The 966,273-nt window shown below is 42.5% G+C and overlaps 1 protein-coding gene and 1 long non-coding RNA gene across 2 annotated transcripts; one reads left to right on the top strand and one right to left on the bottom strand.

Annotated features, from left to right (window-relative positions):
- Window positions 1–1,165: 1,165 nt before the first annotated feature.
- On the top strand, window positions 1,166–928,610 carry LOC138762259 (probable voltage-dependent N-type calcium channel subunit alpha-1B). Its single transcript, XM_069935943.1, has 48 exons — window positions 1,166–1,436; window positions 16,883–17,303; window positions 74,683–74,946; window positions 76,133–76,238; window positions 82,587–82,726; window positions 382,522–382,613; window positions 394,717–394,869; window positions 450,080–450,267; window positions 558,818–558,921; window positions 598,865–598,980; window positions 604,129–604,185; window positions 612,063–612,152; window positions 648,337–648,540; window positions 653,449–653,561; window positions 653,650–653,762; window positions 659,092–659,223; window positions 666,043–666,115; window positions 674,553–674,670; window positions 676,201–676,268; window positions 677,341–677,447; window positions 688,532–689,353; window positions 706,545–706,756; window positions 709,288–709,426; window positions 730,165–730,294; window positions 742,711–742,770; window positions 743,812–743,918; window positions 770,034–770,130; window positions 772,233–772,393; window positions 773,612–773,749; window positions 775,114–775,315; window positions 781,871–782,035; window positions 787,284–787,394; window positions 791,327–791,410; window positions 804,901–805,017; window positions 810,562–810,627; window positions 818,970–819,061; window positions 821,138–821,288; window positions 833,362–833,489; window positions 838,534–838,630; window positions 843,266–843,371; window positions 861,117–861,224; window positions 864,037–864,146; window positions 867,365–867,462; window positions 886,177–886,306; window positions 900,836–900,943; window positions 904,079–904,286; window positions 921,592–921,800; window positions 923,979–928,610. Exons 1-48 carry the CDS (start codon window positions 1,373–1,375, stop codon window positions 924,534–924,536), a joined length of 7,437 nt encoding a protein of 2,478 aa, XP_069792044.1. The 5' UTR covers window positions 1,166–1,372; the 3' UTR covers window positions 924,537–928,610.
- LOC138762263 (uncharacterized) lies at window positions 643,860–655,971 on the bottom strand. Its single transcript, XR_011356866.1, has 3 exons — window positions 655,766–655,971; window positions 645,117–645,276; window positions 643,860–644,134 (listed from the first exon to the last, which is right to left on the bottom strand). It is a non-coding gene; the product is annotated as an uncharacterized lncRNA (long non-coding RNA).
- Window positions 928,611–966,273: the final 37,663 nt, after the last annotated feature.

Genomic DNA, 966,273 nt, shown 5'->3' with positions numbered 1-966,273 from the left:
GGAGAGATACCGGTAAGGTGGGGGAGGGGAGAGATACAGGTAAGGTGGGGGAGGGGAGAGATACAGGTAAATGGGGGAGGGGAGAGATACAGGTAAGGTGGGGAGGGGAGAGATACAGGTAAGGTGGGGAGGGGAGAGATACAGGTAAGTGGGGGAGGGGAGAGATACAGGTAAGGTGGGGGAGGGGAGAGATACAGGAAAGGTGGGGGAGGGGAAAGATACAGGTAAGGTGGGGAGGGGAGAGATACAGGTAAGGTGGGGGAGGGGAGAGATACAGGTAAGGTGGGGGAGGGGAGAGATACAGGTAAGTGGGGGAGGGGAGAGATACAGGTAAGGTGGGGGAGGGGAAAGTTACAGGTAAGGTGGGGGAGGGGAAAGATACAGGTAAGGTGGGGAGGGGAGAGATACAGGTAAGGTGGGGGAGGGGAGAGATACAGGTAAGGTGGGGGGAGGTGAGAGATACAGGTAAATTGGGAGGGGAGAGATACAGGTAAGGTGGGGGAGAGGCAAGTTAACAGGTAAGTATCGAGGGGATGGAAGAAAAAGCAACTGAGATGACAGGGAAGAGGGTGAAGGGCAGGTCTCTGCGGGACGGGACGTTGAACCAGTGGTTTGGTGGGAGTGCAGGGAATTGTTGAATTCCGAAACTATCCCACCCTCTCCCATCGACGCCAGACGTCCCGCTGCATTGCACGAACAAGGATTCCCGCCATTCGTGTGTGACCTTTCGGGTCATGGTTATCCCTCGCTGAACTCGCTCCACACAATCCCCTTCACGACTTGCTTCCTCCTCCACCTCAATGCCTGCGAAACCCTTGCCTCTCCTGTGAGCGCAACGCGGCATCCACCACCCCCCCCCCGACCTGGGAGGAGACGCTGACCCACCGCCTCACCACTGGCCGGACACCGGAGCTCAGCTCTCCCCACAATTGAGAGCGCCGCTCGGACCAGCGCCGTCAATTCTCTCCCGTCCCAGACCAGGACCCGCTCTCAGTTCAGGACCCGGACCTGCTCTCCGTCCCCGGTCCGAACCGGGACCCGCTCGCCGTCCCCGTCCCGGACCGGGACCCGCTCTCCGTCCTCGTCCCGGACTCGGACCCGCTCTCAGTTCAGGACCCGGACCCGCTCTCAGTTCAGGACCTGGACCTGCTCTCCGTCCCCGTCCCGGACCGGGACCCGCTCTCCGTCCCGTCCCGGACCGGGACCCGCTCTCCGTCCCCGTCCCGGACCCGCTCTCAGTTCAGGACCCGGACCAGCTCTCCGTCCCCGACCCGGACCGGGACCCGCTCTCCGTCCCCGGATCGGGACCCGATCTCCGTCCTCGACTCGTCCTGTCTCAGACCCCCCTCTCCATCCGGACTCGGCGCCGGTCATGGCCGAGGCTCGAGGCAGGGGCACCTTCGTCTGGGACGAGTGGACGTCGTCGCTGGTTTACGGTGAGGGAGCCGGAGCGCCGCACCGGTGGGAAGTGCCTGGACATTCCCGGGAGACCAGACAGACGGAATGGGTTTCAGGCCCGGGACCCGGTGGGGGGTGGGGGGGGGGGGTGAGGTGGGTGATGCCGATAGGTGCGGGGACCGGGACGGGGAGCGGGGTGTTGCAGTGAGAGAGCGGTCAGTCATTGCTCCGGTGGGAACCCTTGATCCAGAAGGGGAGAATAAAAAGGGAGAATAAAGGTGGGGTGGATGGAGGGGGTGGGGTGGATGGAGGGGGTGGGGTGGATGGAGGGGGTGGGGTGGATGGAGGGGGTGGGGTGGATGGAGGGGGTGGGGTGGATGGAGGGGGTGGGGTGGATGGAGGGGGTGGGGTGGATGGAGGGGGTGGGGAGTCAAGAGGGGTGATGAAGGGATGAGGGACTGGAGGGATGATGGACAGGAGGGGTGTTGGAGGGTTGAGCAGTGGATAAAGGGAGGAGTAAAGATAATGGGAGAGGGTGAGTAGAGGAGTAGATGGAGAGGGTGGGGTGAGGGGGTTCACCTGAGATCAGAAATATCTTCGTCCCTACCTCTGGGTTTTAGCCTGTCCAGGAGGAACACCATGTGTCAGTCCTTAGGTTTACATTGGCCTCTTCCTGACCAGGATGAAACCAAGGACAGATATACCATTGTTGGAATATTTGGGGAAGTGAAATGATTGGAAACCCAGATTAAGCTCTATGACAGAGTGCTCCAGTCTGGGTTTGGTGTCACTGAAGTAGAGGAGGCCACACTGGGTTCACTGAATGAAGTTGAGTAGGTTGAATAAAAAATAAAAACAATGCTGGAGAAACTCAGCAGGTCAAACAGTGTCCTTCATATAGCAAAGGGTAAACATACATGACTGATGTTTCGGGCTTGAGCCATTTATCAAGGCATGGAAAAATGTCGACAGGCATCTGAACAAAAGAGTAGGGGAGGCATGGTCTAAAGGCAGGGGTAATAATTAGAGAAGGGAGGGAGGGAACAGCAGCAAGCAGAGAGAGGAGGTATAGTTGGATGAATAGAGAGGGAAGGAGGATGGAAAGCTGGAAGTGGGGAGGTGGGGGGGTGGGAAGAGGAGAGCAGGTTAGCAAAAACCAGTAAAGTCCGTGTTAATACTATTTGGCTGGAGTGTGCCCAGATGGAAAATCAGATGTTGCTTGTTCAATTTGAGGGTGGTGTTGGTGGGACATTACCTAAGGCCATGGACAGACATGTGAGTGTGGGAATGTGACAGAACTGAAATAGCTGGCTACTGGGAGGTCACTGTCACTGGTGTGGATGAAGTGAAGGTGCTCAGTGAAGTGATCTCCCAATCTGTGCCATCTCTCCGATGTAGGGAAGGCCACAAAGGGAGCACCAGATGCAGTCAATTAGTCCTGCGGATACACAAGTGAAGTGTTGCTTCACTTGAAAGGCCTATAGGCGAGTGAGGAGGTGTGGGTGCAGCTGTGGCACTTCCTGTGGTCACAGAGCAAGGTCCTGGGGGTGGGAGGGGGGGGGGCGCGATTGGTGGGGAAGGGTGAGTGGACGAGGGAGTATCAGAGGGAGCGGTCCCTATGGAAAGCAGAGAGGGGAGGAGAAGGAAAGATGATTCTGGTAGTGGGATCCTGTTGTAAGTGCTGCCGGAAATTCCAGAGGATATTATGTTGGATGCGGAAGCTGGTAGGATTCTGTGTTTGTTGTATCTAGGGGCAGAGGGGGATGAGCAGGAAATGGAGGAGATGCAGGTGAGGGCTGAGTTGATGGTGGAGGGGAAGCCATGTTTGTAGAAGAAGGTAGATATTTCAGAAGATCTGACTGGAAGGGATTATCTAGGGAACAGGTGCAGCAGAGATGGAGAAATTGAGAGAAGGGAATCAAATCCTTTCAGGGGACAGGTGTGAGGAAGTGTAGACAAGGTAGTTGTGAGAGCATTTTCCTGACTTTGCCCATAGCATTGTCCCAGAGATTCTTTCAAAACCTCAACATACAGGGAAGTAGATTATTTTGGAACAAAAATGTAGGCAGGATTTCCATGGAGAAATTAACATGGGACTATAGTCTGGGTGGATTGAGATTACGAGACTTCAAAAAATATTATTGGGCAGCCCAATCAAGGTGGATTGCCTTTCTCTTTGATGGGGGAGGTACACCATCCTGTGCACAAATTGGTCTGCGCACATAGATGAGAAAGGGGCAGGAGAATTTATAAATGGGATGCCAAATCCTTATTTGACAAGGACAAACCCTTGCTAAAACGTACACTAATGTGTGGAATAAAATTAATCAATGTATTGACCAGAAGGTGGGGTTGTCTCCAAATACCCCCCTGACTCAGAATAATTTAATACCATTATTGAAAGCAAGATCCTGGACACCTGGTGCCAAAGGGGAATCAGGTGCATTGAGGATTGTTATGAACGGGGGCAGCTCATGTCATTTGAACAGTTAAAAATTAAATATGATTTGTCAAATAGGACACTCAGTTAAGATCTTTCTTGAGGAACAAATTAGGTCCAACCATGACATGGAGACTCTGATTTGAAGAGGGAACACAAAAAGGTTTATTTTGGCTATGTATTTTCTGTTCCAAGTGGAGGGCCTGAAACCAGGGCTTCAAAGGACAAAGCAGAGATGGGAGTTGGACCCAGGTGATGAATGGTGCTGGTCGGACCTGTGTCAGGATAGCATGACCACAATCATTAACTCACAGTATAGACTGGTGCGGTATAACTTCCTTCACCAGCTATACATCACACCGCAGAAACTGAATAAAGGTAACCAGAAATTTCGGATCATTGTTTCAGGTGCGCCATGGAGACAGGAATCTTTGTGTACTCAAACTGGTCATGCTCCAAGGTGAGGCCTTTTTGGGTAGAACAAGGCCAAGTCCTAGAGAAAATCATAGGTAAAGAGTTTCCACAGGGCCCAGTGTATTCCTGTTGGGAAACATCATGGACATAAGGCTTATAATGAAGTTGTCCAAATTTCAAATCCAATTTGCGTTTATCTCTGCCCATGGCCAGGAAGTCCAATGCAGTTACTTGGAAGTCGGAATATGGAAATGCAGAGGTGTGTTCCCCTGGAGAAAGTTCCATAATCTGGCAACCCTATCTGCGTTACATAGGTACAAGTATATCGTGTGGTCCCCTGTGCTTTGCTGCCTGCTCCCGCCCTTGTTCTTCCTCTCTGGGGGTGGGGGGTGGGGTGGAGAAGTGTCTATTTCAATCAGGCTAAGTTGAGAAAAATGTAAGAGACCTGGAGGATGAGCGTTGAGCTCTGACAAACCCTATGGTTAATGTGTTTTTTTTTTCACTTCCTTTCTTTAAATTTATTTTGTGCTCATTCAGTGGCGTCTTGTTTTTTTTATGTTAAATAAGTGTTTTTGCCTTTTTACCTAAGTTAAGTTTCTTTATTTAAATGGTTAATGTGGTTTTTTTTGTTATTTTGCATTGGAGGGGAAGGGGGGATAAAACCAGATTTAATAGAAGAATGTAAACTTATTTGATGAGCGCGATTGTTGTACTGTGAATTATTGGAACTCGCTGAGGGTTCAGGAAAAATCATAAATAAAATATTCCAAAAAAAAGGTAGTTATGGGAGTTGGTGGGCTTGTAAAACACGTTGGTGGAAAGCTTGTCTCCCAAGATGGAGACGGAGAGATCCAGGAAGGGGAGAGTATTGTCGGAGATGGAACAAGTGAATTTGAGATCGGGGTGGAACAATGTGCAGGTAAATCTCTGCCTCACCTGGAAGGTGTGTTTATGGCCCTGGATGGAGGAGAGTGGGGGGAGATGTAGGGACTCAATTTACACTTCCTGTTGTTACAGCTGGGGTGGAAGGGTGGGGGGGGGAGAACCAGGGATTCTTGGAGAGGCTTATCCCTGTGAAAAGCTAATAGGGATGGATAGGGGAAGAGGTGGCTGGTGGTGGGATCACGCTGAATTGGTGGAAGTGTTAGAAGATAATGTCAGATGCAGAGGCTGGTGGGGTGGAAAGCAAGGACCAGCGGGACTCGTTCTGCCTGGGGGGAGGTGGGGTGAGGGCAAGAATATGAGAAATGGAGGAGATACATATATGGGCTCCATCAATGACAGCAAGAGGGAATCCTCATTTATTTAAGAAAGAACGTTTCAGATGTCCTGGAACTGTAGGCTTCGTCCTGAGAATGGACAAGACCCCATACAGGGAACTGATGTGTTTCCGCTCTATGAAAAGATGTGTCCCCTGTCCTGGGTACAGATGTATCGCTGCACTGGATACAGATATGTCCCTGTCCTGGGAATGGAATACAGCCTTGTCCTGGATACAGATGTGTCCCTGCCCTGGGTACGTATGTTTCCCCCCTCTAGGAGTGGATGCAGCCCTCTCCTGGGAATGGATGAGGACCCTGCCCCAGCAACAAATGCAGTCCTCACCCTGGGAACAGATGCGGCCCAATTCCTAGTCATGGATGCGACCCCATCCCAGGAATGGGTGGGCAGGGGTGATGGAACTGGGAGATGGGGATGGTGTCCTTTCGAAGGTATGGCTTCCTATGATGGATGGTGGGATCCTGGTTGAGGAGTAGCTCTGAGGAGGTGTCTGAGAGTTTCCGTCTGACCATGGAAAAGTAGAGATCAGTTATATTGACTGACAATTTATCTCCATGGACGCTGTCATCATGCAAGTGAAGCTGAGTAATTGAATTGTTCCTGGCCGATGCTCCCAGCTCTTGCTGTTTTATGTCAGATTTCCAGGATCTGCAGTGTCTTGCTGTCAATCGCTGTAAAGCACAGACCACCCCCACCCCCCCCCCCCCCGCCCCATCCCAATTATTCCCCCACCTCCTTGAGGGTGAGCTTTTCCATTGATGAGTGATAATTCCTTTGCCTGGTCTTGCATATTCATTTTGTTTCTATTACCCCAAATCCCCCCCTCCCCCCACCCAGTGCACGAAAACAACCAAATTGCAATTCTTAATGATCGTCTCTTGAGGATATCCACCCAGTTCCTGGTTTTGAACCATTAGTGCTGAACAAACAGGATGTTGCTAATCAATACAGCCACAGGCATTCGTGCAGTAATTTAATCTTTTTAATTTGTTTTTGGGCGGTCAGGAAAAAGACCCTGGAACATTAAATCCTGATGTGAAAATGAAGTCTGGAACTGCTCCATGGGTTCAGTGGAAGCAGAGTTACCATTTCGTTGGAGATTTGAGACATCCGACCTTCAGTTCCACTTGAGACAAGTATCACCCCTCCCCCCAGTCTTGGTGTGCGCATGAGGCTGGGCGCTCTGTGAGAGGATTGTGGAGTTGCCCCAGTCCCTAAAACCCTAGTAATGTTTCTCGAGTCTATTTGAAGATAGAGTGAAGGTTTGCTGCATTCAGATGACTGTTTGGAGTTGACGCCCTACCAGTCTTGAACGGCAGAGACAATCTCATTGACAGTCTGCATAAGGAGGAGCCAGGTGCTGGATGCCCGGGGCCTCTGTATAGATGCCCCTGCTCCCTACAACTCAGTACATCAACAAGAGATTCCTGTAGGGACTGCAACACCAAATTGTCAAATTCTTCAAGCCTTTTTGTCTTTAAATATCTCTGACTTTCAAGGGGATTTAAAGATCAATAAGATTGATGCAAGTAGTTTTTAAATACAGTTTTCAAAGAAATAAAATATATTAAAAACATGAAGTACTTTGAAATCACTATAAAGATTAAACTATCATAAGAAAATGTCCAAGACATCTGATGGAAGAGAATAGGTCTTGTTTATTTGTAGGGGTTGCTCCTCCCAGCACGTCACAGTTCTAGTGCTCGACTCCCAGTGGAGTGAGCAACAAGGGATCTGCCATAGTCATCCCTGGACAGACAGCAGGTCCAATTCAGCCTGCGACGTACTTGATGGGAACATCAGCCATTAGCCTTTGCATCTCCACAGATGCTGCCCTACCTGCTGAGCATTTGCCTATGAGTTCTGTACCCACTCTGGATGAAGCTGTGGAGTTTCAAGTTCAAGAAAGAATGGATTGCAAAATTTGCTTTTATTCTCACAAGGAACCACTTGTCCCTATTTTGTTACACACTGTAATACTTGTGTGATGAGTCATGGAATGTTTTGCTAAACCAGGGATGCTATATAAATACTGGATGTTGTTATCCCCTCTCACTGAGTGCCATTATCATGGATGCATCTGGTGCTGCTGAGGTCACCACCCAGGCCATTTCATGAGCCACTGCGAAGTTTAGTCAGTCAGCTCTTGTCACAATTGAATTTCTCCTTAAGTTAATGAGCAGTGTTGGGTGGGGGAGGAGGGTGAGACAAACACTGCCACCCCATCTCTCTCCACACAGTTGCTGTGACAGACACAATTGTTGGCAGCTACTAACTTTTTATCTTCAGATATCGGAGCCACTTGATGTTATTTCAGGTTTGGTTTCCTGCCACAATTAGTGGGCAGCTTGTGCTGAGGTCATTCTTGGGCAATCCTTCACTCTGTTGTTCTATCCCCATTGGTGTGGCATGCAGAGGGGGCATTATCAGGAATACTAGTTATGGTTACAGGTTATAAACAATGACACTAAACCAGTGAAGCCATGCAGTTAATTATTATCTGCTAAGTTAAAAACACAAGCCAAATGTTTGCACTTACCAGAAATCTGAAATAAAAACAGAAAATGTCACACAGATCAGGCTGAATCTTTGGAGAGAAAAAAAGATCATTCAACCCTGATTGTGGGATGTGGGAAATCTGGGACAGTACAATTGTCCCTGATAACTACACCTGTAAAAGGGGCCTGCAGCTCCTGACAAACCGAGTTAGGGAACTAGAGCTGGAACTGTATGAACTACGGATCTTAAAGGAGGCAGTTGTAATGATAGATAGAAATTTCATGGAGACAGTCAGCCCTAAAAGGCAGGAGACAGGTAACTGGGTGACTGTCAGGAGAGGGAAGGGGAAGAGGCAGTAAGTGCAGAGTACCCCTGAGGCTGTTCCCAACTACAATAGATATACTGTTTTAGATAAGATACTGTTGGTGGGGACGACCTACCAGGGACAGGTTGAGGTGGTCACATCTCTGGCAGAGATGCTGACCCCCCCCCACCCCCCACCAGCTCAGAAAGGAAGGGAGGAAAAAAGGAGATGATGATTGGGGACTCATTGGTTAGACAAGTGGATAGGAGTTCTGTGAATGAGATCGAAGCTCCTGGAGGGTATGTTGCCTCCCAGGTGCCAGAGTCAGGGATGTCTCTGATCATGTTCATAGTATTCTGGAGGGGGAGGCAGAGGGTGATCAGCCAGATGTTGTGGTCCACATGGGGACTAATGACGTAGATGGGAATGAGGATGAGGCCCTTAAGAGAGAATATGGGGAGTTAGGAAAGAAGTTAAAAAGCAGGACCCCAAGGGTGGTAATCTGAGGAAGAGGTGTAATATCTGGAAGAACACCCTTATTTTAAAATAGAAAATAAATAGAAAATATTTTTTTTTTAATTGGCAAAATTGTGGCATTAAGAAAATTAAAGATTGTTTTGAAGCCAGGAAATTTATTACTTTTAGTAGAATGAAGTAAAAATGTAAGATTTTGGAAAATGCAAAATTTTGTTATTATCAAGTTGAGATTTTTTTGTGAAATTTTTGGCCAAGGTTTAGTATTATAGCAGAGACAGAAATAGAATCATTATTAACTAATAAGGATGTAAATAAATTTATTTCTGAGATGTATAAATTATTACAAAAGAAGACTTGAAAAGAAGGAGTTCATAAATCAAGACATAAATGGGAGGTAGATTTAAATAAACAAATAGATGAACGTAGATGGATTCAGATAATGTAGAGAGAATATGAGAAGTATAATAAATGTGAGATATTGGTTAATTCAATATAATTTTATTCATCAGTTCTATTTAACACCACAAAATTACTTAATATGAATTATATTCGTTCAGATTTATGTTTTAGATGTGGACAAGAAGTGGGTACTTTTTTTGCATTCGACTTGGCGGTGATCCACAATTAAACCTTGATTTGGGTAATTTATAAGAACGAATAACTGGAGTGACATTCCCACAGGATCCAATGTTACTTTTACTGGGAGATGTTAGAGGAATTAAACCCAAATTAAAATTGAATATGTGTGAAGTAAAACTTCCTCAAGTTGCCATGGCAATAGGTAGAAAATGTATTACTATAACTTGGAAGTCGGATGCTGATTTGGGAATGGACAGGTGGCATGCAGAGGTTCAGAGTTGTATTCCACAAGAAAATTACTTACATATTTAGAGATAAATATCATTCCTTTTGTGAAATATGGAGCTCATATTTTACAAACTGTTGGTATTAAAATTTAAATGATTCTCCAACTTTCCCTTTCTCCTATCGGTCTCTATGAATAATTATAAAAGTTTTAAAATATTGGAAAGTGAAACATTCCTGTTGTGGTTTTCTTGTCCCTTTTTTCTTTTTCTCCTTTTTTTCCCAGTTTGTAGGGGGTTGGGGATTTAGAGGAGATTTTTCTTTCTTTTTTTGTTTTTCTTTTTTTATATATAAAATACCTCATGTATTTGGATTAAGTTTGAAATATTGTGATATGTTTGTAAAGTGGCTTTATATTAAATAATTTTTTTAAAAGTGGTAATCTCAGGATTGCAGCCTGTACCGTGCACCCAAGAGGGTGGGAATAAGAAGTTATGCCAGATAAATAAGTGGCTGAAGAATAGGTGCAGGGGCAGGAGTTCAGATTTCTGGATCATTGGAATCTCTTCTGGGGATGATCTGACCTGTACCAGCAAGACAGATTTCACCTGAACTGGAGGGGGACCATCATCCTGGCAGGCAGGTTTTCTAGAGCTATTGGGGAGGGTTTAAACTAGTTTGGGCGGGGGGGGGGGGGTGAGAATCAGAATGTGAGTGAAGAGATTAGGATAGAAGGACAAAAGCATGATGTTAAGTGCTTTGAGTTGGAGAGGAAGGATTGACAGGGGACGAAACATAAATGTAGCCAGTTAGAGGGGTTGAAATGTGTCCATTTCAATGCTCGGCGAATTAGGAATAAAGGGGATGAATTGAGAGCATGGATCAGTACATGGAACTACAACGTTGTGGCCATTACTGAAACTTGGCTGGAGGAAGGGTTAGACTGGCTGATGCAGGTACTGGGGTTTAGATATTTTAAAAAGAATAGGATGGGAGGTAGAAAAGGTGGATGAGTGGCATTACTTCTCAGGGATAGCATCACGGCTATTGAAGGGAGGACGCTGTAGAGGGAGTGACTACTGAGTCAATGTGGGAGTATCTGTCAGCCCAAAAATAGCCCTTGGGACACCGAGGAGCAGATAAGCAGGCAGATTTTGGAATGGTGCGGGAAGTACAGGGTTGTAGTTATGGGTGATTTCAACATCTTTAATATTGACTGGCACTTCCTGTCTGAAAGAGGGATAGGTGGGGCTGAATTTTTCAGGTGTATACCAGAAGGATTCCTGGTGGCACAGTACTGTGTGTGGACCAGCTGATGAGAGGAGAGGCCATATTGGATCTCGTTCTGTGGAAAGGTGGAAGACCTCGCGGTGGGGGAGCATTTTGATGAGAGTTACCGCTACTCCTTTAGCTTCAATGTAGCTATGGAAAAGGATAAAAACATTCAAATGGAGAAAGTGCTGAACTGGGGAAGGCCTATTTATGAAGGGATGAGGCAGGAACTAGCGAGAATAAATTGGAAACAGATGTTTAAGGATTTAAGCACAGAAGTAATGTGGAGAAAGTTTAGGGACCAATTGTGCGAGACTTAAGATAGGTTTGTCCCAAACGGATGAGAAAAAGATGGTAAGAAGAGGGAACTGTGGCTAACGAGACAGACTAGACAACTATTCTAGTGAACAAGAAGGAAACATACATCTGATGTTGGAAGTACGAAACAGGAAGGGCTCATGAGAAGTATATGGTAGCCCGAAAGGAGCATATAAAAGACTTAGGAGACCTTGGAGGGGCCTTGGTATGCAGAATTAAGGAGAATCCCAAGGCATTCTATGCATATATGAAGAACAGATGATGAGAATGAAGGTGGGGCCGCTAAAGGATAATGGAGGTAATATGTGCCTGGAGGCAGAGGAAGTTGGGGAGGACCTAACTGTATACTTTGCTTCAGTATTCACAAGAGAAATGGACCTTGATCACGGTGAGGTCAAAATTGAACAGGCCTGTCTGCTGGAAAATGTGGAGATGAAGGAAGATTAAGTGTTGGATCATTTTTAAAAAATAATCCAAGATTGATAAGTCCCCAGGGCCAGACGCTTATTCCCCAGGCTGCTGTGGGAAGTGATAGCTGGGACAGTAGCTATGATCTTTGAATCCTCTTTGGCTGCAGGGGAGGTGCTGGAGGATGGGAGAATGGCAAATTAAGTCCTCTTGTTTAAAAAAAGGTAATAAGGAGAATCCTGGGAATTATGGACCAGTGAGTCTTGTGTCAGTGACGTGTAAACTGATGGAGAGGATTCTTAAGGGGATAGGATTTATGAGCATTTGGAGAAATACAGTTTACTCAAGGATAGTCAGCATGGCTTTGTGAAGCCGAGTCTGAGTTTTTTGAGGAGGTAACAAAATAAATTGATGAGGCTAGGGTGGTAGATGTGGATCATGGATTTTAGCAAGACAGTTGACAAGGTCAACCACAAGAGATTCATCCAGAAAGTCATGAGGCTCGGGATCAGTGGAGCCTTGGCTGTGTGGATAGAAGATTAACTTGTAGGAAGAAAGCAGAGAGTAGAAGAGGAAGGAAAGTATTCTGCCTAGAGGTCGGTGACTAGTGGAGTTCTGCAAGGTTCCATTCTCTAGGACCCCTGCTCTTTGTGATTTTTATATATGACCTGGATGAAGAGGTGGAAGGATAGGTCAGTAAGTTTGTGGATGACATGAAGGTTGGAGTAGTTGTGGAATGCTGCTGAAGGTTGTCAAAGGTTGCAAAAAGATATAGACAAGATGCAGAGTTGGGCAGTGAAGTGGCAGATGGATTTCAACCCGGATAAGTGTGGCGTGATGCATTTTGAAAGGACTAACCAGAAGGTTGAGTACAGGGTTAATGTTCAGTTACTTAAAAGTAAGAATGAATTGAGGGACTTTGGGGTTAAAATTCATACATTCCTCAAGGTTGCCACAAGGTTGATAGGATAGTTAAGAAGGCATATGGGATGCTGGGCTTCATTAATAGAGGGATTGAATACAGGAGTAAAGATGTCATCTTACAACTCTACAAATCTCTGGTAAGATTACAGTGTATTGTGTTCAGTTTTGGTCACTTTATTAGGAAGGATGTGGAAGCTATGGAGAGGGTGCAGAGGAAATTTACCAGGATGTTGCCTGGATTGGAAAATAAGTCTTATGAGGCAAGGTTAGCAGAGCTGAGACTTTTGTCTTTGGAGCATAAAAGGATGAGAGGAGACTTAATAGAGGTCTACAAGATTATGAAAAGCATAGATAGGGTGGACAGCCAGCACCTGTTTCCCAGAGGGCACATGTACAAAGTAAAGGGAGGGAAGGTTAGGGGAGACATCAGGGGTAAGTTTTTTTACACAGAGAGTTGTGGGTTCCTGGAATGCCTTTCCAGGGATGGTGGTTGTGATAGTACAGATTCTATCACCAATGTATAGATGTACATATGTACAGATGGTAGTGTAGGTTGACTATGATTGGCTGAGAGTGTAGCCACACCTACTGGCAGGACTTAAAGGATTGCTCCTAGCCAGACCAGGTCATTCTGGACTGGTCGACCTACTTGTGATATGCTCCAGTCTTTGAATTGAGCAAAGCAGTGGCTGCACCCTATGGGCCTGCCGACGACATGACTCTGGTGACCCCAATTCCGGCGCCACAGCGATCACGCTGGATGGTCAGGCCCCCTGACCCATACAACCCCTAACCTCCATCCACCCTGGGGTTGGTTCTCAAAGAAAGGGTGAATGTGATAGTACAGATTCTATCACCAATGTGTATATGTACAGATGGTAGTGTAGGATGACTGTGATTGGCTGAGAGTGGAGCCACACCTACTGGCAGGTCTTAAAGGATTACTCCTAGCCAGACCAGGTCATTCTGGACTGGTTGACCTACTTGTGATATGCTCCAGTCTTTTAGTTAATAAAAGCCTTGGTTTGGATCAAGAAGTCTTTGGTTCTTTTGACGCGCACTACAGTGGTGGAGGCTGAAACACTGAGGGCATTTAAGAGACTCTTAGACAGACACATGGATGAAAGAAAAATAGAGGGTTATGGGTTAATGAGGTTTTAGTACCTTTTTTAAGAAGGAATTTATGGCTCAGCACAACATGGAAGGCTGAAGGGCCTGTACTGTGCTGTACTGTTCTATGTTCTAGAACCTTTGCCCCATAACCTGAGATGAAGATGAAGCTAGATTAAACTCAGCAAGGTTCTGGCAGGTGGACTGCGGTGCTTGAAAATGTGAAGTCATCCATTTTGGAAAGAAAACGGGTAGGTCAGCCCATTAAATAGAGAAAGGTTGCAGGATGCTATCGTGCAGAGAGACCTGGGAGTTCTTGTGCATGAATCGCAAAAGGTTGCTTTGCAGGAGCAATAGGTAACCAAGAAGGCAAAAGGGACATTTGCCTTTGTTGCCAGTGGGGTTGAATTTAAGACCAAGGAGGCTCTGCTGCAACCATACAGGGCACTGGTGAGGCCTGACCAGGAGTACTGGGTGCAGTTCTGGTCTCCTTACTTGAGAAAGTGTAGGTTGGCTTTGGAGGTGATGCAGAATCACCAGGTTGATTCCAGAGCTGAGGCTATTTGCTTAGATAGAGAGTTTGAGTCATCTGGGACTATAATAGAGTTTAGAAGGATAAGGGAGGACCTTCTAAAAATATTTAAAGTTATGAAATGATCAGATAAAATAGAAGCAGGAAGATTCCTTCCAGTGGTGAGTGAGATTAGAACAAGGTTAAAAAACACAGAAATACTGTAGAAACTCAGCAGGTCTCACAGCATCCATAAAGATATATTATCAATGTTTTTGGCCAGGCCTTTCTTCAAGGTGTGAGTAAAAAGCAGACAGAACCTGAATTAAAGGAAAAAGGCAGGGGAGGAGTACAGATCAGCAGACAAAAGGTGCTAATTGAATATGGAGAGAAGACCAAAAGAGAGGAAAAGTGAAAATTGATTGGGGAAGGGTTGGGGTTGGCTCTGTGAATGCAGAGCTGGGGAAAGGAGTCAGTGGGAAAGGGGAAGAGAGCAGAGCTAGTGGAAAGGAGACCTTGTGAGAGATGGGGATAACCAGAGTTATGGGGAACTTGCAGGTAGGTGGAGCTGAGTCCATGGCCAAATCAGCCTTGCTTAGAGTTTGGGGTACAGTTTTGGGCTCCTTATTTAAGAAAGGATGTGCTGGTATTGGAGAGGGTTCAGAGAAGATTCACAAGAAAGATTCCTAGAATGAAGGAATGAGGAATGTTTGCTAACTGTTGGACAGTACTCCAGGGAGTTCAGGAGAATGAGGAGGGACCTCATAGAAACATTTTGAATGTTGAAAAGCCTGGACAGAGTAGATGTAGCAAAGTGGTTTCCCATGGTAGGTGAGTCTAGGACAAGAGGGCACAACCTCAGTATTGAAAATCAGAGATGCAGAGGAATTTCTCTAGCCAAGGAGTGGTGAACCTCTGGAATTTGCTGCCATGGGCAGCTGTGGAGGCCAGGTCATTGGGTGTATTTAAGGCAGAGATTGATTGGTATCTGAATAGTCAGGGTATCAAAGGTTATAGGGAGAAGGCAGGGGTGTGGGGGTGTGGGAAATGGATCAGCTCATTGATGGAATGGCATGGCAGACATGACAGATCGTATAGTCTATTTCTGCTCTGATATTTTATGGTCTTAAGTCCTTATTTACGCAATAAGTTCAAGCTAAAATACACTCCCACAAATATTGAATTTAAAGTGATCAACAATCAACTTGTTTCCTCTTTGAAATAAATTAATAATTTTGTATATTTTAGAATATTCTTGAGTTAGTTGTCAACTATGTTTTAAAAAAAAGAATGCCAACATTGTCATATTAAGTAGCGCCTGTTATTGAGTGGAGATGAGCTTGTCTCCAGACTACCTTGTACTTTGGACCTCAGAGAGGTGTGATGTGGTTTTTTGCATTTGCCACTGAGAGATGCAAGCTGCAACCTGACACCAGTTGGATGAGGATGAGGGAACAGCTTCCTTTTTTTTTAAATTTTTTTATTTCTTTTCACACATATACAGTGACTTTTTCTCCCCCCCCCCCTCCAGGAACAGCTTCCTGAGGAGACTAGGAATCCTTTCTGTCTTGTGACAGACAAAGTGTTAACGATCTCACCTGTAATTATCTCTCCTTGATGGTCAGCACCTTTTGTCCATGAGCAGCTGAGTGATGTCCTGACTGTCTTTTCTCGAGTAAAACTAGTTGAAGGAATTGATTGTTCTCAATATTAGCTTTTTCAGTGTGATACATCAGGAGGGTTAATCAAACATTCCATATTCCACATCACGTTGTCTGCTGCATCCAATGTTTCCACTGTGGTCTCCTCTACATTAGAGGGACTGGACACAGACTGGGAGATCACTTTGTTGAGCACCTTGGCTCTCTCTGCTGCAAAAGTAGGGATCTCCCAGTGGCCACCCATTTCAATTCCCTTCCCCATTCCCTTGCCGACACGTCTGCTAGGGTTTCATGCACTGCCGGAGTGAAACCACCAGCAAATTGGATGAACAACAGCTCATCTTTCACCCTCCAAATGGATTGCATTAACCACCACCCCTCCTTCCATCTTTCCCAATATCTCCTTTATCTATCTCTGTCTGTCTGTCTCTCTTCCCTTTTACCTTTGTCTCTTTCTCCCAGCTCTGTATTCATGGAGCCAAACTCCACCCCCCCCCCCCACCCCCCCCCCCCCCCACCCGCCAACCCCATCAATTCTCACCTTCCCTCTCTTCTGGGCTCATCTCCAGATCCAATTAATACCTTTTGTCTGTTGGTCTGTACTCCTCCCTTGCCCTTTCTTTTAATTCAGGCTCCTGTCTGCTTTTTATTCATACCTTGAAGAAGGGCTCAGGCCTGAAATGTTGGTTATATGTTTTTGCCTCCTCTGGACACACCAAGACCTGCCTTTCTGTGCTTTTAGTGCAATCACAGCATTTGCAAACTTTCCTGATTAATTCCACATTACAACCATAGTCTCTTTGTAGCCTAGTACCATAAACCTGTGTACTTATCCATTCTTCAGCATTTGAAGTTTATAAAGATTTTATTGATGAGATAGATATATATGATATTTATCTGTATGTCTCTCATGTCCATACAAGAGCCCATTTTCACTTTGACATCCTCCTTCCCACCAATGGATCATGGTATTATTGAGATCCCCTATTTGGCCACCTCGTTGAAAATATTGGAGCAATCGTATGTGCGTGAGTTAACAGGCTTCTCTTGCTGTTGTCTAGTTGTTCGTTACTTTGGCCTGAGCACCTGGAACAAGCTGAGGTGGGGCAATGAAGGGAGAGGCTGGTCTCGCCCAACGCCCACTACAAGCAAGAGGACAAAGGTCGATATCGAAGCTAAGTCTACTCTGGGTGAAGGCAGATGTCTCCCAACGTATTACAGTGCCATTTATGAGCTTCCACAGAGGGAGGCAAGTGCAGGTCCAGTTCCTTCAGGAGACGATGCTAATGTGAGAAGCTCCGAGCAGGCCCCAAGTAACGAACACCAGACTCGATGTCAAGACAGTATCATCAGAATCCACAAGACCTTCCAACAGGAGTTCTGGCAGAACAGTTGCCAACTACCTGCCCACAAGCTCAGGTCACCAGCACAGAACGCAAGGCACAGCCACTGGAAATATGAGCTGACGGATCCACATCTGGGGTAAGCAAGAAAAACCCAATGTTGCTGGATTTAGTGGTCACTTTATTACCCGAGTCCTGTGGCGAATCCAATAACTGGTGGTGAGCTTCGCTGTCCAAGCTCAGGCACTGAGCAAACAGCCTCAGCTCTGGAATACAATTCATTTGTGTGTGTATTCGAGGGGCATTCTGCTGTTTTGAAAAATCCAGGTGAGGATTCAGTGACCTAAGAGTTGGACATTTGTTGTAATATTTTTGAATTGTGGTTGCAGTGGACTTTCCTGACAGGCACGCAATCAGAGAATGGACAAGCATTGAGACAGGCCATTTGGCCCATCTTGTCGATGGTGACATGGTGCTGATCTGCATTGAACCTACTTGCCCACACTAGGTCCTTCACCCCCCCCCACTCCTCTCCCATTCAAGTACCCGTGCAAAGGCCCTTTAACAGTTGGAATCGTACCTGCCCCTTCCATCTCTTCTGAGAGCACGTTCCAGACAATCAACACCTCCATGTGGAAAAACAATTGTCTCCCATTCACCCCAAAGCTGTTCCCCCTGGTTCCTGATCCACAGCCCTGGGAAAAACATTCTGTCCATCTAACCTACAAATGCACCTCATAATTTGATAAACCTCTGCAATGCCTCCCTGCAGTCTCTCACATTCCAGTGAGATTAATTCCAGTCAATCAAACATCTCCTGATAATTCCAGGCAGCATTCTGGTGAGTCTCTTTTGCACTCTCCATGCCTCCCACATTGTTCATGTGGTCTGCAGGCCAGAACTGTACACAATGCGACGAATTCCATCCAACCAGCACTTGTACATTTGCAACACAATGACTAAGCTTGTACTCAATGCTGCAACCAGGGAAGACAACACACCAAATGACTTCTCACTGCCCTCTCCACCTGTGTTCACCTTGCCAGGGAGCGATGGAGGTATAGCACAATGTCCCTCTGTACGTCACCACAACTAACCTTCCTGTCATTTCTCTATGCTCCACTAAATGCAACTTCCCAAGTGCTCTGTCTCATTCCTGTCTGCAGCCAATGTTCCAGCAGATCAGAGTCCTTCTGGACCCTCCATCACAAATCATTTATGTCCAAGCTCATGATGGCATGGTTAGCCTAGTAGTTCGTGCAATGCTATTACAGCGGCTGCAACCCAGGTTCTAATCCAGTGCTGTCTTTAAGGACTTTGTATGTTCTCCAGATGTCTGCGTAGGTTCCCTCCTCACAATCCTGCGCTGACCCCCAGTGTACACTGGTGACCCCCCCCCACCCTCTCTTGGCCAATTTCGGACCAAGTTGGCCAACAAATGTCAGATCCACGTGAAGCACATCTGCTTCTCCTCTGTCACCCATTTTCTTTGTGATCACCTCTGAGAACTCAAGCAGATGTGTCTCTTTTGTTGGAAGGGGAGAAGAAAAATATATCTGCTGAAACATCCAGAGCCAGAACCACAATGTACAAATAACATTTAAATCAGGTTCAGGAAGGTGGCAACAGTTGTCACGGGTGGGTGGGCTTCGGAAAAAGAAGTGCTTTTTGTGTCGACTTGAATAAACTGTTTCAGAATCAGAATTTATTGTCATGAACATGTCACAAAACCTGTTGCTTTATGGCAACATCACAGGTGAAAAATTCCTGTAAGTTACTTTTAGGGATTAAATAAATTAGTGCAAGAGAAGAGAAAGTGAGGTAGTGACTGTGGTTCATTGTCCATTCAGAAATCTGATGGCGGAGGGGAAGAAGCTGTTTTGTATCATTGGGTGTCCATCTTCAAGCTCCTGCACCTCCCCCCTGATGGTAACAGTGGGAATAGGGCATGGCCTGGGTGGTGAGGGTCCTGGATGATAGAGGCTGTTTTATTGAGACACTGCCATTGTAAGTGTCCTCGATGGATTGAAGATGGATGTCCATGATGGCGTTGGCTGAGTTCACATCCCTCTGTCTTATTTTCCAGTCCTGTGCATTGGCACCTACATACCAGACAGCGATGCAAAGAGTAAGAATGCTCTTTATGGTACACATGTAGAAATTTGCAAAAGTTGTCGGTGACGACTCAAAAAAGGCTCAAGAATTAAATTCTTCAGAACTTATGAATTCCCAGATTCATCAGGTCTTACTTTTTACATCAATATTTTTGGGAGCTGATTATTTTGGTGCGGATGAGGTCAACATCAGAGTGCATCACATGGAGATGGCAGGGAATACCTTGACTGATATGGGCTACTCACAGATGATGGGAATTTGTTGCCAGCTCAGTCTGAATTATGAGTAGTGGCAAAGATCCTCTGAGTTCAGGTCAATGTGCTGAATCAGTGTGAAGATCATTAAATTTGGTTGTGAGGGTGTCTTTTAACACCTGCTCCTGATTACTTTTGTTGAACAGTCATGAGAATAGCTGTTTAGCAGGAATTCTGATCAGCAAATGAATTAAAACCTCAGTAAACTCGTTCCATGCAGTGTGACTGCTGTAGAACATGTTTACAATCAGAGTAACTTGGAAATCTCAGTGCATTTTATACAGAATTGAAAACCAAAGGATAACTTGGGGGAAGAGAGGGGAAAAGGTTGGGCTTTGTGCTTGGAGTCAGATATGGGGGAGATACTGAATGTCAACTTTGCATTGGTATTTACTGAGGAGAAGGAACAGAGCAGTGTTGGGGATTCTTCTGTTCTGAACAATACTGCTGCCACACATCACCAAATGTTATGACACGTTCATGACGATAAACCTGATTCTAATGCGCTGGGGCTCAATAACCAGGGCCAGATGGCATATATCCCTGGTTATTAGAGAATCTTCAGGAAATTTTGAGGATCGGGGACCTAATGTGAGGGAGGGTATAATAGTAAGTTGCGAGGTTGCATTAGTTAAATTTGCAGGGATTAAAGGCGGATAAATCCCCAGGGCTGGATGGTCTACATCCAAGAGTGCTGAAGGAAGTAGCCTGGGAAATAGTGGATGTATTAGTGATAATTTTTCAAACCTTTTCAGATACTGGATTAGTTCCTGAGGATTGGAGGATGGCCAACATAATCCCACTCTTTAAGAAGGGAGGGAGAGAGGAACTGGGAAAGTACAGACCAATTAGCCTGACATTGGTTGTAGGGAAGTTGCTAGAATCAGTTATTAAAGATGCAATCGCAGAACATTTGGAAAGTAGTAGTATCATTGGATGGAGTCAGCATGGTTTTATGAAGGGAAAATCATGTCTGACTAATCTAATAGAGTTTTTTGAGGATGTAGCCAATAGAGTGGATAGAGGGGAATCAGTGGATGTGGTATATCTGGACTTTAGATCGACAATGAGATAGACAACAGACTCGCCAAGGCAAATAGCGCCTTTGGAAGACTACACAAAAGAGTCTTGAAAAACAACCAACTGAAAAACCTCACAAAGATAAGCGTATACAGAGCCGTTGTCATACCCACACTCCTGTTCGGCTCTGAATCATGGGTCCTCTACCGGCACCACCTACGGCTCCTAGAACGCTTCCACCAGCGTTGTCTCCACTCCATCCTCAACATCCATTGGAGCGCTCACACCCCTAACGTCGAGGTACTCGAGATGGCAGAGGTCGACAGCATCGAGTCCACGCTGCTGAAGATCCAGCTGCGCTGGATGGGTCACATCTCCAGAATGGAGGACCATCGCCTTCCCAAGATCGTATTATATGGCGAGCTCTCCACTGGCCACCGAGACAGAGGTGCACCAAAGAAAAGGTACAAGGACTGCCTAAAGAAATCTCTTGGTGCCTGCCCCATTGACCACCGCCAGTGGGCTGATAACGCCTCAAACCGTGCATCTTGGCGCCTCACAGTTTGGCGGGCAGCAGCCTCCTTTGAAGAAGACCGCAGAGCCCACCTCACTGACAAAAGGCAAAGGAGGAAAAACCCAACACCCAACCCCAACCAACCAATTTTCCCTTGCAACCGCTGCAATCGTGTCTGCCTGTCCCGCATCGGACTGGTCAGCCACAAACGAGCCTGCAGCTGACGTGGACTTTTTACCCCCTCCATAAATCTTCGTCCGCGAAGCCAAGCCAAAGAAGAAAGAATAATTAAAAATATTATTTTAAATATAACACCGTCTGGGCTAATCTTTATCACTGCTGTTGTATACTAACAATACAAATGTAGGTGGAAGAGTGGAGTAGTGTTGAAGAAGTGTTGGAGTCTGTTGAGGGACTTGAACAGGTTGGGAGAAAGGGCAAAGAAGTGACAGGTGGAACTCAGTGTGGAGAAGTGTATGATTGATGGCAACTAGCATCAATAACACGAGACAGAGTGCAAGTAGAACACTAATATATACTGCTCGGCCTTGCCTCTGTGCAAGCCTAGGCCAGAATGAATGAGAATGAGGTGCAACTGGTTTATATATTCAGGGTTGCCAGTTGGTGGCCCCCTGGTGACCTTTTTTTTTCTTTGGCTTGGTTTCGCGGACGAAGATTTATGGAGGGGTAATGTCCACGTCAGCTGCAGGCTCGTTTGTGGCTGACAAGTCTGATGCGGGACAGGCAGACATGGTTGCAGCGGTTGCAAGGGAAAATTGGTTGGTTGGGGTTGGGTGTTGGGTTTTTCCTCCTTTGTCTTTTGACAGTGAGGTGGGTCTTCTTCAAAGGAGGATGCTGCCCACCGAACTGTGAGGCGCCAAGATGCACGGTTGGAGGCGAGATCAGCCCACTGGCGGTAGTCAATGTGGCAGGCACCAAGAGCTTTCTTTAGGCAGTCCTTGTACCTCTTTTTTGGTGCACCTCTGTCTCGGTGGCCAGTGGAGAGCTTGCCATATAACACGATCTTGGGAAGGCTATGGTCCTCCATTCTGGAGACGTGACCTACCCAGTGCAGTTTGATCTTCAGCAGCGTGGATTCGATGCTGTTAGCCTCTGCCATCTCGAGTACTTCGATGTTGGAGATGAAGTCGCTCCAATGAATGTTGAGGATGGAGCGGAGACAACGCTGGTGGAAGCGTTCTAGGAGCCGTAGGTGATGCCGGTAAGGGACCCATGATTCGGAGCCGAACAGGAGTGTTGGTATGACAACGGCTCTGTATACGCTAATCTTTGTGAGGTTTTTCAGTTGGTTGTTTTTCCAGACTCTTTTGTGTAGTCTTCCAAAGGTGCTATTTGCCTTGGCGAGTCTGTTGTCTATCTCGTTGTCGATCCTTGTATCCGATGAAATGGTGCAGCCGAGATAGGTAAACTGGTTGACCGTTTTGAGTTTTGTGTGCCCGATGGATATGTGGGGGGGCTGGTAGTCATGGTGGGGAGCTGGCTGATGGAGGACCTCAGTTTTCTTCAGGCTGACTTCCAGGCCAAACATTTTGGCAGTTTCCGCAAAACAGGATGTCAAGCGCTGAAGAGCTGGCTCTGAATGGGCAACTACTCTTTGCCCTGGTGACCTCGTGGTGTAATAACATACCACCACATTCATCCCCCTTAAAAAAAAAATTATCATCCCCCCTCCCCCCCTTTCTTCTCATTTCATGCATTCATAAGTCCAGTATCTGACAACGTTTCCTTTTTATCCTGGACTTTCAGGATACTGGGGCAAGGGGGTGTGGAGGGTATTAAGGGTCGAGGGTCCTGATATTGGGCGGGAGTATGCTGAAGGGGTGTAGGGGTTCCCATTGGTGGTGTGTTGTTCGGCAGGGCCCCATGGGGTGGCATGACAATCATCCATCCGTCATTCTTCGCGCTGGTCCGTAGGGGTCCGCGACTCTCCCGCGTCATCCATGATTCCTTCCTGCTGATCCATAGGGGTTAGCTCTCATGCGTCGTCCACACATCCGGCCGGTGTGAGGTCCCTGGTGGATACCGAGTCTTCCCGTCTGTCCCTGAATGGAACGTATATGTAGTGGGGGTTCGCGTGCCACACTTCCACTGGCTCCACCAGAGGGTCCATTTTGTGGGGCTTGTGTGATTCTGGAGGAGCACCAGTCCCGGTGTCATCAACCATCTAGGCAGCACTGTGCCTGTCACGGCTTTCCTTGAGAAAGAAAACATATGGTCATAAGGTGTCATTGTTAGTGGCAGTACACAACAGCGAGCGTATGGAGTGTAAGGCCTCCAGTAACACATCTTGCCACCTTGCCACTGGTAAGTCTTTTGCCTTTAAGGTCAGTAGGACAGTTTTCCAGATAGTGGCATTTTCCCTTTCTACCTGCCCATTACCTCTGGGGTTATAGCTTGTGGTGCAACTGGTGGCTATGCCTCTATCTCTCAGGTACTGCTGGACTTCAGGAGGCTCCCCTATCTGTGTGTATATAGCTGGGGTATGCTGAAAATGGATTGCAGGCACTTTATTACCATGGCTGCAGATACATTGGGACATGGAATAGCAAAAGGGAAGCGTGAATATTCGTCTATGGCATTAAGGAAATAGATGCTCCTGTCGTAGGAAGGGAACGGGCCTCTAAAGTCGAGGCTGAGGCGCTAGAAAGGTCTTGTAGCTTTTATCAGCATGGCTTTATCCAGTCAGTGAAACTGCGGTTTTCACTCCGCACAAATGGGGCCGCCCCTGCTTACCTTCTGTACCTCCTCTACCGAGAATGGGAGATTTTGGGTCCTTATGAAGTGGAACAGTCTAGCAACTCCTGGGTGGCCCAGCTCATTGTGCAAGCTCTGCAGCTGGGACATGTGGTTGAGAGCCGCACAGGTGCCCCCGGAAAGTGCATCTAGAGGCTCGTTGAGCCTCCCTGGACGGTATAGAATGTCGTAACTATACGTAGTTCTATCCTCCAGCACAGGATTTTATCATTTTTTAAATCTTCCCTCTGTTCTGGTTATCGAACATAAAAGCCACAGATCATTGGTCCGTGACGAGGGTGAAGCATTTACAGGCCAGATGATGTCTCCAGTGCCTCACTGCTTCCACAATGGCTTGAGCCTCCTTCTCCACTGCTGAGTGTCTTACCTCAGACCCCTGTAGAGTCTGCGAGGAAAAGGCTACCAGTTGCCACTCTGGGTTCAGAGTGGCAGCTAACGCTACGTCTGAGGTGTTGGTCTCTACCTGAAAAGGAATTGCCTCATCTATGGATCACAGGGTTGCTTTTGCAATCAGATCCCTAATCTCCGTAAAGGCTTTGATAGCTGCTGGGCTGAGAGGAAAAGCTGAGGCTTTTCTGAGTGGGCGAGCCCTGTTGGCGTATTTGGGACCCACTGCACATAATATGTGAAAAGTCCCAAACATCTCTTTAAGGTTTTCTGCGAGTGTGGGACCAGGAGGTCTAGAAGCGGATGCATGCAGGCTGATTTCCCCGGTCTGCACCACATAGCCTAGGATGGCCAGTTTCCTCATGTGGAAGACGCATTTATCCCTATTATACATTAGATTCCTTTCCTCTGCTGCCTGAAGGTTATTGTCATGGTCAGCTTGCGAGTGGCCACAAATCGTAACATTGTCCAGATATGGGAACACTGCCTGGAGTTGGTACTCATCTACTATGCAGTCCATCTCCCAGTGGAACAGGGACATCCCGTTGGTGATGCCAAAGGGGAGGCAGAGGAATTGACATAGTCTGCCATCTGCCTCGAACACCGTGTATATGCAGTCGCTCTCTAAAAGGCAACTGGTGGTACGCTGCCTTGAGGTCTATGATACAGAACACTTTATACCGGGCAATGCTGTTTACCATGTTCGCAATACGTGGGTAAGTATAAATTTGTTGGTCGTCTGACTGTAATCACCACCATGCACTGCTTCTCCCCAGACTTCACTACAACAACCTGTGCTCTCCAGGGGCTGGAGCTCTTTATAATGCCCTCCTGCAGGAGTCTTTGGCCTTCTGTTCTAATGAACTTTCTGTCCCTCGGGCTGTACCTCCTGCTCGGTGGCTACTGGGATGCAGTTGGGAGTGAGGTGCGTGAATAGTGAGGGAGGTTCTATGTTCAAGGCTGTCAGGCTCCAGTGTTGCATGTTCTTAAGGAGCAGTGGGGGAAGGGGCCCATTCTGTACTATCACGATGCTTTTCAGTTGGCCCTGGAAGTCCAGCCCCAGCAGGACGGGGGCACAGAGGCGTGGGAGAACTAGCAACTTAAACTCTTCGTATTCTGCCCTGTATTTCCAGTGTGACCCTGCAGAAATGTTTTACTTTAGCTACGTGTCTATTAGACACTAATAAAATCTGGTGGTCACTCGGGTACGTGTTTAGAGCAAGGCGTTCTACCAGCCCTTGGTCTATGAAACTTTCCGTACTCCCGCTATCCATCAAGTAATTTACTGTCGACTCGTTAACTTTAATACTAACAGTAGCGTCCAATAAATTGTGTGGACTCGCCTGATTCAAACGCAGAGAGGCCAGCATGGCTCGTCCTCGGTTCTGGTAGTACTTGGCATCCTGGTCGTAGTAGCACTCTGTATCGTAGTCATCCCCCGATAGTGATGTCCTCTGTCCGGCATCCTTTGCCCAAGATGGTTGATAGCACCTGGCATTCTGCTTCTGCCTGCCTTAGGAGGAAGAAGAAGAGCTTTCCCGCCTTTCATTTGCATGAGAAAGGGCTTTGGCGGGAGCCTTGAGGCTTCTACAGACTTTCGCATAATATCCTCTCTTTCCACACTTTGAACAGTCCTTTTCCCTAGCCGGGCAGTGAGCTCTGAGGTGCTTGAGCTGCCCGCAAAAAAGGCACTTGGAGTGCTCCAGTGGGGCTGCAGCTGCTATATGCTGCCCTTGATCACTCATATTCCTCTCCCTGTGAGGGGCTACCGAGTCCAACAGTGAGTACTCTTCTAATATATACAGCTAGGCCTTGCCTCTGTGCAAGCCAAGGCCAGAATGAATGAGAATGAGCTGCAACTGGTTTATATAGCCAGGGTCGCCAAGTTGTGGCCCCCTGGTGACCTAGTGGTGTAATAACATACCACCACAATGGTCATACATTTTGGTAGAAGGGATAAAGAAGTAGACTTTTCCAAAAGGAGAGAGAGTTCAGAAATCAGAGGTCCAAAGGAACTTGCGAGTCCTGGTGCAGGATTCTTTAAAGGTTAATTTGCAGATTGGGTTGGTAGTAAGAAAGGCAAATGTTAGCATTCATTTCAAGAGGACTAGAATATAAAAGCAAAGATGTAACATTGAGGCTTTACAAGGCATTGATCAGACTGGACTTGGAGTATAGCAAGTAGGTTTAGGGTCTGTATCTAAGGAAGGATGTGTTAGAGAGGGTCCAGATGAGGTTTTCCAGAAGGTTTACCTTGCTGGTCTTCTTCTTAATATTAGCTGTATAAGAAATAATTATTCCTCTCAAATAAGCTTTCATTGTGCCCCACACAAATTTGACATAATTAGGGAGGAGTTAGTTGTAAAAAAAATCTATTTTCTTCTTCATAAAATTTAAAAATTCTTTGCAAGTAAAGTGGCATTAAATCTCCATGTCTTTTTGTAAAAGGAATGCCAGAAAAATTCAGAGTTAAAATGCCAGGAGCATGAAAAGATTTAACTATTCCTTGGTATTCGCCTGATTTGATCAAGGAAATCAACGTTGTCAATTTTAAAAGTAATAAATTCTAGAATAAGAGTGATGCATATTTGAAAAAAGATTATTCTCTATTATCAGGATTTTTAAAAATGCCATACATCTGAAACTCCAAAATTTGATTTAAAAAAAGTGAATTACAGCTGCAGATTTGGAAAAAATAGCTGGCTTAGAAGAAGAATGATCTAAAACAGTATTTAAACAACAATTAATGTCACCCCCCCCCCCCAACAAAATCATTGAGTAGTGGTTTAAATCAGGTAAGGATGAAAAAAATTCAAAATATGCTGGTTTATTAATATTCAGGGGTAGACATTTGACAATAAAACATTTTATTGTATAATTTACCTGTAAGAATATTAAGACAACCTTGTTTATCTAAGGTACTATTATGAAGTACAAATGGGATATTTTGATTGATTAGAATAGAAGCTCCTCTAACTTTAGCATCAGGAAGAATGAAAACATTGCCTCTTCCATCTAAACATTAATCTATCCTTATCAGAGTTCCTAATGTTAGTTTCTTAAAAAGACAACATTTGCCTTTAAATGTCTAACATGTGCCATTACCCTACGATGTTTGATTGTCCCATTCATGCATTTTCCAAGAAATTAAATTAATAGGATAAATCATCAAATAAATTAATATTAATTGTTGGCGAATGGATGTTCCAGCTGCACCTGTCACTGAGCTAAAAGCTGCAGCCTCCGATCCAAACTGAAATAGAGAAATAACAAAAGATGTGACTAACCTTGAGAATCCAAATCAAACCCACACCCTTCCAGCCCTCCCTCTTCTGAAGGTCGCCAATAGAAGTTGTGACCTGCACGAAAAAAAAATTAACTCAAAATTCTTCTACTGTTGATCTTATTGCTCCTTGCATATAAAACCAAAATTGGTAATAACTTGCCCCGTAAAATAAATTCTTTTGAGAATTAACCAAAATGGCAAAACCTGACCTGCATACAAGTAGCCTTCTATACGCATGTGTATACAGTTATTTCTGACTGCAGCATCCTGAATAAAATTGCCCATTAGTTCACTACAATTATAATTAATAAGGCCCCATTCCACCAATAAACTTGATAAACAAAAGAAACCTGCAGGTATTCTACACACCTACTCAGTAAAATCCCTTAATTCTCAACTATGCAATAAGCCTTCTACAGGCAAGCATAATTTCTAATTCTAACATTTGAAATAGAATTGCCCTTAATCCACTACTTTAGTAATTAATAAAACCCTGTTCTACAAATAACTTTTATAAATATCATACAAATTTGACATCGTATATGTCAAACTAAGCCAAAAAGTAAAATTCAACATGATAAATATGCAAGCATTCTGTGAGCATGCTCAATAAAGGCTTTGTTTTCGACTATACTAGTAAGCCTTCCGTCCACATGCATCATACAGCCATTTCTTATTCCAGCTACTACTTTAAAAGTTAATAAAACCCTATTCTATCAATAAACAATGATAAACAACATATGTTTGACATAATATTAAAACTAACCCAAAATATGTAATCAGCCTAAGAACCAGGTAGACATTCTACATGGCTTACTCATTAAAATCTGTTTGTTCTCGGCTGTGCAAATAAATCTTCCATGCACATGCATTATCCACATGTATGAGTCTAGCATTTGAATGAATTATCCACTCGTCCTCTACATTATTAGATAACAAAATCCCTTTCTACCAATAAACTATATAAACATCATATAAATTTGATATTGTAGCATGTGGTTCAGTGAACAAAGCACAACAGATGTGGTCTGAGAGCTGAAACAATAGAACTGTTTATTGGAATCTTTGCAGGAGTTTAAATTATTACAGTTGGTGGGCTATCGCAATTACCGACCTCTGAAGTTGTGTGCCTCCCAAAGTTCTTTGTGCCCCTGGCCACTGGGAATTCCTGATCCTGTGGGGAGCTGCAACTACGGATAATGGAGTTTGATAATGGAGTGATATGGTTTGTCACATAATTCCGCTCCCCCCCACACCCAGAAACAGAATTTGGAGGTGACACCGCCATCTCACTTATATAGCTAGAACGGGCCAGCAGACACCCCCTGCACCGGGGGAATGCCACTCTTAACGGCTGATCTAAGTCCACTTGTGCTGGCTTAAGGTGATCTACCAAAACTGTTTCTTGCCTGCCGCCAAAGTCTATAACAAACATGGAGCCATCATTCTGTATCACCTTGAAAGGACCTTCATATGGCTGTTGCAACGGTGTCCTGTGCTCATCCCTATGCAGGGAGACATAAAGGCAGTCCTCAAGTTCATGTGGAGTGTATAAAATTGTAGATTGTAGACCCATGCTGGGTGGCGAGGATAGGTGCCAGTGTACCCACCTCTCCCTTAAGTGTATGAGTACCAAATGTGAGATTCCTGCTGCCCACGTGCTGCCAGAATTAAATCCCCTGAGACTATGGGGGGGTGGGGGGGGGGGGGGGCTCCATCCACCAGTTCTGCGGAGGACATAGCTATATCTTCCTTCTGTGTGGAATGGATACCTAAAGGTACCCAAGGCAGTTTATCTATCTAATCCAGTCCTTTAATATGAGCTATGAGAGGCGTTCCACTAAGCCATTGGAATGGGGATGATAGGCCGTCCATGATGTAGTTGCATGCCCAAAAACTGTGCGATTGTGGACCATAACCCAGACATAAACTGAGCTCCTCTGTCAAAGGAGATATGCATGGGTAGTTCAAAATGCGCTAACCAATTGCCAATGAGGGCTCCCACACAGCTGAGGTGGAGGTGTCGGAGAGTGGGACAACCTCTGTCCATATCGCGAACCTGTCTATTAATTGTGAAAAGGTGAGTAGAGCCCTTGGATGGGGGCAATGGGCTGACAATATCCATGTGGATGTGATCAAACCTGCAATGCATGGGTGCAAAATCCTGTAGTGGGGGTTTGGTGTGGCACTAAATTTTCAAGGTCTGACACTGGATCCATATCCTTGCCCAAGCGCTGACTTGATTGCGCAGGCTGTGCCACATTAATTTGACCACCATGAGCCTTGTGGTCAACCTAATCGAAGAATGAGCCAAACTGTGTATGGAGTCAAACACCCGATGATGCCACACAGTAGGTACAATGGGCCTCGGTTGGCTGGTGGATACGTCACAGAGTAGAAGGCATTTTCTGGACCAAAACATATGTCTTCCAATTTCAGTCCCAATATGGCAGTGGGATATGTGGCCCCATCTCTTCATCTACCTACTGAGCTGCTGTCAAAGCCATGTAGTCTATACCGGGAGCAGGCGAATGGAGGGAAGCAATGGTGGTGTGGGATAGCTTGTCAGCGACTGGAATGTTCTTCCTGGTGATGTGTTTTATCGTAGTTCTAAATTCTAAAATGTACAAGAGTGGTCGTGCTGACCACGATATGACATCTTGGCGAAGGCAAGAAGCTCCCTGTCAAAGGCACTGTACTTCTGCTCCAGTGGTCTCAAATTATGACTAAAGAAAGCTAGGTGTTTCCAGGATGACCTTGCTGGATGAGCTGCTCCAGGACCTTGCCTGCTACAGTGCCTGACGCATCCATTGTCAGAGCCGTTGCCACATCAACCCTCAAGCATTGTGGCTCTTGCTAGCATTCCTCTGGCAGTCTCAAATGCACACGCAAACTTATCATCCCATTTCAGTTCCTTGGGATGTCCAGACAAGGGTTTGAAAAGTGCTGCATAACTTTGGCTGCAGCTGGCACGAAATTATGGTAAAAGTTAATCATATCAACAAACTCCTGCAGGCCTTTATTGGTAGATGGTCTTGGAAATTTGAAAATGGCCTTGACCTTGGAACGTAGTGGAACCGCTCCATGCTGATCGATGCGGTGGCCGAGGAAATTGATTGATGTGAGGCCAAACTGGCATTTGGCCAGGTTGATCGGTAACCTGTGGTCATCTGGCCGCTGACATAGTTGACAGAGATGGGCCCGGTGCTGCTGCTGTGAGGGGCTGGCAATAAGGATGTCATCCAAATAAACAAATACCAAATCCAGGCCCTGGGTCACTGTGTCCATTAGGCGTTGAAATGTCTGGGCCGCATTTTATTTAAACTGAAAGGCTTTCGGGAGAAATTCAAATAGCCCAAAAGGGGTAATTAAGGCAGTCTTAGGAATTTCATCTGGGTGAACTGGGATCTGATGGTACCTGTGCACCAGGTCGATTTTGGAGAAAATCTTGGAGCTCTGAAGGATTTTGGAGAAATCCTATATATGGGGAACCGAATAGTAATCTGCCGTAGTGAAGTTGTTCAGACACCGATAGTCCCCACAAGAAGTGATAGTCCACCCTCCAGAAGTCTTACGTACCATATGCAGTGATGATGGCCAAGGGCTGTTGGAGCGGTGAACAATCCCCATTTCCTACATGTGTCGGAATTCATCTTTAGCCAATCACAATTTATCTGGAGGTAGCCTGCGTGCTCAAGCGTACAGGGGACGCCCATGAGTTGGAATGTGGTGCTGCTCTCCATGTTTCAGTTTGGCCATCGAGGACTGCAGAGTAATAACACTGAGGAATTCCGCTAGGATTCTGGTGTATTCATTATCCGAGAGCCTCATCGACTCAAGGCAAGATGCGGACAATGCTGCAGGGTGCAAGGCGAGGGACTCGAAATTGAGCATACACTCACTACCTCAGGTGGCAGCTTGTTCCACACTCCCACCACTCTCTGTCTGAAGATGTTCCCCCTAAATTTTTCCCCTTTCACTCTGGTTTGTATCTCACCTACCCTCAGTGGAAAAAGCCTATCTACATTTACTCTATCTATTCCCCTCATAATTTTAAAGACCTCTATCAAATCTCCTCATTCTTCTATGGTCCAGGGAATAAAGTCCTAACCTGTTTAACCTTACCCTGTAACTCAGTTCCTGAAGTCCAGGCAACATCCAAGTAAACGTGTTCAAGGAAGCAGCAATCGATGGTGCCTGCATTAATCTGGAGGAGTTTACAGCATCAGTGACCAGCTACATTAGAAAGTGTACTGACAACGTCACTGTGCCCAAGACTATCATTACCCATTCTAATCAGAAGCCATGGATGACAGCGGAGGCATGTGTGTGCAGCTGAGGAACTGGGAATGGGCGACAAGGTAGCCCTAGCAATTGCAAGAGCCAAGCTGTCTAAGGCCATCAGGAAAGCAAAGCGTGCACATGCCCAGCTCATTCAGAGTCACTTCCTGGACAGCAAAGACATGCAACGAGATATCACCAACCACAGGACAACACCATCTGCCTGTACAGTGATGCCTCCCTCCCAGGTGCAGTGAACAACTTCTACATATGTTTTGAGGCGAGAAACGATGTGGTGCGAAGAAGACCACTTTCCTCCAAATGATCAGATGTGTGTCTTACAGTGGCCGATATAAAGAGAGTGCGAACAAGGTCAACCCACGGAAAGCTGCTGGTCAAGATAACATTCCCAGCAGAGTGCTCAGGGGATGGGCGGCTCAGCTGGCAGATGCTTTCACTGACATCTCCTTGAGAAGCGCTATGGTCCCAACGTGCTTCAAAGCTGCCACCATTGTCCCCGTGCCGAAGAATTTGTCTTTGGCCTACTTTAATGACTATTGCCCTGTTGGATTCATGAAGTGCTTCGAGAAACTCATCATGGGGTATACCAAGCTCCTGCTGTCCCTGTCATTGGACTCCATACAGTTTGCAAACAGAACCAACCGCTGTACGGACGATGCCATTACCACCACCCTCCAGCTAGCCCTCACCCACCAGGAAAATAAGGACATGTATGTTCGAATGCTGTTTATTGACTTCATTTTGGCATTCAACACAATCATATCTCAGTACCTGAAAGGGAAGTTTTTTTTTGGAAAAGTTTATTTAAAAGTTTTCCATTCCCATAATCATAGCCAAATATAAAGTTCAATAATCAAATATTAATGTTAAATCTATTACATGATGATATAAACCCCAACCACCTCCCTCCAAACAAACCCCAAGAGAGAAAGAAAGAAAAAGATTAAATGAAATTAAGAAAAGACATAAAAAAATAAATAAAAGTAAGAAAACAAGAATAGAAACCTGGTTGCTGGACGGTTCCCTCACTACACGGCATTAGTCATTTATATCTTTTTATACGTCCAAAGAGGTTAACGAGTTTTGAAGCTTAAGGAAAAGGTCTATTCCTTCAATTTGTAAATACGGATGCCAAATTTTCAAAAATACATCATACTTATTTCTCAGATTATAAGTAATCTTCTCCAAAGGGACACAGTTCTGCATTCCGATGCTCCATACCCGATTTCCACATTATTGCTATACATTTTCTTGCTACTGCTAAGGCAATCTTTAGAAATTCTTGTTGATATATAGGTAGTATCAATTTAAGTCTTATCCTTTCAATATTACCTAATAAAAAGAACATTGGATTTTGTGGAAATTTAATTCCTATAACCCATTCTAAATAAATTGACAAATTTGATCAAAATATTTCTCTTTGGGGCAAGACCAAGTAGATTGTCAGCCTGATAGTGAAGTGAAGGCTACTGGGTCTAAACACCTCCCTCTGCAATTGGATTCTTGACTTCCTTTTGGGGAGACCTCATGCACAGTCACTTCCTGGACAGCAAAGACATGCAACGAGATATCACCAACCACAGGACAACACCATCTGCCTGTACAGTGATGCCTCCCTCCCAGGTGCAGTGAACAACTTCTACATATGTTTTGAGGTGAGAAACGATGTGGTGCGAAGAAGACCACTTTCCTCCAAATGATCAGGTGTGTGTCTTACAGTGGCCGATATAAAGAGAGTGCGAGCAAGGTCAACCCACGGAAAGTTGCTGGTCAAGATAACATTCCCAGCAGAGTGCTGGGTGTTTTCAGAAACACCACTTGGAAGAATATCACACTGAGCACAGTTCCCGCCCCTCCCCACCCCAGGGCTGTGTTCTTAGTCCTCTGCTGTTCACTCTGCTGATACATGACTGTGCAGCAAAAGAAGCTTGAACCACATCATCATGTTCGTTGATGAAGCGACTGTGGTGGGCCTTAATCAAAATGATGAGCCAGCGTACAGAGATGATGTGCAGTCGCTAATGTACTGGTGTAGAGCCAACAACCTGCACCTGAACATTAATAAAACAAAAGAGATGGTTGTCGACTTCAGAAGGGCCTGGGGGGGGGAGGGGGGATCACTCTCTGCTGACCATCGATGGCTCTACCGTTGAAGTTGTCAAGTGTGCACTTGGTGGAGAATCTCACCTGGTGCCTTTTTTTTCTTTTTACCCTTTTATCAACATCCTGCCAGAAATGACTCACCTGCAGACACAACCACGTAACATGTAGAAATGTTTCTATTTCTGTCCCATACCTAAAACACATTTTGGATATTTAAGATTTTGATCCATGCAACTTCTGTGGTGTGAGATATAATTGGTGTCGGAAATTATATTGCAAGAATCTGGATCTTGCATTTATAATTGATGTCATGTTATCCAAACACCAGTCAGACCAACATCTTTCCATTATTACAACACCTAGATCTAACTCCCACCTCTCTCTCAATCTCTGTAAACCTGGTTTCGCACTTTCATTCTGGAGCGTATAATACATTTTTGTTATAAATTTACTCACCCACCCACATTGTTTATTCCATTTTACTAATTTCAGATGGGGCCAAATTTGGCCCCCATCTTTCTCTTAGGAATGATCTTAGCTGGAGAAAACAAAAGAAAGTCCCATTAGCTATTCCATATTTATTTCTTAATTGTTTAAAAGACATAAGAGATCCCTCCAATATATCCCTTCAATATATCTTCTCTTTTCTTCTTTTCTCCCCACGTTGTCTCTGCTCCATCCTCAACATTCATTGGAGCAACTTCATCTCCAACATCGAAGTACTCGAGATGACAGAGGCCGACAGCATCGAATCCACGCTGCTGAAGATCCAACTGCGCTGGGTAGGTCACGTCTCCAGAATGGAGGACCATCGCCTTCCCAAGATCGTGTTATATGGCGAGCAATATATCTTAATCCTTTATCATACCATGAATTCAATATTTTGTTACCCAGATTCATAGGCAGCCATATATTTTTCCATAATGGGGTTTCTAGTGATATACCTGCTTTTTTCCAACAGTTAATAAATTTCTTGCCATATTCTAATCATATGTACTAATATAGGCTTATCAGTCTTTTTTTGTTATTAACACAACATACCACTTGAAAGTAGTCCTTTGCTGTCTTCTCTTTTATTGAATACAATCCCATTCAGATACAAGAAGGGGGACTGTCTTCTTCGAAAAAGAATGATAAAAAAAATTTGCTTGTACTGATAAATACTATTTATTAAAATCCAGAAGCCTCAGTCCTCCCAGTTTATAGTCCCATGTTAGCTTTCCAATGAAATCCTTGGCACTTTGTTATTCCATGGTGTGATATACAGTGGAAACTTGGGACTATTTTATGCTGGAGCAGGAGGACTGCAAGAGCTGCATCACACTTGAGTGGTGAGCATGCTTAGTGAGACACATTGTAAGAGCCACATCACACTGAGTGGTGAGCATGCTCAGTGCAACAGTGTATTCATACACGATCGGCAGCCTGAGAAGTTAGTAAAATTTGTGCTGTAAACTTACAAGATTCTCTGAGAGTTTATTAAAACCTCTGATGATATAACTGAGGACATAACACATAGCAATTGCCTTGTGTAGTTATTTAATAATTTAAAGAAATTTTTAGGTAGTGCAATAGGCAACGATTGAAAAGCAATACTGTAATCTTGGCATTACCTTCATTTTAATACTATTTACTCTTCCCACTAAAGTAATCAGCAGGTCTTTCCATTTCTGTAAATCGTTCTCTTTTTTCTAAAAGAGGAACATAATTAAATTTAAATAAGTTCTGTTAATTATTATCTGTCATTATTCCTGAATAATCGATTCCACCTAGCTTCCATTTAAATTTTTTTTTTAAATTTTTTTATTTTTCACACCATAAATCACAATAGTCATGATATACACTTTTTCTTTTTCACACATTTACAGTGACTTTTTCTCCCCCCCCCCTCCCTCCTCCCAAGCCACCCCCCCACCCCCCCTCATCCATTTTAGGTATACAATCTAGGTTGCATTAATTCAGTCAGACAATGTTGTCATTCAACAAAGATACACCAGAAATTCTACAGAGTCCATTCTTTTCTTTCCTTCTCCTTCCATCAACTTAGGTAATGTTTGTCCCCAGTAGGTTTTCACTATTGTATTTAATGTAAGGCTCCCATACTTGTTCGAATATTTCAATATTATTTCTTAAACTATATGTTATTTTTTCTAATGGAATACATTTATTCATTTCTATATACCATTGTTGTATTTCAAATTATCTTCCAATTTCCAGGTTGACATAATACATTTTTTTGCTACGGCTAGGGCTATCTTAACAAATCTTTTTTGTGCATCCTCCAAATCAATTCCAAATTCTTTGTTTTTTATGTTACTTAGGAGAAAGATCTCTGGATTCTTTGGTATATTGTTTTCTGTTATTTTATTTAATATCTGATTGAGATCATCCCAAAATTTTTCTACTCTCTCACATGTCCAGATTGCATGAATTGTTGTTCCCATTTCTTTTTTACATCGAAAACATCTATCAGATACTGTTGGGTCTCATTTATTTAACTTTTGCGGTGTAATGTATAGTCTGTGTAACCAATTATATTGTATCATACGTAGCCTCGTATTTATTGTATTTCCAATCGTTCCAGAACATAATTTCTCCCATGTTTCCTTTTTTATCTTTATATTTAAATCTTGTTCCCATTTTTGTTTAGTTTTACCATTTGTTTCCTCATTCTCCTTTTCTTGCAGTTTAATATACATATTTGTTATAAATCTTTTGATTAACATTGTATCTGTAATCACATATTCAAGGTTACTTCCCTCTGGTAAACTCAAATTGCTTCCTAATTTATCCTTCAAGTAGGATGTCAGTTGGTAATATGCCAGCGCTGTATCTCCAGTTATATTGTACTTATCTCTCATTTGTTCAAAGGATAAGAATCTACTTCCTGAAAAACAATTTTCTATTCTTTTAATCCCTTTTTTTTCCCATTCTCTAAAGGAAAGGTTGTCTATTGTAAAAGGGAGTAGCTTATTTTGCGTCAATATTAGTTTTGGTAATTGATAATTTGTTTTATTTCTTTCTACATGGATCTTCTTCCAAATATTGAGGAGATGATGTAATACTGGGGAAGTTCTATGTTGTACCAATTTTTCGTCCCATTTATATAATATGTGTTCAGGTATCTTTTCCCCCATTTTATCTAATTCTAATCTCGTCCAGTCTGGTTTTTCCCTTGTTTGATAAAAATCTGATAGGTATCTTAATTGTGCGGCTCTATAATAATTTTTAAAGTTTGGCAATTGTAAGCCTCCTTGTTTATACCATTCTGTCAATTTATCTAGTGCTATCCTCGGTTTCCCCCCTCTCCATCAAAATTTCCTTATTATTTTCTTTAACTCTTTGAAGAATTTTTCTGTCAGTTGTATTGGCAGTGCCTGAAATAAGTATAATATCCTTGGAAAAATGTTCATTTTAATACAGTTTATCCTTCCTGTCAGTGTTAGTGGTAGATCTTTCCAATGCTCTAAATCGTCCTGTAATTTTTTCATTAGTGGATTATAATTGAGTTTATATAATTGGCCTAGATTTTTGTTTATTTGTACACCTAGGAATCTTATTGCCTGCATTTGCCATCTGAATGGAGATTCCTTCTTAAATTTTGAGAAATCCGCATTATTCATAGGCATTGCTTCACTTTTATTTACGTTTATCTTGTAACCCGACACTTCTCCATATTCCTTCAATTTCTTATATAATTCTTTTATTGATAGTTCTGGTTCTGTTAAGTACACTATAACATCATCCGCAAATAGACTGATTTTATATTCCCTGTCTTTTATTTTTATTCCTTTTATATTATTATCTATTCTTATCAATTCTGCTAGTGGTTCTATAGCTAGCGCAAACAATAAAGGTGATAGTGGGCATCCCTGCCGCGTTGACCTGCTTAAGTTAAATTGCTTTGATACATGTCCATTTACTGTCACTTTCGCTAACGGTCCCTTATATAATGCTTTAATCCAATTAATATACTTCTCCGGTAAACTGAATTTTTGCAATACTTTGAACAAATAATTCCATTCTACTCTGTCGAAGGCCTTCTCTGCGTCTAAAGCAACTGCTACTGCCAGTGCTTTATTTCCTTCTACTGCATGAATTAAGCTAATAAATTTACAAATATTGTCTGTTGTGCGTCTTTTTTTGATAAATCCAGTTTGGTCTAAATTTACCATTTTCGGTACCTGTTCTGCTAATCTGTTTGCTAATAGTTTAGCTATTATCTTATAGTCTGTGTTTAGCAAAGATATTGGTCTATATGATGCTGGTGAGAGTGGATCTTTCCCTTGTTTTAGTATTACTGTAATTATTGCTGTTTTACATGAATCTGGTAAGCTTTGTGTTTCATCAATCTGGTTGATTACATCCAGGAGGGGCGGTATTAATAAGTCTTTAAATGTTTTGTAGAATTCTATTGGAAATCCATCCTCTCCTGGTGTCTTATTATTTGGTAATTTTTTTTATTATCTCTTGTATTTCTACTATTCCAAATGGTTCTGTTAATTTATTTTGTTCCTCTATTTGTAGTTTTGGTAGTTCAATTTTAGTCAAAAATTCCTCTATTTTCCCTTCTTTCCCTTCGTTTTCAGTTCGGTATAATTGTTCATAGAATTCTCTAAAGTTTTCCTTAATTTCTTTTGGATTATATGTAATTTGTTTGTCTTTTTTCCTTGATGCCAATACCATTTTCTTAGCTTGTTCTGTCTTAAGCTGCCATGCTAGGATTTTGTGCGTTTTTTCCCCTAGTTCATAATATTTCTGTTTTATCTTCATTATATTCTTCTCTACCTTATATGTTTGTAATGTTTCATATTTTATTTTTTTATCCGCCAATTCTCTTCTTTTAGTTGTATCTTCCTTCATTGCTAATTTTTTTTCTATGTTTACTATTTCCCTTTCCAACTGCTCTGTTTCCTGATTATAGTCCTTCTTCATCTTGGTTACATAGCTTATTATTTGCCCTCTAATGAATGCTTTCATTGCGTCCCATAGTATAAACTTATCTTCCACTGATTCTGTATTTACTTCAAAATACATTTTTAATTGTTTTTCAATAAATTCTCTAAAATCCTGTCTTTTAAGTAGCATGGGGTTTAATCTCCATCTATACATTCTTGGAGGGATGTCCTCTAGCTTTACTGTCAATATTAAGGGTGAATGGTCCGATAGTATTCTCGCTTTATATTCTGTTTTTCTTACTCTATCCTGCATACTAGCTGATAACAAAAATAGGTCTATTCTTGAGTATGTTTTATGTCTGGCCGAGTAGTATGAGTATTCCTTTTCTTTTGGGTTTTGTTTCCTCCATGGTCAGAACACTTCCAATCTCTTTTCAGTGCCAACCGCTCAGTCCAAGATTCCGCCCTGCTCCAGCTCCCTCAACAGCCCCTAAGGCTAGAGCTGGATGAGGTTCCCACCCTGGATGAGACATATAAGGCAATCGAACAACTGAAAAGTGGCAAAGCAGCAGGTATGGATGGAATCCCCCCAGAAGTCTGGAAGGCTGGCGGCAAAACTCTGCATGCCAAACTGCATGAGTTTTTCAAGCTTTGTTGGGACCAAGGTAAACTGCCTCAGGATCTTTGTGATGCCACCATCATCACCCTGTACAAAAACAAAGGCGAGAAATCAGACTGCTCAAACTACAGGGGAATCACGTTGCTCTCCATTGCAGGCAAAATCTTCGCTAGGATTCTACTAAATAGAATAATACCTAGTGTCGCCGAGAATATTCTCCCAGAATCACAGTGCGGCTTTCGCGCAAACAGAGGAACCACTGACATGGTCTTTGCCCTCAGACAGCTCCAAGAAAAGTGCAGAGAACAAAACAAAGGACTCTACATCACCTTTGTTGACCTCACCAAAGCCTTCGACACAGTGAGCAGGAAAGGGCTTTGGCAAATACTAGAGCGCATCGGATGTCCCCCAAAGTTCCTCAACATGATTATCCAACTGCACGAAAACCAACAAGGTCGGGTCAGATACAGCAATGAGCTCTCTGAACCCTTCTCCATTAACAATGGCGTGAAGCAAGGCTGTGTTCTCGCACCAACCCTCTTTTCAATCTTCTTCAGCATGATGCTGAACTAAGCCATGAAAGACCCCAACAATGAAGACGCTGTTTACATCCGGTACCGCACGGATGGCAGTCTCTTCAATCTGAGGCGCCTGCAAGCTCACACCAAGACACAAGAGAAACTTGTCCGTGAACTACTCTTTGCAGATGATGCCGCTTTAGTTGCCCATTCAGAGCCAGCTCTTCAGCGCTTGACGTCCTGCTTTGCGGAAACTGCCAAAATGTTTGGCCTGGAAGTCAGCCTGAAGAAAACTGAGGTCCTCCATCAGCCAGCTCCCCACCATGACTACCAGCCCCCCCACATCTCCATCGGGCACACAAAACTCAAAACGGTCAACCAGTTTACCTATCTCGGCTGCACCATTTCATCAGATGCAAGGATCGACAATGAGATAGACAACAGACTCGCCAAGGCAAATAGCGCCTTTGGAAGACTACACAAAAGAGTCTGGAAAAACAACCAACTGAAAAACCTCACAAAGATAAGCGTATACAGAGCCGTTGTCATACCCACACTCCTGTTCGGCTCCGAATCATGGGTCCTCTACCGGCACCACCTACGGCTCCTAGAACGCTTCCACCAGCGTTGTCTCCGCTCCATCCTCAACATCCATTGGAGCGCTTACACCCCTAACGTCGAAGTACTCGAGATGGCAGAGGTCGACAGCATCGAGTCCACGCTGCTGAAGATCCAGCTGCGCTGGATGGGTCACGTCTCCAGAATGGAGGACCATCGCCTTCCCAAGATCGTGTTATATGGCGAGCTCTCCACTGGCCACCGTGACAGAGGTGCACCAAAGAAAAGGTACAAGGACTGCCTAAAGAAATCTCTTGGTGCCTGCCACATTGACCACCGCCAGTGGGCTGATAACGCCTCAAACCGTGCATCTTGGCGCCTCACAGTTTGGCGGGCAGCAACCTCCTTTGAAGAAGACCGCAGAGCCCACCTCACTGACAAAAGGCAAAGGAGGAAAAACCCAACACCCAACCCCAACCAACCAATTTTCCCTTGCAACCGCTGCAATCGTGTCTGCCTGTCCCGCATCGGACTTGTCAGCCACAAACGAGCCTGCAGCTGACGTGGACTTTTTACCCCCTCCATAAATCTTCGTCCGCGAAGCCAAGCCAAAGAAAGAAGATATCCAAAAGTTTCATTTCTTGCATTGATTTAATTATAAATTTGGTTACTTTGTTCTTCCTGTTAATTTTTTTCCCCGTTTTATCCATATTTGGATCCAAATTCAGGTTGAAATCCCCTCCTATTAGTATGTTCCCTTGCGTATTAGCTACCTTCAAAAAGATATCTTGCATAAACTTTTGATCTTCTTCGTTAGGTGAATATACATTAAGTAGATTCCAAAACTCCGAATATATCTGACATTTTATCATAACATATCTCCCTGCTGGATCTACTATTTCCTCTTCTATTTTAAATGGCACATTTTTACTAATTAATATAGCCACTCCTCTTGCTTTTGAATTATATGATGCTGCTGTTACATGTCCTACCCAATCTCTCTTTAATTTCTTGTGCTCCAATTCAGTTAAGTGTGTTTCTTGGACAAATGCTATATCAATTTTTTCCTTTTTCAGTAAATTTAGTAGTTTCTTCCTTTTAATTTGGTTATGTATTCCATTAATATTTAAAGTCATATAGTTCAGCGTAGCCATTTTATACTTTGTTTATCTTCTCCTTCCGTTTTTCCATCATTACCTTTCCTCCTTTTCCATTTCTGTTTTCTTATTTTCAACTCTTTATAAGACAACATTCCTACAACATCCAACATTTTCCTTATTCTCCTATTTATATCTTCTTTATCCCCAATCTCCCCTTCCCCTCCTGAGTTGTCCTTTATCCCTTGTCGGACAACCACATCTCCCCTCTCCATTTGGGTTTGCGAATTCACTCGCAAGCGTCAACTGATTTTGCAGTGACCGCTATTTCTCCCCACCCAGCCCTCCCCAGAAAAGATTTCACTTTTCATATGTAACAAAGGTCACTCTTTTAATTCCCTCCTTACTCTCTCTATTCCATTACCTTCCCTTATTCATTCTTGTCTATACTATCTATATTTTCCTCTGTACAGATACCTTCACGTATGCACATTTTATCTATTCACTCTTATACATCTTTACCCACATACATATCAATCGTGATCATTTTTACTCTCATTACCCGTCTTCATCCCTCAGTCTATTTTTGTAATTGTTCTGCAAATTTTCGTGCTTCTTCTGGGTCCGAGAATAGTCTGTTCTGTTGTCCTGGAATAAATATTTTCAATACCGCTGGATGCTTTAGTATAAATTTATACCCTTTCTTCCATAAAATCGCCTTTGCTGTATTGCTGTATTGAACTCCTAAAGGAGTTCAAAAATTATATCTGGATAAATGAAGATTTTTTGCCCTTTATACTCCAGTTGTTTGTTGCCCTCTCTTACTTTTTCCATTGTCTTCTCCAGTACCTTTTCTCTTGTAGTCTTCTTTGGACGAAGATTTATGGAGGGGGTAAAAAGTCCACGTCAGCTGCAGGCTCGTTTGTGGCTGACAAGTCCGATGCGGGACAGGCAGACACGATTGCAGCGGTTGCAAGGGAAAATTGGTTGGTTGGGGTTGGGTGTTGGGTTTTTCCTCCTTTGCCTTTTGTCAGTGAGGTGGGCTCTGCGGTCTTCTTCAAAGGAGGTTGCTGCCCGCCAAACTGTGAGGCGCCAAGATGCACGGTTTGAGGCGTTATCAGCCCACTGGCGGTGGTCAATGTGGCAGGCACCAAGAGATTTCTTTAGGCAGTCCTTGTACCTTTTCTTTGGTGCACCTCTGTCACGGTGGCCAGTGGAGAGCTCGCCATATAACACGATCTTGGGAAGGCGATGGTCCTCCATTCTGGAGACGTGACCCATCCAGCGCAGCTGGATCTTCAGCAGCGTGGACTCGATGCTGTCGACCTCTGCCATCTCGAGTACTTCGACGTTAGGGGTGTAAGCGCTCCAATGGATGTTGAGGATGGAGCGGAGACAACGCTGGTGGAAGCGTTCTAGGAGCCGTAGGTGGTGCCGGTAGAGGACCCATGATTCGGAGCCGAACAGGAGTGTGGGTATGACAACGGCTCTGTATACGCTTATCTTTGTGAGGTTTTTCAGTTGGTTGTTTTTCCAGACTCTTTTGTGTAGTCTTCCAAAGGCGCTATTTGCCTTGGCGAGTCTGTTGTCTATCTCATTGTCGATCCTTGCATCTGATGAAATGGTGCAGCCGAGATAGGTAAACTGGTTGACCGTTTTGAGTTTTGTGTGCCCGATGGAGATGTGGGGGGGCTGGTAGTCATGGTGGGGAGCTGGCTGATGGAGGACCTCAGTTTTCTTCAGGCTGACTTCCAGGCCAAACATTTTGGCAGTTTCCGCAAAGCAGGACGTCAAGCGCTGAAGAGCTGGCTCTGAATGGGCAACTAAAGCGGCATCATCTGCAAAGAGTAGTTCACGGACAAGTTTCTCTTGTGTCTTGGTGTGAGCTTGCAGGCGCCTCAGATTGAAGAGACTGCCATCCGTGCGGTACCGGATGTAAACAGCGTCTTCATTGTTGGGGTCTTTCATGGCTTGGTTCAGCATCATGCTGAAGAAGATTGAAAAGAGGGTTGGTGCGAGAACACAGCCTTGCTTCACGCCATTGTTAATGGAGAAGGGTTCAGAGAGCTCATTGCTGTATCTGACCCGACCTTGTTGGTTTTCGTGCAGTTGGATAATCATGTTGAGGAACTTTGGGGGACATCCGATGCGCTCTAGTATTTGCCAAAGCCCTTTCCTGCTCACGGTGTCGAAGGCTTTGGTGAGGTCAACAAAGGTGATGTAGAGTCCTTTGTTTTGTTCTCTGCACTTTTCTTGGAGCTGTCTGAGGGCAAAGACCATGTCAGTGGTTCCTCTGTTTGCGCGAAAGCCGCACTGTGATTCTGGGAGAATATTCTCGGCGACACTAGGTATTATTCTATTTAGTAGAATCCTAGCGAAGATTTTGCCTGCAATGGAGAGCAACGTGATTCCCCTGTAGTTTGAGCAGTCTGATTTCTCGCCTTTGTTTTTGTACAGGGTGATGATGGTGGCATCACGAAGATCCTGAGGCAGTTTACCTTGGTCCCAACAAAGCTTGAAAAACTCATGCAGTTTGGCATGCAGAGTTTTGCCGCCAGCCTTCCAGACTTCTGGGGGGATTCCATCCATACCTGCTGCTTTGCCACTTTTCAGTTGTTCGATTGCCTTATATGTCTCATCCAGGGTGGGAACCTCATCCAGCTCTAGCCTTAGGGGCTGTTGAGGGAGCTGGAGCAGGGCGGAATCTTGGACTGAGCAGTTGGCACTGAAAAGAGATTGGAAGTGTTCTGACCATCGGTTGAGGATGGAGATCTTGTCGCTGAGGAGGACTTTGCCGTCTGAGCTGCGCAGCGGGCTTTGGACTTGGGGTGAGGGGCCGTACACAGCCTTTAGAGCCTCGTAGAAACCCCTGAAGTCGCCAATGTCCGCGCTGAGCTGGGTTCGTTTGGCGAGGCTAGTCCACCACTCATTTTGGATCTCCCGGAGTTTGCGCTGAAGATGGCTGCATGCGCGACGGAAGGCTTGTTTCTTCTCTGGACAGGACGGCTTTGTAAGGTGAGCCTGGTGGGCAGCTCGCTTCTTTGCCAGCAGCTCCTGGATTTCCTGGCTGTTTTCGTCAAACCAGTCCTTGTTTTTCCTGGAGGAGAAGCCCAGTACCTCTTCAGTGGATTGCAGTATGGTAGTCTTCAACTGATCCCAGAGGGTTTCAGGGGACGGGTCCGTGAGGCGGGTTGCAACGTCGAGCTTTGCTTTGAGGTTTGCCTGGAAGTTTCCTCTTGCTTCGTCTGACTGCAGGTTTCCAACATTGAACCTCTTTCTGGGGGCTTTATTGTTCCTGGGCTTTGGCTTGAAGTGAAGGTTGAGCTTGCAGCGAACCAGCCGGTGGTCAGTGTGGCATTCTGCGCTAGGCATGACCCTGGTGTGGAGCACATCTTGTTTGTCACTTTCTCGCACCAGGATGTAGTCCAGGAGGTGCCAGTGTTTGGATCGGGGATGCATCCAGGTGGTCTTAAGGCTGTCCCTCTGCTGAAAAAGGGTGTTTGTAATGACAAGTCGCTGTTCTGCGCAGAGCTCCAACAGGAGGCGCCCATTGTCGTTGCACTTGCCGACGCCAGGCTTGCCCAGGATTCCTGGCCAGGTTTCTGAGTCTTTGCCGACACGAGCGTTGAAGTCGCCCAGGATGACAACCTTGTCGGCTGTAGGGGTACGTTGGATGAGGTTGCGCAGGTCGGTGTAGAACTTGTTCTTTTCTGCTGGTTCCGCCTGGAGGGTTGGAGCATAGACACTGATGAGGGTGATGTGACGCTTGTTTTGAAGTGGGAGTCGCATGGACATGATTCGGTCCGAGAGGCCTGTCGGAAGGTTTTCGAGTTTGGAGGCAATGAAGCTCTTGACCATGAAGCCTACACCAGATAGGCGTCGTTCATCCGAAGGCTTGCCAGACCAGTAGAGTGTGTAGCCCCGCCGCGTTCTTGGAGGCTGCCTACATCTGCCAGGCGGACTTCACTGAGAGCGGCTATGTCGATGTCAAGTCTGAGGAGTTCATGTTCAATGAGGGCAGACCGACGTTCAGGTCGGTGGCTGTCAGCCTTGTCTAGCATGGTTCTGATGTTCCAGCATGCTAGCTTGAGTTTGTGAGCATCTCTTGTAGTATATCTTAGGAATTTTACTACAATAGATCTTGGTTTTTGTTGTGGTTGTGGTTTAGAGGCCAATGCTCTATGTGCCCTTTCTATTTCCATTTCTTGCTGTAGTTCTGGACATCTTCGGGTCTTAGGGATCCAATCTTTTATAAACTCCCTCATATTCTTGCCTTCTTCATCTTCCTTAAGGCCCACTATCTTTATGTTATTTCTTCTGTTATAATTTTCCATTATATCTATTTTTTGAGCTAACAGTTCTTGTGTCTCTATCGCTTTTTTATTAGATTCCTCCAATTTCTTTTTTAAGTCTTCTACCTCCATTTCTGCTGCTACTGCCCGCTCTTCCATCTTGTCCATTTTCTTTCCCATTTCTGTTAAGGTCATATCTATTTTATTCATTTTCTCTTCTGTGTTGTTTATTCTTTTTCTTAAATCATTAAATTCCTGTGTTTGCCATTCTTTAAATGACTCCATGTATCCTTTAATAAGAGAAAGTACAACCTTTATCTTGCCTTTCTTTTCTTCTTCTATTTCACTGTACTCTTCCTCTTCTTCTTCCTCTGGGTTGGCCATCTGTTGTTTCTTTGCTGCCCTTTCCTCCTCTTCTTTCTTGTTTCCATTGTCTTCTGTGGTCTCTTCTTGCTGCAGGTGTTCTGCAGCTGTCGTTGCCGGCTGTGGAGATCGACTCCCCAGCTGGTCCCCCCTCCCGTCGGTGTGTTTTTTTTCATGCGCAGTTGCGCACTTTTACTTGGCTCAGCGAGCCATTTTTGTAGTCCATTATCTACCGACCTGAGGGAGCGGGTTTCTCTCTCCACAGCGGGCCTCTTCGAACAGGTAAGGCCTTCACCTTCTTCCTCCGTTGTCTTCTCTTCCTCTCTTCTTACCGTTGCTTTTGATTTTTATTTTTTTGTCGCCATCTTCTTTCCACCTTTATACTCACTTTTCTTTAACTTTTATTTCTGTGCCTTTGTATTTTCTCTTGTTTTTCCCGACTTTTCTGGAGAGGGCTGGAGTTCACTGTCCGGCCACTACTCCATCACGTGACTCCTCCGCTTCCATTTAAATTGACGACCTTTTTGATATCTTTCATATCAAAATTCTTCAATGGCATCATTTCACTCTTGTCCATATTTACTCTTCCATATTTTCTTAAGTTGTTTGTAATTTTATCAAGGATGCAGCCAGATCAGAAATATAGTAGCACATCATCAGCAAATAAGCTAATTTTATGTTCTTCCTGTTCAACTTTGAAGCCCGTAATTTCCAGATATCTCCTTATAATTTCTGCCAGCGGTTCAATTGCTAGGATAAAAAGTGCTGTGGCAGAGGACACCCCTGTCTACTTGATCTACTTGGGAAAAACCACTGACATCTGATTATTAGTTATAATTTTAGCTGTGGTTTACAATAAAGAGTTCTTATCCAATTTATTAATTTTCTGCCGATATCAATTTTTTCCAATGTTTTAAATGAGAAAGACCATTCTAATCGATCAAATGCTTTTTCTGCATACTTAGATTCAACTTTGATTTTGCCATTTGTATTATATTAAATATTTGAAGGATGTCTTCCTTTGACAATTCCCACCTGGTCTGTATGTATTCATTTTGGTAGATATTGTTCCAATCTATTAGCCAGCGCCTGTGCCGATATTTTATAATCAGCATTAAGGAATAATATAGGTCTATATGACAAAGTTTTTAATGGGTCTCTACTTTTCTTCAGTAGCACTGTAATTATAGCAGTTGAGAAAGATTCCAGGATTGTCAGGGTCTCCTCCACCCATCATAAGAGCCATCAATAAATCTTTAAATTGTCTATAGAACTCAGGAGGAATCTCATCCTCTCCTCAAAGATTTGTTAGCTTGCAAAGTACCCAAAGCTTTCTTGATTTCTTCTCTTGTGAAAGGGACATTTAAATCAACTTAAAAGGAGGGGCAAAAGGTTTGAGAGAGCCATGGTTTTCAAGGAATATTGGAAACTTGGTTCGAAGAAAAAGGGAGGCGTACATTAGATATAAGAAGCATGGAGTTAAGGAGATGTTTGAAAGATACATTGAATGTAAGAGGAATCTTAAGAGAGGAATTAGGAAAGCTAAAAGAAGGTACGAGGAAACTATGGCAAGCAGGGTGAAAACTAATCCAAAAGAGTTCTACAAATATGTTAATGGTAAAAGGAAAGCTAGAGACAAAATTGGTCCCTTAGAAAATCAGAGCGGAAAACTGTGTGTGGAGCCTAGAGAAATGGGGGAGATATTGAACAGTTTCTTTTCTTCGGTATTCACTAAGGAGAAGGATATTGGGAGATGTGAGATAAAAAAAGCAAATTGGGTAAATATGGGGAATATAGAGATTACAAAAGGTGTAGTTTTAGGGCTTTTGAAGAATATAAAGGTGGATAAGTCTCCGGGACCAGACGGGATCTTCCCCAGGACATTGAGAGAAGTGAAGGAGGAAATAGCAGAGGCTCTGGCGGTAATTTTCCAAATGTCATTAGATATGGGGATAGTGTCGGAGGATTGGCGCATTGCACATGTAGTTCCGTTATTTAAAAAGGGTTCAAGGAGGAAGCCTGGCAACTATCAGCCTGTAAGTTTGATGTCTGTGGTAGGTAAATTAATGGAGAAAATTCTTAGAGATAGTACTTATAAACATCTGGATAGACAGGGTCTGATCAGGAGCACTCAACATGGATTTGTGGGAGGAAGGTCATGTTTGACCAATCTGATTGAATTTTTTGAAGAGGTGACTAGGAATGTGGATGAGGGTAGCGCAGTGGATGTTGTCTATATGGACTTCAGTAAGGCCTTCGATAAGGTACCACATGGAAGGTTAGTTAGGAAGGTGCAGTCTTTAGGTATAAATTTTGAGATAGTCAAATGGATTGAACATTGGCTGAAAGGGAGAGGCCAGAGAGTGGTAGTGGATAATTGTCTGTCAGGTTGGAGGCCGGTGACCAGTGGTGTGCCTTAAGGATCTGTATTGGGCCCATTGTTGTTCGTTATATACATTAATGATCTAGATGATGGGGTGGTGAATTGGATTAGTAAATATGCAGACGATACTAAGATAGGTGGAATAGTGGATAATGAAGAAGGTTTTCATGGATTGCAGAGGGATTTGGGCTGCTTAGAAAAGTGGGCTTTAAAATGGCAGATGGAATTTAATGCTGATAAGTGTGAGGTGCTTCATTTTGGTAAGAAGAATCAGAATAGGACATATGTGGTAAATGGGAGAGCATTGATGAATACAGAAGAGTAGAAAGATTTAGGAGTAACGGTACATCGTTCCCTGAAGGTAGAAACTCACGTGAATAGGGTGGTGAAGAAGGCTTTTAGTATGCTGGCCTTTATCAATCATTGCATGGAATATAGGAGTTGGGAGGTGATGTTGAGATTGTATAAGACGTTGGTGCGGCCTAATTTGGAGTTCTGTGTGCAGTTCTGGTCGCCTAATTATAGGAAGGATATAAACAGAGTGGAGAGAGTGCAGAGAAGGTTTACCAGTATGTTACCTGGGTTTAAGCATCTAGAGTATAGAGAGAGATTGGACAGATTAGGTCTTTATTCTTTGGAGCGTAGAAGGTTGAGAGGGGATTTGATAGAAGTATTTAAGATTATGAAAGGGATAGACAGAGTGGATGTGGATAGACTATTTCCATTAAGAGGAGGAAAGATTAAAACAAGAGGACATGAGTTAAGAATTAAGGGGCAGAGGTTTAGAGGTAACATGAGGGGGAACTTCTTTACTCAGAGAGTGGTAGCCGTGTGGAATGAGCTTCCGGGAGAAATAGTGGCGGCGGAGTCAATTGTATTATTTAAGAAAAGGTTGGACAGGTATATGGATGAGAATAAGATGGAGGGTTATGGGCATTGTGCAGGGAGGTGGGACTAGAAAGGGGTGTTTGGTTCGGTGCGGACTAGAAGGGCCTAATGGCCTGTTTCCATGCTGTAATTGTTATGTTATGTTATGTTAACTTGTTCTCTATCTTCTAATTTTGGAAGTTTAACATTTGTTAAAAACTTGTTCATCTCATTTTCATTTCCTAATAATTCTGATTTATATAGTTTCATATAATATTGCCCAAATACTATTTATTTCTTTTTGATTATAAGTTATATTATTGGCCTTTGTTTTTACTGCATTTATCATTCTAGATGACTCCTCTGCCTTTACCTGCCAAGATAAAACTTTATGTGCCCGTTCTCCTAATTTGTTTGGTTTTTAGTATAGTTATTTTTTTCCCATTCTAAACCTTTCTAAAGTGTTATATTTCAATTTTTTTAAATTTTCTAATAATCTTTATTTTTCTTGTAACCCTGTTCTCTGATATTCTTTTTCCAATTTTGTTATGTTTTTCTTTAAACCATCTATTCTCACTTAAGATTTTTTGAAGAAGAAATAATTTGTCCTTAGATAAGCTTTAAGCGTATCCCATATTAAAAAGCTATTATCAGTAAAAGAAAGATGAGTCTATTTGTCTCTCACAAAAGACCTTCCTTTTCAACAGTGTGGCATTGAGACAGCATCTATACACACTTTCTTGTTTTTCCATTATCACAATAAGAACATAAGAAATAGGAGCAGGAACAGATCATAGTTAAAGTTAATGGTGAATAAAAGTCTCACCAAATATTCAATTTTTACCACTCAACTTTTTAATTGTGCAGACTTTAAAAGCAAATCAATCCTTGTATGAGAATCCTTGAGGAAAACAAATGGTCTTTTACGGGGTTAAGCTGCCTCCATATATAAATCAAATTTAAATCCTCCATAATTGATAGTATGTAGCAAGATTGCTATGGCTACAGCTAGGTTGTAGCTTCTGGTTATAGCCCTAAGGCTGAAGCTCGAATCCACAGGAGAAGAAAGACACACACACACACACACACACACACACACACACACACACACACACAGAGTAGAGTGTATTCAACACTGAGTTTATTCAGCAGTAGCTCTGCCTTTTATAGTCAGCTTGGTCGCGTCACCACCAGGGTGTGGTTTAAGCAGACTGGTTGCAGATTGGTTACCTTGGATGCCCAGGCCCCTCTTGGGTCCCCTGCGACCCACCGGCGGTGATTGGCCAGTTTCACGCTTTGCCGGCAGCTTATGGAAATGGGCGTTTCAGCCCGCACAATGCTTTGCCAGTTGCCGTGTTTGATAGCCATTTCCTGTGTCAGCCTGAGGCGCAGGCCGCGGGCCACTAAACAATGCCCCTCCCCACAAAAACCAGCGATTGGGGCACTGTTTTTAGGAGGCTGACCCCTAGGGTTGGGTGAGTGATGGGCTGGTCAAAGTTCAAGTAGGCCGGTTTCAACCAGTTGAATGTGAAAGTTTAGAGGGGCCAGAGTGCCTAGGTGCTCATGTAGTCAGGACAATATGGTCACCAGGGGCTCCCTTAAGTCCTCGGGCTGTCACAAATTTTCCTGGTATAATTAGGGGTGCGCCTCGAGGTCCTCCATGGGTGTGGTGCAGATGCCCAACAGGACCCAAGGGAGTTTTTCAGCTCATTTAGGTCTGCCTTAAGGTGTCTGTCGAACCTCTCCACCAACCCATTGGGTGATACGCCATGGTGTGGTGGAGTTGTGTTCCCAGGACGTGGGATAAGGCAGAACACAGACTGGAAGTGAATTGGGCCCCCTGTCCGATGTAAGGTGCTCAAGGACCCCGAAACGTGCTACCCAAGTGTTGAGTAAATCCCATGCACATGCTTCTGTATAAGCCTCTGATAGTGGCTCCACCTCTAGCCATCTGGTTGACCATTATGAGAAGGTAACTTTCGCATCTGGATATGGGTAGGGCCCCACAATGTCAATGTGCACGTGAGTGAAGCAGCAATGTGTTGGCTCTAATGTCTGTGGTGGAGCTTTGATATGAGTCTGGATTTTGGATGACTGGCACTGAGTACAAGTCCTGACCCACAGGGCGACCTCTTTGTGGAAGTCGTGCCAGACATACCTGTTCACCACCATTTTGACTGTAGTCTTGATGGCAGGGCGAGCCAAGTTGTGGACTGAGTTGAAAACCCTCCTCTTCCATGCAGCAAGAATGACAGAGCAAGGTTTACCCATTGAGGTGTCACAGTGTAACAAGGCTCCTTGAAAAATTCTACGTTTGATGAAACACAACTTACCACACACAGAGCCATGTTGACTATCCTAAATCAGTTCCTGATGATCTAAATAATTGTATAACTGATCTCTTAGAACACTTTCCAATAATTTTCATATTATAGACATCAGGCTCACTGGCCACAACTTCCAGGGTTACTTTTTAAGCCTTATTTAAACAACAGAACAACATGAGCTACCTTCCAATCCTCAGGCACTACACTGGTGGCTATGAACATTTTAAATATTTCTGTCAGAGCCCTTGCAATTTCTACACTAGCTCCCTCAAGGTCCAAGGGAATATCTTGTCAGGGCCTGGGGATTTATCCATCCTTATTTGCTCTAAGACTGCAAGCTCAACTTTGTCTTTAATCTGTATAGGTTCCATGAACTCACTGGTTATTTTCCTTACTTCTGATGACTCTGTGCCCTTTTCCTGAGCGAATACTGATGAAAAAAAAAATTAAAAACTTCATCATCACTTTTGGCTCCACACAAAGCCAACCACTATGAAATTCAAGAGGACCAATTTTGTCCCTTACTATCCTTTTACTCTTAATATATCTGTAGAAACCCTTAGGATTTTAATTCACATTGGCTGCCAAAGCAACCTCATATCTTTTTTTTTTAACCTTCCTGATTTCTTTCTTGAGGATTTTTCTTGCATTTTCCATACGCCTCAAGTACCTAATTTGCTCCATGTTGCCTGTACACCTCTTTCTTATTCCGAACCAGATCCTCAATATCTCTTGAAAACCAAGGTTCCCTAACCTTGCTTTTAATCTTGACAGGAACATACATTCCTATACTCTCAAATTTTCACCTTTGATGGTCCTTCACTTAGCTCAAAAATCCTTGCCTGAAAAAAACATCCCAATCTACGCATCTTAGATCTTTTCTCCTTTCCTCAAAATAGCCTTTCTCCGATTTAGAATCTCAATCCGTGGCCCAGACATTTTCTTCTTCATAATTAACTTGAAACTAATGGTGTTATGATCACTGGACCCAAAATGTTCCCCCTACACATACTTGTCACTTGTCCTGTCTCATTAACCAATAGGAGATCCAGTATTGCACTCTCTCTAGTTGGTACCTCTATATATTGATTTAGAAAACTTTCCTGAGCACATTTGACAAACTCCAAGCCATCGATCCCTTTTACAGTATGGGAGTCCCAGTCAATATGTGGGAAATTAAAATCCACTATTACTACAACTTTGTTTCCTGCAGCTGTCTTCTCTCTCTCTCTACAGATTTCATGGTCATGTTTTTCCTGTTCCTCAGCTCCACCCATATATCATCAGTAGACAAGCCCTCTGGTCTGTCCTGCCTGAGCACAGCTGCCTCCCTCCTGCACCATGTCTTTAGCCACATGTTAAACTGCATATCCTTTATTTCTAACCTCACTAGTAGGTGGCATTGGTAGCAATCCTGAGATCACAACCCTGGAGGTCCTGTCCTTTAACCTAGTCCCTAACTTGCAGAAAACTGCTTGCAGGACCTCCTCACCCTTCCTACCCATGTCATTGGTTCCTACATGGATCTCAACATCTAGCTGCTCACCCTTCCTCCTGAGAATGCAATGAACCTGATCTGATATATCTTGTACCTTGGAATCAGGGAGACAACATACCATCCAGGATACTTGATCTCTTACACAAAACCTCTTATCTGGCTCCTGTCAATGGAATCCACTATTGCTTCAGCTCACTTTTTTTCCCTTCCTTTCTTAGCCGACCAGATTCTGTGCCAGAGGCCTGATAGCCATGGCTTGTCCCTGGTAGGTCATTTCCCCCCCCCCCCCCCCCCCACCCCCATCGGTATTCAAAATGGTATACTTGTTATTAAGGGAAACAGCCACAGGGGTGCCCTACACTACCTGCCTGTTCCCTTTCCCTCTCCTGACTATCACCCATCTACCCTCCTCCTCCCTCCCAGGTGTGATCGTGTCCCTGTAACTCCTGTCTATCACCCCCCTCTGCCTTCCAAATGATGTAGAATTCATCCAACTCCAGTTCCAACTCCTTAACTCAGCTTGTCAGGAGCTGCTGCTGGATGGACTTCTTGATGCTGACATCCCTGATGACCCACATTCTACAAGAGGAGCATTCCCCTACATTGGCTACCATTCCCACTGTTTATGGCGAGAGGAACAAAATTTATATCTAAAACCTGCCCCCCTACCTGTGCCTACCTGCTGAATCCTTTATGTTCTGCGAACAGTGTCTCTCTTTCTTTCTTCAACTACTAATATTCCTTGCTTCTTATCATTGAAGCTTATTGATCCAAAGCCTCACCAGTATGCATGACTCAGTCCACTTCAAAAATATCCGCTCCTTTGATGTCCGCTCTACTACATGGACATACTCAGCTTCTTCCACCAATCAGCTTCAAGCTGCTGCCTCACCCCTCCCCTTTTTAATTTCGAAATGTTGCCGCTCCACAGGTCACCTGACCTCTCTTGCTCCAATAAGCGTCTTCTGCCTATCTACTCTACAAAAATCTAATTTTTCTCTACCCTATAACCCTCTAGTTTTTTTCACCCATGTTCCCTTCTAAATGTCTTTTGAATGTCCTTGTTGTACCATGCTCTGCCAGCACCTCTGGCAATGCATTCCAGGCACCCACTACTACTCTCTGTGGAGAAAACTTATCTCTGACATCTCTTCAAAACTTGCCTCCACTCACTTTCTAGGGTGGCCATTTCTAACTTACCAAAACAGAGAACATGCAGGCTCAGCGTCAGAAACTCTCTTGGGTAGGGAGGCGGGGGGAGGGAGTGCCGCCGTCACACTTCCCCTCATCACGTATGTCCGAGTCAGCACTTGTGCATGCACACGGGAAGAATCATAGCCGCACATACCGCATTTAATGAGTAAGTGTCGTTTCTGTCACTTAGTTTGTCCTCCATTTGCGGGTGAAGGGCCTACACCCCCAAATGGAGGACAAATTAACATCTGGCTTGAGGTGGCAGTGGATGGAGGATGGAGGGCTCAAAGGCCAGACTGTCCAGTCTAAAAACAGACATCTGGCCACCCTACCTTCTACTGATGTCATCTGGTATTTGCTACTGTCACTCCAGGAAAAATGCGCACTCTATCTCAGCACCTCATAATCTATTAGTGACTTCCGAAGAAAAAAAACCCACGCATTGTCATCTTTGCTTCATGAGGCATGTTCTCCAATCCAGGCAATATCTTGGTAAATCTCCTCTGCACTCTCTCCAAAGCCTCTACATTAGGTTGCACCTGATGTGCATCACTGCTCTTTCCGAGTTTGTCAAGTTTTCCTGAATGGGAGGCTACTTGATCTGGTTGACACTTTTACTTGATGCCCTCCAGATGGCACCAAACTTCAGCTTGAACATAGAAATGTTGGAGGAAAACCCAAATGATCTGGAGTTCATCCAACTCCAGTTCCAGCTCCTTAACTTGGCTTGTCAGGAGCTGCAGCTGGTTGCACTTTTTGCAGATGAAGTCGTCAGGGATACTCACAGTGTCCATAAGAGGTTTGGAGGAGAACCTCTTCAGAGTAGGTATCCCTCGAAGAGATTTCACAATGGAGTAACTGGATGTAGTGAAATATGAAAGTCTGCAAACCTATTGACTTCCTCCAGCATTTCTGTGTTTTTACTACAATCACAGCATTAGGGAACTTTCATGTTTCACTCCAGACTTCAGCTGATTTGGGAACAGGGAAATCCAGACTTCACTGCCAAATGTTTGTGGGCAAATTGCTGCCTTGGAGAGGCATTTCCTTCCACTGATCTAAACCGGGATGGTGGGTTCACCTCACCTTCACATTTCTTGAGCTGAAGGACCTTTTACGAATACAACGGCCCTTAAATCGGAAGGATACTATAAAGAAACTACAATGTAATTCAAAAATATAATTTTAACTGATGGATTAAAAACCATCCAAACATAAAACTGTCGTAATCACGTCAGATGTCCTGAAAATAATGGAATATGTCAATGAGGTTAAAATTTTGTACTTTTTTCATACTTTTTTTTCCAGCGTTCTCATCATTTCCTGCAACAAACTTTTCTTAATGTCCTGATGGAGAGTCTGTTAGGAGAAAATGAAATAAATAATAAAAATTAAGCAAAGATATTGCCTTTTAACATATGATGTTTTGAATTTAATTGAAAACAAGTAATTTTGCTGAGAAAATAAATTTAACAGGTTTTCAAGTTCAAGTTTATGATCATCTGATTGCACAAGTTCAACCCAATGAAACATTGTTTCCCGGTCTTCAGTGCAAAATATGCAGACAGAAATCGCATACAGGCAAATGAAACATATACAATATGTATATACACATATAAAAATATCTAAATATTGTTAAATAAATAGTGGAGTCTCAGAGGGTTAGTGTGAGCATTTCATTCAGTTGTTCGGCATTCTCACTGCCCGTGGGAAGAAGCTGTTTCCCAGCCTGGTTTTAATTTCTAAAAATGTTTACTTTTTAAATTTAAATTATTAATTTTTAAAATTAGTTTAATTTTATATATTTTTTTAAATTTAATTTTTTAAATTAAATTTTAATTTAAAGAATGTTTTTAAATGTTTAATTTCGACTTTCAACCCACAAGCCCATGCTACCAATTAACCTACAATCCCTGGTACTTTTTGAACAGTGGGAGGAAACTGGAGCCCCCAGGGAAAACCTACGCAGACACGGGGAGACACATACAAACTCCTTGGAGACAGCGTGGGATTAACACCCAGGTCCCAATCGGTGGTGCTGTAACAGTGTGGTGCTAACTGTAATGTCAGCCATGCTGGCTCTGATACTCCTGTATCTCTTTCCCCATGGGAGTAGCTAAAAGATGCTGTGTGCGTGGTGGTAGGGGTCCTTAATGATTTTGCATGCCCATTTCAGACAACTGTACCGGTAGATCACGTCGATGTAGGGGAGGGAGACCCCAGTGTTTATGAGCACTCAAGTTGTAATTTACTGTACGGATCACAGTCTTGCCATTTTACTACTGTGTTCTTCCAAAGATGTAAATCATTAACAAACCCAGGCACCAATTCCAGAATTGCAACATCCAAACAAAAGATTGCTGTTAAGATTTTGTCCAAAAGTTGATAATTCATGGAATAATTGACTTGACATTCATTAGATGTCCAGTTAGTTTCCACAGATGGCACGAGAGGAGAGAGCAGGAAGTGGAGGGGAGATTTGAGACCTGCAGTTGAGGTGAGAGCTGGGCATTTTTGGGTGAACACAGAAAAGAGTGTGGTGTCCAGTGGAGTGGCTATTTTTGAGAGGGGCTGCAGTCAGGTTCAAGTGCTGCTGGTGGTCTGAGTGTGGGCTTCAGTGAATTCTGGGTTTTGGCGAGGAGGGTAAGGAGCTAGGTTAAGCTGAGATGCCTTTTTTGAACTTCTAAAGCTTGTCAGACCTTTCCTCAAAGATTTAAGTCATGTCAGGTCAGGCTCCTCCTGCACAATATTGGAGCTCAGGGAAACTGCCGACATTCCTGGTGACTCCGCGTGCAGGATGTGGGTCCACTGCAGATCCAAGCAGACCACAGGATGTGTGTCAATCACAGCTCCTGGCTGTCCACAGGATATGTGTCTGGCTGCAGTTCCTGACAGATCACAGGATGTGTGTTCAGGTGCAGCTCCTGGTGGACTGCAGGAAATGTCTCAGGCTGCAGCTCCTGGCAGACCACAGGACAGCACTAGAGCTGCATCTGGATCCACAGGGATTGCAGCATCCACAGGGCTGGGAATGTTGTGGACAACACATTTTGTGAGTTGGTCACTCCATAGGTTAGAGCAGCAGTGGGCACGTGATTCAGGCAGATAAACTGCACTGAGTGTTAGATCATTAGGGGAAGGCAGCAGTGGCCAAATTCCTGGCATGTGGAGGGCTCTGCTGCACAGGAGAGCAGGAGAAAGTGTGGCAAAGGTGCAGTAGTCAGGGATTCCAGTGTAAGGGGAGTAGACAGGAGGTCATGTGCCCACAAACAGCACTCTCGATTGGTGTGTGATATGCAAATGTGCTGGAGAAACTCAGAAGGTCACGGATCATCCACCATAAGTAAAGAGTAACCAACACCCGAAACAGTAGTATTGTACCTTTACTTCCTATCTGCTTCCTGCTGTGTTTCCCCAGCCCATTTGTGTGTTGCACTACAACCACAGCATTGGCAGATTTTCCTGATTAACTCTCAGTTTGTGTTTTGCCTCCTTGGGGAAAGGGTCAGGGATGTCTTGGAGTGGCTGCAGGTCATTCTGAAAGGAGAATATGAATAATCTGTTGTGGTGAATATAGGTACCAATGGATATAGGGAAAGAAAAGCAGGTTGAGGTCCTACAAGTTAAATTTATGAGCTCGTACATCATTTAAAACACTGGTCCTCAAAGGTAATATTCTCAGGATTACTACCTGTGCCATGTGCTGGTCACAATAGGGATTCCAAGATAGTTAGGATGAACTTGAGCAGTGGTGCAAGAGGTAGGGTTGCAGATTCCTGAAGCATTGGAACTACTTCTGGGGGAGTAAGAGCCAATACAAACTGAAGGTTCAAAACCTAGGCAGGTCTGGGATCAAGGACCCAGAGGGACTGCTTGCTAATGCTGTTGGGGAGGGTTTAAGCAAATGTGGCAGGAAGATGGGATCTCAGGCAGAGAGGCAGAGGGAGGCAATGCATAGACCAGGGCAGGAGTTAGAGAAGACAATGTGGAAATGGACTACCACCAAGTCTGAATCAATAGACCCAAAGATTACCAGATTCTGAAAGGATAATAACCGTGGGTGGCACAGTTAGTGTAGCGGTTAGTGCAACACTATTACAATGCCAGTTACATGGGTTTGAATCCAGCACTGTCTGTAAGCAGTGTGTACGTTCTCCCTGAGCCTGCGCGGGTTTCCTCTGGGTGCTTTAGTTTCCCCCCACCCTTCAAAATGTACGAGGGTTATAGGTTAATTGGGATATTTGGGCAGAACAGGCTTGTGGGACAGAAGGGCCTGTTACTGTGCTGTATGTCTAAAAGAAATGTGTAAGGGCACTTTAGATAGATGGCCGTGGTAGTCAATAATCTATGTAAGAGGCAAAAAAAATCAAAATGTATATAAAACAAAAACTATTTTATAATCTAACCCCTCTCTTGTGAAGATATGATTAAACATATTTGTTCCATTAATGCATGAAAGAAAGGACAACCAAAACGTAAAATGGGATCCAATAATCTTATAAATGCTGAAAATAATTAAGGACCTCATGAATTTAGAAAATTAAGGTTCATTACATTAGTAGAGCATCTAATATTTTCCAGAGCCAAGCATGCCATCACATCAGATAACCATTGAGTATGTGTAGGAGGGACAGCATCCTTCCAGCTCATAAGTATAGGCCTTCAGGCAGTAAGAAGAGCAAAGGCAACTACATGGGATTGTTGCACATTTAAATCAACTGATTGACTTACTCCAAATAGGGCAAGAATAGGACTAGGAGCCAAATTAGCATTAAGAATGAAAGAAAAGGCACGGAAGATACTTTCCCAATATACTGGAAAGTGAGGAATGTGACCAAAACCAATTTGAAATAACGTATCTTCTTCAGTCTTACATTTATGAAAAATTAGAATAAAATGTAGCCAATTGAACTGTGGAGAAGTAAGCTCGATTAACTACTTTAAATTGCAATAATGAATGTCGGGTGCGTAGAGAAGAGAAATTAACCAATTTCAGGGATAGAATCCCATATTGTATCAGAAAATCCTTGTTGAAAATCTTGTTCCCATTATTTCTTAGTCTTGTCCAGAGAATCACCACTAGACATAAATAATAACTCAGAGCGAACGGATAACAACTTTTTTTAGTATTTTAAGATTATAAGTCTTCTCTGTCATCTTTAATTCCAAATCTTGAGGGAGTTTTAATATCAAGGAATTTAAAAAGCTCCTAATCTGTAAATACCTAAAAAAATGTTTCGTTAATTTAAAATTTGGAAGATAATTGTTCAAAAGAGGCTAAATTTTGCTCAATAAAAAATCTTGGAAAGATTGGATACCAAACTCTGACCATTGACAAAAAAACAAAAATCTTGTACCGAAGGTAACAAAAAAAAGGAATAATGTAAACGAGGACTGACAAATAAAAATCTGTGGCATCCAAAATGAAAGCAAATCCTCAACATATGTTTAACAACAAAATTATCAGTTAATTTAGAAGCAGAAATGGGTAATGGAGCTCCAACTAATGAAATGAGGGAATAGTTCTTGGTAGAATCAATTTCCAATTTAATCCAACTAGCAACATCCTGTCTGCTCTTATGTCACCTTTATTTGTCATTCATACCATAACGACTAAAGCAATGCACAGTAAAAATGAGATAGTGTTTCTCCAGGACCATGGAGCAGATTTACATAATTAGGAGTTATATATTGTCATAATACAATAAAAATCCATGATATACTAGTATACATTGTGTGATGAATCTGTGTCATGCTGTCAGTCTTTCGCTGTACTTAGTCTGCTCTACTAAAGACACTCCCCTTGGCAATAACTGTGTACGCACCCATTATCATTCCTTATTTTACTACTGAGTTTCTACTAATAAAAGCCATGATTCCTGGTTAACTACACAGCTTTTAATTTCTTCATTAACTGGCACTTCAACATGTTCTAGGAATTGAGGAACCTGTTGCACAATCTGGACATGAGGGCTCAAATGGTTCTTCCAGATGGCAGAAGGAGAAAGATTTAAAAGAGGGGTGTGAGAAGTCCTTCACAATGTTATTTGCCTTCTGTATACATTGTGTGTTGTCGATGTCCATCATGGTAGGAAGAGAGACCCCAAAAATCTTCTTCGCCGACTCCATTATCTTCTGCAAGGCCTTACGGTCCGAGGAGGTACAGGTTCCAAACCAGGAGGTGATGCAATTTCACAGGATGCTCTGAATACATCCTCTATAGAATATAGTGAGGATGGAGGGTGGGAGATGAAATTTCCTCAGCCTTCGCAGGAAGTAGAGGCCCTGCTGGGCTTTCTTGGGTTTGGAGCTGGTGTAGAGGGACTAGGTGAGATTCTCCGCCAAGTGCTCTCCATGAAACTTGGTACTCTTGATTACCTTAATGGTAGAGCCATCAATGATAAGCGGAGAGAGATTCCTCCCCCCACCCCCCCCCCCCACCAAACCCCCAGACCCTCCTGAAGTCGACAACCATCTCTTTTGTTTTATTTATGTTCAGATGCAGGTTGTTGGATCTGCGCCAGAACGTTGACTCTCCCTTTCCTCTCCCTTTTCCCCATCTCTCTCTCTCTCGCCCTTCCCTCTCCCCATCCCTCTTCTCTCCCTCTCCTTCCACATTCTTCCCCCCTCCCCATGCCCCTCATCTGCTGCCAACAGATACACCTTCAGTGTGTCCGCCCCATGTGGGTTTTGAACCGTGCACCATCTCTGTACGTTGACTCATCATTCTTGCTGATAAGGCCCACCACGTTCGTATCATCAGTAAACTTGACGATGTAATTCGAGCTGTCATGAGTCAGCAGAGTGAACAGCAATGAACTAAGTACGCAGCCCTGGGGGTCTCCATGCTTAGAAGTGCTGTTCTTGATCCAGACTGCCTGAGGTCTCCCTGTTCGGAAGTCAAGATTCTAATTGCAGAGGGAGGTGTCTAGACCTAGCAGGCTCAACGTCCCTATCAGGTACTGAGATATGATTGTGTTGAATGCTGAAATAACCATATAACTTCCATCCTGACTGACAGTTGTCCACCATGACTCTCTGCTGTCTATCTTCCAGCCATCTCTGAACCCATGTCACTATCTCTCTATTAATCTCTAGTGACTGAACCTTCCTTATTAACCTTACATGCTTATCACAATCCTTACTAAAATCCAAATAGATCATATCAACCGCTCTACCTTTAGCATGAAGTTAATAAACAGCATTTGAACACACGGATCCTCTCTGTCTTCCTTACGATAGACAAGATTAAAGAGTTTCATGTATGTTACACTTTAAATGTATTATTACGTGACAATAATGGATCCTTTACCTTATTTTCCAGGTGGGTGAGGGCGAGATGGAGGGCGGTGGCAATGGTATCATTAGTAGAGTGGTTTCATCTATTTGTGAATGGCAGGGGGGTCCAGTGAGGGGGCAGCAAGAGCTTGATGAGCCTCTCAAACCATTTCATGGTGATAGAAGTGAGTGTGACAGGGTGGTAGGATACTGATGACTTCTTCGTCACGGGGACGATGGTGACGGTCTTGAAGCACGTTGGAATCACGGCACTGCTCATAGCTGTCCAATAATATAATCTAAAATTAGGCAATACCAATCCCCCTTTCTTTTTAGGATTTTGAAGGAAAGTTTTATTAAGGTGAGGGCATTTAATTCTCCAGGCAAAGGAAGAGATAATAGAATCGAGCGAATCAAAAAAAATTTTGGGAACAAAGACAGGAACAGCTTGAAAACCATATCAGAACTTAGGTAGGATATTCATCTTAATAACATTAATATGTCCAATTAAGGACATTGAAAGAGGAGACCACTGAACTAGAGATTTCTTAATCCCCATGGTATTCCAAACAAGGTAAATGAATTTGTGCAAATCAGTGCAAAGGATTGTGATTAAGTAGTTGTTACGGAAACATGGTGGCAGGGAGGAGATGATTGGGATGCAACCATCCAGGTAATTTGCAAGGAGAGGCTGCAAGATGAGGGAGGTGGGGGACACTCTTTCAGTGGGGTACTTAACTAAATTTTAGGGGACTACTGAGAGTATCCACAAGCTCAAGATCAAATCATCGAATTCCTGGCCACTATCTGAGGCTGAAACCAAGTATGATCCTCAGTGTCGTTGGTTCCCAGGGACAAGCACCCCAGATGCCACCAAGGATGACTGTGTTCACTCTCGTAGCAGTGATGGTCACTGATCCTGCATCAACTCTCTGATGCTGAAACCTGAATCAGAATTTGTTGTCATGAACATGTCACAAAATTCTATGTTTTGCAGCAGCGTCACAGGGGCAAATATTACTATAAACTACATTTCTTAAAAATAAATAAATTAGTGCAAGAGAAGAGGAACTGTGGTTCACTGTCCCATTCAGAAATCTGATGGCAGAGGGGAAGAAGCTGTTTTTGTAGCATTGAGTGTTCGTCTTCAGGCTCCTGTACCTCTTTTCTGATGGTAGCAGTGAGAAGAGGGTATGGCCTGGGTGGTGGTGGTCCTTGACGATAGAGGATGTTTTCTTAAGGCACTGGCTCTTGCAGATGTCCTTGAAGGATTGAAGACTAATGCCCATGATGGTGCTGGCTGAGTTCACAACTCTCTGTAGTTTTTCCTGTCCTGTGCATTGGTACCTCCATAACAGGTAGTGATGTAACCAATCAGAATGCTCACCATAGTGCACCTGTAAAAATTTGCAAGAGTCTTTGGTGACATGCCAAGTCTTCTCAAATTCCTCATGAAGTATAGTGACTGGCGAGCTTTCTTCTGCATCTGTGATATCTCCTGACTCAACTACTCCACATCATTCTTGGTTACCTGACAGTTTCAGCCCTCCATACATTCTGTCCTATCTCACACCATCCCGTCCAACCATTCCCCTGAACTCAATGGCCTCCACTGGCCTCTGCTTGAGTTACTCCTCAGTGCTACAACCTTATTGTACATTATTTAAAATCTTTCCATAATCCTCCCCACCCCTCAGTGTGAGAGTTCCTGCAACCTTCCAACCCTGATCTTCCTCCAGGTCTGGGCACTTGGGGAACTTACACTAAGATGCTCTGACTCAATCATCCTTTTATTGGCCTCAGGTTCGTGGTCTATAATTTACCATGAAAACCCCTCTGCCTCTCCACCCCCTTCCTTCTCTTAGACTGATCTGTAATACTTCCCCCTTTTGACTAGACCTTTGACCATTTGCGTCATTAAATGTTTGAAAACTCTTGCCAAGCATCCTGAGATGTAGAGTAAGTTAGGTCTGGTAGGGTAGGGAAGGGTTAGATTGCTGTTAGACTCAGTCAATTGACACAACATCATAAGCTGAAGGGCTTGTTCTGTGCTGTAATGTTCTATTGATATCTCACCCTATCAAATACACAACACAAATAAAAGTTGTTGTTGTAAGAAGAGCTGAGTCAAGTATCTATTGGGTGTGAGTGAGTTAGGTGGTGTGTGCCACAGGTGGTTCACCTTTTATTCCTGGCTCATCAATTACCTGCCATCTGTTTTGATCATAATAACAGGTTTACATTGTGTGTTTTTAATAATGTTTTGAACAACCTTTTCCCACCTGATTCCAGCTACTTATTTTGGCTGCATTCCCAGTTTGTACATCATTCCTTTGTTGTGAGGCTCTACTGCAGAACGAACACAGCAGTGCCTGGTGGTACTCACTGAAGATATCTGCTCTGTTTCACTTTCACAAGGGGAATCAGATTTCAGATTTATTGTCAGAGTACATACATGACATCACATACAACCCCGAGATTCCTTTATCCTGCGGGTGCAGCAGAATAACCACTAATTGGTCATGCAAAAAAAAATGTACACGGAGTAAATATGTAAATAAACAAAGAACTGTAAACAGATAACAAAATGTAAGCAAACAGACTGTGCAAAACACAGAGAATTTTTAAAAAATCAATAAAGTGCAGAAGTAAGAGTCCATAAATGTGTCCCTGATTGTTTATTGTTGAGGAGTCTGATGGTGGAGGGGGAGCAGCTGTTCCTGACCCTGGTGGTGCGAGTCTTGTGGCACCCTTTCCTCTTTTCTGATGGCAGCAGCGACAATAGGGCGTGTGCTGGGTGATGTGGGTCTTTGATGATTGCTGCTGCTCTCTGTTAGCAACGTTCCCTGTAGATGTCCTTGATGGTGGGGAGGGTTTTGCCTGTGATGTCCTTTTGCAGGACTTTACGCTCAAGGGTATTGGTGACCCCCTACAATGATGTAGCTGCTCAGCACACTTTCCACCACACATCTGTAGAAATTTGCCAGAGTTTCCGATGTCATAGTAAATCTCCACACACCCCTGAAAAAGAAGAGGCGCTGAGGTGCTTTCTTCACTGTGTTGGGTCAAGGAAGATCCTCTGAGATAAGAACTTTAATTTGCTCGCCCTCTGATCCTCCACTGATCACTGGATTTTATATCTCATGTTTTCCCTTCCTGAAGTCAACAATCATCTCCTTGGTTTTGGTAACATTGAATTCAGCGAAGTTTTAAATCATCACCCTGGATGGTGACTCATCACCCCTTTTTACATGATGGCTTCATCAGCGAATTTGTAGATGGTGTTGTCATACTGAGCCACAGAGTCATAGGTGTATAGCAGGTAGAGCAGGGGGCAAAGAACGCAGCCCTATGATGCTATGCACTAATGGAGATTGTGGAGGAGATGTTCTTACCAATCCTCAGGATCCAATTGCACAGTGGGGTGTTGAGTTCCAGGTCTTGGAGTTTGCAGATGAATTTTGAGGGGTTGTTGGTGTTAAATGCCAAGCTCTAGTCAATAAAGAACATCCTGATGTATGCATCTTTTCTGTCCAGGTGTTCCAGGGCTTTATGTTGAGCCAGTGAGATAGCAATTGTTGTAGACCTGTTGCTTTGATAGGCGAATATTAGACGTGAACTGATCTGCTTCAGCACCAGGCTTTCAAACACTTTGTCACTGTTGATGTGAGTGCCACTGGTCAATAATCATTTCGGCAGGTTACCATTCTTTGGGCATTGGTATGATTGATGCCTGTTTGAAACCGGTGGATACCAAGTCCTGCTGGAGTGAGACATTGAAGATATCTCTGAACACATTGACAAGTTGGTTGGCACAGATTTTTAATAATCGGCCGGGTACTCCATTCAGACTTGATGCTTTCTTTGGATTCACTCTCCCGAAAGCACCCCGCATGTCATCCTCGTATGCAGACAGGAGAGGATCATCAGGAGACATGTGGGTGCACTGTGGTGGTTCTTCCTTGTTCTTGTGGTCAAATCAGGCATAGAAGGCATTCAATTCATCTGGGAGTGTAGTTTTGCAGTCTCCTAGAGCACTCCATTTGGTTTTGTAGCAGGTTATGTCATTTAGGCTGTCGGGTCCTCTGCTTTCAAACATAAGTTGTGAACTTCACTGAAAACATAAGCATAAGTTGTGAACTTCACTGAATATTTATCTGTGATTGCCTGCTACCGTGTTCCAGTACAATGAATAACTGGGATTTTAATTATTCTTGAAGCATGTCATTTTAACTTGTGACACATCAGTATTATTATTTTTTTTAAAAACGTGGATTCCAAAGACATTTGGATGGTGCTCACCCACTGAAGTCTCTCCATAATTTTGTAGTTCCCCAATGATTGTGGTCCAGCCTTTCCCTTTATCCTCTCTTCTAACTAGAAGCTCAGGCTCTGCCAAGAAAGCTGAATTGTTTTTGACTCTTCATCACATGACATTTCCGTTAAGAAAATAACGTTCCATTTACAACTTTGAATAGTTTGTGCATAATACAGGTTGCAGAACTGATGTTTGTTAAATCCCACCGCTGCATCAGTGAATTTCTTCAGTTCGGTGATCCTCTATTATCAGGTGAGTTCTCGGATCTGTTTTGATGATTTGCTTTGATTTCAGAAAAAAAAACATTTCTGTGAAATGTTATCAAATGGTTTTTCAAACATGACATCTGCATTAAACACATATCACATAATCCTGATTTCTCTGACTCCGTGTTGTAATGCCACAGCCAGCCAGGACTTGCTTAATTTTCACCAACGTTATGCTCCATTATAAATTAAACAGGCAAAATTTGACAAATTCTATATTGCCACAATCAGTGGAAACCAAATGACTCTGTGATTCCCACACCATGCCACGACCAAAGGTACTCAGAACAATTATTATATTTATTCCATTCTTTCTACATTATTTATTATTGAAGATTTATTTTCTGTATAGCACATTTTGTTTGCACTTCCTTCTTAACATTTCTCTCTTTTGTGTACGTATTTTGAGTTATTTTTGTTGTTGCACTACCAATCAGTAGAAATTCTGCCTGGCCCGGATGAAAAGAATCTCAGTTTAAGGTGATGATAACCATGTAGACTGACAATAAATCTGAATTTTGTATGTTCCAAAACTAATGAGAAACAACAATCACCATTCTCATTGCTTGCTGTATAGGTCTATCAAATTTACAGAAAATTATTTCAGAAATTTTAAAAAAATCAAGGAGAATATGTGATATAAGTTGCTATGTTATAAAAATAAATCTAGTGGAAGCTTTTGAGGGTCATTTTCCAAATCTGACAGTGGTTATAGCTCTAGGGCTGTGGCTCCGCTTGTGGTCTTGTGCTCTACGGAGGTCCATATGTGTTAACACATAAAGGGAAGATGTTCCACAGAGCAAATTGTTCTTGGAGAAAGGGTATGGTGTTGATGTGAAGAAAAGCTCTCATACTCAGGGAATGGCTGTGGTCTAGGAGCCTCTGGCTGTGGTACAATAGGGCACATGGATAAAAGAAAAATAGATAGTTATGGGCATGAAGTAGGGAAGGGTTAGATGTCGAGTAGATGATAATGGTTAGCACCATATCGTGGGCTGAAGGGCCTATACATTGCTGTAATGTTCTACATGTGGTGGTTTCTTCAGATGGGGATTAATTACGTAGAACTTCATAGCAGTGTGAAGGGAATGTAAACAGAAAAATAGGTGCAGGAGTAGGCCATTTGGCCCTTCATCCCTACACCACCATTCAATATGATCATAGCTGATCAGCACCCGGTTCCTGCCTTCTCCCCATACCCCTTGATCCCCTTAGCCACAAGGGCCAAATCTAACCTACTCTTAAATATTGACAAGGAACTGGCCTCAACTACTTCATGTGGCAACGAAATCCACAGATCCACCACCCTTTTGTTTTCTTCATCTCAATTTTTTCCTCATCTCAGTCCTAAAATACTTTCCCCTGTGACCCCTGATTCTAGTTTTTCTCAGCATTGGAAACAACTTACCTGCGTCTAGTCTATCTAAACCCTTAAGAATTTTATATGTTTCTATAAGATCCCTCCTCATTCTTCTAAATTCCAGAGAATACAAGCCTAGTCTATCCAACCTTTCTTCGTATGCATCCCTGGTATCATTCTAGTGAATCTTCTCAGCACCCCCTCCATGGTGAGAAAGTCCTTCCTTAGATAAGGTGCAGCGAAGTCAGGTGAGTGGAAGTTGGACATAAAAAAGGGTTTGACAATTTTGGTATTACATGAAAGCCCCCTTACCCCTGTCCCTCATTCCCCCCACCGCCAATGATCCCCTAATTGTCCACAGGAATTAGAAGAGAAAAGATGTATGGAAATCACAGATTGGTGCAGGAATAACAAGTTTATTTTAGCTGGTGAGTTTTGTTGTTTGAAGCAACTTGTAGATTACCTTACCAGAGAATTGTTTACATGACCTCCTCATTAATAATGAGGCTGTGCAAGCATTTGATGTGCCAATGGAGGAGAACTCCAGTGATCGTCATTCTATTAGTTTCAAGACAGTCATAGAAAAAGATTCACATCCAAAATTGGGGCAAGGCTAATTTTCTAAGCAACAAATGGGAATTTTCTAAGTTGATTGAAAGGGGCCGTTTTTAGGTAAAAGGGTTTCTGGCAAGTGGGAGGTCTTCAAAAGAGGGAATGGGAGAGTTGAGGAACAGAGTGTGCCTATTAGGGTGAAGGACAAGGCTAGCAAAAGATGGGAACCCTGAATGACCAAGAGTATTGAGGCTCTGGTCAGGATAAAGGTGGCATATGTCAGGTATGTGCAGCTGGGAGGGTCAGTGTGTACACGGACTGATGAGGGAGGATCAGTGTGGCATGGTGCAGGGGAAATTCATCTTTCACAAATTTAATTGAGTTTGTGAAGAAGTGACTAAGAGGGCAAGATGGTAGGTTGCCCACATAGACCTTTGAAAGGGTTTTGCTAATAGTTAATACTGTGTGGTTACAGTTAGGATCGTGGTTTGTGCAACGCTATTACAGCACCAGCGACCGGGATTTGAATCCGGTGCTGTTTTTAATAACCATATAATCATTTACAGAGCGGAAACTGGCCATGTTGGCCTTTCGAGTCTGCACCGGTTCACTGATTTTATCCGCCCTCTTCAGGCATTGGTCCCGGTAGATCTTTATTCAATAGCGATTTATATGTTCTACCCATGTCTGTGTGGGTTTTTCCCAAGTGCTCCATTTTCCTCCCACCCTTCAAAAATGTACAGAGTTGTAGGTTAATTAGGTGTAATTGGGCAGCACAGAGTCATGGGCTGGAGGGCCTGTAACTATGCTGTGTGTCTAAATTTAAATTAAAATTTAATCCTGCATGGCAGACTAGTCAGGAAGGTAAGAATGCTTGAGATCCAGGGTGCATTGTCCAATGACTTGGTGGAAGGAGTCAGAAGGTGGAAGGCTTCTTTTTAGTTTGAAGGCTTGTGACTCGTATGTCGGAGGGGTTGGTGCCGACATTAATGACCTGAATAAGAATGTGGATGGCAGCATTGCTGGCGTGGTGAACAGTGAAGAAGGTTTTCCAAGCTCACAGGAGTTGGGACATCAGATTGCAGTTGGTTAGTCCACAATGTGTATTGTGCACAGTTCAGATCGCCATATTGGAGGAAAGATGTGATTAAGTGAGAGGGGTTGAAGAAAAGATTAGGGTTAGGGGAGCTTGATGAGTGGGGAGAGACAGGATCTGCCAGCGAAGGTGATGGTCTTAGATACTTTGGATCCCTGGGTTATGGCTGACCTGACTTACAGAAATCTGGCATTATCCAAATTCTCCCTTACATTTATAAGGCATATTTCAAGCAAGTAATAAAGAATAGTAAAATGTTTACTGGTACTCATTGATGACTGGATGAAGTATACATTCCATTAGTTTAATTATGGGCACTGTTAATACAATGAGTTGAATGAATTATAGCAAGCGTTTGCAGAGTCACAGACCATGGGGCACTTTAGATAAATGACTTTTGGAGAAATTGCCTAGTGAATGTGTCTCAGGACAGACTCTTGAGCAACGAATGGACTGGCCATACCATTTACGCAGGGACTGGGTAATGGACCTGATGTCGCAAAGGGGATTAGTGTACGTGGGGCGGTATCTCTATAGTGTGCCGAAGGGCGCATATCTGCACTGTACAACTCTAACTTGAGAGAGAAAGAAAAATAGGAAAGTGTTATCAAAATAAAAAGAAATCTTGAATAAATAAAATCTGAAGCATTGTGATTCCATGCTTGATAAAACTGATTTCAGCGCCAGATATTGCTTGGCAGTAATTGGAATAAATTGTGTTGGAAACGGATGCAATTACACTTACATGGACACATCTATTTTCTGGAGGGTTTACTGCATATCTGTCACATCAGCATCCAATTGATTTTTTTATTTATTTACAGCACAGTAGAAGCCAATTCTGGCCATTTAAACCCATGCCACCCAATTACACCCAAATTAACCACTGTACATTTTTGGAGGGTGGGAGAAAACTGGAGCACTCAGAGGTAAACCCATGCAGACAAAAGGAGAATGTACAAACTCCTTACTAGATATTGAAACACCATTCTCAGTGATATGTGGCACCACATTGAAATTGTTAACAACTATATTAACTGTGTCTCAAGGGCTGGTCACTGCAACATCTTGAGGAGCAGGTAAAGTCACACAGCACTTCACATCCATTTTCAACAACTGGCCTTTGAGGGTTATAGCTGTGAGGTAGGGAAGGTTTAGATTGTTGAGTAGGTTTATGTAAGTTGGCAAAACATCTTGTGCCATAGAACAGGTACTGTAGTGTAATGTTCTATGTTCTATATTCTGGGGTGGCTGAAAGCTGGTCTAAAAAGATTAATTTTATAATGTTGAGAATTGTCAATTGAGAAGTTGAGGCTAATGCTTAGTCCAGGAAAGGAATCTCAAGAAATGGCATCTCTGATAACCCACTTAGCATTTGCAAATTATTTTACTTTATTTCTACTGGCAGATTCACCTCTGTTTTTCTTACTGAGATCATTTTGTATAATCGTGGGAGCACACTATCTCTGAAATAGTCCCATTAAAAGATTCAAAAAATTTTTTCTATGATTTTTTTTCTGATCTTGTCATTGAAGATGTTTTGAAATTATGAACTTTCTGAAGGCATTGGTGCCATTGCCTCGTTCCAGTTCATCAAGCGCAGGGCAAAGCACAGAGTGCATCCAACCTGCCCACTGAGAAGGCTGAGGAACAATCTGGTCATGCTGCATGAGACAGAGCTCACGATCCCAAAGGGGGTGATCAGTGAGCTCTGCTCTAGCAGTGAAGACTTTCCAGACAGTGTGAGGCTTTCAGAGTGGATGACAGATAAACATCAGTCAGAGATTCAGCTCCTCCTTGTTCCATAAGACCATAAAACATAGGAGCAGAAATAAGCTATTCAGCCCATCGTATCTACTCAGCCATTTAATCATGACCTGATACATTTCCCCCTTTGTGCTGTTTCCTGGCCTTATCCCCAAAAACCTTTGATGTCTTAGCTAATCATCGGTAAGCTGGGAAAGATTATTAATGAGAACACCAGTGCAGGACCAGCACTCATCAACTCTCCTTAACTGATCAAGACACCATCTCTTCATTCAAAATTGCCAAAGGTATTACAGAATTATAATGAAGGAGTTCTCAGAAAAATTAGTCAATTTCAATGTGGTGCAAAACGTCACTCAGAATGGTGTTTCAATATCAGTAATTTTCACTCATCGACATTTCAAATTTATCTATATAATTCTTACAAGTGTCTATGTGAATAAATAAATGTTTCCACTGTTAAACTTAGACAAGCATTATTCTGTGATATTGCAAAATATTTAGCAACATGCCAAGTTAAATACAAATAATAGCAAGGTCTTAGTACAAGGTTCTACACATTTGGTGGTTTGAGTTAAATAGTCTTGGTTGGTCATGCAAATTGTAACATTAGCTTCAAATAAATCTGGTTGTTTGGCACAGATGTTCTGATGTTGGAAGAAACCCATTAGAAATTTGAGAAAAGTCAAAGAGGGTAGCTCCATATTTACAATATCTCAGCTTTGTGTAAAATATTAACATTTCCTTGGTTCCAAATTAAAATATGTTGAGGGAACACATAAACTGCAGCTAGTGGAGGAACATAGCAGGAAAGGCAGGTCCGAGCAGAGAATTAGTCAGTCAGTATTTCGGTTTAGGCCTTGTGTATGGAAGGGTTGGCTGCAGGATGTACTAGGTCAGCGAAAAAGATAAAACATTATCTGTTACCATCACTATTTAGGCCATTATTTGACATATTTCTAAGCTGAAGTCTAAATTCTCAATTGAGGAGGTGTTTCTATTTATAAACAATACAGTCAAGATGAAGAGTATTTGAGTTGGTGTGTATAATGTCCAGTACTGCCAATGGACTAAATTTAAATTGGATTGTGGAAAATCTCTGAGATTACTGGTAATTCTGATGTGTTTCCTTGGATAATTGATTTTTGCATCACAGGGATGCAGGTGGGTGGGGCCGAGAAAGATGGGGGAATAGGTGGGGGAGAGAGCTGTGGGAACAGGTGGGTGAGTCAGGCAGAGGGGGGTGGGTAGAGAGCTGAGGGGTGAGGAGAGAACTGGTGGAACAGGTGGATGAGTGTGGAGAGAGCTGGGGGAATGGGTGAGTGAGGGGGAGAGAGCTATGGGTGGGGCAGAGAGAGCTGGGGACAGGTAGGTGATTGAGGCAGAGAGCTGGGAGGACAATGGGTGGGTGGAGAGAGAGTTGGAGGATGAGTGGGTGGGTGGGGAGAGATATGGGAGGATGAGTGGGTGGTGAGAGATATGGGTGGGTGGGTGGGGAGAGAACTGGGAGGATGGGGTGGCTGGGGCAGAGATGGGGAAATGGGTAGGTGGGGCCGAAAGAACAGGGGTAATGGGTGTGTAGGTGGAGCAGAGAGCTGGAGCAATGGGTGGGTGGGTGGAGCAGAAAAAGCATGTGGGTGAGTTGGTGCTGGAGCAGAAAAAGCATGGGGGGGTGAGTTGGTGCTGAGGCAGATACAGTGGGGAGATGGCAGGTGGGTGAGGTGGGGGTGTGGGGAATGGGGGTGTGGGGAATGGGTGGGTGGGGCAGAGAGAGGGGGACCGGTTGGTGGAGCAGAGAAAGGGGGTGGGGCGGGGGGGTTGGTTGGGTCAGAGAGAAGGGGGAGAGGGGCAGAGCTTGGGGTCCAAGGCCCGATCAACCACGATCTTGTTGAATGGCGGAGCCGGCTCGAGTTTTTGGAATCCCAGTCCTATCCTATTTCTTGCATTTTCAACTATAAATCTGACAAGGAATAACTCGACCTCGGTGTTTTATTCTTAGAGGAATGGAGAAATGGTATCTTCTGGTGTGGAAACCAGAAACATAGGGAGGAAATGCGAAAGTATTAGCTTCCACACCTTTCCTTTGGCTCTTTCCATCCGACTCCCAAAAAGATTAGATACCAGGGTGATAGGAGCTCAACGACCAGATTGGTGAGCATGTCAAGAGTTGGAGATAAGCTGCGGTACAGAGGATGCTGGTGGCGGCGGTGGACGAGCAGATGAACCAGCCTGACGTTGGTGGGACCATCTCGGGCTGAGCGGAAAGCAGCGGCTGGTTTTTTGAGAGGGACTTGGCCAGTTCTGGTTGACACCCTCACTTCACATTCACAGCGACATCGTTTCCTAGTCATTGTGTTCGCGTTCTGTTCGCTTTTTAAGTCTGGCGACGTGCGTGTGGAACATCCCAATGGCGTTCTCCTCACTACCTCAGTCCTCCCCGGGGTCTCCCGCGGCTGGAGACCCCACAGTCTCCTTCGCTCAAGCCCAATCCCGCAATCCTCAGTGGGACACCAAGTGGAATAACCTCTCCCTTTCCAGAGAGCTTATTCCATTTTCTTTTCAAAAGGCGCATTTCAATTTCTTTCTGGAATCGCGTCGGTGTCCCCAGAGGCGCGAGGATTCTCCCCCCCCCTCTCCCCGAACAAGATCCGCTTCCTCGCTGGGAACTCTGTTGGAATCGGAAGGACGCCCAGTGAACCCCGGGTTCAACGAACGCTGGAGAAAGGAGAAGGGATACCCCGGCCACGCGATGTCCATGCTGGGTCCAGGAATGGAGCGACTGGGAAGGGACCAAGTGAAAGTTGCGGACTGTCTGAAAGTTTCATGCAGCGAGCGAGGTGGCGCGCGGGCACGCCGAGGGGCGCCCCATTGCTCTCCGTGCTCGGCGCGCGTGCACGCCGGACACGCCTGTCTTTGTTGGGGCTATTTTGGTCACGAACAGCACCCCCTCCCCTCTGGCCGAGAAGCCGCTCTGAGCTCTTCCCCGGGTGGGAACGACGCAGGCGACACTGGGGATGCTATTTCATCTTTCCCAATGCAGGAGCGCGGAGAAAACTCCCTCCCAATGGAAATGGGAGAGAAAGGTGGAGTTGTTCTTGTTGATTGGCTTGCAGGGATCACGTGGGCAGGGTTCTATAAGGAGCCCAGATTCGCAAATTGGTTACTTTGAGCGTTTTGAAACTGACAACCGCCCGTGTCGGGGGCTCCCGCGCAGAATATAGAGCAAGACAAGGAAGCGGTGCATTTTTCATACTCGCTCTGGTGAGCGAGCTGTTTCCCAGCGGTTCCTCTGGATATGTGCAGAACCCATTGGAAGTTATGGGCATGAGACCGAATACTTGCGTTGGCGCTGCTTAGATTGCGAGAAGATTGACATTGCACGCAAGGCAAGCTCGGTCCTTTCACTGACTCTCCACCCGCAAGCAGGAACATGCGGCCAATGCGTGTGTGATGCGTCTTCGCCCCGTGCCTTATCTGAGGTGGGATTTTAACGTGTGGTTTACTTTTCCAGAATGGCTCGCTTAGGAAACGACGTGCCGGCTTGCTATGGAGGGAGTCCGGCGGGTGGAGGCAGAGGGGCAAACCGCCACGCTGGCCCTCAAGCCGGCCAGAGAGGCATGTACGGCTCGAAGTCGTTGGCCCAAAGAGCCCGAACCATGGCCCTTTACAACCCCATCCCCGTCCGCCAGAACTGCTTGACTGTCAACCGATCACTGTTCATTTTCAGCGAAGACAATATCATCCGAAAATATGCCAAACGAATAACTGAGTGGCCATATCCTTTCGGGACCGAGCCTGGGCGTTGGAAACGGTCGGTTTTTAGGTCGAGGTTCACCCAGTTGTTGCCCGGGCGGGTGTGTCGACGAGACTGTGCTTTGCGCTGCGTATCTCAAGGGAGGCTGTTTTCTCTTCCCATCTCTAATCACAGTCCCTATTGATTCTTTGGAAATGCAGTGGGGCTCATTCATAGGACACGCCGACGATAGGATAAGCTCGATCGTTCCCCCCACATGTGCTTTGGCCCAAACTATTTCAGCCCGACCGTTTTCATTTGCCCCACAATCCAGAACCACACTCCGGCCTCTGAGTCAGACACACCTGCGATTCTTGCAGGATCAATGTCCTGCTAATGTGTCTTGAAACATTTGCAGTGAGATATTATTGCAGTTTGTTAGTTGAGCAGCAAAAATATTTTTAAAAGTACCTTCGTGGGGTGGGTGGGAGGGGGGCGGCGGGAAACACCAGAACTGTTGCGGGAAATCATTCTCTTACCCCCCCCCCCCCGGGAAAAAAATCCTTGTATTCTTCCGGAGAATTCGAAGTCCCCCTTTCTCCCCTCAGCCCCGGCCCGTCTACACCGCAGATGAACAGGGGGAGTGAGGGAGGATTTTCGATCCGCTGAGAAAGTTGCCACAATCTCTCTGCCTGTGCACCGCGGTTAAAATGGTGTTGGGGAGGATGGCGCCGGTGCGGAGGCGCTGTTCACAGCTGCATGGTGCTGAAATGCACCCACGCCTCCACGGCAGGCTGGACCAAAGTCAGGCAGATCGGGCGCCCGGGACACATCGGGCCACGCATAATTACGGGCAGATTTTGTCTAGGTGTCTGGCTAATGGTCGAGTTCCCCGTTCTTAAACAGCGACGTTAAGTTGCGCTGTTACGTGTAGCACGTTTCCCTTGGAAATGCAGTTGCAGGAAAGGCGCTGGGCCAAAATAACTTCACGCCCTCCTCAACCAGGAGGACTTGATCCCGTTCAAAATGCAGGGAAACCCCAGCCTCCCAATTGGTACCAATATTTAGAGTTAGCAGAACCCCAAGTCCTCGATATTATTGCTGAGTTAAAGATGCAGATTCATCATCCTGGTCCCAAACCACAATGAAGTATCAATGCACGTTTAATTCTTTTTATTTTAAAAATAGCGAACTTAATGCAACGTCAATTCACCTTAACCTTGTGTACTCCATTTGAATACATGATATTGGCGACCATAATTGCAAACTGCATCGTTTTGGCCTTGGAACAGCATCTTCCAGACGGAGATAAAACGCCCATGTCGGAGAGATTGGTAAGATTTCAGTTATTTCGGATTGTTTGCCGTTGAAGACCACAATGTTTATCACTGTGTCTCTGACATAACATTTTGGGCTCTTTCATAGTAAAAGCCGTCTGCAGAACTACACACGGAATTTAAATGTGAATCATTTGGAAGAAGCAGATTTGTTGTTTTTGGTGATTCACCTCACCACACCCCTATTCACCTGTCCTCCAAGTAAAACACTTCACAAACTGTGACAGCAGGCTTTCTTCTGCAGAAATGTTCATATGGGAAGTACATTTTAAAACAGCCCTTGCCGATACAAACAACTGAGATGTTATTGTTATGTAAACGAGTATGTTAAATGCAAATGATAGAAAACAGCACAAGGATTTGAAAAGAAAAATGAACAATAGTGCCTGTGTGGAAAACCTCTAAAGCTCATTTCGAGGTAATTTCTAAATGCGTCCAGATGTTAAGAGAAGCCCCTTTCATGCTTTACTACCTGATTGAGGGAATTGTGATGAAGCATAAACTCCAGACCTACTTGTTGTTTAACCCATTACTGTCCACTGTCAACTGAATTAGCCAGACGTCATCTGATATTAGAATGAAAAGACTCATTCATTTTTCAAATCTACCTGTCACTTATTTGAATCAACTTTGTGTAGAAAATGTTAAGTTCAATTCAGTGAATGATTATATAATTGTTTGGTATAATTATCAATTTTATGCACATTGACAAAAGTTAAGAGCTATGCAAGAACATGTTTTTTTTTCCATTGGGGTTAAACTTTTTTCAGTCAACCAAAATGTTCCCACACCTTGATGAAGGGCTCAAGCCTGAAAGGTTGGTGATGTATCTTCACCTTTGTGACCTAAAGGCACTGTTTGACCTGCTGAGTTTCTCCAGCATGTTTTTTTTTCCCATTTAACCACCGTGTCAACAGAATCCTGTGGTTTTACCCCAAAATGTTCTCAGAAAGTAAATACACAAAGGAACTCAGCAGGCCTCACAGCATCCATTTGAGGTAAAGATGTATATCTAATGTTTCAGATATGAGAAAAAGGCAAATAGGCACCTGAATTAAAAGGCTGAGGAGAAGGGAAGAATGTGCAGTGGAAGGAGACATGTCATTGGCTATTGGGGAAGGGGCCCTGTGAAAGCAAGCTGGGGGGAAGGAGACAGAGGGAATGATGTGGAGGGATGGTTTCAAATGGAAACTGGAGGAGTTGGTGTGAATGCCATCCAGTTGGAGAGTGCCCAGATGCCATTTGAGGTGTTGTTTCTCCATTGGGAATGGTCTCAGTCTGACAGTATATGAGACCACGGACGGACATGTCAGCAGGGAATGGGGTGGGGAATAGAAATGTGTGATCCATGCTATTGGGGTGGACAGAGCTGAGCTGTTCAACAAAGCGATCTCCATTTCTGTCAAGTCTCTGATGTAAAGAAGGCCACAATGGGAGCACTGGATATACAATAGGTGACCTCAGCAGTTAAGTGTTAAGTGTTGCTTCATTTGGAAGGACTGTTTTGGGTCCTGAATGGTGATGAGGGAGGTGGTGTGGGGGCAAGTGGAGCAACTCTTGTGGTCATGGGATAGGTGGGAAGGGAGAAGCGGATGAGGGAAAATATTCTCATGTACACAAAGCATGTTCATTTGTTCAAAAAAACTCATTATTTTACCCTTTATTAAATCTGTTCAGATATCATCCATTAAAACAGACTCATCATCTCAAATTCAGAAAGTCTAATTTGATTCCAAACTGTTGACTAACCTCAATGGTGGAAATGCTACTGCAATGAACCTTGATGATCTTGGATTTGGAGAGAATGAAAATTGTTTGCTCAAGATTTTTGTGTGATGACTACTCCTGGAAAGAGCACTTATGTTAAGGTTACAGCAGAGTTGGTGGCTCCACAGACTAAAATATTAATAATAAACTTTTGATTTTGTACCAGTCCCTGAGGGCAGTAGTGCCAGGCATCTGCTCTTGAGGGGAAGAGGGGTTCTACTGCCCATTCTGACAACTGTCAGTTCCATATAGGCTTTAAATGGCCTCTTAGAGGTTGACAGTGTTTTATTTAAAATCCTGCAACCATGGGGTCTGGGCCCAAGATACCAGTGTTTGTATTTGGCTGCATCCATGTTTGATGGTGGCCTTGAGGGGTTGTGGGGTCTGGGGAAGCAGAGGACTGGCACAGGGCACTTGAAAGCCAGGAGAACTTCCTTCTTCCCCTTTTGAGAAGGAAAAGCAAAGGAGACTATCCACGGGATGGTGGCCACGGTGACAGACTAGCAATGGGGCTCTGCGGCTGAAGAACAAGCAGGCGATGGGCTGTTGGTGACTCGTGATGAGGAGCCAACATGGGCTGCTGGCAACTGCAGTCAAAGAACTTGCACCAAGTTGCAGATTGCTGGAGTCTGGCTCAAGACTGGCTGAAGGGGTATCAGATATAGGAATCAGGATGTGAGCGTGGACTGAGGGCGGGAAGGGTCTTGGGCGCTGAAGACTTCCTGATTGTTTTGGAGGTTCAGATCTGGAGCTTCAGTTGCTCATGGTTTGGACTGAAGCTTGTGGGACTACGGGATTGCTGGAGGTGAATCCTTCGGGCACTCAGTGACTCTGAGGGACTGTTGTTTGCTTCACTTTTTCTGACTGTCAGGGGCGCTGGGTTACTTCTGCTGATGGCCAATCTTTGTCTGCCTCACGGCAGATGAAAGATAAATTTGTGTAATATTACATTTATTTTGTTTCATGACAATAAAAAAGAATCTTGAATCTAAAGCTCGAAGGGGAACCTTTTGAAGTGAAGTTGTTTTTCACCCCACTCAGCAGATGCCAGCTACAAATATGTAGGGAAATTTATTCAATAGCTATCAAAAATGAACATCAACATCTCTCAAGCAGTAATTATTCTATGTTTCATAAGAAAAAATTTGGTTGTTTTTTGTAACTTAATTGGAGTCTATCAACAGCACCGAGAGTTAATTGACACATTGCTCTGTGCACGTGGATAGACCCATCTCTGTATGCTGTAGTTAATCAGAGCACAGCAAATAGCTTATTGATTAGTTTTTGGATTGCAAAAGACAAAATTGTTCAGAGAAATTATCATTTGAGGAGCAAAACAGAATTTTTTTGGAGAATATAATGCTGATTTTTGTTCAATCTAATTTGAATTTTTATACAGGGTTTTGTTAACTTGAGTGGGAAGTGCTTCTATTGACCTTAGTAGTCACAAAGTTACACATTTAATATCTTGATAAAATGTGAGAATCATTGTTCATGTGGCACTAAACCACAAAACTCAAAAAATCAGCAGATGTTGGGATAGGACAGAAAGCATCTGAGGAGAGAGGAACAATAAACATTTTGGGTCTGCAAACCCAATGAATTTTTTCGACATGATTTTTGTTTGAGGAGGAACTGACTTTTTATTTAAAATCCTGTAACAGCGAGATCAGTGCAGGGTACCAGAAATGTGAAGAACAACAGCCCCCTCCCCACACCCACCAAATCCTATTGAGAAGGAGAAGCAGAGGAAACGGCCATGGTCGTGGAGCAGTGAGGGGCCTAGCAGCTGAAGGAACTACATAGGAGTTCAGATGTGAAGTAACATCCTGATCTTCCTTACTTTTATGGACTTTGTGGCCACAAGAAGTGATAGTACTTGTGTATACTTTCAGAATTGTTCCTGAAATAATGGAGTGATTGAGATGCTTTATAATATCCTGCCAAGCTATTTATACAGAAACTTGAAAATGCAGTGGACTCTGGCAGTGTCTGAAAGAGGAAAGATGGGATTAATTGAACTTTGATAAAACACAATCAACCTGTTTCTCTTTTACCACATAATGCTGCCTTAACAACTATTTTCAGGTTCTGTGGTTTTTTTTAACAGAACAGAAAAAATACCTCTGTAAAGCTGCAATAATTTGCATTCGTGTCAGCCCAGGAGCTGAAACTCCGCTGTTGCCAAACTGTGACCTTTTTTGGGAAAATGGTTTCAATTTGGAATATTATTACAGTTTACTTCAAATTCCACAATGCACATTATAAAAAATGTGATAAATGGGTCCTTGGAATGAAACACTGAAGTCTGCAGATGCTGTGATTGTTGCAAAAACACAGAAATGCTGAAGGAATTCAGCAGTTTCTCAGTGTTCATGGGAGGTAAAAATATAAAACAGACATTTCAGGCCTGAGCCCTTCTTCAATGTATGAGTAAAAAGCAGGGAGACACCTGAATAAAAGAAAAGACAGGGGGAGGAGTACAGACTACCAGTAAAAGGTGAGGATTGGATATGGAGGAGAGGCCAGGAGAGAGAAAAGGTGAGAATTGGTATGGGGGGGGGGGGGTCCTTCCCTATTTCCTTTGACCCCAACTGATGGTTCAAAGAGCAACAGACAGACGGGTCTTTGTTTACAGATGGCATCAGTGATTTTGTGGGCATGCAGGTCTGTTTTGCAGTGATGCAATTCCAAGGCTTGCTCTGCAGACAATAAGGAGCTGATTTGAGAATCAAAACGTGGTTATCCAAATCATGTAGGAGCATCGAAGCCTCTCTGATCCAGCTCCTCTTGTAAATATTGTTGGACAAACATTATTGCTACTGCTATTCTAAAGGAGCTCCTAAAGGCATTACTAATGATGTAATGGCACGGTGGTACATTTGGTTCATCGTACACAATCTGCCAGTGTCTGACATTTTGCCACAAAATCTATCGTCTTTTTGGGTGGGTCATTGAGAAGGATGACAGTTGGAATGAGGGGACTCCAGTTATTCTTTGACAGCATGCTGTTCAACACGTACCCAGATGTGCATTGTCAAAAACTGTGCATCGTCCTCTGCTGTGAGGGATATTTGGGGGTTAACAGAAGAAAGGAAAGTGAAATTTAAAATGTGTGACTTTTGAGGGGGTTGAAGAACTGCTGCTGGAACACGTCACTGTTGGAGGAAATGAGAGACATCTTTCGGTGAAGTTTATAAAAAAAAAAAATTGAACTTACTAAAATATAATTTACCTGCACGTTGCTAATTTCAGATCGGAAACATTGATGTGTTCCAGCTTTCTGGTGGAAAGCATTTGTTGCTTTGTCCATTGAGAAAACTTGAGCATCAAAATCTTTTTGAGGAGTCCATAGGAATGCTGTGTAGAAATGTCTCTTTCCCTGTTTCCCCTCTGCAATCTTCATCTGAAACTGTCCAAAGCCACCCTAGCATGGGGAAATTTCTTCTCGCAAGCCTCCACACTTGCGTTGGTGGTTCTGCCTTCAGACAATATGTGGACTTTTGCAGCAGTTGCTGCAGTTGGGTGACACTGAATAACAAATATTTTTTCAAAAGATTTGCTCCCTGAAAAAAAAATGGGGACTATCATAGACAATGTCAAGCTGAACACAAAGATGATATCAGATTTGCTGTCTCATGAAGGAAATTGGAGAAACACAGAATTAATTTTCATTGATTTTAGCATGTTTAACCTAAAAATGTTTAGCCGCCGATTTTTGTTTGCACTCCGCATCTCATGCCTTTCATGTCAGTGTCCAACAATGGTCAGCCAGCATTGATGAATTCTAGTTGCCTTGATACTGCTTTTCCATGGTCACAATGTCCTGGTGAAACCTTTTACCATGTTCATCACTGACTGTACCAAGATTAGTAGGGAATAAGTCCATGTCCAAATGCAGAAAATGAATTTTCAATGACACTTTGCACTTCATGGTTTTGTATGTTTGCAAAAAATAATGCAGGAAATCAGAAAAATAAGTTTTATGATTTAAAAAAAAGATACATGATAGAAATATTTTAAGGAGATTTTTGTGATCAGCAGCCCAAACTCCATAAAATACACCTAAGAGTGTTCAGGAAACAAAATCTTAATTGTTCAGTGTAATCAATGGCTTCTTCTCCCTGGATGGCAGCCCCAAAACTGTAGCACTTTTACTGTGGCCCGAGTGAGTTCTGCTGCTTCAACTTTACTCAGAAGCAGAGGGACCCAAGTTTAAAGCTGTTGGTAGTTGGACCAGGCTTTAGGGGCCCCATGGGGGAGCGCTGTCTCTCCACTCCCTGTTTTCCCTGGGTCACACCAGCGGCAGTGCTGCTATTATAGAGCTGCCATTTTTTTTTCTGATCTGCATTGTGTTGTGACAGTACATTCACTTTAGTTCAGTACCATAGGAATTCACACAATGCACCCATCTGAATTGACATTTAGGAAATGAAGTATTGTACCGTGGTCTTTCTGACTATTTTCAGATAGATTAAGAGAACAAATTGAATTTTGATGTTCTGAAAAATAACTTCATTTGTTCAGTTCTTTGCTCCTCAAGTTCCATCATCTTATGGATGAATCTTGTTCTTTCAGGATGACACTGAGCCTTATTTCATTGGAATATTTTGCTTTGAAGCTGGCATCAAAATTATTGCCCTTGGATTCGCTTTCCATAAAGGTTCCTACCTTCGAAATGGCTGGAATGTCATGGACTTTGTGGTGGTTCTCACAGGGTAAGTTGCTGAATGTCAGTCTTGTTTACCTTTGTATTCCAAATTCTTTACACGGAAGTGCTTGCAACGATCGATATTTTGGAACTGCAGAGTTTGATGTTATGACAGAGGCTTTATTGAAATCAGTATTGTGAGACCTCCATTCTCTAATCTTAATGATAAAGCAATAGTCTCCGAATAAATCCAGGTCTTAAATATTATTCCATTGCACAAATCATTTTCTTTCTATTTAATCTCTTTATCTTGATGAGTAAAACTGGCGTTACTGAATTGACGGCATTTGACTTGCCTTTCCCTGCAGACTCCTTCATTTGATGTTATCATGGAGGTTCATCTGCAGATTTACCTGAGGTGCCTCTGCTGTTTATCTTTGTGTTTTCTCGGCCCAATTAATTGTTCCTAACCTGCACTCAGTGACTTCAGGTGTGTGGGGGAACACAGGTATCTATTCTATTTGACGGAAATGCAGAATAATTGGGCATACAATTGTACTGTAGTTCAGAGTTCACCTACGTCTGCTTCCATTACTTGGATAACGCTGCATAAAGGTGGAAACCAATATTTCAGAAAAGCTTTGAATGAAGGAACAAGTGCACTCAGTATTATATTAGCGACAGGAATGCAGGGAGGCAATTTTACTCTCTGTTGGCTTGTGCTTCAGATGTGGACCCTGCAATAACACATTGTACAAATAAATTTGAGTTTAAGCCTAGAATGCTGTTAATTCATTCATTCTGTGTCAGGAGAGAATGTTTGCGGCTGCATCGTTCAAGTATGGGATCTGGTATCAGTGATGGGAAGGAATTATGAAGGACAGAATCTACTAGTGTTTGAAAAGGCAAGGACAGTTTAAAGATAGTCAGCATGGCTATGTGGGTGGGAAATCAGGCCTTTGGTATTTGAGTGTTTTTGAAGGGATCGTAAAGAGGATAGACAAGGAGAGGGTGGTAAACATGGTCTGCGTGGCAAGATCCCAATAGCGGGTTGATCTTGATCATTAGATGAGATGTGATTCAGGGTGACTGGCCAACAGGTGCAGAATTGGCATGGTGGACTGAGTTAAAGGTTGGTAGAGGAAGGCTGTTCAAATTGGAGCCTGGGACTGGTTGGCCTGGAGCATGGAAGGCTCAGAGGAGATTTTGTAGAGGATTATCAAATCATGAGGGATGTTGATCAGGTGAATGGTTCCAGTCTTTTCATCTCAGGAGAGATCCAACAGTGTAAAACAAGAAGGCACTTTTCAGGTGGGGGAGAGGGGGGGAGAGATGGATTTAAAAGGGACCTGAGAGACTTCCATTTCACACAGAGGGTGGTGGTTAGAAGAAGTGGTGAAGGTGGAGAAATTACAATATTTAAAAATAATTTGGGCAGGTACCCAGATAGGAAAGGTTGAGAAGGATGTGGATCAAGTGCAGGCAAAAGGGACCAGCTCAGGTAGGCACCATGGTTAACATGGAAGAGTTGGGCCAAAGGGCTTGTTTCTATGTTGAAAAACATGATGACTCAAATGAGGAAGAATAAATAAAAGGGAGAAGGTATTAAGCCACATTATTTCATGTGAACTGACTTGTAGTTAGTAATGAACTGCAGTGTAGTGGGGTGGAGATGAGGTGTGGGCTAAGGGGGACAAAGGTGAGGCCTCCACTGAGGGTAGAGCATTCCATCTCTGAGAGGGGTAGGTTGGAGGGGATGGTGAAGGCCAGTCGGGTTTGGGGGAGCGCCAATGGGGTGGAATATGTTAGGGGTGTGAAAGATGGGGTGGATCACAAGGTGGAGGGGAGGGTTGGGGAAATCAGGGGAGTGTGAAAGACAGAGGAGTGTGAAAGACAGAGGAGTGTGAAAGACAGAGGGATTACATGACAGAGGCTTGGTTATGTAGGCCACCAGGGCCAAGGTGAGATGATGAAGGGCAGAGTGTTCCATTTCTGCTCAAGGAATACATTTTTAGCTTGAAGCAAATTCTCCAAGTTGAAGACTGTGTCCAGTCTATTATTTGAGGTAGAAATAAACCACTCATGATTGTAACTGAAGGCAACTCTCGCTCTGAAGAGACAGATAAGACCACAGTAACATGTGGTATTAGAGATAAAGGTAAAAGGGATACGTGATTTTGAAGATGTTCAAATTTTTCTTCACTATTTCAAAGCAGTATTAATGGCATGAACATTAATTTTAAGCAATTTGTAATGACCAGATATTAATTCCAGATATTAAATAGTCCAAAATAGACTATCTAACTTGACCTCCATGTGTTTTTTTTGGGGGGGGGGGTGTTTCGCTTTGTTAATTCAGGCTCTCGTTCAATGGTTATGCTGCAGTAAATGGTCAGTTTGTTAGGTTTATATACCTCTGCACTCAAAGTACATGTTCAAAGTTGTATGATAATTAGCATTTTAAAAATAATTTTAACGAGCTTTTTAGTGTTGAATAGGTGAGTTAAACCCGAGCTGAACGTGATTTCAACTGCTCAGTCGTGCGTGCGCTCTGTATATTATTTCTGAAAGCAGGTTTTGGTATTGACCAAGTTTCAATATCATGGAATCATGAATATATTTGTTTTTGTGTCCAGCTGTTCAGGGTCAGACAGCTGCATTTGATCTTTATCTTTCACCAGCAGGCTGTGACCATATATTTCAATGGTGTTTAGTTTGCATTGTTTTTAATGGACCCAACTGAACATACAAATGGATCTTGCTTCTCATTCAATTATCTAGTTGTTGATTTTCTGTGAGACATTGTTCTGAAAATATGTTCATTAAATTTATGAAAAAATCTCAGTCAATATTCTTGACTTTTTTTAATATGTTGTTGTTACTTCGTGTGTTAAAGCTGAAGCAGTGTGAACATAAAAGGGCCCACGAGGTTGTGTGAGCATTTGACAAAATGGAATTTAGTGTGAGAATGTGCGAGGCTGTACATTTTAGTTAGAGGAACCTTGAGTATTATCTACGTGGAGAAAGATAGTAGAGGGGTGTACCAAATGCATCTGGTGCACCAAATGCAAAAGGTTAGTGGACAGGCGCAGCAAGTGGGCAGGAGAGCAAATGAGATATTGAAGTTGGAAATTAGGATGGAGTGGAGAAATGGGGAAATATTGCAGCAGTTGCTCGGCATTAGTGAGGCTGTGTTTGGAGAACTGGGAAACTTCCTGGCTGCCTTGTTTAAGAAAAGGATATGCTGGCTTAGGAGACGACCTAAAAGAGTTTCTCCAGACGAACCCCTGGGGTGAGAGACTTTGCTGTCTGAGCGGCTGAGAAATGTAATCTATATTCTTTGCAGTTTTGGAGAATGATGAGAGACCTTAAAATATTTAGGATCTTTTGGGGAGGAAAGAGTTGATGTTCCTGCTTGTCAAGAATCTTGAATGAGGGGATGTAGGTGCAAGGTGGGGGTGGTCTGTTAAAGGAGACGCATGTCCAAACAGCTGGCGTTGTCCACCCTGGATGAAGGTGGAGTTTGAATGGCAGGCTGGGTTGGGGACCAAATAGTCTCTTTTTTTTGTTCCCCTGTGCATCTTGGATCTCCTGAACCCCTGAAGTCTTGCTGATTATGAGCAGTGTTTGTGCAATCTCTGATCTACCTGATTTAAAAAAAAATGTTGGGAGTTTAATGCTCTGCTCTGGAAAAATAATAAAAAAAAGTTTATCTCGTGGCAGGTGTCCAATTAGTTTTGTGAAGGGGATTTATCCAATTAAAATTGAGCTTCTTTAATAGAGTATGTACGGCCACTGGCAGCAAATAAGCAGTCAGTCTAGATTGGCAATGTGAATGTGTTCATTGGGAGGGTAAATTTAGAATTCTAAACCCAAGATGAGGATCAATAGCCCATTGAAGAATGCAGGAAATCTGATCGACTCAGACCTATGCATTTGGTTTGTTGCTAATCTGCACTGTTTTGAATTGTTAATTCTTGATCCTATTTCAAGATTAAATTTACGGTTATGAAAATTGACATGTAATAAAAACGTTGTCACATTATCCGAAATTGCCTTTTGTCTGCTCTGAGGCAGATTCACCATTTGCAGAAATTGTCTGAAGCACCTCTTAAAGTCAAAGAAGAAAAGAGAATTCCCACCCCCCACCAAGAGTTACTGAGTGTCTGTGGATTCACCTCTAGATCTCCTGCACCCACAGAATGTCCAGTCCACACCGTCGGCAACCTGAGCTCCAGATCCAAACTGCCTATACGGTTAGGAATTCCTCAGTGTCCTTGGCACCATTTTGCATCCCAGTTCCAATACCTGGTATCCCATCAATCTGTCTTGAGCCAGCCACCAAGAATCCACAGCCTGGTGCAAGTTCCTTAACCACAGTCTCCAGCAACCCACAGCCTGGGTCCCTTGCCTTGAGTTGCCGACTTCCCGCTGCTTGTGTGGGTCCTTCAGCCGCAGAACTCCACCCTGGTCCACTGCTGTAGTCACCGGTCCTCCTCTTCTCCTTCTTAATGGTGGGTGATCTCGCCATTTTATGGTGCCCTGCACCAGTCCTCCACTTCTCCGGAGGCTGCAACCCCTTGTGACTGCTGCCAATCCTGGGTGCAGACCTTACAGGATTTTAATTAAAGGTACTGTTGGCTCCTTTAACAAGCCATTCAAAGCCTATACAGAGCTTACAACTGTGGAACTGAGCAATTGGACTCTGCGGGAGCGCGGAGTCTCTGCTCCCCACCCTAAGTGGGTCTAATACAGCTGCGCTGCCTTTTTTCTTGGTCACAACAAAAATGTATGTAGTGATTGTGCCAGTTGGTTATGAATCATGAGCTGCTTAATTTTCTTTAGCCCTAAATGATTCATGTCAGCTGCCTTCTCTGTAGAATCGGGAAAGATCAGGTGTAAATAAACGTGACATTGGTGAAGTCGTCCTCATTCTCTGTTGCACAGTGGGACATTCCGTATTTTAAAGAATAATTGCTCACTTTTATAACTTTTCTGGAAATCAATAGAGCAGCTCTCCATTGATCTTTGTATCTGAGTACTTCAAGGCAAACTGTTGTGACACCACTCTGTTACCTCAGTCCCTGGATTTATTTTAGCACATTACTGGCAGTCCTCAACACTGAAACTGACTTGGCCTGGCATATTCTTTTACGAGTCGTTCTTGTTCGCCCCCATCTGCCACCTTCCAGATGCTTCTTTCCAATGAATATTGTCGAACACCTGCCTTTAAATGGACTGGACTTTAGTTGTTGACGAAATGGTTTGATGTTCCTCTATCTCCTTCCTTTTTATTAAAAAAAATATTTTTAAAGTTTGTGTATAATCTATATACATCCATTATTTTAATACAGGTTATTACTGACTACAAAAACCAAAATATATTCCCCTCCCCTTTAAAACTCAACCCTCCCTAACCCCAACCCCCCCAAAAAACAATAATTTCTTATACATATTAATAACATCCTGAAGAAAAGAAATAAAGATAAAAAGATGAAGAGAAAAATGTCAGTATTGGATTATAGGAGGATGAGTCAAAAAGCCCAAAGAACGTAACAGGTATCATTTATAATACCTGGTGAGGTCACAAGGGATGGCAAGGAGAAGCTAACCCCATTACCAATCTTTTTTTATTTACACTCCATATATGTAAATATGTATTATATTTATTCCTTAAATTCTAAATAATTTTTTCCAATGAGATTGATTTTTATATTTCCACATGCATATCTATACCCAAGTAAGAGTCTGACTTTAGGTAACTTCTCTACACTTTCGTGCCACTGCCAGTACTATTTTTACAAATTTCCATTGAGATTATAAGACTAATTTGGGTGTAGTTCCTTTAACGTTTCCTAAGAAAAATAAGTCAGGGTTTTGCGGATATACATTATTAGTAATTTGTTCCAATAATTCCCCTACTTTTATCCAAAACAGCCTTACTTTTGGACACATCCATGTGGAGTGCAGAAAGGTGCCTTCCTCCCTATCACATCTAAAACATTTGTCCATTAAATCCAGTTTTATTTTATGCAATTTATATTATGTGATATATAATTGATGGAGAAAATTATTTTGTTCCAATCTTTACTGCACATTGATTGTATTGGACGTGCAATTTCTACTTGAATCTGTCCATACTTGCTCTTCAATTGTATATTGAAATCCTGTTCCCATTTCTGTTTTGATCTGTATCTCCTTCCTGATGGTAGAGGGTCAAAGATCCTGTGTAAAAGATGGTAGGGATGATTCTTTGAGCCCTATTTAAGCACTGCTCCCAGTGAGTGTCACCCTTAGAGGAAAGGAAGACCCCAGTGATCTTCTCGGCTGTTATTATAATGCTTTGTACAGACTTCTGGTCTGATCCTATGCAGCTATTGTACCATACAATGATGCAGCCAGACAGGACACTCTCCATTGTGCTCCCGTAAAATGTTGTCAAGATGGGGGAAACTACCATTGTCGCCTTGCCCTCTGTTGTGAGTGATGAAACTGGTTTGATGGCTCTCAAAGGCAAGGACTCTGGACAACGTTTTGGTAGCAAAGAATTTTATCTACTGAAGGAAAAACGTGAGAGAATGGTAACTGTTCTCTTGTTCTCTCATTCTCATACGTAGCGAAACAACGTGTACAGTTTATTAACAATTGTGGGGGGAAAAGTTGGGTTGCCACTGAACAACACGCACATTTTATTAGTGATTGTGGGAAAAAGCCAGCAAGTGATTAAACAAATGTAGGCAACGAGTAACGAACATGGAAACAAACTCCATACACACAAACAACCAAGGGAAAAGTCAATATGATGCCTACCCCCCCCCCCCTTGACTCTGTGCAGGCAGAGCTCTATGCTATTTAGGGACAATAATTGATGCTCCCAACCCTATTTAGTGCACAGCTCACCAACAATTTCTCCAACGCTGTTCCGTGTTCCTCAGCCTGGAATGAAACAGGGTGGTCCTTTGAAAATGGCAAAAAAAGAGAGAGAACAAAGTACATGTGGCACCTTTATGGCGCTGAAGGTTCAGCCCAGGTCATTAGCAGGGTGAATAGCTCAATGCCAGGAAGGTTAATCCAATTACAAAAGTCAATGGCCCAAGACCAAGTGCAGGCAGGCTGAAGAGTCCAGTCCAGGTAATTTACATGGTTTCAACAGCAAGGTGTGCACTAATGGGTGGGGCAGAACCAAACCTTAATAGGCAGCTGGTATGTCCTCCGACTAGGTCAGGGACAGTGCTGTCATGTGATAGCCACAATCCTCTTCAATCTCCTTTGGACGTGTAGGTGATACTGCACTTCCTGACTCAAGAGGAGGTGTTGTGGATCCAGGATAGGTCATTCGTCATATGCAAACCAAGGAATTTAGTGCTCTTCACTTTTTCCACTGAGGAACCATTGATGTACAGTGGAGATTAGTCGACTTTCATCCTCCTCCTGATGTCCGCAATCATCTGCTTTGTCATGTCCACATTGACTTTCGAGTTGTTGTTCCCACACCATTTTACAAACCTCGCAACCTCTTCTCTTTGAGATGACTCATCGTTGTTGCTGATGAGGCCCAACCACCATTGTCAATCACAAACTTGATGATTCGGCTGGGACTGAATCTGGCAGTGCTGTTGTGAGTTAGCAGGCATGAACAGTAGTGGGCTGAGCGTACAGCCCTGAGGTGGGCCAGTGCTCAGTGTGATGGGATGTGAGATGTTTTACTGCCAACCCAGACGGTCTGTGGTCTTTTGGTCAAGAAATCCAGGATCCAGTTGCAGAGAGGGGTGTTGAGTCCCAGCGAGGACAGTTTATCCACCTGCTTCTGAGGTATGATTGTGTTGAATGCCAAGCTGAAGTCTATGAACTACAGCCTGGTGTATTTAAAATGACTGAAAATTACATAGTCAATTTTGACAATTAAAATACGATGTTTATTTCAATTGGTTAACATCATCCTTAAAATAGGATCGTGAGATATTTCAAATTAATTTGTTCAGTTATTCCCATTCCATGTCATGGTTTTTAATGAACACAAGTTTCTGTTCTCTCTTCCCGCTTCTCTCAGACCAGGGTGTAGCCACGGCACATGTACCGACCGGCCATAGCTACACCTCCCTGTTTTTGGGTATGTGAGTCAGTCCCCATTCAATCATATTTGGGTCCCAATCCCACAACTCTTCCAATGCTACACTGACTCCTGCATGGGTGACACCTCCTGAACCTGCTCTGAACTCTGATGTGAGCAATTTCACCACCAACTTCCACCCACCTCTTAAATTTACTGGAACTGCATCTGACACTTCTCTCCTCTTCCTCAGCCTCTGAGTCTTCATTTCAGGGGACAAAATATCCACCCCTTCTCACAGCTCCCTTGATTACACCTCTCCAACCTGTCTCTAAGGACACCACCCCTTTCTCCCAGTTCCACTGCCCCCGCTGCATTTATTCCCAGGGCAGGAACACATCTGTTCCTGGGATAAGGCTACATCCTTTCCCAGAGCAGGGACACAATCCATTCCCGGGTTGAGGCTCTCCACTCTAGAATATCTGAAACATCGCCTTCTTTAATAAAGTGGATTTCCCCTTTCTCTGTTATTAATGGAACCCATACCTGTATCTCCTCCATTTCTCATACTCCTGCTCTCACCCCACCTCCCCCTCCCCCAGGCAGAACAAGGACAGAGTTCGTCTGCTCTGAGCTTTCCACCCCACCAGCCTATGCATCTGACATTATCCTCTGACATTTCCACCACCAGCCACATCTTTCCTCTCTCCACCCTTATCTACTTTTCACAGAGATAAGCCTCTCCCTGGTTCACTCTTCCCTCTCCACCCACCCTTCCACCCTGAGACACTTCCCACTATAACCATAGGAAGTGCAAATCTTGTCCCTCGTTAGATCTCACATGGAGCATTGTGTTCAGTTCTGGTTGCCTCATTACAGGAAGGATGTAGATGCTTTGGCGAGGGTGCAGAGGATATTTGCCAGGATGTTGCCTGGAGTAGAGAACATGTCACATCAAGCAAGTTTGACAGAGCTACGGTATACAAGATGATGAGGGGCTTAACTAGGGTGGACAGCCAACTCCATTTTCCTGGGGCAACAATAGCAAATACCAGGGACATCTGTTTAAGGTGAGTTGTGGGAAGTTCAGGGAAGATGTCAGAAGTATGTGCTTTTACACTGAGTGGTGCGAACCTGGAATACATTGCCCGGGTTGGTGGTGGAGCCTGGAAAAATAGGGGCATTTAGACAGGCACATGGATGCAAGGAAAATGAGGGTTATTGGTGTGAGATTGGAAGAAATTAAATTGTTGTTGAAGTCCCCATCTCATTCCACTTTGTTAGCTACTCCAGGACTTATTTTCCTACCCTTTCACTTGAATTTTTCTTCACCCACCCCCTATTGTGAAAGGTTCTCTCTACTTGGCTCTCCATGTTCCATACCTACTGTTCATTGTTATCACCTGGGCCCCTCCCTCAGTTTCTTTTAATTTTGCATATGCAATGTTACTATTTTATCTGAGACTCAATAAAGGGTTCTGACCCAAAACGCTAGCTGACCATATCTACCCACAGACATTGTCTGAACAATTGACTTCCTCCAACTATTCTTTGTTTGCTCAAGATCCAGCATCTACAGCTTCTATGTTTCCTCATTCTTTCCTTTGATGAATAAACAAATGTGGCTTGCCCTCATCAAATATGCTCACTTTGGAAATTGAACTTGACATGTAAGTGGGAGTCTGTGTTAAATTATAACACTGAAAGCATTACAAAGGATTACATGTCATGCGTGGATTCCATTTTAACCATGCCTAATTCATGATTTCCCTTCTCACAGTTTTTAAATTCAAATGTACCAACTTTGATGGTACCATTGATTGCCTTTATTGTTCTGTTCAACCTTCATGAGTTGCATTTATAGAGATCAATAAAAATTATTTAAAAAGATTCTAAAAATGTGTACAGCTAAAGAGCTGCTTCTCAGTGAAGAGCATTTGGATTGTAAACACCAGTACAATATAGGGAACGCAGCTCATGTTTGTATAGCAAGCTTCAGAATGCATTAATGTGTCCTAACACCATAGAACAAGGCTCTTGGCTTGTGTCAGTGTTGAACATATTTAAATCAACTAAAACTTTGCATTTACTTCCTTCTCTCTCCCATCTAAAACATCTCAAATCTGGACCATTGAGCTGCCAGCCCTGTCCCTTTTGCAGGCTCATCTCTGTAACGTCCACAACATCCAAGGCCCCAAGTTCATCTGCCTTCCTCACAAAACCCCTTGCACTAAAATAAGCACACTTCAGCCCCTCAGTCCCACTGCGACCATTCACTCATCCCTCTGGACCTTCCTCAAAGGATTGCTTGTCCCAGTATTTGCCATCCCTTCAACTCTGTGCCTTGCTACCCTATTGGCCATGTTTTCACTCCCTTGCCACTCCAGTATAAACCCTCCCTGCCAAAATACTGGTCCCACTCCTGTTCAGGTGAAACCCATCACTCTGGTATAGATTCCACCTTCTCTGGAAGAGAGTCCAATGATCCAAATATCTGAATCCCTCCTTTCTCACCAGCTCTTTAGCCACACACTAAACAGCACCATCATCCTGCTTCTTGATTCACTAGCTCATAGCACAGATAGTAATCCCAAGTTTACAACCTTGGAAGGCCTGCTTTTTAACTTGCTACCTTGCTCCCTGAAATCATTCTGCAGAAAAAAACACCTCTGTTTCTCCCTCTGCCCTTGGTACCAATATGGACCATGATCTCTGGCCGTTCTTCCTCTCTCTCAGAACATACTGTGCTCACTTAGGCACATCCTGGCCACTGGTACCAGGGAGGCGACACCCCATTCTGGAGTCTCTCTTGCAGTCATAGAAACGCCTCTCCTGACCATGGAGTCTCTAACCACTATCATTCAAAGTGATTTAACCCTTCCTCGCTAAGCCTCAGAGTCAGTCATGGTGCCATTGACTTGGCTGCTGCTGCTAATCTCTGTAAGATTACCCCCAGAAGTATCCAAAATGGTCTACTTGTTACTGAGGGGAATGGACCCAGGAGAACCCTGCGCTCTTTGCTTTCTCCCATTACTCTTCCTGATGTTTACTCAGCTGCCTGCAGCCTGTGTGTCTGGTGTGACCACATTAATGTAGCTGCAGTCTATGATCTTCTTTACTCTCTGATCCTGAGTTCATCCAACTCCAGCTCCATTTCCTTCACTCGTTCATTGAGAAGCTGCAGCTGAACGCACATCTCCCAGATGTGGTCTCTCAGACATGAGAAGTCTCCTCACTGTCCCACATCTTGTAGGAGCAGAGCTCTGCCCCAACGGGTGTACCTGCCACCGTAAAGAGCTGAAAAATCTCTTCTGTCCTTACCTGAACCTCTTCTCAGTCCTCTTGCTGAAGCCCCACAAGTGAAAGCCTCAGCACTTTGATCCCAGCACTGACCCTCAATCATGGCCACTCCAAAATGACTAGTTTCTCTGATTGTTCGAGGGATAATTATTGGACAGTGATAACTTGTCTGCTCTTCGACAGAGTGATCTTTAATGCCTGTACTCGGTTTAAGATGTCTTGTGCAAGGTACCGTGCTGGCAGTGGCAGGCTCTCCCAGTGATCCAGGAGTCTGAGCTTGAATTTTGGCACTGCTGCCAGGAGAGGGCTCAACCCATAGACTCTTGGCTTAATGCTAAGCTGACCTGAGATTCGCACCATGTTCTGTGCAGCAAATAGATTTCCAATAAACAGTCAAAGCTGATTCCGATTTCCCCTGGTCAAAAAGGGAAGAAATTTGCTCCTCTCATTGTTCAAAGGCTTTAAGTGCGAATGTAGAAATTTAAATCCATAAATACTATATGTGTTCTGTCTACCGTACTCCGTCATCCCAAGAAGAGATTAGTAACCTGCCTTAGTGAATATTGACCAGTAGCTCTTGCATCAACAGTGAGGAAGTGTTTTGAAAGGCTGGTGTTGACACGGATACATTCCATTTTGCCTATCGTAGTAATAGGTCTATGGCAGATGCCATCTCAGTGGCTCTCGAAGCCCTGGAATACCTGGGCAATAAAGATGCATTAATCAGGATGCTCTTTATCGACTACAGTTCGGCATTTAGCACCATCATCCCCTCAAAACTGATCAGCAAACTCCAAGACCTTGAACTCAACAGTCTACTGTTTCAATGGATCATGAATTTCCTCACCTCCAGTCCACAATCAGTGAGGCTTGGTAAGAATATCTCCTCCACAATCTCCATCTGTGCCAGAGCATCCCCTGCTCTACTCACTTTACACCTACGACTCTGTGGCTCAGTATGACAATAATGGCATCTACAAATTTGCTGACAATGCCACAGTAGTGGCACGTAAAAAGAAAGGTGATGGGTCAGCATACAGAAAGGAGATTGAAAACTCAGCTGAATGGTGCGCCAACAGCAACCTTGCATTCTATTACCAAAGCTAAGGAGCTGATTGTTGAGTTCAGGAAGAGGAAGCAAGAGGTATACAACCCAATGATTAGAGGTGGAGAGGGTGAGCAAATTTAATTTCTTGGGGAGTCACTATCTTGGAGGCTCTTTCCTGGACTCAACTCACTAATGGCATTGTGAACAAAGCATGTCAGTGCCTCTCGTTCCTCAGGAGTTTGCAGAATTGAATTTACAAGATCTGTGCAAATGCTGGAGCATCTCATTGGATGACAACACATTTCTGTTGTTTAGAGGTTCAGAGTCAAATTAAAATAATATTGAGAAAATCAACACTGGTGCACCTCCAGGATGCATGTATAGCCCACTGCTCTACTCACTCCACACCATGACTGTGTGACTAAGTACTATTCAAATGACAGTTGTCAGCAGAATCACAGATGGCAATGAGAAAAGGAACAGGAGGGAGATAGATCAGCAAGCTGAGTGGATCACTGCAACAACCTTGCACTCAACATTAGCAAAACTAAGAAACTGATTGCAGAGGGGGAAACCAGGAGAAGACAAACCAGTCCTCAGAGTTGTCAGTGGTGCAGTAAATGACTTCAAATTCCTGGGTGCCAACATCCCTGAAGATCTACCTTGGGGCCAGCATATCAATGCAATAGTGAAGACAGTTCGCCAGTGGCTCTACTTCGTTAGGGGTCTGAGGAAATTTGGCAGGACACTTTCTAAAAATATACTGTGATTGTATCATTTTCTGTAATGGAGGAGCCAATGCACAGGACAGGAAAAGGCTACAGAGAGTTGCAAAAACAGCCATTGCTATTATGGGCACTCCATTGAGTACATCTATAAGAGGTGGTGTCTGAAGAAAGTAACCTCTATCCTAGAGGATGCTCACCATCCAAGCTATGCCCTCTTCACTCTGCTACCATCAGGAAGGAGGTACAGGAGCCTGAAACAAATACCCACTGGCACAAAAACAGCCTTTCCCCTCTACCATCAGATTTCTGAATAAACAATGAACCACAGAAACTACCTCATATTTTCTCTTTGTACTAAAAAAAATAATTTTAGCCATTTTTGTATCAGAAATGACTTTTGTGACTTGTGTTCATGGCAGCACGGTTAACTTTACAGCGCCAGTGACGCAGGTTCGAATCTGGTGGTGTCTGTAAGGAGGTTGCACATTCTGCTCGTGTTTGCATGTGTTTTTCCCGGGTGATCTCGTTTCCTCTCATCCTCCAAAAAGTAGGTTGATTTGGGTGTAATTGGATGGTATGGGTTAAATGGGCAAGATTGGCTTCTGGTGTACTGTAAATAAAATTTAAATTACAATAAATTTTGATCCTGATTCTAAAATAACTGAAAGATTCATAAATAGAGGTGCTGCAATGCATTCCAGTGTGATTTCAATTATCTTTGTTTTGCTTTGGGTTTTCTTTGAGCATCAGGGGATAATTTTCCTTTTGAAGTAATTTGGAAAAAATTATTTTGTACTGTTTATACCTTGTGGTTTAATTTGAAACAACAGTAAATTAGCAACTGGGAAACAAATCTGAATTTACAGCTATGGCGCAAATGAGGCTTTTAGGAGACGTGCTGTACACTTGCATATTCGTCAATAATTGATTAAAATGTAAAATGGTTGGATGTGTCTATCCGAGAAAATCCCCGTTATGGTGCAGCTGTATGTTTCTGAAACTGTTTTTACAGCCTTGTATACATATCTTGTCAATTCCTTTAAAGTTGCTTAAGGTCACCTAACTTGATAAGTTGCTCTGCTGGAGTGATTAATTGGTTGTAATTAGTACATAAATTTTGAACAAAGAGCATCAAGTATTACAGCCCCTTTACCCCACAATGTGGTGCTGATTTAAATCTACTCAACAGTCTAAAACCTTCCCTATCTCACACCCATATCCCTCTATTTTCCTTACATCCTTGTGCTTGTCCTATATTCCTTGAAATGTCACTATTGTACCAGCCTCTCATAATCTTATTCTTCTTTTCTTTCTTTCTTCTTTGGCTTGGCTTCGCGGACGAAGATTTATGGAGGGGGTAAAAAGTCCACGTCAGCTGCAGGCTCGTTTGTGGCTGACCAGTCCGATGCGGGACAGGCAGACACGATTGCAGCGGTTGCAGGGGAAAATTGGTTGGTTGGGGTTGGGTGTTGGGTTTTTCCTCCTTTGCCTTTTGTCAGTGAGGTGGGCTCTGCGGTCTTCTTCAAAGGAGGCTGCTGCCCGCCAAACTGTGAGGCGCCAAGATGCACGGTTTGAGGCGTTATCAGCCCACTGGCGGTGGTCAATGGGGCAGGCACCAAGAGATTTCTTTAGGCAGTCCTTGTACCTTTTCTTTGGTGCACCTCTGTCACGGTGGCCAGTGGAGAGCTCGCCATATAATACGATCTTGGGAAGGCGATGGTCCTCCATTCTGGAGACGTGACCCATCCAGCGCAGCTGGATCTTCAGCAGCGTGGACTCGATGCTGTCGACCTCTGCCATCTCGAGTACCTCGACGTTAGGGGTGTGAGCGCTCCAATGGATGTTGAGGATGGAGCGGAGACAACGCTGGTGGAAGCGTTCTAGGAGCCGTAGGTGGTGCCGGTAGAGGACCCATGATTCGGAGCCGAACAGGAGTGTGGGTATGACAACGGCTCTGTATACGCTTATCTTTGTGAGGTTTTTCATAATCTTATAGACCTCTGTTAAATCACTTCTCTCCTTTCCTCACTCCAAATAAAAAAGCCCAAACTCTGTTAACCTTACCTCATAAGATATGTTCTCCAATCCAGACAATATGCTGGTAAATCTGTTCTGCACCCTCTCCAAAGCTTCTGCAACCTTCCTGTTATGAGCCAACCAGAACTGAACACAATATTTCAAGTGCAGTCTATCCAGAGTTTTCGAGCTGCAATATTACCACACGGCAGTTTCACTCTGGCTAAGGAGTAGGTGAAGAGGGAGAGTTTTAGATATTTGGAACTTTGGGCTCTTTTTCAGGAAGGGAGGATCTGTACTGGGGGACAGGTTACAAATGAACTGGAAGAGGACCAATATTCTCATGGGAGATTTGTTAATTCTACCGGGGAGGGTTTAAACTAGAGTGCCAGGGGTAACAGGGGTAACCTGTGTAACAGGGAGGCAAGTGAAGAGTTGCACTGATGGCAGATGCTCGGGCAAGTAAGTCTCAAAAGGAAGGATTGGAAGGGATGGGTGATTTGTTGCAGTTGTACCGGGGCTGAATTGTGTTTATTTTAATGCAAGGCGTTCTGTGGGTAAGGCAGATGAATTTAGACAGCAAAGTAATTACATTTTCCACCCCTGCACTCTCCCCACCTTGTACAGAGTATTGAACCACGCAGGGACAGGGTCTTTATCCCATAGTCCCTGTACTGACACCATTCCAAAATTAAGTCGTTTATTGTCATCTGATTGTACAAGTACAACCTGACGAAACAACGTTCTCCAGTCCTCTGTGCAAGAGAAGCAGACATACAAACAATTCATGTGGAGGACAAGTTTACAGATTTTATTGTTGGAGAACATGCATGATATCACCTTTTCCTGTAGGTGAGGCAGAATTATACACTTATTAGGGTGATGTCAGAGGGGAGAATTTATTTGGTCTTTAAACTTTATGCGAGCAGGCAGTGCAAGGTCATCCATCAGGTGCCAGAGCCCTCTCTTGGCTTACGCATCCCGCGCATTGGCCTCAGGCACAGAGCCCAGGTGCCTGTCACCATGCTACCCCATGGTGAGGCAGGAGCCAGGCCAGCAGGTCTACATCCGGGATGTACCTGGGGTGTCTGCTTTTCTGTGCTGACGTTTGACACCAGGATGCCATTCCAGCTCGCGTTCTCTTTCAACGGGGGCCCCAAGTGCCTGCGTTGGATCCCTGTTATGATAGCCAGGAGGAGTCAGGACAGAAAATTATCAAATTTAGCATTTTTAAATAAATGCTCCCACAGCCACCACCCCATGAGGTATTTTTCTGTTAATGGGAGTTTCTGGGGTGATGCCGTCATTGCAAAATATATACGATGTTTTCTACCATGGACTGATCATTGACTGGTCAGCTCACAAACTGTAACTTTACATCCACACTGTGATTATGTATCGATAAATTTCAGAATCTCTGAGTGTGCTTAGGGACATTATGCATTGTAAAAAACACAGCTAAACATGCAATTTTTAAAAAGTTGAACGTCCAGTGATAGTTTCCAGAAAAACAGCTGTTCTCTTGCTGATTTTTTTTAATATTTGACGAACTGTCTCGTTGGTCAGTCATCAGTTTGGTGTTGCTGTCCAGGGGCTTGCAAATTCATAAGTAACCCTGAGGAAAGTGTTGGCCGATTTGTTGTAGCGAGTGGCGGCACCAGGCAGAGATTTTGTCCATAAGACTAACAGGGCTCTGGCACCCTTGGATCTTTTGCTGGAGATTCCATTCAGCACCTGCCTTACTGGCTGAGATCTGTAATTTAAAAGGAACACCTGCCTGGCAGGGGACAAGGGGCAGTGCTTGTTCAACGACTTGCTTTGCTGTGTCAAAAGCAGCCTGTTGTTCTGGTCCCATAGGAATGTGGCTTTCCTATGGGAGACCCTATAGGGTGGTTCAAAGAGCATGGTAAGGTGGGGTAGGTTCTGCTGCCAATAACTTAGGAGGCCCATAAGGCTCTGGGAGTCTGTTTTATTTGAGGGGATGGCAAAATTCAAAGTTTCATTTTTAGCTGCCTCAGAAATAGCTCTGGCCTGAGCACCATTGGATCCCTCATTACCTTGGTCAGGGCTACCATTATCTTTCCCATAAAATGGGTCCCTCTGGGGATCCCGTAGCAGGGAATCAATTCCTTCATCAGGACTAGGCATCATCTCTCCTAGTTAGGTAGGCTTCTATCCATCGGGTAAACATATCTACTATAACCAGCAAGTACTTGTACTCTTTACAAGGGTGCATATGGGCAAAGTCGATCTGCAAGTTCTCAAAGGGGGCCTGAGCAGGGGGCAATCGATCAAATTTGATAGGTGAACATCCCCAATTGTTCTGCTGACAGATTAGACAATTCCTCACTTGTCTTTCTATGTTTGTAGAAATTCTGGGGGCAAACCATACCTGCTTTATATTGTGCAGCATTCCTGCCTTTCCCAGGTGGGCTTGCCCGTGGGCCAGTTTTACTATGGGCTGATTATAGACTTTGCAGGTACACTATCCTTCCGTCTTTACTCTTCCACAAGCCTTTGTCCACTCGGCAGCCTTGGGTGTCCCGTGTATACTGCTCTTGGGCGGAAGCTGTTTCTTGGCCGGTTTTCAATTCCAGCTCCTGTATTACTTGAAGCTGCTCTGGGGTAGTGCCATCTCAAGTGAGTGTCATGGACAACATGGGGACTTGTTGTTACTTGTCGTGTTTCTGCTTAGAGTCGCACAGCGAATGCAGAAGCTGGTATGTATTAGTGGCGGGCAGTTGCATATAAACGCCCTCCTCAGTACAATATAAAGTAGCATTAAGTTTGCAGAGAGCTTGCCTTCCTAAGATAGGGACAGGGGTCATGGGTGACACAATCAATCTTTCCTCTACTTAACTATCTCCCATCGTCAGGATGGTGGGCTGTAAAACAGTGTCAGTCATAAGGGTCCTGGACACCCCAATGCTACCTACAATTTTTTCACTCAGGGGTAATCCTGTGGATGGTGGCACAGATGACATGGTGGCCCCTGTATCCACCAACATCAAACTCTCTTTTCCACCCTCCCGCACATTAAGCTTAGGCTGGCTTTCTCCATCTAAGGACAATTGGAGGAGGGGGGCCTGTACTACCGGCCCCTCCAGGCACCCCTACGAGTTGGGCTGCTGAAAGGAGAACTGGGGCCATTGGTTACAGTCCTGGCCCGCATAGGGATTTTGATAAGGCCCAGGGTCTCTAGGGCAATGGGCATCCACTCTTTGCCACCCTCTTCCCCAGGGCTGGCTTCTATGTTCCCATGCCCAATGACCCTTTGTTCCTCAATTTCGGCACTGATCCTGGGTCTTATCCCGGGGCCTGTCCCGCCCTCGGCCACCCTCTCCCTTATGTTCGTTCTTTGTATACATATCAAACTGCCCTGTCCGCTTCTCCTTCTGAATACAGTAACAGTGTTAGCTCAATTCTTTCCTTGCCAATCCAGTTGCTTCATCTTATACATTTTAGCATTTTGAGGTAGCAGGCAATTTAGCGAGGTCTGCACAGCCAAGGATTGGTTATCTTGTGAAGGCACCCGGGCATTTTCTTCCCAAGTGTTTTTTAAAACGAACCACAAAATCAATTGTTTCTTTCCCAGCCTTCTGGAGGCAGCGCGTTACTTCTCCCATTTTCTCCTATCGGGACTAGGAAAATTTCTTTTACTGCCTGCCAGTGGGATCCGTAGGCAGCTTGTAACAGCATACAGACGTCGCCGGGCAAGGGATGACTGATGGCGCAGGATTGCTGCAGCCAATGGTGGAACACTATGGGTTTCCTTACTAGGGCTGGTGCTGATCTAATCATGACCCGTGCCTCAGTGGGCATCCAGGGCTTTAGTATGGGGGTGTCTCCGATCATTTTTCGGAGCATTTGACTAGTTGAATCTGGCTTTTCCTTTGCCCCCCCCCTACATGTTGTTACTCCAATCCTTTCTCAGACCTGGGTTCTCTGTGCCCTGAAGCATCAGGCACCGAGGCAACATTTGCCTCCTGCAAAACAGGAGGTGCAGCCTGACGCGCAGGCCCGACGGGGGCCTCATCCCACTGCCTGCTGGCATAAGCCTCTGCTACCTGGACCAGGTTGTCCCAGTCGTTTCCCCCTCCAGCAGATAACAGGGGATACAGGCCAACAGGAGGCGTGGAGGCCATGCCCGGAGGCACAGGTGGTGCTCTGGGGGAGTATGAAGGGAGCCCAGGAAGCTCCGAATTAGGGTCTGTCCCTTTTCTTTCCTTTCCGGTCATTGAAGAATTTCTCTGTTAAGGGAATTGGTAACTATTCAAATAGGTATTGTATCCTTGGGAAGACATTCATTTTAATGCAATTGACCCTCCCTATCAATGTTCTAAGTCATCCTGTAATTTCTTCATTAATGACTGATAATTTTATTTGTTTAGGTGGCCAAAATTATTATCTAATCTAATACCCAGGTATCGGATTGCTTGTGTTTGCCATTTAAATGGTGATTCTTTTTTGAATTCTGTGTAATCCGCATTATTCATTGGCATCGCTTCACTTTTATTTGCATTGATCTTGTACCCCGATATTTCTCCATATTCCTTCAATTTCTTATGTAGTTCTTTTATTGATATTTCTGGTTCTGTAAGTATACTATGATGTCATCTGCATATAAGCTGATTTTATACTCCTCCTTTATTTTAATCCCTTTTATTTTATTTTTTGTTCTTATCCATTCTGCCAGTGGTTCTATTGCTAAAGTGAACAGTGAGGGAGATAGTGGACATACCTGCCTAGTTGACCTACTTAATTTAAATTGGTTCGATACATATCTATTTACTGTCACCTTTGCCAATGGTCCCTTACATAATGCTTTAATCCAATTAATATATTTTTCTGGTAGGTTGAACCTCTGTAATACTTTGAATAAATAATTCAATTCTACCCTGTCAAAGGCTTTCTCTGCGTCTAAAGCAACAACCACTGTTGGTATCTTATTTCCTTGTACTGCATGGATTAAATTAATGAACTTACAGACATGGTCCGTTGTTCGTCTTTTCTTAATAAATCCAATTTGATCTTGTTTTACTATTTTTGGTACACAGTCGGCCAATCTGTTTGCTAATAGTTTTGCTATCATATAATCTGAATTAATAGAGATATTAGTCTATACGATGCTGGTGTTAGTGGATCTTTCCCCATCTTTGGTATTACTGTAATTATTGCTGTTTTACATGAATTTGGCAAGTTTTGTCTTTCTTCAATCTGGTTCATTACTTCCAGGAGAGGAGGAATTAATAAGTCTTTAAATGTTTTATAGAATTCTATTGGGAATCCATCCTCTCCAGGCATCTTATTGTTCGGCAGCTTTTTTTAAAATATATCCTGTATTTCATCTATTTCAAATGGTTTTATCAATTTGTTTTGCTCCTCTTCTTGCAATTTCGGTAGTTCAATTTTATCTAAAAACTCATCTATTTCGTCTTCTTTCCCTTCGTTCTCAGTTCAGTATAATTGTTCATAGAATTCCTTAAAGTTTTCATTGATCTCTGTTGGGTTATATGTCCTTTTTCCTTGATGGCAATACAATTCTTTTAGCTTGTTCTGTTTTAAGTTGCCAGGCTAATATTTTGTGTTTTTTCTCCTGGCTCATAATACTTCTGCTTTATCTTCATTATGTTCTTCTCCACCTTGTACGTTTGTAGTGTTTCGTATTTTATTTTTTTTGTCTGCCAATTCTCTTCTTTTTGTTATATCTTCCCTTGTTGCTAGTTCTTTTTCTGAACTTGCTATTTCCCTTTCCAATTGTTCTATTTCCTGATTGTAGTCCTTTTTCATCTGAGTTACATAACTTATTATCTACCCTCTAATGAAGGCTTTCATTGCATCCCATAATATAAATTTGTCTTTCACTGATTCCGTATTTATTTCAAAGTACATTTTAATTTGGCATTCAATAAATTCTCTAAATTCTTGTCTTTTAAGTAGCATGGAGTTTAATCTCCATCTACATGTTCTTGGTGGATGTCCTCCAGTTGTATTGCTAATAACAGGGGTGAGTGATCAGATAGCAATCTAGCTTTATGTTCAGTTTTCCTAACTCTCCCTTGGATTTGGGCTGACAACTGGAATAAGTCAATCCTTGAGTATGTTTTATGTTCTCTTGAATAATATGAGTATTCCTTCTCTCTTGGGTGTTGCCTCCTCCATATATCCAAAAGTTGCATTTCTACATTGATTTAACCATAAATTTGGCACTTTATTCTTTTTGCTAGTCTTTTGTCCAGTTTTATCCACCTTTGGGTCCAAATTAAGGTTAAATCCCCTCCTATCAATATATTCCCTTGCGTATCTACAATCTTCAAAAAAATATCTTGCATAAACTTTGATTCTCTTCATTAGGTGCATATATATTGACCAAATTCCAGAATTCTGAATATATCTGACATTTTGTCATTACATACCTCCCTGCTGGATCTATTATTTCCTCCTCTATTTTGATTGGTACATTTTTATTGATTAATATAGCTACACCTCTGGCTTTTGAATTATATGATGCTGCCATTACGTGGCCTACCCAGTCTCTCCTTAATTTATTATGTTCCACTTCAGTTAGATGTGTTTCCTGCACAAATGCTATATCTATTTTTTCTTTTTTCAGTAAATTTAATAGCCTCTTCCTTTTGATTTGGTTATATATTCCATTAATATTTATAGTCATATAGTTCAACATGGCCATCTCATACTCTGTTTACACCTCATTTCCACTTCCTCACCACCACCTTTCCCCTTTTCCCCTTTTTCATCTCTGTTTTCCCTTTTTGAACTCAATGGCTGACAACACTTCTAAAATATAAAATATTTCAACAACTCCCACATCTAAAATTCCCTTAACCCCAAGTGTTTTCTCCCCCCCCCACACTCTCTGAGTTGTCCCTTGCCGGGCAATCACAATTCCCCTCTCCATTGGGTTTGCGAACCTACTCACAAGCGTCAACTGATTTCTCAGTGACTATTATTCTCTCCCACCCAACCCCCTCCAGAAAAGACTTCTATCTTCACATTTAACAAAGCTCACCCTCTTTTTTCTTTTTTTATCCCCCTCATTTTTCCCCCTCTCCCTTACTTCCCTTTTCTACTTCTTTCTTATACATTATTTTTACATCTTTATATGTAGTTTGTTGTCGTTCTTCATTCTTGTAAATCTCTTCATCTCTCTTTCTGTCCTGCAGGCATTCTGCAAATTCTCCGGATCCGAGAACAGTTTGTTTTGTTCCCCTGGGATAAATATTTTAAGCACAGCTGGATATCTTAACATAAATTTATAGCCTTTTTTCCACAGGATCGATTTTGCTGTGTAAAACTCCTTCCTCTTCTTTAAGAGTTCAAAACTTATGTCTGGGTAAAAAAATATTTTTTGACCCTTGTATTCCAATGGTTTATTGTCTTCTCTAATTTTATTCCTTGCCTGCTCCAGTATATTTTCTCTTGTCTGCCTGTCCCGCATCGGACTTGTCAGCCACAAACGAGCCTGCAGCTGACGTGGACATTTACCCCCTCCATAAATCTTCGTCCGCGAAGCCAAGCCAAAGATATCTCAAAAAATTTTACTAAAACTGATCTTGGTTTTTGATGTGGCTGTCGTTTCGGGGCTAGTGTTCTGTGTGCCCTTTCTATTTCCACTCCTTCCTGTATTTCTGTCATTCTCAGGACCTTTGGGATCCATTCTTTTATAAATTCTTTCATATCTGTGCCTTCTTCATCTTCCTTTAGGCCCACTATCTTTGTTGTTTCCCCTCCTATAGTTTTCCATTATATCCATCTTCTGACTAACAACTCTTGTGACACTTTAACTTTTTTGTCACTTTCTTCCAATTTTCCTCTTAACTCATTCACTTCCATTTCTACAACCATTTCTTGTTCTTCCACATTTTCTAATCTTTTCCCTATTTCTGTCATGACCAGCTCTATATTACTTACTTTTTCTTCTGTACTTTTCATTTTCCTTTTCATTTCACTAAATTCTAATGTCAACCATTCTTTTAATGCTTTCATTTGTTCTTGAAATTTTTTAAATCTATATCCTGTCCATCTATTTTACCTTCTATTCCTCTGTGCAGAGCTTGGTCGTCGTCGTCTTCTTCTTCTGAGTCTGTACCTTGGTTTGTGTCTTCTACTTCTCTTTCTTGTATCTGTCTCTCTTCTGACTTGCCTCAGTTTATTGGGTGTTTTTTTGCTTAGCTTGTTGTTGGTCCTCTTCTTCTGGGCTAGTTATCTGTTGGGCTTCCTGTTGCTGTTTTTCTTCCTTATCACTCCCTTTCACATTGCTTTCCTCTTCTTCCAGCTGAGAGCCCTGCTGTCGGGCATCTCTCAGCTGGTTGTGCTGTGTAAGTTCACTCCACAGTTGGGCCCCCCTCCCGTCATTGTTTTCTTTTTCCTTGTGCGCATTGCGCACTTCTGTTTGGCCCAGAGAACCATTTTTGCAGTTCTGCGGTTGGGAGGTCACGACCCTGCAAGGTCGCCACTAACCTCGGGGAGCGGGCTCCTCTCTCCACAGCGGCTCCCTGCCTCTTCATGCAGGTAAGGCCTTCTCCTTTCTCTCCTGGCATCTTCCTTCTTATTTTCCCCGTTGTTTTTGCTTTTTCCTTCTTGGGTGCCATTTTCTTTCTTTTCTCCACACCTTTATCTTTGTTGTGTTTTGTGTTTCTTGAGCTTTGTGTTTTCTTCATTTTATTTCCTCTTTTCTGGAGAAACTACTCCATCCACTACTCCATCACGTGACTCCTCAGGTTCCCTGCCTCCACTTAAGCAATATGCAACTCACTCTTGTATGTTCTTGTAAGCAACTTATGGGTGAACCATTAACCCTTTGTGTTCAGATTTTCCTCCACATCCTCTTACAATATCTTCTATAAATTATCCACTCTGTGTAAAAACAAAACTGCCCCCTTTAAATGTTTTTCCTCTTACCTTAAACTTTGGGCCTCTTACTTTTGCCACCCCTGTTGTGGGAAAAAGATTTGGACTGCTCACTCTGTTTGTACCCCTTTGTCTTATCAGGTGACTGTTTTGCTGCCATGAAAATAATCCCAACCTATTCAATCTCTGCCCATGAAACAGCCTGCGATTCAGGCAACTTCCTGGTGAATTTCCTCTGCTCCCTTTCCAGAGCTGCCTCTATCTTTCTGTGGTGTAGCAGCCAGAATGGCACTCAGCACCCCAAGTGCAGCCTGTTGTAGATTGGCAGCAGCTCAGGGCCCATTTTATGTGCCATCGCCCCCTTCACAGTTTTCAAAGAACTATGGATGAGGTGCTCTCTGTATTTCTGTTCATCAGCATACCTTGAGACCCTGCCATTATGTATATGTCATGTTGCTATTTGATCTCTCAAAGTGCATCACTGAGCTCGGGTTGAGACTAAACTCGATCTACCAACGCTCTGCCCACTTTTGCAATGGATCTATATGCTGCGGCCTCCGACAACCTTCCTCACTATCCTTAAGGCCACAATTCTTGTATCATTCAGATTTGCTGACCAATCCCCTTACATTCATGTCCAAGTCGCTGGTACACATCAGAAGCAGCAGGAGTCATAATACTAATCACTGTAGTGTCCACTGGCCATAAACTTGAAATCAGAAACATTTCCTACAATATGAAAAAACAGGAGCAAGCCATCTGACCCATTGAGCCTGCTTTGCCATTTTATAAGATCATGGCTGATTCGGTCGTGGACTCTGTTACCCCCACCTGCCTTTACCCCTTAACCCTTAATTCCCCTCTGTCCCCATTACCCAGTCCAACTTTGCATCCAGTTCACCACCTTGATTTGCATACCATGTGCCTTAACCTTTTGGACTTGCCTATCTTACGGGATGTTGTTAGTTATCTACTAAAGTCCATGTAGACAACATCTATTGCTCTGCTTTCATCAATTTCCTTTGTCACTGCCTGAAAAATCTCAACCAAATTAAGGAGACTGGACTTTCCTCACACTGAGCCATGTGAAAGTATGTGCTCTGCCCCTGCCTTTCCAAATGAACGTGAATACTCTCTCTTGCAGTTTATCCATTCATCTCCCCAGCACGGACATAGTTCTGACCCGCTCATTGTTTTTTTTTTTTTTTAATCCCTGCTGTCCTTCTTAAATTAAGGAACAACATTGGCTAGCCCTGTAGAATTTCTAGAGCAAGATACTTAAGCTGAGATGTTTGGCCTTTAATAACTGTATAGCCATTCTCATGACCTTTGAGCTGGCTCTCTCAGTCAGTACAACCATACATCTCTTCTTGGTCCAGGTCCACAATCCTGTCTGTTCCCCATTAATTTCTTCTGGATTAAAAAACCTGCTAACAAAGCAGTTAGCACGATGCTACCTGGGACCGGAGTTCGAATCTGCCGTTGTCTGTATGTTCTCCCTGTGTCTGTGTGGGTTTTTTCCAGGTGCTCACGTTACCTCTTATCCTCCCATTGTCGTTTAATTTGGGTGGCATGGGTTTAAATGGCTGTAATTGGCTTCTACCAATTCAATGAATCAACTTTCATGGTCATCTGGGATAGAGAGTTCTAAATATTAACACTCTCAGAGAAGCAGTTCCTCTTGATCTCCTTCAACACCTTGTTCTGAAACCATTATACCATAGAACACCACAGCACAGAAAACTAGCCATTTGGCCCTTCTTGTCTGTGCCAAAATATTCTGCTAGTCTCTTCTACTTGGACCCAGTCCATAACCCTCCAGACCTCTCCCATCCATGTATCTATTCAATTTATTCTTAAAATTTAAGAGAGAGCCATTTTATTCCAGAGTCCCCATCAGAATATTGTTTCAATAAGATTGTTGCTCACTTTTCTGAACTCCAGTGAACTGACTCACACCACCTTTAGCTTTGCTGATAAGGCTCTCAGCAGCCACTTTTGTCTCAACCACAGTTGTCACAATGTTTCTCCACCTTCTTTGTAACAGAGGCCATTCCATTGTTTTCACTGTCCTTCCATGCTAACTCCCCATAATTCACATATGAAGATATTGGCAGCATTCTTTGGTTCCTCTGTCTTTAAACCGTAATCATGTATAAAAGAAGTGAGCTCCCTCCCCCTCGAACCCCCAAAATGCCTCCCAAATTTTGATTTATTTTACCAAGGCTCCTTAATGCTATTTGCATGAAATGGAGTATTGTTGTCAAGTTAAATTGCCCTTGTGCCCTCAATCTTTGTGCTTATTTATTTAGAGGTTCAGCATGGTAACAGGTCCTTCCAACTCATAAGCCCGTGCAGCCCAATTACATCCAATTGACCAACAATCCATAGTACGTTTTGAAGGGTAGGAGGAAACTGGAGCATAGAAGATTGAGAGGGGACTTGATAGAGGTGTTTAAGATTTTAAAAGGGACAGACAGAGTAAACGTGGATAGGCTTTTTCAATTAAGAGTGGGGGAGATTCAAACTAGAGGGCATGGTTTAAGATTGAAGGGGGAAAATTATAAGGGGAACGCAAAGGGTGGTGGGGATGTGGAGTGAGCTTGCGACAGACGTGGTCGAGGCGGGATCATTGGTTACATTTAAGGAAAGACTGGATAGTTACATGGATAGGAGAGGACTGGAGGGGTATGGACTGGGTGCTGGTCAGTGGGACTAGGAGGGTGGGGTTTTGTTACGGCATGGACTAGTAGGGCCGAACTGGCCTGTTCTGTGCTGTAAGTGGTTATATGGAGGAAAAACCTTGCAGACGTTGGGAGAAGGTTTAAACTCCTTCCAGACAATGCCAGATTCAAACTTGGGCCATTGGCACAGTGATAAGCTGTGCTCACTGCTATACTAACTGTTCTGCTGTAGTGATTTGTGAATTCCTATCAGGCTCTGAACCTCCCTTAATCCCTGAGTTGAAGAGCCATGAGGAAATACTGTATTGTAGCTCTGGAGAGGTGACTGAATGGAAGTGAATAAGATTAAGAATAGGGTGGAGAGTCAGTATCTTTTCCCCAGGGTGGCAATGCCCCATTCCAGACCATGTCAAATAAGGTGCGGGGATGGACGTTGGGGGAGATGTCGGAGGTAGGTTTGTTATGCAGAGAGTGGTGGGTGCCAGGAATTCATTGCTAGGGTTGGTAGTGGAGGCTGGTATAATAGACTCCTCGACATGCAATGGATGTAAGAAGATGAACAGTTATGGGTGTGAGGTAGGGAAGGATTAAATGGTTGTGCAGGTTTTTGTGGGTCGGCAGAACATTGTGGGCTGTAAGGCCTGTAACGTGCTGTTCTACTACCTAAGTTATGAACTACTGTGACACCACAAAAAGATCTGTATGCATTATTGTATCACCAGTACTTTGTCTTGCACTAACTATAATTGTGAATATCTATCTTTTATATCATCTCATTCTGTGTGGTAATTTAATGTACTTCATGAGATTGTTTTTCATACATCATTTTGGCAGCAGCAAGTAAGAATTTTGGTGCATTTGCAAGACAATAAGCGCATTATCTTTATTAGATGAGAACATGTTTCTCTTGGTGGGTGAATCCAGGAGAAGGGGGCACAGGCTTAGAATTTGAGGGTACCATTTAAAACCGACGAGGAGAAATTTCTTTATTCAGAGGGTCATGGGTTTGTGGAATTCATTGCCACGTACAGCTGTGGAGGTCCGATCTTTGGGGGAGTTTAAGGGGGGATTAATAGATATCTAATTAGTCAGGGTATCAAGGGATATGAGGAAGAGGCCGAAATTTGGAACTAGACACGAGTACGGTTTAGCTCCGGGTGGATTTGTGGAGCAGACTCAATGGGCTACTTGTTCCTTTATCTTGTGGCTCATCTGCAGAAGATCTGTGGCATGGAATTAAAAGTAGTTCTCACAGAATTTGTGTGCAAATGACATGGCTTTGTGTTATATAGTATCATGACACCAATAGTTTTGTGAAATGCACCCTCTCTCAGGGTCACCGGAAATGTGGTACGAAACAGTGAGGTCCTGGAGAACGTACACTGACCAAAGATCAAGTAGCTTTTGATGGTACCATCATTGTGATCAGTCCTCCTTCCCTCTGTTGGATGAAGTTAGTTGGGCATCTGTTCCTTCTCTCAGATAGCCATTGCTATTTATTAACACAAAATTCACCAAGAAAGTTTCTGGCATCCAAGGCTCCAGGTCTCTGCACTGGCTAAGGTTAGGGCCTCTTCCTGTCCCCTGTGCACTCAGCAATTTTTTTGATGTTGGGTATTTCCACATGATGGTGGGGACCTCATCTGGGTTGCAAGATGGGTCATTGGACATTGGGCTGAAGATGCGAGCAACTTCTTTGTCCTTGAATTCTGTATTTGTGTGTCTGTTAGAGTGGCAGGGCTGCTCATTCTCATCCACTCGCTATGGACTCAAATTTCCATGTTTGCAACACGTTGCGTCTGTGCTTTAGCTTGCACTACATTCTTTATTTGTCTCACAGAGTTACCCTGCTCTTCTGCAGTCCTTACATGATGGTAATAACACTGAACAATGAAGATTTTCCTTCTTGAACACTTCTGGGTATATTTTATGGATTTTGGGTTGCTTATCACAAAAATCACCTTAAAAACTTTCTATGACATACCTTTTTTAAAAAAAAAAACCCTATTTTTGTGATTTCCTGTTTTAAGTCTACTTCATTCAAACAAAACCATGAAGTGCCACAGACCATTGAAAATTCATTTTCTGCATTCACACTTGACGACTTCCTTGCTGATCTTGGGATCCAGTCAATGATGAACAAGATGACCCATTATGACAATTGAAAAGAGGTATCAGGTCATCTGGAATCCATCAATGCTGGCCAACTGTTGTTAGACACTGACACAAGAGGCATCAGATGTTGAGTACAAACAAAATCAGCAGTAAAACATTTTTAGGTCATTTGGACTATTGCAATTTGTTGGCATCGTTATGTGATTAAAATGTATTTAATGTTTCTCCAACTTCCTACATGATGCTACAAATCTGAAATCATCTGTGTTCAGCTTGAAGTTGTTTATCATAATCCCCAATTTTTTTCAGGAAGCAAGTATTTGAAAAAAAAATTGTTGTCCAGTATAATTGAGTGGGGAGCATGTCACGATACAGGCGGTGGGAGGACTTAATTCTGCAGCCCATTCCAGGTTGTTTATGAGTTTGATTCCAATAGCACACACTATGTCCCATACACATGGTAGGGTTTTCTCATTGGGAACGCAGAACTTCTCAAACGATTGTGCAGTCTGTCTGTTCCGACAGAAGGCTTAGATTCAGCGAACAGTTTTTGATATTGATTCTCTCCATTTTTTTTTGTTTTGGACCCTTGTTGCTGGGCAGTTTTTGTTCTTAATTCCTTCATTCTCTGAGGCATTTCAGAGAGCAAATGAGAATTGATCTGCAGGTGATGAGGCAAAGTCAGGAAGTTAGTGTTCCTCAAAGGCAGCAGTGGATTAGTTTTGTTTAGAAATGTTTTCTGATCGTTGTATGGTCACTGTTACTTAGGCTGTTTATTTCTGATCCAGTTTGATTTCATTAACTCAGTTTAAACTTACAAAGCACACAAGTTGTAGTTTGACCCTGAAGTTTGCATAAACTTTAAAGTACTCACTTTTTCTTTGTACTGGTGTGAATTGAATGGTTTCAGATGTCAACTTTTTGTTGATGCAGAAATAGGCCTGGTTTCTATTCCCACACAGAATGCAAGGTGTGGTGCCTTTTGTCATCTTTGCTTAAATATTGAATTGATTGTTGAAAGAACTTGTGAAATTCGAGGATAAGGTACTGCTTGGGATTGTTCTGGACCGAGATCCGTGCCAGCTGGTTAGGGCACGACCATGGATATGGACGGACATGGTAGTTCCACAACTTTATCTGTATTCCCTTGAAGTATTTGCATATTTCTGACTATGCAACCTGCTCATGACCATGTTGGGTCAAGGATAACGCCAGTGACACAATCTCTGTCCTTTGTAAAGGATTTTTGTATTATGTGATTTTTCTTACATTAATGAATTACTCCAGAAATTTGTCACCACCCAGTCTCTGGACAAGGTGGTCTGTTTTTGTTTAGACAGGCATAGGATATCTGTTGCTTCTTATTCAATATTAAATTTCAGCAGGAATTCTATTGTACTGAAAAAGTAGATCCTCATTAACTGAAAATAAAAGTTCTGAACAATTCCATTGTATGAATATAGAACATTATTCATTACAGGCCCTTTGTATGTGCTGTGCTGATCTATAAAATTACTTCACAACAATCTAACCCTTCCTGAACTCAGTCAATTCTCTACTCCTTGCAATTATTTGCCTTTCTAAGTATTTTAAATGTCCCTATTGTACCACCACCCCCATGCAATGCATTCCTGCTACCCACCACTCTGAATTTTAAAAAACACTTTGTCTGACTTCTCCCCAAAACTTTCCTGCACTCACCTTAAAGTGAGTCACCTCATCTTCCATTGCTCCAAAGAGAAAAGCTCTTGCTCACTTAACCTTTACTCGTGTGACCTGTTCTCCAATCCAGGCATCATCCTGGTAGTACCCTCTGCACCTTCTCCAAAGTTTCCACATCCTTCTAATCATGAGGAAACTAGAGCTGAATACAATACTCCAAATGTGGTCGAACCAGAGCTGCGACATTACCTCTTGGCTCTTGATCTCAAACTCCAGCTAATGAAGGCTGGCATCTATGGACTGGACCTAAAGATCCCTCTGATCCTCTGCATTGCTAATAATTCTGCATGAACCATGTACTCTGCCTTCAGGTTCAACTTTGTAAAGTGTTTCTCTTTACATGAGTATGTACAGAGGGTATTGGTTAATGGAGTGGCATGGACTCATGGGCCAAAATAGCCTGTTACCATGCTGTATGTCTAAATTAAAAATTATAAGGTTGCCCACCCCTGCTAGTACCTCCCCTGTGGCCAGGGTGCATGCCAAGATCATCACTGCTCCAGCAATCAGATCCCCCACCTCCAATAGAAACCTGAGGTATATCTCATCTGGGATGGGTGACTTATCTATCCAAATGGTTTTCAGAAGCTCCAATACTTCCTTAACCTTGACATATGCCAATACTCCAGCTCATTAGTTCTACACTATCCTCGCATTCACCAAAGTTCCTCACTCTGGTGAATGCTAAAGCAAGGTATTCATTACACAAATAAAAACCAGTGATCAAACTGAACATCTATTTATTCATAATGAAAGAATTTGATGAGTTCATGAAGAAAGCACCAGACTGTATCAAATAAAAGTGAAATAATGATGAAGTGAACAAACAACAATGCTGGCACATGATGCCATGGGTTCAGTGAAGGCTGAATGGGAATACCACTGAACAGTGGTACCTCATCCATAATTCTGCTACAGGTCAATTAACTTGCATGCTTTAATCTAAGCATTTAATGAAGACACTGATGGGTGGACTTTGGTCTGGTACCAGTTGGAATCCATAGTTTAGGCTTGGTTTTGACTGAGATGGGAAGTTGTGGATTCCAGCTGCTTCCAGACCATCCAACAGCAACAGGTTGATATCACCTTATCTGGATTGCTGCCTCTTGCAGGAGGTATGTCCCTAGTATGGAGACTGGTGAGGAAGAATCTCTGATACGATTTGAATGGGAATATTAGAGTTGACCTACACCCTTAGTCACTTTGGTTAACTGGAACTGTTGCCTGAGGAGCAATGGACAGGTTATTAACTTGACCACTCAATTCTGCCTGTTATACCCCTTGTTTCTCATTAAAGGTCAAACTATCCTTGTTTTTTGTTGCCATAAATCACTGTTATTGGTGAAAAATTTCAGGCAGTGTGCATGCACACTAGAATCTGCAGCAGAAAGCAATCTGGGGGAGAAATTCAGCAGGTCGAGCATCATAAGTGGGTGAAAAAAAGATGGTTGATATTTCAAGCCAGGACTCTCGATGAAGGATTCGGCCTGAAATGATGACCATTGTTTTCTCCCCCGATGCTGCTTGACCTTCTGAGTTCGTCCAACGGATTATGTTTCCTGTTGCAGAATGTGGGATTTATTTTGAAGTGTTCAAGTGGCAAATTGAGATGTTGCAAGGGAAAAAAAAATGCAATTTGGATTTCACATTTGCAACACAGTAAGATTACAGATTGAAATAAAGAGCAGTGAGATGGACAGAAGTGATGTTGCAAATTGTGCACTCCAGAGATGTCTCTGAACACACCAACCAGCAACAGGACATCATTGTGGTGTGAGGTCATACAGAGTCCTGAACAAGGGCTGAAAATGGGAGAATGCTGCTCGTTTCTGAGATTCTGGATAGCAGGATGCAGCTGTAAAGTCGCAGGCTCATCCTCTCAACAAATGGACAGCTTTAAACATTGCTACCTTTTTGTCTGGTGAAACAGGAAAATGCAAAAGAATTATGAGCGACTTTTCTCCGTCTTGAAGTTAAAGTTGATGATCGACTTGCTGGGAAACTGTGGTTGATTTCACATTGAGTTGTGATTGATGTTGCTCAGCCACATTATAGTACTCTTAATGTGGGTCAGAGATGTTGGCACCAAGGCAACAGCCTGTCACTGCAATAAACCCAGCGAATGTTTGGATACTTCATGGTTCAGGGTGTATCATAAGGTTGATGTTTCAATTCAATGCTCCCTCATTAGAGTTATGAAAGAAACAAAGTATGTGTTTGGTGACAGGAGAGTACAAAGGGAACCATAGGAATATGCTGGAGATCAAGGATGGCAGGGAAATGATCTGCATGAAAATGAGGAGAACTGGGATGAGGCCGGCCATGCAGACTAAACTGAGGAGTTTTCCCAGTCATCTATTTCAAACCCATTCTGACCTCTGTTCCAACAAATTTTGAGGAACATTACCTTATCATATATCTCCTATCTCAATATTGAATTATTACAATGTTTGTGACCAGTGTTCAAACCTGCTGTTGTTTGTACATTCTCTCCATGACCTGAGTGATATCCTTTGGGTGGTCCACTTTCCTCCCACCCTCCAAAACGTGGGGATGATACCGGTTTCAAAAGCCAGCACTGCATCATGTGTTGTTTTGGGAAGTATTAAGTTTGGTGGGTTCACAGAGAGACAATTGAGGACACAAGTGTTACAATCAAATGTAGCTTTATTGAACACACAGGAGACTAAAAGGGAAAGATGTCAAATGATATTTAATTACTCTACAACTAAATAATTATATAGACATTCACATCAGACCCATGTTGGGCTCTGATACTAGTGGCTGCCTTCTACAAGATAGGAGTCAAAAGCTACAATGGTGTAAGCAGGTACATTGGGCACAAGGGACTCCAATACAGGTGGTTGCCAAACTCTCTCCCACATGTGTACACTTCACAGACAGGGACTTTCAAACACACTCCCGATTCCCTGATCAATTGTAGTACTACAACTCAACCCAGTGTAGTGCATACCTTACCCGTGACTCTCCAGCAATGTCCTCAGTAGTGACTTGGCATGGAGTGATGTCCAGGGCTTAGACCAAGAGCCCTCAATGTTTTATGCTGTTCTGAGCTGGGTCATTTAAATGAGCCAACAGTAGGGCACTAATGGGTAGCTAGAGTCCAACCTTGATTGGCAGGTAATGTAACTTTGGACTAGTTTTCGGACAATTAGGTCATGTGACCCTCCACAATGTTCCAGACAGGGAGACCATGTGTTCCTTCACAATCCACATATAACATTCCGCCCCTTGGAAGTCACATCACTCGCCAATCACTACAAGCACAATGGCTTAGATTTTATAGTTTAGAATCTGTAACATGTAATAACTGTAAAAACTTGTCTAAAGCTATGCAAATCCTGCGGATCAATACATACATGTGCCCTCCGTATGATTGACAAGGGACATTATCAAACTCAGTGACAATCTGTCACCAGCTTTCTTTCCCCCCCACCCGAACCAAACAGGACCAATGTGTTCCCAATGGAGCATGGTGTTGTGGGAATTTCCAATGGTGTGAGAGGGGAGGGAAGAGAAATAAAATTGTTTGTTCAGTGACTTGCATGCATGCTTTCTCTGGCTTAGCTGGCACCTTCACCACCAACGTCTGTGAGCAGGTAGTGCCAGGTCATAAGATGCCAAAACCCTCGCTTGGCTAGTGCATCCTGTGCCTTGGTTTCACATTTGGGTGCACCCTCAGCCCAGAAGCCTGTCACTGTGTTATCTTATTGTGAGGCAGGGGCCAGGCCAGCAGGCATACATCCATGGTGTACCCGTGTTTTCGTGAGATCGCCCTGATTTTCTGGACTGCTGTCTGATACCAGGATCCTGTTCCTGCTTGCGTTCCCTTTAAACAGGTGCCACCTATGCCTGTGTTGGTTGGCTGCAACGATAACCAGGAGGAATCATCACTGAGAGTTGTCCAAAGTGGTAGCTTTTAAATAAAAGGTCTTGAAGCACCGACCCCCATGAGGAATTAGTTTCTATTATTGTGGAGGACTGAAGGGATGCTGTCATTACTAAATAGTTGCAAAACATTATTTCTTGCCAATGGATAATCTGCAACATTGTAATTAAAGGCTGAAACTACACTTCCCTGAGAGTGTGCTGAGAGACAGTAGTGAAGAGTGAAGGCCACAGCTCAGGTTCATTTGAAAAGGTCCATTACAAAGGCTGTAATTAAAAGGTGCACAACAAAGGATGTGAACATTAAGATGGAATTTCCTGCGAGAATTTATCAAATGCAGCAGCTCTTGCCGTCTTTGAAAGTTTCTGCATAGTTCATGACAACAGTTCCTGCAGCTAAATTGAGCTGATGCTGTTGGCTGGAAGACTGAAAACCAGTGAAGGGTATCACAGATGTCTGTTGTGATGAAGTGAAATTTGTCCAGCAGGGTGGTCTTCCATAACATTGAGTTGCCTTTGGCCTGCAGGGTGGATGGGAATTTTGTTTCACTCCTTTGTGGAGAGTTGTTAGTATGGAAACATGACAATGACATTTCTCCTGGGAATGCAACCCACTGTGTACTTCCTGGTCCCCAAGCAACTACCTCCCTCTTTCTGGGCTGACCTTGTGGTTGCTGCACCCATATCCTACCAAACTCCTCGGGGCCCTGAAGGTCAACCTCATCTACCTTTTGCTGTGCTGATGTCCCCAAATGTCTAGTAATCAGGAACCCTCTTCCTCCCCACCCCCCTCCCCCATGTATCGGCATGAACTAAGATGGTCCACCGCTACTTGAAACATGCTGAGTCACCACCTGAATGTGTTGTCATGTGTCAATATGCACAGCTTTTGCTTGAGGAAACTGTTCATTCTTTAAATTGGACCTGATGCTTATGGGTGGTAGGGAATGTTCAACAGCCATGAGATACCAGCCTCTGTCACCCAGTTTTTTTTAACCTTAGACACTGTAAAGTGTGAGCCCTGATTGGACTGTATCTTCCATGGTGTTCCATAAATGGAGGAGATCTATTTTAGTCCTTGAATGGTGTTGTCCTGGTTGGCTCACTTGAAGGGCACTAACACCAGGGTACCAGCACCAGGACATCAGAGTAGGTGTTCACCATCGTCAGTATGAAGGCCTTTTTCTTTTGCCATGGGAGAGGTTTGACAGTCTATTTGCCAGACTTGCTCCATTCCCGTGCTGTGCCGAATGTACCCGTTGGGTAGCCCCATGGTTTAACCTGCTGGCACATGGGGAAATGGTCTACTACAGTCTACACCTGATCTTGGGTTGATGCTACCCCTAAACCCTCTGGTTTCCATCATGTTCCACCAGGCCCCAATGTGACTGCTTTTCCTGTGGGGCCATGTTTCCAGGGCACCAAAATGTACATCATCAGAGCAGATGGAGGCAATGTAGATTTGCGCTGCGTGGTCCACGGCAGCATTGTGAATGGCCTCCACTGTAACCCCATTGGTCTAGGCATCTGACCTCTGCCCCAGATATACTTCCAATGCTGCTGACTTCACAGTTGGTGATTGTGAATCTTCCACCACATGTTGTGCCAATGACGAGGCAACCAAACTGCCAACCAGTTTGCCACTGTCCATGAGTCTGTACCCATTGTTGATTTAATCACGAGCTCTACTGCAACTAGCTGGATCCCCCCACCTCTTCCTGAGTCAAGACCTTACTTCTGCTGCTCGCCATTCTTCCATCGATTGGAGCTGTCTGTGAACCATGCTTGCTGCTGTTTCTCTTTGATAAGGGAATCCAATGGCTGACTCTAGAATATGGGGGAGGGAATATGATGGGGATTTTTGGGTAGCATTGTCAGATTTAATTCACTGCATAATGGGTTGAGTATGACAGTCTCATTGGTCATTTGGTGCTCCGTGGTAAGGAGAGCCAAATAGTAGCCAGGAGCTGGTGTTTCAAGAGGGTCTTTGGGGAGGCTAGTGGCTTGTTTTGTTGCCTCGAGTGCCTGCTCCATGGTTTGTTTTGCTGTCTTAAATGCTCAGGGCCCCAGTGAAATGTGGTCTTCTTCCTGGAGACCGATTAAAGCGGGTGCAGCAGGATGGTAAGATGAGGTTATGTGCTACTGCCAGTAACCTAAAAGGCCAAACAAACTCTGTGTTTCAGCCTTGTTACTGGTCACTGTGTTTAAAAAATTTTATTTCATGCAGCCTCTGCCCTGAGAGCTGCAGGATGCCCAGGAAGAGGACAGTTTGGTTGGGACCCCATATTTTCTCCTTATTGATTGCCCAGCCACGATCGCAGAGCACAGGGATGAGGGAGTCCTGTGCCTTTTTAATGACTTGCATTCGACCCCAAATGTGAATTTTCCTTTGCTAATTCACAGTGACTACTCCTTGAACACATTTATTCCAAGAATGCACTCGTGGGAGGCTGCTGCCAGGATGGGACAGGGAGACTTGCTGCCTATGGAGAGGTGAAGAGTGACCTTTCTGGGAGAGAGGATGGAGCCCCCATCCCCTCTATATTAACTTTAGGCCCTTTCCACCCCTCAGGAATCCCGGGGATAATTGTGTGTTCTGCTCTGTTGTCAACTAGCGCTGAATGTTTCCCTTCTTCCAGTGGATGACCACTGGGATAAATGGCCTCTGGTCATCCAGGCAGGACAGGCCTGCTGAACGGATCCACTGGGATTCCTGGCCTCCATCCTATGAGGCAGGAATGGAATTGTTCCATGCAGCGGGGGTGTCTGGTGCAATTGTGTGTTCTTGTTGGTGATTTCCTGTCACACCTGTGAGAACCTTTCTGCCATCAGGGCAGCAGGGGCCACTTCAGTTGAGGAAGGAGCCCAAGGATGTATAGTGTGGGGGGAGAGTGAGCCTTTGCAGCTTTTCCCACCGTACTCCTTCCACATTGCGAACATGACAGAGGTAAAGATGCCTTGTATGCGGGCATGGTCTACACCATCGCGTGTTAGAGCATAGTACGTAAACTAGCAGGACAAGGGGAATGCATTCTCACTATTCTTGCCATCACCATGCCTTGTTTCCATGTGGTGAACCTGTGTGGGTACCCTCCTGAGTGGGTGCTTTCCATTCAAATATTCTATCCCCTCCAGAGGGCAATAGCTTTCTGGATGGTTTTGCCAGTCAATGGTCCCATCAAGGGCAAGACAATCTCTCTGAACTTGGGGCGGATGGTGGCAATGAAGTGCCCTGCCAAGCTGTCGGTTACCCTGGGGAGGTTGCACCTGAGAGCCCCACTGTAGAGGCTAGTAATAAGGACCCATTCTCTAATGACCCTCGTGCCCCTGCTGATGGTGTACCACTGCGGTCAGCACATCAGGTCCCAATCTAAAATTGTGGGGAGCCTGGCCCACACTGCAGTCACTACCCGATCTCTCAGTGTGGTCCCCTCCTCGATTCCTTCAGGCAGCACTGCAGGGAGTTGTTGACCATCTGCTGCACAGACAGACTGCTGGCCTCCAGGTGGGAGATGGGACTATGGGAGGCCCACTCATCCCACTGCTGGAGTAGCCATGCAGCTAAATGCTTGCCTGATTGCTGGCAGTCTCTGTCCGCAAGACTGGCCAACTCCTTGGTGGAGTATTCCCTGGTTTCTACAGCCCCTCACCTGATTGCTTGGATACTCTCCTTTCTCAGTAATTTCCCCATTGTGGAAGGCCGATGGTGGGGGGAAGGGGGTGCAGGGGTCCCTGTGGCAGGTCTGGGACTGCGTGGATAGCAGCCGGGCTTGCAAGGACTCTAGGATGTGGTGGGTGGGGTGGGGGGGGGGGTGGAAATGCATGTAATTGGACTCAGCCTCACCAAAGTCATCATTGACCAGCCACACATCCCCATCTCCTGACCAGGCCTGTGGAAGGGGTACGGTGGGAAAAGCTGCAAAAGCTCACTCTGCCCCCCACACTATACATCCTTGGGCTCCTTCCTCAACTGAAGTGGCCCCTGCTGCCCTGATGGCAGAAAAGTTCTCACAGGTGTGACAGGAAATCACCAACAAGAACACACAATTGCACCAGACACCCCCGCTGCATGGAACAATTCCATTCCTGCCCCATAGGATGGAGGCCAGGAATCCCAGTGGATCCGTTCAGCAGGCCTGTCCTGCCTGGATGACCCTCCTCCCTGAGCATGATTGATGGCTCTGATTTTTACAGAATCGACCTGCCATCTGGATCGATGGACTGCGTGCTTTGACTTGCTGGCAGGCAGCTTCAGTGTACCTAGCCTTCAAGCGGCTGATACACACCCTTGCAACATCCAGTGCTTCATGCAGGGACCACAATGGTGCTTTAGTGATTCAATCTGTTCATTTTTCTGGGTGTCCTGATTACTTGGACATGATATCCCATTGGCGCCTCAGTAAGGATATCAGTAGCCACAGGGAGCCAAGAGGGAGATCACGTGGTGCCCTATCTTCTCTCCGTGTGGGTCCAGCCTGTTGATTCAGTTGATCAGCATGGTGTGGCTTGCCAGCCCCGCTGCCAACCCCCGACAGGGATTTTATATTTTGACCCCCAGGGTTCCTTTACTAGCTGTGAGTCATCTCCAGTTGATTCTGTTGGGGAGCACGTACGCAATAATGCATGCACCTGACGGGATACTCTCAGACCTATTCATTAGTACAATTTCCCACATGGTTAGTACTCCACATGTGTTCAGCCGAATCTCCTTGAACCCTGCTCACAGCATCAATTGTGTTTGGGAAGTATGAGGTTCTGTGGGTTCACAGAGAGACAAGTCTGGACATGAGTGTTACAATCATAGGTAACTTTATTGAATACACAGGAGACAAATAGGGGAAGATGTCAAATGATAGTTAATTACTCCACTTCCAAATAACAATATAGACATTGACATCAGAGCCAGGTTGGACTCTGATACCAGTGGCCGCCTATCTTCTACAAGATACCAGACAAAAACTATAATGGTGCAATCAGGTACAAGGGACACTGATACCAGTGGCTGTTTGCCTTTCCACACTCTTCCACACATGTACACACTTCACAGACAGGGACCTTCAAACACACTCCTGATTCCCTGTACCAGTGGAGGTGTGGTTCTCTGCAAGCACTGATCTATTGCAGTACTATAGCTCAACTCAGTGTGGTGCACACCTTACCCGCGACTCCTTCAGCAATGTTCACAATATTGATCTGGTGTGAGTGATACCCAGGGCTTAATGACCGAGTCACTGGTAAGGTGTGTACCAATGGGTGGCTGGAGTCCAACCTTGATTGCCAGGAGATGCGACTTCTGACTAAGTTTCAGACAGAGGTCACGTGACCCTTTGCAATATACTATATTCCAGTCAGAGAGGCCACATGTTCCTCCACTATCCACATATAACCCCATGTTGTAAATAAATTTAATTAAATTAACACTTTTTTGGTAATCTTCTGATGGTAAGATCTGGCCACTTTTGTAAGTTCATACAGCTGCAATGTTTACACCACTGATCTGTGGGATATTTGCTGCATTCACTTGTTCCCCACGTTTCAGGCATCTCACAATCCACATTTTCCTCCTCTCTCATGCTACCCTCCATTTTTATTTATTGCTTAGTGACTCACCACGGAAACCTGAACAGCCTTGGTCTCTACCCCATTCCATTTCCTCCCTGCAATGTAAAATGCAGTTTGTTTTCTTCCTTCCCCAATTCTGATGTAGGCTCATTAACTTGAAACAGTGATATTTTTCTATCTTCAAAAAATGCTGTCTGGGTGGTGTTTGATCCAGTATCTAATAAGGAACATCTTGTGATGCTGTTAGCTAGATACCAATCAACCAACAGGTTTCTTCGAACATTAACCAGTCTCCCTCCACCACCACCCTCCTTTGCCTGCCAGAACTTGTACTCCCCCTCAATAATTTCTCCTTTGACTCTTCACACTTTCTCCAAATCAAAGGTTAGCCATGAGTATATGCATGGGCCCCAGCTATGCCTGCCTTTTTGTTGTCTGTGTGGAGCAGTCGAGGCTATGAGCCTACACAGGTAAGGCTCCTCAATGCTTCCTCCACTTCGTTGACTAATGCATTGGTGCTACCTCATGCACCTACGATTTGGTAGTCAACTTGATCCACTTCGCTGCCAACTTCCACCATGAAAGCAGACTCTAGCCATTTAAATCCATGCTATCAATTGCACGCAAACTGATCTTCAACCCCATACATTTTTCGAGGGCGGAAGGAAACCGGAGCACCTGGGGGGAAAAAAAAAGTAGGTCATGGGAGAATGTGCGAAGTCCTAACAGAGAGTGCCAGTTTGAAACCACCCTGGCAACACTCTCCCCTTTCTAGATCTCTTTGTCTCCGTCTCGGGAGACAAACTCTACAGATACAAAACTTCTTCACACAATTTTTTTTAACCTATCACAATATATCTCATAATAAATAATGACTAGGGGATATTGAAGTGGTGGCCAATTATCATTTTGCATTCAATTGTGAAGAGATGCTATTTCCTTATTGAATTCATTTGAAATTTAACCTGAACAAATATTGCACTGAATTCACTGAGTCTTGAGATTTAGTTAAATTTAAATGTAGTCAATCAACACGGTAACAGGCCATTTCAGCCCACGAGTCCATGCCGCCTAATTTACACCCAATTAACCTATACCCTGGTACATTTCGAATGGTGGGAGGAAGTTGGAGCCCCTGGCAAAACCCACACAGACACAGGGAGAATGTACAAACTCCTTACAGACAGAGCAGGATTCAAACCCTGGTCTGATCGCTGGCGATGTAAAGGCATTGCACTAACTGCTGCATTAACCTTGCCACCCTAAAGTGCATTTCACCTCTTCAAATGAATTTCTCAGATAGTTTAAATACTCATTTCTCATTTCTGTTTCAAAATTACCATTCTTTTTAAGAGCTGTGTTAAATAATTGCTTGAAGCATTATTGCTCACCATTCTTCCTTGTTCACAGGTGGACTGCACCATTCATATTGCTGCCAAGTTTGACTGTAACCATATAGTTTACATTCAGCCAGACCCAGCAGAATGGCATCACAGTTCATGCATTGAAGCTTACAGTCAGTGTGTTCATTGAATTCTTCCTCCGGAACTTTGACCAAAAGCTCTGTGTGCAAGGACCAGTGAACTGTGGCCAATGGCCTTTCATTTCAATTCCACACCCTGTTGCCACACTGACATGTCTGTTCATGGCCTCATGTAGGTTGAAGCCACCCACAAATTTGAAGAACAGTGCTTGTATTCCATCTCGGCAGTCACCAATGAGACTGCATCAATGTGAACCTCTGTCACCACCCACCCCCCCCCCCCCACCCTGCCCCCAACCGTTTCTCTTTCTTTCTTTCTTTACCCCTCTAACTCCCTTCCTCCAGGACCCCATTCACTTCCTTCTATCAGGGAGCATCTTTTTCAGTCCTCTTCCTCCTCCCCATTACCTCTCAGCTCCTTCCCCCTCCTTGATACCTTGAGGAAGGTACACTGTTTGACCTGCTGAGTTTCTCCAGCATTGTGTTTTTACTTCAATCACAATGTCTGCAGATTCTTGTGTTTTACTTCCTTCCCCCTCCTACCTGTGTCTTCCTGTCAACTACAGTCTGTGCTGCTCCCCCTTCCCCATAACCTCGCCTATTTGGAAGTCTGCTCTTTTTTGGGCACTTCTGAAGAAGGGTTTAAGCCTAAAACATTGACTAACTTTTGTTTTCCCTCGAGGAAGTGTGGCACTTTGTTGGTTATCCTGCCCTTTTCATAGCTTTGTCTGACTTGATAAGTCTCTCGCATTCTAGTCACTATAAATGCACCACAGCATTGGTGAGGATTTCTGCTTCAATCAGGTCCCATTCACACAATGTTCCAGTGCCCTGTGATTTATAGAGGCTTCCAATTACAAAATTCAATTTTAATTTATCATTCTCATCTTCAAATCATTTCTTTGCCCAAGCACCTTTAGTCTCCTCCTGTCCTCATAAATTATATTTAGTATTGGCATCAGTCGGAGCTGTTTTAAAAAAAAAACTGTTTTGTTGTGCAATCAGTTACCAAATGAGGAATGCCACCTTATTGTAAGAAGGATGCAGGTGCTTTGGAGAGGGTGCAGAGGAGATTTACCAGGATATAGTCTGGATTGGAGAGCATGTTGTTTGAAGCAAGGTTGACTGAACTTGGGCTTTTCACTTTAGAATGAAGGATGAGAGGTGAATTAAGAGAGGGGCTTAAATAATGTGGGCAGCCAGTACCTTTATTTTGGGCAATAATAGCAAATAGCAGAGGACACCTGTTTAAGGTGAGTGGAGGAAAGTTGAGAGGAGACATCAGAGATGAGTTTTTTTATACACAGAGAATGGTGGGTGTCTGGAATGCACTGCCAGGGGTGATGGTGGAGGCTGGTACAGTAGGGATATTTAAGACTCTTGACAATGCTCATGGATATTAAAAAAAAATAATTATGAATGTGAGGCAGGGAAAGGTTAGATTGTTGTGGAATAACAGTCTTTGTGGGCTGAAAGGCCTGTACTCTGGTGTAATGTTCTATGAACTGCAGTAAGTGCTTCTCTGGCAGTTGTGCTTGAGTCAGGGGTCTCCAGTCTGTGTCCCATTTGGAGGAGGTAAACTTTGGCCCGATAGCCTCTTTTCTTTGCTTCCCTGTACATTGTGCTGGACGGTGCACTGATGAGAACTTCTGATATTGCTCTGAAGCCTGCTACCATTAAACTGCCCAGTCTTCTGTGAAGAGTGTGGTGCAATAAGGTAGCAGCAAGCAAGCATGGAATTCAAAAGACTATCTTCTTTGGCTTGGCTTCGCGGATGAAGATTTATGGAGGGGTATGTCCACGTCTGCTGCAGGCTTGTTGGTGACTGACAAGTCTGATGTGGGGCAGGCAGGCACGGTTGCAGCGTTTGCAAGGGAAAATTGGTTGGTTGGTTGGGGTTGGGTGTTGGGTTTTTCCTCCTTTGTCCTTTGTCAGTGAGGTGGGCTCTGCAGTCTTCTTCAAAGGAGGTTGCTGCCCACCGAACTGTGAAGTACCAAGATGCACGGTTGGAGGCGAGATCAGCCCACTGGCGGTGGTCAATGTGGCAGGCACCAAGAGATTTCTTTAAGCAGTCCTTGTACCTCTGTCTCGGTGGCCAGTGGAGAGCTATACAACAGGATTTATTCCAGTATGATGGGAGGAAACTGGAGCCCCTGGGGAAAATCTATGCAGACACAAGGAGAATGTACAAACTCCTTACAGCACAGGATTTGAACCCCGGTCCTGGTGCTCCGGTTTCTGCCCGCCCTTCAAAATGTATGAGGGTTGTCAGCTAATTTCAGTATTTGGATGGCATGTAATTGTGGGCCGGAAGGGCCTATTAATCTCTAAATTGAAAAAAAGAGATGATTTGTCAGAATTGGTAACATTTTTAAACTTTGTTTCTCTAGTTATGATCCTGACTAATGTGCTTTGAGATTTTTTTCCCCTCTTTTTTAAAAAAAAAAAAAAAAAATTCATTTGATTAGTGTGTTGGTGTCCGGTTCTGTGGATCTGCGGTGTGGAGGCTTCAAGTTCATTATCATCCATTTATACACGTTATGCCAACTGCGCCACCCCATTGTTCTCTGTAGAATCAGGACACTCATCTCTTTAAATGGGCAACCCCCTTTGCATAACTGTAGAAGCCTTGATATTTCTCTTATTTTTGAAAGTACTGAACTGTTATTAACTCAAATAATGGGCACCAATGCTGTTACAGCTCCAGTGACCCGGGTTTGAACGTGGCCCTTTATGCAAGGAATTTGTATGTTCTTCCCATGTCTGCGCAGGTTTTCCCTGGGTGCTCCTTTTTCCTCCCACTCTTCAAAACATATGGGGGTGCAGGTTAATGTGGGTATAGTTCGGCAGCAGGCATTTAAATGACCGGATTCAGCATCTACCATGCTGTAAATAATTTTAGGGGCACCGTGGTGAGTGCAACACCTGTTGCAATGCTATTGATCAGGACTGGGGCTCAAATCTTGCACTGACTGTAAGGAGTTTGTACGCTCTCCCTGTGTCTGAGTGGGCTTTGCTTGGGGGCTCTGGTTTCCTCCCAATTGGTGCAGCATGGGCTCGTGGGCAGAAATGGCCTGCCACCATGCAGTATGTCAAAAAAAAATTCTCATGCAAGGTCTTTGGGGCAAATAAAATGTTCTAGATTGTGGTAATAGCCAGAAGAAAAGTTGTTCATCGAGCAGAATCTTAAATGAGTGAGTGGGGAGTGATTTCACTATTCATGAGATTCATTTCAATGAAGCTTTCTTTCTGGGGTATGTTGACTGCATCTTATACATCCTATCCCAGTTTAATATTGTTTTGTTCTATATTAAAATGGCAGCATTATTTCTTGACTGCATTGCGATAAGGCTCTGCTCTAAAGTTGCTCAATAATTCAGTCAATTCTGTATTTCAAGGGAATGAATCCTTTGGTTTAAATAAAAGTAGAAAAATGACTGGCCTGAGCATCTTGACAGAGCAATAAATGATTGGTTCAAGTTTCCATTTGAGCCACACAATTAGCTCAATGCTATTATAACACCAGCGACTTGGGTTCGAATCCAGCGCCGACTGCAAGGTGTTTGTAAGTTCTCCCTGCGTGTGTGGGTTTCCTCAGGTGCTCCGGTTTCTGCCCGCCCTTCAAAATGTATGAGGGTTGTCGGCTAATTTGAGTATTTGGATGGCATGTAATCATGGGCCGGAAGGGCCTATTAATCTCTAAATTGAAAAAAGGAGATGATTTGTCAGAATTGGTAACATTTTTAAACTTTGTTTCTCCAGTTATGATCCTGACTAATGTACTTTGAGATTTTTTTCCCCTCTTTTTAAAAAAAATCATTTGATTAGTGTGTTGGTGTCCGGTTCTGTGGATCTGCGGTGTGGAGGCTTTTAAGTTCATTATCATCCAATTATACAAGTACAACTCAACAAAACAGTGTTATCCAGTCCTCATTGAATACATATATAAAAATAAATATTGTTTAATAAATAGTGGAGTCATGTAGGCTTTGTATGAGCAGTTCATTCAGTCATTCTACAATCTCACTGCCTATGTGAAGAAGCGGTTTCTCAGCCTCGTGATTCTGGCTCTGATACTCCTCGATCTCTTTCCTGATAAGTGTAGCTGAAAGATGCCAGGTGGAAGGGGTCCTCAATTATTTTGCAAGCCTTCTTCAAACAACGATCCCAGTAGAACCCATGGGAGGGGATTGGGGGAGAACCCAGTGATCTTCTCTGCCATGGTATGTGGACTGATCTCCAATCGAATGCTTTACAGCCACCGTACCGCACTGTGATGCAAGCAGTCAGGATGCTCTCAATAGAGGTCCTGTTGAAAGTTGACAGGATGGTGGCCGGTAATCTTGCCTGCCTTAGTCTTCTCAGGAAGTGCAGTTGCTGTTGCTCTTTCTTGACAAGTGAGGGAATGATGTGTGTGTCCAGGATAAGAACTTGGTGTGCTCTACTCACTCCACTACAGGAAAAAGAATCTCACGGTTGTTTGTGATGTCATGCATGCACTCTAACAATAAATTTGAACTTTGATTCTGCCCCCTCCTCTGGCAGCGAGTCCCAGACATCAACCACTCTCTTTGTAGTAATTGGTGCCCTGCACAGAGGAATATCCCACAAAAGGGATAAAAATAATATAATTGGCCAATGAGAAAAACTTCTCTATGTTGCTTGTGTGGTCTACAGAGGAAATTCCACAAAAGGTGGAAATTTGAAAAGAAATGGCAGATGCTGTGAATTGGTTGGTGAATGGAAGCTGGATTGTCAGAAGGAGTGGATACATGTTTGGACCATAAGACAAAGCAGTGAAATTAGGCCATTTGGCCCATTGAGACTAGTTTGCCATTCCCTCACAGCTGATTTACTATCTTTATTAACCCCATTCTCCTGCCTTCTCCCCATAACCCTTGATTCTCTTCCTGATCAAGAACCTCATATGATTAATAGCTTGAGGAATGGAGAGATGTGGAGAACTGGCCCAGAAGAAGAGTTGAGCCTAGCATAAGATCAACCAATTGAATGGCGGGACAGGTTTTAAAGGGCTTTGGCCTCATTTGGCTCTGATGTTCTTGACTTCTTGTAGAACAGCAATTCTCAACCTTTTTCTTTCCACTCACATACCACTTTAAATATTCCCTATTCCACAGGTGCTCTGTGATTAGTAAGGTGGTATGTAAGTGGAAAGAAAATGTGTGAAAACCACTGTTATAGAAATAATAACTGGAAATGCCCAGCAGGGCAGAGAACACCTGTAGAAAGAGAAATAGTTCACATTTTGTGTCTGAGACTCAGCATCAGAACTGGAGAAAAAGAGAATACAGTTTAATTTTCCCACAGTGGAGAAGCTGAGGGAAGGGTGAAAGCAATGGGAATATCTCAGATGGGGTGAAACCAGATGAGCAAAATTGGAATCAGTGTTCTGTGTTGGTTGGAATATCAGGGCTGTGGGACATGCTTAGCAAGTCAAAGGATGTTGTTGGAGGAAGGATAACAGAACCTAAGGCAGAGATAGATGCCTTTGAATCAGTTGACTTGACTTGCAGAACACTGAACCGTTTATTCTTCTGGCAGTTACATTATAATGCAATTTGGAGCTGGTTGTGACCAAACTGGCCAACCTTCTCTCCCTCGTTTTTTGATCTTGCATTTGCTTCTGACAAAGGTGAAGAGTCAGAATTCATTGTCACGAACTTGTCATGAAATTTGTTGTTTCGTGTCAGCATTACAGGTGCAAATATTGCTATAAATTATATTTTTAAATAAATAAATTATAGTTCAAAAAGAAGAGAAAGTGAAATTGTGTCTGGGGTTCATTGTCCGATCAGGAATCTGATGACGATGGGTTGAAGCTGCTTTGGTGTTGTTTTCAGGCACTTATACTTTCTTTCTGATGGTAGCAGTGAAAAGAGGGTGATGAGGGTCCTAGATGATAGAGACACTGCCCCTTAGATATCCTCGATGTGATGAAGACTGGTGCCAGTGATGATGCTGGCTGAGCTTGCAATTCTCTGTAGTCTTGTTCGATGCATTGTTCACCTCTATACCAGACAGTGATGAAACCAGTCACAATCCTCTCCACAGTACACCTGTAGAAATTTGAAAGAGCCTTTGGTGACATACCAAATCTCCTCAAACTCCTCATGAAGTATAGGCACTGGTTAGCCTTCTTCATGACTGCATTGACATGGAGGGCCCAGGATAGATCTTCAGAGAGGTTGATACCCATGAATTTCAGAATCAGGATTTACTGTCGTGAACAAATCATGAAATGCAATGTTTTGCGGCAGTATCACAGAGCAAACATCTAATTATAAACAATCTTACGACATTACTATATAAAAAAAATAATAATAGCAGTACTAGTGCACTAAAAGTAAGGCTGTGTCTTTGGTTCACTGATCATTCAGGAATCTGATGGCAGAGGAAAAGAAGCTGCCCTTGTGCCGCTGAGTGCTCGGCTTTGGGGCCCTATACCTTTTTTCAGATGGTAGCAGAGTGAAGATGGCATGGCCTGGGTGGTGGGGGTCTTTGTGGATAGAGGCTGGGTTTTTTAAGACACTGCCTCATGTAGATGTCCTCGATGGAGTGAAGTCTGCCGTCTGATGTCACAGGCTGAGTTAACAACCCTCTGGAGTTTATTCTTGTCATGAGAGTTGGCGTCTCCATTACCAGGCACTGAAGCAACCAGCCAGAATGCTCTCCATGGTACACCTGTAGAATTTTACGAGAATCTTCAATGACAAACTGAACCTTCTCAGATACCTCACAAAGTATAGCTGCTGGCAAGCTGCTTTTGTGATTCCATCAATGTGGAGGCTCAGGACAGATCCTTGGAGATGTTGACACCCTGGAGTTTGAAGTTCTTGACCCTCTCCACTACTGAGCCCTTGATGAGGTCTGGGTCGTGTTCCCCTGACTTCCTCCTGAAGTCCACAATCATCTCCTTGGTTTTGCTGATGGTAAGTGCAAGGTTGTTGTCATTACACCATTCAACAAGCTGATCTCTCTCTCCTGTGCGCTTCCTCATTGCCATTTGTGATTTTGCTGACAACTGTGGTGTCATTGTCAGAGTTGTAGATAGCCACACAGTCATGGGTGTGTAATGAGTAGAGCGGTGGGTTAAACATGCATCCTGTATTGATGATCAGTGAGAAGCAGACGTTTTCAATTCGTACTGACTGGTCTGTCAATGAGAAAATCAAGAATCCTGTTGCAGTATGAGGTACAGAGGCCTAGAGTTTGTGGTATTTTGACCAGTACAGAGAGAATAAGGTATTGAAGGCCAAGCTCTAGTCTGAATTGCTGTTTCAAGATGATCCAGAGCTGAGTGGAGACCAGCGATATTGCATCTGCTGTGGAGCAATTGTAATGATAGGTGAATTGCAGTGGGTCCAGATCTTTACTTAGATACATATTAATTCTCACCATGATCACCCTTGAAAGCATTTCATCACAGTAGAAGTTAGTGCGACTGTGCAGTAATCATTGAGGCAGCCCACACTAGTCTTCGTGGATATCAGGATGATTGATGCTCTTTTGAAGCAGATGGGAATGTCTGACTGTAACAATGAGAAGTTGAAAATGTCCGTGAACACTCTGGCTACTTGGTTGGCACAGAATTTCAGTACCCTGCCAGGTATGCCATCAGGGCCTGACAACTTGCGAAGGTTTGAATTTGAAGTTCTTTATCCTTTCCACTGATGCAACATAAGTCAAAGGTTGGGAAAGTGAGAAAAGAATGGGATTCAGTTTGCAAAGGAAATACATAAGACACTAAAGTGTTTACAATTGAGAGCATATTATGGCCACAGTCCATGTGTGGGTCAAGGGAGTCCAGGATCAAACCCGTAAAAAGCTTTCCGTTAGGGAGGGTTGGAGGATCATGGTGCGGATCTCCATTCGACCACTTCAGGCACTTATAGCTGAGAATTACTGAAGGGTAGCTGCCTTCTCTTGGGTGATGTGTGAAGATCTCTACTCCGTCACCATCTCATTGAAGGTCCATATCTCCTCCAAACACTAACTTTTTGAGTGTAAATTGTCTCTGCACTTTCCCACAATTCATTAGTGGCCATGATTCAAAATGCACTTCAGAGACTTAGAGTAGGTGGAACGGTTGGCTTAGCAGTTAGTGCAACACCTTTACAGCACCAGCGATCAGTTTCGGGATTCAAGTCCCACGTTGTCTGTAAGGAGTTTGTATGTGCTCCCCCATGTCTGTGTGGGTTTTCCCTGAGGGCTCAGGTTTCCTCCCACCATTCAAAATGTATTGGGGGAGTTGGTAAATTGGGTGTAAATTGGGCGGCACGGACTTGTGGACAGAAATGGACTGTGACCTGCTGTATGTTTAAATTTAAAATTTAAATACTCTTATTTTCCTGTGGACATGAACACAAAGCATTATGAAGGCACTGTTCGGGCTGACATGGAGAAATTCCTCTTATTGCAATTTTTCTTTGCTGTTTGGAGTACACCTCACGTAATCCAATGACATGTCACAGCTGTAGTCTTTTGGACCTTTCCAAATGGATGTGAAGATAGAGATCTCCTGTGAGGAAATTCCTCTTTTTGAAGGACAATGGGGAGAATTTACTCAGCAATACTGCCAATGTCTTAGTCTGGCATTCTAGGTACATCAGTCACATGGGAATGGTATCACTGACCCATCACACTCATTGACCAAGAATCTTCAAATAGAGAAGGGTATTTTGCAAAAAAAATCTCAGGGTTTATGTGATGTTAGATCATATACTATTTATTGTCATGCAATACAACAAAAATGTAGCAATGGACAAAATTGCAAGGAGGCAGGAAAAGATTTACCATTAGCATTGCCCAGAGTCTCTTACATTCAGAGAAAGAGAAGTAAAAGAGAATTTCACCCCCCCCCCCCCCCAGAGTCACTGAGTGTCTGTGGATTTATCTCCAGTGCTTCCACAGTCTCTGCAGGCAGTTCAAACTATCAGTAAACGGAGCCCAGATCCAAACCTCCAACATGATGAAGAAGCCTTCACTGCCCAGGGCCCTTCGGGAGCCTTTCTTGTCCTCCGCATCCTCTCGAATTCCAGTTCTGATACCTGGTTCTCATGAGCCAATCTCTAGCAGCCTGTAGCCTGTGTGGTTTCCTCACCTGCAAGTCATCAATAGCTCACCACTAGTCTGTGTCCTTCAGCTGCAGAGACCCTTGCTGGTCTGCCACTGTAGTCACCATCTTTAGGGTGATCTCCTCTGATTCTCCTTCTCAACCAGGGTTGTTCTCCCTGCTACTGGTTCCCTGTGTGTATGTATGCTGACAATACATTTGAATTGTGATCTTTGAATTAGTAATTACTGGATATCTGGAGTTGTAAAGTTTCACCAGATCTAACTAATAAGATGGTTCCCACTGGCTACTGTTGGCCATCCTGATGGGAACACCATTGGTGAAGGGTCCTTCATCTTCCTGCCTCAGTGTGACTGCAGTATGGCATATCTAAACAAATATGATGTGTGCTCAGTGAACATCACCTTAACCAAGGAAACACAGCAAAGGTTGAATTTTATTATGGATTCTGCCCATTGCCCAACTGTATTGGTGTTGAACTGAAAGGCTTGCTGGGTTGTTTATGGATCAGTGCTGTAGGATGAGCCTGGAGTCACAGTATGGCATGTCCAATTCCTCTCTCAAAAGTAGCAGTGAGGTTTAATTCCGTACATCTTTGGAATGTGGGAGGAAATCCATGTGGAACAGGGAGGATGTGCAAACTCCTTTTTTTGTAATATTTTATTCATCATTTAATTAACAATCAACAATCATACCAAATGCAAAACATCAAGAGAATCCCTCCCTCTACCCTCCCCTCTATATGTCCTATTAAACAGAGAAAGAACAATCAAAAAGAAACACAAAAAAACATCATCCCATTGTCAATATGTACAGTAAAACATATGGAGACGTGATAATAACAGTGTTAAAATCTTAGCAGAGGGCTACTGGCTAGCCAGTAGTGATCGTAGCTCTATATTGGCTCCGTTGAGGTACCTATATGCTCTAAATAAGGGTGCCAGATTTTTATGAAGGTGTTATAACCCTTCCTGAGACTTTATGACCTTTTCAAGTGGAATGCAGCTATTCATCTCTGAAGACCACCTTTCCATGAGTAGATGGGAGTCTTACTTCTATGTTATTGCTATGCACTTCCTGGCCGCTGATAAGACAATTTGAGAATTAGTTATTTATCTACCAACTGTGGTAAAATTCCCAAAAAGACAAAGCTTTGGGTCTACTGGGAAGGTGACTCCTGTGATCTTGGTTAGGGTCATACCAGAAGGGCCTCACCTTTGTGCAAAGCCAGGTAGAATGTAAAGAGGAACCAACCTCTATACCACACCTTAAACACATCTCTGTGGGGTGAGGTACAGTTGATGGAGAAAATTCTAATGGACCAATCTATATCTGGGATCGATAGTAGCCAGCAAGCTTCCCTGACATCGATCTGACCAGAGTTGTTCGTCAATTGTTGTGTCTAGGCCTGACTCCCATCTCGTGCTAGATTTATGAAAACCTGGCTTTGAGTTCTCAATCATCAATAAAAAATACATTCTAGAAATAAACATATAATTTTCTTTCATGGATTGTTTTCTCCTGTTCAGTGAGTCCTGGTAGAGTCATTTCAGAGTGCAAATTGGCCCTAAGGAAGGTTGGTAACTGGAGGTCTTATTGGGCAAGCCATATTTCTTCTTCAGCTGGTCAAATGACAAGAAAAGTCCTTTTTCATAACAACCTTCCAAACGTATCCCCTTATGATACCAGGTTTCCAAAATATTATTGTTCAAAGTCATGGGTATAAGTTCATTTGCCTTTAAAGTGACCTTGGTGACCATCCTCTTTTCAGTCCAGAGCCTCCACAGGTTTAATACCATATTTTAACCAAATCTGTCCTGCTGGCTATAATTCTGAAATTCCATTTATACATGAAATCATTATACACCTTTTTCAGAAAGTGCAATCCAATTTGTACCCTCTCATCCCTCTCAAAAAAAATCTAATTTGGGCCACCAAATAACATATATATTTTTGAAACTAGGCCTCCAAATCCATGTTAACTTTTCCATGAATAACCTGGGTACCTTACAGTTCCAGATAAATTACCCAACATGCTTATAAAGGGTTTTTTAAAAAAAAAGTTGGAGGTAGTGGAATTGGCAAGGACTGGAAAAGGTACTGCAATCTTAGCAATATATTCATCTATACACAGTTGACCCTGCCAATTAGAGTGATGGGTAAGTTCATCCAGCTACTCAAGTCTTATTCAATTTTACTCAGTAGCAGGAAGTAATTGAGTTTGTATAAATTCTGAAGATCATCATCCACCATTATGCCAAGGTACTCGATATCACTCGAGGGCCATTTGAATGGACCTTTTCATTGGTACTTGGTGTGATCAAAATTTGTTAATGGGATGATTTCATTTTTTTCCCCAGTTCACCTTGTGTCCTGAAACTTTGCTGTAGGCTTTTAATAGAATCTGTAATGTATTAATTTTATGGCATGTCTGACCCACCATAAAGCCCCTTATTTTGAGTCTTGTCTAATTGCCTCTAATTGGCTCAATAGCCAAGACAAAAAGTTCTGGAGATAAGGGACAACCCTATCGGTGTGATCTGCTCAAAGGGAAGACTGCTGAGATCTGTCCATTAAAGGTGATTCTAGCTTTGGGTCTGTAATAAGGAGTTTTAACCCAATTAATGAACTGTTATCCAAATCTGATCTTGGTCAAGACTAAATAAATACGGCCATTCCAGCCTGTCAAAAGGTGTTCTCAGCATCTAGTTGGTTCAGCTTTAGATTTTGCATAATCTTGAAGAGCCTACGTAGCCTACATAAAACCAGTCTGGTCTGGATTTATTAATTTTATAAATATTGATCAAGCTTGTTAGTCAGGGCCTTATAAATCAATTTGTAATCTGAGTTTAGTTATGAAATGGGTCAAAATTAGGAGGCATTTCAATGGCTCCCTGTTTTTTTTTAATGAATCACAGTAATTTTAGCAGGTAGAGAATGATTCCGGAAGAGCCTGGATCCTAGATGCAAAGTTGATTATATCCATGATGAGTATAAGTGGATTCTTAAATTCACTATAAAATTCTGGCGAGAAATTGTCCTCCCCTGGTGATTTATTGGACTGTAGTGAGCTCAAGGCTTTTTCAGTTTCTTTTGCAGTAAAAGGAAGGTCCAAATTTGCTTGATCTTCTTGGTCAAGTTTGGGTAGCTCAATTGTGGATTTAAAAAGTCATCAATTTTAGCCAGATCTTCTGGGGACTCTGATTTCTAAAGATTAGTACAAAACTGTTTAAATGTATCATTGATTTCTGTTGGATTATGTGAAACTCAACCTATTTCATTCTGGATTGAATTTATTGTTTTCAAACTCTGCTCTCTATCACCAGGACAAGACTTGATGCCCATTTTCTCCCAGTTCATAATATCTTTGTTTAGTTCTTAGAATGTTTTTTATCAATCTTATTAGTGTGCAGTTTATTGTATTTGCATTTTTTTTTGTTAACAACCACTTTATATGTTCCTTTGGACTGTTGAAATTCCTTTTCCAGTTGCAGAATTTCTGTTTCCAGTTCTTCAAAGTATGAACTTCTTGTAGAGAGCATTCGATTCAAACCTGCTGTAATAGAGTTGTGCTAATTGCTGCACTAACCATACCATCCTTAATATTAATGTCAAAAAATAGACTAGTATAAATATAATACCTTTTGGTATTAATTGTCAGCCATTCAAAGTAGTTGAGGGTAAAGTACATTGCATCACTAGATGAAGGATGATGGGCAATTAATCTCTATCTTCACACTGTAATAGAATCATAATGTGGAAATGGGCCCTTTGCCATAACCTACCCACACCACCCACAATGTCCCACCCACACTGGTCCCACTTGCCTGCGTTTGGACCTTATCCTTCTAAATCTTTGGCACTGTTTTCACTATCTACAATACCAGACATTTCAGTGTCATCCACAATCTTGCTAATCATGCCATGCTTTAATCTGAACCATTGATACAGATGACAAACAACCATGTGCCCAGCACCAAATTCTTTGGCAAACCACTAGTCATAGGCCTCCAGTCCAAGAAAAAACTTCCACCATCACCCTCTGTTTTCCTATGCTTTGCTATGAAGTCAATGGTCTATCCATTCTGCTCTCTCACCTTGATCTCATGCGATCTAACCTTCCAGAGAATAAAGTATTTCACTCTTTTTACCATCGAGCTTCAACTGGAGAAGCACAAATGTTAGTTCATGCTGTAAAGAAGGCAGAGACACACGTCATGGAAGACCCAAAATGAATCCCCAAGAATAACTCGCGCCACCTTTCTGAAGAGCACTAAGATGAGAAAGAGATGGACAGCTCTAGAGCTGGATTCAGTACCTCTGAAGATTGGGTTAAAAATTATATATGAAAAAAACAACCATAACACCACCAGCAATCCAGGTCTGGATCCTGCTCTGTCGGTAAGCAGATTGTACATTTTCCCCGTGTCTGCATGGGTTTTCTCTGGGCACTCTGGTTTCCTCCCACCTTCCAAAAATGTAAGGTGGTTTTAGGTTAATTGGGTAAAAAAGGTACAGGAGCCAAACTATGAGCATTCAATGGCATCAGGTACCTGAATAATCAATGAACCAAAAACACTGCTTCACTTTTCATGTACTATTATTTTTTTAAGTAATGTTGCGAGATGATTATAATATGAACGTTTCCACTCTGACGCTGCTGCAAAACACTGAATTTCATGACTTGTTCATGACAATAAATTCTGATTCTGTACTTGGGTCGCATGGGCTCATGGGTCGGAGGGCCTGTTACTGTGCAGTGTGCCTAAATTTATAAATTTAATGTATAATTTATAACTTTGGCACATAGAGAAATGACATTTCTGAAGTGTGACTGGATGAAGTAGAACTGATAAAGCGGGCACCCTTCCTTTGAGCTCCTTGTGTCTTGAATGACAGGCCACATAATCAGCAGTTGGAGGTTACCAACTCTCTCAGCACAGAAGCTTGGCTCCACCATGTCTGGGGAATGGAAGTTTCACGGTGATTCCAGGAGCTGGAGGATGGCTATTGTCCTCACGGTGGTACAGCTGCTGTGCATTATGTTCAGGGCTCAGTGTTACCCCGGGGACCCACACTGCCCAATCCTTACTGACTCTCTTTAAGGAGATGACTGAACTTGTTATCATTTCTATTTCAGAAAATATATTGCTGTTATAATTGTTCATTTATTTATAAAGTCATTATTTCTAAATATGATCTCCGTATAGCAATAAATTGATTTTTTTTGCAGTTTGTTTAATATATTTAGGCTGCTTAATGTTGGGTTGTAAATGTAACGGCAAATTTTCATCTTTTCAAACTGATATAAACTGTTGCACCTTATATTTGTTTACTAGGTCATACAACTGAAATTGTGTACCTCAATATTTTGTTGCTGTTATTTGTGTAAAGTTCACTTGAGACCAATCCTCTTTGCTCCTAGCACCTTGATACAGATTCACACTGAAGGCAGAATAGTCCACAAGAAATTTTGATAATGCAACTCATTGGGTTTTACCAACATCCTAAATTGTCACCCTGAATGAAAATGGTTCGATCTCATTGTCTGAAGAAGCTTTGTTCAAAACATTAATCTTTCTAAGTTGCAGTCTTCAGTAATTGCAAAATTGATTTTGAAAGAAATTCCTGAATCTTGGCTTCAAATTGTGATTAGTTTGAGCTGCTCTGTGAGGTGCGGCAGTGCGGTCGGCCAGTGCAGGGTGTGGCTGTGCGGTCGGCCAGTGTGAGGTCCAGCAGCCCAATTGGTTAATGTGAAGTGTGATGATACAGATGGTCAATGTGAGGTACAGTCGGTCAGTGTGGAGGAAAGGAAGAGGATTTTGTCTACATGGACTTAAGCAAGGCCTTTAACAAGGTCTCCCATGAGAGGTTGGAAGATGGTCAAGGAGGTTCAGTAGCTGGAATGGTTAGTGCAGCAGTTGGTGCAACATTATTACAGTGCCAGTGACCTAGGCTCGAATCTGGCACTTGCTGTAAGGAGTTCATACGCTCTCCTCATGTCTGTGTGGGTTTCCTCTGTAGATTAATTGGGTTTAATTAGTGGCATGGGCTTCAATGGTCAGAATTGGCTTCTACTGTGTTGCAAATTTTAAAAAAACTTGTCCATCTTTCCACTTTGCCTTAAATTTGTGCTCTCTAGTTTACACACGCTGAACCTGTGGAAAAGGCTGATTATTTACCTTAACCCAGTGGTTCGCAACCTTTTTCTTTCCACTCATGTACCATTTTAAGTAAACCCTATGTCATACGTGCTCTGAGATTAGTAAGGGGGTGCTCAAGATGATATGTGAGTGGAAAGAAAAAGCTTGAAAACCACTGTTTTAATTGTACCTCATTGACTCGTTATGTTCACTGGTTCATAACTCCAAAGGAAATGGGCCAATTACAATTTTTCTCAAGGAAAATATTTCAGTAAGAATTGGGTCGAGAGCAGTGATTCTCAACCTTCCCTTCCCACTCACAAGCATGCCTTCTTTACCACCCTGTCTGTCTTTGTCATCAGTGTATTAGTGCCCCTTGGTCTCTCTATTCCTGAACATTTCCCAAGACCCTACCATTCAGTGTAAGTCTTGCGCTGGATTGATGTCAAGATGCAACATGTCTCGCTTGTCAGAGTTAAACTCTATCTGCCATTCCTCAGCCACTGGCTCAGTTGATCAAATCCTGTTGTAATTAAATTAAATTTGATTACATTTTATTTACAGCATGGTAGAGACTGATTCTGGCCATTTAAACCTGTGCCACCCAATAAACCTACAAAACCCGTATGTTTTTTTGGAGTGTGGAAGAGAACACTGGAGCACCTGGAGGAAACCTACACGGACACGGGGGGAGTATACAAACTTCTTTTTGTCAGTGCCAGACATGAACCCTGGTTTTTGGTGCTGTTATATCCTTGTGCTAATCGTGAAGCTATCTGGACCACCCCTATGATAGATAATCTTCACGTTGTTATGATACAAATAATGCTAGTGTCATCCACAAGCCTATTGATAATGAACCTGTATTCTTATCCTGATTCTTAACAGAAGTGACACACCACTGGACACAGGCCTCTAGTCTGAAAAGCAACCCTATGATTCCTATTGCCATGACAACATGGTCTCCAGCTCACCTTTGCAATCTGACCTGCTGGAGAGTCTACGATTCTGGTGGCTTTTATCTGCTCCAAATGCCACCAGAAACTTGCAGATATTTTGGTTAATTGATGTGAAGTTATGTGACTGGTTAACATGGATGGATTATTGTGGATACTGGTTTCATGGAGGGGAGTTGCTTTACCCATTCAGTCGAAAGAGCTATGTTGATCAGAGTGCAGAGGGTTTTTCTTACACACCTTCTTGAGGTTGGTCAGCTCTGGTGCATGGCTGCTGGGCCTGACTGTGTTCCAGCTTGATCTACCATGTCTGTATGATGCTAGCTCTCTCCCTCCTTCTCCATCTGCATGTCCCTTCCTTGCTTTGTCCCGCTATCTGCTTAGAACCACAGAAAAGGACAGCACAGAACTGAACAGCCCTTCAACCATCTCATCTGTGTTGAGCTATTATTCATAACTCCAAAGGAAATGGGCCAATGACAATTGTTCTCAAGCAAAATATTTCAGTAAGAATTGGGTCGAGAGCAGTGATTCTCAACCTTCCCTTCCCACTCACATGCATGCCTTCTTCACCACCCTGTCTATCTATGTCACCAGTGCACTAGTGACCCTTGGTCTTGTCCCACTGACGTGCACCTGGACCATAGTTTATCATATCTCCACATCCATGTACCTGTTCAAATTTTTCTTAAATGTCAAAATCAAGCCTGTATTCAGATCAGATAGCATTTATTGTCTTGCAATAAAACAAAAATGTAATATTAAATGAAATTGCCTTTACTCTGCCATAAGGCACTCAAAGATTCACCATTAGCATTACTTGGGATTCCTTTCAGTCAGAGAGAGATCTCCAGAAACACTTGAGTGTCCGTAGATTTGTATGCAGCACTCTCGTAGCCTCTGCAGCCATACAAGACTCTAGTTCAGTTCAAACCATCAAGCAACCTGTGCCCATATCCACACCTCTGATAGGATGAGGAAGGCTTCAATGCCTAGAGCCCTCCTTCCTTGCCCTCAGCATCCTCTTGAATCCTGGTTCTGATACCCGGTTCTCGTGAGCCCGCAGGCTGGTGTGAGTCACTTCAGTTTGCAGCTTGTTCCATATGCTCAACACTCTTTGTGTAAAGAAGTTCCCCCTAATGTTCCGTTTAAACATTGCACCTTTTATCCTTACACTCTCGTCCTCTTGTTCTTGTCTCACCCAACCTCAGTACAAAATTCCTGCTTGCCTGATACCTTGGCTGTGTGGATTCAGAATTATCTTTCCTGCAGAAAGCAGAGGGAAGTAGTGGATAGAACACATTCTGCCTGCAGGTCAGTGACTAGTTTTATGATCCCTGCTCTTTGATGATTTTTATAAATGACCTGAATTAAGAAGTGGAGGAGTGGGTCAGTATATTTTCAGATAAGGTTGGAAGTGTTGTTGATAGTGTAGAAGGTTGTCATAGGTTACATCAGGATATAGACAGGACGTGGAGTCGGGTGGAGAAGTGGCAGATGGAGTTCAGTCCGGATAAATGTGAAGTGATGCACTTTGGAAGGTTAAACTTTTTATTTGGGTGTGTGTATAGTCTGGCACAACATCATGGGCTGAAGGGCCTGTACTGTGCTGTTGTGTTCTATGTTAATGGCAGGATTTTTAACAGTATTGAAGAACCGAGGGAATTTGGGGTCCAAATCCATAAATCTGTCAAGGTTGCCATGCAAGTTGATAGGGTAGTTAAGAAGGGCTTCACTAGTCATGGGATTGTGCTCAATAATAATGAGGTAACGTTGCTGCTCTATACAAATTTGGTTAGACTAAATGGCGTATTGTGTTTAGTTCCGGTCGTTTCATTTTAGGAAGGATGTGGAAGCTTTGGAGAGGAGATTTATCAGGATGTTGCCTGGATTGGAGTATGTGTCTTATGAACCAAGCTTGATAGAGCTATGAAGGATGAGTGGTAATTCAAGAAGTCTACAAGATGATGAATGGCAGCACCACCTTTTTCCTCGTTGGGAAAAGGTATATAACCAAGGTTTCAGGACTGAGCCCTTCAGAGAATATGGAAGAGAGAATCATTTAGAAACATTTATCAGTTCAATCCTTCTCAAGATTTCAAGATTCCTTTATTGTCACATAATAGTACAGAAAAGTAAATTATGCCAAATTGCCTTCGTCCTGCCATAAGGCGGACAGAGTCACCAATAGTGTCGCCTGAACACTTACAGTGAGAGAAAGAGAGAAGCAGAAGAGCCTCCTTCACTGAGTCACTGGTTGTCCGTGGATGTGCCTTCAGCACTTCTGCAGTTGCACAGACTCCTGTTCAATTCATCGCCGACCCGTGCTCTAGATCCAAAACTCCAGCACGATCAGGAAGCCTTTTAGTGCTCAGGGCCCTTTGGGAGCCCTTCTTCAAGGTATCGAAAAGGTTCTTTGAAGGAACGTTCTGGCCCGAGACGTCTGTTATATATTTTTAATTCCTGTGGGCGTTGTGAGACCAGCTGAGGTCCTTCAGCTGCAGACTCACAGAGTCTGCAGACAGGTTTTCCAAGGATCATGCAAGTGCCTGATTTTTATTGTCTCATCATCCTCTCTGTGGTTGAACATTGGCAATAGTTATTTATCTGTTTCAAGTGGAGAAGTGAAGATCACACACTTTGTTAATCTTCGCAGTTGGCAACAACTTCCTGCTTTATCTTAATACACCTTTATGTATTTATTCTTTGTAGATGGCTAGCATAAAATAATGGAAAAGTAATGCAGTTAGGTGATGCTTGAAATGTTTAATTAACCTTTCTAGATATTATAAATCATTCAGATCAGATACTATTTTTGTCATGTAATAAAACAGAAATGCCATATTACATGAAATTGCTTTTAGTCTGTCTTAAGGCAGACAAAGATTCACGATTAGCACTCCCTAGGGCTCCTTACAGTCAGGGAAAGAGAAGCAAAGGAGAGTCCCCCAATATCACTTAAGTGTCCCTGGATTTGTCTCCAGCATTTCCCACAGCCTCTGAGACCATACAAGATTCCAGTTCAGTTCAAACCATCGGCATCCTGAGCCCAGGTCCATCCTCTGACATGATGAGGAAGTCTTCACCGTCCAGGGCCCTCTGGGAGCCTTCCTTGTCCTCAGCATCCTCAGCCCACACAGCCTGTGTGAGTTTCTAGTCCGCAAGTTGCCAACAGCTTGCCGCCTGTGTGTGTCCTTCAGCCACAAAGCCCCTTATAGACCCCATCATAGACCCGATCCTTCAGGTCATCTCCTCTGCTTGTCCTTTTCAACTGGGGGGTGTGGAGGGGTGGGGATAGTGTTTTCTCCCTATTACTGGTGCCGTATGTCGATCCACTGCTCCTCTGGAGTCTGCAACCCCCTTGAGGCAGCTGCTGCTAAACACAGGTGCCGCGATCCTGAGCCCAGACCTTGCAGTTGCAGGATTTTAAATAAAGCACCATCGAATTCATTAGCAGGCCATTTAAAGCCTCTAGGAAGCCATCAGAAGTTGGACTGAGCGGTAACTCCTTTCATGGAGTGCTGGATCTCCACTCCCCATTCTCCCCAGGTCTGTATTAGCTGGGCTGCTGTTGTAGCCGCTTCAGTAACGCCACCATTTTATTTTAATTGCCATAAATATTTGTGTATAATGCTTTTCATGTATAATACGACCCCACCCATTTTTTTGAGGGGAAAAATTTTACCCCCATGTATAATATGACCTCCATCCCCTGCCCGAGTCGCGCTGGCGTCTCTCTCCTCCCCTCCCCCGCCTGAGTCGCACTGGCGTGTCTCTCCTTCCCTCGCCCGCCTGAGTCGCACTGACATCTCTCACCTCCCCTCGCCCGCCCGTGTCGCGCCGGTGTGTCTCTCCTCCCCCGCCCACGTCGGGCAGGCGTCTCTCTCCTCCCCCAGCCCATGTCGTGCTGGCGTCATATCAAGAATGTGGACTACTTTATAGTATTTTGTAAATCTGATTTGAATGCTTGTAATGGTCTGATTGAACATACAGAAATAGTCCTTTTGGGAATTACAATGCTCGTACTTAAATTACACAACACACAATAACCAGCATTACCAGCAGTAGTAATTGAGCCACTGGTCTAACTTGCATTTGGCAAATCACATCTGACCAATATCCATATATACACCTTTAGGCCTGATATCTTTAGTCTTTAAAAAAAATTGATCTCAACTTTAAAAATTGTTGTTGACACCATATCAAATAGTGCCTTTTACAAATTTGATTTCCAAATCAGTCCCATTGTTCACGAAAAGAAGTTTCCGAACCTCACCACTGAAAAACCTAACTCCAACTTCAGATTTTGGTAGTCCCAATCTCTTCAGCAGCATCTCTCTATTCAACCGATGAGTTGTCCCAAAGAGCCCGAGAACCTTGCTCCATCAAACCTCAAACACACAGCTGCTCTGGTATTGATCTACATCCTGAAAGTTTTTGAAGGGTGGGAGGAAATTGGAGCATCTAGAGGAAGCCCATGCACACTCAGGGAGAAGATGCAAGCTCCTGACAGCTAGCGCTGGATTCAAACCTGGGTTGCTGGCACCGTAACAGTGCTTCCCGATGATGATGTCAACAATGGGCTCCTGAGACTTCCTTCTCTTCCTCTTTTTCTACCCCCCTCTCCTCAGTCTCATTGCTTTTATTTCAGAACCATTTAGAAAAATTTGCTCTTTGTAGATCCAAAATATTTGCCACGTGCTCATTGATCAATATCCGGGTCCACATAGTAAAAGCACTAACTTACTGAGTGTCCTAAATAACCTAGCAGACACTCTCAAACTATAACTGCTGACATTTCACAAACACAAACTAGAGACACAGGTGGATGAGCCGTATTAGTTGCGGGAACCCCTCCTCCCTGCATTTATGGAATGGTCATCTTAATACACAGAATTCATCACGAGAGAGAAAATGCTCCACCTCTGTTATTGGATGTTTCAACAACCTCATCCCTGCAATAGAAGATCCTTTGTTACAAGAATGCACCAATGACCTCTTTCTTATCTGTGAGCCTATGCTTACTCCCTCAGCCCCATCCTCCATTCTCTCCTCCATCTCTCTCCACCTTTTTATTCTGTCTTTTGCTCATACCTGACGAAAGACCCAAGCCCAAAATGTTTATCACCCTTTCTTTCTTTTCCAATCTGTTTATTTGAGTTATATGGAACATGTATACAACTGAGGTCCTCCATCAGCCAGCTCCCCACCATGACTACCAGCCCCCCCACATCTCCATCGGGCACACAAAACTCAAAACGGTCAACCAGTTTACCTATCTCGGCTGCACCATTTCATCAGATGCAAGGATCGACAATGAGATAGACAACAGACTCGCCAAGGCAAATAGCGCCTTTGGAAGACTACACAAAAGAGTCTGGAAAAACAACCAACTGAAAAACCTCACAAAGATAAGCGTATACAGAGCCGTTGTCATACCCACACTCCTGTTCGGCTCCGAATCATGGGTCCTCTACCGGCACCACCTACGGCTCCTAGAACGCTTCCACCAGCGTTGTCTCCGCTCCATCCTCAACATCCATTGGAGCGCTCACACCCCTAACGTCGAGGTACTCGAGATGGCAGAGGTCGACAGCATCGAGTCCACGCTGCTGAAGATCCAGCTGCGCTGGATGGGTCACGTCTCCAGAATGGAGGACCATCGCCTTCCCAAGATCGTATTATATGGCGAGCTCTCCACTGGCCACCGTGACAGAGGTGCACCAAAGAAAAGGTACAAGGACTGCCTAAAGAAATCTCTTGGTGCCTGCCACATTGACCACCGCCAGTGGGCTGATAACGCCTCAAACCGTGCATCTTGGCGCCTCACAGTTTGGCGGGCAGCAGCCTCCTTTGAAGAAGACCGCAGAGCCCACCTCACTGACAAAAGGCAAAGGAGGAAAAACCCAACACCCAACCCCAACCAACCAATTTTCCCTTGCAACCGCTGCAATCGTGTCTGCCTGTCCCGCATCGGACTGGTCAGCCACAAACGAGCCTGCAGCTGACGTGGACTTTTTACCCCCTCCATAAATCTTCGTCCGCGAAGCCAAGCCAAAGAAAAGATACAAGAGGAGAATTACATTACAAACATATATTTACAAGTGTGTAAGAAAAGGAACATGTTAGTATACATGAACTATAAATTTCTTCTCTTGTAAAACCAAAAGAAAAAGAAAGAGAAAAAATTTAATTTTTATTGCAAAATCCATTCTAACTAATCTAAAAATAAAAGAAAGAGGGGAGTAAAGTAGGCAAACAGAGTTCCTTAGTTAAAACCAAATTTACCGCAAGGAACTAGGAGAGAATCCAGTATAAAATTATAATTCTTAAACTATATGAAAATATTGTATCAAATGTCCAACTCTAATTTTCTCCAAACTTAAACATGACATGACAGCAGAGAACCATTGAAGTAGAGTAGGTGGGTTAGGGTCCTTTCAGTCACCCTTTACTTCCTGCCGATGTTTCTCCACCACTGTGAACTGTGTCCTCCTCCCCCACTGTGACCCTTGACTCTTGTCTTAGACCGTCACCCATAACCTCCTTGCCCCACTGTGACTCTGGACCCTACCTGTTCCATTACCTCTTCCCCCACTATGACATTCGATCCCACCATGATCCTGTGCCCAACTGTGACCCATGACCCTGCCCCCTCCCCCCCCCCCCCCCCAAGCACTGCCATGCCTTGCACAGCAACCTGCTCCTGAAGATTAAATGAGATGGGATCTCCGTAGCCAGATGCCCCTGACATTGGGCCAGGGAGAGAAGAGGACAAGGTGAGGGGCAAGGGAGATGGAGAATCTGGAGCTTGGGTGACAAATAAAATCAACAGTAATTGGTTGATGGGGGAGGGTCACAGTTCAGAAATTAGTGTTTCATTTGATGATTTAATCCTGCGAAATCTTGTTGGTGCAGTATTTCTGGTTTTAAATTGGCTGACTATTTGCTAACATGTTCAGGTTAGCCATGGAGATGAGCAGCAGTTCTGTCTGTTTTGGTTTCCATGGTAATGTTCCATGGAGTCTCATCATCTTGATTACTTCTCATCAGATGAAGTTCAATACTCAAAACACATCCTGCAATATTCTGGAAAAGATGCTCAGATCACCAAATCCACAAGGCAGCTAAAACATTAAATCTTGATTAACTTCAAAAATAACTGCTAGTAAATGTTGAATTTATTTTGTGGTTATCTTCGGATTCAATGAGCCACTTCAATTTGTCTGTGTCTATGATGAATAACCAATGGGATCGTAAAATGGAAGATCAGATTATTATTTAAATAGCAAGCGATTTCAGCATGCTGCCAGGCAGAAGGACTTGGGAGTGCTTGTGCGTGAATTGCAAAAGGTTGGTTTGCAGGAGACTATCAAGAAAGCAAATGGAATGTTGGCCTTCATTGGTGTAGGGATTGAATATAGGAGCAGGGAGGTTATGCTGCAACTGTACAAGTTACTAGTGAGGCCACGTCTGGAGTACTGTGTGCAGTTCTGGCCTCCTTACTTGTGACTTTGGAGGTGGTTCACAGGAGGTTTACCAGGTTGATTCCAGAGATGATGGCATGGTTGGTTGGCATAATGGTTAGCGCAATGCCTTTACAGTGCCAGCAATTTGGGACTGGGATTCAAATCCCGTGCAGTCTGTAAGGAGTTTGTGTGTTCTCCCCATGTCTGTGTGGGTTTTCCCTGGTGGCTCCAGTTTCCTCTTACTGTTTGAAATGTACTGGGGGTTCTGGGTTAATTGGGTGTAAATTGGGCGGCATGGGCTCTTGGGCTGAAATGGCCTGCCTCCATGCTGCTGTCTAAATTATTTTTTTAAAATTAAATTTAATGGGTGGGATGGTTAGCCTATGAGGAGAGATTAAATCATCTACTACTATGTTAGTTTGAATTTAGAAGAATGAGAGGGATCTTATAAAAACATATAAAATCAGGAAAGGTATAGATTGGTGGGAGAGATGAACTAAGGGAAATAGCCTCGATTCAGGGTAGTAGATTTCAGCCAGAGATGAGGAGGGTGGTGAATCTGTCGAATTCATGTCAATTAAGCAGTGGAGGTGACCTTGATGACTATATTTAAGATGAGATTAGATAAACTTTTACAAAGTAGGATAATTAAGAGACATGGGGAAAAGGCAGGTAGGTGGAGACGAGCTTATCATCAGATCAACCGTTGAATGGTGGACCAGGCTCAACAGGCCAGATTTTCCTATTTTTTATGCTACCTTCCCATTGTGTTGTGGATATACAGAATGTTCTCGAAGTAAAATCAATGTTTATTAATGGCAATATTATCTCTTTCTAGTTTACTTCAAAGTTCAAAAAAAGCTTCAAATTCAGATTTATTGTCAGAGTACATACATGACATCATATCGAGCCCTAAGATTCTTTTTTTCCTTCAGCCCGATCAGAATTTCTTCCATGTGTTGATACTTTTTTTTTGCTCAAGATTCAAGCATCTGCAGTGTCTTGTACCTCCATGGCAGAGTACAGTTGTGTTGGAAGCCGTTTTCTGCCACCTTTATTTTATAGGCCATTGGGCCTTTCAGTGCATTGATTCTGCCTGACATTCCATCGTGACTATGCTTTTCCCACCCATTCTCCTGCCTTCTCTGCACAACTCTTGGTTCTGTTCCTAATCAACAACACATTAGGTCTGTCTTAACTATATCCAATGAGCTGACCTCTACAGCATTCGACAGATTCACAATCCTCTGGGGAAAGAAATTCCTGCTCATCTCTGTTCTAAAGGGACATTTTTGTATTCTGAAGGTCTCAGGCTCCCCAAACTCAACCCACACCACCCCGATCAATTATCACTTTTACTCTCTCCTACCCTCTTATCAGATCCAATTAACCTCTCCCATTCTTCCATTTTCACTAGGCTTAAAACGTAGCCCCTGTCTGCTTTTTGTCCACACCTTGAGGAAGGACTTAGACCCGAAACGTGGGTAATATATTTTTACTTTCTATGGACACGGCGAGACCTGTTGACTTCAGCATTTCTGTGCTTTTAACTACAATCGCAGCATCTGCAGAATTTTGTGTATGAAACATCCTTTGCATGTCCAGTCTATCCAGGCCTTTCAGCGTTTGATAGATTTTAATGAGTTCCATCCCCTCATCCTTCCAAGCTCCAGTGAAAATAGTCCCAATTCCATCAAACACTCCTCAAATGATAACCCTTTCATTCTAGGGATCATTCTCCTGAACTTCCTTTTGACCCTCTCCAATGCCAACAATCCCTCCTTCGATAAGAAGTCCCAAACTGCTCACAAGGCATTGGTTAGACCAATGCCTTGTAAAGCCTCAACATTACATCCCATCTTTCTGAGAGCAGTGAGAATAGCACATATAAAAGTGATGGCATACCCTCCTCACCTCTAAGTCTCATCATTAGAGATAGCTTTGTCCTTGCAGCTATCTGGGTAGGTATCTGCCAACTCAATACAGAGCAAACCTGTACAGGCCATTCCTCCCAACTGGGACTTTGAGAACAGTGGTATGGAATCTAACCAACCATGTGTGAAAACTGTTGACATTGCTGAGAATGTTGTTGGTTTAATGGGCAATTACTAGATGATGCATGATTCATTTGTTTAGTCAGCAAATGAATTGAAAGTTCCACTGCAATTTTAAAAAATGGCAGTATAATGAGAATTTATGAAGCTATATCTGTCTCATTTTTTTTTTTTGAAACGTGGATTGTTTTAATGTTTTGAGTCTTGTATTTTGTGAGTGGCCTCTCTGTGGCTGGAGAGGGAAATATTAATCTTTTGCGAAGTTATCATTAATAAGTTTAGAGGTACAAAGCGGTAATAGGCCCTCCCAGCCTATGAAGCTGTGCCACCCAAATACTCCCATATACTGCATGTTTGCAAAGGTTCTCGAAGATTCTGTGTGATAGTAAATTTTGTACTGCAGGTACTGGTTAGTTATGCAGTTGCATGAGGAATTAAATGCAAGATTAAAACAAATTCATGGGAGTGATTGGACCACAGAAACGGGCCCTTCAGCCCATCACATTCATGCTGACCACTTACATAATCCTCAGTGCCATCCTTGTCCAAATGCCTCTTAGAAATAATGATTGTTTCTGATTCCACCATCTCCTCAGGCAGGGAGTTCCAGATAATGACCACTTGGTGTTTTTTTTTATTTAAAAAAAAATCAAGTACCCATTATATCCACTTTAATCTTCCAACTTCTCAAACCTTGCCCTCTTGTTTCTGTGTCCCACTGCCAGGGGAAAAATACTTTCTCTCTCCTATCTCTGCTTCTCATAATCTTATGTATTTTATCAGGTGACCCTTGGCTTTCTTCAGTCCAGGAATAACAAGTCCACCCTGTCCAATTGCTTCCTATAACTCAATCCTCCAATCCAGACAACTTCCCAGGGAATCTCTTCCATGCTCCTTCCTGCACAATGTGTTGTTGTGAACATGTCACAAATTTGTTGTTTTGTGGCAGCGTTACAAGTGCAAATATTGCTATAAATTGCATTTAAAAATAAATTAGTGCCAAGGAAGAGAAAGCGAGGTAGTGACTGTGGTTCATGGTCCATTCAGAAATCTAATGGCGAAAGGGAAGAAGCTGTCCTTGTGCTGCTGGGTGCTCTCCTTTAGGCTCCTGTACCTCCTCCCTGATGGTAGCAGTGTGAAGAGGGCATGACCTGAGTGGTGAGGGTCCTTGAGGATAGAAGCTGCTTTATTGAGACATCGCCTCTTGTCGATGCCCTCTGGGGAGTGAACACTGATGCCCTACATGGTGCTGGCCGAATTCACAACTCTTTGTAGCTTTTTCCTTTCCTGTGCCTTGGCACCTATGTACCAGACAATGATGCAATGATACAACCAGTCAGAAGATGCTGCATTTGACTGGAGTACACCATACCATTTTTTGTTACTGAAATGTACAGGTTTCCATTATTATTCTATTGATTTCATTGCAAATGTAGATAATCCACAGAGCTATCCAGAATAGAAACGGGGGAGAGCTATCCCACAGACAACATGAACTCCAGCTGGATAAAATGATCCTCACAGAAGCAATCTTTTCAGTCAGCGACCCCAGACCTGTTCGTTGGATCCTGACCTACTGATGGGTCAAAACACCCAAGGTGGCACAATGGTTGGGACAGACTCTGGTCTGGGAGTTCCCTACTACAAGGTTCCTTTATTGTCTTGTACGTAACACACAAAACTAGTTTGCTTGGCTGTAAAGGCATGGAGAGGGGTCACAAATCCAGCACCACATCCTAGAATAGAAAAAGAAGAAAAAGTGAATCCCCTCAAAGACAGACCATTGAATAGGACATCGCAGGAACAGGTCCTTCGGCCCTTGTGTCTGTGCTGAACATGATGGCCAAATCAAACTAAAACTCTGCTGCTTTTGAAGCTGATAGATATCCCTCCAACCCCTTCATATTCATGGTTTATCTAGAAGCCCCTTAAACACTACACATCACCCACCACCTGTGATGCCTCTATCCCCTTCATTCTTGTCTCAGTGGTGACCCCGAGCTCCGAGTCTCTCCCAGGGACCAATCCCCGATATATTCAGGGAGCTGTCAGTGCCTGAGGCCCTTCGGAAGCCCTGCTCACCATCAGCACTCTCGCTGATCCCAGTCTCCTGTGGCCTGGGGTGAGGCTTTCAGCCCTTTGTTGGTGTGCTGCTGTGGTCTTCCTCCCAGTAGGGTCTTCTCCTGAGCTTCTCCCTCTGCTTTCCCCTGCTCTGGTCTGCTGCTTTCTGGGAGCCCATACTCCTCGTGGCCTGGGCTGCCAGGCATGGGAGCTGCATCTTGGGCACGCTCAGTCTGCTCATATTTGCTTACGGAAATGTTCTGTGCCAGTAACAATAGAAAAAGGCGATGCAAATAGAGTGGAAACTATGTTCATATAGTCACACAATATGACACAGTTTCTGATGAGAAATGCAATATGATTTCTATTATTTCACTGTTCTTGCCAAGTGTGTTTCCTGAAAGACTCAATGTAGCTTTCGTCATCACTGACAATTATTTCTAATTTTTCATTGGATCATAATGGAGTTCTGAAGGAAAATAGATCTTTTATATTAAAGATTATGTTTATGGCAGCTGTAAATATAACCTGCAGAGATGTTTGGGTATGGAGACGTGGGGATGCCGGTGCGCAGTTCCTGGGAGACGTGGGGATGCCGGTGCGCAGTTCCTGGGAGACGTGGGGATGTGGGCGCGCAGTTCCTGGGAGACGTGGGGATGCCGGTGTGCAGTTCCTGGGAGACGTGGGGATGCCGGTGTGCAGTTCCTGGGAGACGTGGGGATGCCGGTGCGCAGTTCCTGGGAGACATGGGTATGTGGGCGCACAGTTCCTGGGAGACGTGGGGATGCCGGCGCGCAGTTCCAGGGAGACATGAGGATGCCGGTGCGCAGTTCCTGGGAGACATGGGGATATAATTATTTAGTTGCCTGAAAGTAGTAATTTGGGTGGATGAACTGAAGAAGGCATTTGATATGCTTGCCTTCATTGGGTGTGGTTTTCAATAAAAAGTTTGGAATTTTATTATATGGCTGTGCAAGGTGTTGGGAAGACCACAATTCGAATATCGAACAATACAGCACAGTGTGGGCCACTACTGCACACCTTCCCTCTTCACATCCATAACCTTCCATTGTTTTCATATACTTGTGTTCATTTGAGTCTTTTGAACCCCCAGCCCTGGAAATGCATTCCAGGCACCCACCACTCTGTGTATCTTCTGACATTGTTCCTAAACTTTCCTCTCTTCACCTTAAACAGATGTGGTATTTGCTATTGTCACCCTGGGGAAAAAAGATGTTGGCCGCCTAATCTGTGTGTGCTTCTCAAATTTGTACGTCTCTTAGGTCTCAGGGCAGCATCTTGGTAAATCTCCTCTGCACCTTATCCAAATCTTGTACTGTACATCATTCCTACAATGAGAAGATGAGAAATAAAAATGATACAATGAAAAAGTGCCAAATGACCAGCGATTTAAAGAGCTGCAACATTACCTCACGGCTCTTGAACTCAATCCCCCGACTTGTGAAGGCTAACCCTAATGCCGTATGCCTTCATAATCACTATGCTAACTTGTGCAGCAACCTTGAGGGATTTATAGTCTTTGATTCCAAGATCCCTTTGCACCTCAATGTTGTTTAGAATCCTTCCATTAAGTATGCACCCTACCTACAAATTAATCCTTGCAAAGTGCATCATTTCACACTTATCCAATTTAAACTCCATCTACCACCCCCCCCACCCCCCCAACTTGGCATCCTGTCTATATTCTACCACAACCTTCTACACTATCCACATCTCAAACCTCTGCAAATCAACTGAGCCACCCCTCCAGTTCCTCATCCAAATCATTTATAAAAATCACACAGAACAGAGGGTGGAGAACTGATCTCTGCAGAACACCACTGGTCACTGACCTTCAGGCAGAATGTGCTTCATCTGCTACCATCCTCTACCTTCTGTGGGTCAGCCAATTCAGAATTCAAGCAGCCACAGTTCAATGGATCCCATGCTTCATGGCTTTCTGATGAGCCTGCCATAACAAATGCCTTACTAAAATCCACATACAGCACTTCCACTTGGAGTACTGTGTGGAGTTCTGTTCATCCAGTTACATGAAGGACTCCAGTAAGGTGGAAAGGGGGCAGAGGTGATTCACTGGGATGTTCACAGGATTGAAGGGCTTGAATTGTAGGGAGGGGTTAGATAGACTTTGTCTTTATTCTGTAGCATGTATGAAGAATGGTGACATTATTCAGTACTTATCATATCATGAGGGGCATGGATAAACTGACTGCTCATAGTCACTTTTAAAGGAAGGCAGTAGAACTAGAGGGAATTAGCTTTCGAAGAGAGTGGGAGATTTAGGAGGGACCTGATGGGCATCTTTTTCACTCAGAAGGTTGTCCGTATCTGGATCGAGTTGGCATAGGAAACTAGAAGTGTACAATTTCACCTATAAAAGACATTTAATCAGATGAATTAATAGCAACAGTGAGGAAGGACATGAACCAAGTGTGGGTAAATAGGTTTCCCCAAAATGCTATAGATTGGCATGGATGAGTTGGACCGAGGGCCTGTTCTGTGCTGCTTTATTCCTTGACTCTGTTGTAGGTAGTGTTAGGTCTGCTTTGTTCATGAATGAGTGAGACAAACACCAGGCTGAGTCGAAATCAGGGTTCTTTGTTCTTTATTACCGGATTGTAACACTTGCGACTAACCATGTTAGTCGGAGAATGCATTCTGCCGTTATCAGCAAAATGGTGATTTTTTTATACCCTTGGATACATGCTTAGAACATCATCATATCATTACTTGTCCAATGACTAAAACTGTTGCTATCCTTTCCCTGCTAGCTTCCTGCCTCTCAATCCATCAATGTCTTTCTTATCTTGTAAGTACAAGGATGCATTCACATCTTGTTACAGCCCTTTTCAGGGTAACTCCTTACACATTCCCATCTCATGATGTTTTACCTTACAGTAGGCAGATACCCTTCCTGTTTGAAGTCATTCTTGTTTCCAAATGGTGGCTGGCCTTGAAACTGTGCCTTCAGCTGTTACATCAGAATTAGATCTATTGTCACAAAATTTGTTGTTTTGTGGCAGCAGTATTGGGCAGAACAAGGAGCAAAGACTGCTATAGATTACAATTACAAATACAACATTTAAAAAATTAAATAATTAGTGTGAAATGAGATAAAAGAAAAGGGAAAAAAGAAAAAAAAACATTTGTTCCAGATATCAGAGAATTCTGAATAGCCAGAGGCTGATGATGTCTATTTCTAGTTTACTTTGGCTTTTTGGGATTATCTGTGGTCAAAGTTATATACCTTCTATAATCATTCACAATGTGACAGGGATTATCACTTTGGTACAGATATACAAAAGCAATTTCATCTCCCTTTCATCTTGCCTCCCCAATATTTGGTTGCCATCTTTAATGGCAAAAGTCATGAAAAATGTCTTGCCTGATCTATTTTGGATACCTTCTTTATAAAACTATATTTTTGATTTTTTTTTTTTCATTTATGGTTAACCCCTTTTTGAATTTTCAACAAAAATCACAGTTGAATAAAGCATGAAGATCAGCCTAAATGGCTGGGATTAAGAATGATTGGGAACGAGATTTGAACATAACATTTTCAGATGAAGATTGGTTCTCCACTCTCAGCTTGATTAATGATTCCTCATTTTGTGCAAAGCATTGCTTATTACAATTTAAGGTGGTACATAGAACACACATGTCCAAACTTAAATTATCTCATTGTTATCCACTATATGAGAAGTGTAAATTTTTTGAAGCTTCACTGATCCATATGCTTAGAGAGATTTTGGAAAGGCATTTTCCAAACATTATCAACAATTCTTAAGATCAGTATAGAACTTTGTCCATTAATTGCTTTGTTTAGTTTTTCACGTGAGATATTCTTCTATTTGCATCTCAGGAGAAAAATTTTAGCCTTTACAACACTAATAGCCAGGCGAGCAATTTTATTGAAATGGAAAGATGACTCTTCATCCACTGAAGAGTTGTTGCATGATATAATGTCTTATTAAGTTTGGAGAAAATTAGATGGAACATTAAATATATAAAGTTTCAATTTATAAAGACATGGGGCCCATTCATAGAATATTTATCATGATTGGAAGAATTATGAATTTTGAATGTTCAGGAGATTGCCTGTCCAATCTCTGGAGGTCGCCATCACATCAACAATTTGCCTGTTTTTTTTTAAACAAAAGTTACCTTGATTAGAGGGAGGGGGTAGATTGGATTAGTTTTTAGGTGATTTTTGTTTGTTTTCTTTTTATCGATTTTTATTTGGATTGATATAGCAAATATGGGTTTAACGTGGTTATCATAGATTAATTCAATAACTTGTGGATCAAGGAATGTCTCGTTTAGTTCCATCTATTTTTTTGTACTTGCGTGTATATGAGATGACTTGTTAAGTTTTTCTTAAAATTTTGTATGTACGTTTATATGTTAAGCATGAAGATGTTTTTTGAGGTGAATTTAAACTTGGGTGTATTTCAGGCAGCTCTGTTGTTGATAGGTTTAAAAGAGAACAACCTTGGAGAATTGAGGGAAAAGGCCACGACTTGCATGTGTGACTCGTGTAGGTTGTAGAGGTCAAAGTTAACTTTTCCTCCAAAGTAGCCTGATCTCAACTGGAGTGCTGGAATTATCCAAATCACTTCTGAAATATATCTCCAGCTTTCCTAATGACTGGCTGAAGAATAAGGCGGGGTTGTGTTACAATGAGACTCTTGGGCTGTAAGCAAAAATGCAGGAGAATCGGTTGCCATGCATGATGTCATAACAATCTATAGTCTGCTCTACACGAACTTGAATGCACAATGGGTCTTTTCAACCCTTCTTGGTTAGGAAAAAATAGGAAGTAGGTTGTTGGTGACTCGGGGCAAGGAACCCTCAGGCTGAGGACCACTGGTGACTACGGTCTAAGGATTTACATCAGGCTGTGGATGCTGGAGATTGGTTTGAAATGGGCTGAAGGAGTACCAAATATCTGAATCCGGATGAGAGAGGGTGCCAAGGGTGCTGAAGGATTTCTGATCATATTGGAGATTTGGATCTGGAGCTCAGGTGGCCACTGGTTTAGATTAAAGTCTGTGTTGCTGCAGTAGTGCTAGAAGCAAATTCATGAACACTCAGTAACTCTGAAGGGACTCTCTTTTGCTTCTCTTTTTCTGACTGTAAGGGGAAGAGGTAATTTCTGCTGATGGTGAATCTTTGTCTGCTTTAAGGCAGACTAAAGGCAATTTCGTGTAATATAGCATCTGTAATATGACAATAAAGAATCTTGAAACTACTTTATTTCTGGGCTGATTGCCTCTGACAACATATTGCAACCATGATGATTTGGGTCTTTAGATGGTGTTCTCTTAGAATTTACAAATGAGGAGCAAAAGTCAGTTATGACCACCTCAAATCTGCTTCATGGGTCATAAAGTCATGGCTGATCTGATTGTTTCCTTAGCTTGGCTCACTGATGTTCCCAGTAACCTTTCCCCTCTATCCCCTTGTTTATAAAATAAAGAGCTCATGATGCCTTAAGTGTTCAGACTGCTTCAATTGAAGATATTTGTAATGATTCAAGGCTCCTTTAGATTAATTGTTTTCAATGAGGAACCTGGTTAAATAGGTTCGCAATCCTTCCATAAGAGGAAACGTTCTCTTCACTTTTAACCCTTGCCACCAAATACTGGACAGTGACAAAAAAGCAGAAAGAGTTTCCATTGCAGAGGCAAGATGAAAAGGAGATAAAATTGCTCTTATAAATGGATCCCAAGCAGAAAATCCCAGTCATATTGTGCCTGGGAACATAAGTGAAAAATAGCCCAAGGTGTCAACTCCGATGACCGGTAATCCCAAAAGGGGATTGTAACCTGTAATTTAGATTCTTGTCAATCACAATTGTCTGGTATCTGGAATTAAAACCACACAGGGTCAATTCAATCATCTGCTTCTCAACTCCAGTAGATACAAACTTAACCTATCCACACTCCCTCATAAGACAAAATCATGAGGCAGAGTGAGGTCTATTGATCCTTGAAAGTGACCACACAAGTAGATCAGGTGCTAGAGAAGGTGGGCAGGGGGACTGAGTATAAAAGTAAGGAGGTCATGTTGCATCTACAGGATGTAAAACTCTGGTTAAGTCAAACTTGGAATACTGTGTGCAATTCCGATTTATTGGCAGAGTACATACATGACATCATATACAACCCTATGGTTCCTTCTTTTTGCAGGCACGGCAGAATTGCCACTAATTGGTAGTGCAAAAAAAAACTGTACACACTGAAAACATGTAAACAAATAAAAAACTGTAAACAGATGATGAATGTAAACAAATTGGCAATATAGAGAAAATAAAAAAATAAAGTCAATAAATTTGTCCCATTACAGGAAGGATATAGAGGCTTTGGAAAGGGCACAAAAAAGGTTTACAAGGATGTTGCCTCATTCAGAGGGTATAAGAATGGACAAACTTGGATTTTTTTTCTCTGGAGTGCAGTTGGCTGATAGATGAGGGGTATTGATTGGGTGGACATTCAGAATCTTTTCCCCAGGGCAGAAACATCACACACTTGAGAACATGCATTTAAGATGAAGGGGAGAAAGTTTAAGAGAGATGTGTGTGGGGCAAATATATTGTTCAGAGAATGGTGGGTGCCTGCCTCGTGCTGCCAAGAGTAGCGGTGGGAGCAGACACAATTGTAGCATTTAAGAGGTACATGAGCGAGCAGGGAATGGAAGGATATGGTCTATGTGTGGGCAGATGGGATTAATTTAAATTGGCATTGTGGCCCGCACAGGGATGGTAGGCTGCTCTTGGGCTGGAGTGTTCTATGCTCTTCGAACTTTTCACTCTTTAAACTTGGTTCCCTTGGCAATGTTTGTCTGAATCTTCCTCACTTTCTCAGTGAAAATTTGAACCCTTTGTCCCACCTCCATCCTGTTTGCTTTGTTGAAGGTTGTTCATGTTGTTTGAGCTGATGTTTACAACTTTCAACAACCCATTGGGGACAGAATCAGAATCAGAGCCACCATGTTTGCTATAAGATGGTGAATGTAGTGAGGTACAATGAAAATTTTACAGCATCAAGAAAAGAATAAATTAATCCTATTTTTTTATTACCTTTTTGCGAATGCAACAACTTATCAAGGGAAATGCTCTATCCACTGAAAAATGAGAAATGCTCTGTTGGTTGGTCATGGTCTTGCATCTAAGTCAGAAGAATATGGTTTAAGTCCCTCTCTGGAGCCTTAAGATTGCAGTGGTGTCTAGTTAGAGATGATATCTCCTGGAAAACTTGTAAAACTGATCTCCTTCTGCTCCATTGAGTGAATATATGACTATTTTGGAAATGATCAGGGGATCTATCCCCATGTTCTGCTCAGTATTTCCCTCTAAATCACCAGTGTGTCGGTGTATATGAAGTTGCTGTGCACAAATCGAACACACTACTATTTGTATCACAAAATCAGATGGCTTGAGAAGTAATTAACTGGTTTGAGGATAACGAAGCTCTGAAAGGTGCTACACAACTGGAAGGTATACCAACAGAATAGAAGCATGTCTCACCACACCAGGAGGGTCAGTGGGGGCTGAGGTCAGTGCAGCTATGCAGAGAGGCCCAAAGGTGCAGAGGCAGTTTTAGAACTTGTAAATGTCCCATCCCAGCCCATTGCTGTGGTATATATTAAAAAAAAAGCACAGTTGTCCCAGCAGTGCTCAAAGTAATTGCTCCCAGAGCAACTTGATCTATTGCTGCCAGGGAAATGACATGACTGTGGTGAATGTCTGCCAAGCTGCCTCTGGCAAGCCTTGCTGTACTAACATTGGCTGTGCATTATCTCTACTGTTAAGGACACTCCCCTCTGATATAACTGTACATGCACCTATTGTCTTTCATTATTGTGCCATGAGTTTCTGCTAATAAAAGCCATGATTATTGTTTGACCACATCGTCTTTGTCTACTTAACCACTTCAATCACGACTTAAGGGGTATAAGAAATGCAAGAAAATAGAAGGAAATCCAGAAGGCTAAAAGAAGGCATGACGTTTCTTTGACAGACAAGGTGAAGAAAAATTCCAAGGGCTTATACAGATATATTAAGAGCAAAATAAGTGCAAGGGACAAAATTGGTCCTGTTGAAGTTTAGAATGGTCATTTATACATGGAACCAAATGAGATCAGGGAGATCTTAAATGGATATTTTGCATTTGTATTCAATCAGTGGAAGGACACAGAATCTGGAAAAATGATGCAAAGAAGCAACGAGACCATGGAACCTATGCAGAATACAGAAGAGGAGGTGCTTGCTGACTTGAGGCATATAAGGATAGATAAATCCACAGTGCCTAACAAAATAATCCCTTTGACCTTGGGGTGGGGGGAGGGGAGTATAGAAATTGCAGGGGCACTAGCATATTTATTTAAAATGTCATTTTCCACTGGGTGAGAAGATGGAGGATTGGATGATAACTCGTATTGTTCTGTTATTTAAGAAAGGCCTAAAGAATATTCTGGAAAATTATAGGCAAGAGAGGCTATAATCAGTAGAGTGAAAATTAGTTGAAATATTCTTAAAGACTAGATGTATAAGAATTTGGATGGCCAGGGACTGATTAGGGATTGTCAACATGGCTTTGTGTGTGATAGATTGTGTTTAATCATTCTTTTTTGTTTTATTGAAAATTTATTTAATTTCACAGATACATTAAAAATCTTTTACATAAATTTCTTATTTGAGTATAATAAAAATTAATACATACTGATTTTAAAAATTATCCCCATTCCCATCCTCCTCCTTCCCCCAACAACCCAATAGAAAAGAAGGGAAAAAGAAGAAAAGAAAGAAACTTATGGATAGTAATTATAAAAACTTACTAAAACGATCAAATAAAATCTTGCTTATCTTAATTTTTCTTGATTTGATTTTAGGAGTCAGAAGATTCAGGTTTGGCAATTACAACTTAATTCCTACAATTTGTTAATATGATTCCCAATTTTTTTTATTAAATGCAATTTATTTAATGACCTTTCTGGTTAAGTCAAATACATTTTGACATCATCTGCAAATAAAGTAATCTTATGCTCTTCCCCATCTTCTTTAAAGCCTTTTAATATAATTATCTAGTCTAATTAATTCTGCCAAAGACTCTATTGCTAAAGTAAATAATGAAGGTGACAATGGGCATCCTTGTCTTCTTGATCTAGTCAATTAAAAAGATTCTGATATTTTCCTGTTCATTACCACTTTCACTTTAGGTTTATTATATAGAGCTCTGACCCAATCTATAAATTTGGGTGGTAGTCCATATTTACTTAAAACTTTAAATAAAAAATCCCACTCAAGTTTATTAAATGCTTTTTCAGCACCTGTAGTAACTACAACACTAGGTACCTCTCTTAGCTGTGCTAAATATATTGTTATCATTAACTTTGTGGCATTATCTGCTATTTTTTTTAAACGAATCCACTTGGATCAATATTTATAAATTTAGTTAAATATATTGCTATTCTATTTTCTAACGATTTAGATATTATTTTATAATATGCATTTAACAGTGAAATAGGTCTATATGATGCTGGTTTCAAAGGATCTTTCCTTTTTCTCGGAATCACTGTTATTATTGATATCTTAAATGATTCTGGTAAACCATTCATCTCTCCCATCTGTTCTAATACTTCAATAAATGGAGGAATTAACAAATCTTTAAATGCTTTATAAAATATGGGGGAAAGCCATCTTCTCCCAGAGACTTAGTATTTGGTAAAGTACCCAATGCTTCTTTAATCACCAATGGTTTCTCTCTATTTTCTATTGGTATTGCTAAAAATAAAGGTGATTTTGTGATAAAGTTCTTGTTTTATTCTCTACTCTTTTCAATTGAACCAATATTAATAAAAAAATCAATTCTAGAATAAGAATCATCTTTTTGAATAGTAAGAATAATTCATTTCTTTTGGATGAATTTTCCTCCATATATCTATTAATCTCATCTCTTTCATTAATGACTGTGTAATTTTTGGCAGCTTTACTTTTAATAACATTTCTCCCAGATCTGTCCAATAATGGGTCAAGACAAAAATTGAAGTCTCCTACTATTAATACATTTTCATTAGCATTTGCTAAATTAAAAACAAAGTTTCTTGCACAAATTTCTCATCATCTATATTTGATGCATATATATTCAAAAAAGTCCAAAATTCAGAGAGATCTTGACAATGTACCATTATAAATCCACCTACTGGATCTGTAATAATACTTTGTATTTTAACTGCAAGGTTTTTATTAATCAAAATTGCTGCTTCTCTAGCCTTGGATTTAAATGAAGATGTCTGACCCAATCTCTTTTTTAAAAAAAACTTTATTTATTTGTTCAAAAAACAAATAATATATGACATATGCAGCAATTAAACATAAACATGAATGTTTAAAGAAAAGAACCCCCCCCCCCTTCAGCCAACTCACCTAAGGAGAGCCATAAGAAAAGAAAAAAAAATATTAAAGAAAAAGTTAAATATACATATTAAAATCTAGTCAATATAAATTGAATTGTAAATATTCTGAGTATAACAGCCACTTATTAATAAAAAATTATAATTATCATGTGAAGCATATGTAATTTTTTCCATTATTAAACAATATTTCATCTAATTATGCCATCTATTAATATCAATCATATTTGTATCTTTCCACGTATTAGCAATACATTTTTTTCGCTATGGATAAAGCTAAATATACAAAAGCAAGCTGGAACTTATCTAATCCCAAACCTTTCAGAGGTTGCAAACTACCCAATAAAAATACTGTTGGATCTAAAACTATTTTAATCTTGTACAAATATTCTAAAAACGATTGAATTTTCTTCCAAAAAGATTGAATATGTATACATAACTAAACAGCATGAAAAAAAGTTCCAACCATATTACCACATCTAAAACACAAATCTGATTCATGAAAACCATATTTTTTAAATTTTAATCATTGCATAATGTGCATGTATCTATCTAATTACACTATCATAACAGATATCTAACCAATCATCTTCAGAAAAAATAAAACCAATATCCACTTCCCATTTAATTTTAGATCTATCCCAACCCTTTTTATCCATACCATCCTGTAATATTTGATACATAGATGAAATATAACCCTTCTCTGGAACCTTCATAAGAAAAGTCTCAAATTTAGTCATTTTAGGTAAAATCATATCTCTACCAAACATACATTTTACCAAAGATCGAATTTGATAATAAAGAAATAAAGAGTTCTTATCGATACCAAAACTTTCCATCATCTGATTAAAAGATAAAAACTTAACCTCTTTTAAACAATCTCCCAAATTTTTCACACCTTTAAATCTCCAATGCAATAAACTTTGATTATGTATTGAAAAAGAAATAAGTTGATTATTATACAACAGAGTCAAAGCCAAAAATTTACCCCTAGAGCCTGTCATTTTTTTTCTTTATCCATAACTTCATTAAATGCTTTAGTATAGGCACATTACATTGTTGTAACAAATTTATATTCCATCTAAACAAAAATTGATGTATTTCAAATTCAGAAATACTTGTCATCTCAATTTTAGCCCAACTAGGAGGCCGTACTAAATCTTTCAATGAACTAATAAATTTAAGTTGGGCTGCTTCATAATAATTTATAAAATGTGGTAAGCATAGTCCCCCTAACTCATATTTCGAAGTTAATTTATTCAAAGCTACTCTCAAAAATTTACCCCTCCATAAAAACTCCCTAATCTTTTTATTCAAATCTCGAAAAAAAATTTATCAAGTAAATATGGATTAGATTGAAACAAATATTGTATATGTGGAAAGATATACATCTTAAATGTATTTGTCCTATCCATTAAATTAATAGGTAAATCTTTCAATTTAATTAAATCAGTTTTAATTTTTTTTATTAACGGAGCATAATTTAATTTATATAAAGATTGATAATTAACATTCAAAATTATACCCAGATATTTAATTCGATCAGTCCACTTCAAATTAATAATATTCTTATAAACTGAATAATCTCCTTCACTTACTGGTAATATTTCACTTTTTTCCCAATTAACTTTATATCCAGAAAGACATCCATATTGTATTAAACATTCCTTCAAATGCAAAAGTGACTGAGCTGGATTTGTTAAATACACCAATAGATCATCAGCAAATAAATTAATTTTATACTCCTCGTCTAAAACTTTCATACCTTGTATCTGTGTATTTTGTCTTATCAGCTGTGATAAAGGTTCGATCACTAACGCAAACAAAGCTGGTGATAAAGGACAACCTTGACGAGTTGATCGTGTTAACTTAAAAGATTCCAAAATCAAACCATTTGTCAATACTCTAGCTACTGGTTTACTATATAGAGCCCTAATCCAACCAATAAAAGAAGGACTAAACTTAAATTTCTCCAAAACTTTAAACAAAAAATTCCATTCAACTCTATCAAATGGTTTTTCTGCATCTCAGGATATCACCATTGGGTGATCTAAAGACCGTTGAAATCTATTAATCAAACTAATCACGTGCAAAATGTTATCTGAAACATATCTATTCTTTATAAAACCTATTTGATCAATATGAATCAACTTGGGTAAAAATTTAGCCTATCTATTCGCTAATATTTTAGCTATTTTATAATCTACATTTAACAACAAAATTGGTCTATATGAAGATACTTTCAAAGGATCTCTATCTTTTTTAGGAATTACTGTAATTAAAGCACTAGAACAGGACTCAGGTAATTCATGATGTTCTCCAACTTGATGTAATACATCCCCAAACACTGTAGATAAATCATCATAAAAAAATTTATAAAATTCAACCGAAAATCCATCATCACCAGGCGATTTACCATTCGGCATTTCCAGCATAGTCATTTTAATTTTCGAATCAGTAAATGGTTCTTCTAACTCCTGTATTTCTCCATCCTCTAATATTGGTAAATTCAACTGTGATTAAAAAAAGATCAATCGATCCAGTTTCTTGTTTTCCTTCAGATGTTTATAACTTTTTATAAAATGAATAAAATTCATCATTAATAGTCCTCAAAATCTGTTCTTTCTTTAATTGCCATGCCAATACCTTGTGCTTTCTCTCCCCATTCATAATACCTTTGTTTAGTCCTATTAATCTCACATTCAAATTGATAAGATTGCAAAGTATTATATTCCAATTTTAACCTAGATAATTCTATTTTCTGATCTTCTGTAGCATCTTTCTAAAATTCCTTTTCTAACTTATTGATCTGTTTCTCTAATTCAAGTCTCTGATTTAATGGATTCTTTTTTGTTTTAGAAGTATAACTAATTATTTGTCCTCTCAAATAGGCTTTCATAGCATCCCATAATACAAACTTACTTTGAAAAGAATTAGAATTTTCTTTAAAAAAATTAATTTGTTTTTTCAAAAAATCAATAAATTCCATATTTTTAACAACATTGTCTTAAATCTCCGATGATAAGCGATTTGAATTTTCTCAGAAGTTGCATATGTAAAATATAACAAGGAGTGATCTGAAATTACCCTACTTTTATTTTCCGCTTGTTGTATTTTCCCTTGTAAATGTGCCGATACTAAAAATAAGTCAATCCTTGAAAACGATTCATGTCTAGATGAATAAAAGGAAAAATCTTTCTCTGTTGGATTAAGACGTCTCCAAATATCTACTAAATTAAGATCATTCATCATCGCTTGGACCTGAATTGCCATCTTGGATTTTTTAACTTTCTTCGGAGATTTATCTAATAAAGATTCCAAAACATAATTAAAATCACCACCAATTAAAATATTATCATTAGCCTGACCCAAACATAAAAATGCATCTGAAATAAATATTTCATCATTTGCATTTGGGCATAAATATTAAGTAAAGTCCAAAATTCACTAAAAGTCTTACAATTCAATTTAACATCCTGCCTTTTCCTCCATTGATTGTAATTCAAAAGATAAATTTTTATGTATCAAAATTGCTACACCTTTAGCTCTAGAATTAAATGAAGAATATACATGCCCAACCCAGTCCCTTTCTTTCACATTCAAATGTGTTTCTTGTAAAAAAGCAGTATCAATTTTCTTTTTTTTAATATATGCCAAGACTCGCTTACACTTAATTTGTCTATTTAATCCTCAAACATTAAAAGTAACAAACCTCAACTTTGACGTACCTACTATTATTACTAAATGCCAATAATATCTTTATATAAAAACTCAACATATATAGGCCCTCCAATAGAAAAAAAATCACAAATTAAAAACTAACTAAAATGAAAATAAAAAAAAATAAAGAAAAAAAAGAAAATCCCCCCCCCCAAAAAAAAACTACCAAAAGGGGACAGAGAGATTTGCACTAAATTCTTTACTATCATAATAACAAAAAAAAATAGAATAAGGAAATTCTTCTTTTCATCCAAAAGATTCCAATCTCGGAGATCCCATTTCAGAAGAAGTTGGACTCTTTCCATTCCCGTTTTTCCAATTTCTGCCATTTCTTCCGTTTCCAGAACAACCAGATTTTTCTTTAGGAGATGATGGTGAGCTACGTCTTTGTCTTCTTATATCTAGCAATGAATCAGCAAAAATCATTGCTTCATGATCAGTTTCAAAAAACAGAAATTGATGGTCTCCATAAAACTCCTTCAACACTGCAAGGTAGCGAAAAGTAGACTTATAACCTTTACACCACAATACCTCTTTAACTGGATTGAATCAACGTCGATGTTGAATGATCTCTTCTCAAATCACGATAAAAAAAAGACTCTGCTATTCTGAATCAATAATGGGGTTTGTCATTGTCTCGCATTTTGTACTGCAAGTCAAAGTATTGCTTCTCTGTCCAAATAACTCAAACATCGAATTATTACCGGTCTCGGTTGTTGACCAGCTGAGGGTGTTCTTCTTAAAGCTCTATGGGTTCTTTCCAGTACCAATCCCCCAGAGAAAAATTCTTGCCCTAATATTTGTGGGATCCAGTCTTTAGAGAAATGAAGAGGATCTTGTTCTTCTATACCTTCTGGCTAACCAACAATTTTCACATTATTCCTTCTGCTTTGATTCTCCAAGTAATCTATTTTTATTTCTAGCTCCTTTTCACATTCTCCTAGTTCTATGATTGATTTTTCCACCTTCAACACTTCTTCTGTGTTAGAAGTCACTTGTTGTTTACAGTCCAAAAAAGCAGTCTGAAATTTTAAAAATTCTTCATAAGATGTGCCTTAACCATATTTAATTTTGAACTTATACCAGCATTCATTTGAACCATTTCATTCATTTGAGATGTCAGTAAAGGTTTTATAACAGCTTGAACAATAGCATTTAATTGCATACACTGTGATTCAGTAAAGCTCAGCTCTGCTCTCTCTGATGTAGTGGCAGAACAAGGTAACTGCAGCTCCTGCTGCAACTCAACAGAAGGCATTTTAAAAGTTTTACTGCGGGTCTGGACTCCCAGTGACGGCACCCCGACTTCCTCAGGGGGTTGCCGCTGGTCTCCCCCCTGCATCTCGTTGTTTTTCACCAATTCATGAAGAAAAGCGATTTCTTCAGATTGAAATGCTACCTGATGCATTTCCAACAATGGAGTCGTCTTCCTGCGTGCTCCCTCCGTTGAAATTTAAAGGCTTTCCAAATCTGGGTCCACTTCTTGGGAACACGCACTTTCTTCCGGAGAACGGGTAATTCCAGTGCCATCCTTCACTTGGTGAGCAATAAACATTTGGTTTCAGCTCCCACAGGCAATCTTTGGGGTTTAGACAATGAAGAGATTGAGCCTGGGGCTGTATCAAGTCGTCTAGGCCCAAAATCTTCAGCACTTCGAAAATGTAACTTGTTCTGCACTTGAGGTTTAATTTTTTTACCATTAGTGGCCATAATAATTCCTTAATAGTTTAAAATTAAAAAAAATTAAACTTGAAAACAAAGAGTTAAAAAACAGATACTTAAAAGTCTGGTCAGAGAGGTCGAGATTACATGTCTAGACTCAACACCATCTTGCCACGCCCCTGACCCAATCTCTTCAATTTTTGATGTTCCACTTCAGTTAAATGTGTTTCTTGTATATAAAAAAAGCAATATTTCTCCTTCATCTTTTTCATAAATACTATTATTTTTTTAAACTTTTAATTGGAATTTAATCTGTTAAATTTAATACTTATAAAATTTGCCATTTCACCCATTGATTATTATGATTATAAATTAGTTCACATAGGAATCCATCAATGGAATCATGAGGGAAACTCTATAGACATCACTTCCTTTATTCTAATATTTCAAAGTATCATTTTCCAAAGCATGAGCTGCAATATCCCAAATTTAGATCTCTTTCATCCAAAAAAATCAAACTCTGTGGCTGTTACTTTACATAGTTTTAATTCATTGATAGAACAGATAAACATTTTGCATTGGTTTACCACAAGACTTTCATAACAGTGAATAACAAAGCAGTTGCTGTATAATAGAGATACAAAAACTGAATGAAAAATTTCTCATGCTCATACCTCCTTTACATCTTGTAGAATGCAAGAGCAAGCAGTTAGCCTGGGCAGATAGTATTACATACTACATCATAGTCACTATGGTAACACTACTGTTACGAGTCCAGAGGACCCCAAAACCCAGCATCATAGATATTCACCAAGACAAATAGTTACTTAAACAGGATCAAACTTTAACGTATCACTATTAACTTAGCCTAGCTTAAACCTCTTCTAATTCTATGCGCACGTACGTGTATGTAATGTTTATGTAAGTTTAGAAAAGTTCTTTGGTTCACAGTCCAATCTCACTTCTCCACTCCTCCAAGTTCACTGGTTGCAGGCAATTCTTATACTGTGCACAGAATTGAACTTTTATGAATTTCACCAGGCTTTGGTGCTTGAAAGGTAAATGGTTACCACTCAGGAAGGTTCTTGTCAGTTTTCAGAGAGAGATTTGTTGTTCACTGGATATCCACAAAACTGATTCCTTTTAATCAGCCACGTCAGTGTCTTGCTGAAGAAACTTGCCCATCAGGATTTTCCAGATGATAACCTCTTTCTTTCAGGTCACCACAGAGTTCCTTTTAGTTTCTCTTATTTCAAGTGAAATATTAGGCAGCCGGTCCTCTCCTCTTGTATGGACCACAAGGGCTTTGATCAGGCTGAACAAACCACTCACAACCCATCTTCAAAATTTTTTTCCCCACATGCTTGCCAGCTTGTCCTGTTTCAGTTCCAGTGCTGCTGCTGAACTCTAGCTCTCGCGCTCTCTCTCTCACTCAGAGAAAAAGGCTGTTTTACTCTCTCTGCTTGCAAAACCACATGACCCTCCTAGAACAGCAAGCAGCCCTCAGACAGAGTGCGGCTCCGAACCTAATCCTCAGAGTTCTTTCATCTGTGGCTTTTCAAAACAACAATCCATCAGTGAAGTCCTTTGGGCACCGTTCAAAGTTTTTGGAAATGCTCTCAGTGCCGGAGAGTCCAGCTTGAGCAGAGCTCCAGTATTTTAAATGGGATATATTTTGAAATGTTTGTATGTGATCTACACTTAAAAAAAAACCTGCCACAATTTATCTCTCGAAATCATATCTATATACAATATAAAACATCACATATTCTGTCACACTACAAACAATAGTTCTCTTAAAGAGACAGGCACAAAATTAACTAAGAATCAAAAACACAAGGTTTGAACCTTGACAATCTCATTCTTTAACCTTTTTAATGGAAGGAAGGCTATTGACAAAACAGCTAAAGAAATATAAATCTAGAGAAACACTGACATTCCAGCAACATTTTGTTTTGAAATGGACTTATTTTCCACTTAAAGCGTGGTAGGTCGATTCTGGCCATTTAAACTCATGCTGCCAAATTACACCCAAATTAACCTACAATCGCAAAATTCAGATTTATTGTCAGAGTACATACATGACGTCACATACAACCCTGAGATTCTGTTTCCTGAGGGCCAGGCAGAATTTCTACTTGTCAGTAGTGCAAAAAAAAACTGCACTCAAGAAAAGATACATACACAAAAAAGAGAAATGTAAACAAGAAGGAAGTGAAAACAATGCAATGCAGAAAATATTCAAAATAAGTAATGTGCAAAGTAATCCTTAAATGAGTCTCTGATTGAACTTGTCATTCAAGAATCTGATGGTGGAGGGGTAGCAGCTGTTCCTGAACCTGATGGTGTGAGTCTTGAGACACCTTTCCTGATGGCAGCAATGAGAACTGAACATGTGCTGTGGATTATTGATGATTGCTGCTGCTCTCTGACGGCAGCGCTCCCTATAGATATTCAAGATGGTGGGGAGGGGTTTGCCTCTGATGTACTACTGGGCTGTGCCCACTACCTTTTGCAGGGCTTTCTGCTCAGAATTCTTGGTGTCTCCATACTAGGAACTGATGCAGCCAGTCAGCACACATTCCACTGCACATCTGTAGAGATTTGCCAAGGTTCTGAGGAAGTAAAGGTGCTGACATGCTTTAATCATCACAGCATTAGTATTTTGGGTCCAGCAAAGATCCTCTGAGGTAGTAATTCCCAGGTATTTAAATTTCATCCCCCTCTCTACCTCTGATCTTCCAATGATCGTTGGATTGTACACCTCTGCTTTTCCCCACCTGAAGTCCACAATCAGCTCCTTGGTTTTGGTGACATTTGATTGAGGTTGTTTTTGGTACAGGTACTCCTTAACTTATGACAGTAATTTGGACAAAAAGTTCAGTTGTATCTCGGAATGGGTGTATGTCAGAATTGTATACTTACCTTGTTGGTCTGTGTCCCATGGTCAGCAGGCTGCATGTGGCCATCTTGATTTTAGTGTGCATGCACAAATCTTTGATTGGCACATGTGCAGTTGGTTCAAATATTGGAGTTTGATTGGCACATGCACAAGAGTTAAGTGCCCTAAGGATATTGAATTTGTACCCTTAATTCTCACGCACGCACCAACTGAACTCCAATATGCGAAACACACATGTGCCTACTGAAGACTCATGCATGTGCACAAGAATCAAGATGACTCACCCAGCCTAAGGACTCCAGAACACTGACTAACAAGGTAAATATGCACATTTTGGTTCTTGCGTGCCCTGTATCCCTGCTATAGTTTGTCAATTACAACTGAAATCATGTAAATTTTATATCTTTTTCTTTATAATTTTCGGATATATGTATGGATGGACATAAGTTGCATAGGTTGCAAGTCGGGGAGTAACTGTACACCATTCTGCCAAGTTTTCTATCTCCCTCCTGTTCGCTTTTGAAAGGTGGGAGGAAACTCATGCAGACACGGGGAGAACGTACAAACTTCTTACAGACAGTTAACCGTGCCATCCAACAAACAGCCACAATCATATTTTTTACTATTTTAGTTAGAGAATGTACAAGTCAAATATATCCAACAGTACAATTAACCAATGCATTTAACAATAATCCTTCTTGTTGACTATAATTGTGAATAACCTAATCCCCCATCCCTTAGAAAAAGAGAAGAATTGGTATAAGAGTAGAATAGAAAAAAACAGCAGAACAACGAAGAATAAGAGAAAGATCTTTTCCAATCTCTCAAGCCTAAAAAATGATCTGACTTTTATGGATTGGGTGGGTGGGTGCCAGGGCAAGGGAGGGGGAAACAGTTACAGATTAATTCCCTACATGTCATAGATATGTCTGCCAAATATCAATAAATACATCGTACATATTCCTCAGATTACAAGTGATTTTCTCCAGGGGGGATTTTCTCCAGTTTTGCATTTCCACATTCCTTTCTTTCTTTAAAATTATTTTTATGGATAAACAAAAAAGCAGTAAATCAATTGCAATGAAACTTTGCAGATTTACAAATAATAATACCTGGTAGAGTAGGAATATGACTTAATTCTATATCTAATAAATGGTAATACATACAATATTATAAGAGGTAAGTAAGAAAAAAATTAAAAAGAAAAAAGATAAATATCAAACCCACAGCCATCAGGTTAAAATTCATACTGTGTGTAGTGTTAAATCTGAATAAGCGGCCTCAGAGGATCCAAACAAGCAGGCCCAGTGACATCCATGATCGCATCTAATTAGTCAAATGATGGAAGTGAGCTAGAAATGGGCCCCAAGTCTTATCAAAAGAAATCTTGATTTTTTATGACATTATGTCAAATTTTCTCCAGATTTAAAAAGGACGTAATATCTAACAGCCATTGATGATGTGTAGGTGGGAGCTCATCTTTCCATTTGAACAGAATTGCTCATCTTGCTAATAAAGTAGAGAATCCTATAACCTGTCTTTGATTAGAAGATAAAATAATATTTCTATCATTAGTAAAACTAAATAGTGTAATTACCAGGCATGGATCAAAAGTGATCCTAGATATGGATGACAAAGTTCTAAAAATAGTGGTCCAATAGTTTTGCAAATTAGGGCAAGTCCAAAATGTAACAAAGAGACATGGAATATTTTACATTTGTCACAAAGTGAACTAATATCAGAATAAATTTGAGCAAGTTTGCCTTTGGAGAAATGCACACGATGTAGCACTTTGAATTGAATAAGATTATGCCAAACACACAATGATGAATCGTAAATCAGGCCCAATATTGAAGTCCATTCTACCTCTATAAAGAGATATTCAGATCATTCTCACATTCAGTTTTAATTCCACTTAAAGAAATTGCTTTCATATTCAATAGTTTATAAAATAAAGCAGATATCATGCCTTTATGAGTAATTTGTAATACATTCATTGATTAAAATTTGGGTCAGGAAAAGTGGAAATGTTAAAAGCTTAGAGCAAACAAAATGTCAGATTTGATAGTATTTGAAGGTTAAAAATTGTCCCCAATTGTTGAAGGGATCTAAAATGTTGCTGTATAAAAAGATCTTTAAAACTATTAATACCAAAAAAAATTCTCTTCTTGAAAACTGGCTTCTAAAATAGCTGGTTGAAATAAATAATTAGATCTTATAGGACTTGAAATTATAAATCCTGCAAGTCTGAAAAAATTTCTGAATTAATTCCAGATCTTCAATCTATGTATCATTATTAAGTTCTTCAACAGTTTTTGAATAGAGATGGATAAAGATGACCCTAATAACACCCATAGGGAGGTATTTCTGTAGGATTTCAACTTGACCTCAATCCAATTAGGATATTCATCTGTCTTTTCACATTGCAACAAAAGTAACATATTTCTTATGTTTATAGCCCAGTAGTAAAAACAGAAATTAGCTAGGGTTAATCCCCCATTATTTCTTGTGTTCTGAAGATGCATTTTATTCAATCGAGATTTCTTCTTTTGCCATATATAATGACATAATAATTGATTCAAAATGGTCAAAAAAGGACTTGGCAATAAATATTGAAAGTGATTTAAAGAGTATAAAAATTTTGGTAGAATATTCATTTTCTTTCTTTTTAAAATATTTTTGTTGAGTTTAACATAACCATCCATATACAAAATATTAAAGAACAAGGCAAAATAATGACATTTATATTCCATCCCTTAACATTAATTGTGATTATCTATTAAATTAATTATATAAAATATAATTATATATTATATAATTATATATATTATTTAGATATATATATATATATATATATATATATATATATATATCAATTAATTAGAATTACAGCAAATCCCTGAATATTCATTTTAACTGAATTAATACGACCGATCATAGTCAATGAGACTGGTGACCATCCTGTAAGGATTGATTTGGTTTGGTTGACTAAAAGTGCAAAGTTTTCTTTTAAAATATTTAAAAAATTCTTAGTTATGATAATGAATGGATATTTAGAATAAAGTTCCAGTGTATCCTTTAGTGGTAGTAATTCAGTCGTATGAAGATTGATCTTATAACCAGCAAATCTGTTAAAACCAAGAGGTAATGACCACATATTAGGTATGGATAACTCGGGGTTGGAAATGAACAAAAAAAGATCATCCGCATAAAGAGAGAACCTATGTTCAGTAGTTCCTCTAAACAAACCAGTACAATCAGGATTTGCCTGCAGAGCAACAGCAAGAGGTTCCAGTACTGTCCAAAAGCAATGGACTCTGAGGATAGCCTTGTCTTGAGCCTCGATGTATTTTAAAAAGCTTGGATTGCTGGAAATTGGTACGAATTGAGGCCAATGGAGATGTATATAAAAGTTTTATCTGATGTATAAAAGCTGGACCAAAATTAAATTTTATTCCGGCAAATGCTTTTTCAGTGTCTACAGATAAAATACATTCATTGTTATGAGTAGAAGGTACAAGAATGATATTCAGTAATCTATGGATATTATAATAAGAATATATTTTTTAACGAAACCTGTTTAATCCTGGTAAGATATTCTCCAATCGATGCACTAAAACTTTATAAAATCTTAACATCCACATTTAATAAGATCAGTCTATAAGATGCACAATCCTCTGAGTCTTTGCCCTTTTTTAAGATCACCAAAATTGCTGCTTCATTAAAAGAAGGAGGTAATTTTCCTTCTCAGAAAGAGTTGTTTAATATGAAGTTTAACTATGGGACTAGTTGTTTAAAAAAATGTTTTGTAAAACTCAACTGGAAAACCATCTGGCCCCGGAACATTACCTGATTGTAATTAAATTACTGCTTAATGCAATTTTTCTTGTGAAATTGGAGCTTTAGACATTCTTTATTTTCCTGTGAAATTATTGGAATATTTAAATGGTTTAAAAATTAATTAATTAAATTGTGCTCATTATTAAATTCAGAGGAATATAAATTAGTATATAAATCTTTAAAAATATTATTCATTTTGGATTATTTTGGGAGAACGTATCTTAGTAATTTGCTTTTTAATCGACATGGCTTTCAATTCATTAGCCAACAGTTTACTAGACTTCTCTCTATGAATATAAAATTGGATTTTAATTCTTAAAATCCATTGTTCAATTGGTTGTGTAGAAAGAAAGTCAAATTTAGATTTTAGTTCAGTTCTTCTGAATTGCTCAAGTCTTTATTAGCTTAATCTGATTTATCAAATCTAATCTTTCTTCCCTAGCCCTTTTATTGGCTGTATAAGAAATGATTTGGCGATATAGTTAACCTTTAAACCTTTAAAATCTTGACCATTAAATTTGAAACATCTGGGGTTCAGTTGACATGAAAGAAAAAATTGAATTTGGTCCTCTTAAAAAAAAAGTCAAAACTCCTTATAATTAAATAATAAGGTATTAAGCTACCATTGTTTTTCAATACTTGGAGTATTTAGGAATTCCAAACTTCTGGAGATTGGTGCATGATCTGAGTTGACTATATTTTGATACCTACAAGCTTTAACCAAGTTAATTAGCTGGTTGTCAATTAAATAAATAATCAATCCCAGTATAAGTTTTATGAATGGTTGAGAAAAAATCCCTAGAGCTAGGTTTCAAAAATCTCCATTCCTCAGACACTCCAATATTAGATAAGGAGTGTATTGTTCAAGCTGATTTTGAGATATTAGTCTTTATTTTTTAAAGAACAGTCTAAAATTGTGTTCAAACAACAATTAATATCTACCAACAATTAGTAAGTATTGGGAAAGGTCTGGTAAAAGATCAAAAACCTTTTCAAGAAATGTTGGGTCATCCACATTTGGAGCATAAATATTGGCTAAAAGCACTGGTTTATTTTGTAGTGTTCCAGTAAGAATATTATAGAGCCCCATTTTCTTTTTTCTTTGGCCTCTGTTGGTCATGGTTGACCATGGGTAATGTGCTTCTGATGGTCACTGTGGAGTGGCCTCTCCACAGCTCAAGCCAGGGCAGAGTTGATGTGGAGATCTGTGTTGCCCATGCAGTAGGACCCTCCCTCTCCACGCTAGGGACAAGTCCAAAGGAATGACGAAAGTTGATATAGTTTGGTGCCAGCAGCATCGCAGGAGTTGCTGAGTGCAGCTGTCAGCTGCATTCGGGACTCCAACTCAGAATTTTTCCTCAGGGTTTACTCTCAAAGACTCTCCCATAAGCTGGTATAGCCACAAGTTAGTGGAGATTTAAAATCTGAGTTTTCCTTCTCCTAGATGAGTTAACAGGCCCCATCTGCCCGGAGCAACTGGTTTAAAGGCACCAGTCAGAACAGCTCTGCTGGGCTTAAGAACTATGCCACACATGAGGGCCAGGAGTTGGACTTGGTTGTCAGATGCTGTTTGAGTCATACGCCATGTTAGCCAAAACACTGATAGTGCCCAAGTGAGATCTATAACAAATGTTTTAATACCGGCATATTACATTCCCGCAATAAATCCACATTCCATTTAAATATAAACTGATGTATCTCAACTTCCACCATTTCCACCTTTGCCCAACTCTGAGGTTGATCCACATCCATCAATCTACTAACAAATTTCAACTGAGCTGAATCATAATAATTTTGAAAGTGAGGTAACTGCCATCCACCTAAAGCATATTTTCATGTAAGTTTATGTAAAGCTAATCAGGCTAATTTTCCTTTCCATGAAAACTCCCGCACTGCCCTATTCAGGTCCTGAAAAAAAACCCTTTGAAAGTAAACATGGTATAGACTGAAACAAATATTGAATTCGATGAAAAATATTCATTTTAACACAATTTGCTTGACCAATTAATGTTAACAGTAAATCTTTCCATTTAATCAAATCCATTTTAATCCTTTTTAATAAAGGGACTTAATTCAATTTATTTAAAGACTGATAGTCTGTGTTTACTACCACTCCCAAATATTTAATTCTATCTGACCACATCAATTTTATAATACTTTTATATTCTGATTAATCTCCATCCCCAACTGCCAATATTTCACTCTTATCCCAATTTACTTTATATCCAGATAACTCTTCAAATTTTAACAAACAATCTTGTAAATATTTCAAAGTCTGTTCCAGTTCTGTCAAATATCGTCCAAAAATAAATTAATCTTATATTCATCCTCCACAATTTTCATTTCTTTAATCTTATCATTCTGTCTTATTGTCTGAGTTAACGGTTCAATAACCAATGCAAATAAGGCTGGTGACAATGGATAACCTTGTCGAGTCAAACGGGTTGTTAAATGATAAGGAAATTTGACCATTTGTCACCACCCTAGCAGTTGGGTTTGTATATAAGGCCTTAACCCAACCTATAAAATAAGGGCCAAAATTAAACTTTTCTAACACCTTAAATAAAAAATTCCACTCGACCCTATCAAAGGCTTTTCCTGCATCCAGCACAACCATGGTTGGGTTTCTGTCTAAGTGCATTGACTAATGTTATCAATCTAAGAATATTATCAGACGCATTTCTATTTTTAATAAAACCTGTTTGATCTATATGTATCAACTGAGGTAAATATTTGGCAAGTCTATTTGCTAACACCTTCGCTATAATTTTATAATCTACATTTAATAAAGAAATAGGTCTATACAAAGATACTTTCAATGGATCCCTATTTTTCTTAGGAATCACAGTAATGATAGCACTTGAACAAGATTCCAGTAACAACTGCTCCTCAGTTACTTGCTGCAACACATCTCCAAATATAGCGGATAAATCTTCATAAAATACTTTATAAAATTCAACAGAAAATCCATCATCTCCTGGCGACTTTCCATTTGGCATCTCTTGTATAGCCTTTTTAATCTCAAAATCCGTAAATGGAGCTTCCAATTCTTTAACCTCATCCTCCCCTAAAACAGATAAATTTAATTTAGATAAATAAGATTCGATAGAACCTGCATCCTGTTTTCCCTCAGAAGTATATAATTTTTGATAAAATGAATAAAACTGATCATTAATTTCTTAAAGTTTATACTTTTTCACAGCATTAATAATTCGTGATGTTTGTTCTGTTTTTAATTGCCATGCTAATACCTTATGAGCTCGCTCACCCAGTTCGTAATAACGTTGCTTAGATTGATGAAGTATATGCTCATACTGATAAGTTTGTAAAGTATTATAACGTAGTTTCAACTTCATTAAAGTGGCTTTTTTGTCTTCTGTAGCATCTTTCTGAAATTCCTTTTCCAATTCAGCAATTTATTTCTCTAATATTAAGCTTTCCGCCGCATATTGCTTTTTAACTTTCGTAGTATAACTAATAATTTGCCCTCGTAAATATGCTTTAAAGCATCCCACAATACAAAATTACTACATACTGAATTGACATTCTCAGCCAAAAACAAAGTAATCTGCTCCTTAACAAAAAAGTAATAAACTTCGGTTTCTTCAATAGCATTGTATTACCTCCATCTATAAGACAATTGTACTACTTCTGAAGCTACACAGGAAAAAAAAAACACATAGAATGATCCGATATAACCTGACTTTTATACTCAACCTGTAATACTCTACCTTACAGATGTGCCGAAACCAAAAAAAAATCTATTCTAGAAAATATCATATTTTATAAGAATCATATCTAGAGAAAGAAAAATAAGTCTTTATCTGTAGGGTTTCCTCTCCTCCTTCATCAAATCCTTCATTGAAGCTCCTATTTGTACTGCCGCCTTTGATTTCCTGAGACTTTTCGGAGATCGATCCAATAAAGGATCCAAAAGACTATTAAAATCTCCCCCAACCAAAATATTATTATTGGCCTGATTAAGCAATAAAAAAGCCTCCGACATAAAGCTGTCATCATCTACATTAGGTGCATAAATATTTAACAAAGTCCATGATTCATCAAAAATTTTACAATTAACTATCAAAACCCTCCCAGCATTTCCTTCAAACGATTCCAATTCAAACGTTAATTTCTTAAGAATTAAAATCGCTACACCCTTCACTTTAGAATTAAAAAAGAAGAAAATACATGGCCAACCCAATCTCTCTTCAATTTTAAATGTTATTTTTCAGTCAAATGTGTTTCTTGCAAAAAAGCAATATCAACTTTCATTTTTCTGAAATAAGCCAAAACTCGTTTACGAACCCTGAACATTAAAAGTTGCAAAATTCAAATTAGACATTTCTTAATTCAATAATATATTCCACTACTATAAAATAATGCTCCCCTTCTAATTCCCTTAATATTCTAACCCCCCCCTTATGTAAAAATTCCAAAAAAAGAAAAAAAATCTAACAGTCCCCAAAACAAACTACTAAAAAGTAGTAGCTCCCTAAAAATCTGGGTGTGGTAAAACCCACTAGTGGCAGATGACTAAAGGTTTCAGTGTCATCCACCACCCCCCCACCCCCCCCAGTCAGACTTTCACAAAGTACTGAAACAAAAATAATCAACCCAATGATTCCAGTTCCAATGATTGTTCCGTATCTTCAATATCAAGAAGACTTTGTGTCATTTCAACTTTTTTCCCATTCTTTCCATGTTTTCCATTCTTCCCATTTCCATTGTCATTTACACTCAGGACAGAGAAATGATATTACGAATGGTGGTGCAGAAAGCACGGCAGAATCAGGCTCCAATGATGGTCCAGAATAATAGGGTGTTTTTTAAATGCAGGTTTGAGTCAAGAAATTATTAGAAGGCGCCGAGAATTTAATTTGGCTAAAGAAGTATTGTGGCGAAAGGGATATAAATTTGCCTTTCATTATCTGGCTGTGTTGAAAATTTTTTTATGGGAACTTTCAATCTCAATTCTTTGCCAGATTTATGAGGAATGAATCTTCTTCAATAATTCCTTCTTCTGGATCTCCAATCCATGAACAAATCCTCCACTTTTTCCATTTTTTCTCTATTACACTCAACTTGGTTCTTACATTCAAAAAAATCTTCTTCAATCTTTTTAAAGTTTTCTTGTACAGTGTCCACTGATTTTATACATCTACTAACATCACTTTTAACTACATTAATATCTTGCTTCATACAAGTCATTTCTTCACATATAGTAATCATTCTGGTTTTCACTTCCATAAATCCTTGAGTCATCGGAGTAGACATCTGTATTGACATATTTTCCATTTGATGAGCAATCCCTTCCTTTGGAGTTATGAAACCGTGCACATAACGAGTCAATTAGGTATGATTAAAACAGTGGTTTTCAAACTTTTTCTTTCCACCTACATACTACCTTAAGCAATCCCTTAGTAATCACAGAGCACGGATGGTATAGGGAATATTTAAAATGGTATGTTAGTGGAAAGAAAGAGGTTGAGAACCACTGGACTATTTCCTGGCCACTGCCGATGCAATATTTACAAATTGTAATTCACATTTTGACAGCTTAATTTTAAGTCTTGGGTTTTTAACATTTCCAAACAATAATTCTGGGATCTGTGTAAATTGTTTCACAGTAATTTGTTCTACCCAGAAAGTTCTCACTTTAGGACATGACCAGGTTGAATGTAGAAAGGTTCCTAATTCACTTCCGCATCTAAAACATTGATCTGAAATTTCTGGTTTACGTTTGTTCAACTTTTGCAATGTGAAGTCCAGCTGATACAAGAAATTGCACCATTCTTATCTTTCATTAATAGTATTTATCATGCCGTCTTGAAACAAATCAGACTAGCATTGTTCTCCAATTATTATATTTAAGTCTGATTCCCAACTTTGTCTCGACCCATGTACCCCCTGTTTAGGGGCTTCCATTTGAAGCAGAAGGTTCATACCTGATATAAATTTTATTGTGTTCCCCTTTCAAACAAGAGTTTCCAAGTTGCTGCATCTCAGTAAGTTAATTGTTGGACCTAATTTGTCCCTTAAAAATGATCTTAATTGAAGGTAGCAGAAGAATGTAATATTCAATATTTATTTTTAAGCTGATCAAATGTCATGAGTTTTTCTTGTTCCAAACAGACCTCAATAGACCTGATCCCTCTATGAGATCAGGTGTCCAGAATCCTATTATCTCATGTCAATGGTATTAATTTGTTATTAAATAGGGGAGTTTTAGGTGACAACCTCCACCTTAATTCCAATTTGCTTGTTTGTTTTTTTGCCAGACATTAATTATATGTTTTAATATTGGGGCATCTCTAATTCCAGATATTAATTTTAAATTCCATTTATAAAAAAAGTCCTTTGCTATCTTTTCACCTACTTTATGCAGATCAATTTGTGCCCAGGAAGGCCTATCTCCACCTCCTCAAAGAGCGAGGCGATAAGCCTAGACTGTGCTGCCCAATAATATTTTTTTTTAAATCTGGGAGTCGAAGTCCTTTCATATCATAATCCAATGTTAATTTTTTCATAGAAGCTCTTCCCATTTTTTTTGTCATTCCAAGGGAATTTATGAACATATTTATTTAAATCTTGGAAAAAGTCTTTGTGGTAATGGTATGGGTAATGATTGAAAAAGAGATTGGAGTCTTGGCAACACATTCATTTTAAAACAATTAACCTTCCTACCAAAGTAATTGGCAGGTTTTCCCATCTGTTTAAGTCTTTTGTTTTCTTCAGCAAGAGGTTGCATTTAGTGGCCACTTAAATTGACTATTCCTTTAAAAATGATTATAATCCCCTCCCGTAAGTGGCATTATCTCACTTATTAAAATCTCCTTTGAATTCTTATTGATATATATTGCTTAAAATTGCTAAAAAGCCTCATTTATATCTTATGGTTTATAAGAAATCCTGTCAGTGGCAATTTTAACCACATTAATCATCCTCGAGACCAGTTTTGTTTCCAACTGTCAGGAGAGGACCTTGTGTGATCTTTATTCTAACTCATAATACCTTTGTTTTATTCTAATTATTGCTCTCTTTGTTTTTATGTTTGTAATGTATTATACTTACATTTTTTATAGATTAATATTGAATATTTTTCTTCTGAACCCAACTTTTGAAGGTCCTCTTCCAATTGGTTTATCTCCAATTCCAATTCCTCTACCTCCCTTGTGTACTCTTCCTTAAGCCTTGAATTATCTGACCTCTTAAATAGGCCTTAAGAGTATCCCATTTAATAAATTTATTCAAAGTGGAATCACAGTGGTCCCATAGAACCTTACAATTTCCATTTAATAAAGTTACAAAGCTCAGTTTTTTTTAAACACAGCAATGGATTAAGGCACCATCTATATACTGTTGTTTATCTGGTATACTAATTGTTAATCTGAGAGGTGAATGATCTGATAAAAGTATAGCCATATATTCAGCCTCAATGTTCCTACCCTCTGGTTGGGATGATGCCAAAAATAAATCTATTCTGGAGTAGGAGCCATGTTGTCTTGAATAAAAGGAATAATCCAATTCCCTTGGAAGCAGTCTTCTCCAAATGTCCATTAAATTCAACACCCTCATCGATGATAAAGCAGCTTTAGCTGCTTTTGTCTTAGTTACAGTTCTCACTGATTTATCCAAGACTGGATCCAGACAAAAATTGAAATCCCCACCTATTAAGATATTTTCCTATTTTCTAATTACAAAAAAAATTTGAATAAATTTCTCATCATCCAAATTTTGTGCATAGATGTTCATCAAGGTCCAGGATTCTGAATATATCTGAAAGTGTACCATTATATACCTACCTGAGGCATCTGATACCACATTATGTTCCCTAACTGGAACATTTTTACCTATTAAAATGTCTAAGCCTCTCACTTTAGAATCAAATGAGGATGCTGAGACTTGACTCACCCATTCTCTTTTTAATTTCTGATGTGTATTTTCAGTCAGATGTGCTTCCTGAAGGAAGGCCAAGTCTGCACCCATTTTTAAAATGTCCACCAAGACTCTTTTTCTTTTCACTTTCCCATTTTAAACCATTCACATTAAAACAAATGTATTTCAATGTATTATTCATTTCACCAATTAATGTCTGCCCTCGCTCCCCCATCCACCCACCTCCCCAAGTCCAGATAACAAGTGCCCAACAAGATGAAAAGAAAAAAAAAGTAAAGTAAGAAATTATAGTAGTAAGAAAAGAAAAAATAAAGCACTCTCTACAAGATAAATGCCCATAGTGTGGTAAAGGACACCATCTCCCTCATTATACAAGAAGGTGCTAAATGCACATGTCCATGTCTTGGAACTCAACATCACACCCTTATTCCTTAGTCTCCCACAAATACCCATCATATTTTTACTTATTTATATATGAGAAAAAAATAAAATTTTCCATACATTAGTCTAATATCACAAAGAAAAGAAAAAAAATGTATACAATATTTTAAAAAAAAGGAATAAAAACCCAAGTATCTATTTGCATTGCTGACTAACTTCCAGAAGACTTTTATATAATCAGTTGCTTGCTTAATATCCAAGAAAAAAAGTTCTTCTCCCCTCCGGGAGCATTATTTTTGAAGTTGCTGGATACCTCAACACAAAGGTATAACATTATCTCAGCGATCTTTTAAGCGGATCAAATTCATTCCTCTGCTGAAGTAAAGCAGCACTTGTATCTGGATAGTAAAGGACATTCCCCCCTTCTATCTCTAATATTTTTCTCTCTCTTGATATCTCGATATTTACACTAAAATAGTACGTGGCTTCTGGTCTAACCCGGGGCGGGGAACTAAATACATGTGAGCCCTTTCTACCATTTCACCTATTTTGTCTTGACTCAAGACCCTAGGTATCCATACTAGAAAAAAAGCAAATGGATCTTTCCCTTGCAGCTTCTGTTAAACCAACAATTTTAATAATATTTCTTCAACTAAAGTTCTCTAATGAGTCTAATTTGTCCAATATCTTGGTTTTGTCTTGTGTCCACATAACCATATTATTATCAATTCTATCTATTCTGTTGGAAACCTCTTCCACTCTTTCTTCAGTTTGATTCATCCTACCAACCAGTTTTTCAAAAGCCTTCTCCATTTTAGCTATTGTGGAGCTGAATCTTTTATTCAGCTGTCAGCTGTCTGCTGAAGACCCAACTGCGCTGGGTGGGTCACATCTCCAGAATGGAGGACCATCGCCTTCCCAAGATCGTGTTATATGGTGAGCTCTCTACTGCCACCAAGACAGAGGTGCACCAAAGAAGAGGTACAAGGACTGCTTAAAGAAATCTCTTGGTGCCTGCCACATTGACCACCACCAGTGGGCTGATATTGCCTCCAACCGTGCATCTTGGCGCCTCACAGTTCGGCGGGCAGCAACCTCCTTTGAAGAAGACCGCAGAGCCCACCTCACTGACAAAAGACAAAGGAGGAAAAACCCAACACCCAGCCCCAACCAACCAATTTTCCCTTGCAACCACTGCAACCGTGCTTGCCTCTCCCGCATCGGACTTGTCAGTCACCAATGAGCCTGCAGCAGACGTGGACATACCCCTCCATAAATCTTCATCTGCGAAGCCAAGCCAAAGCTTGTATAGTGACCCTGTCCTATTCAAAAAAATTGGGGTTGCTTGTGTCTTCTTTCTGTTTGCTGTCTATATTAGTTTCACTTCCCTTAATTATTTTGTTTTTGGTAACAAAAATGAAAAAAAGCACAAAATATGTTAATTTTCCATTTGGATTTTTTGTTTGGGAGGTGTGGGGAAGTGGGTGGGTTTCATGCTTCACTCCTTGAACTGCAAACTTCGCACTATGATCATTCCAACTGTTCTCTCTCATATTTTGTTTTCCGATCATACTGAAGGCTATTTGAACTTTGCTTTCATTTTGTGCTTGGCAACCGAAACATTTCATGTTATTGTTTCAGCATTACAGGGCCTTCAGGAGGTGATAATTCTACTTTATGAAATCATTTAAGTGCTGAATCGAAAAGAAAAGACATCCACAGTAAACCTAAATATGGTATTTGGATTGCTCTCCTTTATCTTTGGATTCTGTATGGTGTGATATTTATGGTACTTGATATAAAGTGTGGTTTGTATCAGAACAAATGTGAACCATCTGTGAACCAAGTCAGACTTGATTCCTGTGATTGGGATCATAGGTTTGGCACTTCACTGCAATGTTCCCTTAAAGATCAAAGAAATTCTGCAATGTACTAACTACAACTATGAATATTTATCTCTCTATCCTTTGATGTTTATTTCTCTTTTTCTGCATTGTATTTGCAGTCATTTAAAATGTTTTGCTATAGTAGTTGGTATACCTGTGTGGCTGCAGCAAATAAGAATTTTGGCATATCTACATTATAGAACCATAGAACACTACAGCACAGAAACAGGCCCCTTCGGCCCTTCTAGTCTGTGCCTAACCATTTTTTTCCTAGTTCCACTGACCTGTACCCAGTCCATACTGCTTCCATCCATGTTCTTGTTCAAATTCTTCTTAAATGTTAAAATTGAGCCCACATTCGTCACCTCAGTTGGCTGATCATTTCACACTCCCACCACTCTGCGTGAAGAAGTTTCCCCTTAGCTTTTACACTTTCTCTCTTAACCAATGTCCTCTGGTTTGTATCTCACCTGAACCTCAGTGGAAAAAGCCTATCTACATTTACTCTGTCTATCCCCCAACATAATTTAAATGCCTCTATCAAATTTACACTCATTCTTCTACACTCCAGGGAGTAAAGTCCTAACCTGTTTTATATTTCCCTGTAACTCAGTTCCTAAAGTCCGGGCAATATCCTAATAAAACTTCTCTGCACCATTTATATCTTATTGATATTTTTCTTGTAGTTAGGTAACCAAAACTGCACACAATATTTCAAATTTGGCCTCACCAATGTCTCATACAACTTTACCATAATATGCCAACTCCTATACGCAATACTTTGATTTACGAAGGTCAATATTCCAAAATCCCTCCTTACAACTCTATCAATCTGTGATGCCACTTTCAAGGAATTATTTATCTGTATTCCCAGGTCCCACTATTCTACCACTCAGTGTCCTACCATTTACCATGAATGTCCTTTCTTGTTGTCCTTTCTTGTTGCCCTTCCAAAATGCAACATCTCACAATTATCTGAATTAACTTCCATTTGCCATTTTACAGCCCATTTTTCTAGCTGGTCTAGAATCCTCGGCAAGTTTTTAAAACCTTCTTTGCTGTCCACAACACTTCCAATCTTAGTGCCATCTGCAAACTTGCTGATCCAATTTATCACATTATCACCAGATCATTGATATAGATGACAAACAACAATGGTCCCAGCACCAATCCCTGAGGCATACCATTTATCACAGGTCTCCAGTCATCCATCAATACTCTCTGGCTTCTCCCATCTAGCCATTGTCGAATCCAGTTCACTACTTTACCATGAACACTTGTTGTCTGAACCTTCCTGATTAAACTCCCATCTGGGATCTTGTCAAAGGTTTTAATAAAGTTCATGTTGACAACATCCACAGTCTTTCTTTTGCAAACTTTCCTGGTACCCTCCTTGAAAAACTCTACAAGATTGGTTAAACACAACCTAGCATGCACAGAGCCATATTGACTATCTATAATCAGTTTCTGGGTATCCAAATAATTGTATATCTGATTTTTAGAACACCTTCCAATAATTTATCTAATACTGACATCAGGATCACTGGCCTAAAATTTCCAGCATTACTTTTGGACGTTTTTAAACAATGGAACAACATGATCTACTCTCCAATCCTTTGGCATCACACCCATGGCTAAGGACATTTTAAATATATCTGACAGAGCCCTTGCAATTTCTACACTTTGCCTTCCTCAAGGACTGAAGGAATATCTTGTCAGGCCCTAGGGATTTATCCACCCTTATTTGCTTTAAGACAAAACTTCATCCTCCTTTTTAATCTGTATAGGTTTCATGACCTCACTACTTGTTTTCCTTACTTCCCACGACTCTGTGCCTTTTTCTTGAGTGAATACTAATGAAAAGAAAAAAAATAAGATCTCTCTGATCTCTTCTGCATCCATATAAATCCAACCACTCAGATCTTCAAGGGGACCAATATTGTCCCTTTCTATCCTTTTTCTCTTAATATGTCTTAATTTCCTTCACATTGTCTTTCAAAGCAACCTCATCTTCTTTAACCTTCCTGATTTCTTTCTTGACATTTTTTTTGCATTTTTTAAATACTCCAAGTACCTTATTTGCTCCATGTTGTCTATACATGTTATATACCTTTCTCTTCTTCCTCACCAGATCCCCAATATCCCTCGAAAACCAAGGTTTCTTATACCTTCTAACTTTCCCTTTGATCCTGACAGGAATCGACAAACTCTGTACTCCCAAAATTTCACCTTTGAAGGTTCTCCACCAACATCGCACATCCTTCCCTGAAAACAACATCCCAATCCATGCATTCCAGATCCTTTCTCATTTCCTCAGAATTGGCCTTTCTCCAATTTAGAATCTCAACCTGAGGACCAGACCTATCCTTCTCCATAATTAACTTGAAACTAATGGCATAATGATTACTGGATGCAGAATGTTCCCCTACACATACTTCATTCACCTGTCTCGTCTCATTCCCTAAAAGGAGACCCAGTATTGAGTTTTCTCTAGTTGGTTCCTTTATATATTGATTTAGGAAACTGCTGAACACATTAGAAAAACTCCAAGCCATTCAGCCTTTTTTCAGTATGGGAGTCCCAGTCAATATGTGGAAAATTAAATTCCCCTACTTTCATAACCTTATGTTTCCTGCAGCTGTCTGCTCTTTCTCTACAGATTTGCTCCTCCAATTCTCGTTCACTATTGGGTGGTCTATAATACAACCCCATGAATGTGGTCATACCTTTCCTATTCCTCAGCTCCACCCATATAGTCTCAGTAGACAAGCCCTTTGGTCTGTCCTGCCTGAGCACAGCTGTGATATTTTCTCTGATGAGCAATGCTGCTCCTCCCCCTTTCAACCCCACCCCCATTCTATTGGATCTAAAGCAACAGAAACCCGGAACACTGAGCTTACAGTCCTGCCCCTCCTGCAACCAAGTTTCACTAATGATCACAATATCATAATTCCATGTCAATCCATGCTCGAGGTTCATCTGCCTTTCTTACAATGCTCCTTGTATTGAAATAGATGCATCTTAGAAAATTTCCACCATATACAACCCATTGACTTCTAATGGTGCATGCAATTTTTACATAATCTTTTCCCTCCAGTCCTCTATCTATTTTGGTACTCTGGTTCCCATCTAGTGTAAACCCATTGGAGCAGCACTAGCAAACCTTCCCACAAGGATATTAGTCCCCGTTCAATTCAGATGTGCACCATCCCATCAGATCAGGACCCACCTTCCCTAGAGGAGAGCCCAATGATGCGGAAACCTGAAGACCTCCCTCTTGCACCATGTATTTAGCCATATGTTAAGCTGAATTTATCTTCTCTTTCCTTCTCTGGACTGTCACCATCTACTTTCCTCCTGCCTTCCAGGTGTGATGGTATTCCTGTAACTCCTGCCTATTACCCCCTCTACCTCCCGAATGATCTGGAGTTCATCCAACTCCAGCTCTTAATTCCTTAACTCGGCTTGTCAGGAGCTGCAGCTGGATGCACTTCTTGCAGATGAAGTCGTCACGGAAACTACTGGCTTCCCTGACGACCTACATTCTGCAAGAGGCTCATTACCCTGCCTTGGCTGCCATTCCCACTATTTATGACCAGAGGAATAAAATATATAATATCTAACAACTGCCTTTAACTGTGCCTACCTGCTAAATTCTTTTTGTTCCTTGAATAGGGTGGTCCTTTCTTACTTTAACTCCTACTATCCCTCACTTCTTATCTGTTCTCACCAATGCCTGTTGAGCTAAAGCCTTATCACTCTGACTCAGCCAACTCCAACAATGACGGCCCCCTTACATTTATAGCGATACTCAGCTTATTCCTGCAATCTGTTCCTAGCTGCTACTTCTCCCCTTTTTAAATTTTTTACTGCTGCCACTTCTCAGGTCACCTCACCTCTCTTAGTTCAATCATTTTCTTGTGTGTATGACAATAAACTCACGTTGAATGAGACATTGTGGGCATTATAGTATGGAATGTGCTGAGATTCAGCCCCATGGTGGCAAATCTTCAATGTCGGGCAGAAGGATCTGAACAGCATCCATGTGGCAGGTGGCCACGATCAACAAACGATATATTTATCTGGTGTTTTGGCTGTTAGTGTCATTGTTGTAAATGAGCTCTATTGGAACAAACACCCCTGGCCATCTACACAAGTCAGACCTGGTTGGCAGAACAGAGGAGTGAATGAGCAAGCTGTACCTGAAGTGACTGCGCTCATCAGGACTGCATGGAGAGACTGAGCCTGGCAGGAATTCAGTCTGCAGGGATGCAGGGAGGGACTGCGTTCTGCAGGGTTGGATGGTGAGATGGCACTCTGCAGGGAGAGATGGCGGTCTGCTGGAATGCAAGGAGGCACTGTGCTGTGCAGGAATACAGGGAGAGACTGCACTCTGCAGGGAGGCTCTGTGGGAATGCAGGGAGGGGCTAGGCTCTGCAGGAATGGAAGGAGACTCTGCAGGAATGCAGGGAGGGGCTAGGCTCTGCAGGAATGGAAGGAGACTCTGCAGGAATGCAAGGACATGCTGTACTCTTCACAGATGGTGGGAGGGGCAGATTCTGCAACAGGGTAGAAATGTAATTTAAGGCCCATTGAGTACAACTGTGAAACTGCTTAATTGGTTTAAAGGGATATATTGTTCTGATTGGTTAACTGAGCAGACAAGGGTTTTATTCCAGTGGTTCCCTGGTGAAGATATGCTTATCTATCATGTATAACGCTTGAACTGGAGGAGTCTTTAACCTCAAACAATAACTAAGCACAATAACACTGAACTAACTCAGGGTTTAACATGAACTTTTAAGAAATTGTAGCATGAGCTGTCTGAAAATAGAACGTGGAGCATCACAGCACAGTGCAGTCCCTTGGCCCACAATTTTGTGCCGACCATGTAAACCTACTCCACAGCAATCTAAACCTTCCCTACCTTACACCCATAATCCTCCATTTTTCGACATCCTTGTGCCTGTCTGAGAGTCTTTTGAATGTCCCTATTGCATCAGTCTCCACCACCACCCCCAGCAATGCATTCCAGGCACCCACCACTCTCGCGAGTAAAAAGCTCTCTCTCCTAAACCTTCCTCCACTCAACTGCTTTACTGCTTGCATTCATTTGAATAAATGGTGAACCAAAGATCTTGAGGGTTGACAGATAGGTCTAGGGTATTGAATAGTGAGACTCTCAGCTTGACTAGCGTGCAATACATAAAAGTCTGGAGAGAGTCAGCGGGTCATATAGGGCCTAAAAGAAGTAAAGATATATGACCAATGTTGCGGGCCTGAGTCAAGGTATACGTAAAAAAACAGACAGGCACCTGAATAAAAAGGTGGTGGGGGAGGAGCACAGGCCAACAGGTAAGAGGCCATAAGCTGATATGGGAGGGAGGGTAGAAGAGAGAAAAGCTGAGAAGTGATAGGGGGAGTGGGAAGCTCTGAATGAAGAGGGAAGGGGATGGGGAGCTCGAGGAAAGGAGACAGGGGAATGGGGAAAGAGAATGAGAGAGAGAGTGGAGAGGTCTAACAGAAAGTGGAGAAGTTGCATTAATCCCATCTGGTTGGAGATTGCCCAGATGGAATATTAGGTGTTGTCTCTGACTCAAAAGTGCTGGAGAAACTCAACAGACCATGAAGCTTCTAAATGCATAAAAGAGCATGACTGGAGCCCTTGTTCACATATTATCACCACCTGGTTGGCTCTGGTTCAGGACAATGTTTGGGATTGTCATCAGTGCTTCTGGTTGTAGGATCCATATTGTTGGTTGTTGGAGAGTTAGACAGCCCATGTGATGTCAGGGGCCTTACGAGGTGGCCCCGTGAGGAAGACCAATCTCCACGTTGCACGCAGAGATTGCGTGGTGGAGCTCTGAGACACTCCTCTCCCTGAAGACCCCGATGGTATTCAAAGGTTTGATGGGGACAGTAGCTTCGGAAAGCAGACATTAGGGATTGTCAATTATAGGCTGAATGAATTTAACAAATTAACAAAAGATCATTAGCACATTAAACTACTAACAGATAATTAATACAGTAAACAAAAGTAAAATAACACACATATCAGCATTGTCTTTTGCCCAGTGGTTTGCTGATGAAGGGATTGTGGTTTAGTCTGTCCATTCTCTGGGTACAAAGCCTGAAGCTCCAAGGGTGTTCTCCTCCTATGTCACTACTGTGCACAACAGGCCACTGTATGGACAGCAAAAAGATGTCCCAGTGGTTTCCTGTGGAACATCTAGGTGGAATGGCTGAGTGGCAGTGGTTCCCTATGAAACATATACATATAAAGTGGCTGAGAGCCAGTGGCTCCCTGTGGAACATCTGGATGAGGAATATCTATGGAACATTGAGATAAGGAATGGCTGAGTGCCAGTGGTTCCCAATGGAACATCTGGATGAAGAATGTCTGTGGAACATTGAGATAAGGAATGGTTGTGCCAGTGGTTCCCCATGGAACATCTGGATAAGGAATGTCTGTGGAACATTGAGATAAGGAATGGTTGTGCCAGTGGTTTCCCATGGAACACCTGGATAAGGAATGTCTGTGGAACATTGAGATAAGGAATGGTTGTGCCATTGGTTCCCCATGGAACATCTGGATGAGGAATATCTGTGGAACATTGAGATAAGGAATGGTTGTGCCAGTGGTTCCCCATGGAACATCTGGATGAGGAATGTCTGTGGAACATTGAGATAAGGAATGGTTGTGCCAGTGGTTCCCCATGGAACATCTGGATGAGGAAGGTCTGTGGAACATTGAGATAAGGAATGGTTGTGCCAGTGGTTCCCCATGGAACATCTGGATGAGGAATGTATGTGGAACATTGAGATAAGGAATGGTTGTGCCAGTGGTTCTCTGTGGAACATCTGGATGAGGAATGTCTGTGGAACATTGAGATAAGGAATGGTTGTGCCAGTGGTTCCCCATGGAACATATGGATGAGGAATGTCTGTGGAACATTGAGATAAGGAATGGTTGTGCCAGTGGTTCCCCATGGAACATCTGGATGAGGAATGTATGTGGAACATTGAGATAAGGAATGGTTGTGCCAGTGGTTCTCTGTGGAACATCTGGATGAGGAATGTCTGTGGAACATTGAGATAAGGAATGGTTGTGCCAGTGATTCTCTGTGGAATATCGAAAGAGTAGTTGGCCAGATTCATAAGAATAAGTATCTCCAGTGACCTGATCTGGGACAAGCTCATCAATGTAAAGTGCACCAGTACCTGGATTTTCAAAGACTCAACACTCTTCAAAAGGTGTCCCATTGAAATCAGACTTGCTGGGTGAACCACAATGTGGGATGGGAGCTGCTCTGTTCAAGTTCAGAAGAAGATGTAGGAGGTGGTGAATGCAGCTCAGAACCTCACAGAAACATCCCTTCCCTCCATGGACTCCATTTACATCTTCTGATCCTAAGGCAAGGAATAAAACATGCATCACATCCTGGACACACTCTTCTTACATTGGGAAGAAGGCTCAATAGCATAAAAGCACCCACCAACATGCTTAAAGACAATTTCTTTCTCACGCTCATCAGACTCCCGAATGAACCCCACAATGATGCTCCCCTGCTGCCCTTGCTTAGTGCTGATTGATCTTCCTTTCCTCTGTAAATTGTGCTCTTGACACATCTACATCAATGTTAGAGATAACCAGTTGGTGTGTCTGCTGGGCTGGGCATTTTGTGACAAATAAATATAAATGTAATCTGTTCTCTTGTTTAAGTGTTTTGTGTCATGAATTTCATCAACCACACCTGATCCAGAATGTGCTGATCAACTTGCTGTTGCTCTGCAAGTGGGAAGTGTGAAAATGTCTTGGAAAGGGCAAATTGTTATGTTTGCTTTCTTTACATACTTGATTGAATTTGACAATTCATGTACAGTATATTCATTTAAGTGAACTGAAAATTAGGTTCCATTAAATCTAAAGACCCTTTCACACTTGAAAGTGGTCCCAGGAATTAATCATCATTTGGCCTTTAAAGCGTCTAGTGTGAAAGCAAAATCAGCTCAACGGCGGTGTCAGATGACATCATCCCACGCCAGAGATTGATGGCCTTGACCCCTAGTACAATCTCCAGCATCTGTAGACACCAGCGTTAAAATCAGGCAAGTGCATTGTGCGATTGAAATGACCCAAAATTTTGCGTGAGTGCAGGAACATGAAGGAAGAAAAGATTAAATGAAGGTATAAACTTTGCTGTGGAAAAGTCGCAGCAGGACAGAGAGGCAAGAAATAACAATAGTGGACAATTTTTAAATAGTGTGGAAAGTTGGTAGTGCTATAGTGCACAATTGATAAAGATTGTGGGGGGAAAAAGCAATAATGGATCTGTCTTCCTAGAATGCTATGCGGCAGAGAAACCCCTCCATGAATGCTCTGTGCATGCAGCCATGCATACAGCCCTTTCTTTGCCGCATGGAATTCTGGGAGGGCAGGTTCACCATCATTTTTTCCCATGGTCTTTATAAATTGTACGCGATTATTCTACCAATTTTTCCACCAGCTGTATAAAATGTGCGCTATAGCACTACTAACTTTCCCACTATAAACTGAGTGCTACACTACCTTTTCCACCCTGTTTAAAAATAGTCCACTATCTATTGCTAGCACTTTCTCATGCCCCCTTATGACGGTTTATATAGGGGCTGAAGGGCTCATATTGTGCTGTACATAAAGCTTAATTGTGTTATAATTAGGCATGATTAATTTTGTTCAAATATACATTGATCAGGATTTAGGGCAGGTCCACCATCACTCGATGTGTCATGATGTCACCAGTAGAAGGTCGAATAGTCCTAACCCCAGGGATGGCTCCTTGCAAGTGTGAAAGCATTCAGAGTTCCAGTTAGGAGTGGTCAAGTGTGATAACCCAAACCCCTACTCCTATCCCAGGACACTGAACAACCAATTTAGTGGGACGCAAATATGAAAAGGGCTTGAGTCAGTGACCCAGTGGGAGCACATCTGGACACAAATCCAGTCCAACTGGACATTCTGTAAATGCATTTGTTACATTTGGTAGTTACATAAACAATGAATGCAGAATAGATGAAGGTAGCTGTTAGTATTCAAGTTCAAGTTTATTATCATCTGATTGTACAAATGCAACTGACAAAACAGTTTTCTCCCATCCTCGGTGCAAAACATACAATCTGACGTGATACACAGAGCCAAACAATATGTATGCAGTGTGTGTGTGAGTGTGTGTGTGTGTGTGTGTATATATATGAGCACATTACTTTAAATATAGTTTAAATATAGTTTGTACTACCTCTTAAACAGCTCCTGATATGAAGTGTGTGCCTTGGTGAGGATTTTCCCACCTAATTGGTGAAAGAATATCCATGTGGTTTGATTTGCTCACAGAAGCCTATTGGTGTCTCCCTATTGGATTGGATGGATAATTAGAGCAAATATACATATTGAAAGTTAGAAATTAAAATTGGTGAACATAATAAAACTATTTTGACAGAAGTTCTTTCATTGAATTGTAATCTGAATGCTTTTTGTTTGGTCACCTAAAAGCCTATTTCTTTAAAAAATGGAGTCACTTTTTGGACATGCCATTGAGTGATGGGATGAGTGATCAGTTTTAACCTTGTGTCCACATTAGAGTTGGAATCAGTTTTAACCTTGTGTCCACATTAGAGTTGGAATCAGGTTGTTTTTATCATGGACGCACGTGTCACAACATTTGTAGTTTTGTGGCAGCAGGATCGTACTTTGCAGATGCAAAATTGTTATAAATTACAGTCTGTAAGTAGAATATTAAAAAAATATTAGTGTGAAAGAAGAGATAAATGTGAGGTAGGACATCTGGTTCATTGTCTGTTCAGAAATTTGATGGCAGAGGGGAAGCAACTATTTTTGTGCAGTTGGGTGTGTCTCTTTAGGCTCCTGTACCTCCTTCATGATGGTAGCAGTGAGAAGAGGGTGTGGCCTGGGTGGAGAGTGTCCTTGAGGATAGAGGCTGCTGTCTTGAGACACCGCCTCTCAAAGATGTCCTTAATGGAGCGAACACATGCTGGCGCTGGCCGAGTTCACAAACCTCTGTAGCCTTTTCCTGTCCTGCGCATTTGGCATCTCCAGACCAGACAGTGATGCAACCAGTCGGAAGACTCTCTACAGTACATGGTACAGAGTCTGTGGTGATGTACCAAATCTTCTCTAACTCCTCACAAAGTAAAGCTGCTGGCATGTCTTCTTCATGATTAAACACCTGAGCTGGTCTTCTAATCATCCTAGTTCCGCCATTTGTTATTCTAACTCGAAGCTAATTCTTCAGAAATTCTAATCCACACCTTTAGGCCCTCTCGGGTATGACAAATTAATGTTGAGATAAGAAAAGAAGGGTGAATGGGGACTGAGCACAAAGAAAGCAAATACATGGCGTGATGCGACAAATGTTTGCAGTGAATCGAGTGCTGATGGCACTTGAGGAACAAGGGAGATTCAAGATTATTTTATTGTTGTGTAATGAAACAAATGCAACATTACATGAAAATGCATTTTGTCTGTCATAAAACGCAAAGATTTGCCATCACCAAAAATGGTCAGGTACCCGGTACAACCAGAGAAAGAGAAGCAAAGTCCCTTCAGAGACACTGAGTGTCTGTGGATTCGCCTCTAGTGCTCCTGTAGCTATTGCAACTACACAGGCTTCTGTTCAAACTATCAGGAACCCGAGCTCCAGAAGTAAACCTCTGACGTGATCTGGAAGCCTTCAGCTCCCTCAGCGTCCTCTCGCATCCCGGTTCTGATACCTGGTACCAATTCAGCTGGTCTCGAGACGGGCTTCCGCAGCCTGGTGTGAGTCCTTTGACTGCAAGTCGCTTGCAGCTTGTGTGGTTTCTCAATCCAGGTTGCCAACAGCTCACTGTCTGTGTGTATCCTTTAGCCGCAAAACCTCTCACTTGTCCGCCACAGTGGATACCATCCTATAGGGTCATCACTGCTTCTCAAGGGTTGCGGGACCCATTTTCTGTTGCCCTGCACCAGTCCTCTGCAATTTGGAGACTACAACCCTTTGAGGCCACTGCTAGCACAGTGGCACCATCTTGGTACCAGACACCATGGATGCAGAATTTAAAAATATAATAAGGTCAGCTCCTTTAAAGCCTGTATGGAAATGTCAGAAGTAGGATGTTTGGTAGGACCATATGGAGGAGTGCTGATTTCCTGCTCACAGTTATCCCCAAGTCCACACCAACAGCAGCACTGCTTTTTTTTCTTAAAATGATGAAGGTGTCCTTTCATTCATTATTGACTGTTGAGAGCGTCGGAATCCTGTTTGTTTGTTGTTGAGCTACAGTGATAATATGTCTCTGTTCACAATGAAACTGAAGGAATGTGCTGCTCTCTTAAAACATTGAACATATTGAATAACCTTTCAATATTTCTAATTAGACGTTGGAGTGCATCCAAGAATGCACAAGGCTTTGGGAGAGCAATGACAGAAGAAGTTTCACAGCTCGTAGCTTCACACAATTAGAAGATTGGAAAATAGCTAACGCTACTGAAGTTTTAGGAAAAAAAAATTTAGATGCACAATATTTGAAAATGCAGACCTGTTAACTTGACAGCTGAAATCAGGCATCAAATTTAGGCACAGTGACTTAAAGATAACCAGGAGCAAACATTTCTTTTCCTAGGAAGTATTTCCTTGTTCTCTACATACATAGCATTGTTTGACACCATGAGCTGAGCAGATTCTCCTTCAGGACCTACTGGCCAATGCATACGTGAAGCGATTTTACAGTGGGCACCATTTGCTATGGAGTTGCCAAAACGCAGGACAGGTGAAGGCTACAGAAAGTTGTGAACTTGACAGCGCTATCATGAGCGTTGGTTTTCAATCCATTAGGAACATCTACCTCAAGAAAGTAGCCTCTATCATCAAGGACCCTCACCATACAGGCCATGCCCTCTTTTCACTGCTATCAACAGGAAGGAGTTACAGGAGCCTGAAGATGAACACCCAACAGTGCAAAAATAGCTTTTTCCCTCTGTCATCAGATTTTTGAATGGGCAACGAACTACACTTATTTTCCCCCACTTATTTCTCTTCTTTACCACTTTTTTAAAAAAAGTGTATTTGCTGAAATGTAATTTATAGGAATTTTTGCACCTGTAATACAGAATAAAATGACACATTTGGTGATGTATGTTCACGTCAATAAATTCTGATTTTGAGATTAATTTATTTATTTTTGTGCTTTCTTTTTCTGCTCTTCTTCATATCAGATAGGAGAATATACAGTGGCAAAGTTTATCTCAAGATGGTGAGGGAACGATGCCTATCCTCTCATTGTTCTCAGTTTGATTTTGGAATTTAGCTATTTTGATTCCTGGCTCTGTGTGGGTGTAGGTGTTATTTAGAGGGCAATCTTGTGGCACAGCAGGCACACAATGTTTTGATTTGGATCAAGAGCAACAATTTGCATTTTTCTTTCTGTTTACTTGGGAATAAGAATGAGTTGGTCACTGATGGTCTCAAGGGGAATGTGGAGAGCCGAGTGCAGTCCTACACGGTGTTGATGAAGGTGACTTGGCTTTGTGGAAATTTGGTCTCCACACTGGAATACATGGGGGCAAATAACTGAAGCCTATGTTGTAAGGGCAGCATGGTTAACCTAGCAGTTAGCGACTGGGGTTTGAATCCAGCACTACATGGGTTTTCTTCTGATGCTCAAGTTTTGTAGGTCAATTTTGTGTAATTGGGTGGCATGGGCTAGTGGGCTGACAGGGTCTCTTACCATGCTGTATGTTTAAATTTAATTTAAAGTACGATTAAGGAGTAATGTGATTATGGGCCACTCATGAATCAACTAGACTGTATCGTATGAAATAAGCAATATGATTTAAATGCACAAACTGATTTAGATTCATTTGTTTGCCTTTAAGCAGACTTCTGTGCTGTAAAATAACAATCTGAACATGACCAAAGGACATAATGCCATTCCTTCATACCCTCAACTCCATTGCAGAGTTGAATTGGTTGTTAAATTAGTTTTCACCATCCGCTGCAATAAGGGGGATCTCCCATTGGCCATCAATTTAAATTCTCTGTCCTATTCTCTTGCTGTCATGTCGGTCCATGATCTCATGCACTGCCAGACTGAAACCATCTGCATGTTAGAGGAAGAAGACCTCATATTCCATCTTGGCACCCTCCAACTGGATGGCATTAACATTGACCTCTGATTTATTTTAGACTATCACCTCCCATCTTTCCCCATCCTTTCCTCTAGCACACACACACACACTCTCTTTCCTGTCACATATCCAATTAACACATTTTTTCTGTTGGTCTATACTTCCCCACCTCCCATTCTTCCCTTTATCCCAGCCTTTCGATACAGATGCCTATCACTTTTATTACTCATACTTTGAAGAAGGACTAGGCCAAAACTGTCGATAATATATCTTTACCTCCTTCGGATGCTGCAAAACCGGTTGAGTTCCTCCAGCATCTGTGTTTTCACTTATAGGGGTTTCCTACCCCTATAAGATACTCCCAAAATGTATCACCTCTCATTTGTCAGGATTAAATGCTCTGCCCAACTCTATAGCCTTACAAGGGTAACATTTATTTGTTACTAAATACCCTTCACAGAAAGAAGAGTTCTTCTGCGAGCAAACCAACAGGATATCTCTAGCATTCATAAAACTATGTAAGGAGCCCCATTTCCACAGAATTGCAATGAAAAGGAAGATTGATTAGCACTAAGCAAGGGCAATAAGAAAGCACTGTAATGGGGATTCATTTAGGACCCTGCAATACACCACTGGACAAAGACTTCCAATCACAAAAAATCCTTTCACCAGTTCCCTCTGCCTCATGTCACCAAGCCAAGGTTGGAATTCAGCTAGCTTGTCTTCCATGCTGAGTCCAGTGGAAGGCCAATGTAAAACTGGCATTCATTTCAAGAGGAATAGATGATAACCACGGGGATGTGATGTTGAGGATTTACTTGGAGTTGAGACTTGAAGTTGAGACTTGGAGTTTTGTGAGCAGTTGTGGGCTCTTCATTTAAGAAAGGATGTGCTGACATTGGAGAGGGCTCAGAGGGAGTTCACTAGGATGATGCCATGAATGAAAGGATTATCATATGAGGACCATTTGACAGCTCTTGCCCTGTACTTGTTCAAACTTAGGGGAACAAGAGGGGATCTCATTGAAACATTTTGAATATTGAAAGGCATGGACTGATGTTAAAAAGATGTTTCCCATGGTGAGAGAGTCTAGGATGTGAGAGCAGAACTTCAGGATTGAAGGGTGTCTGCTTATAACAGATGCGGAGGAATTTCTTTAGCTGGAGGGTGGTGAATCTGGAATTTGTTGCTACGGGCAGTTGTGGAGGCCAGGTCATTGGGTGTATTTATGGCAGAGATTGATAGGTTCTTGATTAGCCAGGGCATCAAAGGCTATTGGAAGAAGGCCGAGCAGTGGGGCTGAGTGGAAAAATGGATCAACTCATGATTAAATGGTGGGGCAGGCCTGATGGGCTGAATAGCCTATTTCTGTTCCTATATCTTATGGTCTTAATCATTTCCCATGAAAACTGGTTTGCTTCTAATCAAGTTCGTTTACAAATCTAATGAGCTAGGTTGTTCATGGATATGGGAGCATGGAGCAGATTTTTATTCCACAAATATAATGCATTGATAGCCTGATTGTATTTTTCTAATCTAAAAGGAATTGCACAAAAAAAATCAATATCAGAATTTATTGTCATGAACATGTGCGGCAGCATTTCAGTTACAAATATTGCTTTAAATTACATTTAAAAAGAAGGGAAAAGTGAGGTTGTGTCTGTGGTTCATTGTTCATACAGAAATCAGATGACAGAGGGAAAGAGCTGTTTTTGTACCATTGAGTGTTTGTCTTCAGGCTCCTGTACCTCCTTCCTGATGGTAGCAGTGAGAAAAGGGCATCATCTGGGTGATGAGGGTCTTGAGACACCACCTCTTGGAGATGTCCTCAAATGGAGTGAAGACTGAGGCGCACGATAATTCTGGATTTTATCACAGCTCTGTAGTCTTTTACATTGGCACCTCCATATCAGACAGTGATGCAACCATGGTACACCTGTAGAAATTTGCAAGAATCTTTGGTGACATACCAAATCTCCTCATGAAGTAAAGCTGCTAGTAAATCTTCTTCATGATGGCATTGTCATGGAGGCCCCATATCTTCAGATATGTGGTCACTCAGGAACTTGAAGTTTTTAATCCTTTCCATTATTAACCCCTCAATGTGGACTGGTTTGTATTTTCCTTGTTTCTCCTTTCTGAAGTCCTTAGTTTTGCTAATGCTGAATGCAAGCTTGTTCTTGTTACACCTCTCAACTAGCTGATCGATCTCACTCATGTCTCCTTTCTCATTGCCGTCCCTTAAAGCCCATTTAAAATGAAAGAATGAAGAAAATGCCATTACTGAAAAATATTTAAGAAGAATTTGCCATCAGTATTGAATACTATGAAGACCATATTAGTGCCAAAATTAGTGCTTTCCAGTCCTTACTTTCCTTGCAATTGTTGCAGTTGAATTATTTAGTTGTTTCCAACTACCCCCAAACTCATCAGCTGACTTGGGAGTTGTGTTGGATTTTCAGAAGGTTCCCCACCAGAAAATGACGCCTGCCAGTTGACCTTAAATTGTCTCAGTCTATAATTAGTTGGTCATGAAACAGAATATTTTGCATGTTTGAAACCAAAGGAATTCTAGGACATTCTAAGCCCAAGTAAATATTTGAATTGTCGTGAGCTGAAAGGTAGTAATATTGATCACATTGATTTCTGAATAGAGGACAGTAAACTCTAACCTTTGAACAAAGCATACAATTAATACTGAGTTTATTGTCATACACATTGTACAATGTATGCAAATGAATTCTTAATTACTGCAGCTGAACAGGCATGTTGTGAAAAAAAAACAACAAATAAAACCTCAATTGTATCTTTGAATCAAAAATGAAAAAAAAGATGGATAATAAATATTTCCAGTTAAAAGTTGCTTGCAATTGTGCAGACAGTCCTTTTGTGGGGTCAGAGCAGTTTCTGATTAGTGAAGTTTCAAAAGCCTGATAGCTGATGGAAGGAACCTTGAACATAATGGTGCTAGTCTTCAGGATTCTGCCTGTAGTTAGCAGTGAGAGGAGGTTGTGACCAGGATAATGGGGATTATTTACGATGTTAGCTGCCTTTAATGGATGGGAGGTTGGGCATTGTAATGGACCTTGCTATATTTCTTAACTTCTTTGGGCTTCTGTGTTCATGGCCAGTCAAATTCCCAAACCAGGCTGTGATGCAACCATTCAGTATTCTTCTAACGGTGCACCGTATGATAGAGTATCTGACAAGATGCCAGATCTCCTCAGATTCCTTTGGAAGGAGAGATGTTGGTGTCACTTCTTCAGATTTGCCTTGATGTGCTGGCTCCAGGAAAAGTCTTCTGAAGTATGGACACCCAGGAACTTTAAGATTCTGGCTCTCTCCACCTCTATCCCATTAATATAGACAGGTGTATGTTTCCCTTGGCCTTTCCTTAAAAAAATCAAAGCAGCAGACTAGTGGCTGAGGGGCTCACACCAGGCTGCGGGCTGCTGGAGACTGGCTTGTCGGGAACAGGTATCAGGACTAGGATCCTTGAGGGTGTTGCTGGTGAGCAGGTCTCCTGAAGGGCCTTGGACGTTGTCAGCTTCCTGATCATACTGGGGGTTGGGAACTGAGATCTCAGGATCATTACTGAAATGGATAGGAAGCCTTGCATCTATGCAGATCTAGGAGCTCTGGAGGCAAATCCGCAAAATCATTGTCTCTGAAGGGACTCTCTTTTGTGTTTCTGTCTCTTATTGGTAGGAGTACCAGGCTTGTGTCACCTCTTTGTCTGACTTTACAGCAGGTGAAATTTGACTAATGTTTTGTGATTACATTACACATGACAATAAAGGAATCTTTGAACCTTGATTGGATACTTCTAGTGGTGCATCTGCAGAGGTTGTTCAGGGATACTGATGGCATGGCAGATTTTCTCAGCATTCTGAGGAAGTAAAGGTGCTTTTGCACTTTCTTGGCCATTACGTTGACAGGGGCGAACTAGGACAGGTCCCTGGAGACATGCACCATGAGGAATGTAAAGCTGTCCACTATCTCCACATCACCCACCCTACTTCTAGTGTGAATAACTCACATGTCCAATCTCTCCTTACCACCACAGCCCCCCATTCCAGACAGCACCCTGGTGACCCTGTTCTGTGCCCTCTGTTTTGGTCCCATCTCCCTCCTGTAGTGTGTTGACCAGAATGGTCCACAATGACACCAAATGCAGACTAACCAACATTATGTACATTAGTCTCGTGATGTTCCCACTCTTCTGCTCATGGACCCTGGAGGCAGCCATGCCATCTAACTTTTTCACTACCCTGTAGACTTGTGTTGATGTGGACTTGCACCCCAATGTTTTTCTGTCCATCGATATCCTTCCAATCCCAGCTATTTACACTGCATATCCTATTTGCACTTGAAAAGCAAAGAGAAAAGTGGAGAGATAAGGATAGCAAATTTCCTCAGTCTGTACAGAGTCAGTGAGCATTAGAAAGTGTTCAAGGGGACATGGATTGTGTGGTGAAAGGGGTCGGTGAATAAAAAGAAGAGTCAATGGCTTTGAGTCGAGAGGAAATTTGAAAAAATATTAAAAATTGTGGAGGCCAGAAACCCTTGCCATTCTGGTTGCTTTACAAATTTACAGGGCTTATCATCAATGCAAGATTTTTGATGCAGTAACTGGCAGCATGGTAACAGGCCCTTCCGGCCCATGAGCTTGTGCCACCCAAATACACCAATTAACCTATAAACCCCATGTGTTTTTGAATGGTGGGTGGAAACCAAAGCACCCGGAGGAAACCCAAGCAATATAAATTGAACGAACAAACTCCTGACAGACAGAGTTGGTTTTGAACCTGGGTCACTGGTATTGTAATAGCACAGCATTAACGATTGCGCTATCTGGGCCAATAGAAATTGCTACTTAGATTGTCGTAGAGAGATGTGGCATGAAACTAGACCTTCCAGCCCAATGATCTGTGGTGACCCATTTCCACTGATCATAGTTTTTTTTTTATTACTCCCAAGCTCATATCTACTTCCCTAGACTATTACCACTTATTCATTGACATGTTCACTGGTCTTTGGGATGTGGCAGGAAACCCTCGTGGTCACAGTGAAAACATAGAAAGTCCCCATGGACAATACCTAAGTTTAGGATTGATCTAAGGTCTCTGTTGCTGTGAGGCACCACCTAGTGTGAATATTCCACTCGTCAGTTTCCCTTTAGAACACTGACCTCATGAAGGGTGTTAAGATTCAGAAAAAGAGTGGATACCAAAACCATGCTTCCACTTGTGCAGAAGGGGATAGCGGGAGTCTTGTCACCAAGGAATCCAATGGAAAATTCAAAGGAAAATTCCTTCCAAAAGGATGGTGAGATTGTTTAACATCACCACAGGGCAAGAAAATAGTGCTGATTTGTTTGAGAGGGCAAGGGTTAAAGGTGAAATGTTAAAGGGATAATTTTGGGCAACTTCTTCACTGAGGGGGAATGAACTGCCAGTGGAAACTGGTTCAATTGGATGGATTCATGGATGGGAGGGATGAGAAGGGCTCTGGTCTGGACGCAGGTTGATGTGATCAGACGCCACAAATAGTTCAGCATGGACTATGGGTCTATTTCTGTGCTGACCTGTTCTAAATTTAAATTTAATTATAAAAAAATAATATAGACATACAGCCAGTAAAGGCCCTTTCACCCTATAACCCCATGCTGCCAAGTTGCACTCAATTGACCTACAACCCCGGTATGTTTTGAACAGTGGGGGTCCCTGGGGAAAACCCACGCAGACACAGGGAGAATGTACAAACTCTTTACAGATAATTTTATGGAAGACTGAACCAGATGGGGAGAGAAAGGAAGAGCTCAGAATATTGATCCATTCTGAGGCAGGCTTGTGAGCCTCACATTAGTGGTGGGGAAATTGGTGAAGATAATCCCAAGGGGCAAGGCTTGTGAACATTTGTAAAAGCTCATCTGCAATGGCTCTGCATGGTGGAAATCTGCCTCATGAATTGAATTGAGGTTTTTTAGGGGGAGTCTGATGAAAGCATGTGGTTGGCTGGTCAAGGAGGATAAGGCACATGGGGTGCAAGGTCAGGTGGTTCAGTGAAAGGAATAGAGGGTGGTGGTGGAAGGAGACTTCTGTGATTGGAAGCATGTGACCCATAATGTGTCACAGGGAATGAAGTTCCCTTTTTGTAACCACTTCTTTGTTTTTATATCACTGGTAGGATGAATGACACTATTTCCCACCTTCTCTGATGTTGACTGAAGATTTGCAACCCAAAATTTGCCAAATTATTTATTTCACAATATGGGAATGTTTTACATGATCACCAGTAAGATTTCTGGTATGATTTATTTCTCTGGTACTTAGCATTTCGGAAATATTTGAATAGTTTTGCTGTTGATGGTGTTCATTGTCTGAGATTCATTTAATTTTGGATGTGGGGAGTTATAAATCACCGAACCCTGTGGGTGATTCAGTGTCTGACGACAGCACTGTTAATCATTCCATTTGAGTTTGTTGGTTGGATTTTCTTTTTTAAATGGATTAATGTTTTTGTGCTAATGGAAGAAATCTAATTGCTTATCTGGAAGAAGTGCTCAATCACATTATCTTTGGGGAGAGAGTACTATTGCAGTAAGCTTTTCCCGTTATTGGCCATTTCAAGCAATGGACCTGTATTCTATTGCTTGGATGTCACTCAATGCTTCTGCTGTGGTCAGATTTTCTTTTGAAATGTAGCATCTATTACTTTCCTGTAATTTGGATCTGCTTTCTTTATATTCTTGTTTATGTGTAGACTTCAGAAAATACAAATTTAAATAATGCATCAGATTTGTATGATAATTTTCATTGAATGCAGTCTGTGTCTGTCTAGAACTGCTTTCACCACTGCTAAAGTTCAAGTTTATTATCATCTAACTGTACATATACAACCAGATGAAACAGTGTTTCTTAGCACACACACAGCACACAATAATTGCATATATATGTAAAAATATAATATGGAAAAAATATACAGTAATTCCAGAAACTCCCTCAATTACATTTCCTCACACCCTGCCCCCTTCAAGGATTCTAATCCCTTCTCCCAATTTCTCATCTGCATTGCATCTGTTCCCAAGTTGAGGTCTTCCAGTCCAGATCATCCAAAATGTCTGCCTTCTTCCACAATGTGGCTTCTCCTCTACCACCATCAACTCAGCCCTCAACTGCATCTTCTCCATTTCCTGCTCATCTGCTCTGGCCCCCTCTGCTGCCAGATGTAACAAACCCAGGATTCCCCTTGTTCTTGCCCACCACATCCAACACATTAGCCTCCGGAATTTCTGCCACTTACAGCATGATCCCACCACCAGACATGGCTTCCACTCTCTCCCTTCTATCGGGACTTCTCCCTTCACGACTCCCTGTTCAACTCGTCCCTCCCCACCAATTGCACCCCCGGCACCTTCCCCTGTGACTGCAGGAATTGCCACATGTGGACACACCTCCTCCCTCACACCATTTGGGGCCCTAAAGAGTCCTTTTAAGTGAAGCAACACTTGTGTATCTATGGGAGTTATCTACTTAATCTTGTGCTCCCTTTGTGGCTTTTCTACATCAGAGAGACTGGGTGCAGACCAGGAGATCACTTCACTGAGCACCTTCGCTCTGTTCACACTAGTGCCAGGGATCTCCCAGTGGCCGAACACTTCAATTCTGTGTACCTCTCCCATACTCACATGTCTATCTATGGCCTCATGTATATCCCACCAAAACCACCCGTAAAATGGATGAATAACACTGGATTTTCCATCCGGGCACTCTCCAACTGGATGGCATTAACATCGACTCTCCAGTTTCTCCTAGCCCACTCTCCATTCTCCCTCCCTTCTCTTTCCCTTTGTCTTTCTGCCAGCTCTCCACCCTCTCCATTCAGAGAACCATTGTTCTGCTTGCTGGTGTTCCCTCCCTCCCTTCTCCACCTTTGGTACCCTGCCCCTTCCCCCACCATTTTGTTTGGGCACTTGTCTACATTTTTTCATACGGTGATGAAGGGCTCCAGCCCAAAACGTTGGCTATGTATCTTTTTCTTTGCTACATGAAGTACACTAATTGGCCTGCTGAGTTTCTCTAGCATTTTGTTTTTTCTTCAACCACACTGTCTGTAGACTTTCTTGTTTTAATTCCTTCCTGATGGTAGTGGGTCAAAGATACTGTGTAAAAGATGGATAATTCTTCGAGCCCTATTTAATCAATGTCCCCAGTGAATGTGGCCAAGAGAGGGAAAGGAAGTCTCTAAAAATAGTCACTGATTGACACAGGACGCAGTCCAGATTATTTCATTAAATGTTAAGAGCCCAAATAAATTGAAAGTACATCATACAAAATTGAGAGCAAACATAAAGTTGTAGAAGAATATTTATCAAAACAATTAGGAAGGAAAAATAAAACCATGAAATATCCTTGGCAGGGATATGAGGAGCCAGAGGATAGCCAGGCAAAGCGTGCCTTCCCTGAGAAGCCAAAGGGGTGTTCTGTGGGTGGAGCTAGGGGATGTGGGTGAGGTCCTACAGGAACATTCTTGTGCATGGTAAGGAGGAGAATGTGGGGGATAATGAGTTTAGGTATGGGTACATTGATCCTTGGACAATGACAGTATGAAGACAGTGAAGGTGTTCCACATCCCAGAATGGAAAAAGGAGGAAAAGCCCTCAAGATGAGATGAGATCTGTCCAAGGTTGGTGTGTGAGGCAAAGGTAGTGTTAGCTAGGTGCTGATGGAAATTTTTGCATCTCCATTTGCTGCCTGTGAGGAAACTGGAAAACAGCTAATGTTGCTCCTTCATTGATGAAAGGCTTAAGGGATAAACCAAATAACTCCAGGCCAGTGAGCCCTGAGTGGGGGGGAAGATATTGGAGAAAATTATAAGGGACAGAAATTATGTTCATTTTGAAAAGCAGGGTCCAGAATCGTCCACATGGCTTTGTTTTGGAAGAAATCCTACATTGATTGCATTTTTGAGGAGCTGGATGAAGGAAAGGTGGTAGATGAAGTCAAATCTCACAAAAGTCCACAAGGACAAGATCCCACATGGTAGGCTAGTCCAGAAGGTTAAGAGATTGGGATACAAGGAGAGATGGTCAATTGGATCCAATTTGGCTTGCTGGTTGGAGGCAGAGAATTAAAGAGGAAGGATCAGTGGTGTACTTCAGAGATCAGTGCAGGACCTTTGCTGCTTGTGACATGGATGTGATACATTTTGGGAAGTCAATCAAGTGTAGGACACATGAAGTTAATGATAGGGCACCAATGATGTAGATGACCCAAGCATTCCCTGAAAAAGGCAACACAGATTGATAACCAGGCATAAGAGGTCAGGCCATGGAACACGAGTTGGAGAGTTACACAGCATAGATCAGGTCCTTCTGCCCAACACATCCATGCTGACCTCCTTGCCAGTCCCATATGACCACTTATCCCTCTGAACCTTTCCTGTCCATGTTCCTACCAATCAAAATGTGTACTAGATATCAGAACCACACCTGCCTCTTCCACTTCCCTGACAGCCTGTTGCGCACACCCACCACTGTTTGTGAACACAGGTGTGTGGGTGATGGGTGGGGGGGGGGTGAATATGGAGCCAACTGAGGGATAGTCATGAATTTATGTAAAAGGTGGGACATGGATAAAGTGAACAGGGAGAGAAAATCTTGGTGAACCAGCAGAACCTTGGTAAACCACTGATGAATGCGATGTCATATCGAGAGCACTGTGTGAAGTTGGCCAGTTTGCAGGAAAGGCACAGGAAGCCCTGCCTTACTTGGAGGGGCTGTTTTGGTCCCTGGATGGAGGTGAGGGAGCAGAAGAAGGGACAGTGTCACACCTCATGGAGATTCAGGGGAAAACAACAGGGTTCAAGTTCAGATTTATTGTCACATGTTCCGAGATTCAGTGATAAAATAATGAAGGGAACAAGGAAGGTTGGGAGGGATGAGCAGACCTGGATGTCTGTGGGAAGCAGGGGTGGAGTGAGAAGATATGGGTGGTGGTAGAACCTGTTGCAACTAGCAGAGGTGGGGAAGAATGATGTGTGGTAGTGGAGTGAAAGGTAAAAACCAAGGGAGCCTTTCACAGGTCTGTCTGAGAGTAGTGGGGGGTGGGTGGGGTGTTGGTGTGGAGGTGAAAGCATATCTCTGGATACTGGTGCTGTAATAGCATTGTGCTAACTGCGACTCTAACCATGCTACCCCATTCATGTAAATAGAGCAAAAATTTGCTGGAGGAACTCAACTGGTCAGATTGCTTCTGTGGGTAGTGTCTCAGTCTCAATAAAGGATCCAAACCTGAAACATTGACTGACCATTTCTACCCATGGATGCTGCCTGACCTGCTGTGTTCCTCCAGCAAATCTTTGTCTTTTCAATTTACACAAATCCAACTCAAAGCCAAGCCTTCTCCTCCATTTCCATCTACACCACAGATCCTCTCACTCACTACTCATTGGGGGTAATTTGCGGTGACCAATTGATCTCCCCACTCTCTTTCGCATAGGATGTAGGAGGAAACTGAAGCATCCAGGGAAACCATGTGGTCACAGGAAGAACATGGAGAATCCACACAGACAGGACCCGAGGTCAGGGTGGAAGCCTGCCTCCTGGAGCTGGGAGCACCAGCTGTGCCTATTGTGTCACCTCAGCTGGCTTGATGTTTATTGTTGAGCAGACCACTGACATCCAAAATCAGACACACTCTCACGCTTTGAAGCCAACCTTCCTTTCCCTCTGTTTTCCTTTCTGCACCTGATTCACCCATTCATGTTCACTGTTGATCTTACTACATCCTTGCAATTTTTGAATCCTCTTTGTGAAGGGCAACCGCTCTGTTCCATTGCCGATTGTGTCCTTTGTCACCTCCTGATGTCGGCAACTTTGTAATCAAAGGATTTTTCAACTATCAGCGTGACTTTAATCTCGGAATGTGGTAGGATGAATTGTTTGGCATATCGTGTCTTGGTGCATCTACCATTCCCTCCAACATTTCTTTGAAAGATAATTGCAGATGGTATTGACTAAGGCATAGCCAAGGTGAGGAGTAAATGTAACCCTGAAGCACTTGATGTGTTCACATGGCATCAGGCAGAATTAGACCTTTTTATTGATGAGGCAGCATGTTTCTAAAATACCAATAGGTGCAAGCTAATGCAGGCCACATGCATCAATGGTGCAAGTCGTGATGCCATGCCTAAGGCACCTTCCAGACAAGGTACAATGAAGTAGATATGGAGAGTGGCAACACAAAGGATAACTTGTGTTATCCTTTGTGAATTGATAATGGGAATGAATTTATTGTTGTACATGGACAATGTACATCTGGAACAAAATTCTAATTTGCTACAGCTGAACATTTATTTAGTAAAATATAGTAGCTGCAGTAGTAGGTATAATTGAATTCAAAAGAGACATAAATGAAAAAGATAGATAACAAATACTCACAGTTATCCTCATCCAGAAAGTTGTGATACTACAATAGTTCATGGGAAGGTTAAAGACCCTGATAACTGTTGAAGAAATTGTTCTTGAACCTAGAGGTTCTGGTCTTCAGGCTTCTGTACCTTCTGCCCAAAAGCACCACTCATCCAGATTCTGACTCATCATTTCCAGATATTTGCCCACAACAGGGGTGTCATCAGCGAATTTATAGATCATGTTGGAGCTGAACTTGGCTGCGCAATCATTGGTGTACAAGGGGTAGAGTAGGGGAGTATGCACGCAGCCTTGGTGTACCCATGCTGATGGTCAGCGAGGAGGAGATGATGTTGCTGATCCATTTTGATTGGGGTCTGCCAATGAAGATCCTGTTACTGAGGGACCAGCAGAGTCCCAGATCCTTTAGCTTGGTCGTGAGTTTGTTGTTATGATAGAGTTGAATGCCGAGTTGTGGTCAATGAAGAACAGGCTGACGTACAGGTAGGTGTTCCTGTGGACTAGGAACACAGAGCGGTGTGTCAATGTGAAGATGTGAATTAAAATAGGTCCAGGTTTTATTGCCTGTGGGAAGGAGCAGTTTCTCAGCCTGGTGGTTCTGGCTCTGATACCTCTGTATCTCTTTCCCTACAGGAGCAGCTAGATGATGCTGTGTGCAGAGTGGTTGAGTCCTCAACAATTTTGAGCGGCTGCTTCAAACAACTTGACAACCGCTGTTATAGCCCTGTGGATTAAACTCTGATCCAATAACCATACCACACTGGGATGCATCTTGATAGAGCTCCTGTAGAAAGTTGATAAGATGGTGACCAGTAGCCTTGCCTGCCTTAATCTTCCAGGAATTGCAGTCACTGTTGTGCCTTTCTGACAAGTGAGATGTGTGTTCAGGATAGGTCACGTGTTAAGTGGTCTCCGAGGAATTTTCTGCTCTCTTCACTACCGACCTATTAGTGTGTAGTGGAGGGTGGTTGTTCCTGGTCCTCCTGAAGTCCATGATCATCTCCTTCATCTTCTCCATTGTTGAGACACAAGCTGTTATTCTTGCACCATATCATGAGACTTTTCACCTCCTCTCCATAGTGCGCCCCTGACCAATGAAAGCAAGAGTGCCAAACACCACTTTAACCTAGGGGTATTGACCCCTTTGGGGAACTCTACCCATTCCTGTCAAAGGAATCCAGAAACACCCAACATGTCAGGCAAAATCTGTGGAAGAGAAGCAGATTAATGTTTCAGGTTGAAGACCCTTCATTCTGATGCTTTGCTCATTCCAGCAATTTCATTCTTTCCTTCTGATTTCCAGCATCTATAGTTTCTTGAGACTGGGCCTGAACTGTCTGATGTACCTTCTGCTCCCACATCCATACGTCCTTGATCTGTACCTCAGGCAATGGGTTAATCAATATCAGTTATAAAGAGATTTCAAGGCCACAGAGATTTTGGGAGGAAACTCTGAAGGGATACTCCAGTGAAGCCAGATTTCAATTACTGAAATGTTATCTGGGGCATTCAGCTGATTGGAGATGATTGAGGTTTCTTGTCTACTTGCCTTAAAAGTGACAGAGGATTGTAAACTTGACAAGTGCCATCAAGAGCATTAGTCTTCACTTCATTAAGGACATCTTCAAAAGGTGGTGTCTCAGGAAAGCAGCCTCTATCCTCAAGTACCTTTACCACCATGGCAGCTCATGCCATCTTCACACTGCTACCATCAGGAAGGAGGTGCAGGAGCCTGAAGACACACATCCAACGTTACAAAAACACTTCTTCCCCTCCACCATCAGATTTCTGAACAGACAATGAAGCTATAGACACTAACTCATTTCTTTTTTCCTTTTTGTCCTAATTATTTATTTTTAAATATCATATTTACAGTGTAATGCACAATACTGCTGCCGCAAAACAACAAATTTCATGACACGTTCATGAAAAAACCAGATTCTGATTAAGAAGCTTGAAGCTGCAGAGATTGTACCTTCCACAGCACTCACAGCTTTATCAGATGGTTGTTTATTATGCGAGCAGAGAAATGAGGTGAAGAATCTGTAATGCACTAAACTCTTGCATTACTGTGCTGCAGTTCTGCATAAGCTTGTGCTTAAAATCATCTGACAGGAAGTTCTCTCAATCTTAAGGCAGAAATGTTGCATTTGATTTGGTACCACAGGTGATGTCTCTGGGACAAACTGCATGAAATGGATTCAAACAAGAAAATCTACAGATACACAAACATGCTAGAGAAACTCAACAGATCACACAGCATCACAAAAATATGGCATTTTAGTGCACGAGGGGACCTGGCATGCCCAAGCCTTTGCAATTAACTGACGAATAACTTCTGCCACTTGTTGGTTTCATGAAGTAATGTGCAGATCCACAAGGCATTCAGTTTTCACAATGTACAGATGGGGAAAGGCAGTAGTTACGGTCAACAGGACTGCATGTACAATGTGTACGTGGGCATGAGTCATGGCTTGACTTGAGCTGGCACTTAAGGTGCAGACTCTGTGCCCAATAAAGGATGCCCTGGAACTGACAAGCACTTGGATTTGTCCCTGCAACAGATGGGCTGTAGCGTGGGCAGTACAGGGCAGATGTCTCTGATGGTGTTCATACAGGCAATCTATTACTTGGCAGTAGTGCTGGAGAGGTTCCCCTGCCACCCACAAACCAAAATCCTTTTGCTCAATCCTTTTGTCCTGAAGGCGAGAACAGCTTGGAAATTCAGTGACATGATCCAGTGGGCTATTCTTCTGTTCTGAATGCAGAGACCCGAGAGATTTCAGATTTATTGTCAGAGCACATACATGATATTACTTACAGCCCTGAGATTATTTTTCCAGTGGTTGAGGCAGAATGATCACTTATTGGTAGTGCAAAAAAAAAACGACACATGTAAACAAATAAAGAAATGAAAACAAACTGACTGCAATACAAAGAGAAAAAATATCAATAAAGTGCTTAAATGAGTCCATGAATGAGTTTGTTGTTGATGAGTCTGATGGTGGAGGGGTAGCTTCTGTTCCTGAACCTGGTGGTGAGAGTCTTGTGACACCTAGACCTCTTTTCCTGATGGTAGCAGTGAGAATGGAGCATGTGCTGGTTGGTATGGATCCTTGATGATTGCTGCTGCTCTCCGATGACAGCGTTCTCTGTAGACATTTTCGATAGTGGTGACGATTTAGCCTGTGATGTCCTGGGCTGTGTCCACTACCTTTTGGAGGGCTTCACACCCATACCAGACCATGATGTACACTTTTCACCACACACATCAGTAGAAATTTTACCAGTGTTTTTGATATTATACTAAACCTTTGCCAAATCCTGAGGAAGTAGGAGTGCTCATGTACTTTCTTCAGGATGACATCTGTGTGCTAGTTCCAGGAAAGATCCTCCGAGAGAGTGGCTCCCAAGAACTTAAAATTATTGACACTCTCCACCTCTGATTTCCCCCAATGATCACTGGATCATACACTTCTGGTTTTCCCTTCCTGAAGTCAACAAGTAGCTCCTTGGTTTTGGTGACATTGAGTGCGTGGTTGTTGTGCACCATTCAGCCAAAGTTTTCAATCTCTCTCCTGTTTACTGACTCCACCCCTTTTTATACAACCCACTACCATGGTATCATCAGCAAATTTGTAGATGGTGGGGTTGTCGCACTGAACCACAAGGTCATAGGTGTAGAGCAGGGGCTCAGAATGCAGGCCTGTGGTGCTCCAGTACTGATGGAGAATGTGGAGATGTTCTTTCCGGTCTGGAGGTGAGGAAATCCAGGATCCAATTACACAGTGGGGTTTTGTGTCTCAGGTCTTGGAGTTTGCAGATCAATTCTGAGGAGGGGATAGTGTTGTTAATATTAACTGTAATTAATAAAGACTATCTTGATGTATGCATCTTTGCTGTCCAGTTCTTCCAGGGCTTTAAGTAGAACCAGTGAGATAGCATCTGCTGTAGACCTGTTGCTACACTAGGTGAAATGGAACGGATCCATGTTGCTGATATGCTTCAACACTAGCCTTTCAAAACATTTCATCACTGTTAACATGAGTGCCACTGGTTGATAGTCAATTAGGCAGGTTACCATGCTCTCTTTGGGCACTGCTACAATTGATGTCTATTTGAAAGAGGTGGGCACCATGCCCTGCCGGAGTGAGATGTTGAAGATTTCCATGAATACATTGGCAAGTTGGTCAGCACAGGTTCTTAATACTTGGCTGGGTACTCCATCCGAACCTAATGCTTTCCTCAGATTCATTCTCCTGAAGGCAGCCATCACACCATCCTCAGATATGGACAGGAGAGGATCATCAAGGAATAAGGGAGTGCACAATGGTGGTTCATCCATGCTCCTGTGGTCGAATCTGATGTAGAAGGCATTGAGGTAATCTGGGAGTGAAACTTTGCCATCTCCTGCCACAGTGGATTTGGTTTGTAATGGATTGTATCATTTAGGCCTGGCACAATTGTGGGGTATCCTTTGTTGTTTCCATTTTCATCCAGAAATTCCACTTCACCCATTAAGTTGCTTTCTGTAGGTTGTACTTGCTCCTTCTGAAGTGTTCTGGATCTCCGGACTTAAATAACTGTGATCTGGCTCTAAGCAAGTTCCAGATTTCATTGTACATACAGGGCTTCTGGTTGGAGAAAACCCTGAATGATTTGGGTGGGGACACATCTGTCCACAGCTGTTTTGATAAAGTCTGTAACAGACTTTTTCAGATCCTTTGCTGAGTCTTTGAACCCAAAATATGGGGTGTTCTTATGATGTAGGGACTTTATATTAATATTGTGACAGCCAAGAGACTATTTAGTCACAGGACACAATCTTTGAAGAAACAACTTGAAGATCAGAGTGGTTGGCCAAAGGAGATGGGAGAGATCTTGAATGGTTTTTTTGCATCTGTATTGACTCAGGAAACTGGCAGAAGTGAGGTGAACAAGTAGTGAGATCATGAAACCATTACAGAATAAAGAGGAGGAGATGCATGCTGTATTAAGGCAAATAAGGGTGGATAAATCCCCAAGGCCCGGTAAGGTATTCCTTCTGACTTTGAGGGAGGCTAAAGTAGAAATAGCAGGGGTCCTGGCCGATATATTTAATGTACTTTGCCAGGGGTGAGGTGCCAGAGGTTAGCTCATATTGTTACGTTGTTTACAAAAGGCTCTGAAAATAATCCGGGAAATTATAGCCCGGTGAGCCTGATGCCAGTAGTGTTTAAGTTTCTGGAAGATATTCTTCGAGATCAGATGTATAATTATTTGGATAGACAGCGACTGATTGGGAATGATCAACATAGCTTTGTACGTGGAAAGTCATGTTAAACCAAGTTTATAGTTTTACAAGGAGGTTACCAGGAAACTTAATGATGTTGTCTGCATGGATATTGTCTACATGGGCTTCACTAAGGTCTTTGATAAGGTCCCACATGGGAGGTTAGTCAGGAAGGTTCAGTCGCTGAGTGATTGTGGTGAGGTAGTACATTGGATGCAACGTTGGCTTTGTGGAACAAGGCAGAGAGAAGTAGTGAATGATATTCTCTCTGATTAGAGACTTGTGACTGTTGGTGTGTCTCAGGGATTGGTGCTGGGACCATTGCTGTTTGTCATCTATATCAATTATCTGGTTGATAATTTGATAAATTAGATCAACAAGTTAGCAGATGACACTAAGATTGGAGGTGTAGTGGACACAGATGAAAGCTTTCAAAGTTTGCAGAGGGATCTGGACCAGCTGGAAAAAATGGGCTGAAAAATGGCAGATAGAATTTTATGCAGACAAATGTGAAGCGTTGCATTTTGAAAGAGAAAACCAAGGAAGACGGTCGGGCACGAAGGTGTACGGTAGAACAGATGGATCTGGGAATACGGATACATAATTCCCTGAAAGTGATGTCACAAGTATATAGGATTGTAAAGACAACTTTTGGCACCCTGGCCATCATAAATTAAGGTATTGAGTGTAGGAGTTGGGATGTAATAAAGTTATCTCAGACATTGATGAGGCCAAATTTTGAGTAATGTGTGCAATTTTGGTCATCTATCAACAAGAAAGATATCAATATGATTGAAAGAATGCAGAGATTTACTAGGATGTTTCCAGGACTTGAGGAACTGAGTTATAGGTTCAGGTTGAACAGATGAGAACTTTATAGAGGAATGAAGGAAAATTATGATAGGTATATTTAGAGTAAATGCCAGTAAAATTTTTCTTCTTAGATTACAGGAGAGGAGATAAAATCTAGAAGACTTGGGTTATGGGAGAAAGGGGAAAAGTTTAAAGGGAACATTAATGGAAATAGTTTCATGTTCAATTTTCACATTTAAGTAAAGGTTGGACAGGTGTATGGATGGGAGGGACATGGAGTGATACGTTCCAGGTTCAGGTCAATGGGATTAGACAGAATAATTTTCGGCACAGACTAGAAGAGCTTGTTTGTGAGCTTTAATGTTCTATGGTACAGTAGTTCAGCAATTATGCAAAAAATATTGTTGACAACCAATAATTCATTCACTCCACCCTGGTGAGTATATGTGAAGGGATAGGACAATGGGGAGAAAAGATGAAGGAAATACATCTATGGAAAGCAAAGGGTAACAAATATTTTAGTCCTGAACTCTGATGAATGGTCCAGACGCTTTACCTCCCATGGATGTTGAGTTTCTCCAGCTCATTTGTGTGGTGCACTGGACCCCAGCATCTGCAAACTTTCTTGTTTAGCTGAAGGAAATGCATTTTTTGTTTAAATTGACATGTATCATAGTTAATCATTCAGTGTGTCCTGATAGCAAACTTTTCTTCAGCAAACTGTGGAAAGGTTCAAGTTTATTGTCATCCGAATACATAAGTACAACCCGACAAAATAGGTTCTTGGTGAAAAAAAACATAAAACACACTTCCAGACATAACACACATATGGACAAACGATACATATCCTGTACAGGTTATACCTCTCTTCTCTGGTGCTTTGTGGTCCGGTAACTCCCTTGGTCTGGCACGTTTGAATCTGCCGCTTTTAGTGCAAAATCCTCACAGACAGCATGGGGCACGAACCCCGGTCCCAATCGCTAGCGCTATAAACTGCTTCATTAACTGTGTTGCCCCACAGTATTATTTCCGGTTTTAAGCTTTGTTCTACCTTTGATATGTTGACATAGGGGGTTCCCTTAGGGGTCAATTTCTGATTCCTGGCATTTTCTGTGGTCCAGCAATGGCCAGGCCCCAACATCGCTGGATTAAAGAAGTAAAACCTATACATGTATACATATATAAAAATAAATAAATATTGTTTCATAAATAGTAGCCTCGGAGGGTTTGTATGAGCAGTTCATTCAGTCATTCAGCCATCTCACTGCCCATGAAAAGAAGTTGTTTCTGAGCCTGGTGGTGCTGGCTCTGATACTCCTGTAACTCTTTCCCACCGGGAGTAGAACCCTCTACAAAAAAATTGTTCTGATAAGATCACATCGATGGGGGTGAGGGAGATGCCAGTGATCCCCTCTACCACTCTTACAATCCTGTAGATTGACCTCTGATTCAATGCTCGTCAACAACTGTACCACAAGGTGATATAGCTGGTCAGGATGCTCTCAATAGAACCCCTGTAGAAAGTTGACAGGCTAGTGGCCAGTAGCCTTGCCTGCCTCAGTCTTTCCAGGAAGTGTAGTTGCTGTTGTGCCTTCCTAAAAAGTGAGGAGATGTGTGTCCAGGATAGGTGAGAACAAGGTTCCTCTCTCTGTGGGGAGAGGCAATGCTGTGTTGTTCACTTCTGTATATCCTTATTGCTTTACGATGTGCTATGTTCTTTGACTTTGTCATCAACTAAAAACAGAGGGAGGTGTAAATCATATGATTGCAGAACAACCAGGTTGATCATTCACATTTATGCTCAGGCATGAAGTATAAGCATTAGTGGGCAAGTTACTGGAGGCAGTGTGAGTAATGGAATTATCACTCTTTGATTCATGAACAGTATGGTGGGCCAGTTGTTTTAAACACAGAATTTATATTCTGATGGAAGAAAGAATTGCATTTGGTATGATTCTTGGCATATACTTTTGGTCAGTGTACACAAAGTAACAAATATTGACAGGCCATTGCTAAATTCAAAACAAGCCACATAGTGTTTAAGTGTGCATTCAAGTTCATTACCATACCTGTACATACACAACCCATCAAAATAGCATTTCTTCAGACCACGGTGCACATGCATACACACAGCACACAATAATCTCTCACACAAACACACACATAAAAATATAAAATAAAATAAATATACATAATATTTTGGAATAATATACTTGTACTCAGTTACAGGCTACTCTTCGTCAATCTCGCAGCCTGCAAGAAGAAGTTATTTCCCAGGATGGCAGTCCTGATTTTGATGCTCTTGTACTTCCTTCCTGATGGCTCTGGGTCAAAGATACTCTGTGCTGTATAAAAAGGGTCCTCAATGATTCTTTAAGTTTAATTTAAACTACGAACCTGGTAAATTTTGTCAATAGAGAAAAGTCTTACCCCAGTGATCTTTTCGGCCATTTTGATGATCCTCTATATTGACTTCTACCATCCCACATAATGATGCAACCAGTTATGCTCCTGTAGAAAGTTATCAAGATGAGGGCCGGTAGCCTTCTCCTTCTCAATCTCCTTCAGAAGTGTAGGCGACCATGCACTTAACTTCATCGGGAATGGTGGTGGCAGCCGCTGATGACGTGAATGATATGACACTGCAAGGTGATGCTGCACCTTCCTGACTAATGAGGAGGTGTCATGGGTCCAGGATAGGTGGTCCGTTATATCCACATTGCACACCAAGGAACTTTGCTGTGTTAGTTTAGGCAAGAATAAAGATTATCATTGTGGCACAACATTCTTTCGATAAAAGTAATAGCTGTGTCACTTCACTGAACTGACACATTCAGAGGGATGCATTTGGATTCGGTAACATAATTTTATTTCCTCATTTCCTGACATCAACTTTCCATGCTGACTTCTATTTTCATGTGACCTTGTTGGTTTCCCCATGATTATGAGAAGAGATGGGAAGAAAGATTTTTTTGTGGTACAGTTCTGTTTGGTGAAGATGGGGGGAATCCAGTGAGGATGAAATAAGAACTGTATGTACAGTGGTGGTGGACAGGAGGTGATGGAAGTCCAATTGGGGACTTTGACCGGTGCAGAATTGCCAGCATGGAACTATAAATGAGTTATACAATAATGTAGCCATGTTGATTAGTAAGTTTGGTTGAGAACCTTCATTCTGTCCACTGCAATAGTGGGGGTCTCCCAGTGGCCACCTCTTTCAATTCCCCATCCCATTCCCATGCTGGCATGTCTATCCATGATCTCATGCACTGCCAGACTGAGACCACCTGCAAATTAGAGGAACCACACTTCATATTCTGTCTGTGCACCCTCCAAACAGATGGCATTAACATCAACTTGTCTGGTTTCCATTTACCCCCACCCCATCTCTTTACATATCTCTCTGTCTTCTTTCTTCCAGCCCTGCATTCAATTCTCATTTTTTTTCTCCTGCTCTCCTACCATCCACCTATGGCCTCTTGGCTGATGGCCTGTGCTCCTCCCTCCTCTATTATCTAAGTGTCTACTTGCTCTTTGCTCATACTTTGATGAAGGGCTCGAAACTTTGGTTATGTTTCTTTGCCTCCTATGTACTCTGTGGGACATGCTGAATTTCTCCAGCAGTTTTGTGCATTTAGTACAATCACAGTGTCTGCAGACTTTCAGGCTTCACTGATTAGTTGGTTTGTTGCTGACACAAGAATTGGTGGTTGTGGAGAGTGAAGAGGTTGACTCAGTTGGTAATATGGGGAGAGGAATGGAGTTTAATCCGGACAATTGGGAGTCGCTCCACTTCCCTCCTTCATCCCAAAGACATATGGGGTTAATTGGTTACTTGGGTGTATCTGGGCAGTCCAGAAGGGCTTGTTAACATGCTGTATCTCTAAATTTAAAAAATAATCAAAGATTAACTAGGATAATTTGAGGATTGGAGAGCATTAATAGGGTGAGGTCGGTCAAATTTAGATTACATTTCCGAAGCATCAGAGGCTGAGGGGAGACCTGATGAAATTTAAGAGCAGCATTGATAGTGTTTTTTCCAGACTAGAAATATGAGAAAAATAAAATGGCGGCATGGAGCTGTTGTAACGGCAGCTCTCAGCTGGTGTTGACCGCAGAGGGCAGTGAGCGAAGTCTCAGCGCTTCCTTGTTGGGTTCAACCATCTAGTCTGACTGCAATCAGCTCTATACAGGCTTTAAACGGCCTGTTAAAGGAACCGATGGTGGTTTATTTTAAAATCGCATGACCGTGTAGTGTGGTAAAAGATGGCGGCGTTTATGATCAGCAGCGGCCATGAGGAGAGGAAGACTGGTGCAGAAAAACAGGGAAGCCACCCCCCCATCCCTGCTGTTTGAGAAGAAGCATAGGAGACAACCCTACAAGGTGGTGACCGCAGCAGCGGACCAACTAAGGGCTCTGAGGCCAAAGAACACATGGGTGGTGAGGTGTTGGTGACTCAAGGTGAGATATCCACATCAGATGTGGGCTGTGGACAAAGGACTCACACCAGGCTGTGGACTGCTGAAGACTACCTTGAGATTGGATGAAGGGGTACCAGTTATTGGAACTGGAATTCAAGAGGCTGCTAGAGGCTTACTGATCGTCTCAGAGGTGTGCATCTGGAGCTTGGGTTGTTGATTGTTCAGACTGAAGGGTGTGTGGCTGTGGATGCTGTAGGAGCACTGGAAATGAAGCCATGGAGATTCATTGGCCCTGGGGTGACTCTCATTTGCTTCTCTTTCTTTGACTATAAAGGATGCTGTGCAAATTTAGCTGATGCGAATCTTTGTTTGCCAATGGTATAATGTAATATTTACTGTTTTATGACATGACAATATAATAATTTTGAACTTGAAACTGTCAAGGATATACAATAGCTTTGAGGTCAGAGGTGAAAAATTTAAAGGAAATGTGCAAGGCAAGTTTTTTCACAGAAACATGGTAAGTGGGTTGGGCTTCGAGGAGAGATGCTGAAAGCAGATATAATGTAAATGTGTGACGCATTGAGACAGGCATATGAATGGAGACACTGATGGGGTTAGGTTAAATTGGCTTCTTGGTCAGCACAGTCATCATGGGCTGAAGGGCCTGTACCTGTGCTGGACTGTTTGATATTCAAAGGCACTATTTCATCACACTTTCAGCTTGGAGAATCTATTACCAAATAGAAAGGACAAGACAAAAATCTCACCCGCTGTGATGATCGGAGAGCCCATATTGCTCCTGTTTCAAATGGCAATGATCCTGGGACAAGTGTTGCATAGGAGTTTTTCTTCTGAGTGGCATCTGTCATTTAAACCACTGGGAAATAAAATCCCAAGGACGTCCATGGAAGAAGGAACTTGTTGACACGTGTGGTTTCCAGAGGGGATACAACCTCTGCCAGGTTTCTCTCTGTGCACTCCTGGGCATATGATAGTGTTGCACTGGTACTCTCCACCTCCCTCTGTGTGGAAGCATCTGGCTCGTGTTTTGCAACTCCCAGTATGGACTATTTAAAGTGTGAAACACATTGTAAAGGGACTATGTCCCCCAGCACAACAGGTATGCCTGCTGCCCGATCCCTCCATTATACAAACAAGCTTCTGCCAGGATTGGCACAGCTTACTGAAACATTGAGCCAGTAATATTGTCAACTGATCGGACTGCTTTTCATGACAGCAGTGGAAAAATTCTGAAAGGATTTCCATGCGAGTCCTACATTCTTGTGGAACACTGAAATTTGCCGCTGGTATGTCTGGTGTCACATGATGTGATGTGTGTGAGTACATAGAATGAAGCATCATCTCCCACCAGCAAAGGGCAACAGGAAGAGTGTTGATTCAGAGATGTTTGAGTCTTTGATCTCACACTGCTTTCCTTTATTAAAATCACATCGGCACTGAGTCTGAAATGTTTTACCATAAAACAAATCATAAATTGTTCACAACTTCCTTCATCCCCTGCAGCATTTAGCGTGACTGATGAGAAATGAGATGGAGAATATTTAGAACAGGCAAATGAAGAGCGAATCAGGGGAACTTCAGGACTTCTCAAAGTGCTTCTCAATGAAGAACCTCTCTTGGTGTGTGGGTAGTGCAGAACAGAGAAATGTCTTCCAAAATTATGTCCAGATGGGTCCCAAATAAAGGACATCAGAAGCAGGAGCAGGAGTCAGCTATTCAGCCCTTTGAATTCAATAAGAACATGTCTGATCTGGCCGTGGACTCGGTTCCACTAACCCACCTGTTTCCGGCAACCCTTAATTCACCTACTAGGCAAATATCAATGCAGTTGTGCCTTAAATACTTTTAACGAGGCAGCTTTGACTGCTTCCTCGTGCAGAGAGTTCCACAGATTCACTTCTTTCTGGGAAAAGCATTTCCTCCATCCAAAATCTACTCCCTGAATCTTAAGGCTATGTCCATGAGTTCTAGTCTCACACACCAGTGGAAGCAATTTTCCTGCCATCTATATAGAACGTAGTGTAGTCCATTACAGCACAGTTCAGGCCCTTAATATTGGTCCACAATATTATGCCAACCTATGTATATCCATTCAAAAATACCTAAACCCTTCCAATCTCATAACCCTCTATTTTTCTTACTTCCATGTGCCTAACTAAATGTTTCTTAAAAGCCCTTATTGTTTCATCCTCCACCACCACTCCTGGTAATGAATTCCAGGCTCTCAAAACTGTGTAAAAATAACATCCCTAATGTCTCCCCTGAACTTTTCTCCCTTCACTTTGTACCGATGTCCTCTGGTGTTTGCTGCTCCTGCCCTGGGGAAATGGTGCTGGGTATCTATTTTATCTATGTCTCTCATAATCTTGTCAATCTCTATTAAGTCAACTCTCACCCTTCTTCAGTCCAAAGTGGAAAACTCCAGCTCTGCTCACCTTGCCTCATAAGATGTATTTTCCAAACCAGGCAATACCCTGGTCAATTTCCTTTGCACCCTCTCCATAGCTTCCACATCTTTCCTGTAATGAGGTGACCAAAACTGAAATTTTTGGGGAATACCAGCCCTCTCCAGAAAAGAAATAAAGTGAAGAAAATACAAAGTTCAAGAAATACAAAACATAACAAATAAAAGATTAAGTTGTAGAGAAAAGAAAGAAAATGGTATCCAAGAAGGAAAAAGTAAAAACAATGGGGGAAAAAAAGAAGAAAAAACGCCCGAAGAGAAAGGAGAAGGCCTTACCTACATGAAGACAATATTCTAACTGGGGACCCGCCAGAGATTTGTAGAGCTGCAATTTTAACTTACAACTGCTGAACTCAATCCCCTTTCTAATGTAGTAAAATTACAATGCTGGAGAAACTAAGCAGTTTTAAGGTGTTCTTTATATAGCAAAGGTGAAAATACATAACTGATATTTTGGGATTGAGCCCTTCATCAAGGTATGGATTGTACTGTCCCACCAAGACCACCTGAAAATTGGATGAACAACAACTGATTTTCTATCTGGGCACTCTCCAACCAGATGGCATTAATATTGACTTTAATGTTTTTTTCACTAACCTGCTCTCTTCTTCTCCTTTCCAGTTCTCCTCCCACCTTCCCTCTCTATTCACCCAACCATCCCTCCTCTCCCCTTGATCACTGCTGCCCCCTCCCTCCCTTCTCTAGCTATTACCTTCTGCCTTTACGACCACCCCTCCACCCCCACTCTTTTGTTCAGATGTCTGTCAATATTTTTACATACTTTGATGAAGGGCTCAAGCCTGAGATGTTGGTTAGGTACTTTTACCTTTGCTATATAAAGTAAACTGCTTGACCTGCTGAGTTTCTCCAGCTTTGTGTTTTTACTTCAACCATAGTGTTTGCCGATTTTTTTGTTTTACTTTATAAATTTAGTTAATTTGGAAATATGATTTGATCATCATGTATGTACTGGATTGTTGTTACAAAAAAAAATTAATCTCTACTGCCAAAGAAAATTTAGAATGTGGATCTTGTTGTTCAGTTGACTGTCCTCTGAAACAGGTCCTCCAAGCATCAGTTCTGGGGCAGTTCAGGGCAGACATTTAGTGCTGGCATTGCTAACAATGTCCATATCCCTGAGGAGTCATGTGATGGCGTAGTGGCCAGTAGGGGAATACCAGCCCTCTCCAGAAAAGAAATAAAGTGAAGAAAATACAAAGTTCAAGAAATACAAAACATAACAAATAAAAGATTAAGTTGTAGAGAAAAGAATGAAAATGGTATCCAAGAAGGAAAAAGTAAAAACAACGGGGGAAAAAAAGAAGAAAAAACGCCAGAAGAGAAAGGAGAAGGCCTTACCTACATGAAGAAACAGGGAGCCGTCGTGGAGAAGAGATCCCGTTCTCAGAGGTTGGTGATAACCCTGCAGAGTCGCGACCCCCCGACCGCTGGACTGAAAAAATGGCTCTCTGAGCCAAACAAAAGTGCGCATTGCGCTTACTAAGGAGAAGGAGAACACCAACAACAGGAGGGGGGCTCAGCCAAGGAGTGGGCAAACACAACGTGACCAGCTGAGGGATGCCCGACACTAGGGCTCTCAGCTGGAAGAAGAGGAAAATGACAGGAAAGAAGAGCAGCAGCAGGAGGCTCAACAGATGAGTAGCCCAGAAGAAGAGGACCAACAACAAGAAGAAGCCCAGCAAGAAGAAGCCCAGCAAGAAGCCCAGCGAGAAGAAGCCCAGCGAGAAGAAGCCCAGCGAGAAGAAGCCCAGCGAGAAGAAGCCCAGCGAGAAGAAGCCCAGCGAGAAGAAGCCCAGCGAGAAGAAGCCCAGCGAGAAGAAGCCCAGCGAGAAGAAGCCCAGCGAGAAGAAGCCCAGCGAGAAGAAGCCCAGCGAGAAGAAGCCCAGCGAGAAGAAGCCCAGCGAGAAGAAGCCCAGCGAGAAGAAGCCCAGCGAGAAGAAGCCCAGCGAGAAGAAGCCCAGCGAGAAGAAGCCCAGCGAGAAGAAGCCCAGCGAGAAGAAGCCCAGCGAGAAGAAGCCCAGCGAGAAGAAGCCCAGCGAGAAGAAGCCCAGCGAGAAGAAGCCCAGCGAGAAGAAGCCCAGCGAGAAGAAGCCCAGCGAGAAGAAGCCCAGCGAGAAGAAGCCCAGCGAGAAGAAGCCCAGCGAGAAGAAGCCCAGCGAGAAGAAGCCCAGCGAGAAGAAGCCCAGCGAGAAGAAGCCCAGCGAGAAGAAGCCCAGCGAGAAGACACAAACACAGGTACAGACACAGAAGGAGAGGAAGAAGAAGAAGACCAAGATCTGCCCAGAGAAATAGAAGGTAAAACAGATGGACAGAATATAGATAAAAAAAATTTCAAGAACAAATGAGAGCATTAAAAGAATGGTTCACATTAGAATTTAGTGAAATTAAAAGAAAAATGAAAAGTACAGAAGAAAAAGTAAATAGATTAGAGCTGGTCATGACAGAAATAGGGAAAAGATTAGAAAATGTGGAAGAATGAGAAATGGCTGTAGAAATGGAAGTGAATGACTTAAGAAGAAAATTGGAAGAAAGTGATAAAAAAGTTAAAGTCACAAGAAGAAGCCCAGCAAGAAGTTGGGCAAACACAACGTGACCAGCTGAGGGATGCCCGACACTGAATATTATTCGAGTAGGCCCATATTGAAGGGAGAGTTAGGAAAAATGAATATAAAGCTAGATTGCTATCTGATCATTCAACCCTGTTATTAGCAATAGAACTGGAGGACATGCTACTTAAAAGGCAGGAATTTAGAGAGTTTATTGAACGCCATATTAAAACATACTTTGAAATAAATACGGAATCAGTGAAAGATAAATTTATATTATGGGATGCAATTAAAGCTTTCATTAGAGGGCAGATAATAAGTTATGTAACTAAGATGAAAACGGATTACAATCGGGTAGTCAGTTGGAAAGGGAGATAGTAAGTACAGAAAAGGGATGATATAACAAAAAGAAGAGAATTGGTGGACAAAAAAAAACACGAAACATTACAAAAGTATAAGGTGGAGAAGAACATAATGAAAATAAAGCAAAAGTATTATGAACTAGGAGAAAAAACACACAAAATATTAGCCTGGCAACTTAAAACAGAACAAGCTAAAAGAGCTGTATTGGCATCAAGGAAAAAGGACAAACAAATTACATATAATCCAATGGAGATTAATGAGAACTTTAAGGAATTTTATGAACAATTATATCAAACTGAGAACGAGGGGAAAGATGATAAAATAGAAGAGTTTTTAGCTAAAATTAAACTGCCGAAATTGCAAGAAAAGGAGCAAAACAAATTGATAAAACCATTTGAAATAGAGGAAATACAGGATATATTAAAAAAAGCTGCAGAACAATAAAAAGCCTGGAGAGGATGGATTCCCAATAGAATTCTAAAAAACATTTAAAGAGTTATTAATTCCTCCTCTCCTGGAAGTAACGAACCAGATAGAAGAAACACAAAACTTGCCAGATTCATGTAAGACAGCAATAATTACAGTAGTACCAAAGACTGGGAAGGATGTCACGCCCCAAAAGTAAAAAAAAATGGGATCCAACATTATCAGATAGATGTTTTCGCTGTCAGAAGCCTATCTTTGTTATTGTTTCATTAGGGCCAGTCTGGCTGTGAAGACATTTGTCCATCAAACCAAATGCAGAAAGTTGTCGTTTTCAAAAGTACGAGAAGCTTTTCTTGGTGTTTTGAGTTTGTTTTGAAATAAGTGCTATTGAGGGTATGGTGCTGGTATGGTGCTTATCAGAATCAGAACAAAATTTATCGTCACAGAATATGTGTGTCACGAGATTCATTGTTTTACGGCAGCATTACAGGTGCAAAATTGCTTTAAATTACATTTACAAAACAAAATAAGTTCAAAAGAAGAGAAAGTGAGATTGTGTCAATTGCTCATTGTCCATTCAGAAATCTGATGGCAGTGGGGAAGAAACTCTTTTTGTACCGTTGAGTGTTCGTCTTCAAGCTTCTGTGCATCCGGTCCGATGATAGTAGTGAGAAGATGGCTTGGCTTGGGGTGAGGGTCCTTGAGGATAGAGGCTGCTTTCTTAAGATATTGCCTTTTGTCTATGTCCTTAATGGAGTGGAGACTGATGTCAGTGATAGTGCTGGCCAAGTTCACAACTCTCTGTAGCCTCTTCCTGTCCTGTGTTTTGGCATATCCATGGCAGTTAGTGATGCAACCAATCAGAATGCTCTTCACGGTACACCTGTAGAAATTTGCAAGGGTCTTTGGTGACATACCAAATCTCCTCAAACTCCTCATGAAGTATAGCCGGTGATGAGCTTTCTTCGTGATCAGGTTGACATGGAGACCCCAGGATAAATCATCAGAGATGTTGAAACCTAGGAATTTGAAGTTTTTAACCTTTTCCACTGCAAACCCCTTGATGAGGACTGATTAGTGTTCTCCTGTTTTCCCCTTCCTGAAGTCGACAATTAGTTCCATAGTGTTCCTAATGCTGAGTACAAGGTGGTGGCACCACTCAATTAGCTGATCTATCTCCCTTTACTGCTTTACTGTGGGAGACAACAGTCCGAACAAAATGAGAGGCTGTTTGAGCTTTTCAAGGCAACGATAAGATGCAGAGATTTAGGGAGAGATTTTCAGAGGGCAAAGTGAGACTGATTTTTATTTAAATGGTCATCCAACCAAAGAGGATTGGAAAAAATATGTGCCACAGGCAAGACACCTGTTGTGAGAGCAGATGTCTGAAGGATCAAGTGTGAAGCAGTTTTCAATCAGGCTCAGGTCTGTAACTGAATGCAGACTGGGAGATAGCTTCATTAAGCAGCTTGGCTCTGTCTGCCTGCAATAGCAGTGGCAACCCTTTTCAATTCCCTGTCCCATTCCCCTGCCAACAGGTCTGACCGTGAAACCTCCTGAAATTGGAGGAACAACACCTCATATTCTGTTTGGGCACCCTCCAACAGGATGGCAATAACATCAACTTCTCTTAATGATTTTTCCATTAGCCACCACCATTCCACCCCGTCTCCTTTCCTCTAAATCTCTCTCTCTCTTATCCCTTTTGCGTCTGTCTCCTTCACCTCAACTCTGCGTCTTCAGATTCTCACCTTTCCTTTCTCCTGTGTCCCGTTCAATATCCAATGTACTCCTTTTGTTTGTTCCGCCCCCCCTACCCATTTTTCCCTTCCCAGATTTTTAATTTGAGCATCTATCTGCTTTTTACTCAGGCCTTAACGAAAGCCTGAGGCCCAAAACATTGGTCATGGATGCTGGGAGACCTGCTGAGTTATACCAGCAACTCCATATTTTACTACAATCACAGCTTCTGCAGATTTTCGTGTTCACAAAGGTGTGTGGTGGCAATAAATGAAAGAGGGAAATGGTATACTTGGTACTGACCTGGGTCATTGGTCCGATGCTTTCTGCTCTGCTCAGGAATACAGCTGGTAAGTATTTGAGTCAGAATTTATCTTCAGGAACAAGTCACAAAATGTATTGTCTTGAAAACATTCATCTAAACCACCTTACTAAAAATAAATAAAAATAGTGCATGGAAAGTCAAAGTGAGGCAGTGCCTTCGGTTCATTGATCATTCAGGAATCTGACGGCAGCGGGGAGGAAGCTGTCCTTGTGCCGCTGAGTGCTCGTCTTTAAGTTCCTGTCCCTTTTCCCTGACGGTGACAGTGTAGAGCATGTGCTGGGTGGTGGGGGGTCCTTGAGGATAGAGGCTGCTTTCTTAAGACCCCGCCTCTTGGAGATGTCCTCGATGGAGTGAAGTCTGGTGCCGGTAATGTCACAGGCCGAGTTACAATCATCTGGGGGTTTTACTTGTCCTGAGCATTGGCACTTCCATACCAGACAGTGATGCAACCAGCCTGGATGCTCTCCACGGTGCACCTGCAGAGGTTTTTGAGAGTCTTTGGTGACAGACCGAATCTCCTCGAACACTTCACAAAGAAGAGCCACAGGCAGGTCTTCTTCATGATTGCATTGACATGGAGGCTCCAGGATGGATTCTCAGAGATGTTGACACTCAGGAATTTGAAATTATTGACCCTATCCACTATTGAGCCCTCGACAAGGACTGTTTTGTTGTCTTCTGATTTCCTCCTGAAGTCCACAATCATCTCCTGGATTTTGATAATATTCAGTACAAGATTGTTAGTGTGATACCACTCAATGAACTGATCTATCTCCCTCCAGTACACTTCCTCATTGCCGTTTGTCATTCTGCTGATCAACTGGTTGGCTGGAGGTTGGGACGGAGGTAATGTTTTGTGGGAGAATGCTTCAAAAGCTAGTCTATGATGCTATAAGACCATGGATTGCAGTTTCACTGATGAAGGGGAAAGCTGTCAGGATAAATAACTAATACTTCGGACATAGGCAAACGTAGACTTGAAACTAATCGAGTAACAACTGGGAAAGGCTCTTCTGCCCAACTTGTTCATGCTGGCCAAGAATCATACATGTATAAAAGCCTCCTGTTATTCACTGAAGCCATGTAATTTCAATGCCCTGTTACTGAGATTTGATTCTGACAATGAAACATTGCCAAAAGCTGAATTTTACTTTCCAATTTGCACCTGTATATTATGCACTTGTGTTCACAATTTGAAGGCAAATAGCTAAGGTGCAAATTGTTGGTTCCCTCTGGATCAGCTAACTCAGATCAGCAGGTGGGATTCAGCTACTGCATGAAACTATCAGGGCTGACCGCCTCCCCAGTACAGGCTCCAAACTAATGCCATTAAAGTCAGATTTTTCTTGCATGGTTGTCCAGAATCAGAATTTATTGTTACAAACATATGAAATTTTTTGTTTTACCACAGCATTACAGGTGCAAATATTACTAAAAATTACATTTTTAAAAATAAATCAATTAGTGCAAAAAGAAGAGAATGTGAGGTGGTGTCTGTGGTTCATTGCCCATTCAGAAATATGATGGTAGACGGGAAGAAGCTGTCCTTGTGCCATTGGGTGTTTGTCTTCAGGCTCCTGTACCTCCGGCCTGATGGCAGCAGTGAGAGAGGGCATGGCCTGGGTGGTGAGGGTCCTTGAGGAGAGAGCCTGCTTTCTTGAGACACTGCCTCTTATAGATGTCCTTGATGGAGTGAACACTGTTGCCCATGATGGCGCTGGCTAAGTTCAGTTATTTGTTGTACTAGTTGGAAATAACTGCAGACATTTGACAATAATTTCTAAATTATTTTCTGAATGTATGGGATTTAAAAAAAGCAATTACTTTTATTTGTTGCAGTAAAATGCAAAATCTGCAAAGCTCTGAACATTCTTTCTCTTGGTTTGCATTCTGAACTGATAATAATTGAACCATGGCTGCAGATTGTTTCGGGAGATGCTGATTGGTTCTTGTCAGTGGCTGCCCACTCATCAAGAACACTTTTAATGCTATTTGTTCCATTTCCTTAACGATGCATCAGATAAATGGTCCCAGTAATGCAAAACAATGAGTGGTGCCACTGCATTCTTGTCAAGGGAGCCACAGAACAGGGTGGCACAGTTAACGTAGGGGGTGGCACGGTTAACCAAGCAGTAAGTGCAACATCATTACATCGCCAGTGACCGGGGTTCGAATCCAATGCTATCTGGAAGGAGTTTCTATGTTCTTTCCGTATCTGTGTGGGTTTCCTCCTGGTGCTCTGGTTTCCTTCCACTCTTCAAAAGCGTATGGAGGTTGAAGATTAATTGGAAAGCATGGAATGGCCGGAATTGGCTTCTACCATACTGTAAATAAACATAAATAAATGAACTAAACCTGTCTAATTTGTGGAGATCAATCTCATCTGTGCCTTCAGGGCTCTGCACACATCATGTAAATGAAGGTGAAGGAACAAAGATTTTATTGAGAGGTTGGTGCAGTATTCAAGCATGTTCACTGGATAGTTTTATACAGCACTTGGCATCAGATTTGTGACCCATCGACATTCTTTTGGACAGTGATTAATGGAGCATGCACAAGAATTGAGATGGGATCAAAGCAGCATTTGCTGTGGTCCTGATAGAGAGGGTGGCACGGTTAGCGCAACACTGTTACAGCACCAGCGATTGGGACCAAGGTTTGAAACCTGCACTGTGTTCTCCCCACGTCCATGTAATTTTTGCCTGGGGGCTCTGGTTTCCTCTCACCCTCCAAAATGTATTGGGAGTTGTCAATCTTTTGGGTACAATTGGGCTGCAAGGGCTTGAGGGCCGAAAAGGCCTGTCTAAATGTAAATTTAAAGAACATAGAATGGAATAGGCCCTTCAGTTGACATGTCTGTGTGGAACATAATGCTCAATTCAAAATAAAACTGCTACTAATTTAAATTCAAGTTTACTTATCATCTGATTAAATAAGTACAACCTGGAAAAACAGCGACCTCTGGTCCTCAGTGCAAAACACATAAACACCAACCAGATGTAACACATGTACAGACAAGCGAAACATATACACATATAAAAATAAATATTTAATAGATAGTAGAGTCAAGGAGGGTATGTATGTGTAGTTCAGCATTTTCACTGTCTATGGGAAGAAGCAGTTTCTCAGCCTGGTGGTACTGGCTCTGAGACTCTTGGATCTCTTTCCCAGCAGGAGTAGCTGAATGATGCTGTGAGTGGGGTGGTAGGGTCCTATTTAGACAATGGTCCTGGTAGATCACGCTGATGTGGAGTGGGGGGGTGGGGGAGATGGAGACCACAGTGATCCTCTCTGCTAATCTATGGTCCTGTGGACTGACCTCTGATCTAATGCATTACAGCAACTGTACAGCTGTGATGCAGCTGGCCAGGACAGTCGCCTGAGAGTTCCTGTAGAAAGTTAACAAGAAGGTGGCCGGTAGCTTGCCTGCGACAGTCTTCTCAGGAAGTGCAGTCACTGTTGCACCTTAGTCATAAGTGAGGAGATGTGTGTCCAGGATACATCACTTGCAAAGTGGACTTGAGAGATATCTCTCCATGCCCTTCATATACATGTGTCTATCTGAAACCCTTCAATAATAGTTTATTGTCATACACATTGTATGTACTGTATATATGCACCAAAGTTCCTAACTTTTTTTGCAAACTTTATTGAAAAGATAACAAAACAACATAGAGTATAGAAATAATCAGAGAAAATTTTACATTAACACCATCCCACCCTCCCACCTCTACAGCCAACTCCCTTAAAGGGAGCAACAAAAATATTTATATAGATTATATATATTAAAAAAATATTGTAAAAGTTAATCACATTTCAAAGTATATTTAAATGCATATATTTACTAACAGAGAAAGAATAACTATCATGTAAATTGTATGTAATTTTTTCCATAACAACACATACTTTCAATTCATTATTCCAACGTGCTATATTAATCTCAGTATCATCTTTTAAAGTACTAGGAATACATTTATGCTCTACTGATAACACCAATCGTACAAAAGCAATTTGAATTTTATCCAATCCCATTCCCCTTAATGAATACAAATTTCCCAACAAGAAAATAGTTGGATCTAACGGTAGTATAAAATTATATAATTTCTCCACAACTACTTTAATTCCTTGCCAAAATGATTGAACTTTAACACAATTCCATACAGCATGTACAAAAGTTCCAATACATGAACCACATCTAAAAAAAAATCCAAATTACTAAACCCATATTTTTAAAAAAACTTTTCCGGGGTCAAATATAATTGATGTAAAAAATTATAATTAAACATTCCATATCGTACATTAGTCAATTTAATTACATTGTCCTGACACATATTCGCCCAATCATCTTTTGGAAAAATAAATACTAAATCACTCTTCCATTTAAGTTTAGATTTCTCCCAACCTGGTTTATCCATACTATCTTGTAACAAATTATACATAACTGAAATATAACCCTTTTTCGGTATAGAGGAAATCAAAGATTCACGACAAAGTAGGTAAAATAATCTCTCTACCATAATTATCTTTTTATCAAAGCTTTAAGTTGATAATACACAAACAAAAAATTTACAGATATATCAAATCTTTCTCTCAATTGATTAAAAGAAAGAAATTGCCCTTCTACAAAACAATCTTTTATAATCTTTATACCTTTAGAATCCCAAATCTTTAAATGATTATCAAACATTGAAAAAGGAATAAGCTGATTGTTATTCAATGGAGGTAAAATGGATAATTTATCTTTCGAACCTAACACCCTACTTTTTTAACCAAATCTTTAACAAATGCTTCAATATCGGCATATCATATTGCTGTAACAAAATCAAATTCCAACAAAATATACATTTATGTATTTCAACGCTAGAAATACATGCCATCTCCACTTTAGCCCAGCAAGGAGGCTGATCTAAATCCATCAATCTACTAATAAACTTCAACTGGGCCGCTTCATAATAATTTTGAAAATGTGGTAGTTTTAGTCCGCCCAATGTATACTTCCATGTAAGTTTATGCAACACCATTCGAGCTAGTTTACCTTTCCATAAAAACTCTCGCATTGCTTTATTCAAATCTTGAAAAACGCCCTTAGAAAGTAAACAATGTAGTGACTGAAATAAAATTTGAATTTGAGGAAAAATATTCATTTTAATACAATTAATCCGACCAATCAAAGTTAATGGAAGATCTTTCCACTTAATCAAATCTGCTTTAATCCATCTTAATATAGGTACATAATTTAATTGATATAATGATTGATAATTCATATACATAAACACACATAAATATTTAATTTTACTTGTTCACCTTAATTTTATAATTGTTTTAAATTCAGAATAATCTCACACTCCAATTGGTAAAATTTCACTTTTATCTCAATTTACTTTATATCCCGATAATTCTCCAAATTTTAACAAACACTCTTGCAATTGTTTCAATGACCATTTTGGTTCTGTCAAATATACCAACACATCATCCACAAATAAATAAATTTTATATTCTTTATTCTTAACCCTCATCCCTCTAATTTCTTCATTTTGTCTAATAACCTGAGCTAAGAGTTTAATAACCAACATAAATAGGGCTGGTGACAATGGGCAACCCTGTAGAGTTGAATGAGCCAATTTAAATGGTAAAGAAATCTGTCCATTTGTCACCACTCTAGCAATCGGGTTTGTATATAGAGCCTTAACCCAACCAATAAAAAAAGGGCCAAATTTAAATTTCTCTAACACTTTAAATAAAAAAATCCCACTCAACCTTATCAAAAGCTTTTTCTGCATCTAATGCAACCACCTTAGGATGGTTAGGTTGCTTTTGATATGCGTTGACCAAAGTAATTAATCAAAATATATTGTCTGATGCATTTCTATTCTTAATAAAACCTGTTTGATCAATGTGTAAATATATAGCAAGTGTATTAGCTAATACTTTTGATTTAATAGAAAGATAGGTCTATATGAAGACACTTTTAATGGATCTCTATCTTTTTTTAGAATGACAATTATTAAAGCACTTGAACATGATTCTGGTACCTTCTGATCTTCAGTAAATCGATTCAACACTTCTCAAAATTCAGTAGAAAAATCATTATAAAAAAGTTTACAAAATTCCACAGGGAATCCATCATCCCCTGGGGACTTTCCATTAGGCATTTCCTGAATAACTTCCTTAATTTCAAAATCCATAAATGGAGATTCCAGTTCCTGAACATCATTTCCCTCTAATACTCGTAACTTTAATTTAGATAAGTAAGAATCAATAGAACCATTACCCTGTTTCCCCTCAGAAGTATATAATTTCAAATAAAATGAATAAAACTGGTCATTAATTTCCTGAGGTTTGTCAGTAACTTTTGAATTCTTCTTAACAGCAATAATAGTCCGAGATGCCTGTTCAGCTTTCAATTGCCAAGCAAGTATGTTATGAGCTCTTTCCCCAACTCATAATAATGTTTAGATCGATTAATTAAGAGCTCAAACTGATAAGTTTGTATAACCTGTATTATAACGTAATTTCAACCTCGCTAATGCAATTTTTAAAATCTTCTTTTACACCTTTCTGAAAATCCTTCTCTAACTCAGCAATCTTATTTTCTAACTCTAAACTTTCTGCCATATATTGTTTCTTAACTTTCATAGAATAGCTAATGATCTGCCATCTCAAATGAGCTTTTAAAGCATCCCATATTACAAAATGACTATCTGCAAAATTAACATTTTCAGTCAAAAATAAAGAAATTTGCTCTTTAACAAAAGTAACAAACTCTGGTTTATTCAATAACATTGCATTAAATCTCCATCTATGCGACAGATGTACTATCTCCGAACTTCCACAGGAAAAAAATAATTATGAATGATCTGATATAACTCTGCTTTTATATTCAGCTCGTAATACTCTATCTTGTAAATGTGTTGATACCAAAAATAAATCAATTCTAGAAAATAAATCATGTCTTGAAGAATAAAAAGAGAAATCTTTCTCTGTAGGATTAACTTTTCTCCAAATATCCACCAAATTTAAATCTTTCATTAACGCATTAATTTGTGTTGCCATCTTTGATTTCCTTATACTTTTTGGATTTTTGTCCAGTAAAGGGTCGAGAACACAGTTAAAATCACCACCAACTAAAACATTTTCATTAGTTTGAGTTAACAATAAAAAAGCTTCTGAAATAAACTGCTCATCATCTATATTAGGGGCATAAAGATTCAGCAAAATCCAAGATTCAGCAAAAATTTTACAGTTCACTCTTAATACTCTGCCAGCATACCCCTCTGAAGATTCCAATTCAAATGGTAATTTTTTATGAATCAAAATCGCTACTCCTCTTGTCTTAAAATTAAAAGAAGAAGAAAAAACATGACCAACCCAATCTCTTTTCAATTTCAGATGTTCTTTCTCAGTCAAATGTGTTTCTTGTAAAAAAGCAATATCAATTTTCTTTTTTTTATATAAGCCAATATTCTCTTTCTCTTAATTGGATTATTTAACCCTTGAACATTAAAAGTTGCAAAATTCAATTTGGACATCTTTTTTAACCACTAATATATTTACACACTATAAAATAATGCTCCCCTCAATAATTCTTCCAAAAAAGAAAAACCCCCTCAAAATTATTTTTTAAAAATAACAAAAAAATACAAAAAAAACCACTCAAAGTTAGTAATACCCTAAAAATCTGGGTGTGGTGAACCCACTAGCGGCAGATAACTATCAAAGTTTTCAGTGTCATCCACCCCACCCAGCCAGATATTATTTAATTAAACACAATCAAATATAATCCATATATTCAGCCCAATGATTCCAAGCCCAACGTCTGCTCCGGATCTTCAATATCAAGAAGACTTTGTGTTAACTCTTCTTTCTTTCCATTCCCATTTACGCTCCTCTTAGGAGATAACGGAGGAGAACACCCATTTCTTCTCAGTTCTAGCAAAGAATTAGCAAAAACCAAAGCATCATGATCATTCTCAAAAAATTGAGATTGAAAATTTCCATAAAAATCCTTCAAAACTGCAGGATAACGAAAAGCGAACTTGCAGCCTTTTTGCCACAAAACATCTTTAGCCGTATTGAATTCTCGTCATCTTCTAATAAGCTCTTGACTCAAATCAGCATAAAAAAACACTCTATTATGTTGAACGATTAATGGAGATCGATTCTGCCTTGTGTTCTGTACCGCCATACATAAAATCATTTCTCGATCTTGATATTTCAAACAACGAATCAAGACTGCTCTCGGTGTTTGTCCTGGAAGTGGTCTTCTTCTCAGAGCTCTGTGAGCCCTATCAAATTCCAAACCTTCAGGGAAAAGCTCTTTACCCAGCACCTCTGGGATCCAGTGCTTAAAATTTTTTATATGGTCAGCACCTTCAATGTCCTCTGGGAGACCAACTATTTTCACATTATTCCTTCGACTTTGATTTTCCAACAAATCAATCTTCTTCATTAAATCTCTTTTCTGAAACCCCCAATCTACAAAAGAACCTTCCACTTTTTCCATTTTTTCTCTTTACATTCTACCTGAGTTTGACACTCAGAGAAAGCTGTTTCATTTTTCTTAAAATTATCTTGCACAGTATCAACTGATTTTATACATTTATTAATAACACTTTTAACTACAGTCATTTCCTGTTTCACAGTTGACATTTCATCACACAAAGTATTCATCTTTATTTTCATCTCCATAAATCCTTGAATCATTTAAGTTAATATCTGTTTTGACATATTATGCATTTGATGCATTTGACAAGCAATCCCTTCCAATACAGTAAACACTGAATTCCACTTCCACTTTTTGAGATCCACCTTCTTTAACTCCAAGCTCCTCCTCTTGGACGAATTCCAACAAGGTAAGTTCCTCTTCTTCCTCAGTCATCGTAGGTCCCTTGGCTGAATGGCTGCAGGTCTGGACACCTGACGCCAGCACCCCAACCTCTTCAGGATGCTGTCATTCTGGCTCCCCCACAGCCCAGACTTTCTCCAGCAGCTCTTGGACCCGCGATGCCCCATGCAGGCCAGGCAAAGCTATCAGATGCGCAGAAGCGTCCTCAGACGCTACATTGCGTGCAACTAGGCCGTCCAGCAAGGGTTCGCAGGTCCCCTTATCAGCCGTGCCGCCTACATGCACGGCTTCACGTGAACGCGAGTCAGCAACGGCCGAACTCACCGATATGCTGGCGCCATCTTGCGGAGGCAGGATCGGCGCTGGAGTCAGACTCGAATGGGCTGGAGTCCTCTGGAGGGTTGGAGACTCCCAGCGATGATTCCGTGGATTCAGCTATGCAGGTAGGCCTCAATTGTTCCGCACTTTTATATGGTAGCTTTTTCTGAAGCTGAGGTTTAAATTTTTTCACATTGGATACCATCATAATTATTTAAATAACTGTAAATCTTATTTTTAACCACTTTTATACTATTGAAACCCAGGTATTTAATGATCCATCTGGGGAGAGGTAGAATACATGTCCTTCTTCTTCGCCATTTTGCCATGCTCCCCTCTAAAGTTCCTACTTGCTGTAGCCAAACAGGTACGTCATTTAAAAAAAAACAATCCTATGGATTGACCTCTGATCCATTTCTCTGCAGCATTCGTACCCCACTGTGATGCAGCCGGCCACAGTGCTGTTATATAGAGCTCCTATAGAAGGTTGACATAATGGTGGCTGGTAGCCTTGCCTGCTTCTGTCTTCACAGGAAGTGCAGTTGGTGTTGTGCCTTCCTGACTAGTGAGGAGATGTTGAGTGTCCACAATAGGTCACTAGTTAAGAGAACTCCAAAAAACTTGGTGTTCGCCACTCTCTCTACTACAGGGTTGTTGATATGTGGTGGAGGGTGGTCATTCCTGCCCCTCCTGATGTCCACGATCATCTCATTTGTTAGACCTTGTGATAGACCTGCTGTGCTTGCAACCTTCTTGGGCCTTCTGCATTCCTGGGCAGTTGAATTCCCAAACCAGAATGGGAATGGGCCAGTCAGTATACTTTCCACAGTGCGCCTGTAGAAGTTTGATAAAGTATTTAATGACCTGCCAAATATCCTTAGAAAGAAAAGTCTTTGGTGTGCCTTCTTTACAATTGTTCCAGGAGAGATCTTCTGAAATATGGTCTCCTAAGAACTTGGTTCTAACTCTTTCTACTTTCATCCCATCAATACAACTGTTGTATCTGCTTTCACCACTACCCTTTGGGTAAAGTGTTTGCCCTGCACATCTCTCTTAAACATCTTCCCCCTCACCTTAAATGTACAGTATGCACGGTTTCCTACAGATTAAACTGGTTTTTCCCTGGGGAAATGATTCTGACTGTTCTCCTCCCTATCCATGCTTCTCATGATTTCAATCCCCTCAGCCTCTGACACTCCAGAGAAAAGAGCGCAAGTTTCAATCTCTCTCCATAACTCGTATCCTCTAAACCCGGCAACATCCTGCTAAACCTCTTATATACACTTCCACATCCACATCCTTCCTGTAATGGGGTGACCAGAATTTCACACCAATATAGCTCCAAAGTGACCTCCTTACTTTTATACTCAGTACCCCACCTAATGAAGCCAAGCATACCATACGCCTTATTAACTGTCCTATTTATTTGTGTGGTCATTTTCAATGTTTCTGAACCACCAGATCCCTCTCGACATCAATACATTTAAGGGCCTCACCGTTAACAGTATACATTCTCCTTACACAGCAGCATAGTTAGCGGTTAGTGCAAAGTTGTGATAGTGTCAGTGATCAGGACTGAGCTTCGAATCCCGTGCTGTCTGTAAGGAGTTTGTACATTCTCTCGGTGTCTGTGTGGATTTTCCATGGGGGTTCTAGTTTCCTCCCACCATTTGAAACATACTGGGTGTTGAAACATACTGGGTGAAACTGGACGGCATGGGCTCATGGGTCAAAATGGCCTGTTACCATGCTGTATGTCTAAAATTTCAATAAAATTAAATTTACATTTGAGCTCCCAAAATGCAGCACTTCACACTTGACTGAAATAAACTCCATCCACCATTTCTCTGCCCATATCTCTAACTGATCTATATCCTGTCGTTCTTTAAAATATTTTATTTAAAGTTTATAATCACATAACACAACATTAGTTACTACATTTTAATACAGACATAGTGTGTCATTTATATATTTAAACCCCCCCAACCTCCCCAACCACCCCACTAATACTCTCCTTCCTCCCTTCCCCACCTACAAGAAAGAAAAAGATCATCATCTACTACACTCACATTTAAACTTTTTGGCTGCAGGAGCAGTGGCAACTATCAAAGCGGACCAAGAAATCAAACTCTAACACCAATAGTTTTCAAATAAGGGCTCCAAACTATGGTAAAGAAAAAATACCTGTCACTTAAATTATATGTAATTTTTCTAAAGGAATACAGGCTTTAATTTCATTATGCCATCTTTTCATACTTAAAACTGAGTCAGATTTCCATGTAATAGCTAAACACTTTTTAGAAATAGCCATGGACAAATGCAAAAATTCAATTTGATACATAGTCAGTCTTAATCTCAAAGCTATCGACAATATCTCCTAATAAAAACAACCCTGAATCAAAAGGTAAATTTACTTTTAATATCTGTTCCAAAAACAGTTTAGTTTGCAACCAAAAACTTTTAACTTTAGGACAGATCCACATCAAATGAAAAAAAGGTACCTACTTCTTGATCACATCTAAAATACAAATCTGAAGAACTAAGTTGAAAATTTTTCAATTTATACGGAGTCAAATACAATTGATGTAAAAATTGTACTGCACTAAACTATAAAGTACATTTATTACCTTAGTCATACTATCTTTACACAAATTTCTCCAAACATTTTCATCAATCTTTCTATCTAAATCTGATTCCCATTTCATTCTTAATTTATGAAGATCTGGTTTAGGTATTTTATTTTGTGTAACAACTTATACATTTTGGAAATAATTTTTAAAATCATCTTTAGTAAGTAATAATTCTAAAGAAGATTGTCTAGTTAATTTTAAGTCATGAGCTGTTTTTTCTGATAAAAAGTTTTTAACTTGATAATAACAAAAAAGTATTAAGAATAAATATTCAGCTGATAATATAGCAAAATGGATTAGTTTAATACATAGTGCTCAAAAGTGAACTGAACCGGTGTTAGTTTTGTCTTTAGATGCAGAAAAGGCTTTTGATAGATTAGAATGGAACTATTTGTTTAAAGTTTTACAAAAGTTTCAATTTGGGTCAACATTCATTAATTGGATTAATGCTTTATATAGTAGTCCAATGGCTAAAGTGGTTACCAACAGACAACTTTCCTTGCCTTTCCCTTTAACAAGGTCAGCAAGGCAAGGTTGTACCTTATCTCCTGCATTTTTTTTTGTTTTAGTAATTGAGCCATTAGTGCAATAGATAAGACAAGAAGCTGCAATTAAAGGAATTATAGTAAATAAAGAGGAATATAAAATAAGTCTTTTTGCAGATGATGTACTAATTCATATAACAGATACACAGAACTCCTTAGCAGCATTGTATAAAAAGTTGCAAGATTATGACACAATATCGGGTTATAAAATTAATTGGGATAAAAGCGAAGTTATGCCATTGGTAGAAGGGAATTACAATCGATGTAAAGAGGTTGCTCAATTTAGGTGAACAAATAATCCGATTAAATATCTAGGTATTAGAATTGATAAAAATTTAGAACTATGTTCCATTACTTGAGAAAATTTTAAAAAGATTTTAAAAAATTGAATGACTTACCTATTACTTTGATGGGGAGAATAAATTATATCAAAATGAATATTTTTCCAAGGGCACAGTATCTTTTTCAGTCTATTCCTTGTTTCATACCGCAAACATTTTTTAAGGATTTAAATTTAGTAGTACAAATTTTTTTGTGGAAAGGGAAGATAAATAGGGTGTCTTTGGAAAAATTGACATGGAAATTTGAATTTGGAGGTTGACAAGTTCCCCACTTTCAGAATTACTATAAAGCGGCTCAACTAAAATTTATTAATGCACTGTTTAATGCAACAAGATCTTTTGTTTGGGCTAAAATAGAGTTGAACAAAATTGGTGAAAAATCTATGATGGAATTTATTTATAAATGGAATTCAAAATTATTAATTGGCGCAGAGACACTATTTATAAAGCATTTAATTGAATTATGGAATAAATTGATTATCAGATAGGTGGGAAAGGGAAGATTTCAATGAAAACTCCTTTAAATTAGAATAAACATTTTTCAAACTGTGGATAACCAGTTTTTGTAAGTTTGGAACCAAATGGGAATTTAAAAAGTTGAAGATTGCTTTGAAGCAGGGAAATTTTTGTCTTTTAATCGTATGAAAGACAAATTTCAAATCCCTATATCCTGTCATTGATGACCCTCTTGTATCATCTGCAAACTTACTAACCCACCCACCTACTTTTTCATCCAAGTTTTTTTTATGTACATCACAAACAACAGAGGTCCCAACACTGATCCCTGCAGAATACCACTGGTCACAGGCCTCCAGCCCAAATAACACCCTTCCACCACCTTCTGGATCAGCCCACCATAAGAGAGCTTGTCAAACGTGACTAAAGTTTACATAAACAACATCCACAGCCCTACCCTCATCAAAAACCTTTGTCATCTCCTCAAAAACAAAATCAAACTGGTAAGTCATGACCTGCCCCTCACAAAGCCACGTCGACTGGCCCTAATCTGACCATGACTTTCCAAATGTGGAGAAATCTTATCCCTAAGTATCCTTTCCAGTAGTTTCCCTACCACTGATGTGAGGCTCTCCAGTCTGTAATTTCTTGCATTATCCTTTATTCCCTCCTTGAATGAAGGTTCAATAACAGCCACTCTCCAGAGCACCAGGATCTTTGTCAAAGCCCCAGCAATCTCCTCACTTGCCTCATTCGATAATCAAGGATATTTCCCATCAGGCCCAGGGTTCATTTCCACCTTAATGCTCCTCAAAAGACCCAACACTACCTCGAAATGCCACCAACACATGAGCATTGTCCACACGATGCTCCCTGTCACTGTCCATGTCTTTCTCCTTGGTAAAAACTGATGCAAAGTACTCTTTTAATATTTCACCCACTTCCTCTGACTCCATCCTTTGACCTATCCTCTCCTCACTCCTTGGAAAGTAGAGACATTGACATGCCTTCTTCATGGTTGCCTCAATGTGCTGGCTTTAGGAGAGGTCCTCTGAAGTATGCACTGTCTGGTACTTGAAGGTTCTGACTCTTGCCACTTCTGACCCATCCATCTGGACAGGAACATGATCTCTCAGCCTCTCCTTCCTAACATTAAAAAGAAACTCTTGGAAATGTTGAACAGTATTGTTGATCTGGCTCCACCTAACCAGATTCTCAATCTCTGTCCTGTATTCTAACTTATCATTTCCAGGTATTCATCCAACAATGGTGGTGTCATCTGAGAATATATAGATTGTGTTGGAGCTGAACTTGGCAACACAGTACATATCAGAAGAAGAGGGTGTGAGACACAATTTGTGCTACACTTCACAGACTAACTACTTCATTTCCATAACCACATCTGTCCATGGCCACCTTGAAATTGTAGATCAAACGTGAGTAGGGCCAACACTGAATGATAAGGATCTAGGGGATATTGCATAGCAGAGGGATCTGACAGTACATAGTCCTATGAAAGTGGCATCACATGTAGATTGGTTGGTCAAAAAAGGCTTTTGGCACATATTGAGTATGGAAGCTGAGACATCATGTTGCATTAAGTCATTGATGAGCCTCCATTTGGAGTACTTTGTTTAGTTTTGGTCTCCGTGGTAAAGGAAAGATGTGTCAAGCTGAAGAGGGTGTTGAGAAGATTTGTGAGGATGTTGCCAGGACTTGGGGTGGGGGGTGGGGTGGGAGGAAGGGGTTGGCCTGAGCTACAGGGAAAGGTTGAGTAGGCTGGAGCTTTTATTTCTTGCAGCACAGGAGGATGAGGCGTGATCTCACTGAGATGTACAAAATCACGAAAGGAATAGATCAGGTGAACGGAGAGAGTCTTTTGCCAGAGGACAAAGGTTTAGGTGAGGGGGGAAAAATTTAACAGGAACCTGAAGAGTAACCTTTTGTACAGAGAGGATGGTGAATGTTTGGAATGCGCTGCCAGAGGAGGTGGCTGAGACAGGTACTATTGCAATGTTTAAGAAACAGTTGGATAGATACATGGATAGGATGGCGTTTAGAGGGATATGGGCCAAATTAAGAGAGATTGATCAAGGGTGGGTGTGTCATTTTGGTTGGCATGGGAAAGTTGGACAGAAAGTCTTGCTTCCATGCTGTCTGACTCACTGACACCTTATTATCTCAGTGATCTCCAATCAAATGGCATCAATATTGACCAATTTAAGTTCAACCCCTCCCCAAGTATCTCTTTCACTCTCCCTCTGTCTCCTTTCCTCCAACTCCACACCCACCTCCTTCTCCTGTCGAAGAGCTACCATTAGCCCTCTGCCTGTTAGTTGGTGCTCCTCCCCCTACCCTTCCTCCCTCCTCTCCAACCTCCCTCCTATCTTCTCCTCTGACCTTTTTATTCAGGTGTCTGCCTGATTTTCGATGTGCCTGACGAAAGGCTCAGGCCTGAAACATAAATTGCTTTACACTTCCTGTGGAAGTTGCATGACCTGCTGAATTTCACAGCACTTCTGAGCACTGCAGTCGACAGTAGACTTTGCAGATGTTCTTTTTTTTAACCTATTTACATGTCAGTTGGTTTGATATTATGGAGTTCGCACCAACATTACACTCGTGTGAGGTGTAGGCTCCAGCAGATGTGGAGATACATGAGAGACTGCAGATCTGGAGCAATCTTGTTTAGGCTCACACAAAACAACTTGATGAGTTTAATCTGGAAGGGATGAAGGAGGTAGAATCAGATGTACCTTCCAAGGGTTAAAACTTGGAAAGGAAAAGATGACAAAGGCAGAGAGATATGTGGGATCAGTATTTCACAGAGCTGAAATGGGTAGGATGCCATCAGTTTGAGATTTGTGCCTCTGCTATTCTCGTGAGGTAGTTGAAAATGCTCCCACATCCTGACTAAGTAAAATCAAAGTAAACACACTCTGCTGGAGAAACTCAGCAGGTCGAGCAGAACCAGTGAGAGAAAAAGAATAGCCAATGTTTTGAGGCGGAACCCTTCATTGAGACTTGGAAGACATTTTTGTTTTCTCCTCCCTTTGATGAGATCTCTGTGATTACTTCTCGGATTGCTCCCCCTCTGTGGTTTGTATTCACTTCTTTTGTCCCACTGAGTTCGTCCAGCAGATTGAGGTTGGCTTTAGATTCCTGCATCTGCAGTCGCCTGTGTCTCCATCCTTCACGAAGGATTTAATATCAAATAGCATGTTTAGCTTTGTAGTTACTACGATGCTATTACAGCGAGGGTGACCCAGGTTTGAATCAGGCACTGTCTGTGAGGAGTTTGTACATTCTCCCCGCATCTGCAGGGGTTTGCTCTCGCAGCTCGGGTTTCCTCTCACTGACTGCACCAAGATCAGCAGGGAAGAAGTCCAAGGGCGAATGACATGTTGCACTTCATAGTTTTGTATGCTTGAAGTAGACTTTAAATATGACAGAAAACCACAAAAGTAGGTGATATATGATGGGAAAACTTTAGTGAGTTTCATGATCAGCAGCTCAAAATCCATAAAATACACCCGAAAGCGTTCAGGAAGCAAAATCTTTGTTGTCCAGCATTTTTATTCATTAGCATTTGCCTCGGTCGGGCATCAGGTCACGAGAATCAAAGACCAATGGTCATTGGAAGCAAAAAAGTCAGCAGGACACTACGGCAACTTCTATCAGTCGAAGCAGGGGAATATCTGCAAATAAATACATTGTGGGGTGGATGGCACTCTAATTCTTCACAGAAAATCATTCATTCACTTGCAGTTGCAAAATTGTTATAAATTACATTTTTAAATAAATAAATTAGTGCGTATGAAAAGAAAAATGAGGTAGTGTCTATGCTTCATTGTTTATTCAGAAATCCAATGGCAGAAGGGAAGGAGCTGTGTTCACAACCTTTTTGAGGGCTTTACGCTCAGGGGTATTGGTGTGCCCATCCAGACCATGAGGCAGCCAGTCAGCACACTTTCCACCACACACCTGTAGAGATTGGTCAGGATTTCTGGTGTCATACCAAACATCCACAAACTCCTGAGGAAGTAGAGGCACTGATATGCTTTCTTCACGATGCCATTAGTGTGTTGGGTCCAGGAAAGATCCTCCAAGATAGTGACTCCCATTGGGTGTTAATCTTCAGGCTCCTGTTCTTCCTTCCCAGTGAGAAGAGGGCATGGCCTGGGGAGTGAGGGTCCTTGTGGATAGAGACACCACCTCATGTAGATGTCCTTAACAGAGTAGAGACTGGTGCCCATGATGGCGCTGGCCTAGTAATTGCATTTTGTTTCAAACAGTAAGTACCTTACATCTGAATAATACTTTACAATTGGTGTTTGAGAATATCTTTACCAAAAAATTCAGAAGATTTTTATTCTAGTTAAGTTTATTGTCATCCGATTGCACAAGTACAACCCAATGAGGCAGCCTTCTCTGGCGCAAACATTTCTATAAACCACATTTTAAAATAAGTAAAATAATGCAAGAAAAAGAAACAGACAAAGGGAAATAGTGCCTGCAATTCATTGTTCATTTAGAAATCTGATGGCAGCAGGGAAGAAGCTGTCCTTGTGCCGCTGAGTGCTTATCTTCAGGCTCCTGTACCTCCTTCCCTATGGTAGCATGGCTTGGGTGGTGGGATCCTTGTAGATGGAGGCTGCTTTCTTGAGACACTGCCCCTTGTGTCCTCGATGGAGTGAAGACTGGTGTCCGTGATGTTGCTGGCTGAGATACAACCCTTTAGAGTTCTTTCTGTCCTGAGTGTTGGCTTAAATTTCCAAGATCTGTGGTCACGAGTATATACATGAATGAGTACTGCTTATTTCTTTGCATGCAAATTGGCAATATCTGTTTTATTTTGATTGCGTTAGGTTCCTTTCTGGAACATTGACAGAGTCATGCTATGTTCATGCATCTTCAGTAAGCTAGCTGCCAGATTTACAGCTGGTCATCACATTCTCTTGAAAGCAATTTCAGGTATTCATCAACAGCCAATCAGGATCTTTATTTCATTCTATCTCTGTAGAGAACATTTTGGGAAAATTTATATTGAAACTTGTTTGCATCCAGTGGTTGGTGAAAATTATCCGTTCAGGGGATGTGGTCCTCCAGATAACAGTGCATGCACGGCACTTTTTGAACAGTGTTGCACATTCTCTCTTGCAAATTTTCAAAGCAAGTGTGTTTACGTGAAGCCTGTGTCACTTATTTTCCCCGCTGACACATGTAATGCATTGGCGTGGGACAGTTAGTCTCACGGTTAGCACATTGTTATTACAGCTCCAGACCCAAGTTTGGATCAGGCACTGTCTGAAAGGAGTTTGTATGCTTTCATTATGTCTATGGGTTTCCTCTGGGCACTCCGGTTTCCTCCCACCTGCGGGGTCGAAGGTGAATTCATGTATTTGGTGGCGTGTGCTTGTTGCCGGGAAGTGCCTGTTGTCAGATTTCAGATTTATTGTCAGTACACACATTCAACCATGAAATCCTTTTTCTGTGGGTGAGGCAGAAAATTATTGGTAGTGCAAAAAAAACTGTACACAGCATTTGCATATACATGCAAACAAAAACTATAAACAGATAATGAATGTAAACAAACTGCAATACAGAGAATTAAAAAAAATCAATGAAGTGCACAAGTAAGAGACCCTGATTAAGTTTCTTGTGGCACCTATACCTCTTTCCTAATAGTAGCAGAGAGAACAGAGCATGTGCTGGGTGGTTTGGATCCTTGATGATTGGATCTGACAGCAGCATTCCCTGTAGATGTTCTCAATAGTGAAGAGGTTTTTGCCTGTAATGTCCTGGGCTGTGTTCACAACCTTTTTGAGGGCTTTACGCTCAGGGGTATTGGTGTGCCCATCCAGACCATGAGACAGCCAGTCAGCACACTTTCCACCACACACCTGTAGAGATTGGTCAGGATTTCTGGTGTCATACCAAACATCCACAAACTCCTGAGGAAGTAGAGGCACTGATATGCTTTCTTCACGATGCCATTAGTGTGTTGGGTCCAGGAAAGATCCTCCAAGATAGTGACTCCCAAGAACTTAAATTTGCTCACCCTCTCCATATCTGATCACCAATGATCACTGGATTGTAAACCTCAGGCCTTCCCTTCCTAAAATCAACAATCACCTCCTTAGTTTTGGTGATGTTGAGTGCAAGGTTGTTGTTGGTGCACCATTCAGCCAAGTTTTCAATCTCCATCCTGTATACTGACACAGCACCTTTCTTCATACAATTGTTGAATGTGATAGCATTGGTTGCATGGCCACATTCACTGATTGGTGAAAGGCCATAGCATTTTTATTTTGGCAAATTTACTAATTGTATTTGGCAGTTCTCAACTTCTATTTTTTGAATTTTTGTTTCTTTGCTGACCATCATTCATGTTTCCAGATACCTTTATTGTCATGTAATAGTAAAGAACATGTAATATTGCATGAAATAGCCTTCTGCCTGACACATTAGTGTCACCTGGCACCCCTTACAGTGCAAGAGAAAGAGAAGTAAAAGAGAGTTCCTTCAGAGTCACTTCCAGTACTCTTGCAGCTTCTGCAGCCACAAACACTCCAGTTTGATTCATTGCCAACCCAGATCTAAACACGATCAGGAAGCCTTCAGTCCCCAAAACCCTTCTTGCCCTCAGCACCTGCTTGAATCCTAGTTCCGATACCTGCTTCCCATGAGCCTGTTATCCGCAAGTCCCCTGCAGCCTGTGTGGGCCCCCCATCCTCAAGACCCCTGCAGCCTGTGTGGGTCCCCCATCCGCAAGTCCCCTTCAACCTGTGTGGGTCCCCCATCCGCAAGTCCCCTGCAGCCTGTGCAGGCCCCCCATCCGTTTCCCCTGCAGCCTGTGTGGGCCCCCCATCCTCAAGTCCCCTGCAGCCTGTGTGGGCCCCCCAACCTCAAGTCCCCTGCAGCCTGTGTGGGCCCCCCATCCTCAAGTCCCCTGCAGCCTGTGTGGGCCCCCCATCCGCAAGTCCCCTGCAGCCTGTGTGGGCCCTCCATCCGCAAAACCCTGCAGCCTGTGTGGGCCCCCCATCCGCAAGTCCCCTGCAGCCTGTGTGGGCCCCCCATCCGCAAAACCCTGCAGCCTGTGTGGGTCCCCCATCCGCAAGTCCCCTTCAGCCTGTGTGGGTCCCCCATCCGCAAGTCCCCTTCAACCTGTGTGGGTCCCCCATCCGCAAGTCCCCTGCAGCCTGTGTGGGTCTCCCATCCGCAAGTCCCCTGCAGCCTGTGCAGGCCCCCCATCCGTGTCCCCTGCAGCCTGTGTGGGCCCCCCATCCGCAAATCCTCTGCAGCCTGTGTGGGTCCCTCATCCGCAAGTCCCCTGCATCCAGTGTGGGTCCCTCAGCCGCTGTGCTCCAGGTTGGTTCGCTGCTGTGTTCACTGTCCTGAAAGGTCATCTCCTCTGCTTTTCCTTCCCAATGGGGAGAAGAGGGAAGGTGTTCTCCCCTTATCTGGTGCCCTGCAGTCAGCAGCTCCTCATGGCTGCTGTCAAGCACAGGCACTGCCATCTTGGGCTCAGACCTCTTCATTTTACATACCATAGGCTCCTTAATCAGGTTGTTTAAACTCTGTATGGAGCTGTTGGCATTTTGATCATGCAGTTGAACCCTCCAGAGCAGTACCGTGTCTCTGCTCTCCACCCTCCTGGCAGATTGTCTGAACACTGGGATTAAAACTCTCACCTAAACAGTAATTCAGGCCATAGATTAAATGCTTCACTGAAACTCTGATTTTTCACTCATTTATATCCAGCTAAGTTTGTTTTCCAGATGTGCCTTAAATTAATCAGGCTAGATTATGCAATTGGCCAGACACACGTTCAAAGTAATCAGGTGGATGAGTTGACTCGACTTGTCAATGCTGTAGTTCGATGCCAGTCCTCAGCCATTACCTGTTCTTTGTGGATACATGGTTAGTAACATTCGAATCATTGTAGAATTAATTAGCAAAATAAGGGAAAGGTCATTAAAGTCATCAAATTTAAGCATTATTTGTTTGCTAATTACTAGTTTGTTGTTGAGGAGGGTGTCTGAGATTGCTATAAATCATTGCCATCGAGGACATCTACAGGAGGTGAAGTCTCAAGAAAAGAGCCTCTATTCTTCAGGACCATCACCGCCCAGACAATGCCCTCTTCTCACTGCTACCATCAGGAAGGAGATGGAGGAATCTGAAAGGCACACACCCAACAGTGCAAAAACAGCTTCTTCCCCTCCGCTATCAGACAGTGAACCACAGGCACAATCTCACAGGCCTCCACTTTTTCAGGATTTTACTTACAAATACCATTTCTCTTTTAGCAGGCAGTAGACCCTGCGGGACAGCACTGTGTCTCTGCTCTCCTCTATCCCCAGGTCCAGTGGAAGTGCTGCCATTACAGCTGTTCCAGCACCGCCGCCATTATTTTAAGAAAACTAGTGAGAACCAGCATCTCCCCGTACCACCAAGGTGTCTGTGTGGGAGAAGGGGGGCATTCTAGTGGGGTATTGGTGGTGGAATCCAAGTAAATGAGCAGCAGTGGTTTGGAGTCAGGATAAGGAGAAGGGTTTGAACACAAACTGAGGTAACTGGTGGATGATGAGCGGTGACGTGCCAACGCAACACCATGTCAACACTGACAGATGTGCTTTGACAATTACTGTAGTGTAGTTATGCCAGCCATGAGGATCAGCCTCCGATTTTGTAGTTTTAATGTGTAAATAGAATAAAATTATTCTTCACTATGTAACGTTTATTGAAAAATTTATTCAGATCATTCTTTGGAAAAGCTGGAGTACTGTGTACAGCTTTGGTGGCAAGCTATTGGAAGGGTATGATTGCAGGTGAGAGGGTGTGGAGCAGGTACACTAGGAAGTTGCTTGGGATGGAAGGTCAGAATCAGAACCAGGTTTATAGTCCTGAAAATGTGTCACAAAATATGTTGTTTTGTGGCAGCTGCATTGTGTAAAAAAAAAAATGAAATAAATTAGTGCAAAAGAAGAGAAATAAAAGTGAGGTAGCGTCTGTCCATTCAGGAAACTGATGGTGGAGGGGAAGAAGCTGTTTTTGAACCATTGAGTGTTTGTTTTCAGGTTCCTGTACCTCCTTCCTGATGGTAGCAGTGAGTAGAGGGTGGTGAGGCTCCTTGATGATGCAGACTGCTTTCTTGAGACACTACCTATCGTATACCTCCTTAATGGAGTGATGCTCATGATGGCACTGGCTGAGTTCACAACTCTCTGCAATCTTTTCCTGTCCTGTGCATTGGCACCTCAATACCATACAGTGATGCAACCAGTCAGAATGCTCTCCATGGTGTACCTGCAGAAATTTGCAAAAGTCTTTAGTTATATTCCAAAGCTCCTCAAACGCCTAACAGAATATAGCCCACGAGGCTTCTTCATCATGGCCTCAACATGGTGGCTTTAGTCACACAGTGAGACTGGCTGCACTGGCTTTATTTTCCCTGCAGAAGGTGAGACCTGATGTTGGTGTGCACAATTATGGGAGGCATCAGTATGATTTTCCCCATTACAGAGGTGTCTGCGATGAGAGAGCATAGTTTTAAGAGATCGGGTGAGAGGTATAAAGTATTTACTGTTTACCAAGAAGGATCTGGGATCAGCACCAACAGGGTGTTGGAGGCAGGTACACCTGCTGTCTCACACTTGATACAAGAATATTCGGAAGAACACTTGAATCAATGGAGTGGGAAGTGCAGTGATAGGTGATTTTAACATTTCCAAATATCGACAGGACAATGGCTTAGATGGGGTAGGCTGTGCTAAGTAGGTTCAGGATATGCCTGACTGGAGAGAGGCAACACCAGGACCTCCACTGGGGAATAGAGGCAAGGCAAACAACTGTAGTGTTAGGGGGAGCACTCTGGGACCGGTGACCAGAGACCTATTAGTTTTGAAAGATGGGATGGGTCCAGGAATTAAAGTCCTGAATTGGGACAGGGATGGTTTTAAGGGTATTGAACCAGGAGCTTGATAGGGAGTGGATGCTGGTACACAAAGGGAAGTTTGTAACTGAGTAAATTATTCCAAAATATTTATATATAATTATTTTAGTTTATATTTATATGCATTTATGTGATTATTATGTGCTGGGTACTGTTTATCTATGTTCTGGAGAAACACTATTTCATCTGATTGTGCATGTCAAGTCAGATGGTAATGAACTTGAACTGGGTTGAAATGAATTTCTTGAGGAGTTCAGGGGAAATAGATGGTAACATGGTACTCTCAAGAGGAAAACTGAAAGGGCAAAAGTAGATGAGAGAGGTGTGGCAGATACAGTTAGGTAGAATCTGAATAGATTCTGTACATTAAGGCCAGAAGAGTAACAAGGGAGAGAATAGGGGCCCTTAAGGAACAACACGGTGGCCCAAGTCTGGAACCACAGGAGATGCATGATGTCCAAAATAAATGGCCTGATCACTTGCATGTGGTTACATGGACAGTGTTAAAATTCCTGACCATATGTGTGTGGTTACACAGACAGTGGGGAATGTCCTGACCATGTGTGTGTGGTTACATGGACGGTGATAAAATTCCTGACCATATGTGTGTGGTTACACAGACAGTGGGGAATGTCCTGACCATGTGTGTGTGGTTACATGGACGGTGTTAAAATTCCTGACCATATATGTGTGGTTAGACGGACAGTGAGGAATGTCCTGACCATGTGTATGTGGTTACACAGACAGTGTTAAAATTCCTGACCATGTGTGTGTGGTTACACAGACAGTGGGGAATGTCCTGACCAGGTGTATGTGGTTACACGGACAGTGTTAAAATTCCTGACCATATGTGTGTGGTTACACAGACAGTGGGGAATGTCCTGACCATGTGTGTGTGGTTACATGGACGGTGTTAAAATTTCTGACCATATGTGTGTGGTTACACAGACAGTGAGGAATGTCCTGACCATGTGTATGTGGTTACATGGACAGTGAGGAATGTCCTGACCATGTGTATGTGGTTACATGGACAGTGTTAAAATTCCTGACCATGTGTGTGGTTACACAGACAGTGAGGAATGTCCTGACCATGTGTGTGTGGTTACATGGACGGTGTTAAAATTTCTGACCATATGTGTGTGGATACACAGACAGTGGGGAATGTCCTGACCATGTGTGTGTGGTTACATGGACGGTGTTAAAATTCCTGACCATATGTGTGTGGTTACACAGACAGTGGGGAATGTCCTGACCATGTGTGTGTGGTTACACAGACAGTGAGGAATGTCCTGACCAGGTTTATGTGGTTATACGGACAGTGTTAAAATTCCTGACCATGTGTGTGGTTACACAGACAGTGTTAAAATTCCTGACCATGTGTATGTGGTTACATGGACGGTGTTATAATTCCTGACCATGTGTGTGTGGTTACACAGACAGTGTTAAAATTCCTGACCATGTGTATGTGGTTACATGGACAGTGTTAAAATTCCTGACCATTTGTGTGTGGTTACACAGACAGTGAGGAATGTCCTGACCATGTGTATGTGGTTACATGGACAGTGTTAAAATTCCTGACCATGTGTGTGGTTACATAGACAGTGAGGAACGTCCTGACCATGTGTGTGTGGTTACATGGACGGTGTTAAAATTCCTGACCATATGTGTGTGGTTACACAGACAGTGGGGAATGTCCTGACCATGTGTGTGTGGTTACATGGACGGTGTTAAAATTCCTGACCATATGTATGTGGTTACACAGACAGTTGGGAATGTCCTGACCATGTGTGTGTGGTTACATGGACGGTGTTAAATTTCCTGACCATATGTGTGTGGTTACACAGACAGTGGGGAATGTACTGACCATGTGTGTGTGGTTACACAGACAGTGGGGAATGTCCTGACCATGTGTGTGTGGTTACATGGACGGTGTTAAAATTCCTGACCATATGTGTGTGGTTACACAGACAGTGAGGAATGTCCTGACCATGTGTGTGTGGTTACATGGACAATGTTAAAATTCCAGACCATATGTGTGTGGTTACACGGACAGTGGGGAATGTCCTGACCATGTGTATGTGGTTACATGGACGGTGTTAAAATTCCTGACCATATGTGTGTGGTTACACAGAGAGTGGGGAATGTCCTGACCATGTGTATGTGGTTACACAGACAGTGGGGAATGTCCTGACCATGTGTGTGTGGTTACACGGACAGTGTTAAAATTCCTGACCATGTGTGTGTGGTTACACAGACAGTGGGGATGGTCCTGATCATGTGTATGAGGTTACACGGACAGTGTTAAAATTCTTGACCATGTGTGTGTGGTTACACGGACAGTGTTAAAATTCCTGACCATGTGTATGTGGTTACACAGACAGTGAGGAATGTCCTGACCATGTGTGTGTGGTTACATAGACAGTGTTAAATTTCCTGACCATATGTGTGTGGTTACACAGACAGTGGGGAATGTCCTGACCATGTGTGTGTGGTTACATGGACGGTGTTAAAATTCCTGACCATATGTGTGTGGTTACACAGACAGTGAGGAATGTCGTGACCATGTGTGTGTGGTTACCTGGACAATGTTAAAATTCCAGACCATATGTGTGTGGTTACACAGACAGTGAGGAATGTCCTGACCATGTGTGTGTGGTTACATGGACAGTGTTAAAATTCCTGACCATATGTGTGTGGTTACACGGACAGTGGGGAATGTCCTGACCATGTGTGTGTGGTTACACGGACAGTGTTAATATTCCTGACCATGTGTGTGTGGTTACACAGACAGTGGGGAATGTCCTGACCATATGTGTGTGGTTACACGGACAGTGTTAAAATTCCTGACCATGTGTGTGTGGTTACAGGGACAGTGGGGAATGTCCTGACCATGTGTATGTGGTTACATGGACGGTGTTAAAATTCCTGACCATATGTGTGTGGTTACACAGACAGTGGGGAATGTCCTGACCATGTGTATGTGGTTACACAGACAGTGGGGAATGTCCTGACCATGTGTGTGTGGTTACATGGACAGTGTTAAAATTCCTGACCATGTGTGTGTGGTTACACAGACAGTGGGGAAGTTCCTGATCATGTGTATGAGGTTACACGGACAGTGTTAAAATTCCTGACCATGTGTGTGTGGTTACACGGACAGTGTTAAAATTCCTGACCATATGTGTGTGGCTACACAGACAGTGGTGAATGTCCTGACCATGTGTGTGTAGTTACATGGACGGTGTTAAAACTCCTGACCATATGTGTGTGGTTACACAGACAGTGAGGAATGTCCTGACCATGTGTGTGTGATTACATGGACAGTGTTAAAATTCCTGACCATATGTGTGTGGTTACACAGACAGTGGGGAATGTCCTGACCATGTGTGTGTGGTTACATCGACGGTGTTAAAATTCCCGACCATATGTGTGTGGTTACACAGACAGTGGGGAATGTCCTGACCATGTGTGTGTTGTTACATGGACGGTGTTAAAATTCCTGACCATATGTGTGTGGTTACACAGACAGTGGGGAATGTCCTGACCATATGTGTGTGGTTACACAGACAGTGGGGAATGTCCTGACCATGTGTGTATGGTTACATGAACGGTGTTAAAATTCCTGACCATATGTGTGTGTTTACACAGACAGTGGGGAATGTCCTGACCATATGTGTGTGGTTACACAGACAGTGGGGAATGTCCTGACCATGTGTGTGTGGTTACATATACAATGTTAAAATTCCAGACCATATGTGTGTGGTTACACAGACAGTGAGGAATGTCCTGACCATGTGTGTGTGGTTACATGGACAGTGTTAAAATTCCTGACCATATGTGTGTGGTTACACGGACAGTGGGAATGTTCTGACCATGTGTGTGTGGTTACACGGACAGTGTTAATATTCCTGACCATGTGTGTGTGGTTACACAGACAGTGGGGAATGTCCTGACCATGTGTGTGTGGTTACACGGACAGTGTTAAAATTCCTGACTATGTGTGTGTGGTTACACGGACAGTGGGGAATGTCCTGACCATGTTTGTGTGGTTACACGGACAGTGTTAAAATTCCTGACCATGTGTGTGTGGTTACACAGACAGTGAGGAATGTCGTGACCATGTGTGTGTGGTTACATGGACAGTGTTAAATTTCCTGACCATATGTGTGTGGTTACACAGACAGTGGGGAATGTCCTGACCATGTGTGTGTGGTTACATGGACAATGTTAAAATTCCAGACCATATGTGTGTGGTTACACAGACAGTGAGGAATGTCCTGACCATGTGTGTGTGGTTACATGGACAATGTTAAAATTCCAGACCATATGTGTGTGGTTACACAGACAGTGAGGAATGTCCTGACCATGTGTGTGTGGTTACATGAACAGTGTTAAAATTCCTGACCATATGTGTGTGCTTACACGGACAGTGGGGAATGTCCTGACCATGTGTGTGTGGTTACACGGACAGTGTTAATATTCCTGACCATGTGTGTGTTGTTACACAGACAGTGGGGAATGTCCTGACCATATGTGTGTGGTTACACAGACAGTGGGGAATGTCCTGATCATGTGTGTGTGGTTACATGGACGGTGTTAAAATTCCTGACCATATGTGTGTGGTTACATGGACAGTGTTAAAATTCCTGACCATGTGTATGTGGTTACATGGACGGTGTTAAAATTCCTGACCATATGTGTGTGGTTACACAGACAGTGGGGAATGTCCTGACCATGTGTGTGTGGTTACATGGACGGTGTTAAAATTCCTGACCATATGTGTGTGTTTACACAGACAGTGGGGAATGTCCTGACCATATGTGTGTGGTTACACAGACAGTGGGGAATGTCCTGACCATGTGAATGTGGTTACACGGACAGTGTTAAAAGTCCTGACCATATGTGTGTGGTTACACAGACAGTGGGGAATGTCCTGACCATGTGTATGTGGTTACACAGACAGTGAAGAATGTCCTGACCATGTGTGTGTGGTTACACGGACAGTGTTAAAATTCCTGACCATATGTGTCTGGTTACACAGACAGTGGGGAATGTCCTGACCATGTGTGTGTGGTTACACAGACAGTGAGGAATGTCCTGACCAGGTTTATGTGGTTATACGGACAGTGTTAAAATTCCTGACCATGTGTGTGGTTACACAGACAGTGTTAAAATTCCTGACCATGTGTATGTGGTTACATGGACGGTGTTATAATTCCTGACCATATGTGTGTGGTTACACAGACAGTGTTAAAATTCCTGACCATGTGTATGTGGTTACATGGACAGTGTTAAAATTCCTGACCATTTGTGTGTGGTTACACAGACAGTGAGGAATGTCCTGACCATGTGTATGTGGTTACATGGACAGTGTTAAAATTCCTGACCATGTGTGTGGTTACACAGTCAGTGAGGAATGTCCTGACCATTTGTGTGTGGTTACATGGACGGTGTTAAAATTCCTGACCATATGTATGTGGTTACCCAGACAGTTGGGAATGTCCTGACCATGTGTGTGTGGTTACATGGACGGTGTTAAATTTCCTGACCATATGTGTGTGGTTACACAGACAGTGGGGAAAGTACTGACCATGTGTGTGTGGTTACACAGACAGTGGGGAATGTCCTGACCATGTGTGTGTGGTTACATGGACGGTGTTAAAATTCCTGACCATATTTGTGTGGTTACACAGACAGTGAGGAATGTCCTGACCATGTGTGTGTGGTTACATGGACAATGTTAAAATTCCAGACCATATGTGTGTGGTTACACAGACAGTGAGGAATGTCCTGACCATGTGTGTGTGGTTACACAGACAGTGAGGAATGTCCTGACCAGGTTTATGTGGTTATACGGACAGTGTTAAAATTCCTGACCATGTGTGTGGTTACACAGACAGTGTTAAAATTCCTGACCATGTGTATGTGGTTACACGGACGGTGTTATTATTCCTGACCATATGTGTGTGGTTACACAGACAGTGTTAAAATTCCTGACCATGTGTATGTGGTTACATGGACAGTGTTAAAATTCCTGACCATTTGTGTGTGATTACACAGACAGTGAGGAATGTCCTGACCATATGTATGTGGTTACATGGACAGTGTTAAAATTCCTGACCATATGTATGTGGTTACACAGACAGTTGGGAATGTCCTGACCATGTGTGTGTGGTTACATGGACGGTGTTAAATTTCCTGACCATATGTGTGTGGTTACACAGACAGTGGGGAATGTACTGACCATGTGTGTGTGGTTACACAGACAGTGGGGAATGTCCTGACCATGTGTGTGTGGTTACATGGACGGTGTTAAAATTCCTGACCATATGTGTGTGGTTACACAGACAGTGAGGAATGTCCCGACCATGTGTGTGTGGTTACATGGACAATGTTAAAATTCCAGACCATATGTGTGTGGTTACACAGACAGTGAGGAATGTCCTGACCATGTGTGTGTGGTTATATGGACAGTGTTAAAATTCCTGACCATATGTGTGTGGTTACACGGACAGTGGGAATGTCCTGACCATGTGTGTGTGGTTACACGGACAGTGTTAATATTCCTGACCATGTGTGTGTGGTTACACAGACAGTGGGGAATGTCCTGACCATGTGTGTGTGGATACACGGACAGTGTTAAAATTCCTGACCATGTGTGTGTGGTTACATGGACAGTGGGGAATGTCCTGACCAAGTGTATGTGGTTAAATGGAAGGTGTTAAAATTCCTGACCATATGTGTGTGGTTACACAGACAGTGGGGAATGTCCTGACCATGTGTATGTGGTTACACAGACAGTGGGGAATGTCCTAACCATGTGTGTGTGGTTAAACGGACAGTGTTAACATTCCTGACCATGTGTGTGTGGTTACACAGACAGTGGGGAAGGTCCTTATCATGTGTATGAGGTTACACGGACAGTGTTAAAATTCCTGACCATGTGTGTTTGGTTACACGGACAGAGTTAAAATTCCTGACCATGTGTGTGTGGTTACACAGACAGTGAGGAATGTCGTGACCATGTGTGTGTGGTTACATGGACAGTGTTAAATTTCCTGACCATATGTGTGTGGTTACACAGACAGTGGGGAATGTCCTGACCATGTGTGTGTGGTTACACGGACAGTGTTAATATTCCTGACCATGTGTGTATGGTTACACAGACAGTGGGGAATGTCCTGACCATATGTGTGTGGTTACACGGACAGTGTTAAAATTCCTGTCCATGTGTGTGTGGTTACACGGACAGTGGGGAATGTCCTGACCATGTGTATGTGGTTACATGGACGGTGTTAAAATTCCTGACCATAAGTGTGTGGTTACACAGACAGTGGGGAATGTCCTGACCATGTGTATGTGGTTACACAGACAGTGGGGAATGTCCTGACCATGTGTGTGTGGTTACATGGACAGTGTTAAAATTCCTGACCATGTGTGTGTGGTTACACAGACAGTGGGGAAGTTCCTGATCATGTGTATGAGGTTACACGGACAGTGTTAAAATTCCTGACCATGTGTGTGTGGTTACACGGACAGTGTTAAAATTCCTGACCATATGTGTGTGGCTACACAGACAGTGGTGAATGTCCTGACCATGTGTGTGTAGTTACATGGACGGTGTTAAAATTCCTGACCATATGTGTGTGGTTACACAGACAGTGAGGAATGTCCTGACCATGTGTGTGTGATTACATGGACAGTGTTAAAATTCCTGACCATATATGTGTGGTTACACAGACAGTGGGGAATGTCCTGACCATGTGTGTGTGGTTACATGGACGGTGTAAAAATTCCTGACCATATATGTGTGGGGTTACACAGACAGTGGGGAATGTCCTGATCATGTGTGTGTGGTTACATGGACGGTGTTAAAATTCCTGACCATATGTGTGTGGTTACACAGACAGTGGGGAATGTCCTGATCATGTGTGTGAGGTTACATGGACGGTGTTAAAATTCCTGACCATATGTGTGTGGTTACACGGACAGTGTTAAAATTCCTGACCATGTGTATGTGGTTACATGGACGGTGTTAAAATTCCTGACCATATGTGTGTGGTTACACAGACAGTGGGGAATGTCCTGACCATGTGTGTGTGGTTACATCGACGGTGTTAAAATTCCCGACCATATGTGTGTGGTTACACAGACAGTGGGGAATATCCTGACCATGTGTGTGTTGTTACATGGACGGTGTTAAAATTCCTGAGCATATGTGTGTGGTTACACAGACAGTGGGGAATGTCCTGACCATATGTGTGTGGTTACACAGACAGTGGGGAATGTCCTGACCACGTGTGTATGGTTACATGAACGGTGTTAAAATTCCTGACCATATGTGTGTGTTTACACAGACAGTGGGGAATGTCCTGACCATATGTGTGTGGTTACACAGACAGTGTGGAATGTCCTGACCATGTGTGTGTGGTTACATAAACAATGTTAAAATTCCAGACCATATGTGTGTGGTTACACAGACAGTGAGGAATGTCCTGACCATGTGTGTGTGGTTACATGGACAGTGTTAAAATTCCTGACCATATGTGTGTGGTTACACGGACAGTGGGAATGTTCTGACCATGTGTGTGTGGTTACACGGACAGTGTTAATATTCCTGACCATGTGTGTGTGGTTACACAGACAGTGGGGAATGTCCTGACCATGTGTGTGTGGTTACACGGACAGTGTTAAAATTCCTGACTATGTGTGTGTGGTTACACGGACAGTGGGGAATGTCCTGACCATGTGTATGTGGTTACATGGACGGTGTTAAAATTCCTGACCATATGTGTGTGGTTACACAGACAGTGGGGAATGTCCTGACCATGTGTATGTGGTTACACAGACTGTGGGGAATGTCCTGACCATGTGTGTGTGGTTACACGGACAGTGTTAAAATTCCTGACCATGTGTGTGTGGTTACACAGACAGTGGGAAGGTCCTGATCATGTGTATGAGGTTACACGGACAGTGTTAAAATTCCTGACCATGTTTGTGTGGTTACACGGACAGTGTTAAAATTCCTGACCATGTGTGTGTGGTTACACAGACAGTGAGGAATGTCGTGACCATGTGTGTGTGGTTACATGGACAGTGTTAAATTTCCTGACCATATGTGTGTGGTTACACAGACAGTGGGGAATGTCCTGACCATGTGTATGTGGTTACATGGACAGTGTTAAAATTCCTGACCATGTGTGTGGTTACACAGACAGTGAGGAATGTCCTGACCATTTGTGTGTGGTTACATGGACGGTGTTAAAATTCCTGACCATATGTATGTGGTTACACAGACAGTTGGGAATGTCCTGACCATGTGTGTGTGGTTACATGGACGGTGTTAAATTTCCTGACCATATGTGTGTGGTTACACAGACAGTGGGGAATGTACTGACCATGTGTGTGTGGTTACACAGACAGTGGGGAATGTCCTGACCATGTGTGTGTGGTTACATGGACGGTGTTAAAATTCCTGACCATATGTGTGTGGTTACACAGACAGTGAGGAATGTCCCGACCATGTGTGTGTGGTTACATGGACAATGTTAAAATTCCAGACCATATGTGTGTGGTTACACAGACAGTGAGGAATGTCCTGACCATGTGTGTGTGGTTATATGGACAGTGTTAAAATTCCTGACCATATGTGTGTGGTTACACGGACAGTGGGAATGTCCTGACCATGTGTGTGTGGTTACACGGACAGTGTTAATATTCCTGACCATGTGTGTGTGGTTACACAGACAGTGGGGAATGTCCTGACCATGTGTGTGTGGATACACGGACAGTGTTAAAATTCCTGACCATGTGTGTGTGGTTACATGGACAGTGGGGAATGTCCTGACCAAGTGTATGTGGTTAAATGGAAGGTGTTAAAATTCCTGACCATATGTGTGTGGTTACACAGACAGTGGGGAATGTCCTGACCATGTGTATGTGGTTACACAGACAGTGGGGAATGTCCTAACCATGTGTGTGTGGTTAAACGGACAGTGTTAACATTCCTGACCGTGTGTGTGGTTACACAGACAGTGGGGAAGGTCCTTATCATGTGTATGAGGTTACACGGACAGTGTTAAAATTCCTGACCATGTGTGTTTGGTTACACGGACAGAGTTAAAATTCCTGACCATGTGTGTGTGGTTACACAGACAGTGAGGAATGTCGTGACCATGTGTGTGTGGTTACATGGACAGTGTTAAATTTCCTGACCATATGTGTGTGGTTACACAGACAGTGGGGAATGTCCTGACCATGTGTGTGTGGTTACACGGACAGTGTTAATATTCCTGACCATGTGTGTATGGTTACACAGACAGTGGGGAATGTCCTGGCCATATGTGTGTGGTTACACGGACAGTGTTAAAATTCCTGTCCATGTGTGTGTGGTTACACGGACAGTGGGGAATGTCCTGACCATGTGTATGTGGTTACATGGACGGTGTTAAAATTCCTGACCATAAGTGTGTGGTTACACAGACAGTGGGGAATGTCCTGACCATGTGTATGTGGTTACACAGACAGTGGGGAATGTCCTGACCATGTGTGTGTGGTTACATGGACAGTGTTAAAATTCCTGACCATGTGTGTGTGGTTACACAGACAGTGGGGAAGTTCCTGATCATGTGTATGAGGTTACACGGACAGTGTTAAAATTCCTGACCATGTGTGTGTGGTTACACGGACAGTGTTAAAATTCCTGACCATATGTGTGTGGCTACACAGACAGTGGTGAATGTCCTGACCATGTGTGTGTAGTTGCATGGACGGTGTTAAAATTCCTGACCATATGTGTGTGGTTACACAGACAGTGAGGAATGTCCTGACCATGTGTGTGTGATTACATGGACAGTGTTAAAATTCCTGACCATATATGTGTGGTTACACAGACAGTGGGGAATGTCCTGACCATGTGTGTGTGGTTACATGGACGGTGTAAAAATTCCTGACCATATATGTGTGGGGTTACACAGACAGTGGGGAATGTCCTGATCATGTGTGTGTGGTTACATGGACGGTGTTAAAATTCCTGACCATATGTGTGTGGTTACACAGACAGTGGGGAATGTCCTGATCATGTGTGTGAGGTTACATGGACGGTGTTAAAATTCCTGACCATATGTGTGTGGTTACACGGACAGTGTTAAAATTCCTGACCATGTGTATGTGGTTACATGGACGGTGTTAAAATTCCTGACCATATGTGTGTGGTTACACAGACAGTGGGGAATGTCCTGACCATGTGTGTGTGGTTACATCGACGGTGTTAAAATTCCCGACCATATGTGTGTGGTTACACAGACAGTGGGGAATATCCTGACCATGTGTGTGTTGTTACATGGACGGTGTTAAAATTCCTGAGCATATGTGTGTGGTTACACAGACAGTGGGGAATGTCCTGACCATATGTGTGTGGTTACACAGACAGTGGGGAATGTCCTGACCACGTGTGTATGGTTACATGAACGGTGTTAAAATTCCTGACCATATGTGTGTGTTTACACAGACAGTGGGGAATGTCCTGACCATATGTGTGTGGTTACACAGACAGTGTGGAATGTCCTGACCATGTGTGTGTGGTTACATAAACAATGTTAAAATTCCAGACCATATGTGTGTGGTTACACAGACAGTGAGGAATGTCCTGACCATGTGTGTGTGGTTACATGGACAGTGTTAAAATTCCTGACCATATGTGTGTGGTTACACGGACAGTGGGAATGTTCTGACCATGTGTGTGTGGTTACACGGACAGTGTTAATATTCCTGACCATGTGTGTGTGGTTACACAGACAGTGGGGAATGTCCTGACCATGTGTGTGTGGTTACACGGACAGTGTTAAAATTCCTGACTATGTGTGTGTGGTTACACGGACAGTGGGGAATGTCCTGACCATGTGTATGTGGTTACATGGACGGTGTTAAAATTCCTGACCATATGTGTGTGGTTACACAGACAGTGGGGAATGTCCTGACCATGTGTATGTGGTTACACAGACTGTGGGGAATGTCCTGACCATGTGTGTGTGGTTACACGGACAGTGTTAAAATTCCTGACCATGTGTGTGTGGTTACACAGACAGTGGGAAGGTCCTGATCATGTGTATGAGGTTACACGGACAGTGTTAAAATTCCTGACCATGTTTGTGTGGTTACACGGACAGTGTTAAAATTCCTGACCATGTGTGTGTGGTTACACAGACAGTGAGGAATGTCGTGACCATGTGTGTGTGGTTACATGGACAGTGTTAAATTTCCTGACCATATGTGTGTGGTTACACAGACAGTGGGGAATGTCCTGACCATGTGTGTGTGGTTACATGGACGGTGTTAAAATTCCTGACCATATGTGTGTGGTTACACAGACAGTGAGGAATGTCGTGACCATGTGTGTGTGGTTACATGGACAATGTTAAAATTCCAGACCATATGTGTGTGGTTACACAGACAGTGAGGAATGTCCTGACCATGTGTGTGTGGTTACATGAACAGTGTTAAAATTCCTGACCATATGTGTGTGGTTACACGGACAGTGGGGAATATCCTGACCATGTGTGTGTGGTTACACGGACAGTGTTAATATTCCTGACCATGTGTGTGTGGTTACACAGACAGTGGGGAATGTCCTGACCATATGTGTGTGGTTACACGGACAGTGTTAAAATTCCTGACCGTGTGTGTGGTTACACGGACAGTGGGGAATGTCCTGACCATGTGTATGTGGTTACATGGACGGTGTTAAAATTCCTGACCATATGTGTGTGGTTACACAGACAGTGGGGAATGTCCTGACCATGTGTATGTGGTTACACAGACAGTGGGGAATGTCCTGACCATGTGTGTGTGGTTACACGGACAGTGTTAAAATTCCTGACCATGTGTGTGTGGTTAACCAGACAGTGGGGAAGTTCCTGATCATGTGTATGAGGTTACACGGACAGTGTTAAAATTCCTGACCATGTGTGTGTGGTTACACGGACAGTGATAAAATTCCTGACCATATGTGTGTGGCTACACAGACAGTGGTGAATGTCCTGACCATGTGTGTGTAGTTACATGGATGGTGTTAAAATTCCTGACCATGTGTGTGTGTTTACATGGACAGTGTTAAAATTCCTGACCATATGTGTGTGGTTACACAGACAGTGGGGAATGTCCTGACCATGTGTGTGTGGTTACATGGATGGTGCTAAAATTCCTGACCATATGTGTGTGGTTACACAGACAGTGGGGAATGTCCTGATCATGTGTGTGTGGTTACATGGACGGTGTTAAAATTCCTGACCATATGTGTGTGGTTACACAGACAGTGGGGAATGTCCTGATCATGTGTGTGTGGTTACATGGACGGTGTTAATATTCCTGACCATATGTGTGTGGTTACACGGACAGTGTTAAAATTCCTGACCATGTGTGTGTGGTTACACAGACAGTGGGGAATGTCCTGATCATGTGTGTGTGGTTACATGGACGGTGTTAAAATTCCTGACCATATGTGTGTGGTTACACAGACAGTGGGGAATGTCCTGATCATGTGTGTGTGGTTACATGGACGGTGTTAAAATTCCTGACCATATGTGTGTGGTTACATGGACAGTGTTAAAATTCCTGACCATGTGTATGTGGTTACATGGACGGTGTTAAAATTCCTGACCATATGTGTGTGGTTACACAGACAGTGGGGAATGTCCTGACCATGTGTGTGTGGTTACATGGACGGTGTTAAAATACCTGACCATATGTGTGTGGTTACACAGACAGTGGGGAATGTCCTGACCATGTGTGTGTGGTTACATGGACGGTGTTAAAATTCCTGACCATATGTGTGTGGTTACACAGACAGTGGGGAATGTCCTGACCATATGTGTGTGGTTACACAGAGAGTGGGAAATGTCCTGACCATGTGTGTATGGTTACATGAACGGTGTTAAAATTCCTGACCATATGTGTGTGTTTACACAGACAGTGGGGAATGTCCTGACCATATGTGTGTGGTTACACAGACAGTGGGGAATGTCCTGACCATGTGAATGTGGTTACACGGACAGTGGGGAATGTCCTGACCATGTGTATGTGGTTACACAGACAGTGAAGAATGTCCTGACCATGTGTGTGTGGTTACACGGACAGTATTAAAATTCCTGACCATATGTGTCTGGTTACACAGACAGTGGGGAATGTCCTGACCATGTGTGTGTGGTTACACAGACAGTGAGGAATGTCCTGACCAGGTTTATGTGGTTATACGGACAGTGTTAAAATTCCTGACCATGTGTGTGGTTACACAGACAGTGAGGAATGTCCTGACCATGTGTGTGTGGTTACATGGACAGTGTTAAAATTCCTGACCATATGTGTGTGGTTACACGGACAGTGGGGAATGTCCTGACCATGTGTGTGTGGTTACACGGACAGTGTTAATATTCCTGACCATGTGTGTGTGGTTACACAGACAGTGGGGAATGTCCTGACCATATGTGTGTGGTTACATGGACAGTGTTAAAATTCCTGACCATGTGTGTGTGGTTACACGGACAGTGGGGAATGTCCTGACCATGTGTATGTGGTTACATGGACGGTGTTAAAATTCCTGACCATATGTGTGTGGTTACACAGACAGTGGGGAATGTCCTGACCATGTGTATGTGGTTACACAGACAGTGGTGAATGTCCTGACCATGTGTGTGTAGTTACATGGATGGTGTTAAAATTCCTGACCATGTGTGTGTGGTTACATGGACAGTGTTAAAATTCCTGACCATATGTGTGTGGTTACACAGACTGTGGGGAATGTCCTGACCATGTGTGTGTGGTTACATGGACGGTGTTAAAATTCCTGACCATATGTGTGTGGTTACACAGACAGTGGGGAATGTCCTGATCATGTGTGTGTGGTTACATGGACGGTGTTAAAATTCCTGACCATATGTGTGTGGTTACACAGACAGTGGAGAATGTCCTGATCATGTGTGTGTGGTTACATGGACGGTGTTAATATTCCTGACCATATGTGTGTGGTTACACGGACAGTGTTAAAATTCCTGACCATGTGCATGTGGTTACATGGACGGTGTTAAAATTCCTGACCATATGTGTGTGGTTACACAGACAGTGGGGAATGTCCTGACCATGTGTGTGTGGTTACATGGACGGTGTTAAAATTCCTGACCATATGTGTGTGGTTACACAGACAGTGGGGAATGTCCTGACCATATGTGTGTGGTTACACAGACAGTGGGGAATGTCCTGACCATGTGTGTATTGTTACATGGACGGTGTTAAAATTCCTGACCATATGTGTGTGTTTACACAGACAGTGGGGAATGTCCTGACCATATGTGTGTGGTTACACGGACAGTGTTAAAATTCCTGACCATGTGTGTGTGGTTACACAGACAGTGGGGAATGTCCTGACCATGTGTATGTGGTTACATGGACGGTGTTAAAATTCCTGACCATGTGTGTGTGGTTACACGGACAATGTTAAAATTCCTGACCATGTGTGTGTGGTTACACGGAGAGTGGGGAATGTCCTGACCATGTGTATGTGGTTACATGGACGGTGTTAAAATTCCTGACCATATGTGTGTGGTTACACAGACAGTGGGGAATGTCCTGACCATGTGTATGTGGTTACACAGACAGTGGGGAATGTCCTGACCATGTGTGTGTGGTTACACGGACAGTGTTAAAATTCCTGACCGTGTGTGTGGTTAACCAGACAGTGGGGAAGTTCCTGATCATGTGTATGAGGTTACACGGACAGTGTTAAAATTCCTGACCATGTGTGTGTGGTTACACGGACAGTGTTAAAATTCCTGACCATATGTGTGTGGCTACACAGACAGTGGTGAATGTCCTGACCATGTGTGTGTAGTTACATGGATGGTGTTAAAATTCCTGACCATGTGTGTGTGGTTACATGGACAGTGTTAAAATTCCTGACCATATGTGTGTGGTTACACAGACTGTGGGGAATGTCCTGACCATGTGTGTGTGGTTACATGGACGGTGTTAAATTTCCTGACCATATGTGTGTGGTTACACAGACAGTGGGGAATGTCCTGATCATGTGTGTGTGGTTACATGGACGGTGTTAAAATTCCTGACCATATGTGTGTGGTTACACAGACAGTGGGGAATGTCCTGATCATGTGTGTGTGGTTACATGGACGGTGTTAATATTCCTGACCATATGTGTGTGGTTACACGGACAGTGTTAAAATTCCTGACCATGTGTATGTGGTTACATGGACGGTGTTAAAATTCCTGACCATATGTGTGTGGTTACACAGACAGTGGGGAATGTCCTGACCATGTGTGTGTGGTTACATGGACGGTGTTAAAATTCCTGACCATATGTGTGTGGTTACACAGACAGTGGGGAATGTCCTGACCATATGTGTGTGGTTACACAGACAGTGGGGAATGTCCTGACCATGTGTGTATGGTTACATGGACGGTGTTAAAATTCCTGACCATATGTGTGTGTTTACACAGACAGTGGGGAATGTCCTGACCATATGTGTGTGGTTACACAGACAGTGGGGAATGTCCTTACCATGTGAATGTGGTTACACGGACAGTGTTAAAAGTCCTGACCATATGTGTGTGGTTACACAGACAGTGGGGAATGTCCTGACCATGTGTATGTGGTTACACAGACAGTGGGGAATGTCCTGACCAGGTTTATGTGGTTATACGGACAGTGTTAAAATTCCTGACCATGTGTGTGGTTACACAGACAGTGTTAAAATTCCTGACCACGTGTATGTGGTTACATGGACGGTGTTATAATTCCTTACCATATGTGTGTGGTTACACAGACAGTGTTAAAATTCCTGACCATGTGTATGTGGTTACATGGACAGTGTTAAAATTCCTGACCATGTGTGTGGTTACACAGACAGTGAGGAATGTCCTGACCATGTGTGTGTGGTTACATGGACGGTGTTAAAATTCCTGACCATATGTATGTGGTTACACAGACAGTTGGGAAAGTCCTGACCATGTGTGTGTGGTTACATGGACGGTGTTAAATTTCCTGACCATATGTGTGTGGTTACACAGACAGTGGGGAATGTACTGACCATGTGTGTGTGGTTACACAGACAGTGGGGAATGTCCTGACCATGTGTGTGTGGTTACATGGACGGTGTTAAAATTCCTGACCATATGTGTGTGGTTACACAGACAGTGAGGAATGTCCCGACCATGTGTGTGTGGTTACATGGACAATGTTAAAATTCCAGACCATATGTGTGTGGTTACACAGACAGTGAGGAATGTCCTGACCATGTGTGTGTGGTTACACGGACAGTGTTAATATTCCTGACCATGTGTGTGTGGTTACACAGACAGTGGGGAATGTCCTGACCATGTGTGTGTGGATACACGGACAGTGTTAAAATTCCTGACCATGTGTGTGTGGTTACACGGACAGTGGGGAATGTCCTGACCATGTGTATGTGGTTACATGGACGGTGTTAAAATTCCTGACCATATGTGTGTGGTTACACAGACAGTGGGGAATGTCCTGACCATGTGTATGTGGTTACACAGACAGTGGGGAATGTCCTGACCATGTGTGTGTGGTTAAACGGACAGTGTTAAAATTCCTGACCATGTGTGTGTGGTTACACAGACAGTGGGGAAGGTCCTGATCATGTGTATGAGGTTACACGGACAGTGTTAAAATTCCTGACCATGTGTGTGTGGTTACACGGACAGTGTTAAAATTCCTGACCATGTGTGTGTGGTTACACAGACAGTGAGGAATGTCGTGACCATGTGTGTGTGGTTACATGGACAGTGTTAAATTTCCTGACCATATGTGTGTGGTTACACAGACAGTGGGGAATGTCCTGACCATGTGTGTGTGGTTACATGGACGGTGTTAAAATTCCTGACCATATGTGTGTGGTTACACAGACAGTGAGGAATGTCGTGACCATGTGTGTGTGGTTACATGGACAATGTTAAAATTCCAGACCATATGTGTGTGGTTACACAGACAGTGAGGAATGTCCTGACCATGTGTGTGTGGTTACATGGACAGTGTTAAAATTCCTGACCATATGTGTGTGGTTACACGGACAGTGGGGAATGTCCTGACCATGTGTGTGTGGTTACACGGACAGTGTTAATATTCCTGACCATGTGTGTGTGGTTACACAGACAGTGGGGAATGTCCTGACCATATGTGTGTGGTTACATGGACAGTGTTAAAATTCCTGACCATGTGTGTGTGGTTACACGGACAGTGGGGAATGTCCTGACCATGTGTATGTGGTTACATGGACGGTGTTAAAATTCCTGACCATATGTGTGTGGTTACACAGACAGTGGGGAATGTCCTGACCATGTGTATGTGGTTACACAGACAGTGGTGAATGTCCTGACCATGTGTGTGTAGTTACATGGATGGTGTTAAAATTCCTGACCATGTGTGTGTGGTTACATGGACAGTGTTAAAATTCCTGACCATATGTGTGTGGTTACACAGACTGTGGGGAATGTCCTGACCATGTGTGTGTGGTTACATGGACGGTGTTAAAATTCCTGACCATATGTGTGTGGTTACACAGACAGTGGGGAATGTCCTGATCATGTGTGTGTGGTTACATGGACGGTGTTAAAATTCCTGACCATATGTGTGTGGTTACACAGACAGTGGGGAATGTCCTGATCATGTGTGTGTGGTTACATGGACGGTGTTAATATTCCTGACCATATGTGTGTGGTTACACGGACAGTGTTAAAATTCCTGACCATGTGTATGTGGTTACATGGACGGTGTTAAAATTCCTGACCATATGTGTGTGGTTACACAGACAGTGGGGAATGTCCTGACCATGTGTGTGTGGTTACATGGACGGTGTTAAAATTCCTGACCATATGTGTGTGGTTACACAGACAGTGGGGAATGTCCTGACCATATGTGTGTGGTTACACAGACAGTGGGGAAAGTCCTGACCATGTGTGTATGGTTACATGGACGGTGTTAAAATTCCTGACCATATGTGTGTGTTTACACAGACAGTGGGGAATGTCCTGACCATATGTGTGTGGTTACACGGACAGTGTTAAAATTCCTGACCATGTGTGTGTGGTTACACAGACAGTGGGGAATGTCCTGACCATGTGTATGTGGTTACATGGACGGTGTTAAAATTCCTGACCATGTGTGTGTGGTTACACGGACAGTGTTAAAATTCCTGACCATGTGTGTGTGGTTACACGGACAGTGGGGAATGTCCTGACCATGTGTATGTGGTTACATGGACGGTGTTAAAATTCCTGACCATATGTGTGTGGTTACACAGACAGTGGGGAATGTCCTGACCATGTGTATGTGGTTACACAGACAGTGGGGAATGTCCTGACCATGTGTGTGTGGTTACACGGACAGTGTTAAAATTCCTGACCATGTGTGTGTGGTTAACCAGACAGTGGGGAAGTTCCTGATCATGTGTATGAGGTTACACGGACAGTGTTAAAATTCCTGACCATGTGTGTGTGGTTACACGGACAGTGTTAAAATTCCTGACCATATGTGTGTGGCTACACAGACAGTGGTGAATGTCCTGACCATGTGTGTGTAGTTACATGGATGGTGTTAAAATTCCTGACCATGTGTGTGTGGTTACATGGACAGTGTTAAAATTCCTGACCATATGTGTGTGGTTACACAGACTGTGGGGAATGTCCTGACCATGTGTGTGTGGTTACATGGACGGTGTTAAAATTCCTGACCATATGTGTGTGGTTACACAGACAGTGGGGAATGTCCTGATCATGTGTGTGTGGTTACATGGACGGTGTTAAAATTCCTGACCATATGTGTGTGGTTACACAGACAGTGGGGAATGTCCTGATCATGTGTGTGTGGTTACATGGACGGTGTTAATATTCCTGACCATATGTGTGTGGTTACACGGACAGTGTTAAAATTCCTGACCATGTGTATGTGGTTACATGGACGGTGTTAAAATTCCTGACCATATGTGTGTGGTTACACAGACAGTGGGGAATGTCCTGACCATGTGTGTGTGGTTACATGGATGGTGTTAAAATTCCTGACCATATGTGTGTGGTTACACAGACAGTGGGGAATGTCCTGACCATATGTGTGTGGTTACACAGACAGTGGGGAATGTCCTGACCATGTGTGTATGGTTACATGGACGGTGTTAAAATTCCTGACCATATGTGTGTGTTTACACAGACAGTGGGGAATGTCCTGACCATATGTGTGTGGTTACACAGACAGTGGGGAATGTCCTTACCATGTGAATGTGGTTACACGGACAGTGTTAAAAGTCCTGACCATATGTGTGTGGTTACACAGACAGTGGGGAATGTCCTGACCATGTGTATGTGGTTACACAGACAGTGGGGAATGTCCTGACCATGTGTGTGTGGTTACACGGACAGTGTTAAAATTCCTGACCATATGTGTCTGGTTACACAGACAGTGGGGAATGTCCTGACCATGTGTGTGTGGTTACACGGACAGTGTTAAAATTCCTGACCATGTGTGTGTGGTTACACAGACAGTGGGGAATGTCCTGACCATGTGTATGTGGTTACATGGACGGTGTTAAAATTCCTGACCATGTGTGTGTGGTTACACGGACAGTGTTAAAATTCCTGACCATATGTGTGTGGTTACACAGACAGTGGGAAATATCCTGACCATGTGAATGTGGTTACACAGACAGTGTAAAAATTCCTGACCTTGTGTGTGGTTACACAGACAGTGGGGAATGTCCTGATCATGTGTGTGTGGTTACATGGACAGTGTTAAAATTCCTGACCATGTGTGTGGTTACACAGACAGTGGGGAATGTCCTGACCATGTGTGTGTGGCTGCATGGATGGTTTAAACTGGCCTGACTACGTGTGTGGTTACATGGACTGTGGTTACACAGATGGTGAAGGAATATGTTGACCACATGCGTGTGGTTACACAAACAGTGGGGAATGGCCTGACCACTTGTGTGTGGTTTCGTGAACTGTTTCATCTCAGTTACAGCTGGCAAATGTATTCTCTAACTGGAACTTTGTGTGACTTGCAGGAAGCAATTATTTTAATGGTCCTCCTGTCATTAGTCCAGATAATTGGGAGCTCAAGACTTGGAGCTGTCAGCAGACTTGTTCCCTGGCTGCCCACTCCAGCTCTGATTTCTGAGCTTGTGAGGACCTGCCTGGAGTTAAGATGCCACATTTGTACTTTGGAGCACTTTGCTTTCAGTGTAAAGTAGCAGTATCTTCCAATGTGAAGGTAATGAACACGAGAAGACAAGGTGAGGCATGGTGCAATAGACAAAATTGCTGGAAACCTCAGCAGGTCATGTAGCATCTGCAGGAAGAAAAAGGTAACCAACGTTTCAGGTAAGTCTGATGAACATCACTTCACCTGGGACCCTCTGAGTCCCTCCAGTCTCTTGTTATTCCAACATCTGCAATTTCCGTACCTCTTGAACCTTGCTTAATTCCAATTCCATGCCCCCCCCCTTTGAAAAAATGCTAACATGATTGTGATGGACAGAATGGAGAAAGAGAGGACAGTTTAATGTGACCACAGTCATAGTGTGTGACAAATGTTTGTTTCATTGTGTGGCACGTGACTACATCTCTCAAAGCAAGAGAGGCAGCTCCTGTGCCCAACCTGTATTGTGCATTGTGGAGTAGTACCCCCTTGCCAACATGCATTGTTTATTGTGCTGTGTTACACCTGTCAAATACTTTGTTAAAAATTGGTGCAATTGAGAAATTTTTATTCTTGCATGTGTTCTCTTCATATGAAGGGGTTTGTTCAGTATGACTTACTTTTGAACTGTGGGATGTGGGCATCAATGGGAGGTCACCAGTTCTTCCCCTTCCCTGGGGAGGTGAGATGGTATCCAGCAGTCTATTTGTGTAGGTACTTTAGGTCTCGATTCAGTGACAGCTGACAAATGCGTTCCCTAACTGGAACTTGGTGTGACTTACAGGAAGCAATTTTTTTAATGGTCCTCCTGTCATTAGTCCAGACAATTGGGAGCACAAGGCTTGGAGCTGTTGGCAGGTTGGCAGCACATTGAGAAGTGTTCCAGATAAGAGCGGTGATTCATAGGGGTAGAGGAGCTGAATATTCCAAGAGATGGACTGGATGCCAATCAAACCTGCTCCTTCGCCCAGAATAGAGTTGAGTATTTTCAATCTTCTGCAAAACCTCACCTAGGCACGTACAGAGTATTTTGTTCCTTTGCTTGTGTGCCAGGAGCTTGATTGAGAGGACTGGGACAGTCTGCAAATGTATTCTTGAGTCTGCACAGATTTCTGGTACTTGATGCCGGCCTGGTTTCTGTCTGCTTACTGACTTCTCTTGTCGATTTTGCACAGTTTGTTCTTTTCACTTTATTTTTGATGTTTACCATTCTCAGGTATGCATTACAAGTCCTTGTCATGTGCTGATCCTCAGTGATCTTTTCTGAATTGAATTTTGTACCAATTCTGTTGAAGTATCTTTTAGTATCTTTCAAGCTTGGTACGAAATTTCCTCCTCATGAAAATGGGATGAACATATTTGGAGCTTTACAAGAGATCAGCGCAGCCCATGAGAGGTATCTGAATCTTCTCCAGTTCGTCAATATGGTTGGAAGTGCTAGCCAGCAGGACACAAGAGTGATCACTGGCAAACTGCATCTCCTCTGGATTCTAAGCAGTGGCAGTGTACTGCTTTGTATTGTACAGTGATGGAAATGGTGACCTCAGTGTTTTAGGTGAGGCATCCAGAATGGGATTATCGAGGGGAATGTTGTCTTCATTCTGCTGATGAATGCACATTATTGAGAAGAGAATCTGTAATCAATTTGAAGCAGATTGAATACTGTGCTGTATTTCCTTGTTCTGGTGTTCAGGTGGAGGGGGATCAATGAACAGATGATGGGGATTAGAAAGGAAACAATGATTGGATGGTGGTGATTGGAGAGAGAGCAGTGATTGGATGGTGGAGATTATAGAAGGAGCAGTGATTGGATGGTGTGGATTAGAGAGGGAGCAGTGATTGGATAGTGGTGAATAGAAGAGCAGTTATTGGGCAGTAGGAATTAAGAAAGGAGCAATGATTGGAGGGTGGCAACTAGAGAGGGAAGAGTGATTGGATGGTGGGGGAATTAGAGGGAGCAGATTGAATAGTGGGATTAGAAATGGAACAATGATTGAATGGTGGGGAATAAGAAAAGGAGAGTGTCCTCTTTATAGAAGGATTTGATTGAAAAGATATGAAGAGATCTTGGTGATCTTAGAAACTTTACAGATTCCAGACAATGTTTGAAATACTCAGCAGGTCTGACTGAGTTCATGCTGTGGGAAGAGAATCCAAGTGAAGTTTTGATGTTGAAAACCCTTCATCAGAATGCATTCATGGACCTGAAACTTTTGCTCTGTGGCTCCTCCCCACAGATGCGTTCTGACCTGTTGAGTATTTCCAGCATTTTGTCTGTTTATATTATAGAATTCCAGCATCTGCAATTCTTTTGATTCTCTATTATAAACTCCAAAAATCCCATGGAGCCTCTGTAATAATGTTCATTGTTGCTGATATATGGAACTCAGCCACCTACTATTACTTGAGTTGCTGAAGGTATTCACAGCTCTTAAATTCTTCAGGGTTGAGAGGGAATTTCAATGTTCCATTCATGGAATACTGTGCTGTATTACCTTGTTCTGGTGTTCAGGTGGAGTATTCTTCAGCCTGAACAACATAACTGAGCATGCTACGGCCCATGGAAACCAGCTGCATCACTGAGTGGTACCTGTGGTCCGCTCTTTGTGTAACTGTTCAGCTGCAGAAATGATGCTACACGCCCTCAGTTTTACACAGGTCCTTGCCTTGTAAATAAGGCCTTATGTTTGGTTTTGTTTAATTGTAGAGAACATAAAATATTACAGAACAGTACAGTACAGGCCGTCCCAATAGAATCCTACTCAACAAACTAAAGCTTCTCTACCTCATACCCATAACCCTCTATTTTTCTTTCATTTGTGTGCCTGTTCGAGAGTCTTTTAAATGTCCCTATTGTTTCTGCCTCCACCATCCCTGGCAATGCATTCCAGGTACCCACCACTCTGTTTAAAAAAAACTTACCCCTGATGTGTCTCCTAAACTTTCCTTCCCTCACCTTGTACAGATGTCCTCTGGTATTTGCTCCTGTCACCCCAGAAAAAAAGGCACTGACAACTGTCTGTCAGGATGGAAGCCTGTGACGAGCGGAGTACCTCAAGGATCGGTGATAGGTTCCCTGTTGTTCATAATTTATATTAATGATTTGGATGATGGGGTGGTTAACTGGGTAAGTAAATGCGCAGACGATACGAAAATAGGGAGAGTGGTGGATAGTGAGGAAGGGGTTTTCCGGGATTACAGAGGGATTTAGTTTGTCTGGAGTGTTAGGCTAAAAGATGGCAGATGGAATTTAATGTAGAGAAGTGTGAGGTGCTTCATTTCAATAAAAATAATAGGACATATGTAGTAAAGGGGAGGACATTGGGGAATGCACAAGAACAAAGAGATCTTTGAGTTATGGTGCAGCATTCCTTGAAGGTATAGCATAGAGTATAGGAGCTGGGAAGTGATGCTGTGACTGTTTAAGGTGTTGATGAGGCCAGGTTTGGAGTATTGTGTTCAGTTCTGGTCTTCAAATTATAGGAAGGATAAGGTGGAGAGGGTGCTGAGAATATTGACAAGGATGTTGCCTGGTTTAAAATTCCTAGAGTACAGAGAAAGATTGAAGAGGTTAGGACTTTATTCATTGGAACGTAGACGGTTGAGAGGGGATTTGATAGAGGTGTTTAAAATTATATGAAGGGAATAGATAGTCCTACTGACCTGCTGCCAGTCCATAGCCCTCCATACCTCTCTCATCCCTGTCCAAATTCTTCTAAAATGTTAAAATTGAGCCCGCATTTACCACTTCAGCTGGGAGATCGTTCTACACTCTCACTTGTTTGTGTGTGAAGAAGTTACCTCCATGTTCTCCCTAAACCTTTCCCCTTTCACCTTTAACACATGGCCTCTGGTTTGTATCTCACCTACCTTCAGTGGAAAAAGCCCACCTGCATTTACTCCTCATAATTTTAAATGCTTCTATTATATCTCCCCTCATTCTTCTACGCTCCAGGGAATAAAGTCCTAACCAGTTTAACTTTTCCCTGTAACTTATTTCCTGAAGTCTGGGCAACATCTTTGTAAATCTTCTCTGCACTCGTTCTATCTTATTGATATCTTTCCTATAGTTAGGTTGCAAGGATGATGTTGGTACATTTAACCTCATATAATGTTGCTGTCGACAGGTGCCATACCAGGTTGGGTGGACTTGCCCTTTCTGATTACCTGTTGTGGCTACCCCTCAAGGTCGAGGATGATGGCCTTCTTTCCATTGATCCACAGAGCAGATGTGACTGTGGATGTATTTGTTAAACATGTACTTGATGTTGCACCCCAAGAAGCACACAATACTTCACAAATCAACCAACTAGTTCCAATGGCATGAAAACCACGACAATTGGAGTTGATGGATTTGTTGTAGTCTTCGTCCGCCTTCACAGCCATTGAGTTCAGAGTAACTTTGTCTGCCTGTTTCACCAGGACTTGGATTGCTCTTGGTCAGGGACCTCACCGCCATGGATGACCCTACCAGGAGGATCGCTCCACACAGCATCATTCTCTGGATCACAGGACCACACACACTTCTCCACCACAGCAAGGTGACAATCCATGGAGAAGATGTTCAGAAGACTGGGGGAGGGGAAAATCCCAAGCAACTTTTAAGTACAGCACAGGACATTGAAGGCAGCAACAGGGGGTTGTGTTTAGAAGGGATGGGACTTCTGATGATCTCCATCCCCCTCATGTCCAGCAAGACACTGTAGAATTGTGATCCTCCCTTTGTTCAGGGTGAGCTGGCCCATTTGAGAAGATATGGACATCCAAGTATAGTAACACTGGATAACATTTTTTTTGGAAAGGTTTGCTTCCTGAAAACAAAATGGGAATTATGATATACAACTTCAAGATGAACATAGAGATTATTTCAGATTTCATGTAGGAAGATGGAGAAACATTAAATTAACTTTTATTGAATTTAGCATGTTTAATCTTATAATGATCCTGACACATTGCTTTAGTTCAACTGACCTAAAAACCCTGACTTGCTTCATTCCCGCTGATCCTTGTTTGTACTCAGTATCTGATGCCTCTTGCGGCAGTGTCCACCAGCACTGATGGATTCCAGTGGCCCTGATATCGCTTTTCCTTGGTCACAATTTCCTGGTGAAACCTTTCACCATGTTCGTCACTGATTGCACCAAGATCAGTGGGGAAGAAGTTCAAGGGCGAATGCAGAAAATAAATTTTCAATGAGAGGTTGCACTTCCTGGTTTTATATATTAAGTAGACTTAACATATGACTGTAAATCACAAAACTAGGTTATATCTAAAAAACGTTACGTACTAGAAAAATTTTAAAGTGATTTTTGTGATCAGCGGCCCAAAATCCATAAAATACACCCAAAAATCTTCAGGAAGCAAGATCTTTCCTGTCCCGTGTAATTGTCCCCATATGAAGAAAATGGCAGGAGCATGGGAGGGAGGTGATGGAAGTGATGTCGTGGGGAGTATCAGGGCAGAGATCTCGATCAGAGGTGGGAAGGTGATGGACAAGAAGCCTGGTAGTCTGAGGAGAGAGCTTCTGACAAGAAGCAGTGGGATGACTTAGCAGTTCCCTTGGCCTATGGACTCTTTCTGGCATAGCAACTGTGGAGTGACAAAGCTGGTTCTCCACATTATGGTAAACTTGTTGCTTTTGCTTGGTTATTCTTTAAATTCTTGGTGACTGGATCATCTCACATCTCTTGACAAGGTTTAACATCGAAACCTACAGTGCAGCATCGGAAAGCTAGAATTGTGTGTGGTCTAGCTGTCATTGTACAATATCTTTACTGACTGCACACAAAACACACTCCTCCTTTAAGAAATACTTTAAGAACATCTAGGGTGGCACGGTTTGTGTAACAGCGCCAGTGACTGGCGCTGTCTGTAAAGAGTTCGCAGGTTCTCTCCATGTCTGTGTGGGTTTCCTCTGGGTGCTCCGATTTATTCCCTCCTTTCAAAAACATACAAAGGTTGTAGGTCATTTGGGTGTAAATGGGTGGCATGAGCTCATGGCCAGAAGGGCCTATTACCAAGCTGTATGTCTAAACTAAAGGCAAATAAAAAATTCTTTACATGGCACTAGCAATGCATATAACTATCTTCCCCTTGCCCCACCCTGTCATCTTACCATGCCTTTATCTGATGAGCTGCCAATGGGGAAGTTTATTGCTGGCAATCCATCTGTTTCATTAACTCTCACAAGGAGAAAAACTGATGTGATATGCAGTGATTCTTTCATCAGATGTAATGTGTTAACATAGACCCCTGTTTATGGGCCAACACCATTAGGTTTGGTTAACTAGGAACATTGTAGAGTGTGGCAGTCAAATCAGGGAAACTAGCTATGCTGAGGCCTGGTCCTTTTGTGTGTGTATCCACTACTCAAAGGACAGTCTGGCCTCATCAAGTGAACGTGCTCAAAGCTGAGGCCAAGAGAGCACAATGTGGATGGCCCATAGTACCAAAGGATGAGAGAGTTCTCCAGAGGCAAGAAGAAATCAATGTACTCTCGTTGCACTGGTGAACCACCTCTACATCTATCCTTACTGGAGGGTAATGAATCAAATCAAGTTTAATGTTGTTAAACACTATTCACATTGGAAACAGGATTTATCAGAGGAGTAAAAGGCCCTTTCCTCCACCTCCCAGATGTAGGAGAATGTTGTCCATTGATCCTTTCTTCTCAGTCACCACTGGTTGGTATCCACATCTACAAGAGTATTAGAGTGGTACAGCATGGAAAAAGGCCATTCAGTTACCATAAGAACCAGTGAGCATCTGTCTGTATTAATCCCACCTTGGTCCATAGTCTGTTGTGCCTTTGTGATTCAAGTGCTTGTCCAGGCACTGCTTCAATGTTGTCAATGATCATCCATCGTCCACTCTCTGCCCATGTGTTCCTGGTACTCACTACTCTCGGGATGGGGAGTTTATCATTTAGAATTTAGATGGACACCATGGTAACGGGCCTTTCTGACCCATGAGCCCACGCTGCCCAAATACTCTAATTAACTGACCAACTCTGTATGTTTTTGAGGAGTGGGAGGAAACCGGAGACCTGGAGAAATCCAAGCAGGTTACAGGGAGAACATGCAAACTCCTTACAGACAGTGCCAGATTTGAAACTGGGTTGCTGGCGCTGTAATAGTGTTGCACCAACCGCTATCCATTCAGTCCCTCTTACCATCTCTTACTCCTTATCCTGAATCTATGTCCTCTGGATGTTGTCATCTCTGTTGAGGGGGCAACTATCCTGCATTCTACCCTATCTGTACCCAAGATAATTTCATAAACCTCAATCATGCTCCTGCGGCTTCAGCGGAACATTCCCAGCCTCTACCAGAGACTATCCATCCTAGGCTACATGCTAGTGAATCATAAGATGTAGAAGCAGAAGTAGGCCATTCAGCCCATTGAGTCTGCTCCACCATTCCATCATGAGCAGATCCATTCTCCCACTCAGCCCCACTTCCCTGCCTTCTCCCCATAACCTTTGATACCCCTGACTATTCAGATACCTATCAATCTCTTCCTTAAATTCACCCAACAACCTGTCCTTCCATGGTAGCAAATTCCAAAGGTTCACCACTCTGGATAAAGAAATTCCTCTGCATCTCTGTCTTAAATGGGTGCCCTTCAAACCTGAAGTTGTGCCCTCTTGTCTCTTACCACAGGAAACTACTTTGCCACCTGTTCACTATTCAAAATGCTTCTATGAGGATCTCCCCTCATTCTTCTGAACTCCTCATATGCTAATCCCTTCATTCCAGGAATCATTGTAAAGCCCTCTCCAATGCCAGCACATACTTTCTTAAATAATGACTGTACCCCGTACTCCAAGTGAGGCCCCACTAGTGCCTAATAAATCACATCCCTGAATTACCAAACTGTTTGAATATACTGATGAACCAAGATATTAAGTCACCAAGAAGATGAACAAAAGTTGCTCTTTCATTACCCAGCAGATTATTAATTGAGGAGATGAAGAAGGGGTGTGGGGGGCCAAGGGTAGGGTATGGCTAGGTTGGAATCTGAGCTTGAAGGACAAAATTAAATTTTGATGTGACTTTCCATGAGTGAATTCAACCAGTCTGTGAAACATCTGAAAGCAACCGTGAGCCAAGAAATGACCTAATTAACATACATACAAAATTACCTCGGAAAAATCTGGGTTTTATCCATGAACACAAGCAATGTTTGTGAGCCTCAGATCATTAGGGATTGAAATAAGGATTAATTGGGCCAGAATAATGGGTGCAGGAAGTAGTGATGACACTTTAGGTTAAAATCCCTGCTGTGAAAAATAGTTCTTGATTGAGCCTGTCAAGAGCAGGTATCTTGGTCATGTCTATCATCTTTTCAGGGGAATGTTCAATCCTGAAGCAAATTAGTTTGTTACTAAATTACATTTCAAGTCATATCTGGTTGTAATCAGGAGGAAACTGCTTCTGTTGAACAACTTATTTTAGTGCGCAGCATGGCTTGACGAGATGCAAAGGCAGACATTTGTTGAATCTTCTGGAGCTACCTGGTCATGGAACTGCTGAGCAGCTTTTACACAGGTTGAGTCCTCTGTTAAAACAGGCACGGAACAATGTAAATGCGTGTCTGGTAGTATTCAAGATTCTTATATTGTCATGTAATAAAACAGAAAATGTAATCGTACACAAAATTTGCTTTAAATATTTGGACTTTTTGAAAACTCTCAGTATTGCCCGGAGTCCCTTACTCTATGAGAAGGAGAAGCAAAAGAAAGTCCCTTCAGAGACCGAGTGTCTGTGGATTTGCATCCAGTGCTCCTGCAACATCAGCAGCCTCACAGACCCCTGATCCAAACCTCTGGCATGATCTGGAAGCCCTCAGCTCCGAGGCCCTTTGGGAACCCAACTTGCCCTTGGTCCCAGTTCTGATTCCTTTGAGCCTGTCTCCAGTAGCCCACAGCCTGTGTGGATCCTTCAGCCGCTGATTCCCCTCAGCTCCTCTGCTGTGGTCACAATCCTGTAGGGTTGTCTGATCTGCTTCTCTTTCTCATAGGGTGGTATTCTTCCCATTTCTGTTGTCCTACACCAGTCTGGTGCTCCCTGGAATTTGCAATACCTCGAAGCCACTGGCAACAGAGTCACTGCCACCTTGGGCCCCTACCTCATGTGGCAGGGTTTAAAAAAAACAACGTTGACTCCTCTAACAGGCCACTTTAAGCCATCAGCATTTGGACAGGGTGGTTGGACCCTGCAGAGGAGCACTGTGCTTCCGCTCCCCGCTTTCTCCAGGTCCGCGGCAGGGCTGCTGTTGCAGCAACTCTGCTTCCACCAGAAGGGGCAAAATTCCTGATGTGCTTAGGGAGTCACGGTTAGTGTCACGATTAGAGCAACACTGTTAAAGCACTAGCGACCCGGGGATTGAATCTGTCATTGTCTGTAATGAGTTTCTCCATTTTCCCTGAGTCTGCATAGGGTTTCTTTCAGGTGCTCTGGTTTCCTCCCACCCTTCAAAATATACCGGGGCAGCAGGTCAATTGGTCACATGGGTGCATTTCAGCAGTGCGGGCTCATGGACCTTGCTGCATCTCGACATTTAACAAAATTAAAAATATTAAATCTTTCATCTCTTTAAAACAAGTTATGCTGACGTGATGATATATTTCATTCGTTATTTCTTCAAGATACCTATGACACATTGTTAATTTTTTGTTTATTGACAAGTTGGAAAATCTGAAACGTGAAAATCTGATTGTTCAAATGCTGGAGGGAATCAGCAGGTCTCGCAAGTAGAGATATATTATTGACCTTTTGGGCTTCTGCCTGTCTTCAATGTTTGAGTAAAAAGCAGGGAGGTGCCTGAATAAAAAGACGTGAGGAAGAGCGCAGGCCAACAGGCAAAAGGATATGGATGGGAAGACAGGAGAGGAAAGGTGGGATTTGATTGACGGGGTGGCGGGGGTAGCTCTGTGAATGCAGAGCTGGGGGAAAGGTTGCAGAGGGGTGGAGGGAAAAGAGAGAGGGCGAGGTAGAGGAACAGAGAAAGATCTGGCATGCTGTGAGTAGCTGAATTGTGCATACTCAATCAGATCAGGCTTTCACTGACAGAATGTGAGCAAATCCCTTCAGGAATAATTCCTCGGCACCTGCACCATATATCAGCAATTAAATATGTCACACATTTGACATTAGAAGGAAATGCATGCTCAAACACGATGCTTGATTGTGGAACTATATTTTTCTTTTCCTTTGACATAATTTGTGATTTAGAAATCTGCCTATTTAGTAGACTGCTTTCAACTTCCTTAATCCATAGCTGAAAATACATTTTGTGATTTACAAATCTTGTTTGAGCTTGTTTTTTGACAGTTATTCATTCTGACGTGCCTGCGACTGCTAAATGTTGAGCCTTGAATTCGTTAGGTAAATAAATGTTGCTTTTTTATCATTAATTACACGAAGGCACTTATGCGTAGCAGGGAGAAGGTGCAATGCTGATACTGTGATATAGAGTGGATGGAATCTAGATTCGTCAGTTGGTAAACTTTGTCCTATTCAATAATAATGATATAAAATTGGAGACTTCTGAACTAGATTTTAACCATGAGAGTATCATTGAATTGCAGGGATGCCAGTTGATCAAAAATAATTTGTAATGGTTTCAAACAAATTTTCAAATGATCTTCTAATAATTTAAAGAAATTAAATCTGAATACCAGAAATCTTGACAACCCAAATATCTGGACTTTTTGAAAACTCTCAAACTTTTAAAATTTAGCGGGCTTTTCTGTGCATGTTTGCATGCATAAACGCCACAGAGACATAGCAGCATTTTTCTTTTTCTTTAAAACTGCTCATTTTGACAAATGCTGCTTTTGCTGATCAATAAACTATCAAAATTGACCAGTTCTTCTCTTCTTTCTGCCTCTTTAAATCTGAATTTTAAACGGCTGAGAATCTAGAAAATCCGGATTGATCCAATCCCCGAGCAGTCTAGATTTTCGGACTTGTACTGTGTAAATTAATAGAAATGGGTATGTGCTTGTTGCTTACAGTCACCCCTCACCTGAACTTGGCCCAGCACAGAGGTTCTGGAGAAGTTTTCCTCCTCTCTACAATCCCAGCAATACAGGGCCATCTTGTTTTCCTGAGTGTTCCAGACCCCAGCTGCAAGGCCTGATTGGTGAAGGGTCATTCATGGAATTTGGGTAAACATTGACTGGACACTTCTCCAACAGCTCAGAGAGTGCCTGAATCTTCCCCATTCTTTAGAGCTGTTGGGTCACTCAGTATCTCTGACATTCAGAAACATTTTTAAAATGAACACAATAAATTACCATATTTGGCAGCATACAAGACCCAGAGGCATATAAGATCTTTCCATTTTCAGCAGGGAACATTAAAATTTTTTTGGTGTATCTATAGGTAAACATTTAAAACTTGGACATCAGGAAAATCTTTTTGATAATACTGCTGTAATTTACAAGAGGAAAAAAAAGCAGCTTAGCTATAGAAGAAAACATTGTATAAAAATAAACTGCTGCTGTCGGTCCCCGCGCTGATGCCACTGCCTGCTCTCACCTGGCAGCCCGCTGTTGGCCCCCACGCTGCTCCCAGTGCCTGCTCTCTACTGGTGGCCTGCTGTTGGTTGACGTGCTGCTCCCACTGCATGCTCTCTTCCGGCAGTCTGCTGTCAGTCCCCGCACTGGTCCCATTGCCCTGCTCTCTCCTGAAAGTGGGGGGGAGAGCGGGAGGTGGGACGAGTGCAGGAACTGACAGCAGCTGCTGGGAGAGTTACCCAAAAGCCCACCACCAGCCCCCACATTGATCACCTGCTCTTCCCCACAAGCCCACTAGCAACCCCCAATGATAGATACCAGTGATGCTGGTGAGCCATGCAGCAACAATGGTCACAGTCAGCAATACTCACCATTATCACCCTAATTTCAACTTTGCATATAAGATCTGAGTGATATTTTGAGCCATTTTTGGGGAAAAAAGTAAGTCTTATATGCTGTCAAATATAGTAATAAATATATAATTAAAAATTAAAATCTGAAAAGATGCTTAACCTCTTATAATTAGAAATAATAATAGAGATCTTTTAAAACAACAGTTCAAAGGTTCTTTTTATTGTCACATAATAATAGATTAAAAATGTAATATCCATGACATGCTTCAACTTTTTTCTGCCGTAAGCCAAACAAAGAATTGTTATGAGAATTGCACGGTGCCCCTAACAATGAGAGAAAGAGAAGTTAAAGAGAGATTCCTTCAAAAACAATGAGTGTCTGTGGATTCACCTACAGTGCTCCCACAGTCTCCGCAACTGCACAGGACTCCAGTACAGTTCAAGCCATTGGCAACCTGAGCTCCAGATCCAAACCTCTGACATGATCAGGAAGCCTTCAGCGCCCAAGGCTCCTCAAAAGCCCTTCTTTCCCTCAGCACCCTTTCGAATTAGAGCGTGTTGGGGGCAGCAAAGGCTCCCTTCTTTTCCATGAATTATTTATTTTTATATAGTACATCTAGGGAAAAGTAATTTATTGCAATTTTTGCACCTATACTGCACAACACTGCTGCAAAACAAAATTTGTGATGCACCTTCATGACAATAAACCAGATTCTGATTCTGAATCCTGGTCTGATACCTGGTTTCCTTGAGCCAGTCTCCAGCAGCACGCAGTCTGTGTGGGTCCATCAGCCGCAAGTCGCAAGCAGTCCACAGTCTGTGTTGGTCCTTCAATCACAAGTCACAGGCAGCCCAGAGCTTGAGTGGATCCTAACTTTTCCCTGCTATCTTCTCTTTAGGCTCATTGAGGATTAATTTTAAGTTAAATTTCTGTCGATGGTGATGCCAGGATGGGCATGATGGAGAAATCTAAGAACCAAGATTCTGTCCTGTCCTGTGAATGCTGGTCTCTTTCAGCAAGAAGGAACTCCACTGCTGGTCTCTTTAAAGAAGTCCGCTGTGGATTGTAGTGGCCTATACAGTGCCCAATGTTGCTTTACTAAATTTACACCTACCCCACACAACTGCACATGTCCATTTCAACAGATGAAAGCCAGAGTCTGTGTCTGGGGTAACTTAAAATTCTGGTCCAAATTTTAGCTACTCTGTAGAATTATATGAATGAAGAATTAAGTCTTTCGCACTTCCTCTCAGATCAATGTGTCCAAGTCGGTTTCATTTAACAAATCTATCAATCATCCATGGATGGATAAGCTTTTAAGATGTGCAAGCAGAATGTTAGAAGCTGAGCTTGCCAAAAGTTTGACTTCTATTAAAATCTGTTGCTGAACAAATGCCCAACCGTATTTTAAATGACTGTTTTCTTTCGAAGAATCTTCTGTACTTGAATGCCAGTAATAGGTTAGAGTAATTAAACTTATTTACATGAGCGTACGATTTAACTGGGAAATGATGGTTTGTGTAGTAGTTAGTGCAATGCTGTTACAGCGACAACGATCAGGACCAGGTTGTGAATCCCACTCTGTCCGTAAGGTGTTTGTACATTCTCCGTGTCTATGTGGGTTTTCGCCAGGTGCTCTGGTTTCCTCCCATCTTTCAAAATGTACCAGTGGCTTTAGGTTAATTGGGTGTGTTTAGAAGGCATGGGCTTGTGGGCTGAAAGGACCTGTTTCCCTCTGTCCTTGCAGTTATCTGCCATTGGGCTGCAGCCACTCTTGGCAACGCAGTGCAGTTTCAAGCTTAGAGGTGCTCACAGTTACCCTTTGTATCCATGTACAGCTCCCTCCATAGTGCTGACAGATCACTGGGTCAAAGTGGTCAAGTGAAAGATGCACCCACATACTGGGTGCAATGAAAGGGGTGGCTGCTTTGGAACATTGAGGTCTTCAGAATCAGAATTAGGTTTAGTGTCATGAAATTTGTTTTTTTTTGGCAGCATTGCAGGTGAAAAAATTGCTATAAATTATATATCTGTAAAAACATTATCTTAAAAAAAGGACAAAGGAAGAGAAAATGAGATAGTGTCTATGGTTCATTGTCCATTCAATAATCTGATGGTGGAACGGAAGAAGCTGATTTTGTACGATTGGGTGTTCGTCTTCAGGCTCCCGTACCTCCTTCCTAATGGTAATAGTGCGAAAATGGCATGGCCTGGGTAGTGGGGGTCCTGGATGGTGGATGCTGCTTTCTTGAGACACCGCCTCTTAAACATGTCCTTAATGGAGTGAAGACTGACATGTGTGATGGTGGTAGCCAAGTTCTCAATCCTCTGTAGCCCTTTCCCAACTTGTGCATTGGCACCTCCATATCAGACAGTGATACAACCAATCAGAATACCCTCCATGGTGCACATGTAGACATTTGCAAACTTCTTTGGTGACATACCAAATCTTCTCAAACTCCTCATAAAGAATAACTGCTGGTGACCTTTCTTCATGATGGCATTGACATGGAGGCATCTTCAGAGATGTTGACACCAAGTTCTTAACCCTTTCCACTGCTGACTCCTTGATGGGTACTGGTTTGTGTTTTCCTGATTTCCTGTTTGAGAGGAACTGAAAATATTACAATTGCAACAAGTCTTTGGAAACAGTTTTATTGGCTGAAATTCATTTAATGTGATGTGATAAGAGATGTATAAATCCACACACTCTCTTATCTCAATGAAAGGAAGTCTTTCGTACATTGTCAGAGTGTTAGACTGGCGAGAATGCTGCCATTCTCAGAGTTCAATACTGATGAAAACCATCATTGAAGACCCTCATCTTTTTTAGCTCTATATAAAGCTGTCCACTCTGATCTTCAAGGGAACCTATTTTGTCCCTTACTCTCCTTTTGCTCTTAATATATCTGTAGAAACCCAAAGGATTTTCTTTTCATTGTCTGCCAAAGCAACCTCATGTCTTCTTCCCAGTTTCTTTCTTGAGGTTTTATTTTGCATTTTTTTTATACAAACTACCTCATTTGTTCCATGTTGCCTATATCTGCTATCTCTCGTCTTCCAAATCAGATCCCCAATATCCCTCGAACACCAACATTGCATATTGCCTTCTAACCTTGCCTTTAATTCTGACAGGAACGTACAAATGCTGTACTCTCAAAATTTCACCTTTGAAGACCCTCCACTCACCTCGCACATCCTTGCCCGAAAACAACTTATCCCAAATCCATGTATTCTAGATCCTTTCTCATTTCCTCAAAATTGGCCGTTTTTCCAATTTAGAACCTCAACCCAAGGCCCAGATCTGTCCTTTTCCATAATTAACTTGAAACGGGACCCAAAATGTTCCCCTACACATGCCTCTTTCACATGTCCTGTCTCATTCCCTAATAGGAGATCCAGTTTGCACCTCTATTTCTTGATTTAGAAAACATTTCTGAACACATTTGACAAACTCCAAGCCATCCAGCCCTTTTACAATAGAGGTTTCCCAATAAATATGTGAAAAATTAAAATCTCTTACTATCACAGTCTTATGTTTTTTGCAGCTGCTCTGACTCTGTGACTGATGCCTGTTAATTCAATGTACAGAGCAATTGGGCACAATTTCCATTTGTGTAAAAATTGGAACTTCGATGATTTCAATATTATTTTAGCTTCTGTTCTTAGTTCAAATGTTTGGTTGCCTGTCATGTGTTAGATGCAAGCTCAATTTTGACCTTGAAGAAAAATGTGGACAGGTACATGGATGGGAGAGGTATGGTCCAGGTGCAGGTCAATGGGACCGGACAGAATAAGTTTGTCTCAGAGTAGATAGGCTCAAGGGCCTGTTTCTGTGCTCCAGTGTTCTGGGGTTCCTGAGGCTACCTGTTCCTTGGTGGAGACATGAAGGCTCTACTCCATAGATTCCCAATTAGGTGATATCTCTGATCTATACAGCCTCTGCTACCTGAGAATGTATTAGTACCAAAATTGCCAGTGCTTTGAACAAAATCAAAGCAGCTTCATCTGAAGGGGGAAAAAAAGAACCATATGAATAATAGACTGTGAGTGCATAACATTTCATATCAGAGAAACCAACTCTTTAATCTTTTATTGAAATCGGGAAATGGCCTTTGAGCATCCAAGATAAATAAAAATATAAGTATGTAAGATAAAATTAGGCCAATGCTCACGGTAGTCTGGGGATGGATGCAGCTTTTTCTTTCAATTTAAAATATAAATGAGCCAGATTTCTGGTGGCTCAATGATTTCAAACAGGAATTTTCTATTTCTGATGTTGGACTGGAATATAAAGTGCAGAGAGGAGATGAAAGCCTCTTTCTGTTTAGCATAAATGCTGAGTTGAGTAATTTGTGCCATCTCACCTTAAATCTGGCCGTGGACTCAGGTCTACCTAACTGCCGTTCCCGATAATTCCCCATACTATGCAAAAATCTATCTAACTGTCTCAAAATGTTTAATAAAGCAGCCTCGACTCCTTCCATGGGCAGAGAATTCCATCGATTCACTGCTCTCTGGGAGAAGCAGTTTGACTGAGAGTTGCACTTGCCACTTGAAGAAAATATTGAACTACCTTCAAGGTGAAACTCAGCCTCAACACTTTTGAATGTTAGGATGTGGCAATATACTTTCCCAATTCAGTTCATTCTCTGTCCTGGACCAACTCTTAGTTGGAATCTACAAGTAAAGATCATTCTGAGGGAACCCGGCACACTTGTGTTGGGATTACATTGTGTCATGTTGAGTGAATCTTTCAAACTATTCTTGTTGAGATTGCGTTACCAAACATCCAGCATAATCTGTTCTTAATGCCCAGGCACCGCATGAAAAAACAAAAACAAACAAATGTGCTTTGTTTCAGCCTTCTCAACACTTCCTGGTGTCCCAAGATGTTTGAACTGAATGAAGTACCGCAATCTCTGTGATAGCCAGTTTGCACATGGCATTGCCCCACCAAATCAAGTCAAGTTCATATTCACATTTATTGTTAGACTACATGCATGACATCACATATAACCCAAAGATTCTTTTTTCCCTGTTGGCCAAGCAGTTATTGGTATTGTAAACTGTACTCAAGAAAAAGATGCATAAACAAGGAAGGAAATGTAAACAAGGAAGGAAATGTAAACAAAGAAGGAAATGTAAACAAACTGACTGAAAATAAATGTTCAGTAATCAATAATGTACAAAGCAAGAATCCTTCAATGAGTCTGTGATTGAGTTTGTTGTTGAGGAGTCTGATGGTAGAGGGGTAGCAATTGTTCCTGAATGTGATGGTGTGAGTCTTGTGGCACTTATAACTCTTTCCTGATGGCAGCAGCGAGAACAGACTGTGTCCTGAGTGGTATCGATCTTTGATGATTGCTGGTGCTCTCCAACAGCAAAGTTCCATGTGGACTTTCTCAATGTTTGGGAGGGTTTTACCTGTGGCGTCCTGGGCTGAGTTCACTCCCTTCTGCAAGGCCTTCTGCTCAGAAGTATTGATGTCTCCATACTAGGCCATGATGCAACTGGTCAGCATACTTCAAACTACACATTTGTAGCACATTTGTCGTGCTGAATCTCTGTAAACTCCTGACGTGCTTTCTTCACAATGACATTTGTACTTTCACCAATCATCACATAACTCTCTTTAGTTTGGAGATATCAGGGGAACTTACTTGATCCCTGATGATTAGTTACTTCAAGATTCGATTCAAGATTCCCTTTATTGTCATATCATAATACAAACAATGTAATATAACACCAAATGTCCTTTTACCTACTGTAAGGTAGACAAAAAGTCACCATTAGCATTGCTCAGTGCCCCTTCCATTGAGAAAGAGAAGCAACGGTGAGTCCCTTCAGAGTCACTGAGTGCCCATGGATTTGCCTCCCCGTTTGATCCATTGGCAGCAGAAGTTCCAGATCCAAACCTCCAACAAGATTAGTGGGCTTTCAGCACCTGAGGCCCTTTGGGAGACCTTTTTGCCCTCAGCACCCTATCGAATCCCAGCTCCTACACCTGGTTCCCATGAACCAGTCTCCAGCAGCTTGCAGTCTGTTTAGTTCCTTCGATTGCAGGTCACCAACAGCCTGCGCAGATCCTTCAGCTACTGAGCCTCTTGCTGCTCTGCTTCTCCTTCTCAATGACGGGTGTTCTCCCTACTTCTGGAGTCCTGTGCTGGTCTGCTGCTTCCCTAGAGTCTGCAATCCCTCTTGGTACACTGTCCATAACAGGCCATCTTGGGCACAGTCTTCCTTCACCCTGGTTGCAGTATTCTTGATTAATGTTTCATCTGCAAAGTGGCAGCACAGCAGAAAGGAGGGAAGATGGAGAACATGTCTGTTGGGCTTGCACCCTGTAGCATGAATAAAGCCTCTCACGACTGAAAGGAGAGCATGCACTCTTATTAGCTTATAACTGAGGGTAGGGTCTTACAGTGGTCTTCAGAAGGACTCAGGGTTTAGGTGGGAAACCAGGGATATATAGGTGTAGATGGGGGCAGAGACAGCCATCAGTATAACACATCACCAGTGAATCTCAATTCACTGCATTTACCCCTTCCTGTAGAATTTAGGGTGTGCGGATGAAGACAGAGAACATTGATTCAGAAAATAAAATTCAAAAAATATGCAGTTGTTTAGAAATTTAAGCGATCTAGGGGTCTGGACATCCTGGTGGAGTGCCTAAGCATGGGAGGGCCTTGGGTCTCCTGGTCCCCTTGCGAGGGAGGAGTGGCAGGCGGAGTCTCTGGCTCTGCGATGGAGGGGGATGCACTTCCCTCCTGAACCTGATCCCCCGAGGCCCTGTCTGGGAGTGGCGAGAGTGAGCTCCATGGCTCATAGGGCACTTGAGGCAATGGACCCTCTGCTCCAGCAGGTGCCGTCCCTGATGGAGATGGTGTCCTCTCTGCCATCCGGGTACTCCACATGGGCTCATGTGGGATTTGTGTGGAGCAGTTTCACCCTTTCCACCAGGGGGTCGGTCTTGCTTCTCCTCATGTGCTTCCTGAGAAGAACCGGACCGGTTTGGATGGGAGTTCCCGATGCTGACTTTCACTCGAAATTGAATTGGAGCTCGTGTGGAGCAGAATTGGTTGCTGTATATAGTAGCGACCGGATGGAATGGAATGCCATGGGAAGAAATTCATGCCAGTGTGAGTCTGGAAGGCCTCTTGACTTGAGGGCCAGTTTGACAGCCTTTCAGACCGTGGCATTTTACTTTTCAACCTGCCCGTCCCTCTGGGATTGTGGTTAATGGTCCTGCTAGATGCGATGCCCCTTGCCAGCAGGTACTGACGTAGCTCTTTGCTCATAAAAGATGAGCCCTGGTCACTATGTATATAGCTGGGATTCCCGAACAGGGTGAAAATGGAATCTAGGGCCTTTACGACTGACGAAGTGGCTGCGTCTGGACATGGGATGGCGAATGGGAAGTGGGAGTACTCTTCAATGATAAAGAGGAAGTAAGTATTCTCATTTGTGGAGGGGAGAGGTCCCTTTAAATTGACACTGAGCTGTTTGAAAGGCCTGGATGACTTAATCAGGTGTGTCTTTGCAGGGCACTAGAAGTGCGACTTGTACTCCGTGCAGACCTGGCAAGACATGGTCTTTTCCCTGACATCTTCCATGGAGTAGGGCAGATTGCGCATCTTGACAAAATGAGCCATGCGGGTAATCCCTGGATGACAGAGCTCATCATGCAGAGACCACAGTTTGCCGATGAGTGAGCTTACTGTGGATAAGGCATCTGGAGGGTCATTAAGGGCTCCTGGCCAATAGGCAATGTTATAATTGTAGGTGGAGAGTTCAATCCTCCACCTAGTAATTTTGTCATTTTTGATTTTGCTCTCTTGACATTATTAAACATGAATGTGACAGAGCGCTGGTCAGTGAGGAGCGTAAATTTCCTACCAACCAGGTAGTGTCTCCAGTGCCTCAAGGCTTCTACAATGGCTTGAGCCTCTTTTTCCACAGAGGGGTTTCAGAGCTCGTGGCCTTGCAATGACGAGAAAAAAATGCAACCACCTTTCTCGCCTGGGCTATGTCCGAAGCTTCGCTTTCCACCTGGAAAGGCACATGCTCGTTCACCACGTGCATGGCGGCTTTCGCAATGTGGTTTCAGAGGTAGTCAAAAACTGTTTGGGCTTCGGCTGAGAGGAGAAAAGAAGTGACTTATAAGAGAGGTTAAACTTTATCAGTTCTCCACCAGATAGCCAAGGATAGTCAAACATTTAGTCCTGAACACACTATTGCTAGATTTATTAGTAAGGGTCAAGGCTTTCGTTGCATGGAGAAAACTCTGAAGGTTGGCGTCATGGCCCTCCAGGGTATGCCACAGATGGTGATTATCGAGGTAGAGGAAGGTAGCCTTCAACCCATACTCATCGACCATTCTATTCATCTGCCTCTGGAAGATAGAAACCCTGCAAGTAATACTGAAAGGGTCCTTCTGGAATTGATAGGGACGGCCATTAGCCTTAAATGCCATGTATGGATAGTACTTGGAATGGATTGGCAGCTGGTGATAAGCAGCTTTCAGGTCGATGGTTGATTAAACTCGATACTGTGCAATATCATTCACCATGTCTGAAATTCAAGGGAGGGTGTATGCATCCAGGATTGTGTACCGATTAATAGTTTGGCTATGGTCAATTACTAGTTTGGACTCGTTTTCCCTTTTTACCACCACCATTTGCGCTCTCCATGGGCTAGTGCTGGGTTCAATGATACCTTCATTGAATAGACGTTGTGTCTCTGACTTGATGACGTCTCAATCTGGGGTGCTGTACCTCCTGCTCTTTGTAGCAATAGGTTTGTAGTCTGGGGACAGATTTGGGAAGAGAGGTGAGGGGTCAATATTCAGTGTGGGTTCTAATTTTAGAGGCTCTCCATTCCGAACCATTACAGGGAGGAGACCAGAATACTCCAAGGACACACTTTTAAGGTGACACAGGAAGTCCAGACCCAACAGCACCAGAGCACACAATTCATCAAGTACATACAGGCATATCTTACAAAATTCACCCCCCCCTCAACAACAAAGTACTATACAATATGAGTAGAGTGTGAATGAGACACAAAGGATATACAATAATTGGAAGGTTACATCTTTAGGTTGTATTCTTGTACAGTCTGTGAGTTTATGAAGCTTTCAGTAGAGCCTGTGTCGATTAGGCATTTAGTGGAATGTCCATTTACCTTCACAGTCACTGTTGGAGTTGCTAAGCTGGTGAGGTCTGTCCTGATCTAGAACCATCGAGGCGAGGACTCCGGTGACTCTGTACTCCTCAATCAAGTGGCCCCACTATCCTGGGTTTCTCAAGGGGTAAGATGGCATCGACTTCATGGTGCAGCAAGATGGCCGCCCTCCTTCCTTCTTTGACGATGATGGTGCCGAATTTGAATTTGAGTTGCAGCAAGATGGCCACTGAACCTTTTTGCGCTGTTTTCTTGCATCCACCCTCCTTCGGCATGTAGCACAGCAAGTGGGTTCAGGTGATTTCGGGGGCGATGGCTTGGGGCTGGCATTTGATCCTGGAGCAGTGCAGGCCACGGACTTCCCCGGGCTTTCCCTTGTGTGGCAAATCTTTGCCCAATGTCCTTTCTTGACACAGCTGGAGTAAACTGCGACTTTAGCTGGGCAACAAGATTGGGGGTGCTGGCTCTTTCTGGAGAAAAAGTACTCCCTAGCATGGGAAGCAGCAGCCAGTAGGGCAGGGGGTAACAGGAGTAACCAGTCCTTGGAATGGGTCACTTGGGTGAGCGAGCTTGCTAGCTTCAAGGTCATCATTCTTGAGCTTGGCCTGTTCCAGTGACTTGGCCAGTTCAATGTGACTAGCCAGGTCTTACTTACCCGACTCGAGCAGGCACTGTCTCATGTACCTCGAGTGGATCCCCATGACTAGAGTGTCCTGGATCTGTTCTTCCTCACAAACACGGCCTGTAGCCACTTCATACATGCACTTCTTGGCAAGCGTCTACAGATCCAGCAGGTCATCATTGATGGTCTCTCCTGGCTATCCGTGACGTAGAGCGAGTCAGTGCCTCACTAGGACCTCGTATTGCGACTTCAGGTACCGAACCTTCAAAGCCTCGATGGCAGCATCATATGTAGTGCAGTCTCTAATGGCCCTCGAAATGAGTGGGGACTTCCTGAGTTCATTGGTATGGAAGGCGTCTCTTGTCGCATTCAGGTAGGCCTGGAAGCAGTCTAGCCAGTTTATGAACTCCTCAGTCACATTGGGGGACATGGGGTCTATCTGCAGCATACCTGGCTTGAGCAGCACTTCCATGTTCTAGGGAATAAGCTAATAAAATTATAGCATGAATAAAAGCTTTCACGACTAGAAGGAGAACATACGCTTTTATGCTTTTATTAGCTTATAATTGCAATAGTCTTCAGAAGAGCTTAGGGTTTAGGTGGGAAACCAGTGATAAATAGGGGTAGATGGGGGTGGAGCCACCCATCAATATTAACACACCACCGGTTCACTGCACACCCACAATATTCCAAGGTAGGATGTGACTCTTGTTCCTCTGGGGATCTGGTTTCTGCCACAATTCTCAGGTATTAATGTTCTTAAATTCACTGACAAAATCCTAATCTCATTATGTAACTGACAGCATATTGAGGATTTCTAAAAGCTGAGATTTATTTTCATTGCTATTTCTGTTGCTTTGAAACAATCCTTTAGCTCCGTAGTTAATATTCAGTTCAGATGTGGCTGAATTTTCACATGTGACATTTTGTGAGCTTGCCAGTACTTAATTATAGATGATTGCCTTGAAAATTTTATTTGAAAGAAAATGGATCATTTAATGCAATTCAATATACACTGAGAGACCAGAAGCCTCAATGATTCATAAGAAGAGCAAAATTTAACAGTTATCATGTGAAATTATTAGTCTCCTATTGTGTATGTTATGAGAACCTGGTAAATAAGGGCAGCCTGTCAAGAAAATTGTAAAACCATGAGAAGGTTACTGATATAAGGCACCAGTGAGACTCCACTTGAGAATTGTGAGCAGTTTTGGGTTTCTCAGTTAAGAAAGGATGTGCTGATGTTGGAAAGAGTTCAGAAGAGATTCACAAGGATGATTCTGGGAAAGAAAGGGTTAATATATGAGAAGTGTTTAACAGCACTTGACCTGTATTCATTGAAATTTAGGAGAATTGGGGTGGGGGGTTTTATTGTAACATTTCAAATGTAGAAGTCATGGAGAGAGCAGGTATAGAAAGGTTGTTTCCCTTTGTGGGAGAGTCGGACAAGTTGGCACAACTTCAGGATTGAAGGGTGTCCACTTAATACAGAGATGTGAAGGAATTTCTTTCTCCAGAGGGTGGTAAATCTGTGGAATTTGTGGTCACGGGCAATTGTGGAGGCTGTGATTGGGTGTATTTAAGGCAGAGATTGATCTGTTCTTGATTAGCCAGGGATTCAAAGCTGATGGGTAGAAGGTCAGGCAGTGGGGTTGAGTGAGAGTGTGGATCGGCTGATGATTAAATGGTGTGACAGGCTTAATAGGCTGAATAGCTTATTTCTGTTCCTATGTTTTATGACCTTATGTTTGGTAATAAAGGCCATACACAATCTGTCAATTTCCCAAATATTGCTAGCTGGGCTAGCATTTCAAAGTAAATTGTGAGCTGTTTCAACAATGAACTGTTAGCAGAGAGCACAGGAGTCGATAGATTTACAATCAAAATGGAATAATACAGCATCGGTACATGGCCCATGATCATGCACTGAATATGATGCCAAATTATTAATTTTAGAAAAATTATTAATGTTATAAAAATTATTAATTTGGAGATATTATATAAGCACTGTAAACTGCCCCTACTAGCCCACAAACCTGTGCCACCCAATTCCATGCATGGTCATTTCTGCATATGGTTTAATCGCTAAGATAAATAGACCAGGTGATAATGGACATCCTTGTCTACTAGTTCTAGTTAACAGAAACGGAGCTGAAACTGGCCCAATTGTAATGACTTTAGCCTTAGGATATTAAGCTCTAACCCAATTTGCAAATACCTGGCCCAACCCAAATCTTTCAAACACTTTAAACAAAAGTCCCATTCTAATCTATCAAATGCTTTTTCGGCATCCAAAGTCACTGCCACTTTAAGGTCTTCCCTCTTTTGTGCTAGATGTATTATACTGAGTAATTTAGTTACATTATCTGCAGATTTTCTCTTTTTCACAAATCCTGTCTGATCCATATTTTCAGCTTTTGGAACAATTTCATCAATCTATTATTAAAATTTTTGCAATGATCTTATAATCTATATTTAACAGTGAGGTAGGTTTATAAGATGATGGCTTTAAAGGGTCTCTGTCTTTTTTGGGTATTACCATTATCATCACAGTACAAAAAGATTCTGGGAGAATGTGAGTTACCGCCACCTGACTTAATACTTCCATAAAAGGAGGAATTAGCAAATCTTTAAATTCTTTTAAAAATTCAGGCAGGGAACCATCTTCTCCTGGAGATTTATTGCTTTGAAGTGAGCTCAATGCTTCCCTCTCCTCCATTGGGGTGAAAGGGGCATTCAGCTCCACATGCTCTTGTAAAGTTAACATTGGTAACCTTATTTGTGAAAAAGAAATCTTCTATTTTGCTATTGTCTCTCTGCAACTCCGATTTATATAATTTAGAATAAAATTGCTTAAAAGCGTCATTGATTTCTTGAGGTTTATAGGTAGTCGCATTTGACTCTAATAGCATTAATAGTTCTTGAAACTTGTTCTGTTTTCAAATGCCAAGCAAGAACTTTGAGCCCTTTTACCTAACTCATAATATCTCTGCTTAGTTCTCATTATTGCCTTCTCTGCTCTATATGTTTGTAATGTATTATATTGAAATTTCTTATTTATGTCTTCTATATTTTTCCTTGCAAGTCTGTCTTTGCATGTCTTTTTCTAAACATGTTATCTCTTTTTTCCAATTGATCCATTTCTTTCATATGCTCCTTCTTAATTTTAGAAGTATAACATAATTTGTCCTCTTAAATATGCTTTAATCACATCCCATAAAATAAATTTATCATTAACCAAATTAGAAATAGTCTCAAGAAAATATTGCATTTGTCTTCTAACAAAATCACAAAAATCTGGTCTTTTTAATAACATTGAGTTAAATCTCCATCTGTAAATTTATTCTTCTTTATCTAACATTGTGTCATTAATAAAGGTGAGTGATCAGATGAAATTCTTGCCTTATAATTTGATTAATTCTATCTTGGAGATGTGCCAATATTAAAAATAGATCTATCTTTGAATAAGAATCATGTCTGATTGAATAAAAAGAATAGTCTCTCTCTCTTGGATCAATTCTTCTCCATATGTCTATCAAGTTCAAATCCTTCATTAATGCCAAACTGGCTTACTGCTCTAGTTGATCTATCTAAAACTGGATCAATACAAAAATTGAAATCCTCAGCTATAAAGATATTCTGATGTGCTCCTGCTAAATTAAGAAATATTTCTTGTATAAATTTTTCATCATTCACATTCAGTACATATATACATTTAAAAGGGTCCACAATTTTGAAAATAAAAAATTGACAATGCTCTATAAACGTATCTTCCTGCTGGTTCAATCACTACATTTTGTATCATAACTGGAAGGGCCTTCTTTATTGTCACTCCTCTTGCTTTTGAATTAAATGAAGAAGCTGTAACATATCCCACCCAGTCTCTTTTTTAACTTTGATGTTCTGTGTCAATTGAATGAGTCTCTTGTAAAAAAAAAGTACATTTACTTTCATTTTTTTAATATGTGTCAATATTCTCTTCCTCTTCACAGGACTTTTATGCTCTTCTTGGCCTACCTTAATTTACAAATCGCTCCTAATGACCTCTGCAAATGTATCTATAGCTAGTATAAACCAGCTGGCGATGAGGGCCTTCATGTCTACTTGATCTCATCAGTTGGAATGGAGCAAATATTTGTTCCTTCTTTACTACTTTAGCTATAGGATCAATATATCATTCCTTAATCCAATTTATAGAAGTTTGACCAAACCCAAATTTGTCCAATACCTTAAACAAGTCCAATTCCAATCTGTCAAAGGCTTTTTCTGCATCTAAAGCCACAGTGACACTTTGATCTTTTCTTTTTTTGTGCTAAATGTATAATATTAAGTAATCTGGCCACTTTGCTGATTGTCTCTTTTTTACAAAGCCTGTCTTATTAATCTAGGCAAACATTTAGTCATCCTATTCACTAGTATATTAGGATGAATCTTATAATCTGCACTCACAAATGAAATAGGCCCATATAATGGTTTCAAAGGGTCTCCGTCTTTTTTTTTTATATTGTAGTGGAACTAGGCGCACAATGAGGGAAAGAACCACAGAGTCAAAAGGGAATTGAACCAACTGACTTTAATAGAACTCTTTCACGTGTTTAAATCCCTCGTAACTCAATGACACTTGCAACTGCCAGGACCTTTATGACATCAGCCGCTAGGCTGTTGCTTTGGCCTGCACCCGGAGCTCTCACAGTCAGATCTGCTGTGGACTTGGCTGTTACTCCATGAGCCAGTTCGCAGGCAAGCTGGCACATGAACCACCCCAGAACCAGCATTAGGAGGGGTGGAGTCCATGGCCAATACCTCTTTAGTCTTTTTGCATGGCTGACCTTCTTGGTGTGGGGTTGGCACAGTCACAGAATGTTCCAAGTCTAGATGCACTGGCATGAGGCAGTCAATGATGAACATCTCCTCGTGGCCGCTCTTGTCAAGGACGCACGTGGTTCCATTCTGACTCACCACCTTGCATGTGCCCTCATATAGCCTTTGGAGTGGAGTCTGGTGCATGCCCCTGCGGACAAAGATGTCGCAGTCCCGGAGGTCCTTTGGGACAAAGGAAGGTGTTGGATTGTGGCACCAGGTTGGAACAGGAGCTAGTGTTCCTACCTTCCTCTCGGAGTCTTGTAAGCACTGCCACGGGTGTCTCCTCTGTGCCAGGGGCTGCTGGCACAAACTCACCTGGAACCATCAGTGAGGTGCCATACACCAACTTGCATGAAGACATGGCTAAGTCTTTTTTGGGAGCTGCGTGGATGTCAAGAAGCAGCCAAGGGAGCTCGTCCACCCAATCTGGGCCTCAGAGGTGCGCCATCATGGTCAACTTCAGGTGCCAGTAGAAACGTTCTACCAGGCCATTGGACTGCGGATGGTAGGCCGTGGTATGGTGCAGCTAGGTCCCAAGAAGCTGTGCCAGCGCTGACCATAGGCTGGACATGAACAGCAACCCCTCGCCCCCTTCTGCCCCATCTGAGGTGATGTTGGCAGGCAGGCCTAAATGTGCAACCCAGTTTGCAATGAGGGCTCTGGCGCAGGATTCCGTGGACGTGTCAGTGAGCAGTAAGACTTCTGGCCACCTAGTGAGCCTGTCAACCATGGTGAACAGGTACCTTGTCTCCTGGGAGACTGGCAGCAGACTAGCGATGTCAACATGGACATGCTCAAATCAGCGTCAGCTAGAAAGATTGAAGGGGGGCCTTCATGTGCCTTTAGACTTTGGAGTTTTGCAGTGTATGCATTTCCTGGCCCAGTGCCCGACCTGCTTGCATAGGCCATGCCAAGCAAACCTATCCACCACCAGTTGGATGGTTGCGCGAATGGATGGGTGGGCCAAACCATGTAGTGCATCAAAAACACAACACCACTAGGCGGCTGGAACTATGGGCCATGGTTAGCCACTGGACATGTCACAGAGGAGCTTGCTGCCTGTTGGGCTAATGGGGATGTCCTCAATTTGCAGGCTCGAGACTGCAGTGATGTAACATTTCTTCGTCCAGCTGCTGTGTCATGATAAGCACCATGAGGTCCAACCCTGGGGACAGGGTTTTTCCTGGAGATGTATTTGATGGTGGTGTATACTCCAAGATGTATGACAGGTGGCATTGCTGCCGTACTGACCATGGATTCGACATTTTGGTGAATGCAAAGGTGAGAGGTTTGTAGTCCGTGAAGACTGTGAAGTCCTGCCCCTCAAGAAATATTGAAAGTGCTGGATGGCGAGATAGAGAGCTAGCAGATCCCTGTCGAAGGTTCTGTATTTCAGCTTTGGGGTTGCAGGTGGAGGCTGAAGAACACGGGTGGTTTCCACTGACCCTCAATTAGTTGTTCCAGCACACCGCCGACTGATGAGTTGGAAGCGTCAACCATGAGGGAGGGTTGTGGGCACATCCACCCGCGGGTGTACCAGTAGAATGGCGTTTACAAGGGCATCCTTTGCCTGGTAAAAAGCCACTGCTGACTCTGTGTACCAGGTGATTTCCTTGGCCTTGCTGGATATCAGGCCAAACAGGGTTCACATGATTTGGGCTGCTGATGGTAGGAATCGGTGGTAAAAGTTGATCATGCTCATGAACTCCTGTAGGCCCTTGACTGTACTGGGCTTGGCAAACTGGCATATGGCCTCAACTTTCGCCGGCAAATGAATTGTTTCATGCAGGTCGATGAGTTGCCCAAATAAATCAGTGGCCGACAGCTCGAGCTGGCATTTCGTGGAGTTGATGGAAAAGCAATATTCACTCTGGCAGCAGCAGAGTTGGCGTAGGTGCGTCAAATGCTCTAGATGTGAGTGGCTGGCGATTAGAATATCTTCTAAGTAGATGAAGACAAAATCCAAGCCATTCCCCACTGAGTCCATGAGCCACTGGAACATCTGTGCCGCGTTCTTGAGTCTGAAATGTATCCGCAGGAACTCGAATAGGCAAACAGGGTGTTGAGAGCCGTCTTGGGGACGTCGCTGGGATGGACAGGAATCTGATGATAGCTGCAGACCAGGTCGACCTTGGAGAAGATGCATGCCCCATGCAAATTGGCTGTAATATCCTGAATATTGGGCACTTGATAGTGGTTGGCCATGGTGGCGTCGTTGAGCTTTCTGTTGTCACTTCATGGCCTCCATCCTCCAGCCGACTTGGACACCATGTGCAGTGGAGAGGCCCATGGGCTGTCTGAGCACAGGACAATCCCCATCTCATCTATTTTCCTGAACTCCTCCTTGGCAATAGGGTGTTTTTCGGGTGGGAGCCTGCATGTCTGGGTGTGTAGCAGTGGCCATTGAATGGGTATGTGCACCATGCTTAGCAGCGTCTCTCAAGAACTCTGCTAGTACTCTGGCAAATTCGTTGCCTCACGAAGTCAGAGAATACTGGTGTGGGGCCAATAACTTGGCTTCACTGAGCAAGAAGGTTTGGAAGGTCTTGGTATTCACTAGGCACTGTCCTTTGAGGTCCACTAGGTGACAATACTCCCAGAGGAAATCTGCACCTAATAAAGGTTGCGACACTGCTGCCAGCAGAAATGGCTAGGTGAAACAGCTGGAATCGAAAACTGTAGGGGGTGGGGTGGCAAGATGGCGTAAAGGCAAGACGAGTATTCCACCTTCTCCCAGCTGGAACATTAAATGCCCAACTTTAAGTTGTTTAAAATTAGCTAAAAATAATATTTTTAATTTTTTAAACAATAGTAAATTATTATGGCAACTAATGTAAAAAAATCTACGGCTCAACTTCAGAAGAAATTACCATTTAAAAGTACGGAGGAATTGAGGCCTACCTTTACAGTGGAATCCTCGGAATCAATTTTGGCAATTCCTACAGCCCAGAGGGCTCCAGCCCGGTTTATTTTGACACTGGCGCCGACCTTGTTCCGGCAAGATGGCGCCAGCACTTTGGTGAATTCTGCCACTGCCGATCCACACACACGTGAAACCGTGCGCGCAGACGATATGGTCGACAGAGAAGACCCGCGGCCCCGCGATCTTGCCGGGAGGCCTGGGGATGCCCGGTCTGCATGGAGCGTCGCGGGTCCAGGAGCTCCTTGATAAGGTGCGGGCTGTGGGGGAGCTCGAGCACCGGCACCCCGACCTCTTCGGGGTGCCGGAGTCGGGTGTCCAGACCCGCAGCCGCACTGTCAAGGCATCCACACCGACAGAAGAAGAGGAATTACTTACCTTTGTAGAATATGTCCAGCAGGGGGAGCCAGCAACCTATGAAGGTAAACCTCAAAAAGTGGAACCAGAACCTGGAATGGATTCAGTGTTTTCAGTTCTGGAAGGGATTACTTATCAGATGGGTAATATGTCAAAACAAATATCAGATCAAATGAATCAAGGATTTATGGAGGTGAAAATGAAGATGCATACTTTATGTGAAGAAATGTCAAATATGAAGCATGATATGAATGTAGTCAAAAGTGACATTAATAGATGTATAAAATCTGTTGATACTGTACAAGAAAATTTTAAGAAAATTGAGACAGCTTTTTCTGAGTGTCAAAGTCAAGTGGAGCGTAATAGAGAAAAAATGGAAAAAGTGGAAGGATCTTTTGTAGATTGGGGAATTCAAAAAAGAGACATTGAAGAAGATTTATTCTTTGGAAAATCAGAGTTTGAGAAATAATGTGAAGGTAGTTGGTCTTCCAGAAGATATTGAAGGCTCTGATCCTATAAAATTATTTAAACGCTAGATCCCAGAAGTTTTGGGTAAAGAGTGCTTTCCTGAAGGTTTGGAGTTAGATAGGGCTCATAGAGCTCTGAGAAGAAAACTGCTTCCAGGACAACCGTCGAGAGCAATTTTGATTCGTCGTTTAAAATACCAGGATAGAGAAATGATTTTACGTATGGCAGTACAAAAAGCACGACAAAACCAATCCCCATTAATGGTCAAAATAACAGAGTGCTTTTTTTTTATGCTGATTTGAGTCAGGAAGTTATTCGTAGATGGCAAGAATTCAATACAGCTAAATATGTTCTGTGGCAAAAAGGTTATAAGTTTGCTTTTCATTACCCTGTAATTATGAAGGTTTTTAATGGAAACTTTCAATCTCTATTTTTTGAAAATGATCATGATGCCTTAGTTTTTGCAAACTCCCTTCCAGAATTGAGAAGAAATGGTAGTTCTCCACCTTTGTCTCCTAAAAAGAGATTAAATGGAAATGGCAGTGGAAATGGAAAGAATGGGAAGAATGGAAAAAATGGAAAGAAAGAAGAAATACAGAATCCTCTTGATATAGAAGATCCAGAGCAATCATTGGGTTTGGAGTTACTGGGTTGAAGATATGGACTACATTTGAATGTGTTTATCTATATAATATGTATCCGGCTTGGGGGGGGGGGGGTGGATGACACTGAAAACTTTGCTGGTCATCTGCCACCAGTGGGTTTCCCACACCTAGTTTTTTAGGGTAATAATGCCTTTGGGTTGTTTTTCTTTTGTGTGTGTTGTTTTTTTTTATTTTTGTTCTGATTTTTTTTAAGAGGGGCCTTTTTTCCTCTTTTTAAAGTTTTTTATTATTTTTGAAGGATTACAAAGGTGAGCATTACTTTATAGGTTTTTTTTTTAGTGTGTGCATTTACTAATAGTTAAAATTATGTCTAGATTGAACTTTGCAACTTTTAATGTTCAGGGGTTAAATAAAGAGAAAGAGAATATTGGCGTACATAAAAAAGATGAAAATTTATATTGCTTTTTTACAAGAAACACATTTGACTGAGAAAGAACATTTGAAATTGAAAAGAGACTGGGTTGGTCAAATTTTTTATTCTTCTTTTAATTCAAAAGCAAAAGGAGTAGCAATTTTAATTCATAAGAACTTACCATTTGAATTGGAATCTACTGAAGGGAATGCTGGTAGAGTTTTAAGAGTTAATTGTAAAATTTTTGCGGAATTTTGGACACTGCTTAATTTATATGCACCCAATACAGATGATGAGCAGTTTATTTCAGAAGCTTTTTACTTGTTAAATCAGGCTAATGAGAATATTTTAGTGGGTGGTGATTTCAATTGTGTTTTGGATTCTTTATTAAATAGAAATCTGAAGAGTATAAGGAAGTCAAAGATGGCAGTACAACTTAATGTGTTAATGAAAGATTTAAATTTGGTAGATATTTAGAAAAATGTTAATCCTACAGAGAAAGATTTTACTTTTTATTCTTCAAGGCATGACTCATTTTCTAGAATTGATTTATTTTTGGTATCAGCACATCTTCAGGGCAGGGTACTGCAAACTGCATATAAAAGTAGAGTTATATCAGATCATTCATTATTAATCTTCTCTTGTAAAATTTCGGAGATAGTACGTTCGACATATAGGTAGAGGTTTAATGCAATGTTATTGAGATAGACAACAGACTTGCCAAGGCAAATAGCGCCTTTGGAAGACTACACAAAAGAGTCTGGAAAAACAACCAACTGAAAAACCTCACAAAGTTTAGCGTATACAGAGCCGTTGTCATACCCACACTCCTGTTCGGCTCGGAATCATGGGTCCTCAACCGGCATTACCTACGGCTCCTAGAATGCTTCCACCAGCATTGTCTCCGCTCCATCCTCAACATTCATTGGAGCGACTTCATCTCCAACATCGAAGTACTCGAGCTGGCAGAGTCTGCAAGCATCAAATCCATGCTGCTGAAGACCCAACTGCACTGGGTGGGTCACGTCTCCAGAATGGAGGACCATCGCCTTCCCAAGATCGTGTTCTATGGCGAGCTCTCCACTGGCCACCGAGACAGAGGTGCACCAAGGAAGAGGTACAAGGACTGCCTAAATAAAGCTCTTGGAGCCTGCCACATTGACCACCGCCAGTGGGCTGATATCGCCTCAAACCGTGCATCTTGGCGCCTCACAGTTCGGCAGGCAGCAACCTCCTTTGAAGAAGACCGCTGAGCCCACCTCACTGTCAAAAGACAAAGGAGCAAAAACCCAACACCCAATCCCAACCAATCAATTTTCCCTTGCAACCGCTGCAACCGTGTCTGCCTGTCCCGCACTGGACCTGTCAGCCACAAACAAGCCTGCAGCTGACGTGGATTTTACCCCTCCATAAATCTTCGTCCACGAAGCCAAGCCAAAGATTGAAAAAAACAGAGTTTGTTACCTTGGTAAAAGAGCATATTTCTTTATTTTTGACCAAAAAATGTAATTCTGTAAAGAGTCATTTTGTAGTATGGGATGCTTTAAAAGCTCATTTGAGCTTTCTTAGCTATTCTACGAAAGTTAAGAAAAACTATATGGCAGAAAGTTTACAGTTGGAAAATCAGATTGCTGAACTAGAGAAGGTCTTTCAGAAACATATAACAGAAGTAAAAAAAAAACCCTATTAATGAAGTTAAAGTTACTCTATAATATGTTACAAACTTACCAGTTTGAGCACTTAATTAATAGATCTAAACAATGCTATTATGAGTTGGGGGAAAGGGCTCACAAGGTACTTGCCTGGCAATTGAAAGCTGAACAGGGGTCTGGGACTATTAATGCTGTTAAGAAGAATTCAACAATTACCTATAAGTCTCAGGAAATTAATGACCAGTTTTATTCATTTTATCAACAATTATATACTTCTGAGGGGAAACAGAATAATGGTTCTATTGATTCTTACTTATCTAAATTAACGTTACCGGTACTAGATGAGAAAGATATTCAGGAGTTGGAATCTCCATTTACGGATTTTGAGATCAAGGAAGCTATTCAGGAAATGGCTAATGGTAAGTCCCCAGGAGATGATGTGTTTCCTGTGGAATTCTATTAAAAAAATTTTATGACAAATTTTATAATATATTTGAGGAAGTGTTAAATCAAGTTACTGAAGATCAGAAGTTACCAGAAACTTGGATGCTTTAATAACTGTTATTCCAAAGAAAGACAGAGATCCTTTACAGGTATCTTCATACAGACCTATTTCTTTATTGAATGTAGACTATAAAATTATCTCAAAAGTATTAGCTTACAGGCTTGCTAAATATTTACCTAAATTAGTGCATATTGATGAAACAGGTTTTATTAAGAATAGAAATGCCTCAGATAATATACTTCGATTGCTTATCGGCGGCAACCTAATCACCCTATGGTAGTTGCACTAGATGCCAAAAAACTTTTGATAGGGTTAAATGGAACTTTTTATTTAAGGTATTTGGCCCTTTCTTTGTTGGTTGGGTTAAGGCCTTATGAATCCAATTGCTAGGGTGACAAATGGACAGACATCTTTACCTTTTAAATTGACTCGATCAACTCGTCAGGGCAGCCCATTGTTGCCAGCCCTATTTGCATTGGCTATAGAACCATTAGCACAGGCAAAATGAGGATATTAGAGGTATGAGGATTCAGGATGAAGAATATAAAATTAATCTATTTGCAGATGATGTGTTGATATATTTGACAGAGCCTGAGAGATCGTTGAAACATTTACAGGAGTGTTTATCGAAATTTGGAGAATTGTTGGGATATAAAGTTAACTGGGATAAAAGTGAAATTTTGCCAATTTGAGTGGAAGATTATACTGAATTTAAAAATATTATAAAATTAAGATGGATGAATAAAATTAATCATTCGTTAAATCAATTAAATTATGTACCTATACTGAGGCGGATTAAAGCAGACTGAATTAAATGGAAAGATCTCCCATTAACTCTAATTGGATGTGTTAATTGTATTAAGATGAATATCTTTCCTCGAATTCAATATTTATTTCAATCAATACCTTGTTTACTTTCAAATAGTTTTTTTCAGAATTTGAATAAAGCAATACGAGAGTTTTTGTGGAAAAGTAAATTAGCTCGAGTAGCATTGCACAAACTTACTTGGAAATATGCATTGGGTGGCTTACATCTGCCATATTTTCAAAATTATTATGAGGCAGCTCAGTTGAAGTTTATTAGTAGACTGATGGATTTGGATCAACCTCCTAGTTGGTTGAAGGTAGAGATATCATGTCTACCTAGAACGGAGATATATGAATTTATATTCTGTTTGAATTTGTTTTTATTACAGGAATATAATATGCCAATACTGAAACATTTATTAAAGATTTGGATTTTTTTAAAAATTAGGGTCAAAAGATAAATTATCAATTTTAACTCCATTTTACAATAATTGGCTTATTCATTTTTCAATGTTTAATAGTTATTTAAAGATTTGGAATTCTAAAGGTATAAAGACAATACAGGACTGATTTGTAGAGGGACAATTTCTTTCTTTTATCCATTTGAGAGAATGATTTGAAATACCTTTAATTTCTTTATTTGTGTATTATCAGTTTAGGGCTTTGGTAAAAGTTAATTATGGTAGAGAGATGTATTTACCTACTTTGTCAAAATTTGAATCTTTGACTTCTACTATACCAAAGAAGGGTTATGTTTCAGTTATGTATAATTTATTACAGGACAATATGGATAAACTAGATTGTGAAAAATCTAAACTTAAATGGGAGACTGATTTAGTATTTACTTTTCCTGAAGATGATTGTGCAAACATGTATCAGGAGAATGTAATTAAATTTACATTGATATGATATGGTTAATTATAATTTTTTACATCAATTGTATTTGACCCTGAAAAAGTTTTTAAAAAATGGGTTTAGTAATTCAGATTCTTGCTTTAGATGTGGTTTATTTAGTGGTACTTTTTTTACATGCTGTTTGGACTTGTGTGAAAGTACAACCATCTTGGCAAGAAATTAAAATAGTTTTGGAAAAATTGTATAATTTTAAATTACCTTTAGATCCAACAATTCTTTGTTGGGAGATTTATATTCATTAAGGCGAATGGGTTTGGATAAAGTTGTTCAAATTGCTTTTGTATGTTTGGTGTTGTCAGTACCGCGTAAATGCATTGCTAGTACTTCGAAAGATGATGTAGAAATTAATTACGCTGGCATAATGAATTGAAAGCTTGTATTGTTATGGAAAGAATTACTTATAATTTACATGACAATTATTATTTTTTTGTTGATAAATGGTCTCCGTATTTGAATGTATTGGATGTATTTTGAATTGTTATTAACATTTATAATTTTTTTTATAAATATGATTTATATTTTTGGCTCCCCTTAAGGGAGCTAGCTGAAGGGTTGGGAGGGGGGGGGGAAGGGTTTTTTTTCTTCTCTTTTTTATGTTTGTTGGGTTTTGTTTTTCTTTATTTTTTTTTTCTAAAATTATTTTGTTTGAATATTTAGATTGTATGTTATACTTTTTACTTATCTTTTAAATAAAGTTAAAAAAAAACTGTAGTGGGATGGTTCCCATGCCGTATGTGCGAATATTGCTGTTGTTAGCAGTGGTGGGCACTGGTTCTGACTTCCTAGCACAGATGTCATAGCTTGAGGGTGGGGGGGGAGGGCAAGACACTAAGCACCACCGCTCTGTCTACAAAGAATTTTTGCCCAGAGTGTCGGTCCCACAAGTAAAGGAGGCTATCATGGTGGCCAGAGGCCATAGCCATTAGCAAAGGCTGGCCCTGGCATTTTCAAGTAAAGGACAGGGTAGCAGCAATGATAAGCTCCTGAACCCCACTTTCGGTGGAAAAAACACCAACGGTCCAAACTGGGGTTGCGCCCTGCTGCGGGTGTCACTGGATTCATTGGTGGTGTGGGGAAGGCCCAGACCTTAGGGTGTGACACAACAACTTGGTCGATGGAGGTCCCACCACCATGCTGCTTGGTGTGCCACAGGATATCTGTGTGGGCCATTACTGAAATCATAGTCAACGATGAGGAGGCAGATATCTTCTGGCATCTGTTTGAGAAAGATTTGTTTGAACAGTAAACATGGCTTATGGCTGTCTGCTAGTGCCAGCATCTCGTTCATAAAGGTCAATGGTGTGTGGTCACCTAGGCCATCCTTGTGGAGCAACCATGCTGTGTGCTCATGGTGGAAGAAGCCAACAGTATGGATCAGGAGTGTCTTGATTGTTTCACACCTGTCCACAACCGGTACCTGCTGAAGGAAGTTAATGATATGGCCTGCTGTTTCCTGGTTGAGTGAACTGACCACATAAGAGTACTTTGTGGCATCCAAAACCATTTACCTGACCTAGAATTGGGCTTCAGCCTGTTCGAACCAGACCTGCGCCTGTAAGCTCCAGAAAGTCAGCAGTTTCAGTGAAACTGAAACCACCAATGAATCCAGTGACACCCGCAGCAGGGCGCAACCCCAGTTTGGACCGTTGGTGTTTTTTTCCACCGAAAGTGGGGTTCAGGAGCCCATAATTGCTGCCACCCTGTCCTTTACTTAAAAATGCCAGGGCCAGCCTTTGCTAATGGCTATGGCTTCTGGCCACCATGATAGCCTCCTTTACTTATGGGACCGACACTCTGGGCAAAAATTCTTAGGTTGGTCACCTTTGGGTCCAAATGCTGTTTGGACCATCAGGGTCACCAATATAGTTGCAGTAGGCACACAGTGAGCGAAAGAATCACATAGAGTCGAAAGTGAGTTGAACCAACTGACTTTAATAGAAATCTCGCAAATGTTTAAATCCCTCCGAACCCAATGACACTTGTGACTCTCAGGACCTTTATGACATCAACTGTGGGCTTGCCCTGCACCCAGAGCTCTCACAGTCAGATCTGCCGTGGACTTGCCTGCAACTCCATGAGCCAGATTGCCTGTTGTGTGGATGAGCTGTCTTAGTATTATTGCTGTTGAAAATTATTCTGGAAGAGTATGTGATATTAATGGTTGATCAAGCATTTCCATAAAGATAGGAATCAATAAATCTTTCAATTCTTTATAGAATTCAGGTGGAAAACCATCTTCTCCTGGTACTTTATTATTTTGTAATGACTGATTGCCTCCTTTACTTCTAGTTGTGTAAGAATAGCACTTAATTCTGTTTGTTTTACCATACTCAATCTAGTTAAATGTATCCAGGATAAATGTCTATCTATTTTCTCATTTTTTAAAGACTGACCAATATAATTTAGAAAAAGTTTTCTGAACATATTTGTTTATTTGAGATTTGTAACTGATGACATTTAAATAATTTATAATTACATGAATCGTTCTTGATACCTGTTCTGCTTCAATTGTCTTGCAAGTATTTTATGTATTTCACCTAACTTATAATACCTGTTTATTTCTGTTCTGTTTGTAATATATATTACATTGAAGTTTTTTTTACGTTTATCCTCAGAGCTTCTCTTTTGAAAATCTTTTTCCAAAATTGTTGTTTAATGTTCTAATCATTCTACCTCTTTCACATACTCCTTCTTGATTTCAGAAGTAAAGTTTATAATTTGACCTCTCAAATATGCTTTCAATTGTCCCTCATTACAAATACACAGAGTTCAAGTTTGCATCACAAAATAACTGTATTTGTTTTGAAAATCAGTTCTTTTTTATAATAATGAATTCAATCTCCATCTATAAATTGATTTCTCTTTATCAGGCATTACAATCGTCATTAATAGCGCCTGTTATAGTGTTGTGCTAACTACTGCAGTAACTGTGCCGCCCACTTGCACTGAATTCATTAGATAACAATTGGACAGGGTAAATAGTCAAAATCTTTTTCCAGGTTAAAAATGATGCATACTGGAGGGCAGCTGTTTGGAGCGTTTAATTAAATTAATTAAAGCAATGTTTAAAGGAGATATGTGTGGTGTTATTTTACACAGAGTGGTGGGAGCATGGAACGGGTTCCCAGGAATAGTGAGGGAGGCAGATATAACAGTAGCATTAAAGAGGCTTCCAGAGAGACCCATGAATATGCAGGGAGTGGAGTGTATGGATCTTGTGCAAGCAGCAGAGTATCTGCTTCAAACAATATGCTGGAGGAACTCAGCGGATCAGGCATCATTAAAGGGAGAAAAAGAATAGACGTCATTTCAGGTTGGAACCTCTCACAAAGACTCTCTGTCTTGATGAATGGATCTGACCTGAAAAGTTGACCACTCTTTTTCTTAGACAAGACCTGTTGAGTTCTTTCAGCATTTCATCTTTTTGCTGCAGGTTTCAGCATCTGCAATCTCTCTGCAGAGTTGGAGTTTAATTTGGATATCCTGTTTGACACACACATTGTGGGCCTGTTCCTACGCTGTGCAGTTCAATGTTCGTATTCTAAATAGGTCATTCGAGGCTAGCCAATGCTCTGATTCAGTGAAGATGGGGGGAGGATCCATCCAACTCCCTCGATGGGCTTTGATTCACGTAATTGGGAGTAACGGGCTTTTGCTGCCCAACAGATTGCTCAAGCAACATAATCCTACTCAGGGAATAGTGACTTTTAGCCGGTGTTCAAGAGTTCTCCATCACTATTCTTGACAAAGGCTCTTAGATATCAGGTTGCAAAGATTGATGAATAATGTTACCAATGAGAGGGGAAGACTCCATGAAAATCTGGGACTGAAATCTGAGTACCGCCATCGCAGAAGTACTTCTCCGAGTTTAACTCTGTGTGAGTCCATCTACTGGCTCAGATCATTGGGCACAGGGAAGATTGTCAGTCCTAACAGCACCTCAGCTGTGGTGTTCAAGGCTTCTCACTGGAAATCACCAAGTATATTTAGCTGTGTCCAGTCTTATCAGTTCCATGCTGTCAGACAATTCTGATGCATCAGGAATGAAAAATGTCTACACAGTATAAGAAGTAGCCATAAATTATTTACTACTAAAGCTCAGTAGCTTCCAGATAATTAAGTTTTTACACATCATGTTATGTTTGATGCAATTATGGAGGAATATCCTGAATTCCATCGTTATGGAGAGGTTTACTGAGGGGGTCCATCCTGAACATCAGGGTGAGGGTGAATGTCCTGCACATCATGGAGAGGGGGAACTGTCCTGGATATCACAGTGACTGCCCTGGACATTGTGAGGTGACCATCCTGGACATCATGGTGACTGTCCTGGGCATCATAGTGAAAGTGGCCATCCTGGACATCATGTGACCATTGTGGACATCACAGTGGCCATCCTAGACAGCATGATGAGGGTGACCATCATGGACATTGCAGTGAGGGGGACTGTGGTGGACATCACGGGAAAGGCCATCACAGTGACTGTATTGGACATCACGGTGAGGGGAGCTGTCTCAGACATCACAGTGACCATTCTGGACAGCACGATGACTGTTCTGGACATTACGATGAGGGCGACTATCCTAGACACATGGTGACCATACCTGACATCACAGTGAGGGTGACTGTCCTGGATATCAAGGTGACTGTCCTGGACATTACAGTGAGTGGATGACCCTGGATATCATGATGAAGGGGACCATCCTGGACATCGAGGACATTTGACCAGGGCAGACAGGAGATGTGTAAGATTATTGGTCTCCAACAATCAAAACCATGGAAAAACATGCCTGAGGGCCACCACCAACATGAGCTTTCCGGATGTTTGCACAGTGTTTTGATGCTAAGGCATTGGAATATCTGGAGGTACAGCATTGGGGCTACATCCTGTGACATCCAGAAATCTCCTGTGCTTCAATTTGAATGAACAACTTCTGAGTCTCCTCAGAACTGTTGGCAGAGAATTCCTGGTGTTCACTGCCTTTTGTCTCCACAATGATCGTAGAATGTGAAAGTTTAAAATTGGCACCCCCTATCAGTCCGTTTACCAATCATGCAACACAAAATCTCAAGCAACTGGAAAATTCACTTATTCAGCATCTACAAATCCCCATAGGTGCTGGATAAAGAGGGCTTTACTGTATATATGTTGAGGGAAATTATTCAGTGACCAACAACTTATTATTCCCCCAAAAATGCTATTTTTTAAAACTATATTCCTGTAAAAAGTCATCACTTTTTATCGATCTCCATTTACCCCTGAGAAGCTGCTGCTCCCCATAGACAGAATACTCCCTCATCGCAACAAGACCTGCCCCATATTGAGGCTGTCTTCAACTCTCCAAGGATGTAATGCTGCTCTTATTCTTGTTATTCCTGAAGTTCACCATTTGTTTAAAAAGTTAGCTTCACCACGTAAAATCCCTGGCTACAGCAGCAGGTCAGAGTCTGGGTTTTGTTGTAGTAAATGATTCAACAGCCGACTCTCCAAAACCTTTCCCTCATCTGTGATGCACATCAGTAATCTGATGGCAGGCTTTCAGCTTGCCCTGATGGGTTCAAACTATACACTATTCAAGAGATTTAGTGTCGTTCTGTACAAAAAGGTCCAGCTGATTGACATCCTCCATGATGAGCAATCCCTCCCTTTCCTCTATCCGTCACTGGCACACTGTGAACCTTTACCACATGCTGAACGAGTGTCAGTAACCCCAGAGCATCTGGACTGTCATGTGGGAGTAATGACGAGGGAGTATTCTGTCTATGGGGAGCAGCAGCTTCTCAGGGGTAAATGGAGATTGATAAAAAGTGATGACTTTTTACAGGAATATAGTTTTTAAAAATAGCATTTTTGGGGAATACTAAATTGTCAGCCACTGAATAATTTCCCTCAACACATATACAGTAAAGCCCTCTTTATCTGGTGCCTATGGGGATTTGTAGATGCTGAATAAGTGAATTTTCCAGTTGCTTGAGATTTTGTGTTACATGATTGGCAAACGGACTGATAGGGGGTGCTAATGTTAAACTTTCACATTTTTGTTTACCTATTTAATGCAATTTTTTTTGCTGGTTGCTTAAGGCTGCCAGTTGCTTGAATTCCTAATAATGGGGATTTTACTGCAGTAAGAAACTAAAATGGTACGAATCTAATTCTGAAGAAAGCTTTCCTTGGTACGTGTGCTCCCTTTGAATAAGATTACTCTTTTTGGCAGAGAAATAATGTTCATTTCTGTTGCCCTTCTCTATCTGTGGTTCAGTTTAAGCAAGATTACTTTGATAACCGACAAGGTAAAACACAGGATTCTGTTGACCACCGTGGTTAAGTGAAAAAACACACAAATGCTGGGGAAACTCAGCAGGTCAAACAGTGCCTTGATGTAGCAATCTCCCACCCTTACCACCTCCCCTCCCCCCTTCCCCCTTTTGTTCGGACATCTCTCATGTTCCGCCACACCTTCATGAAGGGCTCAGGCTCGAAACGTTGGCGATGTTTGACCTGCTGAGTTTCTCCAGCATTTGTAGTTTTTTTGATAACCAACAAGGTAACTTTGAATGCAAATGAAGAAAATCTGCAGGTGCTGGGGTTGAGTTCAGTACACAGACATGTGGAAGAAATTCAGCAGGGAATTCAACATTCGGAGGAAGTAAAAGGCAGTCCATTTCAGGCTTAGCACTCTAAGAGGAATGCTGAGAATCAGGCAGACACCTAAATAAAAAGGTTGGGGGAGAGTGGAGGGTGAGATGATGAGATGAGGGTGGAAGTGGGAGGAGTGCAAGAGGTAATAGATGAATACAGGTGAGAAGGTAGAAAAGAAAGAGGCTGAGAATAGCTGGGGGATGGGGTCAAAGTGCTAAGATGGGCAGCTTCCTGAAAGGAGAATGAAAGGAAGGGGGTGGGGAGCTGGAGGGAAAGAGGCAAGGGGATCATACAAAGAGTCCAGCGGAGGGGATTAACAGAAATCAGAGAGGTCGATATTAATACCATTGGGCCAGTCTGAATATGAGGTATTGTTCCTCCAATTTGCAGGTAGTTTAGATTTGGCAGTACATGAGGCCATGGACAAATATGTCAGTGTGGGAATGGTGTGTGGAATTGAAGACGTTGGTCACTGGGAGGTCCTTACTGCTGCAGCAAACAGAGCGAAGGTGGTCAATGAAACAATCCCACATTCTGTGTCCAGTCTCCCTGAAGTAGAGGAAACCACATTGGGAGCACTGGATGCAGTGAATGACCTCGGAGTGTGGTCATAGGGGAGAGGTTGGTGTGTACCAATGCAGTCCTGTAGCTCAATTTGAATCTGCCAATATTGCTCAGTGCACCAAGTGCGCATAGCACAGACGGAAACAACGACCATTTTTATGTTGCATCAGATAGCAGAAGCTTTGAGTCCTCATCGCTAAAGATAGGCAAGATTTTATGTACTGTGAGATATTGAGTCCTGAATCAACCAGGTTTTTTTTAAAAGCTTTTTATTTTTCACACTATGAACCATACTGACCAAAATACACACAGACATTTCCCTCTTGAATATACACAGTGTCATTTTCTCCCCTTTTCCCCTCTCCCTTCCTTCCTTTCCCTCCCTCCTTCACCCCCCCCTCCCCACCCACTCAACGTTCAACATATATGATACATTAAACCCATTAAACAATGTCCTCATACAATGAAAATAAATAAGAAAATTGTGTCTTCTACTTTTACATTCTGGGTCAGTTCATTTCGTCTTCTTCTGTCATTTTAGGCGGTGGAGGTCTGAATACAGTTTGAATACTGTGATGTTATTTCTTAAATTATATGTTATTTTTTTCCAATGGAATACATTTATTCATTTCTATGTACCATTGCTGTATTCTCAGGCTATCTTCTGATTTCCAGGTTGACATAATACATTTTTTTGCTACAGCTAAGGCTATCATAATAAATCTTTTTTGTGCTCCATCCAAATCGAGTCCAAGTTCTTTACTTCTTATATGACTTAGAAGAAAGATCTCTGGATATTTTGGTATGTTGCTTTTTGTGATTTTATTTAATACCTGGTTTAGATCTTCCCAAAACTTTTCCACTTTCTCAATTGCCCAAACTGCATGTACTGTTGTCCCCGTTTCCTTCTTACAGCAAAAACATCTATCTGATACTGTTGGGTCCCATTTATTTAAATTTTGGGGCGTGGTGTATAGCCTGTGTAACCAATTATACTGTATCATGCGTAACCTCGTGTTTATTGTATTTCTCATAGTTCCGGAGCATAGCTTTTCCCATATTTCATTCTTTATCTTTATGATTAGATCTTGTTCCCATTTTTGTTTGGGTTTACAGCTTGTTTCCTCGTTCTCTTTCTCTTGCAGTTTGAAGTACATGTTTGTTATAAATCTTTTAATTATCATTGTGTCTGTAATCACATATTCAAAATTGCTTCCTTCTGGTAACCTCAGCCTGCTTCCCAATTTGTCCTTCAAGTAGATTTTCAATTGGTGGTATGCAAACATTGTACCATGAGTTATACCATATTTGTACTTCATTTGTTCAAAAGGTTATAATTTATTTCCCGATAAATAATTTTCTATTCTTTTGATTCCTTTCCTCTCCCATTCTCTAAAGGAAAGGTTATCTATTGTGAAGGGGATTAGTTGATATTGCGTCAATATTAATTTTGGTAGTTGATAATTTGTTTTTTTTTCCTTTCTACGTGAATCTTCTTCCAAATGTTGAACAGATGGTGCAGTACTGGTGAATTCCCATATTGCACCAGCTTTTCATCCCACTTATATAGTATATGTTCAGGTACCTTCTCCCCTATTTTATCTAGCTCTAATCTGGTCCAATCTGGTTTCTCCCTTGTTTGATAAAAATATGATAGGTATCTTAATTGTGCTGCTCTATAATAATTCTTAAAGTTTGGTAGCTGTAAGCACCCTTGTTTGTATCATTCTGTTAATTTATCTAGTGCTATCCTTGGTTTCTCCCCTTTCCATAAGAATTTCCTTATTATTCTGGCAATGATTGGAATAGGTATTGTATCCTTGAGAAGATATTCATTTTGATGCCTTCCGATCAGTGTTAGTGGTAAACCTTTCCAATGTTCCAAGTCGTCTTGTAATTTCTTCATTAATGGCTGATAATTTAATTTGTATAGATGGCCTAGATTATTATCTAGTTGAATACCTAGGTATCAGATTGCTTGTGTTTGCCATTTAAATGGTGATTCTTTCTTAAACTTTGTGAAATCCGCATTATTCATTGGCATCGCTTCACTTTTATTTGCGTTGATCTTGTACCCCGATATTTCTCCATATTCCTTCAATTTCTTATGTAATTCTTTTATTGATAATTCTGGTTCTGTTAAGTATACTGTGATGTCATCTGCAAATAGACTGATTTTATATTCCTTCTCTTTTATTTTTATCCCTCTTATTTTATTTTCTGTTCTTATCTGTTCTGCCAATGGTTCTATAGCTAACATGAACAGTGAAGGAGATAGTGGACATCCCTGCCTAGTTGACCTGCTTAATTTAAATTGGTTTGATATATATCCATTTACTGTCACCTTCGCCAATGGTCCCTTATATAATACTTTAATCCAATTAATATATTTCTCTGGTAGGTTGAACCTCTGTAGTACTTTGAATAAATAATTCCATTCTACTCTGTCAAAGGCTTTCTCTGCGTCTAAGGCAGCTGCCACTGTTGGCGTCTTGTATCCTTGTACTGCATGGATTAAGTCAATGAACTTACAGATATTTTCCATTGTTCGTCTTTTCTTAATAAATCCAGTTTGACCTAGTTTTACTATTTTTGGTACACAGTCGGCCAATCTGTTTGCTAATAGTTTTGCTAATATCTTATAATCTGTGTTGGTTAGAGATATTGGTCTATACGATGCTGGTGTTGGTGGATCTTTCTCCGTCTTTGGTATTACTGTAATTATTGCTGTTTTGCATGAATCTGGCATGTTTTGTGTTTCTTCAATCTGGTTCATTACTTCCAGGAGAGGAGGAATTAATAAGTCTTTAAATGTTTTATAGAATTCTATTGGGAGTCCGTCCTCTCCTGGCATTTTATTGTTTGGTAGATTTTTTAATATATCCTGTATTTCCTCTATTTCAAATGATTTTATTAATTTGTTTTGCTCCTCTTCTTGCAATTTTGGTAGTTCAATTTTAGCTCGAAACTCATCTATTTTGTCTTCTTTCCCTTCATTCTCAGTTCGATATAATTGCTCGTAGAATTCTTTGAAGCTTTCATTGATCTCTGTTGGGTTATATGTAATTTGTTTGTCTTTTTTCCTTGATGCCAATACCGTTCTTTTAGTTTGTTCTGTCTTAAGCTGCCAAGCTAGTATTTTGTGCGTTTTTTCTCCTAGCTCATAATACTTCTGTTTTGTCTTCATTATGTTCTTCTCCACCTTGTATGTTTGTAGTGTTTCATATTTTTTTTTGTCCACCAATTCTCTTCTTTTTTTTCTATTTTCCCTAGTTGAAAATTCATTTTCTGTACTTGCTATTTCCCTTTCTAGCTGTTCTATTTCCCGATTGTAGTCCTTCTTCATCTTAGTTACATAACTTATTATCTGCCCTCTGATAAACGCTTTCATTGCATCCCATAGTATAAATTTATCTTTCACTGATTCTGTATTTATTTCAAAGTACATTTTAATTTGGCGCTCAATGAATTCTCTAAAATCCTGTCTTTTAAGTAGCATGGAGTTTAATCTCCATCTATACGTTCTCGGTGGGATGTCCTCCAGCTCTCTTGCTAATAACAGGGGTGAGTGATCCGATAACAATCTAGCTTTATATTCTGTTTTTCTAACTTGAATGTGGGCTGACAATAGGGACAGGTCTATCCTTGAGTATGTTTTATGTCTACTCGAATAATATGAGTATTCCTTCTCCTTTGGGTGTTGTCTCCTCCATATATCCAAAAGTTTCATTTCCTGCATTGAGTTAACCATAAATTTGGTTACTTTGTTCTTTCTGCTAGTCTTTTGTCCAGTTTTGTCCATCTTTGAGTCCAAATTAAGGTTAAAATCCCCTCCTATCAGTATATTCCCCTGCGTATCTGCAATCTTCAAAAAGATATCTTGCATAAATTTTTGATCCTCTTCATTGGGTGTATATACATTGAGCAAATTCCAAAATTCTGAATATATCTGACACTTTATCATTACATGCCTCCCTGCTGGATCTATTATTTTCTCCTCTATTTTGATTGGTACATTTTTATTGATTAATATAGCTACTCCTCTGGCTTTTGAATTATATGATGCTGCCATTACGTGCCCTACCCAGTCTCTCCTTAATTTCTTGTTTTCCACTTCAGTTAGATCTGTTTCCTGCACGAATCCTATATTAATTTTTTCTTTCTTCAGTAAATTTAACAGCCTCTTCCTTTTGATTTGGTTATGTATTCCGTTAATATTTATAGTCATATAGTTCAACATGGCCATTTCATACTTTGTTTACCTTTCCTTTCTGTTTCCTCATCACCACCTTCCCTCCTTATCCATTTCTGTTTTCTTTTTTTGAACACACTGTAAGACAACACTTCTAAACCATAAAATATTTCCACTATTCCCACATCTAAAATTCCCTTAACCCCAAATGTCCCCCCTCTCTCTGAGTTGCCCCTTGTCCCTTGCCGGGCAACCACAACTCCCCTCTCCATTTGGATTGCGAACCCGCTTGCAAGCGTCAACTGATTTTGCAGTGACTGTTATTCTCTCCCACCCAACCCCCTCCAGAAAAGATTTTTATCTTCACATATAACAAAGCGCATCCTCTTAATTCCCCCCTTACTTCCTTTCTTCCCTTTTCTTCCCCTTCTTAGTTCTTACTTATACGTTATTTTTCTTCTTTATATGAAGTTTGTTGTCATTCTTGTTCTTGTTACATCTCTTCATCTCTCTTTCTGTTTTGCAGGCGTTCTGCAAATTCTCGTGCTTTCTCCGGATCCGAGAACAGTCTGGTTTGCTGCCCCGGGATAACTATTTTAAGCACTGCTGGATATCTTAACATAAATTTATAGCCTTTCTTCCATAGGATTGATTTTGTTGCGTTAAACTCCTTTCTCTTCTTCAGGAGCTCAAAACTTATGTCTGGGTAGAAAACATTTTTTTGACCTTTATATTCCAGTGGCTTTTTTCTTCTCTCATTATTTTCATTGCCTTCTCCAATATATTTTCTGTTGTCGTATATATCATGAATATTACTAGAATGGATCTTAGATTTTGTTGTGGCTGTGGTTTTTGGGCTAATGTTCTGTGTGCCCTTTCTATTTCCATTCCTTCCTGTATTTCTGGCATTCCCAGGACGCTGGGGATCCATTCTTTTATAAATTCTTTCATATCTTTGCCTTCTTCATCTTCCTTAAGGCCCACTATCTTTATATTGTTTCTCCTATTATAGTTTCCCATTATATCCATCTTCTGAACTAACAACTCCTGTGTTTCTTTAACTTTTCTATCATTTTCTTCCAATTTTCTTTTTAAGTCGTCCACTTACATTTCTACGGCTGTTTCTCGTTCTTCCACCTTGTCTACTCTTGTCTTCCTTGTCAGCCATTCTTTTAATGATTCCATGTATTCTTGAAAATTTTTTTATCCATGTACTGTCCATTCCCTTCATTTTCCATTTCTCTGTACAGAGCTTGATGCTCTCCCTCCTCTTCCCCTGTGTCCACTCCAGGGCCTGTGTCCTCTACCTCTCTTCTCCGTATTTGTGTCTCCCCTGACCTTCCTGTTGGGCTGTTTATCTCAGTTTGCTGTGTTTTTTCTTTTTTTTTTATGGAGTCTTAATATTGGTCCTCTTCTTCTGGGCTGGTCATCTGCTGTGTCTCTGATTTCCTTTTTTCATTCTCCTCCCTCCCGTTCCCGTTATTTTCTGTATCTTCCCACTGGGAGCCCTGCTGTTGGGTCTTTCTCAGCTGTTCAAGCTGTGGAGTGGACTCCACAGTTGGTCCCCCCTCCCTTCGGTGTTGTCTTTGTCGTGCGCATCGTGCATGCGCGATTCCTCGCGCATGCGCGGTTGCGCACCTCTGTTTGGCTCCGTGAGCCATCTTTGTAGTCCTGCGTTCGGTGGGTCGCAACCCTGTGGGGTTTCCACTGACCTCAGGGAGTGGGCTCCTCTTTCCACAGCGGGTCCCTGCTTCTTCGTACAGGTAAGGCCTTCACCTTTCTCTTCCGGCGTCTTTCCTTCTTTTCTTCCCATTGTTTTTGGCTTTTCTTTCTTTGGTGCCATTTCCTCCACACCTTTATTTTTTATTTGTTGTTGTTTGTGTGTCTGGGGCTTTGCTTTTTCTTTACTTTTTTCTTTCTTTTCTGGAGATGGCTGGTATTCTCCTACCGGCCACTACTCCATCACGTGATTCCCCTATGAATCCTCCAGGTTGATGCAATCATATAACCATATAACCACTTACAGCACAGAACAGGCCAGTTCGGCCCTACTAGTCCATGCCATAACAAATCCCCATCCTCCTAGTCCCACTGACCAGCACCCGGTCCATACCCCTCCAGTCCTCTCCTATCCATGTAACTATCTAGTCTTTCCTTAAATGTAACCAATAATCCCGCCTCGACCACGTCTGTCGGAAGCTCATTCCACATCCCCACCACCCTTTGTGTAAAGAAATTTCCCCTCATGTTCCCCTTATAATTTTCCCCCTTCAATCTTAAACCATGCCCTCTAGTTTGAATCTCCCCTACTCTTAATTGAAAAAGCCTATCCACATTTACTCTGTCTGTCCCTTTTAAAATCTTAAACACCTCTATCAAGTCCGCTCTCAATCTTCTACGCTCCAGAGAAAAAAGCCCTAGTCTGCACAACCTTTCCCTGTAACTCAAACCTTGAAATCCTGTCAACATTCTCGTGAACCTTCTCTGCACTCTCTCTATTTTGTTTATATCTTTCCTATAATTTGGTGACCAAAACTGTACACAGTACTCCAAATTTGCCCTCACCAATGCCTTGTACAATTTCATCATAACCTCCCTACTCTTGAATTCAATACTCGGATTTATGAAGGCCAACATTCCAAATGCCTTCTTCACACCATCTACCTGAGTATCAGCCTTGAGGGTACTATTTACCACAACTCCTAAATCCCTTTGTTGTTCTGCACATCTCAATAGTCTACCATTTAATGCATATGACCTATTTAGATTTGCCTTTCAAAAATGTAACACCTCACACTGATCTGTATTAAATTCCATAAATAGACAACATCCACAGCTTTCCCTTCATCAATCTTTTTTGTAACCCCCTCGAAAAACTCAATCAGGTTTGTCAAGCATGATCTACCCCTGACAAAACCATGCTGATTACTCCCTAGCAATCCCTGTACCTCCAAATAATTGTAAATACCATCCTTAGAACACTTTCCATCAACTTGCCCACCACAGACGTCAGACGCACGGGCCTATAATTCCCAGGTTTACATTTAGACCCTTTCTTAAACAGCGGAACCACATGCGCCACCCTCCAATCACGAAGGATTGCCACCAGCTATGCTTTGTGAGGTGCTTGAGGAGATTTGGTATGTCACTGAACACTCAAAAACCCCTACATGTGTAACATGGAGAGCTTTCTGGCTGGTCGCATCACTACCTGGTACGAAGGCATCAAAACTCAGGACAAGAAAAAACTCCAGAGGGTTTTTAACTCGGCCTGTGTCACCACAGGCTCCAGATTTCACTCCATTGAGGATATCTACATGAGGTGGTGTCTTAAAAAAGCAGCCTCTGTCCTCAATGACCCCCCACCACCCAGGCCATGCCCTCCTCACCCTGCTACCATCAGGAAAAAGATACAGGAGCCTAAAGACGAGGACTCAACTGCACAGGGACAGCTTCAGATTCCTGAATGTTCAATGAACCAAAGACTTTTTGTGTACTTTTAAAAAAATATATTATTGTTGTAAGATGGATCATAATATAAATGTTTGTACTGCGATCTGCCGGAAAACATAGAATTTTATAATTTGTTCATGACAATAAATTCTGATTCTGCTCTCCATTTGGGGAAACCTCCCTCCCTCTGCACCCCCCAACACCTTAAGAATGCTTTGTTATCCTGCAGCAAAACTCCCCTTTGTGAAACTGTGAGGGCTTTGATGAAACCCCTCAGCTGCACTTGCCTGGCTTGCTCAGGGATGCCTGCTATTCTCTTTGGGTTATTCCCAGTGAAAGGTTGCAGCTGTTTGAAGTCAAATATGATCAGACCAACTCGGGAAAACAATTGTGATTGTTTCTTCAATCTTTGCCTTCTTTCTTGGATATTTTATACAGTTGACTTTAGTTGACTTTATAAAAATAACATTATCCTTATTACTACCTTGTACTCAATGTAAATTTTTCCCACTCTTTAGAATCTCATCCCTTTGGGCTTCCAGATTATATTCTCATTCCAAATTTATAAAAAAAATATAGATTAAATAAAAAATTTAGACATACAGCACAGTAACAGGTCATTTCAACCCACAAGCCCGTGCTGCTCAATGTAGACCCATTTAACCTGCAACCCATGGTATGTTTTGAATGGTGGAAGGAAACTGAAGTTCCTGGACGAAACCCATGTAGACATAGGGAGAATGCACTAATTCCTTACAGACAGTGTGGGATTTAAACCCTGGGCCCGACCACTGGCGTTGCATTAACCACTGACTAAATTTGTGGATTGTAAAGAGCTACTCAAAGTTGTGTTGAGTTAAAGTTCAAATTTATTATCATCTGATTACACAGGTTAAACAGTGTTCTCTGGCCCTTGCTGCAAAAACCTGCGAACACACATTCACACAAACAATACAGATATATTATGTATATATACAGATAGTCCTCGAGTTACAACCATAATTGGGACCGAATGAACGGTTGTATCTCGAATGGACATAAGTGGAGTATTGAAGTCTTAAAGCTAATTTTTTAATCAAATGTTGTATTTGACAAATGATAACAGGGATTGCAGGGCATGTAAGAGCCAAAATGTGCGTTCTTACTTTATTAGTCGGCGTCCTGGAGTCCATAAGCTGGGCGCAGCCATCTTGATTTCTGTGCGCATGGGCAGGTCTTCGGTTGGCGCTCGCGCAGTGGGTTCGTGTATTGGAGTTCATTTGGCACATGCGTGAGAATTAAGGGCATGAATTCAATATTGTCAAGGCGCTTAACTCTCACGCATGCGCCAACTGAACTCCAATACACGAACCCACCGAGCATGCGCCAACTGAAGACTCACTCATGCAAACAGGAATCAAAATGGCTCTTCATACTTGCAAAACATTTTACAGCCTCATGTATTTTCTCTTTGTCCTTTAAAATTGTTGAAGTGGTGAAATGAGACAATCTATTGGCAAGGGTGATGGATAGGGTGGACAGACAGCACCTTTTCCCGGAGTGACAGTGGCAAATAGCAGAGAACATCTGATCAAGGTGCTTGCCATCTTTCTAGTGCGACTAAAGACTGCAAGTCAGGCACTATATTTGGTCGTATGTGTGGATAGATATAAGTCGAGTAGGTCGTAAGTTGGGGAGTGCCTGTATATACATATATGCATGGGGTGGCTCAGTTAGTTTGGCAGTTAGCACATTGCTATTCCAGCACCAGCAATCAGGGCTCAAATCTGGTACAGTCTGCAAGGAATTTGTATGTTCTCCCCATCTTTGGGTGGCTTTCCCCTGAGTGCTCCGGTTTCATCCCACCTTTCAAAATGCACGGGGGTTGTGTAATTGGGTGTAATTGAGCAGCAGGGGCTTGTGGGCCAAAAGGACCGGTTACTGTGTTATATGTATAAATGAAAAACAAATAAATACTGTTAAATAAATAGTAGAGTCTCAGAGGGTGTGTATGTTCAGTTCCTTTAAGTCATTTAGCAATCCCACACCCCATGGGGAGAAAGTGCTTCTCAGCCTGCTGGTTCTGGGTCTGATACTCCTGTATCTCTTTCCCAATGGGAGTAGCTGAAAGATGATGTGTGCAAGGTGGAAGAGGACTTCAACGATTTACTGAATCATGCAAATTGCATCCTGCCCTCATATTCTCAGGGCTCAGTTTCGATGACTTACTGTTCAAACCATTCCACAAATGAAAAGATTATAATCCATGGAAATTCTTGAGTAAAACATGCACAGTAGACTGAAAGTACATGAGTGGAGATCTGGTCTGGATTTCAAAACGTGCTGAGGGAATGCCAGGGACAGGAGCAACAGTGTCCCTGCCTGGAATGCAATTAGAGTTGGGAAAAGTTCTGCGGTGAATCACAAAAGTCTTCAGATGCTGCAATTGTAGTGAAAACACAGAAATGCTGGAGGAACTCAGCTGGTCTCCATAGGAGGTAAAGATATATTACTGACATTTTGGGCCTGAGTCCTTCCTCAAGGCACGAGTAAAAACAGACAGCCATCTGTGTTCAATGTCTGGTGAAAAGGGAAGAATGGGAGGGGGAGGGATACAGAGCAACAGACAAAAAGGTGTTAATTGGATATGGGAAGAGGATAGGAGGGAGGAAGGGTGAGAAATGTTTGGGGTTGATTTTGGCTCTGTGAAAGGAGACAGAGGGAAAAAGGGAGAGAGCTAGAGAAAAGGAGAAAGGGAAAGATGCCGAGGTGGGGGTGTGGGGAGGAGGGAAATAACGGACACTGGACAAGTCAAGATTAATGCCATCTGGTTGAAGGGTCCCACACAGAATATGAGGTGTTGTTCCTCCAAATTGTGGGTGGTCTCAGATAATGGACAGTCATATCGGCAAGGAAGAGGGGCGGGGAATTGAAATGGATGGCCACTGGGAGATCCATGCTATTGTGGCGGAAACTTTTGACGTTGACTGAGGACTGGTTGCAAAATCAGTTAATTAAAAAAATAATTGAAAGAAAAATACTTAATCAAAATACTGCATATGGAGAAAGATGCGTAAATATGCAGAATAAACACATTCCAAGTATCTTCCCTTTTTACAGCTGCTTCAGGCCAATTAAGAACTGGGCTTAGCAGGAAGAGTGTGCTTCTGCAGGAGAAACATGAATAATTATGATGGACCTGAATTTAAATATTTTTGCATTCATTCTGATCTGTAATGAGGTAGTGACTGAGATGTTTATGGATATTTGTTTGGCAAATAGTCAGGAAACAGGGTTTTGGAGACAAACCTCACTCCCTTGTGATCTTGCATTGGTTATGCAGGGAAGGATGCAAAGGACCAAAGACTTGATTTTAACGGACAACTTTGCCCATAAAGAAGGGGTACATAAAACATTATAGCACAGTACAAGCCCTTGAGTCCATGATGTTGTGCTGACCTCCTCAACGATTTAAACCTTCCCCACATCATACCCATAACACTCTATTTTTCTTGTATCCATGCGTCTGTTAAAGAGTAAAACTTGAAAGTCTGCAGATACTGTATTGAAGTTAAAACACAACACTGGAGAACTCGGCATGTCAGACAGCAACCTTTATACAGCAAAAATACAAATACATAACCAACGTTTCAGACTTGAGCCTTTTATCAAGGTATTCATCAAGGTACCTTGATGAAGGGCTCAAGCCTGTAACATTGGTTATGTATTTTTATCTTTGCTATATAATGAACACTGACCAGCTGAGTTTCTCCAGCATTGGATTTTTGCCTGTTTAAGGGTGTTCTAAATGTCCCCATTGCACCAACCAACACCACCACTCCTGGCAATATATTTCAGGCACCCACTGATCTCTGTGTAGAAAACCTTCCCCTGATGTCTTTCCTAAACTTTCCTCCCCTCACCTTGAACAGATGTTCTTTTCCTGGAGTTACAGTGGCAAATAGCAGAGGTGCTCCTGTCTGTCCATCCTATCTATTACCCTTTTCACATTGGCAAACCAGTGGTTAAAGAAGCCTTTTTTTGCCATTCACACTGGACCACTTTTAACTGATTCTCTGCAACCTTTTACACTCACCACCAGGCATCCCTGCGGAGAGGGGCGCCTAGCCTTCACCAGTGACGTCTGAGTGACACGTTGAATGATCTTGTATTTAAACAAAATTAATCATGCCTAATTATCACACAATTAAGCTTTATGCGCAGTACATTATGAGCCCTTCAGCCCCTGTTGTTGTGCTGACTTATGTTAACCTTTATAAATGTATAAAGGACCGTCGGAAAGTGGTAGCGGCAATAAAACATAGTTTCACAATTTATGAAGACAGTGGGAAAGTCACAGAGAGAGAGAGAGTGGGACTGGGACAAAGTGCCAGTGTGAATGGGGCTTAAGCATCTCATAATCTTGCAGATTTCTGTTGTTATCTCTAATCTTTCTTCGCTCCAAAGAGAAAAGTCGTAGCTCTGTTAACGTTTTCATAAGATATGTTCTCCAATCCAGGCATCATCTTGGTAAATCTCCTCTGTGCTCTCTCCAAAGCTCTCGTATCCTTCCTGTAATGTGATGTCTAGAACTGAACAAAATATTCCGAGTGTGGTCTAACCAGGGTTTTATAGAGCTGCAACATTACCTCATGACTCTTGAATTCCATGTCCCAATTAATGAAGGCCAGCACACTGTCAACCTGCATGGCAGACTTAAGATAACTATGGATTTGGACCTCAAGGAACCATATTTTTATGAATGTTGTCATTAGCCATGTAATCTGCCTTCAAGTTTGATTGAACTCCATCTGCCACTTCTCAATTTCCAACTCTGCATCCCATCTGTATCCTGTCCTAATCTACAACAAACTTCTACACTATCCACAACACATTCAATCTTTGTGTTATCTGTAAACCTTCCACTTTTTCATCCAGGTCATTTATAAAAATCACAAAGAGCAGGGGTTCTAAAGCAAATGCCTGTGAGATGCCACCAATCACTGACCTCCAGGCAGAATATGTTCCATCTACCACTACTCTCTCCTTTCTGCAGGAGTCAATTCTGAATCCATACAGCCAAGGTTCCATAGATCCCATGCCTCGTCACTTTCTGAATGAGTCTACCGGTAGCAGCCTCTATCGATAATCAAGGACCCTCACCACCCAGGCCATGCCCTCTTCTCACTGCTACCATCAGGAAGGAGATACAGCAGCCTTAAGATGAACACTCAATGGTACAAAAACAGCTTCTTCCCCTCTGCCATTGGATTTCTGAATAAACAATGAACCACAGACAATACTTCATTTTCTCTTCTTTTTCACATTTATTTATTTAAAAAAAATGTAATTTACAGCAATTTTGTACCTATAATGTTGCCACAAAACAACAAATTACATGACATGTTCTGCTTCTAACACTGAATACAGGGAAGCTTTTTGTGAGAAATAACATTCTGTGTGGTACCTGCTCCCAGAAGAAGGTCTTCTCTGCCAGATCATCAGAGATGCACTCCTTTTTCAAGCAGCATGGGTTTTCCTCTACCACCATCAACTTGGCCCTCACCTGCATATCCTCTCTGCCTGCACAACAAGGACAGGTTTCCCCTTGTCCTCATCTACCTCCCCACCAGCCTTCAACATGTACTCCTCCGCCATTTCTGCCATCTATTACATGATCCCACCTCAAGACACATATTCCCTTCTTCTCCCCTCTCCACTTTCCACAGGGACTCCCTTGTACAGTCATCTCTCTCCACCATATGTCCCCTTAGTACCCTACCCTTGTAACTTTGGGAGATGCTCCTCTTGCATCCACACATCTTCCCTCACCACTATTTGTGGTCACTAACAGTCCTTCTAAGTGAAGCAACATTTCGCTTGTGAATTTGCAGCGGTCATCCACTGCATCTGGTGCTCCCATTGTAGTCGGCTGTACATCAGAGAAACCTGGTGAAAATTGCAGATTGCTTTGTTGAGCACCTTGCTTCAGTCCACTGCAATAGAGTGGATCTCCCAGTGGCCACCCGTTTCAATTCCCCATCCTATTATTTTGCTGATATGTCTGTCTTTGGTCTCATGTTCTGGAAGACTGATACCACTCACAAATTGGAGGAACACCTTCCAAATCTTACATTTGGGTACACTCCAACTGAATGGCATAGACTTCTCCAATTTCCATTAAACCCCACCTCCTTCCCCCCAAACTTCTTCCTCTGTCACCTTTCACCCAGCTCTGTCTTTCTCTCTCTCTCTTCCCTTTTTTCTCTGTCTCCTTTCACAGAGCCAAAATCAATTCTCACCTCTCCTCTTATATCCAATTAACACCTCGACTCCTCCCCCCAGCCAGTCTTCAGTTTTTATTCTGACACTTTCTGTTCTTTGGTTATACTTTGAAGAAGGGCTCAGGGCTGAAACATTGGTAATATATCTTTACCTTCTATGGATGCTGTGAGGCCAACTGAGTTCCTCCAGTGCTTCTGTGTGTTTTGTAGCATTCTGTGTGCTTACTCCTGCACAGTTCACTCTGTATTAAGCTCTATAATGACAAAGTATTTGGTCACATTCTATATTTTTTTTAATGGATTTGAGTGATAGTGCAGGTTAAACCCATTTACTTGTCTAACTGGTGATACCAGATAGTGGACATTTGGCTATTCCCAGGGCAACAAGAGACAGACTAGCAACATCCTCCTCCCATGGCGACTTTGGCAGGTGTTTGCTCAAACTGCAGGTCTGTTGGCATCTGGTCTGGCAACTGCTGGAATTTTACGCTTTAATGTCTCTCCCCACTTTTCCCTTCCTCTGCAACCCCCTCCAGCCCTTTACTCTGCACAGTCTCTGCACTTCTCCCCTTCTCCCTCAATTGCCTTCAATGCCAGAATTAATTCCTTCATCTTTTCTCATTATTTAAGGCACTCCTGAAAAATTTGTATTTACAACCTTCACTAATGCATGGCTTTGTATAAATATTGTCTAGATAATAATCCTTGGAAGTATTTTTACATCAGACACCAAACCAAAATCATGAGCAAACTTCCAGTTGAGATTTTTGATGTAGAAATTTGTAGTTTTTTAAAAAAGTAGTAATAAATGGATATGTATCAGATCACTTTAAATTAAGCAGGTCAACAAGACAGGGATGCCTATTATCCCCTTTACTGTTCACTTTGGTTATTGAACCACTAGCTGAGTTGATAAGGAAGGAAACTATAATAAAAGGAATAAAAATAAAAGAGAAAAAATATAAAATCGGCCTATTTGCAGATGATATCATAGTATATTTAACTGAACCAGGGAAGTCAATAAAAAAAAACTACATATGAAACTGAAGGAATATGGAGAGATATCAGAGTATAAGATTAACACCAATAAAAATGAAGTGATGCTAATGAACAAAATTGATTATTCAGAGTTTTAAAAAAAACCCTTTTCAAATGGCAACCACATTACCTTGGTATCAAAATAGATAACAACCTAAAACATTTATACAAATTAAATTATGAACCATTAATTAAAACAATCTAGAGAACTGGAAAGAACTACCGTTAACTTTAATAGGAAGAGAAAACTGTATTAAGATGAATGTGTTCCCATGAGTGCAATATCTGTTCCAAATGTTACCAATCCCCCTGACAGAGAATTTTTTTTGCAAAACTGAAGAAAATAGTAAGGAAATTTTTATGGAAAGGTCATAAATCAAGAATAGTACTAGAAAAATTAACATGGAGTTACAAACAAGGAGGGTAACAGCTACCAAACTTCAAAAATTACTACAGGGCAGCACAATTAAGGTACTTATCAGATTTTTATCAGAGAGGAGAAAAACTGGAATGGACTAAGATAGAATTAGACAAATTGGGAGAAATTATCCCGGAACACATACTTTATAAATGGGATGAAAAATTGGTACAATATAACAATTCACCAGTACTACGTCAAGTACTTAAATTATGGAAAAAATACATCTGGAAGAAAAAAAGATAAATTATCAAATACTAAAAATGATATTAACACAAAACCCATTTATCCCCTTTACAATAGACAATTTATTTTTCAAGGAATGAGATAGAAAAGGAATGAAGAAAATAGAGGATTGCTTTTTGGGAAATAATTTATTAACATTTGAGAAATTAAAAGATAAATATGGAATAACACAAAGTACAATATTTACATATTGCCAATTGAAAACTTATCTAAAAGATATATTGGGAAATAGCTTGAGATACCAGAAAGTAGCAACTATGAATATTTAATTACAGACACAATGATAATTTAAAAAATTATTACCAGCATGTACATCAAATTACAATATAAAGAAGATGAAATAAAGTATAAACTGAAACAAAGTTGGGAAAAAGATTCAAACACAGAGATAAAGAACAAAACATGGGAGAAGTTATGTATAGGAACAATGAGGAACAGATTAAATAGTAGATGATGTATGATTCAATATAACTGGCTACACAGATTATACATTACTCCTCAGAAATTAAAAGAATGGGACCCCACAGCTTTAGATAGATGTTTTCATTGCAAAAAAGAGATTGGAACAACATTACATGCTCAAAAGTAAAAACTTTCTGGGAAGATCTAAACCTAATATTAAACAAAATCACAAAAAGTAATATACCAAAAGATCCAAAAAAATTCTGTTAAATAATATAAAAGACAAAAAATTAGGACTAAAATTAGAAAAAGCCCAAATAAAATTTATTATGATTGCGCTAGCAGTGGCCAAAAAAATGTATTATGACAACCTGGAAATTGGAAACAAACCTTAAAATACAACAGTGGTTTACAGAAATAAGCAAGTGTATTCCATTAGAAAAAAAATACATACAATCTGAAAGACAAGTGTACATTATTTGGACAAATTTGGGAACCCTACATAAAATATGTCGGAGAATGTCGACCACAAACCTCCATCTTGTAAAACAACATAATTATGAGAACAAGAAGATTTAAATATGTGAAAGTGGACGATACAACTTTTTTCCTTTTTTTGGGTTATTTCTTTGTTTTAAGTGTTTTAATATTTATTGATTTTTGATGAGGGTGGGGAAGGGGAGAGAGGAAGTGGGGGAAAAGAACAAATATCACTATGTATATATTGTTGATGATCATTTGTGGATGTTGTTATTGATATGGCAGTGCAAACATTTTTTTTATTTTTTTAAAAAGTAAATCTAATTATTAATGATGGAAATAATTTTTCATGTCACTTGATGCTGGAAGTGAGCACCATGTTAACATTCTCAAATGAAGTACTAGAATCGACTTACCAGTTCACAGATGATATTCATTTGAATGACCTCATTATCACCATGCTTCCTGTGATCCCACCACACTTCAAAATATGTCAACAATAGGTGTTATGGATAGTGCATGGGTTTCATGGAACGGAATGGGCTTCCATCATGTTGCATCATTAACATTTTCACCCTGAACTCTGTTTTATTATTGCCATGTGTACATATGAGTTAACCTCCTGGAATGTGCACAGAAGAAATCACACTGCATCCTGCAGCAGACGTTGACATACCCCTCCATAAATCTTCGTCCGCGAAGCCAAGCCAAAGAAAAAGAAAGAAAGCATCTTGGCACGTGACAGTAAAGAATCATTCAACGACATTTTGCTGCCATGATTCCAATTTGATTTTTGGTGCATTCAGATGCAGGGTTAAACTAACAACCATTTTGCAGATGGGGTGGATGAATAGCTTCTCATCTTTTCTAAGTCGCTGAGGGGTGCACCTCATTAACATTGACAAGAAGTTAGATATATACAGTACATCATGGAAGACTGGAATGTAATATCCATGGTTCAGAAGTACATTCAAATTTTACTTCTTTGGTGTTTTTAATTTTTTTCTCTCCTTGCTTAAAAATACATATTTCTACTGAATGAAATCAAAGCAACGTTTTGAAGATAATACTGACAGAATTCAAAACATCTTTTTATTATGATTTTCATCCATTTATCTGTTTTAGTTAATTTTTAGTTTGGCTGCAACAAGCTTGAAATTTAGTGCAATGTACATTATACAGTCTGTATGTCAATGACTTCATGATCATTATTATAGGAGCCAGCCTGTATAAAATGCTTAATTTTCCTATCAAAATCTTATAAACCATCAAATTGGGGTTGAGAAAAGTTGCTCAATGTACATTATGAATTATTGCCCCAAAAACCATCGTCTTGAAACAAAATGCAGTATCTCTGCTGCTCTGGAAAGGAGAGGGTTAAAGTAACCTGGAGTGATTGGAGAATGTGAGATCCGCAGACAGGTTTCATTATTGCTGAGCTGCCAAGGAATGCCAGTGACAGGCCAGAGCTGCTGTGGTGTTTTAATTGACATTCACTTCTGTGCTGCAGTCCACTGTTGGAGGGATCGACCAGTTCTAGGTTGATCCAGCAATCGCTTTATGGCATTATTTATTCAACACTTTAAATAATCTGATTTTGTAACTTATTAGAAAAACATAAAATATGTTGCTCGAACAGCATCATCCTCGATCATTCAAGGTGATAGAATCTCATACTTTTTTTGATACCTTGAACATCAGGATATTAAAGAGCAGCATAATGATATATTAATCTGGATTCAGAGACAGCGGATACTGAAATCTGCAGCAAGAAAACAAGCTAATGAAAGTTAAGCAGCATATATTAATCCCTGCCCTTTGTCTCTTACTGTGTCTCTGGACGCTGTGAGACCTGTTGAGTTTCCCAAGCACTTTTGTACTTTTGCTAAAGTCACAGCGTCTACAGACTTTTGTGCTTCACTTTAATAATCCACATAGATTATTTTTATTCATTTTTTTGGGATATGGCTGTCACTGTTGTGGTCTGAATTTATTGCAAATGTCCTTAATTTCTCTTGAAATGGCAGGCTCATATGTGAAGCAGTTTATTACAGGTGTGAAAGTCAGGATCATTGGTGCTAATACTGGCAGTGACAGGAAGACTGATGGAAATCAGGGTGATGCAGTGTTTGTGTGATTGAAGTAAAAACAGAGATGCTGGAGGATTCTGCCAGTCTCGTAGTTTCCATAGGAGGTAAAGGTATACTCCTGATGTTTTGGACCTGAGCCCTTCCTCCGGGTCTGAGTAAAAAAGAGACAGGAGTCTGTATTTAAAGGCTGGGGAGAAAAGGGAAGAGTGAGAGGGGAAGGAGTGTTTACCAACAGACAAAAAGCGTTATCTGAATATGATAATGTTATGAGCCCAGATGACTCCAAAACCTAGCAGCAATAGAAATTCACCAAGACAATGGTCACTTAAGCAAAAGTTGCTTTTAATTTTCTTTAAATATAATAACAAGATCAATCTTAAACTTATTACTATTAACTTAACCAAATTTAACCCCCTTCTAATTCAAAGCACATATATGTATGTGATGTGTATATGTTCAGGAAAGTTCTCTGTTTAACTGTCCACTCATTCACTTCTCACGTCTCCAAGTTCACCGGTATCAGGCAATTCTCTTACTGTGCACAGAATTTAACATTTATGAATCTTCACCAGGCTCTGGTGTTTAAAGTTAAATGGTTACTGTTCAGGAAGGTTCTTTTTTGCTGAATATTTTATTTATATTTTCACACAAGCTTGTACAGTCCTGCCAACGATGGCAGTTCACAATCACATATACATATACATGTATTCTTTTTCTTTATGTCTTTATATACAAACCCATGTCTCTACCAACCCTCCTCCCTCCACCTATAAACCAAGACAGTTCACTCATACTACAATGACAATAACAAACATTAACGTTGGAAAAAAAAACTAATATCAAGAGAAAGAAAAGCAAAAGGGCAGGGATTGTTGCAGCTCAATGGACCGTTTCCAGGCCGGTACTCATTCTTGACTTTTCTTGACAGGAACCAGCACAGGGGAGAGGAAGGGGCAGCAGGGAACAGGGAAAACAATTACTTCCATGCACCTATGTAGCACATGTATGGCTGCCATATTTTACAAAAAGTGCTACATTTGTTTCTCAGATTGTAAGCTATTTTCTCCAGGGGAACACAACTTTGCATTTCCCTTTTCCATCTCTCGATACTAAGAATAGAGTTGGATCTCCAGGTCACTTCAATGCGCTCAGGAAGGTTCTTCTTGGTTTCAGAGAGAAATTTGTTGCTCATTGGACATACACAAACTGATTTCCTCCAATCAGTCACTTCAGTGTCTTGCTGAAGGAACTTGTCCCATCATGGGTTTTCCAAATGATAACCTCTTCTTCCAGGTCACCACTGAGTTCCTCTTGTTTCCCTTATTTCAGGAGAAACACTCTAGCCAGTCATTTCCTCTTGTAAGGACTTCAAAGGTTTTGGACAGGCTGAACTCAGAACTCATGACCTGTCTTCAAAAATAGGGTTTTTCAACAAGCTGCCAACTTGTCATTTTGCAGCCTCATCTGCTGCTGTAGAACTGACTTCTCTCTCTCTCTCTCTCTCTCTCCAAAAGAGAAATCATCTGTTTGTTTTTCCTCTCTCTGCTTGTAAAAAAACACATGACTTTTTGCAGGGCTCCAAACCCAAGATCTTATCAGTATTTGAGCCTAGATATGATCAACATTATGTTCCATTTGCACTTCCTTGTGAAGTTCTTGCCAAAGCACTTCCAATGTCTCTGCAGTCACTGGTGACACAATGTCTCACTTCAGCAAAGCTCTTGCATTTTAAATAAGATGTCTTTTGTGAAGAGTTACTCTGTCGAGTGTAACCTAAACTAAACCCCCCACAATCTGTCTCTTTTAAAGACATATTTTACCCATAACTATTCTAACATACTCCATAACAATAGGAGGACAGGTGAGAGGAAAAGTGAGAATTAATTTTGACTCTGTGAAAGGAGGCAGGGGGAAAAGGGAAGAAAGAGAGAGCTAGAGGACAGGAGACATGAGGACAGATGTGAGGGGACTCTATTTTAATTTAACTCTAGCTCCATTGTATTGTCAGAATCTGAATCATAATTTATTGTCATGAGTATGTCACACAATTTGTTGTTTTGCAGCATTAAAGGTGTGAAATTGCTATAAATCACATTTTTTTTTAAAGTGCAAAAGAAGACAAAGTGAGGTAGTATCCGTGGTTCATTGTTCATTCAGAAATTTGATAGCAGAGGGGAGAAAGCTGTTTTTGTACGGTTGGGTGTTCATCTTCAGGCTCTTGTACCTCCTTCCTGATGGTAGCAATGTGAAGATAGAATGGCCTGGGTGGTGAGGATCCTTGAGGTTGGAGGCTTTCTTGAAACACTGCCTCTTGAAGATATTCTCGATGGAGGGAAGACTGGTGCCCCATGATGTTACTTTCTGTAGACTTCTTGTCCTGTGCATTGACACCTCCTTGCAAATTTGCAAGAATCTTTGGCGACAGAAAAAAAATCTCCTCACACTCTTCGTGAGGTATTGCAGCTGGCAAGCCTTCTTTATGATTCCATTGACATGAAGGTCCAGGATAGATCTTCAGAGATGTTGACACCCAGGAATTTTAAATTCTTCACCCTTTCCTGCTGACCCCTCGATGAGGACTGATTTGTGTTCTCCTGATTTCCCTCTCACAAAGTCCACAATCAGTTCTTTAGTTTGTTGTAGTTGTGACACCACTCAACCAGCTGATCTATCTCACTCCTGTACACTTCCTCATTGCTATCTGTGATGCTGCTGATCATGGTGACATCAGTGCATTTGTAGATGACATATGAATTGTGCCTGGCCACACAGTCATGGGTAGGGAGTAGTGGGGTATGCACACATTCCTGGAGGTGCACCTATGTTGACTGTCAGTGAGGAGGAGACATTATTTCCAATTCCTACTGACTGTGGTCTTCCAATAAGGAAGTCAAGGATCCTTCATCCACCCTGCACTTTATTGGGAAACTATCTTCGGAACTACTGAATATAATTTCCCAATAAGTTAAAATTAGATTTTTAACATGAGACCATCTTCTTTTGAAAGTGGGCAGATTGGTTTGACCTAGAGAGAGAGAGAGAGAAAGAGTATAGATTCACATTCCCCCTCTGATAGATTCAAGTAGAATGAAACAGCTGGATCCACCTTTTACCTGTTGGCCTGTGCTCCTCTCAGACATACAGGATGGTAACAGGCCTTATCGGCCCATGAGCCCATGCCACGCAATTGCACCCAATTGACTATTACCCGGGTACGTTTTTGATGGTGAGAGGCAATGGAGTAACTGGAGGAAACCCACTCAGACATGGGGAGAATGTACAAACTTCTTACAGGCAGTGTGGGATTCGAATCCTGGTCCCATTCACTGGTGTTGAAACAGTGTGGTACTAACCGCTATGCTTACTGTGCCAAACCCTTTCTCCCATCTCTGTCAGCTTCTCCTGGATGTTCAGGCAGTTTATTCTCTTGGTTGGGGGAGATAATTCATGGTTTGTTGACAAATTTGCCTTTAGCTTCTCCAGAAGCTGGTTGTATGGTGTTGTTTATTTTCATTAGACCTACTCCTTCAACTCTGGGGATGGATTGGTCAGGTGCGAGATGGAGATGGGCTGTCAACAGGACTGGGGCTCCACGGGGTGTATACCATCTCAAACTAGCTTCCAAGAAGTTCATGATGGGATTTAAAAAGGCCACACTTCCATCCCACTGGTAGCCTTGTGTGTCCTTGGGTTTCAGAGAGGCACAACCTTTAGTCATCGCCTCAGCAGCCCCACTGACTCATTCATTCTTGGTCTGTCCTTCAAAGCAGGATTGTGTTTGTTCTGAGAGTCTGGCCAAGTGTTGGTTACCCCTCATTCCCAATGGATAATACATGACCTGCTGAGATTTTCCACCACATTTATGCATTGCACTCAACCCCAGGGTCTGCAGACTTCCTTGTTTAAGACCTATAAAAAGCATGGTCATCAAGAATTTGGAGATATATATTTCATGTCACTTGATGCTTGAAACAAACAAGATGTATTAAAATTCCCAAATTATCAGTAGCAAATGCAATACCTGTGTGCACTTACAATAATTGTTTGAATGACCCCATTATCACTGTGGTGCCTGTAATCCTACCACTCCAGATACCTCAACAAAATAGGTGACACAGTTAGTAACATGCTATTGTCGCACCAGCAACCTGGGGGAAAATCCGCCGCTGTCTGTAAGGAGTCTATACATTCTCCCCATGACCTGAGTCTGGGTGCTGCAGTTTCCTCCCATCCTTCAAAGGGTTAATTGGTCACGTGAGTGTATGTGTGCAGCACGGCTTGTGGGCTGGAAGGACCTGCTAGAGTTCTGTGCTTCTTTTTTTAAATAATGCACAGGCTCTTCGCCCCATATGTTCTACTATGATTTCAATCTAACAATTCCAGCTGCCTGCAGATCGTCTGCATCCTTGCATTCCCTTTTCACATGTCTGCCTAAATACCTCACACGTTGCCATCATATGTACCCCGACTACCTCACCAGACAGCCTTTCTCCAGCACCCTACACTCTCTGTGTGACTAAAAATCTCCTTTAAATTTTGCCCTCCTACCTTAAATCCATACCCTCTCATATTGGGAAATAGACTCTCTCCACTCTATCTATCCCTTTAATAATTTTATTAACTCCTGTCAGGTCTTCCCTCAGCCTCTGATGCTTCAGTGAAACAGCCCACGTTTGTCCCACCTCTCCATATCGCTCATACTCTGTAATTCAGACAACACCTGATCAACATTTTCAGTACCCTCTACAAAGCCTCTTTAATATTCCTGTAATGCTGTGACCAGTATTACTTGCAATACTACAAATTTGGCTGAACTGAAGTTTTGTACAGCTGCAACATGACTTCTTGACTTTTATACTCAATGCCCTGACCGAGCGTGTCATGAGCTGTCTTCACCATCCAATCTGTCAGAACCCTATCTATCTACAGACTTACACCCTTAGATCCCTCAATGCTCCTGAGGGCCCTGCCATTTACTGCAGGGTTTCTTCTTGTATTCGACCTCCCAAACTGCCACACCTCAGATTGAACTCCATGGGTCAATACTTGACTCAAATTTCCAAATTGATTGATATTCCCTTGTATCTTTGAAAACCATCCTCACTGTTCACTGTTCCACCAATTTTTGTGATGTCTAAAAACTTAGAGATTCAACCACCTACATTGTCATCCAAATATTTGTATGTATTGCACACAACAGATGTCCCAGCCTTGTGGGGCTAATTATCCCTGAACTTGGGTCAATCCTGTCCCCAAGAATTTTCTCCATTCATTTCCCTGTCACTGATCTAATGATCACTGGTCTGCAATTTCCGATTATCCCTACTGCTCTCCTCAAAACAGAGCAAAGATATTGGCCACTTTCTGTCACCTGTGGCTAAAGAGGATACAGAAATCTTGGTCAAGTCCTAGCAATCTTCCTTTGCAGCCCTAAATATCTGGGATAGATTCCATTAGGTCCTGAAGATTTTTCCATCTTAAGATGGATCCATCCTAAGCACACTTTCCACTACACATTTGCTGAAGTTTGCCAAGGTTTCCAATGGCATGCTGAACCTCCATAAACTCCTTAGGAAGTAGAGGTGCAGACATGCTTTCTTCACAATGGCATTAGTATGATGGGTCCAGGAAAGGTTCTTTGAGATAGTGACTCTTAGGAATTTGAAGTTGCTCACCCTCTCCATCACTGATTTCCCCATGATCACTGGATTGTACACCTCTAGTTTTCCCTTCTTCCTAAAGTCCACAATCAGCTGTTTTGTTTTGGTGACATTGAATGCAAAGTTATTGTTGGTGCGCCAATCAGACGTGTTTCAATCTCCCTCCTGCATGCTGACTTTATTGGACATCCCTGTGTCCTTGATACCATTAGGAACAGCTCCTAAATCAAGCCCAGAATGGGCCTTGCATTCAGTTTGAATCTAATTGTTGACTTATATCGTGCCCCGATTTATGGCAGCACATACAAACTGTGTGTTTAGCCAGAGAGAACACTCACCAAATGGTTCCTGAGATGTGTGTAGAAGATTGGGGATAGCTCGCAACACATGAAGCCTTGTGCCAGTCAGTTCAAGAGCAGCTGGGGGAAATGAATGGAGATCACGTTCCAACTGCTTATTTGGTGCAGGGTGAACAAAATAAGAAATTCCTAAAAAAAAATAGTTCCTCTATTGGGAATGAAACATAAGCTATTCTGCAGGAGTAACTGAAGTAAATAAAAGTTCATATCACACCTGTTGAGATAGGTATTGCACCTTGTCGCTGGCCGGTGATCAAGGATGTAAATCTTGCTCACAGAAATGGAAATTTAAATTTGAGTTTCCCAAATCTTAACAATCAACTGTTTGCTCAGCTTGATTTGTTACACAGGGAAACTCCTGCACCTCCTGCCATGCAATGACCATGCCTGCTTTAATCAGGACATACATCTTCTGAAGAAAATCTGCTCTTTGTCGCACCATGTGTATGGTTTCGCAGGGAAGTGGACACATTCTCCTGACTGTAATCAAGTGCAGTTCCCTGCTGACTGACACCACATGTCCATGGCTGGAGATGGGATGTTACTTTAAGGGAGTATCAAACCCTGTGTGTTTCTGATGACAGTCACCAGGAGAAGCCGACTGCTGTGACATCAGCTTCTGATCTTATTCCTGCCACCATTGACTCATTTCAGGATCAGGAGCCCTGCTGTTATAACTTGGCACAGTTGATCTATATAATTCCTTGCAGACTAAAGTTCTAAATGAATATGAATATCATGACTCTTTGTTCATGTATCTGAGCTGCAGGTTTGAGGGTTAAATGCATTTTTTTTAAAATCTTGCTCAGTGTAGTTTATTTGGAAATTATAATTGATTGCCTTGTGAAATATACTGGAGTTTCAGAGTTCTGTTAATTACCTCTCGTTAACATTACTGACACTTATAGACTCTACTCTCAACCTTGTAAAATCTTAAGTGCATTCTCGGATACACATTTAAAATTGCAGTTCGTTATGATCGCAAAACATCTTTCCACTGACCTATAAAGCAAAGTGAGGGGTGGGGAATGAGAAGGGTTAAAAATAAGCTGGATGTGCATTGGCTGTGGGAGAGTGTGCAGTGGGAGGTAGCGTGGCCAGATGTCCAGTTTTAGGCTGGACCATCTGGCTTTTGAGCCCTCTGTCCATTGCCACCTTGAGCCGGGCATTAATTTGTCCTCCATTTGGGGGTGAAGCCAGTGACATGCTGAACCTCTGCAAACTCCTGAGGAAGTAGAGTACACAACCACGAAGGGACATGAGGGGAACAGTGTTAGCTGGGCAGTCTAATCAAGGCAGAACTCTTAATCTGAGGTTTAATTGCAATGCAATCTTGATCAGAAACTTTTGAATATGTGTGGACTGGTGGGAAATCTGCCTTAGTTGCTTCAATTAAATTGACTGGTAATGGCATGCAGGCATCTCATGGGCATGTTCACCAATCCCTGATTTGTATCTTTGTGTGTTTGGTGGAGAGAATTGATTGAGCTGCTCTTACCCTTTTAAAAAAACCAGATGTTTTACTCTAGTGCGATGGTTTCCAATCTTGGGATTAATTCCTACTTTTGACACTGAATTTGACCATGTAAAAAATTAAAAGTGACATTTCATTAACTGAAGTTCAAGTTTATTGTTCCCAATTATAGGAGTACAATCCAACAAAACAACATTCTCTGGTCCCTGGTGCAAAAACATGCAAATACACATCCAGACATAACACATCAACAGACAAATTATGCAAATGAAGTATGTATATAGAGGTATAAAAATAAATAAATAGTAGAATATCAGAGGTTTATATGAGCAATTCATTCCTTCATTCAGCAGTCTCACTGTTTCTTAGCCTGGTGGTGCCGGCTCTGATACTCCTGTCTCTCTTTCCCGACGGGAGTAGCTGGTGTGGGGTGGAAGGGGTCATCAATGATTCTGTGAGCCATCTTCAAACAACAATCCCGATAGATCTCAGGAGAACCCATTGATCCTCTCTGCTGCTCTTATGGTCCTGTAGATTGACCTCTGATCTGATGCTCTGCAGCACATATGTCAAACTCAGGCCCACGGGCCAAATTTTGCCCATGATATAATTATATTTGGCCCGCTAGATCACATCAAATGTGTATTAGAGCTGGCCCACTGGCCGCCGCGCCAGTATAGCGCATGCACAGCTAATACTACAAATCCCAGAATGCTTTGCAAATGCATTGGCGCCAGCCTGTCAGCCCGCTAATCGCCCCCACCTCCTCTCTTTACTTTCATTGGCATCTGCGACCTGTCGCCCAACTCACAGGTAATAAACCCCTTATGGAAAATGGCCAAACGAAAGACAGAAAACTGGACCTTTCAAGACAGGTGGGAGGAAAACTCTGACCCCAGAGTTTGATGAACATGCATCTAAGAAGAGATGCCAAGTATCTGGTTTAGACCCAGGTGCATCAGAGTAAATCACAGTGTAGCAAGCTAAGCTTGGATTCATATTTTCTTTGGTTAACTTTGGACTGTTCATAGTTGAAAGATTGGATTTTCATTGAAGCAAGTTGTTATTTTTTTGACTTGTTGGCTTGTGAAAAAAAATACATTTAAAAGGAGCTTAAAGGCTATAGAGAAATATTATTTATTGAATATTTTATTTTTCATTTGTTAATGCTTCCTCTGGAAAGAGTTTAACCAAAACTACTATTAAACATTTATATTAATAAGAAAAAGTTTAACATTACATATGTTGAAAGAAGAGAAAACATGCAGATGTTGTTGAAAATTTTCAATAAATATTTAGTTTGGCCTACGACTTAGTCCAAGTTTTTAATTTTGGCCCTCTGTGAATTTGAGTTTGACACCCCTGCTCTACAGCAACTGTACCTCACTGGGATGCAGCTGGCCAGGATGCTCTTGATAGAGATCCTGCAGAAATTTGACAGGATGGTGGCCAATAGCCTTGTGTCATCAGTCGTGTGTACTGTCCAAAGTTCAGCGATTTAAAACTCACTGGACCCGAGTTTATCCTTTAAATAATTTCTTATTCCTTATGTTGCCTACTGAAGTGCCCAGTTTTGGGGTTTTAGGATTCAGTTCTTTTGGTTTAGAGTTTGTGCAAATCGGGTCAGTTTATTTGTGTTCATCAACAGAGAAGCTCCACTCCTCAGTTTTGATTGAAGCATCTGTGGGACAGAATAAAAATCATTCCAAATGAGACTGAACCATGCGGTTTGGGCTCTGGCGGTCTATTCTACCATGCTTCAGCTTGAACCTCCCTCGACAGGCTGAATTTGCTAGCTGCGAGCCACTCGTAGCTTGAATGGTTTCAGACTCTCTGTGGACTGGAAGGACCTGCTGCTGCTCAGCAAAATCTGCTGGAGGAATGTAGCACATGAGCGTGCTGGTGAAACTCAGCAGGTCACGCAGCATCTATTGGAAGTAAAAGGTAACCAATGTTTCAGGCCTGATCCCTTCATCCAGGTCAGAAATTAGCAAAAACAGACTGAGTCGAATGGTGAGGAGGAGCCAAGGGGAGGAGCACAGGCTAACAGGTAAGAGGCCATGTAGGAGGGTAGAGGAGAAAGAAAAAGCTGCGGTGATAGGGGAAGGGGGTAGCTCTCTGACAGGAGAAGGAGTGGGGAGCTGAAGGAAGGGAGATAGAGGAACAAGAAAAGAGAGGGACTAGAGGGATACATCAAGAACATCCATCTACCTGTTGAAATTGAACAGGGTGGAGTAGTTTTAGCATCCAAAGGCATCTGGGCAATTGATCCAGAAATATGTTTAAACCTCACCATGGCAACAGGAGAATTTAAATTAGCAGCATGAAAACATTTGGGATAAATAACTGTCATGACCGACAACTACTGAATTGTAAATCCTATGGGTGCAGGGGCCACATCCCGTCCACGTTAATGGCACTAAAGTCAAAAGAGTAGTTAACTTCAACAGTTTAGAAATCAATTATCTCCAGTGACCTGACCAGGGATGTAATGGTCAGGGAATCAGAATTTCAGAATTTATTGTTACGAACAAGTCACAAAATATGGTGCTTTGTGGCAGCATCGTAGTCCAAACATTTATGTACACCACCTTACAATAATACATTTTTTAAAATAGTGTATGAAAATGTAAGGCAGTGTCTTTGGTTCATTGATCATTCAGGAATCTGACTGCAGCAGGAAGAAGCTGCCCTTGTGCTTCTCTTTACGCTCCTGTATCATTTTCCCGATGGTAGCAGAGTGAAGAGGGAATGCCCTAGGGTGGTGGGGTCATTGAGGATAGAGGCTGCTTTTGTAAGACACAACCTCATGTAGATGTCCTCAATGGAGTGAAGGCTGGTGCCTGTGATCTTGCAGGTGGAGTTAACAACCTTCTGGAGTTTATTCTTGTCCTGAGAGTTGATACCTCCATACCAGATAGTGATGCCATCTGTAAAAGTTTTTTAAAGTCTTCGGTAATATACTGTATCTCCTCAGACATCTCACAAAGTATAGCGCTGGCAATCTTTCTTCATGATTGTATTGACATGGAGGCTCCAGGATAGATCCATGGAGATATTGACATTCAGGAATTTGAAGTTCTTGATCATCTCCACTACTGGGCCCTTGATGAGCACTGGATCATTTTCCCCTGACTTCTTCCTGAAGTCCACAATCATCTCCTTGGTTTTGCTAATATTGAGTGCAATGTGGTTGGAATGACACCACTCAAGGAGCTGACCTATCTCCCTCCTGTACACTTCTTCATTGCCATTTGTGATTCTGCCTTTAACTGTGGTTTCATGGGCAAATTTGTAGGTAGCATTGGAATTGTGCTTGCCAAACAATCATGGGTGTTGTAATGGAGGATAAATATTTGGGAGAATTTGGTAAGATTAGTGGGTTACATACATACACACATTTTAAAACAGATCTTATTTGAAAGATTGAAGAATTCATATTCAGGAACATTGCAGGATCTATGGAGACTTTTATGCACATTTCACAAGTAGGTGCTAATTGAAATGATGTCATGAAATGAATATGCATTGTTTTAGAGGAGACAAACTGGCTGTTTTGCAAGTACCTACAGTGTGTTCACAGAAAGGTCACACCTGGGTTTTGTTTACCTAAGACAACAGCTTGACCAAGGGGGAGAACTCCTGTTGTTTGCTGAAGAAGGTGGGGGTTTTTGCAAGTGAGAGAGTCACATGGGCTTTCTGGCAGGTGGAGAGAGTGATAGGTGAGACCTAGCTCAACAAGCTCTCTCAGCCAGTGTGTGTCTATGTGTGTGTGACACTGAAAGAGACTGAACAGTCACAGCTGAAACAAGCCAGGAAGAGTTGGTTGGAAACAGAAAGTTCCAGAGCAGTGCTATCTGTCTGATGTTTCTCTTGAAATAAGCGGAACAGAAAGGAACTCTCTGGTAGCTTGAAAGAAAGAGGTGACCATCTGAAAAACCCAGATGGGGCAAGTTTCATCAGCGAGACCTTGAGGTGACTAATGGTGTAACCTCAGTTGTGGAGATCCTGCAACAACAAATCTCTCTCTGCAAACCCTACAAGAACCTTCCTGAGCGGTAAACATTTACCTTTCAAGCACCAAAGCCTGGTGAACTTTATACATGTTAAATTCTGTGCACAGTATAAGAATTGCCTGCAACCAGAGAACTTGGAAGAAGGAGAAGTGAGATTGAACTGTGAACCAAAGAACTTTTCTTAAATTTACACACACATCATACACATGCGCTTAGAATTAGAAGGGGATTAATTTGGGTTAGTTAAGTTAAGAGATAAGTTAAAGTTTGATTCTGTTTTCATGTTTAAAGTTGATTAAAACAACTTTTGTTTTTAAAAACTACTTGTCTTGGTGAATGTCTGTTGCTGCCGGGTTTTGGGGTCCTTTGGGCTCGTAACAGTGTATAATAAGTAGAGCAGTGGGCTAAGCTCGCATACTTAAGTTGCATCTGTGTTGATAATCAGTGAAGAGGAGACATTGTTTCCATCGGAAGCATCAATATCTCCACTTGCTGAGAAGACAAAGGAAGTTTGTCATGTCCCCCTGCCTCTTAGCAATTTCCACAGGAGTACCATTGAGAGCAGAGTTGCTGGCTGCATCCCAGCAATGGGATGAGAATTGCTCTGCTCAAGACTGGAAGGAACTACTGAAGGTGGTAAATGCAGCTCAAAAACTTCCCTCCCCCCTATGGACTCCATCTATATTGCCTGCTGCTCAGAAAAGGTAACCAACACACTGAAGGTCCATTTATACTGTGCACACACTCTCTTCTCCCAGCATAGAGAAAACACGAGTGTGAAAGTACACATCAACATACTTAAAGGCAGCTTCGACTCTGCATTCATCAGGCTCCTGAATGGAAACCCATTTTGTATTTTTTGTTGCAGTCCTATACTGTAAATAGTGCTCTGTACGCATCTGTATGAATGCTAGAGACAACCTATTGGTGTGTTCACAATTGAATCCTTGGCACTTACGGGATATTCTGTGATAAAGAAACGTAAACATTAGTGAAGGAGTCCTGCTAATGAAAGGTCACAGAACCAAAACATTAACCAATTGCTTCTCCACAGATGCTCCTTAACAGAGATTATCCAGCAATTTATAAATTTGGTTCAGATTTCCAACATAAAATTATAAAACACTACAGCACAGTAGCAGATCCTTCGGTCTATCTAGTCCATGCTGAACCATTTTTGTTTTCTGTGAATTCCCATTGACCTGCACCTCTATTTCCCTCCCAAACATGTATCTATCCAATCTTCTTTTAAACATGGAAATCAAACCCGCAATCACCACCTCCACTGGAAGCTCATTCCACATTCTCACCACCCTCTGAGTGAAGAATTTCCTTAAAGAAGTTCCCCTTAAACATCTCACTTTACACCCTTAACCCATGCCCTCTAGTTCTTATCTTACCTGACCTCAGTGGAAAAAAACCTATTTGCATTTTCTCGATCTCTATCCCTCATGATTTTATATACTTTTATCAAATCTCCCCTCATTCTCCAAACCCTCCAGGGAATAAAGTCCTAACCTGTTAATCCTTTTACTGCACTCAGCCTCTCAGGTTCCTGCTGCATTCTTGTAAATATTCTCTGCACTCTTTCATTCATACTGTACAGCCCATTTTTCCAGCTGATCCAGATCACACTGTCCATTGCACCCCCTAGCTTAGCATCCTCAGAAAATTAACTGATCCACTTTACCAGTATGTGCAGCTTCTTTTGATTTTCTCTCAGTTCGAGAAGATGGACGCTAATTGCTGATCTGGCCAGTAATCAACTCAGAGAAGGCTTTATTTTCCTCTGCTTTTTGCAGTTAAATAATCACCAGTGTAAATGCTTGTGCTTGGGCAATTGGAGGTCAAATGAGATTTAGAAGATGGTAAACGAGCAGGTTTTGCCTTCGAATCACTTGCGAATATCAGAAACTGTTGTGAAGGGGACTGTTTGGTCATTGCAACAGAATTGTTCTTTAATTCTAGTCACAGTGATGAAAGAAATCAAATAAAAAGAGCATATCAAAGCAACATAGAAACTCAGCAGCGAGGGCTGACTTTCAAGTTCCACATCCACCATGCACATGCTCTGCTTTAATGGTTGGTTGTTATTAGTGGATTGTGCAATTAAGTAGTGATCAATACTGTATAACTACTTGGAAGACTGTGCTTACAGGAAAGCATGTGACTCCCAGGAAAACTCTGCGTGTATTGATTGCAGTCACAGGGTGCAGCTCAAATGGATCCTACAGAGAAGGGTTGAATGCAGACATTTGTTTGTGTCTTCATGTTTGGTGAAATAAGTCCTGGATGTAGTTCAATGCCTTTGATCAGGTCCCGCATGGCAGACTGGTCTGGACAGTTCAGATCCCATGCGATCTGGGGAGAGCTGGTGAATTGAATGCCAAATTGATTTGGTGGTAAGAATAATAGGGTACTAGTGAAGGGTTGTTACTCACACTGGAGGCCTGTGACCAGTGGTGTGCCGCACGGATAGGTGCTGGTCCACTACAGTCTGTATTCTAGATGAACAACTTGGATGAAAATATTGGTGGAATTCTTCATAAGTTTGAGGATGACAGTGCCATTGGGGATGTGGTGCACTTTGAAGGTTGTCTGAGGTTACAACAGGGTCTGGATCAACTGGAAAAACAGGAAAAGAAATGGCGGATGGAATTGAACTCAGACATGTGCGAAGTGATGCATTCTGGGAAGTGAAACCAGGCCAGAGACATGCACAGTAATGGAAACTGTTATATCGTCAGGATAATGTGAACTATTTTGTAACCATGTAATAATATATCCTTCTCACTGTAGTGCACCACTGTGAGGCAAAAGTGTGTGTATGTATATGTGTGTGTGAACAGTTTCCTGAGATGGTGAAAGACATCAGTGAGTAAAATCTCTTCTGTTATTTGAATCTTGCATCTCTAAATTATTTAAGAAGCCTGCCAAGTAACACAGAGACATAAAAGACACAAACCCAAGGATTGGTGTTGATCAGAGAGGCCAAAGAATACGTGCATAGTTCTTTGAAAGTAGCCACACAGTTTATTGCAACCATTTCCTTTTATAATTGCTTGAGAACATGGAGCCAGTTGTTTTGACTCATTAATGAATAAATCTGTCCCAATAGCATTGAGTTTTTCCACTGTTTATTTGCACATTAAACAGTAAACTATTTTTAAACAATTAATACATCATCGATAAGATATTAATACATTCATGATTTTCAATTATTGTAACTCTTATACAATTAGACAAATTGCATGCTTTCATCAAAAGGCACATCGCGTACAAAAGTTGGGACATTGTGTTACAGCTGTGCCAGATGTTGGTGAGACTACCCCTGGAATACTGTGTGCACTTCTGGTCACCCTACTATAGGAACGGTGAGATGATGCAGAAAAGATTCACAAGGATGTGACCAGGACTTGAGTTAAAAGGAGATGCTGGTCAGGAGAAGACTTTTCCCCTCTGAAACTAAGGAAGCTGAGGACTTACAAAATCATGGGATCACTTTTTTGCCCAGAAAACTCAGCGGCATGGATTTTAGGTGAGAGAGGAAAGATATACAGGAGAGTTGAAGGGCGAGCTTTTCACACTGGTGGGCATGTAGAAGTGTTGTTTTCAAGTTTAAAACCGACCTGGAGAGGTGCATCAAAGGAAAAGATTTTTCGCTGGATGTGGGGCAAGTTGGCCTCGGTCAGGAAGACAACTTGGTCAGCTTGATGGATTTTGGGTAAACGATCTGTTCTCTGCTAAAATACAGAAATGCAGGAGGACCTTTGCAAGTCTCGCAGTGTCCATAGGAGGTGAAGATACATGACCAATGCTTTGGGCCTGAGCCCTTCCTCAAGTGTGGGTAAAAAATAGCAGACAGGAGCCTGAATTAAAAAGCAGAGGAGAAGGAAAGAGTGGGCGGGGGGGGGGGGGGGGAGGACTACAGACCAAGAATCAAAAGGTCTGGATAAGGGTATGAGGTCAGGTGGGAGAATTGATTGGGGGAGAGGGGGTGTTTTTGACTCTGTGAAAGCAGAGCTGGGGCGGAAGGAGAAAGAAGGAAAGAGAGACAGAGCTAGAGGAAAGGAGACATAGGCAAAGATGGTGGTGGTGGAGGGAGGAAGAAATGCAAACCAGAGAAGTTGATGCTGATAACATCTGGTTGGAGGCTGCCCAGATGGATGGCATTAACATAGGCTTCTCCAGTCTACATTAGTTTTCTCCCCCACCCCCACCCCCCAATAATTTTTTACACCCTCATTCATCAAAAGCTTCTGCTTTAGATCCACCCAGTGACTTGGCTACCACAGCCATCTCTGGCATTGAATTCCACAGATTCTTCTGGTTGAAGAAATTTCTTCTCATCTCTGTTCTGATGGGATCATCTTTTATTATGAGGCTGTGCCCTCTGGTCCCAGACTCTCCCACTACTGGAAACATTTCTCCTCATCCACTCGATCCACCCCTTTCAGTGTACCACCTCATCCTTCTGAATACCAAGCATGTCTCATACGTTAAAACTCTAATCCCTGGGATCATTCTCGTAAACATCCTCTGGACCTGCTCCAATGCATTAAATCAAGTAGAATCATAGTCACAGGTCCTGAAGTGTTCCCCAGCTGATACATCAGCTACATTTCCTTGTAAGGTCCCTTACACCGTACTTCATCTCACTTTCCATCTCACCGTTAATAAATTCTGCCCATCTAATCCTTTAGAACCAGTCCCATCCAATATCAGGGGAGTTAAATGGCCAACTGTTACACCCCTATTATTTTGACAGATATGTGATTGCCTTACATATTTGTTCTTCTGATTTCCTTTGACCACTGCGAGGCCGACAGTATAACCCCATCACCTTTTTTTTTACAATTTCTCATCATTTCAGTGCAGTAGTAAGGAACGTTGGAATGCTTCCTATTCTGTTCCTAATAGTTGCTCCTCTACCCATCTCTCCACCTCTTACACCTGTCCTTTATCACCTCTGGGCCTCTTCCTCTGCTTCTTTCCCCTTTTATTCATGTAATTTCACCTGTTCTCTATTTCCCCAGATAAGGGTTCCCAACCTGAAATGTTGACTGTCTAGTGGCTACTGTGGTAGAGCTACTAAAGTAATACAAACACACACGGCAGATTAGTCAACTCAAGACTGATTTATTAAGACTCTACAGGCTTCTTTTTTATACCATATGTCCCGGGCTCCACGGGACAAGGTGGGACGTCACTACAAGTTTGTTGCCAATCCATGGGACCAGCAGGTTTAAATTAAGCCTTGTTAGTGTTCCACACCTTTGGGCAGGAGACTCAGCAGATCAACGTTCCATTCCTCGGCACTCAGTATCTCTCCCGTGTGGTCCATTAGGTAACTATTCAGCTGACCATATGATGGTTCTGCATGCTCGCAGAAACGCGCTGGCAACAGTTCGCGATACCGTGCTGTGCACCTGCTCGGCCCACTACACGGCCACTACGACTGATCATTTCTACCCACGGATGCTGCCTGACCAGGTGAGTTCCTCCAGCAATTCTTTGCACACTGTGGAGCTTGCCTGTCTTTACATCTGACCTCCTGCTCTGTGGTTTCTCTCAGCATGGAGTGAACAATTGGAAGAATCAGAACTTATTGTCCTGAACATATCACAAAATTCGTTGTTTTGAAACTGCATTACCAGTTCAAAATTGCTATTAAAAAATTAATGCAAATGAAGGGAAGGCAAGGTTGTGTGAGTGGTTCATTGTCCGTTCAGAAATCTGATGGCTGAGGTGAAGAAGCTGTTTTTGTACCATTAGATGTTAATCTTCAAGATCTCTCACCATCAAGGAGGTGGTACAGGATCTTGAAGATGAACCCTAGTAACCAAAGAGTCTTTGGTGACATACCCAATAATCCCAAGAGTGGAGCTCAGTTGAAATGCATTTGCATCGAGCCTCTCCCTCTATATTAGGCCAGCCAGTTTTCCATCCCATTCACCTGCATGTCATCACCATCCTGGATGGATAAGGTAAACAGGGGACACACCACAGACTGCAAACACTGGAATGTGTTCACGACACTTTGCTGGAGGAACTCAGCAGGTCAAGCAGCATCAGGGGAGAGAGATAAAGGTCAAAAATTTGGGTCAAAACCCTTTGTCAAGAACCCTTTCCATCAAAGTGAATAGCAGGTTGTTATATTTAAAATGAAATATTTCACAGGACAGGCCACATCTGTAGTTACAGATGGAGTCAATGGATCCTCAGAACTGTGTATTCCAGTTTTTATTTTAGGATTGCAGGATCTGTGCATTTTTTTAATTTTCAAGCTTTGTTCTGTTACTTTACCTCAATTGATGTATTGAATTAGATCAAATTGTTTTCAAATAATGTATATTTTTCTGCTTTGTAATTTGTTTATACAATTGAAATATTCATACCTTTACTTAAATAGAACTAGTTAAAATAATGTAAAAATATTTTAATCCTCCAGGCTTGATCTGTTCAAGGGTGGTGGGTGGGTGTCGAGACCCTCTGCCTGAGGTCCGGCTGATGTTGAGGAAGGGCTGATCCAGCTGTGGAAGGAATGTGTGACCATGAGGAGCCAGGGACAGGTACATCATCATCGGCTGGGGGCTGTGTAAAATTCATGTGACCACCAGGAGTCAGGGACTAGGTCCATCCACATTGGCTGTGAGAATGGGGCTACGGAAGGTTCATGTGACTACCAGGAAGGAGTCAGGTGATCATCATCGGCTGTGGGCCTGGGGGCTATGTAAAGTTCATGTGACCACCAGGAGTCAGGGACTAGGTCCATCCACATTGGCTGTGAGAATGGGGCTATGGAAGGTTCATGTGACTACCAGGAGTCAGGTGATCACCATCGGCTGTGAGGCTTGGGCTTCTGGACAGTGTGGAGAGCAACAAGTTCCTTGGAGTTCACTTAGCGAGTGACCTATCGTAGACACTCAACATCTCCTCACTTGTCTGGAAGGTGCAACAGTGACTGCATTTCTGAGAAGACTGAAGCAGGGAAGGCTACCAGCCACCATTATGTCTATCGAGAGCGTCCCGGCTGGATGTATCACCGTGTGGTACGGTTGCTGCAGAGAAATGGATTGTCCAATCCACAGGACAATAAGAGTAGTAGAGAGGATCATCGGAGTCTTCCCCTCTCCTCCCATCCCCCCCCCCCCCCCCCACCGATGTGATCTACCAGGATCATTGTCTGAAGAGGACGCGCAAAATCACTAAATACCCCTTCCAGCTTTGCATAAAGCATCTTTCAGCTTCTCTTGTTAGGGAAGAGATGCTGGCATATCAGAGCCAGCACCACCAAGCTGGGGAACAGCTTCATCCCAAAGGCGGTTAGAATGCTGAATGACCTAAGGAACTGCTCACCCTAACCATCCAAGACTCTCATATTATTGAAACAATATTTATTTATTTGTTTATTTGTATAAATTAATACTTACCCTGATTATGTATTATTTGTAGGCGTTTATGCATGGTTGTGTGTCTGCATGTTTTGCACTGATGGCCGGAGAACGCTGTTTTGGCAGTTGTACTTGGACAATCAGATGACGATAAATTGACTTAGCTTGTCTTGACTGTGGAGGGACCGTGTGACCAGAAGAAGATCGAGACCAGGCCCATCACCATTAGCTCTGAGGCTGGGGATATGAACAGTTGTTGTGACCACCAGGAGTCAGAGACTAGGCCGATCACCAGCCCCTGCCCCTGTAGAAGTTGTGGAACACCTTCATTTTTTTCTTTCCAATCCTCACACTAACTTCCCCTTCAGTTTTCCAACTTTCACAGACTCTATGGATCATTTCTCAGTGGCCATTGGAAATTATGAATGATGCATTTTGATGAATATGTGTGGCCATCATCCTCCAGCAATTGGTGGACTGTGCAATTAGTGACCAGATGCCCATGAAGATAATATGTGGAAAATTATTGAGATTAAAAAGGAAGAGGAGTGAGCAGTTCCATTAAATCTGATGTCTGATGCATGAAAAGCATCAGGATGGTTATCAATATGTACGTCGACTGAAACAATTTTGGAGTGAATGAGGTGCATGTTACTGCAGCAGCTAACAACAAAGTGTTGGCAGCAGTGCTTGTGTACAAAGCCTAGTAAATATTCATGGTTTACCAGAACTCAGTAAGAGTATGTTGACAGTTCACAATGATTGAGAAATCCTGATTTAAAATTTCTGACTGGAATGAATCTTCAACGATCTTTCAATGTTCATTGAAACCCTGACATTCAATTTGGCATCTTTGACATGTTGTGATATGGAGTGCACACTTGGATAAAAATCTATCTTCTGTCCTTTTTGCTCAATGATGGATGTGCACTGAACTCTATTTTTGAAAGTTTGTTACTTCGACTTTTTTTAAAAATTTAGACATAACAGCACGGTAACAGCCCCTTTGGCCCACGAGCCTGTTCTGCCCAATTACACCCAAATTAAATCAGGTTCAAGGCACAAATGTTGCTAGGTTGTGTTTTATTTATTATTTTTATTTAGACTTTATTATTTTCCTTAGAGATACAACATGGTATCACAGTAACAGGCCCTTTGGCTCATGAACCTGCCCTGTCCAAATGCACCGATGTCACCATTTAACCTCCAGCCTTGGACGCTTTTGAATGGTGGAAGGAGACCGGAGCACCTGGAGGAAACCCACGCAGACATGGGGAAACATACCAAGTCCTTTCAGATAGTGCCAGATTCAAGCCTGGGTCACTGGCATTCTAAAAGTGTCATGCTAACAGATAAACAAATTGTGCCACCCCTAATTGTATCGAGCAGAAGACAAAATTTGACCCGCACGATTTAAAAGTGGCTCCCACTTTATTATTGTGCTTGTTTTATTCCAGAGGGATAAATAAGAGAGACATCAGAATCAAGGAAAGATTCCCATTGGAATAGTAGCACTTTGTAGATATTTTAAGAACCAGGATTGCTCTGAATCTTGATTAAAAGAGGGTTTGGTTCTAAGAAAGTCTATGGGTTGTTCATTTGTCAGAAAAGAAAGGACAGGGCTGTGGTGATATGTAATTACACCACTAGGTCACCAAGGGTCAGCCCCGTGACCTTGTATATAAAGCAGTCCAGAGCTACAGTCTCGCCTTCCAGGTTTGTCTTGCAGAGAGACAAGACCTCTTAGTGTACATATTGGTTTATTAAATTGTACCGACAATAACCACAACACCAGTGTGAGTATAAGACAACTTTAATAAACTAATATGTACACTAAGAGGTCTTGTCTCTCTGCAAGACAAACCTGGAAGGGCATTTAGCATAACGTCAGGGATCGGGACTGAGCTTTGAATCCTGCACTGTAAGGAGTTTGTACATTCTCTGTGTGCCTGTGTGAGTTTTCCCCAGGAGGTCCAGTTACCTCCCACCCTCCAAAACGTACTGAGGGTTCTAGGTCAATTGGGTGTGATTGGGTGGCATGGGCTCATGAGCCAAAAGGGCCTGTTACTGTGCTATATGTCTAAATTAAAAATTTTAAAAACAACAGAGACCCACCGTTGGAACACAGCAATCTTGAATGCCATGAGGATTACTGTATAACATTTGACTGTGGGGAACCTACCTCTCATCCTAATGCCTTGTCATAGATCAACAGCCATCTACTGTGAGGTTTTGTTGCGGGGTGCAGTTGCCTGGAATTGGGATCTGACAGTTTACTGTCATGGAGTGTGGGCTACAACCTGTGGCTGATTATTCCATTTTCTCTCTTGTGCTCAACTGTTCCTTAAATATTCATCAAAAATGCTATTTCAAATGGAGTTTGGGCGTGTTACGCATTGAACATCAAAGCATAATGGTGTTGTTTGGACAAACTGAAAAGACTTTTGTCGGCTGCAACTGAGAATGATTTAACATAATCTGTGTGAAACCCCAAGTGTTTGATGCTCACCTCCGCTCATAGTTTGAACAAGGCTTTGAAAACCTCCAGCATGACCTTTGCTCACTTGTTTTCTTGGACAATAAAGGCCAATATTCCCAGAGCCTTTCAGAATATTTCTTTCATCTTCTAATGAGAATTTAATAAATAATCCACGAACTCAGACAGCTTTGTCCCTTTGGATTTCAATTGCTCCTATCTTAGTACCAGAGAGAATTTTTAATGTTATCACGTTTTTGTCAAAATGGATGTCCTCACATTCACCTTTATTGAATCTATTTGTTACAGATCTAACAAATAATATAATCTACTCATGTATCTTTGCGTTTTGATGTATCCTCTGACGTTGCTTATCGATATGCCGATCTATGTTGCATTTGGGAACTTTGATATAAGGCTTTTTACCTGGTCATCTAAGTTGTTGAAATAACACGATGAATAGTTGAGTTTCCAGCATGTTAGACTTCTAGTTAAACCTTGCCCATTATTCTCATTGTCTGACAGTTGTCACTCTTCAAATGGCCGAAGCAGGTTAATGATTTATGTTTCATTCTTTGACTTTCTCCTTCACTGACAACTTGTGGGCCATTTTCAGATACCTTACAAGGTGGCGCAGTTAGCATAAGGCTACATCACCAGCGAACCGGGTTCAAATCTGTCACTATCTGCATGGTGCTTGTACGCTCTCCCCATGACCTGCATGGGTTTCCTCCGGGTACTCCGGATTCATCCCACATTCCAAAGATGTATGGAGGGGTTGTAGGTTAATTGGTCACATGACTGTATTTGGACAGCGCAGGGTCATGGGCCAGAAGAGCCTGTTACTGTGTTGTTTCTCTAAATTACAAATTATATGCCCACATGTTATGTGTAGCATGTCCCAATCCATTATTGTAGTCATATCTTCAAAACAGTTGAGCATGCTAAAAACCTACTGTTGAGAGGGGATTTGATAGAGGTGTTTAAAATTATGAAGGGAATAGATAGACTAGATGCAAGTAGACTCTTCCCCTGAGAGTAGGGGAGGTTGAAACAAGAGGACACAAGATGAGGATAAGGGGGCAAAATTTCAGGAGAAATATTAAAGGATGCTTCTTCATTCAGAGTGGTGGCTGAATGGAATAATCTTCCAGAGGAAATAGTTGAGGCAGAGTCACTTTTTTCATTTAAGAGGAGGCTGGATATTTACATGGATAAGAGGGGGTTAGAGGGTTGAGAATATGTGGGGAGAGCTAGAAGAGTTGTTTGAGTAAACCAGCGTGGACTTGTAGGGCCGAGATGGCCTGTTTCCATGCCATAAACTGTTATATGGTTATATTTCAGCATAGAGGTCGAGTCATGGAACCCAAAAAAACTCTCAAAAACTGGGGGTCGACTTATATTCCGGATATACTTTTGAGACCTTAGATTCAGCTCAAAATCCAATCTGCGCTGATCTGGCGTATAAGTCCACCATTGAAAAAACAAACAAAAAACGCGACTGCGACAGATTTTCATTAAGATTTTTATTGAAAACAACAATACATTTAGAACCATTCAAAATCACTTTTACTATCATCGCCTGAAGGAAACATGGCGGCCAGTACATCCACACTCGCACTGTTTAAACAGTCATCATAAGGGTCCCAGTCTGTATCTTTTGAGATGGTTTCAACTTCAACATCAGTGTCCCACAATAAATTATCTTCTGTGCCATTAATTGAACAAGAGATACTGCACTTTTTAAATGATTTTATCACAGTCTTTACTTTAACTTTGTCCCATGCCTTGAGCACGAAGTTACACAGCACATCAGGTGATGCAGCATGACTTATTTGCACTCGGCATCTATGTATTCCATTCCTTGTGTACATGGTCTTTGAATGGCTTGTTCAAGCAAACATTGAGGGGTTGCAAATAGAAGTCAAACACCTGGGATAATCGCCAGGTAAGTATTATGTAGTGCTAATCTACTTTTAGTGTTCTCATTTAAGTGGCTATGAAACATATCACAGACCAGCAAATTCCATTCGTTGTGGCTGCCTGTTCCACACATTGTCTATCCATAGTTTTACACCATTTTCATCCATCCATCCTTTTTCATGAAAATATACAAAAATACCTGCAGGGAATTTCATTTTCAGTTTAATTTTGCGTTTGAAGATTACCATGGGTCTTAACTTCGTCCCGTCAGCCATGCACGATAACACCATGATAAACCTGGTACTTTCATGGCCGTACTTCTGGTTTGCACAGTTTTGACCACCTTTCCATTCCACTGTTCTATTGCCCCATCATGTCGAAATTCACAGGGGTTTTGTCTATGTTTCCGATATTTGCCAATGCAAACTGGTTTTTCTGTTGGTTAAGTATAATAAACTGGTGAAAACTTACAACTTTATGATCAAGATCTTTTCTTATTTTTGTTATTTGGTGTAATGCCAGATTTTTCCTGTTCATGAAACGATTGCACCAGCCAACTGTAGCCTCAAAATCATCACTGGATGTGACTTGGCCCACTGCAGTGCAAATGCTCTTATTTTATTTCAGGTGACTATGTAGCAATCTTTCCTCTGTTTGTGGACCCATTCTGCAACATGATTTTCCAACTCTGGACAACGAGCAATTCTTTTATCAAAGAACATTGCCTTTTTGGTATTTTTCTTAAAGTCTTTTCTTTCTTCCTCCAATCTCTTACCAACTTCTGATGCCCATCAATGTTCTTGCAGTTGGTTTTCTTGGCCATTTCTATCACTTTCAATTTAAAGCTCGCTTCATATTTTCGTCGCGTGCTGTGTTGTGTCGATGGACCATTCATGATAGGCATCACTTCCAGCCAACACCCAGAAGATCAATCTGCACGATATATAGGTTGACATATACACCAGTCAACGGCCCATTTTAGGCATCATGAGCTTTGGGGGTTGACGTACACTAGTCAATGTGGCACCTCAGGCAGCCAGAAAATTGGGGTCAACTTATACGCCGGATATACCATAAAATTAAGCTGAAAAGTGGGGGGGGGGGTAAACTTGTACATTGAAATATATGGTATATATTGTCTTATGGTCTTAAGTTTCACATTGGTTCTTTCCAGATCAATGGACAATTTTTCAGGAACTCTGCTATTAAGTGAAGATTCCACAAATTTCATTCCAACTGATGGGATTGGAATTGGTTGAAACATTTTCTGTTTTCTTTTCACACCAAGAGGGTGACAGAATTTTACAGTTGAAGTGAGCAATAAGTGATTTGGGGGAGATTCATACTCCTCTTGCCTTTTGTTTACAATTCCTGGCTTCAAAATCATCTGAGCGTGGGAGGTTGCTGCCAACATTTTCTTCATTACTTTGACATGGAGTAGGTTAATTCTTGCCATGACTCCTTCCCTGATGGAACACAGAGCAGAGCTACACAGAAAGTGACCCTTCTGCTCAGGATAACTGTGCTGAACTTTAACTCTTTTGCCTGCACATAATACGAATCTTTCCATTCCCTAACTATTCATGTGTCTATCTAAAAGCCCCTCAAATGTTAGTATTGTATCTACCCCTGCCAACTTGTTCCAGGCAGCCACTATTTTCTGTGTGTAAAAAAAAAAAATTCTGACTGTCTATCAGTGCCACTCACAATTCTGCAAACTTCCATCCAGTCTCCCCTCAACCTCTGGTGCTTCAGAGAAAACAACCGAAATTGCCCAACATTTTCCCTAAAGCTCTTACCCTCTAATCGTGGTGTATCTCTTTTGCACCCCTTCCAAAGCCTCTACATCTTTCTTGAAATGGGGCGACCAGAATTGCATGCAATATTGCAAGTGCGGCCTAACCAAATTTTTACATCACTGCAACATGACTTTCTTACTCTTTTACTCAATGCCAATGAAGCCTTGTTTAGTACCTTATTTACTTGCAAAGCTACTTCTATGGAACTGGGATGGATACCAGATTTCTATATAAATCAATGCTTTTAAGAGTCCTGCCCAAAGTTTAACTTCCCACAGTTATCCATATTAAACTCCATCTGCCTTTTATTCGCCCATATCCTCAGTTGATCCATATCCTACTGTATCCTTTGATAGCTTTCTACACTGTTCATAACTCCTCCAATCCTTGAGCCTTCTGCAAAGTCACCCTCCTTTTTCAGACATTTATAGGTGTACTTTTTTTTACTTCAGACAGAGAGCATGAAAGGCCGAGTCAGATCAGGGACAGACAGCATTGTGAGGGGCATGTCATAGCTTAGAAATTTGACTGAGTTTTTGTTTTTTAAATCTTAGACATACAGCACAGTAACAGGCCCTTCCAGCCCATGAGCCATACTGCTCAAATACTCCAATTAATCTACAATCCCTGTATGTTTTAAAGGGTGGGAAGACACCAGATCGCTCAGAGAAAACACATGCAGATCCGGTTTTGAACCTGGATCACTGACACTGTAAGAGCATTGCGCTAACTGCCTTGCTAACAGTGCCACCTATATAGATATCACAAAGAACAGAGATCTTAATACCAATCCCTGTGAAACACCACTGGTCAATAGGCCTTCAGCCCAAATAACACCCTCCCTTCCCAACATTCTGTCTTCTATGGGCCAGCTAAGTCTGAATCCAGACTATCAACTCACTATGGATCCCATGCGTCTGCACCTCCTGGATCAGCCTACCATGTGGGATCTTGTAAAACTTCACTAAATTCCACAAGGACAACATCCACTGTCCAACCCTCAGCAGCCACCTTCGTCAATTACTCTGGTTCTTACAGCGCTAGTGAGCCGGGTTCAAATCTACATTGGGTTTCCTCTGGGTGCTCTGGTTTCCTCCCACCCTCCAAAAATGTACGGGGTTTGTAGGTTAATAATGTATTTGAGCGGTACAGGTTCATGGCCTGGAAGAGCCTGTTACCGTGCTGTATGTATAAAATTTTTAAAAAGCAATCAAGTTTCTAAACCATGACTTGCCATTCACAGTACTGACTGCCCCTGTTCAGCCCATGCCTATCTAAATGAATACATATCCGAGCCACAAGTGTCCTCTCCAATAGTTTTCCTACAACTGCTTGAAACTCACTGGCCTTGAATTTCCTGGATTCTTCCCATTTCTCCTCCATCAAAAAAACATTGTCCAAACTCCAGCTATCTGTGACCTCACCAGTTTGTGAAGATATAAAGATCTTTGTCAGGGCCCAAACATTCTCATCTCTTGCCTCTTTCAATAACTGGGTATATATATATAGCCCATCATGCCCTCTTCTTGATCTCATAATTCTCAAGCACATGAGTATTTCCCACATTGCTCTTGCTGTCCTTCCTCTTGGTGAACATTGAAGGAAAATAATCAGTTGGAACCTTTTCCAGTTGTAGTGCAAATAATATCTCTCACGACTGGAGGGAGAACACATACTTTTATTAGCTTATAATTGAGGGTAGGGTCTTACAATGGTCTTCAGAGGGCTCAGGGTTTAGTCAGGAAACCAGGGCTATATATGCGTAGATGGGGACAGAGCTGGGAGGCGGAGCGAGCCATCAGTACAACCCATCACCAGTGAATATCAGTTCACTGCACCTGACTGAGTTTCTCTGAAAAGTGTAAGCATTTCTGCGTGTTTATGACCTCCAACATTCTAGGTTCCAACGCTTGTGTTCTTCAGTAATGAAATCCAGGGCTGCCTGACAGTTGCATAACAGCTAGTTAATTTAATTTAGACATACAGCATGGTTACAGGCCTTTTCGGCCACGAGCCCATACTCCCCAAATACATCAAATTAACCTACAAGCCCTAGTACATTTTGAATGGTGGGGGAAACCAGAGTACTTGAAGGAAAGCATGCAGATGTGGGGAGAATACACAAACTCTTTACAGCGGCGAATTTAAACTCAGGTTGCTGGCGCAGCAATTGCATTTTGCGAACCATTACACTAATCGTGCCATGGTTGTGGGATGCAACCATATGGCGTGATGATGGAGAGCCCATTTGGGGGCAGTCCTTTACTTCATCAGGTTAGATTGGAGAGGAAAGATGGTGAAATATGAAAGTGAACTTCAGAAGAGCAGCTTCTGCACCTTCTGTCCAGACAGGTTAACACCTGTGAGACTCAATTTTGAATTTATCATTTTCATATAACCAGAGTTTGCTGTTTCATCAGAACTGAGCTGGCCTGATATCAGATGAGCCAGCTGCCATATTACCACTGGCTTTCCATAAGAGATCGGAGCAGAATCAGGTTATTCGGCCCATCAATTCAAATTATGGTTGGTGAATTCTTCCTTTGAAATCCATTCTCGTGCCTCCTCCCATTACCTTTGACAACCCTTTTTAATCAAGAGCACATCAATCTCCACTTGAAATCTACCCAAGGATCTGGCCTCCACAGCCATAGGTGGCAACAAATTCCTCAAGTTCACCACTGTCTGGCTGAAGAAAGATACTATTGGACATTTTAACATTTAAGAAAAACTTGGATATGACCATGGATAGGAGGGATTTGGACAGCTTAGGTCTGGATCCAGGTCAATGGATTTAGGCAGAAAAATAATCTGGGACAGACTAGAAGGGCTGAATGGCCTATTTTTGCACTGTTGCTATTTTACTATGGTACTAATAGATTACATGGAAATAAGTAAGGGATGAGACTGATAAGATTGTTCTGAAACTCAGCATCGATTTAATAGGCAGAATGGCTTCCTGCAATGGTCTGAGAAGCACTGAGAGATGAGTATTGTGAATAGAATCAATTTTTGAGATAAAGGAAGAAGCCTCTTTTAAGGCCTTTCACACCTCTCTGCCTGGGGTTTAATCCAACAACAGAACAAACAGCAACAAAATAAGGCCAGCTGTTGAATTTGGAGCATGCTAATCTCTTGTAGCCTTACCGAGGAATCTGCCATGGAGAGTGGACAGGTTCCAGTTTTGCAAGGTTTTGACAGCAGTGTACCCCACCATTACAACTCCTGCTTCTTTTATCTTTCTTGCCACTTCCAATGGTTGCTCCTGACAGGGTTCTTCAAATCCCCTCGTGCTTCACACAGCGGGCGCATCCTCTTGTCGGAGAAGGAGGCGAGAATGCACAATGACAGATCAAAATCTCTGAGGGCTTGCGCCATCTCAGCAGAGAAGACTCACTTAGAAAACAAAGATATTCAATTCCAATGTGTCAGAAATCTTTCACTGATTGACAGGGTCATGCTGTTTGCAACCAGACATGAGAATGAAGGCACAGAGCAATCCTGCCTCATATCTCAGGGTCATCCCTGAGATTTAAAATACAAGTATATTGATTTTGAATATGAGCACTCAAGATCAAACTGTGTTCTGCCTCAGCAAGGACCACCACAGATTTGTTTCTGGAACTTGCTTTTATGTTAACGTTATTCAATCCCCTCGCAGGTTAGTAAAATTAATGTAATATGCCATGTGATGCATGGGATTCAATTAGTATTGAACCACCCATTATTTATAGATTAATCCTGTCTCTTGTGCATTATTTTCCATAATGGGTGCATAATTAGGGGCCTTTGCACTGCAGAAAGTGTTTTAAAGAAAACGTGGAATGAAAGTGGTACAAATTCTGGACTGGGTACTGGATTTATGCCAACAGCACTTCCAAACTCTTGTCGCTCAGGGAGTTACACCAATATCTTTCAATGTCAATGGTGATACTCTATCACAAGCCTAGTTGTACACCTGGAGACACAAGAGACTGCAAATGCTGGAATCTGGAGCAAAAAGCAAAATGCTGGAGGAACTCAATGGGTCAGACAGCATCCATGGAGGGAAATAGTTGATGTTTCAGCTCAAAATCTTGCTTCAAGAATAGCAAGTTGAAACTTTCTGGTGGGTGTAAATATTATACCATGAAAGACAACTGTTGAATTTGCTCCAAGCCAAGTTGAGCCAGGAGGTTGCCCACCACCCTATCAGTGTGGTATCAAGTCTAGGCAGGAGGTTGCCCACCACCCTATCAGTGTGGTACCAAGTCTAGCCAGGAGGTTGCCCACCACCCTATCAGTATGGTATCAAGTCTAGCCAGGAGGTTGCCCACCACCCTATAAGTGTGGTATCAAGTCTAGGCATGAGGTTGCCCACCACCCTATCAGTGTGGTATCAAGTCTAGGCAGGAGGTTGCCCACCACCCTATCAGTGTGGTACCAAGTCTAGCCAGGAGGTTGCCCACCACCCTATCAGTATGGTATCAAGTCTAGCCAGGAGGTTGCCCACCACCCTATAAGTGTGGTATCAAGTCTAGGCATGAGGTTGCCCACCACCCTATCAGTGTGGTACCAAGTCTAGCCAGGAGGTTGCCCACCACCCTATCAGTGTGGTACCAAGTCTAGCCAGGAGGTTGCCCACCACCCTATCAGTGTGGTATCAAGACTAGCCAGGAGGTTGCCCACCACCCTATCAGTGTGGTATCAAGTTTATTTATTTAAAATTTGATGGATCATTTATGGAATTTTGCCAAGTTCCCTACTGGAAGCAGGTTGTGTTCAATCAAGCAATATCGCAAATATAACAGGTTCTGTGCCCTAGCAACTGATTTGTAAGAACATTAATGCAAACTCAACCTTTGACCTTGTCTTGGTTATGTGATTGGTTCACAGTATAACATTTGGTTCATTACCAATGCACAAGTGGGTAAATAACAAATCCCCAAGCAGAGTTAACTGTGCAGAAAAACAAGGTCAAAACGTAGATGGAGGGGATGAGATAATATATCCTACTAGGTAGGGTATGTTCCGTGAAAAGTTCAAGTTGAAATCCAAGTTTATTATCATCCGATTGTACAAGAACAACCTTACGAAACAGTGTTCTCTGGTCCTCTGTGCAAAAGCATGCAAATCACACACATACAGACAAGTGATACATATGCAGTACAGAACAACTCCGATTATCCAAAATCGAAATGATGTCATTTCACCTCTGAAAATTTTTGGATAAATGAGGATATCTGAAACAGTCAGAAATCCTGTGTTATCTGAATTTTTTTTCTGAGCCGAACTGAAGTCACGGGTTAAAAAAAGTTGGTAATTTTGGAAAAACCTCTGAGTAGAATTTTGAATTTTTGGCATAGAATTGGTTGTTTTTTTGGTGAGAATTAAACATTATTTCATGCTTAAAAAGCCTTCCCTTGTTGTTTGTTGTTCTTTAAACACAGTTACAAGTGATTTGCTGTTGCTACTGGGTTGTTTTTAAAAAAAATGCCCAATTATCCAAAAATATTGTTTATTTGAAATAAACAAATAAATACCCGGCCCCTACTATTTCAGATAATCGGAGTTGTGCTGTATATATATACGTATATATCTATAAAAAAATATATATATTATTTAATAAATAGTAGAACCTCTGAGGATTTGTATGAGCCATTTATTAGTCGTTCAGCAGTTTTACTGCCCACGGTTCGGGTGGTTCTGGTTCTAATAATCCTGCATTTTTTTCCCGGTGAACCCTTTTCAAACAGTGATCCCGGTAGATCACGTTGATGGTGGGGGGGAGGGGGGGCGGGGGAGTTGAGACCGCAATGCCGCCCTTATGGTCCTTTCGATTGTCCTTTGAATTCTTTGCCGCAACCAACCAAAAGTTCTGTACATTGTTGAAACGCTAATGGTTGTTCCTACAAATGCAACAGGGGTTACAACAGTCTATTGGGAATGGGGAGATACAGTGTTGGAGAAGATTCCCTGGGATTGGATTCACTTGCTTCTGGAAGATCATGAAGGTGGTTTTTAGCATGTCTCACAAATTTGATTGAATTTATTAAGAAGATGAATAATTGAGGTAGGTCACTAGCTGTTATCTACATGGACCTTCATAAAGCTTTTGAAGAGGGCCTTCATATAAAGGCAAAGGGAACTACAGATCATTGGATTAATAATTTGTTTAGCCATAAAGGGTAGAGATGGAGGGCTGTTTCTCTGTCAAGAGGTCTGTGATTAGTGGTGTTCAGCAAGAATCTGTACTGGGCTCCCTTGTTTGAGATGTATAAATAAATGATTTGGATGAACTGGTAGGTAAATTTGCAGAAGACTGAATGAGGTCATCAAAGATTAGAGGAATGCAGACAAATTGGAAATATGGGCGGAGAAATGCAGGTGGAATTTAATCTGGGCAAGTGTGAAGTGATTCACTCTGCGATGTCAAATCTTAGAGTACACAGTAAATAGCAATTTCCTCGGGGACATTGATGTACAAAGGGGTGTTGAGGTGAGAATCAGAACTCTATGAGGATGGCAGCTCAAGTGGACAGGTTGGTAAAGAAGGTAGAGCACACTTACCTCTGTCCATCGTGGAGCTGAGACAACAGTTGGGAAGTCATGTTGCAGCAGTATAAAACTTTGTTTTGGTCACATTTGGTTCTGATCACCCCATTACAGGAAAGATGTGTAAGCTTTGGGAAGGATGTAGAAGAGGTTCAGAATCAGAGCAGGTTTATTGTGATAATGAAATTTGTTGTTTAGTGACAGCAGTATTGTGCATTACAAGTGAAAAATTCCTAACAATTACAATTCCGTAAATACAAGATTTTTTTAAAAATTAGTGCAAATAAAAAAAAGTGAGATATTGTCCATCCAGAAATCTGAAGGCAGAGAGGAAGAAGCTGTTTTTGTAATATTGGGTATGCGTCTTCATGTTCCTGTACCTCATCTCTGATGGCAGCCGTGAGAAGAGGGCCTGGCTTGGGTGGTGAGGGTCCTTGATGATAGAAGCTGCTTTCTTGACACACCATATCTTAAATATGTCCTTAATGGTTCTGGCTGAGTTTACAACCCTCTGTAGCTTTTTCCTGTCTTGTGCATTAGCACCTGCATATCAGACAGTGATGTTCTCCATGGTACACCTATAGAAATCCAGGGTGCTGCCTGGATTACAGAGTTTTGGCTATAAGGAGAGGTTGGACGAACTTGGATTGTTTTCTCCAGAGCTTCAGAGGCTGAGGGGAGACCCGAAAGAAGTTTGTCAAGTTGTCAAAGGCGTAGATATAGTCTCCTTTCCCAAGAAGAAATGTCAAATACTGGAGTGTATAGCTTTCAGGTAAGAGAGAGAAACTTTAATGTCATAAAGAGTAAAATACCCATTATCTGGAATTCAATCAACCAGAAACTCAAACAACTGGCAAAAATAAAAGGAAATAAATAAATAAATAGAATCAAATAAGTAAGACCCCATGGAGGAGTGCTGATCTTTTCTTGAAGAAGGGCTTGTGCCTAAAATGTCAGCAATATATCTTTGTCAAAAAGATCCTATAGATGCTGAACAAAAGCAGCTGGGTTTCTCCAGCATTTCACAGCATCTGCAGCCTATCGTGTTTCTCTCTGAAACTTGATTGGACACACGCAGGTTTGCCCAACTGAACTAGCAATGCCCATCAATGCACGCACAACCTTTTCACTGTCACCACTTGCATGGAGGTGAGTTGGGTTGTCAGTATGAGGAAGGTGTGCCGAGGGCCTGACCGGGAAACTTGCGTTGAAGTAAGCCTGGTTGTCAACGCAAGGAAGATGCGCTAAAGGCCTAACTATGGCACTTGTATGGAGGGGAGTCGGGTTGTTAGTGCAGGGAAGGTGATAAAGTTTCAATAAAGTTGCGTTGGAATAAAATGGCGGTGCCCAGGGTGGGAGTTGTCTTTGGGGCGACTCTCCCAAACTGTCTTCCTGTCCCTGCCTAGTAAGAGTCTTTATTTGTATTAAATATATTAGTAAGGTTTTACCTTACTTGGGGGAGGGAGTTAATTATGACGGTGGCATGGTGAATGTTGTGGCTAGTGCAAATGATTCCCATTTTCATTTTGATTTATATAACCCCGTTTAGAAGTACCCGATTGAAGAAGAGAATACATTACTGATGTGAATTTCTTTGTCTTCCCCTTTCGAATCATAATCTCCTTTTCACTGCACTCTGGTAAAATCATGGTCGGTCCCAAATGCACCTCTGAAAAAAGCTCTTAATTGAAAGAATCAGAAGATTGTATTTATTATGAATATTGTTTTTATTTTTTTTAACTGTTCAAAGGACATTAATTGCCCTTGTACATAACAATCTTCTACACATCTGATCCCTTTATAGGATCATGTATGTAGAATTTTATTATCCATTGTTAAAGGAATTGATCTGTTTTGAATCAAGGGCATTTTTGGAACTATTTTTCTTTTTGATCCAATTAAATTGTTCAATTTGTGCCAATTGTTACAGAACCAGTGACCAGGGCTTGAATTTATGTAAATTACTTGCTTAAAGTGAAATTTACCTAATTTAAAGACTATAATGCTGATTTTTTTTTCAAATTAGTTTACATTTTGCACTGTATTTTAATTTTAAACTGTTTTCTTAATGGAGGTGTATCAATTAGGCATTGGAAGAGTGAGTCTCAGTCAACTAGAAAATTTCGCATATCTGGCATCCACGATCCCCGTAATTGCCAGATAATGGGGATTTTACTGTACATTGTACAATGAACACTTGCACAAAAATTCCTAGTCGCTGCAGATGAATAGTATCCTCATAAAGAGAAAATAAACAACTATATAATAGTGTACATCAAATTAATTTAAAAAGGGATAATAATTTCATAAACCTCTCAAAATGGTGGATAGGGTCATTAGAGAACTTTTTGGATATTGGGCTTCATCAATCAAATTGTTGAGTATAGGAGCTGGAATGAAATGGTGAAGTTGTATGAGACATTGGTGAGGACAAATTTGGGAGTATTGTGTGCTGCTTGGTCACCTAACCAGAGGAAAGATATCAATAAAATTGAAAGAGTGCAGAGACAATTTACAGTGATGTTGCCAGGACTTGAGGAACTGAGTTACAAGGAAAGGTTAAATAGGTTTGAATTTTATTTCTGGTGTGTCGGAGAATGAGGGGAAATTTGGTTGAGATATACAAAATTATGATGGGTACAGATAAAGTAAATGCAAGCAGGTTTTTTTTCATTGAGGTTAGGTGAGACAAGAACTAGAGGACATGGGTTAAGGGCGAAAGGTGAAAGGTTTAAGGAGAACATTAGCGGGAAGGAGAGGGTGAAAGTGGATCTAGGTGTGAGGAGGGGCAAGTAAAGGTGGATCTGGGTGTGGGGAGGGGCAGGTGAAGGTGGATCCAGGTGTGGGGAGGGGTGGTTGAAGATGAATCCAGGTGTGGGGAGGGGAGGGTGAATGTTGGGGAAGAAGAGAAGGGCAGGTAGTGCCAGGAGGGAATATTGGAAGAAAGGTGTGGATAGAAGGTGGAAAGATGGACAGGTGAAAGTTTAAAGGGACACATGAATGTAACTGAACTACATCATCACCAAACAAAAAAGTATCTTTTATCACAAATGGGCACAAGAGAATCGAGCCACCTGGCTTTTCAAGTCTTCGCCTGTTCTATGGGAGCTTGCTATTCAGGTATTGGAGACCTGCAGATTATTATATTGGCTGTAAAGAGCATTGAGCCATAAAGAAAATAACATGAATAGTTGAGTATAAATGCGAGTACATATTTGCCAGTGATATCATGGTCGTCAGCAGAAACACAAATGTCAATCAGGACGTGTATAGGAGGGAGATAGATCAACTCATTGAGTGGTGACATGCTGACAACCTTGTACTCAACATCAACAAAACCAAGGAGATGATTCTGGACTTCAGGAGGAAGTCAAGAGAACATGACCTCATTTTCATCGAGGGCTCAGTAATGGAGAGGGCCCAGAAAATCAATTCCTGTGTATCAACATCCCCAAGGATCTGTCCTGGAGCCTCTTTGTTGATGTAATCATGAAGAAAGCTCGCCAGTGGCTATAAATTGTGAAGTGTTTGAGGAGATTCGGTATATCAGTGAAGACTCTTGGAAAGTTCTACAGGTGTACTGTGGAGATAATTCTGGCTGGTTGCATCACTAGTACAGAGGTGCCAATGCTTAGGTCAAGAAAAAACTCCAGAGGGTTGTTAACTCAGCCTGTGACATCACAGACCTCAGACGTCACTCCATCAAGGACATCTACATGAGGCAGAGTCTTAAGAAAGCAGCCTCTATCCTCAAGGACCCCTATAACCCAGCCTTGGGCTCTTCACTCTACTATCATTGGAAAAAAGGTACAAGAGCCTAGCACAAGCGGCACAAGGACAGCTTCTTCCCCACTGCCATCAGATTCCTGAATGATCAATGAACCAAAGACACGGCCTTAGTGCACTATTTTTATTTATTTTCAAAAGGTCGTTTATATAAAAGTTTACACTCTGACTCTGTGGCAAAACAACGAAATTTCATGACTTGTTCGTGACAATAAATTCTGATTCTGATTTTCATCGTGAGTCTTTAATTCATTATGACTCCCGAATCCCCATTATCTGGCAATTACAGGGACCGCAGATGCTGGATATGCAAATTTTCTGGTTGACTCAGACTCTTCCAATACCTGATTAATGCACCTCCATTAAGAATACGCTGTTTAAAAGACAAAATACAGTGCAAAATGTAAATGAAGAAGATGGCTTTTCTTCGTGCACTGATTCCCTTTGCCAGGAGGAACAAGCCCATTGATGTCCCCAGTGTACATACCTTTCCCCATCTCTCGGATGAGATATTTCAAGGGCAATTCTCACATCCACAGCCCAAGAGATTTGGTTGCTTTTTTTAAATTCCAAAAGGCAAAAGTAATCATTTAAATAATAGCATTGGGAATATATGATTTGGGTAGAAATCCTGTTGTGTAAAATGATTTGAACTTGATGGTGAGATGATTGATAATGTAAGATGAAGTGGTAACCTCCATTAGTCATAACACCTCTTATAATTTGTGCTCTAAGTGCCACTTTGTGAAATGTAATGCTGCATGAGATGAAGGGAATAGCGAATCACAAGGCACATGGGTTTGTTCGGGATGATTTTAACACTGCTTGGGGGGTGGGGGGGGAGAAGTTCATCCTTCTACTGTGATGGACACACCGGGGTAGGAAATTTATCTTTGGTCACTAGACACAGTGGAACAGAATATACCAGGATGTGTGGGATCCAAATGCAGTAACAGGTGGTTGTTTCGCATGACTTTAGTACCATTGCTCAAGGATTTTAAAAAAGCACAGTCCAGGAATAGTGTCCTTTATGTGGCAAAGGTAAAAATACATAACCAATATTTTGGGCTTGAGCCCTCCGTCAAAGTATGAGAAAATGCCGGCAAGCATCGAACAAAAGAGTGAGGTGGAGGGGGTGGGGTGGTGGGTTCTGTGATGTGGCTAAGTTCCTTATCAACTTGTAAGTTTTTTCCCCCCCCCCCCAACACATTTAGGAGAATAGAGCGCTTACTAGCCTCTTCAGTAATTCCACCAGCACAGAAAAAGTGTCCCAACCTTTCTTCATATTCCAGCTAATCCACATTTCCTTCCACAAATTCACTGATAATGCCAAGTGAACCATCTAAATGCACAGCTCCAGTTCAAAACAGATCGACGCTTCCACAAAACCAGTTCACCTTGTCGCTAAAAATATGTGGTAACATCTACCTTTTTTTGAATATTTTATTTTAATTTTCCGATCAAACAAATATCAAGAATTAATCATTATAAATACATAAAGTGAAAAAAAGAAAGAATCATTGATACAGGTTGTCCATGATTCCAAATAGCCCTATCCCTCCTGCCCCCTAAATAAAAACCCATGATAAAGAAGGAAAGTAGTAAATAGAACAGAAAGAGAAAGTGAATGAAGAAAAAGGAAAAAAAAAGAAAGAAGGAGGAGCTATCGGGATCTGGAATCCACTCCAGAAAGTCTAATCCTTTTTCTTGTCTGGATCTTGAATAAGGGAAAGAACAGAGATGTAAAAAACTCGAAAACAGAATAAATATATCAGATATTTAACCCTGCATTGGGCAAATATGGCTGCCATACCTGCAAAACTATATTTCTTACTTGTGGTAATTTTCTCCAGGGGAACACAACTATGCATTTCTGCATTCCTTCGGGCTGTGTCCAGAAGGGAGTCAGACTTCCAAGTGCCCGCAATACATTTCCTGGCCACAGCCAATGAAACTTCAAGAAATTCTAAATGGTACTTAGACAGCCTCATTTTAGGTCTTATGTCCACAATATTTCCTAGGAGAAACAATTCTGGACTTTGTGGCAATTGTTCACCAATAATCTGATTTAATAAAATCCTTAAATTTTCCTAAAAGGGTTTCATTTTAGAACATGACCAGGTAGAATGTAAAAAGGTACCTGTTTCTTCCCTGTATCTAAACATATATCTGATATATTAGAATTTAATTTATGCAATTTTTGTGGAGTAAGATATAGCTGATGCAAAATATTATATTGCACCAGTCTATATCTTACATTAATTGTATTAGCCATGAAGTCCTGACATAAATCAGACCAGGTCTTATCATTAATACTAATATCCAAGTCTGAATCCCATCTTCATTTTGATTTATATAACCCCATTTAGGAGTACCCGATTGAAGAAGAGAATACATTACTGATGTGAATTTATTTGTCTTCCCCTTTCGAATCATAATCTCCTTTTCACTGCACTCTGGTAAAATCATGGTTGGTCCCTAATGCTCCTCTGAAAAAAGCTCTTAATTGAAAGTAGCAGAAGATTGTATTTATTATGAATATTGTTTTTATTTTTTTTAACTGTTCAAAGGACATTAATTGTACATAACAATCTTCTTCATATCTGATCCCTTTATAGGATCATGTATGTAGAATTTTATTATCCATTGTTAAAGGAATTGATCTGTTTTGAATCAAGGGCATTTTTGGAGTTATTTTTCTTTTTGATCCAATTAAATTGTTCAATTGTGCCAAATGTTCAAAATATGCTTTATTAATGGTGCTTCCTTTCCACCAGAAATAAATTTAGTATCCCATTTGTATATAAAATCTTCTGCTCCTCTCTCTCTGACTTTGTGCAGTTCAATTTTCACCCATGAAGGCTTGTCTCTTCTGTCAAAGAGAGAAGAAACAAATTTCTTCTGGGGTGCCCAATAGTAACATTTAAAATTTGGGAGTTGTAACCCTCGCGTATGATATTTCCAAGTTAAATTTTCCATGGAGATTCTGGCTGGTAACTTGAACTTTGAGAAAGAACCACTTATCAGCTTCAAGCTCAGAAGAACTTTATTTGGAGCAGGGAAACCATATATATCTATCTCCTTTGGCTTGGCTTCGCGGACGAAGATTTACGGAGGGGTATGTCCACGTCTGCTGCAGGCTCGTTGGTGACTGACAAGTCCGATGCGGGACAGGCGGGCACGGTTGCAGCGGTTGCAAGGGAAAATTGGTTGGTTGGGGTTGGGTGTTGGGTTTTTCCTCCTTTGTCTTTTGTCAGTGAGGTGGGCTCTGCAGTCTTCTTCAAAGGAGGTTGCTGCCTGCCGAACTGTGAGGCGCCAAGATGCACGATCTCTTTGGTGCACCTCTATCTCGCCATAGAACACGATCTTGGGATCTAGTAAATTCCTTGCCATTGGGGAGCATTGGGTGCACCAGTTATGTGAGTGCATTATTATCAAGTTCAAGTTTATTATCATCTGATGTACAGGTACAACCCGACAAAAAGTCATTCTCCGGTCTTCGGTACAAAAACAGTGCAAACACACAACCAAACCTAGCACACATATAGACAAATGATACATATCCAACACGTTCTGCATGTGCACATATATAAATAGGTAAATATTGTTTAATAAATAGTCGAGTCTTGGAGTGCTTGGCAATTCTTTGCATTGTTCAACAGTCTCATTGTCCTTGGGAAGCTCATGAAACTTATTCCCGCGTTCCCAATGAAGTGACTGTTGGGTCATGTGCCACATCTGGTGCTGCTGTGGACTGTAATTAGCAGCTCTAACCTGGATTGAGGGCATGTGTTATGGGTCTGTGTGTGCAAGGAGAAGAGAAGAAGGAGCAACCTTCAATGCCAGGAAGGCAGGAGCATTTCAGGATTAATGTGTGATTGAGGAACCTTGTGCCAGGATTCAGCTGTGAAAAGATCCTCATTTAGTGAGGAGCAGCTCATGAGTCAAGGAGAGTCTCTGGATCCCTTTCTCTGTACAAATGTGGTTCGTGTTTGGAGGAGCTTGAAGAATACTGTTGCCTATTGCTTTTAGAGGCTTAAGATAGAAGAGATATTGGCACTCAATTCTAATTAATTTCACTCAGTGTAAGGTTTTCAGGAGAATGAAGAGTAATTCTCTGCCTCAAGGGACCACTGATCAACCCTGCCCAGATGTTATAGCAGCCATTTCCCTCGCTCCTATCCTTAGTGCAGGTTATAAAACAACACCTAATGGGCGGTCTGCTACAGAACATTCTAAATCATCCATTTATCTCCTTCACTGGTTAAAAAAATGCTGGTGATAGATGAGGAAATTAATGAATGTGTAAGGTTGTACTCTTCTAAAGGATAATGGAGCAGGTTCAATAATAATTCTGAAAAAAGAATAACACTTGAAGGTGTTAAATGTGCAATGAGCTGGGGAAAAGAAAGAAAGAGGGAAATGGTTACAAAGCTCTTTCACAGATGCAGGCAGTAGGGGAGACAACATGCTCAGCAATAAAGGGATACCTTGTTCTGTGGCAATGGGAGATTGGGCTCGTAACATGAAGACTCTCCACATAGATGGGAACTGGAGGGTACAGCTCGTAATGTGAAGGCCCTCTTGTATCCGGGAAAAGGGCATATAGTTTGTAATGTGAAGGCTTTCCTGTCGTAGGAATGGGGGATACAACTCATAAGATGAAGGTTCTCATCTATGTGGGAATGGGGGACAAGTTTCATAACATGAAGGCTCTCCTGTGGGAATGGGAGATGGAGCTTGTAATGTGAAGTCTCTCCTGTACTGCTCATAGCAAAATTCTACAGAACACATAACTTTTCAATTATCATTGCAGGTGAAAAGTCGATTCAATTCATGAAGACTATGGATGTTATATGAAGCTCAGCTTAACGCTAACACAATTACCAAATCCAGTTTAACAATGGCATTCAGTATTTGTTTTATATCAGCAGAATTCTTTTTTTGTTGATTTTATTATTTGAGAAAGTTTGTTTCTCTTCAAAGGAAGAGAACCCAAGTGATTTAAACAATGAAACTCCAAGTAACTATGGAGCCGATAGGTTTAGTGTGACTGATGTGAGCCCGAATGTTATAACCATGAGGGTACCGAGGAGGATTTCTTCATGGTGCTGAGTCTGGAACAGGCAGCATGGTTACATCCATGAGGTGAACTGCCAATGCTGGTTCCATTGAATGCCAGATTGGAGTTCAAAGTCTTATGGGTCACCATGTCTGTCAGGGCTGAATGTCAGAAATGTGTTTCCACACTGCATGGTCAGGCAGGGATAGATAGGTGGATGCAGGTGAGGAGGGGATGATTAGCAAATGGTCAGGTGGGGAGAGAGGTGGAGGGGTGATGAGTGGGGACAGGTGAAATGGGGGAGTGATAAGTGGAGAGGGAGTGGGGCAGACGTGGGGAGGAGGAGAGGCATGGAGATGGGGAGGGGGTGATGAGTGGAGGCAGGGTGTGGGGGGAACGATGTATCTTCCCCTCTACTGCCATCAACTCAATGCTTATCCGCAACTTCGCCATTACCTGCACATCTGCCCTGGCCCCTTCCTCCCCACACACAAGGAAAGGATTCCCCTTATCCTCATCAACCACCCCACCAGCTTTCGCATTGAACATATCATCCATATATCTCCAGTTTCCATTAAACTCTCTTTTTGTCTCTTTTCTTATCCCTCTGTTTCCTCTAGCTCCCTACCCTCTTCCTTCTCCATTTAGAGGGCTAATCCATCCATCTGATGTCTCAATTTTTTTTTGCTTTTACCCTCCCAGCCATATCCTCCTATGACTTCTTACCTATCAGCCTGTCCTCTTTCCCCCTCCCTTCCTTCCTCCCCTCCTCCCCCCCCCACCTGCTTTTTGCTCATACCTTGATGAAGGACTCAGGCTTGAAACATTTGTTATCCTTTATTTTCTATTGACCCTGTATTACCTGAAGAGGTTCTCCAGCACCATTGCACTCTTAGGAACTTGGATTCAGTCCTATTAGATTGCTGTCCCCTCCCTAAGGTCTATTTTAGCAGTCAGGTATTTTTCAGTTACCAGGATCAATAAATCAATCCGACTACCATTAAAAGGTTCAATATTCCTTTTATTGTCATGTAACATTACATTAAAAATGTTACATACATGATCAGCTTTAACTTTTGCCTGTCATAAGGCAGACAAAAAGTTGTCATTAGTGTTGCCTGGAGCCTCTTAACATACGAGAAAAAAAGAAGCAAAAGGGAGTCCCTTCAGAGTCATTTGGCATCTGTGGATTTGCCTCCAGAACTCCTGCAGCCACAGAGACTCCTTGTGGACCAGAAGAGCCTGATAAATCTAAAACTCCAACATGATCTGGAAGCCTTCAGCACCCGAGGCTCTTCAGGAATCCTTGTTGCCCTCAGCACCCTCTTGACTCCTGATTCCGATGTCTGGTCCCATGAGCCACTCTCCAGTAGCTCACAGCTTGTGCATGTGTAGCTCCCTGACCATAAGTCACCAACAGCCTGTGTGGGTCCCTCAGCTTCTGAGCTGCTCGATAGTCTGCCGCCGAGGTCACCATCCTTAGGGTCGTCTCTTCCTCTTCTCCTTCTCAGTGGGGGTGATTGCTCAGTTTTTGGTGTCCTATGCCAGTCCACTGTTCCAAAGAGTCTGCAACTGCTTGTGGCTGCTGCCAAGCACAGGCACCATCATCTTGGACACAAATCGCTGCAGTTTCAGGATATTAGTTTAAAAACACCATTGTCTCCTTTAAAGCCTGTACAAAGCTGCCAGCATTAGGACCAGGCAGATGAACCCTTCAGAACAGTGCTGTGTCTGGGTTCTCTGCTACCCTGGGTCTGAATCAGCGAGAGTGTGGACATTGCAGCAGCTCCAGCTTTATTTTCTTACCTAGATTACAAATAAAAAATTACTCCCGTGTGCTTTGGACATGGTGACTAGTTTATTGTCATGCACATTGTACAATCTACATTTGCTCCAAAATCCTTATTTGCTGTAGCTAAAGAGGTAATTGTAAATATTACCTGTTTGGTGCGGCACGGTTGGCCTAGCAGTTACCCCAGCTCTTTACAATGGCAGTGATCGGGTTCAAATCTAGTGCTGTTTGTAAGGAATTTGTATGTTCTCCTCATGTCTGCGTGGGTTTCCCCTGGGTCTTCTGGTTTCCTCCCACCCTTCAATTGGGTGTAATTGGGTGACATAGGCTTGTGGGCCAAAAGGGCCATTTACTGTGTCTAAATGTAAAATGTAATACATTTAAAGAGAATCTTTGAGTAATTAATTGAATTAAATTAAAAGAGACAATAAATGCATATGATAGATCATAAATATTCACAGCAATGTTCATGCTAAAGGTTGTCATAGCCGAGGGGTGGTAGTGGGAACGAGCTGCCACTACAGCTCAAATGCTCTTTGTGGCATGTGGCTCAAACTGCCTCTGACAACCAAATCTAATTCCTGGCCTTTACATGTAGCATAGTTCCTATGCCTGGCAGAGTTGTTCCCACTGACAGGAGAAGAGGAAAAGGTGGGCCACTGACGCCTTGAAACCAGTTGCTTCATGCAGATGGGGCTTGCTAACCACGGATGGTAACTCATCCCCAGCTCCGATTTAAAACCTCCACTGCCTTATGCTTCCTGCTCACGGGAAAGGCTTTGGGAGTAAACCTTGAGGAAAAATCTAGAGCCGGAATCCCGAAGGCAACAAACTGCTGTACCCAGCACTGGCACGAGAACTCCTGTGATGCTGCTGGCACCAAACTGTATTAAGCTTTGTCGTTCCTTTGGGCCTTCCGTTAGCATGGAGAGGTGGGGGGTCCCACTGCATGGGTAATGGGCAGATCTCCATATCAACTCTGCCCTGGCTTGACCCCTGACTTCACTTTATAGCATCGAACAAACTTGGGAAACAGCAGTTACTGGTTAATACCAGAGGAACAGTACACATGGTTGACCATGTCCGACGAAGGCCACAAAAAAAGAAAACACGTCAGTGCCTCTACTTCCTCAGAAGTTTGCGGAGGTTTAGTATGACACCAGCAACCCTGGAAAATTTCAACAGAGGTGTGATGGAAAGTGTGCTGACTGGCTGAATCTGGTCTGGTATGGGGAGGTAAATACCTCTGAATGTAAAGTCCTCCAAAAGGTAGTGGACACAGCCCAGGACATCATAGGCAAAACCTTCCCCACTATCAAGAATATCTATAGGGAACACTGCTGTCAGAGAGAAGTAACAATCATCAAAGACCTTCACCACCCAGCACATGCTCTATTCTCGCTGCTAACATCAAGAAAGTGGTATTGGTGCCACAAGACTCACACCACCAGGTTCAGAAACAGGTGCTGCCCCTCCACCATAAGAGCCCTCAACAACAAATTCAATCAGGGACTTATTTAAGGACTCTTGTGCATTTTATTGATTTTAAAAATTCTCTCTGTATTGTGCAAGCAGTTTGTTTACATTCATTATCTGTTTTCAGTTCTTTATTTGTTTGCATGTATTCGTTGTGTACAGTTTTTTTTGGACTACTAGTCAGTGGTAATTCTGCCTCACCCACAGGCAGAAGAATCTCAGAGTATGTGATGTCATGTATATACTCTGGAAATAAATCTGAATTCTGAAGAGAAAGGGGTGGGGAGTTGATGGAAAGGATACGGAGGGATATGAAAAGAGAGACAGGTGAGGAGGTTTAACAGAAATTGGAGGTTGATGTCAGTGTGTCTAGTTGGAGAGTGCCCAGACAGAATATTAGATGTTGTTCCTCTAAATTGCAGGTAGTCTCGGTTAGACAGTGCACAAGTCCATGGCAGGCATGGCAGCGTGGCAATAGTATGTGGAATTAAAATGGTTGGCCACTGGGAGGTATCTGTTATTGCAGCATTCAGAGAGAAGGTGTTTAATGAAATGGTCTCCCAGTCTGTGTCCAGTCTTTCCGATGTAGAGGAGCCCACAAAGGGAGCACCGGATGCAGTAGATGACCCTTGTTTAGGGCCTCAAATGGTGGTGACAGATTAGGGGTGAGTCCAAGTGGAGCATTTCTTGTGGTCACAGAGGTAATTACAAAGGGAGCGATAACAAGGGGAAGTTCAAGAACTTGATAACTGTTGATAAGAAACTGTCCTTGAACTTAGAGATGCTGGTCTTCAGGCTTCTGTACCTTCTGCCTGAAGCTAGTAGTGAGAAGGGTGATGATGTTAGCTGCCTTCCTGAAACAGTGCATCACATAGATGTCTGCAATGGCATATTACCATATCCCAGAGACAAGTGGGTTGATTGGTTAATTCACCATTGGTGTGGGTGAGGGGCTGAAAGGGTAATACAGGTACATGGAAATGTACGAGACAATACATTGCATGGAGTGGAGAGGGAGATGGTGAGGATGAGAGTTTCTGAATGATTATTTTCTCTATTAGAAAATAAAAGATGTCACAATTAGCGTTGCAGTTAGTACAATACTATTACAGCACCAGCGACCCGGATTCAAATCCCCCACTATTTGTAGGGAGATTGTACATTTTCCCCGTGACCAGCGTGGGGTTTGCTCTGGGTTCTCCAATTTCCTCCATCCTTTCAAAACATACGGGGTCGGTAGGTTAATTTGAATTAATAGTTAATAGGTTAATAGTTGTTAATCAACTATTCTCAACCTTTTTTAGGCTATGACTCTCTTAGGGTTCTGCTAAACGTTCATGGGCCCCCTTCCCTGTGAAGTAATGAGTTCATTTCATCCATATTTCTCTGCAACGGACAACTTTAAAAAACAAAAAAAATTATGAATTTAGTCGGTGCCCCTCCCCTCTTAAATATGCCACAGCCCCTGTCGAGAATGGCTGTTTGAAATAAATGAATAAAATGTATATTTAATCTTTGAGAGACAACAAGGTAACAGTCCCTTCCAGCCTACAAGTCCACTCTGCCTGAATCCACCAAACCCCGTAGTCGAAACAAAACCACGCAGGTGACTTTTCTCATTCCAATTCCCAATCTTTAGGTTGGAAGTCTCTGGTGAAGTGAAATGGGATTCATATCCTGTGCTGGACTTCATTGCTAGGTTCAGATGTCCCAGCTTTGTGGAACCCAGTGAAAGGTCCTTCCACGTCAGACTGTCAGTGGAGATATGCAGGTCAGGGACACAAAAGCCCATGTGCCTTGTGATTCAATATTCCCTTCATCTCATTCAGCATTACATTTCAAAAAGTGGCACTTAGAGCACAAATTATCATAGGTGTTATGACTAATGGAGGTAACCACTTCATTTTACATTATCAATCACCTCTCCATCAAGTTCAAATCATTTTTACACAACAGGATTTCTACCCAAATCATATATTCCCAATGCTATTATTTAAAAGACTATTTTTGCCTTTTGGAAATTGAAAAAAAAACAACCATTTGGGCTGTGAGTGTGAGAATTGCTCTTGAAATACCTCATCCGAGAGATGGGGAAAGATATGTACTCTGGGGATGTTCCCTTTGGCAAAGGGAATCAGTGCACAAATATAAGCCATCTTCATCACAAGAAGGAATTTAATGATGAGTCATGATGAATGAAAGAGTCACAATAAGAATCAGAATTTATTGACAGGAACAAGTCAGAAAATTTGTTTTGTGGCAACATCACAGTGCAAGCATTCATATAAACCAACTTACAACAATAAAGAAAAATAGTGCACGAAAAGTCAAAGTAAGGCAGGGTCTTTATTCATTGATCATTCAGGAATGTGATGGCAGTGGGGAAGAAGCTGCCCCTGTGCCGCTGAGTGCTCGTCTTTGAGGTCCTATAACTTTCTCCTGATGGTAGCAGAGTGAAGGGGGCATGGGCTGGGTGGTGGGGGGTCTTTGAGGATAGAGGCTGTTTTCTTAAGACTCCGCCTCATGTAGATGTCCTCGATGGAGTGAAGTCTGATGTCTGTGATGTCACAGCCCGAGTTAACAACCCTCTGGAGTTTATTTCTTGCCCTGAGCGTTGACACTTCCGTACTTCCTCTACACCCGTGACTGTATGGCTAGGCACATCAAATGGCAATGATGAAGTGTATAGGAGTGAAATAGATCACTTGTGAATGGTGTAACAAGAATAACTTTGCACTCACCATTAGCAAAACTAAGGAGCTGATTATGGACTTCAGGGGGGGGGAAATTGGATAATGCAAACCAGTCCTTATTGGGTGATTAGCAGTAGAAAGGGTTAAGAAGTTCAAATTCCTGGGTGTCAACATCTCTGAAGATTTATCCTGGGGTCTCCATGTCGAATCAAATATTGAACATAGAACACTACAGCACAGTACAAGCCCTTTGGCCCTCAATGTTATGCTGACCCATATATTCCTTGAAAAAAGTACCAAACCTACCCTACTCCATAACCCTCTATTTTTCTTTCATCCATGTGCCTATCTAAGAGTCTCTTAAATACTCCTAATGTTTCAGCCTCCACCACCATCCCTTGCATTCCAAGCATGCACAACTCTCTGTAATAAAACTTACCCCTGATGTCTCCCCTGAACTTCCCTCCTTTAACTTTGTACTCATGTCCTCTGGTGTTTGCTATTCCTGCGCTGGGAAACAGGGTGCTGGGTGTCCACCCTATCTATGCCTCTCATAATCTTGTGGACCTCTATCAAGTCTCCTCTCATCCTTCTACGCTCCAAAGAGAAATGTTCCAGCTCTGCTAACCTTGCCTCATAAGACTTGTTTCCCAATCCAGGCAACATCCTGGTAAATCTCTTTTGCACCCTCTCCATAGCTTCCACATCCTTCCTATAATGATGTGACCAGAACTGCACACAATACTCTATGTGTAGTCTTAGCAGAGATTTGTAGAGCTGCAACATGACCTCTTTACTCCCATAGGCCTTCTTAACTATCTTATCAACCTGTGCAACAACCTTGAGGGATGTATGGATTTGGATCCCAAGGTCCCTCTGTTCGTCCACATTTTTAAGAAACTGACCATTAACCCTGTACTCAGCCTTTTGGTTTCTCCTTCCAAAATGCATCACCTCACACTTAACCAGATTGAACTCCAGCTGCCACTTTTCTTCCCAACTCTGCATCCTGTCTCTATCCTCCAGTAACCTTTGACAATCTTCAGCTCCATCCGCAACTCCTCCAACCTTCATGTCATCCGCAAACTTACTGATCCTTCCTTCTGCCTCTTCATTGAGGTCACAAAATCACAAAGAGCAGGGGTCCCAGAACAGATCCTTGCAGCACTCCACTAGTATCTGACCTCCAGGCAGAATATTTCATTCCACTACTACTCTCTGCTTTCTTCCTGCAAGTCAATTTGTTATCCACACATCCAAGGTTCCTCTGATCCCATGCCTCATGACTTTCTGGATGAGTCTCTCATAGGGGACCTTGCCAAATGCCTTGGTAAAATCCACGTAGACCACATCTATTGCCCTACCTTCATCAATTTCTTTTGTTAATTCCTTTTGTGAGCCATGACCTTCCTTTCACAAAGCCATGCTGACTAAGAAGGCTCACCAGCAGCTATACTTCCTGAGGAGTTTGGAGAAATTTGGTATGTCATTAAGTCTCTTACAAATTTATACAGGTGTACTGTGGAAAGCATTCTGACTGGTTGCATCACTGTCTGGTATGAAGTGCAAATAGATAGGACAGGAAAAGACTACTGAGAACTGTGATCTTGGCCAGCACCATCATGTTTATCAATGTTCACTCCATTGAAGACATCTAAAAGAGGTGGCGTCTCAAGAAAGCAGCCTCTATCAACAAGGACCCCCATCCCCAGGTCATTCCTTCTTCTCTCTGCTACCATCAGGAAGGAGATACAAGAGCTGAAGACAAGCATCCAATGGTACAGAAACAGCTTTTCTCCCTCTGCCATCAGATTTCTAAACACTCAATGAACCCCAGGTGCTACCTTGCTTTCTCTTCTTTTGCACTATTCATCACTATTTTTAAATGTGATTTACGACAATATTTGCCCCTATGATCCTGCTGCAAAGCAACAAATTTTGAGACATGTTCATGACAATAAACTCTTTCTATAAACAGTTGAAAATCGGTTATTTTAGTGTAATTGCAAATGTTCTGAACACACCAGCGTATTAGAATGGAGAAAGGCAAGAGCATCGAATTACTTACTGAGAATCACAAGCAGATTTATGCACCATGTAGGTGAGGTTTCTGGGGAACAATGATGTAGTTGACTTCACAGGGAGTGTGTGGCACCAGGCTGGTGATGACCAGTTCCTCAGTGCGATCTGCTGATTTTACATTGGTTTGCTAATATTAATCTCGTGTCAGGTTGATGAAGAAAGCCTTCAGATGTGCTGATGATCACCCTTTGTGAACTGTGCTACAAGGCCGGGTTGCTTACTGCTCTCTTCCTCCTCCCATGGGTCTCCTTCTCTGCTCTCTCAAGGTTCTTGAGTACAGCAGTCAGGTACACCCTTGTGCAGATGATGACTGCCCATACAAAACTATGCCAGTCAACTTGCAGCGATTCAACAAAGGTCAAAGATTGGTTTAGAAATTTGGTCTTGTTTTTTTTAAATGCAAGAAGATTATAAGAACAATCCACCCTAATTTTAGCAAACCTGAACGTGGCTGTTGCTGTTATTGTCCTTCGCAGTATTTCTAAACCTATGGAGCATTGGAGGTCCAAGAGTTTGTTATTGGAGGTCTACGGTGACTCGGCAAAGATAAATATTACTGATTCCGTAAACTAGTAACATGTAAAATTATAAAAATATCTGGTAATTATTGAATTACCAACAAAAGAAAACCAAAATCCTTTCAGAGGTGTAGGAAGGAGCTGAAACTTGCCTGCCCCCTACTCCTATGTCCACTAGTGAAGCAAGGTCTGAGTACACTGGATCATTGCAACCAGCTGAACCTCTGTTTTCATGTGTGGTGAACCTACAGGGTTACAGCACAGTGCAGACCCTTCAGCCCATGGTGTTGTGCTGACCTATGTAAACGCACTCAACAACAATCTAACCCTTCCACCCCTCACACCCATAACCCTCTATTTTACTTACATCCATGTGCTTGTCTAAGTCTTTTTAAAGTCCCTGTTCTAGCCTCCACCACCACCTCCGGTAATACATTCTAGGCACCTCCCGCTCTGTGTAAAAAATGTAACTCTGACATCTCCCCTGAACTTACCTCCCCTCACCTTAATAATGTGATTGTTGTTTTTGTGCAGGATTTTAGCCACTGTCGGGACAGACTTTGATTTGCGGACCTTGAGGGCAGTCCGAGTGCTGAGACCACTGAAACTAGTGTCAGGAATTCCAAGTAAGTTGATCAAATGCTTTAGAAAGTAGAACATAAAACATTACCCCACAGTACACGACCTTCGGCCCTCGATATTGTGCCAAACCATATATACCTACTCAACAAGCTGAACCTTCCCTACCACACACCCATAACCTTCAATTTCCTTACATTTATGTACCTGTCTAAGAGTCTTTTAAATGTTCCTATTGTACCAGCTTCCACCACTACCCCTGGCAACACATTCCAGGCACCCACCACACTCTGTGTAAAAAAAAAATTATCCCTGACGTCTCCCTTAAATTTTCCTCCCCTCACCTTATACACATGTCTTCTGGTGTTTGCTACACCCGCCCTGGAAGAAAGGTGCTGGCTGTCCACCCTATCTGTACCTCTCGTAATCTTGGAGACCTCTACTAAGTCCCTAGCATTGTCCTCCTTCGATCCAAAGAGAAATGCCCTAGCTCTGTTAACCTTGTCTCATAAGACACATTCTCCAATGCAGGCAACATCTTGGTAAATCTTTTCTGCACCCTCTCCGAAGCTTCCACATCCTTGCTGTAATGAGGTGACCAGAACTAAACACAATATTCCAAGTGTGGTCCAACCAGAGTTTTATGGAGCTGCAACATTACCTCATGACTCTTGAACTCAATCCCCTGAATAATGAAGCATACCATCAGCCTTCTTAACTACCCTGTCAACCTGCACAGCCACCTTGAAAGATCTATGGATTTGGATGCCAAGGTCCCCTGTTTTCCTACATAGTGAAGAATCTTCCCATTAACTATGTACTCCATCTCCATACTTTCAAAATGCATCACCTCACACTTATCCAGATTGAACTCCATCTGCTTTCTCCTCCCATCTCTGCATTCTGTCTTTTAGTCACTGGTCTATAATTCCCAGGATTTTCCCTGTTACCTTCTTTAAACAAGGGAACTATATTTGCCATTCTCCAATCTCCCTGTGGCCAGATAGGTTGCAAAGATCATCGGTAACACCCCAGCAATCTCTTCCTTCACATCTTATGGTAACCTAGGGTATATCTCGTTTGTTTCTGGGGTCTTATCAATCCAAATATATTTGAGAAGATCCATTATTAATCTCAACATGCACCATCACATTAGCCTGTTCTGCACTGACCTCACATTGAGTAAGGACTTTCTCTCTCTCTTGTGAACACTGAAGCAATTCATTCATTTAAGAACTCCCCTACCTCCTCTGACTCTAGGCATGCATTCCCTCTTTACTCCTTAAGTGGTCTACCTTCACTCGTCATCCTTCTGTTCTTCACGTTCACATAGAACATGTTAGCGTTTTCCTTAATCCTACTTGCTAAGGCCTTCTTGTGTCCCCTTCCAGCTCTCCTAAGTGCTTTCTTAGGTTCTTTCCTGGCTACTATATAATTCTCAAAAGCCTTTCCTAATTTTTCTTCTTAAACCTCTTAATTGGCTGTCTCACCTCTTTTGTCAACCATCATTCCATTATCCTACCATCTTTTCCATGTCTCAGTGGGGACAAACCTATCCAGATCCCCACGTAAGTAGTCCCTAAATACCCTTCGTATTACTTCTGTCCTTTTCCCCGAGAACATCTGTTCCAAATTTACACTCCCCGGTTCATGCCTCTTCCCATCGGAATAAGTCCTTCCCTAATTTATACATTTTACCATTTTGTCTTCTCCTATCCTTGTCCATAGCTATCCTAAAAAGTCAGGGAGTTGTCACCAAAATGTTCCCCCACCTGCACGTCAGTCACTTGACCAGGTTTACTACACAGTACTGGATCCATTATAGCATCACCTCATGCTGTTATAACGTCAAGAATTATCATTATTATATGGTCCAGGGTAAAATTATTGCTTATTTTTCATATTTGTAAAACATACATCATATGTGGTCACAATATTAAAAACATAGTTATATTATTATCTAAACCAGAGGAAAATGTGTTAAGCATTATTTACACCTCCACATCACCCCATCCTACAGTGTCAGTGACCCAGTTATGAATCCGTCGCTGTCTATAAGGTGTTTGTATGTTCTGCCCATGTCTGCATGGGTTTCCTCTGGGTGCTCTGGTTTCCTCCCACCCTTCAAAATGTATGGGGATTGTAGGCCTATTGGTGTATTTGGGCGGCATGGGCTAGTGGGTTGGAAGGGCCTGTTACCGTGCAGTATGTCGAAATTCAAAACAACAATTTAAAATTATAAATTATTTGCATAAACCTTCTCTTTAGCGACATTAAGTTTTGAAAAGAAAAATATGTGAATGTGTTTTGGTTTGACTGTTGAAATGATGCAAGATATCTTCCCTTTGACCAGCTATTGTTTCCTACATTTTGCTTTGTTTGCTACATGCTTTTTAAACTAGACTGGATAGTTTCTAAAAGGTGACCCTGTGTAGGATTAAAACCCTTTTTGTTTGCAAGTTGTGCTAGGCCGTGCAGACTTAAATCCTCTTGCTCAGGTCCTCAAATGGTGACCACACCTTTCTTCTTACCCTCAGAGTGATTGCAATGAGACAATTAAACAGTAATGCTTTATCCCTAATCGCTTTACCTTCCATGCGACACTCTGGAGACTGCAGATTCTTGAAACTTGAAGGCAAGCACAATCTGCTGGAGCAACACAGTGGCTCGAGCAGCATCCACGGGAGAGACAGAATGGTTGATATTTTGGCTTGAAACTTTTACCATGTTTTTCTCCCATGGATGCTACTTGACCTGCTGAGTTCCTCCAGCAGATTGTGTTTGGCTTCATTCTCTATACTTTCTCCAGTCAAGATCACGTCTTTAGTGTTTAATCTTCAATGAATATATTTAATATTGGCACCACAAAATTCTCGAGGAAGTATTAGATCTCCTGAAGGGGGATAAATCCTCAGCACCTGAAGAGATGTATCCTAGGCTGCTATAGAAAGCAAGGGGAGAGATTTTAGGAGCCCTGTGGCTGATGAACTTGCATGAATTTTAAGGCTTTTGATAATTGACCATTGAGTTCTCCCAGGTTCCATGCCCTCTGACATCGATTTTCACTTTCAACTCTATCAACGTCCCTCCTTGCTTTGTTAGATCCTCTCAGACCCCCTCCTCAGCCTCCTCCACCAAGAAAAGAAACTTAGCCTCTCCATCTCTCCCCAGAACTGCAATCCTCCATCCTAGGCAACTCCAGTGGAGTCACACCCTTTGCCAATCTCTATCACCTCCTCCATCCATTGAGGTGGCCAGAATACCTCAATATCCCAGCCTGTTGCCTAACCATCATTAATAAAAGTGAACCATATCCTCCCTTCCCTTGTATTCTACCACACTCCCCCCCACCCCTCAGCCAGTACCTTGGTGAAAAGGGATCATTCTAGACTGGTACTTGGTGGACTTCTGGACATTGTGTGACAAACAGGGCTGTTTCAGTGCTATGTCACTCAGAAGAGCAACCTACCCTGATTTCAATTGGTTCTCTTGATCTGGATTTTTGAAGCTTTTATTTTAGCAATTTGAATACAATCTACTTGGCAATAAAAGGTCCTGACATATCAGTCCATAGTCTCATGCACTGCCAGACTGAGACCACCCACAAATTGAATGAACAATACCTCATATTTCATCTGGGCACCTTACAACTAGATGGTATAAACATCAACTTGTCCAGTTTCTGTTAGACCCACTCTCCCTCCCCATCTTTCTCTGTTTTCTTTCCTCTAGCTGTCTCTCTCTCCCTCTCTTCCCCTTTCCCTGTCTCCTTTCCCCTAGTTTTGCTTCCACAGACCCCCAAACAACCCCCATCCTCCAGTCAGTTCTCACCTTTCCTCTCTCCCATGTCCCATCCATATTGCCTTTTGTCTGTTGTTCTGTACTCCTCCCTCTTGCCCTTTCTCTAAATACAGATGGCTGCCTGCTTTTTAGTCATACCTTGAAGAAGGGCTCAGGCCTGAAATGTCAGTTATATATCTTTACCTCCTATGGATGTTGCAAGAACTGCGGAGATCCACCAGCATTTCTGTGTTTTTATTACAATCACAGTGTCTGCAGACTTACGTGTTTCACTTCATGAAGAGGTCATGGCCTAGAATGATTAAAGTACTCAGTAGGAAGAATGTGGAAATGGGCTAGCAATATAATTGATGATGACTGGAGCTCCTGAAAGGTGATGGCATGAGTTGGATCCAGATCACAAGGGAGCTTCCAGGTGTTACAGCTGTTTCAATTCTCTTCCTTGGTTCTCTGCCAAAAGTGAAAATCTTGCAGAGCTCTCAGCTGTCAGTGCCTCTAACATTACCTCATTGATCTTGCCTCATTGAAACAGACATCTCCCAGCCAGTTAGTGGAGTTTAATCTTCATTCTCTAACTAGCAGGCTGAACTCGCCCAGGCAATATATTTCACTGCAGTAGCTGTCAGCACCTTCTAAATTTGATTCCAGTCTTCCCAGTTCCTGTCGTGCCTGTCCGAGGTTCCATGCAATGCCAGACTAACACTAGCCACGAATTGGAGGGACAATACCTTGTATTCCATCTGGGCACTCTCCAACTGGATGGCATTACCTCGACTTCTCCAGTTTCAATTAGCCCCACCCACTCCCCATTTATTCATATGTCTCCTTTCCTCTAACGAATGCTCTCTCTCTCCCTTCCCTTTTCCTTCTTTTTTCTTTCCCCAGCTCTGCTGCCTCAGAGAAAAATCCCCTGCCTCCTACCCCAAACAATTCTCACTTTTCCTCTCTCCTGTGTCCCATACATATCCAATAACACCTTTGTCTGTGGTCTGCACTCCTCCCCTGCCCTTTCTTTTAATTCAGACTCCTGCCTGCTTTTTACTCACACCTTGAAGTACGCCTCAGGCCCAAAACATTCGTTACATATCTTTACCTCCTATGGATGCTGCGAGATCTGCTGAGTTCAAAGATACATTGTTAATCCTCAAAAACCAGGAAGAATTCTTGACTAATTAAACACTCTGGAGTCTATTATGAGCAACTAACAAGAAGTAAAATGTAACCAACATTTTGGGTCTTTTTTTGGAATATGGAAACATTCCTGTATAAAAAAAGTGGGGGAAGAAGAGGAGGGAGAAAGGAGCAGAGCGAGGAGCTCAGGCTAACAGGCAAGAGGTCATAGGTGGATACAGATGGAAGGTAGAAGAGAATAAAGCTGAGAAGTGATGGTGGGGGGCATAGTCCTCTGATAGGAGAGGGAAGGAAATGTGATGGGGAGCTGGAGGAAAGGAGACAGGGATAGGGAAAAAGATAGAGTTCTGGGAGGGGGATCTAATAGAAACTGAAGAAGTTGATGTCAATGCCATCTAGTTGGAGAATGCCCAGATGCAATATGAAGTGTTGTTCCTCCAATTTGGAGGTGGCCTCTGTTTAACAGTACAAGGCTACGGAGAGACACGTTGGTGTGGCAGTAGTAGTGTGTGGAATTGAAATTGAGGTCCTTGATGTTGCAGTAGACAGAACAAAGATGCTTAACAAAACAATCTCCCAGTTTATAGCCAACCTCTTCTATGTTTCCACAGTGGGAGAACCAGATGTAGTAGACGACTCCTACAATTCACAAGTAACATGTTGCTTCACTTGGAAGGTCTGTTTAGGGCCCGGAATGGTGGTGAGAGGAAATAGTTGTGCAGTCAACTATGATCAAAGCCATTCTTGCCTGAATGAGGAGATGCATCAAATTGATCAGGATTATGGTTGCAGTGGAGAAGGCCCAGGACAGACAAGTTGGGGTGGGAATAGCAGTATCTGAGAGCTTAAGATGGTCATTGTGGACAGAGGGTAGGTGCTCTGTGAAATGGGCATCAAATGGTCTCACTGATATCAAGGAGGCCACACCAGGAGCATCGAATGCAATTGATGAGGTTGGAGGAAGTACTACTAAATGTTTGCTTCATGGAGAAGGGCTGTTTGGGACCCTGGATGGAGGTGAGGGGGAAGGTTTAGGAGCAAGTGCAGCGATCATTGGAGAAGGCAGAAAGTGGTGGGGAAGGAGAGATGTGTCTGGTGGTGGGGCCTAGTTGCACCTAATGGAAATGATGGAGGTTGGTGGGGGTGAAGGGTGAGAACAAGGAACCCCCTCTCTGTTCTGTATGGAGAGAGAGGGAGAGATGGAGGAAATGTGGGAGATGGCACAAAACACCTAGTGGAAAGTGGAAGCAGCATTTCCTGGCAAAGGAGGACACTCCAGATACACTGGAATGGAAGGCCTCATACTGAGAGCAGACGCGACGAAGGTGGAGAAACTGGGAGCGAGGGACAGCATCCTGACAGGAGAACAGGTGGAAGGAGGTGCAGTTGAGGTAGTTGTGGGAGTCAGCAGGGCTATAGTAAATGTCAATGGGCAGCTTGTATCCTGAGTTGGAGTCACAGAGATATAGAAAGGGGAGAGAAGTGTCAGAAATGGTCTGAGTGAATTTCAGAGTGGGGTGGAGGTTGGTGGCAAAGTTTTGCATGGGTGCAGGAAGTAGCCCCAATGCAGTCACCAATATAACAGAAAGAGCTTTGATGGAATTATTAAATACTAAGTGCATTTTGAGGGGTGATCAGCACTGGACTGAAACCCCAGTCACCGATTTAAATATGGGCTCCAGACTGGTACAAAGGTGGAGGCATCTATGGTAGTTAATCAGGAAAGTTTGCAGGTGCTGGAGTTCAGAGCAATACATAAACATGCTGGACAAACTCAGCTGGTCATGCAGCATCCATAGGAAGTAAAGGATAACCAATGCTTGGGCCTGGGCCCTTCATCAGGTGTAAGTAAAAGCAGGCATAAAAAGATTGGGAAGGGGAAGGAGGAGAGAAGAGGAGGGAGGAATGGGCATGTAAAGGAGCACACGCAAATGGTCACAGGTGGATTCAGGTGGAAGGGTAGAAGAGAAAATTCTGAGGTGATAGGGGAGAAGTTGGCTCTCTGATAGGAGAGGGTGAGGAGCTGACGGAAAGGAGACAGAGGGATAGGGAAATAAAAATACATAGGTGAGGGGGGAATAATGGAAATTGGAGACGTTAATATTAATGCTGTTCGGTTGGAGACTGCCGAGATGGGGTTCTTCCCCAAATTTGTGTGTGACCCTGGTTTGGCAGTGACCCACTGTCCTCACCTTTCTTCCCACCAGCCCCCACATCCAGCACATCATCCTCCATCAATTCTATCAGCTGTAACTTGACCCCACCACCAGACATATCTCTCTCCCCACTACCTTCTGTAGGGATCATTCCCTCCGTGATTGTCTTGTCGCTCCCCACCCACCTCTTCATGACCCCCAGTACAGAGAAGAACCTAATGCTTTCTGGCAGCTGCGGGAAGAATAACAATTTTACTCCTCCTCCCTCACCACTCTCTCTTACACTTTTGTTCTTCCCCATTCTCTCCTCCTTGTGTTGTCCCCTTTCCCACTCACTCTCCCCTATTCTCATCCCCCCTTCTCTTTGGTTACATAACCCACCCACCCACCCCCCCACCCCATCTCCCCACTGGTATCTTTGCTTTCTTCTCCCTCCCACTTCATTTCATCCAGCCTCTCTCTACACCATCTTCTCACTGTCTCTCATCAGATCACAGCACTGCCAGCCTTTGTGTCCAATCACTCACACCCCCTCTGTGCGACTCATCCTCCTCCATCTGACCCCTTGGTTATTCATATCTTTCTTCCCCTTTGTCTGCCTCCTGCCAAATCAGTGCCTCTGTCCATCATGTTTTGTCTCTCCCCCGGTTCACCAATTCCACATGGGGCCTCATCCCACCTCTCTCACCCAGTCCTTCTTATACTGGCTTCTCAATACCATTTTCTTATCATCAATAAAGAGCTCCATCTCAAAAAATCGATCATTCTTTCTCTTCAACAGATGCTGCTCAAACCACTGAGTTCCTCCAGCAGATTGTGTTTGGTTTCAGATACCAGCATCTACATTATCTTGTGTCTCCAAAAATAAGAGTGGCTCAGCTTTTAATTAATGAAATAGTTCTTTTAACTTGATGTAAAAATGGTGCTGGAGAAACTCAGCAGATCAAACGGCTACTTTATGCAGCAAAGATAAAGATACATAACCAAAGTTTTGGACTTGAGGCCTTCATCAAGGTATGACTAAAATAGGTAGGTGCCTGATTAAAATAGTGGGATGCAAGGGCAGGGGGAGGAGCTCAGGCCCACAGGTAGGAGGTATTAGATGGATAAGGGAGGGAGGGCACAAGATAAAACAGGGGAAGGGGAGATGGCTCTGTGAATGGAGAGCTGGAGGAAAGACGACAAAGGGTAAGATGGGGAATGGTCTCGCAGAAACAGGAGAAGAAAATGTTAATGCATCCAGTTTGGCAGTGCATAAGGTCATGGATATATACTGCATCAATGACAGGGATCTCCCAGTGGCCAACCATTTTAATACTGTGCCCCGCTCCCAAGCCACATCTCTGGCCGTGGCCTTATGCACTGCCAAACCAGGGTCACCGATAAATTGGAGGAGCAACATCTAATTTCTAATTTTCCATCCGGGTGCTCTCCAACTGAATGGCATTAATATTAACTTCTCTTGTTTCTGCTAGACTACTTCCCATTCTCCCTCTCTACCCTATCCTTGTGTCTCATTTCCTCCAGCTCACTACCCCATTCCCTCTCTATTCACAGAGTTATTCCCCCTCCCCATTTGCTGTTGTGCCCTCCCTTATCCATCTATTACCTCTTGTCTGTGTTCCTCAACCTGACTCTCCCCACACCCCCCCACCTTTTTATTCAGATGTCTGTCTGCATTTTGCTCATACCTTGATGAAGGGATCAAGCCAGAACTATTGGTTATGTACCTTTGCTATACAAAGTACACTGTTACATCTGCTGAGTTTCTCTAGCATTTTTTACTTTAACACACTCTCATGTTTCACTCATTTATCACCGTACCAACAGTCAAATGAAAGTTTGATCAATTCCTTCCCAGTGTAATTAATCCCTGTTTCTGATTCCAAGTGTGATATTGATCCACTGTTTTGGAAGGCATTGGGGTGTGCACTTTAAGCCATGTTTGGGGTTAAGAGGCCCCTTTCCCTCTGAAGGTGGTATTATTTGGTTGATGTAAGGAGAATGAGGAAGGAGAATTTTTTTATTTACAAGACAGTAGAACTCAATTCTGGCCATTGAAACCTGTGCTGCTCAATTACACCCAATTAATATTTGGAATATGGGAGGAAACAAGAGCGCCTGGAGGAAACCTATGCAGGTCACAAACTCCTTACAGCCAGTGGCAGATTTGAACCTGGGTTGCTAGCTCTGTAATAGTGTCCCAGGTTCCTACACACTTGTTATCTGTTCATCACAGAAGAACATTTATTGGAACATTAAGTTTGAACATCATTTGGATAAAGAGGAGTTTTCAAAATCGGCACTTTATAATTGTCCTTTATAATAAAACCCACAGGGTGTTAAAAATGTAAAATAAAGCAGAATCTTGACAATCTCTTACATTTTGTCTTGCTTGTATATTTTTACAAAATGAGTTTTTGGTTTTAATGTCAAACTGGTATTTACAATCGTTGTATTAAAAACACAAAGCTGGAGAAACTCAGCAGGTTGAGAGGTGTCCTTTATATCACAAAGGTAAAAATACATAACCGATGTTTTGGGATTGAGTCCTTCATCAAGGTTTGGGAAAAAAAACAGATGGGTACCTGAATTAAAAAAAAAGGTGGGGAGAGGAGAGGTGGGAGGAAGGGGCAGGGGGAAGAGTATAGGCTAACAGGCAGGAGGTCACATGTGGATATGGGTTGGAGAGCAGAGGAGAAAAAAGCTGAAAAGTGATAGGAGAGGGAAGGGAATGGGATGGGGAGTCAGGGGAAAGGAGACAGGGAATAGGGAAATAAAGAGATAGGGAAAGGGTGAAATGGAAACTGGAGAAGCCGATGTTAATGCTGTTTGGTTGCAGAGTACCCAGAAGGAACATTAGGTGCTGTTCCTCTATCCTGTGGACTCCATTTTATTTCCCTGGTCCGGTCCCTTCCTACCTTCATCTGTGATACCTTACATCTCCCTCACTTGCCTCTAACCTTATTGTTTCCCAACCTCACACTACTGGTTCTATCTCCGAAACAAGATCCACAAACCTAATTGTCCAGTTAACCCACTGTTTCCACATTTTCCTACACCATTTAACTTGAATCATCTTAACTTGACTCCATTTTCTCCCCCGGTCCAGTCCCTCCCTACCTACATGCACGATATCTCGCATGTACTCCATCACTTCAACAACTTCCAGTTCCATGGACTCGACTGTCTCATTTTCACCATGGATTTCAAATCCCAATACACCTCCAGCCCCCATACTCAAAGGTCTTCGGTTCTTTCTCAACAAGAGACCCAACCAGTCTTCCTCCACCACCACCCTCTTCTGTCTGGAAAATCTTGTTCTCACCCTTAATAACTTCTCCTTTGACTCATTCCACTTTCACCAAGTTAAAGACGTAGCCATGGATACTCGCATGGGTTCTAGCTATGCCTGCTTTTTTGATGGAACAATCATGGTAAAAGCCTACACAAGCAAGGCTCCTCAACTCTTCCTCTGGTACATCGACGACTGCATCTGTGGTCCTCGTTGATTTTATCCACTTTCCTGCTAACTTTCATGCTGGCCTCAGATTGACTTGGTTCATCTCCAGCAACACTCTCCCTATCCTCGATCTCTCTCTCTCTCTCTCTCTCTCTCTCTCTCTCTCTCTCTCTCTCTCTCTCTTCCATCTCAGGAGACAAACCCATCAACTCTCACAATTAACTGACTGCACCACTTCACACCAAGTCCCCTGTAAGGTTCTATTCCTTTCTCTCAATTCCTGCACCTCCATCACATCTGCTCTCAGGATGAGATCTTTCATTTCAGAACATCTGAGATGTTCTCCTTCTTCAAAAAACTTGGCTTCCCCTTGACTGCCATCAAATTAGCCCTTACCTGCAGCTCCTCTATTTTCAAAACAATTGCTCTGTGACCACTCACAATAAGGATAAGATTCCCCATGCCCTTGCCAACCACCCCACCAACCTCTGCATTCAATATATAATCCTCCATAATTACCACCAGGTGATCTCACCTCAAGATACATCTTTCTCTCTCCTCCCCTCTCTGCTTTCTTCAGGCACGGGTCCCTCCGTGATTCCCTGGTCCACTCATCTCTTCACATTAATCGCCCCCTGTCACTCCAGGAAGTGCACCACTTGTGCTTATACCTTCTACCTCACCACCATTCGAGACCCCAAAAAGTCCTTGCGAGTGAAGCAATATTTCACATGTTAGTCTGCAGGGATTGACTATTGTATCTGATGTGGTGTCCTCTACCTTGGAGAGATTGGACGCAGACTGGGAAATTGTTTCCTTGAGCATTTCACTCTGTTCACTGCAATAACAAACAACTTCCAGTGGCCAATCATTTCCACACTGATGTGTCTATCCATGGCCTTACGCACTGCCAAGCCAAGGGTACTCACAGATTTAAGGAACAACATCTAATATTCCATCTGGACACTCTCCAGCCAGATGGCATTGACATTGACTTCTCCAGTTACCATTAAACCCCTTCCCCGAGTCTCTCTTTCTCCCCATCACTCTGTCTCCTTTCCTGTAGCTCCCAATCCCCTACCCTCTCAATTCAGAGAGCTACCCCCTCCCTATCACCTCAGCTTTTTTACTCTTCTGTCCTCCCACTCAGATTCACTCTGACTGCTTAGGTGTTGGCCTGTGCTCCTACCCCTGCCCCTTCTTCCCTCCTCTCCTTTCCTCCCCAACCTTTTAATTCAGGTGCCTGCCTGCTTTTTACTCAATCTTGAGGAAGAGCTCAGAACCAAAACATCAGTTACAAATCTTTTACCTCCTATGGATGCTGTGAGACCAGCTGATAACCTCCAGCATTTCTGTGATTTTATTATAATCGTAGCATCTGCAGACTTCCGTGTTTCACAACTACCAACTAACCTTGTTTGCCACCAACCTTGCTCTTAACCTCTGTCACAAACCTCATCCATGAATAACCTTCTCCTTAACTTGTCTACCACTAACCCTTTCCTTATCCCTTCCATAATCAACCTTGTCTACTATTAACCTTGTCCATGAAACAATTGCCTTACTAAAACTCTTTGATCTGTTTTCTGCTTCAATCAGGTTTGCAAGTTGTTTTGAAGTCGATAATGAAGGCAATGGTTCCCCTACTTCAGATTGGCCTTCTCCTATTCTTTGCCATCTTAATGTTTGCCATCATTGGTCTGGAGTTCTACATGGGAAAGTTTCACCAAACCTGCTTCAGTGAAGAAACAAGTAAGGAAAATAAAATGATGAGCAATTTGCCTCACATGATTGCGGTTGCTGAGCTGAAATGGTTGCAAAATGATTCTGCAAATGTTTCCTTCCTGGTTCTGTTTCAAGTTCTCTCCAGCAGTGATGTGTGTTCATCCAGAGTGAACCATTGTCCAAGGGCTATATGTCAGCTCATAACCTGACAATACACTTTTATTTTGTTTGTAAAAGTAAGGCATTTGGAAATTAAGAAAAATAGATGCACATATTAACAATATCCATTTTGTTATTGTATGTTTGAGCAGAAATCTTCTACATGTGTGAATCTAAGGAAGCAAATTGTGAGTAAAAGCATAAAATTGGATAAACTCATCAGGTCAAACAGCATAGTTTATTTAGCAAAGATAAAGATGCATAACCAATATTTTGGGCTTGAGGCCTTCATCAGGGTATGAGCAAAATGTAGACAGGTGCCTGAATAAACTGTTGGGGTGAAGGGGCAGGAAGAGGAGCACAGGCAAGAGGTAATGAGTGGACAAGAGATGGAGGGCACAAGAGAAGATGGAGGAGGGATGTATAGCTCTGTGTCTGGAGAGAGAATGGGGTGTGGAGTTGGTTGAAAGGACACAAAGCAATGGGGAAGAGAGGGATAATATGAAGAAGACAATGTTAATGCCATCAGTTCTAAAGTATCAGGATGGAATATTAGGAGTTGCATCTCTAATTTATGAGTGGCCTTGGTTTGGCATTGCATGAGGCCATGGACAGACATATCGGCATAGGAGTTGGGTGCAGAATTGAAATGGTTGGTCCCTGGGAGATCCCTGTTATTGATGTGGACAGGATGAATGTGTTGGGCGAATAAATCTCCCAGTCTGCGTCCAGTCTCTCTGATGTAAAGAAGACCATAACAGGAGCTCTGGATGCAGTGGATAACTCCCATAGATTCACGTGAAGTGTTGCTTCACCTGCAAGGACTGCTTGGGGCCTTGAATGGCGGTGAGGGAAGAGACAAGTGGGTGCAAGAGGAGCATCTCCTGTGCTCAAGGGGTTGGACCCAAGGGTGCAAAATATATATATATGAGGAAGATTGAGAAGAAACCTATTGGTGATCAAGGATGGTATAATCCAAGATATTTACTCTGCCAAGAGTCCCAAAGGTTGTGCTGCCAGGATTAAGAAGATCTTCTTAAGTGGGAGCAGGTAGATCCAGTTATTGTGTTCCATGTAAGAGCCACCAGGATAAGGTTCAATGAGGAATGAGTTTTTGCTGAGCTAAAATTAAATTTAAACACAGAACCTCAAAATGTTAATATTTTGGAGTTTCATCAAAGTTGGTGTTGGATCAAGTAGGTCAGAAATTTCAATGTGGGTCAGAAATAGGTGGGAAAGGCTGATATCATTGGAGTGGCACCTTTACCTGGAAGAGGGGAGGTAGTCCATTGTGATAGACTCCAGTTATATTAGGAAGAAGTCAGAGACCTAACAAATCAGATAAAATGGGCAAATGTAGGCTTTAACGGTGCTAGGGAGGAAGTAAAGTCAGGGGAAACAGTATACTGATGAAGAAGAACAGAAAGCACATCAGAATGTAGCTAAGAAAGAGGATGTGAGGACAGGACCATGAACTCAACTGTATCAGAACATCAACCAACGAATTTGCTGGAGGAACATCATCCGGGATAGAAATAGTCATCAACGTTTCAAGTCAAAAGTTTTTATCAAGATTAATCTTTCTTGGTCTTGATAAAGGACCCCAACTGAAATGTTGATTGACCGTTTTTACCCATGGAGCCTGTCTGACCTGCTGAGTTCCTCCAGCAATTCTTTGTTTGTTCAAGATTCCAGCATCAGTGGCTTTTGTGTTTTGAGAACATCACAGGTAGATTGGTATTGGGGAAATATCAGTAGGTTTTTCTGAATCCATCCTAATATTGTTAGTTAGGAATGTTTAGCGGTAAATGGATTGGTATTGCTGACATTTCTTGGTTGATACCAAGACTGAGAAGCTGATTGAAATTCAAGGTATTTCTTGTTGGGAAATAACAGACAATGTGTGTGAGGAGTGTGGGGAGGGGAGAATGAGGATACATTATGGGTCCAGGGATGGGATCTTCATCATTAAAAATAACATGAGGACAATATTGAGGAATTCAAATTAGTCTTGGAAGGGATAAGAGATCATAAAGACGTGGGGTCTTTTAAAGCAGATGATGTGTAAGAGTGAGTCTTGATTTAAAAAAAAAATAAAAAGGGCCACTAAGAGACTGAAATTGCCTGGTGCCTCCCAGTGCCAGGAGCAGAGATGTTTCCGAAACTGTTTGGAATTTTCAAATCATATTTGACTCTGTTATCACACTTCCTTGGGCTCATGTTTCAAGCACCTTCTGTGACATCTTGTCAAATGCCTTTTAGAAATCTAAATGCACTAACTCTGCAGGTTCCCCCCTGTCACATCCTCACTGAATTTGAGCAAATTTATGAAACACAACTTACTTTTCATTGAATCATGTGGACCAAATGAAATTATATTGAGCTTTCATAAAAAAATCACTTCCTTTTTAATAATTGATTCCAGCATCTTGCATGCAATAGATATGGAACTAACTGACCTATAGTTCACTGCCTTCTATCTTCCTTCTTGTTGAAAGAGGGAATCACTTTGGCTGTTTGTGACAACTCCCACCCCCCCCCCCCAAGACTGGAAGTTAGCTAGCTCCGAACATTTTCAACCAAGGGTTCACCTCTTCTTCAGCCTCTGCCTTCACAACCATGGAGATCACTTTGTTGAGCAACTTCATTCTATCCATTGAAAATGCCCTTCCAATGGCTAACTAATTCCACACCACCATCATCTCTGTCCATGGCCTCATGCACTTCCAAACCAAGACTACCTGCAAATTGGAGGACTGACTCCTTCTTTCCCTCTGGGTACTCTCCAACCTGACAGCATTAATAGCAACCTCTCCAATTGCTATTAACCCCCTCCCCTGATTTCCATCTTTCCCTGCCTCCTTTCCTCCAGCTCCCCACCCCCTCCAAGTTTTTTTTATCTTCTACCCTCCCACCTGCATCTATCTGTGACTCTTACCTATTGGCCTATTATGCTCCTCCCCTTCCCCCTTCCTTCCTCCTCTCCTTTCTTCCCACCACCTTCTTTTTGCTCATTCTTCGAGGATGGGCTCAGGCCCGAAATGTTGGTTACCCTTTACTTCCTATGGATGCTGTATGACCTGCTGAGTTTCGCCAGTAGGTTTATGTATTACATTGTTCTTTTCTGCTCCTCCTTGAATGGTTCCCTATGTCACAGAGGTACAAACAGTTTGTACATTGTCCCTACAGTCCACACCCTCATTCACGCAGGGAGCAGTTTCCTCATACCTTTTTATCAAGAGTAGGGGTTGAGGCTGTAGATCCCTCCACCTGAAGTCACACCCTTCTAGTCCCTGAGTTAAATAAGAAAGTATAAAGATGCTGGGGTATAGTGCAACACACAAACATGCTGGTGAAACTCAGCAGGTCACATAACATCCATAGGAGGTAAAGGGTAACCAACATTTCGGGTCTGAGTTCATTATCAGGTATTTCCTGTCCCTGATCATTTGCCAGTTCAAAAATTGTTTAGTTAGTTGAGGAACTGACTTCATCATTGAGCACTGTGTCCAGGACATTCTCCCCTCGCCCCACCCCCCTCTTTCCTCTCCCCCACCTGATGTGTTTCAGAGTTCAGAGCTTGGACTCCATCTCAGCCTTTCTCAAAACTTTTTTTTTCAGCTATGGCCCACTGAGGACTCAGCTCAAAATTTCTGGGGCCTCTTCTCTGTGAAGCAGTCAAGTTTAGTTGGTTTCTTCTGTCCCTCTTTCCCACTGACAACAACATAAAACATGAATCCCCCTGCCCTTAAATATGCTGTGGCCCCTAGAAGCTTGTTGGATTTGATTGCTGGACTTTGGGGTTGTTCTGCGAGGAAATGTTGTGAGATGTTGACATGGAAATGCATGGGCTTCTGCGCATTCCTTGGCTGAAGAAAGAAATTAATATCAAGATTAAACTTTGGCTAGCGACTCAACAATTTGCGATTGTTTTGAAATTCTGTGCCCCAGGGTCTATAGATAGTCAGATTTTTATCCTTCCTGTTCAGGCCAATGCAATTTTCAACTCAACTCATGAATGGATTCAAGTAGTGCCAGAAATAACGTAAAGAATCATCCATGATCTTGCTGAATTGAGGATCAGGCTGTGTGGCCTGCCCCATTTATTTCTTATTTTGTGGCAACATCCTAATGCAGCAGAGGTCAAAAGTTGAAAAGTTCCGATTTATTGTCAGAGCGGGCGCGGCAGAATTACCACTAATTGGTAGTGCAAAAAAACTGTACTCAATCTTTAATATTCCAACTTGGAAATGTAACCTGTCTTGAGTAAATCATTATATATTGCATAAAAGTCATAGAGACGTAATGTTGGATTTGGTTCACTCAGTGTATATACATGGTCTCCCTTCTGCTTTGATCCCTGTGTTGAAGCTGTTACATAAATGATAGAACTGTGGCAGATGGTGTACCGAAGCCAATGCAATCTGTTCACCAGTTTATATCATAATTTCTGAGCTGGATACCGTATCTTGGAGCTGACATGGTTTTGTTCCAAAAAACAGCACAATACTTCTGATAAATTAATCTGCTAATTGCCCCTTCCATCATTGAAACCAAAAGATTCTCCTGGGCCTCTTCCTGTAAATTATGTGTTCTCTAAGGATTTGGACTTGAGATTACCCCGAAGAAACTGCCTTTTTTGCTGACAACTCTGCAAATGCTGGAACATCTGCCACCTGCGCGCACAGCCGTCACCCTATCTTGGTGCCACATAGGCCGGCACAGCATCAAGGGCTGAAGGGACTGTACTGTGCTGCTAAGTTCTATGTTCTAACTTACTGAGCAGTGATCAAGCAAGACGTGCCAAATGTTTTCATTATTTAATGATATTGTCATTGCTTTTAATAAATATATAAAATAAAAGCCGATGCTGTATATCTCAGAATCAGGTTTGTTGTCACAAAACTTGTTTTTTTGCTTCAGCAGTATTGTGCAGTACAGGTGTAAAATTGCAATAAATTATCTTTCTGTAAATACAAAAATAAATAGTGCAAAAAAAAAAGTGAGTTAGTATCTAAAGGTTCATTGTCTGTTTCAAAATCCAAAGCTGGAGGGGAAGAATCTGTTTTTGTGACGTTGGATGTCTGTCTTCAGGTTCCTGTACTTCTTTCCTGATGGTAGCAATGAGAAGAGGGTGGTGAAGGTCCTAACAATAAAGGTGCTTTCTTAAGACACCACCTCTTGTAGATGTCCTTAATAGAATGAAGACTGATGCCCATGATTTTTGAGCTGGCCGGGGAAACTAAAATGAGAGGACACAGTCTCAAGATTCGGGGGAGTAGATTTAGGACAGAGATGAGGAAAAATAGTTTTTCCCAGAGAGTAGTGAATGTTTGGAATTCTCTAACCAGGGAAGTGGTTGAGGCTGCTTCATTAAACATATTTAAAATTTGGTTAGATAAATTTTTACATGATAGAGGAATTAGGGGATATGGGAGAAGGCAGGTAGGTGGAGTTAGGTCATAAATTAGATCAGCCATGATCGTATTGAATGGCGGAGCAGGCTCGATGGGCCATTTTTGGCCTACTCCTGTTCCTACTTCCTATGTTCCTATGATGGTGCTGGCTGAGCTCATAACTCTCTGTAGCCTCTTCCTGTCCTATGTATTGGCACCTCCACACTGGACAGTGATGCAATCAGTCAGAATGCTCTCCACAGCACACCTGTAGAGATTTATTCGTCTGAAATTAATAAAAGAAGATGCCAGAAACACTTAGCAGATCAGACAGCAGAAAAAAACAATGTTTTTGCTTGAAGATTAAATTATATTCTGATGAAGGACTTTCATCCTGAACATGAACTGTATTTCTTTTTCCACGTCTCTTTTACTTTCCTCTACTGATTCGGTATTTTGTTTTACTCCCTTACCTGAAACACCTCAGCTTCACTGAATATTGCACTTGGTTGAATTAGGAAATGAGTCATAGCCAAGGATAAGGGAGATAAAACCATAAAAATCCTGGAGGAATTCAGCAGTTCTTCCAGCGTCCTTAGGAGGTAAAGATATATTTATCGACGTTTTGGGCCTGAACCCTTCCTCAAGGTATGTGTTATGTCCTCGGTTGTACCATCGGAGGTCTTAATAAACACTAAGAAAAGCTTGTCAGTTTAGAAGCACAAATCTTTACTCGCATCAGGTTACTGTCATGTATTAATACACTGTCTCACTGAGCATGCTTACCACTCAAGTGGGATGCGGCTCTTACAGTCTTGCAGTGTACATGCTCCAGCATAAAAAAGACCCAAATTTCCTCTGTATATAACATCCCTCCTTCTTAAAAAACTATAAAAAATTAAAAGATTTATTAAGATTTAAAATTTCTTAAAAATAAATTGTTACTGGTTCTCTACCTGCACTTGCAATTAAGAATTAACTATTCTTCTCAGCGGAATCACACTTGTGGTAGGATGTTGCTTCTCCACCTCATAGACCTTGTTGCATCTGTTTGGTTCAGTGGTGTTAGTACGCTTGTGGGTGGTGGTGTTATTTGCCTTGGTTCTCCTGTTTCCTGCTGTTGAGCCATTACAGTGCAGTTGGTTGGAGTTTCTACTCGCATTCTCTCACCAGTTGTTGGAATTTTAGAAGCTGCTGGTGCTTCTGGCACTTTCCGTGTCAGATTTGGTGTTGAGTGAATGTGGGTCCAGCTGCCTGCCAGATTCTGTCTCAATGATGTATGACCTTGGCGTCTCAGCTTCTCTAACAATCTTTGCTGGACTCCAGGTTTTTATCACTGGCTCTTGAACATGCACATGCTGATGGAAGCGTCTACTTGTTCTGGTAGAGTTTGTGCGGGTTTATTATAATGTTGATGACTTTCATCTTATATGTTAGTCAACTTTCTTCTTGTTTCCTCTTGGCTGTCTGGTGGATGGATTTTGCTTGGCAGGGTTGTCTTGTACTTTCTGCCATTCAGAAGCTTTGCCGGGGATTTCATGTCGGCCCTCAAGGGTGTTGCTCAGAGTGACAGAAGAGCGAGGTAGGGATCTTCCTTTGTCTCTCGACACTTTGTGAGAGTGTGTTTCATTGTCTGTACATGCCTCTCAATGAATCCGTGGCCCTTGGGGTAATGTGGTGATGATGTAGTGATGGTGAACCCATATTCTGCAGCCATTTCTCTGTATTCACGCGATGTGAATTGGGTCCCATTGTCACATATCACTTGTTCAGGTATCCCCTGTTCTGTGAAGAGTGCACGTACTGCAGCAGCGATGGTTGATGCTTTCATCACTTTCTTGATGAAGGGGAATTTGGAGTTGTAGCAGGACACAATCAGATACCATTCTTGGTTTTCTGTGAATAGGTCTGCTCCTACTGTGTGCCATGTCCTGGGGGGTATTTTCACGGGTATCATCTCTTCTTTTTGTTGTGTATTTCTGTATTTCTGGCCTGCCAGACATGTAGCCACCATGTTTTCGATATCCTTATAAATGCCTATCCAGTAATGTAGCCTTGGTGTATTTTTGTATAATTTATTTTTTCATTGTCTCTGGTATTATCAGCTGAGACCCTGCCAGCAGTACACCATTCTCCAGGGATATGTCATCCCTGATAGACCAATACTGGAGTATTGTAGGTTGTACCTGTTTTATCCTCTCTGGCCATCCCTGTATCACCTGTTGGGAGAAGCAGCTGCATCACCTCATCCTCTGCGGTTTCTTCTTTAATCAGGTTTAATTTGTTATTGGTTACCCTGATGAGGTGATGTATCCTGATCTCCATGTCTTTCATTTCATATTTTTCATTTGGGGTCAAGCACCATTTCCTTCTCTGGCCTATACTTCAAGGAAAAGATGTAACATTGGAGCCGGAGGAGTAGCCTCTGTAGTCTGGCTGGTGCCTTGTTGATGTTCTTTTTCTGGATGTGTTCCAGTGGGTGATGATCACTCTCTACCACAAACTGTCTCCCATAGAAGAAGTTGTGGAATTTTTTGCATGCATGTATGACTACCAACAGCTCCCTTTCAATATTGGCATATTGGGTTTCTGCTGTTGTCAGGGCCTTTGAAGCAAAAGCTATCGGTTTTTCTTCCTGCTCCAATTCTGCCCCAAGACCTCTGATGGAAGCGTCTACTTGTAATGTGACAGCTTTTTTTTCTGTCATAGTAGCTCAGTTCTACTTTTCTGCAGACCACTTCCTTAAGCTTGTCGAAATCTCGCTGATGCGATGGTGACCACTGAAACTCCACATCCATTTTCTGCAACTCTCTGAGGTTGGCTGTGTGGTTTGACGTATGTGGGGTGAAGGAACTCATATTTTGGACCAGGCCAAGGAAGCTTCTTAGTTCCTTTATGTCCTTTGGGTGGTCCATTTCAGTAATGGCTGTTATCATCTCTGGGTTTGACCTGGTCCCTTCAGGTGTGTACACCGTTCTGAAGAACTGGCACTCCTCCACCTTAATGATGCATTTGTCGGCATTGAGTTTGATGCCAGCCCCTCTTGTTCTCTCCATGGCCTCATGTACGTGGAGATTGTGGGTTTTCCCGTCTCTCTCAAAGGTCTGTATGTCATCTGCGATGCCGACAGTGCCTTTGCATCCCTGTAGGGATCTTTTGCTGGAAGATGTCTTGGCTCACCTTTAGGCCAAAAGGTAGGCGCATGAACTTGTACTGGCCGAATGTTAGCAGTGTCGATTCTTTATCTAGCTTCACATTCCAATACCCATCTAGCTTACTGAAGATTTTGGATCCCACTAGTTCAGAAGTGATGTCTTCCAGCATTGGTATTGGATAGTGCTCTCTTTTGATTGCTTGGTTTAAGTCTTTGGGGTCAAGACATATTCTTAGGCGGCCATTCGGTTTTTCTTCTACTACTATAGAATTTAGCCAGTCAGTTGGCTCCACTACTTTTGCTATTATTCATTTTTCTTCCAGCTCCTGCTTTAGCCTTTGTTTCAGCTCTATTGGCATCTTCCATGGAGCATGGATTATTGGTTTGTATTTTGGGTCTATAGTAATGTGGTATTCAAAGTTCCCAAAACACCCGACTGTGTCATCAAAGCATTCAGGGTACATGTGCATGAGCTCGGCCTTATTTGTGATCGAAGGGCGTTGCTCAAGCAGGGTGTCACTATTGATCCTCTTGGACATTTTCTTCTCCCTGATCTCATAGTTTACAGAGATTATCTGTAATTTTTGACAACTATTCAGGCCTCGGATTGCTGGATTGTCAGCGTCAACTACAAAGAATGTGCATATGATACTCTTCCCTTTATGTTTGCCTTTTATTTGGACTTTTCCTAGTTGTTTAATCATGGAGCATGACATTCACGGCTTCTAGTGTGCCTTCCTCCGGGTACCCATTCTTTATGTGCTTGGGGAACATCTGGCGGTACAGTCTAAGCGGGAGGACGTTGCTTTGTGATTCTGTATCCAAGTTTATTTTCAAGTTGAATATTGTTGGTTTGTTTCTGATCTTTTTACTTGAATCGTGGTGTGTCATTCATTTTTTTCTCCCTTCCCTTTCTTGGATATCTCATGGAGGAATATTGTTTCAATGCTGAGCGTCAGTGAGACACTGTTGTCACTTCCCTTGATGTGGTGTTACTTCCCTTCTGTATTCTTGGTTTTTCTCTCTCTCTTTTCATGTCAGATCTACACATCTTTTCCCAGTGATTGACCTTCCCACAGGTCCTGCACTTCGAACCATACACAGAGCATTTCTTGCGGTCATCGAAGGGGTGTATTCTGCCGCACCTCCTGCAGTTCTCAGATGTCTGCAATTTTTTTCTGCATGCGCTTTATGGCATCGACCCTTCTATCTCTGTGCTGCGTGTTGGCCTGCACGGAGAGGGATTGCATTTGCCTCCTAGTGGCCTCAAAGGCCCTAGCTGTGTCTATGGCATTTGCTAGTTTCAAGCTATCTTTTCCTATGAGAGCTTTCTGCATTAGATGGTCAACTATTCTCTCCTTGATTTATTTGAACGTGCATTTTGCTGCAATGTTCTTTAGCCTTATGAGGAAATTATCTATCGACTCATCAGGATCTTGTTTTAATCCCTGGAATTCGTATCACTTTATTCTATGGTTGGATTTCGGTTCCAGATGAGAGGAAAATTTTTCAAATATCCTTACTGGGTTTTTTTCTTCTTCTTCAGGCAGCTCCCAGCTATTAAACAGGTCTAGTCCTCGCTCCCCTGTCCAAAGAAGGATGTAACTAACCTTTTCCTCTGGTGTGATTCATTTGAGGAAACTTTTGAATGCCAGGTTGCACTTCTGGTTGAACTTTTTAAAAGTCTCTATGATGCTGTCGGCTTTCCAGTCCATGACTGGGTGTAATGTTGCTGCTGTGGCCATTTTCTTCTCCAGCACTGGTAGTCGGGTAATGGTGCTTTTTCTTTGTTTCCTTCTCTTTGTGTTTATTTTAGTTTATAGGGTTTTTTTGGATGTGGTGTGGGTTTCTATCAATATCACCGCTGCCACCATGTAATGTCCTCGGTTGTACCATTGGAGGTCTTAATAAACACGAAGAAAAGTTTGTAAGTTTAGAAGCACAAATCTTTACTCACTTCAGGTTATTGTCATGTATTAATACACTGTTACACTGTGTATTAGTGCATGTTCACCACTTGTGTGATGCAGCTCTTAGTCTTGCAGTGTTCATGCTCCAGCATAAAATAGTCCCAAGTTTCCTCTGTTTATAACAGTATGAGTGAGAAGCATGCAGGGTCCGATACTAAAAGACTGGGAAAAGCGAAGAATGGGAGGAGGAGGAGGAGTACAGACCAAGGGACAAAAGGTGTACATTGGATATGGTAAGTGGACAGAAGAGGAAAGATGAGAATTGACTGGGGGAGTGGGTAATTTTTGGATCTGTGAAAGAAAATAGAGGGAAAAGGGGAGAGCGAGAACGAGAGAGGGGAAAGGAGACTGAGGGAAGCATGGTTGGGAAGGGGATAATAGAAACCAAAGATGTCGATGTTAATGCTATCCAGTTGGAGAGTGCCCAGACAGAATATGTGATGTTATTCCTCCAATTTGCGGGTAGCCTTAGTCTCACAGGGCATGAGACCATGGGTAGACATGTCAGAAAGGGAATGCTATGGATCACCCAGTGGCCTTGCTGACCTGGGAACATCGACTTCTCTGGTCCCTTATGTCTAATTAGTACTTTTGTCTAGTTAAATGCAAAAGTAAAACCCGAAAGTCTGCAGACACCATGGTTTAAGTGAATATACAAAGCTGGAGAAACTCAGCAGGAGAAACATTGCCCTTTATGTACCAAAGCTAAAAATACATAACTGATGTTTCGGGCTTTATCTCTTCATCAAGGTATGGAAAAATGTTGGCCGGCACCTGAAATAAAAGGTAATGGGGAGGCACAGGAGGAGGAGCATGGTCCCAAAGGCAAGAGGCAATAGATGGAGAAGGGAGGGAGGGCACAGCAGCAAGTGGGATAGGAGGGATGGTGGGATGAATAGAGATGGAAGGGGATGGAGAACTGAGAAAAAGAAGACAGGGGGGAATGGAAGGGAAGAGAGGAAGAAAGGAGAGCAGGTTAACAGAAACTGAAGAAGTGCCAACCGACTGGAGAGTGCCCAGATGGAACATCAGGTGTTGTTCCTCCAATTTATGGATGGTCTCAGTGCTCTTGTACATAAGGCCATGGACAGAGTATGGGAGTGTGATGCAGAACTGAAATGGTTGGTCACTGGGAGGTCTCTGTCTCTGGTGTGGACAGAGCCAAGGTGCTCAGTGAAGTGATCTCCCAGTCTGTGCCCAGTCTCTTCGATGTAGAGAAGGTCACATCGAGAGCATCGGATGCAGTAAATCAGTCCTGTGGATACACTAGTGAAGTGTTGCTTCATTTGAAAGGACTTTTTGGGCCCCCTGGACTGTGGTGAAGAAGGTACCGGCAGAGGGGGACAATTGGTGTGGAGGGATGAGTGCATGAGAGAGTGATAGAGGGAGCAGTACCTATGGAAGGCTGAGAGGGGAAGATGTGTCTGGCAGTGGGATCCTGTTATAAGGCTTGGAAATTGCAGCCCCCTTTCCAACAGACATATGATTCCCTTTGTCCTTACCTATCAGTCCACCAGTCTCCAAATCCAACACATTATCCTACAGAATTTCTCCATCCAGCTGGTTGGCATTAACATCAACTTCTCCAGTTTCTGCTAACCTGCTCTCCTTTTCCCTCCACCCCTGTTTTCTTTCCCTCAGCTCTCCACTCCCTTCCCTCTCTATTCATCTAGCCATCCCTCTTGCCCCATTTGCTGCTGTGCCTTCCCTTCCTTCTCTACCTATTTCCTCCTGCCTTTGGGACCATGGTCTTCCCCAAATGCCTCCCCCCTTACCTTTTTGTTCAGATACCTGCCAACATTTTTCAATACCTGATGAAGGGCTCAAGCCTGTAATATTGGTTATGTATCTTCATCTTTGCTATATAAAGGGCACTGTTTAACTTGCTAAGTTACTCCAGCATTGTGTCTTTACAAACACTTTTTGTCTGTTCATTTATGCTACTCTCTTTTCTTCATTCCCTTTCCCCCAGCCTGTCATTTTTTTTACTCATACATTGAGAAAGGGCTCAGGCCTGAATCGTTGATAATACAGTATATCTTTACCTCCCATCAACTCTGTGAGACCTTCTGAGTTCCTCTAGTGTTTCTGTGTTTTAACTACATTCACAGGGGCCACAGACTTTCGTATTTCACTCTAAAGAAACCTTCCTGCACCTGGTGTCAAGTATTTTCCTCTGAGGTTAGGTGAGACACAACCCAGAGGACAATGATTATGGACGAAAGGGGATAAGTTTTGGAGCAACATCTGGGGGCCAAGTCTTCACTCAGACAGAGGTGGAATTTGCCAGCTGAAGTGAGGAATGTGGGTTCAATTTTAAGATTTAAAAAAAATTTGGACAGGTACATGGATGGTTGTGTATGGCGGGATATGGTCCAGATGCAGGACAGTGGGACTAGTCAAACTAATAGTTTACACAAACTAGAATGGTTGAAGGGCCTTTATCTGTGCTGTAATATTCTATGGTTCTATTCCAGCATGGAACCAGTGGACATGACATGCATTGTATTAGAATGGATAATTTCAAAATGTAACCAGTGTTCAGCCTTTGGAGAAGTCTCTGCAGGGAAAGTGGCTGATCTTGATTGAGATGATGTTTGGATGGATTCCTTTTGGATAGCCTATACAAAGTGCATGAACACCTTGGGATGGGTGATGCACATTCAGAATCAAGATTTATGATCATAAACAAGTCATTAAATTTGGTGGTTACAGCAGCATCATTAGTTCAAACATTCACATAATAACCATCTTACAACAGTAGCATAAAAAATAAAATAATAATAATGATTTTGGTGCAGGAACATCCCAGTCACCTCTGATCCGCAATGTTAGCTCTAGTTCATCCCCATTACCATCTGACTGTCCATATACTATGGGATGAAGCAGTGTTTCTCCGGACCATAGTACACATCATGGCTAGCATAGCAATTGGCATTACAGCACCAGTGATCCGCGTTCAAATCCGTTGCTGTATGTAAGGAGTTTGTACTTTTTCACCATGTTTGAGTGGGTTTCCACTGGATGCTCCAATTTCCTCCCACCCTTCAAAATGTACTTAATTGGTGTACTTGGGCGGCACTGTTTCATGGGCTGGAAGGGCCATTTACCATGTGGTACAGTACTTCTAAATAATAATCTCCTTCTCTCTGCAGATTGCGACCAAACTTGCTGAGTAGGTTGATTTTTTTTTCCCGATTCACTGAATTTGTAGTTTTTTTATTCTCAACATCTTTAGTTGCTCCAGATTATCCCTGCTGAGTCTGGCTCATTATTCATTTTGGGTCTTTCCCTCTTCAACTTCTATTTTTTGGACTGGTTACTTCTCTGGAAAGCCAGCTCCTTAGGCAACCACATGTCAAATGAAATCAGATGTCGGAAAGTATACAGTATGCACTCTGATAGAAGATATAAAAAGGGAGACTATTTTCTAAATGGGAAAAAATATTGAAAATACCCAGATTACAGGTACACGGGAGACCTCATGCAGGATAGCCTGAAGGTGAACTTACAGGTTGAGTTGGTGGTGAAGAAAGCAAATACATTGTTGGCGTTCATTCCGAGTGGAATAGAATGGATGAGGAGGGATGTGATCTTGAGGCTTTATAGGGCACAGGTAAGTCCTCTTTTGGAGTATTATGAATGGTTTTCAGCCCCTCATTTAAGAGTTGGAGAGGGTTCAGAGGAGGTTCACAGGAATGATTCTGGGAATGAAAGAGTTATCATCTGAGGAGCTTTTGACTGGTCTTGGCCTGTACTCATTGGAATATAGCAGAATGAGGGGGGATTTCAAAGAAACATTTCAAATGTTGAAAGAAATGGACAGAATAGGTGTAGAAAGGTTGTTTCCCATGGTGGGAGAGTGTTAGACAAGATTGAAGGGCGTCCACTTAATACAGAGATGCGGAAGAATTTCTTTTGCCAGAGGGTGGAATTTGTTACCACAGGTAATTGTGTGGGGCCAAGTCATTGGGTGTATTTAAGGCAGAGATTTATAGGTTCTTGATTAGACAGGACATCAGAGGTTATGGGGAGAAGGCCAGACAGTGGGGCTGAGTGAGAAAATGGATTAGCACATGATTAAATGGTGGGGCAGACTCAATGGGCTGAGTAGCCTATTTCTGCTCCTATGTTTTATGGCCTTGTGTCCCATTGGATCACACAGTGTTGACAGGATGCCAAAAAAAATGATCTCATGTGGGAGCTTCACACCTGATAATTGGATTCGGGTATAGAGTCTACATTTCATCCAACACATCACATCCCAATGTCTCACCTCAGGCCATTTGGGAGCCTACACTGGATCTTCAATGAATATAAGATGGTTCTTCAATTATAAAACAGAACAATTCATATTGTGGCTCTCTCTGTGGAGTCTGCAACATGTGGGAGCCTTTTCAATCAGCCATTTTGTAAGCCCTGTATTAAAGCAATATTTCAACATCAGGATCAGTTGGTTGCTGTTGTTAAAATGATATCAAGCTGTATTACTGACCACTTTGGCATTACAAACACCTGGTGTATAAACACCCTATGTACGAGCGAGGTCCTGTAAAATTATTAAATTTCCTCTCAGCCTTCAAAACATCTGGGATTTGTAGGTTGATTGGGGTACTTGGCCAGCACGGGCTCATGGTATGAACATCCATTCCCATGAATGCTCTATCGTTTGCTCTCTCTCTCTCTCTCCCTCCACACACCCCTATCTTTCAGTAATTGTTTTCTCTCATATATATGATGTCCTTTTGATGCCATTTATTAAAATTCTGTGCTCGTGCACTTACCCTCTCCAGTAAGGTTTGTGTATTTTCCAACCTGGACAACATGACCTTGGCCCATTCGTAACCTGAACCTCTCTGTTAACCAGTGACGGCCTGTCGCTGTAGAACCTCGAGGGAAGGTGCAGGCCTGGTCATCTTTGGGGGGACAGGTGACTTTGAACCTTTCCTTCTTGGAGTTTTCAAACATTTTCTCACCTGAGTTTTTGTCCAGAATTGACTGAATGGCAGACACTGAGCACCATCTGACTGATGTGTTGGGTTTTGGAAGAGAGGCAACGTGGATCTTACTCACTTCTTGCTGCTTCTCAGAATCAGAATTAGAATCAGTATTTATTGTCATGAACATGTGTCACGAAATTTGATGATTTGTGGCAGCGTCACAGGGCATATTACAGATGCAAAAAAATGCAATAAATTAGAATTCCATAAATACACTGTTTAAAAAAAAAGTTAGTGCAAAGGAGAAGGTGAGGTAGTGTCTGTGGTTTATTGCCCATTCAGAGGGGAAGAAGCTATTTCTGTACCATTGGGTGTTCATCTTCAGGCTCCTGTTTCCTCCTTCCTGATGGTAGCAGTGAGAAGAGGGCATGGCCTGGGTGGTGAGGGTCCTTGACAATAGAGGCTGACTGCCTCATGTATATGTCCTTGATGGAGTGGAGACTAATGCCCATGATCATGCTGGCCGAGTTCACAACTTCGTAGCCTGTCCTGTGCATTGGCACCTCCATACCAGACAGTAATGCAACCAGTCAGAATGCTCTCCATGGTACACCTATAGACATTTGCAAGAGTCTTTAATGACATAACAAATCTTCTCAACTCCCATCAATGTATAGCCACTAGCGTCAACGTGAAGTTCCCAGGATAGATCTTCAGAGATGTTGATACCCAGGAATCTAAAGTTTCTTACTCTCGCCACTGCTGACCCCTCCATGAGGGCTGGTCTGTGTTCTCCTGATTTTCCCCTCCTGATGACTACAATCATTTCCTTCATTTTGCTAACATTGAGTGCAAGACTTGTTATTACACCACTCTCTAGCAAATCTATCTCCCTCCTGTATGCTTCCTCATTTCCGTCTGTGATTCAGCTGACAACCGAGGTATCATTGGGAAATTTGTAGAGGGCATTTGAATTGTGCCTAGCCTCACAGTCATGTGGGTGGAGTAAGTAGGGCAGTTCTCTACTCTGTGCTGCTCAGTGGGATTGTTAACAAAATAGTAATCCAAAAACCCAAGCTAAACATTGAAAGCCATGAGTTCAAATAATTCCAAAGTCAGTCAGTAATTAAAATTCAATTAATTTTCAAATCTGGGTTTTTAGGGAAAATTTGGCTTTGAGGACGGAATGTCCCATCTCAGGTTTAATGTACAAAGTGGATGTGACCCACGAACTTGTGAGCTGATAATAAAATATAAATAATACAAAAGGACTCAAGTTTCTTTAACACAATAGAAGAAACATCACATGGTACCAAGAGTGGATATCAGCAGGAGACATGAAAAGTGTGAATCTGCCTGATGCTGTGAATTGGACTGGGGTTGTTGACCATGAGTGGAAGTTGTTCAAACAATGAATCATGCCATTGGACTTGATAGCAAAATGGATACACGGAAGATTGCACTGCTGCTTACTGTGGTGAGACCTCAAGCACTAGAGGTTTTCAACATATTTGTTATTGCTGAAGTTGATGACCAGGGCAAGTTCGACAAGGTTATCAAGATGTTCGATGGATGCTGCTCACCAAAGTAAAATGAAACATTCAAGAGGAATATGTTTCACTCATGCACACAGCTTTTATACTTTTTTTTACAGATTTGAAATTGAAAGTAAGAACATGCAAATTTGGATTGCTGCAAGATTCATTGATCCGTGATCAAATTGTGTTTGGAATTATTGACAAGAAAGTGAGAGAGAGATTGCTACAAGAGATGGAGCTTACCTTACTGGAGCTATGAAGATATGCCACACCAGTGAATTAGCTTTGTAGCAGCGAAAAAGATTGGTGAGAGTGCAAGTGCCAGTGAAAATGAAGGCATAACCAATACCACAGTGTCTGGATGCACAATTAAACAGAGAACAAGATATAGGAAACAACAAAAAGATGGAAAGACATTCAATTGTAAACCATGTGGCACTCAACATGAACCAAAGCAATGCCCAGCCTATGGAAAGTCTGCAATGCATGTAAAGGACAGAATCACTATGCAAACCAAACAGAAAGAAAACAGAATTGAAAGTGTGCAGACTAGAGAAGAAACTGCCCTCAGAGATACAGTGTTGAGCAGGACAAGTGGACTGTGTCATTGCATGCAAATGGAGCAGATATTCCTTTCAAGATGGGCACAGGGACAAAGGCCAATTTGATCTGTGAACATGACATCAGGGCAATGAAGATAAAGCCATACATCTATTCAAATGCTGCTCAGCTCAAAGCCTACAGTGGATAGCACAGGGATATGTAAAGCACATGTAGACTCAAGGTGAAAGTTAAAGGTAAAGAGTACCACCTCATGTTTATAGTAATCCCAGATGGACACGATTCACTGCTTGGTGACCAAACATGTAAAAACCTAGGCCTAGTCAAGAGGGTGTACTGCATTAACAGCACCAATGCAAAGAATGGTGCAGAGGAAGTACTGGATCAATTTCCAGACATCTTCAAGGGGTTTGATGTTCTACCATTCACCTATAAGATACAACTAAAGGAAGCCTCACAGCCAGTAGTGCATGCCTCAAAGTGGGTTCCAGCACCACTAAAAGACAAGCTCAAGCAGGAACTTGACTGAATAACTTTATGGGGGGGGGGGGGGGGGAGTCATAAAGAAAGTGGAGGAGCCCACACAATGGGTGGATTTAATCGTGTGTGTCAAAAAGAAGAATGGAGACCTACACGTGTGCATGGACCCAAAAGACTTGAATGTCAATACAAAGAGGGAAAGAGGGAACATTATCAGATTCCAACCAGGGATGAAATTACAAGTGAGATTGCCGGTACAAAGTTTTTCACCAAATTGGATGCATCCTAGCGCTTCTGGCAATTAACACTGCATGAATATATTGTACATTCAGTACACAGTTTGGCCAAAATTCCTGTTTAAGGATGTTTAATGATGCCTTTTGCAATTTCCTCAGCTCCTGAAATATTCCACAGGTCAATGGAACATGTCATAAATGGGATAGGTGTGTACATGGATGTTATGCTCTTATGGGGATCCACTCAGGAGCAACAACACAAGAGGCTCATGAAAGTACTACAATGTGAAATATGGATTAAAGCTAAACAGAGCAAACTGTCAGTTTGGTGTGAAATAAATCACCTTTCTGGGAATGAACTGTCGGAGGCAGGTGTGGAGCCAGACAAGAGTAAGGTGAAAGCAATTATAGAGATGCCCAGACCCACAGACAAAAAAGGAATTTTGAGAGTGCTAGGAATGATTGGTAAATTCATACCAAACCTGTCTTCCAAAACAATGTACCTGAGGAAGTTATTACGTAACAAATATGAATTTAAGTGGAGAGCTAACCACGAGGAAAAATGGGGATGACTGAAGACCATTCTGACTACAGAACTGGTGCTTTTGATGTTCTTTGACCCATCCAGATGGACAAAAATACCTACGGATGCTTCAAAAGATGGAATAGGTGCCGTACTACTTCAAGCTGTTGGAGAAGATTGGAAGCCAGTAGTATATGTATCAAGAAACATGACAACATCTGAATATCAATATGCACAGATCGAGAAAGAATGTCTAGGTCTGGTCTTTGGACTGCAATGTGTATGGTCTACATGGTAGAGACAGACCACATGCCATTAATAGCAATAATCAATGAATCTCAATGAAATGTCACCATGAATCCAAAGACTGATGATGAAACTACAATGCTATGACTTTGAATTGGTGTCTTTGGCTTGGCTTCGCGGACGAAGATTTATGGAGGGGGTAAATGTCCACGTCAGCTGCAGGCTCGTTTGTGGCTGACAAGTCCGATACGGGACAGGCAGACACGGTTGCAGCGGTTGCAGGGGAAAATTGGTTGGTTGGGGTTGGGTGTTGGGTTTTTCCTCCTTTGCCTTTTGTCAGTGAGGTGTACACACCAGGGAAACTTATTGTGCTGGCTGATCACTGTCCAGGGCAATAACACAGAGTGAAGCATGCAATAAATGTTCCACAGAGACAGATGTAAATCTCCTTGTAAACCTGATCACTTATTCTATTCCTGTGTCTGATATGAAATCCAAGGTAATTGCAGCTGAAACAGAAAAGGATATAGTTTTACAGAAGGTCATCAAGAATCTCAGTGAAGGTTGGGCGAGAGGTGAATGTCAGCAATACTACAACATCAGAGCAGAGCTGAGCATTGTCAATGGGCTTCTACTCAGACAGAGCAGCATTATCAGTGCAACAAGATAAACAGAAAAGGGTGCATGAGTGGGCACCTTGGAATGGAAAAAATGCAAGAGGAGGGCTAGAACTGCCGTTTATTGGCCAGTGATAAATGCTGACATCAACAGAATGGTCTCAAGCTATGAGACCCATCTGAAACTTCATGCAAAGCAGCCAAAGAAATCCATGACCATAACTGATTTACCAGAGGAGCCATGACAGAAAGTTGGGACTGATCTGTTCCACCTGAATGGAAAGAGTTACCTGCTGGTTATTGACTATCAATCGAACTACCCTGAGATGGTGTTGCTTCCCAACATGTCTGTTGCCTGTGTGATCAGATGCATGAAGTCAATCCTTGCAAGATATGGAATTCCTCAAATTGTCTACAGTGACAATGGACCATGCTATAGTTGTAAAGAATTCCAAAACTTTGCAGAAGAGTATGATTTTTGACATGTGACTTCAAATCCTCTGCATCTCTAGTCAAATGATAAAGTAGAGAAAGGAGTTCAAATAGTTAAACAGCTGCTCAAGAAAGGACAAGACAATGGCTTATCTAGCTCTCTTGAGTTACCAAGCTTCATCACTTGAACATGGCATGTCACTTGCTGAGCTCCTGATGGGACGTAGACTCCCGCACCACACTTCCATACTCTGCAGATCCAAACAAGAACAGAGATGTCAAATGGAAACAAGGAGACAAAAAGCAAATTATGACAAGTCAGCTTCGGGCCACTGCCACAACGCAACACAATGAAACTCGGAGATTCCAACACCTGCAACAAGAAGATCTCTTTTACGGAGGAAGTAAATCCAAGATCCTGCACTGTCAGAACAGAGGATGGTCAAATACTGAGAAGGAATTGAAAGAGTCTGCTGAAAACACAAGTGATGCTGAAAGAATAGACAAATGCCGAAGATCCAGCCTTGCACAGCAAGAGAGGAAATACCACCAGTGCTAGACAGCAGCGGACCAGTGGAGCTGACACATGCATCTGTGTTGAGAAGATCCCCACACGTTATTAAAGCACCTGACAGGCAGAATCTCTAAAAAAAAACTGCACACTTAAAAGTTTGTGCTGTTGATGTTTGTGCTTGTACTTGTGTTTAACTTTAAATTGAAATGAATATTTTATTACCGTGTAATGTTGCTAGATTGAACATCTTAAGGAAAGGAGATGTGGTGGCTGGGAGTTGGATCCTCCTGACCACTAGAGGATGTTGGAGATGGAAAGTCCCACTCAGGTTAGATGCACAAAATTGATGTATCCCACAAGATCATGAGTTGAATACAAAATATAAGTAAAACAAAAGAACCCAAGTTTCTTTATCACAATAGAAATAACATCACACTATAATTTGTTACCTTCTGCAGCCTTCTTCATTCCTGGGCACTCGAATTACCAAGTCAGTCTGAGATGCAACCAGTCAGTCTACTAAATTAGTTACACTAAGTTAGTTAGGACAGCTAGTTTGACATCAGTGGTAGGCAAATTATTGTAATCCAAGAGACAGTCTCACCTTCATTTAAAAAGGAATTCATTTATCAGGACAGTCTGATTTACCACCAAATACTTTGAGAATGTAACAAGCAGAGTTGATTAGTCAGTGCACTTAATATAATGGAGTTTGGCAAAACTTGATGATGGTGCCTACCTTACTTGAGGCAACACCTCACATCGACGTCTTTATTCAGTGGATGGAAGGTGGATGGCTATGATAGGTTTACCGATGTGAACAGCTTCTGCATTCCCAGGCCCCCGACTTTCCAACAAGGCCACGGTGTAATTCAGTGAATTCATGAATTCATGGGTGGCTTGGTTAGCATAGCAGTTAGTGCAATGCTATTTCAGCACCGGGGATCTGGACGAGGGTTTGGACCCCTCGCTATCTGTAAGGAATTTGTATGTTCTCTTTGTGTTTCCGTAGGCTTTCCTTGGGTGCTCTGGTTTCCTCCCACCCTTCAAAATGTAGGGGAGTTGTAAGTCAATTGGATGTAATTGAACGGCATAGGCTCTTGGGACAGAAGGACTTGTTACCATGCTGTAAGACTAAATTTAAATTTAAAATTTAAAAATGTAAATTCAAGAAAATTAAGTTGTGCTGGAACCAAGTGTAGCTACATAATTGTGAGTGTCGAGGGAATGGAGCAGTGGATCGATGGATCATGGTTGTGCCCCTGTGTTGATGCTCACCAATTTGGAATTTTCCATATGGATCAAATGCTGTTCTTTGCTGCTAAAAATATTGCTCACTGGGTCCATGAATTTAAACATCTCAGACATGCTGTGAGCTGATTGGACAGTTATTGAGAAACCAATAAAAACTTAAATAGCGAAGTACAGATGGCTCCTCTTGATCAAGTCATAGATTAAAAGTGTAAATGTTGCCTTGCAGACAGTTTAAGTATGATTTATGGCTGGTTGGGTGTACAAATGAGGTGCTTCAGATAAATCAAGTACGATTCAATTCGCAATCGGTTAAGCAATCATGAATTTTCACCTGTCCCTTTTTATTGAGACTGCAGCAGGATATGTAATTGGAGCATCAGCTCCAAGTATTCATTAGACCAGCCATTCTCAACAGGAACAATATGCACCACCGCCCCCCCCCCCAGCCCAATGCACATTTGGGGGTGGGGGGCAGCCACAGACTGAAATCATAAAATAACTGTTTTTTATGTAGTCGATAGGAAAAAAGTGCAGAAGAAACAATCTAAACTTTGACTGCATCACGTGGACGAGGGCATTAGACCTTCCACATGCCTTTGACATGATCTAATGGACCTTTGTTACACAATTTGTTTACAGATGCTATGAATTGCTATGAATTACATTTTTCAAAATAAATTAGTGGAAAAGAAGAGAAAATGAGGTAGTGTCTTTGGTTCATTGTCCATTCAGAAATCTAATCTAATTCGCTGGCACAGTTGGCATAGCGGTTAGCGTAACGCATTTCTAGTGCCAGCAATTGAGACCGGGGTTCAAATCTTGTGCTGTCTGTAAGGAATTGGAATGTTCTCCCCTTGTATGCATGGGTTTCCCCCGGGGGATCTGGTTTCCTCCCACGTTTCAAAATGTACCAAGGGTGTAGGTTAATTGGGTGCAATTTGGACGACACGGACACGGCCGAAATGACCTGTTATCGTCCAGTGTGTCTAAATTTTTAAAAAAATTAAATTTAATGGAAGAGAGGAAGAAGCTGTTTCAGTACCGCTGGATATTCTTCTTCAGGCTCGTGTACCTCCTTCCTGATGGTAGCAGTTAGAAGAGGGCATGAATGGTGAGGGTCCTTGAGGATGGAGGCTGCTTCCTTGAAACACCACCACTTGTAGATGTCCTTAATGGAGTGGAGGCTGATGCCCATGTTGAGTTCACAACTCTGTATTCTTTTCCTGTCCATACCAGACAGTGAGGCAACCAGTCAGAATACACTCCAAGGTACACCTGTAGAAATTTGCAAGAATTCTTCAATGATAGACCAAATCTTTTCAAACTCCTCACGAAGTATAGCCGCTGCCATGCTTTCTTCACTATTGCATCGACATGGAGGCCCCAGGATAGATGATGTTGTAAACAAATTCACTGAACCCTTGGAAATCTTCAACCAGATGAGACAAAAGGGGTTTTTATGCACACAAGCCACATTATCCCCTACTCACGTTATGAAAAAAAAGGCGGATTTACTTTTATGCGGAGGACAGAAAAGACCGATCGTGCGGTCCTTTTACGCAGAGGAGATTCCGGAGCCGGCTTCTGAAGGTGAAGGAGACAGGGCATGTAGTGCAGTAGCGCTGCCTGCCACCGTGACATGGAACATGCGTGCCAGGAAGTGAAAGTGCCCTATTGTGGTGAATCTCTGCTAAGCTGCCTGTCTCCCCTCTAGCGAGCCTTGCTGCACTAACATTGGCTGTGCATTATCTCTACTGTTAAGGACACTCCCCTTGGGTATAACTGTGTATGAACCCATTGTCTTTCATTATTGTACCATAAGTTACTGCTAATAAAAGCCATTAATATTGTTTGACCACATCGTCTTTATCTACTTCACTAACTGGCACTTCACCTATATATAAAAATGGTGATTGAAGAGTAGATATGAGTGCTAATGGAGATCTGTTCAAGCTGTCTTATAACACAGGCAGACTTTCTACGCATCAAAATCTTTTTTTCAGATGGGTACTTTAAAATTCGCATTCTTGGGTCGTGGGCTGACGTCGTCATCGCAACGTCATCAACCTTCCGCCTTTCAGTGGCAATCCTTTTATGCAGGCAATCCTTCGCTCCACCTCTGATACTGCCACCCTTGGCAGAGGGAACCTGGATTGCGTTGGGCCCACCAATCCACCTATGGACCTTTTATGCAGGCAAGTGGAGTGTTTTAAAGGCAGCCGAAACCTGCCTTTACAGTTCGCTAAATTTCACTGTAAAAGTGCCTTCAGATTACTTCTCCCTGTACTGCACTCAGGTTTATGATTCAGCTGGGCAAGGTGTGAAATTGAAAGGCTGTTTGCAGAAAAAAGAGTGAAAATATATGTTTGTCTCGGGTACTCAGGGAAAAAATAAAAGGGAAGCATTTGACTATTTGCTCAGCACGCAGACCCGCCAATTTTTGATCAGCATCCTGATGTCCTTCATGGAGTAGGGGAGATTATGGGCCTTGATAAAATGAAAAAAATGGGTGATCCTTATGTGGCAGAGGTCATCATGCAGTGCCTGCAATTGATCCATCTGCACACTGGCGCAAGTCCCCTGATCCAAGGCATCTGAGGGCTTGTTGAGCTTTCCGGGCCGGTACAGAATGTCGTAATTGTAGACGGAGACCTCGATTCTCCACCTCAAAATTTCATCCTTTTTGATTTTACCCCACCCATTGGTCAGTCGGCAGGGTAAAATGCTTACCGGTGAGATAATGTCTCCAGTGCAGTACTGCTTCAATGATAGTCTCGGCCTCTTTCTCGACGGAGAAGTGCTGAATCTCGTGATCCTTGAGGGTATGCAAAAAAAAATGCCATACGCCTGCCTGCCTGGTTAAGTGTGGTGGCCAGGGCAAAGTCCGATGCATCACCCTCCACCTGGAACGGGTGGACTCGTGCACTGCATACATCGTGGCCTTTGCAAGGTTGGCTTTGATCTGGTTGAATGCCTCGTGGGCTTTTGCCGACAGGAGGAAAATGGTGGTCCTGATGAGGGGTTGGACCTTTTTCTGTGTAACTGGGGATCCATTGAGCATAATAATAGAAAAACCCCAGATGCCTTTTCAGAGTCTTGAGGCAGTGAGGGAGTGGAAATTCTAACAGGGAGTGCACGCAGTCGGGGTTAGGGTTGATGACTCCATTTTCCACAATGCAGCCTAGTATAACCAGGCGATGTGTGCTGAAGGCATTCTTCCTTGTGTTATACGTCAAGTTGAGGTGTTTCGCAGTGTGGAGAAATTTCTGGAGGTTCCTGTCATGGTCCTGCTGATCATGGCTGCAGATGGTGACATTGTTGAGGTATGGGAAAGTGGCCCAGAGACTGTGTACATCCACTATCTGATCTATCTCTCTCTGAAAGACTGACACTCTATTCGTGACTCCAAAGGGGACCCTCAAGAAATGGTAAAGACGGCCATTCGCAGGGCGAATGGGGAGCTGGTGGTACGCAGACTTAAGGTCTATGATGGAGAAGATTTTGAATTTTGCAATCTGGTTCACCATGTTGGCCATGCGAGGCTGGGTGAACCTGTTGATGGTCTGAGAGTAATCGATGACCATCTGTTGTTTCTCCCCTCTCTTCACCACTACCTAGGCGCTCCAGCGGTTCATACTGTTTTCTATCACCCCCTCAGCAATAAATGCCCTGTCCCTGGCGCTATATCACCGACTTTTAGTGGCAACGGGCTTACAATCCGGGGTGAGATTTGCAAATGGGTGGGGGACACATCTGGAACGTGGAGAGTCCGCATGTTGGATATTGTGATTAGGTTGTTTGGAGCTCTGTCGGCCACGAGGTGGGGGGTGGGGGGTGGGGTGTTGGTGGTGGTGGGCAGTTTAAAAACTTCTCATTACAGAACACGAGAGGAGGGTGGAGCCGGCCATACCCAATGGTGATGCTCTTTAAGTTGCGCTGGAAGTCTAATCCCAGTAGGATGGGTGCACAGTGCTGTGGCAGTACGAGGAGTGTAAAGTTAATATATACAATGTCCTAGACAGTCAATGTTACTGTGCAACTGCCATGAACCTTTGCTGAGTGGGATTTGGATGCTAAGGATAAACTGTGACTCGCAGGCTTCACCCCAAGGGAGTACTGTTGTACAGTGTATGGGTGAATGAAGCTTTCAGTGCTTCCACTGTCAAATAGGCAAACGGTGGGTCGGCCATTTACCAGAATGCCCGTCATGCCCCTGGAGAGTTGATGAGATATATCCTGATCCAGGTTACCGATGCCAGGGTCCGCTCATCATCTGAGGTGATCCAGTAATAAGGTGCCTGAGATTGCGGCCCCCATGGTGCTCATGCAGTCCATTCGTAGTTTGACGGAAGAGAAAATGGAGAATGTGGTAGTGACGTAATTGACATTGGCGGTCTCAGTGGTGCGTGTGTGCAGCCTTCCCAGGTCCCCAGAAATGACGACATCGAAGATGGCTGCCCCCACTCACACACAGCGCTGATGGACTTCGGGGTTTGTCTGGACTTGCAGACCTTTGCGAAGTGTCCTTTTTTCCAGCAGTCGGAGCAGATGGCATTCCTGGCAGGGCAGCATTTTCTTGGGTGCTTAGCCTGCCCAGAGAAATAGCACATCGGGTGGTTGCTAACGGCAATGGTAGTCAGTTCAGGATTGGAGGGGGCTTGCGATCTCGCTTCCAAAAATGGCAGTCCATGTGTTCCCAAAGAGGCGGCCGTGTGTTCGCTGGAGAACGATTCAGCATTGTGGATTGCTACCTCCAGAGTGTTTGCCAGTTCGATGGTTTGAGGTAGGCTCAGTTGTCTTTGTTAGAGTAGCCTCTGCCTCATGTAATCAGAGCAGACGCCTGTTATTCAGGCGTCTCTAATCAGCAGCTGTGTGTGCTGATCTGCACTCATGGCCTGGCATTTGCAGTCCCTTACAAGCTCCTGCAGTGCCCTGACAAAATCAGTGAAGGTTTCCCTGGGTCACTGCCTGCGTGAGTGGAGTGCATGCCGTGCATAGACCTCATTCACCTGGTGAATACTGATCCAGGGTGTCCTTTGTGGCTCCATATGTCTGGCAGTCCCAGACCATCCATAGTCTTGGTGCCCAATGTACAAGAATAGCAGGTGGAACGTCCTCATTGCCATGGATAGCTGCTGCAGAGGCTGTGAGGAACTTTTGGAAACAGCGGCGCCAGGGCGTGAACTTGTCGGCTGCCTCAGGTTCTCTTTGTTTGATGTTTTTTAAAAATTATTTTATCTTTCACACTATGAACCATGCTGACCAAAATACACACAAACATTTCCCTCTTGAGTATACACAGTGTCATTTTCCCCTTTTCCCCCCTCCCTTCCCTCCCTCCTTCAACCCACCTCCCCACCCACTCAACGTTCAACCTATATTATAAATTAAACCCATTAAACAATGTCATCACACAATGAAAATAAACAAGAAATTTGTGTCTTCTACTTTTACATACTGGTTCAGTTCATTTTGTCTTCTTCTCCTTCTGTCATTTTAGGTGGTGGAGGTCCATGGTAGGACTTCTCTGTTGTGTTGCATGTACGGTTCCCAAATTTGTTCGAATACTGTGATGTTATTTCTTAAATTATATGTTATTTTTTCCAATGGAATACATTTATTCATTTCTATGTGCCATTGCTGTATTCTCAGGCTACCTTCTAATTTCCAGGTTGACATAATACATTTTTTTGCTACAGCTAAGGCTGTATCCAAATCGACTCCAAGTTCTTTACTTCTTATATTACTTAGAAGAAAGATCTCTGAATTTTTTGGTATGTTGCTTTTTGTGATTTTATTTAATACCTGATTTAGATCTTCCCCAAACTTTTCCACTTTATCACATGCCCAAATTGCATGTACTGTTGTTCCCGTTTCCTTCTTACAACAAAAACATCTATCTGATACTGTTGGGTCCAATTTATTTAACTTTTGGGGTGTGATGTATAGCCTGTGTAACCAATTATATTGTGTCATGCGTAACCTCATGTTTATTGTATTTCTCATAGTTCCGGAGCATAGCTTTTCCCATGTTTCTTTCTTTATCTTTATGTTTAGATCTTGTTCCCATTTTTGTTTGGGTTTACAGCTTGTTTCCTTATTCTCTTTCTCTTGCAGTTTGATGTAGGTGATCCAACTTCACGTACTTATCCATGCTCTGAAAAAAACTCTTGAAAATAAAATTGATGCACGATCAATTGCACAAAAGACCAAAGTTATCAAAACTAAGGGCTTTTATTTGCAAGAGATGGATAGCATCTCTGTGTTGTTCGCTTGCACTGACCCGGACTCAAACTGAGGGCAGGCTTGTGGCATGACAGCCTTTATGGGGTAGAAAGGGGAGGAGTCACGAGCCGACCAGTGAGAGCAGGGTCAACAAGGAAAAGTCATGTAATTTACATATAGCAAAAATGTAAAATAGTGGTTTCACCACATTAAGTTTCTCAAAACACATAATTTTGGGTTAAACACCTTCTGATAGACTGGTCAGACTGGATTGCCGAGGAATTGAAGGAGTTAGGGTATGGCCTGAGTTAGTGCTGAAGGAACTCTAGTAACATGGCACAATTGAGACGTCCATGATTCAGGTCAAAGCCTCTTGAAATTGTATCCAGGAGAAGGACCACTCTGACTCCATTATTGGACTAGGTCCTAATCCAAGATCAGAGTTCCAATTAGTTCATTAAAATTAAATCAGAATTTGAAAATTCCCATGTAATCACTAGTTGATTATTACTATCCATCTGGGGAAAGAGATCTGTTCACTGACGAGGTCAATACATATTTGTGTATGTGGTTGACTCGGAACTGTAACCTAACTGGGCGATACGGTTAACTTCGCGGTTAATGTGGCGCTATTGCAGGGTGCTCCAGTTTCATGCATTTTCTTATACTTTGATGAGGGCTCAAGCCTCAAAAATTGGTTGTGCATCTTTACCTTTTGCTACATAAAGGACACTGTTTGACCTGCAGATCTTTTCTAACATTTTGAGTTTTTACTTCAACCATGGTGTGTACAGATTTTTGTGATTTACTGTTCAATGGAAAAGATCTAATATTTCATGAGTCTGTTTTAGAAAATGCTCACAGTATATGTTTTCTTAAGTGGAAAGGGTTTTATTAATCCTCTGTAAAGACTTCTGGCTGACACTTTGCAACAACCATACCACACAATGATGCAGCCAGACAGGACATTCTCAGTGGTGCTCCTGTAAAATGTTGTCAAGTTGGGGGCCGGGTCGGTAGCTTTGCCCTCCTCAGACTCCTTAGGAAATGTAGGCAGTGGGGTATCTAGGTCAAGTGACACCCTAGGGCTGCCACTGACATCGGAGCCCCCCCCTCCCGTTAAAACAAAAAAGCGCCACCACACACAAAGGTTGTAGGTACAGGTTGTAACTCCATATTTAGTTACGATTTTATTCTATACTTTGAACTACTTTGTTCAGTTTGTTGGTCCAGTAAATAAAACATCAATTAGTATTTCTTATTTTCATGTGATTAAGTGTCTAAATAAATTAATAACAATAACACCCATCAATTCACAGATTAGTTATTTGGCGAGGTATTAATTGAAAAATCTCCACAGACAGCTGGGGTGGGCTGTTGGTGGAGCCGTCAGAGGGCAGCTGGCGGAACTGTCAGGGGGTGGCCGGGATGGGCTGTGACAGCCCCACCAGCTTCCCGTTGACAGCCCACGCTGCAGGCTTCCCGGCCTTCAGCACCTCACCGGGCTGCATCGGCCTTCAGGGTCACTTGTCGGTGCCAGCAAATCAATGCGGGATAATGGGCAAAATGGCAATCTTCCCTACCCTTAATCTCCCACGCAGCTGGAACTGCTCTGACAATGCCAGCACCGGCCAGGGAAATGCAGAGCAGTTCTAGCTGCGTGGGGAATTATGGATAGGGAAGCTGGCTATTTTTTCCCATTGAGCCGCCGCCAAATTCTGCTTGCATGCTGGGGCAGTCCTGAAGCGGCACAATGAGATGCCAGCTGAGACCGGCACTCTGGAATGCTCAAGTGAGCCCCAGCAGCACAGTCCTGCACCCTGGGATGGAGATTAATTATTGAGCTAGGGACTCTGCAAGTGGCGCCCTATTCTCTGCCCCACCTGCCATACCTAGATATGCCTTCGAGTGTTGGTGCTGCTGTGCCTTCCTGACTAAGAGGAAGTGTTTTGGGCCCAGGATATCAAGGAACTTTGTGCTCACTGTTCTCTTCACAATGGAAACGTTGATGTGTAGTGGAGAATGTTCAAATTTCACCCTCCTTTGCATTGTCCACCTTGAAACTCAGATTGTAGTTCTCACACCATTTGATAAGCATCCAACCTCCTCCCGACTCATAATTGTTGTTGATGAGACCAACTACTGTTTTATCATCCACAAATGATGATTCTGCTTGAACTGCATCTGACAGTGCAGTCGTGAGGTCTGAAAACACAGTTCTGAGGTGTGCCAGGACTCAGCATGGAGACACTGGCAGAGGGGGTGACTTTGTGTTCACAGGAGTTGGGATGTCAGCAGTGGTGAACAGTCCAGATTATCACGCATGCACCCCTCCCCTCATCAATCCCATCTACACTTCCTGCTGCTCAGAAAAATAGCTGACACTTCAAAAGACTCATCCCACCTGGGCCACACTTCCTCCACCCTCCTCTCATCAGGAAGAGGATGCATGAGTGTGAGATCATGCATTGTAAGACCATAATAAAACCTCAAAACCAGAGGACTTAGGGGCAGAATTAGACCATTCAGCCGCTCGAGTCTGCACTACCATCCATATCATTATTTTCCCACTCATTCTCCTACCTTCTCCCCATAACCTTTGACACCCTTACTAAACAAGGACATAGCAACCTCAACTTTAAATTTACATAACCTTAAGACAGGAGTAGTAATAGTCTATTCAACCCATCGAGACTGCGCCACCATTTAATCATGTGCCGATCCATTTTCTCACACAGCCCCTCTGCCTGCCTTCTCCCTATAACCTTTGATGTCCTGGCTAATCAAGATCCTATCAATTAATGTCTTAAATAAACCCAATGATGTAGCTTCCATAACTGTTTGTGGTAGTGAATTCCACAGATTCACTACACTGTGAATAAAGGAATTCCTTCACATCTCTATTCTAAGTGGAAACTATTCAATCCTGAAGTTGTGCCCTCTTGTTCAAGACTTTCCCACCATGGGAAACAACCTTTCTACATCTATGCTGTCCATGCCTGTCAACATTTAAAATGTCTCAATGAGATTCCGCACCTCCTCTCCTCTGAAATTCTAACGAATATCTGCTAAAAGGTGTCAAGCGTTCTTCATATGATGTCCCTTTCAAGTTATGTCAAGTTTATTGTCATCTATTTGTTCTTTCAAGAAGAATGACTTAACATGGGTTTAACACTTAACCGATTTTATTTTCCTTTAGCTGCTTCAACCGACTTCCAATGACAATGCGACCCCATCATACACCACTTCCTGTTTCAGGCTAACTGTGTGCATTGCATGCTGGGTGATGTAGTTCTTATTTACATGCATAATGACACATCTTTCCCCTTTTAAAAAAAACAAAAACACAAACATAATACTATGTCTACATAACAAAATTATCTACATTCTGTGGTCAGTCTCTTTCCAACAGTTGCATCTGATGACGTCTGGCTATACAATGTCGTTCAACTTCATTCAGGGCATCTGTAAGATTCAGCTGAAGTTCAGAAATCCGTGAAGTGGTTCCTGTTCATCTGCAATTTCAGGAACATTCACCAGTAACTGTCGATTTTGCTGTTGCAGTTCCTCAACATTACGATAGGTCACCAGATGCTGAGAAATCACTTGAAGAACTACTTATGTCAGTAAAACTAACTTCATCTTCATGTAAAATATGATTTCCTCACACATCTTCTAGTTCCATCAAAAGGTCCCTATTCTGCAGTGAAAGATCTGACACTTGCATTTTGTATCTCTGATTCTCCCTGCTGAGTAATGAAGCATGCTTATTCGCCTCATCAATGCATTTTTGTAAATGGCAAATTTCCTTCATGGCATCTTCTAATTTAGCTGAGAGATTTGCCACAGAATTTTGCACAAATTCATATCCTTCACACTGGTGCTTCAGAAGTGGAGCTTTCATCTCCACTTCTTTCATAATTTATTTCATTCACTCTCTTATTTTCCTCTTTTGCCAAGAGCAATTGATCTTGGGCTTCAACATATCCATAATGCAACTCTGTGAACTTCATTCCAGGCTTCACAATCTTGGCCACAGTTGCTGCAGTGGGTGACATCGCTGCCAGTTCATCTTCTGATAGTGTGGCGGCTCCTTCAAGCTTTGTAGTTGAAAGAAGACCATTTGCATTTTCCAATTCCTTATCATGAAGATACTCTAAATGTCTCAAATGTTCTTCCATGCTGCCAGGCCGCCCTTCAGTCTTTGTCAGAGCTGCAATTCGCTGGGCAAGTTCAGCTTCTACTTCTGGTAATATTTCTGTTCACTTCATTGTTTGCTGCAGTTTCTGTTCAGCCAGTTCCAGATATTCATGTAACTGTCTATTTTTGACTTCTAGCTGGCGTAAGAAGGCATCCTTATTTGCTAACTCATTTTCCAGTGTGTCAGCCATGTCATGTAATGAGGCTGATTTTCTCTGTACATTAAGGTATCGCTTCTCTAATGTAGTTATTCCTTTTCTTCCATGAGTGTTGTGTTGTTATCTTCAGTCTGTGAAGCCACTATGAAAACTCTTTTCACCAGGTCGAGCTCTTCACGTTCACGCAGACTTAATATTGGATGCACTCTCCTTTCTACAATCAGTAGCTGTGACCTTAGATGCTGCCTTTTGTGTTTGAAAGTCACCATACAGCCCCCTTTTACTGGAACATTCACTCCAGTGTAGCCTGTCAGTTTTAATTTCACAGGATAAGCGTTGCTCTTTATCTCGGTGAGGGTCTTGTAATTGTCCATAGATAACAGATTCACCTAGGCTCCGGTGTCGAGCTTAAATGAAATTACTGTCTCATTCACAGTCACAAGAATGATCCATTCCATTTTACCAGCATCAGTCTGTAGTGAATCCAGGAAGAATTCCTCCATTTCTTCATCCACTGTATATACCTTTCTCTTGGTATCCCATGCTTTGCAGCACTTTGCAAAATTATTCTTCATATTGATAGCATGGCTTTCCATAGACAGGACAGATTTTTGGAATATATCTACCTCTTCATCTGCTGCATTAGCTGTTTGAGCTAACCACTTTGCTTTGGGAAACTCCTGGTACTTTGCTTATCTGTTTTCACTGTTGTGACTGTCTTGTGCAGCTCCTTAACTTGTGCTTGTGTGGTCTCTGCTGTCCTACACATTTTCTAGTGTCAAATTTTTTCATGCAACAGTCTTTCTCTAAGCCTATTATCTGGGATTCCACAAACTATTCTGTCTTTAACGAGTGAATTTTTAAAATCTCCATATTCACAGGACTTATTCTGTGTGTGAGGCTTGGCCAAGTATTGGTCAAAGTTCATACCCTGTTTCACAGGATAAAAAACTTTAATCTTTCAAATGTGACATTTTTACTTGGACAAAATACTTCCCAAATGTTGTCATCAGAGTGTCCAACATGAAAGCTGTCACATCAATTTGAAAACTGTTATACTGTAGATGTCCAAGGCATCTTCACCCATCTCATGCAGAAACATAGACACTTTTAGTTTTCCATTAGTCTCTCTCATTCCACCAGCTTCTAAATAAAGGGTGAATCGCTGTTTGCAGCATTTCCAATTATTGGCTAGATTGCTGGTAAACTGCATCAGTGCGGGAGGACTTAACTTATCCATGCTTATGAACTATTGTCTTCTCTTACTCATTCAGACACTTCTGATGCCATAAAATGCTTGTTCTTTCAGGAAGAACAACTTTATGTGGGGTTAACACTTAACTGAATTTGTTTTTCTTGAGTTGCTTTAACCAACTTCTAACGACAACACCCATGACCCCTGACATATACCACTTCCAGTTTATGGGGAATTGTGTGCATTGCATGCTGGGAAACTTAGTTCTTATTTCTACGCATAATAAATGTACAAGTACAACCCAATGAAACAGAGATATCTGGTCCTCAGTACAAAACATATAGACCAACAATCAGACATAACACACATGCAGACAAATAATAAATATGAGGAACACATATTTCATCGGTACACATAAATAAATAAATAAATAAATAGATAAATATATATTGCTTCATGAAAATGAGAGTATCAGTGGTTAATGTGAGTAGTTCAATCAGTCATTAAGCATTCTCACTGCCCATGGGAAGAAGCTGTTCCTCAACCTGACGGTGCAGGCTCTGATATTCCTATATCTCCTTCCCTACGGGAGTACCTAAAAGATGCTGTGGACAGGGGGAAGGGGTCCTCAATGACTTTGTTCACCTTCTTCACGTTGATGGGGGGAGGGGGGGAGACTCCAGATCTTCTCTGCCACTCTTATTTTTCTGTACCAGAATCATCCTGTGAACCTCATCTAACATCACCATGTCCTTTCTTAAATGAGAAGCCCATAACTGCTTACAATACTCTAAGGGAGGTCTCATTAGTGCCTTATAAAGCCTCAACATCACATCCCTGCTCTTATATTCTACTCCTCTTGAAATGAATGCCAGGAATATTTAAATATAAAACTACTTTATTATGCTTGAACAGGGGAGAATACAACAGGATGAGGGAGGAATTAGCCCAGGCTAGTTGGCAGAACAGCTGAGAAACAGTGAAAGACTTTCAAAGAGGTTTTTCACAGTGCTCAACAAAAACATATTCCCATTAAAAATAAGGACAGTAAGAGAGGGAAGAGCCAGCCTTGGTTAACTAAGGAAATAAAGGAAAGTATAACATTAAAAGCTCTTGTGTACATAGTAGCCAAGAGTAGTGGGAAACTGAAGGATTGGGAAAACTTGAAAAGACAACAAAGGACAACTAAATGGGAAATAAGGAAAGGGGAGAAGGATATAACATTAATTATAACATATTCATACAGATATTATATAATAACCCCTCCAAACTCCCACAAAGGTTTTTATAAATATATAAAACAGAAGAGGGTGACGAGAGTCAACATAGGTCCCTTGAAAGATGAGAAAAGAAGATTGATAATTGTGTAATGAGGAAATGGCTGGGGCATTGAACAAATATTTTGTGTCAGTCTTCACTGTGGAAGACATGTCCAGCATGCCAAAGAGTGGTGATAGGGATGTGAAGGAAGGTGAGGGCCTCAATAAAATAATTGTTGCAAAAGAGATAGTGATGAGCAAACTAATGGGACTGAAAATGGACAAATCCCCTGGTCCTGACTTGATGCATCCCAGGGTACTGATGGAAATGACGGGAGTTATAGTCATTGTGTTGGTCATCATTTACCAAAATTCTTCGGATTCTGGGCAGGTCCCGGCAGATTGGAAGACAGCAAATGTCACGCCACTTTTTAAAAAAGGATGTAGGCAAAAGACAGATAACTATCGGCCAGTTAGCTTAACGTCTGTAATCGAGAAAATGCTTGAAGCTGACATTAAGGATGAAATAGAGAGACATTTAGAACAAAGTGGCTCCATCAGTCAGACACAGCATAAATTCAGAAAGGGCAGGTCTTGCTTGACAAACTTGCTGGAGTTCTTTGAGGATATAATGGGTACGGTTGATAGAGGGGAACAAGTTGATGTTGTATATTTGGATTTCCTGAGGCGTTTGATAAGGTGCCTCACAAGAGACTTATCAATAAGCTACAGATGAATGGAGTTGAGGGAAGTATGTTGGCATGGAATGACAAAAGGCAGAGAGTTGGGATGTGATAGTACAGACCTATCACCAATGTATATAGTTACAGTATCTAGAATGTAATGACTGTGCTTACAGCGATTGGCTGAGATCTTAGCCACGCCTACTGTCTGGGCCTTAAAGGGTTGTGTCCAATAGCCAGGTCAGATCATTCCGGACTGGTCGGCCACCTGTGAAGAGCTCCTGTCTTTTGCTAATAAAGGCCTTAGTTTGGATCAAAAGTCTTTGGTTCTTTTGACGAGCTCTACATGGGATAAATGGGTGTTTTTCTGATTGGCAAACAGTGGTAAGTGGGGTGTCGCAGGGATTGGTGCTGGGTCCGCAGATGTTCACCATTTACATTGCTGATTTGGAAGAGGGGACAGAGTGTAGTGTAGCTAAGTTTGTGGATTATACTAAATTGAGTGGAAAAACAAATTTTACAGAGGATGTGGAGAGGCTGCAGAGGGATATAGTTAAGTTATGTGAGGGGGCAAAGGTCTGGCAGATGGAGTACAGCATTAGTAAATGCGAGGTCATCCACTTTGGTAGGAAAAATAGATTATTATTTAAATGGTGAAAAACAAAAAGGTTGGGTTGCAGGTACAACAGGTTATTAAGATGGCAATTGGAACATTGGCCTTCATCGCTAGAGGAATTGAATTCAAGAGCAGGGAGGTCATGCTGCAACTGTACAAGGTACTGGTGAGGCTGCACCTGGAGCACTGTGTGCAATTCTGGTCTCCATACTTGAAGAAGGAGGCAGTCTAGAGGAGGTTCACCAGGCTGATCCTGGAGATGAGGGGGTTGACCTATGATGAAAGACTAAATCGCCTGGGAATATACTCATTTGAAATTCAGAAGAATGAGAGGAGATCTTATCGAAACATATAAAATTATGAAAGGGATAGATAAGATAAGAGGCAAGAAAATTGTTCTCACTGGTGGGTGAGACAAGAACTAGGGGACACAGCCTCAAGATTCAGGGGAGTAGATGGAGATGAGGAAAAACTATTTTTTCCCCTGAGAGTAGTGAATCTGTGCAATTCTCTGCCCAGGGAAGCAGTTGAATCTACTTCATTAAACATATTTAAGGTTCAGTTAGATAGATTTTTTCATAAAAATAAAGAATTAAGGGATATGGGGGGAAAGGCAGGTAGGTGGAGTTGAGTCAAAAATCAGATCAGCCATTTTATTGAATGGTGGAGCTACCATTTCTTATGTTCTTCACTACCAACTCAATCTGAAAGCTTTCCTTCAGGCTACTCTGCATGAGGGCTCTCAGGTCCCCTTTGCATCAAGGAATTTTCGATTTGAGGAGTCACGTGACGGAGTAGTGGCCGGTCAGGGAATTCCAGCCCTCTCCGGAAAAGTTGAAAAAATACGCACAAAACACAAAGGTACAAGAGTAAAAATTAAAACAAAGTAAAAATAAAGGGGAGAAGAAAATGGCAGCGAAGAGAGAAAAGTCGAAAACAACGGGAAGAAGAGAAGATGAAAGAACGTCGGAAGAAGAAGGTGAAGGCTTTACCTGTCCAAGGAGGCCCGCCGCGGAGAGAGAAGCCCGCTCCCTCAGGTCAGTGGAAGTCCCGAGCTCGGGACTACAAAAATGGCTCGCAGAGCCGAGTAAAAGTGCGCAACCGTACATGTGCATGAAAAAAAACACACTGACGGGAGGGGGGGAACAGCTGCGGAGTCGATCTCCACAGCTGAGAGAGACACCTGCAACACAGCAACAGGTGCAGAACATAGAAAATAACGACAACAAGAAAGAAGAGGGTAAAAAGAAAACAAGGAAACAATAGATGGTCAACCCAGAGGAAGAAGAAGAAGAAGAACAGAAAGAAATGGAAGAAGAGAAAGGCAAGACAATGGATATATCTTTTTTTAAATAATATATGGAATCAGTGAAAGAATGGCAATTACAAGAATTTAATGAGATAAAAAGAAGAATTAACAGTGCAGAAGAAAAAATGAATAAAATAGAAATGTTCATATCAGAGATAGGAAAAAGAGTGGATAATGTGGAAGAACGAGAAATAATCATAGAAATGGAAGTAGAGGACTTAAAAGAGAAATTAGAAGAATCTAATAAAAAAGTTAAAGAGGCACATGAGCTGTGAGCTCAGAAGATAGATATAATGGAAAACTATAATAGAAGAAATAATATAAAGATAGTGGGCCTTAAGGAAGATGAAGAAGGCAAGAATATGAGAGAATTTATAAAAGATTGGATCCCCAGGGTCCTAGGAAGACCAGAATTACACGAAGAAATGGAAATAGAGAGGGCACATAGAACATTAGCCCCGAAACCACAACCGCAGCAAAAACCAAGATCCATTTTAGTAAAATTTTTAAGATATACAACAAGAGAAAATATATTGGAGAAAGCAATGAAGAAAATAAGAGAAGACAAAAAGCCACTGGAATATAAAGGTCAAAAAATTTTTTCTATCCATACATAAGTTTTGAACTCCTGAAGAAGAGGAAGGAGTTCAATACAGCAAAAACGATCTTATGGAAAAAAGGAAATAAATTTATGTTAAAGTACCCAGCGGTACTTAAAATAGTTATTCCAGGGCAACAAAACAGACTATTCTCGGATCCAGAGGAACCACGAAAATTTGCAGAACAACTACAAAACAAGCAGAGAGATGAAGACATGTAATGAGAGTAAAAATGACCACGAACTATATGTATGTGTGTATATGGGTATATATATATATATATATATATATATATATAGATGTGTATGTATATATGTGTACACATGAGTGTATCCGTATTTAGAGGAAAATATATAGAGTATAGATAAGAATTAATAAGGGAATGAAAGGGAATAGAGGGAATAAGGAGGGAATTAAAAGAGTGACCTTTGTTATATATGAAAATTGAAATCTTTTCCGGGGGGAGCTGGGTGGGGAGGAGTTATGGTCACTGCAAAATCAGTTGACGCTCGCAAGTGAATTCACAAATCCAAATGGAGAGGGGAGATGTGGTTGCCCGGCAAGGGATAAAGGGCAACTCAGGAGGGGGAGGGGAGAATGGGGTTAAAGAAGTTTTAAATAGGAGAATAAGGAAAATGTTTGATGTTTTAGAAATGTTGTCTTATAAAGTGATCTAAACAAGAAAGCAGAAATGGATAAGAAGGAAAGGTGATGCTGGAGAAACAGAAAGGGAAGATAAACAAAGTATGAAATGGCTACGTTGAACTATATGACTTTAAATATTAACAGAATACATAACCAAATCAGAAGGAAGAAACTGCTAAATTTACTGAAAAAAGAAAAAATTGATATAGCATTTGTGCAAGAAACACATTTAACTGAATTGGAGCACAAGAAATTAAAGAGAGATTGGGTAGGACATGTAACAGCAGTGTCGTATAATTCAAAAGCAAGAGGAGTAGCTATATTAATCAGTAAAAATATACCAATTAAAATAGAAGAGGAAATAATAGATCCAGCAGGGAGATATGTAATGATAAAATGTAAGATATATTCGGAGTTTTGGAATCTACTCAATGTATATTCACCTAACGAAGAAGATCAAAAGTTTATGCAAGATATTTTTTTGAAGATAGCAGATATGCAAGGGAACATATTAATAGGAGGGGATTTCAACCTTAATTTGGATTCAAATATGGATAAAACTGGGAAAACAATTAACAGAATGAACAAAGTAACCAAATTTATAATTAAATTGATGCAAGAAATGCAACTTTTGGATATATGGAGGAAACAACACCCAAAGGAAAAGGAATATTCATATTACTCGGCTAGACATAAAACATACTCAAGAATAAACCTATTTCTGTTATCAGCTCGTATGTAAGATAGAGTAAGAAAAACAGAATATAAAGCTAGAATATTATCAGACCATTCACCCTTGATATTGACAATAGAGTTAGAGGACATCCCTCCAAGAATGTATAGATGGAGATTAAACTCCATGCTACTTAAAAGGCAGGATTTTAGAGAATTAATTGAAAGACAAATTAAAATGTACTTTGAAATAAATACAGAATCAGTGAAAGATAAGTTTATACTATGGGATGCAATGAAAGTGTTCATTAGAGGGCAAATAATAAGTTATGTAACCAAGATGAAGAAGGACTACAATCTTGAAACAGAGCAGTTGGAAAGGGAAATAGTAAATATAGAAAAAGAATTAGCAATGAAGGAAGATACAACTAAAAGAAGAGAATTGGCAGATAAAAAAATAAAATATGAAACACTACAAACATATAAGGTGGAGAAGAACATAATGAAGACAAAACAGACATATTATGAACTAGGGGAAAAAACGCATAAAATTCTAGCATGGCAGCTTAAGACAGAACAAGCTAAGAAAATGGTAATGGCATCAAGGAAAAAAGACAAACAAATCACATATAATCCAACAGAGATTAATGAAAACTTTAGAGAATTCTATGAACAATTATACCAAACTGAAAACGAAGGGAAAGAAGGCAAAATAGATGAATTTTTAACTAAAATTGAAGTAGCAAAATTACAAATAGAGGAACAAAATAAATTAACAGAACCATTTGAAATAGTAGAAATACAAAAGAGATAATAAAAAAACTACCAAATAATAAAACTCCAGGAGAGGATGGATTCCCAATAGAATTCTATAAAACATTTAAAGATTTATTAATTCCTCCCCTCCTGGAAGTAATCAACCAGATTGACAAAACACAAAGCTTACCAGATTCATGTAAAACAGCAATAATTACAGTAATACCAAAGCAAGGGAAAGATCCACTCACATCAGCGTCAAATAGACCAATATCATTTCTTCACACAGATTATAAGATAATAGCTAAACTATTAGCAAACAGATTAGCAGATTATGTACCTAAAATGGTAAATCTAGACCAAACTGGATTTATTAAAAAAAGACGGACAACAGACAATATTTGTAAATTTATTAACTTAATTCATGCAGTAGAAGGGAGTAAAGCACCAACTGTAGCAGTTGCTTTAGACGCAGAGAAGGCCTTTGACAGAGTAGAATGGAATTATTTATTCAAAGTATTGCAAAAATTCAGTTTACCAGAGAAGTATATTAATTGGATTAAAGCATTATATAAGGGGCCATTGGCAAAAGTGACAGTAAATGGATATATATCAAAGCAATTTAATTTAAGCAGATCAACAAGGCAGGGATGCCCACTATCACCCTTATTGTCCGCGTTAGCTATAGAACCACTAGCAGAATTGATAAGAACAGAAAATAATATAAAAGGGATAAAAATAAAAGACAGGAATATAAAATCAGTTTATTTGCGGACGATGTTATAGTATACTTAACAGAACCAGAACTATCAATAAAAGAATTATATAAGAAATTGAAGGAATATGGAGAAGTGTCGGGTTACAAGATTAACGTAAATAAAAGTGAAGCAATGCCAATGAATAATGCGGATTTCTCAAAATTTAAGAAGGAATCACTATTCAGATGACAAATGCAAGCAATAAGATACCTAGGTATACAAATAAATAAAAATCTCGGCTATCTATATAAACTCAATTATTATCCACTAATGAAAAAATAACAGGGCGATTTAGAGCATTGGAAAGATTTACCACTAACACTAATAGGAAGGATAAACTGTATTAAAATGAACATTTTCCCAAGGATACTATACCTATTTCAGGCATTGCCAATACACTTGACAGAGAAATTCTTCAAGGAGTTAAAGAAAATAATAAGGATTTTTTTATGGAAAGGGGGGAAACCGAGGATAGCACTAGATAAATTAACAGAATGGTATAAACAAGGAGGCTTACAATTGCCAAACTTTAAAAATTATTATAGAGCCGCACAATTAAGATACCTATCAGATTTTTATCAAACAAGGGAAAAGCCAGATTGGACTAGATTAGAACTAGATAAAATAGGGGAAAAGATACCTGAACACATATTATATAAATGGAATGAAAAATTGGTACAACTTAGGAGTTCTCCAGTATTACATCATCTGCTCAATATTTGGAAGAAGATTCATGTAGAAAGGAATTAAAAAAATTACCAATTACCAAAACTAATAATGACGCAAAATCAGTTACTCCCTTTTACAATAGATAACCTTTCCTTTAGAGAATGGGAGAAAAAAGGGATCAAAAGAATAGAAAATTGTTTTTCAGGAAATAGATTATTATCCTTTGAACAAATGAAGGATAAATATAATATAACTCAAGATACAGTGTTGGCATATTACCAATTGAGATCTTACTTGAAGGACAAATTAGGAAGTAGTCTGAGGTTACCAGAGGGAAGTAACTTTGAATATGTGATTACAGATACAATGACAATCAAAAGATTTATAACAAATATGTATATTAAACTGCAAGAAAAGGAGAATGAGGAAACAAATGGTAAAACTAAACAAAAATGGGAACAAGATTTAAATATAAAGATAAAGAAGGAAACATGGGAGAAGTTATGCTCTGGAACGATGAGAAATACAATAAATACGAGATTACGTATGATACAATATAACTGGATACACAGGCTATACATTACACCTCAAAAGTTAAATAAATGGGACCCAACAGTATCCGACAGATGTTTTCATTGTAAAAAAGAAATGGGAACAACAATTCATGCAATCTGGACATGTGGGAAAGTAGAAAAATTTTGGGAAGATCTAAACCAGATATTAAATAAAATTACAGAAAACAATATACCAGAAAACCCAGAGATCTTCCTCCTAAGTAACATAAAAAATAAAGAATTTGGACTTTTGGATGGTGCACAAAAAAGATTTAAGATAGCTCTAGCCTTAGCAAAAAAATGTATTATGTCAACCTGGAAATTGGAAGATAATTTGAGAATACAACAATGGTATCTAGAAATGAATAAATGTATTCCATTAGAAAAAATAACATATAATTTAAGAAATAATATTGAAATATTTGAACAAATATGGGAGCCATACATGAAGCACAATAGAGAAAACCTACCGGGGACATCTACCACCTAAATTAACAAAAGGAGAAGGAAATGAAAAGAATTGACTCAGTGGAATTTCTTGTTTGTTTTTATTGAATGACAGCATTGTTTGACTGGTTTAATGTGTCTTAGATTTTGTACTTTAAAAATGAATGGGGGGGAGGTAGGGAGGGTGGGATGGGAGGAGGGAGCGGGGGAGAAAATGACACTCTATATATTTGAGGGGGAAAATGTATATATCTTGGTCAGTGTGGTTTGTGGTGTGAAGAATAAAAATTTTTTTAAAAAAAGGAATTTTCAATTTAATACCCATTTAGAAAATTGTCTGTCTGTTTATTTTTTCTTCCAAAGTGATGACTGTACACTTTTCGACATTATATTTAATTTTCCACACCTCTGCCAATTCTCCCAAGCTGTCCAAGTTCTTCTGTAGGCTCCCTGTTTTATCAACACTACCTGGTCCTCCACCTATCTTCATATCATCTACAAATTTGTCCACAAAGCCATTTATTCCATAACCATTGATAGACAACATAAAATGAAGTGCCCCCAACTCCAGCTCCTGTGGAACTCCACGAGCAACTGGCAGTCATCCAGAATATGATCCCTCTATCCAAACATTCTGCTTCCTGACAATCAGCCAATGTTCTATCCATGCAAATATGTTTTCTGTTATACCTGGGCTTTTATTTTGCTATGTAGTCTAGTGTGTGGGCATCTTGTCAAAGGCCTTCTGAAAATCCAAATGCACAGCATCCATTGTATTTCTTTTATTATGCCTGATTGTCATTTCTTCAAAGAATTCCTATAGATTTGTCAACAAGATTTTCCCTAAAGGAAACCAAGTTTGCTTTAGCCTCTTTTGTTATATGTCTTCAAGAACTCCATAACCTCATCCTTTGTAATTAAAACCAACATTTCTCAGCCACTGACATTTGCAATTTTCCAGTCCACAGGGACCATGTCAGAATCTTTTAATTTCTGAAAGATCATTACCAATTCATCCACAATTTCCACAGTTACTTCTTTCAGTACCCATGGGTGCAATCCATCTTGTCTGGGAGACTTATCCACTCTTGGACCATTCAGCTTTCTGAGCATCTTCTCCCCTGAAATAGTAACTGCACTCACTCCCTTCCCTGACACTCTAACACCCAGCACACTACTCATATCTTCCACAGGCAGACTGATGCAAAATACTCATTTAGTTCTTTTACCATCTTCTTTTCTTCCACTGTTACTTCTCCAGCATCATTTGCTCATTGTCCTATATTTATTCTCAACTCTCTTCTTTCTCTTTATATAGTTGAAGAAGCTCTTTTATATTATTTCCTAGACTACTTTCAGAATTAATCTTTTAGATTCTTAGGAGGTTTTTTTTAGTTGCCTTCTGCAAGATTTCAAAAGCTTCCTAATGATCTTCTCACTTTTTTACTTCCTTGTATGCCCTCTCTTTTGTTTTGACATTGGCTTTGACTTCTCATTTGAGCACACTTGTGACTTTTTTCCATTTGAATATTTTCTCTTTTTTGTTATGTATCTGTTCAACACCTTCCTCATTTGTGGTAGAAGCTCCATTAATTGCTGTTCTGCCATCATCTCTACCAGTCCCCCCTTCCAATCTACTTTGGCCACTTATTCCCTCATGCCACAGCAATTCTCTTTACTCCAGTGAAATCTGACTTTACTTTCTCCCTGTTAAATCTCAAATTGAACTCAAGCATTGTGATCACTGCCCCCTAATGACCCAATGACATAGCCTCCACACCTGTCTGGGGCAACAAATTCCATAGATTCACCTCTCTCTGGCTGAAGAAAATTCTCCTGTGTTGTAAATGGCTCTCCTTTTATTCTGAGGCTGTGCTCTCTGGTTCATTTTCTCCACAGTCATTTTTGATCTCCATCCTGCATTCTGAATTAAAAACATAATTCTGGAGAAACTCAGTGTACTTTATGTAGCAAAGATAAACATGCATAACCAATGCAATGGGCTTGAGCCCTTCTTCAAGGTTTGAGCAAAATGTAGGCATGTGTCTGAATAAAATGGTGGGGTTGTTGGGCTCTGGCTAACAAGGAGATGGGGGATGGCTCTGTGAATGGAGAAGGAAGGTGCTGATGAGCTGGGCAAAAGGAGATAGAAGGATAGGGAAGAGAGGGAGAATGGGGAGTTGTTTTCCAGAAGCTGGAGAAGTCAATGTTAATGCAATCCTGTTAAGAGTGCCCAGGGGTTGGTTCTTCCAGTTTATGAGAGGCCTTGGTTTGGCAATGCACAAGGTCATGGACATACATGTTGTTGCAGGAGTGGGACGCAGAATTGAAACTGTTGGCCACTGGAAGATCCCTGTTATTAATGCGGACAGAGTGACGGTGCTCAGTGAAGAGATCTTCCAGTCTCTGTCCAGTCTCTCCGATGTAGAGAAGGCCACGACGTGAGCACTGGATGCAGTAGGTGTCTCCTGCAGATTCCTGGAGGAGATGCATTTTGAATGATCAATTTCTGTTATTTGGCTAATAATGGACTAACGAACCAAGGCTTGGATATCATCTGCTCATGAATCTGAAGCAAGGTATTGCATGATCAGGTCCTCTGACATTGCTTTCCCCATGTGACCACCACGCGCCTTGGACTTCCCTGCCTTTGGTCAGCATTTGGTGTAATGATGTATGCCTTTGAGATCCAGTCACTCAATGCTCGATGACAAACCACATCTCCTCAGAGGCTATTTGCCTGCTGTTCCCAGCACATCCCTCCGGTCATCACTTGTGTTTAACAGACCTGTCAGGTGTCCTTGCATTCTGCAGGGAATCATTATCAAGTTTAAGTTTATTATCATCTGAATGGACATGTGCAACCAGATGAAACAGTGTTTCTCCAGACCACGGTGCACACAGATAGACACACAATATACAGCACATTCTTATCACATATAAACATAAAGATATAATTTAAAATAAATATTCAAAAATATTTTCAATGGTTTATCTCACAACCTATGGGAAGAAGCTCTTTCCCAGCCTGGCAGTCTTATAACATAACATAACAATTACAGCACGGAAACAGGCCATTAGGCCCTTCTAGTCCGCACCGAACCAAACACCTCTTTCTAGTCCCACCTCTCTGCACCTCCGTCCTGATATTGTGTGATGGATGGAAAGGGTCCTCAATCATTCTTTGAGCCCTATTTAAACAATGTTTCCAGTAAATGTTGATAGTAGAGGAAAGTGATATTCTTGGCCGTTTTGATGATCCTCTGTATTGACTTCTGGACTGATGCTTTGCAGCTACCGTATCACACATTTGTGCTCCTGTGAAATGTTGTTAAGATGTGGGCTGGTAGTCTTGTCCTCCTCATCCTCCTTAGGTAGTGTAGACACTGCTGCACCTTCCAGACTAATGTGGAGGTGTTGTGGGCTGAGGATAGATCATCTGTTATAAGCACACCAAGGAATTTTGTGCTCTCTCTTTTGCAATGCCTGTACCCAGTTTATTATTCCCACAACGGTGTTTATCTCAGGAGAAACACATTATCTACACAATTTTGTGTGCCTTCTAAACTGGAAACAAGCCCACCTCAAATTCATGCTTACCGAAAACAAGTCTCATGCTCTAAACATGTCAATGATCTCATTTGTGTATTTATTGATTTGTATCTCAGAGAAACAGCACAGTAACAGGGCCTTCCGACCCATGAGCCCGTACCACCCAATTACTCTCATGTGACCAATTAACCTACATGTTTAGAACGTGGGAGAAAACCAGAGATCGTACAAACTCTTTACATCAGCACTGGATTCGAACCCAGGTCACAGGGGCTGTAATAGCATTGCACTAACCGTGCCACTTATATATGTTACTTGGATGAAAATGTCAGGGTATGATCAGTGAGGATGCAGACAGCACTAATATTGATGGGGTTGAAGACAGTGAAGTGTGTTAACTAATGATACAGCATGACGTTGGCGATGGAAAGTTGAGTCGTATGATGGTAGATGGAATTTAATTGTCAGAGTGGGCTGAATCAGAGTGGTAAGGCTTTGGCTCAATAGGCTTTGGTGAGAACAGGTGATAGGAGAGGGGTAGTTGGAGCTGAAGTAAGAAAGGGCCATACTATTCTAGTAAGTAAAAATGATTCATTTGGTAGGTACAGGTAAGGGCAGGTTTTAGATCTCATTTTTTCCCTCAAATCATAAACAGTGGGAATGGCAGCTAAGGCAGGGGAATGCTCATCTTGCAGAATGTGGGTCATCAGGGAAGCCAGGAGTATCCCTGACAACTTCATCTGGAAGGTGCATCCAGCTGCAGCTTCTGACAAATTGAGTTAAGGAATTGGACCTGGAGTTGGATGAACTCCACATCATTTGGAAGGCAGAGAAGATGATAGACAAGAATTACAGGGACAGTATCATATCTAGGAGGCAGGAGGAGGATAGATGGGAAAGGGAACAGGACTGGCAATTCAATGTTCTGGGCTTCAGTTGATTTAGATGTGATAGAACAGAGGGGGGATAAAAAGGGGAGGAGCGGCATTGCTCACCAGGGAAAATATCACAGCTGTGCTCAGGCAGGACAGACCAGAAGGAGCTGAGGAACGGGAAAGGTTTGACGACACTCATGGGGTTGTATTATAGATCGCCCATAGTCAACAAGAATTGGAGGAACAAATCCGTATAGAGAGCAGACACCTGCAGGATACATAATGTTGTGATAGAAGGGGATTTTAACTTTCCACATATTGACAGGGACTCCTATATGGAAAAAAGGGCTGGATGGCTTGGAGATTTACAAATGTGTTCAGGAAAGTTTTCTAAATCAATATATAGAGATACCAATTTGAGAGAATGCAATACTGGATCTCCACATAGGGAACAAGACAGGACAGGTGCCAAAAGTATGTATAGGGGAACTTTTTGTGTCTAGTGATCATAATTTCAAGTTAATTATGGAGAAGGATAGGTCTGGGGCTTGGGTTGAGATTCTAAACTGGAGAAAGGCCAATTTTGAGGAAATGAGAAAGGATCTAGAATGGGTGGATTTGGGATCAATTGTTTTTGGAAAAGGATGTATGAAGTAAGTGGAGGGTCTTCAAAAGTGAAATTTTGAGAGTACAGAATTTGTATGTTCCTGCCAGGATTAAAAGGCAAGGTTAGAAGGAATATGGAACCTTGATTTTCGAGGGATATTGGGAATCTGGTTCGGAAGAAGAGAGAGGTATAGGCAACATGGTGTAAATGAGATACATAAGGAGTATAAAAAATGCAAGAAAAACCTCAAGAAAGAAATGAGGAAGCCAAAAAGAAGACATGAGGTTTCTTTGCCAGATAATGTGAAGAAAAATCCTAAGAGTTTTTACAGGTAGAGTAAGGGACAAAATTGGTCCCCTTGAAGGTCAGAATGGTAGACTTTGTGTGGAGGCAAAAGAGATGGGGGAGGTATTAAATTTAGACATACAGACCATTTCAGCCCATGAATCTTTGCTGCCCAATTAATCTACAAACCACATTAAGTTTCAAACGGTGGGAGGAAACCGAAACCCCTGAGGAAAACCCACACAGACATGGGGAGAGCATACAAACTTCTTACAGACAGCACGGGATTTGAACCCTGGTCCTCGTCGCTGGCACTGTAAAGATAAGGCCAACCGTGCTGACTTTACTTTTTTTTAATCAATATTCACTCAGGAAATGGGCATGGACTCTTGGGAAATAAAGGAAACAAGCAATCAGAGTTGGTGTCAGAAGAGATCTAATCGGGGGGGGGGGCCATTAAGGTAACCGTGGGGAGTGGGGCCACAAGCTGGTGTTCGAAAACTCACTCAGCAGGGAGGGGGTAGTGGGTGTCATACCTGCCATGGACCTCCTCCCCTCCTCCATCTGTCATGCTGTCACACTTCCCCCTCTCTCCGACGTTTCAGACAAAAGCGCATGCTTATAGTGCATGGAGACGAAACCACATGATTCATTTTGGAGACACCCCCTCCGGTAGGGTCACCCAGTGTCATCTCGCCCTTCACTTACAGTTGAATGGCATAATTGAATTGAATTTTTATTTTGTTTTTCAGTTAAAAGCTTACTTCAGAGATATGAATGTTAATCTGTGCATTTATGATGTTTGAATCAGATTCACAATCCAAAAATGACTGTACAGAACTTTGATTTACTCTTAAGAAACAAATGAAGTCTGAGTCCAATAATGATCGAAGAATAAGCTGAAGTTGTTGAAAGGAAGGGAACTTGGAACCATTACCTATCTCAAAGTACAGGACAGGGAAAAGTGACCAATTTTTTTGATCTAACTTTAAAAGTGTAAGAAGTCGGACACTTTGGCACTTGATCGGTTTTGAAATTTATATAAAACACAAACCAGTTATTTTTCACTGCACTGTACTTTGAGATTCTTTCGTATTATTTCACATGAGCTCAAGTTATCCATTGTTTGATTGTGATATATCTGCTTAGATTGTGAGATTTACAAAATGCCTGGAGCGACACAATCTATTAGTTAAAATCTATCCTGTAACCTCGTGTAAGGTTAGATGAACTCGTGGGGAATAATTGCACTGTTAAGCACTGTTAGATGGCCCTGACGTTTTGGCTGATTTTGGTATTCTCAATTGCATTTCTAAATTTCAATTTTACTGAAGTAATTTGCACTTCCTGTAAATCATTCACAACACCATGAAAGATTGTTATCCATTCAGGATATTTTTTTAATTAATCATCAGACAACAAAATAATCGATATCTTTCCCGATCAACCAGTGGCATTAAAGTAAACACAGTTGATTTTACAAGAATATAACTGATCCAGACTTGGGAAACTTGTGCTTTTTAAACCCCCCCACCATTGCTCATCTCTAAGCACCAAGTGTTTATATACTCAAAGTGCTTGTCAAGATGAGAGAAACTGTATATATAATGTAATCAGGTTCTCCCATTTCTTACACCTTGTTTCTCATACCTTGAGGAAGGCCACAGGACCGAAACGTTGGTTATATATAGTATCTTTGCCTCCGAAGGACCTGCTGAGTTCCTTCAGCTTTTCTATTTTTACGACAATCTCACCGTCTACAGACTTTACTATTTCACTCACTTATTACTGACTTTACCTGACACTCACCACCACCCTTTCATTTTGGGTTAACATCTAATGCAATAGTCTCCCAAGTATTTGGCGGAGTCTGACTTCACATGTTCCATCACCCCATGAAGACTTTACAGGTGTGAAAACATCCAGCAATCTGTCAGACCTCTCAACTTTCCCAAGCTCCTAATGCCGCCTCTGCCTTACTGGGGATTCCTCAGATTCCTCTTCCTCAGCACCGAGATAATGACCAGCACATGACCAGCACATTGCCGAGATAATGACCAGCACATTGACTTTACCTGACACTCACCACCACCCTTTCATTTTGAGTTAACATCTAACGCAGTAGTCTCCCAAGTATTTGGCGGAGTCTGACTTCACATGTTCCATCACCCCATGAAGACTTTACAGGTGTGAAAACATCCAGCAATCTGTCAGACCTCTCAACTTTCCCAAGCTCCTAATGCTGCCTCTGCCTTACCGGGGATTCCTCAGATTCCTCTTCCTCAGCACCGAGATAATGACCAGCACATTGCCCAAGATGTTTCCAACAACAGTGAAGATCAGGACTGTAGCCAGCACCATGGTGAAGGGAGTCCTTTCCGATGCAGTTCCCATCTTCAGCCATCGCCATTGCTTTGCATTCAAATCCCAACCTTCAATGGGTAAAGTCAGTCCCAAATGTGTGCTTAGATTAAGCAGAGTGTCTCCTCCCAAAGGCAGGATGCCCCCATCTCCCTCATTCTGTTGGTCTCTCAATTGCTCCTAATTCACAAAGTTAACTTGCCTCAAGCACCATCACTTTCTGCGTAAGTCAGGGTTGGAGACATATTAGGGGTCAGTCATAGACTGGACGAGCCAGCCATTTCCTCTTGTTTTAAACAGGGTTTTAAACAGGCTGAACTCTGAACTCACAACCCACCTTCAAAATGGGGTTTTTCAACAAGCTGCCAACTTGCCATTTTGCAGCCTCAACTGCTACTGCACCTCCTTTATCTAGAGATGTCCTCTCTCCTTGCACTCTTCCACCTTCTGTAACTTCTCTTGGCGACCACCTTCGGGACTTTTATTGGGAAGGCTGCATCACTGGTTTTGACATTATAATGACCCTCAAGATGGGCTGCTCCTCATCAATTCATCATTGTTGTTTGTCATCTATGTCAATGAACTAGATGATAATGTGGTAAATTGGATCAGCAAGTTTGCAGACGACACTAAGATTGGAGGTGTTGTGGACAACGAGAAAGGTTTTCAGAGCTTGCTGAGGGATCTGGACCCTCTGGAAAAATGGTTGATGGAATTTAATGCAGACAAGTATGAGGTGTTGCAATTTGGAAGGGCTAACCAAGAAAGGACATACACGGTAAATGGTAAGGCACTGGGAATACAGATATATAATTCTCTGAAAGTGGCATCACTGGTGGATAGGGTTGTAAAGAGCTTTTGGCATATTGGCCTTCATAAATCAAGATACTGAGTACAGGAGTTGGGATGTTCTGGTAAAGTTGTGAGGCCAAATTTGGAGTGTTGTGGGCAGTTTTGGTCACCCAACTACTGGAAAGATATCAATGACATGGAAAGAGTGCAGAGAATATTTGCCAGGATGTTGCCCGGACTTCAGGAACTGAGTTACAGGGAGAGGTTAAACAGATTAGAACTTTATTCTCTGTAGCGCAGAAGAATGAGGGGAGATTTGATAGAGGTATTATAAGGGGGATAGACAGAGCAAATGTAAATAGGCTTTTTCCACTGAGGGTAGGTGAGATACAAACCAGAGGACATATCTTAAGGGGAAAAGTTTAAGTTTAGGGGGAACATAAGGGGGAACTACTTGACACAGAGAGTGGTTGGAGTGCAGAATGAGCTGCCAGCTTAAGTGGTGAATGCAGACTCAATTTTAACATTTAAGAAGAATTTGGACAGATACATGGATGGGAGAGGTATGGAGGGCAATGGCTTGGGTACAGGCCGGTGGGACTTGTTAAAAAAAATGGTTTGGCACTGACTAGAAAGGCTGAAAGGGCTTGTTTCGGTGCTGTAGTGTGAGTTCATACACTTTTGAAGGTTGAATTCTTGCCAGGCATATAAATTTAATGGCAGAGAGGAGGTTCATATAGAGCGGGAGCTTGTGGTTTAGGTCCATAGTTAGGGTAGTGAAGAATATTTGGTGTCTTGCCTTCATTGGCCAAGTCATTGAGTTAGTTTGTCAGTACATAGAACATTACAGCACCTTTTAGGCTCTTTGAATGACAATGTTATGTTGACCTAATTAATCTACTCCACATCTACTGAACCCTTCCCTCTCTTACAGCCCATAACCCTCTATTTTTTCTTACAGCCATGCACCTATCTAAACATCTTTTAGGTGGTTCTAATGTACCAGCCTCCACCACCAACCCTGCAATGCATTCCAGTTTACTCTCTAAGTAAAAATATACTTCTGACATCTCACTTAAACATACCTCCACTCACCTTAAACAGATATCTTGTGGTTTTGGCTATATGTTATACTCTTGATTAACCGATGCTTTTAAAATCTAGTCATGGCTGTTAATCAATGCTATTGTTAGCTTTTCAAATAAACCTTCTATTTCAATACACTTCAATGTTAACTTTAATAATTCACAAAGTTTTTCCTCACAGCAGACACAAAATTGGCACTGAACCGGTACTTGTTGGTCCCCGCAAAACTTTAATTAGGACAAAGGGCTCAGTCCCAAAGCATCCGCACAATAGCGAAGTATTTTTTTTCTTGCACTCAGATAACTGTGAATGTTTATTATCTTTTGCATTTGTGGTCCCTTTTTAGTTCAGTTTATGTATGTCATTGTCTTTTCTTCAACAAAGTACCTGTTCAGCTTGAGCAAGTAAGAATTTCAGTGAATCTGCACTTCGTAATGTGTGTAGCAATGAGCTTGTTATCATTAAAAATGCTTTGTAAATGCATCCATGCAGAAGCTGAACATTGAAATCTTCAAATGGAAGGTTTTGCTCTCTGCCAAAATCAAAATTTATTGTCATGGAATTCATTGTTCTGTGGCAGCGTTACAGGTGCAAAATTGCTGTAAATTACTTAAAAATAAATAAATTAATGCAAAAGAAGAGGAAGTGAGGTAGTGTCTGTGCATCACTGTCCATTCAGAAATCTGATGGCAGAGGGGAAGAAGCTCTTTTTATGCCATTGGGTGTTCGTCTTCAGGCTCCTGTACCCTATTCCTGATGGGTGCAGTGAGAAGAGGGCATGGTCTGTGTGGTCAGGGTCCTTGAGGATAGAGGGTGCTCTGCTTGACATAGGTGACTGGAATTGCTTACTTTGGGTCCTTTCTGAATTTCTGTTTATGAATGTTCACCAGAGTATTTTGCTTTAAAGTCACCAACCCTATGACCATCCACACAGAGGACGAGCTGCTTTTTATCGCCTGAGGCGTTACTGCATCTGGCCACCGAATTCTGATGTCCTTCAGGCCACCGACTCTCTCTGGCTGAGTTGCTAGGTGTTATGAGCCCAGAGGATTCCAAAACCTAGAACAATAGAAATTCACCAAGACAATGGTTACTTAAAAGTTGTTTTTAATTTTCTTTAAACATAATAACAGGATGAAATTTTAACTTATTACTATTAACTTAACTTAACCCCTTTCTAATTCTAAGCACACGTGTATGTAATGTGTATATGTCCAGGAAAGTTCTCCGTTTCACTGTCCATTCATTTACTTTTCACTTCTTCAAGTTCATCAGTATCAGGCAATTCTTATTCTGGGTGCAGAATTTAACATTTATGAATCTTCACCAGGCTCTGGTGCTTAAAGTTAAATGGTTACTGCTCAGGAAGGTTCTTGTTGGTTTTAAAGAGAAATTTGTTGCCCGTTGGACACACACAAACTGATTTCCTCCAATCAGTCACTTCAGTGTCTTGCCGAAGAAACTTTCCCTATTCTGGGTTTTCCAAATGATAACCTCTTCTTCCAGGTCACCACTGAGTTCCCCTTGTTTCCCTTATTTCAGGAGAAATACGCGAGCCAGCCATTTCCTCTTGTTTTAAACAGGGTTTTAAACAGGCTGAACTCTGAACTCACAACCCACCTTCAAAATGGGGTTTTTCAACAAGCTGATAAATTGCCATTTTGCAGCCTCAACTGCTACTGTAGAACTGACCTCTCTCTCTTTCAAAAGAGAAATCATCCATTTGTTTATTCCTCTCTCTGCTTGTAAAAACCATATGACTTCTTACAGGGCTCCAAACCCAATCTTTGAAAGAACTTATCAGTATCTGAGCCTAGACATGATCAACATTGTGTTCCATTTGCACCTCCCAAGGGATTTCCATTGTCTCTGCAAAGTCAATGGTGACACAATGACTCACTTCAGCAAAGCTCTTGCATTTTAAATGAGTTGTCTTTTGTGAAGTGTTACTCTGCGTAACCTAAGCTAAATCCCCACAATCTATCGCTTTTAAAGACATATTTACCCATAGCTATTCTAACATATCCTATAACACTAGGACTGGAAGCTCGTCGTATTCGTTTTGCCAAATGGAGTGTGGATTCCTTTGCTGTGTCGAGGAGAAGAGAGCAGGCAGTCTGGACCCTTGTTCACACCCATTTGACTGATTAGAACCTGTGAACCATAGAACTCTACGACACAGAAACAGAGGGTGAAACACAAATGTCTGCAGATGCTGTGATTGTAGTAAAAACACAAAAATGCTGGAGGAACTCAGCAGGTCTCAGATTGAAGGGCTCAGGCCCGAAATATTGGTTGTATATCTTTACCTCCTATGGACGTTGTGAGATCTACTGAGCTCCTCCAACATTTCTTTTTGTATTTTTAATGCTTTTAGCATAGAAACAAGCTCTTCAGCCATCTAGCCTGAGCCAAACTATTAGGGGGTCCTACACTCTAACCATAGCCCTCCATACCCCTCCCATCCATATACCTGTTCAAATTTTTTCTCAAATGTCAAAATTGACTTTTTTTACTACTGTAGCTGGCAGCTCATTCCACACTTTCACCACCCTCTGCATGACAAAGTTTCCCCATTATTTTGCCTCTAAACATCTTACCTATCACCCTTAACCCCTGCTCTCTAAAAGTGACGTTGGATTAAGATTCAGCAGGTAACTGAAGTCTGGCATATGGGGAAGGTGTACAGTAACCCCATGGTCACTGGGGGAGGTGTACGGTGATCCCAGGATCATGGGTGGAGGTGCATGATAACATCAGGGTCATGGGGGAGTCTGGCATAGCTTGGCATTGACAAGAAACAAGATGGAGCAAATCTGGTTCATGTACCTTTGAGGCGTATGTTATTAAACTTATTTTGTAGAGTAAAATATTTAACTGCAAACTGAAATGTTTTGCATTTGCTTCTCTCCAGATGAGCCAGTGGAAGAATTTCCATGTGGAACAAAGTCTCCTTCACGTCTGTGCCCAAATGGAACGGTTTGTAAAGGATACTGGAATGGGCCCAACTTCGGCATTACAAATTTTGACAACATTCTCTTTGCTGTTCTCACTGTCTTCCAGTGCATCACCATGGAAGGATGGACTGATATGCTTTACAATGTAAGTATGGTTCAATCACATAAGTGTCAGCTGCCTGGTGCCTTCTGCAATAGTGTGGAACACAAGTCTTGCATTGGAGGAGGAGAAAAAGAAGTTGTGGAATATCTGCAATGAAATTTTTGGCTTGTATTTATCTCATGAATGAGAAATTGGAGTGGAGTTTAAACTTGTACAAATAACAGCAATATGTGGAAAATTCCATGTTACAACTTGTACAGTAGAAGGCTGAAAATCTGGACTGCCGGATTTTTGGATATTTTGGATTCTTTTAAAATTCAAATTTAAGGAGGAGTAAAGAAGAGATGAACAGGTAAATTTTGATAGTATATTCATCAGCAAATACAGCATGCTTCATTTATCAAAACAAGCAGGTTTAAAGAAAAATAAAGTCACCGAACATGGTCGCCTGTTGCCGCTAAGCATCTGTGGCGCCTCCTAAATTTAAAAAGTTTGAGAGTTTTTGAAAAATCCATATTCTTGGGTGGTCCAGACTTCTGATATCTGGATTTATGGTTTGCATACCAGCTGCTTGGGGAAGAAGACAGCTGTTCGTCAATGTTCTGTGCATTTATAGCTGCAAAGGCCAGTTGTATTTGTGCCTTGAAGTGCTATTGCAGGATGGACTGGAAGATGCTCTTCCAGATGTTTTGATGTAATGAGAAAGGAAATTGCAAATGCCATTAGTAAGCTGCAGTAGGTCAATTAGAGAAACCACAGGTGCATCAAATAGAACCTAACACTGAACCACAAAAATTTTTCCTCCTGAACACTTTTGGGTGTATTTTATGGATTTTGCGCTGCCGACCATGAAAATCACCTTAAAAATATCCTATCATGTACTTTCTTTTAGATATAACCTATTTTTGTGATTTCCTGTCATATTTTAAGTCTACTTCAAGCCTACATGTCATTGAAAATTCATTTTCTGCTTTCACACTTGGACTTCTTCCCTGCTGATCTTGGTGTAGTTTGTGATGAACACGGTGAAAGGTTTCACTAGGACCTTGGAGAAGGGCAACTGGAATTCTTCAGCGCTGGCCAACTATTGTTGGACTCTGACACAAGGGATATCAGATGCTGAGTACAAATGAAAATCAGCGGCAAAACATTTTTAGGTCAGTTGAACTAACGGAATGTGTCAGTATCATTGTGCGATTAAACATGCTAAATTCAATAAAGGTTAATTTAATGTTTCTCCAAATTTGTACGTGATACAACAAATCTGAAATTATCTTTGTGTTTAGACTGAAGTTGTCTATCATAATCCCCAATTATTTTTAAGGAAGCAAACCTTTTTGAAATAAAATAGAGTCCAGTATAATCATAACAGCTTCTCAGGGCAAGAAGTCAACTCAATTATTCCACTGGGTTTTACGATAATTGTTTAAAACCAACTTGTTTACCTCAGATACACCCTGATGAGCAACTAACTTAAAAATTCAGCAACTTTTTAAAAACTAAATATCATTTATATATCTAAATTTGTATCATGATGCAAAACAATATTGGCAAATTATATTCTGTTTTATTTTATAAACAAGAATACTCATTATAAATGTCTTCAATCTCAGTAGAAATAATTCATTGACTCCAATATTCTGTATTTTCTTAAAACTTAAACCAAATATTCCAACAAAAATAAATTCACTGTGAAAATGGCAAGATGTGAAACACAAAAGTCTGCAGATGCTGTGATTGTAGTTTAAAAAAAAACAGAAATGCTGGAGAAACTCAGCCGGACTCGCAGCATCTCTGACAGGTCAAGATATATAACCGACATTTCGGATCTGAGCCCTTCTTCAAGGTATGAATAAAAAGCAGACATGCATCTGAATTAAAAGGCTGGAGAAAATGAAAGAAAGAACGTGGGAGGAGCACAAATGGTGATAATTGGATATGGATATTTGTCAGGGGGGGAGGGGAGGGTGAGATGGGCGTGGGTGAGAGCTCAGGCCTGTAGGCTGCCGGGGCCAGAGTGAGAGTTCACATCGGAGGCTCAGTCCTGTAGGTTATTCAACCAGGATAAGAGTTCACATTCCTGTAGGCTGTCCAATTATCACCCTTTGTCGGTCGGTCTGTTCTCCTCCCTCACCCTTTCTTTCCTTCTTCCCAGTTTTTTAATTCGGGCACCTGTCTGCTTTTTTACACATACATTGAGGAAGGGCTGAAATGTCATTAATACATCTTCATCTCCTATGGATGCCATGAGACCGGCTGAGTTTCTCCAGCATTTCTGTGTTTTTAGTGAAATCAAAAAACTCAATACAAGTTTAAAAACAAAATGCATGTTAGGAGTGCTGGTTTGCTACATTTTGATTTTGCAGAAAGGAAATGGATGTACAAGAGTGATGTTGTGAAGAGAGGGAGAGATTAGTTGAGGGTAAATTGTTATTTTATAAGAGGAAAAGAAACATCCTTGGGTCAAAAGGATATGGACCAAATTCAGGCAAATGGAACTAGGTTAGAATGGACTGGTTGGGCTGAAGAACTTGTTCTGTGGTATGTGACTAAATGGAATGGTTATTGGGTCAAAGATGTACTGGAGATCACTGCAAATGATGCTGATTTGCAACCAAGCTGCAGTGGTTTGGAAGTTCAGAAGAGCTTTGAGTATGCTGACAAATGAAGAGTCACTTTAAATTGCTTTCACAAGGGCAAAAGAGACTACAGGTGCTGGGATCTGCAACAACAAACAGAATGCTGGAAGTTATCAGCGGTGAACCAGTATCTGGGGAAGGGAGGTCATGCCCAAGGCTCATAGGAATCCAAGAGGAGACTTTGAGGTAACCTTGTCCAAAGGAAAAAGAATGTTTCACTCTGGGCCATTTTGGCCGAGATCCTGCATCTGGTCTCTCAAATTGTTTTTTTTTTTAATTTTATTTTTCATTTTTTTCCAAAGCAAACATAGTATCACATCTGAAAAAGTAACAAGCCTTTGAAACGTATTTACACTTTCTTTTAGTAAAATTCACTGCTCAGATACAAACGCTATGCCAGCTTACTTGTAATTTCCTTCCCTTCCCCTAGAACTTTGAAAATTAAACAACTAAAACAATTAAAGTAACAAACAAAAAATGGAAAAAAGAAAAAGAAAAGAAAAATTCAGCGTCCGGCCAGACTTTCTAATCTGCTTCCACTCCTTGAGGTGCTTCATACTGTTGTTTTCATGTATTTTGTTAGCTTTTTTGAACTGTGGGCTGTTGTTATAGCTGTGTACTAAAGTGCCCTAGATAAGGTTGCCTTATTTTGGCAAAGGTATCATATTTATTTCTTAAATTATATGTTATTTTCTCCATGGGAACGCAGTTGTGCATCTCCATGGTCTATCGAGTGGTGAACAGGGAGGAGTCGGACTTACAGGAGATCACATTGCATTATTTTGCTATTGACAGGGCAATATCTACAAATTTAATTTGGAATTTAGTTAATGTTCTGCCGACATCCTCTAGGTTTCCAATAAATACAGCTACGGATCCAGCGGGAACTCTATTCCCATAATTCTAGTTAATATATTAGATCATTCCAACCAAAAGGGTCTCATCTTTGTGCAGGTCGATGTGGAGTATATAAAGGTATCAATTTCTAACCCACACCTGTCAAATTGTTGGCATAATATCAGGTAGTGGAGGGTAGAAAAGAATCTGGTAGGTAATTGGTGGAACCAAATTGAGGTGGGGGGAGGTTGGGGGATGATTGGCAGATGGAACTAGGAGTGGGGAGGGATGGGAAAGGTGAATAAAGGGAGAAGAACCCAAATTGGACAGGTGAGTATGTGTGGGAGGAGAACACTGGGGTGAAGTACCTGAAATTAGGAAATTCATTGTTCACACCATGGGGTTGAAGACTACCCAAGTGGAATCTGATTATATAATGATAAGAATGAATTTATTGTCAGACACATGTACAAGGGGCATATGTATCAAAATTCTTACTTACTGCAACCGAACAGGGGTTACTTGTAAATAAAACTATAATAGTAAATTAGACAATAAATATACAGGATAAATATAAATATTAAGTTATCTTAATGGAATAAGATGACTTGCAATAGTGCAGACAGTCCTTTTGTGGTGTGGGAGCAGTCCCTGAATAGTGAAACAAGGGGAGGTCCAAGAGCTTGATAGCTGTTAGAAAGAAACTGTTCTTGAATTTCGAGGTGCTGGTCTTCAGGGTTCTGTTCCTTCTGCCTAAAAGTAGCAGTGAGAAGAGGTTGTGACCACAGTGATGGGGGTTCTTCATGAAGTTGGGTACCTCCGTGAGGCAGAGCCTCACATAGATCCCTTCAATGGATGGGAGGTCAGAGCCTGTGATGTTTGGTGCCTTTGCATCCTTCTGTGTCCCTGGGTAAATGATTTACCAAACCAGGCTGTGATGAAATAAATCAGTCAGTATACAGTACTTTCCACAGTGCATCTGTAGAAGTTGGAAAAATATTTGATGACATGCCAAATCTCCCTACACTCCTCGGAACTAGAGGTGTTGGTGTACTTTCTTCACAGTGTCTCAATGTACTGGTTCCAGGAGAGGTCCTTGATATGTGAACTCCCAGAAACCTGAAGGTTCTCTCCACCTCCATCCTATCAATGTAGACAGGTCTGTGGTCCCTTGGCTTCTCCTTCCTGAAATAAACAATATCCTCTTTTTTATGTTCTTTCAATGAGCATTTGGCCTCTGCATAGTGAAGGAAGCTGAGGATAAGTGTGGGGGGTGGGAAGAAAAGGACATGTTCTCTGCAAAACAGTCAGCTAATGTCACAGAGGTTGCATTGGGAGCACCAAATGCAATAGACTAGATTGAATGAGATGCACGTCAATCTTTGCCTTCATCTGCAAGGGTTGTTTAGGCCTCTGGATTGAGGAGTTGAGGAAGGAGATGAAGGGACAAATGCTGCACCTCAAGTGGTTTCAGGGAAAGTGTCAGGGGGTGGGTAGGAAGGGATGAGAGGACCAGTGAGTTGCAGAGTGTGGTCCCTTTGGAAACAAGAATGGGAGGAGAGGGGATTACTGGAGGGATCCCTTTGAGACTAAATGCCTTACAGGGCTTGCACCGTCCCTCTGGTTGTGAGCTGAGTTGGAAAGTTGGAAGACACACATTTCCTCTCTCCTTTATTGTGTTTAAAACACAGGCAATTCTGAATTATGACAATTCAGGATCAGAAACTCTCCCTCGCTTAATTGACACATCACACCCCCAAAAATTGGGAAAACATAATATCGGACATAGAACGTAGGACATTACAGCAAGGTACAGGCCCTTCAGCCCACAATGTTGTGCCATCTAAGGAAACATATGCCAGAACAATCTAATCTTTCCCTATTTCATATCCATAACACTCTATTTTTTCTTACCTAAGACTATTTTAAATGTCCCTATTGTGCAAGTCTTCACCACCAAACCCCCAGCAATGCATAAGAGACACCCACCACTCTCTGTGTAAAAAGAATTACCGCTGACAGCTCCCCAAAACTTACCTCCACTCACCTTAAACAAATGTCCTCTGGAATTTGCTATTGTTGCCCTGGGACAAAATAATTTATATTCATGGAATTTATGTAAGAGAATATAAATAAATATATAATTTCCCTTCAGCTAGGATTTCTTGACACGTGTGTAGACGATGCAGTTTTAACTGTGGAAAATTGTGATGCAGACTATTTTCAGGGATTGCAGCTCCCTGGAATGTAAGGTTGCCTGAACAAATTCTGGAGCAGCTAGAATTGATGCACTAGTTCTGAGATCAATATGACCCAAGTCTACCTTTGATAAATTAAGTAAAATATTGTGTTTTCTAAAGCATTTCTTCAGTGGAAGAATGACATTGTTGTGACTGCTCATTTTCATGAGAAGTTTCCACACATCAGGATTCTGGAAAGGTGATCTTGACTCCATTGTCTGACTACCAAGTGAAGTGGTGAAGGAAATCCATTCAGTGTTCCATCGTCACTATGTATGCATTCAGGTATTTGGTAGATTTCAGTGAGAGCCTTTCATTGGTTCAGACATGTCTCATTGTGGTGTTAAAGTAGTTTCTGATTAGGGCTTGTGATAATGATTAGGAAAAAAACATTTTTGAACCTAGAGGTTGTGACTAGTGTGATAGGGGCCCTTAATCAGATCAGATCAGATATTATTTATTGCCATGTAATAAAACAGAAATGTAATACCTGTATTACACGAAATTCATTTTAGTCTGCCATAAGGCAGATAAAAGATTCGCCATTAGAATTGCCTGACACCACTTATGGTCAGAGGAATGGAAGCAAAAGAGAGTCCCCCCCAGAGTCACTGAGTGTCCGTGGATTCACCTCCAGTGCTCCCGCAGCCTCTGCAGCTGCGCGGACTTCAGTTCAGTTCAAACCTTCGGCGACCTGAGTCCAGATCCAAACCTCTGGCACAGTGCCTTCAGAGACCAGGGCTGTCCGGAAGGCCCCCTTGCCCTCACTATCCTCTCAACTACCTGGTGCTCGTGAGACTGTATCCAGCAGCTCCTCACATAGATATCTTCAATGGGTGGGGTGCCAAGCCCCTGATGGACCTGGATCTGATCTTCAGCCACTCGCACTCGGGATTCTCCTGGTTGGTTTTCTCCTGGCCTCTCGAGGGTTCAGCCTGGGCTGGCTGCCTGCCCATCTTCCGGGGTTCTGTCTGCACCAGTGTGTCTTGAGAGAAGGAGCATGTAACGTCCACAAGTACAATGGGGGATTTCTATGGCCAGTGGGCACCACAGGGGCTTGAATGTGTTCTGGATGCTGATGACCACGTTATTATTTGACATTTTAATGCATGTGCAACTGAAATCTGATGATATTTTATTTATATGTTTTCATGTAATTACTGAATAAACTATTTTGTTGACTTTGCTGGGTACATTGTTGATGTTAGTGGGTACCTTTTTGACTCTACTCAGTACAATTGAATGGCTTGAAAGTTTTTCAGATCCAGAATTGCTATTAAGGAGCTTGCTTGGGGTCTGTTACATTATCCTCAGTGGGGAAAGCTAAAATTCTTTAAACAGGATTCAGATTTCAGATTTATTGTCAGAGAACATCACATATAATTCTGAGACTCTTTTTTCAGTGGGGGAGTAAAAATTACCACCTAATGGTAGTGTCAAAAAAATGTAGACAGTGTATACACGTAAACCAATAAAGAACTGTAATCAGATACTGAATGTAAACAAACCAGCTGCAATACAGAGAGAATTTTAAAAAATCAATAAAGTACACAAGTAAGAGACCTTAAATGAGTCCCAGATTGAATTCATTGTTGACAACTCTGGTGGAGGCGGGGGTAACAGCTGTTTGTGAACCTGGTAGTGCGAGTCTTGTGTCATCTCATCCTCTTTTCTGATGGTAGCAACGAGAACAGAGCGTGTGCTAGGTGGCCTGGATCTTCATGATCGCTGCTGCTCTCTGATGGTAGCATTCCCTGTAGATGTTCTCCATAATGGGAAGGGTTTTGCCCGTGTTCACGGCCTTTTGGAGGGCTTTCCGTTCAGAGCTTGAAAGTAGTGTCAGGCCCAGCAATGTTTTGTATTGTTTTCTTTTGACTGAATGTGAGTATCTCAAGAGGTGTAGGTTTCCCTGTTCTGCTGCTGGCAACACATCTCACCACTTATGGACCAGAAAGATCTTGTGGTGGTCCTGGGTTCTTTATGATTAGGGTTAGAGTTGTATGGGGAGGTTAAAGGCCCTAAAACTCATTGAATAAAAACTGTTCTTGATGCTGGTCTTCAGGGTTCTGTATCTTCTGCCCAATAGTAGACCAGGGTGATGGGGGTCCTTTATGATGTTCACTGCCTTCTCACGTACAGTTGATGCCTTTAATGGATAGGAGGTTGGTGCTGTGATGGACCTGGCTAAGTCGGCCATTTTCTGCAGGCTTCTGCATTCCTGGGTAGTTGAGTTACTGAACCAGGCTGTGAGTATACTTTCTACAGTGCACCTGTAGATGTTTGAAAGAGTATCCAATGATGTGCTAAATCTCCTCAGGCATCTAAAAAAGTAGAGCCATTGATGTGCCTTCTTCACACATGCTGGCTCCAGGAGAAGTCCCCCCTCCACACCCCCCCCCCCCAGGGGCTTGAAGATACTAACCCTCTCCAACACCATCCTGCAATTTGGGCAAGGTATCTAGAATCAACATTCCCTCTATCACAATGTTACCATTGTGCAAACTGGATTAAAAAATGGTTCGGCAGCAGGAAATAGCATGTTGTCTTTTAAGATTCAAGTTTCCTTTATCATCAAAATACACAAATATTGTTTACTTTTGTTTGCTCTGTAAAGACACATTCAGAGATCCAGTGGTCCAGTGCCCCTGTCAAGATGAGAAAGAAAAGCAACAGGAAGATGGCGAGTGTCTGAGGATCCTGCCACCTCCTCCAATGTCGCCATCTCCTGCGTCCCCATGACCTCCATAGCCTAGTGACCTCCTGCCAGTTCCAGCAGAAAATCTGAGCTCCAGGCGTCCAAATCACCCTTCTCGGCCCATGGTTCCCAATACCCCAAAACAATCAGGAAGCCGTCAGCCCTTAATGTCCCTTGGGAGCCCTGCTTGCCATCAGCACCCTCACAGATCCTGGTCCCGAAGCTGGTCTCCAGCAGCCCACAACCTGGGGTAAGGCTTTCAGCCCTCGAACACCTCGTTGGTCTTATTGCCGTGATCTCTTCCCCTGTAGTGTCCTCTTCCAGGCTTCTCCTCCTCACCGGACAGAGTTGTTCTCCTATTCTGGTGTCCTAAGCCTGCACTCTTTGTTGTCTGGATTGCTGAATTTTAAAATTTTATTTACAAACATTCCGGACAATGAAGCCCATACTCCCCAATTGGAACCAATCATTCTACCAACCATGAACCTCCAAACTGAATGAGTGGGAGAAGACCAGGGCACCCGGAGGAAACCCATGCAGAGACAAAGGGAGAACGTACAAATTCTGAACAGACAATACCAGACTCAAGCTTGAGTTGCTGCTACTGTAATACCATTTCAATAATTGCTAAGATAACAAAACTATCAGTTCCAGCAATGCAGAAGTCTTGATGTCTTTTCCATTTTTAAAATATTTCTTCAAGGTAAAAAATCTTCCTGGATTTTGTACAGCTGGCATGTACAGAGTCCACCTGATGGGTTAAGTGTTGGTTGAAAGGGAGTATGTCCACATTTACAGTAATTAATTCTGCAAAGCCCAAAGAAATCGAAAGAGGAAGAGACAGAAAAAAATGCAAATTTAGTGTTTTCTCACTGATGCTGAAGTAATTAATGTGTTTGTAAAGCAAAATATTAACAGTAACAAATCAAGTGAAGAAATTGATCAAAACATTGAATTGCATAAGGTATGCAAGATAAAAGTTGAGATGGGATGTCCTTAAGGTTATCGTCAGACAATGGTGCAGTCTTGACTTCAGTTAAACAGAAAGGATTCAAAAATGGATCTCTGAATTAGAATTGAGAAATAATAGAGCAATATGTACGAATCATGGAATGATGTAGCATGGAAAGAGCCTACTTTACAATTGTGACCTTGAAGGAATTGACCAATTCACCTCATGCCATTACTGTTGTCAAAGCCCTCTGTGTTTTTGACTTGAAGTATATATTCTGTTTCATATTGAACACTGAATTTGGTCTCCTCCACCCTTTCTGAAAGTGGCACGACGCAAAGCATAAAGAAATGTATCCTTGATAAAACACAGAAGTCTGCAGACACTGTGGTTCAAGTAAAAACACAATGCTGGAGAAATTCAGCAAGTCAAACAGTGTACTTTATGTAGCAAAAATACATCACCAACATTTTGATATTAAAGATACATTGATAAAGGTCTCAAGCCCAAAACATTGGTTATACAGAATATCTTTTATCCTTGTGATATAAATTACAGTTTGACCTGCTGAGTTTCTCCAGCATTGCTTTTTTTTAAACCAAGGAATGTATCCCTGTCTTGTCCGCATTGATTCACTTCACTTGTGAATCTACAGGGTTATCCACTGCATCTGGTGCTCCCATTGTGGCTTCTTCTATATCGGTGAGACTGGATGCAGTCTGGGAAATTGCTTTGTTGAACACCTCAGCTCTCTCCACCGCAATAGTGATCTCCCTGTGGCAACACATCTCAATTCCCTGCCCCATTCCCTTGCCGACATGTCTGTTCATGGTTTAATGCACTGCCAGACTGAGACCATCTCCAAATTAGAGGAACAACACCTCATATTCCATGTGGACACCCTCCAACCGGATAGCATTAATATCAACTTCTCCTGTTTCCATTAGGCCCCCATATTTCCCAATGTCTCATTTTCTCTAGTTTGCCCCCCCCCCTTTCTCTTTCTCTCTTCCTTTACCCTCTCTCATTTCATAGAGCCAAAAACAGTTCCCCCCATCTCTATCAAGTCCCACCTTTCCTCTCTCCTCTCATCTTATCATATCCAATTAACACCTGTTGTCCATTGGTTTTACACCTCCACCTCCTATTCTTTCATTTTCACCAGGCTCAGGCCCAAATCATCGATAATATATCTTTCCTTCTTATGGATACTGCAAGACCTACTGACTTCCTCCAACATTTCTGTGTTTTAATCATAATCACGGCATCTATAGACTTTAATGTTTCATACATTGTTTGTGTTCATATCCCACTTCACCATAAATCTGTGTTTTCTAGTCTCCTTCCCCTTATCAAAACCCTTCAGCCTTTGGAACATCTGTCTGTGCATCCAGCAATCTCTCTGGCTGCAAGAGAAGCCAGCTTAGATCTGCTTCGAATCTCACCTTCAGCAGCTTCAGGTTTTGATGGTAGCTCTGGACATTTTCACACTTCAGATCTAATTCTGTGGCTCGTGGGTTCCCTCTGCCCAGAGGACAGCTCCTATCTTCCCAGCTGATAGCTTCTGGTGGTGCAGAAGGAAGCCATTCAATCCATCAAGTGTGTGTAGGTTCCCACTTTATTACTTGCAGCCAACTCTCCATTACACATCCATCAATTCAATGCCATACTCCAAGACTTTAGCCTCAGCTCCCCATCTGCATGCATTCAGTACTTCCTGTCCTCTCACTAGCCCTAGTTGGTGTCAGGACAGTACCCTCTTGAACAGGTCATACAAGCAGTTCATGAACTTCTGGGTCAGGGGTGTTCACTCTCTGCTCGGCATCTAGGCCACTGAAGGGGAGCCTGTCCCCTATATCGACTCCATACCTCTTAGCCTCCATTAACTCTTATCACACAACACTTTCCCTCCATCAAAATCGTCTCTTTCCTCGATTGCACATGCCCATCCTCTCCATCACATACATTCTTCCTCTCCATCATACACCCACTCCCTTCCATCACACACCCCCTCCCCTCCATCACTCACTCTCCTCCATTCCACAACATGCCTCCCTCCATCGCCCCTCCACCACACACACACCCCTCTCCTCCAACACACACTCCCTCCATCACATACCCCCTCCCCTCCATCTCAAACACCCCTCCTCTCCATCTACTCAGTCTAAACTTTCCACTGCCTTGGACAAGCAACCAATATATTCAGACCCCTTCATACCCCAGCCACACAGTCTTCACCACCACTCCCCCCAACCCCTGCCTGAAGATAAATATGAGCTCTCCCTTATACTCCTACCTCCCACTGACACTGACGTCAATTTTCAGGAGCCCAGTTAACACGCTGGAACATGTGGGAGACCCGAGATGACACAGCAGAACCCTTTGAAGCAGATTACACCTGATACTTTGGGGGCGACATGGTTAGCGTAACACTATTATAGTACCAACGATCAGGACCGGGGTTAAAAACCAGCGCTGTCTATAAGGCACTAATACATTCTCCCCGTGTCTGTGTGGGATTTCCCCATGGCTTCCGGTTTCCTCCCACCCTTCAAAAATGTACCTAGATTGGAGGTCAATTGGGAAGCATGGGCTCGTGGGCCAAAAGGGCTTGTGACCATGCTGAATGTCTAAATTTGGCTCTGTGCTGAGAAAGTAATCTAACTTTGTTGCCTTTTGGATGAACTATTAAATCAAGTTCAAGTTCATTTGTCATCCCATTGTATGAAACAAAATTCTCCAGTCTTTGGTGCAAAACATGTAAACACACAACTAGACATAACATACATACAGAGAGTGATACATATATACAGAACTTATATACTGTACATGTCTCTTACACATATATTAAAAATAAATATTATAACTAAATAGTAGAGTCAGGGGAGTTGGTTTAGCAGTTCATTCAGCAGTCTTGCCTCCCGTTGGAAGAAGCTGTTCCTCAGCTTTTTGCTTCTGGCTCTAATACTCCTGGGTCTCTTTCCCAACGGGAATAGCTGAAAGATATTCTGTGCACGGTGGTAGGAGTCCTCACAGATTTTGTGAGTTCTCTTGAAACAAGAGAACTGGGAAAATCAAGTAAGGTGTGAGAAAACTAGAGAGTGAGTTTATAGAATGTCTCCGAGATACATTCTTGGAGCAGCTTGTGATGGAACCTACCAGGGGGAAGTCGATTCTGGATTTGCTACTGTGCAATGATGTGGAGTTAATAAGGGACCTTGAGGTAGAGGTGCCATTAGGTAATAGTGACCATAGTATGATTACTTTTAATCTGAAAATGGAAAAGGAGAAGAAAAGGAAATCAGAAACATTAGTGTGACAGCTGAATAAGGGTGATTATACAGCTATGAGGGAGGAGCTAGCCAAAATAAGATGGAAGGACATTCTAGCTGGGAGGACAACTGGACAAAAATGGCAGATATTTCTTGACATTTTTCACAGGATTCAAAATAGATTCATTCCAAGGGGGAGGAACGACTCTAAGAAGAGCAAATGGCAGCTGTGGTTGACAAAGGAGATCAAGAGCAGCATCAGGTCCAAAAGAAATAAGTATAAGATGGCAAAGCAGAGTGGGATGTTAGAGGATTGGGAAGCCTTTGAAAATCAACAGAGAGAAACTAAGAAAGTCATTCGAGAGGGGAAAATGATGTACGAGTAAATTGGAAAGTAATATAAAATTGGATAGCAAAAGTTTCTTCAGTTATGTAAAAAGGAAGAAATTGGTTAGGGCCAAAATTGGGCCCTTAAAAATGGAGAAAGGTGAAATTATCAAAGGGGAACATGGAGATGGCTGAGGAATTTAACAAATACTTTGAACCTGTTTTCACCAAGAAGGATATAGGTTATGATGAGATAAGGAGTAGGGATCAAGCAGTATCTAGGGACTTGGTGAATTTACCGAAGGAAACAGAGAATTTGATGGATATTCAGATCCAGAAGCAGGTGGTTGTGAGAAAATCGTTAGAACTGAGGCCTGGTATGTCCCCTGGGCCTGATGGGCTGCATCCCAGGGCGCTTAGAGAGGTTGCTCTGGAAATTGTGGAAGCACTGGTCGACATTTTCCAAAGTTCTTTAGATTTGGGGGAAGTGCCTGCAGACTGGAGAGTGGCTGATCTTGTACCAGTTTTTAAGAAGGGAGGGAGAGAGAATGCGGGAAATTATAGACTGGTCAGCCTGACATCGGTGGTGGGGAAGATATTGGAATCCATCATTAAAGGAGAAATAGCAGAAGACTGAGGAAGGAATAATAGTATCAGTACTGGTCAGCATGGGTTCCTTAAAGGAAAATCTTGCTTGATTAATCTCCTGGAATTTTATGAGGACGTAACAAGGAGGATGGACTCGGGAGAGCCAGTGGATGTGGTGTACTTAGATTTCCAGAAAGCCTTTGATAAGGTCCCACACAGGAGGCTAGTTAGCAAAATCAAGGAGCATGGTATCGGGGGTAGGGTACTGTTATGGATAGATAGTTGGTTGAGAAATAGGAAACAAAGGGTTGGGATAAGCGGGTCATTTTCTGGATGGCAGAATGTGACGAGTGGGGTCCCGCAGGGATTGGTGTTGGGTCCTCAGTTGTTTATCATTTAGGTAAATGATTTGGATGAGGGGATTAATAACAACATATGCAAATTCACAGATGACACTAAACTGGGTGTTAGTGTGAAGTGCGAGGAGGATGTCGGGAAATTGCAGGGGGACTTGGACAGTTTAGGGGAGTGGGCGGAGAAATAGCAGATGAAGTTCAATGTGAGTAAATGCGAGATTGTCCATTTTGGAGGCAGAAACAAGAGAGCAGAATATAATTTAAATGGAGTTAACCTGGGGAGTGGGGTAATGCAAAGGGATCTGGGAACACTTGTTCACCAATCATTGAAAGCTAGCGAGCAGGTTCAGCAAGCGGTGAAGAAGGTGATGTGTATGTTCCAGGAGTGTAGGTTAATTGGGTGCTTTGGACACATAGGCTGAAATGGCCTGTTACTGTGCTGTATGTCTAAATAAAAAATGTAAAAATTAACAGGTTGGCCACCCCTGGTCTATTGTCTTAACAATTTTTGTTAAATCACAATGATGGGGTGGGGGGAGGGGATGGGGGTGTTGGGGTAGGGTGAGGGGAGAAACTTCAGTGATCCTTTCTACTGCTACTATGGTCCTGTAGATTGACCTTCTATCCGAAGCTTTACAGCAACTGTACCACAAAAATTATGGCTATTTGTCCTTTTGGTAACAAGAAAGGAACCTGGTGGGATGAAAGGGGATGCTTAGAAGCTTTACTTTAATATTCCGCCATCATCTCAACATACCGATTATTCCTGCTCTTTGTTACCCATGCACTGTCTGGTGTTCAGAACATACAGCACTGAATTGTGAAGCTGTCAGTCAGCAGAGGAGGGATGGCGGGGGATGGGGGGGGGTGGTCCACAATGTTCCATGGTCAGCCTATAGGTCATTGAAATGTTCCTCACCACTGCAGAAAAGATCATTCATACATGCAGATTGTCACATGGGGAAGGGTCTTCAAACTTTCCCAGGTGTCCTTGGTGACAGGGACCAACTGCAACCAGATTGGGAGCAAAACATAATAAAATCTCTTCAATAAACGTGAAATCTGACATGTCAGATTTCACATTTATTGTGAGAGTACATACATGACATCTTTTCTTGTGGGCAAGGCAGAATTACCACTTATTGGTAGTGCAAAAAAAAGGTACACATCATATACATGTAAATAAGTAAAGAACTGTAAACAGATAGTGAATGTAAACAAACTGACTGCAATACAGAAAGAATAAAAAGAATCAATAAAGTGTACATGTACGAGTCCTTAAATTAGTCCCTGAATGAGTTTGTCGTTAAGGAGTCTGATGGTGGAGGGGTAGCAGCTGTCCCTGAACCTGGTGGTGCGAGTCTTGTGGCACCTCTAGCTCTTTCCTGATGGCAGCAGCAAGAATAGAGATGTGCTGGATGGTGTAGATCTGATGATTGCTGTTGCCCTCTGATGGCAGTGTTCCCTGGAGATGTTCTTGATAGTGGTGTTGCCTGTAATGTCTTGGGTTGTGTCCACTACCTTTTGCAGGGCTTTACACTCAGAGGTATAGGTGTGTGTATACCAGACTGTGATGAAGCCAGTCAATGCACTTTCCACCACACATCTGTAGAAATTTGCCAGGGTTTTTGATGTCATACCAAACCTCTGCAAACTCCTGTGGAAGTAGAGGTGATGATGTGTTCTTCATGATGTCATTAGTTTGTTGGGTCCAGGAAAGATCCTCTGAGATAGTGACTCCCAAGAACTTAAATTTGCCCACCCTCTCCACCTCTGATCCCTCAATAATCAATGAATTGTAGACCTCTGGCTTTCCTTTCCTGATGTCAACAATCAGCTCCTTAGTTTTGTTGAAATTGAATGCAAGGTTGTTGTTGGTGCACCATTCAGCCAAGTCTTCAACCTCCATCCTGTATACTAACTCATCCCCTTCCTTCATACAACCCACTGCCTTGGTATTGTCGGCATATTTGTGGCTCGTACCAAGCCACACAGTTATAGGTTTAACGTGAATAGAGCAGGGAGTTAAAGTTGCAGCCCTGTGGTGCTCAGGTACTGATGGAAGATTGTCACCTAGAGATTAGAAAATTCATGATCCAATTACACAGTGGGATGTTGAGTCCCATTTCTTGGAGTTTGCTGATCAGTTTTGAGGGGGTGATGGTGTTAAGTGCAAAACTGTAGTTGAGAAAGAGAATTACTGACCAGGTGTTCCACAGCTTTGTGTAGAGCTAGTGAGTTGGCATCCACCATAGATCTGTTGCTATGATAGGTGAACTGGAATGTATCCATATCACTGCTCAGACGGGAGTTGATATGCTTCAGCATCAGCCTTTCACCATTACACCATTGATCTAAGTGCTACTGGTTGATACTCTTTAAGGCAGGTTCATGGGCAGGTATGATGAATCTTTGTTTGAAACACCCTGCTAGAGTGAGATATTGAAGATATCAGTGAATACATTGGTAATACATTGTCTCATATTCTTCAGCCTCTGCAAGTTGAACAATTACTTTGTAAATCAGAAACAGAGGGATCTAATCTGAACATTAGTTAACCAATGATCAATACACATGAAAGACTCCACAAAAGGTGAGATGCTGAACAAACATTTGGTTTTCTAACTCTCAGTGCCATTCCAAAATCAAATGTGAATCATGGTTTGTCATCTGTGATAATCATTTCAATGGCAATGTAATTAACGTGATTTGTAAATTTGGGGATGACACAAAATTGGTGGTGCGATGGACAGGATTTCAGAGGGTGGTGTGTATGTGAATAAAAATGGCCGCGCTGATTGAGCTGCTGTAGCGGTACCACTACCACTGGAGCGGACCCAGGAAGAGCGGGGAGTGCTCTTTTGCAGGGTTATACCGCTTAATCATACTTCCAACGGATCCATACCAGCTTTAAGTGGCTTGTTAAAGGAGAAGACAGTGGTTTTAATTAAAATCCTGAGTCCGCCCAATTATACCCAATTAACCTACACCTCCAGTACGTTGTGAAGGATGGGACGTGCAGACTGTGAAAAGACTTACCTTGTGCACTCAGGGAAACTAGAGAATTTGCAGATACTGGAAAACTGGAGTAGCACTCACAATGCTGGAGGAACTTAGTGGGCCGGGCGGCATCTGTGGAAGGCAGTAGGTAGATTACGTTTCAGGCCAAAGCCATTCTTCAAGAGTTGCAAGAAATGGGGTCATTCCCAGGTAAAAGGGTGGGGAATGGGTTTGATAATTAACCTATAACTAGTTTACCAATATATTTTGGATAATTTGCAGGGTCTGGTCTATGACAGTTGACTGATCCCTGGCTCTCAGATGATTGGGGAAAATCAACAACACCCACAACCCAGGTAGAGAAATTGCAGCGCTGCCGGAGCTGCTGTAACAGGACTGCTGCCACGGGTGTGGAACCACAAGAGCAGGGATCAGAGACCTCTGCAAGGTCTTACTGCCCAGTCCAACTACTGAGAGCTTGTTACAGGCTTTAAACTACCATGGAGTCTGGGCCCAAGATGGCAGTGCCTGTTTTTAACAATGACCTCGAGGAGTTGGAGGTTCTGAGGAAACAGAGGACTAGCACAGGGGATCAGAAAATGTGGAGAACACCGCCCCCCCCCCCACCACTGTTTGAGAAGGGGAGGCAGAGGGGATGACCATCTGGGGCGGTGACCACAGTGACAAACCAATGAGAAGCTCGAGGGCTGAAGAACACACAGGCAGTGGGATATTGGCAACTCGGGACAAGGAACACACACAGGCTGTGGGCTGTTGACGACAGCAGTCAAAAGACTCAGGCCAGGCTGCAGACTGGCTGAAGAGGTACCAGGTATTGAAATCGGGATGCAAGAGAGTGCTGAGAGCACTGAAGGCTTCCTAATTGTGTCGGAGGTTTGGGTCTCGAGCTTGGGTCGCCGATAGTTTGGACTGAAATCTGTGCAGATGTAGAGACTGCAGGAGTGCTGGAGGTGAATCCATGGATGCTCAGTGACTTTGAAGGGACTCTCTTTTGCTTCTCTTTCTCTGACTGTAAGGGACCTTGGGCAATTTTTTTCTGATGGTGAACCTTTGCCTTACTGCAGACAAAGTGCAATTTTGTGTAATATTACAGTTGATTTACCATATATGCCATTGTGTAGGACGATGTGAAACTTAAAATTTCACCTTAAAATCAAGGTAGTCCTATTCAAAGAGTTTAATATTTTTACCTTGAAGACTAAGTCACAATGCTGCTGCCATCTTCCTGCTGGCTCTCATGCAATCTTGTGCACCATTCAGCGAAGTCTCAGCAGTCCTCTGAGGAGTCCATTTACCCGGTCCGACCGCTGTTGACTCTGTACAGGCTTTTAACAGCCTATTACAGAAGCCGACAGAGGTTTATTTTAAAATATCCACATAAAATTTAAACCTTTAAATGATCATTTGTTATTAAAATATTGTGATTTGCTTTTAACAGCATCCACTGATCAGTGGTAAGTGCCAGATTTGGGGGCCATCTAATACAAAGGGTATCACTGAAAACCTACATTTTAGGTGGAAATTCTGGGGTCATCCTGATACAATGGCATATACAGCATTACATGGAAATAAAATAATCTTGAATCTTGACAGTGATGTAGGATATCGAAGTTCACAACAGGGTCCAGAGCAGTTGGGAATATGGAGCAAGGAGCAGAGGTTGGACAGACTGGGTCTTTATTCCGTGGAGCATGAGAGACATGGATAAAGTGAATTCTTATGTCTTTTTCCCATGGTAGATGATTCTGTAACAAGAAGGAGAAGGGTTAAACTGAGAGAGCAAAGATTTAAGAGGGAACTGAGGGGCAAGTTTTTAATTCAGAGGGTGGTCAGTATGTGAAACGAGCTGCCAGCAGAAACTATGGAAGTGGAAACAATTTCAATGTTCAAAGAGCATTTGGATGGATTTAGGACCAAATGCAGGCAAAATGGGACTAGACCAGAAGGTCAGCATGGATGAGTTGGGCCAAAAGGCCTGTTCTGTGCAGTTTGACTTGAAAAATGTTTGAGTGTGTAGAACATATGATATCGGAATCCAAATTCTCTTTTTAAAATTTATTTTATTGCAGTATTTGCACCTGTGATGCTGCTGTAAAGGAATGAATTTTGTGACTTGGTTGTGACCAAAAAAATCTGATTCAAATTCAGATTATATCTCAACACACATAACAGTTGAGTTTAATTTCTGTGCAGGACTGTTTGATTCGCACTGCTTACCAGCAGCAGATTCCATCTTTTGAATTACATTGCACACAAATTATTGTAGATCGGTATTTGTAGGATTGTATAAAGTTTCTGATTTAAAGGAGATGCTGGAGTAATTTCACCTCGTTGCCCTATTCGTTTCTAAACGATTGTATCTGTCTTCAGAGACCTAAAAATGCAAGCTTTGAACATAATTCATTGAGCAAAGATGTTTATGTAATGGCGTAATACCCATTGGATGTAAAGATTCTAATGACTAACTGTAGGTTAAGGGGCATTACAGATTTCAGGTTTCAGATTTATTGATGTACATATATACATGCATACATATAAACCTGTGGTTCTTTTCCCTGTGAGCAAGGCAGAATTACCATTTGTATTGGCAGTGCGCAAAAAAAACCATGTAAATAAAGACATGTTGACTGCAAAAAAAATCAATGAAGTGAAAAAGTAGGAGTCTTTAAATGAGTCTCTGACTGAGTCTGTTGTTGAGGAATCTGATGCTGGAGGGGTAGCAGGTCTCGTGGCACCTACCCCTCTTTCCTGATGGTAGCAGTGAGAACAGAGTGTGTGCTGGATGACGTGGATCCTTGATGATTCCTGCTGATCTCCAATGGCAGTGTTCCCTGCTTGATGTTCTAGATGATGAGGGTTTTACCTGTGATGTCCTGGACTGGGTCCACTACGTTTTGCAGGGCATTATGCTCAGGGACTCCCAAGAAATTTGTCACCCGCTCCACCTCTGATTCCCCAATGATCACTGAATGGTACATCTCTGGTTTAGCCAGAGGGTCGTGGATCTGTGGAACTCACTGCCGCACAAAGCAGTGGAAGCCAGATCACTGGGAGAATTTAAACAGGAAATGGACATGTATCTCATTAGTAAGGGTATCAAGGCATATTGGGGAAAAGACTGAAAATTGGAACGAGGTGCAAGCATAATTCAGCTTAGTGTAGAGTCACGGAACAGACTCGATAGGCCTAATGGCCTGCTTCTGTTCCTTTAACTTGTGAACTTGTGAATTGTATATCTGTGGCTTTCCCTTCCTGAATTCAAAAATTCAGCTCCTTAGTTTTGGTCTCATTGAGTGCATGGTGGCTGTTGTGCACCATTCTGCTGAATTATTTCAGACTGACCATTTTACAGTTTGGAAAGAAACATTTGCCTGAATTTAGGATTTCTGAAAGACCTATCTCAATTCTCATTATCCTGTCCACATTCCTTTTTTTTCTGGTATGATTTTTTGCTTCGAGTTTAGCCATTTGATGTAAAATCTAGTTTTGGATTATGGTTTTACATGTCTTGTATATCAGATTCTCTTTCCATTCACTTTGTACTTTTCATGATCATCTAAAGATATACTGTATAACATCATTGTAAACTCTGCCTAGTGGTATCACGGACATTATTTTTCACTCCATTATAGACTTCTTTAAGAGATGGTGTCTTTGTTCTTTATTACCGGATTGTAACACTTGCGACTAAACATGTTAGTCGGAGAATGCATTCTGCCGTTATCAGCAAAATGGTGATTTTTTATACCCTTGGATACATGCTTAGAACATCATCATATCATTACTTGTCCAATGACTAAAACTGTTGCTATCCTTTCCCTGCTAGCTTCCTGCCTCTCAATCCATCAATGTCTCTCTTATCTTGTAAGTACAAGGATGCATTTACATCTTGTTACAGCCCTGTACATTCCCATCTCATGATGTTTTACCTAACATGAGTACAAGGACACCTCCCCTTCTTGTTACTGCCCTGTACAGGGTAACTCCCTACACATTCCCATCTCATGATGTTTTACTTTACAATCCCTCCTTTGTCCTCTTTAGAGGACAATCTCGCCCTGACTATGCTACCACCGCGTTACATTAGTTCGCCTATTATTGCCAAGCTCTATACGGGTTCTGTTCACAGGGTAGTTCGGCTGGTGGGCGAGGGCTCCCCCAACCCTCCTTTGCGTACACCCCCCATCCGTCACTCCGATCCCATTGCCCGTTTACAAGTTTCATCCCATTTGCCCCCAAGCAAAAAACTAGCTAACCCCCCGTACATTAGTAAATACCCAAGTTAACATATGGTCTACAATCTGATTAATAATGTTTGTGTTACAATCAATGTTATAATTTTTGTTCTACAATCAAGGTTATAATATTTAGGTTACAAGCAAGGTTAAAATTATATGTGTAACAATCTAATTCACAATCCCTCCTTCCCATCACATTCCCCTTCAGACTCCAGATCGATCTCAGCAACTTCCTCCGCCTCCTGTAATGTGAGATAGTCTTGCTCCACAGCCTGCACAGCTTGATATTTCGGAGGCAGTTCATCACGGTCAGCAAAGGCTTTCTCTATGGTCCTCGTGACCAGCGTTCGAATGCATGGAATACAACAACAGCCACAAGTGATAAAAATTGATACAGAAATGAACAAACCCAGCAAAAGTTGTCCTAACAATGTGCTCCATCTCCCAAACACTCCCTGTAACCAGGATAAAACAGGATTGGAGGCTCCAGACTGGGCTTTTAATTCTTTCGCCAATGCCCTAAGTTTCGTTAACCCCTTAGTAAGTGATCCATCTGGCCCTGTGTTATTAGAGATAGAAGTGCAGCATAGATCTCCAAACATAGCACACACTCCACCTTTCTCTGCCAGGACCATATCAATCGCTATCCTATTCTGAAGTGTCATAAGGGAAGTTTCTGACAGTTGTTGATGTATTGCCTCAACAACGTCCCTGGTCAAATTTGCAAGGCGCTGGACATTATAGTGAATAAGGTTGATCCTATTAACATTCTTATTTACAGTGATGGGAAAAATTGCACTAAAAACAGGAAAGCTTTCAAACCCAGCTGCAATCTCATCGGCTAATTTAAATTCGTCCGGAATATTCCGGGCTTGGCCAATGGCATCAATCCATACCCCATCAGGGTTCCTTCCTCCCGGCCCCAAGAGTCCAACACTCCTCCTTTTTCTCCACAGCCAACTCTCTGTGTGGCGCAATTCTAGGGAATCCTCGTCTCCCTCCTGCCTTTTGACAATCAGCACTGGCGCATTAAGGGTTACTAGAGCACACCGACCATCCCAGTTAGCGGGGAGCCAGTTGTACAGCACTCTTCCTCCACAAAACTCATCTGTGTAGTCATTCAATCTGCTACAAGTCTCCTTAGTTTCAGATTCATTTTTTTTGTTATGGGACCTCAAAATCATCCCCTGTATATGTTCATGATAACCAGTAACCTGTTTGGCTGCCCTGTCAGGCACCCATGTGGCGTTTTCCCTGCTAATAGTAGGTCGTCTACATACTGAATCAGTGTAACATCTTCCGGGAGCTTTAATTTCATTAGGATTTCGCTAAGGGCCTGATTGAACAGTCCTGGACTGTCCTTATAACCCTGAGGTAATCTAGTGTATGTGTACCGATGTGCTTGGTAAGTGAAAGTTAACCAGTCTTGCCATTCCTCAGCTAAATTCAAGCAGAAGAATGCGTTTGCCAGATCAATGACAGTATAGCATTCGTGCTCCGGACTCAGAGCCCTAAGTGCTACATATGGGTCTGGGACTGGTCTCCCGATGGTCTTGGTAGCCAAGTTAATCTCCCGGAGGTCGTGTACCATCCTCCAGTCTTTTCTACCCGGTTTGGGAACAGGCATGATGGGCGTGTTCCACATACTGTCAGGTGCCGCCCTTAAAACCCCTGACTCCATTAACCCTTCTATCGTTCCTTTAATACCCTCCTCCTGACTGGGCGACAAGCGGTATTGTTTTCTCCATATTGGTTTCTGCCCGGGGTTGGCCAATTCTAGAAATACCTCTCCTTTTATTACTCCCACATCATAGGGCCCCGTTGTCCATATATGTGGACTCAGATTAGAAAGATATTTGTCTGAGTCTCTGTGATCAATATTTTCTCCTTCTATGGCTTGGTCTCTTTCTACTTTCTCATTCACTACCTGGTCCCATGCTTCAATATTCAGTCTGACAAATTTTCCTCCCTCCGAGGTGGAATATCCCGGGATTTCTGTCTGCCTGTATTCACACCCTATCGCTTCCTTTACCATCGGACCCAGCTGTCGAGCGTGATGATCTTTGTCAATACCCAAGGTCACATGAGGCACACTTTCTACTCCTAAGCAGAACCACTCCATTTGTTCTTCTGTCATGACAACCATAGCAGCTATTCCCTCCTTACCTACAAAGATAAATGGACAATGTATCGTTTCTGTCTTCCCTTCTTTTAGAGAGTCCCACCTCTCCTCATATTCCTGGTCCGCGTGGATGGTGTAGTTTAATGTAACATGCATAGGATCTAGTGGATAATGGTAATCCCCATACCGAGGAATACTGGCCCTCCACTCAAAAAACTGTTTAATCAGCCCTGGGCCTGGTTCATCATACAGTAGCCGACTCCAGAAAATACTAACCTCCACAGAGTCTTCTGAAGCGTTAGATGGGGTCATTACTATAAACTGTCCTCCCCTTCTTATTGTATCCCCTGGGTATGTTAACCGAAGGCCCTTCTCAGAACATTGTATGGTTATTCCTAGTTTGGTAAGAATGTCCCTTGCTAATAAATTAATGGGGCAACTTGGCACAACCAGGACAGGCGTTTTAACCCTTTGTCGTCCAAATGTCATGTCGATGTTATCTGTATAGGGCTGTGTTTCCCTTATCCTGGAGAATCCTATTGTAGATAATGTTTTGCCCGAAAATGTGCTCCCTGGGGGTTTTTTAATCACTGTCGTAACTGCTGCCCCTGTGTCAACCATAAATTCAATTTTTTCTCCATTTACCGTCCCCCAAATTTTTGGTGGCTCCCAGGGAGGCGTGATTTTTGATTCTCCTGGGCACCTTCAATAATCAAATTCAGCACCTTCCTCAATATAGTCATTACACTGAGGTGCCTGGACTTGTTGATCACTCTGCCACCCCCCGATTCTCTGGGGCCCATCAATGTGTCCACCCCTACCCCTTGCTTGTCCTCTTAAGTTTCCTCCTCTTCCCCGATAGCCTCTAATAGAGGGTAATCTTTTTCCCCTTGCTCTCCCAGCCTCCGGACAGTTCCGCTGGTAGTGTCCAGGATTTTGGCAGTACCAGCATACTGCATGTTCCCCTCTATACATTGTACCTAGCTGTCTTTCCCAACCATTTCTTACTTGGGGTCCCGGATTTATCACTGGCCCCATGACCTGTGGGACTATCTGTTGGGCCGCTAATTTAACCCCTATATGTTCTATGGCTCTCACCAATTTATCGGTTGTTTTGTCCACCTCCTTCTGGGACGCACTTTCTGACTTAGCATGCTCTGATTGACGATGTCGTTTGATTGCATGTGTCAGGTGTCTTTTCCACAAATCCTCTGACATTGTCTCTACTCCCACAATGTCCCTTAATTTTGCTTGAACCGTAGTAGGTAGTCCGTTTATTATCCCATTACGAAAGTGAGCCCTTCCTAAGGGGCTGTGGTCGGGTCTTTCTCCAGTCCCTGTTTCCCATAAGTCCCATGCTCGAGTGAAATACTCGTGTGCAGTCTCTCCTTCCTTTAGTTGAAGGGTTACCAAGGCATCCAAACTATAGGGTGTAGGAAATGTTTCTCTAAGTGCTTCCCAAAATTTATTCCGAAGTGGGTTAAATTCTATTTCATCCCCCAATTTACTGCTTCTTACAATTTTCTCTATTTGCTTCAGGGCCCCTTCTGCCTTTAATTTTATCATGATAGTTCTGACATCTGCGAGTGCTAATTGTTCTTGGCAGGTTTCTCGCTCAAAACAAGAAATCCATGGACTAGCCCCATTACTCAACGGAGGTAGTTTTTTCATTAAACTCTCTAAGTCCATTCGTGACCAGGGTACATATTTTTGAGTTCCCCGTCCCGTGATCAGTAATGGGCATTGATATCTCAATTTTGGGGATTTCTGCTCCTTCTTTACTCTTGTAATGCATTTATTTATCCCACCTTGTTCTGACTCTTCTTCGTCACTGTCACTGTCCCTATCAGCTTCCAATGTCTCAGGGTCAAAGGTATATTGGTCACGTTCATCTCTAAGATAATCTTTTCGGCCATAGTTTAGTTGTTTCACATCTTTCTCTTTTGTCCTAACTATGTCCAGGTAGGCATGTCTATTTTTCTCCCTCCCGAGTCTTTTCCTTTTACTTTCCTCCCATGGTGGATCGTATCTCGTTTCCTCATCTGTACTACACTTTTCGTCCTTTACTCCTATTACCATTCCTTCAGCTTTAATTTCTCCTGACAGTGTTGTAGTTATCTTTTCCACTTCCTTCAATACACCTACCATTAATTCTTTTTGATCCTCACTGATCTGCCCCAGCACATTAATATCTCTGTTTAATTTTTTAATGTTAACCTGAACCTTTTTCATGTTCCATTTCTGTATCTCTAACTCCTTTTCTATTTTCTTGGACTCCAGAGGGGTCTCTACATCTATTACTCCCCCTTCTATTTTTATTAAAGGGGCCTGTACCTCGTCTGATGTGTCCCTATTCCCGTGGTTCTTGTCACACCCCAGTGTCTCAATATCTGAATATAAGGGACGTGACTCCAGTGTCCCATCTGGGGTGTCAGAGAGAGAGAGAGAGAGAGAGAGAGAGAGAGAGCATAGCGAGAGAAAGAGATAGAGAGGCAGATACACAGAGCACAAGAGATAGAGAGAGAAAATGCCTTGCACTGGCCCCACTGGGAGAAAAGTCTTCAGATTAACACTTTCGTTTCAAAGGTTTTAAAAGGTTCTCATCCTGTGATCACTGGTCTGGATCAGATTGGGTCTCCCACCACTGGGAACTATCACTCCTTCCTTCCCTCCCACCTCGAGTGAGCTACACGTCAGCCCACAATGTCTGCCCTGATCCCGCAATGGTGGGGGTGCGGGAAAAAAGGGAGGGAGAGAGGATAAAACAGGATCCCATTTGATGCGGAGCTGGAATTGTGGGCACAAAATTAAAACCAAATTGTATTTCTCTGCCCTGCCCAACCTGGGGATTTCAGGGCAGCACCGCCACAGATTGGGATTGGGAGGGGGAGTGGGTGAGAGAGGAGGTGGGGGGGGAGAAGAGAGAGAGGGGGAGAGAAGAGAGAGGGGGGAGGGTGAAAGGAGGGAGGGAGAGAGCAAACCCGGACACTTTGTGGCTGGAAACTGGAAACAGGCACTTTTCCTTTCCCTTCTGTGTTTTGTTTCTTCCAGCTTATCTAAGCCTCTAAGTTTTAAAATTTTTTTTTTTTCCTCACCTGTCAGGAACATCTCAGTGCCCCCGGGTAACCAACCCCTCTTCCTCCAGCGGTCTACACATTTTCGGAGCATTTTTTGTTTTTCCAATGCCGCATTACTGGTATTTCGCTCCTCTAATTCCTGATTAATTTCCTTAATAACTTGGTCAAAAGTCTTAGCAGGCAACTGTACAGCCATAGCTGCGGGACCGCTTTCTAATGCCTGTTTTAATTTAGGTTTTTGTCCGTTTAGGGGATCTATGTCAACGAAAATTGCTTTTAAAAATGTCTCCTTGCAAGCTGGATGACTAATATCTTTTAAAGGAACAGTCTAAGTCTTGTCCTCCAATTGACTTCAGACTGTCCTGTATACTCTGATTGCTCGTTTTCCACTCTCTGTTTTCCCAAAGGGGTCTGAAAGTTAAATTACAACTAGAAAACCAAATATTTGGGCTATACTTTTGTCCTGTTTCCCTGTACCAATCTATGAATTTACGTAACTTTATCTCCTTGGTGATGTTGGGAATACCCTCATTTAACTTATCAAAAGTATTTCGAATAAACTGGGTGTCTCTTAGGAGTTTGTCAACTTTTTCATTAATATCTCCTACCTGATCCGGACACAGCTGTCGCAGCCTTCTGTCGTCGTTCTTGTTCACCAGGCAGGCGTCCCTGAGTACTTTTTTTGTTGTCTCAAGGTCTCTAGTGTCTGCTGTGGTATTCCACCACGGCGAATTGGGGAAATAAATTCTTAACTTCTCAAGTGTACAGACATTATCATACCTACCAGACATTTATAAGTCAGTCTCTCAGATACAATTGAGGCCAATAAGCCTGAACCTTTGTTTTCTTTCAAAGCCCAACCTTCACGTGGGAGATTTCTCCTCTTAATAACCAGTTTAGGGCAGAAAACTCAGGTCCTCAATTGTTTATAGACCACCTTCTCACTCTATTGGACTTTGCAACGACACAATAAAGACTTTTAAACTCTAGTAGTTTCTTGCGAAGCACTTAATAAATGTCATTCAAACACCTTAAGGACTTTTATCTTGTCTGTAATCACTTACGTGTTACAATCCTGGCATGCGACCTTCAATTGTGGTCGTCTAATTTGTCCGATCTCCAGTTCTTACTGACAATCATAAAGATTTTTAAAAAAAAGAGAATTTTGTTAAAACAGGCTTCTCTGGACCTTTTTATCAGCCGGCTGAGATGATTGTCAGAAAAAACAGAAACCGTCGTCCAGTGTTCACTCACCCATCACGTCGGGGTCACCAAATTGTTAGGTCTGCTTTGTTCATGAATGAGTGAGACAAACACCAGGCTGAGTCGAAATCAGGGTTCTTTGTTCTTTATTACCGGATTGTAACACTTGCGACTAAACATGTTAGTCGGAGAATGCATTCTGCCGTTATCAGCAAAATGGTGATTTTTTATACCCTTGGATACATGCTTAGAACATCATCATATCATTACTTGTCCAATGACTAAAACTGTTGCTATCCTTTCCCTGCTAGCTTCCTGCCTCTCAATCCATCAATGTCTCTCTTATCTTGTAAGTACAAGGATGCATTTACATCTTGTTACAGCCCTGTACATTCCCATCTCATGATGTTTTACCTAACAGGAGTACAAGGACACCTCCCCTTCTTGTTACTGCCCTGTACAGGGTAACTCCCTACACATTCCCATCTCATGATGTTTTACCTTACACCACCCAGGCCATGCCATCTTCTCACTGCTACCATTAGGAAGAAGGTACAGGAGCCTGAAGACACACACCCAATGTTATAAAAACAGCTTCTTCCCCTCCACCGTCAGATTTCTGAATGGACAATGAACCATAGATGCTGTCTCACTTTCTCTTCGTTTATATGAGATTTTTTTAAAAATCTTGTTTTTACAGAACTCTGCTCCTGTAATCCACACAATTCCGCTGCCGTAAAACAACAAATTTTGTGGCACGTTAATGACAATAAACCTGATTCTGACTTTAATATAGAATGTCCATGTGTCCTACATTAGCAAAACAAAAGAAATCTGAGAGTTTGCATGTACGTCAGGGTTTGGCATTTGGATGTCCTCTCCACTCATAAGGTGGGAGGAGGAAATTTTGATTTGCTTATTGAAAACTAATGAGTATTTTTATTGAGTTTTAATATAAAGATGTATAGATGATGGAACAGTCTAAATATTTTAGGTTATTGGGTTCCAAAATCCTGACTGATTCTTTTTTCTTCAATGAACTGAATCAATTTATGATCATGTTTTACTGAAAAAAAGATGAACATTGGTTTGATCGTTCAATTAAGTGTGTATTTTATGGAAGGAATTCCTCTTGAGCATGCATTGAATTCTCAAGAGACGCACAGCATTTATGAACTCTAGAGAAGATGTAATGAGACCAAAAAAAAACACCAAGAATTTCAATGAATTTTTAAAAAGCTGAGCATCGTTTTGACTGGTTTTCACTTTTCTGTATTTATAGTGTTTTTCATACTCCACCAATTTTGTAAAAATAAATTTTACGAAACCATGTCAAAATTGCTCTCAGATACCACAAAGAAAGAGGAAGGTTTCTGACAGATTTTAATGGAACCACAGAGTATGGTCAACACTGCAGCAGAATAGGCTTAAACTGCAAAGAGGAATGAGCTAATTCCAAATTTGCCCACTGGAGAAAAATAGCAACAGCCCAAGATTACATTAGGCAGCCTTGGGATCTACCAATTTGATGACAACCAAAATATTGATTCTGGTTCTGAGTCAGTAGCTCTGATTGGATCAATGTCCAATTCTTGCATTTCCTGCTGTGCGTTAAAATGGAAAGGTCGTGCAGAAATAGAAAAGTTCAAGTACCTCTTCTTCTGGTTCCTCCTCAGTCCCCTGCATCGTTATTAACAAGAATGCTTTAAATTTACAGAAAAAATATTCAAAAATGAAACATACAAGATCTGAGGCAGGCAGACTCATGGGAGAGTCACCAAAGACTATTGCAAATTTCTACAGGGGGAGCATTGTGACTGGTTGCATCACTGTCTTGTTAGGGATGTACCAATACACAGGACAACAAAAGTCTACAGAGAGTTGTGCAGTCGGCCAGTGCCATCATGGGCACCATCCTCCACTCCACTAAGGACATCTTCTAGAGGCAGTGTCTCAATGACCCTCACCACCCAGGCCATGCCCTCTTCTCCCTGCTATCATCAGGAAGGAGGTACAGGAGCCTGAAAATGAACACATAACAGCACAGAAAAAGCTTCATCCCCTCTGCCATCATATTTCTGAATGGACAATGAACCACAGACCCTACCTCACACTCTTCCTTTCCATTAATTAATTTGTTTTAAAAAAATGCAATTTGTAGTAACTTTGCATCTGTAATGTTGTCATAAAACAACAAATTTCATGACATATTTAATTTAAATTAACCCTACAGCATGGTTACAAGCTATGATCATACATATCTATCACCAATGTAAATAGTGTATAATAGTTACAGTATCTAGACTGTGCTTACAGCGATTGGCTGAGAGCTAAGCCATGCCTACTGTCTGGGCCTTAAAGGGTTGTGTCCCTAGCCAGGTCGGATCATTCCGGACTGGTCGGCCACCTGTGAAGAGCTCCTATCTTTTGCTAATAAAATTGTAGAGCTCGTCGAAAGAATAAAAGCCTTGGTTTGGATCAACAAGTCTTTGATTCTTTCGACGAGCTCTACACAAGCCCTTTCAACCCACAAACCCATGCCACCCTACTACACCCAAATGACCTACAACAGTGGTTCTCAACCTTTTTCTTTCCACTTAGATACCACTTTAAGTAATCGCTCTGCCATTGGTGTTCTGTGATTAGTAAAGGATTGCTTAAGGTGGAATACGAGTGGGAAGGGAAGGTTGAGAATCATTGCTCTAGACCCAATTGTTTCTGAAATATTTTGCTTGAGAAAAATTGTCATTGGCCCATTTCCTTTGGAGTTATGAAACTGTGCACATAACAAGCCAATTAGGTAACTTCTTTTGTTAGCCACATTGGAACCATCTTTCCTTTGACTAATTTCCTTTTCCTTGGAATATATCTATCCTCATGCCTTTTATTATTTGTAAAAATATCTTCCAATCTGCTTTGTTCCTCCGACCAGTTTGCTTTTCCAATCGACCTGAGCCAGTTCTTTCCTCATACCACCATAGTTTCCTTTATTCCACTGAAAATTCATGCATCTGATAACATTTTTTCCTTTTCATATTTGAAATTAAATTTGACCATGTTATGGTCACTGCTTCCTAGAGGTTCTAAGACCTTTAACTCCCTAATGACCTCAGGTTTATTGCACATGACCCTGATGTGCTTCACAACAAGCTGTTCAAAAAATCCATCGCTTAGGTTCTCTACAAAGTCACTTTCCTGTGATCCAGTAAATTCCTGTTTTTCCAAATCCCCTGCCATGTTAAAATCTCCCACAATTATTTTGATATTATCTTTGCGACATGCCCTTTGGGGGATCAGAAGTGGAGAGGGTGAGAAAATTTAAGTTCTTGTGAATCACTATCTTGGAGGATTTTTTTTGGACCCAACACACTAATGGCATCATGAAGAAAGCACATCAGAAAGCACTTCCTCAGGTTAGGTGTAACATCAGAAGCCCTGGCAAATTTCTACAGGTGTGTGGTGGAAAGTGTGCTGACTGACTGCATAACGGTCTGTTATGTGGACACCAATACCCCTGAGCATAAAGCCATCCAAAAGGAGGTGACTCAGCCCAGAACATCACAGGCAAAACCCTCTCCACTATCAAGGACGCTGCCATTGGAGAGCAGCAGCACACACTCTGTTCTCGCTGCTGCCATCAAGAAAAAGGTATGGGTGCTACAGGACTTGCACGATTAGGTTCAGGAACAGCTGCTACCCCTCCACCATCAGACTCCTCAACAACAAACTCAATCAGGGACTCATTTAAGGACTCCTACTTTTGGACCTTATTGCATTTTTTTTGTTCTCTCTGTATTATACAATCAGTTTGTTTACATTCATTATCTGTTACAGATCTTTATTGTTTTACATGTATATGCTGTGCACATTTTTCTCTGCTCTACCAATAAGAGGTAATTCTACCTGGCCTGCAGAGACAAGAATCTCAGGGTTGTATCTACTCTGACGAGAAATCTGAGATGCAATACTGCTTATGTTGATTCAGCTGAGAATCTGACTTACTTTAAAACATTTTCACGAAATACTTGACCTCCTAATTGATTTTGCAGTTCATTTGACTTGAGACAAATTGAATACAATGATCTGCTTCCTTGCTAAATAGGATGATCTTTCTCTTCCAATGTATTTTTAACATTGAATCCACTGCTGTCAACTTAGTGCCTGCTTATATACTAGATGCCTGATTGTACAATGGAATTAAGTTCCAAGATATCATACTGCCAAAATGAGGCCACACACAAATTGGAGGAGCAACATCTTATATTCCATCTGTGTCCATAGGACACTCAAAGCTGCTGCACAGGTTAATAGTATTGTTAAGAAAGAGTGTGGTATGTTGTCCTTCATTATCTGTAGGATTGAGTTCAGGAGCTGTGAGGTAATGTTTCATCTCTATATAGTAAGATGTCGGTTGGATCCACTTGGATTATTGTGTTCAGTTCTGGTCACCTCACTCCAGGAAAGATGTGGATGCTATAAAGTGGACACAGAGGATATTTACACAAGATTCTGCCTGCATTGGAGAGCATGACTTATGAGGATAGGATGAGTGAACTTGGTCTTTTCTCCTTGGAGTGACAGGGGGTGAGGGATGACCTGATAGAGGTGCATCAGATGATGTGGATGACCAGAGGCTTTTCCCTTGGGCTGAAATAGGTGGCATGAGGGGGCACAGTTTCAAGATACTTGGGAGTAAGTACAGGGGTAAGTTTTTCATACAGAGAGTGGTGAGTGCATTGAATACACTGGAGGGTGGTATAATAAATTTTTTAAAAATTATTCCTTATGCCATAGGTGCTCTGAGATTAGTAAGGGGTTGCTTAAGGGGGGGATGTGGGTGGGAAGAAAAAGTTTGAAAACCACTGTTTTAATCGTACCTAATTGACTCGTTTTGTGCAAAGTTTCATTCCAAAGGAAATGGGCCAATGACAATTTTTCTCAAGCAAAATTTTTCAATAAGAATTGGGTCTAGAGCAATGATTCTTAACCTTCCCTTCCCACTCACATACCACCTTAAGCAATCCCTGACTAATCACAGAGCACCTATGGTATAGGAATTACTTAAAGTAGTATGTGAGTGGAAAGAAAAACAGAAAAAAAGGTTGAGAACTACTGTTCTAGGCAATTGTTAGAGTAGATTATTAGGTATGTAGAGCACCATGAGCTGAAGGGCCTGAACTGTGCTGTAGATTTCTACGTTCTGTGTCTTGGTAGTTACAACCAGATGGCATTAACATCAACTTCTATATTTTTATGAACCCACTCCCCCATGTCTCTCTTTCCCTTTTGCTCTTGCCTCCTTCCCTCCAGATCCCTACCCACCTCCTTCTATCAGAGAGCTACACAGTTTTTTCTCTTCTCCCCTCCCACCTCTCCCTGTCCCTTCCTCCAACCTTTCATCTCCTCCTCTCACCTTCATCCATCTTTTTAATCAGGCGTCTGTTTTTCCCTTTTCCCTGATGAAGGGCCAAGGAATGAAATATATGTTACCCTTTATTTCCTATGGATGCTGCATGACCTGCTGATTTTCTCCAGCACGTTTGTGTGTTGTAAAATGGAATGGTCGGTTACTCACAGAATACGTCCATCAAGACAGTGTTTAACCTGTGAACAACTTGTTCTTTTTTGTCTATCCTGCATACCTGTTTATGGAGCATGTAAAGTCAATAAGAACATGTTTTCTGGGTAGCACAGCTGTTACAACGTCAGCGACCATGGTTCAAATCCAGCACTGTTGCTAAGGAGCTTGTACAATCTCCCCGTATCTGCGTGGGTTTCCTCCGGGTGCTCCTGTTTCCTCCCACCTTTCAAAATGTATGGGATTTGTAGCTTAATTGGGTGTAATTAGGTGGCACAGGCTTGTGGGTGGAAGGGCTGTTACCGTGCTGTAGGTTTAAATATAACAAATAAAATGATGTCTTCAGCACCCAAGGTGGATTACATTTGATGCAGGAAGTACATTTTGATTAAAAACTTTGAATCGTTAGAACATTATAGTGCAGAAACAGGCCCTTCATCCCTACTTGTCTGCCCCAAACTATTTTTCTGTCTAGTCTCCCGTAGTATGTCAACTGCATATGATATTAATATCTAATTCATTTTTCATTTTGCCAATGTTTTCAGTTGATCAACAGACTCCAGATAATTGAAAGGTAGTATTTCCAGTTCATGATGATTGACAAAAGATGTAACCTATAGATTGGGAACAATTAAAGGGTTGTGGCCTGTACTGAATGGAAAACAATTCCTCTGTTGGACTGGAATATGTTCAAAATTCAAGATTCCTTTATTGTCATGTAATAAAGCAAATGCAATATGACATGAAATTGCCTATAATACGCTGTATGGCAGAAAATGTTCACCATCAGCAGAAATTTCCTGCCAGAGAAAGAGAAGCAAAAGAGCATCCCTTCAGATTCGCTGAGTGACCATGGATTCGCATCCAGCATTCCTGCAGTCTCTGCATCTGCACAGTCCAAACCATCAGCCACACCTCTAACAATCAGGAAGCCTTCAGCGTCCTCAGCACCCTCTCAGAACCTGGTTTCGATACCTGGTACCCCTTCAGCCAGTCTCCAGCAGTCCACAGTCTGGTGTAAGTCCATTGACCACAAGTCGCCAGCAGCCCACAGCCTGTGTGCGTTTCTCGCCTCAAGTTGCCAATATCCTGCTGTGTTCTTCAGCCCTGGAGCTCCTCACGGGTCTTTTGCTGCGGTCGCTGTCTTGCAGAGTCATTTCCTCTGCTTCTCCTTATCCAATGAGGGGGGGGGGGGTTGTTCTCCGCATTTTCTGATGCTCTGTACTTTCCTGGAGTCTGCAACCCCTCGAGGCCACTGCTCAACACAGACATTGCCATCTTGGGCCCAGACTCCATAACAGCAGGATTTAAAGTAAATCATTGTCAGATCTTTTAACAAGCCTTTTAAAGTCTGTATGAAGCTCTCGGTAGTTGGATTGGGCAGTAGGACCCTGCGGAGGAATGTCGTATCTCTGGTCCCCGCTCTCCATGGGTCCACACCTGTGGCAGCAGTCCCATTTACAGCAGCTCCGGCAGCGCTGCAATTTCCCTACCTGGGTTGTGGGTGTTGTTGATTTTCCCCAATCGTCTGAGAGCCAGGGGTCAGTCAACTGTCATAGACCAGACCCTGCCGATTATCTGAAACATATTGGTAAACTAGTTATAGGTTAATTATCAAAACCATTCCCCACCCTTTTACCTGGGCATGTACCCATTTCCTGTGACTCTTAAAAAAGGGTTTTTGTCTGAAACATAATTTATCTACTGCCTTCCACAGATACTGCCTGGCCCGCTGAGTTTCTCCAGTTTTCCAGTATCTGCAGGTTCTCTAGTTTTCTTGAGTCCACACATTAAGTCTTTTCACAGTCTGCACGTCCCATCCTTCAAAATGTACTAGGGGTGTAGGTTTATTGGATGTAATTGTGTGGCATCGGCTCATGGGCCCATTGGGCCTGTTCCCATGCTGTGTGTCTTAATTTTAAAAATCCAGACAAGATCCTGGTAGATCTCCTCTGCATCCTCTCCAAAGCTTGCACATCCTTCGTGTAATAAGGTGACCAGAACTGAATGCAATATTCCAAGTATGGTCTACCCAGTTTTATAGAGCTGCAATTTGCCTCACAACTCTTAAGCATACCATACCACTTCTCACCCACCCTATAAACCTGTGCAGCATTGTTGAGAGAGCTAAGGATTCCTCTGTTCTTCCACACTGTTAAGAATCCTGCCATTAATTATGTACTCAAGACATTGTACTGTGGACATCTCTTCGTTTACAAAGAGTGAATAGCATTTCACCATCTCCACAGCTTCCCCCAGCCTGGTAGTAATGTCTGTAAAGACCATGTTTGGCTAACTGTCTGGCCTCCCCTCAGTAACGTGCATTGGAGTGGAATTTTACATTGAATGGACTTTGCACAAAACTGCCACACCACCAACCACTAAACTAGCAGTAGCACCACACACACCTGCATCTATACCCGCTTTCAGGTGCTCGGATGCAGATAATGTGCCAGCAGATGCGCTGGGGGAGTGCAGCTGGGACAGTTAGGTGGCCACAGAGAAGATGCCTTTCTGTCACCTGAATGTGCCGGCTGAAGGAGAGCCGTGTCCAAGTGAACAGCGGCTCCTGTGGACTTCCCGCCACGTAGTCCCAAGCCCCATAGTCCTGCGCCGGAGGGCTGTCAGGCAGCGGGGAGGGTAGGTGTCAGCAGCGGGGAGCATAGCTGTCAGTGGGTCGCTTAGGGGGAGCGCTCCAAGCCGGAGAATATACCTCCCCGAGGAGGGTTAGATAAGTGCTCCTTGGGGCTAGGTTCTCCACTTTCAGGTGGCCTCCCGACAGCGCATTCAGGTATTTTAGGCAGCTTTACATTCGGTATTCTGGCCACCTGAAAGCACCTTGTGACCACTCTGTGTTTTAAGGCACTTTTTTAAATTGGCTACCAAATAATCAAACTTTGTTAATCTAGAATCATTTTAATTTTAGAGATTTAGGTCCATGTGACTGATTAACCTACTAATTCCTGTACATCTTTGGGAGGAAACCAGAGCACACAGATGAAACCCACGAGGGTCACGGGGAGAACGTACAAACTCCTCACAGAGAGCCCGGATTTGGTCCTGGGTCACTGGTGCTGTAATAGTGTCAAGCTAACTGCCATATAACCATATAACCATTTATTGAGCGGAAACAGGCCAATGTTGGCCTTTCGAGTCCGCACCAGTTCACTAGAACTCCACGAGCTCAAACCTCCCACTCGCTGAGTTGAAATGGAGAGGAATGGAAAATATGCTGTCCTATAGAGAATCATTGGAGAAGTGACAGGATTAGTCAACCAAAAGGTTTACCATTGGAAATTAAAACCTTATGTGAAACTGGGCAAGTGCACGATTGAGTGAAGAGGTCATGGATTAAAGTGCTGGCAGTAAACTGGTCGACAAGACTGCCATAATCCTGAACAAGATCAGATCAGATACTATTTATTGTCATGTAATAAAACAGAAATGCAAAATTACACAAAATTGGGTTAGTCTGACCATAAGGCAGATAAAGATTCACCATGAGCATTGACTGGCCCCATTACAGTCAGAGAAAGAGAAGCAAAATAGAGTCACCCCAGAGTGACTCTATTTACAAGAGGGACGGGTTGCACCTAAATCCAAAAGGTGTCAACATTTTGGCAAGTATGTTTGGTATAGCAGTGGGGCAAGGTTTAAACTAATTTGGCAGGGGTATGGGAACCAGAGTGATAGGAAAAAGGGTAGGGAAGATAAAGTAATGGCCAGGAAAAGTAAAATAGGAAAAGTAATGTTGGGAGGAGAAAGTAAAAAATCAGATGGTGCAGTGAGTTTTCAGGTCAATGATAGTGTTAAGAAAATTACAAAGAAAAATTGTGGACAGAAAAATCAAAAGAAAAGGTTACAGAAGTCACTAGGTATTAAAAGGACAAAGAGCATAAGGGCACTTTATCTGAATGCCCGCACTATTAGAAATAAAGTTAGTGAACTGGAGGTGCAAATCGGTACCCATGCCTATGATTTGGTAGCCATCATGGAAACATGGCTACAAGGTGACCCTAAATGGGAATTAAACTTTCAAGGGTATCAGGTGGTGCAAAGAGATAGACAGGATGGTAACGGAGGTGGAGTTCCACTCTTAATCAAAGATGAGCTCGAGGCAGTAGTGAGGAATGATATAAGATCTAAAGAGCATAATGTTGAGTTCATTTGGGTAGAGATAAAGAATAACAAAGGGAAAAAATTATTGGTGGGTGTTAACTATCGCCCACCATATAACAATAGTTTAGTGGCACAGGAAATAAATAGAGAGATAAGTGAGGCATGTAATAATGATACGGCAGTCGTCATGGGGGACTTTAACTTCCACATAGATTGGGAAAATCAAGTTTGTCGTGAGAGTCTGGAAGAGGACTTCATAGAATGCATCCGCGATAGCTTTCTTGAGCAGCATGTTAAGGAACCCACAAGAGAAAATGCTCTCCTGGATCTAGTGTTGTGCAATGAGATAGGTAGAGTAAATGATGTAATGGTCAGAGACCATCTGGGAAATAGCGATCATAGTATGATTGAATTTCTCATTCAGATGGAAGGGGAAATAGTTAAATCTAAAACTAATATATTATGCTTAAACAGGGGTGACTACCATAGGATGAGGGAGGAATTGGGCAGAGTGGACTGGGAGCACAGGCTAATTGATTAAATAGTTGAGGAACAGTGGAAGATATTCAAAGAAATATTTTGTAATGCTCAACAAAAATATATTCCAGTCAGGAAAAAGGGCAGCAAGGGAGGGAAAAATCAACCGTGGTAAACAAAGGAAATAGAGTATAAAATTGAAGGCGCAGGTGTACAAAGCTGTAAAGAGCAGTGGGAAACTGGAAGATTGGGAAAACTTTAAGAGATAACAAGGGGTTACAAAGTGGGTAATAAGAAATGGGAAAAAGGATTATGAAAGTAAATTGGCACAAAATATAAAAACAGAAAGCAAAAAATTTTATAAATATATAAAACTGAAGAGGGTGGCCAGAGTTAACATAGGACCCTTGGAGGATGAGAAAGGAAAACTGGTAACAAAAAATGACGAAATGGCCAAGGCATTAAACAAATATTTTGTGTCAGTCTTCACGGTGGAAGACATGTCCAGCATGCCCAAGTGCGGATTTAAGGATGCGAATATTGGGGAGGGCCTTGATAAAATAGTTGTTACAAAGGAAGTAGTGATGGAGAAACTAATGGGACTAAAGCCAGACAAATCACCTGGTCCTGATGATATGCATCCAAGGCTTCTGAAGGAAATGGCAGAAGTTATAGTTGATGCATTGGTGGTCATATTCCAAAATTCCTTGGATTCTGGGCAGGTCCCGGCAGACTGGAAGACAGCAAATGTCATGCCACTTTTTAAGAAGCGATGTTGGCAGAAGACTGGAAATTATCGGCCAATTAGCTTGACGTCTGTAGTTGGAAAAATGCTTGAAGCCGTCATTAAAGATGAAATAGTGAAACTTTTGGAACGTAAGGGTTCAATCAGGCAGACGCAGCATGGTTTTAGAAAGGGAAGATCTTGTTTGACAAACTTGTTAGGATTCTTTGAGGATATAATGGGTGAGGTGGATAGAGGGGAACAGGTTAATGTTGTATATTTGGATTTCCAGAAAGCGTTTGATAAGGTGCCACACAAGAGACTTATCAGTAAGTTACAGGAAAGTGGAGTCCAGGGAAGTATATTGGCCTGGATTGAAAATTGGTTGTCTGACAGGAGGCAGAGAGTCGGGATAAATGGGAGTTTTTCAGGTTGGCAGAGAGTGGTAAGTGGTGCCGCAGGGGTCAGTGTTAGGCCCACAACTGTTCATCATTTACATTGATGACTTGGAGGAGGGGACAAAATGTGGTGCAGCCAAGTTTGTAGATGACACCAAATTGAGTGGAAGAGAAAATTGTAATGAGGATGTTGAGAGTCTGCAGAGTGATATAGTTAAGCTCGATGAGTGGGCAAAGGTCTGACAGATGGAGTACAATGTTAGTAATTGTGAGGTTATTCACTTTGGCAAGAAAAATAAAAGAGCTGAATATTATTTAAAGGGTGAAAAACTACAGCATGCTGTTGTGCAGAGGGACTTGGGAGGGCTTGTGCATGAATCACAAAAAGTTAGGTTGCAGATGCAGCAGGTTATTAAGAAGGCAAATGGAATGTTGGCCTTCATCGCTAGAGGAATTGAATTCAGGAGTAGGGAGGTAATGTTGCAACTGTATAAGGTGCTGGTGAGACCGCTCCTGGACTACTGTGTCCAGTTCTGGTCTCCATATTTGAGGAAGGATATAATGGCTTTGGAGACGGTCCAGAGGAGGTTTACTAGGTTGATCCCTGGGATGAAGGGGTTGACTTATGATGAAAGATTAAATCATCTAGGATTGTATTCGCTCGAGTTCAGAAGAATGAGAGGAGATCTTATAGAAGCATATAGGATTATGAAGGGTATGGATAGGATAGATGTAGGAAGGTTTTTTGAGCTGGCCAGGGAAACTAAAACGAGAGGACACAGTCTCAAGATTTGGGAGAGTAGATTTAGAACAGAGATGAGGAAAAATAGTTTTTCCCAGAGAGTAATGAATGTTTGGAATTCTCTAACCAGGGAAGTGGTTGAGGCTGCCTCATTAAACACATTTAAAATTCGGTTAGATAAATTTTTACATGATAGAGGAATTAGGGAATATGGGAGAAGGCAGGTTGGAGGAGTTAGGTCATAAATTAGATCAGCCATGATCATATTGAATGGTGGAGCAGGCTCGATGGGCCATTTTTGGCCTACTCCTGTTCCTACTTCCTATGTTTCTATGTTCCTAAGTCACAGAATCATGGATATGTCTCCAGTGCTACTGCAGCCTCTGCAGCCACACTAGTACCCAGTTCAGTTCAAACCATCAGCAACCCGAGCCCAGATCCAAACCTCCGACACAATGAGTCAGCCTTCAGTGCCCAAGGCCCTTTAGGAGTCTTCTTGTCCTCAGCATCCTCTCAAATCCCAGTTCTGACACCTGGTTCTTATGAACCAGTCTCCAGCAACCTGCTGTCTCTGTGGGTTCCTTGGCCATAAGCCAGCAACTGCATGCTGCCTGTGTGAGTCCTTAAGCTGCAAAGTTCCTCTCTGATCTGTCTCCTAGTTCGCTGTCAGAATATCGTTGGGGAATATTTTCACCACCCCCAATATAGCCACCAAATCCACTGCCAGGGACATCTGACGAGCATTATATTGCCTTATCATGGTGAATAGTTTAAAGCTGTTGTTTCTTCAGCATATTTATCATCATGCAAAGACTTCATGGAGATTGTAGATGTATCATGACATCAGCTGCTGAAGTAAAGAGAAGCACAAGCAACTATAAATCTGTTTTTATCAAGGCACAAGATCCATGATAATTAGAGTGGAGTGATGTCTCGACAGATATACCGAGTGCAGCTGACAGCTATAAAGTAAACATCGCTCTTATGGCTTAACAATATCTAAACCCTGATATAAGACCTAACCCTTCACCAATTTCTTGGTAAAATAATGGACTTGCTTCTTTGTCGAAAGCCCTTGATGCTGTCACAGGCAACTACTATTTCCACAGTACTGTTGTCAGAAGATGACATAGAACATCACAGCACAGACTCTACGTTGTGGTGATCTATGTGAACCTGCTCCACAACAGTCTAACCCTTCTCTACCTCATACCCATAACCTTCAATTTTTGTTACATCCATGTGCGTATCTTAGAGTGTTTTGAATGTCCCTATTGTACCAGCCTCCACCAACATCCCCGGCAATGCATTCCAGACACCCAACATGCTCTGTTTAAAAAAAAACAGAGCATCTCCTTGACATCTCTCTGACACGTTTTTACCCACACCTTCTGGTATTTGCTATTGTTACCTGGGAAAACGGAGCTGGCTGAACTCCTTTTCTTTGACGCTCTTAATCCTATATACCTCTATTAATGTCACCTCTCATCCTTCATTACTCGAGAGAGAAAAGCCCTAGCTCTGTCAACTTTGCTTCATGTGCCATGTTCTCCATTCCAAGCCTCAATTCACTTTTTATATTTTACAGGTTAAAGTGCGTGCAATTATTTTAATGCAGCACCACACTAGTCCAGCGGCAGCAGCCTGAGTTCGAATCTGGGGCTGTCTGTAAGGAGTTTGTACGTTCTCCCTTTGACCTGCACGAGTTTCCCCTGAGGGCTCTGGTTTCTTCCCACTCTCTAAAAACTAAAGGGTTGGTGGGTTAATTGGGTGGCACGGGTTTCAGTGGCCAGAATTGAAAATAAATGGAAAAAAGTTGCATCTTGGTTTTAGAAGAGGGTGCAGCCAGGAGAGATATTTGTCATGAGTTACTGATGGCTAAATGTGGTTGAGAATATTAACCAGTAGTTGCTCAGCCTCCTGTTTGGAGTTGTGAACTTCTTTCTTTGGCTTGGCTTCGCGGACGAAGATTTATGGAGGGGTATGTCCACGTCTGCTGCAGGCTCGTTGGTGACTGACAAGTCCGATGCGGGACAGGCAGGCACGGTTGCAGCGGTTGCAAGGGAAAATTGGTTGGTTGGGGTTGGGTGTTGGGTTTTTCCTCCTTTGTCTTTTGTCAGTGAGGTGGGCTCTGTGGTCTTCTTCAAAGGAAGTTGCTGCCCGTCGAACTGTGAGGCGCCAAGATGCACGGTTGGAGGTGATATCGGCCCACTGGCGGTGGTCAATGTGGCAGGCACCAAGAGATTTCTTTAAGCAGTCCTTGTACCTCTTCTTTGGTGCACGTCTGTCTCGGTGGCCAGTGGAGAGCTCGCCATAGAACACGATCTTGGGATCTTGGGAAGGCGATGGTCCTCCATTCTGGAGACATGACCCACCCAGCACAGTTGGGTCTTCAGCAGCATGGATTCGATGCTTGCGGACTCTGCCAGCTCGAGTACTTCGATGTTGGTGATGAAGTCATTCCAATGAATGTTCAGGATGGAGCGGAGACAGCGCTGATGGAAGCGTTCTAGGAGCTGTAGATGATGCCGGTAGAGGACCCATGATTCGGAGCTGAACAGGAGTGTGGATATTTGCATGCATATGTTACGGAGTCCAGAGGACCCCAAAAACCAGCAGCAATAGATATGCCCCACATCACAGGGTCACTTAAACAAAAGTTGTTTTTAATTATAATTGAACAATAAAACAGAATTGAATTTTAACTTATTACTTAATCTACCTAACTACTTAATTCCCCCCTCTAACACTGAGTACAGGTGGTGTAATGTATATTTAAGATTAGAAAAGTTCTTTGGATCGCTGTCCAATCTCACTGGTTGTGGGCAATTCTTGTACTGTGCACAGAAGTTAGCATTAACAAAGTTCACCAGTCTTTGGTGCTTAACAGGCAAATGGTTACCACTCAGGAGGGTTCTTGATGGTTTTCAGAGAGAGATTCCTTTTCCAGGACATCCACAACTGATTCCTTCTCAATCAGTCTTGCTGATGAAACTTGCCCCCTTCAGGGTTCTCCAGATGATCCTCTTTCTTTCAGGTCACCTTTCAGAAGATCACCAATCTTCTCCTTTGACCAGACAGCCTTCCAAAGTTTGCCAGCTTTGTCCTTCTGGAACTGATTTCTGCCTCCTCTCTCTCTGTTTCACACCCTCCCTCTCTGAGTGCAAAACTCTTCTCTGCCTGAAAAGATTACATCTTCTCCCAGCCAATCTGCTGTCGATACTTGGTTGCCTCCTGTAAAAAGCATTCTGCAAAAGTCCTGCAAATATTCTGTGTTTTAAAATGTGTGTGTGCAAGCTGCTCTAACAATTCCTCCCAGACTACCTCTAAATACTCTGTCACACATTGTAACTGAGATTAACCTATGGCTTCAAGGGTAACAATCACCAGCAAGTACTGGTGGAGATAAAGGATTTTTTTTACTGTTCTAACCCAGCATCTTCCTTCTCCTGATCTGTGACTGTCACCTCCCTATTCACTCCTTGACACAATTTCTGCAACTGGAGGGTATGTCCTCTCAGCATGGACACCCGATGTTGGTAGACTCCTTGCCCACTGTCTCTTGCTGTGTGAAAGTCAGCCCACACTGTAATAGAATAAACAGAAGAACCAATTAAAAATACAAGTTTCCTTTATTCAGCCTTGTTAATGCTATCAGGAGCGAGGTGAACTTAAAAAGAGTTCAGAAACTTGTTCTCGATACTGATCCCCACTCAAAGAATACAGAGCATTGATCCCATTTTTATACACCTTCAACCAGGGGTCTGTGTGAGATCCTACAAGTTTCACGTGAGTTTCAGACAGCTGGCGATTACTGTTTTTACAACAATATGTTCCATTGTGGTGTCTGCAGACTAGGGGGCAAAAAGAGGATCTTCTTGATATTAGTTATTATCTCACTACAACAAAGTGAAGGTCACGTTAAAAGGCAGTCGCATTCTCAACTATGATACAAGGCAACTATATTCTCACCCAATTCATTCACCCTTTGTTAAGCATATTCGTTAAACTATTCTTTCACACTGGGAGCATTGAGATCACCACTGGAGGTTGATGGAGGGTTGGAGCTCCCACCCCTCATATGGTCCTGTTCTACCCACTTCCAAATAACCAGATTAATGAATTTTGAACAGATGTGAGGCATCAAGCCTGCGAACCTGGTGTAAATAAATGGAGATGCTGACTCTTTCCAAAGGGGTGATGTTCAATTCAAAGACTTGGTCGTCAGTGAATATTTTGAGGTATGTGCGCACCACATTATAATATTATCAATAAATCCATGTGGAAGAAAATAAATCACCATTCCTAGAGATATTAGAGGAGCAATAGCATGCTGGTTAATTGACTAGAGTCGTGTTGAGAGTTTTGGACTATTGGCCCAGAGGAATGAGTTCAAATCCTCCCACAGCAGCTGTGGAATTTAAATGTTGCAATAAAATCTGGTAGCAGTACTGATGCTGCGGACCCGACCAGATTGTATGGGTTAAGTAGTGTTGTTCAGTGAAAGGAGTCTGCCTGGCTGACTGAGGACTCTAAAATGCAAGCCACTTTAGACAATAAGATCATAAGACATAGGAGCAGAAATGGGCCATTCAGCCCATCGAGTCTTCCCCGTCATTTAATAATGAGCTGATCAACTCAGCTCATGACCCAGCCTCCTCCCCATAACCTCTGATGCTCTGGCTAATTAAAAACCTATCAATTTCTGTCTCAAACACAACCAATGACCTGGCCTCCACAACCACCTGGGGCAGTAAATTCCACAGACTTACCAACCTCTGGCTTAAGAGCACCCTTCAATCCTGAAGTTGTTCCCTCTTGTCCTAGATTTACCCACCATGAGAAGCAACCTTTCTACATCTACTCTGTCCATGCCTTTCAATGTTCAAAATGAGTACAGACCAAGATCTGTCAAAAACTGCTCAGTGCTTTCAACACTGTGTGAGATGAACTTAAAGTAACCTGGAGGTGATCTTGCAAGCTACTCAGTTCTCAGCAATTAAGGAATCAAAGCAAATATTGACATCGCCAACATGTATTTAGAATCTCCCAAAGAGCCAGCAGTTATCTTATCGCATGCCTTCTGAAACCATGTTCATTTTAAACCGATCTTCAAAGTTTTTCACATTTCAAGTGGTCCAAATTGGTAACAGGCCCTTCCAGCCCACAAGCCCTTGTTTCTCAAATACCCCAATTAACCTTCAACCCCTGTATGTTTTTAGAAGGTGGGAGGAAACATGGGGAGAACATACAAACTACTTACAGACTGTGTGGGTTTTGATCTCGGGTCGCTGGCTTTGTAATAGTGTTGCACTAACCACTGCACTAACTGTGCTACTTATTGATTTCTTGTTTCTTGTTTAAGTTGACTTGAGAATTCCTTAAGCTCTCCAAATGCTATCCTTCCTGCCCATCTGACAGCTGTCCAATCCTGCTCTAATTTGACTTAAATGGCAGTTGTTCAAGGTTTAATTCTCTTGTGTTGTAGCATTTTTGTTTCAATGTTGAAATTATTATAAATTTTGGAAGTAGAGTACAAGGACATAAATGTTTCCTGACCACGTGAAAAGGGACCTTTAACTGTGAGCCTTCACAATGTTTATCCATGATGGTTCACCCATTTACTGGCAGCAAGTTCAGTCTTTGCACTGCATACATTTACACAGCTGATCAGCTGAACAGTTTTAAAGTCATGATTTTATTTCACAGCTGTTTTATTGTCTTGCTTGAAATATACAGACATTTTTCAGATAATGCAAAACCTGGACATAGTACATTATAACACCGAAAAGGCCTTTTGGCTCATGATGTTTTGCTGACCGATGTAAACCTATTCCACAACAATCGAATCCAGTGGTTCTCAACCTTTTCTTTTCACTCACATACCACTTTAAGTAATCCTGATGCCATTGGTGCTCTGTGATTAGTAAGGGATTGCTTAAGGTGGAATGTGAGTGAGGAAGGAAGGTTGAGAATCATTGCTTTAGACTTAATTGTTACTGAAATAGTTTGCTTGAGAAAAATTGTCATTGGCCCATTTCCTTTGGAGTTATGAAACCATGCACATAACAAGTCAATTAGATATGATTAAAACAGTGGTTTTCAAACTTTTTCTTTCCACCCACATACCACTTTAAGCAATCCCTTATAATCACAGAGCACCTATGGAATAGGGAATACTTAAAGTGGTATGTGAGTGGAAAGAAAAAGGTTGAGAACCTCTGATCTAACATTTCCCTATGTCACACCCATAATCCTCTATTATTCATGTGCCTATCTAAGAGTGGAATGAAAAACCAAAGTCTGCAGGCACTGTGATTGTAGTACAAACACAGAAAAGCTGGAGAAACTCAGCAGGTCATGAGATGTCCATTGGAGGAAAAGATATATAACCAATGTTTTGGGCCTAAACTTTCTTACCTTGAAGGGTGAGATAGATGGTCAAGAGGGAAGAATTCTCAGGACTCTGGGAAAGGAATGGGAATATAGATCTCCTGTGATTGCTTGACTAGGAGACAATATTGACTTGCTGTACCATAGGGACCAGTCTGTAACTCTATGAGCTGTGAGAACTGATATAATGTGAATGATCCCACTTGAAAAGAAGCTCCAAATACATTGAGAAATCTGTTCAGATAGTCAATGGGCAGAGAAACACTGAAATATGTCGCCAATTATTCTGAAGTTGAGCTCAGGACCTGAAAAGATGGCAATAGCAAATTCAATAGTAGTTTTCAATATGGGAATAGAATAAATAATTAAAGAGAGAAGACTGTGGGTCTGTTGGAAAACGAACAGGAGAGTAAGACTAATTGGATAGTTCTTTCAAAGACCATCACTGGCATGACAGAACAAATTGCCTTGTGTGCTGAATGATTCCACAAGGTAATGGTAGTGATTTCTTGTGTAAATTCAACCCATAAGGGCCTTTTAACGTGGAGAAAAGTTCTGGAAAATTTCCACAAAATATGTAGACATCATTTCATAATCATTTGGGTTATTTTTTTCACAATGCTGTTCAGTTAGAGATTTAGAATTATAAGGGCGGTGCATATTTAAAATGATCACAGCAACGTTCCTTTGGCACAAGTTGTCAGCTGGCAAGCATTTGTCATCCACAGAGACTCAAACTACGTCTAGAAGCTGTCAACACAGACTCGACTGCAGAGCAATAGCCTGTGGGCAAAGATTATTCACCTTCAGTCCTGCAAGATGCAGGTTGCTGATGAGAGAAAACATCTCAACCAGTGCCAGAAAGGCAGTGAAGTGTCTCGATAAAGGGTCCCTACCCAAAGCGTTGACTGACCATTTGTACTCATGGATGCGTCTGACCTGCTGAGTTCCTCCAGCAATTCTTTGTCTGCACTAGTAAAGCAGTGTGCAGCATGTAATGCAGAGCTTTCGAGACACTCAATGCTTCAATGGATTAGATGTGGGATGTCCGATTCCAAGGGAAAGAGGCTCCAGGAGCACAAACGATTGGAGTTTCAAAGTAGCAAAGCCTGCAGGAAGAATTTGAGAAGTAATGGTGTAGGGACTGCTGAGTGGGAGGGGGAGAGGGTGAATAAAGGCAGCAGATCAGCAACAGGTCTCAGGTCATCAGCTCAGAGAGCATCAGTGACTCAAGTTCAGCCCTGACCTCAAGATGCTGTCTGTGTGGAGCTTGCACATTCTCCCTATGGTTGTCTGGGTTTCCCCACCAGCCCATCAGTTTCCTCCTACATCCAAAGACGTTTGGGTTGGTGGGGATGATTATGTGTATGGTTAATGGTCTATGGACTGAAAGGCCTGTTTCTGTACCCTATCTCTTCATGGATCCTCTGGGACTCCACTGTTTCCCAAGCAGGCTGACTAAGTTGAAACCACAGTGAGGGATGTAGCTGGCAAATGAGGATTGTCAACGATATCAGCTGCTGAGACATGGAGAACGAATTGCAGGATGTAATTAGCAACTTGGAATAGAAATAAAAACACCATGGCAATATTCAAAAGATCAAGGAGCACCTTGCAAAGACAAAACAGCATTCACATTTCAAATCAATAACCTTCAATCCGAGATAAAAGAAATTAAACATTTTTTTAATATTTCAGAGAAGGGAAGAGGTTGAGGAAATCAAGGGATTGTCTGTGTTGGGTAAAGATCTGAACGGAGAGTGGTATAGCTGGAAAGAGTGGTGAAGGCTCTCATCAGGAGACGAGATTAACTGAGGACATGAACAAAGATGGAGAGCACAAGGAAAGCAATTACCTTGGAGTTCCTGGAAATAAAAGGGGAGACTGCAGATACTCATTAGGTCAGGCAGTATCTGCGGAGAGAGCAAAACGGTTCATTTGACATCTTGGCATCCTTCCATCAGAAGTGTCCTGTTTCAATACAAACCAGGAAGACTGATGATCCAAAATTGTTGGATTCTAATTGAGCTGGACTGGGTGGACTGAATTGCATCTTCCCTGTAACCAGTCTACAGATCTAGTTTGAGTTTGAAACTGGGAAGGAGTCAGTCAAGGAATGTTTGGATATGGGAGGCCAACTCTTAGACAGGAACATGAAACAGACAGATTCAAGATTCTTTCATTGTCATGTAATAAAACAGATGTAATATTACACAAAATTGCATGTGGTCTGCCTTAAAGCAGACAACGTTTCATCATCAACAGAAATTGCCCGCTGCCCCTTGCAGTCAGAGAAAGAGAAACAAACGGAAGTCCCTTCAAAGTCATTGAAAATCCGTAGATTCACCTCCAGCCCTCCTGTGGCCACACGAACTTCCGTCCAAACCATTGGCAACCCGAGTTCCAGATCCAAACCTTCAACATAGTCAGGAAGCCTTCATTGCCTTTGGCACCCTCTCACCGCATCCTGGTTCTGATATCTTGTAGCCCTTCAGCCAGTCTTGACCCAGACTCCAGCAGTCTACAAACGTGGTGTGAATCCTTTGACCATAAGTCACCAGCAGCCCTCCACCTGTTGGAGACAGAGTTTTAGTTTGTAGCTTGTAGTTTGGGATTAGGTGCTCAACATTCCTGGTGAGGCAGTGTTCCAGAGGGAAAGGTGACTGGGTACTATTGTTCACTGGGAAGGTGTCCATAGTGATATTTTGTGATGATATTGAAGCAGTGAATGGTGATGCAGAAAGGGTTTGATGAAACCTTGAATGGAAGGGCACAGGGGAGAGAGGGGCCCCTTTCTTGGACCTCAAAATGTGACCTGAATTGAGGATACATCCAGGGCATGGTTGAAGGGAACCACAATCAATATGGGACCCATATTTTGATTGGAAAAATCAAATTGCCCATTGTATTGCAGAAGTAGAATTTTTAGAGTGCTTCTCATACCAGGCATTGTGGAAACGACCCAGAAACAGTTTATTTTAGATTTTGTCATGAGTAATAAACCAGCATGAAGAAGATGTCTTGTGGTTGAAGATCCCCAGAAGGTGGTGCCTACACAGTGAAAATAAAAAATAAACACTTTAGAAGCCAGGATTAATCAGATCAGATACCACTTATTACATGTTAATAAAAAAGAAACACAATATTACATGAAATTGCCTTTAGTCTGCCATAAGGCAGGCAAAGATTCACCATTAGCATTGCCCATTCTTCCTTACAGTCAGAGAAAGAAAAGTAAAAGTGAGCCCCCCCATCCCCAGAGTCACCAAGAGTCTGTGCATTAAACACCAATGCTCCCGTGGCCTCTGCAGTCGCATAGGATTGCAGTTCAATTCAATCCTGAGCCCAGATCCAAACCTATGACACGATGAGGAAGCTTTCAGCACCCAGGGTCCTTCAGGAATCTTTCTTAACCCCAGCGTCCTCTTGAATTCTGGTACCTGGTTCTCATGAGCTAGTCTCCAGCAGCCCGCAGCCTTCTGAGTAAAAAACAGAACATGCTGGAAATACTCAGCAAGTCAGGCAGCATCTGTGGGAAGAGAAACAACCCTCCATCCCTGCAGCAAGCAAGCTTATTTTGTCTCTGCCCATTCCAACAAAGGGTTGGATCTGTTTCTCCAGTGACCTGGCCAACTTTGTTGTGAATTCTTCAATTCCAGATGCAGTTTGAGGGTGAACGCTACAGGACCCAAACCCCACACACTGACTTAAATATGGGTGCCACACTGGTATAAAGGTGGAGCTGTTTATGGTAGTTAAACAGGAAAATCTGCAGGTCCAGTGCAATATGCAAAAGTGCTGGAGAAACTCAGCATCCATAGGAACTAAAGGGTAACCAGCATTTTGGGCCTGAGCCCTTCATCAGGGTTAAGACAGAAATTGGCAGGCACCTGAATAAAAAAGGTGAGGGAGGAAGAGAGAGGTGAAAGAAATGTACAGGGAGAGCAGCACAGGCTAACAGGTAAGAGGGAGAAAATAGTTGAGAAATGACAGGGAGGGGTTAGCTCTCTGAATGGAAGGGAAGTGGGGGGGAGCTGGGGAAAGGAGACAGAGGGATTGGGAAAGAGAGGGAGAAAGGGGAGTGGTCTAGCAGAAACTGTTGATGTTAATGCCATCTGGCTGGAGAGTGCTGAGATGGAAAATTATGTGTTGCCTCTCCAGTTTATGGGTGGCTTTGGTTTGAGTGCATGAAACCATGGACAGACATGTCAGCATGGGAGTGGGGCACAAAATTACAATGGTTGGCCACTGGAAGATCCCTGTCACTCATGCAGACAGAGCTCAGTAATGCTATCTCCCAGTTTGCGCCCAGTCTCTCCGATATGGAGAAGGCCACTAGGGGAGCATCGGATGCAATAGATGACACCCATGGATACACAAGTGAAGTGTTGCTTCACTTGGAAGTATTATTTATGGCCCCAAATAGTGGTAAGGGAGGGGGTGTAAGCATGAGTGGCACTTCCTGCAGCCACAGGGGGAGGTGTCAAGGAGGGGATTAATGGGAAGGGATGAGTAGATGAGGGAGTCACAGAGGGAGCGGTCCCTACTTAAGGTGGAGAGGGGAGGAGAGGAGAAGATGTGTCTGGTGGTGGGATCGTGTTTTAGGTGCCAGAAGTTACGGAGGATAATGTGTTGGATGTTCGCAATCCTAGAGAAACTCAGCAGATCAAACAGCGTACTTTATAGAACAAAGATAAAGATACATAACTAATGTTTTGGGCTTGAGTCTTTCATCAAAGTATGGACAAGCTGTGGGGAGGCACCCGAACAAAATGGTAGGGGGAGGGGTAAGTATGAATTGACTTGTCTGGACAGTACATAAAACAAAGTTTTCCATTGGATTTCAGTCTTCCTCATAGTAACCAATTCCGTTCAAGTTTTCCTCTCTGCCTTTCCTATCCACGTAAGTGTCCAAAGAATTTTTGTTTCAAGCATTGACTTTTGAACATTGACAGTTAAAATGGAGGTGTGTGGAAATCTTTTCTTTCAGAGGAGGTGAACCTCTTGGATTCTCTGTCTCTGAAGGCAGGGAAACGAAGCTTCATCTAATTTATTTAAGGTGAAGTTTGATAAATATTGGAAAGATTGAGGAATTGACGTGAAGTTCATCAAGTTCTAGTTTATTCTAATGAACTCCAACATCTTCTCATCCACTGAGCTTCTCAATCAGCCTGATGGTTCTGGCTCTGATACTCCTGTAATCCTGTTCCAATGAAAATAGCTGGAATATGCTGCGTTCAGGGTGGTAAGGAACCTCAACAATTTTGCGAGCCCTATTCAAACAACAATCTGGTGGATCACATCGATGGTGGTAAGGGTGACCCCAGTGATCCTCTGCCACTTTTATAGTTCTGTGGATTGATTTCCAATGCTCTCCAGTAACTGTACCACCCAACCAGGATAATCTTGATAAAAAGTTGACAGGATGGTGGCTGATAGCCTTGCCTGCCTCAGTCTTCTTAGGAAATGCAATCACTGTTGTGCCTTCCAGACAAGTGAGAAGATGTTGTGTGTCCAGGATCGGTCATTTCTTAAAAGGACTCCAAGGAACTTGGTGGTCTTCACTCTCTTCACTACTGAGTTATTAATGTTGGTTGTCTCCGGTCCTCCTGAAGTCCACAATCATCTCCTTTGTCTTGTCCACATTGAGACTCAGATTGATATTCTCACACCATATCACAAGTTGTTAGAAAGATAAGAGAGAGAGAGAATTTGTAAGAGGCAAGGTAAAAGGAACATTCAAGCATTGCATACTTGACACATTCGGAGTTGATGGGTATAATTTATTACTGGACATAAGCTGTCTCTCATATAGGGTTTGTGACTAAAAGGCACCAAATAAGACCACGCGGGTTCCACACTTTAATCAGGACAGATTTATTGACTGATCGAGTGCTTGAACTGCTTATGTGATGGGAAACACAATGATTCTGGAAGGGCCCATGGATGGTGTTCTATTCCACTGGAAGGGCCCATGGATGGTGTTCTATTCCACTGGAAGGGCCCATGGATGGTGTTCTATTCCACTGGAAGGGCCCATGGATGGTGTTCTATTCCACTGGAAGGGCCCATGGATGGTGTTCTATTCCACTGGAAGGGCCCATGGATGGTGTTCTATTCCACTGGAAGGGCCCATGGATGGTGTTCTATTCCACTGGAAGGGCCCATGGATGGTGTTCTATTCCACTGGAAGGGCCCATGGATGGTGTTCTATTCCACTGGAAGGGCCCATGGATGGTGTTTTATTCCACTGGAAAGGACATGAGACATTACCCACACATTTGTAATTTCTTTGAAAGTAGATTTGTATGTTCAGGAACACAGGAGAAAGAGATTGTGTTTATCTATTTATATCATGCATGTGTCACAAGAAAATTGAGCATTTATTGATTGTCCTCAAGCCAGTGACCTACGGGCTTGTAATGCTATAGTCCTCCTGGTGAAGGACATGCCCCAGTTTGGGCAGTAAGTTTCAGGGTTTATTAGCTTTATAAAGGTCAGCAAAACATTTTGGGTTGAAGGGTCTCTATTGTTCTGTGACAATGAAAAAATGAGAACATCTTTCGCCATCACCACAATGTAAACAAGGAGGTGTGACATTCAGATATATTGTTCCAGTACATACATGACATCACATACAACCCTGAGATTCCTTTTTCCTGTGGGTGCAGCAAAATTACCACTAACTGGTAGTGCAAAAAAAACTGTAGACAGTATAAACATGTAAACAAACAAAGAACTGTAAACAGATAATGAATGTAAACAAACCGAATATGCAATACAGAAAAAAAAAGTGAATCAATAAAATGCACAGATAGGAGTCCTTAAATGAGTCTCTGTTTGAGTTTGTTGCTGAGGAATTTGATGGTGGAGGGGTAGCAACTGTTCCTGAACCTGGTGGTGTGAATTTTGTGGCACCTAGATCTCTTTCCTGATGGCAGCAGCGAGAACAGAACGTGTGCTGGGTGGTGTGGGTCTTTGATGATTGGTGCTGCTCTCTGACAGCAGTGTTCCCTATAGGTGTACTCAATAGTTTGGGGGGAGGGGGGTGGGTTTACCTATGATGTCCTGAACTGTATCCACTACCTTTTGGAGAGCTTTACGCTCAGGTATATTGGTGTTCCCTTACCAGACTGTGATGTAGCCAGTCAGCACACTTTTCACCATACCTCTGTAGAAATTTGCCAGGATTTCTGGTGTTATATCAAACCTCTGCAAACTTGAATAAACTTGAGTATAGTATCTGTCACTTTTGTCTAACAGCTTATAGTGAAATAGAATCAGAACCAGAATTTATTGTCATGAACATGTCACAAAATTTGTTGTTTTGTAGCAGCGTGACAGAGTAAATATTGCTGGAAAATTACATTTAAAAATAAATACATTCATGTAAAGGAAGGGAAAGCGAGGTAGTGTCTATGGATCATTGTTCATTCAGAAATCTAATGGCAGAGGGGAAGAAGCTTTCCTTGGTGCTGCTGGGTGTTTGGCTTCAGGCTCCTGTACCCCCTTCCTGATGGTAGCAGTGTGAAGTGGGCATGTCCTGGGTGCTGAAGGTCCCAGGATAGAGGCTGTTTTCTTAAGACACCACCTCTTGTAGATATCCTTAATGGAGTGGAGACCAATGCCCTTGATGGTTCTGGCTGAATTCACAACTCTCTGTAGCCTCTTCCTGTCCTATGTATTGGCGCCTCCATACCAGACCAGTCAGAATGGTTTCCATACTGCACCACACAATCAGCTGGAGGAATCTAACAGGTCATGCAGCCTTCGTGGGGATAAAAATAACGGTCAATGTTTTGGGCTGCAACCTGCCATCAAGACCAATCTTTCTCCCCCTCTGATGCTACTGAACCCATTGAGTTCCTCCAGAAGATTGTGCGGAGCTCCAGATTCTAGCATCTGCGGTCACCCGTGTCTCCCGTGAAATGAAGCAGCTTGGCACTTCATTTCACTGTGTTAAGTTGTTTATCAATTTAAAATATCAGGAAAAAAGAACTTAGTGAAGGAGATGTGTGAAAGACACAATTGTTAAGTAAATGAGTTCATTCCTGTGCAGATAGACGTGGTACTTGGTTGGGATTTTAGGGGAGATGTCACAGCTTTGCCTGGTATGTATTTCCTGGTGGAGGCTGGTACAATAGGGACATTTAAAAAGACTCCTGGACAGGAACATGGATGCCAGAAAAATAGAGGGTTATGGGTGTGAGGTAGGGAAAGGTTATATAGTTGGAGTGGATTTACATAGGTTGGAACAACGTTGTTGGCTGAAAGGCTTGTACTGTGCTGTAAATATTTTGTGTTCTGTGTTCTATGTTCAAATGACATACTGGGTATCAGAAATTTGAAGTCAAAAGCAAATATTGTAATATTTATGGTTTAGAATTTCATAATAGGGGAATTGATCCAAATAAATATGGTGAAGTTATCCAGTAAAGTGTATCTTTATAATAAGATAACATTGTTGGTCTCTATTCCTTCCATGCTATTTCTATTTGGTGCTTGCCTGTTTCTTCCCATACCTTGAAGAAGGGCTCAGGCCCAAAACTACGGTAATACAACTTTACCTCCGATGGATGCTGCAAGACCTGCTGAGTTCCTCCAGCATTTCTGTGTTTTTACTAAAATCAGACTTTCGAGTTTCTCTCTATCTTTATAATGATGAAAAAACATTCTTGCGATATATTCATATTTATGACATTGAATGTTGCAGCATTAATGCCAAAAGTGAAGGATGTTATAGAATCTCCTCATCATTTCTAATTCAGAGCTCCAAACTGGCTTATTAAGGATATAACTCACCGCAATCCTTTATTCTTATTCACAAAGAATATAACTTTGCAATAAGGATGGACCAATCAGTTTGAGCAGCCTACCCTTATTTTGATATTTTGAATAAAATCAAATAATCCTGAAGTCAGGTGACTGAACATCAAAAATACTGCAAATGCTGAAAATCTGAGACAGATCATACTGGAAAAATACTCACTAGTTCAAGCAGCATCTTCAAAGCTCAGCTTTATTGTCATTAACATCACATTCTTTTTCCTCTGGGACAGGCAGAAATTCTACTTATCATTAGTCCAAAAACTGTCCTTAAGAAAAGGTATATATACAAAAGAGAGAAAAGTAAACAAAGAAAGAAATGTAAATAAACTGTGCAATACATAAAATGAATATTCAATAATAAATAATGTCTCGGATTGAGTTTGTTGTTGAGGAGTCTGATGGTGGAGGAGTAGTAACTGTTGCTGAATTTGGTGGCATGAGTTTGAGGCACCTAGACCTCTTTCCTGATGGCAACAGCGAGAACAGAGCATGTGCTGGGTGGTATGGGTCCTTGATGATTGCTGCTGCTCTCCCATGGCAGCGTTCCATGCTAATTTTCTCAAAGGTGGGGAGAATGTTCCCTGTGGTGTAGTGGGGTCCTACCTTGTGCAGGGTTTCCTGCTCAGAGGTATTGATGCCCCCATGCCAGACCATGATATAGATGGACAGAAAACTTTCCACTACGCAGTTTGCCAAGGTTTTCAATGCCTCTGCAAACTCACGAGGCAGTAGAGGCTCTGATGTGCTTTCTTCACAATGACATTTGTGTGTTGAGTGCAGGAAAGATCCTCCAAAATAGTTAAGGTCCTGAAATGTTTAATGTTTCTCTTTCAAAAGATGCTTCCTGACCTTCAATTTTAATTTAGGGATACAGTGTAGAACAGGTTCTTCCAGCCACGAGCATGTGCCATTCAAATACACCTGTGATCAATTAACCTATGAATCCTATATGTTTATAGAAAGTAGGAGGAAACTGCAGCACTTGGAGAAAATGCATGCTGTCACAGGGAAAATGTACAGACTCCTTACAGAAAGTGCCAGATTGGCACCCGGCTTGCTGGCACTAGCCACATGACTTTTTGAGTTTTCCCAGTATTTTCTGCTTTTATAAAAGTTGGGCGAATGGTTAGTGTGGAGGTTAATACAATGCTGTTACAGAGCCAATGACCCGGGTTTGAATCCGCCATTGATAGTAAGGAATTTGTACGTTCTTCCTGCGAGTTCGTGGATTTCCTCTGGGTGCTCCAGATTCCCCCCACTGTTCAGAACATACAGGGGTTGCAGGTTAATTGGGTCTAATTGAGCAGCACGGGCTCGTGGGCCAGAAGGGCCTGTTACCGTGCTGAATGTCTAAAAAAAATGAAATTGTCTCTTTCTGATATCTATCAAGTGAAGTCGAGAATAGAATGAGTGTTGATTGTTTGATTGTGAGCAGTTGATTGTGGAGTGAGATGCTGGCGTTAGATGCTGCAGTTTGAGCACTTTACTCGCCTGTTTTTATTCTGGGCGTTCCTGTTGATCTTCTCCTTGGACAGTCCCCTGGAATCGAGAAAGACTCACTCCAGTTTTTTGGTTCCCAAGATCACTGATCGTGCCAGCGTGGAAATGGCTCACTGCTCCAGAGATGGGTGGGATGCAGCCTCTCTTTACCTACCTGAAGGGGCTGCTCCTCAAGCTCTGGCTGCATTTCAGCCCCATGCTGATTTACATTTACTCATTGAGGAGGGAGGGCAGTTGCTCAGAGGATCTCCTTGTGGAGTTGTTGTTGGGCCTGGCCAAGCTGGCCATTCATGGGTTGAGGTGGAGGGCAGTTGTGTATTCTGGGCGAGCCATTAACCCTCTTTCAGGGTTAGATCCAGGCCCATAGGTCATTCGAGTGGGAGTACGCGATATCTGAGTGGATGGTGGGCGAGTTCCGTGAATAGTGGCCCTCCCAATGGATCAAGTGAGTAAAAACAGGATTTTAATTTGAAAATGTAAATAGAGTGTAACAAAGGTGAGGGTGGTATCTCTCAAATTTCCAACAATGCAAATAATATGTTTATAACAGTGGTTCTCATTCTTTGTTCTTCCCACCCACATACCACCTTAAGCAATTTCTTACTAATCGCAGAGCACCTATGGCATAGAGAATACTTAAAGTGGTATGTGAGTGGAAAGAAAAAGGTTGAGAACCACTGGTATCCACAGAACTACTCTAAACCAGTGGTTCTCAACCTTTTTCTTTCCACTCACATACCACTTTAAGTAATCCCGATGCCATCGGTGCTCTGTGATTAGTAAGGGATTGATTAAGATGGGATGTGAGTAGGAAGGGAAGGTTGAGAATCACTGCTCTAGACCCAATTGTTACTGAAATATTTTGCTTGAGAAAAATTGTCAGCGGCCTATTTCCTTTGGAGTTATGAAACTGTGCACAAAACAAATCAAATAGGTACGATTAAAACAATGATTTTCAAACTTTTTCTTTCCACCCACATCCCACCTTAAGCTCTCCTTTAGTAATCTCAGAGCATCTATGACATAGGGGATACTTAAAGTGGTATGTGAGTGGAAAGATAAAGGTTGCGAACCACAAGTATATATATACATTATGTTTTATTGTGTTGTTGTTTGAGTAAACTTTTTAAAATAAGAAAGGGGTGGGAAGTGGCTGACGGAGTGGGAGAGAGTTGGTCAGGTACTCTTCTCCTTGGCGCCTCTGTACAGAGCGTAGTCTGCTTCTGATGCATGGCCTTGCATTCCGAAAGTTTCCAGCTCCACTTTGAGCAGTCATGAGTCAGGGTTCCCTGCACTCTGTGGGGACGATAGACTTCTGCAAGGAGGTCTGTTTATCTGTCAACCTGGTAATTTTCTCCCACAAGAGAGGGCCAAATAGAATGCTTGTCCATTGGTTTTCAATCACAGTGGTTGAGAATAACAAAGAGATTCAATGGGATTTTCTAATGAATCAATAACAAAAGCAGAGACCTGGACCCACTGCTATTCACCTACCCCTACAATCGCTCCACAGCAGTTGCAATCTCACTGGCTCGCCACCTCAGTTCTGGATCACCTAGACAACAGCAACACGCTCATCAGGGTGCTTTCCATCAATTACAGCTCAGCTTTCAGTACCATCATCTTCTCAGTATCTGTCACCCTCCTCTGCAACTGGATCCTTGACTTCCCCATCAGAAGACCACAGTCAATATGAATTGGTAACAATGATTTCTCCTTACTGAGAATCAACACAGGCATATCTCAAGGATACATGCTTTGCCCACTGTGGTGCGCTGTTAGACAGAATCAGACACACACAAGGTAAAGACTGAACAACAGACTTAAATCTACAAAGACTTCCACAGAGCCAGGCTGGCTGTGGCTGCAGCAACTCAGTGTGAAGCCTCGGGAGGCCGGCGCAGGCTTATATCCCGGAGGGTGATTGACACCCGACCGGGTGGGGCTTGATCCATTCAGGCCGACTGATTGGCTGCTGGCCAGGTGTTGTCCTGTCCCCTTGCACTCCTGCAGGTACAGAGGTTGCCCCCTGCAGTAGGCCGGTGTTCTACTCACTCTACACCTATTACTGTGGGGCTAGGTACAATTCAAATGCCATCTACAAATTTGCTGACACCATGGTTGTTGGCAGAATCACAGATGGCAATGATGAAGCGAAAAGGAGTGAGATAGGTCATTAGCAAAACTTTGGAATTGATTGTGGACTTCATGAGAACACCAGCCAGTCCTCATTTGAGGATTCAGTAGTGGAAATGATAAAGAACTTCAAATTCCTGGGTGTCAACATCTCCCAAGATCTATCCTGGGCCAACATTCTGATGCAATCACGAAGAAGGCACACCAACAGCTACAGTTGGTTATTTATACAGGTGTAATGTGGGGAGTATCCTGAGTAGTTGCATTATGTCTAGTATGGAGATGCCAATGCACAAGACAGGAAGAGGATACAGAGAGTTGTAAACTTGGCCAGCGCCATCATGGGCATTAGTCTTCTCTCCATTAAGGACATCTATAAAGATGAGGTTTTTCAAGAAAGAAGTCTCTATCATCAAGGACTCTCACCAGCCAGGCCATGCCCCCTTCTCACTGCTACCATCAAGAAGGTGGCACAGGAGCCTGAAGACAAACATCCAACGGTACAAAAACAGCTTCTTCCCCTCTGCCATTAAGCTTCTGAATGGAAAATGATCCTCACTTCTTTAATTTTTTTAAAATATAAGTTATAACAATTTATGCACCTATCACATTGCTACCAACCAACAAATTTTGCGACTTATGGTCATGACTAAAATCTGATTCAAATTCTGAATCGGATTCTATTGCTGAACACTGCATGTTACCTGTCACTGTCAGAGAAAATATGGAGCAATTGTGATTCAGCTGCAAGTGGTAATTTTCATAAAGCAGGAAGATGAGGGTCCTTTATGATGTTAGCTGTCTTCTTGAGGCAATGCCTCTCATCAATGTCTGCAATGGATAGGAGGATGGAATTCATGTAAAGACGCACAAAGAGGTGCCACTAGCCTGATGTCCACACCAAGTAGAGAAAGAGTCCCTCCAGAACTCCAAGTGAAGGAAGGGGGCTCAGGCCCAAAATGTCCACTGCCTTTCACTTTCTATGGATGATGAATGACCCGCTGAGTTTCTGCAGCATGCTTGTGTTCTGCTGGGTGAATGAACTTTCCCAATGTATGAGCACATTCATATGCACCATGAATGATTCTGTCCACATTCCAGTCTGGAACACTTCACCGATCCTGATGAAGGTCTCCGGTCTGAAAAAGAAACAATTTTTTCTCCCCACTGATGTCACTCAACCCACTGAGTTCTTCAAGATTGTATGTTGCTCCAGATTCTGGAATCTGCTACCTCTCCTGTGTCTCCATGCCAAATCCTCGATTGTTTGCAGGACTCCTCCATTACTTATGCCATGTTTTGTGTTACAACAAGATGAGTGTTTTTTTTTTAAACTGAAGAGGCATGATCAAGCCAATATGCAATGGCATAATCATTCTGGTCAGGAAGCAGGCATGATTTCTGGTCTTCACAACTCAGTTCTGTTATTACCTGAGAGTTGATGGCCTTTTTATTCCTATAAACTATACAAATTGTTCGCCAGTGGCAGTACTTTGTGAGGAGTTTGAGAAGATTAGGCATATCACCAATTTCTACAGGTGGAGAGTATTCTGACTGGTATGGAGGTGCCAATGCACAGGACAGGAGAAAAACTTCAGAGATGTGAGCTTGGCCAGTGTGATCACATGCATCAGTCTATGCTCCATTAAGGACATCTTCAAGAAGCAGTGTCTTAAGAAAGCAGCCTCTGTTCTCAGGAACCCTCCTCACCCAGGCCATGCCCGCTTCAGACTGCTACCATCAGGACGGAGGTACAAGAGCCTGAAGACAAACACCCAATCGTACAAAAACAGCTTCTTCCCCTCCGCCATCAGATTTCTGAATGGACAACAAACCACAGCCATGACCTCACTTTCTCTTCTTTTGCACTAATTTACTATTTTTTTTATAAAGTAATTTTTAGCAATAGCAAATTTTGTACCTGCAATACTGCCACATGTCATGACAATAAATTTTAATTCTGAAATTGCTGGGATCAAAATCTGAATGAATGAGGGCTCCATGAACCTTGCTTCAATAGGAATTTTCAGACAGGCACAGTTACTGCTTTTCTAATGCAGAGATTATAGAATAAATATATGAAATTATATAAGATGGTTTTGAAGACTTATGAAAATGCTGAGAACATTTATTACATCAATAACTGGCAAAAGATGAGAGAAGTTATATAATTGCAACTGACAATTCTGAAGCCTGAGCTATTATTTTTAGTATTTCTGATTGAATGTTATGAGGATCTGTGTGGACATAGAACCATGTTTCAGAGAGTCTTGTTCTAACTCGACAAATGATACAGATAATGTTATGGGCCCAGAGGACCCCAAAACCTAGCAGCAATAGAAATTCACCAAAATAAATGGTTAGTTAAACTAACTATTTTTAAACATGAAAACAGGATCAAACTTTAACTTATTACGATGAACTTAACTTACCCTAACTTAACCCCCTTCTAATTCTAAGTGCACACGTATGTAATGTATATATAAGTTCAAAAAAAGTTCTTTGATTCTCAGTCCAATCTCACTTCTCACTCCTCTAAATTCACTAGTATCAGGCAATTCTTATACTGTGCACAGAATCTAACATTTATGAATCTTGCCACTTCAGTGTCTTGCTGAAGAAACTTGCCCCATCATGGTTTTCCCAGATAATAACCTCTTTCTTTCAGGACACCACAGAGTTCCTTTTCTGTTTCCCTTATTTCAAGTGAAACATTATACAGCCAACCATCTCCTCTTGTATGGACCACAAAGGCTTTGAACAGGCTGAACTAAGTACTCACAACCCATCTTCAAAATGGGTTCTTTCCACAAGCTTGCCATGTTTCAGTCCCAGCTCCTGCTGCTTAAATGTAGAAATGTAGAACTGAACTCTCTCTCTCTCTCTCTCTCTCTCTCTCTCTCTCTCTCTCTCTCTCTCTCTTTCTCTCTCTCCTCTCTCTCCCTCTCTCTCTCTCTTTCTCTCTCAGTGAAAACCACATGATCCCCCTCGTAGAACAGCAAACTGCATTCAAACAGACTGCAGCACCGGACCTAATCTTCTGAATCTGTTCATTTGTTGCTTTCCAAAACTCCACAGCATGTCCAATTAACACCTACTTGTGAAGTCTCTATAGGCATTCTTCAAAGTGTTTGCAAAGGCACTCGGAACTTGGACTGTCTGGCTTGAGCAGAGCTCCAGCATTTTAAATGAGATCGGTTTTGAAGTGTATGTATCTGTGTGTGACCTAACTAAAAACCCCACAATTTATCTTCCAAAAGCATATCTATATCCAATATAAAAATAACATAATCTGTCACAATACAAATACTATTTATTGTCATGTAATAAAACAGAAATGTAATATTACTCAAAATTGGAGGTAATGATAATGTGTTTATTGTCATATACATTGCTATGGCCGTTTGACAAGGGTCCTCCATGGAAGGCTCATTCAGAAAGCCATGAAGCAGCGGATCCAAGGAACCTTGGCTGATGGGATTCAGTCTTGGCTTGCCTGCAGAAAGCAGAGGGTAGCAATAGATGGAGCATGTTGTGCCTGGAGGCCAGTGATTATGGAGTTCCACAGGAAGCTGTTTTATTAACTTGCACTTTGTGACTTTTATAAATGACTTAGATGAATAAGTGGCAGGGTGGGTCAGTAAGTTTGTGTATGTTACAAAGGTTGGAGATGTAGATAGTTTAGAAGGTTGTGGTAGATTACAACATGATATAGGCAGGATGTCAAGTTGGGTGGAGAAGTGGCAGATAGAGCTCAATCTGGAGAAGTGTGAAGAGATTCACTTTGTAAGGTTGAACTTGAAGGCTGAGTAGGTTAATGACAGGATTCTTAACTATATGAAGGAATTAAGGGATCTGGAGGTCCAGGACAATAGATCCCTTAAGGTTGCCACGCAAGTTGTTAAGAAGGTGTATAGAGTACTGAGTCGAGGGAATCTTGTAGCTCTATAAAATTTTGGTTGGACCACACTTAGAATATTGAGCTTAGTTGTGGTCGCCTCATTACAGGAAGCTTTGGAGAGGGTGCAGAGGAGATTTACGAGGATGGTGCCTGGATTGATGAACATGTCTCATGGAAGCAATGCTGACTCAGCTAGTGCCTTTCTCTTTGGAATGATGAGAGGTGATTTAATAGAGGTATATAAGACTATGAAAGGCCAAGATAAGGGTACCCTGTTCCAGGGTCATCAGTAGTAAATACATGAGTTCATATATTTAAGGTGAGGGGAGGAAAGTTTAGGGGAGATGTCAGGGTTAATGTTTTTTGCACAGAGAATGGTGAGTGTCTGGAATGCATTGCAGTGGTGGGAGTGAAGGCTGGAACAATAGGGACATTCAAAACACTTTTTGTTGGGCATATGGATGGAAGAAAAAATAGAGAGTTATGGGTGTGAAGGAGGAAAGGACTAGATTGTCGTGGAGTAGCTTTACACAGGTTGACACAACATCAGGGCTGAAGGGCCTGTACCGTGTATTAATGTTCTATATTCTACATTGTACATGTGCACAAAATTCTCACTTGCTATAGCTGAACAGTTACAGTACTTCATAAAGGTAAAGAAAAATAATGATAATAGTATTTAATACAATAAATAAGAAAGATATATATATAAAAGACAGCTCAATAGTAATAAATAAATTAATAGATAATAAATAAATATAAAATTAGTATTAGTGAAAAGAAAGTAGCAATAATTTGCTTCCTGGTATTTTAATTTCACTGTTGAAATTATGAGCATGACATCCTATATTTATAGGGATTAGCCATAAAGCTCACTTTGAAACAATATTTCCACTGTTGCTACTAACATTATAAATCTATTAAGTTCACAAAAATCTAACCGTGCCATCACACAGTGACAATATTTATCTCTCAGTTCTTTTGGGGGGAAAACACATACCAGGTTCATATTCTCTTCTCCTTCCAGTTATTTTCCCATCTGTTGGCTGTGTGATTTCTTGACAGATACATTGAATAGCATTGGAGGGCAACATGAAAGTCTGCAGATGCTTTGATTGTAGTAAAAATGCAGGTCTTGAAGCATCAATAGTAGGTAAAGAAGAATTATCAGACCTTGAGCAAGGGCTCAGGTCCGAAACGTCGATAATACATCTTTTCTTCCTATGGACGTTGGGAGACCTGCTGAGGTCCGACACCAAAATCACCCAACACCATATCACCTGACACCACATCACCTGACACTAAATCACCAAAATCACCCGACACCAAAATCACCCAACACCAAATCACCAAATTTGTCGTCTATTGCAGCTACTGTCAACCTGTTTTTGGCTATGGCCCCCTTGGAATTCTGCCCAAAGTTTCTGGGAGTCATTCCCTGTGAAGCAGTCAGGTTTAGTTACCGGTAGTTCTTCTGTACTTCTTCCCTACCGACAACATAAATAACATTTTATGATTTTGGTCTGTGGCCCCCTTTAAACGTATAACTCCGATGAGCGCGGCTGGTCTATTGTGTAACAGGAATATTGCGATATTGCAGAGAACTACTGAAGGAGGAATTTTGTTAGTGATAAGAAACTAGATCTTTGAAATCTATATGAAGGACAAGGCACAAAAATATTCTTTAAATCACCTTAAGTCTAACATAATAATTTTATAAGACCCTTTGGGATCTCCAGCTGAAAGTTTGGGTGATAGTTTAGGACATTAAATCTTAGCTTTAGGGAAAATTAGATACAATAATATTTATATCATTGGTCCTTATGCAAAGAGCTCAAATTATTTTGTCACTTCGTTAATTGAAGTCAAGAATAACTGTATCCGCAGTTAAAATATGTTGTTTAATAATAACAATTCATGTTTGGACAAAATGTACAACAGGTCTCCATTTAAACTAAGAGTGAAACACAAAAATCTGCAGATGTGATGATTGCAGTAAAAACACAGAGATAGATGCTGAAGGAACTCAGCAGGTAATGCAACATTCATAGAAGGTAAAGATGTACAGTATATCTAATGTTTTGGGCCTGAGCCCTTCCTCAAGATATTAGGATACATCATTACTATAAACAGAACATTATCCTACATGATAATCGTGGCTTCCTGCTCCGGTTTCAGGCCTCCCAATTTGGAAACACACACCAACAGCCTCATGCTCTGGTAAACCAAGGCCACCTGTAAATTGGAGGATCAACATTTAATATTCCGTCTGGGCACTCTCCAACCAGATAGAAGTTACCACTTTCTCTGATTTCTGCTAGGTCACTCCCCTTTCTCCTTCTCTTCCACATCCTCTATTTCCTTTCCTCCAGCTCTCCACTCCTTTCCCTCTCAATTCATAGAGCTATTTCCCCCCCCCCCTTTGTTTTCTCTTGTGCCTTCCCAGCCTTAGCCACCTATGACCTCTTCCCTGTTGGCTTGTGCTTTCTTGAGATACCACCTTTTGTAGATGACCTTAATGGAGCAGAGACTGATGCCATGAATGCACTGGCCGAGTTCACAACTCTCTGTAATCCTGTGTATTGGCACCTCCATACCAGGCAGGGATGTCACCAATCAGAATGCTCACCACAGTGCACCTGTAGAAATTTCCAAAAGTATTTGGTGACATAACAAATCTCCTCAAACTCTGAGTGAAATATAACCACTGGCAATACTCCTTGATAGTCCAAATTAGATCTTTAGTGATCATTGAAAACCCACAAAAGTGTTAGAGAAACTCAGCAGGTCCCACCCTGGAAATCTTGATTGGAGTAAGCTTATGCATATGGAAGCTGTACATATTTTATGTTTCGCTCTATAGTTGTTTTTAACTGTGAATATATTTTGTCTTCCTTTGTGCTGGAGTTATTACAGACACAGCTTGAAACTTGATGGAATAGGAACATTATCAATACTGTAAATCACTTGCAATTAGGATTTATTTTACCTCTTTACTGTGGAAATCATAGCAACCAAATGTCTAAAAGGTCATCAGAAGTATACTCCATCAAGTCATGTAATATATGCATTCTCATTCTATAGTAATCTGCATATAGGTTTGCAGTTCCAATGCCTTTGTGGTTTGATTTGTCAATTAGCTATTAAAGGGGGGAGGGGGGAATTTCAGAAACATTTTGAAGGTTGAAAGCATGGACAAAATAAATATGGCAACATCGTTTCCCATGGTAGGGGAGTCTAGGACAAGGGGGCATTCCTTCAGGATTGAAAGATACTCATTTAAAATAGAGATATGGAGGAATTTCTTTAGCCAGAGAGTGGTGAACCTCTGCAATTTGCTGCCATGGGCAGTCGTAGAGGCCAGGTCATTGGCCGTATTTAAGGCAGAGCTTGATATGTTTCTGAATTGTCAGGGAGAAGGCAGGGGAGTGGGTCTGAGTGCCCCATTCCCTTGCTAACATGCACTGCCAGAATGAGACACTTGCAAACTGGAGGAATAGCACATCATTTCCATAGGGGCACCATCCAACTGGATTGCATGAACACCCATCCTCCTCCCCATCTATCTTTGTGTCTCCTTTCTTCTAGCTCTATCTCTCTTCCCTTTTCCCTCTGCCTCCTTTACACCATCTCAATATTCACAGAGCCATCCTCCCTCACTTTTCTTTTCTCCTGGCCTCCTTTTCAGTTCCAATCAACACCTTTTGTTTGCTGTTCTGTCCTCCTCCCCCTGCCCTTTATTTTATTCAGGTGCTGCCTGCTTTTTACCTAAACCTTTAAGAAGGGCTCATGCCCAGACATGGATTAACTATGAAGCAAAAAAAAACCATGTGCTTAGGGCACCAAGAGAAGGGGCATCACAGATTTTTTTTCCAGTGCTAGATTTACCATGGTGCAGCTGAACTAGGGCCCCACAGAAAGCCCTCCACCCACAATAAATGAAAAAAAAAATCAGATTATATTTAATAGAGTTGTTGGGTCCGGCCTGGAAGAAAATTGAATTTTTAATCTATTATTTCACATTTAGCATTTATTGAGGCTTAATATCTTGACAGTTAGACAATGGAAGGGTCAAGGGGGAACCATTGTTGGGCGGTGCTTAGGGCATCAGTTGGCCTTTATTTGGCCCTGCTCAGCCCAAAATGTCCATTACATATTTTTACATCCAATGGATGCTGCAAGACCGGCTGAGTTCCTCCAGCATTTCTTGTGTTTTTACTGAGGGGAAAATGGATCATTTGATGGCCCAAATGGGCTATTTCTGTTCCTATATATGATCTTATGGAAACGTATTGATAACTGTGATGTTGATGAGGTATTCATAAGATACCAGATGCCAGTGACTGACTCCAGACTGTTAAGGGAATGAGATGTCCTCAGCACTAATTTGGCCACAGTGTCCAGTTCTGGTCACAATGTCACAGGAAAGATGTAAGTGTGCTGGAGGGGGCACAGAAGAGATTTGTTGGAGCATTCCCAGTCTGGCCAAGTTGCAGAAGGCAGTAGCTGGCATTGTTTTCCTCAGAACAGCGGAGCATGAAGGAAGACATTTTTTTATGTTTTAACATTTTTATTGGCTTTATCAAATAAATGTTCCGTAGGTACATAACAATAAAATAAAGAATTAACAAATCTCATCTAGCAAGACAAATAGTCATGAGATCTATGTTACATTTAAAAGAAAGATAAGAAGAAAACCACTATACTAAATATCTAATTCAACTCCTTCCCTTCGGAGGCTACTAACTAACACAAACAGTCCACTGCAAATTAAAAAAAAGGTTCATAAACCATAAACTAGTTAACCTTACAAATTTTGAAAGTAATTAGGAAGCGAAACCCCATAAAGAAACTAAGTTAAGATTCATTTCAGTCGTGGAACATCTAATTTTTTTCCAAAGTCAGACATGCCATCATATGGACCACCTGTGAGTGGGAGGGACAGCATTTTTCAATCTCATTAATATGACCCTTCTAGCGATAAGGGAGGTGAGAGCAACTACATGGGATTGTGAAGCAGTCAATATCAAACCTGTTAGCGAATTTATTCCAAATAGAGAAAAGGATTTGGAGTCAAAGTAATATTAAGAACTAAAGACAAGGTACGAAATACCCCTTCCCAAAAATTGGAAAGAGAAGGACATAACCAGAACATATGATATAGTGTTCCTTCTTCAGTTATACATTTGTCACATTTAGAAGAGAGATTAGAATAAAATTTAGCCAATTAAACTTTAGAACAGTGGACTCGGTGCACTACCTTAAACTGTATTAATTAATGTCTAGCACAAAGAGAGGATGAATGCACTCACTTCAAAATAGAATTCCATGTAGTTTCAGAAAATAACTGTTGAAAATCCTGTTCCCATAATTCTTTAATTCTGTCCAGGGAACTACCCCTAGAATTTAGAAGTAATTCGTCAAGGCCAGATACTACCCCTTTGTAATTAGGTTGAAAATTATAAATCATCCCTGTCATATTAGGTTCTAGATCTTTGGGGAGCTTGAAAATTAAAGAATTTATAAAGCTCCTAACTTGTTAATAGCAAAACAAAATGATGTCTAGGTATTATAAATTTAGTGGATAATTGTTCAAAGGAAGCAAGATTTTGGTTAGTAAAAATATCTAAAAAAGATTGGATACCTAAATTTGTTGGAAATTGATATCTTGAACTAACAGTTAAAAAAAAAAGAATGACCTAAAATAGGACTAATTAATAAAAATCTCTCACCCTTTTAAAATAACTAAAAATCAGTTTAACTATCTCAGTATTACTATTAGTTTTGATAATTTCTCTAAATAAAAATATTCTTACCTTAATGAGTCATGTTCAGAAGACAGTAATTTCGACGACCTTAATTGGACATCAATATTATTAAGATGAATAACCTTCCTAAATTTTTATATATTTTTCAAGCTGCACCCATTTTTGTTCCCAAATACTTTTTTGATTCATTGGATTCAATCATATCTTTTATATGGAAAAATAAATGACCCCGTCTTAGGAAAGTCTTCCTTCGAAATATTGAATGGGGGCATGGCATTACCTAACTTTAGATTTTATTATTGGGCTAATATTACATACATTACTTTCTGGATTCATCGCAAGGAAAATTTAGGTGCTTCAAGATTAATTTAGAAAATAAATCTACCAAAAAATATTCTCTTCTTTCGATACTTGGAGCATATTTACTTTTTATGGCATTCACATTACTGATAATTTTGTTGTTAGACCTACATTGAGAATCTGGTTTCATTTTGGGAAACATTTTGGGGACCACAGAAGGAAAACATTCTGAATTGTATAAAATTCAATGGGAACTGGATGGATTAAATGGGAAGGACCTGTTGCTCTCAGCAGAGGGTCAGGAGTTTAAAGTATTTGCTGGCAGGATTAGAGGGGTAGGAGGAAACAATGTATTCAACAAGATGGTGATGAGAGAGGTGGAATGCCCTGCCGGCATATAAACTGGGCCTGGGTATGTCCATGGTTTGTGTAGTGCAGGGCTGGGGGGAATCTGGGGTGAAACTGATCCACGGACCTGTGGAATGTAGGGTTAGGGCAATGTGGGGCTAGTGTTGTGAGTTTAGATAAATGTAAAGCTAATGGATTTAATTTCAAACCTAGTTTGTTAACTATATATATCAAGGTTGCAAAGTAAGAGAACATGGCCAATGGAATGCGCCAGCATAGAGAATCCCCCCAGAACCCCAGTAACTCGGATATACAGGAAAACAGTGACTGATCTACATCCCCTTTCCTTAGATCATGCTCTATACCATGACAAAATTACCTTGTTAAACTTCAGTGCTTACAAAGTGACAGAATGACCATTATTTAGCAGATACATTCAGCGACTGAAATGACAACCATATCAGGTGAGAAACATAAGAAAACACTCTGCTACATGTAAACAATATGAATATCGATTACTACAGCCGAACAAATATATTCACTATAAAAACACGATTCAGTCTCTGTATTTGGGATTTGACTTACTAACACAACCTGAGCGGGTTCTGTACAGATTTTCTGTTGTATTTGAGGATAGCTCAGCTGGAGGCACCTCAATCTGAAATCGCCCAACACCATCCTTTCTGGTCCTATTATCATGGGAGTGTTGCAGACTGTATCCTGATAGTCAGTGTCACTCAGACTGGGCTGGGCTGGTGCAGGCTCAGCTACAGATAGAATGTGTCAGCAATTCCTCCTGTATAGCTTTCCTTCTGAGTGAACAAAATAGAATCTGGGCTCCTTGCAACTCTCCTTCACTATGCCTGTCTGGTTATAACCTAGTGGGGTCAGCAACCTGACACTCTGTCCTTCCATTAAAGGTTGAAGTGGTTGGCTTAATTTGTCATAGCACAATTTTTGTGACATTGAAAAGTTGGGATTTTAGCTCTTGTGTCTTATGCATATGACGTTAAAATCGCTTCCTTGACACAGGGAGATTAGAGCGCGTTTACCTTGACATTAGTCTTTGTGCAGGAGGTCCTAACGTTGTGTCTCACGGCATGTTTCTGAGATTTAGGATGTTGAGGTAAACATCAGTTCCATCTCTGAGATTTCTTCTTGAGTTGCTAGCACTGCAGACAGCTCTTTCAGTTAATCCATTAGATTGGGGATACTCTGGGCTGCTGGTGACATTAGTAAAGTCCCACTGTATGGCAAAGTCCTTGAATCACTGACTTATAAATTGTCTGGCCTTGTCTGATATGAGGTCGTGCGGTGCTCCACAAACTGAAAAGTGTCTCTTGAGTTTTGTGATGACCGCTGCTGAGGTAACATCATGAAGCAGGTCAATCTCATACCAGCCTGAATATGAGTCACCTAGCTCCAAATACTGGTGACAGCGCCATTCGAAGATATCTGTCGCCACGGTTGACTAAAGCAGGTCTGGAACTAGATGAAAGAGGAGTGGCTCCTTTTGCTGGTGTGGTTTTGTGCTGTTACAGACAGAGCATGACTGTATCTCCTTGTTGATGTCACCTGTCATTGTTGGCCAGTCAACTAAGCCTCTTGCTCTTCATTTAGTAGGTTCTGCCTTCTGTGCATTGTGCTGATGTTCTCCTTTCGTTAGTGACCCAGGAATGACGGCTTTCTGGTCTTTCATGATGCAGAACCTTTCTTCAATAGTTAGTTTGTCTCTGAAAGGAAAATAAGGATGAGCGGCATGTGGAAGACTACGCTATTTGCTGGGCCAGTCTTGTCTGATGAGAGTGCTGAGTGTCTGCAGGGTTATGTCATCTGCTGTGTGTCTCTTTAACTCCTCCAAGCGAGAAGAGGATATGTATTTGACTGTCATTATGTCAAAGTTGTCTTCCTCATCAGCTTGCTGAACAGTGGAACTCCTGGGAGCTCGAGACAGAGGTGCAGCCAGGTACATTGTTTTCTGCTTTATACACAAGGATGATGCTGTACTTTGGAATTCATACCATCATCCTTTGTAGTCTTGCCAGTGCTGCATGTTTCTTCAATATAGTGGTCAGGGGCTGGTGGTCCGTTTCTACGGTCATCGGCTTGCCGTAAATATAATCATGGAATTTTGAACATGCCAAAACCACTGCCAACAGCTATTTTTCGATCTGAGCATATCTGGTTTCTGTGTCAGTTGGTGTTCGTGAAACAGGCTACGGGTTTTCCTTCCTGCAAACATCCTGCGCCTTGTCCATACTGTGAAGCATGACTGGTAAGTGTCACCGCTTACTGACGTTGTAATAAGACCGAACCGATGGGCAGGACAAGTTCTTCTTTAGTGCTTCCAAAGCATTTTGTTGCTGCTCAGGCCAAGTCCATTCATTGTCCTTGTCTAGCAGTTGTTGCACTGGAGCCGTCAGCTGACTGGAATTTGGAATAAATTTTCCAAGAGAGTTGACCATCCCCAGGAATCTTTGTAGAGCTGGGATATCTCCTGGTACTAGAAGTTCACTGATTGCTTTTGTTTTGAGGGGTCAGCTTTGAGGCCTTCACTTTTGAAAACGTGACCAACATAGCAGACCTGGTTCAGCTGGAACCTGCACTTGAGGGGATTAAGCCTCAAGTTCGCCTCTCTAGCACGGTTGAGCACTTTTCTCAAGTTGGCATCGTGTTCTTCCACATTTTACCTCCAATGATCATGTCGTCGACTATGATAACCCAGGGATATCCAGCAAAAATCTGTTCCATGGAGCGCTGGAATACTTCACTGGCAGAGATGAATGTAAATGGCATCCGTAGAAATCTATAGTGACCAAAACACGTGCTGAAGGTAGTTAGCAATAGCGATTTGTGGTCAAGTGAAATCTGCCAAAAGGAGTTCCTTGCATCTAAGACCAAAAACACAGTGGCATTCGACATTTGTGAGGACACTTCTTCCATAGTTCGCATCGGGTGAGGTGGCCTTTCCAGAGCAGAGTTCAGGCATTTTGGATTGATGCATATTCTGATTTCTTGTTTGTCCATATTGTTGGTGGCAACCATAGAAGGTACCCAATCAGTTGGCTCAGAAACCGGAGTGATGACACCCAATTCCTGCATCCTGTCCAGCTCAGCTTTGACTCTGCCCATCATAGCCACAAAATGTGTTGTGCAGGTCAAACAACTGGTCTCATTTCCGGGTCAAGTCTCATGGAATAAGTTACAGGTAGCTTTCCAAGTTTACCAGAAAAAAGGTCACTGTATTCGGCTTGAATTTAATGTGACAGATTATCTTCAGTGGGGCTTAACTGGTGAATGTCTTTGCTGAAGGAGACTGACCCCATTTGAATGCATGCACGTAGCTTTAGCAGTGGCAGAACATCCTCATGAACAATGAAAAATGGCAATGTGTATAGGTGTCCCTCTAGGTAACTCTGCAACTTAACCACACCAACCATTTGGATTTTGCTTCCCCAATAGGTAATAAGGCTTGTGGATTTAATGCATGCTCTTATTTATTCTTCACTCTTTACTCGCTCAAATGCCTTTTTTGACAAGACATTACACTTGGCACCTGTGTCAACTTTCATTTTAAATGAAGTGACATTAACTTGCACAGAGACAAAAGCTTCATTGTTTTCTTGTATCTGCATCAGATGAATCAACAGCCATTTGCAGAGTTATACCATTGACATAGCCTGCCTCATCTGTAACGCTATCAGCTTGGTCTGGCTCTATCTGGAGATCAGTTCTCCTAGGTCTCTGCTTATTGTACGTCTGTTGTTTGGACTTGCAGCAGTTTTTAAAAATGATTCCATTTGTTACAGGCATGGTCCTGTTGACCAAAAGCTGGACATTTGACTCTTTGAGCTGCATCACCACCTCCACAGTTATTGCAGTTAGCAATAAACTGTGTCGCCATTTTTTCTGGCTGGTTCCTCATTTTTGTCTCATACTTTTATTTTTTCGTGAACCTAGCCTGAACTGCATCAACGTTTGTGACTGAGTGCTGTGGAGAAGCCAGTGTTTTGTTGTGATCTTCAGTCATCTCATGAATTTGACAGATGGAGATAGCCTTTGCTAAAGTCAAATCCCTGTCAGGCAGATACACCCCTTTCTCATGTTGTCCTTATTAATCCCACAGACTAGTCCACCTCTAATAAACTCCTCACAGAGAACTCTAAACCTGCAGCTTCGTGCTTTGATTCTTAAATCACTGACGTATGAGTCAATCATCTCACCAGCTTTCTGATTTCATACGTTGAACTTGTCTCTTTTGGTTTGAGCGTTGCACATTCAGGATCCACTTTGGATTTCACGGGAATGAGATTGGTCCTCTCTTGCCGAGATCTCTCACCTCTCCCACGTGCGTGAAAGACTGTTCACATTCAATGGCCTCCGGTCCTGCTAGATGGAGAAGGATGTATGCTTGAGTATGGGCTGGCTTGTTAGTATGCGCTGCCACAATGAAAATATCATATACTTGTTCAAAGATCCGCCAGTTTTCGGAGCTGTTACCATCAAAGACAAGTGATTGGGCCTCCAGAATCCATCCACCATATTCACTGTTTAGCTGTGCTGTTATGGCTTGCTTGAAACAAAAAACAAACCCTAGATAAATGAAAAGCTAGTGGATTAACTTCAAACCTAGTTTATTAACTATATACATCGAGGATGCAAAGTAACAGAACATGGCCACTGGAGTGCAGCAGCATAGAAAATCCCTCGAACCCGAGTAACTCAGATATACAGGATATGAACACAGTGACTGATCTACAGTGAGGCTGACCCATGTAAACAACACCAACCTGCATGAAAAGTAACCCCATTCATCACTAATGTTTATAGGATGGAAATATGCCCACTCCTCGTGACAAGCATCAAACAATAACCACTTCATCATATTGTATCCTCTAAAGACAAGCATATCCCTGATCACACTGAATAGATCAAGATAGCTTCAACTCTACTGAGACCATGGAGATGGCGGCACATTTACTATAATGGTTAGTGCCATGTGATTACAGTGCTCGTAGCTAGGATTCGAATCCGGCGCTGTCTGAAAGGAGTTTGTCCATTCTTTCCATGTCTGTGTGGATTTCTTCCCGTCACTCCAGTTTCCTCCCAAGTTCTAAAGACATACATATTAATTGGTCACATGCATGTAGTTAGACCGTGAGCACTCAAGGCCTGTTGGAGTTCTGTATCTCCAAATTAAAAAGAATTAAATTAAACATGTCATCACTGGGATCCTGGTGCATCGTATTTACACTGTGATGTTATCTGATGTTAAATAAATCTTAATTTGCGCTGCTATTCAGGAAGGCAATTCCTCAGTTTTATCTTCTTGGAAATGGCAGTGTGGGATTTAAAATTCCTTGGATGTTCAACAAAGGTGAGCGAGCTCCAGACACTAATCTTCAAACTGTCTGGGCACAACGTGTGCAGAGGTAATCAGTGAGGTCGTTTCCATGCAGGCTTTCCTCCTGATCATTCATTTACCCTGCTACTTGCACCATCTCATTCTCCAGGGACCATAGACATATGATGTTCAGGACCCCACACTCCAGTGTCTGGGTCCCTGGATACATAAACTTCAGGACCTCACACTCCAGTGTCTGGATCCCTAGATACATGGCATTCAGGACCCCACACTCCAGTGTCTGGGTCCCTGGATACATAACCTTCAGGACCTCACACTCCAGTGTCTGGATCCCTGGATACATAAAGTATCAGACCCCATGCTCCAGCAGTTACTGAGTCACTGCTCAGTATAGATTCAACCTCTGTGCACAGTTTTATCGAAGATGTGACATTTTGAAGAGATGCTGAGGAGGAGAGTGGGTTTGGCAGGTGAATGCTGTTGTGTTCTCTTAACAAGTTAAAAGATTAATCAATCCTCCAATCACTCAGCTGGTTTCGCATTGGGAAGTGTGCCCAGGGCAGTACAGATTTTTCCACGCTGACGTGGTTTCCAACATTCAGGAGCACTGCTTCTCTTCAGAATCCAGCAAAGCAACCATGTACTAGACATTGGTTTAAAGAAGAAAGTTTGAAGATGCCGGTGGCCATGGTGCTGGAGAAACTCAGCAATTCGCGCAGCATCTGGAAGAAGTAAAGGGGCACCAATGTTTTGGGTCTGGGCCCCTCATCAAGTATAAGTAAAAACAGACGATGCCTGAATAAAACGATGCCGGTGGGATGGGGATGGGGGGGTAGGGTGGGAGAAGTGTGAAGAGGAAGGAGAACTGGGCAGGAGCAGTAGGACATGTTAACAAGTTAAAGGTCATAGGTGGATACAATTGGGAGAATAGAAAAATGCTGAGAAATAATGGGGGAGAGGGTCAAGAGTAGCTCTATGATAGAAGGAATGGTGGGGAGCTGGAAAGGGGAGAGTGATAGAGAAAGAGAGGGATACAGAAATTGGAGAAGACAATGATAATACTTCCTGTTTCGAGGGTGCCCAGTCAGAATATTAGGTGTTCTTCTGATTTGTGTGTGGTCTCGGTTTGTCAGGGCATGAGGCCATGGACAGGCATGGGGCTGAAGGATCTGTTTATGTGTGGTATGACTGTAGATTGGAAATACCCCATGCCTAATTTTAAAAAGGAGATGCGAGGGTTATCCCTGATGTCACAACCTGTATTTATCCCTCAATCAACAGAGTGATTTGGTAATCTGGTTTAATTGCCACATTGTTTGTTGGAGCTTGTTCTCTGGAAATTAGCTGATGGATTTCCTGTTGGCGAAGTAATAAATCACTAACTGCAAAACAAAAGAGAGGAATGAGGAAGGCATGATATAAATGTAGTGAAACACAAAAGTCTGCAAACGCTGTGATTGTAGTAAAGTCACAAAAAATACTGGAGAAACTCAGCAGGTCTCGCAGCATCCATAGGAGGTAAAGATATATAGGTTTTGTCCTATATCTGAGCCTGAGACCTCCCCCCCCCCACAAATTGAAGGATCCCTCACCCTTGCACAATGCTGCTGCTTCTAAACAACACATTTTGTGACACATTCATGACAATAAACCTGATTCTGATTCATATTCCATCTGGGCACCCTCTTGTTTCCGTTAGCACCACCCCACCCACCCACCCCATTTCTCCCTTTCCCTATCCCTGTGTCTCCTCTCCACTAGCTCTGTCTCTCTTCCCCTTTCCCTTTGTGACGGATCCTCCAGCTCTACAATCACAGAGCCACCCCCTCCCCAATCAATTCTCACCTTTTGTCCTCCTATCCATGTCCAATTTGTACTGACAATAACCACACCAGCAGTGCGAGTATAAGACAGCTTTAATAAACTAATATGTACACTACAAGGTCTTGTCTCTGCAAGACGAACCTGGAAGGCTAGACTGTAGCTCTGGACTGCTTTATATACAAGGTCACTGGGATGACTCCTGGTGACCTAATGGTGTAATTACATATCACCACATTCACCCCCCCTTAAAAAATTGTTATTCCCCCCGCCCCCCACCCCCACCCCGTCCTCCTTCCACTGTTTTGTAAGTTCATAAGTCCTTGGTAATGGTATAGGGGTGGGAAGTGCGGTCTGCCTTTCGGCCTTGGTGGAGGTGTGGGAATGGGAAGTACTAGATGGCCGTGTGGGCTGGGGATCCTCTTGTTTGAGATTAGGTCCTGCCATTAAGTGGTGATATTTTGTGGGGCGGGCGTACCCAGGGTCCAGATTTCCAGGGTGGGTGGTATAGTCCTCTGGGGTGACTCGATGGACGACTGTTCTAGTGACTGCTGCTGCGCTCCTTGTTGATCCGTAGACAACTGTTCCCTCCATGTTGTTCACACATCCGGCCGGCGCGAGATCCCTGGTGGCCATCGGGTCTTCTCTTCCATCTGTGAATGTGACGAAGGCGTACTGAGTGTTCGCGTGCCTCAACTCCACTTGATCCACCAGCGGGTCCGCTTTGTGGGGTCTGCAGTGCTTCCGGAGGAGAACAGGTCCCGGTGTCATCATCCATTTAGGCAGCACTGTGCCCATCATGGCTTTCCTTGTGAAAGAAAAGATACGGTCATGTGGGGTCATGTTAGTGGCAGTACACAACAAAGAACATATAGAGTGTAGGGCCTTTGGCAACACTTCTTGCCATCGAGTAACAGGCAGGTCTTTTGCTTTTAAAGTCAAGAGGACTGTTTTCCAGATAGTGGCATTTTTCCTCTTGACTTGTCCATTCCCCTGGGATTGTAACTTGTAGTGCGGCTGGTAGCAATCCCTCTCTCGTGCAGGTACTGCTGTCCTTCTGCGCTCATGAATGCAGCACCCCTGTTTGTGTGTATGTAGTTCGGGTACCCAAATATGCTGAAGATGGGTTGGAGGCATTTTATAACCGTGGCTGCTGATCCATCAGAACACGGGATTGCGAAGGGAATATTCATCTATTACGTTTAGGAAATAAACATTTCTATTATTGGATGGGAGCGGGCCTTTAAAATCGAGGCTGAGGCGCTCAAAAGGTTTGGTAGCTTTTATCAGGGTGGCTTTGTCTGGCCGGTAAAATTGTGGTTTGCATTCTGCACAGATGGGGTAGCTCTTGTTCACTGACCACATTTCCTCTACAAAAATGGGAGGTTTTGGGTTTTAATGAAGTGAAACAGTCTAGTGACCCTCGTGTGGCCCAGCTCATTGTGCAAGCTCTGCAACTGGGACGTATGGTTAAGGACAGCATGTCCGGGGGCTTGTTGAGTCTCCTAGGGTGTTATAGAATATCGTAGTTAAATGTAGACAATTCTATCAGCCAGCACAGGATTTTGTCGTTCTTAATTCTCCCCCTGTTCTGGTTATCGAACATAAAAACCACAGACCGTTGGTCCGTGACAAGGGTGAAGTGTTTGCACGCCAGATAATGTTGCCAGTGCCTTACTGCTTCCACAATGGCTAGGGCCTCCTTCTCTACTGCTGAGTGTCTTACCTCTGATCCCTGTAGGGTTTGCGAGAAAAAGGCTACTGGTCATCTGTCTTGGTTTAGGGTGGCTGCCAGAGCCACATCGGATGCACCCGTTTCTACTTGAAACGGGATTGACTCATCTATGGACTGCATGGTAGCTTTAGCGATATTGCGGCTGCTGGACACAGTGGGAAAACTGAGACTTTTATAAGAGGGCGGTGTCATGATAATGAATATGTATGAGATGTACCGGAAGTCACGTGGTATGAGAGAGAGATAAGAGCACAAGCAGGAGAACAAAGGAAACGGGAGAATAAAACGACACTGAGAAGTTTACCTAATAAACTTGTGTTTAATGTTTTATTAACTTCACATTTCGGGCCACAAATGTGACATTGGCGACGAGGATGAAAGAAGCTTGAAGAAAATTAAAGACTAAACAAGATTACAGAGGATTACAGACAACTTCAAGATGATAAGAATTTTCTCTTTGTCTCAGTACTTTTTGGGCTGGAATATTTCCTCATGGCTGGGGCAGACGGTGACTTTCTAACACATAGTGGAATTGCTCATTTTGACCCAACGGGTGATGCAAGCACTGTAAGTGTGAAGTGGAAGGCATGGCTGGAAGAATTTGAATCCTACACCGACAGTCATGGCCTATTTCTAGATACCGGTACGGTTGAACAAAAAGCGCAGAGGAGGGCGTTACTTCTTTTCACTGCAGGACCCTCAGTTCGGGAAACATTTAAGACACTTTTGAATACTGGAAGAAAGGATGAGTACCGGAAAGCGGTAGATGCATTAAATGCACACTATGTAGTGACACCGAATGCTACATTTCAACGCCATTTGTTTGGGAGAGCGAGACAAGAAGATGGCCAGACAATTGCTCAGTACGTGACGAGACTACGCCAGCTAGCTGTTGGATGCAATTATATGCCAGCTGATTTGGACAACCAATTATTGGATCAAGTCGTACAGCACTGCAGATCAGATAAACTCAGAAGACATCTACTGGAAAGAGGGAATGAGTTGGAACTCACCGATGCTTTAACCATTGCTGCTGCATTAGAGGCTGTTGAAGGGCAATTTCATACCATGACCCTGAAAGACAACTCAAGCCAGCAAATTAAGAGGCTCTCACATCGCCATAACCAACCAAGATATTCGTCGACACAGGACGTGGAGTGTTATCGATGTGGAAACCGAGGTCACTTTGGAAAAGACCCATATTGCCCGGCCAAAGGCAAAGTTTGCAGAAAGTGTGGAGGTAAGGACCACTTTGCAAAGAAGTGCAAAAGCAAGTCCAATGCAGACCAGAAGAGGAAGAGTACAACTTCCAAAGGGAAAGCCTGGGGGAAAGGAAAGTATCCTGGAAAGAAAGATACCATTCGCCAGATAGACGGTGACGATGATGATACCCAGGAGGGACAGAGTTGTTACCAATTTACGTTGAATGAAGTACATCATGAGAAAGTCCCAGTGATCATTGGTGGAGTGACAGTGCAGGTCATTGTAGACTCAGACAGTGACAGTAATGTGATTGATCGACATTTATGGGAGAAGTTGAAAAAGAAAAAGTTCATCTGTACCTCAAAGAAGTGTTCCAAGAAACTGTATCCATACACAGCAACCAAGCCATTGCAGACCATTGGATGTTTTACTGCAACTGTTGAAGCTGGAGATAAGTACACCGAAGCAGAGTTTATGGTCAGAGAAGAGAAGGGAGAACCATTGCTGAGTAGAAGCACAGCGCAAGACCTGGCAATACTACATATTGGAGCTTGTGTCAATTCAATTCAGTCATACGAGGATATGAAGCAAGAATTCCCCGCAGTCTTCCAAGGAGTAGGAAAGCTGAAAGGTCGACAATTGAAGCTAGCGGTAGATGAAACGGTCAAACCCAAGGCACAACCAATGCGCAGAACTCCGTTTGGACTTCGTGGGAAAGTCAAAGCCAAAATTAAAGAATTGATGGAACAAGACATTATTGAACCGGTGGAACATTCGACACAATGGGTCAGTCCCGTAGTGATTGTGCCCAAACCAAAGGGTGACATAAGACTATGTGTTGACATGAGAATGGCCAATGAAACTTTAATTAGAAAACGACACCCTATACCAACAGTGGAGGAAATACTTCAAGAACTAACTACCAGCAAGGTATTCTCAAAAATTGATCTGAAATGGGGCTATTATCAATTAGAGCTGGATCCAGGTTCCCGAGATGTGACAACATTTGTGACTCACTGTGGATTGTATCGTTACAAGAGACTATCATTTGGAATTAATGCAGCTTTGGAGATCTACCAATATGAAATCCATTGAGTAATTCAAGGTATTCCTGGAGTTGCCAACATTTCTGACGACATCATAGTCCATGCACGAACGAAGGAAGAGCATGACAAAAGGTTGAGGCGTGTACTATCTAGACTACAGGAAGCAGGCCTTACCGTGAATGGAAACAAGTGCCAGTTCGGTGTGTCAGAAATGGACTTCATGGGACACAGACTTACACGGGAAGGACTAAACCCTGCAGAGGCCAAGGTGAAAGCTATTGAAGAGGCACATGCACCTCAGAACGCAACAGAGGTGAGGAGTTTCCTGGGATTGGTCAATTTTTGTGCAAAGTTCATTCCTAATCTCGCTACAGTGGCAGAACCACTAAGGAAACTAACCAGGAAAGGTATACCATTTCATTTTGGATCTGAGCAGAAGAAAGCGTTCACAGCGCTGAAGCAAAGCCTGACAGATGCAAAAACTCTTGGATATTTTGATCTGGCAGCATCAACCAAAGTCATAGCGGATGCCAGCCCAGTTGGTTTAGGAGCCGTGTTGGTCCAGATGCATGATGGAGGACCAAGAATCATTGCCTATGCCAGCAGATCGTTATCAGATGTGGAAAGAAGCACTTGGACTTGTATGGGCCTGTGAGAGGTTCCATGCATATTTATACAGCATTGAATTTGAACTCATCACAGATCATAAGCCATTAGAGGTGATCTATGCACCTAGATCCAAACCATGTGCCAGAATAGAGAGATGGGTACTCAGACTACAACCCTACAAATATAAAGTAATCCACATTGCAGGGAAAGCAAACATTGCTGATCCGCTGTCCAGATTGGTGAAGGATGGAGGTCCACAATCCAAGTCAGAATTGGGAACAGAAACAGAGACACCGAAAGCTGTGACTACGAAGGAAGTCGAGAGAGAAACCGAACGTGATCCAGAACTCATGGAAGTAAGAGAATGCATACAGAGTGGACAATGGGACAAGTGTACTCACAAGGCTTACATTCCCATTAGAGACGAACTTTGTTGCATCGGACAGTGTGTATTGAGAGGTTGCAGATTGGTGATACCACAAAGATTGAGACTGAAGATCGTATCCTTAGCGCATGAAGGACACCTAGGCATTGTTGGTACCAAGCAAAACCTCAGGACCAAGGTATGGTGGCCAAGTTGTGATAAAGACGCAGAGAAATTTGTTAAAACTTGTCACGGATGTCAAATCACAAGTAGGAGTAATCCGCCAGAACCGATCCAGAGTACGCAATTTCCGACAGGACCATGGATCGACGTAGCTCTTGATTTTCTTGGACCTTTACCGACGGGTGAATCAATTATGGTAGTGATAGATTACTACAGCAGATACTATGAGTACGTGGTGTTGAAGTCCACAACCACTGAAAAAACAATACAAGCGTTAGCAGAGATATTCGCAAGATATGGATTACCTGTTACATTATACTCTGACAATGGTCCACAATTCATTTCAGAGACATTTGCAAAATACATGAGGACCACAGGTATCCACCATCATAAAGTAACTCCGAAATGGCCGCAAGCCAACGCAGAAGTAGAGAGACAAAATCAGTCCATTGAAAATCGATGTTTGTATGTTTCCGAGGAATATTGGTAAGTGAAGGTAAAGTTTATTTCTGATTAAAGGAGGGATGTCATGATAATGAAAATGTATGAGATGTACCGGAAGTCACGTGGTATGAGAGAGAGATAAGAACACAAGCAGGAGAACAAAGGAAACGGGAGAATAAAACGACACTGAGAAGTTTACCTAATAAACTTGTGTTTAATGTTTTATTAACTTCACATTTCGGGCCACAAATGTGACAGGCAGGCCCTGTTGGCATAGTTGGGGACCCATTGGTCGTAGTAAGCGAACAGTCTCAAACACCTTTTTAGTGCTTTCAGCATGTGTGGCACTAGGAGAAGGTGCATACAGGCTGGGTCTGGGCTGATTTCCCCATTCTGCACTATGTAGCCCAGGACTGGCAACTTCCTGGTGCTAAAGATGCATTTGTCTCTGTTGTATGTTAGGTTCCTTTCCTCGGCTGCCTGGAAGAAGCGTTTTAAATTCATGTCATGATTCTCCTGAGTGTGGCCACAGATTGTCACATTGTCTAAGTAGGGGAACACCGCTTTCAGTTGGAACTCATCTACTATTCAGTCCATTTCTCTCTGAAACAGGGACACGCCTTTGGTGACACCGAAGGGGAGTCGCAGAAATTGATATAGCCTGCCATCTGCCTCAAATGCCGTGTAAATGCGATCACTGTTTCTAATGGGCAATTGGTGGTATGCCGCCTTCAGGTATATGGTGGAGAACACCTTATACTGCGCAATGTTGTTGTCCATGTCTGCTATGTGTGGGAGGGGGTAGGCATCTAGTTGTGTAAATTTGTTGATTGTCTGTCTGTAATCCACTACCATGCGCAGTTTTTCTCCTGACTTTTCTACAACCACCTGGGCTCTCCAGGGGATGGTGCTCTGCTCTATGATGCCCTCCTGTAGTAGGCTGAGGACCTCTGACCCTTGGCCTGTACCTCCTGCTCTTTGTGGCTATTGGTGTGCATTCTGGGGTCAGGTGTGTGAACAGCGGAGGGGGTTCTATGTTCAGGACAGACAGGCTGCAGTGTTGTTTCTTCATGAAGTGTAGTGGGGGGTGAGGCCCGTTGTGCACTATTGTAATGCTTTCTAACTGGCACTGAAAATCTAACCCCAATAGTACCGGGGCACAGAGGTGAGGGAGTACTCGTAATTTGAACCCTTTGTATTTTGTGCCCTGGATTTCTAGAGTAACCCTACAAAACTGTTTTACTCAGCCACAAGTCTGCTAGCTGCTAACAGGATCTGGTGCTCACTCAGGCGTGTGGGGAGGGAAAGGTGGTTGACTAACCCTTGGTCAATAAAAATTTCAGTGTTTCCTCTATTTATTGAGCAATTTATCCTCACATCATTAATTTTGATGCACACAGTGGCATCAGATAAATTGTGTGGACTTGCCTGATTCATGCGTAGGGAAGCAAGTCTGGCGTGTCCTTCGTGTCCTTCCATCCGAGAGTACTCAGTGTCATATTCACCTCCTGAAGACTGTGTCCTCTGCTCTGTAGCATTTGTCCAAGATGGCCAGCTGCACATGCCATTCTTCTTCTGTTTGTCTGTGGAGAAAGAGATTTCCTGCCTCTCATTAGCATGAAAATGGGCCTTGGCTGTGGCCTTGGGGCTTCTGCAGACTTTTGCATAATAGCCACGTTTTCCACAGTTGGAACAGACATTTTCTTTGGCAGAGCAGAGGGCTTTGGGGTCCTTTTTTTGTCCACAGAAAAAGCACTTGGGACCCTCAAGGTGTGCTGCTGCTACTATGAATTCGTGTGAGGCAAGAGAGTCCAGTAGTGTGACATTTGTCCAAGCCTCAGGGTCCTCTAAGAACTCCTCCAATTCTTTCCTGGTGCTTTCTAAAGCTTCTGCAATAGTCTCTGCCTCATCTAGCCCCACCATTCCTTTCTCCAGCAATCATGTCTCATCTCAGTGGACCATATGCCCGCAACAATTCTGTCCCTAATAAGATCCTCCACATACTCCTGAGCTGATACTGGTTAAAAGTTGCAGACTCTCGCCAGGTCTTTCAGAGAGAGTATAAAGTCTCTGACAGACTCCTCTACTTGTTATGACCTGGTCATGAGTCTGTACCAGGAGTGGAGTTCACTATGTCCCTTACTGTAATGCCTCTGTAAAGTGCTCATTGCCTCTTGGTAGGACCTGGCATCGCGTATAAGGGAGTAAGGGTGGTCTCCCAGCTGGGCTAACAGCAGCATTATTAGCTCTTTCTCCGATGCCTCAGCACCCTCCACGCAATTTAGAAAGCATCTCTGCCAGCGGCCGAAGTGCATGCCGGCTCCAGGATTTCTGGGATCGAGCTCCAGTCTGTCTGGCTAAGCCGCAGTCTCTGGTCCCTTGGGTAATGTGGGGGCACCCCGGGGGTCGTTCCCGGTCTCCATGTGGTCTCTGGGTCTAGGTGCAGCAAGGGCGGACCCTGGGGTAGTGGGAGCTGCTGTTAGAGCCTCTGTGGGGCTTGTGTCTGGTGGAGGAGTAACCTGGGTGCTTGGGGCTGTTGGCTGAGTCTGTGGCTTTGGGACGTTTGCAATGGGCTTAGGGTGGATCCCAACGGTAACGTCAGGTCTCCGTTGTACTGGGGAAACTGCTGCTGGGGGAGTGATGATAGCGGTGTCTGCTTTCCCTGGCTCTGGAGTGGTCGGGAATTCTGCACATACGTGGCGATCGGGAGCACGACTTGTAGAGATCCTTCCACCCGTGCATGTACCGGCCCCTTTCTGATCGGACCGGGGTTTAGGGTTGGTGGCGTCTGTACCGGTGAACCCATGGGTAGGCAGGGCTCTTGGCTGTTTCTTACCTGCCCTATTGTACTTCTGTGGTCTTCCCCGCATTCCACCACGAATCCAGTACAGCAGTCCCTCACTGTCTCTGTCCTCAGATGCACCTGCGTGCTGGTCATTCCTAGATTCCATTCCTCAGGAAGAATCTCCAGGTGGTCGGGACTGTGCGTTGAAGTAGAAACAGCTTCCATCCTAGTAGCTATGATATTCTAGCCCTCAATTAACCTACAAACCCCGTACACTTTTAGATGTTTTTAGAGGGTAGGAAGAAACCAGAGCATCTAGAGGAAACACATGCAGACTCAGGGAGAAAATACAAGCGCCAGATTTGAGTCCAGTCCCTGATGCTGTAATAGTGTTGTGACCACTACGCAAACCGTGCCTCTATTATTCTGCAGACAGGAATATTTTGGGTTGTATCTTGGAGCTTGCAGGCTGTTGGCCCAGGGAACTTGCTCCAGCCTTGTGCATGCTCCTGGGAAGATAAGACAAGACATTCAATGGGTTGAGTGGAGATTGGGATACAGGCTTAGATTGCCTTGACAGGCAGCGTTGCTGTGGGTATGACTGTCAAAGCTGCCATTGGGGTGATATGTCATTTTTGACTGATAAACCATGAAAATTGTTAAAAATTATTACATTACAAAAATAAAACCGGCAAATGCAATTAGATGCATTTAAATCAAAGTCATTCAATCACATGTATCTGTACCTAATGTTTTTTGTTGGTTCTTCACCAGGAACCCAGTGACTCAGTGCAGATACCCCAGTAAGGTGGAATGATAGGAATTTCTATCCATATACTGTATCCAGTCTTCAATGAATGCCATGAAACATTTTATTGTTATTATTAAGACCTTGAAGAAAGCTTTTAAAATGTATGTAAGAATTGGCGTGAAGTCGGATTTCTGTGAGGTAGGTTGTTGTGAACCTGTGTAGCCTCAGTATCAGAAACCCACATTTGATTTACATTTTTGAAATATTCCAGTTTGAGGTGCATTGGCTGTGTTGACAAAACTAAGTGTTCCAGTAGGTTTCCTGTAACATGGGCAAAAGGCATGCCATTGAACCAGAAGTGCAACACCTACCACAATTCATGTTGTCCCTGAGGTGACTGCGATGGGGAGAAGTCTGATGCCCACTTGTGCTGAATACAGATTCAGTAAAAGTGTGTGGAGAAGTTACAGTAGTGTGACGGAAGACTTCCTGATTTATGGGCTGTTCCTGGGGACACACAGAGTCAGACATACAGAAGTGCTGGAAGTCCATCATCTTGGTTAAAGGCTCACTTTGGTCTGCCTGAAACCTGCTGGTCTTTCAGCACGCAGAGATATTGGTGCGGGAATGCTGCTGACTGGTACATTCCAGGCTGCAAGTGTATGTCCTGAAGGATGAACTGAGGCTTGGTGCAGCCAACAGGAGGGTGCTGAGGGGATGGACTACAGTCTAGAGTCCTTCATTACCATGCATTGAGGAGCTGAGACCAAGGGGAAGCCCCTCAAACAACAGAGGGGAGAAGCAACAAGGTTCCGCAGTGGTGGTAATTGTGTAAATAGAAATTAATTATTATAATATACAATGATATTTTTAATTTAGACATACAACAAGGCAACAGGCCCTTTGGGCCCACAAGCCCTGTGCTTCCTAATTGACCTACAGCCCCGATATATTTTTGAAGGGTTGGAGAAAACTGGAGCACCCGGAGGAAACCCATGCAGACACTGGGAGAATGTACAAACTCCTTACAGACAGCGCTGGATTCCAACCATGGTTGCTGGCACTGTAATAGCGTTGAGCTAACCGCTACACTAAATGCGCCGTGATGGAAATGTATGGCTACGAAACTAAGAGGGGGGGGGGAAAGAGTCTTTGAATGGTTTTCCTTTTGTAAATAATTTATCATGAATAAAGTCTATTTTTGGTTTTAAAAAAATTAAACTGCCCTGCCCCCTGTAAAAGGACAACACATCACTATGCAGGTCCCCGCTTACAGCTGCCTCAACCTCGCTGCAGGGATGGTTTGTTCTTTGCTGTACTGGGTGTAATCAACAGCAGGTCCAAATGCCTGTTGTGAGCAAGCAAAGACTTTAAATTGCGATTCTAAAAGCTATTTCTTTCTTGCAGCTCAATAATAATGAGGTTGCAGGTCAGAGAATTATAGTCTCTTGGTTTCCATACTTTGTCATTCTGCCAATTGGATGAACAAGTGAGCTCATGTGACCAGAGACTGGGGCACTGGAAATGGATTCTGAAAACCCTGCACTTCACCGTGAAAGATTTATTGAGGCGGGAACAGTCTGAGATTATTATGAGCTGCTACATGAAGCAGGGTGGGTTTACGGGTCACCTCTGGCCTTTGATTCAGGATAATGATGTGCAAATGTTTTTTTCTGAAGTAACCAAGGCTCATTCTGAATCTAAATTTCAGTCAGTCAGTAGGTAGATATAGATGGGTTTGTTGATTGATATATTGAGCACCATTTCCAATTCTCTTCAAGATATCACTCTATGCTGCGGACACTAGCTGGTATTCTTCCATTTCATTGAATAATTGTTCTCAAATTAACTATAATTAAATTCATGAAATGTGTACTGCATCCATTCATTAATGAATAACATGAAGCATTGCATTATTATTAATATCACCACATCAAAATATCTGACTTTATGCAAATTAATTTGTATAAAGTCAAATTTTCATAAGCCAGGTAAATTTGGGAGCCCCTGAATACATAATTCTGGAACCACTGATATTCCTTCTGTTACAGTTATTGTTTTTTATGCACAGACACAGGCCATTCAGCCCAACTCTCCCATGCCAACCAAACTGTCTGCCTGAGATAATCCCATTTGCCTTGGATTCCAGCGGAATTAAACCTGTCGGAAAAGAGGATAGAAGCAATTTCTGACACCGTTCAATGTAATATATCAAACATTTTAAACTGGTCCTACAGAAAGCCTTTTAGTTCACTGCTGAAGATAGCAGAGGCCTGGTCACTGGACTGGCATCTGGCAACTTGGTGACATAAATTCTTTACATAAATGCTGTTTAAAAAGTAGAGTAACTCTGTATGAATTAACTAGTTTATGCCAGCTTCTAGTAAACCAATTCTATCTCCCTGTTCTTAATCAGAAACAGAATCAAAATCCGAATCTGAATCCCAATCAGAATCAGGTTCACTGACATGAAGATGTGTCACAAAATTTATTGTTTTGTGGCAGCAGTATTGTGTATTACAGATGCAAAATTGCTATAAATTACAATTCCGTAAATACAAGAATTTTTTTTAATAAGTGCATAAAAGAGAAAAGGATTCATTATCTGTTTACAAATCTGATTGGAGAGGGGAAGAAGCTGTTTTTGTAACATTGGGTGTCTGATGGTAGCAGTCACAGTGAGAAGAGGATATGGCCTGGGTGGTGTGGGTCCTTGATGACAACGGCTGTTTTCTTGAGACACTGCCTCTTATAGATGTCCTTAATGGAGTGAAGACTGATGTCCATGATGTTGCTGGCCGTGTTCACAACTTTTTGTAAAAACACAGTAGTACTGGAGGAACTCAGCCAGTCTTGCAGCGTCCATAGAATGTAAAGATATAATACTGATTTTTCAGGCTTGAGCCCTTCCTCAAGGTTTGTTTGTGTTTTTACTACAATCACTGCCTCCACAGACTTTTGTGTTTTACTTACAATCCTCTGTAGCCTTTTCCTGTCTTGTGCATTGGCACCTCCATACCAGACAGTTGTTCAACCAGTCAGAATGCTCACTACAGTATACCGTAGAAATTTGCAAGAGTCTTTGGGAACATACCAAATCGCCTCAAAAGTCCAAAATGTTAATAGCCTCTATAATGCTTTTTTCATGATTACATTGACATAATTTCATGTAGCTCAGCAATATATTCTCTCCAAAATGCTCATCCACCCCTCTGTAACGTGCTTGCTACAAACCTAATCTGTAGTTTTCAATTAAAGTGCATGTTTGGGACATGGGTGAAAAATGGATCATCCAGAGAAACCGACATGGTCACAGGGAAAATCGAGAAGAACCAAGGTTGAGATTCGATCCAATTCCTGGAGCAGGTGATGCAGCAGCATTCACTACTGTGCCACTGCGTCATTCACACTGAGACATGATGGTCACCTCCTACTCAAGGGTCTGTCCTCACATGTGCCACTTTTCAATTTAAAACTAACAAAGGACCACATCAATGTGGGATGACCACAGAAAAATTATTAATGTTGGCTCCTGGTGTTGAGGGAGTTACTGGGCAGCTGGGAGCTCTGTTCAAGGGCTCCTGCCCAGTACAGCAGGAGAAAAATCAGCGATTAGGTCAACTCACCTTAGTCACCATTGTCTTGCACATTGGGAGTTGCCTGATGTGGTGGGAAGATTCTGACTGGAGGAGTTCGGAGGCAGGTGGTGGGGTGGGATGGGGTGTGTGGTGGGATTAAGCCAGGTGACGATTGATAAATAGGGTAAACCACCTTCTGTTATCTCATGGATAACCTTCCATGGAACCTACCTGACCCTCTCTAGCACTTTCATGGCGACAATGAGAATATTGTCATGCACATTATACTATGTACATATGCATCAAAATTCTTAATTGCCGTGGCTGAACATGTGCAAATAAAGGAACACTATGAAAATTAATTAATTTTAAAGAGATGATAAATATCTAAGATAGATATAAATATTCACAGCAATCCTCATGCAAAATGTCCTCCTGTTGTGCCAGAGCAGTCCCTGATGAATTTAACAAGGGAAGGGTCAAGAGCCTGATAGCTGTTGAAAAGAAACTGTCTTTGAACCCAGAGGTGCTGGTCTTCAGGCTTCTGTACCTTCTGCCCAAAGGTCGCAGTTAGAAGACGTTATATTTTTTTATTATATATTGTAGCATACATGTTATAACAGGTGTGGAAGGAAGGCACACACACGAAGCTTCAAAATCGAAGACTGATTTATTGCACTGGCAGCTCTGCTTATATGGGGCTGACATCAGGGCCCCGTGTCATCGAAGTACTGACCTTGGGTTGGCCAGGCTTCCCGCCAGAGTTTCTCCGTATTCCCGCTGTGCGAAGGTTACCCGGGACGACGACCGATGTCACCCCCCCCCATATCTTCATGGTCACCATGTTTGTCGGCCATTTTGCAGGCCTGTTGGCATCTCTGTGCATGGACTGCTACAATATTTTATTTACAACATGGCCATTTAAACCCATGCTGCCCAATTACTTCCAATGAACCTACCACCCCCATACGTTTTGAAAGTTGGCAGGAATCTGGAGCACCTGGGGAAATCCCATGCAGACATGGGGATAATGTAAAATTCCTTACTGACAGCACTGGATTCAAACCATGACTGTGCCACCATGGTGATGGGGCATCTTTTATGTTTTTGGCTATTTTCTTGAGGTAGCACCTCACATAGATATCTGCTATTGATGGGTCAAAGCCTGTGATGTGCACTGCTTCTGTTGCCTCTCTGACACCACAAAGGATGAGTGCAGCCTCTCTGCTGCACAGCTAGCAGTTCTTCGCTCATACCTCCCCAGGAGGTCCACATTATCTGCTGCAGATGATGCTGGTTCCACATGTGGAAAAGAGTTAGTTACCATCTTGAAAAATCCCTCCATAGTCTGACTCACTGGGCTGAGCAGTATGTGGGAAGACGGTCAGGGGTAATACTCCACCCGTGCACATCCACTGGGGCAGGTGAATGTTATTTCAACAAGGGGCATGGTTGTTAGGTGTATGAAAGGAGGCTCTCATTTAAACATTTCAATGTTGATAGACATGGACAGAGAAGATGTAGAAAGGTTGTTTTCTATGGTGGGAGAGTCCAGGACAAGAGCAACTTCAGGATTGAAGGGTGTCCACTTAGAACAGAGATGTGGAGGGATTTCTTCAACGAGAGGGTGGTAAATCTGTGGAATTGCCACAGACAGTTGAGAAGGTCAGGACTTTAGGTGTATTTAAGGAAGAGAATGATAGGCTCGATTAGCCAGGGCATCAAAAGTTTTGGGGAGAAGGCCAGTGTGATAGTACAGATTATATCACCAATATGTATATGTACATATGTACAGATGGTAGTGTAGGATGACTGTGATTGGCTGAGAGTGTACCCACCCCTACTGGCAGGTCTTAAAGGATTGGTCCTAGCTAGACCAAGTCATTCTGGACTGGTTAACCTACTTGTGATATGCTCCAGTCTTTTAGTTAATAAAACCCTTGGTTTAGATCAACAAGTCTTTAGTTCTTTCAACGCGCATTACAGCCAGGCAATGGCGCTGAGTGGAAAAATGGATCAGCTCATCATTAAATGGAAGGGAAGACTCAATGGACTGAATGGCCTGTTTCTGCTCCTTTGCCTTATGGTCTTATGATCTATGGACAATCTGACTCTGGTGGGACTTTCTTTTGCTTTTCTTTCTCTTACTGTAAGGGGAGCCAGGTCACATGAATGGTGTCTCTGCAGTCAAAAGTTAATGTCTGTCATGAATGTAACATTTTTAATACATTATTATGTGACAATAAAAGGAATCTTGAGCAGTGTCAATCATTACATGAGGCATGTGGTGAACTCAGTGGAATGTAGGATTGATGCCTTCCTTGACCTTGATATGCCTCAAATTTTTAAAAGTTCAAAGTTCAGATTTATTGTCAGAGTACATACATGCCATCATACAACCCTGAGATCCTTTTTCCTGCGGGCAAGGCAGAATTTTTCAAGTCGACACAAGTCAAGTTTATTGTTATCTGATTGTACAAGTACAACCCGATGGAACAGCATTCACCAGTCCTCAGTGCAAAACACACAAACATAGAACCAGACATAGCACACATACAGACAAATAATATGTATGCAAGACAATTTTTTCATCTATACAAATAAATAACTAAATAAATATTGTTTCATGTATATGAGAATGTCAGATGGTCAGTGTGAGCAATTCCTTTGGTCGTTCAGCATTCTCACTGGGGAAGAAACTGTTCCTCAGTGCTGGCTCTAATACTCCTGTATCTCTTCCACGATGGGATTAGCTCAAAGATGCTGAGTACAGGGTGGAAGGGGTCCTTAATAATTTTGACAATGACAATGGGTGGGGAGGGAGACTCCAATGATCCTCTCTGCCACTCTTATGGTCCTGCGAATTTACCTCTGATCAATTTCTCCGCAGCAACCATACCATACTGTGATGCAGCCAGCCAGGACTCTCTCAATAAAGCTCCTACAGAAGATTGACATAATGGCAGCGGGTAGTCTTGCCCGCTTCGGTCTCCTAAGTGTTCACGATAAGTCACTAGTTAAGTGAACTCCAAGGAACTTGGTGTTCTCCACTCTCTCCACTACAGACTTCTAGATGTGTAGTGGAGGGTGGTCGTTCCTGGTCCTTCTGAAGTCCACAACCATCTCTTTTGTCTTGTCCACGTTGAGACTCAGGTTGTTACTCTCTCATCATTTCACGAGATTTCTTCTCTGCAGTGCATCTCATCATTGTTGCATCTACTGTTGTGTCACCTGCAAACAATGACAGGTGGATCTGGCGAAACATTCGTGAGGCAGTAGCGTGAACAGAAGGAGGCACACAGGTGTTCCAATGCTCCGTGTGACGGTGCTCAATATTCTGCTACCAACTTGGACAGTCTGTTGTCCTTCCATTAGGGAATCCAGTTACTGAGAGGGGTGTTGAGTCATAGTGGGGACAGCTTCTCCACCAGCCTCTGGGGAATAATCATATAAAATGCTGAGCTGAAGTCAATGAACAGCAGCCTGGTGTATAAGACATCATTCTCTAGGTGGGTTAGGATGAAGTGAAGGGACAAGGCTATGGCATTATCTGGGGAATAGTTTCTACTTGTCAGTAGGTTTAAAAAAACTGTACTCAAGAAAACATACATATACAAAAGAGAGAAATGTAAAAAGGGTAGTGCAATCAAACATAAAATAAATATTCAGTAATAAATAATGTATAAAGTAAGAGCCCTTAAATGAGTCCCTGATTGAGTTTGTTGTTGAGGAGTCTGATGGTGGAGGGGTAGCAGCTGTTCCTGAATGTGGTGGTGAAAGTCTTGTGGCACCTAGACCTCTTTCCTGATGGCAGCAGTGAGAACAGAGCGTGTGCTGGGTGATGTGAATCCTTGATGACTGCTGCTGTTCTCCGACGGCAGCATTCTATGTAAATTTTCTAATGGTGGGCAGAGATTTCCTGTGATATACAGGGATTTTGCAGGGCTTTACAGGTATTTGCAAGGTATTCCCATATGAGGCTGTGATGTAGCTGGTCAGCACACCTTTCACCAGACATCTGTAGAAGTTTGCCAAGGTTTCTGGTGTCATATCAAACCTCTGCAAACTCCTGAGAAAGTAGAAATGCTGACCTGGTTTCTTCACGATGACATTCATGGCTCTGTATTTGAATCTTTTGGGTAGTAATGATGATTGTGAGATTAAGTATAATTTTCTCCGAACCACCAGGACTCTGGACCTAATCTTCTTGTCCCCTTTTCTGCATCTCAATGGACACATGCACACCAGATCCTCATGTATATATCACAATGCCTGCTGCTCCCTGCACCATGTTCCAGAACCTTCCATCACTGATGGTCCGTAGCGTTAGCAGACCTCCCTGAAATGCACTCAGCTTCACCATGAGAGGTGCTCACAGAAATGCACCCTGTGTGTACTTGTTGATGGGGGAGATACCAGGTTTACGTTCACTAGAAGGTTTAATCTGGGATATGTGGCTCAATAGGAAGTGGTACACTGCCCTTCACTTTGTCCCTAGTGAATCTGAGTACCATTTAAGGAAATATGGCTAAGGTGGGTGCCCCATTGGTGGAGCAGTGTAGGGCATGAAGATGCTGGTCACGCGGCATCCATGGCAAGCACGAGGCAGTGGATGTTTTGGGCCTGACCCTTTCTACAGTGGTGCCAAAAATCAGGCAGATGGTCGAATATGTAGGAGGGGTCAGATGTGGGGGAGTGCTGTTGGGGTTGGAACGGGGAGAAGCACAGGCTGGCAAATGAATGGTGGATGCAGGTGTAAAGGGGAGTTGATAAACCCTTTGAGGTATGATGAATGTCATCAATTCGTCAATCCCAGTTCTGTAGGATGATCAACAAGGACTAATCTGGGACTGTCAACATGGCTTTCTGCATGGGAAATCAAGTCTCATGAATTTGATTGAATTCTTTGAAGAGGTGATCAATCACATTGATTATGCAGGATGATGCATGTTGTCTACATGGAGAAGGCATCAGAATCAGAATTTATTGTCATGACATATCACAAAATTCATTGCTTTATAGCAGCATTACAGGGGCAAAATTGCTATAAATTATAATAAAAAATAAGTAACAGTAAAGGTTCCATTATTGTAACGTAACACTACATTTAGAATGTCACATACATGAAATTCTTCAACTTTTGTCTACCACAAGACAGACAAAGTCACCACTTTATCCAGCGTCCCTCACAGAAACCTACAGCACCTGGTGTTCCTATGCGGACTCTCCACCAAATACTGACCAATCCTGTACCTGCTTAGCTTCTGAGATCAGACAATCAATTAGTGCAAAATAAGAGAAAACTGAGCTAGTGTCTGTGGCTCATTGCCCATTCAAAAATCTGATGGCGGAGGGGTAGAAGCTGTTTTCGTGCTGCTGGATGTTCATCTTCAGGCTCTTGTATCTCCTTCCTGATGGTGGCAGTGTGAAGAGGGCATGGGCTGGGTGATGAGGGTCCTTGAGGATAGGCATTGCTTTCTTGAGATACCACCTCTTGTAGATGGCCTTAATGAAGTGGAGACTGGTGTCCATGATGGCACTAGCTGAGTTCATCATGCTCTGTGCCCTTTTCCTGTCCTGTGCATTGGCACCTCCATACCAGACAGTGATGCAACTCGTCAGAATGCTCTCCATGGTACTCCTATAGATGTTTGCAAGAGTCTTTAGTGACATACCAAATCCTTTCAATCTCCTCACAAAGTATAGTCACTGGCAGGCCTTCTTCATGATTGCATCAACATGATGGTCCCAGGATAGATCTTCAGAGATGATGACACCAGGATCTTGAAGTTGTTGACCCTTTCCACTGCTGACCCCTCCATGACGACTGGTTTGTGTTCTGATTTCCCCCTCATGAAGTCCACAATTACTTACTTAGTTTTGCTAACAGCTTTGACAATGTCCCACATGGTGGATTGGTTCAGAAGGTCAGATCCCATTGCAATTTATTGCAGAAATTACTTGGAGAAGGAAGTAATAGGTGGGAGTGGAGGCATGTAATTCAGACTGGAGGCCTGTGACCCATGGTATATGCTGCAGGGATCGATGCTGGCTCCATAGTTGTTTGTCATTTATTTTAATACTTTGGATGGCAATGCAGTTGGTACGTTTGTGGATGACAACAAAGTTGGTAGTGCACTGGACAGTGAGGATGGTTATTTGAGATCAGATAGGATCTCAATCAATTGGGAAAGATGACCAAGGAATAACAAATGGAATTTAGCTAGGACAAGTGAAAAGTTTTATATTTTGATCGATTAAGGCAGGGTACAGTGAATGGCAGAGCCCTGGTGAGTGTTGTGGACCAGAGGGACCTTGGGGGTCATTGTTCACTGAAAATTCTGACATGGGTAGATGGTGGTGAAGAAGGCATTGGCATGTTTGCCTTCATTAGTCAGGGCACTAACTACCAGACTTGGGACACTACATTACATAAGAACGTAGGAAAGAGGAGAAAGAGTAGGCCATCTGACCCGTCAAGCCTGTTCTGACATTCATTCAGATCATGGCTGATCTGATGATTAACATGTCTTCCCTGAACTGCCTTTTCCCATATCCTTTAATTCTCTTATTGTCTCAAATCTATCCACTGCTTTAATGAGCAGTGAATTGCACAGATTCACCACCCTCTGGGAAAAGTAGTTTCTCCTCATCTCTGTCCCAAATCTATCACCCTGCATCTTGAGCTATTCCCCTCATTCTGGTATCCCCTACCAATGGAAACAACTCTATCTTATCATGCCTTTCATAATTTTATGTTTCTACAAGATCCCCTCTCGTTCTTCTAAATTCCAATGAGTACAATCCCAGAGGACTCCATCTCTCCTCACAGGCTAACCCCTTCTTCTCTGGAATCAACTTGGTAAATCTCCTCTGCACCGTCTCCAAACCCAGTACATTCTTTCTCAAGTAAAGAGACCAGACCTGCATGCAGTACTCCAGATGCAGCCTCACCAGTATCTTGTAAAGTTGCAGCATAACCTCCCTGGTCTTAAATTCCATCCATCTAGCAATGAAGGCCAACATTCCATTTGCTTTCTTAATAGCCTGCTGCACCTGCAAACTAATCTTTTGCAATTCATGTACAAGCACTCCCAAGTCCTTCTGCCTGGCAGCATGCTGCAATCACTTGCCATTTAAATAACATTTTGACTTTACATTTTTTCTTCCAAAGTGGATAACCTCACATTTGCTAACAATGTATTCCATCTGCTAGATCCTTGCCCATCTATCTATACCAGGATCTCTCTGCAGAGTCTCCATATACTCTGCACAAAATAAAAGCACACTGAAATGCTCGAGGAACTCAGCTGGTCCTTTCAGCTTTCATATGAAACAAAGATATATATTCTCTGCCCAATTTTGTGTTATCAGAAAACGTGTTGCTCTGTCCCCTTCTTCAGATCGTTTATGTATATTGTAAACAGTTGTGGGCCCAGTACCGTCCCCTGCAGCACACTGCTCATCTGATTGCAAACCAGGGATTATACCCCTGTACCCCAGCTTTCTGCTTTCTATTGGTTAACCAATCATCTATCCATGCTAATACATCACCCCAAACCATAGCTATATCTAGCGTATAGCAACTATTGCACATGCTCATGCCATGAGCGCCACCTGAAGCGGGTGCCACTGTCCCTGCTCATCCACCCATATCGAACTCCCAAGTCCTTTTGCCCACGTTGAGTGTTGTAGATGTCCTTCTTGGTAGGACGAAAGCCCCCAATGGAGTATTATGTTCAGTTCTGGTTACCTCATTACAAGAAGGATGTAGATGCTTTAGAGAGGGTACAAAGGAGATTTACAAGAATGTTACTTTGGTTAGAGAACATGACATATGAAGGAAGGTTAAAGAGCTAAGGCTAATAATCTCTTTGGAGTGATGAAGGATGAGAGATGATTTACGGGGACATATAAGTGCAGCATAGTTTGCATAACACTGTTACAGCACCAGCGACTGGGCTTCGAATCCAGCACAGCTTGCAAGGAGTTTGTACATTCTCCCCTTGTTTGCATGGGTTTCTTCCGAGCCCTTCGGTTTCCTTCTAACATTCAAAATATACAGGGGTTATAGATTAATTGGGTGTAATCAAGCGGAAGGGGCTCATGGGCCGGGATGACCAGTTACCATGCTGTATGTCTAAATTTAAATTTAAAATGTGAAATTTAAAAAGTAAGGTTACGAGTGTCATAGATAGCGCGGACAGCCCTATTTTCCTGGGCCAATAATAGCAAATACATCTCTTTAAGGTGAGTGGAGGAAAGTTTAGGGGAGATGTCAGATGGAGGTTTTTGTTTACAGAGTGTAGTGGGTGCCTGGAATGCATTGCTAGGGGTGGTGGTGGAGGCTGGTATAATAGGGACATAGAAAAGAATTTTCAACAAGCACATGGATGCAAAAAAAATGGAGGGCATTGCGTGTTAGGAAGAGAATGTTTAGATTGTTGTGGACTAGGCCAGCACAACATTATGGGCACGTTTGCTGTTGTGATGCTCTGTAACCTGCTCACACTGACCTCATTCAGTCCATTGCTGATATTCAGTGTGACAATCACAGCCTCCTCCACACCTCTTCTTCCCATATCCTTGCACTCTGGCTGCAGCAGACCCTCTGCTTAACAACTGATGTCTGTCAGGCAATCTTTCCCTCCATACCTGGGGCTCTCTTGACCAAGAGCATCCTCACCACCACTTTCCCCAGCCTCCACCCCCCCCCCCCCCCCCCCACCACCCCACAGCTACTGGGACACCACCAATCTCAGATCAGAAGCCAGACACAAGCCCAGAAGACTGGACCCACATCTGGACTCAGAATCAGACCCAGATCAAAGCCTGGACTAGGCTCAGACAGGAGCTGGAACTGGACCAACCCAGATTGCGGCAATGCAGCAAGAACAGGCTTTTCGCTGGGCATCTGGGTAACAGCTCTTGGGATCATGTGCAACTGAATTTCCTGATGCAGCCCCATGATGTTCTCTTTCAGTCTGCTGTCAAGTGGCTTACACATGTGCACCTTTGTAGGTCCAACTAATTTCTAGCTTATTTGCTCATGACTGCAAGGCAGACCTGTGGCCACTGTAGGTTTTACATTTAAATTTACATTTTAAATTAAATTAAATTTGATATACACCAAGGCAATAAGCCCTTTCAGCTCATAAGCCCATGCTGCCCCATTACATCCAATTAACACAATCCCTCCACCCTCCCGATATGTTTCAAAAGGAGAAAGGAAACTGGAGCCCCATATAGGCACGAGAAGAACGGACAAACTCCTTACATACAATGCAGGATTCGAACCCCAGACTCGATCGCTGGTGCTGTAACGATGTTACGCTAACCGCTATGCCAACTGTTCCTTTTGAGAAACCTCTGTGCACCATTCTGTTGGTGGAGTAGCTCCCATTCCAGAACCTTCAGGCACAAGCTGCAAACAACCTTCCATTCATAACTGGAACTGTGCCACCATGTACAGTGAGTCAGGATCACATGGAATACAAACAAGTCCTTTGGGCCATCAGGTCTAACCCAACCAGTGACCATGCATTGATCCCAGTTTTGGTCATCAATCCCCTTCATATTCCACCACTATCTTACACACCAGGGCAACACACCACCACCAAATCTACATGGTTTTGGTAAGTGGTGGTGGGGGGTGGGTTTCAGGAACCACTGTTCATTGGAAGGAAGTCACAGGGTGAACATGCAATTTCCTTGTCGACAGTACCAGAGATCAGGACTGTGGCAGGGGTGTGCTCACTGCGCCACTGAGCCACCCCATTTATTTTTGATTCAATATTCCTTTATTGTCATGTAATAGTACCGAACATGTAATATTACACAAAATTACCTTCTGCCTACCACAAGGGAGACAGAGTCCCCATTAGTGTCACCCTTCGCCCTTTAGAGTATGAGAAAGAGACACCGAGTGTCTATGGATTCACCCCCAACTCTCCTGCAACCTCTTCAGCCGTGCCTACTCTTGTTCAATCTATCGACAACCCAAGCTCCAGATCAAAATCTCCAACGTAATGAGGAAGCCTTCAGTGCCCAAGGTCGATAGGGACCCCTATCTTGCCCTCAGCACCCTCACAAATCCAAGCTCTGATACCTTGTCCCCATGAGCCGGCCTCCAGCAGACCGCCACCAAAAAGGGTCCCCTGACCATAAATTACCCTGCGTGGGTCCCTCAGCTGCTGAGCCCCTCGCTGGTCCGATACAGTGTCATGTAGGATTATCTTTTCTGCTTCTCCTCAACAAATGCATTTCTCCTTGTTCCTGGTGCCCTGCACTGGTCTGCTACTCACCTCCCGCCACCCCCCCCCCCCCGAGTCTGCAACCCTCGTGTTTGCTACTGAGCACAGACACACCAGCTTGGCTTCTGAAGTACGCAGTGCAGCTGATACCTCATTTGAGGCATGCCCAAGGAGAAGGCACCATCCTCCATTAAACATGCCCTCATGAATCTTTCTTCTTCAATGGTCACAAAACCTTGCATTAAAATGTACGATTATGGGCAACCACACTCGTGTAGAAGCTTTATCAGTTAAATGTCTTTGGCAAGAAACCAGCTTTTAAAATTAAAATATATTTCTTTTCAACACGGAACTCATTCATTGAAGTTCAAGCAATTCTCTGCTGAAGTGGTCTGCACAAAACAGATGGGATCTTTGATCACAGCACGATAAGGTGCAGATGAAATATTCTGCCGAATGGATTCAGTTACTGGAAAAAGTCCAGTGCCTGATCAACAAGTAAGAGGTTTCAAAGCTTTCAGTGCTAAACTTACCTGAAATGTTCAAATGATCTTTTGACTTTAATTCTGATGGTGCTGCATGCATATCCAGCTGAGCAGAAGGACATGATCGAAGGAAAGTGCAAATGCAGCAAATCTCTGATTTCTCCCTCGTCTGTGAGACCATAAAACCGTAAGGATCAGAAATAGGCTATTCAACCCATTGTGATTGCTCTGCCATTTAATCACAACCTGATCCATTTTCCCACTCACCTCCACAGCCGACCTTCTCCCCATAACCTTTTATGCCCTGGATAATCAAGAACCTATCAATCTCTGCCTCAATATACCTTGAAAGCAGCATTACCTGTCTGCTGCAATAACAGGGATGTCCCAGTGGTCAACCATTTTAATTCCATACCTAATTCCCACACCGACACATCTGTCCATGCACTGACAAACCGAGGCTAACCACAAATTGGAAAAACAGCACCTTGTATTCTGTCTGGGCACTCTCCAACCAAATGGAATTAACATCGACCTCAATTTCCATTAAACCCCTTCCCCCGAATCTCTCTCTTTTTCTTTCGTAGTGCACTACCAGTTACCACAAAGACTAGGCTGAAGGAACGATAGGCTTTAACGTACAGAAGAACCTTGCTGGCCCAGATCCAGGTATGGGAGAGGTGGCTTGACCTTTATGGCCCGGGACCACAAGGGAGGAGTCACAGGGTATGAGTCATCAGTGGGCGGGCCAGTACCATATATACAGTGGTCAATCAATGGAGAAAACATATCACCACATCTTTATTCATCTTTTAAGTCCCCATCCATTTCCCTTCCCTCTTCATTAGAGAGCTAGCCCCTCCTCTAATCATTTCTCATCTTTTTTTCCTTCTACCCTCCCACCCATATCCACCTATGACCTCTCACCTGTTAGCCTATATGCATCCTTGTGCTCCTTCCTCCCTCCTCTCTACTCCACCCCCATTGGTTTATTTAGGCCCCTACTTGGTTTTTGCTCATACCTGATGAAGGGTTCAGCCCCAAAGTGTTGGTGACCCTTTCATGCGCTATCGATAACTCAAAAGACTAGAGTTAAGGAACTGTAGGCTTTTATTTACAATCAATTTGAAGATCACCTTGTGCTGTCTGGGGAGGGGTTCGTTGTGTAGTGCCTCTTATTTCTGCATTTCGAGGATGTAACATCTTTCACCAGCCAGTGTTTTCGGGGATGCTTTGGTTGACTGTAAAGTAGCACTTTGAGTGCTCCTGGGAGACTGCGGCTATGGTAGGTTCGCTTATTGAATGGTTTGAACTGAACTGGAGTCTTTTCTGGCGGGGGAACTGGAGGCAAATTCACGGATACACAGTAATACTGAGGGGAATTCTCCTTTACTTCCCTGAATTTAAATAAAGGGAATTATGATGGTATGAGACGGGAGTTGAGTAAGATTGATTGGGTGGTGTTTATGGGGGGTTGACAGTGGATAGACAATGGAAAGCATTCACAGATCTAATGGAAGAATTGCAGAAATCGTTTATACTGGTTTGGCATAAAAATAAACCAAAAAAGGTGACTCAACCGTGGATAACAAGGGAAATTAGAGACACCATTAGGTCCAAAGGGAGAGCATATCAATTGGCCAAAAAAAGTACCAAATCCGAAGACTGGGAACAGTTCAAGATGCAGCAAAGGAGGACAAAGGGATTAATCAAGAGGGCAAAAATAAATTACGAAAGTAAACTTGCGGCAAACATAAAAACCAACTGCAAAAGCTTTTATAGATATGTCAAGAGGAAAAGATTGGTGAAATCCAGAGTAGGTCCCTTGCAGTCAGAATCAGGGGAATATATAATGGGGAATAAGGAAATGGCAGACCAATTAAATTCTTACTTTAGTTCTGTTTTCACAAGAGAGGATACAAATAACCTCCCAAGGATGTTGGGAAACATAGAGACTAATGCAAGGAAGGAGCTGAAAGAAATCAGTATCACTAAGGACATGGTCTTGGGGAAATTGAAGAGATTGAAGGCCGATAAATCCCAAGGGCCTGATAATCTACATCCTAGGGTACTTAAAGAAGTGGACATTCAGATAGCAGATGCTTTAAGAATTATTTTCCAGAACTCGATAGACTCAGGATCAGTACCCATGGATTGGAAGGTAGCTAATGTTACCCCACTATTTAAAAAGGGGGATAGAGAACAATCGGATAATTATAGGCCAGTGAGCCTTACATCAGTAGTGGGCAAAATAATGGAATCCATTATTAAGGATGTAATAGCGGAGCATATGACTAGCAGAGAAGGGATCGGACAGAGTCAACATGGATTTACAAAAGGCAAATCATGCTTGACAAATCTATTGGAATTCTTTGAGATGGTGACAGGTAAAATAGATGGGGGAGAGCCAATGGATGTGGTGTACCTGGATTTCCAAAAGGCCTTCGATAAGGTTCCACATAAATGACTGGCATGCAAAATCAAGGCTCATAGGATTGGAGGCAAGATATTGATGTGGATTGAGAATTGGCTGGCAGATAAAAGACAGAGAGTTGGGATAAACGGCTCATTTTCTGAGTGGCAGGTGGTGACCAGTCGGGTGCCACAGCTGTTCACAATTTACATTCATGATCTAGATGAGGGGATTGGATGTAATATCTCCAAATTTGCAGACGACACTAAGCTAGGAGGGGTTGTGTGCACTGAAGAGGCGGTCAGGAAACGCCATTGTGATTTGGATAAATTAGGGGACTGGGCAGATACATGGCAAATGCACTACAATGTGGATAAATGTGAGGTTATCCACTTTGGTAATACAAACCGGAGGGCAGACTACTATTTGAATGGCAATAGATTGGGAGATGGGGAAGTGCAGAGAGACCTAGGGGTTCTTGTGCACCAGTTACTGAAGGCAAGCATGCAGGTACAGCAGGCAGTTAAAAAGGCAAATGGCATGTTGTCCTTCATATCAAGAGGATTTGAGTATAGGAATAAGGATACCTTACTGCAGTTGTACAGAGCCTTGGTGAGACCACACCTGGAGTATTGTGTGCAGTTTTGGTCACCTTACAACCATATAACCACTTACAGCACAGAACAGGCCAGTTCGGCCCTACTAGTCCATGCTGTAGCAAATCCCCACCCTCCTAGTCCCACTGACCAGCACCCGGTCCATACCCCTCTAGTCCCCTCCTATCCATGTAACGATCCAGTCTTTCTTTAAATGTAACCAATGATCCCGCCTCGACCACGTCTGCCGGAAGCTCATTCCACATCCCCACCACCCTCTGCGTAAAGAAATTTCCCCTCATGTGCCCCTTATAATTTTCCCCCTTCAATCTTAAACCATGTCCTCTAGTTTGAATCTCCCCCTTTCTTAAATGAAAAAGCCTATCCACATTTACTCTGTCTGTCCCTTTTAAAATCTTAAACACCTCTATCAAGTCCCCTCTCAATCTTCTACGCTCCAGAGAAAAAAGCCCCAGTCTGCACAACCTTTCCCTGTAACTCAGAGCCTGAAATCCTGTCAACATTCTCGTGAACCTTCTCTGCACTCTCTCTATTTTGTTTATATCTTTCCTATAATTTGGTGACCAAAACTGTACACAGTACTCCAAATTTGGCCTCACCAATGCCTTGTACAATTTCATCATAACCTTCCTACTCTTGAATTCAATACTCCGATTTATGAAGGCCAACATTCCAAATGCCTTCTTCACCACACCATCTACCTGAGTATCAGCCTTGAGGGTACTATTTACCATCACTCCTAAATCCCTTTGTTGCTCTGCACTCCTCAATTGTCTACCATTCAATGTATATGACCTATTTAAATTTGCCTTTCCAAAATGTAGCACCTCACATTTATCTGTATTAAATTCCATCAGCCATTTCTCAGCCCATACCTCCAGCCTTCCTAAATCACCTTTTAATCTACGGTAATTTACCTCACTGTCCACAACACCACCAATCTTTGTGTCGTCCGCAAACTTGCTTATCCAATTCTCCACCCCTACATCCAGATCGTTAATATATATAACAAATAATAGTGGACCCAGGACCGAACCCTGAAGAATTCCACTAGTCACCGGCCTCCAATTGGACAAACAATTTTCTACCACTAGTCTCTGACACCTCCCATCCAACCACTGCTGAATCCATTTCACTACCTCTTTATTTATACCTAATGCCTCCACCTTTTTTCCTAACCTCCTGTGGGGAACTTTGTCAAAAGCTTTACTAAAGTCCAAATAGACAACATCCACAGCTTTCCGTTCATCAACATTTTTTGTAACCCCCTCAAAGAACTCAATCAGGTTTGTCAAGCATGATCTACCCCTGACAAAACCATGCTGATTACTCCTTATCAATCTCTGTACCTCCAAATATTTGTAAATAGCATCCCTCAGAACACTTTCCATCAACTTGCCCACCACAGACGTCAGACTTACAGGCCTATAATTCCCAGGTTTGCATTTGGACCCTTTCTTAAACAGAGGAACCACATGCGCCATCCTCCAATCCTTTGGCACCACCCCCGTGGCCAGTGACATCCTAAATATCTCTGTTAATGGCCCCACTAACTGTCCACTAGCCTCCCTGAGTGTCCTAGGGAATATTTTGTCTGGTCCGGGAGATTTATCCACCTTTATCTTTTTTAACACAGCCTCACTACCTCCTCGGTTATCCTTATATGTTTCATGACCTCCCCACTATTTTTCTTTACTTCAACTGGTTCAACATTTTTTTTCCCTAGTAAATGCCTTATCTGAGGAAGGATTTTCTTGCAATGGAGGGAGTGCAAAGGTGATTCACCAGGCTGATACCTGGAAAGGCAGGAATAACCTATGAGGAACGATTGCGCAAATTGGGATTGTACTCGCTGGAGTTTAGAAGATTGAGAGGGGATCTCATAGAGACATATAAAATTCTGGCAGGACTGGAGAGAATGGATGCAGAAGGGATGTTTCCAATGGTGGGGGAGGCCAGAACCCAGGGCCATGGTTCGAGGATAATAGGCAAACCATTTAGAACCAAGATGAGGAGGAATTTCTTTACCCAGAGGGTGGTGAATCTGTGGAATTCATTGCCACAGAGAGCAGTAGAGTCAGGTTCATTGAATATATTTAAGAGGGTACTAGATATATTTCTTCATTATAAGGGAATTAGGGGTTATGGAGAGAAGGTGGGGACAAGGTACTGAACTTTAAGATCAGCCATGATCTCATTGAATGGCAGAGCAGGCTTGAAGGGCCGAATGACCTACTCCTGCTCCTATCTTCTATGTTTCTATGTTTCTCTGACTAAGGGGCACCTGGCAATACTAATGGTGAATTGTTGTCTACCTTATGGTAGATTAAAACAATTTTGGGTAATATTACATTTCTGTTTTATTACATGACAATCGATTGTAACTGATCTGATCAGAAGAAAAGCATTGTTAAGGGAATGGACTTAGTCATGGATAAAAAAACTGTGCTGGCAGGGTGAACTTGGGTAATTTAATCCACCCTTTGGGTAAGACCTCCTGAGTTAGAAGGACTGAAAAGCTGTAGCTGTAATATTAATAGAATGAGTGCCAATAGTTCATTTATTATCAGCCGATTGCACAAGTACAACCTGATGAAACAGTCCTCCAGTCCTCAGTGGAAAAAACATGCAAACACACAACCAAATATAATACACATACAGACCAGTGATACATATGAGGATCAAATATACATATATAAAAATAAATATGTACTGTTTAATAACTAGTAGAGACTTGAAGGGTTTGTGAGAGCAGTTAATTCAGTTGTTCAGCATTCTCACTGCTTGTTGGAATAAGTCATTTCTCAGTCTGGTGGTACTGGTTCTGATCTTCCCGTATCTCTTACCTGATGAGAGTAGCTGAAAGATGCTGCACGATAGAGATCTTCAATGATTTTGGGCTCCCTCTTCAGACAATGATCCCGGTAGATCACATCAAGTGATGGGAGGGAGGGGCGTGGCAAGATGGCGTAAGGATCAGGCGTGCCTTCCAGTCCTCTCCTGACTCTATCTTATTGTTTTGTCTAGAAATGCCCGTTAAAATTCTTTAAAAGTTTAGATAATTTCAGTGCTGTTAACTTAACTTATGATGGTACAATTGGTGGAAAAGAGCAAAAAAAAACGACAACAGATCATCAAAAAACTACATTTTCCAAAAGTTCAAGTTTTGGAGCCTACCTATAGAAAAGGCACCGGGACTCAGCCTGAAATGGATCCCAGGAGAGAGGTACAGTGTTCAGATGTAGAGCTCTATGTTACATCGGTAGAGCTCCCTAAAGAGTGTGCCAAACAGCCTTTAGAACAAAGAGTTACTCAAAGGCATTTGTCAACTGTAGAGGTGGCGCTGCAAACTGCATCTCTTGAGATAAAAGAACCTATACAACTTGATGTACTGGGAGAACTTAATACATTATGGACTGGGGAAAACCCCAGCCAGCGTCCTCCAGTTATTGCTGGAGAGGCTGTGGCTGGGGTTTCCACATGCAGTCATACTACAAGAAAGGCAACCAGAATGAAGGAAGGAACAGAAGATCCTTTGGTTATGCAGAAGAAGCAGGAATCTGTTGAGTCAAAATCTCTTCCAATTGAAAAGATTTTTGTGAATCTTGAATCTAAATTATCTTATACAATGCAGGGATTATCCAAGATTATGACTGAACTTGGTACTAGGTTTAATACTTTGGTGAAAATACATTCTCAACAGATGGCTGAGTTTGGAGCTTTTAAGCTTGAAGTGAGAGATAAATTTAATTCGTGTGAAGAAGATATAGACGAAATACGGGATCAAGTTTTTGATGTGACCAAAATGGTCGAAGACTTACAAACTCAAAATAAAAATTTGGTGAAAAAGATCCAGACGGAACAATATAAAGATTATTGGTTTGCCGGAAGGTATGGAGGGACCAGACGCAAGAAAATGTTTTACTGAATGGATTCCGCAGGTGCTGGGTCAAGAACATTTCCCGGAAGGTATAATACTGGAACGTGCTCACAGAGCCTTGCGTAGAAGACCTATTTCAGGTCAAAGTCCAAGACCTGTTTTGGTTCATTGCTTGAACTATTACGACAGAGAAATAATTTTACGAGTGGCTATTAGAAATGCACAACAGAGAAAATCACCCTTGATGATTCAAAATAATCGAGTTTTCTTCTATGCGGATTTGAGTCAAGAAGTTATGTTCCAACGACGGGAATTCAATCCTGCTAAAGAGTTGTTGCGGAAGAAAGGTTACAAGGCAACCTTTAGATATCCAGCTGTTTTGAAGGTTTTTCAAGATGGTTACCAACCAAAGTTCTTTGATTCTCCAAAGGAAGCTATAGCATTTGCTCAAGAGCTGCCAATTACTCAGTTTCAACAGAGACATAGTCCACCGCGATCTCTAAGGAGACAAGAGATGGAAGAAAAGAGCCGTGCTCCAAGAAGGAATGGTTGTAATGGTGACTCGGCAGTTGGAGCTGATTAAAAGAAGAGTTGTCCTTTTTTTTCTAATGTTAATTTAAGATGAAGTGAGAGTTGGGGGAGAGAACTGGATAGGCACTATTTCCTGAAAGTCACCTGCTACGTGTGAGTTATCTCACACCCATTTTTTTTTGGGAGTTACCACATTGCGCGGTTTAGACGGGAGGGGGTATTTTTAACCTCCTACCCATTTTTTTTTCCTTTTTTCTTTGTATTATTAGATTAAAGAGTGAAGGGGTTTTTTTTTTGTTTAAATATAAATAAAAGCATAAGAAAGTATTTGATTGTTTAAAAAACTAAAAATTGATGTGGTTTTTTTTGTAAAGTTTATTCAGTAGATAAGGAATATCTGAAATTTAAATGTGAATGGGATGGATAAGTTTTTTTAAATATTTTTTCTTTAACTTTAAGGTGAAGGAGTGGTAATTCTGGTGTGTATTATTTTGCTATTTTAGTTATAGAACGAAGGGAATAATGGTGAAAGTTATAAATTGAATTGTACAATTCTTAATGAGGCTTGAATTTTGTTTGTGGTTTATGCTCCATTTGTTGAAGATATAGATTTCGTTGTAGATATGTTTTTATAATTTGAATATCTGAATTTCAACGTAATGATTGGGGATATTTAAATGTGGTATTGGAGCTTTCATTGGATAACTATTCAAGAGTAAAAGGGAAAAATGGTGGAAGAGTACTAAAATTGAATTGTACAATGCTTAATGAGGTTTGAATTTTGTTTTAAGATGGTGGTTTATGTGACTAATATGATGATAGATGTGAAGTTAATTGATATTTGGTGAAGGTTTATCTCGACAGAGAAAGTTTTTTTTCATCTTTTTTTTCATGCTACAACTTTTTTTAAGAATTGATTATTGTTTAAGAATTTTTGATAGATAATGTTACTAACTTTACCAATTTTTTATATTAAGTTTGAGTTAAATATATGTTTCATCTTAACTCCGTTTTTTAAATAAAAGAAAAGAATATGCATTTAAGTTTGATTTAAATGTTTTTAAAATTCTGATATCTTAGAATTAATTACTTTTCTTTTTGTTAGTAGTTTAATCGGTTATGTTTTTGTTTTTTTTTGTAAGTGGGTTTTTTTTCTCACATATATTATTAACTTTATTAATTCTTCACTTTATTTTGGGGGGGAAGGGGGGGTTGGACTAATTTGAGTTGGGTTATTAATGTGTAATAATTATTGGGGAGGGTATAGTTTATTTAGATTACTGATATTGTATTGTAGTTTTATTATTTTATTCTTAATTTTTTTAAATGTAATCCAAAATCTTAAATAAAGTTTAAAAAAAAAGTGATGGGAGGGAGACCCCAGTGATCCTCTCTGCTGTTCTTATTGTCCTGTGGCTCAACAGCAACTGTACCACACTGTGATGTAGCCGACCAGGACAGTCTCAATAGAGTTCCTTTAGAAAGTTGACAGGGTGGTGGCTGGTAGCCTTGGCTACTTCATTTTGAGACATTGCTCCATTTAAATTGTTAAATCATAACAATAATTAACAATGTGGGGTGTAGAATTCGAGTTAACACATCAAGAATACTTTGCACATATTCCTCTGTACTGAAGATTACATTTGACTTATTTATTTCTGCCTCGATTAATTTTGCAGCCTAAATAAGCTGCCTACAAAGGCCTGTTCTTCCTTCTCACGACTTCTCTTCCTGCTATTTATTTGACAGGCGAACGATGCCTTGGGGAACACCTGGAACTGGCTGTATTTCATTCCCCTGATCGTCATTGGATCTTTTTTCATGCTCAACCTTGTTCTGGGTGTGTTGTCAGGGTAAGTGAACTGCAGCTTACAAATTGCCTATTATATCATTGCAGAGCCAACACATACAAGACTCTTGATAACAGAATGTCTTGTCAGCCATAAAAGGATGCACTTTTGTTTGTGGCTATGGTCAAAGAGACCCGAGTGTTGGTGAGAAAGGGGAGAATGTGTTGTCACCATTCCCATCTAGGATTCTGCTGAGTGGACATTGGGTGGAAGCTTGCTGTTCCTTCTTGTCCACTGCCTGATCCATTGCTTCGTGCTTGCATTGAAAATCACATTTTGTTTGTGCAAAGGCATTCCGCTTTTTCCTGTAAAACAAGATTCTTGGCTCCCTCTAATCTCGAGAGCTGTTGTTTTTTTTTCCATACGTAATAGGTGGCATGGTTGGCATAGCAATTAGCTCAATGTTGTTATATTGCTAGTGATCGGGACTGGGCCTCAAAGCCCACACTGTCTGTAAGGAGTTTGCACATTGTCCCTGTTTCCTTTATCATCCCATTCCTGCCCTTTACCCCACTGGAAACTGGCTTGTCCTAGACCTTCCTTGTCATACTCTTAAACCCCTCCCATTGGGCAGATGTGCTTTTCTTTCGAGTCAGCTATTGCTAATTCCTGCCTAATTAGGTCAAATTTGGCTCAATTTAGGATTGAACTTGAGGACCAGTATTATTTTCTGCAGCTATCCTAAAGCAAATGAAATTGTGGATGCAGGCCCCAGTGATTGCCTTCCATGTCTTAGATTCAGCTTCATTCCCAAATACAAGGTTCAATATTGCCCCTTCCCAATTATACCACACCACATTTTCATGGAAAAGGTTATACTGGACTCATTTAACAAAGTTTACCCCATCCAAACCTCTAACACTTTGACAATCCCATGTTGGAGACATTGAAATCACCTACAATAACTTTTACATCCATATACATAAGAGTCTTTTGAATGTCTCTTTTCTATCAGCTTCCACTGTCATCCCCAGCGATGCATTCCATGCACCCACCACTCAGTGTTCAAAACCATTTACCACTGACATCTCCCCCAATTGGCCATTTCTACCCTGGGAAAATGTTGCAGACTGTCCATCTTATCTGTGTCTATCATTATCTTGTATCCCTCAAAGGCCTCCACTTTTAGACATCGTCAGAGTGGACAGTGACAAATGAGGTGAGGGAGCAGGCAACAAACCCAGTTTGGTCAGATTGAAAAAATACAGGGAAGGTTCTGCAAGGCAGGTGCACTTCCCTGGAACACAATTCAGAAGATGATGGATGGCAGTCTTTGATAGGGAGGTTTTACCTGGGTGAATGAGGTCATCTGGAACTCAACTCAACTTTCTTCTGACAAGATGATTGGAACATGGACTTGTCATAATAAATTCATGTACTTTGGGTCGAACTTGAAGGCGCAGTATGTACTTAATGGATGGGAAATAGCAGACCATTGTAAGAAAGAGATTTTAACTTTCCACATATTGAATTGGACTCCCATACTGTAAAAGGACTGGATGGCTTGGTGTTTGTCAAATATGTGCAGGAAAGCTTTCTACATCAATATGTAGAGGTACCACTGAGAGAGGATGTAATACTTGACAGGTCAGGTGGCAGAAGTCTATGTTGGTGAGCATTTTGTGTCCAGTGACCATAATGTCATTAGTTTCAAGTTATTTATAGATAGGAATAGGTCTGGTCTTCAAGTTGAGGTTCTAAATTGGAGAAAGGCCAATTTTGTGGAAATGACAAAGGATCTCGAAGAGTTTATTGGAATAAGCTGTTTTCTGGCAAGGCTGTGTTTTGGAAGAAGAAGGCATTCAAAGATGAGATTTTGAGGGTGCAGAGTTTGCATGTTCCCATTAGGATTAAAGTAAAAATTAACAGACATAGGGAACCTTGGTTTTCAAGGGATATTGGTGATATCATTAAGAAGAGAGAGGTCTATAACCGGTATAGGAAACAAGGAGCAAATGAGGTACATGAAGAGTATGGAAAATGTAAGAGAATATTAAAAAAGGAAATAAAGAAAGCAAAAAAAAAGGCATGAGGATGCTTTGACAGATAATGTGAAGATAAATCCGAAGGGTTTCTACAAATATATTAAGAGTAAGAGGATAACAAGGGACAAAATTAGTCCCCTAGAAGATCAGAGTGGTCAACTATATGTGTGGAGCCTCATGAAATAGGGAGATCTTAAACAGTTTTTTGCATCGGTATTTACTCAGGAAACTGGCATCGTGCATACGGATGGAAGGGAAACAAATAGAAGTGTCACGAAACATATGGAGATTAAGGAGGAGGAGGTGATTGCTGCCTGACAGTGAATAAAGGTAGTCAAATCCACTGGGATATGATATTCCCTCGGATCTTGAGGAAGACAAGTGTTGAAATTTCAGGGGCCCTGATTGATATATTCAAAATGTCCTTTGCCACAGGAGAGGTGTCGGAGGATTGGAGAGTGGATCATGTTGTCCTGCTGTTTAAGAAAGGCTCCAAAAGAAAACCAGGTAACTATAGACCAGTGAGCCTGACATCAGTAGTAGGTAAATTATTGGAAGGAGTTCTGAGAGATTGGATATATAAGTATTTGGACAACCATGGGCTGATTAAGGACAGTCAGCATGGCTTTGTGCGTGGTAGGTCATGTTTAACAATTCTTATAGAGTTTTTCGAGGAAGTTACCAAGAAGGTAGGTGAAGGAAAGACTATGTTGTCTAAATGGATGTTAGTAAGGCCTTCAACAAGGTCCCACATGGGTGGTTAGTTCAGAAGGATAAGGCACTAGGTATATACATAGAGGGGTTGTAAACTGGATTTGAAATTGGTTGTGTGGGAGAAAGCAGAGAATGATAGTGGATGGTAACTTCTCAGACTGGAGACCTGTGATGAGTGGTGTGCCTCAAGGATCTGTGTTGGGACCACCATTGTTGTTTCTTGTCTATATCAAGGATCTGGAAGATAACGGGATAAATTGGATCAGCAAGTTTGCTGATGACACAAAGATAGGAGGCATAGTGGACAGTGGGGAAGATTTTCAAAGATTGCAGAGGGAACTGGACCAACTGGGAGAATGGGACAGTAAATGGATGATGCGGTTTAATGCAGATAAGTGTGAGGTATTGCATTTTGGAAGAGTAAACCAATGAAGGATATACACTGTAAATAGTAGGGCACTGAGCAGTGTGGAGGAGCAGAGAGACCTGGTGATACAAGTACATTGTTTCCTGAAGGTGGTGTCGCAGGTGGACAGGGTTGTAAAGAAAGCTTTTGGCATCTTGGCCTTTATAAATCAAAATATTGAGTTGGGATGTTATATTGAAGTTATATAAGACGTTGGTGAGGCCAAATTTGGAGTTCTATGTGCAGTACTGGTCACCTAGCTACAGGAAGGATATCAATAAGATTGAAAGAGTGCAGAGAAGATTTACTAGGATGTTGCCAGGTCTTCAGGAGTTGAGTTACAAGGAAAAGTTATGACTTTATTCCTTGAAATGAAGAAGAATAAGGAAAGTTTTACAAAATTATGAGGGATATAGACAGAGTAAATGCGAGTTGGCTCTTCACTGAGATTAGGAGAGACAAATACAAAGGAGATGGATTTAGGGTGAAAGGGGAAAGGTTTAAGGGGAATATTAGGGGAACCTTCACTCAGAGAGTGGTGGCAGTATGGAATGAGCTGCCATCTGATGTGGTGTGTGCAGACTCCATCTTGAGTTTTAAGAATAAATTGGATAGATACATGGATGGGAGAGATCTGGAGAGTTATGGACTGGGAACAGGTTATTGGGACTAGCTGAACAATGGTCAGCACAAACTAAAAGGGCCAAATGGCCTATTTTCTGGGCTATAACATTCTAGAACAGACTCTTAGCAGTGTGGAGTAAGAGTGATATCTTGGAGTCCAGGTCCATAGATTCCTCAAGGAATTCCACACAAGTTAATAGGATGGTTAAGAAGGCATATGAGGTGCTGGCCTTCACTAGTCGGAGGATTGAGTTTAACCATGAGGTAGTGTTAAACTCTGGCTAGACCACACAGGGAATATTGTGTTCAGATCTGGTCACCTCATTATAGAAAGCATGTGAAAGTTTTGAAGATGATGCAGAGGAGATTTACCAGGATCTTGCCTGGATTGGAGAATGTGTCTTATGAAGCAAGTTTGTCAGTTAGGGCTTTTGGATTGATCGAAGATGAGAGGTGACTTAATAGATGTACATAAGATTGCAAGAAGCATAATAGGGTGGACAGCCTATTTTCCCAGAGTGACAATAAAAATATCAGATGCCATCTATTTAAAGTGACTGGAGGAAAGTTCAGGGAAGGTGCCAGAGGTGAGTGTTTTACACACAGAGGGAGCTGGGTGCCTGGAATGCATTTCTGAGGGTGATGGTAGAGGCTGGTACAAAAGGAACTTTTAAAAGACTCTTGGGTAGGTATGTGGATGTAAGAAAAATGAAGGGGTATGGATGTGAAGAGATGACTCATGGGATGGTGATCATGGTTTTCTGCGGCTGAAGGAACCACACAGGCGGTGAGCTGTTGATGACTTGAGACAAAGAACCCAAGCAGGCTGTGGGCTGCTGGAGACTGGCTCGAAACTGGCTGATGAGATGTCAGGTATCGGAACCAGGATATAAGAGGGTGCCGAGGCTGCTGAAGGTTTCCTGATGGAGTTGGAGGTTCAGATCTAGAGCTCAGGTTGCCGATGATTTGGACTGGACACTGTGTGGCTGCAGAGGCTGCGGGAGTGCTGGGGTGAATCCATGGACACTCGACAACTCTGGGGGACTTATCTTTAGCTTCTTTTTCTCTGACTGTAAGAGGCGTTTGTGTCAATTTTGGCCAATGGCGATCCTGTCTGCCTTACGGCAGTTAAAAGCAATTTTGTGCAATATGACACTGTTTTTATTACATGACAATGAATTGAATTTTGAATTTTGGTCCTAGCTCTAATACTCATGTATCTCTTTCCCGATGTGAATAGTTGAAAGATGCTGTGTGCAGGGTAGAAGGAATCACCATAAAAACAATCTGATCTTTTTTTCTGACAACATTCTACTAACAGCCACCTGGGTTCCCCAGGAGTCCTCACAGTTAGCACATGAATAATCTCTTGGCTTCTCTGCCGTAAACTACCAGAGCTATTTAGATGTGAATGATCAGGAGATTCTGGAGTTAATTAACCACAAACACAGGGTAATCACCATGCCAGCGGGAAACAAACTACTCCACAGACATCTGCAGGCCAAGATCCAATTGAAAACCTGACCTGAATAACAGATGGTGGGTGTCAGAGAGAGATGGAGTCATCCAGAATCAGGTGCATTAGATCACTCATCCAAGCTGACCAGGGTTTCGAACTGTACTGGTCCCATTTGCCTCTAAATCTTTTCTATCTAAGATGTTTTGAGAGATCTGGCAATTCGTACTGTGCACTCATCACCCTGTTTGAAGATATTGCCCCTCAGGTCCCTTTTAAATCTTCACCCTCTCATCAACTGCTGCCCTCTGGTTCTGACTCCTCTCCTTTGCGGAAAAGACTGTGACCATTCATCTTACCCATTCTCTCATGAAATTATACACCACTACAATGTTCTTCCTCTATAATCCAAGAAAAGAAGTCCCAGTTTATTAAACCTTGGATAACTCAAGCCTTTAAGTCCTGGTTACATCCTGGTGGATCTTTTCTGTATCCTTTCCAGCTTAATGCCAGGCATTCTGTAGTTGGGCACTCAGTGTTCCAGAGGTGATCCCACCATCATCTTGTACAGCTGCAACGCGGCACTTTCAAGGAACCATGAACCTCGACACCTTGGTTTCTCTGGATGGAAGGTGCCTCCTACAGTCAAAGAGAAAGGGAAGCAAAGGAGAGTCCCTTCAGTGTTGCTGAGTATCCATGGATTTGCCTCCGTCACTCCAGCAGCCTATCCAGCCACACAGACTTCTGTTTGATTCATCGGCAACCCGAACTCCAGATCCAAACCTTCAACTCGATCAGGAAACCTTCAATACCCGAGGCCATTGGAGAGCCCTTCTGGCCCTCAGCACCTTCTCGAATCCTGGCTCTGATACCTGGTTCCAATGAGCCAGTCTCTGACAGCCCACAACCTGTACGGGCCCCCGACAGCAAGTCCTCTGCAGCCTGCTTGAGTCCCTCAGTTACTGAGACCTTCACTGGTTTACTGCCGTGGTCACCCTCCTATAGACAGGTCTGCTCTCTTCTCTTTCTTAATGGGGGATGTGGGATGGGGAGGTGCGCCAGTGGTCTTCCTGTTTCTGGTGCCCTGAGCCTGTCTATTGCCCAGCACAGGTGCCACCATCTGAGGCACGGATCCAGCAGTTGCAGGATTTTAAAATAAAACTCCATCGGCTCCTATAACAGGCCATTACATACCTGTACAGAGACACTGGCATTTGGGCTGGGCAGTTGAACCTTTCGGAATAGTATTATGACAGAGTATATAGATATCTTTTTTGGAGATAAATTGGGAAATGTTTTAGTGTAGGTCACATTCAAACACTTTAAAACAGATCTTATTTAAAATATTGGAACTCTGCCCAGGCTAGACATATTGGGGACAACAGTCTTTGAAGAAGCTTTGGAGAATGCTCAAGAGACTTCACTAATGGATTGTTGTTTACAAAAAGGCAACAGATGAGGGAGATTGTCGGAACTGCCTTCTGTCTGGAGGGGAACTTGCTGTTCTAGGAGACAGAGAGACAGTAAAACAGATTTTTTTCTCTTTGTGTTTGTGTGTGTGAGAGAGAGAGACACACACACACACAAATCACTTCTACAGTATTACAGTCAGCAACAACAGCTGGGACTGGAACAGGACAAGCTGGCAAGCTTGTGAAAAACCCCATTTGGAAGAGGGGTTGTGAGTTCTTAGTTCAGCCTGGTCAAAGCCCTTGTGGTTCATGCAAGAGGAGAGGACTGGCTGTTTAATGTTTCACTTGAAATAAGAGAAACAAAAAGGAACTCTGTGGTGATCTGAAAGAAAGAGGTTATCATCTGGAGAACCCTGAGGGGGGAGGTTTCTTCGGCAAGACACTGAAGTGGCTGGGGTCCTTCATACATTAAATCTCTCTCTGAAAACTGACAAGAACCTTCCTGAGTGGTAATCATTTACCTTTCAAGCACAAAAGCCTGGTGAACTTTATAAATGTTAAATTCTGAGCACAGTATAAGAATTGCCTGCAACCAGTGAACTTGGGGGAGTGAGGAGTGAGATTGGACTGCGAATCAAAGAACTTTTCTGAACTAACACACACATTACGTACACGAGAGCTTGGAATTAGAAAGGGGGTTAAGTTAGGTTAGTTAAGTCAAATTGATATGTTAAAGTGTGATTCTGTTTTCATGTTTAAAGATACTTCAAAGCAACTTTTAAGAACCATTTGTCTTGGTGAATATCTATTGCTGCTGCGTTTAGGGGTCCTCTGTGCCTGTAGCAGTTCTGTGTCTCTGCTTTCCTGGGTCTACACCAGCAACAGCTCTGACAGTGCCACCATTTAATAGCTCGGACATCTTTCCCATCACAATCCTTTCAATGTCTTATCACTGGAAATTGACTAGCAGAAGTAGGGAGGGGAAATTGAGTTACAACATTTTGCACACACCATTTGAGCTCATTTTAAAAACATACAACTCAGTAAGAGGCAATTTTGGCCCATGAGCCCATGCCGCCCAATTATGGTAGACCTGATGGACCTGATATATTTTTGAAGGGAAAGAGGAAACGAGCCACTGGAGAAAACCCGTGCAGACACAGGGAAAATATCCTAACACCTTCCAGACAGTGCAGTATTCGAACCCCAGCTCTGATTGCTAGCGATGTACTAACCGCTACACTGCGAAATAAGTTAGCATTGGCAGGTGACCCTGAATAGGAGGGTGCTCTTCATAAACTGGCTGATTCAAAAACCACCAGCAGAAATGTGCAAAGCAATGCGCAAACCAGCAGTCAATGGGTTAACTATGAACGATGATCTTGAAGGCAAGATAAGAGGACAGCAGTTGTGATGGTAGATCTATCAGTGTGGAGAATAGACAGGAGATTCTCAGTGGTGAATTAACTACCACCCGGACCCTAAACTGAGCTTTGGTAAGGCCCCCCCCCCTTGATCTTGCCCCTCCTGCCTCATGCCCCCCATACTTTGTTGAATAGAATAAAATTAAATAATTCCATTTATTAACCTTTGGGCATGATGCCCTCAGATAAGATATTCTACATTTATCCAATGAGTATGTGCTGGGAATACACCAGTTGGTGTTTGATTGGAGGAGGGGAGGAAAAATTTCACTAAAATCAAACAAAACTTTACCTTGCAGAAGCCATCTGCTTGCCCAAATAGTTTGAAAAGTATTTATTTTAGTTACAAAAGGATAAATAAAATGATTTCTCAAAAAATAGTCTTGATACAAAAATAACAAAGGAGAAGGGAGAGTCTTTTTTAAAAATGTAAACGTCCCGTGAGCAACACTGCATGAGCTGAGCTCTGTTGCAGGAGACAGACCTCAGACTCATGTACATGTTAAAACACTAGCATTGATTGACAAATAGCACTGGGACTGGCAGAACCAAAATTTATAGATGGGACCGAGACCCCACTGCTGATTGACAGGTGAACTTCCATAAGCCTTGATTAACTGGTGGACCCAGAACTAACGCGAGCCCATTTTGACAAGTGGTTACATTGGTGTACCAGTGGTTGTGATGGGCCATCTTACCTTCCGGGCCCTTAGGCTTCAGTTTACTCAGCCTAATGGTTAATCTGCCACTGGGGATTCTGTGGAAGGAATCAAGTCTTTCAGATGGTATGTTGCCTTCCAGGTGACAAGATCAGAGATGTTTCTGATCGATTCCATGGCAAATAAACGTGTGGCTGAGGAATTGGTACCAGAGTCAGGGGTTCAAGTTTGTGGATAATTGGGATCTCCTCTGGCGAAGATATGATCTGTACAAAAGGGACAGTTTGCACCTGAAGTGGGGAGGGACCAATATCCCTGTGGGCAGGTTTGCTGAAGCTGTTGGGAAGGGTTTAAACTAGCTTGTCAGGGCTTGGGAACCAGAGTGTTAGGTCAGATGATGGAGTAGTGGATGAAATTGTGGATGCTCTGTGTAGTGAGACTTTGAGGAAGGACAGGCAGTGGTTGGAACATAAATGCAGTAAGTTGCATGGGTTGAAATGTGTGTACTTTAATGTGAGAAGTAATGATTATAAGGGCAATGAGCTTAGAGCATGGATCCATACATGGTATAACATTTTGTGTCCATGACTTGGATTAAGGATAGTCAGTATGGCCTTGTCAGGGGAAAGTTATGTATCACACACCTGAATGAATACTTTGAGGATGTATCAAAGCAAATTGGTGAAGGTAGAGCAGTGGCTGTAGTACATTAGGATTTCACTAAGGCATTTGATAAGATTCCTCATGCAAAGCTCATTCAGAAAGTCAGGGAGCATGGAATCCAAGGAGGCTTTGTTTTGCATATACATAATTGGCTTGCCCACAGAAGGCAGAGGTTGGTGGTTTCATATTCCGCATGGAAGTCAGTGACAAGTAGTGTTCTGCAGGAATCTGTTCTGGGATCCCTCCCCTTTTTTATAAATGACCTGGAAGTGGAAGTGGGAGGGTGGTTTGCAGATGACATGGAGGTTGGTAATGTTGTGGATAGTCTAGCGGGGGGTGGGGGGGGAGTTGCTAGAGGTTACAAAGGGACATTGATAGGATGTAGAGCTGGGCAGAGAGGAGGCAGATGGAGTTTATCCCAGAAAAGTGTGAAGTGGTTCATTTCAATTGGTCAAATTTGAAGGTAGAATGTAATGTTAATGGGAGGTCTCTGAACAATGGTGATGAACTTGGGGTCTGTGTCTGCAGAACACTTAAAGCTACTGCACAGGTTGATAGTGTTGTTAAGAAGGTGTATGGTGTGTTGGATTTCATTAACCATGGGATTGAGTCCAAGAGTTGTGAAGTAATGTTAAAACTACACAAGACCTTGATTAGACACCACTTGGAATGTTGTGATCAGTTCTGGTCACCTCACTACAGGAAAGTTGTAGATGCTATCGAGAGGGTACAGAGGACTTTTGCAAGCATGTTCCCTGGGTTAGAGAGCATATCTTCTGAGGATAGGTTACATGAACTTGGCCTCTTCTCCTTGGTGGGTCAGAGGACGAGTGGAGCGCTGAATGAGGTGTACAAGATAATGAGAGACATTGATTGTGTGGGTGGCCAGTGTTTTATTTTTCCCCAGGGCTAAAATGGCTGACAAGAGGGGGCATCATTTTAAGATGCTTGGGAGTAAGCACAGGGAGATGTATGTTTTTCACACAGAGAGTTGTGGGTTCGTGGAATGCATTTCCTACAATGGAGGTGGAGCCAGGTTCAAGAAGATCTTTTTAGACAGGTATGTGAAACTGTGGAAAAAAATGGAGGACTTTGCAGTAGGGAAATTTTAGGCAGTTGTTAGAGTAGGTTATTAGGCTGGCCTGACTCTGCAATCTGAAGGGCCTATACTGTGCGGTAGATTTCTATGTTTTTTGTTTTATTTCACACTGTTCCAAAATGTTATGTTTTGCAAAATCGTCTATATAAAAATACTGAGTAGTTTTACAGTGAATGCTTATCAAAGCCCATGTTAGAAACAACTGTCAACACATTATGAGAGATTCAAAGGACTTGAAAATTATGATTCTGAAGTGGAACATAAAATAATGATTATGGCATCTCCCTGATGTACTGAGTCATACCACATTTCACAATAGGCTGGGGAAATAAAGTTCCTGCAAAAACAATCCATCTTGACCTTAGAGTAACTTGGGAATAGAACACCTTATTTTAGCTTCAGTTTGAGGCTCATATTAAGTCAACATGAATTGTATTTGTAATTTGCTACCAGGGTTAAAGTTCTTAGTGTTTACATGTTAATTCCATTCATCGCTTTCTATTCTGGAGCTACATCCAGAAGAAATGATTGTAAGCAGGTCATGTGGCCCACTCAGAGTTTCTATAGATGGAGGGAGTGGAGTGAACAATTACTGGAATGTTATTTTCAAGGGTCATGTGTTCAGTCATCATGTCATTGGAAAGGTCAAATTTATTTCCCAGCCCAAACTGCAGGGGCAGAGTGAATTGTCTGGTCATTTTCAAGGGTAGGTCAGAGATCATGCATTGACTGAAGCTGGGAATGGTGGTAGATTTTGATCTCTCTTTAAGGAAGCAGGTGAGATTTTCAGTCTGCTCATTTTATGATCGGCATTGCTCAATTGAATTCTCTATTTACTGCGTTGGGATTTGAATTTGTGACCTGTGGACACGTTCTGAGGGGCAGGGGGGTGTACAACGTTGTAAGAGGGGATGGACGGGGGGGTGGGGTGGTCGGAAGGGATGGACAGGGAGAGGGTAGGAGGTATTTGACAGGGGGTGGGAGGTGATGGGCTGGGCAGTGGGAGGAGATGGATGGGGACCGGAGGGGATGGACAAGAGGCTGGGAGAAGATGGAAGGGGGTGGGAGGTGATGACCAGGGTGGTGGGAGGAAATGGACTGGGGGAGGGAGAAGATGGACAGGGTGGTAGGGGATGGGCAATAAGAGGGAGGGGATGGCTGGTGGAGGTCTTGTCGAGTACGTGGATTGCTGGATTGTCAGCTAAGTGAATATTTTTCTCCTGGCAGTGAGCAGCTTTTTGTGTGTGACTCGTACTGCACTCAGCCTGGAGAGACGGATTATTGTCTCTCTGATTGGTGGAAGAATAGCAGAGCTGTGTTCCAACATGAACCAGCAGACTTTCTAAATTCACCTCAATACATGCTGAGTTTACATTAAACCCTTGGACTCGACCACACCAGGAAATTAATAGAATACACAGTTTGAATTTCACAATGTCACATCCGAGCTAAACATTTTTGTAAAGCTTGTCTGATAATGAGAACATCATTGACTTGTGAAGCTGAATTTGCCTGTTGAGTTAATTCTTGGATCTTTTCACACTTGCTTAGCGCCATTACATAACCATCTGTTTCTCACTGTTGATGTTGTAACCATGCCAGCAGTTGTTGTAGAATGGTAGGAGATGGAAATTGATGTGATATTGTCTGATCTTATCATTGATTTGGGAATCTGGGAGAGCGAGGTCGTGTTGTACAACATGACACCAGGCCCTCAGCTAAGGCTGATATTTCTGCCCATCTGTTTATTTGTTTTATTGATTGACCACAGGGTAGAAGCCCATTCTGGCCCAAGAAACCCTTACTGCCCAATTAACCCACCAAACCCATATGTTTATAGAGTGAGCCCAGGAAGAAATTTTCACAGTCACAGGGAGAACAAACAGACAGTGGGGGATTCGAACCCGTGTCGTTGGCGCTGTAATAGCGTTGCACCAACAGCTATGTTAACCGTGCCGCCATTAGTAGAGTGACAGGTGCCAAACGCTGGTAAATGGGACTGGCCTAAGGGCTTCATCAGGAAGGGCTGATCATTCCGGAGGAAGGGCCCAGGCCTGAAATGTTGATTAACTTATACTTCCTGTGGATGCTGCATGTCCTACTGAGTTTCTCTAGTACATCTGCGTACTAAGCTATCTCTTAAAAAAGGATACCATTGCGACAAATGTGTCCAAACAAAACAAAGCTCTGCAGGATGCTGGATCTGTGGCTCAGCAACAAGGCAGAGCAATGATTTCAGATACCTGACAATCTGCTCCTGGCCCTCAATCACCATGAGCTACACTCTACAGTGCAGATGAACTGGCAGAAACTGAAACAGATCTTGGAGGGATGGGCTGGTTGGTCTTACTTTGTCTGACATGGACCACCTACCATTAGTGATGGAGCAATTCATCGCAGGGCACACCTTCCAATACACCTTGTTCTTGCTGGGACCCAGAGCTGGCAGAACTTACAAACTCATATTCATGATTATGATGTAGACAAGCTCCATGGCAAGATGCTCTACCAGCAGAAGGCTTCAAAGAAGCGGAGCACTATTAGACTACAGGATATATGAGCTGAAGCAGGCCGTTCGGCTCATTGAATACACTCTACCATTCCATCATGAACTCGCCCATTCTCCCATTCAACCCCTTTATTGAGAAACTGACAGAAATTCTTCAGGTGTGATGGAACAAGGATTAAGGATACCTCCATGACTCTGTGTCAGGGCAACCATCAAGTTTAGTTTTAGAGATGCAGTACTTCTGGCCTGCAAGCCTCTCCAATGTCTTATATAGCTATACCAGAACATCCAAACTCCTTAACTCAATACATTGATTTATGAAGGCCAATGTGCCAAAAGCTCTCTTTAGAACCCTATCCACCTGTGACACCACTTTCAGAAAATTATGTATCTGTATTCCTCGATCCCTCTGTTCTACCTCACTCCTCTTGGATTATCCTTCTAAAATGCAACATTTGGCAGAGATATTTAAAATTATGAGGGGGATAGACAAAATAAATATAGGTAGACTTTTTTCACTGAGGGAAGGTGAGATACAAACCAGAGGACATGAGTTAAAGGTGAAAGGGGAAAAAATTTAGGGAGAACATCTTCACAGAGAGAGTGGTGGGAAAATAGAACTAGTAACCAGCTGAAGTGGTGAATACAAGTTCAAATTTAACATTTTAGAAGAATTTGGACATTTACATGGATAGGAAAGGTGTGCAGGGCTATGGACTGGGGTGCATGTCAGTGGGACTAGGCAGAAAAATGGTTTGGCACAAACCAGAAGAGCCAAAGGGGCCTGTTTCTGTGCTATAATATTCTAAGGTTCTGTGGTTCCACTACAGGAACGCAGGAGGTAAGATCAGAGGGAATTATCATTGGCTTCTCATCTTGATTGTGGCGCTGGATTAGTGGCACTTATTTGTTGCCTTCACAGGGCAAACAGAGGGAAACATGCCTTGTGCTTTCTGGGTACATGACAATGATGTTTAATCACGGCTCTATCACACCGGAAACTTCAACAATAAATGGCTGGTCTTTGGCCAGATGTTCGCGAAGCTGCTTCTGATGACAAGAGATCTGGGAAAGCCATTTCCAAAAATAAAACTTTTGAGGCTTTGTTGAAGGGGAATCCAATCTGTACTGTCTCAAAATGCAGACCACAGTAAACAATATGGACTGCCTGGATTCACACCACTGATAGAGATAGAGGGGTCGTAGGGTTACTGAATTTTCCTGTGTGTCCCGCAAGCTGAATTGGGACTTGATTATTTATGAATAGTTTGTATCATGCTCGGAACATCCAAACTCTCCAGCACCAGGGCTCTCTCAGTATGTGAATGTTGCATAAATTAACTAATTGCAGGAGGGAGAAAGCTGTTATTGCCGCCCAACAGTTCAGAACTGATGTATGCATTTCACCCCTAATGTCTCCATCCTTCCCATCTTGTACTCACTCACCAAAGCCTTCTGCTGCATTTGTCTGTGTCCTTGATCTTCCAGCAAACCATTCTTCTCAGTAAATAAGAAAACTACTCCTTAGCGTTTAATTCTCTGAAAAATCTTCTAAATAATTGGCACTGGATTCATGGAGAAGCATTGCCTTGGATGAGGCTGGAGGTGTTCAGCAAGTTTTTGCTTTTCAAGATGGAGATAGAACCATTAATCAAATATGTAAGTCTTTATTTGTCATAAAGGATTATACCACAGCTCGAAGAGGAAAAAACTACTGGACAAACTCAGTAGATCATGCAATATTGTGGGGGGGCGGGATGGGGAATGTGAGAGAGAGCAGAGTGAAGATAGCCAGTGTAAAGGGCAGAGGAGGGTGGACTGACACAGGGGCCGCTAGATGATAGTTGAATTGAGGAAAGGTGAAAGATGGTGGACAGGAGTGGGAGGGGGATTTGTGGATTTGGAAGTCAGAGGCCACCATCCTTGCGAAACAAGGCACCTACTTCGCAAAAGTGAACAATTATCTTTTTAAAGTGTTGCTACAATTGATTGAAGATTGTTCTCTGATCAGAGTGACTGCTATAAAACAGCTAACAGCCATGCCTATATATACACTACCTTGATCAGCACAAAATCTCGTGTGGTGTTTCTTTGCAATGATACCCAGCCAAAGAGGCGGGTGCTAAAGTGGGGATCAAATCTTGAATGTTTTCCCCGAGTTGTTCAATACAAGTTTGTTGTCAAGATCAGAGTTCATGGAATAAAGGGAGGAGGATATCAGAAAGCATAGTTAGTTGTTTGCAACTCGGGAGAGGAAGGGGTCACTGCAAGGAGAGCGCGTGTTTTCAGGTCAGTGATTCGGGTAGATGATGCCACTGTGGTGTGCATGAGTATGGAGGTGGTAGACCAAGGCTGGGGAAATGGGTTGGAAGCAGGCCGACAGAATTTGGTGAGATGGAGTGTTGACGTTCTGGTAGACGGAGTGATAAGAGGCAGTGAATCAGAACTGCACATGTCATGATCATGTCACAAAATTCCTTATTTTGCAGCAGCATCAAATTGCAAACATTATATAAACCTCCTTAGCAAATAAATAAAAATAGGGCAAGAAAAAGTCGACGCAGCGTTCATTTAGAAATCTGATGGCAGAATGGAAAAAGCTGTCCCGAATGCATGTCATGTCAATTACAGGTTATGCTTCTCAAGGGGCAAAACAAACAGAGGGATCTGGGGTCATGGGTTCAGTTCTGGAAGTGGTGAATAAAACACATGGGAAAGAGAAAGATGGGTGAGCAAAGTTAGAGAGCGTGGTGAAGGAGGTGATTGACTAAAGTGGATAGAAAACGGGTTGGCAGGCACAAAGGTGGGATTGGTTATCGATGGGTCTTTTGCTGATTGGCAGGCAGTTATTAGTTGAGTTTGGTGCTGGGATCCCAGCTATTTATAATATATATCAATGATCCAGTCAAAAGAATTGGAAATTTCTCTAAATTTGAATACGCAATGTTAGGTGTCAGTGTGAGGAAGATTCCAAGAGGCTGCAGGGTGATTTGGACAGGTTAGGAGAATGGGAAAGTACACGGCAGATGCAGTATACTGTCGATTAATGTGAGTTTATCCACTTTGATGGCAATAACAGGAAGGCAGAGAATTGTCTGAATGGAGATAACTTTGCAAAAGGGGAGGTGCAATAAGATCTGGGGATCACAGTGCATCAGTCACTGAAGTTTAGAGCGCAGATACAGCAGACGGTGGAGAAAGCAAATAACACGTTAGACTTTATCACAATACATTTTGAATATGGAAGCAGGGAGGTCTGCAGTTTTATAGGGCCTTGGTGAAACCACATCTTGAGTATTTTATACAGTTTTGGTCTCCTTGGGCTGTTGACAGAGTTCAGCAAAGGTTCACCAAACTGATCCTTGGGTTGGCAGGACTAATGTGAGAAGAAGGATTTGATGGATTAGGGTCGGAATTTGGAAGAATGAGACGGGATGTAATTGAAGCACACTAAATTCTGACCGGTTTGGGCAGGCTAGAATGTTCTCCATGTTGGGGAGGTCCAGAATAAGGTATCACAGGAAGCAATTCAGGACTGAGATGAGGAGAAACTTCTTCACTCGGAGAGTTGTAAAATTGTGAAACTCCCTTCCTCAGAAAGTTGTTGATGCTAATTTATTAAATATATTCAAATGGGAGTTGATTGTGCCTCTTGAGGCTAAAGGGATCAAGAGGTGCAGAGAGAAAGCAAGAATATGGTGCATGTGGTGAGGTGGAGGGGGCTCAAAGAGCTGAAAGGCCTTCTCCTGTATTTTGTAAGAAACTATGGTGAACCTTTCACCATAAAACTGGTTCTGCCACAAATTAAATAATATACACAGTTCAGGATCATGCACATCAGGAAAGAAACATAAACATTAGAAAGGATGCCGACGAGACTTCCTGAAATGATTCCAGGGATCAGGGACTTTAGTTCTAAGGTTAAAGAGGTGAAGCTCAGGTTGATTTCATTGGAGAATGTGAGGTCTTAATGAACCATTGTGCAGTGAACAAACCACAACAGAAGTTGTCTGCGAGCTGAACCAACAGAACTGTTTATTGGAATCTCTGCAGGAGTTTAAATACTTACAGTTGACAGACTATCACAATCACCCCACCTCTGAAATCGTACACCTCCCAGAATTATTTGTGCCTTCCGGTCACCAGGAACTCCTGTTTGTGCAGGGTCCCGCAACTACAGACGCCAGTTTGATAATGGAATGGTGCAGTTTATTACAAAACCCCCCCACCACCCCAAGAACAAGAGTTGGGAAGTGACACTGCAATCTCACCTATGTGGCTAGAACGGGCTGACGGACACTCCCTGCACCGGGAACATGCCACCTCTACCAACTGATCTAAGTCCATATGTGCCAGTTTAAGGCGATCCACTGAAACCATTTCTTGCCTGTCTCTGCCAATGTCTATGACAAACAAGGAGCCGTCAATCCGTACTACCTTGAACATGTGTCTGGGCCAGAGGAGGGAAACACGCAAACCTCCGCTCCAGTGTCAACCAAGAACCAGGAGCCTGAGTGTCAATCCCAGAGGAAAAGGAGGTTGTTCTTGTGGCTGGCTGTCATGGCCACTACCGACAGCTGGCCTTGGCACTTTCTGGAAGCGAGTAGTGGGGACAACAGCAGCAGGCTTCAGCTCCCCATCTCTGATGGTAATAGTAACACTGCTCTATCTGATCTGTGCCTGGTCATGTCTGATGCCACACCACTATCTTGAGGGGGCAGGCTTTGTGCCCTTTGCCGAGGGACTACTATGCACCCAACCAAAAGTCTACCATGCTGCTGAGTGTGCCACAACTCATCACCATGGGTTGCTCCTCGACGGGAGTCATTAAAGTCTTCATCTGCAAGCACCAAACAGATGTCTTCTGGCATTTGCTCGAGAAGAAGTTGCTTGAAGACCAGAGAGGACCCATGTCTGTCCATGAGCTCCAGCATCTCGTTCATTAGTTCGGAAGGAGTGTGGTTGCCTAGGCCGTCCATATGGAGAAGTCATGCTTCCCTGTTGCATTAGAAAAGGCCAAAAGTACGCATGAGCAGGACTTGAATAGCTGCATACCTGTCGTTGGCTGGAGGCTGGCATAAGAAATTGATAATACGACCCGCAGTGTCTTGGAGCAGCGATGCAACAACATAGTAGCACTTTGTTGCATCAGTGGTAATCTGGCATAGATGGAACTGGGCCTTGGCCTATTCAAACCAGACCTGTGGATGAGAGGTCCAAATGTTTGAGCACAACGGCATTCTGCGCATCCATAGTGAGGTCCAAAATGTCATTTGGACCATCGGGATCACCAGTGTAGCGTGTGGTGCAGTGAATAAAGCACAACAGGAGTTGTCTGTGAGCTGAACCAATAGAATTGTTTAATGAAATCTTCACAGGAGCTTACAGTTGGCGCACTATCATGTGCTTCCCAGAGTTCATTGTGCCCCCGGCCACTGGGAACTCCTGATCCTGCGAGGGCCCATAACTATCGATGGTGGTTTGATAATGGAGTGGAGCGGTTTGCCACAGTGTCAAAAATCATTATGGATATAGTTAGTGTAGACCACACATGTCAAACTCTGGCCCGCGGGCCAATTATAATTATATTTGGTCCGCAAGATCATTTCAAAATTGTATTAGGGGTGGCCCACCCTGCAGCGAGAGCCGATGCTGTTTTTTGGTAATGTCACCCCCACCATCCTCCCCCTTCATTGCACATCCTTCCCCATTGTAACACGAGAAATTGTAACACGAGAAGTCTGTCGATGTCATCAGCCGGCAAGCCAGTTGGAAGGCTCCCCGCACAACCAGTCACTTCTCCCACCTGTCGAGCGGTGCGGCGGATTGGCGAGCGCCTGTGATTTCCTGTCGGCACGATGGGCATGGCAGGCTGTGCACGGCCCCCGGGCAGTGCGAGCCCTGCGTGACTGGCACCGGACAGCCCTTCCACAGCGTGAGCGCACTTCTCCCGGTCGCCACGGCCTTCACCGCTTGCACCCGCACGGACCCCAGGGATGGCTGGTTCGGCCCTGCACGTGAAGGGAGAGATGGTGGCTCTCTGCAAAGGCTGATCGGCAGCGCGCTGGGCCTGAGTAGGTGGGTAGGCAGGGGTGGGCAGAGGGTGTAGGTGAGGAGTAATGGGCAGGGGAAGTTATGGTGGTGCAAGGGGCAGTTAGAGGGAGGAATGAGTAGAAGGAGGGGTGGATAGGGAAGAGGTAAAAGGGGAGGGGCAGGGGTGGGGTGATTAGAGGGTGAGAGACGGGTAGAGGGAGGAACAGGTTGAGGGGAGAGGCAGTAGAGGGGCGTGTATAGGAATGGGTGGGTAGAGGCAGAGCGAGTGGAGTGAGGTGTGAGTAGAGGTTGGGTAAAGGACTGGTCAGGTAGAGGGCTGGTGGGTCGAGGGTGAATAGAGGCCTAGAGCCTGAGGAGTGAGCAGGAAATGCTGAGTCCTGATGCAGGCCAAAATGGGCACAGCCTCTGAATGCTGACTACATCTCCACAGGGACCAAATATGTTTCCCTCAGGTCAAGCAAAGGGTGAACTTGAGCTACCTACTCCTGACCTGTAACATTATCCTCCTAAAGTTATATCCTAAAGTTTAACATTACATATGTTGAAAGAAGAGAAAACATGCAGATGTTGTTGAAAAATTTCAATAAATATTTAGTTCGGCCCTCGACTTAGTCCAAGTTTTTAATTTTGGCCCTCTGTGAATTTGAGTTTGACACCCCTGGTGTAGATGCAAAGTGGAGACAACAGGGACCAGTGCACACAAAAGAGGGATGGGTAAAGAATGCAAGGGATTAGAAAAAGTTCCCAAAGTAACACATAGAGAGCAAGCTGAGGGCAAGGAGGTCTCCCAAAGAGCCTTGGGTGCCTCATTGTGTCGGAGGTTTTGATTTGGGTTCAGGTTGCTGATAGTTTGAACTGAACTAGAGTCTGTGTGACTGCAGAGGCTGAGGGCTCACTGGAGATGAATCTATGGACATTGAGAGGACTGTTTTCCTTTTTCTCTAACTGTAATGGGCACTGGGCAATTAATAGCAAATCTTAGTGCGCTTTATGACAGTCTGAGGACAATTTTTTTGTAATATTACATTATGTTTTATTACATGACAATAAATGGTATCTGATCTGATCTGAGATATAAGGAGAGGTTGGATGAACTTGGGTTGATAGGCATTTATAAAATTATGAGAGGCATTTTTGGAGTGGACAGGCAAAGTCTTCTTCCCAGGGCAGAAATATCAAAGACAAGAGGACATCGGTTAAGATTTATGAGGAAAGTTTTTATTTTACCCAGAGAGTGGTGGTTGTCTAGAAAATGCTGTCAAGGGATGTGGTAGAAACAGATGCTAAAGGAATATTTTCGAGGCATTTAGACAGGCACATGAACTAGCAGGGAATGCAGGCAGATCTGCAGCTTAAATTGATAACGTGACACATCGTGGGCTGAAGGGCCTGTTGCATTACTTTTATCTTAAATATTTTATTAAAATGAGGAGCAACTCGATGATTAAGTCTGGAATTGCAGGGGCAGTGATGGAGACAGATTTGATCACAGCATTCTGAATAGAACAGGAGAATTATCTGAAAGAATTTTCAGGCTCTGAAGAGAAGGCAGAGGAATTGGGTGAGCAGGGTAAAACCATTGAATCTGATGGCACAGAAACAGGCCTTTTGTCCCATCTAGTCCATGCGTAGTCCCAATCCATATATCAGGTGGTATGTGAGTGCAACATAAAAGGTTGAGAATCACTGACCCAATTCCATTCAGAGACCTCAGGAGACAAGACCTGCAGAAGGTCACATGCTTTTGGTTATTACATGGCCGGAAATGGTGACACAGATCAGCTGTGATAGAGAGTTTGGAAGACAAATAAGAATTTAAAAGCATATTATTGAATTTATATCAATATGTTTACTAGCTTTTCTTGCAAATTACATGAAGGGCAAATATCCCTTGAAGTGTATTGAATTAAAACTAAAAACATTTGAGTTTCAAAGCAGATGGATAAGTCAGGCAAAAGATGCAGGTGAAGATGGAGACTGAGTTTGTTTTAGCAGAGTGGGGGACCAGCCTCTGTTGCAGTCTGCTGACCGTTCACCTCTTGGTCCAGTCACGTTTCACTGAGTGAAGCTCAGCAGCATGTTCATCACAGCTGCCACAGTCATCTGTGCCTCTGCTAACAGCCTCATGGCTGACAGATTGCCTCCATCAGCAAACAAATAAGTCGTACCCCGAGGATTTGCAGCATTTGGAGAGATGGCATTGTTTTTTGTCACCAGGTTCTTGAACTGAGGAGAACGTTTAGAAAAATGTAAATGTCTGAAGCGTGTTAGCTCACCAACTTTACACTTATTGAATATGAGTGTCAATCTTGCAAGAATATGGTTTTCTCCTGCATAACTGAAAACAATGAAACTGAGTAGCACTGCTCAGATTATTAAACATCTGTTTATTGTTAACTCTATCGCAAGAAGAGGTAGCAGAGGATGGGAGAAAGGCAAATGTAATTCCTTATGAAATAAATGTATTACGGAGAATCCTGGGAATTATAGACCAGTGAGTCTAACAAAAAAATGGCAGTGCCGCAATGGCAGCGCTGCCCCTGGTGCAGACCAGGAGAGAGCGGGGAGAGATGACACAGCACTCCCTGCGGGGTCCTATTAACTAGTCCACCTACAGGCTTTAAACAGCCTGTTAAAGGAGCTGATGGTGATTTATTTTATAATCCTGTGCCTGGGACCAAGATGGCGGTGCCTTTGCTGGCAACAGCCTCGAAGGGTTGCAGATTCTGGAGGAACACAAAATGGGGAGAATACCCTCTGTAGGAGAATGAGAAGCAGAGGAGACAATCCTTTGAGATGGTCACCATGGAGGCAAGACCAGTGAGGGGCTCTGCAGCTTAAAAACACACAGGTGGCAGGCTGTTGGCGTCTCGGCATGAGGAACCCACGCAGGCTGTAGCTGCTGGCTACTTGCAGTCAAAGGACTCATACCAGGCTGGTTGAAAGGGTACTAGGTATTGGAAGTGGGATGCGAGAAGTTGCTGAGGATGCGAGAGATTCCTGAGGGCCCTTGGGTGCTGTAAGCTTCCTGATCATGTCGGACGTTTGGATCTGTAGCTTGGGTTGACAGTGGTTTGGACTGAAGTCTGTGTGACTGCAGAGGATGCGAGAGCACTGGAGGAGAATTCATGGACACTCAGTGACTCTGAGGCGACTCTCTTTTGCTTGTTTCTCTGACTGTAGGGGAACCAGGATTTTCTGCTGATAGTGAATCTTTCTCTGCCTTATGGCAGGCTATTTGCAATTTCATGTAATATCATATCTATTTATTCCATGGCAATAAAAGAATCTTGGAATTTTGGAGGGTAAAATATTGGAGAGGATTCTTGGGGAAAAGATTTATGAACATTTAAAGAAGCCTAGTTTTCTCTTCAACATGGCTTTGTGTGAGGCACTTGTGCCACATGAGCCAAATTGCTGATAATGTCCCCCATTGTACGTTCTAAATGTAGTCTCATTCAGAAAGTCATGAACCTTGGCTGCGTGGATTCAGAATTAGCTTGCCTGTAGAAGCAGAGGGTGGTAGTAGATGGAGCATATTCTACCTGGAGATCGGTGACTGGTGGCATTCTGCAAGGATCTGTTCTGGGACAAGGATGTAAGAGAAAAAAAATAGAAGATTCCGGGGGTGAGGGAAGGACACATTGTTCTTTGGCTTGGCTTCGCAGATGAAGATTTATGGAGGGGTATGTCCACGTCTGCTGCAGGCTCGTTGGTGACTGACAAGTCCGATGTGGGACAGGCAGGCACGGTTACAGCGGTTGCAAGGGAAAATTGGTTGGTTGGGGTTGGGTGTTGGGTTTTTCCTCCTTTGTCTTTTGTCAGTGAGGTGGGCTCTGCGGTGTTCTTCAAAGGAGGTTGCTGCCCGCCGAACTGCGAGGCGCCAAGATGCACGTCTGGAGGCGATATCAGCCCACTGGTGGTGGTCAATGTGGCAGGCACCAAGAGATTACTTCATGCAGTCCTTGTACCTCTTCTTTGGTGCACCTCTGTCTCGGTGGCCAGTGGAGAGCTCGCCATAGAACACGATCTTGGGAAGGCAATGGTCCTCCATTCTGGAGATGTGACCCACCCAGCGCAGTTGGGTCTTCAGCAGCATGGATTCGATGCTTGCGGACTCTGCCAGCTCGAGTACTTCGATGTTGGTGATGAAGTCAATGAATGTTGAGGATAGAGCGGAGACAGCGCTGATGGAAGCATTCTAGGAGCCGTAGGTGATGCCGGTAGAGGATCCATGATTTGGAGCCGAACAGGAGCGTGGGTATGACAACGGCTCTGTACACGCTGATCTTAGTGTGTTTCTTCAGGTGGTTTTTTTTCCAAACTCTTTTGTCTAGTCTTCCAAAGGCGCTATTTGCCTTGGCGAGTCTGTTGTCTATCTCTTTGTTGATCCTTGCATCAGATGAAATGGTGCAGCCAAGGTAGGTAAACTGGTTGACCGTTTTGAGTTCTGTGTGCCCGATGGAGATGTGGGGGGGCTGGTAGTCATGGTGGGGAACTGGCTGTTGGAGGACCTCAGTTTTCTTCAGGCTGACTTCCAGGTCAAACATTTTGGCAGTTTCCGCAAAACAGGACGTCATGAGCTGGAGAGCTGGCTCTGAATGGGCAACTAAAGTGGCATCGTCTGCAAAGAGTAGTTCACGGACAAGTTGCTCTTGTGTCTTCGTGTGAGCTTGCAGGCGCCTCAGATTGAAGAGACTGCCATCCGTGCGGTACCGGATGTAAACGTCTTCATTGTTGAGGTCTTTCATAGCTTGTTTCAGCATCATGCTGAAGAAGATAGTAAAGAGGGTTGGTACGAGGACGCAGCCTTGCTTCACGCCGTTGTCAATGGAGAAGAGTTCGGAGAGGTCATTGCTGTATCTAACCCGACCTTGTTGGTTTTCGTGCAGTTGGATAACCATGTTGAGGAACTTGGGGGGGCATCCAAGGCGCTCTAGTATTTGCCAAAGCCCTTTCCTGCTCATGGTGTCAAAGGCTTTGGTGAGGCCAACAAAGGTGATGTAGAGTCCTTTGTTTTGTTCTCTGCACTTTTCTTGGAGCTGTCTGAGGGCAAAGACCATGTCAGTAGTTCCTCTGTTTGCGCGAAAGCCACACTGTGATGACATATAAGGCAATTGAACAACTGAAAAGTGGCAAAGCAGCAGGTATGGATGGAATCCCCCCAGAGGTCTGGAAGGCTGGTGGCAAAGCTCTGCATACCAAACTGCATGAGTTTTTCATGCTCTGTTGGGACCAAGGAAATCTGCCTCAGGACCTTCGTGATGCTATCATCATCACCTTGTACAAAAACAAAAGCGAGAAATCAGACTGCTCAAACTACAGGGGAATCATGCTGCTCTCCATTGCAGGCAAAATTTTCGCTAGGATTCTCCTTAATAGACTAATACCTAGTGTCACCGAAAATGTCCTCCCAGGTCATGTTGTAGATTTACACAGATTGGCACAATATCGTGGTCTGAATTGCAGTATGGTACTGAAATTATCTACGCTCGATAACTCCCTTAACTTTCCCCAGATCAGAGAAACAGCACAGGGAACTGGCCTGGTCCCATACAATGCCCATATCCTTGTGGGATTGGTGGAATGGCCTTTATTTTAGGTTCTCCTCAGCTTCTTATTCAAGCATTGCCCATTCAATTATTACTGTTTTTCCAATTTTTGAATTCATCTCTCCTTTCAGTCTTTTATAAATTCAGCGCAGTGCCCCCACTCATTCTTTTCCAGTGCCTTCAGTCTTTAGACCTTCACAATGCCAAATCTCCTAAGACAATAATTCTCATTCTTTACTCTCCTCAACATTTTGAAGCCCTCCCCTAACCCTCTCCCTGTCCTACAACAAACTCCCAGGTGTTTTGATTGGCAGGTCCACATGGAGTCAGCTTTAATTTTCCGCACACAATCTTCAGAATTTTAAATCTCCTGTTCAGGGGTGGAAGGGAGAGTTCTAATGGGGCAAAAGTCAGTAGTTCTCTTCACACCAGTGATGGTGCGAGGTTCTTTTGTTTGGTACAAGTCACACTGCAGCCAGTGGTGAGCTGCCTTGCCCATGGTGGACCTGGAGAGATCTGGGCATCTACAACTTAGGCTGGGTCCCCAAAAGTGCCCCTGTGCTATGGCACCATGATGGGCCTTTAGGGTGAGGAGATTGGGGAGCAACTGCCAGCTGAAGCTGACCAATTTTGATAGTCAAGAAAATTGGAAAGGTACATGGATGGGTGGAGTATGGAGTCAAATCAAGTCAATTATCATCTGATTGTACAAGAACAATCTAATGAAACAGCATTCTCTGGTCCTTGGTGCAAAACATGAGGATACTCAGACAGACATAACACCCATACAAACAAACAATACACATGCAGGGCAAGTTTTCATATGTACCAACATCTCAGTAAGTATTGTTTCATGAATATGAGTGTCTCAGATGGTTAGTGTGAGCAGGTCCTTTGGTTGTTCAGCATTCTCACGGCCCATGGGAAGAAGCTGTTCCTCAGCCTGGTGGTGCTGGTTTTGATACTTCTACATCTCTTAACTGGTGGGAGCAGCTGAAAGATGTGTGTGAGGTTGAAGGGGTCCTCAATGATTCTGCATGTCCTCTTCATTCAGTGATCCCAGGAGAATATGCCAATGTGGGGGTGGGGGGGGGGGTGGGGGGAGGGCAGGGAGACTCCAGTGATCCTCTCTGCTCTTCTTATGGTCCTGTGCATCGACCTCCAGTCCATTTCTCTGCAGCAACTATACCACATTGTGATGCAGCTGGCCAGGACACTCTCAATAGAGCTTCTGTAGAAGGTTGAAAAAATTGGTGGCCAGTAGCCTTGCCCACTTCAGTCTTCTCAGGAAGTTCGGTCACTCTTCCGTCTTCCTGACAAGAGACGAGATATTGTATGTCGTTTGTAGGTCACTAGTTATGTGAATTCTGAGTAGTTGCTGTACTCCACTCTCTCCACTGCAGAGATGTTGATGTAACGTGGAGGGTGCTCATTCCTGGTCCTCCTGAAGTTTACGATTATCTCCTCAATCTGGGTGCAGATACATGGAACTAGGCAGAATAATAATTTAGCACAGACTAATGGGATGAAGGCCTGTTTTTCAACTGTTATGTTCTATGGTTCAGTGACAGAAACCCCCACGATCAAGGTAATGAAAGTCAAGCGGCCTGGCTTAATTAATCTATATGTCAAAAACCAGTGAAAACATTATCTTGATAACCTAAAATATATGAAGGACAGAGCTCTGAAAATTCTACTGCACCCAGAAAGATGAGCTGGATGGACTATTGAAGTCAACTTCAGATGCACATTTTCTTGGTAAGCATATGATCTAGTACTCTGTCATGAAGCTGGATAGGGATCGAGCCACCTCCTGCCAATCCCATTGGCCTGTGCCATGGTTGGGACAATGAGAAGATATTGATCCCTGCATTGAATGGATCAGGGAGATTGCTGGGTGGGTGCTACTGGTCTGGGACATTAGGGCATTGTGTGAATGGGTAAAGAAAGATTGGGGTTCTCTCAAAGTGGATGGGGTGGAGAAGGTGTTTCAAATGAAAGCTGACCTACCATTGGAGGGTTTGGAAAATGAAGTATTGGAAAAAAAGCTCTTTAGAGTTTGGTGTTCTGTGGAAAGTATTCATCACTGGTACAGAGGTGCCAATACTTAGGACACAAAATTCTCCAGATGGTTGTTAACTCAGCCTGTGACATCACTGGCACCAGACTTCACTATCCACAAGAGGCAGTGTCTTAAGAAAGCAACCTCTATCCTCAAGGACCCTCACCCCCCAGGCCATGCCCTGTTCACTGTGCTACTATTGGGGAAAAGGTACAGGAGCCTAAAGATGAACACTCTTTAGCACAAAGTTAGCTTCTTCCCCTCTGCCATCAGATTCCTGAATGATCAATGAACCCAAGTCACTGCCTTTTCTTTGACTTTTCATCCACTATTTTTATTGTTGTCAGGTGGTTTATGTGAATGTTTGCACTGTGATGTGATGCTGCCACAAAACAACAAATTTTTTGACTTGTTCATGGCAATACATTCTGATTCTGAGGTTGGAGATAAGCAGGCCAAGGCTGGATCTCTTCTGAGATGCAGGGGGAGAGGGAGGGGCCAATGTTTCGAGTTGAACCCTGGGGCCCATCTGAACTCTCAGTCATTGATCATTCCATTTCATGACTTTCTGAGTTGTTCCAGCAGATTGTTCTTTGTACCACTGCAGCAAAAGAGCAGCCGTGGCATGGCCATTTCAGACCAGGTGTCTGTCAACAGGGTGAAAGTCTAATCATTAAGGACACAAAAGTGACTTTCAGTACATTGATCAACAGGATATTAATATTCTGACACTTGGTGTCAGGGATAGACAACCACGTTATGCCAGTTAAGTCATCATCTATTAGTGCTAATGAAGTGTGTCTGCAACTCCTGCTTCATTCACTTTCTTGCCAAAGGGAAAGATTTTGCTTTGATTTTGTGTTTTTCTTCCTTACACACTTACAGGCTCCTTCTTCCTTCTTCCAAATGGTAGATAATGAGAAGAGGGCATGGCTTGGGTGATGAAGGTCCTTGATGTTGGAGCCTGCTTTCTTATTTTTTCAATAAAAATAAACAGACTTTTACAGAATAAGTAGTCTAATGATAAAACAGTAAAACAAACCCATCCTCTCCCCTCCCACAACAGATCCCTAAAGGGAAGCATTAAAAATAAACAAAAACATTCAGTAATTTACAATATTACTAAATTCATATTCTTCATATAAGGTGTCCATATCTTAACAAAAAAAAAATCATAATTATTATGTAAATTATATGTTATTTTCTCCATATAGGTACGTGACTTCAACTCATGATGCCATCGAACGACATTTAACTCCGCTTCATCTTTCCAAGACATAGCAATACATTTGCGAGCAACTGTCAATGTTAGACGAATGAACGCTGTCTGAAACTTATCCAACCCCAAGTCCACTAATGGAGTAAAGTAACTGAACAAAAAAATGTTTGGATCTAAAGGAAATTGAATTTTAAACAAATTTTGAAGAAATTCCCTAATTTTAAACCAGAAAGGATGAACTTTATCACAAAACCAAACAGAATGTATAAATGTTCCAACGCATTCTCCACACCTCAAGCACAAACCTGAATTACTAAATCCATATTTTTTCAATTTTTCAGGGGTTAAATATAACTGATGCAAAAAATTATAATGAACCATACCATATCTTACATTAATTAATGTAGTCAACTCAACATAACACATATTTTCCCAATCCACCTGACTAATTTCACAACTTAAAACCTGCTCCCATTTAATCCTAGATGTATCTAAATTTTTTTAACCATTGTATCTTGTAATAATGCATACATTTCTGATATTAAACTTTTATCTGAAAAATATGAAACCATAAATTCAAATTTAGTTATCTTAGAAATTTTCATTTCTCTTCCAAAATTATCTTTCACTAATGCCCTAATTTGGTAATAAACAAACGGAGAATTCTCTAAAATCCCAAATTTCTCTTTAAGTTGATTCAATGATAAAAATTGACCTTCTTCAATACAATCTTTTTATTCCTTTAATCCACCAATCATCTAAATCTCTATTATTCAAAGAAAAAGGAATCAATTTATTTTGATATATTGGGGTTTGAATTGATAAACTCCCTTTTAATCCTATTAATAAATTCCTTTTAGTCCAAATTTTTAATAAATGTTTCAAAATTGGTACATTATATTTCTGTAGTAAGACAGTATTCCATTTAAATACAAACTGATGGGGACAAGGTTCCAATATCGCAGCCAATTCCACCCTAGCTAGGAGGGTTTGAAATATCTAACATACGATTAATAAATCTTAATTGAGCTGCTTCGTAATAATTTTTAAAATGAGATAATTGCAAACCTCCCAAAACAAACTGGCAGGTCAATTTATGCATCACTACTCTTGCTAATTTTCCTTTCCATAAAAATTCATGAACTACTTTATTTAACTCTTAAAAAAAGGATTTTGGAAGAGAACAAGGAATCGATTGAAACAAATATTGAATTCACGGAAAAATATTCATCTTTATACAATTTACTCGACCTATTAATGTTAAAGGTAAATCTTTCCATTTAATCAAATCTGCTTTAATCTTTCTCATTAATAGTACATAATTTAAATTATACAATGATTGAAAATTTACATCATTCATTATCCCTAAATACTTAATTTTATCAGTCCATCGAAATTTACAAATTTGTCTAGATTGATTGTAATTTCCTTCAGAAATTGGTAGTATTTCACTTTTATCCCAATTCACTTTATATCCAGATAATTTACCATACAATTCTAAACAATTTGGCAAATAAATTAAAAATTGATCCAGATTAGTTAAATATATCAAAACATCATCAACAAATAAATTAATCTTATATTCATCCTCTCCAATCCTTATACCAGTAATATCCTCATTTTACCTGATAGCCTGAGCTAATGGTTCAATGACCAATGCAAATAGAATGGAGCCTGTTTTCTTGAGACACAACTGTCATGATAATGAATATGTATGAGATATACCAGAAGTCACGTAGTAGGAGAGAGAGAGATAAGAACACAAGCAAGAGAACAAAGGAAACGGGAGAATAAAGACACTCAGAAGTTTACCTGATAAAACTTGTGTTTAATGTTTTATTAACTTCACATTTCGGGCCACAAATGTGACATTGGCGACGAGGATGAAAGAAGCTTGAAGAAAATTAAAGACTAAACAAGATTACAGAGGATTACAGACAACTTCAAGGTGATAAGAATTTTCTCTTTGCTCAGTACTTTTGGGACTTGAATATTTCCTCATGGCTGATGCAGACAGTGACTTTCTAACACATAGTGGAATTGCTCATTTTGACCCGACTGGTGATGCAAGCACTGTAAGTGTGAAGTGGAAGGTATGGCTGGAAGAATTTGAATCCTATGCTGACAGTCGTGGCCTATTTCTAGATACTGGTACAGTTGAACAAAAAGCGCAGAGAAGGGCGTTACTTCTTTTCACTGCAGGACCCTCAGTTTGGGAAACATTTAAGACACTTTTGAATACTGGAAGAAAAGATGAGTACCAGAAAACGGTAGATGCATTAAATGCACACTATGTAGTGACACCGAATGCTACATTTCAACGCCATTTGTTTCGGAGAACGAGACAAGAAGATGGCCAGACAATTGCTCAGTATGTGACGAGACTATGCCAGGTAGCTGTTGGATGTAATTACATGCCAGCTGATTTGGACAACCAATTATTGGATCAAGTCGTACAGCACTGCAGATGAGATAAACTCAGAAAACGTCTACTGGAAAGAGGGAGTGAGTTGGAACTCACCGATGCTTTAACCATTGCTGCTGCATTAGAGGCTGTTGAAGGACAATTTCATAGCATGACCCTGAAAGACAACTCAAGCCAGCAAATTAAGAGGCTCTCACATCGCCATAACCAACCAAGATATACGTCGACACAGGACGTGGAGTGTTATCAATGTGGAAACCGAGGTCACTTTGGAAAAGACCCTTATTGCCCGGCCAAAGGCAAAGTTTGCAGAAAGTGTGGAGGTAAGGACCACTTTGCAAAGAAGTACAAAAGCAAGTCCAATGCAGACCAGAAGAGGAAGAGTACAACTTCCAAAGGCAAAGCCTGGGGGAAAGGAAAGTATCCTGGAAAGAAAGATACCATTTGTCAGATAGACGGTGACGATGATGATACCCAGGAGGAACAGAGTTGTTACCAATTTACGTTGAATGAAGGATATCATGAGAAGGTCCCAGTGATCATTGGTGGAGTGACAGTTCAGGTCATTGTAGACTCAGGCAGTGACAGTAATGTGATTGATCGACATTTATGGGAGAAGTTGAAAAAGAAAAAGTTCATCTGTACCTCAAAGAAGTGTTCCAAGAAACTGTATCCATACACAGCAACCAAGCCATTGCAGACCATTGGATGTTTTACTGCAACTGTTGAAGCTGGAGATAAGTACACCGAAGCAGAGTTTATGGTCATAGAAGAGAGGGGAGAACCATTGCTGAGTAGAAGCACAGCGCAAGACCTGGCAATACTTCATATTGGAGCTTGTGTCAATTCAATTCAGTCATACGAGGATATGAAGCAAGAATTCCCCGCAGTCTTCCGAGGAGGAAAGCTGAAAGGTCGACAATTGAAGCTAGCGGTAGATGAAACGGTCAAACCCAAGGCACAACCAATGCGCCGAACTCCGTTTGGAATTCGTGGGATAGTCAAAGCCAAAATTAAAGAATTGATCGAACAAGACATTATTGAACCGGTGGAACATTCGACACAATGGGTCAGTCCCATAGTGATTGTGCCCAAACCAAAGGGTGACATAAGACTATGTGTTGACATGAGAATGGCCAATGAAGCTATAATGAGAGAACTACACCCTATACCAACAGTGGAGGAAATACTTCAAGAACTAACTACCAGCAAGGTATTCTCAAAAATTGATCTGAAGTGGGGCTATCATCAATTAGAGCTGGATCCAGGTTCCCGAGATGCAACTATATTTGTGACTCACTGTGGATTGTATCGTTACAAGAGACTATCATTTGGAATTAATGCAGCTTCGGAGATCTACCAGTATGAAATCCATCGAGTGATTCAAGGCATTCCTGGAGTTGCCAACATTTCTGACGACATCATAATCCATGCACCAACGAAGGAAGAGCATGACAAACGGTTGAGGCGTGTACTATCTAGACTACAGGAGGCAGGCCTTACCGTGAATGGAAACAAGTGCCAGTTCGGTGTGTCAGAAATGGACTTCATGGGACACAGACTTACACGGGAAGGACTAAACCCTGCAGAGGCCAAGGTGAAAGCTATTGCAGAGGCACGTGCACCTCAGAACGCAACAGAGGTGAGGAGTTTCCTGGGATTGGTCAATTTTTGTGCAAAGTTCATTCCTAATTTTGCTACAGTGGCAGAACTACTAAGGAAACTAACCAGGAAAGGTGTACCATTTCATTTTGGATCTGAGAAGAAGAAAGCGTTCACAGCGCTGAAGCAAAGCCTGACAGATGCAAAAACTCTTGGATATTACGATCCGGCGGCATCAACCAAAGTCATAGCGGATGCCAGCCCATTTGGTTTAGGAGCCGTGTTGGTCCAGATGCATGATGGAGGACCAAGAATCATTGCCTATGCCAGCAGATCATTATCAGATGTGGAAAGAAGATACTCTCAGACAGAGAAAGAAGCACTCGGACTTGTATGGGCATGTGAGAGGTTCCATGCATATTTATACGGCATTGAATTTGAACTCATCGCAGATCATAAGCCATTAGAGGTGATCTATGCACCTAGATCCAAACCATGTGCCAGAATAGAGAGATGGGTACTCAGACTACAACCCTACAAATATAAAGTAATCCACATTGCAGGGAAAGCAAACATTGCAGATCCGCTGTCCAGATTGGTGAAGGTTGGTGGTCCACAATCCAAGTCAGAATTGGGAACAGAAGCAGAGAGCTCTGTACGCTTCGTAGCTATTCAGGCGATACCGAAAGCTGTGACTACGAAGGAGGTCGAGAGAGAATCCGAACGTGATCCAGAACTCAGGGAAGTAAGAGAATGCATACAGAGTGGACAATGGGACAAGTGTACTCACAAGGCTTATATTCCCATTAGAGACGAACTTTGTTGCATCGGACAGTGTGTATTAAGAGGTTGCAGATTGGTGATACCACAAAGATTGAGACTGAAGATCGTATCCTTAGCGCATGAAGGACACCTAGGTATTGTTGGTACCAAGCAAAACCTCAGGACCAAGGTATGTTGGCCAAGTTGTGATAAATACGCCGAGAAATTTGTTAAAACTGTCACGGATGTCAAATCACAAGTAGGAGTAATCCGCCAGAACCGATCTGGAGTACGCAACTCCCGACAGGACCATGGATCGACGTAGCTGTTAATTTTCTTGGACCTTTACCGACGGGTGAATCAATTATTGTAGTGATAGATTATTACAGCAGATACTATGAGTACGTGGTGTTGAAGTCCACAACCAGTGAAAAAACAATACAAGCATTAGCAGAGATATTCGCAAGATATGGATTACCTGTTACATTATACTCTGACGATGGTCCACAATTCATTTCAGAGACATTTGCGGAATACATGAGGACCACAGGTATCCACCATCATAAAGTAACTCCGAAATGGCCGCAAGCCAACGGAGAAGTAGAGAGACAAAATCAGTCCATTGAAAAACGATTGAGGATTGCACACGCAGAAGGACAAAATTGGCGAGAAGCATTGCTATCTTATGTGGCTGTCTATCGAGCAACGCCTCATGCAACCACTGGAAAAAGTCCTGCAGAAGCATTTTTTGGGAGAAAAATCCGCACAAAAATGCCAGAAATAAAGGAAATCCGAGACGACCAGGAGATGAGGGACCACGATGCTGAAAAGAAAGGTGCAGCAAAGCTGTACACAGATTCGAAACGTGGAGCCAAGTACTCAGACATCATGCCAGGAGATAATGTTCTAGTGAGGCATGAAACTGGTGGTAAGCTAGACACACCTTATTACCATCAACCCTATACTGTCGTATCCAGAAGTGGCAGTATGGTGACAGTCAAGTCTCTGACTGGAGTCCTGTATAAGAGAAATGTCTCAAGTGTAAAAAGGTACCAGTCCAGAGATACATCGAGCGAAGAGGTTGAAAGGCCAATACGAGATGCTGAAACTGAGAGACCTGATGATGTTCCAGAGGCAGTTACCAGCACTCCTGATGAAGTGACTAGAGTGCCAGAAACACCCGAAGCCGTGGCGAGCAGTATTTCCGACGCCGAGAGTGAACAACCAAGAAGCGACGACAATATCGCAGGCAGGCCGAAACGAAACCAGAAAGTGCCCAAACGATACGAAGACTTTGTGCCATAGTTTTAATAAGAACTTTGGGACAGTATTTAATCTTATATCATAAAGTGCATGTATGAGTGCTGTAGGAAGTAAACTTTATATAGTTGAGTTATAGTATTACCATTAGTTACGATGATTGTATGTTTCCGAGGGATATTGGTAAGTGAAGGTAAAGTTTATTTCTGATTAAAGGAGGGATGTCATGATAATGAATATGTATGAGATATACCGGAAGTCACGTAGTAGGAGAGAGAGAGATAAGAACACAAGCAAGAGAACAAAGGAAACGAGAGAATAAAGACACTCAGAAGTTTACCTGATAAAACTTGTGTTTAATGTTTTATTAACTTCACATTTCGGGCCACAAATGTGACAACAACCTCTTGTAAATGTCCTTTATGGAGTGAATACTGAAGACAACGATGACACTGGCCGAGTTAACAACTCTCTGTAGTCTTTTCCTGTCTTGAGCATTGGCATCTCCAATTATACAACCAGTCAGAATGCTCTCCACAGTACACTTGTGGAAATTTTCAAAAGTCTTTGGTGACATATCAAATTTCTTCAAACTCTTCATGAAATAGAGCCACTGGCAAACCTTCTTCATGATTACATCGACATAGAGGGTCAAGGATAGATCTTCGAGATGTTGATGCCTTGGAATTTGAAGTTCTCAACTCTTTCCACTCCCAACCCCTCAGTGAGGACTTTGAAAACGAGGGAGGGAATCTGGAGTGATCCTGTTCTCCTGCACCCACTCCACATCGAAGGCTGTAGACTTGAGGCTTGCACATGCCAACCAGCTGCTGTCCCTGTGCATGGGGTGGATGTGTGTGAGACACAAGAAGGGAAACCCACATGAATTAGAAGGCAGCAGTCGCATTGTATGATTGTTTGTTTACTGCTCAGAGAACATTGCCTGCAGGATTCAATTCCATTAATGCTTGTGAGGTAAAGCCATAGGTTTGGAGAAAATTGAGTCGGCTCTGCCCTGATACTGTATCTTTTACTCTAAATGTAACTTGAATCCAATTACTATGGACTGCTTTGCAGCGTAGTTAGAGTGTTCAGTATTGCTTTACTGGTGACCAGCCATGTGTATGAAAAGAGTAATGGGAGCAGACATCCTGAGAAGGGCGTGAGATGGAGATACTGCTCTTGAGGTTAGCTTTGGGTTTCAGTGAAGAGAGTGGATAAAAATATGGAATATAAACAATCAAACTCCTCACAATAAACTCAATCAGAGACACTTAACGACTCTTACTTTTGCACTGTATTGATTTTTTTCTCTCTGTATATTTTAAATTTTATTCATGACATGTTAAAAGCCAATTCCACTCATTGAAACCCATATTACTCCCAATTAACCTGCAACCTGGAGGGTGCAAGGAAACTACAGCTCCTGGGGAAAACACAGGCAGGGAGAATATACAAACTCCTTACAGACTTCACCAGATCTGATCCTGGATTGTTGGTGCTGCAATATTATTATCCTAACCGCTCTACTAACTGCTTAAAGGTAAGAAGGTATAAATTTGGGAGAGACTTGAAGGGCCTCAGAGAGGGATCCATATCTGAAACAGGCTGCCAGAGAATACTGTAGAAACAGGTTTGACTTTGATATTCAAGAAACATTTGGACAGATATATGAAGGTAAATAGACTGGGCCAGTATGCCAACTTAGTCGGCATGGATAAGTTGGGCAGTAGGGCCTGTTCTATGCAGTGTGATTCGCCAAGACAATGTGTAATAAGTCCCTCCAGAGAACATAGAGTATTCAAACATATCTCAGGAATTTAAACTGGCCCATGGTGGAAGCATCGATGAAGGAATAAGGATCATAATTCTGTAAGTTTCAGGTTGAGATTGGTCCTCAAGTTTAGATCAGAAATTGGTTAGAGGTTGGTTTCAATGATGTTAAAGAGGATTCAATTTCCATTAACCTCCAATTTCCATTCCCTCCCCCAGTCTCTCTCTCTTTTTCATCATCCTTCTGTCTCCCTTCCTCCAGCTTCCCACCACCCCCTCCCAGCTCCTGTCAGAGCTACTCTCTGCCCTTTTCAGCATCTTTATGTTCTCCCTTCCCACCCGTATCAACTTATTACCTATTAACCTCTGCTATTCCCCTTTTCCTTCTCCCCTCATGCTTCCTTACATCTTTTTATTCAGGTATCTGCCTGATTTTTGGCACTTCTGAGGCCCAAAACATTGACTGCCATTTACTTCCGACTTTGTGTGACCTGCTGAGTTTTCCAGCACTTTGTGTATTGCACAGGACCACAGCATATGCAGTCTTTCACATTTACCTCTGAGAGACTGAAGGATCCATTAGTGCATGGTCCATGAGGGATTGCAAAGTATCTTTTAAAATAACTTTTTTAAAAAATGTTTCATTGTGAAAATGAATACAATATTAATGATTTATGACAGTACTTTTACTTTGGAAGCAGATTCATATTCCTGAATACAGGCCAGGTAGCTGTGTTTAAAGAATGAATTTGCAGCTGCCTATTTTGCCCAAGGTGAAGGAGAGTTTTGCCTTTGGATTTCCCAACATGATGTGTCCTGACCTTGACAATCGCTGTCCTGGACATTGGGCCAGTTCAGGTCAACATCACTGATCTAGCACACGTTGCTGAGAGAAGAGTTCTGCCTCTACATGTACAAACAGGGGAACATAGTTGGTTGGAAGACCCCAAGTATGAAATTTAGAAATATGTCACTGCAGCTTATGCCTCAGGCATTGAATTTATCTGAGGTTCCAGATGGTGTTGATGCTTGCACGAAGTTTCCCCAGTGAATCCGAATGGTTCAACAGGCAGAAATAAATGTAAACATGTCATTACAGCCCTCACTGCATCTAACCTTAATTGCACAACTAGAAAGAGATTTCCAAAAAATATATTTTGAAATATCATGGTAAAATGACCTTGCAGTCAGGTTTGCTTGATATGTTGGGAAGGGTTTAAACTAGAAAGGCAGGGAGATGGGAACCACAGAGTTAGGACAGATGATGGAGTAGTTGGGAGAAAGATGGATGCTATTCGTAATGAGTGTGTGAGGAAGAACAGGCATGGGAGGATGTACAAACTCCTTCCAGACTGTGCTGGATTCTAGTCCCAGTCCTGATCCCTGGTGCTGTAAAGGCATTGCACTAACTGCTATGCCTACCATGTTGCTCCAATTGATTGGCACCTCCTTAATGCAAAAGGATCAGAAAGGGCAGAATTTGTCAGGCAGGTCCAAGAATGATTCCTCATGTGGACAGGCCAATTAGGAGAGGCAATAATGGAACTAGTACTGGAAACTGACCCTGGTCAAGTGATAGACCTCTTGCTGGGAGAGCATTTCAGGGAGAGTGACCAGTACTTTAGCAAAGCTATTGGCAAGAATGGGAGCATAAAATAAAATATTTAATGGGGAGGGCTAATTATGATGGGATTAAGCAGGAACTTGGATAGTTAATTGGAACATAGTAATAAAGCATGGAAACAGGCCCTTCAGCCCAACCTACTGGCACTGACCAAAATGTTTCACCCATATTAGTCCCACCTACCTGTGTTTGGCCCAGATCCATCTATCTATGGATCTGTCTAAATGTTTTTCATTGTGATAGTACCTACCTCAGCCACCTCCTTTGGCAGCCCATTTGATACACGCACCACGCTCTGTGTTAAAACGCAAGATGCCCCTTGTTAAAGCTCTCCTGCTTTACCTTAAACCTATGTTCTCTGGTTACCGATTTCACCCAATCTATTATCCACCAGGGAGAAGGACTTAAATAATGTGAGATAAGTGTAGAATAAGCAAATGGGCTGGAGCATGTAGAGGTTAAGTATGAAGTAGTGCTGCAGCTTTTGATACACATTCAGATAGAAAAGTACTCAGGCCAGATACAATATACAAAAGTTCCACACTGGAAACAAAGCCAGAGAGTACTGGGGCTTGATAATAATCTTTGCATCCTCCCTGGAAACAGGGCTGGTACCAGAGGATTGGAGTGGGGAAACCATTTTCAATTGTTTAAGAAATGTAATAGGGATAATCTTGGGAATTATAAGACAGTGAGTCTTATGTCAGTGATTAGTAAATGATTGGAGGGAATTCTTCGGGTCAGGATTGACGAGGATTTGGAGAAGCATAGTTTTATTAGAGATGGTCAGCATGCCCTTGTAAGGGGCAGGTCATACCCCACAAGCATAATTGAGTTTTTTGAGGAGATGACAAAAGAAATCGATGATGGTGGATGTGGTGTTTATGGATTTTAGAAAGTCATTTGAAAGGTTCTCCATGGTAGACTGAGTTATGAGGCATGGGATCCATGGAAACCTGGCTGCTTAGACTTGGCCACAGAAGGCAGAGGGTAGTAATAGATGGATCACATTTTGTCTGGTGGTCAATGAATGGTGAAGATCAGCAGGGATTTGTTCTGGGACCCTGCTCTTTGTAATTTTTATCATGATGTGGAAGAATATGTGCAGGAGTGGGTCAAGAAGTTTGTCAGTGTACCATAGGTTGGAGGTATTATGGATAAAGTAGAACATCACCATAAGTTAAAAAAGGATTATGGAGAGGATGGGGTGTAGAAATGACAGAGAATTTCAGTCAAAGAAAGTATAATGTTATACACTTCAGAACATCAAACTTGAAGGCTGAGTGGTTAATAACAGGGCTCTTACCAGCATGGAGAAACAAAGAGAACTTGGGGACAAGACCATAGATCTCGCAAGGTTCCCGCACAGGTTGATAGGGTGGTTAGGAAAGTGTATGGTGTTCTGGTATTCATTTGTCAGGGTATTAAGTTCAAGAGCCACAAAGTAATTGTCATGTACCAGGATGCACTGATAGATTTTGTTTTCCAAGCAGTCTGTTGGACATCTCATACATAGTACAAGGTGAAGTTCCAAAGTGTAGAGTTACAGGGAGAGATCAGTGGGTACAGAGCATAATAAGAGCATAATTTTATTATTTTGGGGGTTCATTCAGGATTTAATAGTGATTAAAATTCTGAAGTGCCTAAATGGAGTAAAAGGAGAAGGGTCTACTTCTTTTAGCAGAGAATTCAAAAGCCAGAAAGAGAGAGAGAGTGAGATGGGGGGAGGGGGTGCGGAGTTATTTAAAACAAGTGATGACAGATTAGATGGGGAACCAGGACATAAATCTCAGTCAGAAGTTGGTGAGGATGTGGAACTCAGCGTCGGAATGTGTGTAAGAGGCAAGATTAGCAGCACAGTTAAAGAATATTTGTGTTGGTACTTGAAGACACGTCCTAAAGGGTTATAGACCTTCAGCTTTAGAACTTTTCTTTTTCCTTTGTCTGTCATTCTGCAACTTTAATCTTTTAATTAAAACAAGTTTGCATGAAATAAATGGGGGAATGGTGGGGTGAGAGGGTGGGGTTGCCCAGATAGAATATGAGGTGTTTTTTTTATCCAATTTGTGGGTGGTCTCAGTCTGGAAGTGCAGGTTGGTATGGAAATACGATGTGGAACTCAAATGGTTGACCCTTGGGAGATCCCGCTATTGTAACGGACAGAGTAAAGATGTGGAACAAAGCTAAATGTTGCTTCACTTGGGAAGACTGATTGGAGCCCCGAATGGTGGTGGGGGAGTAAGTGTGGGCGCAAGTGTAGGTTCAACTATTCCTGTTTCTCCTGGAACCGTTTTGTTCACTTGTATGAATTCCTGGTCCTCACTGGGAGCTGTATCTCTGTGATCTCAGGAATTGCTTTGCCAAGTAAGTACAGGTCTCGGTTGTTCTCAGCTTCTTCACATCTTCATCTGCAATTTAAAATTATTTTCTCTCATGTCCCAATTCTGAATTTTCCACCTGAAACACTAACCCTGTTTCTGTTTCTGCAGATACAGCTCGACAACTGGGTAATTTCAATACTTTCTGTCTCCATTTTACTGGAACCCAACATGTGAACAGATGATGAAAGATTTCTGAAGCCAGGGTTATCTCCCATGCCTTCTTCTGTTCAATCGCTCGCTTTTTGCGCAACGTGACAAAAATTTTGCTTTTTATCTTGCAGTGAGTTTGCAAAAGAAAGGGAAAGAGTGGAGAACAGACGAGCATTCCTAAAGTTAAGGAGGCAGCAGCAGGTAGAGCAAGAATTCAACAGATACCTGCGTTGGATCCATATTGCTGGTGAGAATATGATAGATGTTAGAATCTGTGCAAATGCACATAACATCATGCTTATCACAGAGCTGCAAATGTGTCACATCTTGTTTGCAGGAGCCTGAATGGCATTTTTTTTTCTTGTTTCTTTGAGCTGTGGATGTAAGGTATTAGTTTCCAGGTAACTGTGATGTAACTTGCTGGGGACATAAAGAAACCAAGGAATATGAATAATTCACTGGATTTCTCAATTATTTTGCATGTTGCATCCAGAAAAGGGCTCAGTGACAACCCCTTGAAGTTTTGCAAATAATAGCCAATTGAACACTCCCATAAAACTTGAAAAATCTGGAGGGTTTTTGCACCAATTCATTTCTTTGTTGGAAAAATAGTTCATAATATTTTGAGAATGCAGGTATATAATATTGAAAAAAGACATTCTCTTTCTTCATGGACTCTTAAGGAAATCGGAGATGTGACTGGGACTTTTGTTTTCATAAAAATGGAGAATTTGAATGGGCCGGTTTTTCATTTTGTGGCAATTTAATATCAAGAATGAAGAATCTAGATACTTCTTTCATTTTTAATAATTAAAAATGCCAAAAAATGATAATAACCAATGAAATCCAAAAATAAATAACAAAAGATTCAAGGCCAAATAATGATATGTTGGAAATGTCTACAAATGGATTTGGGCCATTCATAATTTATTACACATTGGCATCCTTCAAACCATATTGAAGTGCTCATTCAAGTTTTGATTTCAGGTTAATGTCACACATTAGCATCTTCTGAGGAATTACCCAGAAGGTTTGACTTTCTCTTCCACTCTTCTTTGAGTAAGAGTTGTACGTTTTCCTTGTGGGTTCTAGATGAGGAATGTTTCGGTTTACACTGCCTGCTTAGCTTTTCTCCTGTAGAGTTTTTCCAAAGCCTCATTCAGTCTTGCATCAGGTACTATCAGGAACTTAATTTAACATTTTTGTGGTGAGCCACTGCTGCCTCACATTGAAAAAGGGCAGAAAAATCCAGAACACAGGTAGTGTTTTAGACTGTGATAAAAACCATAATTCATAGGATCAGAAATAGGCTATTCAGCCCATCAAGTCTATCCTGCCACTTAATCATGAGCTGATTCATTTTCCCACCAAGCCTGGCTGCCCGGCCTTCTCCCCATAACCTGTGACACCTGGGTAATTAAGAACCTGTCCATTTCTCTCTTAAATACTGCAAACGACCTGCCCTCCACAACTGCCTGTGGCAACAAATTCCACAGATTTACAAACCTTTGGCTGAAGAAATTCTGCCACATCTTTGTTCGAAGTAGACACCCTTAAATCCTGAAGTTGTGGCCTCTTGTCCTAAACTCTCCCACCATGGTAAACAACCTTTCTACATTTACTAAGTCCATGTCTTTCAACAATAGATATGTTTCAATGAGTTCCCCCTCTCATTCTCCTAAATTTCAATGAGTACAGGCTAAGAGCTGTCAATTGCCCCTCATTTCATTTCTGGAATAATCCTTCTGAACATCCTCTGAACTCTCTCTAATGTCAGCACATCTTTTCTTGAATGTGGAGCCCAAACTTCTCACAATTCTCCAAGTGAGGTCTTACCAGTGCCTTATAAAGTCTCAACATCACACTTCTCCTCTTGAAAAGAATGCCGGCATTGAATTTTCTTTCTTCACCACCGTCTGATCCTGTATATTTACCTTCAGGGACTCCCAGATCCCTTTGTATATGAATATTTTCATTTTTCTCCCCATTTGTAAAATAGTCTGCCCATTTATTTTATCTATCAACATCCATAACCGTATACGTTCTGACATTGTATTTCATTTATTTTAATACAGGTACATGATCCTTTATCCGGAACCCTTGGGGGACAGTGTGTTCCGAATTTCAGATTTTTCCGGATTTCGAAAAACCCACCCCAATTGTGCTGCCATATCCACCCCCACCCCTTTCCAGTCGCCCGGGCATCTTCCCCAACCACCGGTCCCTCAATACCCAGACGTCTCCCCCAACCACGGTCACTCGGCTGCCTCCCCCAACAGCGTTCCTCGATCGCCCGGCAGTCTCCCTCAACCGCGTTCCTCGGCCACCCGGCACTCTACCTCAACCGCGGTCCCTCGGCCTTCTTCCCCGATTGCGGTCCCTCGGCTGTCTTCCTCGTCCACCCGGCAGTCTACCACAACCTCGTTCCTTGGCCGCCCGGCAGTGTAACCCAACCGTGGTCCCTCAGCCATCACCTCCAACCGCGGTCCTCGGCCTCCCGGCAGTCTCCCCCAACCGCTTTCATCGACCGTCTTCTTCAGCCCCTCGGCAGTGTCCCCCAACCGCATTTCTCGGCCGCCTGGCAGTCTTCCCCAACCGCGGCCCCTCGGCCGTCTCCCCCGACCGCCTGTCCCTCGGCCGCTCGGCCGTAACCTCCAACCGCATTTCTTGGCCTCCCGGCAGTCTCTCCCAACCCCGTTCATCGGCCGTCTTCCTCAGCCGCCCGGCAGTCTCCCCCAACTGCGGTCCCTTGGCCGTCTCCCTTGACCGCCGGTCCCTCAGTCGCCCGGCAGTCTCCCCCAACCGTGTTCCTCGGCCGCCCATCAGTCTATCCCAACCACGGTCCCTCGGCCGTCTCCCTTGACCGCCGGTCCCTCGGCCGCCCAGCAGTCTACCCCGGCCATCTTCCCTGACCGTCAGTCCATCGTCCGCCCGGCTGTTTCCCCCGACCACCCAGCCATCTCCCCCGACCGCTGGTCCCCACTTGCCAGATTTTGGAGCTTTCCGAATTTTAGATGTCCAGATAAATGATCGTGTACCTTTACCCTATTTTGAGGTATTAACAACATGGCTACATGAACAGTATGGGAATAAATTTTCTAGTGTGTAAATTTTTTTGCCCTTGGACATTTATTGAGACACCACCTTATCTTAGTTCTTTAGGGATTTGAAGGCAGATTGTAGTCAGAAAAAAGATATTTAAAATATTCTTTAAAATATTTGATCTAACCAAACTTCCCACTTTTACTTATATTAACTAATTCAAGGCCCGTGTACCACCATCAGTGACACCACCTCAATAACACAGTGGGCTCTGTTCCACTTGGTCCTGGCGCTAGATATGATCCCAGTCCTTTTTATGCAGTTTTCCCTAATTCTTCAGATACACTTGTTTCAATCTTATCCATCAGCCATTGTTTTGCATCATGACTTTTCATCTTGTATCCACTCCAAAGTTGCAGTAAAACTGCCCAACTCACAAACACCTTCATAATCGACCCTTTCCTGCCAGACATTTTCACTTTTTCCCACTGCCTAATGTCAGAAAATGGTATGGAATTCTTTTTATGAATGAGCATTTACATTCTGCTCTCTGTGCCATGTGAATTGTTGTAAAACACAGAGATGCTGGTGGAATTCAGCAGATATCATACCATCCTTAAGAGATAAAGATATATGGATTTGGCCTGAGCCCTTCTTTGAGGTATGAGTAAAAAGCAGACAGGAGCCTGAATTAAAAGAATGGGCAGGGGGAGGAGTACAGACCAAAGGTCTTAATTATGTACAGATAGAAGGACAGGAAATGTGAGATTTGATTGGGAGCAGGGAGTTGGCTCTGTGAATGCAGAGTGGGAAAAAGAGACAGAGGGAAGAGAGAGTGACAAAGCAAGAGGAAAGGAGACATAGTGATAGATGGATGGGGAAGCTAAGGGAAACCAGAGTAGTCTTATGTTCATGCCATCTGGTTGGAGGGTGTCCAGATGGAAAATGAGGTGTTGTTCCTCCAATTTGTGGATGGTCTCAGTCTGGCAGACCATGAGACCATGGGCAGACATGCTGGCATGTGAATGGGGTGAGAAATTGAAATGGGTGGCCACTGGGAGATCCCCACTATTGCGGCAGAAAGAGGCAAGGTGCTCAACAAAGTGATCTCCCAATCACTGTCCAGTCTTCCAGATGTATAGGAGATCACAACGGAAGCACTGGGTGCCATGTGAATTGTTGATCCAAGTGTGTTTATCTCAACACTCTCACTCCAAGTTTAACATCTCAAAGCTAGTGAATAAAATTCTCAGAACAGAACTTGTGCAAATGTTCTTGCTTGGGTTTGTGTCTCAACAAAATGTGTCCAATGCTGCAACAATTAAAGTATTTATTTCATTTGACAAATTCATAAATGTTACAGCTTCTGATCTCTGAAAGTTCAATCATTCACATTTTACTCTTGAAAGAAATAATTAAATCACGATTAATCTTCCAACATAACACACTTGCAGGGAAATGATTTATTTGCAGTACATATATAAAAATAAATAAATATTGTTCAATAAATAGTTGAGTCATGGAGGGTTTGTACGAACAGTGCATTCAGTCATTCAGCGTCTCACTGCCCATGGGAGGAAGGTATTTCTCAGCTTGGTGGTTCTGGCTCTGATACTCCTGAATCGCTTTCCCGATGGGAGGAGCTGAAAGATGCTGTGTGCAGGGTGGTAGGGGTCCGTACCGAAGTTGCGAGGCCTCTTCAAACTCATGTATGTGCAAAGCATTGAAACCACCTGCATTCCTGCTTTGTACAGGTGAAGATCAAATTTACCATCAATGGAGTGTAATGATTTCTTCAGAAACTGTGATCCATTGATTACATTCTCCATTAGTATCACAGATTACTGTAACTGACTACTTTCTCTTCCCTTGGTAATTCAGGTTGGAAAATGTGTTGACAAGCATTGACACCAAAAGTAGTTGAATTACAAATTAAATACATATAAATATTTAAAAAGCCACAAGAAAATGAGTGCACAAATATCCTCTTGATATGTAGAACAGATCTTTAAAATCAGAAAATTACTGAAACACACCAGGTCAGACAGCATCTGTAGAGAGAAAAACTGATAATGTTTCAGATTAAATACCTTGTATTGGGACTGTGAAGGAAAGAAAATAAGATAGAATTCAGTTGCAGAGTAGGGGTGGAATTGATAAGATGATAGAATACCTTTGATGGGGTGAGGCCAGAATTATGATGGGGATAAGGTGAAAGGTGTCATGTGGTCTATGTGTTAATGGGCAGTCAGAAAAGCTGAATATTCAACCTTCATTGCTTGCATAGTTTTACATTGTTTAAACTGATATTAGAATTGCCATTGCCTTAGCTTCCTTTTCTTGTTTCTTTTAGAGGAGGTCATGTTGGCAGAAGAAGACAAAAATGCAGAGGACAAGTGTGCCCTAGATGGTATGTTACATTAATAATTACAGACAGCCCCTCATTGTGCCTACTCGATTTTTATGCCCTTGTCTGTCACATTATGTGGACACCTTTTTAAGATTCTTCTCTCTCTACAACCTCCTGGAGAGATCTGTCTTCATACTCCAGTCATTCCTGCCAGCAGGAGGCACATGTGCCAAAACACTTGGAACTTCACTTGGCTTCGCTTTTGTATGTTTGGACAGTACAGACTAAGCAGAGAATGTGGCTCCATTACAGCTCCAGGGAGCCTGGTTCATTCCTGACCTCGGGTGCTGTCTGTGTGGAGTTTGCACATTCTCCTTGTGACCACTTACATTTCGTCTGGGTGCTTTTCTTTCCTCCTCCACCCTAAAGATGTGGTAGGTTAATCAGTCAATGTGAATGTCCATGAACATGTGGGTGAGAGGGAGAATATGGAGGGAGTTGATGGGATTCTGGAGAGAGTGTCTGTGATGAACATGGTGCCCAAATCAAACTAAAACTCTGTGTTTGCACCTGACAGATATCCCTCCACCCCTTCCACATTCACATGTCTGTTTAGAAGCCTTTAAATACTACTATTGCATTTGCTTCTGCCACCACCACCACCCCCCCATCACCATTCCATTACTGGCACCCACCACTCTCTGGGTAAAGTATTAGCCTCGCAAATCTCCCTTAAACTTCCTCCCTCTCACCTTAAATGAATGCCCTCTACTGGGTGACACTTTTACCCTTGGGGAAATGTTTCTGATTGTCCACCCTAGCAATAGCACTCATAATTTTAGATACCTCTGGATTTAATTTTTTTATTGTCAATGATACAGAATGGTAGAAGGCCCTTCTAGTTCATGAAACCGATGCCACCCAATTACACCCAATTAATCAACCAACTCCATACATTTTGGAGGATGGTAGGAAACCAGACCACCCAGAGAAAACCCACGCAGGTCATGGGGATTATGTACAAACTCTTTACAGACAATGTGAGATTAGTACCCCGCTTGCTGGCACTCCAATAGTGTTGCACTAACCGAGTCATCCATATATTTAGGTGATTGATGGTGGATGTAACCTCACCAAAGCAGCGAGCCTGTTTCTGCACTCTGTGAATGTATGTCCAAAATTTCATAAGCTGGAGTGCTTCTGGTCAGTTTTCAACTGTCAAAGTTGACATCAGAGAGCATTGTAACTGAACCAGAAGCTCTCCATATCAGTTGAATACTTTCCTGGCCTGTGACTACAGAGGAATCTAATCTTCTTAGATTGTCTGATAATCTTCACCCAAAGCAATACAATTTGCCAGTCACTTCTGAGAACTTTAACATGAGCAAAACTGAGAAAGGATGGCAGATTAGATTGAAAGTTCCAGGACTAGACTGGGTAATATTAACAGCAGGCTTCTCTCAAAGTTCCTGTTTGTAACATAAAAAAATGAATGTTAATAGTCATGGGGAAAAAGTTGAAATACCATCATTCCTTTACAATGTTTCTTTCAAGGTTGGAGGAGTGCCTAAATCAACATGGGACAAGAAATCCTACCTTAGGTCTGGTCTCAAACAGATTGACTCGTTGGTATTCGTGCTTGTCACAGATGACCACTTTGAGAGATATAATTCCATGTCGGCCACTTTCTCCGCCACATTCCCCTTTTAAGCGCAAAGCCTGTTATCTTGGCCTGTGCATTTCCTCTTCAGAATCACGGATGAATGAAGGAAATTGTTGGAAGTCAAGGATAAAATTGCAGCACTTGCACCAAAAATTAATTCAAAAAGACAAATTCATAAAAAACTATGTGTGAATTTTCATCATATCCAGTGGCTTCTTACTTCAAGAGCACTCATGTACTGTCCAGGGGTTTTTATGATCCTTAACATGATGTAAATAAGCCATCGTCCATCAGCTTTGCTGTTAGTGAGCACTAATTAGAAGCAATAGATTGATATAAACACTAAATGGGTCAGAACACTGTGTCAAAGTATGTAAATATACATTGTAGTAGATTGTTTAAAAAAATTCTGAAGTGTGTCATGTGAGTGCCTGCTAGTTTTGCACTCTGATACTGAATAGATAAATCCCTGCTTCTGAGGGTAAGAATCACAGTCGCAGTTTTATAGGACAGGCACAGGCGTTTCAACTTAAGTTATCCTTGACTGCCTGAGCTAATTCCATTTGCCTGTGCTTGCAGCTATCCCTTTAAAACTATCTATATACCAGTCTAAATATTTTTTTAACATTGCAACTTTTCCCGACTCTACCACTTCCTCTGGCAGTTCATCCCATGTGCTGCTACTCTCTGTGTGGAAAAAAGATGCCCTTTTGGTCCCTTTAAAATCTTTCCTCTTTCACCTGAATCTATATACCCACTGGTTCTAGATTCCCGCACCCTGGATAAAAGACAATACAGTAAAACCCCAGGTATTCTGCACCTATGCTGGATGCTGGATAAGTGTATTTTCAGGTTGCTTGAGACTTTAACAATGCCTATCTGAGACTCCTGCATAAAGAATAAACTGTTTAAAAATACAATACTGTATTTACACTGAACATATTTTACTTTCATGAATATATAAACCTCAAAGTATTTCTTTATTTTCCGTCATATTCTGTGAAAACATTTAACCATCACTGCATCTGCAGATTCCTCCCCTCCAAGGAGCTGCCTGAAAGACGAACAATAACATTATAGATAATTAACCCCACCCCTCCCTTTTCTACAAGTTTACAGATAAAGCCTCTGTCTGGCGTGATGACACAATTGGCATAGCAGTTGCGGATTTTCCCTGGGGGCTCTGGTTTTCTCCCATTGTTTAAAATGTACCAGGGTGAATTGGGTGTAAATTGAGCAGCATGGACTCGTGGGCCAAAATGGCCTATTATTAGTTTTTTTTAAATTTACTAAGCAGGGATAAGGAGACACTTTAAGAGAGTCACCCCAACAGTGAGTCGCATCAAACAGCTCTTCATTCTGAGCGACGCCATTGCTGTTTCACACAACTTTATTCAAATAGCTCAACAAGCAAAGAACAACCAAGACACTCCACAGGCTGAATATTTGCTCATATCTTCACCAAAGGTTTATCTGTTACTTCAGAGAACATTTACTTTGTAGCTGTGAGGTAGATGGCCAAGAGTTCTGGACCAAACGTACTACACTTTGATTGAGCTCGTGATATCTTCGCTGAAAAAAAGTGGCAGAGGTTCCTATTGCCCACAAACTCGTTGTTCTAACACTGTTTCCACAGCACTGACAGATGCATCTGTGGTAAAGAGAGAGCAAGGCATTGGGCTTCTGATGTACAAGCATCGTGGCATTCACAAACGCGATCTTCACATTATTGAAAATCCGTACGGCATCATCTCCCAAAGTTAATGGCCTTTGGACACGGACTTATCAGATCCTTTTTATTGTTCAGTAAGGGGTAAGAGAGTTGCTGCAGCATTCAGCAGGAATCGGCGATAAAAATTTACCATACCTAAAAAACATTGCAATTGGCCAAATTCTCCAATCTCTCACTTTCGATTCATCGAGCAAAATGCCATGTTGTGTAATTCTATGTCCTAAAAATATAAGATCAACAGCACCAAAAATGCATTTACTGGGATTGATCACAAAGCCTCTGAAACAACGAGATCAGGTGATGCTTGTTCTCCACTTCATCCACACTTGTGACTAGAATATCATCAATATAAACAAACACAAAATGGAGGCCAGCGAGTATGTGGTCCATAAACTGCTGGAATGTCTAAGCTGTATTGCGTAGACCAAATGGCATTCACAGAAACTCAAATGTGCTGAAAGGGGTAATCACTGGTATCTTCACAACATCCGAAGACTCAACTGGAATCTGATAGTAAGCATCTACTAGATCTATTTTTGAAAATATATGTTTGCCACAGAGGTTTGCTGAGAAGTCTTGTATATTGGGAATGTTGTATAGGTCAGGCATGGTAGAATTGTTCAGGGCACGATAATCAGCACAAGGCCTGCCTGACCCCAGGAGATTTTTCTGGAACCATATGTAACAGTGAAGCCTACCAGCTGTCAGATCCATGAACTATGCCAAACTCTTGCAATTGGTCGAATTCCAATTTTGCTATTTTTTTAAAGATGGTCTAGGGATAATCGATGAGCCCGAGCAGTAACTGGAGGACCTCCAGTCTGCATATGGTAGGTTACTGGAGGTTTAATGTCTGTATGATGATACGGTGGGGTCACTAGGCAGGGGAAACCCTTGAGCAAGGCTCGGAAAGGGCAAGAGCCAGGTTGAAGGCTCGTCAGGCAGCTGATGATATCTGAGGGATGACAGATGATATCTGAGGGATTACTTGCATGCAAGAGCTGCTATCCACGACACAGCAATTTTTCAAATCCACCAACAAAGAATGTGACATAAAATCTGCTCCCAAAATGGAACTTGCCACATTTGCAACTGTGAAAACCAATCAAAAAGGTTTCTTGAGACCAAAATCCAACACGAGTGACCTCTGACCAAAAGTTTGAATATGCAAATCATTCACGGCTAAAAGGACACATGACATATTGGGGTGTCTGCATTTTTCAGGAGTTGGAGAGACCACTAAAATCTCTACATCAGAATTAACAAGAAATGAACACTTGAGAGATGGTCTTTGAGGAATAGATGGCAGCTGATGTGCCCATGGGCAGCAGTTGTCTCTTCTGCCAGGCCTCGTGGTTTCCTGATTGCCAATGTAGACCACCACAATTCCAACTAGGTCGACAGAAGGAATTGTTTTGCATTGCCAAAGCCTCGACCTGCATAATCAGTACTGCCACTTGTTGCTCCAATGCAGTTACCTTCATTTAAGAAGGTGCCAGTGCCTTACAATGTGCAACAAGCAGTTGTTCCAGTTCTATCTGCTCCTGCTGACTTGGGGAAGAAGCCAATCTCTCTATCTTCAATGCAGAGGTCGTAGGAATAACAAGGTTGGGAAGATCCGCCAACTGACTGAGAATGGGCATTCAAAAGACAATCATCAAATCCCCTTGAATATGACGAGGTAAACATTGAAAATACCTCTGTTTCTAAAAATTGACTTCGACAGGGTCTGTTCCAGCTAGCCTTACCCACCTCCTCAACATGTGATGGTTGCTTATCGCCTAGGCTAATAATTGGCCAATATGAGTCTCCCTAGATGGTTGAGTACATTCAGAAAGCCACCTTAAGCACATCGCAAGGGAGATTACCATCTGGATCAACCAAGACATCCTCCACTTCACAGGCAATCTGTTCAGGAAGACGATCCACAAGTAAACAATACTTCTTCTTCAGACTCGTCAATCTGAGGGTAGAGGAGCACACTTCAAGAATCGTGAACCATACTGGTATATTAGTAATAAAAAGGCGCGGGATTTTCAGTTTGACCTCCCCAACTACTCCTGTATGGGGCTTAACCTCATCACTATCCATTTTAAATTAGAAGGTGCTATGAACTCACAGGGTCACCACTTGTAGCTGCACGGCTTTATAATTGTTTACAAACAAATAAAGAATGTACTCTATGAAATCGATTTCTTTTTTTGCACTAGACACAATGAATTCTTCAGTCCCCAAGCATCACCCAGCTACATCCATCTGACCTTCTCATTGGATCACTGCCACATGAGTGATCCTGACGTAATCACTCTCCTACTCCTGCAACTTTTACAATTTTAAACTTACTTACTTTTTACTGATTATTTTATTATTTTTTTTTCATTCAATTTTTTTGCTGGTTACTTGAGGCTGCTGGTTGCTTGAATTCCAGATACCAGGTGTTTTACTGTATTTATCTTATCCACGCCCGTAATGATTTAGTAGTCATCTATAAATCTTCCTATGCTACAGGGAGATAGTCCAAGCTGATCCAGGCTATCCTTATAATTTAAGATGACTACTCCCAGTGTCAGTCTTGTAAATCTTTTCAGCATCTTTTCCAACTTAATGTTATCTTTTCTGGAGCTGATTGACTAGCACTGCATGCAATACTCCGTCTTGTGCAGATCAAAACTTCAAAATCAGATTCAGTATCAAAATTACTTGCCATGAACATGTGTCACAAAATTCATTTTCTTGCTGCCACAGCATTCATTATGTATTACAGGTGCAAAATTGCTACAGGTTCCTAACCTTTTATCCAGAATTCCAAAATCTGGTAATCTCCAAAAACTGGCATTTTTTTTCGTAGATGACATCTGCTCATCAAAAATGGAGTTTGGCACCAAACATGACCCTAGCTCAACTCCCATGTATCTCATCACATTCCACTACTCCGCACCTCCAAATTGCCTTTACTGATGCCCGTCCAGCGTAGCGGAGCTTTCAGTTGGCCTGGCAGCTCAATGGCCGTTGTCGCTACCCATAATCCCCCATGCACCCAAAACCACTGTGCAGCGCAGGGAATAGAGAAAGGGGCTGTTATCCTGGCGCTGGTACAGCAGGGGGCGGGAGGAGAGAGAGAGAGAGAGAGAGAGACGACAGCGTGACTCGGGCGAGAGGAAAAGATGGCAGCGCAACTCCGGCGGGTGAGGGGAGAGACAGCAGTGCAACTTGGGCGGGCGAGGGCGTGGGGAGAGAGACAACAGTGTAATTCGGTTGAGCAGGGTAGGGGGCAAAGAGAGACAGCAGTGCGACTCAGGAAGGGGGTGGGTGAGAGAGAGGGGGAGAGAGACAGTAGTGCGACTTGGGTGGGGGGGTGGATACGGCAGCATGATTCAGTTGGGCTTAAAGGGGCGGAAATCAAAATAATTCTGAAATCCAGAAGGTTCCATACAACAGCAGCTGTCCCATTGCAATGATCCCGGATAAAAGGTTAGACACCTGTATAAATTACAGTTCCATAAATACAATATTTTAAAAATAAATTTTGTGCAAAAATAAAGTGAAGTAGTGTCTGTGATTCATCACCCATTCAGAAATCTGATGGCGGAGGCGAAGAAGCTGTTTGTGATAGTACAGATTCTATCACCAATGTGTATATGTATAGATTGTAGTGTAGGATGACTGTGATTGGCTGAGAGCGTAGCCACACCTACTGGCAGGTCTTAAAGGGTTGCTCCTAGCCAGACCAGGTCATTCTGGACTGGTCGACCTACATGTGATACGCTCCAGTCTTCTAGTTAATACAAGCCTTGGTTTGGATCAACAAGCCTTTGATTCTTTCGACGCGCTCTGTACTGTTTTTGTATCTTTGGGTGTTTGTCTTCAGGCTCCTGTGCCTCCTTCCTGATGGTCGGAGTGAGAAGAGGGCATAGCCTGGTGGTGAGGGTCCTTGAGGATAGATGTTCATAATACCAATGTGAATTCACAAATCTCTGTAGCCTTTTCCTGTCCTGTGCATACCAGACAGTGTTGCAACCAGTACACCTGTAAAAATTTGCAAGAGTCTTTGGTGACACACCAAATCTTTTCAAACACTGAATGAGGTATAGCCACTGGCGAGCCTTCTTCAGGATTGCATCGACACGATGGCCCCAGGATAGACCTTAATATCCAGGAATTCGAATTTCTTTACCCTCTCCACTGCTCACCCTCAATGAGAACTGGTTTGTGTTCTCCTGCTTTCCCCTTCCTAAAGTCCTCAGTCGATGTAACGTCTCTGGTTCTGTGCACAGTGCCTGCCTGACGAAAGCAAAAATTCCAAATGTCTTCTTCAGATCAACGTCCGCTCTACCTGTCAACAAAGGTGCAGAGCGGGGGCATGATGTGATGAATCAACATTGCCTCTTCAACTAGGATTTGCAAGTCTCCTCCTTTTTGGAAAAAAATCTTGAACTTAGCTCTGATGCAACCAAACACCTATCCTTCTGTCGTGTCAGGCCCTCAGCATGCAGGTTTAGCATTATTGCTTTGCTCTTCAGGTCTTTTTCTGATTATTTACAGTTTTAAAGAGAGCAACCACAAAAAAGAGTAAGAATGATCTGATAAACGCTGAAGAGGGGGAAGATCACTTCACAGATATTTCCTCAGTGGGTGAGTGCTGTCTTTTGAAGCCCTTCTTGTGAAAAATGTCTAAATTTACATCATATTTTAACTGTTTTCTTGGCCAAGAGTGGGAGATAGACATACTGAGCAACCCCTCCACGGCCAATAGTGCGTTTGGTTATATTCCTCATCACTTCCTCCAAAATTCAGTCTCAGTTGCAGAATGCAGGACACAGCCACCTGAATATTTCCTGTTTAGTGTGGCCAAAGGATATATTTGTACTGGTTGTGCTTTGTCTGTTTCTCTTGTTTTCACATGTTTTGTTTAGGAATTTCCACCTTGGCCGGGTTTCGCTCCCATTTATCAAAGTGTCATTGGAACAGGAGAAACAGGGTGGGAAAAGGGGAACCACTGTGAGTACACACAGCAAGAGAAACAGGCCCATCAGCCCATCTAGTCCGTGCTGAAGGATTATTCTGCCTGGTCGCACTGACCTGCACCCAGATCTTATCCCTCCATACTTTCCCATCCATCCATCCATGGACCTGCCCAAATTTTTGTTAAATGTTAAAATCGAGCCTGCATTTTACTGCCACTCTTGAAGAACCTGAAAAGATCACAACAAATCATTGTTTACTGTGCAGTTTATTGATTCTAAGAACAGCCTATCTTTCCCTTTGTGGTTGTTTACTGCTTCCTCCGCTTCTCTCCATTGTAGCTTTGCCATCGTGCTCCTTCCCCCACCCCCCCCACCTCCACTGTTTTGATCAGATGACTGCGACATTTTTCCATACCTTGATGAAGGGTTCAAGCCAGAAATGTTAGTTATGTATCTTTTTCTTTGCTATATAAAGTACAGTGTTTGACCTGCTAAGTTTCTCCAGCATTACGTTTTTACTTCGACCACGGTGTCTGCAGACTTTCATGTTTTACTTGTACTTTTGCTCCCCCTGTCTTCTCTGTGTATTTGCCACTGTATAACTGAGCTTCACATGGTGGCCATGCACTTTTCTCCTGCACTTTCTGGCTTGTCCCACACACTGTCCTTAAGCATCCCATCCTCCTTCTCCCCTCCTTTATTTCCCTTCCCATTTCTTTTGGCTTATCTGCCTTTCCTCATAGTTGGTTCATTTTGTTTTTCCTAAGTAGCCCCTCTTTGCTCATTTGCTTAATTTCACCTTCCTGCCTGAAACTTGAGGTTGGAATGAAACTGGCTGAACAAAGAGTTTGAGTGATGATGGTCAGAGGTCAAGCAGATGAGGTTATCCCCCACCATGTGGACGTTTGGTGCCACAAAGGAGAAATATTACAGCCTTCCATCCCTCTGAGAAAATAAACAATGTTGTATTTCACTGTGCTTTCTCCCCCAAAATGGGGCCCTGTGGAGGAAGAAGTGTGATTTTGACGCTGGAATATCTGTGTCCAATTGTAGTCACATTCAAATATTTGCTTTCACCAATTTCAACTGAACTGAAGGGAGTGAAGGTGAATATAATGGGCATCTGAAGCTCTCACTGTCAGGTAACCAAAGATAGATTTCATCTTTCATCTTCCAACGGCAAAGACCCTGCATTGCACGTCATAACACAACCTCCCGTTTAAATGTGAAACATTTTGTAGACTGCAGATGCTGGGATCTGAAGCTAAATACGGTCAGCTGGAGGAAGTCATTGGATCGAGCAGCATCATTCTGGATGAAGTATTTTGGCTCAAAATGTCAACAGTTCTTTTTGTCCCACTGAAGCTGCTTGACCCGTTGAGGTCCTCCAGCCGACTGGATTTAGCACTTGTTTAAACATATATAAATATTTTTAAAAGGAAAAATATGACATTCATTTGTGAAGTTATTTGAAAACAATGTGGTCCAGAATCTTCCCTGCTAATCCTGCCCAGATATTCAAGCCCCCACAAACTCTGGCCATCGTTGCAGTCCAATTTATGCTCTTATCAGTGGTCATTTTCACTGCATTACTCTTTAAAATGGGTGAAGATTCTTTCCAGAGACAATGTCCTTGGAAGGAGAATGATGTCGCCTGATTTAATAACATCACATTTCACAAGACACTACTTTTGAGCAATACAACCTACCCCAAGAATTGATACAAGAGCATGTGGATTTCCTGCTTCTTATCATACTCTCCGAGAATGGCTTTCCTCCAAGATCTTGCTTCCACAGATCTGCGAGGACTGTGCAACTGAGCTGCACTGCAGACAGTTTATAATATTTGGTGGTTTGAAGGGAATATTCTCCAACTTGTTCTCAGCTGGACCACTTGCTTTGTTAATCTGTGAAAGTATTCGAAGGAGTTCTTCTATGGCATGCTTGGTGTAGCGGTCACCGGAGCGCTATTTCCAAATCAGTGATCTAGGTTCAAATTCAGTGCTGTCTGTAAGGGGTTTGTACATTCTCCCCGTGACTGCCTAGGTTTCCTCCGAAAGCTTAGGTTTCCAATTGTAGTTTAATTAGTCTATTTGAGCAGCGTGGGCTGAAAGGGCCTGTTACTTTGTTCTGTCTTTAAAATTAAATTTAAAAATTAAAATTAAATAAAGAGTAGTTATGAGATTTTATCTCTCACAGGATATAAGATATTTAATAGTGTTACAGTGTTATTAACCAGCCCATACAAGTGGGTGGAATCTGTGAGGATGGCAGACACAGGATTTGATGATCATCTGTGAAGCTTTGTATGGGCAGAGAGAAAGGTAGAAACCTCCCATTGCAATGCTGGAAGAGTTTCAATGTAATATCCATGGACCTGAATATTTAGACTGTGCCAGACACTGGGTTGGAATTCCCAAAGGATCCAGCATTGACTTTGCACTCGTGTCCCCCTTAATCCCAAATTAGTTCTACCCTCATTCTAGTCATCCTCCTGTTCTTCATGTATGTGCAAAAGCCTTGGAAATTTTCCTTTTTCCTACATACCAAGGCTTTCTCATGCCCCTTTTATGCCTTTCTAAATCCCTTCTTCAAATCCTTCCTGGTTGCCTTATAATTCTCCATATCCCTGGCTGATTTTCTTTCCATCCTTTTCCTGCATCAGTGGGACAAGCCTATCCAGAAATGTTGGCAAGTGGTCCCTAAACATCCTCCACGTTCCTGCTGTGCATTTTCTTGCGATCATCTGTTCTGAATTAACTCTCCAAAGTCTCTGCTTAACTGCATCATAATTAGCTGTTCCCAATTAAACACCTTTCCATGAGTTGTGGTCACTTTCTCCAAAATGTTTGCCCACTGACAGGTCTGTCACCTGATCAGGTTCATTATCCATTACTGGATCCAGTATGGCCTCTCCTCCAGTTATCTTGTCCACATACTGTGTCAGGAATCTTTTTTGGTAGTTCAGAATCGGAATTAGGATTTATTGTCATGAACAAATCATGAAATTTGGTGTTTTGTGGCAGCATCACAGGGAAAACATTCATATTATAACTATCTTACAACATTACTATAAAAATAAAATAAACTAATAGTAATAACAGTGGACAAAAAAGTAAGGCACTGTCTTTGGTTCATTAATTATTCAGGAATCTGATGGCAGTAGGGAAGAAGCTATCCTTGTGCTGCTAAGTGCTCTTCTTTAGGCTCCTGTACCTTTTCCTCAATGGTAGCGAAGTGAAGAGGCCATGGGCTGGATAGTGGGGGTTTTTGAGGTTACAGGCTACTTTATTAAGAAACTACCTCATGTGGATGACCTCGATGGAGTGACATCTGGTGCCTGTGATGTTGCAGGCCGAGTTAACAACTCTCTGGAGTTTATTCTTGTCCTGAGGGTTGGTGTCTCCATACCAGGCAGTGATGCAACCAGTCAAAATGTGCTCCACAGTAGAAGTTTACGAGAGTCTTTGGTGACATTCCAAATCTCCTGAAACACCTCACAAATATTGCCACTGGCAAGCCTTCTTTGTGATTGCATCAATATTGAAGTAATTCATGACAACTCTGTTATATTTTCCCCTTTCCAAAAAATTGTCTAGTTATCTGCTCCTTGGTGTCTCAAAGATTATTTTAGTGTTTATAGGCTACTCCCAATAAAGTGTTTGTTCCCTTCCTATATCTGACTTTCACCCACACTTTCTCAGTGGTCAATCTCTCCACAAAGTCCTCCCTTTCTGCAGTTATAATACAATCCTTGATTGGCAATGCCACTCCACCTCCCCACGTTTTACTTCTCACTCAATTCTTTTTGAAACAACTAGACCATGGAACATCAAACAACTAATCCTGCTGTTCCAGCATCTAAATCTTGACTACAACAGGGAATTCAATGTACTGATACATACACTAAGTTTTATTCTCAATTTCTCTCACATTAATGTATACACATTTCAATCTATCCAACTTGCAGCATTCATGATCCACCCACTGCCTATCTTTCCTCACAGTCTCACTACACATTGGTTGGCTCAGTGGCATAGTAATTAGCACAATGCCTTTACAGTACTAGCGATCGGGGCTGGACCTGGGTTGGAATCCTGCAATGTCTGTAAGGAGTTTTTACATTCTCCCCAGTCTGCACGGGTTTTCTCCTGGGGCTCCAGTTCCCCCCCACCTCACCCTTCAAAAACGTACTGGGGTGTAGGTTAATAAGGTGTAAATTGAGCGGCACAAACTGGTAGGGCTGAATTGGCTTGTTACAGTGCTGTATGTCTAAATATTTTTTTTTAAATTGCACCCCCCATTTCATCAACTTTTCCATCATCTGACCTAATACTCTGGCTCCCATCCCTCTGCTGAACTAGTTTAATCCCTTCCCAACAGGTTCACCAGACCTGTCCACAAGAATATTTCAATTGCAACCTATCCCCGTTATACAGGTCAACCTTGTCCAAAAAAAAATCCCAGTGATCCACAAGCCTGAACACCTGCCAACTGCAACAACTCCTCAGCCACACATTCATCTGTCGCAACTTCCTATGCTTGCCTTCAATGGCGCATGGCATAGGCAATAATCCAGAGATTACCACCCTTGAGATCCTCCTTTCTAGCTTCCTTCCTGACCCCTTCAGGACTTCATCCCTACACCTATCATTGGTTCCAACGTGGACCATGACATTTGGCTGCTTACCCTCCCTCTCAAGAATGCCTTGGACTTGATCCAAGACATTTCTGACCCTGCCACCTGGAAGACTCTCAATCCCTTCCACAGAATCTCCTTTCTGCTCCCTGAACAATGAATCTCCACTCTTGTTTGCTCTCCTTCTCTCCCTCCTTTCCTGCTGAGCCACAGAACCAGACTATGCCAGAGACCTGGCTGCTTCTACTTTCCCCTGGTAGGGCATGCCCCACTCACCAACTGTATCAAGGAGTTTGATAACATCGAGGAAGAACGTGTCCTTGAATCCATACTTCTCTCCAATGGCTGTGGATGACAGCTAAAAGATTAAGTGGTATTTTTCCAATGATTACACATGGCAACAATATTTTCATAAGATTTTACTTCCTGGAAAGAACATTGTGGATTTGGATAGATAACTTCAAGCTGAATACAAAGATAATTTCAGATTTGCTGTGTCATGTAGGAAGTTGGAGAAACATTACATGAAGTTTTATTGAATATAGCATGTTTAATCACATAATGATACTGTTAGTTCAACTGACCTAAAAATGTTTTGCTGCTAATTTTTGTTTGTCGCTCGTGTCATTGTCCAACAATAGTTGGCCAGCATTAATGGATTCCAGTTGCCCTGATACTGCTTTTCCATGGTTGTAATGTACTGGTGAAACCTTTCACCATGCTTGTCACTGACTGCACCAGGATCAGAAGGGAAGAAGTCCAAGTGGAAATGCAGAAAATGCATTTTCAATAACTTGTTGCACTTCATGGTTTTGTTGGCTTGAAATAGATTTAAAATATGACAGGAAATCACAAAAATAGGTTATATCTAAAAGACAGGATATGATAGAAACATTTTAAGGAAATTTTCAAGATCCAACAGCCCAGAATCCATAAAATACACTCAAAAGTGTTCAGGAAGCAAATTTTTCTTTGTCCATTGTTATCAATGTGGACCCTCTGGCATAGTCTTGTGGGCCAGGTGTGCCAGAAGTGGTGCTTCCACAAGTTGAGTCCACCGCTGGCTCAGAATTTCAAGAATCTTCCTTCTTGGGTGTTAAGGTTGGTGTAGTGGTTAGGTAAGGCTATTACAGTGCCAGCAACCCAGGTGCAAATCAGTGCTGTCTGCAAGGAGTTTATAAGTTCTCCCCATGTCTGCATGGGTTTCCATTGGGTGCTCTAGTTTCCCCACCTTCAAACATTACAAGGGGTATTTGGGCAGCATGGACTCGTGGGTTGGAAAAAGGCCTGTTACCGTAAAATGTAAAATTCAACACATGATTGAAGGGTTGTGGTGTTTTGTAGCTACTGAGATGTACTTTTACTGATTTTAATTGTCACCTTCCTTCTTTACTTGCTTAGCTCTTTACATTGGGTACATCCCACTCACCTCTACACCTGCAGCTATTCAAAAGTGATGTCATCTTCATGGCTGTGATTCTTTATTGTCCTTGTTACTCAGCTCAGTGGATCCCAAACCAATTATGAAGTCCATTGTAGAACATGAAAGCTTATTGCATATGTGTGAGGTTAGGAAAATTTAGATTGTGGGGGAGTAGGTTCACATAGGTTGACACACCTTTGTGGGCTGAAGGACCTGGACTGTGCTGTAATGTTCTAAATCTAAGTATGCCACCATTTACTGCACAGAGACTTGAACTTTGAACATTGATCTCTGAGGTAAGTCTTGAACCCAAAACCCTCTGACTCAATGGTGAGTCTATGCTGAAATAAGGCATCACAAACACTTTGGGATTTTTCAAAGAAGTCTCCCACACATGAACAGTAACTGCTTAGATGGGAGAGCTCAGCATGGATGTCCCAAATCTCACAACCTACTGCATGCAGAAGGGCCCTGGGGTCTGGATGAAGTGGGGGCCCTGGGATTGGGTGTGGTGATGCCCTGGTTCTGGATAGGTGGTGCCCAGGGACCAGATTGAATGGGGCCCTGGAGTCTGGGTGGTGTTTCCTGGGGTCTGGGTGTAGTGGGGCCCCATGGTTGATAGGATAGGGCCCTGCAGTCTGGGTTTGGGGTCCTGTGGGCTGCATGGGGTGTTTGGGGTGTTTCCCCAGGGTCTAGCTGGGGAGGGGCCAGGCAACTGGGTGGGGTGCCCTGGGGTCAGGTGGGATGGTTCCCTGGGGTATGGATGGGTGGGTGGGGCCCCAAGGTCTGACTTTCTGTAATGCTCCTGAGGTGTTTTTTTTTTAATTGTGGATAATAATCTTGAATGTTTAATGTGTGTGGAATTAGAACTTTTATGGTAAATCCTACCTGTCGTGACTTCAGTGTACATAATGAAGCCATAATGATAATTTACAGTGTATTAATTTGTGTAAATATTCCCCAGGCTGCATCATGAGGTGAGGGAGGTGATTGCTGAGCCTCTGGCTCGGATCTTTGTGTCTTCATTATCCACAAGAATAGTACTGGAGGATTGGAGGGTGGCAAATGTTGTCCTCTTGTTCAAAAAAGGTAGTAGGGATAGTCCAGGTAATTATAGACTAGTGAGCCTTGTATCTGTGGTGGGAAAGCTCTTGGAAAGGATTCTTACAGATAGGACCTATGAGCATTTAGAGAATTATGGTCTGATTAAGGACAGTCAACATGGCTTTGTGAAGGGCAGATCATGTCTCACAAGTCTGATAGAGTTTTTTGAGGAGGTGATCAGACATATTGATGAGGGTAGTGCGGTGGCTATGGTCTATATGGATTTTAGTAAGGCATTTGACAAGATTCCACATGGTAGACTTGTTCAGAAAGTCAGAAAGCATTGAATCCAGGGAAGCTTGGCCATGTCTTGCCTGTAAAAAGGAGAGGCTTGTGGTGGAAGTAGTACATTTGGATTGGAGGGCTGTGATTACTGGTGTCCCACAGGGAACAGTTCTGGGTCCTCTGGATGAGTAGGTAGAAAGGTGGGTTGGCAAGTTTTCAGACAACACAAAGGTTGGTGATGCTTTGGATAGCGTAGAGGATTGTAGAAGATTGTATAGGGATGTTGATCGGATGCAGAACTGGGCTGAGAAGTGGCAGATGGAGTTCAATCTGGAGAAGTGTGAGGTGGTACACTTTGGAAGGACAAACTCCAAGGCAGAGAACAAAGTCTTGGTTGTGAGGAAGAGTAGAGAGATCTTTGGGGGGGTGGGGTGGTCCATGTCCTCTGATCCCTGAAAGTTGCCTCACAGATAGATAGGATAGTTAAGAAAGCTTATGGAGAGTTAGCTTTCATAAGTCAAGGGATTGAGTTTAAGAGGTGTAAGGTAATGATGCAGCTCTACAAAACTCTGGTTAGACCACACTTGCTACTGTGTCCAGTTCTGGTTGCCTCATTATAGGCAAGATGTGGAAGCATTGGAAAGGGTGCAGAGGAGATTTGCTAGGATGCTACCTGGTTTAAAGAGTATGCATTATGAGCAAAGATTAAGGGAGCTGAGGCTTTATTCTTTGGAGAGAAAGAGGATAGAGGAGACATGATAGAGATATACAAAATGTTAAGAGGAATAGGTGCTGGACAGCCAGGGCACCACTGCTCAATACAAGAGGGCATGGCTTTAAGATAATAGGTGAGCAATTCAAGGGAGATCTTAGAGGAGATTTTTTTTACCCAGAGTGTGGCTGGAGCATGGGATGCACAACCTAGGTCAGTGGTGGAAGCAAGTACATTGAAGAGATCACTAGACAAGCAGATGGAGGAATTTAAAGTGGAGGGTTATGTAGGAGGCAGGATCTAAAGGTCAGCACACAATGTGGGCCAAAGGGCCTATGCTGTGTTGTTCTGTTCTGTGTTCTATGTTCTAAACCTCATTAAAGTAATAAATGGTGTGACATCAAGAGAAAGGATGGATGAAATCTGTGCTGTATTGATATTGGATAACGGAAGTTGTCAATGATGGATAAAGAGAGGTGAAAAAGATACAGATGATGGAATCCTGTGGTAGGTGGCATAAATACATTAGATGTGTGGACTGATGTGGTGGTAGGTGAGCACGATGGAGCTATGAGCTTATGGAGGTAGATGGTAGAAAGAAGCCAGGGCAGATGTGCAGTAAATAGAGATGTAGGTGAGGGCTGAATTAATGGCAGCAAATATTTTCTGAAGAAGCATTACGTCTCAGATGATCTGGAATGGTCTTATCCTGGGAGCAGATGCAGCAGAGATGGAGAAATTAAGAGAAAGGAAAAGAATCCTCAGAGGAGGCAGGATAGTATGACGTGTAGGTGAGGTAACTGTGGGAGTATGTGAGTTTATTAAAAAAAATGTCTGTAGAGAGTTTTTTTCTCCTGAAATGGAGACAGTGATTGAGAGATGTTCCAAGTGAATTTGAGGTCAGGGTGGAAGTTGGCAGTAAACTGGATCAATTTGATGAGCTAATCAGTGGTGCGTGACACAGCACCAATGTGGTGGTTGATATAACAGATGAAGAATTGAGGGGCCTTGCCTGTGTAGGCTTGCAACATGGATTGCACCACATAGCCAACGAAAAGGCAGACAAAGCTTGGACCCATGCGGGTGACCATTGAGTTAAACAAGAAAATCTCCAGATGCTCGGGTCCAGTCCAATACATAAAAATGCTGGAGAAACTCAAGAGGTCGCACAGCGTCCATAGGAAGTAAAAGGTAGTTGACGTTTCGGCCCTGCTCAGGAGGGCCTCAGGTCTGCATCCTTGATCTGGAGAAAGAGGGATGAGCCAAAGGAGAACTAATTGAGGTGCAAACAACTTCTGCCAGAATGAGGTTAGTAGCTGTCAGAGGGAATTGACTGAACGTTCTGATTTGGCTTCAGATCCCTATCGAAACAACGCATGTAAGAGGCTGTAGTAATATTCCCTCAGACTCAGCAGCAGGTAGGAGCCAGATTTCACACTGTGCTTGATGAGAATTCATGGTCTAGTTCAGGAATAACAACTAGGTTTATTGTCATAATCATGTACCACAAAATTTGTTGTTTTATGGCAGCATTAGTGTGCATGAAAGGTGCAAAAATTGTAATAAATTTATTTAGGTCCCTTGCCATTCGGTATGGGCGATCATGTCTCTTCATCTGTCATGATCTCTGACCCTCCGAATTGTAGAACCATAGAATATTACAGCACAGAGAAAACAGGCCATTTGACCCTTCTGGTCTGTGCCGACCAATAAGACTACCTAGTCCCACTGACCTACTCTCATTCCATAACCCTCCAGACTATTCCTAACCATGTATTTATCCAATTTATTTTTAAAATTCTAAGGGGAGGACATTGGGGAATGCACAAGTACAATGAGATCTTGGAGTTATGGTGCAGGGTTCCTTGAAGGTGAATTCTCATGTTGACAGAGTGGTTAAGAAGGCATTTGGTATGCTGGCCTTCATAAATCATCACATAGAGTATAGGAGCTGGGAAGTGATGTTGCGACTGTTTAAGGCGTTGGTGAGGCCAGGTTTGGAGTATTGTGTCCTGTTCTGGTCTCCAAATTATAGGAAGGATATAGATAAGGTGGAAAGGGTGCAGAGATTTACAAGGATGTTGCCTGGCTTAAAATACCTAGAGCACAGAGAAAGATTGAAGAGGTTAGGACTTTATTCCTTGGAATGCAGACAGTTGAGAGAGGATTCGATAGAGGTGTTTAAAATTATGAATTAATCGTGCCTAATTGACTTGTTATGTGCACAGTTTCATAACTCCAAAGGAAATGGGTCAATGACAATTTTTCTCAAGCAAAATATTTTGGTAACATTTGGGTCTAGAGCAGTGGTTCTCAACCTTCCCTTCCCACTCACATACCACCTTAAGCAATCCCTTACTAATCACAGAGCACCAATGACATAGAAAATACTTAAAGTAGTATGTGAATTGGAAGAAAAAGGTTGGGAACCACTGCCCTAAAGGTTAACCTTCAGGTTGAGTCAATGGTAAAGAAGTAAAATGCAATGTTGGCATTCATAACTACAGGAATAGGACACAGGGATGTGATGTTGAAGCTTGGTAAGGCACTTGGAGTACCAAGTACAATTCTGAACTCCTTATTAAAGAAAAGATATATTGTCATTGGAGATAGATTAGGGGAGATTTTCAAGAATGATTCCTGGAATAAAGTAAGATGCAGATGAGGAAAGTTTGATGGCTCTTGGTCAGTATTCCTTAGAATTCAGAGGAATTAGGGAGGTCCTCTTTGAATCATTTCAAACATTGAAAGGCCTGAACAGAATAGATGTGGCAAAATTGTTTCCCATAGAGGGGGAGTCAAGGACAAGAGGGCACAACTTCAGAATTGAAGGGTGCCCATTTAAAACAGAGATGTGGAAGAATTTCTTTAGCCAAAGAGTGGTCATGGAAGGCTCCAGAGGCTAAGTCATTGGGTGTATTTAAGTCAGAGATAGTAGGTATCTGAATAGTCAGGATAATAAAGGTTATAAGAAAAAGGCAGATGAGTGGGAGAATGGATCAGCTCATTATGGAAAGGAAGAGCAGATTTGATCGGCCGAATAGCCTACTTCTGCTGCTATATTGTGTGATTGTATTTTCTGGTCCTCTGGAACCATGCCAGAACCATGCAGGTGGAACTCCGAGTGCTCCCACTATGTCCACGTCAACACTGAGTGTTCACTCCATGTCCATGTCAGACACTAAGGGTTCCTGCCATGTGAATGTAAAGTGCTGAGCATTCCCTGCATGTCCCTGACAAACACTGAATATGTCCCTCCATGTCAATATCAAACACTGAGTGTACCCAGCATGTCCATGTAAAAACTATATTGCATGGATCAGGTACATGCAAACCATTCAATTCCCACCATGTCTGTCACACACTGAATTTTCACAAAATGTCCATGTCAAGCACTGACTTTTCCCAGCATTGGGTATTCTCACATGTCCATGTAAAACACTGAATGTTAGCACCATGTCCATGGCAAAACCTGAATAGTCCCATCATGTTCATAACAAACACTGATGGTTCCAACACTGTTCCTGTCAAAAACTGTGTTATATTCACCATGACCATATAGAAACAGTGTAGCATTCACCACGAACATGAAACAGAGTTAAATGCTGAATTAATGATTGTTGTGGGAGAAGTGGGTTCCAATTCATGGGAAATTGTTACCAGTCTTGGGAGAGGAAGGAACAATTCCAAAGGGACATGTTCCATCTAAACAGTGATGGGATCTGGATCCTGGTGAGTCGCATAACAAGGACTGTGAACAGGGCTTTAAACTAAATAGTAGGGGGTGGGTTCAACAGATTGAAGATGGTTGGATAAAGTAACAGAGAAGAGTGTGGAAAAGTAAAAGCAAAATTAAAAAAAAGAGAAAAGTAAGAGTAGAAATGATAGAAGTCAAGTGCGGAAGAGGCAAAGATCACCAGATTTTAAAAGCACAATTTTAAATTTAACTTTAGTCATACAGCACGGTAACAGGACCTTTTGGACCACCAGCCCATGCCACCCAATCACACCCAATTGACCTACAACACCCGGTATGTTTTGGAGGTTGGCAGGAAACTGGAGCCCCCAGGGAAAACCCACGCAGACACGGGGAGAACGACCAAATTCCTTATAGACAGCGCGGCATTCTAACCCTGGTCCCAATCGCTAGTGCTACCAAAGCATTGTGCTTACTGCTGCACAAATCATACCGCATGTTCAATGGGTATAAGGGGACTTTATCTGAATCAGGTTGGTCGAAGAAACCTTGAGGAGGACTTTATAGAATGAAGTATCCATGAGAGCTTTCTTGAACAGCATGTTACTGTACCTACAAGGGAGTATGCCATCCTGGATCTGCTCCTGTGCATTGAGACAGGTAAATTAGTGATCTTGTAGTTAGGGATCCCCTTGGAAAGAGTAATCACAGTGTGAATGAATTTATTATACAAATGGAGGGTACTATCGTCTGGTCTAAAACAAGTTCGTTATGTCTAAATAAGGGAGAGTACAAGGGGATAAGGGAGGAATTGACCAGGGTAGACTGGGAATGTAGGCAAGATGGAGGGATGGTTGAGGGACAGTGGAAGACTTTCAAAGAGATTTTTCACGGTGCTCAATAAAAAGTATATTCCAGTTAAAAACAAGGTCAGTAAGCGTGGGGACAGTCAGCCTTGGATAACTAAGGAAGGGCCAAATTGAAAACTCATGCATTCAAAGTCGCCAAGAGCAGTGGGAAACCAGAAGACTGGGGAAACTTTAAGAAGCAATAAAGAAAGGGAAGGTAAACTATCAGAAAAGTGCAAAATATAAAAATGGACAGTAAAAGTTTTTATAATTATATAAATCAGAACAGGGTAGCTAAAGTGAAGATGAGAAGGGAGAATTGATACTGGGTAATCATGAAATGGCTCAGGTTTTGAATGACTATTTTGTGTCGGTATTCATGGTAGAGAACACTTGAAACATCCCAAAGACAAATGCTATGGATGTGATGGGAGGTGAGGACTTAGATATAATAGCTTTCACTAAAGAAAGTGTAATCAAAAAACCTGAAGGTCTAAAAATAGATAAATCCCCTGGTCCTGATGGAATACATCCCAAGGAACTGCAAGAAATGGCAGAAGTTATAATCAAGGCTTTGGTAATAATTTACCAAATTTCTCTGGACTCTGGACATGTCCCAGTAGATTAGAAGAAGGCAAATATCATGTCAATATTCAAAAAAGGATGGAGGAAAAAGGCAGGAAACTATAGGCCAGTTAGTTTAACTTCTGTAGTTGGAAAAATTCTTGAAGCTATCATTAAAGAAATATTATCATTAAAGAAGCATCTGGAGTGAAATGGACCCATCAGGTAGACAAAGCATGGACTCAGCAAAGGCAGGTCCAGATGTGGTAGATAGAGAGGAGCAGGAGGACATTGTTTACCTGGATTTCCAGGTGGTGTTCGATAAGGGGCCAGATTAAAGACCGACATAAAAGATAGAATTGGGAGTGATGTATTAGTATGGATAGAGAATTGGTTAGCCAATCGAAAGCAGAGAGTTTGGGTACAGGGATGTTTTTCTGGTTGGTAATCGGTGGTGAGCGGGATGCCACAGGAGCCCACAAATGTTCACTGTATACTTAAACGATCTAGAAGAGGGAACAGAATGTAATGTATTTAAGTTTGCGGATGACGCTAAGTTAAATGGAAAAGCAAATTGTGCAGAGGTTTCAGAGAATCTGGAGACATATATAGGTTAAGTGAGTGGGCAAGGGTCTGGCAGATAGTGTGCAATATTGGAGTATGTGAGGTTATCCACTTTGGAAGGAAAAATAGAAGATCAAAATAAATTTAAATGGCAAGCGATTGCAGCACGCTGCTGTGCAGAAGGACTTGTGCATGAATCACAAATGGTTAGTTTGCCGGTGCTGCAGGCTATCAAGAAGGCAAATTGAATGTTGGTCTTCATTGCTAGAGGGATGGAATTTAAGAGCAGGGATGTTATGCTGCCACTGTACAAAGTACTGGTGAGACTACATCTGGAGGACTGCATGCAGATCTGGTCTCCTTACTTAAGGAAAGTGGTGCAGAGGAGGTTCATCAAATTGATTCCAGGGATGAAGAGGTTAGCCTCTGAGGAGAGATTGAGTTGTCTGGAACTGTACTCACTGGAACCGTGTCATCACTGTGTGCTCGGACGATAACTATTCCAAACATTGTGTGTTCTCACCTCGTACATATTGAATACTGAATGCTGCCACCATGTCGATATAAAACACCTAGTGTTCCCACTATGCCATGTCAAACACTGACTGTTCCTACCATGTTCAAGACAAATACTAGTTTTCTGCCATATTCATGCCTAATAATGTGTTCCAGGCTTGTCCATGTTAAACCTTGAGCATTCACCATAGGGCCATGTCAAACATTGTGTGCTTCCTCCATATCCATGTCAAACACTGACTGTTCCCACCATGTCCATATCAAATACTGAGTGCTCTTGCCATCTCCATGTTGATCACTACGTGTTCCCACTATGTTCATGTCAAACATTGAGTGCTTCCACCATGTCCCTGTCAATCACTGCATGATCTCACCATGTCCAGGGCAAGCATTAAGGGCATTCACCATTTCCATATCAAATACTGTGTATTGCCGTTATGTCCAGGTAAAACAAAGAATGTTCCTTCCAAGTACATGAATGTTCCCATCATCGAAGTAAAATGTTGAGAATTCCGCACCTGTCCATATCAAACACTGAGTGTTCCCCATGTCCTTATCAAACATTGAGTTTTCCCACCATGTTGAAGACAACAAAGAATGTTTTCAAAGTTTACAGAGAGATTTGGACCAATTGGAAAAATGGGCTGAAAAATGGCAAATGGGACTTAATGCAGACAAATGTGAGGTGTTGCATTTTAGAAGGACAAACCAAGAATGGTATGGCACTGAGGAGTGTTGTAGACCAGAGGTATCTGGGAATACAGTAAAATAATTCCCTGAAAATGGCATCACAGGTGGATAGGGTTGAAAAGAGAGCTTTTGGCATATTGCACCCTCTATTTGATACACTGAATCTACCCACCATGTCAATTTTTAAACCAGCCTGCTTCCATCTTGTCCATGCAAACGCTGTGTGGTCCCACCATGTGAAATGCTGTGTGTTTCGACTATTTCCATCTCAAACTGAGGCTACTTCCAACATATCCATGTCAAACACTGAGTATTCACATCATGTCCATATCAAACACTGAGTGCTTATACCATATCCACCACTAGGTGTTTCCATCATGTCCATGTCAAACACTGAGTGATTTCATCATGTCCTTCAAAAACTAGTGTGTCCAACATGTCCATGTCAAAAACTGAGTGTACACATCATGTCCATCTTAAACTCAGCCTGCACCCACCATGTCAATGTCAAACATTCAATGTTACCATCATGTCCATGTCAAACACTGAGCTCACTCACATGTCCATGGCAAAGACAGAGTTCTGTCTGCCTTGTCCATATTAAACACCAAGCGCTTCCATCATGTCCTTGTTAAACACTGAGTGCTCTCATTGTACCCCTGTCAAAAACTCAGTCTTCCCACCATGCTTATGTCAAATGTTGTGTTCTGGTTACGTGCATGTCACCCACTGAATGTTCTCACCATGTCCCTGTTAAATACTCAGTGTTCCCACCACGTCCACATCAAACACAAGTGTGTTCCCTTGTTAAACACAGAGTGTCCCACCATGTCCATGTTAAACAATGAATATACCCACCATATCCATGTCAAACCCAGCCTGTTCCCATCTTGTCCATGTGGGAAAATAAGCATTCCCACCATGTGAAATGCTGAGTCTTCCCATCTCAAACTGGGGCTGTTTCCACCAAGTCCAAATCACACAGTGAGTGGTCCCAACATGTCCTTGTTAATCGCAGCCTGCTCCCACCATGTCCATGATAAACATTGAATGTTCCCATCATATCCATGTCAAACACTGTGTACCCATCTTAAACTTAGCCTGCACCCACCATGTCCATGTCATACATTCAGTGTTCCCATCATGTTCACATCACATACTGAGTGTTCCCATCATGTCCTTGTTAAACAATTAGTGCTCTATCCATGTCAAGCACTAAGCTTTCCTACCATGTCCATGGGAAACACTGAGCATTCCCACTATAATCACATTAAACTCTGCGTATTCATTTCCTGTCCTGTCAAACACTGTCTCCACCATGCCCATGTCAAAGCGTGTTTACACTATGCCCATGACACCATGTCCATATCAAACATTGAATGTTTCCATCAAGTCCATGTCTAAAACGTAGTGTTCGCACCATGACAATGTCAAAAACAGTGTGTTCCCACCATGTGCATTTGCAACACTGAGAATTCCCCGCATGTTCATGATGAATCCTGAATATGTCTTTGCCAAACACTAATTTTCCCACCATGGCTATGTCAAACACTGAGTCCATGTCCATGTAATAATCTCAATGTTCCCATCATGCCCATGTCAATCACTGAGAGTTCACACCATGTGAAATACTGAGTGTTCCCACCATGTCCAGGTCAAACTCAGCCTTCTCTCACCTTGTCCAAGACAAAAACTGAAGATTCTCACCATTTCCATGAAAAACACTGAGTGTTACCACAATGTCCCCATAAAACACTAAGTGCTCCCACCATGTTCATGTCATATACAGTACTGAATGTTCCTACCATGTCCATGACAAACACTGAGTGTTTCCACCTTGTCCCTGTCAATCAATGAGGGGTCACGCTGTCTCCGGGACCCACAGTTAAGGCTTCTACCACATTCATGACAAACACTGAATGTTCTCATGATGTTCTTGTTCAACACTGAGTGCTCCCACTAAGTCCATGTCAAACAGAGTGTTCACACAATGTCAATGTCAAAATCTGAATCTTGCCACCATATCCATGATGAATACTGTGTTTCAACGATGTCCTTGTTAAAACAATGAGTGTTCCCACCATGTCCATGTCAATCTTAGCCTGCTCCCATCATATCCATGACAAATATTGAATATTCCCACCATGTATGTCAATCTTAGCCTCCTCCCATCATATCCATGACAAATATTGAATATTCCCACCATGTCAATGTCAATAGTGTTCCTACCATGTCTGTGACAACACACTGTGTGTCCCCGCCATGTCCAAGACAAACACTCAGTATGCCCAATATGTCCATGTCAAACAATGAGTGTACCCATTATATCCATCTGAAACTCAGCCTGCACCCACCATGTCCATATCGAGCATTCTCTCTCACCACATCCATGGTAAACATTAATTGTTCTTTCTATGTCCCTGTCAAACACAGAGCTCTGTCTATCTTGTCCATATTAAACATTGAGCATTCCCACCATTCTCATGTCAAACATCGAGTACTGTCTGCCATGTACATTTTAAACTGAGCGCTCTCAAAATATCCTTGTCTAAAACTCAGTATTCCCACCATGTTGGTATCAAACTGTGTGTTCCAGATATGTCCATGTCAAACACTGACTCTTCTCATCATGTCCATGGTAAACACTGAACATTCCCAGCATGTCCATGTCAATCACTGTGTGTGCCCACCATGTCCATTAAAACATTGACTGTTCCCACCATGACAGTGGCAAACACTGAGTGCTCCCACCATGTTAATGTCAACCATTGAATGTTTCCACTCCATCCATGCCAGCTACTGAGCAGTCCCACCATGTCCCTGTCAAACACTGAGTGTTCCCACCTTGCCCAGGTTAAGCATTGAGGGCAGTCATCATGTCCCTATCAAGCACTGTGTGTTGTCACTACATCCAGATAAAACACATAATACTCCCTCCATGTACTTGTGAAACACTGAATGTTCCCACCAATACAATATCAAACACTAAATTTTCTCACCATGTCGATGTTAAATGTTGAGCATTCCCCACCTGTCCATGTCAAAACTGAATGTTCCCACCATGTCCACATCAAATATTGAGTGTCATCACCATGGCCATGTCAAACATATTGTGTTCCCCATGTCCTTTTCAAACATTGAATTTTCCCACCATGTCCATGTAAATATTTCAGTGTTCCCACCATGCTCATGTCCATCATGAGGAATTCCCACCATGTGAAACGCTGAATGTTCCCACTATGTCACTGTCAAACACTGGGTTTTCCTACGACGTCCATGACAAACATGGAATTTTCCCTCCATGTCTATGTCAGTCTCTGAGTGTTACCACCATGTCCATGTCAGACACTGAGTATTCCTGCCATGTCCATGTCCAACGATGAGTTCTCTTACCATGTTCATGTAAAACAGAGCTCTGTAGGCCTTGTCCATGTCAAAAACAGATCCCTTCCACCATGTCCATTTCAATCATGAAGTGTTTCCACCATGTCCCTGTCAATCACTGTGTTCCCACCATCTCCAGGTCCGACAGTGAGGCCTGCCACCATGTCCATGTCAATCACTGAGTGCTCTCAATATGTTAAACGCTGTGTTCCCAATACGTCACTGTCAAAATCTGAGTTATGTTACCATGTTCATGTCAGACACTGAGTTCTCACACCATGCCCATGTCACACTCTCTGTATACATTGAATGGTTTCACCAAGTCCACATCAACACTGAGTGTACCCACCATGTCCACCTCAAATTCAGCTTACACCCACTATGTCCATGTCAAACAATGACTATTCCTACCATGTTCAAGTCAAATATTAATTTTCTGCCATATTCATGTCTAATAATGTGTGTCCCACCTTGTCCATGTTAAACCTTAAGTATTCACTGTAGGGTTGTGTAAAACATTGAGTGTTTCCATGTTATCCATGTCACTCACTGAGTGTTTACATCACGTTCATGATACTGAGTGATCTCACCATGTATATATCAATCACTGCCTGTCCCCACCATGTCCATGTCAAACACTGAGAGTTCCCACCATCCAGGTCAAGCATTGAGGACATTCACCATGTCCATATCAGGAACTGTGTGTTGTCACTATGTCCAGGTAAAACATAAAATGCTCCCTCCATGTACGTGTGAAACACTGAATATTCCCACTATACAATATCAAGCACTACATGTTCACACCATGTTGAGGTAAAATGTTGAGCATTCCCCACCTCTTCTTGTCAAACACTGAATGTTGTCACCATATCAAGATCAAACCTTGAGAGTCATCACCAAATATTCCCCAAGTCCTCATCAAACATTGAATATTTCCACTTCCTCCATGTCGAACCACATGAAGCACTGAGTGTTCCCATCATGCCCATGACATAAACTGAATGTTCCCACCATTTCTATGAAAAACACTGAGTGCTCCCACCATGTCAAACCATGACCATGACAAACACTGTGTCTCTACCATGTCAATGTCAAACACTCAGTGTGCCAAAAATGTCCATTTAAAACACTGAATATTCCCACCATGTCCATATCAAACACTGAGTGGAGGTCAGCGACTAGTGGAGTTCCACAGGATCTATTCTGGGACCCCTGCTCTTTGTGATTTTTATAAATGGCCTAGATGAAGAGGCAGAAGGATAGATCAGTAAGTTATTGGATGGTATAAAGGTTGGAGGTATTGTAGACAATGCTGAAAGTTGTTATAGGTTACAAAAGGATGTAGACATTATGTAGAGTTGGGCAGAAAAGTGATAGATAATGTTCATTCTGGATAAGTGTGAAATGATGCATTTTTGAAGGACAAACCAGAAGGTTGGGTACAGGGTTAATGATCGGTTACTTAAGAATGTGGATGAACAGAGGGAGATTGGGGTCCAAATCCATACATCCTTCAATATCACTGTGCAGGTTTGTAGCATGGTTTAGATGTTGGGCTTAAATACTAGGGGAACTGAGTTCAGAAGTTGAATGGTCATGTTGCAACTCTACGAATCTCTGGTGAGACCACACTTAAGAATATTGAGTTCAGTTCTGGTCACCTCATTACAGAAAGGATATGGAAGCTATGGAGAGGGTACAGAGGAGATTTACCAGGATGTTGCTTGGATTGGAAAATAAGATTTTTGAGGCAACATATGGCGGAAAATTAATATTTGACTTGAACATGGTAGGAATAGTCATTGTTTGACATGGACATGGTGGGTGTAAGCTGAGTTTGAGGTGGACATGTGGGTGCAAGCTGAGTTTGAGGTGGACATAGTGGGTACACTCAGTGTTGACGTGGACTTGGTGAAACCATTCAATGTATACAGAGAGTGTGTCATGGACATGGTGTGAGAAAGTGTCTGACATGAACATGGTAACATAACTCAGATTTTGACAGTGACGTATTGGGAACACAGTGTTTAACATATTGAGAGCACTCAGTGATTGACATGGACATGGTGGCAGAGCTTGAACTTTTCTCTTTGGAGCGTAGAAGGATGCTTGGACACTTAATAGTGGTATAAGAGATTATGAGAGGCATAGAATGGTGGACATCCAGTGCTTTTTTTGTCACCCCCATCCCCTGCCAAACTAGTTTAATCTCTCCCCAACAGCTCTAGAAAACCTCCCCATTGGGAGGTTTCCAGTCACTTTCCAGTTCATGTGCAGCCTGTTCTTTTTGTACAGGTCAGACTTTCCCCAGAAGAGATCCCAATGATCCACAAATCTGAACCCCTGCCCCCTGCACTGTCTTCAGCCACATTCACATTCATTTGCACACAACATCCTATTCCTACCCTCTCTGGCATGTGGCACAGGCAGCAATCCTGAGATTACCACCCTTGAGGTCCTGCTTTTCAACTTCTTACCTAACTCCCTATATTCCCTCTTCAGGACCTCATCACTACTCTCTATGTCATTGGTTCCCCACATGAACATGACATCTGGGTGCTCACCCTCCCTCTTCAGAATGCTGTGAATGATCAGAGACATCCCTGACCCTGGTACCTGGGAGGCAATATGCCATCCAAAAGCTTCAATCTCATTTACAGAATCTCCTATCCACTCGTCTAACCAATAAGTCTCCAATCACCATTGCTCTCCTCTTCTCCATTTTTCACTTGTGCCAAAGGTGTGACCACCACAACTTGTCCCTAGCAGATTGTTTCCCTCCTCCCCCAGTCCAACAGTATCTAAAACATTATACTTATTGTTGAGGGGAATGGCTACAGGGGTGCTCTGCACTGTCTGCATATTCCCCTTCCCTCTCCTAAAAGTCATGCAGTTACATGCTCCTGACTTTTGGGGATGACTGTCTCCTTATCTCTGCCCCTTGAATGATTTGGAGTCATCCAGCTCCAGCTTCAGTCCCCTAACTTGGTCTTGCAGGAGCTGCAGCTGGATATACCTCTTGTAGGTGTAGTCATCAGGAACACTGGTGCTATCCCAGATTTCCTACATGCTGCACTTGGACCATTCAATTGCCCTAGCTGCTGTCTTCATTAACTCTTCCTAATTTAAGTACAAAGATCTTACCTTGTCTTACCTTGCTAGAAACAAACTTGTCCTTAGCCTCTTCTTGCTGAAGCTTCATGAGCCAAAGCCTCTAAGTCTCAATCCTACCCTGAGCCACTCACACACTGGCAACTCCTCTTGAGCTTCCCCTCTTTTTATTTGTCAATGTCATTATCTTTATTACTCCTTTCACCAATCAGTGTTCTATTTAACCCTCTTGCCCTCCACTCCCTTTTTAAATTCACTCATCTCAATCTGGTCCCAAACACTTACAGCTCTCCTGAGCCCCTTGCTCCTCCTCTTCCAGCAATGGTCCTGAGATGTCTATCCCTTGCTATCCCTTCTTTTATCCCTTACTATTCTTTTGCTCTTACTATACTTGTAGAAACACTTGGGATTTTCCTTCATATTGTTTGCCAAAGCAATCTCATGCTTTGTTTTAGCTTTCCTGATTTCCTTCTTAAGTTTGTTCTTGTATTTTTTATACTCCTCAAGTACCTCATTTGCTTCTTGTTGCCTATACCTGCTATACTCCTCTCTTTTTTTGTTAACCAGTTTTCCCACCACATCCATGTCCAATACTGAGTATTCGCACCAAGTCCATGTCAAACACAAAGTCTTCTCATCATGTCCATGTCAAACACAAAGTCTTCTCATCATGTCCATGTCAAACACAAAGTCTTCTCATCATGTCCATGTCAAACACTTAGTGTTTGTATACCTCAGTCAAGTCCCCACATATCTCCCTGCTCAATCTTCATGTTTAAATTTTAAATTAAGATATACAGCACAGTAACAGACCATTTCAGTACATGAGTCCATACCATCCAATTTATGCCCACACAGTGGGAGAAAACTGGAGCCCCTGGGGAAAACCTACGCAGACACAGGGAGAATGTACAAACTCCTTACAGACAGCGTGGGAATCGAACCTCAATCCTGATCGCTGGTGCTGTAACAGCATTGCGCTAACCGCTACGCCAACCATGTGGAAACTACAAATCAAATCTGAAACATTCATGTCCAGCTCATTACCATCTGAAACAAAACTAAATGCCACTGATCTCTGTGTTACGCTCTTGATCAAAAGCTTCTTATAAATGAACCAAGCACCCAAACCTCCCTCTTCATTGCCGGCCAATTTTGGATCCATTTTGGCAACTTGCAACAGATCTCACAGGCTATGACATTTGAGAACTATTTTCCACGTGTTCTTGTCAAAGTCCATATTGACTTCTCAGCAATACACTGTCAACTTCAACCAAATTAAAGGGAACTGTTTAGGAAGGACTACCCTCAATGAAGTCACATTGGAGCAACATGGTTACTGTGTCGGCCAGTGCAACGCTATTACATCGCAAGTGACCCGAGTTCGAATCTGTTGCTGGCCATAAGGAGTTTGTATGTTCTCTCCATGTCTGTGTCGGCTTCTTCTATGTGCTCCTCTCACCCTCCAAAAACATGCAGGAATTGTAGGTTTATTGATGTATTTGGGGTCATGGACTCGTGGGTCAGATGGGCCTGTAACTGTGCTGTCTGTCTAAAATTTGAATTTAAATTTAAAAATCTATGATTAATCCCAGCTTCCTTTGAGTGAAAATAAATCATATTACTCAGAATTTGTGTTCCCTAACTTCATACCACTGATGTTGGACCTGTGATTACCAACCATATCTCTGCTGCTCTTTTTGAATAAAGGTGCCATATTTTCTGTCTTCCGGTTACTTGTCATCAGTGGCAGTGAAGGTATAAAAACCACTCTAGAGCCCCATCCATCTCCTCTCATACATCCCCTACATCTTATCAAACTGGGAAAATTATCCACCTTCAAATACCCTGGAATTTATAATCACTTTTCCTCATCGTATAATTCTCCAGATCTCCCCAACTACAAAGTCTTTCTACTTCATGAATACAGATGAGAAGTATTCATTCAAGTCCCCTCCTTCCGGCTCTGTGCAAAGATTGCCTCTTTAGTCCTGATCAGGTCCTTCCCTTCACCTGTGTGTCCATCATTTTGCTAGCCCTCCAACGTTTACAGCTGGCTTCCAACAACTCAATTTAAACCAACTCCAGAAGGCGAGTCCTTCCAACCTGCAAAGCTCCAAACATCTGCTCATGCTATTAGCTCTGGAAGGAAACGTTAAGGATTCACCCTACTCCTGATTGTGAGAAGGGAATTTCTTACAGTCTAATGCATCATGCAGGCTCTCATTTGAGGAATTTATAGTGCAATTCTCTTCCCCATAAGCAATGAGATTCAGTATATTCTTTTCTGCTGTATCCAACAAAACTGCTTGATTAAATTCAACCTTCACTGACTCCATTCATTGAACACTTCACTTGTCAGGAAACCCAGTGGCTCGAACACTGTGAATTCTTTTTGAAGGAGTCACTGGCTTTCTCCCTCTTGCCATGTGTCCATGTTATCTCAGCAGGCAGAGTTTGTTAAGGGTGTTCAGATTCAAGTAGGGCATTCAGATTTTATAGAATCATCAATAACATTTGTCAGCATTTCTCAGATACATTTGCAGATTCAAGCTAACACAGGCTTACTGCAGTCAAGAAAAGCTTTCAATGAAGAACTGAACCCTTTGGGTAGTAGACCTACACTAGGCCAACTAGTTAGACCAGGGATGGCCAACCTTTTTATTTAAAATTTTTAATTTAGACATACAGCACGGTAACAGGCCATTTTGGCCCATGAGTCCATGCCACCAATTAAGCTTCACTCCCGGCATGGATTCATGGGCCGAAATGGCCTGTTACCATGCTGCATGACTATATTAAAAAATTAAAATTAAAAGGTTGGCCACCCCTGAGTTAGACCATAGAGCAGAAGAATACTGCATTGGAGCAGGTCCTTCAGCCCATGTGTCTATGCTGGACATGATTTCCAAACAGTTCAAACAAATCTCACGCTGTTCAATGCACCAACAGCTTGAAAATAGTTGGATACTTGTAATATTAGTCAGTATTACTTTAACAAATGTTATAATATCCACATTGGCCAAAACTTCAGAGAGCATGAACTAACTAGTCTTATGTGTAAACAATAGCCAGGCAAGGAGGTAAACACCCATCAATTTGTCCATCAGTCCCAAGTGGGTCAGAAATAAAGGCACTGTTGGCATGAAATTCAAAGCTATTAGGCAGACTCAGTGTTGGCCTGAGTAGGTCCAACCCGACAACCTCCCAATCCACAGAGATAGTGAAGTAAACAGTAGCTTTCTGAGATTCCCAAGGTTGTGCAGGGAGACAGGTTGGGAGGGAACTGCATGCAGCATGTTCTGTGGGTTGACACTTCTGTAAGGCCGCACATTTTGTTAAGAATGTGTTTTTTTTCCTTTTTTTAAAAAAAGAGCTGCACTCTTTCTTTTTTTTCCAAGGACCTGGGATGGACCCGAAGCCAGCATCAGTGTCTGTAGATGACACCAGCAGCAGTTAGTGTGATTTTAATTCTTTCTGCATCTTGTCACCAACATTTCATTGATAGCTTTCTGGAGGAGGGGATCACACGAATGGTCTTTGATGGGAATGATAAACATCAGTGTGTTAACCTCCAGTTGGATTACGCTTTCCAACCTGCACACCACTCGACTGCCACACTATAGCACCAATTCACGTTCCCATCTTTCAGCATCCTCAGCTCAGAGATTGAGTGCATCTGCATTATATTCTCCTTATTCCTGCTCATGATGTTGCAAAATGTTCCAAACCTCCAGCATTTTCCGTCTGAAGCCAGCCATTGCTGTTTGTCCAGAATCAGAGGTGTGTGCTGCCATTTGCCCTCCTCCTGTCATATCACCTACCTGTGATATATTGCCAATTTTAGAATTGCTCCAAGCAACATGCTGGAGCACAGGTCAGAGTGAGCACCATTAAACATACAGCATCCTACCAATAACTGCAGTCAAACCTACAGCTGTTTTCCATTTCTCTCCTGCCTTGACAATCATTTTTTTCAAAAATTGGAACTGCATGAACATATTTTCTCATCTGAGGAAGCAGACCCTAACTGTAGAAGGATACTAAAGGTAGTGTCATTGACCTACAGCACGGAAACAGACCCTTTGGCCCAATTTGTCCATGCAGACCATGAGCTAGCCCCGTTTACCTGTGTTTGTCCCAAGTTCTAAACCTTTCTTAGCCATGGTTCTGTCCAAAAGTTCTTTAAATGTTTGTAATTGGGCCCACTTCTACCAATTCATCTGACAGCTCATTCCCTGTTGGAACATTGAATGTAACAGTGCAATACAAATCCTTCAGATGAATTATATAAACATACTCCATGATAATCCATTTTTCCCGACTTCACACCCATAACCCACTATTTTTCTCACATCCATGTGCCCATCTTAGAGTTTTTTGAATGCCTTTATTGTACCAGCTTCCACCACCATCCCTGAGAATGTATTCCAAGCACCTATCACACTCTCTGTGTAAAAAAAAAACTTACCTCTGACATCTAATCTTTCTTCTACTCACCTTAAACAGACAGCCTCTGGTATTTACTATTGTTGCCCCAGGACCTGCTTGTCCACCCTATCTGTCTTTCATATTATGTCACTTCTCATCCTTCGTCACTCCAAAGATGAAAGCTATGTCAAACTTGCTTCATAAGACATGTTCTCCAATCCAGGCAACATCCAGATAAATCTACTCTGCACCCTCTCCAAAGCATCTACATCCTTCTCGTAATGAGGCGACCAGAACTGAATGTAATACTCTAAAATAAAACTACAATACATAAGGTAACCTCTCAAGCCTTTTACCCTCCAAAGAGAAAAGTCCCAGTCTATCCATCGTCTCCCTATAATTTAAGCCCACTGGACCCAGTTAAATCCTTCTCAGTCTTTACTGCACTGATCGATATAGCCAATAGTGTACAATCACAAAGTATGCTTTCCATTTGTTTAAGGAGTGAAAGGATAAATGTCATTTGGATGATTAGCATGTTCAGTTTTTATGTAAAGGTGTTATACAGTATATGTTCCTTTATGCTGTTGGAAGGATTAGTTATTAACTGCTTTGGACAGATTATCTGAAAGTAGTCAATTAGCTTGAAATTAATTATTAATCTTTGAACTTCAATTCACCATCTGCATGTAATTTATAAATGAATATAAATTATTGTTAGTGGTGAAAACATCACAAGCTTTAAACTGCTCATCAATTCTATTATATTGAAAGGATTGGTGGTAAATTTAAAGCCAATATCTCAGAGACATAAATTTATAACAAAAACATAGAAATTACTCATCCAACTTCAAATGGCTATTCATTTAACCCCAATTTAACTAAGCTCATCCCTGACCACCTTCGCTCTGTCCTCAGCAATAACAAGGACCTGCCAGTAGCCAACCATTTCAAATCCACACCCCATTCCCAAACCAACTTGTCTGTCCATGGAGTCATGCATTGCCAATCTGAGGCCACCTGCAAATTGGAGGAACAAAACATAATATTCCCTTTGGGCTCTCTCCAACACGTGAAATTTGTGAGGGTACGTCGGGCTGCACAGTTGGCACCAGTGATCGGGACTGGGGTTCGAATCCCGCGCAGTCTGTAAGGAGTTGGCACATTCTCCCTGTCTAAATTAAATACACAGGGAGTAATGGCAAAGATTTTAGAGTGTACTTCACCAAATAAAGCGTGTTTATCATATAATGATGTTCAGAGTCCAAGAACCTGGGCTGGGAAGGGGTGTCAACTGTGAATTATACTTCTAACAATTGGGAAAAGAACTGTTCCTCACAGGAAATCATCAATATTCTTAACTGGTACAGGACTAATGATACAAATATTTTTAAAACAAATTGGGATGAATAACACCAGCAGGCATCAGAGCAGGGGCAATAAAAGATGATACAGGGAACACTTTTAAACAGCTTTTTGTATATTGTTGATCAGACTGCAAGCAGTAAAGCAGAGGCTCAGACATACAAGGCCGACTACAAGAGCGGATCGAAAACTTAAAACTTACCTTTCTGACAGCAGCCTTAAAAGGCTGCTCCAGCATTGCTTTCATATTTGAGAGGCGCTTCGTAGCGCCCTCTGGATCCGATGGAGGCTTCATAAATACGTGGCAGAGCAATGGCCTCTTCCCTACCCATAATCCCCCACACAGCTGCAACCACTCTGTGTTGCTCAGAACAGTACCAGCTGCGTGGTGGATTATGGGTAGTGAAGACGGCCATTGCTTTGCCGCATTTTGAACCGCAGAGATCGGCCCTGAAGGACAAATCAGCCCAGTGAAGCTGTCACAGCCTGCATCGGCCACCCACCGACAGCTCCTGCCAGCTTCCACTGCCCCGATGGCTTCGCTGCCCCGATGGCTCCTGCTGGACCCCGCTGACCTGACGGCTCCTGCTGCCTGACGGCTTCTGCCTGCTGCCCCTGCCTTGAGGGGGACATGGAGGGAGAGGAGTGAACGGGATCATCAGCCTGCCCCTAACCAGCCGCTTGCAGCAGCTGTACATTCAGGTCAGGCAGTAGAGTACAGCACTCTGCCGATTATCCTTCCCCAAGAAGGGTTTGAATCGGCACCTCAGAGCCGGCCATGGCACATTCAGAGAGGTAACTCTTTAGGCATAAGGGCAAATGTGGTGATATGTTTCCTCCATTGTATATAGTTATTGTTGGCTACTGTATATATGGAGCTGGCCTGCCCACTGATGACTCATACCCTACTCCTCGTGATCTTAGGCCATAAAGGTTGAGCCACCTCACCCTTCCCTCCATTCCTATACCTGGATCTGGGCCAGCAAGGTTCTTCTGTATATTAAAGCCTATCATTCCTTCAGCCTAGTCTTGGTGGTTACTGATAGTGTACTACAGCGAAGAACCTCCACCTTTACAGATGGGTGTTTTCCCTGCTTGAAAGTGCCTATAGAAATCCCTGTGAATGTCCTACAGGTGCTCCAGCTCTCATAATCCCCCAATTTAAAGTGGTCTCCTTAGAAAGATGATTGCATTACAAAGCCCTCTCTTTTTTGGCTCCTAATTGAAGTGGTGGACAAGTATTATAGACGACAAGCTGTAAAAAATAATCCATAATAATAGCCTGCACTATAGTGCCAAACAGATAGCAGCATTGTTCAGGGAAGTGTAAGCTCTTCATAAAAGGACATTTTATTCCTTTTAGTAGTTTTGGCTGACGTAAAAAGAAACTATGCCCAATACACAAGTGGGCGATCTTCAAACCTAGCCCAACTGTGTGTGGAAATCGTCCAAATGGCAACATTATTTGTGATTTTTAATGTGGCGGGGGGGGGGGTGGAATTTCATTGCTTGAAAATAGGTGCTATTTAACCTAAGCCACTGTCAGGTGCAATCGCTCCGAGAATGCGCCTGCAGAAGCAGCTAACGGTGTTTTCGAATGGACGTTCAGGTGGCAGCATTGAAGGTGCTGTCCTGGCACCTGAAAGAGCCAGCTGCAGGAGAGGCACCTTGGAGCGAACGCCGGCTCCTGTCAACTATGGTCATAGTCCCAGCCCTGATGTCCTGCGCTGGCTGCCCCTGCCCCAAAGTCCCGCACTGGCTGGCCCTGCCCCGACGTCCTGCACTAGGTGGCGGGGCAGCGGGGAGGAGGGCTATCAGGCAGCGGGGGCGGGGGGCTGTTAGGGCAGGGGGCTGTTAGGGCGCGGGGAGGGGGGGCTGTCAGGCATGGGGAGGGGTCTGTCAGGCACAGGGAGTTGGGTCGCCGGCCTCGAGGGATTGCTCGGATGAGGAGATTATACCTCCCCGAGGAGAGTTGGGTGAATACTCCTCAGGGCCAGGTTTTACGCTTTCAGATGGCCTCCCAACAGCCCCATTTGGGTAGAATATGCGGCTTTACATGTGGGTATTCTGGCCACCTGAATGCAGCTCGAGATAGTCACTGCTCGTCCTCCCTCCTCTCCTTCCCTCTCCCCCTCACCCTTTTTATTCAGATACTTTCCTGCTTTTTGCTCATACCTTGCCAAAGGGTTGGGCCCAAAATGTTGGTTCCTGTGGACACTGAGTAACCAACTGAGTTTCTCCAGCATGTTTCTGTATTGTAACCTGATCTTTAGCCCCTGAAGACATCATACAGTTATGCAGTGGATTTACAAAACAACATTTGTGCTGTTCTGACTCTATTTGATTCCATTGCCATTTAAATATTAAAAAGTTTAAAGATCCCTGCACTTGGCGAGATTTATAGATGACCTGGATGAAGAAGTAGAGCGATGGGTCAGTAGGTTTGCAAATGAATCCAAGGTTGGAGGAGTTATGAATAGTATTGAAGATTGTCATAGGTTACACAGGATATGGACAGGATGCAGAGTTGGGCATGAAAGTTGCAGATGGAGTTCAATCCAGATAAATGTGGTGATGCATTTTAGAAGGTCAAACTTTAACATAGAGTACATGATTAATGGTAGGATTCTTGTGTGGAAGAACACATGGAGAATCACAGAGGGACCTCGGTGTCCAAATCCATATATCTCTCAAGATTGTCGCACAGGTTAATAGGATAGTTGGGAAAACCTATGGTATGCTGGGCTTCATTAGTCGAGGGATTGAGTTCAGGAGTCATGAAGTAATGTTGCAGCTTTATGAATCTCTGATGAGACCACACTTGGAATATTGTGTTCAGTTCTGGTCACCTCATTACAGGAAGGATGTGGAAGCTGTGGAGAGGGTGCAGAGGAAATTTAGCAGGATGTTGCCTGGATTGAAATATGAGGCAAAGTTAGCATTCTGTTTGGAGCGAAGAAGGATGAGAGGTGATTCAATGGAGGTCTACATGATTCTGAGAAGCATAAGGTGGGCAGCCAGCACCTTTTTCCCAGAGCAGGGAGTAGTAAGCACCAGAGAACATAGATGAAGGGTGAAGAGAGGAAAGTTTAGAATGCATTGTCAGGGGTGGTGATGGAGGCTGGTATAATTGGGCATTTAAAAAATCTTAGGCACATGGATGAAAGCATAATAGAGGGTTATGAGATAGGACAGGTGTATTTTTTTGTGGTGGGTATATATAGGTCAAAAGGCTTGTTCTGTGCTGTAAAATGTATCTGTAAATTTAATAATCTTTATGATCCATGATGTACACTCTGCTATTTTTCTGCTATATCAAATGATCAAATAATTCAAGCAACTGGAACAAATTAGCACTGAAGCTTTTTTTTCTAAAGCACAATTAAACTCTGCCTTCTTATGTAATTGCTCTGAACAACTTATAATTAACAGAGTGAAGCTGTATTTAAGGTGGACATGCAGGGAATTGTCCATTTTTCTGATTATTCCTTTTTTTTGAAACTTTATTTATTAATTTTAACGTATGAAGAAAGTAAGTAATTCACGTACAGAAAAAATAGAAAATAAAGTAATACAAGTACAAAGTAACATAGTTAATACAATACCAATCTCGGCATCTCCCCCTAACAACTAAAAACTAAGACTTAAAAAAAACTATTTTTAACCCCTAAACCCCCCCTCCCCACCCCCACGATAAAGAGTGAAGAATTAATACTATTAGTATAATAAAAAAATATATATATATCTTTAAAAAAAGATCGATATATAAAAAACAAAAAAAATTAATTAAGTATTAATTATTAATCCAAAAAGTTTTTATTATATACGAATATATATAAAAAACAAAAACAAAAAGAACTTAAACAAAAAAACCAACTAATAATAAAAAAAACTAAAAAAAAGAAAAAAAGAAAGAAAAAAAGAAAACATATATATAGAAAAAATATATAATAAAAAAAAGGTTTTTTTAAAGAAAAAAATGATTAATTCAAACTTATTTAAATTGTATATAATCAATAAATGGGGTCCACTTTAACTTATAAAAAGACATCTTATCTTGTATAGAAAAAGATATTCTTTCCATAACCAAACAAAACTTCATCTCTGAATACCACCTATCTAAAGACAATACATTTCTATTCTTCCAAGTAATCGCTATACTGAAGATTCCTTAATAACCTTCAAGGCAACTCTAGTTACCAGAGGCAAAGGGAGCTGAAACACATCAAAGAACAATCACCTCATCATCGGAAGCAAGTTTCAGAATGTTCACCGTGTGGGCCTCCTTCTTTTTCATTTTTCTTTGCCATTTCCTTCCGTTGTTTTTTTTTTCTCTACATTTGGCTTTGAACTTCTCAGCTGCCTCAACTCTTCTGGCTTGGGGAAGAGTTCAATGGAAAGTTGGTCTACCAGGTTATGAAAAAAAGTTTTTTTTTTGTTTTTTGTTACAGGAGACTGCAGATGCTTGAATCTGAAGCTTAAAAAAAAATGCTGGAGGAATGTTTAGCTTCAGATTTCAACTTCTGCAGTCTCCTGACTGGAAACACTGAGTTTCTCCAGCAGGTTATGTTTACCTTCATCGCTACAATTGGGTAATGCTGGCGTGTTACATCAATTTCTTGTTTGCTATGAGCACTCACAGGATGTGAGCATAGCATTCATTGCCTGTCTCTCATGCCCCTTGACTTGAATGGATTTACACGCCTTTTCAGAGCATGTTGAAGAGTCAACCAAATGAGATTCCCATCTCTTAAGAATGGTGGTAAACTAATTGTTCTTGATAGCAATCTGGCAGTCACCATCTAAACTCTCCACTCCCAATTTCATTTAATTATTTCATTCATGTATCAAAGTTGCACAACAAAGAAACAGGCCCTTGAACCCACCATGGCTGACCTTCATCCTATTTGGTTACATTGGGATTGTACCCCATCCCATTCCCTTACGACATGTTTGTCCATGGTCTCATGTACTACCAGACTGAGATCACCGGCAAATTGGCACAGCACCTCGTATTCCGTCTGGGCACCAGATGGCATTAGGATTGACTTCCACCCCCCCCCCCCACCACCCCCCACCCCCGCCCAATACCCATGTCTTCTTTCCTGGAGCTCTATCTCTATTTTCTTTTCCCTCTGTCTCCTTTACCCCAGCTCTATATTCACAGAGCCAGTCCCCCCTCCCCCAATTAATTTTCAACTTTCCTCTTTCCTGTCCTCCTCTCCAAGTACAATTAACACCTCTTGTCTGTTGGTCTGTACTCCTCCCCCTGCCCTTTCTTTTAATCCAAATTCCTGCCTGGTTTTTCTCATATTTTAAAGAAGGGCTCAGGCCCAAAGCATTGATTATATATCTTTACCTCCGATGGACGATGCAAGACCTGCTGAGTTTCTTCAGCATTTCTGCATTCATAGCATCTGCAGACTTTTGTGATTCACTGTACTCTTCTCTGCCTTGCTATTCAAACATTCATCTGAATGCCTCTTAAATCTGGTGACTCCATCTCACTTCTCTGTTATCTTCCCAGAACAAGTAAGTTAAAAATGGTGAGAGAATGATTAATTTTGACACAGCGCTTGTAGAATTAGATAATCAAAGGACATATTCACTTCACTGAATTGACTATGACTGTTCTGTGCAAATCTACTGACCAGAATAATTCTGGCCCTCATGACCAAATCCTTGTCCAGGTGTGATTTACAGTACACTTGAAAGGAAAAGGTGGAGATCAACTTCAGAACAGGGTTGTATATAGCATAGTTATTTGTATATAGCACGACATTTTTTTAAACTTCTCGTTGGATGCTGATTGTATTTCATTGGCTTTCTATTTCATTTGGCCCAATGACAATAAAGTTGAACCAAATCTAAAACAAGATTGCAACTTCATGCTGCTCAGACTTTCAGATAATCTTGTTCGAATGTGGCATGATATTTTTTTAAACCTGGCGTCATCAAGCAACGGCAGGCGCAATTGTAATTCTATGTTTGATGCAGGAGTAAGACAATCCTTCCCATCTGTTGCACAGGAATGCCAATTACAACAGTAACCTCACCAAAGAAGTTGTAAAACCCGAGAACTGCAGATGCTGGAAGCTTGAGCAAACAATGAGCTTTAAAGACGTGGCCAGTCAATATCGCATGTCAGGAACCATTATCGATACTAAAGTGGGAAAGGAAGGCTTCAAGAAGTAAAACACAAAAGTCTGCAGACACCATGGTTGATACCTTAATGAAGGACTCAAGCCTGAAATGTTGGCATTTTTATCTTTGCTATTTCAAGGACACTGTTTGGTCTGCTGAGTTTCTCCAGCACTGTGTTTTTACAAGGGAGGTTTCAGGTATATGAAGGGATAAAAAAAACTGGGGACGGGCTAAGAGATGAAAAAGTATTGGACAGAAGATGGGAGAGCTGAAGCAAGAGACCACTGGGAGGAGGATCAGAGAGAAAAATAGGAACAGGAGAAGCTAAGGAGGGAATGGAAACAGAGGAACTGCATGGAGATGGGGTTTGGAAAATCAATGTTCATGTCATTGGGTTTACAGTTGGCCTCCGCTGACTCCTCAGGTTTACATTTGGCCTCAGCCTGGTAAAGGATTAAACTGCGGATAGGCATATCTCTAGGGGAATGTTGAAGGAAATTGAAATGATTGGCTACAGGGAACTCAAGCTTTAGATTCTTAGCCTTAGGCAGAGCACGGGAGTCAGCAAATTCTTCTCCTAAACTGTGTTTAGTTTCCAAAGTTGGCAGAGTGTCGGAAGATAATGTGTGAGATTCAGAGGAAGCAGTTTGTATCTCCTCTTTTCTGCTCACACCCCACCTCTCCCAAGGCAGAAGAAGGCCAGACTTACTCTAGTCCTCACTTTCCACCCCAACAGCCTTCACATTCAATACTATATCCTCCAACACTTTTGCCAACCAGCATGATCACAACTCACAGCCACATCTTCCCCTCTCCACCCCTCTCTAGTTTTCACAGGAATAAGTCTCTCAATACTCCCCTGTCTGTTCTTCCCTCCGCACCTACCCTTCCACCCTTAGATGCTTCCCGCTGTAACCACATCAAATGTAAAACCTGCCCCTCAACTCCATCCAGGGCCACAAGCACACCTTTCAGGTGAGGCAGAGTTTTACCTGCATATTGGCCGACCTGACCCACTGCAATTGATGTTCTATGTGTGGCCTCCTCTTCACTGAGGAGGTCAAACCCAGATTGGAGACTGCTTTATTGAATTGTGTGGATCTAAACCTGAGCTTCCTGTACCAACCATTTTAGCTCCCCCAACCATTTTGATAGGACAGTGAATCCGTCCTCATCCATTGTTCAGATGATGCCAAACAAACTTGAGGAGCAGCACATCAGATTTCTCCTGTTCAGCCTTAAACCAATAAGCATGAATGTACATTTTTTCAACTGTAGATAACACCCACCTCCCTCTGGTTCCACACATTCTATTTCTTCTTTACCTTTTCCTGTTCTTACATTTCATTCCAACCCCGCCCTCCCAGCCCATCCAGTGGTCTCTCCCTCTACCTGTTTCTCCACCTCTTCTAACTTCTATCCAATACCTTCTCACCTCTCAGATTCTTCAACTCTTTGATTTAGTTCTTCCCTTCCCACTTTAGTCTCTATAAAGAGTCCCACCCCAAATTTTCTACCCACAGATGTTCCTCCAGCCACTCCTACTTAGCCCAGAAAAGCTGTTCAGGCTGGTGGTAAACACCTCTCCACTGAGACTGGTGGATTTACTTTTGTCTTAAGGCAAGGTATTAATAGTTCTGAAAGGAGATGAGCAATTGGAGTAGGGAAGAATCGAAGTGAAAAGTGCATTCGGCCAGAGGATGTGAATGTTCCTGCAGCTGTGTGTGCAGATCAGTAGAAGGCCTCTCCTGTTTCAGCGCAATGTACAAGGAACCAGGCAACTTGGTGCCATTTGATTCCAGGGTATGACCTATGTTGCATTGTTTATTTGTGCTCACTCTGAACTCTCTGGCAAATTGCAAGAAGTTTATTTCACCTGAAATCCTAAGAGACACAAAGAGTTGTCTATTAATTAACACAATCTTGAGTCAAATTGAACCTCTGCTTCCAAAATTAAGCTGTTCGTTTCACACTCCTTAGCCTGGAGAAACCATCATCCACAACACCCCGCTCATAATAGAGCATTGGTTCCTGATTGGTTACTGCACTGATATCTAGATTCTCCTGCTCCATTACCAGCCAAGTAATTAAAGAGATATTTGTGCATTTTGAATAACCAACTGACAGCAGATTGTTCAAAAGAATGCATAATTATGCTTTTATAAAGCTCTGAAAGAGATTGGAACTATGCGGTAACAAATGAGCTGACAAGATATGAAATAAACATAGGGATGTGACTGAAACACTCTCACTATGATTTACCCAACTCTCGTACATCTTAATGGTATATTTGGTTTTGAAATAAAATCAATCCCTTGGAAATAACATGATTTTGTAACAAATTATTCGGTCGAATACCATCTCGTTTGATTTGAAAGAAGTGAACACTTTGCAGACATGCTGAAACTTATTTCAATTTCTCCCACATTTCCAAGGATTCACTCGGCCCAGCTTGAAAAGCGTTAAGAATGAGAGATCCTCTTATTTTCGGAGGAAGGAGAAGAGGTTTCGATTCTTCATCAGGCGCATGGTGAAATCACAGAGCTTTTATTGGATTGTCCTGTGTTTGGTGGGACTTAACACACTCTGCATTGCAATTGTCCATTATGACCAGCCTCCATTGCTCACGGAGGCTCTATGTAAGTAGATGCAAAGCCATCCAAAGCTTATTTTCATGTATATTTTCATTTTAGCTAAAAAGATTTTCAAAGTTCCTGATGAAAATTGTTATTATCAATGAAGCGATTATCTCCATGCTTAAAAGCGGCACTGTGAACAGAGATGGATGCAGAGGAAATTTTTTAGCCAGAGGGTGGTATATCTTTAAAATTTGTTGCCACAGGCAGTTGTGGAGGCCAGGCAATTGGGTGTATTTAAGTTCTTGTTTAATCAGGGCATCAAAAATTATGGGAGAACACTGGGAAATGGGGCTGAGTGGGGAAATGGATTAGCTCATGATTCAGTGGCGGGGCAGACTCGATGGGCTGAATAGTCTAATTTGGCTCCTATGTCTTATGGTAAGAACAGGAAAGAGGATTTTTATTTAAATGGTATCTGTTTAGGAAAAGGGGAGATGCAGCGAGACTTGGGTGTTGCTGTGCATCAGTCGTTGAAAGTGGGCATGCGGTGAGGAGGGTGAATGGTATGTTGGCATTCATAGCGAGAGGATTTGAGTCCAGGAGTAGGGAGATCCTGCTGCAGCTGTACAGGGCCTTGATGAGACCACACCTGGAGTACTGTGTGCAGTTTTGGTCGCCTTATCTGAGGAAGGATATCCTTGCCTTGGAGGGGGTGCAGAGAAGGTTCACTAGGCTGATACCAGGGATGGAGGGGCTCGCATATGAAGAAAGGTTGGATAGACTAGGCTTGTATTCTCTGGAATTTAGAAGATTGAGAGGGGATCTTATAGAAACTTATAAAATTCTTAAGTGTTTAGACAGACTAGACGCAGGAAGGTTGTTTCCAATGCTGGGAAAAACCAGAACCAGGGGCCATAGTTTAAGGATAAGGGGGAAGTTTTTTCGGACTGAGATGAGAAAAAATTTCTGCTCTCAGAGTGGTAAATCTGTGGAATTCTTTGCCACAGGAAGTAATTGAGAGCGGTTCCCTGTCAATATTTAAGTGTAGGTTCGATTTGGCCCCTGTGACCAAGGGGATTAGGGGGTATGGGGAGAAGGCAGGAACTGGGTACTGATTAGCCATGATCATAATGAATGGTGGTGTAGGCTTGAAGGGCCAAATGGCCTACTCCTGCACCTATTTTCTATGTTTCTATGTCTAATAGTAGGACGTATTGTTTCTTGAGCCAATAAAGAGGGTGGTTTTGCAAACACAGTGCTTGCTATCGGCACTAATGATTTTTTAGAGCTAAGAACTTTGATCATAATGAGGTTCTATGCAAATGTAAAATATGGAACTCTGCAAGACTACAGATTTCCCAGTTATTACAAAGAATGCACAAAGTAAGTATTAACCAGAGTGACTCGAGCTTATGCTCCAGACCTTAGCAATTCCTTCCCCCATCAAAGTTGGTTTCAACCTATCACAGATATATCCCTTGCCCTCTCTCCACCACAGGCTTCTATCTCCCTTCCTTCCTGAATTTTTCAGCACCCTGGACACTTACCATTGGTTCATCACATCCACTTTGATAACCTTCTTTCTAATTGTTATTTCTAAAACAATTCTGAAATTTAGACATGAAATATTCATTTAATACCTCTGCTCAGTTAATCTGCCATCCAGAGATGGTTCCCATTGCAGTAACCTGTGATCTAGTTTCCTGTGGCTAATCTCGACCAAGGCTTGCCTGTGCTGCCTGTCTGTGCAAGTGAGGCAGCAGGGCATATGACACCCCAGAATTAAACCCATGGTAATATAGAGATTACTGTAGCAGCATCATTGTCTAATTGGTTGTATTTTCTTCAAAGAGGATTTCAGAAGTTCATGTTGTCAACATTTGATCAATTTTAAATTTAGACATTCAGCAAGGTAACAGGCCCTTCTGGCCCACAAGCCCAATACGCCAATTAACCTATAACCCTGTACGTTGTAAAATTCTGTAATTTTGATGCTCCCCATTTTTAGGTTGTATTTGTGAACCAGACAGCAACTTAGAACCATGGAACACGATAGTACAAAAGCAGGCCCTTTAGCACTTCAAGTCTGTGCCAAGCTATTATTCTGCCAAGTTCCACTAACCTGCACCTGGACCATATCCCTCCACACCTCTCCCATCCATGTACCTGTCTATATTTTTCTTAAATCACCACTCAGCTAGCAGCTTGTTCCATGCTTTGGGTGTTTCAGTCCTTCTTGGGCTCATTGCTAATACCTCGGTGCTGCTTCCTGCACCCAGATGGAGCAAGACAATTTCCCCACTTCAGCTTCCAGTTTTCACCCTGCACTCACCTTCATGTCACCACTGACTTTCCCATTTCGTTGCCAATCCAGCACACAGTCATAACGCTGGCATCCATTACAAACTCTCAGACTCCCACAGCTGCCTGAACCCCACTTTATTTTAGAGATGCAACATAGTAACAGGCCCTTCCAGCCCTCGGGCCTGCACCACACAAAAACACCCATGTAATCAATTACATTTATAAACCCGCCTGTCTTTGGAATGTGGGTGAAAACTGGAAACCCTGGAGGTAACCCACACAGACACAAGGAGAATGTATAAGCTCCTTACAGAGAGCGCCGAATTTGAACTCGGGTCACCAAACACAGCTAAACAAGAAAATCTGCAGATGCTGACATCAAGTGCAGTATACAAACATGCTGCAGAAACTTAACAGGTCATGCAGCATTCATAGGAAGTAAGGAACATTTTGGGCCCAAGCCCTTCATCATGGTAGAAAAAATGCCATGCAGATGCCTGAGTAAGAAGGTGGGCGAAAGAGGAGAGGAGGGAGGAAGGGGAAGGGGGAGGTGCACAGGCTGACAGTTAAGAAGTAATAGGTGGGTACAGGTGGGAAGGTGGAAGAGGAAAAATAAAACTGAGGTGATGGAGGAGAGGGTAGTGCTCTGAATGGAGAGGGAAGAAAGTGGACAGCTGGGGGAAAGGAGACAAAGGGATAGGGAAAATGAGAGGCTAGTGGAGGGTGTTAACAGAAATTACAGGCCAATATTGATATTGTATAGTTTGAGACTGACGAGACAAAATACAGGGTGTTGAGGCTGGTGTATCTCTCAATTAAATTAAAGTTAAAATTAAACTGGACATGCTTGCTTGAAGCAAAGCTCTGTGACTTTGGATCAATTCTTTGAAAAATATTTCCTCTCTCCTTTAGAACCCCTGACATTCCACATCTCAGTCCACCTTCTAGCTTCCCCATTAGCAATTCCTTCCCCCATCAAAGTTGGTTTCAACCTATCACAGATATATCCCTTGCCCTCTCTCCACCACAGGCTTCTATCTCCCTTCCTTCCTGAATTTTTCAGCACCCTGGACACTTACCATTGGTTCATCACATCCACTTTGACAACCTTCTTTCTAATTGTTATTTCTAAAACAATTCTGAAATTTAGACATGAAATATTCATTTAATACCTCTGCTCAGTTAATCTGCCAAATTAGACCTCATTACTCCATTCACAGTCACTTTGAATCATTTATATACTTTCCGCGTTCTTGTCAGAGCCCTTCGACTTGCCTTTCATCTGGGATGCTCATCTTTATTTGCTTCATACTCAGTTTTAACTTTTATTTCCTTCCTCCAACATTTCTAAATATTTAATATCTTTCCTTTAGAGTTTTTCTTTTGGTACTGCTCCTCCAGATTAGTCAATTGATAACATAAGGTGCATTACCACAGTGCTTGGCCCACTGCTCTAAACCCATGACTGTAAGACTAGGTACAATTCAAATGCAATCTACAAATTTGTCAATGGCATCATGATCGTCGGCAGAATTACAGATGGCAATAAGGAAGTGTACAGGAGTAAGATAGATCAGCTGGTGGAGTGGTGTCACAACTACAACCTTGCACTCAATGTCAGCAAAGCTAAGAAACGGATTGTTGATGTCAGAAAGGAGAAAGGTGGAGAGCATAAACTAGTCCTCTTCAAGGGGTCAGCAATGGAGAAGGTAAAGAACTTCAAATTCCTGGGTGTCAAAATCTCTGAAGATCTATCCTGGGGCCTTCATGTTGATGCCAATCTGAAGAAGACTCACCAGCGGCTATATTTCATTAGGGGAATGAGGAGATTTTGCATGTCACCAAAGACTCTTGCAAACTTCTACAGGTGTAACATGGAGAGAATTCTGACTAGTTGCATGATTGTCCAGTCGGTATGAAGGTACCGATGCACAGGATAGGAAAAGGCTACCGAAAGTTGTGAGCTCAGCCGGTGCCATCATGGGCATTAGATTTCATTCCATTGAGGGCATTTACAAGAGGCATTGTCTCAAGAAAGCTCCTTCTATCCTCAAAGACCCTTACCACCCATGCCCTCTTCACACTGCTACCATCAGGAAGGAGGTACAGGAGCCTGAAGACAAACACCCAACATTAACTTCTTCCCTTCTGCCATCAGATTTATGAATGGACAATGAACCACAGACACAACCTCACTTTCTCTTCTCTTCTTTGACACCAACTTATTTGTTTTTAAACAGTGTATTTTTGGAAATGTAATTTCTAGCAATTTTTGCACCTGTAGTTGCACAATGATGGCGCTGCAAAACAACAAACTTCTAGACACTCATAACAATAAACCTGATTTGGATTCTCAATCTTGTTTATGTTGAAAATAATCAGAGCTTGGGATATTGAATATAGAGTCAGTTGAACATGTTCAGAGCAGGATGGTTAAATAGTTGCAGCACTGGGTGAAAGGAGGTAAGAGAGAAAAGGGCGAGTCTACTGATTGGCACAAATCCAATGGGTAGAATGGTCACATTTAATGTTGTTCCGTACTTGGAACTAAAATCCCATCTGCATAGACCTGGGAACCGTTTCTCTCACAGGCCTGAGAACCTGCAAATTTGTAATCCATCCACTTTTTGCCCTGGTGATTTTCACCTCTTATTTATGTTTCAGATTTTGCTGAGTTTGTCTTCCTTGGACTTTTTCTGACCGAGATGTCCCTGAAGATGTATGGTTTGGGCCCAAGAAATTACTTCCATTCCTCATTCAACTGTTTTGATTTTGGGGTAAGATAAGGCTTGTGTGATTGCAAGCACCCATTGAAATGATGGCCACTGGCAGCCCACTCTCTGAAGATGTCTTGTCCTTTTACAGGTGATAGTTGGGAGTATCTTTGAAGTTATTTGGACAGCTGTCAAGCCAGATACCTCATTCGGTATAAGTGTTCTCAGAGCCCTTCGTTTACTCAGAATATTCAAAGTAACCAAGTAAGGAGAATTTTAATTGTTTCCTTTCCATTTTGTTTTAGATTGCAGTTTTCAATGAAAGAGAATGCTGTTCGGTCATTGAATGGTTCTGTTGTAACATCTATTGATCCTGCTGCCCTACATATATGAACTGATTCTCAGTTGACTTCAATAGAATTTGCTTTTAATCTGTCCTGTATTAAATTCCTCACCAAGATTTGTGAACTGTTCTGTTTTTATTTCCCTCTGCAAATCTTCCATTGGTACTGTAACTGTTCTCCAGAAGTTGCCAAGTCGTGATATTGACATGTTCCATTGACCCACTGCTGAAATTAGCCAGTTATATAGCAATGAACGCGCCTCAGCACAAAGTTCATTGTCAACTTTCAAACTACTACATGCAAGTTACTACATGGCGACTTGAACGGACTTCTTCCGAGACCGATGCTTCCAACCTCTCACAGCTAAGAAGGACAAGAGTGGCAAAAGCATGGCAGATGCCACCATCAGGACTTGGCGATATCTTGCTGTTCCTTTGTGATTGCTGGGTCATATCTCTGGAGCTCGCTTTCAGACAGCACTGTGGGTGTTACACACACTTCAAGAAGTGCAGTGGCTGAAGTAGGCAGCTCCCTACTGCTTTCTCCAGGGCAGAGTGGGATGTACTGTAATAGTTTCCTGACTCAAGGAAGACTATTAATACATAGGAAATCATTCAGGGAATGTTTATTAGCAGATCCTGGAAACCTGAGCAAATTAATAACTGCTGCAGGAACCCAGCAAGTTAAAAAGCTTACATGGGTAGAATTGGTCAGTCAATCCTTTGGATCTGGACCTTTCATTGAGACTAAAGGAAATTGGCAGTGAAGTCACTGATATTGTCAGGTTCTGCATGGGTACTAAAGTGGCAGTAATGTAGTCTTTGATTTAGCGCTGGGAGAGTTTGGGGGTTGGGACTCGAGCAGGGATGAGTCCGCATACCCAAGAACAAGGCAGCTGTATAATTTGCAGGTTGGACCAACAGGGTTAAAGCTGCTTATGTATGGAAGAGTGAGGTGACTTTATTGACATCTTTAAGATCCTGAAGGATCTTGACAGGGAATGTGTGATTTTGTGAGCTATTAAAGAAGTACTCGAGATGGCAGAGGTCGACAGCATCGAGTCCACGCTGCTGAAGATCCAGCTGCGCTGGATGGGTCACGTCTCCAGAATGGAGGACCATCGCCTTCCCAAGATCGTGTTATATGGCGAGCTCTCCACTGGCCACCGTGACAGAGGTGCACCAAAGAAAAGGTACAAGGACTGCCTAAAGAAATCTCTTGGTGCCTGCCACATTGACCACCGCCAGTGGGCTGATAACGCCTCAAACCGTGCATCTTGGCGCCTCACAGTTTGGCGGGCAGCAACCTCCTTTGAAGAAGACCGCAGAGCCCACCTCACTGACAAAAGGCAAAGGAGGAAAAACCCAACACCCAACCCCAACCAACCAATTTTCCCCTGCAACCGCTGCAATCGTGTCTGCCTGTCCCGCATCGGACTTGTCAGCCACAAACGAGCCTGCAGCTGACGTGGACTTTTTACCCCCTCCATAAATCTTCGTCCGCGAAGCCAAGCCAAAGAAAGAAGAAAGATTTGGAGCTACCATTAAAGAATGTGAAGGTTTTCTCTGATATAAGCATGTGTCCTTGGAACTCTCTTTCATGGAGTGTCATCATAGCAAAATCTTTTAAATATTTTGAAGGCAATGTTAGTAAATTCTTGATAAGCAAAGGGTGACAGGTTCTCAGGGTGGGCAGATATATGGAATAGAAGCTGGAGTCAGATTGGTCATGATCATATTGAGTCTTGAGATGCTGCAGCCCACAATTGTTCCTAAGTCACGTGTTTGTATATTTATTAATAGAATTTCTGGACATTAGCATTGTAATATCTTAAAGCATTAAAGTAAGCTTCAGCACATTCTATTGTGTGAGCTCTATGAAGAAGTGTTTGTCTCCTTTCACAGAGCCAAAGTCAATTCTCACCTTTCAATTTCTCCCAGTCCTCATCATATCCAATTAACACCTTATATTAGTTGATCTGTACTCCTCCCCCTCCTGTTCTTCTCTTTTTCTCCAGCCTTCTATACAGACGTCTGGCTTATGCCTGGAGGCAGGGCTCTCACAACATCTGTTACATATCTTTACCTCCTATGGACACTGAGAGACTGGCTGAGTTCCTGCAGCATCTCTGTGTGTTTATTACAATTACAGTGTTTTGCTCAACTAATTCACATCCTGGCAACTGCCCTTCTGTATTTCCTCATTGTGACATCATGTTGAAACTTATTACCTATTGTAATTTGAACCTAACCAGTGCCCAAAACTAATTTTTTGTTCCCAGACCCTTCCAGTTATAAACTCACAGGTCATTCTTATTCAGATTTTGAATGTCTTCTTAAAGTGAATTCTGAAACCAACATTATTTGTATGAAATCTCCTTTATTAGTTGAAATGGTGGAAATGCCTGTTATTTCACCAAATAATTTGCCCATTTCAATTATCCCAGTCCGTCCCAAAAATATCACTGCTATTAATTAACATTCAACATTCTAATGTGATTGATGCTCATTCAGTTTTAAAAAGTTTCTATTTTATTCAGCTGAATGCACCAACTCTAACAGGAACCCATCACGAGACACATTTTAACCTCCTCTCGCCTTGTGCAAGGATTGCTCCCTTCACAACCCCCTGACCTATTTCCCCCTCCCCATTGAGCCTCACATTGCCCAGCAGGAGGCGCCACATGTTTTCCCAAGCAATCTTTCCAGCTGAAGCAGAATTCCTCTCCTTTCAATCCAATGGTCTGGCATTGTAAATTCCCCTTGCAGTCAGGCTCTAACATCTCTGCATTAGCACGACGAGACACAAGATAAACTCTTGGACAGCATCTTGTCTTTCATCTGGGTTCAGGACAAACTGCAAGCCTCCACCTCAAAGTCTCCAATTTTAGAAAATTCGCTCTTTCTTTCTGTTTAAATGTAGTCACACAATACCGTAACAGGCCCTTCACACACACCAAAACAGCTAGAATCACCATGTGCTTTTGGAAGTTGGGAGGCAGGATCAGCACCAAAGGTGGGGATTTGTGGGCATTGCCCCCCAAAACAAGATATTGTGATCCTCACCTGCTCACAACCATTGCCCCTTCCCCCCCATGAGGTATTGTGAAATGCAGCCTAGCGTCACTAGCATCTAGTGTCACAACATGATCAATAACCGTCTTCGTTACCCATAATCCCCCACACAGCTGGAACCACTCTGCCATTGCCAGCACCAGGGAAACGCGCATGCCTGTCACCTGCAATGCATCATGGCAAGGTTGACGATACAAATCAGGAGAAATCTTTAGGGGAATGGTTGTGGAGCATGGAGCAGGAAGGGTCTGCGCAGTGGCCCGTGTCATTGTATCCACCCTGCAGTGCCGAGGGCCTGCTGAACTGGCCTCAGTCTCCATGTTGATGGAAGCTATTCACCTGTGCTGCCTTCCTACCTGCCGTTTCTCAGGGAGGCACGCAGAGGAGGTTCATGGTAGGCAGCTGGTAGCTCTGTATTATTACTTTATATATTTTTCGTCTATGTGTGATTATTGTGTGTATGCGCGCACTGTGATCTGGAGAAATGCTGTTTCGACTGGTTGTACATGTACACAATCCTTTATCCAGAACTCTTGGGGGACAGTGTGTTCCGAATTTCGGATTTTTCCGGATTTCAGAACAAAAGCCAGCTGCCCCAGATTTAAGCCAACCCGAATTGTGCTGCCGTCTCTCTCTCTCTCTCTCTCTCTCTCTCTCTCTCTCTCTCCTCCCCCCATCCACCTGAGTCACACTGCCATCTCTCTCCCCTCTCGCCCACCCGAGTCGCGCTGCCATCTCTCTACCCCCTCACCCACCCAAGTTGCACTGCTGACTCTCCCGCCTGCCAGAGTCACGCTGCTGTCTCCCGCGCACCCAAGTCACGTTGCCATCTCCCCCCGCCCGCCCATCGCGCTGCCATCTTTCTCCCCCCTCGCCCACCCGAGTCGCGCTGCCGTCTCTCTACCCCCTCACCCGCCCACATTGTGCTGCTATTCTCTCCCGCCCCCCCACCTGCCTGAGTCATACTGCCGTCTCTCTCCCTCCTTGCCCACCTGAGTCACACTGCCGGCTCCCCCTGCCCAACCTAGTCGCGCTGCTGTCTCTCTCTCTCTCTCTCGCTCTCTCCACTGTACCAGCACAGGAAAAAAATGGCGGTTTTTGGAGCTTTCTGGATTTTAGATGTCCGGATAAAGGTTTGTGTACTTGTATATATACAGACAGATGATAATGAACTGAACTTGAATTTCAGTGTAGAGAAAGAAGGAAGTCTTGTTTCTGGGACTGTTTATCTCAGTCTATGGCACAATGCTAATGGAGGATCATAAAAAACCCTCGGATGTGCTCTGTGAAGCATACACCTCGGACTACACTGCCCGAATGCCCAAAAGCCGCTGAAGGAGTCCAGGACACATAGTCCAAGATGAGATGCCAACACCAGAAGGGAGCTTACAAGCATACGCAGGGCAGCACCACCACTCCCCACCCCTTCCCATCACTGAGCAAGTTTTCAAAGGTCAGATTGTGCCCCCGTGGCAGACCCTGGTGGGAATAAACTGGAGTACACAGAGGAAACCCACTAAGACACGGGGAGAATGTACAAACTCCTTAAAGGCAGAGCTGAGTTTGAATCCGGATCATTGGTGCTGTAATAGCATGTGCTAATTGCATCACTAAACGTGATGCCCATAGGAATGACCATATTTGCCATTATTGGTTCTAAATTCTGGCCTAAGAAAACACAAGAGCTGGAGATGCTGGAATCCTGGCCAAACACCAGTGGGACACAACACATCAGGCAGCATCTGTGGAGAGAAATGGTCAGTCAGGCTTTTGGGCCGGGACCTTATATCAAGTATAATCTGGCCTGAGAAGTTTGTCTAAGTGTACACAACACATTAGCAGCATAGTACATAGGCTACCAAATTAAATCATGCATTCCCCCGCACCTTTCCCTGCTACTTGTAATAACTTGATTCACTCTTTCTCAATTCTGTTGAAGGATATTGGACAGAAACAATGAACGGTTTGTCTTCCTGTAGATGCTGCCTGACCCGTTGAGTTTTTCCAGCATTTTCTGGTTTCAGTTCAATGTCCGACCAAGGGTGACATCATACAAATATTGCAAATTACAGTGCAGCTTGCGTGGCTGCATTTTTGAATTGCATATCAGATGAGGGGGAAAAGCACCCCTCTGCTGTTGTTATGCAGTACACTGACAGGTCTGTGTTTTGGAAGGTACTGGAACTCATTACGTAACCTGGTGGTGTCTTTGCTGAACTCCATGAAGTCCATCATCAGTCTGCTATTCCTGCTGTTCCTCTTCATTGTGGTCTTCGCCTTACTTGGAATGCAGCTCTTTGGAGGACAGTAAGGCTCTCTTTTTAAAAAAATGTATTTAATTTTTTTTCCATATTTGTAATCATAGCCAAATACAAAATACATTAATGAATCAATATTAATATTGAGTCCATTATACATGATGGTATAAAACACCATCTCCCTCCCCTTTACAAAACACCAAGAAAATTTTTAAAAAACATAGAAAAAGAGAAATAAGTAGAAAAAATAAGAATAGAAACCTGGTTTCCAGGGGATTCCCCCTCACCTCATGGCTCTGACCATTTATATCTTTTACTACTTCAAGTTTTGAAGTTTAGGGAAAATATTTATAAATTGATTCCCACAATTTAAATACAGGTGCCTAATTTTCAAAAATACATCATATTTATTTCTCAAATTATAAGAAATCTTTTCAAGAGGAACGTAGCTATGCATTTCTGTGTTCCATCATTCCAGACCTAAATGGGCGTCCATTTCCTTGTTATTGCTATACATTTTCTTGCTTCTGCCTACACAATCTTTACAAATTCTTTTTGATAGATAATTTCAATTTTGGTCTTATTCCTTCAATATTACCTAATAAAAATAACATTGGACTTTGTGGGAATTTAATTCCTTTAACCTTTTCTAAAATAGTTGTCAAATGTATCCAAATGGGTCTCACTTTAAGTAAGGACCAAGTAAAATGTAAAAAAAGTACCTCTCCTGGTCACATCTAAAATACTGGTTTGATAAGTCTGATTTCAATCAATGTAACCTCTGTGGCATGAAATATGACTGATGTAAATAATTATATTGAATTAATTTGTATCTAAACTTTATAGTATTTGTCATACTATCTCAACATAACTCAGACTAATTTTGTTCATCAATATTAATATTTAAATCTTTTTACCAACCTTGTCAGGACCTATGTATTCCCTGTTTGGGAGTCCTCTTCTGCAATAAAGTGTACATAGCTGAAATACATTTTTGAATATGTCTATTGCGAATCAGCATTTCCACATCACTACATTTTGGTAATAACCTTGTTGGACCCAATTTATCTCTTAAATAAGCCTTTAATTGATAATAAGAAAAAGTGTATTATATCCCATATTTATTTTTTAATTTTTCAAATGATGTTAAATTTCTTCTTTCATAACAATCTTCTATATATCTAATGTAAGACCCAATGTTTAGAAATGGATTATCCATTGAGAATAGAATAAGTCAATTGTGTATCAAAGGCATTTTAGGCAAGACAACCTCCTCATTCCAATTTCGTTGTTTACCTTATTCCAGGTATTAATCCAAATGTTTCAACAAAGGTACTTCCCTCTCCCCAGATATTAATTTTGATTCCCATTTATATAATGTTACGAGCCCAAAGGACCCCAAATCCCAGGCACTTCTATCTGGGGTGCCAGCTCTTATCACAGAAGTAGCATTTTTTCAGGAGTTCACCTTTTTCTTTCCTTTGGGGTTCCAGCACTCCTGGATATTTTCTTTTTGGTTTCTAGCATTTCACTGGACCACATGCCACTTCTCAGTGTTTTGGCTAGAGTGACTGCCTGGTCATAGGTTAAGGGCTCCGTCTCCAGCAGCCTCTGTCAGATGTAACTGGAGTCAATCCCACTGTGGTGTTGTTGCACATTGACTGCCCTGACATTGACTGCCCTGACATCACATTCATTTGCCAGTGAGTCGAGAGCCAGTGCATAGGCAGCATCACTTTCCCCGGGTTTCTGGTGTCTCGTCAGCAACTTGTGTCGAGCAAGCACGACATTCCATGGCACTGCATAGTAAGCAGTCAGACGTTCCCGGGCTATAGCCAGAGTGGTAGCTCCTTGCGTTACAGTGAGAGGGACCTCACCCAGCAGAGAGTTCAGGTGGCGCCACTGTATCGCCTCATCGACCACATTGTTTCGAGCCATGTAGTAATCGAAACAAGTGATCCAGTGGTTGAAAATTTCTCTGGCCCTCGGGGCAGACTGGTTGATTATCAGCCGCTCTGGCTTGAGAGCTGCATCCATTTCTGCCAATAAAAGCCATGATTATTATTTGACCACATCCTCTTTGTCTACTTCATCAATTGGCACTTCACCACCATTAGTCACCTCAAAGTCTCGCTGATGAAACTTGCTCCATCAGGGTTCTCCAGATGGTAACCTCTTTCATTCAGGCTACCACAGAGATTCTATCTGTTCCACTTATTCCAAGAGAAACATCAGACAGATAGCACTTTCAGACATCCATTGCTCTGGAACTTTCTGTTTCCAACCAGCTTTTCCTGGCTTGCACTGTTCAGCTGGTTTCAGTGTCATACACACACTGGCTGAAAGAGTTTGTTGAGATTGGTCTCACCTCTCTCTCTCTCTCTCTCTCTCTCTCTCTCTCTCTCTCTCTCTCTCTCTCTCTCTCCAACTGCCAACTGCCAGAAAGACCATGTGACTCTGTCACTTGCAAAAACCCTCACCTTCTTCAGCAAACCACAGGAGTTCTCCTCTCTTGGCCAAGCTGTTGTCTTAGATAAACAAACCCAGGAGTGGCCTTTCTGTGAACACCCTGTAGGTACTTAAAACCAGCCAGTTTGTCTCCTCCAAAACAATGGCTATTCATTTCATTATGTCATTTCAATTAGCACCTACTTGTGAAATGTCCATAAAAGTCTCCATAGATCCTGCAATGTTACAGAATATGAATTCTTCAGTCTTTCAAATAAGATCTGTTTTAAAATGTGTGTATCTATGTAACCTACTCTAATTTTTACCAAATTCCTCCCAATATTTATCCATTACAATGTAACGTCTTTCAGTATTCTCTCTTCTATTTTAATCAATGCTGGCCTTTCTCCCTCATCAAAAAAAAGCAAGAAACCTCATTTAAGCTCCCTTATAATAGTTTTTTTTAAGTTTGATAACTGTAAATCTCCTAACTCAAACTTCCATGTCAGTTTATCTAAAGAAACTCTCGACATCTTACCCTTCCAAAAAAAGTTACTTATATTTATTTAATTCTTGAAAGAAACTTTTGTGGTATCTTTATTGGTAATGTTTGAAATAAGTGTTGTATTCTAGGAAATATATTCATTTTAACGCAATTAACCCTGTCCATTAGTGTTATTGGCAGTATTTTCAATTTATATAAATTATTTAATTTATTATATACCCATATCCCTAAATATTTTATTCTATTCATCGACCATTTAATTTGGGAATCTTGTTGGCACTTTGTGTAAGGGGCATAATTTCACTTTTATCTCAATTTACTTTGTAACCCAATAATTTCCCATATTCTTCCAGTTTTAAATATAATTTACATAACAAACCTATTGGTTCTGTGAAGTAGATCAAAATAGCATCAGCAAATAAATCATTTTTATATTTGGTTAACTGTAAATCCTTTAATATCAGGATCAAATCAAATCAATCCTTCAAGTAGTTCTATCTATAAGATAAATAGAGCAGGTGATAATAGACATCCTTGTCTTCTAGATCTTGTTAACAGAAACAGTGCTGAAATCTTCCCGTTTGTTACAACTTCAGCCTTAAGTTAATTATATAAGGCTTGAACCCAATTTTCAATACTGGTCCTGAATCGTTCAAACACCATAAACAAATAGTCCCATTCTAATATATTAAACACTTTTTCTACATCTAAAGCCTCTACCACTCTTAGATCTCCCCTCTTTTGTCCTAGATGTATTATATTAAGTAATTACTTGCAGATTGACTCTTTTTTACAGACCATGTCTGATCCATATTTATCAACTTTGATAAGAATTTCATCAATCTATTAGCTAAAATTTTTGCAATTATCTTATAATCTACATTTAACAATGAAATATGTCTATATGATGATGGTTTTAAAGGGTCCCTGTTTTTTTTTTGTGTATTACTGTTCTTATTGCAGTAGAAAAAGTTTCTTGGAGATTGTGTGTTATGCTCTCTGATCTCATACTTCCAAGTAGAAATCAGCAAATCTTCAAATTCATTGTAACATTCAGATGGAAAACCATCTTCTTCCAGAGATTTATTACTTTGCAATTATCTCAATGTACCCTCACCTACAGTGGGGTGAAGGGGACATCTAGTTCTGCTTGCTCTTGTAAACTTATCCTTAGTAGTCTTATTTGTGACAAAAAGTCTTCTATTTTATTATCGTCTCTCTGTGACTCCGATTTATATAAATTAGAACATAATTGCTAAAAAGCTTAATTGATTTCTTGAGGTTTACAGGCAGTCACATACAACTCTAATTAAATTGCATTAATCATTCTTGAAACTTGTTCTGTTTTCAACTGCCAAGCAAGAACCTCATGGGCCCTCTCAACTAACTCACAATATGGGCCCTCTCACCTAACTCACAATATCTCAGCTTAGTTCTCATTATTGCCTTCTTCGTTCTATATGTTTGTAATCTATTATACTGAAGTTACTTATTTATGTCTTATACATTTTCCCTCAGAGGGCTGTCTGCAGATTTTTTTCTAAGTATATTATCCCTTTTTTCAATTGGTCTACTTCTTTCATATGGTCCTTCTTTTATAAGTATATCATAATTTGTCCTCTTAAATGTTTTCATCGCATGCAATAAAATAAATTTATTATTAAATGAATTAGAATTAGTCTCAGGAAAAATTGAATTTGCCTTCTTACAAAATTGCAAAAATCTGGCCTTTTTAATAATATTGAGTCAAATCTCTATCTGTAAATTGATTCTTCTTTATTTAACTTGATAACTGTAAGTAATAAAGGTGAATGATCTGATAAAAGTCTTGCTTTGTAATCATCTTGGTTAATTCTTCCTTGGAGATGTGACGATATTAAAAAATAAATCTATCCTTAAATAAGAATCATGTCTTTTTGAATAAAAAGAATAATCTCTCTCTCTTGGGTGAATTTTTCTCCATGTGTCTATTAAATTCAGGTTCTTTATTAATGTCAAGGTGGATTTTGTTTCCTTTGCCCTTGATACTGCTCTAGTTGATCTGTAAAACTGGATCTAAATAAAAATTGAAATCCACAGCTATTAAAATATTAACAAATTTTTCTCGCATAAATTTTTCAACATCCACATTCAGCACATATATATTCAGAAGAGTCCAGTATTCTGAAAAAAATTGACAATGTACTATAACATAACTTCCTGTAGGATCAATCACTACATTTTGTATTGTGACTGGAAGGGCCATTTTTTAATCAAGATTGCCACTCCCTTATTTTTTAATTAAAATGAAGAAGCTGTGACATATCCCACCCAGTCTCTTTTTAATTTCTTATGTTCTGTTTCAATTAAATGAGTCTCTTGTAAAAAAAAACTACAACTACTTTCATTTTTTAAATGCATGTCAGTGTTCTTTTCCTCTTAGCATGTCCATTTAGCCCATTAACATTAAAAGTTAAAAAGCTCAATATATTACTCATTGATAAAAATAAATCTCTTTCGACTGAATTTAACACTTTTTCTTTATCACATATTATTGCTGAACTAAATTAAGGTAAAAGTTGAGGAAAAGCAATAAACATTTTCCCAAATAGAGAAAAAACTCAGAGGTGAAAATTTTTATTAAATATAATCAGAATCTTGGCATGAGACATGATTAAATAATTAAACTATTTTGAGTAGATTTAATATGTAGAAATTTCAGATGATGGTTTCATTTTACCAAATTCAGTTCAGCCCACTTTGACACCTGTTGTTTGCAGGCACACTCTTAAAAAAAACCTCGACATTTAGTTCCACACCATGGAACAAGGCATGCAATACTTAATGTGGAGTCTGGGGAGATTCAGCCTGTCATTGAGTACTCTGTCAGACTTCTACAGGTGCATTGTGGAAAGTATGCTGACTAATTGAATCACAGCCTGGTTTGGGAATTTAAGTGCACAGGAATGTAGCAACATAACCAGGCCCTTCACAGGCTCTCTCCTCCCATCCATGGCAGATGTCTGTGGTGAGGTGGTACCTCAAGACATTACCAGCATCTTAAAAGGACCCCCATAACACTGGTCACAACTTATTCTCACTGCTGCCTTTGGACAGAAGATACAGAAGCTTGAAGACCAGCCCCACTAGGCTCAAGAACAATTTATTTCAAAGAGCTATCAAATTCTTGACCCTGCTCTTGTTACACTAATGGACTACTCTTTGCACTTTATAATCACACTTTTTCCTCTTGAATGATGGTAGCTGTGAATATTTCTCTGTCAATCTATCTATCTATGTCTGGTCTGTCTTTCTGCCTCTCTGTATAGCTATCTATCTATCTGTCTGTCTGTCTATCTGACTGCAGCTACTGTACCACACAATGATGCAGCCAGTCAGAACACTCTCAGTGGTGCTCCTGTAAAATGCAGTCAAGATGAGGGCCAGTAGTCTTTCCCTCCTCAACTTCCTCAGGACTGTAAGTGCTGCTGCATCTTCCTGATGAATGGGGAGGTGCTGTGGGTCCACGATTGTTCATTCACACCAAGGAACCTTGTGGTCTCCACTCTCTTCATGGTGGAGTCATTGATATGTAATGGAGATTAGTCGGCCTTCATCCTCCTGAAGTTTACAGTCGTCTCACTACCATTATCCAGCTGAATGATATTTTTCCTAAGCTTGGGGACCAGAACTGTATACAATACTCTAAGTGTGATCTCATCATTGTTGCATGGTGTCCCTGCTCTTGTACTCAATACCATGACCAATGAAAGCAAGCGTGCAAAACACCATCCTCACCTCTTCCATGGAACAAAGCACCTGTAACCCCAAATCCTCTGCTCCACAACAGTGCCCAATTCTTGGGAGTTACAGAGCTATCTGCAGTATAAATAATAATAGCAGTGACTAAAGTGTTCTGGTTTGGTTCATTTCCAGGTTTAATTTTGAAGATGGAACTCCTCCAACAAACTTTGATACATTTCCTGCTGCAATACTCACTGTCTTCCAGGTAAAAAGTTATATATGTTTTTAATAAGTGCACTAAGTTCTTCTTCAAAATATTTTTGCCTTGAATGGGACAAGTTAACAGTTCAACATAGACAAGATGGGCCAAAGGCCTGTTTTTGTGCTGTAGTATTCTATGGTTCTAATCACACTTCTTGTGTTGTGGCAATGTGCAATGCGTTTATAAAAATGTTGGCTCTGGATGTCACCAGTCACTGCAGAGAATGCGACAGAGAAACTGGATGCAGACTGGAGATCGCTTTGTTGAGCACCTCACCTCACCTCCACTCTGTCCGCAGCAATAGTGGAGATCTCCCAGTGGCCACCCTTTCAATTCCCTGCCCCATTCACGTTGTTACGCATCTGTCCATGGTCTGACTCATGCACTGTCAGACTGAGACCACTTGCAAATTGGAGGAACCTCACTTCATGTTCATCTGGGCACCCTCCAACTGGATGGCATTAGCATCCACTTCTCTAGTTTCCATTAGTCGCCCCACCTCATCTTTCCCTCTGTTTCCTTTCCCCCAGCTCTGCTTCCACAGAGCCCCAAACAATCCTTCCCAGTCAATTCTCTCTCCCATGTCCTTTCCATATCCAAATAACACCTTTTATCTGTTGTTCTGTACTTCTCCCTCTGCCTACTCTTCCCTTTTCTCCACAGTCTTTTAATTCAGATGCCTGCTTGCCTGGCTTTTACTCATAGCTTGAAGAAGGGCTTAGGCTCAAAACATTGATAAAACATCTTTATTTCCTGTGGATGCTGTGAGACCTGCTGAGTTCCTCCAGCATTTCTGTATGTTTACTTTGTTTCATTCATTTTTTTGGGGTCTTCCACACTCAGTAACGCACCATGGAAATGAACATACATTAAGTGTGTGATTCATCTGGCGACTTGGTATTCTATGGATCAAGCGTGGGATATTAATTCAACAGAACATCACCTGCTCCTAATGGACAACTTCAGATTTTTATCCCTCGAGCTCGAGGATGATGGCTTTTGTTATTGGCCCACTGAGCGAAGACACCTGTATGTGTATTTGTTTAACGTGGACTTGATGTTGCACTCCAAGAAACACACGATACTTCACAAATCAACCAGCTAATCCAAATGCCAAGGAAACCATGATGATTGGAGCTGATTGATTTGTTGCAACCTTTGTCCGCCTTCACAGCTGTTGAGCTCAGTATAACTTCATCTACCTGTCCCACCGTTGAGGAATTGAATGGATCATTCCTTGTCATGGACCTCACCCTCGACCTTGCTGTCATGGGTGACCCTATCAAGAGCATAGCTCCAGATGGCATCACTCTCAGGATAGCAGGACCACACACGCTTCTCCACAATGACAAGGTGACAATCCACAGAGAAGAGCCATAATATGAACTGAAGGAAGGATCTAACTTGGGATCCCCTGCAATAGCTTATCAAGGTTTATTTGTGCAGTGAACCAGAGAGCTCATCAAGTCCTCTCGAGGAGGAAAATAATGATTAAAACAGGCAATGTGTGATCATTTAATACTCCATTTCTCAATGTGCTTGGGAGGGTAGAGAGGAACCACTGGCTTGAATCACTGTAGCCCTTTGGGGGGTAAGATACTCGGGATGTCAACCTTGAGTCAATGAAGGGATGGTGATATACTTCTGAATAGGGAAGGTTCATCATTTGGAGCTGAATCTGCAGATGGTGACATCTGATCCTGTCCCTCTTTGGATGGGCTGTTTGTTCAGGGAAGAAGACTTAGAAGGTGAGAGTCATATATTATACATGGTGATTCAAGGTTCCTTTAGTATCATGTAACTTTACACAAAATTGCATCCTGTCTGCCATAAGGCAAAGAGTTGCCTTATGCCCCTGACTGTATGGGAAAGAGAAGCAAAAGAAAGTCACTTCAGAGTCACTGAGAGTCAGTGGATTCAACTCCAGTGCTCCTGCAGCCACTAAGACTCCTGGTCGATCCATTAGCAAGCTGAGTTCCAGATCCAAACCACAACACGATCAGGAAGCCTTCAGCGCCCGAGGCCCTTTGGGTGTCCTTCTTGCCCTCAGCACTCTCTTGAATCCTGGCTCTGATACCTGGTTCCCTGAGCCAGTCTTCAGCAGTCTGCAGTTTGTTTGGGTCCCTGACTGTAAGTCGCCTGCACCCTGTGTGGGTCCCTCAGCTTCTAAGCCCCTTGCCTTAATCACCATCTTCTTCTCTCAACTGGGTCATCTCCTCTGCCCCACCTTCTCAACTGGGAGTTTTTCAGTACTGGTCCACTGCTCCCCTGGTGTCTGCAACCCCTGGTAGCCATTGCTGAGCACAGACCCTGCCATCTTGGCCACAAACCTGTGGTTACACAATTATAGTTTAAGAACACCATAAGATCGTCTAACAGGCCATTTAATGCAATAGTACCAGGTGGTTGAACCCTTCAGAGCAGCACTGTGTCTCCGCTCTCTCCTCTCCCCAGATCCTCTCAGCAACAGTACTGCCCTTACAACAATTCCAGAACACCTTGTTTAGAAGGAGGGGGTTGTGGTGAATCTCTGCTAAGCTGCCTGTCTCCCCTCTGGCGAGCCTTGCAGTACTAACATTGGCTGTGCATTATCTCTACTGTTAAGGACACTCCCCTTGGGTATAACTGTGTATGCACCTATTGTCTTTCATTATTGTACCAGAAGTTTCTGCTAATAAAAGCCATGAATATTGTTTGACCGCATTGTCTTTGTCTACTTCATCAACTGGCACTACAGGGGTAGATTAGTAAGGAGAATTATTTTCCTTCTTATTATTAAGACAAATAAGTAAAGGAGGTTTAACTACAGATGATGGATCATATCACAGAACAACCTGATCACATCAGAGTAGTATAAAATATCTTATATCAGGGAATTGTAGGTGTATTATTTGTATAATTTTTGTGTTCAATATTATTTTTGGACATAATACGACTTATGATTTCATTGTTTAATTATTATATTTATAGATTTTTATGTCCTGAATGAAATAAATTATGTAAGGTGGTGCTTCTAATTTACAAGTGATATGTGATATGTATATATGATTTGATTTATGATATTATTAGTCTACCTTGTGTAAATGTTTTTGGTTAAACTCAATAAAAATATCTTTAAAAAATGGTGTTGGGAGTCTCTTCTGGTTAACCAACTCATCCAGTGTTGTGGCCACATATTTGTGTAGCAGTACAGTTCAGGTTCTGCTCAGGATGTTGAAGGTGGAAGATTTGGTTCTGGTGTTGCCATTGAATGTCAAAGGAAGGGGATTGCATCCTCTCTTGCTGAAATCATTGTTGCCTGGGAAATAGGTTTTTCTTTCCTCTCAACTCCCCATGTTCCAGTATTGTCACATACGGGAATAGTCCTCTTCAATGTCTGAGAAGCTGTGACCACTTTTTAACTGTTGTAATTAAGATGAACTGCTTGAAAATGGATGAGCCAAGGCTTGGGGAACCCCTGCACAGATGTCCAGGGGCTAACTGATTGCCGTTCAGAGATAGGGAAAAAGAGAGACTTGGGGGAGGGGTTTAATGGAAGCTGGAGAAGTCGATGTTAATGCCATCTGGTTAGAGTATGCTGATACAGGATATGAAGAGTTGTTCCTCCAATTTGCAAGTACCCTCAGTTTGTCAGTGCATGAGTCCATGGACAGACATGTCAGTGTGGGAATGGGGTGTGGAATTGAAATAGTTGGCCACTATGAAGTCCTTGTTATTGCAGTGAACAGAGCAAAGTTGCTCAACAAAACATCTCTTAGTCAAGATCCAGTCTCTCCGGTGTGGGTATGCGTAGGCTGGGGGAAGGATTTGGAGTCAGGACTCGGGTGTCAGGAGCTCCAGTAACTGGGGAGATAGGAGCCCACTGCCTCGCTGATGACTATTCCACCAGCCCAGGAAGCCTCCCCGGCAGCAGTGTGGGGACATGTCAGGGATCAGCAGTGGCAGTTGGGACGTCTTGGTGATCGGCGGCAGTGTTGCAGCCAGCATTTTTTTGGTGAGAATTAAACATTATTTTAATGCTTAAAAAGCCTTCCATTGTAGTTTGCTGTTGTTTAAACATTGATACAAGTGATTTGCTGCTGCTACTGGGCTGTTTTTAAAAAGTAAAAACAGACATAGGCCTGGTCCCGACCATTTTGAATAATCAGACTTGTACTGTGTTATGTCTGGTTGTGCGTCTGCGTGTTTTGCACTGAGGACTGGAAAATGCTGTTTCGTCAGGTTGCACTTATGCAATTAGTTGACAATACACTTGACTTGATCAGAAACTTGCAATGAAGCCGAGATGTTCTGCTGAATGTAATTTTTTTTTATTGTAACCTCTATCTCTTGTGAACAGTTGATGTTCTCTCTACTACCTGTAAGAAGTCGGACCCCTCCACTCTACAACTTGTAAACAATGGAATTCTCCCTTCTGCAACTTGATACAGTCATTACCTTCCCATCTACAACTTGTAAATGATGGTATCCCTCTCTTCTACAGCCAATTCTTACTTCTACAATGTCAAACACAAGACTCAAAGATCATGACAGAGAACATCACTTCCTCACAGTAGCAGATGCAACATGGTCAGATGAAACTCTTCTCCTTCTAAAGCAGAGGGCCTGAGCAAATGCGCAATGAAGACAATATACTCATATGCCAGGCTGCTGTTGACTGTCTTCAGCTTGCCATTTAATCCAATCATTCTACAGAGCCTGGTGGAGAATCTATCCTCACTGGGACTCAACACACCTTTCTATAACTGGATTCTGGACTTCCTAATGGAAAGACCACAATAAGTCCAGGTCGATAGCAGAATGTCGAGCACTGCAATGCTGAGAACTGGTACACCTCAGGGTTGTGTGCTAAGCCTGCTCTTGTTACTCCATTGCCAGATCCAGCTCCAACAGTGTCAACGGGTTTGCAGATGATACAACAGTAGTTGGGCCTCATCAGCAACAATGATGAATCATACTATACAAAAGAGGTGGAAAATCTCATGAAATGGTGTGAGATGAGTGAGATGATCATGGACTTCAGGAGGACCAGGAACAATCACCTTCCACTACATATCAGCAAATCTTTAGTAGAGAGTGGAGAGTGCCAAGTCCCTTGAAATTCACTTAACTAGTGAGTTGCTGTGGGTAGTCAACATTTACTCACTTGTCAGGAAGGCACAACAGCGATTTCACTTCCTGAGAAAATTGAACCAGGCAAGGCTACCAGCCATCATTATGTCAACCTTCTACAGGAGCTCTAAAGATAGTGTCCTGGCTAACTGCATCATAGTGTGGTATGGTTGCTGCAGAGAAATGGATTGGGGATCAATCCACAGGACCATAAGAGAGGCAGAGAGGATTGCTGGAGTCTCCCTCCCCCACCCCCCCCCACCCCATCATTGCGATCTATCAGGATTGTTGTCTGAAGAGGGCATACAAAATCATTGAGGACCCTTTCTATCCTGCACACAGCATCTTTCAGCTTCTCCCATCAGGGAAGAGATGTAGAAGTTTCAGTGCCAGCAACACCAAGCTGAGGAACAGCTTCTTCCCACGGGCAGTGAGAATACTGAACAACCAAAGTTAACTGCTCACACTAACCATCTGAGATGCTCATATTCATGAAGCAAAATTCATTTATTTATTTATTTGTATAGATGAAATACTTGTCCTGCATATGCACTGTATGCGTGTTATGTCTGGTTATGTGTCTGCATGCTTTTCACCAAGGACCGGAGAACGCTGTTTCGTCAGGCTGTACTTGTACAATCAGATGACAATTAAACGTGAATTGTCTTGACTTGAACAATGAACAACAGAAGAAAGTGCATTTATCTCCATCCCTCTAAAACATAAAATTATGAAGGTTCCACTTGCTTTCTGCTGGAATTTTGGGATTACAAATGGTCATTGTGGGGGATCTTGGAAAAAGGTGTTGCAATCTGTTCCTAAGTCCATAAAATGTTGGAGCAGAATTAGGCCATTCAGCCCATTAAGTCTGCACTGCCTTCATTGTCCTATCTCCCTGTAACTTTTGGGGCAGTTCAGTTACTGTAGTGGTTAGCATAACACTGTTACAGCGCCACCAGTTGGAACCTAGATTTGAAACCTGCACTGTCTGTAAGGAGTTGTTGCGTTCTTCCAGTGTCTTCGTGGATTTCCTCCGGGGTCTCTGGTTTCCTCCCACCATTCAACATGTATCAGGGTTGTAGGTTAGTTGGGTATGATTGGGTAGCACAGGTATGTGGGCTGAAATGGCCTGTTACCATGCTAATCAATAATCTGTCAGCCTCCACTTTAAATATACCCAATTACTTGGTCTCCACGGCCATCTGTGGCAATGTTTCACTGTGTTTTCTTAGTGAAACACAAAAGTCTGCAGACACTGTGATTGTTTAAAATGATGTGCCTTCCAAATGATGGAAGAGCTCAGCCAGTCTTTTCAGCATCTGTAGGAGACAAAGGTATATTGCTGAGGTTTTGGACCTGAGCCCTTCTTTAAGGAATAAGCCAGAAGCAGAAAATCTCAGAATTCAGACAACAGACAATGTTTGCTGGGGGAGGTATCCAGACCAACAAAAGGTGTTAATTGGATATGATGAGGGACAAGTTAAGAATTTATCACGTTTGTGTGAAAGGTAATGGAACAGAGAGATAGAGAAAGGAGAAGGGGGGGTGAATTAACAAAACCCAGAGAATTCAATATTAATGCCATCAAGTTGGAGGGTGCCAGTCAGAAGATGAGGTGTTGTTCCTCTAATTTGTAGCTGGTCTCAGTCTGGCAGTGCATGAAACCAGACATGTCACCAAGAGAATGGGATGCAGAATTGAAATGGGTGGACACTGGGAGATCCACGCTATAGCAGTGGACACAGCTGAGGTGCTCAATGAAGCTATCTCCCAGTCTGCGTCCATTCTCTCTAATGCAGGGGAGACCACAATGGGAGTATCAGATGTAGTAGATGACACCTGCAGATTCACAAGTGAATTTGGGGCCCCAAATAGTGGTGAGGGAGGAGGTGTGAACGCAAGTGGGCATCTTCTGCAGTCACAAGGTTAGATCCCAAGGGGACGATTGGTGGGTAGGGAGGATTGGACAAAGGAGTCATGGAGGGAGCGGTCCCTTTGGAAGGCGGAGAGGAGTGGGATCACATAGTGGGTAGTGGAAATAGCAAAGGAAGATATGTTGGATGCAGAGGCTGGTGAGGTGATACATGAAGACAAGAGGAATCCTATCCTTGTGTGTGGGGGTGGAGGGGACCAGGGCCGATGTGTGTGTAATGGAGGATATGCAGGTGAGCACTAAGTTGAGGGAAAGCCACATTGTTTGAAGAAGGAGGACATCTCTGATTATCTGGCATGGAAGGCTTCATCGTGGGAGCAGATGAGACGTGGACAGAGGAATTGAGAGAATGAAATGGAATCCTTTCAGGGAACAGGATGTAGTCGAGGAGGCTGTGGGAGTTGATGGGTTTGTAGATCTCTGTCGAGAGTTTGCCTTATACGTTGTACATTCAGTTGAAAGGGAGGAACAATGCCCTCCCTCTCAGAACCACTCCCTCACTTTCTATCTCCCTTCCTCACACCCTTCTACCTCCCTCATTCTCTTCCCCTCATCCCGGTCTGTTTCCCAACCCCACCTGAGGATCTCAATCCCAGCCACTCTGGAGACCTGCTACCAGTCAGCAATGTGTCAGCCCAGCCCATGGCCCACTCTCTTCATCAGAACATCGGCTTGGTACGCAGGGCAGCTTATTGCACCTCTCCAGTGACAGTGGAGAGCCATAGGGTTATTCAGCCTGGTCTCCAACAGCATTATGTCCTGACTTGAGGTTTTTCCCCTTTCTGTAAGATCATGGGCCCACAGTCAGTAAAATCACCATATCAGCCTCCGTCTTGCGTCTTTGCTCCTTTCAAGGGAGCACCTTCAAAATGAGTTTTGCTAAACATCTATACCAGTGGCTTTCAAATTTTTTCTTTCCACTCACATATCACGTTAAGTAATCCCTATACCATAGGTGTTCTGTGATTAGTAAGTAAGGGATTACTTAAATTGGTATCTGAGTGGAAAGAAAAAGTTTGAAAACCACTGATCTATACTGTAGGTCCACCATTAAACTCGGTCAACAGCAATGCATCCATACCTCATCGATACCCAGGCTCTGATGCTGTGTGTGAATACTAAACCTCTTTTCAGTCAATTTATCCCACTGTTGGATCCCAGACTAAGAGAAGAGTGAGACTGTGTCCTTGCGTGTTTCCAATCTTAACATAAGGTAAAATATTAACATTCAAAAAAGTGGAGATTATAGTTTTTTTTAATTTGTCTCCATAGGGTTTAATCTTTTTTGAAGTACAATGTATTTCTTAGTACTTAAACCTTTTATAATTTTGGAACATTCAATCAATATGATGTAAATGCTGATCAAGTAATAGAATTAATGTGTTGATTCCACAGATCCTGACAGGAGAAGATTGGAATGAAGTTATGTATTATGGAATTGAAGCACATGGAGGAGTAAAAAAGGGAATGTTTTCATCTGTTTATTTTATTATCTTGACACTGTTTGGCAACTGTATCCTTTAAATCTTGGTCAGTACTTACAAGAACATGAAACGAGACCAGAAGTCGAAATTGGGCTTATCCTGCTTCAACTTTATAAGGCTCTGGTGTGACCTCACTTCGAGTGTTGTGAGCAGTTTTGGGCTCCTCATTTAAGAGATGATGCGCTGACACAGGTGATTCCAGGAATGAAAGGGTTATCAGACGAGGAGTGTTTGACAGCTCTTGGCCTGTACTCATTAGAATTTAGGAGAATGAGAGAGGATCCTGTTGAAATAATTTGAACGTTGAAAGGCATTGACAGAGTAGATGTAGAAAGGTTATTTCCCATGATAGGAGAGTCTAGGAGAAGAGGGCACAACTTCAGGATTTAAGGGGGTCTGATTAGAACAGAGATGCAGAGATATTTATTCAGCCAGAGGGTGGTGAATCTGTGGAATTTGTCACCACAAGGCAGATGTGGAGGCCAGGTCATTGTATATTTATGCAAGGATTGATAGGTTCTTGATTAGCCAGGGCATCAAAGATTATGCGGGAAGGCCAAGCAGTGGGGTTGAGTGGGAAGATGGACCAGCTCATGATTAAATGGCAGGGAAGACTTGATGGGCTGAATAGCCTATTTCTGTACCTGTCTTAAGGTCTTATTATGGTCTAAACTCGGGCTGTTTTCTCTGCAGCATGAGACACTGAGTGATGAACTGAAGGAATTTTGTAAGATTATGAGGCAACGATAGGGTAGATGGAGTATGTGTCAAATAATAGAGGGCATCAGGTTCAAGTTGAAAGAGGGAAACTTCAGAGATTTTAAACTATTACCTACGAGAGGACAGTGTGTCTGAAATGAATTGTCTTGGGAAGCGATGGAATGAAATGCAACAACAATGCGTAAGAGACATTTAGAAGGTACAGGAACAGGTAGGGGATGGAGAAATCGGGACCATGCGCAGGCAGGTGGGATTAGTTCAGTTTACATGTGGCGCAGTTATCACAATGCTATTGGACCCAGGTTCAAATTCGCTGCTGTCTATAAGGAGCTTGTTAAGGGTTATGGGGATAAGGCTGGAAAGGGGTACTGATGATAGTGATCAGCCATGATCTGTAAAATGGCGGTGCTGGCTCGACGGGCCAAAGGGCCTACTCCAGCTCCTATTGTCTATTGTCTATTCTCCCCGTATCCTTCGTTGGTTTCCACTGGGTGCTCATTTCCTCCCACCCTCCAAATCATACAGGGTTTCAAGATTAATTGGTGTATTTGGGAGGAGTGGGTTTGAGAGCCAGAAGGCCATATGACTGAGCTGTATGTCTAAATTTAAATAAATTGGAACACCATGGTTGGTGTAGACCCAGCAGGCTGTACTGATAGATGTTCTTCCTGCTGTTGATGTGTGGAGTCAAGTAATCTGCGTCAACTGAGCTATGGATGATTTCCACCCATCAAACACGAATGTACAAGTGAGTAAGAGAGAGGAGTAGTGTGCTGTGGTGCATTTTGCTCTGCTTTGATTTGGTGTGAAATGTATTTCCTGAGCTTTATTGTGAACAGATACCCTTCTCAATGTCTTCCTGGCCATTGCTGTCGACAACCTGGCAAATGCACAAGAACTCACAAAGGTTTGCACACTAAGTCATTCTCTTTTTTTGTATACAGTAACAGCTCAGAGGCTCAGCTCCATGTGTTTTGGTTGTATCGGTAAATGCTAATATCCTATTAAGGAACACATTACTCTGATTAATGTTGTAAATGGAAAGAAAAGCTTATTATTGCTCAAAAATTAACCAATCAGACATACTTGATTATTTTTATTGTATTTGGCTCTGAGGTTTTCTTGAGCTTTCAGGTTATCGTCATTGAAGAGACAAGTGGCTTGTCTTTCAGATAGTGAGCGACAGAAAGTTGGAGTTCAAAAGTACCAGGGAGTCCATCTTCACAAATTATGCCGTTAGTATGCAGGTTTCAGAAGCCGATAGGAAGCCAAAAAGTGTGTTGGAGCCAATTTGACTGTGCTACCCTATTACACCCAATTAATGAATGTTGTTCTGCTGTCTGCAGGCCTGGGCTGAGGATTGTGATAGGTTGGCCCAGCCCTCATTCCACACTTCAGTTTTCCCTTAAATCAGTGCTGCTCACAATGACCCATGTTTCTTCTGACTACAGAGAGGAAGGACTATGACATTGTACAGATGCCATGTGAACAGTCGTTCCCTGCAGAATGTGGCGGAACCTGGAGACAGGACTTGCTTACTTTGATGTACACAGAGAAAGTCACGTCGTGTACAAGCCAGCTGCCAAAAAGGGCTGTATAAATAGACCAGAACCCCCACTTTTATATGATCTCTGCTATATCCTTCCTGATTAAGTGGAGATCTAATTGCCACTTGGGAGTTTTTATTTAAATCTATCTCCTTGTGAAACACGCAATAAAATTTCCACCCTCCTTGATGGTGCTTTTTATGCCAAGTTTCTACCAGTTAAAATCCTTTGTTTTAATTGACCTGTCAAAACTTTATAACTTTTAGTAACCCATTTTGCAATTAGCCCTGGGAAGAGAGAAAAATGTCATTGCAATATTCACACTTTGAAAAGTCTGTCTGTTAAGTAACAGATCACACCAGTCAGAATAAAATAGATAAGGCTCTGAGCCAGGCAGTATGTGTTTTAGTCTTCCATTGTTTCCTCCTTCAGGATGAAGAAGAAATGGAGGAAGCCAATATCCAGAAAAATACCATCCAAAAGGCAATGGAGGTAGCAGATGTCAGCCCAATATCTGCAACAAATCTGTCCATCGCAGCGTAAGTTCAGAGTACTGGTATTACAATCTGTTTTACTTTATAAATCCTCTTGCCATCATTTAAGTTCAAAAATGTTAGACCAATGGGCCAGTGGGAAACAGATAAGGAGAATGGGAAAATAAGTATCAAATGAAATACAATTCTGCAAAATGTATACTCATGCACTTTGGTAGAAGGAATGAAAGGATAGGCTATTAGCTGGATGGATAAAAAATTTCAAAATCCAAATAACAAGGTATCAAAGGTTATGCAGAGAAGGCAGGAAGTGGGCTAAGTGGCAGAATAGATTAGCTATGATGGAATAGTTGAGCGATTCAACAGGCTAAATTGTCTACTTCTGCTCCTATATTTAATGGCTTTATGGTACTATTGAGTTATTATTGTTTTCCCCTGGATTAGTCCCAGTACACTTGCATAAGAAGCATAAAAAGAAACTGAACAAGTGTGTAGGTGTTTTATAACTCCTGACAGAAAACTGCACAATGGATGAGACCAAGATCAAGATAGCATTGTCCTCCAAGGTTTTGTTACCCAAAATCTGGCAGGACGATTATTTTCTTGGGCAGGTAAGTGATATTGAAACCATAGAGGGGTGAGTATCGATTCCCTACAATCCTCCCAAGGGTTCACTTGGAGAATCTGAACAAGAAGGATCGGGGATGAGAGCATGCTGTCAGCCTAGCAGGCTCTTGGGACTTCGCATAAAGTTTGAGGAGGGTGTTTTCAAGATTCTCGTAAGGTGTTGGGAAGGACCAAGCTTTGTGTAATTCCAGGAGACTGTGTGTTGAGGAAGGGCGGGGATGGTGTTAAAAGTGTGTGGATGGGTCCCAGTGCCTTTCAACTTAGCTGTAGCTCTGTTTATTCCCAAAATGGTTACCACATTCACAGAGCAGAAAATAAGGAATTGGGGCAGGGTAGAGAGCAAGCTGGGATCAATGAAAGAAAAATACACGATTGGCAAGGATTTAAATGATATTATCAGGAGGTGGGAACCTGAGCAGCAAGAAAACAAGTGGAAGGGTGGAAGCGATGCCAGATGCTAGGACAAACAAGTCTAAAAGAAAGGACTAGAAGGAATGGGTGAATGATCACAGTGAGACTGAGGGGCTAAAGTGTGTTTATTTTAATGCAAGGAACATTGTGGGTAAGGTGGATGAACTTGGAATTATGATGTTGTGGCCATTACTGAGACGTGGCTGCAAGAGGGATAGGATTGGCAGCTGAATGTTCTTGTGTTTCAATACTTTAGATGGGATAGAGAAGGCAGTAAAAGAGAGGAAGGAGTAGCATTGTTAATCAGAGAGAATGCCACAGCTTCAGTCAGAGAGGACCTTGTGGTGTGCTCCACTACTGAGGAAATCACTCCCCATAAGGTGAAATCACTATGCTAGGACTATACCATTGACCTCCTAATAACCACTGGGAGGTGGAGGACCAGATGTGTAGACAGATTATGGAAAGTTGTAAAAGCAACAAGGTTGTCAAAGACTTTAAGTACTCCAATAATAACCAGGACGTCCTCAGTGCCAGAGGCTGGGACGGGATAGAATTGTTCAAGTGCATCCAAGAGAGTTCCATGAAGCAGCACGTAGACAGCCCAACCAGGAAAGGGCCAGACTGTACCTTGTTGCGGCAAATGAGCCCAGCCAGTGATCAGCATTTCAGTGGGGCCACATTATGGGATTAGTGATCACTCTTTCTTAATTTTCAAGATCACTATGGACAAGGATAAGCTTGGGACTTGTGGACAAACTCTAAATTGGGGATTAGACAAGAGCTGTGGATGGGAGAGGGAGGCGGTTGGAGTTCATTGGGAGCAGCTTTTATCAGGGAAGCCCGCAACTGACACATGGGAGTTGTTTAAGGGCCAACTGATAGTGATCAAGGATGGTAAAGTCAGAGAACCATGGATGACGAGATGATGATCAGCCATGATCGTATTGAATGGCGGAGCAGGCTCGATGGGCCATTTTTGGCCTACTCCTGTTCCTACTTCCTATGTTCCTATGTTCCTATGACGAGAGAGGTCAGGAACTTAGTCAAGAAGAAAAAGGAGGCATATGCAAATTGCAGGAAAGAGCTCAACAGGGTGCTGGGAAAGTCAAAAGGGGTCACGAGAAGTCCTTGGTGAGCAGGATTAAAGAAGCGACCAAGGCATTTTATGCTTGCATTGAAAACAAGATGACCAGGGAGAGGATTGGACAAAGGATGAAATTTATGTTTGGATTTGGAGGAAGTGAATGAGGTACTAAGTGAATACTTTGCATCAGTGTTTACTAAGGAGAAGGATGTGGACAGTGACAGGGAGCATGAGCATTCTCTACATGTGTTGGGACATTGTGAGATCCAGAAGGAGGTGGACATATCTTCTGTCCCTAATGGGAAATACCCTGGTGATTGAATGAGGGAAATGAGGAGATTGCTGGGGCCTTGACAAAGATCTTTGCATCTTCACTGACAACAGGAAAAGTCCTGGAGGACTGGAGAGTAGTAAATCTTGTACTTTTATTCAAGGAGAGGATAAAGGATAATGCAGGAAATTATAGACCAGAGAGCTTCACGTTAGTGGTAGGGAAACTATTGGAAATGATACTTAAGGGATAGGATTTCTGCATATTTCAAAAGTCATAGTCAAATTAGGAACAGTCAATGTGGTTTTGATGATGGGCAGGTCATGTTTTACCACTTTGAGCATTTTCAGGAGGTAACAAAGGTATTAGGTGAGGGTAGGGCAGTGAATGTTGTTTGCATGTAAGGCGTTTGACAAGGTCCCCACAGTAGGCTGATTCAGAAGGCATAGATGCATGGGATCCATGGTGAGTTAATAGTTTGGATTCAGAATTGGCTAGCCCTTAGAAATCAGAGTGTAGTGGCAGATGGCCATTGTTAGGGCTGGAGGTCTGTGACCAGCAGTATTCTGCAGGGATCCATGTTGGGAGTTTAATCTGGGCAAGTGTGAGATGTACTTTGGGAATGTATAGAGTTAATGGTAAGACTTTTAAAAGTATTGATGTGCAGAGGCATCTGGGGTTCCAAGTCCATATGTCATTCAATATGGCCACACATTAAATAGGGTAGTAAAGGTGCATCTGCTGTGCTTGCCTTTATTGGGCATTGAGTATAAAAGTCATGTCAAGATTCAAGATTAATTATTTTTCATGTAATTAAAGGCAGTGCTAATTTCATTTTTGTCTGCCATAAGGCATAAGAGAGTTCCCTCAGAGTCACAGTGTTTCCATGGATTAATCTCCAATGATGCTACAGCCCATGCAGCCACACAGAGTCTCATCCAAACCAACAGCAGCCCAAGCTCCATATATGAACCTCTGACATGATCAGGAAGTCTTTAGTGTCCTCGGCACCCTCTTGCATCCCAGTTCCAATACCTGTTGCAGCTGTGTAAAACTTTGGTTAGGCTGTACTTGGAATAATGTCTGCAATTCTGGACACCCCATTACAGGGACGATGTTGGAGGCTTTAGAAAGGGTTGCAGAAGAGGTTTACCAGGTTGTTGCCTGGTTTAGAGGGCGTGAATTATGGGGAGAGGTTGGACAAACTTGGATTGTTCTCTCAAGAGCATCAGAGACTTAGATAAGAAGGATTCAATGGAACCAACATCCTGTTTTCCCTCAGAAGTATACAATTTCTGATAAAATGAATAAAATTGGTCATTAATTTCATGAGGTTTATAGGTAACTATTGAATACTTTTTAACAGCATTAATAGTTCTCGATACTTGTTCCATTTTTAATTGCCAAGCTAATACTTTATGAGCCCTTTCACCCATCTCATAATAACATTGCTTGGACCTTTGGATTAACCGCTCATACTGATATGTTTGTAAAGTATTATAACGTAATTTCAACATTCTTATCTTCTGTAACATTTTCTGAAATTCCTTTTCCAACTCAGCGATTTGCTTCTCCAATGCCAAACTTTCCGCCGGATACTGTTTTTTTACTTTTGTAGAGTAACTAATAATTTGACCACGTAGATATGCTTTTAAAGCATCCCACATTACAAAATTACTACTTACTGAATTAACATTCCAATAAAGGATCCAAAACACAATTAAAATCTCTTCCAATCAAAATATTTTCATTGCCCGGATTTAATGTTAAAAAACCCTCAGATATAAATCGATCATCATCCACATTAGGTGCATAAATATTCAATAATGTCCATGGTTCTGCAAAAATGTTACAATTCGCCATCAAAACCCTCCCAGCAATCTCCATAAATGATTCCAATTCAAATGGTAATTTCTTATGGATCAAAAGCACTACACCCCTTGCCTTAGAATTAAAAGAAGAAGCAAACACGTGTCCAACCCAATCTCTCTTCAATTTTACATGTTCTTTTTCAGTCAAATGTGTTTCTTGCAAAAAAGCAATATCAACTTTCATTTTTTTTATATTGGCCAATACACGTTTACGCTTAATTGGATTATTCAATCCCTGTACATTAAAAGTTGCAAAGTTCAAATTAGACATTTCTTTACCCTAACAATACAATCTTCATGCTATTACAAAATACTGCTCCCCTTGCTAAAAAAAAACTCTAATAGATAAAGTAACCCTCCCCCTCTTATGTATATATAAAAAAAACCCAACAAACAAAAAAAATAAATCTCAATAACAAACTACAATAATGTAGTAACTCTCTAAAAATCTGGGTGTGGTAAAACCCACTAGTGGCGGATGACTATCAAAAGCTTCAGTGACATCCACCCCCCCCCCCCCCAGTCAGACTATTCCAGAGAGCTTAATCAAACATATTCAACCCATTGATTCCAATCCCAATGACTGTTCCAGATCTTCAATATCAAGAAACCTTCTTTCCATTCTTTCCATTTTTCCCATTCTTCCCATTCCCATTTACCCTCCTTTTAGGAGACGATAATGGTGACTGTCCATTTCCTCATAAATCTGGTAAGGAATTAGCAAAAATTAATGCATCATGATCATTCTCAAAGAATTGAGACTGAAAATTTCCATAAAAACTTTCAATACAGCAGGATAACGAAAAGCAAATTTATAGCCCTTTCTCCACAATACTTCTTTAGCTGAATTAAATTCTCAACGCCTTTTAATAATTTCTTAACACAAATCAGCATAAAAAAAACACTCTGTTGCCCTGAACCATCATTGGAGTCTGATTTTGTCGAGCCTTCTGAACTGCAATCTGTGATATCATTTCTCTATCCTGATATCTCAAACAACGAATCAAAATTGCACGTGCGGTGCATCGCGTGTTTGGGAACTTCTGAGGGGGAACCCAGACGGCAGTGGGTTGACGAGGTCGACGTGCAGACCCGCAGCCACACTGGACGAGTGGCAAGTGCGGCGGAAGAGGAAAGCCCTGCTGTGTTGGAATTAAGGCAGGAGGAGTTTATGGAGGCTGGGATTAAGGAAGATAGGCCTCAAGAGGGAGTAATGGAACCTGGTCTGGATTCTGTATTTACGATTTTACGATGTCGACACATTTAAATCAGGAAGTTATATTAAAATGAATAATATCTGTGAAGAAATGACTTCTGTGAAGAAGGATATGAATGTGGTTAAAAGTGATGTTAATAGATGCATAAAGGCAGTGGATACTGTACAGGATCATTTCAAAAAAATTGAAGAAGTCTTTTAGGAATGTAAAGATCAAGTGGAACAAAACAGAGAAAAAATGGAAAAAGTGGAGGACTCTTTTGTGGATTGGGGGATTCAGAAGAAGGAATTGTTGAAGAAGATTGATTTTTTAGAAAATCAAGGTTGAAGAAATAATGTAAAAATAGTAGGTCTTCCAGAAGATATTGAAAGCTCGGATCCGGTAGAGCGTCAGAGACTGATGAGAAATAGGATGGAGGTGGAGAAAATCATGAGTAGCATTAATAGGGTGGACAGTCAGAATCTTTTCCCCAGGCCGAAGGTATCTCATGGTTAAGAGCATAGATTTAAGGAGTTTGAAAATTTGAAAGAGATGTGTGGGGCAAGTTTCTAACACGGAAAGTAGTGGGTGCCTAGATTGAGCTGTCAGGAGTAGTGGTGGAAGAAAATTCAATAGTAGTGTTTTAGATAGGCACACGATTATGAAGGGGATGGAAGAATTTGAAGAGGGAGAAGCAGCAGACTTTTAATTTAATTTGGGCATCAGAGATGTAGGTCCTGTTCTGTTCTCTGGTCTTCTTAAAGTCTGATATATCTATTCATTCATTATTTTGTGCTAATTTCCAATATTATTAGGAGCAAGACACCAGTCAGTTGCACTGTAATCAAATTGGAACAAAAGGTATTGATTACACTGGGGAACAATTGTTTCAAAAGGTTTGCTTCCTGAAGGAAAAAATGGGGATTATGATAGACAACTTCAAAGTGAACTCAAAGATAATTTCAGATTTGCAGTATCACACAGGAAATTGGAGCAACAATAAATGAACTTTTATTGAATTTAATATGTTTAATTGCATAATGATGCTGACATGTAGCATTAATTCAACTGACCAAAAATGTTTAGCCGCTGATTTTCATTTGTACTCAGCATCTGATGCCTCTTGTGTCAGGGTTCAACAATAGTCAGCCTGTATTGATGGATTCCAGTAGCCCCGATACTACTTTCCCATGGTTACAATGTCCTGGTGAAACCTTTCACCATGTTCGTCACTGACTGCACCAAGATCAGCAGGGAATATGTTCAAGTGAGAATGCAGAAAATGAATTTGCAATGACATGTTACACTTCAATGTTTCGTATGCTTGTAATAGACTTAAAATAGACCAAACTGTACAAGTACTATTGTGTGAGGAAGGTCAGTTTAGTGAATGAGGTGGTACATAGACTTGATATAGACCATAAGATATAGGAGCAGAAATAACCTATAGAGCCCATCGAGCCTGCTTCACTATTCCATTATGAGATGATTTATTCCTCCAATTCTGCCCCACTCCCCTGCCTTCTCCTATAACCTTTGATACTCTGACTATTCAGATAGCTATCAGCATTTTCCTTAAAAGCACCCAATGACCTGGCCTTCACAATAGTCCATGGTAGCAAATTCCAGAGAAATTCCTCCACATCTGTTTAAATGGGTGTCCTTCAATCCTGAAGTTGTGGCCCCTTGTTCTTGACTCCCCTACAATGAGAATCGACTTTGCCACATCTACTCTGACAAGGCCCTTCAATATTCAAAATGCTTATATGAGGTCTCCGCTTATTCTACTGAACTCCAATAACTGTCAAATGTTCTTCTCATGCTAATCCCTTCATTCTAGGAATCATTCTTGCAAATCTTCTCTGAACCCTCTCCAATCCAATTCTTAAATATAGAGCCCAAAACTGTACCCGTACTCCAAATGTGCCTCCACCATTGCCTTATAAAGCCTCAAAATGACATTCCTGCTCTTGTATCTCATTGTTCTCGATATGAATGCCAACATTGCATTCGCCTGCTTCACTGCTAACTCAATCTGAAGGTTAACACTTAGGGTGTCCTCCCCAGGAATTCCCTAGTCCCTTTGCACCTCCGAATTCTGATTTTCTCCCCATCCAAATAATAGACTGCCTTGTTATTCCTTCTACCAAAGTGCCTGAGCATACAATTTCCATCATTTCATTTTATTTTCCATTCCTTTGCCCATTTTCCTGATCTATGTCTTTCTGCAGCTTGTCTGTTTCCTCCTCACTACCTGCCCCTCCACCTATCTTTGCATCATTTACAAGCACCCACAAAGCTATTCATTCCACAATCCAAATTATTAACATAAAATGTTAAAAGAAGTGGCCCCAATACTTGTGTTTGGTTAACAATGCCTTGAAATAATTATCTCATTATTTCTCTCTGATCATTAATCGGCATCACTTTTGCTGATATGGAGCAAATTGAAGTGTGTTGGCAAGTGTAGTGGACAATCTGTAGATGTGCCCTCTGCATTTGTCACAGCCCAGGCCTAAAACCTTGGCTCCCTTTTCCTTCCACTGGATGCTGCCTGATCTGCTGAGAATCTCCAGCACTTTTGTTCATTGCACTCGACCCCAGCATCTGCAGACTTGCTTGTATAAATGCATTCAGGTTATTACAACTGGCCAGTGAGTGGCTGGGAAAACATTTACTCAAACATTGTTTGATTGGCAACAAAATAAATTTTGGGCCTGTGAGCATTTAATTTATCCATGTCAATTCTTCCTCAGCTTAATGGCAGAGTTCAGAAAACCAATATTGGAAAGCATCTAATTTATCACCGTAGACAAAAATTCAGCCAAATATTCAGCTATGCAAACGTCCCCCCAGCAGTACCTTTGCCAATCTTAGTCCAAACTGTGTGCTGGTTTACTGGGCATTTCATTTATTGAGTGCTTTCATTTTTTTTGCCCTTGCTTTCCATCTGATTAGAAAGCAGGTTGATTCTGCTCCCTGTGTATCTCTTATGTCCACAAAGTAGCAAGTGGTTGTTATACAAATAATATGTTAGCTCTTTCCCATCATTGGTGTGATAAAGCCCAACCCTTCTTCATCTTGATTTAACCTTGTCAGTCTTCTACGTCACACTGTTTCACATTGTGATGCCAGAAAGGTTTGTACAAAGTGGCGCGTGTCCAGTTGATGGAAGGTTCTGTGGCAGTGGTCATGCTGTGCTTGTGTAGCAGGATGATGTAAAGGGTAAAACATTGATTTGTTGTTTTTTTGCAGCAGTTTTTTACCACAATAACGGCTCAGGTTAGAGGTGGAGCAGGAGACAAATGCAAGCCTCCCTGTGAATCTGATGGAGCCTGTTGATCTTTTCCCAATGTATTTTTTGTTTCATCTTTTTTTGCATGTGCAGTTTTGTAAAGCAAAATCGAGGTGCTCTATCTCGCAGCTCGTCAGTCTCCAGCGTAAATTCACCGTGAGTCTGCTCTCTGTTACAATATTATGTGGTAATCCCTTCATTTAGCCTCATTCACCATTTAACCCAAGAGCAGCTGTTGTACACATTGCGGATGTTGCTCTTCCACTCTTCGCTCTGTCCTTTGTGTTAATTCCATCCAATGTGCATTTCAACCCATTTGCACTTTATAATGCTCCTTTGACCTCTCTGTATTGAATTGTGTAACATTTCAACTTGAACAAGGTCAACATTTCATGTTGTCAGGCAAACAGAGATAATAGAAATAAAATTACCCATTTGTGTGTAACATACAAGATTCAAGATTCTTTTATTGTCATGTAAAAGAAGAGATGTAATATTGCACAAAATTGCCTTTAGTCTGCCATAAGCCAGACAAAGATTTGCCGTTAGCAGAAATTGCCTGGCTCCCCTTACAGTCAGAGGAAGGGAAACAAAAGAGGATCATAATTTCATAGTTGCATTTTAATTAACAGAAATGCTACAGAATTGTATTTCTTTTACAACCAAAAGTTGAAACCTTTGTTCCATTCAAGTTACCATCTGTAACAGAAGGATTTTAATTTTGTGAACCCCATAACATGATGTTAATAATATTGTTACAGTTTTAACAATAAGAATCTATCAATTTGATTTAAAATGCATTAAAAATAGTGACTGAAATTGCTGATATATAGGAGAATTCAATAACAAAAATAATCTTGAAATAAATCTTTATTCTATTTAGAATCTTTATGCTAAATTTGATTTCAGCCAAATTGTTAAAAAGGAGAGTGCAAATAGCACTGAAGCACTAGCTTAATTAATATTTGGTGAGCTCATTAATTTTGAATGGGTTAATGCCTGGATAAATATAGTGGGAAAGAATTAACATCAAGATAATCAACAAATTATATTGCATGGTGTACTTTCAAGGTCTGGTAACATTTTTGCTTAAATTGGGAGAGAGAAAAAATCCTAATACTGTATTTAATTTAATTTTAAATTTTGTGCCAGGCATCAAAATTTAGCATGTGATCTTTCACTGCTGTGATTTAAATTAAGAAACATATAGTATTCTGTCTGTGTACAATACATACTACAGGCATCATAGAACGTTTAGAAGGAGTGCAAAAGAGATCCTAAAATATAGTTTGTGAGGGTCTTTAATTCAGCAGTATTCATTTCGAACCATAGAACATTACAGCACAGAAAAAGGGCTCCTCAGCCCTTCTCATCTGTGGTGAACCATTTTTTTTTGTTGCCTAGTCCCACTGACCTACATCTAGTCCATAGTCCTCCAAACCTCTCCCATCCACATACCTGTCTAAATTCCTCTTAAATGTTAAAATTGAACCCACATTCAGTTTGTATCCCTTTTAGCACCATATACTTCAAACTAAGCATAAATCCTTTTGTTATTTTATGGAATTATTCCAAATTGTTGGCACAATGCTTCACCTTTCTAAAGTGTAGGCCAGCAAGAGCATTATATGTTTCAGGTGTTGAAAGTGTTACTTTTCATCCGAAACTCTCTGTGGGTGATGTGCAGTGGCCCTTTCACTGTCTCATTTCAATGCTGCTTTCCTTGTGCCATTTCAAGTGTATGGATGTGCGGGCACATCTGAGCATATGTGCGTCTGAGCATGTGTGCGGGTATGTGCACATGGGGATGTGGGTGTGTGGGGGTGTGTGTGTGTGTGTGTGTGTTTGTTTTGTATGTGTGGTGTTTCCCTTCACCTTGGTGGCAAATGTGATTCTACTTCTGAGTTAGAATGTTCATCCGGTAATCTCTGACAGGACATACTGCTGTCAGGACATTAAATCCTTGTGCTTTACAGGAGGAAATGTTGTGTGTTGACTTTGGGTTTGGTGCTGTTGGTTATATAAACCTTGACTACCTTTCACTTGTTCCAAGAGAGAGGTTCTTTTATTAATGCAAGCAGAGAAGAAGAAATGACCAGAGAACCACACTGGAGTGTGGTGTTCAGACCCAGCAGTGACAATCTCTGGTTTGTCCAGTGCACTTGAATTTTGGTGATGGAGAATGCATGTATCTCTGTGGTAGCATCATCTGAGCAACCTTTGACCCAAGCAAATTTATGCTGTCTTTACCGCTCTGTTTTGAATGCTTTGCAGTCAGACATTCAAATCAGAAGAGATTTAAGCTGAATGATTTCCTAGCTGGATTCAGTGAAAGTATAACAGAATTTTTTTTTCTTCTGGTCATTTGCAGAAAAGATCAGCAAAAGTCGTTCAAGTCCATGTCTGTTTGGGAGCAGAGGACTTCCCAGCTGAGAAGACAGCACATTCTTACTAGTCAGGAGGCTCTCTTCAATGAGCTGGATGATGAGCAGCGGAGAATGTATGTCTCATCCCATCAGATCCGCCCTGATATGAAAACACACTTGGATCGGCCTTTAGTGGTGGAGCCCAGGAACAGCACCAGGAAGAGCGCTGACAAGGTCCGCCCCAGTGACTGCCAGGAGGGGGAGCAAGAGAGGCTGGTCCAGCCCGAGAGCAGTGAGGCACCAAGACGTTCCCATCGACACCGAGACAAGCTAGGTGAGCAGGACAAGGGAGACGGTGCCCTGGACTCTGGGGAACCAAGGGCCAACAGCAAAGATGACCAACGATGCTCCCACAGGAGCCACAGCAAGGAAACAGAGAAAGAACGGGACGAGAGGGGAAAGGAAGGGAAGGGGGAGCGAAGCAGGAGCCGTGAAGGAGGAAGAAGGCATCACCATGCACAGAGCTCGCTGGATGATGCTCCCGAGAGGGAACACAGGCGCCATCGGTCTCACCGACATGGGACGGAGCAGCAGCATCGGGAGGCAAATGGCACCAAGGGCGAGAGGCGCAGCCGGGCCAAAGATGGCTCTCGATCAGGAGGGCGGGAAGGTGAGGCAGTCAGCAGGAGCCATCATGCCGAGGGAGCAGAGAGGCGACGAAGGCACAGGCAGAAAGCAGCCTCCACCAATGAGTCAGAGGAGAAAAGAGAGATTGGCGAGAAGGAGAGGGAGACTGTTCTACGTGAACGTCGCGTCCACAAAGTGAAGTAAGTCTCCAGGAGGTTATTACTAAGGTTTTGCACCTCCGAATACACAAACACCATACTAACTTTCATTGTAGATGCTTTCCTCTTCTCTTTATCAGCTCGTCAGCCTTCCGTATTTGATGGCATATAAAACACCCCATTTTACCTAAATGAAAAAGCCCCTGGGTCTTATATGTGAAGGTGACATTTTGGAGGGCATGGTATTACCGTCCGGCCCCGGTATCACGGAGGGAGGGATTCCCTGCTGTCTGTCTGATATTCCTCAGGCCCCAGTATCAGGGTGGGAGGGATCCTCTCAGGCCCTGGGGTGCCAGTTGAAGGTCCACTCAAGTGCCGCCACCACCTCTAACCCTAACCCTCCCCGAGCACAGCCCCTAACCCTAACCTCTCCTGAGTGCACCACTGCCACCCCTAACCCTAGCCCCCTGAGCGCTGCCACTGTCACCCCTAACCCTACCCCCCCCGACCATAACCCTAAACCCTCCCAAGCACACACCCCCCCCCCCCCCCCCACTGAGTGCTGCCGTTGCTGCTGTCACTATCTTTGACATAAAGGAACGCATACCTGTTCGTCCTAGCATTTTCTCTCAGTGAAATGCCAATTACAACATGGCTGCCACCAAGGCCAGGTCTTGTGAGACCTGCTTACCTGTAGATACACTATAACATGGACCTGCTTTACTCATAAATGCACTAAAACTTCTACACTAAAATGTTTTACATTCTTAAAAGTTCCTAACAGTCCCTGCTGGGGGGGGCGAGGGGCTGCTCATATGGCTGTGGGTCTTATATTCCATCAAGTACGGTAGTTAAAATTCTCTCTTCCCTACCAACTCCTGCTCAGAGGCTTCTGCAGTGACAATATAACAGTAGGGATGGAGTTGTGCTATCCCAGGGAAGTGATAAATAAGGGGCAGTGTGATGACCAGAAGGATCTCTGATCCTCTACATTCTTTGTTCTACTTTAAATTCACAGTGAACCACACCTGACACCCATCGTTTGTCTCTCGCTGTTGCCAATATCATTTTTCTCCACCTACCCTTTCTCTCCCAACCTTCCCTCTGCCTGGTCTTTCCGAAGCCTGCTCCCCCAACATCCATAAAACACTGCAGCATAGAAACAAACATTTCAGCCCTTCTAGTCTAGCCCTTCTACCTCGTCCCACTGACCATACCCCTCCATACCCATCTTGTCCATAAACCTATCTGAATTTTTCTTGAATGTCAAAATTGAGTCTGTATTTACCAATTCAGTTGGCAGCTTGTTCCATGTTCTCACCACTCTCTGTGTGAAGAAGTTCCTCCTTATGTTCCTTTTAAACTTTTCTCCTTTCACCCTTAACCCATGGTCTCTAGTTTTTAATCTCTCCTAACCTCAGTGGAAAAAGCCTGCTTGCATTTACTCTATCTATATTCATCATAACTTTATATACCTTTATAAATAAAGCCCCAACCTGTATAATCTTTCTCTGTAGCTCAATTCTTCCAGTTCCGGCAAGGAACTTGTAAATCTCCTCTACACTCTTTCGGTCTTATTGTCGGAGGAGTACATACATGACAACACATAAAACACTGAAATTCTTTTTTTTCTGCAGGGTAGGCAGGATTACCACTTATTGGAAGTGCAAAAAAAAACTATATTCAACAAAAAGAAATGTAAATAAACTGACTGCAATACAGGGAGAAAAAAAATCAATAAAGTGCAAAGGTATTGTTCCTGTAGTTAGGTGACCAAAATTGCACACCAAACTCCAAATTTGGTCTTGTACAACTTCATCTCAACTCTAATACTCTGATTTATGAAACCCAATGTGCCAAAAGCTCCTTTTACAACCTGATCTACCTGTGATGCCATTGCTGGACATAATGCTGCAAGCCTGCGCAGCCAATAGCCTGTCTATTCCCATTGTGGCCTGGTGTCACAAACGCCATTGTCCAATCAATTCATCTGACTTTGCACCTTAACGTAGCTGAGAGTGACAAGCCTAGTTTCCAAATGGTGTCCTGGGGTGAAAGGGCCAATCTCCCAGGGGGCAGTTTGGAGTCCCAAGGCTAGCCATGTCTACAGCTTGCTCTGGAGGTGCTGGAGATTGAGCAGTTTATTGACCTGCACCCTTCAAACCAAGGTGTAAGCACTCCTCTCTCCGGTCAATGGTTAGCCTTATAGAACCATCAAACCAATGAACACTACTTCACAGAAATAGACCCCTTCAGCCCTTCTAGTCCATGCTGAAGCAATTTTTTTTGCCTTGTCCCACGGATCTGCACCCACTTCATAGCTCTCCATACCTCTCCCATTCATATACCTCTCCAAATTCTTCTTTAATATTAAATTTGAGCCTGAATTCACTACCTCGGTTGGCAACTCATTCCACGCTCCTAAACTTTAACCTTTCCCTGTAATTCAATTCCTGAAGTCTAGGTAACACCCTCGAAACTCTTCTCTGCACTCTTTCTATCTTATTGATATCTTTCCTGTAGTTAGGTGACCTAAAACTGCATACAATATTCCAAATGTGGTCTCATCAATGTCTTATACAACTTTACCATAACGTTCCAACTCCAATACGCAATACTTGATTTATGAAGGCCAATATGCCAAGAGCTCTCTTTACAACCCTATCTAACTATGATGCCACTTACAAGGAATTATGTATCTGTACTCCCAGATCCCTCTGTCCTACCGCACACTTCTCAGTGCCCTACCATTTACCGTGTATCTCCTTTCTTCATTTGACCTTCCAAAATGCAACACCTCACACTTTTCTGCATTAAATTCCATCTGCCATTTTTCAGCCCATTTTTCCATCTGGTCCACATCCCTCTGCAAGTTTTGAAAACCCTCTTTGCTGTCCACAATACCTCTAATCCAGTGGTTCTCAATCTTTTTCTTTCCATTCACATACCATTTTAAGTATTCCCTATGCCATAGGTGCTCGGTGATTAGTAAGAGATTGCTTAAGGTGGTATGTGGGTGGAAAGAAAAAGATGGAAAACCACTGTTTTAATCATACCTAATTGACTCATTATGTGCATGGTTTAATAACTCCAAAGGAAATGGGCAAATGACAATATTTCTCAAGCAAAGTATTTCAGTAACAATTGGATCTAGAGCAGTGATTCTCAACATTCCCTTCCCATTCAATGCCTCCTTAAGCAATCCCTTACTCATCACAGAGCACAGATGGCATAGAGATTACTTAAAGTGGTATGTGAGTGGAAAGAAAAAGGTTGAGAACCACTGCTCTTATTTTAATGTCATCTGCAAACTTGTTGATCCAATTTTCCACATTATCATCCAGATCATTGATATAGATCACAAACAACAATGGTCCCAGCACTGATCCCTGAAGCACACTACTAGTCACAGGCCTCCAGTCTGAGAAATAATCATCCACCTCTAATCTTTGGCTTCTCCTGTGCAGCAATGTTGAATCCTGTTCACTACTTCAGCATGAATACCTAGCATCTGAATCTTCCAGACTAACCTCTGTTAGGTCTGCTTTGTTCATGAATGAGTGAGACAAACACCAGGCTGAGTCGAAATCAGGGTTCTTTGTTCTTTATTACCGGATTGTAACACTTGCGACTAACAAAGTTAGTCGGAGAATGCATTCTGCCGTTATCAGCAAAATGGTGATTTTTTATACCCTTGGATACATGCTTAGAACATCATCATATCATTACTTGTCCAATGACTAAAACTGTTGCTATCCTTTCCCTGCTAGCTTCCTGCCTCTCAATCCATCAATGTCTCTCTTATCTTGTAAGTACAAGGATGCATTCTGTTACTCCTTAGTACTGGGTGACTCCTTCTCCGGTCCCATCTCATGATGTTTTACCTAACAGGAGTACAAGGACACCTCCCCTTCTTGTTACTGCCCTGTACAGGGTAACTCCCTACACATTCCCATCTCATGATGTTTTACCTTACAATCCCTCCTTTGTCCTCTTTAGAGGACAATCTCGCCCTGACTATGCTACCACCGCGTTACATTAGTTCGCCTATTATTGCCAAGCTCTATACGGGTTCTGTTCACAGGGTAGTTCGGCTGGTGGGCGAGGGCTCCCCCAACCCTCCTTTGCGTACACCCCCCATCCGTCACCCCGATCCCATTGCCCGTTTACAAGTTTCATCCCATTTTCCCCCAAGCAAAAAACTAGCTAACCCCCCGTACATTAGTAAATTCCCAAGTTAACATATGGTCTACAATCTAATTCATAATACTTGTTCTACAATCTGATTAATAATGTTTGTGTTACAATCAATGTTATAATATTTGTTCTACAATCAAGGTTATAATATTTAGGTTACAAGCAAGGTTAAAATTATATGTGTAACAATCTAATTCACAATCCCTCCTTCCCATCACATTCCCCTTCAGACTCCAGATCGATCTCAGCAACTTTCTCCGCCTCCTGTAATGTGAGATAGTCTTGCTCCACAGCCTGCACAGCTTGATATTTCGGAGGCAGTTCATCACGGTCAGCAAAGGCTTTCTCTATGGTCCTCGTGACCAGCGTTCGAATGCATGGAATACAACAACAGCCACAAGTGATAAAAATTGATACAGAAATGAACAAACCCAGCAAAAGTTGTCCTAACAATGTGCTCCATCTCCCAAACACTCCCTGTAACCAGGATAAAACAGGATTGGAGACTCCAGACTGGGCTTTTAATTCTTTCGCCAATGCCCTAAGTTTCGTTAACCCCTTAGTGAGTGATCCATCTGGCCCTGTGTTATTAGAGATAGAAGTGCAGCATAGATCTCCAAACATAGCACACACTCCACCTTTCTCTGCCAGGACCATATCAATCGCTATCCTATTCTGAAGTGTCATAAGGGAAGTTTCTGACAGTTGTTGATGTATTGCCTCAACAACGTCCCTGGTCAAATTTGCAAGGCGCTGGACATTATAGTGAATAAGGTTGATCCTATTAACATTCTTATTTACAGTGATGGGAAATATTGCACTAAAAACAGGAAAGCTTTCAAACCCAGCTGCAATCTCATCGGCTAATTTAAATTCGTCCGGAATATTCCGGGCTTGGCCAATGGCATCAATCCATACCCCATCAGGGTTCCTTCCTCCCGGCCCCAAGAGTCCAACACTCCTCCTTTTTCTCCACAGCCAACTCTCTGTGTGGCGCAATTCTAGGGAATCCTCGTCTCCCTCCTGCATTTTGACAATCAGCACTGGCGCATTAAGGGTTACTAGAGCACACCGACCATCCCAGTTAGCGGGGAGCCAGTTGTACAGCACTCTTCCTCCACAAAACTCATCTGTGTAGTCATTCAATCTGCTACAAGTCTCCTTAGTTTCAGATTCATTTTTTTTGTTATGGGACCTCAAAATCATCCCCTGTATATGTTCATGATAACCAGTAACCTGTTTGGCTGCCCTGTCAGCCGCCGTGTTTCCCTTCCCTTCCTTTGTGTTATCTGGGGAATGGCCCGCCACCTTAATTAGGCTCAGAGCCCGGGGAAGCATGACCGCCCTGACCAGTCTCCGTAAAACCAGATCATGACGGACGTTTTGTCCGGCAGCAGTCCGAAAATTCCTTCTTAGCCAGCCTGGTGCTTCAATATGTACTGCACTCCAAGCATATGCAGAGTCAGTATAAATATTAACTGTTTTACCTTCGCTAAGCTCCAATCCTCGTATGAGCCCTATCACTTCTGCTAACTGAGCTGATGCCGGTTGGGGAATAATAGAGGACTCTACTAGATAGGGTGCCTCATCCTCCCATCCTACCACTGCATAACCCGCCGCATTACCCTCAGAATTTTTATGGCAACTACCATCTGTAAATAACTCCCAGTCCACCTCCTCCATGGGTTCCTCAAATAGCTTTTCCCTCAGCTTGGAATCTACCTTGACTCTTGCTACACAGTCATGCGTCTCCATAAACCCCGAGTTCAATCCTCTAGCCATGTTGGAATAGTTGTCCCTGGGTGACCTGAAGGTGATGTGAGGACCCTTAAGGGCGTCCTCCATCTTAATGGATCTGTTGGCCGAAAAGCTGAAAGCATTAGACATTAAAAGGGCTGAGACACTGTGGTCTGTATTAACAACTAGGGGATGACAGAGAACAATATGCGCGGTTTTTTGTATCGTTCTAGCTACTGCTGCGAGGTAACGGAGACATGGGGCTTTTCCTCTCTCTACATTATCCAGTCTGCAACTATAGTAATTTAGTACTTTCCTTCTTCCTCTATCTCTCTGATACAGTACTGAGCTAACAATGCTCTCAGTTTCAGCCACGTCCAAGTAGAATTCTTTACTGTAATCTGGATTAGCCAGGCTGATCGTTCTTCCCAGTTCTTGTTTGACACGCAGAAAAACCGCTTCACGTTCTACATTCCACCTGACTGGTTCTTTAAGCCTCCGGTGACCTATTTCTGTGACCATTTCCCTCAGACCTTGGGTTAGACTCACATATCCTGGAACATATGTTCGACTATACCCACAAAGCCCCAAGAATGCCAGCATGTCTTGTACTGTAGTAGGTTTTCGATACCCTAGTATCATTTCTCTATGTGCCTCAGACATGGCCGTACCGTTTTTACCCACGAGTCTTCCTAGGAAAGTTACCACCCTCCTTCCGATCTGACATTTCGACCTTTTTACTTTAAATCCAGCCTCGCCTAACCCCTTGAGTAAAACTGCTGTCCCTGTCAGGCACTCATGTGGCGTTTTCCCTGCTAATAGTAGGTCGTCTACATACTGAATCAGTGTAACATCTTCCGGGAGCTTTAATTTCATTAGGATTTCGCTAAGGGCCTGATTGAACAGTCCTGGACTGTCCTTATAACCCTGAGGTAATCTAGTGTATGTGTACCGATGTGCTTGGTAAGTGAAAGTGAACCAGTCTTGGCATTCCTCAGCTAATTTCAAGCAGAAGAATGCGTTTGCCAGATCAATGACAGTATAGTATTCGTGCTCCGGACTCAGAGCCCTAAGTGCTACATATGGGTCTGGGACTGGTCTCCCGATGGTCTTGGTAGCCAAGTTAATCTCCCGGAGGTCGTGTACCATCCTCCAGTCTTTTCTACCCTGTTTGGGAACAGGCATGATGGGCGTGTTCCACATACTGTCAGGTGCCGCCCTTAAAACCCCTGACTCCATTAACCCTTCTATCGTTCCTTTAATACCCTCCTCCTGACTGGGCGACAAGCGGTATTGTTTTCTCCATATTGGTTTCTGCCCGGGGTTGGCCAATTCTAGAAATACCTCTCCTTTTATTACTCCCACATCATAGGGCCCCGTTGTCCATATATGTGGACTCAGATTTGAAAGATATTTGTCTGAGTCTCTGTGATCAATATTTTCTCCTTCTATGGCTCGGTCTCTTTCTACTTTCTCATTCACAACCTGGTCCCATGCTTCAATATTCAGTCTGACAAATTTTCCTCCCTCCGAGGTGGAATATCCCGGGATTTCTGTCTGCCTGTATTCACACCCTATCGCTTCCTTTACCATCGGACCCAGCTGTCGAGCGTGATGATCTTTGTCAATACCCAAGGTCACATGAGGCACACTTTCTACTCCTAAGCAGAACCACTCCATTTGTTCTTCTGTCATGACAACCATAGCAGCTATTCCCTCCTTACCTACAAAGATAAATGGACAATGTATCGTTTCTGTCTTCCCTTCTTTTAGAGAGTCCCACCTCTCCTCATATTCCTGGTCCGGGTGGATGGTGTAGTTTAATGTAACATGCATAGGATCTAGTGGATAATGGTAATCCCCATACCGAGGAATACTGGCCCTCCACTCAAAAAACTGTTTAATCAGCCCTGGGCCTGGTTCATCATACAGTAGCCGACTCCAGAAAATACTTCTGAAGCGTTAGATGGGGTCATTACTATAAACTGTCCTCCCCTTCTTATTGTATCCCCTGGGTATGTTAACCGAAGGCCCTTCTCAGAACATTGTATGGTTATTCCTAGTTTGGTAAGAATGTCCCTTGCTAATAAATTAATGGGGCAACTTGGCACAACCAGGACAGGCGTTTTAACCCTTTGTCGTCCAAATGTCATGTCGATGTTATCTGTATAGGGCTGTGTTTCCCTTATCCCGGAGAATCCTATTGTAGATAATGTTTTGCCCGAAAATGTGCTCCCTGGGGGTTTTTTAATCACTGTCGTAACTGCTGCCCCTGTGTCAACCATAAATTCAATTTTTTCTCCATTTACCGTCCCCCAAATTTTTGGTGGCTCCCAGGGAGGCGTGATTTTTGATTCTCCAGGGCACCTTCAATAATCAAATTCAGCACCTTCCTCAATATAGTCATTACACTGAGGTGCCTGGACTTGTTGATCACTCTGCCACCCCCCGATTCTCTGGGGCCCATCAATGTGTCCATCCCTACCCCTTGCTTGTCCTCTTAAGTTTCCTCCTCTTCCCCGATAGCCTCTAATAGAGGGTAATCTTTTTCCCCTTGCTCTCCCAGCCTCCGGACAGTTCCGCTGGTAGTGTCCAGGATTTTGGCAGTACCAGCATACTGCATGTTCCCCTCTATACATTGTACCTAGCTGTCTTTCCCAACCATTTCTTACTTGGGGTCCCGGATTTATCACTGGCCCCATGACCTGTGGGACTATCTGTTGGGCCGCTAATTTAACCCCTATATGTTCTATAGCTCTCACCAATTTATCGGTTGTTTTGTCCACCTCCTTCTGGGACGCACTTTCTGACTTAGCATGCTCTGATTGACGATGTCGTTTGATTGCATGTGTCAGGTGTCTTTTCCACAAATCCTCTGACATTGTCTCTAATCCCACAATGTCCCTTAATTTTGCTTGAACCGTAGCAGGTAGTCCGTTTATTATCCCATTACGAAAGTGAGCCCTTCCTAAGGGGCTGTGGTCGGGTCTTTCTCCAGTCCCTGTTTCCCATAAGTCCCATGCTCGAGTGAAATACTCGTGTGCAGTCTCTCCTTCCTTTAGTTGAAGGGTTACCAAGGCATCCAAACTATAGGGTGTAGGAAATGTTTCTCTAAGTGCTTCCCAAAATTTATTCTGAAGTGGGTTAAATTCTATTTCATCCCCCAATTTACTGCTTCTTACAATTTTCTCTATTTGCTTCAGGGCCCCTTCTGCCTTTAATTTTATCATGATAGTTCTGACATCTGCGAGTGCTAATTGTTCTTGGCAGGTTTCTCGCTCAAAACAAGAAATCCATGGACTAGCCCCATTACTCAACGGAGGTAGTTTTTTCATTAAACTCTCTAAGTCCATTCGTGACCAGGGTACATATTTTTGAGTTCCCCGTCCCGTGATCAGTAATGGGCATTGATATCTCAATTTTGGGGATTTCTGCTCCTTCTTTACTCTTGGCATGCATTTATTTATCCCACCTTGTTCTGACTCTTTGTCACTGTCACTGTCCCTATCAGTTTCCAATGTCTCAGGGTCAAAGGTATATTGGTCACGTTCATCTCTAAGATAATCTTTTCGGCCATAGTTTAGTTGTTTCACATCTTTCTCTTTTGTTCTAACTATGTCCAGGTAGGCATGTCTATTTTTTTTCCTCCCGAGTCTTTTCCTTTTACTTTCCTCCCATGGTGGATCGTATCTCGTTTCCTCATCTGTACTACACTTTTCGTCCTTTACTCCTATTACCATTCCTTCAGCTTTAATTTCTCCTGACAGTGTTGTAGTTATCTTTTCCACTTCCTTAAATACACCTACCATTAATTCTTTTTGATCCTCACTGATCTGCCCCAGCACATTAATATCTCTGTTTAAGTTTTTAATGTTATCCTGAACCTTTTTCATGTTCCATTTCTGTATCTCTAACTCCTTTTCTATTTTCTTGGACTCCAGAGGGGTCTCTACATCTATTACTCCCCCTTCTATTTTTATTAAAGGGGCCTGTACCTCGTCTGATGTGTCCCTATTCCCGTGGTTCTTGTCACACCCCAGTGTCTCAATATCTGAATATAAGGGACGTGACTCCAGTGTCCCATCTGGGGTGCCAGAGAGAGAGAGAGAGAGAGAGAGAGAGAGAGAGAGAGAGAGAGAGAGAGAGAGAGAGAGAGAAGAGATAGAGAGGCAGATACACAGAGCACAAGAGATAGAGAGAGAAAATGCCTTGCACTGGCCCCACTGGGAGAAAAGTCTTCAGATTAACACTTTCGTTTCAAAGGTTTTAAAAGGTTCTCATCCTGTGATCACTGGTCTGGATCAGATTGGGTCTCCCACCACTGGGAACTATCACTCCTTCCTTCCCTCCCACCTCGAGTGAGCTACACGTCAGCCCACAATGTCTGCCCTGATCCCGCAATGGTGGGGGTGCAGGAAAAAGGGAGGGAGAGAGGATAAAACAGGATCCCATTTGATGCGGAGCTGGAATTGTGGGCACAAAATTAAAACCAAATTGTATTTCTCTGCCCTGCCCAACCTGGGGATTTCAGGGCAGCACCGCCACAGATTGGGATTGGGAGGGGGAGTGGGTGAGAGAGGAGGGGGGGGAGAAGAGAGAGAGGGGGAGAGAAGAGAGAGGGGGGAGGGTGAAAGGAGGGAGGGAGAGAGCAAACCCGGACACTTCGTGGCTGGAAACTGGAAACAGGCACTTTTCCTTTCCCTTCTGTGTTTTGTTTCTTCCAGCTTATCTAAGACACTACGTTTTAAAATTTTTTTTTTCTCTCACCTGTCAGGAACATCTCAGTGCCCCCGGGTAACCAACCCCTCTTCCTCCAGCGGTCTACACATTTTCGGAGCATTTTTTGTTTTTCCAATGCCGCATTACTGGTATTTCGCTCCTCTAATTCCTGATTAATTTCCTTAATAACTTGGTCAAAAGTCTTAGCAGGCAACTGTACAGCCATAGCTGCGGGACCGCTTTCTAATGCCTGTTTTAATTTAGGTTTTTGTCTGTTTAGGGGATCTATGTCAACGAAAATTGCTTTTAAAAATGTCCCCTTGCAAGCTGGATGACTAATATCTTTTAAAAGAACAGTCTCGAAGTCTTGTCCTCCAATTGACTTCAGACTGTCCTGTATACTCTGATTGCTCGTTTTCCACTCTCTGTTTTCCCAAAGGGGTCTGAAAGTTAAATTACAACTAGAAAACCAAATATTTGGGCTATACTTTTGTCCTGTTTCCCTGTACCAATCTATGAATTTACGTAACTTTATCTCCTTGGTGATGTTGGGAATACCCTCATTTAACTTATCAAAAGTATTTCGAATAAACTGGGTGTCTCTTAGGAGTTTGTCAACTTTTTCATTAATATCTCCTACCTGATCCGGACACAGCTGTCGCAGCCTTCTGTCGTCGTTCTTGTTCACCAGGCAGGCGTCCCTGAGTACTTTTTTTGTTGTCTCAAGGTCTCTAGTGTCTGCTGTGGTATTCCACCACGGCGAATTGGGGAAATAAATTCTTAACTTCTCAAGTGTACAGACATTATCATACCTACCGGACATTAATAAGTCAGTCTCTCAGATACAATTGAGGCCAATAAGCCTGAACCTTTGTTTTCTTTCAAAGCCCAACCTTCACGTGGGAGATTTCTCCTCTTAATAACCAGTTTAGGGCAGAAAACTCAGGTCCTCAATTGTTTATAGACCACCTTCTCACTCTATTGGACTTTGCAATGACACAATAAAGACTTTTAAACTCTAGTAGTTTCTTGCGAAGCACTTAATAAATGTCATTCAAACACCTTAAGGACTTTTATCTTGTCTGTAATCACTTACGTGTTACAATCCTGGCATGCGACCTTCAATTGTGGTCGTCTAATTTGTCCGATCTCCAGTTCTTACTGACAATCATAAAGATTTTTAAAAAAAAAAAGAGAATTTTGTTAAAACAGGCTTCTCTGGACCTTTTTATCAGCCGGCTGAGATGATTGTCAGAAAAAACAGAAACCGTCGTCCAGTGTTCACTCACCCATCACGTCGGGGTCACCAAATTGTTAGGTCTGCTTTGTTCATGAATGAGTGAGACAAACACCAGGCTGAGTCGAAATCAGGGTTCTTTGTTCTTTATTACCGGATTGTAACACTTGCGACTAACAAAGTTAGTCGGAGAATGCATTCTGCCGTTATCAGCAAAATGGTGATTTTTTATACCCTTGGATACATGCTTAGAACATCATCATATCATTACTTGTCCAATGACTAAAACTGTTGCTATCCTTTCCCTGCTAGCTTCCTGCCTCTCAATCCATCAATGTCTCTCTTATCTTGTAAGTACAAGGATGCATTCTGTTACTCCTTAGTACTGGGTGACTCCTTCTCCGGTCCCATCTCATGATGTTTTACCTAACAGGAGTACAAGGACACCTCCCCTTCTTGTTACTGCCCTGTACAGGGTAACTCCCTACACATTCCCATCTCATGATGTTTTACCTTACACCTCCCATGTGAGACCTTGTTAAAGGCCTTACTAAAGTCCATGTAGACAACAACCTCAGCCTTTCCTTTGTCATCTTTCCCGGTAAACTACTTGAAAATCTCTACAAGATTGGTTAAGCACAACCTACTATACACAAAGCCATATTATTTATCTCTAATCAGTTTCTGGCTATCCAAATAATTGTATATCTGATCTTTTAAAACACCTTCCAATAATTTACCTACTAGTGATGACAGACTCACTGGCCTATAATTTCCAGGGTTATGTTTGGAGCTTTTTATAAAAAACGGAACAGCATGACCTACCCTCCAAACCTCTGGCACCACCCCTGTGGCTAAGGACATTTTAAACATTTCTGCTAGAGCCCCTGCAATCTCTACACTAGCCTCCCTTAAGGTCTGAGGGAATATCTTGTTTGGCCCTGGGGATTTATCCAGCCTTATTTGTTTTAAGTCAGCAAGCACAACCTCCTCTTCAATGAGGTTCCGTGACCTCATTGCTTGTTTTCATTACTTCCCATGACTCTGTGCCCGTTTCCTGAGTGAATACTGATGAAAAAATTAAATCTCCCCCATCTCTTTTGGCTCCATACTAAAATGAACACTCTGATCTTCAAAGGGACCAATTTTGTCTCTTGCTATCCTTTTGCTTTTAATATACCTGTAGAAACCCTTAGCATTTTCTTTCACATTGTCTGCCAAAGTAACCTCATGTCTTCTTTTAGCCCTCCTGGTTTCTTTTGTGAGGTTTCTCTTGCATTTTCTATAATCCTTAACTACCTCATTTGCTCCATGTTGCCTATTCCTGCTATACACCTTCCATAACAGATCCCCAATATCCCTCAAAATTGAAGGTTCCCTTTGCCTTCTCACCTTGTCTTTAATACTGGCAGGAATATACAAATTCTATACTCCACAACCTCCCCTCCCCCTATCAATTCTCACCTGTCCTCTTATCATATCCAATTAACAGCTTTTTTCTGTTGATCTGTACTCCTCCCTTTTCTTTACACCTGCTTTTTATCTAGGCTCCTTGCCTGCTTTTTGCTCACACCTTGATGAAGGGCTCAGGCCTAAAACATCAGTTATATATCTTTACCTTCTATGAGACCTGCTGAGTTCCTCCAGCATTTCCAAGTTTTAACTATAATCATAGCATCTGCAAACTTCGTGTTTTACTCTAACCTATTAACCTCATAGGTTTTGCCAGAATGATTCCTGGAATGAAGAATCATTCTATCAGGAAAGGTTAAGCACACTTGCCTGATCATTTCTGCTTTTTAAGGGAATGAGAAATAATCCAATGGAAATGCACAAAGTTGTTACAAGGTTGAACAAGGTCGAATCAAGGAAGATGATTTCTACAGCTCTGAGGTGCCTGGATAAGGGAGTCATCATCTCAATAAAAGATTACCTTTAGTGCAGCCACCCCAGGTGTAGGAATAAATTTCTTCACCCACAGTAAATGTTTGGGATTGACTACCTAAGAAGGTTGTGGAGGGTCAAGGGGTGAATCTCAAGAAAGAGATGGAATTATGGATGGAAAGAAAATCAAAGGGTGTAGCCCTCATGCAGGAAGGAGGCAGTGAGCTCAGACACAAAGACCGAATGATCGTAAGAAATAGGAGCAGAAGTAGGCCATTTTGTGGTTCCACCATCAGCTGATCCATTTCCCACTTAGCCCCACTCCCCATAACATTTGATACCCTGACTATTCAGATACCTACCAATCTCTGCCTCAAATAAAGCCAACTACTTGGCCTCCATGGCAGCAAATTCCAAATGTTCACCACTCTCTGGTGAAAGAAATTCCTCTGCATCTCTGTTTTAAATGGACACTCTTCAAACCTGAAGTTATGCACTCTTGACCTGGAATCCCCTTACCATAGGAAACAACTTTGCCATGTCTACACTGTCTAGGACTTTCAACATTCGAAATGCTTCTGCAAGGGCTGAATGTTCCTCGCATGTTTGTGGGTATTCAGGGAAGATGAAATGGAAAGGGGGGAACCAAGGAGGTCTTCTGTTCATTTCAGTATGCAGCTTCCAAGTTGAGTGTGCTTAATGCTATCCTGAGAATGCTGAATTCTGAAATGGGCATAATATGCATCAGTTCACCAACCAATGCCCACCACATGTATTTACTGATGTATTATTCTTTCATTCTGTGGTTCATTTGTCTTCAAATGTTCAAATCAATGTTCGCATCGTGTCATTGAAATGGGTAAATTCCATTCCTCCACAAGCTTCCATAGGATGGGTTAACTCTGCTTGGATTTGAGATAATGCCTCTGACCAGGGTATCTACAATACTAACCAGATTCATGTCTGCAATGAAATTTCATCAGGATGGAGAATGTCTGGGATAAAATCAGCCTTAGGGCACTGAACCTCTGATTATTACAGGCTAATGAAATTAAATGCAATTTATAAATGTGCAGTTGTTGAAATAAAGCAGATGAACCATGTCAAGATTTAAAGCAGAATTCTCTAGAAAATAAGAATTAGAATTGATAACTCACTAAAATCCATTCCAATTGGAACATTTCTTCACTGATGATATTACAAAGCATTTATCCATAATTTTCAAAATCACTTGTCAATCATCATTTCATTACTTTATATTGTCCCAGATATCTCCTAGATAAAGAACACCAATTAATGGGCAAATTTCTCACTCCCTCCCACCAAGACACTCTTCTCCTCAAAACAGTGCACCAGGGTCAAGCTGACTCTATGACCCAGGACCAAAGCTGATACTGTCTAGACAAGATCCTGCCAACCTTCCTGTTAACTCATACAGTCAAGTTCAAGTTTATTATCATCTGATGTCACTAATGCAACCCAACAAAACAGCATTCTCTGGTCCTTACTGCAAAACAGGTAGACATACAACCAGACATAACACACATATAGACAAACAATACGTAAGCAGGACAAAAATACATACATACAAATAAATAAATAGATATTGTTTTGTTAATATGAGAGACTCAGGTGGTTGGTGTGAGCTGTTCCTTTAATTGATCAGCGTTCTTACTGCCCATCACTGTTCCTCACCCTGACACTGCTGGTTCTGATACTCCTGTATCTCTTTCCCCACGGGAGCAGCTGAAAGATGCTGCGTTCGGGGTGGAAGGGTCCTCAAAGATTTTGTGCGACCTCATCAGACAACAATCCCAGTGGATCCTGTCAATGAGGGGGAGGGAGACTCCAGTGATCCTCTCTGCCACTCATGATCCTGTGAATTGACCTCCAATCCAGCAACTGTACCACATTGTGATACAGCCGCCCAGGACCCTCTTCGATAGAGCTCCTATAGAAGGATGTCCGGTAGTCTTTCCCTCTTCAGTCTTCTCAGGAAGTGTAGTTGCTGTTCTGCTTTACTTACAAGTGAGGAGATGTTACGAGTCTCCAATGGGTCATTGGTTGAGGTATTTCGCTCCCTCTACTCTCTCCACTTCCAGTCCTTCAATGTATTGAGACCCCTCATCAATATCGTATAAGCCGACACACATAACAAATTAAAGTAAGTGGAATAACCCCACAAATGTGAAATGGCTTTACTTTTACAGTGAAATGCTCTTATTAAAGTTTTTAATAGCATTTTTTGGCTTTTTGCCCTATTAAGCAAGAAGGTATTTATAATTACAAAACTGGAACAGTTCTTGCTGCAACAGCAAGGACCTCCCAGTGGCCAATCACTTCAATTCCACACCCCATTTCCACAATGACATAACCCATACACTGCCAGGTTCAGGCCTCCTGTAAATTGAAGGAACATCTCGTACTCTGTCTTGGCATTCTCTAACCATAGGGCTCCAATATTGACCTCCAGATTCTCGTTATCCCCTCCCCCAGTCTCGCTCTTTCCCTTAATCCCTCTGTCTCCCTTCCTCTAGCTTTTCATCCCCCTTCCCTTCCTTCTCCTATCAAAGATCTATCTCTCTCAGCCCTCTCCCTCCCTCCCTTCTCAGTTTCTTTCTCCACCCACCCACCAATATCCTGTGCTCCTCCCCTTTCTCTTCCCACATCCCCATCCCCATCCCCACTTCATTCATGCATCTGCCTGATTTTCGGTATCACTGAAGAAGGGCTCAGACCCGATTCGTTGAGTGCCTTCTACTTCGTCTGGATGCTGCGTGGCCTGATGAGATTCTCCAGCACTTCTTTGCACTGCAGTTCTTGCAGCTTGCAGTTGTATAATGTATAGGCAGATTTAGCTGTATTAAACAGTGACCTTCAGCCTGAAACATCACAAGGTTTGGATTCAATGTCATTATCTGGGTTGGGAGCCCTGTGAGGACAATGGTCTTGCTAAATTTCTTATCCTGCAGCAGGCCGCCTGGCACAGGATCTGACATCTTGCCAATTTAAATAAGGATTGAAGGACTTCAGACCAGGAAGCAAAAGGAAAGATAGTTACCATTCATAATTATTTTAGTTTGTTTTCTATTTTGAGGGGTTTTATGGATCTTTATAAAATTTAAAATATAGCTACTTAAGGTTTAATTATTGAATTAAAATTGAATAATTTGGAAATCTCTCTGAATTTGTGAGGCTGTGAAACTGGCCTCAACATTTCCAAACAGCGAAGTGAGGGGTAGGGGAAGGGTTTTGCTGGCTATCAGAGTTCTCAGGCATGTTCTGTGTGCAGAACTTCCTCGTGGTGCTGTCACTGTTCAGACATCACAGCTGGAGGGATGAGCTGATTAGCCTTCTGTGTCTGGATATGGGTTTGGAGATAGCAGGTGAGGGGGTGGGGGGTAGGGTGGTGTGGGGAACCAGGATCTTGCTTTGTGAATACTTCCTTCTTGTTCACAGGGAGACCCAGCCATCCCAGGACAGTGGCACCCAGGGAAATGTGTCCCTTCCGCCCATAGGCTTGAAGCACCTGCCGCAGCAACCAGAGGATGCTGACAACCAGAAGAACATCAAGTTGGTGACATTGCCCACAGGAGATGCCCAGAACCCTGCCACTGTCAACATTCCAGTTACCGTCACTGCTCCCCCTGCAGAGATGACATTGCTCCCGAGTGAGTGTCAGAATGAGTTGCTTTGTATAGCATGAGTTCCTTTTGATGTTTGTTTTGGTTCGCAGTTTCCTTCAGCACTTTGCCCAGGTGTAGGTAACATCCAAGTTAAGATTGGACTGGTACCACCACTGGAATGTTCCTGCTACAACTGCCCTCTCTCAATTGAATGTCTGATGACACTTAGTTGACCTCCAGTGACACCAGCGTATGAAGAAGAGGGATGGTGGGAAGATTGATGAAAAGCTGAATCATTTGCATTCATTTCTGCTTGGCTCATTACAGAAAGGATATAGATGCTTTGGACAGGGTGCAGAGGAATTTGCAGAATGTTGTGAAACACAAAACCATGCAGATGCTGTGGTTGCAGTAGAAGCACCAAGATGTTGTGGGAAGTCAGTAGGTTTCACAGCATTCATAGGAAGCAAAGATATGTTACTGATGTTTCAGGTGTGAGCACATCATCACTGACATATCTTCACCTCCTGTGGGCTCTGCAAGACCTGCTAAGTTCCTCCTCGGGTCTTCTATTTTTGTTTTAACCAGGATGTTGCTTGGATTGGAAAACATATTCTCAAGATTGAGCAAGACAGGGCTTTTCTCTTCGGAGCTAAGAAAGATGAGGGGTGACTTAATGGAGGTATACAGGATTATGAAGAACATAGATAAGGTGGACTCCAGCACCCATTTCCTGGGTGATTATAGCAAATGCATAGACATTTGGACACAACTTGTGTCAATAATTAAACTGACATTGAGGGTGGTGTACTCTCAAAGATGGTGATGGTTCTGTGGTACCATGTGAAGTGCAGCCATGAGTTGGATTGAGTAAAGTAATGATTGTCCAGGGTAGAACAAGGCAGAATACATGTATGGAGTGAAGATAAGAAGTGCCGGTTTGTTCACTGAGGTGGACAAGTTGAAGAAGGGATTAAACAGAGGATTTGGAGTTGACAAAAGCTTTGAGAGGGCTAAAACTGAAAAGCAGATCTGATGTCAAATAAAGGTAAGAACACTGATGATATCAGAGAATAGCGAGAAGATGGAATGCACAGCAATGTGGCTATTAGAGATGAGGTGCAAAATTGGGAAAGCGATCCAGTGCTGTTCCATTCCCAGAGCAGATCTGTTACATTTAGTGCTGCCCCACTTCCAGAGCAGACCTGTTATATCCAGTACTACTATATTCCTAGACTAGATCTGTAATATCCAGTTCTGCCCCACTCCCAGAGCAGATCTGTTGCATTTAGTGCTACTGAACTCCCAGAGCAGTTCTGTTCTATCAAGTGCTGCTCCACTCCCAGAACAAATCTATTATATCCAGTGGTGCTCCACTCCCAGACCAGATCTGTTATATCCAGTGCTACCCCACTTCTAGAGCAGATCTGTTACATCCAGTGCTGCTCCACTCCCAGACCAGATTTCCCATTTCTCCCTACCATTGACCAATGTTGTGCCTAGAATTGACTTGTCTTATTGACCTTATATTGAGCTGTTCTCTGGTTCTGTACAAACTCTAATGTTCTGAGGTGAGTTACACAATACAGGTTAGAAAATTGAGCACAGAACATTACAGCACAGTCCAGACCCTTCAGCTACGATGTTGTGCTGACCTATGGAAATGTATTCCACAACAATCTAATTTTTTCCCTCCCTCACACCCATAACCCTTTCTCTTTCTTGCTTCCTTGTGCCTGTCAGAGATTCTTTTGAATGTCCCGATTAGCAGGAAAAGGGATGCAGCCTTCGGTGCCATGTCCTGCTGACTGATAAGCCAAGGATGGGCTCGTACCTCCTGGCACTCCCACTGGTTCTTCCATGTTCACATGGTTCAATAAAAAGTCTCCCAGGAAGGTTTGCCAACTATCACTGAGAACAAATTTATCCGTTTGGTTTTAATAGCTGTGCAATTTAATGTTTTGACTGCAATCTGTGAATAGAGATGTTTAATTAAGACAATTACCCCTCATGAATTGTAAATTTAAATGTTTCTGCAATCACACATTGAACAGTTTTTTTGAATATTTTATTTTTGAGGTTCAAAGACTCTCACAAATCCAGAACAATACAATCTTTCTCAACAATGGCATATTACATTCAGAGTCCATTTTTCCCCCTGCCCACCCCTTTACCCTTCTCCCTCCCCTCCATACCCTAACACCACAAGGAAAAGATTATGTCAATTAAATAAACATAAAGAATCAAAAATCTATAGAGTCACAGACCCTTAAAAGAACCAATTATAAACCCAGAGCAACATAAAGTAAAATGAAAAAGACACAAAACAAGAGCAGGTCATCTGCGTCCCAAACCACTTCATTGATCTCAGTACAGATTTTTACCTTTTTGGAAGGGGTGTAGCTACATCTGCGTTCCTTTATGCTGCAGATAAGGCTGGCAGACCCCAAAGAATGTGTCATACTTCCTCCTTAAATTGGACATGATTTTCTCCAGGGGATCACACATTTAACATTTAAGCTATCAATGTCAACTTATTGTTTATCTCTTCACAATCATTTTTTTGTATTTTTTAGTCAATAATGTGGCTGTTGATTTGGAAAGTGTGATGAAACCAGAGGAAAAGAAAGCTGAGGATGGTGATGATTTGAATGAAGATGGACCACGGCAGATACCTCCCTTCAGCTCCATGTTCCTTTTCAGTACGACCAACCCGTAAGTACCAGGGGTGGGGGAGCCAAGGCATCAGGTGCAGCTGCCTCCTCTTCTGTATCTTCTCTGGATCATTAAATGTCCCATTCAAAAGCAGGAAAAGCTGGAAACACTGACCAGTTGGACAGCATCTGTGGAGAGAGCAGAAGAATCGATATTTCAGGTCAATGCCTGCTGATAAGAATTCCGATGAAGGATCCTTGACCTGAAACATCAAGTCGGTTCATCTCCCCAACCTGCTGAGTGTTTCTCTTATAAAAACATGCAGAACATGTTGGAGGATCTCAGCCAGTCTCACAGCAACCATTGGAGATAAAGATATATTATTGAAATTTTGGGCCTAAGATCTTCAAGAAGGGTTCAGGCCTGAAACGTCAATAATAAATCTTTACCTCCTCTGGATGCTGCAAGACCAGCTGAGATCCTCCATCATTTCTGTGTGTTCTTGCTGCAACTACAGCATTTGGAGACTTTTGTGTTTCACTTCGAGTTTTTCTCTCATTTTCTGTTTCGTATTTCTTCATCTTCATTTTTTTTGTCCATCTTTAATTCCTCATCTTCCTGAAGAATATAATGCTCTCTTAGATGACTTCAAGTCTGCAGGAGTAATTATCTGCAAAATAGATTTGGATTGGAGTGACGTGAAACATGTAAGTCTGCAGGCACTGTGATGCTTTGACTACAATCACAGTTTCCGCAGACTTTCTGTTCACTTGAACTTGAAGAAAGACTCAGGCCTGAAACTTTGCTAATATATCTTTACCTCCATGGAACACTGCTGAGTTCCTCCAGCATTCCTGTGTTTTAGATTGAAGTGACCACACATTAACACTGAGTGTTTCACCGAGTGGTACTTTGAATCAAGAAAAATGATCCCCTGATGAGGCTTTTACATCCAATGCTGGATATGTTCCCCCATGATGTTGGTCAGAACACTTTGAAGTATTGCAGACAATTTGAGCCCCACATTTTTGGAAGGATATGCTGGCATTGGAAAGGATCCAGAGGAGGTTTGCGAGAACAATCCCGGGATGAGAGGGTTAATGTATGAGGAGTGTTTGATGCTTCTGGGAATGTACTTGTTGGAGATAAGAAGAATAACTGGGTGGGGGGGGGGGTCTCATTGCGATATACCAAATCTTGAAGGGCTAGATGGAGTAGCTGTGACAAGGATGTTTCCAGTAGTGGTAAATGTCAGAATAAAAATGCATTCCTTTGGAACAAAGATTTGGAGAAATATCTTCAACTGGATTGAGGTAAATCTGTGGAATTTGTTGCGACAGACAGCTGTGGGGGCCAAGTCATTGGATAGATTGAAAACTTGGCTGAATGGTGCACCAATAACAACCTTGCACTCAATGTCACCAAAACTAAGGAACTGACTGTTAACTTCAGGAAGGGAAAGCCAGAAGTGTACAATCCAGTGATCATTGGGGAATCAGAATTGAGGAGGGTGAGCAAATTTAAGTTCTTGGGAGTCACTATCTCAGAGAGTCTTCCCCGGACCAAACCCACTAAAGACAGCATGAAGAAAGCATGCCAGTGGTCTACTTCCTCAGGAGTTTGTGGAGGTTCTATATGACACCAGAAACCCTGACAAATTTCTGCAGGTGTGTGATGGAAAGTCTGCCGACTGCCTGCATCATGTTCTGGTATGGGGACACCAATACTCCAAGTGTAAAGCCCTGCAAAAGATAGTGGACGCAGCCTAGGACATCACAAGCAAAACCCTCCCCACCATTGAGAATTTCTATAGGGAAAGCTGCCGTCGGAGAGCAACAGCAATCATCAAGGATCGACACCACCCAGCACATGCTCTGTTCTTGCTGCTGCCATCAGGAAAGAGGTATAGGTGCCACAAGACTCACACCACCAGGTTCAGGAACAGCTGCTATCCCTCCACCATCAGACTCCTCAATGACAAACTCAATCAGGGGCCTATTTAAGGACTTTTACTTCTGCATTTTTTGATTTTTTGAAATTCCCTCTGTATAACACAGTTGGTTTATTTACATTCAATATCTGTTTACAGTTTTTATTTGTTTACTTGTATACGATATGTACAGTTTTATTTGCACTACCAATAAGTGGTAATTCTGCCTCGCCCAAAAAAATCTGAGTTGTATGTGATGTCATGTACTGTATGTACTCTGACAATAAATCTGAAATCTGATCTGAGATTTAAAGTGCAGGGTGATGTTTTCTTGATTAGTAAGGTTGTCAAAGGTTAGGGGAAGAAGGCAGAAGAATGGGATTGAAAGGAAGAATTCATCAGGTATGATTTGAATAGTGGGCTGAATGGTCTATTTCTGCTCCTACAGGTTCTGCACTAGTGTAAAAATGTAGTGTACAATAAATCTTCTTTTGCAACAGTGTCAACAAATTCTTAGGCGGACAGTAATCCATATGGGAAAGCTCTGATTATATTCAAGATTCTTTTATTGACATGTAATAAACATTTGTAATATTACACTAATTTGCATTTAGTCTTCCGTAAAGCAAAGATTCACCCTCAGCAGAAATTACCTGGCATCCTTTACAGTCAGAGAAATAGAAGCAGAAGAGAGAGTCCAATCAGAGCCACTGAATGTCCATGCACTCCCATAGCCTTTTCAGCCACACAGACTTCAGTTCAAACTATTGGCAACCCGAGTTCCAGATCCAAACCTCCAACACAATCAGGAAACCTTTAGTTCCTGAATCCCTTTGGGAACTCCTTCCATCCTTGGTACCCTCTTGCATCCTGGTCCCCCTTCAGCCAGTCTCGAGCTAGTCTTCAGCAGTCTACAGCCTGGTGTGAGTCCTTTGACTGGAAGTATCATGGAAACATTCTATTTTTGCTTATCGATCAGAACAAATTACTTGAAATTTCCTTTGATTAAAGGAAAAAAAATGAAAGAGCATCTGTTGCCGGCAACCAAATCTGTGGGCCAAAATTTAAATAAGGAGTCTTGTCTAAAGGCTGAAGATATGATGAGACATGATAAATGTAAAGAAATTAATGGTGAGAATTTTCACCCATAGTTTCATGGAGTTATGGGTGCATCTTTGAAGCAAATGGTATTCCTGTTTCCATGGGATATTGGATAGGTTTCCAGAATGGACTGAGACACCCTGAGACATTGCAACAGAGGTATGATGAATCAATGAGTGTTATTGCCTGCTTCTAAAAGAGTATTTTGAGCAAATCCAGTGTTGAATACAGTTATGGTTATGTAGTTGGGACTCCTTGAAGCATTCGAACGTGGAACAGAGAATATGGCAGCAAAGGATCAAACCCTTTGGCTCGCGAGTCTGCACGAAACAAAGTCCAAATCAAACCAAGATGCTGCTGCTTGCACATGATACATATGTCCTCGTTGCCATGCATATTCATGATCCATCTAGAAGCCCATCAAACAGTACTAATGTATCTGCCTCCACCATTCCCCCATCAGACTGTTCCAGGCACCCATCACTCTCTGCTTTCAGTACCACAGGCCCTGAATAAATAAAGCAATTTCCAAGGTTTCATGCAAAGAATTTAGTTGAATATACAAATTAAAGCAGACATGATGAAATGGATTGTTGTTTGGGGCATGATAAATGAACAATTGTAAAATTCCTATTAATCAGATGGTGTACATCCAGATGTGCAAACTATAAACTGTTTCAATCATCTTTGACATACCTACCCTAACTATTGACTAAGTAGCTGAACAAATGGCAATACAAGATTGAAAATCCAAGATGCAGGATTCCTTATTGTCATGTAAAGTTGCATTCTGCCTGCCGTGAGTCACCAGATGGGTCACCTGGCATCTTACAGATTGAGAGGAAGAAATGCAAAAGAGAGTCCCTTCAGAGACCGTGACTGAGTAGTCATGGATTTGCCTCCAGTGATTAATTATTAATCAATTTAAAAAACATTTTGCATATCAATGCATACTGTATCTTTGGCTTGGCTTCGCGGACGAAGATTTATGGAGGGGGTAAAAAGTCCACGTCAGCTGCAGGCTCGTTTGTGGCTGACAAGTCCGATGCAGGACAGGCAGACACGATTGCAGCGGTTGCAGGGGAAAATTGGAGGGTTGGGGTTGGGTGTTTGGTTTTTCCTCCTTTGCCTTTTGTCAGTGAGGTAGGCTCTGCGGTCTTCTTCAAAGGAGGTTGCTGCCCGCCAAACTGTGAGGCGCCAAGATGCACGGTTTGAGGCGATATCAGCCCACTGGCGGTGGTCAATGTGGCAGGCACCAAGAGATTTCTTTAGGCAGTCCTTGTACCTTTTCTTTGGTGCACCTCTGTCACGGTGGCCAGTGGAGAGCTCGCCATATAACACGATCTTGGGAAGGCGATGGTCCTCCATTCTGGAGACGTGACCCATCCAGCGCAGCTGGATCTTCAGCAGTGTGGACTCGATGCTGTCGACCTCTGCCATCTCGAGTACTTCGACGTTAGGGATGTAAGCGCTCCAATGGATGTTGAGGATGGAGCGGAGACAACGCTGGTGGAAACGTTCTAGGAGCCGTAGGTGGTGCCGGTAGAGGACCCATGATTCGGAGCCGAACAGGAGTGTGGGTATGACAACGGCTCTGTATACGCTTATCTTTGTGAGGTTTTTCACATCTCCATCGGGCACACAAAACTCAAAACGGTCAACCAGTTTACCTATCTCGGCTGCACCATTTCATCAGATGCAAGGATCGACAATGAGATAGACAACAGACTCGCCAAGGCAAATAGCGCCTTTGGAAGACTACACAAAAGAGTCTGGAAAAACAACCAACTGCATACTGTATAATGCAGAGGGAAAACTAACAGTGAAAGAAATTCACTGGAGAGCCAGTGTCTGCTTCCTCAGGCAGGACTATCAAGCACCAGAGGGCATGTATACAAAGTGAAGGGAGGGAAGTTTAGGGGAGACATCAGCGCTAAATTTTTTTTCACAGAGAGATGTGGGTGCCTGGAATGCCTTGCCAGGGATGGTGGTGGAGGCTGTAACATTAGGGTCCTTTTAAGAGACTCTTAGACAGTCACAAGGATGGAAGAAAAATAGAGGGGTATGGGGTAGGGAGGGTTTAGTACTTTGTTTAAGGAATATATGGGTCAGCACCACATTGAGGGCTGAAGGATCTGCACTGTGCTGTAGTGTTCTATGTTCTAGAAGGTCCTATCTCAAAGACCAACCTTATCCTTTTCCTTCACTACCTTGAAGCTCACTGAGCTATGGTCAGTACCTCCACAGCCCCCTCCTTGGAATGATTTACTGCACAGTATTTCCAAAAACGCTCTTAGATGCACTTTGCAAATTCTACCTCATCTAAGCTTCTCCTCAGGCAGAACATTCCCATCAATAATGGGAATATTTAAAGACCCCCCCCCTATCCCCACCCCCACACTACAACTCAAATGTTTTTAGACCCTCCAGTGAGCAATTTTGCTGAGTATTGAGGAAACTGCAGTATGACCTAACAAAGTGATTGCCCCTTTCTTACTCCTAAGTTTTGCCCATACAACCACACTGTTGTACTCCTCCTCGAACACAACAATAATTCTTTCCCTGGTCAGCAGTGCACCAATTCCCTGCCATTTTATACCCGAGACCTCTGTGCTCTGGGGCTTGTTGACTCTATGTTTCATTCACCGTCTTGAGATGAAACATTCACATTCACAGTGGGTTGTCATTCTCAGCATGACTGATGAGTGTATAAATAGTAGCATTGAGAGGCTGCTTCCCATTATAATTTAACCTACCACTTAGTCTTGCAGAACTGTTTTGATATTCACGGCCTTGATGGCATGACCTTCAATGGGGATGTGTTCCAGCATGCGATGCATGGATCAGCGATGGCAAGATCATCGGAAACTTGTGTTTAAAATGATAAAGTTAGTGCAATTTTGGACAGGCTGGTGGCTTGTGGACCAACATTGGGCTGGTAACTTTGGCAAATCTCTACTCTACATGAAGTAAATTTCTTCATCAGATTCAGACCATAAGATATAGGAGCAGAAGTAGGCCATTTGTGCCATCGAGTCCGCTCCACCATTCCATCCATTGTCCAACTCAGTCCCATTTCTCTCCCTTTTCCCCATAACCACTGATAATCTGACTATTCAGATATTTATCAACATCTGCCTTAAATAGTTTTGCCTCCACAGTCATTGGTGGCAGAAAATTCGAGAGGTTCCCCACTCTCTGACTAAAGAAATTCCTCCGCATCTCTACCCTGCAATCCTGAAGTTTTTCTCTCTTGTTCTGGATACCCCATTGGGAAACAACTTTTTGTCCAGGCCTGTCAACATTTAAAATGCTTCTATGTTGTCCCCCCATTTTTCTGAACACCAAGGAGTACAGTCCAAGAGATGTCAAATATTCCTCATAAGCTAATAATTTTCCTCATACTTCTTTCATTCCAGGAATCTTGTAAATCTTCTGTGAACACTCTCCAATGTCAGCACATCCTTTCTTAAATAAGGAAACAAAAACTGTACCCCATACTCCAAGTGAGGCCTCACCGGTACCTTGTAAATTCTCTTGCTCTCTATAATCTTTCACACAATATTACAAGGGTAAATTCATCCAAATTTTGGAATTTATAATTTCAACATACAATGCAGTAACAGGCCCTCTGGCCCATGAGCCCGTGCCACCCAAGTACCCCAATTAACCTGTATGTTTTGGAGAGTGGGAGGGAACCAGAGCATCTGGAGGAAACACACAGACACAGGAAGAATGCATACATTTCTTACAGACAGCACCGGATTCAAACCTATGAAGGCTACTGCAGAATGGGCCTCTGTGCATTTAATACACATTTCGCATTCATGATGAAAGGCTCGGGGCAAAAACATCTACCATCTATTTCTTTCCATGGATGCTGCCTGATCTGCTGAGTTCCTTCCAGCACTTTGTGTGTTACTCTATTCTCCCTGCAGGACTCTTCTTTAATTCCTACGTGCATTCATTTCCTTTGCTGTCAAAGGAATCAGACCCGTAGAGAGAAGAACAAAGGAGACCTGCACCTGGCACCTGTTCTACACTTGCAGTCAAACCCAAATGATTCCTGGAAAGAGATGAATTTAGATTGAGCTTGAATTGCCTGGCCAGTGAAGATGTGGCTCTGATTTATGCGTGGCTTTGATTAGTTTGTAACCTTGGCAAAATCTCAGCATCAGACTTCCATGTTAAAGGCAGTCACTGCTCATTGATGTGGTGAAGGTGGGCTGCCACAATAACATTGTGCAATAAAGTTCATCGACCAACATGAATCTGCTGTGTTTGCTGCTTTCAAATTTCCTCTAACCTTAGTTTGTTTTTTCATTCACTTCACTGTTGTTAGTGAGTGCTGGTGAACTGCCTTATATCATTGACCTGCTAGCTCAGAAAGCATTTGAGATTCAACACTGGTGCTGGGAGGATGTGTGTAGAACAGAGCAGAAAAAAAGTCATTTGGCTTCCTTCCTGGGATGTTACTCATTACAGATCACTTTAGCAATCCCAGATTGTCATTCCTAGATGTTGTGCCTAACGCAAACCAGACCGAAGCCACCTGCAAATTAGAAGAACAATACCTTATATTCTATCTGGACATTCTCCAACCAGACAGCATTGACATAGTCTTCTCCAATTTCCATTAACTCCCCTCCCTAGTCTCGCTCATTTCCTATCCCTTTAATTCCCCACCCACTTACCTTCCCTCTCCTATCAGAGAGCTACCCTCTCTCCCTAAGACCTCAACTTTTTCTCTCTTCCACCTACCCACCTGTATACACCTATTAGCTGTTAGGCTGTGTTCTCTGCCTGACCCTTCCCCCCTCCTCTCCTCTCCCCTGCTCTCCCTCACCATTTCATTCAGATGCCTGCCTGTTTCTGCTCATACCGTGATGAAATGTTGGTTACCCTTTACTTCCTATGGATGCTGCATGACCCGATGAGTTTCTCCAGCATTTTTGTGTACATCAGATATTCACATAGCTATGCAAAGTTTTGAACCAAGTTTCTCCACATTCTTAGTCCTCTCCCAGTTCTCAAGTGAAACTCAGTGGGAGGTGAGGCATGACTAAGATTACTCAAGATCAGAGAGAGTGCAACACACTTTCATCAATAAGGATGGCAAACATGGTCTGTGGACTGAATTGGGGTCTTGGCGGGGGTCCAGGGTTTATATTGGGATATGTGGGGGGCAGAGTCAGGGGAGGAGCCAGTCCTTAGAGCATCGCACCAATAGTGAATTCCCAGTTCACTACATTCACCCTTTCCTTTTGAATGAAGCCTGCGGGTGAAAACAGTGGACCGGAAAGTCAAAAGAATTTGACAATATTTACAAGTTCAACCTGTCAGGAGGTCTGGAAATGACATCCTGCCAGCATGAGTCTGGAATTTCTTTGGACCGGAGGTCCAAGTTTACGACCTTCCAAACTGCAACATTCTATTTCTCAACCTGTCTGTTCCCCCAGGGGTTATAGCTAGTCGTCCTTTTGGATGCAATGCCTCTCACCAGCAGGAACTGATGTAGATTTCCGCTCATAAATGATGAGCCCCGGTCACTATGGATATAGCCAGGATACCTGAACAGGGCCTAAATAGTGTCTAGGGCCCTAGTGACGGATGGCATGGATGTGTCTGGGCAGGGAATGGCACACGGGAAAGGAGAGTACACATCCATGACAGTGAGAAAGTATATGTTCCTATTCGTGGAGGGGAGGGGTCCCTTGAAATTGACACTGAGCCGTTCAAAGGGCCTGAATGCCTTTATCAGATGCACCTTTCTGGGACAGTAAGAAGTGTTGCCTGCACTCCACGTAGACCTGGGATGACCTGGTCATTTCACTGACATCCTCAATTGAGTAGGGTAAATTGCGTGCCTTGACAAAATGAGCCGTGCGAGTGATGCCTGGATGGCAGAGCTCATTGTGCAGTGACCACAACTGGCTGGTGTGTGCAAAGGCACAGCTTCCTCTGGACAAGGCATCTGGAGGCTCATTGAGGGAACCAGTCAGTAGACTATGTCGTAGTTGTAGGTGGAGAGTTCGATCCTCCATCTAGCAGTTTTGTCATTTTTAATTTTGCCTTGTTTTGTGTTGTGGAACATGAAAGCTACCAATCGCTGGTCCGTGAGGAGGGTGAATTTTCTACCCACCAGGTAGCGCCTCCAGTGCCTGTTGGCCTCTACAATGGCTTGTGCCTCTTTCTCCGTTGATGGATTCTGAAGCTTGTGGCCTTGTAGGGACCTAGAAAAAAATGCAACTGGCCTACCTTCCTGATTAAGGTTTACAGCTAGGGCTACTTCTGAAGTGTCGCTTTCCAGCTGGAAAGGTACATTTTTGTTCACTGAGTGCGTGGTGGCCTTTACAATGTGGTTTCTGACAGAGTTGAAAGCTGTTGGAGCTTTGGCTGTCAGTGGAAAATTTGTGGTTTTTTAGCAGGGGATGGACCTTGTCGGCATATTGAAGCACCCATTGGGCATAATATGAGAAGAAGCCCAGACACCTCCTCAAATTCTTCATGGTCCTTGGGATCAGCAGTTCCAACTGAGGGTGCATCCTGTTGGAGTCGGGCCAATTATGTCATTCTCCACCACATAGACCAAGATGGTTAGGCATCTAGCCCTGAACATGCAGTTATTTGTGTTGTAAGTGAGGTTCTGGGGTTTTGGCTACGTGAAGAAAGTTCTGGAGATTGGCGTCATGGTCCTCCAGAGTGTGGCCACAAATGGTAATATTGTTGAGGTATGGGAAGGTGGCCTTCAACTTAAATTAATCTACCATTCAGTCCATCTGTCTCTGTAAGATTAAGACCCCATTTGTGATACCAAATGGGACCCTCTGGAACTGATAGAGTCTCCCATTAGCTTCAAGGCTACCTGCCACCATTATGTGAACCTTCTTTTGGAGTTCTATTGAGAGCATCCTGGCCAGCTGAATCACAGTGTGGAATGGATCAGAGGTCAATCCACAGGACTAAAGGAATAGCAGAGAGGATCACTGGAGTCTCCCTCCCCACCCATTGATGTAATCTACCAGGATCGTTGTTTTAAGAGGGCGGGCAAAATTATTGAGGACCCCCTTCCACCCTGCACTCAGCATCTTTCAGCTGCTCCTGTTGGAGAAGAGATACAGGAGTATCAGAGCCAGCACCACCAGGCTGTGAGACTGCTGAACGACCGAAGGAACTGCTCACCCTAAACAACCAAAACTGTCATATGTACAAAAGGAATCTTTAATTAATTATTTATATAGGTGGAAATACTTGTCCTGCATAAGTATTGTTTGTTTGCAGATATGCAATGTCTGGTTGTGTGTCTGCGTGTTTTGCTTGGAGGACCAGAAAACGCTGTTTTGTGCAATTAGATGACAATAAACTTGACTTGAAAACTTTGCTGAACACATTTGAAGAACTCCAAGCTATCTAGCCCTTTTACACTATGGAAGTCCCAGTCAATATTCCAGATTTCTTCCTGTGCCATGTTCTGGAGAGATTAGGAAAGGGAGGATAAGGTTTCTTAACATGTGGCTGGAGACATGGTGTAGGAGGGAGGGCTTCAAATTTCTAGATCATTGGGCTGTGTTCCAGGGAAAGTGGGATCTGTACCGATAGGACAGATTGCATCTGCACTGGAAGGGGATTAATATCCTTATGGATAGGTTTATTAGTCTTATCCTGATGTGTTTAAACTAGATTTTCAGGGTGAGGGGAACCAGTATGCTAGAGCAGTTAGTGAGAAAGAAGAGGTTAAAGGTCATCTGAAGACTGCATGTATAGACAGAAATCATAGCTTTGTACATGATAGAAATTTTCTCCGGTGTGTTTTTTTTAATACAAGGTGTATTGTTAGAAAGGCTGATGATGTGGGGGCATGGATTGACTAATAGGATTATAATATTATTGCTATGAGTGAGACTTGATTGCAGGACAGGACCAGCATCTTAATGTACTGGAATTCTGTTGCTTCAGATGTGATCGAGGAGGAGGAGGAATGAAAGGGGGAGGTGTGGCATGCTAGTAAGGGAAAATATCACAGTTGTGCAAAGTCAGGACAGCCAGGAGGACTTTTCCACAGAGGTCATGTGGGTGGAGTTGAGGAATGAAAAAGGTGTGACCACACAGATAGGGTTGTATTCTCTCTGACCACCCAATAGTCAGAGAGAATTGGAGTAACAAGTCTGTAGAGAGATATAAAAACCAGAGCATTGTAATAGTAGGAGATTTTAATATCCAAAATATTGACAGGGAACTTGAAAAAATTCAAGTTCCTAGTAATACATTTTTTTTTGCTATTATCAGGTAAGAACCTTTTTATTGAAAAAATTAGGTCACAGTTTAATAATAAACTGCTTTGGAATTATTAATTAGTAAGGAAAAAACAAATAAGTTTATTTCTGAAATGTATGTTATTACAAAATAAAATGTCTAGGTTGAATGTTCATAAATCAAGATTAAATTGGGAATCCGACTTCAACAGGAAGATAGATGAAAATGTTCAGAGAAATTTATGTAAGGATAGTGTGACCATGCTTATAAATGTAAGATATAGATTAGTACAACATAATTACATTTAAATCCTCAAAAATTAAAAGAAAATTAATTTAATTTCTTCGGATTTGTGTTTTAGATGGGAAAAAGAAATAGGTACTTTTTTTTCATACAATTTGGACCTGTTCTAAGATTAAAACTTTTTGGATTCAAGTTAAATTATTTTTGGAGCAAGTATTAAAAGTGAGTCTTCTGTTTGATCCAATGTTGTTTTTATTAGGGGATATTAAGTTGATTGCTTTAGGATTGAGATTGACTATGTATCAAATTGTATTTATACGTTTAGCTTTGGCTGTTTCTAAAAAATGTTTGGCCATCACCTGGAAATCTGATTCAGTTTTAGGAACGCAAAGATGAAATCCTGTATTCCTTTTGAAAAGATAACGTATAATTTGAGGTATAACTATCATTTTTTTGTAAAAGTAAGGAGCCCGTTATTGAATGAAGATCTACCGGGACCAATGCCCGAAGAGGGCGCACAAAATCAGTGAACCAGTGCGGACTCGAAAGGCCAACATGGCCTGTTTCCGCTCTGTTAATGGTTATATGGTTATGGTTATATCTAAAATTTTTTGGTTTGAAGATTTAATCTCTCAATCTGCTCTGGTGAGTGCCTCGGTTTGCACAGCTAAACAGTTGAATATTTTTGTTTTTAAATGATGGTCTTCTTTCTTCTTTCTTAGTGGTTAGAAGGGAGGTGGGTGGGTGTTAGTGGGGTGGATGAGGGCGATTGGGTTTATTAAATTTCAATTATATACCTTCTGTATGAATAAGTTATAATTGATGATATATGATTTAAAAATTATAAATAAAATATTCAAAATATTGACAGGGACTCCCATACTGTCAAAGGACTGGATGGCTTGGAGTTTGTGAAATGTGTTCAGCAAAGTTTTTTAAATCAATATATAGAGGTATCAACGAGAGAGGATGCAGTACTTGATCTCCTATTAGGGAACAAGATCAGAATCAGGATTCATTGTCATGAACAAATCTTGAAATTCGGTGTTGTACAGCAGCATCAGAGAGCGAACGATATTACTATAATAATAACAATAATGGTGCCCAAAAAATAAGGCGTGTCAGTTCATTAATTATTCAGCAATCTGACGGCAGCAGGGAAGAAACTGTCCTTGTGCCGCTGAGTGTTTGTCTTTAGACTCCTGTACTTTTTCCCCCTGATGGTAGCAGTGTGAAAGAGGCATGGCCTGGGTGGAGAGTGTCTTGAAGATAGAGGCTGCTTTGATAAGACACCGCCTCATGTAGATATCCTCTATGGAGTGGTCTGGTGCCTGTGATGTTGCAGGTTAAGTTAACAACTCTCCTTGTCCTGAGAGTTGGCACCTCCATACCAGGCAGTGATGCAACCAGCGAGAATGCTCTCCACAGGACACCTGTAGAAGTTTACGAGAGTCTTCGATGACAAACTGCACCTCGTCAGACACCTCGTGAGATATAGTTGCTGGCAAGCCTTATTTGTGATTGCATCAACGTGGAGGCTCCAGGACAGATCCTCAGAAGATGTTGACACCCAGGAATTTAAAGTTCTTGACCCTCTCCACTACTGAGCCTTCAATGAGGACTGGGTCGTGTTCTCCTGACTTCTTCCTGAAGTATGTGCATGTGGACATTTTGGGTCCAGTGGCCATAATGTCATTAGCTTCAAGTTATTTATGGAAAAGGATAAGTCTGGTCCTTCTGTTGGGATTCTAAATTGGAGGAAGGCAAATTTTGTGGAAATGAGAATGGATCTAGGAAGAGGGATTGGAATATGTTGTTTTATGCCAAGGGTGTGTGAAGTAAATGGGTGGCCTTCAAGGGTGAAATGATGAGAGTCCAGTGTTTGCATGTTCCTGTTAGGATTAAAGGCCAAGGGAATCCTGGTTTTCAAGGGATATTGGCAATCTGGTGAAGAAAAGATGTTTAGCAAATGTAGGCAAGAAGGAGCTAATGAGGTACTTGAAGAGTACAAAAAAAAAAGTTCTAGATAAAGAAATCAGGAAGGCAAAAAAATAGACATGAGGTTGCTCTGGCAGATAATATGAAGGTAAACCTGAAGGATTTCTATAAGTATATTAAGGGTAAAACCATATTAAGTGACATAATTGGTCCCCTAGAGGATCACAGTGGTCAACTATGTGTGGAGCCTCTAGTAATGGGGGAGATCTTAAATTTTTTTTTGCATCAGTATTTACTCAGGAAACTGGCATAGTGGATAAGGAAGGAAGGGAAACAAGCAGAAGAGTCATGGAACAGATGGAGATTAAGGAGGAAGAGGTGCTTCCTGTCTTACAGCGAATAAAGGTAGATAAATCACTTGGGCTGGATATGATATTCCCTTGGACCTTGAGGGAGACTAGTGTAGAAATTGCAGGGACTCTGGCTGATATATTCAAAATGTCCTTAGCCACGGATGAGATTCCAGAGCATTGGAAGGTAGCTCATGTTATCCTGTTGTTTAAAAAGGGCTCCAAAAATAAACCAGATCATTATAGACCAGTGAGTCTGAAGTCATTAGTGGGTAAATTATTGGAAGGAGTTCTGAAAGACGGGCTATATAGGTATTTGGACAGTCATTAAGGATAGTCCGCATGGCTTTGTGCGCGGTAGGTCATATTTAACGAATCTTATAGAATTTTTTGAGGAGGAAGGAGAGACGCCTTGAACTGCAGCAGCCAATGGAGATCATGGTAGTGATTGTGACCAATAGGCTCATGGACCAGCATGTGAAGGTGCCTAAGACTCAGACTTGCTTGGTTTATAGGAAATTCACTCCACAGAAAGTATACAGCCAAGGGCAGGTCTGGGCACAATGCTAGCAATGCAGAGGGATGTGACACCAGACAAGGCTCCAGCACCTCTTGCCCATGTTTCCAGTCTGGAAGTGCAATGGGGCTGAAGACAGATAAACAGTCATTTCATGACCAGAGTGGTTTTCTGGGCACCACACAATGGCAGATTAGTGTACCATCGTGGGTGATAGTGTGTCACAGGGATGCAGCCTTCTTTGGATGAGAGGGGATCCTAGCACTGTGGGTTCTGGCAGGAAAGTGAAGGCAAAGCTGTTGTCTCATGGAATGGTGGAACAATCTGGCCTTTCCTCCAGCTCCTACTTCCTGTGTTCCTGACCCTTATTAAATGGAATCACTGGCCAAAGTAAAAATACTACATGGTGTAAACAAAAAAAAAGGAATATTCATGTTACATGGCTTCCTAAACCTGGGTTATACAATATTATTGGTTAACTAAAAGTAAAAACTCAATGCAGGTCAAACAGAGTCCTTTATATAGAAAAGATAAAAATACATAACTGATGTGTTGGGGCTGAGCCATTCAACAAAGTATGGAAAAGTGTCACAGGTGTCCGAATGAAAGGGTAAGGGGGAGGCATGTTCTTAAAAGCAGGAGATTATAGGTGGAGAAGGAAGTGAGGGCACAGCAGCAAGCAACAGGAGGAGGGATGGCTAGGTGAATTGAGAGGAAAGGGGACAGGATGTGAGGAAGTGTAGTCGATGTGGGAGTTGGTGGGTTTGTAATAAATGCCAGTGGAAAGGTTGTCGCCCGAGATGGAGACAGAGATCCAGTGAGGGGAATATGTTGTTGGAGATGGACCAGGTGAGTTTGAGATTGGGGTGGAAGTTGGCCACAAAGTGAATGAAGTAGTGAGTTCATCAAGGGTGTATAAGGCAGCCCCAATGTAGTCATCGATATACCAGAGGAAGAGTTGAGGGGTCTTGCCTGGAAGGGGGAAGGGAAAGTAGAGAGAAGAAGAGAGTAGATTAGCAGAAACTGGAAAAGTCGATGTTGATGCCATCTGGCTGGAGAGTACCCAGACAGAAAATTAGGTGTTCTTCCTCCAATTTATCGGTGGTCTTGGTGGAATAGTACATGAGGCCATAGACATACATGTGAGCATAGGAGTGCGATGTAGAAGTGAAATGGTTGGCCACTGGGAGGTCTCTGTTACTGGTGCAGACAGAGCAAAGTTGCTCAGCAAAGCGATCTCTCAGTCTGCGCCAAGTCTCTCCAATGTATACCAGGTCACAAAGGGAGCACCAGATGCAGTAAATCAGTCCTGCGGATACACAAGTAAAATGTTGCTTCACAGGATCCCTGACTGTGGAGAGGGAAGAGGTGTGGGTGGAAGTATGGCAACTCCTGTGGCCACCGAGGAAGATGCCGAGGGGGCGATTGGTGGAGAGGGATGAATGTATGAGGGAGTCATGGAGGGAGTGGTCCCTCTGGAGAGGGGAGGAGAGGGCAAGATGTGTCTGGTAGTGGGATCCTGTTGTAAGTGCCAGAAATTCTGGAGGATAATGTGTTAGATGCTGCAGAAGCTGATGAGGTGGTAGGTGAGGACAAGGGGAATAATAGAACAATACAGCACAGTACAGGCCCTTCAGCCCTCAATGTTGTGCCAACCCATATATCCCTTCCAAAAAAAGAACTCAACCCTCCCTTCTCCGTAACACTCTATCTTCCATCCCAAGAGTTCCAATGTTTCAACTTCCATCATCATCCTTGGCAAGGCTTTGCAGGCACCCACAACTCTGTGTAAAAAAAAACTTACTTGTGATGTCTCCTCTAAACTTCCCTCATTTAACTTTGTACCTATACCTATGTCATTTGGTGTTTGCTGATCCTGCCCTTGTAAACAGGAGCTGGCTGTCCACCCCATCTATACCTTCCATAAACTTGTAGATATTTATCAAGTCTCCTCTCATCCTTCTACGCACCAAAGTAAAAAGTCCCAGCTCTGCTAAATTTGCCTCATATTACTTGTTTCCAAAACCAGGCAACATCCTGGTAAATATCCTCTGTACCCTCTCCATAGCTTCCACATCCTTCCTATAATGAGGTGGCTAGAACTGAACACAAAGAATATTATGGTTTTATCAGAAAATTGTAGAGTTGCAACATAACCTCTACTGAATTCAACCCCCCTATTAATGAAGCCTAGCATCCCGTACGCCTTCTTAAATATCCAATCACCTTTTACCCAAGATACATAAACCCAACCATCCAGGTAGACCCATTCAGCATTGAGGGATGTATGGATACTATATACTTCTTATGAACTCTTCCTGTTTCCTGATTCATATATCTAATATATGGTTCCTTTTTCCTCTTGACTTGTTGCCTGACCTGTTTCATCAACTATGGTTCCCTTTTCCTATCATTTTTCTCCTTGTCCCAGTGGGCCAAACCTATCTCGAACCCTGCACATTAATTCTATGCTTTCACCCTTAAACATCTGTTTCCAATTTATTCTCACTAGTTCCTGTTTCATTACTTCATAATTAGCTCTTCCTCAGCTAAGCACTTTCCCACTTTGACTGTTTTTATCCTTTTTCATAGCTATATTGAAGCTAAGGGAATTGTGGTCATTCTCATCAAAATGCTCCCCCACTGAGAAGTCCTGTGTTTGTTGTGTCTTTGGGGAAGAAGGGGCTAGAGGAGATAAGTGGGAAATGGAGAAGATGCGGGTGAGGGTTGAGTTGATGGTGGTGAAGGAGAAACCATGTTTGTGGAAGAAGGCAGATATTTCAGAAGATGTGGACTGAAAAGCCTCATCTTGCAAACAGATGCAGCGGAGATGAAGAATTTGAGAGAAGTGAACAGAATTCTTGCAGGGGACAGGATGTGAGGAAGTGTAGTCGAGGTAGTTGTGGGAGTTGGTGGGTTTATAATAAATGCCAGTGGAAAGGTTGTCACCCAAGATGGAGACAGAGATCCAGTGAGGGGAATATGTTGTTGGAGATGGACCAGGTGAGTTTGAGATTGGGGTGGAAGTTGGCCACAAAGTGAATGAAGTAGTAAGTTCAACGAGGGTGCATGAGGCAGCCCCAATGTAGTCATCAATATACCGGAGGAAGAGTTGAGGGGTCTTGCTTGTGTCGGCTTGCAACATGGATTGCTCCTCAAAGCCCACATGCTGGCAGGTGTAGCTGGGACCCATGAGGATACCCAAGGCTACTCCTTTGATTTGGAGGAAGTGAGATGAGTTAAAGAATAATTGTTTAGAGTGTGGAATTTTCTGCTAGGTTGAGAAGTGTAGAGGGTGACTGGTCAGACATCTGGACCAGAAAGAAGCCCACCTGTAATCCAGCTATTTACTGTCGGATCACTCGGCCTGTGTTGAGCGGGTGTCCTCACTAAGTTGGGTGTTGATATGGTGTCTCCGGAGGAATCAGGCATCACCAGGTTATGTAAAGAAGGGTGAGTCAGCCCAGGTCGGAAACAGAAAGAAGTGAAGTGCTTTAAGACCTTCCGTATGGGGGATGGAGGTATAAAGTGATTGGACATCCTTCATAAAGATGAGGTGGTCCAGGTTGGGGAATCTGAAGTCATTGAAGAAATGGAGGGGATGTGATGTATCACAGATGTAGTTGGGGAGGAATTGGTCCACGGGAGAAAAGATAGAGTCAAGGTAAGATAAAATAGCCTCAGGTGGCACAGTTAGCGTAACGATTAGTGCAATGATGTAACAGCACCAGTGATCACGACTAAGGTTCAAATCCCACACTGTTAGTAAGGAGTTTGTACATTCTCCCCGTGTCTGCATGGGTTTCCTCTGGGGGCTTCAGTTTCCTCCTTCAAAATGTACCTGAGGGTCAATTGGGTGTAATTGGATGGCATGGGCTCGTGGGGCAAACTGGCCTCTTATAGTGTGATATATCTAAATTTTTAAAATAATTACATTTAAATTTAAAATTTTAATTTAAATTTTAATAGGTTGATGGGGCAAGACCAAGCATAAACAATGGGTCTACCTGGATGGTTGGGTTTATGTATCTTGGGTAAAGGGTACAAAAGAGCAGTGCGGGGATGGGAAACATTGTGGATGGAGGTTGTGGAAGGGAGGTGACCAGAGGTGATGATGTTGGAGATAATGGTATGATGTTCTGTTATGGGGTCCTGTAGGAGGGGTAGGCAGGAGGAGGTGTCTGAGAGTTGTTGTCTGGCCTCAGCAAGGTAGAGTTCAGTGTGCCAGACCACAACAGCATCACCCTTGTCTGCAGGTTTGATGGTGAGGTTGGGATAGTTGCAGAGAGAGCGGAGGACAGCATGTTGGGAGGAAGTAATATTAGATTATGAAAAGGGAGTGGTGAAATTGAGATGGTCGATGTTTTGGTAGCAGTTGGAAATAAAAAGATCCAGAGCGGGCAGCAGGACAGGATGAGGTGTCCAAGCAGAGGAAGAAGGCTTAAAGTAGGAGAAAGGGCTTGGGTAGGGGGTGGAGAGTCACGGTCATATAAGTAGATCTGGAAGCAGAGGTGGTGGAAGAAGATTTTGGCATCAAGGCTTATTCAGAACTCATTAAGGTGTGGGCAGAGGGGAACGAAGGTATGGCCTCTACTGAGGACCCTGCATTCTTTGTCAGAGAGTGGAAGATCAGAGGGGATAGTAAAGACCAAGTAGGGGGTCAGAGTGGGAATCGCTGTTGTGGAAGGTGTTGGGAGGAGGTGGAAGGTTAGGGATGTCAGAGGGTAGAGAAGGAAGATAAGGAAGGATAGAGGGGGGAGGTGGAGGGTTGAGAAGGTTGGTGGATGGAGGGGAAGGGTTGGGGATGATAGAGCGGGTAAGTGGGGGTGGGGAGGTCAATGGGGGGATAGAGTGGGAGTAACTAGAGAAGGGAGGGAATTGCAAAGGTCTGTTAGGGGGTTGGGAAGAAGAAGGGAGCTGTGAGGTGGAAATGGGGTTAGAGTAGGGAAATGTGTTGGGGGATAGAGAAAGATAAGAAGTAGTGGGGGGTGGGGGAAATGAGCAAGTGGGATCCAGCAGCAAGGTCAGGACCACAGAAGTAGTCTATGCCAGGAGCCACGTGGTAGAAGTCAACATTGGAAGCTCTAGCCCAAGGGTGGCCAGGGCTCAGGTGAGAGTCGGCAGCCGTAGCATTGGGACCTCCTGCAGGTAGGCAGCTAGGGTCTACGCTGGAGTTGGCAGTCAAAGCATCAGGAGCTCTGTTAAGTAGGCAGCTGGGGCCAGGGCTGGAGTCTTCGGCTGCATTATTGGTTAAATGATCTGATGATTAGCCACCACATAACTTGGCCAGGTATCGAACTTAAGTACATATGATATTGCAGTATACTCATAACTGACCTCAAAACAATACCTAAAGGTGTCAGTGGCATTTAGGGTGCATTTGTCCATATGGATTTCTATCTGCCCTTTTTGATAAAGTTTAGCTGCAGATCAGATCAGATACTATTTATTGTCATGTAATAAAACAGAACTGTAATATTACATGAAATTGCCTTTAGTCTGCCATAATCATTCAGATCACCCAGCGCCCCTTGCAGTCAGAGAGTGAAAAGCAAAAGGGAGTCTTCACAGAGTCACCGAGTGTCTGTGGATTCATCTCCAGAGCTCCCATAGCCTCTGGATCCTCACAAGACTCCAGTTCAAACCATCAGCAACCCTAGACTGGATCCAAACCTCTGAAGCAAGGTGGAAGCCTTCAGCACCCAGGGTTCTTCAGGGAGGGGGAGGGGGGCTCCTTGCCCTTGGCATCCTCTCGAATCCAGGTTCTGATCCTGGTTTTCATGCCCCAATCTTCAGCATCCTGCAGCCTGATTTGAGCCCTTTGACCTCAAGTCATGGGCAGCCTGATGCCTGTGTGGGTTCCTCAGCCACAAGTTGCTAACAGCACTCAACCCATGAATGCCCTTCAGCTGCAGAGCCTTATTTGTGTTTAACAGAAGATGGATTGGTCTCCTGTGGTTCCTTTTGTTAATGCAATATGTACTTATCTGACAGGACAACATTGGTGCAGGAGTGTAAAGGATGGAAAGAGTATCAGGGTAATGGGACATTGATTCAGCTGCCGGAGAGGGGTGTAACCCTTTCCTACAAGGACAGAGCATTTCTGCAAAGAGTAAAAGCTGGTTAATTATTCATTGAATGTAATCAGAAGTACAAATGGAGGCTTTAATGGTTTTCTGTAACAGCTGCTGCATGGTTGCTTCAATGCCCACATTAGAGATGAGGACAGGAGTGAGTGGATCCCCAAATGGAAGAGCTGTAACAGGATGCAATTTCGACAAATCCAAATTGCAGGTTTTTGGAGAGAAGACGGGGTAAGGAAAAGGTGACACATGGTGAATGAAAGGATGTTGTTATCAACACTTGTGAAGTTCCAAAGAATAGTTTCTTATGGCCTTAACTTTTGATATTTCTATTTGTCGCAGGGCTGTTTCTGATGTGAAGGTACACTGACCTCTCTCTTTAGTGTTCGCAGGGCATGCCATTACATTGTCAACCTCCGCTATTTTGAGATGTGCATCCTGCTGGTGATAACGATGAGCAGCATTGCCCTGGCCGCCGAGGATCCTGTACAGGCTGATGCTCCAAGAAACAATGTAAGTTGGTGCCACAGACAATGAGCACCAGTCAAAGCAGAACAGGGACCTCGAGGAACTTGTCCACCTGTAAATGCTCTTTAAAATGGACCGTACCCACAAGGAATTAAACATTAGATTCAATAAGTCGTAAAAATAATGAGTGGTATTGCTGAGTGGTTTCAACTTCTCTAAACTTGACTGGGTCACCCATAGTAAAATAAAAGTTGTTAAATGTGTTCTACAGCGTTTCTTAAATCCAAACATTCAAGGTCTGATGAGAAAGGGGGGAATACCAGGCATCCACTGCAGGAAGTATCAAGTGACTGAAGTGACACTGGGTAGAGAGCACTATGGGAACAGTGATATTACTCTGTTGGTTTCCAACTAGTTATGGGAAAATGTAGGACTCATCCCTAATTTAAGGTGATAGGTTGGGCCAAAGCCAACTTGGAGATGTTGAACAGGAACTTACAGATAGGGAGAGGACAGCTGCAGGGGAGGGACATCTGCAAATGATGGGAAGTCTGAGGAGAGGGGACATCTGCAGGGGAGTAGGATGTCTACTGGAGAAGGACATCTGGAGGTAAGGGGACTTTTGAGGGGAGGGAATGTCTGTAGAGGAGGGGGACATCTGCAGGGGAAGGGCATCTAGAGATGAGAGGATGTCTGAAGAAAGAGGACATCTGCAGGGGAAGGACATCTGCAAGGTAAGGAGATCTGAAGGGAGGAGACGTCCAAGGGGAAGGACATCTGGAGGTGAGTGGACATCTGTAGGTGAGGGGTGGCTGGAGATGAGGGGACATATGAGGGAAGGTAATGTCTGAAGGGTGGGATGACTACAGGGGAGGGACACCTGAGGGGAAGTAATATCTGAGAGAAGGGATGACTGCGGGGAGGTAACGTCTGCAGGGGAGGGGGCATCTGAGGGGAGTGACATTTGCAGGGGAGGTTTGTCTGCAATAGAAGAAATGTCTGGGGGAAGATGTCTTCAGGGAATGGATAGCAGGAAGCTGAAATGCTATTGAAGATGAGAGAGAGAGAATTCAGACACTGCATGTTGTTTTTTGATGAAGAACAGGTTCAAGGAAGTCTGGTTGTAATAAACTTTTTTGTGAAAATGTCTTTATATGATCTTCAAGTGTTTCCAAGAGCAAACCAATGTAATATAATATATCCATTATTAATTAAATACATTTTTTTCATATATATATAAAATATATATATTTGCTATATTATCCTTAGTTTTTTAGTATTTTTTGGGCTGATGGTAGGTGGTTTGAGGGAGAGGGTTGGGAGAGTATTAGGTGTTTCTTTTTCCCCTTTTTATAAAATCAACGTGTCTCCTTAATTTTTGTAACATTGTGATAGATGAAAACTGTATTTTTCCATGTGTTTATTATAAATAAAATAAATAAATAGATACATAAATAAGGGGAGTCCGATTGATAAAGGCTATGGAGGCTCTGGTCATGAATGAAGAGGTTCATTACATGTTAGATGTCAGCAGGTCAGATCAAAATAATCACTCAGCAAACATTAGGTATGAGGCTTAAAAGGAAAATCAACCAGGCAAAAAAAGATGAGATTGATCTGCGAGGGCAAGAGAAAAGAAAATAATAAGAGATTTTATTGATAAATTATAAAACGTAGTTCAGGAACTGACCCTTCGGCCCACATGTCTGTGCCAGTCATGCTCCAAATCAAACTCAAACTCAGCTGCTTGCATCAGATAGATTGCCCCCTTCATACTCATGAAGCCCCTGAAACATGATAATTGTATCTGCTTCCACTATATATACTCATGTAATAGTTGATTCCATTGTTACGAGCCCAGAGGACCCCAAAACCCAGCATCAATCGATATTCACCAAGACAAAAGGTGACTTAAACAAAAGTTGCTTTTAATTATCTTTAAGCATGGAAACAGAATCACACTTTAACTTAACTAACCGAACTTAACCTCCTTCTAATTCTAAGTGCACGTGTATGTAATGTGTGTGTGTATGTAGGTTCAGAAAAGTTATTTGGTTCACAGTCCAGTCTCACTTCTCAATCCTCCAAGTTCACTGGTGGCAGGCAATTCTTATATGGTGCACAGAATTTAACATTTATAAAGTTCATCAGGCTTTGGTGCTTGAAAGGTAAATGGTTACCGCTCAGGAAAGTTCTTGTTGGTTTTCAGAGAAAGATTTGTTGTTCACTGGACACCCACAACTGATTCCGTGTAACCAGCCACATCAGTGTCTTGTCGAAGAAACTTGCCGCATTAGGGTTCTCCAGATGATAACCTCTTTCTTTCAGGTCACCACAGAGTTCCTTTTAGTTTTTCTTATTTCAAATGAAACATTAGGCAGCCAGTCCTCTTCTCTTACATGAACCACAAGGGCTTTGACCAGGCTGAACTAAGCAGTAACAACCTGTCTTCCAAAATGGGGTTTTCCACAAGCTTACCAGCTTGTCCTGTTCCAGTCTCAGCTGCTACTGCTGACTGTAAAACTGCAGAACTGATCTGTGTGTGTGTGTGTGTGTGTGTGTCTCTCTCTCTCTCTCTCTCTCTCTCTCTCTCTCTCTCTGAGAAAAAGCCCATTTTACTCTCTCTGCTTGCAAAATTACATGACCCTCTTAGAACAGCAAGTTCCATCCAGACAGCCTGCGGCTCCAATTAGTTCTTTCATCTATTGCCTTTTTTGTAAACAACAATCCATTAGTGTTGTCTCTTGGGCACTCTCCAAAGCTTTTGCAAAGGCTCTTGGTGCCAGAATTTCAAGCATGAGCAAATCTCCAGTATTTTAAATGAAAAGATCTGTTTTAAAGTGTTTGTATGTGACCTACACTAAAACACCTGCCCTAATTTATCTCCCAAAAGCATATCTATATACAATACAAACACAACATAATCTGTTACACCATGTAACAGTCAACCCCTCTTCTGTCCCAAAAAACATGATTTCCATGTGACCCTTGTAAAAGTTATCCATGCCATTTTTTGACCTGACTGCCTGCCCATCCAAGCTCCTAATGCTCCGATTGCAAATCTTTGTCTCGGCTGCCCACCTATCTGAGCTGCCAATGCCCCAATCGCTTGCCAATCCAGGCTCCTAACACTCCAACCACGGATCTTCAACCTGGCCACCTTCCCACTAGAGCTCCAAATGCCTTGACCTCAGATCCTTGCTCCAGTCGCCCACCCACCAGAGCTCTTGATGCCCCAGCCTCCCACCCACTGAAGCTCCTGACACCCTGACCATGGATTCTCACCCTGGCTGCCCACCCACCAGAGCTCCTGACAACCCAGTCACGGACTCTCTCCGAGGCCTGAGCTGCCTGTGTTACGAGCCCAAAGGACCCCAAAACCCAGTATCAATAGACATTCACCAAGACAAGTGGCTTTCAAAACAAAAGTTTTTTTTAATCAACTTCAAACATGAAAATAGAATCAAACTTTAACTTAACTCTATACTAACCCAAAATACCCCCTTCTAATTCTAAGCGCATGTATATGTAACGTGTGTGTAAATTCAAGAAAAGTCCTTTGGTTCATAGTTCAATCTCACTTCTCCTTCTTCCAAGTTCTCTGGTTGCAGGCAATCACCATACTGTGCACAGAATTTAACATGTATAAAGTTCACCAGGGTTGGTGCTTGAAAGGTAAATGTTTACCACTCAGGAAGGTTCTTGTAGGGTTTGCAGAGAGAGATATTTGTTGCTCCAGGATTTCCACAACTGAGGTACCACCACTAGTCGCCTCAGGGTCTTGCTGATAAAACTTGCCCCATCAGATGGTAACCTCTTTCTTCAAGCTACCACAGAGTTCCATTTCTTCCTCTATTTCAAGAGAAACATCAGACAGATAGCACTTCCAGCCATCTACTGCTCTGGAACTTGCTTTCATCAGTTTCAAACAGTTTTCCCTGGATTGCACTTTTCAGTTACTTGTCAGTGCCCACACACTGAGTGACTGAGCTGTTAACTCAACTCTCTCTTTTCCAACTGCAACTCCAAAGAGAGCATGTGACTCACATCTTGCAAAACCCCCACCTTCCTGAGCAAACAACAGGAGTTCTTTCTTCTGCTCCCATCTGTTGTTAGATAAACAAAATCCAGGAGTGATCTTTCTATAAGCACTTTGCAGAAAGGGTACTGATAGACAGCATGACTCCAGCAAGGCAATGGTCAGTTCAATTAACACCTACTTGTGAAAGGTGCTTACATTCTCCAGAGATCTTGCAATGTGAATTCTTCAGTCTTTCAAATAAGATCTGTTTTAAAATGTGTGTATGTATGTGACCTACTCTAAATCTTATAAATTCTCCCCAAATATTAATATTGTTACACCTGCCCATCCAAGCTCCTGATGCCCCAGCCGTAGACTCGCTCCAAAGCCTCGGCTGCCCACCCATTTGAGCTCCCGAAGCCCCAAATGCAGTCTTACCACCCAGTCTTGGCCATCTGAGCTTCTGATGCCTTAAAAGATGCAGGTACTTAATGCGGTCAAAAGTTTGACCTCAATAAAAGTTGATTCCTCCCCACCCAAATTTGACCCACAAACCTTGACTACAGTATTACATGAGTATATGCGATATTCCTAGTGGTCACTTCCAGGCACTCACCATTCCCTGTGTAAAATATTTGTCCGCTCATGTCCCTTAAACGTCCTCCCCACTCACCTTAAACAAAAGTCCTTGAGAGTAGTAAAAAACAATACTGGAGAAACTCAGCAAATCACACAGTGTTCTTTATATAGCAAATATATAGCTTGAGCCCTTCGTCAAGGTACAAGCAAAATGTAGGCAGGTGCCTGAATAAAATGGTGGAGGGAGGGGTGTGGAGAGGAGGACAGGCCCACAGGCAGGTAATAGGTGGATAAGGGAGGGAGGGCACAGTAACAAGCAGGAGGAGGGGAGATTGCTCTGTGAATGAGAGGGAAGAGGATGGAGAGCTGGAGGAAAGAAGACAAAGGGAGGAAAAATGGAGAGTAGGCTAGCAGAAACCAGAGAACTCCTTGATTGTGTTTAAGCAAGTGCTGGAGAAACTCAGCAGGTCATGCAGCACTCGTGGAAATCAAATCTGTTTGTATATATGGTCATAATGTCTGCAAGAGTGCATGGTCATAGAGTCTGTGTGAATATATGGTCATAAAGTGTGTGATTCTGATTGTCAACCCGATCAATGCATTTCATGATTTTATCCACCTCCATCAATTCTCCCCTCAGCCTCTGATGCTCCAGAGAAAACAACTAAAGATTGTCCAGTCTCTCCCCATAATTCATACCCTATAATCCAGGCATCATTCTGGTGAACCTTCATCCTGGTGTATCCCTTCCAAAGCTTTCGACATGCTTGCTATCATGTGATGACCAGAAATGCCCTCCGTATTCCAAGTCCAGCCTAACTCACTTTTCTCCAGCTCCAACATTACTTCCTTATTTTTATGCTCAATGCCCAATGAAGGCAATCATTCCTTCTGCTTTTTTTTAACCAATCAATTTACTTGTGTGGTCACTTTCTTTTTTTGTAATATTTTACTTAAGAATTTTAAAACAACATCCATCTATACATATTCAATAGAGCTACAAGAAAGAAAAAAAAAACAAATGTGGTGTGTGTCTGTGTATGAGATATATATATATATATATTATATATATATATATATATATATATATATATATATATAAATACCCATCCCTCCCTTCCTTTCCCCCTTCCCCCACCCACCTACCCTCCCCCACAAAATATATCAAAGAAAGAAAAAAGAAAAGAAAGGAAAAAAGAGAGTTGAGAGGATGTAAAAAAAAGTCTCAATACTAATAATAATGGAGCTGGGGATTACCAACAGGATGGGCTTTCAGAGAGTCCTTCAGATTTTCAAACTAACATATTGTAAGTATGGGCTCCGCACTTTTGAAAAAAATTGATACTTATTTTGCAAATTCTGTTATTTTCTCAAGTGGAATACAAGTACACAATTCAGCACGCCATCTCTCCATCCCTAAATCTATCTGAATTCCTAGTAATGACTATGCTCTTCCCAGAAACAGCTAAAGCTAGTCGTAGAAAATCAATTTGATATATGGTTAACCTTAATTTAGGTCTAACCACTTTAATATTACCCAATAAAAACAACATTGGGTCCTCGGGGAATTTAACCCCTTATATTTTCTCCAAATATTTCCTACCTCTAACCAAAAAGGTTTTACTCTAGGACACTTCCAAACAGAATGCAAAAATGAACCAACTTCTTGACCACATTTAAAACATAGCTCTGATAATATTGGATAATTTGAGGAGTTAGTATGGCTACTTTCAATGAGTTTCGGACCTGTTCCCCAGATCCCTCTGCTCATGAATAATTTAAAGAGCCCTACCATTAACTGTATATGTTCTCCTTACATTTGACCTCACAAAGTGCAACATCTCACATTTATCCAGATTAAACTCCAGCTGCCATTTCTCTGCACATTTCTGTAACTGGTCTCTATCCTGTTGTATTCTTTGATAACCCCCTACAGGGTCCACAACTTGCCCAAACTTCACATCATTTTCACTTACTAACCCACTCACCTACTTTTTCATACAAGTTATTTATGTGCATTACAAGCAATGGGGATCCCAACACTGATCCCTGCAGAACACGGCTGGTCACAGGCCTCCAGCCTGAATAACAGCCTTTCACCACCACCACCCTTTGTATTCTGTGAACCAGCCAATTCTGAATCCAAACCATAGCTTCTTTTTTTTTTTAAGAACTTTTTAAATAATATATAAAATACAGATATATATATAAAAACCCATCATAATATATCGTTAATAGAATACCATACAGAAAACTATTACACTATCCCTCCCCCACCACCCAACCACCCCACTACAAAAGAAAAACTCCCCAAACTATCCCTACCCCTTCATAATAATGGAGCTTTTTACATGGGCCTCATTATTGCATATATTAAAAAATAATTAGTATATACTCATACATTTTAAATATGGATCCCACATTTTAGTAAAAAAAAGAATAATTATTATACAAATTATGTTATTTTTTCAAAAGGAATGCACATTTTCAATTCATTATACCATCTTTGAATACTAATTTCTACTTCATCTTTCCATGTTACCACTACACATTTTCTTGCCACAGCTGGAGCAAGCGAATGATTGCAATTTGATATTTACCAATTTTAATCCTTCTTTTAAACCCTTCATAGATCCCAATAAAAAAAACTAACGGATTGATTAATAAATGAATATTATACAAACAATTTTAAAATTCTCTAACTTTCAACCAAAAATTAAACACCTTTTTACAAGACCAAACTGAATGTGAAAAAGTCCCTTTTTGAATTCCACAATGAAAACATAAATCTGAAATCATATCTTTTTAACTTTTCTGGAGTCAAATATAATTGGTTTAAAAAAACATAATTAACTAAATTATATTTCACATGAATTAACCTGGTTACAGCATCTTCACTCATTTTTACCCAATATTCCTCCATTATAGAAAGCTGTAATTCTTCTTCCAATTTATTTTTTTATTTTAAAAACACTCGGTTTATCCATCTTTTCATGCAATAAAGCACACATATCTGATATAAAACCCTTTGAGGGAGATTCCATAATGAACTTTTCAAACCTCGTCAAATCTGTAAGTTTAAGTTCCTTTCCAAGATTCTCTTTCAAATAAGCCCGCAACTGATAATAAGCAAATATCGAATTCCATGATATTCCAAATTTCTCTTGCAAATGTACAAACACCCTTCTCAAAACAATCTCCCACCTTTCGAATACCCTTCAAATCCCAGTTCTTTAAATATCGACTATTTGTTGAAAATGGAATAATTCTATTTCTATAAATGGGAGTCTGAACCAAAATTCTACACTTTGATCCAATCATATGATCCTCTTTATACCAAATTTATAATAAATGTTTAAGCACAGGTACATTATAAATCTTTAAAACCTCTGGTCTCCATATATTATAACATCATTAACATTATTCTCTGAAATCTGGGACAACCCGATATTAACCATATCTTCCATGCAACTGCACTTTCTAGATCAGCCCACCATTGGAGACCTTGTCAAACGTGACTAAAGTCTACATAAACAACATCCATGCCCCTACCCTCATCAAACACCTTTGCCACCTCCTCAAAAAACTCAATCACATTGGAAAGACATGACTTGCCCTTCACAAAGCCCCGTTGACTGTTCCTAATCTGACCATGACTTTCCAGATGTGTAGATATCCTATGTCTAAGGATCCTTTCCAATAGTTTCCTGACCACTGATGTTGGGCTCTCTGGTCTGTAATTTCCTCCATTATCCTTCATTTCCTCCTTGAATGAAGGTAAAATATCAGCCATTCTCTAGTTCTCCAGGACCTTCTTGTGGTCAGTGAAGATGCAAAGATCTTTGCAAGGCCCCAGCAATCTCCTTACTTGCCTTGTTCAATATCCATAGATATTTCCCATCAGCCCAGGCACATGTCTACCTTAATGCTCCACACCAACTCTTTCGTGTTTTTGCAATGCTCTAACACATGAGCATTCTCCACATGATGCTCCCTGTCACTGTTCATATCCTTCTCCTTAAGTGAGTACTGATGCAAAGTATTCACTTAGTACCTCATTCACTTCCTCCAAATCCAAACATAAATTTCATCCTTTGTCCAATCCTCTCCCTGGTCATCTTGTTTTTAATGTAAGCATAAAATGCCTTGATGGTTTCTTTAATCCTCCTCACCAAGGATCTCCCAGTGCCCTGTTGAGCCCTTTCCTGCTATCTATATATTACCTCTCTCATCATCCACGATTCTAGGACCTAGGAACATAGGAAGTAGGAACAGGAGTAGGCCAAAAATGGAGTAGGCCAGTAGGCCAGCCTTATCCTTCCTTCACACTAGAACATGTCTTCCCTGAATTAGTTGGTTCTTAAATAACTCCCACATGTTAGATGTGGGCTTGCCTGATAACCTCTGCTCACAATTCCCCCCCCCTCCCCCACAACTCTCCCCAGCTCTCTTCTAATCCTGTCATTATTTGTCATCACCCAATTTATTGCAAGGCCTGAGCTTATCCTTGTCCAGAGCTATCTTGAAATTTAAGGAAGAGTAATGACTGTTCCCAAAAGGTTCCTCCACTGAAAGACCCATCACTGGCCAGGCTCATTTGCCACAACAAGGTCCAGTCTGGCCCTTTCATGGTTGGGCTATCTACATGCTGCTACAAGAAACTCTCTTGGGCACACTTAACAAATTCTACCCCATATAACCACTGTCTCTAAGGACATGCCAATCAAGAGAGATCACATAATTCCTTGAATGTGGCAATTCAGGTGGACAGGATGGTCAAGAAGGCATTTGACATGCTGGCCTTCATTGCATGGGGTATAGAAAACATAATTCAGTTGTACAAGGCTTTGGTGAGACCTCACAGAGTAATGTGTGCTGTTCTGGTTTTCCAGATATAGGAAGGATATCAGTAAATTGGAAAAGATGCAGAGGAGATTGACCAGGATGTTGCCAGGCCTTGAGAACTTCAGTTATGGAGAGACATTGGATAGTTCTTTATTCTTTGGAGCACAGGAGGTGAAGGGGTGATCTTATCAAGGTTTATAAAATCACCATGGGTATAGATGAAGTGAATTCTCATGGCCTTTTTTTCTCGGGTAGCTGATGCTAGAACTAGAGGGTACAGGTTTAAGATAAGTGGGGAAAGATTCAAGTGGGAACTGAAGGGAAGGTCTGTATCTGAGTCAAGCTGTCAGAGGATGCTGTAGTAGTGGGCACAATTAGAAAATTGAAAAGACATTCAGACAAATATGTATTTTGGGAGGGTTTGAATGGGTAGGGACTAAATCTTGGTAAGGTCAGCATGGTTGAATTGGACAGAAAGGCCTGTTATGTGCCATACAATTCTACGACTGTTTTTTTTAAATCAAAGTACTGCAATGTGAAGCAGTTTTATTTTCTGTGTAATAAATGTGGAATTAATTAAGTTATGAAGGGCAGTGTTGTGATAATTAGATGCTCTAAAATCAATCTGAACAGATGATTAAGAAAGTGACAATGTTCCAAAATTGAATGTGAACATTTAATCATCAAAAGCTCAATGAAACAAGCAACTCCAAATGCTGTCAGGGCAGAGGACTGTCACTCTCAGAATGGAGACTGAGTGATTTAAATAATGTTAATTGTTGTAATGTTATAATTAGCTGGGTACTTGGCTTGATTACTGCTGAGGTTTGGAATACTCTAACAAATCTTTGACATCTATGATCACAAACATCCCTCAGAAGATTAAATACCTTGATGAAGGGCTCAAGCCTGAAACATGGGTTATGTATATTTATCTTTGCTATCTAAAGGACACTGTTTGACCCAATGAGTTTCTCCAGTATTGTGTTTTTAACTACAAGGTGTCTGAGTGTTAGGAATGGTTCTCATACATGGTGAGACGTTGGATGGGATTGGCCATCCCTTTCCTTTCCATCCCTGTACTGGGTTTTTGTTGCCCTCAGTGACAGTAAAATTCCATAAAACCACATGGCATCAGAGAAGAAACAGGCTATTTAGCTCATCAAGTCTGCCCCACCTTTTAATCATAAGCTGATCCATTTTTCCGCTCAGCTCCATTGCCCGTCCTTCTCCCCATAACCCCTGATAACCTGGCTAGTCAATAACCTATCAATCTCTGCCGAAAATGCACCCAAATACCTGGCCTCCACAACCGCCTGTGGTGACAAATTCCACAGATTTACCATCCTCTGGCTGAACAAATTCCATTGCGTCTCTGTTCTAAGTGGACGCCCTTCAATCCTGAAATTGTGCCTTCTTGACCTAGACTCTCCCACAATGGGAAACAGCCTTTCTGCATCTACTCTGTCCGTGCCTTTCAACATTCAAAATGTTTCAATGAGATCCCCTTCATTCTCCTAAATACCAACGAGTACTGTCAAATGCTCCAGATAAGAAAACCCTTTCATTCATAGAATAATCATTGTGAACCTCCTCTGACCCCTCTCCAGTGATGGCAGCTAACGTCTGGATAGACCAGTGGGCAGCTTTGACAGCAGGCAACACCTGGGCAGGCCAGCAGTGCAGTCCTGATGGCAATTAACATCTGGGTAAATTAACAGTGCATCATTGGTGGCATCTGGCTTGTTTTTAAGATCGACCTAACAGAAACTAGGAAGGGGGACCAGCACCTGAAAAGGTGGGAAGGGTTCATCCCCTCAACTTTTTGGGAGTCCGCTTTTCGGAGAACTTCGAGGCGACTGTAAAGGAGACCCTGCAATGCCTTCAATTTCTAAGATATCTGAAGAGATTTGGCATGAATGCTCTATCAAACATCTAAAGGTGTACTGTGGAAAATATACTGGTTGGTTGTACCACACACAGCCTGGTTTGGAAAGTCGAGTGTCCAGGAATGCAGTAGCTTGCAGAAAGTGGCAAGCCTAACTGAGTCCATCGCAAGCTCTGACCTTCCATCCATTGCAGACATCAAAATGTGAGGTGCTGTCTTAAGAAGGCAGCTAACATCATAAAGAACCCCCATCACCCTACTTTCAGGCAGAAAGTATAGAAGCCTGAAGACCAGCACCTTCAGGTTCAGGAACCATTTTCATCCAACAGTTATCAGGTTCTTGAACCACACTAACCCTAACCATAAACTACTCCAGGACCACCAAAAGCCCTGTCTGCACTATTGAAACATCACCTTTTTTTCTTGCACGAACTGCAACTGTGAATAGCTATTTATTTATATTTTATCTCTTATTTCTGTCTTAGCACTACTAAAGTGCATCTGTACGTTGTTTTGTACATGACAATAATTTCTCACTATTCACAAAACTAAATATTGTTGACGTAATATCCACTGTCTGTCATTAGAATAAGCAGGTAATTGTTCAAGGTGTTTGTTAATTTGTTGAGGTCCCAGTCCTTCTGCTGTTATTTGACCATCTTCCTTGGGTTTTTTTCAACATCCCCTAAGCCAGGACTACTGTTCAACTGTCGATACTTGTAAAAGTGCAGAAATTCTGGAGGAACTCAGCATCCATCAGAGGTAAAGATACGTTATCGATGTTTCGGGCCTGAGCCTCATACCTTGAGGAAAGTCTCAGACCAGAAACGTTGGTAATATATCTTTACCTCTGATGGATACTGCATGACCTGCTGAGCTCCTCCAGCATATCTGTGTTTTTACTACAAATCTGCTGACTTTTGTATTTCATTTTGAATGTTGAGAATTTTCTTTTGTCCCAGAACTATTCTGTAATCCACTGAGTATCATTTCTGATTTTCTCAAACACACAATTTTAAACACTACTGTAGTTCTGCACGTATTGATATGAAACACTGAGCAATCAGGCTTTGAAAACAGGTATCAATGCACACTCAGAGTGAAATAATTAACGTCTTTATTATTTAGGTGCTGAAGTATCTGGATTATGTGTTCACTGGAGTCTTTACATTCGAAATGGTCATTAAGGTAACCATTCCCATAAACTCGTCATAAATTTAAGACATAACTATTATTGAAAAGAGAAGTCTGTGTATTTAATCATATTTATGCTCACTGAAATAAACATTTTGAAATAAATTTATTCTGTGATTAATAAAGGCTTCTGCACATCAAATGGAGCTTAAAGCTCTTGATTTTTGCATCTAATGAGCCCTGCAGTCTGGTTAACTTGTTCATCTGAGACGAGTAAATTAAATAAATGTATATGTGATTACTTTTGTTAAAAAACATGAGTTTTAAACGATTGATTCATGATTGCGAGCCAAATGTTTTTGGCTTCAAAAATCCTGTTGTGTGCTTTAGTTTCCTAACATTTAGAAATGTCCAATTGCTGAGAAAGCTGAAGGATGTTAAATTTAAATTTATTTGCAAGATGAAACCCACACTGTTCAATAATGCCGAATTACCGTACAAACTCTGTACGTTTTTGGAGGGTGGGTGAAAACTGGGGCACCCGGGAAAACCCTCGCAGGTCTTGGGGAGAATGTACAAACTCCTTGCAGATAGCGGCAGATTCAAGCCTGGGTTGCTGGGACTGTAATAACTTTGTGCTAACCTGCCACCCTTGTTCTGAAAGCTTTCATGTTCATTGTCTTCAGGTGAAGCTTCACAGACCTTTTGCGATCATTTCACACAATGGTAGAATTAATTGAAAGCCATTAAATGCCTTGGCTTCAAAGATTCTGGATACCCTTGTCCTGAACATGGATTCCCAACTCAGGAGGTGGCTACTGTCTGTAATCAAAGAGCAAATCTCCTTCGCAGAGGATGTGGCTCCTTTGACTACAGTTCCAGATGCCCACTTTCTAGACCCACTCCCTGCAAACATCAGGAAAGAGGGCAACAGGCAGCAAATAGGCAGGTTGATTGGTATCAGGAGTGCTACTGAAATAACAGGGTCCAGGCTGTATGACCCCAATTGACACTCAGTTTCTATTAACCAGAAAGGAATTGCAGCCAAGTAAAAAGTTGTGTTTTTTTTTTATTCACCCCATTTCCTTTCACAAGATGATTAATTTAGGTCTGATACTCCATCCTGGCTCTTACTTTCGAGACCTTTGGAACATTCTGGATTTTATCGTTGTGAGCGGAGCTCTGGTGGCCTTTGCTTTCACGTGAGTAACATCTGGATATTGCAGCATTCACCTGCTTGCTTGTATTATCCCCTGTGCTGTACACCCTGTGAGCTGTCATTCATCTGTGCTCTGTTCTGTGTTCTGTGGATCTCTGTGTCCAGCCATTTCAATTTCCCCACCCCATTACCTTGCTGACATACCTGTCCATGGTCTCAGGTATTGCCAGACCACCTTAAAATTGAAGGGACACACCTTATTTTCTGTCTGGGCGCCTGCCAACCGGACGGCATTACATTGACTTCTCTGGTTTCCGTTGAAAAAAACCCCACCTTCCACCCCATCTCCTTTCTTCTAGCTCTCTCTCGGACTCTTGGTCTCTCTCTCTCTCTGTCTGCCTCTCTCTCCTCCCCCCTTTTCCCACTGTCTCCTTTTACAGAGCTAAAATCAAATCTCACCAGTCTTCTGATCATATCCAATTAACACCTTTTGTCAGTTGGTCTGTACTCCTTCCCTTCCCATTCTCCCCTTTCTTTCCCCAGCCTTTCATTGAGATGACTGTCTTTTGTCACTCTAACCTTGAGGAAGGGATCAGGCCCGAAACATTATCTCCTATGGACACTGCAAGAGCTGCTGAGTTTCTCCAGCATTTCTGTGTTTTGACATTTGTGCTGTACACCTTATGAGTTGTCATTCCATTTGTGCTGTGCATCCATTTCCCTGCAAATCTTTCAAGTTTCAGTGAAATTTAAACAGAAAATGTGCATGAATGTAAAATAGAGCTTGCTTCAATGAACTGACTTGAAATTAATTGCTGTCTCCACCATTTGGTCACAGTGGATCAATGGATGTGGCTATCTGTTGACAAGAAGATCACTACTGACACCTGTCACTGAGATGATGCAATATTAATGAGAGCTGTCTTTTAGATTTATGAAATCATAACTATTCATTGTCATGTAATAAAGCAGAAATTAATATTACAAAAATTACTTTCAGTCTGCCACAAGGCAGACAAAGATCCATCATTAGCATTGCCCAGCACCCCTAACCATCAGAGAAAGAGAAGCAAAAGAGAGTTCCTCAGAGTCGCTGAGTGTTCCACAGACTGCAGCCACACAAGACTCCAGTTCAGTCCAAACCATTGGCATCCTGAGCCCAGGTCCAAAGATGAGGAACCCTTCAGAGCCCAGGGCCCTTCAGAAGCCCTTATTGCCCTCGCTACCCTCTTGAATCCCAGTTCCATACTTGGTTCCCATGATGAGTCAGTCTCCAGCAGCCCACAGCTTTGTGAGAGTCCTTTGACCTCAAATTGCCAGCATCCCATGGCCTGTATGTGTCCTTCAACCGCAGAGCCCCTCTCTGGTCCGCCACCATGGTCACTGTCCTTAGAGTTGTCTTCTTTGCTTCTCCTTCTCATAGAGGTGTGCTCTCCCCTTTACTAGTGCTCTGTGCCAGTCCGCTGCACCCCTGAAGTCTGCAACCTCGTCTGCCCAAAACGAGCGCCGCTATCTTGGGGCCAGACCGCACAGTTGCAGGATTTTAGATAGACCACTGTCAGCTCCTTTAACAGGTCATACAAGCCTGTACAGAGCCATTGGTTGTAGGACTGGGTGGTAGGACTGGCTGGGCTCCAATCCCTGCTCTCCCTGGGTCCGCACCAGCAGTAGCACTGCTGTCATGTCAGCTCTGGCACTTCCTCCGTTTCTAGTTGGGGGGGGAGGGGGTTCATGAAATGAATCAGATCCCATCAGATATATCTCAAAGCATCCAACAGTGGATGAAGTCATTCATATCAATGATACATGTCATTGATTACATGTATTTACTGGGCGAGGTCAGGGCTTCAGCTCTTGAGGCCCTGGATGAATGAACTGCATTATAGCAGCTCCATGATAAAGATTCACTCGTTCGACCAAGAGGAATTTTGATGAGTAACAAACGTATCTCATCTGAATCAAGTTGGTGGAAGGAGCCAGTGTGGTAGTTAACACAACACTGTTACAGCACCAACTGCCCGGGTTCGAACCTGGCACTGTCTGTCAGGAGTTTGTATGTTCTACCAGTGACTGCTTGGGTTTCCTCCCACCCTCCAAAACGTATAGGAGTTGTAGGTTAATTGGGTGGAAGGGTCTTTTTCTGTATAAACATAAAAATGCTGGACAAACTCAGCAGGTCTCACAGTGTTAATAGGAGGTAAAGGTATATTACCGACGATTAAGGCCTGAGGCCTTCCATAAAGTAGGGGTCCTCAACTGGGTTGAATTATTAATGCAATTAATTAAAACAATGGAGGAAATCAGACCCTGTGTGAAGGAGGTGGGTGAGGTGGATAAAGAACCCAATGAGCTGAGGTTGAAGAGAATAGAAAACAGGTTCCTAAGAGGAAGTGAAATGATGCAAAGCCCTTGCCCCCCCCCCCTCCACCCCCCTGCCCATAACTAATCCCCTTGCAGTTACACCCTTTGCAGTGAGGACACAGGACTTTGTATTGGACACAGAGGCTTGCTCCTGCATTGCTCTTGACTTCTCCAGAAGGTCTTCCCTGATGATGTTGTGCCTGATGATAATTCTGGTGTGTGTCAGGATGTATTTCTCACTGACGCTGATCTGGGGTGCAGTGAAAGGCAAGTATCTCCAGCTTGACTTGTGTGGGCTGATTGCTATCATCCCTGGAGTCCTCTTTGTGGCTCTTGCAGATTTTGCTGATCTCTGCCAAACGCACAGCATGTTTGGTGTCTGAAACACACTGCCTGAGAGGGAATTGGAGCTTGAATCTCACAATGTGCCAAAGTATAAAAACAAGCACTTGAATCATCCAAAGCAGAGAAGGCATAATCCAAGTATTCACAAATGGGAACAGTGTGGTTGGGTAATCAGTGGTCATCATGGGTTGATGGGCCAAAGGGCCTGTTTCTGTGCTGTATCATTCCATGGTTTGCCAAGCCATCATCAGTGGGAGGAGTAATGAATGCAACATAATGGAGTAGTGAAATCTTAACAAAAATGGTGGCACTCCTGAAGCTCTGGAACAGCAGCTCTGGCACTGGTGCAGATTCATGGAGAGAGAGGAGCGGAGACAGAGCGCTGTTCCGCAGGGTCCTATCACCCAGTTCTACTTGCAATGGCTCTGTGGAGGTTTTAAATAACCTGTTAAAGGTTTATTTTAAAATCCTGCGACTGCAGGGTCTGGGCCCAAGATGTGGGCACCTTTTGCTGGCAGCAACCTCGTGGGGTTGCAGACTCAGGGAAGCTGAGGACTAGAGCAGGACACCACTATCGGGGAGACCAACCCCTGTTTGAGAAAGAGAAGCCGTGGAGATGACCCCAAGGGACTGTGCCAACGGCAGTTGACTAGTGAGGGGCTCTGTAGCTGAAGAACACACAGGCGGCAGGCTGTTGGTGGCTCGAGGCGAGGAACCCAACCAGGTACAGGCTGCTGGTGACTGTGGTCAAAGGACTCATACTAGGCTGTTGGCTGCTGGAGACTGGCTGAACGGGTACCAGGTATCAGAACCAAGGTGCTGAAGGCTTCCTGATCATGTCAGAGGATTAGATCTGGAGCTCGGACTGCCGATGGTTTGGACTGAAGTCTGTGCAGTTGCAGAGGCCAAGGGGAACGCTGAAGGTTAATCCACAGACACTCAGTGACTCTGAAGAGACACTGTTTTGCTTCTTTCTTTGCTGTAAGGGGTTCCAGACAATTTCTGCTGACAGTGAATCCTTACAGCAGACTAAATGCAATTTTGTGTAATATTACATCTATTTTATTACATTACAATAAAAAATCTTGAATCTGATATATTTAATAACTCATCGTTTGTAGCCATTGTTTGAGTTTGTGAGAAATGAAGAATTGAGTTACAGGTAGTTGTCTTTGTGTAGTGTTGAAGAAACCCAAGCAAACCTGATTTGTCACTTGAGATGGGTGAAAATTTAAATTAACATTCCCCAAGGACACGGAAGCTTAGGACTTGAATGAGCCATGATAGCGCGACAGAAAGAATGTGCTGGTGATCTTAATTTAATTTAGACACCTAACACGGTAACAGGCCTTTCTGGCCCAAATACAACAATTGACTTACAAATCTCATACGTTTTTAAGGGGTTGTAGGAAACCAGAGCAGTTGGAGGAAACCCAGATCGTCATGGGGAGATGTACAAACTCCCTACAGGCAGCACCAGATTCGAACCTGAGTCATTGGTGCCAAAAGAGCATTGTGCTAACCACTACACTAACTATTCTACCCTTCAATCATTAAGGCAGATAAATCCCAAGGCTTCATCAAGTGTGGGAAGCCATGGAGGAAATTGCAGGGACTCTGACAGAGATCTTTGTATCATCCTTAACCATGGGTGAGGTATCAGAAGACCAGAGGGTGTCTTCATTCAAAAAAAGCTACAAGGACAAGCTGGAGTGCCTCATGTCAATGGTGGGAAAGTAACTGGAGGGGAATCTGAGGGACAAGATCCACCAGCATTTGGAAAGGCAGGGGTTGATGAGAGTTCATCAGCATGGGAAATCTTGTCTCACAAATTTGAATGTTTTTCGAAGAGTTAACAAAGAGGATTGACAAAAGCAGGCTACCTGAATTTTAGCAAGACCTTTGACAAGATCCTACAGGGTAGGCTGGTTCAGAAGTTGAGATCACACACAGGATCCAGGATGAGCAAGCTGAACTGATTGGCTTGGTGGAAGGAATCAGAGGGTGGTCGTAGAGCCTTATTTTTCAGGTGAGTGGTCTGAGTTCAGTGTACCATTGGAGGGCTTGAGTTACAGGAGATGCTGTGTAGACTTTCTTCTTGAGGCACAGGAGAGTGAGGGATGATCATATTGAAGTTTACAAAATCATGAGGGGGACAGACATTTGGAGAGGTACTTGGATCAGAAAGGTTTGGATTGATATGGGCCACATGTAAGTGAATAGGATCAGTTTGAATCATCAATCTGTTTGACATGCATGGTCTAATGTGCCTGTATTTACGCTGTGTCAATTTAAGATGACCATCTGGTTTGCATACCTCGACTAGTTAGCTTGAGCTCAAATCTGTAAGATGCAGAACCAAACAATTTGATTCCTGACAGTTTTACACAGCTGGAGACAACAGACAATCGTCTGGGTAAATAGTGAATCATCGTTATGAGGTTGTTTAATTTAAAAGTTCAATTTCACAAATAATGCAAGTGTATCCCCACACAATTTCTTCTGGCCTCCAGAGGTCCCTTACAAGTATTCCAGTACATCATGAATAAATTGCTCTGTTTGTTATTTTAGCTTATCAACTTCTTCATTAGAAGCAATTTGCAAGTTTTATTACAACAGTTTTATTGTGTTGTGCTTTAGTGAATCAAAATGATAATTTTTCCAGGTTTTGGTTCTATTGTCATGTTCTGTTATTGCAGCTGCAGATATTTGCACAGTGTGATTACTTATTGCTTTAACACCTCACTCCCTCCCAGCCCATCAATGATTGGCAATAGTCGTTGTGGCTTTGTGTGTGGGAAATGGTGTCTCACAATATGATTGTGTTTTTGAAGAGGGGAAGAGGAGGAGTGTCAAAATTTGGGCAGTGGACATATTTATGGATGCTAGCAAGGCCTTTGACAAGATCCCACATGATAGTCGGATTCTGGATGCTCTGCCTAATGAATGCAGATTTATCATGGGAATCGATGTGTGGTAGTGCAAGTTGTGTGTACAGGGCTCGGTGCTGGGTCCACTGTTTGTCATTTATGTTAATGATTTGGATGAAAATGTGTTTAGCATGAAGAGTAAATTTGTGGTTTGCACTCAGATTGGTGAGAGTTTGGAGCATGAAGAGGATTATCTGAAGTGGCAGATAGAATTTAATGGTAACAAGTCACATTGTGGTAATTAAACCAGGGCAGGACTTGTACAATGAATATTAGGGCCCTGGAGAGTGTTGTAGGATAGAGAGACAGACCTAGGGTACATGTGCATGAAAGCAGTGTCCACAGGTAGTCAGGCTGAGAATGAAGACATCTGGCACACTTGCCTTCATCAGTCAGGGCATTAAGTTCAGGAGTTTGGACATTGTCTCAACTGTGTAGGATGTGGGTGATCCAATATTGGGTACAGATCTGCTGACCCAGCGAGGGATAAGATGCATTCAGTTGGAAAGAGTGAGAAATAGGCTCACAAGGGTATTTCTGGAAAGGATTGAATCACAAAAAGATGCTCGATGGGCTTGTATGTTTTTCCCAAGACCATATAGGGATAAGAGGGTACATTAAAGGTTTGTAAAATCATGAAGGAAGAAGTGAAGTTTCATAGTCACATTTCAAAGGTAGGAGTTTCTAAATCTCGGGGCTAGAATTAAAGTGAGAGGGGAAAGAATTGACATGGACCAGAGAGTGACAGAAAAGTGGATTGAACTATCAGAGGAAGTGATGGAGGTGGGTGCAATGTCAAGTAAAAATGCATTGAGACAGGTACATGGAAAGTAATGGTTGTGAGGGATATGGGTCAAACTCAGGCAAACAAGACTGGCTCAGAGAGACATTGTGGTGGGTCTGGCCACGTTGAGCCAAAGGATCTATTTCACTGCTGTGAAACTCCTTCACTAATTGTTTGTGCAGGGAAGCGTTATGATCAGTTGACTGGATGGTGAATTGTTTTTGCAGGATCCATATGAAGAGAGAGAGGGGCATTGACTGTACTCTGAGGAGTGAGGGGTTTTGACTGTACCATGAGGAGCGAAGGGTTTTGACTGTACCATGAGGAATGAGGGATATTGACTACCGTGAGGAGTGAGGGCTATTAAAGGCACCATAAAGAGTGAGGTTGACTGTTCCGTGAGGAGTGAGGGGTATTACCTGTAGCATGAGGAATAAGGTTGACTGTACTGTGAGGAGTAAGGTTGACTGTACTGTTAGGAGTAAGGAGCATTGACTGAAACATTAGGAATGAGAGGCATTGACTGTATCATGAGGAGTGATGTTGACTGTATCGTCAGGAGTATTGACTGTACTGAGAGGTGAGAGTTTGACTATACCGTGAGGAATGAGGGGCATTTTGTTTCGTGAGGAGTGAGTTCGACTGTGACATGAGGAATGAGGAGCATTTACTATACCGGTGATGAGGGACACACAGCTGATGCCCTCGCTGCCTCCTGGTTATATTGACCCAACCTATGTGTATGAGTATTTGTCTCCTATGTTGTACTCTGTGCAGCCCTCGTGCGTGTTCTGTGGAGTCAATCCTGCAGAAACCACTGACTCTCACATGGATGTGAGGAAATTTCTCTCTGATCAGTCAGGGTTGGATTCAATCCCATCTCTTGAAAACAAGTCTGGTCTTCCCAACTAAAGCCTTGATCAAATGCAGTGAAAAGGTTTGTTGTGTGTGCTACCATGTGAGTGTATCCATACTCAACCAGTGGCATCGGTGCCGATACAGCAGTTCATGAAATGCCACCACATTTTTTCATAATTATCAATCAAAGATAGCAATGCCTACTCATATTTCTGCTATTCCTTTTGACTTGTAACTAACTGTTGCTTCTTTCTTCCTTTTTTTCTTTCTTTCCTGAATGTCGGGATCTGAATAGTTTCCTCGGGTAAGGATATCATTGAAGTGATGTTTGTGTGCATGTCATCACTGTGTGTCTGTGAGCAATGAGCAAGTTATGCTAAGCTGATTGCCTATTAAAAAAGTCATATATCATACTCTTAAAACTGGATCCGGTGCTCCCATTGTGGTCTTCTCTACATCGTAGAGAATGGACAGTGCTTTGCTGAACACCTTAGCTCTGTCTGCCTCAATGACAGGGATTCCCTAGTGGTCATCCATTTCAAATCTGCACCCCACTCCCACTCTGACCATGACCTCATACACTGCTAAATCAAGACCACTCATAAATTGGAGGAGCAACACCTAAATTTCATCTGGGCACTCTCTAACCGATGACATTAACATCAACTTCTCCATTTTCTGTTAGACTTCTCCCTCTTATCCCGATCCCTCTCCCTCCTTTCCCCCCAGCTCTCCACCCTCTTCCCTCTCCATTCACAGAACTATTCTCCCTTCCCCTGCTTGCTGTTGTGCCTTCCCTCCCTTATCCAACTATTACCTCTTGCCTGTGGGCTTGGGCTCCTCGAAGGGCTCATGTCCCAAACATTGGTTATGTACTTTTATCTTTGCTATTTAATGTACGCTGTGTGATCTGCTGAGTTTCTCCAGCATTGTGTTTTTACTAGAAACACTGCATCTGCAAACATTTGTGTTTGACTCCATATATCATCCTCTTGCAGTTCTATTGGATGAGTTGATTCACCAACGTAGGATGGTATTTGGTGAATGCAGTGCTTTTAGGAATCTAAGAATTCTGTGAGAAAATGATTAAATTGCTTATGGCTCATCCAACTCATTCAGTCTCTCATTCTTATTTGTTTTATATCCTTGTTTATGTGAAATGATGTCAATTTCCATTAAAACAGTGGTTCTGGAAACATTTTTAGCAGTTTCATTAATTACATTTCCTAGACCAGAACTCTGTAGTTGATGGTAAACTCAATTTAAAGAATTTCAGATGCGCATCTTAAATCAGTTTTAAAATAAAACCAATGTATATTTTATGTATTAACCTCTATTATAGTCATTAAAAACAGCAGAAGGCCAATCAGCCCTTCAAACCTGCACCACTATTCAACACAATCATGGCTGATCATTTGACCTCAGTACCCTGTTCCTGCTTTCTCTCCACACCCCTTGATCCCTTGAATCATAAGGGCAACATCCAACTTCCTAATGAATAGATCTAATTAACCTCATGCTGTACCTGTATTCCGATCTTCAATGACTGATTTCCCATGAACCCCAGGTCTCATTGCACCTCTATTTTTCTCATAAGTCATCTTTCAGATAATAAGGTGCCTGCCTGTCAATGCCCCCTAAGTGGTTGGCCTCACATTTATATTCAATTTGAAACATTTCATTAATACCTCAAGACTTTCAACCATATTGTACCTGCATTAGCTCAAGTTAAAACTATTTTAATTTGTGTTAGGTGGTCCACAATGGAAATGCAATATTTTATCCAGCAGAAGGAATTCACTGATAGAAGTATTCTCACAGCATCTGGACCTCAATGGTGCAGTGTGTAATGTCCCTGTCTCTGCTCCAATCCTGGGTCTATTCCTGAGCTCCCTGTGACCTGGTGGGTTTCATGCATCCTAAAACCAGGAATATTGATCAGCTAATTTCCCCAACTACCTAAAAAGAGTGATGGAATCAGGGGTGAGAAGCAACGTGAGGAGGGTATACCAGGATCCGTGTAAATGCGTGCATTACAGTGTGTGCTGACACGGTGAGCCGTGTATCTGTCTCCATGCAGTATTATTGAATGACTCAGGCCACTGATAAGTTAAGAAAGCAGATTCCTTGAAGAAGGGTTCAGGCCCGAAGCATCAGCAATATAGCTTTGTCTCTTGTGGATGCTGAAAGACCTGATGAGTTCTTCCAGCATTTTGGTGTGTTTTTATTTTTAAATGAGCACACATTCCCTGTCAATGAGCAGCTCCGATTCTATCAGAGTATGACATTGCCACCAGTCGGAAGAGTAAGGCATCACAAGATGAGTAATTGTGGTTATTAGGATTGCTGTAATCATGTCAGTTATAGCTTCTAAGTCATAGGACAAAGATGTGGATACATCAATGCATTGTAGGTTAGAGAGGTCATGGTGGAGTAAAAACACAAAGCTCGAGAAACTCAGCTGTCCTTTATATATCAATGTAAAAATGCATAACTAACGTTTCAGGCTTGAGCCCTTCATCAGGGTAAAAAAAAATGTTGGCAGGTGTCTGAACAAAAGAGTGGGGGGGGGGCTTGTCGCAAAGGCAGGGGGTGATAGGTAGAGAAGGGAGGGAGGGGACAGCACCGAACAAAAGAAGGAGGGATGGCTAGGTGAAAGAAGAGGGAAGGGAAAGGAAGCAGGAGAAGAGGAGAGCAGATCAACAGAATCTGGGTGGAGGGTGCCCTGATGGAAAATTAGGTGTTGTTCCTCCAATTTGCGGGTGATCTTGGTGGGATAGTACATAAAGCCATGGACAGACATGTGAGTATGGGAGTGTGACACCAAACTGAAATGTGGGCTATTGAGAGGTCACTGTCACTGGTGTGGATAGAGTGAAGGTGCTTGTTGAAGTGATCTCCCAATCTGAGCTCAGTCTCTCCGATGTAGAGAAGGCCACCAAGGGAACACTGGATGAAGTAACTCAGTCCTATGGGTTTCACAAGTGAAGTGTTGCTTCACTTGAAAGGCCTTTTTCCTCTGGTCATAGGGGAATGTGCTGGGGGGGGGGGGGCGCGATTGGTGGGGAAGGGTGAGTGCACAAGGGAGTATCAGAGAGAGGGGAGGAGGAGGAAAGATGTGTCTGGTGGTGGGATCCTGTTGTAAGTGCTGGAAATTCCAGAGGATTATGTATTGAATGGGAAGGCTAGTGGCATGGTAGGTGAGGATGAGGGGGATTCTATGTGCATCTGGAGGCAGAGAGTGGAGATGGAAGGTGGAGGGAGGGGGTTGAGGGGTTGGCAGGGGAAGGGGAAAGGTTGAGAGGTCAGAGGGAGGAGGTGGGGGGGTGGGAGTGGTTGGGGAGGGGTGGCGGTGGTGAATAGAGGTGGAGGAATGACCTTTCAGGGGATCTATGTTCAAGGCTCTCAGCCAGAAAATCTGCATATCTTTGCAAATGCTGACTGAGCTATCAAATACTCCTCTGATTATATGCAAAAAGAAGGCCATTCATTCAGTCTGTCAACTCGAGACTTATGCCCAACAGATCCTTCTCCTGCTTTTACTTTTTAGATTTGCAAATTGTTCTCTAGTTAAGTGCCCATTAACTTAGAACATGGAACATAGAACAATACACCACTGTACAGGCCATTCAGTACACAATGTTGTGCCAACCAAAATGAATAATTCCATAATGATCAAACCCTTCCCTGATTCACACCCATAACCCTCTATTTTTCTGGCATCCATGTGCTTGTCTAAGAGTCAATTATATCAGCTTCCATCACCACCCCAGAAATGCATTCCAGACACCCACCACTCTCTGGGTAAAAATACCTATCTCCGACAGCTCCCATAAACAGCCCTCCCCTTATCTTACACTGATGTTTTCTGGTCTTTGCTATTGTTGACCTGGGAAAAAGGTGCTGTATGTCCCTAAGCCCCTCATAATCTTATATACTATTGACTTTCCTCTTGAATTATATGATTGAAACTGTGAATCTCATCACCACAGTTTTAAATCTATGTTCCATAATCTCTGACCATTTTTTGTTGGAAACAGCTTTCCTCTTTCTCTATCCATCTAAACCAGTCATAATTCTGACTTCTTGCATCACTGTCTGGTGTGGAGGTGCCGAGGCACCAGACAGGATAAGGCTACAGAGGGTTAAAAACTCAGCCTGTGCCATCATGGGCAATAGTCTTTATTCCATTAAGAGCGTCTTTAAAAGGCGATGTCTCAAGAAAGCAGCCTCTATCATCAATGACCCTCACCTCCCAGAGCATGCCTTCTTTTCACTGCTACGATCAGGAAGTACAGGAGCCTAAAGATGCACACCCAATGTTACAAAACCAGTTTCTTCCTCTCCGCTATCAGATTTCTAAGTTGACAATGAACCCACTAACTCATTTTTTTTCTTTTTTATAGCACTAATTATTTATTTTTAAATAATGCATTGATGAACCATAAATGACAGCAATTTTGCACTTGTAATACACAAGCAACAAGTTTCATGACACATATTCATGACGATAAACCTTATTCTGATTCTGATACTGATTCTGACCAATGTCAGATCTCTCCAATTAACTCATGGCTGAAATTATTTCCTGGAGTCATTTGTAGTGAATCCTTTACTGCATCCAGGGCAGTCACGTTCTTCGTATAAGCAGGTGAGCAGTATTTCTCATCTCTGGTCTAGTGCTCTGGTCCAAGGCACTGATTTACCACTCTGAGGGCAGTATATTCATGCAATGCTATGCAGGTCAGAGCAAAGTCTGTGCTTGTGGGTTCATTAGCTGAGTTACCTACCTCTATTATGGAATCTCATTGGAGCAAATACTGCAGTCAAATGAGTTAAAACTTCATTAGTTAGGACATTAGGGCTTTGAGCCTGGAAATAATGTGTGCAATTTAACATAATTATAGCATGAATGTGGATGGAAATTTGAGTCAATAAATTGGACTTCTATTTGCCGCAATTTTTTTCCCCTGCGTTCAGAAATTAATTGGATGTTAAGATGATGCATATTTTTGAAGTCTAATAAATATGGATGGAATGATGGTTGGAACATTTTCTGTCCATGTTTGTAGTTAACACGGCTCCAGATAAAATTCTCCCCATTTCACAGTGACTGTGTGTCCACTTTGCACACTATGTAATTAATTTCTTAAATGTCACTATGTGTGAACTCATACAGTCATTATTATTTTGTAACTCTGCACTCCTTTTTTAACGATGAAAAATAATGCGAGATCTGTTGTTTGACCCAGATTTGAATTTACAGATTAATCATTCCAGCCAATAAATGAAGAGTAAAGCATATTAACTAATGTCTTTGCATTTCTTTTGGTGATTTATTTGCTACCTCCTTATTGCTTTCATTTACAATGGTTCAAATTTTGCTGTACAACTAACAGCAAGTGAACGGGGCTCAGCATTCCTGATGCGCAAATCGGCAGCAATGACATAGCTCCAGACCTAAATTGCTGACCAACTACAGTCGAGGAGCATCTTGTTTAAATCACTCAACTCTATGTGACTCGAGCATGGATGCAGGACTTGTGTTTGAACCCATCATGAAATTTAAATTCAAATAACTAAATAGACTTTGAATTAAAAAGAACCAAAGACTTGTTGACCCAAACCAAGGCTTTTATTAACTAAAAGACTGGAGCATATCACAAGTAGGTCGACCAGTCCAGAATGACCTGGTCTGGCTAGGAGCAATCCTTTAAGACCTGCCAGTAGGTGTGGCTACACTCTCAGCCAATCACAGTCATTCTACACTACCATCTGTACATATGTACATATACACATTGGTGATAGAATCTGTACTATCACAGCCGGTAATAATTATCATGAAACAATTGGATCCTTGTAAATCTCAGAGCTCACTGATGTCCTTCTGGGTAGCAAACCTGCCCTCCAGATCCACTCTGGAGCATGCCAGCCTGCCGGACCCAGTCTGGAGAATGCCTGCCTGCCAGACCTAATCTGGGGAATGGCTGACCTTCGGGTCCCATCTGGCGGTGTTGGCCCTTCTCCCTTCTGACACCTTCTGGAGAGTGCCTGCCTGCTGGACCCAGCCTGGAGAATGTCTGCCCTCTGGACCCCAACTGAAAAATATTTAATTTGGATCAGAGCAGCAAATAACACTTAGGAGATGGTAAAATAAGCAGCTAGAAGTAGAGACCATGTAAATAAAATGTTTAAGAACCAGAGTGCATGGACAGGAAAGGAATAGAGTGACGCAGGCCAAATGCAGGAAAATGCAATAAGCTGAGTATCACTATAAAAGCGAGGAACTTTATTCTGGAGTGGTCATCGAGGGAGTGGTCATCGAGGGAGTGGTCATCAAGGGAGAGGTCATCATCAACTTGGGTGAGAACAGGTAAGAAGTGAGGGATAGTAGGAGCTGAAGTAAGAAAGGGTCACCCTATTCCAGGAACAAAAAGGATTCAGCAAGTAGGCCAAGGTAAGGGCAGGTTTTAGATAGCATATATTTTGATCCTCTAGTCATAAAAAATGGACAACAGCCAAGACAGGGGAATGCTCCTCTTACAGAATGTGGGTTTTAAGGGAAGCCAGTAGTATCCTTTATGACTTCATCTGAGAGAAGTGCATCCAGTTGCAGCTTTTGACGAGCCAAGGTAGGCAATTGGAGCTGGATGAACTCCAGATCATTCGGGAGGAAGTAGGGATAATAGGCAGGAGTTACAGGGACACTATCTCACCTAGGAAGCAGTAGGAGGGTAGATGGGTGACAGTCAGGAGAGGGAAAGGGAACAGGCAGGCAGTGCAGGGCATCCCTGTGGCTATTCCCCTCAATAACAAATATACCATTTTGAATAATGTCAGGGGTAGGGGTAGGGGGGAAACCTACCAAGCACAAGCCAAGACAACAAGGTCTCTGGCATGGAGTCTGGTCCTGTGGCTAAGATGGGAAGGAGATGAAGTGAGCTGTGATAATAGGGGATTCTGTAGTTAGCAGGTCAGATTAGAGGTTTTCTGGAAATGATCGAGTATCCCAGATGGAATGTTGCTTCACTGGTGCCAATGTATGAGATATCTCCGATCAAGTTCATGGGATTCTCAGGAGGAAGAGTGAGCAGTCAGATGTCATGGTCCATATATGGACCAATGACGTGAGTTGGAAAGGTGAGGAGGTCCTGCAAGGAGAGTTGAAGGATAGGACCTCCAGGGTTATGATCTCAGGATTGCTACCTGTGCCACGTGCGAGTGAGATTAGAAATAGGAGGATAATAAAGCTTAGCACGTGGCTAAAGACATAGTGCAGGAAGGTGAGTTTATGTTTCTGGATCATTGGGCTCTCTTCCAGGGTAATATCTCTTTCTCTCTCTCTCTCTCTCTCTCTCTCTCTCTTCTTTTCCCTATATCTCCTTTTCTCCAGCTCTGCATTCACAGAGCAATTCCCTCATCCAATTAATTCTCACCTTTCATCTCCTGTCCTTCTATCTATCTCTAATTATCTGTTGGTCTGTTCGTCTGTGTTCTTTCTTTCCTTCTCCCCAGCCTTTTGATTCAGGTGCTTATCTGCTTTTTACTCATGCCTTGAAAAAGGGCCCCAATCTTGTAGAATTTTTTGAGGAAATTACCAGAAAGTTTTACGAAGAAAAGGCTGTTGATGCTGTCGACATGGACTTTAGTATGGCCTTTGACAAAGTCCCACATGGGAGGTTAGTCAGGAAGGTTCAGATGTTGAGTATTTATGGTGAAATAGTGAACTAGATTCGACAATGGCTGGTTGGGAGAAGCCAGAGAGTGGTACTGGATGATTGCTTCTCGGACTGGAGGGCTGTGACTAGTGGTGTGCCTCAGGGATTGGTGGTGGGATCATTGTTGTTTGTCATCTATATCAATGATCTGGATGATAATGTGGTTAATTGGATCAGCAGGTTTGCAGATGACACTAAGATTGCAGGCGTTATGGACAATGAAGAAAGTTTTCAAAACTTTCAGAGGGATCTGGACCATCTGGAAAAATGGGTTGAAAAATGACAAATGGAATTTAATGCAAAGAAGTGTGAGATGTTGCATTTTGGAAGGATAAACCATAAAGGATAGGGCACTGAGAAGCACGGTAGAAGCTTGGAATACAGATACAGAATTCCATGAAAGTGATGTCAGAGGTGGGTAGTGTTGAAGCGAGAACTTTTGGCATCTTGGCCATCATAAATCAAAGTATGGGGTATAGGAGTTGGGATGTTATGGTAAAGTTGTATAAAACAAAACATTGGTGAGGACAAATTTAGAATATTGTATGCAGTTTTTGTCACCTAACTACAGGAAAGATATCAATAAGATAGAAAGCGTGCAGAGAAGATTTATTAGGATTTTGCCCGGACTTCAGGAACTGATTTACTGGGAAAGGCGAAACAGGATAGGACTTTATTCCCTGGAGCATAGAAGAATGAAGGGAGATTTGATAGACTTATTTAAAATTATGAGGGGGATAGACAGAGTAAATATAGATAGGCTTTTTCCGCTGAGTTTAGTTGAGAAGCAAACCAGAGGACATGGGTTAAGCGCAAATGTTTAGGGGAACATGAGGGGGAATTTCTTCACATAGAGAATGGTGGGAGTATGGAATGAGCTACCAGCTGAAGTGGTGAATGCAGGCTTAATTTTAACATTTAAGAAGAACTTGGAGAGGTACATGGAATGGAGGCTATTGACTGGGTGCAGGGCAGTGTGACTAGGCCAAAAGAATGGTTCAACTCAGACTAGATAGGCCAAAAGTGCCTGTTTCTGTGCTGAAGTATTCTAAGTATATTAATAGCAATTTTGTAAATTAAGGGACAAAATTGGACCTCTTGAAGATCAGAATGGTCGACGATTTATGGAGCCAAAAGAGATGGGCTAGATCTTAAATGGGTTTTTTGCAAATCTATTTACTTAGGAAACTGGCACAAAATTTAGGGAAGCGAGCCAAATAAGCAGTGAGGTCATGGGCATATATAGATTAAAGAGAAGAGGTGCTTGCCGTCTTAAGGCAAATAAGAGTGGATAAATCTCCAGAACCTGACAAGATATTCCCATGGATCTTGAGGGAGGCTAGTGCAGAAATTGCAGAGGCCCTGGAAAATCTATTTTACATGTCCTTAGCCACGGGTGTGGTGCTAGAGGATTGGAGGGTAGCTCATGTTGTCTTGTGTAAAAAAGGCTCTAAAAATAATGCAGAAAATTATAGGCCAGTGAGCCTGATGTCAGTGGTAGGTAAGTTATTGGAAGGTATTCTAAGAGATTTGTTGAATAGGTATTTGGAGAGATAAGGACTGCTTTGAGGTAGCTAACATGGCTTTGTGCATGAAAAGTCATGTATGACAAGGTCTCATATGGGAATTTAGCCAGGATTGTTCAGACATTCACTGTTCATGGTGAGTTGTAAATTAGATTAGATATTGGCTTTATGGGAGAAGCCAGAGAGTGGTAGTGGCTGATTGCATCTCTGACTGAAGGCCTGTGACTAGTGGTGGACCTCAAGGTCCACTGTTATCTATATCAATGATCTGGATGATAATGTGGCAAATTTGATGAGCAAGTTTGCAGATGACACAAAGATTGGAGGTTTAGTGGACACTGAGGAAGGTTTTCAACACTTCTAGAGGGATCTGGACCAACTGGAAAAATTAGCTGCAAGATGGCAGTTGGAATTTAATGCAGACAAAGTTAAGGTATTGCACTTTGGAAAGAAAAACCAAGGAAGGACCGGCATGGAAATCTGAAGGGCCATGAAAAGTGTAATAGAACAGAAAGACTGGGAATACAGATACTGTACATAATTCCCTGAAAGTGGAGTCACAGGTAGATTGTTAATCAAAGTACTGAGTATAGATGTTGGAATGTTATGACGAAGTTTTATAAGACATTGGTGAGGCCAAATTTAAAGTATTCTGTGCAGTTTTGGCCATACTACCACAGGAAAGATGTCATTAAGATTGAAAGAGTGCGGAGATGATTTACAAGGATATTGCCAAGACCCGAAGAACTGAGTTACAGGGAAAGGTGAAACAGGTTAGGACTTAATTCCCTGGAGCATAGAACAATGAGGGGAGATTTAATAGAGATATACAAAACTATGATGGCTGGCACAGTTAGTGCAATGCTATTAGAGCGCCAGTGACCCAGGTTTGAATCTGGCGCTGTGTGTAAAGAGTTGGTACGTTCTCCTCATGTGTGCACGAGTTTCTTCCATGCGCTCTGGTTTCCTCCCACCCTTCACAAACATAGAGTGTTTGTAGGATATTTGGGCAGCATGAACTGATGGGCCAGAAGGAGCTGCTACCGTATTTATGTTTAAATTGTAAACAAAATCTGTAAACTAAAATGAATGTCGAAACTAAACTATACAGAGAGAGTAAATGCAAGCAGGCTTTTTCCACTGAGGGTAGATGGGATAAAAATTAGACCATATGGGTTAAGGATGAAAGGGTAAAATTTAAGCATGTACTTCACCTTCAAGTTTGAAATTCCAAAATGCATCACTTCACACTTGTCTGGATTGAACTCCATCTGACACTTCCCCGCCCAACACTCTGCAACCTGTCTATATTTTGTTGTAATCTACGATGACCTTGTACACTCTATACAACACCTCCAACCTTCATGTCATATGCAAATTTACTGACCCATCCTTCCATTTTTTGTCCATATCATTTTTTAAATATTACAAAGAGCAGGGATCACAGAACAGAACAGTCACTGACCTTTAGGCAGAATACATTCTGTCTACCACTACCCTCTGCTATCTGCCGACAAGCCAATTCTGAATCCACACAGCCAAGGTTCTATGGATCCTATGCCTCATGACTTTCTGAATGAGACTACCATGGGAGACCTTATCAAATACCATGTGCAGGCAGTGATCATTAGTGATAGAACATGTACTGTCAGAAGTGTCAGCAAGAATGGTTTGATTGGGAATGTATTTGGATGAATGCATTACTTTAAACAATTGCTTCTCCAGTATAACTGGTCGAAGTGGTTGTGTGGATGCCTCCTATTCTTAGGTAGCAGGGCTGAGGATTGATTGGCTGCTTCTAGTGTTGGTGAATAGGTCCCAGGGGTTGAAATCCTCTTGCTATCTAAATGTACTTCTGTGGTTTCTCTTTATTAGATCGAACAAAAGGTAAATTGGGATACTATTCAGTTTCTGTGGCACAGCAACCAGCCAGTGAAACATCATGTGCGCACTCTCCCTGGAGCACTGGGCCCTTCCATCAACATAGGAGAGAAACAGTGGAATAATGCAGAGGGGGTGGCAGAGACAGCACCAGATACAAACGATTAAGCATTAATATCAGTTGATTAATTAAAGAAGGTTCCAGAGGAGTCCAGTGATTGACTTCAGTAAGCAATTCTAACTGAGTGGCCATAGTACTCGTTGGCATCTTGGGAGCCTGCTGACCACCTTCCATCATGGACATTTAAATTGGTTCAGTTCAATGCCCTTGGCATCGTCCTACTGCTGTGATCCATTCTAACTGCTCCCTCACACCCTGGTGGTCCACTGGCAATGGCTTGTGACCAGCTGCTTCCACAGAAACTTTATCAATGTGTTTGTAATCCACCTCCGTCTACTAGATTTTTTTTTAAGTGTTTAGTTTTTATCAGGAAATGTTGCTGTTTATGTCATAATCTTCGACCCAGAGAAACACTACAGCACAGAAACAGTCCCTTCATCCCAACTAGTCTGTGCTGAACTGTTATTTTGCCTAGTCCCATTGTCCTGCACATGGACCATATCTCACCATACACCTCCTGTCCATGTACATATCCAAATTACACTTAAATGTTAAAATCAAACCCCTATCCACCAACTCTGCTCATTCACTACCCTCTCAGTGAAGAAGTTCCCATTGTGTGATGACATTGTTTAATGGGTTTAATGTATTGTATATGTTGAACATTTAGTGGGGAGGGAGAGGGGGGTGGGAAGGAGGGAGGTAAAAGGGGAGAAAATGACACTGTGTATATTCAAGAGGGAAATGTTTATGTGTATTTTGGTCAGTATGGTTCATAGCGTGAAAAATAAAAAAAATTTAAAAAAAACATCTCATCTTTCACCCTTGATCCATCTTTCATCCATGAGTGGTTCCCTTCTCACTCATCTTTCTCAGAAGGTGGACATATCTCTCCCCCTCTCCTTTCACACACCGTATTTGCAGCAGCTGGATACCTTGGGGACCTGCTCGTCCCTCGTGCAGTTAATTGTCCACTGACAGATTTCCCTTCATCACTGATATGTTGCAATTCCAGTCCAGTTTGTTCCAGTCACAGAGATATGAATCGTAACACATCTAAAGCTAACTCAGCGTCATCTCCATACAAGCAGAGTTCCGGAGAAACTTCGCAGGTCACGCCACATCCATTAGAAGGATTCTCTTCAACAGGAATCTGGCCTGCAACATTAGTGACACTTTACTTTCTTTTTTTTTTTTTTTTTAAATTTTTTATTTTTCACACCATAAATCACAATAGCCATGATATACACTTTTTCTTTTCCACACATTTACAGTGACTTTTTCTCCCTCCCCCCTCCCTCCTCCCAAGCCACCCCCCCATCCCCCCCCCTCTCATCCATTTTAGTTATACAATCTAGGTTGCATTAATTCAGTTAGACAATGTTGTCATTCAACAAAAATACACCAGAAATTCTACTGAGTCCATTCTTTTCTTTTCTTCTCCTTCCATCAACTTAGGTAATGTTTGTTCCCGGTAGGTTTTCGCTATTGTATTTAATGTAAGGCTCCCATACTTGTTCGAATATTTCAATATTATTTCTTAAACTATATGTTATTTTTTCTAATGGAATACATTTATTCATTTCTATATACCATTGTTGTATTTTCAAATTATCTTCCAATTTCCAGGTTGACATAATACATTTTTTTGCTACAGCTAGGGCTATCTTAACAAATCTTTTTTGTGCATCCTCCAAGTCAATTCCAAATTCTTTATTTTTTATGTTACTTAGGAGAAAGATCTCTGGATTCTTTGGTATATTGTTTTCTGTTATTTTATTTAATATCTGATTGAGATCATCCCAAAATTTTTCTACTCTCTCACATGTCCAGATTGCATGAATTGTTGTTCCCCTTTCTTTTTTACATCGAAAACATCTATCAGATACTGTTGGGTCCCATTTATTTAACTTTTGCGGTGTAATGTATAGTCTGTGTAACCAATTATATTGTATCATACGCAGCCTCGTATTTATTGTATTTCTCATCGTTCCAGAGCATAACTTCTCCCATGTTTCCTTTTTTATCTTTATATTTAAATCTTGTTCCCATTTTTGTTTAGTTTTACCATTTGTTTCCTCATTTTCCTTTTCTTGCAGTTTAATATACATATTTTTTATAAATCTTTTGATTAACATTGTATCTGTAATCATATATTCAAGGTTACTTCCCTCTGGTAAACTCAAGTTGCTTCCTAATTTATCTTTCAAGTAGGATCTCAGTTGGTAATATGCCAGCGCTGTATCTCCCGTTATATTGTACTTATCTCTCATTTGTTCAAAGGATAAGAATCTACTTCCTGAAAAACAATTTTCTATTCTTTTAATCCCTTTTTTTTCCCATTTTCTAAAGGCAAGGTTGTCTATTGTAAAAGGGAGTAGCTTATTTTGCGTCAATATTAGTTTTGGTATTTGGTAATTTATTTTATTTCTTTCTACATGAATCTTCTTCCATATATTGAGGAGATGGTGTAATACTGGAGAAGTTCTATGTTGTACCAATTTTTCGTCCCATTTATATAATATGTGTTCAGGTATCTTTTCCCCTATTTTATCTAATTCTAGTCTCGTCCAGTCTGGTTTTTCCCTTGTTTGATAAAAATCTGATAGGTACCTTAATTGTGCGGCTCTATAATAATTTTTGAAGTTTGGCAATTGTAAGCCTCCTTGTTTATACCATTCTGTTAATTTGTCTAGTGCTATCCTCGGTTTCCCCCCTCTCCATAAAAATCTCCTTATTATTTTCTTTAACTCTTTGAAGAATTTTTCTGTCAGTTGTATTGGCAATGCCTGAAATAAGTATAGTATCCTTGGAAAAATGTTCATTTTAATACAGTTTATCCTTCCTATCAGTGTTAGTGGTAGCTCTTTCCAATGCTCTAAATCGTCCTGTAATTTTTTCATTAGTGGATTGTAATTGAGTTTATATAATTGGCCTAGATTTTTGTTTATTTGCACACCTAGGTATCTTATTGCCTGCGTTTGCCATCTGAATGGGGATTCCTCCTTAAATTTTGAGAAATCCGCGTTATTCATAGGCATTGCTTCACTTTTATTTACGTTTATCTTGTATCCCGACACTTCTCCATATTCCTTCAATTTCTTATATAGTTCTTTTATTGATAGTTCTGGTTCTGTTAAGTACACTATCACATCATCCGCAAACAGACTGATTTTATATTCCCTGTCTTTTATTTTTATTCCTTTTATATTATTATCTCTTCTTATCGATTCTGCTAGTGGTTCTATAGCTAGCGCAAACAATAATGGTGATAGTGGGCATCCCTGCCGCGTTGACCTGCTTAAGTTAAATTGCTTTGATACATGTCCATTTACTGTCACTTTCGCTAACGGTCCCTTATATAATGCTTTAATCCAATTAATATACTTCTCCGGTAAACTGAATTTTTGCAATACTTTGAACAAGTAATTCCATTCTACTCTGTCGAAGGCCTTCTCTGCGTCTAAAGCAACTGCTACTGCCGGTGCTTTATTTCCTTCTACTGCATGAATTAAGTTAATAAATTTACAAATATTGTCTGTTGTGCGTCTTTTTTTGATAAATCCAGTTTGGTCTAAATTTACCATTTTCGGTACCTGTTCTGCTAATCTGTTCGCTAATAGTTTAGCTATTATCTTATAATCTGTGTTTAGCAGAGATATTGGTCTATATGACGCTGGTGAGAGTGGATCTTTCCCTTGTTTTAGTATCACTGTAATTATTGCTGTTTTACATGAATCTGGTAAGTTTTGTGTCTCATCAATCTGGTTGATTACATCCAGGAGGGGCGGTATTATTAGGTCTTTAAATGTTGTGTAGAATTCTATTGGGAGTCCATCCTCTCCTGGTGTCTTATTATTTGGTAAATTTTTTATTATCTCTTGTATTTCTACTGTTCCAATGGTTCTGTTAATTTATTTTGTTCCTCTATTTGTAGTTTTGGTAGTTCAATTTTAGTCAAAAATTCATCTATTTTCCCTTCTTTCCCTTCGTTTTCGGTTCGGTATAATTGTTCATAGAATTCTCTGAAGTTTTCCTTAATTTCTTTTGGATTATATGTAATTTGTTTGTCTTTTTTCCTTGTTGCCAATACCATTTTCTTAGTTTGCTCTGTCTTAAGCTGCCATGCTAGGATTTTGTGTGTTTTTTCCCCTAGTTCATAATATTTCTGTTTTGTCTTCATTATATTCTTCTCCACCTTATATGTTTGTAATGTTTCATATTTTATTTTTTTATCCGCCAATTCTCTTCTTTTGGTTGTATCTTCCTTTATTGCTAATTTTTTTTCTATGTTTATTATTTCCCTTTCCAACTGCTCTGTTTCCTGATTATAGTCCTTCTTCATCTTGGTTGCATAACTTATTATTTGCCCTCTAATGAATGCTTTCATTGCGTCCCATAGTATAAACTTATCTTCCACTGATTCCGTATTTACTTCAAAGTACATTTTTAATTGTTTTTCAATAAATTCTCTAAAATCCTGTCTTTTAAGTAGCATGGGGTTTAATCTCCATCTATACATTCTTGGAGGGATGTCTTCTAGCTCTATTGCCAATAACAGGGGTGAGTGGTCCGATAATAGTCTAGCTTTATATTCCGTTTTCCTAACTCTCCCTTGTATGTGGGCTGATAACAGGAATAGGTCTATCCTTGAGTATGTTTTATGTCTAGTCGAGTAGTATGAGTATTCCTTTTCTTTTGGGTTTTGTTTCCTCCATATGTCCACAAGTTTCATTTCTTGCATTGATTTAATTATAAATTTGGTTACTTTGTTCTTCCTGTTAATTTTTTTCCCCGTTTTATCCATATTTGGATCCAAATTCAGATTGAAATCCCCTCCTATTAGTATGTTCCCTTGCGTATTAGCTACCTTCAAAAAGATATCTTGCATAAACTTTTGATCTTCTTCGTTAGGTGAATATATATTAAGTAGATTCCAAAGCTCTGAATATATCTGACATTTTATCATAACATATCTCCCTGCTGGATCTATTATTTCCTCTTCTATTTTAAATGGCACATTTTTGCTAATTAATATAGCCACTCCTCTTGCTTTTGAATTATACGATGCTGCTGTTACATGTCCTACCCAATCTCTCTTTAATTTCTTGTGCTCCAATTCAGTTAAATGTGTTTCTTGGACAAATGCTATATCTATTTTTTCCTTTTTCAGTAAATTTAGTAGTTTCTTCCTTTTAATTTGGTTATGTATTCCATTAATATTTAGAGTCATATAGTTCAGCGTAGCCATTTTATATTTTGTTTATCTTCTCTTTCCGTTTTTCCATCATTACCTTTCCTCCTTTTCCATTTCTGTTTTCTTATTTTCAACTCTTTACCAGACAACATTCCTACAACATCCAACATTTTCCTTATTCTCCTATTTCTATCTTCTTTATCCCCAATCTCCCCTTCCCCTCCTGAGTTGCCCTTTATCCCTTGTCGGACAACCACATCTCCCCTCTCCATTTGGATTTGCGAATCCACTCGCAAGCGTCAACTGATTTTGCAGTGACCGCTCTTTTCCCCCCACCCAGCCCCCCCCAGAAAAGATTTCGTTTTTTATATGTCACAAAGGTCACTCTTTTAGTTCCCTCCTTATTCTCTCTATTCCATTACCTTCCCTTATTAATTCTTGTCTATACTCTCTATGTTTTCCTCTAATTACAGATACTTTCACATATGCCCATTGTCTCTATTCACTCTTATACCTCTTTACCCGCATACATATCAATCGTGGTCATTTTTACCCTCCTTACCCGTCTTCATCCCTCAGTCTATTTTTGTCTTTACCCACATACATATCAATCGTGATAATTTTTGCTCTCATTACCCGTCTTCATCCCTCAGTCTATTTTTGTAATTGTTCTGCAAATTTTCGTGCTTCTTCTGGATCCGAGAATAGTCTGTTTTGTTGTCCTGGAATAAATATTTTCAATACCGCAGGATGCTTCAGTGTAAATTTATATCCTTTCTTCCATAAAATCGCTTTTGCTGCATTGAACTCTTTTCTCTTCTTTAGGAGTTCAAAGCTTATATCTGGATAAATGAAGATTTTTTGCCCTTTATACTCCAGTGGTTTGTTGCCCTCTCTTACTTTTTCCATTGTCTTCTCCAGTACCTTTTCTCTTGTAGTATATCTTAGGAATTTTACTACAATAGATCTTGGTTTTTGTTGTGGTTGTGGTTTAGGGGCCAATGCTCTATGTGCCCTTTCTATTTCCATTTCTTGCTGTAGTTCTGGACATCCTAGGGCCTTAGGGATCCATTCTTTTATAAACTCCCTCATATTCTTGCCTTCTACATCTTCCTTAAGGCCCACTATCTTTATGTTATTTCTTCTGTTATAATTTTCCATTATATCTATTTTTTGGGCTAGTAATTCTTGTGTCTCTTTAGTTTTTTTATTAGATTCCTCCAATTTCTTTTTTAAGTCTTCTACCTCCATTTCTGCTGCTATTGCCCGTTCTTCCATCTTGTCCATTTTTTTCCCCATTTCTGTTAAGGTCATATCCATTTTATTTATTTTCTTTTCTGTGTTGTTTATTCTTCTTCTTAAATCATTGAATTCCTGTGTTTGCCATTCTTTAAATGACTCCATGTATCCTCTAACAAGAGCAAGTACCTCCTTTACCTTGCCTTTCTTTTCTTCTTCTATTTCCCTGTACTCTTCCTCTTCCTCTTCTTCTTCCTCTAGGTTGACCATCTGTTGTTTCTTTGCTGCCCTTTCCTCCTCTTCTGTGGTCTCTTCTTGCTGCAGGTGTTCTGCAGCTGTCGTTGCCGGCTGTGGAGATCGACTCCCCAGCTGGTTCCCCCTCCCGTCGGTGTGTTTTTTTTCATGCGCGGTTGCGCACTTTTACTCGGCTCTGTGAGCCATTGTTGTAGTTCTCTTTCTACCGACCTGAGGTAGTGGGGTCTTCTCTCCACAGCGGGCCTCTTCGGACAGGTAAGGCCTTCACCTTTTTCCTCCGTTGTCTTCTCTTCCTCTCTTCTTTCCGTTGATTTTGATTTTTCTCCTTTTGTCTCCATCTTCTTTCCACCTTTATATTCACTTTTCTTTAACTTGTATTTCTGTGCCTTTGTATTTTCTCTTGTTTTTCCCGACTTTTCTGGAGAGGGCTGGAGTTCACCGTCCGGCCACTACTCCATCACGTGACTCCTCCCAGTGACACTTTACTTTCGATGGATACCGTGTGACCTGCTGAGCTTCTCCAGCATGTTTGTGTGTTGCACTTGACGCCAGCATCTGCAGACTTTCTTGTTTAATGCAGAATCAAAATCAGAATTAGAATTTGTTGTCATGAACATGCCACAAAATGTATTGTTTTACAGCAAGATCACAATGCAAATATTGCTATAAAATTGATTTAAAATAAATAAATTAGTGCAAAAATAAGAAAATGTGAGGTAGTGAGGTGGTTCATTGTCCATTCATAAAAGTGAAGGCAGAGTGGAAGAAGCTGTCCTTGTGTCCCTGGGTATAGGCTCCGGTACCTCCATCCCAAAGGTAGCAATGTGAAGGGGGTATGTCCTGGTTGGTAACTCCAAAGTTCCTGGCGTTACTGTGAACTGACATGGTGCCAGTGCTGCGGGATGAGCTAGATTGTGGTTAACACCTCCCCTTTCTTTGACAGTGGGAGCAGGGGGAAGGACCTCAACACCATCAAGTCGCTGCGAGTTCTCCGTGTCTTACGGCCACTGAAGACCATCAAACGTCTGCCCAAGTTAAAGGTACTACCTCTCGCATTATAATTAAATCCCAAAAATCTGTAGATTCCGTGGTTGAAGTAAAAGCACGAAATACTGGAGTTCAACAGGTCAAACAGTGTCCTTTATGTAGCAAAGGTAAAGATACATAACTGACGTTTTGGGCTTGAGCCCTTCATCAAAGTATGAGAAAATGCTGACTGGAAGGGGGGTGGTAAAGGCAGGAGATGATAGGAGGAGAAAAGAGGGGGCTGGCAAAGGCAGGTAATGATAGGAGGAGAAAAGAGGGAGCGGACAGCAGCAATAAGGCAGAGGAAGGATTCTGGGTGGGTGGAAGAACTGGAAAGATAGAAAAAAGGGGAGGGCAAAGAAAAGGCAAGCAGGTCTAATGGAAAGCAACGAGTCGATGTTCATGTCATTTGGCTGGAGAATGCCCAGATGGAAAATAAGGTATTGTTCCTCCAATCTGTGGGTGGTCTGGATGGGATAAAACACAAGGCCATAAACAGACATGTGAGTGCAGAGTATGACCCGATTCGAACTGATAGGCCTCTGGGAGGTTGCTGTGGTTGCGAACGAGCTGGAGGTGCTGGGCAAAGTGATCTCCCAATCTGCAACCGGTCTCTCTGATGTATAGAATTCCACAAAGGATGCACTAGATGCAGAAAATGAGTCCTCTGGATGTACAAGTGAAGTTTTGCTTCACTTGGAAGGCCTGTTTGGGGCCCTGCACAATGGGTGGAAGTGTGGGTACAAGTGTTGCACCTCCCATGGGCACAGGGGAAGGTCTTGGGGGTGCGATGGGTGGGGAGTGATGAGTGCACGAGGGAATCGTGGGGTGAGCAGTCCCTGTGGAAGGCCGAGAGGGGAGGAGAAGGAAAAATGTGTCTGGTGGTGAGATCCTGTAGTAAGTGCTGGAAATTCTGGTAGATAATGTGTTGGATATGGAGGCTGGTGAGGTGGTGGGTGAGGATGGGGGGGATTCTATCTTGTTGCATCTGGGGGCAGAAGGGGCCAGAGCAGATCAGTGGGAAATGGAGGCGATGCATGTGAGGGCAGAGTTGATAGTGGTGGAGGGGAAGCCACATTTCTGGAAAAAAGCAGACATTTCAGAAGATCTGGACTTGAATTATTATGCTTTTCCTATGTAATTTTTCCATATAAGTTGCTGGTAAAATCAAGCATCAAGATGTTTCCTTCTGACCTGCATACCCACGGTTTGGGAAGTCATTGACTTGTTTTCAGTCGCTGCACCTTGTCCACAGTTTGTTTTCATCCTGGCAAGACCAGGAGTTTCTTTCCTTTCAAATTCAGCTGCATTTTTACCGCATGAGCCACATGTTTCTGGCATAAAGATGGATTCATTGTATAGCATCTGCACAATTCATATTCTGTAAAAACATGCCCTATGCATCAGATCTTAATTTCTTCAAAAAGTTCTCTTACTAACTGTTCAGAAATTCTAGTTAAATGACACGAGGCTGTCTGCTATGGACGATATTTGGGTAATGCAGAGCCAGCTTGAGGGGAACTTCCTCATTCCACAGTTGTTGCAAAATGAAGTTCTGACAGGTTCCAAATGGAGGAAGCATGTCTTGAGGTTTACTTTAGACAATGAATGTTGAATTACAGTTGGTAATTCTGTTCCCTGACATAAAGAAGTAAATAACCTTTTACCCATGGGTCAGAGAACGCTGTCTGTAAAACCTGGGTCCACAATCCCAATAATAATCACAACAGGTATTACCCTTTTATTTATTACCTTTCGCCTGTGGGCCTGTGCTCCTCCCCATGCCCCTTGCCCCCCCACACCATTTTATTCAGGTGCCTGCCTACATTTTGCTCATATCTTGATGAAGGGCTCAAGCCCGAAATGTTAATTCTGTATTTATCTTTTCTACAAGTACACTGTGTGACCTGCTGTGTTTCTCCATCATTCTGTTTTTACTTCAATCACTGCGTCTGCAGACTTTTATGTTTCACTCTATCACAACATGCATCAGGTTTTCTGAAAGAAGAAAATTTCAGTTGTGATCTGTTCCGTTCAGTAAGTCTGGAACTTGGTCATGACTTTGCCAGTTTTGTCATTTTTCATTCATCTCCTACTCAACATGTGTTTCCTTTAGGCTGTCTTTGACTGTGTGGTAAACTCCCTGAAGAATGTCCTCAACATACTCATCGTTTACATGCTCTTCATGTTCATCTTTGCTGTCATCGCTGTGCAGCTCTTCAAGGGTAAATTTTTCTACTGCACTGATGAGTCCAAGGACCTGGAAAAGGATTGCAGGTAAAACCCTCCTCAAATGGGCATGACCAACAGAGTGCAGTGTGAAATGAATGATGTCGGTTTTCTCAAGCCTCTTCTCCAATCAGTAGTGCAGAACACATTAGTTTGCAATATCCATACTGCTAATTGAATGCCTTCATTGCCATAGAAACAGGCTATACAGCTCACCTTGTCGATGCCAGTCATCATACCTATTTCTACTAATCCTGCTTGCCTGCATTCATTCCATGTCCCTGTGCCCACCTCAAGCACCTTGCCAGATGCTTTTCTCACTTTTCCTGCCTCCACCACTGCCTCTGGTGCTTCTTTCCAGACACCCCCCTACTCTTTCTTGTGTACCATTTACCCCTCAGATCCCCTTTAAACCTCCTCCCTCTCACCTTTAATCTGGACCCTCTCGTTTTGGACAGCCCCAACATGGGAAATAGACCCTCTCTGTGCCTCTCATGTTACCTCTATCATGTTAGTTCTCAGGCTCCCTCATTCTGGGTAAAAGGGCACAGTCTGTCCAGTATCTCCTCATAAGCCCTCCAATTCAGGCCACATCCTTGTGAATCTTTCCTGCTCCCTCTCCAGCTTAATTGTGTCAGATCAGAATTGTTGTTGTTGTTAGACACTGCAAATCACCAAGTATGAAATTCTGGGCAAATTACTTTGTTCGATTTCAAAATTAATAATTGCAATCAACATTCCAATCTTACCTACTTTAAATGTATCAGATAAAACCTCCCAAGATTTTTTTGATAAAGTACTATCCACTCCCCCTTAGATGGCGAAGGTCTCAGTCCTGAATTGTTGGCCACCCTTTACTTCCTATGGATATCGTGAGACCTGCTGAGTTTCTCCAGCTTGTTTGTTTATTGCACTTGGCACACAGCATTTGCAGACTTTCTTTTTAACTAGTGTATAGTTCCCCAGTCCTCACCTAAGCCCCTTCACATTGTCTTTGTACACACACCATGTGAGATGCTTCCATTACAGAACTAATACTGTCTCTTCCATTCCTACATTGTCACTCTTGCTTTTGATCTTATCCTCTCTGATCCTGAATGACGCTAGACATTTGCTACAGCTCTGCGTTTTCCTGCTTTTACGTGCTCTTTTGATGGCTTTCACACGCTCTGACTTCCCTCATTACTTGAGAAGACAATGACTTTAACAGTCTCTCTCTAACTAGCCGCAAAGTGCATGCATTAATCTCCTGCTGTTGTTTTGCAGGGGTCAATATCTTGTTTATGACAATGATGAAATCGAGGCAGAACCCAGGGAATGGAAGAAGTGTGATTTCCACTACGATAACGTGCTGTGGGCTCTGCTAACGCTGTTCACAGTATCAACTGGTGAAGGATGGCCAACGTACGTGCATAGTGCTGGGCTCAGTTACACTCGTCAATGATTAGTGAGGATCTTTGAGGGCAACATTCTGGTGGTCACTGGCCACATCATCATCCAGCTGTGAATACCTCTGCATATTAACATAGAGCTTTACAGGAACAGATCCTTTTCCTCACATGTATGTGCTGAAAACCAGACTCAAGCTCTGCTGCTTACACTTGATGGATGCCCTTCCTTCCCCTTCCTATTCATGTGTCTATCTGGAAGCCTCTTAACCACTACTATTGTATCTGCTTCCACCATAACACCGAGCTTCCTGTTCCAGGCACCCACCACACTCTGTAAAAAAAACATTTGCCTCTTACATCTCCTTTAAACTTTCCCCTCTTACAGTAATCAGGTGTCCTCCGATATGTGACAATTTTTCCCTGGAGAAAAAATTATGAATGTCTACCTTATTGATGCTTCTCATACTTTTATAAACCTGTCAAGTCTCCCCTTGACCTCGAATGCTCCAGAGAAAGCAACTCAAGTTTGTCTCATGCTCAAACCCTCCAGTCCAGACAGCACCTTAGTAAATCTGTACCCTTTCCAAAGCCTTTACATCCCTCCAGTAATGGTGACCAATTTTACACACAATAATCCATGTGGCCTAACCAAAGTTTCATACAGCTGCAACATGATTTCTTTACTTTTATTTCCAATGCCCCACCCAATGAAGCTAAGCAAACTGCACACCTTCTTTCCCACCCTGTCAGCTTGTGTGGTCATTTTCAAGGAGTTATAGACTTGGACCCCCAGGTCCCTCTGCATATCAATGCATTTAAGAGTCATGCCATCAACTTTGTGTCATCTGCAGACTTACTAACCCAGCCACCTATATTTCCATCCAAGTCATTTATACATATAAGACCATAAGACATAGGAGCAGAAATAGGCTGTTCTGGCCATATTGTCTGTCCCACCATTCTATCATGAGCTGATCCATTTACCCAATCAGCCCCACTGCCCAGCCTTCTCCCATAACCTCTGATGCACTGGCTAATCAAGAATCTATCAATCTCTGCCTTGAATACGCCCAATGACCTGGCCTCCACAACTGCCTGTGGTGACAAATTCCACAGATTTACTACCCTCTGGCTGAAGAAATCCTAAGCATTTCTGTTCTAAGTGGATGCCCTTCAATCCTGAAGTTGTGCCTTCTTGTCCTTGACTCTCCCACCATGGGAAACAACCTTTCTACATCTACTCTGTCCATGCTTTTCAACATTCAAATTGTTTCTAAGTGATCCCCCCCCCCCCCCATTCTCCTAAATTTGAACAAATACAGGCCAAGAGCATGATGGTGATGTCACGCTCATACAGTTTTGTTTTCTCTTCCTCAGGGTTTTAAAGAACTCGGTGGATGCCACAGAAGAAGACCAGGGACCCAGCCCCAGCTACCGCATGGAAATGTCCATATTTTATGTTGTGTACTTTGTTGTATTCCCATTTTTCTTTGTGAATATTTTTGTGGCTCTGATTATCATTACGTTCCAGGAACAGGGTGATAAGGTGATGTCTGACTGCAGTCTGGAGAAAAATGAGGTAGGCATCAAGGATTTACCTGTTGTCTGAAGTGAAAAAAAAAGTCTGCAGATACTGAGATTATAAACTTGGTGCTGGAGTAGACCAGTTGGCCCATCGAGCCAACACCGCCATTTATTGGATCATGGCTAATCTTTCTCTTTCCATAACTAAACCCAGCCTTATCCCCATAACCCTTAACTCCCCTGCCCACAAGAGCTTTATCCAACTCTCTCTTAAATCTATCCAGCGAATCCGCCCCCACCACCTTCTGTGGCAATGCATTCCACAGATCCACAACTCTTCCAAAATCCAAAATTCTCCTCATTTCTGTCTTAAATGGCCTTCCCTGTATTCTTAAACTATGCCCTCTCGTCCTAGTCTCTCCCATTATTGGGAACATGTGCTCTGATTTCACCCTGTCAAGCCCTTTGATAATCCTAAATACTTCAATCATGTCTTCCCTCATCCTTCTAAACTCCATCGCATATGATCCCAGTCTTTGTAACCTATCCGCGTATGACAATCCTGCCATCCTGGAAACTAACCTTGTAAATCTGTGCTGCGCTTCCTCTTTCTTAAATATGTGGACCAGAATTGGTCGTAAAACTCTAGGTGAGGTCTTACCAGGGCCCTGTACAACTGCAGGAGGACTTATCCACTCCTGTACTCCAATCCCCTCTTTATGAAAGCCAACATACCATTCGTCTTCTTCACCGCTTGCTGAACCTGCTTGCTAGTTTTCAGACTGGTGAACAAGTGTGCCCAGATCCCTTTGCGTTACCCCACTCCCCAGCTTAACTCCTTTTAAATAATACTCTGCTCTCTTGTTTCTGTCTCAAAAATGGACAAACTCACATTTACTCACATTAAACTTCATCTGCCATTTCTCCCCACTCCCCTAAACTGTCCAAGTCCCCCTGCAATTTCCCGACATCCTCCTCACACTTCACACTACCACCCAGTTTAGTGTCATCTGCGAATTTGCATATGTAGTTATTAATTCCCGTCATCCAAATCATTTACATAAATGATAAACAACTGAGGATCCAACACCGATCCCTGCAGGACCCCACTCGTCACATTCTGCCATCCAGAAAATGACCCGTTTATCCCAACCCTTTGTTTCCTATTTCTCAACCAACTATCTAACCATGACAGCACCCTGCCCCCGATAACATGCTCTTTGATTTTGCTAACTATCCTGTGTGGGATCTTATCAAAGGCTTTCTGGAAGTCCAAGTACACCACATCCACTGCCTCTCCCGAGTCCACCCTCCTTGTTACGTCCTCAAAAAATTCCAGATTAGTCAAGCAAGATTTTCCTTTAAGGAACCCATGCTGACTACCACCTATACTATTATTCCTTCCTAAGTGTTCTACTATTTCTCCTTTAATTATGCTATCCAATATCTTCCCACTACTGATGTCAGGCTGACTGGTCTATAATTCCTGTATTCTCTCCCTCTCCCTTCTTAAAATGTGGTACTACCTCAGCCACTCTCCAGTCCGCAGGCACTTCCCCCGAATCTGAAGAACTTTGGAAAATGTCGACCAGTGCTTGCACAATTTCCAGAGCAACCTCTCTAAGCTCCCTGGGATGCAGCCCATCAGGCCCAGGGGACTTATCAGGCCTCAGTTCTAACAATTTGCTCACAATCACCTGCTTCTGGATCTGAATATCCATCAGATTCTCTGTTTCCTTCGGTAATTTCACCAAGTCCCGAGATACTGCTTGACTCCTACCCCTTATCTGATCATAACCTATATCCTCCTTGGTGAAAACCAATGCAAAGTATTTGTTAAATTCCTCAGCCATGTTCCCATTGATAATTTCACCTTTCTCCGTTTTTAAGGGCCCAATTTTGGCCCTAACCAATTTCTTCCTTTTAACATAACTGAAGAAGCTTTTGCTATCCCATTTCATATTACTTGCCAATTTACTCTTGTACTTCATTTTCCCCTCCCAATTGAGCTTGAGGTGCAAACGGACATTGGAGGTTACAATGTTTCTCTCTGTTGTTTTTTAAAGGCTTCCCAATTCTCTAACCTTGCTCTCTGCTTTGCCATCTTATACTTATTTCTTTTGGACCTGATTCTGCACTTGATCTCCTTTGTCAGCCACAGCTGCCATTTGCTCTTCGTAGAGCCTTTCCTCCTCATTGGAATGAATATATTCTGAATCCTGTGAAAAATGTCTAGAAATACCTGCCATTTTTGCCCAGTTGTCCTCCCAGCTAGAATGTCCTTCCATTTTATTTTGGCTAGCTCCTCTCTCATAGCTGTATAATCATCCTTATTCAGCTGTTGCACTAATATTACTGACTTCCTTTCCTTCTCCCTTTCCATTTGCAGATTAAAAGTAATCATACTATAGCCACTATAACCTAATGCCGCCCCTACCTCATGGCGCCCCTACCTCAAGATCCCTTATTAACTCCACATCATTGCACAGTATCAAGTTCAGAATCGACTTCCCCCTAGTAGGTTCCATCACAAGCTGCTCCAAGAATGTGTCTCGGAGACATTCTATAAACTCACACTCTAGATTTCCCACATCTACTTGATTTTCCCAGTTCACTTGCAAGTTGAAGTCACCCATAACTATTGTATCACTACCTCTCTGACATGCCATTCTTAATTCTTTATTTATACTGACTCCCACATCTGAACCCTATTATGGTTCTTTTGCCGTTGCAATTTCTCAACTCTATCCAAACAGACTCTACTCAACCTGATTCAATGTCTTTCCTTTACAGTGCCTGAATTTCATTCTTCACCAACAGAGCCACACCACCTGGAACATTAATTTCCCAATCCTGTCCCTCCTGCAGCCATGTCTCCGTTACTCCGATAACATCATAACCTCCAATGTCCATTTGCACCTCAAGCTCATCCATTTTATTCCTTATTCTCTGTGCATTCATATACAATATCTTGAAACTGTACCACCCTGCTCTCTCCAATTTGCTGCCTGACACCCTCTCTGAAACTCTCCTATCCCTCTTTGCTCCCTCCGGGTTTGAGATGTTCTCCTTCCTATCCATTTCACTATCAGTCTGGTTCCCCTCCCACTGTCAACTCAGTTTAAAACATATCCAACAGCATTATTAAACCTTACTGCAAGTATATTGACCACCTTTGGATTCAAGTGCAACCCATCCTTCCTGTAAAGGTCTTGTCTCCCGCAGAAGAGATCCCAATGGTCCATGAACCCGAAACCTTGCAACCTGCACCATTCCTCCAGCCATACATTTAACTTCCTATTGTTTTCATTTTTGCACCGTCCCACACACAGCACAGGTAGCAACCCTGAGATTATGACCCTGGAGGTCCAGCTTTTTAATCTCCGCCCTACCTTATGGTACTCCCTCTTCAGAATCTCCTCCCTCAATTTGTCTATGTCATTGGTACCCATGTGTACCAGGACATCCGGCTCCTCACACATTCCTGTCAGGATACCATGAACCCTGTCCAAGTTATCCCGCACTCTGGTTCCTGGAAGGCAACATACCATGCGGGAATACTTGTCAGGCGCGCAGAACCTTCTGTCTGTTCCCCTGATGATGGAGTCCCCAATGACCACCTTGTCCTTCCTCCTTCCATTCTGCACCACTGGCTCCCTTGATCCAATCTCAGACTGTTCAACTTCCCCAACATCGTCCAATACAATATATTGCAGTAAATAAAGTCCCAGTGGCATTCCATTTCAAATCCCCTACCGACGTGTCTGCCCATGTTCTCATGCATGGCCAAAATGAGACCATTCATAAATTGGAGGAACGATACCTCATATTTAGTCCAACCAGGTGACACTAACATCAGCCTCCAGTTTCCATTCGACCCCCCCCCCCAGTCCTCTTTCCTCCAGTACTTCATTCACAGAGCTACCCACCTCCCCTGATCAATTCTCACCATTTCCTCCTGCCCTCCTGTCCATGTCCACCTATAGTCTATGGCTATAGGCATATGTTCCGCCACTTGCCCCTTCTTTCCTCCACTCCCAACTTTTTTATTCAGGTGCCTGCCTGCCTTGTGCTCATACCTTGACGAAGGACTCAGGCCTGAAACATTGGTTATTTACCTTTTCCTCCCATCGATGCTGCAGGAACTGCTGAGTTTCTCCAGCACTTTTATGTGTTTACCCGTTGTCTGACTTGTGCAGGAGTTGATTTATGAATTCTCACATTCAGCTACTTCTCATTCCAAGACCCAGATTACCAGAACATCGTTCCTTTTCATGCGGAATATTAAGTCATGAATGCTTGCATCAACTGTAGGAAAATAATTTTTGCCTCTCATCCATCAATTTTAACACAAGAATTGTTCCAATTCGATTGTTTTTTTCAAGTTGTAAGAGAATTGTTCATTTTAAAATTTCATGGAAAGAAAATCGCTGGCGTATTGAATAAGTATGTGTGAGGTGGATTATGTGCGGAAAGATGGCCATATCACCTAACAACACATCTCAGCAGTGGAAATGGAATGGAGAGATGGATGGGGAGAGTGAAGAGGAACTACAGAGCTTGTAATGCTTTGGAATGATTGGAATTTAAGAGGCAGGGAGAGTTTTTGAGGGTCATCCTCTTGATGCTCTTGATGCATAATCTTAGAAGTTATCACATGTTATATGTTCATCTGGTTTACTGAAAATGATGGCCTCCCACATCATCTCAGACAGTTGGTTCCAGAACCTCTGCCTTTCTTTGTACAAATGAGCCTTTGAATTCTTCCACCAATCATCTAAAATCTATGTCCCCTGTTACTGGTTTCTCTGCTAGGGGAAACAGGTCCCCCAAGCCATCCTATCTCAGCACTTCATCAAAGTAATTACTTCAGTTAAATCTCCCTCTCCTCCTTCCCTTCTCCAAAGCAACAAGGGAGTATGAGTACAGGACCAAGTCCACGCATTATCCGGGCCAGAGCACAGGATGGAGGGAACAGGTGCAACATAAGAACTGACTGTCAGAGACGCAGTGATGAGAACTGAAGTTGATAAGATGAATATAATGTCCACTGCAATGAGCAAATGAAATGGAGTTCGGTGGAGTCTTGGAGTTGTGCAGCACTGAATTGGCCCCTTAGCCCACCACCTTCATGCTAACCCTTTGCCCATCTACACTAATCCCAAGGTCCATATTCATGACTCCACCACCTCCTCTGGCAGTGAGTTCCAGATATCAACCACTCACTGTGTGAAAAAAACATATCCCTCAGATCCCCATTTAGCTCCTTAACTATGGATGTTACATGACCTGCTGAGTTTCTCCAGCACTTCTGTGTACTGTACCAACCTCAGCCTCTGGAGGTTTCCTCTTTATCTTCTTCTCACCTTAAACATATGCCCTCTTGAACACCTACCATGGTTAAAAAAAAATGTTTTGACAAGTACCCAGCAGTGCCTCATAATTTTATATACTTTCATCTTGTCAACTCCTCAGCCTCCATTCCCTCCCCATAACTAAATGTGTCTATTCCACACAACTTCCTGGTGAACCTCTCCTCACTCTCTCCAGCACAGCAAAATCTCCTCCAGTGTTGTGTCCAGGAGAGCATACAATACTTAAGTGATCTAACCAGTGTTGACCAAGTTGCAACATAATGTCCCAACTTCTATATTTGCCCAATAAGCCAAACATTCACATGCCTTCTTCGCTGCCCAGTCTACCTGTGTTGCCACTTTCAGGGAACTGTGGACTTGGATTCCAGGTTTCTCTGACCATCAGCGTTCATTGGAGCCCTACTACTGACTTTACATGTCCCACCCCTACTTGGTTCACGAAGGGTGTCACATCACACTTGTTGGGATTCAATTCCAGCTGATAACACTCTGCCCAACTTTCTTCCTGACCTTAGACAACCTTCCTTGCTATCCAGCAGAGGAGCCTAAGGTGTAGAAGTTAAGGATCAAGGGTAGGTGGTGGGAAGAGAACAAAAATCCATCTTATGAGTGAAAAGAATCAAGCAAGCTGTGCATCTTGAGTGTGTGAATACCGAGTGATGCTACAACCAGCAGATGCAGATTGGTGGATTGCCATTTGATAAATAAAAATAGAAAATATTGAAAATACTTCTGAGGTCGACAATTCACGAGTGACAGATTAAACGGAGTTAAAATTCTGATAATGTGCCTTAAATGGCATGGCAAATGAAGAGTGGTGCCTGCTGAGAGAGGGAGGAAAGTTGTCAGATTGCGGCTGATCTGTCTAAAGGAGGTGTTCATTAGAAAGATGAAAAAAATGCAGGAACCGTTTCAAAACACTACAGAATTGGAAATCTGAAATAAATCAGAGAATGTTCTTTAGGTCAGGCAGTGATGGAGAGAGAGGAGCAAAGCTATTGTTACAATGAACCAATGTCAGCATCAACAATAGCATCTCATCTACCAGCCAGGCACATCAGAGCAGCCACAGCGGATTCACTTTTGGAAAGTGAATCTGGAACTATTGGAATTTGCCATCAGAGTTCCACATTTGAATATCACACAATCTCACTGTTACTCGGTGAATGTCGCATGCTTTTAATCCAACTCCACGGCCTTTGTCTAATTCAGACCTATTGCTGTTTTGCTTCCAGAGAGCTTGCATTGATTTTGCAATAAGTGCCAAGCCACTTACTCGATACATGCCACAGAACAAGCAAACATTTCAGTACAAGATGTGGAAATTTGTGGTCTCCCCGCCTTTTGAATATGTTATCATGGCCCTGATCGCACTCAATACCATTGTACTCATGATGAAGGTGAGGTATATCTGCTGGCACTCTGCCATCTGGAAAGGTTCTCTTTGGATTGGTTATCACATTTAAACAAGCAACATTGGTGATTTTCAGTGACAAAACCAGGCTGTTGTGTTTAAAGGACTGTTGATTATTTAAATTAATTTAATTTAGACATACAGCACGGGTTACAACCCCATCCAACCAACAAGCCCTTGCCGCCCAATTACACCCAATTAACCTCCAGCCCCTGTTTTGAAGGCTGGGAGGAAATCAGAGCACCTGGAGGAAACCCACACAGACCTGGGTAGAATGTATAAATTCATTACAGACAGTGCCAGATTCGAACCTAGGTTGCTGGCATTGTAACAGAAATGCTATGCTCTCCTTCCTATCCATTTCACTATCAGTCTGGTTTCCCTCCCCTTGCCAACTCAGTGTAGTTGGCAGCTGCTATGCTAACTGTGCCATTTTCATTTGTCATTATTACCCTCCTATGGTGGAAGCACAGACAGGAAACATGGTCTCAGGTGATGTTTGATATTCCCATCCTGCTGCTGCCTTTTATCAGTGAACACTATCTGTTGGCATGCAAGCATGGTCTGAACTGATTATTTACTGCAAGTTGGGCGGTGACATGATCCTGAACAATCATGTTGACAGTACAAGTCACCCAATGGACAGTTCCGAAATTTCTGTTCCTTTCAATCACAAAAGAATTCAGGAGGAAGGAGTCGAAGGTAGCTGAATCAATATTACTACTTAACTCCTGTTTCTTCCCACATTCCAGACGGACTAAGATGGTAGATTAATTGGTCATGTGGATGTATTTGGGCAGCGTGAACTCATGGGCCAGAAGGTGGGCTGCATCTCCAAATGTAAAAATATTAAAATTCCATCAACCGAAGTGAAAATTGGCTCTCTCTTCTCATCCTGCAAAGTAATTGTCAGTGAAGATCAGATCAGACAGATCAGATCAAATAATATTTATTGTCATGTAATAAAACTGAAATATAGCATTAAATGAAATTACATTTCTTCTGCTGTAAGGCAGACAAAGATTCAACATTAGCATTCCCTGGCGCCTCTTACAGTCAGAGAAAGACAAGCAAAAGAGAGTCCCTTTAGAGTCATTGAGTGTACATGGATTTGCCTCCAGCAATCCTGCAACCACAGAAGACTCCAGTTCAGTTCAAACCATCAGCAATCTGAGCATAGCTCCAAACCTCCGACGTGATGAGGAAGCCTTCAGCACCTTGGGCCCTTCAGGAGCCCTTCGTTCCCTCAGGATACTGTCAAATCCCAGTTCCGATGCCTGGCTCTCATGAGCCAATTTCCAGCAGCCTGGTGTGATTCCTTTGACCTCGTCACCAGCAGCCCACAGCCTGGATAGTTCCACACCTGCAGGACTCCAACAGCTCACCACTTGTGTGTGTCCTTCAGTCATTAAGTCCCTCGCCAGTCCACCACCATGGTCACCGTTATCTCCTCTACTTTTCAATGGTGCTCTGCACTAATCCCTTGCTTCCCCAGAGTCTGAAGCCCCTTGAGCCCACTGCCTAACACAGGCACCACTATCTTGGGCTCAAACCTCATGGATGCTCCAGATTTGCCATGTATAATCACCACCAACTTACTAGTTCAGTAGATGGTTGAAATTTTAGAACCATCTAATTATCATGAGATTTTAGACTGATTGTGAGGCAGTAATCTGATTCAGGAGTTGTCATAGTATTAAATAAAGAAGCTATTATCCGGCCTACAAATCAAACTGATGTGATCTGATGTATTTCATAATGTGTCTCTTCAAATTGGTTGAGTTTATTTAATTTGAAGCCATTTTGTCAATCCCACAGCAATTGTTGATAGGTAACTTTATTCCATTGATGTGTGTTCAAATTCACATCAAAGAACTAATGATTTGATAACATTTTTCTATGGGTTCATTGAGAGGAAATGTGTGGTTTATTGCCAGCATATTGAACAGGCAGAAAAATAAATCCTCCAATATACTAACCGGACAGTCTTCAGGAAATTAAAATTAAAAGAAAAATCAGCAATACCTTCCTAATGATTTCAGGGTAACAATTAGATTTAATAATTATAGATGAGATATTTGGGAAGAAAAAAATTGGTGGTGATATCAATCATAAAATAATGAATTGCAAGCCATCCAATAAGCATCCACGTCACAAAACAAAAATAGATTGAAATATCTTTCTAACCCAATAATCATGTAAAGATTTTGATTTTTTCATGAGATAGCGAAAGTTTCCATCTGTTTCTGCATGTGCCACATCATATCAGGGTTGGGCCATGTGCATTTAGTGTGAAGAATATTGATTGATTCCAGAAGGATAATAGCAAACAGACAGCCCACCCATCCTTGTGGTGGTTCAAAAGTAGCTTGCCATCTTAATCCCACCATCCAGCAGTAAGACTGTGGTCTCTGCCCATCTGAATCCCACCATCCAGCAGTAAGACTGTGGTCTCTCCCCATCTTAATCCTACCATCCAGCAGTAAGACTGTGGTCTCTGCCCATCTTAATCCCACCATCCAGCAGTAAGACTGTGGTCTCTGCCCATCAGAATACACCCCTACATTCATCTTAAAGGTGTTGCAGTGCCTTATTCAAACAATCAGCTCTCATTGCGACATTTTACCAACCCTAATATCATCCTCATTTAATTTCCTTTCTGCTGCAGCTTCTCAAACAGGGAGGGCAGCACTTTGCTATTTTTGGTCAGCTGACTTTATAAAGTCATTAATAATGATTGAATGGGCAGCAGTGTGATATATAATGGTGTGGGAGGTAAAGTGAATATTTGTACAAATCCATATAAGAAAAATGAGCAGGAATGGGGCAGGCACTTCGAGTCTGCTCCACCATTCAATACCTGCCTTTTCCCTGTAATTCTTAGTTCCCCTCCTGTGCCAAAATGTATTTATCTGTGTCTTAAGTCTGTTTGATGAGACAGCCTCTACTTGGGCAGATAGTTCCAGATTCACCCTGGGAGAAGCAGTTCCTCTTCATCACTGTCCTAAATCCACTCCCACAAACCTTGAGGCTATGTACCTTAGTTCGAGTCTCTCCCACCAGTTTCATTCTTCTGAATTATAAATGAGTGCAGACCCAACGGACACAATCTGTCTTCATAGCCTCAGCTCCTCATCCGTGGAATCCACCTGGTGAACCTCTTTTGCCCTGTCTCCAAAGCCTACAAGTAAGGAGTCCAGAATTGCATACATTACACCAGGCTGCTGGAAATTGGCTCATGAGAGCCAGGCATCGGAACTGGGATTTGACAGTATCCTGAGGGCCCTTGTTGATTTTTAAAGTTTCCCAAATCTACCAATTTTCCACTACCCTTGATGACAATGTATAGCTGTGCTTTTATTTCTTGATTTATCCGAGGCTGGCTATACCTCCCTTCCTGTCTTTGCTTTTAACTGGATATGTTAACTGTGTCTGGCAGATCTTTTTTTTTTAATATTTTATTTATCACACTATGAACCATATTGACCAAAATACACACAAACATTTCCCTCTTGAATATACACAGTGTCATTTTCTCCCCTTTCTCCCCCCTCCCTTCCCTCCCTCCTTCCCACACCCCTCCCCACCCACTCAACGTTCAACATATATGATACATTAAACCCATTAAACAATGTCATCACACAATGAAAATAAGCAAAAAAATTGTGTCATCTACTTTTACACACTGGGTCAGTTCATTTCGTCGTCTTCTCATTCTGTCATTTTTGGTGGTGGAGGTCCGCGGTAGGCCCTCTCTGTTGTGTTCCATATACGGTTCCCAAATTTGTTTGAATACTGTGATGTTATTTCTTATATATTATTTTCTTCCAATGGAATACATTTATTCATTTCTATGTACCATTACTGTATTCTCAGGCTCTCTTTTGATTTCCAGGTTGACATTATACATTTTTTTGCTACAGCTTAAGGTTATCATAATAAATCTTTTTTGTGCTTCATCCAAATCGAGGCCAAGTTCTTTACTTCTTATATTACTTAGAAGAAAGATCTCTGGATTTTTTGGTCTGTAACTTTTTGTGATTTTATTTAATACCTGGTTTAGATCTTCCCAAAACTTTTCCACTTTCTCACATGCCCAAATTACATGTACTGTTGTTCCCGTTTCCTTCTTACAGTGAAAACATCTGTCTGATACTGGTGGGACCCATTTATTTAACTTTTGGAGTGTGGTGTATAGGCTGTGTAACCAATTATAGATCTGAATATTGAAGTTGAACGTACAAAATGCTATTACAAAACCAGTGACCCGGGTTCAAATTCAATGTGGTCTGTAGGGATTTTCTGCGTGAGTTTTCTCTGGGTCCTCTGATTTACTCCCACCCTTCAAAATGTATGGGCGATGTAGATTAATTGAGTGTAATTGGACAGTACAGGCTCATGGGCCTGAAGTGCCTGTTACCATGCTGTATGTCTAATTTTTTTTAAATTTAAACATCAGAAAATGTAATTGTTTGTTTTATATATTCTGTGCATTATGGTGCACGTCGTATAAAACTCAAAACTTGAAACATCGTGGCATCTTGTGCATGTTTGTGGGTTGGTAACATGACAAAACATGTTTCCAGTGCACATCGATAAATGTACACTGATTTTAATGGTGAACTAGCTGCATGAGACAATTCACTCAAGTCCACTGGATACCACATGAGTGACAAATAGATTCTTTTCTAGAGTTAAACAAGAAAATCTGCAGATTCTGAAGTGGAGAGCAAAACACAAAAGTGCTGGAATAACTCAACAGGTCACACAGCATCCATAGGATGTAAAAGGTAACCAGAGTTTCTGGCCTGGGGCCTTCGTCAGGTATGCATAGAACCATAGAGCACCTCAACACAGGAACAGGCCCTTTGGCCCTTCTAGTTTATGCCAAGCTATTGAACTGCCTAGTTCCACCGACCTACACCTGGACCAAAGCCCTCCATACACCTCCTATCCATGTTCCTATACATGTACCTATCCAATTTTTTTGTTATATGTCAAAATTGAACCTGTATCATACCTAACAAAGAGCCTGGGCCTGAAATGTTGATTGCCCTTTTACGTCCTGTAATGCTGCATGACCTGCTGACTTTCTCCAGCACGTTTATGTACTGCAGATTCTGGGCTAATGAGTTACTTCATTCCTTACATGCAACAGTTCAGCCTTGCTGATCCTATTGTCCTTACTCTAGAAAGGATTAAGCCTAATTCCTGTTCTTGTATTTTTTCTACAGTTCTATAATGCTCCTGGTCCATATGACAGAATGCTGCAATACCTGAACATACTCTTCACATTTCTGTTCTCCATGGAGTGTGTGTTGAAGCTTATTGGCTTTGGGGTTCTGGTATGTTACTTTGCATTGTACATTTAAAACAATTGAAACAATTGCAAGACACTTTCTCATTTCAGAATAAGGAAAACCTTGCTACCGTATTGATTAAATTAGTGATTGTATTTTCACGTACCCAGCCAAGAATCATAGTTTCAGAAAGACTTGCACAGATCTGGAGCTTGGTTGTGTTATCCTCACAAAGTAGCAGGAGATTTGAATGAAAACAGAGAGATCGCCCACTGGCATGTGGTTACAAGTGGGCAGTCACAACAATGTGCCTGTTCCAAAACTTCGAAGGCTGAAGGGCCTGTACTGTGCTGTAGTGTTCTATGTTCATGGGTTTTGAGCCTAGAGATCAGAAACACCACCACATAGAGGGCTGAAAAAGGCATGATAAAGGGAATAGAGGGTTGAGACCTGGCAGGCATCAGGACCCATTTGTGTTGGCACAAAACCAAATAGATGAGGGTCACTAGCACAGGAGTGGCTTGTGGAGGCGTGATGATCTTGGCAATGACCAGTGATCCCCACTCCTTTGGCCACGTGAACTGAGCTTCCCCTGGATGAAACCACAAAGCATGTCTAATGCTTAAGTCACTTCAGACGCGCAGCACAATTCCAGCAGAATCCTTAGTTGAAAGTGATGAGACATGCCCATGGTTGGCATAGATAGCATAGTAGTTAGTGCAATGTTATTACTGCACTGTCTGTAAGGAGTTTGTGCGTTCTCCCCATGTCTGCATGGTTTCCTCCCATGTTCCAAGGATATACGGGTTTAGCAGATTAATTGATCACATGGGTGTATTTGGGTGGAGTGGGCTCGTGGGCTGGAAAGGCCTGTTACAATGCTATATCTCTAGATTTAAAATTAAAGTGATGAGAGACATTTGGTGCACTTACCTTCACAGAACAAGAGAGTGAGTTCAAAGAGTATGGACATACAAGACATTGGTTAGACCACACTTAGAATACTGTGTACAGTTCTGGTTGCCATACCAGAGGAATGACGTGGCAGCAATAGAGAGGGTGCAGAAGGTATTCGCCAGGACATTGCCTGGAATGGAGGGCTACAGTTATAAGGAAAGATTGGATCGATTGGGTTTATTCTTACTGCAGCATAAGGATTTGATGGGTGTCCTTATGGAGGTTTATCAAATTATGAGGGCCATGCACAGGACAGAAAGGCAGTCATTTTTTGCCAAGGGAAGGTATTCTACAAACAAAGAGTATAGATTTGTGAAAGGGGAGAATTTTAAGAGAGATCTGAGGAGCACATTTTCTACACAGGGGTTAGTGAACAAGTTGCCAATAGTGGAGGAACCTGCAGCTACAACATTTAAAAAGCGAGGTGCATGGACAGGAAAAGAATAGAAGGACACAGGTCAAATGCATCTGTTGGCATGGATGATTCGGGACAAGGGATCTGTTTTTGTGCAGTACAAACTCCATGGAGTATTTTGTGTAGTTCTGGGTGCTAGAGTACAGGAAGGGTGTGGTGGTACTGGAGAGGGTGCTGAGGAGATTCACAAGGACATTGCTTGGAATAGAGGATAGGGGCAGCTTTCTTAGAACACTGCCTCTTGTAGATGTTCTTGATGGAGTGAAGACTGACACCAGTAATATCACAGGCCAAGTTAACAACTCTCTGGAGTTTTTAAACTGATGGGGAGAAATTGGATTGTTTTCCTGGAGAAAAGGAGGATCACCTGATCGAAGTATATAAAATTATGAGAGGTATAAATAGTAGGAATAGTGGCAGGTGTGCCAAAAACAAGAGGGCACAGAATTAAGATGAGAAGAGTTTAAACAGGTAGCTGAGGGCCTTTTTTTTTAACATAGGCAGTGGTAGATAGAGTATTTGGCAATGGGGAGGCATTCAGGAGGGAGATAGATCAGCTAGTTGAGTGGTGTCACATCATCAACCTTGCAGCCACTGTTAGCAAAACCAAGGAGATGATTGCGGGCTTCAGAAGGAATCCAGGAGAACATGAACCAGTTTTCATCGAGGGTCATGAACTTCAAATTCCTGAGTGTTAACATCTCTGAGGATCTATCATGGAACCTCCATGTCGATGCAATCACAAAGAATGGTTGCCAGTAGCTATTCTTTGTGAGGAGATTGAAGAGATTTGGTATGTCACCAAAGACTCTTGAAAACTTCTACAGGTGTATCGTGGAGAACATTCTGGCTGGTCACAGCACTGTCTGGTACAGAGGTGCCAATGTTCAGGGCAAGTAAAAACTCCAGAGGGTTGTTAACTCAGTCTTCAACATCACGGACACCAGACTTCACTCCATTGAGGCGGTGTCTTAAGAAAGCAGGCTCTACCTTCAAGGACCCCCACCATCCAGTATATGGTCTCTTCAATGTGCTACCATTGGGAAAAGGGTGCAGAAGCCTGAAGGCAAGCATTCATCAACACAAGGACAGCTTCTTCTCTGCTGTCATCAGATTCTTGAATGAACAACAAACCATAGACACTATTGTAGCTAGCTGCTACAAGCTATGGCTCTGCAGAGCGTATAGCACAGGAGAAGTTATGGCTGGCTGCAGGTTAGCTCAGAAAGAACTCGCTGTTCCCACAAAGAACAACATGAACCCCATCTGAATGTAGTTAACACTGAGCTTCATTGGGCTTACAGCCCTGCTTTTATTCCAAAGAAGAGGGGTGTGATCAAATCCCCTCAGCACTGATTGGTGCATTTGCAATCCGCTTTCCTTGTTAGGCCAGTTAGGCTCCTTTAATTGTAGCTAATTGGAGGGCAGCGCTACGGGCCTTATGCAGCCTGCTGGATCGTCGCATTCATCCTTCATTTTGTGAGGCACCCCGAGAGGGCTGTGAGGGACCACCACACTATCTTGCTCTGCCTTTTTCTTTTTCTTGCACTAATTTTATGTTGTAATGTGGTTTGTATAAATGTTTTGACTGTGATGCTGCCACAAAACAATGAATTTTGTGACGTGTTCATGACAATAAATTCTGATTCTGGAATGAGCTGTAAGAGGAGGTGGTGGAGTCAGTTACAATTATTATGTTTCAGAAGCTTTCAGGCAAACATTTAAGTAGGCAAGGTAGAAAGGCAAAGTCCTAAAGTGGGTAAAGGGGATTAATATTGATTGGCAAAAGGGTCAGCGCGGTTGTCATGGAGGGCCTGTTCTTGTGCTGTGTGATTCTAGTCAGAAAGCATGAAAACAGACATTTCAGCCCAATTTGCCCACGCTGACCAAAATGTCCCACGTGCACTAGTCCCGCCTGCCTGGGCTTGGCCCATATCCCTCTAAACCTATCCATCTAAATGCTTCTTAAACATTACAATAGCCACCTCCTCCAACAGCCCATTCCACACACCCACCACCCCTGTGTAGAAAAAAATTATCTCTTAGGTTCCTGTAACATCTGTCCCTCTTCAACTTAAATTTATATCCTGTGGTTCTCAATTCCTCTAATCTGGGCAAAAGATTCTGTGTGTTCACCCAATCTATTCATCTCAGGATTTGGAACACCTCGATGAGAATTCCCCTCATCCTCCTTTGCTCTAAGGAATAAAGCCCCAGCCTACTCCACCACTCCTGGTAGCTCAGGTCCCCCAAGTCCTCGTAAATCTCCTCTACTCCCTCTCAAGCTTTGCAACATCTTTCCCGCAGCATGAAAGATGTAATTAACCTGGACATTTCACTCCAACGGGCACTTGCACTTTTGTTTGAAATGATATGCTGACATGTCTGTTCTGTGAACTTCCCAGTGCAGAAGTGGTGCATGGGTTGTATTTGTCCTGGAGCGATGCCTCCTGGGCTATTTAACTCAACCCCTCCCATTATAACTTGGAATTGAAACTAAAACTATATCAGTATAGCATCTGCACAAACCACTTAGTGTGATATATGCAGTGATGGAGGCTTGTTTGCTGACAATTTAGCAATGATTTTCTCTCTTTTCCCATAGAATTACTTCCGTGATGCATGGAATGTCTTTGACTTTGTAACTGTGCTGGGAAGTATAACTGATATTTTAGTCACTGAACTAGCGGTGAGTATTTCTGACTGATCTCAAGCCACATCAGTTAAAGCAGGCTGGGTTCTTGAACTGTGTAAATTTGTCTTTCAATTTTGTCACAAGTGAGTAAAAAGTTCCAAGTTTATCCTCTTGGATCATTGCCATTTACACGAAGGAAACTTGCACCATATCAGTGTTTTTCACCCAGAAACTGAAATTAGGTTTTCCCAATGCAATGTGTTTCAGACTTAAATTTCAGGATTTTTCAAATTGAATCCATTAACATTTAAATTTAAACCAATCAAAATAATTCAGATAATAATTTGGCTGCAATAATGGAAAATCTGGTGGAAAAGGTTTGATATCAAACTCTTGGTTCACATCTGTGCCTCTGCTTTATTCTCACACTCTCTCCCCCACTCCCTTCCTCACCTCATTGCCGCCTATCCCTTCCCATCTCATTTCCATTTCCACTACTTCCTCCTCCTCCCCTTCTCCATTCCCCACTCCCTTCCTCACCCCATCCATCACCTACCCCTTTCCACCCATTTCCATTCCCTCCTCCCCTTCACACCCCCCACTACATTCCTCATCCTTTCTCCATCCCCCAGTCCCTTTCATATCCCCATCTCCGACACCCATCCCTAGTTCCACCCCCCACCTCTTCCACATTCCCATCTTCATCCCCCATTTCCTTTCGCGTTCCCTTCTCCATCCTCCACTCCCTTCCCATTTCCGGCTTCTTGAGCACTGCAGAGTATCTGGACAAATGGGAACAAACACAGCATCTCCCCTTCCTTAAATCACTGAATCAAACATTGGGAAATATGTCATTGTAGTCAGGAGAAGCTGGAAATGATTGTTGCTGGCAACTGTGATTAAACATCTAGAAAGTTTCTTGATTCTCACATGCAGATGCATTTGATAGGATCTTGATCTGTTAATATTTTCAACCACAATTTCAGCTTCATTTCATGAATTGAGTTTAGTCTTTGTTTGAGGGATGAGTCAATTGGATACACTAGTTCCAAATTTGTGGAACAGTGACAAGTATCCACTGAGATGACACCAAATCTGAACTTTGATCATTTTGAAGCAATGCTCCACAACTTTGGATGAGCTGAAAATGCAACACCTTTGGCAAAATGCTTCAACGGGAAAGACTTTAGGGCCATAGAGTTATGGATCGTCAAAACTGGCCCTTTGACCCAATTTTCCCACGCTGACCAACCTGTGTTTTCCCATATCACTCTAAACCCATTCAATCCATGCATCTGTCTAAATGTTTCTAAAACATTGTGATAGTACCTGCCTCAACCACCTCCTCCAGGAGCCTGTTGTATATACTCACTACCCTCAGTGTAAAAATGTTACCCCTCAGGTTTCTGATAAATCTCTCCCCCCTCACCTTAAACCTATGTCCTCTGGTTACCAATTCCCCAACTCTGGGCTGAAGACCATTCACCCTATCTGTTCCTCTCATGTTTTTGTACTACACCTCTATTGGACCATCCTCATGTTCCTGTGCTCCAAGGAATGAATCTGTTGCGTACTCAACCTATCCTATAGCTCAGACCCATGAGTCCAGGCAGATGGCAATCTTCTACTTTGTTGCAGAATTCAAGGCGTTTGTTCAGAAGTCACTTCCTGGGCATGGACTCAACAGGAAGCTGCTGAACTGATCACTACCACAACATCTTGTCAGTATGTTTCCACAAAACAGGTCAATATTTGTTGGCATTGTTTCCTTTGGCCCTGACACTAATTGGAAGCTCTCCAGAAGGGCCAGCCAAGTCCTCATGCGGGCTTGGCTGACTTTCCACATCTCTAGAAAAGAGGCTTCAGTGTAGAGTAGAAGCGATGACCTGACCTCTCCTGAGGCTCAAATACACTGAGAGGGGAGGGCTTCAGAGAGTGTTTTCCACATCCCAAAGGCTGCAGTGATTTTCCTGGAGAACATTCACACATATTGTTGATAATAACAATAATTTTTTACTGAGCTCGGGATACATCCCAGCTCTCGTTATCCTTTCAACATTGTTGGACAAAGCACATGTTAAAAAAATATGAAAGACTTTATTCACAAGTTTTTTAATCCATCATACAATCATGCCAGGCTTTCAGAGAGGGAGTGAAGCTGCAGGGAGCTCCATGAGACTATCCCATGGACGTGAAAAACTTCTCTGACAAGCCATCAGGTGTGGAGGTTACCCTTCCAACTGTGGCCTTGATAGTGAATGATGAGACTGGTCCTTCTCTGAGGGATTGCAGAGAGGCAGTTCTTCTGCAGCACTCAGTCAGAGGCTGGCAAGAACACCGCAGCTGTTCAGAGGGTTCATACATCACATGCGAAGAATGGAGAATGTAAGAAGAAACATACCATTAGACCATAAGACATAGGAATAGAATGAGGGAATTTGCCCTTCCATTCCATTTTGGTTGATTAACTATCCTTTTCAACCCCACTCTTCTGCCTGTAACCCTTGATTCCCTTCCTGATCAAGAACTTACCTATCTCCACATTAAATTGACCCAGTGAATTGCCCTCCACCATTGTCCATGGCAACAAATTCCACAGATTCACTACCCCCTGGTTAAAGAAATTCCTTCTCATCTCTGTCCTCAATGGATATGTTTGTATTCTGAGGCTGCTCCCTCAGGTCCCAGACTCTCCCACCATCGGAAACATCTCCACGTCCACTCTATCCAGGTAACAACTTGTCAAGGAATAAAAACAAATAAAAATAAATAGACACGGGACAGCTGATGTAGCTGCTGTATCACAACTCCTATGGCCTAGGATCAGCCCTGACCTCCTGTGCTGCTACATGGAGCTTACACTTGTCGTTTTGTGGTGTTCTGGTTTCCTCCCACCTCCTAAACATGTACAGGCCGATGGGTTAATTGTTAATTGGCTGCTGGGGTGGGGTTAAAGTCTTGTAGTTGGCAAGTTTGATGAGAATGTGGGGAGAACAGGTTACAAGACATTAGTTAGGGAATAGGATTCCTCAATATGACTGTGCAGACTCAATGCTCCAAAGTGGTGTCCAGCATTGCAAGGAGCTGCGGAAAAGTGTTGAGAAAATGCACAGTCAGCCAGTAATCAAAGGCGGAGTGTTTATGTTGCACTTGCCACCCCTCATTTGCAAGTTCATCTGTTTCTTGATTTCCTCTGGCACTTGTCTTTCCAACTCGTTAGCACATAAAGTTGCTCACAGTGACCTGCAGACGCTTGTCTCATAAATGAGATCGAATCAGCTTCTGCCAAATCCTTGCGCGCAGTTCACTCGAGCATTATTGAAAATATTTTTCCACATTCTGGAGGATGCGAATGAGTTTGAAACGCCCATCATGGGACAAGGCTGGCTGGTATACTTATTGATAAGGCTGTCTAAACTAACCCTTGAAGCTAGAGTATTTCCTGATTTCTTTTATTGCTGCCAACCTACATGAAAATTGTATTGTTTATTAATCTGATGTCATGATAATCAAGACATTTGAATCCATGAAATCAAAAGCACATTTATTCTAATGTTCATTTGTTTGAGTATAATTCTTTATGAGCTACAATTCTTGGTGAAATTACATTGAATAATAATTTACAATTAGAAGGAAAGAGACTGAAATTAGACTCTTTTACCTGCCTTTACATGTACAGCCACTTTGTATGTAAGTGTAATATTGGGTGTTTTTTGACTTATAGCATTTCTGTTCCTTGGAGCCATTTCCTGGAGGTGGGGTACAAATCCTTGGTAGTGGCAGGACATGGAAGGTTACCTGCAATTTTCCATAGTTCATGATCTTAAGCGTGCTGTTTGACTGCTCTAGCATCACGGTCAAAGCTAAACTAATCCCAGTGTTCCGAGGAGCTTCTGTTTCCGTTCTGTTTTACAATTCATTTGGACTGTTTGAGCAGACTACAATTTGTGGGGCGCACTTCAAGAGCAGAACTTCACTTAGGTGGAAAGCAGATTAACAAATCAAGCAAAGAACTCCCTTTTACTATGTTGATTTGAAGCAAACGTGACGTGCCAACTTCTGCACCACTCCAGAGCAGCCCAATGAGTTTGCTGATCTTTTACATCTCTAATAGTGTGCTGTATAGTGTACTCTTTAACATTGTAGATTAGTCAAGTATTACCTAGTTTTTAATAAGCATTAGTAATTTAATTTCCCCTCTGTACAAAATAATCACCGAGATAAAAAGTCAATGAGAAACCTTGTACTTCAATATTAAAAATATTGATCCGCTTAAACTATTATAAATTGTTAAAAACTTGATATAATTTTCAGACCTATGAGTTTTATATATTGTGATTATTCAATCATAAAATTGCTACTCCACCTTAGAGGTTATCCAAGTTGAAGAAAAATTGCTGTTCTTTAATTTTGTATTGATGTCTTCCTGGTAAATCTCCAAATATACATGTTCTGATTTCTCTTTTGTATGTGAGGTTGTGTTATAACATGGCTTTAAAGGTCATAAGTTGTAAACCAGGTTTGCTGGACTGTAATAAGATTCGAGTGATGTGCTTTTATTTAACCAGATTTCGTTGGCTCATCTGATTTCTCACTCCCTCTTGTTCTTTATTTTCTCCAACGGTTCCTGCTGAATCACGTCATCCAATCAACGCACAAACGAAAACCATCTCTCCGCCTGCATGTTCTGCATCTGCTGTTCATGCCACTTAACAAAAACTATTTCTTTGCATTTTGCCACCATCAACCATCCATGAACGACATCAACATGTAGCAACTGGTTGGTTTCATCGAATTCAGAAATCTTTTGATCGCAATTCCTTTGAGTTATAATTTGCTTTTCTTTTTACTTGATGCTAACAAAAAAGAAGTGAAGGGTCTATTTTTATCCATGTTCTGAGGTGCAAGAGTGTATGGCATTAACATTCATTGCTGCAATTTTACATGCTTACTGATCAGCTTTGTTAGTGTAGACTTTGAGCCATTCCCTGAAATCTAAGATATTAATTTTACTAAAAAGGTCCATTCAGAATGGGAATAAAGTAAACATCAAGGCAAGGAGGATTGGAAAGGGCCAATGCAGAGAAATGGCACAGTTAACGTAGCAGCTAATGCAATGCTAATAATACACCAGCTATACGGGTTCAAATCTGCCGCTGTTACATTCTCCCTGTGTCTGTGTGGGATTCCTCCCACCCTTCAAAATATACAGTGTTGTCAGTTAATTGGTGGATGTAGGCATCACAGACTCGTGCTGTATGTCTATATTTAAAAATTTTAATTTATTTTGTACATGCCTTAAAAGACACTTTATGACAAACAAGAAGAAATTGTGAAATAGCTCACTCTGAGTGATTAGATGAGCTATTTTAATCCTCCTTTTCACTTTGCTGTTAACTTAAGATCATTTTTAAGCAGTTAATTGGCGTGATTTTATCAAATAAGTTGGCTTGGAGGAGTTATTGAGTGTGTTGGTGGTTTCAAGGCGACCCATTCACAGACAGTTTGATTGAATGCAATGCCTTAACTTGAATTCGCTGTGTTTACAATTGTTCTTCCTGATTGTTCCCCTGACGGTATTTATCCACCTTAGCTGCTAAAAGAAAATTACTCCAGAGAAACAGCAGATTCTGATGAAACCAGGTGCTTCAGTTTTGGCCTGTTTATAGTTTTCAAAACTGAAAGAAGGATTTAGTATCATTTGCAGCACCATTTTTTCAAATCAACTTAGTTCAGGGCAAATAATTCACAAAGCTTCTCAGAAATACTGATGGATTGTGTTTCAATGAAAGAGCAAATCTCAGCTTGAGAGAACAGGCCTGGTACCATGGTGATCCCATCTCTGCAAAATGCTGTAAAATGAGAGCTGAGATAGGAGAGCAGGAAGGAGCAGTATCTGGACCTCCTGGTGTATCCGAGGCTCCACTGAGGCAGTGCTGCTTCTCTGGAGTCTTGCAGTAACTTCCAATTAAATAATTTCCAACAAACACAAGGTGGGGCAAAGTTCACCTTTATTGGTGAGGATGAAGGAGGGTGAGGTACAGGCCCTGAATGAATAACTGAATCATGTCAGGAGAGAATGAGATGTGTCCCCAGTGACTTCATCACACCACCACTGAGCTAATCCGTCCAACCACACACCCCCATACGCAGACCCCTCCCCCCAAAGCCAACCTCCAACAATATCAACTCAACCACACCCATCCAATCACAGACCCTAATCACATCTGTTCAACCACAGTTCTCCTATCACATCTGTCCAACCACTGCCCACTCAACCACATCTGTCCAACCACAGCCCTGAACCATAGCCAGCTCGGCTGCTACCCTTGTCCAGTGGTGACTTCAGGAGGTGTTTGTGTGTAGTTTGTCCATTCTTCCTACAGCCATGTGGATTTTGTCTAGGTGCTCCAATTTCCTCCCACCCCAGTGATGTGGGAGTTGGTCAGTTAATTGGCTGCTGGATGTTGCTCCTGGCATAAATGGGTGGGAGAATTAGATTTTATGGGAGTGTGAAGGAGTGAAATGAGATCATTATAGGAATAGTGTCAATGGTTATATGGTTATATGGTTAACAGTGGAGTAGTGATGGTCTGCATGAACTCAGTGTGCTGACAGGCCTTTTTCCATGCTGCACAACTTGATTACAGGTTGAACCTCATTAATCCGGTGACATTGGGACTTGGCCATTGCCAGATCACAGAAAATGCTGTAAAACAGAAATGAACCCCTAAGGAAACCCCCTATATAAACATATCGAAGGTAGAACAAAGCTTAGAACAGGAAGTAATAGTTTGGGCAGCACAGTTAATGTAGCAGTTAGTGCAACACCTTTACAGCGCCAGCAATTGGGGCGTTAGTACAAACTCTTTACAGATAGCGCGGGACTCAAACCCTGGTTCCAATTGTGGCAGATTCAACCTTTACAGTGCCAGCAATCAGGAGCGGGATTCAAATTCCATGCTGTTTGTACTAACAGCGGCAGGTTCAAAATGTGCTGGACCATGCAAGATGCCAGACCAGAAAGTGTCTGATAATAGAGGTTCACGCCATGTTGTAACTAATCGGCAAAGTACTGTGCAGAAGGCTCATGGAATTGCCTTGTAATGTTCTTAGATCACTTCCTTCCCTCACCTGAAAATGTCAGGCTCCACACCATGAGGCCGATTTACCCTGAAATTTTACTGGATGTGAGCATGTTCCAATGTGACAAATCAAGCTGACCTTTCAGAAATTTTGCAGACATTTCACAGAATGATAATGGATGTACATTAGAGTTATATTCAATAGCCATGAGGTAATGTTGCAACTCAGAATATTGTGTTCTTTTCTGGTCACCTCAATACTGGAAGGATGTGTAGCTTTGGAGAGGATGCAGAGGAGATTTACCAGGATGTTGCCTGGATTGGAGAATATGCCTTATGAAGCAAATTTGACAAAGCTAGGGCTTTTCTCTTTGGAGCAACGAAGGATAAAAGGTAAATTAATAGAGGTGTTTGATATTACGAGGGGAATAGATAGGCTGGACAGCCAACATCTTTTTTCCAGGGTAACAATGGCAAACACCTGCTTAAGGTGAGTGGAGAAAAGTTTAGGGGAGATGTCAGAGGGAGGTTTATTACTCAAAGAGTGGTGGGTGCCTGGAATGCATTTCCAGGAGTGGTGGTGCAGGCTGGTACAGTGAGGACATTCAAAACCTTCTCAGTCAGGGCACATGTAAGAAAAATAGAGGGTTATGGATGTGAGGTAGGAAACAATTAGATGATGAGGATGGGGGAGGGTTCCATAGGTCGCCATAACATTGTGGCAGAAGGGTCTGTACTGTGCTGTAATGTTCTCTGTTCTCGACAGAATTTCCACTTTGCCTTCACCCAATCACAAACTAACAACTTCCCCAAAGACTCTGGGGTTCTGCTACTGCATATGAATAGTCATAGCATGGACCCAGTCAAGTCCAATGGAGCAAGAGCTTAGATCAGATAATATTTATGGTGATGTAATAAAACAGAAATGTAATATTACATGATATTGCCTTTAGTCTGCTGTAAGACAGACAAAGATTCGCCATTAGCATTAGCGTTGCTTGGTACCCCTTACAGTCAGAGAAAGAGGAGCAAAAGAGTCATTGAGTGTCTGTGGATTCACCTCCAATGCTCCTGCAGTCTCTGCAGCTACACAAGACTCCAGTTCTGCTCAAACTATTAGCAACCTGAGCCCAGCTGATAACTTCGGACACAATGAGGAAGCCTTCAGCACTCAAAGCGCTTCAGGGGGCCCTCCTTGCACTCAGCACCCTCTCAAATCAAAAAGACTGGGGAATTTTCTTCCCCTATCCCTCTGTTCCCATCTAAGCTGACATGTTCTATATCAATCAAATTTATATTCCAGATCAGTTATCTGAAAATGTTATTTAATTCTGGGCATGACACTGTTTTCTTGTCACTAATAGGGAGATTAACACAGTTGACATTAAATGAAATTAGCACTGTATCCCTTGGATACCATTTTTATTACAGTCATGTTTTGTTTAGAATGCGTAATTATATTTCAAATTTCCCAAGGTAAATGCAAAGAAATGTATTCCCACTCAAAGCAACAAAATTGAAATGTATTTCCCAAGGTAGATTCCAGGATCAGGAACACTTGACCTTCCATTTTCCTCTTCATCAGAAGTGAACAGCAAGTTGCAATCTCCCATCCAGCTGATGACAAGCAAATCCTTTAAGTCACAGTGGGTGCTTCCTCAGCTGTTCCTCAGCTGTTTGCCTGGATCTCTTAGAATCCTTTTTACAATAAAATTCCCTACCCATCCATTGTGGTATCACATGCAAATGAGTTTTCAGATGCTGATTTCCCCTTTGTTAGAAAGGAAAGAGAATGCCAACAATAGAGTTGTAAGGAGCCTTTGTGAGGCCACGCCTTGAGTATGATGTGCAGTTTCGGTCTCTTAATCTGAGAGATACTCTTGCTGTTGAGGGAGTGCAGCAAAGGTTAACCAGACTGATCTCTGGGCTGGCAGTACTGTCAGATGATATGCGGCACGGTTAGCGCAACACTATTAAGGCACCAGCCACCCAGGTTTGAATCCAGTGCTGTCTGTAAGGAGTTTGTACATTCTCCCTGTGTCTGCATGAATTTCCTCTGGGTGCTCCAGATACTTCCCTCCCAAAAAAACATACAAAGGTTGTAAGTTTATTGGGAGTCATTGGGTATCAAGGGCACGGGGTTGGAAGTGCCTGATGTCTAATTTTTTTTAATTAAAAAGACAGATGAGATAGACCAGGGTTCTGCAAAGTGAAATTTTACGGTGATCAACTTTGGCCAGCACAAATAGGAATAAAGCAGCAAGGTTGAAGAATAAAAGAATTATGAAGAAGTAGGTGAGGGTCTTAGGGCAGACTAAATTAAATGTTATGTGATATTGAAGGCATTGTGGACAGCAAAGAAGGTTTTCAAAGCTGGCAGAGGGACCAGCTGGAAAAATGGGCTGATAAATGGTAGATGGAATTTAATGCAAACAAGAGTGAAGTGTTGCATTTTGGAAGGACAAATTAAGAAAGGACATACATGGTAAATGGTAGGGCACTGAAGAGTGCAGTAGAACAGAAGGATCTGGGAATATAGATGCATAATTCCCTGAAAGTGGCATCAAAGGTGGATAGGGTTATAAAGAGAGCTTTTGGCCTTCATAAATCAAAGTATTGAGTACAGAATTTAGGATATTATGGTAAAGTTGCATCAGACATTGGTGAGACCAAATTTGGAGTATTGTGTGCAGGTTTGGTCACCTAACTACAGGAAAGATATCATTAAGATAGAAAGAGTGAAGAGATTTACTAGGATGTTGCCTGGACTTCAGGAACTGAGATACAGATAAAGGTTTAACAGGTTAGGACTTTATTCCCTAGAGCCTAGAAGAATAAGAAAATTTTGATAGAGGTCTTTAAAATTATGAGGGAGATAGACAGAGTAAACATAGATAGGCTTTTTCTACTGAGGGTAGGTGGGCACGGGTTAAGAGTGAAAGGGGAAATGTTGAAGGGGAACATGAGGGCAAACTTCTTCACACAGAGTGGTGGTGGTGTTTAACAAGCTGCCAGCTGAGGTGGTGAATGCAGACTCAATTTTAACATTAAATAAGAATTTGACAGGTACATGGATAGGAGAGGTATGAAGGGCTATGGACTGTGCAAGTCAGCAGGACTAGTAAAAAATGTTTCTCCGCAATCTAGATGGGCCAAACGGGCCTGTTTCTGTGCTCTATGATTTGAATTTTTTTTAACTTCTGTTGAATTGACAATAAAATTCCACACTAGTGCACAACAAACTAAGAAATGCCTTCAGCTTATCAATAAATTTTTAAAAATGAATAATGAGAGTGAGGATTCAAAAGGAACAGTCAGAATTTTGGAAGGGTGTGCCTTGTGTCCCAGGTAGAATTGGAAATGAGATGTTCCTGTGTTGGAGAAAATGAACCCTGATTTAAGCTTTGAGACACTGTAACATTTCTCACAGTGAAGAGGTCCCATGATTTTGTGAAGAAAACATGTTTGGAAATTCTAGTTTTTGCTTTTTCCCTGTGGTTTATTTGGCTGTTCTTATCTAGTCCTCCCTCTGTTGATTTTTTTTTGCAGTTTAGACTGATAGCTTCAACCCCAATGTATCTGCCAGTTCAACCAAAATTGTTTGTATTTCGGCCAAATCTCTTTTTTTTGTTGTTAAAAAAGCTAATTTTCAACTGTGCAGCTTGAAAGTTTAACATCTATCAAAGTCTGCCTTAAAACCATTCTCTGATATATCTGAGAAGAGCTGAGTGGGGCCCAGCTGTAGTGCTTTGTCCCATAACAGTTTGTCCTTTCACTGCCAACGTTTGTCTTGCATAAAATTTGCAGATGCTGGAAGCATGAACAATGAGCAGCTGGAGAGACTCAGCAGGTCAGGCAGCATCCGTGGGTAGAAAGAGTCAGCCAGCGTTCCTGGATGGAAACCTTGATAGATGAAGGTTGACTCTTTCTACCCACGGATGCTGCCTGACTGTTGAGTTCCTCCGGCTGCTCATGGTTCGCTTGAGCTTGCAGTGGGTCTGACTGGGCAGAAGACGGATAAAATGCACAGATATTTAAATCCACTGCTTCTGTGTTACAGATGCTGCATGAATGGCACACTTTATTTTATAGATGTTAATGTGTGGATGTATTTGAACTGCATCATCTTCTTGGATTCAAATGGCTTACTTGTGAGTTTCACAGCCAGTCTCTCAGGTAGCCAAGGGACGAGATACAGCACAGTTGTTGGTGCCACAACACCTGCCCCACCAGGTTCAGGAACAGCTGCCACTCCTCTATCATTAGGCTCCTCAACAACAAATCAGGGACTCATTTGCTTTTGCACTTTATTGCATTTTTTCTGCCTGTATTGCAGTTTATTTACATTTCTTTTTTTGTTTACATGTATACAATTTTTTGCACTGCCAATAAGTGGCAATTCTGCCTTGCCCACAGGAAAAAAAGGATCTCAGGGTTGCATGTGATGTCATGTATGACCATAAATCTGAAATCTGAGAGGGACTCATTAGAAATGAGAACTGAGTGTGGGACAGTTCAGTCAGTTTGCACTTTCTTATCATTCACTGAAACACTCAATGATTAAAAGGATGGGCAGGGTGTGGACGGCAATGGTCTGGGTTCAGGTCAGTGGGACAAGGCAGAAAAATAGTTCAGCAAGAACTAGATGGGCTGAAGGCCTTGTTGCTCTGCTGTAACCTTCTGTGGTTCCAAAGCGGCATTAATTGCATCCTGACCATTGGGAAGATTAAATTAGATTCAACTTTATTGTCATTGTGCCAAGTAAAATACAAAGCAATAAGATACAATTAGCATCCAACCAGAAGTGAAAAAATAGTGCTATATACAAATTAACTATGTGCAAATAAGATCATGAAGCATGTGCTCTAGGGAACAGATGTCTGTGGTGCTTTGGGCCTTTTTATTGTTCCATGATTATTAAGGAATCTTCTGAATCATTTTGAATTAGAACAGTTCTTTGCAAAGTTAGTCAACCCATTTCATGCAGGCATATAGGGTCTTGGGCTCTGCCTGCAATGAAAGTGGGCATTTGCCAAGTGCAAGGTTAATGGTGGTTTGCTTGCAACTGGTGGGGGTGAAAGTCAGTCACTCCCTCATCTAAAATCCTCACAGTTCGGCGGGCAGCAACCTCCTTTGAAGAAGACCGCAGAGCCCACCTCACTGACCAAAGACGAAGAAGGAAAACCCCAACACCCAACCCCAACCCACCAATTTTCCCTTGCAACCGCTGCAACCGTGTCTGCCTGTCCCGCATCGGACTTGTCAGCCACAAACGAGCCTGCAGCTGACGTGGACATTACCCCTCCATAAATCTTCGTCCGCGAAGCCAAGCCAAAGAAGAAAAGAAAGAAAATCCAATGTTACTGGGTAAACTAGTGTAGCCTTCTTCAAAATCCATGGATCCAGGCCAGGACTGTGAGCCATTAGTGTTTTTGGCAGTTTGCCCAGATGGAATTTACCAACTGCTCTTCCAACATTTAACCAAATTTGTCCAATCCATCATCTGTTCCACCCCCAGTGTTCAGGGTTTGTAGTGAAGCCTTTAATGGATGTCAGTAAGGAGATGCCAGATCACACTTGCACCATTCATGAACTTCAATGATTTCAAATATCTCTGCACTATTTGTTGCTGTAATGTGTTAATTTTCCACAGGTGCATTCACTGGAAAAACTGCTTTATCTGCATTCATCCATTAGAAATCAAAACTTCTATTCTTGAACAAAAGTGGGAGTGAAAGCGAAGTTTAATGTGAGAGCAGGATTATTCATAAAACCCTGTCATTATCCCAACTGGGTAAACTGTGACTGTAATTGGGTGGCACAGTTGACATAGCGCATCACCTTTATATTGCCAGTGATCGGGGCTGGGCCTGGGTTCGAATCCCACACTGTCTGTAAGGAGTTTGTATGTTCTCCTCATGTCTGCGTGGGTTTTCCCCAGGGACTTCGGTTTCCTCCCACCATTCAAAATGTACTGGGGTGTAGGTTAATGGAGTGTAAATTGGGTGGCACGGACTCGTGGGCCAAAATAGCCTGTTACCATGCTGTATGCCTAAATTTGTTTTAATTAAAATTTAATATTATACAATAAACTCTCAATTTACTTACATTCAATTGAATAATTATTCTCAATTGGAATATGCCTTCTTCTTTCACCACAGATACTAATGCATGCTGTAAATTTTCTGATCCAGAAATTGCCCTGAATGTTACCTTTAGTCAACAATTAAAAAGGAATCTGGTCCAAATTACAGAGACGTTGATCAAAAGTTTAAAAAGTTAAATTAGTTATTCATTTATACTTAACCTCTGGAAAATAACAGATGATATTTCAATGAATGTTGATGCTTATAAAATATTGCATTTGTGCTCCTTTGAAGGACATTATATTTTCTAACTGCAGTAACGTGTCATGTGCATTGACAGATGCTGTAATCTTCTGCACTTTCTTTTTGCCAGGATAACTTCATCAATCTCAGCTTTCTGAGGTTGTTCAGAGCAGCGCGTCTCATCAAGCTCCTCCGCCAGGGATACACCATTCGTATTTTGCTCTGGACATTTGTACAATCTTTCAAGGTATGTCTCAGAATACCGGGCTAACCAGAATGCCAGTAGCAATGCATCTGTCCTTGAAGGTGGAAAATTTAGAAGAATCCACTCAACCTTGGTGATGGGCCTGCATTTCTTGGTGATTTGATGAGTTTCAGTGAATGATCTGGTTGCTCACCAGGCATCATGTCATGCTGTTGTTCCATTGATGCGACTGCTGTGCGATTACACCACCTCCTGGTACGCAGTTGTAGTTTGCCCAGTGTGAGAGTGATCATGATGTTAAAAATGAATTTATTGTCATATCCATTGTGCAACGTACTCGGGCGTCACAATTATTTCTTGCTAGGGCCAAAAAGGTAGTTTGTTTAAAAGATCAATTTCAATATTACACATTAAATTAAATAAAAGAGATAATAAATAGAAACTAAAAACACAGTGCTGCAGAAACTCAGCAGGTCCTACAGTGTACCTTATAGAGAAAAGATAAAGACACATAACCAATGTTTCAGGCTCGTGCCCCTCATCAAGGTTTGAGCAAAAGTGTAGGCAGGTAGTACAAAAGATGGGTTGGTAATAAATATTCTCAGTTAGCATTATGCAAGAAAAAAAAAGTGGTGTTGAAAGAGTGCAGACAGTCATTTGTGATGTTGGACCATTCCCTGATTAGTGTAACAAGGGAAGGTTCAAGATCCTGATAGCTGTTGGAAAGAAACATAGAGGTCTTCAGGTACCTTCTGTGCAAAGGTAGCAATGAGAAAGGGTTGTGATCGGTGTGATGGGGGTCCTTTATGATGTTGGGTGCCTTCTTGAGGCAGTGCCTCACATAGATGTCTGCAATGGACGGGTGGTCAGAGCCTGTGATGGACCTGGCTGTGTCAACTTCCTTCTGCAGCCTTCTGTGTTCCTGGACAGTTGAATTCCCAGAGCAGGCTGTAAAGAAACCAATCAGTGTACTTTCCACAGTGCACCTGCAGAAGTGTGATCGAGTATCTGACGACATGCCAAATCTCAGACTCCTTCAGGAAAACAGCAAAGAAGAACCCGTGGTGGCATTTAAGTGACATGAATATTTGCCAATATTTTCAGTTGTTTGTTATAATTTGACAGGAGGTGAATGACGAGTTCAAATCCGTTAATTTAATGAGTGTAAACAACAGTTGCCATGTGAACTTCACAATCTGTTGTTCTAAGCATTCAGGATATGATCGAGGAATAGCATGAACATTGATTTCTCTAATTTTTGGTGACATCCCAATGCTCCCATCTGGATCTACTGTTTGCATCTCTTCATTACCTACTCCTGATCTTATTTTTGTCCCTCCCTAACTTCCCCTTCCCCTCCCCACCATTCTGAGTGATCTCTCTTCCTCTACTTGTCTCTTCACCTTTCACTCCTGTCCAGTATGCAATCACCTCTTGGCCCCTCCCCAACTTCGTTCCCCCTTTATAGAGTAATATCACCCCAATTTTCATCTTAGACTTGATAAAGTTCCAACCTGATACATTGACTGACCATTTCTCCCCACAGATGCTGCCTGATCCATTGAGTTCCTCCAGCAGCTCATTGTTAGCTCAAAATTTCAGCATCTGATGTTTTTGTGTTTCTCTTTTGTGGTAAACTACTGTTACACTGTGATTGGCTGCTACTGACTGAACACGCCTCCTGAGACCAATCCTACCCATAGACCCTTGCAAGTCACCCTTTTATTTTTGCTCTGGTCAGTCAAGAAGGTGGATGGTTGTTTTATAGGGTTCCAGTCTTTAGCATTAAAAGCCTGATTGTTTCACTACTCAGCCTTTTGTGAATTATTGATGGTACATCATTTTTACAATTAATGACAGGTTCAATTGGACTACTGTTAAGTGATTGAATACTAAGAAAGTGACTGTCATGCTAGATGTTGGAGATTTCATGAAGACATTGTCACTGGGCACTGACTGCCAGAAGGGGTTGAGACAACGTGTTCAATGGCAAAGAAAGTGCACCAATGGCTCTTCTTCCTCAGAACCCTTAGGAAATTTGGCATGTCACCTGCATCCCGTAACACTTCTACATGAGTACCATCCTGTCATGATGCATCATTATGTGGGACGGGAACTGCTCCACCCAAGATTGCAAGAGACTGCAGAGGGTATAAAAGTGGCTCAGACCATTACACACACACACACACATCCCTCCCTTCCATCGAGTCCGTCTATAACTCCCGTTGCCTTAGCAAAGCAGCCAACATTAAAATAGTCATCACACCCCAACCTCTTTCCTGTCTGGAAGAAAATTCACAAATGTGAGATCACGCACCACCAGATTCAAGAACAGTTTCTTTTCTGCCATTGTCAGACTCCTGAATGATCCCTAAAATTGAAAAATAACTTGACCTCTGCTCCATCCCAACTGATCTCTCACTGACTGCGCTTCTATACTTTGGTTTGACATGATGTCTACCAGTCTGCTTACAAAACAAACTTTCTCTCTGCTTTTCTGATACATGTGAGAATGAACTTGAACATGAGCCTATAAGTTTCTGATGCTGTTCAGGCTACACCTTAAAGATTGCTCTTCCCAGTGCAATGCCTTGGTGGCCCCAAACCCAGCCTTTGTAGACATATATTTTGGCCGATTTAATGTTTCTGTAGCTAAAATGAATGACTCCAAATAAAATTAACCAAATGAGCGAACAATCCAAATCCCATTGGAGATTGGGATTGAAACCACACTTGAATCAGAAGCTTTTTTTCAACTGAAATCAGAGTCCATTCTTTATTTTGATATTACCTGTGATATAAAGAAATAGTTTTATTTAGTATCCCTGCTATTTTTCCCACATTTGTTTATATTCACGAAAGAGTGAATGATATTGATGATTGAACAGGTGAGTGCTGAAAGATAAAATAGCCTTTGAGCAGACAGACTGTTGTAAAACAGTCAAAACTAACAACAATGTTGGCTGGAGTGAAACACAAAAGTCTGCAGATGCAATGACTGAAGTAAAAACACACAATGCTGGAGAAACTCAGCAGGTTAAACACTGTATTTTATACAACCTATGCGACTTACATCCATCCATACATACAACCGGGAAAAAAATGGCTTTGTGCATATCATAGTGTCTGTCTCCCGAGTTGCCATTTGTAGCTCGCATATCTACAAAATGTAGATAGGCACTGAATAAAATGGTGGGGGGGAGGGGTTGGTGGGGGGCAGGAGGAAGAGCAAAGGCAAAAGTTAATGGGTGGATAAGGAAGGGAGGGCACCACAGCAAATAAGAGGGAAGAGTTGTAGCTCTGTGAATGGAGAGGGAAGGGGGTGGAGATCTGGAGGAAAGGAGAAAGGAATAGGGAAGAGAGAGAGAATGTGGAGTGGTCCAGCAGAAACCGGAGAAGTTAATGCCATCTGGTTGGAGAATGCCCAGATGGAATATTAGGTGTTGCTCCTCCAATTTATTAACAATGTTGATTTCTGGTTTTATATGGACCTGACTGATTTTTCATATGGTCTGCATGTGGTTTTGAAGCCCTGGGTGTAAATGTCAGTGATTAAACTGCCAAGAGAGGGTTCAATTAAATATTCAAATAAGGTGCAATATTATTGCTACTCCTGAGGGCATTGGCATTGTTAAGTTGTGTAATGTTGAGAAAATGCTCCAAATGGGAGAATCAGGAACAGGAGGCATTGTTATAAGACAAGGATTGTTAAAACAGTTGTACACATTCTTCTCTCACTGGGCAGTGAATCTCTGGAACTCTCTGCTCTGTTGGAGACTGTATCATTAGACATATTTAATATTTCAAATTTATTATTAGAGTGCATACATGATATCACATACAACCCTGAAATTCTTTTTTTTTATGTGGGCGCGGCAGAATTACCACCTACTGGTAATGTAAAGAAAACTGTACACAATGTATATATGTAAACAAATAAAGAACTGCAAACGGGTAACTAATGTAAACAAACTGTGCAATACCAGTGCCCTCCAAGTTATGATAGTTTGACTTACGATTTTTCAAAGTTACGATGGTTCAAATCCATACTTTCAATTTTGATTTCTGATCTATTCCCGTGCTTGCGATACATGGTGCACTTCTCTCTCGCGACGCTGGCCGATGGCAGCATCGAGCAAGAGTATCGAACAGCATACGCTTGGGTGATTTTGACTCAACCATGCTCACAGTCTCTGCAACAATCAGGCTAATGAGCGTAATGTAAACAACCTATCAGGTCTACTAAATGCGCATGTGTGTCTCCTGTGTCTGATGAGAAGAAAAAGAGGAAAGCACTTACTTTGCAGATGTTTTCACAACCCCACCATCCAGCAATTAATTTTAGTTCAATGCTTCCAACATTCTTCATGCCCAGTGTACTTTCATTTGTGTGCATTAATGGTTTTTTTTTCAGTGTGGAATAAAGGTATTCAAAATGTAATTATAAAAAATGGTAGGTGCAGCATTCTTTATCAATTTATGATTTTCGACTTGAAATGCAAAGGAATTGATGGTGTTGGGGAACTGGCACAAAAGAGGAGCTGAGGCAGTGTAGATCAGCCATGGTCACGTTGAATGGTGGGACAAAATTGAGGGGCGAATTGACCTAATCTTGCTCCTGATTCAGTTTATTTGTGGTTTCAAAGCAATGGGAAAATCTTTGCGAGATCGGGCGATAAATTTGGGTGCGGTGTTCTGCAGAGTAGATTCAAGTTACAAATTGTCAATTATTCCCTCTGTTTGCCCTCTAATATCACACAAAGAGGTGCCATTTGTCCAGTTCCCCCTCCAAGATGAGAAAGAGAAGCAGAGTGTCCCTTCATAGACATTGAGTATCTGTGCATCTCACCTCCTCTTCCTGTGCCCCTGTAACCTCTGCAGCCACACTGCCTCCTGTCCCGTCCAGCAGTGAACGCAAGCCCCAGGTGTCATGGATCCAGCCCCTGCTGAGTTCCTTCAGCATTTCTGTGTTTTTATTAACTGTATCTGCAGACTTTCATGTTTCACTCCAGCAGCCCAAGGACTGATGTGAGTCCTTCAGCTGCTGAGCCCCTTGCAAGTCTAGTCGACATGGTCTTCTTCCCTGTAGTGTCCCTTTCCAGGCTTCTCCTCAGCTGTTGGATGGGGACATGTTCTTCCATTCTGGTGCCCTGCGCTGGTCCTCTGCTCCCTCGGAACCTGCACGCCTCATGATCTGGGCTGCCAAGCGTGGGTGCCGCCATCTTGAGCACGGACCATTGTGGGTCTTAGAAATATACTGCCAGTCCCATTGTACAAGTGATTTAAACTATCAGGCAGGGCAGCTGGGCAGTGGGATCCTGCGGTGGAGCATTAGAAGAGCTATCTTTGCGCCTCCTAGGTTTCCACCAAAACCATTCTTTTTCTCCCATGGATACTGCTCGATCCGTTGAGTTCCTCCAGCAGACTGTGTTTAGATTCAGATTCTGGGATCTGTATTCTTCTGTGAGTCTTCCAAAGGTCAGATTTAATTTCTGCTTAAGAGAGAAACTCCTCAATGATAGATGCATAATGTAAAGACATCGGGATACTATTTTCACAGTGGCTTATTTTCCATTTCTTTTTCAGGCCTTGCCATATGTTTGTCTCCTGATTGCAATGTTGTTTTTCATCTATGCCATCATTGGAATGCAGGTCAGTTCAATTACATTCAGTAAAAGCTCCACTCTGCTTTAGAGTAAAGACAGCACTGATATATGCTGTCTCTTCAGCAGTATCAACATGGACAATAGCACAAGAAATGTTCAATGATTGATTTTTCTTTTTCAATTTGTGATGAGCAGAATGTCTAATTTACATGAGAAATAAGTTTAGATGTGCAATCTCTCTCTCCAAATATAAATTATATATGTGCAATATCTTTAAAATAGTATTGATACTGTATAATAAACGCAGCACATTTACAATTCAATGTGATTTAATTTTTTTAGCTCTGTAAATGTGGTATTTTGTCACTGCCAGAACAAGTTAGACATAGAACAGTACACCACAGTACAGGCCCTTTCGCCCACAATATTTTGCTGAACTATGTAAACCTACTCCACAACAATCTAATTCTTCCCTTCCTCACACCAGTAATCCTCCCATTATCTTACATTCATGTATCTATCTCAGTCCCAATTAACTCAGCCCCCACCACCACACCTGGCAATGCATTCCCGGTGCCCACCACTCTCTGCGTAAAGAGCGTACCCCTGATATCTCCAGTGAGCTTTCCTCCACTCACCTTAAACAGATGTCCTCAGGTACTTGCCATTTTCACCCTGTGGAATTGGCTGTCTGCTCTCTCTAGGCCTGTCATGTTCTTGATATTCACTGCCCCTCCATATTATTGATGTGTGAAAATGAATCCCATTCACTGATGCAATGCAAGATCTGGGCAGGGCCTGAGCAGGGAAATGAGGAATGCTCTATTCTCACTCACCCCTCCCCCTCCCATTAAAACCTGATCTTCTTAGCAAATCCAATTAAACCAGAAAAGAGTGAGGTAAATTTGGGAAGTTATATTCTGGTTGGGCATGTACAATAATGGCAGAGAGTGAAGGGATGTTGATGAAAGAGAGAGTTTGGGGAGGAATTCCATCATTCTCTGAAACTGGTGACACAGGTGGATAGGGTAGAGAAATATGCTTGCCTTCATGGGCTGAGACAGTGATATATGTGGCTGAGAAAACATTAGGGAGACTGCACTTGGAGTTGACTACAGTAGTCACTGCACTATATGGAGGATGTGGTAGCAGTAAAGGGAGTGCAGAAGGGATTCACCACGATGTTATCTGGAATGAACAGCTATAGTTAAAAGGAGATCATGGACAGTCTGGATGTATTTTCATTGGAAAGTAGGAGGCTGAAGGGTGACATTAGAGGATTTTACAAAATAATGAAGTTGATTGCTTTAGGATTAAGATTGACTATGCATCAAATTGTATTTATACGTTTAGCTTTGGCTGTTTCTAAAAAGTGTTTGGCCATCACCTGGAAATCTGATTCAGTTTTAGGAACGCAAAGATGAAATCCTGTATTCCTTTTGAAAAGATGCGTATAATTTGAGGTATAACTATCATTTTTTTATAAAAGTATGGAGCCCGTTATTGAATGAAGATCTACCAGGACCAATGCCTCAAGAGGGCGCACAAAATCAGTGAACCGGTGCGGACTCGAAAGGCCAACATGGCCTGTTTCCGCTCCATTAATGGTTATATGGTTATGGTTATATGGAAAGGCATAAATAGAATAGATGGTCAGTCTTTTTTTTTCCAAGAGCAAGGCGGTCAAGAACTAAAAGGCACATGTTCAAGGCAAGAGGGGAGAAATTTAAAGACAATCTGATGGTTAAATATTTCATGCAGAGAATATTGGTTGCCTGGAACAAACTGCCAGGCAAGGGGTTGGAGGCAAATACAATAAAAAGGTATGGGAGGGATTTCATCAGATACTTGCATAGGGAAGAAGTAGAGATATACTAATGTAGGCAAATAAGGTTAGCAGAGATGAGCATCGCCCTCAGTAAGAGGAGGTGCCCAGTACAATGGGGTGTGTTTCTGTGATTTAATGCCTCCTCTACATGGGGTGCAGAGGAAAATTCCTAGGGGTGTTCAGCTGGATGAATCAGCAAGGGTGACTACATTAGTTCAAGAGTGTGCTGATAGAGCACATCCTCATTTAATTTATGTGCATTGATGTTAAGGGTTGGGTTTGAAGACCCTGTTCATCATGAAAAGAGAATTCTCTACATTTCTAGCACATTTCACTCCTAACTCTGGACTGGAGTTGATTCTGTATAATCTTGGCTCACTGATACCTCATTTCACGTGATCCACTATTTCATCAGTTCAATTCACACTCACGCCTAACTGTACAACAAAAGGCCGTTCATCCCATCAGGTTCATGCCAGCAGTGAGGGACAAATCCCATTACTTTCCTCAGTTCCCTGCAGCTCTCTCACACTTGTCGAGCAACTCCACTTTGATTCCACTTGACATGAACCGGCGCGACACAGGGATTATTTACAGTGGGCAGTGGACCGATCAGCTCATCTGTTTAGGAGGAAACCAGAGTACCTGCAGGTGAGGTGAGATGAAAAGCAATAGCAGCACCCTCTTTCCAATGAACAGCAAGTCATGGCATCTTGAAACAGAGTCACAGATTCACACAGCAAAGAAACAGGCCCTTCCATCCAACCTGCACATGCCAACCAAAATGTCCACCCCCATTTTTCCCGCCTCCTTGCATTTGGCGTATATCCCTCTGAAGCCACCTTATTCATGTATCCATCCAAATGTATCTTAAACATTGCAATAGCACCTGCTTCAACCACTTCCTCAGGCAGCCTGTCCCATACACCCTCCACCCTCTGTGTAAAAAAAAATTCCCCTCATGTTAATTTATTTAGTGTTTATTTGTCACATATTCTGCATATCAATTAATCTGTATTTAAAAATATTATTTTGGTTTGTGTAATGATAGTGATCATGGTTGCAATGCAACTAGCAATGCCTTACTGTTTGATTAGACTTGGCAGCCAGCAGGGGGCGGATGCACACACAGCATGCAGATCTGTAATGGAGGCTTGCAGCCTCATGGCCTGCCTCATGGTGCTGTTAACAACAACTTTAAAGTAAAGAACCTTTTCCTTCATCCATGTTGTTGTCTAAGAACTCATTCATACGAATACAAGATGAAACATGGTGTCAGAAGTGGGATGAAGGAAATTAGAAGGAAATACTTTAAAAGATAAAATCTAAAGTCAGCAACTGATCAGTGAAGAGAAGCTAACACAGTGAAAAATGCAAGGATTACATCCACCAGCGAAACTTCAGCTGACAGGTAATGTGGCTGAAAATTGGAACAGATTTAAACAGCATTTTGGATTGTATTTAGTGGCAGTCGGAGCTGACGAGAAAAGTGATAAAGTGAAAGTGTCAGTTTTCTTACATGTCATGGGTGATGAAGTCCTGGAGGTGTATTATAACTTCACATTTGCTGCTGAAAGGGCAAAATGAAATTGGAAAAAAATTAATGGAACAGTTTGAAGCATACTGCATACCTAAATATGAAATTTGAGAGGCACAGATTTTTCACATGTGCACAGAAAATGAAAGAAAGTATTGATCAGTATGTGACTGAATTGAGAAACAGAATCAAAACGTGTAAATTTGATGGACTGATTGACTCACTGATAAAAGACTCGCTGTATGTGGTATTCCAGATAATAGTCTAATGGAAAGACTGCTAAGAGAGCAAAATCTAGACCTGGGAAAAGCCATAGCACTCTGTAGAGCTACAGAAACTGTAAAAGCACAGGCAAAAGAGCTGTTCAGTGAAACTAGCTGAAATGTGGATGCAGTGAGCAAGAACAGATATAAACCATTTAACAAAAAGAGCACCAAGGTAGAAAGAGAGGTGTTGCCAGTAAACAAAAATGAAAGGGACAATCGAAAGCCATGTCGGTGATGTGGTACACAACACCTACCAAAAAAGTGTGAAGCATTTAGTAAAATTTGCTACATGTGCAAAAAAAGCAACCTTTATGCCTGCTGCTGTAGGAACCAAGTGCACAAAGTAAGGTTCATGCAGTAGATGAAAGGGAGATAGAGGAATTCTATGTAGATGTTGTGACTGAAAACAAGAAAGAAAACAGACACTGGATGTTGAGATTAAAAGTGAATGATATATACATTTCAGTTAAATTGAATACTGGAGCACAAATTAATGTAATATCAGAGACTGATTTTAAGAAGATTAGACCGAGACCAAAGATGTATGGAACAAAAGTGAAGGTGACAGGATATTCAGGTACCGACATACCAGTGCAAGGAGAATGCATGGTCAAAGTGGCTGAAAATGCTTGTGGTACCAAAGAATGTACAGGCCATACAAGGTTTAACAGCCTGTGAGAAACTGAACCTGGTAAAAAAGAGTCCTCATTGTGGAAAGCGAAGCAGAGACAGTCTAAGATGAACTCATGAAAGGGTACAATGACCTATTTCAAGGTCAAGGCTGCCTTCCACGAGAACACATGATCAGAGTGGATAAACATGTGCCACCAATAATACATCCATGCATAAAAGTTCCATTTGCGCTTCAAAAGCAACTAAAGGCAGAGTTGGACAGGATGGAAAGCTTGAACATAATTCAGAAGATAGATGAGCCAATGGAGTGGGTGAGTTCACTCGTCATTGTAGATAAAATGAATAGAAAGCTTAGAATTTGCCTGGATCCAAGAGGTCAAAACAGAGCAATAAAGAGAGAACACGCATGAAGAAATCATGTCACAGTTTGAAAATACAAAGTTTTCAGCAAGTTAGATGCATCATCAGGATTTTGGCTGTTAAAATTGGGTGAAGACTGTGCACATTCAATCGTCCATTTGGCAGATACAGATTCCTAAGGTTACCATTCGGAATTGCCTCAGCTCCTGAAATGTATCACAAAACTATCCATATGGTCTATTAACACCTGGAGTTGATACCTCAATGGATGACATCATAGTATGGGGAACCACGAGAATGGAGCATGATGAGAGACTAAAGAAAGTGCTGGAAGCAACAAGGAAAGCAAACCTGAATAGAGAGAAATGCCAGCTCGGGGTGACAGAACTAACATTTGTAGAAGATATTATTGGCAGTGAGGGCATCAGACCAGATCCCAGAAAGGTGTCCACCATTGGGAACATGCCAAGACCACAATGCAAAAAGGATGTACAGAGGTTTAATGGAATTTCAACCATATGGGTAAATTCATATCCAACCTCTCAGAAAAGATGGCTCCATTGAGAAGACCAACAGAAAAGAACATTGAATGGGAGTGGAGTCATGAGCATGAAAAGTCATGGAGCGAACTAAAGAAACTGCTCACAGAGGAACTGGTTCTGAGGTTTTACAACCCAGCGAGACCCATCAAGATATCATCGGACGCATCACATAGTGGGCTCGGCACAGTTCTTCTGCAAAAATATGATGACTGGCAACCCATTGTGTATGCATAATGCTCAATGACAGACGTGGAGATGCGATACGCTCAAATTGAAAAGGAGCTGCTCAGCATTACATACGCCTGTGAAAGATTTAATCAGTTTGTGTCCAGACAGGCAATCAGTGTAGAGACAGGCCATAAGCCCTTGATTGCATTGTTCCAAAAGCCATTAAATGAATGTCCACTGAGAATGCAAAGAATGATGATTAGGCTGCAACACTATACACTGAATGTAGCGTGAACTCTGTCCGGGTAAGCTAATGTACACAGCAGACACATTGTCTAGAGGTGTTGACATGAGAGAGCCCACAAACTCCAAAATGGATGAAGACGCGAATGCCTTTGTGGACATGATCACAAGTGCACTGCCCATATCAGATGCAAAAATGGAACTCAAAGTCAGAGAAAAACAAAAATGAAACACTGAGACAACTGAGAAAAAACGCCTTGGGTTGTTGGCCAACATGAAGCAGGAATGCTCACATGACATTTCAGAGTACTGGAACTGCAGGGTGGAACTATCAGTGGTTGAAGACATCATCTACAAAGGAAGTAAAATCCTTATTCCAAAAAGTCTGAGAAAAGAGATGCTAAAAAGAATCCACGGAGGACAGCTTGGAATCGAAAAGTGTAAGAAAAGAACACGAGAGGTGATGTACTGGTCAAGAATCAACAATGATATAACAAATGAAGTGTCAAATTGTACAATATGTCAGAAATATCAAGCAAGCAATCCTGCAGAACCATTAAAGCCACACCCAGCACCATACAGATCTTGCCAGAAGGTAGGCGCTGATCTATTCGAATGTCAAGGGAAGGACTATCTTGTAGTCACAGACTATTACTCCCTGTATCTAGAGGTGTGTAAACTGAACACCACCACAGTAATAACAGATATGAAAGCCATATTCTCCAGACATGGAGTGGAAAGCGAGGTCTTCATAGACAGTGGACCCCTGTTTTGCAATTCAAAGTTCCGACAGTTTGCCGAAGAGTGGAACTTTGTACACACCACGTCAAGTCCTCATTTTCCACAGACCAATGGTCTAGTGGAAAAATGAGTATAGACAGTAAAAAGACTGATAAACAAGACAAAAGACAGTAGAATGGACTTCTACCAGAGCATGCTAGTATACCACACAACACCGCTCGAGTGTGGTATGTCACCAGCACAATTCCTTGTGGGTCGTAGGCTAAGATGAAATCTACCCAATCAGGAGAACTTCCTAAAAACAAAAGAGGGAGAGAAGGTGAGGAAATTCAAAGAACAACAGAAAGAAAAGCAGAAGTATTACTTCGACAGGAGAACAAAGAAACAACCAGAACTCTACACTGGTGACCAAGTAAGGCTAAAAGACAAAATGAACTTATGGTCTCAGAAGGGAACTGTCCTTAGTGAAGTCCAACCAAGATCATACACCATTCAGACAGATGAAGGTGCTGTGCTGTTCTGTGAAGAAATCGTTGAGATCTTCAAATGGGACCAGCCGCAGTAGATGGAAAGATGGATACTGTTGAACAATCTGAATGTACATTTGAGAAGGCGTCGACTGAGGCAACAACTCAGAATCAAGGACAATCAATCAGGAGATCATCCTAAGAGATTAATTGAGAAAATTTAAAGACTCCTGTTATCGAATGAAATAGTGCTATCTTATTCGCTCTTTAAGTTTTAGTGTACGTAAATGTGAACACACAAAGCTGACATGTTTTCTTTGTATAATCTGCAATTTTAACTTTAACACTAAGAACTTGCATTTTCATTATTATCAATATTGTTAACATTTGTTAACATGTCAGTTAAAGGTCAGCTACTTTTGTTTTAAGAAAGGGAGATGTAATGATAGTGATCATGGTTGCAATGCAACTAGCAATGCCTTCCTGTTTGATTAGACTTGGCTGGCAGCAGGGGACTGACAATGGACCCCTGTTTTGCAATTCAAAGAGCATGCAGATCTGTAATGAAGGCTTCCAGCCTCAAGGCCTGCCACATGGTGCTGTTTACAACAACTTTAAAGTAAAGAACCTTTTCCTTCATCCGTGTGTTGTCCAAGAACTCACGCGTACGAATACATGATCAAACAGTTCGGACAATCATTTTGAGTTCCCGACGATTTCCAAATTGTTCTAAGATCCGTTAATGTTACACCATGTAATTTGACACTATGTGGATTGTTCAGACAATTCGTTATGTCACTGAGAACTAAACTTAAGTGAACCCAGATGTATCAGATTGACACTGTCCTGCTGAGACAGGGGTTGAATCAAAATCAGAATTTATTGTCATGAACGTGTCACGAAATTTGTTGTTCAGTGGCACCATCACCGTGCGAACACCATGCGAACACGTTCAGTGGCACCATCACCATGTGAACTTCTACATAAACCACCGTACAAAATAAGTTTTAAAAAAGATTGTTGATGTAAGTTCCGCTTCAGAGATCTGAGATTTAAAATCCAGTTTGATGACCAGGCAATGATAATAATAATAGTTCATGTAAGCCAATCAATCTTAAAGGGGGCCATAGCCCCACTCCCCTGCCGGGGGCCACAGCACATTTAAGGGGGGGGGCCATGGACTGAAGCTGTAAAAATTTTTTTACGGAAGAAACCAATACAACCTGACTGCTTCGCAGGAAAGGGGCCCCATAAACTTTGAGCAGAGTCCTAAGAGGGGCAGAGCCCAAAATAAGGCTGATGTAAATGATGCCATGGTGACTTTTTCTGAAAGGGTGGGGAGTTATTCTGAGTGGCCAACGGTTGTTCCTCAATAGACATGGCAAGAATTGATTATCTGGCATTTACCAGATTGCCATATCATGATCTTGCTGTGCCAGTTCGGTGAAGCTTTTTGTTTATTTCAACAATGACTTCAGAAGTTCTTCATTTACTGAAATCTCTTTTTTAGATATCTTGAAACCATAGAAGTCATTAAATAAATGTGTGTTTCAATTAAATTAACTGCACTGCTCATATGAAAATATTTGTTTTGCTTCTTAAGGTTTTTGGCAACATTGAACTCGATGACGATGGTGCAATTAATCGTCATAATAATTTTAGGACCTTCCTCCAAGCAGTAATGCTTTTACTGAGGTAAGGCAACAAAATATATATGTTGCTTTGTGAAGGAATTTGCAGATAAAGGCTGATTGCTAGCGGTCCAACAGGATGGGTAAAATTGTTCCCATGAACAAGAGGAATCCTGCATCTGTTCCAAGTAATTGATTTCAGCATTTGAAAATAGTCAACGTAATGGTGCCAGTGAATATGTTAATTATTACTGAGAATTTTTTTTATGGAGAATCTATTATAAATGTTCAACATTAGAGAACAGTAATGTTGTTAAGACAAAAGAAGCCAATAAATGTTGAGCTGTGTTTTTGGTTTTCGACGTGCAGGGCATAGAAAGAGGCCCTTCTGCTCACCAAGTCCACACTATGCCTCTATTTAACCCATGTTTTTCTCCCCACATTATAGTCAACTTCTGCCCAGATTTTACCCATCAGGTGCCAGGGATGCACAAGGGGAAACTTATGGGGGGACATTGGAGGAAACTGGACCACTGGGGGAAACCAAAGCACCAGAGGAAACCAGAGCATCAGGGGGAAATCAGAACATTGGGGGAAACCGGAACACCTGGACCCACTGACATGCCATCCAGTCCTGCAATATGATCATTCTTCATTCTTTGCCACTGCGTCGAATCATGAAACTCCACACTGTCTTCAGCAGCCAAGCTAGCTCCTCACTAGTTTGTTATTGGATGGCCATACCCGATGAACAAGTTGTATTTGTAGGAACATAATACTGTAAGTCATAGGAGCAGAAATAGGCTATGTAGCCCATCAATTCTGCCACATCATTGAATCATGAGTTGATCAATTCTGCCACTCAGCCCCACACACCTGACCATGAGTGGCTGGGTATCTGGTTGGCAGGTTTCCCCTTTATAGCTGGCACAATCTGTACTTACTCAACATCCCCTCTGGACCTTGTGCTGTTGAAGATATCAATGTGGAAGGGTACTCACCTGTCAACCATTGATGGATTGGGATGAATGGCTTGTTTCCATGATACCTAAAAAATGGTACAAAGGTTTCCCTCTTGGAAACTCATCAACCAGCAACTGGTAGCAAGTATCCTTGGCCACAGATCCTGTTCTCTCCCGGCCCTCACCCCTGATCAGATTCAGAGGGACCTATCCCTGTGAGTTTCAGAGTGAAGATGTGGATATGAAGCCACAACTCTGAAAACTACCACACAGCATAGATCCTAGAGACAAAACCCTGGGATCTTCCACTGTGCACAGCCATGTGATTCACCGTGTACTCCATGTAACAGATAAGTCCTGTTAAAGTACATCACCAGGGTGGCTTTGGAACAGTCCTGCTTCCATTGTCTTTGCAGTTTCAGCATCCCAGGTGTAATGACTATGGGTGTTTCATAGGGTAAGGGCCATCCCTATCCTCACTTCCTCTCGACTTCCTTTATTTTACCTCTCTGCTGTCTGGCAGTGAACCAGCAAAGGGAGCAGCTTCTCTCCATGTCCTGCCAAAGCCTCCCATCATTTGGAAAATCTCTGTTAGCCCACCCCCCCCCACCCCCACCCCCATACTTCAATTGGATCAGACTCACAATTTCAATTATAATTCATTTTAATTAAATTAATGTTTTAAATTAGATGCACAACATAGTAATAGTCCCTTCTGTCCGACGAACCTATACCGCCCAAATACAACAATCAAAATACAAACCCTGCATGTTTTTAAGGGTGAGGGGAAACTGGAGCACCCATGGAAAACCCACACACATGGGGAGAATGTACAAACTCCTCACTGACAGCGGGGAATTCGAACCCAGGTCACTGGCTCTGTAATATCATTGCACTCACTCCACCGCCCAATCTCAAATTAGTCCATGTAACAGGACATTGCTCCTCCTTAGATTCCCAATAAAAGAACTTGCAACCTGGACTTCCACATCCTTCTTTGAGGGTGACATGACATTGATGGTTGGATGAACCTCATCCCATAAAGCTGGATGAAAATTAATTCCTCATTTGCAAAAATACGAAATGCAGAAACTGCTTCTTCCAGATTAAAGTCAGAAAATGTTCAAAAGATGACAATTATATATCAATAACATTTCAAATGTTTCTTTTATCCGCAGAAGTGCCACTGGTGAAGGTTGGCAAGAGATCATGTTGGCTTGTCTGAGCCAAAGCCCATGTGATGTCCGTTCTGGCATAGACGGAGATGAATGTGGAAGTGATTTTGCCTATTTCTACTTTGTGTCTTTTATTTTCCTTTCTTCTTTTCTGGTAGGTTTAAATTTTCTTAACACCATGTTAATCTGTTCAGCACAAATAGCTCTTGACGATTTCAAACTTACTTCCTCTTCAGTACAATATTTATCCTTTGAGAAAGGCCGTCCAATTATTCTCTTCAAAATGCTTCATTATGTATGTCCAGTGCACCTACCATTACATTACATCTATAGGAGAGTTTAAATGAAAATAATGACTTTCATTGAATATGAAGGAAATGTGAAACATTTTCTTAAGCTCAAGAGCTGATGCAGTTCTTTCATCTTTTTTTTTAAACACACAGAAAATTCTCCTTGTATTGGCGCTCACAGTGCAAAATGGACTTCAAATCTAACCTTAATTGGTTGTTTGGAAAGCCTGTCATTTTCCTCTTGCTCATTGTAGTTCAAAGCAGCATCATCTTAGGTGTCAGCTCTGTGACAGATTGCCTTTGTGATGTAAGAGAAAGAACGAGACCACTTAGAAACCAATATAGTGATTTATGAAGAGTTAGTGAAAGATTTGAATTGATGTATTACAAAAAATTGAAAAGATTAAAAAATTAACCTGTGAAGCAGAGATAAAACCTCTTTCATTGTGTTGATACGTTTCTAAATGTTAGCGAAAACTGTTGGGAGTATTTTGGTCAGCTTCATGACACCATATGTGGTAGAGTTGCAAATGAAATCAGAACCTACCTGCAAGTGGATCGGAATTGGAGGGTCATAATGAATTGATCATTCAAGCATTCTTTAAGCGCACACAAACTGGTTACAATCTGTATCATCTTATTTCTTTAAAGCTAAACTTTGGCAGAAACTCCGATGTTCAATTCTTATTGTTCTCAGACCTCATGTTTCACAGAGTTAAACAAGAATGTTTAAGTGCAGTGGAGTGCAGAAAACAAAAGTGCTGAAGAAACTCAGCAGGATGTGCAGGCATCCATGGTCAACGTTCCGAGCCTGAGCCCTTCATCAGGGATCTGTGAAGTTCTTTTTTTTACAGAAGTACCTCCCTGCTCTCTGTACTGACAATGACCACACCACCAGTGCGAGTATAAGACAGCTTTAATAAACTAATATGTACACTAAGAGGTCTTGCCTCTCTGCAAGATGAACCTGGAAGGCTAGACTGTAGCTCTGGACTGCTTTATATACAAGGTCACTGCGATGACCCCTGGTGACCTAGCGGTGTAATTACATATCACCACACTCTCAATCTCATTCCCTCTAGCAATGAACAACTTTGCCTTCTTCCACAAGCGTGACTTCCCCTCCACCACTATCAACTCAGCCCTCACCCACATCTCCTCCATTTCCTGCTCATCTGCCCTAGTCCCCTTTGTCCCCAGACACAACAGACATAGAATCCCTCTCATCCTCACCCACCACCCCACCAGCCTCAACATCCAACACATCATCCATTGGAATTTCTGGCACTTACTACAGGATCCCACCACCAGACACATTTTTCCTTCTCTTCCCCTCTCGGCCTTCCACAGGAACCACTCCCTTCATGATTCCCTCGTGCTCTTCCCCCCCCCTCCCCGCCCACCGGCACCTTCCCCTATGCCCGCAGGAGATACAAACTTGCACCCACACCTCCACCCTCACCATGATCCAGAGCTCCATATAGGCCTTTCATGTGAAGCAACACTTCCTTGTACATCCACAGGACTTATTTACTGCATCGGGTGCTCCCTTTGTGGCATTCTCTACATCGGAGAGACCCATCGCAGATCTCCATCTACAACAACAGCGACCTTCCAGTAGCCAACCATTTCAATTCAGAGTCACACTCCCAGTCTCACATGCCTGTCCATGGCCTTATGTACTATCCTACCCAGACCACTTGAAGATTGGAGGAACAACACCTTATTTTCCGTCTGGGCACTCTCCCACCAGATGGTGTGAACATTGACCTCTGCTTTTCACTAAACCTGTTCATCTTTTCTTTCCAGTTCTCCCCTCCCTTCCTCCTTACCTTCCCAGCCATCCCTCCTCCCTCTCATTGATGCTGTCCCCTCCCTCCTTTCACCACCTATCATCTCCTGCCTTTGCCACCCCTGCTTCCCCCCAAAATCTTTTGTTCAAACGCTTGCCAGCATTTTCTTATACTTTGAAGGGCTCAAGCATGAAACATCAGTTATGTATCTTTACCTTTGCTACATAAAAGACACTGTTTGACTTGCTGAATTTCTCCAGCATTTTATGTTTTTACTTCTACAGATTTTCATGATTTACTTTCAACACCACCTTTGCCTTCTTAATTACCTGCTGTGCATAGAAATGAACTTTTCATGATAAATTTACTATCTATCCGATTTATACCATTTACCATTTTATCAATTTCTATCAGGTCACTCTGAAGCTCCCAAGAAAGATTTGATAAAGGTATTTAAAATTATGAGGGGAATAGATAGAGTAGATGTGAATAAGCTCTTTTTTTTCCCTTGAGGGTAGGAGAGATTGGAACAAGGGGTCATAAGTTAAGGGTTAGGGGAAAAACTTTAGAAGTAACATAAGACGATGCTTCTTCACTCAGAGAGTGGTGGCTGAATGGAATGACCTTCCGGAAGAGGTGCTTGCAGCAGGGTCAATTTTGTCATTTAAGAGGAGGTGAGATATGTACATGGATGTGAGGGGATTGGAGGGTTATGGGCAAGGGAGCAGGTAGGTACAACTAGTGGAGTTCACTTAAATCCGTGCAGACTAGAGGGGCCAAGATGGCCTGTTTCCGTACTGTAATTGTCATATGGTCATATGGTTATAAAGGTGCCAGGTTTTTCCAGCCTCTCCTTATGACTAATACCTTCAATCTGGTGAATCTCTCCTCTAGCTTCTCCAAAGCCTTCACATCCTTCCTGTAATTGAGTGACCTAAACTACACACAATACTCCAACTATGTCTGAACCAAAGTTTTATTCAGCTGCAACATGACTTTCCAAGTTTATAATCAACAGACCTACAGAAGAGAGCTTCTTTCTAACCTTGTCCACTTGCGCTGCCTCTCTGAAGGAGCTATGGAGTGTTTGGAACATGGGAGGAAACCGAAGCACCCAGAGGAAGCCCTTGCAGGTCATGGGGAGAACGTACTTACTTCTACAGACAGTGCTGGTCACTGGCGCTGTAATAGTGTTGTGCTAACTACAACACTAACGGTACCACCCTGTACTCAGAATAATACTCAACCATTTATGGCTGGTCTTTGAATTTTTCAAAAGTCCTTCCTGACTTTCCCTCTCCCTTCCTCTGTTTCATCCGCCCTTCTGAAACCTACACACATACAACCACCTGATCAGTGAACAACTGGCACCGCATACTGTCTGTTAACCTTCTATTGAACCTTTTGGGGCAGAGATAAAGATGCCATTTAGGACTAAGTTGCTGGCTGCAATCTTGTGCTGTTTTTGAGCAGTATTATTCCAATAACATTTCTCTGTATCATTGGATTGAATTTAATATCTGTCAGATGCCGGAACTGATTAACCAGGAGTTGATTTTAATCAACTGGGATCCTCTTGTTTTTGAACCAATGTGATACACTATAAATAACGCCAAAAAACTGGAGTTACTTTATGACAGGCTTTCATTACCATAAGACTGGACACATGGTCCCATTGCTGGCCTGATTCCAGAATTCGTACTCAGGGAGGGATTCAGGTGTAATCTCCTTTATTGGAAATTCCAGGGGGAGGAGTTACAGGGAGGAGGCAGGACAGCCATACACAGAGAAACAGTACCAATGCTATAACAGTCTCACAGTGGTATCACCACATTCCCCTCTTTTTAAAAAAAGTCTGGCAGGGTTGAGTGGGTTTAGTGTCCAGTCGTCTTCTGTGTCTTCTGTGCTGTGCTGCTGGCTGTGGTGCAGGTGCTGGTTTCTGGTCAATTTGGAACAGGTCGGCAGTTTGCGAACCTGGTGACTAGGATGGGGAAGGTGGGGTGGGGGGTCAGGACAGGGAGCTGGGGGTCAGCCGTGATGGTTGGAACAGCTGGTGCATGGGTCAGAGTAAGATACCCAGGTATGTCGTGGTTAATAGTGGTAGTCAGTCTCACTGGGCTGGTAGCGGTCTCGGGGGTCTCCTTCGCAAGCCAGGTCGTCGACAGAGACGGTGTTTGGTGTCCATCCAGGTACACCACATAGGCACATTAGGGGTTGGCGTGAAGGAGGTGGACCTTCTCCACTAGTGGGTCAGTCTGATGGCTGCACACATGCCTCTGGAGCAGGACCAGTCTTGGGGATGTCAACCAGGATGGTAGCATCGTTCCTGATGTGGACTTCCTGGGGAAGGAAAACATTCATTCATATGGTGTTCTGTTAGTGGTTGTACACAGGAGGGATCTAATCGATGGAGCACCACTGGGAGGACCTCCTGCAAATGAGAGATGGGTAGGCCTCTCAATTTCAAGGCTAGGAGGACTGCCTTTCAAATGGTGTCATTCTCCCTTTCCACCTGGCCATTTACCCAGGGGTTATAGCTACTGGTGGTGATGCCCTGCACCTAAAGGTATTTAAGCAGCTTGTTATTCATCTCTGTGGATGTAGTTCAGGTATACCTGAATAGGGTAAAAATGCTGTTCATTGCCTTTATGACTGTGGCCATGGTCATGTCCAGGCAGGAGATGGCAAAGGGGAACCATGTGTACTCATCAATGATGTTGAGGAAGTACAGGTTTCTGTTGGAGGAGGGCAAGGGCCCCATTGAAATCCATGCTCATGCATTCAAGGGGCGGGTGGCCTTGATCAGGTGTGACCTCTTGGGCTTGTAGAAGAGTGGCTTGTATTCAGCACAGACCTGGCAGTTTCTGGTCAGCGCCCTGACATTGTCAATGGAATAGGGAAGGTTTCTGGCTTCAACAAAGTGAAAAAATGGGGTGGCAGAGGTCATTGTGGAGGTACAGGGATAGGGTTTCCCAGACCAATACAAGATGTCATAGTTGTAAGTGGAGAGTTCTATTCTCCACCTCAGAATCCTATCATTTTTGATTTTACCCCACTGCTTATTATTAAACATAAAAGCGTCTTCATGTTGGTCAGCCAGCAGGATAAATCATTTGCTGACCGGGTACTGACTCCAGTGTTGCACTGCTTCAACAATTGCCTGAGCCTCCTTCTCAATAGAGGAGTGTTGGACTTCAGGGCCATTGAAAAACGCCATGGGCCTGCCTGCTTGATTTAGGGTGGTGGCAAGGACAAAGTTGGAGGCATTGCTCTCCACCTGGCATGGGGTGGTATTTGTCCATGGCATGTATTGTGGCTTTGACAAGGTCTTCTTTGATGTGGGTGAGGGCCACCCGAGCTTTCGCCGACAGAGGGAAGGAGGTGGCTTTCACCAGGGGCAGGCCTTGTCTGCATAATTGGGGATCCACTGGTGTAGCATGAGAAGAAGGCCAGGCACCCTTTCAGGGCCTTTTGGCTATGAGGGAGTGGCAGCTCCATCAAGGGGGCACATGCAGTCGGGGTCAGGACTAATGACACCATGTTCCACGACACAACCAAGGATGGCCAGGTGTGATGTGTGAAACACATTTATTTTTACTATAAGTGACATTGAGTGCCTTGGCCATTTGGAGGAATTTTGCTAAGTTTACGTCATGGTGCTGTAGGTCATGCCCGCAGATGGTGACATTGTCCGAATAGAGGAACATGGCCTTGAGCCCATGCTGGTCCACCATCTGATCCATTTCTCTCTGAAAGACAGAGACACCATTGGTGACTCTGAAGAGGACTTGTGGGAAGTGGTAGAGGTGGCTGCCTGCCTCATATGCAGTGTACTGGCAGATGGGAAGCTGGTTATATGCCGATTTTAAATCTATGATAGAGAAAGCCCAGTACTGGGCGATCTGGCTCACCATATCGGCAATATGGGGGAGAGGGTACAAATCCAGCTGCGTGAAGCGGTTGATAGTTTGTCTGCAACCGATCACCATGTGGAGTTTTCCCCTGTTTTTGAGCACCACAACCTGGGCTCTCCAGGAGCTAGAGCTTGGTTCAATGACCTCCTCGGCCAGAAGCCATTGCACCTCTGAACTAATGAATCCCTTGTCCCCAGTGCTATACCATTTGTTCTTGGTAGCAACCAGCTTACAGTTGGGAGTGTCTGGAGGGTGGACAGCCCTCAGGTGGGATGTGGTGGGAAGTTATGCCGCTTGGTTACGTGCAGCGGGGAGGGCAAGTGGTTTAGAAACTGATGGTTTTGGACCATGAGGGGGTATGGGGCCTGTCGAATTCCATAGTGATGCTCTTGAGGTGGCAATGGAAGTCTAACTCCAGTACCAGAGGTGCACAGAGCTGTGGCATTAATAACAGTTTAAAATTTTCATAGGTTATGCCGCATACGATCAATGTCACCATGCAGTAGCCACAAATCTCTGCCAACTGGGACCTGGAGGCCATGGAGATCTTGCAACTCGCTGGGCTCACCATGAGAGAGTAGTCCCAGATGGTCTCGGGATGCACAAAGCTCTCTGTGCTCTCACTATCAAATAGGCGGTTAGTGAGATGACTATTTACCTCGACCTCCATCATCGAATGGCAAGCTGGTGGGGGCTGTCCTGGTTGAGTACAATCGATGCCAGTACCTGGTCATTGTCAGAGTTACTGTCTGATTCGGACTGGTAAGATGGTGCCCGTGACCCGAGCTAGTGAGATGGTGGCGTCCATGGCATGCATGCAGTGCTATTGCTTGGGGGCAGAAATGGCTTCAGAAATTATGCCAGTTAAGATGGTGCCAGCCCCCTACACATGGCACTGCTTGGGAGAAGGGAAGGTCTGGACTTAGAGACTTTGACATAGTGTCCCTTCTTCCCACATCCTGAGCACACTGCTTCCTGTCTGGACAGCGCTTTCAGGGATGTTTCCATTGGCCTCAGAAGAAGCACTTCGAGTGCTTGGTGGTGGCGGTGGTGGTGGTGAAGACAAGGCGCCCCTGCATGGAGGTGGACTGGGACCTCGCATCCTAAGATGGCGATATCTGTGTTTCCCATGAGGTGGTTGCATTGTCAGAGAAAAATTAATCCATGTTCTGGAGGGCTACATCCAACATTTTGGATACTTTGAAAGACCTCTGCAAAGTCAGTTCATCCAGTTCCAGCAGTCGCTGGGAGATATAGTCTGATTGGATACCTGCTATGAGTTGGCCCAGGGCCCAAAAATATACCTTGAGGGGCTCACCAGATTGTTGCTATGGGTGGCCAAGAGTTGTCTGGGGTAGACTGCATTCATCCTGGGCCTGTACTGGCTTTGGAACTTGTAAGCACAGTGGCTGACCCACAATTGTAGTAGACGTAGCTTGTTGTTGTCGGAACCCACGACTTGAGCGGAGGCATGAAGAAAGTCTTTAAAACAGAGTAGCTAGAGCTCGAATCAGTCTGGGGCTTCAGGCAATTGCGGATCAATATCTAGCTTGTCTGACTTCAGCAACTTGTCCATTGTGGTAAACAACTTTATGGTAATAAAATTAATATGCTCTCAATAACACCACAAGACTGGAGTTACTGTACGACAGGCTTTTATTACCATAAGGCTGGACACATGTTCCTGTGGCTGGCCTGATTCCCAGAGTCATACTGAGGGAGGGACTCAGGCTTAACCACCTTTATTGGGCAATTCCAAGGAGAGGAGTTACAGGGAGGATGCAGGCCAGCCATACACAGAGATAAAGTACCAATGGCATAACAGCTTCACAATATCCAGATTTTTTTAACCACATTGATAAACTCTGAGGTACGCCAACGTTGAAGCACACTAATTCCAAGTCAAACATACAGAGCTCTGAATGTTATTCAACTAGTACAGTTACTGTGAGCGCTGCTGTGCAAATGATTCTGATGCAAAGTCCACAGACTGTACAACAGGCTTTAATTAGCTTAAACTTGTACACCAGTCTTAGTATCTTTGCTGGCTCCACGTGTGTCCGATTGATCCCCCGAAGGGGTTGGCTCGAGTCTTTATATAGGCAGGTGATTGACAGCTGGCAGGTTGGGCCAGCCTCTCAAGTTACCTACCTGCAGGTACAGTGGTTACCCCCTGCAGTAGGCCGATAGGAGTGTGGCCAGTGTAGCGGTTGTATTACCACAATTTCGAATCTCAATTATGGCAGTGTCTTCTTCCTGATATCTTCTAAATTTAGACATACAGCACAGTAACAGGCCCTTTCAGGCAACGGACCCATGCCGCCAAAATACACCCAATATAAGCCCAGTACATTTTGGATGGTGGGAGGAAGCCAGAGGCCCCAGGGAAAACCCATGCAGACTCAGGGAGAACGTACAAACTCCTTACAGGCTGTATGGGAATAGAACTCAGGTCCTGATCGCTGACGCTGTAACAGCGTTGTGCCATCCACTGGGCTAACCGTGCAGCCAATTCCAAAAGGGAAACTCACAAATCAGAATTCTCCTCAGAGTTAATGAATCGTCATTGATGTGAATCATTAACACTGTTTCTCTTCATCAAATAATAGATTGTTGTTTCCAACATTTCTGTTTTTTATAGTTGATTTCCTGCAACTGCAGTCATTTGCTCTTGGATTTCAAACTAATAAAAATGCACATGCTCACACACATTTCCTCCAGCAGTCAAGAATATATCAGTCATGCACACTAGCACGCAAGCATAATGATAACTCCATGAAGCGAAATGGATCCCAGCAAGTCACTGACCAACAGAAATTCACACAATCGATTGCAGGCCAGTCACCCGTCAATTCCCCCATTCACCTGGGCCACATCCAGCAGTCAACACTGAGTGCAACAGTTCTGTCATTGGTTTCAAAAGACCCCATTGTTCCACATTAACTCTGATACTGAAGTGGAACTAATTCTCGAGAATAACATCAAAGTTAAAATTATCCAATCTATAACAGCATCAAAGACTTTTTGTTAGTCCCATGAATCTGGCACCAGCTAAACAGTCCAGCACATTTGCACCTCATTGCCCTGACCTTTGTTATTCATGGCCGCTCTTTGATGCAGTGCAGATGTACTTTCAGGAGGAACAGATGTAAAAGGTTATTAAATACGAACGCCCTTCATTCAGAACTGGCTTCATAATTTAAATAAGTCTTATGCACGTCATTCTGAGATAGCAAAGTTGAATTGATTGAGGAAGAGTAAAATATCCGATTTTCAGCAGGCTGTTTTCACTTTGTCTAGGCACCCTCCAATAGGATGGTATTAACATCAATCAACTACTCCGGTTTCTGTTGGTCCCCACCCCCATCTTTTCATGTCTCCTTTCTTCTAACTCTCTCATTCCCTCTGTCTCCTTTCCCCCAGTTCTGCTTTCACAGAGTCAAAAAACTTCCTCCCCCAATCAATTCTCACCCTTTCCTTTCCTGCTCTCTTATCATTCAATTAGCACCTTTTGTCAGTTGGTCTGTCATCCTCCCTCTCTCCTTCTTCCCTTCTCCCCAGCCTTTTAATTCATGTGCCTGTCTGCTTTTTACTCACACCTTGAAGAAAGCCTCAGGCCCAAAAAGCCAGTAATATGTTGGGTTCTTTTTTACCTCCTATGAAGCTGAGTTCCTCCAACATTTCTGTGTTTTTCCAATTTTCACTTATCAGCTCTATCTTGAAGAGTTCACCGCGAAACCTGTAGTTTCCATTTCCCGAATAATATCAGGAATTATATTTTCACATAGTATATTTATGCAGCAGGAGTAGAAATGGTTTTAAAGAGGGAGGCAGGATCTTTACTTTCCTCAGTCTTTGCTTCTGTATTGTGATATGCCATAGAAATTATAGTTTTATTAGAATAAGTGGACCTTTTCGATGTAAAAAAGCATTAATAAATGGCTCCAAATAGTCATGATTCAGTTTATTAAAATTAGCATTCTCTTCAGATCCTTACCTCTTGAAAGATGCCATTTCGCAGCTTACCACAAATAAATCAAAACAATAGCTTTCACCATTGAGTTAAACTACAATCCAGACAGAAAGTTCATTTTTTCTTCCGAGGTAATAATGAATAGGATGGTATCACTGTGGAGTGTCGCCACAACTGTGGTTGATGTAAATCCTTTCCAGCAGGCTCACAACCTCCCCACGACAGAAACTCATTCTTTATTTATTTTGTACTCTTGAAAAGATCAGGGGATTTATCTTGAAAGCTGTGAGCACAAAAAAAAACGAGTCAAAAACAACGTTCCTTCCTCAGCAACAGGTTTATTCCGTGAGTCTCTAGTCCCTTTCACACTGGCACCTTGTCTCAGTAATTAACCGCCATTCTACTGGCTAAGGGTCCAGTGTGAAAGCTCCTTGATTGGCACACAGGCATCAAATCATGCGTGCCGATTAGCCCAGTGTGAAAGGGACATGGACTATCCAGGACTATTCAGGTACAAAGTAGTGTCACGTTGATGACATTTTTGCATGAGTGCAGGAAAGTGAAGGAAACAAAAGATTAAAAATAATATATAAATTTGCGAACCTGTATAAACCTTTATAAATTTATAAAGACCATGGGAAAGTCCTAGCGGTCATAGTACACAATTTATAAAGAGCAATGGCAGATCTGCCCTCCTAGAATTCCGTGCAGCAGAAAAAATCCTCCATGAGTGCTCCAAGCATACAGCCTTTTCTCTGGTGTACAGAATCTGGGAGGGCAGGTCTGCCATCGCTCTTTTCTCATGGGCTTTATAAATTGTGTGGCTATGTGTTTTATACCACTTTCCCCCAGTTTTTTTAGAAATTTATAAAGGTTTAAGTGGGTCGGCAAATTATACTGTTATAATTAATGTTATAATTAGGCATGATTATTTTTTTTAATACAAGATCATAATACATTGATCAGGATTTAGGGCAGCTCCACCATCTCTCGATGCATCAGTCAAATATCACTAGTGGAGGGTGTGATCCCCTATCCCTGGGGATGCCTTGTCTGAGTGTGAAAGGACACAGAGAACAGGTTAACAGTAGTCCAGTGTGAAAGGCAAAAATGGCTTCCTTAACTGATTCACTAAACAGCCAATCTACTGGTTAGCCAGTGTGAAAAGGGCTAACGTCAAAGTTGCTCACATTTCACTTCAGCTGCACCATGGATCCACAGCAGCGAATTAGAGTTTTCATTTAAAATATTTTTCCTAAAATAAACTTTATTCTCAATAAAACTATGTACAAAAGAAAATCAAAAGAAAGTCTTTGCGCAGCCTCAGTGCCTTATTCTGACATTATATTGGTGTACTTTGTTACCTTGTTTACAATGTAGCATCAATGCTACCACTGTGGCACCTTGTCATTACTTCCCTCTATTGTTTGAGTGACTTCTTCTCAGTCTTAGCCCCTCAATGCATGGTGACGGAAGGATTTTAGACTGTGGTCTTCCCCACAAAGCCCTCACATTGTTTGTGCCAAACTTCAGTGCATTCTTCAGCACATATTCCTGCAGCCTGGAATGTCCCAGTTGGCAGCGTTTCCGGACCGACATCTCACTGTGCTGAAAGTCCAACAGGTTTTGGGCAGACCCAAGGATGTCTTTCTCCAAGCTTATGATCCTCCAACAGCTCTGGATGTCAGTTTCTGAGTATCTCACCAGGAACTGCACAAACAATAAATCTGTCACTCTGCTGCTGGGGATGAACCATGACAAGGACCCTTGCATCTTTCCCAACACATTCTTTGCAAATCTGCATGCTGCAAAGAGGTTGGCAATTGTCTTCACTCTACCGCAGTCATCTGGGAGACAACGTGCATTGTGGGTGATGTTCCAATAGTACAGATGGATCTGACTAGGAGTGCTCCTCTCACCACCAGCCAGGCTAACTCTTGGTGCTTATTAGTGGACATTTGGAATGAGATATTCTGCCAGATGTCCTGGACCTGTTCATTGAGTTCTCGTCTCTCAATGTCTGCATGACATTCCGTGTTAACCACTGTCTGATGATTTGATAGTTCTTATATCAAATGCTTGTTTATACCAGTCCTTGTTTCTTTTTAATGAATTTGTAATTGTTCGCACAAACCTACATTTAAAAGATGATGTTGAGTTTGCAGGGCTAACTATTGTAGTTGCATTTTTGAAAAGTTTTATGCTGTTTAATTGGTTCAATGGACAGTCCATGTAATTACTTTTGTCCTTTTTCCAGATGTTAAACCTCTTTGTAGCTGTCATCATGGACAACTTTGAGTATTTAACGCGTGACTCCTCTATCTTGGGACCTCACCACTTGGATGAGTTCATTCGTGTCTGGGCTGAGTATGACCCAGGAGCCCGGTGAGCAAAATCAATCTTCTTTCCAACGAGAATGTCTGTCTGATGGGGCTTGACTGAACACCGAACTCTGATGTCAAACTGCGGAACTGTATGTTTGAAATGGTTTGAGTAATTATTTAGAGGAGACGTTGCTCAGAGAATTCTACCAGAAATTCATTAACTTTACCACAAGCTATATTATCCAAAGTCAATATTAAATTAAGTACTAGTCCAAGGAAATGGCTGAAAACAGCAGATAAAAATATGACCATAAGGTCACAAAGTTCTAGAAGCTTGCTATAACATCTTTATGTGATCATGCCAGGTGAAATATCCTATAACTTGACTTTTTCCATCTCTCTGGGATCCAATGGCACACCATTCTATTCTGCAGCTAAGAAAGTGCCCAGACTGAACAGTTCTCCCCAGGACAAGCAGGTTTCCCCGAAATAAGCAGGTCTCCCCAGAACAAGCAAGTTTCCCATAAGAATCAGGTCTCTCCAGAAGAAGCAAGTATCCTCAGAACAAACAGTTTTCTGCAGAACAAGCAGGTCTCCCCATAACAAGCAGGTCTCCGCATAACAAGCAGGTCTCCCCATAAGAATCAGGTCTCTCCAGAAGAAGCAGGTCTCCCTAGAACAAGCAGGTCTCTCCAAAAGAAGCAGGTCTTCGGTAAAACTGCCCACTTTGGCACACACAGAAGGACTCTGTAAATCTACAAGTGTAGTTTCCTTTTCATGCAGTTGATATATCTGTATCGTGACACTGGTGAAACCTGGCACTCAGTACATGAGAGCACCTCCCTTCTTACTTCCTTCCCGTCTAGGCTGCGGCAGTCAAATGGAACAGTTCAACTTTTCTCCGCGGTTCACTTCTCATTAATCATATGGGGCCATGTCAGCTTTCTAAACCTCTCTGTGCCCAGACTGGAAAGGGGTGCATTCTCTCCAAAAGAGGATCTTTTTTATGGTGTCTGGATGAGGCAAGATTAGCATGGACAGTTCCTAAAAGCATTCATGGAAGCCAAAGGAGAGTTTAGCAACACAAATCAATTTAGTTCTAAATTATGTCTGGTAATTTCAACATTGAGAAGTTTTCCAATGTACACATTTGAGTCACTGCTTTGTTTTAAATAAGTTCCTGGTAGCTGTCTGTCCCATAATAACAGGATAATAAAAAGTGATTTTAAGCCAAACATTATGAGGACAAACTTCAGAATTCAGGGAACCGTGTGAGTTTGTTCAAATTAACAATATTTTATCATTGAAAAATACTCACAGAGGTTGTATTGCATTTCGATAGCACAAGCTTCCACTGTACCCTATGGGTTGCATCTCAGAACTTGCATTTTTATTGAATGAATGTATTCATTTGAAGCCAAAGGATACAACAAAATACCAAGGTTGGAATAAAACTATTACTCCTGATCATTTCTGGTTATAAGAATGAGATTGGGCTGAAATTTGTATCAATCTTTACATATGGTTCACTGTGATTTGCATAGAAATTCACCCCCCAATCACATCCGTGTGTTGGATCCGACTGTCAAATTCATTCCACTAAAATAAACAGCAGAGAAAGAACTGAATATGAAAAACACTGAGAAATACACATGCCCAGCACCAAAGTGTGAGATGAAGAACCCCTAAAATGGCTTTGTAACCAAGTTTACAGATGCTGTGAAGGTTGGTGGAGGAGCAGGTAGTGTTGAGGAAACATGGAGGCTGGAGAAGGGTGGAGAAGTGGCAAATGAAATCGAAGGTTGTAAAGTTTGTGGTCATGCACTTCGGTATAAAAAATAAATGAGATTCTGGGAATGAAAGGCTTTTTATATGAGGAGCATTTGACATCTCTTGGCCTAAACTCAATGGAATTTAGGAGAAAAAGAGAGATGCCATTGAAACATTTCAAATGTTGAAAGGTATGGATAGAGCAGATATAGAAAGGTTGTTTCCCATGGTGGGAGAGTCCATGACAAGAGGTCACAACTTTAGGATTGAAGGGTGTCCACTTAGTACAGAGATGTGGAGAATTTCTTCAGCCAGAGGGTGGTAGATCTGTGGAATTTGTTGCCACATGCGGTTGTGGAGGCCAGGTCATTGGATGTATTTAAGAGAGAGGTTGATAGGCTCTTGATTAGCCCGAACATTAAAGGTTATGGGGAGAAGGCCGGCCAGTGGGGCTGAGTGGGAAAATTATTAAATGGGCTGAGTGGCCTATTTCTGCTCCTATGTCTTATGGTCTAATGTCCCAAAAGAAGAAACATTTCAGAGTAAAGCAGAGGACACAATGACCAGAGAGTCACTTGTGCACATCAGGGAACTTCTGTGGATGTCAACCATATTGATACATTTTTAAAAGGAAACAGAAAATGAAGGGAATGTTGCATTCATTGTAAATTGAATGCAGCCTGGAGTATTATTTCAAAACCTCACAGACATCAAACATGATCAAACAAATATAATACACACCAGTTTTACTGCATTTTCTCATTCAGGATCAATCAACTCCAGGACAATATTTTATGATGGTATTCAATTTGTGTACTTTTCCCGATTTTGTATTGAACATATTTAACAGTTAAATCAAAGCTCTTTGTTAAATTGCTGTCTTTATATTTTTATTGTGAATATGTTTATTTGTGACAGTCACCCCACCCCCTTTCCCCCCCCCACCGCCCCCCATTATATCCTCAACAATCAAATATAAGTATTGTTTTCCTCATGAACTGTCTGGGATTTTCCATCAATAATAATTAGCTTCCAAACTATCAGAGTGAAATTCAATGCCCACGTTCATTTCCATTTCTTTTCATTGCTAAGGCAAGTACATTGAAATCCCAACACCAGCTGAGCCAGTGACCACCCACAACAGAAATGCTTGTTTCATGGTACAAGCCATATTAGCGTAACAAACCTTTTAGACTTAAAAATTATGATTGAATGTTCTGCTGCCTGTGTATCTGAGCAGAGAATATTTAACATACCTGGCTTTTGATTCCAATAAATTCTAAAGCACAATGTGCTCATCAGTGTAAGAAAGACTGGATGAAGACTTGTTTTATTTTTATGAGCGTTCGAATTTATTCAACCTATGTCCCAATTATGTGTGTTTTTCATTTTGTTCCCCATTTCTGCATTCTCCATGCCTTCCTTTTGCTTTTCATCACCCAGTCACTCACTGATATAGAGTTAAAACAGAAATGCTAGAGGAACTCAGCTGGCCTCCTGGCATCCATCAGAGGTAAGGATATATTACTGATGTTTCGGAACTGAGCCCTGCCTTGATGAGTGAAAAAACAGGAAGGCGACTGTATGGAAAGATTGGGGAAAAGGGAAGAATGGGAGGGAGAGGGGTACAGACCAATAGACAAAAGGTGTCAATTGGATATAAGAGGACAGGAAAGAGGAAAGATGAGAATTGATTGGGGAAGGGGGGTGTTTTCAGCTCTGTGGAAGGAGACAGAGGGAAAAGAGAGTGACAGAGGTAGAGGAAAGAAGGTAGAGGAAAGAAGGCAGAGGGAATGATGGGGTGTTGGGGGGTAGTCTAAGCAAAACCAGAGAAGTTGACGTTAATGCCATCAGGTTGGAGAGTGCCCAGATGAAATATAAATGATAAATTCATAATTTTAAAACTAATTTTTAATTTTATTTACAGCACAGTTATGCCATTTCTGGCCATTTAAACCCGTGTTGCCCAATTACACCCAAATTTACCTACAGCCTTGCACATTTTGGATGGTGGGAGGAAACCAGATCACCTGGGGAAAGCCCACGCAGACACAGGGAGAATGTACAAACTCCTTACAGACAGCGCAAGATTAAAACCCGAGCCGCTGACACTTTAATAGCATAGTGCAAACTGCCTCGGTAACCATGCCAGCCATGAGGTATTGTTCATGTGAAGTGTTATTCCTCATAGCATATGAGATGTTGTTCCTCTACTTTGCGGGGACAAAAGGTGTTATTTGGATATGATAAGAGAGAAAAGATGAGAATATACTGTGGGTGGCGAGACCAATTTCCTCCTGTATATTGGAGGCACAACACCTCATATTCCATCTGGGTACCCTCCAACAGGATGGCATTAACATTGACTCTTCCAATATCCATTAGCCACCTCCCCATCTTTCCTGATGTCTTTTTTTCCCCCATCTACCTCTGTCTCTATCTCTCCTCCTTTTTTCCTGTTTCCTTTCACAGGGCCAAAAACAACCCCCTTCCCAATCTATTCTTATCTTTCGTCTCTCCTCAAATCCAATTAACACCTTTTGTCTGTTGGTCTTTACTCCTCCCCCTCCTTTTCTTCCCTTCTCCCCAGCCTCTTAATATAGGCGCCTCTCTGCTTTTTTGTTCCTACCTTGAAGAAAGGCTCAGGCCTGAAATGTTGGTAATATATCGTCACCTCTTGCGGACCCTGTGAGACCGACTGAGTTCTTCCAGCCTTTCTGTGTTTTTACTATAATCACTGTACAAATTTCGTGTTTCACCCCAGTCACTGACATGGACCCTTGTTTCATCAATTCATTTGTAGATCTCACTTTCTAATTTGTGAAATTCTTTTTCCAGTTACCGGATTCATTATGAGGATATGTACAAATTGTTGCGCATAATCTCACCACCTCTTGGCTTAGGAAAGAACTGCCCATACGGGTTGGCCTATAAGGTTTGGAATTAATCTGCTCTGCTGAGTAACCCAATAGCCCTGACTGTCTGCATCTGACCAGAAATGATTGACCTTATCATCATCATGTACCATTCACTCCAATATTTGGCTTTCCTGAATTTGCTAGAAACTTCTTGACATGCTGCCCTGAAAGAAGCCACCATTGAAACAACCCATTCCAACATTTACCAAACCGTCACTCATTCCTCATTGAAGTAGGGATGAGGGGAGCCAATATTTTATGGCAAGGAGACTGTGCAAGGCCCACATCTGCATTGGAAAATCTTGCACCAATGTTTTGGAATATAATTAACCTGGATATTTGTTCTTGTCTATCCTTGTTTATTCCCTCTTTGTGTGTGTGTGTTTTTTTAAATTTTTACCTCACTTGTTTCCCAAGTGGCCGCATCACTTACAATGACATGTATGAGATGCTGAGACACATGTGTCCACCCTTAGGCCTGGGAAAGAAATGTCCTGCAAGAATCGCCTACAAGGTAGCATATGAAGCAATTGTGCACAAACCAGCTGTATGTGTCAATCCAAACCTGTGCTTTATCCTGAGTGCTGTTATATTTGTGTAACTGTTCCATGGTTTGTTCCATTCCACATTCAAAGGACTCCATTGTTAATAACATTTAAACTCATCTGTGTCTTTCCAAATTTGAAAATTTGGAGTTATATTATCACAAGGAGTTCAATCACATTCTTTAGATAAAAATAAAATCATTTATTCCAAATATTAATGCATAAAGAGGATTTCATAGTAAAAAAAAGATAGATTTTATTCCAAGTATGACTGAGGTGTCACAGATAATTCAATTATACTGCATTTTATTAAAAGTGCTAATGTTCTTGTATCAAAATAAATCAAATTACAAAAACGACAATATCACAGAATATGAGAATAGCCCATGATCTCTTTTTCTCCCTCTTTCTCCTCCTTCTTTCCTCCCCTCTTCCCCTCTCTTTCTCACTTATTCTCTCTCTCTTTCACACACACACACACTTTCTCCCTCTGTGATCTCTCTCCCTTTCTCCCCCCCCCTCCCTTTTCTCCCCTTCTCTCTCTTCCCCCCCCCCACCTCCCCCTCACTCTCCCTCCTCTTATTTGGTCTCTCTCTTCCCTTCTCCTCTTCCTCCTCCCCTCTCCCTTTCCTCTCCACCTCCCTCTCCCCTTTCCTTCTCCCCTTCTCTCTTTCCTGTCCTCTCTCTCTCTCTCTTTCTCACACACACACACACACACACACACACACACACACTCTCCCTCTCTCTCACTCCTTATGTGGTTTCCCTCCCCCTTTCTTTTTCTCTCTCCCTCCCCCCCCCCTCATGTAGTCTCCCTTTCTTCACTCTCTCTCCCCTCTCTGTCCCTCTCTTCCCTCCCATCGTGTGGTCTCCCTCTCTCTTTCACTCTCCTGCACAGTACCCTTCTCTCCCTCTCCATTTCTCCGCTCTCTCTCCTCTCACTCTCCCATTCCCTCTCTCACATTTAAGATTCAAATGGATTGTAGATTTTCTTTTCAAACTTCCTTAAGTATGAAAGAAACAAAAATGATAAAAAGTTAGACTTGTTAATATTTTCACTGTTCTAGTTAGATGTACTGCATGTTTATAAATACCAGTACCTGGCCTCCAAGGTCCTTGTTTTATCATTCCTGTGCACCCCACAGCTAAAAGGGTGCTTTTATGGTGACTGATTTCCCAGGATCAACCAAAATAAAATTCATTTCCTGATTTTTGTTTACATTTGAAAAATAACATGATTACTCAAACAAAGTTTTCCAAAACCCAGTGGGGTGAAAGGAAAAATGGGTGAATTGTTTGGGGGGGGAGGGGGGAAGAAGTGGGATAAATTGGAGGGGGAGGGTGGAAAAGGAGTTTGAAAGAGCAGCAGCAGGGGCAATTTTTAATGAATGGTGACACACAAAATGCTGGAAAATGGAGCAAAAAAACTATCTTCAGGAAGAACTTCAGCAGTGAAGAGATTCATCCTCCACATACATTCTCCACCCTTGCTCTCCCCTGGCCCAATTTGTTCCATCTGTCCTCTTCCTCTTTCTGTTTGGCACCTGTCAATCATCCGCCTCCCCACACTATCCCTCACCATCCTTCCCTGCTTCACCAATCCTCTACCCGCCCCTATCGAACCCTCCCCCACCCTCTCCACAATTGACCTTGACCTCGATCACCAATTATTGCTTGTCATTCCCCCACCACCAGCACCACCTCCCCCTGCCCCACCCCCCAAAACAATAGATGCTGATCAACCTTCTGAATTTGTCCAACAAGTTGTAATTGGCTTCAAATAAAGACTAAAAGATTTAGAAACTGGGAAAGAATTTGGCAATTACTGAATTATTTTCCATGTGAAAATAAATCAAAATGTTTTGGATCAAATCAATCAATATTTTCCTGATACTTGTCATAGAGTCATGCAGCATAGAAACAAGCCCTTCAGCCCAATATCCACATAACCAAAATGTCCGCCCCCCCCACCCCCACCACAGTGCCTGAATTTGGTCCATATCCCTCAAAACTACTCCTATCCATGTAACTGTCCAATATTTTCTTAAACATTGCAATAATACCATAAGGCCACAGGAACAGAAATAAGCTATTCAACTCGTCAAGTTTGAGCTCATCCATTTTCCCACTCAGTCTCAATGCTCGATCTTCTCCCCATAATCCTTTAATGCCCTTGCTAATCAAGAACCTATCAATCTCTGCCTTAAATACACCCAATGACCTGCCACATCCACCTCCTCCAACAGCCCATTCCATTCACCCACCATCCTATGTGTAAAAGAAATTACCCCTCAGGTTCCTATTAAAACTCCCCTCCTTGGCCCCCATCATCTTAAACTTGTGTCCTCTGTTTACTGATTCCCCTACTCTGCGCAAAAGGACTCTCTATGTCTAATGTGTTAGGATATCTGTTTTCCAAAAGCCCTTTTACACAATCCTCGATTAACTCTTTCTCCTTAACAAAACAAGATCTTAAAATCAGTCTTCTCCACAATTATATCATGAACATGTTGATCTCAGATCCCAGTTTGCCCTCCATTGTGTAACGCACATCTGCTCATTTTCATCGTTGAGTCTCGAAATAAATTTATCTGTGTATTTGCAGTTACCACTGTTACAAAATATAACAGTACATTTTCGTTTAGAATTTGTAGATGTGCACTGGAGCATTGTAATTGTATTTTGTTTTGTACTTTCTTTTTTGTGAATTTCTTTCCAATTGAACTATCCAATTGTTCTGAACCTTACCTTGTTGCACTTTTCTTTATCTCATTTCTCTGTCCACTGACTATTTTCAAGAAGATTTTGCTTTGAATCTTGCTGAAACTTAAACTCTACTTTTCTCTTTAAAGAGACCCTCAGGTTTTTTTTTTGCTTTCTCTCTCTCTTGATCTGTAATTGTACACTGGTCCCTCTGATCTTTCACAGCCTCTCTTCAGACTAGCAGGACTAGATCCCTGTACAGTTCATGTGTCATTGTTTTGCAGCATGTGCCCCTTTGCTCGCCTTCTCAATTAGATGCAAATGTCTGCCTGCTTATGCTCTACTGGAGAACACACTGCCTGCCTGCACTTTGTTCTGTATTTCTCTTTCTCCTCTCCTCCCTGTTGTTATTTTTCTTGCTCGTGAACGCTTTTGCTATTTGAATAAGTTGTTTGTTGCAATGTGCTGTGTCGGGTTGAACGAATGATCACGTGTGTTAACCTTTCCTCTGCTGACTAAGATTTGCAGACTCCCTGACTTTACACACGTTGGCTAAATTTTGGAACAGTACCTGAAATTGCTATGCCTCAAGTTTGTGAAGTAATGTCAATTGACAATTTTTTTAAAATTTAGACATAAAGTGCGACAACAGGACCTTTCCAGTTCATGATCTCATGTCGCCCAAATAGCCCAATTAACCTAAAACCCCCATACATTTTGAAGGATGGGAGGAAACCTGAGCACCTGGAGGAAACTCACATAGACCCGGAGAGAAAGGACAAACTCCTTACGAACAGCACCGGATTTGAACCTGGATCAGGTTGTGCTAACTGCTATGCTAGCCATGCATTTATTTTCTTCTCTGAAAATAAATACTTGCTACTTGAACTGTTTTCTTATTTATGTTAGTCCCATTCAGACACCTGAAAGACGCTGGAACTGACAATGAAATTATTACAATTCGTCACTCTGAAACTAATCTGAACCTTAAAATTGGCTGCATCTGTGATTGAAATGCAGATTGGTAAAAAACTAAGTTATGCTGAATATAGAATCTGACACTTAATTTTATTTTTTCTTTTTCAATCTGTTTATTGGTTTTAACATTCGCAAATTGCATAAGTACATATGATAATCGTAAATCAATATTGAATTACAAATGTCAAATAACAGTAAACAAGTAGCCCTTGTTATTAAAATGGAAGAAAGGGAGAGAAAAGAAAAAAAAACATATTTCTAAACTAAAAATCTAGCCCCACCCTCTAGGAGCTGCTGGCCAAATTTAGGAGTTCACAACTTAATAATACTAATTATGGGGTCAAAAGAAAAGGCCAAAAATAATTAATCTACAAGTTTTGAAAATAATTGAGAAAAGAACCCCGAAGTGAAAGAAAATTAAAATTCATTGCAGTAGTAGAACACCTAATCTTTTTCTAGAGATGACATGCCATCACATCCAACAACCATTGTGCATGAGAGGGAGGGACAGCATCTTTCCACCTCAGATAGTGAAAAAAGATAGTGAAAAAAGGGCTAGGAATTTTAATTTTTTAAACATTTATTTTAACTTCATGAAACCCGTGCTGCTCAACTATATCCAATTAACCTTTCAACCACCAAACATTCTTGGAGCTACCACCTTGTTCATGATGACACAAAGTCCCAGAAATGTTCAAGATTTCTGGCTTGTATTTGGAAACTTCTCTCCTGCAGAAAATTAGAAATATTTCCCAAGCCCTCTGCAGACTGTTCATCTCAGAAAGAAAATGAGTTTTAATGCCACTTGAGTCAGCAAATAAATGGCTAACATTGTGGAAAGTGTCACCCACCATCTGTGTCACCCTACACTGTGGTCAGTGCAAAACTCCCCATTAACCTTCCCCTTTACCATTCCCTTCCAGCGGCTTGTAAGAATGAATATGCCAATCGCTGAAGATGGCTCTGTGCATTTCACATCTACATTGATGGCATTGATCAGAACAGCTCTTGATGTCAAGATTTCTCCAGGTGAGTGGTTGTCTTTGCTTCTGCTTCAGATAAAGTTTGGAATTAATCTACTTTGCAGTGTACCCCAGTAACCCTGGCTGTCTGCATCTGACACAGAATGTTTGACTTCATCATCATGTACCATTCACTCCAATATTTGGCTTTCGTGTGGGGTAGAATTGAGAACACCAAAACTGAGCTACCTCACAGTGGCTAATGCTTTTGCTCAGTAATATTACATTAAGAATGGGCTTCTTTATTTAAGGACTGCAGTGGTTCAAGAGGCATCTTGCCATCATTTTCTCAGGGATAGTTAAGGATGGGAAATTGAAGCTGGCATTGCCACAGGTGCTCTGATTAGGTAAATCCACAGAGGAATCTCCATTGGAGGCTTTGGAGTTGTTGGAATGCATTTCCCTTCTCTCTTGTCTTTTACAGAACTATATCTTTGTGTGGAGTCATGGAGGAATACAGCAGCAAGGACTTTCTACGCTCTCTCCATGACCTGTGTAGATTTTCCTTGGCTGCTCCTGTTTCTTTCCACCCTCTTAAATGTATGGGGTTGATAGGTTAGGTACTCTCTTTTGCTTTACTTTCTCTGACTGTAGGGGATGCCAGGCAATGTCTGCTGATGGCAAATCTTTGCAATTTTGTGTAATATTACATCTGTTTTATCATGCCAATAAAGGAATCTTGCAATTGGGCACCATGAAGCTCAATGGCTGGAAAAGGCTTCTACCCTAGTGTAACCAAATTTAGAAATCTTAAATTGAACATTTTGAACGGTCTCTTCAGCCCAATTTGTCCATGCTGACCAAGCTGACATTCTGGACTACTCTCATTTGCCTGCAATTGGTCTACTTCAACTCTTCCTATTCCTAGATATCTCCAAATGTATTTTTTAATGTTACTATTGTGCCCACTTCTATGGTTTCCTCTGGCATCCCAGATATAGACCCCTCTGAGTGGAACAAAATCGCCCCTCAGGTTCCCCTTAAATCTTTCCCCTCATCTTAAATTCATGCATTTCGCTTCAAGAACCATCGCCCCTGGTCAAAAGACTGTGAGCATTCACATTATCTGTGACCCTCGTGATTGTATAATCCTCTATGAGATCATCCCTCAGTCTTCTACACTCTCAGGAATAAAGACCCAGCCTATCCAACCTTTCCCAATAACCCGACCCCCCTCCAGTCCCAGATATATCTTGGTGAATCTCTTCGGGACCCCTCCCAATTTATTGATGTCCTTCCAAGAGATGGACTACCAGAACTGCACACAATGCTCCATGTGGTCTCACTATTCCCTTGTCCAAGTGATTCATGAGATCCCAACCTTTGTACTCAGAACCCTGCCCATTCAAGACAGTGTGTCACATTCTGTCCACTTGAGTTGCCATTTTAAAGTGACAAAATTGGTCCCCTTGAAGATCAGAGTGATTGGTTTTGTTTGGAGCCAAAAGAAATGGGGGAGATCATAAAAAGTTTTTTCATTTTTATTCACTCATGAAATGGGCATAGAGTGATGGGAAGTAAGGAAAACACGCAGTAACGCATTGGAACCTATACAGATTAAAGAGGAAGAAATGCTTGCTGTCTTAAAGCAGTTAAGGGTAGATGAATCCCCAGGCCCTGACAAGATATTCCCTTAGACCTTGAGGGAGGCTAGTATAGCCTTGGTGTCAAGGGGTCAGGCAGAAATATTTAAAATGTCCTTAGCCACAGGTGTGGTGCTGGAGAATTAAAGGGTAGCCCAAGTTATTCTGTTGTTTAAAAAGGCTCCAGAAGTAACCCTGGAAATTATAGGCCAGTGAACATGATGTCATGTATAACCAATGCTATAAAGATTTTTTTTATGAAGTTGATAAAAGAAAGGTTGTGGATGTTGTCTACATGAACTTTAGTAATGTCTTTGACAAGGTTCTACGTGGGAGGTTAGTTAGGAAAGTTCAGATGCTAGGTGAAGAAGTGAACTGGATTCGATAATGGCTGTGCCTCGTGGTGTGCCTCAGCGATTGGTGCTGGGACCATTGTGGTTTGTCATCTATATCAATGATCTGGAAGATAATGTAGTAAATTGGGTCAGCAAATTTGCAAATGACACTAAGACTGGAGGCATTGTGGACAGCAAAGAAGGTTTTCAAAGCTTGAAGAGAGATTTGGACCAGTTAGAAAATGGATGGAAAATGGCAGATGAAATTTAATGCAGACAAGTGTGAGGTGTTGCATTTTGGAAGGACAAACAAAGAAAGGACATGCACAGTAAATGGTCGGGCACTGACGAGTGCAGAAAAACAAAGGGGTCTGGGAATACAGATACATAATCCCCTGAAAGTGGTGTCAAACAGGTGGATAAGGTTGTAAAGAGAGCTTTTAGCATATCAGCTTTCAGTCTACATTTCACCTTTGGCTAATGATGGTGAATTCATGAAGGAAATTTATGGTGCTATCTGCGAAGCCCAAACTTCCCACCCTGACGGTGCCATGATTGTTGCTAGCAACTTTAATCATGCCAACCTGAAAACAATCTTACCACAGTTTCAATAGCATATTAACTTCATCACCAAAGAGAACACCCTGGATCAGGTGTACACCAACATCCAGGTGCATACAAGGCTGCACCTCACAACCCCACCCCCCCCCCACCCCACACCATGGTTACTCAGATCACATATCTGTCCTGCTAAACCTGGCTTACAGGTTGGCTGGCAAGTTTGCAGGGAGATCCAGAACATGGCCGGGGTGGGGGGAGGTGGAGATCCATAGCAGTGCTGCAAGACTGCTTTGAGACCATGGACTGGAGCTGTTTCAGGGAAGAAACCACCTACATCAGTCACGTAAACATAGAAGAGTACATGACCTCAGAAACTGGCTACATCAGCAGGTACATTGAGGATGTCACCGGTTGGATGAAGAGGTCAGGCCCTTTTTAGAGCTGCCTTCAGGACAGGGGTAAGGATGGCACTAAGGTCAACCAGGGGTGAACTCTCCCATGCAATCTGGTAGGCAAAGCAAAGGTACTCACAGAAGATCGACTGATAACTGTGCAATACCGGCGACATGAGGTGCATGTGGCAAGGGATCATGACTTTAAAGGATCACAAGTCAACCTTGCGAATTAAGGACAATGACACCTCCCTTTCAGACAGATTGAACACCTTCTATGCATGGTTTGATGAGACCAATTTGATGTCAAAGAAAGCTCTATGTCCCCCTGATGAACAGATGCCTTGCATAGTTGTGGCCGAGGGGAGGAGAACCCTATCCAAGGTGAACCCACACAAGGCTGGGGACCAGACAACATACCTGGTTGGGTTCTGAAGGACTCCACAGACCAATTGACGGAGGTCTTCACGGGCACCTTCATCACCTCACTGCAGCAACCCATCATTCCCACAGGGTTCAAGACACCCACCATCCCAGTACCCAAGAGGGTGACATTAACAGGTCTCAATGATTACTGTCCTGTGGCACTGATCTCCACCATCATCAAATGTTTTGAATGTCTGTGATGATTGCATCAAAGAACACCACCCAGAGATGCTGAATCCATATCAATTTGCCTAAAGAAGAAACCATTCCACAGACGATGCTATTGCCTTGTCACTTCACTCCATCCTGACCCACGTAGAGAACGACGCCTCATATGCCAGACTGCTATTCATTGATTTCAGATTGGCATTTAATATGATAATTTCCCAGAGACTGGTGGAGAAGCTGTCCTTGCTGGGACTCAACACCCCTCTCTGTAATTGGATCCTGGATTTTCTAACAGTAAGACAATAATCTGTCTGGGTGGTAGCAGAATATCAAGGACTGTCATACTGAGCACTGGTGCACCTTAGGGCTGTGTGCTCAGCCCACTCCTGTTCACTCTACTGACCCACGACTGCATTGCCAGATTCAGTTCCAACAGTGTCATCAAGTTTGCTGATGACACAATAGTTGGCCACGTCAGCAACAACGATGAGTCGCACTACAGAGAAGAGGTAGAAAATCTCGTGAAATAGTGCAAAAGTAACAATCTGAGTCTCAACATGGACAAGATGAAGGAGATGATCATGGACTTCAGGAGGACCAGGTGTCTACACTACATATCAACACGATATAGTAGAGAGAATGGAGAGCACCACGTTGCTCAACAAAAATATATTCCAGTCAGGAAAAAGGGCAGCAAGGGAGGGAAAAATCAACCGTGGTTAACAAAGGAAATAAAGGAGAGTATAAAATTGAAGGCGCAGGTGTATAAAGCTGCAAAGAGCAGTGGGAAACTGGAAGATTGGGAAAACTTTAAGAGACAACAAGGGGTAACAAAGCAGGTAATAAGAAATGGGAAAAAGGATTATGAAAGTAAATTGGCACAAAATATAAAAACAGAAAGCAAAAATTTTATAAATATATAAAACGGAAGAGGGTGGCCAGAGTTAACATAGGACCCTTGGAGGATGAGAAAGGAAAACTGGTAGCAAAAAATGAGGAAATGGCCGAGGCATTCAACAAATATTTTGTGTCAGTCTTCACGGTGGAAGACATGTCCAGCATGCCCAAGTGCGGAGTTAAGGATGCGAATGTTGGCGAGGGCTTTGATAAAATAGTTGTTACAAAGGAAGTAGTGATGGAGAAACTAATGGGACTAAAGCCAGACAAATCACCTGGTCCTGATGATATGCATCCAAGGGTTCTGAAGGAAATGGCAGAAGTTATAGTTGATGCATTGGTGGTCATATACCAAAATTCCTTGGATTCTGGGCAGGTCCCGGTCGTCTGCAAGACAGCAAATGTCACGCCACTTTTTAAGAAGGGATATAGGCAGAAGACTGGAAATTATCGGGCAATTAGCTTGAAGTCTGTAGTTGGAAAAATGCTTGAAGCCGTCATTAAAGATGAAATAGTTAAACTTTTAGAACGTAAGAGTTCAATCAGGCAGACGCAGCATGGTTTTAGAAAGGGAAGATCTTGTTTGACAAACTTGTTAGGATTCTTTGAGGATATAATGGGTGCGGTGGATAGAGGGGAACAGGTTGATGTTGTATATTTGGATTTTCAGAAAACGTTTGATAAGGTGCCATACAAGAGACTTATCAGTAAGTTACAGGAAAGTGGAGTCTGGGGAAGTATATTGGCCTGGATTGAAAATTAGTTGTCTGACAGGAGGCAGAGAGTCAGGATAAATGGGAGTTTTTTAGGTTGGCAGAGAGTGGTAAGTGGGGTGCCGCAGGGGTCAGTGTTAGGCCCACAACTGTTCATCATTTACATTGATGACTTGGAGGAGGGGACAAAATGTGGTGGGGCCAAGTTTGCGGATGACACCAAATTGAGTAAAAGAGCAAATTGTAATGAGGATGTGGAGAGTCTGCAGAGGGATATAGTTAAGCTGGATGAGTGGGCAAACGTCTGGCAGATGGAGTACAATGTTAGTAAGTGTGAGGTTATCTACTTTGGCAAGAAAAATAAAAGAGCTGAATATTATTTAAAGGGTGAAAAACTACAGCATGCTGTTGTGCAGAGGGACTTGGGAGTGCTTGTGCATGAGTCGCAAAAAGGTAGGTTGCAGGTGCAGCAGGTTATTAAGAAGGCAAATGGAATGTTGGCCTTCATCGCTAGAGGAATTGAATTCAGGAGTAGGCAGATAATGTAGGCAGGAGCTCTATCGAGAGTGTCTTGGCCAGCTGCATCACAGTGGGGTATGGTTGCTGCAGAGAAATGGATCAGAGGTTAATACATAGCAACATAAGAGTGACAGAGAGAGGCTCACTAGAGTCTCACCCCTCCCCCCTCCACCCCCCCAACCCCCGTCAATGTGATTTATTGGGATTGTTGACTGAAAAGGGCACGCAAAATCATTGAGGACCCACTCCACCCTACACACAGCATCTTTCAGCTGTTCTAGTCAGAGAAGAGACAGGAGTATCAGAGCCAGCACCACCAGGCTGAGCAATATCTTCTTCCTAGGGGCAGTGAGAATGTTGAATGACCAAGGGAACTGCTCACACTCTCATTAGTACAAAACAATATTTATTTCATAGATATAATACTTGTCCTGCATATGTATTATTTGTCTCCATGTATGTTATGTCTGGTGTGTGTCTGCATATTTTTGCACAGGGAATACTGTCTCATTGGGTTGAACTTGTGCAATCAGCTTGACTTGACTAAATGAAAATATTGAGTACAGGAGTTTGGATGTTATGGTAAAGTTGTATATTAGTGAGGCCAAATTTGGAGTATTGTGTGCAGATTGGGTCACCTAGCAACAGGAAAGCTATCAATAAGATAGTGAGAGTGCAGGAAAGATTTACTAGGATGTTGCCCAGACTTCAGGAACTGAGTTACAGCAAAAGATTAAACAGGTTAGGACTTTATTCCCTCGAGCATAGAAGAATGAGGGGAGATTTGACAAAGGGGCCTGTTTCTGTGCTGTAATGTTGTATGGTTCTCTGGAATTTCAATTGTCACCCCTGAAAAATGGTGCCAACTGTCCACCCTATCTAAGCCCCTCATAATCTATAAATGACTCTCCATCATTCATTGCTGGAGAAACTCAGCAGGTTAGACAGCGTACTTTATGTAGCAAAGATAAAAATACAAAACCAAGGTTTCGGGCTTGATCTACCATGATGAAGATCTCAAGCCCAAAACCTTGGTTATGTATCTTTATCTTTGCTACATAAAGTTAACTGTGTGACCTGCTGAGTTTCTCCAGAACTCTGTTTTAACTTGCTTTTCTTGTGATATGCAGATGTGGGTATCGGCCTCTTCCTGTATTTGGGTGGGATGGGATGGTGGGGGGGGGGGGGGCTGGCCACGTGACCTATTTTCTGTTTCTGAATCTGACTTTGGATGATACAAATCCAAGTTACATTTTTTTTATCCAAGATTTTTTTTATTTTCATGTAATAAAACAGGCATATTACATGAAATTGCATTTAGTCTGTGGTAAGCCTGACAAAGATTCACCATCAGCAGAAATGACCCAATGCCACTGGCAGTCAGAGAAGGAGAAGCAAAATGCATTCCTTCAGAGTCACTCCAGCACTCCTGCAGCCATAATCCAGAATCAGAATTTAATGTCATGAACATTTCGTAAAATTTGTTGTTTTTCAGCAAATAAAATTACATTTCAAACATTAAAAAATAATGCAAGAAAATAGGAGGAAATGAGGTAGTGTCTGTGGTTCATTGTCCATTCAGAAATATGATGGTGGACAGGAAGAAGCTGTCCTTGTGCCACTGGCTGCTGAGTTCAGTCCAAACCATCTCCACCCGAGCTCCAGATCCAAACCTCCAACATGATGAGAAAGCCTTCATCACCTTTGACACTATCTCGCGTCCCAGTTCTGATACCTGGTACCTGGTAACCCTTCTGCCCAGTAGTCCGTAGCCTGGTACATGCTCTCTGACCACAGTCGGCAGCAGCCTGCATGCTATAAAGTTCCTCGCTTCAAGTCGCAACAGCCTGAGTTTCTCCAGAATTCTGTTTTATGTGTTGTTCAGCCGTAGAGCCCCTCACTGGTCCGCTACCATGGTATCCGTCCCATAGTATCATCTCCTCTACTTATTCTTCTCAAGTTGGGGGTGGTCTCTCAATTTTCTGGTGTCCTGTGTGTAATGCGCGTCGAAAGAATCAAAGACTTGTTGATCCAAACCAAGGCTTTTATTAACTAAAAGACTGGAGCATATCACAAGTAGGTCGACCAGTCCAGAATGACCTGGTCTGGCTAGGAGCAATCCCTTAAGACCTGCCAGTAGGTGTGGCTACACTCTCAGCCAATCACACTCATCCGACACTCTTCTTCTTCTTTGGCTTGGCTTCGCGGACGAAGATTTATGGAGGGGGTAAAAGTCCACGTCAGCTGCAGGCTCATTTGTGGCTGACAAGTCCGATGTGGGACAGGCAGACACGGTTGCAGCGGCTGCAGGGGAAAATTGGTTGGTTGGGGTTGGGTGTTGGGTTTTTCCTCCTATGCCTTTTGTCAGTGAGGTGGGCTCTGCGGTCTTCTTCAAAGGAGGTTGCTGCCCGCCAAACTGTGAGGCGCCAAGATGCACGGTTTGAGGCGATATCAGCCCACTGGCGGTGGTCAATGTGGCAGGCACCAAGAGATTTTTTTAGGCAGTCCTTGTACCTTTTCTTTGGTGCACCTCTGTCACGGTGGCCAGTGGAGAGCTCACCATATAACACGATCTTGGGAAGGCGATGGTCCTCCATTCTGGAGACGTGACCCACCCAGCACAGCTGGATCTTCAGCAGCATGGACTCGATGCTGTCGACCTCTGCCATCTCGAGTACTTCGACGTTAGGGATGAAAGCGCTCCAATGGATGTTGAGGATGGAGCGGAGACAACGCTGGTGGAAGCGTTCTAGGAGCCGTAGGTGATGCCGGTAGAGGACCCATGATTCGGAGCCGAACAGGAGTGTGGGTATGACAACGGCTCTGTATACGCTTATCTTTGTGAGGTTTTTCAGTTGGTTGTTTTTCCAGACTCTTTTGTGTAGTCTTCCAAAGGCGCTATTTGCCTTGGCGAGTCTGTTGTCTATCTCATTGTCGATCCTTGCATCTGATGAAATGGTGCAGCCGAGATAGGTAAACTGGTTGACCGTTTTGAGTTTTGTGTGCCCGATGGAGATATGGGGGGGCTGGTAGTCATGGTGGGGAGCTGGCTGATGGAGGACCTCAGTTTTCTTCAGGCTGAATTCCAGGCCAAACATTTTGGCAGTTTCCGCAAAACAGGACCATCCTACACTACCATCTGTGCATATACACATTGATGATAGAATCTGTACTATCACATCACCCCTTCTTTGAGAACTGACCCCAGGGTGAATGGAGGTTAGGGGCTGTACCGGTCATGGGGTCTGACCATCCGGCGTGACCGCCGTGGCACCAGGATTGGGGTCGCCAGAGTCGTGCTGCCAGCAGGCCTGTAGGCTGCGGCCACTGCTTCACTCAAAACCCCAATGCCATTGTCGACAGTCTGGCCTGAGCTGGTGGGGTGTTGCTGGTCCCTCTGTTCAAATACATGACTGGGTCTGCAGTGTCGGCATGTCCCCAGTCAGCAGCGTCAGTGTGACCCCGGTCGGCAGCGGCAGGTCTCTGGCCAGCAGCGACGGGTCTCTGGTCGGTGGCGGCGGGTCTCTGGTCAGCAGCGACGGGTCTCTAGTCGGCAGCAGCGGGTCCCTGGTCAGCAGCGGCTGCAGGCGTTGAGGTCGGGCCTGGGGCCTGGTCGGACGTTTGGGTGAATGTCATTGCGGCGAGGGTGGGTTGTACCTTGTGCGCTCGGCATCTGCCCCGTGACATCAGGCGCTGCCACGCGGTGGAGTCCTCACTCTCATTGGATGAGAGCTCCTAGGAAGAAGTGTTTGACATGGAGAGTGGCGATTTGGCTTCACACGAGGCACTGTGTTTGATGGTGGCCATTTTGGAGCGACAGACTGCAGCAAAGTGGCCGTTTTTAAGGCACTTCTGGCACCTGGCTTTTCTCGCTGGGCACTGGGACCTGCTGTGCATGTTCCTCCCACAGAAATAACACTTTGGGGTTGCATCGGGCAGCGTAGCGGCAGTAGTAGGGTAGAGGGAGGGCATCCTACGTACATCAGAGTGTGGGTTCCAGCCCCAAGAGTACATGTCCATATTTAAGACCACAGCCTCCATCGTCTCTGGAATCTGGATCACATCCTCTCGATTTTCCCCCCCGTGCTCTAGCAGGCGCTGCCTCACCTCATTCGATCGAACCCGGCCACATAGGCATTCCGAATGAGATCGTCTGTGACCTCCGCAGCAGTTCTGTCTGTGCAGGCACAGTCCCTGCCCATTGCCCTTAGTGCCTGAATAAAAGCTTTACAGGACTCACTGGGCTGTTGCCTCCTTGTAGCAAGTTTGTACTGAGCATAGACCCTGTTCACTTGTCGCTCATAGAGCCCTTTCAGCACCTTCATGGATGCAGCATAAGTGGTCACGTCCTGGACACTCTGGTAAACTCTTGGGGACACCATAGTCATCAGTATTAGTAGTCGATGGTTGTCCTCTATCACGGCAGGATCAGAGAGCTGTAAGTATGTTTTGAAGCACCTCACCCAGTGCTTAAAGTCATTCGAGGCTGTAACTGACTGTGGGTCGATGTCGAGGTGTTCCAGCCGTAGCATACGCTCCATCCCTTCAAAATTTATTTTTAGTTAATAAAATTGTAACGCGCGTCAAAAGAACCGAAGACTTGTTGATCCAAACCAAGGCTTTTATTAACTAAAAGACTGGAGCATATCACAAGTAGGTCGACCAGTCCAGAATGACCTGGTCTGGCTAGGAGCAATCTTTAAGACCTGCCAGTAGGTGTGGCTACACTCTAAGCCAATCACAGTCATCCTGCACTACCATCTGTACATATATACATATACACATTGGTGATAGAATCTGTACTATCACACTGTGCCAGTCCTCTGCTTCCCCAGAGCCTGCAATCCTTCATAACCACTGCTGAGCACATCTTGGGCCCAAGAACCCATGATCACAAGATTTTAAAATGAAATGCCATATATTTCACAGGCTGTATAAAGCCTGTACGGTGCCATCAGAAGTTTGACTACTGAATCCTGCAGAGGAGCACTGTGTCTCCTCTCCCCGCTCTCCACGGGTTTGCACCAGTGGCAGCGCTGAGCAATGTTGCAGGTGGCCACCACAATGATATTGAATCTAAGGCCCTTGTTTTTTTTTCAGTGCTGCATTCTTCCAGAGATAAATGATCGACCTTGTTGTAACCAACACCTGTAGCACCTTGTGTGCTACAAAAACACCCAGATCTTTCCTACGGATCTAGATCAAGGCCTCTTGAATTATCCAATACAGTTCTAGCGGCGCTATGGCGGCTCTACAACTCCTAGAATGCATTGAACTGGCCATGTGATGTCAATCTGTTTGATTCACTCTAGAAATGCCTTGTATGGTTATTTCATCATGTCCACTGTGATTCCAGTGGCCACACAGTCAGTCCTCACTAATTCTAGGCACAGATGCCATCGGCACCATTTTCTGCACCTGCAAATAGACCTCTGCGCAACTTGTCAAGCTTATTCCTTGAAGAAGGGCTCAGACCTGAAACGTTGGCAATATATCTTTGGCTCCTATAGTCGCTGAAAAGACTAACTGAGTTCCTCCAGCATCTCGTATTTTTTTTAACTAATTCTCCAGCATTATTCAAACCAGAACAGAATTAAAGTGATGCCATGCCTTTTCTAGTGGTGATGCAATTCAGAGAGAATGGCATGAATCTAAACCTGGGCCCTATTTTAAAATAGAATGGTATTTTTTTATTGACATGATATGGTATATACAATACATGAATATATTAATAACTGTCACTCTGGAGTCTGCTTCGCAATAGCTGCAGATGCCAAAGTGGTGCAATCACATCACTGAAACCAATAATTTCTGTCACATTGGTGATTGTTGACCATTCAAGCACCATCCCAGTCAAAATGTTGTATCAAGATGTTTATGCACTGACTCAGAAGGAAAGGTCAGCACTATAGCTGGTGGAGTTGTGTTTGGAAGCTGCTGTAAAATGGAGGGAGTCCTCAGTGTTTCTTGTACATCAGTGAGAGCCAGTTGGCTACATCTCAACACAGCTGTCAGAGGCATGTGCATCTTGTCTTGTGGCTCGAAGTAATTGGAACAACAGCAATAGAGTTATGATGGCTAGACCATCCTGAAAAATATGCAAGTCCAATGGATCTGGGAATTCATACGTCTTCAACCTCAGAATGTTTAGTGTCTGCAGAGAATAGTTTTCTCTTTTGGTAAAGTTGCGATCAGTAACACAGTGCAGATTTCTCTTCACAAATGATCCCAGCGTTCAGCAAATGGTATAACGCAGCCATGCTATTACAATGCCAGCGTCCCGAGTTTGAATCCAGTGCGGACTCTAAAGGGTTTGTTCGTTCTCACCGTGTCTATGAGAGTTTCCTCTGGATGCTCCAGTTTTTCTTTCAACCTCCAAAAATGCACAGGGTTGGTATAATTGGGCAGCATGGGTTTCATGGGCCAGAGAGGCGTTCTTCCAGATTTCAACATATCTGTTCATCATTTTGCAGGATGAATACGGGGTGTTGTGGGGTGGGGGGAGAGGTACCATTAATATTGAACATGTGTGGGGAATATTGAGATTGAAAGCCCATGAGATTTGACAGGCCTGGTTCTGATGAAGTCAGTGGAACGATATGCTGAGAGATGAGCGATGAGCGCAATTGATGGCCCAGGCCCTCAGACATTCTGTGTGAGAAACGAAAGGCAGGTTTCTTCCACGTGTGTTCCAAAAAAAAATCATGTCGGCATTGCTAAGTGATCCAACTGAACAGACATAATTATAGACACATGAAAATAATAAATTGGAGGGAAAGAAGTGGAAATAGACAGTATTGAGGAATTCAATGCAGAAAATGAAAGAACCTTGGTGTAGGCAGCTGGGAGAGAGATACACTGGAATTCATGAGGCAGAGTTGATGATAATATTGATTTGGTTACTGCCATACACATTGTACAAAGTCCATATGCACATAAATTCTTACTTGCTGGAGCTGGAGGTCCTTTTTAAAAAAAAATAACTAAAAGCAACATCAATAATGTACTAAATTCCATTAAAAAAGAGACACTAAGTATAAAAATGGACAAAGTTATCTAAATGGAAAGAAAAGTGACTTGTAATAGTGCAGGCATTGCTTTTGTGGAGCTAGAACAATTCCTGATAATTGTAACATGGGGAGGTAATAGTAGACATGGTGAAGTTTCAAGCCCTCCAGCTTCTAAATAAGTGATCTGAAGCCCTTGGAAGTTTTTTTTTAAATATCCATTCAAGGAGTGTGAACTTTGCAAGCTGAGCCATGTTTAATTGTCCATCACTAACTGCCCTGCGATGGTGGAAACTGTCTTCTTGAACCTCTGCAGTCCTTGGGGGTGTGTGAGTACCCACAATGCTCAGGGAGGAAGCTCCAAGGTTTTGATCTAGCGACAGTGAAGAAAGAGTGAGTATTCCCAGGTCAGGACATGTGTAGTTGGGAGGAAATTTCCAGGCAATGGTAACCCTGTGCTTTTGGTGCCCTGGTCCTGTGGGCTGGAAGAGATGATGGGTTTAGAAGGTGCTGTCCAAGGAGACTTGGGAAGTTGCTGCAGTGCATCCTGAAGATGGTGCAAACTGCTACTCCTATGTGTGGTGGTGGAGTGAGGGAATGGATTGAGATGGGGAGGGGGAAACGATTGAGGGGGCTGGAGTGTCCTGGATGCATCAGTTTCTCGTGTTGTTGAAGCACAGCCCATGCAAAGGGAGAGGGGACTGTCACGCCCCTAATGAGCAGTGTTGACAGTGGGCAGGTTGTAGGGAGCCGGGGGTGGGGGGGGGGGGTTGTTACTCAGTAGAGGATTCCCAGTCTCCGACCTGCTCTTGTCTCCCCTCTGTGTACACGGTGAGTCCAGTTCAGGTTCTTCTCATTTGTGACCTCCAGATATTGACGGTGAGCACTCCATGAGGGTGATGCCATTGAATGTCAGGAGGGGAGGGGGGAGAGCTGGATCTTCTTTCGTTGGATCTCGACATATCAATGTCTGTGGCCATTCACCTTATCAGTTCTCCTCTTGATTTTATGTAGCTCTATCAGGTCACCCCTCAGTCTCCTATGTTTCAGAGAGAAAAAAAAACTAGGCCTATCTAGTCTCTGAAGGGCCAATTAATGAAGTAGAAAAAGACGATGTGGTCAAACAATAATCATGATGACTGGCCATTGACTACAGCCAGACAATCAACCATTACACTAACCTGGATGCCTACCCCCTGCCATGCATCAATGAAATGATTAATCAGATAGTGCAATACAAAGTGTACTCCACTATCGACCTCAAAGGAGCTTATCACCAAATCCCCATTAAGAAAAGGGAATGGCCCTATACGGCTTTTGAGGCTGATGGGGGTTATACCAGTTTAAAAGGGTACCTTTTGAGGTCACTAATGGTGTGTCTGTGTTTCAGAGGGAAATGGATAAGATTGTTAGGATGTATGAGTTACAGGGTATGTTTCCCTATCAGGATAACATCACTATCTGTGGGAAAACACAGGCTGAGCACGACAACAACTTAAAGAAATTTTTAGCAACAGCTAAAGAACTCAACCTTACATTTAACGAGGGCAAATGTGTGTTCAATGCGACAGAGCTACCCATTCTGGGCTACATTATCCGCAAGGGCGAAATCTGCCCCGACCCGGAAAGAATGGCCCCACTTAAGAAGTTACCACCCCCAGACTCAGCAAAATCCCTTAAAAGGTGTATGGGATTCTTTTCCTACGACTGCAAATGGGTTCAGGACTACGCCACGAAGGCATGCCCTCTGTTTGACATTAAATCTTTTCTTCTCTCTCCAATGGCCTTGAAGGCTTTCAAGAGAATTAAAGCTGATATTGCCAAAGCTGCACTCTCGACCATTGATGAGGATGTCCCATTCCAAGTGGAAACTGATGCTTCAGATTGTGCCTTGGCAGGAACCCTTAATCAAAAGGGCGGACCTGTGGTGTTCTTCTCCCGCACGTTACGTGGACCTGAACTTAAACATCCTGCCATTGAAAAAGAAGCCCAGGCTATTATTGAAGCTGTTCGCTAATGGAGACACTTTATAGCCGGCAGAAAATGTACTCTTGTCACTGATCAGAAATGTGTAGCCTACATGTTCAGTACTAAACACAAAAGTAAAATCAAGAATGATAAGATGGCACGCTGGCGAATAGAACTCTCAACATAATTATGAGATCCAGTACAGGTTAAATGATCCCTCTGACGCATTGTCATGATCTGCTGCCAGTGCTCAGCTGGAGGGGCTAAAAGAGATCCATAGTAGACTGTGCCACCCAGGAGTCACGAGATTCTTCCACTACATAAGGGCTAACAACCTTCCTTACTCCCTGGAACAAGTCAGGAAACTGACTTAAAGCTGTCTTGTTTGTGCAGAAAGCAAACCGCAATACTTCAAAGCTCCAGAGGCCACTCTCATCAAGGCAACCCAACCTTTTGAAAGGATTAGCTTAGATTTTAAAGAGCTGTTACCTTCCAACAACAAAAATGTACATTTCCTTACTGTAATTGATGAATATTCCAGGTTTCCCTTTGCGATACCCTGCCCTGACGTCTCGTCAGCGTCTGTCATTAAGTCACTTGACAGAATTTTCAGCATTTTTGGTTTTCCCAATTACATTCATACCGATAGGGGCTCAGCATTCATGAGCGCTGAACTGCAGCAAGCCCTGCTATGAAAGGAGATTGCCATCAGCCATACCACGAGCTACAACCCGCAGGGCAATGGGTAGGTCGAAAGGGCTAATGCTACAGTCTGGAAGACTGCTAATCTTGCTTTAAAACTCATGGTTACCCTGTTACCCGGTGGCAGGAGGTGCTGCCTGAGGCACTACATTCTCTTCGGTCTTTATTGTGTACTGCAACAAATCGAATACCTCATGAACATATGTTTGCCTTTCCTAGGAAATCAGGAACTGTGATGGACTGGCCAGCCTGTTTATCTGAGCTTAGAATCGTGCTGCTGAAGAGCCATGCTCGGACACGTAAAACAGACCCCCTAGTCCAACTAGTTCAGCTACTGCATACTAACCCCAACTACGCTCATGTTAAATTCCCAGAGGGGAGTACAGACACGGTACCCCTAAGAGATCTGGCCTCGCCTGGTTCACCCCTTCCTTGCACCCCTACTCAGAGTGCGCCTGAGAGGTTGGACTCACCCCCCCCACCCCAGCCTGTGACCCCTAGTAAACTTTCAGATGGCCTTGCTGAGGCTCCACTGCCTCACGCTGGCGATTCTGGAGCGAGTCCAGAAGTCAGTCCTTCCCACACTACAGACCCAGGATCTGTACCAGTTCCCAAGGTTGCAAAGGAGCCACCTGTTTTGAGAAGAAGCACCAGAATTTGTAAACAACCTGATAGATTGACATATTCATAAAAAATCTCATTATATTTTGATTGCTTGGTAGATACTGGCATATTTTGACTGTTAGAGTATTCTCAATGCCAAACATAGTATCCATTGCTTGCTTCAGTCTTTCCTAGCAGCTGTCCTTTTGATTTTAACCCTTCTTCTGCCGGGGGAGACTGGTGAATGTCTGCCAAGCTGCCTGTCTCCCCTCTGTTGAGCCTTGCTGTACTAACATTGGCTGTGTATTATCTGTTAAGGACACTCCCCTTGGATATAACTGTATATGCACCTATTGTCTTTTATTATTGTACCATGAGTTTCTGCTAATAAAATTGAAGTGCCAGTTGATGATGTAGACAAAGACGATGTGGTCAAACAATAATCATGGCTTTTATTAGCAGAAACTCATGGTACAATAATGAAAGACAATAGATGCATATACAGTTATATCTAAGGGAAGTGTCCTTAACAGTAGAGATAATGCACAGCCAATGTCAGTACAGCAAGGCTCGCCAGAGAGGAGACAGGCAGCTTGGCGGACATTCACCAGTCTCTCGTTATAACTCAAGCTCTCCAGGCCTGATAATATCCTTGTGAATCTTTCTGCACCCTTTCCAGCTTAATGACATCCTTCCCATAGCTAGGTAGCCAGAACTGTGCACAATATTCCAGGCACGGTTACACCAAAGTCTCATACAATTGTAACATGACGTCCAAACACTTATACTAAGTCCCCTGTCCAATGAAGATAAATGTAGCAAACGCCTCCTTCACGAGTAAAACACAAAAATCTGCAGACACTGTGATTGAAGTAAAAACACAAAATGCTGGACGAGCTCAGCAGCTCAAGCAGTGTCCTTTAAAAATACATAACCTACATTTCGGACTTGAGCCTTTGATCAAGAAAAGGAAAAATCTCAACCGGGGGTGGGTGGGGTGGGGGGGTGGGGAAGGTTTGGTGACAAAGGCAGGAGGTGATAGGTGGAGAAGGGAGGGAGGGGACAGCAGCAATCAAGGAGAGGAGGGATGGCTGGGTGAAGGGAGGGGGGGAAGGGAGGTAGGGAGGGAGGGAGGAAGGGAGGAGAACTGGAAAGGAGAAGGGAAGGGGGTAGTGGGAAGAGGAAAGCAGGTTAGTAGAAACCAGAATAATACCATCTGGCAGGAGAGTGCCCAGATGGAAAATCAGGTGTTGTTCCTCCAATTTGTGGGTGGTCTTGGTGGGACAGAACATAAGGCCATGGACAGACATGTGAGAGTGGCACAGAACTGAAATGGTAGGCAACTGGGAGGTCTCTGGTGCGGACAGAGCAAAGGTGCCTTCTTCACTAGCCTATCAGAGATATATGATATATACACTTGTACCCCTATGTATCTCTGTTCTGCAACACTCCAGAGTTCTGCTATTTACTGTGTGATCTGCCCTGGCTTAACAATAAAATTCACCAGTTTGCTAACCAGTGTGGAAATTTCATCTCCCATTCCTTGACACAAATCCTGTTCTTGATTTACTGTGCATGCACATACCTTATTTTCAAATAAGCCCTTCTGACTCCAGCGTCAATGTGTGTTTAATTCATCTTATTTTGTGTATACACCAAGTAGATTGAGTCATAATTTATCCCGATTTGATCTGGGTAACTGAAGCATTGTTCATCAGCACACTCTTGAGGTGGTCATGCTGCAAATGGGTAGGTGTTAGATAACAGTGGTTTAACCCTGAGGACCTGAACCTTTCGAGATTACCTGGGACCTCGCCAGAAGCCTGGTTGAGGATCAGAGTGAGTGTGGAGTCTGACTGTCCTTCTCTTCTCTGCCAGGAGGAGCATACCAGCAGCAGTGCGATGCGGAGCTCAGGAAAGAAATAACCACTGTTTGGCCAAACCTTTCGCAGAAGTTTCTGGATATACTGGTGCCTCCCCAAAGAGGTGAGTACCTTCTGGCAGCCCAGACACGGTCATCTGTCAGCTCACTATGTACGTGGAAATGGTCGAATTTTAATATACCATTAAATGGTAAAATCGGATGAGAGAACAGTTGACCCATTTTCCTATCAATTTCTTTTTCACAGTATTGAGTCTCCTGCAGCTTTTGCCTCCCAAACCAAAAGTCAATTCCAAATAATGGTTATATTTTCAGAACCTCACATCACCTCAGTAATCACATCACATCTTAAACAACCATTGCAAAAAAAAAGTTACAGAGCTCCATTATCCCCTTAAAACATTTTCTTTTGCCAATGAAATTTAGTGGTTTATTTTAAAATCCCACGACCATGGAGTCTGGGCCCAAGATAGTTGCTCCTATGATCGGCAGCAGCCACAAGGGGTTGCAGAATCTGGGGAAGCGGAGGACTGGCGCAGGGCACCGGAAAACAGGGAAAATAGCCCCTGACTGAGAAGGAGAACCAGAGGAGATGAACCACGGGACTGTGACCGTGGCTGAGGAAGATACAGGTGACTCGAGGCGAGGAGCCCATGTAGGCTGCAGGCTGCTGGCGCCTGTGGTCAAAGTACTCACAACAGACTGCTGGAGACTAGCTGACGGGGTACCTGGTATCAGAACTGAACTGCAAGAGGGTGCCGAGAGTGCTGGAGGTTTCCTGATCGGGTCAGAGGTGTGCAGCTGGAGTTCAGGTTGCTGATGGTTTGGATTGAAGTCTGTGGGGCTGTAGGAGCTGCAGGAGTGTTGAAAGTGAAGCCATGGATATTCACTGATTCTGGGGGACTCTCTTTTGCTTCTCTTTCTCTGGCTGGAAGGGGTGCTGAGCAACTAGAGCTGAGAGTGAATCTTTATCTGCCTTACAGCAGACTAAAGGAAATTTTGTGTAATATCACATTTTCTGTTTTATCACATGACAATAAAATCATCTTGAATCTAGAAAAACATGTATAGAACTGTATGCTAAAGAGAATGGACATTCCAGAGTCTTAGAATTCTGCACCATCTTTCATTTTAATAGAAATGCAGCCAAAGTATTTGCAGGTGAATGGGACAAATGTATAATCTTACTGATACGTTTAGTGAAAGTAACTGAGATTTCATTTTCATTGGTTTATTGTGTGCCTTGACTTTTTAGATGGTGCACTGGGTCCATGAGGAACAAATATACACTTAGAGCATCAAAATGTACAGCACAGGAGAGGCTCTTCAGGCCAACGTGTCAATGCCGACCATGATGTCAATCAAACTAATCCCATCTACCTGAACATGACCACATCTCTCCATCCTCTGCCTGTGTACTTGTTTACCTTAAATGCCTCTTAAAAATCACTATCACATCTCCTCCCATTCTTTCAAATTCGAATGGCCATAGTCCCAGTTGACTCAATCTCTCCTCATAGGATAATCCTCTCATTGCTGAAATCAACCTGGTAAACCTCCTCTGCACTGTATAGCCAGTATACACTTCCTCAAGTGAGATGATCAGACTGCACGCAGTATTCCAGGTGCACCCTGTTGTAGTAAAACCACCCAGCTCTTAAATTCAATCCCTCCAACACAAAGGCCAATGCCCCATTGGCTTTCTTGATTACCTGTTGCACCTGCAAACCAACGTTTTTTGATTCATGTACATTTATGCTGCATTGTCAGGTTGTACTTGTACAATCAGATGATGATAAACTTGACTTGAATTGACAAGCACTCACAAGTCCCACTGCATGACAACATGCAACAACTATTCACTATTTAAATAATAACCGATTTTTTCTTCCAAAATGGATGACTTCACATTTACCAACATTGTACTCCATCTGCCCACTTTCTTAACTTATCTATATCTCTCTGCAAACCCTCTGTATCCTTGACATAATTTGCTTTTCCACTCAATTCAATGTGATCAGCAAACTTAGATATGCTACACTCGGTTCCCCTATTCCACATCAGTTTATAAAATTATGAGAGGTTTTTCTGTGGTAGATAGTATTTTTCTCAGCATGGAAATGTCAAATGTTAGATGGCATAGGTTTAAGGTGAGAGGGGAAAGTTGAAGGGATATGTGCAACACAAGTTTTAAACATGGAGTCTAGTTAACATGGAGATGAGGAGGAATTGCTTTTCCCAGACAGCAGTGAATCTGTGGAATTCTCTGACCAAGGAACCGATCGAGGCTGCCTTATCAGCGGAATCATTGAATGGTGGAACTGGCTCGACAGACCAGACATGACGTGCCCCGCATAAGGCCATGCATTTCCAAATGCAAGACCATCCTGACCCAGTGAATCTTCTCTAATTATACCCCTTCCAATGATGTGAGGGTCATTGGCTTGTAATTTCCTTCTTTATCCCTTCTTCAACGAGGGAGCACTTTTGGCACTGGTCCAGTCCTAGGACCTCACCTATAGCTAAAAGGTTTTTGGACATGGTCCCCAGCAGTTTCTTTCCTTGCTCCCTCGTTACCCTGAGATCAATTCTATCAGGCGCTTATCCACCTTAAGAGACCTAGCACTGCCTCCTCCTTATATTGACATCCTGTTGAATACCTGTATCAACATTTCCCTTTCTGAACTCACGTCATTCATGCCATCCTTCTTGGTGATTATCAATGCAGAGTATACATGTAGGACTTAACCCACTTTGTAGCCACTTTTTTTAATCTCCCAATTCCTTGTGGGGGGGATAAATGCCTGAAGATGCTGTCTTGCGAATTAATCTCAGTTGAGTCAGAGCCTCTTTGATTTGTAAGTGCAAGGCTGCAAGAGTTGTGATAACTCCTATGTTTTTAATATCTTTCCACAGCGACAGAGTTGACCGTGGGGAAGGTCTATGCTGCGCTGATGATCTACGATTACTACAAACAGAACAAAAGTAAAAAATTGCAGCAACAGCTGCCTGCTGGGTTGTCACAGGTAATTGTAGGGCTCAGTGTGAAGTGTTCAATGATGTAAGGGCTCGGTGTGAAGTGTTCAATGATGTAAGGGCTCGGTGTGAAGTGTTCAATGATGTAAGGGCTCGGTGTGAAGTTTATACGATGTAAGGGCTCGGTGTGAAGTGTTAAATGACCGACTGTTCTTTTGTTATTGTATTGGGAATACTTCTAAACACTTGTTGCTCCATTTCAATGTAAACCGTTCCATTATTCAATATACATACCTCACTCCCTCACTCACCCTCTCTATCTTTCTGTCTCTTTTTCTCTCTGACTCTTTGTCTCTTTCTTTGTTTCTCACTTTCTCTCTCTCTCTCTCACTTTCTCTCTCTCTCTCTGTTCTCTCTCATTCTCTCTATCACACATCTCCCACCCCTAGATTTTTAAACATTTGCCAATTCTCCTACCCCTGCCATGATTAATGAGATCATGGCTTTATCTTCCTGAAGATAAACCTGAATATTTATTCCATTCCATTCGTTTCAGTGATCAACCCATCTTGTTGGTTTGATTGGCTATGATGCTATATCAAATAATATTCAGCATTTTCATCACTGCAAATATTTAATGATGTCCCATCTGAGACCTATACCAAGGACAACTGTGATTTATTCTATTATATATTCCATTACAATAATGACATTACGTTATATACATCTCTGTGTCTGTGTGTGCTTGTGTGTGTATGTATGTATGTATGTATGTGAGTGTGTGTGCATGTGTGTATGTTTGCGTGTGTGCATGCTACTCCTGCAGCTTTCATTTTTTTCACAAGGGAGGAAGGAATTGTTGGAATCATTTTATCTTTGCTCTTCAGCCTCTAGCTTTTCTAACAGATTGTATATTATGAATCTCACCAGATTTTCACCCAAGGTAATCTGTGGAAGTTGGGCAGACTGGATACATGGGAGATCCATGTGGATCTCCATTTATGGCTCATCCTACCTGGGTTTGGATGGTAGGGGGTCAGCACCAAGTCGTGCTGTGGGTCGCCCATGAACCACGCAATCCGGGTAGAATACATTCATTACGCATAGGGTAGCACAGTTGGCATAGCGGTTAGCGCAACACCTTTACAGCAGCACGATCAGGACCAAGGTTTGAATGCTGTGCTGTCTGTAAGGAGGTTGAACCTTCTCCCGTATCTATGTGGGTTTTTCCCAGGGACTCTGGTTTCTTCCCACCATTTGAAATGTACTGGGGATTTAAGTTAATTGGGTGTAAATCGGGTGGCACAGACTCGTGGACCAAAATGGCCTGTTACCATGCTGAATCTCTAAATTTAAAATAAAAAAAAACTTAGAGCATCACAGCACAGTACAGGCCCTTCAGCCCATGATGTTGTGCCAACCTATATATTCCTTCCAAAAATAAGGACTAAACCCTCCCTACACCGTAACTCCACAACAATCTAATTTTCCCTGCCCCACACACATAAACCTCTATTTTCCCTACATCCACGTTCCTGGCAAAGAGTCTTTTGAATGTTCCTGTTGTACCAGCCTCCACCACCACTCCCTGCAATGTATTCCAAGCATCCATCAATCTCTGTATAGAAAAAGGGTATTTCTAATGTCTCCCCTAAACTTCCCTCCACTCACTATAAACAGGTGTCCTTTTGCGTGTTGTGTGTAAGAACAACGAAAGAACTGATTATACTTCGAAGTTCGTGCGGCAGCCTTTTAAGGCTGCCTGGAGCGTACCCCTTGCATCCAGAACTTGCGTCATGCTGACATGAGCGCGTACGTGCACTTTCATTCTGCACCAGAAGAGAAGGACCCACGACGCCATCTTTGCTGCGGCTGCCCTCTGACCGTGTGTGACAAGTGGGGCCGGTTTGCCGCAGCAATTATGTCCACCACCACAGTCTTCTGGTATTTGCTATTATCACCCCAGGGGAAAAAAATACAGCTGTCCACCCTATTTAAGTCCCTCATCATGTTATGCACCTCTGTGAAGTCACCTTTCATCCTTTGCCGCTCCAAAGAGAAAAGTTCAAGTTTACTCAGCCTTCCATCATGTGAAGCAAGTCACCAATCCAGGCAATATCCTGATAAAAGTTCACTTCGTCAAATTTCTCAGGCCAGATACTTCCTTCCTTTGCTCTTGCACTCAGAAGTACTTTTGAGTCAATCCTTAAGAAAGCAGTGAGGGAATCCTGAGCCTTTTCCAGGTTTTCAGAAATGTTAACCACCCATACGGTATTGAGTTGTCAACTTGCCATTGTACATTTCCCACTGCAAGTGCAGCTTCATGGATCCCTAAAGTTGGCCATTATTGTACCTTAGATGAAAGGGTCAATTTTCTCCTGGAATCCCAGATGTATTGTAACAAAACAAAACACGCTTCCTTGTGATTTGACACGGAATAACAGTCCCCTCAAGCTGTGAGATCACCAGGAAAAACAGAAGACCCTTATATGACAGTGCCAGAGAGGTTTCCTCTTGTCAGAGGAAATGAAAGATGGTAATTATGCTCCTTTCTGTAGAAATAAGTTGAATTCCTTACAGTTTTTCACATTAATGTATGTGTAAATTACAATAGGACTTCTTAGCTTCAACAAGATATGTTTTCTGAGCTGCTGTCCTCAGCTATTTGGTGAAAGGGTGGCCTTTCAGATGTAGGGCCACAGGATGAACCATGGCAGAGAGTGAGCTGTCGGTGGATTGTCATCTCACTGGTAAGGAGAGATGATGCAAGATTAATGAGTGAGTGTCAGGAGGCTTGTGTGTCCTTGTGACTGGTGTTTGTCCTCAATTTACTGTGGCCGAAGTGATCCAACGTGGTGTGGGACCAACTTTGCAGTTCTTTGTTTAGAGTTGTTGTTGTATTGCCAGCCACGTCTCAATGCTTCACTTCCAACATGTGCCTCTCACTGTCTGAGCAACTTTGTTATCTCGTTCCTTCATTGTACTGCTCAGTTTCATTCTGTGTGCCATTGAATGCGGTGAACTACTACTCCATTTCCTTCTCCACACCCTTTTTGCACTCCCTCAGCCATCAATCACCAAGATGCCCCCATTGGACATATAATTTCCATGTAAACACCATACCCTGTAGAGAGGCCACCAATGAATCCCTCTCATCTGATCATATGATTGTTTTTTTGTCTATGATTTTGCCAAAACTATTTTTTGTTTGGTTTGCATCCATGAGTCCCTTTCATTCCAGAATCGCACTATATTGCATTTCACACAGACTCGAACATCGTTCTTTCAGCGTGTGGTGGGAGCACTGGCAACAACCCAGGAAGAACCCCCCTCCTACAACACATCGCACAACAATGGTGTGAATCCGTAAGTATTCAAGATTTTGACTCAATTTTTTAGAGATCAGGGCCAATTGACAAACAGAACATTCAGGAAAGCAGTGGAGGTTATCAACAGGGACTTTGATAAAAGTATCATTGAGGTTCCTTGTGGTTGGTTGATCCAGGAGATCAAGGCATTTAGGATCCACACAGACTTAATAGGTTGGATTTAGAATTGGTTTTCCCATGGAGAACATAAAATTCAGAATCAGTATTTATTGTCATGAACAAGTCACGAAGTATGTTGTCTTGCAGCACCTTCACAGTGCATTCATATAAACCACCTTTCAACAATAAATAAAAATAGAGCACGACAAGTGAGATTAAGCCAGTGTCTTTGGTTCATTGATTATTCAGGAATCTGATGGCAGTGGGGAAGAAGCTGTCCTTGTGCCATTGAGTGCTCGTCTTTAGGCTCCTCTATCTTTTTCCCAATTGTAAGAGAGGGAAGAGGGCATGGTGGGGTCCTTGAGGATAGAGGTTGCTTTCTTAAGAGTTGGCTCCACATCTTGTAGAGTTAACAACCCTCTGGAGTTTTTTCTTGTCCTGAACTTTGGCACCTCTGTACCAGACAGCCAGCCAGAAGGCTCTCCACGGTACACTTGTAGATATTTTCAAGAGTCTTCAGTGACATACTGAATCTCCTCAATCTGCTCATAAAGTATAGCTGCTGGTGAGCCTTCTTCGTGATTGTATCAACATGAAGGCTCCAGGACAGATCCTCAGAGGTGTTGATACCCAGGAATTTGAAGTTCTTGACCCTCTCCACTATTGAGGCCTTGATGAGGACTAGGTCGTGTTCTCCTGACTTCCTTTTCAAGTCCACAATCATCTTCTTGGTTTTGCTAACATTAAGTGCAAGACTGTTGGCGTGACACCACTCAACGAGTTGATCTATCTCCCTCCTGTACGCTTCCTCATTGCCATTTGTGATTCTGCCCACACCTGTGGTGTCATTGGTTAACTTGTAGATAGCATTGGAATTGTGCCTGGCCAAACAGTCATTGGTGTAAAATGAGTAAAGCAGTGGGCTAAGCACGCATCCTTGAGGTCTGCCTGTGTTTATAGTCAGTAAGAAGGAGACATTTCCCAATTCATACTGTCTGTGGTCTTCAGATTAGAAAATCAAGGATCCAGTTGCAGAGGAGAGAGCAGAGGCCCAGGGTTTGGAGCTTCTTGACCAGCACTGAGGGAATAATGGTGTTGAAGGCTGAGCTGCACTTGATGAAGAGCAGCCATATGTATGAGTTACTGTTTTCGAGACGATCCGGAGCTGAGTGGAGAGCCAGTGATATCGCCTCTGCTGTGGAGCGATTGTGACGATGGGAAAATTACAGTGGGTCCAGACCTTTGCTTAGGTACATGTTAATTCTGGTCATGGCCAATCACTCAAAGCATTTCAAGATAGTAGAGGTTAATGTTACTGGGTGATCGTCGTTGAGGCAGCTCACTCTGCTCATCTTGGGTACCGGGTTAATTGATGCCCTTTTGAAGCTGCTGAGAACCTCTGACTGCAGCAAAGAGAGGTTGAAAATGTCTGTGAACACTCCGGCTAGTTGGTTGGCATGGATTTTCAGTACCCCACCAGGTGCACCATCAGAGCTTGAGGCCTTGCGAGGATTCACCCTCTTCAATAATGATCTGACGTCGGCCTCAGAGACAGATATCACAGGGTCCTCAGCCTTTGCATGGATTCTCATAGGCACTGTTCGGTTCTCCTTCTCAAAGTGGGCATTGTGATGGAGGGGAGGGGAGATCTTCTCACTGAAGGTCGGTGTCCAGTAGGGTTCTGCAAGGATTAATGTTGGGGCCTGCCTTTCCTCGTGATACAGATAAATGATTTAGATGAAAATGCTGGTAGACCTGTTATTCCATTTGTGGAAGGCTTAAGAATTGGAGGAGTGCAGAATAAAAGCCTAGAGATGCACTCAGCTCAACAATGATTGCTAGAGAAACACCGATTAATCCCAATTCTCTGCCTATGATTGGTTAACCAATCCCCTATCCTTGCTAATATATGCTAAAGAGATAAAGTATGAGATATAAAATGTTAAGCACTAAAGGCCATAGATTTAGAGGAGAGGAAAGTTTAAAGGAGATTTACTGGTAGATGTCTGGAGCACATTGCCAGGGTAAACCGTGAAAGCAGATACAATAGTAATCTTAAAGAAGCGTTTAGATGAACACACGAACAGGCAGGGAATAGGGGGATATGGATCACGTGCAGGCAGATGGGATGAGTTAAAATTGGCATCTTAATTGGCACTGACAGGTGGGCTGAAGTGCCTGTTCCTGTGCTGTACTGTTCTATGCCCTGTATAAACTATAAAGCATTCCTAATGATAGGTTTTACACAGAACTCTGATGGATATCATTCAGGTCACTCTAATGGCTGTTAAAACATTAAAGATTTCAAAAAAATCTATTCTATACACTTTACATCTATGACTGTGTGGCTCAGTACGACAATAACACCATCTGCAAATTTGCCAACAATATCACGGTAGCGGGTTGTAGAAAGAAAAGGGAAGAGTCAGCTCACAGGATGGAGATTGAAAACTTGGCTGAATGGTGCACCAACAACAACCTTGCACTCATTGTCACCAAAACTAAGGAGCTGATTGTTGACTTCAGGAAAGGAAAGCTAAAGGTATACAATCCAGTGATCATGGGGGGATCAGAGGTGGAGAGGGTGTGCACATTTAGGTTATTGGGAGTCACTATCTCGAAGGATCTTTTCTGGACCCAACATACTAATGGCATTCTGAAGAAAGCACATCAATGCCTCTACTTCCTTAGGATTTCCCCAAGGTTTGGAATGGGTGGAGAGGGTGTGCACATTTAGGTTATTGGGAGTCACTAGCTCGAAGGATCTTTCCTGGACCCAACGTACTAATGGCATTGTGAAGAAAGCACATCAGTGCCTCTACTTCCTCAGGAGTTTCCCAAGGTTTGGAATGACAGGAGAAAGCCTGGCAAATTTCTATAGGTTGATGGTGGAAAGTGTGCTGACTGGCTCGCAGTCTGGTATGGGGACACCAATACCCCTGAGCATAAAGCCCTCCAAAATGTAATGAACATAGCTGAGGAGATCATAGGCAAAACCCTTCACATAATTGAGAACATCCACAGGGAGCGCTGCTGTTGGAGAGCAGCAGCAATCATCAAAGACCCACACCACCCAGCACATGTTCTGTTTTCGTTGTTGCCATCAGGAAAGAGGCATAGGTTCCACAAGACTCATAACACCAGGTTTAGAAAAAGCTGCTACCCCTCCACCATCAGACTCCTCAACTGCAAACTCAATCAGAGACTTATTTAAGAACTCTTACTTGTCCACTTTATTGATTTTCTTTTTAATTCTCTCTGTATTGCACAGTCAGTTTGTTTATATGCATGCATTATCTGTTTACAGTTCTTTATTTGTTTGCATATATACACTGTATACAGGTTTTGTTTGCACTATCAATTAGTGGTAATTCTACCACACCTGTAGGAAAAAGAATCTCAGGGTTGTATGTGATGTCATCTATGTACTCTGGCAATAAATCTGAATTGTGAATGTTGAAAAAAAATAGAAACATACATTGACATATTAAAAATAATAATGAACAATGCAAAAGTACACGATCCTTTATCCAGACATCTAAAATCCAGAAAGTTCCAAAATCCGGCAAGTGGGGACTGGCGGTTGGGGGAGGCGGCCGGGCGGCCGAGGGACCGCGGTTGGGGGAGATGGCTGGGGGACCAGCGGTTGGGGGATGTAGCCGGGTGGCCAACGGACTGCGGTTGGGGGAGATGGCCGGGCGACTAGAAGGGGGGTGGAGATGGATAAGGCAGCACAATTCGGGTGGACTTTCTGAAATCCGGAAAAATCCGAACCCCCAAGGGTTCCGGATTAAGGATTGTGTAACTGTATCATGGAAAAACTGAAATAATTAAAAATGTTGAATTAAACACAAATAATTTCAGAAAATCCATTTGTAAAAGAAATGAAACTGCTGACACAGGAATTTGAGCAACAGAAATGCTGGAACACTTCAATCAGTCAATGTTTCGAGTCAGGGGGCCTTCATCACTTCAACCTAAAATGTCAGCTGGGTTCTCTCTCCACCAATCCTGTTGGCCAGCATTTCTCCTTTTTGTTTAAAACAACAAATTTTCTCTTCACAAATCAAGAATATCTTTGAAGGCAATATACTTGCCAGGTAGAAGGAAACACAAGTCTGCAGATGGTGGGATTGTACTCAAAACACAGAAACTCAGCTGGTCTCGCAGCGTCCATAGGACGTAACGAGATATGACTGACATTTTGAGCTTGAGCCCTTCTTCAAGATAAGAGTAAAAAGCAGACAGGCTCCTGTATTAAAAGGATGGTGAAAAGGGGAGAATGGCAGGGGAGAATGGCAGGGGAGTACAGACCAACAGACAAAAGGAATTAATTTGATATGATAAGAAGGAAGGTGAGAATAAATTTTGGCTCTGTGAAAGAAAACAGAAGAAAAAAGGAGGAGAGACAGAACTTTAGGAAAGGAGGTAGGGTGAAGATGGTGGGGGAGGGATGGGAGGGGTGATTTAATGAAAACCAGAAAGTCAATGTTAATGCCATCCAGTTGGAGGATAGTTAATACCAACCAGTAACATTGACTTCTCTGGTCTTCATTAGAAAAGACCAACCCCCACCTCCCCCCCCCCCACCTATCTTCTTGCCCGTCTCTTTCCTCTAACTGTCTCTCTCTATCTGTCTTCCCTTTTCCCTTTGTCTCCTTCTTTCTCAGAGTTAAAATCCTCTTATCAGATCCAATTAGCACCTTTTACCTCTGTACTTCTCCCTCTCCCATTTTTCCCCTTTATTTTTCCAGCCTTTAATTCAAATGCCTGTCTCTTTTCACTGCTACCTTAAGGGTGAGCTCGGGCCCGAAACGGTAGTTATATATCTTTACCCCCTATGGACGCTACGAGACCAGGTTAGTTTTTCCAGCATATAGTGTTTTGATCCAATCAGGTAAGCCGATTCTGCGGCCCATATCTCGGACATATCTTTTTGAAAATATTTTTATTGATTTTCACAAATAAGCATACAAAATGTTTAGGAATGCATAATATTAATTACAAATTAAATAACTCACCAAACTATAAAACACATATAATGCAACCATAATTCAAAATTACAACAAAAAAGAAAAAAATTCATGTACAGCGTGAGTCTAAACCCTATCCCCAACCCAAGGTGTAAGACTAAATAAAATATGTACTTAGTTCACAAAATAAAATGGCAAATATTAAAGTTCAAAAATAATATTATGCCTAGAGGTTATGAAAGTTATTAGGGAATGGTCCCCACAGCATTTGAAACCTTATATTTGAGTTATTCATTGAGTATATTTCCTAAATTTAAACAGGACATAATGTCCCTCAACCATTGAGCATGAGTGGGTGGGGCAGCATCCCTCCCTCAAAACAATAGCGCACACCCAGCAAAGAGAGATGCAAAAGACAGAGTCTGACATTTAATTGGAGTTAAAAGAATATCATCCTCTCCAGTTATACCAAAAAGAGCGACCAAAGGATTAAACTCTAAATTTACATTAAGAATTAAAGATAAAGGTTAAAGATAAAGATCTCGGACGTATCTCAAAGCTGGGGCTGTGCTCTTCAGATAATCTACTTGTTGATTAGTTCATGCAGTGCAGAAATTCTAACCTGAAAATGTAACATTTTATTTTCTCCTTTCATATTCATTGCTATATATTTTATAATTCGCTGGTCATGGTATCAGAGTTGCTGTCAGTTCAGTTGCTGCTATTCTGCAATTGGTTCCCTCAAAATGTGCAGAAGAACATGAAATGAGCAGACTTCTCAAGTCTTCTCCATGTGGCTCCATCAAAGATTAATGCCAATTTTAAAATGGAATTAACCATTTCTGTTTTTCTATGCTGGAGCAGCTTTGTGTTGTGAGACATTCCGGTACCTAACCTAACAGAACTTCTCCTTGAATCTCCTCTGTGAAGTGGTGTTAAATGAAGCACTGTAGAAATAGTGGAGCACTTTGCTAGTGTCAAAGGATTAATTCATGAATTTTGTAATCCCAAACATGTTGAGGATTTATCATAAGATGAAAACTGTTGCTGAGCACTAGGTAAACTCTACGACCTTCACCGACACTGAAAGGTAACACTTCAAGCCATATTAGCTTCAGTCTTAGAAGTGAAAATGCGCAATCCACTTCCAATTGTTCAGAAGTCCTAATAGTTTGGCATCTGGCTCACTGGATAGAGATTCCCATACTCCCTCCATTTCTCCAATCCCCAGTTCACACACACATTCTATCTCTACAGGGCCCCATTCCCACACCCTCCATCTCTCTGGAGTCCAGTTCCCACACACTCTCCACTTCTCCAAGGTCCAGTTCCCTCACTCGCTCCATCTCTGCAACATCCTGTACCTACGCACCTTCTATCTTTCCCATGCCCTGTTTCCATCATCTCTCTATCTCTCCGGGATGCTGATCTCACATTCCCCCATCTCTCCCAGACCCTGTTCCAATCTCCCCCCCTCATCTCTCAGGGACCCTCTTCCCACACTCCCTCATCTCTCAGGGACCCTGTTCCCACACTCCCTCATCTCTCTGGGACCCTGTTCCCACACTCCCTCTATCTCTCCGAGAACTTGATATAGTAAAATATGGGAACAGGAAAGGTATGACCGCACTCAAGGGGTTGTATTATAAACTACACAATAGTCAATGGGAATTGGAAGAGCAAATCTGTAGAGAGATAGTAAACAGCAGCAGGAAACATAAGGTTGAGATAGTAGGAGATGTTAACTTTCCATATATTGTCTGGACTCCCATACTATAAAAGGGCTGGATGGCTTGAAGTTTGTCAAATCTGTTCAAGAAAGTTTTCCAAATCAATACATAGAGATGCCAACTAGAGAGAATGCAATACTGGATTTCCTTTTAGGAAACAAGACAGGATAGGTGACAGACATATGTGATGGGGAATATTTTGGGTCCAGTGATCACAATGCAATTAGTTTCAAATTAATTACAGAGAAGGATAGGTCTGGGCCTGAGGTTGACATTCTAAATTGGAGAAAGGCCAGTTTTGAGGAAATGATAAAGGATCGAGAATGCTGGATTTGGGAGAAGTTATTTTCAGGCAAGGATGTGTGAAGTAAGTGGAAAACTTACAAAGGTAAAATTTTGAGAGTACAGAGTATTTATTTTCCTGTCAGGATTAAAGGCAAGGTTAGCAGATATGGGGAACCTTGGTTTTCGAGGTTCAGAAGATGAGCGAGATGTATTGCAGGTATAGACAATACAGAACAAATTAAATGCTTAAGGAGTACAAAAAATGCAAGAAATCAGGGAGTCAAACAAAGACGAGGTTGCTTGACACGCAAATTCTAAGGTTTCTAGAGGTATATTAAAAGTAAAAGGATCATAAAGGACAAAAATTGTCACTTTTAAGATCAGAGTGGTCAGCTATGAGGGAGATCTTAAATGTTTTATTTGCATCAGCGTTTATTAAGGAAACTGGCACAGAGTTGTGGGAAGTAGGGGAAACAAGCAGTGATGTATTGGAACCTATACAGATTAAAGAGGAGGAGATGCTTGCTGTCTTAAAGCAAATAAGGGTGAATAAATCCCCAGTATCCGACAAGATATTCCCTCGGATCTCGAGGGAGGCTAGTAGAGAAATTGCCCTGGCAGAAATATTTAACATGGGCGTGGTGCCAGAGGATTGGAGGATAGATCACATTTAAAAAAAGGCTCCAAAAGTAACTCAGGAAATTATAGGCCAGTGAGTCCGACATCAGTAGTAGGTAAATTATTGCAAGGTGTTACAAGAGGTCAGATATACAAGTATATGGATATCCAGGGACTGATTTGGGATAGTCAGCATGGCTATATGCATAGTAGGTCATGCTTAATCTATCATAGAGTTTTTTGAGGAAGTTAACTGGAAAGTTGATGAAGGAAAAACTGTGGATGTTGTCTACATGGACTTTAGTAAAGCCTTTGACAAGGTCCCACATGGGAGATTCGTCAGGAAGGTTCAGATGGTTGGTATTCATGGTGAGATAGTAAACTGGATTTGACGTTGGCTAGATGGGAGAAGCCGAAGAGTAGTGGTGGATGATTGCTTCTCAGACTGGAGCCCTGTGACTTGTGGTGCACCTTAGCAACCATTGTTGTTTGTCATCTATAACAATGAACTGGATGATAATGTGGTAAATTGGATCAGCAAGTTTGCAAATGATACAAAGATTAGAGGCATTGTGGACAGTGATAAATGCCTTCAAAGCTTGCAGAGGAATCTGGACCTGATGGAAAATTAGGCTGAAAAATGGTAGATGGAATTTAATGAAGACAAGTGTGAGAAGTGACATTTTCAAAGGGCAAACCAGGAAAGGACATACATGGCAAATGGTCAGCCACTGAGAAGTGCTGTAGAATGGGGGATCTGGGAATACAGATACATAATTCCCTAAAAGTGGTGTCAAAAGTATATAGGTTTGTAAAAAGAGCTTTTGGCATATTGGCCTTCATAAATTAAAGTATTACGTATGAGAGTTACTTAAGTTATGGTAAAGTTGTATCAGACATTTCTGAAGCCAAATTTCGTCACCTAACTACAGGAAAGATATCAATAAGATTGAAAGAGTGCAGGGGAGATTTACTAAGATGCTGTTCAGACTTATCAAACTGAGTTACAGGGAAAGATTAAACAGATAATGACTTTATTCCTTGGAGCATTTAAAAAATAATGGGAGATTTGGTAGAAGTATTGAAAATTATGAGGAGTATAAACAGAGTAAATGTTAGGTAGACTTTTTCCACTAAGGGTTGGTGAGATACAAACCAGAGGACATGGCTTAAGAATGAAAGAGAAAAGTTTAGGCGGAATACAAGGGGGAAATTTCTTCACACAGAAAATGGTGGAAGTTGTGAATGCAGGCTCAATTTTAACATTTAAGAAGAAATTGGACAAATACATGGATGGGTGAGGTATGGAGCGCTATGGACTAGGGGCAGGTCAAAGGGACTAGGCAGAAAAATGGATCAGCACAGACTAGAAGGGCTGAAGGTCCTGTTTCGGTGCTGTAATGTTCTATGGTTGCATGACCTCCAATAATCCGTTAAATCTCAAGCGTGCCAGTTTTATTTTTGTTGATTTGGTGATCAGCGCTTGGAGACAGTTTGTGGGTGCAGCTTCACTGTAATGCGGGCAGTACCCCACTGCAGGGTGGGGTCAGCACATCTGTGTCATAGCCAAGGTGAAGCAAGTGAATCTGAGAGGTTTGAGAGGAGGACTTTGCATATCAGACCAAGGTGTGGTCACGCCAATGGGGTTATTGTTCTTGCCCACACCAGAATCACAAGGTTATCTTGCCCACCATTGTAAATCACTGATTTCAGATCAACATCTTATGTTGAAACCGTATCACTTGGACTACACAGTTAGCATAGTGACATTACAGCGCCAGTGACTGGGTTTTGAATCTGGTGCTGTCTGAAAAGCATTTGTACATTCTCCCCATGTCTGCGTGGGTTTGATTCTCGTTTGCTCCCACCCTCCATAACGTACAGGCATTTTAGGTGAATTGGGTGCAATTGACTAGCATGAGTTTAAATGGCCAGAATGGGAATCTACTGTGTTGAAAACAAAATTTGAATTCACACATTGGTTCAATATGTTGCTCCATTTCAGAAATTCGACATTCATTGAAAAGCTTTTGCTGAGCAGATTTCCTTGCTATTAATGTTCAAGAGATGCATGTTTCATGCAAGAATTTTAATCCTTCTGTTATATCCTCGGATGTACCATCGGAGGTCTTAATAAACACTCAGAGAAGCTTGTAAGTTTACAGCACAAACTTTTACATACGTCAGTACTAGTCAGGCTACTCTCTTTCTTTGGCTTGGCTTCGCGGATGAAGATTTATGGAGGGGGTAAAAGTCCACGTCAGCTGCAGGCTCGTTTGTGGCTGACAAGTCCGATGCGGGACAGGCAGACATGGTTGCAGCGGCTGCAGGGGAAAATTGGTTGGTTGGGGTTGGGTGTTGGGTTTTTCCTCCTTTGCCTTTTGTCAGTGAGGTGGGCTCTGCGGTCTTCTTCAAAGGAGATTGCTGCCCGCCAAACTGTAAGGCGCCAAGATGCACGGTTTGAGGCGATATCAGCCCACTGGTGGTGGTCAATGTGGCAGGCACCAAGAGATTTTTTTAGGCAGTCCTTGTACCTTTTCTTTGGTGCACCTCTGTCACGGTGGCTAGTGGAGAGCTCGCCATATAACACGATCTTGGGAAGGCGATGGTCCTCCATTCTGGAGACGTGACCCACCCAGCGCAGCTGGATCTTCAGCAGCGTGGACTCGATGCTGTCGACCTCTGCCATCTCGAGTACTTCGACGTTAGGGATGAAAGCGCTCCAATGAATGTTGAGGATGGAGCGGAGACAACGCTGGTGGAAGCGTTCTAGGAGCCGTAGGTGATGCCGGTAGAGGACCCATGATTCGGAGCTGAACAGGAGTGTGGGTATGACAACGGCTCTGTATACGCTTATCTTTGTGAGGTTTTTCAGTTGGTTGTTTTTCCAGACTCTTTTGTGTAGTCTTCCAAAGGCGCTATTTGCCTTGGCGAGTCTGTTGTCTATCTCATTGTCGATCCTTGCATCTGATGAAATGGTGCAGCCGAGATAGGTAAACTGGTTGACCGTTTTGAGTTTTGTGTGCCCGATGGAGATGTGGGGGGGCTGGTAGTCATGGTGGGGAGCTGGCTGATGGAGGACCTCAGTTTTCTTCAGGCTGACTTCCAGGCCAAACATTTTGGCAGTTTCCGCAAAGCAGGACGTCAAGCGCTGAAGAGCTGGCTCTGAATGGGCAACTAAAGCGGCATCGTCTGCAAAGAGTAGTTCACGGACAAGTTTCTCTTGTGTCTTGGTGTGAGCTTGCAGGCGCCTCAGATTGAAGAGACTGCCATCCATGCGGTACCGGATGTAAACAGCGTCTTCATTGTTGGGGTCTTTCATGGCTTGGTTCAGCATCATGCTGAAGAAGATTGAAAAGAGGGTTGGTGCAAGAACACAGCCTTGCTTCACGCCATTGTTAATGGAGAAGGGTTCAGAGAGCTCATTGCTGTATCTGACCCGACCTTGTTGGTTTTCGTGCAGTTGGATAATCATGTTGAGGAACTTTGGGGGACATCCGATGCGCTCTAGTATTTGCCAAAGCCCTTTCCTGCTCACGGTGTCGAAGGCTTTGGTGAGGTCAACAAAGGTAATGTAGAGTCCTTTGTTTTGTTCTCTGCACTTTTCTTGGAGCCGTCTGAGGGCAAAGACCATGTCAGTAGTTCCTCTGTTTGCGCGAAAGCCGCAGTGATTCTGGGAGAATATTCTCGGCGACACTAGGTATTATTCTATTTAGTAGAACCCTAGCGAAGATTTTGCCTGCAATGGAGAGCAGCGTGATTCCCCTGTAGTTTGAGCAGTCTGATTTCTCGCCTTTCTTTTTGTACAGGGTGATGATGGTGGCATCACGAAGGTCCTGAGGCAGTTTTCCTTGGTCCCAACAAAGCTTGAAAAACTCATGCAGTTTGGCATGCAGAGTTTTGCCGCCAGCCTTCCAGACCTCTGGGGGGATTACATCCATACCTGCTGTTTTGCCACTTTTCAGTTGTTCGATTGCCTTATATGTCTCATCCTGGGTGAGACATGTATAAATACACTACTAGTCATGTATAAATACACTGTTGCTCTGAGATGTGGCTCTTACCATGCGTCTCATTGAGTATGCTCACCACTCAAGTGTGATGCAGCTCTTGCAGTCTTGCAGGGCTCCTGCTCCAGCATAAAATAGTCCCAAGTTTCCACTGTATATAACACCTTTAACCTGAGGTCATGCGAAATGTGAGGCTGACTCAGTGGAGCACCATGATATTTCAATCAGTGACTGCACTCTTGAAACCATCACACCTTAACTGTCATTTACTTCCATTGCAATAATCAGTACATATGTGTGTTTAAATTTGTAGCACACAGTGGGAGGCTGGAGGAACTCTGCGAGCTGCAGGGTGCCTGAGCTTTCTCCTAGTGTTCAAAGTTCAGATTCCTTGTCAGAGAACTCACATGAGATCACATGCAACCCTGAGATTCTTTTACCTGCAGGCCAGACAGAATTTGTTCAAAAAACTGTACTCAAGTCAAGATAGAAATGTACTCGAGCACTTTAAGTAATCCCTATGCCATCGGTGCTCTGCGATTAGTAAGGAATTGCTTAAGGTGGTAGGTGAGGGGGAAGGAAAGGTTGAGAATCACTGCTCTAGACCCAATTGTTACTGAAATATTTTGCTTGAGAAAAATTGTCATTGGCCCATTTGCATTGGAGTTATGAAACTGTGCACATAACGTGTCAATGAGGTACGATTAAAACAGTGGTTTTCCAACTTTTTCGTTCCACCGATATATCACCTTAAGCAATCCTTTACTAATCAGAGAGCACCGATGGCATAGGGATTACTTAAAGTGGTATGTGGGTGGAAAGAAAAAGGTTAAGAACCACTGCCCTAGAAGGTAGTGCAAACAAACTGTGTAATACTAAAAATAAATAGTCAATAATAAATAAGGTGCAGAGTCATCAAATGAGTATCTGATTGAGTTTGTTGTTTAAGAATCTGATGGTGGAGGGGTCGCAACTGTTCCTGAGCCTGGTGGTACGAGTCTTGGCGTTTGCATTCTTCTTTCCTGATGGCAGTACTCTTAGTTTTCCAGCCATGTTGATTGCCATCCACTGAAACGCCTGTTGTCATCCTCATCCACTACTAGTGTGCGGCCTAGTGTTAACTTGAAGGACAGTAGGCCATATTCTGCCTGGGTACCTGATGGTGTAAACAACTTCAGGCAGCCATTGCACCCTGATGCAATTCCCCTGCTTCCACCTTGTAGAGTGCGTCGAAAGAACCAAAGACTTGTTGATCCAAACCAAGGCTTTTATTAACTAAAAGACTGGAGCATATCACAAATAGGTCGACCAGTCCAGAATGACCTGGTCTGGCTAGGAGCAATCTTTTAAGACCTGCCAGGAGGTGTGGCTACACTCTCAGCCAATCACAGTAATCCTACACTACAATCTGTACACATTGGTGATAGAATCTGTACTATCACACATCTGTCCTTCACCTGTTCCCATCCAGTGTTCACCTTTTACTCAAAACCACCCCCCTTCCCCTTTTCCCTCTCCACCGCTCCCACCTTCACCTGCCCAGTATTCTCACAAGATAAAGGAACAGAATTAGGACATTTGCCCATCAAGATTTCTCTGCCACACCTCCATGGTCTAAAACCATTCTCACATCTAGATCCAATTTCCAGCCATTTCTCCATATTCCTTGATACCCTGACTAATTAGACACCTATCAATCTCCTTCTTAAACTCCCCCAATGATCGGGATGGCCTCCACAGCTGTATGTGGCAATGAATTCCATAACTCCATGGCCCTCTGGCTAAATAAATTTCTCCACATCTCTGTTTTAAATGGGTACCCTCTAATTCTAAGGCTGTACCATCTTGTCCTGGACTCACCCACCAAGGGAAACATTTTATTCATATCTACTCTGTCCAATCCTTTCAGCATTCAAAATGTTTCTATGAGATCCCCTCTCACTCTTCTATACTCCAATGAATGCAGTCTAAGAACCGATAAACGCTCCTCATATGTTAGCCCTTGCATTCCAGGAATCATGCTCATAAATCTTCTCTGAACTATCTCCAACATCAGTATATCCCTTCAAAGATAAGAGGCACAAAACTGAACACAGTACTCCAAATTAGGTCTCATCAGTGCCCCATAGAGCCTCATCAACACCTCTTTACTCTTATATACTATTCCCCTTGAAATGAATGCCAACATAGCATTCGCTTTCTTTACTACTGATCCAAACAGGTGGTTAACCTTGAGGATATCCTGCACGAGGACCCCCAAATCCCTTTGCTCTTTTGAATTTTGAATTTTCTCCCTATAAAATAATAATCTGCCTGTTTATTTCCTCTTCCAAAATTTACAACCATACTTTTCTCAACATTATATCTCATCTGCCGTTTCTTTGCCCACTATCCTAAACTGTTCAAGTCTCTCTGCAACTTTTTGGTTTCTTCAACACTTCCTACTCCACCACCTATCTTGGTGTCATCTGAAAACTTGGCCACAAAACCATTTAATCCATAATCTAAATCATCAAAATACATTGTCAAAAGAAGCGGCCCCAACACTGACCCCTCCAGAGCACCACTAGTAACTGGCAACCAACCAGAACAGGATCCTGTTATTCCCACCCTTTGCTTTCTGCCTATCAGCCAATGCTCCAACCAATCTAATATCTTTCCTGTAATTCCATCATCTTATTAAGCAGCCTCATATGCGGCACCCCATTACACTAATATCTTCTCTTCATGAAGCCATGCTGCTTGACCTATCATGCCACACACCTCGAGGTATTTAATAACCTTGTCCTTGAGGATCAACTCCAATAATTTTCCAATTACCAATGTCAGACTAATAGACATATTATTTCCTTTATTCTGCCTCTTTCCTTTCTTAAACAGCAGAACTACATTTCCGACCTTCCAGTCCCCCGGAACCATGCCAGAGCTTGTTGATTCCTGGAAAATCATTTGACCTCTTGGGCCCAAGCACCCCCCTTCTCCTTTTATTATCTGTTAACTTTTATTATCTGTTATATCCCCCTTCTTATGGTCTCTAAAAAGGCTCCTGACCTGAAAAGTTAACTGATCATTTCCCTCCGCAGATGCTTCCTGACGCACAATGTCCCTCCAGCTTTTCGATTATTGAAATTTATATATTGTATTCAAATGTCAAATGTCCTTTCATATCTGCACTTATTGGTTATTAATTCCCAATGGTTGGGTATGAACATTGTTACTATCTGATTTTATCTTCAGGAGAATGGGTTGATGGGATTGCTTTGAGAGCTAGCAGAGGATAATAGGCTCCCTCTTTGCTACAGGATGAGCTTTGTACTGGTTCAGCACCAACTAGATCTTTTGAGAATTGTGTGCAACTTAAGTATAACACACTGAGGCTCTTTACGACACTGGTGAGATCACATTTGGAGTATAGTGAGCAGTTCTGTGCTCCTCATTTAAGAAAGGATGGATTAATAGACAATAGACAATAGGAGCTGGAGTAGGCCCTTTGGCCCGTCGAGCCAGCACCGCCATTTTACAGATCATGGCTGATCACTACCATCAGTACCCCTTTCCAGCCTTATCCCCATAACCCTTAACTCCTTTACCCACTAGAGGCTTATCTAACTCTCTTTTGAACATAATCAGCGAATCTGCCTCTACCACCCTCTGTGGCAGAGCATTCCACAGATTCACACTTCTCTGGGTAAAAAACTGTTTTCTCATCTCCGTCCTAAAGGGCCTACCCTGTATTCTTAAACTATGCCCTCTAGTCCTCGTCTCCCCCATCATTGGGAACAAGTAATCCGACTTCACCCTGTCTATCCCCCTGATAATTTTGTATACCTCAATCATGTCCCCCCTCATCCTTCTAAACTCCATCGGATACAAGTCCAGTTTTTCTAGCCTTTCAGCATATGTCAACCCCGCCATCCCTGGAACTAACCTTATAAATCTGCGCTGCACACCCTCTATAGCTAGTATGTCCTTCCCCAAAATTGGAGACCAGAACTGGACGCAATACTCCAGGTGGGGTCTCACCAGGGCCCTGTACAACTGCAGAAGGGAGTCTCTGTTCCTATACTCCAATCCCCTCTTTATGAAAGCCAACATGCTATTAGCCTTCTTCACAGCTTTCTGAACCTGCATGCTAGTCTTCAGTGACCGGTGAACAAGTACTCCCAGATCCATTTGCTCCTCCCCACTCCCTAGCTTGTCTCCATTTAAATAATACTCAGCTTTCCTATTATTGCCCCCAAAATGGATAACCTCACATTTGCTTACATTGAACGTCATCTTCCATTCAGCAGCCCACTCCCCCAACCTGTCCAAGTCCCTCTGCATTTTCCTGACATCCTCCTCACACCCCACACCGCCACCCAGTTTCGTGTCATCTGCAAATTTGCTCAAGTTATTAATAATCCCCTCATCCAAATCATTTACATAAATTACAAACAACTGAGGACCCAATACCGATCCCTGCGGCACTCCACTCGTCACATCCTGCCATCCTGAAAAAGATCCGCTTACCCCAACCCTTTGTTTCCTATTTCTTAACCAATTTCCTATCCATGTCAGCACCTTACCTCCAATACCATGCTCCCTGATCTTGCCCACTAGTCTCCCGTGCGGTACCTTATCAAAGGCCTTCTGGAAGTCCAAATACACCACATCCACAGGCTCTCCCAAGTCCACCCTCTTTGTCACATCCTCGAAAAATTCCAGAAGGTTAGTCAAGCATGACTTACCCTTAAGGAATCCATGCTGACTAGCCCTTATACTATTATTTCTGCCTAAGTGTTCTGCTATTACTCCTTTTATGATAGACTCCAATATCTTCCCCACCACCGACGTCAGGCTGACCGGTCTATAATTTCCCATTTTCTCCCTCCCTCCCTTCTTAAAAATCGGCACCACATCAGCCACTCTCCAATCCTCAGGGACCTCCCACGAATCTATGGAACTTTGGAAAATGTCGACCAGTGCATCCACAATTTCCATAGCAACTTCATTAAGCACCCTGGGATGCAGCCCATCAGGCCCTGGGGATTTATCAGCCCTCAGTCCCAACAATTTACTCACAACCTCCTGTTTCTGGATCCGGATATCCATTAGATCCCCTACTTCCCCAGGAAAGTTCCCCAAGTCTCTTGACACTGCATGACCATTACCCCCTAACTGACCATAACCTATATCCTCCTTGGTGAAGACAGTTGAAAAGTATTTGTTAAATTCCTCAGCCATCTCCTTGTTTCCGGTAATAATTTCACCCTTTTCCATTCTTAATGGACCAATTTTGGACCAAACCAATTTCTTCCTCTTCACATATTTAAAAAAGCTTTTGCTATCCTCCATTATATTATTTGCCAATTTCCTCTCATACTTCATTTTCCCCTCTCTTATGACTTTCTTAGTTACCCTCTGATGCTCTTTGAAGGTTTCCCAATCCTCTAACTTCCCACTCCGCTTCGCTATCCTATACTTACTCCCTTTGGATTTGATATTACACTTGATTTCATTAGTTAGCCACTGCTGCCATTTGCATCTCCTAGAGCCTTTCCTCCACTTTGGAATAAATTTGTCCTGAAACCTGTGAAAAATGTCCAAAAATACCTGCCATTTTTCCGCAGTTGTCCTCCCAGCTAGTGTATCTTTCCATTTTATTTTGGCTAGCTCCTCCCTCGTAGCTGCATAATCCCCTTTATTTAACTGCAGTACAGATGCTTCCGACTTCCTTTCTTTTTCCCTTTCTAATTGCAGCTCAAAAGCAACCATACCATGGTCACTATTCCCTAATGGCTCCCCTACATCGAGGTCACTTATTAACTCTGCGTCACTGCACAGCACCAAGTCCAGAATCGACTTCCCCCTGGTAGGTTCCTCCACTAGCTGCTCCAAGAAAGTATCTCGTAGACATTCAATAAACTCAGTCTCTTGTGCTCCTGCCCCCGTCTGATTATCCCAGTCCACCTTCATGTTAAAGTCCCCCATAACTACTGTATTGCTACCACTTTGACATGCCACTCTTAATTCCTGATTTATACTTCTACTGATATCTAAGCTACTTTTCGGAGGCCTGTAAATGACCCCCATTATGGTCCTCATGCCTTTACAATTTCTTAATTCTATCCAAACAGACTCAACCCCACCTGTTTCAATGTCTTTCCTTTCAAACGCCTGAATTTCATTTCTCACCAACAGAGCTACCCCACCTCCTCTTCCTAACTTTCTGTCTTTTCTATAGGACGTGTACCCTGGAACATTTATTTCCCAATCCTGCCCTTCCCGCAGCCATGTCTCCGTTACTCCGACAATATCATAACCTCCCATTGCCATTTGTGCCTCAAGCTCATCCATTTTATTCCTTACACTCCGTGCATTCATACACAATACCTTGATACCATATCATTGGAGATTGTCATTGGAGAGAGTTCAGAGGAAGTTCACAAGGATGATTCCAGGAGTGAAAGGGTTATATGAGGAGCGTTTGACACCTTTTGGCCTGCACTCATTGGAATATAGGAGAATCAGGGGAAAATTCATTGAAACATTTTGAATGTTGAAAGGCATGGTCAGAGTAGATGTAGAAATGTTGTTTCTCATTGAGCAAGTGACTACAACAAGGAGGTACAACTTCAGGGTTGAAGGGCATTCATTAGCACAGAGGAATTTCTTCAGCTAGAGGGTGGTAAATCTGAGGAATTTGTTGCCACAGGCAGTTATGGAGGCCAGATCATTGGGTGTATTTAAAGCAGAGATTGATTAGCCAGGTTATCAGGGTATCAAAGGCTATGGGGAGAAGGCCAATCAGAGGGGCTGAGTGGGAAAATGGATCAGTTCATGATTAAATGGTGGGGAAGTCTCAATGGGGTGAATAGCCTATTTCTGCTCCAAAGTCACAAAAATGTGTTAGCTCCTGGCTAGGAGATAAGGGCAGCATGGACATTTCCACTGGATGGATCATCCTGTACTAACAATCTCCTATCTGATACAGGCTCTACCAGGGCGGTAGACAAAATGAACCCTCTTCCTGGTTGAGGTCTCGAGAGACTTGCGCTGAAGGCAAGAAGGAAGTCCCTGCAAGTCATGCAGAAGAAGCTGCAGTCACCAAGAGCAGCTCTCAGGTATGAACTTCATCCTCATCATGCAAGGTTACTCCCATTGGCATCTGTGGTCAGTCTGCTAACAATCACAGTGTCACACTGTAGAGCTCGTTGAAAGAATCAAAGACTTGTTGATGCAAACCAAGGCTTTTATTAGCAAAAGACAGGAGCTCTTCACAGGTGGCCGACCAGTCCAGAATGATCCGACCTGGCTAGGGACACAACCCTTTAAGGCCCAGACAATAGGCGTGGCTTAGCTCTCAGCCAATCGCTGTAAGCACAGTCTAGATACAGTAACTATATACACTATGTACATTGGTGATAGATCTGTACTATCACATTCACCCCTTCTTGGAGAACTGACCCTGGAAAAAAAAACAAAAACGAGGGAGAGAATGAAAGGAAGGGGAAGGTCAAGGACTGTAGCGGTCAGGGGGTCTGACCATCCGGCGTGACCGCCGTGATGCCGGGATTGGGGTCGCTGGAGTGGTGTCGCCTGCGGGCTCGTCGGTTGCGACTGCTCCGTCACTCAATTCCTCAGTCATGTTGTCGGCAGGGTGGCCCAGGTCGTTGGGGTGCTGTTGGTCTTTCTGTTGCGGCACGGGGCCTGGGGAATAAAGGGTTGGGGAAGGTTGGGTTGGGGGGTTTGCTGGGTCTACCGCGTCCTGAGCTAGGTTGCGCACCGAAACAGTGTCCTCCCGCCCGTCTGGGAACTCAACGTAGGCGTAATGTGGGTTCGCGTGAAGTAGAGTCACTCGGTCGACCAAGGGGTCGTTCTTTGAGTGCCGGACGTGGCGTCGCAAAAGGACGGGGCCAGGGACAGTGAGCCATGCCGGTACAGTGGTTCCTGATTCGGATTTCCTCGGGAAAAGGAACATCCTTTTGTGGGGGGTGGCATTTGTTGCAGTACATAGGAGGGAGCGGATATAGTGTAAGGCACTACTGAGAACCTCCTGCCAGTGAGAGGTGGGGAGACCTTTAGACTGGAGAGCCAGTGTAACTGCTCTCCATATGGTGGCATTCTCCCTCTCGACCTGGCCGTTACCGCGTGGGTTATAGCTCGTGGTCCTGCTTGAAGTGATACCACACTCCAGAAGGTACTGTTGCAGCTCTGTGCTCATAAATGAGGACCCCCTATCACTGTGGATGGAATTGGGGTACCCAAAGATGGCAAAAATACTGTGAAGGGCCTGTATCACTGAGGTGGCAGTGGTGTCTGGGCAGGGCACAGCGAACGGGAAGTGGGAGTACTCGTCGATGGCCGTAAGGATGTAGGTATTATGGTTGGTTGACGGTAGGGGCCCCTTAAAGTCTACGCTAAGACGCTCGAAGGGGCGGGTGGCCTTGATAACGTGGGAGTTATCTGGACGGAAGAAGTGGGGCTTGCATTCAGCGCACATCGAACAGGCTCGGGTCATGGAGCGGATCTCCTCGACTGTATAGGGTAGGTTGCGTGCCTTCACAAAGTGGGCAAACGTAGTGACCCCTGGATGACAGAGCGCCTCATGGAGTTTCTGTAGTCTGTCCATCTGTATGCTGGCGCACGTCCCCCTGGAGAGCACGTCAGGCGGGTCGTTGAGCTTACCAGGCCGGTACAGGATGTCATAGTTAAAGGTGGAGAGTTCGATTCTCCATCTGGCGATTTTGTCATTTTTTATCTTACCACGCTGGGTGCAGCTGAACATGAAGGAGACCGTGCGTTGATCAGTCAACAGTGTAAAGCTCCTCCCAGCGAGGTAATGTCTCCAACGACACACCGCTTCAACTATGGCCTGGGCCTCCTTCTCGATCGAGGAGTGTCTACTCTCTGGACCCTGGAGGGTTCTGGAGAAGAAGGCTACAGGCCGACCAGCCTGGTTCAAGGTGGCTGCCAGGGCGAAGTCGGATGCATCGCTCTCGACTTGAAACGGGACAGACTCATCGATCGCGTGCAGCGTCGCAGCGGCGATGTCGGATTTGATTCGATCGAAAGCCGCTCTGGCTTCGGTCGAGAGGGGGTGGTCTTGATAAGAGGACGCGCCTTGTCGGCGTAGTGTGGAACCCATTGGGCGTAATACGAGAAAAGGCCCAGGCAGCGTTTGAGCGCTTTCTGGGTATGGGGGGAGCGGGGGTAAGTTCATTAGGGGACGCATGCGGTCAGGATCTGGCATGTCTATCCCGTTCTCCACCACGCAACCTAGAATAGCAAGTCGTGTGGTCCGGAAGACACTCTTGTCCAAATTGTAAGTCAGGTTCAGCCGACGGGCAGTTTGAAGAAATTTGTCTAGGTTGGCGTCGTGGTCCTGCGTGTTGTGGCCGCAGATGGTGATATTATCCAGATATGGGAAGGTAGCGGTTAGCCCGTTCTGGTCCACCATCCGGTCTATTTCTGGCTGGAAGACCGCGACACCATTCGTGACCCCGAATGGTACCCTGAGAAATTGATATAGCCGCCCATTCGCTTCAAAGGTCGTGAATGGTCGGTCCTCGCAGCGGATCGGGAGCTGGTGGTAGGCCGAACATAGGTCAATGGTGGAGAATATGCGGTATTGGGGGATCTGGTTCACCACATCCGTGATGCGTGGCAGTGGGTACGCATCCAGGAGCGTGAAGCGGCTAATGGTCTGGCTATAGTCGACCACCATCCATAGTTTTTCCCTGTTCTTGACAACCACCACCTGGGCTCTCCAGGGGCTTGAACTGGGTTTGATGATGCCCTCATCCAGCAATCTACGCACCTCACTCCTTTTTTTTTTTTTTTTTTTTGCACCTCACTCCTAATGAATTGCCTGTTTTCATAACTATATTGCCGACTTTTTGTGGCCACAGGCTTCCAGCCAGGGGTGAGGTTTGCGAAGAGTGCTGGCGGGGCAATCCGGAGAGTGGAAAGGCCGCAGGATTGGCCCCGGGGCACGGGGGCGGGTTGCTCGGGTGCTTCGGGGGTGGGGTGATGGCAGACCGAGAGGGGGGCGTGGGGTCCCCCAAAGTGTAGGGACACCGTTCGGAACTGACACTGAAAGTCTAATCCCAGCAACACTGGGGTGCACAATTGGGGAAGGACGAATAATTTGAAGTGGGTGACCGTTACGCCCTGTACTTCCAGCGTGGCGATGCAATACCCCTTTATCCCAGTCGAGTGTGACCTCGTCGCTAATGAAATCCTCTGGGTAATGGGGATAATGTCAAGTCCCCAACGGAGGGCCAGATCTGGCTGGATAAAGCTGTCAGTTGACCCAGAGTCAAATAAGCAATTGGTGTAGTGTCCATGCACTTTAATTAGTTCCATTGTTCTGGTGAGGGGATGAGAGCATTGCTGGTTTAGTCTTATTGAAGCAGTTGACAGGGGAGTTTCGCATGATGACGTCACGCAACGGGATGACATCACACAACGGGATGACATCACGCAACGGGATGACATAGTCAACGCTGGAGGTGCAGGTTGGAGGAACTCCCGGAAGTGCTGTTGTGGCAGCGTCGGCGGATGAAAGGTAAGTAGTGGGGTTTGTAGTTGCTCACGGTTGGCGGTGGGTAGGTCGTCGGTCACGGCGGTCGGACCTCGGCTGTCATCAGCGATGGACGCTAGGGTGCGTACCTGGTTGGCCGCGGGGGTGGCTGTGGCGGCGGCAGCAGCAGCGATAGCGTCGGCCCCGGGGGTGTCTGTGGCGGCGGCAGCAGCGGTGGTTGCCACAGTCGGGACCGAGGCCGGGTCGAGTGTTCCGCACGGGGGCGAGAGGTGGGCCATCACCATGGTTGCGAGGGTGGGCTGCCCCTTCCGGGTCCGGCGTCTCCGTGACGTCAGGCGTTGCCGTGCAGGGGAGCCCTCGCTCTCATTGGACGAGAGCTCTGGGGAAGAAGAGTTTGAATGGGATAGTGGCGATTGGGCTTCACACGAGGCACTGTGTTTGCTGGCGGCCATTTTAGACCTACAGACTGCAGCAAAGTGGCCCTTTTTAAGGCCCTTTTCTGGCACCTGGCTTTTCTTGCTGGGCACTGGGACCTGCTGTGCTTGTCCCTCCCGCAGAAATAACATTTTGGGTTTGCACGGGGCAGGGTAGCAGCAGTCGACAGGCCGTCAGTATCTCGGGGGGTGGTAGGGTAGAAGGGCACTCTACTCACATCAGAACATGAGGTCCAGTCCCTAGAGAACTCGGTAAACTTTAAGGCTGCATCCTCCATTGTGATTGCAATCCGGGCCACGTCCTCTAGTTTTTCTACCCCTTGCTCGAGCAAGCGCAGCCTCACTTCGTTCGATCGGAGCCCGGCCACATAGCCATCCCGGACGAGATCGTTTGTGATCTCGGCAGCAGTTTTGTCCACACAGTTACAGTCCTTGCCAAACGCCTTTAATACTTGTAAATATGCCCTGCTGGACTCGCCGGGCTGTTGCTTCCTTGAAGCAAGCACGAGCCGGGCATGAACTCTGTTCACTGGTTGATCATACAGTTCTTTCAGTACCTTTATGGCTGCGGTGTAAGTGGTCTCATCCTGGATGTTCTTGTAGACTCTCAAGGACACCATAGATGGCAATGCTGTTAGACGCTGGTTATCCTCCTCCACCTCAATGAATCTCAGGAAGTTTTCAAAGTTCAGCAGCCAGAATTTAAAGGGTTTAAAGGCTGTAGCTGACTGTGGGTCGATATCAAGTTTTTATGGCCGAGTTAAACGCTCCATCCCTTTCAAAAAAAATTCTTTTTGCTAATAAAATTGTAGAGCTCGTTGAAAGAATCAAAGACTTGTTGATCCAAACCAAGGCTTTTATTAGCAAAAGACAGGAGCTCTTCACAGGTGGCCGACCAGTCCAGAATGATCCGACCTGGCTAGGGACACAACCCTTTAAGGCCCAGACAATAGGCGTGGCTTAGCTCTCAGCCAATCGCTGTAAGCACAGTCTAGATACAGTAACTATATACACTATGTACATTGGTGATAGATCTGTACTATCACACACACGGAAACAGGTCCTTCAGCCCAATGTCATGCTAACCATCTTTTAGCCATTTACACTAATCCTATTTTATTCTCTGCATATTCTTAGCAGCTCTCCCTCGCCCACCCTGCCCCCACCCAGGATTTCATCCGTACTCAGAACAATTTACAGAGCCCACAAAATATATCAGGCCTCGTGTCTTTTGGGACATGGGAGAAGACTGGACCATCTGGGGAAATGTGAACAACCAGACAGCGGCCAAGGTCAGGATTGAATCAGGGTCTCAGGAACAGGGAGATAGTAGCTCTACTGATCATGGGAATCTGTTGCTTGAGCATTTAATTCTGGTTATATTTCATTCGACAAAATCCATTTGCTCGCTCGGTCACAATTTTGACCAGAAGGAGAATGGGAGACTTTTGTTACTGTCAAGGTAGCCTTCCTTTGAAATAATGATGCTGAAAGATGATTGGCTTGTTTGCAATGTTCCATCATGCCCCTGGGCTGAAAGGTGATTGGCTTGCTTGCAATGTACCATTATTCCTTGGGGCTAAAAGATGATTGGCCTGTTGCCATTTTCCATCATGCCCCAGGGCTAAAATATGTTTGGCTTATGTAAATGTACCATTATGCTTGGTGTTTTTTGTTGTCCCATTTCTGAGGGGGAATGGATATTGAGAAATTGTTTGTCTCTGGCTGGAGGAAATAGGAGGGTAACACATGACTAAAGACATGGTGTATGAGGGAGGGCTTCAGGTTTCTGAATCATTTGGCTCTCTTCTAGGGAAAATGGGTCCTGTTCCAATGAAACGGTTTGTATCTGAACTGGAGAGGGACAGATATCCTTGTGGGGAGGTTTGTTAGTGCTGCTCTGGTGGAATCAAACTAAATTTGCAGGGGGAGGGGAACCAGAGTGCTAGAGCAGATAGAGTAGTGAAGGAGGGAAAAGATTATCTGAAAATTGCATGCACCATTAGAAGTCAGCAGGTTGAATGTGGTGGAAATGTTCTCAGGTGCTTCTATTTCAGTGCAAGGAGTATTGTAGGAAAGGCAGATGAGCTTAGAGCATGGATTGGCATGTGGAATAATGACATTGTGACCATTAGTAAAACTTGGTTGCAGGAGGAACAGGACTGGCAATTCAATATTTTGGGCTTCAGTTGCTTTAGATGCAAAGAGCGAAGAAGATGGAAGGGGCAGGAGTGGCATTGCTCATCAGGTAAAATGTCAGGTAGGACAGAGCAGAGGGCTCATCTACTGAGGCTATATGGGTGGAGCTGAAGAAAGGAAAAGGTATGTCCACACTCATGGGGTTGTATTATAGACAGCCCAATTTTTTTTTAAATTTAGATCTAGACATACAGCACAGCAACAGGCCATTTTGGTCCACGAGTACATGCCGCCCAATTTACACCCAATTAATCTACACCTCCAATACATTTTTTTAAATGGTAGGAGGAAACTGGAGCACCTGGAAAAAAACCGATGCAGACACAGAGAGAACATACAAACTCCTTACAGACAGCGCAAGATTCAAGCCTCGGTCCCTATCACTGATGCTGTAAAGGTGTTCTGCTAACTGTACTACCCCAATAGTGTGTGAGAATTGGAGGAGCAAATCTGTAGAGAGATAGTAGACAGGTGCAGGAAACAAGGTTGTGATGGTAGAAGATTTTAACTTTCCACATATTAACTGTAAAAGAGCTGAATGGGTTAGATTTTGTCATATGTGTTCAGGAAAGTTTTCTGAATCTATATATAGAGGTACTGTTACAGAGTCTAGAGGACCCCAAAAACCAATAGATATGCACAACACAGGGTTATTTAAACAAAAGTAGTTTTTAATTATATTTGAACAAGAAAACAGAATTAAACTTTAACTTATTACTTAACCTACTTACTTAACCTACCTAACCCACTTAATTCCCCCCTCTAATACTAAGTGCAGGTGTGTGTAATGTATATTTAAGATTAGAAAAGTTATTTGGATCACAGTCCAATTTCATTGGTTGCAGGCAATTCTGGTTCTGTGCACAGAAGTTAGCATTAACAAAGTTCATCACTCTTTGGTGCTTAACAGGCAAATGGTTATCACTCAGGAGGGTTCTTGCTGGTTTTCAGAGAGAGATTCCTTTTCCAGGATATCCCCAACTGATTCCTTCTCAATCAATCTTGCTGGCGAAACTTGCCCTCTTCAGGGTTCTCCAGATGATCCTCTTTCTTTCAGGCCACCTTTCAGACAGCCTGTCTTCTCCTATGACCAGGCAGCCTTCCAAAGTTTTCCAGCCTGTCCCTCTGGAACTGCTTTCTGTGACTCTTTCTCTCTCATTCCCTCCCTCTCTGAGAGCAAAGCTGTTCTGTTTCTGCTTGCAAAACATCACATTCTCACCCAGACAAGCTGTTATGTCGATACTTTGTTGCTCCTCTGCAAAAAGCACTCTGCAAAAGTCCTGCAAAAATTCTGTGTTTTAAAATGTTGTGTGCAACGTGCCCTAACAATTTCTCCCAAACCACCTCTAAATACCTGTCACAGTACCAACTAGAGAGAGTGCAATTCTGGATCTCCTATTAGAGAATGAGACAGGTCAGGTGACAGAATTACATATAGGGGAACATTTTTGTTCCAGTGATCATAATGCCACTAGTTTCAAGTTAATTATGGAGAAAGATAGGTCTAGGCCTTGGGTTGAGAGTCGAAATTGGAGAAAGGCTAATTTTGAGTAAATGAGACAGAATCTAGAATCCATTAATTGGGATAAATTATTTTCAGGCAAGAATGTGTGAGGTAAATGAAGGGCCTTTAAAGGTGAAATTTTGAAAGTACAGCATTTGTATGTTCTTGTTTGGATCAAAGGTAAGTTTAGAAGAACCTTGGTTTTTGAGGGATATTGAAGGCTAACAGGTAAAGGCAACATAGAGCAAATGAGTACTTGAGGAGTATAATAAATGCAAGAAATACCTCAAGAAACAAATCAGGATAGCTAAAAGAAGGCATGAGGTTGCTTTGGCAGACAATGTGATGGAAAATCATAAGGGTTTCTACAGGTATATTAAGAGCAAAAGATTTTGAATATCAGAGTGGTCGGCTTTGTATGGAGCCACAAGAGATGGGAGATGTCTTAAATTTTGCTTTTAATGAGTATTCACTCAAGGAAAGGGCACAGAGTGGTGGGAAGTAAGGAAAACAAGCAGTGAAGTCATGGAACCTATACAGATTAAAGACGAGGAAGTTCTTGCTGACTTAAAGCAAAAATGGGTGGATAAATCCCCAGGGCCTGACAAGATAGTTCCTTGGACTTTGAGGGAAGCTAGTGTAAAAACTTCAGTGGCTCTGGCAGAAATATTTTAAATGTCCTTATCCATGGATGTGGTGACAGGATTAGCGGGTAACTCACATTGTTCCATTGTTTAAAAAAGTTCCAAAGTAACCCTGGAAATTACTAGGCTGGTGAGCATGACATCAGTAATAGGTAAATTATTGGAAGATGTTTTAAGAGATCAGATATACAATTATTTGGAAAGCCAGAAACTGATTAGGGATAGTCAACATGGCTTTGTGTGTGATAGGTCGTGTTTAACCAAACTTGTAGAGTTTTTTTGAGGAGGTTACCAGGAAGATTGATGAAGGAAAGACTGTGGATGTTGTCTACATGGACTTTAGTAAGGCCATTGACAAAGCCCCACATGGGAGGTTAGTCAGGAAGGTTCAGAAGCCAAGTATTCATGGTGAAGTAGTGAACTGGATTCAACAATGGCTGGACGTGAAAAGCCAGAGTGTAGTAGTGGATGATTGCTTCTCAGACTGGAGGCCCGTGACTAGTGGTGTGCCTAAGGTATCAGTGCTGGGACCATTGTTTGTCATCTATATCAATGATTTAGATGATAATATTGTAAATTGGATCAGCAAATTTGCAGATTATACTAAGATTGGGGGTGTTGTGGACTCCTAACAAGGTTTTCAAAGCTTGGATCAGCTGAAAAAATGGGCTGAAAAATGGTAGGTAGAATTTATGGCAGACAAGCGTGAGGTGTTGCATTTTGTAAGGACAAACCGAGAAAGGACATACATGGTAAATGGTAGGGCACTGAGGAGTTTGGTAGAACAGAGGGATCTGAGAATGTGGATACATTGTTCGCTGAAGGTGGGGTCACAGGTGGACATGGTTGTAAAGAAAGCTTTTGGCATCTTAGCCTTTATAAATCAAAGTATTCAGTGATGTCACATGTGGATAGGCTTGTAAAGAGAGCTTTTGGCATTTTGGTCTTCATAAATAAAATATTGAGTACAGGAATTGGGATGTTATGTTAAAGTTGTATAAGACGTTGGTGAGACCAGATTTGCAGTATTGTGTGCAATTTTGGTCACCTAACTACAAGAAAGATACCAATAAGTTAGAAAAAGTGCAGTGAAGATTTACTAGCATTTAGCCTGGATTTCAGGAACTGATTTACAGGGAAAGGTTAAACAAGTTAGGACTTTATTCCCTGGAGCGTAGAAGAATGAGGGGAGATTTGATAAAGATATTTAAAATTACGATGGGGATAGAGAGAGTAAATCTAGATAGGCTTTTTCTACTGAGGGTAGGTGAGATGCAAACCAGAAGACATGGGTTAAGAGTGGAGGGGAAATGTTTAGGGGGAATTTCTTCACACAGAGAGTGGTGGAGGTGTGGAACGATCTTTCAAATGAAGTAGTGAATGCGTGCTTAATTTTAACAACATTTAAGAGGAATTTGGACAGGTACATAGATAGGAGAGCTTTGGAGGGCTGTGGACTGGATGCAGGCCAGTGGGATTAGGCAAAAAAAAATGATTCAGCACAGATTTGAAGGGCTGAAGAGGCCTGTTTCTGTGCTGTAATGTTCTATGGTTCCAGTACAGTGTGGCAGGCACAAGGGCTGTCCTGTGTGAATTTGCAGCCACAGTGACAAAATGGAATTTTGTCCTCTGTTAATATCCACTTTTAGCTCACAGACACCCAGCAAGACACACGGCCTCCTCCTGGCATCATACACAGGGATCACCCGCTGGTTGATTTGCTGGCTGTCACTATGGTTCTGTGAGGATTTGCTACTTCCTTGAGCTACTGACTTCTGCAGTGAATGGTTTGTCATGTGCTGCAGAACTTTGACTTGACTTCAGTTTTCTGCACAACCAAGGGCTTCCAGAGTGAGGAGGATTTGTAGATCCCCATGACTCAGGGAACGGCCAGAGACATTGTTGTACAAGGCCGCCCATGTGCATCTCTCCTCAACCGCTGGTTTTTGCTAAATGCAAGATACCTCGGGAATTACTTGGTGGGGTTCAGCCCCAAGGAAGTTTGACAACCTCTTCTAAAGCTCACAGACATGTGGGCAGCACAGTTAGTGTAGCGGTTAGCACAACACTGTGACAGCACCAGCGATTAGGACCGGGGTTCGAATCCCCCACTGTCTGTAAGCAGTTTGTACATTCTCTCCATATTGGCGTGGGTTTTTTCCAGGTGCTCTGGTTTCCATCCACCCTATAAAACATACCATGAGTTGTAGGTCAATGGGTGTAATTAGGCAGCATGGATTCCTGGGCCAAAAGGGCCTGTAACAATTCTGTATGTCCAAATTTAAATTAAAGAACCATAGAACCAAGAACACTACAGCACAGAAACAGGCCCTTCAGCCCTTCTCATGCTGAACTATTATTCTGACCTGCACCTGGACCATTTCCCTCCATTCCCCTTCTAACCAATTTTTTCTTAAATGTCAAAATGAAGCTGATTTGTAACGAGTGTGATTTTACCTTAGTTATGAAGTTAACTTGATTACAGGATCACATCCCTTGTTTGGAAGTAGTAGATGCAGTGAGGTCAACACAATTTTCAAACTTCATCTCTCTTGGTTCTGCATTTAGTGCATTTTGAGGCACACGCGCTCTGAAAATAATGTATTTTCCCATCTTCTGCATTTCAATCAAACTCTTCCCTTGTTTAGACCATAAAATATCTCAGCAGGTAATAGAGGTATATAAGATTCAAGAGCCTTGAGGTAATGTTAGCAGCTATATCAGTTTAATTTGAATTCACTTGAAATAGTGTGGACATTTCTGCTCAGCTCACAACAAGACAGATGTGAATGTTATAGAGATGGTGCAGAGGAGATTTTCATGGATGCTGTCTGGATTGGAGTGAACCTGGTCTTTTCTGCTTGTAGCAATGGAAGGTGAGGGGTGACCTGATAGAGGTGCATAAGATGACGAGAGGCATTGATCATGTGACTTTTTCTCAAGGTTAAAATGGCTAACAAGAAGGGGCATAGTTTTAAGGTGTTTGGGAGTAAGTACAGGGAGGAAGGAGGTGCAAGTTCTTCATACTGAGAGGGTGCCTGGAATTAACCTGCTGGCGTCAGTGATGGAGGCAGGTACAATGGGATCTTCTAAGGGACAATTAGATGCGTTTATAGAACTGAGAAAAATGGAAGGGTATACAGTCGGGAAATACTAGGCCAGTGGCTCTCAACCATTTTCTTTCCACTCACATACCACTTCAAGTATTTCCATAGGTGCTCTGTCGTTAGTAAGGGATTGCTTAATGTGGTACGTGGGTGGAAAGAAAAAGTTTAAAACCACTATTTTTATCGTAATTAACTTGTTATATGCACGGATTCATAACTCCAAAGGAAATGGGCCAATGGCAATTTTTCTCAAGCAAAACAATTAGGCCTAGAGCAGTGATTTTAACCTTCCCTTCCTACTCATATACCACTTTAAACAATCCCTTACTAATCACAGAGCACCGATGGCATAGGAAATACTTAAAATGGTATATGAGTGGAAAGAAAAAGATTGAGAACCACTGTTCTAGGCAGATGTTAGAATATGTTATTAGGTTGGCACCGAATTGTGGGCCAAATGGTCTGTACTGTGCTGTAGGTCTCTATGTTTAGATAGGGTGTCAGCTGGCACATTTTTCCTGGAGCATCCAAAGCAAATACTGGAGGACATCTACTTAAGTTGAGTGGAAGAAAGTTTAGGGGAGATGTCAAAGGTATGTATTTATCCCAGAGAGTAGTAGGTGCCTGAAATGTCTTGGGAGGGTAGTGGTGAAGGTTGGTTCAATGGGGCCATTTAAAAGACTCTTAGACAAGCACATGGATGATGAAAAATCAGGGGTCATGGGTATAAGATAGGGAAGGGTTAGATTGTTGTAGTATAGGATTCCATAGGTCAGCACAATTATGTGGGTTGAAGGGTCTGTACTGTGCTATAATGTTCTATGTTAAAAGAAACAAGAGATGACGGTTGAAGGTACCTACATCCCTGGAATAGTTTGAAGGGTGGTACGTTTAGTTTAACAGTTAGTACAACATTATTACAGTGCCAGTGACCTGGATCAAATCTGGTGCTGTCCATAAGGGGTTTGTACATTCTTTCTGTGACTTGTGGGGGGGGGTTCCTCCGGGAGCTCTCATTTCCTCTCACCTTCCAAAAACCTGCAGAGCTTGTAGTTTAATTGACTGTAATTGGGCGACATGGGCTCATGGGCCAAAAAGGCCTACTACGGTGCTGTGTCTCTAAACCAGCCTGCTAATCATTGCCCTTACTTCAGACCTCCTTTGTGAAGTATTTTGGTAAAGGATACCATAGAATTATAGAAATGTCCAGCATCAGCCATTCTGCTTAGCTTATAGAACCATAGGACATTATAGCACAGAAAACAGGCTCTGGCCATTCTAATCTATGCCAAACTATTATTCTGCCGAGTCCTACTACCTGCATCCAGTCCACAGTCCTCTGTACTCCTCCCATCCATGTACCTGTCTAAATTTTTTTTAAATATGAAAATTCAGCCCATTTTCACAACTTCAGCTGGTATCTCATTCAATATTCCCACCACTCCCTGTGTGAAAAAAGTTTCCCCTTCCACCTTAACCCATGTCCTCTGGTTTGTACCTCACCTAACCTCAGTGGAAAAAAGTCTACTCTGTCTATACCCCTTATAATGTTGAATACCTCTATCAAATTTCCCCTCATTCTTCTTCGCTCCAGGGAATAAAATCCTATTCTGTTTAATCTCCAGTTCCTGAAGTCCCGGCAACATCCTAATAAATCTTCTCTGTGCAGTGAATGAGAATATTCTGTGGCTTTTTTTCATAGAAAACAAATTATTGAACAATTTAAATTGTTTCTAAGTTCTCCAACACAGACTGAAGTCTACCTGTTTGAAATTCACTATTGTTGCTCTCAGCTGCACCTTATTTTAAAGTTTGTTGGTATTACTAAGAGCATCTGGACACTGCCCCATCAAGAGCAAGATCCACCTGACCTTTGCAATGAGACCAGAAACACTGACACATGAAAAACAGTCGGGTCTTCAGACAGATTCAAGATTTCAGATTTATTGTCAGAATACATATGCAACATCACATAAAATCCTGAGATTCTTTTCCCTGTGGGCGAGGCTGAATTACTACTTATTGACAGTGCAGACAAAAATGGACTCAACGTACACCTGTAAACAAGTAATTAAATGGAAACAAACTGGCAGTACTATACAGAGTGATAGAAAAAAATCAATTGAGTGTAAGAGTCCTTAAATAAGTCCCTGATTGAGTTTGTTGTTGAGGAATCTGAGGGTAGAGGGTCAGCAGCAGTTTCTGAACTTGGTAGTGTGTGTCTTGTGGCCTGTATACCTCCTTCCAGATGGTAGCAGTGAGAACAGAGCATGTGCTGGGTGATGTGAATCCTTGATGATTGCTGCTGCTCCCTGTAGATGTTCTTAATGGTGGGGAGGGTTTTACCCATGATGTCCTGGGCTGTATCCACTACATTCAGGTCTTTACGCTCAGGGTGGGGGGTGGTTGGGGGAGGGAGGTATAGTGGTGTCCCCATACCAGACCATGATGCAGCTGGTCAGCACAATTTCCAGCACACATCAGTAGAAATTTTCCAGGGTTTCCAATGTCATGTCAAACCTCCGAAAGCACCTGAGGAAGTAGAAGCCCTGATGTGCTTTCTTCAAGATGCCATGTGTTGGGTACAGGAATGATCCTCTGAGATAGTGATACCCAAGAACTTAAATTTGCTCACCCTCTCCACTTCAGATCCCCAAATGATCACTAGATTGCATATCTCTGGTTTTGCCTTTTTGAAGCCAACAGTCAGCTCTTTGGTTTTGGTGACACTGAGTGCTAGGTTATTGTTGGTGCACCATTCAGTGAAGTTTTCAATCTCCCTCCTGTATGCTGAATTATCACCCCTTTTTATACAGTCCACTACCATGGTATCATCAGCGAATTTGTAGATGGTGTTGTTGTCATAACGAACCGCACAGTCATAGGTGTATAGTGAGTAGAGCTGCGGGCTATGAATGCAGCCCTGCGGTGCTTCGGTATTAATGGACATTGTCAAGGAAATGGTCTTACTAACAGTTTTCTGGATGAAATTCTAGTGAGAGCACCTTGCACTCTCCGCAACCCTAAGCTTTAAAAAAAAAACCAGATGAACTGACATTGAAAATGCAGGAAACTTAAATGTCCAGGAAGAGATGATTGATCTTGTGGGATTTATCACTGAAAGGCTGAGGAATTCCTGAAGAGGGGCATGTAACTGCAATTGTCGATGCATCTCTCACTGGAGTGGAAAGAGCTGATTTCACCCTTCCTATTGCACAGGCTGTGGAGATGAGGGAGATGGGCTCTGATCTGAATCACGCTGATCAGTCCAGCCTGGAGAACTATGGGCGTGCAGCATCCATGCCTCGACTGACGGCAGAGACCCAGGTAAGTGACCCCCGGCAAGAGCAGGAGCTTCATGGCATCCTGTCACACCTGTATGACCTCTGAAAAGAAGTATGAACTGTCCCCAAATGTAAACTTGAGTTTTGTCCACGGATGAGGAAGAGGTTTGGCAGTACCAATTTTGTAAAAAAGGTGGGTCAATGAAAAGTGAACTAAAATTGCCAGTGCAGCGTCAGTTTTTTGATTATGTTGGCAACTTTCCAGACTCTAGTATGAGATTACCTCATTAGCATTGAAGTAACTTTTTTTGCCACTGAGACTCTGATTGCGGCTGGGCACTGCTGTAAAAAATATAAGTCAGACTTTTGTTCCTTTTCTTTCCTCTGTTTAACATTGAGAGGATAACCGCACAAGAAGAGACTTACAGTGAAGAACCATGACAAATAATAATATGCTGAATGGCTACTCAAACTTTTAACACCGTGTTGACACCAAACTAAAATTGGAGGACTGTCAAACATTGTCTGAAGGAAAGTAAATGACACAAGCCATAAAGTCTCTGCAATGAAATCTCCATATCCCTCCTAAAGACAGTAACATTGTTCATTTTTCGATTTTTGGTGAAGCTCACTCTTTGGTATTTATTCCTGATAATGTTTTATGCTATTTTAATATTTTCAGGGTCACCCCAATTTTGATTATCTAGCATTGTGTAGAGGTATTGGACCAATGAATAATGCTGCCTGGGTAACACCATTGCTCAACAATCCCCTTGCCATATGAGAGTAATTATGATTTTACATTGTGCAATGAATTTTAAAACATCTTATCTAGCCTGTTAAAAAATCTCTTCACCTGTGACAAAAAAAAACTTGCTTAATATATTGAGCTCAACCTCACTAACATTTCATGTCTTTTGTGTCTGTCTTTCCCATCCCATCTCCCTCTTGGACTCTCCATCTAACCAATGTGTTCTATTTTTGTTTCACCGATCTGTTTTATTTAATTTTGATTTCCCCTTCTCCATTACCCACATTTGGTGTGACAAACCCACGGGTTGATTGATATTGGTTTCATAAATGTCCTTCATATGTTTCCCTTTGCTTTCATTCATTATGTCCCTACCCATTTCCCACCCATTCACCTCCACTCCTTCCTAATCTCTTTGTGTCCTGTTGCTGGGGGCTGCCTCACTTATCTGTGTCATCTCACTCGATCCTTTACTGAAGAAACTATCTCGACCATCTGGGAGAGTCCGTGCAGTATGTAACTCATAATATGTCTGCATGAATTTGTTCCTTCCCTCTTGATCATCAGCAGGTCAGGATGTCATTTTCATTTGCCATATTTTTAATTATCTTAGTGCTTTCTTAATTGTGTCACCAGGAATCAGCCAAAGACCAACTTGCCCGTCAGAGAGCTTAAGGAGTTGAATAGAATTGTTCAACTTCTGTATATGAAATCTGACCTGATCACTAATAGGTCAAAGCTCCTGCATTCACTGTATTTGAAAATATTCTCCAAATTCTACCCAAAATAGATATGGTGTAAAACACAGCAGTTTAACTTGTAGAGTTGTTCGTTTAGAATGGAGACCTGCAGCCATACCACTACAGCACAGAAACAAGCCCTTTGGCCCATCTAATCTGTACTGAACTATTTATTCCATCTAGTCCCATTGACCATAGCCCTCCATACCCCTCCTATGCATGGACCTATCCAATGTTGTTAAATGTTGAAATCCAACCCACATTCACCAATTCAGCTGACAGCTCATTCTGCACTCTCACCTCCCCCTGAGGGAAGTGGTTCCTTATAATGTTCCCTTAAACATTTCGCCTCTCACCCTTAGCCCATATCCTATAGTTCTTGCCTCACCTAACCTCAGTAGAAAACATCTGTTTGCATTTACCCCTCATAATTTTGAATACCTCTATCAAACTCATTCTTCAACGCACCAGAGAATAAAGTTTTAACCTCTTCAACCTTTCCTTCTAACTGAGCACTTCAAGTCCCATCAATGAACAATTTAGTGTACCCCTCTTTGACTGTGGAATAAAGAAGCATGACAACATTGGATCATCCTGTAAATTCTGCAATAGAAGAGCTCCAGTAGTAGAATTAAATCTAACTTTAATCAGTAGTTTGGTTGATTGGACTTTCTAAGATGCATTTCTTGACTGATGTTAATGAATGTCAGCAGAGTCAGGTTTTAGGAAAGTATATGGAACAAATGATTTAAAATGTCCCATCAAAGAATATCATGGCCATTGAATTGGCAAAATAATAGAAACTGCAAAATAATCATCTGAAGCCCAACACCAAATTATAATGTGCAGATTTAGTCTGTAATTCAGCCACATTGTGTGAGTTAAACAGTGGTTTGATCTATTCCTATAAAGGTAAAAAAGTAAAGGTTCCTTATTGCCAGGTAATACTACATTTAGAATGTAACATACATGAATGTTTTTATCTACCATAGGAAGACAGAGAGTCGCGACTTTGTTCAGCACCCTTCACAGAAATAAGTTCCCAGTGAGGAATGAACTCACAACCCCTGGTTTACAAGACCAGTGCTCTAACCACTGAGCTACCAAGAAAATTAAATTTAAAAAAACATTAGTTCCTTGAACAGTACACGACATTCTTGTGGTTATAAGATGAAGAATTAAATTGCAAGTGCTGTATTGTAAAGTTATTTACAATTACATTGACCAAGTAAATGTCCAGACTTATATATCTCAATTATTAGAATCTCTATCCAAACATGTTTTTAGTGTATAGAGCTATGCTTAATAATACAGCATTGAGGCGACTTGGTTAGTGTGGCAGTTAGGATAACACAATTACAGTCCCAGAGACTTGGATTCAAATCCAGCTGTCTGTTAGGAGTTTGTACGTTCTCCCCATTTCAACATGGGTTTCCCTTTGGGTGCTCCAGTTTTCTCTCACATTCAAAAGGGGTTGGTAGGTTAATTGATTATGCAGGTATTTAAATGGCATGGGCTCATAGGCTGAAAGGGCCTATTAACCATGCAATATCTCTAAATTTAAAGAAAGGGTGCATGTACAAAGCAACTGTAAGCTTCTATCATTATAATAGTGCCCTCCCCCGCCCCCATCATGCACAATAGGCAGACTTCTAATTCTCTTGATTGCTGTGCCCTTTCTATGCAGCCGATCACAGACGCAAGCCCTATGAAGCGTTCTGTGTCTACGCTAACCCCACAGCGCTCTCACGCGATGCCTGATTACTCCCTGGAGCGGGTTATACCAGTCCAGATGCCACACCATCACCACCATCACCACCGTTGCCATCACAGGAGAGAAAAGAAGCAGCGATCGCTTGAGAGAGCTACCAACAGACATGCTGATGAAGAACCAGGTAATAAGCTGAGAGCCAGATGAGGACTGGATACTGAGATGCTCAAAGATTCATGCAATCGCTGCAATGCAGAATGTTTTACGTTGGTATCTTATTGCAATGTTTAAGAAAATATTGAATGGATAAACAGAGAGGGTGGGTTTAGAGGATAAGGGCCAAACACAAGCAAGTGAGACTAGTGTGTGTGGGTGTGGTGCACTGTTAGCCAGAATCAGACACACTCAAAGATAAAGACTGTACAACAGGCTTTAATCCACAAAGAATTCCACAGAGCCAGGCTGGCTGTGGCTGCAGCAACTCTGATTGAGGCCTCGGGAGGCTGGCACAGGCTTGTATCCCGGAGTGTGATTGACACCCGACCAGGTGGGGCTTGATCCATTCAGGCTGACTGATTGACAGCCGGCCAGGTGTGGTCCTGTCCCCTTACACTCCTGCAGGTACAGAGGTTGCCCACTGCAGTAGGCCAGTGGTGTACCACCACAGTAGGGGATTTTGGTTGGTATGAACAAGTTGGGAAGACTCAGCATTTATGGGGGGAGAGAGAGAAAAAGAGACTAGTCAATGTTTCAAAGCCAGGGACCCTTCCTGAAGATGAATGGGATGCTTGCTGTTTAAAAGTAGAGTTGAAGGATGAGTGAGATTCAAGATTATATGGAGATTGGCTGACAGATCAGGTGATACCAGGAGGCATCAAAGAACTGGGATGAAAAAGGGACAGAAATATGATCATGGGAAACAGTGAGAGAGCAACTTCAGGAGCAAATTTCAATTATGCAGATTTGCAAAGAATCCAGATCTCATCTGGGCCAGATATAATATTCCCTCGGACATTGAGGGAGACTAGTGTAGAAATTGCAGGAGCCCTGGCTTATATATTCAAAAAGTCTTTAGCCACAGGTCCGGTGCCAGAAGATTAGAGGGTAGCTCATATCCCGTTATTTAAAAAAGGCTCCAATACTAAACCAGGTAATTATAGGCCCGTTAACCTGACATCAGTAGTAGGTAAATTATTGGAAAGAGTTCTGAGAGATAGTATATATAGGTATTTGGATAGCCATGGGCTGATTAAGTATCGTCAGCATGGCTTTGTGCATGGTAGGTCATGTTTAATTAATCTTGTAGAGTTTTTTGAGGAGGTTACCAAGTAGGTAGATGAAGGAAAGGCTGTGGATGTTATCTACATAGACTTTTGTAAAGCCTTTGACAAGGTCCCACCTGAAAGGTTATGACATTAGGTATCCATGGAGAGGTTTTAAACTGGATTCATAATTGGCTGTGTGGGAAAAAAACAGAGAGTGGTAGTGGATGATTGCTTCTGAGACCGCAGGCCTGTGACTAGTGGTGTGCCTCAGGGATCTGTGTTGGGACCATTGTTGTTAGTTGTCTATATCAATGATCTGGATGATAATGTGGTAAATTAGATCAGCAAGTTTGCTGATGACACAAGGATGGAAGGCATAGTGGACATTGAGGAAGATTTTCAAAGTTTGCAGAGGGATCTGGAGCAACTGGGAGAAAGGGCCAAAAAATGGCAGATGAAGTTTAATGCAGACAAGTGTAAGGTGAGGCATTTTGGAAGGGCAAACCAAGTTGGGACATACACAGTAAATGTTAGGCACTGAAGAGTGCAGAGGAGCAGAGAGATCTAGGAATGCAGATACATTGTTCCCTGAAGGTGGCGTCACAGGTGGACATGGTTATAAAGAAAGCTTTTGGCATCTTAGCCTTTATAAATCGAAAGAGATGGTATAGGTGTTGGGATGTTATGTTTAAGTTGTTTAAGACATTGGTGAGACCAAATTTGGAATATTGTGTGCAGTTCTGGTTGCCTAACTACAGGAAGGATATCAGTAAGATTGAAAGAGTGCAGGGAAGATTTATTAGGATGTTTCTAGGCCTTCAGGAGTTGAGTTACAGGGATAGATTAAACAGGTTAGGACTTTATTCCTTAGAGTGAAGAAGAATGAGGGGAGATTTGATGGAGGTTTACAAGATTATGAGAGGTATAGACAGAGTAGGTGTGAGTAGGCTTTTCCCATTTAGATTAGGAGACATAAATACAAGAGAACATGGCTTTTGGGTGAAAGGGGAAAGGTTTAGGGGAACCTTTTCATCATAAAATGGTGGGAGTGTGGAATGAGCTGCCATCTGGGTGGTGAATGTGGGCTCAATCTTGAGTTTTAAGAATAAATTGGATAGATACATGAATGGGAGTGGTCTGGAGGGTTATGGAATGGGAGCAGATCAGTGGGACTAGGGAAATTCTGGTCGGCACAGAGTAGAGGGCCAAATGGCCTGTTCTCTGTGCTGTAGTATTCTATGGTTCTGTGGTTCTATATAATGAGATGTTCTGGTTTACATTGAGCTTCACAATGGGAGTGAGGAGGCAGCAGACAGACAAGTAGAACTGGAATTGAGCACTGACATGGAATGCAACAAGAAACCCAATATACCCCTGCAGACTAAGTACAAATGCTCTGTGAACAAGTCATCCAATCTAAGTTAAGTTTCTCCAACATATTTGGAGTATTGTGTACTGTCTTGGAAGTATGCTTCAGGAAAGATGTTGTCAAGTTGGAGACAGTACAGAGATTTTTTTGTAGACATACAGCACAGTAACAGGCCCTTTTGGTCCATGTGCCTGTGCCATCCAATTGCACCCTATTGACCTATGACCCGTGATATATTTTGAATGTTGGGCAGAAACTGGAGCCCCAGGGAAAACCCACACAGACATGGAGAGATCATACATGCTCCTTACAGATAGTGTGGGATTCGAACCATGGTTGCAATGATGGTGCTGTAGCAGCATTCCACTAACCCCTATGCTAACCTTGTATGGACATTGAAGGAATTGGGGAAAATCGAGCATAGAACATAGAATACTACAGCACAGTACAGACCCCACATCCCTCAATGTTATGCCGATCCATATATTCTTTAAAAAAAGGACTAAACCCTCCCTACCCCATGTACATGTGCCTGTCTCTTAAATGTCCCCAATGTTTCAGTCTCCACCAGTATTCCTGGCAAGGCATTCCAGGCACCCACAACTCTCTGTATAAAAAACTTACCCCTGATGTTTCCTAAACTCCTTAGCTTTGTACATATGTCCTTTAGTGTTTGCTATTCTTGTCCTGGGAAACAGATGCTGGCTGTCCACCCTATCTACGCCTCTCATAATCTTGTAGACCTCCATTAAGTCTTTTCTCATCCTTCCATTCTTCAAAGAGAAGTCTCAGCTCTGCTAATCTTGCTTCATAAGACTTATTTTCCAATCCAGGAAACATCCTGATAAATCTCCTCTGCACCCTCTTCATAGCTTCTACATCCTTCTTATAATGAGGTGACCAGAACTGAACACAAGACTCTGAGTGGTCTCACAGAGATTTATTAATGAAGCCCAACATCCTATAGGCCTTCTTAACTCTGTTCAACCTGCACAGTGACCTTGAGGGATGTATAGATTTGGACCACAAATCTGTTCATCCATGCTCTTAAATATTCAACCATTAACCCTGTACTCAAGCCTCTGGCTGGTCTTTCCAAAATGCATCACCCCACACTAATCCAGGTTGAACTCTATCTGTCACTTTTCCTTCCAACTCTGCATCCTGTCTACATCCTTTTATAGCCTAATACAACCTTCTGCACCATAATCAACTATTCCAACCTTCATATCATCTGCAAACTTACTAACCCTTCCTTCCACCTCTTCATCTAGGTAATTTATAAAAAAATCACAAAAGGTAGGGGTCCCAGAGCCTTTTAGAACTCCACTAATCACTAACCTCCCAGAAGAATGCTTCCCTTCCACTACTATTCTCTGCTTTCGACTTCCAAGCCCATTCTTTATCCATGCAGCCAAGGTTCCATGGATTTATGGACGAGTCTATTAAGGGGGACCTTGTCAAATGCCTTACTAAGATCCATATAGATCACATTTACCTCCCTAGCCTCATCAATTTTTTTTATTTAACCTCCTCAAAATGCTCAATTAATCTCGTGAGGTACAACCTTCCCTTCACAAAGCCATGATGTACAAACTCAAAATTATAAGAGGAATGGACTGAATGAATGCAGAGTAGGGAAATGGTAACCAGAAGGCATCAGTTTAAGGTGAGATGGGGGTGGGAGGAGGTGGTTGAGAGAGTTCTAAGAGGAACCTGAAGGGTAACTTTTTTACACATTGGGTGGTGGGTGTCTGGAGGAGGTGATTGAAGCAGATACTATTCTAATGATTATGAAACATTGGATGGGTTTAGAGGGATATGGGCCAAATGCAGGCAGGTGGGACTAGTGTGGGTGGGGCATTTTGGTCAGCATGGGAAATTTTGGTTGAATGGCCTGTTTTCACATCATGTGACACAATAAAGTCTTGTGCATTGCCAGACCACCTGCAAATTGGAGGAACACCTCAACTTCAACCCTCCAACTAGACGGCATCAACCTCAACATCTCCAGCATCCATTAAACACCTCCCACCACTTTTTATTTCCCCCTGACGCCTTTCACCCAGCTCTCTCTTTCTCCCTGTCTATCTCTACACCCTTTTCTCTCCTTTCACAGAGCCAAAATTAATTCTCACCTCTCCTCTTATCATATCCAATGAACTCCTTTTGTTGTCTGGGCACCTCCCCCGACTAATATTCAGTCCTTATTCTTTGAAGAAAGACTCAGGCCCGAAATGTCAGTGATGTCCTATGAATGCTGAATCCCTCCCATTTCTATGTGTTTTTTCCACAATCACAGTATCTATAGACTTTTAATGTTTGACTCAGTTAAGGAAACCACATTGGGTTTACAGTGCAGTAAATTGTATTGGAAGCAGTGCAAGTGAATCGCTGCTTCACCTGGTATCATTGTATCCCTGGATGGTGGGAAGAAAAGAAGAGAATGGATAGTTGTTGCGTGGTAAGGTGCCATAGGAAAGGATGTGTGGGTGGGAACAGGAAATGATGAAGTGAGATCTCATTGCAAAATGCAGAGAAGGGAAGGGGAGGGGAAGATATGTGGTGGTGAATCACATTGAAGATTGCGTTGAGTGTGAAGACTGGAAGGGTGAAGGTGAACACTGGGAGAACTCCATCTTTATACATGTGAGAAACAAAAGAGATGCAGTGGAGAGTTCCATCTGCAATGACAGGTGGGTTCTCAGGTTGCAGGAGGAAGGATGACATTTCAAAGGCACCAAATTGAAAGACCGTATGAGCAGCAGAAAAAGGCATGGGGAGCGGATGTACGGTCAAGGTAGCTGTGGGGGTCTGTGGGATTTCAGAATCAAAATCACAATTTATTGTCATGAACAAGTCATGAAATTCGGCATTTTGTGGCAGCTTCACAGGGCAAACATTCATGTTATAACCATCTTATGACATTAAAAAATTTAAATAATGGAGGAGTCACGTGATGTAGTCGTGGCCGATAGGAGAATAGCAGCCCTCTCCAGAAAAGAAGGAAAAAATGAAGAAAAAACAAAGCCCCAGACAAACAAATCACAACAAATAAAAAATAAAGGAGTGGAGAAAATGTCACCTAAGAAAGAAAAGCCAAAAACACCGGGAAGAAAAGAAAAAAGAAAGACGCCGGAAGAGAAAGGTGAAGGCCTTACCTGCACGAAAAAGCAGGGACCCGCCATTGAAAGAGGAGCCCACTCCCCAAGGTTAGTGGAGACCCCGCAGGGTAATGACCCACCGACTGAAGGACTGCAAAGATGGCTCACAGAGCCAAACATAGGTGCAAAACCGCACATGTTCACTACAAAGACAACACCAACGGGAGGGGGGACCAGCTGTGGAGTGAAACTCCACAGCATGAACAGCTGAGAGAGACCCGACAGCTGGAAGACAAAGAAAATAATGGGAACAGGAGGGGTGAGAATGAAAAAAGGAAACTGGAGACACAACAGATAACCAAACCAGAAGAAGAGGACCAACATCAAAACACCATGAAAAAAAACCCAACAAACTGAGACAAGCAGCTCAGCAAGAAAGTCAGAAGAGAAACAGATACAAGGAAGAGAAATAGAAGACACAAACCCAAGAGCAGACACAGGAGAAGATAAGGAAGAAGAAGAAGAAGAAGAAGAAGAGAAGAACACCAAGCTCTGCACAGAGGAATAAGAGGTAAAATGAATGGACAGTACATAGATTTAAAAAATTTTCAAGAACATATGAAAGCATTAAAAGAATGGCTGACACTAGAATTTAGTGAAATAAAAAGAACAATGAAAACTACAGAAGAAAAAGTGAATAGAATAGAGCTGGTCATGACAGTAATAGGGAAAAGATTAGAAAATGTGGAAGAACATGTAATGGCGGTAGAAATGGAAGTGAACAACTTACAAAGAAAATTGGAAGAAAGTGATAAAAATGTTAAAGAAACACAGGAGTTGTTAGCTCAGAAGATAGATATAATGGAAAACTATAATAGGAGAAACAATATAAAGATAGTACGCCTTAAGGAAGTTGAAGAAGGCAAAGATATGAAAGAATTTATAAAAGAATGGATCCCAAAGGTCCTGGGAATGCCAGAAATGCAGGAAGGAATGGAAATAGAAAGGGCACAGAACATTAGCCCCGAAACCACAGTCACAACAAAAACCAAGATCTGTTTTAGTAAAATTCCTGAGATATACGGCAAGAGAAAATATATTGGAGAAGTCAATGAATAAAATGAGAGAAGACAAAAAAACCACTGGAATACAAAGGACAAAAAAAATTTTTCTACCCAGACATAAGTTTTGAGCTCCTGAAGAAGAGGAAGGAGTTTAACGCAGCAAAATTGATCCTATGGAAGAAAGGCTATAAATTTATGTTAAGATATCCAGCAGTGCTTAAAATAGTTATCCCGGGGCAGCAAAACAAATTGTTCTCAGATCCGGAGAGAGCACGAGAATTTGCAGAACGCCTGCAAGACAGAAAGAGTGATGAAGAGATGTAACAAGAACAAAGAATGACGACAAACTACATATAAAGAAGAAAAAATAATGTATAAGTAAGAACTAAAGAATGGAAAGAAAAGGGAAGAAAGGAAGTAAAGGGGAAAAAAAGAGTGTGAGCTTTCTTATATGTGAAGATAGAAGTCTTTTCTGGAGGGGGTTGGGTGGGAGAGAATAACAGTCACTGCAAAATCAGTTGACGCTTGCGAGCGGGTTCACAATCCAAATGGAGAGGGGAGTTTTGGTTGGCCGGCAAGGGATAAGGGGTGACTCAGAGAGGGGGGGGTGGACATTTGGCGTTAAGGGAATTTTAGAAGTGGGAATGGTGGAAATATTTTATGTTTTAGAAGTGTTGTCATACAGTGCGTTCAAAAAAAGAAAACTGAGAAATGGAAATGGGGGAAAGGGGAAAGGTGGTGGTGAGGAAGCGGAAATGAGAGGTAAACAAAGTATGAAATGGCCATGTTGAACTATATGACTATAAATATTAACAGAATACATAACCAAATCAAAAGGAAGAAGCTATTAAATTTACTGAAAAAAGAAAAAATCGATATAGCATTCATGCAGGAAACAGATCTAACTGAAGTGGAACATAATAAATTAAGGAGAGACTGAGTAGGGCACGTAACGGCAGCATCATATAATTCAAAAGCCAGAGGAGTAGCTATATTAATCAATAAAAATGTACCAATCAAAATAGAGGAGGAAATAATAGATCCCGCAGGGAGGTATATAATGATAAAGTATCAGATATATTTAGAATTTTGGAACTTCCTCAATATTATATGCATCTAATGAAGAGGATCAAAAGTTTATGCAAGATATCTTTTTGAAGATTGCAAATACACAGGGGAATATATTGATAGGAGGGGACTTTAATCTTAATTTGGACTCAAAGACGGATAAAACTGGACAAAAGGCTAGCAGAAAGAACAAAGTAGCCGAATTTATGGTTAAATCAATACAGGAAATGCAACTTTTTGATATATGGAGGAGGCAACACCCAAAGGAGAAAGAATACTCATATTATTCGAGTAGACATAAAACATACTCAAGGATTGATTTGTTCCTGTTGTCAGCCCATATCCAAGGGAGAGTTAGTAAAACAGAATCTAAAGCTAGATTGTTATCAGATCACTCAGCCCTGTTATTAGCAATAGAGCTGGAGGACATCCCACCAAGAATGTATAGATGGAGATTAAACTCCATGCTACTTAAAAGACAGGATTTTAGAGAATTCATCGAACGCCAAATTAAAATGTACTTTGAAATAAATACGGAATCAGTGAAAGATAAATTTATATTATGTGATGCAATGAAAGCCTTCATCAGAGGGCAGATAATAAGTTATGTAACTAAGATGAAGAAGGACTACAATTGGGAAATAGAACAGCTGGAAAGGGAGATAGTACGTACAGAAAAAGAACTAGCAACAAGGGAAGATACACCAAAAAGAAGGGAATTGGTGGACAAAAAAATAAAATACGAAACACTACAAATGTACAAGGTGGAGAAGAACATAATGAAAACAAAGCAGAAGTATTATGAGCTAGGAGAAAAAATGCACAAAATACTAGCTTGACAGCTTAAAACAGAACAAACTAAAAGAAAGGTATTGGCATCAAGAAAAAGGACAAACAAATTACATATAACCCAACAGAGATCAATGAAAGCCTCAAGGAATTCTACAAGCAATTATACTGAACTGAGAATGAAGGGAAAGAAGACAAAATAGATGAGTTTCTAGCTAAAATTGAACTACCAAATTTGCAAGAAGAGGAGCAAAACAAATAGATAAAACCATTTGAAATAGAAGAAATACAAGATATATTAAAAAAGCTACTGATCAATAAAACATCTGGAGAGGACGGACTCCCAACAGAATTCTATAAAACATTTATAGACTTATTAAGTCCTCCTCTCCTGGCAGTAATGAACCAGATTGAAAGAAACACATAACATGCCAGATTCATGTAAAACAGCAATAATTACAGTAATACCAAAGACGGGGAAAGATCCACTAACACTAGCATCGTATAGACCAATATCTCTACTTAACTCAGATTATAAGATAATAGCAAAACTATTAGCAAGCAGATTGGCTGACTGTTTACCAAAAATAGTAAAACTAGATCAAACTGGATTATTAAGAAAAGACGAACAACGGACAATGTCTGTAAGTTCATTAACTTAATCCATGCAGTACAAGGAAATAAGATGCAACAGTGGCGGTTGCTTTAGACGCAGAGAAAGCCTTTGACAGGGTAGAATAGAATTATTTATTCAAAGTGCTACAGAGGTTCAACCTACCAGAGAAATATAATAATTGGATTAAAGCATTATATAAGGGATAATTGGTGAATGTGACAGTAAATGGATATATATTGAACCAATTTAAATTAAGCAGGTCAACTAGGCAGGGATGTCCACTATCTCCCTCACTGTTCGCATTAGCTATAGAACCCTTGGCAGAACTGATAAGAATAGAAAATAAAATAAAAGGGATAAAAATAAAAGAGAAGGAATATAAAATCAGTCTATTTGCAGATGACATCATAGTGTACTTAACAGAACCAGAATTATCAATAAAAGAATTACATAAGAAATTGAAGGAATATGGAGAAGTATCGGGGTTCAAGATCAACACAAATAACAGTGAAGTGATGCCAATGAATAATGCGAATTCCACAAAGTTTAAGAAAGAATCGCCATTTAAATGGCAAATACAAGCAATCCAATACCTAGGTATTAGACTAGATAATAATCTAGGCCATCTACACAAATTAAATTATCAGGAATTAATGATGAAATTACAAGATGACTTAGAACATTGGAAAAATTTACCACTAACACTGATAGGAAGAGTAAATTGCATTAAAATGAATATCTTCCCAAGGATTCAATACCTATTTTAATCATTACCAATTCCTTTAACAGAGAAATTCTTCAATGAGCTAAAGAAAACAATAAGGAAATTCTTATGGAAAGGGGGGGAAACTGAGGATAGTGCTAGGTAAATTAACAGAATGGTACAAACAATGGTACAAACAGAATGGTACAGCTACCAAACTTTAAGAATTATTATAGAGCAGCACAATTAAGATATCTATCAGATTTTTATCAAACAAAGGAAAAACCAGATTGGACCAGATTAGAGCTAGATAAAATAGGGGAGAAGGTACCAGAACATACGCTTTATAAGTGGGATGAAAAGCTGGTGCAACATAGAATTCACCAGTACTGCACCATTTGCTCAACATTTGGAAAAAGATTCACATAGGAAGGAAAAAAACAAATTACCAACTTCTAAAATTATTATTGATGCAAAATCAACTAATCCTTTTCACAATAGATTACCTTTCCTTTAGAGAATAGGAGAGAAAAGGGATCAAAAGAATAGAAAATAGTTTTTTGGGAAATAATTTATTATCTTTTAAACAAATGAAGTACAAATATGGTATAACTCATGGTACAATGTTTGCATACCACCAACTGAAAACCTACTTGAAGGACAAATTGGGAAGCAGGCTGAGGTTACCAGAAGGAAGCAGCTTTGAATATGTGATTATAGACACAATGATAATTAAAAGATTTATAACAAACATGTACATCAAGCTGCAAGATAAGGAAAATGATGAAATAAGCTGTAAACCCAAACAAAAGTGGGAACAAGATCTAAATATAAAGATAAAGAATGAAAGATGGGAAAAGCTATGCTCCGGAACTATGAGAAATACAATAAACACGAGGTTACACATGATACAATATAATTGGTTACACAGCCTATACACCATGCCCCAAAAGTTAAATAAATGGGACCCAACAGTATCAGATAGATGTTTTCACTGTAAGAAGGAAACGGGAACAACAGTACATGCAATTTGGGCATATGAGAAAGTGAATAAGTTTTGGGAAGATCTAAACCAGGTATTAAATAAAATCACAAAAAGCAACAGACCAAAAAATCCAGAGATCTTTCTTCTAAGTAATATAAGAAGTGAAGAATTAGGCCTTGATTTGGATGAAGCACAAAAAAGATTTATTATGATAGCCTGAGCTGTAGCAAAAATTTGTATAATGTCAACCTGGAAATCAGAAGAGAGCCTGAGAGTACAGCAATGGTACATAGAAATGAATAAATGTATTCCATTGGAAAAGATAACATATAATTTAAGAAATAACGTCACAGTATTCGAACAAATTTGGGAACCATACATGCAACACAACAGAGAGGGCCTACCGCGGACCTCCACCCCCTAAAATGATAGAATGAGAAGACTAAATGAACTGACCCAGTGTGTAAAAGTAGATGATACAATTTTCTTGTTTATTTTCATTGTGTGATGACATTGTTTAATGGGTTTAATGTATTGTATCTGTTGAACGTTTAGTGGGTAGGGAGGTGGGTGGGAAGGAGGGAGGGAAGGGAGGGAGAAAAAGGGGAGAAAATGACTGTGTATATTCAAGAGGTAAATGTTTGTGTGTATTTTAGTTAATATGGTTCATAGTGTGAAAATTCTTTTTTAAAATTAAAAATTAAAATAATAGTGCTCAAAAGTAAGGCAGTGTCTTTGGTTCATTGATTATTCAGGAATCTGATGGCTGCAGGGAAGAAGCTGCCATTGTGCCGTTGAGTGCTCGTCTTTAGACTCCTGTATATTTTTCCCGATGGTAGCAGAGTGAAGAAGGCGTGACCTGGGTGGTGGAGGTCTTTGAAGATAGAGGATGCTTTTTTAAGACACTGTGTCATGTAGATGTCCTCAATGGAGTGGTCTGGTGCCTGTGATGTCGCAGGCTGAGTTGACAACCGTCTAGAGTTTATCTTATCCTGAGAGTTGGCACCTCCCTACTAGGCAGTGATGCAACCAGCCAGAATGCTCTCCACAGTATACCTGTAGAAGTTTACAAGAGTCTTCGGTGACATATCAAATCTCCTCAAACACCTCACAAAGTATTGCCGCTGGTGAGTCTTCTTTATGATTGTGTCAACATGGAGGCTCCAGGCCAGATCATCAGAGATGTTGACACTCAGGAATTTGAAGATCTTGACCCCCTCTAAGCCCCCAAGGACTAGGCCATGTTCTGCTGACTTCTTCCTGAAGTCCAAAATAATTTCCTTGGTTTTGCTGACATTGAGTGCCAGGTTGTCATCGTTACACCAGTCAATGAGCTGATCTACCTCTCTCCTGTACACTTCTTCATTGCCATTTGTGATTTTGCCGACAACTGTGGTGTCATTGGCAAATTTGTAGATGGCATTGGAATTGTAAAATATGTTTGAGCCAAGTCCATCTCCTGGAGAAATGAGATATCACAGGATGGAGTGTATCAGTGAAGGAATTGGAGAATGTCCAGAAGCAAGCATGGAACAAGACATTCACATATCCAGCTGAAAGATGAGTGAGGCAGGACCCATTCCCAGAACCTCACCTTTGATCTGAACAAAGTGAGTGAATTGAAGGAGAAGGCATTGAGTTCCATCAATCCAATGAATGCATTGGTAGAGGGGAACTAGTTTGGTCTCTCTTCAAGGAAGAAATAGACCTTGATGTTAAGGAATTGCATACTCACAGTGAAAATGAACTGGTTGGGACCAGGTAATTTGAAACTGGCAAAGGGCATCAGTGTTTTCACATAAGTGGGAAGGGACTGGGCTGAAAGGGACAAGATCAAGTTACAGTAGGAAGAGGTAGGTTCAGTTAGGCAATATCATTTTCACACACACAATAGATCTACTGAGACAACCCTGATTGTGGATCTTGGTGGCAGGTGAAATTGAGCAATGTAATGGCTGGAGGATCTCCTGATGAAGTGTATTGGACAGTACCTTGATGTTGGTTGGTGGGGTCTGTCCAGAGTGAGCCATGATGAGGTGTCTGAGAGCTTATGGTTTACCTCTGCCATGGAAGCTAGGTCTGCCAGTTTACAACAGAACTGCCAGAAAGATCAGGAGGAAATTGAGGCAGGTCAGGTGAAGGATGAGATTGAAATGCAAGCAGAGAATAAGAGGCCCCAAAAACAGTCTTTACAGGACTGGGGAAGAGGTACAGAGTGACAAAACCTCTCTTTATCACCAGCCACCAATACACCACCACCATTCAGCTCTCCATTAATTGCAGGACACGAGTGATTGCCTCACAGAATGGGTGGTGCATTTGGAGGTATTGATGGTTTGATGATGCATTCTGAACATGTAGTCTTATTCTTTGCTTCAGGTTTCTCGTATTTGCAAATAATTTTGATTTTCACTTATTCTGTATGATTTTTTAAAATTGTTTGTACTCCTGCACTGAGTAAAAATGTGCCCCTCAAAACCACATTGTAATTAGTAAAATCATAGCTGATATAAAGCTCAACTCTGCATTCCCCAGTTCCCCTCTGCTTCTCAAAACTGTTCACTTGGACCTTATAAATACTCAAAGATTCTGCTCCCATAACCTTTGAAGGAAGAGACATCACTCTTAGAAAGAAAAAAAAAACCACACGTGTCTAAAATGGGAAACCCCATATTGTTAAACAGTGACATCTTGTTTTGGGTGCACTGTACATGTGAAACTACACCTGGAGAACTGTGTGTGTTTCTGGTCTCCTTACTTGAGGAAGGATGGACTGGTTTTGGAGGTGATGCAGAGGGCTTTCACCAGGTTGATTCTGGAAAAGAGGGGGTTATCTTGTGAAGAGACATTGATTCATAAGAACCAAAGAAATAGGAGCAGGAGTAGACCATCTGGCCCATTGAGCCTGCTCCACCATTCAATAAGATCATGGGTGATCTGATCATTGATTCAACTCCACCTACCTGCCTTTTCCCCATATCTCTCAATTCCTTTTTTATGTAAAAATCTATCCAATTGAACCTTAAAGATGTTTAATGAAGTCGTCTCAACTGCTTCCTAGGCAAAGAATTCCACAGATTCACTACTCTCTGGAAAAACAGTTTTTCCTCATCTCCCTCTTAAATCTACTCCTCTGAATCTTGAGGCTGAGTCCCCTAGTTCTGGTCTCACCTACCAGTGAAAACAATTTTCTTTTCTCTATATTATCTATCCTTTTCATAATTTTAAATGTTTCTACAAGACCTTCTTTCATTCTTCTGAATTCGAGTGAGTATAATTCCAGACAATTTGGTCTCTCATCGTAGGTCACCCCATCATCTCTGGGATTAACCTGGTGAACCTCCTCTGGACTGCCTCCAAGGCCAGTATATTCTTTCTCAAGTATGGAGACTAGATCTGCACACAGTTCTCCAGATGCAGCCTCACCAGTACCTTGTACAGTTGCAGCGTGATCTCCCTGCTCTTGAATTCAATTCCTCTAGCGATGAAGGCCAATATTCCATTTGCCTTCTTAATAACCTGTTGTACCTGCATCCTAACTTATTGTGATTCATGCACAAACACTCCTAAGTCATTCTGCACAACAGCATTCTGCAGTTTTTCACCTTTTAAATAATAACCTGTTCTTCTATTTTTCCTACCAACATTTTACTCTTTCTGCAGCCTCTCCACATCCTCTGTTTTTCCACTCAATTTATCTTGGCTACACTACACTCTGTCCCCTCTTCCAAATCATCAGTGTAAATGGTGAACAGCTACGGACCCAGCACCGACCCCTGCGGCCCCCCCACTTACCACTGTTTGGGGCCAATCAGAAAAACACCGATTTATCCCGTCTCTCTGCCTTCTGTCAGTTTACCAATCCTCAATCCATGCCAGTATACTTTCCCCGACTCCATTCATCTGTATCTTACTGATCTCTTGTGTGGCACCTTATCAAATGCCTTCTGGAAATCCAAATATACAACTTCAACCTGTTCCCCTCTAACTACCACACCCATTATATCCTCAAAGAACTACAGCAAGTTTGTCGAACAAGACCTGCCCTTTCTGAATCCATATTGCGTCTGCCTGATGGAATCCCTTCATTCTGAATGACTCACTATTTCATCCTTAATGACAGCTTCAAGCATTTTCCAGACTACAGACGTTAAGCTAACTGGCTGATAGTTACCTGTATTCTGCCTACATCCCTTTTTGAAAAGTGGCGTGTCATTTGCTGTCTTCGAGTCTGCTGGTGCCTGCCCAGAATCCAGAAAACTTTGGTAAATGACTACCAACGAATTGACTATAACTCCCGCCATTTCCCTCAGTTCCCTGGGATGCATCCAATCAGGACCAGGGGATTTGTCCACCTTCAGTCCCATTAGTTTCCTCATCACTATCTCTTTTGCAACAATTATTTTATAGAGGCCCTCACCTCCCTTCGCATCCCTACCACCACTCTTTGGCATGGTGAACATGTCTTCCACGGTGAAGACTGACACAAAATATCTGTTCAATGCCCTGGCCATTTCCTCATTACTCAATATCAATCTCCCTTTCTCATCTTCCAAGGGACCTATGTTGACTTCAGCCATCTTCTTCCATTTTAAATGGGGTTTTTTTCTATGTTTTTATATTTTGTGCTAATTTGCCTTAATAATCCTTCTTCCCTTTCTTTATTTCCCATTTAATTGTCCTTTGTTGCCTTTTAAAGTTTTCCCAATCCTTCAGTTCCCCACTACTCTTGGCTACTTAGTACACATGAACTTTTAATGGTATACTTTCTTTATTCCCTTAGTTAACCAAGGCTGTCGGGGACAGTATGCATTGGAGTTCAGAAGGATGAGGGGGATTTTACAGTGACATGTAAAACCTGATAGAAGCAGGGAGGTTATTTCCAATAGCAGGTGAGACTGGAACTAGGAGGTAGATTCAAGATTCAGGTGAGTAGATTTAAGACAGAAATAAGGAGGAACTGCTTCTCCCAGAGAGTGGTGAAACATTGGAATTCTCCACTCATAGAAACTGCAGAGGCCATCCCATTCCATGTATTTAAGGCTCAGTAAGATAGATTATCGAAGGGAAATTAAAGGATATAGGGAACTGGCAGGTAATGAATTCACAAGCAGTAAACCGATGAACTGATTGAATGGATGCTGATGGGCCAGTTGGGTGACTCCTGCTTTTGTTTCTTAAGTTATAGATTCTCCTTCACGAATGAACATTGTCTCCATTCCCACCCTGTCAAACCCCCTCAAAACTGTCTAGCACTCTCACAATTGTAGGAAGCCCCAGAAGGTTTTTGAGCCCATCAATCTCTGTGCAGTGTTGTCACTGATGGTGGGAACTACACAAGTCACAAATATACAAATCAAGATCCCATAACCAGCAATGGGTCAATTACCAGATCAGATCAGATACTATTCATTCTAATGGAAGAAAACAGCAATGTAATATTATCCAAAATTTTCCTGAGTCTGCCATAAAGTGGACAAAGATTTGCTATTAGCATTAACATCACTCAATGTCCTTACAGTCAAAGAGAGAGAAGCAAAAGAAAGTCCCTCCAGAGTCATCAAATGTCCTCCAGCATTCCCGCAGCCTCTGCAGCCACACAAGTCTCCAGTTCAGTTCAAACCATTGACACTCTGAACCCTGATCCAAACCTCTGACTTGATGAGGAAGCCTTCAGCTCCCAGGGCCCTGTGAGATCCCTTCTTGCCCTCAGCATTCTCTTGAATCCCAGTTCCGATACCTGGTTCTCATGACCCAGTCTCCAGCAGCCTGCAGCCTGTGCGGGCTCCTCACCCGCAAGGCGCCAACTGCTCGCTGCCTGAGTCCTTCCGCCATAGAGCCCCTCACTAGTCCACCATCGTGGACACCATCCATGGGGTTGTCACCTCTGCTTCTCCTTCTTAATGGGGGATTTTTCTTCCCCATTACCATTAGAGCAGCTCTGGCAGCATCGCCATATTTTTCTATTTATTTTATTTATCTGTTCAATGACTGTGGGCAAGGCTAATGAGTATATTTTACATTTCTTATGACAGGTGTCCCCTGTTTACTATTGCACAATTCTATATAGATCCATAGGACTTGGAACACTATAGTATAGAAGCAGAACCTTCAGCCCATCTAGTCAGTGTCAAACTTTTATTCCACCTCATCCTATCAACCTGCACCCAGATCACTGTTCTCTATTCCCCTCCCATCCATGGACCTATCCAATCTTCTTCTGTGTCGAAATGAATCCACATCCACCAGTTGTGCTGGGAACTTGTTCCAAACTCTCACCACCCACTGAGAGAAGAGGTTCCCTTTAAACATTTCACCCTTCACCATTTACACACGTCTTCTATTTCTTGTCTCACCTGACATCAGAGCAAAAAATATGTTTGCATTTACTCCATCTATACCCCTCATAATCAAATCTTGCCCCATGTGGTTCCTTTATTGAGCACTGAAGACTATGAACCTTGTTTATTGATGAAAATTATGGTAAGAGATGTTTATGTCCTTCCCATAATATCCTTGCTTGCAGGCCAACTGGATGCTCAACCAAGAGTCCAATCGTCAAAGGAGCGTGAACGGGGGAGGTCACAGGAGAGGAGATCTCCGTCCTCTGCTGAGAAACAGCGATACTATTCCTGTGACCGATATGGCAATCGGGAGCCCCCACAGCCCAGGTCAACTGATCATAGCCGATCTGCCTCTCCGAGTACAGGCACAGAGCATGGATTCTACAGACAGGTGAGGCAAGAGCCATGCATGCCCTTCCATCTCATTGACCACTGTATGCACTAACAGACGATAAGGAAGACAGGTAGGTTGTGCGGACAGGTCGAGAGGGAGGTGGGCAGAGGTCATGGCCCTCTGCATTCTGGTTGCAGAAGCTGCATTTGGTTCTGAAATTCAAGGTGTGCTTGGTGAGATTAATCTCAGGATCATCCACAAGGAGTGGTGGGAAGGTGCGGGATTCTCCAGTGGTTGCTCTGGTGACAAGGACTCAAGTTTAAGCATGTTGTCATTTGACTGTACATATAGTACAGCTAGATGAAACAGTGTTTCTCTGGACCATTGTAAACACAGCACCTAATAATGTATTTTTTTTAATTTTTATATATATACGTGTGTGTGTGTGTGTGTGTGTGTGTGTGTGTGTGTGTGTGTGTGTGTGTGTGTGTGTGTGTGTGTGTGTGTGTGTGTGTGTGTGTGTGTGTGTGTGCGCGCGCGTGCACGCACATAAAGATATAATATTAATTATTATCATAAATTTGTATCCCAAAGATTTACCATTTTAATCAATTGATTCAGAATACCTTTAGAAAAGGATTAAGCTGTTAAATTTTGATTGACAGTACACACCATCTCACCATAATTTCTGAGTTGACTGTATCTGAAACATCACAAATTCAGGACTTTTTTTTTTAACTTGGTCACCTTGCAGGCTTGGAATACATATAAATAAAAGGCAAGTAGGAATAGTAGATCACGAGCAGTTTTCTTCTGGCTATCCATTCCATAGGGTGATAATGGTTTCTTTCAGTCAGTTTGTGGGGTTTGATATGTGCATCCTGGAGTGTCTGTACAGGCAGATTCTTGACAGGCACTGCAATGATACCCCACTCCTCAAAAAGGAACAGTATGTGCGTGAATGGATTTTAGGTGAGTAGGGGGTTGCACTGGTCCAGATCCACCCTCTCGACAACACCTCTTGGATCCAGTGGCATGTTGAGGTCCAAGACAGCTGGGGGAAGTTCTATTGTAGTGAATGGCCAGACCAAGCTTTGATGCAAGAGCTGCCTTCTCCGTGCTTCATGGCACGTTTGCTAGATGGCCGTTGATCCTACGAGAGGATTCGTCCGCCCTTTGACAGGTCTTTTTTTTTCATCCTGCAATGTGCCTCACCACCCTCTGCACCAGGCAAGCATGATGGGGGAGCAGGTTTAGTCATGGTACCAGTAGCTCTCAGACAAGTGACCTGGTCAGGAGAAGTAAGAAAGAACTGGAATTTTTAAAAAATTGAAAGGCTCCAAAGCTGCCCATCACTCTTTGAAAAGGACTGAAGACAACAATAAATTCTTCTGTCTGTGAATGAATTAAACACTAACTTTTCCAAAGAGTAACATTCTCTAACTTTCCCCCTCATCACATATCTCATAACAGTTAACTGTAGCGGTTAGTGCAACGCTATTACAGCTGCAGCGACAATGGTTCGTATACGGCACTGTCTGTAAGGAGTTTGTATGTCTCCCCATGTCTGCGTAGGATTTCCGCGGGTGCTCCGGTTTCCTCCTGCCCCCCAATACATGCAGGGTTGTAGGTTAATTTGGGTGTAATTGAACAGCAAGGGTTCAAATGGCCAGAATTGGCTTTTACCACATTGTAAATAAAAAGTAAGATATAAATTTTTAAAAATTTAAATGTTCATCCTTCATTATCTTTTAACTATACTGGTTAATCATCACACCGTACCTGGGGATAAATCTCCCCATTCTTCTTGGATTAACCTGTGTGAAATGTTAAGATAGACATCCCTGGAGGAATCTTTTTAATAATTTTAATAATTTCCTGCATTGTATGCATGTTGAAATGTTTTGAATATTTTATAAATATGGCATTGATGAATCAACTAACAATATCTGCACTCTTTTTACTATTCTCGGATCTACCTTGTCTGGTTAATACCTAATACTGCTAAATTTGACCTATTTTTTGTACAGTTGATTTTGCTACTCATGATAAACCTTTTCCGCTGATTCTCTCTGCATCTCTCTGTATTTTGCCTTGCGTTTTTGGTGCTTGTCTGAACGTTTGGCCTTATTTTCCTATTGTCTTGCTCTGTGTCCTTTTCTGTTCATTTTTGTTTTGTTCCATGTGCGAACGTTATTTTGTCTTTTGAATTGCTTTGTTCCAATTTTCATGTAGGGCAGTGGTTCGATTAATGACAGCCCCCTGCAGTCAGCCTCAGGCTCTAGCACCCCAAGTCGTGGGCGCAGGCAGCTTCCTCGAACACCACTCACGCCTCGACCCAGCGTAACCTACAAAACTGCCAACTCGTCTCCAGCTCACTTCAGCAGCTTGCATGACGCCTTACCCCCGAATTCCCCAGGCAGACTGAGCCGTGGACAGTCCGAGCACAACCACCTACTGAGCGGCGAGTCCCAGAACCGCCCCTATGCTGGTGGTGACAGCAGGCAGCCAATGGGGACACGCATCAGCTCCGATCCCTACCTGGGGTTCCGCAGCAGCTGCGGGAGTGAGGACCTGGAGTTGCTGGAAGAAACTCTGACCTTTGAGGTGGCTGTCGCCGCCACCACCGCCACTGGCAGGTCCCCCAGGACTTCATCTTTCACCACCCAACCTCCGCAGAGTCGCCGGGTTCCAAACGGTTACCATTGTAACCTGGGCATGAGCACAGGGCCTGGCACAGCGGCAAGCAAGCGGAAGTATTACCGGGAGACCGACGAGGACGACTGGTGCTAGTGCAGGTGTCAAGCAACACTCTTGCAGATAATGCATTTAATGTGATGAGTTTTATCATCTGCAGGGTATTCTGTCAGAGGTCAAAGAGTATGTTCATATGCAGCATTGATGGGGAGTTAGAATCTGGAAATGCTTCCAGGAGCCTGAGTTTTATTTTAAATATTGTTTTTACTAGTTTTTGCACTGAATTTGCGAGTGAAAACTGGCTCACTTAAACTGAAGAATCAAACGACTGTTCATTCCAGAAAACGCGTTTTCTATCTCTCCTGACATTGGCTCTTTCAGAAAATGACAGATGCCAAATTTATCATATAAATATGTAAATATTTGTGGGAAAGACCTGATGAAATGCCATAACCTGCTCCTGTGAACCCCTGCTCTAGTGAGAAAGGAGATTCCCTCTTGGTGGCTGAAGTCCTGAGAAGGGGGGTCTGCTGTCATCATACATTTCCAATGACAGACAGGTGGGAGTTGGGGGAGAAAGGGAGGAGAGAGAATATTTTACTGCATTTCAAGAGACGAACACTGATAGCAAAAAGCTTTTATATGCAGGACTTGATGACAATAAGAGAGAGTAAAATGTCTTGAAAGGAGCCAGTAAACAAATGTCAGCTCTATGTCCCCTTATCTCTGCAGTGTTCTCATGCACACTAAGAGGGTTCCTGACCAGTTCAGGTTTAGGCTGTGGAATTGTCGGCACCCTGGTTTTAAGATCCAGGGGCCTTTCAGCCGGCTGCTTTCCACACTTTCTTGAATATTTTTGACACTTTGTTCACCTTTCTATCTTCCACTGTTCTTTTGTCCGCTCCTTAGTAGCATTAGGGGTGACTCAAGATCCTGATCAGATCTCGTATCATGACAGGGGCTTCACACTGTTCACCTCTGTGGGGGTTTGTATGTGAGGACTTATCCTGGCTTCATTTAGTCATTGCCTTCCACTCGCTCCATTTATCGCTCCAACTGTTGAATTCCAAGTGCCTAACATTTTGAACAACTCATTAGAGAAGATTCAGCCACTCAGTGCTGTGCAGCTGAGCATACGAGTGGGAACCCTGGCTGACAAACAGGAGAGAGTTATTGGTGGCTCGAAGGAAAATATCAACAAGTACCATCTTGATAGCCAGGCGTGTTGCAAAAATAAAATTTGAAATACAAAACCAAAAGACATTTTTTGGGGTAGATGAGCAAATCTGGACTTTAACCTTTTCCAAAGGTGAAACAGGAAGATTATACTGAAAGAGCGCAAACCAGTACAGTCTCTTAGCTGCTGTGACTACCATTCACAGTGCATGTCCTGTCTTTTTAAACTGGGTTGTGGATGCTCTGAGCACATATTTTATGGTGTACAGTTTCTATGTTGTACGGATACATGATAAAAAAAATTGCGTGTTGCCTTTGTAATGCAAGTCTTTTTTTTCTTTTAAAAAATGGGTGGAACTAGCCGACAAAATGTGCACTTTGAAGAATCAAAAATGAAATGAGAGGCAGGGCCACATAGAGAGTCGGAGTTGCCTGTCGGGAGGGCTATGTAACAACACTTGTCAGGCAAAAAAAAAACTCATTCATTCTGTCGCTTTACCTGCTGGACTCTGTGTGTTCAGCTTCAGCATGGTGGTGACCAAATGTTTTCTAAATTTCCTTAAAACAAAGGCACAGCAAAAATTTTGAAAAAAAAAAGAACGATTATGGACAGTGGAGAGGGAGGGAGTTATATATTAATAATAACATTGCTCCTGGAATGTGTCACGGGACTTTTTAAGTCAAACTTACATCTTGAATATTGCAGCACCATTGTAATCAAGAATTATAGGATTGTGCCTGTGCAGAAGGGTTGGAATTTATTTTTTCAAAACAGTGGATAAACTCTCCAGTACTTTTGCAAATTGTGATGTTATTTCTGAGCTGAGTTGTGACTGAGGGCACACTGCCAAGGGTTTGGTGAAGTGAGGCAGAAAGGTCTCACCTTGACTTAAAATCATTCTGTCCCATGCCAGTATTGTGGGACTGCCAGAGGTAAACACAGAATGACTGAATGAGATGTAAATGGAAATGTTTGTTAGTTTGGTGTCAGACTGTTAACCTGTCCATCTTTGCCACGTACACAAGAGCAAACACCACCCTTCAATCAAACTGCATCCTTCCATCCTTTATATTAGGGTTTGCCAAATGCAGGATCCACCCAACTGTTTTCACATCCAGGGTTTAGTTACTCCTGGTTGTACGTTGATAACATAATGTCAGCATGTGATAGAGGTATGTGCATGATATATTGTTTATCTTGGTTTTTTGATACAATGCATTCATCAGCCGTTCATTTTTAACAAGGGGAAGAAAAACTTTGATATAAATTTGGGAGTTTGTTTATATAAAAAATAGTTCATGACTTCCAACCCCGTGATGTGGTTGGAGCCAATCAGGTCCTGCGATTGGCGAGTTTGTTGCCTGGATTATGTTTATCAGCCAAACTCTGCAGTTTCTACCATTAAATTTTGTACAAGGCCGAACCCTTGAATTAGACAAACCTTCGGAAAAAAATTCCACGTGCTTCATGTGTTTCTAATTTGCACAATTTTTAAACAAAACTTCTGCTGATCTTTCAAACAGAAGACACTGTTAACTGGCTTTGTTGCATTAACGACTATGTTGAGAATGTTTGAATGTCTTGAAATTATATAAAAATGCATTTGCCGAGCTGTTCTTAAGTATTTTATTAATGGTTTACACTTGTACCAAAAAAAACCACAACCATTATTATAATTGGGAGAAAATACTATTACGAATGCAGTTTTTATTTGATGCAACTCAGAGGAACTGCATGACATGCATCTCGCCTGAATATTGTATTAAACCTCTTGCTCTGCTGTGACTTTTTATATCATTTCCTGTCTACAAATAAAAACTTCCATGTGGGAAGTGGTTAACCAAAAAGAAAACATGGAATTTTTTGGAATGTTTGAAAAGATCCTTTTTTATTTCATTCATGCATGACTGTTCAAATAAAGCTTGTATGAAAAACAAATCTATTCTAAGTCCGTTGCAAAGTTAAAGTGCTGCCAATTGCAGCAAACGATGAATTCCTCAGACAGAAATCCAACATTATTTCTCAGAGGAAACAAGATGGGTTTTTCACTGGCATGAAGACATTTCTGGTTCCTCGGGCACGGAACATACTTGGATACTAAGTGGTCTTTCTGACATTCCGAAAATGTCCAGGTTAAGTGGTCATTTTAAAGGGATTGTGTCACCTCAAGGGCAGACCTTAACCAATGATTGTCACGGCAAAAGATTTATTTCTGACAGCACATGGCAAACATCAACCATTGGGCTCAGGAAATTCAGGGTTTTTTTTGAAGATGCAGAATGACTTTTTTGACTGTTCTGAAACTTTGACCCATTTGCCTGAAAGTCTGGGTTGCCTGGTTTCCTGTCTCTACAGATGAAGTGGCTGTGACTGTCATGTCGCCTTCTTTGCTTTGAACCCTGGTCCGTCCTCCCACTGAAATTAACGAGCAGAGAAAAGATATTGTTCTTAACTCTTTTGTTGAAACTGTCCACATTTTGGAGAGGTGGCAGATTCTGATGTGCCCACCTTGGCTGCATGCAGAGCAACACCGGTGAAGGGATGCACTGATCCCACACAAGCTTTAGGGCAAGCCACACAAAGAACCTGATGACATAGGCCTTTTAAGACATTATTAATATTGTAAAAGAATTAAATGTATCTTCATTCTGTATGTCCGATTGAACCCTGTTATGATCAAATCAGTTTTGTGAAAGAAATGTTGCTCGAACATGACCTTGATCTTATCTAACGTATTTTGATGGTAGATGTAAGCATTTTAACAACTGTAACAGATTGTCAGGGATCAAACTGAATAGGGTACACTGTATGTAAACTGGTTTCCAATGAGAGTAACCCTTGGTGTGAAGTCATGCCTGAAGTCAATCACTGAGGGCATATCAACACATTGGTGGTCACCCTCCTGACGTTGGTGAAAATACAGTATTACATTATATACAGAATACTATATCCCCCCTGTGTTTCTCTAAAATAAACCTGTACTTTGCACATTCTGACATCAGAACGTGCGTGTTCTTTTTTCCTACAAGTTTGCATGACACACATAGTAAATTTTGGTTTCTCCAAGTGAAAAACACTCTCACAACAAGTTATGGGTGCATGGAATATACTGCTGGAAATGGTGGTGGAGGCAGGTACAAGAGGATCTGTTAAGAAACCATTAGATAGGAACAATGAATTGAAAAGATGGAGGTTATGCAGTTATTAGAGTCAGTTATGAGGTCGGCACAATGCTGCAGGCTGAAGGACCTGTACTGTGCTGTAAATTTCTATGTTCTATGTCCGATGATGATTAAGAATAGTCAGGGCTGAGTTTTCATGTTCAGGGAGCTCGTTAGTGCAAAGGGTCTTGTGATCTGCCCTGTCACAAAGAAGAGTTGAGCACTTCCTCATTTTTATGATTCTTGTTTCTTGTTTTTCTGTTCAGTATATTCTCAATCATGAGGAAGCAAAGAGTGGTTATAGTGTAGGAAAGGTGAGGAAAAAATTCTCACAAAGCTTCATTGGCTCTCATGGGAATGTTAGCTTTTTTGAGACAATGCAGCCAATTTCTAAATAGTCACACTTAGATTTGGATCTAAGTAGATATTGCATTACATAAAAATACTGGAGAAACACAGCAGCTCACGCAAACGCTATAGGAAGTAAATGGCCACCAACTTTTCAGGTCTGTGCCCTTTGTCAGGAATAAGGATAAAACAGACAGGCACCTGAATAAAAAAAGTGGGGTGGGGCGAGAGGGGAAGGATGAAGGGGGAGGGGGAAGAGTACAGATAAATAGGTAAGAGGTCAAAGGTGAATATAGGTGGGGGGTAGAAGAGAAAGAAGCTGAGAAGCGATTGGGTGTGAGGGCAGAGGGTAGATCTCTGATAGGAGAGGGAAGAGATGGGAAGGAGGATAGGGTACCAAGGGTGCAATTCGTAGGAAGGGATGAGGTGTTGAGGGAGTCCTAGAGTGAGCGGTCACTACGGAAAGTGCAGAGGGGAGGGGAACCATCGTAGTGTGTAATCACATTGTAGGTGGTGGAAATTGTAGAAGCTTGCGGATGTGAGGATGAGGGAAATTCTGTCCTTGTTACGTCTATGGGGGGGTGGGTAGGGGCCAGGGTGGATGTGGGGGAAATAGAGAAGCTGTGGGTGAGTGCTAAGTTGATGGAAGCAGAGATGAAGTCACTTTTCTAAAGAAGGACGGCATCTCAGAATTTCTGGAATTAATGACCTTGTCCTGGGTGCAGATGCAGTGGAGACGGAAGGATTGGACAGGATGTGAAGAAGTAGACTAGAGATAACTGTGGTAGTTTGTATGCTTATGGAATAATATCAATATTGTCAGAATACAGTGACTTGCTACATACAGCATCAACTACTTGCCACGTTAGACAGTTGATCTGTTTTCTATGGGAACATCACAGCAAGCCTGACATTAGAAATGCTTGAGCTACTACCATGCCTTTTACACACGGTAGTCATTATGTGAGAATCCCTTCCGTGCAACAAGGGGTGTAATAACTTGATCTTCAAGTCGAGGGAAAGACACAACTGGTGACAAATGACACGCATGGAAATCCTCACAATAACCACAGCTGATACGTTGAATCACACTAGCATCAAATGCTACCAATGGTGAGATGTTTTACTTCCACTTCAAGACAAGAGTTCATATCAAGTATATGCATGATTTAAACTTTAAACAGCCCTGTTCCGTATGGCAGAATCCATAGATAATGCTTTTCCAAAAGCGGTGTGCATTCACAGTACATTCTTTAAACATTTTTCTTACCAATTCACTTTGATATCAAAGGGTTTAGTTCATGAGTGCATTCATTAATATAAGAGCGGACAGTGCCAACTGGAATTTCTCACTCCTTTGGAAAAATAATATTAAATCATTGTGTTTTAGAATAGCGAAATCCTCTTCAAAATTATTTTAATTTATTTAAAGAAAAACAAGAATGTAGGGTGGCAGATTTGTTATGTTCAATGTTTACAGGAGGTCCAAATAAACACCAAAAAACCCTTGAAGTTCTTTTACTTGAAAACGATGTCCGTAGTAAACAATGGGGCTTGAAGACCACATCTATTTATTCTCCCAATGTTCATATTAGTTATTGATTCTCTCCCTTTGGTCTCCTAAAGTAGTGTCTAATTTCAATGTAGAAACTGATTAACCACCCGATACCATTTTCTCTGATTCCACCACACACAGCATCTATCGGGTTCATCCACAGCCGTTGCCCTAAGTCCGTTCTGTCTCAAGCTTTCCTATTGGAGACCCACTACACATTCAGCATTATTGCTGAGCTGAACACATCACTGAGAAAATCCTGGACAAAAATCCTGGTGACCTTGAGAGATTGAGTCTCCATCTGCAAGTAAACCCTTCATTATATGGGAAACTTACCTTTTTCAGTTGATCTTGTAAATTTCAAAGATTCCAAACCATCAGTCAGTCTTGCTCTTCTTTAAATGTTCAAAACAAACATTGAAGAGTATTTTATTTTTCTGGAAACACAGCCTTAATTTTTTTTTTTGAAAAGGATAAATTTGAAGTGATAATTTGATAACTTCTCTTTGTTTTTGTTAATATATTGAAATTTGGAGGATGGAATAACAGTAGGGAGAAGGCAGAGGAAATTCAGCAGGACTTCCAGGATTGGAGGACTTTAGTTCTTGGATATAGTGGATAGGCTGGGTTTTTTTTTTCCTGGAGAGACCGTAAGAGCAGAAATAGGCTATTCAGCCCATCAAGTCTGCCCTTCCATTTAATCATTAGCTAATCCATTTGCTCACTCAACCCCACTACCCAGCCTTCTCATCATAACCTTTGATGCCCTGGCTAATAAAGAAACTATCATATTTTACTCAATGACATGACCTCCACAACTGCCTGTGGCAACAACTTTCACAGATTCATTACACACTGGCTAAAGAAATTCCTCTGCATCTCTCTTCTAAGTGGGTGTCCTTCATTCTTGAAGTTGTGCCCCATTGTCCTCTACTTTCCCACCCACCATGGGAAACAAACTTTCTACATCTACTTTGTTCATGCTTTTCAACAAGAGAAGGAAGAAGAGGGGAGATCTAATTAAAATATAGAATATGTTGAGAGGTGTAGATAGTTGGAATCTTTTTTTCCCTGTGGAAAAAGAGAAGACAGGTTTAAGTTATAGGATTGTTTTTTAATGGGGATCTGAGGAGTTAATATATGTATGTAGACAGTAGTTGGTATCTGGAACACTCCAGAGAAATCAGATACAATTACTGTATTTCAGAGGCATTCAGGCAGCTATTTAAATCGGCAAGTCACGGAAGGGAACTGACCTAATGCAGTCAAATGGGATGAGTGCAGATTGTCATTAACAGCAGTGCGTGTATGATGAGAGGTGTTTTAATATGGGAGGTCCATCATGGATAGGATCTACACAGTGAATGGTAGGGAACTGGGGAATGTTGTAGAGCCGAGAACTACACTTACATAGGACCTTGAAACTGGCATCACAGGTCAATGGGGTGGTCAAAAAGTCAACACATACTCAGTCAGACTATTGCGTATAGAAGTTGGGAGGTCATGTTGCAGTGTTATGAGATGACGATGAGGCCTCATTTGGAGTTTTGTGTTCAATTTTGGTCATTGTGCTGCAGGAAAAATGACAAGCTGGAAAGGGTGCAGAGAAGTTTTACGAGGATGTTGCCAGAACTCAGAGGTGTGAGCTAAAGGGAGAGGTCAAGCAGGATAGGGCTTTATTCCTTGGAGTTCAAGAAGATGAGGATTGATCTCAGAGATGTGTACAAAATCATGAAAGGAATAGATTGGGTGAAAGCACAGAGTCTTTTGCTCAGAATGGAGGAATCAGTAACCAGAGGACATAGGTTTAAGCTGAAGGGGGAGAAATTTAGTAGGAACCTTAGGTGTGACATTTTTACACAGAGGATGGTGGGTGTATGGAATGGGCTGCCAGAGGAGTGGTTGAGCCAGGTACTATTGCAACGTATAAGAAAAAAAATGGACAGAAATATAGATAGGATGGATTTAGAGGGATTTTCATCAAACATAACCGGGTGGGATGAGCGTGGGTAGGTAAATAAAACTTGTATTGCACATCTCTTCAAATGTGTCCACTCACCTTAATCCTATGCCTTTTAAATTTTAAACAAAATGCTGGGGTCAAGTGCAATACACTAATGTGCTGGAGAGACATATCTGCCTAAGGAAAAAAAAAAGATGGATTATGTATACCATCCATGCCAATCTATGTACTCCTGTCAGCCTCACCCTCAGTCTCTGAAGCTCCAGAGAAGTCAATCCAAGTTTGACCAACCACTCCTGATAACTAATCTGCTCCAATCAGAGCAACATCTTGGTGACCCTCTTCTGCATATTCTCCAACACCTTCACAATTTTCTGATGGTGTGGTGACCAAAACTACATTTTATTTCAATGTTATATGTAGTTGCGACAGGACTTGTTATGCACCGACCAATGAAGGCAAGTGTGCCATGGACCTTCTTTACCACTCTATGCACTGTGATATGCCACTTTCAGGGAGCTAATAATTTTCTTCCCAAGGTCTGTTTATGTGTCAATGATCCAGTAGATCTGGCCATTTAATGGAGTGGAGACGCTCAAGAGATGGGAGGTGCTGGAACCTGGAGCAACACATAATTTGCTGGAGGAACTCAGCTGGAGCAGCATTAGTGAGAGAAAGAGAATAGTCAATGCTGTGAGCTGGAACCCTTCACAGAAATGGTAACCATTATTTATCACCCACTGATGCTGCTTGGGCTGCCTAGTTCCTCCAGCAGGTTGTGTATTACTGCCATTTACTGTATCGCTTCCTCTTAATTTTGATCTCTCAAAGTATAAGAAAGTTCACGTGTCCATATTAAACTCTCTCTGCAGTTTGTTTACCCAAATTTCCAATTGATCTGTCCTTTTGTACCCTTTGACCTTCTCCATTATAACTCCACTAAATTTTATGTTGCCTGCAAAAATGCTAACCAGACCACCTGCATTTTCATGCAGAGCTCCCAGCAATGATCCCTGAAAAGCTCCACTAGTTGTAGACCTCCAGTCAGAGAATCATCCTCCAACATTATAGAATATAGAACATTACAACACAGTACAGGCCTTTTGGCCCTCAATATTATGCCAACCCACATGGCACACTAAAGGAAAAGTACTAAACCCATCCTGCCCCATAATCCTCGATTTTTCTTTCATCCGTGTGCCTGTCTAAGAGTTTCTTAAATGCCCTTAATGTTTCAGCCTCCACCACCATCCCTGGCAAGGCATTCCAAGCGCCCACAACTCTGTTGTTTATTTTCTTCTGTGGCAACAAATTCCACAGATTCACCACCCTCTGGCTAAAGCAATTTCTCATATCGGTCCTAAGTGGAGGCCATTCAATCCTGAAGTTGTGCCTTCTTGTCCTAGGCTCTCCCACCATGGGAAACAGCTTTTTTGCATCTACTCTGTCCATGCTGTTCGGCATTCATTGCTGTTTCACTGAGAGCCCCCGCCCCCCCTCAGTCTCCTAAATTCTGATGAGTACAGGCTAAGAGCTGTCAAATATTCCTTATATGAGAATACTTCCATTCCTAGAATCATTCTTGTGGATCTCCGCTGAGCCATCTCTAACGTCAGCACACCCTTTCTTAAATTAGGATCCCAAAACTTACAATACTCAAAGTGAGGTCTCACTAGTGCCTTATAAAGCCTTAACATCACATCCCTGCTCTAATATTCTATTCCTCTTTATATGATTGCCAGTATTGCATTTGCCTTCTTCACCACCATCTCAACCTGAGTGTATCCTGTATGATAACTCCAATTCCTTTTGCATCTGGTAATTTTCAATTTTCTCCCCGTTTAGAAAATAGTCTGCCCTTTTATTTCTTCTAACAAAATGCATGACCACTTTCCAACATTGTATTTCATTTGCCACTTCTCTGTCCAGACTCCTCATCTCTCTAAAGTTCTTCATCAGATATCCCTGTTCCCTCAAAACTACCTGCAATTCCACCTAACTTTATATCATTTGAAAACTTGGCCACAAAGCCATTCATTCCATAATCGAAACTAAAGGAAGCAGCCCTTACACCGACCCCTGTGGAACACCATCAGCAATTGGCCCACAAGTATATTTCCTGCTAGACTTTGGGCTCTTAATTTGTAAATAGCCTCATGCACAGCACCTGTCAAAGCCCTGAATATCCAAATACACTTCACAGTTGGCATAGCAGTTAACGCAATGCCTTTACAACGCCAGTGATCGGGACCGAACCTCGGTTTGAATACCGCACTGTCTGTAAGGAGTTTGTATGTGTCTGCATGGGTTTTCTCCAGGGGGTCCTGTTTCTCCAACCCTTCAAAGATGTACCAGTGTATAGGTTAATAGAGTGTAAATTGGGTGGAATGGACTCGTAGGGCCAAACTGGCCTGTTACAGTGCTCTATGTCTAAATTTAATTTAAATTCACTGCATCTCTCTTATCCAGCCTGCTTATAACTTCATCTTTCAGATTCAATTTCAAATTTATTGTCAGAGTACATACATGACATCACATATATCCCTGAGAATTTTTTTTCTACTGGCAGGCAGAATTACCATTTATGTTAATGCAAAAAAAATGTACACACCATATAAATGTTAACAAATAAAGAACTATAAACGGATAATGAATCTAAACAAACTGACTGAGTAATACAGAGAGAATAAAAATAACACTTACATGCACATTGAATTTGTTGTTGAGAAGCCTGTTGGTAGAAGGGTACCAACTGTTCCTGAACCTGGTGGTGCGTGTCTTGTGGCATCTATACCTCTTTCCTGATGGCAGCAGCGAGAACAGAGCGTGTGCTGGGTGTTGTGGATTCTTGACAATTGCTGCTGCTCTCCGATGTCAGCATTCCCTCCAGATGTTCATGACAGAGGGGAGGATTTTGCCTGTGATGTCCTAGACTGGGTCCACTACCTTTTGGAGGGCTTTATGCTAAGGCATATGACCTTGGTGCAGCTGGTCAGCACACTTTCCACCACACATCTGTATAAATTTATCAGGTTTCTGGTATCATAGCAAAACTTAACAAACTCCTGACCTCAAAGAATCCCAATAGGTTTGTCAAGCAAAATTTTCCATGCTGGCTTTGGCCTATCATGTCACATGCCTCCAAGTTCTCTGCAACCTCATCCTTGACAATCAGCTCCAACATCTCCCAAGCATTGATGTCAAGCTAACTGGTCGGAAATTTCTTTTCACCTGTTTCCCTTGTTTCCTGAATAGTTTGGCCCAACTTGTCCTTGCCTACCAAGCTAGTCCAAATTGTGTTCACTCAGCCCATAAACCTTTAAACAAGTCATTCCCAAAGTGCATGGTGTCATCCCCCTGGGCTTGGTGGAAAGATCGAGAGCCCAGTTACTAAGGGCCACTGCTGTATGCCACTCTGCCCACGACTGTAAATCTCACTGCAACAAGGAGGGGCCCATCAGCTGGACAGCAGCTTCTTATCGGACCTACATGGAGACCTTCCACAGACTCAAACGCCATCCACAGGCTTCCCGACTGGATAACCCACCCAGATACCTACTTCTGATGGAGTACGCTCATGAACCTGGTCCCAGATCTGGAGTAGCCATGTGGCGACAGCTCAAACATTGACCAGCCTGCACGCTAGCTGTGTGCCTTTATCCTCTCTGGCCCAGATTTCCCCATCGGGGAGCAACATTTATACCTCAAATTTTAACTGGGTGATTTTGTGTTCCTTTCATGACAAGGCTTCAAGTCGATGCCGCATGAAGACTGTCAGCAGCCAAAAGATTCCTCTATGGCTCTCCTTACATCCTGTGAACTTTGATTATTTGAAGATGATGGCCAATCTCCTCCACTTACAAGTCCACGCTACCTGACCATTCCATCGGGTTGTGATGTACCTCCAGCACGCTGGCCAGACTGGCAAACCCAGTAGTATCTTTGATCAACCACAAACCCTATACACGTGGGGCCCTATATTTTAGCCTTTTGCCAGAACATCACTCCTACCCAAATGCCCAGTTGTTTTTCCTTGAACCATTTTCGTGGCGCCAATTTGTGGTAGGGAAACAAGTTCAAAGGGTTCAAATACTGGCAATCTTCGCTACATGTCAGTATGAAATAGTGAATATTATTTACGCACGACACGTAGACATAACAGGAGACACGCACATACCAGCAATGTTCTGATACAAGTTTGTGAAACAATCCCTATGTTAATTCATGGGTTCATACAATCAGGACCTACCACCCATGTCATGACAAGCAATAACAGCACACCAATTAACAAGGAGATGTGTTTCAACCTTTTAAGTTATAAGGGCAAGGCACAATAGTTCTCTTAAATTTGCAGTAGACCTAATACCAAGAAAGAGGTGTGTTCTTTGTGTGTGTGGTGGGGGGGGGGGTGTGTGGTGGTGGGGGGCGCTAGGGATGTGGCCTGGGAGCCAAAGGGACGGCAGTCTGAAAAAAATTTGAGATCCACTGCTTTAAACCTTTCCTATCCCCCTTCCTGACTAAATGTCTTTTGAAGATTAGAGTTATTATGATTATATTTTATACTTGCCTATCAGGATTACTACCTGTGCCACGTGTTAGTGAGATTAGATAAAGGAGGATAATGCAGTTTAACATATGGCTAAAGGCATGGTGCAGGAGGGAGGGCTTCAGGTTTCTGGATCATTGGGCAATTTTTCAAGGTAGGTGGGACCTGTTCTGATGGGAGAGTTTGCATCTGAATTGGAGCGGGGCTAATATGCTTATGGGAAAGTTTGTTCGTGCTGCTTTGGTGGGTTTTTGCAGGAGGGTGGGCATTAGGGTGTCAAAGCAGATAGACGAGTGGAGAAGGGAAAAAGATGATGTTAAAATTGCATGTACTGATAGAAATTAGCAGGAGGTACGTGATGGAAACGTTCACAGGTGCATCTATTTCAATGCAAGGTGTATTGTAGAAAAGGCAGACAAGTTTACAGCGTGGATTGACGTGGAATTATGACATTATGGAGATTAGTGAAACTTGGTTGCAGGAGAGGCAGGACTGGCAGCTCAATGTTCGGGGCTTCGGTTGCTTTAGATGCGATAGAATGGGGGGATGAAAGGGGCGGGGGTGGCATTGCTCATCAAGGAAAATATCACATCTGTGCTCAGATCAGTGAAAGGACTCGAAAGGCCAACATGGCCTGTTTCTGCTCCGTTAATGGTTATATATGGTTATAGGATAGACCAGAGCTCTCATCTACTGAGGCTATAAAAATGGAGCTGAGGAATGGGAACGGTACGACCACACACATGGGGTTGAATTATAGACCACACAATAGTCAACGAGAATTGGAGGAGCAAATCAGTACAGAGATAGCTGACAGCTTCAGGAAAGATAGGGTTGTGTTAGGAGATTTTAAGTTTGACTGTGATTGATGGGGATTCCCATACTGTAAAAGGGCTGGATGGCTTGAAGTTTGTGAATTATGTTCAAGAAAGTTTTCTAAATCAATATATAAAGGTACCAACTGGAGAGAATGCAATACTGGACCTCTTTTTAGGGAATGAGACAGGACAGGTATGTGTAGGGGAACATTTTGGGTCTAGTGAATATAACATCATTAATTTCAAGTTAATTATGGAAAAGAATAGATCTGGTTGTCGGGTTGAGATTCTAAATTGGAGAAAGGCTAATTTTGAGGAAATGAAAAAGGATCTAGAATGCGTAGATTGGGATAAGTTATTTTCAGGCAAGGATTGGCAAGGTAAATGGAGGACCTTCAAAGGTGAAATTTTGAGAGTACAGAGGTAGTATGTTCCTGTCACGATTAAAGGCAAGGTTAACAGGATAAGGAACCTTGGTTTTTGAGGGATATTGGGGATCTAGTTCAGAAGAAGAGAGAGATGTATTACAGGTATAGGCAACATGGATCTAATGAGGTATCTGAGGAGTATAAAAAATGCAAGAAAAACCTCAAGAAAGAAATCCAAAAGGCTAGAAGAAGGCATGAGGTTGCTTTGGCAGTCAATGTAAAGGAAAATCCTAAGGATTTCTACAGGTATATTAAGGGCAATAGGGACAAAAATGGTCTCCTTGAAGATCTGAGTGGTCAGCTTTGTATGGAGCCAAAAGAGATGGTAGAGATTTTAATTTTTTTTCATCAGTATTGTTACAGAGTTCTGTGTTTGGCCTTTGTGTTGTGTGGTTTTATGTTAAGAAGTGACAGTTTGCCTCAGAGAGAGCCAAGGTGAAGGTGGACAGCTGAGAGAATGGGAGACGGACTGAGCATGTGCAGAAAATGATCTAGAAATTTCTGAACTTGGACGATAAACCACCACTGGGTGGTGCTGTGGAGTGGAAGGAGGCCCAGAGCAGGAGTCATGATCTGGAGGACAGTTTAGAATGTTGGGATTTCAAAAAGGATGAACATTCCAAAAGCAGCCAGAAGGATCCAGACCAAGCCAGTGGTTCCTCTCTCTGCAAGCAACATAAGAAGACAACTTTGAATTTTGTGCTCTCTTTCTCTCTCTCTCTATCAAAGATCTTTTGGCTTCAGTTTACCAAACAAACTGAAGTTTGTTTATGATCTTTGCTTTAGTTGAGATCAAAGTTTTGTGAGTCTTGTGTGTTTTGAGTCTAAGTTTTTCTGTGGCCTCGTTGGAAATATAACTTAGACTTTAATTGCATATGTTATATTTAGGCTGGGGAATTTATTAGTTTGACACTGTTATACAAATTTGCACAGTAACCAGTGGGCATTGTTATAAAAGGTGGGATTTTGAATTAAATTTGAGGGTGAATTTTTTTGTTAACAAAGTAATTGTTCATCTTTACCCTTGTGTGATATGCCTTCTTTGTGGTTGCTGGTTTGATCTTGTAACAGTATTCACTCATGAAAAGGGCACAGAGTCATGGGAAGTAAGGAAAACAAGCAGTGAGCTCATGGAACATATACAGATTAATGATGAGGAAGTGCTTGCTATCTTAAAGCAAATAAAGGTGAATAAGTCCCCAGGGCCTGACAAGATATTCCCTTGGACCTTGGGGGAGGCTAGTGTAGAAATTGCAGGGGCTGTGGCAGAGATATTTAAAATGTCCTTAACCATGGATGTGGTGCCAGCAGATTGGAGAGTAGCTCAAGTTGTTCTGTTGTTTACATAAGTAACCCTGGAAATTTTAAGCCTGTGAGCCTGATGTCAGTAGTAGGTAAATTATTGGAAGGTATTCTAAGAGATCGGATATACAAGGATTGGGATAGCCAGAAACTGATCAGGGATAATCAACATGGCTTTCTGCATGGTAGGTCATGTTTAACATATCTTATAGAATTTTTCGAGGAGGTTACCAAGAAAGAAGGAAAGTCTGTGGATGATGTCTGCAGGGATTTTATTAAGCCCTTTGACAAGGTCCTTTATGGGAAGTTAGTCAGGAAAGTTCAGACACTAGGTTTTCTTGGTGAAGTAGTGAACTGAATTTGACAATGGCAAGATGGGAAAAGCCAGAGAGTGGTGGTGGATGATTGCTTCTCAGACTGAAGGCCTGTGACGAGAGGTGTGTCTCAGGGACCAGTGCTGGGAATATTATTGTTTGTCATCTATATCAATGACCTGGATAATAATGAGTTAAATTGAATCAGCAAGTTTGTAGATGGCACAAAGATTGGAGGTGTTGTGGACAGCAAAGAATATTTTTAATGGTTGCAGAGGGATCTGGACCAGCTGGAAAAATGGCCTGATAAATGGCTGCTGGAGTTTAATGCAGACAAGTGTGAGTTGTATTTTGGAAGGACAAACCACTAAAGAACATACACAGTAAATGGTAGGGCACTGAGAAATGCGGTAGAACAGAGGGATCTAGGAATACAGATACATAATTCCCTGAAAGTGGTGTCACAGATGGATAGGGTTTTAAAGAGATTTTTTGCGATATATTCTTAAATACACACAGTTGTTTGTCAGAAAGGGGATGCTCATGGAAATGGATGAGGAAATGGAGAATAGATCTAGACCATATCCCTGCGGAACACCATTAGTCACAGGCTTCCAACCTGAATAATATCCTTCTGACCCTACCCTCTAGCTGCTTTCAGATGGAATTGCCTGGAGAACGCAGCTCTGGAGCAGGCTGCTGGTGTCTGCGAAGGGATGTTCAGGTGGCAGCGATGGAAAAGGTATTCTGCCATCTGAAAGGTCTGAAGCGGGGACAGGGGCTGCAGAGCAAATGCCGGCTCCTGAGTCCAGGCAGGGGCTTGATGGCCCCCTCCTCGCTGCCTGCAGCCCCCTGGCACGGGACTGCAGGGTTGGGGCGGCCGGCGGGAGACTTCAAGGCTGGGGCAGCCAACGGGGGCTATGGGGCTGTGGTGGCTGGTGGAGGACTATGGAGCTGGAGCAGCCGGCGGGGAACTACGGGCTAGAGCGGACGGCAGGGGACTATGGGGTTGGAGCAACCGGCGGGGAACTACGGGGCTAGAGTGGATGGCGGGGGACTATGGGGATGGAGCAGCCGGCGGGGGACTACGGGGCTGGAGCGACCGGTGCGGGACTATGGGACTGAAGCGGCTGCCGCGGGACTACAGGTTTCAACTGTCCATTGCGTTCAGCGCTGATGTGGGGGATGAGGTGCCTGAACCTGTGCTGAACTGCACTATTTTAAAACTTCATTTTCAAACGATCCAGCGCTGCTTCTGATAAAGAGGTCAGTGTCTGACTGCTGAAACATGATGGAAATCTGTGACCTTGTTTTTCGTGCTGAAGCGAATCTGTGGAGTTTGGCATTTCCCTTCCACTGTCCCCTCCCAGCCCGTAGTCCCCGCCAGCTGCCCCAGCCCCATAGTCACATGCTGGGGGACTGTCAGGCATCAGAGAGTTGGGTCGCCAGCTGACTGTCATCTGCCCGCCCCCTGTAAGGCACCTGAAAGCTGCTAGCAGCTTTGCCTGGTGCTGCTTTCAGGTCCAACGGGGGATTCTCAGAGGAGGATATTGTACCTACAGGTGAAGGGTTAGGTAGGTAAACCTCCTGGCCAAGTTTTCCACTTTCAGGTGGCCACCCAACAGCCGCATAGGAGTACAATAGATGGCTTTACAGTCGGGTATTGTGGCCACCTGAAAGAGGCTTCTGTCTTCTATGTGCCATACAATTCTGTATCCAACCTACAACCCACCATGAATCCCATGTATCTGCACCTACCATGAGGGACCTTGTCAAATGTCTCATTAAAGACCATGTAAACAACATCCATTGCACTACCCTCATCAATCATGTTCATCACCTCATCAAAATCTCGGTCAAATTTGTGAGACATGTCCTCCCCAAAGCAATACTGACTATTCCTAACAAGTTTAGGCTTTCAAAATGTGAGTAAATCCTGTCCTGAAGAATCTTCTGTTATTTCCCCATCACTGATGATACTCATTGAAAGTACCGACTCACTGGCCTTTAATTTCCTGGATTATCCCCGTTGTCCCACTTAAACAAAACTGGATATTCCTCGGTCTCCCAGGATATTGTCTTGGCTAAATAGATCTCTGTCTATTGAGTCCCTCAGCATCTTGTCTACTTCCTGTTGTAACCTACAACTACCTTCTACCCTATCCACACCACTTCCAACCTTCATATCATATGCAAACACTTCTCCATTTCCTCATTTAATTTGTATCTAAAAATCACAAAGAGCAGGTGTCCCAGAGAATTAGTTTTTAATGGTGCATCATGGTAGAAGGCCCACGAAACCCATGCTGCCCAATTTCACTCAATTATCCCATCAACCTCATACGTTTTGGAAAGTGAGAGGAAACTGGAAAACCCGGAAAAAACCCATGCAGGTCACAGGGAGAATGTACAAACTACTAACAGACAGTGCTGGATTTGAACCCAGGGTGCTAGTGCTGCAATAGCATTGCACTAACCATGAACAGCATATGTCGGCAAGTTTACTGTCATCTGATTGTACAAATACAACGCAATGAAACATTGTTCTCTGGTCATCAGTACAAAACATGCAGGCACACAACCAGACATAATCCAAACCATACATATGCAGGAAAGGATTTCATCTATACAAATAAATAAATAATATTTTGTACAAATGAGAGTCTATGATGGTTAGTGTGAGCAGTTCCTTTGGTCGTTCAACATTCTCACTGCCCGTGGGAAGAAACTGTTCCTCAGCCTGGTGGTGCTGGCTCTGATACTCCTGTATCTCTTTCCCAACGGGAGCAGCTGAAAGATGCTGTGTGCAGGGTGGAAGGGGTCCTCAACAATGTTTTGCACCCTTTTCAGACAATGATCCTGATAGATCATATCAATGAGTTTAGGAATGGTCAATGTTCAAGATCAAGACCCTGCATCGGGATTTTGGGATTGTAATACGCGTCGGAAGAACCAAAGACTTGTTGATCCAAACCAAGGCTTTTATTAACTAAAAGTCTGGAGCATATCACAAGAAGGTCGACCAGTCCAGAATGACCTGGTCTGGCTAGGAGCAATCCTTTAAGACCTGCCAGAAGGGGTGGCTACACTCTCAGCCAATCACAGTCATCTACCATCTGTACATATACACATTGGTGATAGAATCTGTACTATCACAGGGTCTGAATGAGCATCATTAGAGGGAGAAACGGTGAATTGTTGAGATGATGGGCTGGAACACCTCATAAGAACTCATAGAGAAAGAGAAGCAAAAGAGAGTCCCTAAGACTCACTGAGTGTCTGTGGATTCTCCTCCAGTGCTCCCGCAGGCTCTGCAGCTTCACGGACTTCAGTTCAGTTCAAACCATCTGTATTGGGAAAGATTGTGGCTGTCATGTGACAGCACTGCCCCCCCCCCCCCCACCAAGTCGGAGGACACACCAGCTGCCAATCAAGGTTGGGTTCCACCCCACCCATTAGTGCACACCTTCCTGTTAGGCACATGTAAATTATCTGGACTGCACTCTCCAGCTTGCCTGTACTTGGCTTTGGTTCCATTGGCTTTTGTAATTAGATTAACCCTCCTGCCACTGAGCCATTGGCCCCCAGTAAATGATGTGGGCTGGACCTCCAGCATTATAAAGGTGCCATGTGCTCTTTGTTCTCTCTCTTTTGCCAGCTTGGGACCACCCAGCTTCACTCCAGGCCTAGAAATGGGGAAGGGTGCTGGAGAAACTGTTGGTAAGATGTGCACTGTTAAAAAGGTTGGGAGCATTTAATTAGTGTCCCTTGTAGTATAGACCTGCACTGAGTCGAGGGGTGGTGGGGCATCATAGTGATTTTTCCCTGATCATTGTATGTACCAGTTCATTGTGTGTGTGTGTGTGTGTGTGTGTGTGTGTGTGTGTGTGTGTGTGTGTGTGTTTGTGTGTGTGTTTGTGTGTGTGTGTGTGTGGGTTTGTGTGTGTTTGTGTGTGTGTGTGGGTTTGTGTGTGTTTGTGTGTGTGTGTGGGTTTGTGTGTATGGGTTTGTGTGTGTGTGTTTGTTTGTGTGTTTGTGTGTTTGTTTGTGTGTGTGTTTGTGTGTGTGTTTGTGTGTGTTTGTTTGTGTGTGTGTTTGTGTGTGTGTGTTTGTGTGTGTGTGTTTGTGTGTGTGTGTGTTTGTGTGTGTGTGTGTTTGTGTGTGTGTTTGTGTGTGTGTGTTTGTGTGTGTGTGTGTGTGTGTGTGTGTGTGTGTGTGTGTGTGTGTGTGTGTGTGTGTGTGTGTGTGTGTGTGTGTGTGTGTGTGTGTGTGCTCCATATCAGTTGCCTTGTGTAAATAAAATCCTTCCCTACATCAAAACTGTGTTCAGAGTCCTTGCATTTGAGACCTTCCAAACCTGTTTCCTCACTCACAACAATTGGTGCTGCGAGCAGGATCTCAGGGGTCTTGGCTGGACACAGGTGTGGGAAATGTTTTGGAACAACGGGAAAAAGGATAGTACTGGCCCCGAAGACAGAATCCCCGGGTGGGCCGATGATAGTGAGGGCTTTGGGAGTCTGGCCCGTTTCAGTACGCCCGTGGATTGGTCCAAAAAGCGGAACCCTCGCGGCACATGTGCCACCATGTGCTCGCCGTCCTAACAAAGTCGGGATTTCCCAAAGCGAGGGGTAGTCTGAGGGGAGCTGGTGTCACTTTTGATCCCAGGTAGAGATCACACAGCAGCTGATACACAAGCTGCAGACCCAGGACAGGGAGACAGAAGCCCTGGATCAAACCTGCGGCCGATTGGGAGGCATTTCCCTCTGCCCAAAACAGAGCTGACAACATAGAGACCAGAGGCACAGAGGTTGCCTGCTGACTGATGCAGCTGAAGCAGGCTCAGGCAGCTCGCCGGTCAGGCTGGCGATCTGACCCGATCAAAGTTAGAGCCTTGCTCCAGCAAGGTGAGCAGCCGGACGCTTGGCTAGGGTATGGGGACATCTGGATGGAGAGTGAAGAGGATGGGACTCCCAAAGAACCAGGGACCCAACATGATTCCCCACCCCCTCTCACCACTGAGCCCTCACAAGCCCGACCCGTCACCACGCAGTCCCAGGTCCTCCATGGAGGAGAGGGGATTGATGAGGAGGGGATGGCAGGGACACGTAGCAGGTAAGCCACCGAGTGCACTAGGATGCAGGACTACTCCCCCAAGGACCTCACCCAGCTGGCAGACCATCACCATCAGCGACCAGGTGAGCACCTTACTGCCTGGCTCCTCAGACTCTGGAATGAGGACGGTCTGAGTATAGCCCTCTCCCTTCAGGAGGCCAGCGCTTTTGGGAGTATTTCTGTGTCCCCAACCATTAATAACGCACTGCGGGCACCACAGGAGGGAATCCACAGCGAATCATCCATGTGAGAGCGCGTAGTAGCAGGCATATGGACCCGGTGCCCCACTCTGCTGGAATGGAACCTTCGGGGGAGACCGCAGTGGGCCACAGTGGAGGAAGGCACCCGGGTAATCAGGGAGTGGGCACTTATTAATGGGATCTATGAGGGGGCCACCGACCAAGGATTAATTGAAGACTTGAGGGTGACCGGCGCACTCACCGGTCACCTCGTAACCACCACTGCCCCCGACCTCAGGGTGATCATTCTGCCACTCATGGGGACCACCATGGGGAGAACGGTGTGGGATGCCATCACCGTTCTGGAAGGGCTGAAATGCATGCCACAGGAGGTGTCTGCGCTAGTCCACAGCATCGAGGCCAGACCCCAGAACCCCAGTCCCCCACTAACCCACAGGTGGCTCTACTTCAACCTACTTAAGGCAGGAGTGGAGACCCCACTACCATCGATGGGATCTCCACCCCTGGCCTGTATTCATGCTGGAAGGAGCTGAGTAAAGGGGGACACGGGCAGGGGAAGGTGAACAGCCGTCCCGCCAGCAAGCAGGATGCCATCACCATCTTGGAAGGGCTAGAATACATGAAGTGCAGGGCACCCACGCAGGTCCATATGGCAGCAGTGAGGACTAGAAATAAATTCCTTTCCTGCTTTACGTGCAGGCAGCTGTTCATGGATCTGCTGCACACAGGGGTGGACCGTGCCAGCGTAAATGGGATCCCGACCTCTGCCATTTATGCTCTGGAAAGAACTTTCTGGGGGGAGCAAAGGCCGGGGGAAAACCTACAACCACCCTGGGATAAAGCCTAGAGCTGCCCCTGCCGACACTGACACTGCCTCTGCTCCTCCCCCATTGGAAATAGTCTCCCCTGGCCTCAAGGCTGAGCTCAGAGACCTGCTGAGACAGGAACTGTCCTATCTGTGCCAGCAGGAATCTTTACCCCTGGTGAGGCAGAACACACCCCCCCTCCTATAGGATGAAGGCCAGGGACCCACCCCCCCCTCCAATAGGATGAAGGCCAGGGACCCACCCCCCTCCTATAGGATGAAGGCCAGGGACCCACCCCCCCCCCCTCCTATAGGATGAAGGCCAGGGCCCGCACATTTCTTCCATTGACCACTCCTGCCCGGAGGCCCTGAGGCCACATATCCCTCAAACAGTCTTAATAATGCCTTTCCCTGAATGCATTCTAGGGATCAATGTTTTAAAGGCACAATCCCTTTATACTAACAGGGACAAATTTATATTCAGGTTTGCATAGGCTACAATTGTAGATGGGACAGGCAAAGGGGAACCAGTTGTTGTCCCCCCCTCCCTCCAAGATTATCTGTAGCCCACAGTACAGACCCTGCAACAAAAATGCTTTCTTTTCCATTCCTCTTCAGTTCAACTCACAAGAACAATTTGCTACTTGGGACAAGAGACAAGATACATTCCCACACTCTTTGTCACAGTTTAATCTGCTGCAATGTCCAACCTATTCAACCTCTCCCAGAGGTGTCAATTGTCCATTATACCATTGTTTCAGAGGCCCTTCACATGCTAATCTCCTTCAGGAAACGTGCTGGCTCATTGATATGTGACTTTCAGGTGGCCAATTGGCCCGCTTGTAAAGCCAGATATTTTGGCAAAATGTGGCTGTGGGAAGGCCATGTAAATGTGCAGGAGGCGCCTTCAAGGCAAGTTTGGTAACCCTCCTCTCCTCTGCGAGGGATAATCCCCACAGCACAGTGGCCTCCCCAGCCATCTGAATGCAGCCGCCTAAAAGCGGCTACATTCGGATGACAGTCAGTTGGCCAGTGCCTGACAGCTCCTCACCCAGTCCCCACGCTATCGGGCAGCCGGCGTGGGCTGTAAGCATGGGAAGTCCCCACACTGATCAGGCTGCCCCGCTCTCTCCCTACTCATGAAATCAGTCCCCACACTGTCGGGCAGCCGGCGCGGGCTGTCCCCACACTGTCATGACTGATTTTGGGAGTGGGGAGAAGGGGGCTGGAGCGGCCGGCGGGGGAAAAGGAGTCTGTTCGAAACAATGCCGGTACCCGACTCGAGCGCCTCCTTCTCCCCCGCCGGCCGCTCCAGCCTCCTCCCCGCTGGCCGTTCCAGCCCCGTACCCACCCGCTGGCTGCTCCAGCCTCCTTCTCTTCCGCCGGTGCTCCAGCCTCCTCCCCCGCTGACTGCTCCAGCCCCCGTACTCATCTGCCAGCTGCTCCAGCCTCCTCCCCCACCAATGCTCCAGCCTCCTCCCCCGCCGGCCACTCCAGCCTCCGTACTCACCCGCTGGTGCTCCAGCCTCCTTCTCTTCCGCCAGTGCTCCAGCCTCCTCCCCCGCTGACTGCTCCAGCCCCCGTACTCACCTGCCGGCTGCTCCAGCCTCCTTCTCCCCCACCGATGCTCCAGCCTCCTCCCCCACCGGCCACTCCAGCCCCCGTACTCACCCGCTGGTGCTCCAGCCTCCGACCCGCCGGCCGCTCCAGCCCCCGTACTCACCCGCCGGTGCTCCAGCTGCCGTACTCACCCACTAGTGCTCCAGCCTCCTCCCCACCAGCCGATCCAGCCCCGTGAGTGGGGCAGTGGGTTCAGTGTGGGGACGTCCCGCGCTGGTCACTCCACAGTGTGGGGATTGGGACAGCACACGCCGGCTGCTCCACAACGTAGGGATTGAATTCGTGAGTGGGGAGAGAGTGGGGCAGTGGGTTCACTGTGGGGACAGCCCGCGCCAGTCGCTCCACAGTGTGGGGACGTCCCCACGCTGATAGCCTGCGCTGGCTGTTCCAGCTGACAGCCAGCCATCCTGAATTGACAGCCCAAGGGACAGGAGCCGGAATGCGCTCAGATGCACATCCCGGCGCAGCTGTCCTTTCAGGTAGCCAGTGCTGCACTTTCAACGCTGCCATCTGAACTGCAATTTAAAGGGCCGCTTCTGCTTCTTCAGGCATTCTTAGCAGAGAATGCACCTGAAAAAGCCTATTGAAAGATTGCAGTTCCCCAGCCAGAATGCCCTGTTCCTGGGGATATAATGGAGCTCAGGCCAAAGAGATATTTCTGAGACTGCCAGGAATGAAACTTTGAATTTTGCCATCCCCTCAAATAAAACAGACACACAGAGCCTTGTGGGCCTCCTAAGTTATTGGCAGCAGAACATACCCCACCTCTTTGAACCACCCTGTTAGAAATTAATGTACTTTTAAAGAAATTGCTCGAGACAAAAATTGAGAACAAAGAACATTTATTACAACAACAATGCAAAGTTAGGTGCTTCCCCTTACCCTGGGAATACACACACACACTGGGGCTCACCCAACTTTTATACAGTTTATTTCAGTATCAGAGTGCCCTCCCCCTTACATTCTTCTGCTCCCTGGATGGGTTTAGCATAGGTAATCCTTCCTGCCTACGTGCAGTTTCAGTACACTTGGAGGACCAGGGGGTATCCTGTGGGTGTCCCATCATGTCATTGTCCTTATTCACACCTTCCTGATTCTCAGGGCTACAATCTCTTGGTATGCAGAGTTGACTCATTCTATCTAAGGTTGGCTAATTTCATATGTATAAATCTGTGTATGGTTAGCTAATTAGATATGTAGGACTTGGTACTTCTGTCCAGGGCTAGGAGACCTTTATCTGATCCAAACTACCTCAACTTCCTACATTCTATTGTACCTTACCATTCCTTTTCTTAGTCTTATGGTGGCTCTTGTCACACAGAAGATTCTTATGTTAATCGTGCTGACTCTGCTTTCCTGCATCCTAACCCCCAAGCTTATCCTGTTTGTACTGGTTACAGCCATTAACTGATGAATTTTAGTTTCTTCCATGTTCATAATTTTAGATCAATTTTCCCATCTCTCACAACCCTATAGGGTCTCCCATAAGAAAGCCACATTCCTATGGGGACCAGGACAACAGGCTGCTTTTGACACAGCAAAGCAAGCCATTGAACAAGCACTGCCCCTTGCCGCCTGCCAGGCAGGTGTTCCTTTTAAATTACAGATCTCGGCCAGTAAGGCAGGTGCTGAATGGAATCTCCAGCAGAAGATCCAAGGGTGCAGAGCCCTGTTAGCCTTATGGACAAAATCTCCACTTGGTGCTGCCGCCCATTTGATACCGGGACATCGGCCAAAACTTTGCTCATGATTTTGGAGCATCTGTACAGTGTTCTATGGTGAGCTCTCCACTGGCCACCGAGACAGAGGTGCACCAAAGAAGAGGTACAAGGACTGCCTAAAGAAATCTCTTAGTGCCTGCCACATTGACCACCTCCAACCGTGCATCTTGGCGCCTCACAGTTCGACGGGCAGCAACCTCCTTTGAAGAAGACCGCAGAGCCCACCTCACTGACAAAAGACAAAGGAGGAAAAACCCAACACCCAACCCCAACCAATGAATTTTCCCCTGCAACCGCTGCAACTGTGCCTGCCTGTCCCGCATCGGTCTTGTCAGTCACCAATGAGCCTGCAGCAGACGTGGATATACCCCTCCATAAATCTTCATCCGCGAAGCCAAGCCAAAGAAGAAGAGAAAGAAGAAAAGAAGACAGTGACACCGAACTGACTACTGACCAACAAAATAGTTCATCGTGTATTATGCAAAAAAAATCAGCAAGAGAACAGCTGTTGCTCTGGAAACTATCACTGGACGTTCTATCTTATCAAGCCTTTAACTTTTTTAAAATTGCATGTCTTGCTGTGTTTTTTACAATGCATAATGTCCCTAAGCATACTCAGAGAAATTTATAGATACATAATCGCAGTGTGGATGTAAAGTTACAGTTTGTGAGTTGACCAGTCAATGATCAGTCCATGGTAGGAAATGTTGTATATATTTTGTTTTGCAATGATGACATCACCCCAGACTCCCATTAACAGAAAAACACCTCATGTGGTGGGGGCTGTGGAAGCCTTTATTTAAAAACACTAAATTGGCTAACTTTCTGTCCTGACTCCTCCTGACTAATAGGGATCCAACACAGGCACTTGGGGCACTCGTTGAAAGAGAACGTGAGCAGGAACGGGATCCTGGTGTCAAATGTCAGCCCAGAACAGCCGTCTCCCCAGATACATCCTGGATGCATACCTGCTGGCCTGCCCCCAGCCTCACCATGGGATAGCACGGTGACAGGCATCTGGGCTTTGTGCCTGAGGACTGCCCAAGCATGAGGCCAAGGTGCGGGATGCGCAAGCCAAGAGAGGGCTCTGCCACCTGATGGATGACCTTGCACTGCCTGCTCACAGACGTTGGTGGTAAGGATGCTCACATTTGCCAGCTAAACCGGAGAACCCTGGCATAGGAGTCGATGGCCAAACAAATTCCTTTTTCTATCCTCCCCTCTGACACTGGAGAGCAGCTCCCACAGCACCCTGCCCCCAAACCCTGTTTGGTCATGGGTTTGGGCGCTGGTGAAGTGTTGTCATTGAATTTGACTATGTGCCTTGTCCAGCATTTGGACGTCACTAGTGAATATGTTGGCCCACTTGATCAGAATTGTATTTTTTTAACAAGTTTTGATTTGTAACGTACATTGTTATTAATTGTCTCATGATTGGTGAGTGGTGTGACCTCCAAGGGGTGGACTGTATTGGGAAAAGTTGTGGCTGTCATGTGACACCACTGCCCCCTACCTAGTCAGAGGTCACACCAGCTGCCAATCAAGGCTGGGTTCCACCCCATCCATTAGTGCACACCTTGCTGTTGGTCACATGTAAATTATCTGGACTGCACTCTCCAGCCTGCCTGTATTTGACCTTGGGCCATTGGCTGTTGTAATTAGATTAACCCTCCTGCCACTGAGCTATTGTCCCCCAGTAAATGATGTGGGCTTGTCCCTCCAGCACTATAAAGGTGCCATGTGCTCTTTGTTATCCCTCTTTGCCAGCTTGGGACCACCCTGCTTCACTCCAGGCCTAGAAATGTGGAAGGGTGCTGGAGAAACTGTTGGTAAGATGTGCACTGTTAGAAGGGTTGGGAGCATTTAATTAGTGTCCCTTGTAGCATAGAGCCGTGCCTGCACTGAGTCGAGGGGTGGTGGGGCATCCTAGTGATTTTCCCTGATCATTGTATGTACCAGTTCATTGTGTGTGTGTGTGTTGTATGTGTGATGCTCTGCATTCAGTTGCCTTCTGTAAATAAAATCCTCCCTACATCAAAACTGTGTTCAGAGTCCTTGTCTTTGAGACCTATCAAACCTGTTTCCTCACTCACAACACCATCAGCAACCTGAGCCCAGATCCAAGCCTCTGACAGAAGGAGGAAGCCTTCAGCACCCAGTGCCCTTTGCTCTCAACATCCTCTTGAATCTCAGTTACAGTACCTGGTGCTCATGAGCCAAACTCTAGCACCCCTTAGACCTGTGTGGGTTCCTCATTCTTGACTCACCAACATCTCGCTTCCTATACATGTCCTTCAACCACAGAGCCCCCTTGCCAGTCTGTCACTGTGGGCACTGTCTTTAAGGTCGTCTCCTCTGCTTCTCCTTCTCAACAGTGGGGGAGGGAGTATTCTCCCCATTACTGATGCCCTACACCAGTCTGCTGCTCCCCTGGAGTCTGCAGCCCATCAAGGCAGCTGGCAAACATAGGTGTCACCATCTTAGGCCCAGACACTGTGGTCGCAGGATTTTAAATAAAATAGGCTATTTAAAGCCCTGTATGGAGTTAGGAACACTAGGACTGGACAGTAGGACCTGACAGGGGAGCCCTGTGTCTGCTCTCCGCTCTCTCTGGGTCCGTCCGCTCCAGCAGCAGCTCTGCCGTTACAGCAGCTCTGGCAGCTCCATCAGGTTTCTTTACAGTCAGATGTTGGAATTCATTGGAATCTAATGGTTTTCCTGATGACTACACCTGTAGGAAGTGAAACCAACTCCAGCTCCTGAAAGACCGTATCAAGGAACTGGAGTTGGATGAAGTGAGGATCATTCGGGAGGCTGAGCAAGTCAAATAATAAGACTTTTGAGCAGCTAATTACATCAAAAGTGCAGGATTCAGCTAGTAGATGGGAGAACACTGAGAGCTGAGTGGAGAAAGAAATCAGTGCAGGGTCACCCTGTGACCATTCCCCTCAGCAACTGATACTGTTGAGGGGGATGACCAACCTAGGCAAGGAGCAACCAGACCAATAGCACCTTTGTCAGCTCTGTGCCTCAGAAGTTAGGTTAAGCGATAGTCAAAGGGGAGTTGATAGAGGAACATGAAAGAGAATCTGTAGCCACAAAGAGTCTCCACAATAATGTGTTGTCTCCCAGGTGCTTGGGTGCAGGATATCTGAGAGCAGGTGCAGAATATTCTCAAAGGCGAGGGTGAGCAGCCAGAGGTTGTGGTTCATATCGGTACCAATGACATAGGCGGGAGTGGGGTAGAGGTCTTGCAACTTAAGTTTAGGGAGCTAGTAAAGAGGTTGATGAGCTGGACCTCCAAGCTGGTGATCTCTGGATTAGTCTCGATGCCACAAGCTAGGGAAGGTCAGAACAGGAAAATAGTGTAGACAAATGAGTGGCTAAGATGATGATGTGATGCTGGAGGGTGAGTAGGTGGTGCTGGGAGATATGGTTTCATGTTCTGGGGAAGGAGTGACTTGTACAAGTGAGACTGGTTGCACCTGAACTCAAGGGAAACCATATCCTAGCAGGGAGGTTTGCTAATGCTGTTGGGTGGGTTTAAACTAAATTCACAGGGGGTGGGAACCAAATGGAAGAGGCAGGAAAAGTTGGTTGGTGTACAAGTAGAGACAGTTGGTTGGTAGTTTGTGTGGAAGGACAGGCAGATAGGGCAAAATTGCAGCCAATGGAATGAGTTACAATGCAACAGGGACTCAGAGTCATAGAGAAATCCACAGATACAAGGCGAAAGGTTTAACATTTAAATGCATTCAGCATAAGAAAAAATTGAACTCCTTATAGTAGAGCTGCAGATTGGCAGGTATGATGTCGTGGCCATCACAGAGTCATGAATGTCGTTGGGAGCTGATGTTCAAGGATATACATTGAATTGAAAGGATAGGCAGATAAACAGAGTGGGGGGGGGGGGTGGGAACATAGTTCCGTAGGTAAGGAATAACATTACATCCTTAGAAAGAGGTGACATAGGATCAGAAAATAAAGAACATTGTGGGTTGAGTTAAGAAAGGGCAAGGGAAAAGGACACTGTTAGCAGTTATATACAGACCTCCAAACAGTAGCCGGGATGTGGACAACAAATTAAAACAGCAAATAGAAATAGCTTGTCAGATGGGCAACATTATGGTAGTCATGGGGGATTTTATCATGCCAGCAGATTGGGAAAGTCAGGTTGGGACTGGATCTCAATGGTGGCTTTCAAGATGAGCTTGTTAATGAGCCCTCCAGGGTATCAGCTGTATTGGATTGTGTTGTGAGATGCAGCTATTGTAGCACATTTAAAGGGGGTCATGGAGTGAAATCATAAAATATTTCTTATGTTTTTTATGTACACAGAAGAGAAATACAGAAGAAACCAACTAAACTTGACTACTTCACAACAAAAAGGGCTGATAAACTTTGAGCAGAGGCCAAAAGGGGCCATAACATAAACATTTGAGAATTGCTGGTGTAATGCACCAGAGATGATTTGACATCTTAGGGTAAGGGAACCAGTGATCACAATATGATTATTCAATTTGAGTTTTAACAAGGTGAACCTAATGTCAAATGTGTCAGTATTTCAGTGGAGTAAAGGGAATTACAGTGGCATAGAGATGAGGAAGGTACAAGATCAGTACATAAGATGAAATATTTGAATGGAAAAATGTCATTACTGTGGCTGACAAGAGAACATAGGAACATAGGAAGTAGGAACAGGAGTAGGCCAAAAATGGCCCATCGAGCCTGCTCCGCCTTTCAATGCGATCATGGCTGATCTAATTTATGACCTAACTCCACCTACCTGCCTTCTCCCCATATCCCCTAATTCCTCTATCATGTAAAAATTTATCTAACCGAATTTTAAATATGTTTAATGAGGCAGCCTCAACCACTTCCCTGGTTAGAGAATTCCAAACATTCACTACTCTCTGGGAAAAACTATTTTTCCTCATCTCTGTCCTAAATCTACTCCCCCGAATCTTGAGACTGTGTCTTCTCATTTTAGTTTCCCCGGCCAGCTCAAAAAACCTTCCTACATCTATCCTATCCATACCCTTCATAATCCTATATGTTTCTATAAGATCTCCTCTCATTCTTCTGAACTCAAGCCAATACAATCCTAGACGATTTAATCTTTCATCATAAGTCAACCCCTTCATCCCAGGGATCAACCTAGTAAACCTCCTCTGGACCGTCTCCAAAGCCAGTATATCCTTCCTCAAATATGGAGATCAGAACTGGACACAGTACTCCAGATGCGGTCTCACCAGTACCTTATACAGTTGCAACATTACCTCCCTACTCCTGAATTCAATTCCTCTAGCGATGAAGGCCAACATTCCATTTGCCTTCTTAATAACCTGCTGCACCTGCAACCTACCTTTTTGCGATTCATGCACAAGCACTCCCAAGTCCCTCTGCACAACAGCATGCTGTAGTTTTTCACCCTTTAAATAATATTCAGCTCTTTTATTTTTCTTGCCAAAGTGGATAACCTCACACTTACTAACATTGTACTCCATATGCCAGACGTTTGCCCACTCATCCAGCTTAATTATATCCCTCTGCAGACTCTCCACATCCTCATTACAATTTGCTCTTCCACTCAATTTGGTGTCATCCGCAAACTTGGCTACACCACATTTTGTCCCCTCCTCCAAGTCATCAATGTAAATGATGAACAGTTGTGGGCCTAACACTGACCCCTGCGGCACCCCACTTACCACTCTCTGCCAACCTAAAAAACTCCCATTTATCCCGACTCTGCCTCCTGTCAGACAACCAATTTTCAATCCAAGCCAATATACTTCCCCGGACTCCACTTTCCTGTAACTTACTGATAAGTCTCTTGTGCGGCACCTTATCAAACGCTTTCTGGAAATCCAAATATACTACATCAACCTGTTCCCCTCTATCCACCGCACCCATTATATCCTCAAAGAATCCTAACAAGTTTGTCAAACAAGACCTTCCCTTTCTAAAACCATGCTGCGTCTGCCTGATTGAACCCTTACATTCCAAAAGTTTCACTATTTCATCTTTAATGACGGCTTCAAGCATTTTTCCAACTACAGACGTCAAGCTAATTGGCCGATAATTTCCTTTCTTCTGCCTACATCCCTTCTTAAAGAGTAGCGTGACATTTGCTGTCTTCCAGTCTGCCGGGACCTGCCCAGAATCCAAGGAATTTTGGTATATGACCACCAATGCATCAACTATAACTTCTGCCATTTCCTTCAGAACCCTTGGATGCATATCATCAGGACCAGGTGATTTGTCTGGCTTTAGTCCCATTAGTTTCTCAAATAGAGTTGACTGTCAAGGATGATGTTATGGAATACTTGAAGGCGCACGACAAGATAGGCCAAAGGGAAAACTTTGCTTGACAGATCTATTAGAATTCTTTGAAGAAGTAACAAGAAGGCTGGAAAAGGGGGATGCAGTGGATGTTGTATATAGTATTTAGATTTTCAGGCCTTTGGCAAGATGCCCAACATTTTTTTGAATATTTAATTTAATACTCCATACATACAGTAACTACAATTAATATAATATACAGATATCAAAAAAATTGATGACATACATGATGGTTTTTAACCCATCCCAAAACCTTTCCCTCCCACCCAACCTTCCACCCGAAAAAATACAGATTGAAAAATAAAACTATGTATAAAAAGATAGAAATAGAAAAAGTTAACAAAGAATCTTGGATTGCAGAGAGAGATGACGTGCAGCACAACTCATCAGTTCTACCATGAACATATATAGGATGATTCTGCTGGACCAGTGGGATAAAAAGGATGTCACTACAAATTTAATCCTATTACCTGACTATACAGGCACCAAATTTGTAAAAACATAGAACATTTATTTCTTAGATTATAAGTGATTTTTTAAAAAGGGTTACAACTTTGAATTTTGGCATGCTGCCTTGGCAATGTTAAAGATGTATCTGATTTCCAAATAATTGCAATACATTTTCTCACAACTGCTAATGCTCATTTAACAAATTTCAATTGATAGATTTTTTGATAATTTAAATTTAGGAGTTGTACTTTCAATATTTCCTAATAAAAATAGATGAGGATTTAATGGAAAAACAGCTCCTGTAACTAGTAGAGAATGACTTGTAGACATCCAAAAGAGTCTTACATTTCGACAAAATGTATGACAGATTTTACATCCTCACCACATCTAAAACATTGATCTGATAAATCTGATTTCAATCTACAACTTCTGTGGTGTCAGATATAATTGTATTGAACTAATCTGTACCTAACATTAATAGTATTAATCATAGAATCTCGATATAAATTTGTCAAAATTTGTTGATCTATCATAATATTTATGTCTATTTCCCATCTCTACCTAGATCTATACAATCCCAATTTAGGAGTACCTACTTGCAATAATGAATATATTAAAGAGATAATTTTTTTGACATTCCCACTCGTAATAAGAAGTTCTACCTCAGTACAATTAGACAAAAACATAGCTGGCCCTAATTTATCTCTCATATGTGCCCTTAATTGAAAATAACAGAAAAGAGTAGTGCGTGGTATATTATATTTGTTTCTCAATTGTTCAAACAACATTAATTGTCCTATCCACATTAACCATTCCTTTACAATACCATATATTTAGGAACTGATTAAGTCTTGAAAAGAGTAAAAGAGGATGATCAATGGCATTTTAGGTGACAAAGACCCTCCACCAATATCTTGATTCATTTTATTCCAAACAAAGAGTGTGTCTTTATCAGCAACAAACAATTTTGATTCCCACTTGTACATAAATTCTTCTGATTTCTTTTCTCCAGTTTTGTTCAGTTCTATGTTAACCCATGCCAGTTTTATATTTTTCAAATAAAGAAGCAAGGAATAAAGAATCTGCTCAATAATAATTCTTAAAATTAGGAAGCTGTAGTCCTCCTAATTCATATTTCCATGTTAACTTCTCTAAAGAAACTCTTGCCATTTTACCTTTCCAAAGAAATGTCCTTATTTATTTATTTAATTCTTGGGGGTGGGGTGGGGGGGGGGGGAGAATTAAGTATAAATATTGGTAATGTCTGAAAAAAAGTTATCCTTGGAAGTTCATTCAGCTTTATACAATTCACCCTTCCAACTAAATGTATAGGTAAATTTATCTATTTTAAAAATCTTCAAACTTTTCATGGTGGACAGGTTGGAAGCCTGTGATGAGTGGGATGCCTCAGGGATTGGTGCTGGGACCCTTGTTATTTATCATTTATATCAATGATTTCAAGGAGGGTGTGGTTAACTGGGTAAGAAAATATGCGGATGATACGAAAATAGGGGGAGTGGTGGATTATGAGGAAGCTTTTCTTGGATTACAGAAGGATTTGGTTTGTTTGGAAGAGTGAGCTGAAAGATGGCAGATGGAATTTAATGTAAACAAGTGCGAGGTGCTGCATTTCGGTAAAAATAACCAGAATAGGTCATATGCAGTTAAGGGGAGGGCATTGACACACACAGAGGAACAGAGGGACCTGGGGATTATGGTACAGAGTTCATTGAAGGTGGACTCCCATATAGACAGGGTAGTTAAGAAGGCATATGGTATGCTGGGCTTCATAAATCATAGTATAGAGTATAAGAGCTGGGAAATGATGCCTCAGCTGTTCAAGGCATTGGTGAGGCCAGGTTTGGAGTACTGTGCTCAGTTCTGGTCTCCAAATTATAGAAAGGATATAGATAAGGTGGAGAGGGTGCAGAGAAGATTTACAAGGATGTTGCCTGGCTTACAGCATCTGGATTACAGGGAGAGATTAAGGAGCCTGGGACTTTATTCATTGGAATGTAGAAGGCTGAGAGGGGACTTGATAGAGATATTTAAAATTATGAAAGGAATAGATAGACTAGTGTTACGAGCCCAAAGGACCCCAACACCCAGCAGCAAATCAACTTTAAACATGAAAATAGAATCAAACGTTAACTTATCTCTATACTTAACTAACCCAAATTAATCCCCTTCTAATTCTAAGCGCATGTGTATGTAATGTGTGTGTAAATTTAAGAAAAGTTCTTTGGTTCACAGTTCAATCTCACTTCCCCTTCTTCCAAGTTCTCTGGATGCAGGCAATTCTGTGCACAGAATTTAACATGTATAAAGTTTACCAGGCTTTGGTGCTGTAAAGTAAATGTTTACCGTTCAGGAAGGTTCTTGTAGGGTTTGCAGAGAGAGATTTGTTGTTCCAGGATTTCCACAACTGAGGTACCACCATTATTCACCTATATGGTTATATGGTTATATAAAAAACTGAGGTCCTCCATCAGCCAGCTCCCCACCATGACTACCAGCACCCCCACATCTCCATCGGGCACACAAAACTCAAAACGGTCAACCAGTTTACCTATCTCGGCTGCACCATTTCATCAGATGCAAGGATCGACAATGAGATAGACAACAGACTCGCCAAGGCAAATAGTGCCTTTGGAAGACTACACAAAAGAGTCTGGAAAAACAACCAACTGAAAAACCTCACAAAGATAAGCGTATACAGAGCCGTTGTCATATCCACACTCCTGTTCGGCTCCGAATCATGGGTCCTCTACCGGCACCACCTACGGCTCCTAGAACGCTTCCACCAGCGTTGTCTCCGCTCCATCCTCAACATCCATTGGAGCGCTTACATCCCTAACGTCGAAGTACTCGAGATGGCAGAGGTCGACAGCATCGAGTCCACGCTGCTGAAGATCCAGCTGTGCTGGATGGGTCACGTCTCCAGAATGGAGGACCATCGCCTTCCCAAGATCGTGTTATATGGCGAGCTCTCCACTGGCCACCGTGACAGAGGTGCACCAAAGAAAAGGTACAAGGACTGCCTAAAGAAATCTCTTGATGCCTGCCACATTGACCACCGCCAGTGGGCTGATAACGCCTCAAACCGTGCATCTTGGCGCCTCACAGTTTGGTGGGCAGCAACCTCCTTTGAAGAAGACCGCAGAGCCCACCTCACTGACAAAAGGCAAAGGAGGAAAAACCCAACACCCAACCCCAACCAACCAATTTTCCCCTGCAACCGCTGCAATCGTGTCTGCCTGTCCCGCATCGGACTTGTCAGCCACAAATGAGCCTGCAGCTGACGTGGACTTTTTACCCCCTCCATAAATCTTCGTCCGCGAAGCCAAGCCAAAGAAAATGTCTCACTAATGAAACTTGCCCCATCAGGGTCTTCCAGATGATAACCTCTTTCTTTCAGGCCATCACAGAGTACCTTTTGTTCTTCTTATTGCAAGAGAAACATCAGACAGATAGCACTTCCAGCCATCCACTGCTCTGGAACTTTCTGTTTCCAACCAGCTCTTCCTGGCTTGCTTCAGCCATAACTGTTCAGTCTCTTTTCAGTGTCACACATTAGCTGAGAGCACTTGATAATTTGTCCCTCTCACTCTCTCTCCAACTGAGACTGCCAGAAAACCCATGTGACTCATTCACTTGCAAAACCCCCACCTTCCTCAGCAAACAACAGGAGTTGTTTGGACAAGCTGTTGTCTTAGATAAACAAAACCCACATGTGACCTTTCTGTGAGCAGTTTGCAGAAAGGTACTTGTAGCTAGTTTGTCTCCTCCAAAACAATGGTCTTTTCATTTCATGACATCATTTCAATTAGCACCTACTTGTGAAATGTGCATCACATTCTCCAGAGATCCTGCAATAATAATGAATATGAATTCTTCAGTACAAATAAGATCTGTTTTAAGTGTATATGTATGTAACCCACTAATCTTACCAAAATCCTCCCAATATTTATCTATTACACTAGACATAAACAGGCTCTTTCCCCTGAGGGCAAGGGAGGTTGGAACAAGAGGGCATGAGTTAAGGGTAAGGGGGAAAAACTTTAGGAGGAATATTAGAGGATGCTTTTTCACTTAGCGAGTGGTGGCAGAATGGAATGATTTTCCAAAAGAGATAGTTGTGGCAGGGTCCCTTCTGTCATTTAAGAGAAGGTTGGATGTGTACATGGAGGTGAGGGGGTTGGAGGGTTATGGACGGAGAGCGGGAGGGTTGAGCTAGTGGAGTTCGAGTGAACCGGTGCGGACTCAAAGAGCGGACATGCCCTGTTTCCGCGCTGTAAACGGTTATATGGCTATATAAATAATCCAATTTATATAAATTATTCAAATTGTTATCTGTACATATTCCTAAATATTTAAAACCTTCCTTTGGCCATTTAAACTGCATATCTCTCTGATACTGAGTTTACTCATCTATTGTCAAAGGCATAATTTCACTTTTATCCCAATTTATTTTATAACCCGAAACTTTCCTATATTCTTCCAGTTGGGCATATAATCTGCAGGTTCTGTCAAATATATTTAAAAAATCCTGAATTTGTCAATCTGAGGAAATCATCTGGCAAGCGGTTCTATAGCTATGACAAATAAAGCTGGTGACTGACAAGATGCCCAACATGAGGCTAATTCAGACTATAATCATAAGACATAGAAGCAGAAGTAGGCTATTCTGCCCATCAAGTCTTTCCTGCCATTTAATCATGGTGATCCATTTTCCCACTCAGCCCCACTGCCCAGCCTTCTCTCCATAACCTTTGATTCCTTGGCTAATCAAGAACCTATCAATCTCTGTCTTAAGTATACCCAATGATAAGACCTCCACAACAGACTGTGACAACAACTTCCACAGATTTACCTTCCTCTGGCTGAAGAAATTCCTCAGCAACTCTGTTCTGAGTAGATGCCCTTCAATCTTGAAGTTGTGCCCTCTTGTCCTAGCCTGTCCCACCATGGGAAACAATCTTTCTCTGCCTACTCTATCCATACTGTACCTTGATCAATAACCACAAGCAGATACAAAGCAAGTTATTAAAGGCTTTAATATCCAGAAACATCGGGCATGTCTTTACGTGCTGCTGACCCAGATCCGAGGCTGGTATGGAGTGAGGACACTAGGGCTATCACCTTTATTGGGGATCTTATGGGGAGGAGTTACAGGGATGGAGGTGGGCCGCCCTGTACAGTTCATTGAGGTCACCTCCTGCACTACCATGGTCCACCACACAGGTTGTGGAGCGCATTGAAAGAACCAAAGACTTGTTTATTCACTAAAAGACTGGAGCGTATCACAAGTAGGTCGACCAGTCCAGAATGACCTGGTCTGGCTAGGACCAATCCTTTAAGACCTGCCAGTAGGTGTGGCTATGCTCTCAGCCAATCACAGTCATCCTACACTACAATCTGTACATATACACATTGGTGATAGAATCTGTACTATCACAGCCATAACCTGGAACATTCAAAATGTTTCAATGAGATCCCCCTTCATTCTCCTAAATTCCAATGAGTCCAGGCCAAGAGTTGTGAAATGTTCCTGATATAATAACCTGAAATAATTCCTGAAATAATCCATGTGAACCTCCTCTGAACTGTCTCCAACTTCAACACATCTTTTATTAAATGAGGACCCCATAACTGCTCACAATACTCCAAGTAAGGTCACACCAGTGCCTTATAAAGACTCAAAATCATATCCCTGCTCTTATATTCTATTCTCTTGAAATGAATGCCAGCATTGCATTTGCCTTCTTCACTACCAACTCAACATGTAAGTTTACCTTAAGACTATCCTGCACAAGGCAGCCAGGTCTCTTTGCATCAAGGTATTTTCAATCTTCTCATCATTTGAAAAATATCTGCCTAGTAGTGGGGTTGCTACGGTTAGAGCCTGGGTTATAGCTCGAGGTAGAAAAAAGACTCGCACACCAAGGGAGTGTAATTGACATTGGCATTATTGGGCTGCAGTTCTGCCTTTTATAGGCAGTCGGCTGTGTCACCACCGGGGTGTGGCTTGAGCGAGATTGGCTGTTGATTGGTTGTCCCAGATGCGCAGGCCTGGATTGGACCCCCTGCAATCCACTGGTTGTGATTGACTGATTTGACTGCTATTCCTGCAGCCTATGGAAGCGGGCGACTCATCTGCCTGCTGTCTGCCTGCCCGTTGTGTTCGACGACTGTTTGCTGTGTCAGTCCATGGCACGGGCTGCAGGCCGCTACATAACACCTCCCCTCTACAGTCTTTTGGGGGCCGACCCCTGTGCTGTGGGATAGGGTGAATAATTGGCTGGTTAACATCCAACTGGACCGATTTCAATCGGTAAAGCATGGCGGTCTCCTCCCTGCCACCAATTTCTAACACACAGGTGGAGTCAATGTGTCTGACAACACGTTATGGCCCTTCATAAGGCCATTGAAGGGGTGGCCGATGGACCCCATGTCAGACGAAAAAATAGTGAGAGACTGCAAAGTTTTTTGGGACAAATGTGCTAGCTTGCCCGTGAGCTCTGGGCTTAACTGTGGCTCGTGAGCCCAGGTGTTCACGCAGTCGAGACAATGTAGCTGCCGGGGGCTCCCGCAAGTCCTCGGAAGCCACCACGAATTTGCCTGTGGTGACTAGGGGCGCACCATAGACCAACTCAGCAGAGAATGCTTCGAGATCCTCTTTTGAGGCGGTGTGGATGCCTTGCAAGACCCAATTTGGTCTGCTGAATTGGGTGAATTCAGGTGCCTGTGGAACCTCTCCACCAGTTCATTGGCCTGCGGGTGGTATGCTGTGGTGTGGTGGAGTTGAGTCCCCAGGGCATTTGCTAAGTTGGTCTAAAGGTTGGAAGTGAATTAGCCACCTTGTCAGATGTTAAGTGTTCAGGAACTCCAAAACATGCCACCCAGGTGTTTAATAATGCCCGTGTACGTCTCCGTAGAGATTTCAGGTAGCAGCACCACCTCTGACCATCTAGTTATCTGGTCAACCATGGTCAATAGATAACATGCACCCTTGTATATAGGTGGGGGCCCCACACTGTCTATGTGCACGTGGCTGGTTTGAAAGGCTGCGGAGGGGCTTTAATGTGGGTCTGCATCTTGGATACCTGGCACTGAATACATGTTTTGGCCCACTAAGTGACCTCTTTACGGAGGCTGTGACAGAAATACCTGTTGGCCACCATTTTAATTGTAGTCCTGATAGCGGGGTGAACCAAATTGTGGACTGAATCGAAAACTCACCTCCTCTATGTGACCGGAATGATGGGGTGTGGTTTACCAGTTGAGGTGTCGCAGAGCATTATGCGGTTACCTGGGGTGATCTTTTTTTAAATTTTTAAAATTTTTTCACACTATGAACCATATTAATCAAAATACACACTAACATTTCCCTCTTGAATATACACAGTGTCATTTTCTCCCCTTTTTTTCCCCCTTCCCTTCCGTCCCTCCCTCCCACCCCCCCCCCAAACCCATTAAACGTTCAACATATACAATACAATAAACCCATTAAACAATGTCATCACACAATGAAAATAAACAAGAAAATTGTGTCATCTATTTTTACACACTGGGTCAATTCATTTTGTCTTCTTCTCATTCTATGATTTTAGGGGGTGAAGGTCCGAGGCAAGTCCTCTCTGTTATATTCCATGAACAGTTCCCAAATTTGTTCAAATAATGTGACTTTATTTTTTAAATTATAGGTTATTATTTTCCAATAGAATACATTTATTCATTTCTATGTACTATTGCTGTACTTCAGGTTCTCTTCCGATTTCCAAGTTGACATTAAACATTTTTTTGCTACAGCTAAGGCTATCATAATAAAACTTTTTTGCACTTCATCCAGTTTGAGGCCTAATTCTTTACTTCTTATATTACTTAGAAGAAAGATCTCTGGATTTTTTGGTGTTATTTTTTGTAATTTTATTTAATACCTGATTTAGATCTTCCCAAAACTTTTTCACTTTCTCACATGCCCAAATTACATGTAATGTTGTTCCCATTTCCTTCTTACACCGAAAACATCTATCTGATAATGTTGGATCCCATTTTTTTTTAACTTTTGGGGTGTGATATATAACTTGTGTACCAATTATACGGTATCATGCGTAACCTTGTGTTTATTATATTCTTCATAGTTCCAGAACATAACTTTTCCCATGTTTCATTTTTTTATCTTTATGTTTAAATCCTTTTCCTTCTTTTGTTTGGGTTTATAGCTTATTTCATCATTTTCCTTCTCTTGCAGCTTGATGTACATGTTTGTTATAAATCTTTTAATTATCATTGTGACTGTAATCACATATTCAAAGCTTCTTCCTTCTGGAAATCTCAGTCTGCTTCCCAATTTGTCCTTTAAGTAGGTTTTCAGTTGGTGGTATGCAAACATTGTACCATGAGTTATCCCACATTTGTACTTCATTTGTTCAAATGATAATAAATTATTTCCCAAAAAAAAATTTTCTATTCTTTTAATTCCTTTTCTCTCCCATTCTCTCAAGGAAAGGTTATCTATTGTGAAAGGGATTAGTTGATTTTGCGTCAATAATAATTTTGGTAGTTGGTAATTTATTTTTTTCTTTTCTACGTGAAGCTTCTTCCAAATGTTGAGCAGATGGTGCAGTACTGGTGAACTTTGATATTGCACCAATTTTTCATCCCATTTATAAAGTATATGTTCTGGTACCTTCTCCCCTATTTTATCTAGCTCTATCTTGGTTCAATCTGGTTTTTCCCTTAACTGGGGTGATCTTGATGTCCTCCAGTTGCAGGCCAGTAGGTGGTGTCCGGTATGCTGGTATGTCAGGGACTGCTTGCTGCACATCTGTCAGGGTCGCATAGTCAATACCCAGGGCGGGGTCATGCACCGTCAGGATAGCTGGACAGGATAGGGCATTGGCTACCACATTGGACTTCCAAGCGATATGTTCAATGACCATCGAAAATTTAGATATATAGGACAGGTGCCACTGTTGCCTGACTGACCACGGGTCTGACATCTTGCTGAAACTTTGAACTACCTGCACTCCAGGAAGTAATGGAAATGCCAAATGTCCATGCTAACAGCTAACTATCAAAGGCTCTGCATGGCCTAAGATGTTTACTGAAAAAGGCCAGCAACTGCCACTGTCTGTTAACCAGCTGCTCAAGTACACCCCCGACCACTATGCCGGAGGCATCTACCATGAGAGCAGTCAAGGGCGTCTGTCCTGGGATGCATAAGGAGGGTGGCTTTGGCCAGAGCATCTTTGGTTGCTTGGAAAGCCTCAGATGCCTCCTATGTCCAATGAATGTTTTTACTGGGCCCTGCCATGATGGGTAATAGCGGACTAATGTGACGGGCCACTGCAGGTATGAAGTGATGATAAAAAATTGACCATACCTGCAAACTCTTGCAGTCCCTTCATGTTGGGCTATGCAATGCCCCAGGAAATCAATTGGCCAAACTGGCACTTGGCCGGATTGATGGTGAGCGGCGTGCTTGGTGTGGATGTGGCTGGCTATTAAAATGTCATCGAGGTAGACGAAGGCGAAGTGCAGACACTGGCCCACTGTATCTATCAACCTTTGGAAAGTCTGAGCTGCATTTTTCTGCCCGAATGGCATATGGAGGAATTCAAACAATCCAAAGGCGGTTATGATGGCAGTTTTGGGAATGTCATCAGGGTGGACCAGGATCTGATGATAACCCCTGATGAGATCCACCTTAGAGAATATCTGTGCCCTTTGCAGATAAGCGAAGCCCTGGATATGGGGCACGGGATATCTATTGGGTGTGGTGGCCTCATTAAGATGGTGGCAGTCTCCACATGGCCTCCAACCTCCAGCTGCCTTAGGTATTATATGAAGGGGGAGGCCCCTGGGCTACCAGAGCACCACACAATGCCGAGCTCCTCCATCTTTCAAAACTCTTCTATTGCCAGGTTGAGTTTCTTGGGGGGAAGACGCCACACGCATGGAGGAGA

Source organism: Narcine bancroftii, chromosome 1, assembly GCF_036971445.1.
Source record: "Narcine bancroftii isolate sNarBan1 chromosome 1, sNarBan1.hap1, whole genome shotgun sequence".
Classification (NCBI taxonomy): domain Eukaryota; kingdom Metazoa; phylum Chordata; class Chondrichthyes; order Torpediniformes; family Narcinidae; genus Narcine; species Narcine bancroftii.
The sequence above is the reverse complement of the archived record's forward strand: the minus strand, read 5'-3'. Positions and strand labels throughout refer to the sequence as shown.

What these genes read in the sequence shown, in the direction of transcription:
- LOC138762259 (XM_069935943.1), top strand. Translation starts at nt 1,373, where the DNA reads ATGGCCGAGGCTCGAGGCAGGGGCACCTTCGTCTGGGACGAGTGGACG. An exon ending in ACAAATCTGTCCATCGCAGC is followed by an intron (nt 677,448 to 688,531) that starts GTAAGTTCAGAG and finishes GGTCATTTGCAG; the next exon opens with AAAAGATCAGCAAAAGTCGT. An exon ending in ATGCCATCATTGGAATGCAG is followed by an intron (nt 810,628 to 818,969) that starts GTCAGTTCAATT and finishes TTGCTTCTTAAG; the next exon opens with GTTTTTGGCAACATTGAACT.